Source organism: Strix aluco, chromosome 2 (assembly GCF_031877795.1).
Source record: "Strix aluco isolate bStrAlu1 chromosome 2, bStrAlu1.hap1, whole genome shotgun sequence".
Lineage (NCBI taxonomy): Eukaryota > Metazoa > Chordata > Aves > Strigiformes > Strigidae > Strix > Strix aluco.
In genome coordinates, this window is record NC_133932.1 from 18,352,214 (window position 1) to 19,456,904 (window position 1,104,691).

The following is a 1,104,691-nucleotide window of genomic DNA, read 5'->3' on the forward strand; positions in this document are numbered from 1 at the left end:
AGCATGGGCAAGCCCCCAGCACATTGCAGTGTGTTGTGTCTCCCGGGGTTTGTCAGATTGGCAAGACACCTTTTTCAGATACTCCACCAGTTTATCAGGACTCTGCACTTGTTCGGGAGTGAAATCCCAAACCGTTGGAGGTGACCACTGAGTCAGGCACTTGCCCATCTTTTCCCACACACCTTGCCATTTATAACTATCTGCCCTCGGGGCAGGTTTCCGGGTGCTGCTGTCATTGGAGAAATACCGCATGGCCCAAAACAAGATCCGGCAGACATTCAGAAAGCATTGTGCCGCAAACACACTGGCCTGGGTGCTCCAAGGATAGCTAAAACTCTGAAAAACCGAGAGGATCTCTTCCCCTGGCTCACCCATAGAGGGGGTGAGACCCCTAACAAAAGCCCAGGCAGCAAACAGGTACCGGTTCACCCCCACAAGCACTGATGCAAGCCCATTATAAGCAGTCAGCAGCCAGTATAGCAAAATAAAACCCTTGACACATTTTCCACCGACAACAAACGCCAGCACTGGGAACACACAGCGGATATAAGGATTAATCCAGCCCCACCACGCAAGCAAGTTGGCCAGCATTGCAAATGTTCCTTATCAAACAATACAAATAAAAACAGAAAAATTGCACCTAACAGATTGCTCTAACACACCTTCTCCTTTTGTCCTTATCTCAACCCTCTCGTGCCCCATGCTGGGCGCCAAAAAGGCTGTGGTGGTTTAGGCCCCGCCGGGACCCGAGACCACGCTGCCGCTGCCCCTCCCCCACCCTCCGACCGGAACGGGGCAGGGAGTGAAATACAAACCCCGGGGTTGAGGTAAGGAGAGGTTTAATACCACAGTGCCACAGCAACAAACCGAACAACAGCAAGAACAAGAACAATAACAGTAATAACAAGAAACAGAACAAGGGATATAGCGATACAGCAGTGAGGAGAGCGACCCCACACCACGCCTTTACCAATCTTCCCGCGCTTGGGCGCCCGGACGTGAAGTCAGCATGGTATTGAATAACCCGGCTAGAGCTCCCTCCCCACTGCTGGGGAAACTTAACCCTATCCTAGCTGAACCAGGACACCTTGGGACAGACATTGGTGCATCCAGCACCAAGGGCCCAGGGCCTGGGGCTGGTGCCAGAGTGTCCCTGGCCTGGTGGCAGGGCCAGGGATGGGGGAAAGGCAGTGGGGCTCTGAGGGTCTTACCGCAACTTGGCGACGACCAGTTCCTCCTGGAGGAGGAGAAGGCGTCTCTCGCTCCTCCTGTGGCCCCGGGTCAGCCACACGTCCGTGCTCAGCACCGCCTCAGCGTCGGTGAGAGCCTCCCTGCGGAGCAGAGAGCGGTGGGCATGAGAAAGGCTGTGGCTGAGGGGCCCGGCCGTGCCCGCCCGTCCCCGAGCCCCGGGGGGAGCCTACCTGGAGTGCCAGCAGCAGTTGGCCTGGCCCATCCTGCCCGGGACAGGAGGACCCCTCGCTCTGCACCAAGGATGTGGCCCAGCTGGCCACAGCGAGGATGGGAAGCAGGGTGCCGGTGCCGGGAAGCGCTGTTCGGCCAGACCCTGCCTCCTCCCAGAGCTGCTCCGTGCCAGCACAGCCCCGTGCTGCCGGCTCTGGTGGCTGCTGGCTCCAAAATGGCCGACGCTGGGAGCCCAACGGAAAGTGGGCGGGGCCTCGTGCTGGGGGTTCTCTCCAGCATGGCCCTGGCTGTCTTGCCCCGGGCAGCCCAGAGCAGGGCAGAGCAGAGGGGAAGCACCCCCTCCCTCCGCCTGCTGCCAGTGGTCTGCCTGCTGCAGCCCGGGATGCAGTTCGCCCCCAATGCCCCAGGGGTACTTTGCTGGCTCCAAGTTGCTCAACTTCGGGTCCACCATCACCCCAGGGCTCTGCACAGCTGCTTTCCAGCTGGGTCTCCCCCAGCACATACAGCTCCAGGGGCTTGTTCCTCCCCAGGTCCAGGACTTTGCTCTTCCCTCTTCCCCTTCTTCAACGACAGGAAGCTCCTGGCAGCCCCTTTCTCCAGCCTGTCAAGGTCCCTCTGGTTGGCAACACAACCCTCGGCTGCAGGAGCCTCTCCTCCCAGTCATGTGCCTTCTGCAAGCTGTCTGAGGGTGTGCTCTGCCCCATCATCCGGATCACTGAATGTGGACAGGGCGCGCATCATGCCGCGCAGGGCTTTGTCACAGAATGATCAGAAATTGAGGGGGAAGATCCACTTTTGTGTGTGTGTGTGTGTGTGTGTATTATAAATATGGTGCTTCTCCCTGTCATCCCTTCAAGCCATTAAAAGGTGCACAGGCTCTCTCGTTTTTCATTTGAATGTCACACCTCTTCTTAGTACTGACCTTACGTGCAACGTTGTATCGGGCTGTACTCTCGCATAGACTGTTGGATAGTACCTAGCCTAGATTAGTAGAGAGCAGATTAATCTGCATTACCGGTGCTAACACCAGTGACGGGAGGTTGCATCTGGCTGTTCAGCCAAAGGATAAAAATCAAAGGTGTCTCTTGAACTCAGTGGGCTATTGACTGAATTCATCACGCTCAAAAAACAAAAGCTACAGGAGAAAGGCATATTCTATCTTGACTGCTACAATGCATGTTTTAGGAGGTATGAAGATAAACCCTCCGTGCCCCTCCGCCCACCCCCTTCCAAGAAAAAGGACTAGAGAAAAAAGATGCAACTTCTAGAGCAATGAGGCTTTTAATAGCCAAGTAAATTTCCCTGTATCATGCCCATTCAATGAGCTACTTTGTCTGACACTCTGCCTTACTCGGTACCAGCATAAGACTCTTCCAGGAAATATTAAACAAACAAAAAAAAAAAAATATTGCTGTACAGCCAGTTGCCTGCGTTACGCTATGGAAGATGTAGAATTCCTCTCTGATCCACAACTTTCCACCTACAAGCAAAACCGTAGTGAAGCTTTCCTCCATTTCCAATGCGCTCTGATGGCTCTTCCCCAGGGAAAGCCTTTCCTCTGTCACTCTGGGGGCATAGCTGGTCATAGGCAAGGCAAGCCCCGAGCCCCACGCACCATCCAAGGCCACCACCGTCCTCCTGTAGCCGTGAGCAAGATCTCAAACTCCTTTTCCGCTGCAGGAGAAGAGTTGTTAATAGAAATGGATGCACATGGCACAGTCTGTTCCAGAACAGTCACAGCTGTTCAAAGCTTTCCGTGCCCTGGATTGGGGGGTTTCAGGACCAGCTCCTGGGTCAGCTTGCACCGAGGCTAGCGACAGCTGTGCTTCATGCAGGTAACTCAGGTTTAACCCTTTGTCCCCTGACCATCCCCACAGGTCCAGCAGCATAGAAAGTCACAGTGGGCTGCGTTGGAGCAACCTGCTCCGCTGGACTTGTGGCAAATGTTGCGTCTGCATCCCTGCCCTTCTGTTCTCCCTGTAGGGTCCTGGTCAATACAACAAGCTGCTCTCCCTGGAAATGACCATCGTGGCGAAAGACAGGCTCCACTGTGAGCCACGACCTTCACCCACCGAGCAGCCAGCACAGCCAGGGACACGTTTGTGCGAAAGTCCCTTCTCATGGCAAAAAGGGGATCCATAGTCAGCTTTGGATGTCGTGTGTCTGGTGTAACTGTTGATACTGCGCAATGCCTTGGTTAAAATAGAAGCGACGAAGAGAGTTAAAAACCTGCCCTTTTCAGGAAAAATGCAGGAAATCGGCATCTTTTGGCTATTTTACACTCCAACAAGAAAGATTGTGGGCCCGTGTTTTGCTGATTAGGGATACCAATCAAACTCAGACACCAGAGTGAAAAGAGCAGGCGTATTTTACTGGAAATAGCTAAATCATGTAACAGAATAATACAGAAAACATACAACAAGAAAAGACAGAATAGTGCACTTAAACAAACAGGAAAATACAGGGTAATGCATCAAATCGTTACTACACGAGAGAGAGAATAGTGATTAAGAAAGATCCATCACCACTTGCATATGTTACCATCATCCAGATCCGCAGTCGCCGGGGAGCCCCGGTTACAGCGAGGATTTGGAGAGCCTTTCCCGGCAAGTGGGAAATCCTACGCGGTGCGTCCACCCGTAGGTGAGGCTTCCAAAGTCGCTGTGAGCGGGTCCCGCCTTATATACCCCCAAATCAGCAAGCCAGAATAACTGGCACCTTTGTTTTGAGCGGAACATCTGGTTTCACTCTCACATTAGATTCCCCCGGAGCCTGGCCAGGGCTCAAGGGAGAAGCTAAGGGAGTTTCCCTGCTTATCTAATTTATTTATGTTCTTTTTAGAACAAGGCCACACGTCTGGTCCCAAGGCCGGACAGCAGGCTTCATGGCCTTGTTAACTTACCTGTACGCAAAAAAGAAGATACATACATTCAGGATAGACATGTTTTCATTACATTCATCATCAGTCAGGAGTCTATGATATCTAAGCTACATCTTTCATTAATGAGCATACATATTTCGTTAATGACTACATACTAAGTTAGCAGCTTTGGCTCGGGGCCTGTGGTTCAGGCTTCAATACTTCAACACTTTAGCACTTTTTACATCAGGATAGGCGGTTTGTTATAACCTAGTACAATACCTACTAGCACAACGGTTATCAGTTACAAAATATACAGGATTCATCTATAGGTCAACTCTGGCTTGGGCCTATTGTCCGAGCCTTAGCACTTCAGCCCGGTGGTTAATGCTTTAAGGGAAGTTCAGCACGTTGGGAAAAGGGATATAAGACCACTCTTCTGGACACTGTCTGGACTGGGCTAGGCTGGGCTTGGAGAGCCTGGGAGGGTCCCCGGGGTCCCAGCTTTCCTGCAGTGCTGACTGTGGCGGCTGCGGCCTGTTCTTTCCTGCCGTGCTGACTGCACCCACCTGGTGGGGCTGTCCTTGGGAAGGGCACCAGAGCTGAAAAAGCCCCTGGTAGAGGGGCGGGGAGAAGCTCTTCTCCAGAGATTTGCCAGAAACTCTCCAGAGCATCCCTTTTCCAGCGCATGAGATGCTCTGTGTGACAAGGGAAGGTGCCCATTAGTCCACAGTCCTGGGCAAGCGGGTCTAGGTGACCCTGCTTGAGCAGGCAGGTTGGACCAGAGGACCTTCACAGGTCCCTCCCAGCCTCAGCTGTTCTATGGGATTCTGTGCTTCGTTTGACTCCTCAAGCACCTGAACTCAGCCCCGATGCCTGCTGGAAAGGATTCTGGCGCAAGGGATGATGATCCCAAACTCCTCCACTAGGATTCATCCCAAAACAACTTCTACCTAGTCCAGAATATCGTATGGCACACACAGTCAGAAGGGAGAAAATGTCCTTTTATTGTGGACATCCAGTGCAGGAGCCCAGGAGTCACAGGGGTTCAACCAGTAACAAGAAATCAGCACCTACAACGACAGAGCCAGAAAGCACTGGTAAAGCCACAAAGGCAGGAACAGGCATGGCTTGGTTCCCCTTTCTTTGGGAAACACAGTTGACAAGGAATTGTTGATATCCCAGAAGAGAGCTACTGCTGGCCTTAGCTCCGGGGTGGCTCTGGCACCTTATCCCCTCTAAGGTAATGCCCTTAGAGAGCTGTGCATGTGCAGAGGTGCACAGTGCCCCTGTGCCACACAGCAGGGCTCCCCTGGGGAGCTGCCACGGGGTTATTTCCAAACCCTGCATAGCACCATCCCTCGCCGTCCCTTGCCAGTCAGTTGGACTGACTTAGAGCAGGGTGGAGAGTTGGCAAAGATAGGCAGCAAAGCCTGGTACACACCTGGGGCTTCCTGATCTTTCGCACCTCCCTGCTTTTCTTCTGTCCCCTTCTTTTCCTCTCTTCTCTTCTTTGCTTCGTGGCATGGCCTCTCCTCTGCCCAGGTCTCTTCTCTCTTTCGTTTCCTTTGGCCGTCGTCTTCCTGGCAGGAGCCTGCAAACCTTTCCATCCCACAGCATGGTTAGACAGGGAAAGCCAGGATCAACTGGAATCAGCTCTTGATTTAACCAAAGCTGACTCGTTTTACCTTCTGTGCTCCGAGAGGCTCTTCAGTTCTTCTGCGCATCCCAGGGATTCTACCACGGTCTCAGTGGTGGCTGGAGACAAAGCAACGGGTGCCTAAAACAGAAAGGTCGTCATTAGCAGGTGGCAAGGGATGCCCTGAAGTAGTAAGCAACTGCTTGGCACGTTGCTGCCTTAGCTCTACAGGGGAGATCTCTTTGGCTGGTTTGAGTCAGCCCTTTCTTCCAAGGTTCTCGCTCTGGAACACAGTGTTCACATGGGTGGGGGACAGTCCATTTGTGGGGGCCATTCAGCAGAGAGCCTGCGATCCCCTGCCAGGCAAGGAAAGGCTTGCCCACTTCCTTCTGCCAGCATTTCTTCTGCCCTCCCAAGACAGAGCTCTGCGGATGTCCATTTGGTGCAAGACAACCTTCTGTGGTGGGAGGCTTTGCTTTTGAAATCTATCTTTCTGTGGCGTTTTGTAGGTATTTCCTCTGATTAAGCACATGCCTAAGGCATAGGAGAAAAGACCTTTCCAGTTTTACTGACAGTGTATCATTCCATGGGGGGAAAAATAAAATGCAAAGCCACAAGAGACTGAACGCCAGGAAGAGGCACAGCAGCTGCTTGGACTCAACAGCAACTGCCCTCCTCCTGCCTAAGACACATTGTTGCAGCGCTTGTGGAGCTGCCATACCTCCGCCCTTTCTGCTCCCACCACCGCCTCTCCCCCCGCTGCTCTCTGGAGGATGAGCAGAGAGGCTGGTGCATCCAGGCAGGCTTTTGCCTGGTGCTCGGCATCTGCTTCGCCTGGAGGGCCGTGCTGCTTTTCCAAAGGCAACTCTGGAAAGCAAAAGCGTGTGCAGCAAAGTGACTGGTTGGAAGTGGACAACAGCTAAAGCAAAACCCACAGGAAGCCCTACCCCAGCTGTCTGCTCAGGCTGTGACAGCCCTCAGTCCCTCCTCATACCTGTGGGTCTGTCCACGGGCTCAGGTGACGTCTGGCCAGCCATCTCCTCCCCAAAGATGTCGCTGCCGTTTTCAATCAGAAATTCCACCAGCAGCTTCACCTGCACACATCAAAGCCTTGGTTTCAGGGCAGGTGTCTGAAAACACGTCAAGCAGCCTTTCCCGCTCCTGAGCCTTGCTTCTGCGCAGAAGGCTGTGGCTGTGGGGCTGCTCTTCCAGGCAGCCACTCCACCGGCATTTGCGCAAGAGAGGAGCAAGCTCTGAGGGTCCAGGCAGGCTGCAGCCAGCCGGTCAGTACAGCGTACCTTCTCGGTCACCTCCAGCGCGGCCTCGAGGGGGAGCAGCTCCTCGTCAGGTGGGCCCAGCAGGTTTGGCCCCAGGCAGATGGCCAGGTTGCTGGAGGTCATTCTGCTGGTGGACACGTGGTGGCCGATGTTCTGCAGCAGGGAGAGCAGCCGCTGGAGGAGGAGGAGATGGGCTGCAGGCAACTTCTCGGCCACCCTGAGGGAGCAGGAACACAACGTTAAGGAAGCAGATGCTGCCCACAGCTGTCCCTGAAGCTTGCACAAGGCAGGCGGGAGCCAGTGTCTGTGCTGCGCCACTTTCCAGGTGCTCTCAGGCAGCGATCAGGAGGAAAACACACTGTTGCTTCCCAGCTCCTGGTTTCACCCAAGCCCACGCAAGGGAAGGCTCCCTGCCCACGCCCTTTCCCCCCGAAATGCAACCCCAGCCCAGCAAATGCAAGCTGCCAGAAAATGCAACCTTCTAAGGAGCCCGTCCCTTTTCAGGCAAGTCCCAGGACTCTGCCACTCCCTACTCAACAGGCAGGCTGCTGGCCACACTTACACTTTCAGCGCTTCCACCCTGGCCTCCTTGCTTGGCCTCTCCATGGCTTGCATCCAGTCCTGGTAGACGCCGACAACGAGGAGCTTGCCGGGGATGCTGCGTAGAAAGTCCTGCAAGGCCAAGGGCTTCAGGTGAGCCTTTGAAGATTCCAGGCCAGCCAGGAGCTCTTCCAGCTGCAGGGCAGAAGCGCTCACCTTCAAGATGGCAGCTAGCAGGATGACAGGCTGGTTTGCCAGGTCCACATCTGCGCCGCGGTCGAGGTCCTCCTTCAGCTTCTGGAGCGCTGTCCCCCTGTCGGATCTCCGGAATATCCCCTCCGTCGACGGTCCTCTCTGGTACAGGATGTCCAGGAGCTCCTGCGGGAGACGCAGGAGGACAGCTGCTTGGCTGAAGAAACAAGTGACAGCAGAGGCCAGAGCTCTGCCCCAGGCTGGGCTCCCCCCCGCCCCCGCAAAGGGTCTGGCGCCAGAAGCGGTGGCCGTGGGTGAAGAGCCCAGTGCCCCAGCCACCCCCGCAGACGCTGGGGACACTGCCTCTGGAGCAGCCGGAGGGAGGGCTGGGGCTCCCCTGTCCAGGCTGGCCTACCTGGATGGGCCGGGGCAGCGTGCCGGCCTCCTCGCAGAGGGCTGCCAGGGGCTGCCCAAAGAGCGCCCTGCTGCAGCCGGAGCCCGCCTGCCCTGGCGCCGGGGCAGCGGCCGGGCTCTGCCGCAGCGCAAAGGGCCAGGGCAGCCCCCTCCTCCTCCTGCTGCTGCTGCCGCCGCCGCTCCCTCCCGCTGCAAAGGGAAAGAGAGCAAGAGCCCGTCAGTGGGAACCGCCAGGCCAGTGCTCCCGGAGCCTGCCCTGCCCTGCCCTGCCCTGCCTGCAGCGCGGTGCTGAGTGCTGCGGCGGGACGGGACGGGACGGGACGGGACGGGCAGGGAGCCGGCAGCTGGAGCCAGGGCTCTGGCTCAGCGGCTCCGGCTCGCAGTCTCCTGAGAGCCAGCGGGACAGCGGGACAGCCCCGCCCAGCCCTCGCCCTGCCCTCCTCCAGGCTGCGAGCAGCAGCAGAGGGAGGCTCCCTGTCCCGCAGAATCACGTCCAGCGGCCGCTGCCCAGCGGGTGTCCTTGCTCGTCCGGGTGACGTCCGTCCTCCCTTGGGGTGCCCGACCTGCGGGGTGACACTCAGGGAACAAGGGAGCACGGCTCCTCCCGGCTCTGGCCGAGGAGCAGGGACCCATCTGCCCGGCTCTGGGGACAGAGCTCAGGCAGGCAGCACCTCGAGTGCTCAGCACTGTCGAAGGGTCCCGAGCACTCAGCTCTCTCCTGCTGCAGTGTGATGGGCACCGATTTCCTCTGGCCAAAGGGCAGCAGCAACAGCATCCTCAGTTGTGCAGACGTGCCGGTCCAGGAGAAAAGAAGGCCCTCCCTGCCCTTCGTTCCCAAACTTACCTGGTGAGTGGCAAAGTCCGCCTCCACTGGTAGACGGGGCTGTTGGAGGCCCTTGCTTGGGGTCAGCCTGCAAGAAGCAGGCTGCACTTAGAGAGCATCCCCGCGGCAGAAAGGGCCACCAGCAAGCGGCCACCCGGCACCAGCAGCCTGAGGGCGGCAGAGCGGGGACCCTCTGCCCTCCCACGCTCTCTACCTCACGTGGCAGGTTTCCTCCCAGCACCACCAGCAAGGACATGCGGCGTTCCTGGTAGCTCCCCAACCCTCTCTGCACCCAGGCTGGCACCGCGGGACCCTCCCTCCCTCCTGCACAGGCTCACCCCACTCGCCGCACAGCCCTGGCACCCCGGCACAGCCAGAGGTGGGTGAAAGGCAGCCGTTCTCACCTCTGTCTGGCCCTCCATCAGCCTCTCCAGGCTCCTGGCGCTGAATGTCCTCCACTGGGCAGGAGAGAAAGAGTGGAAGGAGGTGAGCAGCGATGCCTCTGCTGCTCGGCTGGAGGGCCAGTGCTCGGGGACAGCGGCCAGACTAGAGAGACACTCACTCCATGGCGTCGGCTCAGCTCCTTCTGCAGGAGTTTGATGGACGGGACGTTGGTCACTCGGGCTCCCGTGGCTCCTTCGGGTGTCCTGTCACCAGGAAAGGACAGGGAGAAAGCTGGCTGAGCCCCAAGCCACCTCTTTTCCCTTGTCAGGCAGCTCTGCCCGAGAGCTGCCCACAGCCGCAGCGGCAGCTCTCCCCACCTGGGGAGCTGTGTTCCCCCATCCGGCCGCGCCTGAAGCACCCCCCTAGCTTACCCCAGCAGCTTGCCCAGCCACAGCTGCTTCAGTGCCCGGGAGCTGCAGAAAGAGAGGAGAACCAGCATCAGGCCCCGCTGCCCCCCAGCCCCTGGGCCCCTGCACAGCCTTGCCCCTTGGGAAGGGCTGAGGGGCAGCACGAGGCCCCGTGGGGCAGGACAGGGGTGCTGCCCAAGCCCTGGCTCCCTCGTTGCTGCCAGAGCAGCTGCTCCTGCCCTTCCCTTCTGGGGACCAAAAGGCGACCAGGGGATGCAGGATGTGGGAACGCATCCCCATCCCTCCCTGCCCAGGCTCTGCATGGAGGGCAGAGGCCATTCACAGGGTGGCGTGGGCATGGTTGGGACCCTCTCCTGCCCAGCCGTGGGACGTGGCACCACGACTCACCCGAAAGTGGCAACACAGGTGCCGCTGGGCCAGATGAGGAGGATGGAGGTCCCGTCCTCATCGCTGCCTTCCTCCTCCTCCTCCTCTTTGATGTCCCCCGCTGTCTCCTTCCCGCTGCTCAGCACCCACAGCTGGTCCAGGGCCAGGCGGAGCTGTGGGCGCAGGGTGGTGCCACGTCTGTGGAGAAGAGAGACAGGCAGTGAGCCGGAGGTGGCCGCCTTGGGGTGCCCCCGGGCAGAGCCCTGCCCCCCACCTGCCCTTGTGTGGTGGTTTAGGCCCTGCCGGGACCAGAGACCACATTGCCACTGCCCCTCCCCCACCCTCCGACCGGAACGGGGCAGGGAGTGAAATACAAACCCCGGGGTTGCGATAACGAGACGTTTAATACAACAATGCAACAACAACAAACCAAACAACAACAAGAACGATAACAATAGCAATAACAGTAATAACAATAAACAGAACAAGGGATATAGCGATACAGCAGTGAGGAGAGCGACCCCACACCACGCGTTTACCAACTGAGCAATCCCACACCACTGAGGGATCTTCTGAGAGGCCGGGTAAGGGAGACAATTGCTCAACCTCCTCCAGGGCAGCTATACCAAAGGCTCACCAGTACTCTCTTGGGTCTTTAAATTACCCTCTCCTGAGGTAATCTATACCTAGGATGCACGGGGCATCTGGGCCAGTCACAATGGGGTGCTTACGCCAGTCCTTCCCAGTTAAGCTTACTTCAGCTTCTAATAGGGTCAGCTGTTGGGACCCCCCTGTCACTCCGGAGAGACAGATGGGTTCAACCCCACTGTATGGCATCAGGGTGCACTGTGCACCAGTATCTACCAAGGCCTTATATTCTCGTGGGTCTGATGTGCCAGGCCATCGGATCCACACCGTCCAGTAAATCCGATTATCCCTTTCCTCCACCTGGCTGGAGGCAGGGCCCCTCTAATCCTGCTCAGCATCACTCACTTGTTGTAAGAGCGACTCCTGCAAGAATGACTCACTTGTCCCCTCAAGACGGTCAGACATAATGTTGGCCATTCTATTCTGTCTGGGGGATTTCCGACTGGACACTGGAGCTGCGTCTCTCTTGGAAGACTCCCCTTTCATGGTGGTCTTCCCTTTCAGCTGCTGTACTCGTGCAGCTAGGGCGAGAGTGGGCTGTCCATCCCACCTCCTCGTGTTTTCCCCATGGTCGCGGAGGAAGAACCACAGGGTGCCCTGTGGTGTGTACCTTCCACTGCCCTTCTCTTGGGTGGGGAAACGCCTGCTTCTAATGGCTGAGACATCGGCCCGTGCAGGTGGAATGTAGGACATGTCCTCTTCCACTTTCTGGAGCCTCTGAGACAGTTCCCTTACAGCTGAAACCCAGGCATGTTGGGAGGAAGGGAGATTTCCCTCATATTGCTGGAGCTGGCCAATCACTTCGTCCACTGTTTCAGTCTGGGTGTCTTGCCACCAGGACGCTACTGCTAGTGCTTTGGAATGTGCCTCTGGTGCACTTTGCAAGAACTTCCGCCACATCAGCTGTGTGCAAGGGGCCTGATCTGGATCCGTGGGTGACCGCTCATCATTCAGATCACCATAAACCATGTCAAACACAGCCAATTCCCTGAGGTTCTGAATGCCTTTCTCCATGTTGGTCCCCTTGCCTAACCGACATAGAACATCATCCTTGTAGGGGTACCTCTCCCTTACACTGAGCAGGAGTCGCCTCCAAAGGCTGAGGGTATGAGCCTGTATCCCTATTGCCTTGTCAATACCAGCCTCCCTGGCTAAAGATCCCAGCTGCTTGGCCTCTCTCCCCTCCAATTCCAAAACACCAGCTCCACGATGCCAGCATCGGAGCAGACGGGTTCAAATTTGCTCGCCTGGAAGGCAGCTGAAATCCTTCCGCATATCTCGCAACTCACTCAGGGATAGAGATCGGATGGTTACCTCCGGCTCTTCCTCCTGTTCTCGTGATGGGCCTGGTTCATCATCACCCTGTACACTGCGAGGGGATTTTTTGGTATATTTGGTTTTCTGTATCGGGGCGACTCATACTGGCACTGCTTGTCCCTCTGGCCCAGCTGCTGTGCTGGTGGAGGCGACTGGTACTGCCACTGCCTGTCCCCCTGGCCCAGCTGCTGTGCTAGTGGAGGTGACTGGTACTGGCACTGGCTGTCACTCTGGCCCAGCTGCTGTGCTAGTGGAGGTGACTCGTACTGGCACTGCCTGTCCCCCTTGCCCAGCTGCTGTGCTAGTGGAGGCTACTGGTATTGGCACTGCCTGTCCCCCTGGCCCAGCTGCTCTGCTGGTGGTGGTGACTGGTACTGGCACTGGCTGTCCCTCTGGCCCAGCTGCTCTGCTGGTGGAGGTGACTGGTACTGGCACTGCCTGTCACTCTGGCCCAGCTGCTGTGCTGGTGGAGGTGACTGGTACTGGTACTGCCTGTCCCCCTGGCCCAGCTGCTGTGCTAGTGGAGGCGACTGGTACTGGTACTGCCTGTCCCTCTGGCCCAGCTGCTGTGCTGGTGGAGGTGACTGGTACTGGCACTGCCTGTCCCCCTGGCCCAGATGCTGTGCTGGTGGAGGTGACTGGTACTGGCACTGCCTGTCACTCTGGCCCAGCCGCTGTGCTGCTGGAGTTGACTGGTACTGCCACTGCCTGTCCCCCTGGCCCAGCTGATGTGCTAGTGGAGGTGACTCGTACTGGCACTGCCTGTCCCTCTGGCCCAGCTGCTGTGCTAGTGGAGGCAACTAGTACTGGCACTGCCTGTCCCCCTGGCCCAGCTGCTGTGCTGGTGGAGGTGACTGGTACTGGCACTGCCTGTCACTCTGGCCCAGCTGCTGTGCTAGTGGAGGCGACTGGTATTGGCACTGCCTGTCCCCCTTGCCCAGCTGCTCTGCTGGTGGAGGTGACTGGTACTGGCACTGCCTGTCACTCTGGCCCAGATGCAGTGCTAGTGGAGGTGACTGGTATTGGCACTGCCTGTCCCTCTGGCCCAGCTGCTCTGCTGGTGGAGGTGACTGGTACTGGCACTGCCTGTCCCTCTGGCCCAGCTGCTCTGCTGGTGGAGGTGACTGGTTCTGGCACTGCCTGTCACTCTGGCCCAGCTGAAGTGCTAGTAGTGGCGACTGGTACTGGCACTGCCTGTCACTCTGGCCCAGCTGCTGTGCTGGTGGAGGCGACTGGTACTGGCACTGGCTGTCCCTCTGTCCCAGCTGCTGTGCTGGTGGAGGTGACTGGTACTGGCACTGCCTGTCACTCTGGCCCAGCTGCTGTGCTAGTGGAGGCGACTGCTACTGGCACTGCCTGTCCCTCTGGCCCAGCTGCTGTGCTGGTGGAGGTGACTGGTACTGCCACTGCCTGTCCCTCTGGCCCAGCTGCTGAGCTAGTGGAGGCGACTGCTACTGGCACTGCCTGTCACTCTGGCCCAGCTGCTGTGCTGGTGGAGGCGACTGGTACTGGCACTGGCTGTCCCTCTGTCCCAGCTGCTGTGCTAGTGGAGGCGACTGGTACTGGCACTGCCTGCCCCTCTGTCCCAGCTGCTGTGCTAGTGGAGGCGACTGCTACTGGCACTGCCTGTCCCTCTGGCCCAGCTGCTGTGCTGGTGGAGGTGACTGGTACTGGCACTGCCTGTCCCCCTGGCCCAGATGCTGTGCTAGTGGAGGTGACTGGTACTGGCACTGGCTGTCCCTCTGTCCCAGCTGCTGTGCTAGTGGAGGTGACTGGTACTGGCACTGGCTGTCCCTCTGTCCCAGTTGCTGTGCTAGTAGAGGCGACTGGTACTGGCACTGCCTGTCCCTCTGGCCCAGCTGCTGTGCTGGTGGAGGTGACTGGTATTGGCACTGCCTGTCCCTCTGGCCCAGCTGCTGTGCTGGTGGAGGTGACTGGTATTGGCACTGCCTGTCCCCCTTGCCCAGCTGCTCTGCTAGTGGAGGTGACTGGTATTGGCACTGCCTGTCCCTCTGACCCAGCTGCTGTGCTGGTGGAGGTGACTGGTACTGCCACTGCCTGTCACTCTGGCCCAGCTGCAGTGCTAGTGGAGGTGACTGGTACTGGCACTGCCTGTCCCTCTGGCCCAGCTCTTCTGCTGGTGGAGGTGACTGGTTCTGGCACTGCCTGTCCCTCTGGCCCAGCTGCTGTGCTGGTGGAGGTGACAGGTACTGGCACTGCCTGTCACTCTGGCCCAGCTGCAGTGCTAGTAGTGGCGACTGGTATGGGCACTGCCTGTCCCCCTTGCCCAGCTGCTGTGCTGCTGGAGGCGACTGGTATTGGCACTGCCTGTCCCCCTGGCCCAGCTGCTGTGCTAGTGGAGGCGACTGGTACTGGCACTGGCTGTCCCTCTGTCCCAGCTGCTGTGCTGGTGGTGGTGACTGGTACTGGCACTGCCTGTCCCCCTGGCCCAGATGCTGTGCTGGTGGAGGTGACTGGTACTGGCACTGGCTGTCCCTCTGTCCCAGCTGCTGTGCTAGTAGTGGCGACTGCTACTGGCACTGCCTGTCCCTCTGGCCCAGCTGCTGTGCTAGTAGTGGCGACTGGTACTGGCACTGCCTGTCACTCTGGCCCAGCTGCTGTGCTGGTGGAGGCGACTGGTACTGGCACTGCCTGTCACTCTGGCCCAGCTGCTGTGCTGGTGGAGGCGACTGGTACTGGCACTGGCTGTCCCTCTGTCCCAGCTGCTGTGCTAGTGGAGGCGACTGGTACTGGCACTGCCTGCCCCTCTGTCCCAGCTGCTGTGCTAGTGGAGGCGACTGCTACTGGCACTGCCTGTCCCTCTGGCCCAGCTGCTGTGCTGGTGGAGGTGACTGGTATTGGCACTGCCTGTCCCTCTGGCCCAGCTGCTGTGCTGGTGGAGGTGACTGGTACTGCCACTGCCTGTCACTCTGGCCGAGCTGCAGTGCTAGTAGTGGCGACTGGTATTGGCACTGCCTGTCCCCCTTGCCCAGCTGCTCTGCTGGTGGAGGTGACTGGTACTGGCACTGCCTGTCCCTCTGGCCCAGCTGCAGTGCTAGTGGAGGTGACTGGTATTGGCACTGCCTGTCCCCCTTGCCCAGCTGCTGTGCTGCTGGAGGCGACTGGTATTGGCACTGCCTGTCCCCCTGGCCCAGCTGCTCTGCTGGTGGAGGTGACTGGTACTGGCACTGCCTGTCCCTCTGGCCCAGCCGCTGTGCTGCTGGAGGTGACTGGTACTGGCACTGCCTGTCACTCTGGCCCAGCTGCAGTGCTAGTAGTGGCGACTGGTACTGGCACTGGCTGTCCCTCTGTCCCAGCTGCTGTGCTGGTGGTGGTGACTGGTACTGGCACTGCCTGTCCCCCTGGCCCAGATGCTGTGCTGGTGGAGGTGACTGGTACTGGCACTGGCTGTCCCTCTGTCCCAGCTGCTGTGCTGGTGGAGGTGACTGGTACTGGCACTGGCTGTCCCTCTGTCCCAGCTGCTGTGCTAGTAGAGGCGACTGCTACTGGCACTGCCTGTCCCTCTGGCCCAGCTGCTGTGCTAGTAGTGGCGACTGGTACTGGCACTGCCTGTCACTCTGGCCCAGCTGCTGTGCTGGTGGAGGCGACTGGTACTGGCACTGCCTGTCCCTCTGGCCCAGCTGCTGTGCTGGTGGAGGCGACTGGTACTGGCACTGGCTGTCCCTCTGTCCCAGCTGCTGTGCTAGTGGAGGCGACTTGTACTGGCACTGCCTGCCCCTCTGTCCCAGCTGCTGTGCTAGTGGAGGCGACTGCTACTGGCACTGCCTGTCCCTCTGGCCCAGCTGCTGTGCTGGTGGAGGTGACTGGTACTGGCACTGCCTGTCCCCCTGGCCCAGATGCTGTGCTAGTGGAGGTGACTGGTACTGGCACTGGCTGTCCCTCTGTCCCAGCTGCTGTGCTAGTGGAGGTGACTGGTACTGGCACTGCCTGTCCCTCTGTCCCAGTTGCTGTGCTAGTAGAGGCGACTGGTACTGGCACTGCCTGTCCCTCTGGCCCAGCTGCTGTGCTGGTGGAGGTGACTGGTATTGGCACTGCCTGTCCCTCTGGCCCAGCTGCTGTGCTGGTGGAGGTGACTGGTACTGCCACTGCCTGTCACTCTGGCCCAGCTGCAGTGCTAGTAGTGGCGACTGGTACTGGCACTGGCTGTCCCTCTGTCCCAGCTGCTGTGCTGGTGGTGGTGACTGGTACTGGCACTGCCTGTCCCCCTGGCCCAGATGCTGTGCTGGTGGAGGTGACTGGTACTGGCACTGGCTGTCCCTCTGTCCCAGCTGCTGTGCTGGTGGAGGTGACTGGTACTGGCACTGCCTGTCCCTCTGGCCCAGCTGCTCTGCTGGTGGAGGTGACTGGTTCTGGCACTGCCTGTCACTCTGGCCCAGCTGCTGTGCTGGTGGAGGCGACTGGTACTGGCACTGCCTGTCACTCTGGCCCAGCTGCTGTGCTAGTGGGGGCGACTGCTACTGGCACTGCCTGTCACTCTGGCCCAGCTTCTGTGCTGGTGGAGGTGACTGGTACTGCCACTGCCTGTCACTCTGGCCCAGCTGCTGTGCTAGTGGAGGCGACTGCTACTGGCACTGCCTGTCACTCTGGCCCAGCTGCTGTGCTGGTGGAGGTGACTGGTACTGGCACTGCCTGTCACTCTGTCCCAGCCGCTGTGCTGCTGGAGGTGACTGGTACTGGCACTGCCTGTCACTCTGGCCCAGCTGCAGTGCTAGTAGTGGCGACTGGTACTGGCACTGGCTGTCCCTCTGTCCCAGCTGCTGTGCTGGTGGTGGTGACTGGTACTGGCACTGCCTGTCCCCCTGGCCCAGATGCTGTGCTGGTGGAGGTGACTGGTACTGGCACTGGCTGTCCCTCTGTCCCAGCTGCTGTGCTGGTGGAGGTGACTGGTACTGGCACTGGCTGTCACTCTGGCCCAGCTGCTGTGCTAGTAGTGGCGACTGGTATTGGCACTGCCTGTCACTCTGGCCCAGCTGCTGTGCTAGTGGAGGCGACTGCTACTGGCACTGCCTGTCCCTCTGGCCCAGCTGCTGTGCTAGTAGTGGCGACTGGTATTGGCACTGCCTGTCACTCTGGCCCAGCTGCTGTGCTAGTGGAGGCGACTGCTACTGGCACTGCCTGTCCCTCTGGCCCAGCTGCTGTGCTGGTGGAGGTGACTGGTACTGGCACTGCCTGTCACTCTGGCCCAGCTGCTGTGCTAGTGGAGGCGACTGCTACTGGCACTGCCTGTCCCTCTGGCCCAGCTGCTGTGCTGGTGGAGGTGACTGGTACTGGCACTGCCTGTCCCCCTGGCCCAGATGCTGTGCTAGTGGAGGTGACTGGTACTGGCACTGGCTGTCCCTCTGTCCCAGCTGCTGTGCTGGTGGAGGTGACTGGTACTGGCACTGGCTGTCCCTCTGTCCCAGTTGCTGTGCTAGTAGAGGCGACTGGTACTGGCACTGCCTGTCCCTCTGGCCCAGCCTCTGTGCTGGTGCAGGTGACTGGTATTGGCACTGCCTGTCCCTCTGGCCCAGCTGCTGTGCTGGTGGAGGTGACTGGTACTGCCACTGCCTGTCACTCTGGCCGAGGTGCAGTGCTAGTAGTGGCGACTGGTACTGGCACTGCCTGTCCCTCTGTCCCAGCTGCTGTGCTAGTAGAGGCGACTGGTACTGGCACTGCCTGTCCCTCTGGCCCAGCTGCTGTGCTGGTGGAGGTGACTGGTACTGGCACTGCCTGTCACTCTGACCCAGCTGCTGTGCTAGTGGAGGCGACTGGTACTGGTACTGGCTGTCCCTCTGTCCCAGCTGCTGTGCTAGTAGAGGCGACTGGTACTGGCACTGGCTGTCCCTCTGTCCCAGCTGCTGTGCTAGTAGAGGCGACTGGTACTGGCACTGCCTGTCCCTCTGGCCCATCTGCTGTGCTAGTAGTGGCGACTGGTACTGGCACTGCCTGTCACTCTGGCCCAGCTGCTGTGCTGGTGGAGGCGACTGCTACTGGCACTGCCTGTCACTCTGGCCCAGCTGCTGTGCTGGTGGAGGTGACTGGTACTGCCACTGCCTGTCACTCTGGCCCAGCTGCTGTGCTAGTGGAGGCGACTGCTACTGGCACTGCCTGTCACTCTGGCCCAGCTGCTGTGCTGGTGGAGGTGACTGGTACTGGCACTGCCTGTCACTCTGTCCCAGCCGCTGTGCTGCTGGAGGTGACTGGTACTGGCACTGCCTGTCACTCTGGCCCAGCCGCTGTGCTGCTGGAGTTGACTGGTACTGCCACTGCCTGTCCCCCTGGCCCAGCTGCTGTGCTAGTGGAGGTGACTGGTACTGGCACTGGCTGTCCTTCTGTCCCAGCTGCTGTGCTAGTGGAGGTGACTCGTACTGGCACTGCCTGTCCCTCTGGCCCAGCTGCTGTGCTAGTGGAGGCAACTAGTACTGGCACTGCCTGTCCCCCTTGCCCAGCTGCTGTGCTAGTGGAGGCTACTGGTATTGGCACTGCCTGTCCCCCTGGCCCAGCTGCTCTGCTGGTGGTGGTGACTGGTACTGGCAGTGCCTGTCCCCCTTGCCCAGCTGCTGTGCTAGTGGAGGCAACTGGTACTGGCACTGCCTGTCCCCCTGGCCCAGCTGCTGTGCTGGTGGAGGTGACTGGTACTGGCACTGCCTGTCACTCTGGCCCAGCTGCTGTGCTGGTGGAGGTGACTGGTACTGGCACTGCCTGTCACTCTGGCCCAGCTGCTGTGCTAGTGGAGGCGACTGCTACTGGCACTGCCTGTCACTCTGGCCCAGCTGCTGTGCTGGTTGAGGTGACTGGTACTGGCACTGCCTGACTCCCTGGCCCAGATGCTGTGCTAGTGGAGGTGACTGGTACTGGCACTGGCTATCCCTCTGTCCCAGCTGCTGTGCTGGTGGAGGTGACTGGTACTGGCACTGGCTGTCCCTCTGTCCCATCTGCTGTGCTAGTGGCGGCGACTGGTATTGGCACTGCCTGTCCCCCTTGCCCAGCTGCTCTGCTGGTGGAGGTGACTGGTACTGGCACTGCCTGTCCCTCTGGCCCAGCTGCTCTGCTGGTGGAGGCAACTGGTACTGGCACTGCCTGTCCCTCTGGCCCAGCTGCTGTGCTAGTGGAGGCGACTGCTACTGGCACTGCCTGTCACTCTGGCCCAGCTGCTGTGCTGGTGGAGGTGACTGGTACTGCCACTGCCTGTCCCTCTGGCCCAGCTGCTGTGCTAGTGGAGGCGACTGCTACTGGCACTGCCTGACACTTTGGCCCAGCTGCTGTGCTAGTGGAGGTGACTGGTACTGGCAGTGCCTGTCCCCCTGGCCCCGCTGCTGTACCAGTATGTTCCCTTTCAGATCCTGCAGCTCTTTCTCCCCCTTCAGGGCAGTGAACAGTAGTAAAGGTGACATGGTAAGCATGGGCAAGCCCCCAGCACATTGCAGTGTGTTGTGTCTCCCGGGGTTTGTCAGATTGGCAAGACACCTTTTTCAGATACTCCACCAGTTTATCAGGACTCTGCACTTGTTCGGGAGTGAAATCCCAAACCGTTGGAGGTGACCACTGAGTCAGGCACTTGCCCATCTTTTCCCACACACCTTGCCATTTATAACTATCTGCCCTCGGGGCAGGTTTCCGGGTGCTGCTGTCATTGGAGAAATACCGCATGGCCCAAAACAAGATCCGGCAGACATTCAGAAAGCATTGTGCCGCAAACACACTGGCCTGGGTGCTCCAAGGATAGCTAAAACTCTGAAAAACCGAGAGGATCTCTTCCCCTGGCTCACCCATAGAGGGGGTGAGACCCCTAACAAAAGCCCAGGCAGCAAACAGGTACCGGTTCACCCCCACAAGCACTGATGCAAGCCCATTATAAGCAGTCAGCAGCCAGTATAGCAAAATAAAACCCTTGACACATTTTCCACCGACAACAAACGCCAGCACTGGGAACACACAGCGGATATAAGGATTAATCCAGCCCCACCACGCAAGCAAGTTGGCCAGCATTGCAAATGTTCCTTATCAAACAATACAAATAAAAACAGAAAAATTGCACCTAACAGATTGCTCTAACACACCTTCTCCTTTTGTCCTTATCTCAACCCTCTCGTGCCCCATGCTGGGCGCCAAAAAGGCTGTGGTGGTTTAGGCCCCGCCGGGACCCGAGACCACGCTGCCGCTGCCCCTCCCCCACCCTCCGACCGGAACGGGGCAGGGAGTGAAATACAAACCCCGGGGTTGAGGTAAGGAGAGGTTTAATACCACAGTGCCACAGCAACAAACCGAACAACAGCAAGAACAAGAACAATAACAGTAATAACAAGAAACAGAACAAGGGATATAGCGATACAGCAGTGAGGAGAGCGACCCCACACCACGCCTTTACCAATCTTCCCGCGCTTGGGCGCCCGGACGTGAAGTCAGCATGGTATTGAATAACCCGGCTAGAGCTCCCTCCCCACTGCTGGGGAAACTTAACCCTATCCTAGCTGAACCAGGACACCTTGGGACAGACATTGGTGCATCCAGCACCAAGGGCCCAGGGCCTGGGGCTGGTGCCAGAGTGTCCCTGGCCTGGTGGCAGGGCCAGGGATGGGGGAAAGGCAGTGGGGCTCTGAGGGTCTTACCGCAACTTGGCGACGACCAGTTCCTCCTGGAGGAGGAGAAGGCGTCTCTCGCTCCTCCTGTGGCCCCGGGTCAGCCACACGTCCGTGCTCAGCACCGCCTCAGCGTCGGTGAGAGCCTCCCTGCGGAGCAGAGAGCGGTGGGCATGAGAAAGGCTGTGGCTGAGGGGCCCGGCCGTGCCCGCCCGTCCCCGAGCCCCGGGGGGAGCCTACCTGGAGTGCCAGCAGCAGTTGGCCTGGCCCATCCTGCCCGGGACAGGAGGACCCCTCGCTCTGCACCAAGGATGTGGCCCAGCTGGCCACAGCGAGGATGGGAAGCAGGGTGCCGGTGCCGGGAAGCGCTGTTCGGCCAGACCCTGCCTCCTCCCAGAGCTGCTCCGTGCCAGCACAGCCCCGTGCTGCCGGCTCTGGTGGCTGCTGGCTCCAAAATGGCCGACGCTGGGAGCCCAACGGAAAGTGGGCGGGGCCTCGTGCTGGGGGTTCTCTCCAGCATGGCCCTGGCTGTCTTGCCCCGGGCAGCCCAGAGCAGGGCAGAGCAGAGGGGAAGCACCCCCTCCCTCCGCCTGCTGCCAGTGGTCTGCCTGCTGCAGCCCGGGATGCAGTTCGCCCCCAATGCCCCAGGGGTACTTTGCTGGCTCCAAGTTGCTCAACTTCGGGTCCACCATCACCCCAGGGCTCTGCACAGCTGCTTTCCAGCTGGGTCTCCCCCAGCACATACAGCTCCAGGGGCTTGTTCCTCCCCAGGTCCAGGACTTTGCTCTTCCCTCTTCCCCTTCTTCAACGACAGGAAGCTCCTGGCAGCCCCTTTCTCCAGCCTGTCAAGGTCCCTCTGGTTGGCAACACAACCCTCGGCTGCAGGAGCCTCTCCTCCCAGTCATGTGCCTTCTGCAAGCTGTCTGAGGGTGTGCTCTGCCCCATCATCCGGATCACTGAATGTGGACAGGGCGCGCATCATGCCGCGCAGGGCTTTGTCACAGAATGATCAGAAATTGAGGGGGAAGATCCACTTTTGTGTGTGTGTGTGTGTGTGTGTATTATAAATATGGTGCTTCTCCCTGTCATCCCTTCAAGCCATTAAAAGGTGCACAGGCTCTCTCGTTTTTCATTTGAATGTCACACCTCTTCTTAGTACTGACCTTACGTGCAACGTTGTATCGGGCTGTACTCTCGCATAGACTGTTGGATAGTACCTAGCCTAGATTAGTAGAGAGCAGATTAATCTGCATTACCGGTGCTAACACCAGTGACGGGAGGTTGCATCTGGCTGTTCAGCCAAAGGATAAAAATCAAAGGTGTCTCTTGAACTCAGTGGGCTATTGACTGAATTCATCACGCTCAAAAAACAAAAGCTACAGGAGAAAGGCATATTCTATCTTGACTGCTACAATGCATGTTTTAGGAGGTATGAAGATAAACCCTCCGTGCCCCTCCGCCCACCCCCTTCCAAGAAAAAGGACTAGAGAAAAAAGATGCAACTTCTAGAGCAATGAGGCTTTTAATAGCCAAGTAAATTTCCCTGTATCATGCCCATTCAATGAGCTACTTTGTCTGACACTCTGCCTTACTCGGTACCAGCATAAGACTCTTCCAGGAAATATTAAACAAAAAAAAAAAAAAATATATTGCTGTACAGCCAGTTGCCTGCGTTACGCTATGGAAGATGTAGAATTCCTCTCTGATCCACAACTTTCCACCTACAAGCAAAACCGTAGTGAAGCTTTCCTCCATTTCCAATGCGCTCTGATGGCTCTTCCCCAGGGAAAGCCTTTCCTCTGTCACTCTGGGGGCATAGCTGGTCATAGGCAAGGCAAGCCCCGAGCCCCACGCACCATCCAAGGCCACCACCGTCCTCCTGTAGCCGTGAGCAAGATCTCAAACTCCTTTTCCGCTGCAGGAGAAGAGTTGTTAATAGAAATGGATGCACATGGCACAGTCTGTTCCAGAACAGTCACAGCTGTTCAAAGCTTTCCGTGCCCTGGATTGGGGGGTTTCAGGACCAGCTCCTGGGTCAGCTTGCACCGAGGCTAGCGACAGCTGTGCTTCATGCAGGTAACTCAGGTTTAACCCTTTGTCCCCTGACCATCCCCACAGGTCCAGCAGCATAGAAAGTCACAGTGGGCTGCGTTGGAGCAACCTGCTCCGCTGGACTTGTGGCAAATGTTGCGTCTGCATCCCTGCCCTTCTGTTCTCCCTGTAGGGTCCTGGTCAATACAACAAGCTGCTCTCCCTGGAAATGACCATCGTGGCGAAAGACAGGCTCCACTGTGAGCCACGACCTTCACCCACCGAGCAGCCAGCACAGCCAGGGACACGTTTGTGCGAAAGTCCCTTCTCATGGCAAAAAGGGGATCCATAGTCAGCTTTGGATGTCGTGTGTCTGGTGTAACTGTTGATACTGCGCAATGCCTTGGTTAAAATAGAAGCGACGAAGAGAGTTAAAAACCTGCCCTTTTCAGGAAAAATGCAGGAAATCGGCATCTTTTGGCTATTTTACACTCCAACAAGAAAGATTGTGGGCCCGTGTTTTGCTGATTAGGGATACCAATCAAACTCAGACACCAGAGTGAAAAGAGCAGGCGTATTTTACTGGAAATAGCTAAATCATGTAACAGAATAATACAGAAAACATACAACAAGAAAAGACAGAATAGTGCACTTAAACAAACAGGAAAATACAGGGTAATGCATCAAATCGTTACTACACGAGAGAGAGAATAGTGATTAAGAAAGATCCATCACCACTTGCATATGTTACCATCATCCAGATCCGCAGTCGCCGGGGAGCCCCGGTTACAGCGAGGATTTGGAGAGCCTTTCCCGGCAAGTGGGAAATCCTACGCGGTGCGTCCACCCGTAGGTGAGGCTTCCAAAGTCGCTGTGAGCGGGTCCCGCCTTATATACCCCCAAATCAGCAAGCCAGAATAACTGGCACCTTTGTTTTGAGCGGAACATCTGGTTTCACTCTCACATTAGATTCCCCCGGAGCCTGGCCAGGGCTCAAGGGAGAAGCTAAGGGAGTTTCCCTGCTTATCTAATTTATTTATGTTCTTTTTAGAACAAGGCCACACGTCTGGTCCCAAGGCCGGACAGCAGGCTTCATGGCCTTGTTAACTTACCTGTACGCAAAAAAGAAGATACATACATTCAGGATAGACATGTTTTCATTACATTCATCATCAGTCAGGAGTCTATGATATCTAAGCTACATCTTTCATTAATGAGCATACATATTTCGTTAATGACTACATACTAAGTTAGCAGCTTTGGCTCGGGGCCTGTGGTTCAGGCTTCAATACTTCAACACTTTAGCACTTTTTACATCAGGATAGGCGGTTTGTTATAACCTAGTACAATACCTACTAGCACAACGGTTATCAGTTACAAAATATACAGGATTCATCTATAGGTCAACTCTGGCTTGGGCCTATTGTCCAAGCCTTAGCACTTCAGCCCGGTGGTTAATGCTTTAAGGGAAGTTCAGCACGTTGGGAAAAGGGATATAAGACCACTCTTCTGGACACTGTCTGGACTGGGCTAGGCTGGGCTTGGAGAGCCTGGGAGGGTCCCCGGGGTCCCAGCTTTCCTGCAGTGCTGACTGTGGCGGCTGCGGCCTGTTCTTTCCTGCCGTGCTGACTGCACCCACCTGGTGGGGCTGTCCTTGGGAAGGGCACCAGAGCTGAAAAAGCCCCTGGTAGAGGGGCGGGGAGAAGCTCTTCTCCAGAGATTTGCCAGAAACTCTCCAGAGCATCCCTTTTCCAGCGCATGAGATGCTCTGTGTGACAAGGGAAGGTGCCCATTAGTCCACAGTCCTGGGCAAGCGGGTCTAGGTGACCCTGCTTGAGCAGGCAGGTTGGACCAGAGGACCTTCACAGGTCCCTCCCAGCCTCAGCTGTTCTATGGGATTCTGTGCTTCGTTTGACTCCTCAAGCACCTGAACTCAGCCCCGATGCCTGCTGGAAAGGATTCTGGCGCAAGGGATGATGATCCCAAACTCCTCCACTAGGATTCATCCCAAAACAACTTCTACCTAGTCCAGAATATCGTATGGCACACACAGTCAGAAGGGAGAAAATGTCCTTTTATTGTGGACATCCAGTGCAGGAGCCCAGGAGTCACAGGGGTTCAACCAGTAACAAGAAATCAGCACCTACAACGACAGAGCCAGAAAGCACTGGTAAAGCCACAAAGGCAGGAACAGGCATGGCTTGGTTCCCCTTTCTTTGGGAAACACAGTTGACAAGGAATTGTTGATATCCCAGAAGAGAGCTACTGCTGGCCTTAGCTCCGGGGTGGCTCTGGCACCTTATCCCCTCTAAGGTAATGCCCTTAGAGAGCTGTGCATGTGCAGAGGTGCACAGTGCCCCTGTGCCACACAGCAGGGCTCCCCTGGGGAGCTGCCACGGGGTTATTTCCAAACCCTGCATAGCACCATCCCTCGCCGTCCCTTGCCAGTCAGTTGGACTGACTTAGAGCAGGGTGGAGAGTTGGCAAAGATAGGCAGCAAAGCCTGGTACACACCTGGGGCTTCCTGATCTTTCGCACCTCCCTGCTTTTCTTCTGTCCCCTTCTTTTCCTCTCTTCTCTTCTTTGCTTCGTGGCATGGCCTCTCCTCTGCCCAGGTCTCTTCTCTCTTTCGTTTCCTTTGGCCGTCGTCTTCCTGGCAGGAGCCTGCAAACCTTTCCATCCCACAGCATGGTTAGACAGGGAAAGCCAGGATCAACTGGAATCAGCTCTTGATTTAACCAAAGCTGACTCGTTTTACCTTCTGTGCTCCGAGAGGCTCTTCAGTTCTTCTGCGCATCCCAGGGATTCTACCACGGTCTCAGTGGTGGCTGGAGACAAAGCAACGGGTGCCTAAAACAGAAAGGTCGTCATTAGCAGGTGGCAAGGGATGCCCTGAAGTAGTAAGCAACTGCTTGGCACGTTGCTGCCTTAGCTCTACAGGGGAGATCTCTTTGGCTGGTTTGAGTCAGCCCTTTCTTCCAAGGTTCTCGCTCTGGAACACAGTGTTCACATGGGTGGGGGACAGTCCATTTGTGGGGGCCATTCAGCAGAGAGCCTGCGATCCCCTGCCAGGCAAGGAAAGGCTTGCCCACTTCCTTCTGCCAGCATTTCTTCTGCCCTCCCAAGACAGAGCTCTGCGGATGTCCATTTGGTGCAAGACAACCTTCTGTGGTGGGAGGCTTTGCTTTTGAAATCTATCTTTCTGTGGCGTTTTGTAGGTATTTCCTCTGATTAAGCACATGCCTAAGGCATAGGAGAAAAGACCTTTCCAGTTTTACTGACAGTGTATCATTCCATGGGGGGAAAAATAAAATGCAAAGCCACAAGAGACTGAACGCCAGGAAGAGGCACAGCAGCTGCTTGGACTCAACAGCAACTGCCCTCCTCCTGCCTAAGACACATTGTTGCAGCGCTTGTGGAGCTGCCATACCTCCGCCCTTTCTGCTCCCACCACCGCCTCTCCCCCCGCTGCTCTCTGGAGGATGAGCAGAGAGGCTGGTGCATCCAGGCAGGCTTTTGCCTGGTGCTCGGCATCTGCTTCGCCTGGAGGGCCGTGCTGCTTTTCCAAAGGCAACTCTGGAAAGCAAAAGCGTGTGCAGCAAAGTGACTGGTTGGAAGTGGACAACAGCTAAAGCAAAACCCACAGGAAGCCCTACCCCAGCTGTCTGCTCAGGCTGTGACAGCCCTCAGTCCCTCCTCATACCTGTGGGTCTGTCCACGGGCTCAGGTGACGTCTGGCCAGCCATCTCCTCCCCAAAGATGTCGCTGCCGTTTTCAATCAGAAATTCCACCAGCAGCTTCACCTGCACACATCAAAGCCTTGGTTTCAGGGCAGGTGTCTGAAAACACGTCAAGCAGCCTTTCCCGCTCCTGAGCCTTGCTTCTGCGCAGAAGGCTGTGGCTGTGGGGCTGCTCTTCCAGGCAGCCACTCCACCGGCATTTGCGCAAGAGAGGAGCAAGCTCTGAGGGTCCAGGCAGGCTGCAGCCAGCCGGTCAGTACAGCGTACCTTCTCGGTCACCTCCAGCGCGGCCTCGAGGGGGAGCAGCTCCTCGTCAGGTGGGCCCAGCAGGTTTGGCCCCAGGCAGATGGCCAGGTTGCTGGAGGTCATTCTGCTGGTGGACACGTGGTGGCCGATGTTCTGCAGCAGGGAGAGCAGCCGCTGGAGGAGGAGGAGATGGGCTGCAGGCAACTTCTCGGCCACCCTGAGGGAGCAGGAACACAACGTTAAGGAAGCAGATGCTGCCCACAGCTGTCCCTGAAGCTTGCACAAGGCAGGCGGGAGCCAGTGTCTGTGCTGCGCCACTTTCCAGGTGCTCTCAGGCAGCGATCAGGAGGAAAACACACTGTTGCTTCCCAGCTCCTGGTTTCACCCAAGCCCACGCAAGGGAAGGCTCCCTGCCCACGCCCTTTCCCCCCGAAATGCAACCCCAGCCCAGCAAATGCAAGCTGCCAGAAAATGCAACCTTCTAAGGAGCCCGTCCCTTTTCAGGCAAGTCCCAGGACTCTGCCACTCCCTACTCAACAGGCAGGCTGCTGGCCACACTTACACTTTCAGCGCTTCCACCCTGGCCTCCTTGCTTGGCCTCTCCATGGCTTGCATCCAGTCCTGGTAGACGCCGACAACGAGGAGCTTGCCGGGGATGCTGCGTAGAAAGTCCTGCAAGGCCAAGGGCTTCAGGTGAGCCTTTGAAGATTCCAGGCCAGCCAGGAGCTCTTCCAGCTGCAGGGCAGAAGCGCTCACCTTCAAGATGGCAGCTAGCAGGATGACAGGCTGGTTTGCCAGGTCCACATCTGCGCCGCGGTCGAGGTCCTCCTTCAGCTTCTGGAGCGCTGTCCCCCTGTCGGATCTCCGGAATATCCCCTCCGTCGACGGTCCTCTCTGGTACAGGATGTCCAGGAGCTCCTGCGGGAGACGCAGGAGGACAGCTGCTTGGCTGAAGAAACAAGTGACAGCAGAGGCCAGAGCTCTGCCCCAGGCTGGGCTCCCCCCCGCCCCCGCAAAGGGTCTGGCGCCAGAAGCGGTGGCCGTGGGTGAAGAGCCCAGTGCCCCAGCCACCCCCGCAGACGCTGGGGACACTGCCTCTGGAGCAGCCGGAGGGAGGGCTGGGGCTCCCCTGTCCAGGCTGGCCTACCTGGATGGGCCGGGGCAGCGTGCCGGCCTCCTCGCAGAGGGCTGCCAGGGGCTGCCCAAAGAGCGCCCTGCTGCAGCCGGAGCCCGCCTGCCCTGGCGCCGGGGCAGCGGCCGGGCTCTGCCGCAGCGCAAAGGGCCAGGGCAGCCCCCTCCTCCTCCTGCTGCTGCTGCCGCCGCCGCTCCCTCCCGCTGCAAAGGGAAAGAGAGCAAGAGCCCGTCAGTGGGAACCGCCAGGCCAGTGCTCCCGGAGCCTGCCCTGCCCTGCCCTGCCCTGCCTGCAGCGCGGTGCTGAGTGCTGCGGCGGGACGGGACGGGACGGGACGGGACGGGCAGGGAGCCGGCAGCTGGAGCCAGGGCTCTGGCTCAGCGGCTCCGGCTCGCAGTCTCCTGAGAGCCAGCGGGACAGCGGGACAGCCCCGCCCAGCCCTCGCCCTGCCCTCCTCCAGGCTGCGAGCAGCAGCAGAGGGAGGCTCCCTGTCCCGCAGAATCACGTCCAGCGGCCGCTGCCCAGCGGGTGTCCTTGCTCGTCCGGGTGACGTCCGTCCTCCCTTGGGGTGCCCGACCTGCGGGGTGACACTCAGGGAACAAGGGAGCACGGCTCCTCCCGGCTCTGGCCGAGGAGCAGGGACCCATCTGCCCGGCTCTGGGGACAGAGCTCAGGCAGGCAGCACCTCGAGTGCTCAGCACTGTCGAAGGGTCCCGAGCACTCAGCTCTCTCCTGCTGCAGTGTGATGGGCACCGATTTCCTCTGGCCAAAGGGCAGCAGCAACAGCATCCTCAGTTGTGCAGACGTGCCGGTCCAGGAGAAAAGAAGGCCCTCCCTGCCCTTCGTTCCCAAACTTACCTGGTGAGTGGCAAAGTCCGCCTCCACTGGTAGACGGGGCTGTTGGAGGCCCTTGCTTGGGGTCAGCCTGCAAGAAGCAGGCTGCACTTAGAGAGCATCCCCGCGGCAGAAAGGGCCACCAGCAAGCGGCCACCCGGCACCAGCAGCCTGAGGGCGGCAGAGCGGGGACCCTCTGCCCTCCCACGCTCTCTACCTCACGTGGCAGGTTTCCTCCCAGCACCACCAGCAAGGACATGCGGCGTTCCTGGTAGCTCCCCAACCCTCTCTGCACCCAGGCTGGCACCGCGGGACCCTCCCTCCCTCCTGCACAGGCTCACCCCACTCGCCGCACAGCCCTGGCACCCCGGCACAGCCAGAGGTGGGTGAAAGGCAGCCGTTCTCACCTCTGTCTGGCCCTCCATCAGCCTCTCCAGGCTCCTGGCGCTGAATGTCCTCCACTGGGCAGGAGAGAAAGAGTGGAAGGAGGTGAGCAGCGATGCCTCTGCTGCTCGGCTGGAGGGCCAGTGCTCGGGGACAGCGGCCAGACTAGAGAGACACTCACTCCATGGCGTCGGCTCAGCTCCTTCTGCAGGAGTTTGATGGACGGGACGTTGGTCACTCGGGCTCCCGTGGCTCCTTCGGGTGTCCTGTCACCAGGAAAGGACAGGGAGAAAGCTGGCTGAGCCCCAAGCCACCTCTTTTCCCTTGTCAGGCAGCTCTGCCCGAGAGCTGCCCACAGCCGCAGCGGCAGCTCTCCCCACCTGGGGAGCTGTGTTCCCCCATCCGGCCGCGCCTGAAGCACCCCCCTAGCTTACCCCAGCAGCTTGCCCAGCCACAGCTGCTTCAGTGCCCGGGAGCTGCAGAAAGAGAGGAGAACCAGCATCAGGCCCCGCTGCCCCCCAGCCCCTGGGCCCCTGCACAGCCTTGCCCCTTGGGAAGGGCTGAGGGGCAGCACGAGGCCCCGTGGGGCAGGACAGGGGTGCTGCCCAAGCCCTGGCTCCCTCGTTGCTGCCAGAGCAGCTGCTCCTGCCCTTCCCTTCTGGGGACCAAAAGGCGACCAGGGGATGCAGGATGTGGGAACGCATCCCCATCCCTCCCTGCCCAGGCTCTGCATGGAGGGCAGAGGCCATTCACAGGGTGGCGTGGGCATGGTTGGGACCCTCTCCTGCCCAGCCGTGGGACGTGGCACCACGACTCACCCGAAAGTGGCAACACAGGTGCCGCTGGGCCAGATGAGGAGGATGGAGGTCCCGTCCTCATCGCTGCCTTCCTCCTCCTCCTCCTCTTTGATGTCCCCCGCTGTCTCCTTCCCGCTGCTCAGCACCCACAGCTGGTCCAGGGCCAGGCGGAGCTGTGGGCGCAGGGTGGTGCCACGTCTGTGGAGAAGAGAGACAGGCAGTGAGCCGGAGGTGGCCGCCTTGGGGTGCCCCCGGGCAGAGCCCTGCCCCCCACCTGCCCTTGTGTGGTGGTTTAGGCCCTGCCGGGACCAGAGACCACATTGCCACTGCCCCTCCCCCACCCTCCGACCGGAACGGGGCAGGGAGTGAAATACAAACCCCGGGGTTGCGATAACGAGACGTTTAATACAACAATGCAACAACAACAAACCAAACAACAACAAGAACGATAACAATAGCAATAACAGTAATAACAATAAACAGAACAAGGGATATAGCGATACAGCAGTGAGGAGAGCGACCCCACACCACGCGTTTACCAACTGAGCAATCCCACACCACTGAGGGATCTTCTGAGAGGCCGGGTAAGGGAGACAATTGCTCAACCTCCTCCAGGGCAGCTATACCAAAGGCTCACCAGTACTCTCTTGGGTCTTTAAATTACCCTCTCCTGAGGTAATCTATACCTAGGATGCACGGGGCATCTGGGCCAGTCACAATGGGGTGCTTACGCCAGTCCTTCCCAGTTAAGCTTACTTCAGCTTCTAATAGGGTCAGCTGTTGGGACCCCCCTGTCACTCCGGAGAGACAGATGGGTTCAACCCCACTGTATGGCATCAGGGTGCACTGTGCACCAGTATCTACCAAGGCCTTATATTCTCGTGGGTCTGATGTGCCAGGCCATCGGATCCACACCGTCCAGTAAATCCGATTATCCCTTTCCTCCACCTGGCTGGAGGCAGGGCCCCTCTAATCCTGCTCAGCATCACTCACTTGTTGTAAGAGCGACTCCTGCAAGAATGACTCACTTGTCCCCTCAAGACGGTCAGACATAATGTTGGCCATTCTATTCTGTCTGGGGGATTTCCGACTGGACACTGGAGCTGCGTCTCTCTTGGAAGACTCCCCTTTCATGGTGGTCTTCCCTTTCAGCTGCTGTACTCGTGCAGCTAGGGCGAGAGTGGGCTGTCCATCCCACCTCCTCGTGTTTTCCCCATGGTCGCGGAGGAAGAACCACAGGGTGCCCTGTGGTGTGTACCTTCCACTGCCCTTCTCTTGGGTGGGGAAACGCCTGCTTCTAATGGCTGAGACATCGGCCCGTGCAGGTGGAATGTAGGACATGTCCTCTTCCACTTTCTGGAGCCTCTGAGACAGTTCCCTTACAGCTGAAACCCAGGCATGTTGGGAGGAAGGGAGATTTCCCTCATATTGCTGGAGCTGGCCAATCACTTCGTCCACTGTTTCAGTCTGGGTGTCTTGCCACCAGGACGCTACTGCTAGTGCTTTGGAATGTGCCTCTGGTGCACTTTGCAGGAACTTCCGCCACATCAGCTGTGTGCAAGGGGCCTGATCTGGATCCGTGGGTGACCGCTCATCATTCAGATCACCATAAACCATGTCAAACACAGCCAATTCCCTGAGGTTCTGAATGCCTTTCTCCATGTTGGTCCCCTTGCCTAACCGACATAGAACATCATCCTTGTAGGGGTACCTCTCCCTTACACTGAGCAGGAGTCGCCTCCAAAGGCTGAGGGTATGAGCCTGTATCCCTATTGCCTTGTCAATACCAGCCTCCCTGGCTAAAGATCCCAGCTGCTTGGCCTCTCTCCCCTCCAATTCCAAAACACCAGCTCCACGATGCCAGCATCGGAGCAGACAGGTTCAAATTTGCTCGCCTGGAAGGCAGCTGAAATCCTTCCGCATATCTCGCAACTCACTCAGGGATAGAGATCGGATGGTTACCTCCGGCTCTTCCTCCTGTTCTCGTGATGGGCCTGGTTCATCATCACCCTGTACACTGCGAGGGGATTTTTTGGTATATTTGGTTTTCTGTATCGGGGCGACTCATACTGGCACTGCTTGTCCCTCTGGCCCAGCTGCTGTGCTGGTGGAGGCGACTGGTACTGCCACTGCCTGTCCCCCTGGCCCAGCTGCTGTGCTAGTGGAGGTGACTGGTACTGGCACTGGCTGTCACTCTGGCCCAGCTGCTGTGCTAGTGGAGGCGACTGGTACTGCCACTGCCTGTCCCCCTTGCCCAGCTGCTGTGCTAGTGGAGGCTACTGGTATTGGCACTGCCTGTCCCCCTGGCCCAGCTGCTGTGCTAGTGGAGGCTACTGGTATTGGCACTGCCTGTCCCTCTGGCCCAGCTGCTCTGCTGGTGGAGGTGACTGGTACTGGCACTGCCTGTCACTCTGGCCCAGCTGCTGTGCTGGTGGAGGTGACTGGTACTGGTACTGCCTGTCCCCCTGGCCCAGCTGCTGTGCTAGTGGAGGCGACTGGTACTGGTAGTGCCTGTCACTCTGGCCCAGCTGCTGTGCTGGTGGAGGTGACTGGTACTGGCACTGCCTGTCCCCCTGGCCCAGATGCTGTGCTGGTGGAGGTGACTGGTACTGGCACTGCCTGTCCCCCTGGCCCAGCTGCTCTGCTGGTGGTGGTGACTGGTACTGGCACTGCCTGTCCCTCTGGCCCAGCTGCTCTGCTGGTGGAGGTGACTGGTACTGGCACTGCCTGTCACTCTGGCCCAGCTGCTGTGCTAGTGGAGGCGACTGCTACTGGCACTGCCTGTCACTCTGGCCCAGCTGCTGTGCTGGTGGAGGCGACTGGTACTGGCACTGCCTGTCCCTCTGGCCCAGCTGCTGTGCTAGTGGAGGCGACTGCTACTGGCACTGCCTGTCACTCTGGCCCAGCTGCTGTGCTAGTGGAGGCGACTGCTACTGGCACTGCCTGTCACTCTGGCCCAGCTGCTGTGCTGCTGGAGGTGACTGGTACTGGCACTGCCTGTCACTCTGGCCCAGCTGCAGTGCTAGTAGTGGCGACTGGTACTGGTACTCCCTGTCCCTTGGCCCAGCTGCTGTGCTGGTGGAGGTGACTGGTACTGGCACTGCCTGTCACTCTGGCCCAGCTGCTGTGCTGGTGGAGGCGACTGGTACTGGCACTGGCTGTCCCTCTGTCCCAGCTGCTGTGCTAGTGGAGGCGACTGGTACTGGCACTGCCTGCCCCTCTGTCCCAGCTGCTGTGCTAGTGGAGGCGACTGCTACTGGCACTGCCTGTCCCTCTGGCCCAGCTGCTGTGCTGGTGGAGGTGACTGGTACTGGCACTGCCTGTCCCCCTGGCCCAGATGCTGTGCTAGTGGAGGTGACTGGTACTGGCACTGGCTGTCCCTCTGTCCCAGCTGCTGTGCTAGTGGAGGTGACTGGTACTGGCACTGCCTGTCCCTCTGTCCCAGTTGCTGTGCTAGTAGAGGCGACTGGTACTGGCACTGCCTGTCCCTCTGGCCCAGCTGCTGTGCTGGTGGAGGTGACTGGTATTGGCACTGCCTGTCCCTGTGGCCCAGCTGCTGTGCTGGTGGAGGTGACTGGTACTGCCACTGCCTGTCACTCTGGCCGAGCTGCAGTGCTAGTAGTGGCGACTGGTACTGGCACTGCCTGTCCCTCTGGCCCAACTGCTGTGCTAGTGGAGGCGACTGGTATTGGCACTGCCTGTCCCTCTGACCCAGCTGCTGTTCTGGTGGAGGTGACTGGTACTGCCACTGCCTGTCACTCTGGCCCAGCTGCAGTGCTAGTAGTGGCGACTGGTACTGGCACTGGCTGTCCCTCTGTCCCAGCTGCTGTGCTGGTGGTGGTGACTGGTACTGGCACTGCCTGTCCCCCTGGCCCAGATGCTGTGCTGGTGGAGGTGACTGGTACTGGCACTGGCTGTCCCTCTGTCCCAGCTGCTGTGCTGGTGGAGGTGACTGGTACTGGCACTGCCTGTCCCTCTGGCCCAGCTGCTCTGCTGGTGGAGGTGACTGGTTCTGGCACTGCCTGTCCCTCTGGCCCAGCTGCTGTGCTGGTGGAGGTGACTGGTACTGGCACTGCCTGTCACTCTGGCCCAGCTGCAGTGCTAGTAGTGGCGACTGGTATTGGCACTGCCTGTCCCCCTTGCCCAGCTGCTGTGCTGCTGGAGGCGACTGGTATTGGCACTGCCTGTCCCCCTGGCCCAGCTGCTGTGCTAGTGGAGGCGACTGGTACTGGCACTGGCTGTCCCTCTGTCCCAGCTGCTGTGCTGGTGGTGGTGACTGGTACTGGCACTGCCTGTCCCCCTGGCCCAGATGCTGTGCTGGTGGAGGTGACTGGTACTGGCACTGGCTGTCCCTCTGGCCCAGCTGCTCTGCTGGTGGAGGTGACTGGTACTGGCACTGGCTGTCCCTCTGTCCCAGCTGCTGTGCTAGTAGAGGCGACTGCTACTGGCACTGCCTGTCCCTCTGGCCCAGCTGCTGTGCTAGTAGTGGCGACTGGTACTGGCACTGCCTGTCACTCTGGCCCAGCTGCTGTGCTGGTGGAGGCGACTGGTACTGGCACTGCCTGTCACTCTGGCCCAGCTGCTGTGCTAGTGGGGGCGACTGCTACTGGCACTGCCTGTCACTCTGGCCCAGCTGCTGTGCTGGTGGAGGTGACTGGTACTGCCACTGCCTGTCACTCTGGCCCAGCTGCTGTGCTAGTGGAGGCGACTGCTACTGGCACTGCCTGTCACTCTGGCCCAGCTGCTGTGCTGGTGGAGGTGACTGGTACTGGCACTGCCTGTCACTCTGTCCCAGCCGCTGTGCTGCTGGAGGTGACTGGTACTGGCACTGCCTGTCACTCTGGCCCAGCTGCAGTGCTAGTAGTGGCGACTGGTACTGGCACTGGCTGTCCCTCTGTCCCAGCTGCTGTGCTGGTGGTGGTGACTGGTACTGGCACTGCCTGTCCCCCTGGCCCAGATGCTGTGCTGGTGGAGGTGACTGGTACTGGCACTGGCTGTCCCTCTGTCCCAGCTGCTGTGCTGGTGGAGGTGACTGGTACTGGCACTGGCTGTCCCTCTGTCCCAGCTGCTGTGCTAGTAGAGGCGACTGCTACTGGCACTGCCTGTCCCTCTGGCCCAGCTGCTGTGCTAGTAGTGGCGACTGGTACTGGCACTGCCTGTCACTCTGGCCCAGCTGCTGTGCTGGTGGAGGCGACTGGTACTGGCACTGCCTGTCACTCTGGCCCAGCTGCTGTGCTAGTGGAGGCGACTGCTACTGGCACTGCCTGTCCCTCTGGCCCAGCTGCTGTGCTGGTGGAGGTGACTGGTACTGGCACTGCCTGTCCCCCTGGCCCAGATGCTGTGCTGGTGGAGGTGACTGGTACTGGCACTGGCTGTCCCTCTGTCCCAGCTGCTGTGCTAGTAGTGGCGACTGCTACTGGCACTGCCTGTCCCTCTGGCCCAGCTGCTGTGCTAGTAGTGGCGACTGGTACTGGCACTGCCTGTCACTCTGGCCCAGCTGAAGTGCTAGTAGTGGCGACTGGTACTGGCACTGCCTGTCACTCTGGCCCAGCTGCTGTGCTGGTGGAGGCGACTGGTACTGGCACTGGCTGTCCCTCTGTCCCAGCTGCTGTGCTGGTGGAGGTGACTGGTACTGGCACTGCCTGTCACTCTGGCCCAGCTCCTGTGCTAGTGGAGGCGACTGCTACTGGCACTGCCTGTCCCTCTGGCCCAGCTGCTGTGCTGGTGGAGGTGACTGGTACTGCCACTGCCTGTCCCTCTGGCCCAGCTGCTGTGCTAGTGGAGGCGACTGCTACTGGCACTGCCTGTCACTCTGGCCCAGCTGCTGTGCTGGTGGAGGCGACTGGTACTGGCACTGGCTGTCCCTCTGTCCCAGCTGCTGTGCTAGTGGAGGCGACTGGTACTGGCACTGCCTGCCCCTCTGTCCCAGCTGCTGTGCTAGTGGAGGCGACTGCTACTGGCACTGCCTGTCCCTCTGGCCCAGCTGCTGTGCTGGTGGAGGTGACTGGTACTGGCACTGCCTGTCCCCCTGGCCCAGATGCTGTGCTAGTGGAGGTGACTGGTACTGGCACTGGCTGTCCCTCTGTCCCAGCTGCTGTGCTAGTGGAGGTGACTGGTACTGGCACTGGCTGTCCCTCTGTCCCAGTTGCTGTGCTAGTAGAGGCGACTGGTACTGGCACTGCCTGTCCCTCTGGCCCAGCTGCTGTGCTGGTGGAGGTGACTGGTATTGGCACTGCCTGTCCCTCTGGCCCAGCTGCTGTGCTGGTGGAGGTGACTGGTATTGGCACTGCCTGTCCCCCTTGCCCAGCTGCTCTGCTAGTGGAGGTGACTGGTATTGGCACTGCCTGTCCCTCTGACCCAGCTGCTGTGCTGGTGGAGGTGACTGGTACTGCCACTGCCTGTCACTCTGGCCCAGCTGCAGTGCTAGTGGAGGTGACTGGTATTGGCACTGCCTGTCCCTCTGGCCCAGCTGCTCTGCTGGTGGAGGTGACTGGTACTGGCACTGCCTGTCCCTCTGGCCCAGCTCTTCTGCTGGTGGAGGTGACTGGTTCTGGCACTGCCTGTCCCTCTGGCCCAGCTGCTGTGCTGGTGGAGGTGACAGGTACTGGCACTGCCTGTCACTCTGGCCCAGCTGCAGTGCTAGTAGTGGCGACTGGTATGGGCACTGCCTGTCCCCCTTGCCCAGCTGCTGTGCTGCTGGAGGCGACTGGTATTGGCACTGCCTGTCCCCCTGGCCAAGCTGCTGTGCTAGTGGAGGCGACTGGTACTGGCACTGGCTGTCCCTCTGTCCCAGCTGCTGTGCTGGTGGTGGTGACTGGTACTGGCACTGCCTGTCCCCCTGGCCCAGATGCTGTGCTGGTGGAGGTGACTGGTACTGGCACTGGCTGTCCCTCTGTCCCAGCTGCTGTGCTAGTAGTGGCGACTGCTACTGGCACTGCCTGTCCCTCTGGCCCAGCTGCTGTGCTAGTAGTGGCGACTGGTACTGGCACTGCCTGTCACTCTGGCCCAGCTGCTGTGCTGGTGGAGGCGACTGGTACTGGCACTGCCTGTCACTCTGGCCCAGCTGCTGTGCTGGTGGAGGCGACTGGTACTGGCACTGGCTGTCCCTCTGTCCCAGCTGCTGTGCTAGTGGAGGCGACTGGTACTGGCACTGCCTGCCCCTCTGTCCCAGCTGCTGTGCTAGTGGAGGCGACTGCTACTGGCACTGCCTGTCCCTCTGGCCCAGCTGCTGTGCTGGTGGAGGTGACTGGTATTGGCACTGCCTGTCCCTCTGGCCCAGCTGCTGTGCTGGTGGAGGTGACTGGTACTGCCACTGCCTGTCACTCTGGCCGAGCTGCAGTGCTAGTAGTGGCGACTGGTATTGGCACTGCCTGTCCCCCTTGCCCAGCTGCTCTGCTGGTGGAGGTGACTGGTACTGGCACTGCCTGTCCCTCTGGCCCAGCTGCAGTGCTAGTGGAGGTGACTGGTATTGGCACTGCCTGTCCCCCTTGCCCAGCTGCTGTGCTGCTGGAGGCGACTGGTATTGGCACTGCCTGTCCCCCTGGCCCAGCTGCTCTGCTGGTGGAGGTGACTGGTACTGGCACTGCCTGTCCCTCTGGCCCAGCCGCTGTGCTGCTGGAGGTGACTGGTACTGGCACTGCCTGTCACTCTGGCCCAGCTGCAGTGCTAGTAGTGGCGACTGGTACTGGCACTGGCTGTCCCTCTGTCCCAGCTGCTGTGCTGGTGGTGGTGACTGGTACTGGCACTGCCTGTCCCCCTGGCCCAGATGCTGTGCTGGTGGAGGTGACTGGTACTGGCACTGGCTGTCCCTCTGTCCCAGCTGCTGTGCTGGTGGAGGTGACTGGTACTGGCACTGGCTGTCCCTCTGTCCCAGCTGCTGTGCTAGTAGAGGCGACTGCTACTGGCACTGCCTGTCCCTCTGGCCCAGCTGCTGTGCTAGTAGTGGCGACTGGTACTGGCACTGCCTGTCCCTCTGGCCCAGCTGCTGTGCTGGTGGAGGCGACTGGTACTGGCACTGCCTGTCCCTCTGGCCCAGCTGCTGTGCTGGTGGAGGCGACTGGTACTGGCACTGGCTGTCCCTCTGTCCCAGCTGCTGTGCTAGTGGAGGCGACTGGTACTGGCACTGCCTGCCCCTCTGTCCCAGCTGCTGTGCTAGTGGAGGCGACTGCTACTGGCACTGCCTGTCCCTCTGGCCCAGCTGCTGTGCTGGTGGAGGTGACTGGTACTGGCACTGCCTGTCCCCCTGGCCCAGATGCTGTGCTAGTGGAGGTGACTGGTACTGGCACTGGCTGTCCCTCTGTCCCAGCTGCTGTGCTAGTGGAGGTGACTGGTACTGGCACTGCCTGTCCCTCTGTCCCAGTTGCTGTGCTAGTAGAGGCGACTGGTACTGGCACTGCCTGTCCCTCTGGCCCAGCTGCTGTGCTGGTGGAGGTGACTGGTATTGGCACTGCCTGTCCCTCTGGCCCAGCTGCTGTGCTGGTGGAGGTGACTGGTACTGCCACTGCCTGTCACTCTGGCCGAGCTGCAGTGCTAGTAGTGGCGACTGGTACTGGCACTGCCTGTCCCTCTGGCCCAACTGCTGTGCTAGTGGAGGCGACTGGTATTGGCACTGCCTGTCCCTCTGACCCAGCTGCTGTTCTGGTGGAGGTGACTGGTACTGCCACTGCCTGTCACTCTGGCCCAGCTGCAGTGCTAGTAGTGGCGACTGGTACTGGCACTGGCTGTCCCTCTGTCCCAGCTGCTGTGCTGGTGGTGGTGACTGGTACTGGCACTGCCTGTCCCCCTGGCCCAGATGCTGTGCTGGTGGAGGTGACTGGTACTGGCACTGGCTGTCCCTCTGTCCCAGCTGCTGTGCTGGTGGAGGTGACTGGTACTGGCACTGCCTGTCCCTCTGGCCCAGCTGCTCTGCTGGTGGAGGTGACTGGTTCTGGCACTGCCTGTCCCTCTGGCCCAGCTGCTGTGCTGGTGGAGGTGACTGGTACTGGCACTGCCTGTCACTCTGGCCCAGCTGCAGTGCTAGTAGTGGCGACTGGTATTGGCACTGCCTGTCCCCCTTGCCCAGCTGCTGTGCTGCTGGAGGCGACTGGTATTGGCACTGCCTGTCCCCCTGGCCCAGCTGCTGTGCTAGTGGAGGCGACTGGTACTGGCACTGGCTGTCCCTCTGTCCCAGCTGCTGTGCTGGTGGTGGTGACTGGTACTGGCACTGCCTGTCCCCCTGGCCCAGATGCTGTGCTGGTGGAGGTGACTGGTACTGGCACTGGCTGTCCCTCTGGCCCAGCTGCTCTGCTGGTGGAGGTGACTGGTACTGGCACTGGCTGTCCCTCTGTCCCAGCTGCTGTGCTAGTAGAGGCGACTGCTACTGGCACTGCCTGTCCCTCTGGCCCAGCTGCTGTGCTAGTAGTGGCGACTGGTACTGGCACTGCCTGTCACTCTGGCCCAGCTGCTGTGCTGGTGGAGGTGACTGGTACTGGCACTGCCTGTCCCCCTGGCCCAGATGCTGTGCTAGTGGAGGTGACTGGTACTGGCACTGGCTGTCCCTCTGTCCCAGGTGCTGTGCTGGTGGAGGTGACTGGTACTGGCACTGGCTGTCCCTCTGTCCCAGTTGCTGTGCTAGTAGAGGCGACTGGTACTGGCACTGCCTGTCCCTCTGGCCCAGCCTCTGTGCTGGTGCAGGTGACTGGTATTGGCACTGCCTGTCCCTCTGGCCCAGCTGCTGTGCTGGTGGAGGTGACTGGTACTGCCACTGCCTGTCACTCTGGCCGAGGTGCAGTGCTAGTAGTGGCGACTGGTACTGGCACTGCCTGTCCCTCTGTCCCAGCTGCTGTGCTAGTAGAGGCGACTGGTACTGGCACTGCCTGTCCCTCTGGCCCAGCTGCTGTGCTGGTGGAGGTGACTGGTACTGGCACTGCCTGTCCCCCTGGCCCAGATGCTCTGCTGGTGGAGGTGACTGGTACTGGCACTGCCTGTCCCTCTGGCCCAGCTGCAGTGCTAGTAGTGGCGACTGATATTGGCACTGCCAGTCCCCCTTGCCCAGCTGCTGTGCTAGTGGAGGCGACTGGTATTGGCACTGCCTGTCCCCCTGGCCCAGCTGCTCTGCTGGTGGTGGTGACTGGTACTGGCACTGCCTGTCCCTCTGACCCAGCTGCTGTTCTGGTGGAGGTGACTGGTACTGCCACTGCCTGTCACTCTGGCCCAGCTGCAGTGCTAGTAGTGGCGACTGGTACTGGCACTGGCTGTCCCTCTGTCCCAGCTGCTGTGCTGGTGGTGGTGACTGGTACTGGCACTGCCTGTCCCCCTGGCCCAGATGCTGTGCTGGTGGAGGTGACTGGTACTGGCACTGGCTGTCCTTCTGTCCCAGCTGCTGTGCTAGTGGAGGTGACTCGTACTGGCACTGCCTGTCCCTCTGGCCCAGCTGCTGTGCTAGTGGAGGCAACTAGTACTGGCACTGCCTGTCCCCCTTGCCCAGCTGCTGTGCTAGTGGAGGCTACTGGTATTGGCACTGCCTGTCCCCCTGGCCCAGCTGCTCTGCTGGTGGAGGTGACTGGTACTGGCAGTGCCTGTCCCCCTTGCCCAGCTGCTGTGCTAGTGGAGGCAACTGGTACTGGCACTGCCTGTCCCCCTGGCCCAGCTGCTGTGCTGGTGGAGGTGACTGGTACTGGCACTGCCTGTCACTCTGGCCCAGCTGCTGTGCTGGTGGAGGTGACTGGTACTGGCACTGCCTGTCACTCTGGCCCAGCTGCTGTGCTAGTGGAGGCGACTGCTACTGGCACTGCCTGTCACTCTGGCCCAGCTGCTGTGCTGGTTGAGGTGACTGGTACTGGCACTGCCTGACTCCCTGGCCCAGATGCTGTGCTAGTGGAGGTGACTGGTACTGGCACTGGCTATCCCTCTGTCCCAGCTGCTGTGCTGGTGGAGGTGACTGGTACTGGCACTGGCTGTCCCTCTGTCCCATCTGCTGTGCTAGTGGCGGCGACTGGTATTGGCACTGCCTGTCCCCCTTGCCCAGCTGCTCTGCTGGTGGAGGTGACTGGTACTGGCACTGCCTGTCCCTCTGGCCCAGCTGCTCTGCTGGTGGAGGCAACTGGTACTGGCACTGCCTGTCCCTCTGGCCCAGCTGCTGTGCTAGTGGAGGCAACTGCTACTGGCACTGCCTGTCCCTCTGGCCCAGCTGCTGTGCTGGTGGAGGCGACTGCTACTGGCACTGCCTGTCACTCTGGCCCAGCTGCTGTGCTGGTGGAGGTGACTGGTACTGCCACTGCCTGTCCCTCTGGCCCAGCTGCTGTGCTAGTGGAGGCGACTGCTACTGGCACTGCCTGACACTTTGGCCCAGCTGCTGTGCTAGTGGAGGTGACTGGTACTGGCAGTGCCTGTCCCCCTGGCCCCGCTGCTGTACCAGTATGTTCCCTTTCAGATCCTGCAGCTCTTTCTCCCCCTTCAGGGCAGTGAACAGTAGTAAAGGTGACATGGTAAGCATGGGCAAGCCCCCAGCACATTGCAGTGTGTTGTGTCTCCCGGGGTTTGTCAGATTGGCAAGACACCTTTTTCAGATACTCCACCAGTTTATCAGGACTCTGCACTTGTTCGGGAGTGAAATCCCAAACCGTTGGAGGTGACCACTGAGTCAGGCACTTGCCCATCTTTTCCCACACACCTTGCCATTTATAACTATCTGCCCTCGGGGCAGGTTTCCGGGTGCTGCTGTCATTGGAGAAATACCGCATGGCCCAAAACAAGATCCGGCAGACATTCAGAAAGCATTGTGCCGCAAACACACTGGCCTGGGTGCTCCAAGGATAGCTAAAACTCTGAAAAACCGAGAGGATCTCTTCCCCTGGCTCACCCATAGAGGGGGTGAGACCCCTAACAAAAGCCCAGGCAGCAAACAGGTACCGGTTCACCCCCACAAGCACTGATGCAAGCCCATTATAAGCAGTCAGCAGCCAGTATAGCAAAATAAAACCCTTGACACATTTTCCACCGACAACAAACGCCAGCACTGGGAACACACAGCGGATATAAGGATTAATCCAGCCCCACCACGCAAGCAAGTTGGCCAGCATTGCAAATGTTCCTTATCAAACAATACAAATAAAAACAGAAAAATTGCACCTAACAGATTGCTCTAACACACCTTCTCCTTTTGTCCTTATCTCAACCCTCTCGTGCCCCATGCTGGGCGCCAAAAAGGCTGTGGTGGTTTAGGCCCCGCCGGGACCCGAGACCACGCTGCCGCTGCCCCTCCCCCACCCTCCGACCGGAACGGGGCAGGGAGTGAAATACAAACCCCGGGGTTGAGGTAAGGAGAGGTTTAATACCACAGTGCCACAGCAACAAACCGAACAACAGCAAGAACAAGAACAATAACAGTAATAACAAGAAACAGAACAAGGGATATAGCGATACAGCAGTGAGGAGAGCGACCCCACACCACGCCTTTACCAATCTTCCCGCGCTTGGGCGCCCGGACGTGAAGTCAGCATGGTATTGAATAACCCGGCTAGAGCTCCCTCCCCACTGCTGGGGAAACTTAACCCTATCCTAGCTGAACCAGGACACCTTGGGACAGACATTGGTGCATCCAGCACCAAGGGCCCAGGGCCTGGGGCTGGTGCCAGAGTGTCCCTGGCCTGGTGGCAGGGCCAGGGATGGGGGAAAGGCAGTGGGGCTCTGAGGGTCTTACCGCAACTTGGCGACGACCAGTTCCTCCTGGAGGAGGAGAAGGCGTCTCTCGCTCCTCCTGTGGCCCCGGGTCAGCCACACGTCCGTGCTCAGCACCGCCTCAGCGTCGGTGAGAGCCTCCCTGCGGAGCAGAGAGCGGTGGGCATGAGAAAGGCTGTGGCTGAGGGGCCCGGCCGTGCCCGCCCGTCCCCGAGCCCCGGGGGGAGCCTACCTGGAGTGCCAGCAGCAGTTGGCCTGGCCCATCCTGCCCGGGACAGGAGGACCCCTCGCTCTGCACCAAGGATGTGGCCCAGCTGGCCACAGCGAGGATGGGAAGCAGGGTGCCGGTGCCGGGAAGCGCTGTTCGGCCAGACCCTGCCTCCTCCCAGAGCTGCTCCGTGCCAGCACAGCCCCGTGCTGCCGGCTCTGGTGGCTGCTGGCTCCAAAATGGCCGACGCTGGGAGCCCAACGGAAAGTGGGCGGGGCCTCGTGCTGGGGGTTCTCTCCAGCATGGCCCTGGCTGTCTTGCCCCGGGCAGCCCAGAGCAGGGCAGAGCAGAGGGGAAGCACCCCCTCCCTCCGCCTGCTGCCAGTGGTCTGCCTGCTGCAGCCCGGGATGCAGTTCGCCCCCAATGCCCCAGGGGTACTTTGCTGGCTCCAAGTTGCTCAACTTCGGGTCCACCATCACCCCAGGGCTCTGCACAGCTGCTTTCCAGCTGGGTCTCCCCCAGCACATACAGCTCCAGGGGCTTGTTCCTCCCCAGGTCCAGGACTTTGCTCTTCCCTCTTCCCCTTCTTCAACGACAGGAAGCTCCTGGCAGCCCCTTTCTCCAGCCTGTCAAGGTCCCTCTGGTTGGCAACACAACCCTCGGCTGCAGGAGCCTCTCCTCCCAGTCATGTGCCTTCTGCAAGCTGTCTGAGGGTGTGCTCTGCCCCATCATCCGGATCACTGAATGTGGACAGGGCGCGCATCATGCCGCGCAGGGCTTTGTCACAGAATGATCAGAAATTGAGGGGGAAGATCCACTTTTGTGTGTGTGTGTGTGTGTGTGTATTATAAATATGGTGCTTCTCCCTGTCATCCCTTCAAGCCATTAAAAGGTGCACAGGCTCTCTCGTTTTTCATTTGAATGTCACACCTCTTCTTAGTACTGACCTTACGTGCAACGTTGTATCGGGCTGTACTCTCGCATAGACTGTTGGATAGTACCTAGCCTAGATTAGTAGAGAGCAGATTAATCTGCATTACCGGTGCTAACACCAGTGACGGGAGGTTGCATCTGGCTGTTCAGCCAAAGGATAAAAATCAAAGGTGTCTCTTGAACTCAGTGGGCTATTGACTGAATTCATCACGCTCAAAAAACAAAAGCTACAGGAGAAAGGCATATTCTATCTTGACTGCTACAATGCATGTTTTAGGAGGTATGAAGATAAACCCTCCGTGCCCCTCCGCCCACCCCCTTCCAAGAAAAAGGACTAGAGAAAAAAGATGCAACTTCTAGAGCAATGAGGCTTTTAATAGCCAAGTAAATTTCCCTGTATCATGCCCATTCAATGAGCTACTTTGTCTGACACTCTGCCTTACTCGGTACCAGCATAAGACTCTTCCAGGAAATATTAAACAAAACAAAAAAAAAATATATTGCTGTACAGCCAGTTGCCTGCGTTACGCTATGGAAGATGTAGAATTCCTCTCTGATCCACAACTTTCCACCTACAAGCAAAACCGTAGTGAAGCTTTCCTCCATTTCCAATGCGCTCTGATGGCTCTTCCCCAGGGAAAGCCTTTCCTCTGTCACTCTGGGGGCATAGCTGGTCATAGGCAAGGCAAGCCCCGAGCCCCACGCACCATCCGAGGCCACCACCGTCCTCCTGTAGCCGTGAGCAAGATCTCAAACTCCTTTTCCGCTGCAGGAGAAGAGTTGTTAATAGAAATGGATGCACATGGCACAGTCTGTTCCAGAACAGTCACAGCTGTTCAAAGCTTTCCGTGCCCTGGATTGGGGGGTTTCAGGACCAGCTCCTGGGTCAGCTTGCACCGAGGCTAGCGACAGCTGTGCTTCATGCAGGTAACTCAGGTTTAACCCTTTGTCCCCTGACCATCCCCACAGGTCCAGCAGCATAGAAAGTCACAGTGGGCTGCGTTGGAGCAACCTGCTCCGCTGGACTTGTGGCAAATGTTGCGTCTGCATCCCTGCCCTTCTGTTCTCCCTGTAGGGTCCTGGTCAATACAACAAGCTGCTCTCCCTGGAAATGACCATCGTGGCGAAAGACAGGCTCCACTGTGAGCCACGACCTTCACCCACCGAGCAGCCAGCACAGCCAGGGACACGTTTGTGCGAAAGTCCCTTCTCATGGCAAAAAGGGGATCCATAGTCAGCTTTGGATGTCGTGTGTCTGGTGTAACTGTTGATACTGCGCAATGCCTTGGTTAAAATAGAAGCGACGAAGAGAGTTAAAAACCTGCCCTTTTCAGGAAAAATGCAGGAAATCGGCATCTTTTGGCTATTTTACACTCCAACAAGAAAGATTGTGGGCCCGTGTTTTGCTGATTAGGGATACCAATCAAACTCAGACACCAGAGTGAAAAGAGCAGGCGTATTTTACTGGAAATAGCTAAATCATGTAACAGAATAATACAGAAAACATACAACAAGAAAAGACAGAATAGTGCACTTAAACAAACAGGAAAATACAGGGTAATGCATCAAATCGTTACTACACGAGAGAGAGAATAGTGATTAAGAAAGATCCATCACCACTTGCATATGTTACCATCATCCAGATCCGCAGTCGCCGGGGAGCCCCGGTTACAGCGAGGATTTGGAGAGCCTTTCCCGGCAAGTGGGAAATCCTACGCGGTGCGTCCACCCGTAGGTGAGGCTTCCAAAGTCGCTGTGAGCGGGTCCCGCCTTATATACCCCCAAATCAGCAAGCCAGAACAACTGGCACCTTTGTTTTGAGCGGAACATCTGGTTTCACTCTCACATTAGATTCCCCCGGAGCCTGGCCAGGGCTCAAGGGAGAAGCTAAGGGAGTTTCCCTGCTTATCTAATTTATTTATGTTCTTTTTAGAACAAGGCCACACGTCTGGTCCCAAGGCCGGACAGCAGGCTTCATGGCCTTGTTAACTTACCTGTACGCAAAAAAGAAGATACATACATTCAGGATAGACATGTTTTCATTACATTCATCATCAGTCAGGAGTCTATGATATCTAAGCTACATCTTTCATTAATGAGCATACATATTTCGTTAATGACTACATACTAAGTTAGCAGCTTTGGCTCGGGGCCTGTGGTTCAGGCTTCAATACTTCAACACTTTAGCACTTTTTACATCAGGATAGGCGGTTTGTTATAACCTAGTACAATACCTACTAGCACAACGGTTATCAGTTACAAAATATACAGGATTCATCTATAGGTCAACTCTGGCTTGGGCCTATTGTCCAAGCCTTAGCACTTCAGCCCGGTGGTTAATGCTTTAAGGGAAGTTCAGCACGTTGGGAAAAGGGATATAAGACCACTCTTCTGGACACTGTCTGGACTGGGCTAGGCTGGGCTTGGAGAGCCTGGGAGGGTCCCCGGGGTCCCAGCTTTCCTGCAGTGCTGACTGTGGCGGCTGCGGCCTGTTCTTTCCTGCCGTGCTGACTGCACCCACCTGGTGGGGCTGTCCTTGGGAAGGGCACCAGAGCTGAAAAAGCCCCTGGTAGAGGGGCGGGGAGAAGCTCTTCTCCAGAGATTTGCCAGAAACTCTCCAGAGCATCCCTTTTCCAGCGCATGAGATGCTCTGTGTGACAAGGGAAGGTGCCCATTAGTCCACAGTCCTGGGCAAGCGGGTCTAGGTGACCCTGCTTGAGCAGGCAGGTTGGACCAGAGGACCTTCACAGGTCCCTCCCAGCCTCAGCTGTTCTATGGGATTCTGTGCTTCGTTTGACTCCTCAAGCACCTGAACTCAGCCCCGATGCCTGCTGGAAAGGATTCTGGCGCAAGGGATGATGATCCCAAACTCCTCCACTAGGATTCATCCCAAAACAACTTCTACCTAGTCCAGAATATCGTATGGCACACACAGTCAGAAGGGAGAAAATGTCCTTTTATTGTGGACATCCAGTGCAGGAGCCCAGGAGTCACAGGGGTTCAACCAGTAACAAGAAATCAGCACCTACAACGACAGAGCCAGAAAGCACTGGTAAAGCCACAAAGGCAGGAACAGGCATGGCTTGGTTCCCCTTTCTTTGGGAAACACAGTTGACAAGGAATTGTTGATATCCCAGAAGAGAGCTACTGCTGGCCTTAGCTCCGGGGTGGCTCTGGCACCTTATCCCCTCTAAGGTAATGCCCTTAGAGAGCTGTGCATGTGCAGAGGTGCACAGTGCCCCTGTGCCACACAGCAGGGCTCCCCTGGGGAGCTGCCACGGGGTTATTTCCAAACCCTGCATAGCACCATCCCTCGCCGTCCCTTGCCAGTCAGTTGGACTGACTTAGAGCAGGGTGGAGAGTTGGCAAAGATAGGCAGCAAAGCCTGGTACACACCTGGGGCTTCCTGATCTTTCGCACCTCCCTGCTTTTCTTCTGTCCCCTTCTTTTCCTCTCTTCTCTTCTTTGCTTCGTGGCATGGCCTCTCCTCTGCCCAGGTCTCTTCTCTCTTTCGTTTCCTTTGGCCGTCGTCTTCCTGGCAGGAGCCTGCAAACCTTTCCATCCCACAGCATGGTTAGACAGGGAAAGCCAGGATCAACTGGAATCAGCTCTTGATTTAACCAAAGCTGACTCGTTTTACCTTCTGTGCTCCGAGAGGCTCTTCAGTTCTTCTGCGCATCCCAGGGATTCTACCACGGTCTCAGTGGTGGCTGGAGACAAAGCAACGGGTGCCTAAAACAGAAAGGTCGTCATTAGCAGGTGGCAAGGGATGCCCTGAAGTAGTAAGCAACTGCTTGGCACGTTGCTGCCTTAGCTCTACAGGGGAGATCTCTTTGGCTGGTTTGAGTCAGCCCTTTCTTCCAAGGTTCTCGCTCTGGAACACAGTGTTCACATGGGTGGGGGACAGTCCATTTGTGGGGGCCATTCAGCAGAGAGCCTGCGATCCCCTGCCAGGCAAGGAAAGGCTTGCCCACTTCCTTCTGCCAGCATTTCTTCTGCCCTCCCAAGACAGAGCTCTGCGGATGTCCATTTGGTGCAAGACAACCTTCTGTGGTGGGAGGCTTTGCTTTTGAAATCTATCTTTCTGTGGCGTTTTGTAGGTATTTCCTCTGATTAAGCACATGCCTAAGGCATAGGAGAAAAGACCTTTCCAGTTTTACTGACAGTGTATCATTCCATGGGGGGAAAAATAAAATGCAAAGCCACAAGAGACTGAACGCCAGGAAGAGGCACAGCAGCTGCTTGGACTCAACAGCAACTGCCCTCCTCCTGCCTAAGACACATTGTTGCAGCGCTTGTGGAGCTGCCATACCTCCGCCCTTTCTGCTCCCACCACCGCCTCTCCCCCCGCTGCTCTCTGGAGGATGAGCAGAGAGGCTGGTGCATCCAGGCAGGCTTTTGCCTGGTGCTCGGCATCTGCTTCGCCTGGAGGGCCGTGCTGCTTTTCCAAAGGCAACTCTGGAAAGCAAAAGCGTGTGCAGCAAAGTGACTGGTTGGAAGTGGACAACAGCTAAAGCAAAACCCACAGGAAGCCCTACCCCAGCTGTCTGCTCAGGCTGTGACAGCCCTCAGTCCCTCCTCATACCTGTGGGTCTGTCCACGGGCTCAGGTGACGTCTGGCCAGCCATCTCCTCCCCAAAGATGTCGCTGCCGTTTTCAATCAGAAATTCCACCAGCAGCTTCACCTGCACACATCAAAGCCTTGGTTTCAGGGCAGGTGTCTGAAAACACGTCAAGCAGCCTTTCCCGCTCCTGAGCCTTGCTTCTGCGCAGAAGGCTGTGGCTGTGGGGCTGCTCTTCCAGGCAGCCACTCCACCGGCATTTGCGCAAGAGAGGAGCAAGCTCTGAGGGTCCAGGCAGGCTGCAGCCAGCCGGTCAGTACAGCGTACCTTCTCGGTCACCTCCAGCGCGGCCTCGAGGGGGAGCAGCTCCTCGTCAGGTGGGCCCAGCAGGTTTGGCCCCAGGCAGATGGCCAGGTTGCTGGAGGTCATTCTGCTGGTGGACACGTGGTGGCCGATGTTCTGCAGCAGGGAGAGCAGCCGCTGGAGGAGGAGGAGATGGGCTGCAGGCAACTTCTCGGCCACCCTGAGGGAGCAGGAACACAACGTTAAGGAAGCAGATGCTGCCCACAGCTGTCCCTGAAGCTTGCACAAGGCAGGCGGGAGCCAGTGTCTGTGCTGCGCCACTTTCCAGGTGCTCTCAGGCAGCGATCAGGAGGAAAACACACTGTTGCTTCCCAGCTCCTGGTTTCACCCAAGCCCACGCAAGGGAAGGCTCCCTGCCCACGCCCTTTCCCCCCGAAATGCAACCCCAGCCCAGCAAATGCAAGCTGCCAGAAAATGCAACCTTCTAAGGAGCCCGTCCCTTTTCAGGCAAGTCCCAGGACTCTGCCACTCCCTACTCAACAGGCAGGCTGCTGGCCACACTTACACTTTCAGCGCTTCCACCCTGGCCTCCTTGCTTGGCCTCTCCATGGCTTGCATCCAGTCCTGGTAGACGCCGACAACGAGGAGCTTGCCGGGGATGCTGCGTAGAAAGTCCTGCAAGGCCAAGGGCTTCAGGTGAGCCTTTGAAGATTCCAGGCCAGCCAGGAGCTCTTCCAGCTGCAGGGCAGAAGCGCTCACCTTCAAGATGGCAGCTAGCAGGATGACAGGCTGGTTTGCCAGGTCCACATCTGCGCCGCGGTCGAGGTCCTCCTTCAGCTTCTGGAGCGCTGTCCCCCTGTCGGATCTCCGGAATATCCCCTCCGTCGACGGTCCTCTCTGGTACAGGATGTCCAGGAGCTCCTGCGGGAGACGCAGGAGGACAGCTGCTTGGCTGAAGAAACAAGTGACAGCAGAGGCCAGAGCTCTGCCCCAGGCTGGGCTCCCCCCCGCCCCCGCAAAGGGTCTGGCGCCAGAAGCGGTGGCCGTGGGTGAAGAGCCCAGTGCCCCAGCCACCCCCGCAGACGCTGGGGACACTGCTTCTGGAGCAGCCGGAGGGAGGGCTGGGGCTCCCCTGTCCAGGCTGGCCTACCTGGATGGGCCGGGGCAGCGTGCCGGCCTCCTCGCAGAGGGCTGCCAGGGGCTGCCCAAAGAGCGCCCTGCTGCAGCCGGAGCCCGCCTGCCCTGGCGCCGGGGCAGCGGCCGGGCTCTGCCGCAGCGCAAAGGGCCAGGGCAGCCCCCTCCTCCTCCTGCTGCTGCTGCCGCCGCCGCTCCCTCCCGCTGCAAAGGGAAAGAGAGCAAGAGCCCGTCAGTGGGAACCGCCAGGCCAGCGCTCCCGGAGCCTGCCCTGCCCTGCCCTGCCCTGCCTGCAGCGCGGTGCTGAGTGCTGCGGCGGGACGGGACGGGACGGGCAGGGAGCCGGCAGCTGGAGCCAGGGCTCTGGCTCAGCGGCTCCGGCTCGCAGTCTCCTGAGAGCCAGCGGCACAGCGGGACAGCCCCGCCCAGCCCTCGCCCTGCCCTCCTCCAGGCTGCGAGCAGCAGCAGAGGGAGGCTCCCTGTCCCGCAGAATCACGTCCAGCGGCCGCTGCCCAGCGGGTGTCCTTGCTCGTCCGGGTGACGTCCGTCCTCCCTTGGGGTGCCCGACCTGCGGGGTGACACTCAGGGAACAAGGGAGCACGGCTCCTCCCGGCTCTGGCCGAGGAGCAGGGACCCATCTGCCCGGCTCTGGGGACAGAGCTCAGGCAGGCAGCACCTCGAGTGCTCAGCACTGTCGAAGGGTCCCGAGCACTCAGCTCTCTCCTGCTGCAGTGTGATGGGCACCGATTTCCTCTGGCCAAAGGGCAGCAGCAACAGCATCCTCAGTTGTGCAGACGTGCCGGTCCAGGAGAAAAGAAGGCCCTCCCTGCCCTTCGTTCCCAAACTTACCTGGTGAGTGGCAAAGTCCGCCTCCACTGGTAGACGGGGCTGTTGGAGGCCCTTGCTTGGGGTCAGCCTGCAAGAAGCAGGCTGCACTTAGAGAGCATCCCCGCGGCAGAAAGGGCCACCAGCAAGCGGCCACCCGGCACCAGCAGCCTGAGGGCGGCAGAGCGGGGACCCTCTGCCCTCCCACGCTCTCTACCTCACGTGGCAGGTTTCCTCCCAGCACCACCAGCAAGGACATGCGGCGTTCCTGGTAGCTCCCCAACCCTCTCTGCACCCAGGCTGGCACCGCGGGACCCTCCCTCCCTCCTGCACAGGCTCACCCCACTCGCCGCACAGCCCTGGCACCCCGGCACAGCCAGAGGTGGGTGAAAGGCAGCCGTTCTCACCTCTGTCTGGCCCTCCATCAGCCTCTCCAGGCTCCTGGCGCTGAATGTCCTCCACTGGGCAGGAGAGAAAGAGTGGAAGGAGGTGAGCAGCGATGCCTCTGCTGCTCGGCTGGAGGGCCAGTGCTCGGGGACAGCGGCCAGACTAGAGAGACACTCACTCCATGGCGTCGGCTCAGCTCCTTCTGCAGGAGTTTGATGGACGGGACGTTGGTCACTCGGGCTCCCGTGGCTCCTTCGGGTGTCCTGTCACCAGGAAAGGACAGGGAGAAAGCTGGCTGAGCCCCAAGCCACCTCTTTTCCCTTGTCAGGCAGCTCTGCCCGAGAGCTGCCCACAGCCGCAGCGGCAGCTCTCCCCACCTGGGGAGCTGTGTTCCCCCATCCGGCCGCGCCTGAAGCACCCCCCTAGCTTACCCCAGCAGCTTGCCCAGCCACAGCTGCTTCAGTGCCCGGGAGCTGCAGAAAGAGAGGAGAACCAGCATCAGGCCCCGCTGCCCCCCAGCCCCTGGGCCCCTGCACAGCCTTGCCCCTTGGGAAGGGCTGAGGGGCAGCACGAGGCCCCGTGGGGCAGGACAGGGGTGCTGCCCAAGCCCTGGCTCCCTCGTTGCTGCCAGAGCAGCTGCTCCTGCCCTTCCCTTCTGGGGACCAAAAGGCGACCAGGGGATGCAGGATGTGGGAACGCATCCCCATCCCTCCCTGCCCAGGCTCTGCATGGAGGGCAGAGGCCATTCACAGGGTGGCGTGGGCATGGTTGGGACCCTCTCCTGCCCAGCCGTGGGACGTGGCACCACGACTCACCCGAAAGTGGCAACACAGGTGCCGCTGGGCCAGATGAGGAGGATGGAGGTCCCGTCCTCATCGCTGCCTTCCTCCTCCTCCTCCTCTTTGATGTCCCCCGCTGTCTCCTTCCCGCTGCTCAGCACCCACAGCTGGTCCAGGGCCAGGCGGAGCTGTGGGCGCAGGGTGGTGCCACGTCTGTGGAGAAGAGAGACAGGCAGTGAGCCGGAGGTGGCCGCCTTGGGGTGCCCCCGGGCAGAGCCCTGCCCCCCACCTGCCCTTGTGTGGTGGTTTAGGCCCTGCCGGGACCAGAGACCACATTGCCACTGCCCCTCCCCCACCCTCCGACCGGAACGGGGCAGGGAGTGAAATACAAACCCCGGGGTTGCGATAACGAGACGTTTAATACAACAATGCAACAACAACAAACCAAACAACAACAAGAACGATAACAATAGCAATAACAGTAATAACAATAAACAGAACAAGGGATATAGCGATACAGCAGTGAGGAGAGCGACCCCACACCACGCGTTTACCAACTGAGCAATCCCACACCACTGAGGGATCTTCTGAGAGGCCGGGTAAGGGAGACAATTGCTCAACCTCCTCCAGGGCAGCTATACCAAAGGCTCACCAGTACTCTCTTGGGTCTTTAAATTACCCTCTCCTGAGGTAATCTATACCTAGGATGCACGGGGCATCTGGGCCAGTCACAATGGGGTGCTTACGCCAGTCCTTCCCAGTTAAGCTTACTTCAGCTTCTAATAGGGTCAGCTGTTGGGACCCCCCTGTCACTCCGGAGAGACAGATGGGTTCAACCCCACTGTATGGCATCAGGGTGCACTGTGCACCAGTATCTACCAAGGCCTTATATTCTCGTGGGTCTGATGTGCCAGGCCATCGGATCCACACCGTCCAGTAAATCCGATTATCCCTTTCCTCCACCTGGCTGGAGGCAGGGCCCCTCTAATCCTGCTCAGCATCACTCACTTGTTGTAAGAGCGACTCCTGCAAGAATGACTCACTTGTCCCCTCAAGACGGTCAGACATAATGTTGGCCATTCTATTCTGTCTGGGGGATTTCCGACTGGACACTGGAGCTGCGTCTCTCTTGGAAGACTCCCCTTTCATGGTGGTCTTCCCTTTCAGCTGCTGTACTCGTGCAGCTAGGGCGAGAGTGGGCTGTCCATCCCACCTCCTCGTGTTTTCCCCATGGTCGCGGAGGAAGAACCACAGGGTGCCCTGTGGTGTGTACCTTCCACTGCCCTTCTCTTGGGTGGGGAAACGCCTGCTTCTAATGGCTGAGACATCGGCCCGTGCAGGTGGAATGTAGGACGTGTCCTCTTCCACTTTCTGGAGCCTCTGAGACAGTTCCCTTACAGCTGAAACCCAGGCATGTTGGGAGGAAGGGAGATTTCCCTCATATTGCTGGAGCTGGCCAATCACTTCGTCCACTGTTTCAGTCTGGGTGTCTTGCCACCAGGACGCTACTGCTAGTGCTTTGGAATGTGCCTCTGGTGCACTTTGCAGGAACTTCCGCCACATCAGCTGTGTGCAAGGGGCCTGATCTGGATCCGTGGGTGACCGCTCATCATTCAGATCACCATAAACCATGTCAAACACAGCCAATTCCCTGAGGTTCTGAATGCCTTTCTCCATGTTGGTCCCCTTGCCTAACCGACATAGAACATCATCCTTGTAGGGGTACCTCTCCCTTACACTGAGCAGGAGTCGCCTCCAAAGGCTGAGGGTATGAGCCTGTATCCCTATTGCCTTGTCAATACCAGCCTCCCTGGCTAAAGATCCCAGCTGCTTGGCCTCTCTCCCCTCCAATTCCAAAACACCAGCTCCACGATGCCAGCATCGGAGCAGACGGGTTCAAATTTGCTCGCCTGGAAGGCAGCTGAAATCCTTCCGCATATCTCGCAACTCACTCAGGGATAGAGATCGGATGGTTACCTCCGGCTCTTCCTCCTGTTCTCGTGATGGGCCTGGTTCATAATCACCCTGTACACTGCGAGGGGATTTTTTGGTATATTTGGTTTTCTGTATCGGGGCGACTCATACTGGCACTGCTTGTCCCTCTGGCCCAGCTGCTGTGCTGGTGGAGGCGACTGGTACTGGCACTGCCTGTCACTCTGGCCCAGCTGCTGTGCTAGTGGAGGCGACTGGTACTGGTACTGCCTGTGACTCTGTCCCAGCCGCTGTGCTGCTGGAGGTGACTGGTACTGGCAGTGCCTGTCACTCTGGCCCAGCTGCTGTGCTAGTGGAGGTGACTGGTACTGCCACTGCCTGTCCCCCTGGCCCAGCTGCTGTGCTAGTGGAGGTGACTGGTACTGGCACTGGCTGTCCTTCTGTCCCAGCTGCTGTGCTAGTGGAGGTGACTCGTACTGGCACTGCCTGTCCCTCTGGCCCAGCTGCTGTGCTAGTGGAGGCAACTAGTACTGGCACTGCCTGTCCCCCTTGCCCAGCTGCTGTGCTGGTGGAGGCGACTGCTATTGGCACTGCCTGTCCCCGTGGCCCAGCTGCTCTGCTGGTGGTGGTGACTGGTACTGGCACTGCCTGTCCCTCTGGCCCAGCTGCTGTGCTGGTGGAGGTGACTGGTACTGGCACTGCCTGTCACTCTGGCCCAGCTGGAGTGTTAGTAGTGGCGACTGGTATTGGCACTGCCTGTCCCCCTTGCCCAGCTGCTGTGCTAGTGGAGGCGACTGGTATTGGCACTGCCTGTCCCCCTGGCCCAGCTGCTCTGCTGGTGGTGGTGACTGGTACTGGCACTGCCTGTCCCCCTGGCCCAGCTGCTGTGCTGGTGGAGGCGACTGGTACTGGCACTGCCTGTCACTCTGGCCCAGCTGCTGTGCTAGTGGAGGCGACTGGTACTGGCACTGCCTGTCACTCTGGCCCAGCTGCTGTGCTGGTGGAGGCGACTGGTACTGGCACTGGCTGTCCCTCTGTCCCAGCTGCTGTGCTGGTGGAGGTGACTGGTACTGGCACTGCCTGTCACTCTGGCCCAGCTGCTGTGCTAGTGGAGGCGACTGCTACTGGCATTGCCTGTCACTCTGGCCCAGCTGCTGTGCTAGTGGAGGCGACTGCTACTGGCACTGCCTATCCCTCTGTCCCAGCTGCTGTGCTAGTGGAGGCGACTGCTACTGGCACTGCCTGTCACTCTGGCCCAGCTGCTGTGCTAGTAGAGGCGACTGCTACTGGCACTGGCTGTCCCTCTGTCCCAGCTGCTCTGCTGGTGGAGGCGACTGGTACTGGCACTGCCTGTCACTCTGGCCCAGCTGCTGTGCTAGTGGAGGCGACTGGTACTGGTACTGCCTGTCACTCTGGCCCAGCTGCTGTGCTGGTGGAGGTGACTGGTACTGGCACTGCCTGTCACTCTGGACCAGATGCAGTGCTAGTAGTGGCGACTGGTACTGGCACTCCCTGTCCCTTGGCCCAGCTGCTGTGCTGGTGGAGGTGACTGGTACTGGCACTGCCTGTCACTCTGGCCCAGCCGCTGTGCTACTGGAGGTGCCTGGTACTGCCACTGCCTGTCCCTCTGGCCCAGCTGCTGTGCTAGTGGAGGTGACTGGTACTGGCACTGGCTGTCCTTCTGTCCCAGCTGCTGTGCTAGTGGAGGTGACTCGTACTGGCACTGCCTGTCCCTCTGGCCCAGCTGCTGTGCTAGTGGAGGCAACTAGTACTGGCACTGCCTGTCCCCCTTGCCCAGCTGCTCTGCTGGTGGTGGTGACTGGTACTGGCACTGCCTGTCCCTCTGGCCCAGCTGCTGTGCTGGTGGAGGTGACTGGTACTGGCACTGCCTGTCACTCTGGCCCAGCTGGAGTGCTAGTAGTGGCGACTGGTATTGGCACTGCCTGTCCCCCTTGCCCAGCTGCTGTGCTAGTGGAGGCGACTGGTATTGGCACTGCCTGTCCCCCTGGCCCAGCTGCTCTGCTGGTGGTGGTGACTGGTACTGGCACTGCCTGTCACTCTGGCCCAGCTGCTGTGCTAGTGGAGGCGACTGGTACTGGTACTGCCTGTGACTCTGTCCCAGCCGCTGTGCTGCTGGAGGTGACTGGTACTGGCAGTGCCTGTCACTCTGGCCCAGCTGCTGTGCTAGTGGAGGTGACTGGTACTGCCACTGCCTGTCCCTCTGGCCCAGCTGCTGTGCTAGTGGAGGTGACTGGTACTGGCACTGCCTGTCCCCCTGGCCCAGCTGCTCTGCTGGTGGTGGTGACTGGTACTGGCACTGCCTGTCCCTCTGGCCCAGCTGCTGTGCTGGTGGAGGTGACTGGTACTGGCACTGCCTGTCACTCTGGCCCAGCTGGAGTGTTAGTAGTGGCGACTGGTATTGGCACTGCCTGTCCCCCTTGCCCAGCTGCTGTGCTAGTGGAGGCGACTGGTATTGGCACTGCCTGTCCCCCTGGCCCAGCTGCTCTGCTGGTGGTGGTGACTGGTACTGGCACTGCCTGTCCCCCTGGCCCAGCTGCTGTGCTAGTGGAGGCGACTGCTACTGGCACTGCCTGTCACTCTGGCCCAGCTGCTGTGCTAGTGGAGGCGACTGGTACTGGCACTGCCTGTCACTCTGGCCCAGCTGCTGTGCTGGTGGAGGCGACTGGTACTGGCACTGGCTGTCCCTCTGTCCCAGCTGCTGTGCTGGTGGAGGTGACTGGTACTGGCACTGCCTGTCACTCTGGCCCAGCTGCTGTGCTAGTGGAGGCGACTGCTACTGGCATTGCCTGTCACTCTGGCCCAGCTGCTGTGCTAGTGGAGGCGACTGCTACTGGCACTGCCTATCCCTCTGTCCCAGCTGCTGTGCTAGTGGAGGCGACTGCTACTGGCACTGCCTGTCACTCTGGCCCAGCTGCTGTGCTAGTAGAGGCGACTGCTACTGGCACTGGCTGTCCCTCTGTCCCAGCTGCTCTGCTGGTGGAGGCGACTGGTACTGGCACTGCCTGTCACTCTGGCCCAGCTGCTGTGCTAGTGGAGGCGACTGGTACTGGTACTGCCTGTCACTCTGGCCCAGCTGCTGTGCTGGTGGAGGTGACTGGTACTGGCACTGCCTGTCACTCTGGACCAGATGCAGTGCTAGTAGTGGCGACTGGTACTGGCACTGCCTGTCCCTCTGGCCCAGCTGCTGTGCTAGTGGAGGTGACTCGTACTGGCACTGCCTGTCCCTCTGGCCCAGCTGCTGTGCTAGTGGAGGCAACTAGTACTGGCACTGCCTGTCCCCCTTGCCCAGCTGCTGTGCTAGTGGAGGCTACTGCTATTGGCACTGCCTGTCCCCGTGGCCCAGCTGCTCTGCTGGTGGTGGTGACTGGTACTGGCACTGCCTGTCCCTCTGGCCCAGCTGCTGTGCTGGTGGAGGTGACTGGTACTGGCACTGCCTGTCACTCTGGCCCAGCTGGAGTGTTAGTAGTGGCGACTGGTATTGGCACTGCCTGTCCCCCTTGCCCAGCTGCTGTGCTAGTGGAGGCGACTGGTATTGGCACTGCCTGTCCCCCTGGCCCAGCTGCTCTGCTGGTGGTGGTGACTGGTACTGGCACTGCCTGTCCCCCTGGCCCAGCTGCTGTGCTAGTGGAGGCGACTGCTACTGGCACTGCCTGTCACTCTGGCCCAGCTGCTGTGCTAGTGGAGGCGACTGGTACTGGCACTGCCTGTCCCTTGGCCCAGCTGCTGTGCTGGTGGAGGTGACTGGTACTGGCACTGCCTGTCACTCTGGCCCAGCTGCTGTGCTAGTGGAGGTGACTGGTACTGGCACTGGCTGTCCTTCTGTCCCAGCTGCTGTGCTAGTGGAGGTGACTCGTACTGGCACTGCCTGTCCCTCTGGCCCAGCTGCTGTGCTAGTGGAGGCAACTAGTACTGGCACTGCCTGTCCCCCTTGCCCAGCTGCTCTGCTGGTGGTGGTGACTGGTACTGGCACTGCCTGTCCCTCTGGCCCAGCTGCTGTGCTGGTGGAGGTGACTGGTACTGGCACTGCCTGTCACTCTGGCCCAGCTGGAGTGCTAGTAGTGGCGACTGGTATTGGCACTGCCTGTCCCCCTTGCCCAGCTGCTGTGCTAGTGGAGGCGACTGGTATTGGCACTGCCTGTCCCCCTGGCCCAGCTGCTCTGCTGGTGGTGGTGACTGGTACTGGCACTGCCTGTCCCTCTGGCCCAGCTGCTGTGCTAGTGGAGGCAACTGGTACTGGCACTGCCTGTCACTCTGGCCCAGCTGCTGTGTTGGTGGAGGTGACTGGTACTGGTACTGCCTGTCCCCCTGGCCCAGCTGCTGTGCTGGTGGAGGCGACTGGTACTGGCACTGGCTGTCCCTCTGTCCCAGCTGCTGTGCTGGTGGAGGTGACTGGTACTGGCACTGCCTGTCACTCTGGCCCAGCTGCTGTGCTGGTGGAGGCGACTGGTACTGGCACTGGCTGTCCCTCTGTCCCAGCTGCTGTGCGGGTGGAGGTGACTGGTACTGGCACTGCCTGTCACTCTGTCCCAGCTGCTGTGCTAGTGGAGGCGACTGGTACTGGCACTGCCTGCCCCTCTGTCCCAGCTGCTGTGCTAGTGGAGGCGACTGCTACTGGCACTGCCTGTCACTCTGGCCCAGCTGCTGTGCTGGTTGAGGTGACTGGTACTGCCACTGCCTGTCCCCCTGGCCCAGATGCTGTGCTAGTGGAGGTGACTGGTACTGGCACTGGCTGTCCCTCTGTCCCAGCTGCTGTGCTGGTGGAGGTGACTGGTACTGGCACTGGCTGTCCCTCTGTCCCAGCTTCTGTGCTAGTAGAGGCGACTGGTACTGGCACTGCCTGTCCCCCTTGCCCAGCTGCTCTGCTGGTGGAGGTGACTGGTACTGGCACTGCCTGTCACTCTGGCCCAGCTGCTCTGCTGGTGGACGTGACTGGTACTGGCACTGCCTGTCCCTCTGGCCCAGCTGCTCTGCTGGTGGAGGTGACTGGTTCTGGCACTGCCTGTCCCTCTGGCCCAGCTGCTGTGCTAGTGGAGGTGACTGCTACTGGCACTGCCTGTCACTCTGGCCCAGCTGCTGTGCTAGTGGAGGTGACTGGTATTGGCACTGCCTGTCCCTCTGGCCCAGCTGCTCTGCTGGTGGAGGCGACTGGTACTGGCACTGCCTGTCACTCTGGCCCAGCTGCTGTGCTGGTGGAGGCGACTGGTACTGGCACTGGCTGTCCCTCTGTCCCAGCTGCTGTGCTGGTGGAGGCGACTGGTACTGGCACTGGCTGTCCCTCTGTCCCAGCTGCTGTGCTGGTGGAGGTGACTGGTACTGGCACTGCCTGTCACTCTGGCCCAGCTGCTGTGCTAGTGGAGGCGACTGGTACTGGCACTGCCTGTCACTCTGGCCCAGCTGCTGTGCTGGTGGAGGCGACTGGTACTGGTACTGGCTGTCCCTCTGTCCCAGCTGCTGTGCTAGTAGAAGCGACTGGTACTGCCACTGCCTGTCCCTCTGGCCCAACTGCTGTGCTAGTGGAGGCGACTGGTATTGGCACTGCCTGTCCCCCTTGCCCAGCTGCTCTGATGGTGGAGGTGACTGGTACTGGCAATGCCTGTCACTCTGGCCCAACTGCTGTGCTAGTGGAGGTGACTGGTACTGGCACTGCCTGTCACTCTGGCCCAGCTGCAGTGCTAGTAGTGGCGACTGATATTGGCACTGCCAGTCCCCCTTGCCCAGCTGCTGTGCTAGTGGAGGCGACTGGTATTGGCACTGCCTGTCCCCCTGGCCCAGCTGCTCTGCTGGTGGTGGTGACTGGTACTGGCACTGCCTGTCCCCCTGGCCCAGATGCTGTGCTGGTGGAGGTGACTGGTACTGGCACTGGCAGTCCCTCTGTCCCAGATGCTGTGTTGGTGGAGGTGACTGGTACTGGCACTGCCTGTCCCTCTGTCCCAGCTGCTGTGCTAGTAGAGGCGACTGCTACTGGCACTGCCTGTCCCTCTGGCCCAGCTGCTGTGCTGGTGGAGGTGACTGGTACTGGCACTGCCTGTCACTCTGACCCAGCTGCTGTGCTAGTGGAGGCGACTGCTACTGGCACTGCCTGTCACTCTGGCCCAGCTGCTGTGCTAGTGGAGGCGACTGGTACTGGCACTGGCTGTCCCTCTGTCCCAGCTGCTGTGCTGGTGGTGGTGACTGGTACTGGCACTGCCTGTCCCCCTGGCCCAGATGCTGTGCTGGTGGAGGTGACTGGTACTGGCACTGGCTGTCCTTCTGTCCCAGCTGCTGTGCTAGTAGAGGCGACTGGTACTGGCACTGCCTGTCACTCTGGCCCAGCTGCTGTGCTAGTGGAGGCGACTGCTACTGGCACTGCCCGTCACTCTGCCCCAGCTGCTGTGCTGGTGGAGGTGACTGGTACTGGCACTGCCTGTCACTCTGTCCCAGCCGCTGTGCTGCTGGAGGTGACTGGTACTGGCACTGCCTGTCACTCTGGCCCAGCCGCTGTGCTGCTGGAGTTGACTGGTACTGCCACTGCCTGTCCCCCTGGCCCAGCTGCTGTGCTAGTGGAGGTGACTGGTACTGGCACTGGCTGTCCTTCTGTCCCAGCTGCTGTGCTAGTGGAGGTGACTCGTACTGGCACTGCCTGTCCCTCTGGCCCAGCTGCTGTGCTAGTGGAGGCAACTAGTACTGGCACTGCCTGTCCCCCTTGCCCAGCTGCTGTGCTAGTGGAGGCTACTGGTATTGGCACTGCCTGTCCCCCTGGCCCAGCTGCTCTGCTGGTGGTGGTGACTGGTACTGGCAGTGCCTGTCCCCCTTGCCCAGCTGCTGTGCTAGTGGAGGCAACTGGTACTGGCACTGCCTGTCCCCCTGGCCCAGCTGCTGTGCTGGTGGAGGTGACTGGTACTGGCACTGCCTGTCACTCTGGCCCAGCTGCTGTGCTAGTGGAGGCGACTGCTACTGGTACTGCCTGTCACTCTGGCCCAGCTGCTGTGCTGGTTGAGGTGACTGGTACTGGCACTGCCTGACTCCCTGGCCCAGATGCTGTGCTGGTGGAGGTGACTGTTACTGGCAGTGGCTGTCCCTCTGTCCCATCTGCTGTGCTAGTGGCGGCGACTGGTATTGGCACTGCCTGTCCCCCTTGCCCAGCTGCTCTGCTGGTGGAGGTGACTGGTACTGGCACTGCCTGTCCCTCTGGCCCAGCTGCTCTGCTGGTGGAGGCAACTGGTACTGGCACTGCCTGTCCCTCTGGCCCAGCTGCTGTGCTAGTGGAGGCAACTGCTACTGGCACTGCCTGTCCCTCTGGCCCAGCTGCTGTGCTGGTGGAGGCGACTGCTACTGGCACTGCCTGTCACTCTGGCCCAGCTGCTGTGCTGGTGGAGGTGACTGGTACTGCCACTGCCTGTCCCTCTGGCCCAGCTGCTGTGCTAGTGGAGGTGACTGGTACTGGCAGTGCCTGTCCCCCTGGCCCCGCTGCTGTACCAGTATGTTCCCTTTCAGATCCTGCAGCTCTTTCTCCCCCTTCAGGGCAGTGAACAGTAGTAAAGGTGACATGGTAAGCATGGGCAAGCCCCCAGCACATTGCAGTGTGTTGTGTCTCCCGGGGTTTGTCAGATTGGCAAGACACCTTTTTCAGATACTCCACCAGTTTATCAGGACTCTGCACTTGTTCGGGAGTGAAATCCCAAACCGTTGGAGGTGACCACTGAGTCTGGCACTTGCCCATCTTTTCCCACACACCTTGCCATTTATAACTATCTGCCCTCGGGGCAGGTTTCCGGGTGCTGCTGTCATTGGAGAAATACCGCATGGCCCAAAACAAGATCCGGCAGACATTCAGAAAGCATTGTGCCGCAAACACACTGGCCTGGGTGCTCCAAGGATAGCTAAAACTCTGAAAAACCGAGAGGATCTCTTCCCCTGGCTCACCCATAGAGGGGGTGAGACCCCTAACAAAAGCCCAGGCAGCAAACAGGTACCGGTTCACCCCCACAAGCACTGATGCAAGCCCATTATAAGCAGTCAGCAGCCAGTATAGCAAAATAAAACCCTTGACACATTTTCCACCGACAACAAACGCCAGCACTGGGAACACACAGCGGATATAAGGATTAATCCAGCCCCACCACGCAAGCAAGTTGGCCAGCATTGCAAATGTTCCTTATCAAACAATACAAATAAAAACAGAAAAATTGCACCTAACAGATTGCTCTAACACACCTTCTCCTTTTGTCCTTATCTCAACCCTCTCGTGCCCCATGCTGGGCGCCAAAAAGGCTGTGGTGGTTTAGGCCCCGCCGGGACCCGAGACCACGCTGCCGCTGCCCCTCCCCCACCCTCCGACCGGAACGGGGCAGGGAGTGAAATACAAACCCCGGGGTTGAGGTAAGGAGAGGTTTAATACCACAGTGCCACAGCAACAAACCGAACAACAGCAAGAACAAGAACAATAACAGTAATAACAAGAAACAGAACAAGGGATATAGCGATACAGCAGTGAGGAGAGCGACCCCACACCACGCCTTTACCAATCTTCCCGCGCTTGGGCGCCCGGACGTGAAGTCAGCATGGTATTGAATAACCCGGCTAGAGCTCCCTCCCCACTGCTGGGGAAACTTAACCCTATCCTAGCTGAACCAGGACACCTTGGGACAGACATTGGTGCATCCAGCACCAAGGGCCCAGGGCCTGGGGCTGGTGCCAGAGTGTCCCTGGCCTGGTGGCAGGGCCAGGGATGGGGGAAAGGCAGTGGGGCTCTGAGGGTCTTACCGCAACTTGGCGACGACCAGTTCCTCCTGGAGGAGGAGAAGGCGTCTCTCGCTCCTCCTGTGGCCCCGGGTCAGCCACACGTCCGTGCTCAGCACCGCCTCAGCGTCGGTGAGAGCCTCCCTGCGGAGCAGAGAGCGGTGGGCATGAGAAAGGCTGTGGCTGAGGGGCCCGGCCGTGCCCGCCCGTCCCCGAGCCCCGGGGGGAGCCTACCTGGAGTGCCAGCAGCAGTTGGCCTGGCCCATCCTGCCCGGGACAGGAGGACCCCTCGCTCTGCACCAAGGATGTGGCCCAGCTGGCCACAGCGAGGATGGGAAGCAGGGTGCCGGTGCCGGGAAGCGCTGTTCGGCCAGACCCTGCCTCCTCCCAGAGCTGCTCCGTGCCAGCACAGCCCCGTGCTGCCGGCTCTGGTGGCTGCTGGCTCCAAAATGGCCGACGCTGGGAGCCCAACGGAAAGTGGGCGGGGCCTCGTGCTGGGGGTTCTCTCCAGCATGGCCCTGGCTGTCTTGCCCCGGGCAGCCCAGAGCAGGGCAGAGCAGAGGGGAAGCACCCCCTCCCTCCGCCTGCTGCCAGTGGTCTGCCTGCTGCAGCCCGGGATGCAGTTCGCCCCCAATGCCCCAGGGGTACTTTGCTGGCTCCAAGTTGCTCAACTTCGGGTCCACCATCACCCCAGGGCTCTGCACAGCTGCTTTCCAGCTGGGTCTCCCCCAGCACATACAGCTCCAGGGGCTTGTTCCTCCCCAGGTCCAGGACTTTGCTCTTCCCTCTTCCCCTTCTTCAACGACAGGAAGCTCCTGGCAGCCCCTTTCTCCAGCCTGTCAAGGTCCCTCTGGTTGGCAACACAACCCTCGGCTGCAGGAGCCTCTCCTCCCAGTCATGTGCCTTCTGCAAGCTGTCTGAGGGTGTGCTCTGCCCCATCATCCGGATCACTGAATGTGGACAGGGCGCGCATCATGCCGCGCAGGGCTTTGTCACAGAATGATCAGAAATTGAGGGGGAAGATCCACTTTTGTGTGTGTGTGTGTGTGTGTGTATTATAAATATGGTGCTTCTCCCTGTCATCCCTTCAAGCCATTAAAAGGTGCACAGGCTCTCTCGTTTTTCATTTGAATGTCACACCTCTTCTTAGTACTGACCTTACGTGCAACGTTGTATCGGGCTGTACTCTCGCATAGACTGTTGGATAGTACCTAGCCTAGATTAGTAGAGAGCAGATTAATCTGCATTACCGGTGCTAACACCAGTGACGGGAGGTTGCATCTGGCTGTTCAGCCAAAGGATAAAAATCAAAGGTGTCTCTTGAACTCAGTGGGCTATTGACTGAATTCATCACGCTCAAAAAACAAAAGCTACAGGAGAAAGGCATATTCTATCTTGACTGCTACAATGCATGTTTTAGGAGGTATGAAGATAAACCCTCCGTGCCCCTCCGCCCACCCCCTTCCAAGAAAAAGGACTAGAGAAAAAAGATGCAACTTCTAGAGCAATGAGGCTTTTAATAGCCAAGTAAATTTCCCTGTATCATGCCCATTCAATGAGCTACTTTGTCTGACACTCTGCCTTACTCGGTACCAGCATAAGACTCTTCCAGGAAATATTAAACAAAACAAAAAAAAAATATATTGCTGTACAGCCAGTTGCCTGCGTTACGCTATGGAAGATGTAGAATTCCTCTCTGATCCACAACTTTCCACCTACAAGCAAAACCGTAGTGAAGCTTTCCTCCATTTCCAATGCGCTCTGATGGCTCTTCCCCAGGGAAAGCCTTTCCTCTGTCACTCTGGGGGCATAGCTGGTCATAGGCAAGGCAAGCCCCGAGCCCCACGCACCATCCGAGGCCACCACCGTCCTCCTGTAGCCGTGAGCAAGATCTCAAACTCCTTTTCCGCTGCAGGAGAAGAGTTGTTAATAGAAATGGATGCACATGGCACAGTCTGTTCCAGAACAGTCACAGCTGTTCAAAGCTTTCCGTGCCCTGGATTGGGGGGTTTCAGGACCAGCTCCTGGGTCAGCTTGCACCGAGGCTAGCGACAGCTGTGCTTCATGCAGGTAACTCAGGTTTAACCCTTTGTCCCCTGACCATCCCCACAGGTCCAGCAGCATAGAAAGTCACAGTGGGCTGCGTTGGAGCAACCTGCTCCGCTGGACTTGTGGCAAATGTTGCGTCTGCATCCCTGCCCTTCTGTTCTCCCTGTAGGGTCCTGGTCAATACAACAAGCTGCTCTCCCTGGAAATGACCATCGTGGCGAAAGACAGGCTCCACTGTGAGCCACGACCTTCACCCACCGAGCAGCCAGCACAGCCAGGGACACGTTTGTGCGAAAGTCCCTTCTCATGGCAAAAAGGGGATCCATAGTCAGCTTTGGATGTCGTGTGTCTGGTGTAACTGTTGATACTGCGCAATGCCTTGGTTAAAATAGAAGCGACGAAGAGAGTTAAAAACCTGCCCTTTTCAGGAAAAATGCAGGAAATCGGCATCTTTTGGCTATTTTACACTCCAACAAGAAAGATTGTGGGCCCGTGTTTTGCTGATTAGGGATACCAATCAAACTCAGACACCAGAGTGAAAAGAGCAGGCGTATTTTACTGGAAATAGCTAAATCATGTAACAGAATAATACAGAAAACATACAACAAGAAAAGACAGAATAGTGCACTTAAACAAACAGGAAAATACAGGGTAATGCATCAAATCGTTACTACACGAGAGAGAGAATAGTGATTAAGAAAGATCCATCACCACTTGCATATGTTACCATCATCCAGATCCGCAGTCGCCGGGGAGCCCCGGTTACAGCGAGGATTTGGAGAGCCTTTCCCGGCAAGTGGGAAATCCTACGCGGTGCGTCCACCCGTAGGTGAGGCTTCCAAAGTCGCTGTGAGCGGGTCCCGCCTTATATACCCCCAAATCAGCAAGCCAGAATAACTGGCACCTTTGTTTTGAGCGGAACATCTGGTTTCACTCTCACATTAGATTCCCCCGGAGCCTGGCCAGGGCTCAAGGGAGAAGCTAAGGGAGTTTCCCTGCTTATCTAATTTATTTATGTTCTTTTTAGAACAAGGCCACACGTCTGGTCCCAAGGCCGGACAGCAGGCTTCATGGCCTTGTTAACTTACCTGTACGCAAAAAAGAAGATACATACATTCAGGATAGACATGTTTTCATTACATTCATCATCAGTCAGGAGTCTATGATATCTAAGCTACATCTTTCATTAATGAGCATACATATTTCGTTAATGACTACATACTAAGTTAGCAGCTTTGGCTCGGGGCCTGTGGTTCAGGCTTCAATACTTCAACACTTTAGCACTTTTTACATCAGGATAGGCGGTTTGTTATAACCTAGTACAATACCTACTAGCACAACGGTTATCAGTTACAAAATATACAGGATTCATCTATAGGTCAACTCTGGCTTGGGCCTATTGTCCAAGCCTTAGCACTTCAGCCCGGTGGTTAATGCTTTAAGGGAAGTTCAGCACGTTGGGAAAAGGGATATAAGACCACTCTTCTGGACACTGTCTGGACTGGGCTAGGCTGGGCTTGGAGAGCCTGGGAGGGTCCCCGGGGTCCCAGCTTTCCTGCAGTGCTGACTGTGGCGGCTGCGGCCTGTTCTTTCCTGCCGTGCTGACTGCACCCACCTGGTGGGGCTGTCCTTGGGAAGGGCACCAGAGCTGAAAAAGCCCCTGGTAGAGGGGCGGGGAGAAGCTCTTCTCCAGAGATTTGCCAGAAACTCTCCAGAGCATCCCTTTTCCAGCGCATGAGATGCTCTGTGTGACAAGGGAAGGTGCCCATTAGTCCACAGTCCTGGGCAAGCGGGTCTAGGTGACCCTGCTTGAGCAGGCAGGTTGGACCAGAGGACCTTCACAGGTCCCTCCAAGCCTCAGCTGTTCTATGGGATTCTGTGCTTCGTTTGACTCCTCAAGCACCTGAACTCAGCCCCGATGCCTGCTGGAAAGGATTCTGGCGCAAGGGATGATGATCCCAAACTCCTCCACTAGGATTCATCCCAAAACAACTTCTACCTAGTCCAGAATATCGTATGGCACACACAGTCAGAAGGGAGAAAATGTCCTTTTATTGTGGACATCCAGTGCAGGAGCCCAGGAGTCACAGGGGTTCAACCAGTAACAAGAAATCAGCACCTACAACGACAGAGCCAGAAAGCACTGGTAAAGCCACAAAGGCAGGAACAGGCATGGCTTGGTTCCCCTTTCTTTGGGAAACACAGTTGACAAGGAATTGTTGATATCCCAGAAGAGAGCTACTGCTGGCCTTAGCTCCGGGGTGGCTCTGGCACCTTATCCCCTCTAAGGTAATGCCCTTAGAGAGCTGTGCATGTGCAGAGGTGCACAGTGCCCCTGTGCCACACAGCAGGGCTCCCCTGGGGAGCTGCCACGGGGTTATTTCCAAACCCTGCATAGCACCATCCCTCGCCGTCCCTTGCCAGTCAGTTGGACTGACTTAGAGCAGGGTGGAGAGTTGGCAAAGATAGGCAGCAAAGCCTGGTACACACCTGGGGCTTCCTGATCTTTCGCACCTCCCTGCTTTTCTTCTGTCCCCTTCTTTTCCTCTCTTCTCTTCTTTGCTTCGTGGCATGGCCTCTCCTCTGCCCAGGTCTCTTCTCTCTTTCGTTTCCTTTGGCCGTCGTCTTCCTGGCAGGAGCCTGCAAACCTTTCCATCCCACAGCATGGTTAGACAGGGAAAGCCAGGATCAACTGGAATCAGCTCTTGATTTAACCAAAGCTGACTCGTTTTACCTTCTGTGCTCCGAGAGGCTCTTCAGTTCTTCTGCGCATCCCAGGGATTCTACCACGGTCTCAGTGGTGGCTGGAGACAAAGCAACGGGTGCCTAAAACAGAAAGGTCGTCATTAGCAGGTGGCAAGGGATGCCCTGAAGTAGTAAGCAACTGCTTGGCACGTTGCTGCCTTAGCTCTACAGGGGAGATCTCTTTGGCTGGTTTGAGTCAGCCCTTTCTTCCAAGGTTCTCGCTCTGGAACACAGTGTTCACATGGGTGGGGGACAGTCCATTTGTGGGGGCCATTCAGCAGAGAGCCTGCGATCCCCTGCCAGGCAAGGAAAGGCTTGCCCACTTCCTTCTGCCAGCATTTCTTCTGCCCTCCCAAGACAGAGCTCTGCGGATGTCCATTTGGTGCAAGACAACCTTCTGTGGTGGGAGGCTTTGCTTTTGAAATCTATCTTTCTGTGGCGTTTTGTAGGTATTTCCTCTGATTAAGCACATGCCTAAGGCATAGGAGAAAAGACCTTTCCAGTTTTACTGACAGTGTATCATTCCATGGGGGGAAAAATAAAATGCAAAGCCACAAGAGACTGAACGCCAGGAAGAGGCACAGCAGCTGCTTGGACTCAACAGCAACTGCCCTCCTCCTGCCTAAGACACATTGTTGCAGCGCTTGTGGAGCTGCCATACCTCCGCCCTTTCTGCTCCCACCACCGCCTCTCCCCCCGCTGCTCTCTGGAGGATGAGCAGAGAGGCTGGTGCATCCAGGCAGGCTTTTGCCTGGTGCTCGGCATCTGCTTCGCCTGGAGGGCCGTGCTGCTTTTCCAAAGGCAACTCTGGAAAGCAAAAGCGTGTGCAGCAAAGTGACTGGTTGGAAGTGGACAACAGCTAAAGCAAAACCCACAGGAAGCCCTACCCCAGCTGTCTGCTCAGGCTGTGACAGCCCTCAGTCCCTCCTCATACCTGTGGGTCTGTCCACGGGCTCAGGTGACGTCTGGCCAGCCATCTCCTCCCCAAAGATGTCGCTGCCGTTTTCAATCAGAAATTCCACCAGCAGCTTCACCTGCACACATCAAAGCCTTGGTTTCAGGGCAGGTGTCTGAAAACACGTCAAGCAGCCTTTCCCGCTCCTGAGCCTTGCTTCTGCGCAGAAGGCTGTGGCTGTGGGGCTGCTCTTCCAGGCAGCCACTCCACCGGCATTTGCGCAAGAGAGGAGCAAGCTCTGAGGGTCCAGGCAGGCTGCAGCCAGCCGGTCAGTACAGCGTACCTTCTCGGTCACCTCCAGCGCGGCCTCGAGGGGGAGCAGCTCCTCGTCAGGTGGGCCCAGCAGGTTTGGCCCCAGGCAGATGGCCAGGTTGCTGGAGGTCATTCTGCTGGTGGACACGTGGTGGCCGATGTTCTGCAGCAGGGAGAGCAGCCGCTGGAGGAGGAGGAGATGGGCTGCAGGCAACTTCTCGGCCACCCTGAGGGAGCAGGAACACAACGTTAAGGAAGCAGATGCTGCCCACAGCTGTCCCTGAAGCTTGCACAAGGCAGGCGGGAGCCAGTGTCTGTGCTGCGCCACTTTCCAGGTGCTCTCAGGCAGCGATCAGGAGGAAAACACACTGTTGCTTCCCAGCTCCTGGTTTCACCCAAGCCCACGCAAGGGAAGGCTCCCTGCCCACGCCCTTTCCCCCCGAAATGCAACCCCAGCCCAGCAAATGCAAGCTGCCAGAAAATGCAACCTTCTAAGGAGCCCGTCCCTTTTCAGGCAAGTCCCAGGACTCTGCCACTCCCTACTCAACAGGCAGGCTGCTGGCCACACTTACACTTTCAGCGCTTCCACCCTGGCCTCCTTGCTTGGCCTCTCCATGGCTTGCATCCAGTCCTGGTAGACGCCGACAACGAGGAGCTTGCCGGGGATGCTGCGTAGAAAGTCCTGCAAGGCCAAGGGCTTCAGGTGAGCCTTTGAAGATTCCAGGCCAGCCAGGAGCTCTTCCAGCTGCAGGGCAGAAGCGCTCACCTTCAAGATGGCAGCTAGCAGGATGACAGGCTGGTTTGCCAGGTCCACATCTGCGCCGCGGTCGAGGTCCTCCTTCAGCTTCTGGAGCGCTGTCCCCCTGTCGGATCTCCGGAATATCCCCTCCGTCGACGGTCCTCTCTGGTACAGGATGTCCAGGAGCTCCTGCGGGAGACGCAGGAGGACAGCTGCTTGGCTGAAGAAACAAGTGACAGCAGAGGCCAGAGCTCTGCCCCAGGCTGGGCTCCCCCCCGCCCCCGCAAAGGGTCTGGCGCCAGAAGCGGTGGCCGTGGGTGAAGAGCCCAGTGCCCCAGCCACCCCCGCAGACGCTGGGGACACTGCTTCTGGAGCAGCCGGAGGGAGGGCTGGGGCTCCCCTGTCCAGGCTGGCCTACCTGGATGGGCCGGGGCAGCGTGCCGGCCTCCTCGCAGAGGGCTGCCAGGGGCTGCCCAAAGAGCGCCCTGCTGCAGCCGGAGCCCGCCTGCCCTGGCGCCGGGGCAGCGGCCGGGCTCTGCCGCAGCGCAAAGGGCCAGGGCAGCCCCCTCCTCCTCCTGCTGCTGCTGCCGCCGCCGCTCCCTCCCGCTGCAAAGGGAAAGAGAGCAAGAGCCCGTCAGTGGGAACCGCCAGGCCAGCGCTCCCGGAGCCTGCCCTGCCCTGCCCTGCCCTGCCTGCAGCGCGGTGCTGAGTGCTGCGGCGGGACGGGACGGGACGGGCAGGGAGCCGGCAGCTGGAGCCAGGGCTCTGGCTCAGCGGCTCTGGCTCGCAGTCTCCTGAGAGCCAGCGGCACAGCGGGACAGCCCCGCCCAGCCCTCGCCCTGCCCTCCTCCAGGCTGCGAGCAGCAGCAGAGGGAGGCTCCCTGTCCCGCAGAATCACGTCCAGCGGCCGCTGCCCAGCGGGTGTCCTTGCTCGTCCGGGTGACGTCCGTCCTCCCTTGGGGTGCCCGACCTGCGGGGTGACACTCAGGGAACAAGGGAGCACGGCTCCTCCCGGCTCTGGCCGAGGAGCAGGGACCCATCTGCCCGGCTCTGGGGACAGAGCTCAGGCAGGCAGCACCTCGAGTGCTCAGCACTGTCGAAGGGTCCCGAGCACTCAGCTCTCTCCTGCTGCAGTGTGATGGGCACCGATTTCCTCTGGCCAAAGGGCAGCAGCAACAGCATCCTCAGTTGTGCAGACGTGCCGGTCCAGGAGAAAAGAAGGCCCTCCCTGCCCTTCGTTCCCAAACTTACCTGGTGAGTGGCAAAGTCCGCCTCCACTGGTAGACGGGGCTGTTGGAGGCCCTTGCTTGGGGTCAGCCTGCAAGAAGCAGGCTGCACTTAGAGAGCATCCCCGCGGCAGAAAGGGCCACCAGCAAGCGGCCACCCGGCACCAGCAGCCTGAGGGCGGCAGAGCGGGGACCCTCTGCCCTCCCACGCTCTCTACCTCACGTGGCAGGTTTCCTCCCAGCACCACCAGCAAGGACATGCGGCGTTCCTGGTAGCTCCCCAACCCTCTCTGCACCCAGGCTGGCACCGCGGGACCCTCCCTCCCTCCTGCACAGGCTCACCCCACTCGCCGCACAGCCCTGGCACCCCGGCACAGCCAGAGGTGGGTGAAAGGCAGCCGTTCTCACCTCTGTCTGGCCCTCCATCAGCCTCTCCAGGCTCCTGGCGCTGAATGTCCTCCACTGGGCAGGAGAGAAAGAGTGGAAGGAGGTGAGCAGCGATGCCTCTGCTGCTCGGCTGGAGGGCCAGTGCTCGGGGACAGCGGCCAGACTAGAGAGACACTCACTCCATGGCGTCGGCTCAGCTCCTTCTGCAGGAGTTTGATGGACGGGACGTTGGTCACTCGGGCTCCCGTGGCTCCTTCGGGTGTCCTGTCACCAGGAAAGGACAGGGAGAAAGCTGGCTGAGCCCCAAGCCACCTCTTTTCCCTTGTCAGGCAGCTCTGCCCGAGAGCTGCCCACAGCCGCAGCGGCAGCTCTCCCCACCTGGGGAGCTGTGTTCCCCCATCCGGCCGCGCCTGAAGCACCCCCCTAGCTTACCCCAGCAGCTTGCCCAGCCACAGCTGCTTCAGTGCCCGGGAGCTGCAGAAAGAGAGGAGAACCAGCATCAGGCCCCGCTGCCCCCCAGCCCCTGGGCCCCTGCACAGCCTTGCCCCTTGGGAAGGGCTGAGGGGCAGCACGAGGCCCCGTGGGGCAGGACAGGGGTGCTGCCCAAGCCCTGGCTCCCTCGTTGCTGCCAGAGCAGCTGCTCCTGCCCTTCCCTTCTGGGGACCAAAAGGCGACCAGGGGATGCAGGATGTGGGAACGCATCCCCATCCCTCCCTGCCCAGGCTCTGCATGGAGGGCAGAGGCCATTCACAGGGTGGCGTGGGCATGGTTGGGACCCTCTCCTGCCCAGCCGTGGGACGTGGCACCACGACTCACCCGAAAGTGGCAACACAGGTGCCGCTGGGCCAGATGAGGAGGATGGAGGTCCCGTCCTCATCGCTGCCTTCCTCCTCCTCCTCCTCTTTGATGTCCCCCGCTGTCTCCTTCCCGCTGCTCAGCACCCACAGCTGGTCCAGGGCCAGGCGGAGCTGTGGGCGCAGGGTGGTGCCACGTCTGTGGAGAAGAGAGACAGGCAGTGAGCCGGAGGTGGCCGCCTTGGGGTGCCCCCGGGCAGAGCCCTGCCCCCCACCTGCCCTTGTGTGGTGGTTTAGGCCCTGCCGGGACCAGAGACCACATTGCCACTGCCCCTCCCCCACCCTCCGACCGGAACGGGGCAGGGAGTGAAATACAAACCCCGGGGTTGCGATAACGAGACGTTTAATACAACAATGCAACAACAACAAACCAAACAACAACAAGAACGATAACAATAGCAATAACAGTAATAACAATAAACAGAACAAGGGATATAGCGATACAGCAGTGAGGAGAGCGACCCCACACCACGCGTTTACCAACTGAGCAATCCCACACCACTGAGGGATCTTCTGAGAGGCTGGGTAAGGGAGACAATTGCTCAACCTCCTCCAGGGCAGCTATACCAAAGGCTCACCAGTACTCTCTTGGGTCTTTAAATTACCCTCTCCTGAGGTAATCTATACCTAGGATGCACGGGGCATCTGGGCCAGTCACAATGGGGTGCTTACGCCAGTCCTTCCCAGTTAAGCTTACTTCAGCTTCTAATAGGGTCAGCTGTTGGGACCCCCCTGTCACTCCGGAGAGACAGATGGGTTCAACCCCACTGTATGGCATCAGGGTGCACTGTGCACCAGTATCTACCAAGGCCTTATATTCTCGTGGGTCTGATGTGCCAGGCCATCGGATCCACACCGTCCAGTAAATCCGATTATCCCTTTCCTCCACCTGGCGGGAGGCAGGGCCCCTCTAATCCTGCTCACCATCACTCACTTGTTGTAAGAGCGACTCCTGCAAGAATGACTCACTTGTCCCCTCAAGACGGTCAGACATAATGTTGGCCATTCTATTCTGTCTGGGGGATTTCCGACTGGACACTGGAGCTGCGTCTCTCTTGGAAGACTCCCCTTTCATGGTGGTCTTCCCTTTCAGCTGCTGTACTCGTGCAGCTAGGGCGAGAGTGGGCTGTCCATCCCACCTCCTCGTGTTTTCCCCATGGTCGCGGAGGAAGAACCACAGGGTGCCCTGTGGTGTGTACCTTCCACTGCCCTTCTCTTGGGTGGGGAAACGCCTGCTTCTAATGGCTGAGACATCGGCCCGTGCAGGTGGAATGTAGGACATGTCCTCTTCCACTTTCTGGAGCCTCTGAGACAGTTCCCTTACAGCTGAAACCCAGGCATGTTGGGAGGAAGGGAGATTTCCCTCATATTGCTGGAGCTGGCCAATCACTTCGTCCACTGTTTCAGTCTGGGTGTCTTGCCACCAGGACGCTACTGCTAGTGCTTTGGAATGTGCCTCTGGTGCACTTTGCAGGAACTTCCGCCACATCAGCTGTGTGCAAGGGGCCTGATCTGGATCCGTGGGTGACCGCTCATCATTCAGATCACCATAAACCATGTCAAACACAGCCAATTCCCTGAGGTTCTGAATGCCTTTCTCCATGTTGGTCCCCTTGCCTAACCGACATAGAACATCATCCTTGTAGGGGTACCTCTCCCTTACACTGAGCAGGAGTCGCCTCCAAAGGCTGAGGGTATGAGCCTGTATCCCTATTGCCTTGTCAATACCAGCCTCCCTGGCTAAAGATCCCAGCTGCTTGGCCTCTCTCCCCTCCAATTCCAAAACACCAGCTCCACGATGCCAGCATCGGAGCAGACGGGTTCAAATTTGCTCGCCTGGAAGGCAGCTGAAATCCTTCCGCATATCTCGCAACTCACTCAGGGATAGAGATCGGATGGTTACCTCCGGCTCTTCCTCCTGTTCTCGTGATGGGCCTGGTTCATAATCACCCTGTACACTGCGAGGGGATTTTTTGGTATATTTGGTTTTCTGTATCGGGGCGACTCATACTGGCACTGCTTGTCCCTCTGGCCCAGCTGCTGCGCTGGTGGAGGCGACTGGTACTGGCACTGCCTGTCACTCTGGCCCAGCTGGAGTGCTAGTAGTGGCGACTGGTATTGGCACTGCCTGTCCCCCTTGCCCAGCTGCTGTGCTAGTGGAGGCGACTGGTATTGGCACTGCCTGTCCCCCTGGCCCAGCTGCTCTGCTGGTGGTGGTGACTGGTACTGGCACTGCCTGTCACTCTGGCCCAGCTGCTGTGCTGGTGGAGGTGACTGGTACTGGTACTGCCTGTCCCCCTGGCCCAGCTGCTGTGCTAGTGGAGGCGACTGGTACTGGCACTGCCTGTCACTCTGGCCCAGCTGCTGTGCTGGTGGAGGCGACTGGTACTGGCACTGGCTGTCCCTCTGTCCCAGCTGCTGTGCTGGTGGAGGTGACTGGTACTGGCACTGCCTGTCACTCTGGCCCAGCTGCTGTGCTGGTGGAGGCGACTGGTACTGGCACTGGCTGTCCCTCTGTCCCAGCTGCTGTGCTGGTGGAGGTGACTGGTACTGGCACTGCCTGTCACTCTGGCCCAGCTGCTGTGCTAGTGGAGGCGACTGGTACTGGTACTGCCTGTCACTCTGGCCCAGCTGCTGTGCTGGTGGAGGTGACTGGTACTGGCACTGCCTGTCCCCCTGGCCCAGATGCTGTGCTAGTGGAGGTGACTGGTACTGGCACTGCCTGTCCCTCTGTCCCAGCTGCTGTGCTGGTGGAGGTGACTGGTACTGGCACTGCCTGTCACTCTGGCCCAGCTGCTGTGCTAGTGGAGGCGACTGCTACTGGCACTGCCTGTCACTCTGGCCCAGCTGCTGTGCTGGTGGAGGCGACTGGTACTGGCACTGGCTGTCCCTCTGTCCCAGCTGCTGTGCTAGTGGAGGCGACTGGTACTGGCACTGCCTGCCCCTCTGTCCCAGCTGCTGTGCTAGTGGAGGCGACTGCTACTGGCACTGCCTGTCACTCTGGCCCAGCTGCTGTGCTGGTTGAGGTGACTGGTACTGGCACTGCCTGTCCCCCTGGCCCAGATGCTGTGCTAGTGGAGGTGACTGGTACTGGCACTGGCTGTCCCTCTGTCCCAGCTGCTGTGCTGGTGGAGGTGACTGGTACTGGCACTGGCTGTCCCTCTGTCCCAGCTTCTGTGCTAGTAGAGGCGACTGGTACTGGCACTGCCTGTCCCCCTTGCCCAGCTGCTCTGCTGGTGGAGGTGACTGGTACTGGCACTGCCTGTCACTCTGGCCCAGCTGCTGTGCTAGTGGAGGTGACTGGTATTGGCACTGCCTGTCCCTCTGGCCCAGCTGCTCTGCTGGTGGAGGTGACTGGTACTGGCACTGCCTGTCCCTCTGGCCCAGCTGCTCTGCTGGTGGTGGTGACTGGTACTGGCACTGCCTGTCACTCTGTCCCAGCTGCTGTGCTAGTAGAAGCGACTGGTACTGGCACTGCCTGTCCCTCTGGCCCAACTGCTGTGCTAGTGGAGGCGACTGGTATTGGCACTGCCTGTCCCCCTTGCCCAGCTGCTCTGATGGTGGAGGTGACTGGTACTGGCAATGCCTGTCACTCTGGCCCAACTGCTGTGCTGGTGGAGGCGACTGGTACTGGCACTGCCTGTCCCCCTGGCCCAGCTGCTGTGCTAGTGGAGGCGACTGCTACTGGCACTGCCTGTCCCCCTGGCCCAGCTGCTCTGCTGGTGGTGGTGACTGGTACTGGCACTGCCTGTCCCCCTGGCCCAGATGCTGTGCTGGTGGAGGTGACTGGTACTGGCACTGGCTGTCCCTCTGTCCCAGCTGCTGTGTTGGTGGAGGTGACTGGTACTGGCACTGCCTGTCCCTCTGTCCCAGCTGCTGTGCTAGTAGAGGCGACTGCTACTGGCACTGCCTGTCACTCTGGCCCAGCTGCTGTGCTGGTGGAGGTGACTGGTACTGCCACTGCCTGTCACTCTGGCCCAGCTGCTGTGCTAGTGGAGGCGACTGCTACTGGCACTGCCTGTCACTCTGGCCCAGCCGCTGTGCTGCTGGAGGTGACTGGTACTGGCACTGCCTGTCACTCTGGCCCAGCCGCTGTGCTGCTGGAGTTGACTGGTACTGCCACTGCCTGTCCCCCTGGCCCAGCTGCTGTGCTAGTGGAGGTGACTGGTACTGGCACTGGCTGTCCTTCTGTCCCAGCTGCTGTGCTAGTGGAGGTGACTCGTACTGGCACTGCCTGTCCCTCTGGCCCAGCTGCTGTGCTAGTGGAGGCAACTAGTACTGGCACTGCCTGTCCCCCTTGCCCAGCTGCTGTGCTAGTGGAGGCTACTGGTATTGGCACTGCCTGTCCCCCTGGCCCAGCTGCTCTGCTGGTGGAGGTGACTGGTACTGGCACTGCCTGTCACTCTGGCCCAGCTGCTGTGCTGGTGGAGGCGACTGCTACTGGCACTGCCTGTCACTCTGGCCCAGCTGCTGTGCTGGTGGAGGTGACTGGTACTGCCACTGCCTGTCCCTCTGGCCCAGCTGCTGTGCTAGTGGAGGCGACTGCTACTGGCACTGCCTGACACTTTGGCCCAGCTGCTGTGCTAGTGGAGGTGACTGGTACTGGCAGTGCCTGTCCCCCTGGCCCCGCTGCTGTACCAGTATGTTCCCTTTCAGATCCTGCAGCTCTTTCTCCCCCTTCAGGGCAGTGAACAGTAGTAAAGGTGACATGGTAAGCATGGGCAAGCCCCCAGCACATTGCAGTGTGTTGTGTCTCCCGGGGTTTGTCAGATTGGCAAGACACCTTTTTCAGATACTCCACCAGTTTATCAGGACTCTGCACTTGTTCGGGAGTGAAATCCCAAACCGTTGGAGGTGACCACTGAGTCAGGCACTTGCCCATCTTTTCCCACACACCTTGCCATTTATAACTATCTGCCCTCGGGGCAGGTTTCCGGGTGCTGCTGTCATTGGAGAAATACCGCATGGCCCAAAACAAGATCCGGCAGACATTCAGAAAGCATTGTGCCGCAAACACACTGGCCTGGGTGCTCCAAGGATAGCTAAAACTCTGAAAAACCGAGAGGATCTCTTCCCCTGGCTCACCCATAGAGGGGGTGAGACCCCTAACAAAAGCCCAGGCAGCAAACAGGTACCGGTTCACCCCCACAAGCACTGATGCAAGCCCATTATAAGCAGTCAGCAGCCAGTATAGCAAAATAAAACCCTTGACACATTTTCCACCGACAACAAACGCCAGCACTGGGAACACACAGCGGATATAAGGATTAATCCAGCCCCACCACGCAAGCAAGTTGGCCAGCATTGCAAATGTTCCTTATCAAACAATACAAATAAAAACAGAAAAATTGCACCTAACAGATTGCTCTAACACACCTTCTCCTTTTGTCCTTATCTCAACCCTCTCGTGCCCCATGCTGGGCGCCAAAAAGGCTGTGGTGGTTTAGGCCCCGCCGGGACCCGAGACCACGCTGCCGCTGCCCCTCCCCCACCCTCCGACCGGAACGGGGCAGGGAGTGAAATACAAACCCCGGGGTTGAGGTAAGGAGAGGTTTAATACCACAGTGCCACAGCAACAAACCGAACAACAGCAAGAACAAGAACAATAACAGTAATAACAAGAAACAGAACAAGGGATATAGCGATACAGCAGTGAGGAGAGCGACCCCACACCACGCCTTTACCAATCTTCCCGCGCTTGGGCGCCCGGACGTGAAGTCAGCATGGTATTGAATAACCCGGCTAGAGCTCCCTCCCCACTGCTGGGGAAACTTAACCCTATCCTAGCTGAACCAGGACACCTTGGGACAGACATTGGTGCATCCAGCACCAAGGGCCCAGGGCCTGGGGCTGGTGCCAGAGTGTCCCTGGCCTGGTGGCAGGGCCAGGGATGGGGGAAAGGCAGTGGGGCTCTGAGGGTCTTACCGCAACTTGGCGACGACCAGTTCCTCCTGGAGGAGGAGAAGGCGTCTCTCGCTCCTCCTGTGGCCCCGGGTCAGCCACACGTCCGTGCTCAGCACCGCCTCAGCGTCGGTGAGAGCCTCCCTGCGGAGCAGAGAGCGGTGGGCATGAGAAAGGCTGTGGCTGAGGGGCCCGGCCGTGCCCGCCCGTCCCCGAGCCCCGGGGGGAGCCTACCTGGAGTGCCAGCAGCAGTTGGCCTGGCCCATCCTGCCCGGGACAGGAGGACCCCTCGCTCTGCACCAAGGATGTGGCCCAGCTGGCCACAGCGAGGATGGGAAGCAGGGTGCCGGTGCCGGGAAGCGCTGTTCGGCCAGACCCTGCCTCCTCCCAGAGCTGCTCCGTGCCAGCACAGCCCCGTGCTGCCGGCTCTGGTGGCTGCTGGCTCCAAAATGGCCGACGCTGGGAGCCCAACGGAAAGTGGGCGGGGCCTCGTGCTGGGGGTTCTCTCCAGCATGGCCCTGGCTGTCTTGCCCCGGGCAGCCCAGAGCAGGGCAGAGCAGAGGGGAAGCACCCCCTCCCTCCGCCTGCTGCCAGTGGTCTGCCTGCTGCAGCCCGGGATGCAGTTCGCCCCCAATGCCCCAGGGGTACTTTGCTGGCTCCAAGTTGCTCAACTTCGGGTCCACCATCACCCCAGGGCTCTGCACAGCTGCTTTCCAGCTGGGTCTCCCCCAGCACATACAGCTCCAGGGGCTTGTTCCTCCCCAGGTCCAGGACTTTGCTCTTCCCTCTTCCCCTTCTTCAACGACAGGAAGCTCCTGGCAGCCCCTTTCTCCAGCCTGTCAAGGTCCCTCTGGTTGGCAACACAACCCTCGGCTGCAGGAGCCTCTCCTCCCAGTCATGTGCCTTCTGCAAGCTGTCTGAGGGTGTGCTCTGCCCCATCATCCGGATCACTGAATGTGGACAGGGCGCGCATCATGCCGCGCAGGGCTTTGTCACAGAATGATCAGAAATTGAGGGGGAAAATACTTTTTTTTTTTTTTGTTCCAGATTATAATATTATAATATAATAATATATATAATTTTATATATAATGCTACCATATTATAATGCCAAATATATATATAATATGGTTATATATAGTATATATATGTTCTACATATCCTTACATATTCAGAAGGCAGTTCTGGACATGTGGTTGCAGATTCAAGCAGAGCATTTAAGTGTAGCACAGTTGCTAAATTACTCCCTAGCAGTGCTCTAATATTCAGTCAAAGTCCTTGTCTAAATGCATACTCTGGGTGAGTTTAGATGCAAGTAACGGTCTATATTCAAACCACAACTGAAATGCAATACAGGTGCCTTACTCAATGCAGCTTCCAAAACACAAGCACTTACAGAATATATTTCCTTCCAGATGCAAATATGTGGAAGGAGACACAAGTAGATGGAAGTGTATCATGAAGGTGAACACAATCCAAAAAGTGGTTCAATGAATGATTGTTTTCCACCACTAAAGAAATGGGAGACTTCTCCAGTGCTCTTCTTGGGGCCACACTGCATATTCCTGTCTTCCTATAAAAGGAAATTGCAGGGGTCACCGCTTCCCAATATAGTCTTAGTTTAGGTGAACCCATACTCCTTTGAAAAATTGCGTATTTTCACAGTGCACTAACAACCAAATAATTGGAGAAAGTACGAGATACAAAATAAAAACACAAAATGCACACTGGCCCAAAGACAGCATTAAAATTTACAGAGAGATTTTAAAAAGATGATCCATAACTTCTCCTGATTAAGGAATATTTTTCCAAGGGGTTGTAACATCAATAAAGCTTTCTTGTATTCAGATTTATCCTTGAGACCCTCTTCTAATCTGTTTTTACCAGACACATCCTCATATTAGCTGATGAGCAAGACCGGCCAGATAGGTTCATCTAATGGGTATTGACACGAGTACTGCTCACAATTTTCTCACTTAGGAGAAAGACTGCACACGATATTTAAAAATCCAACCACACATACAATTCCTCAAAAAAAAAAGACAGACATCTGAAGCGAGGCTTGGGTAGCTAAGTCTCCCTAAGGTCATGGCTCTGATCTATTCAGCTGTCATGTAAGCCTCTACACACCAAAATTCCAGCTATATCCACTTTCTTCTTGTTTTTTCATACCCAACTTTCTCAGACATTGGAGTTGTGCTCTTTTGTTACATGCTGTTTCTCTTTTGTTAAATGTTGTTTAGTGAAAAATACAGAAAACATTCTTGGGGCAGACACTAAAATTCTGTCTTTAAGGAAGCACAAGTGTACCCTCATTTTAAGAATCCAGAACAGAACTGTAATGCAGTGCTCGCATAATCAGGACAACTCATATCAGAGCTACAGATATGCACTGGCTATCTAAAGCTTTTTCTATATTATTAAATAAAACAGGAAAGTGAATACTCTGCAGAATTGCTAAACTTTTTTCCCCTTTGCTCCCTCCACCCCCACCCCAAAAAAATTAAAACAAAACAAGAATAGCAATGCCCAAACTGTTTACAGCATCAGTTTCAGGAATATATAATCTTTGGAGACACACCTGAGCATCGTTTCAAAGAGTACTGGCATAGGCTAAAACAATGCCAAGGATCAAACCAACAACCAACCAGTACAGACAACTATTCATTTGGGGTCTGGCAGCAGTTTACTTTGAGTACAGATACAGCTTCAGCACTTCAAAATGTTCTGGATTCTACCTAGGAACATGGAGATTCAAGATTTACTTTTGTCTAATAGATTTGACTTAATTTTTATCCTGGGAACAGTACTATAATTTACACTTAGATATTCTTTATTAATGTCTATAACTTTGACTTCAGTTTCTTATTTTTCCTCCTTTTTCCAACTTCCCTTAATTAACATGTTTCTGGTACTTTTTGCTTCAGAAAGTAGCAGACACATTACAGGTGAAGCACACTTCATGATATTCATTAGACTTGGCTGCCTTCATTATTTAACTGCAGTAAAAATGTGTACATTAAAAAGAAACATTTCAAAATAAGTTATATATATTTGCTGTCAAAGCTAGTTAGTTATTTTAATTCTGTCCTAAGTGCAGTGCTTTGGTGTTTCCTTATGCAATCTAAAGTTATATGCTCCCTAATTCATTAAATTCTGCTGGATGAAAGAAAATATCCTGCTCTGATTTTAAAAAAGCCCCAATGCAATTCAAATAGAAAACTGCTGAGTAAGGCAACACCTAGGTTTTGATGTGAACTAAAGGGTTGGACTCCAGGACTACTGGCAGACTGTGGTATAGATGTATTTCTTTATTTGCGACTTAATTTCTATGTAATTAAATTCAATAGAACTTGTATCAGAAAGTGTTGCTCTAAAATTATTTCCTTAAATACTTTAGAAAAACTGGGTTTAACAGATAAATAAAGAGCATGGAAAGTACACAAACACAGACATATAGAAAAAAGTTCATTAGATCTTTATCTAATTTAATTAGCTTTCACTGAGCAAAATCCACCTTAAAGTTATTTGTTAATCCTATTCACCTCATTACGGAAGAATATAATATGACCTAGGTATTTGACAATTATTTCTCTTGCTTCTGGTATGTGATTAAACTGTGAAGTTGGCTAAACAACAAGAAATATCTTCCCTTCAGTTGCACACTTGTTTCCACTCATGCTGTAATCATCACACCCCTACCACCTCCTGCTCCTGTAATTCCTGGCATATTGACCTGGTCATAAGAATTCATGCATTTCTTAGTGCTCATGACACCAATTACAAAAAAAAAAAAAAAAAAAAGGAAAAATTAAGTGTTTCCTAAGAAAGAAAGAAGCACAAGGAAGGACTGAATTATTGTGTATGGTCAGAAAAAAATAGATTGTCTAATTCTTGCACTTTCTGTGCTTTGAAATGAAACTGTGCCTACAAGAAAACTATCATACAGAAGATTTTACCTCCACTTCACTAGTGAAGCGTCCATATCAACCCAACACATTCGTTTTTGATTGTCATACCTATTGGCCTGCCACTCACTTTATTACCCAAGTAATAACAGCACATGTAAAACCAGACTAAACTGAAGAATCAGTTCATAGAGGAATATCCAACTGTAAGCAACCACCTTGTTGCAAAACTCAAGACGAGAGTTTGATCAGAATATTTACCCTGATCCAGTAAAGACTGTTTTCATTTGTGTGAAATTTTATGTAAGCTGATATTCACATGCATAAATTTGAAACCTGAGAGATTTAAACAAAATACTTGCTCTCCTCATGTTCACCATTTTACAAAAGACAGAAAAATAACACCTACAGCAGCTAAACTGCATTATTTCCTCTGGATCAGAGTCTGCACATGTGTTTGAACTAAAATATAATTTTCCCTCTCAGTACTTAACATCTGCAGCAAAGAGTATTTCATACACAGCACAATACTGTGGAAAGATGACGATAATTAAGGCTGTGTAGACAAAACTCTTTTACAAAAGGTGTCCACAGAAGCTGCAAGAGAAGAAATAAATCTTATTGTGTACGATGCAAAACAAATCAGGAACAGCCTACCCTGGGAAGTCTCCACTGACACACAACCAGAACCATAATGAGCAGTTATCATTACAAGAATTACCTAGATATTTGTCTTACTATGGCATTAAGGAATATCATGTTAACTCCAATAATCATATTTATTTCCTATTTTTTGAGATAGTTTTGCAACAGAAGACAAGAACATATGCATCAACTCCTCTGACTGCATTTGTCCTCTTATCACTGAGATATCAAGTCAAAATGTATTTACATGTCAATTTTTGGGTACGCTGTATTTCACCACTGTTTGGAACTGAAAATGTGAGTGTATGTGACTCTTCAGAGAGTCCATTCTATTAACCAAGGCTTTGGATTTCATCCAGAATAAACTAAACGTTATTTTATATCGGGAAGTAGAATGTATTTCTGGACTGAAGATTTATCTTGTCGTACTGTGAGAGGCAAGGCAGGGCAAGGAATGCATGGATATGGACTAAAAAGGTATGAAAGCAAAGCTATCAAGACAAACACAGCAGCAATACTGTGTTAGGTCAAAGGCCCATCTCACTAAGTATCTACAGCAGCAGTAACACCCCCACACACACCCCCACACACACCCCCACCCCCCCACCCCCCCCCCAAAAAAAGAACAGGTGGTAGCTACTTGAACTGTCTCAGTACCACTAATCAGAAAACACGTGTCACAGTCTATTCACAAACTGAATCATGGAAAGAAAAAAAAGCTTTGAGTTCCATATCAGGAAGACACCTAAATATTTAACACTTTCACCAGGCCTGCTCACTTTCTTAATACAGTTGTACATGCTTTGTTGAAAAGGATGCTTTGCATTCTAATCTAACGTCCCTTGAAGTTAATGTAGTATCTCCACCTTCAACAGACTTCGCATCAGGTCTAAGCCAGACTCACCAAAGAACTAATGATGGGAGCTATACCTACCAAAAACTTTCCACAACCTAAGATCCCTAGGTGCTTGCCTGGACTGCTGTCACCCTGATCCAATCAATCCATCGATTTTGCCCACTGGTGAAATGCTACTAAAATCAGATGAGCTACGCAAGCAAGAACCTGATAGATGGCTGAGTAAACAAGATCTTCACGGCTGATCTAGCTGGTGGGTCACAAAATGCAGCCATTAGAGCATTCAAGCAGCCTCTAATTTTTGACAAGGTTTTCTGAATCATGGAATCAATCATAGAATCACTCAGGTTGGAAAAGACCCTTTGGGTCATCAAGTCCAGCCATCAGCCCTACTCTACAAAGTTCTCCCCTACACCATATCCCCCAGCATCTCATCTAAACGACCCTTAAACGCATCCAGGGATGGTGACTCCACCCCCTCCCTGGGCAGCCTATTCCACTGTCTGACCACTCTTTCTTGAAAATTTTTTTCCTAATGTCCAGTCTAAACCTCCCCTGTTGGAGTTTAAAGCCATTCCCCCTTGTTCTGTCACTAATCACCTGTGAGAAGAGACCAGCACCAACCTCTCTACAATGTCCTTTCAGGTAGTTGTAGAGTGATGAGGTCTCCCCTCAGCCTTCTCTTCCTCAAACTGAACAGTCCCAGCTCCTTCAATCGCTCCTCATAGGATTTGTTCTCCAGGTCCTTCACCAGCCTCGTTGCCCTCCTCTGCACTCACTCCAGCACCTCAATATCCCTCTTGTATTGAGGTGCCCAAAACTGGACACAATACTCCAGGTGTGGCCTCACCAGTGCAGAGTACAGGGGAATTATCACCTCCCTACTTCTGCTGGTCACACTATTTCTAATACAAGCCAGGATGCCGTTGGCTTTCTTGGCCACCTGGGCACACTGCTGGCTCATGTTCAGTTGCTTGTCAATTAGAACCCCCAGATCTTTCTCTTCCACACAGCTCTCCAGCCACACCTCCCCAAGCCTGTAGCCATGCATGGGGTTGTTGTGGCCCAAGTGCAGGACCTGGCACTTGGTCTTTTCGAAGCTCATCCCGTTAACGTTGGCCCACTGATCCAACCTATCCAAGTCCCTCTGTAGTGCCTCCCTATCTTCATGCAGATCGACACTTCCGCTTATCTTGGTGTCATCTGCGAATTTACTGATAATGCACTCTATGTCCTTATCAAGATCATCAATAAAGATGTTGAACAGAAATGGTCCCAACACCGAGCCCTGAGGAACACCACTTGTGACCGGCCGCCAGCTGGATTTAGCTCCATTGACCACCACTCTCTGGGATCATCCAGCCAGCCAGAGCTTGACCCAGCAGACCGTTCGCTCATCCAGGCCATGGGCAGCCAGTTTTTCTATGAGAATCCTATGGGGAACTGTGTCGAATGCTCTTTGAAAATCCAGATAGATAACATTCACAGCTTCTCCCTCGTCCAATAGTTGGGTCATCTTGTCATAGAAGGAGATCAGGTTTGTCAGGCAAGACGTGCCTTTCATAAACCCATGCTGACTAGGCCTGATCCCCTGGTTGTCCATTATATGACTTTTTAATGGCACTCGAGATCTAATTACTTATAGCAAAAGTCTTGTAAGATATGAAAGTGCTACAAAGCAGGAAGATCTACAAAATGTTGTTCAAGCATTTAAATGCTCAGATGTATACTTTTTTGTACATACATTCTTGTTTGCAGTTCTATAGACAGGACTTGAAATTATATAAAGTGATCATCGGTTGCTACAAAATTCTAAATAGAATTAAGGAACTGGTAAAAGTTATTTCTAAGTATTTGTGTAGATGTGGGAGAACTTTAGCAGTCACACAGTAGACTGCAGTACTGAAATCTGTCTGAATACATGAGGTGTGACAGTGATTTCTCACAAACAAAAAATTCATGTTTTTATTATAGAACTGTTTATATTTTTTGTTGTATGTTCATCTGATTTATTCCTGTCTTTGCTAGTCATTCCACTTACATGGTTTCCAACATTGTGACATTAGTTCATGACTACCTGGAGGCAGTAACTTCTCTTTTCTCTGAAAGCTGAAGAGTTTAATATACATTTTTATTCCATCAATACTGACTTGCAATTTACCAGCCCTGTGTTGGTTTAGTGAATCATACACAATTTCTATGCCAAGGTCAAATTCAATTCTGTGACATAGGGGAGAATGGTGACATCTGAAAGTGCTTAGATAAAATTGACAGGTATGGGTAGAACTGTATTAAGGCCCAATTTTCCACAGTGGCTAAAGATCATAACTTACCCGATAGAGAACAGGATTGGTTGCTTGCCCTCTAGACCCTCTCCCAGAAACAGTATAGATTTCTTGGGTTTTCACTCACACCAGTGTTGTGAACTGATCATATGTCTCCTTCCTCTGGTAGAACTATGACCCTGTTATTGATGCTACTAGGAAAAATCTCTCACAGGAGTATTTCTTCAGCATTTTCTGCTTGGTGCCCCTGAGGATGCATGGCATGAAATTCTCATCATCCCATTTAAAATGTGGAATTACTGGAATCCTGGAATGACTTCATTCTATGTCTAAATATTTTCCCTATTTGCCACATCTCAACTTGTCTTTCAGTAGAAAATCTATATGGCTTTTCTTCAGATACCTTGGGTCATATATCTGGTCAGGGTACATAACTCCTGTTTGAGCAATTCACAGAGCTGAAGACCAGACCACATTATGTAATTTATTGCATGTTTTACACCACTAATGAAGCCAAGAACTGGTTTTGGTATAAATTGTGTGGGAAGCTTGCTAAGATTCTGGCATCAGACAAGAACAGTCCTGCTGTGTATTTCCTCCTGAACAAGCCACAAAGTGCATAAATGGCTAAGTATCAAGAAACACTATAGTTGGAACTGGGGGAAAAATATGCCTAGGTACTCCTAAAAATTAAACTGTTGCTGCTGCCAACATCATGCTTCATCCTCGTCCCTAGAAGGATTTTTTAAGTCTTTTTTCCCCCTCAGACGTGCATCAGGTGGTATATACTGCAACACAGGAAGTAAGAACTCACTGCTGAAAAACTAATGTAAAGAAATGTTAAGCTGAAGACCAATTAAAGCTTTGCTTCAAGTTAATAATTTCATTTCAGAAACCGTGTCTTAATGAGATGAAGGTGGATGACCACTGGATCCCTCAATCTGCATTTTCTACACAATTACACTACATTTTCCAAGGTACCTAAAAGTGACATCTTTGACACTCCAGGAGAGTAATTTTCTTCTTTAAAACACTAAGGTCTGCACTTATGAAAAGGTAAGTGACCCATCTGAGCGGAGACACAGCTATTACGATAGCATGGCAGGTGCTGAAATATTAAAGCCATTTTCACATTCAGGAACACTTGCAGTACCACTTCTTCCAGTTTTGCCCCTGAGTGCTACTTAATGGTACATTTAGAATGATTGAAAGAGGACCCTGCACAGACAACAGAGATTCCACAGAAGCTAAAAATGCATTTTGTTTTCCTCGCAGAGATATTTTCATTTACGCCTTTCACTGGAGAGTGTTTGCAATGGTTCATTACCAGGTACTTAATGATAAACTGTGCTGTCAAAAACAAATTGCAAACAGTAAAAACATTAATGGCATACTCCATATGTTTTCAACAGTACCAACACAATCCAGTAACATGCTGTCACCTGAAATATCACTGATGAAAGGAAATCCAACTATAAAATCTAGGGACATTATTATAAAACATTCAGTTTTAATCAGTTTTGATTTTAGATATGTATCTGATCCAGAGATCCAGTGACTCTTCTGAGTGTCCCTCATTTCTGATTTCAAAGTATCTTATTAAAACCATTGGTATTATGCCAATTAAGACAGAGGAAAAGCATATTATTTCACTTCACATATGTAAAGCCACACAGAAATAACTACCAAGTACAGCATGTATCTTATACAGGTCCTACAAAACAGCAACCAAGATCAGCTCAGATTTCAGGTTTTGGGAATCTATGGTAATACTGTGATAGCATAAGAATACTTAATTTAGGGACTCTAAATTGCTGTTCAGGTTTCTAATCTGCAAATCTACAAACCCTGGAGAGGTAATGCTAATCTCATTTTAACAGATAGTAAAGATTATGAAAGGTAAATATTGCTGGTCTGTGGTCAACCACTTAATTTAGGAGCAGTACTGATTCTCAGTAGCGTCACTCAGCCACCAGTTTCAAACCTTTTTGCAGAAGGCAAAGCCAGACCATTATCGGATATCACAAGGTAAAAGTAAATTTGCTGGTTTAAAAGGCTCTGCCACTGGGTTCAAACAGATTATAAGAATAACAGTAATAAAAACCAGGGAACTAGAGATTTATTTTTAAGTAAAGAAATTATTAATCTCAAGTGCTAACCAGCATATTCAATAACACTAAAGGCTGACATATTTAGTGGAAGTGACTTTATTTTTATCCTTTGGTGTTCAAACATGTCAGCAATCCTAAATTCAGCACCTTGGTCTTTACAAATTTGTTGTTTAACTTAATAAACTCTACCAGTTTAAACCGCAAAACTTCAAGCAAAGAAGCACAACTCAAAAATAATCTAAGAGTTTCAAAAAATAATTCATCAACTAAAGACAGCTTGCCCGATTTGCTTAAAGGTATAACTGAATCCCAAGAGCCCCCTCACTGACTTTTAAACTGAAAACACATCTGCACATATTGCAAACCTCAGGAATGTGTTCTGAAAACTCCAGTCCCATCTCCAGCATCGCTTCTGCGGAACAACCCTTCACAATCAAAGTTATCATTTGGGGAGGAACTTGCCTGCAGTTGCATTCACATATGCTCATAGCTCAGTACCAACTGCCAGCAAGGGCATCTGCTAACAGGGGCACAAGTGACATCCTGCTCCTTATTGACAGCCACTGATCTACATGCAAATATTTTCCAGCCTAAGAACATATCAATATCAGACAACTATTAGATGTTTCATAAACAGATTCATATTTACATACTTAGATTTAAAAAGTAACATGTAAGTAGAATACCATTTTCCTAGCTCTACCATTTTCTGCAGGATTGAGTGATGGTCATAACTACTGCAGACAGGCAGGCCTCATCAGGCAGGCTCTGAAAGTGATCAGCTTTAAAGTATAATTGTAATTAGCTGTGAAACATTCTAAGAGGAGGGAATTAAAAACTGCCTACCGAGGAACAGCTGGGCTATCTGTCATATATGGTTCAGCAGTAACTTGGTTCTACAGTTTTCTCTACTTGAAGCAGAAAAAGATTTCACTAGAAGAGTCTATTTGTGCAAATAGTTATTGCTTATTAGAAAGGATCAGTACTGCTATTAAAAAAAGCAAACAAAAAAAATCAGATGTTTATGACACATATACAATATATCCCTTACAGAGATGTGAAATACTGTGAAGAATATTTCACATCCTTCATTTTAGGTCTCCCCAGGTAGCTATCTTAGGTTAGCAGCCTATGTTCTTGATACAGGCAATACAGAGAAAAATAGAGAGCAGGTGGCAGTTCAGAGGATTTAGGTCAGATAACCCGTATTCATGGGAGACTCACTATAGTGGACATTTGTGGATACTTACTGTTCCTGGACCGAGCAAGGCCACAAGTACTTTATCCCGCTCTGAGCACTGCACTTCAGGAAGCATGGCTCAAGTCAGAATAGAACAATGCAAAATTCGGGAAATGTAGTAAGAATCAGTTTTTCTCTTCAAGACAACTGATACAAACAGCTTTCCTGTATTCAATGATAATTGTAAAGAAAAAGTCAATTTCTCTCTTTTTCTTCTCACAGTTTTGGGGGTGAGGGGAGAGAAACTGCTGCTGTAATCTAACACCCACCCCAAATTCATAAACTGGGGAAGAATCTAACTGTACAAATACTTCTCACATTGACACAGGAGAGCTCTGGAGGATACTAGTCACGTCCCACTGAATCTCCTTCATGAGTTTCCATGAAGTCAAATAGATTCATGAGATATTTACCAGTAATGGCTTAACTAAATTTAGGCTTGCCCCAAAGTAATGGGACTAATGCAATACAAGTTATTTAACCTGTGGTACCTGACCACTGCTGATCTTCAAAGAACTAGGAATACAAGGAAAACCATACACCACAGGCATAATCTCCCACTAATAGGGAGATCTGGTAAAATATGCCTTACAAATGGGAGAGAGACCTCAAAGACAAGAGCAGCTGAACTCCAGAAATCAGCTGAGACTGGCTCAGCAGTGTGCAACTTCCAATGATGTTATGTTCATGTCCCCCAACGGCTGTCCCACACAAGCTTCTGCTGCAGAATATAAACTGTTCCCTAAGTAATCTAAGTAGCAAATACTGTGCTGCCAAAGGACTGAAGTTCTATTGCCTTCAGAGATGAATGATGGCACTCCATTTCCAGCCAACACTGCAAAGTTCTCATAAAAGCTATATATCACCTATTGTAATTACAAAAGAGGTAACTAATACCATAGCTTATTCTTTCTGTGTTTCCTTTCTAGTATTTCTTTACTGACTACTTTGCCTTTTATGCTAGTTGGAACAGAAATAAATGGATGTTTTCTTATTTTGCAGAAGGATGAATACAGACCATTCAGACAATCTTAAATGATTCAAATTCATCTTCACTTCTAGGATATTAAGAGCATATATAATTCCAGGTCAGTAAGGTCTTGAGCCACCAAAATAGGGCCTTACATAATTTCCCCCCCTAACTTATGTAACTTTCACAGGTTCTTTTTAAATTTCTTTTTCCTATCTCCAAGTCCTGTTCAACCAGAACCTTAACATCTGAGACAAATACACTTGTATATTATTATGTATAAATATGAGTTGTACAAAAAAAAAACCCAAACAAAACAAAACACAACACAACATGAAACATTGTTAGAAAAAATACACACAAAAAAAGAATTTGAAACAACCATTAAAAATAGGCAGGATTATTGACTGGTGAGGTTTCCAGCTGTTTGGTTATTTTAGGATAACTATACCAATCAGTATTCATTACCAAACTGTTAGGAAAATAAATTCTAAAAACAATAATCCATGCTGGAAATGCAGCTATGATCATTCTTGTGTATTTGAAAGCATCTTAGCCTTGATATCATGGGGGGGAAAAAAAAAAAAAAGCAACAACATTTAAACACAATACAGTTAAAATTCAGCATGTGCCCAGCTAAAAGGTCTTCCTGAATATGGACACTTTACTGATCATGGCTTTTATCTTAAAGGCAGAGAGAGAATAAACACTTCTTTTATTAGTGAATGTACATATTGAATATAAAAGACATATTTGACTATGAGTGTAAATTTACTTACCACTATTACTAGGCAGCTAAAATCTAAAAAGTGAAACAAATACACTATGGAAACATTCTCAACTAAGATTAAAATTTCTTAGTGTCATTGACTTTAGAGAAACTAATAATCTGCCATACTAAATGTGTTTAGAATTAAGCAGTATGATAGATCAAGTCAGGCATCTCTGTTCTTTGAACAAATGAGTTAACAGCCATTAAAGGAAGTGCATTTTACTATACTTAGATAAAGTAAAGTTTGGTGGGTATTCTTGATCCCCAAAGCACTTATCTGTTAGGGGTTATGCCCTACAGATTAGGGCAAATGAAATTAAAACCAGGTATAACATACAAATTTGCCTCAAGAGTCTTGTCACACTGTATAAACCTGACACCAAAGGGAAAGGCAAAACCACAGGCAACCATTTTCAGCTTCAATGTGATTTCTTAGTTTCAAATCAAGACAAGACAGTATCCTTGTATATACTTACCAATCACTCCCAGAGATCTACAAGTGTATTTGAAAGTCTGGACTCTTTCTCTGAGATTATCTCAGGTAACTTACCCTAAATTTGATGCTATTACAGGATATCTCATAGCCCTTAAGAGAACAAAGATTACAGCATTTTTTTACAGGGAGATTATCTCGAGATGGTTCATGTAAGTTGATGGAAAAGCTATTTAGCCATCAGAGGGGCAGATGCCCTTCGATAGCTTTGACAAGCTGAACGCATCATCTCAGCAATACTCTGTAGGCCTAAAAGATGAATTGGGTTTATAAACACTTTGCTAGATGAAATCATCTTTGTTACCTGCGTGAAGCAGACCCTTAAAGTCTGCAAGCAGTCTTCAGGAAAGAATAAAGTAAGCAGTTCTGAGTTCTCTTTTTCTTCTAAAAAATAAAGAAACACAGGTATTGGAGAAATGGACTAAAAACCAGTGTTTCAGGAAAGTGAGACTTGCGACAGAGCTCTTTGTATTGCTGAATGGATTACTTTATAAACAAAAGGGGTACTTCAAATTGCTACAAAATTATTAATTACAACTTACTGAAAGATGAAACTGAGAAGTTCACCTAAGTTTTACCTACTCTGTTTTATACTCGGGGTTGATTTTATTTTTTTAAATCTGACCATTACAGACTTCCTACTGAAGTCCATACATGGAATTAGGCTCTATATTATTTCTTTTTTTAAAAAAAACACAACAAATTCTTCATTTAACATACACATACTCTTGAAATTGGGACCCCTCTTATCCAGAAGCTGACTGAACTTAAATTATGTAAACTACAGTGAGACCTTATGGTGCATTGGCTAATGTACTGTAACTCTGCATACAAGAATCTGGTGTAATAAATATATACAACACAGGACCTAGTAAAGGCCCCAGAGAAAACAAAACTTATGATTCAACCAAAGCAGCTTTTTCCAGTAGAGTTTACATTCTCAAGACACAGGCAGACAATGAGCAGATACAGAAGACAAACACGCATGTATAGAAGTGGCCTGCAACAGAGGCAAAAATGCCCTATTTCCTGTTTGTGAAACTTCTACAAGCACACAAATTTACAAATACGTTGTTGCTTTCTGACCTGTGATAAGCTAACACTTTTGGTTTGCAGATCATCTCAAAAGGAACTGGAGAGAGGAGAGATGGCCAGGCTGGTGAACAAAAAGGTTAATTTTAACAACAGCTTAGGAGAACTTCCTTACACTATGCAGAGATAAGGGAATTCTGTCATGCAGTTTATACAAATATTTGGGATGTGTGAAGAGAAAAAAAAAAAAAAAAGAAGAAGAAAAAAGGAACTCATATAGAAACTTTTGCTTATACAGAATATTTAACAATATTGTAACAGCCTGACAGTTTGTCTTCAGTCTGCTTAAAAAAAGAATTTACCCTAAAATTACAACTTAAGTGGTGGAAGAAGGCACAGTCCCCCATGAGAGTGAAGCTGAGGGGTAAGAGAAAGAGACCTGCATTTTGGCTATGTTGAGTCATAGCCATGCTGCCTAACATGTCTGAAAGGCAGGCAGAAATATTAGATGTTGGAAAGCTACAGAGCAGTCTTTTCCACCAAGCAGATTACCCTCTGAAGAATGACTGTGCCACCACATTTTTGACAACAGCAGCTGGAGAAGAGGTCAAAATACAGAGTGGATAAGGCATACCAGACAGTGCTAAAGGGAAAGATAAAGCCCCATTAACTTCCCTGGGGTAAATCCCTGACTGTACACCAAACACATCGTGTGCAGCAATTTCATTGGCTCTAGCATGAAAGCAGAAAAGGTCTGTTCAAAACGATGAACTTCCCAGGGGGGCATATTCAAGCAGCAAGCCTTTTATAAAAGTCTTAATTCGCATTCAACAGGCAATTACAGGCATTGGAAACTGTGGGTATGAGAAACTCAGGTCAGTACGAGGTAATGCTGCCAGCCCTAGCTGAGCACCACCTGCACCCTCAGCCAGGAATGGGCCTGTGGCTGAGCTGAGAGGCTAGCAGCCTTCCTCAAAGCCTCCGAAACATCTGAAATGCAGGCAGATGCTTCCTGATCTGCTCAAGACAAAATCCAGTCAGGAAATAATCTCTCCTCTACCCACTGTATGTCTGCTTTTAACCTGGCAAGTAATGAAGGTCGCTGCTTAACCTATGAATAACTGTCACCGTTGTTCAAAATTGCAAAGCAAAGACAAAAACAACCTAGCTTTACTTTTTCCCCACTGGGCTAGTAGCTGAGATGTAATGTTAAGGGAGGAAAAAAAAAAGTATGTCTGAAGGAGCAGAATAAAACTTCCAGTAAATATTTTCTCAATTAAGAGCCATAGCTCAGAACTGAAATGCATTTTCCCTAGCTAGCCCCTGCTCCCCAGCTTCTTTAGGCCCACATGTCTGAAATTAGTAGTAGCTCTACTCACTGGATTCAGCTTCAATTTCTGTAAAAACAACGAAAATACTAGTCCTAATTTATGTTCTGCAAAAACATAAAAGTTCTTCTGAAGGTTACAACTGGAACATGACCAGTATTACCTGTTTTTCCTCCTCTTTTCCCCCCGCCCCCCTCCATGTATGGTGTATCAATACCAAACTTTATTTTTAATTCATTTGATGCCTTGGTGGTCATGAAAGTGTGATGTTATACCACTATGCATTCCAAAAAGAACCTATTTATTAAAGATTAGGGATAATGAGAGAATATATTTTCAATTCTCTAGCAGTGTCAAAAGCCCTGCTATGAAAACACTTTCTCGTCTCACCTAAATTAGTTGAAATTTTATTATTCATTTTTTTTAAAGGAGTGGTGAACATTATTTATTATTAAGCCCTTGAAACAGTTACTTTTTAAATATTATTCAAAAATTATTTCTTAAAAAATAAATCATTTTGACTCAGAAAACCATTCTATATCAAAACTTTCGGGTGTTCTATACATTTCTGTAAGAAACAGTTTTGCAAAATACACAGAATATTTTCATTGTTGAATTTTTTAAGAGCAAAATCATTCAGCCAAAACTTGATTTAAGTTAAAGTATCTGAAAGATAATACAAGTCAAAGCTAAAGATTACACCTATATAAATAGACACTTGGAAAGCAAAGACATCTGTTGGCTTTGAATTAAAACCTGTACCTCAGCTCTTTGCACTTCCAACACTGTTTTTATACAACAGAGACTTGAGCTGCAGAGGTACTATCATCAGTAGATTCATCTATCACCATGGAGAAATACAGAAATGTCTTGACAATAATCCTAAACTGTAATACAATGTCATCACATGGCTCCACTATTCTCTGTTAGGGAGCCATTCTGCACAAACGCCAATTTACACATTTTCCAGTTGCTTCCAGATAAAATTTTGTTCTGCTTTAGTTATGTTTTACTTCATAATTCTGTCTATCAATAAAGGCTTATTGCACTTCTACTAGTGCTGAAATATCCATGGATAGCCACAGCATACTCAGTTTGATTAATAAACAGGATTTGATGGCCTGAAGATCCTTTTCATTTTAAGGACTTCGCGGAGCCCACCTCAGAGACATTTGAGAATCTGGTCAACAGGCTGAACTCATTCATGTACTATAAAGAACTCATGCTCAAAATCTTTCCCTGCCACCCTCAGATGTCAAGGAAAAGAGGTAAAATACAGGATTCAAAGGAAAGTACACACATATTAGCACAGAATGACTGGAAGGGTTTGTTCATCCTTGATCACTATGAGCTAGGAATACAGTATGCCATAAATTTTAACAATATAGTAAACACCGATTGATTTCATTAGGTCCTGCTCCTTTCATTTGGAGTTAAGTGCAACAGCATCAGGGTCTAAACTGGCAAAGTGGTATCTGCTCCAAAGAATCTCTCAGCTGCAAACATGACTCCATTCAAAGCATGGCAGGAGCCCCATAACTTATTCTAGACCAAAGGTATTCTTGACATAATGCCAGATGATACATAGCCTTTTCATAGCTATACAAGGGGGGAAAAAACCAAAACCAAAACAAACAAACCAAAAAAGAATTTAAAAAGGAAGATTTTAGAAAAGATTCCATAGTTTGGATAGCTACTGAGCAGCAGTCCTTAGAAACCCTGCAGTACCTGGAATGGTGAGATGGCTTACCCCAGTCCTCCCTTTCCCTTGGGACCCACAGCAACAGGCTGCTGTGAGAAGCCCTCTGTCCCTCCCATCCTCCTCTCCTGGGAAACAGGACAAGCTTGTTCCCATCAGCACATGATAGCAAACATATTCCTACAAGGCACCTTTAGCAGAGAAGCCTCTGAAACATAATTGCCTCTGGTTTCTCCTATGGACTATGCAGTTCCAAACCACATCTGACCAACCATGGTGACACTGTCTTTGGGCATGCCACAGCATATGCATACCTGAGTGGCCACATGCAGCTTTCCAGAATCAGTGGGAAGAATAGTAGGAAGAAGGTGCAACTGGCTATCATAATGAAGATGCATAAAGAACCAGATAAAGGAAAAATCACTCTCCCAGAAGCTACTATCAGGACTATACAGAATAAAGTACATTTCTTCCTTACAGTTTTGCCAGTTCAAAACTTATTTGCATTCTCATTCAGAAGAAAGAAAAAAATATTTAAAATATCTAAGAAAAACCTAAGTCCCAGTTTGTACATAATCTGCTTTAACCCAGACATGAAACCTGGAAGCCATAGGATCCAGTATCATGGATCCAGGTAGACAAACTGTCAGGAGAACACACAAGTAACATTCAAAATCCTGCCTGTAAAACAATATCTGACCAGAGTCCTGAGTGGTTTCTGGAAGAACATTTTTACTTTGATAGACTGCAGGTTCCAGTCAATCTTTTCTTCTTTTAATCTGTGCATTTCACACCACTTTTTCACCAATCACCTCTGTGCTGGCATACAGAAAACATATGCACAAACACTGGTACACAGTCATGAGAGCAAGTCGTGTATATAATCCTTGAGACCACGTGTCTGTTCTTGCAGAAAGCAGGAGGACCTTGCTCTACAAGGTGTTCTGACAGAGTCAACAGGGGTATTTATGCTGTGACATGCTCATTTCTGTCAGTAAGGGTGACAGTTAGGGATCCTCTAGAGGGGAAGTTTTTTTCTGAAGATGTTTCCGTGCTCTTTTTCCACTTACTGAATAACTAGCATATTCTTCTAGAACACAGCTTTAATGCTACACAGCAAAGAAAGGGTGGGAAAAAAACATGAGCCCTCTACTAACATAAAAAGATGAGTGACAAATAAGATTTTCAATTCTCACAGAGAAAAAAAACACAAAAAAATTAAGAAATTTGTTTTGTTTGTTTCATGGCTGGCAGCTTCCATTTATTACAGAGACTGCTGTGAAGAAATGCTACCCACTGTCTTTAACAGTAAAAGGTATTAAAATTTCTACCATTACACATTTATAATTACTTGTGGGAATACTGAATAATAATTTAATGATCATTCTAGTAAAAATTTATTCATGTTTAGTAACTCCCCAACTCTCTAGGCAACGATCTTCAGATGCCAACTCAATCACTTATTCCTCCATACAGTTCCCATTATATTTATCAATGGAATGGCCTCTTTATTGTCTCCTTGTAAGACAGTGTTTTCAGTCACTTGTATTGTTGTCACACTAATTACTTGGGCTAATGTCTTCCTAGGTGAAAATAAGATTGGATTTTTCCTTCCTGAAAAAGATGAGCAACTGGTTTTTCATTCTTGGGAATGAATATTAAAGGAGGAGACAGTAGTTTTCAAGACTAAAATAAATAAATGAATAAACCCAGGTCACGTTTTGTTTCAGATGCTCTAAGAGTCCTCATTGTTCCAGAGCAAAAATCCATCACAGAAGCAGTACTCATCATATCACAAGTCTTTCCTCTTGCTGCTCCTCTGACAACCTGCCCAATATCCACGGAGATACTAGCATCCCAAACAAGAGTGGTTTTCATGTGCACAGTTCAGAAACTTCAGATTACACCTGTCCAGCATGCAAAAGAAAGAGTTCCCTGAAAGCATTAAATCTCATCCAAGTCTGAATTCACAACCAAAAATGAACAAAGGCAAAAAGTGGGACAGGACTGTTTCAATGAAGAAAACTAAATAACTTCTTAACTGGCTTTCTGTGTAATGTAACAGGCAGCAGTGACAAGCCAACAGCATATTAAGAGCTGCCAGAAAAATATGGTACTTTGCTTGCCATATTTATAAGCCTTTTCTAATTACAAAGGTACAGGTCAAATTTAAAGCACACTGAGCATACTGTTCTTTCAAGGAAGAGTGTGACTTTTTTCTTACTATTGGCAGAGGACCAATTAATACAAATTAAATTTTAAGTATTTCTTATTTATCTCAGACAGTAAATGGCACATCATGTTTCCATTCTCGTCAAGGCCTAAGGCTAGATCCTCAAAGGAACAAAATATTTATTCATTAAAAACCAAGTAGCACAATAAGAAAAATTCCTCTGACCTTTTCCTGTATTCAGGAAAAAATAATCTAGCACTGTAATGTTAATTCACTTAGCTGTATGTACTGCAATTATTTAAAATATTGTGTTATTTTATACTAAGAACATAAGGGCACAGCACTGGCATGATTTATCTGCCATTTTCAAAACAGTCTGTGGGTTTTTTTATACAAACAATAAGAATTAACTGTCTTTTTGTTTGAAATCCTTCAGGTCTACAGAATTCAGCAAACATACCTAGAGCTGTGACAACTGTGGCCCCTAAGTGTCATAATTTTTAAAATTAATAAACCAAAGTAAGTGGAAAAAATTTAGGCTGCTGATGTATGAAGTAATAAGAAACGCCTCTTCTCATCCAAAGTATCATTTATCTTTGTTAAATATTGTGGCTGTGTCTCAGACTTAAAGCCTCACTTCTGTGCTTTGCTATGTCAAAGGCATGATGACTCCATAAAGGTTACTGGTTTTGGCAATAACTTTTTAATAGCAGAATTACTCTTTTTTGCTCCTTTCAGCTTTCCTGTAGTAAAATATTTCCATCCTGATTTAGCACACCTCAAATCACAACTTGTTTCATCCTTAGAGTATGCTTTCTGCCAAGATAATGAATTGTAACAGCTTTTCATATCAAAAGAATGAGTGAAATGCGAAAGAAAACTCAGGATGATACAGTTCTATTTATACCTGGCACCATTTTAACTTCTCAGAGCTGTATGAATATGAAACTGGTATACCACTTTTAATGTGAAACCAACAACCCCTACTTTATACAGCTAAGAAATCAGTCTAATCTCATAAAAATAAATTATTTCTCTGATTGCAAGTTATTAACCAAATGCACAGCACTGGCTAAGTGCCATGACTACCTAAAATGACATCACTTTATTCTCATATTTCAAACTTGCTGGTTTGGGGGGTTTTATTCTGGGAGTGGGGGAAGGCATTAGGAAAGGGTGAATAAGAGAAACCAAAACATCTTTGTTGCTGTTGTCATTGTTAGCTATTCCTGCCAAGGATACATATATTTATATAAGGATTTTCTTAAGTTTTCAGATGAAAGGGGATTCTCCTCACCCCTTGAAATGAAAGCAGATTTGCTCCTGCAGGGCCATGGCACCATGAAAACAACCATCAAAAAATCAAGCTGTTCCTGCCTGCAAGAAGCTTCCCAATGGTGACGTGATTAGAAATCAGAATTCAAAAATTCAAAGCCAAAATTTATTTTCAACTGAATTCAGTTGTTTTGTTTTGTTTTGTTTTTAAAAAAAGATACTGAGAAATGCAAATGCATAAAAATATAAATGAGGGCATTCTGTAATTCTGCATGGTGCCTTTTAGAACATAAGTTTAATGTAATGTTGCATTAGCAAGCTTCATAAGTACCATACAGTTAGTATATTACAAAAGTTAAAGACACTAAGGCAGAATGACCTAAAAAGCATTATATTGTTTGACTTCATCTTCCCCTCCTCTCATTGTTATTCCCATATTCTACAACTCATAACGACAAAGAGTGAGATGAAGGTATTTTGATTGACTAACACTTACTTGGATATTCATGTATATAAGGTACAGGACAGTATTTTCAGATACAAGAAGTTACTTTTTTGGTTTTTAATGAATGCCCTGGCAACAGCTACTTCACCAATTGGCAAATGGCTCTAACAGTCATTTTTCTGTTTTATAGCTTTTCCAAAACAGCAAATTTGGAAAAGATGATAAATTCCAGGAAGAGGAGGGAGGAAAAAGACACATAACAGAGAAAAGATTACCTAAACTTGTTCAATTTATTGTCTTATTAAAAATGAAGAAAATTGAGTAGAAAATAAGAAATAGTAAAAGAAGAATGTGCAGTTAATAATTCCACCAAGTTTTCAGCTTTGGAATGGGGGTGGGAGGAAAAAGTATAATTTAGTCTTATCATTTTCAATTCAAACAACCAGAAGTGCTACAGGTATCTCTCAGAACAGGATTCTTCACCTACCTACATTAAAAGAACCCTTATTAGATAAGGAACACAATCATCATTCTCTTCTAAGCTTGCTCAAAACTTGGGTTTTATTACAAATTCAAAGCCAGCCACAGTGTACACAGTTTCCATGGAATTTATTGTTTCTTTTAGCTCTAGGAAAAGACTTTACTAATTTTTCCATATTAGGCTGAAAGTTTCACTTATAGACAAAAATAAATGATGAAACATATTTTTAAAAAGTCATATACCCTACAAGAGCTGATGAATTTTAGACCATTTGTCTGCATCTTCCTTTGCTTCCAAAATCTCATGCCATCATCTGATTTTAAGGTTTTTTGTTTCCTTTTTATCCTTTCACTTGTGGTGCCAATCTGTCATCCTGCTACTGGACAACTCCAAGCCTTACACTTGTCAATAAACTTAACAGATTTTTATTCACCTCTCATTGTTTGCTCACCTATGTTCCTAGGAGAACACCTCTGTAAAACTGCCAGGATGGGGAAAGGGGAAAAAGAAGCAGGAGGCAGAATCAATCACTACCTCCTCTCTGAAGATGCTTCTGGAGCACTGCTGTGCTACCATCTTGCATTTGAACCCGTTCAACTTATCAAATCAACCTATTATCTGTTTTCGTTGAACCCTTTCTTTGCACTTATCTGTCTTTTTTTTGTTTTGCCTTTTTTTAGGGAATGTTGCAAAATGAATACTACACTTTCCCATTCTTTACCATTTTGATTTTTCCAATGCCACCACCTCTTCTCCCACTACCATTTTAGAGCATTTTCAGTTGGGCGTACATTGAAAGCAAAAGGATTACTAATCTCAATACCTCTTTGCTCACCTGTTGATTATTTTGCAGACACAACTTTGTAATACACTTCTCACTCAATCTACTGTGATTCAATCTGTAGTCAAAGAAACTACTTAATTTTTCTGCCTCCCAGCCTTAGAGAGATATTCCAAAAGAATACATTCAGCTGCACAGAGTCTTATGATAAAATGTCTCCTCAATATCAAATGTTATTTTTAGCACTGTAGATTCTAGCTTTGCCTAATATAATACCTCTTATCCCAAGAAAGAATCACATAAACATGTAACATTGGTTAAACAGAACTATTAAACATCAGTTAAACAAAACTATTTAAATGTGCACATGTATACTTTTTCTTACTGATCAAACACTAAGAACTTTAATGGCACAGGATCACAAAAATATAAAATAGAGTTGTAAGTTTTCTATATGAAAATGTATTTTCCCTTTAAATCAATTTTACAGGAATAGTGCAAGTGCCGTTAATCTTGATTTTTAGATGTGTAATTTGATAATAAAGACATCTTAGCAGGAGTTTGAAGATCGAAGCATCTTGTACTCCATGCCAGGCCAAGCATTCACCCAGCCTCCACCATCTTCTTTCATTAGCACCTGAACTGCACTTTGAATCAGCGTGTGTGAAAAAAAGAGCACTGAAAACAGAAAGGCAAGTGGGTAAGCAGCTTGGAAAACTCAAAAGGCCAAGGGCATTGAAAAGAGGGGCTGACATCTAAACAGTCTCAGATCGTTGTGTCAGATGGAAGAACAGTCCAGTGACCTAGAAATAGGTGAAAGTCTACACTAAAGCTGTGTGATGAAGCAGGAGAGCCACGAAATGCTATTTCACTTTACAGATTTTGCTTGTCTTACAGAGCTTAAATTATAAAGCATGGAGTAACAGAGGGAGGCAGAATCAAGACCCTGATAGGAGCAGAACATCTGACTACTGCAAATATCGACCTACACTCTGTATGTCTTTATATGCATAACCTCTGTAAATGATAAGCCTGCTTTGCAGTCTGGGGGAGTGGGAAAATAACCAGAAATTGCTTTAGTAACGATATCGGCCTCTGAGGTAGAGCACAGACAGGTGTTTGTACTACTACTCTGCCAACTTTCATTCTTCACACCCAAACAGAAGGCTACCTCCAAGCTCAGTGAACATACCACAGCTTGGTCATACCTTTGCAAAAGGGAGAAAACTTATACTTAGATGGCCAATCTAAAAAAGGTACCTTGACTGGGTTATCAATGGATATTCCCTCTGCCTCTCCAAAGGGCAGTTTATCCCAGCCACCCTGAGCACTCCATGGGCATGTCTCCTTTAGGTCTCTAGACAACTAGCACGGACAAGGCAGCTATGTTTTAGCATATTAATGTTCTGGAGCCTGATTCCATACTTTGCTTCCATCTATGGCAGGCAATTAAAATTTTAAAAAAAGACCCAGACCACCAAAACCCCAGACACCTGCAGAACAGAAACTATTTGAACAAAACCAACCAAACAAAAAAAGCTACTGAACTTCGTTCTGCCCTCAGCAGCTTCTTGCTCTGCTCTCTGGCTTAGCTGACCACAGCTGGTGGTATAGTTAAGTATGTTCAACACAGCCAGCACTATTCACACAGCACCTGGGAACGGGTCGTCTCTACATACATAAACAAGCAGTCTGTAGCTGCCCCATGATCATTTTATTCTCAGGTGTATGCTATGCTTTACAATGTCTTGAAAGGACATGTAAGCATGCTGATGCTTCATGGCTACAGCAAATACACTTGCAGGTCTTAGATGACCAACTAACACTCTAGTTGTACTTACACTGGGGGTGGGAGCTTTCCGACCAGCATCACTATCAATTCAGGCAGAAAGTGAGCTATAAACACAACCAAAGCTGCTTGTGAAGAAGCTAATCTTTATGACAACAGACTTCTATTTCAGTTTTAACTTAACTGAGACATTTTAATGCCCTGATAAAAGGATAGTGAATCTTTACAAATACATTCATTCAGGAGACTTAATTATACTGAGTAAATGGATAAAGCAGCAAATGAATTATACTGTTGGATAAATGAATTATATTGAGTAAATGGCTTATAATGAATAAAATTTTTGAAGTGGTTAAACAAATTACAGCAAGTAACTACACAGAGTGATTAAATTAATTGTTTCCTTTTCTACCAGTATCAGTATTTTGCTTTCCATCATGTACTGAACTCAAGGTTTGGTTTTAAAAAACGTTTCTACTATCTCTTGCATTTAATTCGTATTACATATTCCATGAACATAGTTATACAATCACATTGTTCTCTCAATCGGTTCTGTGTATCCCCAATGGAACAGAAAAACTGTGGGACTTGAATAGACGCCAGACTCAGATAATAGCAAGACAATATTTTGTAGCAGATTCTAAAATTAAAAACACAAAATGTTTTCTTAGCTGCATATCATTACAACTCCAAAATTCATTCCAAAATTTATCTGTTCCTGGGTATTTTGAGTTCTGAAAGATATTTTGGTATCTGCCACATTAGTCAGATGCCCCACAGCTAATCATTTAAATTGATTTGCAATATGAAATATTTAATATAGGTCTCAAATGTTCGCACTTCACCTAACAAACTGAAAGCCAAGTAGCTAGAAAAAAGTCACAAAAGCATACCATGACAGGCACTCCAAATGCTATATTCATTTGTTTTGATACCTAGTATAAAAAAATCGCTAGAGAAAGCAGCAGTCACCGTGTTAAACGGTTCCAGTGTACCACCCCTAACGAAAACATCCATGCATTAAAATTACTTAAGCAGTGGCTAGAGAGAAAGGACTTTGCTTCTGCATTTGTGCCCTTCGTTAGCATCTTTGTTATAACATGACATATTTTGAAATGTCTACTGTAAATGTATAAGGGAAATTCAGAGCAGAGTTTGTAAATTCAAATACTGTATTAGTACAGTTTAAAATATAAATCTCAATCCCACTCAAATATTGACCAGCTTTAACTCCTACTAGACGTCCCTTTTCTTAAGGAAATTAAATTAATGACTCCACTTCTAATGCTTACTAGTAACTCACCTACCGTAACTCTTAAACTATGGGACCAAACTAAAAGCTCATGACAACGAGAATGAACACACATAACTTACACTAGTGTTGTTTGTTCCAACTCCCATATTCTTCTAGTTTTTCTGTCTCTAACATGGTATAAAATACACCAATTTCATTTTGGCTACATATTACACAAGCTAAGAGCTAAGAATGCTAGACTGCAGGATTTTATGAAAGTAAGTGAAGGTAGACTATATTGAACTACACATGCAGAGACAGACACTGGGCAGACAAAAAGCACTGATGTGACTGTCATTTAAGTGCAGCAGACATGCTGAAAATGCAAGGTGATAGACTGTGTTTTTTTCCATATGAATGCTACTTCTAGATCATACTAGTTTCCCAGTTTGTACTCATGTTTTAAAGTCATCTTAAAAAGTCTGGTCAAGAAGCTAGTCCACAGGAAAGATTGTTTTATTTTGGGTTCTATTTTTCTGCATGTCTTATTTAGGTGGAGTACTTTATCAGATTGGAATAAACTAAAATGGAATTAAAAATTATATGTCTATAAATTATGAGATCACACGATAGCAAGCTTTCAGGCTCCAAAAACTCTTTAGTGAAATGTGTTCTAATTGACTACACCTTTGAAGCTCAGTACCAACTTCTCTGGGAAAATAAGGATTGAAAATGTTCCTAGGTATAAAAGTGCAAATCTGCCTGGTTACAAAGTCGCCAATTTTAAAGCAGCTCAGCTACAGCTGCTACCAGTGTGTATAGGCCTGCTATTACCACGGGTTTTTTCAGGAACTGGGGGAGAAGGCACATTTTATGGCACTGAGAACAGCCCCTACCTCTCCACTTTCCATCCTTCAGCCAGTGCTCCCATGGCAGTGCCACTATATCTCCTGTTATGCAGATACACTGAAAGTACAGATGGTTCAAAAACAGTCTATAAAAGAATGCTTAAAAGTAAGTCATAGCCCAACTTCACTGTAAAAGATTAGCTTTATTTACTTTCAAGAAGAGACCAATACCCATCAGCTTAGTAAAAGCACACAAAATAGCACACAAGGTGGTTAACAGATAACAGAAAATTTATATTCACTTTTTCTTATAATAAAAGGACATGATGATACTCGGTTAAACAAAAATCAAGGAAGTTTTTAATCATGCATGTGCATTACTGGTATTTGGCTACTATTGCATGTATGTTCATAAATCATGATCTCAAGGATAATACACAATAGCCCTGCCAGATTCCAGTTCTTTGGGTTCAACAGTTTACCACTTTGTGCAGTCTGCTTTTGACTGCCAGAGTAATTTCTCCCCAGAAGTAAGTTAATTGTGTCTCTGGCGTGTGAGTAGTTTCTGGATGAACTTTATTGATCTTTCTAACACCTATACACTTTTACAACCTCCATCAGAAAAGCCCAAGAAGTTGAGGCCCGGCACCGCAGCACAGACATTAGTACATTTATTGTACTAATTAAATAAATCAGAGCAGAGACAGCTAGTTTGAGCTGGCTGATTACCTAGCACATACCTCTATCAAAACCATGGAATGACACTGATTCTCAAAGAGCAAGCCGGTGGAACTCTTTCTCCAGACAGAATATATGACCTTCTTTATTCCCTTCAGAACTATCCATCCATATATAGATAGGTATTTCACAGAATCACAGAATCATCTAGGTTGGAAAGGACCTTGAAGATCATCTAGTCCAACCATTAATCTAGCACTGACAGATCCCAACTACACCATATCCCTAAGTGCTATGTCAACACCTCCAGGGATGGGGACTCCACCACCTCCCTGGGCAGCCCATTCCAACGCCTAACAACCCGTTTTGTAAAGAAATGCTTCCTAATACTTTGCGAATCTATAAAGCTTTTCAGCTTCACGGTAGAAGTTGAGAGCCTCAGTGAATAAGGCAGTATATTCAGCCTGAAAATATTATAATGGAAAAGCAGCAAGCGTACACAATTTTCTTGCAGATTCCAAAGCTTCTGTAAGGAAAACTTGAACATATTTTAAATATGATATTTCAAAGAAACTAAACTGTAGAACTAAAGGTTTGAGGAAGGAACATACTACAATAAACTCCACACAGAAGTATCCCTACAAAATGTAATTTCTGCCTAGGGAAAAGCAAAAGAAATGACTGACTGCTGTGACTCTCATACTTGTACCACATGCACTTTCAACCTGAACATGTGCCTTTCAAACACAAGGTGACAGTTTCCAATGTTACCTGGTACTATATGCATGCCTGAGTTGAGAACCTCACAATTGGAGGCAGATATAAATGGCATCTTTAATTACCAAAAGTATCGAGGAGCTTCATTTTGCATACTTTTCCTGGAGGCAGTGTCACATTAATCACACACAAAAACACTGGCAGAGCAACAGTCACTCTGAAGGAAGTAGAGAGATCTCTAGAAGAATCTGACCCTTTTCAAACTACCAACACCAAGTTTTGGATCAATCTATATATTGAGATTTCCATGAGGTTTTTTATAATAACACAAGAATATCAGATGAAGTACTGTAACTCCCACTGAGAGCAACTGGGGATTCCCTAGCAACGCTGGCACCCTTACTTTGTGAATGCAGTCAAATCTCCCCCTCTTTTGTGGTGGAGATTAAGTCAGTGACTGCACTTCACAAACTTACTTTCTTGTTTGGTTGATTAAGTTATCAAACATACACAGTAACTCTCACAAAACAGACAGTATGAAAGAATTTTCCTTCTCCCTCTTTATAACTATCCCCCCCAAACCTGTATCCCTTTAGGCATTACATACATTAAAACACTGTCTCACTTTGAAATCTGTGATCTCCGTTTGGCGTTGCTGACATTTACATGGTTACTAGCACTGAAAACAAGGTACAAACTCCTTTCATTTTGGACAATGAGGAGGTATTCATCTACCACGTGCCAATCCTCATTTACAAAGCAGCTGGCAGTGAAAGGGATGGCTAAAAGTGATTAATAGCTACCTGTCAGCAATGTGCTCTGCCTACACCGACTGTAATTCTGAGTTCCTAAATATACCATACAAAGCCACATTTGAACCACTTAGCTATTATGCCATCACTGCATCAACCACACAGATGGCAAAAAGGATTTCTAAGTTGACTGCCAACAGACTGCTGTAAGTGCACCAACAGTGGCGGAAAAACCCTAATAACTCTACACAGATTGGCGTGAGAAATGCACCAGACTGACAACTTTGCAGACTCAGTTCACAAAACAGCGAGGGCAACAGCTGTGCCATCTTCTCCATACTGCCCCATCACTGCATTTCATGCTGACCTGGAGAGACCACCACTAGAAGCAAAAAAACATTTCAGTTATTTTGGCATCTCTGATGAGGCTGCTAGCAAGGGTGCCAATTAGTGCCAGGTTTCATCATATTTGTAAAATGGAAATGTGTTTACTCAGAACTGGGCTGAGACTACCAAATTAATTTTACATAGAATGCTTAGCCACCAGGTGGTAACAACTTGCAGCTACTAATGATTTGGCTGGATTTGAATCCTAGAGGTAAAAGCAAAAGGCTGTCTGTCCCACTGCGAGTCCCTTGACATACTCTGACCTCTACTAAAATTTTGTACGAGGAAGGAAAGCTGTACAGCTTTTAGGCACACCAGGACATGAGGAAGATACCTGCTCTTATGTTATTTAGCTTTTCAAACCAACTTAGGACTGCATACAATACCACATTTAAGAGGACTGCTGTAAACATTTTACCATCTAAGAGCTGAAGTAAAATCACTTGTTTGTGTGGACCACAGTCTTCTGCCAGCCACTGATGATTTTTAATGCTGTAAGACACAGCATGCATGATACACTTTGCACTGTTTCAGTATTAGGAAAATCTGCTGGACTAATGCTTCCTACCCAAGGCCATGAGAGGTCCATTAGGTTTTATTATGCGGTACAAATATTTCCAAATGTCTCATATCACAAATGTGCACATAGCACAGAGGCATACTTAAAAGAATATTTATTCATTTTACAGTTGAGAGTTCTGCCCAAATGTTGTTTAAGGGAACAACTACCACTACAACCATTCTTATGTCTGTAGTACAAGTACCAGTAATTTGAAAAAATAAAGCATTATAAAATCCGGGGATTAAAACCAAGCCAAATTCCTTATTAACCACTGCAGTTGAGAGACTGTCCTTTACTGCAAGAAAACAATCTAATTTCTCATAAATAACTCCAACAATGCTGTATCTTGTAACTCTCTGAAATATCAGGCCACAAGATGTATCTATTAAGCACTACAAAATTTCATGATACTATATTTAACAAGGCATCCTTTTTGGTCATGTTCTTCTTCATAGTCAGCCTTCTGTGTGCTATTGAAGATTTTTTTTCTGACAAGGATGTTCAAATTGCTTTTAATACGACTGGGAACCAAGGTAAAGTACTTCAGCTCACATTAGAAGAGGGATTAGTATAGCAATTTGTTCAGCTGAAGTGTAATGAACTACATTTTGGTATTTGAAACTTGGAGACCTACTCTTCCTTAAAATATGCATTGTGAAGCTCCACAGGCAGATACCATCCTCCAATTTTCATACAGTTAAAAAAAAAAAAAAAAAAAAAAAAAAGTCTTGTGCTTCATTTCAGCTAACTACCCAGAAATATTGCAAAGCAATCTTAGTTCAGTTGCTCGGGCTACGGCCAGGCCAGACAAAGAGAGTAGTCTTCCATGTTTTCTCCTTGTGGTAGAATATTTAACGCTTAAAAAATAAAAATAAGATAGCACCATGTTTTCTATCTTCAAAAATTAATTTCAGAATTTTTTTGAGTTTGGAGAAAAGTTCAGGGTTTCTACTCTCTCCCCTCAGCCTTCTGAGCGGATCCCTACAGGAGGGTTTTCTGGAGTCTAATAATGTCCAGAGACAGAGTCCAACTCTTCTTTCTCCTAGGCAGGACATTCACAACAGCTTTAACTTCATGAAGATCCTCTGGTGTCAACAAAGTCTTGGACTCACTCTGCAGCTCTTCAATCAGCTGTCAGTGATTCTCCATCACAGCAGCTGGAGTCTAACACAGAGACCTCTACATCTCTACCAGCCTAGGTTAAAGTTGTTTGCACTACTGAGCTAGTGCAGGCAGGAGGGACATTAAACAAACTAGAAATGGGCAATTGCATCAACAACCATCTCAAGAATCAAACTGTCCTAAGAGCGGCTTTTTTGTTTTCCTTTCTTATAACACTGGCTGAATTGTGGTGCTTTTTGACAAAGCACAAACCTTATAAACATACAACACTGAAGGGGAGATGAATTTATCTGGTTCACTGAGCTTGTCTCATCTTCAGTCATTTAGTGCTGTTTCTTTAGAGCAGGGGAATGCTTGTTTTCCCTTTTGATTTCTTTCCTCACCCCACCACCACTCCAAAGTGTTTACATACATGTTTCAACCATGGAGGGAACCAAGAAGAGAAAAGGACTTATTATATGTACTTCTGTGTGCAGGAATGCCTCTCACTCTTATTGCCCTCTTATTCCTTACCACATCTGATAAAAACTTATCTAAGGGCAAATTATGCCTACTGAATTATGCTGAATTGTTGGTATTTGGTACACAAGGCAATTCAAAACAATTATAGTTCCTAAAGCTGCTGCTTCTTAGATTGTATGGAGGATAAAGTTTTCTGTCCTACCATCACAGCCTCTTTTCTTTGATCCTGAGATCAGGACTCCGACCTCTGTATTGCTATAATCCCTTTTACCTTTTCTTTTTTTTTTTTCCAGTGCTGTAACCAGATGTGAACACAGTCCTCCAAATAGGCTATGGCTGGCAGTCTGAAAACTCAACATGACTCCTTTTGATTTGTACTCATCAGCTTCTGCTTTCATTTCATAACTGGGCACTGCGCTCACTTTCTATGTATTACATTCGTTGTTTTGCAAACACTTTTGAAACGTTCTCAACAGTAACTTTATACTCATCTAAAACAAAACAAAACTTGAGATCAGTATTGGAATTATGTTCCTTCACCTTCTGCAGCATTAATTTTTAAATGGAGTTTAGAAACTGTGCCCTTAAGTGTAAAATTTCAAGCAGCATGGGGGAGTCAAGTCATCCAGATTCCAAAAACTACCTTAGTCTTTTCCAGGCGTATAAACCATGAAACATACTTCCTGACTAAATACTACTTTCTTATCTCTTCTGTTTTGTACTATTATTAAGAAAGTTGTAAGGTAAAATGATCTTTACATCCTCTCCTAAAAAGATCAGTATGACCCAGATGTGCTATAACAAGACCACAGCACAGCCAGTTTGGACCAAAGCCCCCATCCCCAGGAGAGTCCTGGCTGTTACTGTCAGGAGAGGCTGATGTGATTTGTATATCACAACAGCTCACCTGGCTCCCTGGGGGCTGCAGGGAGGCTCTGCCTCATGCCAATGGACCAGCACTCCCAAATTTGTTCCACAGTCTAAAATGACTAAATGGTAATACTGGCAAATCCAGTGAAGCAAGTAGCCTTTACGTGGCTGGTTTTTATCCTTCTACAGAAACAAAAACGGGATGTTTCAGGTATGTTCCCATGCTACAAGTATTTTTTCTAGTTTAATCACAGATGCTTTTATTATTCTGTTCATTCACAAAGCATTTCAGATCATGCAACTTACTAAAAAGTAGATTTTTACCTGTCCTCTCATCTTTGCCACAAATTCAATCTTGCCACATCTTCAATGTCTAGCACATTGCACAAAGATTCAGTCCCCTTCTAATCTGTTTTCATCACTGAAGCACTGTTCCTGTACCACTGTTAACCTTCCTTCTTACTTTATGCTTATGATACTTTCCCAGCAAGCCTCCTAAATACAGCAAAGCCTACATCTTTTCTTCTAATAAACCACCTCTGAGTATTCACTCCTGCTAGAAAGTTCACGTGCCTTTCTCTCAGTGGTTCAGTATGTTCATACCAGTAATTCCACACTGGGCAAGACAGAACATCCCTGTATATTATTCTGGTTTATTTCTTATTAATCATTCCCAAAGCAAGTATTTAAGCTATGCATTAACATCAGAAAAGTTACAGCACTGAATAACCAGAACAAAGTCATTCTCCCCCTGTGAGGAAATTGCAACAACAACCTGAACTCCGCCCCATATCCCGGTTCTTCAAAGGCTAGCACTTCCCCTGAACAGCTGCATTATGGATACCAAAATACACAAGACCTACTTTTAATTAAAAACTTGCTAACAAAACAAGCTTGCTAACCATACACTGTCATTGGAAGGTAAAATAAACCATACTTCTTTCACTTTTTAATATGCTTTACAAGGTTTTATATACAATGAAGAGAGGAAGAGGTTTTTTTTCAAATCACAGTAGCGATTCTTACACCCTTGACTACAGAAGCTGGAGCCCAAAGAAAAGCCATAATATTATGTGATTAAAGCACACACAAGAAGCCACAGCAATGTTACTACAACAATCTGAGCCTGAAAAGCCTGATTTATTCCTAACAGAAGTCCTCCTCTTCCTATTACTGGAAGCCTGTAACAAAAAGATGACTCCTAAATCAAGCCTAGCAAGAACATCTAAAGATGCACTTAGGCTTCTTTGTTTCTGCCATAGACTGGAACTAATTCTCAGGTAAAATAGTTTGTCTTCCTTAATTCTGGCTGACCTTATGTGATTAAAGTCAACATTGCATAGGTTTCACAGCAGAGGTAACGGGAAGCCAGGTTGAATAAAATTCTCATGTCCTTTTGCTGAGAAGTAGCCAAAGTATACGGGTTTGGTACTAGGAGGCTGGTGTACATAAAAGGCACCAGCTTCCTTTCAGGTTAAACTTTTAGGGGATGAGGGGGATTTACATGGCCCAGAAAGTGTAAAATGTATGTATGGCTTTTCATATTTTTACCTAGACACAGTAAATAATACAGTCCCCCAGACCTTCAGAGGTTTTGATACAACACATGCAAAGTTATTTTCTCAACCTCTCAGTGCTTTAGTAGAGCAGTGTTTCAAACATCCACTTGTGCCAATAGCCCTCTCTACTGTCTTTGAAGTCCTTTAAAGCTATGTTGAAGTCCGAGTATTAACTAGTATAATTAACACTTATATCATGCAGGCAATTCCTGAATTAGCAGCTTGCTAATGAGCTTTGCTAAAGCCCAGCGCCTGAATGACAGGATCCTGCTGTTATCTTTGCAGTACAGCAGTGTAAAATACAGAATGAGAAACATCCTCTAAATACCATTATTTTGTGATATCATTTCCAAGGAATCCTTTCAACTTTGAGACAAAAATCCACCATCTAAAGCTTACTAGATAGCATCAAGAGTGGTTTCTCCAACAACATAGTCCTCCTTCTTAATGCCTTCCAGTCATTTAATGTAACTGGAGTTGTCTGACAAAATCTAAACCTCTAAAACAATGTTAAGACTCTCCTACATCACCAGGGTATGGAGTACACACATCAGTATGCTTCTACTCTATCTACTTCAAGATACAGTATTATTCCAAAACTCTAGTGTCTTAATTGTTTATAAACCATGAAATAGAAAGAATCAGAGAGTTTCCATGGAGATCAACTGTTCCAAAATAGTATCATTTCCTCATTTCAAGAACCTCCTGATTGTTAGGTTTTGGGTTGTTTTTTTTTCTTTCTGCCTTTCCTCTCACTTTTTTTTGGAAAAGAATCCCTCACTTGTTCTTGGGAAGCATCTATACTTACTGGATAGGAAATATTAAACATTTCAACAGTATTTTTCTTTACAAATGGTACCATTCTTTTCAGTGTCAGTGTTCAGAGAAAAAAAATGCTATATAACATCAGCAAGATAGCAATTGTTTGGTGAATTGGGCAGAATGTACATTTTTGTTCATCCTGAAAATCAGAAACTGTGCATCTGGACTACTGAGAGCATATGTCACTACTTAAAATGAGTAATGGGCTCTCCCCTCAGAAGACAGGATAAAATACTGGCCAAGTGAACTGTAGAATAATGCTTAGATCTGAGAGTAGTACTGAAGATTAATACATCTTTGGTGTTACAGGGGATGAAGTACACAACCAACTGAGAGCATTGGGCTGCCTCTAACTCCTGCTTAATCATGAATCTATACCATATTCCAAAACAGAGCATGCCCTGTGCTACGGAGTTTCAAAATATATGCATATGTACTCCTGACAGCTCCACAGCACTAGCTACTCCCTGACCCGAGAAAGATGGAAAACAAACACTGCATTAGATCAGAGTCTGCAAGTATCAATTCTATAAGGGACGAGCAGGAGGTTAAGGCTAACAGGGAATGCCTTTTTTTTTTAACTGTCAGCTAACAATTTGCCACAGTGCTAATTTTGTGATTCACAAAGTACATACGAAATTCATAACAGGTAAATTGAAGGGCTCTTTTGTGCCTATGGGTTGAGACTCAGTAGGCATATAGTACAAATCCCAGGTTGCTTGTAAAAAAATTGGATAAATTTCCAGTACTAGGTTGGTGTTAGACATTTCAGAACAGGCTAGAAATACAGCAACATATTCTGATGTTTATTACTATATTTAGAAAGTCCTAAGTAATGTGGCTGAAATAAAAATTGAGCCACAATTCCAACACATTCTCTGATACCTATGTAAGAATACGCAATACAGAAAATCCTCTCATACACGATTTCCACTGCGCTAGCTCAGTGCCATGGCATGACTTCTCTTCCACATTCTGCCTGGCTGTCTCATGCTGGCTAGAACTTGCATCGTTAGAATTTAAACCTACATTTACTAAAATGGCAGGAAACAAATGATACCCCTTGACAAATGAAGAGGCTGGCAAGCTTTCCTGATAACCAACAGTCAACACTCCACAAAATAATAAAAAGCATCAACCTTCTGAAACAAAGTACAGGCTGTCATAACATTTGTAAATCAAGCCACATATAAGCTTCTTAAAAATTTATCTAGAATAAGTGTAGTAAAGCAAAGTATGTCCAAGTATATTGCTCTAGATCTTAAAGGTTAAGTTCCTTAGCAGAATTTGCTGAATAATGAAAAATGGAAATGCAAACTACTAACTTGAGTGAGATTCCAAATCTCTGTGAAGTATTTTGCCGCCTCTCAAATGATTCTCAGCCTTTTATGTATTTTTAAAGAAATAACTAAACCAAAGACCCAAATATTTAGGATAACTTCTTCCTGAAGTACAATTTTACCAGTTTCCAAGTTTTTTACTGTCCTTCAAAATTCTGCAGATCTATCTACTGACATACAGAATACTGGAGCAAGTTTATCGATGCAGAACCTCAGGTCCTTTTTCAATGAGTTGTTTTGCTGGTTGGTTGAGATTAACCCATCAATGCCTTACGTGTGATGCACAGTAAATTTCAAGGATAAAATAAATAAACAGTTGGCTATAAATTCAACATTGTGTAAATTCTAATGCTTTTTTAAAAACTGTCATTTCATCTTTTTAGAATAGCACATGCAGTCAAGACAATATGTGAACACTAATGCAATGTCTGTTTATACCAAAACTACAGTTAATCTGCTAATGTGATTATATGGCTGTGGCATGGTGATAACACATGAAAATGAAGGCTCTGACCTAGTCAGAACCCTCAGACCCAGTCAGGGACAAACTATGTCTCTGTTTTGCTTATTAGTCTAGTTTCATCCTAGTTTCAATAGTTTCATTCTGCCTGGTGATATCTCCACTCTTAGAAGACACTAATTTATTAAGCAGACTAACTAGGTTTACAGCCTTAGAGTGACTGGGCAAGTAACTTCCTGAACACAAAAAAACTTCACGAAGAAATTCACGGATATCTCATTACTAGTTAATAAGGTAGGTGAATCCTATTTCAAACTGAACACTTTCTAACATATTATTTCAAAGAATGAAGTTGTCAGGGAAATTCATATTTTGGTTTCGCAGACATTAAGCTTATAGCATCATGTACTCACATGTCAATGTTTTCTTTCAAAAACACATGTATTTAGCTTTTGTAAGTTTCTAACAAAATGGTGCGTTTTGTGGCCTGACCATTGAAAAAGGTCCTCTGTACACAAAGTAACATGGAATCTTCCCTCCATATTTCTAAGCTACAGAGAGTAGGCAGTAATGTATTGTCCTACCTAAAAGTCAAAACCAGAATTCACTGACATAACAAACCAACCTCGAGGAGAGAAGAGTTAATCATATTGCAGAGTTTTCCTACAGCAAATAGAAAGGCCAGTGTGGAGTCCCAACACTAAACTTCTGCTCTGAACTGCTGTTTGGGGAATCCTTTTTCTTCATTAATTACACAGGGATCTCTGCCTCTCTGATAAATCTTGTAACATAGATGAAATCTTTTTTGTGCTCATTCAAACTAAGAAGGAAAGTTTAACACCACTCAACTGGGGACTCCCTAAGACATCATAGGTTAGACAGAGCCCATGATAACAAAACATATAAATACAATGATACACATTTTTTTTCATTATTAGAAAGACATACAATGAAAAAAAAAACAAAACAACCACAACCTCAAAACATTTTTAGGCTTTCCCCCCTTCCCCCTTTAATATTCCCAGAAATAAGAGCAGCTTCACCGGAAGGGGACAATTAGCTATAAGACTTATGAAACAGTTTTTGGAATCTCTTTCAAGAATTGAAAAAACAGTATTCATGGATTCTGCTGTAAACATTTCCACTGCACCTTCTCATTTTCCACCACTATGAACAACTTCATTGAGATCTTTTCTCTCTTTTCCACATGAAGATAAACTATTTCAATCTATACTTCTTGTGGACTAACACTTATCTTAAACATGGCCATGACATCAAGCAAAGGCTACCTGTCAAAACTCTAAGCATCCTAAATACAGGGGGTCATTTTTTAAGCCCCATATTTGGGATTGATCTAGAGCCTTTTGCAGTCAATAGTCCAAAATGCGTATCATCTTTCTTTGGCACTAGGTGAGACCTCTCAATTAGCAAGAAATTCTTTAGAAGGTCTTACCTGTGTCATTGGTGGGAGAGGGGAAATACTTAATAATCATTCAAGTTCTAGGATTAAGGAAAGATTCAGAAATGAAAGGCACTGAAAAGTAACATCAGAGTCCTTTCTGTCCAACCCCATGTTGTCTATTCGGAATGCACTGACTTTGATGTATCCAGCTGGTGAAGAACTCACAGTATAGTTTATTTGAAGCATCTCTTAGTGTTATTAGCTAAAAACTCAGGCCCAGGTAAAATGTTTTTGGTGTAACTTCATATTGTTTCCTTCCAGTAGGAAAAATTACAAGAAAACAAGCAAGTATGACCTTAAAGCAGATTTTTTCCTCAAATCCTGGACAAACAGCAGGGAAGCTCAATGCTCTCATTTCTTGTCCAAGATGATAACACAGGAATACAGAAAGCACACACTAGAAAGTGAACAGGGTAAAAAAACCCCTCACCATTGTAAACACTATCCTTTTCAGCCAATAAGCAAAACAAACTAACAGTTCTAATACTTGTGTCCAAGGAACTGTAGCTTATATATTCATATAAAACATTTGTAGCCTAAATTCTTGGGCTAGTTTCTCTCTCTTTCATCACAGCCTTAAGATGTTTCCAACTCATGCAGAGTACCTTTGTTCTACAAATGGAGAACACGCTCTGATATTTTTGAATAGTCAAACCAGACAAGTTTTGCTTTTTCATAATTCACACTGTAATCTGGTAACAATCTAGCATGAATGTGGCTGCTCTAACATGAAAAAAAAAAATAAAAAAAGAAATCAAGGTAAAAAGAAGCAAGCCTCCACAAATCCCAACTTATCCATTACACTGTCAAATAGGGTGTACTACCTTTTGTTGTTTGTACAGCTTGCATTACTTGCCACTATTTCTTCATGTAGGAGCTTTAATTTGAGGTTAGAGAATCAAACTGTTTATTTTAATAATGTCTCCCTACTACTTCACATTTAGTGCACACTTTCATTTTATCTCTGTATGTAAGAATAACACAGTTAACCCCAAAAGCCTTTATAAAAACACCCTTACAGAGATATATACAGAGTTCTGTATTTCTTTGCCTTTTAAGTTGAGTTCCTCTTCAAATGCTGGGGAGCTGCAGAAACAGCAATTTAAGTTCCAATGACTTGTGCAGGCAATACTAATAGCAAGGCAGTAACAGCCATTTCTACATTACCTTACAAAACAAAAAGTCCCCAAATGCTGGACAAACTTTACATTTCATCAATGCCTTTTAAAAAAAAAAAAAAAAAAAAGGCAAAACACAGTGTAGTGGTTTAACCCCAGCTGGCAACTAAACACCACATAAATTCTTGCTCACTCCTCCCCCCACACCCAGTGGGATGGGGAAGAGAATCAGAAAAAAAAAAAGTAAAACTCATGGGTTCAGATAAGAACGTTTTAATAATTGAAATAAAATATAATAATAACAATAGTAATAATAATTGTGGTGAAACGAATATAACAAAAAGATAGAGAAATAAAACCCAAGAACAGACAAATGGTGCACAATGCAATTGCTCACCACCCACTGACCAATGCCCAGCCAGTCCCTGAGCAGCAATTTGCCCCTCCTGGCCAACTTGACCCAGTTTATATACTGAGCATGACATCCTATGGTATGGAATATCCCTTTGGCTAGTTCGGGTCAGCTGTCCAGCTCGTGCTCCCTCCCAGCTTCTTGTGCACCTCCTCACTGGCAGAGAACAGGAAACTGAAAAGTCCTTGACTTTAGGGTAAGCACTACTTAGCAACAACTAAAACATCAGTATGTTACCAATATTATTCTCATACTAAATCCAAAACACAGCACTGTACCAGCTACTAGGAACAAAATTAACTCTATCCCAGCTGAAACCAGGACACACAGTAAATTGGCCATGAAAAGTCAAGGGATGTTTCCCAAGTGCCTCTAAAAAAACTGAAATGATGAATAAAATTATGAAAAGGTTTGTTGAAAATATTTGAAACAAAACTGAACTCTTCTCCCCAGCTTGTAAAATCTATTGCACAAAGTTCCTCATTTATTTAGAATTCCCATTCATTGCTAAGAGTAAGATGTAACTACCAATAATTAAATTCACGTCAAATCCCAGACTCTCATTTTCACAGCCCAAAAACTGCAGCCTGAAGTAACCAAAAACTTACATCAGACATCCTTACTACCAAATTAAATGAGAAGTAATACTTTCTTTCAAAAGCAGCAGCTTATTTTCAAATAAAAAAAAAAATATTGAAAATCACATGATACCAGAGTCACAGACGCATAAAGAATGAGACTGAGACAAGCAGAACAATATAGATGCTATCAGTAATGCTGTACTGAGTACTGCTAACCTCAAAACCTGTTCATCACCTACAGAATAAATCTCCCATGAGGCTGCCCCAAAGGCAGGTTGAGATTCCTCAAAATGTCAGCATTGGGGAAGGGGCAGGATTAGCAGGTAGCCCCATCTATTTCTATAGAGCTCACCTGGGGTTCTTCAATGCTCAGTGGGAGACTGACAGACTCAAGAGTCTACCACAGTTAAGTCAGAAACCTGTTTCCGCACCTTTGTGCAGCTCTTACACACCATAAAAACCTGCGACTAGACCTCAGTCACTGAGAAAGACAAGACCAAGGCCCAGGAGGATTCCTCTCCTATCTTGTTATAGATGTAGGATATGTGCCAGAAACACAGACAGCACAAGATTCCCATACTGAAAAGTTCCAAGAGTCACCCAATACTTTTCTTTAACAGATAAACTGCCAGGAAGTGAACAAGGCTTTCTCAAGGGGAGGCAGCAGAGATTTTCTAATTCTGAATTTTCTTCTGTATGTATCACCTGAAACACTACAGTTTAGAGACAGAACTTTGAAAAAGTATTAATACTCAACTTCATGTCCTGTTTTTCTAGTACCAAAGTAATACCTAAAAATTGCTAAAAGCTGACATTTTATATAGCTTATGAAAATACAGTTAAATACTTTCACGTATAATGACCAGAATAGACATCAAAGCAATGACAAATTAAGATATGCAGAATAAATTCAGGATGTTCCTATCTATTCTTAATATCACTATAGCAAATTCCTTTGTCTCTGGTGTCAATTTCAAGACATATTGTTTGCCCATACAGAAAACATACAACTGAAAGAGACTTAGTAAACTCAAAAAAACCCCACCACCAAAACCAAAAAACAACAAACCAGCTATCATAGACACAAAGCAGTTAACTTTTTTTCCTGTAAGTAGTCCAAATTATTACTATTTTTCACATGGATTTATTTTAGATGCAAGCACCTGGTGCACTGAATCACCTATCAGCTCTTCCATTACACCAAGGCATCAGCCCGGCCCTGTGCAGCTTGGTCTTATTAATAACTGCTCCTTTCCCAAGATCTGGAATGAAAATATAGCTCCGAAGACACTTACTTTAGGAGGAACAGTATTCTGTTAATGAATACACTGAAAAGTACAGAAGAGTCACTACTCTCAGGAGTTTTTTGGGGTTTTGTCTGGTTTGGGTTTTTTGATTTGGTTTTATTTGGCTGGCATATTTGTAGTAAAACCTAGAAAGGAGTTATAGATTCATAAAGAAATTTCTCCCTCTCCTGACACAGGAAACTGTATCTTTTGGGAGTCTTAAGACGAGATGTGTAGGGTGGTTTGACACACACATCCCCCTGCAAAGAAATATCTTTTCCTTAAGAACATAATGCAAATCACTTTTGACCAGCACCAGGGTCTTAACACAAAATTATTACATACTCTGCAAAAACTCTGGCCCTGTTTTTATGCTGAACTGCTGGTGATTTCACTTGTAATGGTTATCTCCTCCAAGGGAACACAAATGTAAAGAAGCATTTCTGGCAGCATCAATGAGATGACAGACCTATAAAGGTAATAAAAGATGCAGCCCACCAGTTTAAACCTCAGTCCATTTAATATTTTAAAGAGCTGGGACATAGTAGTATTTGCTTGTGAGGAGGAGGGAAAAAATGAAACACTAGACAAAGACTGACTGAAACCTCCTCTGTCTGCAGACACTGAAAGGATCTCAGGATCAGAGCAGGATTTTACAGAGGTTCTACCCTTCACAGGCCCAGATGATGGGGGAAAGGAGTGAGAGAATTCACATCCCCTTATTAAAATAAACTTACCTGAACTTATAATCTCTTTTCAGTGTCTTCATGGAAAAAAAAAAGCAGCTAAAACTCTATGAAGTCACTACCTCATTTTTTTTCTGTTTTTGGAGGAAATGCTGGTGGTGGAGGGAACACATCAAAGAAATAAGAAGTTCAGAAGGTCAGAATGTAATCTTGTAAACTGATAAGTTTACTACGTCTACCTGAGATGGAGTTAATTTTCCTCATAGTAGCACATGCGGTGCTGTGTTTTGGATTTGTGACTAAGTGCTGAAAACACATCAGTGTTTTGGCTATTGCTGAGCAGTACTTGCACAGCATCAAGGCTTTCTCCTTCTCCTCCACTCTGCCCCTCCCAGTGAGCAGGCCAAGTGTGGGCAAGAAGTTGGGATGGGACAGATCAATCAAAGGGATATTCCATGCCCATAATGTCATACTCAACATAAAAAACTAAGGGGAAGGCAGCTCTGGGGAGGCAGCCATTGCTCAGAGTCTGGCTGGACATCGGTTTACCTGTGGGAGGCGGTGGTTGCCTTTGCATCACTCTCAGGTTTACTCTGTTTCACTTCCTCTTTCCTTCACTTATTAAACTATGTTTATCTTGACTCACACATTTTCTCAATTTTGCCCAATTCTCTCCCTCATGCTGGTGGGGGGAAGTGAGTGAGTGAGTGAGTGACTGGGCAATGGCTTACCTGCTGACTGGGGTCAGCCAAGCACAACCAACTGTTAGGGAAAATATTCTTTAAAGCAGTATTCAGAGTACTATTCCAGCTATTTTTCTCCAATGACTAAGGTGAAGGGAGAAGTAAGGAGGCTAACGTGGCACTGATAGCACTGAATTTAGAGCCTAATTTTAATAAAATACATTATTCAAATTAATGAGATTTAAGACAGTCATTTAAATTCAAGAACAGAAATTTAATAGCAGATGTTAACTGAGCTCTATTGTTGAAATTAATTTGTGTGAAAGATAAGACGTGCAATAGTAAAAGTGGGAACAGTATTTTGTGGCATAGAAGTAACCTCTGACCTATTCGATAAAGCTGCAGTAAGAAACCAGAAATTTTGCACGGGCATGAGTGCAAAATACATATATATACACCTGCAATTGTAATGAAGAGGAACATGTAAGAAAACTTCTTTCTATAAAAGGCCATAAACCTAACAAGTTTGCGAAAGGGACTGGATATTTACAGGGATGGTAATACTAGCAGGACTTACTGTACTTGGCAAATATACTTTTTGGGAGACCACATCTAAAGGTTATAGTAGTTTCACACTGTCAGTGGTTGTCACATAACCACTGCTCTTGCAGAATACAGTCTAGCAAGACCAGAGATAGGTAGCAAAAGCCATCCATGCTTCACTGCTGATACTACTATTAAAGGCTGAAAAAATTTATTCAAAGCCTGTTGGAGGTTTATTTTTTTAACTGCAGTACGCTTATACTACATCAATCTCTATTAGTCAGGCCTTGTATTTATCATCAATCTTTCTGGTCCCATATGCCTCTAACAAAACCCTAGAAATGAAGGTGGTCCTAATTGTCATTGTATTTCACCCCAATCAACACGAGGTCAAATGTTACCACAGCGAAACCAGGTCTTTCACTTGTGTGACCTCCTTGTTTTCAGTAGGATTTCATTCAAATTATCAAGACTACTTTAATAGTAAGAAAATAAATAATATGCAGGGGTGCTGGGACAGATTATCCCACATTACTGATGAGCATAACATCATTGCAAGAAAGTGCATCTGTGTTGAGGGGGGTAAACATGGAAAGCCCACTGTTTCTTAACATTGGTTTTGCCTCTTGTTGTACTCACACAATAAACAGGACATCACACCATTTGGGAAAACAAAAAAATCAAAGCTGACACTGTAAGGGGAAAGGTCAGCTTTTCTGCCTTTCCTCTTCCACTCTGATCCACCCAACAACCCAAAAGGTAAAACACAATCTTTCTTTCTACCTTGCTACAGTTTTTAGCTAGAAAAGATAAGCTTCTTGTTTTACATCTTTCTTCACATATTTTAATGAAACAAAGCAAACACAAAAAACTCACCATGCAATCAGTGGAGGGAAGCATTACTTAAAAACAGCAATGCAAAGCATGAAGATGCATTGGAGAGACAAAGTTACTGAATCTGACAATGAGAAAATGGTCCAAAAAAACAAACTGATTGGGAAACCTTCAGTTTCATTAAGAAACTAAGCTAAAAGATACAGGGTGAAAGTGAAGGGCTAAAAAAAAAATGAAAATAAGATCACTGAATGCAATATGTAGGAGGAATGTGTTTCACAGATAAGCAGGATTTCACACAGTCCCAACAAGGTCAATGTAACTATTCAGAAATCTGCAAAGTGAAGCAACTCATGACACAGACATACCAAGAAAACTTTGCAAAGAGGAGGAAAGACTACTCAACACTCATACAACTTTTTCCCTGTGGTATACAAGGGAAGCAGAGAAGAGAGCAGTGCCTTTACAAAGTCTGCCACCAGCAAAATTTATACATATAATTTTTCGGTCTCTTTCAATATTCAGTCAACTCCTACCTCTGTAATTACTCATATTTAAATGAACAACAATCTGACTTGAAAGACACAGAACGAAAAAGACTCAATTTTGTTTCACATATGTCATTTCAAATGATAACATGAAATAACCATTGCAGAAATGTCAGTTACTTACAGAAAGAAACTGAAAAAAAAGTTGTAATATAGGCACTCTCTTCTTTTTTCTTCCCTAACTCCTGTTCTTCCTTCTGCCAACTGTACGTTTTTTCAATCAATAACTTAATTGAAACTTCTATAATAATATTACCATATTTGTTGCTAATTTTGTAAGGCCACAACTATATCTAGGGCTGTGCATACAGTTATCATTGCTATCATTTGAGTTTATCCAGCCTGCAGCATTAATAATGCAGATAAACTTAACCAAGACCCGTAATTCCTTCATCCACTGCAATAAAGCAAACAGTGCATTTAGAGTTTGTCTGGAGCATTAATATAGTAAAAATATCAAGAGCCGAGTTTTCTTTCAATTAGACAGAAAAAAGTCTTTTGTTTTTAATTACTCTTTTATATCTCTGGTTGAAAAACAGAGCTGGAAATCAGTTCTGGAAACAGTATCAGCCTAATGAAAAAAAAAAAAAAAAAAAAAAAAGAAACCACCCTTAACAACCACTGTCTTCATTCAATCTCATCATATCCAAACTGGACTCTCCACTGTTTTTCACGTTTACTTTGAACAGCAAGATAGACCACTGATGAAAGAGGATTTATCCAATTATTATGAGCAAAGTAGCTTTAACTTCCTTTAGATATCCACTAACAAGATATAAAATGACACTTCCCGGACACATCACCAGCACAATAGGGCCTTTATTGATTTTCATATCATGTTCTTCAGTCTGAGATGACTCTCTTGAGGACTCTGCTTCCCAGCAGGAAAAAAATTGCCTTTTCTATGTTTGAATTCAGGTCTATTAATGCATCTCTAGCTGGAGACAGTGTCATTTTAGTTCTTTCCCTCTGTAGTTAATGTGTCTACACCTTGCTGGCTCAGTGTCCTAATGTATCCCAGGGTTAGAGGTCAAAGTACAAAAACAAAAAAATGAAATTGCTTAGCTTGGGAATCAATAAGAAAAAGACTCTTAACAATCTTTCTAAGGGTAAAATGTGCAACCAATGAGGTGTGATAAGTGTGTTCAACCTTGTGCCAAAACTACAAATAATCAAATCCAAAAGAAGGTACAGCAAAAATAAATATAAGAAAGATTTAATATTATTGTTCAGCTTGCATTACTGCCATCAGAAAATTCACAGCTGAAGGAACAGATATTAGTCTTTTCATTCATCATTATGAAGGTTTCTGAGGTGCAATGCTGACATCATCTCTTCACTATACAAATTAAAAGGCTAAAAACCAATCTCAATAGTCAAATTACTTCGGAGAGGTAAGTTTCACAGATCGGGATAAGTTAACCTCGGTCATACGTCTGCATTTACCCATGACTCAGTCTTGGAAAAAGAAAGAGCGACATGAACTCTTGTATTGGCAGGAAGAAGCCATGGGGTCCCCACAGCCTTGACTTGAATTTGAAAAGTACAACAGATTATCAATGTATGTGTAGTCCCTGGCTTGCAGAAAAGTATGAATTTGAAGAAACATTTAGATTTTTTAATATAGAAATAGCTATATAAAAATACAACACCTGATGTTTTGTACTGCCTAGCTTTATTTATTATAGCACTTAACAGTCAACATTTACAGAGCTTGTATCAGCAGAAGATGGAAAAGGGAAAGTTAAAAGGGCCAAAATGTATGGCTCAATTTTTGTAAAAGACATAAAATATAATTGCATGACAGTTCTGACAGGAGGTAATTCCAGTTACAAGATGAGGAAATGGCTTGACAGTTAAAGAAATACATTTTAATAACAGACACTACGCATACTGAAAACAAAGCTCTCAAACCTGATCCCTACTACATTCACCCTTACGTAAATTCACTCCTCTGTACAAGGGTATAGGAGAGCATCAACATCTGGCTTAACTATCCTTTGTTCTCCATGAAGAATAGCTGTCCTGTGTTTTAAAGGCATAGGGTGAACACAATCTACATCAGACAATCTTACTTGATCTTGGTCTCCAAATCTTCTTGGCACATTACAGCCCCAGGCCACATAAGTGTTCCTCCTTGTCAACCAGAAGAAAAGATCTGCTGCAGCATCCATAACCATCTAATACAGCAGAGTATCAGAGGCTTTATTTTGGGGGTTTAAAGGGAAGACCACATCCACGTGGACAGCCAATGATATTTTACATGTATTCACAGAAATGACCGACAGTTTTTTTTCACTTATCTCAACATTTAATGGAAGCAAAACTCATGCAATGGATGGTCAGCTATATGCCTTGTTATTCTCCACAGTACATTTAAAATACTATACAACTAAGAAAGTGACAAAAAGCCAGTCTTAGGATACAATAAGAAGTCGGGTGAAAAGAGTGGACTGGTAGCTGGAAGCATGTGGATGCATTTCATCACTGAGATATAAGAGAGTCCTGCACAGAACCCTGAAAACCAGCATGGCAAAAAACCAATTAAACACAGTCTCTGCCTCTCCACTGCTCAGGAGTAGTGGCCCAGAGCCCAGTCTTCTTCACCCTATCCTCAGGGTGTTGTCACCTTCTCTGCTTGCCTGCCTGTGACCACAAGCAAACAATCTGGTAGATGGAGCTCAGGAATGTTCTATGCCCATTCCTGCCTCCCTGGCAAGATTAACAGAGATAATATACAAAGTGTCTGGGGAGAAAAAACAACCTTCCCCTTATCTATCTCTCTTACCTGAAGTAACACAGCCACCAAGATGAGCACTGTAGGAAATCAGGCTCAGGACCTTATCATGAAGGCATCCAGTTTGTGTCTTGACATACATGCACCTGTACAGTTCCTCTCCCCGCCCCCCATCTACTCAAAAATCACAGAATCACAGAATCGTCTAGGTTGGAAAAGACCTTGAAGATCATCCAGTCCAACCATTAACCTAACATTGACAGTTCTCAACTACACCAGATCCCTCAGCGCTAAGTCAACCTGACTCTTAAACACCTCCAGGGATGGGGACTCCACCACCTCCCTGGGCAGCCCATTCCAACGCCTAACAACCCGTTCTGTAAAGAAATGCTTCCTAATATCTAGTCTAAACCTTCCCTGGCGCAACTTGAGGCCATTCCCTCTTGTCCTATCGCTTGTTACTTGGTTAAAGAGGCTCATCCCCAACTCTCTGCAACCTCCTTTCAGGTAGCTGTAGAGGACAATGAGGTCAATCAAGTGTACCAGGTCATTACAGAGGGAGACCATAGTAAACCAAGATCATGTGACATGTAACAGTGTGACAGTCTATAAATAGATACAGACATAATACCAGATACAAATATAAATACCATAATTTAAATGCCCATTTGACTCACACAAATGCCATGCCATACTTCCAATCACACTGTAACCCAACATGGCAACCTAAAACAGTCAATCACAGTGTAAAAAAAATAAAAGAATCAAGAGAAGAGATTTACTACCAGAAGTAAGGGAGCTGTCTGCTTTTCTCCCATAGTGCTATGAGCTTGAGTGGTTTGGGGTTTTTTGTACTTACCTGATTAGCTGCACTGCCTACACTGAATGTTTCTATATGATTTATTTTGCCTTTTCTTAGTGGACCACAGGCATCTCACTGATTTCGTTGTGAAACTCCTAGTTTCTTAAAACAAAGGATCTTCATCTCAAAACTGCGCTGCCTTCCTTATAAACATGTGGACATGGTGCACTGTTCTCTTTACATATAATTCAGAGCCAGTGATTTGTAGGGACTTTAGTCTCCTCAGCCCTCCAGCTATCATTAGTAATCCTTCATCACCTGCAACACTTTCTTCCATAGCACAACATGATACACCAGCAGGGTGTCTCTCTCTGGCCCTGGTCTGATTCTCTGTAAGCCAGGGAACATTGGCAATCTTTGTAGCACAGGCTCTGAATTTAATTTCCAAGTGACTGAATTCTTTGGACCAAAAGAAAAGCTTTGTATGAATTCACATGTTCTCTACAGGGCACAGACCTTACACTGACCCACCAGCTATGTAACTTACACAGAAGCATACAGTCAGCTTTACAAAACCACATTTTTAGTAACTCAGTTGAAGGTCTATTGTGTTATTAGCACCAAATGATTAGTTAACCATATCCATACATTATATGTCATTGACATTTACTAGGACATCTATGACTTGCTTGAGGGGACATTTGCCATTCAGTTCTGTTGGCAAAATGCCTGCTGAGTGACGAGAATCCCAGTTTTGGCCAGGATGGTGTACAGAATGTGCACACAGTAGGAACTCAGTAACAATGATTCGGCCAATTGATTAAATCTGAGCACTGACCAGCAGGTGTCTTTTTAGTGTGCTTTGAATGGCTTTCCATAAAGCTTCGTGCTTCACAGTAGCTGGATACACATCAGTATGGTCATACATCAGCACGTCAGGATTTTTTGCTTCAAGATGAAAGCATCACTCATTTGCAGATCTCAGAAATAACAGTTCTCCATGCCTCGAATTTAGGTATTTCCTCTGGAGATTTCTCAAAAATTAATGAGTTACAAAACAAAAGACAACAGGAATCTACTCATTTGAGTCCACTTTGATGAGGCGAATGAAAGCCAGTTTGATTTGGGGTTTTTCCTCCCTTTTCCTTCCTGTTTTACAAGTGAAGGACCAGAGGAGCTCTGGCATAGCAGTGAACTCTTCACTGAAAACTGTCATTGGGCATTTGAAAACGAGCTGTATGTTTCTCTGTTGTACCAATAGCTTTCAGAGAACCAAACTACTGATACATACTTCTTTCACGCTCTTCTGACATAGAGTTTGTCAAGTTTGCTAAAAAGCTCAAGGCAAAACCTTCCTGTGAAGGGGACCCATGGCATGTCAGCTCATCCCTGAAGTTTTCTGAAGTCTTTCTAGATCCCCATGATACAGACTTCCTATTCAAGTTCATGGAAGACCTTTCAGTAGTGCATAACATGCAAAACCACAGAAAATGTAACTCTTCTTCAGTGACAGTTCAGGAAATTCAACAGTCCAGGCATTTGCTGTTTGTAGTGTTGCATTAGCAAAAACTAACTTTTTATGAAACACAATTTTTAAAAATAACAACAATATACCCCGCATCCAAATTAGAGTTTGGAATATCTGACTGAAATTACTATGGATAGAGAGGCATTATTTGGCATTAAAAAAAAAAAATTACCTTTATAATGACAACACATCCAGTAAAAGGAGTCACAGTATTCTCAGTCCCATACCAATACCAAAATCCCAAAAGCAAACCAAATTTCCACTCTAACTCCAGATGATTTCAATTACAAAATTGTCTGTCCACATCTTCATCTGATAAATTTGGTGCCTCTGTAAAAGCACCACTTCAAAACATTCATTTTCTCTATACAGAAAAGACTTTGCACGTGATAAACTGACATTTTGTAAATGAGGAAAAGGAAACGTGCTTTCACTCAACATGTAGTTTGAACTCCCCGATACAGAAACAAGAACTTACCGTTATTTAAAATGACACACAGAAGAAATAACTAAACTATCCAGAGGTACAACTGATGTTAAACATATTTTGTGGATGGATCAGTAAAGGCCTTCCACATCACATGACAAATCCATGTCTACTTATTAGAGATCCAAGTGAGACGTAATCACAGAGGTAGTTTTATCTTACATCTTTGCCTTTTTTTAAAAAAAATCTTTCTTCATAAATGTAGTACTAGCCACTACCAAAGACAGAGCACTAAACTAAACTAACTTTGACTGTTGCCCTGCATGCAAATCATCATGATCTGAAGTTCAGGTACATCCTTAAAGTATTTGCAATATGCAAATCAGATCAGAAAGTAGCTCACATCAAAAGTGAGAAAAGTTGTTCAGGAAGAGGTTGGCAGCTCTGTCAGTAGCAGTGACAGGCTTTGCACAGTCACGTACTTTATCTTTTGTTTAAAGCCTCAAATGCTAGAGTACCTTCATTGGAGGAACATGGATGACACTAGGGCAAACTCCAAAAGAAGGAATCTGCAGTGAAATAAGAAGTTTTACTGATCAGATAAATTTCTCTGAAGTGTTAGCATAAAAATACTTTACAGTGGAGCAGGTATGCCAGTGTTTTATGAGCAAGGTAGTTTGTACCATTGAAGTTGCAACAGTAATTACACGACACGCTTCTCTAAGGTAAACACAGCCATCATCTGTGGGCTGAATAAACAAGCCGTTACTCAGGATCAGCTCAAGGCTTCTCAGCCCTGCGGAGACAACGGAGTCCTACCAAGGAAACTGTTCTCGTCCTTGAGGAGGCAAGATTCAGCTTTCACACAAGCAGCAGAAAAAAGGGAAGAGTCAGAGGGGGCTGACAATGTTCACTGGCCACCAGGGAAATGGAAGTAGCTGGGGCGAGGGTTGAAAGGGTATGGAAACAAAAACTCAGACAAGAACTGCAAAATACAAGACTGCTGCTCAAGATATGCAAAAAAGTAGGGGGATAATGACTACTGCTCCACACACTGAGTCCCTCAGTAGCAGCAGAGGTTATGCAAGCATGAGACTGGCATTCTGGACTGTGGCACTGGCAAAGTAACACCATCAGAGGAAGGTTTACATGCAACTCCGACCCTGCCCTTACTCTCCCTCTTTTTTAACCAGTAATGTAGTAGCCATTTCCCTCTCCTCTCTTCTCAAATGGAGATTATACTCAGATGCATTTGAGATCTAAATTTTATGCAGCTCTTCAATACTACCGGGAAAAAAAAAAAAAAAAGAAAAAAATCATCAAGCTAAAAATCTTAACCTTGACAGGAACATCAAGGGCTTGTAATCTTCCAAGTAATCACTTCTGCTTCTGTTTCAGACACCAAGCACAAGCAGCACTGAACCACAGTCCGCAATGCACAAGCCTAAGGAAGCCGAGGGCTTTTGACCCACCTCTTCCTCATGTAATTGTCACCTTCAAGTCTGGCTCTAACTCCAAGTTCCAGTTTAAGATTTGGGCAGTCTCATTACTCTTTCAAAATATATCTCTGGCTTGACTGTCCAAAAAACACTGGAAAGTATTATCTGGAATATCATTATAAATACAGCCAGAAGTATTTCCACCAACACACAAGGCTGAAAATATCCTTGAGGTTACAGTTTCCGTAACTAACAGAATCACTCAGCAATCTTATAAATAAGCTGGGAAAGGATTTAGAAATGCTTGACCTTCAGAAGTCAAAGAAAGATGTGGCTGTCCTCGTTACCATTTGAAACTTCACTGCCACTTGCTGAGGCAGATTTAATGCATCCTCTCAGCTTATCAGCAAAAATGGTAAATAGTCCACATTAATCAGAACATACCCATCTCATCTCAGTCTTTTGGGGATGAAGGTCCATTAGGGAATCAAAAACAGATAAAGCAGAACTTCAATTACTTGAATCTTCTACTCAGATTCTGCCTGAATTATCATTATGTTCCTCATAGAAAAAGGGTGGAAGAAGTGATTTATTTTCTGAAACATTCCCATCAAAAAACAAAAGCAGCACAATACATTCCTATTTCCTTATCCAATTTTTAAAGCACATAAGGGCAGGCAGATGTCAACAGGGCTAACAACTCGGTGTTTCCTGGATTTTCAGCAAGCAAACACTGCCCTTTACTCTGCACTTCTAAGATTGAAACAGGTGAAGGTGCTTTTAGGTAAGTTAAGCAAGAAGAAAAAAATACAAGGGTTTCCAGCTTTTACTCCATGTCTTTTTGATTAATTTGACAACCATTGTAATTCCCAATTCTCAAAATTAGCTGAATTTTAGAACATAAGTAGCCTAGATGTGGCATGTACACAAGCCATTATCAAAGATGTAGTAAGTTCCTAACATAACAACTGATTTGAATCTCAGTGACCTTGCACTGAAGATGAGGGCAAATACTTATAACGCAAACACATTATGGTAGAGTTTTCTCCTGATTATAAGACTTTAAGCATAAATAAGATTTCATCAACACACATTTCCCAAGAAGCTGTAACTACATTATTTCAGAAAACTCAGTGCAAGCATACAATATTGTTTTAGACAGCCAAAAAATGGCTGGAAAACCATGGACTTAAGTTCCTTGCATCTCATATGTTTTTACTTACAACAGTGCAGTATAATAAGGACTACAAAACACTCTTTTTCACGTTGAAAAAAACTTCAATAAAAATAGAGATAGTATGGTTTCTCTCCCTGTACCTGATAACATTCTCCTATCTTACTCAAGCTCAGCTGAAACCCTCCAGGATAAGATACTTTTATGGTCCGTAATGAAGAAGCAAAACATGGAAGAAAAAGCATGGAAATAAAAAGACTAGTTGTGTGTGATATTGTCTGTAGTATCATACTCTTACTTTAACCACCTCTTACTGCTTCCCAGGTACTAGGCAAACGGCAAAGAGCCAAATTCTGAAGAAAGTCATATTAAGTGACTCCATGCAGCCACTCAGCATTCAGAGTAGTGACAGATTCATTTCTCACATGTCATAAGATGCTGTGAATGCTTGCAGTAAGTACCACGATGTGTTTTTATTAAATACAAAGGAGTAATGTTAATTTCCACAGAAACTTGTTACAACATCATAACCGTTGCAATGTTTCTTGATAGGAACAAAAGGAATTTGTGTCACAATGTAAGAAATTCCCCAGAAAACCTAACAGCATGTCAGGCTGCCTACCCAGCAGTTCACATGCTTCCTCAAAAGTATAGCTTCTTCAAAAGGATACAAACTGCAACTTTCAAAACTTTTTTTTTGATTGATATTTCTGAACAGCAAGGAGAACAGGCCTACCTCTCAAAAAAAAAAATCTAAAAAAAAATCACCACTTCTCTCAGGTTCAGTCTACTTTGAAGAGGCTGACATCATGTAAATCCATCCAGAAGGGGACATAGTAAAGCCACATCAAGTAATATTGTGATCATCTGATACAATATTGTACATGAATAAACACATTACACATTGAGAAAAAAACATTACTTTACAAATGCCCTCTTGCTTACAGTGGGAAACAATCATACTCACATCTTAGAAAGTGTTCTGCTTCTCACAGAAAGCATTTATGGAAAAGACAAAGGTATGTATTGGATTGTGAGTTCTAGCATTCAAAACATCAGTTATTCCTAGGAAAAACAATGCTATCTGAATCTCCAGCTTGTAATGTGCAATTTAAATTTCCGTAACCAGACTCTTTGTGAAATTATAAACCTGAAGACTGATCACACCTAAGGAAGGACACATCCAGTATCAACATAGTTTCACTCTACCACTATGGATTGAGGCACTGAGAGGAAAAACTCAAGAACATAAGCCTGGGGCAAGTAGCATTTATGGTGCTGCATGCAAAAGCAGATTGCATACTGGAAAGCAGCACTTGGAAATGTGACAAATTTAGCCATTGGCATCCAGAAAGTCATTCTTGGAAGAAAGCTAAGTTTTTTTCAGAGCTTACTTTGTGTATTCAGGACTATTCTTCAGGTTGTGTTTGCTTATAGTTTGACAGTCTTTTTTAGACTTGAGAGACTTTTTTATTTCCCCAGACTTGCAAATGGTTAATGTGTCCCCAGCCTATACTGAAAGGGTTATGGCCACTATTACTATTTATAGATGTTTCTGCTTATTACTTATGTGGCCACTGCAGGTGAAACAGGACACAGAGAGGATAAAATTGCTTTGGTGCTAATCCTCCATATTTAAAACAGATACAGACTCAACACCCAAAAGAGTCTGTGGATACTCAAATGGACTGGGATGGAAACAACTACAGTTTTCCTTCCTTCAAGCAGGGCATAACGTACAAGTGGGATGGGGCAGAAGCTGCTCTCTGTCTGCCTTGTGCGGAATTCTCTCCCTCTACAGAGACTGCCTCTGGAAGCATCCCTACACAGAGTGCTTCTGTAACCCTTATAAAGGTCTTTGCTTTGGAGCCATCATCACCAAGCCTCCCAAGGGATGACTGGAGCCTGGAAAAAATTATTTATTGAAAGCAATTTATCTGACAAATATTGACATTTGCTTCAAATTCCTTTCAGCAGTTCATTATTCGACCAGCTCCGCAGACTGTCCAAATTCAGCAAATAACTCTTTCAACATGTTCTTTTCACAACTCCTGAACTCCAGTTTAGGAGTAATTTTTATTATTTGACAAGCACACTTGTCAAGCAAGTATTTTGTCCCCACCTTTGGTGTAGTAGTACTACAAAAGCAGAGGTAAGAGGACGCATGACTGCAGATCTATAGCATGTCTCTCTTCATTGCATATTCAGGAAGGGCTATAAACCTTGTAAGGCTGTAAGCCAGAAATACTGATGCAGAAGTGCTCTAGTTAAAATGAAGACCACAGGGTAAGTTTGACAGAGGATACACTCCCCAAAACCAAACTCTGCGATCACTCACAGAGAACAAAGGAACACAGTCACTATGCTCCACTCAAAGATGATGCGCTTGTGTTGCAAACTCACAGCCTGCTTCCAACCTGGAAGTGGATTCCATCATACACATCAACCTATGGGACTATTCAGGTTGTACAGACCTAGGGCCTGAAAAAAACATAAAAATAATCCTTACCTCTACCAGAAGATACATAATGCATCTCATTCTACAGCCTTACCCCTTGTGTCATCACTTATCACGGTACCAAGTATGAGCAACATGCAAGCAACAAAACAGGAAAACTTTTTAAAACAGTCATATAAGATCAAGCAATTGCAAAAGAAGCAGATGAGTAGAGCATTTGCACCACTATTTATAACAGGGAGTTCTTCCTGATGTCACAAGAAGATCAGGCTAAACAAGACGTAAGCATGCTTTTCACTACAGATATCCAAGATCAACTATTGCATACTGTAGAGAAAAAATTAAAAGGCTAAATATAAAAACTGAAAGCAAACTTACTGTTTTGTATTGCTCTGCTCTTTCACCACTCCACTACTACAACTCCACTGTAAAGAATACCTGCAAAGAGAGACACACATTTTTCTGGGTTGTTACTTCCTCCACCCCTCCTTGTAACAAGTCAGCAAAACCTAACTGGTGTACCAGCATACAAACTAAGGCACTCTTTTCTTGTACTTTCAAGTTCAACTCTTTTTGCCTGAGGAATTCTCCTGGCTCACGGGTTTGATGTCAGCCCTTGATTGTGTTTTGATGTTTCTGCAGATCTACGATTGAGTTCAATTCTCAGCAGCCAAAACAGACATTTGTCATCCTGTATGCATCAAATTTCCTGTGGCACACTGCCCACTTAATCATGCAGGCAAGGGGAGCTCTGACAAAGCAAGGGGCTGTCTTCAAGCCACTGTGACCTAGCATGTGTGGAGTCACATGTAATTACCATTACTTATAAGGATCACTCAAGGCTTCCTGGTGTTACTGCACAGCAGTTCAACCACGCCAGAGTGTTTGAGTAAATGTTTGCACGCAACAAGGAGCTGTTGAGAGGGTCTACAGCCACAGCCCCCAGTACATGAAATATTCAGCACATTAAATGTCTCCACTGATGCAGAGTGGTGGGTTTTCACTCTGATTTGATTAGCAGTGATGATTCTTTCATGAGGTGTGACTGTCCTTCTAGATTAGCATCAGCCCAGATGCCATGCAGCAGTCACGGAAAAAAGGAGATGGGAAAAGAACAGTCTGACACATTACAAGGGTACACTACTTTGCAGAGTCTCTATCAGTTCTGAGATTTCTTGTTTAAAATAAAATGCTGGAGCCTAAATTTTCATTTAAAAAATCATTACTATGTAGAGCTCTAAATGTAAACACAAATGCGAAACTCAAATCTCAATACCAGTAAGAGTTAACTAGGAAAAAAACAACACAGGTTTAACTCAGATTGTCTTAACACATCACAAAGGAGACATAAATTCTTTACCCATAAAAAGCTAGAAAAGTTACACAGGAAGATATGCTTCCATATTAAGTGTAATGATCATCTCCTAAGGAACAGTGTAGAACTTATTTATACTGAACCAACATTTAGTTGCATTGCTTCTAAAACTTTTTCACCTAAGTATATCTCATCATTATGCAGGCAACTAGCAATTTTCAATAATGATAATATGACTTTGGTGGCGTACTTTTAATACCAGCAATTTAAACTATTCCCCCATGGTAACATTGCTGTATTATTTCTATACTGTATCAGTGAAGTTCTGAACCCGAATCTGATGGAAGAAAGCAAATTCTGCAGGAAAAATCAGTTTATTAGACCGAGTGATGTAGCTAGAACAGAAAAAAAAGGGCTGGTATTCCTGAAAGCTATTTTTGTTTGCAATTCTGATCATTTGCCTTTCAACTGATCAGTTGCTTTTACAAACCTTGGTTTAGACACATCTCTGACTTTGACAAATCGGCTTTTGGAAAGGTTTGAAACTCTGTAGCAAGCATTCTGCCTTAATATGGAAAGTTGAATACGCACCCACTTGAAAAAAAACCCACTAACCTCGCAAGTTAAATGGTATGTATGCTATTACTGGCTGTACTAGAGCCAAATATAAAGGCTTTAACACAACTTCACAGGCACAGAAAAGAGAAGTTCTGAGGGCTATTGGACACTGAATTTTCACAGTACATCAACAGCAGTTATTTAGCAGAAGAGGCTTCTGTCACTGTCACTGAATGGGAAAATTCACAGTATTCAATAAGCTTCTGCTCTCTGCTTCCTCTGTGTGGGCTTGTATTAAAAAAATAAAGGAGGATATCAGTTTCTGAAGGCCAACTACCTTCCACCTGAAACAGGTTTAGAAACTGGATGTCTCAGAATCTACTTCATACCATTAAAAAAGTTTTAACAAAAACTGGTTTTGAATTTAGAAGACTTCCCTTTTCATGGGCAAGTTCATTAATATGGTGCTACAGAAGCAAAAATCAGGAGAGCAAGGGGTAGGGCAGAGAGGGCCCCATCATGCTACTAAATGGAACTTCTTTTCACTGCACTGCAGGCCCTAGACACAACTCCAGTTTTACACTTATCTCCCATTTAAATTGAGGTGACAGGATGCTGCAAGTTACAACCATGAGAGATACTGCACCTGCCTAGTACTCCAACTAGCAATTTTATTTTCCTAATTAGACCAGCAATGACAATGTAGAAAATTGAACAGAGCTAAAACTAAGAGATCAATGATAGTAGATATCAGGTGTTCTGCTCAAAAGCATTTTAAAACACTATTATTATCACTAGTGCCAATTGTTGCATAGTAAACTCCAAGACAAATACACTGTAAAATTTCTTGTAGTTTCCTAACTTCCAGTATTACAGTTTATACTTATTGCTATGCATACAGTAAGGTTACCTACAGAGACAACTGATGAGATTCCTATTGTGGCTTGTGGCCAAAGACCACAGAAAGAAGGACTAAAGCTACATTCATTGGCTCTCAGCCACACACAGATTTTACTACACTCCACATATAAGGTGTCATTTACTTCTCTCTGTATTTCCTGCCAACTCTTTCACCACGACATTGTTCACACTTTCCTCAACCCTCAAAACAATGGAAATTGGGATAAGCGTATGCTCTTTTGATTACACGGAATGAAGTTTGCTAGCTACAGAGGAAGAGTTCATGGAAACGTGATGAAACTTCTATGCCAGAGCAGAATTTTGACCCTTAATTACCCAAAGCATGATTTGAAGACTACTATAGTAAAAGCTCCATTTTATTCATTCAGGTAAGGAATGTTAAAACCAAAGTCCTGAATCGAATGTTTCTGACAAGCTGAAACCTACGTGTATAAAACCCACTTCTCTCTAAACAAGCACGTGAAATCTGTGGCAGTCTTCAGAGCATTTGGTTCAGCCATTCTCAGTGCTCTCCTTCCTTGGTACCGCTGGTGCAGGGGTAGCAGTATATCTGTGAACAAATAATATCCATAGCTACTCCATACAGACTAACAGAAGAGTGTGCACTTACATGTATCACCATGCACACAAGAAGCTTCTCAAACCACCAGAGAGCATACACTTTGCTTTGCAGAAATAGCCACAGGAATGCCATGAGCAACATTAGAAATCACTAATGATGACCAATGCCAGGCCTGGAAATTCTATGAGATGCCAGTTCTTCAAGAACTGCTGAATCTCCACTCTCTGATAAGCGTGGCCTCTTGAGCTGTCTCCAAAAAGCAACATGCAGAGATAAAGATACTTAAAACTGCTGAAGAAAAGTAGGGAACAGTAAATAGGAGAAGCCTGGCTTACTGGAGCAGAAACAAATAAATGCTGTCTGGCAGAATGAATCAGACAATGAAAGCAAACTGAGTAAATCAGCTAGGACAGACTTCCCAAAGAGTTCATACTCTGAAACATACTAATCTCTTAAAAAAATTCTGGTTTGATAGCATTTGTACCAATATTTTGCAAATTTTTGTAAAGAAAAATTTCTACCAAACTTGTACAGTTTTGTTGCTTGGATAGGAAGGCTGGAGTACCTGAAGAAACTTCTCATATCCTTCTCATTGCTATACCCGAGTTTACCTTCTGGGCTCTGAAAAATAATTTCTAACCGATAGGCTGAATTTTCAACTTCTATTGGGGCAAGTACCTTATTTTATACCGTTGTTTAATCAAAATGCAACACTCCAATAATAAAACACTACTAAATAATCATCTGCATTCCAAGATTACCTAAACTTTAGCACAGGTTTACATTGAATAGGTTGAGCATGTGGATTACAGAAAGGTAAGATTCAGTAAACCAGCAAGTTAATTCTAGCTTTTTCCCCACCCCCCTTCTCATAAGCAGAGGTACACATGAACTGCAACAACATTAAAAGCCACAAGAGATTGAAAAGCATTTTCTGAAAGCAATACCCAGATGCTTAAGAAGTTTAAAAAATGAAATAAAATAAAACAAAATAAACTACATCTGGAAAAGACTGAATGCTGTCCTGATTTTGACCAAGTTACTTTTGCTGTTACTATTTTATTTGAGTCAAAAATCCAAACCAAATCAAGCAAACAGGTTTATAATCAAATTAACAGACACAGTAAATACATCTCTTGTCCCTGAAGTATGAGGCAATCATCATATAATCCTCCCCCAACATAAAATGCTCTTGAATTAAAAACAAAAAAACTAAACAAAAAGAAACCTAAAACCCCACACATAACAAACAACACAGATGTAAACAGTCTTAATGCTCTGATACATTTTGATCTGAAGTTTGAGGCTTGGTCTGTTACAAATAGGAGTCACTCAGAAAATATGAATTAGAAAATTTGTTTCAAAGGGTAAAACCAAACAAGTACATCTCTACTCTTTGTCAAGTTTAAAAACCTGACAATCTCTTCGCCTCTTTGTGAGATTTCTAATATAAATATTAAAAAACAAATTAATTTTATTATGTTGGTATCATAGAAAAATTTTAGGATGGTAGCATTAACAGCAATTTTTAAAATAATTTTTAAAAATACTTTTAAATATTGTAAACTAAGTCTTTTAAAACAATATCACTAGCTCTATAATACAAGCACATAAACAATTGTTTCCACTGGCATAAACCCAAGCTCAAAGATCCAATACAGAAAACGTCAATTTGCCTGTACTCTTAAGTTTTTTTCCATCCTGCGTTTACAAATACTCTGTGTAGTTCCTCTCTAATAACAAGCAATGTAGTTCACTCTCCATCAGGAAAGTTATTCTGCAGATTAAACATACATTAAAATAACCTATAGAAAAAACTGTACGCGCCCTTTAACAAATGAGTATTTAGAAAGAGAACAATAAATTAATGATTAAAAATAAGACATGAAAAATACATCTACTCTTATCATATTAACATCTGGGAACTTCTCTGAGATTCCATCTGTGTATTACCCAACTGGAATCTTAACTCAGGCACAAACCTATAAATTAAATTATTGGCTAGCCAAGGCTGGCAACTATTGAGTCAGAAAAAGTACATGGGGACTTCAGAAAAAGAGAAAGAATGTGTACTGAACAACTGCAGGTAACAGCATGCAAGCAGATTCAGTCACTTAATTTGGCCTGTCAGGCTTCAAGACTTAGCTTGATTCTCTTGAATTCATTTCTTAACAACAGGGGGGTTTTTGACAGCAGAGGTGAATCATGATTTTCCTTTCTTATGCTGAAACACCTTGATCATTTTAAACTCAGAAGTTCATCTTCCAATTTCACTCTATTTCAATTAATAAAAATTTCAAATAATAAAAAACACAAAAAAGTGAAAGCTAAGAAGCTGAGCAGAAATGCCAGCACAAGGGCGAAAGACCTGAATGACAAAAATACAGATCAAAAAACACACAGGAACAAAACAAAACAAAAAATCAACCCACCTGAACTGTACTACTACCAAACACCAGGAACCTCTCTATTGGGCCAGCCTAAATGCTGAGGTTTTCTAAACCTCCATAATTAATACAGGCCTAAGAAAACTAATGTAATTTTACTTTATTTTGCATTGGATCTTCACTGGGAAACGTTGCAAATGGAGAAGTATGAAAAGAGTTTAAAGAAAAGAAAAAAGCATTTGGGTTTAAACCTTGTGAAAAATAAAGGTTGAAAACTCAGATAATTCTTGGAATCCTCTGAATATGAAAAGTTTGATGTTTGCAAGATACCAAACATCACAGGGCTAGCCTATTTCTCCAGCAATTTACAGCAAATTTAACCTTATCAGTATTCAGAACCAACTGTAGTATGGAGAAGAAAAACAATACTGGAGAAAAATAAGAAGAAGAGGAGATAAAAGGAGAACGGTGAGGAGGAAAAGCGTATCATGTCTTAATTGAACTAAGGATAAGAAAGGGAAGGATGATGTAGCTTGCAGCTATGGGAAAACACTTCTGATGATCCAGCATGCATGCCAAGCAAGGATGGAGACCCCCCCAGTACATGTCACTTTTAGAGAAAGTCACTGAAGAACAGGTTTAGCAGCATGCAAAGTACTGCAGCTGTTGTATGCTTGTTACAGTTGAATGAATATTTTGCCACAAATAATGTTTGACAAACCTAGCCTCTCTTTTCATCATGTTCCTAGAATACTGTGAATGGAATTGCATTATTCAAATGTATCTGAATCTGCGCAGCATTTCCTTACGTAGGGCTCAGCCGCCAATATTCAGAGGGTTGCTGAGCTGTGTTCAAAAAAAAGATAAACGTAATTTTTCCATTTCCTGACTAGATGAACAAACATAACCTACTTCTGTGAACAGACATGTACAAATGTATTTAAAAATCGATTTCCATGAGTAACTGTCTATGTAACACATACAATAAGGAAAAAAAAGAGGATATGATAAACATGAGTAGGACTGCCTTGCACACCAATAGCTTGCTGACAGAAAGTTTACTATACAAACAACTACACCAAAACCAAGACACGTTACCATATGCTGAGGTCAGATCTTTCTAGTAAAATTCCCATTTCCTGGCTCTTCATGAAATCCACAAATTAACAAAAGTTTAAGCAATTAAGTTTAAATACTTGAGTCAACAGTTAAGGTTGCTTACATTCATTTCATTGTATAATACTAATCTAGATCCCACTAGCATTCCTGGGATTAAGTATTAAATTGTATTATCTTTCTTGTATAACAATTAGTCATTTATACCTACCTAAAAAAAAAAAAGCAAAAAAAAAAAAAGCTTCCCTTTCAGTGTCCCCAGGATCTGTTTCTTGTATAGTACAGCAATCACCCAGAGCACAATTACTGAAATGAAGATGTTGGCAGCCATCCAGATGTCAGTAAGCATACAATGGGTATTACTCACAAGTTTCTCATGAGCTGTTCTGGGCTGTAATCTGCGAGTGCTAAAAACAGTGAGCTCCCAGCAGTGCTTGTTCCCTCCTTTTGATGCTAGATTCTTTTGTAAAACACTGTCAACTTAGATTACCAGCAACATTATTTATTTTTTAATTCCCTGTTGGTATTTATTTTTCCTATTCTCTAACACGCACCTTTGAGATGGCTGTCCTACCACAAGAGCCTAGGGTACAGCATATGCATGAAATGAGTAACTAGAATCGCTGCCACCTTGAATTTAGCTGAGTGAATTCAGCTGAGTGAAAACAGCTAAGAGCTAACCTTTGGCACTTCTTGACCTGCTGGTAATGTGGCAGCCTTTTAAAACCAAGTATGAGCAATCAGATTTTGAGAAAAACATTCTAGGCATTGGTGAGAACCCTATTACTTTTGATGATAATTTGATTGTAGATACCAGTTTTGCACTCCTCAAGCCAAAACAGTGAGGCAAAATGCAGAGAGTTTTTTGAGAAGCTGCCAGACACCAGCCAAAGGTAAGTCAATCAGAGAAAGGAAAAAGGAATAAGCCTTCCAGTTTTAATTTTATGTGTCTGTTTACACAAAGGAAGCTCAGTTCAGTTCCTGAACATGAAGCCACCCCTAGTAAAAACATTTCTGTTCTTTTGTCACCTCTCTTATATACGGACATGCCTGGTCACCCACCTTCACCATTCTGAATTCCAAAGTCAATTTTTAACTGGAAACTTCCAATACAGAAATGACAATAGCTGGTCCAGAGTGAGCAAAATCATCATTTGACAAATGCTTAGAGCACCATGCATCTAAATAACATCTATATGCCTTAGTATTATTGCTAATTACTAGTCACCCGCCTTTCTCTTTCTCCTGCCCCCTGACTGGTGAGAAACTGATCAAGTCACATTAGGAAATGCAGATTTTATCAGCTTTTTGTGATCTCAGGAAAAGATATGCTGGCAAAACTAGGCCATTTTTAGAATGTTGAATATTCTCTTTCCTAGGGCACGGAGATCATGTATTACTTGAAATGTTAAATCTGGAATAAAGGGGGTCATATGAAAAACAGGCTTTTCTGCATGCACACTTTTGTCTGCTAGGTCACTGCTAGATCACTGGTTTACTGAATTATTGAGTCCACAAGCCTGGCAGTACTGCATCTTTGGAGGCTACAGTAACACCTCTGTACTTTCAGTAACAGTAATTTTGCATTTATCTATACACAGGCTTATATTCAGAAATTGACTCTCCAAAAAGCCATTATTTTGCAATGATGTGATATACAGTTTAAATATTATTTGCTACCTTTCCCTTAATCATATATGGAATACAGTAAGAAAGTGACTACACAGTTTATGTTTGACCTGTTCACTTTAATAGTAAGGACTGCTTCCTGGAAGACAGAAATGTGACTTTGAAATATGTCACTGTGCGAGTACTGGCTGGAAACCTACCTTCTCACCCTGGTGCCTGCAAGAGGTTCTGAACAGTGATTTCAGTTGTGAACAACGTGTTATGTGACAAGGATCACTCCCTTGTGACACTCACGGCTGTTTCTATCATTGCTTCCCACTTAAACTTTATACAAAATCAAGTCAGAGTCACCAGATCCTCCCATAACACACCCATCATGTTACCGTTCAGCTCCATGAATGCATAAATTGGAATACGATGAACTACAATTCAGTTCTAAATTCTGCAACATACACACATGGATAATTTCTTAACTTTCCAGATTACACAATGACTTTCAAGTTATTACAAACATTAAGGAAAATAGTCTTTAATAAGGCAATGTCTAAAAAGAACTCACTAGGTACTACAAGGCTTACAATATGTCATTTTTAATAAACTAGCAGTGAAGTGTCTTAAATTGTGGCAGCTCATTTTCCTCCAGAATTTTTACATTGATGTACTCCAGTGTTTTGCATGTTTTCACTAAATATGTCAGACACAAATAAAATATAAAGGAGGTTTTGCTACAGCCAGAAGAGCATCACATTCAAGACAGCTCAGTACAAACTCCAAGAGTTCTGGCAGGACACGCTCTGTAAGTAATGTCACTTCATCTGCTCAGGACTGAAAATCTCTTTCCTCATCCTTTTTTAGTTTTGTCAATTGCACTTGTCAATGGCCTTCAAGTGTTGATCGGAAAAGTGGAAAAAGACCAGATCAAGCACTCCGGTGAAATCCCAGAGAACACTTGTCAGCTTTGCTTCAGAGCCTCGATCCACCCAGGGGCCCAGCACACCTCCTCTGCAAAACTCACCTCCTTGCTCTGCTCATTTCTGAGTTAGGAAATAGATTACTGAAAATTAACTTCAATGCATTACAAACGTAAATTATTGCCAGCACAAAGAAGGTTACTGCTACACATCCCAAGGCATTAAGAAGTGACCAGAAGCTGCGCCCACGCCCCAGCAGACGTGGCCACCTTGCCTCTCACCAGGCTTCCCCTGCCCGCTTCCCAGCTCCCACCCGCCGAGCCCACGTGGCACCCTGTCCCTGCACCCTACCTTTGGACGGACACCCGATGCAAACGCTTAAAAATCAGAATTCAGCCTCACGAAGCCTTGAAAAAAAGCAATGGACACGCATGAGGGGCTGCCTGCAGGCACGGAGTCTGCGAAGGGCACGCACAGCACCTTACAAACCCCACATGGGGCTCCCGGGGGGAAGCTCCTGCCGCCTCCTCCCCTCCTCCACGCCACCCTCCTTCTAGAAGCCTCTCCCACGCTTTCTCCTCCAGAAAACGTTCCCCTGCGCAACGTTCCCGCACCGCTGCCCCGCAGCGCTGCGCTCCCTGCTCTGCCTCCTTCCAGGCCAGCAAGACCGGGCCACGCGTGAGCGGTTGGTCACTGCACAAAGGGTGCCCCACTTGGGAGCGTCCCCCGAGCCCCTGGGACAGGCAGCCCGGGCCCTGCCCTGGGAGGGGGGCATGCCCTGCCTCGGTGTGCTGCAGGTGGGCAGGGGTCTCAGCACGAGGCCTCCTATGTGACCCCGTGAGGCACTCGTGAGGGTGCAGTGCACCGAAAAAAGGAGTCACTAATGCTGAGAAAATTGAGCTGGGTGGTGGGCTTGTTCTTTGGCATGTCTCCTTTATAAAAAAAAAATCTTCCCCTGCATCGTTAACACCCATATGCTACAATCTTCAGCTGGGGAAATACAGTGCACCTTCCTGTAATGTTTTAATGGTTTTGGATCTCAATCCAAAGAAACAAGTTGGCACTGCTGTAACACAGCACAGCCTTCCACAGGCGGAGGTGTGCTGTTGGTAGTAAAATCCCAGCAGGTATAATGACAAAACAGTTGTAACCATAACCCTGGCATGGACTGACAATGGCTCACTAGGACATAATTCCCAACCAAATTTCTTGTATGAAATCATGTCTGACAATGGCTTACTGTGATTCAAATACTGATTGCATATGAGTCTGAACTCCTTCCTTTGGAGGATATTAACAGAGAGTCACTGAGCCTTGCAGTTCCCGCAGGGCTGTGCAAACATCACCTTTTTCATCCTTAAGTTGCTAATCAGACTGTATAAGTTTAGCTAATTTTACACTCAACTGCTTCAGCAAACAGATTAAAAAAAAAAAATAAAATAAAATATTATGCCCAGAACTCAGGAAAGACTTTGAGGGCTAGTACAAATCTCTACATTTTCTGACACTTGTGTTGTCTTTTACAGTAAATACTGACTCACTAAACTGGGAAGCTTCAAATACCTAATGCTGCCCAGCTTTACAATGTGCTGTCATTATCTTGAGATATGGCAAGACAAAACAAAAAAAGAATGAAGGCTATATCACTTTAGACTGCAACTTACAACAGCAAGTTCAAAACCTATCAAAAGCACCACAAAGCTTTTTCTTTTCTACCTTTATAAAAATAAAGCAGAGGCAATCCATGGAATAAGAACTTAAATCGTTTTTCATGTGAAAATATTTCAAGAGAACAATGTGGTTTTCTCTCATCCACAGAAGAAACATTAAACCCACAGGCTCACTCTGCTGCAAAATTCAGTGAGAAATCAGAAATGACTGTGTTTTGATTTAGAAATGCTGCTGTGGTGTTGAATGGGAGCAGGGCTTCAGATGACACTAATCTCAGTACACAGGGGAAAATGGGAATCACACACCAGACTTCTCCCCAGTGATAGGAAGTAACAGTGCACAGCAGCAAGTGGCTTCTACCTGGAGAGCCTACATTGAAGAAGAGCAGAAGTGCCCCTATTACAACTCTGGAGCCTTTCTGAAATGAATGTCTTGTGTTGACTGAACGTTTCTGTGATTTCATTTTTTTCAGAGCAAAACAAGGAAATAAAACTATTTTTTGAGAAAAATTGTTGTCAGTAGAATTGAGAAGGTTTCAGTCAAAGCAGTTTTGAGTGAAAGAAATTCAGTCAGCTTGACTTCAGTATGCTTTTATCCACACATGCCTCGAGTTATTCTTTTAGAGAAGACCACAAAGATTTGTTATCCTCTTAAACATAAAATGGAAAGACTGGCCTAAGTCTCTCGCTACCAAAAATACAAAAGCAGCTGCTCTGGCTCCTGAGATCCAAACAAAAACTGACTAATAACTATTCAGTGCAAAAATTACTCATTTGGGGTGTGGCATGCTTCAGTCAAGATCATTGTCATTATGCACAATGAACTTGTTGCAGCTGTGAATTGATAATTGATTCTTTCTCCAAAGGTTTCCTTGCTACATTGGAATCAATAATGAAAGTATCTGATATTTCCAGCTAAATATCAAGACACTGTAACTGTGTAACACACCCTAAAGCTGAGGAGGAGGATGGCACTGAGCAGACAGTCAGAGAACAGAAACTGTGCATGAAATTATGTGTGGTTTCTGCTCATTCATTAAGAGAATTACATCTACAAGGGACGTGGCCATTTGTGACTTGCCTTCAGAGTGCTATTGACTTCAGCATGTGAACTGACCCATTTATGGTCTTTTGGACAAAGGGTTTGAATTTTTTGTCTTTTTTGTCAGGGACCCGTGCACTTCAGACTTCACTATTGACACAGATCTCTTCCAAGATAACATATTTTTTAGCCCACAGATCCCAGTTTTGATAAATGAAACTGTTGTGCCCCTTTTTTTTCTTTCTTTTTTCTTTTAAGACTTAGTCAATGTTCCTGGGGTTCCAGAGATGCACTGAAATTATGGGATTAAAATAATATGTAACTAAAGGCCATATTGTCTTCCAGAGATTGGATTAGCATGCAAAATAGACTTTGCAAGATTAAGACACACTGCTTGAAAGGGTATTCTCTCTGCGCCAGTCCTGTAAGGGAAGGCTGTGATCAGTTTTCTGAGTTACATACTGAGATAGCTTCTTTCCTTTGACCTCAGTAGGCTTCAAAAGACCAAGAAAGACATTGGCCATCCACAGGGATGTGGGTCTAGATGTAAGTTTTCTCAAACAATGAGCTGTCTTTTTGAAGGAGGGAGTGATGGTGCTACTGAAGATAACATGTAAGACAAATGGTTTGGTTTACAATTTTTTTAGAAGACAATCTTTGGAAGGCAATAAATCATACTTTATTGTCTATAAGATCAGATATGTTCAAATAGCATTTACTGTATTCCAGTGGCAAATTCAGTATCATAAAGAGTAGCCATAGTTTATAGAACCATTTTTCAGCTTTCCCAGTTCATCCTGGTAGTCATCTGTAGATCCAAAGATCTCAGTAGAGTAACAGTAGGTACACCAACCTGGAGTCACTTGCCAGATGCAAAATTTACTACTTGCATGTCTATAGCTCATAAAAATGACACACACTTCTGCCATCACTGTATCATTCCTTCTTTATTATGGTTTGCTGACACTGTCAAGTAAGAAGTGCATTTTTTTTTTATTTCACTCTACTGACACTTCAATAGATTAGCCTCCAGACAGTTTCTGTGGCCACACCTTCTGGCATATTGGAAATGCTTTACTATGAGAGATCAAGTGCGTGTCTAAATTCACTAACCAGTTAATTCTAGATTAAGAAATAAAATCTCACAATAGAAATTGGAAGAGTACTGAGCAAATAATGTTTCATAAATGTAGGGGATAAATTTACATACATTCTTTAACACATGGAGAAGAATCAAGAAATGATTGCAGTAAATCTGTATGAATTACAGCTAGTTTTGTTCTGTACTGAAAGCCATGACATGGAGCAATAAGGAAGAGCTCAAGTTTGTTATTTTGACAAGATTAGTCTTTTCTGGAAAAACATCTAACTGACAGTGTGTGCATATGGTCAAAAAGAGAGAAGATAAATCATTAGTACTTCCATAGGATATTCAGCCTCAGGATCTCCTAGTGTTTTGCAAACTTTAATTAATTCTTGCATTACTTCAGCAAGATAGATAATAAAATACTATCTCCAGATTGCCTCCTCATCTGTAATTAGTGTCTCCTCCAAGGCTGCATATCAGACTGTTTCTAAGTCAGGAGCTGAACCCAAAGTTTCTAACTGAGAGTTCCTGCTCTAATAGCTCAGCTCTCACAGCAATAGCAGAGTGAAGTTAAAAGTCCTGCAGATATCTGGTTGCACTTCATCGAAAAAGAGTACAGAACCTACAAAAAGTGGGACATGAATAAACTGCTGTCAAGGCCACTGGCTTCTGCCTTTGTAAATTCTACTCCAGGCTCCCTTTATCTAACACTTTAAAGAGATTTAAAACTCTGAACTTTGGTTCTGAATTCCTCTGTATAATACATAAACTTATCTATCTTGTGGGATGGTGATAAAGAACCAAAGTGATTGTCAGCTACCAGGAACTTGCTTAGCTGTGAGATCAGGCTATAAAGTTGTGGTTGTTATTTTTTTAAATGCTTTCAGAGCTCAAATAAAAAAGAGAGGAACCCTATTAGTATAATATTTATTGTTTCAGTTCCTTTCACCTACAGCTCCCTTTCAAATTGTCACGGGCTCAGACTTGAGAGAGAATTTTCCTTTTAGATTTATTTTGTTGATTAGAATTTGGACATGATATTCATTCTATTTTGAGGTTGAATTCTGACAGTAGGTGTACTTGCTAAATTTATGAGCTTTGTTCTAATGAAGAACTGACTCCAGCTGCAATGTGTATGAACTACTCCCAATTCCTTACTCAACTAATCATAAGATGCTTTGGCAGAACTGTGTTTCACAGGACCGAGATGTGGTCTTAGTACACCAGAACCTATAAAGCAAAGCAGTCATGGTAGGGGCTCGTATATTTCAGACAAAGGTGGCAAAATTTATTCCTTTTCATTCTTGGTAGAGATATTCCTGCACTAATGCCAACCAATGTATAAAACAGCGAAACTGGCAATTTGACATTTTTAGTAGAGTTGTATGATTTCATAACTTTTTCCTCACCCTTATTTACACTCGGGTTTTTTTAAATAGATTTCATTTTACACAGGTGTTTGCCCTTAACTTCTTACTGACACAATACTGTAAAATCTGTTATAAGTACTTATGAACTTGATCTAGATCTGATAGCACCTGGCAAGCAGCCCTGGAGTGCAACAGTTTTCTGGGTGATAATTAACAACATTTCATCACATAAATCTCAGTCAAATTAGCTATTTTTGTCCTCTGGAATTTTTCACAGAAGCTTCCATCTGATCTGGCTTCTGTAAATATCAGTGTGGACTACTGATGGAAGGTACACCTAAATCTGACTACGCACTGGCCCACAATGAACTAACCTCATCAGAAATTACAAGATTTTATTTCTTGGTGGGATCCTCCCCTCTCTCTCTGCCTTTTCAACTGAAGCTACTGCTAGGGCCTTTTCCACAAAGCAGTTTTCATGTGAGTGCTGAGCAGCATGATAAACATTTCAGAATTAATAAACTGACCTGCTATATTTGCTGCTGTCCTGTATACCAAAGTGTGTACTTTCTGGAACTATACTGTCCCTCCTCATTCCATTCCCTTCAAGCTCATTTTCTATAATAATGCCTACAAACATAACCAATTAATAATTATTATATTCAATTTCTTTCCTCTTGCTTCTGTTTCACCTTTCACATAGATGATGACAGTAGAACATAAAGTAGGCATGCTTCTAGTGGAGCAGAGAAAGGCTAAATATCCTCTCTGCATTAACTTTAAGCGTCTACTTTATGAGTTAAAATATTCTGTATTGTTTGAAAAAGTGTGAAAAAAGTGTTTAGCTCCTATTTCTATCACCCTGGGCTGCCATACCACAGAGAAGTTTTGTATCTTTTCACAGAACTCATGGTCTTCATTAAACTGTCACTTAAGTAATTTAGTGAAATTCATACAGTCATTCCTCTATCATCTTTAAAAAGAAAACTGGTTGTAAGAGGAGCCACTGAGGGTGAGGTGCAAAAACTTTTAGTTCTCTACTGTTTCCATGGGAGTGAGGAGACCCACTGTCTGTATGCTACTCTCCTGGGAGCTGGTGATGTTTTGCAATTACAATAGCCAGCATAATCACCAAGCAAGGTCCTTTCCTAAGAAGGGGTTAGTGTCAAAGTATAGATGTTGTTAGCCTGCAGTTAAAATCATACCTTTTCGCAAAAGTATGGATTTAAACCTGAAAGTCACTAGAATTCAGACCTTTGAAAATGCCCAGGTAAGAGAATCTGGCAGCATCCCTTATCTTTTGAATACCCCACAGCTGCTTTCTCTTTACATTGATACTGCTTGCAGAGGTTTTAGAAAGTATTTCAAACATCGTTGCCATGTATAGGCAACTGATATTGATTGCTTATACAAAATACACTAAACAGAGATGTAAATTTTTAAACCTGCTATGTGACTTTGCTTAATCCTCTATTTTAAACTTTGAATTCACTCAGGGAAGTTGTTGTAATTTTCCTGGTTCTAGCAGAGACCACAATGTACATGAGACATTGTCTCCTTTCTGAAAAGGCAATTCTACTCTTAGTTTGTCAGTGCTTGATTATTAATTTTTAAATATCATTTAAGTGGAAGGTTCCCTGGAGTGTCAATTAGGTTTTCTCAATCTTAGTGACATCTGCTGTCTCTCTTAATTCTACTTGTGTAATCTGTGGTGTATTTTCACCTATTTCTTCCCACTAATTTAATCTTTAGCTATGTCGCTTTAGGCAGAACAGTTAAAAATGTGGAGGATGTGCCAGTGGGTTGGTAGAATCGGGTATTTGCACAATGTTGTTTTTACATTAATCTGAAGTTTGACAAATATTCTATTTATATTCAGTAGTGCCTTTGTGTAATAAAATGTGTCTGTACATATGTGCATATTTTTGGCTAAATGAAGTACAGAATAAAGGTATGATTTATGAATGGTGACAGATTTTTTCAGTAAAATGTGCAATATTCTATAGCTAACAAATATAAACACTTCCATTTACAATGCATTACCCACTGAATAATACTGGGGGGAAAGGCGGGTACATATATATGTATTATATTATAGATACACCCTCCCATCTCTTCTATTTCAAGCTCAAAATAAAAATCAGTCCCCAAATTGCTAACATGCAGGCACATAGCAATTGCTGTACCAAGTCAAAGCAATCAAATGATATACTCAATGTAGGTGAGTTCAGATGCTAGAGAAGCAGGTAATAACTTTTGATAAAGGACAAATTGTCCAGTAACATAAAGTTCAGGACTGGGAAAGAGCAGACTTTAATTAGTTTATAGCATGAAATAACTCCCCTGTAAACTAAACAGCAAAAGTCCTTCTGTGCCTATGATATTTTTCCTTGTTCATACTTGTACCTGTATCTATTTCTAATACAATTCCTTTAAGAAGGGTAAATTAAATGAACAGAGTATCTGTGATGAGACTACCATTAATATGATACAACTTTACAGTAGTTTTATTATTATTCTCGAATCTGTTCTTCAGTGGTTACCAGGCAGATGAAAGTGCCTTGGGATGTTGTACTCTGCAAGCTGGACCCCTGAAAGAATCCAGATGTAAAAGTAAAAATTTCAAACTGCTGTTCAAACCTTTTTTTTTTAAAAAATCACAATCATTCCTGCCATTTGGCTCATCCTGCAGTCCCACAGGCTCATGGATGGGAGAAAACACAGAAGTGGCTGTCTGGAAGCTGTGGGAGAGGGAATAGTAAGTGAAAGGAACACAAAGGGAAGCTATGCATCCCATAGACACAAGTCTATGGGACAGGATGGGATACACCCAAGGGTGCTGAAGGATCTGGCTGGGGTGCTCGCCAAGCCGCTTTCCATCATTTACCAGCAGTCCTGGCTGACCGGGGAGGTCCCGACAGATTGGAAATTGCCCAATGTGATGCCCATCTATAAGAAGGGTTGGAAGGATGATCTGGGAAATTACAGGCCTGTCAGCTTGACTTCAGTGCCCGGGAAGCTGACGGAGCAGCTCATCCTGAGTACCATCAAACAACATGTGCCGGACAACCAGATGGTCAGGCCCAGTCAGCATGGGTTTATGAAAGGCAGGTCCTGCTTGACAAACCTGATCTCCTTCTATGACTGGGTGACCTGCTTATTGGATGAGGGAAAGGCTGTGGATGTTGTTTACCTTGACTTCAGTAAGGCCTTTGACACCGTTTCCCACAGCATTCTCCTGGAGAAACTGGCTGCTTGAAGCTTGGATGGGCACACGCTTCGCTGGGTAAAAAACTGGCTGGATGGCCGGGCCCAAAGAGTTGTGGTGAACGGAGTTAAATCCAGTTGGCGGCTGGTCATGAGTGGTGTCCCCCAGGGCTCGGTTTTGGGGCCACTCCTGTTTAACATCTTTATTGATGATCTAGACGAGGGGATCGAGTGCACCCTCAGTAAGTTTGCAGATGACACCAAGTTGGGTGGGAGTGTTGATCTGCTCGAGGGTAGGGAGGCTCTGCAGAGAGACCTGGACAGGCTGGAGCGATGGGCTGAGGCCAACTGTAGGAGTTTCAATAAGGCCAAATGTTGGGTTCTGCACTTCTGCCACAACAACCCCCAGCAGCGCTACAGGCTTGGGGAGGAGTGGCTGGAGAGCTGCCAGTCAGAGAGGGACCTGGGGGTGTTGATTGACAGCCGGCTGAACAGGAGCCAGCAGTGTGCCCAGGTGGCCAAGAAGGCCAATGGCATCCTGGCTTGTATCAGAAATAGCGTGGCCAGCAGGGACAGGGAAGGGATCTTACCCCTGTACTCGGCACTGGTGAGGCCGCACCTCGATGACTGTGTTCAGTTTTGGGCCCCTCACTACAAAAAGGACATTGAATTACTCGAGCGTGTCCAGAGAAGGGCAACGAAGCAGGTGAAGGGTCTGGAGCACATGTCGTACGAGGAGCGGCTGAGGGAACTGGGGGTGTTTAGTCTGGAGAAGAGGAGGCTGAGGGGAGACCTCATCGCCCTCTACAACTACCTGAAAGGAGGTTGCAGAGAGCTGGGGATGAGTCTCTTTAACCAAGTAACAAGCGATAGGACAAGAGGGAATGGCCTCAAGTTGCACCAGGGAAGGTTTAGACTGGATATTAGGAAGCATTTCTTTACAGAACGGGTTGTTAGGCGTTGGAATGGGCTGCCCAGGGAGGTGGTGGAGTCCCCATCCCTGGAGGTGTTTAAGAGTCGGGTCGACATAGCGCTGAGGGATATGGTGTAGTTGGGAACTGTCAATGTTAGGTTAATGGTTGGACTGGATGATCTTCAAGGTCCTTTCCAACCTAGACGATTCTGTGATTCTGTGATTCTGTAGTTCTTAAACTGAAGAAACACTGAAAACTCCTGCAAACAAGCTTAATTTCTGATAAAAGTTTTCATGAAACTAAATTATTCATCTGCCTTATCATGCTGCTGCGATGATGTCAGAATGTTTCCTGATTTTTTAATTAACATCAGTTAGAGAAAGAGGCACATTACTGCGGATGAGGCAAGGGAGACAAAGGGAAAGCATCTTCGAGGAGAAGGTGTGGCCAGAATTACTGCTCTTTGGGAAGTCTCCATTCCTTAAGGCTTTTGTGGACAAAAAGAGCAGCCTTAGGGAAATTATACTGCCTAGTTAAGTATCAGTTATTTGCTGAATGCTGACAGCTTCTGCTTGTTATTGAAGGCAGTATCAGCATAGTAACAATTGTTACTGGATGGTTTTTTCCTTCATATTAATCTTGAGTAAAGCAACGGTCACCTTTCCATCTCTTGTTTACAAATTAATAAATGGGAGGGAATGGTCTAGTACACACACGTGTGAACAATCACTAAGTGGGAATAATTGGTTGGATTTCACTGCACATCCATATTTAGGTCTATAAAACAATGAAATTAACCTCCTTGAATTAACATGTCAGCTTATTGCTGGGCATTTCTGGGTAGTGAATTCAGTCTCAATTGATTCCACCTTAAAAAGTGTGGAAAAAATTAAGTGATGCTGATTGAAGCACCCAACAAAAAATCTGAGAAATGAAATTAGACTACAGAGGGCTCAGTGAGCGATACTTCCCTACTCATCAGCAGTGCTTTTAAACAAACAGAACTTTTCAGGACAAGAAAAGAGGAAGGCTGTGGAGAAGGTGGAAAAAAAGAGTCAAATACTGATTTGGAAAACATGATAGGCAATGGGAAGTTTCTTTCCCTGGACCAGAGTGCATTAGCTATAATCCCAAATCAGTCTTCCTCCACCTGAGAGATGCTTGGGAGTTAGCTGCCACCTTCTTCTAGCACCTATCATCTAATCACAATTTGTAGTCCATGCTCAGGAAAACCAGATTTTAGGCAGCCCCAATTTATCATTCCTGAGGGATGGAGAGCTTATTATCTGTGCTGTACCTAGACCACAACTCAAATGCCTCCTCAAGGCTGGTGTAGCTGATGACCCCAGCCTGAAGATTTTTTACCCCAGACATTTGTCAGTTGCTGTCAGCACTTCCACTTTTCATTGGACCATCTCCTTCAGCAGCTACAGCAGCATTTTCGGTCTGTTTGACAAAGTCAGTGCATTATAGATTTCCTTTGCTGAATATTTTCACTGACACTTTACCCACAGAAGACAGGCTTTTTCTCCCCTCTCTGGTCTCACAAGGCTTTGTGCCCTCTCACTGATGCTCAGGGTGTTGCTTTCTGCATGCACAACGAAAATAATTCTTTGGTCAATGCATTTTTAAACATGGATGCAAGTGTTAAAGACACCTCATCTTTAAAAATACATTTGCGTAGTGGGTTCTGTTAGCTTTTTTGAAACAAAACTCCCCAATTCCTGCCAACATATAGGCAGAGGAGTCCTGGCCTCTCTGATCGTATCTTCTAGTTCTTCAAAAGGATAATTAGGAGAGGAAAGGAAGGAAAGATGGAAAAAGGTTTGAGTGTGTAGTGAGAAAGAAGTACAGCAACTAATGTACGGTTAGGTGTAGGAAAGAAGATTGTAGCAAAGAGCCAGGTCATTTTCACAGGGGAGAAAAGTTCCGGTCTAAAGAAGCCAAAAGTTCCCTTCTGCAGGAGGGGATGCACACTAAAAATAACTACTACTGTCCAACTTAAAATTCCTAGCTGATTTTTCTCTACCCTCTTTGGTAAAGACATTAGGAAGCAGCATATTGCTCCAACTATGCTGAACCAGAGCCTCTTGAACAGATCTGCCCCGATTCTAGTATTGCTCTTGTACCTCATAAACTGGCAGTCATGCATCTGGTTCCTTCCAGTTCTGATCCAGACACAGCACACTCCTTAAATTAGACTTCCATTTATCTTACTTATCTTGATTTATGCAGTGTTCTGTGGAACATTCATCATGCAGCTAATCTTGAGTAACCTTGAGTAATATTTTAATCTTGCTGCCCCTAATTTTACCCTTTCTTTTTCAGCCTTAGCCTTGAAGACTTCTATTTCTGCCCTTGAAAAAATACCTGCAAGAGCTTAGCAGATATCTCATACTTTCCTCCTAAATTTTTCTTCCAAACTCTTTTCTTCTCCTCAGCAGGTGTATTTCCCCACTATGGTTAAAACTGTTGGAAGATGTGAGGTGTTTAAAGGGGCACCTCGTGGGTGTGATAGTGACTTCCTGCAAAATCTTTGGGCTAATTTCACAGCACAAAGTGGTAAACTATTGGTTCTTGCCAGTTCTCAATATATGTTTTATTGAATTTGTGGATATAGAGGTATTTTTTTATGAGTTTTTTTTGCTTTTCTATAAACTTCAAAATGTTTAAAACTTTGTTAAATTCTTTGACAAACACTTCTTGTGTGCCTCTAGACCAAATTGCTAACCGAGGCATCAAACAACACCTCCTAGCCATTCTATTTCAGATTCTTTTCTTCAGGGACTAGGTCTTATTTATTTGAAGTTTAATACATTTTAAACCTTAGTCGTGTCCTCTGTTATCATTCTCCCACAGTCCCATAATCTGTGAGTGTCTGAGGGCACATCTTCAGCCAGGCTTTCTCCTAGCCAGATCCCCTCTAGGCTACATTCTGTAGACTGTCCTTCTCTTCAGAGCCAAATATGATAAACTAGGATCTTCCCATATCCAAGCTCTCTGGCAACAGCTCTGCACTAAGCCCTGGCAGCAGAACTAGTAGCCTTTTCTCATGGTGAGCTCAAAGCTCTCTTCTGGTCTGGGGCCACATAAGCCTGAAATCAAGCCTGTCTCTCTCAGAAACAGGTCACTCCACTCAACCTCACTGATTTACATTGATTTACTAGGAGAGTACTCTCAAACCTATCAATAGTTTTGCACTCCTTCCTGTATTTCCTTTATCCTCCCTGTACATGCTTATTTTTACTTAGAAAAAAACTGGAACACTGGAAGGAATCATTTTGTATTTAGTTAGCAATTTTATGCAACTGAAGCATGAAAAATTTAGAGGCCATGCTAAAAATTTATTCTATAGCTCAACATAACGTGTGAGGATCTGAAAGGTCTCTGAACAGCAAGTGATTTCACAAACCATACTCTATGCACAGCAGTGTGGAGTGTACTAAGGACAGAATTGCAGCCTTAATGAGTTTTGTGCCTTGATTTCTGCATAGTTTAATACTTTAATCTGAAAAATAGACAGACAAATTTTGTAGTTCTTACCATCTCTGTGAATCCATTTGATGAGAGTTTAGAATGGGACTCATTGGCTGCTTTCTCTTGAGTTCACTTCTGAGCACTTAATGAATCCAACTTGAACACAGCAAAGGTGCATCTTTGTTGCCTCCATGTTGATGAGTCCTTGCTCTGGGTTTCTGCTGAAAACAAAAGACATAGGAAAGCTTTTATTGCGAGATTTCCCACAGGAGCATTTTACGTAGGCTGGGATGTTTGCCAGCAGTACAATATACAACAAATACCACTCCTTGGTTAAGAGCCTGAATATGTTACTGATGACTAAATGTATCTAACACGTAGTGTATGCCCAGGGATGTATATGAAGCAAAAAGGATGCTCTTGTACCAGTTTCCCAGGAACTATGTGTTTACTTCCCAAGTAACCGCCACCACAGCTGGCACATTCATGGGTAACTCCGGCAAAGAAGAAACATGACAGTGACGACCTCACTTCCCAGCCATGGCACACATCTTCTTGATTATGAATGAAATATGTTGGTGGGATTACACAAAGAGGTTTGTCTGGTCAGCACTCTTTTCTGGACTGCAATCTTCAGAGCTGGAAATCTAATAGGCACTGAATTGACATACATGTCTATAAAATATTCCTGAGTATTGCAGAAGGTGTCCTAGTGGGAAGCAGGAAATAATGTTCCTAGAGACATTCTGGTAGTCATAAAAAACACCACTCCCCCAGAGTCTTCTTGCTTTAGCGACAAGTTACTGCACTCACTTGCCTTCCACTTGACAACTTGGGAATGTAACTATTCCTTGCTTCCAAGGGCATTAAGTAGACTCAGATGTCCATGTTAACTGTAAAATGTAATCGAACTGGAAAAAGTAGATTATAAGAATTTCCAAGTGCCTGTTGCAGGACACTTGACTTTGTTCACTTTTTCCCTCATATTCCAAAAGCCTTTTTTTTAAAAAAAAAAAAAGGGTACTGGAGATCCTGAGTTTGGGTTGGTTTTTTTTTTCCTACTGGGAAAGTAAACAAAGAAAATGAACATACATAAAGAAAGAAAAACTCCTACACAAATACTACTTGGGGTTGTCTTGGGTTAAAGCAAGTAAACAAAAACTTCTTCATGGACAAAAATTTTAGTGTATTTTTAATAGGATAATTTCTGTTTGAGAAAGGTTATGTATTTAAGAAACATATAAGCTTGGTCAAAAAGTGTTTTGACCAACAATGCTGTGTCATCTCTTTGGAAAAGATCCTCCTTTTATATCAGGTAGTTCAGAAATAGTGTTAAATATTAAGAGAACTTAAATGCCTGTTTAGCAAACACAAACCTTGAGTAGAAAACATTACCAATCTTATAAATTGGATCAGTTTGAATATGAAAAAGTAAGTAGATTTATATTCTTTGCAGAATAGATGAAAGACATTTAAACTGTTCATCAATAATTAAAGTAGTACTGAATATGGTAGTACTTTCCCATCTCAATGTGTGGTACATAGTTGGATAAATCCACCTTATTTTCATTCCCTTTTCATCCAGCACAGGTTCTGCTCTTTGTGTCCAATAACCCGCAGCCCGACTTGAAAGAAAATCTATTCTACAGTCACATAACTCCAATGAATAGTTTTATGACTTTTGTATCTTCTGAATGTTCCAGAGGGTTGGAATAGCAGCTAGAAGTGAGTAGTACCATGTCCCACTCCATCAAATAGGCTGTGCAAAAGTAAGAATCTGCTATGCAGCTAAGTAAGAAAATACTGCCCCTTCCAGTGGTCTCCGAATTATCGGTGAATTATTCAGTTCATTTCACAGTGCCAATAGCATGGTGTATCACTAAAAAGCTGTTGAACCTAAATAAATGTATGCATTTATTGTAAACCTAAAAAATATGTATTTAGGTTTACATTGAGACTTACGTTCACTCTAAATGACTTTTCTGTAAAAAGTGAAATCATACAAGTAAAAATATAAATATATGATATGAAAAAGCAGTAACTTCTATACTCTTAAGGAGACTTTTTATCTGAGATGCTGAGGAGTGCTCTTATACGGTGATTCAGGGAAACTGAGATTGTCTCACAACAGTTTGTGTCAGCTGCTGACGGTGTAGCGAAAGGATGTGTTGTATGGGTGTCATGTGGGAGATGGCTGTACTGAAACAGTTACTGATTCAGCTCCATTGATTCTGGCAGGAATCTTCCTGACATACAGCTTGATATTGAAGGATGCTGAACTGCTCTCTTATTACCCCAGGGGATGGGGTCTCAAGAGCTTCACTGGAGACTATTTCTTATTGATTTTAGGTCTGCTTGTTGTAACATGTATCACATTACTCTTGCAGGATGGAGCCAGCAGAGCAGCACCATAGCAGATACGATGGCCATGTGCACATCGTGGGTTGGCTGCATTTCTGGTACAATCCACTTGCATCAGCTGCGTGCAATCCAGTCTCCCAGGTTCACAGCCTGGCTGCACGCGGGAACAGGGCCAAACCAGGCATCTCTTCCAAAAGGCCCCCTCTTCTCAGAGGATGGATGAGAGCTGCAGGGCGCATGGCACACACCACCCGTGTACCTGACATATGATTCTCTATGCACCAGCAATACATAGTCCGGAAAATAATTGGGCAAGAAAAGAACTGAAGATTTCTATCTCTCTTTAAACAGACTGCTGCTCTTCTGTGAAGAAACTGAAGTGAAAAAAAAATTTCTATGACTTCCACGAGAGGTAATGCTTTGTATCTTTGTATCACATTTTATATCTTTAAGGTAGCATTTTTAAGGTACCAAAAGCCAAAAATAAACCCTGGAACTAATCGCTAAAATTAAAATAGCAACTAGGAACTATCTATGGTTATGATAAAGATATACATATACAAAATATAAAATGCATTTTTGGTTTTATATAATTGTACACCCCACTTCCATCAAGCCAATACCATTTATTTAGCACATGCGTGTGTTTCTGTGTGTGTAACCCTCCCAGAACAATATAAGTATTTGCTAATTAAAGTCTTACTACATTTATGCAGCCAAAAATTAGTTACTATTATTTTCATTCTGCAATTATTTAGCTGTACCAAGATTAGTTACTATTATTTTCATTCTGCAATTATTTAGCTATACCAAGGGTTTTTTTGAAAGATCAGAATTTTATGTTCCTGAGCACAACTGCAAGTTAACTGCTACACTCACAATGGATCGTATCTGTCTTCGTGGTCATGCATCAGCACCACTGTAACTCTTTATATTAAAATTGGTTTAGCTCTCCAGATGGTTTTTTAATGTTCCATTACTTTGGGATTCTAATGTAGTTTCCTGTAAGCATTTCAAGAAAAAAATTTTAAAAAACTTAAAAAAGGAAAGAAAAAAAGAAGTTAGCTTAAAAATTCATACCATTTCAGTCTCCTCTGTTACTGTAATGCTTGTGTGTGGCAAAAAATTTGGCAGGCAACCCTGCAAGAGGGTGTCATTCTGGCACTGGGCAGAAGGAGGCATGGGGAGAGGGGACGCCGCAGGGGCAGATGACCCCAGCGGTGCAGTGCTGACCCACCCTGCAATGCCGTGCTTACATTTGTCCTGTCAGAGATCCTCATCAGTCACTTAGACAAAATGGAGAATTGGATCTGTTTTTCTCATCTGCATCCATGAGACACCTGTAGACACAGCTGAGTTAGCTGCCATCATGAGTGGGAGGAGAAAGAAAAGAGCAGACAAAACTTTTTTTTTTTCTTCTAAGCTTGAAAAACAGTCTTCAAGTGTTAAGCTAATTTTGTTAAGAACCGTGTGTCTGTTATAGTAATAATTTTTTGTTCTGTCCTGAACCTGACTGGACCCCCAGAGATAACAGCCTCAATGCCATTCAGTAGCCCCTTGCTGGGACTAGAAATCCTTGCAAAGTTCATGAGCTTTAGGGACTTCTTTAACGGGAGTAACATGCAACATTGAGCAGGCCTCCCAGGCCTTTTAATTGACAGGTGACCTAACATTTGGAGCCATCATCTGTAGAAGATACAGAAAAATAGGGAAAAAACAGGTAGAGGGAAACAAGGAATGCTCTCTGGTAGCTCACAGCTCTGGATTGTGGCAAAGTCCTACACCCAGCTCTGCCAGGTACTACCTGAGTGTGTGTCTAATTCAAACACCTGACCTTGCTTACAGCCATGAATGACACTCCACATGCTCTTGGAGCAAAGTGTTTTAGCAGAACAGATCTGGAAGAATTTGGTCCCTTGTCACAATGAAGTCCAACAAGTCCCAAACTGCTCGTGCTGAAGTCAACTGGAACAGTTAATCCCATGCTCCAAAAGAAATACCAAAAGAAGACCTATTTCAGATGTTACCAAAGAATCAGCCAGTGTCTGATTTGCTACTTTCCTATTACAATTAAGCTTTCCAATGTAATGTATTTCATACACAGATTTTTCTGCCAGTGTGAATTTTTGCTAAAAACAAAAAAAAATCTTACATTCTCAATTAGGTATTAAATGAAGGCAATGGGAAACTAATAATTTTGATACAATAAGAGGATATTAAAATGACAACTGAGCATTTCTCACTCATAAAGTTTCAGCCATAGTGGCTTTTCTGCAAAATATTATGTTATGTATCCACTGCAATGTTTAGAAGCCCCTTCTTAACCTCACTTATTTTCAAATAACCAGAAAACAGTGGTTGCCAGACCAAAAATAAAACACTGTTGTTTCATGCCAAGCGAGAACAAATTTTCTTTATCCAAATGAAATGAAAACAAATTGAACAAAAAATGCACAGAGTAACATTTTGGGGGGGAAAAAAGAAGAAAAAAAAGGACAGACTGAAATATCTGACAGACGGTACTAACCATGAAGCAAAGGAAGAATTTGGAGGGACACCTCTACATCTCTTCTACCGACACTGTTTTTCTCTGTGAGAGTGACTATAACTGAAACAAGGAGATAACACTGAGTGAATAATACCTGGATAAAAATTTCCCCCCTATACTGAATATGGCTGGTGGTTAGGACACTCAGCTGGGTTCAGGCCATACTCCAGTGGATGCTGAAGACTGGCAGCATTGACAAAAAGACCAGAGAGCTCCTTCTCAGCATAACCTCATCATGAGAACATTTCACAGAAGGGAGGAGATGCAGATTTGAAGCTCTTCAGAGAGTGGAGAGACACAATTGAGGATTCCCTGCACCCCAGGAAACATCCCCAGTCCTTAGTTATTAAGCAAAAGGCTGAGACCAATGATACCATCTTCTAACCTTTGCATTAAATTACTCCCCAACAAATTTGAGTTGTCTTTCTGACTGGTTTACAGACAGCTGAACCCACATAGTTTGGCTAACTATCATAGGCCCAAACTATAAACATATTTCGTGGGTCTAATTGGCATAAATTACTCTTGCTGGGTGTGTGGGGCGTTGGATGTGTGCCAATTCATCTTGAAGGTTGTTTACGGATTTGATGTGTTAGAACTTTTTATCAGATCAATTATTTACGGCATCAGCTGGAGGAAAAAACAATTGTAAGTAAATGCTTACCAACCACTGAGCCAGGTTTTTTTTAAAAAAAAAAGCTTGGATCCAAACAAAAATACAATCTATCTTCAAATTCTTTTACAGATATATTAGTACACTCAGGAAATTATTTTGTACATACTGCTGTTGAGCTTCTGTAATTAGATAAAAATATATGGCACCAAGAAGGCTCCTGGGACACCTTACAGCAGCCTTCAGTACTTAAAGGGGGCTACAGGAAAGGTGGGGAGGGACTCTTGATCAGGGAGTGTAGGGATAGGATGAGGGGTAACGGTTTTAAACTGAAAGAATATAGGTTTAGATTAGATCTAAGGAAGAAATTCTTTCCTGTGAGGGTGGTGAGACACTGGCACAGGTTGCCCAGAGAAGCTGTGGCTGCCCCCTCCCTGGCAGTGTTCAAGGCCAGGTTGGACGGGGCTTTGAGCAACCTGGTCTAGTGGAAGGTGTCCCTGCCCGTGGCAGGGGGGCTGGAACTAGGTGGTCTTTAAGGTCCCTTCCAACCCAAACCATTCTATGCACTTGCACACTCCCTACTCCTTAATTCTGTTAATAGAGAACAAAAGTAATAACAAAACTGATCTGGAAACCTTTTCCTGTCACTAATAATAAAGATGATGTTCGTTAGCTAGCTTAAAGGAAAAAGTAAAAAAGCAGATCTTGCACACAAACACAGCCAGTGTAGGTTCCTGCCTGTAGGTAGTACATCCATGGGAATGTACTGGTTTGAAAAAAACCACACCTGCGATACACAATTAGTTGTTGATATGGTAAAAACCAAAGGCAAAATCTTTAACAAAAGTGGGAAACCTCTAATAAATGTTAACAAAATCATAGCTTCACAGCCTTTTATGATTTAAATTATTGACTAAAAACAGAAGCTTCAAACCTGCTGATCAATTTTGAGGAGTTTTTTCAAGTTTCTCATTCCCATCAAATGATTTTTGGGTGTTCTTAATTTTGAAAAGAAAGATGCATTAATCTGAGATGCCTAAATGCAAACTCATCTAGCCAGATATAGAAATGTAAGTTAAAGGAGCACATCATTCTTCAGTGTTTTGACAGACAAAATATAGTTTCAGAGAAATATTAATAGCACAAGTAACTTTTTTGGTGAAGTGTTGGGAAAATAGGCAGACAATGTCTTTCCAATGAAACATAACAAAACCCATCACTCAAAGAAAAATGCCACTGGAAATACAGATATTGCATATCATTATATGTAAATGCAGACTTGAACAGGAACTGTCAAAATAAGCCAAGTACTCCATTCTGTCTTCTTCCCTACAGTGCACATGCCGCTAAAATATTTTGGACTATATTTTTGTCCTCCTTCATTTTTCAGATTTTTGTAAATTAAATCAGATTTCAGAGAACATAGAATCATCGTCTATCACAGAATCATCTAGGTTGGAAGGGACCTTGAAGATCATCTAGTCCAACCGTTAAACATGCCATACGAGGTATCCTGGCCAGCTCTCTAGTGACAACTCTGTCTAGCGCTTAATGGCACAATAGTAAGAATCAAACCTGTGTATTTAGTAAACCGAATTTTAAATATCCTCTGTCCAAAACCCCTTGTAAACAATGAGTAACAATTCCTATTTTACAGACTTCAACTTCAAACCTACAAAAGCTTACAGACCGATATAGCTCCACTCACATTTTGACCCCTTTTACTTTCATATGGATGAGAGACTAATCTATACCCTAAACTAAGAGAAAGAGAAATATTCTCAAATATGTCTTTTGGGACTGAGGCATACCCTCCATTTCTGTGTAAGCTACTTTTTAATAAGGTTTTTATTTAGCTTTTGAAAAGTTACAATATTCATAAGTTATGTGAACTTTTCAGTATATGACCCTGTGTGTAACTCCTGTTAACTCCAGAGGGAGTGGGCATTTTACCAGCATTGCTGCAGAACACCAGAGAAATCAGGCCCTGCAAAAAATAAAAGTATCAATATATTAAGTACAAAATAGTGTCCCCAAGCCAGAGGCCAAGAAACTATGAAGATGAGTATGGACTAAACAACGCAGGACAATGGTTAATTTGAGAATTAAATTACTGTGTTCAAAAGACAAAACTATTTTTTTTCCTCACGGAGCACATGGATACAAATTTCAGTTTGGCACAGTAGCTGAGAATAATGTGTAAGAGAGGTGCAGTGATATTAATCTTCCAGCTGAGAGGAATGTTATAGCATGTCCAACTGTGACAGTTTCTTTTGCAGACAACAGCAAAAATCTTTTGCTAAAGGACATCAGCTGGTTTTCCCCCTTAGCTGAGAATGCTTTAGTTAATGAGACAACTCGATTTGTTTCTTCGAATAAGTTTTTGACTTCATATGATTTAAGTAGCAATTCTAATTCAGATCCTTCTCTATGTATGAAACATTTTCTCCTGTCTAAATTGTAAGTGAATAATAGCTTTACAAAAAAATAACTAACCAAGCCAAAACCAGTCCTACCTCAGCTCTCAACACCAAAATTATATTTAAAAAATGTAGAAAAGAGAGTGAGGAAGAAGATGCTAAATTGTAATCAGAAGCAAAAAAGCATTTGGATTTAGTTTGCATGGGTATGCAACCACAATAGAAACATTTGTCCAGACTAACACTTCATTTGCATGGGCACGTAGCCATGATAGAAAGATCAGTCCATACTGATACTTCGCTGCTGCACTGCGTTCACATTTGGTGTGAAGGATTAATGCTGAACCAAAGCGGTGGGCTGCGCTGGAAAGGAGCCTTCTGAGCTGCTCTGTCACCATGGCTTCTGCGCGGGTCAGCCACCAAGAGCAGAGAACTTGACTTTGCAGCCAGTCTTCAATATAAACAAACAGTGGAATTAATTTTCACTTGACAGAAAACACACACTGCAGACTACAAATTGAAAAACAATGTTTTGAGGATCTTAAAAATTGTAATCTCAAACTGTATCTTAATGTAGCAGTCATTGTATGAGAAAAGGATGACTTATTATTATTATATGGAGTGCTGTGTCCAGCTCTGGGGCCCCCAACATCAGAAGGACATGGACCTGCTCGAGCGGGTCCAGAGGAGGCCACGAAGATGATGAGGGAGCTGGAGCACCTCCCCTGTGAGGACAGGCTGAGAGAGTTGGGGGGGTTCAGCTGAAGAAGAGAAGGCTCCAGGGAGACCTTAGAGCGGCCTTCCAGTACTTAAAGGGGGCTACAGGAAAGGTGGGGAGGGACTCTTGATCAGGGAGTGTAGGGATAGGATGAGGGGTAACGGTTTTAAACTGAAAGAATATAGGTTTAGATTAGATCTAAGGAAGAAATTCTTTCCTGTGAGGGTGGTGAGACACTGGCACAGGTTGCCCAGAGAAGCTGTGGCTGCCCCCTCCCTGGCAGTGTTCAAGGCCAGGTTGGACGGGGCTTTGAGCAACCTGGTCTAGTGGAAGGTGTCCCTGCCCATGGCAGGGGGGTTGGACTAGATGGTCTTTAAGGTCCCTTTCAACCCAAACCATTCTATGATTCTATGAGTCTACGATGATTCTAAATTTCATGCTTTTAAAAAATCATTTTAATTACATTATTAAGTCTAAAACCCCCTATTTCTACTGGATTCATACTTTTCCTCTCTGAGTCTAGGACAGCACTTAAGTATGGCTCTGTACTGACATCAATTAGTTATGCTATTGCACATTAATGCTGTAGAAAAATGAAACTGTTGACAATCAAAAGCTGAAGCTGTTGACAAGTTAAAAACTGCTGTGTTAACTTCACATTAATTCAAAACAAATCCCATTTACCAAAATGGAAACTTAGGACTTTTAAACAAAATAGTATGGGCTTGAGGTTTTGGTTTGTTGTTCTCTGCAATTTTTTTGCTGAAAGAAGAAACAGTGGTAGTCTGAATAATCAGAGATGGTCTAAATACGCCTAAATAAATAGTCAGACTGAAAACTGTCCTCAGCACTGGAGTCAAAAACTACATGAAATAAAGTAACTCCTCTTTTCTATTTGTTTTTGCCCTATTTTCCCACAAATTTTCAGGGCAGCCTTAAACTTTAGTGAACAAGAAGATAATATAAACTAAGAATATCATTTTTAACACTGTTGAGATGGACTGTTAAGATGTCTGTGGAATGGTGCTAAACGCAGTACCCTAACATCTCTTTTAGATTTGTGAGCTTCAAACAAATGCACCATTACAGTTTTCATTTGTTTTCATAACGCTGTTTTCTGCAAAAAATGCACATGCTATTGGCATTGGCTATCCCCACATGGATGTTCAGGACGAACTCCTGAGGAAAGGCCTCTGTGTATGATCTCATCCTTACCCTCTGGTTCCCTTTTCTATTGTTGGGAACGCCCTTATTTCATGAGAGCACTAAGTAATTTGATTTCTTCTGCAGTTTTTGACTGCATCAGGAGACTAGCTTGGATCTCCTTCCAAGCTACCCAGTTATGGAATTGGGAATCATGCACCAGGCCATGCTAGCTGGGTTATTTAGGGTCCTCTGTACTTTTCCTGGACTGCTGATCTGACAGCAACGTTAGACTGACAGGCACTCTGCAGGGACTTTCTCTGGCTGGGGAATCTCCAGAAGGATTTAAATGTCAAGGTATAATCTGGCAGTTGCTGATGTGGTGCCCTTTGTGATAGGCTATAACAACATCAGTGGCTCTTAAGAAGTAATCAGTTGTTATTAAGCAGCTTCACCCTGCTATTCTAAAACCTGACCCTTGGTCTAGGTGAGGACTGCTTTAACCAGCTTCTTCACTCAGCTGAAGAATTTCCATAACCCTTAACGCAATGCAGCCAGGCTGCAGGAGGCAAAAGTGCTCGGTCCTAAGGGCACATTAAAAACCACTCAGAAAGAGCATATTCTGAGGTTCATAGTGCCACCCTTAGACTGTCACGGCTTGGAGTACTTGGTGCTCAGGATTTTATGAAGAGATTTTATTCAATACAAACCTATGCGAAATTTTCCTCTGTGAAGGTCCTTTGGGAACAGCTATTGCAAAAAGGTTAGTCTTCCTGCAAGATATGCCCTTTGGGAGGTTGATTTCAGTCACAAGCACACACAGAAGGCTTCTCCCTGTCTCCACAGATCTGCATTTGAACGCCAAGAAAGAGGGCTGGGCAGGGTGGTTCTCAGGTGATGTCTAGTTCACAGTGCCTGAGAACAAGGCACAGCTGAAGCCAGAAAACTGACTCTCCAGATATATAGAAAGTTATTCTTACAATTTGTTAACTACTGTGTTCTTCCTAACGTCCTCTTAGATATTGGTATTCCCTCGACTTGGGATCACTGGTGCTTTGGCTGTATGTCTATCAAGAAACCATGCTCCCAGCTCCCATTCAAAAATTGTATGTATTTTAGGCACCCTCTATTGCTGACCCTGATCTGAGGTTGGCTCTTTATTCTCAACATATGACCAGGCAGCTATAATTACTGCTTTATGTGCCTAATATATTTCATCTGAGATAAATCTGTCTGTATTTCAGCTGGAGGCTGGTTTGACAAAGGGAACCCAGAAAAACAAGATTTGTTTACACTGTTGGGCTGGCAGCCTGTGGACTGCTTGACTTTTGTTTAGAAAAAAAAAAAGTCACTCTGTGAAGTGGTTTGCAAAACTACTGATATCAAGATTCAGAAAGTTAGTCTTTTTTACCATTAAAGAACTGTGGCATTTATAGCTTGCTTGCTGCAATTTTTTTTTTTTTCCTAGTGTAAGAGTAGCTCTCAGGACATTCTGAAAAAGGAGAACTTGAAACATCCATTAAAAATAACTGAAGCTGAGAAAAAACTGAACAGATAAAATGACTGGGTTTTTTTTCCATAGAAAAAGGCCAAGAAACACACCGCATGACAATAGCCAAAGGAGAGGTTTTAAGTATAGAAGTTCTGGAGAGTTTGTGATGAGTGTCCCACAGTTCAGCCAGATAACCAGGTCACATACACAAACTTTTAGTCTGGAGCAATGATAGTTAGGTTCTGTGCTCCATGTCACAGAACCTTGGGATTTTTATTACTGATCTATATACTTAAATGGTGTATAACATTGACTATTAGTTCAATAGCCATGATGAGTCTTTGCCTTTAGATTATCTTACTTCAAATTATTTTATTGCTATGCCTGTAAATCCAATTACCAAAAATATCTTTCTATAAATAAATTCTTCTCAAATACTTCTTTGCCCTGTTGCATATAGCATTGCAGTCCAGTAGGGCATGTACAATCTTTCTTGTTTCATATACATAATCTCACTCTGCCTTTTAACGGCCGATGTTGTATGTCTGCCAATTTACTGTCTAGGACAATGGCTGCAACATGTTGTGTAGGACAAGCAGGGGGTTTAAACTGCAGCAGATTCACATGAGGAAAAGCTTTATAGAGATAAGGCCAGCACCAGCAAAGCCCTGGAAGAGACTGTCCAAGAAGGCTGTGGAGATTCAGTTGTTGGAGATGTTCAGGGACAGATCAACAAGCTTCTATGAGGATAGTGGATCCCCTCAGGGTCTTCCTGGCACTTGTTCTTCTTTTCTTGTTCAGCAGTTTCCTATGGCAAAACTACCTTGGGTTTGTGCTCATGAGGGAGAACGTGGAGATGAGAGTTATCACAGGACTGAGATTTAAGACAGACATCCTCACAGTGCTGTTGTTCCTCCTGTCTCAAGGAACAAGAACTTCCTCCTATACCCACCATGACCAGCCTCCAGATAATCCTTTGATCCCCAGATACCTACTCCTCCTCATTCCTGGATCTCCAGATGAAGAATGTTTCATCTGGACCTTCCCTCAGGCATGCCAGCCTCTGTCTCTGACAGCCCCTTACTGCTCTTTATCCATCCTAGCATCATATCCCTCTTCCTAAATGCTCCCCCCCACCTCTCCACTGGGGAGTGCCAGGCCCTGTTTTGAGCCAGAAGGGCTAACTATTCACTGCTTGGAGGGAGAGCCTGGCCCAAAGATGCCAGCAGACAGGCAGTGCACAGGCATCTCCACGTTGTTGCTTTTCAGGCTATGTCCTTTGTCCTTCCTTCTTCTGCTTCTCATGGCAGTGTGAACTTCCTGGGGACTGCACAGGAGGGGAAGAAGACAGCAGGACAGGGGAGAAAGCAACATCCCCCAGTTGGAAGTGGTTGTTTTTCTTCAGTTTCCTGTGAATAGAGTGTTCTTCCTGCAAGTCCAGGTTGTCTTTTTATTTCCACTGGACATTTCTCTGAAAGTTCTGGTTTGAAAGTGATTAATTTTTAATTGTTCATGGGATTTTGTTTCCTAATACTTTGCGTTTTTATAGCCAGGTCTGTGAAAGGATCTTAAAACACTTTCCAAATGATAAATTAAGGCTCTCGAAAACTGCATGAGGTGGAAAACAAAATAATGAGGAAAGGGAGACCAATTCACTTACCTCTAGCTGAACCGTTAGTCTTCAAAATACCCAGGAGGAGGACCCCAGCTTTCACTGCTTACTCTTGTGCTTTAATATTGCTTAAACTACAGTGGTTGTGAAACTGCAAACAAATATTCTTCTCCAATAATTGTGTTGAATCATGGGGTGGTACTCATTATCATTGAGAAAGCTCCATGCATCCACTGGAGCAGGTCTACAGACCAAATATCTTCTTCTAGCCTTTTCTCCAATATTTCTTTCAAAACAAAAACTGGCAAAATTATCTCACTCTCATTAAATGTGTGTGTATATAAATATATATATGTATACTATATATATATAATAAAAACTATCTTTTCTACTACTTCAGTGAGAATATAATGTAACAAACAGACTTTTCTAAAAAAGGTATTCTGCTGGAAAAAAATAGGCCTCTATCTTACCTTACAGCAAAACTCTGTTAAAGTAGATCAGATTAAAATTCCAAATTTGTGGTTTGGAAGCCTCTTTTTAGGATTAGAGCAAACATGCTCTAACAGATTAAAGTGCAGGACATTTGCTGTTCTTGTCTCTAGGGCACCTGAACCACTGGTCTTCCCTTTTCCCAGTCAAGGCAGAGCTACCATTACATACAAGCTAATTGCTGTCATAAAGGGGGCACTTGTAGCTAACTGTTAATTGGAGCTGAGATAAAGAATGTGCTGTATATAAAGTAAATAGAAGCTCCAATAATTAAGCAATGAACAAAATTTAGGTGGTGTCTACTGTAAACAGGAACCTGTAAACGTGAACCTGACTGAAGTCAGCAGGAGACACTGTAGCAAAAGCCAAATATGAAACATCAGTTTAGTTTTTTGCTAGATGTTTTAGGCAGCAAATGTAGTCAAAATTCAGGTCTACTTGCAAGTATATCTTCTTGTTTTCCTTTTCTCAGTTCATTAGTTTCACAAATGAAAAATTTCCTTATGATGTATTTAGGGGTCTTGGGAAAGCTTGGAAGGAGAAGTTAGTCTGAGAAACTATTAGAGCTGCATTTTGACTTCATGTGCTATTTAACAAATTAGTAAAGGAAGCAGAGAATTAAATGTACAATTGAGCTTTAGAAAGGAAGACAAAGCAGCCACACTTTTCTGCAGGATAAATATGAGACAGAGAAGCTAAAATTAGAAGAGTACCTCAGGGTGGATTCAGTCATGTTCATCTACTGCAAGTCAGAAAGGTTCTCTGGGCACCAAGTAGCTGCCACTCCACTGCTAGTGACAGCTCTTCCAACATGAGTCTTGCTAGCTCTCTCTGATGCCAAATCAAGACAGGCTTGATAGTCTTTTGAAGAATGCAAAAGCTGCCCCAGCAGCAAGGTAGCACAGAAGGAAGTTTAGTAGAGAGCAGGAAAAACCTTAGTCCTCACAGTCAGACCTTGGCTGCCCATTCCCTGATGGTACTCTTCCAGAGCAGTACCAAAGGAAGGCTCCAAGCAGTACCACAGTCTCCCTGCTATTAGACACACATCATCCAAGCAGTTACTGCCCCATACAGCTTACTAGACTGTACTGATATTTTTAATCTTCTCATAGATTGCACCAAAGTGGACAGCCTTCAAATTACAGGCCAAGCAGGAATTTGTGGTGGTCATAGCACTGTGCACAAGGTTTTTGAGCCACCACACTGATGCCTAAGGTTGGAGGAAGCTGAAGTCCAGTACCACATGGCATCAGCAGGGTATGGCACTCCCGCCTGCTAGTGGAGTCATCTAAAACGTTATTTGGCTGGTTGGTTTGCGCTGAGAAACTTCTTTTACCTAGCTACCATTTCAGAGTCCATGTGTGTAAAATGAGCTTTTTTAAGCAGAAAACTCAATTCAGTTGTCTTCCTTGGAATTTCAGTGCTGACTCTTAAAATGCATATTGTGCATGCATATGTGAAGCAGGAATGTTGCGTATTTGGAGGGACAAAATGCCATGCCACTGCTGGCATGCACATTTCCCTTGTGAGCTTTGTTCCTAGTAAAGCTCTTGATCAACAAGCAGCAGCTTGTACACAAATCACCGCAGCTCAAGCACTAAGCACACCACTGACACTGGCAGGACCTGTTGCAAGTTTAGAAGCATAATCTGAAGCTGTCACAAATGTGACCCCACTGCAATTCCCTCTGCCGTTAACAAGGTTTATTCAACACTGAAAATTCACTCCTCCATGGTAATAAAATATACTGCTTCATTATCTCACATAAACCGGCATAAAATAGATTAATTTTTAACGCGTTTATTATTAACATTGTGTTACAATGAAACCCTTGGCTAAGGGAGGGCAGTGTAAATACAGGGAAAAGCTGCAGGACACAAATAGATCTAACCGATAGAAATCTACTGGCAACGGTAAATGACAGTTACTTCTGAGAAACACAATGCGTGAGATGTCTGGCCACAAGAACCATGCACGTTAAAAGTATGGGTTTTATTTTGTAAGAATCAAAGTGTTTCTGTTGTGTCATAATTAGGTAAAGGTCTGCCTCTGAGAGATACCCATTAACCAAAAAGCAGAATAGATTCTCCTCGTGTGTGGATTGCTGCAAGCCACCAGAGCTGCTGTCTGCTGCACATCACCTGCGATTAGCACTGAACACGAGATTATTAACGGGACAGTTTTACTTTGATCGTGCAACAGTCATTGCTAAACCATGTGCCAAAAATGTAACTGTTTATCTATAATGGGCTATTTTTTATTTTATTTTTGTAACAGAACAACTGGGTGTTTTCAAAAGTAGGTCAATGGTTTGGTCCACGCATGAGTTATGATTGGACTAAAGGGGAAAGTGCTTGCTAGTTACTGGCAATATAAGTCATATTTAAAATCTGGTGCCAGTCTGGCCTTCTTGGTAGGGTGTATGCTATAAGAAATAGAAGCAGAAGCAGCACAGAGTGAAATGAAATTGAATGCAATCAATCAAGCAAAAAAGGCAGATGCTGCTTATGTTCCTGTCTTCTAGAGTAATGTATGCAAGTGTCATAGATGTACTGATGATATTACTTCTACAGGCCAGAAAGGATCAGCACAAGTTAAGAAATAATGCATATATAATATAGCCTAAAACGAACCACTGCCCTCAAATACTGAGAGATCGATTTTGAAATATTTTCCTAAAATAGTACTTTCTCCTCAAAAAGAACTGACAACAAATCTGAGCCTCACCAAACAGTTTGGGGCACTCAGATGTTGGATGAGGAGGCAGGAGCCCCAAGCTCTGTCACCACAGTGTGACCCTGAGCATGTCATTCCTCCTTCTCTGACTTTTGTTCCCTTGAGTGTTTACACAGGCAGTCCTTGGGGACAGTCCTTTTGCTATGTAATACAAAGATAGGTTTAACAAAACAATCCCCTTCCCTCTCCTCCTCCAGTAATCCCAACAGTCTTTAGCTATTAATTGTATCTATATTTCCATTTCCAAGGTGTATTTTTAGGCTTCTCTTACGTTATTCCTGTGCTTCTTCCTTAGCTCTTCTGAAGGGAATGAAAATTCAAAAGTAAATTACTGAAAAAAGCAGCAAGGCAGGGATTTTTAGATACATGTATTTGTGTAGATTTGCACTGGCAGAAGGATGCACCTGCAAGTGTAAAGAGCTAAAGGGAATTTGGCTCACAGGATAGAAACCCAGAGGTTTGCTTTAACAGTAGTTCACCCTGCTGGAAGTATGCAATCTGTATGAGGGTGTACACATATATATTTATCTCTCTTTTTTATGCATTCACATAAAGATAGATTTCTAGCAGCTGTTTCAAACATTAAAAAAAAAAGCCTCTGGAGCTGACATGTTGGTAAAGAGCATTTGTAAAGAAAAAATCTTACTACACTAGTGATCTGTGTCCTACAGAGAACGCTTGCCTCAATTACAGTAGTTCTGGATTGCAAGATAGAGGAAATAAATTATAAAAAATATATTTTTTAAAAAGATGGGGTTTTTATGGCTGAGCTGAGCCAAGCCAAATGGTTTAGAGGAAAATAAAAGAATGCTGAAACTGGAGCCTTCAATTGGAAACAATCTCAAGAGCAGAACTGTTTGGGGTTTAGTCCCCCATGCAAACTTGAATTTACATGCTTTGTTGTCAGAATAGTATTTTTAGCTCAGAGGCAGGTCAAAAACAATGAAATAACTTTATTGAAATTTCATACAATCAATTTCTAAGCCTTCTTGAACCTCAAATTTAGTCAACATTTATTTGCTTTAAGCCACAAACCATACAAATTTTAAATTTTTTTTGGTGGGTAGGCAGCAATAGTTTGTATTAGACTAAGGTTTTTATTCTGCATGCACTTTCTGAGCTTCTGGCATTCCCTGGGTGCCTTTTTCCTCTGTTCTTGATTATTTGAAAGAAATGCAGATTCCCATCCCACTGCTGAAGTTCTAGCTGCACCCAGGCTCCTCCATGCATACACAGACCAGAACTGGCGGCCGGGGACAGGAAACACCTAATCCTGGAGTGAAGCTCTTAAGAGTCTTTAGCCTTTTTGAGCTGAAAAATTTTGCAGCCTCTGGACTTTGAATTCATTAACCACATGATAACTTGTTAAAATTATGCTGGTTTGAATATTTATTATCCAAAAGCTATGGCAGTGAATATTCTACAAAACAAGCAGATTTTTTGCTCATAGTCTACTTTAAAAAGGGGCTGGGGGAAGGAAATACCTGTCCAAGCTACTGCATGTGATGTGGCTGCAATCACATTAAAAAGAGAGACATTTTCTCTAGTATCAGAAAATGTGAAACACAATTTTACAACACTGTGAATTATTTCAAAGGAGTTATCCTAGAGTTACCCTGGTTTAACTTGAAGCAGAAATGGGAACAGAAGTTGACTTTCAATTATTGTCAGGGAAAATTCATGATGACGACTGAAATATGCAGAAAATTCCCACATAAGTGTGATGAGACAAAGTCCTGCCAACTTGTACTGCATCTTAAAGTGTAAACATGTCATGGCACAGAGACAAAACTACTTTGATTAGCACAGGTCACTGCTTGTTTCTTCCAAATCATTTCATTTTTCAGAATCCTGTTGTGCACATTCAACCTGCTTTTGCTACTTCTGTGGGAAGAGAGACAGATCCTCCACCTCTGCAAGAAGTTTTCTCTTTCAAAATTCCAGGTGTGGGTTTAGGTGATGTTTTCAAGTTTGTCAGCGTGTTGTTCTGAAAAGGATGAATGATAAAGCAGACTGTGACTCCAGTGGCATGTTTCCAGATGCGATGCGTGTGAGAAATGAGGGAGTGACCAAATATAGTAGAGTGTAGGGAAAAAGAGAACATGGAGAAAACATTTAATTATTCAGGCCATTTGGAAAGATGTTTGTCAAGATTTTGAAAGGCCTATCATACACAACAGATGTGGATTTATTGCATAGGTGTGCCCTTCATTGCCTGATAGAGTGTTAGTCATATGGCTATCTTGCTCTACACACTCCTGAAATATTAGAGCTACACTGATTTCTGCACAAGAGCCTGGATGGCTTAGAAAGCAGAAAATAAGAAATAAACAAGCACCCACTGAATATAACTCATAATTTACCCAAAGATTAAAAAAAAAAAAAACACCTGTGTGAGGGAGAGACAGAAAAAGAAGCATCATGGCTTTGGGGTTACAAGCTAAGACCTGTTTTCATTTTTCTCTTGAGATACAGATGTGTTCAACTAAACCCTCATTAATTTTTGTCAAGTATTACAAATGTTGCAAGCAGCAATGTTTGAGTCCACAAGACATGAATATTTCACTAAGGACTGGTAAAAGCTGAGAAAGGTATAATCATTGTCTTGAACAAAGACAGTGTCAGAGCTTCCTTTTGACCCAGCAAGAGGTGATTCGAGCTCACTATCTTCTGAGCAGTGAAAATCTAGTAAAATCCAAAAAACCTTCTTCCAAAGTCCACTAAAGCCAGAGGAAAGAACTCCTGTTGATTTCAGCAGGTTGTGGGTCAGGCAATTATGTTCTCAGATAGGAAGAGAAGTGACCAGGAAGAAATCTCCATCCAAAGTTTGCCACTAAAAATTGAACCTTAGAATAATGTCACTGAAAATGATAAAGAAAAAGATTTTAAAAAAAATAATGTTGCTGGCTTTCCTAAAGATGATAAAAGTCACAAAAGTGTAGAAAACAAATAATGGTATAAATAGGTGTAGACTTCTTTTCTTAGAATTTATTCCATATCTTCCTTGTTACTATGAGTTTCTGCATAAAAATAAGACATATTTTTGTTTCCTTGTGAGTTAATTTATTTTTAGAGGAAAGTTTCTTTCTGTTCTCTCACTGCTGCCTAATGATAAAACAAGTTGCATAATTTGTAATGAATACTACAAGTTGAGGAGAATACAATGAAATACAAAAAAAAAAAAAGGGGGGGGGGAAGAAACTAATAGACTGCATCAGCTACTGCTGTGAAGTGAAACACTATTCCTCTTGGGGCTTTATCTCCAGAAGCTGGGTAGCTCTCATTGTGGTTTTAGCTGATACAGTGACATTACAGATGATCTCCTGAAACCCTAGCATAGGCTGAAAGAGAGCAAGCTGACAGACAGTTCACAAATGCATATTTGTACCCATTTATAAATACGTTTGATATTTGCAATGGTCACTGACTTCAAAGCAAGGTTGCTCTATTAACACATGAAGTTTATAATAAGAATCCCTTCTGAGCCACAGTAAAGGGCATATTATCATTCCTTTCAGAAATACATGCAATGGCTGATTGTACAATCATTTTCATTAACATAAGACCTTTAATAAACCTCTCTTAAAAACAAGAAAACATGCACAGCATGTGGAAGGCTTTTCTTCGTGTCTCTAACTTAAACATTTTCCCTCCTCTTGTCTCTTGTTTTCCCAGAGGTGTCAGCAGCATTGTGAGGAGGAAGGGTTATGTCTGCTTCAGAACAACGTGAAATCTTGACTAGAACAGCTGCCTGAAGGCAGATCTCAGCAATGCTGTCTTCTATCTGAAATATGTGGCAATTCTAGTTAAAAATTAGAAGACTTGATAAAGCTGCAAATTAAATCTAAAGTAACATCATCTACTAAATTTCTAACAGCACAGTAAGCAGCAATGTTGCCTGCACCCTTGTGCTGGCCTCCACGTCAGGACCAGCCCCACCTGCCAGGATTTCCCCGGCCAGGTTCACAGTTACTAGTTGTGCAAAATGGTTCCTTACTGTGAAACAAACTAATGGAAGGATATCATTTCAATTTTCCTTCTATTTAATGACATGGTAACTCAAAAAGTTCAAACTCTTCAGAAGCTCTTAGGCTGATTAGAAATCTGGACAAATTAAAAAATAGTGCTCATGTAATAAAAACAGGTAACTCAGATAACAAGGAGAAGGGAAACAAAAATCTGTCTAGTCTGGTTTTGCTCATTGGAGCACTCAGGCAGAACCTGGTACCCCTCAGCTGCTGGTGCTCTCCAGTTTAGCAGAAATCTCTGGGTTTAGTTTTACTTTGGTGTCCACTGTCTCCTTTTTCACTTCAGGAGCAAAACCGCTTCTCTCTTACTATTTTTTGTCACAGATCCTATAATATCTGACTTCAGTTATAGCATGTACAGCTTTTAGATCAAGCAGAATGTAGTGAAAGGATGTGAAATACATAACAAAATAATGTGAAAGATGAAAAGGGAAAGAGTTTAATGGAGGGCTATTTAAAATGCAGGATGAGAGCAATTCACTGCCAATAAACCTTAGAAGAATCGTGTCTGAATTCCAGTTCTGCCAATTCTGGAGGCTTCTGAGGGACACGAGCAGCTTACAGAAGATGGAAGACCAAAATAAAATCAAACTTTTAGAAGAGGAACCATGACTGTACCCTCCAAACAGATTTATTTTCCTCAGAACAGATGCTGAACACTGTTTCAGACTTTCCCAGCAGTTTCCATAAAATATCAGTATTTCCCTACAGGATTCTGAATTTATTTCCAGTTAGAGCATCTAGATCTTCAGGGATAAAAAGGGAGACTACCAAAATTGCCTCCAGGTTGTGTTCTCCACCAAAGTACTTTGCCTGGCTCTATTCATCACCTTTCAGGTGCTTAGCTACAATACCCACTCTCAGCGTTACAATTTCTACTCCCCACTGCTAAAACCCTACCCTGACCACCTTCTTTTCTACACTTTTCCCAGTCCTTTTTTTGAATCCTCATACGTCTACCTTCATGACTCCTTCCTCAACACCTCGCATGTCTGCCAGATCCAGGGAAGTTCAGCTCATGTCCCCAGACTCATCAGGAGTATTTTGTTTCAGCTCTTTCAGGTTCTGAAGGGGGGCCTGGTGGCTCCTTGACCTGTGTGTAAGGTGTACTCAGACCTTTACTGTTTAAAGGTGCAAACTACTACAAGCTCCAAGGCTGACATGAATTCCTTAGGCTTTTCAATATACTTATGCATTGGATGGGGGGGGGGTTGTTATCCAGACCTGCTGCACAAATATGTCTCTTGTATAATTGCTGTTGTGATGATGAGCAATGAATTGAGAGCAATCGTTTTGTCACTCACTTTCATCCTAAATTACTGCTTATTGTGCCTCTTTCAGTATTTGTCTCCAAACAAATCAGTCTTCAAGGCAGGAAACTCATCAACTCTGTGGCTAGAAGATGAAGAGAAAGAATCTGGACTTTTTTCTTATCCCCAACAAAGTTCATCATTTTCGACAAGGAATGAAAAGGACAATTTTGTAATCCTGGACTGGAACTCCAAAGATCTGTATTTCAACAGACTTTGTAAATTTCTGCAAGTTACTTTAATAGTTTTCTGCCTTGGTTTCATTATCCAGGAAAAAAAACCAAACCAAAACAAAAAAAACCCAACCCACACTAAATGTTAATATCTTAGTCTACATTTTCCTTCCCTGGCCATGAAGCTTCATGTGGCAAGGCTTTATTTTTTGCTTTGGGGGTAGGCGATGGGGATGTTGCTGTTCATGTCTATATTACATAAAGTTTAATGAGGCCATAATCTCAGTTGGGCTAAATTACAAAGAACTCCTATCAGTAGTATGAGTAAATCTACTAGGCAAGTCCATTTTATTATAAAAATAATGATATAGTTGTGTTGTCCAAATCAGACAGTGAAAAAGAAACAACTTTAAACATCTTCTCCAGAAAGACAAATCATAACAATTTGAGAATATATGATACTCTTTTACTGTCACTAATCTGCAGGCTGTTTCTAAAAATCAGAAAAACTACCTGTCTGAAATGCAGCAAATTATCAGTCAAATCTAAACTGAAGTTTGCGGTTTTGGGTAAAATAGAATTCCTCATTGAACTAAAAATAGTATTTGCCAAAGTTGAATAGCTTAGCAAGGCCAGTCTCTTGAAGCTGGTAAAGAATAATGAAGAAAACTGAGAGACAGAAATAAGAAAAGCTACTTTAAAAATATGCTATTAGATGCCAGACAGCACAGCCAGGCAATTACATGGAGAGTGTCTTCGGTCAGTAAATAATTGCAAATATGAAACTGCTTACCAAAGACAGCACAAAACTTTGTGCTAGAGTAGAATATTCATTAACATTAATACTGTTGCCTTCCCTAACCTTATATAATCTCTAAAATACACAGGGACTGCTGATACAAACTTCTCCCTGTTATGCTGCGTAGAAGAAATACGCTGGGGACCAAAACAGTCGGTGGCTACGGGTGCTCCATGTGCTCCCATGCAAAAGGGATCTTCAGCATGAATCCTCTACCACCTTTATGAAATCTGGTCACCCTTTAGGGGACCACAGCTCAAATTCTGGGTAAGTTCAGTCTTAAATATGCAACAGAAATGTACCCCCCTCTCAGGTCTTGGCTGCCAGTTTGCTCTATTCTGCTGGGCCTTGCCAACTAATGTCTTATTGGCAGTTCTTCCCTGTTTTTCCCCTCCTATTGCTCTGGTCCATTGGGTCACCCCTCTCAATGATAATTTTACTGTGCTAACTCCATTCCTGGGAAACACATGGTGCCAAGCAAGGATCAGTCATGCTCCTTCAGCTCTACAGTAAACGTTTTCTCCTTTTTCAGATTCTGCACTGTCCAGAACTTCTTCACAGCAACTTTATGAGTTAAAGAATTAATGAGTAACTCTTGTCAGCCAGGCACACTGGATATAATTGATATAACTGGGTACAACTGATGTAACTGGATACAACCTAAACCATGCTTTTTACAGCTTTTTAATTAAAAAAAGCACAATTCCTTCAAGTTTAGAGCATAGACATTTTTAACAGACATGCTATAAGATTTGCCAAGTAGAAAAATAATATAATAGATCTGGGCCTGCTCCATGGGTTTCTCCGTTCAGCTTCCTACAAGATCGTAAAACACTCTCATTGTTTTGGCCTTTATCTTTCTGGCACTCCATGTGGCCAAAGCCTCAGGCTACCAGGCTACAAAGCCAAATAGCATCCAGACTAAGATGAAAAATGACCGTAATATTCGTGACTTACTAATAATCAGTAAAAGGAAGGGCAGAAGATACTTTGGCTGGCTAACACAACTTATGTTCCCACTTGGACAAAAGGTATTGCAGCTAAAACAAGGTAGATGCAATGCAGAAAAGATACGATGTTCTCAGGGTATCATTAAAGAGAGAAAGTTAATTTGTCTTTTGGGAAATACTGAAGGCCTTGAATCAGTCATTCCTGGGTTTAAGCATGTAGGCTGCGACGCTAAAGACTTCAGTAAACAGCAATGGATTTAGGCTGTGATTTTCAGTGTCTGTATTCCATGGGGACTAGGTACTGCATGTCTCATAGCAGGTCTATTATCTCATCCCCAAGATAATTTTTCATTAGGGTTTTTATTAATTTAAATCAGATATATACTGTGGAGGAAGCTCTTTTAATCCCCCTGCTCTCATAAATCTGGTTATATTACAATCTAAAGAGAGTGCTCAGTTTACAGCCTTGTTAACATGCTAACAAGCAAGATTTTACATTCTACAAGCTCCTTATTAAAGTGGTAAATTAATTAGCTTGCCCAGACAATAAAGGTCCAAGACCAGCAACTAATAAGAACTTAATTTTGCTTGTGTTTCAAACACAGTCACACACATTCCAATGACAAAGTTTCAAGGTCAGATTACTGGGTGTCAGGACTAGGTTTTTGCTTGGCCTCTCTGCAGAAAAGTAAAATTTGTCCTGCCTCCCTTTGTCTGCCCAGTACAAAGAACAGTTTTGGAAGAATTGACAAAATATGGGCTAGGTCAACAGTGAAATGTTTCTGCTTCTATTGTTAACAGATCATTAGTAGTACTTATTTTTTTCTTACTACATACCCTTTTTCTTTATGATTTTTCAGTCTGTGTTCATCACTGTGACTAGCATTGCCATTTCCAGTTGTCATTTACAAGTAAATGACCATCACAATCAGAAACCCCAGCCACCACTGGAGTCATTCTTTGCTGCTATAAACCCACTAGTAAGTAATAATTTTCTTCTGCAGTAGAAAAGGTTCCTGTAAGTATTTGGCTCTCAGTACTCACTGACTTTATTAATCTTTTATTGGCTTCCACTCTTTTTATGTCATTGGAGGGAAAGTTGCTCACTTCTAATGAATGAAATACAGGATTGAGCTATATCCTATTCCTGTCTGGAATTTCAAGAGTTTATCCTTGCTTCTACTCTGCCCATATCTATTAACAGAATTTCTCCTGCATCCTCTGACGCACAAGATTGTTTGCCCCACTGTTCTGGCCTATAACCTCTCGCCCCTTTTTGCACCCTTCCTCTCCCAGTTTTTATTTCTTTGCCTCTGTATTTTTTTCAAAATCTGTTGTTAAGAACATAAAAGTCAGAGCTCAGCCTGAACCTTGCACTTGCAAGCCAAGTCTGTTCATTAGCTTCATGGAAACACATTCTTCATACAATACAGGAAAGCCAAGCAGCCATGCAGCCCAAGTTGGGAATGAGACACAGCTAGATTATTGGCAACTGGCAAACAGAGAAGCAAAGGATTATAGAAATGTAATCTATTCTATGTGAAATAGAGGCATGAAATATTATAACCTGTTAACATTAGCATCTGAAACATCCATAAGGCTGAGACAACCTATTGGAAACTTGCTCATTTAAAATTTAATGGTGTTTTCCTGTAGATATTTTATAGATAGGTCGGAGTTAAATACATTATAGGATTCTAAACTGTAGACATTAGTGGAAACAGGCACTAAAATCCAGAAGGGGGATATAATTTCCTAAATGAGGATAAGAGCTAATCAATCCATGTCTTTCTAAAATCTAATTATAAAGTCTAAATACTTTATGGATAAGAGATTCAGATAATGCCCAAGCTGTTTAGCACTTGGAAACATACCTCAGGTGATAGCTTTAATAGTGGGTTTTCAGCTGCACACAGTCCAATTGTGGCTACAAAGTTCTAGAACTTTGTTTATTCAATGCTTATTCAAGGACAGGAATACCAGAGCAAGGTAATTTTGTTTTTTCTAGAGGTCTTAAGCCATTTATGGTAATACATGAAAATTTCCTTCTTCAACTAAAAGACAGGCAAATAAACAAGAAGACTGTCCCACCCTAACCATTTATTGTTTACAAATATGCTGGGACAGGAAAACATTATCTACTTGCTGACAAATCCAGCTCTCTAAGCAGCTAAACCAGGTTTGGTACAGAAAGCTTGTTCAAGCCCTTTCTTTCCAAGTCTTGAAAAACTCTGCAGGGCCAGCCCAGGAAATCACATGCACGTACTTCAAAAATATGAGCAAGGACCCCAAGAGCACCAAGGGGCGCTGCAGCCTCTTCCCTTACTGCTGGCCCATGGCTGATCCAGGTTACTGTCACCCAGTATGTTTTGCCCTCCTACTTGGGGTGCTGCAAGCTGTCACCACTGGCTCCCACTTGCCTTCCCCTGTGGAGCAACCAGACCTCGCTGCCCCCTGACAATGTGATTCACAATCACTTTTCCCTCACATTTGCTTCATGATAGATCTGCGATATCAATCAATTCATAACTTCTCCACATGTTCCTTGAATGCTCATAGCAGACAGTTTGGGATTTGGCATTACCTATCTCTTCAAACACCTTTGAGTCTAAAGCCTGGAGAAGTTGGACAGAACAAACCAATGTAGATTTTTCAAGACTGTGATTCTCAGGGAGAACAACCAACTTGCCTCTCAGGACCCCAGCCTCTTCTTTTCAAACATCTTAACATAAGAAACAAATTTCTGTAGCTGCCCAGCATTGAGATATAATGCACACAAGGTCTGAAGAAAATAGCATGGACTGCCTCAAATATCTTTGCTAAGATTGCCATGTATGTCTTAACAAGTGTCTGCCCAGAAGGAGCTGCACTGAGCATCATCTCACAGAAACACCACAGATCTCCTTGCTGTTACAAGCGGGGCAAGAGTCCCATAAGGTAGGAAGAACAGAAGTCACTGAAGGCTGAGCTTTAAAATTCTTGCAACCTATTATTTTTAAATACTCTCCAAAAGCTAATTAAATCATCAGGGAAGACATAAGAATTAGGATGAAAACCAAAATGTTGAGATAACCACCATGTTGCATATGAATTAGAAAGAATTTATGTTGATTTTTCTATTTGTCAGACAAGGTTCAAAAACAGATTTTCACTATATTAAGAGGAGAAAACTGTAGACTGAGTGGGCAGCAGGTGGATGTGCTTGGAGGAGTTTAGCTTGTGTAAGGAAATAAATACATTTGAACCTTGAATCATGAGAATAAAGGGGGCAAGAGCATGTGATTGAAAGGTAGCACTTGTTTAACAAACAATTTAGAGGTAGGCTATGAAAGATTCGGAGCATATATCAATATAATTACAACTCTAACATCAGGAAAAGAGAGGCTTAATTTTAGAATTATTTTTTCTTCAAGAGAAGAAAAATACTGCTTCTAAAGGAAGAATTAGTCATGAAACACTGTACAAGCGAGAAACAAGAAACCAAGGTCATGTCAGATTTTTACAGTCAACGCATGTTAACAAAAAAAGCCATTCTTACACATTTTTCAAATCTGTCTTTTTTTTTCCTTCAATGTCAAATTAAGTACTTGTAGTAAGAATTCCAAGAACTAAAATCCAGTTATGTCAACAGAAAGTCTTTCAGCTTTGGTGCACTTGGCTCCATGATCAGGTTCTTTGCTTTCAGTAAGAGCTTTAGTTTCTTTATGATGCTCTGCACATACCTTGACACCACTTTGGTGATATATACCCTGTAAGGTTAAGAAGGCAGTTTCAATTCTGCATGCAGTGTATATTCAACCTGTATTTTTCAGCAGAGCTGGACTTCTGTATTTTATTAGCATGGGCATTTGTCCACCAGGAATTGGTGTAGACGCTGGTCTGACATTGTAGGTCACTTGACAGAGAGTGTTGTGGGCTGAAAGGGGAGGAAAGAACAGTTGCTATCAGTGTAGAATTTATAAGTGATCTGAAGGTATCTTTTCTCATCTGAGATGCCCCTTTTTATCAAAGGTAGATAAGGGGTTTTTTGCTTGTTGACAGTCTTGAGGGACAGCAATGTTTTCAATGCACAATCAGTCTAAATCAGACTGAATTGGTTTTCTTCAAAACTTCCAGTGAGCTATAAGTTCCCGCACTTGGGACATTTCAGTGAAACTCTGTCATGGTTGTCAGGCATGGAGCATCCACTTCCCCTGAAGAAGTGCCAGGCTCTCCATTGAGAGAACTGACTGCAACTCCCAACCCCTGCCCCCCTGCTGGGAGAGAGGAGATAGTGAATTTGGGAGTAATGTTAAGCCCATGAAGAAGGAAGGTGTGGGGAAAAGGTGTTTTTAAGATTTGGTTTTATTTCTCCTTACCTTACTTTGATTTCTTTGGTAATAAACTAATTTCTCCAAGTTGAGTCTGCTTTGCCTGTGATGGTAATTGGTGAATGATCCCTCCCTGTCCTTATCTCCACCCTCAGCCTTTTGTTATACTTTCTCTCCCCTGTCCAGTTGAGGACAGGAGTGATAGAATGGCCTTGGTGGGCATCTGGCATCCAGCCAGAGTCAATCCACCACAGTGAGTCATTCCAAATCAAGTGTTTTGGCATTAGAGAACCGATGGTTTTCCACAGACAGAACTGCACTGGAATACTAAATGTGCATATAACACGGGCCACAAGGAACTGCAAGTACTTCAGAAGACAAGGTTGAATTCTAACCCTGTCTCAACATATTAGAGGTATGGTCTGAAAAACTGTATCATGATATTCCAGAGGATCAACGTATTATATTCAAGAAGAAATAACCACCAACACAAATGCAGTTGACTAAGTAGCAGTTCTATGGGAACGGTTCATGAGCTATACCATAGCTAATAATGTCATGCTGTTGGTAAAAGAAAAAAAATCATCCTGGGAAATATAACCAGGCTAAATAAGACACAGACCAATCTCCTGTTCTGCTCAGCCTTAGTGAGACCTTGGCTAGAGCAATGCCTCTGTGAACCTGGGATATTTGAACAGACATTGACCACTTCATATTCACAGAAAAACAAAAATGATCGAAGACCTAGAAAACATGATCTATGAGGCAAGATCGAACTAACTGAGTTTGTCCAGTTAAAAGAGACAGAAGTACACAGGGTCATCTCTCAAAGTGCGTAAAAGGCTGCTGCATAGAGGTAGGAGATAGTTCTCCATAAGGATGGATGGAAAACAGTTTACATTTGAGCTAGAGTTGAGCTATGTAGTGGGAAGAGTAGCACAGTACAGGATAGACAGCAGGAGATGTTATAGACTTTTCACAGCAGCAGGTATTAAAAAAAAAAAAAGCTAGGCAAAAATCTGTTAGGAATGTCAGTGGTTTTTCTCACCATGCGTTGGGGCTAGGAGTGAGCCAGACACTTCCTGTCATGTAGTCCCTCATACCTCCCAGGCTCCGATTCCCAGCCATGTCTCTGTGTAAGATAAATAAATTAATTCAAGCGTTCTGCAGAAAATATTCTTGCTCTTAATTGAAAGAGCCAGATAAGTTATCATCAGTGCTGCAAAGAGCAGCCTGAGAGAAAGAGAAAGGAAGAAGAGGCAGGTGAGCTCCGTACAGCCTGGCTGGCTGGGGTGACAGGGAGGCACAGTGCGAGTCTGGCTCTCCTTACTCAACCTAGTTATGATGAGTAACTGGTAGATGCTTAGCTGCCTTCCTCTCTTCCCCATTCCCTTGACTAACAAGCAGTCTAGACATTAAGCTGCTGGGTAACACTAAGATTTAGATTTTCTGGAAAATATTTATTCCTTTTTATCAGCATACGGTAAGGTAAGAAGATTTGATGTACAAAAAAAGAAAAAGTAATTGATGTTTTATCTAGGGATAATTATCTGTCTTTCATGTTGCTTCTTCCTACGTAGAAGCTTAGCTGAAAAAGCTGTTCTACTTTTCAATTATATTTCTTCTGGAAGACTTTTTGCTTGTTAAAGCTTTTGAAAATGTGGAACAGTATCTACCTAGTAGGTCTAATAAAAAAAGGCTCTATTAATCATAATCAGAAATTGCAATCAACTCCACTACAGGTATAATCTCTCTCTCAAAATATGATAAAAGATAGGATCAATCATCTAATAAACTAGTCATTGCAGTATTTTTCTTCTTAGGCACATTCTCTTAACTGTATATGCTGAGTATCACAAAAATAAAATATCTGAGATAAAAAAATAAGAATATAATATTTACTTGATGGAAATGACTGAAAAGAAATGACTTCGTTTTGTTTTCATCTTTAACATTTACCAGATTTTATTCTTATAAGTAACAAGCCCCAAATCTGCCTGTTGAAGTTCCCAACTTACAGATGTTGAGATCTTAGAAATGTTGGGATCTTAGAAGGGGGTTCTTATCAAGTTTGTTCATTCTACAAATGTCATGAGGGACATAAATCAAAGTCAGGGTTTTCTGAAAGGCTTCTGCCTCTGTAATACATGGAACCAAAATCCTGGATTTACACCCACCTGGGTGTAGATCTGTTAAACTGTGGCTAAAACCCAGCTACTTTGTAGAGCCCTCATTAAAAATACATTAAAAAAAAAAAATTAAACATGTTAAGATACTATTCTACATCCATGATGGGCAAGAGTCATATAAAGGCACCTAAATTTCTGCCTGATTATGTAGTCTAGAAGATACACATGGCCATAACAGTAATCATGCATGCTATATAAATTTGCTATTAAAACTATGTATTGTAACTTTTCCTTTGAAAATAAAAAACAAGCTAATTAATCTAATCTACATCTTTGCTGAATACAGTCATTAGGGTAAGGGTATTCTATGGTCTTGTCAACTTGTGTGTCAGCAGTTTTCCTGGCACCAAAACCTTTGAATTCTTTAAATAGAAACTTAACAATTTACACTGATCACGCAGGGAATAAGTTAAAAAATGCCTCGACTTAGAATGAGAATCTAGTCTGACGTTCAGTGGGGGTTCTTAATTGAGAAATATTGATGTCAAGGAAAAAGAAGAAAGATGAAGGGATCACTCAGTTCTTCAGACCACTTAAGTCATACCAGGAATACTGCATCCACTTTTGGTCCTCCCAAGTTCAATAGAGACTGGAAAAACTGGAGACAGTCCAGTGAAGGGTCACCAAGATGATCAGAGGATTGGAGAAGTGGCATTTGAAGACAAGGTGAAGGAATTGGTTTTGTTGAGCCTGAAGAGAGAAGGCCTGGGGTGGATGTTATCACAGTCTTTCACTACCTAAAATGTGTATATAAAGGATGAAGGTGCTCTCTGTAAGGATACACTGTGACAGAACAACTGGCAATGAGTGTAAGTTGCTTCAGCGGAAATTTTGCTGGGATATAAACAAATAATTTTTAACCACAAAAATAATTAAACATTGGGAAAGGCTGCAGTGGTGGGTTGACCCTGGCTGGATGCCAGGTGCCCACCAATGCCACTGAATCAGTCCCCCTCCTCAACTGGACAAGGGAGAGAAAATACAACAAAAGTCTTGTGGTTCAAGATAAGGACAAGAAGGGATCACTCACCAATTACCATCACAGGCAAAACAGACTCAACTTAGGGAAACTAGTTTAATTTATTACCAATCAAATCAGAGTAGACAAATGAGAAATAAAACCAAACCTTAAAAACACCTTCCCCCCACCCTCCCTTCTTCCCAGGCTTAGCTTTATTCCTGCAGCGGGATGGGAATGGGGGTTGCAGTCAGTTCATCACACGTTGTCTCTGCTGCTCCTTCCTCCTCAGGGGGAGGACTCCTCACACTCTTCCCCTTCTCCAGTGTGGGTCCCTCCCACGGGGTGCAGCCCTTCAGGAACAGGCTGCTCCAGCGTGGGTCACCACGGGGTCACAAGTGCTGCCAGAAAACCTGCTCCAGCGTGGGCTCCTCTCTCCATGGGTCCACAGGTCCTGCCAGGAGCCTGCTCCAGCGTGGTCTCTCCACAGGGTCACAAATCATTCTAGTTCACAACTAATCCAACACCAGGTAAAAAAATTAAATGTGTTGCAATATTCTCATCTACATGTAGACTACTACAACCAAAAACATTTCTGAAGGCATTATTTCCAATTTGGACAATAAGATTGTTCCTTACATGTATTCTAAATGCACTATACAACCTGCTCCTCTATGTAATGTCCTAGACACTGGCTCTGTAAAGAATTGGTTTTCTGCTTGGATTAACTTTTTCTGTATCAAGTATCATTTTTTCCTCTTTTATTTACAGTTCTTCTCTGACATCCAAAGGCAAAATTAACCAATAAAATGTGTTTATGTATTACAGCAGACTGTAAGTCTATGTGTTAACAAATAAAAAGCCCATATGGCAATGTCCTCTTTCGGTGAGCAACTGATGTACATTCCTTCTGACAAAAGTCAAAAAGTCAACTTTAATATGCCAAAACTGAATTTAAAATTGTATTTTTGACAAAACTACAAAATTGTATTTTGTCACTTTTAGAACTCAAAACTATCATACTGCAGGATATTTTCACGAAAATCCCCTGTCACACAGAGGACGCACAGCCATCACAGCCAGCCAGTGCCATAGCAGTTCAATAGGCATGTTGTATTGCCTCTTGGCTCTAGCAGAGGATTCATTTATGGAGAACAAACTTAGTTTTAGCCCAGACTCATCTCACCAGACTTTGGATACACAGCTGAAGCACTTAGAGTTGAGCTCGTAGGTGTTATTTCTACAGTTATGGCCAGAAGTGTTTAAGGAGAGCTTTATTTCTGAGTCGGTGTTTTAGATAGCAGTCTTTCCTGAGAAGTTTTTTAGGCTTATCTTTTACCAGACAGCACTGGTATTCTTAGAGGGTTTCCTGGCTTGGAGTTTGCCTTGTTCTCCTTTTCACCTAATGTCCTTACAGGTTCTGGTGTTTCCCCACACCATCTGTGGTTAAAGTGTAAATGCAGCTCAGGGCAGTAGAAGTGGAGACTGGGAACAAATGTGTTCATGCAGAGTTAGAGAATCTATACCGGGTGAGCTAGAAAGAGGCAGACACAAAGATACCTTCATAGATAAAAAGATTATTTCATCACTTGATTTCTATGTAAATTGCTAATTTACAACATTACAAGAGCTTGAAATAACACTTATTAAAAATCAAAGATACCTAGAGGACTTCACTGCCGTAGGATCAGAGTCCTGAATGCATCCCTCTCCTCCTATCCTCTGTGGAACATGAAAATGCATTTATCTCCACTTAAATAGAAATTTGAGTTCTAGAGAGACCAGAGGGATCTCCCTGTTAGCATGAAGAGAAACTGGTGCCAAAACAAAACAAAATAAAGACCTTGAGATTTTATGACCAAATTGCCTTTCCTCACTTGTTGCTATGCTGCAGAGGATGGAGACAGATGTTCAAAGTTAAATTAACTCAAACTTCCCTTGAAAAATGATATGCAAGACACAATTGAGTTCGTATTCCTACAGAAAACAGGAAAAAAAATAAGACTAGATTATTTGAAATTAGAGTTGTCCTATAAATCGAAGAATTTAGATGTACAATTCGAGCTCAGAATCACCACTCACAAACAGCACATTAGGGTTATTTAGATTCATACATTGTATAACTAAGCAATGAATTTGAATACATGCACATATCTAACAATTCCTAAATCCAATAAGTCAGTCCTGATCAGATTTTTTAGCAAAATGCTTATAACAAATCATAGAAACATTGAATGGTTTGGGTTGAAAGGGATCTTAAAGACCATCTAGTCCAACCCCCCCTGCCATGGGCAGGGACACCTTCCACTAGACCAGGTTGCTCAAAGCCCCGTCCAACCTGGCCTTGAACACTGCCAGGGAGGGGGCAGCCACAGCTTCTCTGGGCAACCTGTGCCAGTGTCTCACCACCCTCACAGGAAAGAATTTCTTATATGTAATCTAAATCTACCCTCTCTCAGTTTAAAACCGTTACCCCTCATCCTATCCCTACACTCCCTGATCAAGAGTCCCTCCCCACCTTTCCTGTAGCCCCCTTTAGGTACTGGAAGGCCACTATAAGGTCTCCCTGGAGCCTTCTCTTCTCCAGCTGAACCCCCCCAACTCTCTCAGCCTGTCCTCACAGGGGAGGTGCTCCAGCCCCCTGATCATCTTCGTGGCCTCCTCTGGACCCACTCAAGCAGGTCCATGTCCTTCTGATGTTGGGGGCCCCAGAGCTGGACATGGCACTGCAGGGGGGGTCTCACAAGAGCAGAGTAGAGGGGGAGAATCATCTCCCTCAACCTGCTGATCCCACTTCTTTCATATAGTTTACTGTTTTAAAATATGGAAAAAAACTAAAATACAATTTAAAATCTCCATTGCTTTCTTTACAATTACTGAGGTACTTCACACTAAAAATTTATCATACAAATATCAGTGAATGTTTAAATCTACAATCTCTATACCCTGTAAAAACTGTGATTCCTATTTATCCCAATAGTCAGAATTCTTCAGTAAGACTGTCACTTGCAGAAGTTTTTGCCACTGGAGATGGAAATGTAATTTCTGTCTTCCTTTTAGCTAAAACCAATGTTAAACATAGATGAGTTTTCTTCAGTGTTGTTTTTACACATACCTTAGTTATCTAAGGTATCTGATAAAATCTTGGAGATGTTGAGAAAAACTTGTGAAGTGTTCTCTGCAAATTAAATGAATTTCACACAGCTAATAATTGAAAAGGTTGGACAAACTTGTGTAGTATTATTTTCTATAGTTAATCAAAGAGAAGAGCTGATGGCAGTTTCACAGGATTCAAACAATAAAAAAAAAAAAAATCTATTGTTGAATCAGATTCTTGGATAAGGTGTCTAAGGTGATAAGGTGATACTAAGGATAAGGTGAATACTAAGGAATTTTCTCTCACCTCTTGTAAAACATCCAGGGACAGTTAGAAGATGTGGGTTAAAATTAAACATACAAGTAAAGCAATTGATAGACACTTATGGCCTTTGTTCAGGATTTTTTTTCTTAAGTATTATGTACAAACCACTACATTTGTAAAACAGGGTATAACAGATGAAAGTTATGCCTTTCTTACACAGCCCTTCTGGAACTGCTCACTGACAGATGGCCTTACTGTCAGTATTAGGGCTGATTTTTATTTTTCTTTTCAGGCATGGTGATGAATATTAAGGCCTTGTAAAAAGAATGGACACATAGGTAAAATGCACTACTGATTGTATTAATTGCCTCAAAGCCTTGATTAAAAATGTAGAATTTTTAAACAATCGTCTTTGCTCTAAATTGGAAGGAGAGAGAAAAACATTCTAGGCACTGATTCATAATACTTCATATAGCTGTGTAATTAGATCTATACATGTTTTAAGCTTTACAATATGTTATTTTGCAACTGGCACATCATTATCTAAATTTAAGGATAAGTACAGCTTCTGGGTTTCAGCACAACCATTTTGAACGAAAGGGTGAGACAGTGGCTGCAATTACCTTCCCAAAATCTTTGAATTCTATGGTTTGTTTTGTGGTTGGTTGGTTGTGGTTTTTTTTCTCTCTGTTACTTAAGCAAATAGTTATGGAATATCCACATAAAGTACAAAACAGACTCCACAGGAGGAAGAAATCTAACTATATCTGTGAACGTCAGAAAGCAAGTGAAGCACAGGCAGACTTCCAAAAGACCTCAGTCCATCTCTTCCAGGGTTAGTGTCCAACATGAGTCCTCAGGCACTGACTTTATCAGGTCAGAGACAGGTAGGAATGAAAACCAGCATTTTCCCTCAGGTAATGGGATAATTTTTGTACTACAACCTCAGACAAGGTGTCAGGTAATATCTTTACACATGGAGTAATAGATTTTCTTTCTTAAAGGCACTACAATTGAAATGGACAAAATAGATTGTTATCTGTATTTTCTACCTGGGTATCAATGTGGAGAGAAGTTAAAAGATTTGACCAAGAACCCTGTGATAGAACCAAGATTTGAACGTGCAGCAGAGTCTAGTCTCTTCTAGTACAATACCCCTTTGCTCAAATAAGCCCATCAACGTGACAGCATCACTGTTTTTAAACCTACATGCTTCTTAAACTGCCACTGTTTCTGTTTACTCAAGCATATTCAAGAAACCTGTTCTTACCACTTACCTAACACTCCCACCCATATGGGGACCCATACAGTTGACATATGAAGGTTATAAAGATGAACTTCTCAAATTACATCCAAGAAGCAATATTAAGGAGGACCTTCAAAGTATCTTCTTCTCTTCCAAGGGCAGACAGATGCCCAGACCTGCCAAATTAAAGTGCCTCAGTATCAACTCTCTAGAACAAGGCAGATACCTGAGAGACGCCCTTTATCCTCATAGCAGTCAGAGATTGAGGTACTTAACATTGCATGTTAGAAAACTAGTTCCTCTGACTTCAAAATTGGTACTACCAGTCCATTGATTTCTGGGTGGAGTGCAGCTACACTATTCCTTATGAAATCAATACTACTTATAGCATCACCCACTGTGTTTTGTGCAAACCACAGCTTAAAATTCTTTAACCTGTAGCCTAACTCAGTAATTCATCTTCTGAACGACAAATGCATGGGTAACTTTGACATTTTTCTTCTACTTTGACAGTTTTTGCTTCTGTTCCAGTGGTGCTTGTAAATGTAAGTACAGGGAATGTCTCCCAAATCAATAGATCCTGCCAACATAGGGGTAAAAAACCCTTTAATTAATCTATTGTCCTGGATATACAGAAATAGTCCAGGGAGCTAATAAGATCATCAGGTCAGGAACCTTAAACTGAGAAGGTAGAAAAAAAACCTGTCAATCAGGAGCAAAGACATAATACCTTCTTTTTCTCTTATCCTGTACTTAAACCATTCTTAGTTGCATCCAGGTTGATTCTCAGTCTGTGAGCTCTCATCTTCTGCAGCAAGGTGGTGTTTCTTCATGAGCGGTTCCACTAAAATTTAACTAAATATAAAGAATTATACTGAACAGAGAGGCTAGAATATGTTGTGGTATATGTGTGGTTATAATTATACATATAGGATTTTCTCATGGTTAGTGAAAATGAACAATAAAGATGAATGCTGGCACCCCAAAGACTTTTTTTTTCATGCATATGTGAGTTCTTATAAAGTCTCATTATGTCTTTATCCAGAGAGAAGTGCAATGAATTATTCTTTCACGCTGTTGGGCTTAGACTTTTTAGTCACCTTCCTCCTGTGCCTGGCCTCCTCTCTCTGTGCATGATATGCTCACAGACAAGTCTGCAAGGTCAGATACTATAAAAATGTATCAAATATTAAATATATAACAAGTATTAAATATTTACTCAAAGCCTGTCCTCAATTCCAGAAGCAGGTTGCCTGTCTGCACACTCTCTGTAGATAAGCTGCAGTCAAACTGATTTGAGTAACTGAATCTTTCAGAAGCTTTCCAAAACCTTGCTCACCAGTTCCTCAGCTTTGTCTGCACCTTGAAAACAAAGAGAAATCCTTTAAATATGCCACAGCTGTGTGTTCAAATCAACCTGCACGGCTTTGCCTTGGGAGCTCTACCAGTCTATTAATGAGTCTTGGCTGAGGAGCATGAGCACAAGACGGCAGGTGCCTGGCGAGCTGTTCCTGGCTATTCACATGTTGACAGCACATCTCAGCAAACAGTTGAAGAGAATTTGAGTGCATCCACTGGTTGAGCACACACTATTGTGTCACCCAGGGACACCCAAACCTCATGTTTGCAGGCGACTTGTGGCAGGCCTGCACAAAGCAGTCACTGACAGCGCAGACGTAACCCACTTTCCCCCTTTACAGGTCACGATATGTTTATATGATCACAAGGACTTCATTGCTCAAGACTGATGCAGGGTGGGGGGTGGTGACAGCTAATTATTTTCTCCCCAAACAAGCTATTGCAAACAGAAGTTTTGTTGAGGAAGGAAGCTCTTTGGTTGCAAACTAGAGGAGCCAGCAGCCAGCTTACTCCCTGTGCATAGGGGAACAGACACAGCCACAACAAATTCCCAGAGCTGCTTCTGCCTGCTGGCTTCAGTCTGGATTTATCTGGATTAAGTTTCACCAGTGAGGAATGAAATAGCACCACTTAACTATCCACTCATATGAGTAACTCCAACTGTCCTGACAGAACTACAGGGTTATTCTATGAAATCAACACTTACTTCATTCTTACTTCTAGCCACACCAGTTAACAATCTCCTTCTAACATGGTTCTCTTTCAAAACCAATGGACTGAGATCCAGAAAATCTGGGGTTTTCAGAAACCACAACAGTTGTTCTGCTGCAGTCTTCCTCAAAGTGCATGCTATGTATAAACTGCAGTTAAGAGTTGTAATTCATGGGATCTGTCTGTATAGAAATCAAATTACTATAGCTAGCTGTTAATACTTTTAGAAACATATTTCCTGCCTGGTTTTCTTTAGGGCATCTTAGTTTTCAGCTTCAACTCTGTGGCATTAGAGAAGGGTCTACAGAGAGACTGTCGAGATACTTTGGAGACTGTGAAATATGAATATGACGGACAGCACGATGGAAATTACCAATGCCTTGAGAACATAAGCAACATAAGCTCTTCTCTTCAATAAAACACATCTTTGCAAAAAAAAAAAACCTTAAAATAGTTTAAAAGCATTCTTGAGCTGGAAATATTAGGCTTGAAGTTCCATAAAACTCAGAGGAAAGTTCAGTGTCTTTAGAAGTTAATGGAAACAATGTTACTCATTAAGTCTAATTGCCCACTTTTAGTTAAGATATTTCATTTGTGGGCTAACCCTTCTCTCAGGTATCTCAGCGGGACTTTCAACTTCATATTGATTCTATTCCTGGATTATCCCTACAGCTATTAGCATTCTGGTACTTCATTTCTCTCACACTCATGACACTAGAAGTGGAAGTTGCATCCACAAGAAAACTTGAGGTTTCCTGGCAGAGGCAAGATTTCAGAGATGGTGACAAGTATCTCTGTGCTGCTATCAGGATCCACTTGCTTATGAAGAGTTGGGGGAAAGAAGCAGAGCCACAGCGTGATGGCAAACATAAACCTTCTTGGGCCCAAAAAAGCAAAAAGAGGGGAGCACATGCCTACCATAGAAAATGGTATTCAGCCCAGCTCTCCTGGTAGTCCTGCAAAGTTTGAATGCTACTCGCCTTACATTTGCCCTTGACAGTGTCCTAACACTGGTCTGCAGATTCCCATGGGGATACACTCCTAAAATTAAATGTATGCTCATCAGGGCATCAGTGGTGACTCTGTGATTTATTCAGAAAGCACTAAAATATTTGGAGTAAAGGAAACCTAACAGCTCACACATTCAAAAAGTCAGTACACAAACTTAATACCTTGTTGAATATACAGGCAAACAGGCTTCATGAACCTCATGGAAGGCAGTGGTGATGAAAACATCAGTGAATTGAGTGACAAGTGGATAAGTCATTTTGTAACAGTTGGAGAGAATCAGACATCAATATCTTTATTTCTTAGTTGTGAATTACTGGCTGTCAGCTATTTGTTTTACGATTGTGATGTTTCAGTTGCTGTTAACAACTGCTTGTTGCTCAAAATTGCATAGAAGTCTTTACATAAAATATGATATGGCAATTTTTTCAAATTCCTTCTTCTCTAGGAATAAATTTATTCAAAGTTATATAGAGATCTCTGTATTTTTGTTGACAATATAAGAAGCCCATTTTAGCATTGGCCTGTTTGCCCTTTTTAGCTATGTTATTCTCTTTTAGGAAGAGTTTAAGATTAGCAAAATAATCCTAACACATAATATTCAACTATAAAAAATTTTCCCTTTTGCTTTCCCTGTCATATATTTCCTGTGAAAGCACTATCTTCTGAACAAACTGGTTGAATAATTAGATGGCAGTGTAATCCAACAGGGCAACACAATACCTGATCAGCAAGTTCTATTTTAAATCTACTTTCATCTTTACTCATTTGTCCTATTAGCTGCACAGTGTGGGGTCTGGGGAACATCTCCTCCTCTCCCTGTTTAACCAGGAGACAGCAGGTACAGAGTTCCCATGCCCTGACAGACAAGAAAATTTGGCAGCAGGTATAACAAGCAGTGCCTCAAAATCAGACACTGGTTATCAAGAAAAACACGTGCTATTTGAACAACCGCTCCATCACCACTGCTCCTCCTCCCTGCTTCTGACCCCGGCCTTTCCTGCGGTCACTCTAGGTGACCAAGCTACAGTCTAGTGAACAGTGGAGCTGCTTTTATCTTGTCTCGATATCTGTTTGACATCTACTATCATCAATAAGTTCAATAGCACAGAAATAAAATGAGAATTGAACAGCTTAGCCTGCTTACTACATGATGTGGCAACTGGTGTAAATCTGATGTAACGTGTTCATGCCTGTCTCGCTCCTAGGTAATTTATAATAGCCTCAAGTTCCAATATAAAAAGCACATAGCTTCAGGGAGACATGTCAACTTCCCTTACACGGGCTGTCATTCCCTTGGAAACATAATAATTAAGATGTCTGGTGTAACTGCTTCTGCCAGAAATATTTTTAGATTTCAGCCCATTTCAAGAAACTTAGAATTTAAGGGGAAAATTATTAAATGCTGCATGATAAACTACAGAAAGTATTCCTACTGTCAGGAGAAACACACGAACAGATACTCACCCAAAATTCATTGCCAATAATGTGAAAACTATCTTATCCAGAAAAAAAATATAAATGATAGCAAGATAAAATAAAAATAACAATAGTAAAGATGAGTATTAACTTGACAAAGAAAAAGGGCAGCTGAAACGGAACTGAAATGGTTCTTACTGACAGGAGAGATCCCCATCTGCTTAGGTATTTTCACAGGTCTGGAGGTGCTGGTGTGACCCACCAGCTGCCTCTCCAATGACCTATGTATTGGCCAATGCATGTTGATTGCTGGAGCTGATGAGTAGCTCAAAAGCATGTCCTCTCACAGCTGGGGAGTCAGAGGCTCTTACCTGACTGGAAGGGGCCACAAGAGATGAAACAAATGCTGTGAGACAGTTGCATAGTATTTAGTGTACTGCTAGGCTGTCAGAAATAGTTAATTCTCATTTAGCATTAATCAGTGAAATAAGACTCAATTAAACAAGTTGTAACCAGGATTAACAAGTGACATTAATTTGCCAGTTAGGAAATGAATATTTTTCTGCCCAGTTAGACATTCATCACGTAGGTTTCCATCTGTGGAGCTATTTAAAGGGAAATACCTTTGCTTGTGTTGTGTTCCTAGGTTTTCTCTGCTTTTCTCTGCAAATATTGCCACTGAAAGGCTCCAAAATTATAAAGACCTATATGAAAAAGCCACACAAGAAATCTGACTGCTCAGAATGAAGGAAAGACCCCTTAGCTGCAAGTGCACAAGCATCGCCTGCTTGTGAAGCTGATCAGATGAAGCACTGAGCAAGAAAGGATCTTGCAGGAATTACAATTTTTGAATCAATGCGACTGCATTATATGAATTGCTATGGGCTGTTATAGGCTTTGGTGGGCAGATAAGGCTGAGACCTGAGTAGCCAAAGAAACAAGTGTGTCCATTTTTAAGTTGCAGACTGGGGAAAAAAATTATAAAAATTAGAGAACAAAAGGTTAAGAAAGGAGATGAAAACTGTTAATGTTTTCAGATTGCACAACCCCAACTCCACACCTTTCCAGGAAGGTGGACACTGAACTCCAACTGAGGCTATATATTTAGTGCTAAGTGGAGCAAAATGATTACTTCGCAATGCCTTGCATAGCAGTCCCATTTATGTATATCATTATAATGTTTGTCCTTCTTGCAAGAGCATGATATTGTTCACTCATGTTCACCTGATAATTGTGCTTTTTTCTGCAAAATTGACTCCCACTCATTCTCCAGCCTGTAGTGTTACAGGTAATTGTTGCAAAGTTTTCTACCTCGCACTATCTTTATTGTACTGTGCATTGCTTGGTCCCTTTCTCTACTTCTGCAAAGTCACTCTGAATCTGAATAGTATTCTCCATTGTGTTTGAAGGATCCCTAGTTACATGTCATCTACAAATTTGATAAGTATATTCCATATTCTGTTACCCAAGTCACTAATGAGAATTCCAAGGCATACTGAGATCTGTTGAACCTCATTCCGTGCATCCCTCCATTTTGACAGCAAACCTCAATCATTATCTCATTCCAGAGCTCCAAATACTTTCAGACAGAGCTTACACTTTTTCCTATTTGATTTACGTTTCCTCCCTATTTTGCCTATAAGAATGTCATGTGAGACAATGCCAAAAACCTTAGCAGGTTTCTGACATATATTTTTTCTCCCCTTTCCAAAGAGTTTTGATTCTGTCTTAGAAGGAGATTAAGTAGGTTTCAAGTGACTTTTTTCTTGATATATGAATATGGGTTCTTATCTTCTTGTCTTCTGGATGCTAACAAATATTTTGTTGAAGCATGAAACTCAGTATATTTCCAGGAAAGACAGGTCAATCAGTTTAACCTTTATGCCTTAACTCATTTTTCTTCTCCCTCATGAAAAATAGCTACTTTTTTCCTTTCTTTTTGTCTTCCACTTTTTTTTAGTGGAAGAATTGCCTGTACAACTGTTCCTATTATTTAAATAATTATTTCAAGTTTTAAGTGGTTATCTTAAATTGCCAGTACTTTACTTGCATTCAGTATCCTAAATGATTGTTCTGTGAAGAAATATTCATTTATTTATTTTATGATGAACATTACAGGTCTGGGTGACGACAGAAGTAGAATGAAATTTTCTAAATTATTTTTAAAAACTTAGTCTTAAAGGGATTATTTTTATTTTTGCAAGCATGGTAAACCACTGATTTTTAAAACATCAGGTTTTTTTAAGCAGTTGTTCTCTGTTAAAGATTCACAAGAGAGGTAACAGGATACAAGTACAAGGAATTTGTTTCCCTTGATTGAAGTTTGGTGACATGTAGAAATGAGCTCATGACCCCATCACGGTTTTTATCTTTGGTATAACCACATGATAACTTCATCAACACAGCTCATGCATTTTATATCTCTCAGGAAGGCCAAAAGGATAATAGTCATAAGAAGGGTAGCAGTTGTTCACTGTTTAAGGAGCTACTTGGTTGAAACAAAATAGACACAGGTAGATGCTGCTGCTGTTCATGATGTGCTGAGTTTCTGTTGGTCTTGTAAATGTGACTTGGTGACTTTGCAAATACTGAAAATCTAGGAAAGAAAAGATCCCACCTTCGAGTGGGCCACAATCATGCCAAAATGTAGAGTAACTATGACAGGCTCTTATGAGTTAGTCCTCACTAAAACCAGACACCTGTGAGGATATGCTTAAGGCAATTAGCACCAGTTACAGGCTAGTATAAAGGAATGCTTAAGAAAGACAATACTTGGTGAGTTTGATGTTTTCCACTTTGTTGATCCTGAAAATATTCATCCTAGGACATTTAGAAGAACTGACTGAAGCAATCTCAAAACTATTAGCATTTATCATAAATATATATCTGAAAAACAGAATATTTTGTAATTCAAATGTCTATATCACAGGAGATATCTGTAGATAATGCAGAAAAGGAATTTTCTGTACAAAGGATCTCAATATTTTATCCTACCATCAGAAGGAAACCTTGCAGAAGAGGGCAATTCATATGTTCGTACCACTGAAAAAAACTGTTAACCCTAAAGTCTGAATCAGTCCCTGCAGGGTTGTGGAGACCTATGGAATTGCACCTGGACACAAAGGTCCACCTAGACAAATTCTTACTATAAGTAACCTGAAGTGCTTCTAAGGACCGGAGAACTTTGGGTGAGATGATGATAAAAACTTTCTCCTACAATCTGGGATTCAAAGAGCTCTCCATCTTGCGAGACAGAAGAAGAATTTCATGAAGTAGACACCAAATTTTATTAGATTAATATAATGTTATGTATCTTCTCCAGTCACAGATCTCCATAATTAAAACATCCCTTTTAAAGTGACTGATACATTTAGTTTATTTTTGTTCTCAATTTCTCCATCCATGGAGATGTTTTTTTTATTTAACCTTCTGTACTCCCATCTGCCTTTATATGATTATTCCAACTGAAAAATTCAATTCTCTGCACTGTCCATAAATAAATATTTTGTTGGCTGTATTTTGCAGCTGTCACAAACTACTCAGCAACAGAGGCTAATCTTGTAGCTTTAATAATTCCATCTTCAACTATCTTGCAATTAATTTGTTCAGTTTTAACTACTGGAATGAATTCCCCAAGCTTTGCAATTTAATACTAAATATACCCTAAATTATATTTATCTAACGTTTTATTTCAACCATATATTCTGCCACACTGTTTTCTTACGGTTCTTGAGCTTGCTTAGTTTGTTGATGATCTAACCTTGCCATTTCAAGTTCACGTCCAAAAGTGTGGTAATTCCCACAATATCCTGTCTTTTTTTCCCCTATGAATCCCCCTAGCTACATCAGAGATTGCCAGTCCTGTGAATAATGAATGAATAATTTAAGACTCAATTTCTTAATCTGTTGCAGTCATTCATTTTACAATGACTTTGATGAGAAATGAAGGCACTAACCATCTTGCAGGAATGAACATATCAGCTGTGATTTGTTAAAAGACTGGTTCTCAGTAAAAAAAAACTAGATAGAATTCAAAGTAATAATTGAAAGTGAAAGCCATGGGCATACAGATATTAATTAAAACCCTTTTCTTCCTAACCTGTAGTAACAGTTTAACACAAACCCCAGTGAGTTTCACATAGTGATAAATTTCATTTTCACCACCTCAACAGTAAAACACTAAGGTATGCAAGGACAGCATCTGCCATGTAAACAATTTTTCACTCCTTTCCAATCCTTGAGGAAATTAATATATTAAAAAATATTTTTTATAAATCTCCTATATATATCTTAGAATTCTCTAGCTTTATTCAAAACAATCACCTGTATAATATCTTCCAACACAGAGACACTTCTTTGTTCTGCCGTCTTGATCATTAAAGTAATTTTTAATAGAAAGCATAGGATTTTTTAATATATCATTAACAATTAATATTTCAAGGACAAAATCTCTTAGAAGTTCTTGTTTTAATTCTGTTCTTTGGAGTTTCACAGAAAATCTAAGAGAGGCCAATTTACAGCAGTTAATATGCATAAATGCTGGAGGTGAGACTCATTAGAATCCAAAATTTTTGAGTTCGTTAATTAAAACGGTGTCTGTATATTAACAACAAATTAATTTTATTTCCTACCTTTGTCTATACAGGCTTGAATTTAGTTAAGAAAAGTTAGAGAGAACAAAAGAATTGTGATGGAAAAAATAAATAAACAACACAAATTTGAAACATGAGTGAGAAATTCTATCCCGTAAGATACAGAAATAGGAAGCCCATTTTCTTGTAGCTTATAAATGTAAATTTATTTCTAAAAAAAGTAATATGGTATATGAAATCCCCTTATATATACACAAATAATGGATATCTAATATTCAATATATATTACACAAACTCTTTTTGTATTTGAAAGGTGAAAAAGAATGAGGATCAGCAGTTACTTATTTAAAAACCTTGCCAACAGCAAATATTGGAAGAAGTTATCAATAAGACAAAAATAAGCACCCATGGTTCCATGAAAGCAACCTATTTCTTTCCCATGTAACAGCATTTAATCACACTAGAACTAAGTAGGAGAGCCAAAGAGCTACTGGCACTGCAGAGAGAAGGGGAGAGGTTTCCATTTCCAGCCTTACTGGAAAAAAAAAAAAAAAAAAATTCCATTGTAAGTGCTAAGAGATGGAGGAAGGACTGGTGCATAATTCTGGCTATGACAGGACCATACCTCTGCTGGGAGACAACTCAAGGAAAATAGCCTTTAAGGTACCCAAACCATTCTTCTCCCCAACAGATTTCATGTTTGGTGTTGATTTTATTAATGTCTCTCATCTATTTGCCCTCATGAGGACCAGCAGATCTCAAATGTTCCTTGCTTTGGCATACAAACTATGTAATCAGCAATGATTGTAGAGACTGAATCAAGTGCTGAGTGTACTTACACAACAGAACTTGTGTGGTTGCATTTTATTAGTTAGAGGAGGCTTTCTTGCCTGGAGTACTAACTTTTAGAAAAATAAAGACAACAAGCAAAAAGTGAACATCGAGCTGAAGACAATAAAACTGCACACTAGCACAGAAGATTAAAGAAAGCACTGAGACACCCCTCACGCAGGGCAATGAAGACAACAACCTGGTATTTATCAGTACTGCTGGTGCGACTTCACTGGTGGACAACTGGGTGAGTGTCTTTAGCTCTCCTGAACCTGACTTGGATTTAGAAAATATATGCTGTATCTTGATCTGCTTAATAAGAGTGTGGTACCTGTCTCCAGTCATATTCTGGGTATACTGTGCTTCCAACTATCCAAAAAAACTTTATCACTTTTTTTTTTTATTTTTACCTTCCTCAAAATGTCCCTTTTGCTACAGGTAAACATTATCCAAAGGTAGCAGGTCATTCCTTGTACTAAACAGGAAATCTTTCTGATGAGCAAGAAGAGGAGAGCATTTAGCAACTGATACCAGAATGAAGTAGAATTACTTAAGCAAGAAAAATATAGTTACTATTCTCTCCCTGTCCACAGGAGTAAAGAATTGTCTGTATATAGCTGAAAAGTCTCAGAGACTTTTCCATTATCTGCTTCCCTCTAGGCCTGTTCTGATCAACAGGCAAGCAGTGTGAACAGGGACTCTCGGATAGACATGAAGCACTATGAGGTCTGCTGAAGGTAACTAAAAAGCAAGGCCTGCTGTGTAACTGTTACTCAACTCCTGTGCAGATTTTGGCTAACCCAGCTCATGCTAAGGCCTGACGTATGCTGGGAGCAGCACCATTAGGTCAAAGCCAGAGCACCAGGTCAGCAGGACAGGTGGCCAGAAAGAGCTAAAGGGCCATTATGCAGCTATGCTCACCTGCAAAGTGCTGTCTCCAGCAGCCATCCTCTTTTGTCTGGTGGTTTCCTCATAATCCACTAATTTATAGAAATGGTATAGACCAAGCCTCCAAGCTAGAGGGTACACAACATCAGTTTAAACAAAAAGCTTTTGAAGCAGATCCAACAACAGCTGGACTGCTGAGGCTTTTGTGCTTCCCGGTGTGATACAGAGGACGCCCACACTGCCACAGAGGAGGAAGGGGGAGCGCTCTCACTGTCGGCTAGGTAACCAATTCTTTTCTTTTGCTCATAGGTGCACGGTATTACGAGCCACAGGTTATAAGCTATGCAAACTTATTACTTGAATGGTGAATAAGTGAATTAACATGATAGACTAGTCTAGGCAAAAGAGGACTGAGCCCCTGTTCGTCAAGTTTGTTTACTGTATTGTTTAATGAGCTCATGAAATAAAGTTTAAATCACAGGATACGTTGTCCTGTGAATTTGAGAGATCCTAATGGACCTTGACACACTGTCAGATTTAAATTCCTTATATAGGGTTCCTTAAAGGCACTGCAAAAAAAATTTGGAACCTATAAACCAAAAAAAGATTGAATGCTGCTGCTCTAAGATGGCCTCCTTTTCCCCCAAGCAGCAGATCTTGAGCTTTGTTGAAAAAAGTTCTGAGTGGTTTTCTTGTCACAGTGATTTACCTCACTGTTTAAAGAGCGCAAACATTCATTGTTACACAGGTTTCATCTAATTAACTAACACACATGTCTTTTTCTAAACTAACCTTACAAAACATTAAAAGGCTTCCAACTTAGCCTTGGCATTTGTGTCCAAATAAGATCCATCCCCTTGATGACTTTTCCTTAAAATACAAGAAAGGCATTCTTCTTACTAGTACCACAAGTTCAGTGACTTCCCACATATAAAAAAAATGCTGCTTAGATTGCATGTGTATTTGTACACCCGATAACCCAGAGCTCTCCATAACTATTTTGAAACATCACCTTAGGAAAAAAAAATTGTTTTATGAACACACAATCCTTATTTACTCATTGGACTTAACTAGAACGTTTGTCACTACAATAATCAATCACACTAGATTTTTTTTGACTGACCATTGATAAAAATGCCTCAGATTTCAAGTGGCATATTTAATGTTTCTAGTTTAGGGAATCAGGTGTCCGAGAGTGCAAAGAGTTTGAGCACTGCAGCTCGTTTCCAGAACTAAGTGTGGCTACTCCAGCTTTTAGATATTCAGAAAAGACATTTCTTGTCAAGACAAAAAACCATATTTGATTCATTTCCAATAAATTATTTTTGAATTTTGCTGACTTTGCAAAGGAAAACATCAGCAACACCCACAAAGAACATAAATAAGAAAGACTGTGCAAAATTGAAACCAACATGACTTACAACTGCTAGTACGTTAAACATCGAAACGAGGTTCAAATCAACACAGATTTCTTCCAAGTTCACCATCATCATTTCCTTAAAATTTCCCAGATCTGCCTTTCCCATTCCATTTCTACAACCAAAACCCTCAGAATGATTCTTGGCATTTTAACAAAGATAATAATTTCCTTTCTAGCACTGTTGCAACTCTGCGTTCAAAATACCTAATGCATGAAATGATTTTACATTTAACATTCCTCATGGCCTACTAAAACTCATCACCTCTCACACACCATGAACCCATCATCTCTCTCTCTGTTGCTCTTTCACCAATTCTTCAACAAGCCTTTCACTAACTTGGAATATCATATCCTGAGAGAATCCATGTCTCTCTCTTTTTCATGCAGGTAATCTCTATGCTACATTATTTTTAAAAAGAAAATTGAAAATGTTTGACTGAAAAAAAAAATAGTATTTATGTGATACAGTATGACTTTGTACTGCTCGGAGAACTATCAACATCAGAAGATCATCCTGTGAAGGTGCAGACTTTTTTCAGTAGACCATAAATAGCCTTTTCACTTTGGTATGACTATGCCTGATTTGCTTGCCTAAAATAAAGCATTTGAAAGCAATAGCGTGCCATGTTTCAAGAAGTTTAACCCAAACTTTGAAACTGACTGGGAGAAGAAATTCTTGAAAGGTTGTTTATTTCCATCACCCACTTTTCCCGTGTCTTCTCAGTATTAACTACTCCAACCATGAAATAATTGAAGCAATACCAGTTATGGACATGCTGTTACTCAACAAAAGGAATGTAAAATTTGCACTTGCACCTAATTATAACACATATGCTCAAAGAAGTAAAGACACCAAATTTTGCAGTGACATAGCGGCACCACTGTACCTCTTTTAGTATCCATTTCTCCTGAACAACTGATAGGCAGTACAGATTTCAGACCAAAGAATTATCTCACATTAATTACTTTAAAAAAAAATAAAATATTGAACTTGCCTTAACTCTTGCCTTAAATGTTTCTTCATGTATATATTTAAAAGCAGGAAGGAAATTTCTGTATGGATAACAATATGCTCACACGTTTTTATTGACTTAGGTTCATATTTTTCAGTTACTAGAATGAAAAATGACAGCACTTTCAAAGGTTTAGCCAAAATAATACATTCAATTATATGTAAAGTATGCATTACATGCATTGCTGCCAGAATTCGCAGGGATGCATTGTTAAAAAGGGCATACCAGTATTTTGAGTAAGTTAATTCATCTCTCTTTGAGCACAAAGCACTGTAATGTTAATGCTTTTTCTAGTTCAATTTAAGATGTCCCAAGTAATAAGACTTTCCCCATTTCTCCTTGAGAATTTATTCTAACAAGTCTTGCTGCTGCAACATCATGTTTTGCAATCAGCTTATACTCTAACTTTCTAAATTATGCAAATTTATATTTGCTCAGTTAATGCATGGTTACAGAAAGTACATACACTTATTTGTATTTCAGAACTAATAAAAAAATCATGAAGTTCCAATTTTAATTAATTTAACTTAGTTCCCATGGTAATCCCAAAGGAAATAAGAAGGAAAACAGTGTTTTGTCCCTATGAAAAACAGATAATGATAGATAGATTAGATAGATAGATAGATAGATAGATAGATAGATAGATGATAGATGATGTGTCACTCACAAGAGAAAATCAGAAACCACTACTCTAGTGACTCTACCATTAAAGACAATAGTTTCAAATGTGAGATAAACTGCTGTGAGAAAAGCAGATGCATTGTCAATATATCTTCAAAAGCCTTCTTAGCAATTTTTCCATCAGTGTTTCACACTGTCCTACTTGGATCGATTTTCCCCACCTGCAGAACTCTCTTGCTGATAGATTCCATTACTTAAATTCGACAAAGAGGGAACAATTTGTCTATTTTGAGCAGATGGATTTACCAGCATGTATATTTTCATTATGACACTAAACAGAAACACTGAAAAGGCAGGTGCTAGGCACATGTTGGTTTTGCATAATGAATTTTTGCTTTATTTTTCTGGATACTTTGGAAAATGAATATAATTATTTTTAAGTCCAACAAAAGAGCTGGAATAAACCTACCCACTCAAAACTAATTGGTATTCAAGTTTATAATTACTGGCTTTGTCAAATAGATCTATTCTGATTATTTTGTTTTATTAGTACTGTCACTCCTTTTAAATTTTAACACTGTGTTTAAATCAACCTGTCTTTAGTAATTTATGTGAGTTACACAATTACACAGGTAGCAATTAGAGTAGCTCGGGCATCAAATGCAACTCTTGATAGAACTGTGGATCTGTATGTTCAGTTCATTAGGTGATGGTCATTGTTAGTGTAACAAATTATTTAAGGGATTTCTTCCCTATGTAATGATAGCTACTTTAAAAAGTGTATTTTACGTAAGATCTATACCGATTTATGTCTTCTTTAATAATAGAAAGACCTGTATGGAAAAGGTAGCTCAGTTAAGTCACTTATAAGTCTGTCAAATCTTCTGATCCTCCAATGCATTATTTAGACAATATATATTCAGTTGTGTACACAGCGCATAGATTTTCCTCTACTACATCATTACGTGGGATTGCATTTTTTCATTGTGAAATCTAGATGACTGCCTAAAAGTATACATTTAAGCAGGGATTTTCAAGTTCTTATATTTCTGGAACCTGTGGTGCAGCATACACTAGCATATAAGACATGTGTGACCAAGAAAACAAATATATTCAGCTTATTTCAAAACAGCGAAAACAAGAGCTTTCAGTTCTGCCCTCCCACTGCCTCAGCTTTCCCCTCAACACTGTCAGAGGAAACACCCCTCTCCTGTGACAACAGACACAACACGCACAGGTTGCTCCCATGGTTAAAGCATCATTAACGCAGCACACAGTTCACTGTGCCTGGTTGTCAATAAGTTGTGTGTATGTGACAGAAGAGCATAGTTATAAAATATTTTTTTTAAAAAAGCATGCTGGAAAATGATCTAATTAACAGGGGTGAAGAGTTTCCCACGCTCCTTTGTAGTAGGATCCATACATTCCTAAGGTTACATTCAATCTCAGGAACAGACTTAGCCAGAAATTGTAGATAACCAGTAACATTCCTGGAGATACGACAACTGAAATGTACCTCTTCCCCTCCTGATTGTTTTTTGTGAAGGCTGAGGAAAAAAATTACTCCTAAGGAGAAAAACAATCTCATGCAGGGTGAAGCATGTATGTCAATGAGCAGGGCTTGGGAGCAGTGCAGAGCCGGCAGCAGCTGTGTTGCAGTATTTGCACAGTTCAGTAGATAATTCCTGAGCCAGTTAACTGGGAATTCATACAGCATTGCCACAGGTGACCAGGTACAGAAGGTAAGAGTGTTATAAACCCACCAGCCCCTCTGGAAAATTTCTCCTTCAGGGATATTCAAGCATTGCCTGGTTTTCCTGGCCTGTTTCCCACTGTACCGTACCTACACACGCAAGGAAAATGACTGCACATAACTCTTTGGGCTCTCTAGAAAACTTTTCTGAAGAAACAAGCAAGTCCTAAGCCTTAACACTACTTGGCTCTTAAGTTATAGGTTTTACAGGAGAATTCATAGTCTTGACTTGAACACACAGCATGAGATTCAGCTCATCCGACTTTACATGTTTATAGTTGAACATATTCACATATGAGACGGTTACAGTTAATTCCTTTTATAATTGATAGACAGTTTCTTCCAGAGTGACATGCATATACAGGCTAATTCTGACTACCTTCCCTTTGTGGATATGGCCTTCACTCCCTCACCGAAGTACATGATCTGGCCCCACAATTAACATCGGCTTTAAAAATCATCCACTTTGTGAAGAATAGGATGAAAATAAATTAATGTATCACTGAGACTAGCTCATGTTCTTTTTTGAACTAAACATAAGTAGCCACATTCAGGCATTCTAATTTAAAAGACAGGAATATAAACTGATCCCCAAAATACATGAATACCTGCTTATTCAAGTGTCATGTACCTGTAAGGTTCCCCAGTTGTTTACTTAATTCACCATATCCAGCAGCTGTGCTCAGCACTTACAAAGAGCAGAGCTTGTCTTGCTTCAACTGATGTTGCAGTTGACACTCAGCACGGGCCCAGCAGAACAGTGGAGCTGCAAATTCGGGACAGTTTTCCTTGTAACTCATATCATAGCTGAACAGCACTTTTTCTTTTTCCCTGAAATTGGTAATTCTTGTGAAGTTACCTGTCTGATCTTGGAAACCCAAAGTTAAAGTAACACTCACTTGTGCAATTCTGATAAAACCACATATCATACACAAAACCTCACCTCCACCCACAAGACAACACATAACTAAATGTTTATCAAACCCATAGGCAAGTGAAATCCATCCACATTTTCACAACTTAGACATATTTTATATAGTGTTTTACAACACTAGATTGATTTAAAATAACCAGCTACTCCAAATAAGAAAATGGCTGGTATTTTATAGAGAATCTATATAATTTTCCTGTTGATAGATCAATAATTGCTGTCTAGAAAGTAGTATAAAAGACAAAATGATATGACACATTCATTTGTAGACAAAGCATACTGTTTTATATTAATAATAAACATTTTCATACTGAGGGTAGTATTAATGAGACTCATTGATTTATTCAAACCTCCTTAGTTTTTCTGTAATCCATATTGAACTGGATTGAAAACTCACTGGCTTGTTTATAAATATTTTGCACAGGAATAAGAATATGTTGATCTGTAAAATATGTGGGCTTTTCTGCATAAAATGTTGATTTTCATTTTGTTCGAGTGTAGGATGTATGGGTGTACACTTCTTTTAAGTTGCTATATTTGTATTAATGCTTAGATTTGTAATTGCTTAATTTTTTAGGTGCTGGACATTTCACAGAGTGTGTAATTCTCCAAACTGCCATCCATAACAATTAAACAAGTAAAAAAAAAAAATCTATCATAACAAAGATAACAGTACATTAAACATCATCTAACGGAGTAGCATCTCTTCAGCTCAGCAATAAGAAAGACTGTGCCAGATTCACCACTGGTGCCAATCCAGTGGAGGCAGAAAAATCCTATGTAAACCAACAGAATTAAATAACATACCATTTATATTAGGATAAATTGGAAAAGGATGTATCCACAACAGGCGAACAAAAAGTTTTTTAGTTTTGTTCTGTTTTTTTAAATTAAAAACAAACATCCAGAACACTGACCAGAGTACTGTGAATTTAATTCATAGGACATTACAAAAAAACCAGCATGATTTATACTATCAAAATGCACCACTTTAAATTTACAAACGTATGGAAAAACGTTCTCCTAAAAATTGAACCACTCAGTTCACACTAAAGCTGATGCCAGCGTACAGCCCATGGGTTCCACAGTACCAAACCAATCTGTTTTTCTGGCAGTGTGCAAAAACAGGGCATCAACGTGCCTTGCATGTGAATCAGTACGTTCCATAAATAGGTTTCAATTTATGATTTTCCTCTGTACTGCCCCCTCCCCCCCCCCCCCATCATCAAGAGACATTGGAATACCATGGTCACAGGGCCACAATGGCATTTCAGTTCAGGAATTTATTTCTGCAAACAAATAATACAAGTGTGCATCTCTATTTTCCTTCAATTTGTGCTGTGTAGTTGGCACTAAATCAGTCTTCAGTTACATCCTCGGTCACTAAGTCTGCATCCTTGTGCAGAAGTAAAACTGAGTATTATTTGTGGGATATATTATTTAATTGTTGTTTACCTGTAAACACACATTCTTAAGCGTTGCTTAGTCTCCCAACCACGCTTCCCTTCTTGTAGACCATTTCAAACACAGTATACTGTAAAATACACTATCAATGTTTCTAAGCACACAAACAAAAGCACTGAAATCCATCTGGGACACAGATCTTCACTGCCCTTATCCACAGTCACTACCATAAGGGTATAAAAATGGATGCTCACAAAAGGCTCAAAGATTTTCAGATTATTCCAGCATTTGTGGAATTATTCCAGCATAGCTACATCATCTTGGCATTCAGGAGAAACACTTAAAAAGAAAGAAATAAAAAAGAAAAAGAGTTCATGCTTCTCTGATTTTCAAAATCCCTGGTTATACCTAAATGCCTACAACAGGCAGTAGTGCAGCACAATGACAACCAATCTGTAGAGCTAAGCACGGTGCCCTACGATGGTGCTGAGGAGTTTATGTCCACACAATGAGCATTTTGAAATGGGGGTCACTATTTTGGATGGGGCCTAATGTGATCTTGTGGACTGAATGCCTACCAGTCCATTAGCAGTTTGTCACCAGTAGAGCCCATGATGCTTCATGGAGTACATTAGGCATGGCCCAGTTTGTTCTGGTCCAAATAAAATGCAATTTGTGCACTCCACAGTGCAAAGTTCAGTGACTGGAAGACTTCCTTCCAAAGCCCACTTCTGATCTGAACTAAAATGCTGATGTATGTTTGCAAATACATACATATGTACTCGAGTAACACTTAAACCAACTAAATCTCAATTTGTTATTTAACATCTGAATCCACAGTACCCTGTGATAGCTCTTGGGAGACAGGTTTGGAAATTTTCAGAACTTCATGTTGGAGGCATCAGTGAAAAAAACAGAGTCCTCTAAGACCTATTTGGAGAGGAAAGGCAGATTTGTCTATGAGAAGTAGGGTCTATACTTTCCGGTTCTGCAGCTCACCCAACAATTTAAATCTTACAGTGGTATCAGCAAAAGTCAGCATGAATGTTTTGTACAATCACATTAGCAGCTGCTCAGCTTGAGTCATCAAGCAGCACAGTGAATCTGTAACTTTACTAGATCATAAAGATAATAGAGAAGCACCTATATATTCATGTAAATTATTCACATAGTAAGCACTTGATCAAAATTTCTAGTCAAAAGGAGTCAGGAGAGTGAAGTAGCAAATTTCCTTAGCATCTGTTCTGATGGTGATGGAGTAATGGTTCACAGGCAGCAGCCAGAGTTCTCAATCAGCTTGGTGCAGTTATGGGAACAATCACTATGGACAGGAGTGTTTCAAGGAAAATAGAGTTCCAGATTAACAAATTGTCTGTGAATCATTACGGGATAGGGCATGAAATTATATTAAGCCATGGCAACAAAGGGCTTCCAATTATTTATGAAAAAAGTCAACCGAGACAAACTGCTGTAGCATTCATTAAACTAATGAGGGGAAGCACCTTGAATTGCAGTTTGAGGATAATACCTTGAGGTCAGAATGCAATTTGATGCAGCCCTGGTTCGATCTCTCTGCTGAGAACCATGACACTGTTTAAAAATTAAATTTTATAAAAAATCTGAAGTAGTAGATGTGACTGCCCTTCCTTCAGGGAACAAAATGGAGAAAACACCTATGAAAAGTGCCTCTAGGTGGTAAGAATGTTGCACTCTGAAGGACTGCATCTCTAAAAAGTATCAGCATCAAGTGAAATAATTTGGGTTTGACATTAATATACTTGAGGAAAAGAAGGTGGGAAAAGGTTGAAAAGAGTAAAAAAGAAAAAAAGAAAGAAAAATTGAATGCCCACAACTTTCTAAATAGCAAGAGCAAAAATGGATAACTGCAAATGGCCTATTTCTAGGCACTATGGTAACAGTCACTCCCAGAGAGAAGCTAGAGCAATTCAGCCACATTTGTGTGGCACTGCAGCAGATGAGGTAAACCCTGGCAGAACTGACCTGGGTTTGCATCTGTCCCACAGCACAAGCACAGCAATACCCCCAGACTCTTCAGCCAGACAACAGCCTACTGATCTCAAGGGCCAACCTGAATTTCCTTGCATGCTTGATATTCCTACCCTTGATGAATTCAAGACGTTCCTATCTCATTTTAGATTGCTAGAGAAATACCTCCAAGATCTACCCAGAACATAGGCCATGACCTTTTCAGTATGCAGTTTTTGCTGCATGTTCAGCACTCTCCAAGACTGGGGATCTTTCAGATTCCTGTTCCCATCCATTCTCCTTGCAGCTATTCTTCTTCACCCTCCCACTAAGGAGTGGGGATCTCTCAGACCCACCAGCTGATCTCCATGGTAGTCTCTCAATCCTGTTGTTGGGGACTAAATTAAAATTAAATTATTTTGATAATAAAGTATTTGCTAGCCTAATTAAGGAGTGATTGCTTAATGCTGGTAGCATACCCAAGGAGGCTATAACTTCTAGGAAGAGGGCAAAGATGAGCTGCGAGCCAAACTGAAGAGATGTATCCCTCCCCACATTCTACAGCTGACTTGAGCCTGGAAGAGTTCATCTGCTCAAGAGCCTTCTATGATATCCTGGTTAAAATCCAAACATGGGCAGGACTTTCAAAGCCAAAGCACTGGTCACAGTATTCACAATTCTTTGCCTTATTGCTAAGTTTAAAGAACAAATTATCAAGTCAGAACCATAAAATATGTATTGGGTTTGTGTAAATTCTAGCACTGAGTATTCAAAAGTTGGAGAGAAGGGTCTTAATACCATATGGCCTGTATAAGCAGTTACAAGTCTGGAAGCCCTGCCTCATATACTGTGTTTTATCCAAGAGATGAGTAAGCAGGAAACTTCCTTACAGCCTGCAAGTGTTTACTCAGGAAGAAGTTTTCTAATACTAGAAACTAGTCATGATGACACAACAAGATTCAATAACAAGACCAGAGTTTGATCTAGACAAAATTACACAAAGAATTATGAACAATTTTACCCAATATTAAGATTATAAGCACTGAAATTAAAATAGCAGAAGGGAAAAAGGCTTACAAAAGGAGGTGTGAATTTTCAGGGATTAATGTCTTTCTGAAAAAAAAAAAAAAAAAAATTGAAGAAAACATGCTCAAGCTCCAAGCAAAATTATGTTCTTGTTATTGAAATCAGCAGCTTCTATTTTACAGCTTATGCCATCCAGGAGATCAGACCAGGCAATCTTAGCAGCCCATTTTGGATTTTAAAATCTTTGCACCCACAGGACAAGAAAATTATCATAACACCTGGGCAACCCTAGAGCAGGAGTTTGCTCAAACATTATGCATGTCAGCTCTGAAATCAGCCTTCTGTCCAACAATCAGTTGTAGCACTTGGATCCCAGACAAGAGGGTTTTTCATTCAGCCCCATGTCACAATCACTTCTGATGTTCTAAAAGTAACAAAGCTCTTATTATTTCAGACAAGAGAGAAGGAGACAAGATAATTAATTTTTACAACTACTGCAAAAGCAAAGCAACCCTCCTGGGTTCAGCTGAGTGTCTAAAAAAAATTTCTTCTAGTGCCACAACATTGTATCTCTCAAACTTCTGTTGAGCAACTAAAGTTGAGGCACTTAAACAGAAGTTTGAAATAGATATATGTGCTCTGTTATGTATAATATACATAACTATTTGATATTTTAATGTTAAACTAGTACACCCATTGTAAATAATATTTATTATACACTCAAGCACTGCATAAGGAATATTTCTGCAAATAAAATACCATCACAAATTATTAAAGGCTTCTGAAGTTGTGAGCAACTATAAATTGCTGGAAATAGAGAATACAGAAAGAGGGGGGTTTTCATGATGGGTTATACCATTCATCAGTCAAGTCTGGTGTCCTGTCTCTGTCCTATATCATATACCTCACAAGATAAAAGTCCTTCAATACACCTGCTTTGTTATAGAATTTTTTTCTTTGTAACTTTGGAAAGAAACATTCCTCTCAGATGTTACAAATAACAAACCAGCCTTGACAAATGAGATTTGATTACTTCTGCTTCAACCTGAATAACAATAAAATGTTATCACAAGATTATCCACGCACACTGTCAATTCAGGGATGATATTTGGACCAATTTCACTACTGATGTATGTTTATTATCTCCACATGTTATGGTAGTTTTAGATCAGAATTGAGTTTGTCCCTTAAACCTTTAATTTTCTCCTTCATGAGCTCACAGTAATAATCTGTCCAGGCTTTAAATAATTCAGTTATAATTTGCAAGTAAGTAGCGTTTTCTCTGCATCCGCTAGTATCAGTGAAAGATTAAAATAAAGTGTGTTGTGCTGCAGCTGAAATATGCTTCAGTGTGCTTAGAGCTGCTTGAAAGAGCCCAAAACAGTATTAAAAATGAATATAACTACTAGCTATTGATTGACAGGATCAGTATTGCAGAAAACACATACTAAATTGGATTGTGCTCCACAAAGAAATGAAGGGAAGAAATCAAGACTTTCCAAACAAGAGGACAAACCGAGAACAAAAGAAAACATGCTAACGTTTTCCAGAAAACATGACTTTTTACAAATACTGAAAAGTAAAGCAAAACAAAACCCACAGCAGAATTATTTGACCATATCCCTTTAAGTGCCCAAGGTACTGCTACAACTTGGATTATGATCTCAAATATTCCTGCCGGAGCGGCTATCCTTCACATTCTGTGTTCGCAGTCCTCAATCATTCGTTGGAGGGGAGAGCTGCTACAAACGCAGGGATAGGATTGGAAGTCTGGGGGTTGGATACATTTTTTATTTCTTTGCATTTTCAGTAGTCAAAAAAGAAAACCCCTCATCCATCACTTTGATAGAAGTCCACAGGGCATCCATTTATTCTATTCAGAACAGGATCTGATGAGTTCAGATCCTTATTTATGTTCTTTCAATGCTCAGACGTTACATTTTCTTGGCTGTTATCTGAGCATTACTATTTATTATTACTCTGCAATGGAGATCCTATTGTAATGAACTGTGATACACTGACATATTTCACGTTTGCTGGTCATATTAAATTTATTGCAATTACTCTTGAAAGGGATGGTGTAATTTACTGAAATCTCATTGTGGGAAAGGGAACTCCTGCAGGAGGCTCTCACTGAATTTTCTATGAGACTGTGCTAAGATCTTCTGTTCCAAGAGCTTGAATGATTGCCAGTCAGCCTAAGACTCATGCTTTACATAATAGAAAATTTTAATTAAAAAATGAGCAGTAAGTTCATGATAGATGTTTCATATCAATAGAGAGAGCACGCAGTTCTACGTTTTTTTAAGATAAGCCATGTGTTGAAATGAAATTCCAAGAAAGAAAATGAGGAAAAGGCTTTAAAATAAACCTTTCTTATGAAATAAGGCTGTCTGGCAAGATGTTTTGTTTCCAAAGAGGTGCTTTGTCTTGAGAAGTTCAGCTGGTTATTGGATATCTCGGTGGGAACTTCTGAGATGAGTGTCTGTCCTAGGTCTGTATTAGGTCTGCTGAGGACAGTAGGGGACCTCAGTCTAAGATCCAGTCTGAAAGCTCAAGCAAAGGAAGTGGCAGGAGCAACACCAGGAGGTGGAAAAGTTCAGTAGTTGCAGACTGCTTGAGAACTGTGGGTACATCTTCCCCCGAAGGCTCAGTGCCGGCTTGAGCACTGCCTTGTAATCATGCACCATAATAACTGTCAGCGTGCTCCCAGCACGGTTCTGGCCTGCACCAGGTACCGCTATCCCAAGCAGCGCCCAGGAACAGTCTGGGGGCAAAGTACAGGCAAGAGGTTGTTCCCAAAAGGCAGTATGCAAGAGGCCAGCCTGTTTTGGTGGCCAGTGTTTAGTCTTACGAACACAAGCCATGTGCAGCACTTTCTCCTAGAGCCAGCATGGGCCCTTCCCTTCAGCTGACTGGTGGAGGCAGTAGTCTGCAAGAGCTACTACAGCCCCTTTCCCAGCTCAGCCGTCTCCCAGTTTCTCCAGCCTCTCCCAGAGAACCACATGAAACTACCCCACTGGAGAAGGCTGCATGTGGGAACTGCCCAGACAGGCAGAGCACAGCCACAACTGGCTCTTCAGACCTTAACAACAGACACCCTGAAATGGGCCCTGACCCTGCCAAGGCAGCGCGTTACTGAGGTCAAGCAAGGTTGTATGCTGCATCAATATGCTGACACATATTCTCCATAGGCCAGTCCTTTTTCCAGGCTGAGCTTTTGGATAAATATTGCAAGATTTAATGTCATTTTAAAAAGGTGTTTGGTAAATTAAAAAATGCTTTAAATCAAAATGATCATACAGACGCATGATAGTGATCTAGGCGGTTTTCTTCAGCTATATTCATTACTGTTATGTTATTGATTTTGTTGATGTTGCACCTGGGATGAATTTGGCTACTTCTTCCTAAAAATACCATTTGAAGTCTTATTGATAGTAATCAAGTGAGCATCTCATTATATTATCCCCTAGTTTCTTAACAATAGGAGGGAATAACCACCAGGGAAGGAGGAAAAGGCTAATCCATAAATTTCTCATTAGCTGAAAGAGAGAGAAACATTTGCTTGAATAATTGAATATGTTTAGCATCACAGCCTGCAGTTAATCATGTTTACTTACCCTTACTTTTCCAGTATTCACACAACAATACTGCATGGGTTTTAACACAATATTAACAGCCATCAATATGCAAACTGACTCCTCAAAAGTACATCCAAAGATGCACATATTTAAAGCAATGAGAGAATACCTATATTCAGAGTGGTAATAAACTTTGCAGATAGCACCATTATTCTAATTAAGGATCAATAATAAACAAAACTCAGAAATTAAGCTAAAGTGAATGACTCACAGCAAATAGTGTACCAAATTAATTTGCTCTAATTTTCTGCTTGGGAGTTTATTATTTTTTCAAATTCTCTCAATGATTTGAAAATTTTTTGTTTACATAGACTATTAGATTTACCAAAATGCAAAATCTGTCCTTCATTTCTACTGTTTTATAAACTATTCAGAATACAAAAGAAAGCCTTTGATAAGACAAATCCAGCATATCATTGCAAACCATTTGTGACATGAGAACAGCTTGGAAACAGAAGAGCCAAGGGTGATTCTAGCATCATAAAATGTTAGAAAACTTTTCTTAATATCTCACTTTAATCTTCCTTGTTGCAAGTTATGACGATCTGCTTTTGTCCTTTTCACCATGTGTAGGGACAACTGGTTCTCTTGCTCTTCACAGAGAAACTTTTTTCAATACTGAATTTCTCTTTTCAGTCCTGAAGCTGACTCAAAGCTTTCCTTGCAACCACTGTTTTCTAGGTTTTCTGGTTTTGAAAACTTTGCCATTGCTCTTCTATCGACTAACCTCCATCTGTTTGGAAATGCATTTCCCACTCTAGCTTCCAGGTTCTATCCTGGGAGAGGCATATAATGCTCCTGCTTTTTACATCCCACTCTGGCATTTGTTCACCTTGCCACATTAGTACAGTGATGGTTTGCATTCATTTCATGATATAGCATGGAAAACTGGTACTGAGTCTGTTTCTCAACCTGTATTTGTGCATTAGCACTTGCCCCTGACCAAAATCTACTTTAAGGCCATATCCCCTATATGTCAGGATCACCTGAAATTCTAATCCCATCTGCCAGATTCCTTACTCTCTCATCCATCTGATGGAATAAGCAAATTTTAGTAATCAAATTTTCACCTAAAATTAAAAAAAACATACTGAATACTCCTAGATCCAAGAGGAACACACATGCAGCTGCATTCAACACATTCTTTCAGTTTCGCATGTGCATAAATAAGACTTTCACACTCTTGATTTTATTTTATTTCCCTCAATTCCTATTTTATCTCATACTGGACTGCCAACCTGTCATAAAGTATCCTTCACAAGAACTGAAGCTATGTTAATGCAATGGAAAGGTTCATGTAAATTCTGTGATTAGATTAGGTTTTTGGCAATTTCCCAGCAGAAAGACAAAAGTCAAACTTAAATCGTGAACATACATTAATGTGACTGTTGAAATACCAGTTGCAAACTTAGAATTTCTTAGGCATTTTTATTTGGCAAACAACCTCATATTTCTTTCTAAATACTCTGATTTCCATTAGACAAGAGAACCACTTCTCTAGGGCACAACTCATATTGCAAGTGAGATAACTTGGCAAAAACATCCTTATCGGAGTTTTTAGCAAAAAAAGTATATAGCAGTCAATGCCATTTAACCCCTTCATCAAACAGTGCCTCAGATAGCAAGGTAATTCAAATTGCTTCACCTTTCCCTGTAAATGTTGTATATGACTTCACTAAAGCACTGATTTTTATTACCTTAAAATTCCAACTCCATGCCTAGCAGCAGGAGGATCATAAGTAGCAAGTACTACAGATGTACTGATAATGAGTATACTTATAATACTCTGTACCACAGACAGATGTGAGCATGCTTTGCACAATCTCTGAGCCAAAACACCAAGTACATGTGCACAACACCATAGGGTTAAGACCAAGCCAGTCCGAATAGTGCTGATGATGTGATCCATCTTCCCAGAACTGAAACAAAATAGTTGCTGGCCAGGACCAAGACACAAGATGAAAATACACCCAACAAGCATAAATACACTAAGCAACACATTGGCCTCGTGGTCTTTGAAAGCAGGTTTCACACTCCATCACTTCCATGTTCTAAAAAAGTTATTGTTTAATTTAAACGTAATAAACTGGCAATGTGTTGACAACTGGTGGCCCTTGCAATACATTTGGTGGTTGGGTTAATGCATTAATTTTTTTTAAAAGGTTTATACCAAAATAGTGTCATTGGCATCATCTAAGTAGCTGCTGATCTTGCATGAAACCTACTGTATCAGTCTTTCGTGGAAACAGCATCACAGCTGGTGACATGCTGTTTTACAGAAAACCCAAGGCATTCAGATCCTTTGAACAGTGTGTGAACACACAGAGAGTAGCTGTGGATCTAGAGCATGGATGTTTCAGTTAATTTGGTGAGTATCATGCATTATTGAGACTAGTAACCAGCATGATGAGTACATTAGAAACTGTGCATTCAGATTGACCTATTTTTTCATACATAATTGGTGAAAACAACATTCATTTTCATTGCCATGCAGACCACAGTTAGTTCTACCTGTTTTGAATTCTAACCAGAAATCCTCATCACCCATTCTGTGCCTTCAGAGCTGCGTTTTGGCACAGGAAAACCTTCTGGTGGTATAAATTAAAACTAAGCAAAGCCAAGATTCTGGTACTGGCAACTAATTGCTGTATGGTCAAGGCTGAATTGAACCATACCTTCTTTAAGATTTTTTCTTTTTAACTCTAGCCTCTGCTCTGGAAGCAACAAGTATATGCCAAATTTCCAATTCTTATTGAAACAGGCTTTTTGCAAGGCAAGGAAAAAAAACCAAACAAACAAACAACTAGAAATTCATTACCTTAAATATTATTTTAAATAGCTCTTCAATACTTTTCCTAAAGAGTTATTTGCTGAAGACAGTCTGTTCACAAGAACAGAGACCTGGAATGTGCCTCCTGCATCAGCAGGCTCCCTGTTCTGCTATTTTAGTGGTTTTACCCTTTTCGTATAATCCCACTTATCAAGTTATCAAACACTATCTTAAGAAGTGTCAGCTTTCTTACCTCCTCCAATATCCCCACATCTACGCAGTTCTACTGGAAAGATGTTGCAAAGATTATCCCTTCATTCTTGTCAGGGCTGAACAGATCAGGGTCTTCATGTCTCTTTGGGTAAAAGAAGCTCACTGCTTCACTGATCAGCACACTGCCTCTTTCCTGAATGCAGGCCAGTTTGAAAGCTGGTCTTCAGCAAAGCTGACCAAAGCTGGACACAACCGTCTACATGACATCTTATCAGTGTCTTGAAGAATGGCAGCAGTTCTTCTAGTTCCAATACATCTAACATCCCTCCTGACCACATGTGTTTCTTTCCTGGCCTCCTTAGCTGTTCTGAAAGAGAAAATGAAGGAAGAGCTTTTTCAGAGGTTGCTTCTGTATGGTAAGATAGCCTAGAAAATGCTGGTATACCTAAAAATCTTGGTTTATCCTGCTGCACAAGGAAGAATTACTGTTTTAGTTGTACATGTATGCAGATGGAAAATTTCAGAATAGCTGGGAAATTCGTGTACACGTGCTAAATCATTGGCCTACATTTCTGCTGTGCAGTAGGTCACTAGACATTGCTCACAAGTATAAGTTTCACAAATACATGAAGTTTGCATGGGATGCATTTGTCCATCACACTGAGCTGACTTCATTATTTCTATGTTCCGGACTGTTTTCCAAAGCTGGTCTAGTGGTGTTGGAGATGTAAATGAGGTAGCAGGCACCAACAGAACAGCATTTATCTAGTATTACAGAATAATTGCTTTTAAGACCATCAGTGTTTGATAGTTTACATTTCAGTGATTTTTAAGAAGTTCACTGCTTTGAATCCTAAAATTGGTAAAACTCCCTATTTATTTTCTGTAAATACAGAAACAGGTTGTCCTAGAGACTGTAATTTTCTTACAGTCTGGCTTCCACTGTAGTCTGAGCTACAGCGTAATATCCCTGAAAAGAAAGCAAGTCTTTAGAGATCACAAACAACCAATTTCACAGTACAAGCAGTCGTAAATAGAGCTAAATTCCCTTTAGTAATAAACTATTCATCTTTGTGCTTCATTGAGTTCAAAGAAAAGCATTTTTCAGAGTTTAAGCAATTAAGTTTACATTTTATTTTCTCCTCTAGAAAGGAAGTTATCACAAAAGCATGGGATTAAGAAGCCACTGTGCTATTGGAGGTATTCTCTGTGTATGAAATTTCAATTTAGCAAAGCATGTAAAACCCTAAAGGCAGTTAAGGCCCAATATGCTAAAACCATTTTATTTTCACAGTGTATTTATTTTGTATCATCACTGACCCAGTTGATTAGCTGCTGAATTAGGATGGCTGAGCATTAGATTCAGCTCACAAAGTCTACCCAGTATCTCCTACCAAACCAAACTGACAACTAACTAGGCAAATTAGACAAAGCACATTTTGAAACAATATATAAGTAGTAGTTTCCTGAAAGGTGAAGAGGCTGTGTTCACACCAGAAATGCATTGCCTTTGAAGGAGTGCTGGCGATGGGACCTGGCAGTGCTCCACAGACCCCAGGGACAGACATTCCCACACAGATGCAGCAGTGCTCCTACCTGCTGATTGCTGTCTTCCCTCCCTCCCACCCAGCTGAGAGCACATCAGGCTGCCTGCGAGATCACCCCACTGTTGTTCCAGCCAGCACACACCAGAGTACTTAAACAGCTCAAAAAGTCTGTTTTTTGCTAAATGAGGCTCATGTTGACCAAAACCAATTAAGCAGCATTCACACCAGCAGGTCTGACATAATTACAATGTCCTGTGGAGAAAGCAGTAGGCAACTTCTGCACCAATACACCTCCTTACATGCTTAGTGCAGACACATCCCTGCCAGCAAGGCTGAATTCTGCATCATTGTATGAGCACTGTGTAAGTTCACCCCTCTTTCAGATGAAACCAAGCTATAGTGACAAGGGTCCAGTTTCACTGGCAAAATCATCCCTTTACTTTGCTTTTTATCAGCACACCTACGTGAGTCGAGATGCACGCTCTGCCTGCGTGGTCTAATTCCCACGGAGCACAAATACTCCTGTGTCCTACAACTGGGAGCTAAACACAGGGACTCTAGGCAGCGCGTGTTCAACTGCTGTTGTGTCAGTGGGGATATAACCATGTCTCCCTGTGAAAGAAACACAAGATGCAGAACCAAGATCCCAGCCACTTACAGATAATGTTACAGATCCCATGGCTCTCTTTATAAGTGCAAGATTTTCAATCTTGGTGTCTTGGCCAGATTCAGCTTCAGGTAATTATAGTTTGTCAACCTAAACTTCCCATGCAGATCAGACTGAGTTGCCGTGTAGCTAAGCAGTCCCTTTGTTTCATAGCTTTTCAGTAGTGCATGAAATGATCCCTGCACGTGATTTGAATACCTTTAAAGTTTGCCTTCAGTATGAAGGGAACTGCATGGAAGTAAAACCATCATTACTACCATCATAGAGTTTCATACTAGACTTAGTGACTTTTATTTTTTACTGGATCCAGAGTGTTAGAACTGTATTGACAGACTATCCCACAGAAGATGTCTTTGACTGTGTTGAAAAGCAAGTTTTAAATCGTGTCTTGCAGTGGCCAGTTAAAATCCCTTCAGGGATCTTCAGTCATTCAGTGGTATGTGGTTTCTTTTACATTGGAATAAATGAAATGCCACTGAACTAGTTGCTTTGCATAGACTTATTCGTCTAATTTTACCCTTTTTTCAGGTACATGAAACAGTTGTGGCACAACCACAGTTGTTTATTTGCTCATGTTACTTGCATATTGCTCTGGCAATAAACTGAACTAGTAGATCTGGGCAGATTTCTCTGTTGCAGTTGGATTTCACCATTGAAGCTGTATAGGTGGTCATCACCTACCCAAACTGATGACTACCCAAGCTGGATGAAACACCAGCTTATAAGCAGGAGCAATGACTGGAGAAATTACTGGGGGAAATGAGAACTCTCCCCAGGAAAATGTGAATGAAGACAAGGTACTGGTACCATGATATAGCTTCAGCCCATTGAAAAAACCCTTAATTTTAAAACAAGACAGAATTTTGGAAACAAACAAGGAAGCAACTGGTGAAACATGGGACCTTGCTGTTACAAAATTTGTCAGGCAGATGTATGTAGAGAAGTAAAACTCCTAATGAGCTTTTTCCATGAGGAAACATGAAAACTAAAAATGCTGATGCTAGAATCCAGGCAAGAAATGTAGGAGCAGCTGAACTGGATCAAAAGTAAAGACCTAAATGTCAGCCATCAAACGGACAGAGAAAGGCAAGAGAAACATGGACGTCCAGAAAAAGGCTGGGACAAAAGCTAGTTAGCGGGCAGAAAGACAGGCTGAAGGCACCATTTATTTATTTCTTCAGACACATGAACCTACTGCTGGGACTCCAACATGTAGGGACTTCACTGGGGTTAAGAGCTCTGAAAGTCTGAAAGGGCTGCAGCAAAGCAGCTGCAGTAGTGCATTCGCTACAACATCATACGGAAAAAGGGGAACTGAGGTAGGTGTGCACCTGGGGATTTTAGAAAAATTACCTTCCTTGTGGGAGCACTTTAGGAAGACAGATATCCTGAAATGTTTTCAATCTGCTGTTGCAAGGAAAGAAATTATATTTGATTTCATACATATATGCTAGATTTAAAATTAGCTCTGTTCTCCAAATGAGGAAGCTAGATTTATTCTTTGTTTAGTGGACACCTTTCAGGGGTTCTTTGGTCACATCTGTAGCAAGTAGTTACTCCAGCAGACCCAGTGAAAAATCCTCAGCCCACAACACCTCCCTTTCTCCCTGGTACGGGGACTTGCCAGCTGCTTATTTCACCATGCAACCAAAGCTCTTACTTCCCTTCAATGGCCTGTCCTTACTGCTCCAGCAAATGCTTACACGGTGGCTGAGGATGAGATGTGGGTAGAGGCCTCACGTGTGTGCTACTCTAGAGCTGCTGTTGCCCAATGCAGGGAGGCACATTGTTGGACAGATGTCCTGCTTCAGGGTTACCAACACAGTATCAAAAATTTGTCTCTGAACAAAGGGCACATTTGCTTAGCCATGCATCCTCCCTGGTGCCTAATGATACCTCGTTACCAGTGCTGGCAGCAAGCGCTCACCCGTTTGTATTTTGTCAGCTTGTTCAGAAATCACCAGATGTCAGACTTCATGTGGAAAACAATCACAAAAAAAGGCATTTTCTACTCAACCTCTGCTCCTTCCAAATATGCTGGTTTAGGACTACCAACACAACTTTAGCTTAAATGACTAACTTAAAGCTATTTTCTAAGTGCATGTAACTACACCAGTGTAAAGTCCCATGGGGATATTCTTATAGTGGTTCAATACCTGCTTTAATCCAAATAAACAAAGTGAGCTAGGAATTAGCTACACAATGAATAGAGAGTAAACTGTGGTAATTCATGGAGCTGCATGGGTCCACACATATGGATCTTCATAAAACATGAGAAGATCAATCCTCGAGTACTTCACTGCAACCATTGCAGTTTAAATGACTGCTGAAAGCTGATTAAAGAGATCCTCAAGAATCCTTTAAAAAGAAAAAAATCCCAAACAACTTTTTAAAAAAATTTCTTCACTATACACAACAACAAGTATTTTTTCAAGTCTTTTATCATGTTTTAAAAATAAGTAGGAGCTGATGCAGTAACAGATCTTTGGTGGGTGCTAACGTATGAAATTACCAAAGCCTTTTCTGCCTGTATCATCTTTTAAACCAAATAGATCCATTAGAAGTTTGCATATCTTTAAATTTCATATTTAAGGACAGAACAGTATTACTCAAGATTTTTTCTTTTTTTGAAAAAAACTTTTCAGCCTGCTTTGGTAAAGACAGTTTGTATTGCTGCACAACCTGTAGTCGATACGCACACATCCTCACATATTCCCAATTAAATAATTTGCTTCCTATTTTAACAAAAAAAAAAATTCAAGTACTACAATAAGACACTAAGGATCAAGTTGAATCACAGGTTCATCTTGTTATACATCCTTTCAATATAAGTATGTATGGATGTATTTACAAACACACAGAACTGAGGCTCATTTCATATTGCTCTGATTCTATGTGGTGTTTCATTAAATCTAACACAACCTAGACAATGGACTTGTCCAACGTTCATTTAAATGGCACGGGGGTATTCTGACTTATTGCTTTGGCTTGTCTACTAAAATATTTTTCTTAAATCAAGGTAACCTCTCTACCTCCAAATCAATGTTAAATTTAGCACAGTAGTTCTGCAACTCTTGAAAACAGAAAAACAATTTAGCTCAGGAGTATTATCTTTTGATGCAGAACTCACCAAACAGATATCATCCAGTCTTCCCCTCTGTGCTGGGTTTGTGTGCAGCAGGGAGTTTTGGTAGCAGGGGAGGGGGCTACAGCAGCAGCCCCTGTGAGAAGCTTCTCAAACCTCCCCCAGCTTCAGGTCAGACCTGACTCTGGCCAAGGCCAAGCCAATTAGCAATGGTGGCCGTGCCTCCGTGATAACATATTTTAGAAGGGGAACCTGGGAGAAGGAGTTGGGAGTTGTGAGGAGGAGTTGCGAGGAGGACACCTATGCAAACACTGAGGTTAGTGGAAGAAAGGAGGAGAAGGGGGGTAGGTGTGCCAGAGCAGAGACTGCCCTGTACCCCGTGGTGAGATGGGAGGGCCCTGCCACCATGGAGGTCATCGGTGGAGCAGATGCTGATCTGCAGCCCCCGGAGACCCCACACCGGAGCAGGCAGCTGTGCCCAAAGAAGGCTGGGATGCTGTGGGAAGAAAAAGTCCCTGTGGTTGTAGCTCAGCACTAGGAGGACTGTAACATGTGGGGGTGACCCACGCCGGAGCAGCACAGGAGCAGCTACATCCCATGGGAAGGACTCATGCGAGAGAAAGTGTGTGAAGGACTGTGTCCTGTGAGAGGGATACCATGCTGAAGCAGGGGAGAGTGTGAGAAGGCCTCCCCTGAGGAGGAAGGAGTGGCAGACTGACCATAACAGCCCGTTCCCTGCTCCCTGAGCTGCTGGGGAGGAGGAGGCAGAGAGGTCAGAACGAAACTGAGCCTGGGAAGGGTGAGAGGAAGGTGTTTTTAAGACGTACTAATGCTTCTCACTGTTCTACTCTTGTCTGTTAAGTGCTGTCATTAGTGTTCGAATTAAAGTGATCTTTTTTCTTCTTCCCCTAACAAATCTTTTGCCCATGACCGTAATGGGAGCGTCATCCCCCTCTGTCCTTATCTCCATTCCCAAGCCTTTTACCTTATTTTCTCCTTCCCATTCCTGAGGAGGAAGGGATGAGCGAGCAGCTGTGTGGTGCTCAGTTGGCCTCTGGGCTCAAACCATGACACACTCCATTTTCTCCTTTCTACATATGATGACAGATGACATGACACAGAAGGGATGACCAAAAGAAATAAATAATTAAAAGAGTGCAGGTAAATATTTGCTGAAAAGTAAAAAAAAAAAAAAATCTTGTTGGATTTCAGCAAATATACTCTTTACTCAAGGCAAACCAGTTACTCGAAACTACAAAGCATGAAAACACTGAAGAAAATATACATTGCTTACATGGTATTTTTGGATTCAAAAGACTATAAAGTTTAACAAGTCAAAGATTTTATGCAAGTACAGTATGTATCCTAAGGGATAAAAATACTGACATCACAGTCAAGATGATTTACCATAGTTAAAGAATATCACATCAGCTGTGAATGCCATTCACTTTTCTTTATGAGGTGCCAGGAATATACAGTCCATCTTTTCATCAGTGCTGTACTAAGCAAATTTAAGACTGGTATAAATCGCAGATTAAGAAATGAGGAATAGTCATTGTCCATTTATCCAGGGGGGTGGGTGGGGTGGGGGGAAATACAGCACTAAGCCCTGTCTCCTTTTCCATCCCTCACTCTTCAGCCCTGCCTGTCTCCTCCAAAGGCAAGATTCTGATGCAGCAATGGCACTAAAACTCTGCTGCCATCATAGTGACACTAAAATTCCCCACTACAGTAATTCTAAAAGGCTTCTCTAAACCAGTGGCACCTATTCCCCCTTCTGTCCTTGGTGCCTCTAGAAGTGATTTTTTTTTCCCATTATGTAAGAGCTTCTTGGCACTACACTAACACCATCTCCTTAAAGAAAGGACCAGCTCATTTCACTAAAGAAAGGTCAGTTTGCTGATGGATTTTGACAGGGTCAGCATAAAATATATAATTAAAATTGTATAAAGATTTAAAAATCTGAACTTACTCTCTGAAGTCTAAGAACCTTGATTTTTTAAGCTAGCTCCTTGCCAGAGGCTGTAGTGAATACCAGTAATTTATACGAGTTCAAAGGACTAGTGGACAGGTTCAGAGAAGACAAATCCACCATAAAGGCTTATACACTCCTCCTGGTCCCGTGTGCCCTTGATCCACAGGGCACTGGGGGGCACCCAGGGAAATGGTACTCTGGTTTAACTTGAAACTTCTGAAGCTAAAGCCTTTTTAAAACAGAACATGTATCAGACTACTCAGCAAGGATCTAGATCAAATTGGATAGTCAGAATAAGACACCTTTAGAGCGGTTTAGCACATATTTGAATATGGGCTGTCAGGAGGTCTTATAGACCTGTCATGGAAAAGGCAGGCTAATGCACACATGCCAAGCTTCAAGACTGTGGTGTAAACTGCGTAGTCCTGCAAGGAACTGATTCAACTCGAGATCTTTTATTCACCTTAGTCTTCTGCCTGCCATCGCATTTTGATCAGGATTTCTAGCATTCTAAGCAACTTAGAGATTTTAATCTTTGCCATTTTACTTTGTGGGTTGTTTTGTTTTGCTTTAAAAATAATCAACCTTCAATAGCATCATCTCCTCCTTCAACCCTTTGGGTAGAAATCATTCTCAAAGTTACACCTGTTTTAAGCCCAGAATAGGTATAATTCAGTTTTGAGTCAGGTAACAGTTTTTTCCCCTTCATAAAAGTGTCACAGTTAAAAGCCTTTTCTCCTAGCCCAGCAGAGCTAGAAACAGCATCCATAGACCACTGGAAAGGAAGGATGCTCAACCTCCCTGGAAAGCATAATGCATGTTTCTGCTCCTACTTAGACACTGGGCTTAAAATCAGACAGTGCTTTAGATTTTGTATTTAAACTATTAGAAATCATCTACAGCAGTCTAAGGGCTCAGAAATAGTAAGTACATTTAATCCACTAAGGCTCTTCCCATCTGAAGACTTCAAAGCACTTAAGTTAATGTGGAGGTTTGAACTCAGCCGGCAGCCAGATGCCACGTGGCCGGCCGTTCACCTCCCCATCCCCTCTCTGGTGAAATAGGGGAGGGACAAAAAGAAGAGAATTCGTAGGTTGAATAAAAAAGAAAGAATTTACTAAATATAACAAGAGAACAACAGTAACAATAGTGAGTCCAAAAAGAAACAGCAGCAGTGGCTTACCGAGCATGGCGACCGCCCCCCCCCAACAACACCACGGCCCGACGAGCAGACGGCATGCGCGGGAGAGAGAGAGAGAGAGAGCCTGCCCACCTAAATCCCTGGGCATGACATCACATGGTATGAAATACTCCAATGAAAATTAACTCCATCCTGGTCGAAACCAGGACAGTCTCCACCCCTTATTCCATACCATTGACGTTATGCTCAGGTTTCCAAATATATTTTAAGGAATCACCACCCCCTTTTTTCCCAGGTCTCACAGATATCATTCCCTTAGTCTATGGGCCATCCTTTCACAATGTTTGCTGGGTTCATTTAGTCCATAACTTCAGGTTCCATCTGTTATGACAGTCTATAAAGCTGAGGAATGAGGCGGAGTTGGCTCGGTGGAGCAGGAGGCTTTGGATGTGGCATGGGGATGTTGCAAGGCACCAATTGCCATAACAGGGTTATTCTGACAGTCTGGTTCATTGGCTATTCTCACCTAAAATCAAGTCTCCCTGAGGCACACATCGGACCTCTCCATCCTTCTGCATTACCCACCAAGTGCACCCAGGTCCTTGGGCAAAAGTAACCCCATGCATGGGTTTACCTTTATCCAATGCAGAAGTAACCCAGACAGCCTTCCCCAACATATTCCTAATGTGCACTACTGGGGCTTTATCCCCATCCACGGTATGTAGGAGGTTTGACTGAGCAGGGCCAGCTTGCTTGACAGATCCGCTGGTATTGACTAACCAGGTGGCTTTTGCTAAATGCATGTCCCAGTGTTTGAAAGTTCCACCATCCATTGCTCTCAGTGTAGTTTTCAGCAATCCATTGTTTCGCTCAACTTTCCAGAGGCTGGTGCATAGTAGGGAATGTGATATATCCACTCAATGCCGTGTTCTTTGGCCCAGGCGTCTATGAGGTTGTTTCAGAAATGTGTCCCGTTATCTCATTCAATTCTTTCTGGCACGCCATGCTGCCATAAGACTTTCTCCTCAAGGCCTAAAATGGTGTTCCAGGCAGTGGCATGGGACACGGCATGAGTTTCCCACCAACCCGTGGCTGCTTCCACCATTGTAAGCACATGGTGTTTGCCATGCCGAGTTTGTGGGAGCATGACATAATCAATCTGCCAGGCCTCCCCATATTTATACTTTGACCATCCTCCTCCATACCAAATGGGCTTTAACCGTTTGGCTTGCTTGATCCTAGCACGTCTCACATTCATGGATTACCTGTGCAATAACATCCATGGTTAAGTCCACCCCTCGGTCACGAGCCCATCTATATGTTGCATCTCTTCCCTGATGGCCTGAGGAGTCATGGGCCCAGCGAACCAGAAATTGTTCACCCTTATGTTGCCAGTCCAGATCTTGAGACACCTTAATCTTGGCAGCCTGATCCGCCTGCTGGTTGTTCTGATGTTCCGCAGTGGCCCGGCTCTTCCGTACATGAGCGTCTACGTGGCGTATTTTCACGACCAGATTCTCTACTCGAGCAGCAATATCTTGCCATAATTCAGCAGTCCAGATGGGTTTGCCTCTGCGCTGCCAGTTGCTCCATTTCCACTGCTGTAACCACCCCCACAGCACACTTGCCACCATCCACAAGTCAGTATAGAGGTAGAGCACTGGCCACTTCTCTCGCTCAGCGATATCCAAGGCCAACTGGATGGCTTTCACCTCTGCGAACTGACTCGATTCACCTTCTCCTTCAGCAGCTTCAGTAACCCATCGTGTGGGGCTCCATACAGCTGCTTTCCACCTTTGATGTTTTCCCACAATGCGACAGGACCCGTCGGTAAACAGGGCATATCGTTTCTCATTATCCAGTAGCTCAGTATATGGTAGGGCCTCTTCAGCATGTGCTACCTCTTCCTCTACCGCCATTCCAAAATCTTTGCCTTCTGGCCGATTTGTGATCACTTCCAATATTCCTGGACGGCTGGGGCTCCCTATTCGAGCCCGTTGTGTGATTAATGCGACCCATTTACTCCACGTGGCATCAGTTGCATGGTGTGTAGAGGGGACACTCCCTTTGAACATCCAGCCCAGCACTGGCAGTCAGGGAGCCAGGAGGAGCTGTGCTTCAGTCCCGATCACCTCTGAAGCAGCTCGGACCCCTTCATATGCTGCCAGTATCTCCTTTTCGGTCGGAGTACAGCAGCCTTCTGATCCTCTGTATCCCCGACTCCAAAACCCCAGGGGTCGACCCCGAGTCTCCCCTGGTGCTCTCTGCCAGAGACTCCAGGTAGGGCCATTCTTCCTGGCTGCAGTGTAGAGCACATTTTTAACATCTTGCCCTGTCCGAACTGGCCCAAGGGCTACTGCATGAACTATTTCCTGCTTAATTTGTTCGAAAGCCTGCCACTGCTCCAGGCCCCATACAGAAATCATTTTTTTTCCGAGTCACTTGATAGAGAGGGCTGACAATCTGACTGTAATTTGGAATGTGCAGTCTCCAGAAACCCACAACCCCCAAGAAAGCTTGCATTTCCCTTTCTGTTAGTTGGTGGGGACATGGCTGTTATTTTATTAATCACCTCCATTGGAATCTGACAACATCCATCTTGCCATTTTACTCCTAAAAACTGGATCTCTTGTGCAGGTCCCTTGACTACATTATGCTTTATGGCAAAACCAGCTCTCAAAAGGATTTGGATTGTTTTCTCCCCTTTCTCAAAAACTTCTGCTGTACTACCCCATATAATGATGTCATCAGTGTACTGTAAATGTTCTGGGGCTTCACCTTGTTCCAGTGCAGTACGGATCAGTCCATGGCAAATGGTGGGACTGTGTTTCCACCCCTGGGGCAGTCAGTTCCAGGTGTACTGGACACCCCTCCAGGTAAAAACAAACTGTGGCCTGCATTCTGCTGCCAGAGGGATGGAGAAAAATGCATTGGCCAGTATCAATCGTGGCGTACCACTTGGCCACCTTCAACTCTAGTTCATATTGCAGTTCCAACATGTCTGGCACAGCAGCACTCAGCGGTGGCGTGACTTCATTCAGGCCACGATAGCCCACTGTCAATCTCCACTCTCCATTAGACTTTCGCACTGGCCAATGGGGCTGTTAAAAGGGGAGCGCGTCTTGCTGATGACTCCTTGGCTCTCTAGCTGACGAATCAGTTTATGGATAGAGATTACAGCATCTCGCAACTCACTCAAGGACAAGGATTGGGTGACTATCACTGGCTCTGCCTCCTCCTGTTCTCGTGATGGGCCTGATTCATCATCACCAGCACCCCTGCGAGGGGATTTTTTTTGTGTATTTCTTCTTCAGTATAGGAGCAAGTGACACTGTCATGGGTTGGTTCTCTGGTTCAGCTGCAGCGCCGTCCTCGGGCTTGTAGTGGCTGCAGTTTCTGTTACTTGGTTACTCTTAAATAGCAGCTTAACCATAAACAAAACCTGAACCACATGCAGGAAAACACTAGCTCCTAACAGCACAGCAACCATGTTTTTGTCAACATTTCCAAGATATCTGAATTCCCCAAATTTCTCAAACACAGCTGTAAATAGCCCCAGGACCGATGACTGCATGCTATCATAGATGAGCATCACATAGTACAACAGAAACAAAACCTTAACCCACCTCTCATGGAAGGTGAGCAACAGCATGGGAAATAGGTATTGCAAATGAGGTGATAAGATCTTAAGGAGCCAAGCAATCCACATTTTATCCATTTTGTTGTTATCTCAAACAAAAAGAAAAACCTCGGGGCCCAAAGTTGGACATTGGGTGCCAAAAACTGTGAAGGTTTGAACTCAGCCGGCAGCCAGATGCGTGGCTGGCCATTCACCTCCCCCTCCCCCCTCTGGTGAAATAGGAGAGGGACAAAAAGAAGAGAATTCATAGGTTGAATAAAAAAGAAAGAATTTACTAAATATAACAAGAGAACATGGTATGAAATACTCCAATGAAAATTAACTCCATCCTGGTCAAAACCAGGACAGTTAAATATCATCATTTCCATTTTTACAGAGGAGAGACACAATTCAGCTTGTCCAGAGCCATGGATTAGGTCACTGCTGTGACCCACACAGCTAGATTCATGGAAATTAAAAATTACACCATTTAGGAGCAGAAAGACACAAAACTCATTCTGAGGGGACTCTAAAATAGAGTTCCCGTAAAGTTTACCTCTCTCTGTCTCTCCACACACACTATGGGTGTGGCAAACCAGAAAGACTGAGGTAATTTTTTTCACTGTGATTAATTTTTTAAGTAATAACTAGCACAATTACGTCAAACGCATGCCAGTAAAAGCTTTATACTACAACTTCAAGTCTCACATAATTCCACAATTAAATTAAAGGTCTTATACACACACACGCACAGCAAAATCTGAATGCTGCCTGCCCAAGCATTGAAATCCATGCATCTCACTAATGGATAAACACTATCTGCCTAAATATATCCACTATATTGATACAGCCACTTGCTTAGATACACTTACGTTGCTGTCAAAGTGCTCATACTGAGACAAGACATTCCTAGAGTAGTACTGTCTCCTCCCCACATCAGATCAGTATGCTCCTAAAGTAGTTAATGCAGCAAACTTTACTAGATTTTTTTTTACTAAGATGAGCCTGAAGGACCCGTGATGTTACATTTTGTTTGTTTGATACTCCCAAATAACTGGCAGGGGTAATCTTAGGGATTCTGGTCATCCTTAATAAACTTTCAATTTCACTTTTTACTGATACAGAGAAATGATTACTTGTTTTGAGACTTATTTACTTATAGCAAACTGCTTAGCAACTTATTTACTTACTTATAGCAACTTATACTATTTTTGAATATTGCTAATAATCCTGCTTGCCCAGATTGTTCTGTGGAATTTTACCAAGGACTACTGTGTTCATCAAAACAAAGCAGTTTACTGTGAAGATCTACCAAGAACTGCAGTGTTCAGCAAAATATTATGTTTTTGTCCTTGGGAAACAGATGTGCTCTAACTAGTTGGGCCTCGGTAATGAGTAAAGATAGCCATATACGGACGGTAGAAGTTCCATTGGTTCTCTCAGATAAGATAGAATGAGTAAATCGGCTGAAAAACTCTCTTGTTATTCAAGAAATTGGCCAAGAGAATCTGCACATGCTCCAGGGAAAAATACAAGGTGAGAAAGACTGTGAGCCTTCCTCCCAAAGACCCCCGAAGACGCCCACCAGGAGGCAATGCGCAGGTGCAAAGAGAACATAAACTGCTGACATCAGCCTCTAGAACTAACCCAGCCTTACTCATGCATATGTACGTCTGTGTTATGTATTCAATGAATATGTGTATCCACACTCTATAAGTTTTTGGTAAAATGTGCGGTGGGTGTGCAAGCTTTGTGCAGAAATCCCCTTGCACCCCGCCGCTGCAGTAAACATATCTGCTTTATAACTCTCTGAGTTGTAGAGTCTGTTTTCCACAAGTCAGTTGGCACCCCAGATGGGACCCTCTCTGTCCGGCTGCAGGCGTGCCCCGAGGTTTCTTTCTCAGAGAATCTCCCTCGCTCTCCCGATCTTGGCAGGGGCAGACAAGGACCATCTATCGGCAGATCAGGTATCTTGGAGAAAGGGGAGACCTGTAAGTCGTGAGGAGACGCCCTACACAAGGCAAAGAGCCTTGGTGCTCGCCCCTGGGGTTGGGGTTCGAGTCCCCAGGTGGTGGTGGGCCCGTGGGTGGCAGGGTGGTTTTGACACTCTGACCACATTGGTATCCTAGGTCGACTTGGGTACTCCTAGCACGGGGGGTACGGGAGTGGTGTGGCATTGCCGTGTTACCATCAAATGTAAAATCTGGTACAATTTATAATAATTTAGTCGATATCAATCAGGTGTGGATCTGTGGTAAATGATAAATGGCAAACAGCTCATGGTATATGATTTATGCTTTTGGCTTTATGACTTCTATGATTTAGCAATTGTTGTAATTGGTGTTTTGATGTTTGCAGTATTTGTCATTTGATGTTGTGTGAGTAATAAGTGTAAGGGGCCCCTTTGTGTGGTTGTGTGATCGTTCTGCAGGTGCGAGACGCAGCCCAGCTGCAGAGTGTGGAGTTCTCTGACCCGCAGTTCCGTTATCCCGCAAGGGAAGCGGCCGCAGCGGAACGAAGCGCAGGGCAGACTCTGTACCAGTGGGGGGGTAGTGCAGGACCAGTGAACATTCCTTAGTACACAGTGCCCCAGTGCCCGCCCGCTGGGTCACTGGTGCTGCCTGTTTGTTCAGGCTCAGTGTTTTAAGTGTCATAGGTGAGATATCTCCTCTAGTGGGAGGCAGTAATTCTGTGTTAATTGTTGTCTTGAATTTAGGTGCATACTCTGCGGGGAGAGTGCACCTTTGTACCATCTGCCTGAGGGGGATATTGTCAGCTTACAAGTGGCCAGAGTGGGGGAATGATCAAAAAGTGTCCTCTAGGCTGTATTTTAAAATGCTGGAAGAAGATAGGGGCACCTCGAGGCACAAGTGTGAATAAAAAGACACTAATAAAATATTGCAATCAGTGGTGGCCCCTATATAAATTGGATGAGGGCAAAAATGGCCCCTTAATGGGTCCTTAAATTATAACCCCTGCTACAACTGATGCTGTTCTAAGGAGGGAAGGGAATTGGGATGAAGTCTCCTATGCAGATATGTTTTTCACCCCCCTGACGCTGTCCCTGTCCCCTGTCCCCAGCTGGCGATGACAGTGGGGCTGCTGGCCGTGGTCGTGTACCTCTACACCGTGGTGGCCTTCAACTTCTTCCGCAAGTTCTACAACAAGAGCGAGGATGAGGATGAGCCCAACATGAAGTGCAATGACATGATGACGTGCTAGCTGTTCCACATGTACATGGGGGCATTGGAGACGAGATCGAGGACCCGGCGGGGGATGACTACGAGCTCTACCACGTCATCTTCAACATCACCTTCATCATCATCATCCTTCTGACCATCATCCAGGGTCTGATCATCAACGCTTTTGGGGAGCTGCAGGATCAGCAGGTGGAGGACATGGAGATGGAATGTTTCATCTGTGGCATCGGGAGCAACTGTTTTGACACAACCCCCCATGGCTTCGAGACCCACACGCTGGAGGAGCACAACCTGGCTAATTACATGTTCTTCCTGATGCATTTATCAATAAGGACGAGACGGAGCACACGGGGCAGGAATCCTACGTCTGGAAGATGTACCAGGAGCGCTGCTGGGATTTCTTCCCTGCCGGAGACTGTTTCCGCAAGTCATTACCCCTTCCATCTGCTAGGGAGGAAAGGCTAACGTGACAACACAAATTTGTCTTTATTGTGGAAAGCCCTTACTGGAAAAAAAAAAAATGTTATTTTATGCTATATAGCATAGTAGACAGATAAAAGCCTTAGGGCTTTCTGTAGGCTGGAGTCACCAAAAATTTTACTACCTTCCAAACCAAAATAAAATCAATTTTTTTTCTGCAGGATAGATTGTGCCTTCAGATATGTTCGTTCAAATCCTATGGGACTTGCACATGCATATCTGAGTGTAGCCTTAGTGACAAATGCTTCCCCATTCCAAAAGATTGTGTTATCTGTTATCTATATCTTCCTGTTTCTTTTTCTATCACACCTGAATCTTAGAGGACACTATAAAAAGAAGTGTAGCATGTTCTATTTGTTGACAGTTTCATTTGTAAAAGAAGATTCAATAATGCTATATCTGTGCTGGTCATCAGTAAGTGTAAATGGGGTCTTGCTGACAGTGGTATACCTCAGCTGCATTTCTTTTCTCCTCTCATTGTGCCTAAAGATAAAAGTTGAAAATGCAAAAAGATAAAAATAAAAGCAGGGGAATACGAGCTACCCTTACCAAGTTCATGAAAATACAGTGATCCGCCTGAACACTAAATAAAGCAGAAAGATCCCAAAAGCCAACATATTACACAATAAGACTATTTCCTCTTACACACACACACAGGTATAATAAACCCCAGGGTCCAGCTCTTCTCCTCCCATTCCATCCTTCTGACTTAATACATCGCCTTAAGAATCATTAAAAAAATTAATAAATAAAGCCACCAACATTTTATCAGTGAGTATGTTGGGGTTTTTTTCTCCACCTAACAGCTTAAAAGCTGTCTACGTCTTAGGGAATTTCAAAGGAAAGGAAAAACTATTCAGGTAGAAACCATGTGCTACAACACCAGTGGTCTTTATTGTTTTCTCCCCCATTCATTACATTACCAGCTACATACTAACAGATTCCCACTGACCCCGAACAGAGACATATACTAAGATCAAACAAGGCAAATCTACATCCAAGCCTTAAATTTTGTTGTGACATAAGACCATTCAGATGGGAGGTGTTTCTTTCGCAACATCCAGGTTCAAATTGCTTTTAAGTGTTCTTGATGGTAATTTAAAAATGAAAGTTGAAAATTCCATAATTTAAGCCATTTGAATTTTAACAGTTCTGGAAAACTCAGTAATAAAACTGTTGTTCTTTGCAGCCAAAATGATGCTTTACAGTCCCAGAGTCCAGTTTCTGGAAAATGAACAATGATTTTGTTATTTACTTTCCATAAGAACACTATTCTGTAAGTGAGCTGCTCTGCAATAACCTGAATTTTGGATTTATTAGGCAATGATTTTAAAGCGGTATGCATAATGGGGGGGTGTGTGTGTATTATTTATACTGACTATTATTAATCCTAACTGACTTCCTGCAATGGGTTCAAGCTAGCTAGATACAGGAATAAAGCACCCTTCCTGCTTTATGAAGTCTTTCTCTGGATATTTAATAATGATTTAACAAATCCCTGCTAGCCATGACCATCCTTAAGAACCCAACAGTGTCCCTCCTCCAAAGCTGTCTTGCCCTGAAAAAAGTTCTTCCTTTAATACCTTGAATAGAGGACTCCTAAAAAGCTGACAACATTGCTAATAATTTTTAAGAAGCTCAAACCATCTAACCAAGCACTCCTGTAAGAAAGAAAATCCCTGTGTAAAGTCAGTAGGAACAATAACAAATAAACAAGAAGAACAAAAAACCGTAACACCACACAAAGGCATTTTACCTGTAGTATTTAGCTCAGATTCAATAGAATTCAACTAATCTAAACTTTTATGTCCTGGTGACCCACTTATAATCTAAAATCAGAGAGACTGGACATATCTACAATAACACAGGAGCCTGTTTCTGAAGGGAATTTGCCAGACTCCTTTATCTGAATGCTTAATATACTTGTTTTGAGTTGTCTTTTTTTTCCCTTCTCTTGCCTTTTTTTTTAAAAAAAAAAAGACAATCCTTTTAGTAAGTTATTTAGCTGCAGTGAAGCATCCGTGACCTGACTGCAACCACCACCACAGTCTAATCTTTTAATTAAAATAGATTACCATAGGTTTTTCTATATTCTTTTTTCTTCAATCACATATCAAATCCTGCAAATCCAAGTTTTCTGTTTTCAGACCATTTAAAACCATTACAGCTCCAAATCACCGTACTGTCATTAGTGGTCTAAGCTGCCAATCACATATTGTTGTACCATCCTGTTTGAATGGCATAAGATTTCTAGTTAGCTTTCTGAAAGCACAACGTTTTGTTTGAAGTAAGTTTCTCAGAAAATTATGTGTAGTTGCAGTGTAAAAATAAATGCAAAAAATGCTGGAAATAAATAGCTGTAGAAATACTGCCAGTGTACATGGACTTTTGAAAAGAATAAAATAAATCTGGATATGGTAGTTACTGTCAGCATTATCCTTCCTATAGAAGAGGAACTGAAAAGCAGACAGTTACACAATTCCACCATTTAGTAGCAAAACCTACTAGTCCATGAAATCAGAAGCTGTAAGAAAGGAATGTTTTTTTATTGTATCAAAATAGCAGAGAATAGGAGCTTGGCTCTTGCAGCTCCCAGAGGGCCTCAAAGCCTTGAAGCATTAAATCATAAATCTGTTAAATAAGCAGGTCTAAGTTTGCAGTAAGTACAAACAAGAATGCAAAACCTCTTTGAACTGGTTTGGAATAGCTGATGATGCAAGTTACTGAGAAACCTATACATGTGGTAGCTGCAAACACCTTGCTCGAAACAGACCTATGCCTGCCTCTGTTTTCTATGTTCTGCTTCGCAGGAAAACCAACCCTAGGTAGGAAGTAAATAAAGAAGAATCTCTAACATGTAGAAAAAGTCCAATCTACCTTTTAATTTTACCTATTTTTTTATTCTACGTTTACTCTCGCAGTACAAGAACCAGGAAATGATAGAACCAAGCCATAGGAAATTTAAACCTCTCCTCCCACCCAGTGCAAACAAAACAAAAACCCACTGCACTTTTTTAATCAAATGAATAATTAGCAAATCTTATTGTCACTTCTAGTCTTTGGAGATCACAATTTCGGGCAGAAATCCATAGATCCTTGAGTACTCACAGAAATAATAAGATTCTTCAGGATTACTTTGGAGTAAGGGCTAAAAACATTAGTATTCATTCTTGAGGATTAGATAAATTTTCTCTGTGAACACATTGTTTAGAACTGCCCACAGCAAGGCTTTTACCCTCTTTTCCTGGAGTGTTTAGTGATGCTCCCAAAGACGACAGCAGAAAACTAAAACAGTACAGAAGTATTTTTATACAGATGCAATCATTAGTAGATCAAACAATTCAAATGAGGAAAATGGTATTTTAACCATACAGTAAAATATATATGAGGCGCATCAGAAAGTCAGTCACAGAACTGGATGTGTAGTTTATTATGTGTTAAAAGAAAATGAAGTTACTATCTACAAGTAACAGAAAGAAAGAATGAACATAGAAGGAAAATATCAATATACAGAAGTTGCTACTACCCAAAAAAAAAAAGAAAAATAGAAAAAGCCTTATTCCTAGTCATACAAAAAAGATCAAAATATTTACAATATACAGACTGGATCTCCACAACTGGACAGGGAGAGCCACATGCTGATCAAGGTCCTATGACAGCAGCCCATTGAAAGAGAAAATTCAAACATGTCAGCAGTCTAGTACAGGATTATCCTTGAGAAAGTGAGGAACAGTGTCTCAGTAGGTCCTCTTGATTAAAAGAAAATGACCCAACTGACAGAGAAGTCACCTCCTTGGAAGAACTAGAATAAGGCAAAAAAAACCCCTGATGGCTGAAGAGAGAGGTGGGGAAAAAAAAGTCTCAACGCCCTCCTGAGTTGGCCCTGAAGAGCTCAGCTCTTTCCAAAGGTGGGCTCAGGGTGAGTCAGAGTGGAAGTTTCCCCCACTTCTACTGTGCTCTGCCTCAGGCAGTCCCACTACTGCTTCACGGAGAGCAGCCCGGCTGCCCACCCATGCCTGCTGCCCGACATTCCCCCCACAGCACTGCCGCCCTGAGATGGAATAGCCTATCTGGCAACATGCTACCCTCAGCAGCTCCATGAGCAGCCTCCCCACTCCCATGTCCAGCACTCCTGCATGCCACCACCACTGCTCTCCATACACCCTCCCCACAGGAACAGAGACTGTATGAAATATGCTGTAGAAGATGACTGAGGACACATCACTACAGCGCTAAATAGACAGCAGAAGCCGCCACTGGAATAAATAACTGTGAGAAGCTTGGGGAAGAGGAAGGACAGGCAGGTGAGCTGCCAAGTGTGACCAGTAGCTGCTCGGCCCACGAAGTGCTTTACTCTCCAGTTCTGCAAGCACGGTAAGTCATGACGTCTGGCTAAAGTGAAGACAGCTGGCAGAGGCAAAATTTTCTGACTGCAGGAAGGCTTCATAGGCAAATGTTTACCAAATCATGTCCACAAGTAAGCAGTGCTTTGTTTTAAGAGGGCCACAGGGTTTTGAGAGAACTGCAAGGTAACTGAAGAACAGCAAGAGCAGCATCACTAAAGTTAGTTGCAAAAAGACATAGTGATAACTACTTTTTAATTAGCCAAGGATAAAGTCACAAGATGTCTTGAGATACTTCACTGATATATATACACTGAGGATTTGCCTGCTGTACAGCATGAAGTAGGAAGTATGCAAGTCTCAATTAGAGTTGCCAAAATGGCGCATGGCTAAATGAAGGCCTTGTGCCTGTAAAAGTTTTGTTCAGTATTTAGTTCCATGTGATTCAGCTTCTGAAGTGGGAAGAAACAATTAAGTTATTCTGAAGTAAAAAGTACTGTCAGTATTTTCACAGGCTATAAAACAACAGATTTGCTTATTTTTGGATATGGACAATACCTTATCTCAGGAATATTTGCCCAGTTACTTGGGAAGGACTACAGCAAATGTTTAGAAAACTACATGTTTTCAAATTGAAGGCTAGATGGAATTTGAGCTTTTTTGTTCTTCCTATGGATCTGTGGAAAAGAATTTTAACTAGACTTAAGAAAGAAAAAGTCCATATTAGCAGCTTCATTTTATTCATTGTATCTAAAACTTGCATACAAATACTAATCATATGGTATTGTAAATGAACCACTGGTCTTTGCAAGTTTTATTGCTTCCAAAATTTTGTAAGACTGACCTTGGAATAGTAAAACAAGTGCTACTTGAAATGCTTTTTTTTCTGTACCCAAATTGAGTCAGTGAATGGAATTAAATGAAAATAAATAATAAGATCTGTGCCAGCTGCTATCAGCGCTATTTGCTGTACTCTGCCTTCCTTAGATACAAATTCTGGCTCTGGAGTAGAGAAGATAGTCAAAATCTAAATAAAGTTTCAATAAATACTTACTTCTAATAATCAGTGCACATCAAAAATAGACTTCAACCAGAGATTACTCTCTTTTTATCCACACCATTAGTACACCATCCAAAGCATGAAAAGTATGCCTTGTCACATGTCCTTCATTTGAGATTTGAGAGTTAGCTAAATTTTCGTGCACTACAGCTTAAAGAAATACTGGGTTAGACACATATTTCCCTGATACAAGTCACCTAGCAGACATGTTTGCAGATACTTTAAAACCTGCAACAAAGTTAATCATCCATACTTATCTTTTGCTTTTATCATCTAATACAATTTTTTAATGTAGAGTACCTGCCAATAGCATTAGAACAGACAAGACTGAGCCATTTTGGACATACTATTTTAGAAAAAGAGAATGAAATCAAAGATTTGTAAGCTGTAAAGATTAATATTCTTTTTCAAAATAGTATGTTAAAAAATTATTCTGCCTCTTGTTGCACGGTATATGTTTTATTATTACTGTTTGCAACGAGGAGGACTGAAAACACTAAAGAGGCGCAGAAATCTGTTTACTCATGAAAAGCTCGCTGTATTTTACTAATGCTGTTTTGGACTTGTTATGAAGTCCTGAGATCTGCATGAGACCTATGAGAATAAATCTCAACTCACCTAAAAATGCTTGGAAGTATGGGAGGACACTCCTAAGGACTGAGAATATTTATCAAGTTTTGATGACAGATCAGGACTCAGAAGATTTGTTTGTGATCTGTTAAACCTCACTTAGTTTTCAGAACATTTTACAGAAATGAGAGTTTCATGTATTGAAAGTTTTCTGTAAATACAAACATTTATAAGCAATCATTACAACTAATTACTATTTGTAAAGACACTGTATAATGCATGATCAAATACCTGTTCACAGACAAGAAAACCCGAGGGACCCAACTTTAAAATAGGAATAATATTTTATTTGCACAGTAGTATACAGAAACATGCATCGATTAAGTACTCAAACTCAGTAAGATGGGACAACTACTTTTTTCTTTATTTCATGTAATAAATTATTGCATATTTAGTGCATATTCAAGGTTTCTAGAGTTATCATTATTTAAAAGCTTATAATTTTGCTTAGGATACTTTGTATTACTTTCACACAGAAGAAAATATTTGTTCTCCAGTGGAAAGACTATGGTGCACTGGGTCCTTTGTGTGGTTTCTGTCCTTCTAGAACTACAATCTAAAGTATTAGCTCATACATCCATAACAGTAGCAAAAACGATATGTCACCACACACAAATAAAAACACCTTGAAGAATACATTTTAGAAGACTATCATCATCAGCTTGCCAGGGTGATTCATATTATCTTAATAGAACAGCTGTTAATCTAAGTGATATTTTCTATAGGAACATACAAGATTTTATTTATTTATTTTCACTCCTGATGGTGGGATTGAAGACCAGGATGAGAGATATCCTGTTTGTGACACAGTCAATAAGCCCACTCAGGGAAAACACTCTTTCTGTCCCTTAGTTAAAACTCTTACCCCCCTGAGCATAAACACTTGTAAGTGTTGGGGTTTGCCACATGAATAATAATTTTGTTAGATGTGTTAGAAAATACAACTCTATTTTAAGATAGCTTATAAAAATTATAATTATAAAAATTTCCTCCATGTCAAGATGGAGGAAAGCAATGGTTTTCAATCCCTAATGTTTGTTCCTGAAGGCTGCTTTTACAGAAAGTGGGGCAGGGGGTTGGGGGAGGAATAAAAAAAACATTAAAAAAAAAAAATCTTACAGCATAGAGGGCTACTGCTGGTATTCAGCTGTGTATCTCAAAAGCTCTCCTATACAATTTAAATTATTTGACTAAGCTTTTCTCATTAAAAGAAAAAAAAAATTTCCGAGCAGTTTAAAACCCAGCAACAGGCGATTACAGCCCCACACCCTATTCATTAAAGAAAAGATAAGTTAAAGGAGACAGTAAGTAGGTTTTCTGTCTTGAACAGTTCCTTCCCTAGGCAGAGTTTGAACAAACCTCTACACCAAAGATTAGATTTTGCTTCGGTTCTCCATTATATCCCAAGGCACAGTGTCTCCCCAGTCCCCCTGGAGCAACAGCTGTCTTTTAGGTTTGAAGATTCTGACTTACATGCAGAAACAAATTAAAATCTGACATTTGTGGAAGTTACTGAACACACATCTTGGTGCATTCAACCTTCTCCCCACAGACACTGCCCCCACCACGGCAGCTGCTGCCACTGTAAGGTGATGCCTAGCACTACTGGAAGAAGGGACAGGAATCTCCAGAACAAAGGAAAGGAAAAAACAAACAGGGGAATGACTTTTCATGTGCTAGCATTTGTGAGCCAGAATTCCAGTTTATCTGAAGGCAAAATATAAACAAGACCTTTAAGATGAACTTTGTATTTTTCAGCATGTGACATTTTATGTGCAGAAAACTGTAAGCTTATTATGCTGACACAAATGTAATTTAATGAGAAAAGTTAGATGGTTTTGCTATTAGGCTGAATATTAAGTTCTGTACAAACCAATGATGCTAAGGAATCAAGACACTTTATTCCTTCTCAATTTAATGGGACATTGGCATTTGGATCCCTTAGGCATCTTCACAAGTCTCTGTCTTAACGTTTATGTCTAGCATGCTTCAGTAATGCATTTCAACCTCTGAACTTGCTTGGCAATACAGGTACAATACTAAGTAAGCACAGTAAGAAAAATCTCTGAATATATTTCTAGGTATCATCTATAGAACTTACTGAGTCACGAGAAAAAAAAAAAATAATCTGAGGAACAGATATTGGCACAACCTAACCCGAAAGGTTTTTTCAGCACAGTGGCAGACTGGACAGATAAAGGAAGACCGTGTGACTGTAATTCATCTGGATTTTAACAGGGTCTTTATCACAGTACTACACAGAAATCTCAGAGAAACTGGCAAAGAAATAGCATACCACAGTATGGTGATGGAAAGCAACACCAATTACTAGCAGTGATATCACACAGGAAGATGGAAAGGTATCATATGAAACTACATTCTCCTTGCTACCAAGGCCAGTATTATTCAGTATGCCAATACAGGACCTGGGAGAAAATTTGACCTCAGTAGCATTTGCAAAGCAGCAGCAGCAATGACTATAAAGTTGCCATTGATTTATTTCCTATTCTTATGTTTTTCTCAGAATTTTGTGAAATTTTTGTCTGTTCAAGATGGATAAAAAAATGAAAGTATCAGTTCAGAGCAGTGAGAGGCATTTAAGGATCAGCACCATTTGTCACTTTCTTTAACCATATGACTGATAGTATACTTAAAGGAAATACCATCTTTAACGAACAACACCTTGCAATATTGGAGACAATTTTGTTGATTGTTCATGATAAGCAAATACAAAGTGAATACACAGTACAAATACTAACTCAACAAGCAGCTTATTGATCTACGGTGATGTATTTAATAACTTTTTGCTGACACACACAGACCATTTAGAGACTGGAGTGACATTCCTTTTGCTGCTGACATTCCTACCCCCCGAACTGCACTTCAGAAGAATGGTGTGGTACATGCATACACAACTAAATTAACTTCATAGTTAACAGCCTCACCCCCTGAACTGAAGATTTAAAAAAAAATTTAAAAGATTAAGAAGTGAGGAGCTATATTGCTAGTAGAACTAAAAAGCCATCTTCAATACATAACAAAAAGAAAACCCATCAAAATATATGCTGCAGCAAAATGGTATATATCAAATGAGGTCTGAATATACACGCAGATTCACCTTAATAATGAAAATAATGTGTATCAAGCCTGGAAGAAGAGGCAAAAAGATACCTAGATAGTACATGCTTCCCCCAAAACAGTGATGAAATTATACTACTTTCCCCCGCCCTGTGTCCATGTACTGTCATTGTACCATGATCTTCAATACCATAAGAGGTAAGCTCTCAGATACAGTACCCAGTAAGTGTCCAGCCATAAGGCTGTCAATGTACCACTATTTTAAAATTGCTTCATTTTTAAAACATTTTTAAGGTAAGGAAACATCTTTGCAAACATTTGTCATCTTGTGCTTGCCAGGAAAATAAAGTTAATGTGGATGAAGGTAGAGAGCGAGTTTAAATCTTAGGCAGCCACTCTTCATTAGCTTCCTGTATACTGTCTCCCATTCTCCAAGAAGCATTACTCATTGCAAATTAAGTTAATTCATTTTTATTAAACATGTTTAAAACAAGTCAACAACAAAAATAACAAATGAAAAACAGACCTTGCATGCTTCTCCCTCTGATTTTTTTTTTCCTTTGCATATTTCTGCCTCATATTATATATGTTTGGTCACTGTGTAATACAGTCTCTTTGAGCAGCACATGTATGTTCTTTTTACAGCATGTGGCATAACGGTGCCTCAATAAACATGATCTAAAAAACACCATTGGTTTATGCCCTAGAAACACTTTAATACTCACCTGCTTGAAAGAAGGTTCATTTTAATGCCTTATTGGTTTAACCTATTTAAATGCAATAAAAATCCAAGAAAAACAGAAGTTAATTACACATGGCAGCAACTTCTATTACCACTCTTTCAGAGTTTGAAAACTGGAAAAACTTCTTAACTATTAGGAAAATTATTTTGTCAATAAGGTTTATTAACTCACAACTCCTGCAGAATTATAGTCAAGACTTCACTTAAAGGTGAAGAGGAAAGAAAAAAATAATGGTGGATAATGAGAAGTATATGCTTATCATAATACATATAATCTTATGAATTTACATAAGGGTCTGCTGGAAATATGTTCATGAGACTCCTAAGCCTTATGGATAGGCTAAAAAAAAATAATTTAAAAAATCAGCAAAGATATTTATTTTCAAAAGATATTTAAGGTGACTTACTTTCATCTTCCATCTTGTTTTTAAATATTACATTGCATATAACAAATTTAGAATACATGATTGACTTCAGTTGCAAATGTGTGCTTCACATTTAGGGGAAGATGGAGTCTGAACTATGAGTTTACTTCGGCTTACAACAGATTTATTGCACTAAAATGAAGAGCTATAGGATCCTGAAACGTCAGATTGATGTCAGCAAGCTGTTTGATATGGCACCAACCACAGAATGTTTTTCTAAAATACCTTATCAAAAAAAATCTGAAGACATTATAAAAAACCCCAACGAATCAAAAGGGATATAAAGGAACACACCAAAAAAGCATTAAAAAGTATGACATTTCAAAGAGATATGGAAGATTTAAGGATGCCATTTAAATGTAAAAAGAAATGAGTCACTATTTATTTACCCTGAAAAGTTCTGAAAGGTCTGCTGGCCACTGAGATCCATCTCACAGGGCCATGATTTGATAGTCAAAGAAACACTATGAACACATAATCTGATGATTTGGCTTTTACCCCATCAGCTAATTTAAAATATAAGAAATAGGTTATGCTTATGAATGATTTTTGTTGTTGCTGATACTTCAAACACTCCAGTGGAGATCTTATTCTTATAGCCCATGCACACAAATTCTCTTGAGCTTAATTTACCTCAGATGCAGGATAGTCCATTTTAATTTCAAGGATTAATAATGTAAACTCAACCATTAGCCACTGAGCCCTTTTTTAATTCTATTTGAAACACCAAAATCTAACAACATTCCTGCACTTTCTATCAAGATAGGATGTTCTACAATAAGCTGAACAGAACAAATTTCTGAAGATTCATAATGGAAAGCTCATACCCTAGCTCCTTAAATATAATACTAGATTATTTTAGCAGCTTGCCTTTTTATACTGTCTGGTATTTCCCCCTTGCCCATTGTTTTTTCCTTCAAGAACTAGACTGAATAGTCTCAGCTCAGATTTTGTCAATAGTGCTCACACTTACTTCTTCAGTTCTTTTTTGGAAGTTCAGATGGTGCTTAAATCTGATTCAGCCATCCCATGTGTATAGCCCACATGCTATGTTCTGAAATGCGTAAATTAGATGGGGCAATATTAAAAATGTGCTGAATTATGGCTGATTTACCCAAGAATTCAATCATGCTGTAACAGTAATCTGACCTGCCAATTTTCTTTGATAACAGCGCTATTGGCTCAGAAATTTTTCTGGAGGGACCTCAAACTTCTGACTGTTGACACCACATAATTTACATCTATTTTTGACATTTGTCAGTGGTGCAGTTTTCAATCCAGGTAGTGGACAGTTTGCTTATTCTATATAATATTTTTTTTTTTTTTAAACCAAATTACATTATAGAAATTCTGCTTTACTGTGAGCTCTACTATATCAATACATACAGATAAAACTGCCACATTGCTGATTTTGATCAAAACCATGTGTGTGAGAAGTCTAAAATTCCTGATACTGAACCAAGTGTAGTGATGTTACCGATATCCTTCAGAGTAAGAACTTTCTTTTTTCACCAGTTGTTGCTACTACTGACCACAAATAGTGAAACACTTTTTGGTCTTCACATCACAGGAAAGAAGGTAGAAGACTAACATGTCCAAGAGAAAGCATAACAGCTTACTAGTGTTCTGACAACCCAACTGTTACCTTGCAAACTCTAAATTTTTTAGTTTTTTAACCCCTTACTTCAGTGGGATCTCTGAAAAAAGATTACTTAACAAGAAAGTCCTTCTAGTGATGACTTGTCCATGCTACAATAGGGAAAAACAGGCAGTACAAAAAAAATTCCATTTAAGGACAGGTTGGGGGTGTTCTTTCCCTCTCCCCCATTGACTTCATATGGAAAATACCCAATCATTTCAAAGAAATTGTACAAGAAATTAATTCAACATTTATTTTCATTCTGCTGCAGGCTAACCTTGTCAAAACTGCAAGTGATTATACAATATGTCTAGAACTGAAAAGTTCCACTTTCAGTCTACAAATTAGGCCTCTCTTTAGCATACACAGCAGTTTAAGAACCAGGAATAGTTTTATTACTGCTTTTGTGTTCTCCAGCATGTGATTAGTGAAATGATGAAATGGGAACTTTTGATGAATACTGGTATATTTATATGAACTCTCCTTGTTGACTTCCCCCAAAATGTCTCTCAGCACATATCATAAAAAGACAGAATGAGAGAGAGAGAGAGAGAGAGAGAGAGAGAGAGAGAGAGAGAGAGAGATAAATACCCTTAGTTTTTGTTGTATCTTCAAAAGTTCTTTCCCTGAAGGAATATATTTTTAAAGCTTCAAGAGGTAGTATGCACACAGCTTGCTTGCTCTCTTTTCACTTTTAACACGTAATTCCACATGCACAGTTTTGAAACTGACCCCCTAATACTGAGGTCATTTACTTCCCGCTAATAGTAATACAGAAAAAGCAGTTCATAATACATTACAAGTATTTAGAAGAGACATTCAGTTATATTGTTGTACGCAACTCCTGTAACAAAAGTCTTAGAGAAGCCCAAAGACATAAATATTCAACAAAAGTCATTTTCTATTCTGAATTTCGCTTTCTTTTTATTGATTGACTTAAACACAAACACAAAATCCAAAAAAATATTTTAAAATCAGATCTCATTCAATTCAAAAGCATTTTCCCCAGATCCAAGGTACTACGGACAGAACAAGTCCCTGGTTCTCCATTGTTATGCAGGAAGGCAGACTGCAATCTGACCTGAAGTTAATAGAATTCTGCAAAGGCAAAGAACTATGTACCTATGTAGGTTTGGGGTGCAGGAGTACAACTAATTAGGAGAAGTTCTGAAAACTCCTATACATCATCTGTAAGCAGTAGAGATATATCTCAGTAAAGACTTGTATTTCACTTGTGGTGATCAGATCGCACCACAAAGAACACACATAGTATCTCCATTCTACAGATAGGAAGATGGAGATAGTAAGAGACAAAATAATTTGACCAAAGTTACCAAACAGATAAATGGCAAATACCCAGCCCAGTGCTCCTTCCATTAAGAAACCCATCCTTCATAGAGAAGGGCATAAGTTCACAGTAAGAGTTGACTCCCCTCACGCTCCATAATCCTAGCTGCCAATCTATGTAAACCTGTGGATAGTAACATACCTGCGAGGCATCTCTCAGTTCTCCTTTGATGCATTACCACTGAGCTCCACGAGCCCCTCCCATATCCCACAGGGCTTCCCAGAGCACAGGGGCTTATCAGAACTCAACCCCACTATCACATCTTACCGCCTCTTCCGACAGAGATAAATAATAACCACAGCATATAATCAACATTAGTCCTTCTTTTACTCCCCACTCAAAATCTCAGCTAATTAGGGGAGTTTTTAGGAGTCCTGACTGTTAAAGGTGAACTCAAAAGGTGGAGACTATTGCAGGAAGCATTCTGGGGGCATCATCTTCTCTTTTTATACTTTTAGAACTTTGCCTTAAGCACCTGCAGTGACCTCAGTTCATGCAGTACAGCAAAGATAAGGTCATGGAGAGAGAACAGGAACCAGTCTTTCCATTGGGAGAAAAAAACATATAGAGGGAAGAATTTATATAATACATAATACAAGCCAAACTCTTGCTAGGTCTCATACTCCAAATACACACTGTACTACCACTTCATTATCAAGGGTGCCATATCTTGCAACTTCACTAAGCATCATGTGTAAGCATTTACTGTTAAAGCTTTACCACTCAGAGCCAAGTAATTTAAAAATAAAATAAAAATCAGAATAGTCTTTTCCTTCATATTTTTCTTCAAAAAATTAACGGGCTGAAATAATATAAGACAATTATGTACCAAAAAAAATCCATGCACACAGTCATAGGCACAAATCCCAATTTGACATCCCCTCATTACATTTAAGCTCAACATTTAGGACTAGCAGCACTGGAACAGATAAAAATAAATTTGAAATGGACTTATGTGCAAAGTGATTCACATTTGCTTCTCATTGAGATGGCAGGAAGTTCAAGCTGAACTGGCAGAAACGGTGTTTGAGCTACCCTCCAAACAGCCAGATGATCCAGCAATTAACTAACAAGGATGGGTGGATTACCGGGTGATCCATCTAGCAGTGTTAATGAACCTCATTGCCAGCAGACACATGAGTCTTGGGAGCTGCCAGGGATATAGAATTGCATAGAAGAGAGCATGGAATGAACAGTATCTGTGCTGAAGTGAAATTATTTGCATTCTAGAAGTCAGCAATATCTTGCCTGGCATTTAAACTGGCTGAAACAAGTCATATTTTAATCTGTATTGATGTGCCTAAAGCAAACCTTGCTTTATCCTGAATCAATCCCAGCTCAGAACATTATCATTTACATCAAGTTATAGACAGGTGAAACCTGTTGATGGGCCCAATCCTGCTCACAGGCAACAGAAGGGTTCTTCCCCACTGTTTCAGTAGTCAGTAAAATTCTTGTGATCCAAGATTTGTCTTATACACACACACACAGAGATTTGATTTATAAATGTCTTGATTTACAAATAAGTCACAGTAAAGGAAGTCTGAAATAACAGCTTCAGAAAGTTATGTATAAAAAAACCTCACAAGCTATTTTCCATTCTTTATCCTTCATACACGCATACCAATGCAAATACACGTTTTCAGAAGAAAAGTTCTTTCCTCTATTTTTTTCTGTAGAACAGGTAAAGAGAGTCTTACTACCACTTTGATAATATTTTTCGTCCAAGTTTCTCAAAGTATTCTCTAGCATGCAAGACTATTAGTGCCTCTTCACCAGTGGAGAAATTGAGCTCAGGTGCCAGAGATCTGAGGACTCCAAGTGCATAATAATGCAAGTACAATTTAGGACAGGTCAAAGAGAAGCTATGTTAGCTATGATCATTGGGAGAGAACATTTGTACATCGTTTTCCCCTCTGCTCCCCTATTTTCTGTCAAGTGATTGAAGAGACCCAACCTATATAGAGTTTCAGAAGGAGGAAAAAAAAAAAAAAAAAAAAAAGAGTGAGGAAACCAATAATTTCAATGTTAACAAAGCCAGGCATCCATCCCTAGGAGGGATGGACTCCTAAGGAGCTTGCTAACTGCCACACTTCCTAAGGAGTCAAACAGTAATTAGTGTGACAATATGGAGAGCTGGCGTTAGGTTGAGTCTATAGGAGTGGCTCACCCAGTATTATAACAACACAGAAGTGGGCTGTTAGAAACAATCACAGACCATTAGCTTTTAGGCAAAAGGAATGTTCTTTCAGTTAGGATAAACTTCATAGCAGATCTCTCAGATTTTAAATATTACTAATTTTACCACCACACAAGGCAAATTGGAATAAACCAGTGAGAGTGAGAAATGACACCTTGCCCAAGTCTCCTAAGCACCCTCTTGTCATAATAGCTCTCCCATGAAATAAATTGTGGTGAAAGGGAGACAGAGGCAGCAAGTCTTCAACAAACAAGAATGGAAAAACTTGAAGCAAGAACATGAAAGGGTGGGTGGGAAGGAAATGCTGTTCACCTATTTGAGGTACTTAAACTTGCTAAAGATTATTTGGAAAGTCTCAGAAACTAGAGAAACTTAACATAAGGTTTTGTCATCTTATGTTTTCTGACAAAAAGCTTGTTAATCTGTGTGAGAACATTCATTTTATTCACACATTGTGATTTTTCAGAAGGTCCCGAGAAAAACATTGGTACCACAACAGTTTTGTACCAGTTGATACCTGACTCCAGTCATTTTTAGTGGAAATCAGGCCCTTAACCAAGAGCATTTATGGCATTTAGGACAGACAGATGGGAAAAAAAAAAAAAAGACAGTTACAAGAATCACAGTGTTGGGATATTAAAGCTAAGTCTGAGAAACCACATTCTGCAAATATTTAGCACAGACAGTATTTGCTAAGGGTTCCCTTGCACTCAGGGCTTCACTCTGAAGTATTACAGAAGAAAATCCAACTATTAACACTTTCTCAAGAAACAAATATTGGCCAGGTTAAACTTCTCTTACCTGGCATTCATCCCTGCATGTAACCAAAATGCTTGGAAAATGTAAACCAAAGCCACATCACTACAGTTTTGTGTCCCAGTTTCACTGCTAAGTTGCAGGTGGACAGCCTGTTCAAACTTACATGAAGTGTTTGTGGAGAGAGCTGCCTACAGCAGGGACAGCCAAGGGGAAGACAGCAATGAAGAGAGTGAGGATTTTGAGCACCCCTGTGATGAGTGTCACTTATGAAAATGCAGCCACACAGATCTCTCTCATGCCTCTCTGTCTTAGGAAAATGGGTTTAAGAGAGGGCGATGTATCACCTGATCAAAGCCTACACAGAGCAAGGATCTGTTGGTACATCAGTAGTCAAACAGTTCTCCCTGATAAGTGAGGGAGAAGCTGACAAGTAGGAGGGAAACTTTAAATGCACCTTCCCACTCCAAGCAGTTACTTGGAGCAGCACACCATACAACTCTTTTATAACAAGCTCTTGTTTCAAAATTCTCAGAGATAATGGAAATAAATTCATCTTTAACATAACTCTTCCAGTTTCAGTTTAGTTTGTCACCCACATGACACTTCCAGTAAGTAAATAATTTCAAATGGGAAATCTCAGATGGATTAGTGTAAGTTTATTGATTGTCAGGGTAATAATTCTGAGGCACAGAAATCTGAGACCTCTTGACCAGAAAGGGAATAGAAAATACCTGTTACAGAAGCAGGCTTTTATGAAAAGATAATTTAGAGGCTTCAGGGCAATAAAGACAAGTTTGAGAGAGTTACAATCCATTTTTAGATTGTATTACCTCTTAGCCCTTTTCCTGAAATAACCTGCTTCTCCGCCTCCCTCTACTGTAATCTTCCTGCTTTCCTTGTCTTTGTTCAGAGCAGCAAAAGAATGAACATTATGAATTATTGATGTGAGCAATACAGAATTCTCATCAGGAGAATTTTTTTTTTTTCCCCAGCAAAAGCTCAGGAGAAAGGTTGAACAGGAGCAGAAAACACTCAGCACAGGAAGGCATGCACATAACCATTTGTAGCAGCTCTATACTTCCCAATGCCTTTCAGAAATCACCGAGACAAGTGGCATGAGCTAATTCCACCAGGAAAAAAAAACAAAAAAAACAACAAAAAAAACCGAACTACACCCCACCAAACCCCAAACTAAACCTAACCCGTATCATTCCTCATAGGCATTTGAGTGATTGTTACACTGAACTAGACCCCAGGTCCCAGTCAGACCCAGCCAATAGTGTCGATGAAGTCACATATACTATTTCAAGTCACGTATCAATATTAGAGGTAGTCTTACTAGTATTTCTTTGGAGTTTTGCATTAACAGAGGAATCTGGTCCTTGTATTCTTACAAAGAGAAAGAGCTTTTGTTCACATTTTTTCCTTCAGTGACCCAGCCTAAATCAAACATCCAAGGCTTAGTGCCTCAAGGCTTTAGCATTTAATTTCTTTCTTAAAAAGTGACAGTTACAAATGACCATGTATATGAGTTGAGGCCATGTCTGTATGCAAGAGGACATTTAAAAGGCCGGGATACTCAAGGGCTTAGGGGGGTGTTACGAAGGCTCTCAAACAAACAACCAACCACCAAAAATAAAAACATTATTATTAACACAGTTAACTAGCTCTCCGTAAACTACAGGTTTGAATGTCTGTGAGAGGAGAACAGAACAACTTTTTAGGGTTTAACGGCAACCCAAAACACGTAACAAAGAACTCTATAGGGTTTAATGGCAACCCAAAACGCAGAACAAAGCCCCACTCCCTAGGGTTTAACAACAACCCAAAACGCTTTATCACTCACCTGACAAGTGAGGGCTCTCAACCTCGAGGACCTGCTCAGGGCAGCGTCCCGACCCGAGGCACCTCGAGGAGTTTCCTTGGGCAGATCCCGACCCAAGGGGAGAGTCCTCGACCGCAGCGTGCTGCTCCAGGGGACGAGCTCAAAATGGCTCCTCCAGGGGACTCCATTTACACCCAGGCCCAATCTGACCTGTAGTCAATAGCGGCTCCTATTGGCCAAAGGCCTCAATGACCACGAAGCCCTGAGAACAAAAGCAGCCAGGAGCTGCTGCACTTCAGCAGCCAAGAAGCTCTGCTTTCATTGGGCGGGGGCACCTGCCACAATCCACCCCGTGAGGACAGTCATGATTCGGCTGGTTTCCTTGAAGTGGTGGTGCAGTCACCTCTTGCCTCCAAGGTTAAAAGGGAGTGCGGTCCGGTGAGTCTCCATACTCGTTGTGGGTTGTCATCCCTAGATGATTATACAATCAAGTCTTAAAAAAAACAACCAACCCTCCAACCATACAATGTATTACAATCAAAATTGAAGGAAGCTGATTAACCATTCCAATTAGGAAGATTCAAACATATCCAGGTAATGCTTAATATGGCAACAATTGCCTCAAGTCTCTTGCCACTTTCTTCATTTTTTGACCTAAAGTGACACTAACACAATAGCACCAAATCCAATCACATTCTTCTGAATGCTGCCAATTTCACAAGATTCATTCGCTGCCACCACGTTGTCATCCAAGTCTTGATTGTCCATATGGATCCCCATGGCCAAGCAGGATGCCGAAGTCATCTATTCCTCCAAGATCCTAACAAAAAAACAGAATAGGCCTCGGATCAGAACCCGGGCATCAAGTTAAAAATTAGTAATTATCTATTGGGCACTAATATGGTGAGTTCTTCCACCTTTCCCTGAGGCTTCCCAAGCATGTCAGCTATGCCCATTAGCCTGAGGGTAGTATGGGATGTGCAAACCCCCTGTATTCCTTGTGTGCCCACTCCTGGAACACCCCGGCAGTAAAGTGGCTCCTGTTACCTGATTAAATGGATTTGGGTGTTTCCTTCTCTATCTGCCGTCTGTGGCAATAATGATCTAATTCCACACAGGCTTCCGCAGTTTCTCACTGCCCGACTGCCGGGGGGGGGGGGGGCCTTTTCCAGAGATCTTAACCCCTTCTCCGGACGTGGTTTTAGCGAGCTTTTGAGGCAGTCCATAGCAAGCAATTGTCGGCGACAGCCATGCAAATGTAAATTGCCCGCCGTCCCACGTGGCAGCAAAGCCATCTCTGCTTCTGACACAGAAACCACAAAGAGCCCGTCCCACACCTGGCTGCGCCCAGCCCAGCCCCGCAGCTGACAAAGGCCTGGATGGGCATTCAGCCGCCCATAATCGGCTGTTAATTGCCACCTTTTGTTTAGTTTGCGACTGGCCCCACCGGAGAATTCTAAGCAGAACGCAGAACAAAGCCCCACTCCCTAGGGTTTAATGGCAACCCAAACCGCTTTATCACTCACCTGGTAAGTGAGGGCTCTCGATCTAGTCCCCTGGAGCAGCACGCTGCGGTCGAGGACTCTCCCCTTGGGTCGGGACCTGCCCAAGGAAACTCCTCGAGGTGCCTCGGGTCGGGACGCTGCCCTGAGCAGGTCCTCGAGGTTGAGAGCCCTCACTTGTCAGGTGAGAGATAGAGCGTTTTGGGTTGCCGTTAAACCCTAAAAAGTTATTCTGTTCTCCTCTCACAGACATTCGAACCTGTAATTTACGGAGAGCTAGTTAATTGTATTAATTTTTTTTTATTTTTGGTGGTTGGTTGTTTGAGAGCCTTCATAACAGGGGGTCCAGTGTAAAGGGGCTGGTAACACTAATGTATACACCTGCCAAATACCTATAAACTTCTACAGACATCGTGGTCAGCGATTGGTTACTGGAAGACCCTAGGTCCACATTTTCCTCTGGTACTTCTGGGCAAGATTTCACAGACTGAAGAATGTAGAAACATGTCTGCTGTTATCTGTATCCCAGAATTCTCCTGCTGAGAAGAATGCAGAACATGCACTCAATATTTGCAGGCATAGGATTGAATGTGTTTTCCAGTCTCCAAGGACTGTATTTACTGTTTTGGATATACATCACTGGGATCACATATTAGGGGTTCATCAGGAGTTCTTTGAACATAAATGCATCCCTTCAGTCTGTTCTGTTACCTTTCCCTTTGCTCCACTAAAGGACATCCTTTTCTAAGCTAGTAGTGCCATATGTTAACTGTCAAAGCAGGCATCAAGAATCTGAATCTAACTTCACATCTACATTTAATAGGAAAGAGGGAGATACCATTGATACAGAAGAAAAAAGCAAAGGATATCAAATATGCAAGTCAAAGCCTTCAGAAGTGACTGCTCAAACTATAACAACAAATCAGCTTGAACAGTTTCAATACCACTCAGTTTTCCTTTTCACTGTTGCAAGCATGTCTGCTTTCACCAAGTGTCTTTGCTTCCTTTCGCTAAGACTAGTGAAAATGCATTCTCATTTTTTAACCTTTCTCTCACATCTTCCACTGATGTTTTTATGTCAGAATTATCTCCTTATCTTCAAGTATAAGCAGTGTTTCATCTTAAATTTTACTTTCGTAAACTATGGGTAGAAAACCATAGATGTAATCTGGAGGATCTGTTAATTATTTCATCTTTCTTTTACATATTCTGCTCTTAGTGATTACTCCTTCTCCCTAACTGTTCTCTCACCTTAAAAAAAAAATACTTTTTTTTTCCTCACCATCTCCTGTTCTCTTTTACTATATTGTTTTCTATTCCAAGTCTATGCCTGTGTTTTGTACTTAAGCTTCAGAGTTGGTTCAGGATAACTCCTACTTTATATTTGTGAAGTGTCATGTAACTTTACAGCCATATCAGTTATTTTTAGTGCTAAAAACAATGATTAGGATGCTCCATTTTACAAGGCTATAAACTGGTTTCCACTTAAAATGGAAATGAGTAAGATCTTCAACATATATCAATAGAACTTGTTTGTAAAGTTTCATGCCCTAGTAACTTTCATCTTTATTAAGGCTGAAGAAGTCAGTCCCATGTGTCACATTTAGAGAAACACTGGCAGAAATGGCCCTGAAGACATAATAACCCACTAGTCCAAATAATTTGCACTTTAAATGTAAATGTCTGTCTTTCAAACCCCTGAAGCTTCATCTCCCAAAAGCACCTCTAGAGATTTATCATCTGAATTCAAACATAGATAAATACTTTCCATAATTTAAAAAAAGATAAGAGAAAAAAACAGGTAAGTAAAGGAGAGGAAGGATAGCAAGCCTGACAAACTAATGAATCTGCTATGGCTAATCTATTTGTGGTCTAACTGAACAACTAAAACACTTGAAATAATTGTTAGTAAGCTCTAGAAAAGCACACATGAAGAGTCCAAAGACTGCACATCTTACACACAGCTTCTGCTTTGGTTCTACTTACATATATATTCATTGCTTCAGTGAGAAAGTAACTTCAGACTTTTCAGCAGTATAGACATATAGAGGGAGCTCAGGTGAAGTTACTTTTATAAATCCTATATATTCTATATTTAAAATACAATATTATATATGGTTTGTAATATTTTACATATTAGAAATGCAAAACAGAGCCGTGCACATACAGTTTAGAGTCAAGAGGAATAGAAAGGTCATTGGGAGACACATATTTAAGCAAATCCCAGCAAATTGCTATGCTTTGTCAGTTGAGTCTTCTTAAAACAAAGCTCACAAAGCTTTCATAATTTGGGAGCTATGAAAGGACAGTTCGTTTTAAATAAACAGGAGGAGATGAAGCTTATTATAGAAAAAGATCTAATTTATTTAGAACAGTACAATGAGCAATATGGACTGTGCATAGTTTACAAATGTAGTCTCAATTGAAAATTAATCCTTCCCTCAAATTCAGACTGGATTTGCAATGACACATGAAGAGAAACACATCAAGACCCCTCAAAAGAAGTGTTGGTCTACCACCTTTCCACTTCACATTCAGTCAGAAGCATGATTTAACTATATTTCTCATCTGTTGTTCAAGAAGAGAGCAATTGATTTTTGGATCAAAATCTGCTTTTAATTAATAAAAGATCTACAGTTGTAATATACTCTATACAAAGCACAGAATGACCTCACCTAGCTGAAAATCTACCAATTACTACTGGGGTGCAATAATCAAAAAGTGTCCTCCTTATGAAAGATGGTTAAAAGTAGTTTCCTGCTGGATCAGATGAAGCCTAGAATTGTTTCTTAAACACTGTGTTGCTACTGAACAGCTACAAGTCACTTCAAGGAATAATTATTTTACCTATGCCTACAGTGCAGATATCCAAATTATTCTAGTCTTCTTCATGAGGCTGCTACCCTAAGTCCTTGACTGAAGAAGAAAATCTAAATCATACTGATATTGAAGCCTGTGGGCTGTAACTGTAACAGAGAAATTCTTCCCACTGTAAGTAGACCTATTCCAACAGGAAAAACACAAGTCAGATGCTAAGCAAGGAAGTTATAGAAGACAGGAAATCACTGTACTTTTGAATGTTCAAAATTTAGACTGCTTTGTCTTTCTCAGTCTAGAACCATATGAGTTATTTTCTGCAAGACTACTTGAAATCACAAGTTCCTCTGGACTTCAAAGCAGTACAAAGGAAAGTGAAGGGTGATGTCATCCTTTACCTCACATATTCATTAAGAGCTGCATTCAGGGGAAAAAAAAAAATAGTAATCATCTAACTATTCTTACCTCATGCATCTGCCTTCCTAGCTATGGCATCTGTCCACATTCTTTTTTTGTCTCCTTTCAGGAAAGTACGTAAAAGATTCTGAAAAACAAATTGCATGAGGAGAGGTAGAAAATATGAGGGAGTTGAAAAGCTACAGTCTTCCACAGCTTTGAATACTTAAAAAAATTAGCAACTCAAAAGAACAGTCAAATAATATATGATTACCTATGTATCTATATGTATATACATATATATGTATGAAACCATATATGTAGTTTTTAAGTGAAAAATCTTTGGTCAAGTACATTATGAAGTTCTCCTACATACCTGTTATTAAGGTTAACAGAAAATTAATGAAATTTTCAATAAAAGATGAACTGGTGCAAAGACATTAGAAGTTTCACATTCTGAATCAGACTCCTTATTCTCACATCTGCACAATTTTCCCACTTAATTTACATATCAAATTAATTCCACTCACAGATTAGAAGATTTGAGGCTCTCTGTTCTTACTGTATTTGATCATGAAGAATTACCTGGCACACTGACATTTTGGAGAAAAATCAGGTTTCTTACTTTTCATAGGCTATTTCTTTTCATAATATTTTAAAACATGAGATACTAACAAAATAACTATATATGCTCACAATGACTCATGGTATGGAATTCAGGGTCTAGGACACTAAAACAAATAAAAGAGAAAGCTAACTATACACTTCTGTTAGCATGACATCTACTGTTTTATCTAACTTAAAATATGAAGGTGGGTGCTATTCCCACAGAGTTGAGGTCTCGGTATACATAGTGTGCAAAGGTACTATAACTAAGTATACAAGTAGCTCCACTGATACCCAGAGTAGCATCTGTCTGTTACAGATTATGCTTGAGTATGTAAAGGAATTAAATTCAAAGCACAGTCCAAACATAGCTTTAGGCAGTCCACGTGTGATCTAAAGAGAGGTTAATTCAGTGCAGCTATCCTTGCAAGCAGAGTATCTCACAAATAAAGGAAACTGCCTGCAAAATACCTATGAGCAAATAAGAGTAAGCAAGGCAGGCATGACTCAACACCTCCTTTGCCTTAACACTAATTGGAACATTGGGGAAAATTGCCATTATATCTAGTCATTTCATACTTATAATAAAAAGGTGCATTGTGAGGAAAGAATGATAAAATAGTCCCCAAGCTGTCATGCAACTACAGAAAAATGAATCATGAGACCTTTCGTCATGTTTTTGTGTCTTATTCCTTTAATACACTATTTGGATTATGGCATCCAAAACAGAAGGGGAGGGGAAGCTGAAGCACACACACAAAACAAAAAAAAACTCTTTCAAGGTCCAAGTTCCAGCACAATCCTGCTTATGTTATGCAGCGATAATATTAACAAGAGAAAAGGCAGCCGATAAAGAAGTAAAACACCTATTACCACCAGGAATTTGGAAAAAGGGTAAAGATTTGGTCAGGTAGAATGATGGCTCCAGCAATATTGGGTATTCAGTGAAGGCGCTTTCTTGAAATAAAAAATAGTTTGAACAAGATGCTATAAAAGACCAAATCCTGGCATTATGCAGCATGTCTAGGATTCCAGCTTTGGAGATTTGGTTTTGCCCCCGTAGACAGGCTGGGGGTGGGGGGTTGGGGGTCGTGGTGTTGTTTTACATTTAAAGAAGAGTTCCAGAAGAACTAGTTTCTACCAGACAACAGATATGTAAAAGAGTCAAAGCGGTAGAACAACTTAAAGAACAGGCTTCAAAAAGCAAGGAAACAAGCAGGCAACAAAGTAGTCTAGCTCTATTTAAACAAAGCAAGTGGTGGAAAGGAAATAAAACGTGCCATAGGCTAAGCTGATTTTCTGGTGTATATAGTAGCAAGATGCAAATATAACAGCAGCTTTCTGGAAATAGAGCAAGTATGACAGCAACAGTTAGATTTCTAAAGCAAGATGAATTTATAACTGTAGAGCTTGCATCTGTACTAAAATTGAAAAGAATGCTCTGCTTCAGACATTAGAGTTTGCAAGACTGGTTTATTCCTCTGCTCTGCTAAAGGCTTGGTCATTTTGCTTGCTGTAGGTGAATAAAACAAGCACATAGAAAAGCAGTTGGTATGGATCTGTCCAATAGAAGTGTTTGTTCCATATATCAGGTGAATAACTCCTTTCTCATACTGAACATTAGGTGCCTTCTCAGCATGAACATATTGAAGAGAAGTGACTAGTGCTTCATGGTACATCACTGGTACAGTGAAACTAGAATTTACTGTTCTAGAAACAGTCTCAGGAAGACTTGTTATCAGAAGTAGCAAGTCAATGCAAGCCTGTGGATGAAGAAATTATCAGAATAGATAATTTCAGGAAGTGAACAAGGACAGATTATCAAGAGGGATTTTTGTTTGTTTTTAAACATATATTTTAAAAGTCAAAGCCATCCAAAATAACAAAAAGGACAAGTAGTAGTTTCAGACATAAAAACAGCCCAGTGGTTTGATTTTGAGTTGACAGTAACTTCTACAATCAGCTGGAAGAAGTGAGAGACACCTCTTCCACCAGACCACAAACTGCCTAATGTGACCAACAGCAGGTAGTTGCATATAAGAAAACATGAAACATTAGTAAAAGAAGACTTGTTATTCTTGAGCAACTCACAGTAATTCCCAGAAACTCATTATAATGCTCTCCCCTAGTGAGTCCCAATCACTCAGCTAAACCCAAAAAAAGTATCTGGGACTACAGTTCCTAGTAGGGCCTGAAACCTGATCCCAGATCTAACTGGGTACACCTGAAAGGTCATCTTTCTTGTCAGATCACCCTAAACTAAGCACAGTCCCATACAAACGTGCAAGTCTCCTCACTTAGGATTATTTCACATTAGTCTATAAGAGAAGTTTAACACGTTACTTATTCAGGCCTCCATTGTTTTATTGCCAACCACAGCCTGATCATGCGCCATCATTAGTTCTCTACCACAAGAGCACAGCCCTCCTGTTATTGCCTGGAGTTATCAGATACATTAAATATTAAGCACCTTTATCAGGCTTGCAGTTTCAACAAGAAAAAAGCGCCATCATCCTCAGAAAAATAATTTATTAAAACACTTCCTCACAGCAGGGAATCAAACAAAAGCACTAAAGCAAGCTCTTAATGAGTTATATTGGGACACACATTTCCATAGAAAACAGAAAAAGAAAAAACCTCTACAGCCTTAAAAATTAACAAGAAAAAATTAAGACTGCCAGTGTAAAAGATTCCACAGTAGGAAAACAATAAAAGAGTACTTAGGCACAAAAAGTAGGAACAAGTCATTAATGAAAAAAATATCTGCTTATAAAGCATTAAGTCATAAACACACAAATGCAAAGTTTCTGTTGTATTTGTTTGCGTCTGTCTTTTGAAGAGCTTGCTGTTACAGTGGGTACTCAAACTGAATGGGCAAATTTACAGCGACATCTGTAAATACAGAAGGCTGCAATGACAATCTCATGCTAGTATTTGTAACCAGACGCTCTTCTGAGGAGCTTAACTACTATTTAACATAATTTGTAGATCTTCATCTGAAAAGGAGATTCCTTTGACAATGCCATACAAACAGGGTGACAAAAATGTATGTATTCTCTGCTATAAACACTGACACATCAAAACCAGTTTTTAAATCAGATGAGTGCTGTGAAGAAGATAAGAAACCTGGGAAGATGTCCAAGAATGCTACTATGATCTTTCCATTAGTGGGGTCCCATAGAGTCCCTGCACTTTTACACTGCATAGTATGGCTAGGCAATGCAACATGGACCATCTCTCCCCTTATTCCCATCAGGTCTGAACCAGCCCCCCAGCATAACAGCACAGCAGTACCATCACAGAGCCTTTACCTAAACACTACGAAACACTGTCCTGCAGAGTTATCGAGACTTGAGCAGGGTCTTCGTGTTGCAAGGGACTACAAAGAAAATGCTGGCTTGAGAAACCCCTTTATTTATCCCAGTGAGTAGCTGCTGGCCAAAGTACCTGAAGGTCAGTCAGAAACCAGCTGTTAAGGTGGTTTTCATTCACAGACATCTCAAACATCAGGAAGTATATAAAAAAACATTTCCAGCTTTGTATGCATTATCAAAACCAGGCTGGAAAACACAGCACAAGTAATTTGGACATCTTCAGCCAGTTTCTTGGTATGTCATGGCACAAAAAACAGCCAGCAGTTACAGATGGGTGCAAGAAGTTTAGAATCTCGTTTGTCCTTCACCTGAAGTACAAAGGTTACCCTAGGCCAAAGTTACATTTCACAGAAGACATCCTGTCTGCTAATACTGAGAAAAAGTGAAAGCAAGTCTAAAATTTAAAGTTATCAGGAAGCTCACTGCAATACAGAATCCAGCTTGAGCCAATCTTGTTCTGTCAAAGCCAATTGTGGTCAACAAAAAAAACAAGAACAGGTTCAAGTGGCTAATCTTTTTCTTTCTCTTTAGATCAACTGTATTACATTTCCCTGTAAAGATCCAGATTTCATGGTCTGATTTCATTTTGAAAGGCAAGAGCTGACAATACTATTGAAATCTCAGAGGCAGGTTGATGGCAGAACTATGTACATTCTATTCCTGCTGCAAGAGAGTAGACAAAAAGTTGTGTCATGCATATGTATAGTATCAACAACAGAAAAAAAAAAAAAAAAAAAAAAGAGTACATCAACTTTAATGCTTAGTACTTCACATTCACACATTTCCAGTAGAAGACAGAATTTGCAAGTGTCTACCCAACAGATTGATATTCTAATACCACACCCAGATTTAAACCTGAGATTCAAGCAACCAAAAGGTAGAAAGAAAACAACAAAGTCATCAAACATTTGTAGTGTAAACTAAATGGCCACATAGAGAGTGCTCTAAAACACATACAAGTTTATCAAGCCTGTCAGGTATCAGATAAATCAGGTCTGCCTGTATTAAGACTCTCATTTTCAATGGAAAAATTTGTTATGCATAGCAAGGCATATGCACATTATATAACCAGGGACTGTAACAAGAATGTCAGGGGAAAAAAAAGCACCCAATTTCCACTAAAAATCAGTAACATCCTAACAGAGTTTAGCAACCAAATCAGTTGCGTGTCATTCATGCATTCCTTTCCAAAATAGCTATCTGAAAATGAAAGTCATGTTAAATTGAAATGCATTTTCCACACTCCCAGTTCAGGGAAACAATCATCACTGAATTACCACAGTGATATTCCAGAATGCACACAATGACTGATAATACATTTCCACAGTTTTGAAGTTCTGTTGCACAAAGATCATATTTGAGAGGAGGAGGAATTATGGCATGAAACTATTCAATTTATAATAATTTGTAGCATGAATATACTAGTAGGTGTCTTCAGTCAAGTAATTAAGCTACATTATCTGCTTATGAGTTCAGGATAATGACTGAGGAAAATGATGGAAACCTCTGAAGGCCATCCTGAAATCATCAGTAGATTTAGTGCTTCTTCCCACAATCCATCCCCTTCCATTCACTGAAACTCTCTAATAAATTTAGCCTTTTGTCATATTATTATACAAAGTCAGAATGAGGCAGCAAGTGCTCAAGATAATTTTATAGAAAAAAAACCCACTTAAATCAGAACTGAAACTTTAAAAATAAAAATCTTTGTCTAGGACTTCGGGTGGTAAGACCCAAACTTTATAAACTAAAGTTTCCACATATGATCCAGGTAGTTAGTTTTAAGTCAAGAACATGACATTTAAAATAAGAGGTATACTGATATTCTGTAATTTATGCCAAATCTTTAATGTGTTTTGCATGAAAATGCTACTACAAAATTACTTGGCTCAGTGCCCAAGGTAATTACACTCCTTACACTGCTGTCTTGATTTGCTGCCAAAACTGGTAAAGTAGGCATTTCCCTCAGACAATGCTGTTAATGAAAACTGTCAAAGTCCTTTCAACACTCCTTATTTTGTTATACTTAAGTTGTCATCTCACTTGGGTGGCTTGCTAGACTTTTGTTCTCGACAATGTATTTCTAAGCAATATGCTCATATCTTAACACACTGAGTTGTTTCCCATTCCTTGAAAACAGCACTCTGAACAAAAGAAGATTTCCCTTTGGTTTTGAGAAAAAAAAATAATACAAAACCACCACAACCAAAAACCAAACCCACCCCCCCACCCCCATCACCAAGACAACTAATGAAAAACAACTCCCAGCAGAGCTTTAACCTCAGCCTTGGAAGCTGAAGGCAGATGAATTATCATCTCTTCCCCACTGAGCAAAGTTCAGGCCAGGAAGGCTGTGACAAGCGAGTTTGAACACTTCTGATATCAGGGGCCTGGCCTTAACACAGCATAGCCAGTCTTCTGCTACTGGATCTTGTGCTGACTGGAGATTAAAACACCCCCTTTTCACTTCCTTATCAGAAATGGAAAGGCACAGATGTCTACAAAGCCAGTGAGAGGGAAAGTTAAAAAAAAGAAAAGAACAAGTAAAATTAAAATCAAGCTCCCCAGCACACAGGTGTGTTTTGCTGAGGTATTGCTATAATAATTGCACACATTGATGAAGAAGCACACCTTCCTACAGCCATGCAGAATCACAGTGACATGGGGATCTCTTATTAATCCTGCTTGTAGAAGTCAAACAAGAGATAGCACAGCTCTCACTTTCCAGGAAAGAAGGTAATTTTTTCTGACTATATGAGTGTGCTAATAATTTCTACATGTTTTCTCTCACCAGGTGTGAGCTGCAATATGAGGCCCTAGCATGGAATCCCAGGAAATGAACCTGCCAGATGAGGATGAGAGAGAGTCAGTGAACACGAGGGATGATTACTCAGAGGATCCAAGAGCTTTTGCTTGATTGCCTGTAAATTCTTCAGTTCTGCCTCATTTAAAAGCTTGAGCTCTTGCATTCCTCTGTCCTGCTGGACAGATGTGTGGCTGAAAATGCCTCCCCTCAGGTGGGAGCATTTTCTGAGAATTCCACAAAGTGAATGCTATAAAGTTATTTGAATAAGGGCAGCTATCTACAGCTTTTCCATGACAAGGAAGCATTTGGCCTTAGCCTGATTGCAAGCTTTTCTGAATCAGCTAAAAGAAATATCAGATGGCATCTGTAGCCTCTTGTTCCCTGGAGGAATGAGATATGGTATAATGTGGGTGCACTGTGAGGAAGTCATTGCTTCTCCTGACATCTGGATAAAGAGACGACTCTGTTTACTAGAGCAACCAAGTGCACCATTCACACAAAGAATGTTTGTCAGACTGTCTTGAGGAGAAAAAGCATTGCTGTGCTCATATTCAATCAAAGTGGAGGCATGAAAGCCACAGGAGGATGGTGGCTAGAGGCTGAGCATCTGTCTCGCACATAATCCAAGCACCATGGAAAAAAGAAAAAAAAAGGGGGGGGGGGGCGCGAAGAAAAACAACCGACTTGAAAAGTGTATCAGAAACAAGGAGTACTACAATCATTTCATCCCAATCCACCATCTCACTAGCACACATTATCATTCTCCCTTTTTCCATGTCTGCAGAAAGAATCAAACACAGCTCTATCATACCACTCTTTGGTACCTGTTTTCCTGCAAGCTCACAGCTGCTAATGTATGTTACAAAGAGAGGCAAGCATGAATCCAGGAAGCTTACAGTGGCCTCCCTTCAACTTGCCAATGTTCCTTGTCTACTCTCTGCCAGTCTTCCAGGCAGGAACTCTGACTGCAACAAGTACAAGGTATGTTGATTATATTGACAAATGGAAAATGTTTTTGTTTTTTTAAACCAAACTCAGAGCTACCTACTACATGAGAGAGGTCATGGCTGCTGACAATAATTAAAAAAAAATATTTGGAAAAGATAATTTGAAAATAATGGAACCCCTGGACATCTTCAGATCATTATTTGATTAGGTCCTGGTTTACATTTCATATAAGACACCATAGGAGTTCATGCTTATGTCTCTGACATATTAATATAAAAATTAAGCACACTGATGAATAAACATTTCTTCCTGTAGCCAGACAGAATCTCACTGGGGTGTGAATAAAGAACATTTTATATGCTTAAACTGTAGAAAGAGACAAAGAGAGAATTGGGATAAGTCAGGAAACATAAAGTTTGAATTTTCATATTTTTGTTATCCCATTAGAAAAATCAATACAGAGCAGCAATAGATAACATTAAAAAGTCCAGCAAATATCAGAAAGATGCTGCATGCAGAACTAAATCACATCAAGCTAATAGATACAGACTGCTAAGTGAAATGTAAATTGTCCTCCAACCTTTACAGTTTATGAAGGGTATGTTTTCAGAAAAAAAAAGTTAACTCCTTTCTCTATCAAAATAAAGTTAGCATTGGAAGAAATCTTATTTTGTCACAAGTGACTGGAAGAAAGCAAGATGATGTAACCAAGGCAATCATTTGCATATTAAAGTACTGCAGGTGGTATCATCACCTCAACCTACTCACCACATTTCATCACTTCACTTCCAAATCCAGGGCCTTGGAAGGCAAAAAGAAATAGAATCACTATTTCTGTTTTTACACTAGTGAACAAACCTCAAAATATGATCAGTTTCCCATTATCTTTCTTAGGGGCATTCATTCAATTTTCCTATCTACTTCTGGTTTTCTGCTTCTCTTTCCAGATGCACCCTAACACTTTGCTGGGTGCGATTTGCCAGTCTAAAAATGACAATTGCACAGCCTGATCCTGGTAAAAGTCTTATATCCCACAGATGGGTTAGAAGAAAATAAAATCTCTCCAAGTACCCCAGAGCTGAAAGAGAATAGGAATTTTGAAGTGAGACATTTACTGCTTCTGTGATCCTTTCAAAACCAAAAGGAGGGTATAAGAAACAGAAGCTGCAGTTTCCTATCTATGCTTTCCATGTTCTCTACTCCTTCATTTGTCACCCTCTGTCTCAAGAAACAAGACAATAGAACTGTATTTTGAAAAATTAAACAGAGGCACTAAGTATCTGCACAAAAGACATTCAAAGAGATTTAATCAAACGACTGTAATTTCCCTCCTTCCTTTAAAAAATATTCTACATGAAGAAAGATGGCAGTTTGTCAAAACTAATACTTGACTAGGTCAAAAAGGTTACTTAAGTAATCCAAGCAACTTGATAGTTTACTGATATCAACAGTTGCATAGCTGCTTGCTAAGAACAAAGTGCTAGCCCACTGTAAAACGTTTAAGGAACCTAACCTTAGACATTCAACTTTGGAAGCTGCTTTTTTATCACATTACATAAAACTTCTCAAAGGCAAAAAAAAACCCAAAGTAATTTGCTCACACATTTAAACCTATTTCTACTCCTTATCAAGATCTTACCAAAACTGCCTTCTCTGTATTATACTAGCAAAAGATCTGAATGTTAAGAGAATATAGTTTTGCTCTTGTTGCCAAGCTGGTTCTCAGCATTCAGTACCTATCTAGCCCAATCCTACATAACAAGTAGCACTTGCATTTGAGAAGACCGTTGAAAAATCCATAGCTGCTAAATGCTCACTGTACCACACAAAAATTCATCCTTCTTTTTATACCCTTGATGTCACTCCTAACTTCCTTTTTTAGGTACTTACATTTTCTAAAAATTCTTCATTTAAAACAATTGCTTATAGACACCTTCACAACCAAACTTAGAGCTCTTTCTGCAGCTTGCTTGGAGGCAAGTTTTGTTTTATCACAGAGATCAAATCCATCTGAGAAGACAAAAACTTGAGATAACAGTCACCTGAGGTGGGGTTTTTTAACAGTATGATTCTATGTGTCAGCAATCTCAGTTAATTATCTTGTTTGAGCAGTTGTCCTGATTGCCCCATCTAAGACTTAAATGTTGGAAAGGAGGATTGCAATCTGCAATTACAGAAACCTTTCTCTGGGTAGGGGAATGAATTCCTAGTGTAAGCAAGTTTCCTTCTCTAGTTCTTGCTATAACCTGATGATGTCTAGTTATGTTGCTTTTTCTGGGAAAGATTTATTTTTTTTGAGTAACAATCTTGGTGAGATCATTTATTGCTATGAAGTTTGGGGTGTTTCATGCTGTAACAGAGAGGAACTGTTTCTAGTTGAGGCCTTTCTTAGTCATGCTAGGTTTTATAAGGCAAGCTATATTTCCTAAGGAAATAATAAGATGAAAACTCCCTTAATATCCCTCTTCTATAGCACTATCCTATGTATATCACATGGTAAAATAGTTGAGGAATTTAAAAGAAGCAAAAGGAAGAAATAAACAAAAACATTTTATTAGTGTGGGACTTTACATCACAATTTAGTGAGCAGATCCCCATTTGTTTAGTATTATTGTTACTGCTTTTGGGATCAGCACTCTGTCACAAGCATCAGGTAAGAGTAAGTTTATAAGATTAGTTCCTATTTCTATGTTTTTTTCAGTAAATAATCAACAGTAACATTTCTTGGGAGTATCTAGGTTTTAGCTGTTTCAAGACTGTTGAGTTTCAAAATTTCCTCTTGTAGAAAGCTATGTAGAGCTTTTCCACAGGATATGATTCCATTAATATTTCACTTTAAATTTAACTGAAAAGTTCTTGTCCCCAGATTGAGATAGTGTAAATAGCACTTTTAATGTTTTGGAGCAGCTCTGAATGTATACCTGCCATTTTACTTCTGATGCAATTCTTTCTTATGGATGGGCAACCTAACAAGAACTTATCATAGTTTTACATTTAATTCATGAGGAAATCATACACTTTTGTTTCTTGAATGGTTTTCAGTACCCAAGCTTATCTCCAGTTTCTTCAGGAATGCAGAAATATTCCTATAATCCATAAAATTTGGGATGCTTCTTCTTGAAATCAGCTAGGTCATGGGTTATAAATTTTAATTTTATATTTGAAAACTGAGGAAATGTAAGAAGTGTTTAAACTACAGAGCCAGTTTCATGCAGCTCTCCAAGTCTCTCAGATCTCAAAGGATTTTGTGATTTAGACACCTGAGTGCTGAAGTGATTTTTGAAAAATGAGTCTGTGTTAATGAAAACAAAAATAAAAAACCTGTCACATAATTATTTTTAAAATATTATTCTATTTGAATTGAATCATCTCATGTTTCTTTCTCAAGAAACAGTACATAACTTCCAGAAGATTTTTTTTTTATGTATATTTTTTGGTTTTTGACTGTTAACTGCCACTTCAAGCTTAGGCATCAGTTTATGTTTATGTTTGAATATCCCTGTACAAGAATAGGATATAATTTCCACTTTTGAGGGCTACTGTAGAAAATGGAGGAAGCTGATCTATTACATCATGATTTGTCAAAGGGCAGTATGGTTATTAGGAAAAAAGGAAACTGTTGTTCTACTCTTAATGTAAGAGATGATTACTACCAGAATAGGCATGAGATTTGTTTCTTTTGATACTTCAATAAAAGTTAATTATCAATAATTTAGGAATGTAAGATTAGTTGTTTAGGATAATGCACGCCTGGGTATTTTTGAGTGATGACTCCAGAAAACTTGCACTGTGGCTTGGACTGCATAACTTTTTTTGTTGGTTTGTCTTCAGAAAAGAATAGGAAGTATTTCTAATAACGTGTAGTAATTTGAAGTGAAAAGAATAACACTTTTGCTTTTAAGGGTGTCACTGAAAAATCATACTGAAAACTGGATGGCATGTAAAAAGGGGCCATTAATAATTAGTATGTATTAGTATCACAGTTATCTTCTATTTCTTATAATGCTACTCAGTAGCATAACCTGGTTTTTGTTGTAAAATAGTTGATGAATACAAACTTCTTAAATAGCCATTTATAAATCTATATTCAAAACTGCTGATTGCTTAATGAGAGGGGGAAAGGAAAGACAGTTTTGGTCTCTGCAACCTTCCCCAACTTATGTTACATACAACTTAATAATGCTTTTAGAAATCAATTTAAGTTGGGCTATGGACTTAAGCTGTTTCACAGATGATTGTGTACTCGCTCTGTAGTCTAAGCCAGCTGGAAGCTGTGTGGCTTCTGCTAGTTTTGGCTGAGGCCAAGTTAATAAGCCCTGTTCAGTAGCAGAATATGTTAGATAGGTTATGGCACCATCGTAATGAGGCCATATGCTCATGGGCAGACAGTGCACCAGAGCACAGGCAGGGCAGGCCTGAGTCTGCCCACTAAATATGGTGACATGAAAGCTGAATGGTAAACCAGCAGAGTGTCTATGAAGCAGAGTACAGTTCTATGTCTTTATGTCCAGTTCTGGAGAAGAAAGGATGGCAGGAGTTTAATCTCATGACTTAGCAGCTCATGTTGAATGAAGCCAGGAATTCTCTGCTGGTTATTTGTCACTCGCTTAGATCTTGCCTGCCTGATGGCAGTGTATGTGGTGCTGAGGGACATGGTTTAGTGGTGGACTTGTCAGTGTTAGGTTAATGGTTGGACTCAATGATCTTAAAGGTCTTTTCCAACATAATTGATTCTATGACTCTATGAATGCATTCTTGCCTATGGAACAAATTGGGATGGAGTTATGGTAAAAGATGTAAACTGGTCTGCATGCTGGAAATCCAAAACGCTACCTCCGCTTTTTCCAGCAGTGAAGGGTAACTTAGTCTCCTGTACTAGAAAGGAGACTTTGTTGTTCTTAGTCAGCTGTACTCCTGACAGGATGAGGTATGCTTATTGTCTTGCATGGAATTATTTATTTATTTTATTTTCCTCCACACCATCCCCTGAAATGATGAGAGAGAGATATCCTGAGAAGAGAGTGTGTGCATGTTTATGTGAAAGACACCCTATGGGGAAGAGGAGAGCACTCCAGCTTCTTCTCAGTCAAATAACATGGCTGAGCAGTAGCTAAGTCACTTCTAAGTCAAACATGGTGCAGTTAGGGCAAGTGCCTAAGACAGTGAGATAGCACAGGTAGTGGAGAAAGGTAGCAGGACAGCCTTATGCCTGCCAGACTTTTGGAGGTGCAGAAGCAGCAGAAGTAGTAACCAGGCAGGCAGTCCGGCTAACACGGATATGGGTAGCTGACCATCAACACTGCCCAGTCTGGTGACTGCTCCCTAAATACCTCCATGTCAGGATGTTAGTAGCCTGGAAGCTTACAGCCAAGCTGACAAAGGGTGGTGAGATGCTGATAAAAGAGGTATAGGAATTGCCCCGAGCATCGAAAAGCATTGCTAAGATTCTCATTTTTCTACAGTAATTTCATTATAAGTACTGGTACACTGTTCTCAAATAGGTTTGGAAAGTACATACATAGTTGCTAGAACTGCATTCCATACTCTTAAGAAAGATGTCAAACTGGATCATTTTGAAGTGACAGAGTTGACCCAGCACCAGCAGTGCTTGCTTTTCAAGCAGCTATAATAAAAACAGAGTTAGATTTCCCTTTAATCCCTGAAAAATATAAAAAGGATCAGCAAAATTCCAGTGATGATCAAGCCCCAGACCTTGCAGACTAAGGTGGAAAAAAATCTATCCTAAGGCTTTATGATGTCAGAAACTTCATCTGGTTTCTTGTCTGTCTAATACATTATAATGATAAAATAATAAGAAAGGATATGAAATTGGGAACTAGGTTGTTTTTCTGAATGTAGTCTAGGAATATTTAAATTTAAAAGCACAGCAATGATTTCTGTGTAACATAGATGCATACCCTATTAAATTCAACCACATCGAGGAAGCTGGTTACATCTGAAGGATTTCTTCATTTTAAATTCTATATACTGTTGTACACCAGCTCCAAGCTAGCTGGTTAAGTCTATCAGTTCCTTACCCTTCAGGGTCTAATTTCTTGTATTCTCTAAATCTCTAGGATTCTAGGAGCATAAAGGCTGAAGGATTGGTTAGGACTGGGCCCTGAGGTCTCTTTGACCTTCTGTCTGGTGAAACACTGCTGAAACTTCTATGTATTTCAGGGGTTTTGAGTGATAATATTTTATATGTGCTTCTGTTATAATTTGCTAGTTGGAAATAATGCCTCTTAGGGGGTGATATGTTGTTTTTTTTCTTTTTTCCATCAGAGAAGATATTACTTAGGGAAGCAGTTAACTGTCTTGTATTATATCCGCACAGTATATTCTTGGCAGGCAAGCCTCAGATTTGATAAAGTATGACCTATAAGCCATATGGATAGGTTTTATTAGTTGTGGATTGATCCTGTGGATGGGATTAGATTCCATGAGCAAGGACCTCTATGAAGAAACAACTCTTGCTCCTAAGCAAGTTAAAGGAGGAGATACAGCTCTTGTATTAATGGTGATGGATCTAACCTAGGAAAGTTCAGAGATGGCAGGCAGCAGAAAAAGAAATCAGGAGTTGGGAATATAAAGTCATTGGGTATACTTGTGTGGCACAGTGACTACTTAGTGTTTGGAGCGGGGAACCCACTAGGTGTGGGTTTTTTATGACACTATTAAATGCAAGTTTGATGTTTAGCTTGCAGAATTGAAAATAATACCCTTCTAAATATAAACCAAGTGAACACAAGGGTCTCTACAGGGAGTTTAGAGCAGAAGTAGGAAAGAAGATATGACTTGACCTCACTGTTTGAGCTTGACAGTAGCAACGTCCTTGGCTATCATTGCACAGCAAAGCATACAAATCATACACCTAAACAGCTTCTGGTTTTAATGTTAACTTCACGTTAACTGTGGGAACAGCTATTCCTACTGACTTTGGGAGCAGCTTGTATTATATATTCTTCAGCAGACATCTCTGTAAAATGAATTACAGTATGTTCTCACAGGCAGCACCAATGTGCCATTCTTGCATAGTAAGTTGTGTCAGTCAGCACATATGACCCCTGTGTTTTGAGATTAATGCCTTCCAACTAAAGACTGCAATCTGCATTATTAAGTAATCAAAGCAATAAGTTAAACTGCAGCATTTTGATGCCTTATCTCATTCAGAGGCAATATATTCAAAAGAATGAATCACCAACACTTAACTGTTCCTTTCTATTACACTTTTTTTAAAGTAACAACCTGATTAAACACTCGTACAAAGGCCACCAAACTCAACTTCTAGCATAATGCCACAGTTCATGAGGTTCACAGTAAAGGACTTTCACTTGCAAATGACATCTTTATGGTCTAAAAATTATGCCAAAGGGTACTTAAATATATGTATTTAATTTGGCTTTAGCTGTCTGTAACATATTATTTTTAACAGAAAATGCATTGAAATTATAGTAAAATTAATAGCCAGGAAAAATTACAGCGTCTCTTAAAGACCAGCTAAATGAATAACCTACCTCCCCTATTTGATTTATTCACAAGCCCCAAAAAATGTAGAGGCCAAAAATGCTAAACAATGCAAATTCCTTAAGATACATGCTAGTATTAAGAAATATGTAATGAAAAATGAGATATAAATTCTTTCTAACTTCAAATGACGAACTGTTAGTTTTGGAATATCAACCAGTAGAAGGGAGAGTGGTTGTGGTTTTGGGGAGACTTTTAGACTAGAAAAATTAAGACCAGAGATTTTATACAAACCTATTTTTAGCTATATTCATGTCTATTCACTATAAATTTGAAGTCCAGGATATCAACACCCTAGACGTGAGAAGCTCTTAGCCAACTAGCAGTCATCTCAATATTTTAAATTACTCAATAACTTAGACATTTAGAACTCTGACATGGTTAAAAACCTTAAAAAATGGTTTTGGTAATTGAATACTGTTTCACTAGACCAGTCTTGGACTCATTTCAAGCACGAGGAGGAAAAAAGAGGTACCTGATAGTGCAAACACTTTTTATCTATCTGTATCACCATCCTTTAAATCAATGCACAAAGTCAACTATTAAAACAGCACACACAAGTTTTAGGGGTATGAAATTATATTTGCATCACTAACTATAAACTTAATAAAATATTACTTTTGCTCTATCTTTGTTTCATCCATTCAACACCAATATGCTTTCTTTCCTCATCTTAGACTGTTTCCACAGCAGATTGCATCTTTCTTTCTTTTTGCTCATTGGTTGAACCGTTTAAAGGGAAATATAACAAATAGAGAAACATCATACAACATATTCTGTAGGATACTCCACCAAAATAAACATGATGGCCCACCCTCTAGTACTCTCTGTACTAAACTGCAATTAGTTAAGTCACTGTACATAAATCACATCGTGTCCACAATTCTGTAGTCCTGGCATCCAACTTACTGACAAGCAGAATAGATTCATATTGACTAGAGAAGAAAAGTACAGGCACGAGTTTTTTGCACAGCACATAGTAGTTAGCCCTACACATGCTTAGATCCTAAGGCTTAGAAGTTCAAAGGAATTTTTCTTTGCAACAACAACTTTTCCACCTCTCCAGACACCCTCTCCAAAAAGACTAAAAACAGAGTCTAAGACCCTGAAAGACTGAGACCAAATGTATTCATTCTTTATCAAATAAAGACAAAACTCACATTTCCTGAAGGAAACAAGGAGATTTTCAAAGGCATTTAGGACTCTTTTGCAGTCAAATTTTTGTGTCCAAAATTATAGAGAAGTTTAAGATGATTGGCAGTGTTTGCAAAGAGAACAAAAGATGGTTTAGACTCTGAATGTCAACTTTCTGTAACTTGTATCTATCAAGGTCTGGCCAAACTCATTTGCTGTGGAAGACAGAAGCAAGGAATCTGTTTTGACTTTCCCAGCTCCTAACTACAGATCTGCCTCAAAGTGCTGTCTTACAATGCTGCTTTCAAAATGATTAAAATTGCACATATGACAATTGCAAATATGACAAATTAAATGAGTCATAAGACACAAGATGAAAAATTCTCCTTCCTTACTCCCCAATTAAACCAATTATTTTAACAAAGTAAGTTCAGATCTCAACATTTCAAACCCCATCCTGAACAGAAAATTACCACTGAATGATTAAAGGAAATACAAATGATAAAGTGATCCTTGGCTTTAGAGTACTTTAGTCCATTAGAACTATAAAGGCTTTCAACTTACTGAACTTCAACTTTCTGGAGTTCATATGAAGACAGTGTTTCAATGTCAGTAAGAAGGTTTAAGCTGCTCATAAAAAACAGTCAATGTGATACTGTTTGTAGATCCCTTCTTTTGGTTTTTTTTCCTTCAGGGAAGGATACTTTAGCAAAATTTCTGAACCTATATTTTAATGAGAGAGCTAAGACCTGATTTCCAAAACACATACAGTTAGAATAGGGTGAGTGCTCAGAAACAAGTAGCTGCAGCAGGTAAGGCTGCAGCTCCTAGGTGAAGGCTCTCTTAACAGTATCTCTTCAGTTGGAAAAATCAATTATAACTGTGATCAAATATTTTGGAACAGAGTTTTATTTTAGTTTTCAAATCAAGCTCATATAACTTTAAAAATAAATAATCCACAACTTGTTTTATCTACCATCTAAAAAGAGGCAGAAATTTTCCATAGTATTTTTCTGAGTGCAATGATGCACATTAATGGCTGTAGTGCCAGGCTGCTCAGATAAAAGCAGCATATGAGATCAGCCTCTGATATATGCTTAGATAGTGTTCCAGTTCAACATATAGAGTAAGTATTCTTTCTCGCTAGAAAGAACATTTTGTGTTTTGAGAACTCTAGGCTTATACTGGAAGAGTACAAGCCAGATACTCTTTTACATTTGTCTTTCAATGCATCACCCAAAAAGAAAAATGCTGAATAGATCACGTACTTGGTACATAACACTAGTAAATGTGTGGAAGACAAAAGGACTCAAATCCAGGCTGTCAGCCCTTTATCAAATTTTCCCACAAACATCTTCGAGGACTTTTCAGAATGTCATGAAAATAGAGCAGTCCCAGGAAGGTGCCATTTGGTACTCCAGAGCGTTCTCCTTCTATTTGCAAAGAAATATCACAGGAACAGCCTGTTCTCATAGAGGGATGGGAACTAAACCTCTCTCTAACATTTTCAGTGCCAAGCAGCCCGTCCCCCATCTGTCTGCCAGCAGGAGAGAGAGAAAACAAATGAAAAATGGAAAGGAGAAGCGACCAGAATTTGGGCATGGGAAAGAAACATCTGGTAAAGGGACAAAAAAGAGGTGAAGAGAATCAGACAAAGAATCATGCAGCAGGTAACGGAACAAAACCATGGAAGAAAAGTTCCAAAAAAAGAGAGAGACACACACACAAACAAAGGGGGGTGAGCATAAAAATAAAGGAAATTTTCAGGAAGAAAGGAAGGGAAACATAATGCCAGACATACTGTAGGTGTTTACCTGGATTAATAATGAGAGATTTGATGAACAGAATGACTTAATAACTGTGTTGTGATTGTTCTAATATATATTTTTTCATTTGTTTTGATCTTAGTTTTAATCTGAGCTTTTGAAATCCATGACATAAAATACAAATTAAAGATAGTTGAATGAAAGTTATTTTCTACATTTGAACAGGCATTGTGAGGGGGAAAAGAATCAGCTGCTTAAATGCAAACTTTCTGAGTTTTCCGATTATTCCTACACAAATAGATGAGCATTCCTGTGTGCCTGGATGATAAATATGGGTAAAATAAGAAAGCAAGCAAAAGAAAAAGAGAATAAAATTGAGTTAAGTAAATGATCTTTGATCTTTCTGTAGAAACATACAAGTAGTTGTCACGGATGAGATGACCCAGCAAAACGGTTTAATAATAATATTGGTATGATGGACTGTCAGTCCTGAACATTTCAGAATTAGGAATTGGGCTTTTTAGAGGCAATTGCCTTTAAAATAATCAGACATTAAAAATGTAAAGAACATTTTTTTTTTGAGATAGCTACACTTTGAGCTTTAAATATCATTCTTTGGAGTATTTTCTCTAATTTTTAGCTTTTTTTTTTAAATGTAATAATCATAAGGCTTTGCTTCTAAATACAAAGTCAGTAGATATCACTTCCTCAAAAATCCTGTCTGTAGTAAGGTGTGCAGTATAGTTCTAGGCAATGGTAAACATGGTGCTAAAGGGCTATAACACACAAAACTGGGAAGCAGAAGAGCAAGGAAGCTATTGGAGCCATTATACCTCTGAAATCTTGTGTTGTCTTCCCTTGGAACACATTAAGTGTGACTGACACAGGAAGAATGACCCTTCACAAGCAGTTTGGTGTTGCACGTTACAGAAACATGTGCTATGCTGTTCTTTGCTTAGAGATTCAGAGGAAAAACAGGGAGACATAGCTTTACCAGTTATCCTCAATGCTCATGATATTCTTTTCTGTCATCCAAAAGACAAGGTAACTCCCATGTGTGCTAGATATCTGAAGTTTTAAACCATTACTCAGCAGTTAGAAAAATTACCAGAACACCTGTCTGGACATACATAATTCAAGTATAAATTCATGTTTGGATTGACTTTCTTCCATGTCACTGACCTGCCTTCTGTTGTTCTTCAGTGATGGTGTAAATACAGTCGATCAACTATGCCATCTACCTTCAAGTTCTGACAGCTTTGCTGGCAGTTAAAGCATGTTTTTTTGACTTTCTGTCTTAGTTTTACTATAAAGAAAACAGAACAATAATTCATGGTTACTTCATTCATGCTGTCATGAAGATGATTAACCTAATGCTTTCCCAAGGCATTGCAAAGGAAAATCATCATTCAGCTGTTGTAGGCTTTCTATTACTGATACACAAATGTAACAGGTAACAGTCATGAAATGAGATTATCATGCAGTATATTCCTACTAATTCTCTTTATTTTGGGTAACTAATTTGCTGACTCTGTACGTCTTATTCCTAGGAAATATTTACCTAGTTACTACACCATTATTTTTTTTGTTTATATATTACCAAAATTCTAAACTCTTAATAAAAGTCTAAGATACAATGAAAATAAACCATTCCAACAGGCAGTACAGTCCTTGGGATTGTACTACCCCAGCAGACATTTAACCTCCCACAAACACAAAGAAACTAAACAAGACCAAATGGAAGGCTGTGTGGGTGGCAGAGCATTTCTAAAAATATCCACATTAGTTGCACTCTAAAATTACTTTTAGTATTAGAAGAAGAACTTTAGCCATAGGAAGAAGGGACCAAAAACTTCTTGCATAATACACATTAGGTACACATTTTAAAACTAACTTACATGTTTTCAGTAGCTGAATCATTAAGAATCCATTATTCACCAGTTACAGTATGTTATTTGAAGACTTACTGCTAGTTGGAACCCATTTAAAAAGGAAGCAGTACGTACCAAACATTAGCCAAAGAAGTATGGCAGTGGCAATATAATTATGTTTAAATGACTCAATATTTATGAACAAAACACTTCTGCCCATCATATTTCAATATGATTTTCTCCTACCCTTGTCTCTATCTTCCTATATAGAACATCTTCTCTGGCAACAGGGTAGACTAGGCACACCACAGAGTCTGTAAGACATTGGTTTTCTACATATTTTGTTGTTTATTTCTTTATATTGTAACACCAACTGTATTGGCTTATTTAATTAAAAAAAAAAAAAAAAAAAGGTTGACCAGGACAGCTCCTAGTAATTCTTAGCAAATTATCACAGCTGCTCATTTTAATATTAAAAGTGCTCCCAATTTGTGGTCAATCTTGAACAGGCATAAATGTATCAAGTGTTTAGAAAAGGGAAAGGAAAAAAAAATTAGATACAGATTTCCTTCTACAACTTTATCTTTTGTATTTTGTTGTGTCATAAATATTATTATAACTCTCAGTAATGTTATCCTGGTGGGGTATCAGAGACAATTCACAGAAGAAAATATACCTGCTTCAAAACATAGCAAGAGCATTTCAGAAAAGATTTCTATATATGTGCAGACTCTGATGTTTGTAGTCTCACTGCATATTTAGAATTTATATCAAGGTATTGGAAAATCCTTGAGACAAATGCATAATTCATATTTTCTATGTATTATACTCATGATATGTATTATATTCATTTTTATTGATTTCTGTTCATGAAGTATTTGCAAAACCCATAACTTTCTCAAGATGATCATATATTCTAATTTTATGACTCATTAATTTCTTTAGAGCTGACCTCTAAAATGATGACACTATTGTCATTATTTATTCACCTTAACTTCTGCTATACTGGTTATTTTATGGATTGATAGATTACATAGGGTTGTTGGACTTTTTGAAACACACTTCTGAATATTTGTCCAGTTTTTGTAAGTGAGGTCTTTATTCACAGACTTCAAGACTTTTGTAACTAGTAAATAACATGCAGTTTCCAAGAACAGTATCTGAAACATTACTTTATTCCAAACTGATTTTTTTGTTTCTCATTGCTGAAACAAGTATGCTGCATAGGTTCATGAAAAAAGAACACAACAGTCTTTTAACCATGTTTAATTGACTTGAATTTGAAACTAAATTTAATATTTGCAAAATGCTTTTAACATTGTTCATTTAGAACATTGTTCATGTTCTGTAAGGTCACTGTGTACAGCAAAGCATAAAGATATTTTAACATGCACCTATCTTCTCTATACACACTTACAATTTCCTTGAAACAGAGCCACAAACTGGTATAGATCAGACAGATAGCAAAGCACTACCAAATATTATTATTTAAGATTAGAAGTAAGAATGAGCAGTATTTATGTTCCTGTCCTTCCTACATAACTTTGGGACATACATCCTCTCCCTCATTCCCATTTTGGGGAAATTAAATTTAAAATTTTACTTTCTACTGTTTACAAATAGTTTTCCACTCGAAATTATTTTCCAGTTCCAACATCATCAATATTCTGTCCATGATTGTTGGTTGTAGGAAAATGTAAGCATTCAGCATTTATTTTTTGGACAGTATAGTACAATAACTGTACATTCATCCTAAAAGCTTTGGGAAGAAAGGCTATGGGTGGTAAATCAAGCCTTGTTCCCCTGTAATTTATCACCTTGATAGCAGGGGCTAAAGCCATACCTTGAATTTTACTTTGTAATGCCAACAGAGTCTATGGTGATGATCCAACATTATCATGCAAGGTAAGTGACAGTGCTTTTTCAATTCTGAATCCAGTTTACATCAATATCTTGGGGCATTGCTAGATTCTAGGGTTACTTGAACCTGTCATACCTTGTGGTGTCACAATACAGATTATCAGTTTAGCCAAAAAGTTAGTGGGTTGCATAATTAGCATTTAAGATGCTTTTGCCAGCTAAGAAAACCTTTCTAAAGGAGATATGTCCTCTTGCTTAGGGAGCAGAACAACACAGAATATACAGATTAGAGCTTTGATTTTGGAAACAGGTCCTTCCTACTCACTGTATCTAAAGCTGACAATTTTTTCTTACTGTACAACAGCATAATATATCAATAGGGGATGGGTATTTACTATTCAATTCTGATGTAAGAAAACTGTTTAATGTAGAGCCATATGACTGTAGGGGTTTTACTGTATTTTGGTTCTCTTCCATTTACCCCATGCTTAATGACCGAAATTTAGTTGTTTAGAACATAATGAATGGGCTGTTGTCTCAGACAACTGCTATTGCGTAGTTATGCTTTGGCACCATGACTGATTTAGCCACTGGGCATGACATTCAACCATGCATCATATCCATAGTCAGTTAAAGCATATGCAAATACTGGGCATTTTATCAGCTCTTGCCTAACCTTGCCTTAAGCATGGAAAATGTTCACTGGTTTAATACAGAAGAAAAATAAGTGTTAGCATGTTAAACAATAATCTAGCCTTTCAGCCTCCATCCCATCCCACACCTTCTCAGACTTTGTGATTCTCCTGTTCAATTTTTACTGCCCTCTCACATCTTTAAGTATTTGTTTTCTAACTAGGTGTTTGCTTTTAATGCTTGCAATATGAGAAACTATTGTTACTATAGATTTGTCTGTATGTATTTTTCACCTGTCATTGTCACTATTTGGTATGGCACTTTCCGTTAAGATGTTTCTACAGTTGATGACAAAAATATTTAACAATAAAAGCACTGTCAACATGACTGAATCAGATACTTTGAGAGGAGATCAGCTGTACCTCTAGTAGATTGCATTGTGTGTAGAGGGTGCTATAGAAAAATCAAACTGCAGATGACTTGAAAGGGAGTCAAAAAGTGGACTACAAAGTGAAGTCAGATTTCAGGCAATGTTCTGAAAGCCTTCTCTGGAAAGAAAAAAAAAATCTGTGTATAGACCTGGGAATAAGAAAACTGCCAGCCTTTACTCACAGGACATCAGCAAAATCTTTTCTGTGGTTCAAAGCCAGCATTACAGAGCCTAGGTTACTTGCATCAGATTTACTGAGCTTTGAAGTATACACTATAATAATAAAATTTGACTAATTATGAAGTAACCTTTAATTAATCAAAGGAATACAAAGGTAACATTTTATGAAAGCAGATAGAATTAGAATTGGGGTTTCAACCAAAACCTTCCTGCTTTTTCATTAAAAAAATCTGTCAATCAGTTTTCAGGCAAAATTTGGAATCTTAATTTCTGAAGTATATCTAGAATATATATGTAGGATCACAGTTTGAGCATCTCATGCCCCTATTCTGTGGTCAAAAGGAAAAATGTGCTGAAATTTGAACTACCTCTGCCCTTGATTTTTGAGGTATTACAGTGCATTTTCTGTTCTTATAAGAATTAGAGCTAGTTGTGCATCAGAATTGTAGTCTGATGGAATAACGTGGCCTGTAGGAAGTGAGATACATGAACTGAAGAAGGAAGATTTACAGCTGAGTCATGTAAATTAAAAAAAAAAAAAAAGCTTCTAAAGAAAAACAAAATTATCTAAAAATAGGCCACTTCTCAATCATCCTAAGTAAGAATACTAAATATAGTGTAAGTTATGCTTAAGCCAACCATTTTCTAACTGAGAGAATATTAGTTCAGGTAGAATCAGTTACTTCTTTTACATTGTCTGTTAGACTATAAGGTCAGTACTGCTGACCAGTTCTCTATTATTTGTTTATAGAGCAACTAAAAATGAAGAAAACAAACCCTAAAGCATAATTATTTCCTATCATAAAAATAACAAAAAATCAGTATTTTTTCATGTACATATATCTATATATACCTATATATGGGGGGTGGAGAGGGAGGGAGACAGACCATGGATTTTCAATGTTTTGAAATTCAGGGGAGACATTTTTATAATGAGTTAGCTCACAAGTAGAATATACAATATTAAACAAAATGAAGATTATAGAATATATTTAGCTGTGGTATAACTTCATAGAAGATAATAGGCCTATTGGATACAGGATTTAAACTTAGTTCAGCCATAACTCCAGAAGTTAGGAGATAAAATATAGCAAGATTTTCTTATGATTTCAGCAATCCACAAAAAAGCAGTTTTCGGTAGTGTCAGTTCTCCAAAATGGTCACTTCAAGACTTTCTGTAGATGCTCATGTCTCAGATGCAGTGCAACAGAGAAGACAACAAAAATGTACAAATTACAGTGCATGACTCATGAGGTCCTTCTGGTAGCTCTATGTGAGTCTCAGCATTCACCACACATTAAAAGAAAACTTGAGTGAGTATCTAAGGCAAAAACCTTCTTTGAACTGCACTTTTGTACATTACTGTGACCTTATAACCTGTCTTATATCTATCTGGTCTTTAAGGATGCAACCACATGTTAGAGTAATTAGCAATTTTAGCATTTCATGTTTAGAGGGAGAAAAAGCACAATGAACAGTGAAAAGTGCTGCAGCTTAGTCTTACCTTGCATACCAAAAATTCAAATGGGGTTTTCTACTTGGTGTCTGCAAAACAGCCTAACTGTACTTGGTTTTGTAACTGCATTTGACCAAATACTTCCTGATCTAGCCTGTAATGACTGGCAGGATATTAGAAGACTTTTTAACTTTATAATTTTGCTCATTTTGAAAGAATAATACTTTCAATGGATATGGCTAAAATGGCAGTATCTGTATTGACAGAAATTTAGTTTAAAAAAAAAGCTCGTTTCAAATCTTAGCCAGCTTATTTATCACACTCAAGCTGCCAAGAATTGATGTGCAAAATCTGTCAGTTCTTAAATGCCAGCTATTGCATATTCAAAGCCTCTTCAAAGAATATTTCCTTGGGTTACATCACACACAACCACCCACACCCCCCCAGATCCTGCCTACACATTCAAATAATTCAGGTAGCAGGGTGACAGAGCAACATTAACCTATAACATCTGAAGGGTTATTTAGGCTTTTATTTTGATCAAGGTTTTTAAGACAAAATGAGAAAACAAATCTCGCCTTTTCAACCGTAACTTTCCAAACATCTATATTCTCTCTTAGAGACTACTACTAATAATGAGTGCCAGATGATAGAGACCCTGTAAGTAATGATTTCTGCAGGAAGTCTTGTTAATCAAAAATTTCACCAAAATAGCTTAACAATCTCACCCACTGAAACTCCATGTTGTGAACATTTGTAAAGCATAATTTCAGGAAGGATCCCATTCTGCTACTTCACCTTCATAGACCAGTACGTGGCTCAAGATGAGCAGCTTTCTTTAGATAAAGGGATGGGTTCAGGCACAGAAGGATTATTCAGCCTGAGTGAGAATGGCAGAATTTGGCCGGAATGGCCAGGGCAGTCTTTGCAATGTCAAGCCAACACATTATTTTAAACCAGCCGGGAAATGGGTATTTCCAGAAACAAAAAGAGCTATAAAGAAGGAACAAATTCTGTCTTAATTTAAGCAGGGATGCTGGTTTTAATTCATCTAATTGTGTTAAACTGCTAATAGGCTAATTTGAAGAGCCCAGCACATTCAAGAGGGGATATTTAATTAACAAAATCACGCTTCACACAATGCCAGACAAGGGGTCAATCCTTGAATGAGGAGCTCCCTAGAGGGGGAAAAAGCATGATTAATGCTGCAGAAATTTCTCATTCATTCTTCTGCTGCTAAATAGCATTGATTGGGAAGGACACTATTGTTTCTTAGTTACTTCATTTGGCACAGCTTTCCTTCTTTTCCTACACCAGCTTGTCTCTTTATCTGGTCCCTGCATCCTCCCTCAGCTAGATTTTGACCTGTGTCTGGCTTTATGCATTTGCAATTATATTTATAAACCCAAATAGGGCTGGACTCCGAAGTGTTATTCATGTAGACTTCTGTCATGGTGACAGTAGTTTCACTGATGCCAATTTAGTATCCCTCTACAAGTTCCAACTCTATGTCAGGAAAATGGCTGCATTTGGCTTTGAAGGATTTTACATGCTGCTAATAATGCTGAGCAAACTTCAAAAGATTCATAGGAAGGGTTCAAAGTTCAGCTACTGTCCCAGTCAACCCAAATGTCTTAGCTTTAGGATGTGACCTTGTATGAGCTGATTACCTCAGTTCAATTTTATTTCAAGGGATTGCTCAGAATGAATAAAGGTAGCAGAATCTAGTCTCCATTTAGACAGCATGCACGCACAAAACTTAAGCAGTGACAAACTGTGGGGAATATTGATGAACAAGGAGAAGAGATTGTTTGAACAAAAGGCATTTTAACAAGCAAAGAAAGACTACTTGGTGAACATATTCAAGAGTCCTGGCAGGCATGATTTCATAGGTAGAATTTAGAATATTTTCAGTCAGACAAGTTTTCTTCCTTGCTCCTTAAATCAGGGCAATTTAAGTTTACTACTGCTCAACTGAGGCAACATCCAAGACAATATCTATAAATGTCGGGAAGAATCTTTAAAGGTAGTTTTTGTCAGTGGCAAGATGCTTTCACTCCTTCAATTACAAAACTACGCCTGGGGCTATATTAACCACAACCTTTCATCAACAGCCAGAGTTCTCAATTAGCAATAAGAGTTGCTTCTGGCTCAATACTTTTCATAGCTAATACTGTGCTTGTTATCCTCCAGTGTTTTAAGTTATGATTAGTGACCTTTGGTTATTTATCACATGACAGTTATCTGGTATTGACAAAGGCCTCAAAGATAAAGTTTGTTTAAATGTATGTGGACATATATACATAAACCTTAGGATGAAAATTTACATTTATATTGCATGCAAAGACTGCAGCCTTCTCTTTCTGGCATTTCTAGTTCTTACAGACTTTAATCTATGGACAGTGTTCAAACATTATAAAGTGTAACACCCTTCTATGGCACTTTTCCACAACATACGTGGAATATATGATTCCTCCCTGCAATTCCATCCATACACAATACTTGTGCAAAAGATTTTGAAAGAAAAATAGTTAAGAACCTATAAAAAAAATAGCAGGAGGACCATGGTGAATGTGTGGGCCTACTATTTTGTCCTTTGGTAACAGTCTCAGAAAAAGGCAAATTATACTTACTTATACTTAATTATAGTTATCAGCAAACAGGTTGAGAAAAAATATCTATTCAGTGGACACAACCTAATTCCTTTTAAGTTTCAGTAGTAACTAGCAATATGTTCTCCCTTCACAACCAAAATAACTGCTTTAGTTACTTCACAGTTGTGGAAACAACTCACTTGAAAAAGGTCACTTCTTTTCTTTTTAACCTGTTGTATTTGTATGATTCATCACGAATGCTCAGCAATCTTAGGCATATTTAGAGACTTGGTTGCATCAATGCAATTATAACAAAAACAGTTTTATGGCATATCTAAGGAAAAAAAACATTTTATGAAGAATATGGGCATGATTTGTCTTGGATACATCTATGATCTTACTGTAAGGACTATGAGAATTCTTTACCATCATTTGTGAATCATCATGTTAGAACTGGCCAGCAGAATTCAAATTCATTATTACGAGAATAATTTCAAGTGGAAATTTCAGTAAATCACTTTAGAACAATCACGTTTCCAAAATAAATCCTTTATAATCGTGTATACCTTTAAAATATTTGAATAGAATAAATATCTGAATCAGAGGATAAAGTCTTTTCTGTAGGTGAGCAATACCTTAAAAACAAAGATTATTTATTGGACATTTCATTGTAAACTAAGTCTTCCACTTCTGTTCCACCCTCTAATTGAAATACAAATAGAACATGATCCTGAATTACACCTTCAAAAATTAGATTAAGTGATTTGAATGCATGTGTATGACCCTTGTTCAGTGCACTGTTTTTCTTATAGCTTAATTGCAAATCAAGAAATACGTTCTTCCTGGAGAGTATGACACTCCTTCAATTGTTAAACAACAATTCATCATAATCCAAAGCTCCCTATGATGCACTCATGTAAGCAATAGTAGCACAGCTTTACTATACTTCTCTTACCTGTAACATCACTACCAAGTGGTATTTCAAACTTTATTCTAAGCAACTATTTACCAAACTAGACTGCAGTGTGCAAGTAGACACACATACATTATGCTGCAATACATTTAATTTACAGTACAGCCCTAGACTCTAACTGCCTGAGTTTTTAACTGTAATCTTCAAAATGCTACTAAGTGCCATTACAAAGAAAAAGTATTAGAAAAGCAATAGATGGCATTCTCCCTATAGCACAGATACAGTCCTTAAAAAAGTCCACATTCTCCTATAAGAAAAAAAAGAGAAATTACATAAGAAAATAGAATACATATTTGATTTTATTCACTGGAGGAATATAGTTTTTCAAACTTGGGATTGAAGCTTATAAACTTCTATTAAGGCTTTTAAATTTAAAGGTAATCTTGGTTTTTTTTTTCTGAGCTAGTGATTGGCGGGCTCCAAATTCAAAATACATGCCTCCCATTTAAGGTCCCCTGTTAGATTTTCTATCAGCCACCTGCAGGTAACCAGATGTTAAGCTATTTGATAGCATTTCCTGCTGTCTGAAGACTTAGAAAATGATAGGCACAAAGATTTAGCTAGCATTCAGTCTGAGTCTGGGCTGTGAAACTCCCACCATTTACATAGGAGTTCACCAGTGCTCAGCACCTTCAGAAGCTGTAACTCCTTGTTTCTGCAATGAAGACTCTCTGGAACTTTACAGTCAATAGGTTCTATGTGGAAATTTTGGGCTTTCAAGATCTTTCTTGCCCCAATTTGTCTTATTTATCTATCATCTTATTTCTCAATGCGTAGCTCCACATGCAAGTGCTTCCTAATAATCCTGAAGTCCTATACCTGTTGGTGTTCTTACACTTTTACAGCTAGTTAATGGTCTGTGTTAAATAATTCTTTAAAAAATTTCCTTAGAGAGTGTGTTTGTGGTGCCTAAAAGCCTCATGAGCTAGTAGTGAGTGAATCCCATGAACACAGAGGGAAAAAAGTTCTTTTTATTTGTCAGATTTTAAGATTTTCATTTAAGATAAGACCTAGTGAATAAAAGGCCAGAACTAGTAAAAACTAAGGAACAAAATAATATGTTCAATATAAACTTACATCTCCTTCACTTGGAAGCACTTCAGAAGACAGCATAGTTAGAAAAGAGAGCATAAGGGCAATCCGAGGATTAGTTACACATTAGTTACAGTAAAAGCATACAGTATTACATCTTCAGGCCTCAGAAACCACTCTGAATTCAATGATCACAATACCGACAAAAAACAATAATTCTACATGGTGTTTCAGAAAAAAAGCAGAAATATATTTCTTTTTCAAATTTGAAGGTCTAAGAAATGGCCCTTCATCAAAGAGAGATAAAGATGTGCTTATGCTTATCCCTAGGAAGAAAAGCTTTTAAACGGAGATTTGAGGATGTGTTTAAATGGAGCTTAGAGTAAGGATTTCTCTCTGATCAGGACATGCCTTTGTCTTCATAATATATGAAATACCAGAGCAAGGCTCTACAGCCACTCTATGACCAGAAAACTCACAACGATGGCGTGGTCCAAGGGGACTGGACTGGTTTAAATGCAGTCAAAATATTTTGCCTGGTTAACTTTGTAGTAGGGAGACATTTCTTAGCTTCTGTGTGGAATGGAGTAGCTATGGATTTCCCATAGCTAACCTAGCAGGTTTTTTTGCAAACCACCCCTCATCTCCTTTCCACTCCTCAGTGCTATCATGCCTTCTTGAATGAACTCTCCAGGGCAATTTCTCTGTATCCTTTTTGCAAAGCCACAACAGCTTTTTGTAGCTATCCTGTCCTATGTAGAGAATGTCCAAATTGAGAGATGGAAATCTTGATCAAAAATATTTTAACCATTTAACACTTTGAACTTGCTTCAGATACTAGAGCAATAGAACCAGAAGAGTTCTTATGATGGGACCCTGAGTCATCAAGAGATTTGAGATGGATCTGCCTTGGGTTTTTTCTCATATTTTGTGTCTTGTAAAGACTGAAAAGACTTTTAAACTCAAAAGCAAAGTTTTAATAATCTATAAGATGGAGGTTTTTTTACTGAGAAAACTAAAACTGTCAGAAGAGAAAAATAAAGGGTCTATCCTATGTCCTTACAAGTAAGTGTTTGCTTCCAGACTGTGTTTCAATTAATCTGTGAATCACAGTCACAGCTTCACAGAGCACTTCAGTGCTTCAAAAACAAAGTTTTAGTTTCTTCTGTGATCTGACTGCTTGGTCCCCACTTTTGTCACCATTGCTTTGCAAGCCACCAATTTCCCAGCTCCCAGATCCTGTTTGCTCCCTCCTCTGCCTCATGTTGAATCTAGAAGCTTTTCTCCCCAGCAGCTAATTCATTTGCTCACCTCCTGAAGGCATTTTCTCCCCTCTTGAAGGTATTCCTGCTTCCTTTAACAAAGATATCTTATTCCTTCGTGAATTTCAATGGCAAATCAAGAAAAAAGAGAACAGATACTGTCTTTCACAGGATTACCTACATTACCCTGTTCAGTTTCTCTCTTTTGGAACCTAATACAAAAAACTGAGGGTCAGTGTCTTAGTCACGGAGGAAACTACTGAGCGTGCATGAGTGCTATATAATGTAGAAGGACAGTTCTTGCAGCGAAAGCATTAGTCTAGGACCTCAGAGACCATAGGTTTACTGTGACACGGCATCCTTTTGGCCTCGCTATTGCACCCTGAGGCTAGTAACATATCCTAGCTTATATAGCTGATCTCAAGATGAGAAGTGAGCTGCTCAAATACAGTAATTGGGTACATGTTAGTAACAATAGCTGTAGAAAAATATGAAAGAGACAGTTTTTCATTGACCAGATCTGAAAAGAAAAGCACAAAGCCTGAGCTGCTTCAGGTTTAAACTAGACAGGACATTTGGCAGAGTAGCTCTGCAGCTGATTCTTTTACCTACATAGGATCTTACAAGTGCAGAGGAGCAAGAGTATCACATCACTTTAGAGCTACAAAAGAAAGATTCTTCTATTATGTATTTGTGCTTAAGATGTTAGACAAAATTAAATTTGAGGGGGCTAATATGTAGGATACAAAATGGAAACTCACAATATGGTGGATGCATAATTGACTGTCAGGATTATAGGCAGTGGCCTGATGTATTAAGATACTCTTCAGAATGAATTCAGTCACTTATTTGTAAGCAAGATTTGGCTTGCAGTGTATAGCGTTCCAGCCAAACCTGTAGTACCGACTTCTTCATGAGCCAATAATTTCAGTTCTCTACACAGTGTTATAATTTTCAGGACCTCGAGTCTTTTGCTTCTCTTGATACTGGCACCAGTTAAGAGGATTGAATGTCACTTAAGACTCTTTACTAGCTTCCAGAAAAGCACTTCTTACCTAACATGCTACCTGATAATGAGGCAGACAGAGAATTTCCAGTATACCAGGTCAGCACAGGAGAACTACACTTATTTTTTCAATTCAGTATCCTTAGTGGAGAGACTCATCCTGAGCCTACTAATGACCGACTTCATAGTTTCTGTGCCAGACTGTAAGCATAACACAGCAGCCTCTAGTATTTAAAACATAACAGGTAGCTTACTATTTTTTATTTTAAGGAAGAGAGAAGGAATATTTTGTGAGCACTGAGAGCGGTATTGGTGGCAATGTCCTGCATTTTCCTGTGCATCTCTTCTGGGAGGGAAAGAGGATGGAGCAAGCCATGGATTTTCTCACCAAAAATGGTACAGAAGGATCTCCCTGTATACAGCATTCAGAAATATGACCACAGATGACATGAGGTAGTCCTGCTTGTTCAAAGTCTGCCACAGGCTACTGTAGTAGTGACCACAAGTGCACTCTTGCTTTTTTTACCAAAATCAAACTACACCTTCAGTACATCCCCAAAGCTATTTCACAGAATAATTATTATGACTGGTTGTCATTTTCCATTTAGCATCCCTGGGTACACTTCAGGTTTATCTTTACAAAGTTATTTATAAATACTGTAAAATATATAAGTGGCTTTGGTCTTGCTGTTTTGTCAAAAGATATTTGCATTATCTCTTCACAGTGAGATACCATTATGCTCAGATACACCCCTTAACACTAGGTAGTTCAGTTATAAAAACCTAATGCCAAAATCTATTTAGCCCCCATGCAAATTGTTTGGAATGTGAATGTGAGTCAGTCCCACTGCAGCAGTGTGCCAGTAAACATGACACACTGCAGGTACAGCAGCCTGCAGAGCACAGAGCAAAACCCTAGTAGTACAGACCGTAAAGTTAACTAACATATGCCATTTCATTAAATAAGCACGAATACTTTATTTGTCTACTGAAAAAATATGGCAGACAAAAAACCCCAACATTTAAAAGTATGTGAGGTTTCGATGTCTACATTTTTACAGGTTTTAAGACTAAACACAAAAATATTAACCAACACTGATAACCAACAAAATATTTCCTACTGAGGAAAAACATAGTGAGAACCAGTTTATAGTTTGAGTGATGCAGGTAAGATGCTCACCACCGCTTCTCCCGCTTCCTACTGGTAATGTGAGAGGTAAGTTAGCTCTGTCATCCTCAGATGGACAGTGAATACTGAGGTGAATAGGTGTCAATAAGAGATTTGCTGTAAGTGACTAAACATTATAGCATGTTTGGTTTCTAGGGAATGCTCCAACTACCCATTCAAGTAGAAAAGAGATTCTTGCAGCCTGCTGCACAATAAATATATTTTCATTTTGGGATCATGATAGTATGTGAATTTTATTTACTTATTTGGCTTTTTCTTGCCATTCTGTTGCAATAATAAGCACTGTAGAATATGGCATTTGCTGCTGCCTACTTCAGCAACAGGAAAATGAAAAATAATTTTAAGCTCCTCAATATTTTTGTCACACTAAAAATGTGAGAACAATCAGCTTGTCTGTAGAATGGAGCACCTTATCAATATAAAACTGTCACCGAACAAGCAAAGAAGAGGAAGAAAAATAAAGTTGTGCTGTCATTGCATAAACTAACAACATAAAAATAAATGTACCGAAGAAACAGACTCTTAAAAATGTGAAATTTCTCTGGTAGCCTACATCTTTCAATATATGTCAGATACATTCCAACACTAATGAGGAAAACCATTTAATTAAGAGAACAGTAGAGCAGCAAGGATAGATTCCATCACAAAAGAATAAACGTGTGAACATTACAAATATGCAAAACTGTATAATGCAGGTGTTCAATATAAAAGGATTGCACACTGATTTACATTGTTGTAACTGGGAAAAAGTCAAAATTCCTGTCATAAAAAAAGGGGACAACCAAAGAATATATTATTTGTATTGTTTGGCTGCACACTGCAATCTAGCTATTTTAATTTATGTTGCAGTTTTTATATGAAAATGTTGAGCAAGCTGCAACCAACAGGAACAATAGAAAAGTCAGATAAATGCATATTCAAAGATTTAAGATATTTAAAACATAAAAGAGAGTGAATAATGGCAAAAGAAAGGGGAAAACTATCTAGAGATCTAGTATTAATGAACGAAAATCCTATTTCAAGAAAAAGAGGATAAGTGGGATATAATAGGTCTATAATGAGAAGTTTCTGCAATATTACTGCAAATGAAAGAAAACAACCCAAATCACGTCTCCTGGGGACCATTCAATGCAAAGCTTAACCCTAGATTTTAAAAGTCCATGGAAATGAAATACATTGCTCGTGCCAATAACCGGAAACACCTCTACTTCTTTGCTTCAAAATTATAATACCTCACGTGAATACTCGTGAGAATGTTCTCACTGGATTTTGTATTGTTATGATGCAGCACTTCTCTGAGTGTGAGGAGTTTGGAATAGAAATGTATTTTTTAATCATTGTAAGTCTTCTATGACATGTTAGATGTTATAGCACATTTAGTTAAATTATAGGTGTGTTTATTATATTCTGTTTTCATTAATTCATGAAAACTTACTATTAAAATGGTTACTTTATCGCAAATTGGCATTTTTGTCTCATAAGAATATTTTCCCCATAGTTAGGAATAATTCTCTTCGCGTACTCATAGCAGCCCTGGTATACCACCACTCTGAAAGCTATCAAAAGAGAGAAAAAAAAAAGATTCAATGGATTTTTGCAGGGACCAATGTTTCTATAATTCTCGATGGTATGTGAAATTTGGGATTGGAGTAACAAACAGCATACTGTAATTCACTCTAAAATGAATGCATTCAGCATCCCGGCACTACCTCACTACAGTATGTATTAAAAGCTGTCATCTCAGACATAGTTTGTTCCAATTCTGTAAATTCTGTGCAATACCAAAAAATTTAAGTTAGTTTCATGATGCATGCCACAGAGCTGGGTTTTCACATCTGAGGTTTAATATGCTTCAGGTTTTTTTTCAGCTGTGTAACAGATCCAGAGACATAAAAGAGACAAATATTTGTTTAAAATATATATAATATGTATTTAGTTTCCTAAAAGTCCTGGTGCACAACAGAAACTTGCTATTTCACATGGTACTTTAATTCTAATGACTTTCAATTTTTTCTTTCTTTAGGTGTTAGAAGACCCTAAGAAAGAAAACGGAATAAAGATAAATATACATACACAGAGATGCATATGTGTGCAAACACACATGTACACAATTTCTTATATTGTTATTTAATTCAAAGAATCGTTAGAGGCTGAGAATTTTAACTGAATGTCAGCAGAGCAGTATACTTCAGATTACTACAGAAGTAATAAAATAACTGAACTCTGGAGCTCTTCTTCGCTAATATAAACTCTCATACATCAACTGACTGAGTGACCTATGGAAATTTATGCCAACAGACCCAGATTCGTGCCTTTGGTTTTCTCACACCACTTTCTCTTCCAGTTTCTATTTTTGCTGTTAACATTTAAATATTCTTATTTACATTGCAGCCTATCAACATTCTCTCAATATATTCTATTCTTTTCCTAAACCTTAACAGATTGACTCTTGTTACATTGTTACAAACACACAAAAAACCCCAAAGCCAAACCAACCAAAAAAACCCCCCAAAACCTGGAAGAACTTAAAAAAACATAAATGTGATATATCACTTAAACAGTTTGCATATTAATATGAAATTAGATATTTTATTCATACAGTGCGAGTTTCTGGCTTCCTTGGTACATGTGCCACCTGTAGAGATCTGTAAAGATCTTCAGGATATTAAAGATTTTAGCTACTTTCTCACAAAGAAAAATCTTGTATGATAAACATGCCCTTAATATAAACAGCGGAAAGTCATGTTGACAGCTTTTTCTTCTTTGGCAAATTAGTTGGAGGTAAAGTATTTTAGCATAAAAAAGTGAAAGTTTAGTTTCTTAGACAAAAGTTCTTATATGTCCTCCTTCGAGCCCATGAAGTGTTCTCTCTCTCTCTCTTACTCTTTGCATTACCAGCCATGGGAGACAGGGAATTTAAGAGAAACTCCTTCCATGTGCAAAGATATGAGAGTTTTTGATACCCTTTTTCACAAACACATTGAGATTGGGTCTCTCATATATGCAGCTCACTTTAGTGCCTCATTAGACAAAAAGAGAGAATAAAACTACAACATCTGTAAACAAGTAATCATAATTCAGTGAAAAAGATTGGATATGGATGACAAGAGGAAACATGTAGCTTAGGAAGGCATCAACTGGGCGTAGAAAGTTTTATGCTTTAGTATTTATTAGATGCAGTCACAACAGGTATCCATATGACAGTAATTGAAACACAAGTGACCAATGGCTGATGAGAGAGTATTTGTCTGGCTCCAACAAGCTTCATTATTCAAAAAAGGTTTTTTCCTTCTCTTCATTTCCTTGTCATGGAAACCTACTGATGTTCCAATTAGGAATACTGGACATTAACAAATTATAATAAGTTTAGCATATCACAATTATTCACTTCACTATCTATACTTCCCCTCACATTACTAGGAACAAATCTTAACATCTATCAATTCCACTTTAACCAAGGCATCAGAATCTATATCCATTACTACACATTTCAGCTTTAGATATAACGTGTTCCAACAGCATCCTTGCAGGCTCAGCAGTGCTTGCTGTGTGTTTAATCCTACCAGTACCATATTTGGTTTGTTTAATGCTACCTTTCATAGCTTATTAGAATTATTTCAGATTTTCAGTTGGCATCACTCTGGGTGAATTGAGTTTTTTAACAAAATATTTTAATGATTATGTTCTTCAAGGAGCAGATTTTTCTGCCCTCATCTCAACGTAACATGCAATTAGTGAACTCAGCACACTATGCATGATAGCACCCTGGGTCCTAAAAATGCAGGCAATAAAATATATTGTCTACCTTTAAAGAAACAGGTAAATAATTTTATGGGAGAAAATACTTCTCAATGAGATGTCCCTGACACCACAGATGGATGAAGATGAAAGTTCAGAATAAACTTAATGGATATTAAACTTGGCTACCTCCTGTTCTGAGGTCCAGTCAGCACCATCTCCCAAAGCATTACATCTTCAAGACCTTTGTGGGGAATGGTTCCCATGACAGGGGTTGACAGCTATGACAAAAAGATTTCTGTTTATAGGGACAAGACATTCTTTCCTTAGGAGCCAATTCCAAGGAATAATAATTTAGGAAAGAGGGCTGTCCTGAGCAAAAAATGAATGGTATTTCTCAGAAAGCTAAATCTACCAATGCCTGGAACAAAAAAGAGTCATGAAGACAGCCTATAGTCATGTGCAAGGCTAAAGACAGTGGTCTAACACTTAAACTCTTATTGGTCTGAAGCCCTAACTCTTAAGATGAGTTCCAGTTCCCTATTTTAAGCCCATAATGATCAACATTTGGCTTAGAAGATAGAGTGCTCTAGCCAAGATTGGCACAATAAGGGAACTGGAAGAGAAGGAAAGGATCTCATTTGTAAACAATTCTGTAATTGCTTTTATTTTGGCCTTTGGAACACACACTTTTCCACCAATAAATGGCATCTTTATTTTCCCCCTGCTGAAGCACTCATGAAAATTTACCTCCTCTGTTAACCTTGGGTGTTTTGGGACTAAGTAAAGATGTTATGATAAATAGCACACAGAATCAGGTAAAGTAATAGCTAGTATCTCACAGAAGCCTCCCAACCCTAGGTTTTTTTTCTAAATAGGTTGCTGAGGACATTCAGGCCAGGAGTACAATTTGCTAAGGCTTTTTTCTGATAGAAGCAGCATGACATTATGTAACCAGGTATGAAATCCTCATACTACTGAAGCAAGACAATTGGAATGTATGGAAGTTGTTAAAAATTTCCATACATGAATTCAAATTAATTGCCTCTTTGAGGGCAAGAGGTGAAAGGAGACTTTTCATACATGTATTTATTTCCTGAGAAACACTGGGTATAGTGACACACATATGTGCATGCAGGATCAACTTACTGTCTTTAACTCTCTTTACTCAAGACAGAAAGTAGATTGAGAAAGCTGCATGCAGCCAAAAAGGGCTAGAAAATGGAACTGTGTGTTAGCAAAGCACTAGCAGATGCAAGGAAAAAACTGTGCTTTCTTGTCAAGAGCAATCAGCTGTGTGGGTACATGTTCAGGCAGTAGTATTCCACAGAAAATAGTGTCACACAGAGAAAATGAAATATCTTAATGCACCACCTAGCCAGTCACAGTCACTCTTTTTTCTTTTTACTCCTTTTTGGAGAAATCTTTCATTTGTGGTGTTCTCCAAAACAGTTATTCAAGCACCAGAGAGAGAAGTCAGTGTTCTTGAATAGCCAATTGCAAGTGACTGAATTTTGGTCTGTATTCATCAGGAACTGCATCAGGTATCATTTTCTAGTCCTGGAGGTGAGGAGAAGAGTTTGGGATTAAGAGTTCAGAGCTTTTAAGGCCTTTCATGAGAAGTGATTTACTGTACTGACCTTTTTGGAAACATTTGTAACAGAGGGATTAGAAAGAAAACAGCTTGGAAATTTCTCTGTGAACAGGGGGTTTCCACAAGGCTTGTACAATACTGACATCATTGAATGGATCTAATTACTGTCAACTAATGTATTTTCACTCTGCAAAAGGTGAATTTCACTAGCAAAATCATATACAAGCCATGCAAACCAAATATAAAGTTCATAAAATATAAAAACAGGTGTTGACTCAGAGTTTTCCAGCTCTAGTTAAAATAAATATTGGCCAGTGCTAGTAGAACAATGAATTAGAACTCTTTTTTGACATGAAAAACAGCTTCACCACCGGTGTTCTGGAAAGAAAAAAAATACAACAGCAAAAGACTTTTTCCTCATGATCTGATTTGCAAATTAGCAGTACCTTGCAAGTCCCGCACTAGGCGGTGGCAGTGGGAAAAAGGCCAGCATTATTGCTGGCAGCAAATGTATTTGTAAGGGGTGTGCAGGTTTAGTGCCCAAAAGATGACTATCTGTGATTGCTTCTGATCAGCCCTGGAAGACTCAAAAGCAGAGTGAAAATCTGTTCTTTAACAGTGCTTTACTGCTGTGTTCCTTCCTGGGAAGCTCTTCAGAGAATCCTCAAAGCATCTCCTTTCTTTATAGATTTCTTTCATGGAATCTTTCTTTACATTTGACTGGTCCCAAGAAAAAACATCCTAAATTCCTCCACAAAGTTTTGTTTCTTCTTTTCCATATCCTGGAGTGTTTTAGCCCTTCTGTAAGTTTCTTGACCTAAACTATCTCACTTTTAGAGACACAAAATATCTTCGATTATTAAAAATTGCATAGGTATTGCGTAAAAAGTATTATACACTTACATCTATGCATACTGTGTACATTGCAGGACTGAAGCCAAAAAGCACAAGCAGGCAGTTGACAATAGAGAGGCATAAACATTTCTCTAAATAGTAATTTTATTCTCAAGCCATGTTCCCTCTGTTTTAAAGTAATACATACGGGAGGAGCCAATATTGTACTAAAATCTTTGTGCTTGTTATTGCAGTGGGTTCTTGGAACTGTTATTTGAAAGTCAACTGCTGAAATCCGGTACTGAGAGCTGTCATCTGCTGCCTGCCTACAAGCTGCCAATAGATTTTCATTTCTATTGCCATGGAAACATAGGTTGGCATAACTCAGAGAAAAAGAAAGAAAAGTGTTTTGAACAGCCAGAGTTTTCAAACTTTGACCCAAGATGGAATTTGCCTTTATTAGCCATAAAGGTCACACTGTGAGAGTCAGGCAGGAATAACATTTGGCATTGCCCCTTGTTCCGATCTCCCAGCTGTCAAAACTGTGACCTTGGCCAGATTATGTCATGGATACCTTCTAGCTGAGGCAGCTGCCTTCCCAAGGAAATCAGACATCTGGGAGAAGTATGAATACCTGAGCTTTGTCTCACCTGGAAACAGGACAGAGCTGGAGAACACACCATGTGTGAGAACCTGAAAAGGGCTTGACAGGTACCATAATCACTTCAGGCCCTGCCTAAAGACTCACATATTGTATCCAGAAAATATATTAAACTGTCCCATTGCAAGCATAAGGCATTTCTGAACTCCTGAAAAAAGAAACTCTTTCGATATCTGTTATATATCTTTACATAATACTTCCATTACAGTATTGTAATAGAATAATATAAGAATAGGAGTCAAAACTTACCAAGCTTTAAGGTGGAACTCCCCTGCCCCAGATTTAGTAGCCATTTCCCAAGTCTGTCAGGTATTGAAACATTCATGTATCTGCTTTTATTACACCTCATAGTGATGGACTAGAAATGTAGGTTTCTATAAACATTAGCTAGTTTTCCCCCATCCAGTTTTTTCTCTGATATTTTGAAAATTGATTCATCCATTTAACTTCGTACATGGCAACATGTTGTTAACTGGGAAAGTTATCCCAACTTTTCCAGTTTTTTCCCAGATATCGTTCATGGGTTTGAGCAATCATTTGACTTTCAAAATTAACACAAGGAAAACTACAGTTTAATAACTTAAACACATTGAAGGTTCTGCAACACTACTTTTCTTCTTTTAGTACATCATCCCCAGAGATCATACGGAAGCAAATAGGTTCTGTGTGCAGGTATTGTGCCTGCATTCTCAAAACATCCATCCCAAACTACTGCCCTAAACATAGACTGTCAGATAATACGGAAAATGAATAAGCAAGTACAGCAAAAGCATATTCTGCTTCTGTATCTCTCTTTAGCTGTTACCAGAAGATTTGCAGAATCTCAGTTCTAACCTGCAGCATCTTGCATGTTGCTACTGTAGTCTTAATTTGAGTTAGGTAAAAGAAATACAGTCTGCTTTGATTCTTGTTACATTTTATTTTATTGTTAAACTGTTTAAAAGCTGAAAAGGCAAGGTAAAATATACTATTGTAAGGACAAAAAAGTGTCACAGTCTTGCACCTCTGTGATGCAGGTAACGCCACACACCTGTCTGATTCCTGTTTTAAAGAATTCAAGGACTAAAGTCACAGATGCTGTAGTTTGACATGCTGCTTCCAGCCCAATAAGGTGGAGCAGCAGTGAGGGTTAGCAAAGGGTTATCACATCTATTATTTCAGGGCTGTAATAGCAGCTTTTCATTAAAGTGACATCTCTTTTCCCTCCATACTACCTACCATTTTATATTTTTAAAAGAAGTTTACTCTAACCTATATCACAACTGATGAAAGGTCATGGTAGTTAAAAATAACAGTTTGGTCTTTATTTGGTTTATGGTATTAGAAGCTTTAGGATTGTATTTCCATTCTTCTAATTATATATGTTAAAGGTAGAAATGGCTCTCTTGAAATGAATGACACCAAAGGATTACGTAATCATGTAGTTGCTGGCACACAGGAAATTAAAAGCAAAACAAGAAACAAAACATGACTCATAAGGAAGTGCAAAAGCTGACAACTGGCAGTGTCACCCCTTTGCCAGCTCACAGAACTTGGGGAAGCAATTACTATCTGATGACCTGCAGACATTTACCCTATCTTTATAGTTCATTTCGAAGTAAACCTAAGAGTCCTTGGATGAAACAGCTTTATTCTACTTTGACAGTCCTCCTGAGTACCTCCTGTGACCAGAAGAAAGGTCTCAAGGGGATCGCAGGCACTCTGAGACGAAAATTAAGTAAGGGAGGTCAGGAATGATGAAGGTGGAGAGAGCAAACAGAGGCAAACACAGAAGTGACATTCAGAGAATTAGGAGATGGAAGAAAGTGTTCAGGGTAAGCAGAGGTGAAGAAAGACATGGTATCTTTAATCCAGTAGAAGCAATTGTGTCTCAAAAAATGTCAAGATGCTGCCAGAAAGAGGGAACAAGGACACAAAGAGGAAGTTTAAAAAAAAGAGTGGATTCATGAAAGTGCCACACAAACACCCCTCATAAACTATAGGCTAAAATGTTGTCTTCGATCAACTACTGCAGTGATTGACATGCATAACTGTTGGCAGTTGCACTTTCACTAGATTATTTCCTTGCAAGGCATCCTAAAACATACCTCCTTTCCCACATCTAGCATGTCATGTTTAACATCTATTTATTTTAAACACTATAATCTCAGACTTCTTTGCCATTACTACTGTCTATTGAATACTAAGCATTAGCCACATTTCTGTTTCTCAAGTCACTACTTTTTACACTTGAACATTTACAGCATCTCAGAAAGTTTAGGTCTTCTTTTAAGACAAAAGGAAGATTTTCATTCTTGCTATTTTTTTTAATAGTTAGGTCAAATACCAAGACACAATTTTCTGTTACAGTTATATGGCAAAAAAAGGCTTGCTTTTAGGTGAATGGGTTTTGAGATGGACTGAATAAAGCAGCAGAGAGGGACATCCTAACAGGCATCATGACTGACACCCTATCAGACAAGACACGTGCAGAGCAGGCATAGAGTGAAGCATCATTTGATGGTCCTGACTGACTCATTTGTCAGGACCAAGGTTTCCAAACTCAGAAACCTACCGAACAAAAAATATAGGGATATATTGAAGCCTCTGCCAGACATACTGTGGTGGTTTAGCCCCTGCCGGGGTCTGAGACCACGCGGCCGCTGCCCCTCCCCCACAAAGGGAGCGAAATACAAAGCCCCGAGACTGAGGTAAGGAAAGGTTTAATTCAGCAGTGCAACAGCAACACAACAAACAACAACAATAACAGTAATAACAATGAACAGAGCAAAATCTCTACCAATACAGCAGCGAGAACAGGGCCAATGGTACACGCGGTAACCGACTGTCCGCTTCGGCGCGCGGATGTGACGTCAGCAGGGTATCTGAATAACCCGGCTAGCGCTGCCCCCCCCACTGCTGGGGAAACTTAACCCTATCCTGGCTAAACCAGGACACATACCTAGGAAAGGTATTATTTTTCTGAGAATTTCTGAAGGGATTTTCTGAAGATCTGGGCTCCAGTACTGTGGAGTTCTGGCTGGACTTAATCCGTGGCTGAAGAGAACACAGAAGCTGCTGTGCAAAAACATTGTGGACCCAGTGCAAAGAGAGGGGAAATTTTCTGGCCTGTCTCCAAATACAGTAACTGATGACTAAGCTTTGCAATTCAGTGGGTTTTTTCTTTTTAGTTGTTTGAAAACTTGTCTGTTATTTCAGGACTACTGGAAAACTTGTGGCTTCCCAAAAGCCTAGTAAACCCAGCAGCATAGATTAACCTCCCCTCTCTGAGTCAAGCACTCCAAAATAATGCTTCTGTAATTCTGTCAGCCTCTTTTTGTCTAAGCTTCAAGACCCAGTTATATGAAGTGCCAATTACAGAGAGGAGTCATCTTTGACAAGGGTTTCTAGAGCCACTTTGGCATGTCACATACCAGTAGGGAGATTGCTCCGTGCAGTGGTCCTCCCAGAACTTGACAGTTATCTATATTCTGTGCTTCTGCACAAAATGTGTCTGAACTCATTAGTACAGGCACTAGTTATCCTATAGAATTTTATTCCTCAGTAGCACCAGATGAACAAAGCTTTGCCTAAACAAAGATTTGCAGAAATTACTCTGGTGCAAACATAGTCACACCATACTTTGTATTTAGAAGTTGCTGAAGTATGAAAGATTTTTGCTCCTCAGAGAATTCTGCGCATGGAGTTACCGCTTGACAGAGCCTGGTGCAACGCGTCTGTTCTTTAGAGAGCATCTCTTAGAGTGTCAATGACAGTTCTCTCATCAGTGCTTTGTCTCAAAAGAAACTTGTAACTAAATTCTTGACACATTTTAATATTTTTTGCCATCATGAAAAGTGGGACAGAGGTCTCCATTTATAAGAAAATGATACTATTTTTTCAAGAGGAGTTATTTAAAAGAAAGAGGCATATTTTGCTATATCAAAGGGTGCAAACTAAATGGACTTCAGGAGAGTAGTCACTGTGAAGTATTAAAGAACAAAGATCCTTCCCTGTTGATGAGGGTTGGAGTCATGGTAATGAAAGTGAAGGACAGGTTGATCCAAAACTTATTGTAGAAAGGTAGCATTAAGGTTTCCTTTTTGTAAATTTGTTTATTTATTATTGGTGGTCTGCAAACCCATGTTAATTCTAGTCATGCATTTTTTATAAGCTGGACTGCCAATCAACTTAAAATCTGTGGAAAGTTTGTGATGAAGAATTCATCACTTTTAAAGTATTATGTAATCATGTCTGTGGAACATTTATCACACTAGGGAGTATTTTATCTATCTGTTAGAGAGTATATAAATCAGTGGTTTCAACATACTGCAGAAACTTGGTAAGAGAATGTAAGACATTTCCATTCTCCAAAATAATCTATTGGCAACCAGGCAAATAAATGTTAGAAAGATAAGTGCATTAGCACTTAAAGTGCCCAAACAAGAGAAGTTAAGGTGAAATCTATGATATTAGACAGAAAATATTATCTTGCCAATGCTTTTACACAGAATTTTAATTGGCTGCATAGTGAGTGCAAATTACCATTTGTGATTTGTTGCCACTACTACAATGTTTCATTACAGTGAAGTAGTTTTTGGAAAAACACATAACAGATCTGCTTCATTTTCTATATCCTAGTGCAGAAACCCTATGACAAATGGTAATTGCTGTATCAAAAAGGACTAGATAATTCTCAGTGTTCCACATTCATGCTGCTATGCCACAACAAAGACATTGATAAGGCAGTTGTTTTACAATATTGCATTGAAAAATAACAAATAAAGATCTTATTCTGATTTTTCACTGGCAGAGGTGGGAGAAGTGAGGGGAAAAGATTGTTTTAATCTTTCACTGCTGGTTGATGCTGGAAGTGACACTTCTCTTTTTCTTTTTTACTGTGCAGCTTCAGGGAAAAAATGCTGGGAAGAACCAGCCAGAAATTCCAGCCCAGAGACATTGCTGTAAAAATAGCTGAACTATAGATCTCTGTATGTTGAGAGAATGTCTTCATTATATTTTCGCAGACTTACGCTGGCTGCCCTTTCAATCCAACTTCCTCCCTTCCTGTTCAGTGGTTTTACTCCCCACTTGAATCTCTTCTTATCTTCTTCCTCAGCTTTGTCACATTCTCCCCTTTTACCTACAGTGTCTCACTCTATTTTTACAATACCATTCCCTAACTAGAGCTGACTTGGGAAAACATATATAATATATTGATACTTTGTAGAAAGTTTGTTCTGCTTTGCCCTGCTACTTTAACCCCAACAGTTCAGTTTGGTCTTACAGATTGGAGATGTCTTTTATTCAAAAAAACTTCTTTCTCCAAACTTGCATAAAGCCCAACAATCAGGACGCTGTGTTCTTGGTTACCCTCTAGCAAGTACCAGTATGCTGACTACCCTAATTCTTCCTTGATATCAACAGTAGCAGCTTAGCAAGGGATTTGAAACACATCAGCTAGGGACTGTAGTAGGTAATACACAACTTTAAAAGTTTAGAGAGCTAAAAACTTTTTCCCAAAGAAAGCCTGGTCTGTCTGTGCAGGTTATGTTGCCACAGAACTCCAACAATGGTTATAAATACGTCCCCAAAGATTGGTTCACAGGATAAGAGAAAGACACTCAATATATCTAGCACACATACATGACATCAGATGCTTTGACATGATACATCATTGTATTAATCTAAATAATCTATAGAAAAGAGCAATAATGATGTTATCAAACATAAAGGTATTCTTTCCTTGTAGCATGATCAGCTTCCAAACTGAGTGGTATCAAAGAAAACAATCTATCTGAAAACAAAACGTCTCTTTTTCTAGCAGATAAAAAAAGCATTTAAGTTTGCCTGCTTTGCCAAAAGCATTTTAAAGCATCCCTTTGTACAGACTTCATTTACTTGGACCTTGCTATCACCTTATCTCCCTCTGTTCGTCATCAGCTATCATTAAGCTCTCTTGAACTCTAAAGGTTAATTAGAACATAATTGTTCTCCTTTACAGTGACTGATACATACACTCCAGAGATCCAGAGGCATCTTCCAGTAAAAAATGTAGACTTCTGCTATTGAAGTTATGAAATAAGGAACACATTAAAAACACAACTTTTTTATTCAGATGGAGAATCAGGAAACAAGTGGAACCAGCAAAAAGTGCCTGATGATATCATGACCTTAAAAGACTTGCTTACCATGAGGAAACATCCTTTCCAATGCCTCATCCATTTTCTCCTTTCCTTCTTTCCCCCCAAACAAGAAAACTTTATGAAGGATGTTCAGACATCTCTAAGAATACCAGTTTTTTCCTTTTAAATAATAAATAAATAAATAAATTTAACTCAACCATCACCATTTAGGATCTGTTGTGAAAGAACTTTTTTGAATATTGATAAGCAGTTACTATGACAGGATTAAATAAAATCTAACCAGTAACAATGTAACTTACATTAAGCAGTGGGGTGTCTTGAGAAAGGGGTTTAAAGGAATCATGGGGAGGGAGATAAAACTACCCTCGTGATTCATATTTTTCATATCATATGCAAAATACAGCAGTAACTCAAACTGCAGCTGCAGCAGCTGAGCAGTTTGTGAAATTTGTAACTGGGATTAGCTGTGGGTTTCAGCTATGTTACTAATATATCTAATATTTAAGAAGAAACTATTTTGAATGAGAAAAGTTTAGTTTCATAGCTTTATATTTTGATTTAATAACAAAGTCAACTTGATAAAGGCCAACAGATACTATAGGAATAAAACCAAATGTTTCTAACCTCAGGCTTGAGAGCACAAACCTTGTTTAAGGTTGGGTTGGCTAGTCAAACAAAAAGCATGTCTTGGTAGCTTTAAAAGGAAGGCATCAGAAAGAAAGCACAGGCTCACCATAGCAATAATGGATTTCAGCATTCCAGGGAAGTCCAGTTTCTCAGTATGTAAAATCTGGTCAGAGTACTAGCAAAATACTAAATTCTCAAGTATGCAATTATATCCATGAAATCCTAACTGCAAACAGCTTTTAGATTTTTATGTGTTCTAGTCTTAGACAGGGCCAAAAAAAAAAAAAAAAAAGTTGACCAGAAAGAGAGAGATCTAGAGTAGAGTGCAAGTCACAAACACAGCAATATTAGTTGAATTTGTGTTCATGGATAAAATTCCATATTGGGGGGCAGGAGCGAATGCTTTCTTAGAAAAGACTAAAATATATCTATAGAAGATACTTGTATTCTTCACTTGGCAACTGTACTCTAAGGGAAGGATTGAATTGACATGAGGGAGATGGAGAAAGGGGAAGGAATCATTGGACAGGAAAAGAAGCTGGGGGAAACAAAGGTCATATGGTATTTTTGTCAAATTTCCTCCCAGATATGAAATCCTCTGCAGGAAACAAAGAGGAAGCAGAGAATGAGGAAGGAATTACAGACAAGAAGGAAGCAGCTGAAAATTATTCGAATAAGTTTTTTGGTAGGAAGATGGCCAAGAAAGAAAGCAAGAGAGGTCCCTATCTATGCATGGAATTACCATGACAGGTACTTTACAATATGACAGTAGGAGAAGAGGACCAGATATGCAGATGAAGCTGGAGGTTGCTTTAGCAATCTTAAAATTCAGCAAGAGGGCAGAAGAGCCAGAAGCAAGAAGTTTCTAAGGAGTCAGAAAACCACTGAACCAAAGCAAGGCCAAAAAGAGAGCTAGGGGAGATGATGAATGTGTAATGTTCATGCACCACAACACTAGACAGGCATTGTGATAGGAGACTTGAAGACACTGATGGACAATACCAGATAAGGCCATCTGATTAATAAGATATGTAGCAGGAGCTATGCTTAGTAAAGCCTGATATCTCCTTGTAAAATCAAATAATCATATTAAAACAGAGCTTGAGATTCAGTTACTGTGTGGACATGTAGTCAAAAGTCCATCTGTGGGGAACAAAATGTCAGAGGATGAGTATGTGAGATAGTGAGGACAAAAAAAATTATCACTGGTAAGTTAGTGGGAGACAGCATAGAAACCTTCAGTGTATTAAGTGCTTTAATCTGAGTATTCAGTAGAGAGTCCGTTGTTGGTGCCAGACATGAAGAGAGTGTGAATAACAGCGACCATTTCAGAGAAGCAATGTGTATTCCACACACAACAAGGGAAGGGGAAAATCTGACAATGAGAGAGGCATGAAAGGTAGAGAAAGTGGTGAGAAAGAGACAGGTGAAAAGGAAAATGGAAAGTAAAAACATGAGATATAAATTTGTGTAGTAGGTTGGAAAGGGAAAGAAATAAAGGTCACAGTATAAAGAAGCTGAACAACTGACAAAATAGGCATCAAAATGCAGAGCAAGAGTGTTGTGAAAGGCATGGGTGAGTACAATAGAGATAATGGTTGTAAAATGTGTTGCCCCAAAGAAAAGGAATAAAAAAATCATCTCTTAGACAAGTGGATAGGGAAAAAGAGAGAGGATTTTCAGGAAAAAGGTTTTGTTATTGTCAGCAGGCATTTTTGACGTTTGGTAAATCTGAATTAGCTTAGGTTCATTGGTATCAATTTTGGGGAGTGAAATTTCCATTGGAGGTTCAAAATCTATGAAAATCAGATTTTAGATAAATGGTATTTACAAACATGTATATGCTGAATCACAGATTGTAACATATATCCAGTTGGACATTAGACCTGAATATTGTCAGTGTAATTAAACATTTCAGAAAAGAATATCTCAAGCTCCAAAAGCCTGTACAATCCAAGAGAAAAGATAATCCAATAAAAATATCTAGAAACTTGTTACCTCTGGTAGTCTTCTTCTTTTCTAATTAAAAGAAAATCTTGTTTTCCAAAGACAGTTTTATTTCCTTTTTTAATTATTAAAGGATGTTGCCTGTCCTTGTAATTCCTGAGATCAGTTAAGGGACGGAGTTCAAATAGTCAAGATATGCATGCAAGTTATGATTGCTTAGATTCAAGTTTCTGGCAGAAATCAGGTCAATTCTGTGTGCCCACAGTACTTTTTGAAAGGTGTTCAAAAGTCTCAGTTATGTTACAAAATACAAAATACAGATGAAAGCATTGCACTTAGAAAAAAACCCACTCAGTTACTCAGTTATAGGAAAGGAAAAAAATCAGAAGATATTGTTCTTGCTCTCTTTTGAAGAGCCTTGATCAGTGGTACAATCATTTTCTCATTCACATTTCAAATAGGAACACCTTTTGAGCAGCCATTTCATACCGTATATTTAAAAATCTGATGAAAGTAATGTTACATTTATTGAGAAAGCTTATCTTCATCTCTAAAACTGTTTTCAAAATAAGCATAAAGTTTGCTTCTACAAAAGTTAGACAAGTGTTCTGTGTCTAGCGTATTGTTTGATTAAATTATTAAACAAATAATCTTGTTGGTATACCACTCCCAAGAATCTTGATAAACACTTCAGTTGGGTATCTATTAAAACTTCTGACTGCTTACAATTATTTTCTATTATGGTAACATGTGTCAAGCATCAAAAAATTATTGCTTGTTTATTTCCCATGTCAGTCTGTCTAGATATGCAATTTTCTTTTTCTGTTTACCACTCCTAAAAATGAAAATATAAAGTAAGAGTGGTAGAGAAATTTGGCAGTAATTGGTAGCGAAAACAGCATCATCATTTAAAATCATACCATGCCATTAGACTTTGTTGTGATAAACTACTGGGTTCATTTAGCTTGTAAATCACTTAGACCTTTCATATTAGATGAAGAAATAACAAAGGTAGAGTTCATGCAATCAACTAGTAATACATAAAAATTAACTAGTCACCAGCTGCTCCACCATAATTAATGGAAAGGTGGAATACAGATCTCGTCTTGAGCAAAATGAGATTACACACTTGGGAATATGCTTAATCTCACTAGGACAAGGTGGTGAAGTTACAGCGATAAAGTGTAAAGTGCTTGGAAAACCCAAAAGGTACTTACAGACGAGCATGGACATATACAATTTTAAAAAGACAGCATTTCTTCCATCACCATTAGCATGCTTTATAAACTATTTCGATATTAATTAAGAAATTCTCCAGATTTCTTGCATGAGCTGAATAGGGACTTCACAAAGGAGACAAATGGAAACCAAGTCCAAAATCCTGTTCAGTTACTAGCTATATTCAAACTCCCTTCAAGTCATCACACTTTACCTAGTTCTCTAGAAAGAGAACTTTTGATGGCTGGTGACGCACCATATAATAAGAGTTCTGAAAGCAGTGGGTTTAGAAAGCTTGTTAAAACTGGGCATATATAATGACCTTAGAAAAGACAATTATTCAAAATTGACAATTAAATAAACTAGTAACTCCTACCAACCTTTTGCTCTACCATTTAATTTGGAGCATTTGAATATGTGCAAAAGCTATGGTTTGTAGTATTCTGTACTGTTTCATTAAGGTATCTATGCAAATGAACAGACTTCTCAAAAACATTAACAAGCATGTACAGATGCTTCACCATAGCTTTCTCATTATAACAAATGATTTTGCAACACTTTCTTTAGTACTACACAGATGTCCCATTCACCCTGAAAGGGAATATGCACTCTGTTGATTAATCCACCTGAAAGAAAGCCAGCCTAAGAAGACCAGAAGAATAATGTTAGTGGCCTACCTACAATTCATACTCTCTAAAGACCCATGGGTCAAAAAAAAAGACATTCAGTAATAATGCTGACACAGCGAGTTCAGTTCAGTGACCATTTCACTGCTTTTAGCATAAGCATATGGAAGACTGCTATGGGATCTCAGAGCTGGTTATACAATGTTGGTAAAATGCTCATCGGGTGCTGAGAACTACTAATGATTTTACAAAAGCAAGCTTCCGATCTTGAAAAACGATATGCCAGAAGATTACTATGTTCCCATGAGAGTTAACAATTAAGGTCAACTTTGCATAACAATCTTCCAGGTGAAATCAGAGCTCTCTGTCACAAGAGTCAGGGCCCTGAGGGCACCAACTGGACTTACTGGTCCTGCCCAACTTTCCTCACCAGGCCTGATACCGACCCCAATAAGGCCTCAGATGTGCCCAGTGCCCAGGGCTGGGGCTGTCCTCGGCTGCCCCCCAACTTGCCCTGCTCCCTGGCTGCCAGGCTCTGCCCTGGTTCTCACCATGGGCACCCCCACTGCCACTCCTGGCACCCCAGCCCACAGGGAGTTGTCGGCTCTCACTGCACACCAATGGGCAGATAATATCAAGGCCTTTTTCTCCAAACTTTCCCTCTTCTCTTACCCACATACACTGAACATTTAAGATACAGTGCATGCTTAGCCTAGCTTGATTTCTTGTTGCTAAAAAGGCTGCTCCATCAGGTCTTCTAATCAGTATAATCAAGAATACACTTATTATTTTCTAAGCACGTATTGCAGTTCCAATTGTTAGTATAACAAATGAAAAAAGGGAACAGTAAACCCCTCTGCTAGTTGTTTTCAGTATTCATTCATTTCACTGTAGTATTTTTAGCTTGCTGCTTACTATTATTCACTTCTTCCAGAGCCAAGACTTGTCAAAGCCTTCAAGAACTGTGGGTGAAAAATTACTTTCAAGACCTTCAGCTGGGAACAATGACAACTCTGGCTTTGCCTTTCTTTTGCAAAACACCTCTCAGGACAAGCACAATGCATTTGTAACAATTCAAGCAAAACTGTTCTGCACCATGCAGTAACTTGTTTTATTATTGTATGAAACATCATTGTCCGTCGCCTTCAGAAAAACCTCAAAAATGCAGTTCACTACAATAATCTTATTCACAATGTATCCATTCTTCTTTTTCATTTACATTTGAAAGTACTGCTCCTAGTCTTCACTACAGAACAGTATTCACAAGATTAAGTACTTCTGCCCATTGAAAGGATACCTTTGAAAAAGTGAAAACTTTGGTTCTAATTGAAGAGAACTTAATTTCTTCAACATGCCCTGTTATCTACCTTTACAAACTCTGTTCCAACATCCCTGATTAGTTACCTTTTTTATCTAGTTTTTCTCTACTGAATGATTATAAGACAAGTCACTCAGTACTAGAGGATACATCATGTAGGAAAAAAAAAAAACATTTCAGCTTGGGAATAAGTCTAGCTGTAACTGGGGAGTTAAAAAAGAATGACAAAAACATTATGTTTAGAGACAAAAGAATGATGTATGGAAGTTGGCCAAATCAATAACTAATTGTAAAGTATTCATCCACTCCAATAATTGAAATCTGCTGCTGGCCACCTGAGTCCTATTTAGCAGGGTCAGATCATAATTCAGGTGACTTTTGTACTTTATATTGATTTTGGTTAGCAGCAGATTTGTGGTTCAGATAAACTATTCATTTCTCAGCACTGATTCAGACTCAATGAGAGAAATTACATTTGATTAAATACTTTTGTATTTAATCCTTAAAAACCTGTGAATAAAAATTTTTTTGACCATATACTAATAACAAGTCTTTGTGCAGATAAAAACCGCTAGTTTTATTTTCCTCTTTAAGCTTACAAAATCAATTTAAACTGTATTACAGTAGCATTTGTTTATTCACTCATATTAGAATACATACAACTATTTACATGTAATCCCTTTTTTTCAGGGAATATCATAGTTATCAGACCCATGGACAGTTGGAGCAGTAAGAGATGCAAGTAAAAACATAACAAATCTTTAGAAATTAGAGAAGTTTTTTTGATTATGGAAGAAAAAATATTACTAACTTGCTCTTTTTTCATCATGAAAACAATACAGTATTCCTACACACTAGAGCAGGAAACTTTTCCACACCAGTTATGAATCTTCCAAAGACAGTCCAGTTATGGTGATTAAGATGAATGTCAAAAAACAGTAGATGTAGTCATTCTTGATTCTGGATTTCATTAACAAAAACATACTGCATTTTCAAAAAACCTGAAATCAACCCCACAAATCAGGACCTTCTTTATATGTCCATCCCTACCCTAACCTATATGACCTAATTTAAACCCGTTTGCTACTTACTTCCTTAGAGATTTGCCTCATTTATTCTCTAAACCTGTTGCTAGCATAGAGAGAGTAACCAGAGTTATTCTTCAGTCTTGTTAAATGGACTTTCCGTGCACATAACAAGCCTCATTTCTCAGCCTATCATGCTGAATCCAGGAGCACAGATGTACATGGTGAGCAACTCAACAGAGAAGCTGCTCCAGGTAGGTCAGAATGGCTTCAGAAATTCTCCAGTTTATTCTTGTTTCCCATGCAGCACAGGAACCGTGAGATAGTTGGAATAACCCTGTCACATCTGTGGCTCAACCACATTTGATCAACAGGCCTAAGTCAAACTACGTATCAGCTATAAAACTTGATGAGATGCTACTTCCTAGGGTCAGACTGTATAGGCAAGTGCAGTCCCAGAATCAAGCCCAGTAGAGAACCAAAACTAATAGAAATAAATTACTGAACTTTGTCGTGTTGTTTCCTCACTGCAAAGCATTATGTTTACTCTTTCTTTAGTGAACTTTGACAATTCTATTTCATATTTCACGAGCTGAAGGAACACAACATAATGGGGGAGATACTGTCTTGGGAGTCACCCTCACTGAACTGTGATGGGACACTAGATCTCTTTGATGCTTCACTGTGTGTCTGGAGTATAAACTAGAGGGATCAGGGCCTGGCTGTAGGGAAAATTATTAGTAATATTTATACACACATTCTGCAGAAAGAACGTATTTCACTTTTCACTCATATGATGAGCAGTTCGTGATAGTTCAGTGGTGCAAACTGATGCTCCCTTTCTCCATCCCTACAACTCCTGTTTCCACACCTTCAACTACGGAAATTTTGATTTCTTTCTATGTGTCTGTGTCTGCCCGCACACACACGGCTGTAGTTGTGCCTTATACAGGGCTTGATTTGACTACTGTTTATAGTTGTGTATCAGCAAGAGAGGGCCGTGTCATGTCTGGGAATTCAGATACCAATGTTCAACTTTTGCACAGGGCTTCATAACCCAATCTCAATTAATTTTGCCATTTGAGCTAACATGGCAAAATAAACCCAGCTCTCGGAGGGATTTTTTTACCGGTGTGGGTCTGTCAGGTATCAGGTCTGATCCTTTCTCTATTTCCTCAGGAAAGTTGCTATGTTTCACAGCTCATTCAATGCAACATTTAGTACCTGTGATGTATATTCTCAGAGATCTACCAGGTACTCATTCATTAAGTGGGGATACAGGAAAAAGCAGAAGTAGACTCTCAGATGCTTGAAGACATTGTGACACTTCCAGCACAGGCAGGTTCTTTCTGCCTTTTTCTTCCACCTTCCTGGATGACTCCAGAAAGGAGCCAAGCTCAAAGGAGCTAACAATGGAAACACCTGCAACAGCCCCTGGGAGGTGAAGAAACAGGATGCTGAGGCACAGACAGCAAAGATCAGAGAGGGAAACAGAAAACTGTATTCCAACTCTTAGGCTGCCAGCACTTCTTGGGAGTCCTAGCAGTTCAACACAAGAAAAAGGAAAGTAGCAACAAAGTTGTAGTCTGAGAGAACCAAGGCAATCATCAGATGAGAATTAATAGCAACAAAATAGCAACTTTTTACTTCTTTCAGCCCTGTGGCATGTGCAATTCAGGCAAATTAAAATATCTGAACCAAGATTTTTTTCCCCCTGCTCTAAAAACCTGAATAATATTCTGCTAGTACTTACTATAGGTATTTGGTGTTTTACTCTCACCTTTATCATTTTTGTGATGCTCTGATATAATTTGCTATTCACCAGACAGAATGTGCAAGAGAGACATAGGAATATCTAGTAGTTCTACATTTTCAGACCTACGGAAGCTTGTGGCACCCGTGTAAGCTTTGCGGGTGTCAGATAATTAAACAAATGACACAGAAGTTGAAAGATTTTGATTTAGAAGCCAAAATAAGCTGTCTGTCACCCTGGCTGGTTGTTTAGCAAATGCTGTTTAACTGCTCAACTATTTAATTTTTTCCAAGAATTCATAGCCAACTTTATGAGCTGGTAAAATCAGTCATCTTTTAAAATAAAAACCCTCAAGTATCAGACTCTCCATGTGTATTAAAAATATCAGAAGGGAACTGAGAAGGGAACAGAATTCAATCTTGTTTTACAAGACCATGTTCACAAAGTTGTCTTTGCAAATTCAGCAATTCTTACTCTTTTATTTATGCTGTGTTGCTTAAAGTAACGTTTACTGGTCCTAGTTCTCCCCTGAAAGTCAAGAACACCTCCGTTAAAGATTTTTTCAATATTCCTTCATTTCTGGGGCAAGAAACTTTACCTTTATCAGTTTATTTGATATTAACCAGCAGTAAGCTGTAAACTACAGACCGTCTTCTCTGTCTTTTTTTTTTTTTTTTAAACTTTGCTGCCAGTTCCCATCCATCCTAAATATCTTGAACCCTCCTGCTATTTTCTTGTCTAATTCTAACACAGATGAGAGGGGATATTTTCCAATTTTTTACTGGTAGGAATTTAGACAATTTATGCAAAAGCCTTTCTCTAAATCCATTTTTAACCCAGTTGACCCCTTTTGTGAATGAATCTAGAATAAACAATGTCATCTGATGCACTACAATAACCAGAAATTAACTGCTTATTCACCTCAGTGGGTTCTCATAGACAATCCATTGTAGAGAACTCCCAAGAACTGTATCTCCCGGAGCTGTGTCTTGTCTGAACCAACTACTCTAGCAACAAAGAGAAAATCTATTCCTAGTCCTAAAGAAAAGCAGCTTCCTAATTAATATAGATAGCAGATTATGAAGCCTAGTCCTATGTCCTGACTAGAAGCTGTTGAACAGGAAAAAACCTAGGTATTTAATTCTCATGTGAACAGAACTTAAAAAACATTTCTAGTTCTGGTGCATGTAAGTAAGCAGTTCTAAGACAATTTCTGTTGACACCAGCTGGGAGGTACCCTTTGACATAACACAGAGTACAGGACTTCTACTGGCCAAATTGCACTCTGATAGGTAAATTGCAGAGAGTAGTTCGGAATTATGCTGATATTAAAAAAAAAAAAAAAAAACAAAAACCAAACAAACAAAAGATCAGCAAGACTTAGCGTATTGCAGGCCTGCTGCCAAATCTCTGAGCTCTGCAAATATGAGGGGTTTGAGGCATTAGTATAGAAAGCACAAATGTTCCCTACTCTCCAAATAATTTTCAGGAAGTGTAGCATTGCTGAAATCAAAATCTGTGATTAAATATATAATTTTCTATGAACACCAGATCTTTATTAAACTACACTGCAAGCTAAATAAACTGAGTTATTACCCTAGAATTGCTTGCCTCAGGACCTTTAGGTCAAATTCTGTCACACTAATTGATGCTAATAATAAGTGACATTACAGCTGTGTCTGTACGAACAACTTTACTTACTCTAAGCCCCCAAAAGATACTTTACAATAGCTTGTGCCCATTAATGAAGTCTCTTAGTTCACTTAAAACTTAATTCCAGTGCTTAGAAGTTAAGACCCTCTGGGCTATCATACTATGCAGCTGCGTAAATATCCAAGTCTCAAATCCTGAGTTAGAGAGTCTTTAGACCGTGCTTTTCAACATGAAAAATCAATCATATAACTTATGCAGTGACCTTCTGTTTCTTCAAAACAGTTATTTTAAGTGCTCGCAGTTGTGACCTTCCCCAGTGTTACCTGAGGCATAGTGGTGGCACTTTCACAGAGTATCATTTCACATTAAGTGAACAGCTGTTTTGAATAGTGCTTTAGAATTTTTTTTTCCTAAGGAGTGTTATTTTAAGATAATTTGTACTTATATGGTCTTTTCTACTTTTAAAAGCTTTTGAAAAGACCAGTAGAAAGACTTGTTAGCATTTTACTCTGGAGACAGAAGGGACAGAGGAAGGTGATTGTTAATCTAGAAAATCCCCTGCCACCTGTTCTTGTTTGATGAAACAGAAGATGTAAGGCTTGGATGCAAATCTGCAGTACTTGATTTCATGCTAAGGCAAGAGCTTGAGCTCAACTGCTTAAAGGTACATCTGTGCAAGTGTAATGCTGGATCTTTAAAATAATGGGATACTTCAGCATGAGCCTGTACTCAAGGAATGGAAGTAAAATGAAAACTTTTCTTTCAGTATTGTGTCTTTTAAGAAAACTCGTGCACTAGACCAATTTCTATACCAGTGTATTGGGTTTGGGTGTGGTGGGGTTTTGGTAGTGGGGAAGGGGCTACAGGCGTGGCTCCTGTGAGAAGCTGCTAGAAGCTTCCCCAGCTCCAAGTCGGACCTGCCTCTGGCCAAGGCTGAGCTGATTAGCGATGATGGTTGTGCCTCTGTGATAACACATTTAAGAGGAACCTGAAAGGGGGAGCAGTGAGGGAAATACCTATGCAAACACCAAGGTCAGTTGAAGAAAGGAGGGGGCGGTAGGCCGGAGCTGAGATTTCCCTGCAGCCCGAGGAGGTCCGTGGTGGAGCAGATGCCCACCTGCAGCCTATGGAAGACTCCACACTGGAGCAGGTGGCTGCGCCTGAAGAAGGCCAGGACTCTGAGGGAAGCCTGTGTTGGAGCAGTCTGTTGCTGGGAGGACTGCCACCCAAGGAAGGAACCCATGTTGGAGAAGGTCATGAAGAGCTGCAGCCCTGTGGGAAGGACTCACGTTGGAGAAGTTTATGGAGGACTGTCTCTCATGGGAGGGACCCCACGCTGGAGCAGGGGAAGAGGGTCAGGAGTCCTCCCCCTGAGGAGGAAGGAGCAGCAGAAACCACAGGTGATGAACTGACCGCAACCCCCATCCCCTGCCCCCCTGCGCCGCTGGAGGAGAGGAGGTAGAGAAATCAGAAGCAAAACTGAGCCTGGGAAGAAGGGAGGGGTGGGGAAAGATGTTTTTAAGATGTGGTTGTATTTCTCACTGTCCTACTCTGTTTGATTGATAAATTAGTGGTGGTGGTGTTCAAATTAAATCGATATTCTTTTTTTTCCAAATTGAGTCTGTCTTTTGCCCATGACCATAATTGGTGAGTCATCCCTTCCTGTCCTTGTCTCAACCCTGAGTCTTTTGTTATATTTTCTCCTCCCCATCCCGCAGGGGAGAGGAATAAGGAAGTGGCCACGTGGTGCTCAGTTTCCCTCTGGGCTCAAACCACAACAACCAGACAAGGTTCATTTCTTCACTGTCCACACGGACTGAGTAACATTATCAAACAAGACCACACCAGCTACATCTGCACACATCACAAACATGTCCTAAACTTCATGATGAGTTCCAAGATTAGTCTTTGAACGCCAGCTTTTACCCTGGTAATATTTGCCGTTTGTCAAAATACTGTATAAAAATAACCTTTATGTATTTTTAAGGCCAATATTCTTTAAATATTTTTTAACTGTCAGGCCTTTAAACTCAGCCTGCACTGTGATTATAACTTGTGGTGGTTTAGCCCCTGCCAGGGTCTGAGACCACTCGGCCGCTACCCCTCCCCCACAAAGGGAGTGAAATACAAAGCCCCGAGACTGAGGTAAGGAAAGGTTTAATTCAGCAGTGCAACAGCAACACAACAAACAATAACAGTAATAGTGATAGCAATGAACAGAGCAAAATAGCTACCAAATACAGCAGCTTGAAGCACGATGTACAAGACCACGAGTGCACCGCGCTCCCGCGCCAGGAAAATGTGACCTGCCAGGATGTGACATCCGCATGGTATCTGAATAACCCGGCTAGAGCTCCCCCCCTCTGCTGGGGAAACTTAACCCTATCCTGGGTAAACCAGGACATAACTAAATCTAATGTATCTCTATCACCAAATCATACCATCAGTTGCATCTGGGAGACTTCATGTTTGAAAATACTGTATAGCAAAACATGTTGCTACATCCATACCATACTCTTAATAGTCACATGTGGAAAAAGAATCAGCCATACTTTTTTGTTTTAGCTTATATTTTTAAGGATAAAAGCCCTAAAAACAGGCCATGGAAGAAAACCATATATGCTTCTAACAACATATGTTTCTAACAACAAATCTCATATCATCAGCATGACAAACAAGAGATAAAATGCCATCTATGGAATTACTTTTAAGAATACAAGATGTTGTTCACATTGCTTTGTACTACTATGATTCAGGCTCTTGAAAGTACTATGCAGAATTTTGACACTTTTCATTGTAAATCCTAAAGATCTTATATGAAATATTTAATGTTTTCAAGTAGTAAACCTGCGTATAGACAGCTTCCATTCTGATTTACTGCAAGTTTATGTCACAGCTCATAGAATATATCAAATGACAATTTCTACATTAACTATTTTCTATAGCTCCATAGAATTACTTTCAAAAAGTTAACTTTCAGGCTGCATTCTAACTTTCCTTAATATATGATGGCCATCCAGGCTGTTTTCTCTTACCTTTCATTTCTAAAAGTATAAATGCTAAAACTCAAAACAGAGAAGAATTATGCACAACTCCCACAACATTTGAGGCAATTTAGATGGTCAAATAAGGAAAAGTGTTGTCATTAGTAATCCTGTGAATCACTGAATAACGAAAGAATGGAAATGACACCAGTTCACTGCTTGGACCCATTCTTCTACCAACTTTGATATGTTTCCTTTACAGTGTTGTTGCTGTTGCTGATGGATTTGGCAACATGCGATGTAATTAAAAACAAAGTGTTAGTTAAATTGTATTGCAAACATCTGCAAATTTCACCACATATTCTTCATTAGCACAGCAACAGTCTTGGAAATACAGCTTAATCTAAAAGCTATTCTAAATTTCCTGTGACCTTTGAATCTCCTCTTGCCTTGCAGTCTAATAGATCAGCCTCAAAACTGTTCCCATAACATAGACCTACAGCTGCCAGTGACTAGTGAGAAACACTGTTCATACTGCAGTGATTAAAAGAAATAATCAAATATTAAAGGAAAAAAAGGAGACTTTATAGAACTTAAAAGCCATTTGATTCAGGTGCTAGCTAAGAATAAAAGATAATGGTGTGTTTAGATACTGCTGTGTTAATATTCATAGGTAAATGAAAATTTTACATACGCTGGGAAGGGATGAAATTGAGATGGCATGTGACTTTAAATTCACATTAAATGTTTCATTTTACAGTTTTAATCAACTGCAATGCAAGACACACAGAATAAAACATGGAGATTTTAAACTATTAAAATTAAGATGGTAAAGCATTAAAAATCTTTCAAATATAAAAATAGTGTAGGTATGAAGCCTAACTTCATACATATAGTGAGATAATTAAAAATTACATATATAATGCAATATAAATAAAACAAAATTACATATAGTCAGATAATCATCTGATAGCAACATTTTATCTCATTGTGAAACAATGAACAATTATTATTACTTATACAGCATAACACAGTGTTACTTTAACTGATACCTTAAGGTTAGGGGAAAGAATCAGCTTGGCTCATCTTTTGAAAAATCACTGTGGAATTTGCAACAACAATCAGAAGTCATGCTGCCAAGCTACTGGGACATGTTAGATGTAAATCTGTGACCCTTTTTTAAAGATGGAGCACAAGGCCAAAGATGGTGATGTTTAGAGCAATTTTTGTAATTTAGTACCTGTGAAGTAGCAGCTTTTGAAAAGAATTAAATACATCATACATCACTGCAGAGTTGTTTGCTTGTTCTAAACAAAATAAATTCCTCTAATTATTTATGTATGTCAGTGTATTGCTGATTCACAGCTCCTTTAATTTTCGGCTGTTTGGCATTTTGCCTTGGACTTGCCTCAGATCTCTATCATTTGTCTTTGCAATGGAGTAATCTCTTCCTTGGCAAAAGATGTGACACTTACTTGAGATACTAAGTAGCCAAGCAGTTGTTTCCTTAAAGACAGTGAGAAAATATGTTTTGAATAAAGAAGCTTTTAAAGAAAATAGAGTAAGTGTCAGGGGCTTAAGATGTATATTCCAGTTCACGGAGGGGTATTACTGATACTGCACTATTTGTTTTCTACGAATATGAAGTGGTCCAAGAAGTTGTTTATTTTCCCACAGTAAAATAATGAATGCTTGTAGGGATTTAATCTAGTAGATGACAGCAAATCCAGAGACTGACAAGGACACTAAACAAAAAGAAGGAGGAAAGAGTCTTGAAATAAAATGAAGGTTTAAAATAAAGGCCAGTGGGATAGCTTAAATAGGACCATCACAGATGACTATCAGTTACTGATACTCTGAATTCAAGGTTGACTGCCATTTCCGAGAACATTCTCTTCCTGAACCAGAAGTCTTGCTGCATGGAAAACCCAACAGTCTTTCTCATAGGTACCCGAGTGAAATTCTACGTCTCTGGTGGTAAACAGTGTTTTCATCAAAGAAAAACTGATCAGAATTTGTGTATACTTTAATAATTATATTGCAAGGGAATTTTATACAGGTGTCTAGATCATGTAGAGTGATACATTAACACATACTCTCCAATGTTGCCTAAAGGACACTATGCTAACAATTTTTTTAGATACTTCCTTTGCTCTGAACTACTAGAAGTTTGAGGTTGTTACAGCTGAGGAATGATTTCAAGTCTGCTTGATTCTGCACTCATGAACTAATATGCTATTTTAATTCACCCAAAGTAACCTTTTTCCCCATATCTACCAGCAGGCATTTAAAAAGCAAGGTATTCCATGAACTGTGTTTATGCATGTTACAGACAAACCTTAGAACTGATGTAAACAATGAAAGCAACAAACAAACCAGTAATAGAATAGGATAGAATTATTAGGAGTAATAATTTAAAATGTTATCTCAGATCTGTCTTTTGCTTGAACTGATTTTATTCTTTGTTGTTAAACCCATTTTTGATAGGGTTCTGGCCTAGATCTGTGCATAAGTCAGATGGCTGCCAGTAAATAAATCATAGTTGTCAGCCCAAGATCCAGCAAATAAGGCTACCACTCCCAGAAGCCACACAAAATGGAAGAATTGCAGAGAAATTTCTTGGAGGTGTGGTAGGGGGAATATGATCTTGAAGTATTATTTTGTGTAGACTTTGTGGACGGAGTTCAGTAAATTGCTTTATCACCGTATATCCCAATGTCTAGTGAGGCAGACAGACAGTATATTCAGTCATAACCACAATGGGGATAATTAACTTGCAGTATGGATCCTCTTAAATAAGCACATTTTGAGACACTGGTGACACTGTAGAAACAAAATATTTTTCCTAATGCTTCGTATGAGACTGGGGTTTGAAGTCAGGAATAAACAGATGAACACCAAAAAGGCAGGCTAAACCTCAGATTTTGAAAGCTGCAGAGACTGTATAACTCTGGAGAAACCATTACAAGTAGAAGAACTGCTAGGCAGTCAGGTTTTTTTTTAAAAAGACAGCATAATGTGTTGTCTGTACTCAAAAAAGGCTGCTTACTTCCAAGACCTACCAAAGGAGACTCCACTGAGATGCAGGGAGGAGGCTGTTTGCCGAAGGAAGAATTTTGGACATGTCTGTGGCCTTCACCTAAGAGTGATGAGAGAAATAAGGGTAATTATTTCTGCAGTATGCATCTATAATTTATAATTTATTGTGATTAAAAAACTAGCAATAATTGAATAAATAATTTTTAAATTATTATGCTGCTATTAGCAACAAAATACCATTATATATGTAAATATTTACCCTTCTTCCTCTTTCTTGCTCCTTCCCTGTGGTAGCCAGAGGTACCCTGAGCACCATGAGCTCTACTGAGGAGCAGTGGGGTGGGCGGCAGGTGCCTGGGGACGGCCTTCCCCAGGGCTCCCCCACCCTGTGCCCAGGACCCCATGTCAGACCCCCGGGGCTCTCAGACCCTGCCCTGGTGATGCCACAGCAGGGCCAGTCTCCAGCTCCCCACAGCCCTGCCCGGCCATGGGCCCCATGAGCCGGACCCACCCGCAGGCCCACGGCCCAGCCGGGCCTCAGCCTGTCCCCAGGGAGGTGCCCGATGCCCGGGGTTGGGGCTGCCCCAGTGCCCCTGGCTGCCCTGCTCCCTGGCAGGTGTTGTGGCTGCCAGGCCCTGCCCAGCCACCCCCTGGGAGCCCCTGGGCCCTGTGGCTCCCCAACACAGGTAGTGACCCCCCTCTTGGCTTGTTGACCATGCCCTGTCTTGCTGCTGGCACCGGAGATGCAGCAGCCACTCACCACCAGCTCCCCATAGGGACACCGAGGCGGGGATCCCTCCTCCGCACAGGCCATGGCCAGTTGTGGTGGTTGGTCTACAGATCGTCTGTCAAGATAAGCTTGAAATGCGCAGAGACAGAGCGGGAGGAGATTCAAGCCAGGGCTGTGGGACTGAGGCCATTTAGTCCCTGGGCTTTATTCTAAAACAAGCCTCCCCCCGCCAGTGTTTGAAATTTTAGCCAAAATTTAGGAGTTGCCTCTGGTGCATGGTGCTCCTCAAAACACACTCCCAACCACTCAATGCTTCGTGTCTTGAAAACCAGTGTTTTCCCCTCCTCAGAGCTGATGCTAAACAGACCTAATGCCTTGGTGATTTCAGAGTAATTGTTGCTGGTATCCTTTTTAAGTGCAGGAGAGGTGGTTCACTTTGCTTTCAAGTTCCGTCCACAATCAGCGCATACAGGGGCAAAGGCAAGCATTTTCCACAGCCTTGCCGGAGAGCTAGTGACCTGTCAGGCTCCTGTCTCTCAGCACACAGGCACCAAACGAGCCCCCAACGCATGGGACAATCTAGCATCATGTGTAGCTCCTGGATGAAGAAACGTAACTCTAATTGCCCCCCTGAGTAATTTGCACTCATAGACTAAGTGTCAAGATTGAAAAATTAGCACTCTAAATCATGTCATGGCCATAGTAAGGAGGATGAAAGTACAACTTAGTGTTTTCTTCAACACTGATTAGTCACTGAATATATTCAAGTAATTGTGCTTCAGTGTAGAGGGTAAATGACTTTTTTTCTCATGGGAGCCATATAGCTATAGAACAACTTTATAATATGAGATAAACTTCTAAAACACCAGTTGTAGAAGGGGTTTTGACATTTAAGCACTTCCCTGGCTTCTGGGTATCATGTTAAATACAATACATTTTCCCTGGTGAAATAGGTCTGTAAGACAGAAATATGCTGTACATTGCATAAACAGGGAGGATAAAGTTTTTCATGGTTTACTGCCTTGTAAAAAGGGAGAGATGTGGCTGCCGAGACTCCTGTGCCACAAGCTGGGAGAAAACATCAAGGCACTTCATCCTTTCTTCTGTAACTAGTTCACACCTACCAGTACATGACATCTAACAAATCTAATACTTTAAAATCTTTTGCTTAAAGTGGTTACAGTGGCTCCTTTTCCACACAGTCCATGTGGATGAGCAGCATCCAGAACTATGCAAAATTGATGCTAGTTAATATTTACCAATATTTACCTTTTGTTTGGGTACAGATCTCTCTGTCATTAGTAAACACCTATGACGCTGTTTAACAAGCATTACAAGAGTTCTGGGGAACTAGTTGCTTCCTGTCTGGCAAAAGCACACACCTGGAAGAATGTGCAAATTCCTGCTTTGTGTACTGGGAGACATTTCACCCATCATTATGTTGAGCTGTCACTAGGGTCTGATCACTGAAATGAGCAAATTTTCAAGGTAGTTAAAGAATACTGTACACCAAAACCTATTTTTTCTTGTGCTCTTTCAGGGGAACAAGTAGTCAACGTAAATAAATCCTCCTTATTGACCTTTTGCAACAACAGTTGCCTGAGTTCATTTCAGTGCTTGGATTCTCCTTTAAGAAACAGAGTTACGGAAAACATATTCTCTATACAATAGTCTTCAGGAAGGTGGACACAAAGGATAATAGGATAATAAAGGCCATAATTAAATCTGTAAGGGTGATGATACTACAGAGAAGAACAGGACAAGCTTCACACAAGTTTCTGGGGCATTCACACTCTCTTAGAGAGAGCCATACTAAGATGCCTGTTTAGTTCTTTTGAACTTCAGAATAGTGGAAGTCTAGATAAAAGTCTTCAAACTGCCGTTTGCTTATAATCTGATTATTTAAGACTCAGCCCTCCACATTGGTTAATCATAAGCATATACTGAATGCAAATATATCAGTGTCACAAATAACAAGCCCAATGAATTCAATATAATGTACTAGTTGGGATCAACAGTGTTGAAACCATCATAAGAATTAACAGGAGTGGATAAATAAAGTCTTCTTGTACCTAGTTCCTAATTAAGCTTTCTTAGCTGTATTTAACAAAAGATATGGTACACTCTTGAGATATAGCAAGTTTTTTACTTCTTAAGGACCAAGAATCTTCTGTGGCTCTGTAATAAAGTTCAACATTTCTGTTTCTATATCGTTGGCAAATAGTGCATTAAGTCGTAGAGTATCTAAAAAAGTTTCTGCAAATGTAACAATGCATTTGATATTGCAGCTTACGTAGGCTGCTAGTGATTTTTTCCCCAATACTCTGTGTCTAGCAACTTTCAGAAACAGTGCATTAGCACCTGTACAAATTACAGCCATTACACATTTATCTTCATGCTCTAGTATCACCCCAGTCATAAGATCTGGTTTTGGTTCAATAAGAAGTTGTTGGAAACCATACCTTTTCTGCTCCCTTGAGAAAGACATCAATTTCCATTTGTAATGGAATCAAACAAAAAAAATCTATATACTTAAAAAAACTTAATTTGACTAGAGAAAGACAAAAGCAAACCTATACTAAAGTTTTGTTGCAGTAAAAACATCCGTGAAATAGAAGAATTTGGCCTTTTGGTATAACTGGGATAGCTATAGAGGCCTTAAAACATGAAGTTCTGGCTTAAATGACATAAGTTATACAGAAAAGATTCTCTTCCTGGAGCATCTTGGACTCCATATGTCCATCACTGTCATTATTTGCTCCTGCCAGTAGATATTAACTGTATTAATCCCACAGGACCTTCTTCCAGGCCTCTATTTCCCCCCAGACATACGGGAGTTGTCAGCATCACCTTTGGAAATAAGTTGTCTTTTTACTTCCTCCACTCTGCTGAGTAGTTCCTCAACCTGTGCCCTCTAGATGAGTCCTCGCCTGTGGTCCTACTGGGTCTTTCCTCTTCTGTTTCTCAGTCCTTTTCCAGTAGTCCTAACATGTTGACTAGTTTAACCCTTGCCTTGGTATAAGGAGCTTTAAATCTAGCGATGGGAAATATTAATATTGTTTGAAATGGTAGACTGCAGCTTGGGAAACATTGCGTATCAGTTCCAACAGCAGTTAATTGGTGAAAACAAGCCCTTAATAACAATCCTAATCATGAACTCTTTCAGCACTGCTGCAGTAGAAGTGAAGGGGAATCAAAAGCTTGGAAATGGTGTGAGGGTTTAACACCTGCAGGCACGTGTCAAGTCTTCTCTGGTTTCACAGCTCTCAGACAGAGTGTCAGTTTGAGAGCATTTTGCATGACTTACTGTAGGTAGGTAGATGTTGCCTTTTCCTTTCACCTTTTTGCATTTTCACCAGAATAGGCTATCTTGGCTGTCATGAAAAGCTAGAATACTTTACCTGGCAAAAAAAAAATATACTGGCAGCACGCAGCTGCGAAAATATGTAAATGTCAGTTTGTGAAAGTAACTAAACAGCAAAGGTTTTACATTCCAGGTCCCACTCAATATAAGCAGAACAATGTTTATTCAAATGAAGTTATTAAAACAGAGTATTGGTGTAAACAATGAAATGAGCTAGTTTTGTAACCTTAATAAATAAAATTACGAATTCTCCCAGCTGAAACACCAGTGAATCAATTTAAGTCAATACTTATTCTAGTAAAAACATTAAACTTCATACTACAGTCATTAACAACAGCCACTGTGGAAATGATTTGATCTTTCTACTGCTGTCTTTTGGATACACCTCTCGTAGAGAGCATATCATGTTCCTGCAGAGTGTCTGGGGTTTGGATTTGCCATTCAGGGAAGTGTATGCCCAAACCCTTACGGCAGCCCTAAAAGCTTGGCATCTTACATCAGGGATGAATTTGGAACCATTGTGGACTTTGTCAAAGCTTTACTTTTTTTCCAGCTTCACCTCTTGAGTCACTATTTTTGGCATGTATTACTGTGCAACTGTGCAAGATGCAGCCGTGCTTAACATTATGACAAAGGCCTTTGAGGATGCCCAGCATTTTCAGAAGCATATGCAGTATCAGTGGTGGTGTAGTTCACTACATTTTGTCTGGGTCCAAATGCTGCTGCTGGGTGGATGATGAAGTTCCATTTCAGTCCTTCACAAGCTTTCAGGGAGAAAAAGTGTTAGTTTATTGAGATGCTGACTTAATGTCTGCGGCTCCTGAAGTCCTTGAAGCAATTCCAGCAAACAGTTTTTCCAAATTTGCCCAAATTTCACTTCAGTCAAGTGTTTATGCTTTATGATGGAGACAAAAATGAACATATACCAAAACAACTTCAATACAGCCACATTCAACATAATTTGTTTCTTTTAAAAAATCTAGAAGATAAGGTATGGAACAAAGAAAGGCGTGTATTAAATGTGTTTTAATTTAGGAATAAAAAATAATTACTTAGCACCAGTTAAAACTCTTAAACAATTATATCTCTGTTACTCAAGATTCTGCTGGATTGCAAGAGAAATGAAAATTGTTATTTTTGTAACCAAAAAAAATCTTTGCTCACAGAAGTCAAACAGAAAACAACCTTCATTATGCAACACATTTTATACTACATTTTAGAGATTTTTTTCCCACTGCTTTTGCCAGTAATTGCCCTCCTGTACAGCTCAGATGAAGAGTCATAGCTCTTTAGAAGCCATTTCATATAATAAATGTTACTTGGTTTGTTTTTCTTTATTCTGCTTAATTAATGCTAATTCTGTTTTTCTCTTCTTTTCTGTCAGTCTAATGCCTGTTAATGCCTTTCTGGAAAAAAATTATTTAAACACTGAAAGTCCAAATATAATTTAAGTTCCATGACAATATATCTACATCTGTAGGAAGCAGACAGAAGGAAGCTGCTTCTTTAAAATCGATTTGGCAGTGTAGAAGCTGAAAACATCCATCCGGATGGAACTGAGATTCTCTAAAGGTTTTGTGTTTTCAAATAGAATAAAATCTTATGGCTTTTCTAGTCCATGCTTTCAGAGGGATATATTATTCTGTGGAGTGGCACAACTCAAAGTTGTAGAAGAAAATATAAAAGCAATAAACTACTGCTATAAACTCAAAAGGTGATAAAAGTTTTTAAAAGTTCTGTATAAATAAAACTTATTCTATCAATTTGGTGGTAAAGGTTGCAGGCATGTATGTTTTGCTTCGTGTACTGTCTGAATGAAAATGAAACAATTTCTTAAGTCACCTTTCAATGACTAGATGTATTTCTCCTGAGGCTTTTAATCTGAGGACATGTTTGTCCATATCCATCTTACTGAGGCTGAAGATTATTTATTCATTGAGGTTCATCTACATGAAATTTAAGAAGATGAACAAGTTCTACAGCTGACTAAAACATACAAAATACCTATTGTAAAGTAAAATATGTATAATTCAGAACAAGAGTATGGCTTGAGTCTGAACCCGTAATGAATTTTGTTCCACCACACACTGAAATGGAGAGACTTTCTCGTTTCCTGACACGGGGTCAGATAGAGATTTGTTATATTTTGTTTAGGGCATGAGACCTCATTAGGTCTCTTCTGTAAGAAAATTTGATGTTTCTTTAAGAAAAAAACTTTTTACTTTTCTTATGGCAGAAGTAGGAAGCAAAAGGAACTATATATGGCAGCGTAAGTCTGCCACAACTACAAGCTTGCCTTGAAAGGCACCTACAGAAATTAAATTAACTGCTTTCTAGGAAAGCTTCTTTGTTATGCAAACAGATAATGGTGTTGCAAAACTTAATGCTCTGTTCTGGTTTTTTATCTACTTCTTTCTAAATTTCTTTCCTATATTTGGCTGACATTTTCCTTGAATTACAGAAAATTTATTTGCTTTAACTTTCTTATGCTCATTTCCATCTTCGATTTTTTTAAGCTGAAAGCCTAAAATTTAGAACAGAATGAAAGCTTCAGTGCCCTTGGAACATGAGTGCATGTCTTTGTGACCAGGGACATCGATTCAGTCTGATCAGTGTTGTAACATAAAAAAAGAAATAAGATGTAGTCAGTCCCACAGGCTACGGAGTGATTCTACTACACCATCTCTATAGTCAGGCAGTCTGAAGAGGAACAGATGGAGCAGCATGCCCTATGCCAGTCTTGGTGGAAGGTTAGTTCATCTAAGTTTTTAAAGTGAAGTTACATGGTCCTGTAGAAACTTTCCACATTTCAAAGGACTGTGGACAGGATGGATGATGTCATTGATGGGGTGGATAGCCTAGATATAAAACAGAAGGCTGAGGAGCTAGGGTTAGTTCCTCTAAGGCATTGAACATTCTCAGTTGCATAAAGAAACTTAGTAATCAATAACTTTCTTTGTGCAATTTATAATGTCCAAAATTAGCGGAGATTGGAGACTGTTGAAAATGTCACCAGTTATCTATATAAAGGCTAAATCCTCCAGGGATGAAATCAGAAAACAAATAAGTTTACAACAGTCTTTATGAATTCTGATCATATTTTCCTACAACATCAGTGATACATGAGTGGACTTAAAAATTATGTAGCTCAAGGAATAAAAACAGACTATAGAAAAATAATTAAAATATATCCCTTCAGCTGAAGCTTGTAAGATGGATAATAGCAGAATGGTCCAGATAAAGCATAAATGCTTATGCTTTTACTGTGCCTGCCCTTTCAGTCTGATCTAAAGGATCACAATAGGGGAGTGAAATTTTTTGTGTGTATGTCATATTCTGAACTCACAAATTACTTACTCCCTAAACTACCCTGTATCTACTGAGTATTAGATAAGGCAGGTGTCAGTCTTGAACAAAGCCTGAAATGTGCAGAGCTCGTTGTAAGACAAGGCCTCGATTCTTACAATGCAAAGATGCAACAAATTGTAATCCATATCTAATACAGAGGGGAAAATGTGTCATAGTTGAGAGAACTGTTGAAGGTCACATAAAAAAATTTGTATTGAAACCAGGTGTGAAAGTCAAATCTGCTTCCAACCCAGTTTTTTAGTCATTTACTCTTTTTTCGTCTTAATCTTAAGAACAGCTTGTCTAGCTAACAAGGCTGAAGAAATTGCTTTATACATTTTAATAGCATCATTTAGAAAAATGCTGCTTTAATAAAATGCCTTTCTAGCAGACCTGCACTGTAGCATAAGAGAAATGTGTAGATCAGGTAACATGAGAAATGTGTTCCACTGTAAGGGGTAAATTCAATGTTGTTGTATTTGATAGAATAGCAATCAAATCCATACCCTAAGATACTGCAAGAGGTGCATACCCTCTTGAATATAACAGTCTTCTCTAGGTTTAGGCTTAGATGGCATGCTAAAAATAGGCAGTTCTTTCAGACTTTGATCATTTTTCTATTAGGCCTCTTGCCACAAGTAACAATTTTATTTATTACAACACGGTCCCATGTTTGACGTATTAAATTATCTTATTTTCTAAAAGCAAGGGAAAAAAATGAGAGAATCTCTTCCTTTTGATTTGATATGGCAGTACTAAGACGAAGACTTCATAGAGCAACCCCTGTGAATAAGCAGCATCAGGGCCTGGCCAAAGATTTTCCCTTTTGTGGTGCAGTGCTTTGTAGTATAACACAATGTGAGAGAAGGGATTTATCCTTTCTCATAAAAACTGTAACTGGAAATCTCTTATTGTGAAAAGAGTTCAGGGTAACTTGAACTGGTTTGGCTGTGAAGTTAAGGAAATACTAGAATGTGTGTGTGGATATCTACAATCAGAAATGGTGTCAGCTAATGGTATGCACATTTCTCTACCAATGTACTTTTTCATACTCCTGTTTTAAGAGGTTTCACTCAAATTACATAGTTTCCTGTGGTTTGCCTTTGAAGACTCCAAATGGAGACATTGTAAACCCAAAAACCTTAATTTTTGCTAGCATTTGGAGTACTACTGGTTGTCTCTTTCTCCCTCTGGACCTAAATTATAGCAGAAAAAGTGGTAGATAAAGACTATCAGAGGAAGTACAACACTCGAATCTTCCCTGTTAAGTGAAAGTTCTTCCTTGGTGTGTCAGAAAAGGGAGTTCATCTGATCGAATGCTGAAATGAAATTCTGGTCTTTTGCACTTAAATAAAAGCATTTCACAGAATATACTCCCCATAGGGAAATTAGGATAAGTTTATTTTGTGCCTGCAATTGTGGGGATGCGTCAATATCTGGAGAATAAATTGCAGTAAGTTGACTCAACTTGCATGAAAACATCTTTACTCAGATCTCTGCAAGTCCATCTGCTATTTGCTCTTGCTATTGTTCTCATCAGGAGATAATAAAACCTGTTACAGAGAATTGGAAAATCAGTGTTTTTACAGATAAGTGATACTTCAAAGATTTTTTAAGTTTGCCCTTTTCCAACTCACCAATTTATTTCACTGGATGTCCGTTCATGACAGGGTTATGATCTTAAGCAGACTAAGTCGAGATATAGTGGTGTGGAGGAGATGCAGTGCAGTGAATGCTCAAAGTCTGAAATTTTGGTAGTAGCATGGTGAAAGTGGAAAGTATGCCACGTTGTGTGGCATACTGCTCTTATGAAGTGATGCATGCCTGTGAGCTGAAAAGCAGTCCAGGTACTTCTAAATGGTGTTATTATCTTCTTGTAGATTTTGTGGGTTTCCTTACCGTGTTTTGGGAGATATCTTACTGGTTTAGATCTGTTATTTTTCTAACTTTCATAGAATGCTACTACAAAATGATTGTTGGATGGACTGTGTTTAATTATGAATGCAGTATACTAAGAATGTTTGAATTCCTGTAAGGAGTTATCTTTCACTTCCTCTTTCTTTTTGTGACATGAACTGGTTTTTATATATCCATGATATAACTGCATTCCATCTTTAAATGATGGAAAATCCTCTACTGCGATTATTTTCTGAATGATTTTACAAAGTAGAATTGGATTTTCTTCCAGTTTTGTTGTGTAGCTCAAGTCCTGGTTTTGTATGTTTTCACTTATATTAAATGGTAGTAGTAAATATGGCCTGTCATTTGAAAGCAAATGTACACCTGGACCAGTGTACTGTGACTGAAAATTACCAGAGGGAATGGTAACACAGACGGTAACACGGAACTTTTGGGGAGATTGAGAGCTGGTTTTGGTTCCCATCTTTTCATTTGCTATATTGAATACAGCCATGTAGAACATACAGATGCCTCCAGACCAACCTCTTGTGCATTCCTTCTGCCTATCACCAAAACTCCCAGATTAAAAATCTATGGCTCATTAAACAGGAAGGGCGGAGTATATTGCCTTAGAAATATTACTGTCTGTCAGGATTGCCTTGTCCCAGAGCGGAGACTTATCTGTAAAACCTGCACACAATTACTTTTTAATGATTTTATCCTGGCTCATTAGGAGAGCAGCTACCACTGAGACTTTAAGAGTAATCATGCAGCTGTACCAGTGATACAGCTACCGTGCATCTTGGAGAGGCACATCAGCATTTACTGAACCGGCATTAAAACCTAGAAACGGTAATTGAGATAGAAAAGAGATAATACAAAGCTTGCAAAGTATGTCCATGATACTGTATGCTATAGCAAGAACAAGGATTTCCCTGCTGGAATTTCATTGCCATTCTCTTTGTATAATTTATAGAATAAATTTGTAGGTCACTGTTTAGAACAATACACTTTTAAAATTTTGGATTTGAAGTGTATTGTTAGCCTCTGCTTGCTTTAAAAAGGATCATAATGAGTTATACCTTTGCTGAATGTATCTGAAGTTCCTTCTTCCTTCTATTTTAGCCTGTTTGGAACATAAATTAAGTTATACTTTTCCAATCACCCATGAGAATTTGGTTTCACACAGTTGATCTGACTAAAAAGCAGAATTTTGGAATTTCTGGTGAGATACGGCAACTGCATACACATAACTTATAGCTAGTGATTTAAATTAATTCTCCTTCTGGTGCGTAAGGACAGGAAGATTTTTTCCATTAACTGCTGTCTAGCTATCAGGTAGCTTAATCTTGCTCAATTCATGCAGGGTCTTACAGGACCCATAATCTTGCTCACTATTGGAATAGGTATTGCATTTTGAGGTACCTTGTATCATCTCTCACTTCAACTGAAGAAAAGTTGTTAGAAATTTACCCTTCTTAGAGAAAGTTAATTCATTATGTGAACTGTGTTTAACAGTTCACATCAGGACATGCTCACGTATGAATGCGTGCACAAACTCACGTACACACAAAACCCTGATGGCAGTTTCACAAATAGGGAGCAACGGAATACAGGGCATTACCCTTTATCTTCAAAAATCAAAGACCAAATCCTTGGAAAGAAATTAAAAGGTCAAGGAGATGGCTTCTTTTTCATGATGCCACATTTTGAGCCTTTAGCTTTTAGATTTTGTTTGGCACTGGTAGAAGCAGTATCATCTTTAGAAAGACTTTCCAGAAGAGAACAACACTAAGTTCTGATAAACATAAGAGGAAAACCACAAGAATTAAAGGATATGAATGAGTTTAAACAAGCTATGTTGTTAGTTTATTTTTATTTAAAAAGAGAATGTCATAATTTTTTTTCCTTAAGTGACTCAAACTGTAAATCAAAATGCTATGAGCAAACCAATGCAATTATACTTGTAACTTTTACTAGACACACAATTAATCTGGTTGCTCATGTAGAATACAGTAACTACACACTGAAACATGGTGAAGTTTGAGACTGCTTTATACCCTAGTGAGTAAGCAGTTGTAATGAATATTACTCTTTACACATTATTTAATATACAAAACTATCTGCAATTTCACCAAAGGTGCTGTAGATTTAAAAGGACTGATAGCTAAAACACACATGAGCAAAAATGATAATTTGTTTCTTGCCATAATGAGCTGACCAGACTAATGGATGGTGGAAAAAAAAGTGCTTTTCCCTATAAACAGCTCGTGTCTTTTACTAACATAGGAAGGAATAGACCTAGCAATGCTCTGAAGGCAGTTGAGAGTGGTGAACAGAATTTCTATTTAACAATGTCAGAGTAGACCTGTGCCCATTTTCCCTCTTCCATTTCCCACTGCCTTCTAACAAGTGCAACAATGAAATTCTTATATTTGTAGAAAGCTTATGTTGTGTGTATAAGTTTTACTTGCCAAGGATTTTATGTTTTTTGTAGTGCATAGAACTTGAGTGACTATAGTGAAAACTTCTCACCTCATTTATCCATCTGTAAACTACATCCCAAATAACTTTGCATCATTTAATACTGTGATGATCATTCTTGAGATACATGGTGAACTGATGGGGCAAAGACAGCAAAGAGCAGCAGCCAAGGAAAGAAGCAGCAGTGGGAGACCTGAACACTCAGGTTATACTTTTTTTAGCACACTTTGTTGATACCTAGCACTGCTGATTGTTGCTCAGTCTGCTAGTTCAAGTCCTTGATTTACTTCCTAAGAAGCATATAGCTGTTTATCGCTGAATGGTGATGACTGTTCCGCTTGCCAACCAGCGCAGGGCAGGTGCTGCCACTGGATTGGGTTTAGATGAAGTCTGTCTGCTACCTTCACTGCAAGGGACCAGTGACCTCAGTTGCCTCAGGGAGCCAGCCTCAACATTGTTGTTCAGCATTTAAACTGGCTGTTCTCTATCGCTCTCAATATTTAATACAACATGAATATTTTGTATATGCTATAGAAGCATGTTTAGATCCCTGTTGAAAATCACTTACAAAGACAGCTGGTTTTCCTTCTGCAAGTAAAACTTTATCAGCAGCAACCTCTTTCCTATGACTTGAATACCTATGGGTAAGTTTGATCAACTAAAGAAAGTCAGGAGACAATCTTAGATTCCCTAAATATGACTTACATTTAAAGATGTAGGCCATTGTGAACAAATACATTCACCTTTCTCGCTTGTCTTTTCAACCAACTAACAATCAATTCTTATGTTTGTTTTATTGGTAGTTTATATGTTTACATATGGTTATATGTTTACATGTTTATAGATGGTATTTTAAAGACCACACTACACTATATTTTATTATATTGAATGTTATAGAATACTTCGTTCTTAGATAGTTATTAGTAATGCATCCAATTGAGGTAGTTTACTATTCTCTCCCAAGTCTATATACAACTCATAATGTTAGAGTGGAACACAAATTAGGAGAATGCTAGGGCTTTTCTGTAATTTGGTAACCCACTGTTCACGTTTTTATATATAGCAAAAATGTTTACTCAGGAAGTGTTACATTTTGATTTTTAAATCATATTTAAAATATTTCTTTGAAAATTTAAAAAAAAATTAAAATTTCTCTTCAGTTGGAGAACTGCACTTTAGGCAGTACCAACTATTCAGAATAGTTGTAGGCAATATATTTTAAACTAAGTGGTAGCTGTAAAAGTTATAACTATCTTTCCACTTAGAGCAGTTTCATCACTGGCACCGTACAACTCTGTTGACGTGACAGGGCTACCAATAGCCAGAATATCTGACTGCAGTAGCACTCATGGCTTGAATACCTCTTCAGCGTAGAATATCAGTCACATAGAAGGGTTTCAGGTCTTTTTCCTATCTTATCTGTTAAAGAAGATATCATAGAATAATTTGGGTTGGAAGGGACCTTTAAAGGTCATCTACTCCAACCCCCCCCTGCCATGAGCAGGGACATCTTCAACTAGATCAGGTTGCTCAGAGCCCTGTCCAGCCTGACCTTGAAAGTTTCCAGGGATGGGGCATCTACCACCTCTCTGGGCAACCTGTCCCAGTGTTTCACCAAACACAGTATGTCAGGGAAGATAATATATTAAGATAAAAAGATAGTATCTGGCGGATAAGACATTCTTGTGGTCTTTATCTTCCAGTCCTTACAGACACATCTTTTCCTACAGCGCCACCCAACCTGCTTCTTCTGAATTCTTTCTTACCTAATTCATGCTGTGTTTCTGTTTCATATATCTGTTTGGTGGACTTCCCTGAAGACCGTATCACAGCTTTGAGGATCTGTGCAAATTAAAATGTTCCCTTCAAATAATTTGTCCACGGTGACCAGATCAAAGAGTAGGGACGAGACAGAAAGTGGTCCACTGATCTCCCAGGACAGGGACTGAGCTGAGGCAGTGATGAGCTGAAGAGCTGAGGCAAGAGCCACCACGGCCATGGGACTCAGGTCCGTGAAAGAAGCTTGCCCAGGACCAACACCAGTTCTTATAGAAGGATGCACAAAAACCACTCTAAGTATCTTTTTCAAACTGTACTTGAGAAAATATTTTAAGTGCTACAAAATTTAGATTATCCATACAAATTTCTCAGTCTAATGCTGTGTTGCTTTATTCAGTGTGCCATTCATAACACTGACATGAAGATAGTTTTTTAGACTAGCAAATCTAGTGTACAGATGAGCAAATCTTAGGAAAAGACATGAAGGAAATATTTCCTTCTCAAAAACACCACCAAAAAAATCCACCAGCAGAAAAAACAGAGGAGAATTGTATAAAATAAAAGACTAAATAACATAAAGAAATACTTAAAGACATAGTATTATCAAAGAAGGTGGAGCAGCTCTGAGAGAGGTGATAATAACTCAAGAGATGTACTCAGCTCAACAATGCTTTAGTTGGTTATGCTAGCAATGGGACCTGATAAAAGATAATCAAGAAAAGAGCAATGACAACTGGGTTCCAAATAGGCTATATAGACAAGATCTCAGAATATTACTGATTAAAAAAATAGTAATTCAGAACTGAGCCTTGTAACATCCAGCCTGTCTAGAAGTAACAAACATGAAGATCAAATAAAATCTCTGGAGGCAATAAGCAGAGACAGTTTTTTTCCCAAAAGTAACACAAAAATTCAGAATTAGAATACCAAAGAAAAATGGGATTAAATTTCTGGTGGAAAAAGTGGGAGGTTATGTATCTTTGGAAGAAAGCGAAATGTGTGCTCCAGAGAAAAATAAAGAAAAACCCACAAGCAAAAGAAAAACAAAGAGAAGGTTAGGCATTCCCTTTGACAAAAATGGTAGCTGACCTTTTTTGATCTGAGAATAAACATTGCCTTTCAAATTTCAGAGGTTTGAAGTACTTGACCTACTTCTTCCAAATTACCTTGGTGCATTTAAGAGTTTAATAAAATAATTGACACAAAGGTGCAGGTTGCACACTTAAAGTAAGTGGGCAATTGAGTTAACATAGGTGGATGTCAAATGACAGTTTATCTTCTCTCCTGTCTACTAGGACCACCGACTTAAGAAAATCCTCCTATTATGTAGACATCTTGTGACTTTATTTGTTCCTGCATGTTGTTCAACAGTGGTGAAAGGATTCAAGCTCAGATGTACCTAGTAGAATGGCATGTTCAAGGCCATATTATGCTTTAAAGGAAATAACAGCTCTGTGTTTGGAGTCAAATACTTTCTCACATGGAAGAAGACACAGAAAAACCTTGCCCTCTAGTGTCTGGAAAACTAGGAAACAGGCATAAAGCCTGTTTTCACTAATTGGTATCCAGTTCAGATTTGCTTGTAGCTTGAACAGTTTAGCTGGTTTGAATAACTGAAGTTTTCCTTAGTTTCAGATCTGAAAAAAGAAAGACAAACACGAAGTCACTTAATATTTGAATTAATTTTTCATTGGAAGAAAAAAGTGTTGATAGAGTACTTGAAAGTAAATGGAAATCAGTTATTAGAACAAGCTGAAGCTGGTTGCACTAGCAGCCATTTGAATAATAGGAATAGCTGTATCTGGATATCTTGCTGTTATGTGCACGAGTTTTATTTTTCAAATTTTTTATTCTGGAAAGGCAGGATGCATACATAATTTTATAGACAATATAATCCACTTTGCAATTAGTAAAGAAAATCTGACCCTGTCTGATGTAAATCTATCATCTTCCATTTAAAACTAAATTGTTTAATAAATAAAATAATGTAGCTTAGTGGAAAGACATTTAAAGAACACTAGTCTTGCATTTATAGAAATAATTCATCTTCTTGGTATCCAATCTGTGTATATCAGGGCAGGAATTGTGAACATTTCTGCTCATTTCTGCTCATTTCCCTACTGCAATTCATTGACTTTCAAGATGGTTACTCTGCACTGGTCCTGTTTAAATGGAGAATTAGGGCGTGCCAGACATATTTCAAACAGAAGAATTAGGTATGGAAATAAACATAAGATTGTGAGGAACATAGCTAATTGCATTCTAAAAAGCATAGAATGAATAATCTTGCATGTAAATTGTCTACTTATTCGAATAAATAGTCCATTACTATACTGACTTCAGAGCTGTTAAATTGTGTGTTAAATAGGGTATTTATCTCCTGTGAGAACAAGGTATTCACTTTTTTTCACTATGGAACGGATGCCAGAACATTATCGTTGGCTGATACTGAACAGCCCATATGGGTCAGCAGGAATCCAAGTTTATTTTATACATTCTGTTATGGCAGACAGTCTGTTAGTTTATTTTTCCAAAGGATGCATAATTGTTGTTTCCTTGGCCAAATCTTATTTGCCTTACTCAAAATATTTTGTTCCATAAAGTTTATTGGAACTACCCTTAATAAAGTAATATTTTCCTTGTTTAATTGGAAATCATCCAAGTTTTCTATTTGTCATGGTTTCACAAAGACTGAAACAGGAAAGAAAGATTACAGTTATTTTTTCAACATATCTTTTCCTTTACTTGAAAAAAGAAATCAAACTGTCTCATTTTGGAATATAATTTTATTAGCTCATGCAAATTGTAGACTAATTTTCATGAGAGAGCTAACCACTACAGCCAGTTAATGCTATGTAAATAAATCAGTCAATTAAAAGACAATTGTTTTCAAGTATAAGCAAAATCTCTGACACATTCTAACAAATTAAATGGTAGCCATGCAAAGTTTCATCTTCTTGGAATGCCAATGATTTCGTTGTGTCCATAAAAAAATACCTTGGACCTGTTTACTTCCTGACTTTTTATCACCATTGTGTTTTCCTTTCTTACATGATAATAATTAAGTTTCTTTGGGATTGTCTACCAGTTACTGGCAAAGATCATGTAACCGATAATATCAGCCCTCAATAAATTGGATTTTTTTTACTGGATTGCATGAAATTTGACAGAATATTGCAATTTACAATTTCATAGTAAATAAATTATTCAAGGCAAAATGTTCAACTGACAAATAATTTACAGTCTGAAAATGGTGTAATAGGCAAACTCTAATGGAGAAAATAAATTATTGCAGTATATCTTGAATACTTAATCATGGTGTGCTCAAGAAATCAAAGTCCATTATCAAACTATGCTCATGCATGTTATCCTTTCAGCAATTGATTTTGATTTTTAAAAGATAATAAAGTGTAATAAACCAAATGACTGCTGTATATCTTGTGAGAGTACTGCTTTTTAGAAATTTTGGAAGTATATTACCTATTACAGAATGAAATTGCAACTCTCTAAGTTATAATTAATTCTTATTTAAGTCATAAAAAGCCTATGTGAGAAATAAAACACTGAGAATATATGGCTGTGTATTATCATTACCTTTGAACCTCACAGTAGTTTTTGTGAAACTCTGGAGATATTATAGAAAGTAATATAAGATAGTACTAGTAATAAGATAATGCATAAATGTAATGGTCCAACAACAGAATACACACTATGTAAGTTTAAAACAAACGTGTTAGAAAATCTCTTTTTTTTTTTTCTCCTGTATACCTGGCAGATGATAGATATTACCATAAAATGAATTGAATGGAATTTTAAGAAGGAGCAATTTTGCCCAATATCATATATAGCATGTGTGTCTGTGGAAAAGTACATCGCGTTCCATTGCGAGAAGACATAATTAAAGTTGTACATTCTCATTGCAGGAGTTAAGCAACCTGTGAGCAAGGAAATGAAGCTTAACATGGTCCATTTTCAGGATATGAAAATGTGGATTTTTTTCCCTAAAGACTCTTTAAAGGCTCCTTAGCTACAAGCAGGAGTTCAAGGAGTTTCATATTGCTAATAATTCTGTTCCCTTCAGTTATATAGCCTTTTACTATTGCTACACATGAGATACTGTGGCTTACATTTGCAAACTTAGGAAATTTTAGAACATCTCAGCATTTGACATAGTTTTTGCAGATGCTATCTGCAGCTCAAAAGATGTTCTCCAGTGTGCTGTGTATTAGCTGCGATAAACACTTCTTTCACTTCTTTCAATTTTGTGTGCAACCTCCACAGTTTCTGGAAGTTTTAAAGGGATAAAACCTAATGTGGATGATGGGAACTGCCGAAAGAGGAGACAAAATATTCTCCCAAATACTCCATCCCCAATTAGACCCCATCATAGGAATCACTCTGTAACATAAATATCCAGGAACTGAAATTCCTTGCTGTTCATATTTAGATCATCTACAAAAAAAGAAATCTTCTGTTTTAAAAAAAACCCAACCAAACAACTAAAAAACCCACAAAAACAAAACCAAGAAAAATCTGTATCTTACTAAAAGTGTGCTCATTATAAATAAAGCAGCAATGTGAATTATTCAAGGAACAAGCAACCCTAATTATGATGTAGGATGCAGTTCTCCTATCAGTAATGCAAACCACAAGTCAATATGCCCTGCATTCCACCCCGCCCCGCAGACCTGTAGCCTCAAGAATCTTAAACTCTGAGCTCAAAAAGTTGCATTTTAGAAGTCCAGAATTTCTGATCATTTCCTATTGGTAGTTCAGACATCTCCTGGTGTGTTACTTGTTGTGAATTCCATTCTAAAGAGTCTCAATATTTCCATATGCATTTGGAAAACATCTGTGTCTGAATCAAGACCAAACTCCACTACAGGATCTGGTCCCTGAAAGTTTTATGCTAAAATACCATACTCATGCATCAGTGTTCAAGCTTCTAGATATATTTATGCTTTGCATCCAGAAAAAAACCTGAGTACAGGATCTGGTATTAACAACAAATCTTCTCTCTGATCTCAAAGAACAAAGAAAATAAGGATATGCACAAGAGACACTCTGGAGGTCAAAGTTGAAACCCCGTTATGCCCAGGAGTTGTGTTTACTGTATGTTTCCTCAAAAAGCAGCATTTCAGCAGCATGCCAGGCAAGTGGTCCCCTGTGGCTTGTAAAGCAGGGGTTTATGTTGCTGTGTATCCCATGGAGGATTAATGATTGTACCGTGTCTCTGTCAGTCTCTGACTTGACGGAGAATGTCTTGGTAAGTGTTGCTATATATTCCTCAAGTCAGAAGGCGTTTGTGATTGTATGAGTTTCCAAAAAGGAAAAAGTATAACAGAAAGAGTTTTCTGTCAAAAATTACAGTATTGAATAAGTAGGATAGCTTGAAGACTGTGTTCCTTGCTGAGCCCAAAAATGACATTTGTAATGTAGATGAACAAATCTCCTGTTGCCTATAAAACAGATACTTGTGGCTTGGGTCAAAAGATTAGAAGACACTGGAAAACACTGTCAACAGAATATTGGAATAAGTCTTGGCATCACCTGAAAGCCTTAAAAGAAACTGAAGATATACAATTCCATATAACCTTTTGATATGCACTGTACTGTGAAAGTAGAGATCCTTTCAAACAAATATCTATTCCAGAGTTCATGTTTTTTATAAGAAGGATACATCTCTAAGAATGCTTAGAAATACCTATTTTAATTGAAAAAAATTACTCCCCCAAAAGATGCTTAGTTGTTTTCATATGATAATAAAGCTTTTGTTAACAACTTAGGGTCAGAAAAGTGCTCAAAGATCTCAAGCAAAACTCCAGCTAATAAAGAATATATTAAGAAAGAGAAGGACATTTTGCATGTGAAAAATTGGCAAAGTAAATAAAAAGTTTATTTTATATTTATATTATTAGATCAAGAAATTTTTAGTTTTCCTCAGCCGGAATCTTTCAACGTCACCTTCAGAAGCCTAGCCCATCTACACGCTGTCCTTGGCAAGATTAGAGTTATAATTTAAGGTCAAATCCTTATGACAGCAATAGTCATTGGGAACACAAGTTCTCATTTCAGAAATATCAATAGCAAAATGCTGAATAACATGATGAAGACAGTGCAAAACTAATTTATTTGCATTAGACCTGCTACGTTTATTAGAAAGTTTTTTTCCTTAAGAAGACTATGTGTCTGGTACTGGTACTGGAATTTCAACTTCAACTCCAACAGATTTCTCCATGAAGGGAGAAGGAAATGAGGAGAGGGCCAGGGAGAGAGACAATGTGAGAGCATTTAAATTCTCAGGTGGAGGAAGTGGCTTGTCTTAATATGTGCTCTTAAATTCTTAAAGATTTTCTGATATTCCAATTCCCATTAAATGTTAATGACTGTAAAAGTTAGTGCTGGTATCATGTAATTAATTGACTCTTTTATTTACATAGCAGTAACTGACTGTAGTGGTTAGCTCTCTTATGAAAATTAGTGTACAATTTGCATGAGCTAATAAAAAAAAATTATATTCCAAGATGAGACTGTTTTCTTTCCTTTTTCAAGTTGGGGCTGCCCTCAGCTGCACCCTGACCTGCCCTACTCCCTGGCAGGTGTGGTCCTGTCCTGCCGCCCCAGGGGAGCCTCTTCTCCCAGCACCCCAACTCCAAGGAGCCACCAGAGAGAGGATGGCAGTCACGTTCAAGCGAGAGTCAGACATGTCCATTGCGATGAGGCAGGTCTGAGGTCAAGCCAGGAACACCAGCCAGCAAGTCAGGGTCGGGATCAGGCCCAGTGTCAGTGAACCGGTCAGGCACAGTCCAGTGGGAGGGGCAGGTCCATAGTGACAGGGCAGGTTTGGGTGAAGCTGGGAAGGCAACCTGCCAGTCAGAGTCCCCTGGCCTTGCACAGCCTGAGAGTTAGAAGCTCAGCTGAAAACAGCTCCTATGGGCAAGGGGCTGGCCCTGGCTGAGGCCTCTCTGCAGTGCTGTCATGGGGACTTTCCCCAGGGCTACTAGCAGAAAGGGGGGCAGCCGTCAACTGCCCTCTAAGTTGGTCCTGAGCCCCAGCAGCCAAATCTCTGGGAGAAGAGATGCTCTTGGGGCCTTACACCTGCCAGCACTCACTCAGCCCTCAGTCTATTTTGGTAGTTACTTATCTACCAAAGCCTTGCTGAAATGGAAAGATGGTTGTTTGCAGTTTTGTTTCCAGCTTAGAGAGTGACTTCCTTGATAGTGTGTATATTGGATGTTTCAGACAGCCTATTGCAGAAATAGAAATAACTGCCATTGATATTGTGATGACTGAACTGGTACTGTATGTCTGGCTGGACAAGAGCCCAGTGGAGCATCCTACCCTCCTTCATACAACCAGGAGCTTTTCCAAACCCGTTGTTTTCTCACAGATTTTATGGCTTGCAGTGGACCCTGGAGAAACCAATATAATTATTCTTAGCAGCATCAAGCTTGTAGGTAGTGTCAGCTGGCCTTATATCATATAAAGGCTCATTTAACCAATTCCTGTAGGACACTGAGGATATAATGGCGTTTCCTTGGGGCACTGTTATCTTCAGAGCACGTATAAGGGTAGCAGGCAATAATCACAAATACTGATAGGAGAGTTAGACACCTTTCATGCTGTGGGGAGAGGTTGGGACATGCTGAAGTTCTTAAAATGGGGATGATGTTTGATACTCAGATTACCACTTGTGATTGCTTAGTACCAGAAATTCAGTGAGTGATCACCTTGATAATTATAATGAACCATTGTGTCTTTCTATGGGACCCTGGATAGGCAGGTGTGCCACACTTGATGCCATTACTGAAATCACGCCTTGGTCTCTGAGGCCATGTATACTCACTGGTGCATGAGCTTAGAAATGTGTGGCACAAGCCTATGATGCCTTCCTGCAGCTACACGGCAATTCCATAGCAAGTGCTTATATTACTTGCTGAGAAGCATCAAAACCTGACATTTCTGGCCTGACTTCTAGAAACTCAAATACTGGTAAACTGCTAAAAATGGTGGTGTGTGGATGAGTAGGTGATCAAAGGCAAGAGGGGTAAATGGTAATGGAGGTTAGCCAGTCCTAAGAAGAACAAGGTGTTGTAGTGACACTGGCTCTGCTTTCTGCTTCCTCCCTTGTGCTTTTCCAGACTCATCAGTATTGTTCTCATAGCCTACACTGATAAATTAATATCAGTACAGATGTCAAAGAAATATGGACGTTGAAAGATGTTGGGATCTGATGTCCATGACTTGGGAAATGGTGCTACTTTTGGCAGGGCAAACCAAGCTGAAGAGGTAATGTGGTTTGTGGCACACAATATTCTGTGTGCATGAGACAGAGGTATGCCTTGTTGCACACAACCCAAAACTCCAGGCTGAGCAGCCTTCATTGGTGCAACCCTTAAAAGTAACCTGAAAAAGTGGTACAGAAGCTGTCTGAGAGTTTTGGGTTTTTGATTGTGCACCATGACTGCATTCCTCTGTCCTTTAACCAATTTGAATTTTGAGATTCCCATTTGCACATGCTCAAGAGTTTCTTGTACTTTCATTGGTAAGATAAATTATAAATTAGACACAGCTGCTTCCCTAAAAGTAAATACCCTGTTAGGGAAATGGTAGTAACTTCTACTCCTGGTTTTAAATGTCTGTCTTCTTTAAAGTTTGTTTTTATCATCTCTGGATTCACATAATCAGACTTATCGCTATAGTGTGGAACTGCCATATTGTATGCTTCTTCAATATTAGCATATGCAACTGGAAACTTCTTGTGGAAAGCTTTATTTATGCTGTTGATTTAATCAAAATGTTCTAGATTAAGTTTGACAGGATTTTTCTTTTCATTGTTTTTCCTTCCATGGAGTATGGTAAGGTCACAAATCTACTTAGTTTAATGCTCTACTGTCAAATTTGCAATTCTCCTTATAAAAATTAACAGAAAAACCATATATACACACACACAAAATATTGGCTCTGTCATTAGGTATTTCATGAGCAAAAATAATTTAAATAAAACTGTTGTAAAAAATATGAAGAGGAGATAATTATATAAATGCATACTTTTAATCAAGCCAGCAATAATTTTTTCTGAGTTCTTTTGTTCCATTTTAAGAACCACATAAAGTTTTCTGCATTCTTAATTATGTTTTGTAGACTAATATTTTCTCTACTGTAAGATTTTACTCTCCCACTAATACAAAAAAAATCTCAAGTTTTTACCTTTTGATTCAATCTGAAAAGAACATGTTCTTCAAAGGCATTAGATAACATGCATTTTTCTACAGTATAACATTACTTTCAAATTTGAGTTGGAAAGTTTTAAAGGCATTTCATTTTCTGCCCAAAATATTTTTCTAGATACAATAAACACAGTTTGCATCAGCTAGAAAGGTAATAGAAAGAGATGATGATACTTTCTACTTTGAATTAGAATCAGCCATTTCAGTAATGCAAAACTATCATTGTCTTAAATACCACAGCTTGTTTGTGTCTGGAATTTCAGAACACTGATTTTAAAGTTTTTAAAAGTGCATTTTAGAAGATCTAAAATTATAGACAAACTTTGATTGGCTATATCCCTTCAATGATCAAAGTAAACAGTCACATGAAATGTGTTTCTCATTAATTTAGACTGTCACCCACTTCATTTTCTATCTGCTAACATAAATTGCGACATTGTTTGGAATAAACATGAAGCCAACTATCAACATATTTTAACCACACTTTGAATTTTACAGCAGGCAATTACACAAATATCTTCTTTGTGATAGTTTGGCTACCCACTTTACTGTCAATTTATTTCTTACTAATAGCAGTACAATGTTTCTCTTCTTGGACTAATGTTGCATATTTTACTACCTGAAATAGATGCATAGACAAAACTTGAAAGGTCAGAAATATCTTTTTACTGCAGATTGAGTGTTCATTTTATAAATACAGGGCAGAAAATTCCTTCTTCCATTTTAGCAGCTTAGCCATGTGGTGCAGCTAGATCACTGTAAAGACCTCTTCTCAAAATTAATTTGAAAATTCTTCAGTCCTTTCACCTCATGGAATATTCATCGTCTATATGTATGAGGTTTCTCTGTGAACTGTGCATACTGTTTTACATTGCCTCACTTGCACAGAAACAAATGAACTGTTTGAATTGCACAAATTGAATTTTAATCAAAGGGAGTGAGAATAACTTTAAAGGTACTTAAACCATACTCAGAAGTCAAAACAAAGTCTATTTTTCACTATGTGATATAGATAATCTTAAAGGTATGCTCCTGATGTTGTATTTTAGGATGTCAATGCTACAAAAAAAATAAGGATACTGTCAAGAAAAGACAGAGATTGAAAGGCAGAGTTCTTTTTAGGTGTGATTAAAAAATATAACTACTTCTTATTCATATTTCCATTTTTGTTAATAATTTATCCACAATTCTTTCTGAAGCTCATGTAAGTTTCTCTTGGCTGTACTAGTCCCTCTAGTGGCATTTTGTATGTAATAGATAACCATAAAAGCTTAGTTCTGTTTCTCATTCTCTATCCATGTACTACTTAAAATCTGTCAGTTGAACAAGCAGAACAACATTCAGTTTTAAATCTATTTGATAGTCCCTGTAACTGTTCAACCTGTGTTCATGTTATTCATACTGTGCATCCTTAAGATTAATTTCTTTTCCTGAAAAATTAGCATTGTTGATATCACTGGCCTTTCAGTCTTAGGAAACAGCATTTGGAGTAAGATGTGTGAGGTTGGTTGTTAGTTCTGAAATATTAAGAAGTTAAGGACTCAATGTTATCACCCTTTTCTGGCTTCTGACTATAAAATAATTTAAATTGGGTTTGTATTCTGCATTTTGAAAATACTCTTCCTTGTTCAAATTAGTTAGAAGTGATAAGAGTTTAAAAAGCAGTGCCAGTGACACTATTTTATTTCATTTTTCCCATCTCCATGAGAACACCATTTAGCTTAATACTTCTTAGGGCAAAAAGGATTAACTTCTGTCCACTGTTTACTTTCAATATAGCATCAAGTAAACATTTCAGAATTACTAGAATACACCTTGAAAAGGTCTTTTGGAAAATTAGGTGCAGATTATTAAAAGCATCTGTACCAAATATTCCAAATGCTTGCTAGAGTTGTTGTAATGGACTGATTATCCCATGAACAGCAGTTCAAACAGATTTGCTCTCTTCCAAAACCTCTTTTTTCTTAGAAGCAGCTATATTTCTAAATTGAAATGTCTAGTTGTATATTTATTTAATCACTGATTACTGCATTTTATGTCCAGTGACTACATATCTCTTTCAGTTCTGGAACGAAATAAAGATCACCGATCAAAAGACGATATGATTCATACTGTATAATGCTACACAGTATTGTAAGATTTAAGCTACTAATTCAGTTGCTAGGTTCCCAGATATACCACCTACCCTTTATCATTGTAGCTTTCCCCTATTACATCAGCAGCTGATGACTACAACAAATATATTTAGTTACGTGTATTTACAGAAATACCTTATTCTTCCCAAAAATGATGGTGGTATCCATGTAAACTCTTCCAAAGTTTTCTTGGAGGGCATTATAATTTACATTCTTTCTTACTTTATCTAATAACTATTAACAAAGCTGACAAAGTATTTAAGGTGATCCAAATAAATAGATTTCAGGAACCAAAGTGGAACCTTTTCTGTTTTATATGAGGTAATTATTTTATTTGAAATCATTTTTTAAAGATCAAAAGCATAGTCTTACTGAAAAACTGTCAGTTTCCACTAATTTCAGTGGACAGGATGGTCCCAACAGGAGTCTTGTTGTGTGTTGTGAATTGGAGATAGAATGTGTGGAATAAAATGTTGACAACACTTATTCCTCAAAGTCATCAAAAAATTTTTTTTGTTTACCCTCAGTCCCTCTAAGCCTGCATGGATCTTGTTAAACAGCCAATGCACATAGGTGGTTTTTTATATAACTTACACAGCACCATAGTAAATTATACTGATAATTAAACCCTGATGAATAGAAGCAACCATGCATCTAAAAAGTAGGTGTTAAAATCCTGTTCCATATTATTCAAAAATGCTGCAAGGATTAGTAAGAGGCAGACAGCTGAAACTGTGGTAGCTAAGGATCTTAGCTAGCAAAGTTAGGCAGAAGTTCTTAAGAAATCATGAATCATAGCAAAGATAAAGCAACAGATACCTGTGTAGAGACAATCACTGTAAGCAGAGAAGTTTCAAAGTTCAAAGTAAGCCCTCCAAGGGGTTACTGGCAGAAAGGTAAATCATACATACACCTTGGATTTTCATTTTTTATTATTATTATTACTTGACCTTTTGCTAAAAGACATTTAAACCCTTTCCCATAGAGTTTTGACAAGATATACATTTTCTTGACGGATTTCTTCTTAGACCCATGACTTTAAAAAAATGGCCATTTCAGTAATTCTGGGGTTTTTCCCCTCTGTAGGGGAATCTCACTTAATTTGTGTCAGATTTAACAGCAGTGTAATAGCTTCTTTTTGTTATTTCTGCTCTAGTTTAGCCCAACCTCTCACACCTGCCCAAAGAGACCTAAACAATAATATATTACAAAGGAAAGTGGCATCTCCTTTTTATTCAGGGTTTAAGCAAGCCTCTTGTTACAAAGACTCCTCTTATACCTATTCTTTTAATTTGGTAGAAATGGAATGAAGCAAAACTGCAGTCTGACATACCACAGGGTACTACAGACTAGTTGCTAGGTGTGGGTCAAATCAGAAAATGTGTAGCAATTTCTTCCTCATTTACCAAAGTTTTAGTTAAAATCATAATGGCTTTGGCATTGCAAAACTTAGGATGGTCTTCTGTTTCTTACTTCCCATCTGTAACACGTCCCATTTTCTTTCATGGTGTGTCTGATCAAGTAACCAAGAAATACCTTCAAAGCCTTTATGCTTGTAGAAGAAAAGTGGGTTGCAGTTAGAACGGAAGGTTATAGGAAGACAGACAGGGAGAAGGTCATTCACATTCCAGACAAAGGAATGATACTGCTTTTAAAATTTGCTACCTTTGGTCACTACCTATTTTATCCATTCCTGACAACTCCCACCTACATGATCAGTTCAGCTACCTGGGATTAACATTATTTTCAGTGACTTGGGTGTCACAGCAAAAGGCTGTAGCAAAGGTCAGGACAGAATTGCGTTTGTCTTCCTGAAGGCTACATGCTAACTCGCACAAGTGATGTTTGTAATACTTTGCTGCCTCACTCGGTCTTACAGTCCTGAACACTACTAATCCCAGGCATTGAATGAAGCAGGGATCGGGCAATAAAACACATTTTATACTAACAAAATAAAAAATCTGCAATACTTATTCACATGACAAAAGTCTCAAATCTTTCTTTTTAACAGCTGAGTCCTTGTTGTTTCAACTGAAATTATTTTTTTAAAATACAAATGGAATTTCTGAGGCTTTATAAATAAGGCTTGTTGGCACATAACATTCTTTAACAATTCTCTTAATACCTTATCGTGAACAGCATTTGGACCCTTACCCTGCTACCCTAACTTCATTTCCTAAGAAGTTTAGGCTGTTGTAGTCTGAGGAAGAAAGAATAGCATAGAAGATAAATTTCATAGATCTTGCAGCATTTTCAGGGTGCCATGGCTGTCCACTCGAAGCATTAAGCCTAAGAACTTTCCTTGTAGTCCAGTCTAGCCCAGTCCTGCTTTATGTGCTCTATTTCTAGACAGATACAGGGAACCTTCAATCAGACTAAGTCTGAAGGGAAGATGTCTCAAGGAATTCATCTGTACCCAAAGATACTGAAAAGTGTCTGCTGATCACAATGTCACAACCCAGCACCCAATAATGTAAATACATAATTTATAAGAATGATAAGAATGTAAAAAGCTGGGAAATTCACATATGAAAATTATGGAAGTAGCTAGACTTTGAGCATATTCCTATAGTAGTTAATACCAGTCTGCATTTTGTTATCAATTTTATCATCTTTAAAATTTAAAAATCTTTAAAAATTAAACAATCTGTAAATGTTAATTAGTACATAGTTAGAATAGGCTACTTGATGTCCTCACAAAACAGATAATTTTGTATGATCACCAAAATAAAGAGCAATCATTTGAACTGCAGTGTTAGGTCACATATTTGAAAAACTTAGCATATGTGCTAAAATATGCATGTGCATACATATATCTATACACACATACACATATATAAATATTTAACAGTAGGTCTGAAGGCATAATCCCATGTCTCATTACAGTTATGTGCCAAATTCCCTTGGACATCCAAATGCATTCCTCAAATGTCTGATAAATGAGTTGTCATTGCTGGTGGAAATCAACATGATGTCCAAGCAAAACTGCAGTTTTAGGGCTTCTGACACTGATAAATGTTAATTGTGTCTAAAAGTGTTAGGCATTTTGTGGATATTTTAAGTAAATAAACTTGATGACATATTACTATTTTGCAAAGTTCAATTAATAGCTTGTGACTGTGTTCCAAGATGTCTTTTTCATGTTTTAATGGCAAAGTTGCCTGTGAGGTCCAAATTTACTGAAGTCATTGTGAATGACTTACTTTCTATATGGCAGCTGGATGTGTGCCAAGGACAGGTGTTTTTAGACTTGGAATAGTTTGTTTGGTGCTAACACTTTTTCAAAATTAGTTACAGTTAAAACATTTTGCATAGAATTTAAGACTAAGTGAACGCACCAGATTAGTTTGGTGGTGGTATGAAGGACCATTGCATATAACTGAAAATATTTTGACACATAAATTCTGGGAGTAGCTCAGATTATATCAGCTATGTTGAAATAATTACCACCCATGTCTCACATATGATATAGTAACTACATCCTATTGCTAGTTTTCCACAGGAACAATTGCTTCTCTTAGAGGAGATTAGCTCAGCTTGATGTGCAGAAATGTATACATCACATCACAACAGTTACTAAGATGATAGAAGCATGTATAGGAGTTACTATTCAAACAGAACATTAATCTGTGGTAATGATAAACACGTCTGCTCTAGTGTCTGAAGCAATTTCTGCATTAAGCTGTGGTTGGATAAGGGCAAAAAGATACGTCTTTGTAAGTCTGGGGTTTTTGCCTTTATTGTTATTTGTACTGAGCCAACTTCAGTGTTTTCTCATGTTCATCTACAATACAGCAGCATCAAAAGGGAAAAACAATCAGGAAGATTCAAATCTTTAAGCAGATACAGTATTAGTTCAAGTAAAATTGTATATAACCACAGGGTTCGGTTTCAGAAGCAATATATATTAGAGCATGTGAAATTTTTTCCATTTTTCTGAAGTATTGTAAAACTCAAGTAGACTATTTAGATATAGACAGCTCCAATTTGTCCATAGCCAACACCATTCAAGAGCAAAATTCCAGTTTTATCACAACCTACAATATGAATTAATCTTTTTGACCTCACTTTTGGTTTCACAATTTTTATAAGTACAGTGTGAAATTTCAGTTCTTGCCTCTTCATGAAAGGGTCCAAAATCAAATTTAAGCTGTTAATATGTTTTTTTAAGTTTTAGCAGTAATATTTCAATGGCAGTTTGAAACAGGTCATTAAATCTGGGCATATAATCTTGCTAATGTGACCCAGAGTGCTTATAGAATTACTGTTATACATTTCCTTACGGTTGTGTTTACTATTACTTCTAATTACTAAAGAAATATCTCACTACGATCATTAATGGGTTCTAAATATTCTTAGAAAACAACCTAAGAAGTTTTATGGGCTATAAGGAGTGCAATGGAAGTCTTCTAACTTCCAGGAGATAAACAGTTTAGGCACAGCCTTGAAGTACGCCCTCACTTCATCGCTCTCAGTTATGTCAAGAGGACTATTTGGGTAGTGTGAACAGAATCTGGTTCACACTTTCTAGCAACTACAGGGTTTTTTTTCTCTTTCTTCCAAAGCATTTTGTTCATGAATAAAATTCTTTTATCATTTTGAGACCCAACTCAATTTGCAATTAATTCAGCTGGAATTATTTAATTGACTGAGATGGATAAAGCCCTTATATAAAAGCTTACCTGTCTTGAACTCCCAAGCTTGATTAGTATGTAATTCCACTCTCTCTTGCATTTTAATTCAGATGCTCTACTAAACCACAGTCATACCTACATCTCTGACAATACCTCTGCCAAGACTATGAGGAAAATTTTGGCTCCTCCATTGTCAGTGAGGCCACAATATTTATTTTTGTGGTCTAGATGGTCCATTCCTCTCTTTCGGGATCTGTGATTTAATTCATTCTGCTGCCTTTATCTGGAATCCCTTTGCCCCGCTGCAGTAAGATTCCACTGACTAAATTTAAATATTGAAAATGTTCAGTGCCAACCAATTTGTTATTCTTGAAAGATTTCCAGGACAATTCTATTACTATTAGAACTTTCTGCAGAACATAAACTTCTTACACTGTATCTCTTGCTTTGCCCATTAATCCAAATAATTAATTTATTTGAAGAAAATGCAAGTGAAAAACAAGGTACCCGATTTGCCTGTGTCACCCCTTTACAATTTCAATATTTTGTTGCTTTTATAAATTAATATAGAAATGCAAAAGGAAATACTGAAGAGAAAGAAAGGGTCGTCGTATAGGCTCTTCTGTTGCTATAATGTGTAAGCTTTGAAAAATGTGTAACATTTTACAATCTTGTACATCGTATAATCTTATAATCGTGATTCAGTAGTTTTAGTGTAAAAATAATTTGAGGCAATTCAAAGCTTGTGCATGTAACAAGATGGGGATGAAACTACTATATTGCACATTTTGTCAGTAATTTCCCTAAAACATTGTTCGGTATAATTGGTTCATTGTCACTTGATTAAATTGCACCTTCTTACACAGTGCAGAGCATTAGTATTTGTGTGCTCAGAATAGGTCCATACTATATACAACCCAACTGAAAAGAAAAATGTAATCTAGTAACATAATTTACATAATTAACAGGCAAGACTTGGCAAATGACTTTCCTGGATCGTATATGTGTAGGAATCATTGTTTATAACAAAATGTTTAGCAGCATAGTAAATTAATGACTAAAGTGTAGATGTTAGTTCTGTAATTCAAATAATATTTTAAATGTCAGAATTCAAATACCTATTCAGCCTAGCTTTAGTACTCTTTCTAGCAGATTTATTTGAATATACAGTTTTCTTTTTGACTATCATCCCTTTGTCTTTCATTACCTTTTTCTGTATCAATAATGAGACCTTATTAACCTTCTAATTTTTTCCCTTGATGTCTGTGGGGGCATGGGTTTTTGAACACAAAAAACCATCAAAAACTGCAAGTCTTAAAACACTTCATGTGAATTGCCACACATACCATACGCATAGTTGGGGGCTACGGTAGGAAGAAGGAAAAGTAGCAGTAGTGATCTAGTGTCAGCCTGTCATTAAATATGCTAAAAATTAAAGATGTCAGTAAACTAAAAGGCCCACTCATTCAAATTAAAAAAAAAGGTGTATAAGTCTACAGAAACAAGAATATAATGTATAACAAAATGGAATTAACTTTCAATTTTATGGAAAAGTGTAATTTATAACCCTGAACAAGAGAAATACTATTAAAAGGTTCATTTCTGGTTAGACTGCCAAACCGGCGGTGTATTCTATTCACTAAAAAAGCTATTGGCTCAGACTTCAAGGGATCAGTACTACACTGTATTTTTTCTTAGTGCACGTTACAGTTAAGGTCAGTATGTGCAAGTGTTACTCTTTAAAAAATCCTAACGCAGGTGACTTGGTCCAAATATTACAGTAATTTTAACATCAGTAAATCCTATTGAGTGCTGCATGGAAAATGTGGTTTAAGTTTATTGTGAGTCTGTTGTCGGTGTCTTAATTAAAATGTTTACTTTGAACACACTAAACCACATAACAGTTGTGAATGATGGTTCAAAGGCCTAACACACAACACAACATGATGTTGTGTGGAATTTTAATGAAAAAGGAATGGCTTTTCTTTTTTTACAGGAAGTCACATTTTTATTACAATTAACAGAGTCTTTAAAGGTAAATTATGTATAGGTAACTACCCAAAGAAGAAAGGACAGCCTATGACATGTAATTCTATGTCTATGCTAGATTTCCTTTCCTGTTTGTTTGTTTAACAGAAAGATGATCCCTTTATTTAAGAAAATAACTATAAAACTAGAATAGGTATTTTTCAGTTCCCAGGACAGACCAAATTCTGGTTTGTTTTAGGAATGGGAATATATGGATTTCCTTGCTTCTACAAAACCATGCTCTCTAGAAATCTGAGGATGAAGTCCTCAAACTGTGGCTCCTCTTTTTTGTCCTACCTGGTGCAATCATCCCTTACAAAATTTATTACTGCGCTGTTTACAATACTAAGTGGCTTTAAATGTCAGGAAAAAAAATGGGTATACAAATAGGACTCTACCTTTTTATATTTAATATTTTTGCTGTCCTCTGTTACGTTTAGCATGTTTGCATACATCTGAAAGATTAAAGCATGGTGGTTAAGGTTGAATTTGGAGTTCAGGATAATACACAAGGTTATAAAAACGTAATCTGTGTGTAGATGAATGAGCGGTGTTTTTGCAAAGTTGTTGCCCCAGAAATTCTGTAGCCAGTTAAAAGTTAGTGAAGGGACACCTTAGAGAAAACTCCATCCCTTTTAGCTGTTTTGTTACCTAACAGTTTCCTGTGGCCTGTGGAGTTCAAGGCTACCAGGAGGCAAAGCTGTGCTTCGCATGTGAGAGGAAACATGAAAAGATTTTGTCTGTGCTCCTGTCACATCTTTCACTGCCTCCTTTTTGTATTCAGCTGTAGCCTGACATGACACGTAAAAGCAAAAGAAGTGGTAAACCAGACCTTCTAAGCTCCTTGAAGAAGTCTAATCTGCCTTCATTAACGGCAAGTCCGGCGGCACAATGAGCAGCGTGTGCCCACCTGATGGTGCGCAGCCGCACGTGGAGACGCCAAGCGCACCTAAGTGTACGGAGAGTGCACGCACACATCTGAACGTACGCACACATGCGTTACTAGGGCTGCCTGAGGAAAGCCTATTCTGAAAAGCCCAAGTCTGTACCATGCAAGAGCAGATGGGGGAAGGAATCTCAGTTTACTTTTGCTGTGGGAACTGCCCTTTTGCATTAACACATGAAAAGTCTTTTTCAGAGGTTGCAGACAAGCAGTGGTACTGATTGTGCGTGGGGCCCAAATGATTCATCTAGATTTGGGGGATGTCCCGCACTATTTTTTTTTCCAGCAGTGTGGCTGGGAAGCGTCTTACTACTGAACCAAAATTGGAGCAGAAGAAAAATCTTCTCACCCATTACCCCAAAAAGCTAACCTTGCAATGTCAGTGTGACTTTCCTTTTGACCGTGTTATGGTAAAACAGAGCTGTGACACATAGAATCGTGGAATCATACAATAGCTCGGGTTGGAAGGGACATTTAAAAGTCATCTAGTCCAACCTCCAAATTCTAAAAATTGAACTTTCTCCTTTTACCTCCCCCATGAAGCTAAAGCAAAATACTAGCGACTGTTTCACTATTAATAAATATTTCCTGGAGCTTTTCCTGTTAACCTTCTTTTTGAATAAAGGTTTATTTCCTTATAGAACATTGTTAATGCAGCTAAATATGGTAGATATTGTGTTACACTAGGCCCACTGTAATCTGAAAAAATCCCTTAAAAAAACCCCAAATATATTTTTGTGTTGGCTTTGCTCGTTGAGCAACTCCTTTGAAAATAATCCTTAAATTAATATTTGTTGAAATATTCTTTATTCTTGCATTACAAAGTAATTATTTCCATATATAGCTTCTCTGAACATCTATTTAGGCGCCTCAGCAGGAGCCCTGACATTCTCTGGTGCAGGATCTTGTAGCCGCATTACCCACCGACTTCAAGGGGATTTATGGACGCTCAGAAGCCCTGGGCATCAGACAGCTCTTTTTCTCCTCCGCGTGGATTTAGACACCTGATTTTAGGAACTCGTATTCAGAAATACGGCTATGAGTACCTTCCTATGGCTTTGGGGATTTTTTTTTTTTTTTTTCTCTTTGTACAAATCCAGAAATTGAAACGCCGGCAGCGCCGACCGGCACACGCACCCTCACCGCCCTGCCCGCTCCTGCCCCCCCACCCCCAGCCCCGCGCGCGCCCCTACTACCTCAGAAATTTTTTTAAAAAAACAAAAAACGCAAAAAAAACCCACAACAGAAGAAGAGTAAACGCTCCGGGGGAGCCCGAACGCGGGCGGCTCACACCGGCCCGTCTCCTGTAGCCCCTCGGCGGAACTTTAGGACGCGGCGCGCAGCCGGTCCCGCGGGAGGCCCGCGCCGCTCCCCGCGGGTGCCGGGCCCTCAGCCTGTCCCGCGCGCCTCCGAACGGCAGCCGCGGCGGAGCCCCGCCGCCACCGCGGCCCTGCCCGGGCGGAGCGCAGCGGCCGGGCTGGGGCGCTTTTTTTTTTTTTTTTTTTTTTTTTCCCTCCCTTCTCCCCCCTTTGCCTTGTCAACTAACCCCCTCTAGCGCCGAGCCGGCCGCATTTGACCTGCGGGCTGCCGGCAGCGCCGAGGCGAGGGGGCGCCCCTCCCCGCCCGCCTCCCGCGCCCCCTCAGGAGGGGCCGCCGCTCCCCCGCCCGTCCCCCGCCCCGCGCGCGCCGGGCCGCCCGTTGGCTGGCGGGGCGCCGCGCGTGCCGGAGCGGCCCCGGCGCGGGGCCGCGCTGGCCTCCCCGCGGACCCGGCACCCGCCGGGCTGGGCGCAGCGGGGGGCGGCCCCGCGGCGGAGGGGGCGATCGCTCCGCGGGGGAGCGGCGGGCACCAAAAAAAAAAAAAACCAAACCACCCAACCCCGACAAACCCGCAGCCGGCTGCGCGGCACGCCAAGCGGGAGGGAGCGGCGGGCATCACACCGGAGCCGCCTGGTTTCTGATTGCTCCGCGGCGGAGGGGGAGAGACGGAGGCTGACTGAGAGGGGCGAGCGGCAGGAGCCGGGGACAGCGGCGGAGGGGCTGGGAACGCCGCCCCGCAAGTTTCCTTGATGCCTTCGGGAGCGTGAGGAGGCGCCCGGCCCTCCTCCCCCTCCCGCCTCAGGAGCCCGGCGGCGGGGGCGAGACACTCGGCCGTGGGAAACCGAAGCCCCTCGGCGCTGCCTGCGGACGGGGATGCGGGGGGCCGTGCGGCGCGGACGGGGGAGGAGGCTGCTCCAGCGGAGGAGGCTGCTGAAGCTGCCGCGGGCGCTTCTGCGGGGCTGAAGGTGCCCCCGGCCGGAGCCGGCGGAGGGAGCGGGGCGCGACCTCCCCCCCCCCCCCGTCACCGCCGCCGCCGCCTCGAAGTTGCCGGAGCTCTCCCGGCGCCCCCCCGCCCGCCCTCGCCCTCCCTCCGGGCCGCCGCCGTGCCCCGGGACGCCGCTGGTGGATGCTCCCGCCCCGGCCCGGGCAGCCCCCGGCGGCGGTGCAGGCAGCGCAGCCGGCCGGGCCGCACCGGACCCCGGTGGGGCGGCGGGCGGGGGCGCCGCGGCGGCGTCCCCCGCTGGCCTGAAGGAGGACGGGGAGCCTCGGCGGGCCGAGGACGCGGGGCGCTCGGCGGGCACCAGCCATGGGGTGTTGCGAGGTGAGGGGATTGCTCTGGAGAGTCGGCCTCTTCCTCCCCCTGCTGACAGCGCGCCCCGCCGCCGGCGGTCACGTCGCCAGCAACCACGGTAAGGGCGGCCGGGCGGGCTCCCGCCAACTTTCCGGCGGTCGCGGGGTGCGGGGGGCCTGCGGGGAGCGGGGGGGGGTGTGTGTCCGCACCCGCGAAGCGGGGTGGCGGCCGCGGCGGGTCGCGGCGGCTCTCGCCTCTCCCGGCCGCTGAGGGGGCAGAGGGAGTGCGGGGCCGGGGGCCGCCCCCTCCTGCCGCCCGCCACCCCGCCAAAGTTGGGTGTTCGGCGAGGGGGGGGGCTCTGCTGCTGACCCCCTGCCCGGACCGCGTCCCGTGGGGGGCGAGGTGCCGTCCCCCGCCGGGCGGCTGCCGGGAGCGGCGGGGCGCCTGCGGGCTCTCCACGGTCACCCCTGGCCGCCGGGGTGTGTGACTGAGCAGCCGAACGGCAGGCAACGGAAAGTTACCTCCCGGGGAGGTGGAGCGGCAGCATCTTTTCAGTGGAATGTGGTTTTAAGGTTCGCTGTTCTCCTGCCGAACGCAAAGCGGCTTCGGGATGGGTTTGAGAGAGCTCACCGCGCCTTAAGAGAAATTGCTGCTAGTCAGCGAACTGTTCAAAGCTGCCTGACTGTCCTTAGCACCTAATTTTTACCTGCTACGGTCTGAGTGTCCGAGAAAAATCCCATTTAAAGTCTTTGTCCCAGGTGCGTGCTCATCAGGTCTTACTGAAGACGGTAGTTTAATTCTGTAGGTTGTAGTGTGTGCGTTTAAGAAAAATGCCTCTAGATGAAGAAGGGAACCGTCCTATTTAGGAAAATAAAAATGCATAGCGCATCCAGAGGGTATCAAATTTTTGCGAGGAAGAACTGAAAGAACCCCCATAACTGGTTGTGAAACATCATGTTCTATGTTATCGAACATCTGGATAGAGCAGAGCATTTTCTTAAATGTTTATTTAATGTACAGCTCTACTTCAGTAGTGGAGGATGTAGGATGCATCTATTCCTAAATTAGGAGACTCTTCCCTACTTTTAATATTATTTTTATACAATTTACCTTTCATGTTATAGGATTTTAGTGTGACATGAATGAAAATATGGGACCTGAAGGGCAGCTCTAAATGTTGCATCTGAGAGAAATTATTTTACCAGCTGTTATTGAAAGGAGCGCTGAAAATGGCTATGGTGGAAAGTAATGATCAGACAAAACAAACTGGTTTTAGTCACTATGTACTATGTAATATATAGCTCATATGTTTTCACACTTCTGTTTTACAATCCATTTTCAGTGTTCGTTGCATCTATATGGGTAGCAGTGAGAAGAGAGACTAAAATATCTAGAAAATAGGAAAACACCGTAGTGCGGCCACAAATACCCTGAGCAATCAGGGTCAGTTATGGCAGGGACTTTCCAAGTTTAGCATTATTCCTTTACCTCTTCTACACTAAATGCGATGAATAATTTCAGTTTGTAATTGTGTAACATACAGTCATATCAGGGCTGTATTAGATTTTGCCCTTACTCGTGTTTTAGAAGACATCAGACATTCACAGTAGCACAACACAGTTTTCCTTTTATGTCACTCTCATTAGTGCATGCTAATGTCTGCTACATTACTGCAAGGCCTAACAAGACACATGAACGGGGTTTAAAAAAAATCTCTTCGCATGTGTTACAGAATAGCCAAGACATCCTATATGCATCAAAGGTACAGAATTTTTATTAAGTAATGGAAGTTAGATTATGTTTCTAAACTAGTGTTTTGATATTCCTGGGGTTACATTGGTAATATTTAAATAGTGTTTTAAAAAGCAGGTGAAAAATGGTTAGCAAAAATAGTTGCCAAAGCAGTTTAGCCCAAAGAAAAGTCTGTCAAGGGGAAGTGGTTTTTTTGATGTTGACATAACTTTTCCCAGCAAGTTCAGGTATTGAGGTACTGGCTGCATAGAGTTCTGATGAATTACCTAACTTCTGAAGAACTTCTCATTCTGCACCTTGTTTCAAAACTTCCAATAAGGCAAATGACCTCTTATCTTTGGTACCATCATTGTACCATAGAAGTCAAATAAGTAGTGTAACTCAGCAAAACACGTGGACTGAAAATATATCGAATTAATACAGGTGCTTCAAAACGCACACCCCACCCGATTAATAAAAAAATGAATACAGGTGCTTCAAAGCACACACCCCACCCGGTTAATGAAATGCTAGCAAAACAGTCTACTTCTAATGATGGCTTTCTCTAAATCCAGGAATTGAATGAAAGAAAATGAGTACAATAAAGAAGTTGCCCATTTTGTAAACGCTTAAATGAGCAAGTTTAAAATGCCAGTTACTAACATTTGGAATCCCAGCTGTGAAGAATTTTTTGAAATCTTGTGCAGTTAACTGAGAAAAAAAAATTCTTAAATTTTCATAAGATGTTATTTTCAGAATGTACATCTTGGAAACATGCTTGCAATAATTGCTGTTGGGTTTTCACTAATAATTATAATAATTATAACTTAGCTTGGCTTTACTGTGTGATATATTTGGTCTTCTATTTTGATTTACAAATGTACCAGCATTAATACTAAATTGCGAAGGAATGTTTTGTTTGGGTTTCTTGATTGGGGGAAAAAGAGGGAAGGGGAGTAAGTTTATTAATCCAACTCAGTAAATAAGCAGCCCTTCCACTTCATTCTTAATGCTTTATTTCCTGTTATTAAAGAGGGATTTTCATAGAATTAATGTAGCCCACTCTTATAAATTATTGTTATGACTATGTTGGAATTAATATTTTTGTTTGTTTTCTTCAAACGGAAAGAAAGATAAATTTTTTTTGTATAGTTGAAGACTCAGGTTGTCATTCTTCACCTAGTAAATCAATGTGTGGTGCCTTACAGAATCTGTAGGAAGGCAGACACAAACAATACTATTGACAGGGAAATGAACTTACTCATTCATCTTAATGGAGTGGTAAGTTCAAAAACAAATTATGACCATGCCCAGGGCTTGTTACTGCTAAGAAAAACCCTGTAGGTAGGCAAGGCCATGGAGCTGCCAAGGAACAATGTACCACTGCAGTCTGAAACAGAACTGCTTGAAACATAAGCCTCAATTAATGGTGTAGGGTGAGCGCTTGCATGTTCATCTAAATTTTCATTAGTTGTCCGTGACATCCCGTTATGAACAAGTCCTGTTATTATGCAAGATTTCAGCCTGTGTTGTAGGCTTGTTGTTTGGGCACGATGAATTGGGCAATTACTCTCAAACCTAAAAATACAGATAATAGCATCTGAGCTGTGAACTTCATTGTGCAAAACATGTATGGGCTTTTAAAGTGAAAGTTGCATCAGGTAACAGTTTGACGGTATCCTGTGGTAAGCGTGCATGCGTGTGTGTTTCCACATCTATGTAAACTAGAAAGAATTTTTGTATCCTGGCTTCTTTCAAACTGTATCTGCCATTATGTGTCCCCAGACAATTTCTGAAGTAAACTATAGAACTTGTGGAGTTTGTTTCATGTCTATCAGTGAACTGTAAAAGGAAGTTGTTGCTTTTTCAGTTACCAGGTACTGATACATCTTGTCAGGTTATGCAAGGTTGGTCTTTTTATGCTTCCTTCTAAAAGGCACCTGCGTTAATTTTCTTGCTCTTACAAAAAAAAAAACCAAAAACCAGAGGTAAGAAATAATGTCAAATGTCAGTTCCAAAATTTGTATAGCCTTTATTTTCACAGTGATTACACTTGATGTTAAATTGGGTAGCTCAAAGTAGGTAATAATGCTTTTTGATTCTGGTATTAAAATCTCAGACAGATTACTAATGACCTTGAGTTATTCATCCGTTCAAAGAAGTTGGCTTGTTTTAATTCACATATTTATTTTTACATAAGTGCAATCCATCACAGATAAGCACTCTTTCTGAATAAAGCACTCAGAATTTTCCTGTAGCAGTAAGGACACCAAGGACTAAGTGTCTCGTAGAGACTGAACTTCTCTGAATGTGACTGATGTAAATGCTAGAGGATATCTCTCTTATTTGAGGACTTAAGGTACTGTGAAGAAGGCTGTGCTGATGTCTATATTATACTCATCCTGGTGGCTTCTGCTGGTCAGTTGTCCAGCTAGTAGTTTTTGTAAGCATGTACATCATACAGAAAAATGAGAAAATGAAGTAAACAAAACCATTGCAGTAAGTGTGTCATTCCCTTTTAAGTGAGTAGATAAAGTCATGAGCAAAATAATATTTTAGTTGCAAGCTATTAAGAACTTTAAAAAAAAAATTGTTTACCCACAAGTCCCACATCCATATAGACTTGAGTCCTAACAAAGCCTTTGGAACACCTGCAATTGTAGATATGCGTGAAATGATTTCTTATCCAAAAGCCTCAACTTGTATGCCATAAGTATCAGAGAATTGTAGAATGGTTTGGGTTGGAAGGGACCTTAAAGATCATCTAGTTCCAACCCCCCTGCCATGGGCAGGGACACCTTCCACTAGACCAGGTTGCTCAAAGCCCCGTCCAACCTGGCCTTGAACACTGCCAGGGAGGGGGCAGCCACAGCTTCTCTGGGCAACCTGTGCCAGTGTCTCACCAGCCTCACGGGAAAGAATTTATTCCTTAGATCTAATCTAAATCTGCCCTCTTTCAGTTTAAAACTGTTGACTCTTGTCCTATGTCCACACTCCCTGATAAAGAGTCCCTCCCCACCTTTCCTGTAGCCCCCTTGAAGTACTGGAAGGCCGCTCTAAGGTCTCCCCGGAGCCTTCGCTTCCCCAGGCTGAACCCCAACTCAGCCTGTCTTCACAGAGGAGGTGCTCCAGCCCCTTGATCATCATCGCTTGAGCAGGTCCATGTCCTCCTTCTGCTGGGGGCCCCAGAGCTGGACACAGCACTGCAGGGGGGGTGTCACAAGAGAGGAGCAGAGGGGGAGAATCCCCTCCCTCGCCCTGCTGGTCACACTTCTCTTGATGCAGCCCAGGATGTGGTTGCCTTTCTGGGCTGTGAGCACACATTGCTGGCTCATAGTCAGTTTTCCATCCACCAATACCCCCAAGTCCTTCTCCTTGGGGCTGCTCTCAATCCACTCATTGCCCAGCCTGTATTTGTGCTTGGGATTGCCCCGACCCATGTGCAGGACCTTGCACTTGGCTTTGTTGAACTTCATGAGGTTTGCACGGTCCCACCTCTCCAGCCTGTCCAGGTCCCTCTGGATGACATCCCTTCCCTCCAGTGTGTCGACCGCACCACACAGCTTGGGGTCACTGACAAGCTTGCTGAGGGTGCACTCAGTCCCACTGTCCATGTTGCTGCCAAAGATGTTAAACAGCGCCAGTCCCAATACTGGCACCTGAGGAACACCACTCGTCAGTGGTCTCCACTTGGACATGGAGCCGTTGAGCGCAACTCTTTGAGTGCGACCATCCAGCCAATCCCTTATCCACCGAGTGGTCCATCCATCAAACCCCTGTCTCTCCAATTCAGAGACAAGGATGTCGTGCGGGACAGTGTCAAATGCTTTGCACAAGTCCAGGTAGATGACGTCTGTTGCTCTTCCCTTATCCACCAACATTGTAACCCTGTCATAGAAAGTATGAGATGAACAGATTTGCAATGAATACTTCATCATATAGTCCTGGCGTTGTATTTGGCAGTACTGAGTGCTGTTTGGACATTTTGTTAATTTGTTTTAGACAAATGAGAATGATTGGTATGGAAATATTAAAAATTAAAAAATATATAGCTTGGGCAGATACAGTTTAAAACCAAGTCAGTACAGTAGTTCTCATGTAATTTGAGGGTGTGAAAACACCAAAGAGGAACTAAAGTGTTTCCACAAGTATACAACTTGGTCTTGTTGAAAAAGAAGGCAAGTAAAAATTTAAGCTAAATGTTATAAGGCAGTATGGAAAACAAACTAAAGAGAATAGTTGACAGTTAGTGAGCAGTGGTTTTTCCATCTCATGATTTATTCAGAGACCAGTATTTTTGGTTTCAGCCAGCATCTTGCCTGCGTCAGGAAACAAGCCTGCATAGTTCCTAGAAACCAAACTGACACTAGTGCAGAGAGGACGACTGCCCCACGTCTGCCTACTCTTCTGAGGTCCTTTTCAAATCATCTGCTGCTGGCTGCTCTCAAACTGGCCTTCAGTATTGGATCAGATACACCTTGAGTTTGATCCAGAATGACCGTTCTTATCCTCCTATGAATTTAACAGTTAATTTTTGGCCAGACAACACTTCTTTTGGCAAGTTAAATAGTTTACAAATGAGAGAAGGAAAAAGCACACAGGAAATTCAGTCTTTTCTCATGGTAATTTCCTCCGTGTTTCCAGATATATATTTTTAGATCTAATTATTTAATCTGAACTCTACTTGAGGGTTTGTTTAGGGCATCTGATGTTAGACTTTTCACTTGAGAATTTTAGAAAAGTCTAGACGTTCAGTAAATTGTTTTTCAGTAAGATACAGAGTAAGTTAATATCCAATTTGTTGGGTAAATTTTTTTGAAATGAAAAGCCTAACATGTTTAAAATATCCTTTAACTGAGTAGAGGTATTTAGAAACTGATACGCACGTGCAATATGAGAAGCATTTTATAGTTATTTCCCAGTATAGCATAGCTGTGTTATATAGCATAGCTTATTCCAGCTGTGTGTGTAAGATGGAGTGTTTCTATTAGGATCACTGGATTTCTCTAATTTGACATTGACACAGAGAAGAGGCTGGCCTTTTGTTTGTTATGGCCATTAATTAATATGCTGAACTCTTTGACAGAGAGAATGGTAAATAGTATGGAAGTAGACAAGTGGGGAAAGAAATTATTTGTCCAAAATCTATCCTGACCTTCAGGAACCATGTTATCATGTAGGAGAGGTCGACAAAAATGTATCTATTATGAACAATACATCTTCAGAAGCTGTTTTTGAACTTGTAAATGATATGCCAATTTTTATGATAAGGTGTTGGAATGGAGAATTACTACTGAAAAGATGATTTCTCTTACATGATAAAACCATGAAATTATTTGCAGGGTTTCTTTCTGGTCTATACAAATAAACCTAACTTTATGAGAAAATGATTCCCCAAACCTTTCTCTTGGGTTATTTTCTAATTGTAGAGTGCCAGTTCCTTATCATTTTTGGTTTTGTGAGCTTCTATCTTGGCAACTTGGGTAAAATTCAGGATTTTTCTAGTAATGTTTTGTTTTTTCTTACTTGGAATAGGTTTGTATGACCTGTTAAAAACCTAAAGATCTATATTTTTTATTACTTTTAGGGCTTTTAAAATGCATGTGTGAACACTTCTTCATTCTGTTTCTGTACTTACTCCTCAAAGTAATTATCACTTTGTCTTCTGTTGTAATGATGCCAGAATATTTCCAGACCATACAAAAGCCTGTAAAATTTAACAGTGAAATTATCTTCAGATGGTTAATTTCTTTTGTAATCCCCTTAGTTAGTCTTCTAGTCTACCACTTATTCCAGCAATCCTTATACTAGTTCCAAGGTTGCTTTCATTACCAATCTTGCAACGCCTTTTTTTTTTTTTTTTGTATGTGTAGGTAGGCTATTGATCATTCCCACATCTAAGAACAAGTCTGTTCAAAATAGGTAGGCATTAAAGAGAAGTCACTTCAATTAATGCAACATCCATTTGTAATGTAAGTACTAATTTTAATGCGTTACAGAACACAGTTTAGAGACTAATCTTAGCTTTAAATCAACTGCATGTTTTATATGGATATCTGAAGTTTGCTAATCCATTGTATTAAAAAACAACCCAAAACCATCCCAACAAAACCCAAAACAAAACCCCCTGAATTTTTTCCTAGTCAGAAGGAAAATTTTGCTGATTTCATTGTCTCACCCACAACATAATACTTTTATATGTTAGCATTTCTATCACTTATTATCTTGGATCTCTGCATTTGGACTAAATTCTATCATCCTGTAAAAAAACATAAAGATGCTGAATACTTTGATAATGGTATATTATAGAATATTTCATCGAATTATCAAATATTAATTTTATCTCTAATATTAATTTTAATCAATGAATGTATTTTTATGATGCTTTAGATACTTTTATAATAATAAAACCCCACCACCCAAACACTGCATGAGTGGTTTTTTTCCTTTTTATGATGAAGTTTATGATACTGTACAAATATTTTTCTGCACTTTTAAACAATTGTTTTACAGTATGTCATAGTGTGCCTCAACCTTTAAGCCAGCAGATACTATTACTTTTATTTATGCATCTATTCACATTCTAAACACATAAAGCCTCAATAATGATTATGTGTATTTAAAGAAAGTAGGGGTATTTTGAGCTTTAAGGCTAGATTAAAAAATACTGTAATATTCTTGACTGACATTTCTTTTGACAGTCCAGTAGGATCAGTTTTTTAAAATTTAAACTAATTTATTTTATGAAGAAATTATATATAAAATTTCCTTTTTGTAGAATAATCTGGGGATTTAAAATGTATTTTCTCTCTAAATATAAAAGATGAAAGTCACATTTAACAATTCTGAAATCTTGATTCAAAACCCAGGAAACATTTCATTAGCAAAAAAATCATAATGATATAACACAACATAGAATAAACTGTATGAGCATCAAACACAGACTTGAAACAAGGTGAATCAAAATAAAGAACTTTGGATTTGAATCTTTCCTGTTCTCTGAAAATCTGTGAGGGAGAGAATATTATAATATCTGATTTTAAATGATCCCAATGATTTCAAGCTTTTATCCCTGACTCCCCCCACATACACTTCTCTGCCAAATCCCACACTGTGTTTCAAAGTTCTGTGTTACTGTGATTTACCTCTATGTCAAGAAGGAGACAAACTGAAAATTTGAGGAAAGATTAAATCCTGATTTTGTTTGTATTACCCACCAGAGAAGGCCATGCTTCATTCACTTGGTCACCAGCTTCGTGACCCTTAACATTTCCTTAACTCCGGTGTTAATGTTGCTTGAAACACTCTTCTGGAAAACATGGGGGTTGCGGGGGGGGCGTGCAACAGAGAAGAACACACACAATCTCCAGGATGCTACTGTAGGGGAAGATAAATGACCAAGGCAGGCCTCTATCCATGGATCTCTCTTCCTTGCGCCAGCTGGTACAAAACAGTCCCAGCATAAGAAACATGGAAAAGGTCTTTCGTCTCTCTTTTCAGCCGCTTTCCCCTATTCCCTCTTCCACTGTCCCCCCCGTGTTGTATGTGTTCGTACTTTAAGATTCTACTTAAAATCTCTAGGAAGAAACAAGTATTTAAAGGTGTAGTACTCTTTATTTTAATAGAAATTCTTGGTTTGTGTTCAGGTAGATTTGTAAGAAGCTCATAGAGTTTTTTCCTCTTAAGAGAGGTGGGTTTATTTGCTCTAAATTCCAGACAGTCTTTGAAGGTGTCCACTGTTTGCTGACAGGTTATCCAAAAAGAGCAATACCAGATTAATGAGGGCTAGATGCACAGCAGCTCCTCATAGGTCTGCGCAGCTCTGTTGGGTAACATAGGTGATACTTATGTTTGAAGCACTGACATAAGCATAGCAATCTAGAGTGAACATTTTAATATACAGATACGTTAACTGCATTTGTAATACAGCATTCCCTTTGTGCCAACAGGTTTTTGAAATTATACAGGTTTTAGCTTAGAATAAAATCAATGCTGTGTCACTTCTATGCAAAAAGAAAGGTAGGTAGTAGGCACCATCTGTAACAAAATACTGTGAAGGTGCACACACAGAATGAGGACATAGTAAAAGGTGTATTTACTGGGAGCTCTACCGTCTCAATCCATTTAATGGCTTCTGCACCTAGAACAAAAGGGGAAAAGTCACATATAGCAAACAGTATCATTGATGCATGTAATGAGTGATTTGTCTTGGCTGGGGACCCTTGGTTAGAGTGCACTTGCTGCTGTAATTTGTATTCTCTGGTTGCTGGTTGCTTCATAGCTTAAAATAAAGGAATAAAAGAATGAATTAGAAAGCATTCCTTAAAATAATGAACTAGCATTTTAATCTTGGTAAAACTGATTATCTCTCTGAAATTTCCCAGGCCAGTTTTTCCAGTGGGTTCCAGCTGCTGGTTTAAAATCAAATTCTATAGGAAAAATTCTGCTAAAATTTAGAATTAAATTGTTCAAATATATTTTGGACATATTAAAAAAATATGAAAGGAGACTTAGCCATTTTTTCTGTAGTGCTTCTGTTCTTTGTGGCTGGAAATGGATTGCAGGAAAACAGTCAAGGGATTCATATTTCAAAATGTGGTTTGAATACAGCACTTTCTGCTAAACTAAGTGGGATCGTATAAAATTGCATAGTCCTTCATACTCTGTTGTGTCTGGCTGCTGAAGATCTTTGAAGTGGAACGTAAGGGAAATGTAAACCCATTGTTTCTATTAGAATGCTTTTATTTGTATTGCTGAAGTTGCTAAACACTTGCATGCCAGAATGATACAGTAGGAACACCCACTCAGAGGGTTATGTTAGCTTTAATAATTTAGTTTAGTGGCCTTTATTTTTCAGAGGAACATTTAATTTAGGTAAATATGCATACTGCTAGTATTTAGGAATGAAGAAACATGATGAGAGGTGTGGCACACATGAGCTTCTCAGTCAAACTTGCGCTCAGACTGCCGTCAGATGCGATGGAAACCCTGCTGAGACAACAGTAGGAATGTCTACCCTGTGATTTTGGTATATGACAAAAAATGTCATTAAATTACACTGCATATTCCAAGGAGTTAGTTTTTCATGTGCTCAGAGGTAGGTGGCAGAGGTAGATACACCATGTTGGTTTTCAGTGGTCTTCAGCAAAACTCATTGTTATTTTTTTCTTCCTGTACATAACTAAGTTGTTCTCTGCTAGGAACATTTTTTCCTATTTTAAAAATCTATGATATATCAAAACTCAGTTTGTCAAAATGTTGAATGCAGATAAAGTGGATTTGTACCACACAAATTAAAGAGCTGAAACTTTCTTGCCATTTTGTGTACCCGGTCTCTTAACCACCTTCCTGAGGTCAGTGCCTCAACCTCACAGCAGAAGCCTTGGCCAGCTGGCCCGTGGAGCTGTTTGACTCCCACAGTCTTGGGAACCAGCTACCTTTGATGTAGACTGTGAGCCATAGGGACTACTTCAGTTCTGGCTTTTCCTAACTTTCAAGTGTGGGACTTGATCATCCCATTAGTGTAAAAATGTAGTTAATATGAATTTACCTTTCCTACTGCAATTTTTATTTTTTAAGAAGTTCATTGTTTCTCTCCCTCTTCACATACCATTCACATAGGATGATGGTTTATTTAGATTGACAGTGTAATCCTCTACTAAATGATCTGAACTACTTAAAGACAAGAGAGATGCTATCTTCCATGGCATAAGCATTAGATGGTCATGAGGTCATGTACCTGGCCAATAGATTATGTTAAGCAGCAAAGGAATTTTGAAACTTGCAAGTAAAATAGGCTCATTTTCAGGTACCACACAAGGATTGTCCTCTCTAGGTTGCCTAAGAGCTCTAATGGTCATGATCTCCCATTCTGTGGCTCTCTTTTATCACTTCAGTTGTCCTTTCCTTTCTTTCCTCTTTTTGACTTTCTTAACTTTATTCTTCTGCTAGATGGCTGATGTCCATCAGTGCCTACAATTTCCTTTTTACTTCTGTTTTTCATGGTTCCATTCCTCATTTTGTTGCATTTGATTTGGGATGTTTGTCTTCCTTGTCCTACCACTCTCTCTGAGCTCTGAATGAGGTGAGAGACTACAGATGAAAGCTTTCTGTACTTGACTTGGAAGCCAGAAGACACAACGAAAGGGCCATTTTGTGCAGCCTCGCAATCTTAGTATGGAGTATGCTTAGTTGCTCTGTGGTAACAGTATCAGCACAGTCAAATTGATTACACAGAGTCCGTTAAGGATGGGATGCACTAAGCATAGATAAGCTTTGGCAGTACCAAAATTTCAAATTGCTATAGAGAATGTGTTCAGCTTGGGTAAATGTAAGCTTATAGCAAAGGACAGCAGTGAATGTCTATAAAAATGGTTCAAATCATAGAAATGCTGGTGTTCTTTAAGTAAAGCAAAACATATTTTCTCTTCTCTCACTCTTGGGAATGTTTGAAAGGTTTTGTTTGAATTTCTTTGTAGAAGTCCGCTTCCAAAATCCGGTTTGACATAGAATATTTTAGACTGGAAAGTGTTGAAAAGGCAAAAAACTATGTTGTAAGATGAGAGAGTTAAGCAACATGAGCCATAACCGTAGATAGAATGGAGGTCACACTTGTAGCTAGTTTCCTGTTTCGTTCTGTTCTTGCAGCACATCTGTTGTTGCCACAGCACATCAAAAGTTCCAGTAATGCTTAGCCTATTCACTTTACTAATAATAATTTTCCTTACTAATTTTGTAACAAGTAGTTTTGATTTTAAGTAATGTCCTGAAGCCTTAGCATTAGTGGGTTTCTATTATATTAGAGCAAATTAGGAAATTATTTTTAATAGCTATAGTCTGATAGATGTATTTTATACTTGAGAGGTGTGCCTCAAGAAATAAAAGTTGATTGAAATTGGTGCCACAGATGGATATTTTGAAAACAAAAAAGAAAATCAATAATAGATTAGGCTTGATTAGATGTTGACATTTAGAACTGCACATAGATAATGTTAAAATTTACTGACAACAGGCAGCCTTGTTCCTGATTTGCATTTGTACCTCCATTCTTGGTTCAGGTGGATCATGGCACATACATTGTAAAGGTTAATGAACAAATTACCATGTAGCTCATCTGATTGTTCAGGCTCTAGCCTGGAGGGCTGAATGTGTTATAATGTAGTTTGTCTTATGTAGAAATTAATTTGTTTAATTTTTTTTGTTATGTGAAATTCTGAATTGCTTGAATGTTTAGATGAGTCCAAAATAATTTATGATCTGATTTTCTGTCATAACTTTCTCCATACATTTATTTTATTCCTCTGCAATTTAAGCATAGTTGTATCTGATTTGCATTCTTTTTAAGGGAGAAGAGAGTGAGGATCATGGTCTTTAGTTACTTACTTTCCATTTAATAAATATATCAAAGAGTGATCCTAATAGCATCATTTTGTCTTGCTATGTAGTTTTTGTCAACAATATCTAGCTGTTTATTCCTATTTCATTTTGTCTCTTAGTCAGTTTTTAATGCAGAACAGTACTTCTACCTCCCTCAACAGGATTACCAAATTGATCTTTTCACCCAGTTGGCTTTTGCAAAAATTTAAGCCTTTTCTAGTTCATAACTAAAAGTGATTGAAAAGTCTGAAGAGATTTGTTAACCCTGCCTCTCTGCCTTTAAATTCCAATAAATATATTTTTCTTTTACAAATAATAGTTTGAAAAATAACTGTTATTATTACTGCTCAAGAACTGAAGATTCTTTGGTATTTACACTTTTTTTGTATTTTTGATTTAAACCCCACTTTTGCAGTTTGAGGGGATCACTTCCTTGTCAGCAGCATGCACCCTCAGCAAGTTTGCTGATGACATAAAACTGACAGGAGTGGCTGATACACCAGGTCTTGTTGCCATCCAGAGGAACCTTGACAAGCTGGAGAAATGGGCTGGCAGGAACCTCATGAAGTTCAACAAAGGGAAGTGCCAAGTCCTCCACCTGGGGAGGAACAACCCCGTGCACCAGTATCTGCTAGGGAGCACCCAGCTGGAAGGCAGCTTGGTAGAAAAGGACCTGGGTGAGGACACCAAGGCAAATGGTATCGTGGGCTGCAGTAGGCAAAGTATTGCCAGCAGATTGAGGGAGGTGATCCTCCCCTCTACTCAGTGCTGGTGAGGCTACACCTGGAGTACTGGGTCCAGTTTTGGGCTCCCTCAGTACAGGAGAGACAGGAACATACTCGAAGAGGGTCCAGTGAAGGGCCACAAAGGTGATGAAGCGACTGGAATATCTCTCTTATGAGGAAAGGCTGAGAGAGCTGGGACTGTTTAGCCTAGTGAAGAGAAGGCTTGACAGGGATCTTAGTGTATAGAAATACTTGAAGGGAAGGGTGCAAAGAAGACAGAGACAGGCTCTTTACAGTGAGGCCCGGCGACACGAGCAGAGGCAATGGGCACAAACTGAAACATGGGAGGTGCTCTCTGAACATCAGGAAACACTTTTTTGTGTTTTGAGAAACACTACACTGTGGTGGTTCTCAACTGCACCGTGGTGATTTTGGGTTTTGAGAACACCACACTGTGAGGGTGACTGAGCATTGGTACAGGTTGTCCAGGGAGGTTTTGGAGTCTCCCACGTTGGAGATATTCAGAAACTGTCTAGATGTGGTCCTGGGCAACTTGCTCTAGGCGGCCCTGGTTGAGCAGGGAGCATTGGAAGGTCCCTTCCAACCTCAACCATGCTGTGAATCGGGAAAACACAGCACTGTGCAATTCAAATTTTAGCTGTGAATGTTTCTGTTTCACTCAGACTTGTCTCTCCCTGGCCCCAACAATATCTGTAGTAGTTTTCTATTGCATTTAATTAAACAGGGACAGGGAAAGAACATCTATGGAGGAAGAAAGTAAGTTGATTAGAAATTGAGAGTGGATTAAAACTTTTTCTTTGAATTGTAACTCTGTAATGATATTTTTAAAAATGAATAATAGTATATTTGCTTTTTTCATCCATTTTGTTCTTTTCAACCTTGTGTTTGTACTGGCAGAGGTGGATGTGTACCATTTTGAATTGATAAATAATTTCAGCATCAAAATTTTCATTGGTAAAATTGAATCTGTGAATAATCAGTGTTCTCACAGATATCTGTGCACTATGACACATTATGTAGGATTATTTCAAGAGGAATTAGTTAGGACAAATTGTACTAGGCACTCTTAAAGTGTGCAGATTCAAGAGAAACAAGCTGTGTGTCAGTGAAAGGCACTGTGACTTTCTTAAAGGGAGGTGTAGGAAAGGACAGCTGGACCATTTGGGTATCAGAGCAGAAAACCAAGACCAAAGCTAGAGAGATAATAATCACATAATGAATATACATGCTCTATATTCATTTTACTGCTGTAAGGCAATGCCCCAGAGAAATACAATGGCTTCCAGATCAACTGTGACTGAAGAAGGTATCACAAGGGACACCACAGAGAATGGGAATTTCATAATGTCCAGTATAGTATAATGATGCCAAGCCAAGATTGGTGATAGAAATCAAATGCACATGCCAGTAAGTTTTAATAAACCCAAACTTCTAAATATCGTGAGGTAGAGTCAGAAGTAGAGTCTGCAGTAGAGTTCTTTTTATTTCTTTTGTCTTGCAACATGTGGTAGATGGTTTCAAACTTTCCCATCTAGCCAGAGATAAAAAACCAAGACTCTTAGGTAATAGCTGCTGGGTTTTGGGAAAATCACTAAATCATGACTTGGGACTTAGTTGTATTAATATAGATCCCGGTCATTTGTCTTTGTTTTCTCTCCTTAGCAGTCAATATTATTTCTGTGTTATTTGAATAAAAATTAAATAGGGCCTTTTGAGAACAAAGTAATTTTGAGAACCCTGTTGAGATGTTTGGCCTAAGTATCTTCTTCACTTGTACACATACCTCAGAACAGGAGTTAACAATGTGCTCTGTTAGCAGATATTTTACGTTAGTGTCTCCTTATCAGCTCCCAGTGAGTTTAATAACTACATATGCCAGTGTTTGCGGGATCAGATTATTTCATTTATGTAAGGGACTCACCCTATGAAGTTGGAAGGTCCCATTAATTTACCCGAGATTGCAGAAGTAGGAGTGCATGAAAAAATGCCCAAGCAGCAACATTTTTTCACAGCAGAATAACATACTGTATGTCCATTTGCCTATAAGGATGGCTGAAGTGCATCATCTGGAACTCTGCTCAGTTATGTAAATAAAATTAAGGATACACTGTAATTCAAAGGTGCAATGTTTGGTTTATATAAAAGGCATAAAGGGAATGAGTAGAACTGGAGTTGCTGCATCACAGAACTCAGGTCTAAGTGCCAGACACTGACAAGACCGTGCTGATATTATGGAGTGTGAATGATACCAATATCAAAGTGTATCAAAGCAGTATCAGAAGCTTGGAATGGAAGCAAAGGACAGCAGAACAGAATTGTCTGTTTGGGGTTATTGCTATTAAACAGAAGTTTGTTAGGTTTTTTTTCCTTTTCTATTGTACAAATTTTATTTTGCCTGTGAAACACTAAAAATTGGTTAAAATTAATACAGTAGTTGCGTGAAGCGTTCTTGTGATGTATAAGGAGAAACCTCTTTGCAGGTGACAGGTTTGTGTGTCTTGCTCATATTCTCAGAGTTAAGACCAATTGTCACCATCTGAGCAGATGAGAATTTTCTACCTCTCCAGGTCAGATGAGACTGCCAAAGCAATTTGTGGTTGGAGATTTTTTCCTTCACTGTAGCATGTAATATACTGTACTTCTTAGGTTCATAAGGACTGCTATCTTAAAAGAAAAAAAAAAAAATCCTGCTATGGACAGGTTCTTCATAATACCCTTCAGTTAAGCATCTGCTTAGTTAAAGGTTTTCTGTTTTATAGTGTGTTTAGGAAAGACAAGTGAGTCAATATTCAAACTGTGCAAAGAGTGACTGAAGAACTGTTAATTCTTTTGCACTAATGTATGTAAACTTTTAACTGTGATTATGAATGCTTGAGTCTCTGACCTAAGGGATTCTTTCTTTTCTGATACCTGGTGTACTTATGTCCAAATCAGATGCGATTACACCAAATTCAGTGAGTACGTTGTCCAAATGACCTGATCATGTGAGCTGCCAGATAGTAGCTCAGGTTGACTTCACAGTTTTTCAGCATGCACAAAAAAATCACTTTGACTGTTTGGTTTTGGGCCCTTTACTGCATGGAACATATGTTAAAAGGTTTTTGATCTGGTTTAAACTAAGAGAAAACTATGAAGAGAATTTAAGAAATAGTCTTGATATAAAATGCTTTATGAATAAAGTAAAATTCTTGTTGGTGAGCTTCATGGAGGTAGTATTCTTTGAGCAAAGATAAACATATTTATGCAGCTGTAAGGGACATAAGTATGATTTTCATTGCAGTAAAGTGATACAATTTATGACTAAAGTTCCTAAAATAGCAGTGGGCTATCCCTTTTTTCAGATAATGAAATGGAACAGTATGTTTTTGATAAGGGAGAGGAGAAGAAAATAGAAAGAAGAAAGAGAAGATTAAAAAAATCAAATTCTTCTGACTTTTTACATGAATATTCTAGTTTACAAAACTTTGGGTTTAGTTTGGCAGGAAAAAAGTAATGTGTTCAATAATATGTCATCTCTAGGTGTAAGCATACAGATTTGTAGACTCCAGGCAGGTTCTAGCACCTTTTTAAAAGTACATAATTTAAAAAATATAAAAAATAAATTAATTCCAGTGGAGGGTAGGATAGAAATGTCATCAACTTGAGTCCATTGATTCCATTTTTAGTGCCCAAAACTGCTACAGTTCATAAAATGCAGTTTTACAGGCTATTAGTCCATAATGTGGGTTATGTCCTTTGGAGACTTATGTTAAAGATAAATGGAGTAGTTAAGAAAGATCTATATTGCAGTTCTGTGAAGAGGGTTCAAGAATTATTTAAGAAGTGCTTCTTACTGTGTTCCAAGAGGAAATGGGTTGGAGGGGAGAAGTTACCATCAGCTTCAAAGGAAATTAGAAATGGAAGAGTCAGTTTGTCATTCAGCAAGTGGCTTAAATTCCTTGGAGGTGAGGAAAATATTTTTCTGTAACATTAGTGGCTTTGAAAGGGTTTTTTAATTGTTCTTGATAGAAAAAATAGTATTTGCATTAGTGGTACATGCTAAGACTGTTTACACTTCATCAAGTGGCTCTGTTGACTGTAACTGGAACATGGGATTAGAAAGACCTCTTACCACAAGCAAATGCCTCCTATGATGCTGTATAAAAAACCGATTAGTTTTCATCTTAAGTCTAGTTAAGTGATGTTCCCTCATTGCTACTGTTGGAAGGTTGTTCTGAACTTCAGTGCTATGAAATTAAAATGCATTTATAAAGTACATTTATTAGTGGTTGGTGCTTATTCATTTATGCTTGTGCTGGCATTGTCCCAAAGCTTAAGAACATCTTTCCATTCTCAATTTTTGTCTAGCTACAGTATTGGAGGAGGAGTCATATCTCTTATTTTGGGTTTTGGTATGCTGTTTTCATGTCTCATTCAAGAGATTTCTGATCACTATGACAGTCACAGTTACCTTCGCTTGTTCTTCATCCTGTTTTAATTCATTCTTTCTCGAACAAAGGTGGCCAGACCATGTGCAGCTTTGCTGGTGAGACTTTACTGTTACTTTGTGCAATAGTAGTATTTTTATTAGAAATACCTGACACTTTCTGTGATGGCATTTGTCTCCTCCATTCCCATGTGATTTGATTGGTCCTTGGTTGGCTTGTCATCAGCTAGTATGTGCACGTCTTATCTTCTCTGTCTGCCATTAGGCTCCCACTTCATAAAAGAAATTCTCCTTGGCTCCCTTTGGATTGTCTAATGATTTCACATCTTTCCTTCTTTATTATCCCAGATATGAAGAATCATTCCTTCTCCCCCCATAGCCCCCCACATAGTGTTACAGCCTTCAGTTGTGTTAACAATGCTTCCCAAATTTCCCATGAAAAAAATATCATTAGAACAAGCCTACTTTGGCCAAGGACATTACTTAAAGAATAAATAAGATAAGTCTCATGACTAATCTTTGAGGAATTGCACAACGAACCGCGCAGTTAAATACTGTCTGTCTCAAAAGCATACCTTTTATGCACTTCCTCACCTCTTTTGCTCTCTATTTAAAGCAGCTAAAAACTCTTTTACAACTTGTTTCAGTTTCCTAACCCAGATTTCTTTCTGACATTTATGCAACAAAATGTACATGATAAGCCAGAATGTTCGCTACCAGTATGGCGTTGCCATACAAATAGTAATTTAATATCTTAACTATAAAACCACAAATAATATTTCATAATTTTTGTAGATTCAAAACACTTTTCAGTTTGTATAATTCTGAAATAAGGCTGGAAGAAGTACTGCATTCTCAAAGTCAAATTGAATGAAATTACCCTCAAATTCAGCTGTAATTTTACCTTAATGCATTATAATTCAGATGTCAGCTTTTTCTTCCATAATTTGATTCTGCTTGGCTATTAGTATCGCTCAGTACTTACTCTGTTTTATTGCTCTTAGATGAAATAAATTAAGCTGTATAGCAATATAAAAGATAATATTCATTGTTATAAATTCGGCATTTACAAGAATGAAACATCTTAAATTCCCCCTTCATCTGTTTTAAATTAAGTATGAGATTTAAATCACTTGTTCTGTTTGAGAGCAAGCACTGGAAATGAAGGGACTGTGGACAATCAAAAAAGCACACTGAGATTCTGATCAAGGCATTCATTATTGTTGGTGGGAAACAACGTTAAACAATAATTGATTGCATTCATGTAGAGAAACCTGCCATGAGGTAGTATTATATTCGTAGTCTTAGAATGATTTTGAACAGGTGGGAAAGTGAGAGTAGCAAGCACAATATTTCAAATTGCTCAGGTATGGTGGTAGCTAGCTCTTGTAAGAAAAGAGGCCTTAGATCAATGTGGGTTTATGAAATGTGTAAAAAATTTGTATTCAATTTTAGATATTACCTCCCTTTACAGTTGCTTTTTTAACTAGGGATGTAATTGTATACTTAATTTTCACCCTAAAATATTTCCTTTTAACACTGATTCTCTTCATCTCATTCCTTATTTAATTCTCATTATAATCTCACTAATCCTTACTATAGGTAGGAAAAAATACATGCTAGTAAAAAATAATGTTTGGCCTGAAAATGTTCTTAGATTCCTAACAGTCTTAATTTAATGTGTGCTGACTCTATCAAAGAGATTGTTTACTCCAGAATAACTCTATCATTATTGGAAATGAAACCTTGTTGCAGACGAGCTTCTATCATGCAGTCTGAAATGAGAAGACAGCTTCCGTTGTCTTAGTTTTAGTATGTCCTGTAAATTGCCACATTTTGAAAGACTGTGATTTAGAATTTTAGACAAATCAGTTACGGATGATATATTTTTGATTCTAGATACAATTCTGGTGGCAAGTTGTCTTAAAGAAAATATGTGCAAAACCTGTTAGCTGCCTCCCCTTTCCAACTTATACATCATTCGTGATTTGCACAGAATAATAAACATGTTTCTTTTTAACAGAGTCAATGTTCATCATCTTCCTGTACAGCCCATCTATCCATTACCACTTTTCAGTGCCTTTCCTGACGTTTCCTACAATCCCAGCTCTCTCTTCTGTCATTAATTTTTTTGCTGTTCTACATAACACACACATTTTCTATTCCTTCCTTCCTTCCTTCCTTCCTTCCTTCCTTCCTTCCTTCCTTCCTTCCTTCCTTCCTTCCTTCCTTCCTTCCTTCCTTCCTTCCTTCCTTCCTTCCTTCCTTCCTTCCTTCCTTCCTTCCTTCCTTCCTTCCTTCCTTCCTCCCTCCCTCCCTCCCTCCCTCCCTCCCTCCCTCCCCCCTCCCCTCCCCTCCCCCCCTCCCCTCCCCTCCCCTCCCCCCCTCCCCTCCCCTCCCCTCCCCCTCCCCTCCCCTCCCCTCCCCTCCCCTCCCCTCCCCTCCCCTCCCCTCCCCTCCCCTCCCCTCCCCTCCCCTCCCCTCCCCTCCCCTCCCCTCCCCTCCCCTCCCCTCCCCTCCCCTTCCCTTCCCTTCCCTTCCCTTCCCTTCCCTTCCCTTCCCTTCCCTTCCCTTCCCTTCCCTTCCCTTCCCTTCCCTTCCCTTCCCTTCCCTTCCCTTCCCTTCCCTTCCCTTCCCTTCCCTTCCCTTCCCTTCCCTTCCCTTCCCCTCCCCTCCCCTCCCCCCCCCTCCCCCCCCTCCCCTCCCCCCCCCTCCCCCCCCTCCCCTCCCCTCCTGTATTTCCTTTTAGCCTCAGCAGTTCACATTATGCTCTTGCAAAATTCATTGACTGCTCTGATCCACCCACCAAGCCATTCTCTGCTCTGTAGGCACCATCAGCCTGTTGGTCATTAACTACCTTCATCAAACTGCTGTTCCCACAGCATTCCACTTTCACTGGGTTTTTCCTTAACTGTCAAATCCACTCGATGTTTGGGTAAAAATATTTGTCCTTAACCAACTAACCTTTGGTCTTAGAGTTTGTTGATCTGTTGGCCCCTGGCCTTGCCACAAACAACTGTTTTGCTGCCTCTCCGCAGTACTTCTTCCTTCTTGCTACTTTGCCATTTGCATCTTCTGCAGGTAACACTGTACTCTCTTCTCCAGCTTTAGTTCCAAATCCTTTGTAGTTCCAACTAGACTCTGATTGATTATGCGTATAGCGATGCCACCCTTTAAAACCAGGGAGGGACCATTTTTAGGCAAGACAAAGCCATTGAATTATCTCCTCTGTAAGACTTGCATGACACCTGCAGCGCAGTAAATCTGGGGGTGGGTGCACTAGCTGATTCTTCTTCTGTCTCTCTTCTTTGTGACTTCTAGGGCAGCTAGTGCTATAGGGACACTGCAGCAAAACAGCCCACTGACTCAAAGGACTCCCACTCCACAAGAGGAGCTGGAGGAGGAGGAAGCTGGCTTAGGGCTCCACCCTTCCCCATACCAGTAAGCAGGCATGTAACCATGCTGTAGTGTATTTTTTTTAACGGTAACCAGAATAGAAGAACATGCAGTTTTGGAAGGCCTCATGACAAGAATTAAAAAACTTACACTGATGATAGTTCTTGTAGGTCACTCCGCAACCCAGTTTTCTCTGTGCTTTAATTACATCTGGTAACATCTTCAATGAAAGGTGAAAACAATGTATTTCTATGGAACTGTGTATGTTGGAGCTTTAAAAGATGGGGTCTGTATCAGCTATAGAATTTCCTAAAGGGGGAACATAAAGTGCATTCTTCATATGCTTTTCAAAGTACTTATGCTTAACAAACTTTCTTGGGAAGAAGTACAGGGGCAGTAGTAATTTTACAGGATTGGTCTTTGTTGTGTTGGTAAAAACTATTTCACACTAGATAATAGATCTATATACTGGATAGATAAATAGATACGTAGATAGATGTGAACTTCAACAAGGCCAAGTGCAAGGTCTTCCACCTGGGTCAGGAAAGTCCCCAATATCAATACAGACTGGGGGATGAATGCATTGAGAGCCGCCCTGTGGAAAAGGACTTGGGGATACTGGGGAATAAAAAAATGGACTTGAGCTGGCAATGTGTGCTTGCTGCCCAGAAAGCCAGCTGTATGTATCCTGGGCTGCATAAAAAGCAGCATGGCCAGGAGGTTGAGGGAGGTGATTCTCTCCCTGTGCTCTGGTGAGCCCCAGCAGAAGAAAGGCATGGACCTGTTAGAGTGGGTCCAGAGGAGGCCATGAAAATGATCAGAGGGCTGAAACACCTCTCATGTGAAGAAAGGCTGAGAGAGTTGGGCTGTTTGTCCTGGAGAAGAGAGGGCTCTGTGGAGACCGTATTGTGGCTTTTCAGTATATAAAGGGAGCTTGTAAGAAAGATGAAGAAGGACTTTTTACCAGAGCATGTAGTGACAAGACAAGGGGGTAATGGTTTTTAAACTGAAAGAGGATAAATTTAGGTTGGATTTAAGGAGTAAATTCTTTCCTGTGAGAGTGGTGAGACACTGGAACAGGTTGCTCAGAGAAGCTGTGGCTGCCCCCTCCCTGGCAGTGTTCAAGGCCAGGTTGGACGGGGCTTTGAGCAACCTGGGCTAGTGGAAGGTGTCCCTGCCCATGGCAGGGGGGCTGGAACTAGATCATCTGTAGAAGTTCCTTCTAACCCAAACCATTCTATAGTTCTATAATTCTATGATATACTGGACAGCCTTCCCAGACAAATTGAGCATTTTCATGACATTGTAGTCTTGAGGAGCAAATAATAATTTTAAAATTATTCCCTATTTTTCCTTTAATAGAGTAATTCATCTCCATAGTCGTGGTGTTATTTGTCCGCTTCTTACATTTTCTGGGCTCAAACATTTCAAACAGAATGGCAAAAGAGGAAAAAAAAAAATTGAAGAAAAATGGTATAAAGCAAATTTTAATTCAAACATTCCCTTTGCAATAATCATTCAAATATAAAGATTCCCGTATTCTGCAGTAAGAGTGTGGATGTAGTATTACACAGTCTATATTTGGCATTGCCTTCAAAGTCCCTTGGCAGTGATCCAGCCATCCTCAGTGACATTCCTTTTGCATCACTGGGTTGTATAACAGGCACTTAAGTCTCAAGTAGCCCTTCCAAGTGGTGCTTTGAACTAAGTAAGTCACTGAGTGCTACTGCATTTCCAGCAGTAGTGATGCAATGCTGTACCTGCCAAATCATGCTGCCCAAGATGTGTTCATTTCAGGTCAGTGGAAGCCTCACAAATGCTTTCCGCCTTCACGTGTGTTACACATGACAACCCCTTGTTACCAAAAAGACTATTTTCAGTCATATCAGAAGTGACTGCTTTAATTTTACACTGTTCTAGCAGGAAGTTTTTTTTGTTTAATTATTTTTAAAAAAGTATTAGTACTATGCTGTTAGGTTCCAACATTTTTTTTCTTCTGCTGGCATTTAAAGAGCTGTGGACTGGGAAGAGATATATTGAAAAATACTCCCTGCATCATATCCCAATCGCCTCTTGTATTCTAGAAAATTTGAAAAAAAACATAAGATAATATGGAAAAGCAGTCTTTTTACTTTCTATTCTTGACGTGAAATCAGAAAAAAAGTTTGGTTTCTGCAATTAGATTATCATATATTCACAAAAGGAAAAAAAAGGGTAACTATATACAGTTGAATATGAGACCAGTTATTCAACAGACCAGGCATAACAGTTTATTATATGAATAATGGCATTCTCAGATCTATTTTATGCTCTTCAGTTATCTTTGAAATTTTAATCTCTATGTATGTGCTTTAAAAGTATATCATTCAAAGCTCAAAGACTGTATATAGTAGAGGTGAGTACTCCTCTGTGCTATCGCAGTCTTTTAAAGCAATTTGGGTTTTGGTTAGACAGTCAAAACTTACTTCCTGTCAAGTAAATGACAGGATGTTGTATATTTATTTGTTGATAAGGTTAAGAGTATTGCAAACCTGATTATTTTGTAAAAACAATTGAGCCCTCATGCTGATGTTCCACTGTAGGTAGAGACCAGGACTTTCAAAGTTACCAATTATTAGCATGTACTTTAGCTTGACAGCCTGACCTAGCACCTGTAAAATGTTCATGCTGTGAAAGCTTGGTGCTTGACACCATAAATTATAAATGAAGAGCTAGTAGGAAAAGTGACAGACTCAGTGAAAGAGAGACTTACAAAGCTGAAAAACATTAAACTGACTGGCTGTGTGGATATTTAATCAAAGGAGATAAGAAACATTTTATCATCATGAATATAAACCTAGGATATCTCTGGGAATATTTGTCATGAGTGGAACAACTCTTCTAATAAGTTGCATTTACTTTGGTACATTTTTGAGGTTCTGCATTATAAAAATGAAAACACTTAATATAACCAAATGTTAACATGTTTTCTGAGTTGCCTTTGTGTTCCTTCCTGGGAGGTTTTTTTCACATGAGTTCTGTGAAACTCCTTCTGCACATCATGGTCACTTTCAAGACTACAGCAGTAAGGCCAACTGTATTACATATTTCACTTCTAAAGGAGATAAATTATCAAGCAGATGAGATGCCACTTCTGGAAGCAAAGGAGAAAAACTGATCATTTTGCTTGAGATCATTGACACCTTCAAAAGTCATGACTGCATCTGCTTTGATATGCCCACAGCTTGTGGATCTACTGATGACTTGTCTTAACTGCTGACAGCTAAAATAATTACTAACCATATCACCTCTAACAAGCAGGAAAAATACAAATGTAGGCTTGATAGCCCTCCCCTATCCTTTGTTTGTGACTTGCTTTCTTAGGTCATTAGGGAGATCAGGGAGCATCTCCTTTTATTTGAATATGAAATACTGACTTCATCCTGGTTATGTGGCATTGGCATAGATCTCTAATGGATAATAATAATAATGTCCTGTCACTTCTGGAGGCTCATTTATATGACCTGTGGATAAATTCTGGGCAGTAGTTCAGACTGCAACAATGCAACAGATGGGTATTGAACAGCTGTGCTTTTCCACCCTCTGTACCACTTCATACAGATGTTGTTAGTGTTATTGTTAGCTTGGGAAAGCAGGGTAGTGAAGATCTGCCATTTATGGGCTAATATGAACCTTCAGCTTTCTGTATTGCAGCTTTTCTGCCTTCAAAATAGGAATGACCCTGCTTCATTTTATGATGTAAAAATATGGACTGAATGTAGGTAAACTCTTACTTAGCTGCCTAGAGTTAAGTTATGCTGAACTACAGAAGTAGTAGAAGACAGAGAGGGTGTAGTGAAGAGTCTTTGGCTTTAGCAGAGGGGTCTGTGCCACTGCAGAAGTGCTTGCCTTCGTGTTTCATGACTGTGATTCCAGGTCTGATTTGCCTGTATGTCAGTTTGAGACTCCTGATTCTTGCTCTCAGCCTGCCTGAAGCAGCATGCTTTGCAGCTCTGACCGCACCTGGGAGAACACGCACCCTCAGGGGCCCTGCCAAAAAGCCAGAACTGGTCCCTTGCCTCAGTTCTTGAGCTAGACATCCTCAAACAGCTCTTCATGGGGCTGTGCTGCCAGTCAAGCACAAACTCTTTTTAGTTGCTTCAGCCTTTGTACCTCTCCTAACATCTGTCTGTTCTGTTCCTCGGAGTCACCAAACAGCTAATTTTTCATTATGGTTATTAAGTAACTACTTGAGTAAGCAGTGGCCATCTGTCTTCCCAGTCCCCATTTGTCACTCTATCAGCTGTTCTCTTCAAAACTTATTTCTTTAAAGGGATGTTGTGGAACAGGTCTGTACTGATTCTGGTTCTCCCTCCACTTGAAAAGAGATACGTGACCAGGTTGTAAGGTACCTCTGTCAACCTCCCCAGTTATGCATGGGGCAAAGCCAACAAACCTTTGCAATACCATTTCATACTTTAGTAATAGAGAGGCTAGGTCTTTGGATCAGTGCAGTGCAAGAAAGAATGGGTGCCTAGAGTGGGTTTCATTATGCCCATGAACTCCTGTGGGAAGTTTCTACCCCTCTTGAAGAGAAGTCCCAAGAAATGCAGAGTATAGGAGTAATAGCTATGGAATTATTAACTTCGTAATTAGTCTGACAGTTATGTATAGCTGTTATTATACTTTCCAAAAGCTTTTGTATGTTTTTTTTCACTTATGGATGTTGTCACGTAAACTTTTTGTTCATTTTATCACCACTCAAAAAAAAATAGTAAAAGACATAAAAACAAGTCCTTGTAAGAATGCAAATAGAAGAGGTTAACAGCAAAGTGGAGAATATTAAATCTAGCATTATGACTCCACAAACCAAGTCCCAGGCTAATAGGATTGATTTACACACACAAGTCATTTGTACTTCACTGGTGCAAGGAAAGATAAATCCATTTGTCTGAATTTCACTTGTTTCTAATTTTCATAATGAAGATATATTCAGGTTAATAAACAGACCTGACAAAACTGTCAGGTATTCATGTTCATTTAGAAAAATCTGCCCAATAATCTTCTGTTGACATGAACATGATGGTGAATTGAATATCAATTAGTTTTTTCAAGACAGAATGAAAATTATTACATAGGGCAGCTGGGCTCCTATCATCATTTTGTGACTCCTACTTTTATCAGGCTTAGCTCTTGACCTCCTTGTATCTCATGCATGAAACCAAAAGCTTAGGAAAATAATACAGCTATGTGACATAAACCAGCTCTGGTATTATTTTCTGGACCTGTGAACATCATTAATTTATCTCGCTTTATTTTCACAGCAATCCCTGCTGAAACAGAATATGTTAGAAATGAAAGCTGAGTCAGTGGTTAAGTACACAGTTTCCCTGGCACCTAAAATCTCTTTTTTCTCATCTCATTCTTTGTGAGGAGTCCATTAAAGTAGAGCAGTCTGCTTCTACCTACCAGGACTTACTCTTCAGTTCTGTGTTCCCTGCCTGTCCTGCAGGGCTGACATTGCAGTGCTCAGCCCCTTCTGATGCATTACAGATGTAGGAATGTGTAGGATCTGGCTGATCTGTGTATTTGAGAACCTCCTTCTGTCTTACTCCCCTGTTTGGAAGTGCAGTGTTCAACTAAATCACTTTGAAATCACTTTGACACTGCTCTTGGGGAAAAATCTGTGTTATAGCCTAGAAGAGGTAGAATAATACCTATTTGTTCTTGATTCCATAGTTACCTGAGGAAAAATTAGGGGTTCATCTGTTTCTGAGGTTTTCTTTTAGGTGTGAATATGCTTTCTTTTTACCTCAGTAATTTTATTTTTTCTCGTGCTTGTGAATAAGAGTCATATTGCAGAAGGAAGCACTTATGTTAGACCTTAAAATACATAATGTTTACAGTTGTCTTAGGGCAAAACAACCTGCTAAGTGGCAGAATATGTAGTTAAGATCTAACTGTGTACAATTTGGGATTGTAACTATTACCCCAGAAATATTTCAGTGCAGAAATTGTCATGTATTTCTGCACTGACAGATAAATTTTCGATGTTCTTGGTTTGTTTGGTGCCACTTGAATGTATCGGGTTGATTCTGACAGCTCTGCTTGGTATTCATGAAATGAAACATGGAACCTGCATTACTGGGAAAGGCCATATCTTTTACTGACTGGTGTTACATGCCTGTGACTGATAAATCATTTTAATTTCTCCTCTTTCTTTGAAATATTTATCTGTATTATGAACAGGGATTAAAGTTGTGTAATAAGGCAGCACTTTAATATTGAAAAAAGAAAGTCAATGTGTTATCCTATTAGAATAACCATTTAACAACTTCTGTCATTCATAAGTTGCTTTAGAGAGAAGTTCACCATCACAGTGGTCATATATGCATGTGCAGAAAAACCATCAAAATGTGGACAGTTGTATCGGTGTGAATGTAGGAGAATCTCTAGTTACACTCCACACCAAGGAGCTCCTGTTGTAGGTCATCATGCAGGGAGTCTTTTCTCAGTTCTGTTGTAAAACAGCAGTAAAGGTCGTTTCTCTTTCCTTCATTCACCTGATTATTCCTTTTTGTACACCGGAGAAATAAGTTTCACAAGATGCTTTGTACAGAAAGCTGCTACGGAGATTTCATACCTTGGTTTAAGTAGTTGTAAAGGCTAACAGTCAGCAAATAGTCTCTATTTTAATTGTCTAAACAAGAAAAACTCATTTAAATGAAAGCATCTAGACATAATTGACTAATTTTCAGAATTAATCTGTTGTTTCTATCTGTTTGTTTTTTGTTTTGTTTCTTTTTAGAGTATTTTAGCACAATTCTAAGTAATTTTAATGCGATTAAAAACAGGCTACAAAAACAATGGAAAAAACCAGAACATAAAATTTTACTATTATGTCTTTTGGGTGCAAGGATTCATGTTTCCTGAAAATAAGTCTGTCCATCTCAGCTTTTTTATCTGACTATGTCTTAAGCTTCAACTTTGTAAAACAGGTATTTAAATATGTCCAGTATTTCAAATATTTTCTGATTTTAAAATTTAAAAATTGTAAGTATCAATCATGTCATTTAAAGTAGAGGTATGATGAGATACAGGTATGTTCATGGGCTGTTTACAGGTTATAAATTGTGAATTATAATAATTGCTTATCAGAGAATTTTGATAGGTATTTAAAGTATTGCAATTGCTTGTTTTACATTAAAGTGGTATTAGGAAGAAAATAAAAATGCTGTTGTTAAAATAAGAAATGTTTGTGGTTGGATGCTTCAAACCCTCAAGTTAACTTAAAGCTTGTCAGCCTGTAGCCACAGACTTGTCACATTTTTTAAATCCACTGTCCTGCTTTCAGAAAGGTAGGTGTTAACAATACTAAAAATAAGCCACAGTAAATGCAATAGGCAACTAGCTGATTATATGTTCTAATTATGTTCTTTTTATTATTGAAATAACACATAAGGACTGGTGTCTAGTCCCTGAATATGAAAGTCAAAGGCTTTCTCCAGAAGGGCAGACTTTTACGACCATCCTTCAAAATTTATGGTCATAATTTCAACAGTCATTTCTAGATAAAGACAATCTAGACATGAAGTAGAACAATTGCAGAGTCTTAGAAGATTTTGGTAAAAGACAAATACCTTAATCCCTTGGTGCTGTAGAAGTCATGAAATTAATTAGGCCTATTCGTAGAATTTTGAGTGTCAAGTATTGCTGGGTTTGATTCAGATTTAACATTTTTTTTCTAGCGATTTTGGAGGTGCTGAGGCACACATTAGATTATTTGTTTAGAGTGTGAGCTTTTCTTCATCAGACTGTGGTGACATGCCTTGTTATTTGAAAATAATTATAAAATTGCATTTTTGTTCATGCAAATGTAAGTTAGGTGGATGTTCATATAGCTCCCTGTTCTACAGATATAATCATATATGATGTTCATGGCTTGTTCTTCTAAAGTGTTGTGATGATACAGTTGGGGATCAGTTACATAGCATAAATAATGGAAGACAAAAATCCAAATGGTTTGCGAAGCAATGGCTTATTTCTTCCTTCTACCTTCGTAAACTCTGATTGATGAGAAGTATATGGAGTTGAAAAAATAAATATTTGGCAAATGAAATTCAAACAGAAAGGAACATGTAAGCTTGCAAAAGTGGTATGTAATGACTTGCAGAAGTAATATGTAAAGTCTTACCCACTTAATTGTTCAAATGAAATACCATATCATTCCAAGGTTCCATTAGTTGCTGCTTCCATTTCACTAACTTCAGGGGTTTGACAGTATATGGAATAATGGTACTGAAAATACAGCTGAAATCAATTGCCTCTGCTTCCATCAGTTCTCTCAGTAGGTACAAGAATTACTCTTTCATTTTAAATAATTAGATAAATTAGATCTCTCAGTGTGGTGTCTTATGATTTTAGGTAGCAAGAACAAAGTACAGCACTTGGTTTACTTATCTTGCTTATTACATGGTACAGTCGCATAAAAATATGCATTTCATACTCTACATTCAACAAAGTCTTCCACCAAAAAAGCACAAGAAGAGAATAAATCAGAGCTTCATCTCACTTTTTCTATTTAAGACTTAATCCAGTGAGGTTGGTCTGATGTAACTGAGGAGTCTGCAATGGTTGGCAATGCCTAATAATAATACAACATGAGAATAAAGGGATTCATGTTGATTTTTCAAGTGAGAATGGAAGAAGAGCAATGTGAAAAAGGATAATGTAAAACTGAAGCTTTTGGTATGAAAATGTTGGCTTACATTCCAGTGAGAGATGGAGCAGTAGGATTACAGCAGCCTTCCACTCTCAGGAGAATGTGCATGTTTGCACGTAAGGTACGGGAAGGATAATTATATTGGCTCTGAAATAGCAGGAGCACTATGGAAGTGTAGGAAAGCATAAAATGATATAGCAAAGAGCATAAATTTTAATTTCATTTAAAAAATGCTTTTGCTAAGACATAGGTGATAAGGTTCTCTAGGAAAAAAGGTTGAATCAAAAAGGTGGGTAGTAGCATTTTATGCAAAAGAACCACTGTTTGTTTTAATCTTGTTAGTTCAGAGCCACAGGATTTGAAATTATATCTATCGAGGTAGTAGTAGGGAACAGTAAGACTGAAACAGATAACTGAATTAAATTGGAAAATAGGGTAAGTTATTTCTTAAGCATCTGTATGTAATGTATGGAAGGAAAAATGGTCCTGTGGGGGAATCAGTTTTTGAAGATGTTCACTGGAGACCTCATGTAACTGGGAGTAAAACACCTTACCAATTTAAAGACAGGCAGTTATCCAACATAAGATATATTGCAGCCAGTCTAATAATGTTGCAAAATTCTTAGGACTGAGAGGGTGAATTTATCATAAATAAGATGTTGGGTTTTGTACATGAAAAATTATTCTGACCAGTTCTTATTCATTGGAGGAGAATTCTAATCGTGTGTTTGTGTGAGAGTGCAAGTGTGAAAATAAAAAAGATGAATTGATCAATTATTTTTTAAATTTCTTGACTGGAAAATAATTGATCAATTAAAAAAAAGCCAGTTTTGGGTAACGGCTCAACCTACGTTAGAGGTAATGTGACAGCAGAAACTAGAAATATAAACACTTGTAATAATTAATGGAAAAGAGAGAGTACATGTGGAAATCAATACATGTTATAAGTATAAAGTGTGGAACATTGAAAATAGAAGCTAAGTGTGTTAGGTAAAAGCCAAAGTATCACAACAGTCAGGGCGATGGGACTTTATTGTATTATGAATAAAAATGTTTGTGTGAATGATATTGAACTATTTTTAGAAAGATGCAGAAAATAAGGTGTTCAGAATTGAGAAAATTAGAAATTAGTAATTTATTCACACAACATGAAGAATATGAAATACTTCCCATCTGGCGTAAATAGTTCTCTTCCAAGAGTCCTGAAAGAATTGGCTGAGGAGATCTCTGGGCTACTGATGGTAAATTTAATGAGTTCGGGGACTCAGGGAATTCAAGAATATTGGAAGAGTTTAGGTGTTAGAGTACTGGTTTGAATAGAAAAGGGAAGCACCATTAACCAGGTAACTAGATTTTTATAAAAATCACAGCCTTGGAGAGGATTGGAGGAGTCATTTAGCCCCCCCCATCTGCCCCAAGGCAACATGAGATTATGTAGAAACCGGGTCTGACAGTGTTTAAGGTGTTTTAAACACCTCCTACAGTGGAGATTCCCCAGCTTCCCAATTAGTCATAAGTATCCCTCTTCTTTACAACTGTAGGGGTACTAAGGATTTTCCTGAAGTCTAAAATAAAACTCTTTTTACTGTAATTTAAATACCTTCTTCCTTTTTGGCCGTTAAGGTAGAGAACAGATTATCCCCTTCTGCCTTAAACAGCCTTTTACACACTGGAAGATTGTTAGTGGATAGTCCTTCTAATTTAACCTCCAAGGTAAATGACCCTGGTGCACTCAGACCTTCCAGAGCACAGCCTTTCTAGAGATCTTATCGTTCCCGTTGCTCTCCTGTGGTGTCTTTGTAACTGATCCAGGTATTTTTTGAAGTCAGGCACTAAAAACCAGGCACAGCACTTGCCACTAAAGGCTTAGAAATGCTGAAGAGAGGGTAAGAATTACTCTATATATTTTTCTGGCTATAATCCTGTTTATCTCAGTCAAACAGCATCATCAATACTTTGTTTACTATATGATTTGCTATGACTCCTATATACTTTCCTGGCAGAATCGCTATCTAGACAGGTGCTCCTCATCCTTTATTACTGCAGCTCATTAATCTTGCCTAAACCAGATAGTTGCTGCATGCAAAATAATGGAAATGCTGGAAAATGATTCAATTGATACATATACAATGAATGCCAGTTAATTTGTTTTATGGAAAACAGGCCTGGTCAAAAACTCCAAGCATTTAAATAATTTTTCCCAGCTGATTACATGTTAATTGCCTAAGGTAACTTGCATATTGCATATCTCCCTCTTCTTTCTGTATTCCTCAAGCAGACATGCTGCAGAGATATATTTAGATTTTGTAAAGTATCACAAAATACCACAAAGTGTTCCAACAGTGAAAAAGCTTACTAGTTTTTTAGTAAATGGATTTTAAATAGCTGAGGTCTAAGAAACCTTAAAGTAGTTTTCAGTGACTGTTAAATCACAAAATTTGAGGTATTACTTTTACACCATGCAAAATTCTAACTGGTCAAGATTTTCATTAGTAACACGGAAATAAATATAAAATCAATAGCTGACAAAAGAGTGGTAAGTATATAAATAAAGAGGATATGCAGACATGGAACAGCCTTTATCACTTAACAAAGGTCAGCCCTTAAAAGTAAAACTTGTTTTAATATAAACAAACGGTTCTTTGTCCATTCAAGAACAAAAATGCAACCCAAACTGAAAAATAATGATGAAAAGGAGTGATTCTGTAAAGGACAGTGATCTTGATAGACTAATAACTGCCTATGAGTGCAATGCTGCAGTGAAATATAGGCTAATGTGACCTTAGATATGGAAACAGGATATAAAAATAGGCAGGGTTCTTTATCTCAATATATATTGTTAGAAGGAATGATTTCAGAATACTGCAGGTGATCCTGTTTTTAAAAACGAAAAAGGCCATAAAACCTGAAAAAGAAGTGCAGACACTTTAGAAGAGAGCAACAACTCTCTTGAGGCCTGGAAGTGAGAGACTTTAGAAGCTCAGTGTGTTTGTCTTATAAATATAAACTGATTGCAGTCAATAAGTAAGTTCTCAGAGAAGAAAAAAACTGTGCCACTTTTACCTATTTCTGGGTATTTCTGGGTGTCTGATACCAAAACCTTTCATCTTCTATTTGGCCATCTTTTTACCCAGTGCATATGAGAGATTCTGCATGCAGGACATCCGTAGCTCAGAGTGCATGGCATGAGTTTGCTGGCTAAAGCCGCAGAGCAGCCAATATAGGGCAAACGGTCTGCCAGGCTGGGCAGCACACGCGCCCCGCTCCCAGCGCAGGCACCCGGCGAGTCTGCCCGCCCAGCAGTTGTCACCTGGGTGGGATGTGTTGGAGTGAGCTGGCCTGCAGTCTTGCCAACTTGTTTTCTTCTAAGTTTCGGCACTTTTTCCTGTTTTTTTTTCCACTCTGGTATTTTTCTGCAACTCCCTCAGTTACTGGTGTTGTCTTAAGAAATTAATGTCTGTTTGTCATTCTCGTCTCCTTGAAAATCTGTGGCTTACCCACTATAGAGGTAACAGTGAAATAGTCCACAGTGAGTGAGAGATGAAGCTGAGTGATCTGATGGCCTGTTCTGATGTCAGACTATGATTCCATGAAGTAGGCCAAAATCCTTTATTCATTTAAAACTGTTAGGTCAGACTGTCTGGAGATGTGTAAAGCAAGAAGAGGAGAAAAGAAACGTGAAATTAATGTTTGGAAGGCTTTTTCCTTGGTTGTACAGACAAGATTGTAGAGTTCATCTTCAGAACAGTATTTTGGAATTAGAATTAAAATTCCACACTGTCAGTCCTTGGAGCTCTGCTCATCATAATTTTAAATAAAACATTTCCCTCAGGACCAGGCAAAACCTCTGAAAAGATTAATTTCAATTGTAAAGTCTAATAATAGCAGTGCAAGGTATGTCCAAGAAAAAGGAAACTGGAGCTCAATATGGCATAATGAGTTATAATAATGTAATATCTATTAATGTACTCAAAAACAAATCTGAGCACATTTAAATTCTAAGTATGAATTGTGCAGTTAGCTGAAACAATAGATTTACAGCTCTGTGGTTAAGTCTGTATATTATTGTTGGGCTAGTGACAGCATCCCTAGATCAGTTATGTAAGGAAGGACATGCAAATGCTGAATCTAAGTTCTTTCTATCCAAAGAGATTTTTTAAAAGATCTTTGAGTTCATTTTGAATCGTGACATGACTTTGTAATGGTAGGCCTACACTCTTTCACTCTTGTTCCCTTTGCAAGTTTTATACTCTACGTCACCTCAGAAAAACTGGCTGCTACAAGTAAAAGTTGGATGTCAGAAGTGTCAATAACATTGCTTAGTTGCAACCAAGTTATTATTATCTGCAGTAGTTCCAGACACACACTTTTGCTTGTGCCGGCAGCTAATGGCTTGTCCATAATGGCCACTTTGCATGAAGTCTCATTTAAGGGGAATGGGGCTTTTAATGGCATACAAAGGAGTATACATAAGTAAAAGTAGGGAGAAGGGTCAGTAAACACAGCTTCCTGGTCCCATTAACTTTTTAGGGAATTTTCTCATTTTAAGCATCATATGTAGTGCCCACTATCTCCTTTTAGTCTCTTTGTATGCAAATTTCCAGCTCTTTTGAAACTTCCACTATTCTGCAGTCAGAGGAGAAGCATTCATTCCTGTATGTAATTCAGATGTCTACATGCAGGCATTCTTCTTAGTCTGGGTTTATTTGGCAGAGTGAATTTTCTGCCAAGCAGCTGCGAGTTGGAAGCTTCTTGGCAGTGCATATTAGTCTGCCATCAGGTCTGTGCTGCTGGGGATAGACTGCTTCTTAATTACCTCATTTAAAGATAGCTTGGGTATCTCTGTCCCACACTGAAGTCTATGATGTAGGTATCTCCAAATCACTGAAGTGTGTGAGGATTTTATTACTTTATCAGTGTCCTCATTTGTATAACTGGCCTTGTTGGTTTCACCGCTTTACTGGGGTTTGTATTTCTTTGCCATAAACCTAATGTTTACTTGATCTGCCAGTATTTGCACATTTTTGATAGATAATTATTTTATGTCTTGTAATACAAGTACTGTTGGAAGGACAGTCTTTTAATTTTTATGATTTTAATTTCTGACTGCAAAGGTGATAGCATTCTAATTCTGGTTAGTAGCTCTTTAGTTGTTTGAATAATCCCATTTGAGGTTCTAACAGATTTGGTGGAGCATATATGAGCATACAAGAGGCTTGGAATGTAAAATGTATCAAAAATTGTATTTTAACAAAACTCAGTTATTTGATGGGGATCATTTGGTAAATGTATACAAGAAATGTTATTAGATCATAGTTCAACTAAATTTAAACTTATTTTACTTTCAGTGATTAATTTATTCTAGTTTTTAATTTTTTTGATGTATAGCTTTGAGCTTTCAAGTAGTACTTGATTGGTTTGGGCAAGGAATTAATTAATTCAAGCTCCACTGAAGAAATGAATTAGTTTTCCTTCCTGTATTTTGGGGCTTGTCTGTGGAAGTATTAGTTTTGAATACCTGGATGATGTTTATTAAATCATGGTCCTGCTACCACAAAAATTGTAAAACTGAAAAGACACTTCAAGCCCCGATGCTGTTTGTAGAAAGAATTCATTTCTGCCTGGAGATCCATAAGTAGCAAGATATAACCTCAGGTGAAAACCAAGTATATTTACAAATAGTCCATGTTTGCTGGGTGGAGAGAGGTGGGGAGGAGCGATGGAGAGAAGAAAACAAACTCCTAAGATGAACTGAAATGTTCTCAGAAACCATCTAAGCATTTGTTCTTCTCTACAAAAAGGAAATATCTAAACTCAGTGGCTTGATTTTTTTGGAGGTGACAGATCCGCAGTACTTTATAACTTGAAGGTTTACACAGGAGACTGCTGCATCACAGGCCGAGTGGGAAGACGCTTTTCTGACTCTTCAACAGAGTATGGTAGCCTGATGCAAATAGAAAATACTATGACAGCTGTAAATCACAGCTTTTTCAGTAAGCAGAAGGCAGCAATAGTCTCAGTGGGGATAGTGATTCCATTTTCTGGAAGTAAAATAGGGCTTGTAAAAAAATGTTTAATTTATGCTCAAGTTATTCACAAAGTTTCTTAAACTGGTGAAGTTGTGGAAAGCAGAATACTCCCCTTTGTTGAATAACCTTTTTAAAATGTCATTAGTTTCTTCAAATAAATCATTAAACTTTTATTTGGTTAATGTTGAGCTTGTTGCCTGACTGCAAATTTGCTGATAAGACTATTTCAGTTTCAGGTTAAAAGTCAACATACATTCAGATATAGGGGAACTCTAATTGTCACTAATACAAAAGACAAAGGAAGATGCTAGGTCAAGTTTCCTCTAATAAGCTGACGAGTTCATACCCTTTCCATGCCAATGTGCCTTTTCCATAAGGCAAAAAGCCATGATCTGGCTTCTGCTGCTGCTGCAGCTGCTGCTGTACTGCTTTATAGAAACACATTATAGATAGCTGTACATTGATTATTTGGACAGATAAGAGGTGGAAGATGTGCAACAGCATAAACCCCCCAAATGTATGGCTAATGGTGTCACGTTCCAAACCAATAGCTTCATTTTTCTTCATCATTTAACCATCCAAAGAACTGGAATTTGTGGGCTGTAAGGAGAAAATGAGCATTCAAAACACGCCAACTTGATGATTAAAACAAACTGGCCCATACAATACTTGATTCTATGTTTAAATCCTAATTTACATTTCTTAAATTAGAGGGTCAGATGAAACAATTCCATTAGAGGGCAGCAGTACATGTAGGTACAATGTCTCATGTACTAAATATTTAGTTTACAGTCAGCTTCCTTATCACTATGAACTGTGTTCTGTGTAATTTTTGCATATTAGTGAAGAGAAAAATGAAGCTAATGTAATTTAACATATTACAGTAAGGGAAAAACTTTTTTATATGCAGGTACAATAATGCACATCCTGTCATGTATTTAAAAACCAAAACAAATGTGACAAGTGTCACAAAATATATGTAGCACCTTCCAGCTAAAATATCAACTCTAAAGTTGTTAGTCTTTCTGTGTTCTTTCTGAATTTTACAATTTGTATGATGTATAACTTTATTTCTGGGAAATTTTGGGTTTAAAAAAAAAATCTTGTTTTTCCTTATTAGCTTTAATGCTTAAGTCCATGTGCAGACTTTCTAGATTTCCAGGCAAGGGATTGCAGAAATGTGCATGCTTATTCAGGCCCCTTTTAATGATTAAGCATTGGTAGTGTATTGTGATTTGGCAGTGACTTCTTCAGGTTTTCTATGAGTTACATCTTCTGAGACATTTGGTAGTGAAATGTAAGCCATGAAAGCCTAAATGTTTAGGTTCTGTTTTTATTAATACTCCATTTTAATTGCTTTAATAGCTTTAAGCAGATATACCTGGCTAGTATAGCTGGTTCAATTCATACCAGTTTAATATTTTACTATGTTGTATGTGTCTAATTCAAGCAATACCACAAACATACCATTTCTTTTTCCATTTTCAGTTGTGTTACTTGATACTACAGCTGCCCTCGGAGAACTAGGATGGAAAACGTTTCCTTTAAATGGGGTAAGTCACTTACTATTTTGTTTTATTGTCTTGATTTTGGCATTCTGACACTCTGGAAGTGAATGGCAAGAATATCTACCTGGGTAGATATTCTTGCGATATAAACTTGTCAGAAAGATTTTAGTTGTTCTCAGGACTGGAGCAGCCTGTGTTGTAAGTAGGAATAACAGAATGATGTGAGGACACGTTATTATGCCCTTTTCTTGCTTTTCTGAGTGTTAAGAATCTATCTTACTTTGAATCTGATTCTAATTGTTACACATCATAAAGTGCCATGTTAAAAAGTCCTATGCTAGAGTTAGTACTATGTTATGAATACGTTTTTTGTGAAATAAAAGGAAAAATAGTTTTCAATTTTTTAACTTGAGAAAAAATTTTAATAATTTAAGAGAGGATTAATATGGACTTCAGCATCTGGTAAAATGGTATCAGGTTAGCTAAATCAGAAAAACATTGTAAATACGTTAATGTTATTTAACCAGTTTAAACATTTAGAGAAGATATTTAACTAGTGCTTTTTTCCCTGCACCGATCATTCTAGATTAAAGTTCACTATTGCAGTTTAATGTCTTAAATGGGTTCACTCTACTGTTAGTACAGATTGCCCGGAGGCACTTGACATTGCGTACAGGGCCCCAGAGCTTTAGAGGTGTCTGGTATACTTGGAGATGGTGTGGCCAGGTGAGCGTAGGGAACAGGAGCATTTTACTCTTTGAAGTTCAACCATCAGTGCTTTGCCAGTGGCTATAGTTCCAAAACTTGTCTTCTCTTTCCACCCAGCTAATGCACGTAACAGAGTATCAGAGGCATTTGTAGTTTCACTTTTTGATTAAGATACAGTATACTGGAGCATTTAACACCTTTTTATCAGCTTCTAGTTCTGATGTCACTGTAGATATTGTATATCACTTATTTTTATATTAGCTGGCATTATCTCTTAATTCTTGTGTATGAGGCATATAATTACTTGCTTCTTTGAAATGAGCTCAGAAAATACTGTTTTTCTGAGTGAAAAATCTTGTTTTGTTTTTAGTTATTTTATTTCTTGTGATCCATTCCAGAAGAAAGTAGAAACTGTCTATCCTCAGTACCATTTCTATAAAATGCCTTCTGTGTCTCTGCCCTCAGGGCTTTCAAGCAACGTGACATTTCTTAATCTCAAACTATTTTCAACTTTATGGATTACTCTTTTTCAGGGTTTTCCAATTCTTTGTATTCCTAGACATAATTTCAGTCTGTTACAGATGCTTCTGAGGTTTACATTTTGTATGCAGTCTCATGCAATCTTGAGTTATAATTCGGAAAGTTTTATTTCCTTCAAAAATCCTGAACAAAGCAAATACTGTCATACAATATGATGAGAAAATATAGCAAGGAATTTCTGCTTTAGCAAAAAGCAAATACTGTCATATACTGTGATGAGAAAATATGGTGAGGAATTTTTTGCTCTAACTTTGTGATGAGCTCCATTGAATTGCACAGGGAGGCTGGCTTTTGGAAAGCACGTTAAGATATAACTTCAGTTATTCTCTAAGTTCTTAGAAGCTTTATTACCCCAACAACAATAATCACAATATACAAGCACAAAAAAACCTGCACTCGAAGTTGATTTAACACACAGCTATTACAACATAACTATTTTGGTTGGTCCTACATACCCTTAGCAGCATATTGAGGTTTTCAAGTGTTTAGGACCTTTGCTGTGTTTTAAAAATTGGCAGCACTTACTACGATGCGGGGAGTTTACATTTGAGTCAGTACTTGGGATTCAATTATTAGAGAATTTCCCAAATAAGTACAATTTGTTTTTTTAAAAAAGTAGCTAGAATAAATGTGTGGGAGAAAAGTGGTTTGTAGCATGAGGAAAACATACAGAATAAGGCTTCCTGAGACATAAAATAGGCAGAAGAGGCTAGAGTGGAAACTGAGAGGAAGTGGGTAGATTGAGTATGGAGAGGTAGTTAAGAGAAGTGTGCATGCACTGTTACCTCAGGAAGAAGGTATGTCTGATGATGAGTTAATCTAAGGTGCAAATGGGTTAAAGATTCATGTGCACTACAACAAATAAGTTTTCGAACAAACTTTTTGGGAAATTGTGCAGGTGAGAATCCATGATTTGGAGAAGCACAATCCATATAAGATACTGGTCACATACCGCAGAAGATGACTGGATACTCAGACAAACAAGGTCCTCCATTTCTCACAATGGAATGAAGGAAAATGCGTTAGGTCAACATGCCAGGAGAGGCTGCTGTGAGCAGTAGGACCTGGTGGCAATGCTGCACCTCTGAAATGATGCACAAAGAAGGAACAAACAGAAAACCCCAAATAAATAGTGGAGACAAATGACTTATATGAAATGAGAGTTATTTCTCTCACTCACTGACAGTTATGCAGAACTGCCGATTAAAATAAAAGTTTGCTGATTTTTCAGTCAGTGTCATTCTGACAAACTTCATTAAAATATACCAAATGTACAGTTTGGTTTAGGTATTTGAACATACTGAAAAATTGCATAGAGCTATTAAAATATGAAAAGTTGCATTACTTCAGCTTATAAAATACTAAAGATACTGAAGTTAAAAACTAAACTGTAATGTATTTCTAAACTGTTTTTATTTAAGTTATTCTGGGATCCTGTACCTTTTACAAAGGTAAAAAGAAACTTGAACTTACAAGTGCTCATGTACTTTAGAGAATATGACATTTGTATGCTTCTTCATGTCATTTTTGTATGCAGTCTCTGCAACAAAAGGCCAATGTTCGTGTTAATTATGACTTGATTCTTACTAAAATGTAAGGCAAAATAGTGCTTTTGGGATCGACTAATAACTCCTATTATACTTACTGATTTAGTAAAGAACAGTAAAACTGGTGTATTTCTAAATCTTGCACAAACATCAGAGATGTTGTATTATGTCCACAGTGCTATCTAATCTGAGTTACTTATCTATCCTAATATAATGCACAATATGGCATAATTATTGGTGTAATTAAGAATATCACTGCAGAAATAAGAACACATTTGTCCCATGATGGGCACATCAGCATTTTCCCTTTTCCTGGAGCAGAGTGACAGGTTTTGGTTTGTTTGTGCTTTTGATAGGGATTTTTGTTCAGGTACTACATAAATCGTACATGTTACTTTAATCAAGCTTTTTTCCCCCCCCCAAAATAAATGCATGTGTCTGGTGTTTACATGTGTAAGAAAAATGTCATTGACATATAGTTACTGCTGTGAACATTTTTGGGGTTAGGAGGGTGGGATGATAGGTTTTCCTGAGACTGTGACATGAACAGAAGTCATTAATTTACTGACATACTCAGTCACAAAGAATGTTTCTATTGAGTATGCCTCAGAGATTTTCAACTAACAGGCTAGGGTGAAATAGGAGAAAAAATCAGGAGGTATTCTTTTGGAATTTGCAGAACCTTAACCTTTACCTCCCAGACTTGTTGTTTATAATAGATTCATAATGTAATGTTTGCAAGCTTTCAGCAGTTTTGGTAACCTCTAGCGGTACCTACCCAAGCAAGTAAATATACAACACAGTAGTTTTGTATGTGGCATTTGTATGCAATCCCATCATTTAGCTGCAGATGAGCCATGCACAACTGTGTCATCCATTCCTTTGTAATATAATACATGATTTTATTTTTTCATTTTCTTCCCAGTTATTTGTGCAACCTTCCTGAAGCATGAGAATACAATAGTTTTTCCTACAAATTTGTTTTCTTTATTTGCTTGTCAGATTTCTTCCTTGTATTTTGAACAGGTAATAAATTAAGTGCTTAGAGCTACAAAAATGCAGCGTAAAACATTAATATCTTTGAGGTCAATAGAATCAGCTTTTGTTGGTTGAGTTCCAATTTAGCTTCTCAGTGATAGGCTGTCTAAAATTTCTACTTTAATAATGAACACATCTGATACTTCCTCTGTTCTTTGGGCTATAGTTCAAAATGACCGATTGATTTATGAAAAAGCCTGTGCTATGGAATGAAAGTAGATCTTTACTCAACAAACTGTCCCTCCATAACCTTGAAAAGGCAGAATAAGGTTTTTTGGATTGGTACAAAAAATGGGAAGGAACTCCTTCATAGGTTTCAAAAGAGGATGTGAATGTGTGCTATGGGCAGGCCAGTCGAGTTTGTGTGAACTGTTATCCAGGGTTCCAGCTGAAGTCTGTTCACTGACCTTGGGGTCAGGATTATTTCTCTTAGGTTTTCTCACTACAGCCTGTGGTGCTGTGACTGTTAGAAGGGCAGGTTTTTTTCTAGGGGATTAAGCACTGTTTAAGTGGTTAATAAAGCTTTGAAAATTAGGGAGGAAAGGAAAAAACCTGAAAGCCTAACTGAAATGTGGTGGTCCACAACCTTCACTTATCTATTAGCAGTAATACTAATGAAATAATGTACCTTTGGCAACTCCAGTTGTTGGGTTTTTTTCCTTCTGGCTTCACTGTAACTTCAAAAAAATTATTATTTATTACCCATTGCATTAAGCAATGTAACACAATTTTGTGAGCAAAATTTGCTTATGAGCTATGGTTTGGAGACTGTTGTCATAAGGACCTGTCTATTCCTGATAAACTTCTTCTATAAGTACCCCTGCTTAACTCTAAGAATGCCGTATTTTGCATGAGCTGAACGTACTCTGCAACTGTTGATTTGGGATAAAGTGTTCTTATTTGAAGAAGAAAATTAATCGTGAAAAAAACATTCTGCTTCTGACATTAATCTAAATTTTAACCTGTGTGTAGCCACTTCATAAACTCCCAAAAAAGTTTAAAATTAGCATAAAAGGAGAGGAAGGTGACTCATAACACAAAGCTAAAAGAAATTATTCACATGTGGAAGGGGCTTGTTCCAGCTTTCTTGACTTGTCAGGCAAAATGTATAGCCTCAGCTGTAAAGAGCCTACTAGAAGTCCTCTAAACTATTTGACAGCTGTGTGAGTGATGAAACTATATTAATCCCAGTTCCCGGAGTTATTTGAACAGCTTCCTTGTCAATTGTTAATTTTCCTATTGATTTATCCGCAGAAGTAATTCTGTTTTGAATATCTTCTTTCTTCAGGGGATCTTTAAAGTTTTTTAAGAACTCTCACTAATATACAGTTTTAGGGGTTTTTTTTCTGTTAAGAATTTGTTGAGACTGGACTTGTCAAAGTACTGATTTTTTTCTCCCTACTACACTGATTATTTTACCCTCTCTGTTAAAATAATTGTTTTATAGTAAATGCATCAGTTAACAATTCACTTTTTAGCTCCTTCTTAATTAATTAGAAGACATTTCTATAGTGTATGGTAACACATTTTTGAATGGCTTAGTACTATTTGTCACCAGTACTCACTCACTAATCTTTTTTCAGGCTGCAATCAGAGATGATACTGAGGTTTTCCAGTGCCAACTTGCAAACATTTTTTTCAATGTAGCTGCATCCATCTTCACCTTCATTTTTTCACTGATATCTCTGAAGGTGATTGGGCCAATATGTCTTGGAACATTCTTTTACAATATTTAAGATTTTTAACTGTTAATTTTCTTAAGTAGATTGATTATTTTTTAGAATTCTCCTAATTTCCTTTGAAGTCACATAAAAACAGAACACTTCTAAAGAAAGAGAGAGAAGCTTAGGCCTCTTCTTTTATTAAAACTATCAATTAACAAAGCAATTAGCAAAAAAAGTAGCATTCTCCAATACAAATTCATTGGATGCATAAAGAGTAGAAAACAGTGTAAGAAGTTAGCTAAGAAAGTGGACTTAAAGAAAAGAACAAAGAAAGGCAGTACAACTTTACTGTGTGAAATGATAACACAAGAATCAGATGCAGCTTTAGGCACAACACACAATATAGAAAGAAGGAATTTAAGGTGGGGAAATGATAAGAGAGAAGAGAGCAAGTAATGTGAAAGTGGTAAAAGATAGCAAGATAAGCAAGTAAAACATAAGTATCTGAGATACAAGACTAAGATGTGCATAGTGAAATCACTAATACACACAAAAAGTGAAGTTAGTGCATTAAACATGCTCAGGTAGTAGTATGGCATCATAAGAAAAAGGGAGGGAGTGTATGGTAAATACTGTGATACTCAGTGTCCACAATTTAGTTCTATATTTCATATTATCTTGTTATCTACAAGCAGAGAACTACATTTTACAGAAGATAACAACAAACAAATAGTACAGATAATAGCATGAAAGAAATGCAGATTCTGCTCACTGTAGTTCCCAGTCATTTGGATTTGCCTATGAAATAGAAACCTGATAAGTTATGTGTATTTGTAAACATACACATTTTCAAATCCATATGGCCAATTCAATATTGATTTTAAGGATTAAGGTGATTTAAACATTTCATGTAGCAGGGTGAATTACAATATCATCAGTGCTTCTAATCTTCACTTTTAATACTGTGACTATCAGAACCCAATAGATATTTAAATTCTTTATGACCAGAAAGAACAATTCATCAGATCACCCTTATATCAGAGGCTGTAAGATTTCAAGCCTTGTCATTGCATTTACTCAGTAACAAGTAATTCACTGAAGTAATTCTTTTTAAAAGACACCATAATTTCCCTTGGTAGTTTGTTCCATTAATTAATTAGATCACTGCGTAAAAAGGGGTTCCTACTGTCTGATTCTTCTTTCTCAGCCTTATACTGTATCTAAATCGATCAAGTCCTTCATTGTTCCTTCTCCTACTTCTCCGAAGTTCAAATCATTGTGTGGTTCTTCTTTTTTGAAAATACGGACACAAGTATGTACTATTTGCAGTCAATTTCATTATTTTCTACTGTTACAAATCGTCATGCCTCTTTTCTTTCCGATTCTCCCATTAACCATCAAAGAGAGTTCCCGGTAGGATTTCTCACTACAGTAATAATATTGGGAGCTCATGTTCAGCTGGTTCTCACTGTGACTCGTAATTGTCTTCCAGAACTGCAGTTTTATACCACATAGTAATCTATCTGTTAGGTAAAACTGATATTCCCACCCCTAGATATGTAAATATACATAATCTTTCAATGAGTGTTCCTGACCAAAATATTTACATCATTCTGTGTGACTTTTGTATTCTAAATATTTACCAAACAACTTACCTTTGAAAAGTCTCATTAGAAAAAATCAGTGTTTCATTTTTATAGCTAAATATGATATTTATGATGCTATATGACTATACAATGGATGATAATGCTTCTTAATCTCTGTAATCTCTGCTTGAATATTGTAAACTACTTTTTATGCATAATGTGACACCCAATATAATGGCTGAAAAAGGTCACAGCATGTTATGTTCACTAAACCATCTTCATAAACATAGCTTAAGGGCAGGACTTGTGGGGTGAATAAAATACTTTAGGGTATTTAAAACCAGAATTAAGAAATCTAATTGTATTTATTAGTTCCTGGTCTGCTCTGTGGTTGGAGAATCATGATTAGTGAACAAGGAACTGTAATTCAAAGACATCCTCTGCTTCTTAATATGACATATTGTGGTGGATTGACCCCAGGCAGCAGTTTAGCCCCTTCCCAGTTGGTTGCTCACTCCCACCCAACAGGATGGGGGAGAAAATCGGAAGGGCAAAACCTTGTGCGTCAAGATAAAGACAGTTTAGTAAATGGGGGGGAAAAAAAGTGATGCAGTGGCACTTATTCACCATCTCCCACCAGTGGACCGATGCCCATCCAGTCTCCAAGTAATGGCTACATTGAAAAAACTACCACCCCCACCCCCCAGTTTGATTTCTGAGCATGATATTCTATGGGATTGAATATTCTTTTCATCAGTCTGTGTCCCCTTGTCCTGGTTTCAGCTGGGATAGAGTTAATTTTTCTTCTTAGTACCTAGAATAGGCTGTGTTTTGGATTCAGTATGGGATTTGGCATGAAAAGCATGCTGATAATATGCCAGTGTTTTCAGTTGTCGCTGAGAGACCAAGGACTCTCCAACTCCCCATGTCCTGCCTGCGTGCAGGTGCACAAGAAGCTAGGAGAGAGCAGAGCCAGAGCACTGGACCCAAACTGGCCAGTGAAATATTCCATATCATGTAACGTCATGCTCAGTATATAGAGGAGGGTCAGCTGAAAAGGAGGGGGTTCTGTCTCGCTTCCGGGATTGCAGTTTTGGGATCTTGGTGTTTTGGGATCGCTAGCTGGGAACGGACTGGGTATCAGTTGGTGGGTGGTGAGCAATCGCATTGTACATTAACCATTTGTATTTTCTATTATTGTTTTATTTTATTACAATTATTAAACTTTTTATGTCAACCTATGAGTCTTCCTTTTCCCCTCCAATTCTGTTCCCATCCCCTGAGTGGGGGAGGGTGAGCAAGCACCTCTGTGGTGTTTGGCTGCTGGTCAGGTATAAACCACGACACCCCTCCCCACCTCTTGCCTACCCCTAGTCTGTTCCTTGAGAGGGCAGAGTGAGAAACAGAGAAGGCCTTGATGCTGTGCAAGCGTTGTTCAGCAACAGCTAAAACACTGGGGTGTGATCAGCACTGTTTTGGTCACCAGTCTAAAACACAACACCATATGGACAACTATAAAGAAAATTAACTCTATCCCAGACAGACCCAGTAAACATAATTAAAATTAAAGTTGTGTGAAAGTCAACAGGAAAAAATGTCAATACCAAAATAAGACTATCTGAAGCTGTTTCACTTTTATTCCAAGAAAATCATGGCATCATTTAGGTTGGAAAAACCCTTTAAGATCATCGAGTCCAACCATAAACCTAACATTGCCAAGTGCATCACAAAGCCATGTCTTTAAATGCCACACCTGGTGACTCAACCACTTCCCTGGTAAGTGTGTTCCAATGGTTGATAACCCTTTCAGTGAAGAATTTTTTCCTAATATCCAATCTAAACCTCCCCTGGTGCAACTTGAGGCTGTTTCCTTTGTCCTATCGCTTGTTACTTGGGAGAAGAGACCAACACCCACCTCACTACAATCTCCTTTCACGTAGTTGTAGACAACAGTAAGGTCTCCCCTCAGCCTCCTTTTCTTTTAGGCTAAACCCCCCCAGTTCCCTCGGTTGCTCCTCGTACGACATGTGCTCCAGACCCTTCACCAGCTTCGTTGCCCTTCTCTGGACACGCTCGAGTAATTCAATGTCCTTTTTGTAGTGAGGGGCCCAAAACTGGACCCAGTGTTCGAAGTGCGGCCTCACCAGTGCCGAGTACAGGGGGATGATCACTCCTCTAGTCCGGCTGGCCACGCTATTTCTGACACAAGCCAGGGTGTTATTTGCCGCCTTGGCCACCTGGGCACAGTCTGTGGAACAGAGAACTGCAGCCATGTGGATAGATGTTGCAGAAGCAGCAAGAAACAAAGTTTTAACTGAGGACAGTTTTGAGAAAAAATGCATCCAAAAGTCAAAATTCTTCCCTCTATTACAGCAGTTCAACTGCAATAAAGATATGTAGTTACATCTATGAAAGCTCACCAGCAGGACTTCAGAGGTGTCACAGAGGCTGTAGTTTTAATAACACGTTTAATAAAAGGTAAGGATTTAGCTGTCAGAACATTTAACAGGGATGAAGGAAAAAGAAGGAAGCTAATCAGATTTCCACACAATATGGAGAATTTACAGACATGACATTAAGAAAAATATTTGAAGTCACGTATTTGAGCTGTAATTTGGACATAATCAGACACCATGGTCTGCAGTGCCATATTTAGAATCCTTTTTGATGGTCAAGACATTGTATGAGAGAAAAGGTAAGTTGAGAGGGTATTTTTTTAGATTAATTTCTATCTGCAGGGATTAAACTATTAGGTATATCCAAGATCTAGTTCAATGTGCAGCAAATCTTTTCTAAAGGAATTGCTGTTGCTAATAAGAGATGACTTGCCTGTGGGAGTCAAGTTTCCCATTTCTTTTAGGAGCATCTTTTAAAACATAAAAGGTTTTCTTGAAAACTGTATGTTTCTGGGACTGTCAATGTCTAAGTGATTTGGTGCATGCCTGAATTTTTGTTTTTGTCTCCATTTCCTTAATTTGCTTGCATATGTAACCTGAAAACCCTGGCCACAGAATTAGCTGTGACTGTGCTGGGAATCTGAGTATCTACTGGATTAGATGCAGGGTTACCAGAGCATGTTCCATCTGAAATGGTTAAATTCACAAAATGTTCTAGGCGCTGTGAAGAAGAAATATTATTTGTCATCCTCATTTTTTTTTAGTGTATATATATTTGGGCAGTATCCTGATTATTTTTCATTTGGTTTTGTGTGAAACATCTACTTACAGATGCCATGGAGGATAGTTACTGGCAAAATAAATTGTTGTGTTCTTATTTGGATATCACAAACACATTTTGGCCCATTTGTGCTTGCCACTGTGCAGTCACAGATCTAAAGCGTTCATAGCCTGAACAATGAGATATAATTTGCTGTAAATTAAAAAAAACCCCAGCAAGCCACTTGTAGGAAAGCAGATATAATGAAGGAGAATTATAAACATATTTGAATGGTTCAGTACAGAACAGCTATATACTTAAATAGTAATCTGTAATAGTAAAGCAATAGAAGTAATCTCTAAACTGCTCAACCAAAAGCAATTTATTGTATTTTTAGTGTATTATGTGGTAAGTTTGAACTTTATGATAGTAATGTTGCATATACTTTTTGCATTATTTTTCCATTCCTGTTTAATTGAAATGGTACTCTATACAAATATATTCCTAGTAGAGGCAAAGTTTCCTGTCTGTAACTGGAACTATGGGCCACCTGTGAAGCAGAAGCATTTTTTGTACTGGTTTTTGTAGTAAGATGATAATTTACTAAGATATCAAGCTAGGAGCTTGTCCTCTCCTTTTCATCCTTCATGACTATTCAAATATTTAAACGTAAAACATACCAAGGGGGGGTAAAATCCATATTGAAGCCACATAGCTGAAATTCAAGTGTATCAACTTAATAGTGAAATGATATGACCCTTAGTGAGTTGGGCTCTTTCTTGTCCAAGATGTAACTTCCCTGACTCCCTCCTCACACCAAATACACTTTGCTTTCTTACTTGTCTGTATGTTTCCATGACCATTAAGGACTCTGTTTTGTTGGGTGTTTTAAATCACTTTTGAGTAACATCAGGAACACAATAAAGAAGGAAATAAAGCAGGCAGTCTTGTAGTCCTTGATGCAGAGGAGTGCTATTTAAAATACCAACCTTTTTTCCTTAAAACATTTGCTTGTACTGTGGTTAGAAGCAGTTCATGCACTTAGTGCCCAGAAACTGCCAAATACCAAACGTAAACCTATTTACTTCGTTTTCTTAGGATACTGATTTTAATGTATCTTGTGTACCACATATACTTTAATTATAATGCACAAAGAAAACTGATTATTATTCAGTGTATGTTGTATATTATGTAGCAAAAGAGAGCACAAAGTGGCAGTAGCAGTATTTATATTTTCTGTTACGTTTCTCATTGTAGGTATGAGAAGCATTATAAGTAGTGGAGCACAGAAAACATCTAACCTTTTCATTTGTGCAAGCCCCACAAAATGTGTGCTAAATCCTGTATTTTTTCAAAAACATGTTGGTTGGAAGTTAAAATAAATAAGAGAACCATACATGGGTTGCACATCTATGTACTCATAGGATGAAAAGTAGCTTTTAAATCTTTGTAGTTTGCACGTTCATCTCTTGCATTCAGATGTTTACAATATCTTGGCTACCAAAAAGGTCAGTAAGAAGAAAAAAGCAAGCATAATTTAGTGAAAATTAACACATACTTGCCTTTTTTTGTATAGAGAAAGAATCACATTTTGAGAATGAAAACGTACTGGGTTGAGGGAGGAAGAATGATTCACTTAAGCTGTGTGGGGTATATTTTCAGCAGTGTTGAATTACAGAATTTTTATGGTTTCTGCCAGCATGTAAAAAAACCTTCAGTCATACCCATTCCCAATTAAATATATTGTTCTGATATAGTTTAGCGTTCACTGTGCACACACATGGAGCTAGAAAGAATGCCAGATTGAGTGTTGCCTTCATTATAAAACCATGGAAAGGAAAAGACAAAAGGAAAGCGGAAGAAAAGCAATATTTATGGAAATACCAGGTGCATACTGAACATCTCTTTATCTGAACCACTGTATTTTCAGAGACTTAAGAACTGCTATGCTGAACTCATGGGAAATACCCCTTGAAATTCCTGTGTGCTTAGGAAATGGTCTCATAAATGCTTAAGTAGTTGATAAATAGGTATTCTGAAAAGCAATCTCTCTGGATTGTTCAAAAGCCACAAAAAAACCTTTTTTCCAAGAGAATACTGTAAAAGTGGCAGCAGCAAAAGATGCTCACGGCCAGTTGCTGCTTTTTACTCATATGCTGTGTTCAGTAATTGAGGGAAACTCTAGGCAAACTGCTGCTTTCATTTTAACATTTTTAGTGACAGGAATAATTTATTTTCTAAAAGTGGATCTTCTATGTATAATGAAAATGAAAGAATTAATATATTCTTAAGGATTTGCAGTAGGCTGACCTTATATTGGAAGCCCTTACAGAATTAACAGAAAAGGAAGTTAAAAAACCCCTTTACTTTTGATGCTTTTACAGATGTTTAAACACATTGAATGAATTTTTGAAGTTACAGAAAAGCAACCAATTTATCAAGAAATCTGCAAGCTTGAGACATTCTCTAAGCCTCTTTTAAATACTTAAGTACACGCATAGTCAGTCCCCTTTGCAAATTGCAGTAAATCGTTTATGTTCTAATGGTGCTTTAAATTATGAGATGCAACATGGATACCAACGGTTTTAACAGCTGTAAGGATGGGAAGACTGTATACAAATAGTTTTTCTGCTGTGCTGGAATTCTTACCAAGTGGATCTTAGTACAGCAATTAGGAACAGTTTGGGACGCAATTAAATACTGCTCTATTTCCCAGACTTTCTTACCTTGTGGTGCTGAGACAGACCCTTCCACTACTTTTCGATAAAGTGTGTGATAAGAAGGACTCTATCACTACCATGTTGACATTGTCTGCAATCTTCACGTTAGTTGCAGTCTTCAAGGGCTTAATAAATTTGGTCTTCCTTGTAGGTGGAGACAGTTTTCTCTCTGCTTTTCCTTGCTCCACTTGTTTTTCCTTTGTGTGTATTTTATCTTCTGTCAGAAGGTCCCTGTTTTACCAGCTTCCTCACTGACATGTCCTTCTTTGTCCGTGTATTCATGCGAAAGACTCAAGTAGACATACAGGCTATGACACTTGCCAGCTAAAAGACAGACAAGAAGCAGTAGTAGAGTAGTGTTGGATTGTGAACACTCCTTGCCTATTAACCTCCTCCTTGTTGCTTTGCAGTGATCCCACTTGCTGTCTCTAAGAAAAGTCTTCCATGAACTCAGGGCTGAGATGAGATCCTGGCCCTCTTATAAACGTTGAAGTAGTAAAACTAGGCCTGAGACTACTGAAAAAATTACTCCAGCTGGACTGATAGTGTGGTGTTGAAGAAACTCTTCTCTGCTTTTCTCTCTCTGTCAGTAGATATCTGTCTCTAAACCTCTAGTACAGTGCTTGAGCTTGAAAACTCTTCTCTGAGGAAGAGTTAATATTTAAAGTGTGCAGCAATTGCGAGTCCAAAATATAAAGAATTGAAAACTTCAGATTTAAGAAGAGACACTTTACACAGTAATTTGCACACATGATTTCATGTGCATACCCTGCAAAGGGATCCGAGCGAGTACAGAGGCCTTTACCACATGGATTATGTATTTATGTAAGCAGTCATAGCAGAATTGGATACTCCATATAATCCTGGTAAACTACTTCAAATAGTGGAAAACAGATAGTTTGTAATATGTTTATTGACTGCTAATAAGGAAATTGAATTATTTTTAATAATCACAATTCTGTGGAGAACAAAATAAAAAGAAACCCAATAGAAAATCCAGGCGTTTATGAATAATAATTTATAACTATATTTCAGATTTAAGAGGATAATCCTCCTCTATTGTATTTGATCAAAAGAATACTTTCCTAAGAGTTTAAAACATAATACGTGACTTGCCGAAATAAATTGAAATATCACAAGTGCTGTTGAGATGTAGAACACATTTGAAGAATGCAGATGTTCTAGCTTTTTGTTTTATTTTGTTAAGACAAGCATATAACCTTGAACAGAAATAGATGGTCTCACTTGGCAAAATGGCACAGATTTAATTTAATATTTCTGGAGGCTTGATGATCCTGTGGTTTTTTTGGAAACAACCAAAAATTGTCCAGTGGACACACTGAGACAAGGTGGAGGTGAACCTGCCTCTGGTATTTTAATGGTCAGGAAGGATCTTATCAACCTGATCTGTTTAAAAAACCAAACCAATAAAGTCTCCCAAACAAGGCTATCACTAAATGGAAGAAATATGTATGAATTCAACTAGCAACAGTTATTTTAAGGAATCTATTAAGGTTTCTCTAGAATTGACTAGTAGTGTTAAAAAACTGCATATTGCAGAGTAAGTAAAAGGAACAAAGATTAAGTTAGCAGACACAACAGCTAAATAATGTGATGATATGCTTAATATGGCCTTGTTCAGTGATTTCTCTGCATGTCTTTTAGTACTTTTTGTCAGCTTTCCATGCTATAAGGAATACTCCCAATTTCTTAATTTTTCTTAAGGAAGACCTCATTTTGTTTTGCCTCCCAGCTAACAGATACATAGATACTCTTGCATTATGCTTATGACTAGTAAGTCATGAAGTAGTGAGCATTAGACATGTAATTTATGACATAAAATTTGGCTAGTAATGTTCAGCTTACTGTACCATAGATGCTACTGCATACTCACATTGGGTCTTGGTATGTCAGAAGAACGCTACTAATTTTATATCAAAATAGTTTAAAAGGTTGATAGAGTTCATTATTAACACTAGCATGACTAAGGAGATTGCTTTGGTTCCCTGTTTCATGTAGGATAGCTAAGGGGATTGACTTTAGCTCCCTGATTCTTTCCATGATGATTAAGGGGATTTGTTTAAACACCCCATTTCATGTGGTATAGCTACTATAAAAGGATTAGTTTGGGATTCCACTTTCACGTGGGAAAGCTAAAGGGATTAGCTTTAGCTTTTCATTCCATGACAAAATAACTAAGGGCAATTGCTTTTACTGCCCATGTGGTTGCATCAAGATTTTTCTTGCCTTTTGTTGTTTTAGTTTCTTTTCCTCTATTCTTACTGCCCAAAGTTATTTTACTTCAAGCTTTCTGCCATGCAATTAGAAGGCCCATGGCCCATACTGTACTTCTTATCCATTAAGGGAAATTAGGGAGAAGTAATGAAATTCCATGTGTTTTTGTTCTCTTCCTCATTGACACTCAAATGTTAGTATTTCATTGATTAAAATCAAGTGTAGGAATTGCCAAAACCGATCACACTGCTAGTCCATCTAATGCAGTATTTTATTTCTGGCAATGAACATGACCGTGAGCTTCAGCTGTAGATGAGGGACTCAGGGGACTATTTATGCTGCCCATTGGAGCAAAACTGCAGAGATCTTTGATCAAGTCCAGTGAAGGTATCCCCTGAGCCACAAGTAGTGTAGCCAATTCAGTGTGCCGCCAAATCCAAGCCAACAGTCACTCTGGAAGGACAGGATTTTTTAGCTAGGGAGAAAAACCCTAGACTTGTCTGCTCAGAAACTCTCCTGGTGTTTCTGCACCGCGTTGCTTCTGTGAATATACCAGTTCCAGTAGAAAAAGCTCCGAGGCCTTTGTAGCAAACTGCGTTGTGCAGCTAGCACAAATTAATATTTTCAAACCACTTAGAAGCAAATGAGAGGTCTATATGTAAATTCAAAACAGGTACTTCAAGCACATCTAATGAATTTATGTCTGTGCTATTAAATAAACCAGGACCTGTGCCCTGGCTTTGAAGGCAGGCGTCTCCACAAAGCCATTTTAAATACTTGCTCTGTCTAGGGAATGAGTAGTTTTTACTATAAATCCAGACACTAATGAGCTTCTTTGACAATCTATTTTTATATCCTTTTAATTGTTATTTATTTGTGTACTGGAAGTGTTTAAAAATTTACGTTTTTGCTTACCAACATGTGCCTATCTTCAACAGGTATAGGTATTTCTTTTGAAGTGGTGTGCTTAAAGTTAAAAATGTGTTTAAATTATGTGAAGAGAACTGGCCTTCTGTATCCATATTGTGTCAGAATACATATGTATGTAAGCCATCAGAAAAAAACAGACATTTGCTTTTAGCTTAATAACCACTAGCTTGCTACAGGCCTCATCCATACCACTTGATGGAAGCAGTCCCTGCCTGACGTGCACTATCCAGATACACCATGCCCAGAAGGTGTCTAGGGGAGTGCTAGTTGGCAAAGACCAAAGCCACACCGAAGGCTCTGATAACAAGTACGCACTATGGGTGGTAGTGCATCAGTGTTTGAGCCTACTGCCCGAGCCCTGTCTGCTGTACTAGAACAGACATACCTTTAGGGACAGTATTCTTAAGAGAATACTTGCAAAAACATATGCTGTTCTCCAGTTTTGGTCCTCCACAATGGAATATAGCAAAACTTTTCCAGCAGCTGGCGTTATTAGCTGACAGCTCAAAAGCTGGTTATTTCTATTATGTGTGCAGCTACTTCAGTCTTACATATTCAGTCATGACTGTATATGAACATGAGAGATGTGCAAATAGTGGTACACTCCTCTAGGATTGTGTGTGCTTAGATCTGGTCCACTGAGTTGTACAATTGCCTGTTTTGAGATTATAGCGCATGCTGGAATTTCTTTCATGCTTTGTGCAGCTCAGTAGAACTCAGTGTCTGATTTTGTCCCTTCAGTGCCCTAACTCAGCTTTAAATTTCAAAGGCTCTTTTGTTGTGACACTTTGAAAGATGATTTTATATGAAGTTTTGCACATTTCTGAAGAGAAAAAAGAAAAATGCAATGGAGAAGTTCTTCCGGAATCACTAACCTCCTAAATACTGTATATCTTGAGCCTCTTATGGAATAAATAGTAGTATGTTAAGAGAGACATGCAGCAAACAACCTCAGTAAAAAAATCAAATTCTCTGTAATGTATTTGATGTAGTGGTACTATAAGAAATTTGGCTTTAATTCAAGACCAGCTGATTTACCCACAGTATAGAATCAGCATCTGATGAAGACGAAAAAAACTCAGACTCTCCTCCCCACCCCCGCCATTTGGGTCAGTGCAGGAAATTTCCTGAGGGAAAATGTTTTGTTCTTCATAGTTATTTTGATTTATATACTGAAGACTGTTTTGAAGGGTGAAGGATTTCCTTCTTTGACTGCTACAGAAGAGCCAGGATAACAGCGTAAGAGTTACTGCAATGGCTTTAATCTGAATATTCCTTCCTCACGGGAATCGTGACGAATCTACAACCTGGTTGTCTGAGCTAGAGATCATTTATAATCTATGATTATTAAATTTTATATTTCTTGATTCCCTTGGAGTAATGTAACTTCCTGCATGTATTTTAAAGTTATGAATATACAATAAAATATGGTAGTAGGGATAGCAAATTAATCACAGGCAATGGGATAAATTTTGCATAAGAGTAAAGCTCGAATCTTTATGGAGTATTGAGACAGGTTTTTCACTTCTATCGTATTTATACCTTTTTGTGTAGTACTGTTGTATAGAGTAGGGCTTTTTAAAATTTTCATCACATACGTTTTGTGCCTGCAGAATTAGGGTTAGTCAGAAAAAAGAGAGAACTTCAGTGAAGACAAACTTAGACATAGGAACATTTACTAAGAGTAATGAATTGTAGGGTTTTTAACAAAATGTCAAAAATAGGATAATGGTAGTAGTTGTAATACATGGTTATAGTCAACTGCATTACATTATAGGAAAGAGGAAAGAAGCCTAGAAAGCTTTTTTGGCTTTCAGCCCCAGAAAAATGTTCTCTTAAACTGTTCCACTGAAAAGAAGTTTTTTCTTTTCAGTATCTCTGTTTTTCTTCTCTTATCAAAGTAAATCAATTAAATATTAGTGATATGTTGCCAGTAAGCAAAAAACCCAACCTTACTGTAGGTGTCATAGTTCACTTACCACCAACTCTTGGAAAGTTTCACAAAAGAAATTTAAACTGAGACTTGACAGTTTCTGAGAGCAGTACGGGAATGATTAAATATTTATGTGAACTGTAGTCCAAAATTTCCTAGCATTTTCATGCTTTGTGAAGTCTTCAATGAAACTTTATAATTGTGTGCGACTTTAACCTACATCTTGCTGATTCACAGGATGCGTAGAGGTTCAAAACATTTAATTGTATATGCTGCCTAAACACGATTTTTTTATTTATCTTCTTGTGATATTATGAAAAAGTATATTGTTAAGATTCTGTTTACAAGTGTTAAAAGTCAGATGGGGGATGTTTTTGGAAAGCTTCTAAATTTTAGCAAAAAGAAATGGTTGCATTTGAAATGGCATTTCTAATTCCTTTTTTAGAGTTGTAATTTTGCATACAACTATTATAAGTGCTATGTAAAAGAACTGAAATATTGTCAAAACCGCAGTGAGTGTTAAACTACTTGTTAAGAAGCAATATACTTTGCTGAAGCCACTATTTTCAGTGATTGTACTGAAAATGAAATGGATTAGCTACTAAATTGTAATTTAAAAATAAAGTCAAGGATATCGAAGATACCAAAAATATTTCTGGAGATTAGTGAAAAATTGTTTCTGTTCAATTCTGTGGGTGATTTTATACAATTTTCAGTTACTTTGAATAGAACCCTTTTTGATTTTTTTTTCTATGTTTTGACTTCTTCAAATTTCACTTCATTACAAGAGTTGAATGTTTATTACTCATTGTTGATGTGCTTACATTTGCACGGATATGTCAGAGCTGGTTTGTTTAAATTTTAGGAATAATGATATGTAATTCTTGTAGTTCCTTGGCATAGGGCATGTATATAGTGCTGAGCAGTGTCGTGAAAGAAGTTCTGCATCAACTACATCACACCTGGATTCCTTGGAAGTGGAATTCAATCATTTTTAGATACTGTATGGTTCGTATGGCAAAGGAAACACAGCCCTGTAAGTTCATAGCCTCGTCTGATACGATTTGTAATTACTTTCATTACCCTCAGGAATATGACATCAGAAGAATAATATTTTTATTCAGAATCCTAGTTTGTCTAAAATAATGCCACAGCTAATGCTGACTGACATGGTATTTGAGACAGCAACTTTCTTAATCCCAGGATTTTAAAAAATCCTTTTAAAGAGTAAAGTACATTTTGAGACCTTGAATTAAAGGCAGATGTAAAGTTCTTATCATTCATGGATTTCTCTGCTCTTTTTCATTTATTAAAGAGGGGACTAAATTTTACCACTTGTAGGTGAGTGTGGAAGGAACAGGGAGAGTGTTTTGGCCACCAACTGAAAGTGGAGTACTTTCATATCTACACCTAGACACAGATGGCATCTGGCATACCTGATGGTCCTCCTTGATCTAAAAATAAATGCAATATAGGTTAATAGGTATGTTTTTGTACCTGTTAAAGTCACAGAGGTGGGTGATATGGACAGTAAATGCCTCAAAAGTGTGTGAAACCCTACAGAAACTGTAGTAACAAAAATCTCTGAACCACTGGGGTATAGAAGTTGCATAAATTAAATGCATCTTACCAAAAGTAAATTCATCTACCTAAAACGAGAATGGAGGCAGGACAATGACCACAAAAAAAAGCAAAGAAAGTATTACAGTTAACTGCCTCTGGAAGTGAAGTGCAAATATTTGAGCCTGTGTTTATGGACTAAATATATGCTCACCTGGGACCACACTGGGCATTTGGCTTGATCTGTAGATTTGCACAAGGGATTTACTGCATTTTCTGTCAGAGAGGGAAACATGCCATAACGGGGTTTTTAGGTATGTAAAAACCCCAGAATCTTTAACTTCTGATATGGCACTTGTAGTGCACTTAAGGTTTACAGTATGCATCCAGTATCTAACTTTCCCTTTGCCTTGGATGGGGCCACACAGCCAAGGACATTTTGTTGTAAATCTCTAGCAGTGTACATCAGTTATGCAAATGTTGCTCAGAATACAACTGGAAGGACCAGCATTTTAAGGACAAGGGAATTCAATAACAAGTTTTAGCTGAAAATTAATTTCCATGTCCCTAAAATTTTTAAATAAAATTAAATACTAAGGATTTTCTTCTTAAGTGAGTTGATAGATTGACATATCTTATAAAAAGGAAACTCAATCTAATTTTAAAGACCTTATAGACAAATGACAGAAATATTATTTTCTTATTTTCTGATTCTAATTTGAGAATTCTGAAGGGTGTCTTCTTGTTCCTTGTAGAAATATTGTGCATCCTTCGCTATCCCAAACACAATGAAAATAGTCTTCAAGCTATGTGACAATATATTTTGTATTTCTGGTATCATACCTTTTGGAAGAGTTGTTGAAAAGTTTAGACTTAGGCTACCTAAGAGAAAAAATAGCACTACACAGAAGTACTAAAGGAATTTTGCCGTGTGGATCCTGGAATTAGTCAATAATAAAGGAGTGATCAATACATGCCCCATTTTTACTCTGATATTCTTTGTAGGCAGATAATTCTTCTGTAGACAGATAATTCTTCTGTAGACAGAAATACATTTTCCAGCAGAACATTCATAGAGTTTTAGGTAACCATGGCTATTTTCAGTTTTTTCACTTTCAGTTTGAATTAATTAAAATACTGTGTTAAGTGCAGAGAGCATTTGTTTAATTAATTAGCTGCTGATTTGTGAATAGCAGTAATGGTATTATAATATAGAAATATCTGTAGATCATTCTCTATGATCATGCATTTCTTGTGATGTGCTGCATTTTAGAAATTGCTATTACATCCCAATTGATGTAAGTCTAGCTTTTCTGTACCCTGCTGTCTCACAAGTTTTCTGGCTGCATTTGTCAGTTCATTTGGTTTCCTTCTACTTCTTTCCAATCTGTCAGCAGGCTTGCAACATTTTCATTCGTGCTAGCTGCATTGGTTAGATTCCCCTCAGTGTTCAATCTGTTCTGCATTCATTTTGCCACGTTCTGTGCTGAATTTATAATTGTGTCTAGAAATAGTAACTGACAGTTGGTCAGTTGGAAAATGGGACAGTGAAGAAATTATGATGACTCTAGTTTAATGTTCTTAAACCAAAAATGACAGATCATATATAGGATAATTTAATAATAAAGCACTTCATTTATGACAAGTGCATTATGATTGAATTTTCTGAGTCAAGTGTGAAATTTTGCTTTTTTAGAAAATCTTAATGCTTTTTAATTCAAATTTGTAGTCTTCCTCTTTAAGCTTTCACCACCATCTGGAAAATATTCCCAACTATAGCTAGCCTTCAAGATGGAGATGTCATGATCCCAGTTATCAAACACTGAGTGAGGATTTACTCCAGTCTCCCACGTCCACATCATCTAAATTAGGTTAACTGGGAGGTTTTTTTATTGCCCATGTATGTTTATATTGCTGTATCAGTTGATTATGGTTTGGGACTTGCAAGTCAGCTGAGCATATTCTGTCATTAGTATGTCATCTCAGTGCAGTATTAGAGTATCGTGCTACTGGAGTTCTTTTTCTTTATTATATTCATATTCATAGGCATAACTTCTAAATCTCCAATTTGTAAAATAGCTATCAGTTAGTACCTGCAAAGCACTGTAGATATTTTTTTAAAAAAGCAATCATGCTTTCAAGACAATACCAAACTGACCAACCCCCCTGAAGCATAACCCTTCGGCCTTCCTCTGTGTAAGTACATGTCAAACATAAATATGATAATTTCCAACTAGCAACAATTTGGAAACAGAGATGTTGGTCTGTTTAGCATAGTGACACTATGTGATAGCATCTACTGTTGCTATCTTAAATTCTTCTTTATTACAAGTATGCATTTGCATTAAGGGTGTGTCAGCAAATGAATACTAAAATGCTCCCTGGGAAATTTTTGAATAAAAGATGTGCTCTGATTGTTAGGAAGGCCTTTTGCAGGAAGGCTATGCTGGAAATGTTCATTACAGTAACTGATTTAAGAAACAGGAATTAGAGAGTGCATCCCTTTTTAGGTCATCTTAACCAGGTAACATTGCATGTGTCACATTCAGGAGTCATTAAGAACAGCTGGTTTTGGACACATATTCAAGGACTGAGGATAAAGAACTAGAGATGTTGACAACTAGGCTAGCCCTACTCTAGTTTGAATTATGAAATCCACACAGAGAAAGAGACAATACAGAGATTTTGAAGGTGCCATCATTTGAAGAGAAAAAAAAGGGAGGCATAATGTAAGAGATTTTTCTCAACAGGTAATAATAACATGATCATTTCTTTAAAGTTTGTGAATGATGAGGTCATTTCTTCTTGGTATATATTGCTGTTACTTTTTTGTGTTATGTGTGTTTCATTACCAAATATAGACATGCATTAGAATTCTAGTTTTTACTCAGGCTGATGGGTAGAATGAGATAAAACACATCATGTCAAATGTTTACCAGATGTCTGAAGTGGTTCAGAAGAATTGCATCTATAATATAACTAAATTGCCAGAAAAGCGAGTAAAGATAATCAGTGTAAGTAATCTGAAAGTGCATGAAAGTGACATAGGACAATTGGTAAAATTGATGCAATATAGATTAGGCATGAGTTTTATCACTATTTCAAAATGTCACAGTATATTAGCTTGCAATGGAATATACTGGTCTGAAAAGTACACAATGATATTTCACTACAATATGAATTTCAATAAAGCTTAGTAGCTGAGTATATTTGCAGTATAAATTTGACAGACCAGTTGCTATTTGGGAGACAATTTGCATCAAAAAATCAATAAAGAATCATGGTAAGGTTTAGTGTAGTATTGCTTCAGATAGACTAGGTGTTAAAACACACAGTAGAAATCTTTCAGATCAGTAAAATGGATCATTTGACAGGTAACTCCAATTGATTTTGGCACAACACAGTTAGGTGGGAGTTTGGTCCATTCATAAATTTAAAATAAGAATAAATTTAAATTTATTAAATTTAAATCTGAAATTATTAGAACAAATGTTAGAAATGCAAATTCATGTGTCCCTTCTCCTACCAAGTAAAACTAGCCAATATTCCCATGTTCAGTGATATGATAAAAAAGACTACAAATTTTGCAAGAGAGAAGCTGTGAGGGTTGCAGGTATCCTGGAAGGCAGGATCTTGACAGACTGAAGAAGTAGCCGCAAAGATATCTGAGATATTTTAAAAACAAACAAAGAAATGAGATAAAGTACCACGTTGTGATAACACATCACAGAAATTTTGGCAAGACTAGGCATTGCTTACACTGCCTGAATGTGAGGATTGCTTGGAGTCTAGCACAATTTAACAGATATGATATGATCCTGACCTAACATACAATGCATTATTCATTCAAAACATCTATATCACTCAAATACATAATTTTAATTTAGTCACACATATGTTTCTTACTGCAGATTACGTATATTTTAAACTACTTTGCAGTTTCAGAGAACTATTCATGCATTTGAATCCATAGTAGGGATAGGGAATTTTTCCAAACATGCATTTTGTAGAACTCAAAACATGCTGTCAGTTTGCTGGTCAATGGGTCTTTGGTCAAGTAAATGTTATGGTTGTACCTGTGTATCTTTTGAGCAGCCATATGAGGAAGGCCTTTCAGCTAGGATTTAGTGATGTGCTAACTGAGTCACCATGGCTTCTGGCTTCAGAAGAACGCTGCTGGAATAGCTTGTGTTTTGCTAAAAAACACCCACAGAAATAAACTCTTTGTTGTAGATGTTTTGCATGTGGTTCATTTAGATCTGCTTTTGTAACAGATCACTAGAAAACTTTGAATTTATTCTTTTGGTTTTTTCTGTTGTAGTTTACAGAGTCCTGTTTTTCTTTACATGTGTAATGCTCTTCCAGTTAAAAACCAAAAGTGTCTTGCAATGAAGCACTGTTCGTGTTCTTTGCAATTTATACTGAACTATTCTGCCCCAGGCAAGTCAACATTGTTCTGTTGTTTCTCAGTTGTTTGTTGTACTGACTGAATACTTGCCAGCGTATAATTGCGTGTTTTACTGAGAGGTCATTCAGTAAGTAGATCCTTCACAATGGTTCTAAAGCGTTAAGAAAATAATAAATGCAAGTTTAGGTTAAAAAGGAAAATACCTGCTGCTTATCAGTATCTTTTCTGTTACTGTAAGCTGATTAATCACATCCATGAAGTTTTGAAATCTTTTTTAAAAATACAATTGGGGGCTTGTTTTATTTACTCAAAAGTCCTACATGTAAATACGAACCATCTTTCTCTACTGAGCTTGCTTTATTTCTGTTGGAAGCTCCAACTCGAAGTCCCAGTACTTGTACTTTCTTCAGTACAATTTGGAAATCTTTTATCACTACGTACAGTAGTTAAGATTCTTTCTTAGATTGTTTTTGTTAGTTGTAGATGGCTCCCAGGGGACATTTTGTTCATGTTGCCAGTTCAAGAAGGAAAAATACATGGAAAATAGAGAGGGGGAAGAGGACTTGGTCAGGAAACTGAATTTAGTAGTTTTCCTTTTAATTAAGACAGGGTCAGTGCACCCCAGCAATGTGACAGTCCTCTGTTATGCAGTGAACAATATATGCAGTTAGGGAAGATTTCGTTTCTCCTCTGTGGTGCCCTGCATGTTACTATTCTTTTTAACTAAAGATTAAACTGAATTAATGCTGTTGCTGACACGATATCAGCCTATTAAGAAAAAATCTATTTTGGAATCAGATAGGAAGTTCAAAAAAAGAAACATTTTTGTTTACATTTTCTGTCAAAAATCTATGGCGTCTATAATTTTTTATACAATTGGAGGAGAAGAATAGAAAAACACAGTGATTAGGAAGACCATGTAATTAGGTGGTTGTATCAGGTTATCCTTACAGGATTTCTTTTTACTTAATCTAAGTAAATGAGATTACTCTCAGCTGCCTTTTACTGTCACAAAACATTCCTTATTTTAGGCTGTGGAGCATAAAAAATTGAGTTAGAATTGAGAATAATCAAACTTTACATTTAATCTGTTCATTGATAGCACAGGGAGGAAGGGGAAGAGAATGATGATTTTTAGAAGCAATCTACATCTGTTAGATAGAAAACTATCTTTGTATAATTTTTTAAAATTTCCCACTTAATGGAGATGCGGGATTATGATTAGTTAAACTATTGGCTGACTGACTATTGGCCATGCAAGTGTAGCAGTACCAGTAGAGTTGTACCAATAAACACTTAAAATGATAGCTCTTCAAACTACAGTTGTGATGCTTAGTATGCATTAAGTCTCCACTGTGTGTATATATATATATACTTGAAATATAAATATTCTATTACAGAATTTATACCTTTTGCAAAGAGTTCATTTAAGTTGCAATCTCTCCCTGTCCCATAGAAAATGAGTTGTTTACATTCAGCCTGCAAATAATTCCAATGCTGTTATGAACAGACACAAGACAAAAGAGAAATCATATACAATCATTATATGTGTACTCTACTTAATTTAAAAGCTAGTAGAAGTTCCCAATGTTCACATTAGCTCTGCTTTCACCTTTAAGAGAATTTACTCTCACTGCTTCACCACTGCCTTATACAGTGCCTACAACAGATGAAATACACCAGAGTTTTAATAAGGTTTTATTGTAAGTGTTTTATGGAGATCAGAAAGAGCTATCATATAATATGATGAGTGGACACTTACCATAAACAAACGAAAACATCACAATGGTTTTTTATACAGCATGTAATTATACCAGCTGTATGTTTTTTGCTACAGGAGGACAATAAATCTATCTTGGAAAAAGTGCATAAAGGCCACAACTTATTTAATAAAGGTAAAGGGAAAGTACCTTTATAGTTAGCTCTTGTAGTGACAGGCAGCTCCAGTGGCCAAAACCAGAAATTTAACATTGTCAGATTGACATTGACAGAAATACGACCAGAAAGGTCATATACATGCATGATCTCTGCTTTTATTGGTATGGATCTTTTGGGGCTAGACACCTAAGGAAAACTTTGAAGCATATGTCAGTCTCTTAAGTCTCTTGTAACTGTAAAAGGTTATGATATAGAGATGATTAGTCTTTGTTGGAGTACTACAGTTTGTTTCTCTTCAAGTTTCCTACTTGATATTAAGTGCCTGCCATCATACAGTAAAATTAATTCACTATGCTGAAGAGATGTAAGTGAACAGTAAGCTAAGCTGCAACAAAGGTTTTGCCTGGTTTCATAGATTACAGTTAACCCATTTTTCCTATTATCCCTCTCGCTATTATTAGTCACCTAATCTCTTACAAGTGGAATGGCAATAACAAGCCATGAGAAATGGTTTAAAGGCCAGACAGCCTAGTTATTTGTGTAGGCCCACAACAGTGTACACACTAGTAGAGAAGGAGGTGTAGAGTTCCGGTATGATTTAAACAAAGAAAATAAAAAATCAGTAAAGATGTTTAGAAAGGGGTGACATGGTCAGAGCAACAGTCAATTAAAAAAAAGCTATAGCAGTCATGTTTTGCATTGACTGAATTGGGCTTGTAGAAGTGAGAATATTCCTTTCTAAGAGATGAGTTCCAAAGACCAGAAGATAAAGGATCATCATGCCCATGATCTGTAGGGAAGAGAACAATATTTGAATGTGGTCAGATGACTCCTGAGTGACAGATCCTGTCACTGTTAAGTGGCATATTCTGACAATGCTAAGACTGGTGAAGGCAATGCCAGTAAGTCAAGCAAGAAAACTCACAAAATCGTAAAACCATAGAATAATGTAGGTTGGAAGGGATCTTTTGGGGGTGCACAACCCTTTGCTCAAGCAAAGCTAATTTCAAAGTTAGACCAGGTAGCTTAGGGTTTTTCCAGGTAAATTTTGAATATTTCCAAGTATGGAGATTCCTCATTTTCTGGGCAGCCTAGTTCAGCACTTGACTATCTTCATTGTGAACGGGTTTTTTTTCTTTATGTCTGACCAGAGTTCTCATTGCTGCAATGTGAGGTGGTTTCCTTGTATCCTTCCACTGTGTGCACAGCAGTCTGGCTGTGACTTTTCTGTGACCAGGCATTAATTAGCTGTAGGCAGCATAGTAGATACCGCCTCGGTGTTCTTTTCTCAGGCTGAACACAGCTTCTCCTTAGACTTCATGTGCTCCACCCACATGACCATCATGTTAATTCTCTATTAGACTCACACCAGTATGTCAGTGTTGTTCTTGTACTGGGAAGTCATGTTCAACTTGTTGTCTGCCAAGACTCCCAGTACTTTTCTGCAGAGTGGTTTTCTGGCCAATCAGTCCCCAACCTTTACCACTACATAGGCTTATTCCCTTCCAGATGAAACATTTAGCACTTGCCTTTGCTGAACTTTCAGAGGTTTCTGTTGGTCCATTTCTCAAAACCTCTTTGAATGACAGCCCTGCTCTCCATGGTATCATCCTCTCCCTCTGCCCAAGTGTCATATGCAAACTAGCTGTGGGTTTATTCAAATGTATCCACAGATACAATGGCAGACCATGCCAAAAGCCTAGATAAAGTCAAGGTAAACAATAACCACTGCTCTGCTCTCCCCTTGGCCACACAGCCACTCATCTTATCATAGAAGTCAGTCAGGTTGATCAGATGAAATTTGTCCTTGGTAAATCTGTGCTAGGTGATCTCAGTCACATTCTTCTCATTCATGTGCCTTCTTTTGAGAAAGATTTGCTCCATAATCCCCCCAGGGACAGACATTAGGCTGAACCAGTCTGTAGGACCCAAAATCTTCCTTCATGTCCTTTTTGAAGGTGGATATAAGATTTGCTTTTTTCCTAGTCTGAGATCAGACCTTGCCAGTAAAGGCTGAGGCAAAAAATCTAGTGAGTACCTTAACTTTTTTCATGTCATTTGTCCTCAAGTTCTCTGCTTCACTGAGCAGTAAGCCCACACTTTCCCATTTTGTTGCCAGTGTACCTACAAGAGCCTTTACGGTCACCCTTTACATCCCACTTCAGGTTCAGCTGGGCTTTAGATTTCTTAATTCTGTTCCTACATACCCAGGGTATGTACTGCTATCTACCCCTTCTGTATTCCTCCCAGGATGGCTTGACCCTGTTTTCATTTTCCGTACGCTTCCTTTTTGTGTATGAGCGCAGTCAGGAGTTTCCCATTTCCATGTTGACCTTCTGCCATGCCATTGCTTCTTGTGCATTGCGGCAGGCCATTCCTGTGCTAGAAGATCAATCAACCAAATATTGAAGACCAGTCTAGAATATCAGGACAGATTTGAGTTACGTAAAGATGAATGCAAAATATTTTTGCCTAGAGGAGTAAGCTGAGAAAAGTGAAGCAATTTTTCTGTATCTTATCTGCAAACATTTAATGAGTTAAACTTTTGTACAAATCCTTGGATGAAAAAAAGTTATAACAAATTAATTTGACCTGTACCAGAAACCCGAACAGACAAGTTTTCATGCTTATTATCTATGATACAGTGAAAGGAAACACAGTATAAAATTAATACACTTTTAAAAGTAAAGTAGAACTGCATCGCAACATGGTAAGAACACAAAATTATTAACATTACTGCTCACACAAATCACAAAAATCACTGAACACAATGCACTGCATTATTCTGATCACAGAAAAAGCAGATCCCACTTCCTGTTTGCAGGTGTAGCTGAACTTGCTCAGAGGTTGCAAGAGAGAAGTATTTTCAGGCTGGAATCTTCAATGTTGCTTGTTTTCAATATTAAAGACTGATTATAATTTTCTTTTAAAGTAATCTTTTGTTTTTAAAATTCTGTGACAATATAAGCACATGTACACATGCACAAATACATGTAGATACGTGATGGAATTACCTGTATGAAATTTTATGTCAGGGTTTATAACGGTCACTGGAAAATATATTGAAGTATTCAAGATTTGTAATTAGCCTTTCTTACTTTCTTCCCTGGGCATGCAAGAGTTCAAAAGTTATCCCCTTGGCCTTTTTTTTTTTTTTTAATTTACACTTTAGACAAGTATGAATTTACAGAAAACAAGTTAGTAGTACATAAACCCCCATCCAGCACTCCAGTCTCAGAGACTGTCTGAATTATGTATTAGAAATTGGACACCTTGACAGGCAAGTGTGAGCTTCCTAATATAAATAATTCCTTTCTTTGCTTCAGATAATTTCATTAGCTATCTATTCTTTCTCTCATAATATATCAATAGATTTAATAAGGCACAAACAAGGATCTTCAAGTTTTCCAGATAAGTGTTGCAAGTACAACAGGAATTTAGAATCTTCAAATAAGTCTTGATCCTTTTTGGATCAGTAGTTACCAAGAGGTCAATTTAGTTTTATGCTTTTAGGTTTTGTCCTGTAATGTATATTTTGATACTAAAACTGTAACTCACACTGTGTTAACAGCAACAGGTGAAACTATAGGCACAGAAATTTGGAACTCAAAAACTGCCCCAGAATTTCACTCAGGTCAGTGAACAAAAGATGCATTTCCTTCATGTCAAAACCTACCAAAATCATATTTCCAAGTGCTAGAAAGCTTATGAGGTCTTTAAAATAGAGTTTCATCCTAATACCCTTAACAAGTGAAGGATATTATCAGTGTTATGATTATTGTTAGTACTGTTATTCAAGCCAGTAGGAAAGCAAATATCTATGGAAAATAAACAATATATTGTGGTTACTGTAAATATATACATGTGAATTATTGCAGTAATGCTAACATTTATTTCTGTTTCTAGAAAAAAAACCTTTCCAATCTTAATGAGCTTAGTCCAACCCACTTTAAACTAGAGACCCTTTGAAGATGTGGGATCTTGTCCAGGTTATGATAAAATTTATTAAGATTTTTATATTGGGGTTTAATTTTTTGGTAGATTTTACATATTTTTATCAGATTTTTGACATTTGTGATTTTAATTATGTTTAGCTCATAGAATGCGAAATTACTGTCTTTGTCATTATTATTGTACACTGGTTGAATAAATTGTTTAAGCATAATGGATTTTGTGGTCATTTTGTAGGGCAAGTACAAAAAAATAATGCGACAAATGTCCTTTTTTCTTTTTACCAGTGATTATGCCACAAGTCAAAAGCTATTTTGACATACCTTTCATTTCACATCTTTCTGTCCTTTATATTTAATGAGAGTCTTACATATCGTTGTCTGTATGTGAATTCCAAGAGATTAAAAGATCAATACCTTCAACATCAGTTAGTAATTGAACTAACTAAAGAAACCAAAATAGAAGAATTATTTTAATCTATAAAATACTGTGTTCTGTATTATGACTCAAATTTACTCATGTGATTTGCTCGTTAACTACCGCTGTTCTCCTAAGACAGTCATTAGAAGCCATGAAACTGAAATGATAGTACAATTTATCAAACCAGTCACACTCCATTGGAAACACCAGTGTGCTTGTAAGGAACTAGACGGTAAGGAACCTCTTGGCAAATTATTCTGTGAGGGACTGCAAAAAAGGGAAGCAACAAATGAAACACTCTCAACCCTCAATATGAAAAAAAAAATCACAAACCTACAAAATATTGCTTAAGAAAGGTGACAGAAAGCATGCGAAGATATTCCCAAGTGCACTAGAAACATGGTCTTGAGAAAAAGCAGAAAGTTCTTTTTGGATGACTGCTCATGAGCTGGGTGCTTCACAAGAAAGACTGTATCTTCTGTTTCTTGATTGTATCCTCATCCAAAGAAACAATGTTCTTTTTTGTCTTTTGAAAAGAAATGTGACTTCATCAAAGAATTAACTGTCTGTATTAACTACTATGCTTTCTACCAGGAAACTGAATCTTGACCTGTTTGCTCTGTTAAAAAATAATAAATGCTGACATTAAGAACTGTTCATTCAGATAAATATTAGCCATTTGAAGTTTTATGGTCAAGGAATATAAATAATCTAACTAAAATAATTGGTTTTGTGACCTGGATACTGAAACCTTATATTACCAAAAGACAGGCCCATTGGTACACTTGGAGATCTTTTTTTTTTTCCCAGAAAAGAAACAAGTTACTTGTGAAATATGACATATGTGTTGCCATCATTAACATACAAATAAGATATGAGAATTAGAATGCCCAATTTCAGTTAATCTGAAGACTTGCCATGGCCAATGTCAGGAGGTTGACAAGTGTCCTGTTCATTCCCCTTTTCCTGGTATTTTCAGTTCTCTGTAATCTAGTGAGACACACTGACATGTGGATTTCTGAAATAAGTGAAAAAAATCAGTACATTTTAGTTCAGCTAGTAATATGCACTCTCACACGCATGACTAATTTCACTCTTGAAGATTTGGTGTGTCAAATAGAAATAAAGACCTTTTAATTTTTTACTGGAGATAGGATCTAAGGCTGTTGTAGAAAATGCAGAAGCTCTAGGTTATGTAAACCAAAACTAAAATGTGGGGTCATTGTGGTCATTATTTCCTTTCTCCTACCTGAAGTATTTTTTGTACTTGCTAACAGGTTCCTAAATAAAAAGTTCATTGAACCATAATGTTAAATAAAGCTGTGTAATCTCTTAGAAAACTCATGGTTTTTGTAGTAAACCCTGAGTTAGTACATGATTTGAATTACAGTACCTGGAGGGAGTTTAAGTTTGGGTAGAACTTTGTGACTTACTATATAGGGATTGAAGTGAGATTTAAACTGTGATGTGAGCTACTTCACAGTCTATCCAGTCTGTCAAAGAGAGAGAAAAAAATAGGTATTAATGACTTTTAATTTCTGATAGCATGTCAGAAGAGTTTGATTTTTTAGTTTCTTTATGTTGGCATGGCATGCTCACAGTGGTTTTGTATCCAACTTGGGACATTATAGTCTAGGGGACTGTACTGCCATATGAGTGAAAAAATTAGCTGAATCATTGGCCTCAAAGGATACTAGATTACAGTTCAAAATCTGCCTTGAAGGTGCAACTGGAGTTTCTTGGGCGTCTATCCTGGGATCTATCCTGTTAAATATCTTTTATCGATGACCTGGAAGAGAAGCTGGAAAGTACCCTTGTAAAGGCTGTGAATAACACCAAGTTGGAGGGTGCAGTCAATATTCTTGAGGGGAAGATTGTCATTCAGAGGGACCTAGACAAGTTAGAGAAATGGACTGATAGGAACTTTGTGACATTTAACAAGGACAAAAGCAAAGTTCTGTGGCTGGAATGGAGTAATCACTGAGTGGCTAGCAGCTTTGCTGAAAAGGTCTGACTTACCAGTCGTGGTGGGCAGCCGTGTGCCCTCGCAGTGCTGAACACTAACAGGATGTGCTCTATTAACAGGAGCATAACAGCGGTGGCGATTATTCCTCTTTATTCAGCACTTGTTAGACCATGGCTGGAATACTTCATCCAGTTTGGGGCCCCCAGTACAGGAAAGGTGTTGATTAACTTGAGCATCTAGCAGAAGGTCACCAGTATAGTTGTGTCCTTTGAGAGGACACTGAGGGAAGTGGGTTTGTTCGGCCTGCAGAAGAGAAGTCTTTGGGAGGACCTAAGAGCAGCCTGCTAGTACCTACAAGGGGAAAAAGACAGAGCCAGACTTCTTGCTGATGGGTGTAGCAGGTTGGTGAGAGACAGAATAGAACAAAATGGGGAAATTCTGACTGGGTATAAGGAAAAACTTTTTCTCCATGAGGACAATTAAGCAGTGGGACTGGGTGGCCAGAGAGGCTGCAGATTCTTCATCTTTGGAGGTTTGCAGGACCTGACTGGACAAAACCCAGAGCGATGTGGTCTGAATTCATTGTTGATTCTAGTTTGAGGTGGAGGTGGGCCTAGATGACTTCCCAAAGGCTCTTCCAAAATGGTTGATTCTATAATTAATACATTAAAAAGAAAAATATTTCTACTTGCATTAACTCGTTTTGTTTAAGAACATCTGTTGGCAGTCCTCTATTCTTTTGCCTCCAGACTAAAAAAGCCGGGTGAAAGCTAAGCATTTTTGGTCAGACTTGGTGTTACCAGCGTAAACTTGATTAAATTTATGTGATGCAATGTTGCGTAGTGTTCAAAGTTTCGCAGATACCTGAATGAACACATACAATGTTTGAAACACATTTTGACCCAGTGGCCTAACAGTATTTGGGAACAAACAGATCATTTTAACAAATATATAGTAACAAAGTAAATTGTCACATATCCTTGTGGCAAGTTGCTTATTTTTCACATCTTTGTAAAGCAATTTCTAGCTAACATCATTGACCTGTTTAGGCTTTTTTCATATCAAAATGACTTGATGTAAAACTTGTGTTCATTATCTTTCATAAAAAGGAATTTGAGAAAGATACAAAGTTTAAGTACAAAAATAAAAATTGACACTGAAGGTTATTTCTGCAGCCTATCAAATCCACTGTACTGACTCTGAGAAGTAAAGCCTTAGAGTAAGTTGCTGTCTTGATCAAATTAAGGTGCTTTTGCCATTTGATTCTAAATAGTATCATAGGAAGGAATTCCTGAGAAGAATGTATTTCAGTTGAAATTAATTTCTCTCTACGTTCTATACCTCCACAAGATTTTTTTTTTTTCTTCAACATAATCTCAAGTTTGAGGCTCTGATACATATCCTGTGGACTTTGACTGTATATTAGAGTATCAGTTAGACTGTATATTAGAGTATCAGTTAGGAAGATGTGCAGTGGTATTATTATCACCTTTATTAACTTACTACATTTCTCACAGTCAGTGCTCTGGATCAGCCTTCCAACAGGAAGAAGGGGATCTCAGTGTACCTGTACCAGCGGGGCTTGGTGTCCCAGGAGATGCGTTCCCCTTCTGTCTTCCATGGATTTTCCCTCTGTCACTCCAAAGGGTTCAGCATACCTGATATTTCTGTAAAGCAAACAGGTTTTAACCTTTTAGGCTTACTGAGATCAAGATAATGCTGATGAAATAACACCAGATTCTTCCCATGAAAAGGATCAAATCATAGTTTGGAAATGCAGTAGAAAAGAAGTGGCTTATCTCACTCAAGCTACCTTGGGGTCAGCCAGTAGTGGACCCACATGTGGAATTAAGAAGCTTTTAAAGCCTGAGAAAGCTTTTTCTTTCTCTTCCATTCTCACACCATTACACTCTGTATAATGATCTGCCTATCTACAATAAGTCATTTTTTTGCAGTTACTGGTAGCATACTCAGGGTCCTAATTTGACATTTTTAAAACAATATTTATTGTAGTGAGAACTGACACGGGGAGCATTTCTTTAAAGAACAGCACTAGATAGTTTTATGTGAAAACTGGGTTCACTGCAAGAGGTTAGAAAATTTAATCAAAACATCTGATCTATCATAATAGAGCCTTTTCTCAGTGTAACTTAATCCTTTTGATCAATGGCACATGAAAAGTTCTCTGTTTCACAGGGTCACAAAAGTTATTTTTTTCCCCCTACTTCCACTGAAGCCTACTTTCAAGTACAAAGCCAGACATGCTGTTTCAGACAGCTATCAGCAACCATTTTGTTTCATCAGAGGCCTGGTGATGCCGAGGGAAACCAAAGGAAGATCTGCAAATAGGTGTCAAGAGTGACCACGGGCATTCCAGCGTAGGTTGCAAGGAGCATGTCACTCGTAGCTGAGGACTGTGGCATTTGGATGAAGACTTTTAGAAATACGGTGTCAGGAGTGAAATGTGCATATCACAAGAGGTTTAAATCACAACAGCTGCTTTCAGATTTTCTTCAGCCACAGTAAACAGCAGTCATATCTATACTTACAAAGAAACAGACACTGGCAGTGAAAGGTGCTGAATTCATTTGAATTCATTTAGATAAAGATTTCCCCTCTTCAGCTGATTTGATATGTACTTGCACGTCCACACATATTTTATACAAGAACATGAGTAAAATGTGATTCTTTTCCAGTGGATCTTTTCAAAACAATTGTTTCACATGAATATTTCTAACAGAAAGAAAATTTGAAAGTATTTGGCCCATATAGAGAAATACAGATTTTAGCTTGGTTCACAAAGTTCTAATAAAAATGTTAAAATTTGTGAGGAATAGCTCTTCAGCGTAGCTATGTAACAGATTTTTTTTAGCTGATTTAATGCTTTTGGGTGGAATAGTTGGATTAGAAATATAATATGTCTTGTAATATTTTAATCTTTTCATTTTATTTCTATTTTTATTCCCAGATATTGTAAAAGAATGGGAAATAAGATATACATGTAAATGGAAAAAAGGCTTTATTAAAAGTTTACTATCCTCCAAAGAACAGCATGTTTAAAACTTTTCTTTTTTTATAGGTGATGGGCCAAATCTTGTCAACTTAGGCTTTCTAGTGAGTGGTGGGAAATAAAGTTCAGTAAAGGACAAAGATTCCTAAGAGGCTGAACATTACTAAAGATCTATCACGAATTAAAGTGTGTACCAGGGCTTCTCTGCTGCATTTGGTGTTGGTATTTCCCGTCCCATTGCAGTGAGGGATAACACTGGATTTGTTTACTTACAGAATGAATATTTTCCATAGTGAGAAAAACATTAGCATTAATGTGCGGTAAGAGTTGTATTAAAATCTGAATACCCCATACTCAATTGCAGGTAAAATAATGAACATTTTTTTCACTGTGATTTGAGGTATCATGTTTTTGATTGTGTAATATATTTAGTTGAGCAGAGAACAAATCTTGAGAATTTGATTCTGGAAGGTGTAATTTGCACAAATGTTAACAAGTGGCGCATGAAAACCCTCACTCTCCAAATACAGAGTTCACTAAAAACCTCCCATCTGCAAGGCAACAGGCCATGGGCCGTAGTGGGGCAGTTTCTGCTTTCAGATGTCATCTCTAATTACAGAATTTTGCTGTCAGATTTTGAGGCTGAGGGTATAGTATGGCCATTGGGAGAGTGATGCAGGTGAAGCAACTGGTAAGAGATGCATTATCACTCCGTATAAAGTATAAGTGGTAATTTTACTAAGGTGATGGTGGTATGTGGACATAAATTAGGCAAAGTTTGTAGGTGGAGGTGATTTAATTCATTGGACTACTTCACACAATCTTTCATGCACAGAATCCTTTCTTCTGGTCTGCTTTAGACAGAGTAGAAAATTGATCTGTTTTTTCCATGATATTAATTAGTCTAGTAAAAGGTATGACCTTCACCTCCAAATCTTTTGTTATCCATGGAATAAAAGAGTTTATTTCAACATGTAAAAGTGCAAGCAGGTAAACCAGGGGTTCTCAACCTTTCCTTCACCACAGACCCCCTTTAAATACCTTTTGTGGCCACAGACCACCAAGACTTAATTCATGATTTAAAGCACCAGCCTGCATCAAATATGTATTTCAGTTTTCTTATGAAGGGTCTTCAAATTTGGAGAGAAGGGGAAATAAGTTAATCTGTTAATGCACACACTCCTATTATCTTTATTGCAATGACTCCATATGAATTTAAAATAATAGCATCAACACTCTTCTTACTCAAATGGCCCATTTTATGGTATTTTAATGTGCTAATTCCGAATTTGATGCCAATTTTTACATTACAATTTGATGAAAAGTTTTTACAATTCTTCTCACCTCCCCACTTGTTGGTCTGTGTTCAGTCACCATGTATTTTTGTTTACGGGTCCAGGGCCACCACTTGGAGGAACAGACTTCACCCCCGTTGTGGCCCTAAAGAGGGCTGTTGGCTTAAGAAAATGTCTTTAAGAGAAAAAACGCTTAGTTAAAGCAGGTCCCACCAACCATACCAGCACCAAAACTACGACCACATGGAAACATTAATACAACATACACATACAAAAGTCACATGAAAACAAAAGCTAGAAAGCCTTCGTGGACCCCCTGTGACAACATCCGCGGACCACAGGTTGAGAACCACTGAGGTAAACAATGATCTAAACTTTAAAATCTCAAAGAACAACTGCAAATCCTTAATATGCAACAGCTACTAAAATATTGTTTGTCTAGAGGAATTACTTAAGCACTGTATAATTAAGAGTACATTAGGAATATTGTTTCCAATAGTATTTTTATTCAGAATTTCATAGAATCTTTCAAATTTGCATACCTAGGTGGGACTAAATAAAAATGCAAGTTTCAACATGTGAAATGTGATCTAATTTGCATAAAATACACATTTATAATAAAAATCTAGAGCTCTGTGGGAGTAACTAGGGCTACATTGTAGGTAATTAAATCTTTAGCTTAAGTTCATTTAAATATATGGAGGATTTATAGAAATAAGTACACTTAAGAGACTTGTGTAAGCAAATTTTAGTAAATGCGTAACTGTTTGCAGTACAAAGGCTTAAAAAAGATTATACATTTCTAGAAAATCTGAGTTTGACACAGAAGAAGAGAGACAAGCTCACTAGTGGGACTGAATGTGTAGGCAATGAGTAATTGCTCATTCATATTAAACAACTCAAGCTACTCCACTGATCTGCGAGGTGTAGCCAGGCATCAGAAGCCCAGATTCTGTACAACTTAGGGCAGTGTGAGAGCTACGACTCCTTCACATTTCCATTCAGTTCAGTGAAAGTTGAGACCATGAAATGTGCTGATTGTAGGAACACAGGGACCACATATAAAAGGTTTTTGAACAACTGTCCTGGTAATTTCCTGTTTTATTAAGATAGCTTGGAAGAAAATAAAAAAGTTGATAAGATATAATTTAACAGATGTGTATGTGAGCCCAATTAAATGATTTATGTAGTCCCTAAGTAGACCTAGATTAAGAAGAATTGAGGAAGGAGCTGAAGCTCTTTTTGAAAAGTATGTGGACAGCCCTTAATAATGAGCAGTTTCATTCCAATTTGTATGCTTCTTATACCAGTATTTCTGTTATGTTTTACTAATGCTGCTCATATCTGAATGCAGGGGATGGTCCTTAGCCATCTCAATGATCAGAAAAGAATGTTGTTATATATGACATGTAGACTTAGTGCTTCAATCTGTGTAATTAAGTTAAAATATCTTAAGCCATTCTGTGGATTTGTAACACAGTAATGTTACGAAAATTCAGGAACCTTTTGCACCTCCAGTAATATTGTTCCTCTTCAGCTGTTTTTTTACATACTAGTTTAGGAACTGTTTACTTATAAATGGAGACTTCTGTGGCTCAGTTTTATAAATGTAAATGTGTCTCACCATTCTAGCAAAGACTGCAGCAGTCCAATTCTGATTTCTGAGGAAAGTCAGTAGGAAGAGATAAAGAAAAAAATCATGCTCTCTCCTTCAAATCTGTACCTGCAAATCTGAGAGTGCTCTCTAGAATGACCCCAGTGCCCAGGTTGATAGTTATGAAAGAAATGTATGTTCAGAATAACACAAATGAAAAGATGTTCATGCAGAGAACAGAATTAGTGTTTAGTCTCTGTCTTCCTAAAACTAATGACAGTTTATGAAAAAAAAATTTATTTGCTACAATATATAGTCAGTGTAGTGCAGAGTGTGCCTGCCCATTAGTTTGAGAAAAGTTAATCCATATGCAGCCACAGCATTTTCTCGAAAGCTGCTCCCAGAAGGAAATGTGAAATCCCTGACAGCAACCTTCCATCTAATGCCTAAATCTAACTGGAACAGCACTCCGGGTAAGTGCTGAACACTGGAACCCTGAAGCTGAGTTTGAGTTTTCTTCATGCCAGTGTTACGTTTGTGTCATGGCATACACTAAATCAGGAGTATGTGCCTTTAACAATATTGTCTTCTTTTCCAAATAAGGAAAATATCTTTCTTACTTGTCCTTGGAATACTCCATGGCACAAACAAATTACTTAATGCCATTCCAGTTTACTGATAAAATGAAGCTATGTAATCAACTATACTTTGGAAAAAAATGACACAGGCTGTTGTAAACACATAAGGCATCTCAACAGACTGTCTTGTAATCTATATTACTTAGCTGTGATGAAGAATGTCTTTTGCCACAACAGCGTATTGCTAATCTCTCAATTCAATGCATCCTGTTCAGTAAAGCTTCCATCAGAGATCTAATCCTGCTTCTATTTAAGTCAGCAAGAAAAATAGAATAGGTTTGAGGCCAGTATATGCAGAGAACTATGTAATCTCTGTAAATAAACAGACATTTTACTTGTAATCAATCACAGGGCAAGGAGCAGCAAATATTAGGAAAATACATACAATTTGCTTCTGTTACTGTACATTAACCCTATGATTTTACTGGCTTAAAACTTTTAGTGCATCATAGTAGATAACACTGAAGTAAATGTTGCAAGGACAGAAAAGTGATTTCTGTATATTGCAATGCTGCGTGTCCCTGAAGAATAGAACGTGGTAGGAAAACTCTCTAGGGTTTGTGTTCAATGCAATACCTGGCCAGTAGCGACACAGAATATTTATTTCTTTGTCTGATAACTTTGCAACATGTATTCTGTTTTGACTCCTAAAAGGTATAAAGTATTTTGAAGAATTTTCTTTCCAGTCACTAGCATAGCAAAGACAAGAACGTAACAGTGAATTCATATGCTTTGGCTCAAATCTTTTTTTTTTCCATTTGTGATCTTGTCCTGGTATTAAGAATACCAAGCCTGATTTTTCAAAACATTAATGCATTGAAAATGGTTAAATATGCTGATAGAGTGTTAAAAGATTTACGATAAACGGTATCTTAACTGACATATGTTAGTGTTGTGTGCGATGGAAATGTGCCATTTCCCATAGAAGATGGACACTTTGTCACTACAGAGGCATCCTGTTTCTAAGACAGGTGGCTTGTAACCGCTGTTGATACTGTCTTTGTTCAGATTGAGTAAATGTCACAAGAAGTACAATGTAGTGCTGTTTATCTTTGTCATGAGTGGAAATGACAGATTGCACGTTGACTCTGAGATACCACCACCTCATCAGCTGTTCTCAGGGAAGCAGGCTAGGATCGCGTGCTGTTCACACAAGTTACTTAATTTTCCCGTTTCAGCACCTTTATTATAGAAGGTGATCCTCTCCTGCCTCAGAAGGGAATTCTGAAGATGAGTACACTAGTGATGGTAAAGCACAAGGTGGTGAGAAAAGACCAACTAGCTATGATCGATTGTAGCAGCTCAGCCCCATACGTGCATACTGAAGATGTTCTTACAGTGATAAAAACATTTCTAACTCACTCAGAAATTAAGGGTTGGAAAAGAAGTGGTGGTTTGCAATGTTGGTAGCCAGTGCCTGTCTGGTATTGAGTGGGAGAGTATAGTTGAAAGTTTTTGGAAAAAGGATAATATATACAGGTCTGTATACATAAGATCATCTCAGATAAGAGATCTTAACTAGCAAAGAGAAATAGTTCTTCAGAAAAGCTAATGAATTAGAAAGTTGAATGGAATTTTTCTTAGGAATTTACTGATTTTCCTTATGTTTATGGCTTTTTTAATATTAAGCATGAAAAATAAAGTGTGTTGGTACCCAGTTCCTTGACAGCAGGCTGTGCAGTTTCATTATTCACAGGCTCAGCTGGCCCATTTATAAAGCTGGCCCATTTATAAATCTCAACAAAAGTACCTAATGCAGGTATTTTTTTACAGAACTAGATTCTGGAGAAATATCGAAGTGGGTGATGATGAATATGCATTTATTTCCTAAATGAGGAAAAATGTGTTAATTCTGTGTACAGCAATAAGCTTTTTGAATTTTTCTCTTAGATGCTAAGATTTTGGGCTAAACGTTTAGAGGAGTAATCCCAGCATAAGCTTGCCAGAGTGTGCATTCTTTCAAATACGGAAATGTGTACATCTTTCTTTCCAGCAAGTAGGGGAAAAAAAAAGTGAGGAAGATATGAAGCACAGTTTACAGAATGAGTAACTCAAGCTTTGGGTATCTCTCAAAGTGTCTTCAGCTTCCTGAGGAATGTGGTACATTAATGGACACTTCAAGCATACATTCTAATGTAGTGCTTTCTATGTCGTGGAGTAAACGCAGTCACTTAGGCCTGTTAGCTTTTTTTTTAAGTATACTGTCAAATATATTACATACCAAAAGGAAGACAGGAACACAGTAATAGCAAAAGAGTACCTTGTTTAATGTAAGTTGATCTATGAGACACATGAACAGCAACACCAAGTTGTCTGTAGATCTGTGTCCTACAACTGCATTTCATCCTGCTGACCATGCTCTGCAGCACAAGAGGTTTGTGCTGGAGTTACCACCACGGCAAGGGCAAGACACAAGATGTGCTGTATGTGGTTCCAGTTACATGCGTGCTCTCCACCAGGCAGCACGCAGAAGAGACCAAACAGCAGAGGTGCACTACTGAGCTTTCCTTCCCCTTCATTTGGGTCACTATTTTCATGCTCTGATTCTCACAAAATATTTGGAGTTGGTGTAGCATGGAGATTTTCTGTAAGCTAAGCTAAGAGGTTCAACAGCTATTAATGGAAGGAATTACAGACAGGCAGGCAGCACAGAAACCTCATTTCTTTAGGGGATCAGCTATCTCTTTTCATATGTTAGCGGGTTTGAAATCTTTTTCCTTCTTACTTTAAAGTCTCCTGGTCTTATTTTTTAGTAAAAGGCGGATGAGACACTACCATTAAAATACTATTGCAGAAGCTGAATAAAAGTAATTTCAATGTCTGTGAAATGCTGATGTGAGGTGGCAGAGCTATCAGTAAAGTCAGTTGCACGTAGTTTAAAGGAACAAAGGTACTGAGTCCTGAAGGCGGACTTGGACAGTAAGGAATTAAAGATTTATGAAAGTACCAGAAAATAAAGGTCGAAGTGACAGTGTGGGGGTAATGTTGAGCCCTCCAGATGTTTAGGTGAAATCATATGGAATTTATTTTCATATATTTTCTGTGATTTGTAAAGAAGGCCTAAAAGTAAATAAAGTAAAACAGTAAATGCATATTTCAACAATTTAATACATAATAGGCCTGCATGTCCCTCTTCCTAGCTAGATTAATTTCTTGCTTCAGATGCAGTAAGCCATATCCTGTCCAGAAAGTCTGTTCACCTCTCTCAGGATACGATCATTTAATCTGTTCTTTGGTACGCTTTCATGTTAATGATCCTTTGTATCCTAGACAGACTATTTTAGACTGTTCAATGTCTTGAAACAGTTTATCCTCAGACTGTTTTATTTCCTTTACCAGTAATTTCACAGAACGTACCAAATCAGAGAAGCCAGTATTAGTTTCTTTTATTATCGTGTTTCCAATAGCTAGCATTTCCACTACCTTTAAAAGACTCCATCTTCTTTCACAAGTTAAATAGATTTGTTGTGTATTGGCAATTTATTTTCAAATATATACTTTAAAGAAGGTTAGACAAATGGTAATCTGTTTGCAAATGCTGTAATTAGAAATAGCAATCACAACATCTTTTTTAAACAGCAATTGCTTTAGTAGTTTGCCATATGTAAATTACCAAGAATTTCTCCTTTGATATCTTGGAAATTCCTTTTTTGTATAACCTTAACATCTGTGACAAGTTCAATGAAATTCAAAATACAGCTTGATGGAAGAGAATGCTTAAGAGAATGTTTTCACTCTGTGGTGCCTCAGAAAGGGATCATCATAGATTCTTTCATAAACTACTTGTTATAAGTAATAAAAAAATCAATTAGATCGATTAGATAGATTAATTAATTAGGTCTAGGGAATAGATTATTTATAAGTTGTATTTAATATGTAAAAAGGCATATTTTCTGTCAAATGAATCTTAGGAACACTACATTTAACAGCCCTACAGAAAGGTTTTCTTTCACATGTTATCCTTATAATCATCATAAACCTCCTACATGATAAGCAGTGTAAGTGATACACTGCACAGCATTCTAAATAAAACACTGGGCCTCCACCAAGCATTCCATGGTCTGCAACATGATTGTGTTGGAGGGTAATCCAATAAATCTTACTGAAAAACTAGAGTGGAGAAGAATTTGTTTCAGCCATTTTCTCCTCACAGTAAATAAATACAGGTATTACAGTGTGTATGGTGGTAGGAAATGACATGGTGGATCATATTAAGTCTTGGAGATGAAGATTCATGTGCCATACTTAAATAAATAATCACAAAATAGCAGTTTCTGCTATTTTAAATTTGCACAGCTATATATGCTGTTGTTATTGTTTTAATTTTTCTTCTTACAGTATTGGCCACATGCTATTACCTAAGAGAAAGACAAGAGAATTAAAATAAATACAATAAAGAAGATACATTTGGTACTAATGGATAATTTTGTGGTAATTCTGTTCTTGTCTGTGTGGGAGCACAAAGGATGCTAGTGCTCCCTCTTCTGCTTCAGCAGCCCCAAAGCAAGTGGCAAATATTAGCATTTATTGTGGCAAAAGGTTGTGTTTCATTTGAATGTCAAGAAAACCTTGAAGACTCTTCCAAAGCCGCAAATGACCTCATTGGAAATGCCTCGCATGAAAAAAATAAGTGGGTAGAAGTGAAAATTCAGACTTTGAAGCAGATGTTCAGTCTTAATCCCAGAATTCTTTTTAGGGACAAAAGATGTACAATTAAATACAACTTTAAAAATTGTGCAGAGAGAACTAATTTATTTAACAAGCTGACTGACACCAGACCTCCTGGTAGTAAATTTTACTTTCTTTAAAATCTCAAAATAGATACATGAAAATTGCAAAAGAAAAGTGCCGTGCCATTGGTTCAGGTGAATGGTGCAAAGACAGAACCCGACACAGGTATGGAATATTTTAGAAACATGCTTCAAAAGAGAGCATGAAGTTGAATACTGCTTACTGGAAAACTGGACATTTGTACTTCACATTTTTGAAGTCCCTTTTAAGTTCTGTAAAATTTCCCCCTTTTCCCTGATTATATCTACTGTTAGAGAAACAAATACTTTCATAATCTTATGTGGAAAGACAAAACTCAGCATATTTTCAGTCTAAGTGGGAGTTTGGGATCATTTGGTCTCAAGAAACCACCAGAAAGATATACGATATAATAATCCTCCATGTTTTCTTAATCCTACCCATAAGGTATACCAACTTGCTTGTGGAAATACTACAGGATTTTTTTCACATGTTGCAGTCTGAGAACATGCTCTTGGCAGTTTTTTAAACCTTTCTAGTTTAGCTGTGAGAACTGTAGCATATTATCAGTGGTAACCATGAGAGCACACCAGATATTTACAGTTAATTCCATGCACTTATTTAGATGTGTTCGTTGAGGGAACAGTATCAGAAAGGTTTGTTCATTACGATTTGCTGAACTCTCATCATAATCCTTCTTGCTCTCCCTTTTTTCCGTTAGATTCCTGGGAAGAAATATGTAAGTATGATAAAAAAATGCAGAAGGGACTGTGATATTAGAAAAATCATTAAAGTACTTCCAATCACAAAATAATCACTTTTGTGATATTTAGAGATATGCCACAAAATTCACAACTCATGGGGGATGGAGGGGTGTCTAGGATTTTTTTACTGCCTGTGTCTCAGTAGAGTTCATGGGATTCCAAAGGAAAGCCAGTTTTAAAACAAAGGAGTTTATAACAGTATCCTTAGACTCCTTGGGAGTCAGACAAGCTCCCGCTACATTGCGACTTCACAGATCTGTCTCTTTGTCATCGCACAGGGGCACCCATCCTCCTCCTCCTCACTGCTGACGTACCAGCTCCCAGTTCAGCCTCCCCTGCATTGTGGACTTCAGGCAAGGAATGCCTTGCTTTTAGCCAGTTAGCCACTTTTTCACCATGGATTCAAGTTCAGGTTTAGATAAAATACCTTGAAAAGTATTTATGTTCGATATCCAAGCTGAACAGCACAGCTACAACCTGGGGTTTTTTTGGTTTTGTTTTTGTTTTTGTTTTTGTTTTTAATAATAGGCATAAGCAAAAAACTGGAAGAATACTTGCTGTATTTACACTGGATTAAGCCTGAGTAGTGTCCCAGATAAACACCCTGATAACTTGCTGTTGATGCTATCCTGAAATACATCTTTATAGGGATTTTATCTTTCTGCATCAACTGTATTTCCCAAGAAGTGCTATGTCTCAGTGTAATACGCAAGCCTTTATAGCTTACATTCTTTCCAGTATCCTTTAGGAGTTGTAGTGAGAAGCAGCCCTTCCTCTTGAAACACATTTAATATGAATTTATTCAGGAGAGAGCCCTCCTCAGTCTTAGCACTCCTCTACCTACATTAAGTAGCATTTCATTCCTTTGAAGCTGCAACCATCTCTTTGTAAGACATCAGTGGTACTTGATGGTTTATCGAGGAATTGTTAACACAGTGATGGCTGATCCCTTCCCACCTACTTTCTGACTCTGTACTTTTCCATCTTTTATGATGAAGTGCCCTCATGACTGACCTTTCTGTTTTGTATCAGTCTATGTGTGTGTTATCAAATATACTTGATGAAAACATCTAATTAGGATAAGTATAGGTCTTTTCACTGAGATCAGATATAGTGCCAATCAACTACTTAAAGCAACATGTAGCTGGAGTTAAGAGTCCCTAAAATCTATCTTTTCCAAGGGTTACAATAAAGCAGTTTAAAAAGACTGCTGTTTGAGGTAATCTGTTGCTTTGGGGAAACATGCTGTTTCAGGTAACAAAGCAAAACCTTTCTTCATATCTTTTCATGCTGAATATGGGCAGAGTCCTAGTTACAGAAATTCTAATGTTCCTTTAGACAAACAGAAACACAGTGATAAAATACATGTTCTCCACTCCCTAACCTCTGTTCTTATTCTGCCAACATTCACATGAGATGCACGTAAAGGGAAAATGTGCATTAAAGTGCATTACACTTTGATTTATAGTGGCTAGTATTTCTCCTTCTGTAAACTGTCATACTGCTTGACACAAAATGGTTGCAGGGGTTTTTCTTCTCTTGTTTTTCAAATTTTCTATCTTATATGGAAGCTACTGCATGCATTTTTAATTCAGAAAGTGTCTTTTTGAAGTCCTGTCTGTATTTCTCTTTAATCTCTTTTTATATTATTTTGTCTAATATTTCTATTTAAAATGTAAGTCAAAGGGATGCAGTCTACATATTCTGTACTTTTACATGCTTGCAGCTCATTCCCTTACAGCTGTTTTTTCTGCTACATTGATGAAGATTTTTTTTCTTTACCTGTCCACATTTCTGCTCTTTTAATCCTTGGATGTGTCTGGTTCACTCTTTTTTATCTTCAGAAATGCCCTTCTTGCTGTAATGCTAGCATGTACAGTAGGACTCCTCTTAAGTGTTTTCCCTTTGCTGGATATAGATCTCCTTTTGCTTGTACTCTATTTTCTGTTCTTGAACTAGTTCTATTCAATATTTCTGTTCCAACTTGATTGCTTGCTGCTTTTAGCCTAAGTAATCCATCACACAGAACTTCTAATAAAACTTTTCTACAAACAATGTAAACTCTGTTCTGTATACAGCTATCACGTATTTTGATGGTGATCCCTTCAGTGGTAGAGGATAAAAACTTTAGATGACTATATCTGTCTGCATGATCTGGGTTTCAAACTGGGGCAGCTGTAGTTTCCATGATATTTTTCCTTTTTCCACAAAGACAATTTACCTTTTTTTTTTTTCCATACCATATGTACAAATCTTTCCTTTTGCTTTAGTAGCCAGGCTAAAATGTACAGTATGGCTTAATTTTTTTATGCTTATTAAATATCAAAAATGTAACTGCCTTAAATAAAAATAATTTTCATTGTACAGTCTTCCTACTTAAATCAGTAGCTTTGCTTCAGTAACCTTGAACTTCGCTTGAGTAGTTATCACTGCCAATGGGCAATGTTGTACTGCCATTATTAAATGAAAAAGTCATTTATTTAATAGGAAATTGTTCAGCACAAATACCCAATGGGTTGAGCTCTATAGCTCTGCAGTTAAAAGTTACTCTATTGAAAATGTGATGGGCTTCTGAACACCAAAGTGTTTGCTGCTTCCTGCAATGAGGAATTTTGCCACTTGAGTTTGTGCAGCCCTTCCACTGAAACTAAACATTAAAGGTAAATGTAGATAAATGTACAGCTCCTTTTTTTTTTTTTTTTTTTTTGAGCAGGCAGTTACAAACATATTTTAATTTTTCGTATCTTGCATATAAGATTCTACACCAATTTGATTCACTAAAATCTTGAGTCACCACAATTATTAACATCTCAGTTGATATTTGACTTGGTTATTGCAGACCTGTGAAATATGGACTGAAGATGCAAATTTGTTACAGAGAAGATAATGTGGGGATAGTTTATTAAACAGTCAGAGTAGATTTGCTATGAATAGGTAGGCTTAACTCAAAAGTGGACATTGTCTGAAAGCTGTGTTCTAGCAGGAGATACTGTTCCACTAGCAAACTACATGATCCAGACTTATTATCACAAAGCTGGAGGGAAATTAATGGAATAACAGCCCTGTCAATAGAGTGAATTGCAGTAGACTGACGTGGCCACAGTTTCATTCACGTTCAGGAACTATCAGGAATGACTATATGGTCAAAAGAACAGCTGGCCAGAACAGAAACCACACATTTGGTGTCTGCCTGGGAGAGTTCTCAGTGGGAAAATCTGAGAGGGAAAACCAATTTAATAACTACCTTCCTCCCTTATCAAAAAATACTGTGTTTAAGTTTGGGTGACTCTGTGCACCTATGATGTGCTTTACCTTTCATGACATTTTCAACAGATGAACTATACCAGGACATGAGTACTAGGAGGATTTAAAGAGTAAAGAATCATGACTCATAGAATCATAGAATGGTTTGGGTTGGAAGGGACCTTTAAAGGTCATCTAGTCCAACAACAATCCCTGCAATGAGCAGGGACATTTTTAACTATATCAGGTTGCTCAGAGCCCCATCCAACCTGGCCTTGAAAGTTTCCAGGGATGGGGCATCTACCACTTCTCTGGGAAACCTGTCCCAGTGTTTCACCACTGTGAATGTAAAAAATTTCTTCCTTATATCTAGTCTAAATCTACCTTCTTTTAGTTTAAAACCACTATCCCTTGTCCTATTGCAACAGGCCCTATTAAAAAAGTCTGTCACTGTCTTTCTTAGAAGCCCTGTATAAATATTGAAAGGCTTCAATAAGGAGAATGTGTGCAAGCACGTGGGTTGCCTATATGTGGATGTGAGAGCAGCTTGGGCATGTTCACCTAATAGGAGCTTTTATCAAGTTCGAAGCAACCCGCACTGCCACGTTTGCTGACATACAAAGCAATTAAAATGGACTGTGTTGTCTCTGAAAAAAGACCAGAAAAAGATCACCACCACCCCCCACCCCCAAGCACAGAATTAAGTAGATGTAATGTCCAAGGAAATAACTGTTTCTCTTCTGGAAAAAGTTTGATTTTTCTGGCAAAAATAAATAAAAATTTAAAAAATTGTCTGCACTTGACACTAAGAAGCTACAGTTGCTTTTAAACATATTCTTCATTAACTGTGACTTGTTTGATTATGCTTCCCTTGTGACTGACTAAGAAAATAAGTAAGTTTCTCAATGAAAAGCCAAAGTGAAGAGATAAATTGGCTTAACATAAATGATATCCATAGTTTTAATCAAAATAAGAATACACAGTCTGGCTAGTGCCTTTTCTCAGAGCAAACCAGCTAGTTATTTAAACCCAGCTAAGAGCTGTCGAAATGAATGAATGAATGAAATGAGTATTTAAACTCAAAATCTGTTTTATTGTCCAGGTTTAAATGATGCAGATATCTGGGAGTAGGCTTGTCTTCAGTACCTTGCGTTGGAAATTTTTTCTTGGTTCCTTGGAGAAGAGAGCTCTGTCAGTATGATGGATTTTGTAATGCTCTATGAAGTAGTTTGTTCTCCTGCTTCCTTCTCTTCAGATTGCCCTTGAATTTAAGGTTGTTAAAATAAATGTCGGTGTTTTGCCAACGTCTTTGGCTGAACAAGTAGGGAATGTTTTGTCCATCTTAATAAACAAAGGACACATTGAGTTTGTAAAGAACAGGCAAGCTGCCAGTGTCTGGAAGATACTGATGTTAGTTTGTGTGTTCCCTCTCAATTGTCCCCTATTATAAAGTCAGCCGATTAGGCTCTGTGAAAAATTTCCATAGCTGAAATTACTTATTTGTGAAAATGATGTCAAATAGATTGTTTGGGTAGATATATTAGTGATTTAAAAACATAATGTGGCCATCAGCATAATCAGTTTGGAATAGAAGGTGCAGCAAAGATGTCTCCGTTTCTTCCTCCCACATTTACCTTGTTTGACTTGCTAATTTAATCACTAGCACTGAAGCTAAGGCTCAAATTGTCAGTGGGAGAGGTGAGTCTCTCCCACTAATGTTGTTAGTTAAAATTTCTGTCTGATTTGAAAGTAAATTATGGAGGGAAAAAAGAAGAACAAAAAAACCAACAGAAATGGTTGGGGGCACGTGGTAAAGCCATTTTTTCCAGTGGGGCAGGGAGGGTGTTAAAAGGTGTTTGAATTTAATGAAGAGCTGCTGCAGTAAGAGCCCCTCTAACAAAGTTCTGGTTTTCACTGACTAAAGAGGGGTGTTTTACCGCTAGTTCATGCATGGCTTTATAACATGCACAGTTATCTCAAGATAAAAACACATGCCAATTTTATTACTGTGGCATCCTTTGCACTTGGCTTATGGTTGAGTGTCTTTGATTTGAGTTGCAGTAAAATTGATATGTCTTGTATTCCCCACATGTTTCCTCTAGAAAAAAAAGATTTTGAAGAGTGAAAACCTGGCTTTGGATGACTGTAGGCAACAGACACTTTGAATAGCACTGCCTGAACCGAGATATCCACGTTAAATATTTTCTTACTTATTCTGTTGCCAATTCAGAGATGAAAAATATATATCACTTGGCTGGAGTTATTTGGTAATAAACATAATAAAGCTGTGAAGTAGTTCTGAATTCATAACATGGTCCTGCATTAATTTTGTTATTCATCAGTGTAGGAAGGAGTATTGAAATCACCAGCATTGACTGTACTTATAAATATGACTTTTGTTAGTAAAGGGAGGTACATGTATGTTGGGAAGTGAATTACTTTCATGCAGAGAAATCATATTTTGCCTTAAAATAAGAGAATTGATAGCCCACAATCCTTCTTCACTGTTCATAAGTGCAAAGCTTATTGTTAGTCGCTGAATTATTATATGTTTACAAGCTCTATATGATTCCAGAATTTTCTCAGGACTCAGATGTAATGTGTTAAACTTATTGTTCAGTATTTCTGATACAGGCAGATATGCAAAGTATATTAAAGTCTTAAGGAGCTGGTATAGAAAGAGAACCCTGTGATCTTTCAACACTGTTCATTTCAAGTCTTCTCAAAATACTCTCTTTTGGGAATCACTCTGGATTTTTCTTTTTGAGAACTGAAATATGAAAACTATATACATTTGAAACGTTCGATAGCCCATGCTGACCCTGAATCTGGAGCCTCCATACAGTGAACCTCTGTATACTTGATACAAACTTAATTTCTTAGTGCCTTTTTTCAAGGATTAACAGATACACAATCAAACTTACTGATATATAATTTAGACCAGTTAGCATACTGTATGTATGAAATAAGTAATGGACTTTTCTTATTCATAGTGTGAATGATGTACATTTCCCTGGTGCTCATCCTGTCACTAATTCCAAAATTTCATGCTAGGAAATGAATTTTAATTATACATTAACTCTTAAGATGGCAGTCATGTTACTAGTATCCTAGGTTTTCCTTTCTCTCTTCTCCTTCCTCTCTACTAAAACAAACAAACAAAAAATAGAAAATTATATAAGAAAATATAGTTTATATAAAAATTCATATGGTGTTTATGTCCAACCTGTTAGTTCATTTCTCTGCTTATTTATTCCATCTATTAATCTTATTAGTAAAAATTTAAATAATACATCTTGCTGATCAACTTTGCTGACATGCTTGGCTTCGGTGTTTCACTATTATTCCTACTGATTTTTATTTCAAATCAGAATCTAAACTGTTTAACAAGGGTGAATCTTGCCCTATTCTAGTAGCTAAATGGTACTTTTCAGGTAAAATATCGATCCTGTAGGCTTTAAAGGTAAAAACAAAAACCAAATAATGTTCTTCAATTTCCAGAGGAAACATCTCAAATTAACCACAAAACAGCAGGGTCTTTATTTCCCTCCAGCACCCATTCACCAATCACATGGTACCATGCAGTTGTGCATCGGTTGCATTGCAGACTGGGTTATCTTTGAGATTTCACCAGATCAATAAGCTTCAGTTTTCCATGTGAATGTATAATTTGGTGGCTGCCAGACTGATTTGCATTCTGGGTCAGTATGCAGCTTGGTAAAGGAACCAAGGAAGAGAGGCCTCAGCCATGTACTGCAGAGACCTGGGGAGTGGCATAGTCATTGTGGAAGAGAGAGTCTGAGTGCTTTCATTTAACAAATGCTATGGCCTTGTGGTTCATGGGTGGCCCTACAGACATCCATTCTGGGAATCACTGCTTTAAAGGCAAATTGCTGCCACATTATTTGTTCTCAGTGTTTGTAGAACAAACTGTACTAGCAATGCCTTGAGTTGTCAGGCCCACTGAGGCCTCCATGATTGCTCTTTGTTGCATCCAAAGCTTTGCCTTTCTCCTGCCTTTGCTAATGAAGCATGTATTTTTTGTTCTACCGCTCTCTCCGCCTGTGTTTCTTCTTGCTTTCTCAGTAAGGAAGAAGGAGTTGCCTACCAGCTTTAAGAACATCCTTCATGTGAAGCTTCAATGTGATTGCTTTAACCTGTCCTATGGATTCTTACTGGTTTATACTCATAATATAGAATCAGACTCATTCAGGTTGGAAAAGACCCTTGGGATCATGAAAGACTTTTCAGTCCTGCCTGAAAATCTTAACACAAAGTTGGCCAAAGGGTCCCCAAAAATGTAGTAACCAAACAAACCAGAATGAAGTTCCATGTAAGCCTGATTTTTTCAGTAACCCAGAATCAGTACAATTTATTCATATTACCGTATCCTGATAGAGTAATACCATCCTTTAAGGCTTTCCAGAGCAGGGAGAAAGGAGCAGTCTTCTAATTCTCAATGTATACCTCTTGCAGCACAACAGTGAGATAAGGGGCTGAGAGACTTGTTTGCAGAACTTCTCGATTCTTTATTTTACCTGCTCTCTTAATTTTGCTTTCAGTTTTCTTCACTTTGCTGCTTCATGCAGCAATATTTATTTGACTTAATTTGGACAGATAATCTGGATACTAATGCCACTGAGCCCTGAAAATTGCTTATTTTCTGATACAGTGTTGTAAATACAGCAAAAGTAAGTAAATACTGACCTCCTTACTCTCTAACCACCTAGATGAGCTTTGCTTTCTGTCACATATCAAGTGTGCATTTTTCCTGTCTGACCAGCTAGCTCTTCTTACACTTGCTCATGTATTTTCCAGACCTTCCTTCTCTCCTTGTCTTCTGTTTGAGTCTCATTGTTTGCAGAGTGGCTTGTTACCACGAGACTTTATTTTGTATTTTTTGATTGCATTTGTTGTAGTGATTTGTAAATGTTGATCATACTTCAGGGGAAGTATTTGCCCATTCTGTAAGTCTATTAAAAACTTATTACTTGAAGCAAGCTTTTCCAGAGCTGTGGGTTTATGAACTTGTAGAATAATAGTTGTTTTCCATTCTTATATTGCATTGTTTGGCCAATCCTGTAGCTCATGAGAGGCCTATTATCCAGTGTGGTCTTGCTTCATATTAGTCTTCAAAGATTGGTTGATGAAAAAAACTGTACCGATTTTGTCAGGATTTCAAAAAACTCATATGTATCATAATCTGTCATAAATATTAGTGACTGCCTAAGCAGGTTTTTGTTGTATTTCCCTGAAGAAAAACATTTTACCCAACAGCCTTCTTTTTGGAGAAAATTGGTCAGATAACTCAAGGCGCTTTCAAAGGGAACTTTGTCTCTGTCACCAATTTTGTTGGAAAAGGAATCAGAGATGTCATTTACTCCCTCAAGCTGATGGGCTTGTAAGAACGTAACTTTCCATTTCTGACTTTCAGTATTCATTGCACACAACAGATTTCTAAAAGAACTTATTAATTTTTGCTTTTGGAGAGTGAATCAGAGAGGTAATGCAAATTCTATTTATTTTTTCCCTTCTAAACATTTTAGTTTGACTCTTTTATATTTTCAGAGATTGCTGCTTAGTGTTCTCTTAGTATTTTGATCATTTGTTACTCCTTTTCTTGTGAGCACCCTGACCCCTGTTTTGTCTGAGTACAAGAGGACTCATCAGAGATGGCCACCATGTATTTCTTGGCCCTTTTGTCTTTCAGAAGGCAAAGGCAGTGCCAGCTCTGCTGTTGCAGAAAACTAGCAAATAGCTTTACTACAAGAAGCACAAGGAATTGGCCAGTATTTTCACCTTTCAACCTTTGGAGCCCATGAGCATGTATTTTCTTCAGTACAGCATCATCCAGCTGGTGATCCACAGCTTCTTAATACTGAATTGGGGGGAGGGGGTTTCTCTTTTTCGTTACTTTCTGATGGCTTAGCTTTACCACCATGCCAGTTGTACTACTGTGTGGAGACAACCAAAAGCACATAAAAAGATAAGGAGCTAATTTCCCATTGTCAAAAGGATGAAAGTCTCAAGAATCTGTAATTCCTACATGTCTTCTGAAAACTGAAGCTTGCAAAGGGGTGAGAAAGGCAAGTTTTTAGTGGCAGGGGTACACCTGCAGTGTAACTCCCTGATTAGCAGGTCTGATCTGCGGCCCAAGTAGGAGCATTGCTTGCAGCTGGCCATGCTGGAAGGACAGAAATGAAGGAACAAAGGTGACTAAAGATGCATGGTGAATTCAGGGAGAAGGTTTTTGATGTTGTGAAAGGTGGATTTAGAACACAATTTTTACAAGAAGTCTGAACTTCTGTTTTTGGAGAAGAATTTCTTCAATCTAGGTAAGTTCAATGAGTGTTGTAAAGAGCGTGTTGTGTTTGTAGGTATTTTTCTCATAGGTAAGGCTCTGTGCTTTGACTTTTCTGAGTAAGTAGCTTTTTTTTTTCCTTTCCTCTTTTTTCTAAGATGCTTATATGAATTTTAATCACAGTTTAGCTACATGACCCATTTCTGAGTCACTTGGATGTTTTGCTGTTAAAGTTTAGCTGAAGGTCAGCTTCCTTCAGAATTTATGTGTCAGTGTTTTTATGCCCTGTAAAGATATATTAACACCTATTATAAATCCTTCCTGTCCTACTGTTGTTTTTATTAAGATTGTACTGGTGCCTATACACAGCAGTTCAGTAGGTAACAAAGTCTGGATCCATTCTGAATAAACACCTAGTAAGTTTTAGTTCTTGCTTCAGACAGTTTCTAATCTAGTTCTGGCATAATACTAGTGTCCTGCCTTCACAGAGGAAATTTTTTCTCAGTCAGTTAATAGCTGTGAGCTAACCTTTTTTTGATGAGAAAGGTTGAATTCCTGAAGCGATTGCTTTGGCTAGTAGACTGTGTAAAGTTCAGGGAGGAGTAGTTGATCTACTATGTGTGAATACAAGCAGGCAACACCTTTGCTTCTGGAGTTCCTGAAATGATGTTAATATCCCTCTTTAATTGGTGCTCTCTTGACAATTTTGCCTGTGTAACTTGCTTTTCCTAGTTAGGCTCTTTCCCTTAACTCTTGTCAAAAGGCTTTTAGCTGGAGCAAAAACTACAGCAAAATCATTCTAGCTCTCTTTGTGCTATTAATATTGGCTCTGCTTTCTTTGGCAGAGATAGCTACGTTCAGTTCGTGCAGCTCTCTACTCCACCTTACACTACCTTTTGATTTTTGTGACTGAAGTAAATTTTATTGTTGCTACTTAAGCCATACTGCGCTACATAGTTCTTCCTGAGTTTTGAAGTGTATGGATGCAACTTATCAACTCATTTCTGCCCAACAATACTAGGTTCTAATATACAAAAAAAAAAGTTCTGTGAAAGCACCTATGTATACCTCTCTGACCCTGCCAAAAATTTCCTCCAGATGCCCACTTTTGTATTGTGAATGACTCCATTATAACAATCCATTACTGAAATATCCTCTTTAAAGGGTTAGCTGAGGTAAGGTGTTTGCCTTTTTGGAGGAAGGGGTAGAAATAACAAATTTTTGTGTGTGGAACAGTTGAGATGGAGGCATGTTGTCAGAGCACTCACAGGTGTTGGATGCCTGTGAAGGCTCATCTGAAGTGTCTGTTCAGAGCAGGAGGTTCATAGCACTGAGAATTTTTCTTGAGATGTTATGCTATGATGAGTAGGCAAGAGGGCAGCTGTAAGGTGGTCTTTCTTTTAACGTGCTTAAAGTCATTGCGCTGCAAGTTTTCGTGGATGCATGACCGTGTGTGTGAAAACACATCCTGTGCATGTTCATTTATGTAAATGGACCCCACAGGAGGCAGTGTAGCCTGGCAGAGATGGAAGACCAGGTCTATGCCTTCTCCAATCTCTGCCATTATTTTAGGTGTCTCTGTGTCTCTATTCTTTCATCTGTAACACAAGGCTGAGGTGCCTTGTAGAATTTATGTGTCAGTGTTTTTATGTAGATGGCGTACTGTTTTATGTAGATGGCATACTGAATTCATGTACCAGGAGGAATACTAAGATAAATATTTCAAACCAGAATGAAGAACAAAATTTCATATTTTTAATTATTTATTTATGAGGCAAAGTGTTAATGAAATTAGCTTAATCAGAATATTTCATTTAGGTTCTTTTGTTTTCTGAAAACTTTCTGAACTTCAGAATATTTGCAACATTTTAACATGCCAGAATAGTAAATGTTTTGTTGTGTTTTTGTTAATCCTATAACAAGCTGATTCTCTGTGATAAAGTAATGAATTGCTAAAGCAGTGGTAACTGCTAAGTGTTTTCACTCTTTGCCAAGACCTTTGAGATCTACTGATTAAAAAGTTCTGACAGAGGTGATGATACAGTTATCTGTCATGGTGGCAACTGAAAAATAATGCATAGGAATTCATGTAGAAATTATTAATGTATTGCTGTAACACCTGGATAGCTCAAGTGAATAAGTATTAGGTGGATAATTGACAGAAAGTGATGCAAGTAATCTAAATCTCATTCTAGTCTTGAAGTCTGTCAGTAGAGATGTTTAAAAAGTAGAATTTATGACCTGTGGAAAATTCGAATAGTTGTGCTACAAAGCATATTAAAATCCTATAAAGGATGAAAAGGCAAAGCAATGAATATTTTCACATAATGAAAAGTTTCCAGAAATATGTATCTAAAAACTAGGAGCAAAAACTCTTTGCATTTTAAGTGTGTTTAAATATTTAAGTGATTCTGCATATTAACATAATTTTCCATATTGGAAAAAGCATTTTCAAATTAAGATTATTCTTCATGTTCTTCTGACTTAATTTTGTCAGAATCAACCTGAATAAGCAGGTTTGAATTGAATAACATTTTCTGAAAGTAACTTTTTTAGTTAAGAGGTTTTTTTGTCCTGTTTGTATCCTTAACACATACAGTATCAGTAGGTACTCCCGATAACGTCCTGATCATTATATAATATGTTTCTATGTAAAACTTGCTGATGTTTAAAAAATAAAAACAAAAAAACCCCCCAAAACCAAAACCCCTCTCCTTACAAAATTGTAGAGCAGCAAGATGACATCAGAGTTATCTCTTTTTGCCTGTATCTGCACTTTTCTTGCTGTTCAAGTAGGGATCTTGGGTTCTTTGAGGTCTTGTTTGTTTTTATGTCTCTGTGGATGACTGGTAAGATGGGTATAGCTTTAGTTTATAATTTAATATATAGTGGTATATATAGGATGTGTAGGGCCATCTGTTTTTTCCCTCAGGCTTGCTTTGTGAACTTGTCAAGCTATATTAGGATTGTTCTTGTAAGAGTGTGACCATGAAAATAATCCATAGTACTTTTAGTGCTCATGTCCCTGTATGGCAAAAAAAGTGTTAGTTACAGATCAGGTCTCAATGTGGTTTGTGTGTTACAAAGATGAGAATGATGATGATTGCTCTCCTTCTTTACAAACTAAGGAGAAGACAAAAAGATGGTAAGAAGAGCACACAAAAAGAAGCTCGAAGTTAGAAATAAGTCAGCAAGATGAGATGTGGTTATAATCAGGCACATGAAGTTGTGCATCTGGAAATGAGGATTTAGCAGTTAAAGCTAAAAAATGTCTAGATTCATGTTCCTGAGTGATAAAAGGCTGGTGATGGGGACTCTGCAAAAACTTTAAAATCAGTAGGAGTCAATATCTAGAAGATAGAAAGATATCTGAACACCAGTATTCATATGGGTGCTCCTAAGCAATGAGTTTGTATGCAAACCACAGGAAGAGGAGTCTCTCTTGAATGTGATTTTGATTAGTTATGTTCTTAATTCAATCATAAAATACAAATATTCCCACAGCATCAAGCATTTCATTCATGTTCAGAGAGCTTGAAGTGGAATAGAATATAATTTCTGTTTTAGCAATATTAAATTATATACGGTGCTAACAATATATTCTATACCAGTATTTATTTCTAGGTTCACTTTCACTGATCTGTTGCACGTTTTTTAGGTTACCAGTTCCTCTGATATTTTAGGAGAGGGCTATATTTTGATAATGGGCCATTCCATATCTAGTCATGTTGAAATACATTTCAGTTTGTCCATCTCTTATTTCTTTCATAAGAAAGAAGAAGATTTAAAAATAAAGTATACTAAAGTGGGGAAACATTGTTCACCTGAAATGTAATTCTATTCCTTCTGTACATAATATTTATTTCAAAGGCTGGTTTTTGTTAGTTTTAGACTTAAATAGATAACAAATCTCAGGCTGAAGCCCTCTTTTACCGTATGTTACAGTGACATTTGGCATTTCAGTGAATTAAAGCTAAAGTACTTTTTTTCTAATATCTACATATTTCTTTTGTTAGAAATGTGAGTAACCATTTATTATTTTTATGCATGCAGTCTAAACAGGATTTGACAGACTTTATTAAGGTTAAAAGCATAAAGAAGTTGGGGGGGAACCTTCAAAATCCTTTAAGTTTTGAAGATTTTGAAGTAATGTTCAAGGAGACTCTATGTCGAATACTGTGAAGTATTTACTCTTTAACACAATTGGATTCTCAATATTACTATTAATAAATATCCCTTCCACAAAACTACTCTTCCTTTCTCTTTATCAAATGTCAGGTGAGACCTATGGAACAATCCAAGTGTGAGTATTTTAGTTTCCAGCTGCTTCAAACCAAGAAGAAAATTTTGGATTAGAAACCCAGTTCAATACAAATGTTAGCGTGCAAAGCAGAAGTCAAAATGGTTTATTTGTGTTTGCTGTAAGACTAACAGAATATAGCTTCCTGTTTGAACATAAATATGGCAAGTGGGATCCAGCTTAAAAAAACCCCAACCTTAAATAGAAACATCTCTAAATAAAGAAAATGCAGCTTAATGCTGTAGATTTATTTCTTGTTTAAAGTTTTCGCTAAGCATAGAGTTCTAAAGGGAATGATTCAGACTTCAAACTATCTCGTCCAATTCAGCAAATTCTCATGGCCAGAAAAAGCATGGCATAAGGACTTAATTTTGAAAATACAGACATGTTTTGCTTTCATATGTTCTAACAGTGCTTTATTTTTTTACAATATATATAACTTAAGAGATCTAGATTCCAAAAAAAGTGAAAGGAAAAATAGGGTTGGCTGTTTTAATCCACCATTCATTTCAGAGTGAATGGAGTGTTCTTGTGGCACTTGACAAAAGTGTGTGTGTGTGTTTTTTATTATTTTATTTTGCCAACAAGCAGAAAAATTATTTTACTTCAGTCCACTTTTCTTCCTGATGTGGTCACTAAATAACAGATACTTGGCTCTGGGGTGTACTGCCATTATAATCAGAGAAGATGGTTTTGTTGGTAAAATAGGTGATAGCTTATGTATTTCCTGAAGGAATTCTTGAAGAAATTTCCTAAAAGCTTCACGGACTTGCTGGTCTAGAATTTAACATATGGTTCATTTTAAGCACATTTTGATGAAAGCGTAACAAGTCCAATCCACATAGCAGATTTCGGGCGATTTTTTTATGATATTGATGTTATGACAAAATTTGAATTTACTTCATTGGGATGAGAATCTGTTATTTCATCTAGAATCTGGGAGACCTGCATCCTCTTAGCATATCATGGTAACTTGTATTTCAACTAAACATCAACAGATGGATTTAATATCAGGCTAATAACAAAACAAATCAGTTCCTAGATGTGTCTGACTGAAAATTGGCTCAGCATTCAGTTGAAAACTGAGTCTTTCCAGTCATTGGTTTAACTTTTTTTTTGCTGACAAACATACACTCAGTATTGATACTACATATCCCCATGCAGTAGAAAGTCTTCAGTAGTTTATTTGGTGTTTAGCAGATACTAGGAGTTAAACTCCTGTACTGTGTATCAGTTACCCCATCTTCATATATCAATGGCTGCATAGTAAGCTGTTTAAGTCATGTGAAAAAGCAGATGATGTGGCACAGAAGGACCAGTTGGTGACCATGCCAATGTGACGCCATGCAGTATTCTTACTGTGCAGTACAAAGTTGCTGGGCACCACCAAAGAAGCCCCATAAAAAATATTTGATAAAGCTTTCCTGTGGTTTTCCAGACCCCCTCTCAACACTTCTCTAAAAGGGGGGGGGGGGGGGGGGGATGAAGATCACCTAGAGGAGAATGTCCACATCAGACCCTGCTTCTACGATGGGTGTTCATGCTGCTGCTCCAATGGAGTCAGCTTGGATATGTTTCCAAGAAGTAAATGATGTGGGTGTTTGGGGGGATTTTTTTTGTGGGGTTTTTTTCTCAAAAATATTCTGTATAGAATACTTCTCCACACAGTGTTTTGTACTATTTTACTGCAGAATTACACCAAGCAGTGTTTCCAAGTATTATAACTTATTCCATGTTGGACTTCAATATTGTTTATTAGGCATTCTGAATATGAAAACTAATTTAGAACTGGATCCCAAAAGGCAGTTAGCTTTAAAATTGGCTTGTTTGCATTTGAGTGAATTGCAAGAGCTAAATCTCTGTCCAGGACCTAAGTAAAAACAGTACTTGTTTGTCAGCTGCAGCAGTCCAGTGTGGAATGTAAATGTTCCAGGTGTGCATTTTGGTGGTCTCTTGCTACCTCTTGAAGAGCTTCCATGTTGCCTGTTTCTCATATCACTTATATCTGCAGAACATCACCAGTTACAGCTACCTTGTCTAATCATAAGGATGTCACCTCTTCAGTAGTTAACGGTTGTGATGGGGATTTCTGTAGCAGCTGGTAGGCATTAGGCATTGACCCTTGTTACATTTCAGTGAGGCTTCCATGCTCTGGTGGTTGTGATTTCCTTGAAGTCCAGCCTCTGTTGCTAAGATTACCAGAGGAGGAAACAAAACTGGTGGCAGCAGCAGCATCTGCTGCTCTTCATTAGGACAACACTACCTGTGAGAATAGATTTGGATGAAGGAAAGCATCCTTTATTACACATTTTATTATGCTCTGCGCTGTTACTCAAGTTAGTCTTGCTTGATAGGCACCAGTTGTATAAGCAGTTATTTGGAGGTGGTGGGAGGTACTCTGGATTGCAGCACAGTTTATTCAATGCTCTGATTAGGTAATTTTCTAATGTTGAAATCTGTAGTCTATCATTTGGGTCCATCTAGGTAACAAATCAGTAATCAGTGATCAGTTGCTTCCTCAACAGGAAATAATATATAATTTAATGTTTACCCCATATCTTAGAGATTTTAATTCTGCTGGGAGGACTTTGTTCTCTCTGTGTCTGTCAGCTTCATCTTTGGCTTCAAGAGTTCAGTGATAGCATTCAGTCTCTGCTGGATTGTGCCCGTGCTCCCTGTGGCCTTACACTCTCCCCTGGGCTAGAAGCAATGGCTTAAGTTTCAGTTACTGCAGTACATCGTGCTGCCACTAGACCACCCTATCAATTCTTCTAAAGCTTTTTATTGTATCAAAAAATTTAAACATGGAGAACTTGAGCTGCCATTTATGGATGAGCCATTTAGAGCTTATTGAATTTAAGTAATAAAGGATTCATAGCTTAATAAATTTCCATTTGCCTTACACTTTATGATATGACATAAAGACAAGCTTGGAAGATGTACTGAACTACTCAAATCAATTGGGATTACATGTAACAGAGTGATTCATTGATTCAGAATGTCAGTTTTTCGCCACCCAATAAACCTTAATTTGCTTTTCTGTTGTTTTGTCTGCAAATGATCAATATTTAGAATATCAGTGCAACTGTGTTGCTTAAGAGATATATATTTTCTTAAGGGATTCAAACCTTTTTGTGTAGTTTTTGTCAAACTGGTCATTAACTGTTTGATTTGGTATATCTATTTAATGCCTAAAATCAGTAGTTAAATATGCACAGTGATTTCTAAAGATACCTGAAGAACTGTTAAGCTCCTTTGGGAGCCTGGTGTAGAAAAGAAGTAATAACCTAGGGAAGAGGGACTCAAAACATCAATCCCTTGTTCCAAGCAAGCCAATACCAAAGCATCCTTCCTGTTCTAGGATATTTATAAAATACTGTGTGGGTTTGAGATGCTGAGCAAAGGGTTCGTTTAGAATGGTTCATTTAGAACTTTCTGTCCATTAGAGTTAAGTCATCTTCCACTACAACTGAAAGCACAAATGTAGGCTCAGATGTCACAACTGATAGCTATTTATTTCAGCAGTGGCTGTACCCTCATCACAGCACAGAATGGAAATCTTGTGTATGTAAAGACAACATCAGAATCTTGTTTCAGAGGTTAGCAATGGTGCTATTTATAGAGAGATCATCAACTTCTTAAAAGATAAATGTTAAAATAGAAATTTGAGTAGAAAAAGTTGGAAAAATGGATATTTACTCAAGACAGTTGCATTCATATATTGCTTTAAACCTCCCTAAATTGCATTCTCAAGAATTTCCTGGAGAGGAAAGGAAACGCGGAGGCCAAACGCTAGTGTTGTTCTGTTACCACAAATATGCCTCTTTCTTGTAAGAAATGTTTTTCAACTCCTTTGTATATCTATTAAACATATCTCTTTATTTTGTCTTTTTTGATAATATGTGGGTGTTAAATAGCTTTCCAGTTTTCTTTTTAAAATATGAAATTGGCTTTCTGGCTTGCCACGTTCTATTATAATTTTGTTTCTCCCAAATGAGCTAACACATACTTCTATATTTCTTGGCTTTTTTTTTTTATTAAGGCAAAGTATCTTAGCAATTATGCCAAATAATGTTCAAAAGAGTTTAAAAAAATCTAGTAGTAGGAAAATAGAGGACTGTCTTAAAAGGAGAATGTTAATGTTAGAATGAGATTGACTTTGAAGAACTTTATTTTAAACACCAACAATAACATTCCTTATATGTTTTATTTTACTTTAAACTTTGATGTTAAACATTTACTGTAAAATAATTAAAATGGAAATAGACTTACAGGACAGCACTTACTGTTAATTACTTATTAGATATTTTGATTCTAAATGCACGAATATCTTAGTAAAATGAAAACGGGTAGGCAAAGTTGGAATTTAATACAAAGAAACAAAACGGTGTATGACCTTGTTGCTTCAGCACTAATTACACTTTAATTACTAGGTAAAAAAAGTTTTAAAATAAAAGTACAGCTTAATATTCAGCAGTATCATAACTGTAAAGGAATGAGAAATCCTATTTGAATATTTTACCTGTGATTATTTTCTTTCTCTTAAACTTGTGGGCTGTAAGGAGAGCTTTTCAATGTTAGATGCCTTAATGTGAGCATTTTAACTGTAGTTCTCTGGTAAAATAATGTTAAAAGTTATTTTATGTTTAACATTTCTGTGAAAAATTATAGTGCTGGATAGTCTCAGCTAGAGAGTTTATTTCTCCCAAGGAACTAGAAAATTGCTTTATTGCTAATAGAAGTCATAGGTAGGCATTAAGGAGGAAAAAGTGCCATCTAAAAGTTCTCTTGGATATACTTTTAATTACACTTCATTTGTTTCATGGTATTTACATTTTTAAGTTTCTCATGATGAAACATCAAAAAGAGAAGTGATCTTCCAATACACATAACTTGAGAGTAGAGTCTTTAGCCGATGTCTTCTGTTGTCTAACTGCATTTTCCTTGTGTATTTACTGTACATGCTATGTGTTTACTACAGCTCTTACTAGAGTCTTATTTCACCTGTACAATTTGCAAAACAGGTACAGAAAGGTAGATCACAGTAAAAGATAGGATTTTTATTATTGCTGCATGATGTATTGAGGATCAGCAGTTGTCTATGCAGTGGAAGTACATTCCCCCGTGTATATGGCAAAGGGCAAAAGTGACACTGAGTGACTTGTAGTATGATTCTCCATTCTGGTGTAACTTAACTGGGTGTAGATACGACTTGATATGGATGTTACACAATTGATGACAGAAAAGGAGTGATTTTATTCTTGGTTATCACAAAACATCAGCTATGAATGTGTATTTTTTTAATATTAGCCAAAGAAACCTAAGCACAGTCTTTGGTTAAGTCCCTAAGATAATGGCAGCATAGGAGACACCAGTATCAGTAAATTAAACATGCTTGGGGATGTTCATTGAAATAACTTGCAGCTATTTTGGAGTCTGTTAGCCTCAGAAGAGGGTCACTGTGTGCAAACTGCATATTAAAAACAGCCTGTGAAAGGGTTTGATTTTTTTTAACTCTTGAAGTTGTGCCTGGTAGTTACCCGGGGGAGTGTTCAGATGTGCAAAACATGCAAGGGACCATTCCAACAATTAGTACTATCTAATAGTACAGTACAATATTGTCTAATAGAAACTATTAATAGAAAATAATAGTTCAATGATGTGCTAGTGCCTGGCCATTTTCCTGGACACTTAATTTACCAGTTTAGTGGCTTCCTTGGATATTGAAATGATGATCTACCTTTTAAGCTTTTTTGGAAGAAGCTGACTTTATAGATTGCTTGATAAGGGAAATGTTTGGTGTACTGAAAAGTCCATGAAACAAGTTATAGACAAACTAGTAGTCCAGCTGAAAGGCACCAAGAAAAGGGGCTGAAGCATATGACATATGAGGAGCAGCTGAGGAGTGGGGCTTGTTCAGCCTGGAGAGGAGAAGGCTTAGGGGACCCAATTCCAGCCTTTTCCCAGGTAAGAGGAGGTTGTAGAGCAGGAAAGTGGCAATAGTCACAGCCCGTGACAGTGAAATTTTAATTGGACAGCAATTTTTCACCATCAAACTCTAGAGCAGGTGCTGAGGGGAAGTGGTTGGATGCCTCTCCCAGGGATGAGCTGATCAAGGCCCCAGGCAGCCTCATCTAAATCTGCTGCTTGCTCTGATGGGTAGACAAGGTAGGAGTAGGTGACCTCTAGATGTCCCTTCCAATTTTTTTTTTTCCCCCCTGTGGTCATGCAGACCATCACTGCTTTTCTGCAACATGGTGAACTTCATAACAGTGGGAAAACTGTTACTCTGTGTAGTACTGGTGGGTTGTAGAGAGGGGGGATAACTGTAATATATTAAAAAATGCCATTCAATGTGGTAAGTAACCTGCTTGAGACTCATGCAACTCCTGTTTAGTAAGGCTTTTTAAGCAAGCAAAGTGGGCACATAGTTTGAATAATCTGTAAAACTAGATGGTGTTATATGTGCTCCATGCTGGACTGAAGACCCATATATGCATGTGCAGAGCTGGATCCTAGTGCTTTAAACTGAAATTTAAGTAAGGGGCAACACATTGTGCAAACTTGTTGTTTTGCGGTCCTAATTCTGGATTTTCAGTAACAAAATGATACAACTAGAATCTTAGAATGAGTGAAAGGTACTCTGTAATTTAGCCGGCTGAACATGAGCCAGCAGTGTGCCCAGGTGGCCAAGAAGGCCAATGGCATCCTGGCTTGCATCAGAAATAGTGTGGCCAGCAGGGACAGGGAAGGGATCTTACCCCTGTACTCGGCACTGGTGAGGCCGCACCTCGATGACTGTGTTCAGTTTTGGGCCCCTCACTACAAAAAGGACATTGAATTACTCGAGCGTGTCCAGAGAAGGGCAACGAAGCTGGTGCAGGGTCTGGAGCACATGTCGTACGAGGAGCGGCTGAGGGAACTGGGGGGGTTTAGTCTGGAGAAGAGGAGGCTGAGGGGAGACCTCATTGCCCTCTACAACTACCTGAAAGGGGGTTGCAGAGAGCTGGGGATGAGTCTCTTTAACCAAGTAACAAGCGATAGGACAAGAGGGAATGGCCTCAAGTTGCACCAGGGAAGGTTTAGACTAGATATTAGGAAGCATTTCTTTACAGAATTTGGTATTTCATCTGTATTCATAAACTGACACTAATGACTTTCTTAATTCAGCAAGGCGTTGGAATGGGCTGCCCAGGGAGCATATACTTCTAAAAAGCACTATTTTTTTGTGGGGAATATCTAGACACATTCAGCAGGCATACAACATAGCAGATCTTTGGATTAAAAGTATATCTCACGTGTTCATTCCTATCCCAGATTACTTCCAATACTAACTTCTATTATGGTTTTCATAAAATGTTCCTAACACTTGCTGTATTTTTGTTTGATGTTATTCTTTCTACACAGATAGGCAACTACTGACTTGTAACTGTAATGAAAAGTCTTGAAGCAAGATTTAAATAACTGAAAGGAAATTATTCTAGATTTATTTCCAAGGGGACTCCTTTGTACTGTGGATTTGCCTATACTGGGGAATAAGAAATACAAACGATAGATTTCTTTTACCGTTTTACAATTTGACTGTCATTGCTAAAGACATATTTTGTTTTTCATTACTTGTACAATTTCTATAATTGGAGGAAGTTTTCCAGAATCAGTAACTCTATCAGGAGCATCTGAAGATGTTCACTGGGAAGTACATACATGTGAGGTGGTGCAGGGGATTTCAGACAGCCGTTGAGGAATCCCAGCTGTGGTTCATCTTGTCTTCTGGATTCTGTTCAGGAACATTCCTTTTCAATAAAGGAGTGGTACAGACATTTTGTCATTCTGTAGGACTGTGGTTTATGCCTTGCATTGTAATATAAAACCTAATAAAACCGTTAAATGTACCTTGGAAGTGCTATTTGTGTTTTGCCACTGGAAAGTACCATTTGAACTAGAAATAAGTAACTGGCATCTTAAAGTATATTTCTGTTAAAAATGAACAATATGCACTTTTACTGGAACAGGTGTACTTACTCCTAATATCAGAGACATATCACTTGTAGCAGTGATATGGAGGGAAGAGACAGACCGATCACCAAGTGAAGTAAAATGTTTATTTTGGAATAAATACACTTTTGAAGAGTAAGGCATGGTTGTGAACTGTATCTCTACAAAACGTGAAAAGTAAACATGTTCTAAAAAACCGAAAAGGACAGTTCTTGTTAAAGGTTGTAATCTTTGTAATGATGGGGTATGAGTACTGAATCTGGAAACTGGGCATGAGCTGACCACATTGTTTTGTTAAGACAATAACAAAACTAAAAGAAGAGTAGTTTTTATTGAAGGCAGTGGTACATGTGCTGTATGTGATTGAAGACAGAATTGTGGGACAAGCATCACTTGATGAGCACTCGGTAACTATTGCTCCATGAAGAAAATTCTGGTTTGTTTTTTGTTTTTCTTCCAGTTGAGTGGTAGAAAAATCAATGGACCTGTCTTTATCTACTTGGTATGTTACAGCAATCTCAAACTAATTTGAATATGGATTTTCTTTTCTTTTAATTCAGAGCGAAACCTGCAAAATACTGAAGAAAAGAATTTTGTCTCCTATTACCAAAGCAGCAAGGGTTTAGTCCAGTGGGACTTAAAACCCCTTCAGCTGAGCAAATTCTTCTCAAGTTTTGAGTTGAGCTTCACAGCCCTTTTGAGAACTTTGCTTAGACTCTTCTGGGCACTTCTCTACAAGTATGAATATTAGCCCATGCTAATGGGAGAATCTAATACACTGACGTATGTATTTTTGTAATTTTATGCGCAAATACATATTTTGAAAAATGGTATGCTCTCAAAAGTAATGGTTTATTTAAATCACATGCTGTACATCTTCATGTTAACTGCTGTCACAGCAGTTCCATCAGCATCCTATCAAGTCTGTTCTGATTTCCTAAGAAAATACCTCGATTGCTCTGCAGGGGCCAGAATGTACTAAACTTCATCTGCTTCTCTTGCCCAGTTCGTTTAGCCTGTAGATGTGTAGAATTTAATTATAAAAACTAGACTAGAATGATACAAAACTTTGATAATATTATCAAATTTTAATAATAAAATTAAATTGACAATATCTTAACATAAATAATTGATTGTCTGTGTTGCATAGCTTGCTGAATTAAGAAAGTCATTAGTGTCAGTTTATGAATACAGATGAAACACCAAATTCTGTAGAAGGTTTTATTAATCAGTAAGACACATTCCAAATTAATTGAATTGTTAGATCATAGGATATTAGCCAGCTCTACAAAGCAGCCTTATCCCCGTGGTTGTGAGAAATGCAGAATATTCTTCACCAAGGCTAATAAAATAGGATCAACAGTTTGAATTGGAAATAAATTAACATAAGGAAAAGACTAAGGAATCTTTCTTCAAAAAATAAAGGGAGAACAGACTTTCATAAATGAAAAGCAAACTGAGATGGTGTTGCCTTTGAGATTGTAGGGTCTCTTGTGGGGGACATGCATTCCATAACAGGAAATCTGTGTGAACAGAGACTGAAGATCTATAGGTGCAGAAGCACGTGGATATTTATAGTGGTTAAATGTACTGAATTTGGAACAATTCTTATCCTCACATTGTCAGATTTGTTGTTTATTTCTGTAATAGCTGTGTTTAAGAAAAACTCTGTTAGATACTGGGTAGTCTGAAATTCCTAAATATTTTAAGATTTCTTTGAAAAGCTCCCCTGAATATATCACTGCTTGGACTTTTCTCACTTTCCTATTACTATTGTACTCATCATTTTCTATCTGACTGTGTAGATTTATGGCCCAAATCATACATCTCTATGCTTGCAGACTGATGGCCTGAAGCATTCTGGTTTTAGTGAAGGGGGAACTAGAGCACAAAGAGGTTAAATATATTGCCCAGTTGTTCCAGAGAAATTTGGCAGCACAAGCGCTACGATCAGTATTTCCTAAACAGTAGTTGAGCTCTTCAATCCCAAACGATTCTTCCAGCTTTCAACAGATTGCTGTTTTCCTGTTGCCACATCACCAAAATAAAGAATGAGAGGATATGACACTGAATCTGTCTTTTAGTACAGTGTTCTTGAATTTGTTACTTGAAACCCTCATGTCAGAAGACATCATGGGTTCGCTCCATCTTGAGCCATCTCCAACCCAACTTGAACAAAGAGATTTTTTTTTTTCAGAGTAATGAAGAGGCTTACACTACAAGAGTGGTATGAGAAATAACATTTGTATGCCTCTTGGATTTCAAACATTTTTTGCAACTTCTAATTATAATCTTTATATGGTTGAAGTGAGGTGTATAACATAATTTTGAATGGAAAAAAAGGGTTGGTGACAATCCAAGTAAATTCTGTGGGTGTTGAACATTAAAGAAAGTTTCTGTGCATTCAGTTTTGAGACACACACTCCTTGCTGTCATAAGAGAAGTTGCAGGTATGCACTGACACCCCCCTGCCCCAGAAAAATCCCTGACAAGAGTGGTAAATAGTGATTCTTAATAATGAGATTTTTACTTTTCCTCAGCATGTTTAACAAATGAATAAACAAGAATTGTCACAAAATGAAAAAAAATTAAAATGAAAAACATATCTTTTAAATAAAAGTATCTTTAACTTTTTCCCCAGTCTTCATCAGAATACTGATGCCTCAGTTTATTTCCATTACGCAGAATATCAATTGCACTTTTCTTACATTGTCAAAATTACCAGAGGCCTGCAAGATTAGTGCTGCCAGGTATGCCGAAGTTAAGCGTGCTCTATTTAGATGGCCTGCTTAAATTTACATTTTTATAGGCATGCTTCTATTATGGAGAGTAAGTAATGTTAATTTCTAAGAAAAAAAAATATAGGTGTAATCTTGTAATAAAATCTGTAATTCAGCTTGTGGAGGTAAGGGTTGAACGATATGCAACCATAGGGCCTACAAAGTAGAGCTGCAGTCCTCTCTGAGCTAACCTTCATCTTAACCTTCACAGATGGAGCTCAGTGAGTTAAAAACCCAAAACTTTATTATCCATGCCCAGTAGAGTAAAGGTTGTTTTTCTTTCTCTGGCAATATTAATGATTTTCAGCTGACTGCATTTTAATTAAAACCACCAGGTAGTCTCTTGGCTCAACACACAGGAATGCTGGTGTTTGGCATCTGCGGGTGCTACCTGTGCGCGCGCACACACACACACACACACACAGAGCCTGTGCAGCTGAAGTGAGAGTCATTTCTTTGTGTAAGGAAGCACTTCACTCTTGTATTTTTGGTGGGGTAGTATCAGTTACCGCAGGAAGGTTGTCCAGGAGATAAATTCCTGAGCTTTTCAGAACTAAAGGCAGAAAATGAGCAAGTATTTATTGCTTAAACAAGGGCTGTGTTATAATCCATGCAAGTTGAAAATTCTCATTCAAATGTTCATTCACACAAACTGTGCTTGTGTGTACAAATGCATGCAAACTGTCTTCACCCTCATCAAAAATGAAATGCTACAGAAAATACCATTGATCTTTTAGTGTGATTATTCTTTTGATGATGTGTGTACACAGAAGTCGAGAAACTTAAAACAATGTTCTTACTATGAAAAGTTCTCTGCAACGCATACACAGAATGTTAAGGCTAAGGCTGCACTGTACAAAATACAGAAAGGGAAGGCAAAAGCAAGTTATACTAGTCTGAAAATATTTTAGTTCTACATGCCTTATGTGCTTTTTACACCACCTCTACCTAGCAAGTTGCCTATGAGAATATTATAAGACAAAACTCTGATGGCTTCTTTTACTCGGAAGAATAAAGCGGAATAGACTTTCTTTTATTTCAAAGTATGCCTGCGAAACAAATCTGTGAATGAGAACATCAATTTTTTGTTGCATTTGCTATTTTATAATGATGCTTTCACTGAAACTATAGCACATGGATACACTGACCTTAATGTGAACTGAAGGAAATGTGGAAAAGGTGTTCTTGGGACAGTCCTATTCATCTTTGACAGTACTATTCATCTTTGCTTAGCCAGGTAGATAAGGGCAGACTTGGAAAACCATAAGATTCAACTATGCATTTAACTATTTTCTCCCATCCAGCCAAATCAAGGCTCTTGTATTCTGTTGTCTCTAATTTTTGTTGTGTTTGTTTTTTTTTTTTTTTCTTCTCTAACTTTACTGTAGTTTCAGATTGTAATTTTGCTTTGACAGGGGAGCCCTGGAAAAAACTTACGAAGATACACAGGTTGTCTGAGACAGCTGGAGACTTGGAGAGTCTCTTTATCCCTGTCTGTTTACCCTGTTCTTAAATTTTGCTGTGAATCTACTATTTGCCGCTGCTAGGGATAGGGTGCTGAAGCAGTTGGGGCTTGCACTGAAACTACTATCTAGCCATTCTTGCCTCCTCTCCTGCCTAATTAAAAAAAAAAAAAAAGTCTGATTTGGTACTATGCAATCTGGAAAATAAGTGGTTGAAATAGATGTAGTTGGAAAGTGAGTGTTTGTAAGTAGCTGCTGTCATGCTGAAGTCATCTGGCAGAACATCAGTTTCTCTGTCTTCTTAAGAACTCAGTGACACTTTGGAGGGTGTACTTAGAAAATCAGCCCTGGTAATTTTTCAAGTTTTGAATAATTATACTCTATCATGCATATAATACCTTGTTTCCTATGTTCACTGGTTATTTTCTTCTCTAAAATATTTTAGTTAACATAGGGTGCTTTAAAATCTAGTGCAATACTTCCCAAACTCCTTCTGCTCGCAAAAAAATTTGTATCTGTGACACAATTTGTATGGTGTGTGATCTATACTAGCATAAACTATTGTGTCCCTGCTGGGATGAGGAATGTACTCATAATGAGACCTTGTGTTATAACCCATATTTTGAGAATAGGTAGTATTCATTCAATTGTAGTTTTTCATCTTTGTCCTTGTGGACATCAATCTTCCCTCCATTAACGGTTCCCTTATAAAGTGCTATTAAGATTAAAATATTTAGATTAAAATACCTCAAACTAAGATTAAAATACAGGTGTGTAATACACTTTATTTCTACTTAGAGTGCAAAAAAATTATATGGCAAAGCACACTGTTGTGAAAGGTTAAAAATGGAAAGGCTTCCTAGAATTGTCTTCAGTGCTCCTGTGATTTTCTTAAGACTTTATTGGGGTTGAAGCCTGTGTTATCAATGTTATCAAAGATTACTTTGTTTCTTTTAAGCATAATAGCCATTTCAAAATATAATGTGGAAAGTAAGCAAAAGCTGACTTTAAAAACTAAAAGAGCGGGCTCATGGGGCTTAGTTTGTATTAAATATTGCATGCAGTGCTATCAGTTCATGACACTTAATAGCATAATTGCAGGTATTCTGTTAGAGTATTCCAGCAGAACACCAATTTTAAAGGCCAAATATTCTGTGGGAAAATATAAGTTAACAAATAGCTGGAAAAAACAAGAAACTATGCAGTGTACTCATGTTTTTTCCAACAAAACTTTTTTTGACAGCTCTGTTTGAAGTAGAGTAACTTTACATAAATACATAATTCGGTTCTAAGTACCTACTAATTTCAGCAAGGCAGGTCCTGTCAACAGAATGAGCCCACAAAGAGAGTTTCTGCACACCAGAGATTTTAAGATTACTTTATATGTGAGTTGCTAAAATCTAAACAATATTTTGTGAACGCGGTAGGAGAAAAAAGCATAGGCAAAATGCAACAGCTAAGACAAAATAAAAACTTAAGTCCTTGATTTCAAAGATGCCAAATGTGGAGTTCCTTATTAAGTATCTTTTTGCTCAGTTTTCTAGCCCTGCATTTACTTAAGCTTCCCAGCAGAGCCTCTGAATCACCTGAGCTGACTCAAGAGCTGTTGTTTTATGTACAAGAGACTACTGTCTTATTTTATTGTTACATTCACTACATTGACTGTTATCTTGTCATCCTGCCTGTCATTCTCCCACCTGCCAAAATCTCACAAACAGGCCAACTGTTTAGTTAAAAGTGCTCAGTATCAATGTGCTCAGGCAGTAGTGGTTGTAAGAAAGCATCCATTGTATAATAAACCTCCTTTTAAGATGGACAATAAGGGGCATTAGACTGGTGGGGTCATCCTTGTCCCGTGGGATCCTCAAGGCAGAGGCTGACCATGGGCAGGAAGCAGCAGGAAAGGTGGGAGCTCGTGCCCAGAGCCCTTGTTAGGTTGAATTTTTTTCAGATCTGCAGGTTGTAGTCAAGGCACAGCTTATGGTGCTGGTGGTATTTGCACCTGCACCCAGAATCCATTGTGGGAGGTTTTTGTTGTGCTCAACAACAGTGGATGGAGCAGGGGACTTGCTCACAGATGCATCACCAGGCAAAGCAGCTTGTTATTGGGCCCACTGTGAGCATTATCAACGTACTTGATGAAGTTTCTGTGGAAAACTGGCAGGGAAGTAAGTGGATTTTCTGGTAGGGGCGGGGAGCTAGAACGCTGAGCAGAAATATTTCCAAGTCCTGCTGTCTGATTTATGAGAAAAGTATGTCATTTTGACTATGATTTGTTCACTATCATAAGATCTGCATGTATATTTATACTGTATATATCTTTTTTCTGTATGTATAAATAGTCATCTTGTATAACATTGAATTAATAAAGCATTCTTTATAAAGAAATCAGTGTGTGGTTAGTGCTCCAGAGGTCCAGTGCTAAAAAGAAATGTTAGGTGGCTAGTTCATACACCGTGATAACATCTGAAAAAGAAAGGGGAATGAGCTCTTAGTAGCAGCTCACTCTGGGATTTCTTGATAACTTGACAGCAACGATAGCACGCAAAGTTTATGCCCCAAGCTGCTTCTGCTACACCTCTCCGTGTTCTCACTCTGTCATGCTATTACAGTTTACTGTAAATCATATTGCTGAGATGATGAAAAATACTTTTTCTGCAACAGGAATGCACTCAGAAAGGAGCAGTCAATATTTTAAAAGTTGTTTGGCTTGTGGAGTGCTCCCTGACGCAGCAATTGTTTCAGCCCCAAACAACTGAACTGCAGTGAACTGCAGTGCAGCTGGAGGAACCAACCGGTAGTGTTCACATGGCTTGTGTGTATGGCAGGGGTAGAAACAGAATTTGAAAACGTTGGGCACAAGCAACTCCACTGCACTATATATAATTAAATAGCACTCTGAAGCTGTCTCCAAGGAGAACCTTCAAAACCTAACCCTGAAGAAGCCGAAGTAGGGGAGATGGTGGTTGCTCAGAATAAGAGAAAGCACCTGGGAAGCATGGAGTAGCTGTAAAATCTGAGTCCCTGACCCGAATGCTTCTGACCAGTCTTGGGACCTCTTAGTAAGATGTCTCTTATCTTACTGTATTTGGACCAGGACCGTTTTATACTTTCTTCTCATTATTACTTGCTTTTTTTATCTCAAAACAAAAAGCCTGGCCATAAATCTAAATAAAACTCTTTTGTATGACTCTGTGGATACTAGAAAGCAAGGAAAGGGCGAGTGGAAGCCAATACAGACACGCATTTAGGGTCCTCTGTCTCTTTAGGGCTGACAAATATGATGGACCCGTGTTTACAGACAGTACTGACAATATGTAATATATTTGGGGAAAGTGGAGTCAAAAGAGAGATTGGTATCAAGCATCAGAGTCGGTGTTATTGACACACTGCATGAAGGAATTAGGATATGGAGAGGACCTAACTCTGAAGAGCTCTTGAGTTGGTACAGAAATCTTACAGCACTTTCTAGACCCAATGTGAACTTTCTGTAGAGTAGCATGGTTTTCTTCTTGGTAGAAAGATGTTTTGGGTAAGTGTTATAATTCAGTCTTTATAGTAAATAGTTTTTCCCTATCAGGTAGAGACTGCTGAAAGTGACTTTCATATGAAATTTTTTAGTATTTTTTCGTTCCTAATCCTGGGTCCAAGTGCCTTTTTTGCATATACAAAGTTTATGTAGGAATACACATGCAGGGTAAAGAATTAGGAAATCTGTGAAGTTATCGTGGGTATTTGTGTTGGATTTTAAATAAATGTCTTCTATATAAAGTTGGATATAGGAATCACAGTTCATGGGGAAAAACATTAATTTTATTTTTCTTTCTGAAGAGAACAAGAGTATTAGACCCTACTCTTGAGGAGGTTTTAATTCATTTGTGTGTATTTATTGTGGTTTTGCCAGCTTGTGGTATGGAAAAATTAAAAAGAAAAAAATTATACTAAAGCCTCAAGTGTTATATCCAACCTTCCAGTTCATTCTGTGCCTGTCTTCTGTTTTGGTTAAATATCTACTGATTTTGTATTTACAATGCTAAGATCGAGTTTTCTAGCTGTGGCCAGAACAGTGAGCAATGTAGTGGCTCATCGGAGCATAAAAAAAGTGAATACTAACAACTGTGTTACTCTTTCCTCTCACATCAAATTCACATGTTGTCCCCAGAATTTTATCTGATACCTCTCATCTGCAGCAACTATAAAAGGTGAACTTTAGAGTAGCTAGCCTACCTGAACTGTCTGACTAAACAGCTAATTAGCCTTTCTGAAAAGTAGCCTGTTTATTTTCAGAAACCAATATTTACTACTGGAACTAAAATGAAAGTGTTGTATTATTATTAAGTGCTGTTACTTTGTTACACATATTTTAATGCTTTCCTGTTGTTGGTGGCAAAGATGAATGAAACTTTTATAAAGTTGGATAGAAATGAAGAGGAAAGTATATTAAACTACCCCAGCTTGCTGCACACTAATTGTTATGTCAGATCTCATTAGAAAACAGATGCACACACAAAAGCATGCTTATTTATTTTAACATACCTGCTTCAAGAAAGGACTCTGCAAATTTGAGAAGGGGTTGCAGGTAAATATTCAGTATAAATCAATTTACAAAAACATTTTTCCTTTTGACTGTCCTCCATCTCGTGTTTCAGCAGAAGAGCAGAATAGGAAGAATTAGGGAAGATATGTACTATGTTTTGGGGGGCAGTGGGGGGTGGCAAAGGGCTTGAATTCAGCACACTGCTCTAAGGAAGTACTACTTTTCACAGGTATGTAGTCTCAACAAAAGTGATTATCATAGAATTATGAGACTATGATTAGCAGATTATATATCTCAATGTTTGGTTTTTGGACCTATTGTTTATATGCAAGCCTCTTATATCTGATAGATAAGAGCAGAAATCTTAAGATAGGTGTCTTCATGAGAATTAAAGAGCTTTGATAGGGTATGGAAGAAAAATGTGCGATTTGAGTGGCTATATATATCAAATAATATGCAGCAAAAATAATACATCTTTTTTTAATGTGAAGTTAATAGAAACGGTCTCTTTCAATCATACATGATCATTGTCTGTCTGTGTCCATCCACATAGTTGTGATTGATGAAGGGGAGAAAAATGTGTTGAAGGAATGACAGATTGATCTCTGGTGTCTATGGTTATATGCTGGGGTTTTTTTCTACCTCCTCTGGGTTGTGTCTTCCTTCTCAGGTAGTCTCAGTCCCTTGTTCCTTTACATGAGGACACTTTGATCCTGTGGCTTTTTCCTTTCTTAGAGGCCCCCATTTTTCTCTTCAGGATAAGCAGGGTTTGTAGGGAGATGCTGTGTTCCCAGGTCTCATCCCAAATACAGAAAGGTCAAACTCAGGAAGTTTTGAAGTTTGCAAGGTCATGTCTATAAAAAAGAAGAAACGTTGCTTGTGATTTCTTTTGTATTCTGTTGCTATGAGGGAATTGCAGAACTCAGCTTTCCAATTTGATCATAAGCTAATAAGTAAATTTTTAGGAAACTGGGAGTGTTCTATTTCTCCACGATTATTATTCTGCAATAGCAAAAAGTAGACAATAATGTATGAATGTCAGAAAGCTACTAAACTATTATATGTTCAGTCATTTGATGACAATGGTTTATGTACTCAACAGTGTGATAGATATTTTGCCTCTGCAAAAATGGTAGTTAGTCCTACAGTTTTAGGTGGTTAGATGCTTTTTTTCAATGAGACAGGCTTATATTATGAAATCCTCTATTTAAATATGCTATCAAGAGCCAGACTCTTGGAAACTCCCCGAAGACCCTCTCTTAGGCTAAATACTATGCTAGGAAAGTAGTCACGTCATATACCCCAGTGCAGATAAAGTCATTGCTGTGGTCCTGAGGACAGTCCTGGAGTAACAGAGAAATAAGAAGATAAAAACTGAACATGAAGTTGTCTTTTCCTCTCTTTCCCTGGACTTTCAGTTCGTGTGGAACCTCTTAATTCTACTGGATGGAATTTCTTTTCGTAACTTTTAAAACTGAATTGTACTGCTTACTTGCCCATGGCCCCATGAATACTCCAACATTTACGTTCTAGAAAACTGGAAGATCAGTTAAAAGCATCGTTTAAGTAACAAAAAACCCTACAAAATAGTGTGTTTCATAGCAAAAATTTATCTCAGTCTACAGAAAAGAAGTTAAAGATTTTTAGTAATATTCTATAAAGATTGCCTGCTTCTGGTTTGCATTCTTTCAATGATATTAATCTAACTTTTATGAAAGCTTTTTTCAGTGTTTCTTAATTAGACCAAATACTCATGGAACTAATAAATAAGTGTGTGAAGACAATCACTGATGTAGAAGTTCTAAATAAAAATCTAAATCTTGCTAGTGTCCTTCATCAAAAAAACCCTGTGAAGACATGTGCCAAGAAATCTCTTCCTTCTTTTTGCTGCTCAGAAATTACATACATGAATCGGTTGTTTTATTTTCATGTTAAAAGGACATCCTGCTGACAGGCAATATATTAAGTAGGGACATTGGGCTAACATCTCAACATTTGTGTCCTACTATAATGTAATAAAATATTGTTCTCTTAGTTGTCACAACAAACTTCCCCCTGAAAGAGAAAGTTCTTGAAAAATATGCAAAGTGTAATCTTTCTTTTGGTAAATGATAAAAGAATCTGATGTCTAATTTGACCTATAGTTAACATTCCATGACCACCCACAGCTGCAGTGATTTGTCATTAGCTTGCAGCTGCTTAATATGTCTGCAAACCACATTATCTACAGTGGGGTCCAAATATGGCTCTAGCTTTCAGCTGGGTGAAAGAATCTCACTGTACTTAATGAAGTCAGTTGCTACCCTTGCAATTGCAGAATCTGGAAAATATATAAGGATAAATATTATAAATTGCAAAAGGGGGGGAAAAATTAAGCTAAAAATGATCAACATATGTTTAAGTATCTCCTAGAGTTAAGAGCAGATGGAAGTATGTCAAGTTTAAATATCTTTGCCCTAAATAGTGTGCTTTTAAAATGAAAATTGTGGTTCAAGCTTGTTATCCTCTATCAAATATGGAGTTGCTCTTGAACTCAAGCACTCAAAATTTCACTGAATTGCATAAGTATTACAGTAGTTTGCTATTGCTACGTGTTTTCCTTATTATCTTCTCTTTGACTTGTGATTTTCAGCCTTATAAATTCCCTTCTGAATTTTGTGCCAGACAGACACATGGCACAGCCATGTGGTCTGTGCTCACAAAAAGATCTTGAAACACCTGGTGGGGTGAATTGTGAGGTGATCACGTTGTTGACTTTGCTTGTCAACACTAACACTGGATGGCTAGAAATAGTTAAACTCAAGTTCTAGTTTTATTTTCGTATATAACATAACTGAAACAAATACTTACTAGTTAAAGGCTGTGACATTTAACGTTATTTCAGCTAGAAGGGAGTCATTTCTATAGAACCTGAAGTCTCTGAAGAAGATTCAGAATCTCTGACACAGAAGAGTAAGAGAGTACAGCGAAGATGCCTTTATTAGGCCTCCCATTCAGTGGAGGTAAATAATTTCATATGGTGGGACATTTCTACCTTTTATTTTTAGCTCTATGTTCAGCCCATCCCTTCAAAGGGATAAAAGATGGAGACCTAAATATCCTTTATCCATCACTGAGAAATGGTTTCCTGAAAACTGCAGCCAACTTGGTCAGGATACACTCCTAACAGAGTGGCCCACGTTGGTGAGTGATGTCTCATGTTACAGACAAGGTTCTTTTGGAAAGCCAAAGTTTGTTCTCTGTATCTTAGGGGGAATTATGTGTTCTTCGAAGAAAACAGTGCTTAGTGAACTAAAAATAGTAAATAAATGGATAAATCTCTCCAACTCACTCTAGGGGTTTTTCCTTCAGAAATCTGAACAGACCTACAGAAAAATACACTTGTTGAAGATCTGTACGTGTCTTATCACGGGAAGTAATACTTTCTAGCTGTTCCCTAATTTGAGGGAACCTAAAGAAATTGCAAACCTACCTAAGAGCCTGGCCTACTCTGCCCAATATGTGGCCATAGACAAAACAGTGCTCAATATGTACCCATGTAATTCGAAGTTGTGCATGCAGCACAAAGAATACAGAGGAACTGTTTTACGCAGAGTTTATGAATAAAGCTATATGAAGCATTATTCTGTCTTCCACAATAAACCAAGATAAAGTGAAATTTTCTCCTTTGCTGTCATTAGCTTTGCCATAAATTGATTTAGAAAGTATCTTTGTTTTTTATCTAATTGGTAATATGACTAATGGGAAGGGGGAGGCTGAAAGAGCACATAACTTATTCATTATCATAGTTCATATCTCTTTTTATTCAGACATATCTGAAGAATGCAGCACAATGTAGGAGAGAGATGTCTAAGAGGTTGCTCTGATGGTACTGTACTCTAGTGAATGGAGTATTTTCGATACCAGCTTGTATGTAGTATAGGATAATTAAGAGCTTTATGCTTCCTCCATTTGTGCACTCCGAAATGGGATGAAAGGAAGAAGCACTGGGTAGCAGATTGTTTTCTTCCAGTACATTTTAAGGAGTATGATTGAGCCTGGGCTCCCCCAGGAGACAGTACTACTTTACAAGCTCCCAGTAAATAAGCAATTACATGGGAAGCATGAACAAATTGATTTGCTGGAAAATATTGGTTATTGTTTTGTTTTCCTTTCTCCTCCCCTTTTGTTTTCACCTGTTCCTGCTCTAGAGTTCAGAGACTAAATGCATAAGGTTGATATGGATAGTGTTTTATTTAAAAACAAAACAAAAGCTGACTTCAGGTTTTTAGGTATTTAATTGTAGACATATTTTGGACACTTTGTTAAAGATGGTTCTAACCTGTAATGGAAGTTTTTCTGCAGAATCTTTATGCACCGCTCTGATTCAACCTAGAAAATGAGTAAAGTTGTAATGCATGAAGAGAGAATATGCAAATAAATTTAAGAATTTGCATGCACATAAGCTGAGCTGCTACAGATATTATTCAGCTTGCTCCACTTCCAGTAATTGGTTCTTCTCTTCACCTCTCAGGTTTTATTTCCAGAACTTCTGAGGTCAGTTAAATGGCAGGATATGATGCCATTGCTTTTGGCTTTCACTTGAGTGTATCAACATGATCCCTTGCAAGCCAATAAATAGAAGTTTTTACCTTTAATAATCCCATAGCTCTAATCTTGGTTTTCCCCCTTTCAATACCCTGCTCGGAAGGGATAAGTAGCTTGGAAATGAAATGAAGTCGTGAAAGGTTATCAGCACATAGCACTAACACTTGTTAGAACGATGGTGAAAGGCATGAGGTGATCAGTGAAAGATGTGTCTTCAGTTGTTCATCAGTGGTTTGGTAGCAGGTATTTCAGCCAGGTGTGTGCCTCAGGAGCAGGCTCCATTTCGCCTGGTAGCACAACCGTTGCAGAGGAATGAAGGCCAGTTTTGAAGGAGCCCGTTAGTAATGTGCTTAAAGGAATATTGTTGTGCTGCAGTAAAGTTTTGAAGTGGCATCGCTTCAGTTCGTGTGGCTATGTGTAGTGCCAGATAAAGGCATCCACAGCGATACAGCAAGCTCCTCATTACTATAACTTGCAGCGCATGCTGGTAAAAATCAGTGATCTGTCACTTAACACTCCTCTCATTACCTTTAGTTTTGCTTCTTTAGTTTTATGTCTTAGTTTGAATTAATGTGTTAGTGTTTGTAAAGCACTCCAAAGATTAAAAGCCTTATATAGCTGCTTTGTATAATTATTATTTTTAATTGTTTCCATTTGGTATAGTTTCAATTAAAAACACTAATTGACGAGTACACTAATTCAATAAGAAGCAGAAATGACAAGATTTTTTTTTTTTTTCTTAAACACTAAAGACTTTAGGAAAGAATCAGGGAGAGGTGGGAAGAAGAATAGAAAGATATGTGCGTACTTCATCCATATTAACCCCCTTGACTGCTTGCGAATTACAGTAACTTAAATATGCCAATGCCCACATAAAAACAGACTCTGAGATGCATTACTTTTCAGTGGGAAAACCTGGAGCTTGTGGGGTATTTATGCAGTTTCTGCCATCACTGGTACTGAAGTGCTTTTTATCTGAGTGATTAGCCAGGAAATGAAGATGGGAAACTCTTGAGTTTCTGGGTGTGCATAGCCAGGACTGTTGTTCAGCGGTGATTCTGTGGTATTCAGTTAAAGCTCTGCTTCTTGGAGTGGTAAAGGCAAGTGAAGATCTTCCACTGCTGAAGGGGAATTTCAAATACCAGAATTGAAGATTCAAAGCCTGGAAAGCAAGTAAAAGGAAACTAATATTTGGAACTTTGTGCATTTAAGTCAGATTTATGACTGGATGCAATGCACAATTTTTGAACAGGTTAACTGGTAAAAGCAGGCAGTCATTTGACTCATAGTACTGTGTGCATTAAATCATAAAGTAGACAAGGTCAGCTCTCAGGCCGAGGGCTGAGAATATCTTCTACCAAGTGTCTCTCCCTGCCCTGATGTTATTCTGGCTCTCAACAGGCCGAAGCAGTTTGCAGGGTTGAGGTGTGTGGGAGGTGAACATGCAAACGTTTACTGTAACATTATCTCTGCTATTTTGGAGATCCAGCAAGTTCCCCCAGGCCACATGTAGCCAGCTATTGTGCAGCATTACCAAAATACCCAGCACAGTGTCTTTACTGAGCAGTATTATAACATTCCTGCTCCAGCTACTCTGATCGTACTAGGTGCTAGAAGAGGCAGAGCCAGGATTGCTCTAGCTCCCCATAGTCAGGAAATAAAGCAACACAGCAGCAAATAAACATTGCTATTAAACATCTAATATCTATTGGAGCCTGACTGAATTATACCTACAGTCAGATTTATTTATGTTTTAGTTGTAGTTTTTTCTCAGTCATTTGTCTTATTCCAATTGTAAGTGTAAATTCTTACACTTCCTTAAGTATTTTTTAGTCATGATATCTCTTATTTACTAATGGGTGACAAAGCCTGTTTCTTACATACACACACCAGTTAGTCCACAACAGACCCGTGTGTTTCACCATGTAAGTATTGCTGTTCAGAGCTATCACATTCTCCATGTGTGCTTAGTTAATCCCGTAAGTCTCATTCAGCTAAGTGAGGATTGCTAGCCTCTTGTTCGAGTTAACCTGCCAACATCAGCATTATTCAGTGTTTTGCCTTAGCACAGGGACTCCGCAGCTGCTGGCAGCCTCTGCTAATTGTAGCACACAACTCTTATGATACATTCAGCTCTGTTCTAGTAGCAGATACCTGTAAACCACTGGTTTATATATTCATTTTATTATTATGATTTCATCTGTAAACCAGAGGCCAGCAAGCTATGGCACAGGCCCCAGAGATGGTGTACAGACAGATCTTGAAGGGTACACAGCAGGATTGAGTAGAGCTATAGTATCTGGAAGAGGTGTAGACTTTCTGCTCTCTTTCCATTCAATTCTGAATATGTCGGGAAGTGTTGCATTACATAAGGATAAGATGACCCTAGAAAGGTGATCAGCAGCACTTTTCATCACTGAATTGTGGCATCTCTCACCACCTGCTGAGGTTCTACTAGTGTGTCTCATTTAGAAAGAAAATTACAGTCTGGCATGCTAGCCTTGCAGATCCTTCATGCAAGTCAATGAATCTTTTATAGTCCATAACGCATTCAGGGAAACAATGGTCTTGTTCCAGAGTACTAAGAATGGCATTTTGTATGTTAATGGTTGGCTTCAATTATATATCAGTTTGTTATAAACAGCCTTCATGTATATGCATGTATGTGTGAATTCTTTTTTTGTTTTTCTTTCCATTTTTATTATGTACCCCTTTTCTGAATGCGCTTTGCCTTACGATCTAGAATGGAAGAAAAAGTGTATTACTATTCTGGCTCCTGTTTTATACTTTCTCTGCCATATCCAGACAGCAGAAACATTATTCCATGAGTAACTTTTTCATGGCTGTGTTATGATACTGCTGTCTAGATTCTGGTAAATCAAATGGATTGACTGCCTCAGTAGTTTGAGCCCTCCGTCAGATTATATGTTTTGAAACATCAACATGGTTTCTTGGCATCTCGATCTTTCCTGCATAAACATCCACTTTCAGGACCTGTGACTCCCTTTTCTTTTGGAACAGCCGCAATGTGTTCTACAGAACTACAGCAGGGTTGTCCTATTTTGCCTTCTGATCCCAAACTCCTATACTGGCTAATCCCCAAGTGAGAGTCTGAAGAAAACATTCATATGAACCAGAACAGTTTCCAGAGCAAAGTTGGATCATCTGGAGCAGCTCATCGTCATGGCCGTTCAGTATTCAGCACTTCATGTAAACAACAGAAAAGCATCTCACCGTTTTGAATTTTCAATTTTGAGTTCATTAACAGTTTTCTGAATCGTCCTGGCCACTTCAGCCATAGACCAGTTGTTCCACAGCCCAAGACTTATCAATGCTTGCATTTGGAGAACACAGAATAATCTGCCACTTTCTTTCCTGTAGTGTCTTGTTTATATTTCCCTAGTTATTCTTTATGTGACTTTTTAAAAATTCTGATCTTGTTCTTCCCTTTTACTCCTACAGATTTTGAGGGGTTTGCCACTGACTGTCAATAGGCCATGCCTATATGCTGCTGCCTATGTAGAAAACAGATGTCATGTTTCCCTCTAAACCTGTGCTGCAATTGTAGTTATAGTTCTACAGAGCTAATTTAATGCAAGCTATATATTTATATGCGTTCCCTAAGCAACTTTAAATCAGCTTGATTTAAAAATGTAAAATCATAAGTAGTTTAATTGCTGTTTTATTTTGTTTGCTATGCCAACTTGTACTTGCAGTGGAGTATTGTCTGCCTTTTTTCTTTTTTTTTTTTTTGTTGTTGTTCTTTTAAATAGGCGTATTTCTTAAGTTCAGTATTATCACTTGTCTTATTGGGCTTTGGAAGTCTGAGCATCTGTTTTCACATACAGAATTGTAGATCTTGAAAAAAGGTGGAGGCAAAGAAAAATAAGTTAGAGGGAATGGGGAAAAATATTAACTCAATACCTTTAATTTACAGTAATTCTGTAGTTCTTTTTAATCTTGCTGTTTTCAGTGTCATGTTTTAAATGCCAACTGTATGTTAAAATGTTCATTTTATAAGCATGTTAATTTGAGAAAAGTTTTTTTTCTGCAATTGTGATGTAGTATAGCTTGTTCCGCTTGAATGCCACTACACCAGCTACGTGTTTAAATCTGCGTTTGCAGATGGAGCCAGCAGCTTTGCATGCCAAGTGCAGGTCCTTCTCTATTGTTTCTTAGCTTAGACCTTTCTGATCTCATTTCTATGGAGATCATCTCACTGGAGATAGTATAAGGGAATTTTAAAAACTTTTAAAACTCTCTGTATTTCTATCATTCAGCTTGTTTCCATGGAAATGGGATCTAAAAGATTGTCAGTAGTGAACAGTTGAAAGTGAGAATTCACTTGTAGATTTCATTAGATGACTCTCAGCTGAGAACTGCAAATATTGATGAACAAAATAAGTAATAAACCATTGATAAAAATGACAAAATAAGAGAACCAGTTAAAATATTAGAAAAATACTATTTGCTTTCTTTTTACCCTCATTGGATGTCATAAATATAGAAATGCTTGCTTAACTCTCCTTGGGTACGTGAGTTGAATGGACACACTTGTAACTTTCTCTGGACTGTTTTTTAGGATAGCAGCAGTTCTTTACAACAAACATAGCCCATCCCTTTTACTATTAGGGACGTGACCAGTTCCAAGTGGACATCTGTGGACAATGGGGGATATAAGTCAGAAAATGACATTGCTACAGCTCAGGTTCACTGAATTTTCAAATGCCAGCCTATGTTTTTGTGTAAGAAGTAGTTGACAGCTATATTTCCAAAATTACCTAGCTCTCTGAAACCAACAGAGTAAACCAGATCTGTATAGCATGAACCTTACATTTTGTTGCTTGCTAGAGAAAGGAAATCTTTCTTCTGTTGTCAGATAGATAAGAAGACTTTCTACTGTTGAGGAGTTCCTTCTACAGATCTGTTTTCCTAGGAGGCAGTCAAATGCAGAATGGCTGAAGCCTACAGGTTTCGTTCCCCAGTCTCCTATCCCATGTTCTTTTCAGGCACAACTTTTTCCTTCAGTTCTCTGCATGGAAAGTCAGTACTTATCCCTATGTGTTTTGCTCAACAAAAAAAGATGTGTAGACTATTTTACTCAGGGGTCCCATTGTGTACTTAATATCCTAATGTGTTGCATGCTAAGTTTGCAACAACATTTTCTTATTCAGCAGTGAGCTAAGATACACTGGTTAGGAACTGTGTAAGTGCAGAACCCTTCATTTTTAGAGCATTATCTTTTGAGTGAAAGGATAAGGAGAAAGGGGGCACAACCTTCTAGCTTAAGATAGAAATGCAACAAAATTTGTAAGGGCAGATGGTCTCTTCCATTACTTTAACTGCTGAGTAAGTGCGTGGCCCTAAGATATCCAGTGTCCCTACCTTTTCCTTTAAATGAAATAAAATGTCGATAAAAAGCATCTTGAGCTATGCAAGATGCTGAAACTGCCGTCCTAGATTACCAAACTGCTGCTGAGATCAGTGCCTGAATAACTGTTGTCTGAGATTAAGAACCCACCATTAATTCATCAATCAGTGTGACAACTTGTGGGAAAAGTGTCTTTCACTGCATGTGAAATTATCTAGATACCAGCTCATTGTGAAATAGACATTTTCAACTGCTTGATATAACTACCCTCATTAATTGGAAAAGCTTTTTACAGTAAAGTTTGACATACAAATAAAATATTCTAACGAATTCTTCAAGCACAAACAGGACTGCTGCTAAATAGTGAGAATCTGCTCGGCCTTGCTTCTACACAAATGACACAATGGAAGTTGCCAGTGTGGGAAATGAGAGACTCAGGTGACATGGTGGAGAAGATCCCGCAGTGCAGGTCTTCACGTGAGAAAAGATGCACTATTCCTGGCCCTGGTGCAGTGCCGTGACTGCTCGCTACTAAAGAGGAGCTGTAGGGTTGATGTGGGAACATGCAACTTCACAGTGCTGCCACAGAGGGCTAGGAGGTGACGACGGGGCGAGCTAATATCCTCTCAGTCCTTTCTGTGTTGCCCTTTTAATGCAATGTTTTGTATGGCTAGTAGTGGGCAAATCATGCCAATCGTCAATTTAACATCTTTTCTTTAAGCAACACTATTTGACCTCAATAAGGGTTTGCTTAAGAGGCTGACTGTGGTTTAAAGATAAGTCAGGATTCAGAATAATTTGAAAAAATTGGTGTCTTCAGGGAAATTATGACTGCTTCCATCAGGCTGAAAATGGTCCACTTGTTTACTTTTCTGTAGCATGGTATGACAAAGACATTTCCTTATCGGACAGTAATGTGTTTAAAAATAACATAAAATATGTGAAATGTAATCTCTTTTTGTATTGTTCATACAGCCTTTGCTGATACAATCTACTGAATTGTAATAAATGGCTCTTAGAGATTTTGTAAATCTGTAGTGTTTGGTTTAAAATAAGAATAACAAAAACAGGGGAACACTGAAAACAGATTTCAGTATTACATATAGCTAGTACAAGATTTAAATTAGGTAACTGCTTCTTTATAGTGTTCTCTGTACAGCTGTTAAATATTAGTGAAGTTCTAAAATGAAACAGAAGGGTTGTTAAGGAGCTTGTAGAGATATGAAAACAGTTGAGATTTTATTGAACTGGTTTGTAGCCTGATCTCCTGGTTTGTACTTGAATGTGACAAGTAATCTTAAAATCTTCTATCACTCTTCAAATTCTATGTTCTTCTATTTTAGTGACATTTACTCCTCCTTTATGCCACATATGAAAGTAAAATGTAACCTCTTATCCTGGCTGCTGTTCATTACAATGTTAAAACAGAATTTTGAAGTCTTTCCTCCAAACAATGTTTTGAACACTTCATAAGTCATAGAACTTCAGTTGTAAGAATTAGCTTTATGCTGCTGCTTCTTCCATCAACATTATCACAGGTTTTCCTTAACTGAAAGGAATGTAATAAAAAGAATTTTGAAAGTAACGTAGTGCATTGGGATGCCAAGAGGCTTGGTTTGAAGGAAGTCTGAACTGTCAGCTTCTCTAAACCAGACAGCTTCTGCCAACTTTTGTCCATGTCAGGTTAGGTATGCTGGGGGGAGCTACCATGTTCTCATGCAGACATCACCAATAAGATGCTTTTGTTCATTTGTTCTTAAGGTTTAAGAAAAGAAAAATTTTGCACAACTAAAATATTTATAAATACTTCTTAGAGAATAGAATCATAGAATGGTTTGGGTTGGAAGGGACCTTAAAGATCATCTAGTTCCAGCCCCCCTGCCACGGGCAGGGACACCTTCCACTAGACCAGGTTGCTCAAAGCCCCGTCCAACCTGGCCTTGAACACTGCCAGGGAGGGGGCAGCCACAGCTTCTCTGGGCAACCTGTGCCAGTGTCTCACCACCCTCACAGGAAAGAATTTCTTACTTTAGTCTAATCTAAATCTACCTTCTTTCAGTTTAAAACTGTTACCCCTCCTTCTATCCCTACACTGCCTGATCAAGAGTCCCTCCCCATCTTTCCTGTAGCCCCCTTTAGGTACTGGAAGGCCGCTCTAAGGTCTCCCTGGAGCCTTCTCTTCTCCAGGCTGAACAACCCCAACTCTCTCAGCCTCTCCTCACAGGGGAGGTGCTCATCTTCGTGGCCTCCTCTGGACCCACTTGAGCAGGTCCATGTCCTTCTTATATTGGGGACCCCAGAGCTGGACACAACACTGCAGGGGGGTTCTCACAAGAGCAGAGCAGAGTAGAGGGGGAGAATCCTCTCCCTTGACCTGCTGGTCACACTTCTCTTGATGCAGCCCAGGATGTGGTTGGCTTTCTGGGCTGTGAGTGCACATTGCTGGCTCATAGTCAGCTTTCCATCCACCAATACCCCCAAGTCCTTCTCCTCAGGGCTGCTCTCAATCCACTCCTCACCCAGCCTGTATTTGTGCTTGGCATTGCCCTGACCCATGTGCAGGACCTTGCACTTGGCCTTGTTGAACTTCATGAGGTTTGCAGGAGCCCACCTCTCCAGCCTGTCCAGGTCCCTCTGGATGACATCCCTTCCCTCCAGCGCATCAACCGCGCCACACAGCTTGGCATTGTCAGCAAGCTTACTGAGGGTGCACTCAGTCCCACTGTCCATGTTGCCAGCAAAGATGTTAAACAATGCTGGTCCCAACACCAACCCCTGTCCCGATCCAATGTCGGGGGAGGTTTCGATACGATCCCAAGCGTGAGATTAAGACACAAACGAGGTCAAATGCCGTATACCCAAAACAGGTTTTTTATTATTAAAAAAGTGAAGAGGGGTAGTGATAGGACAGAATGGAAGGAAAAGACAGAAATAAAGCAAGGATGGGGGATAGGGCTGCAAGAATAGTCACCACCATGGATCCAGCGGCGTCCTGTTGGTCCTCAGTCTTCAGTTCTTCGGTGCTGGGTGCACACAGATCTGGCTTTGATGGTAGATGCACAACGAGCAAAATTTTCTGCTGCCTTTTTAAGTTCATCATATCCGCTGATTAGCATATCTGCTCGCCTCTAGGTTTTTTTTCTCTGGTCCCACGGGTTTTGTTGCATGTGGCTTCAGGGCAGGAAGGTTTGCCTCTTGTCGGTTCATTAGCAATGCAGGCGTGGTGTCTGGCCTACACAATAGGGCCACAAATGGCTACAGGATGGGCCAACTCAGCACACCTCTGCCCCTTTGAGGCTTATCTACGGAGTCTGACAATGCAACCGCAAAGGAGTGGGGGGGTGCATCCTTCAATACACTCCCGCTTCTCTGGGCGACATCCCCCAGACCAATTCACAGGCCGCAGCAGCTTCTCTTGGAGGTTTGCACAGACACAAGCTTTGAGACAGTCATAGGACATTTCAGTCTCTCACAACCCCTGAGGGACGCCACTCATTGCTGGTCTCCACTCAGACATCGAGCTGTTGACCACAACTCTTCAAGTGTGACCATCCAGCCAATTCCTTATCCACCAAGTGGTCCATCCATCAAACTCCTGTCTCTCCAACAGAGACAAGGATGTCACGTGGGACAGTGTCAAGTGCTTTGCACAAGTCCAGGTAGATGATGTCAGTTGCTCTTCACTTATCCATCAACGCTGTAACCCTGTTGTAGGCCACCAAGTTCATCAGGCACAATTTGCCCTTAGTGAAGCCATGTTAGTTGTCACCAATCACCTCCTTATTTTCCATGTGCCCTAGCGTGGTTTCCAAGAGGATACGCTCCATGATCTTGCTGGGCACAGAAGTGAGACTGACTGGCCTGTAGTTCCCTAGGTCTCTTTCATTTTTTAAAAATAAGGTCATGTTTCCTCTTTTACAGTCAGCGGAACTCCACTGGACTGCCACGACTTCTCAAATGTGATGGATAGTGGCTTCGTCACTTTATCCGCCAGTTCCCTCGGGAGCTGCAGATGTATCTCATCAAGTCCCATGGACTTGTACCCCTTCAAGTTCCTTAGATGGTCTTGAACCTGATCTTCTCCTACAGTGGGTGGTTCTTCATTCTCCCAGTCCCTGCTTTTATATCCTGTGTCTTGGATGGTGTGGCTGGAGCCCTTGCTGGTGAAGACTGAGGCAGAAAATTTGTTGACTACCTCATCCTTCTCCATATCCTGGGTAACCAGGTCTCCCATTTCCTTCCAGAGAAGGCCCATGTTTTCCCTAGTCTTCCTTTTATCACTGATGTACCTATAGAAGGTTTTCTTCTTGCCTTTGACAGTACTGGCCAGTTTTAATTCTAATTAATTAATTAGGAGCTACAATATGAAATACACAAGAAAACTAGCGTGCAGTTATATTGTTTGGCTTTTTGTTGTCTGCGCTGAATTTAACTATTGCTTAATATTTCCTGGCAGTTTTTATCAGAAGAAAAATGCAACACTTCCGTAAGATTAAAAGCAGATTGTATTTCACACAGGAAGAATGTGTCCTTGTCAGAGACTATCACAGATTGAGTTCTGTCAGACTTTTCAGTAAATTACATTGACATTTTGGGGTGGTGGAGTTCACCTCATTTGTACTCAATATCTGGGACTAGTAGTTAAGAGCACATGCCAACAAACTTACAGCTGTATTTATAACCATACCTTATACGGTATGTCTTAGTGTGAGGGCTAGGTTGAAACGTTAGATACTAATCTCTTCTGAAGATATTTTGTATGTATGATGATTAGACTACTACTTCTGTTATACATTTTTGTAAATGCCTTTTAAACGTTTTTCTTGCCCAATGCATGAATTTTTATAAATTGGGAGTTGTTATCAGGCTATCTGAGAGCACAATGGAAAGGCACAGGCATGAAGCACGCAAGGTATGCTTTGAATGAACTAAAGTACTCTCCATGTTTGATCATCTTGTTTTATTCTTTTAAACCAGTTATTGAAGTGCTGAGCTTTTACTACACATGTAATAGATTTATATTATTAACTACACAGTTAGCAGCTAACTTCAGGGCTTTAATTTCTAAGTTCAAATAGAGATATTGATTCAAAGTGAATATATAAATATTTCTAAAGAGAATCTCATGGTAAGGGGAAGATATGTTGGATTATTGTTTTCTTAATTTTTTTAGGAGGCAGTAGTGTGTTGAGGTTTCTTTGCTTTAGGCTAGTTTACTCTCATTCTGAAGGCTGCTCTATATTTTAAAAACTACGTTGTTATCCCACCTACTACTCCTTTATTCTGGGTTTGGTGTGGTGGCATTTTTTTATTTTTTGGGGATTTCTTTGTTTGGTTTTTGTGGGTTTGTTTTGAAGGGGTTTTGGGGATTTTTTTGTTTGTTTTTGAGACCTCTCAGGAGTGTATAGCACATCTTCCTTTTAATGTGGTTTGATACACAAATAAATGCAGAAAACCTTTTGTGCTTCTGTTTGTTTTTTTCTAAATCTACATTGTGGTTATATTTGTATATAACACAAATTTGTGTAATAATGCTTAAACTTATAGTACATGTTTTATGTGTGAAGCAAAAGGTGGTATGTCCTTGGCTCATGTAACAGATATGGTAGGCAAAATGGGGATCAGCAGCTGAAGGACATATTTATTGTGTTTTTAAAGAACCTCTTCTGATGAGGTTTTAAGGCTTGGAGCTGTGGATTTTATTTTTTTTTTTATTTTAAAATTATTTTAATTATTTTCTTTAATCCTTCACAGCTGTGGAATTTTGAATGAATTCAAGCTGTGTGGGTTCATGCTTAGCAAAAGGAAAGAGTCCTGGCCTCTTCCAGAGCATTAAAGTCCCCTTTTTCTTTCCCAAAGCCAAGGTCTACTTGGGGTGTTATATTGCTTGCTACAGGGTAGACTTTAACCATAGTTCAAACAATGTAGGGACAACGGCACAAGAAGCGCTGTGCTAACTAGTCCTTCATCATGCAGTTTTTACCAAATCTGAGTTTGTTCTGGTCTTGCCATGAATGCTGAAGTAGCAGCTTTGCTCTTTCCTGAATGCGTACAAGACCTAGAGGCCAGAAGTTCTTAGTCATATAAGAATCTCTGAAGAGTCAGCAGATTGTTTGCCAAGTCTTTGCCATTGTCTGGCTATCATATGAGAAGTATGTTTTGTGATTCTTGGGACAGGATCTTCAGACAAGGTTATCTTCTTGCTGTAATAGGAAGAATCCCCAAAAGTGATGGCCTGCGAAGGCCTTCACTTACCTGGCTTTTCTGCATAGCTCCCAGGTGCACACTACTACTACACTACACTACCATGACTAGGAATCCCAGTCCTCTGGTCACATCTGGCAGCACTTGTAATTCCTTTTTCCCCATTAATTTCAGCCACTGCTTAAAACAAAGTTTTCAGTCTAATGGAGTCACAGGTTATTTTTTTTTTTCTGCTGCTTCCAACATGATGGATCAGTTCATTCCTAAAGAAGGTGGTACATTCTTCCCAGCCCCCATGTTGTTGTGTGCTTTTGTGTTGATTTGTTTTATTTTTACATAAAGATTATGTGAAAGGTCTTGGAGGATGTGCATGTTCCCCCAAATCCATGTTGTGACATTATTTGTTCTTAAAATTCAAAGTAAAGCCAGTTAGTTTCTACATGTTCACATGGGCCTTAAGAGTTGTCTGATGTCTGGGAATTTTTCTGAAAATGAGGACTGAAGTCTTAAATAATACCTTCCTCTTTCAGAGGAAAAAAAGTGAACGATAAAGTTTGTCTTTCCACAGTGTTACTAAATGGTGATATATATAATTTTTTATTGCTCAGAAAGGGTAAACTGGACTTGTACTTCCTACATTTTCTCAGTCTGGTAGGCCACAGGCCAACCATATTTTCTTTGTAATACTGAAATAAGTAGGCATTGTGAATACTCAGCTGCTCAAGTAGTCAAAATGCATCTTTAGGACTGTAGCTTTAATTTTAAAAATATTGATACTGTGTGTATTAGAGTAGAAAAATATGCAGCAATGATGTATCATGGGCTAACCGAATTTGAATGTATGTTTGAACAATGATGTGTAAGGTCAGTATCTTGGTTTTGTACTCAGAATTGAATATTGCGCATAATTTGAACATGTGCTTCGGCGTGTTATGTGTATACACTGTGTGTAATTAATAAAAATTGTAGAATGCCTTACAGTGAATTTAACCAAATTAACTGCAAAATTTGAGAAAGTTGGTAAGAGTTAAAATAGTCCATAAACTTTTCAACATCTGCTTTCTCTATTTTAAGATTATGCATCTTTTTTGCCACCAAATAATTTTAACTAAATATGTATTCATAATAAATCTATTCCAGATATGCTAGACCATGAACATGAATAATGTATATTTTGATGTTTCATAGCATTAAAACAACGTAGTCTGGTGATTTGAGTGATATTTATGAACAGGTTTTTGGCTTATTTGATATGTCAATGCCATAAGACAACAGTGGATCTAAACCCATGCAAAAACTTCTGGTGGAACACACTATTCTTGGATGAAGAACTGTAACTAGGTGTGTGTAGAAAACATCTGTATCTAATGCTATATTGATATGAGGAGTGCTTAGTGGAAAGTTGGCTCAATTATGTTGAAGCTACTTTGGGCATGTTGGTAATCCTTTAGAGTGGCGGATTATGTAGTAAATTAGGCATTTGATAAGCCTTTCATACGTAGCACATGGCTAATTTTTCAAAGATTCATGTTTTTTGAGAGCCTCTATGCAGCCCCCTGGCATACCAAACAGGAACTGTTCTAGCAACTTTTTTTCAGCATAGATGATTGAATGACATGCCCAGGAATGTTCTCAGACTTATTAAAATTTGCTAATATAAACATGGCCATTATTTCCCTCTTCTACTGAGCCACATTATTTTTTAAATGTTTTTATTAATAGAAATTTATCATAGAGTTTCTGAAATAAAACTTGTTGTATCGTTCTGTAGTTGGTATCTGCTTTTAACTACTGTCTTTCCACTAAACTTTAAGTAAATGATTATTCTTAGTTAAGCCATAGGTGCATATACATGGGGCACATGTCTGTGTGCATATGTGGGGTCTGTGTATATGCATACTCATAATACGTATTTTTCTTAGTTTTCAAATGATTTTATTTTCTTTCCAGTGGGATGCCATAACTGAAATGGATGAACACAACCGTCCCATTCATACTTACCAGGTATGTAATGTGATGGAACCAAACCAAAACAACTGGCTTCAAACAAACTGGGTCTCCCGTGACGCTGCACAGAAAATTTATGTGGAAATGAAGTTTACCCTGAGGGACTGCAACAGTATTCCATGGGTACTGGGAACCTGCAAGGAAACTTTCAATCTCTACTACATGGAGTCAGATGAGTCTCATGGAGTAAAATTCAAGCCAAACCAGTACACCAAAATTGATACTATTGCAGCTGATGAGAGCTTTACCCAGATGGACTTGGGTGACCGCATCCTTAAACTCAACACAGAAGTTCGTGAGGTTGGGCCAATAAACAAGAAAGGATTCTATCTTGCTTTTCAGGACATTGGAGCTTGCATTGCTTTGGTCTCAGTCCGTGTTTATTACAAAAAGTGCCCTTTCACGGTCCGTAATTTGGCTATGTTTCCTGATACTATACCAAGGGTTGATTCTTCCTCTTTGGTGGAAGTACGGGGCTCCTGTGTGAAGAGTGCTGAGGAACGTGATACTCCAAAATTGTATTGTGGAGCAGATGGAGATTGGCTTGTGCCTCTAGGACGATGCATCTGCACTGTAGGATATGAAGAAGTGGATGGCTCCTGCCATGGTAAGAAAACATGGTTTGATTTTTAAAAAAAAATTATTTTCTTTTAATTTAAAAAAAAAAAAAGTCTTATGATGTTATATGCACAGCAAATAGCTTATTGTATATTGGAAATATTACATCACATGTTCAAGGAATGCCTCTTGTCCAGAAATAAGCAAAGTTATTTGAAGTCGTGATATTATGGATTTCTAAGAAAACATTTAGTTACTAAAGATGCCCTTCATTTTGTCTAACTCTAGGTGCTCACAATGTGTATGTGTATAGATCAGCTAGTCACTGTGACTCCTTCTGTAGTTACTGGAGGTAAGTGCATACTTTGGAGCAGGATTACTCTGCCATGTTTTAGATATCTATTGCAGGATGAGAGGAGCAGTGACTGGAAAAAAAAAAATCTTTTTCCTCCATATGCCTAAAAAGGGAATCGAGTCGTTAACTTGGACTTAGATCTTTTCTGTGAGCACATAAAGACAGAGGAGATGAATTCACCTGAAGCGATAACATCTTTGTCCATGCTTCTGCAAAATAAAGGGGTTTGTTAACGTAGTAGAAAATCAGTAGGTATCAAGTTTGATTAGAGACTTTGAGGCCCCGTTCAGAGTTAATGCAAAAGGTTAAAATCAAAAGTGCTCAAAATGGTTTCATCACAATATAGAAGTAATGCTATATATCTAGTAGTGTTTTTTCACAGACACTAATGTAAAAATGTAGTAAGACATTGTGAAGCAGGTGTCAGTACATCACTACACAGATAGCTGTGCTTGGTGATTTCTCTTCAAGAATTTTGCAGAGACCACACTCTGCTGGTATGTATAGAACAACATAGCACTGCACCTTGTCACTATGACAGAGAATTAAGGATGTTTCCAACCAAGGTTTCAAGCTGGAGGTGACTACAAAGGGAAATGTATTTTCTTCCTTTACCAGCCCCTCACTTTCATAGGTAGGACAGTGAACACATGCAGGAGCAAAAAGCATGTCTCTGCACAATCTAAGCGGTGGTGTGGTTAATTAACCCTCTCTATGCCACTCTTGAGAGAGTGGATGCGTTTTGTCAGACTTTGTGATAACTGAATTTCATGCACAAATGGAAAAATTCAGATTACTTTAAACATGAATACATTGCTAAAACATTGTAAATGCTGTGGTATACTTGAGTAAAGCCCAGGACTCTGAGCTTTTGTGGATTCAATTTTAGACTAGTATCCATGGAGAACGCACATTGAGACTTACTTTCCACCAGCCAGGACTGCTGGATAGGTGACACTTAATCATAGAAGGCATCCATCTTTTTTTCCTGCACAGTTTCGTAGTAATTAGTTGTTTTGTTAGCTTCAGAAACAACTACTAAAGAATACATGTTCTTTGTATGTTCTCTTCTACTATACATGATAGCTTCAAAATGACTTGAGAATAAGGTACTTTTTCAGTAGTAATGATTGTAAAGAAAGCCTCAGTAGCCACTCAGATACCAGTCTATTTTGGTTCAACATTTGCTTTGTAGCAAAAAGGAAGAGAAAGAGTCCATATCCATAAATTATACAAGTGACATTGCTATTGTCCAAATATTTTGCTCAAGAGCTTCTCAGATTTGATGGTATTAGGCAAGCTGCAGAGCAACCTTGGATAATATACAGCATTAAAAGCACACTATGCACTGTAATCAGAAAATGAAAATCACTTTGTTGTCTGATCTTGCTGGCATTAATTATCAAAATATACTCATTGCAAAGATACAATTTTGACATTGCCATTACTGGAAGCAAGTATAATTTTCTACATAAGGTCAAAAGGTTTCTCTCTTAATGGGATAAGGATTTTCTTCCAAGACATTAACCCTCAAATGAATTTCTGCCCATTACGTGAGTCATACTCTAGAACTGTACATGAGCAATATAACCAGCAACCAAAGCCCACAAAAAATATCAGGAAATTTTTCTGCTATGCATGGACTCCACACATTTATTCAGTTGGCAGTCCAGCTGCTGCTGAAAAGGCGCCTCCTAAATGAAATGGAATATCCAAAGCCTTGAGCGTTCGCATATTCTTGTCTAATTTGCCCCAAGAGTAACAAATTACTATCTTATAAAATTATAATCTAATAGAGCTTCCATACCTGTTTTGAAATAATTTTCATAGGTGTCTGGTGTTGTCCATTTAGTCATCTTCAGTGTATTTTAATATTAGTACTAGTTCTGACAGTTACGTTTGTCTTGCCTTCCTTCATGAATGTCATGCCTAAGGCAAGCCCAAATGTGTAAGATACTTTCAGAACTAAAGAGCAACAATTTAATTTCACTAGTGCCCACTTTCCAGCTCTTGTGCTTAAACCATGAGTTGAATGGGCTCTTGTCAGAGTGGCCACATTTCCCTTTGTGCCAAAGCTGCTGGTGGAGATGCATGCTGGGGCAGCTGGGAATGCATTTTTACAGTGTGACTGTTTAGAGCGTTGTGAACTGAACTGAGATCACTACCAATGTTGATAGCAATCTTTCAGAAAGCCATAATGTCCTCTTTTGAGGTATTGCTTCTTAGCAGAGACACAAATCAGAAATGCAGAGTTTAGATTTGTCACTTGTCAATACATCCTGAATTAACTCTTTCATACCCATTAAATTGTAAAATACCTGAATGTTACTAACTTTCTAAGGGAAAATTTGTAAAATTTGCATTAAATTTGCATTTAGCTTCTTTTAAGGGGGGGAGGTAGGTGGGGTGAGAGAAGAAACCACTACGTCTTAATCTGCTAAGAAGATCTGAGACCTATTTATACAATTTTCACATCTTCTAGGTCCCTCCCCCAAATCCCAACCCCAACTCCTTTTGTCCCTCCCATTCCACTGCTAGAGTTACAAATCAGAGTCTTGGAAGTATTTGACACCATTCTGTCAGTGCTTCTTGTAGACATACTCTGTGACATACTTAAAACTGACAACTATTTCTTCTGCATGAAAATAAGTTTCAAAATAATAATTTTTTATTTTGAAATCTGTTCTGGCAATTAATTGAGTAGTGGGCAACACTTGCTAATACTTGAATATTTTTTCCTGCTTGCAAATGGTGTCAGACTTTAAATTATACACCAGCACATGGCTCAGTGGGGAATAATAAGCTCTTCATGGCAAATATAGCTTATCTGTCACAGGACTGAAAAACTAAATTTCTGTTTTGATATTTGTGGAGGTATGCACTCTCTGTTCAGGAAGTACTAAATGACATAAGGGATGGCATTCTGCCTTTGTCATTGCTCATAGTTTCACAAAGCATCAAGAATGAGAATAAAGAAGTCTTTTGATCAGTTTTACCATGGCTGTTAAAATCATAGGGAAGCAAGTAAATTAGATTTTGGCAGTTGAAAATAACCTAACTGGCAACATTTCAGTTATTTCAATATATGTCAGGTTTATGCATATCTCTCTTTGTGAATCTATCAGTATTCTCTATCCATTGTATTTGCATTTAAAAGCATCATTTCAGAGTGAAAGTGTCCGAGAAGAATTCACAACTGGATTAAAATATCCATACTTATTAAATGTATACCCCAATGTGTGTAGAACAGTTCAGAGGCAGATTGATAGAGAAGTTTTCATTAATTTGGGGACTGTCTTCCTTTTTCTGAAGTCAGTGGGGAAAAGTCACATTGATTACAAGAGGTTCACAGCTATTTGTCACGTAGATTTCTTAATGGCATAACCTGAAAAAATACCATCCTCTCTGAACTGATTGTGTAAACAGTCTATTGCTCTTTGATTTGAATCTGCTTTCAAGTTTTTTTCCCTCAAAACCCTGAAATAGCAGCAGCATTCACATATTCTTCTCTTTCTTTAGGCGTTAATAAATGAGTTAGTGCCACTAATATGGCAATACTAATCATAAATGGCTCTAATGTGAAGTGCTTGCTTTGCAAAGTCATTGGTACCAGCCCCGTTCACAAGTCAAAGCATAGAAGGGGGAGATGCTGCACAGGATTCTAATAAATATCAATTAAAAGTAGCAAGTTCAATGTCATATCTTCTCTAAATGTCAGTCCAAGACAAGAGTTGTGCTAAATTTAACAAATGTATAATGTATTATACAGGCTATATCAGGGCTTTGGGTGTGTTGTTTTGGGGCTTTTTTTTACACAGAAACAAGTAACACTATATAAACTTAGTTACAACAGTTCAGTTCTTCTTAGGCATGATATAGGAATAACTGGGTGACTGTTAACTGAAGTCTGATTCTTTAATGATTTACTGAAAATTATCTGAATTACTCAAGTTTAGCAATTAATTGCAGAGAAAAATTCAATTACATATAGCAAATACCCAATTATTATAGTAATTTCAAAATTTATTTTAGTTGTAACCAACGAAACACAATGCAGAACTCTATTTTAACTGTAAAAAGTTGATTGTTCATAAGGAATATCCTCAGGAACTGCCCAGCCCCCAAAGGGTGTTGTGTGGTATGGTTGAAGAAATTTTTTAAATGTAAAACAACAGGCATTTACAGACTCACATGGTATATTTTAATTAAAACAAATAAAATAAGAAGTGGGAATGTAAAGTTCAAATTCTTTGACCTCGAATTGCCTGAACATAACTTTCTAGGTATACTACAGCCTGAACGCATTGAACATTTGTTTAATTGAACCAACACTTCTTTCTGTTATTCATTACTTGAATTTGTGGTAGTGTTTCAGTGTTAGGATTTCTACTTTGGCAGCGTATCTTCAGCCATTTCATCTGATTCAGTTGGAAAATGTTTTCATTTTGCAAATATGAACTAACCCCCTACTCATATAAGTACGTATAGCATGTCTTTGTTACTGGGAAACCAAGAAGTTAATGTTACAGTCATGCTTTAGTTACCTGCCTGCTGGCATGAAAACAGGGAGAGGGAAAAGGTAAGTTTCTGAATAGCTACAGAGATACAATATTGTGTAAGATTCCTTTTGGTTTTTCTCCCATGTATATATTTACTCATGAAATCTACTCTTCTTTGCCAGCCCATAGGCACTGAAGGAAGATCTGTAACAGAAAGGCATAGAAAGATATGGACTACCAAAAAAAAAAAAAAAAAGGGACAAAATAAGACTAAATTTTAATTTGGAAGACTGCAAATTATCTTTTTAAGAGAAAATCTTTCCACCACAGGGTCCTTCCTGCAGCAGAGCTGGCACAGTTCTCTTGCTCTGGAGTAGATCCCGTTGACAAAGGGTGCAATTTCCTGCCAACTCTTTTGGATAGACGGAGATGGGAACTTGTCAAGAGAGGCTGAATGAGTGGAGAACCAAGAAGATCCACAGAGTGTTTTTTCTGTGATGTGAAACGGCACAGGTGCAGAAGGTCCTGGGACTTCCTGCAGCTCCATGGCTATATTAGCCAATATGGTCTGTCTCCTAGACCACTGCAGGTGATTTTCTTGCAGATAGAACTTGCTTCAATGCCCTTAAGTATATTTTTCCTTTCAAAATACAGGACAGACAAGTAAGAAGAATGATAATACAAACTTACAAATTTAAATTAAAAAAAATTCTAATGGAAGCCTCAGTTCCTCCTGAAATTGAAGCCTTTTAGTTTCCTCCTTTTGATTTCAATTTCCTTCTTTCAGCTGAAACCTCAGTGAAACCTCACAGTGAGCCTGCCTCAAAGATAGTCCTTGCAGTGTACACATGCAGCAACGTTGTGCAGAAAGCCAGTGTCAGTTTGTGAAGGAGCAGGAGGGGGGGAGGTAGGTGGGAGCATGTGTAGAGGTGACGCCAGAGGTGGCACAAAGAAGATTAGAAGCAGTGGTTAGATATGGTGATACACCCATCAGTATCAACTCCTTTGTTTCCTCAGCACCATTACACAGTGTGTTTTGTTTAGCAGGCATCCCTTGATAACATCTCAGAGAGCAGGGAGAATGGAAAGCCTATAAAAATCACTGAATTCTTCCCCCTTCTTGGATTTCAGAGAGGGAAGTTGTGTATCACAATCTTTTCTGCACTTGTCTCTTATGGAGATAACTTAAATGTTTTTGGTTTTTTTAAATAGTATCTGTGACTTATTGTCCAATTCAAAAAATTATTAAATAGTTGCATTATTTTTTAAAGTATAAACAACCATATGATTTATTGGCATTTATAGCAAATTCCTAAATATGCCAATGCTCTGGAAGAGGTTCACACTTTTCTACTGTGCTTGAGAAATGATGGTTTATTTTACATAATTTGTGTGAGTCTGAGGAGGTTTAGACTTCACCGTTTTCAATGGTGGTACTTAAGACCTTTGTGATTATTAGTGATATGTATTTTCCACTGAAAAACCTACTCTTCAGCCCCTGTAAGGCTACACAATATCTGTATATTTTAGCTTGAATTCTCAATATGGATAAAATGGTATCGTGGTTTGACATTTTCAAATTCAGTTTTTAGGTTGAACCATTAAATAGATGTTTTTAGTACAACCTAAGAAAAAATTTGGAATTGTGGATAAGAGTAGATCTTAGGTAACAGTATAGAAAAGTAATTGATAATGACTTGTTCAAATCTTCTGAATATACTTAACCACATATAACTGCTAGAATAGTGCAAAAAATTGGATTTGATCTGAACTCAAGAACTATATACATTAGAAAAAAAGGGTATATATTTACAGTAGATTAAAATTTAAATTACTATCTGTTGCAGGGGGACATTGCAGATGCTACTGATAGCACTTTTATGTTCATACATACTGGTTTTAATTCCTAAATGCCAGGTCACGTGCCAAGCTATTTCATGCTGTATCTCTCTTTATTTGCACTTTGCTTTTCCACTTGCACAGAGGATCCTTTTGTCCTTAAGGCTTGCGATTAGTGTGAATTAAAAATAACGTTGTTGCCTAGCTGAAGTAGGAGGAATATTGTGTGTGATGGACTGTGTGAAATGAATGTGATATTTACTGTCAGAAAGATGAATTTTTGTGAGTTGGACCGTTCTGAAGAGATCGGACTTTCTTTAAAATTACATGTTTGAGTTCGTTCTTATACACTGAGTACCAGGCTAGCTCCTGCAAAGCTTCTAAAGATATGCATGTTTTGGGGTTTGGGTTTATTTGTTGTGTTTTGGGTTTGTTTGGTTGGTTTTTTTAATTGTAGCATTTTGATTTTATGTAGCAAGGAAACTGCACTGATACTAAATGAACACAAGTTGTTTGCACACTCTTGTTACATCATACTGACTTATCTTGCATTATTTTGAGCAAATAAGGAACCTTACAATAGCCACCATAACCTGGTTTCCACTGCAAAAATTCAAATTTAAAGCCTTGATTTTCTAACTGCATCTGAATAATTATGCATGTGTAGGAAACTTATTGTTTGCAAACTGAATCAATCCTGGGAAATTATTATTTTTCACTTTGATACTGAAATGTGCATTGAAGTACAGTATTTGGTGTGAAACCTACTTTGATAGTGGAACAAGGAAAACAGGTTTGTTTAGGAAAAACTGTCACTACTTTCTGTTTGTACACATAGGCATGAAGTTTCAGAAGCAAAAGCATGCTGATTACTCAGATATGTCTTCCCTCAGGTTTTCTGTTAGTGTATACTGTTGGATATTGATCCTGCCAGCTATCCTTGATAAACAGTAGACAAAAATTGTCAAAGGGATTGCAGTGATGGATTTTGTTGTTGGTGTGTGTATGACTCAGTAATATAGCTGCATGATTTGACATTAGCAGCAGGCCATAGTAAATAACAATTATTTGTTCTTGCTCTGCTGAAAGAAGTACACTCCGGTGACCATCACGTGTAAAACATTGTAATGCCACTGGAAACAAATTGTTTACGTTTTATAAAATGCACATATAAATACAAATGTATTTGTATATCTATTCAAGTGTGTATAGAATAAGTGCTTTGTAAAACTCTTGTTTGCTTTATTATTATCTTTTAACTTGCTGTGCAGATTTCTCAGCTACTTTGCTATCTTCCCCTCCCCCCACCCTGTGCATTAGGCTGGTGTGTGGCATGTCTCACCCTATAGGGTCGGTACTGGGGCTGTGTCCTAGGGTTTTGACACAGAGGATAACAACATTTAGGTCCACAGACTCTCATACTGTAGGTGTGAAGAGGCTGGAGCATATAGCCCGAGAGCTTGCAAGGGATTCTTGTGCATGTGAGATGCCAGAGTAGGAAGCAAGGACAAAGTCTGTAGGTCTCATTCACAAATCTTTTGTAAATCTGTGTGCAGATGGATTTCCCTATAAATGATAAGACGCTGTCTTCCAACGATAACCATCTAGTCATAATGGAATTCTTGGTGAAGCCTTATACTTGACTTGCCTGTCCCAAAATAGACTTTTAGAGAAATCTGGTATTAACAAATTCAAAAATGTTTATTTGTCAGAAATAACCAGATGCATGACAACATACAAGTTCCTCTCATATCGGTAGAAATAGGAATAACAGAAAGACTGACGGATTGGATGCTATAGCATAGCAAGAGATGAAGAAGGAAGGCACTAACCCTACGTTACTGTCCTGTGTTCCTTCACTGTGATGGAATTTGGCCTCAAAACATGTGTCACATCCTGGAGGGACTTAACAGAAACGGTGCCTCTCCCTTCTTGGGTAATACAACTTTTCTTGCTTGCCATAATTTTTTCTCTTGTTCTGGGAGTCAGCTTGAGCTCAAACATTTCAGATTAATTTGACTTGGAAAATGTTCGTTATGCTTTACACTTGATCAACCTTAACTGTTTCAACAGTCAAATATGTTGAACATAGGCGAGTTTTGCCTGAGTGAAAACCTTGACCTGCTGTATTTAATGGATGTAAAAGTTCACCATTGGTTGCTTGTTTTGCATTACTGCCATTAGAGGCTTTCCTCCATCTGGAAGAGAAGTGCGATGGGGTTTTCTTATGGTTGAGTATGTTCTTCTCAGTATGTAGGTGTCTTCAATATGCTGAAAAATGTACATCTCTCTTGAGTTCTGAAGAGGTCTTTTGTGACAAGCACATGGAGGAGAGTAAAACCATGATGGTTCACTTATAAAGACCTAAAAATGCTTGTTGAATACAAAATGCCTTGTGTTAGGCATTGAATTCGTTGAAAGTTGTGAAAGATAAATACTTTGTGAGGAAGCTGTGATTTGCAAACTTGGCCGCTAATTGGACAGAGGAACACTTTGATTGTGTGTACAGCACAATTATGTAAAAGTCATGTCTTAAGAACTTCCATAGGCATGGATTGCATCAAAGTAACAGTTCTGGCTTAATGAGGGTTTGATATATTTGTCTGTGTCGAAATTCAGTTTCTAGAATGTTTGTTCATCATTGACTTTTTGTGGTGGAGCCCTGAATAATAAAAATAAGTATAAGCTGAGAAAAAATGGTAGTCAGGGTACTCAGTGAAAGTTTCCAAGTTTTTATACTACAGTATATTGTGGATTTTTTAAAATAATGATAAGGAATTTCACTTACATACTTACATAAAGTGTTAAGATGTATACGTATATAATGTTCAGAGAATTCTGGCTCAGAAATTCACTGAATCGAGGAATTTTATTTTTTTAAAAGATGATTTTTCTCATTCTGCTGCTGAACACAAGCACTTAAATTTATAGTTTAAAATAATTGAAACATTTTAAAATATCATTATTATTTCAATATAGAAGATGTCCCTTTGAGAACTCATAAAGGTGAGCTCAAAAATCTGAAGATAATCACCAGTACTTCCTCCGAGGCAGGTTATTAATCAGTAACACATTCACAAATAAACCATAAAGCACATTCTGTAATGGAACTGTTCCCTTAGAGGTTTCCCATCATTTTATTCAGTCAATTATTAAAGCATTTATGCTGAGAAATGTAATTTCAAAAGCAATCAGTAAAGAGTTTCCTCTTGCATAGTGTACCCTAGAAATCACAAGCAGGAGTGAAGTAACTGCGCAAAGACATTTCTGACAGAAAGTTTGTCTTGAATACAGAAGAACATGCATAAGTGTTTAAAAACTTGAACTATATTTGCTTCTTGCATTTAGCCAACTGACATCCTTTTCTGCATAAAATTTAAGGTTGAAAATATCAAAAGCAGTTGTTTTACATAGCAAGATTGATGTAAACTGTAAAGTCATTCTTTGTCATGGACTACCTTAGGTTTCAAGAGCAATGTGGTATTTAAAGAATCTCAGAAATCACCCTCACCAAACTTTGTGTTGTGTTGGAGGCATTATTTGAACAAAGCAGTTTGGAGGCTACTCACAAACTTAAGGTCTTGCCAAATGGGGGGAAAAAATACAAATTGGATGGCAAATGCAATGTTATTAACTGCAAGATTTATGACTGACACGTTTGTGTAAGAGAAATGGGAGAGGAAGGAAGACTCCCATGAAAGTTGAGGTGCCAGTTACATAGATTTTTTTCTGTCCTCGGTAGTTTAGGTTGGGGTGTGCACCACGCTACTTCTTGAGGGGGCAGAAGTTTGACCGCGATCACAGCTCCTCCCTAAGCAAAACTACATTCCCTGCAGCATATCACCTTGAACTGCTGCTCGAGTGCAACCTGTCCTGGAGCTGCTGCAGGGTCAGAGAGCAAGGGTGCGCATTGCTCCCTGACCTCTGTTGTGCAGGGAAAGCTCAGTGCCTCAGCTGGATGGAGACGCAAGGGATGGTCAGTTCTCCACTGCGACTTACAGCACTGAGCCTGCAGTTTCCAAGAGAAGTGATGAAGATGGATGCCTTTTCAGCTGCAATGCTGTTTGAAGACTTGCAGGTCTCTTGGCAAGAAGAGAGGATCAGTAACTGAAATTTCAAAAGGTCAGCAGCTATATTACTTTTGGATGCTGAATTCTGAAAAGGAAACTGGTTCTTTTGGGTCTGTAGTGACATAATGCTTTAAGTGTCTTTAGTGATTTACAGTCTTTGTGGGGAGCTGGAAGACCTGTGCTGGGAACTGTGCTGGGCAGGCAGCATCAAATGCTCGCTTGCAGAACAATTTCACATGGCATCTGGTGGTAATATAAGAAGAAAATGCAGCTGAACATCTGAGACAGTTTGGAGATGCTGTTCTGTTTAATTTTTTTTAAACGTCTGTCCCTGCTCTGACATATCTGTGATAATCTTGCAAAGGTGTGGTTGCTGGTACTTGTTTTACTGCTTTATTGCATTATTATTATTAAACGTTGTTGTTATTGTTCTTTACTGATCTACTTTGTAGAATATTCCTGCTTGCCAGGCATCTCAGTTCCCATATCGGTGTACTCTGAGCAAAATGGTCATGCTTCAACCAGTGCTTCCAATTTGCTCTTCTGGTCTTACTGCTCATTCAGCATCAGTCTTGCGGGTGTTTATGTAAATATTTTAAAGTTTGTCTCTCTCAGATGGTCTTGTCTATCTTGGATCTGATCTCACATAACTTCTTCAAATAATCTCATTTAGATATTCAGAAGACACACACAAGGCATTTTGTACAGTTCTATGCAATTTCACAAACATTTAAAAACAAAAAGACCCCCAAAATATTACCTGAAGATAGCAAATTCCTAAAACTTCAGGTTCATAATTTTATTATGATACATAACAATTGAATTGTATCCAAAGAGCTCATTTGCTGGGAAATCTTTGGAAGAATCTGGTGACAAGTTTACATGTATATCCCAAAGATACTGCTTTCATTCTCCTTTTAGGTAAGTCACTGGCAGAAAGTTTTCTGTTAAGATGGTTTTGGCATTTTGTTGATGGAAAGATAAATACTTCCAAAGATAAATAGAACAAAAGAAAGTCTGCATGCTGATCAGTGATTAAACTTGACTGTAGGATTCAAAGAATTGAACTGAATCCAGTGAATATGCTTTATATGTGCAAACTATGTTTTCAGTATGCCTGTTGAACAGGTATCTAGTTGTTTAGACTAAAATTTTTGGAAAGCTGGAATGTGTTTATGTTCTGTTTCTTCTGTATCAGACTGCTCTAAGCGGTGGATGCGTCCATCTAAGGTGCTTTCAGGCAAAAAGATTGTATTTGATTGAGTGCATATCTCTGCAATTTTCCCCACTGTTGTTTTGGTTCCCTCTTTATATGACTTTTTTTCTTACAAGCTTTTTCTGCTACTTATACCTTATTTTTCACTTGCTTTTATATTTTTTTTTTAAAAAAAATTTAGTCCTTTAATGTTCTGTACTATTAATAGTGTGGCAAGAAGTTGAGTTTGTAATAGGGGAATAATTCATTACTTGTTGCTTGAGGAGTACACGTTTCTTTATTCTTTTACATACTTCTAAGACAAAAATATTTTCTAAATGTAAAAATTGTTTGACTTCTCAGAATGAGAAGATTAGGCTATTGGTAGAATTTTAAAAAAATTATTATTGCCAAAGATAATCCACAAATTCTCATGTTTCAGCATCCAGACAGTATGTTCCTGTGCTGAACATTGGTGTCCAACTGCACAGGGTAGTTCTGTGAGGTTTTAGAGGAACTTAGGTGTTTGTCTGGTGCCGACAGCAAGGGTATGGAAGAAAACATAGCCTATAGAAATTAAAGGTAATTCTTACTCGTTTCTGTATATTACCTTTGCCCTCAGGTTTATGCAGTTGATACTTTGTTATAATAAGGATTTTAAATAGTGCCATTATGCTGATGGTTCACAGCAGCTTCTTAACCATCATTTGAATTAATGTGTCCTGACATCATTTCAGCCACAGTGAAAAGTGGCTCTGAGTTACCTGTGGAGTCAACCTCCATTTCCCCACAGCCCCTCTCGCGGGAGCCCTTCTCTGCTGCTGGTGGTCTCCCATGTCTCCCTCCTTCCTTGGCTTCTTCTCTGAGGCACCAAGCTGCCAGTCACTGCTCTCTGTGTTTCCTCACCAGCAGCTCACAGAGTCTGCCTCAGACCTGATCTCCAGACTGTTACCTGTCACCCGGACCTCACCTGCCATGTGTCCATTATGTTTAAGAGTTGTCCTAATCCAAGTGGCAATACATAGGATTTGGTGACTGAAGTAGAGACCTAAAGGGCTAAATTAACAAAGACTTACTGTCTGACACATCTTAGAAATGGAGTCCCATGGTGTTTTAGTTGATGTGCTGAAACTCCTTTTCTTGAAGGGTTCTGTGGGGCTTGGTTTGGGTTCCATTCCATGTGTCCTGTCCCTGTCCCTGTCATGTGTGTGTCGTGTTCCCCCCCCCCCCATTTTACCTTTAGGAGTCCCATCAAATCACAGGAGAATATTTTGCAGAGAAGAATCTTCAGTTCACAAGAGGTGGCTGACCTGGTGATGGTGGTCTTTTGAACAGAAATTTCTATGAATCTTTCTATCCTGCAAAGTAAATATCTTGGATCTTGGCAAAGGAGGGTGATCCTTGGGAACCAACCCACTGCAGTAGGCTTGTGCTGTTCTAGGGATATGTCTGCTAACGGTAGAATAAATTATGTAAAATAGGTCTCATACCTACCATTGAAACATCTAACAAAGTCAAGGGCTGCACTTGAAATGTCTCTCTTTAAAGAAGCGTTGCTTCAAAGGGATAATGATCAAAGCATGAATAAATTCCCAAAGGACATGGAAATGTATGCATAGAGAGATTATACTCCAAATGCTAACAATGAATGTTTAGTTATTTGGTATCTGGCTATTATATAATAATAGTTATGTATGTGAAATGTCTTAATTTTGCTGTGACAACTTGACAGTATTCCCAGATGTTAAATATTTCAAAGCTTATCTTACATATATTCATAAACAAGATGAAAGTGTTAATTCTAATTAAAATGATGCACAGTTCAGTAGCAGCCCTAATAAAGTCCCGGTGGAACAGTGAATTTAATAGCAATACATCTTCTATGCAGAGTCAAAATTTAGATTTCAGTTTTACTGCAAACCAATCTTCAAGGAAAAACTGAGTAGTCAAGACAGAAAAGCTGTAAAAAATGGTATTCAAAAGTCATTTGAATACGTGCAGTATTTTACTTACCAGTATCTATGTGTACTGGCAGTTTAGGCAAGAAATTGGGGGGGGGCAGGGACACACACACACGACCCTTCCAAAATTAATGAGTAGTCCAGAGTCCTGAAGTATTTATTTTGCTTAGTGAATATGATCTTAATGGTCATATTTGCTGTCATATTTGCCATCATAGTCACCTATTACAATTTTGTTTGCAATTATTTTAAAGCAATATTTGAGAAACCACAATTTTGTAATGTAATATACTTTAATGCTGAACTATTGCTTTGTGGAGAAGCCTTGTACATGTGTATGTTCAAAATGCTTTCACAAGGATAGCGAGAATTTTAGTCTTGAATTGTTGGGATATCAGAGACTGGAATAATAGTTAAAGATGTAAAAGCATTTTTTATTTGTAACTCAGAATAAATTTTCCACCACATTTAACAGAAAACATAAAAGAAACTAAAAAGTCGCACCAAGTTAAGAGGCAGTAAAGACTCTGGGGAGAGACCTAGGGGAATGCCTGAAGACATGGTTGGTTTGTAGCATTTAGGATGCAAGTAAAGGCAAATCCCAGAGTAGGAGGATATGTACATTTTCTTTTCAAAATCAGAATAGGGATTCTTTGACTCACAGTAAATGAATAATACATTTGATTACCTCTGCATGTACTTCTCTTTGTAAACTATGTGTTAGAATTTTGCATATTTATCTCAGTTTTTTAAAATTTTACATGCAATTACAATAATAACCAGCTCATGACAAATCATGTTAGTAAAAGAAATTCTGTGTTTTGAAGGAATTTGAGTCTGCAAAATGTCTTTTTCAAGTCTCAGTAAAAATCTGGATTCTCTTCAAAGGAAAGTTCTGGGGGAAATTTAGATTGATCAAAAGATTATTTTTTTTTCCCTTCTGTATTATGCATTTTAAAATGTTTTCCTTAAGAAACATGAAGTATACTGATGATGCAAAATTTTAAAAATAAAAATAAATTATAGATTGTTACTGCAGTATAGAGAATTCAAAACTTTGGAGTGGCTTTTGGATACCTTGATATTGTTGGATCCTCTTTTTTTTTTAAATTATTTTAGCACAACCATGTAAAATGTTTCACCTTTTGTCAGAAAATCATATTCTGTTCACAAGTGATTAATATCTGGGTTTTGAGTGGTTCATGTTTCAGGGGTTTTTTAAAGTATTTTAATTTTCATATACTGACTCTGATTTTGCAGGCTGTACAGTTTTTGTAACTTGATCAGGTGACTAAAATTTTGAAATAAAATTTCATGTGTTAAAGTTCATTACATTAGCTGAAACTCCCGATATTTAGTGAAAAGTCCCAAAATAAACTACTGTGTTTAACTGAAAACCAGATAAGCAGAGATAGCAAAAGAGAAAGAAATCTGTTTACATCCTTAATATCCCTAAGGAAATGGCCTCCGTGTCGACGAAGCTTTTTCAGTGCTCTGAACTTCTTGAGGTCTCTGAATATCTCCTGATCAGTCTGTGAGAGACTGGCTAGGTTCCTCTTGGTAAACTTCATTAGACTTTCCCTATGGTGAATGGCTCAGATTAGCTGGAAAAAAGGTTGTCATGAGTTAATATATACATATATTTATAAAATGAATCTCAGTTTTGCTAGTGCAAAATGCAGATCAGTGTGTTGTGTATGTTACAGACTCCGGCCAGACGGTTAGAGTGGAAGCAGAGCGACAGTTCCAGATTACTGCCATTCTCATCCTTCTCTTTTCTTCTGTGCAACTAATGTATCAGTGATTTATTAGCTATTGTTTCCCAATCTGTTAACCTCCACCAAATTCTGCAATCATGTCTGTCAGTTGGTATTACCAATTTTAGAATAAAAAATGCAAGAAGAGGCCAGAAAATATTCACAGGTGTTATAGCCAAATGATTGTTTTGGACGAGCATGAGCTTTAGAGAACTCTGCAAAACCTTCCTATTTGGTAAAGAGTTTTCACCCTAGCCTGAGTGAGATATAGCTGCTCTACTGAAGGAGGCAGTCCCACCCATAACCTAAGAAATTCTTTCTCAGAACTTTGGAAAAGGAAGAAAGATAAGTTTGCTATCCTTATTGATTCTGGATAGCTGCAACTGTTACGGGCAGCAGCAGAGAACACTAGAACAGTTTAAAGACTGCAAACCTCTCTCCTACAGCTACATCACTATTAATTATACCGTAACAGAACAGAATAAGGTAAATAATAGCGGTAAGTGGTGGGATGGAAAAATGGGATAAGGTATAATTTGTGTTATTTGATCACAACCAAGGATGATCCAAGAAATACTTTGTTGAAAGGGAATCTTGGACAGGGAAAATTCTTTCTCTTGTTCCTAATTTGTGTGGTTGATAATAGATAAACTGTGAACTTTTAAAGCTTTCTACAGTAAATAACTACAATGCAAAAATTGGTTCTTGATGTATGAGTGGTTCTGAAACCTAGGCTTTAATCTGATAGCAGGAGTGAGGTGGTGTAGGGCCGTATGAAGTAAATTGAGTATTTCTTTCAAGTCAGACATGACATAGACTTGCAAAGAAATTACTGAAGTATACTTTGATCAGTGGATTTTTAAGGGGTTGTTTAGAAATTTCAGTGATAAACTGGAAACAATGCTAATTAAATCTTCCAGAGTTTTTCTGAAACGCTTCTTTTGAACAATTGGTATAAGCTGGAGGCTGCTCAGTACATGTTTCAAACTGGGAAACCTGCAACATCCAATGTGACTTTAGCTGAAACTAGTAGGATCTATACATTTTCAAACTGTAGGATTAGTCCTGTTTGCTATGGTAGCAAGAACGTACCAACATACATATACCCAAGAACACACCCAGATACTGACGTACATGCCATCTTTAATAAATAAGTATTTTAGAGAGTTTTTTCCATTTGCAGAAAATGGTGTTTGTGTGAATTCTTCTCGCTAGCCAGGCTAGCAGGCTTTGTTTTGCTGTTGCCCGTTGCTGGAGCTGATTTTCTAATACAGTAATTAGGATGAACCTAATGATAAGCCAGCATCACTTAGCCAGGTCCTTTGCTATTCAGACTTTTAAAACACCCTCACTTCACTATTTATGTTAGAGTGTAGGACTTATGTTTGGATCCTACAATGCTGATGTGTGCACATGAAAAAACTGCACACTAAACTCAGCATTTTCAGTGTCAGGCCATTTAATTGTTAGCAGCTCTGCATTATGAACCCGACAGGATTTTTTTATTATTTTGGGGGTGGGGCGATGATGCAATTTAGGGCTAGTGAGTGAAAGTTTTGTCGTTTCAAAAGGAAAATAATGGCTAATTTCCATTAAAGTCATGCAAATCAGAATCAAGTCAGTCGTTGACTAAGTAATTGTTAATACATGTGTGCAAATATAATCAGAAAAAATCTAGTCATCAACTTTATAGCTGTTAAATGCTAGTATAGGCTCAGATTAGAGGGAGGACAACGCTTACAGAGATCAGCAGGCACAACCACCTTCATAATTTTCCATTAGTGTGATTTAATACATATGCAGCAGTTCTTCATACAGTTTGTTGGCTGGGGTTTTTTTCAAAGTATAAATGAGCAATATATGAATCAAAGTTGTAGGAAAAATGTATTTTAACAGTTCAGGCTGTTTTATGCTAGTGATCTGACACTTACATGCAAAGTATTATCATGACATTTTTAAACTTAGAACTAGCTTTGGGGTGTGTTTAAAGCTAAAAATATGATAACACAAACTACCATGAATAGAGAAACCTTGCAAAAACTGAATTGTTCCTCTAAAGGAAGAGGTGGCCTGACTAAGTGAGAATAAATCTTAAAAGGAACCCACTCATTTTGCAGATAGCTGTAGCAAAAGAAGTAATCGCAATATAAATCAAAAAATCTGCAAATTATTGTGGGAATGCTCTCTGTGGGCATATATTGTTGTTTTAAAAATATAGGTCATGCTAATCACTATAGCCTACAGAGAGAAATAATCTTTTTTTTTTTTTTTTAATGCTAAAAGTAAAAATGTTGCTTGCAAGCTGTCTGTGGATAAAATGATATGCCTTCATAAAATATATTGCCTAGTCTAATGATCCAAAACTAACCACATCATTTTAAAAGGCAGCGTTGAGATTGCTCTTAGCCCTTAAGTGTTGAATTGGAATAAATTTCTATGTGACAATACTGTAAGGGAAAGAGATCCAGAGAGGAAATATTCTTTAATATCATACCACTCTTGTACCAGTGCCTGGATCATACTAATTTTGTACAAAATCTCCTGTTAGTACATTTGAGGAACCTGTATCCACGATGCAGCGGACACATCTCCCTCCCGTTTGTGTCCCGAGGCAGGCAGGGGGACCAGGGCTGGATGCTGGGCGATGCAGCCCAGCGGACAGTGTCTCACTGTGGTTGTGTCTGGGTGTCTGTGCTAGCTGGGGTGTTTGATGGGAATAGGTGTATTTTTCTGAATTATTCCTTCTACTCCTTGCCATAATGGAGACATAAGAAGCTGAATCACAGTTCCCACAGAAGGGGGCTGGCGTGAGTGCAGCCACCCCTGCTGCCTGGGAGCAGCCTTGGCATGAAACCCTCCCTCCATGGGAGCAGACCAGAGTTTCATCCTAGAAAGACCAGGAGGGAAGTAGGACATGTGGCAGGGCTGGCCAAGGCCCAGAAGTGAGATGGAGAACCAAGTTATTTTACAATGTCAGCAAACCTTTTATTCAAATACCAGTCTTTATACCCATCACCTTTTTACCAGTGCTGCAGTGTCGCACAAGGTCTGCAAGCACTTCAGTACCTCAAGTCACCACTGATGGATTTGGTTAGACGTGACCGGTTAGCATCCCTGGTCCCGAAATCCCTGTAGCAGAGATTGTTAATTATGGTACTGACTCTTTTACATGATGTTACTTCTCCGTAGCTAGAAACTATTGGAAATGTATTGTGAAATATATAATTTCCTGATCAGAAAGAAGTATTTTATCCACAGCATGAAAGATCTAATTAAAAATGTTTAAAGATGGGGTTTTTGTTTGGTTGGTTGTGAGGTTTTTTCTGAAGTGGTATCCAGTCTTATAGCAATAAAAATAATATAATTTGTAAGGAATACACAGCAATGGTGGAATCTACTGGACAGTAATGCTTACCATTAGCAGAAAAGGTACAGTATATAATAGTAATTTAAAAAGGGATTTTTCTTTCAAGAGAAGCCTGTAAAACTGTTATCTTTATTTCTGATTTGTGGACTTCTGTGCTCTTTAGGAATAAATTAGGTAAACCTGAAAGAAATGAAGGTGCAGTAGCTATAAAACAACCTATTGATTTTTGACTAAATCTCTGTCTTTGGTAATTTTTACAGTTGCCTGCATCCAAAAAAACCACAGTGTAGTTACTAGAGAAGCAATGTAAGTAATTGGTATTTGATTGGCTCTTTATACCTGTACCTTATCCCTCTTTACCTAAACGTTAATAGCATCAGCAGAGCAATTTAACCTGAAACTCAAGAACAGGAGCACAATGAAACTTTTGTTACTTCAGAAACAAGTAGTAATAATATTAAAGATAATCATGTAGTGTTTATTTTTGGCTTTAACTTCCAGAATATCAGTACTTTTGCACATATATTCTCAATCACAGAATCACAGAATTGTCTAGGTTGGAAAAGACCTTGAAGATCATCCAGTCCAACCATTAACCTAACATGGACAGTTCCCAACTACACCAGATCCCTCAGCGCTATGTCGACCCGACTCTTGCACACCTCCAGGGATGGGGACTCCACCACCTCCCTGGGCAGCCCATTCCAACGCCTAACAACCCGTTCTGTAAAGAAATGCTTCCTAATATTCAGTCTTTCTGCAACTATTACATTTTCCATTTCTGAAGGGTGTCGGGTTGTGCTTTCTGGGGTTTTTTGTTGGTTTGGGGTTTTTTTTTGTTTGGTTGGGGTTTTTTTGTTAGGTTTGAGGTGTTGGTTTTTGTTTTTTTTTTTCCAGAGGACTACAGCAAGGATATAAAACATGGGCACAACAGCTGTCATTACTGAGAAAATTCCATGATAAAGCTATTAAAATAATAATAGGTAACTCCTGTTCTCAAAAAATACTTGTAACTGGGAGAAATGCATGACCTCAGTTCCACTGTGAACAATTAGATGTGGCAGGTATCTTGAAAAAGGGATAACTTGAGGAAAATCTTTAAGTATTTTTCTTCTGCATTAGACTTCTGTGGTAGTGATGGTTGGAGAAGGTAATAAATCCTTTTAAAAAACCCTCTAAAATCAGTACACTGCAGTTTATTGAGTATATTAAATACAAGGGAAGTTAGTGGTATTGTTTTGGCCTTTACCATTTCAGCGATATTACTTAATACCCTGTTAAAACCATTAGCTAAAAAATAGTATTGTTTAATCCTTGCTACATTTCTTAAAGTAATTTTTTGTTGGTTCTGAATTGTTACTGTACTGCTGTATTCTGAGCTTCATGGAGCATTCATTCTGCATCCAAACTCTGTATTGTATCAGGGTGAAAAAGAGAGGCAATACTGGTTTTTCACATGTGGAAAATAGATTGAGTGAATGTGAAAACTGTTCTGGCTTCACTGCAGAGTTACAGCAAGTACTTTCATATTAGCAGCTATTTCTGAGATTTTATTGTTAGCTTTATTTTTGTTTTAAGGTCACAAACTTTGAAATAGTTTGGATCAGCTTTTAAGCTAATGTTAATGTTCATAGCATCATTGTCAGAAATGCACAATATTGGAAGGTGTGAGGCCAGTCTCCTCTGATTCTTTGTACAGTTAACAGAGATGGTTTGGCTCTACCAGCCAGTGATTCAGAGCAGGAGTTGAACATAATCCACTGAGATCTCCTTTGAATCAACTGATGTCTTTTCATTGCCTAAAAAAAGCTTCTCACGGCAAACCTTATGAGGCTGAAGTTAGCTCTTTTCTGTGTTGTCTTAGGAGTTATATAACAGAATTGCCAGTGTGGGGGGAAAAAAAAAAAAAGGCACAAGTGACTGAATGTATTCCATTTATTAGCAGCGTCCCTGAGATATTTCACTCTTCTTTACTCTTTGCATTTAAACGTTGTCAAGATGTTACATTTCAAAACATAATACTTCCCTCAGGAAAGTGTTGTGGCAGAACTTGCCATAGTCAGTATTCTTAATGCATCTGCCAAGGAGTGTTTATCTCTCTTCTCCCTCAGGTTGTGATGCTCCTCTTCTGAGGGGATGTCTGCTGGTCAGTGTATTTCTCATTCTTTCAAGAACAAGTATTTGCATATCAAAGGCTTGATATGAGTAAACATACTTTATACTTCCATCTGTCATTCTCTTCCCATTGAGACACAAAATAAGAACAGCGTAGCAAGAGGTTTATTTTTTTGTCCTTTAATACTATACCATTTTGCTTTGAATTATGAAGGATGCCTAGATACAGTTTTCTATAGCTGTGTTTCTATTAGGATCTTTTGAAGCTATCCTAAAAATAAAATCAGTATTCATTGAAGAAGTGGTACTTCTAAGAAAAAAAAGAACACCTTCCTTCCTCATTTCTTAACTCTGTATTTTCTAATATTTAAAAAACAAGAAATCATTTCAGAATGTACTCAATCTTCCTCTATTAATAAAACTTCATGTCTAAGCATCTTTACCTTCCTGCAAATTTAATATTCCTTAATAGGAATTTCTCTTCCTTAATAGGGATTTCTCTTTTCTAAAGCGGGCATAATTCCTTAGTATCTACTGAAAATGAGACCAGGTTTTGTTTTCATTTCTCACTTCTGCGCTGTTTTTCAGTAGAAATTTTTCTGTGTAATTTCAAGGAATGAGTTTGTTCAGAAACTGGTATTAATGATGTGTTAGAGATTGCCAGCAGAAATCAAATTGTCATTATTTTCAGTGCATGTGTTCATGTTTATTTTGAAAGCTGAACTCATTCATTTAGGGGCCAATTAGGTGAGCATCCAGCTTATATCTGTGTGCCCAGTGCAAAAAATGCCTGGTGCTGTCAGGGTCTCAGTGGGCTGAGCAGCAGTTAAACGAGGATCCCAAGGGAACAGCTGTTCCTCTAGTTATTAACTGCTTCTGGGATGGTCTCCACAGGGTCAGCAGGGAAAATGCTATTGGTCCTGTGCTCTCTCCCATCTCAGCATTTGTTTCCATGGAAGCAACTTTTCTCCCCCTTCAGCTTACATCATACAATTTTCGGAATGAAAATCCAGATTCGGTGCTGAGTTTCTGGTCTCTTCCCTTTTTATTATTTCTGAAGCTCTGCTGTTTGTAAATTGGCAGGAGTTCATTGTGTGAGACAAAACAGAAGATCAGCTGAGGTTTCTTTTAGTTTGAAACCAAATCTAGATTTACCGCCAAAGAGTTAAATTATCTTTGATGGAGAGGATGAGCTCGCAAACTCTTTAGAGCACAGCTCTCATATTTTCATTTATACTTTTCCACTACTGAGCCCAGTAGGGTCACAACCTCAACTGGGGTCTTTGAGCAGTATTTTAAAGCTATAAACTTCTAAGACATTTTCTCAGCAGTTCAGAATGCTGGATGCCATCAAACGCCTCACTCTCTGTTGTCCTTAGAAGCCATCTCTTTGACAAAGGTTAGTGTGGAAGAAAAATACTCAACTAAATGTCATCAATCAACTTCTTGTGTCCAGAGGAAAAAAAAAAAAACCCAACCCAAAAAACTGCCTATGAAAGGTCTACGAATGAAGCTGAATGAAGCTGGACATTTTCCTTTTTCCCATTGGTAATGATTTTGTAAGATAAATTAAGCTGAAAAGAACCACTGTGCAACTACATGGCCTTAGTCACTGGACAGCTGTAGTTGCTGAATTAAAGTCTCTTTTGTCATATGGGAAGGGATGCAATCCAGCAAACTCTTTTTTAGATGTGTCTTTTTTTTTTCTTTTAATTGCTAGGACAGGTATGCCAAAAATAATCACTAATATGGCAGAATGCACACAAGGAGCATCTGCATATCTTAGGACGTATTGCTGCTTTCGTTCATCATTTTGCTTGATGTTTCTCATATAGCATCAACCACAGTACTGAAATAATCAGTGGAATGTATGCGATTTCTGGCATTTCTTTTCTCAGTCAGGCCTTGATTTGTAGAGCTTTCTTTTGATGGTCCAGTTCATGGTAGGAGTTCAAAATAGAGCAGTTTCTGAGGAGATGGTTGTTAAAAGAGTAGATTCCCATATTTCCTAAGGAAAGAAACTTGTTCAATGACAGGACTTTTTGCTCTTGGATACCATAACTCGATCTTTGTCCTCTGCATTCCCTGAAGGGGACACGGGTGACCCAATGTGAAGATTGCTTCATATAGATTGCTTTATAAATTAGAACAGTGATGTAAAGTGGCATCCGGTTCTTACTAGAACTTGATAGATGATATGAATCTTAGGACTGATGTTATTAGCATGACCTCAAGCATGAAAAGAAGGTAAGTAGATACACTCTCTGCTAACCATAGTTGATACATTATAAAGTTGTATTAATATTCAGATGTAGTGAATTCTAGTGACCTAAGCTGAAGGTTGACTACGTATTGGGTGATTTATGACCAACTTTTCATCTGTCAGGAATGTTTCCGAAGAAGCAGGAGATAAAAGAAGGCCACTTGGAAAACTCAATGATTATTCAAGTTGAGTAAAAAAAGTCCGACAAGACCCTGTATTTCTATCATGACAGATGGGTCTAGTAGAATTTTCACAAAACATAGAGACAGAAATCTTTGGCTAGCTCTTCAAGCTGGTTGTCCCTTTCAGTGATAACTTGCCTATATGTTGCTTTTGTTTTACTTGAGGGGGTTGCTTTTCACTTTGGAAGCTGCAAATGATAGTCTTTGAGGAACAGGAAATATGTCAAATCTTGGTTTCCAATTGATGCTGAGAAGAATGAGTGAAGCCACCCTAATGCTGGACCATCTGCTTTTCCATTGTACTGTTAATAATTTTTGTTCCAATGGGACTTACAATATAAAAGCCCCTAGCATTATAAACATTTTACCTGTGACTTCACAGTTAAGAAGACATACGTGTATCATTGGTATTTTTCAAAAGTATATATTGGGCAGTTTGGTTGTTGTAGGTCCCATCCAACAGAACTATTCTATTTAGTAACAATTGAATAAGTCATTCAACTAAGCATTTATTTTGAATTCTGAATTGTATATTCAAAGATAATGATGACATGTTTATATTATTGTAAAAAAACCAAAAAAACCCAACTCAAAACTCAAGATACACTACACACAAAAAACAAAAAAACCCTGAAACAAAACAAAAAACCCCAGACTACCTTAAAAAAAGCTTAAGCACTTAAATAGAATGGAGAGGAGTTCTATTATTTAGATTTAGAAATTTTAAAGGGGAAATGATATTTTGAAAAGTCTGAATAAATATGTGGATATACATGTTTCAATTCCACATGATTTCAAGTAATTTTTTGATCTAGTGAAATGAATGTGCATATCAGTCTTCTGATACTTTTTTTTTCCCTCACAAAACATTTGGAAAGGTCTGGATTAGTTTAGAAACCACCTTTTGCTTTAGTTTATCATAAACTTTGAAAATCAGTACATTCGGGTAATGAAGAGGGACTGGAAAGCAAGGATGCAAAGTAGGACAGAAATATGGAAACTGGGCATTTATCCTGTGTTTTGCTGCAGGTGGCAGCAAAGCCAAGAAACGTTATGCAGAGAGACATTGTCTGAGTATCACTATCCTTCAATTATTCCTACTGCTGCTGAACTGGTATCAAATGGTAGGTCACTAATATTTCTTTCAGTCTCTGCCATAAAATGACTTAATGACTTTGAAAAATCTAACAGGTTTCCATAAAATATAATGGCATATAAGTGGCTTCCAACATGATTGGCAGATTTTTAAAAGCTGCTCTGAGACAGAAGAATGGGTCATCTTCTGTATATTTGCTAAACTTTAAGTGAATTTTATCAAATGCCTGTTGTTAATGGAAACATCAAAATATTTTTTTCTTTTCAATTTCATGTGGATTAGATTAAAATGCAGTGGTGCTAGTTTTAAGTTGCAAAGTAAGATTTTGCAGAAATATTTCTGTACACATCTATGTCAGCAGGGTACCCCACAGAGTCTCTGGCAAGACTGGAATCTTAATTAAAGGAGTTGCATATGTTTTACATTAAAAAGTCTTTAGCAGTATTACCCCCTCCAAAGACGTTGAAATGGTATTGTAGCAATGAGTACAAAGGATCTGCCTGAATTATTCAAACAATGAAACAGTTCAAACTGATCTTATCCATCGTGGCTGAATTTATCTTAACATAAATTGTTAGCCCAGAGGTTAATGGAGGAAGATCATAGAATAGCTCCAGGAATCTAGGGCTTTACAAGGTCAACAGTGTTTTGGAATTGGGCTTGACAAGAAGGAACCTAAGCTGCCTGCATTTGTTTGGCCAATTGCAGTGTCAAAAGCGAGAAGGCTTTCTACTGAGAGTACTTCTATTACAGTATTGATTTAGCCAGCAGCTGAAGGAAAAGAGGATTGAGAATTTCAAATGTAACAGGAGGTTTGTTTGAAAAGAGAGACAAATAATACAAACTGATCACTGTTGGAGGAATTATGGTTTGTGTTGGCATGGTGGAGTAATCACAACAAAAGTGAGATTTGTGTTTGTCAGGAAAAAAATAGTGATATTCTTTAGAGATACACCAATACTAAGAAAATAGATGATAAAGTAATAAATAATACCCTTACCATATTTTTCCATTGTGTTGCTTATAATAACCAAGTGCTCTAATCATAAAACAGAAACCTATTTTTATAGGTGCTGTGTAAAAGTTGCCACAAGAACTTTCCTAAAAATACAGTTATAGCCTGTTTGGGTACAGACACATAAGTGCAAGGAGTCAATGAGACGTCGTTGGGCAGCGCAGTCTCTACAGTCTATCTGAGAATTAGGTTTTAAGAAGTTTTTTGTGTAGGCTTGATGGAAAGTGAGGGAGCTTCTCAGTAGGAATAATGAAATTATTCTTCAGATATTTATGAAGGAGGGAAGCACAAAAGTGCCCAACTGGAAAGGTGACAGGGTGGTAATGAGGATTGGTATCTGAAGCCAACCAGAGATAGCAGCGTGGGTAGTAGGCTGAGATAAATGAGCTTGGGTAGACCACAAGCAGGTTTCATGAAGATAAGGTACTTATATTTGATGTTATAAAGGGGGAAAGAAGGCTGAAAAGATGGGATGTAAAAACATGGAGGGGTGGTCTTTGCAATAGTATTCTGAACAGGCATGAGCAGAGTAAAATGTCTTGTCAAGGCAGGAGAGAGAGGGAGTAACAGTAATTCAATCTTAAGAAATGAACTTGAATGTGCAGATATCTTGGGGACGTAACAGGATAACACAGGCAACGACTGTCTTGATCGAGGAGAAAGCAAGAATCAGATAAAAGCCTGGTCACTTAATCTACCACAGAAGTGGGTAGGAACAATATTTAGAAAGCTGTGCTTGAATTAAGTTGATCAAAGTCCACTTGGAAAGAAATAGTGGCCTTAGGCCTACTTATTAATAAATGCTTTCTCAGATCGTCCTAAAAATGGGTGATTGTTTACTCTTAATTAATAGGATTAAGTAGCAAACAGAAAACTTGGGATATATCGAACATTTTATATAAGAGCGGGAGTTCCCATAAAGAAGAGGGACTTACAGCCTCAGAAAAACTGTGTATAATTAAGGTAGTATATTTAGATTTTTCGGAATATGACTCCAAAGAAGGACGAATTTTTATGCTTTTCTTTGCTGGCTAGTACTCCTTCATCTCACTATTTATTTTACTGTATACTATAGAAACCCTTGGCAATACATCATTGTTTAATATTTTCTCCTATTTAGAAGCATATGTACAGGTATTTTGATCCTCTGAAAGTATATTAAAAAAACATTTGCCATATACAGATATGTACCCACATGTGTACTCTCTCCCACATACGGAGCCTATTAGTTTTTTTCCAAAATTACTTTTATGTGATACAGCACTGAATTCCTTCACAGATGGACCGTTCTTGTTCTTCCAGTATCTGAGAATAATTATCATAGCAATTAGATAAAGAGATTGGGTTCCATTTCACATGGGACATTGTGTGATTTAGATTGATGAAGTAAGAGCTGACATGATTTTGAGTCTGAGGCTTGGGTTTTGGGAGCTTTTTTTGCATAATTGTATTTTCAAATATTTGTGAAACTTCTGCCAAAGCATTTTTATTTTTTAATGCTCTTGGAACATATGCTTGTAGTCCCCAATGCTTCCAAATAACTCCAACATTGTCATTTTGTCTTAAGCCCAGGCTGTTCATTTTGACAAATGTCTAGTAAATTTTAGAGGTATTTTAAACATTGTTGTAGTGCCAGTTATTTTAACTTATTCCAATTTAACTTGTCACTTTTGTCCAGATAAAATTCCAATTGCTTTCATACAGCTTTGAGTTAAGGTGGAAGGGGAAATCTTTTCAATTAGTCTACTAGAAATTATTGTATTTTAAAGTCCTGCATTTATTGTATATCTTTCTATTATTTTGATCAGAATTCTACATATGTTTACTTAGGAGGATTAATTTACTTCCAAAAGATTATTTTTCAACTGTTCCGCAGTGCCAGATAGAGCTGTTGTTCTACACAAATGTGATTTGGATTGAAAGCACAATGCTCACAAATGTTACTTAAAAACAAAGACCTCACAGCAAGAAAATACTATTTCCCATTTCAGTTTTACTGTAAAATACTTGACCTTTTATTTGAGATGATACATTTTTCCAGGAATAAGCTGCACGCTTTCAGGGATCTGAATTTGATTTGTCATCTGCTTCTATCTGCATCTTCCAAAAATGTCTTGTTATTGGTTGAATTTAAATCTCAGTATGAGAGTTGTTCCTGGAATGCTCTATTCTGTGGTAGAGTTTCCTTTTTTGACCTAAGGTATTAATTTTTCATCTTGCCTCTACAGCAGTGAACTGTGCTGCAGTGAAATTCATTCCATACCTTCTGAGGCTGGATAACCCTGCTGTGATTTTTTTGGGTGTGTAGTCTACCTCCCACTGAAATTAAATGAAGCCTTTGCTCTCACATCACTAGTGATGATACTGGGACCTAAAATGGTGCACACAGAGTCCTTTTTAACAGAGGACTTCTATATGCTGTCCTTCATTTTTCTCAGGAGAATCTGTAATGACAGAAACTTAATCCCTTGAGGGAACATTGATGAACCACATACAGTGTGTGTACAGCATTACTTACCCTGAGTCTAGCTGTAAGTGGTGCCATTGAATGTAGACTATCCTAGTCACCAGCACTTATTTTCTAAAACATAATCATAAGCCTTGGCAAAAATGCAAAGAAAACACTGTGGTTTTTAAAAGATAGGTATGTGAAGACAGTGGTGACTGATACCATACATAACTCTAAGCTATAGAGAAAAGACTTATCTGTCTTAGCATTTTGTACTGTTACTGGTCATCTGGTGTCTCGACACCTTCTGTTTTTAAATCATTGCATAGAGACATTCCTGTTGATCTTCATGGAAAGAGAATAAGCTTGCTTAATTCAGAAAGCTTTGATTTGATGTGTGTTTTGTGAATTACTTGGTGCCAGCTGAGTATGAAGGGGAGAGACAGAGTCTTCCCTTGGTTTTATGACAGTGCTTATTAGATTGCAACCTTTGGTCCTCCTGAGCTTACCTAAGCTAGTGCTATTGTTAATTATCAACTCAAAGGACTCAGAGCATAAATACTGGCACCAAGCTACTGGCACTTCCTCCATTTTTTCCACTGGCTATCAAAGTTAATCCAGTGCATCATCCAAGACAAGTATTTTTCAGTATCACCAAAGGAAGGCACAGCTGCTGCTCTACTTTGTCTCTTCAGTACAGCCTGAGAAAGGCTAACTGAGTCTGCCAGAATTTTGCTTTGGTTTGTGCAACAGCAGATGCATCTTCGATCACTTGCCACCCTCTCAGGTCCATCCATGCAGTCCATAACATGGCTATATGCCAGCTTCTGAGGCAGTATCCAGGGCATTTTTGTTCTCTGTTCTTACCTCTCCTTTTTTTTCCTTGTGGTTCTGTTTCTGTTCACTCATCTCCTCTGTTTAGCCTGGTCAAGGCTCTGAAGCTAATCACAGCATTTCCCACATCTCACTCTCAATCTAAAGGGGAATAGGGCTGGCCATGGCTCAGCGTCCCAACAGCCGCCGGCCAGGCCCCACATGGAGCTGTCTCAGCTGGCACTGAACTCCTGCTCTTTGGCAGCACAGGCAATGGGAATGTTTCTGCTGGGAGTTTGCAGCGCAGCCACAGAGCTTTTGATTTACTCACTGAATAATCACAAGCTCGTGGCAGCATCCTGATCAGAGAGATGGTAAAAGTAACTCTAACAGCTCTGTGCTCTGTAGTCAGATCATGCTAGCTGCACATCGTGGGTGAATCCAAATTTGGTTTTGGTCGTACTTCATCAGAGGACGCTCACATGCCTCAAAGAAGAGACTCAGGTTCTTTCAAATAATCTGTCCATTCTCCAGCTCTTCTGTAACTTGGAGATTTGTCTTTTACCTCTGAGCACTGAAGGAAGTGAGGCTGATTCCTCTTGCCTGACCTCCTGAGTGAAATCACAAGGCCTCTAGCTATTCATTTAGGCACCTTGCTTCTATTTTGGTTCTTATCTTTTTCATCGAAGTATGTGGTTATCAACTAGTGAGCTCTGGTGATGAAGAATCCTCACTTCTATGCATGTAAAACAAGAGTAGGGTTCATCTTGGATTTATCATTGCACTACCTCAAATGGTTTGATTGTAAAGTTTTCCTAACCATGAATCTGCATGATATAGAAAACTATTTAGATTTTTTATAACCTATAAACTTATTTGCCTTACCTTCTTAAGGTTTTTTGTATTGTCCTCTTGTAAACAAGCATCTGAGATCCAAACCAAAGCAGAAAATCAAAGCAGTAAAGTGCTTCAGTGAGTGTTGTGAACTCAATTATTTAAAGGACCCTCAGTGTCCCTAAGAAAACTGTACATTCAGATCTTGACTGAAGATGTTTGCCTTCAAAATGCCTCACATCAGCAAGTCCCTTTAACACTTGGAAGCTTTAAGTGATGTGTTCTGGAAAACTCCATCCCACCTATTTTGTACTTAAAATGCTGCAGAAACACTGAGATTACTTTAACCAAAGGTTATTATGCACCTAGTTGGAAGTGAAGAAGGGAAGTTATATACTAGCTATAGCCAACCCCAAGCCTGAGAATATTTGCATATTGCCTTTTTGAAGTATTTGACAAGAGAAATCACTTGAAAGTGTTTAGGGGATCACCAGGAACAGTGAAGAGAGAGGAAAGGAAGGGGACTCTGGGGTAATAGACTTCATCATCGGAAAGGTGATGTGACTCATATTCTCACAGGACCTCTTGGAAAGGAGTGCATGTTTGGAGCCACAGTATTTCCATGTTTCCCACGTGATAATCTGACTCAGAACTGACCCCAGTATAGAATAAGATGTTAGGGGTTCCCTTAGGGTTTTCTTCCAAAACAATCAAATGTCTGATGAATGGAGCTTACTGCAAAGTGCCAGCTGGAGTGGTTGCTAATATTTCAAGGTGAGCACAAAATCTATAATTAATTTGAACCTTAATTTGAGTAACAGTTCTGAAAAATATTCATCTACATATGCATTAATTGAAGCATTGTGAGGAACATGCTGACCGGTACATACTTGGACATATAAAAAGCAATGCAGTGAAATCAAAGAGTAAACTAATGAGATTATAATGATTTGAATTCCTAGGATCAGATGGGCTAGGGAGAGTATTTTTGGTGTTGGAACCTTGTACATACTGTAGTTTTCTTCTTTGATAATTTTGAAAATTATGTTATCACTGATCAATTCTAATTGTTTTTAACCTGCTTGTAGTGATCCAGAGACACACAGTATCGTCTGTTGAGCCGTCACTGGAGTGAGAATAATTTAATTGTAATTGTATTTGCTGGATCCTGCAGTGACAATATCATACTTTTTCACCTAATACTAGAAGAATGATGTAATTGTTTACCATGAAGAACAAGAAAGTGTAATTGAATTAACTGCCGTTGAACATCTTGCAAATGTTTTGTTTTTCACTAGTGTTACACTTTCCAGCATTGCTATCTGTATATTCTATTAGACTAAATGAGAGATGATTAGCGTTAAAATAGGGGAAACAACAAATAAAACTTCTGCTAATCAGACAGATACACTCAGATTTATGACGTGCCAGGCTCTTTGGATTCTGCTTTACCTCTACTTTATACAGAGTTGAGAAGATGTGTTTTTCTGTGATGGCCTCACCTTATTCGTCTGCCTCCTAACTCTTTAACTGTTGAGTTAGTCACGTACACTGTACCATTCATGAAACAATTTTACTGTTAAAATTTTATCAGCTGCCATGGCTTTGGTTCCTAAACTGCCAATATGATATGAAGAAACATAAAATGCAAGATTTAGCTGCGTATGTACTTGGCAGTTCTGACGGATGTTGACTTGCTTTGACTTGCCTTTTTATCAGCAAAAAGGTTCAAGAATGAAGCTCTGTTGGCCTAGTTTCCACCCCTACTTCTACTCCAAAATAGCTAAATGATACAGACCAGTTAGATGATTATAAATGAAGTGCTATATTTATCAATGTACTTAAGTTGCTTAGCATTCCTTTGATGACGGAGAGCAGCTGTGAATCCAGCTTACTGAGTTACTGTACTGTGGTTACTGTTTGTAGGTACTGATGATGCCTCTAAATTATTTCCTAGGTTTTTTTATTACTGTTTTTGCAGGGGTTTGTAGTATTCCTATGTAAATTAATTAATTCTTAGAAAGCAATTAGAAAATGTACACAAAAAAGTACCATTAAAATGAAGGTTAAAAGTATATATGAGTAATTTAATGGAGAAATACAAAAATACTATTAAAACCATCAAAACCGCTTAGAGAATATTTAGAGTTATGGTAATGTCTAAAAAAATGTAAAGGACATTAAAACAAGTTCATATTTACAGTGTCTTGTACTGATCACAAAGAGGGAGAATCTACCCTAATAATACCAGAAAATTTTCAATTTTAACTTGCCATTTCTTCTTCCACGTGAATCCTACGGGAGAGAATCTGTAACAACCAGGACATTACGTTACAGAATCATCTTGACTGTCATGGTTTAACCGCAGCCAGCAGTTAAACACCATACAGCTGCTTCCCCCCTCCATGGAGGGGGAGTCAATCAAGGGAAGAAAGAAAAACTCATGGGTTGAGATAAAGACAGCTTAATAGGACAGAGAAAAAAGGCAAAATAATAGTAAGACAATATACAAAACAAGTGATGCACAATGCAGTTGCTCACCACCCGCTGACTGATGCCCAGACAATCCCTGAGCTGCCATGTGCCCCGGCCAACTCCCCTATACTGGCCGTGATGCCATATGGTATGGAATATCCCTTTGCTTGTTTGGGTCAGCTGTCCTGCCTGTGTCCCCTCTCAGCTTCTTGTACACTCCCAGCCTCCGCTGGCTGGGCAGTATGAGAAACTGAAAAGTCCTTGGCTTAGGATAAGCACTACTTAACACATGGACGTTTTAGGTGTTGCTATTAACATTATTCTCATCCTGCATCCAAAGCACAGCACTGCACCAGCTTCTAGGAAGAAAATTAACTTTAGTCCAGCTGAAACCAGGACATTGACTCATCAACTTTAAGGAATTGCTGAGACAACAGCATGATCATCATTGTGCTAAGAATATGCATAGTGTAATATATAATGATATGCCAAAGTTTTCATTAGCCCTCATTTACTTATAATAATCTCATTACTCATTTTCAATATGGACATTCTAAGTATGCATGAAAAGAATTTTCATGTATGTATTTAAACATGTGTCTATATGTCTATGTGTCTATATTTATATATATGAACATGCATTTTTGTGTGTATATTCACACATGCATTGTTCCTGTCTTCTTGGGAAGAAATACTTAATTCAACCAGAAAGCAATTTAAAAGATTTATACTTTATGGGATAGTCATTATCTCTGTCCTAGGCTTGAAGTATTTTTATTACACTGGAACCAAAAATTTTACATCAGTGGGGTTTTATCAGATGTATTTCAGACGTTTTATTAATCTCAAATTTTATGACACATGCAGTAATTATTTTTTTATCATTTTTACTGATTTGGTTTTCTTATGACTGTTAACGTTGCTTTCTTTAAAACAAGGGAAGCAAGCTTTTGACAATGCTGCTTATTGTTTACTTCAGTTTTGTAAACTTTGTCCACCAAAAGACTTGATTTCGTTGTAATACATACTCTTCATAAGGTAAGTCTTGTTACCTTTCTGTAGCATTAGTATCATATTATTGTACTTTATAGGATAGATTGGCATGGGTTTTCCAGAATTATGACACAATGTCAAAAAAAATATTTCTCATCTTTCTTCACTTTCTGATATCTCCTGAACACAACCTACTGCTGCATGTTTCAAATCCATAATTCATTGCAATCCACCCATGTAAAAATATTATGCAGTTAAAATATTGCATTTCTTGCTAACTAGAAAAGGGTCTCATATCTAAAGGAAAGGAATTTTTAGCTTAAGAAAAAAGAGAAAGAAATCCTGATTTCATTTTGTTGTTTCAGAGCGCTTCCTGCTCAAACTGCAAAATGTGTATCAGCCGATCTTGCTGTCACTTGGTTTCCCAGTGTATTAAGGAAAAGAGCTGTAGAACAGTGTTTTCATAGGTAAAGCTCAAAATTGTGAAAGAATGCCCCAGGAAATACTTCATATTAGTATTTCATATATTTAAGAAATCCAAATGCCAGCAACTTTTCTTTAGCCAGCATGGGTTTCTTTCAGGCACATTGTCTGCATTAGTCATATCATTGTGAGATCCATCCATCCATCCATCCATCCATGCATCCATCCATCCATCCATCCATCCATCCATCCATCCATCCACACATCCATCCATCCATCCATCCATGCATCCATCCATCCGGCCAACCTCAACTAAGGAATGTGGCCAGCAGGTGCAGAACCAGGATGAGCAGCAGTGTTTCCCAGAACCTGACCCTCCTGCACAGTCTAGCTGGAGCACTTACTGTTTACCACCTCAGCAAAATCCCACTTCTGAGGCGATACGGAGGAACTGCAGACATCGTTGTGTCCACAGCATAGAAATGCATATAAGCAAACAGTTCGAGAGTGAGGGTGGGGGCTGGAAGGGCTCCAGCAAAGCTTCCTTGCCTGATAAAGCAGAACCCTCCAGCCTGCTCTCTCCCCAGGGTGGAGGGGTCTGTTCAGTTTGGCTGATGAGAGAAGCATCCAGAGAAGCAGCCTTCTCTATGCCTTGCTACAAAACCGTCTGTAAAGTTTGACCAGCCTGCAGCATCCCCAGCCACCTTGTCAGCTGAATGTAGCTTTCAAACTTCATCTCCCCTTAGCTGTGCAACATCCAAAACACAATGTGGTCACCATATTCCTCTTCTCCACTCTGTGTAGGTATTTTCAACAATGTCTTATGGCTATTGAAAACAAAATATTTTGCAATAGCTCGTATGCCTTTGTCACAGTTTTACATAGCTGAAGCTTTATCAGGTTGTGCATAAAATCTTGATCTCCCACAAAATTGATGGATATTTTGTTCAGCATCAAAATGACTTAATTCCCAATGGCTCTGTGTTGTGCAAAAAAATAGGAGCAGGAAGTTAGCTTACACACTGAATTCCTGACTGCCCATAGGACTTGACCATCAGCTCGTTCCCTGACTTAGCTCTGCACCTCAGCAAGTTCTCTCCGAAAATAAATCCTGTGTAGTATAAGCAGCATGATAAAGCCAGTAAGAGCCATTAGGCATCAGGGACTGCTTTTATTTAGCAGTACATAGCCAAGGAGACTAGGGAAATAGGCTGCTCTCAGTTTAGATGCTGTTTTTGAAGTGTCCAGTTCCCCATTTTATTCCCTGTAGGAATGAAGGAATTCAGGAAGAATGTGAATTCAGGAAAAACAACATATCTCATTTAAAACAGAAAAGGACCTACCATGAGTGGGCATACAGGAGCAAAAATTATAGCATCTTCATTAAAAACACACATTAATTTCACAAAATATAGAAGAGATATCAGTAACTTTGTTACGGTGTCTTCTTAATGAAGAAACTAACAAAGGATATCTGAAAGAGATTCTGGATTTTCTGTACTTTCCTAGCTCCTGAATTTCCAGATTATAAGAAATAATGGAGAAAATACTTAAGAGCATCAAACCCTCTGCCTCAAAATAAAGTGAGAGTTTCCTTTCCAAAAATCTGAAATGTCTGTCTGAAATGCCAGTGCTCTGAAAACTGTAATTAATACTTAATATTCTTTGAAATAGGGTACAAAAATGAGAGTACTTTTTTTATCAAAATCTTGTTAGAAGGATGCTTCACTGAACATTTGAGTAGAAATCTGCTGCCTTGGATATTGAAAAATTACCATTAAGATTGCATTAGTTATTCACCACTTCAATTCCAAAGTTCTATTTCAGAGGTAGACTACAGCAGGAGAGCATAGCTTTTATTATCTCTTTTGTTTAATTTTTATATTGCCTAAAACTAATGGTATTATAATCCTTCTGAGGAACAAATTTTTAAGTCTTACTACTTTACAACTTTGGAAAAGGTATACTAGTCTCTTGTGACATTGAGAGTTGTGTATATTTATCAGTTAGATGCTTTTATACCTAATTATTTCATAGGAACTATTTATGTTAAATTCCCTTCCTGTAGCTATATGATAATTAAAAATGAAAAAAAGTAAAATGCAAATAATGCTGGCTGCCAGTTCCTATCATAAAGATGGTCTTTTCATAACTTCACCAAAATTAAACGGTTTTGTGTAAAGTACACCTGTACAAATTCAGTGCTGCTTTACAACAGCGAAGGACAGGAAAGCACACATGGGTGTGTACTAAATTTCCTATCTTTCTGCATCAAATTAAAATATCTACTTTCTGACATTCTTCAATAAATTAAACTCAGCATTACTCATTCTCCTGCACCAGTGCCTAGCCAATATTTTCTTTTTTCATCCTTGCATATTTTAATCATTATTCTTCTCTTCATTCTGGTTAACGTCTTTATCTTGGACTTTTCTCATCCTCATGCTGTAGCTAAGTCTTGGATATTGCCTTGGCGTGAAATGTCTGTGATGCAGTCACTTCTGTCCTTAGAAGTTAACCCTTCTTCCGACTGTCTTCCAAAGTCTCTCCAACTCATTTACTGCACAACTCTTTGGACAACAACAGCTGTTTTCCCTGTTCAGAGACACCAAGATGCTGCAAAGCCCACTCCTGTAGCACAGTATTTGGCTATATTGTCTTTTCAGACTTGTTGCATCTTGTGTAAAAAAACCCACACAAACCCCCCCCCCAAACAAACAAACAAAACACAAACCCCCTACTTTCACCTATTAAGGTCTTTAGAGCCTGTCTGGACTACACCTGTGCTCACTTGTGCCATGTAGGAAGGGTAGCTTTGCGTGTCCCATAATGCCAGCTCTCCTTGTTCACTTATATTTTCAACCCAACACCTATAGAGTTTTCCTTTTGTTGCCTCCCTCAGCTGGACGCAGGTCTCCAGGACTATCTAAAGGCTTCCTCGTTGTCCTCTTCCACATCCCTCTTTCAAACTCTGCATGCAGCCCAGACAGCCCAGTTTGGCAGTGCACATACTTTGTCTATTAGGTTTTGCAGGGAAGAGCTCTGGGGCCGGTGTGCCTTTTTGCAGCGTGTCCTGGACTGAGGTTGGGACACCTAGGCACTGTTGCAGTATAGCTAGTAATACTAATGATGGAAGTGATATGCTCCAAATAAACAGGCTGCCTCACCAAGTAAGCATCTGTAGGAAAAGAACTGAAAAGAAAGAAAAAAAATTTCTTTGAGATTAAATCTTATGTGAGGTCAATGAATTTAGGGTCAGAGGAGTATTATCTCTCTGATTAGGTTATGCAGTCTTATCTAAGTCAAATATTATCTTTTGGTTTGTTTTCTTTATATTACCAATGTTCTGTGAGCACTTTTTAAATTGTAAAGACCAAAATCAGCAAGTAGAATTTATAGTTCATGAAACCATTTGTTCTGTACAACTGCTCAAAGAAGCTGCTGAAACTCTCCCATGATCTGAAGCTGACTGACTGTTGTCTTATGTTCTTGTAAAATTAATATCTCACAACTTACTGTCATTTACTTCTGTGACTTTCACAGAAGTAACAGTGAAAGAAGAATGGTTACTATTATTTGTACAATTGAACCTACTGACTTAAGTTGAATACAAACCTTTTGTTTTTAATTCTCTCCAAGTGCCAAATAATAAACATCAGCTTTTGTAACTATTTCAGCAAAATATAGTTATGCTGAGAAGCTTTTTCTTTGTACTTTTGCTAGAAATTCTCTGCTATAGCTGATGCAGAAGACCTTATAGGTACATCAGCAATTACTGATTTTGCAGTAGATTCACAGATGATGCTTTTAGAAACAGCTAATGCATTTGAATTTGATAGTCTACACCAATTAATATCCACAAGCTCAAGTATCTTGTTTATGGAAAGACTTTTTGACTGGGTCATTAGGTTTTAGAAAGATTTGTAATTTTCCAGGAATTTGATTCCACTGTTAAATCACCAGGGGACTCCTCACTTCTACTTGAATATACTTGAATTATGATGGCAGGAAGTGAAGATGAGATGATTGTATTGTTGGCTGAAGTACTGTACGAATGCAGATATTACCTTGGGGTTTCTGCTCTCAACAACTGAAACATCCATATGGAAACAGCGCTGGTCGCTGATTCTGATCTCGTGCCTGTTCTCATCTGTTTATTTTCTATTAGTTCTGTGCCAGAATGGCAGATAGTAACCTCCCTCCTTCACCCCCACCAAGGTGTTCACAAAAAATCAATGATTTTGATGCTGTTTTCTCCTTTGGGAATGTGAAGGTAATCTTTTTGTAGTCACATAAGTAACTCCCAGTTATGCTTCACTTAATCCTACATTTGATGCTCTTAATCAAGAATTAGAAGCACAATATATAATGTAATAAGGTAATGTTCATGTAAGAGCTTTCCTAACTTCTGAATACACACAGTATTAGAAAATCATAGAAAATCATTAGAAAAACATATTGGAAAATCACAGTCATAGAAAATCATTCCAGTTATCATAGTTTTAGGTACAATAAACAATTCTTATAGGGAAAAAATAATAAAATTAAACTGCATGAAGGGACTGGTTAAAAATTTCTTTGATAAGCCTCTGCCAGTTTGTGCACGGGAAGATACACTAAGCTCTAACAGAGAGCTCCTCCCAGGTAAAACAATCCTTCAGAAGCTGTTTGGTTTTTTTTTTTTTTTTTTTTTTAAAAAGACCATTTAATCTTGACAATTCAACATTTTAGTTAACTCAGTTAAAAACTTCAGAGAATAAAGCCCCTTGAATTAAGTTAAATAAACCTACACCTATTTCCTTTGCCTTCTGTGCTTTTAAGAATTAAATAACACTGTTCTAAGGTGATGAGAGATTTTTTTATTGAAGTAGCTTAGACCTAAAATGTGATATCCATTTAATCTTGTGTAATTTGGATTGTCTTTACTATACATTGTGATATTGGCATCCTGCTAGTATGGAACCAATTTCAGATTAAAAATTTTAATATCAATTCAACACTTTAAAACAGTTTATTTTTGCAATAAAATATTTGATTAATTCATTTTGAAAAAGGAGGGAGATACTTTATTTTGAAATTTCATAGTATTTTTTTTCCGAGCATTTGTTTACACAAAAATATTTATCATTTTTAAATTAACCTAAGCAAGAAATTCTGATTCAGATGATCTGTGGATTTTGGATCTTACTAACTCAGATTGATAAGACTGCAGTGGGCTCTAGAGCACTTGAAAAAAGTAGCATGGTTTGGTGCTTTCTAAAATAGCTAAAAGAGACCAGCCTTCCTCTGTCAAAAGGATTTCAAAGGTAAACTGATCAGGTGAGCAAGAGCAGCTCCTCTGGAGACTGGTTTGTCAGGTACGGAAAAGCAGTAAGAGGCATCATTTACAAATAGGTGAAGGCTGTAAAATGCAAAGCTAAATGTGCACAAAGTGTGGCTGGATTGCCTGCATATGAATTAACTAAGTGATTTTTTTTTTTTTTTTTTTTTTAAATCATGTTGCAGAAATGTTACGGAAGGTGTCCTGATGTGTTAGTGAAATTCACCACATAATTCTCCCAAATGCAGTGACAGGGCATGTTTACTGAGTGCATTTGATACTGCACTGGACAAAATGACAAAAAATGACCAGTAGAGACAACTGTAAAGGAGTTGGATAATTTCTTTTGCCCTTTCAGTGGTCCTTGCAGTAAGCCCACTGCTCTCTAGTCTAAGAGCCATTTCAAGATCCTTCCAGGGTCAAATGGAAAATCATCTATGTCTAACAAATGACAGAACTTAGGTCAGTAAATATTACTGATCTTGAGTTTGTCACATATTGACTATAATGAGAGTATAAATTTTCTAAAATTGGTACACCAAACATCACCATGCTGTCTGAAGCACAGGGGATGACAAAATGCAACGTTATTTTCTTCATTATTTTTTAGGCAGGAAACAAATTTTTTTTGCTTGTGAGTAGAATGTGTTCTTCAGTAGGGAGAGAATTCTCTTTTTTTGATAATAGGATACACAGAACAAGATGGAAAATATATTAAAAAGTTTTATTTTGCTACATTTTTAGTGTGAATGGGTTTGTAGGTGTAGTTGTTTTTGTTACTTATGTTCCTCTGATGCTAACACCAGTGCTATGGATGACAAAAAGCCATATAAGAAAATTTTATTACAGTGCAGTAAATGTGTATAATGTCTCAGGGATTGAACCTGTGAGAAGAATTTGTACAGAGAATTGTGAACAAACCTTCTGATCAACAAACAAAAAAAAACAAACAAAAAAAGAAAATCTGCTTTTTAAAGATAACTTCTGGATCGGTTAAACAGGAGAGCTTTTACAGAGTTCAGAATCAGTTCCCTGTGGTTTGGTTTTTGGTTGGGTTTTTTTGACTAATAAAAAGAGAAGAGAGATTACCACCAGTTCTGCACTCTGGCTAGTAAGTATGTTTCAATAATTACAGTAGCTTTCATAATTGCTGTATAAATAAACCTAATCAAAATGTCTTTTTAATAAAGAAATGATTGGAGATCACTTGAAGATGTCACTCTGATAACGGTCAACTCTTCTCCAATAATGTGCCTCAACACAATGGTGCCTCAGGCACAGACAAAGTTGAAAATATTGGTGTAATCTTGTGAATTCAAATGGTTTGTTTTAGAAGAAAAGCATGATGGCTTCATGGACACTTTTTGTAGTATTTAATTCTGCAGAAAGGTTTGCATTATTACAGAGTAGTAGTACGTCATGCGTCTGATTTTTTTTTTTTTTTTAAGTTTTACATGCATCTAGTCAAATCCTAAACAAGAAGGCCACTGCTGCTATTTCTTAGTTCTGTTGAAAAGAATGATCCTAGAGGAAATAATGGTATTTGTGAAAAAACAGAAAGTGTAAGAAGGCAAATGCCTGTTTTCCCTTTTTCATACTCTTTGACACACTGTCTTCAGAAACAAGATCAGTGGGAAATTGCTACAAAAAACAATTAAGGGAAATAGAGCAGGAAAAGAGGAGGATGGCATTTCTTTAGGGTCAATTAATATTTTCTAGACTTCTAGGAAAAAAAACCCCACTGGCTAGCCTTTATATAACTTATGAAAAAGAACTGCAAGTACAAAAAATTAAAGAATGTCATGAAATACTAAAAGGAAAACTAAAAGTAGGCATACTAAAAAATCAGGCATAACATCCTGCTATTGGAAAGGAAATAAGGAACAAGCATACCCAGAAGGTACATCTGTATGTTCACGGTAGTGGCAAACCTGCTGCTGACATTGCAGTGAGAGCAGGCTCAGGTCCCTGATGAATGGAAACAAAGCGATTGTGTAAAAGAGTTTTGAAATGATGGTAAGACTAGTGCAAAACAAGTTGGTTTTGGTTGTGAGGGCAGTGGAGTGTGACAGGAATCTCAAGATACTGAAAATAGTTGAGGCATATATTTGTATACATGTGTATGAATTATATCTGTGTAACAGAGAATGAGTGCTGTGACAGAGTTGAGCAAAAAGATAACGTTCAAGCAGCTGATCAGAGTTAGAGTTCTTAAATCTTACACTGTAGGAGGAGTCAGATCCATTTCCAGGTTCATAAGCCAGAGGCCTTAATCTGAGCCTATGGTACAATCTGCCTGGGGAGTTTGGTTTAGTGGCTTCAATTTAAATTATCTTTAGCAATTCATCTCACAGTTTTAAGTGAAGTCCTTCCACCTTATTAAAATGTTCTGTAGCTTTTCCTTACTATGACACTGTTGGTTTGCTCAATCAGAGAGAACAAAAGAATAAATAAATGCTGGTGTCACTTGGAGCCCTAAATGAGACCATAAAGGAGCCTAAAATTAGACCAGCTTCAGAAGAACACATTTAAGCTATTGAAACTTCAGTCAAAAAGTTGTATCCCTTAGAGAATTGCTTGTGCAGTCATCAAGGTCCAAGTGCAAGTCAACATAGCAATAGAAATGCTGAATTTTTTGCAGTTTTGCAGTGCCTTATCTCCATTATACTATTTGCTTGTGAGGTTTCCACTTAGCTAAAAGCTAGAACGGAAAAAGTGGTTTGTTAACATCAATTCTAGCTGCTGCTAGAATCAGTGAATTAATCCCATCAGAAATACCTTTTTGTTGCTGTACAAGTACTCTATGCTAAACCTAAAATTTTCTTTCATTCCCAACTATTAAAAACCAACAGGAGAGCTTAAAAACTGCAACATATTCAATGCCAAAACTATCACATTACCCTAAAGTTAGAACAGTCCAATAGGGCGCTGCCAGAAACTGTTCGGTAAATGGCAGCTTGTTCCAGAGTGGTGTTTTGTGAAAAATGAGGGCGCACACCTAAAGCACCCTACTTCCAGTCTCTAAAACTGGTGGCTGAACTTCTTTCATCGGTTTATGCAAAGCTTCATTTTATAGTGGAGCAATCTGTTGAAGCAGATTGGCAGAGCTGTGACTGAGCTCTGAAATGATCATGGGAGTGGAGGAGTCATAAAGTTTAGCAGGCATTTAGAAGATGTTCGGAATATGCTAGCAGATGTTTAGCAGTTTAGCAAATTCTTGCAGAAAGGCTGTTCGATTGTAAGGAAATAGTAGCTAAATCTTGTTCAGGAGTTAATCAGAAGCAATCCTATCAGCCAGAAAGGAAGTATTAATTTTATACAGACGATAATGATATTTTCATTTCTTCATTTTCAGAAGTGTTTTACTAAACAATCCTGTAAGGATCTGAACTACTTTTGCAGAATCTTATCTCGGTATTAATAATAACTTTAGTTACCAAATTTCAAAACTCTTTCAATAGAAAAAGAAATGGGTTTGGTTGGGTCCATGTGTCATTTTTTTTTTTCCTCCCAAGTGCTAGTGATTTATTTACATGGTGGTAGCTGTAAGTAGAATGTAAGTGTCTGAGTGAGTCATGCTGTGCCTGCATAATTCCTACCTCATCCTTTTTCCTTAAATATAACAGCAAGGGAATAGTACCTTTGACGTTTCTGAAGAGTATAGCTACTAACTGAGCTTGTAAAAGAAATGTGAAGTGATATTTGATAAGCATAGTCTTTGTCCTGAATTCTTGACAGGTTTCTGAAGGAAAGTTTGAGTGCCTGGAAGGAACGTTTGAGTGCTTACAGAAGAGCAGTATTTTTCTCCTCTCCCATTTCTCCATTCCTGCAACATACAATGCCTCAACCTCCCAGTGCTTGACACTATTTTCAGGGAAGTATCTTCATCTTATGCCATTAAGTCATTAGCATTTTAGAAGGTGTTCCTGGCTGTGTTGATGTTACATGTGGTAAAAGACATCGTCCTCTTCCAAAGGGACTTCATTGGACATGTCTGCTAGAGGCCTGAGCTATCTTGAGTGTGACATTTTGCCAGTGTTTCCTCTTCTTGGGCACATATCTTCCACACCTGCTTCATAGCAAAACTCTTCTATTTCCTTTCGTCAGTCACCTCCTGGTAAGGACCTTTCCATGTCCTAGTCTGCGTGTTAATGGCAAGAAAGACATAGTGGATTCTAGCACATGCGTTAAGCTTACACTCATCTCTGGAAATGAATGTTTTTCCTTACTCTTTGCTTGTTAGTGAATTCACAAGGAATAATTGGAGCCAAGCACATTTCTAATGTCCCTTCAAATGCTAAAATGATCCCATGTTTATATCAACAGTCCTGCTCTGAAGCCACTGAACATGCACCAAACTTCACAATAGTTCAGTAAAGCTGAGCAAAACTGACTTTTAAAAAGAAATGGGCTTTTCAGCCTCAAGTATTGTAGAGGTACTACTTTACTATCTTCTTACCTCACAGACTTGCAAGGTATTACATGTATAATTCTTTAAGAACACAAAATAGTTCCAAATATTGTGAGACACTCTGTCACAACAAAAATTTTACAAAAGCGTAAAGCGTAAAATGCTCTGAGCTGTGATATTTCTCACACATTTCCTGTCTTTGATGGAGAAGTGAGAAGGTGAGGCTGAGCTTGTGTGGATTTGTCAGGATTTTGGTTTTGTTTTGGTTTTTTTTTTTTGTTTTTTTTTTTGTTTGTTTTTTTTTTTTTCCTTAAGTGCTGGTAAACTAGCAGTGGCTAGAAACTAGCAGTGATTATACAAACTGTGCACTGTCCAGGGGATGTTAGTCCTTCCAGATATATCAGATTATATGGTTAAAATTCTGATTTCCAAAAAGAAGCCCTTAGCACTGGCTATAGGGTGCTTTGTGTCTTCCCTGATACGGTGGTCTTTGGGTTCCATTTTACATCCTAGCTCTTACTTCACCATGTTTATTCATCAATGCCATATGTTCCAATAATCGATGACATTGAAAGAGTAGCAGTGTTAGAGTACTAATAACTTTTTTCTGTGAAGCACCACACCAGTCTTGCATAATGCTGAATGTACAAAACAGATCACTGGAAAAATAGCTTGTATTACAAGTCTGTAATGAACTGTAAGTCTTGTTAATCATTCATAATTGTGCTCAGAAAGGAAAAGGGCAGTGGTTAATACTGAATTCTGCAAATGGCAGAATGCTGATTAAATATGAATATGCACGGAAGTGAATCCACTGAGCAGTATCAGGCAAAAGATATTTTGAGTCTGCTCCTACTTTTCCTGTTCATGAAGTGGAAAGAAAATAGCTCAAGGAGGACAGGCATATTTAAAGAAGAGGGAGGAAAAATGAACAGGATAGATGAACTGCGTTTTGCAAAATTACCTAAATATAAATGCATTTTCATATGAAAGCTCGTATGAGACATGCTCATAATATAGAGCAAAGTGTCTATGTCGTATAAATAAACACAGTTTAGTAAATGTGGTTCTGTGATACTAATGTTTCTCTAACAAGAGAAATTAACTTGAACTACCTGAAATTCGTGGTCACTTAGTCAAGGATGAAAGAGGTGTAATTTTTTTCTGGGATTTTTTTGTCGTTTAAAAATGACTATTTAAATATCTGTGGATTTGTGTTTCCAGAATTTTAATTGATACATGGGAATCAAATACCTTTTTATTATTTAGTAAGATGGAGCTTATAGCATCTTTAGCACTCTTGGTCACTGCTTCTGTAACGAAGCATACATTTTTATATTGTTGGAAAGGCACACGTTTGTGTGCATTCAGGTTTTCTTTCCAGTAGGTTACCTGTGTGAAACAACTTAGGTCATCTTTTTCTCAGTTTTGTTTTATTTGGTCTCAAAAATATTTAAAATGGCTGATCACTTGCACAGAACGAGTAAAACGTGCTTCACAAGAGGAATCTCTTATTTTATGGAATTTATTGTTGCATCAGTACTGCATTTATAGCTTTTTACTTTGCTTCTGTCTTTCTAGCTATTAATTTTATTTAAAATCAGTTAGATCTAAGGACAAGTGGTCATGCATTCAGTATCTGTACAATGAAATCCTTTACTCAGAAATACAGTCTTTTATCTCTGTTCTCTGATGTTTAGTACATCATCAGTACCATTTGGGTTTTTTCATGCCACGTCAAAAGCTCTACTACATACTATTAATTTTATTTAGCATCCACTAGCAAGCTCTTCAGGGTAGTTGGTCACACAGTCCTGAAGATATATCAAAAGTTGACCCAGAAAGAAAGGCTTTGTGCCTGTTCTGTGCTTGTACACTTGAAGTGCTTCCAACCCTTCTTCATTTTACAGGCATCTGGAGTGTTCCACGGTACAGCAGGTAGTTTCTACCAAAATGATAAAGTCTTTATTTTTCACAGCTATGTGCTGTTTATGCTAGAGTGCACAGGACTGGGTCTAACAGAAACATGATTCCCTGAGTTAGATGTAGATATCCTCTGGCTGCCACTGACTTAGAAACCTATGATTTTAGGTGTGGTGAGGAATTACTGTCCAATAATAAATAGATATAAATGTAAAATGTGACAGAAGATACATGGAAACACTTTCATAACAGTCTAATATTCTTTTTGATCAGTTGCTTGTTTTGAACCGTAGGGTAAACTTTCTTTCCAATTCTGTACTGAATTTTTCTTGACATCTGTCCATTCACCAGTTTTGGCACCAGTACACTGGGAAAAACTGCCTGAGTATGAAGGTATGTATGTATTTATTTTCTCCCCTCCTTTGGCGGAGAGAACTGGAAAGGCAGTGCTGCTGGTGTTGTCCCAGTGCAACAGAAATGTTTCATGTTTCTCCAACAGCTGACTTGTGAAATAATATGGCAGAAAGGATGCACGCTTGTCATTTAACATTAATTTAGACTGTAGATACTATGATGTGCTGCTTTTCGGCTGTGGTTTAACCTTGAGAAATGACTTCCAAAAGAAGGTGACAGAGTGCTCCGTGCATGCTGCTCCAGCAACTCCTTAACTAAACCAGCTCAAGTTCTCCATCCTTTGGGGGCAAACTACACCAAAACAACAGCAGAGACCCTTCAGTCTTCCTATTGTGTGCAGGCTTTTCTTTCTTCTGTCAAAAAGTAGCTTGACTGATAAGGCTGAAGATCTTTGACAGAGTCCCTAAGTGATAGAACCTTCTAGGTCATAAAATTTACTTCAGACTTGGAGTAATGCTGCTATAAACATAAAGTGACACACCACATAGGTAACATGTTCATGCAGAAGGATTCTCTAATATAATGACTGAATATGACCTTCCTTTAGGCAGGCTGCTTCATGAGTGAGGGCTGAAAAATACCATGTGGTTCTTATGATATATGGCTTGCATTAGAGGAGCATGACATTAGCTTGTCAGCAGCTTATCTTGCAAAAATCCAGAGGTTCAGGTTTTGCTTTGTAAGATGACAAAAATGGAGAAAGGAATTCTAGATGCTTCCAAAAAGAAAATTGCAAGAGTAACATGTTATAAATCTAATATTAAAATATATAATGTATAATAATATATCAATACAGACATGTTTATATAATATTTTATAATACAAATATATAATAATAATGACACTAACTCAGTAGGGCAATATGAACTCAGTGGTCCATGTGTGTGATGTGTGTTATGCTTATTTTGTCTGGCATACACTTGCTTTTCTATTAGTTCACATACGTTTTTGTGAAACTTTAAAGTGTGAATAGACCCCCAAAGATCATTTGGATATCTGCCTATGGCCATATGTGCATGTTGCTATAGACACACAATGTTTATACGCAGAAAGATGTCAGTTGTACTTACCTTCTCCTCCACTCGCAAAGGCACAATTTGAAGAGGGCAGAGTGTTTAGATATCTGAGAAGATACTGCTGTACTTGTGATGTTAATTTCTTTTTACATAAAATAGGTGGTGATACACTTGTCTGTGCTTTGGTTAGTTTAAAGATCGTCTGCTAACCTGTCTATATAAATAATTCTTACCTATTTAAAAGGAAACAAGTATGTGGATTCATTTTCCAGACAAAACATTTAGTTCACTTCCTACTTGTCTTATGGTAGGCACTGTTCTGCAGTGAATGGAAACTTCACATGCCAAGAAGTTCCATGGTTTGTACTTCATAATGCACAGTTAATTTTAATGACTGAGCGAACCATTACCAGAACAACTTCAAGTTTTGAAATCACACTCATAGCCAAGTTTAAAAAAGAAATTTTTTTATTTTTTTGTCAAATGAAGATTAACTGCTACCCCATGTACTTCTTGTCTAGCTTGCTTAGGAATTTTGTTTTAGATTTTGCTCCTTTGTGATGAGTTAATACCATAATACAAATGTGGCATTGGGCCTAATAGATGTTGTTAATATGTAGGACAGTTGTATATTACTCTAGAATCAATAGTCACATATTTGCTCAAGTGTAGTAGATTCATAAACTTTTAACTAGACAAAGGTCAAGAAATGTTAGTCCCAAATACTTAATAATTTCCTTTTTTCCTTGTTACATTCAATTACTTCCAAAATGTTTGGCGAGTATATACAGATAACTGAATGGTATAATGTGACTCTTAATTTGCTGGGCTAAATATTGCTTTGACTATGAAGAACAAAGTGTGTAAAATGAACACAAAACATTTGAAACTTTTTTTTTTTTTTAGTTCAGTTACAAAATAATAAATCTTTACCATGAAAGAAAAGTGTTAGTTCCTGTTTTATCAAATCTATTCAACCAAGTTTAACTGATTCAGGTTTTAAAGAGAACTTCAAATCCTTCAGCGAATTTTAGTTTCCCGTAACAACTTTTCCCCATGTTTAATGTTTTTCTAGAATAATGCTTTCCCAATAACTGACATACATTTCCAGTGATGCAGGTTCAGCCCACTTCTTTTTCTGTCCTAAAAAACCTAGTGCAAATAAAACCTACTCTTCTCTACAAAAAGCCTGTTAAATATTTGTGGGTATTTAACTTATTCTTTTTTCTTTTTCTAGGCTGATCATATCTCATTCACTTAATTTTTCTGATCTGCTCATTAGTTTATTTAAAAAAACCCAAAACAAACCAAACACAACCCAAAACCACCCATATAATTCATTCTGAAAATCTTTTTTATGGTTATGTCTGTTCAGTTTGCTTTGGTTTACATTAATGAAGTATATAATTTTCCTTATTACAACCTTTTTCAGTAGAGACTTCTAAAGCTGTATACACTGAGTTAAGCAAAGCTGCTCTTTGTTTTGGTAATTTATCTGGGTAAGGATTTGAATATTATAACGTAAACCATGAAAGTCTTAGTTTACGGTTTGTAAAACTTTTGTACATAGGAAAAATAAAAACTTTGAGCTTTTCCAAATTCACATTTGTTTTTGTTTGGTGGTTGGTTCTTTTTAAAAAAACCCCTTACTGTATGGGGGTTTTCATGTCTTCACACAACTCTGTTAAGATGGTTGCTCTGTCCAAGAGACATAAAGTGAAGCATGTTTAAAGGACAAAACTAGTTCTGTGCACGTATCTCTGTAAAGACATGGATATGTGTGCTTGGCAATATATAGAAAACCACCATAGATTTATAGGACTGCAAATGAACTCTGGAAGTCATTCAGACCATGTCCCTGACACAACTAGATTACTAATATCTGTAGCATTCCTAATAACTATTTATACAGATGATTTACAGATTTTATAGATTTTTTATAGATGAGTATTTACAGAAAATAAGTCCTCAGGCTTCAGTCTCCTTACTATTAAGCATCCTTCCAACCTAAATGTCTTCCTTGTTCTACTTGCTATTAGATATGAAGTACAGGTCATCTCACAGTCCTTAAAGTGGCCTTCTGGCACAGCTGAAAACTGTTATGACCTCAGTCTTCATTTCATGCAGTTAAATAAGTCCAGTATAGTTAAGCTTTCTTTAAAGTCGTGTTTTCTAGATGCTGAAAGCTTGTTGCGCTCTCCTTGATAAGCATCAAGTCCAACTCCCTGTTCCTTGCTGTACTACCTAAAACTAAACCATGTGACTAAGAGCATCACCCAGAATGTTGGACCTTGCTCTTTTTCATACTTAAAGATATATTTTTTTACTTGCAATTCTGAATTTTTAAATGTGGAGTTTAATCTTGTCCTTGCATATTATCTGAAAATCTAATAAGCATAGTTTATCCTCATCACAGATTTTTTTGCTTGCAAAAGATTCTTAAACTACTTAGCACTGACCTTACCTGCTGGCAGGTAATCAGTATTAGAAAAACTGATGGGTTTTTCCCATAGATATATAGTCACCTTAATGCAAATGTCATATCTGAGCATGCTCATTTGCACTTCCAGTTTGGAGAAATGACAGTAATATGGAGTTCTTTAGCATGAAATAGCTATCTGAATAATGTCTTCTATGAATAAGACAATATTTGGAAAGCATGCCTTGGTTAACATTCTTTCTAGTTTATTTCTTAGATTATTAATAAATACAGTGCTAGAGAGGCTTACTACTATGCAAGTTTTAATAAAAAGAGAAGCGCAGAGTCCTAGGCTGTGAAACTTGAGCTTTTCTTTTTCTTTCTTTGTAAGTGGCATGATTTAATTTTATTTTAGTGAGCACATGTTAAGCTGAGTGAATAATGTGATGGGCTGCCTACAGTAGGTTGAGGGTTTTGTAAATGCTCTTATTTATTCCATATCTTTTAAAAAAATATATTTCAGAAGCAAGTAAGTTTTTATGTAGTTATATTCATCTGCACAAACACTCCAGCTATACGAGATGAAACTTTCCATGCCTTCCCTTCTCTTTGCAGAGCTGTTTTTTAAAGGCTCTTTCTGGCCCCAGCTATTGCCATAAACTTTCCAATCTCCTTTATCTGCAGTAAACAGGCCTTTTGCATCAATTATTTTTTCCTGATTGAAAAATGGGCATTCCAATTACTCCTCGTAACAAATGTATGACAGAACTATTGATTTCTGAACCACAAGCTATTACTGGTTGTACATAAAGAAGGCTTGGTAAATATATACAACTATGTGTGAAAACCCCATGCCCACTCAGCAGCGCAATCTGATAAATTCCTGATTGACGGTGCATGTCCTGTTGCCATCTTGGGCTGGAGGGCTCTGAGTGAAACTTATTTGTATTTCTGCACATTTGAAGGACAGCCCCACAAAATACATTATTCTGCAAATACAGTGTCAGATAGTACTACTGATGATATCATATTTGTTTGTGTTAGTTTGATGTAAGTGTAGGTCACAGAGTTAACACTTCTTGTGGCTATTTTTTTTCACCTTTCAACTCTCTACAAGAATATTAGAGGTGTTGGCTGTGACTTAAATCCAGGATTTACCTTTTTCCTGCCCTGCAGGGAGTGTTGTAACTGGAACATGAAGTGGGATTAATAGCGTATTCTAATGTGTTACCTGCAGAGATCATAGCGCTCATGGAAATGTGAGGCTAGGAGGCACCCCCAGAGATCTTTTAATTCAGCTGTTGGCATTGATGAAGGATGTGCTGTACTTTGTACCAACTCTGAAAGAGGTTTTGTCTAAGATGTTTAAAACTTTAACTGAAGGAGACTACAAGCTTGCTGTTGCTGCCTTTCATCACTGTAAGGTTGGAAGAACTGTCCCTGTTATTTACATTGATTCTCTTTGTTGCAGTTTAAGCATATTTTCTTTTTGTACATCATCATCTACTGGATAGAACCCTCATTATCATGACAGAGGAGGATGGGGGTTTTTTATCCCCCTTCTGTCCCTCTTTTTTTGTATCAACAAAATCCATTCCTTTAGTTCCACCTTATATTTTTTGAATCTCTTCTCATTCTTCTTACTTCCTTTCATGGTTGTTTTGCATACTTTTAGAAGTGTAGACTTATATATTCTGAATTCTTTGTAATTTAGTTCAATCACCTTATGTCTTATTCCAGTTATTGCACAGGCAAATGAAGAAGTTAAATTAAAAATGTGCAATGAACGTCAACAAAAAGCATTACCCAACAATAACATTCCAGAGATATGTTCCCTCTCTTTTTTTTTAATGAACTTGAATTTGAAAGATACCCATGTACATGAGATATTAAAGTTAGATTTATTAATGGTTTGATTTATTTTGGAGAGAGATGTGAAGGTTTTGTTTAACAGCACAGCCTAGAAGTATATGATTCATGAATAACTTTAGACATGGACCATGTAAAAATTTGTTTTTGCAAGCTAATGATACCTGGACGATTTTGTTGTTTATTTTAGGCATTTCTGTGTTTAGATACCATATGTGTGTGTGTACATGTCTGTATAAAGTTATTTAAATTCCATCCACCCGTTGCACTCTAGAATGTGTTGTGGTTCCTTCTGAAGGAAGATGCTATACAGATTGACTTAGGTTAGGGGACTAAATTTGGTAAGAAAAAGGATTTGGTGTAGATTTTTTTTTTTTCATTTTGTCATTGGAAAGTCTGGTCTAATGAAAAAGTTTTAAACAAAAAATTTCAAAAGTAGTAGTAGTGGTGTAACCTGAATTAAGGTTTTTGTCACTATACTGAAAAATCAGGTCAAAATCAAGTAACTGCTTGGCTGGTTAGCCAAAGCAGCATTCTCCCAGCTCATTACAGGCTACCAAGTGCAAGATTACATTTTGCAAACCTGAGGCTTGTACAAACTCCAGTGATACTCTCTCTCCCTTGCTCTTATCTCGCTCTCTTTCTACCCTGTTATCCTCACAGGGTCCCAGTTACTCATCTTTAATGGGGAGAGATCTGTTAAGCCATAAAGTTGGATGGCAGGCGTCTTTTGTTCATGGTCTCATAAGTATACATATTAAAATAAGTTACTTGAGTCTTTTGGGAAAAAGTCCAAATTGTAATGTTTTGACAATTATGTCACCTCTGGTAGTACTTATTCTACTCAGATGATGATAGTGCCCATTAAAATGAGAGCACAGCACACATGAAAATAAAATATTCTCTACCATCTACTGTTTTGAATGAAGAACAGAGTAATAAAAATTATACTGAAATTTGGTCTGTTTTTAATTGCTCTGCAATGCACAGCAATTGATAGCTAAAGTGCTAATTATTTTTAATGTAATTACATTTAATTATCATAATTATTACTCATATCTCCTGTCCTAGTAGAGAGATGTTAAGGGCCTTATTCACAGAACTGTTATGTTCCCATCATGCAGGGAAAAAATGAATAGGGAAATTACCGCATTTTTTTGAGACAAACTGTTCTAGTGACTGCATTTTTGGGGGACTACAATTTGCAGTAAGTGTCCATCACAGTGTGAAACTGAGTCAGCTTTTCAGAACTCTGCCCACAGCTTTTCCTCTTGGCTTGTGTGAATGGAAATCCAGAAACTGGGAGCAGACACCAGATACTCCCATTTCTAGTCTTATGTTTTATCCAAAAAAGAATCCCCTGGGACTTCAAAAAAGACTCAGCAATTACACTTATGATTGCAATTACAGTAGTGATTAAATATGAACTGTTCCAATTGATTTGTTACATTAACAAATATGTTTATTAAATCAGTATTACACAGCATGCAGTTAAGATACACTGTTCAGTATTTCTGGTGTTAGAGCAGGTATTTCATATTTTATCATAAAACCTATCAGAGTGGCATGTCTATGCAGCGATGCTCATATTCCACGTTGCAAATAATGTATAAAGAAATTTGGTTTCTTTTTTAAAAGCACTAACAACTAAATATTCAGAAGTAGTCACTGGATTTTTGCTTGCCTTACTTGAGATATAACTGAATTATTTCGTCTCATACACTTGAAACTCATAGAAGGTCATGGTGCTTGATATGCCTGAAATTCAGCCCTGGATCATCATTTACAGTCTTTTGGAATTTGATCTTCATGATAGCTAAATAGTAGATACAGTATTCCTTAGGGAGGATCAAGATCTTTTATGGAAAGTCTGAAAATTATAAAATCAAGTGTATATTGACATGGGTAGCCTAAAATATAGCATTAAAACTTTGAAAAACTTCAAAATCAATGGGAAAAAAGTGTGCATAGCTGAATGACAGAAGGAAATATGCTATGCTAAAGCAAGACAGCACATGCACGTCTGGACAGAAATGGTGCTTGTGCTTCACTGTGTTTCTGATATATCTGAAACGTAAGAAAGTATCGTGTGGCTAGATGGTTTCTCTTCAGTCAAGAACACCGTGACTGATAATGTCTATGAAATGGTTTCTATATATTTGATAATCTATTATTTTTTTTTGTAGGTTGTAGTAAATACTGTAACTTCTTGCTTGCAGAAATGTGTCTGCTAGCCTGTTCCTGACACCTCTTTTAGATCTCCTCCCTAGCCTACTTTTCATCAATAATAGCAGGAATGTCTGATTGGCAGGATTTGGATACTACATTCAGAATAACTGAATTCTGGTTGGGAACCTAAAGCTTTTTTTTTTTTTCCCCCTCTTCAACAGCTAGTTCTGAAGTAGGAAAGATGGGTTCATATGTGGGTTTTTTTCCAGCATTGTAAGGTATGTTGACCGTTAGGAGAAGAGCACAAGACAAAAAAGGGTGGCAACCCACTGAATTCCACATGTCTGTTCAGTGCATCTGTTAGTCTACATTTGTCAGGATGCTTCCAAAGTTACTTGATGTTATGAAACAATGTTTAAAAAAACCCTACGTAGTACAGGCAAAAAATTGCTGATATTTGCATTTCTGTTGATCTGTACTTATAGATTTTTCAAATATACAATAGAGATGCCCGTTATATTAAAAGCTAAAATTAAAACTTTTATTAAGCATGGCTATTCTAGTTGGTTTTGAATCAGAGGAAAAGCTAGTTCTCCACATAGTCACAGGCCAAGCTCTTTGAAGAAGTATGACTAGGTGATGTTTTCATATAGAATGTTTGTTCATCCCACTTCCTTGAGCCAGTGTTATTCTTTCACCCCTTGTCATTCTTCAGAAAACACTGACAATTATACTGAATTCTGATGTGAAGAACTGTTCTGTAGTCAACTCGCTTGTTGGTTAAAAAACATTGCTTTTTCCTCCTACACTCTTTTTTTGCTAATTCACTCACAAATACTTTTGCTCCCTTAAAAAGGGATGAAGATGTTTATGTGATACTTGCAAGTTTGTCTTTAGTTTTGAACTTCCATTTAGTGGGAGAAATGACTGAAACAAAAAAACTGAGTCTAGAAACAGTCTTGTTTTAGCACAAAGTCAATTTGTGTGTTTCAAATAAATGCTTGAAATTAGGAGTTTATAGAAGGAACAAGACTTTCCACTGAGTGTCATAAAGCAAAAGCCAATAACTTTTACCCTGAAACTCCTGGTTTTGCAGGGGTTCCTCAAAACCATTTCCAGAATCCCAGCACTTCCAGGTTGCTATTCCTAGAAACAGTGTTGTTGCAAAAGAAAAGATGAATAGCAGCAAATTCGGCCTGGCTGCAAGTGACATTGTTTTTACCCCATCAGCATTTGATTATTCACATTTACAATTCAGCTGAAATATTTATAGGTATTACTGAAAAGGTTTACATTACTCGGTCAACTTATATTTACAATAGTTAATGTATTATCTATATACATTTTTTTTGTAATTTTGATACATATTTGGTGAAGGAATTTCAACAACCTTCAAGAAAACTGCAGTAAGATTTCTGACTTGCTATTGTACTTCTCTGTATCTAATCATTAATTCACCAAATGAAATCCTGCTATTATATTTAAAGTGTTATCATATTTGCTTACCTTACCTTGTTCATGACCATATAATTTTATCCTTTTTTGCTTTAGCCTTTGCTTTCATGCAAACATGCTACAGTACTTGTCAGTCATTACTGTCCGGGTAGCCAGGGATCAGGTTAGGAAGGCCAAAGTCCTGATAGAATTCAAACAGGCCAGGGATGTGAAGGGCAATAAAAAAAGCTTTTACAGGTGTGTTTGTGATAAAATGAAGATTGGGAAAGTGTGGGCCCTCTCCAGAAGGAGAAGGGAGACTTGGTCACCTGGGATGTGGAGAAGGCTGAGGTACTCAATGACTTTTTCGCCTTAGCCTTCACCAGCAAGGGCTCCAGCCACCCTTGTCAGAGAAGACAGGTTCAAGACCATCTAAGGAACCTGAAGGTGCACAAGTCCATGGGACCTGATGAGATGCATCTGCAGGTGCTGAGGGAACTGGAGGATGAAGTGGTGAAGCCACTATCCATCATATTTGAGAAGCTATGGCAGTCTGGTGAAGTTCCCACTGGCTGGAAAAGGGGAAATGTAACCCCCATTTTTAAAAAGGGATATAAAGGGGACCCAGGAAAGTACAGACCAGTCAGTCTCACCTCTGTGCCCAGCAAGATCATGGAGCGGGTCGTCCTGGAAGATATGCTAGGGCACGTGGAACATAAGGAGGTGATTGTTGACAGCCAACATGGCTTTACTAAGGGCAAATCCCTTGGTAACTTTCTGTGATGGGGTCACAGTGTTATTGGATAAGGGAAGAGCAACTGACATTATCTACCTGGACTTGTGCAAAGCCTTTGACACTGCCTCACACGACATCCTTGTCTCTAAATTGGAGAGACAGGGGCTTGATGGATGGACCACTCGGTGGATGAGGGATTGGCTGGATGGTCGCACTCAAAGAGTTGCGCTCAACGGCTCCATGTCCGAGTGGAGACCACTGACGAGTGGTGTTCCTCAGGTGCCGGTATTGGGACTGGCGCTGTTTAACATCTTTGGCAGCAACATGGACAGTGGGACTGAGTGCACCCTCAGCAAGCTTGTCAGTGACACCAAGCTGTGTGGTGCAGTTGACACACTGGAGGGAAGGGATGTCATCCAGAGGGACCTGGACAGGCTGGAGAGGTGGGCCCATGCAAACCTCATGAAGTTCAACAAGGCCAAGTGCAAGGTCCTGCACATGGGTCGGGGCAATCCCAAGCACAAATACAGGCTGGGCGATGAGTGGATTGAAAGCAGCCCTGAGGAGAAGGACTTGGGGGTATTGGTGGATGGAAAACTGACTATGAGCCAGCAATGTGTGCTCACAGCCCAGAAAGGCAACTGTATCCTGGGCTGCATCAGAAGAAGTGTCACCAACAGGTCGACAAAGTGATTCTCCCCCTCTGCTCCTCTCTTGTGACACCCCACTTACAGTGCTGTGTCCAGCTCTGGGGCCCCCAGCAGAAGGAGGACATGGACCTGCTCGAGCAGGTCCAGAGGAGGCCGTGAAGATGATCGGAGGGCTGGAGCACCTCCCCTGTGAGGACAGGCTGAGAGAGTTGGGGGGGTTCAGCTGGAGAAGTTTCCTGGGAGACCATACTGCAGCCTTTCAATACTTGAAGGGAGCTTGTAAGAAAGACAGAGACTTTTTACCAAGGCCGGTAGTGACAGGACAAGGGAACAACAGTTTTAAACTGAAAGAGGGTAGGTTTAGATTAGAGATAAGGAATAAATTCTTTCCTGTGAGGGTGGTGAGACACTGGCACAGGTTGCCCAGAGAAACTGTGGCTGCCCCCTCCCTGGCAGTGTTCAAGGCCAGGTTGGACGGGGCTTTGAGCAACCTGGTCTAGTGGAAGGTGTCCCTGCCCGTGGCAGGGGGGTTGGAACTAGATGATCTTTAAGGTCCCTTCCAACCCAAACCATTTTATGATTCTACGATTATTGCTCTATAAAGGTTTTTTTATATTGTATCACAATACCATGTCTTTTGTCTCATATTCACTATTTCTTCTTTCATATTGCCTCTCTCAAAAGGAAATTAGTCTTTTCAAAAGCACTGTTAGCCATACCAGCTGCACCATGAAAAGTATAATGCACTTCAGCATTTTATTCCCCAAAATAATAGTAATTACTTCTATACGGTTGAAAACTCAGCTCCTCGGTTTGTCCTAAGTTTTGGTCCCCTGAGCATCCACTATAAAAAACCATTTTCTTCAACTCTTTCATTAAGTGAACCAACTAATTCCCTATGAAATAAAACTTTATTGCAATTCTGGTGATGGTTTGCTGTTAGGACTTCATCAGTAACTGGAATGGATGAGATTTATTTCATTTGCTCAGCCCTCACATTAACTAAGCTATTATGAACTGAAGAAACATCAAAAAAGAACAATTGTGTTTTAAAACCAGAGCACCAAATGCTGTGTAATGGAAACATGGCCAGTTTGTGGTGAGGGAACTAGCCACAGCCAATATGGAAAGTGTCATTTTGTATTTGTTGGTTTAGAGATTATATGCTTAGCAGCGTGAGGCTGGATGTTGTTTCTGGATTTATAATTGTATTTACAATATTTTAGTGAACTTCAAAACTGTTCAAACGGAATTTGTGTGCAATAACAAAATCTAATTTATGTTTGCATGCATAAAATTGCATATAACACTCAATAGTAACTTACGTTCTTCAATATAGGCAGTGTGAGATTATGCTTCGCTGTAAAGGAATAATTGCTACATATTGGATACCTGTAGCTATAATTGCTCTCTGTTGCTTTGTATTTATCTGTCATTGTTATATAAGTGTAATTCCTGAAGTCTTCAAACCAGGATATTTTTACGAAGCTGATTTTATTTTAGTAGGATGCATTGTTCGTGATAAAATGCTTATAGGTTGACAATATATTTCTTGTATAGTCTTGAGATCATTAAAGGGAAGGAACTGAGCAAAAGAAAAAAAACCATAATGACTGAGTATGGGAGCAAGGATATAATGGAAAAATGGGTGTGAATAAAAGAAAAAGGATCATAGCAAATACTGTCTTTTCAAGGAAAGGAATTTGGAGATGCAAGACACAAAAAGTAGTGCACTAGATGCAGATATGCTGATGAGGGCTTTAATGTCTATTTCTTTAGGTGTTATACCAATATTATAAATGTTGATATTTAATTTCTTCTCAGTGTCCTTCCTAAAAAAAAATGGAAGATACACAAGCTATCAGTTTCTGATTATAACGTTACAGTGAATTCTCTTCTCAGTAAGTTGTATAAACACAGATATCAAATTATATTTTGCCAAATGTTTTCATTGGCAAAATATAAAATTGTTTTCAACAATCCTGTACTATTTTGCCTTCATTTTCCAGTATGCAGCCTTTGGCTAGGCAAAGAAACAATTCAGTCTTGGACTGTGTTCGAGTTTTCTGTCACCAAAAGAGACTCTTGGGAGTCACACTCCTGCTAACTTCCAACTGACTGCAGTAGTCCTTGTAAGATTTTTGAAGTACCTTTCTTGTTCAGCAGTGTCTCTTCCAGCTCAAATTACTTGCAAATCAGTTAACAATTTTTTTGCTTGATTCTACAAGAAACATGGGAGTTGTTTTTCCTCCTCTTGAAACAGCTGTGGATTTTTGCCATTCTTCTACGTATTTCTTGCCTATTTTCTAACCTTTGAACAAAAGCACCTGCACATTCACATCCAAGAATCGCCTGTGCTAGTTCTATAATTGTCCTCTGCACAGTGTATTCTCTTGTCTTGCTGATCATCCAATATGTATCCAATGCATCTTCCAACCCTTCCTACTTCCATCACTGGGCTCTTAGGTAGGGCAAAATCTGCACTGATGTCTAGGAGTCGCAGTCCTCATCAGAACATAAGTTTCTGGGACTTGGATTTCAGCAGTTACAGATGTTTCATCTCACGAAACTGGAGTATAGAGTTCTTCGTAGATGATACTTCAGCTGTGATACAGCAAAGCTGTTTTCTGCCAAAGGAAAATCTGTAACAGAAAAGAGTAGAAAAAAATCAAAACCTGAGGAGGTTGGTAACGGGTTTCTGAGCACTACACGTTTTGTTTTCTGGGCATTCAGTAGTTACTGGAGACAAAGATGAGTCTATATGAGAGATCTTAACTGTTCTGAAGATGTGCTTGGGCTGAAATTGGAAAGATTTTTCTTTTTTCAATCAGAGTTTATCTCCATGCATGTTTTCCTGCACAAGTACGGATCGAGAGTGAGAGAGCCAGCAGACTAGCTGAGAGAGGGCAGGATTTAGTAGGCAAGGTTGAAATACACAGAACAGTGCTGGATCCCTGGGCCGACTTGCTATAAATGCTGCAGCTGTCTTAGTGCAGGACTCTGCTGGGCATCTGCATCCTCTCTGCCCGCAGGGTTGCACTGCAAAATACAGGTGTGGTAAAATGTCTTGATACAGGACGAGATGCTGTACCAGTACCTCCAACACAGTCTGGTTTGTGCATTTCTGGTATATTGTAATGGGTCAGGCAGGTCCCATCATGGCTTGGGATTGTTTGTGGAGCAGAGGAAGGGCATGGGTGAACCACTATGGAGGAGGAAAATGAGATGGCCAGTAATTGATTCATCTGTGTGCAGTGTAGGGACAGACTCGTATTGATATGTACGCAGACTCATGAGATATATTCATGTGTCTGTACAGTAAAATAGTAAGTCCTCTTTTAGTTTTTTCCTTAAGCTTTACTGTAGTGTGAAGAATACCAACATGAAATGGTATTATACCGGAAATAAGACAACATCGTACATGTTTTTAGTGTTCATTGTTCAGCTTGTTGCACCATGCTGTTTATGTTTCATTTTGTTTTAATTAAATTCACTTCTCACTGAAATTAGTTTTCTATATTCTAATGAGCACTCACTAATTCACAGGTTTTTTTAAGTGACAGATTTAACATTTGGTCAAAAAACCTCTAGTAGATAAAAAGATAAAAGGCTAAGGTTTTAGTAGAAGATTAGTCTTCTCTAAGTCTGTGGGAATAATTAGAGATCTAGTTGACCTATGAATATTTATAAATGTGTTAATTAAGGGATGTGTGAGTGAATCCACCGTGCTGTGTCACATATTCATTAACCCTAGCAACTCCCAGATGTTCATCGTATCTGTGTTATGGACAACCCACAATTCAGCTGTATTTACCAGTTCGAGGAGGTCTTCCCAAGGTGGCGTTTAAATCTGTGTATTGCCAAAGTAAGTAGCAGAAGCTCAAGAAACGCTCCATGAAACACTGTGGTTTCAGTTTCACAAATGTAGCTGTAGGGGTGATGCTATAAAGCTGTCCATTCCTTGAAGAGACAAAGGACTTTTCAAAAATGTATTTCTCATTTATTGGATTTGATTCAGTAACTTTGTATCTATTTCTAAAAAATGCATAACCAGTTATAAATGAGTGTTAATAAGGGAGAGGTTTATTGTGTGTGCTTCTTAATAAAAAACCCCCTGAGATTTTGCACAGTATTTTTCTGAAATTGCCCTGTTAATAACTATTTAAGCATCGTAGTGAATTAAGACACTTTTCAGCAATGTAGCTCTTAATTTGGGTAGGCTGAGGAATTGTCTTCAGACTTGCAAGAGCAGTGCCTGGCCAAAGATCCATGAGCAAGAGCCATTTCGGACTGCATTGTCAGTGCTTGTAAGCCCACCTTCAACTGGACTGGGAATGTCAGAGCCTCTTAGGCTGAACCACTCCTTTAAGGCCAGACTGGACTGCAGTATTGTTACCTAACGGTATGTTTACAAAGGGTCACATTAGCCAAGAAAAGTGAGTGAAATCAGTTCAGAAAATGTCAATATTGTTTCATACTCTGAATCAATTTTTGAAAGTTTTTTCCTCTTTCTGGAAGAAGATTATTAGCTGCTGTTTCTTCTCAAAAACCAGAACTAAAGGCACTCTTTATGAACATTGACGAGTTGCACTCTGCTGCTTTCCAGAACATTGTATGGTACATAGTTAGCCCTATATAGAGCCAAGTCATGGATGTCTAATTAAAGTATACATTGTGTTTTGCTAACACAAGTCTCCTTGAATTGCATCCAGACTGTACTTGGAGATCCTGGAGGATAAGAAACCCTCTCTGGTTTGTCTTAGTGGTTAATTTGCTGTTAAAATGCACTGCCTTAATCTGGGCTGAATCTATCCAGCTTCTGTTTCTGGCTGATGGAAAGGTTTTTTTGGTGTAGGCTGGTTTTTTTTTTTTTGGTCCTGTCCTTACTTCTTTCAGTACATCAGAAAGCTCCTTAATATCTGTTGTTTCTTCCCTTTGAAGGTCCCTTATACTGTAATTAAGTCACCGCTAAATCTTCTTTGTGATAAATAAATAAATAGATTGAGCTCATTAATACTCTGACCATAGGACATTATCTCCAGACTTCAAATAGGTTTTCTGGCTTTTTTCTGCACTCTTCCTAGCTTTTCTGTCACCCTTCAAAATGCGGTCCTCAGATCAGGATAGGGAGTAGTAAGACTCAGCAAGGATCTTGCAAGGGCTGCATTAGACTTTTCTTACACCAGCTTCTCAGTAGGAGCGCCTGTTAACTGTGACCCTTATACCTATTTTAGGGCCAGTGATTTCCATGATGCATTCTGCTTCTCTAGATGTGTATCCCATTCTTCTGCCAAAGGACACGTTGTGAAATAGTTGCAGAGGAAGAGGAGGCAGAAGAAAAGGAGAAGCAAGGAAGGAAGAGTTTTCAAAAACTGGCACTGAAATTACTTTTCTCTATCAAGGCATAACATTGACTGTTATTTTTCAGCTTTAATGGTAGTTTTAGTCTGATCTGGGAAGACACCAGTGACATGTTATCTCAATAGTGACAACTGTTCTGTATTATTGAATAAAAGTAAAGTATGTGTGTGTCTCCCTATTGCACAACTATTTTGAATTGAAAGAAAATAATATTAGGAGTTAGCGTTTTTTTAAATGTTCACATTACATTAATTTTTAGAAAAGTTTTTAACTGTAAGAGTATGCAGGGCTTGTTAGAACAGCAGTAATCTAGCCTCAGGCTATATGGAAATAATGGAAGTCAGAGATGAAGAAAGCCCTATTAATTACACCATCTTGCATGTAAGCAGTGGAAACCCTTGTTGCTTTCTGTGTATGCAAAATCTGGACTTAGAATAGTTTAAACAGCACATGGCTGACTTTTGAGTTGCCAACGTAAAACTAATAACATTGAATGTTGCCTCTCAAGAACTAGGAATTTGGCTCCAATGTAACAACAGCTGTGCTGAGTCCAAACAAGTCGGCTGCCCAGCTGCTGCAGGTCAGGTTAAAGCACCTGCTTCCCTGCCAGATGCTCGACAGGTCCTAGAGGGTTGCTGTGGGCTGCTTTCAGAAGCACCTGCAAGTACCTGTGGCCTTCATAGACCAGCTGGAAAGGGCTGATGAAGAAATTGTATTTATTAAGCAACCTCCTTTCTGTTTTGCCAGCTTTATGAGGTGCCTGTGTGGCTAACAGGTGATGGAGAGTGGTGGGAATCAAAAACAGTTGAGGCCTGTGGAGGGTCTTTGCTGTTAGTTGTTAGTCCTTACAAGTATATTCTGTTTTCTTCCTGGGCTGCAGTGTTTCTGCTCCCTTTCTTTTCCCAGTCTCTCCAAGAAGAAGGGCCGTGGCCTGTTATCCACAGTCTTCCCACAGGAGGAGGAGGTGGAGCAAAGAAGCTGGTGGTGGTGTGGCTCCTCCAGCCACTGTGCCCTTGGTGGAGCAGGGCGTGGGGGGGATGCTACTTGCTGCAGTAAAGACAAGACAGGAGCCCTCTGAATGAGGTTCGGTGGCTCTTTGCCTGGGAAAGAGCTTAAACAAGCGGTCAGTGTTTTGTGTGTCTTTATGTGAAAGAACAGGCAGCACGGCCCTTCTAGTAAAGTATCAAAAATAACTTTTTTTTCTCCCTGATATTTTCCTTAAACAACATATTTCTCAATTTGGACATTTTTTACTTTACACTTGGCTTCCATAACTTGTGCCAAAAACCTGCATATCACACAACTGAAATGGAGGAGACTTATTTAGGTTAAAGTTTCTTTGTTAAACTACCCTTCATTCAGTGTTCAACCAACATTGTGTTCCCTACCAGCCATTACAAGACTTAGTTGAAGATAGACTTGAAGCAATAAAGACTTGCTTTGTCAATGGAAAAAGATCTACTGGTACTTAAATTTTATTAGGTTTTATTAAAACTAAGCATAGTTGGGTCTGTTTTGGTGTATTATTTACATATTGGCAACCTAGGACTCACCTTAGGCTGATGAAAAATACTGACGTTCATAACCAGCTGTTTTGCTTGAAGGGCATAAACAATTTAAAAGGTAGAAACGTTTAAATGTCAGACTAATTATCCCACTGTGGTCATGCTCTCAAAGGAGAGTGACTCTCTGCAATATGAAAGACCATGCTTTTATTTCCATACTAACACTTCTTTCTGTAAACTTACCTTGCAATAAGCATTATTGTTGGAGTTAACAGAGATGCTAATATCAGTATTCCAAAAATAGACGTTTCAAGCCCATATTTGGTTGTATCCACCTGGCTATTTCCTTCTCTCTTTTAAATTTTAAGCTTTTAAGTGTAATAGGGTTTGGTCTTTTTTAAGTTATACTTTTTTAACAGGATGGATATGATGTGAAAATTAATTTCAAAATAGTTGGGGTTTTTTTTTGGATAAAACCCCTTTTGTTTAAAAAAAGATAATTAATGGAAACATTCCTAACTGGGGTAAATGGCATACATAATAATGGTAGAGCTCTGAAAATTGCTAATTTTATTTTATTTGCATATATATTTATTTTCTAGATCATAATGTACACTGTACTTTTTACATTTCAGAAAATACACTTCCTAGTATAAATACCATGATGCTAAATTTACTTCCAATGAAAGCAATTGAAACTAGTTTCAGGAAAAGCAGATAACACACACTTTATCTTTTCTCTGATGATCTGGTAGAGAATAAACATCTCAAACTGAGAGAAAGAGATAAACAAAAGGCAAATTAGCAGCTAATAACACTTAGTGCTGGCCAAATACCTTCCTTGGTTTTTAAGTGTGGCATTTTTTTGTTCTGTCATTATCACCTGCACTAAACACGTTTTAACAAAATAGCCTTCTTGGGGAAAAAGATGTATTTATGGTTGTTTATTTTTAGAGGTATTGGTGGAAGAACAGATGACTGCATGGCAAACTAGACCAGGATTTTTATGTAACAATAACATTAGAAAAGTGTATAAAAAGGTAAAAACATAATAAGCTGTGCTACTTGTTAAGATGTGACTCATTTTTTAGTTGCTTCAGTAGGTGGGTTTTCAGAGAGATTCAGCAGCACATCCGAGTTGGAGACACCAGGCTGTCTTCTTGGTCCCAGTCCTGCAGGAGTGTTGTTTCATCAGTCCTTGAATTAAGATAACAAAAGCTCAGCTCTGCCTGCTGAAGACCATTCAAGTAGAAGTGAGAGATTTTTCTGGCAGTTTGTAAAGAAAATAGTCTAGAAGGAAATCATAAGAGTAAAATTTTATTTCAGTATCTGTATATCAGCACTTCATTGTCTGTACCCGGTTTGAGATAGACAAGCTCCCACATTTATCCGGGGGGGGGGGGGGGTTTACAGGAAATAGAAGTCTACATGTGAAAAGAGGTCTTAGGTTCAGCAACCTATTTTATATGGGAAATTAAAATTGAGCAAACTCTTGCTTCTAGTAGCCTGGAATAGATGAGAACTGACTGTCTGTCATTGAATGGCTCCTTAGTGCCGTTTCCTGAACCATCATCCTGTCTTCAGCCTTTCCTGATCTTTACCAGAAAGTTCATTCAAAGTGGAAGAATACAACCAAATTTAAACAATAACAAAAATCAACAGAAGTAAAATAGGGGGGCTATGCAAAGCAAAATAATTTTCAAAATTCTGCAGCACCATGCCTCGTCATCTGCTCACTCCGGTTATGCTGATTAATGACTGCCATTGCTCACCAAGTTCATGGTGATGCTGTTTTTAACTTTGTTCTTAGCTTGTCTTTTTACTTGTGCTATCCATACACTTATAACTTGATATATGAAAAGTTTTGTTTCTTGATTACTGGGATATTTGATAGTTAACAACATGATAAGATCAAGAGTTTTGCATGAAGATCATATAGGGTAGCAAGTGGTGGAGGGGGCAACACTTTTCAGGAGGTAGTCGGTGACATGAGACTCAGATTGCGATTGCTGATTTGTTGATATGTTAATGTAGAGTAATTATTCCAGTGATATGTTAATGTAGAGTAATTATTCCAGTGAATTGAAGCTGAAAGTCAACATGTATATTCATTATTCAGAATATGATTCCTCATTGTTAATCTTGGTTGGGATACCTATTTCCAGAACACCACCCTACAGCCTTCCCATACCGCTTTGCCAAAGTAAGATACATTGCTGGGAATGTTTCTTAGAATAAACTTTATTCTACTAACACTAACTTTAGGACTGAAAGGCACTTTTCTAAAGTAATTTTTTTAAAGCGTTTTGCACTGGCAGTGAGGATAGTTGCATTAAATTTGTTTCTGTAAAAAATTGCACTTATATTGCAGTCAATGTAATGGACAACCAGAATAGGTTACAATATTTGAAAATTACTGTGAACATACAATATGTTTATTCTTTTATAAACTACTTTCCTCTGTAATTCTTGTGTAGCAAGAGTTGCGCAACTCTTGAAATAACATCTTTTCTGACTCAGTGTCCTCTACATTTATGACAAGTTTTTGTTCAGCTTCATTGTTAATGAGATGTCGTTAAGGAATCCAAAACCAAGGCTGTGCCTTTAGCTCAGATGTAATTCAAATGTGCCTGTGAGAAACTGGAACAAATGTGTTTTCTCATTAGAATTAAGCTATTACTATTAAAGGTCTACAGACTGTATTGTCATTTACCCTTACTAATAGAATTACATATTACCAATACATTTAATGATCTCAGGCAGTTTAGAAACTGAAATATTGAAATGATCTGTGAAATTCAGTGTATATCTAAAAGGTTGTTATGATTCTCTTTAAATTTAGCAAGAGACCTAGATGTTATTTCTCTAAACCAAGTCTGATGGCCAGGGTTGTTCTATAATTTTTTTAAAATGTGCAGTATTTTTTAGGCATGGGATAGTGAATTTCTTCTAAATTTTCTCTAATGTTACCCAAAAAGCAGATTTGTGCCCAGCGTGCAATAAACCAATCTTAACACAATCAGGAGAGATACTGTATTTATTCAGGCCTGCGTGCTCGATGGACTTTTCCACAAATCAAGCACACCAACAGCAGATTTTCATGCTGCTTTTATACACAAAAATCAGAGATTAATACTTTTCCATAACACACCTATTGGATACTAATTGGTTAGTGATTAACATACAATTATACAGCTTATCTAATGCTTCTACTACAACACATGCTCAGGGGAAGGGTCTTAACCTGGGCAGGGGTCTTTTTGACCTGTGGGTCTGTTTTTTAGTAGTATAATGAAGGTAGTTCACTTTCAGGACACTCAAAAGTTAGTTTCATTGCCAAGTTAAGTAAGCAAATAGTCACTTTGCCAAGTTGTCAAATGACTCATCCTCAACACAATCCCATACATTGTTTTTATGATCCGGGGCATTCTAGTTATTTTCTAAGGTATGGAGAAAAAAGCTTATTCTATATAAATTCCAATGTCTCACCTGACCAATCTTACAATTATCCCCAGGTGTGCCATAACTAGTGCTACTAGCATAATCATTAACCATGGCTATTAGTAAATATGAAATATACTATATCAATAACTACTAGATTTTTTGTTTTTAATCTGCTGTCAGGATCAGCAGTGTCAGGTGAGTAGAATGAGGGAGAGCATCCACTTTCAACATTTCCCATCACCTTGGTAATAACGTGGATTTCTCCTGTGGCTGCAAGCTGAGCTGCACCTTGATTTAATAAATAGAGAAATTATACCACCACAATTACTCACATGAACAAAGTCACTTTGGTGGCTCAGTTAATGTCTTCCCTAATGACTCTGGCAGTTCATTTCCAGGCTTGTTTTGCACCACCTGCTCCCAGCCCTGCCCTCCGACTGTCCCACATGGAGTAGGCATGAAGAGGGGACAGAGCCCCAAGGAGTTGCAGGTCCCTCAGCTTCCTGCTGGAGGGTGTGTGGGACTTTGGAGGTAACAGCTTTGCCTGTATTTGCACTATTTTTCTGTTAAGAAAAAAAAAAAAAAAGTTTCCTAGTGAAACCACTTGAAATGTAGAGCTCAAGGTTGTATTGGACTACACAAGCTGCTCATTTTGTGTCACTTAGATGCTTCTAAACACTGTCTCAGCAGCTGTAATTTGTGAACTTTAAGCTCCTGCAGCCTTAATTCAAACACCTGAGCTATTTCTTATCTTCTGTCAAGAGTAACAAAGTAGCTTTCAGATTGTGTGTTGCCTTTTTTTTTCCCCCGAAGATTGCATCATCTTTAGTGAAAAAGTAATATTCTATCTGGGTAACTAATGTTATCTTAATTATAGATATATAAAACAGATGGAACTTGTATAAGTTGTACAAAACTTGTTTTCTTTTAAAGGATAGGATTTTTTTTTTTTCATTTAACAAAAAAGGCATTTTTAGGAAATATACCCTTTTCTGTTAGCAATATTTGCAACAGATTCATCTCTCAGTGGCAACTATATTAGACAAACATTTTCTTAGTTATTTGTTAGATGAAACTCCTAGAATATTAAAACTTCCCCCCCTGAGTATACCTGCTTCCTGTTCTAGCTATGTGGGTTACAAAGTTAGTAGTTTAGGAGTCATTAAAAATTTCAAGTGACTTTGTTTTATTCACATAAGTAAACATTTTTCACTTAAAGAACTAAGATCCTCCGGGGCAGAAATAGCAGCCCTCCCTTCACATGTAGATGCAAAATGGATATTTCCTGCCTCTTTGCTGCTCTGAGGCAGACAAATCTTCCAACAATTTCTCAACCAGTAGACCATAAGACATTACTTGGTGGTCCACAAAACTATTGGAAAGAAAGAAAAACATTAATAACATATCAATTAAGATAAAAAATGAGCTATTGCTTCTTCAGCAAGTAAGGAAACAATAACAGTGATAAACAGTCAAAGTTTAGCTCAATATCTGCTTTAGGTTGTTTCTGAGAATGTTAATTGTCTATGTTTTTTCTTAGCTATTATTTTTAATGTTCAGGTGATCTGCTTAGATACAAATAGGTTGCAAAACAATATTCTGCCTCACCAGTTGCATAAAGTTACTAACTTGTAGATCCTTACCGTTCAGGCCCTACATAGCTTGGAAGCGTTTGGTGTAGGCTATGTCCATTTTTTTTAATGCGACCTTTTATTCCTGGGAACAAGGAGAGTATTGGGGAGTGGAGGGAAGATTTCTGCATCCTGGACTTCCTGGAGAAGAGTTTCATTTGTTTCATGTATCTGAGAGTCTGCTGGGCTAAGAAGGCAGACGGGGAGGAGAGTATCCTGAACAATATTTGTGCATGTAACTCAAAACGCTGTTGTCTCTTCTTCCTGTTTCTGTTGCCTTTTAAATGAGAACTAAATGTCTCGGGAAAACACCTATTGGGAACGCAGAGATTGGAAAATCCGAAGGTTTCTTTATTCAAGGAGTTGCAACTCTTGAGTCCCAGCTTTCCCTCTGTCCCCTGGTGACACCAGGACTGAAGTCACCTGTACCAGGTGCACACAGCCCCCTTCACGACTCTGCAAGCCTATATGTTAACTTGTGCTTACTGCAACAGCTGTATCACTATAAGATACCTCAGTTTTTAGAAGAACTCTATAGAATAATATACTATATAATTAAATCCCTCTGCGGATTCTCTTAGAAAGAGTTTGTATGATGTTCAGTAGGAAAGCATGTGTTGGGATGGCAGTAACTTTATAACTTTTCTCATGCTGCTTCTATTCTATAAATGCTGAGGTGAGGGTTTGTTTCTTAAAAGAAAATAGCGAATTGATTGCTGAGATGAGCTTAAATTCGAAATCTGGAAGGCAAGGAACAGATTGCACATCAAACAATATTTTCTCTCTCAGCGGAAAATAGTAACAGAAGGATTTTCAGTTGGAGGAAATCATATGAGTAATGTAAGTAAATTGCCTGCTATTTAAAACGGAAAGAAAATTGCAAATGCAGTTGGCAGAACCCGCACTGGCAGTATTATTTCAGTAAGAAGGCCCAAACAGGTAGATGGATAATACTATGTATCAGCTACCAAACAGACCGTTGCTTTTTTTTTTCTCTGCATCTCTACTTCTAAATTTCAGAAAACCTTTATCTTTTTAAAACTAGTTCACTAATATTCAGCAAATGGGTCAGCATCCCCCATCTAAATAGTTTGTGCATTAAGAAGGGTTTAGCTTTGAAGTTCTTGAAATGGCAAACACTGACATAATATGATTAATAACTTGACTCATTCTAACGACTCCTTTTTGAAGGACAGCTTCCCCCCCGCCCCTTTTTTTTTTTTGAGTGACTAATTTAGGGACTATTTTGTGTCTACTTCTACAATTATAGAGAGTAGCAACTTCACTATATACAATATATTTCACTAGGAAAATGCCTTGAGATGAACTATGATTCTGCTGTGCTCGGGAAACTTCTCAATACACACCCAGTGATCTAAAAAGTCTGTTTTCCATGTCTACCTTTCTGAGTTAGAGCTGAAAATTTGACAACACTAACATTTCACACATACAAACTAATACAAATGAAACAGGACAGGACTTATACTGGAATAAGGATGTTTCTGTGATGGTTTTCAGAAGTTTGATCTGTTCTTACAAACATCTGAAGTACCAGTTTCTTGCTTCAAATGTACAATCCAGGGGCACCTGCGGTTGCTGTCAATGGCTACTATAGTATCTTTAATGTTAAATGATCTTTAGAGTAAGAGACCATACTGACAGCATATAATTTCAGTTCCTGGAGACAGTCTCCCTCAAGAGAAGCTACTGCTGCCAGCCACCTCTCACGTAGGTACTCCTGCTGTTACAGTTTGCAGGCTGCTTTACTGCTCAGTGCAGTATTTTACATGTGGAATAAACATGGTGTAGGTTGTTACAGATCTACCTTGCAGACATTAAACCAGCTCGAAGCTGGAAGAGATGCAGAATCGACAATGAACCGTATTAGCGTGCCCAGCAAAATGGAAATATAAGAGCGCAATGTGCCAGCTCAAGGCAGTAATTAAAGCAGGAGGAGGCTGTTGCTGACCAATTCCATCAGTTTGGGAATGGCCCGGGCAGTAACCTGGCCAGTGCTGCCACAGCTGCAGTCTGCCACTGACACTGCAACAGCAAAACTACCAATATCCCCATCACTGTGGGTATCCACATTGCCTGGCACTGCTGCTTGTGACGTGGCGCTGCAACGTTATTGTGTCCTTGGCTGGTGCCATATGCTGCATGAGGGAAGGATTTCATGCATGATCATACTGGGAGGGGGCATCAGGGGAATGTAATTTGATTTAGAGACTGTAAGGACCCTCAGTTTTCAGGATGCTGTTTGTGATTCACAGCAGCTTGCAAAATAAGGACTTGAATACTCTCAGATCCCATTGATTTAATAAGACTGAGGTTCTGACTAAGAATGCCATCCCTCCAATTTCTGAAGCTACAAAGATTTTCAGTCTCTGTGTGGTATGCCATGTATGTGCAACTGAACCAGAAATTATAAGGATAGCTATCAAAAATCAAGGGGATTTACTATGACTTTAGCTTTTAGCCTAATAAAGAGTGTGCGCTATCAAAGCATCAGTTTTTATGCCAAGTAGATTGTGACAGCAAGGAAGCAACACACCCAGCATGTTGTTATCTACTGATAAATTGCAAGGTGGAAAGATGGGCAGGCAGCTTCTGCGCATCTGGGTCACTGTAATTTAAATTAGGCATTTAAAATATTTTCCCCAGGAAGAAAAAGAAAATTGTTTTCCCTCACATGACTTTAAATATAAAACTTATTTCTGTATAACACTAACATTTGCATCATAGGGCTTTATTTAATAAAGCAGTCATTTTGTTGAAATACATAAATGAAGCATCATATTAACAGAAAGTTGGTATGCATGCTAAAAAGATTAAAGAAAGAGTAACCTCTTACAAATCTGCAGGCTCTTCTGTCCAAATCCACTATGCCTTAAAATATCTCCCACACATTTTGGTTTATTAGCTTAGGAGGTGTTAACAGAGGATGTTTTCATGCAAGGACAGAAATTCAGCTAATGTTCCCTTCCTCTCACTCTTTCTCTGCACATTTTATTTGTTCATATTGCTCATTATAAGAGGTCTCTTACTATAGTAACCCTTCAGTGCATGAGCTTATGTAGAGGAAATAAAATTAAATACAGCAAATTTAATTGGAATATATGTATATTCAGTGAAATGTGATAAAACACTCCTGAAATTCCATTCTCATCTGGGAAGGGATATTGCTTTAATTCCGACCTATTTGTTAAATATTACAAAAAATGACTGACAGTGTTACCAACAATATTTTGCATACTTTACTAAAGAACCCCGACATACGGAGGTCTGTAACGCAAGCGCCTCCCAGAGCTGCAGGCTGAGCTGACATCTCTCATGCATTCAGATCTTGTCACAGATACCCCTGGTGACAATTGTAACCAGCTTTTCAGCTCACCAAGAAAAGGTCTGTCATTTTTACAACCTTGCCAGCTGAAAAAAATTCTTCTACTCTTTCCATGACAGGTGTCTTGTCCCACACTGCAATTTCAGATCGTTGAGATCCTCCTCCACTCACTTGGTTCAGCTGGGCTTTGGCAGCAGTCACACATTTATCCTTTGCTAAACACACAGGTCTAAGCAGCAGCCAAGTGACACTCATCAGGTGGTTGGAAGCAGTCGGCATAGCATGCCTTAGCTTGGGGCTGCAGTGATTTTTCACACCTACTAGAAAAAATCCACCCATTAGAAATCAAACTTAAATTTATGGAGAAAGCAAGTATACAAAAATAAAACAGACAATTTGGTTATATGTCTGTTTATAAAGCACTTTTCTTATGACTGGCTGAGATTTTTTTTAATTTATTTTTATTTCCTTTTTAGGCAATGCTCACGTTTCCCATTGTCATTAAGGGCAGCTTAAGACTCGCTGTCATAAGCTAAACCACTTTTTTCATTGCAGGTAAAAGGAAAGTTGTTATTTAGACTAAGACTACCTCAAAATACCTAGCAGGTAGAAATTATTAAGTAAGCTTCAATCCCTAGTATATCACCAGGAATGGGGAGTGGTGGAGAGCTGCTTTTCCAGGGTTTTGTGAATCCGGGTGGGGCATTCAGGAAGGGCATGGCCTAAAAGCTCGCTACCAGCTGTGTCTTTTTGGCTGATTTTCAGCATGGTCACATGTAGAAATACTTCCCTAGTCTTTCACTGTTTCTTCTCTTGGTTCAATGTAGTACATAGAGGTTCCCCCCCACTGAGGAAGATCTGGGTCTGCTGCTCCTTGACAACTCAAGGTAAAACAAAGCCAGGTCAAGGGCAGGCAGGTGTCTGTGAGGGCAGCCCCCAGGGAGCTGCAGGTCACTTGCTCTGCCTGTGGCTGAGGAGTCTTTTCTCTTCCCTACCCCAAAAAGGGCTTCCCCACTCTCTGCAGAGAAAAGTCCAGGTAACAGAGGAGGCAACCCCTGGTCCAGATCACAGTACCTCCATGTGTCGCTGTTCAAAGCAGAAAGCCCTGTTCTCAGATGCTTCTCCACCTTGTCCTCCTGTGATCCTTCCTCCCACCACCACCAGTCCTTCCCACTGGTGCAGAAGGTCTGACCCTCACTCATCCCACTTCATTTGTTGCATCTCCAAAGCCCCCAGAGGCTCAAGCTGAGGAGCAGGACAGGATGTGGGAGGGAGTCCTAGGAGGAGGACAACAGGGGACCCCTGCCAGGTAGATGGGAGGAAAGAAAGTAGTTACCCCTCTCCCTGCCAGCTCCTAGAGGACTTACTTCCCTGTGAAACCTCTCACCTAAGGGGCTAACTCATTTACAGCAGCTGTATAGGGAGTACCGTGGGGGAGACTGATTCTTCCACAGTTGTGTGACTGGATGGAAAAGTGGAAAATGGGAGAAAGGAGCCATAGAGAGGAATCATAACTGAACATTGAGGCAGAAATAAATAACACTATCAGTTAATTGTCTGTAAAATTTCATCTTTTAAATGTTATGTCAGTGTTTTCTTTAAACATGTATATGAAATTTTAAATATGCACACATAGCCAAAAGCAATAACCTTCAAAACAATAAAGGAAAAAATAAATTATGTCTTTTTTCTCATATGCTGAATTTCAGCCCTGAGAGGATTTTACTATCGAAATTATAAATCACTGGTGCATTACTGTTATAAAAGAAATGTGAGTCATAATTTGAAATGTAACTCCTGAAGGAATTGGATGATCTTGGATTATTAAAATATTTTTATGTTCACAAACAGAACAAGCAGAACAATCTGTCATGGTATTGGCCAACTAATTTTTCAGGACTTACCTTTTCCTGTTTGTTTTAGCAGTAGCTGTGATGCACACAATTTGGCTTCCATCTCCTAAAGAGAGTGTTGTTTGATGAGTATGTGTTATTCTCAAATGGGTTTTGAATACCTCTATTTTTAGGAATAATTTTCAAAATGTTGGTTGTTTGCTGTCATATACCTTGAATGGAGAAACTGTCTGTGTGTGCAGCTTTCATTTAGATTCAGGATCCTATGCTTTCTTCCAAGTACAAAAAAATAACTCTGCCCTTTACTGTCAGTGGCCAAGATACAATCAGCGAGTTGATGAATTTGCAAACTCGGTGATTAAAACCATCATTAAGTATATGTGGACAGGGGGGTCAAAGTGTGTTGCACTCAGTGCCGCAACAGCTTTCTAGCAACGAGTGCGTAAGGCTGTTAGCAGAGATCTAAGCCTGATGCCTAATTTTTTATTTTACCTAACTCCCAGCAGTTGCCTTTGAAAAACAGCACCTTTGAAAGCCAGGCTCTCAATTTTGACAATCCTAGAAGCTAAATTGCGTTTGAAGGAGAGATCCATAACAGCGAAACATTTTATCAGCGTTGATAGGTGTGACTCCAAATGAAGAGATCCTCAAGCACTAAAAATGGCTAGCAGCCTGTTTTCCTGAAGACAGAGATTAAGAAGCTTTGCAGCCAGGTAGGAAACTGAGAGGGACTGGCTGTGCCTTCTGTCCCCAGCCAGTGTCCCTCTCCTGGAGTCCAGCGCCAGCCTCCCTCAGGGAGGTTTACATGGCCGCAGCAAACTGCTTTTCGAAGGGAAGGAGGTGATCAGCAGCTCATGCGCTGCTTAACTGATGTAGCCAACGCATGGCTCGGAGAAGGTACATTTTCTTCATCATTCAAAAATGTAATAGTCTGACTGGCAGCACAGATTCTCAATTTAAGATATATTGGTTGTCACTATTATCTAGTGTCAAATCCTGCACTCCTCAGCAGGATCCTAACAAAACTGGCCGAAGGAGAACTAGTATATCATTGTATTGAAGTCAGTTGAAGTTTTAAACGTTAGCTGATGCAATGTGAATTCAGGGCGCTGCACCTCAGTGACACTGGACAGATTGCAAAATTTGATACAAATGGCCCTTAAAGTCCGGTGTTCTCCCAGAGAGCGAGAGATCTCTTCACTTGGAGACAGTTTACAGAATTTTTTTTCTACAATGCTGAGGACCAGCCTCCTCTCATCACTGTTATTGGGAACTGTTGGATGTTAAGTGTTCTTGAAAATCAGCCTAACAATGCAGAAGCCCGACTTCAAAGAGGTATTTTTTAAGGGTGTGCTGAATTTTATTTTAAATTTGAATTTGCTGTTTAACTTATGTAAACATAGATAAATAAAATAAATATACATTTATAAGTACATATATTTGTAGCAAATCTGAATAATTTCTCTTTTCCTGCGGTGCACCAAGCACCCACCTTAACTGAGTGCAGGTTAACTTCTTTTTATGCTAAATACATATACTTTCTTACGCTATATGCATACTGCCCCAAACTGCTGTAACACATTTTAAATTTACAGATGGATTGCAACAAACAAATTCTTACAAAGACTAAACATTAAAAGAATATATAATTATTAAAATATTTTTTCTAGAGGATGAGAAGATCCATGTCATATTAAAAAATAGCTATTTTTTGTTACTAGAGGCAATTTCCATTTTCATTTAGGATATTATTTGCAAAAGGAACAAGCTAGGATATTCAGGTTCTTATCTTGTGAGTAAGATGACTTTGTGAAAAGATTTGTAATACATTGTGCCTTGATGTATGAATATATATATTTAGTGTTATTCCAGAATACTCGATCATGGTTCAGGACAAATTCCTCTTACATAGTTTTGATCCTACGGTATGATTGTGCCTGTGTATACAGGTAATGCAGAATTGAAATGAGGATCTTTGGAAAGCAGGGCACCTCCATCTTGCTGATTGTTCTGATTCAGTCAGGCCAGAGAGTGAGTGTGCTGATACAGCAAAGTTAGTGGACTGTTCCGATATACAAGAATACTTCTCAAAAGCGTAAATCTCAACATAACACATTAGCAATACAATCACAAAAATCTGCCCAGGGAGTAAGATAAGGTAATGAATATATCTACATAAAAAAACTGACAACAAAACCCACCTTTGGTCAATAACTACTGCACTTTAGCTTTCTCTTCTTCCCACTCCCTCTCCCTTTGGACTGTTTTCTTAATACAAAGTAGATGCAATTAATGGGCTTTAGAATCACTCCTCAATAATAGATCATGTGAGATTATTGTATCAAATGCTGAAAATGCTTACAGAAAATTTCTTTAACACTAGCAATATATCCTAACTGAAGCATGCAACTGAGCATAGTGTCAGGTTGTTTTTCTTCCGTAGTTGCAAGAGGATGCTAAACAACACTATCAGATAAAAAAATGTAAATGTCTCTCCCCAGTAGCAGCCTACGGTATTTGCAGGTTGCCCTTTGCTGTCTGATGAAGACAAAAGCGTATCCTCTGTCCATGCTCAACATTTAAAAGGTGAATGCTGAAGGGCAGTGAAATAATTACCAAGAATACAAACCATTTTGAGATAATAAGCTTTTTTTAATTAATTAATTTCATTGCCACTTTTATATACTTATGATTAGTGAACTGTCAAACATACCTTTACACTTCTAGTAAACTCTGTAGCAGTTATCAGTGGTGTTAGGAATTAGCCAAGGTGTGGGCCTTTACTGTGCAAAAGGCTTCCAGCATTCTTTCAGTTTTGGGCTAACTACCGTTGAAAAATCTACTTAACCACCTTGTTTATATCTAGAAAAGATACAGTGTATTTATCTATTTATAGAAAGTAAGAAATAATAAATGTATGAGCTTATGTATGGGGCATTATGAATACACAATAGCAGTTTGTGTCTTATGCCAGTAGGACGGCCAGAAGGGTTTTCCAGATAGTTGTTTTCTGCTGCCTTCCCCTCCTGTGTCCTGTCAGGATGGTTTTTTTAAAACCTTTTAAACCCATGTCAGAAACAAATAAAGGAGTGTTTCTCTGTCAAAGAGGACCAACTGCATTATAGGTTTGGCCAGACACAGCAGCCAAGGGAAGGGCAGTGATCAGTACTGGTGGCCAGTAAGAGTAAGCTGGGCTGGGGTACAGCAGGATAAATTTTAAAAATGGACAGAAAGGGTATTGGAGTAGCCGCAGTTAATAGGAAATGATCTGAGGGAAGAAAATCTGGGAGTTTAAAAAAGAAGTTTTGGTTTGGATGCGTGAAGCCTCTAAGCAGCCAGGTCTGCAAGAAGACAGTTCAAGGATAAGGAAGGATGAAGACCCTTGGGGTGGAAAACCTTTAGGAAATGCAGACTTGGGGGTAGTAGAGAAATACCAGGGAACTCAATGGCAGAAATTGCTGTAGGATTTCAGCTGTGGGGTAAGGGGCTGGGGGAGGGACTGGGGAGTTAGTGGGGACAGCCCAACCCTCACATGTCTGACTTGGTTTTGAGGCAAGAGCTCAAGACAAGAATACCATGAATACCAGAATCTGCCATCCTTTAAGGGGAAAAAAAAAAAAAAAGAAGTAACAGAAATGTTGTAGCCTTACCTAATGTCCTTATTTTTATACAAGGTTACCATGTTTTTTCTGCTTTATGTATCAGTCATGCTTTTGAGATATTTTCAGCTATGTGGAGGTCAGAAGGGAAGACTCCCTGTCTCAGCAGAGACATGTTCCAGTGTACAGAGACAGGAAGGGTCCGAAACCCACACGTGACACAGAGAGGGGACTGCAGTAATGGAGATGTGGTGGGGACGCTGTGCTACCTTTCCTCAGCTTGCGGTATGCTATTTTGCAATAGCACAGTGTATAAGAACAGGAGATGGTGCTACTGTGGCATGAATGTGCAGATAAAGTAAAATTTCCTGCTAAATGTTTTTTTCATTTTGCAAGGTTGTCTCTGTAGCAGCATATGTGGAGGAGAGGAGGGCGGGTAATTTGAATTCCTTTGTTGATGCTTGTCAAGTATTAACCACAAAATCAGTGCTTGCTTCAGTTCTGTTTCTTTTTTAGGTTCTTACTTAAATCTTTAGTCTGTTTAGTTCCTTTTAAACCACGCAATTCCTCACAAAGATGAGTCTCCTCTTCCCTGCATGCTGCTACTTTCCTCTCTTCTGTATTCTGTTCCAGGCCTCACTAACTGAGAGTCTTCACCCACACAGTTAGCAAATTTGGCTATACCACTTAGTCTACATCATCTTTATTATATTTATATTTGTCTTTATTTTTGGCAGCTTTATTATTCTTTCCTTCATAACAGGTTCATCTCTTCCTTTCTGTAGATAGGCACCTTTTTTCTCTTCTTTTTCAGATGTAGTTAGCTCTTTCTGCCTCATACCACTACAGACTTCACAGTGTCTTTCAACTTGACTTGCTGTCTTATTCAGTTATTTTTCTGTCACCATATAGCACTAGGCAATGTTTTCCTATGCTTCTACATCTGTCAAATTAAATTCCTTCTGTATCCACTCATATTTTATTACATATTTTGTAATATCCATTATAAAACTAGTAAGCAACTAAATTTCTGTCCATAAAAGGATAAAACTCAAACTTTCGCCATTTAAATAATAATGGAATTTGTTTCCCGTTATGCTTTACAAGTTGGCAGAATATGAAGGTACTTATTGGTTGTAACTGGGTAGCATCCTTCCATTCCCTAAAACAGAAGCATTGAGGTTGTTTAATATGCCTGTATTGGTCAAAAAGCTCTGTAAGAATGGGGATTCTATATCTTTATATCATGAGCCACTACAACGTGTCTTTTTAAAATAATAATGAATAATAACAAAATGCTACATTATTATTTGAAATAAATATTCCAAGGATCCATTGATGTTTTTCATCCTTGCTTCGTTAAATTGTCAAAATAGCAACATACTGTTTTTACAGCCCACAAAGCAATACCTCAATGCTTCAAGATGTTACTTTTCAAGATGCAGCAAATAAACCCCCCAAGTTGTCATTAACCAACTTGAATCACAGTAATAGTGACAGCCTGGTTTCCACACTGCTATGCCAGTGTAACTTGCCATTTGTTTTTATACATTTGTAAACAGAAAGCAAAACTCAATTTAGATACTTCGTCAGAACCCTTAGCAGTCTTGTTTAAAAAAAAAAAGTTCAGTATATACTTCAGTGATAAACAACATTTTCAGTGTCATCAGCTGTAATAAGAATATAACATATCTGAAGCCAACTGACTGAAGTATGTCAGTCATTTTAGGATGCTGAGCTATGTAAACTATTGAATAAAGTGCAAAACTAGAAGTGAAAATGAATTAATCTGAAATGTCTGTATTTGAATGGACATTTTATAGTACTCTGTTCATCAGGACACAGAAATAAAATTCCGCTGACCTTAAGAATAAAATAAATATCCTTCAGGAGATCTATTTATACTTCTTAGATTAGGACATGATAGGTACATTGGATTATGAAGCTGGTTCCACTGGGGTAGTGCAGCCTTAACCTACTTTGTGTACTTCATTTCACTGTCTTTTTCTCACTTTTGTTTCATTTTCTTCTATGTTAATACATAGCTGAAAAATAATGTTCATAGCCCTCAGCATGACTTTCATAAAATGGTGTTTACTAATAAGTGCCATTTCCAGATAATGATTTAATCCTGATACTGGACAGTGTCATTTATTGAATAATGATCACCTTCTGCAGTATCAGTTCATCCCGGAATTGCTCTTGCATTGATTATTAATTCTATTTAAAAGTAATAATAAAAAGGAACTAATTTGGGTTTGAGTCTATCTATTAGAACATATTTTACTTTCTCTGAAATTTTTGACTGAATAATCGATGAAGTGACAGTTCTCCCTCTTATTTTTGCTCATTTTGATATAAGTTTAATTGCAGTATTTATATGAAGCATAAAAACTAAATATGAACGTAAAGAGCTTTTAAAGGTACGAGGTACAACATCCAAGAATTTTCCTTTAGGATGACAGATAAAAGTGGTGCACTTGCAACTAGATCATGAAGTTGGTTCTGATAATCATTTAGATCCAGGTCTTCAGTTAGCATTAATCAGCCTCCTTCATAAGTATGAGACTATTCCAATTCTTTACTTCTGCATATTTGTCCCTGATAATTTAATTTTGTTATGTACATATTCACTCTTCTGGTAAGAAATGCACAATATATTGCAATGTTACAACCGACAGTTTATTAGAATAACGTTTGAACATTTCTTCCCATTAATTATACTGGGGTTTGAATCCAAAATTGAATTAATGAATAAAAATGTGTGAATATGAAACCATCCGTGTCTGTTAACTGCTGAATGCTTTGATTCACTTGGAGATTGATTGCTACCTCAGTAAAACAGGCATGGGATTTTTTTCAAATTATTATGTGACATGAGACAAAGTTTAGCAAATGACATTGTCTGCATTTTCTTTTTTCCCTTTTTATTATTTCGCACAACCGAAACCCAGAGTGTCTAGGTGCCTGCCACAAGAACACGAGCTTTTCTATCATCGTGGTCCTTTCCCCAGTTACTGTGCCCCACCAAGTGCAGCGGTTCCCAAATAGCACCCACCACTTTGGGGTTCTCATCTGCACTTTTGGTCATTTCTGCCTTTCTCTGCCCTGAGGTCCAAATCTCTGAACTCTGCTACACTCAGCTGTGCATCCAACTTCCACTGTCTTTGTAAGACTATTCCAGTTTAGTCATGTAAGGGTTATATAGACTCCTGTTAAGTAGTATAAAAACACAGCTGTTTCATCCTGCCCGAGCATGTCTCTTGAAAATTTCTGGTTTATTTTTGAATCCTGCCATCTAGTAGGAGACAAAGGCTTAAATAACTCTAGATGATGGAATATGTCTTACTTAGATGGGTGAAGCTTCTGTAATGTCAATGGATTCATGCGCTTCCTGTATCATTGCTGTTTTCCCTTTCTTGCTTTTTTTGTTTCACACTTATTTGAAGATTTGATGCATCTTCTTTGAATTCCTCTCTACTTACCAGCCTTCCATCTTCCTGACTGAAGAAAAGAAAGGGTAGAAGAACAGTTTATATAGTTTGGAATGATACTGGTCCTCAAGGCAGCTTTTTATTTTGAATTAACACTGGTTTATCTGAAGATGTTGACCATTCCTCAGAAACTTCATTTTACCAAAATAGAAAGGGAACCCTAAGGATCATTGGAAATGAGAACAACTCAGCTGCTTGTGAAAGGGAAAACTGAGCTTCATCACTAATCAAATTCTGTTCTGGTTGCACAACCCTCGGCCAAAATAAACTAAGAACAAACAAGAAAATTCCCATCTACTTCTTTCACTCTTCTAAAAAAATGACTCCTCATCAGTTGAAAGAAGCTCTAAGATAATGTTGCTATAATGAAAGGCAACAAGAAATAATGTGGAATGACATTTTATTGCTAAACAGGTACCTCCTGGGCTATTACATCTGAATACTGAACACTGCATTCTAACACTGTTGTAAATCTCACAGTTTTAGGTAACAGCTTTTAAACTCTTGCAGAGGTACCCATTACTCTGGGGGACTGTGGAAGTTTTCTAAAGGACGGGATATTAATTATGATATTAATTATGAAATGAACTATCTGTATTAGCTGAGATACTCTATAATACCACTGTAAAATATAACATTAACTTTAAAAAATAAAAGAGGAAAAAAGTTCTAAACTATAGTCAACTGGGCAGGAAATGATATGCACTTTTTTTTTTTTTAAGATGATACAGCAAACTTTTTTTTTAATGTGCTGGTGGCTTTGAAGGAAAAGACAGAAATCCATTCACCTATTGCATAGAAAAACATTTCCATGAAAGTATTTCATATTTTATGAAAGAAATACTTTGTTTCTAATCAGGTTTTATAAAGCTGATAAATTCAGACTTTTCAGTAAAGTTTTCGTATCGCTAAATAAATTTTTCTGGACTCTTTATGGCTTTAACCAGTGTTCTGGGACTGACATTCAGAGATGTGAATAGATTTGGGAATCAAAATTTCCTCATTCAAATATTGCCTGAGTATGTGGTGTATGTAGATGCACACTGATTGATTGTCCTCAAAAATACAGGCATGAAAATTCACACATTATTTTGCACTGAGTCTTGAAGTTTCTTTCTTCATAAATCTTTAGTATAAATACCTGCACTGTATTATTATAGTTCTTTGAGATTTTACAAGTTACTGATAAATATTAAGCATCAAAATGCTTTAAGTTCAAATTCTGAAGCGTGAGACCTGATTGAAGTACAGTTTCTGTAACATGTGATGGAAATATTGTAGTTGCTGAGGTTAGTGGTATACCAAGCTCTCCTTTCTTACAGGCCTTATTGACTCTCTTCCGACTATTGACTTTCTTCAGGCTTTATCTGCCATTCTGTCCTTTCAGATGTAGGTGGAAACTGGGAGTCAGAGTCAAGGTCCAGTGCTGAATAAAAGTGGTGCCACTCAGCTGGATGTACAAGTACCATACTAAGTGGTCTCTCTGTAAAGAAATAAAATACACTCATAAAACAAACAAAAATATAGTAAACAGTATCTGAAACATTGCCCTCTTCCTAGGAACAGATCTACCAGTGCTTCTGCCTACATCAGTGTTCGACATTGGTTTGTTTTACTTTCCATAATCAAGAAATTAAAGTTTAGTTTCCAACATTTGCATTACAATATTGTTAAAATAACGTTGACAATTCTATAATCTTCTGCATGCATTTTTTCCCCCACAGATTTTCTTTCAGTTGTATCAATTTGCATCAGCTTAAAATGTGCAGTGTCATTTGAATTTCATCATATCTTAAAATAAAAAGCCTCTCGGTCAAAAATTAAATAAGTGAAAATCCCAAACCTCATTTATAACCTACAGCCTAAGATAACTTTTTGATTAAAGGCAGATGATCTTGTAGTCAGATTGTAAAACATTTTACTGCTTTTTTGTAATTTATGTGATTGAAGCATTCCATATTAGTAGCAGCATATTTGGTTTGTGCTGAATATTTCTGAGTGGTTTTTTAGTGCTCTATTGCTGTTCATGTTAAGCAGATTATATCCATTATATTCCTCACCCATTTTCTAGATACATAGCAAGGATTAAACTTCACTTTTAACATGCAGATAGTAAATTATCTGACTTCTGAGTGTTCAGAGTTCCTCCTTGCTCCTACTGAAGTAAATGTGTGATGCCTACTTACCATTTGTTTTCTCTTCTGGTGGGCTAGCAAACTGGAATCCAGCTAAAATGCTTCAGCAGTCAGAGGCAGTGCAGTAAAAATATCCATCTGCGTTTTGAAGGATGTTACTAAATGAAATTGTTATTAAAGAAAAATCAGGTGCAATACTGATTCCTCACATACTCTTTGAAGCTGTTTTCCATAGCATATGGAATATAAAGAAAACAGTATATGTTACCAATGGTGACTGAAATCAAGAGACTTGCCCTTGAGAAGCAAAAATATATTTTGATTATTTATGGTCTTGCTTAACTTAACAGACTCCTTTTCATGTGGTATCAAGCAGTAATTACAGTTGATAATGGTCACTGTGTTTGGCAGAGATTAATGCTTATGAGCACAGTGGTCAGTGGCACATTTCACCACATGTGAAGGAACCATTTGGACCCCACAGATTTGCAAATTTCTGGTCTTTCTTAAGGCCTCTAACAAGTGGTTCCCTTTCTGATATTCAACTGACAGCTTTAGGGAGGCTTCCCTTATACCTAAACCACAACATTTTCTGATCGGTCTCCTAAAAATCACATTTTCGTAGTTTTCTGAAAATTTAGAAAATTGTGGGTCTACTTGCAATAAGTTCAGTGCCTGCCTATCAGGTAGGTAAAAAGATTTTTAGAAAACTGCCCACCTTTAAAAAATAGTCACATGGAACAAAGAATAACTTTTAATTGTTGAGGGCCTCATCAAACGAAATGCTGAAGCTGTGAAATGTGAGGAGCACATTACGTCTTCAGCACTGCACTCTCCTTAATAGACTTCAGTAAATTACCCCCATTCAGCCTCTGCAAGCGCCAGTGCGGTTCACGTTCACTGCTCCAGGCAGCTCATGCCAGTGTGCAAAAATCAAAATGCTGACAGGACCCCAGCCTGGCTTTCTGCCTGCCTTTTGCCCAAATTTCTGGACGTTATATAGCATCATCTGGTTTTGTATGGGGGACATAGTTCTTACTAGCAATCTGTTAGTGAACAACGTATTTTCTGTTAGTTTAGATTGGAGGAGACTAGATAAAATCTATGCATCAGTCAAACGTGGAGGATTTTTTTTTTTTTTATAAAGGAAAATAATAAGTAAGAGGAGTTACTTTTCACCTCAAGCCATTCTGCAAGGAACTGGGATGTGAAAACTTGAAAATCTGAAAGACTGAAAACCATCTTGAGTCATTTGCATCGTGAAAATCAATACTGTGAAGTTTAAGAGAGAGGGGGGAAGAATTATTTATACAGTAAATGCTACAATTAGTGTTTCTTCAGGCTACAAGTGACTAATGAAAAGATGTCATGAACTGGAAAATAACAAATACTTGGGAGGGTCTCTTAAAGAAAAAACAATGAATTTGTGTGCAGGAGGAAATCTCAGCCTTAAATTGCTTTAATTTCTTCCAGTGGATGACTGTTTAAGCTATCATGCGATGTACCAGCGGCATTTCTCAGCTTTTTTTTATGAGAAACTGAAATCTTTATTACACATTCATTTGTAAGTTAAAATACCTGTGTATTTTAGTGAAAAACTGTCTTTAGCTATAATAAGATTTTACTTACATGATTTTCATATTACAATACAAGTCTTTTCTTAGCAGCTGGGTCACAACGTTTCATTCAATAGGAAAATAGAAGTTGCCATGCTGACTCAGACAACATCCAGCTACTCCAGCTACCTTTCTTTGACAAAGCCAGGATCAAACACTTCAGAGGGAAGTTTAAGATCTCCACAGATGTGATATCATCAGCCACACATTAGCTGCTCTCTGGATATCTAATAATTAGATTCCTGTAAACTTTAATAGCATGAAATTGTATATCCCAACATTTTTTTTATCAATTGTTCTGGAAATTCTTGATATAAAAATATTTTTTATTTCAAAATATGACTACATTCTTTATTTCAGATCTTACAACAGCAAGCATCATACTACATGCTGTTTGGAATCAATACATCTCAACTTTTATATTCACTTCATGTCCAATATCCATTGACTCTGATCGAGTTACAAAATAAGACGAAATTAAATTTCCAAGGTCTCTTGCCCCTTAGTGTTCATTACCTCATTCATTTTTATCATGTCTTTACTATGGGCTTTTGTATTTAACTTGACTGCACAACGTTTTGATTAAGGAACTAGAGCAATGCAAATCACTGTGGTATATATTAATTAGATGAAAGATTGTCTAACCTGTAGATTTAAAGAAGCAGGTGTATTTGGGGAATCAAAGTCAATATGGCAAGTTTCTGTTGAAGTTTTATGAAGAACAGTTGTTGTTAGGAAGAGGATACTAAGTAGAGTTTCCAAGCTGCTCAGTGACTTGTCATACTCTGTAAATGTTGGGCTACAACAAACAGTGTGTATTTGAGCAACAGCCAAATATGGGGTTATGCATCCCCTGGAAAGGACTGCAGTCTCTAAATAAATGTTTACAGAGTCTCTCAGGGAACAAAGACTGACTTCAGTAAGCTTATACTGTGATATTAATGAGGAATTCCTTTGAATCCAGTTTGGATCCAAATATAGCATATAATTTCACATATCTTTGTAATTCTTCTGAGACATAAAGTATTCCACCTTTACACTTTTGACATACCTTATTGTATGTTTTGATAAAGAACAGAGGTAAATCCTATTGTTATTTTATACATACATATATATATTCTTTCATTTAGTGCATTGTGGATGTAAAACCTTCCATGGCAACGGTTAACTGTGATAAGTCACATACAGGTTAGCAGGTAGTTACATTTTAGAAGGTAATCAGTTACTTTGAATTAAAGAGCCCTCAGCATTTGGAATTTAAATTGTCAAATTAAAATAATTTATGAAAATGTTATTGCTATTTTTGCAATTGCACAGCACTTCTCATAGTGAAAAGTTACTGTGTATAGCATGCAGAAAGAAAAATAGCAAATCTGTATTAACCAGGCAGTTGGCATAGGGAGTGGATTATGGAATCTCTGGGGTGTAAAAATTGGGATCAGAGTAAAATTGTCAAAAGTACATCTGTCTAATTTTTCAAAGTCCATCTGATGTGCATATATATCTTTCTGAAAGTCTTCAGGAAGTAGTTATTCAGTAGCCAGATTTTTAGAGGTGCAAATTGATACTTAACACTGTGTTAATTTTCAGAAGCACCAGGAGGAGCCAAACTTTCTCTGAAACCCCTTAGTTTATATTTCAGTACATGCTGCTGGTGTATTTTCCATGATCAGAATTTTCAAGACTAATTATTACAGCAGCCTGTTCTTTCTTCCCATCTGTGTGTTTACCTCTGAGCAGCTGAAAAGATCAGGACTGTGGAGGCAGGCTCCTGGGTGGATTATTTACAAAAAGCATGTATCTCTTACAGCTAGCAAATCCCGTTATTGAGATAATTACAAGATGTTTATGAAACACTTTGGAGATGTTGTAGTTGAGACGACAAGATCATTTGGCTAAAGCTACCTGCAGAAAGGAGACTCTGAAGCCAGTGGCCCCCAAGCTCAGATGTGAGCGTAACGGCCAAAGCAGGTTTTCCAGGCTTTCGTAGCAAGAGGCATGTTACAGGCAAGTATTTTTCCTCATAAAATTCTTTAAGAATATATACACACAAATTAAGATTTGACTGTTTAATAAATGAGTATGAATAAACATAGCATGAATCTGATTATTTTTAATCAAGACTTTAATTCAGAGGGTAAGAAGCATTCAGAAAATCTTCTCTTAACACATTTGTAATATAACCAGGCTTCTCTGGATTTTTATAAACCATGGATTGTGATGGTAAAATTTCCAGCTGTACAAAAGAATCAACACAGACCCTACACTAACACGAACTTTAAAAATCAGTCTCTTAGTTTTAGACCCCTCTCAGCCTCATGGACTTTGAAGTGTTTCTAAAAAAAAAAAAAAAAAAGCAGCCAATTGTAAATATCTTTTCCTACTGCTTTGTTTTCTACAGCATTTACTACATTAACGCCTGCAAACAACTAAACAGGTACACGGCTTATTATAGCTTCAGTATCATCACAACTAAGCTTTTAAATGAGTACAAGTGAGAAAATTGTTTTTGAAAAATTAAGATCTCTGTCTTAAACATTCTGTTGCATCCAAAACCTATGCTAAAACCAAAATGTTCTATTTAAAGTCTACACCTAATGCCTTTTCGTGTTCCCAGCCTCTTTTGCCTGGCTAACCTAGCCCATCAGTTAACTTAGGGGACTGAGCCAAAACTAACGTAGTATCAATTGAAGGGCTCCCTTTGACTTCAACAGGCTTTAGATCAGTCTGAGACGCACTGTTTTATAAACCTGCTGCTTATAGCCCCAGTGGACTAATTTTGCAAAAGTTTTATAGCTGGAGAGAGGTTGTACATCCACTGCACATGTCTGACTGTGGGTATTCCTGCTGCTCAGTGGGCTGTGCCAGAGATAGCTCTAGGGAATGTGCAGAACTTCCCCACAGAGCAAATATCCATGTGGCTTACTGGATTCTTTGAGTGTCTGGAGATGTTGCTGCATTTAAATGGTGCAAACAGCTGGCAAAGGCCTGGTGATCTTTTCCCATTACTTTCTGAATGTGTTCGGGTATGTGTTTGTATGAATGTGTGTATATGCATATATGAACGAGTCTGGTTTTACACATTACGTTACTTCATAATCACAACCCTCATTTACAGCTTCATGGAGAACGATTCTAAGGGGTACAGCATATTTCCCCCCTTAATACATACAGAGGAGACTAATAAACTCAGTGTGCTGTTAGGTTTCTGTAACTAGAAATATTATGTGTACAAAGTGTTCTGGATACTGATGTTTATTACTTTGGCAGTCACAGTTTGCTTGATGATATTTCAGAGAGTATGTAAAATAAATGAAAACTCTTCCATTTATGTTGGCTTTCTTATTGATGAGCATGACTTGGTAAAAGTATGTTTTCTGGCTGTGGAATATGATTCCATTTGAAAATGAGAGAAAATTTGGCTATATTTTATACAAGAAGTTTTGATTTTTTTTTCTGCTTACTGATTTTGTAATCTTGAATTATATGCATTTTTATCATAATGCAGGTTCCTAATAATAAATAATATATTAACTATATTTATTATTCAATTTAAATTCATATCAATATATGAGAAAAAACTTTTATATTTAAAATTAAAGGTGTCTAGTTAATTGAAGTTTAATTTGTATCAATCAAAAAATCACTGTGAAGCTCATTATCTACCCTTAACAAGTGTATGGAAGGCACACTTGGAAATGAATTCTTAGTAGTCTCTGACTGATTGTCTCACTATTAATAGTCTGGTGTTCTTGATGTAATTAGGAATATAAGCAGAATAAATAATTTTCTTTCTTTCTTTTTCCTATTAACTCCCAGTGAGGTTCACCGGATTATAGTGCTGTTGCTATTTTAAGTATCTTCCTTATTGATTTCCATATATGCCCTGGAGGAGGCTAGTTCTAGGTGAAAGCAAAATTCAGGAGAGCAGAATGCCTATTTGGCTATTCGAGTTGCTGATGTCTCCAAGACCTGGTGTTACGTCCAGTCTCAGCTCTTCTCCATTCTCTCTCTCTCCCCCTCCTCTTTGACTAACAGAGAGCAGTAGGGAGAGGTTGCCCTTCTCTGGTGGGTATTCTGCTGAAATGAAAATGAGCAACAATTGGTTTCCACCAGTTTGCTGAAACTAAAATAGGAGGCTTTGGATTTTTGTGTCGCGTTGTAATGTTTGTGGACAAGTAGGCATACAACAATCCTTATTCCCTATCCTCCTCCTCTGCTGACTTCATCTCTTCAGCATTCTCCAATCTGCCACCATCCTGATCTTTGAACTGAGACCTTGCTGCAGTCCTTGTCTTCTTTCAGTCCCAAACCCAGTTTCCGTTTATCAGGTCCCAATGTTTATCTCCCATCTCAGGTTGCATTGTTTGGATCCGGGTTGATCTTCACATACTGTAGCAGTTCTCTTCTGTCCCCCTTCAGAGTCCCTTTTCTTACCCATAAACCTTACAAGCTTTGTTTCTGCATTCCTTTTTCATTGGCTCCAAGCCATAGGCACTTATTCCCAAAATTGTCAGTCACATTCCCTTCCATTTCCCCAATTTTTTCTTAGCCCTTTGAGTCCTAACTGTTCCCTCTCTACGTCAGCTGCTCATTGGATCTGAGTCCTCCCACCTCCAGAAATATCCATAGTAGGATTTTCTTACCCCTTGCTCTTATTTCAAGTGTCTATCACAAATCTAGCCAGGTGCAGCCAGTACAAGATGGATCTAGCTTCATCATTGTACCCCTGGCCTTAATCATGTTGATATGTTCTCTGGGGATGATACCTGTGATGATCCATGCACAGGAACTGTGTAGTTCAAAACTTGCAAATTGCAGTTCACAGTGCCCTTACTCTGGTCCAGCTGTGTGTCTGTCGAAAGCCATGGCCTAGCTCACCAAGCCACATGCTCCTGTCCCAGCTTCCCAGTCACCGGTGTTAGTAATTTGGCAACCACACAGTAAGCAAGATCAAATCTGTCGTTTGCTGACACAAAATGAACCTGTCAAAAAAACCCCAGTTTACTCTTCACACTGATCCAACTCACTGCAGACTCATAAGATCAATTAAATCTTATGCAAGGGAGGAGTCTGCTTAAAGTGGCCCAGTTGACAGAGGAAAGAAAAGAAAAAAAACCATAGGGCTTTCCTTTTTGGCAGCAGTCTGACTTGCGTATCTGATCTGCAAGTGTTTGGAGCAGATGCCATCAGCCCTGTGTATGATTGAGCTAACTCCATATGCAACATCTTTTTCTTCCAGAAAATCTGGAATTTTCTAACACTTTGCTTGTGCCATTAGGATCACTCAGCAAAAAAACCAGCTTGCCTTCTCAAGCCATATTTTTTCCTTTTCTGCTTTCCAGTGTTTTTGAAAGGAATTGTTTGTTTTTTCCTCAAACTGAGCAATCCTTTCTCTGTCCATTTCCTGTCCTCTGGTAAGAACCAAGCTACTTTGTTCAAGATGTCTTACAACACGTACTTAACTCTTTCTGTCTCTTCTACACTTTTTTTTTTCTTTTCTTTCTTCTTCTTTTTTTTTTCTTTTTTCTTTTTTCTTCATAAGCAAGTAAGCCAGCAACAGGGGTTCTTGCAGTTTTTCATTTTATGAACTTTTGCCCTCATTTATTAGTTCAGTACCTTGGGCATGGAAATTGTACTCAAAAGAAAACAAAAGATCTTTTCCATAATTGCTTTGCACACTCACAAAATGCTGAACTATCTTAAGGGAAAGATTTTTATCTAGGTAATCATAACCTGAAATTGAAGCCATGACATGGAAAAGAGACAGATAAGTAGGAATGAAATTAGTACTTATTCAGGGTAGCTCATCCTTATCTTCATTCTGCACACTTCATTATGAACTATAGATCTGAAAAATGTTTTTCAAACTACAATTTCTAATGTTCTAAAACACACTCTTTCATCAGCTCCTCTTCTGACTTGTATACAAGGATAAATGAAGCAAGTAGTTCTGCCACCTTTTCCCCGTGGAAATGAGAGTTGTAAACTTCACAATCCAAATTTACTGATTAATGTAGTAGAGTACTCTCAGCTATGCAGTTTCCCATCTATGTAATGGATAGCACTGAGCATCAAAGAACATGTATTTACTTACGTAGGTTTGCAAGGATGAGCAAAGAAACAAGTTTGGCTGGTGAGTTTCTGCTAGTACTTGTAATGCAGGAACAGACAAAAGAATAAGTGAAATTTTAAAAATTAATTATTTTGGCAGGTGCAAAGAGTGTGTCTTCTACAGTGGTGTGAATACTGCGTAGCAGAGGGGTGATTCAGGTGAGCACTCGCTCAGTGGTCTCTCGATGCTGCGCCGCTGGCAGCAGCTGGATGGGCAGAGGGGTGGCAGCCCAGGGCAGAGCCAGCTCTGCAGAGTGCGGGAGGCAGAGAGCACCGTGGGGCTCTCCCTGTGTTATAACGGAGTTGGAACACACAGTGCTACTACGGGAGAAATCAGATACGTGGTTTTTTCAGTGTAAGGATCAGAAGCACACGCAGAGACACCACAGTAAGTTATTCTGTCCCTTAAACCATAGACCTGAGCTTATAGTCACTTGGATCTATTTCTCTATCCAAGTCATTACTTGGATCATGAGCGCTTTGTATCTGAGTCTGTAATAGTCATTTATCAGTGGGGAGAACTGAATGACTAGTTGGTCTTTATAATCTAACAGGGTGAGGTTCATCATTCCAGACTTCAGATGTCTACATCTGAGCTAGCAGCTGAGGCTTTACTTCTGGTCAGTAGAAAAAAATCGGTGGTTTTGGTGCAAGATCAGTATGTTGTATTTCAGATACTTACTTTAAGATTATATATATATTAAGATGAATCACATCTTGAAGGAGCTTTCCCTCATTGCCTAGAAAAGGTCTCTAAAAGTGACTCGTTAAGTCAGATACAAATATGTAAACATTTGCTTTTGTTCAGACAAATGCTACCTATAGAGTCCGCTCGTTCCTATAAAGCATCTGCTTTGTGTTTTGGGGGCAGCAGTAAGAAAAATGGATGCATCTTGGGAGTGTTGTTTAGTTCTCTAAAGTAGCTTTACTTAAAAGAAATATCTGAATGTCTTGAAAAGCCAGCATTTCTTGAAGGAATGGACTACCTAGCTCTATATTAACTTGAAAAAAAAAACCAGATTGAAACAACTACTGAACATCAGAAGCTTATAAAAGCAGGAAGCAAAAGGCTCACAGGGAACAAACAGTGCTACCAAAGAAAACATCTTCAGTATGTTTTCCCAAGATAGCAACATGAATATGGGGAAAGCTCTTATTACCTGTGATGCACATGCTGATATACAACTCTTTATTAACAATAATGATCGTGTGAAAAGGTGCAGTTCTGTTGGCCTGAATAGGAAAGACATCATGATACGATCTGTACTCCCTCCCCTGGAGTTCGGCTGTAATTGTAAGTTTAACACGAAGGATAACACAACATAAAAGTCTGCATTTCCCTGTTCAGTGTTGCTGTCTTTGCCTTTTCCCTGCAGGATTGTAAGACCCTGTCCTTGCCGTTCGGTGAAGCTGACAAGGTATGCGTCCCGCTGTCAGCAGGCACCAAATGCTGTTCTTGGTCACTTTGTGGGATGCCAGCCTGTGCCCGCCCAGGGCTGCTGCATCCTCTTACCAAAAATCTATTAAAATTAGCCTCTGCTGATGGGCACAAATGTGCTTTTTTTCCAGTACTGTCAAGGTGCCTATGGCTAGATGATTCCTCCTCCCCAGCTGCATTGCCTAACTTCACATGCAGCCATGTGAGTTCACACGTAGCAAGGCCTGAGATCCGCTACTCTGTACTTTGACAGTATTCAGTGACACAACTGGAAAACACAGGTCTGAGAGGAACATGCTTTCAGACAGACTGAAGCCATCCAAGTATTTTGTATAATGCGTTGCTGCTGTTTTTAAACTATACAGACTACAAATGGAAATGGCCTTTCTTACAAAGCAGCAAAAGCAGGTTTGTCCCGTGAGTCACACCTTAGAATTTCCTGCTGAAACTGTATGTAGAGAGAGGAAGACAAGTGATCTCCTGGCTTTCTATACAGAAGTAATATTCAAAATGTGGAATCAGGCTGGGAAAGATTGTGAAATTTTGAAATCCGTTCTAAAATTTAACCTAGAAGAAGAGGTGTGCTGTTTGTTGTGTGTCTGATAGGTTCTGTTAGCTGTAAAGGCTCTAAAGAGAGGAAATCATCATGCTAGTATCAGGTAAATGATTTCATTATTCATTAAATTGCTAATCTTAAAAAAAAAACCACATAAAAATTATTGAGCTCTGGGTATTAGGTGCAGAAGTGTTGGATGTCACTGATTTTCAAAAATCTCTCTTAGCATTCCTAGTTATTTCGCTAGCTTAGCTTAGTTGCTGCAGACTGAGCAGAGCAGACATTTTTTTGTAGCTTTCTTTGTTTTTCTACTTCTTTCATAAGGACTAAACTCACTAGTGTTATTGGACAACATAGGAAAAATCACAAACATCAAAAAGCAAATATTTTATAAAAGTTGAGATAAATGTATTCCTTCACATAGGCGTTTTCAATTTGAAGTAAGTCCTGTCGTGAACCGAAATAGCTACTCCACTTTGCAGGTGATGCTTCTACATTCTTCTCTCCAAATAAAACACAACAAAGCTAAATAAAAACTCTGCAAATGTAAAGATCTTAGTGAATTTGGCTGTCTTGCTATATGGTTATTTTGCACTAGATTTCTGGTCTTTGTGTAATCTCCCTCTAGTGACCCTTAGAGTTGTCTCCGAATAGGGCTTCTGTATGTGGGCCACTGCCAGCTTCAGCCAGGCCAGCTCTCCAGCCTAACAGTGTTCCCTCACTTGCTGAGAACAGAATTGAACCTTTTGTGGGTATCTCAGGTGTCAAGACATAGTCTTGGTAAGCCTAGATTCAATTTAATGAAAGTTCTCAGTTTCTTTGAAAAACAGATTTAAAAACAAAGTTATTCTGGGTTGGGGTTTTTTTCTTTCTTTTCCCCCAATAAGTTTCATCCTTGCTAAGGGATTTAAATAGGGGATTTTGCTTTAGTTTTGGAGGTGGGGTTGTTTTAGCGGGTCTTTTGTTTGTGTGCTATCTTCCTAATACTGTGACATTTTTCATTAAGAAATTTGGGCCAGGGGGCTGTTTTGAGAGGAGGAGGAGGTTTTGCAGAGCTAGAATTTGCTACCTTTTCTTTCCCAAGGCAGATATTGCTAACTGGTTTTTCAGTTGTACTTGCTTCTTAAAACAGTCTTAGGACTATGTTGAGAATACTTTCTCCTTTGTGCTCTAGATTGAGTTGTTCCATTAAGATACAATTTAAGAATGCTTTTTTATGCGTTCCACAGTGATATTTAACAAGGTTATATGTAGCTAAAAGAAATTTTGTTTTCCTTTTTTTTGTTAGACCTGTTTGCTGCTTCACCCCCACTCAGTGTTGTGCACAATACTGATGAAGATCTTCGAACTTAAGCAGGGATTTGATAGGACAACTCTTACTAATTGCAAGGGAAAGTACGTGATTTCCTGGTAGGGAAATGAGCCTGCATAGGCTACTGTTATGCATGATTGCTTCTAGTACCCAAGGTGACTTAGTAAAGGTTACCTCTGGGTTTCTCTGCAGTACTGCACCTCATGATACACCTCTCTGTAAACTCTTCAGTTTGTAGATGGCTGCCAATATGTTTGTACTCCAATGACTTGAGACTTGTTCTTGCTGCAATTCTGCACTGTTCTTTCCATTGAGACATTCCTGCTCTTTGGGCTCTGTTGCCATACAAACCACATATGACTGGTTGCCCCTCCTCTACAATCTGCCTATGGCTGACATATGGCAAGAAGTTCAGACTCACAGGATTGCCTCTGTCTTCAGTGCACAGGCTATAGCTTGTCCACTGTGTATACATTGTTTCTTAGAAAATCTGACAGCTAATGTACCTTTAAGCTTCTTCTGTAAGATCCTCACAGAACTGAGGATGCACCATACCCAACAAAGCTGATAATATGTAGAATTTCAGTTGTAAAGATTAGTTTAACCTTGCTTTTCTTTCTGAAACAGAACAAAAGCAACTATTGCCCAGCTATCCTGTGACATAACTTTCTTCTGCAATACTTAATTTATTAGAATGATAAAAATATGACTTCTTAAAAATTTCTTTTATGTTTGTATACACCAGACCAGCAGGTAATGCTTCTACATTCTTCTCCCCAAATAAAACATAACAAAGCTAAATAAAACTTCTTCTGTGGTAAGACCCAAGCAAAATAAAAAGTAGAAAGGCAAAAGAATGGCAGTCTGTAATAAACTATTGTACTTTATCAGCTTTAACATGTTATGCTGGACATGTGTCAGTGGTTTTTCTCACTGGGATTAATATAGCAAAGGAAATTTTCTCTCAGCAATAAATATTCATAATTCCATTTAATACTGATAGGGAATTATGTACACATACTCTTAGACTAGAAGTATATAGTAAGTATGAGGATGAGGAGAGAAGTTGCTACAAGCCAAAGCTATGCAGAGGAAATGAAAAATCCTATCAACTGCATTGATCCTGGGGCAAAATTGCTAAAGGTTCCTCTTCTAGCTTTCATTTCAGAAGTGGCAGCAACGGTGCTGAAAATATTTCCTATCAACAGATTTACTGGAGACAGCAATGATTATGCTTTGTAACAACAAAGCATGATGTGTACTGCCAGTCATTCTAAATCTCTCATGGAGAGGAAATCCTTTCTGTCATATGCGATTCATTTTCTTATGTTTTAGGATTTCAAGATTGATATTTGTCATGAAGTAGGGGAGATGATTTTTGCTTGATATGGGATGAGATCAGGAACATGTCTTTGCTGCTGCATGTGTTCTGTTTTTCACAACAAAAAAGAACACGGTAATCGTGAATAATGCCAATTATTCAAAATTGATAATTGCAAGCTCAGTACCATTTACGGAAAGTTGAATGACAACTGGAAAGAATGTTATCGTGAGAGAAAGTGATCAAGACTGCCTGAAATCTGTTTGCTTTCTCAGTATCTACACTTAAACTTGTAAACTTCAGTGAAATACAAATGAGTTTTATTCCTCCTTTCCACTGAAATATGTATATGGATTAATATTGCAGACAACAGACCATAATATTTGTTTTCTAAGCACTTATCTAATGTGAAAATCCTGAAATATCATGGCAACAAAAGACCTTGCTATAGTAATAAAGCGGTGCTGGAATAGAACCCCCTCATTTGGATTTTTTTTGGATTATCTGAAAAGCCCATTTGATGCCACCTTAGAAGGCATGAGCACCTACTTTCTTGGACCAAATCTAACCCTTACATTATCATGTTGCTATTTTGACAACCTCATGCAGTAATATATGTTTATAAGCTAGTGAGCAACATTTAGGGGCATGAAAAACTCAATTTCCCAAAATCAAAGATCCTTTTTTTTCCCCCTTGGGAAAGGAAAGCATAAGACTTTTGCCTCAGGGCACGTGGCAACATAATCCCTGTCATTTTTACCTCCTGCAGCTCCACTGGGAAAACAGAACCCAGCCGCATGTGTTTGTGGCTCTTCCTTTCATTCCTGTTTCCTGCTGTGCCTGTGCTATGACAGGGCAGCAGCAGGTGGCATAAATAAAGGAGAAACCTGGCAGAAAACTATAGGCAGCTTCTGAGATTTTGAATTTGACAATGTTTTGGAACACCATCATCTCTAGGAGAAAAGAACAGATTTTTTGTCTAAACTCTGCTTTCAGTGCAGCAAGGATAAACTCCCCACCCTTTAGCAGGAAGTAAAAATGAAAACAATGTTTTTACTGCTCCTGAGAACACAGTTTCATGATTAAATGATATTTGTGAGTGTGTTTTCCACTGCTATTGGTCTTTGAAACTGGTTTAAATGAAATTCTCACTCGCTATGAGTGAATGGGAAAGGAGGGACTTCTCCGTTATCCCTGTGTATGAAATACTATTCCGCTTGTTACCCGTGGAAAGGCTTTAGTGGTACCTGGAAAAGAAAAGAACGACCTTAGCTTCAGATTAGCTTTGGTAGTTGATTAAAATAGCTTCCTATTAAGGAAGATTCTCATTTCTTTTCCACAGCAAAATGACTTAGGCTGCCGCTTTTTTCAAGACCCCCTTGAGGCACTTAGCAATTTTGGAAGTACCAGGGACCAAAAGGGAGGACTCTGCCCTGATCAGGATAGCAACCATTTTGTGGCATTCCAAGCTCCCAGTGTGAACTTCCTTTTATCATCAGACCAGAAAGCTGAGGATGCATTGTGCCCAGCAACATGATAAAATGTAGATTTTTCTGTTGCAGAGAATAGTTTGTCATTGCTTTTCTTTCTGAATCCGAACAAAAGCATTTATTGTCCAGCTACACTAGACAGCTGGAAAACCTTAATTTAATAGAACTATAAAAATACAAGTTGTTGTTTTTTTTCTTTTATGGATACTTATTAAATCTGTGAAATTTCATGACAGGACACTAACAGAAGAGATGTATTATAATCATATGACTTGTAATTTTATGGAATAGTTAAATAATATTAAATTAGTAGATCTTCATACTTATCTTTTATACTTAGTTGATTTTCTGAATCAAAGTTTTTCTTGTGTCATAAGAGTTAAAGACTTTGATACTTTATTTTGAACATCTCACATATCATAACAGAATATAAAACAAAATATTTCAATACATAGATTAACATTGTATTTAGACACAAGATTTCAATATTTTATGAAAAATGTGGGTTAAAGTATTTATAGTTTTCCTAGAATTTTCATTGCCAACAGTATTACTCCACATGTTTCTTTTTGTAACAATGGTAAAAGGTACTGATACAAATTTTAAGTGTCTCCCTGAATTTGCTTTGCAGTGTAAATGAGAGTGGGTGAGTAATCTCTATGTAATTTCTTGATGGAATACAGAATTCATATTCATGACAGTGAATCTGTCGTTGGGTGGCAACTAGTTATCTGTGCTTTACCAGTGGTAATAATTTGACTGGAAATTTATAGGAATAAATGCAAAATTTGCTAGAAAAAGTGGAGTCACTAAAATTAAATCTAAATATGTGACACAAAAGAAAAAAAATATGTTGAAACCATAAATACACCTACGCGAATCTGAAGTGTATTGAGTTCTTCAGTTACTTCAGTAAGTTGATAACAGAAGGCTGTACATATAATTTAGAGGAGTAGAATTGAAGTGACAACTATTGCTCTCACAAAATATGGCCACAAATAATGAAAGTGAAGAATGAAGATGTTGCAGTCTCTTGAATCAGCATGAAACTGCATGGGCATTAAGAAAATTGGGTAATTAAAAAAATTCTGCTTTGCATCCTGCAAAAGATTGCTCACGTTCAATGAACAGAGAAGTAGTCACTTGGATGTGGAGCATAAACACACTGAGGTTGATGATTTTTAGTATGATTAGACAAAGAAATTCGAGCACAGAAAATCATACATTCCCTAACTGAACATACAGAGTAGAAAATTAACAGATTGAGTAAGGGGATTTCTCTGGCCTCTCTTTTGCATAGAGTGAAACAGATTATGAAGAAACCTAGATCTGAGATTCTTAAACTTGTCATGTGTGACATACTTCAAAATGCTTATGAAAGCCGTGTATTAAGAAGTTTCTTTCTAAGCATACAAATAGATGAGGAGAGAGGCTGTGAACTGCTTCTGTTGCCACTGCAGATGGTAGGATGTGACTAAAATATTTATAGTCAAAACTGTCTTGAAAAACACGTTTTCAAGAAAACAAACAAGCTGATTCCTAACGTTAGTCTGTGCTTGGTTAGATAATAAATCTATGCATATGATGTCATTAAAAAGTGTAAGACACTTGTCTCAAGTGTGGCCTATAGTATTTGTGTGGGCATAAACACTTTATTAGAAGACTCATTTGAATGTGAATAACTTTATACGATAGAAAGGGCTGACTTATTTTTCCCATTCAGAGTGGATGGGAAATGAGTGAAAAACATGCATCAGTGATAAACCAGTTAAGGTAACTGGGGAGAGTGTTAATAGAAGTCAGAGGGACATCTGGAAGTCAAATGTGACTGGAAGTTTAAAATATCTTTATTACATAAAAAAGAATAATGTCAGGTTTTTATTTTACTGGTCTGAACTGGCAAGACCTGCTCTTGAGCCTCCCAAGTCCCTGAGCATCAGTGGGGATGAAGCATCATCCATAGTATTGGAAAATGCAGCTAGGGAGCACTTAAACTGACTCGATATAGACTAGCCCGTGGGACCAGACGGGATGCACGCAAGGGCGCTGAGTGGGATGGGTGATACTGGGAAGGCTGACAGACACATAATGAGCCAACTAATGGTGGTCATTGTAGAGCCAGACTCTAAAGATCACATGGGCAAAAGAAAAGGTGCAATAGGCTCAAGTTGCAATACAGGAAATTTGTTCAGAAATAAGAGAAATTGTTTCCCTGATTGTTTTGAGGGTGGTCAAGGACTGCAGCAGGTGCCTAGAAGGGTTGAGGAGCAGATATTTAAAACTTGACTGGATGAGTCCCTGGGCAACTGATCTACCTGAGACTTGCTTAGTTCAGGGTGGGACAGATGTCTCCACAGATTCATTTCAACTTCAATTATTTTGTGGTTCTATGAATTAAGAATATTTCTGATGAGGTTTTTTCAATTATTGCCAGGTAAAACTGAATTAAACCATCTTCTTCAAACAAACAAATTTTAAATTTATTATTACAGCTGAATACACTTAGACTCTTTATGAAAATGTAGAAGGACAGAGAGTAAGAGAGGCTTTTATGCTCTCTTTGACTCTTTTGAAATATCAAATGTTATTTCAGATAACAAGTTTCTGGAGAATGCAGAAGTAATGAAGTTTTAACAGTATTCAACCCAGGGTTGTGGTGTCTTAGCTTGAGTTCTTCCTCTCCCCCATATAACTAATCAACTTTGAGAGCTGGAGTGCACATGCTCCCTTTCAAAGAACAGTGTAGCAGCCACTCTTTACTCTGGCCTTATGTTCATACTTTTATTACAGTCGATGTTTATATTGGAAAACTGTAACCTCCAGCATCTGACTGTGAAAAACAAGGTGGATATAATGAACAGTGCTTCCTGCTATTCAGAAACAGAATTAAGAATGATCCCTGCTTTGGTTTTTGGCATATAATAAGAAGTCATATTGACTTAGTATTTGGGGTTTTTAATTCTCATTGGGAAGTTTGCAGGGCATGGTAAAAAAAGATATAATTCACAGATGTTTCTCAGTACCTAATAAAGATGTATTTTATTATGGGAAACACATGCATTGTCTGTTTCAGATTTTTTATTAAGAATAATTATGATAAGCACTTATGCAAAGCATTTAAAACAGATTCAAGCATGGTTATGTTGATGTTCCTTCAAGGTCTGATTCTCTAACAGCATTTGATCCTGTCGGATGTTAGTGGTGAGATTCAGTTGCCTAAACGTAATGTCTAGTGCCATTTTAAACATCCTAAAGTAATTCTGTCTGGTCTCCACCTACTTCTCAGAAAAGGCATAGGTATGTCACAAGTCCTGTGTTGTATTTGTCAGCCCTATGCACACCTCTGCATAAGAAAACAAGTCCGCACAGACACAGTGCTAAGTAGATTTATATCATCAGATGTATCAGTTGATGTGACTGTACTTCTTGACTTTATTTAAGGCCATATGGGCAATTATCCTGTACAGATGCTATAAGACACTGGGGTTTTGTTTCTTCATTGTGGCCTTTTCCAGTTTTTGATGCTGTCCCTCCTTCATGTGGAGAAAGCCATAAGGAAAAACCACTGTGTATAGATCCAAAGGCCTTGGTTGTCTTTCTCAAAAGTTAATTCCTTTCTCTTGCTGCTGCTTGCCAGTTGTCATTGCTAAAGGTCCACCAGACCTTTATTTCATTTCTGAGCCCCAGTCATCCAGCTGTGCTTGAACCCAACAAGAGCACTGCTTTGCCTCCGTGTGCCACATAGGAAGTGGCACCTTCCTTACTGCCACCTTCTTTAGTGCTGTTCTGTAGGAGTGGCATCTCTTTTTTCTATATATGATGCAGTATGTATACATGAGTCTCATTCCTCAGCCCTGGAGAAAATGAATGAGTACCATGTGAGTCAGAGCAAGTAAAGCTTTATCTGATTTGTCTCTCAAAACTCTGATTTTTGTATTTATCAGACTTGTGCTTTAGCCTTTCTTCCATATCTGTGTATTTCCTTATTATGACTTCTTTTTGTGATAGAAATTCATTTATTATTTGATGTATAATGGTGCCTAATAAGAAGTTTATTCTTTTCTTCTGTATCTCTTAATGACAATAAATATTTTTGCCTCCTATTAGACACAAAAATATGTTAGGAATTAAAACTGTCAGCCTTAAAATGCTCTTTGCTATCCTGTCATAAAAGGTGTCATTAATAGGATAACGATTTTCAGATGTTGCCTTATTTTTATTCTAAAACCCTACTCTTCCGTATGTATTAATTTTATAACTTTACATTACAAAGTAATCAAATTTTATTATGTAGAATTTTTTTTATCCTCAACATTGTGCTAGTTTCTCTGGGAAGTGATATTTTCACTTCACCAGCTGGGGCAGAATTCCACAAATCAGTCAGGGTTTCTGTGGGAAGCTGGCAAGTTCTAGGAGGAGTTTCTGTGTATCACAGAGGGATAGATTGTACAAGGTAGTTTTTTTCTTTGGAGTACTCCATTACATATCCCTGTGTAGAAGAGGTTATGAGGGTTTTTCTAGGTTCTCCAGGATGGAACCGATTGTTGCATATAGTTTGAGGTGAAAAACACATTATCCAGGCCATCTTATTTTGCTTTATACCCTCTCTTAGTCTTCCTTTCCACAGCACCTTGAATTTCAACAACATTTATTCAGCAATTAAATAACTCTAAATGGAAAGTCTTAAAAAATGCATTATGTTGTTCTGTGTAAGTCAAATTCTGGGCTAGAAAACAGATGATGATGTGTAGACTTCCTTAGGTGCGTGTCCATTTGCATATTTGTATAGAGAGGTTGGACTTAGTTCAGTTATTTTTACATTCTAGATCCGATTTGCTACTTGTGACAGCACTTGAGAGTGTGAAGTATCTGCCTACTTTATTTTAAAAATTTAGTCTTGCTGAAGTGGATGAAAATCAATTTAGAACTGTGGGTTGAAAATGAGGAATGTTCATCCAATATTTTCATAGTAGGGAATAATTCAATTCAGCACAATCATACTTGAAATATAAACACATTTAAAACCTATTATTGTAATTGCATCAGCTGATACAACAGAACTAACCGGATTGATTCCCTAAAATATATATTGCAGTTACTAATACCTATTGGAAGAAAATTTGTTGGCTACTTCTACTGCATACTGTGCATTAAATTTAAACATCTGAAGCTTAAATTCTTTGTTACGCTTCAGGATTCATTTCTAGACTTTTTTTTCCTGATGCTGAAGAATATAACAAGTAAAGGAATCATCCTATCCCAATCATCTAGGATGATACCAGGACTCAATTTTCACATTGGGATGAAATGTTGAAAAATACAACATTATTTGAGTCACCATTCTTGAGAAGGTAAGATAATGTTATATCTCTTTCAAACATGAAAGTTAGTAGAGCGATCAGTGTTTTTTTTGAAAGAATGGTGGAAGTATTGGTATAGTCTTATGTTAATAACCTATCCTAAGTAAGGTTTAGTGTTCAAAGTGGCATAGAAGTTTATATTAAGTGTATAGTATCTACTATTTCATTTTACAATCACAGTGTTTACTTTCTTGTCGATGGCTCTGGGATGCATCAAGTTTGAAGACAACTAAGTAAAAAACGACTTCTGTCTGATATAATCACATCGGAATTTACTGAATGTTTCATGGTTGTTCATTTGTTTGAGTGCTAATATAATTCTGAGTTGCTATGGCAGATGTGCCAAAGGCCCAGTCTTGCCTCAAGTTTATGTCATTCAAGATCCCTTAAAAATACCCAGAAAGAACAGCCCCTGCACTGCAGAGCTTGAAATGTAAACCCTCATGTCATGGAAATACTTAGGATTTGGCATGACTATCACTTTTAACAGTCTTCACGTTAAGATAGATTTCCACTCAAAAGGACAATGTGTTTTAAATTGAATCAGGACTAGGAAGGGAAATTGACTTTAAGCCCAGTTGAAAGCTGGTTTGATTATGTCACATTTCCAACCTATAGATGTTCCAATACAAAATAACGAATAAATGAAGATAGAAAAATAGCAGATTTTAAAAATAATTTTTAATTAGTTCAAAAGCATTTCAGGTATTTTGTTAACTCTCTCATCACTACTGATGCCTACAAATAAGCTATCTATTTTTAGTTTTATTTCTCCTTATTTTACTTGATCCATACAGATTTATTTGTATGTGTATGTGGTCTGTGCACATATAGAAGAAATACCGTAACAACAAGAGTTGCACTGTCTATAGTTCTGTTTATCAAGATCTGAACTGTCTGTCTATGAAGAATAAACTTCTCACTCTCTCTTCCTTGCTGTGCTGACGACCAGCTGCATAGTGTAACTAAACACATTTATAGTTTCATAGAATGAAGGATATTTACATTTTTATTGCACAGGCTGCATACCATTCATAGCTTTGACCTTGGGTTACTTCTGTTCAGACTGGAACTTCATGGCCAGTGAAAATTTGTAAGTATATGGATTTCCTCAGGACTCACATTAATACTTATCTAGATTTCCTGGGCTTTGTCATTTTCCATTATTTCATGTCATGTACCTCTACAGACATATTAAGTTTTCCTTGAATTTGACTTGTCTAGTGTGCTCTTTAGCCATGTTCATGTTCTCAGTAATAGAGTAAACCTCTATGGAATGGAAAATATGAAAAGTTCAAAGTCTACACTTCAAACTTATCAAGGCACTTATCTCAGTAGTGATGTATTCTTTGTTGCTCTGTCTTTTCATTAAATAGTGTTCTTGGCTGCTGGCATGGCATGCGAATGTTTTATTTCAAACTGTTCGCTTGGCCACCTGAGAGACTGTTCTTTGATTTCTGGTGCTATTAGCATGTTTTAGAATGAGAAGATATATATCTTATATATCAATACTGCATAGATATTATATAGAGAGTATAAACATCAGATATAATAAGAGTGAGCCAAATCCCAAAGTAATAGTTAGACAATGAGTAAAGCAAACAACTTTTTATGGGTGGAAGTTGTCTAGGGTTTTTTCCTCCTATATCAGTTTTCACACTTTCAAGTTTAATTTTTGGAGGAGAAAATGTATATCCTTGCCAATATCCCCCTACAACTCTTTGTGCATCTCCATGTGTCTTCTTTGTTCCAGTGGAAAAAAATTCAGTAAAGACTGTAGTGAATTCATGAAACCCATTCGAACAGAAACTTGGTTTCCGATCTAGTGTATTGGGACTCTTCATCAGTAATTAAAAGACATAGAAACTGGGTGTTTATATATACATTTCTATGTATAAAGTTATCTGCTTATACAGCCAGAATGGTGTGTGTGGGGAATGTGCTTTTCAGCTATGGCAGCTACAGGTTTTTGGTGAATAGTTTGAGCAGCCAAAGCCTGGCAATGACAAGGCACTTGTTCTCCTTTTCCTCAGGAAGCCCATGATAAAGCTGGAGTTAGTCATGTGTTGCCAGATTTTCCTCCATTTCTCATTCTGGTTTATGAAGTTTTACTAATGCCACTGTACTCTTGTTCTTAAGTGTTGATGTAACTTACAGTGCTCATCTGTGAGTGGTATGGCAGGCTAACTGAGCGATCACTCATCGTGTAGCTAATTCTGGTTCAGGAAAATTTTCCAAATGGGAGACCACTTTCCTCAACAGTAATATTTACTTTTTCCCCTGTACTTTGCCTAATTCAGTTTTGTGCTGGGGATACAGACCCTCAATCCATTTGATAGAGACAGAAACACTGAAAATCTTCTAATTCCTTCCTCTGATGCAGTCCACACAGCAAATTCACCTCTGAGCTGCTGCAAGTTGTTAGGAGGTACCTCTGTCCTCAGCCCGTTGAAGCTCAAGTTGTCCACAGCCTGGGCTCACCAGCAGTTCTTCCGGACAGCTGGTAGGAAAACAGGCAGGTTGTTACAGATTGGTTACAACTTCTTTTTTTCCAAAACATCCATTTTCTGCAACTAGCATTTTCCAAGGAAAAGCTATTTCAGTGGGAAATTGCTGATCTGCTCTAAACACCACCAGCAGGAGAGGTCACTCTGTAAGTTTGGCAGTCTTATTACACAGCTGTAGCTATGGACCTCTGAGTCACAAGCATTAATTTATGGGAATTGAATTCGTGAGAAAACAGGTACATCCTAGTGGGTGTAATGCCTCAAGTAGGGAACAAGACAGCAGAATCTGAATGCCAGTGATACAGATTGGGTATCTCCTACGAGCATGGCATGTTTAGACTGCGAAGTCTCTACCTGTTTGGAAATACACTCTTTTAATTGAGAACAAAAGCTGGGAGCTGCACAGTGAGGGCTGTTGTGACATGGAGCTATCTCAGGGAGAAACTGATCCTTAGTTAGAACTTGTGTTAATTTTCTTTGTAATAAGAATAGAATCTATTATTTTCTCCTAAAGATAATTTTGGCTCTTCAAAGCAAATAGGAGCATGAAATATGGCAAAATTGCTTTAATCACTAATATTAGTAGATAGAAGGCAAGAAGAGCAGATCTGTTAAGATTATCCTTTTAATTATGAGAGCTTCTTTCTAACAGGTCACATTTCTATTTGGAATCATATTTAAGCCACTTGCCACATTGAAAATCTTTAATATTTTAAATCATGTCTGATTTTCTTATTTGACGGTATTACCATCCCAGTCTGGCAGCAGAGCTTATCAAAGTCCTGTCCCCTCAGCACTGTGAATTTGTTCACATTCTAAAACTTCATTTTTTATTAAATTAACAAATCAATAGCTAAAAGGATCAATGGATACAGTAGCAGCTGGTTTAATCTCAGCAGAAATGGATTGCTGCCAAATTCCATGTTGCTGTTTAAATTGAATCAGCCAGACGTATTTTGCTCAAAAAGCCAATTGTGGTGAAAGAAGAGCATTTTGTTTAAAAATTGTATATAAAATTGGTGGTCCTTTGTGTGTGTGCGTGTGTAAACACACGCGCACACACACACACACAGTACCACCTTTTTCTTAAGAGACCTTAGGAAACAGAAATTGCTTTACTCAAGACACCATCTCAGTACTTTCTTATGGCTCTGTTTGTCCAAAGCTGGCACTGCTGTTTATAAAAATGTAAAAATATTTCTTTTTTTTTGTTTGTATTGTAGGTTTTCTGCTCTACATCTCTAAACATTTGATACTGCTTTCTATTTTCTCAGTCGTTCAGTGTATACATACAATACAGATAATTTTCTTTTTTGTCCCTGAATGCCAAATAGCTAAGTACAAAAGTAGGCATTTTACAATCCTTATCACACACCATTAGACACTAATGTACTATAATAATGATCTTGATAATTGCTCTCTCACCTCACAGCACACCTGTGACTCGGATAATACATTTTCAGATCTTTTATATAAATTAAATCTCCTATCAGTATTACATAATGAAAATTCTGCTGTTAATGTTAAATGGTGAACATGTAAAGTACCATATGTAGAACTGTGATTTAGATGGGCATGAAGCATTAGAAATTCCACTGTTTGATGAGATTAGTCTTTGGAGAAATGGATAATATAAATGTTTATTGAATTTTGAGCATGTAAGACAGAGGAGTGGACTAGGTCACTTTGTCCAGAGCCAGAAGTTTCCTATATATTTTTTTATGTTAGCAAATTGTTTACAGTGGATTTAAAATGTCATAGGTTATAGAACTTCTTTATCCCCTGGGAGAATATTTCACAGCTGAACAGATATTCCTGTCTAAAATTTTCTTCTTATCATCTGGAGTACACTTTTTCCTTTGTTTTCCTTTTTCTTTTTTTAACTTTGTACAGTTACTCCACTAACCTATCACCCACCTTATCCTCACTGATTACCTCTTCTGTGTGTTTATATGCTCTATGTATTTGTACACTATCTTCCTCCTCTTCTGGAGTTTGCTGCTTAGCCAAGCTCCTCATATTTAGCTGTTTTAGTCTTTGTTAGTTTCTGCAGCACAATACGTTCTCCATGTTGCTTTTCTTTTAAATCATTCCAACTGCTCAAGCTCGTTCTGGCAAAGGGTTTCTCAGAAATGCAGATATTATTGCAGATAAAGTATCATCAGAACTGTCCATCAAAGTTCCCGGCTCAAGGTTGCAGTTTTGCACTTATCCGATGATCTTGTCAAAACCTTTAGTTATAAACTCAAGCTTATTTTTCTGTGATGTCTTACATTTTGGGTCTGTGTCCTTGGATTTTGCTACTTAAAGCAATTGTTTTCAGAATGTTTGTTTCCTATTTTTTATTAGATGCATTAGGTTGGACTGACCTACTTGTATTGGGCATCATGAGATGCTCACCTGAACTGCTTGACTTTTACTAAAACATGAGAAGAAATAATTTGTAGTATCATTCAGCCAGGGAAATCTGTAGAAACATCAGTATGTGTAAGTGAGAGAAGGAAAGCAGAGAACTTAAAAATGCTTGGAAAGTTGGGTTTTTTCGTGTACGTGTATTTTAAATGTAACGGGTTTACAGGCAGTCCATTTTGTGCGTTATTCTGAAATGTGATAGAATTTTTTAGAAGAGCCATTTTTGTCCAGTTGAAAAGATGTCTGACATTAAACTTAAGTTCCACAACATGCATCATGTTAGGATCATGCGGAGGGTACTTAGAAACCTAAGAAAATTTTCATCCAGGTTATATGTACAGTCCACTCATTTTCAAGAATGGATTTGAATATTAAATAACATTTATTTTAATGGCAAAACCAATGTGATATAGTAACTGGTCAGTCAAGGAGGTGATTAAAAATGAGAAGTGAATGTTTAATAAACAATCTTAATTAAAGAATAGGGTGTCCCATAAGAGGCAGATTTAAAAAAAAAACAAACAACAAAAACCACAACAAACACTAGTCTTAGAGTAAATCGTGGTTGACTCTACCAAATATGAAAGGGCAAATAAAGTCCTTTTGTTTTCTGTCATTGCATGGCACACAGAGAAGTCCTTCTAGCAGTCTGATGCTGGTCCTTAAGTGTCATCCTTCACCTTCTGCAGCCTTCCAGCATGCTGTGCCCAATAGTATGAGAGAGACAAGAGCATCTCCCATCCTTTCATCTCCTCTTAGTGGCCTGATTGAATTGCAGTCCTGTTTACTCATTGAGCACATCTGGCATTTATTCAATGAGATTAAAGTTGGTTAACCTTTATTCCTTTTTTACCTAATTTTGCTTAATTGTTTCTACTTTTGGCACATCAGTTGGACACGTTTCCTGTTTTTTTCCCTCCCAAAAGAGGAACGTGACACAGAAGACATCTCACACCCTCTCTACTCTAAGATTTAGGAAGAATCTTTTTCTCCAGGATGTCTTCCCCAACAAACCTGTCACATGGCGGACAGTTTCCTTTCCAGCGTCTCCTCATTTCTCCCAAAAATGAATCTGTTGGATCTGAAATGCCAGAGATAAGACAAAAAAAAAATGTAGTGACCTTGCTATTGGTGCGTCATATCTGCACAGTCTGAGTCCTTACAAGACTGAAAGTATTTCTGCCTTTTCCGTTGAGCCTACTTAGATTTGAGATTTTACTGTCAGGAGTTTTTCTTTCTTATTTCTGAGTGCTTTCTAAAATCAACTTTTCCTTTGATCTCTTATCCCTACTTTTACTAAGTCCTGAGGCTCAGTCTGTCTCTGAGATCATAGAAATCTGCATGGGGAAGGCATCACTTCTGCCATGGTATGACCCAGACATTTCTCTTTAAGAGGGAGTGCTGCGCTATCTAGTTCAGGTCATCAAAAGCCCTAGGACAGAGAATAAAGTTATTCTCCATCCATATGGCTGTTCCCAAGGTCTCATCCCTCATCTAGTCTCCTCTAATTCTTCTGAGAATTTATTTCTCATTGCTCAAAAATCCTTCAGCAAAGAAAAAGATCCCAGAAAGATTAGGAACGAGGTAGTTATATCAGTGCTGGCCATCTGGTCCCTGTAAGAGGGGACGCAGGGAATGGCCCTTCTGTTATGTACCTTCCTGTCCATGTAACCATAAGCCTCTTTCTACAGTTATAGCTGGCCTCAGAGGGAAGAGATCTCAGAATTTTCATCTCTATGCTTATATAGTTTTCCCCAAATATTTCCGATCATGTGGCAAAGAAGGAGGCCTTTTGGGCTCCTTTTCAATTGCCTGTCTCCTTCTTGGGAAATTATCTGGTCTCTGCTTGTCTCTTTTCTTCATAGCCAAAAGAGTCCAGCCATCTGTTTCTCCACTGTCCAGGTATTTTGAGCATTTCCTTGATTTCAAATCAAATATCAGAATCCCCTCAAAAAGGCTTCTGTATTTTGATGAGCATTATAAGGCAAACTGGTAGGTTGATGCAACTCAGATAACTGTAGAGAATAAAACACAATTCTTGGGCTTACCCTGGAAACATAACAGGCAATTGCCTGACACAAAGCTAGCTCCTGAAGGGTTGCCCAAAGGCTGTTGGATTTCTCCCTGTCCAGACCCGAATTTCTTTTCCTGTTGTTCCTCATCCTCTCTAATTTTGGCAGTAGCAAGTTAAACAAACTCAGTGCTTGGACTGTGCCACAGTTGGGCCCTGTGAGATGGGAAAGTAAGACAATATCTCCTTTATTTTTACTGCTGCTGTATATCAGCAGTTACCACAGTTTTACCTGACAGGCACATCTACCTTCTCAAATCCTTCTCTTTTGATGAGTCAAGAGGCATTAAGAGGACTTAATTTTGATTTTGAGGCTGACATTTTGAACCTCACTTCAGATCACCTTTGCTTGAAGATACATCTCATAGCTCACACTGAGCAGCATGGGCACAGAAAACCTCGTTCCACCTAGTGACAGGCCAGCAGATGTCAGAGATGCACGGTTGAGCAAGTCAGGTTGATAGAGTGTATGCACACTTTTAAAGAGTATGAAAGCATCCTGAAATCCCTGGAAATGTCCCAGGCTTCAAAGGGAGAAAAAAGACTACCTTTCCACGACAGTCCTAGGACCTTTTGTGATAGATCTCAGAGGTCTCAGAAACATCGCTGAGCTCCATTGCTTTGGGAATTTTGACCCACTTCTGACCATCTCCCATCACAACAGTGTGCTGAGAGACAAAGATTCTCTTCTGTTTTCTGTTTCCCTCCTTCATTTTTTTTGACAAGTTGTCATAGCAACATACTACCTGAGGCCAGGCTGGATCCTGGCCACTGATACTATAGAAAAGCCATGACTCAGTTTACACCTGTGTTACCTACCTAGCCTGGTCTTCCCCTCCCTTTTCAGCTACCACTTCCCTTTGGCAGAAAAACTGTGCTCTTCTGGCTCTAGATGTTTTCAAGAAGTTTCATTTTTGTATCAAATGAAAGAGATCTTACTATGATTATTTCCTAATGCTGTTGGGGGTGCAGGATTGACACTTGTCTTCAGAAAACTGAATGGCTGTATGTGCAGGTTCATGATGATGACAGTAATTGCAACACCATCATTTCAGAAGTGGCCTAGCTTACACATAGTCACATTTTGATTACAGCTTCTTCATAGAAGGAGCTCAAATATGTTTTAGTCTATTAACATTTTCAGAACATAGTCCCACCCCTTTCACCAAGACTTTTGGAGATGACATCTCCAAAAGCTAGATCTCTTCCCATGCTTTGACAAGTAACTACTGGCTGGCTTGCAGGTCTGTGGAAAGCATGTAGGGCTCCATTTAATCTGCTTTCAGTGTTTAATTTTCTCTTAGTAGTTTGACCTTAGAATACAGACCTTAAAATTCACCAGAATTTGGGGTTAGGGATGACCACAGTGTGAATGTGCATATGAACACATCTTGAGGTGGCTCCAGTGACTAATGGGTCATATTCCCTTCTTTGATTCCCTCCACAGTAAGCTAATTGTGGTTTGGGGAGAGACAGAACATGGTGTGTTTCCTTCACCTTGTTGTTCAAATTGTCATTACTAGCACCTAGCAATTCTCTTCACTCACCCCCATCCATCACAATATTTCAGTGGGATGGAGAGTGGCAGGCAATAAAATGTCTCCTGGAATATAAATCGACTCCTAATTTGTTTTTCTCTAAGCCATTATTTCTTGTGCGATGGTCTTCTCCCAGGTGTTTTAGGCCTGTCAGTCAGTTGTTGCAGGCACTTGTTTTCATTTTCCAGGTTGGGGTATCTCTGGACCTGGCAGTAACAAAGTGAAACACCTAGCAGCTGTAATGCCATGTTAAACCCGAGCAAAATCCAAAGCTTGTCACACACAAAATCTAAAACACAAACTACATTACCAGAAGGGCAAACTGTTCCGCACCAGGATCTAGTTCAGTTCCCAGGATGTTGATGAAAGAGTGCTCTGAGCTTCCTGATCCCTGGTGGAAGATTATTTGCTGTGAGACATTGACTGATAGAATAGGGATGTCTGTGCTTTCCATGTCACAGCAGAGTATTTTGGGACAGTAACAAGAACTTCAGTGCTTCAGTGCTGCCTCTATCTGCATTACAGATATTTACCTCATAGATGTGCTTTCTGTGTTACTTCTGCTGGAAGTTACATTTACTATTTGCTTATATCCTGGAAGCCAACAGAACAACTCACTGGCTGATTGCTTTCCAGGTAATCAGCTTGCCCAAGAAGGGTCGGTTAGTTCTGCTTCGTTTGTGAGCACGTCTCAGAAGAAACTTCCTTACAACACAAGAGCACTCAGCAAGCCACCAGTGCTCCTTCACTGAATTCAGTCATAGAGAATTTTGTGATACCACAAGCTATCTAATTATCAAATTGAGATGGACAAAACTGGACTGTAGTGCTTAAAAAATAAATAAAAATAAAACCACTGGGTTATATAATAATAACTAAAAATAAAACCACTGGTATCTGGCATACAGTGAAGAAAAATAAAATAAATTAGGCTAGTTGCTAATTTACCATAGTAAATTTAGGTTGGCTGTTTTCTTAGGAGAGCCCAGTGAAGATCTTACATGAAATGTCCAGGTCTCTGACTGTACAGACAACACCAAATCACTTCTATCTCTCTTTCTACTGTTTCCGCTCTCCTTTGGTACAGAAGACTCCATTAACTGGACCCTCCTCCCTGACCGTGAATGCCTTAACCACAGGATGCATCTTCTGCAAGTTCCCAGTAAATGCACAATAATTTACCAGATTGGTGAAAACAGCTTCTAGACTATGTTAGTAGGTTTCAAAATGGTTGCAAAACTAAGGGTTAGGGGTTATATATTATTATTATATATTTACTATTATTTATATTTATTATTTCATATATATATACTGCGTCACCATCTGAACAGGCCTCCTCTGCAATTTGTCAGCTGGGCGTGTTAATGTACATATAAGTGTTCCCATGAATTGTCTCATACAAAGGAAATGCTGGCAGTTGCCAGGTGTTTTTCTCCAGTTAGGTGTTTTTCTCCAGTACTAACAAATTCTGATTCTTTCTGTTCTGTCCACTCTATTCTGGGTAAAGTCTGCGGGCAGTAAAAGGCTGCATTTTCCCTGTAACACCCTTCTGCCTTTGAAGCCCAAGAGAAAACATCAGTCATTTGTTCGGGTCAGTTCTATTTCTGTGTGCTTTGCTTGAACTTAATGTGTCAAAGAAGTAGAGACCAAAGTAATTCCATGTCCCTTGAATTATTTTAGTGGACTGAGATGAGTGAAAGTAAGATAGAAGCCATGGCACATTGCATCTGAAATGATGTTCAATTTGTTATAGCATATTAAATACTGGCCACTGCACTACTAACATTGAACCTGTTGGAACACTTGCCAGATTTGCCCAGCCACTAGGAGGATGCTATTATCTGCTAATAATACCACTAGAATTCCATGTTTCTGGTTAGTACGTAAAAGGCCTGCCCAGTACATAAAAGGCCTGCCCAGTAATTCGTCAGTTTAGCTAAAATGTCTCACTTCAGCAGTGAGTTGTTTGGTATTAACTAATAAAGGGTGTATTTAATAAAATATAATATTTAATTAAAAAAAAACTCAGTGCTAACTTATCAAAAAGTGAGTCCAAGTAACAATTAGGAAGCAACAGCCCACCCCTATGAAACTGATCGTTAGCTCTCCATCATTGCTTTGAATGTCTGGGCATCATATTTTTTATTTAAACAATGTGCCAACTGCAGGCTGTGCTGAAATGCATAACCATCCGTTGCAACAGCTTGTCTGGCTAGCTATGTATAAATTGCAGTAATTCCAGCTGCTTTCTCACTCCACGGTGTACCAGACACCTCACCTTTGCTTCTGTATGTTTTATACAGAAAACAAGAGACAGATGATACTCTTAGTGGTCATTGAAATATTTTTGTAGGCAAAGAGACTTCCCTGCCTTGGGGATTGTCTTGGGGACTTCAGTCTTCCCTTATGCATGCAGAGGATAACACAAAAAAAGTATCTCTTCAACTTTTTATGGTTTGGGGGTGGCTTTAGAAATCTGGGCAAACTTGCATGTGTAGACTCAAGGAGCCATAAAGGGATTATTGTTATTTATGGTGTGAAGAGAGTTCTTCCTTTTTAGGTGCTTTTGAAAAGTCAAGTTACTTTTTGAATTCTAGCACTTTGCTACTGGCTATGAGAATGGATAATCCAAGAATCTTGATGGTTCCTCAGATTTGCCTCTGCAGTGGTGTGGTGTTTCCCTAGCCTGCCTCCCAGGCTCCTTGGCAGTTATTGAGGAGAGGGGGAAAGGCACCGTTTCTGTCTTTCACATCTCTCAGGCATAGTAGCTGGCTAAGTCATGTTGTCCTGAACAGCGTTCCCATCTTCATGGCTAAAGTACTATACCGTGTCAAAGCAAGGTCTTAGAAATTCAGATGAGTTCTCCTCCTGCTTGCTGGAGATGAGTTATGACTGCTACTCATCAGGCCTCAGGGACAGTATGTCTAGTCTGTCCCCAGTGTCATGAAGTGCCGGTGCACCTGATGAGCATTAGCATCAAGGATAGGAAGGTGGTTGCAGCCGTTATGCAATATTGTCACAGTTTGAAACTCTAGTTTTTCACAAACACCACAGGAGTCCTTTCCTCTGCCTTGCTGCAACAGTGATAGCTGATAGGGACTCTTTTCAAAATGATCTTGCAGAAATCTTTTCTTTCTGAATTCAGAATTGGAGTTTAAAGTTCTTCCTGGCTTTGACTGACCAGATGAGTTGGAAGTGGTTCTGATTTCTGAGTTCTTGCGGGCTCCTCATGAAAACATGCAATTTGAGTTTTCAACCAACCCGTTGGGGAGACTTTCAAAATACAGCTCCTGCTTCAGCCTGCTGGGGCAGGATGCTGAAAGCAGTGCCAGCCACACAAGTGAAGAGAGTGTACAAGAGGGAACACAAATGTTGCTGAGGTAGCTTACCTAGTATGACCAGTATGACCTTTTGGTATTTGCATTAATGTTTACAATTAATTTTTTCCTAACCTCCTGCTCAGCCCTTCAGTGGAAAGGCTGACATTGCAGTCTGGAAACTGTTATTGCTGGGTTTGATTTGATTATAGGGAATGAAGATTTTTCATCTTCCCATACCTCTTGCCAATTAAGATTGAGAGTCTCATAGTTGATTCAAATATCATTATTCCACAAACATTGTTAAGATTGCATGTACTTCAGTTTTGCATTAGAAAGGAGTCTATAAAGAAGCATCTGTAATACTATGGATGAAATTTTAATTAAACTTAATTGGGATCATGAAGGAGATACCAGAAGCATCATTAAGCCTAACACTTTATGTACCATGGAACAGAGGTTGCTTCCAGTTTTATACTTCAGCAATATTAAGACAAGTAACTCAAAGACATCCCCTTTCTGTTGGCTTTTTTCTGTTCTTACGCTTCTTTATTGCTGTGTTAAGTCCTTTTTCTGTCTGTGTTCAAAGAAGGTCTGAGTTCATTGTTTTCTTCCAAATATTATCAAAAGTGACTGGGAATCTTAACTGAGAGGCCTCTTTGTGTGATGTTTGTACGCCTTGAAAGCTTAGCTGTGCTAGATAAAAGAGACTGGCTAGGATACATTCTGAAAGTGCAGTATTTATAATGCATGATGGAAGAAAGGGGAGGAGGATGGAAAGAGCTTGTAATTAATTCCTATTTTTTATAAGTATTATGGATTATAGATCTGTAGCATGAGCTGATATCAAGCATAGTATCAGAGATGTTGCATGTGTCTTCCCAGAGCAATACAACCTGTAAATGAAATTACCTGTAACTCCAGTCTTGTGCCTTTCTTAATCAGACTGCCAGTCAAGTTCCTCTCTGTCAGCTGTGGTAGATTTGAAATGTGTACAAGCAAATTTATAACTGAGATGAGACTGCTCATATTATTTTCCATTTTTGACCTAAGCTGCTGTTTGCTTTGACCCCTAAAACATGTCTCATTTTAAGAATTACAAATCTAATATGAGGAGGTGGATTGTTATTTACCATCCTTAGGTAATATAAGAGGATCTCATTTTAATAGATGTTTACATTTTGTAACAAAAAAAGTTCTTTTATCATAGAAAAGGCGTTATGCATCATCAAATGGAAAGATCTCCATTTTGGTTTTTGGTTTCTCTGAGTTTTAAAATAAACTTTATTTCAGAAAACTTATGCAAATTGTGAGAAGCAGAAACAATCACTATCTGTAGTATGTGTAGCATGATGAAGACTCCAGTTCCCTCAGAGCTCCAGATACTCTAAGATGCAGACTCAGCCTGTGATGCAGTGGGATCAAAGTCTGGTCTATTTTATACTTCCCAGGGTACCAAGCACTTAGCCTCTTTTGATTCCCTTAGCACCTGACTAAGATGCACACATCCTTTCACTGAGGGATCATATATTTTTATCATCATATTTAATCTTTTTTTTTTTTTTTTTTTTTTTTTATAAAAATACAGAGAACAGCTGCTGTCTTATGGGACCTTTTCAAATTGAGAACTTGGAGTCCTAGACTTAAACAGCACAGATAATAATTCATGCTAACATAGAATACAGCTAGTATTGAAAAGAAAGGCAGAAGAGGCGCAAGATAATGTTTTGAAACAAAGCAACAGGAAGGTATTTTTTTAATTTCCGAATACAGTGAATGTATTTTTTTGTGCATTCATTAAAAAATTTCAGTAGGGAATATATATGGGTATTATGCCCCAGTACTCATAAAAACAGAATGAGTAGAGGAGGAAAGCAGATTCTGGAATAATTGCAGAAGGAAAGCCCAGGAAAACTAGCTTGGTAGGCAAGTAAGATCATCATGGTAGAAAAGAAAAATTTCAAATTCTTAGAATGAAACCAGTAAGGAAGTGAATAAAACAAGTGATCCATGGTGTCACTCTGCTAAGCAAAGCTAAAATTTATCTGTTATACAGGAATACAGAGTAGATTATCATAGTGATAGTTACCAATGGCCATACAGTGCAATTAAAATAATTATTATAACTAAAAAACTCTAAATGCTGTGCCAAAAGGGTGACAAATACTTATATATTTTTCTAAAACTAAACACTGTATGATATGCACATATTAGTGATTTTATATATTAATTGAAAATGTAGATGCGAAGTGTAAGTTACAGTATTGTGGCTGAGTTTGTTAACAGAGCCAGCTGTTCATCCCTCTCCAGTGTTCTATTCAAAAATAAGTCTATTAAATAAAACCAGTATAATATCAAAGAAATATGCCAAATGGTACAGTCCCTTGTTATTCTTTTGATAAATACAGATCACTGAGTTTTACAGTTCAAAATACCAAACGATAGCAGGAGTAGTAAGTATGTCATTTACTATCAGAATTGTAGACCCTGACCTTTGTCTCCCAGTCATTTTGTTCACAGTATGATAAACCTGAATATAAGTGGAAAAAAAAGGTGAAAACTGACCACATACAAGCAATCTGCCATCCCTCAATTGTGAAATAAATGTGATGTTAACTGCTATAAGGCTAAGACACAACCTTGAATAAGTCACATTGACCTCTAAGCTTAAAGGTTTTGGTTGGGATTTTTTTAGGATGGGGATAATGATTTTTTATTCCTTCGGAAAGCACTTAACACTGTGGTGTGAATCCAGTATAGTTGAAAGCTAGAAATAAGCTACTGCAGTACTTCTTAAGCAAATCTGGGAAACATTCAGATTTTATGCAGAATTAATAAGTTTTTATAGTGATAATTACCTTTGTTCTTATGCTCAAATTTCTCTATCCATACCAGAAGTCTTATTGGAGAGAGCTTTTTTTACATCAACCTGGTTATTTGAGAATTCTTATTAAATTCATGGTTCATCTCTGTAAGATTCCTGAAAAATATCTTAGTATGTTCAGTAGAAATACTTAACTCTGATATTTGTCATCAGTCACGTGAGCTATTCTAGACACAAGGATTGAAGATATATCCCACATAACTACTTTGGTGAACAACAAATTGGAAACTCTGTTCTGCTAAAGGGCACCTTCATGACTTCTGTTTTATTAAAATGGGGTTAGATTTGCATCGCCAATGGATTTATTTATTCCTGTCTTATAAGTCCAATAGAAGAATATTTGGGGAGTATTCAGATCTTTCCCTTGGGTTACCATGGCATTGTCTATATATTGAAATTCATATAAATCCAAATGCAGCAGTGGTGATGGGTTTGGAGAAGATGGCAATGTTTGGTTATGAAATTAAAAAATTACAGAATGTTGATTTCAAGACTACTGGGCAACCTGTCTGCTGACTTCTCTCCATTTCATTTGAGATGTATATATAAACAGGAATAACAAAGCAGAAATGCATGCTCCCCCTGTATAGATCATTCAGATATGTGCCTGAGCTGACAAAGACATTGAACAAAAGTTTGTGGTTTGTTATTTCTTCTACTGTTACTGTTGCTATTCATCTGTCTACACTATCTACACTACTCTCTGCCATTGCATATAATGTAACTAATAATTTTTAAGTTTTAGTCTATACTTTATACAAACATAAAACTTCAAAGCATGTATTTTTTTTTTAAATTGACTGTCTCTAACAAAACAGTTTAGTACTGTTTGCTTACCTGTCATTCATCAGCAGGACAAGGTTTCAGTTCTTACATAAATCCGAGGCTTTGTTTAAATACTGCTTTTCACTATTCAGTGGGGATAGTCATAAATGTGTCTGCGTATGTAAATACAATGCAGTAATTTGAGACAGAGTACTGCCAGTGGTTCTACATGTATGTTGGGGAAACCAAAAAGAAAGCTTGAATGGACTAATTACAGAATTGTGTGTGTTTCTTCCATCGCAAAATTGTCTGGAACTAAGACATAGGAAAACTAATTGTTATTGAGGTGAGCTATAAATTAATGTAGTTGCTCTTACCTTGATCATTGGGTGTAATTAAGGAACACTTTTCTGAAAGATTGACAGCAATATTTGATAACCCAAAAATAAAGATCTTTTGGGTTAAAATCAATGGCAGTTTGGCCAGTGAAGTTTCTGAGATAATCTATCATTAAATATGCCTGTATTTTATAGGCAGACACCACTTGTGTAATAAGTAAAAAAAATGGAAACAAAACACAACCTACAGTTCTTTTAGTCTAAAGTATCATCTGCTTGTACTAGATATGGACATAAACAGGACATTTAAATGGATGGAGAAATTCCATAGTATAATGTATGGACTGCAAGTTTGTGAGCTTTATTAAAATAATTTTATGTGATACATTAACAGCCACAATAGTGATCAGTATTTGAATATTCTGTATGATGCAGACATGAAATGTGACTTTATTTAGAAGTACCACACTGTGTTGCTCCATGTCTTACAAGAATGATAGAACAGAGTAGATTACATATTTAGTACAGCAATGTAGAACATACAAAGATGTCATCTACCTGGACCATGACCATGACGTCATCTACCTGGACTTGTGCAAAGCATTTGACGCTGTCCCGCGCAACAGCCTTGTCTCTAAATTGGAGAGACAGGGGTTTGATGGATGGACCACTCGGTGGATAAGGGATTGGCTGGATGGTCGCACTCAAAGACTTGCGCTCAACGGCTCCATGTCCGAGTGGAGACCACTGACGAGTGGTGTTCCTCAGGTGCCGGTATTGGGACTGGCGCTGTTTAACATCTTTGACAGCAACACGGACAGTGGGACTGAGTGCACCCTCAGCAAGCTTGTCAGTGACACCAAGCTGTGTGGTGCAGTCGACACACTGGAGGGAAGGGATGTCATCCAGAGGGACCTGGACAGGCTGGAGAGGTGGGCCCATGCAAACCTCATGAAGTTCAACAAGGCTATGTGCCAGGTCTTGCACATGGGTTGGGGAAATCCCAAGCACAAATACAGGCTGGGGGATGAGTGGATTGAGAGCAGCCCCGAGGAGAAGGACTTGGGGGTATTAGCAGATGGAACACTATGAGCCAGCAATGCGCGACTGCAGCCCAGAAAGCCAACCGCATCCTGGGCTGCATCAAGAGAAGTGTGACCAGCAGGGTGAGGGAGGGGATTCTCCCCCTATACTCTGCTCTTGTGAGACCCCACCTGGAGTGGTGTGTCCAGCTCTGGGGCCCCCAACATCAGAAGGACATGGACCTGCTCGAGCAAGTCCAGAGGAGGCCGTGAAGATGCTCACAGAGCTGGAGCACCTCTCCTGTGAGGACAGGCTGAGAGAGTTGGGGTTGTTCAGCCTGGAGAAGAGAAGACTTGGGGAGACCTTATAGCGGCCTTCCAGTACTTAAAGGGGAGCTACAGGACAGGTGGGGAGGGACTCTTTGTCAGAGAGTGTAGGGATAGGATGAGGGGTAACGGGTTTAACCTGAAAGAATATAGGTTTAGATTAGAGATAAGGAAGAAATTCTTTCCTGTGAGGGTGGTGAGACACTGGCACAGGTTGCCCAGAGAAGCTGTGGCTGCCCCCTCCCTGGCAGTGTTCAAGGCCAGGTTGGACGGGGCTTTGAGCAACCTGGTCTAGTGGAAGGTGTCCCTGCCCATGGCAGGGGGGTTGGAACTAGATGGGCTTTAAGGTCCCTTCCAACCCAGCCATTTTATGATACGATTCTATGTGTTTGAAATAATTTTTAATAACCAAGAAGATTATTTTCCTGTGAGCTTGAAAGCACTCAGAGATAATACAAAAGAAAATATTATTCGGTTCCCACAGATGAATGAGAGCTTCATTTTCAGTGTTACTGAATATGGTAAATCAGAGCTGAAATAATTTGGGAGTCACTAATCATGTTTGATGTGTTTGAAAACCAAGCTTGTGAGTTTTTCTACAAACATGTCAAAAAGAATTCTGTTTTAAAGACCAAATGCCCAATATTATATGAACATTTCAGCATTATTTGCATCAGAAATTGCATACCTATACAATTCCCTATCTATTTCTGGCATTTATGTATTCGTCATGATTACAGTAATTAAGATTGTGTGCACAAACTCCTGATTTGTATATGCAGAGAAAGCACATGATTAAATAAATTGTACGTACAAATCCATACGTGAATGTGCAATCTTGGTAACCATAACTAAAAATGTAAGCATGTTTTTAAGTTTCTCCTTTTAAAAGTTGGATGATATAAAGTATTTCTTAATATGGGTTAGATTGTGTTCTCATTGCTATGATTTCTTGCTAATTATAATAGTGTAAAAGAGACAGTTACACAGAGAAGAAAAAAAAAAAGAATTGAGTAGCTTTAGCTGATCTATTGTAAAAGCAATTGGTCTTGTGAAAGTTATGAACCCAAAAAATGAGCACCGAGATCTCAAATCATTAAAAACTTCAGTCTTATAATAAGGCCATAACAAGAAATGGTATCCTTGTAAATAGTGACTGCACTATTCTTCAGATTTTTATTGTTAATAACTGCCTGTAAGATTATTACATTCCTTCAAGGTATGCCTTCTCTAGAAAACTGTTCTGCAGTGTTGTAATAAAGTAATAAGTCATGTCAGGGAGAGCTTTAGTAGGCTTTCAGTGTACACCTTGAGCGTGTTCGGAAGCATGAAGCCGAGTGCCATTAATTATTTGGGAAGTGTGCTAGTAACTACTATTCTTAACACAGAAAATCAGTTTGACATAATGCCAGCCACCAGATGTCATTGCAACAACTAGCAGGCTGGAAGTTTTGGTACTTGTCAAAAGTTGAAACCTTGTACCTTCAGAAAAATTGCTTCCAAAAAAAGCACCTGTAAAATAAAATAATTGCTATCGTATGAATTAATTAACCCAGGTTAGGAGATTAATTTGTTATGGACAGAGAAAAGTGCATCTGCAGATGCAAAATCTCTGTTCTTGCACACAGAATAGAGAAATCCATGATGAACTACCATGTACAGAGTTGAAAACAGAAAGGTTTCTCACACTAGGGGGAGGAAGACAGAAGAAAACATGAGAAGAAGGATAAGACAGAAATATCAGTTTATAGTATCAGTTGAAGGGAGAGAGAGAAAATATTGCATGTATATGGTAGCATTTGATAAAGGGTATCATAAGATTGACAAATTGCTCTCAATATATCAAGAATTTTTGTATTTATATCTAGTAAGAAAGCACTTTATATTTTGTACCTATACCTGGTAGGAAGCACTTTCTAATCTTTCTAATAGCAGGAGGTACTTTTCTAGCAATTAGTAGCTATGCTCAGATCAAGAGATGATGATTTTATAACTGTTATCACCTGTCTCAGAGAGGTCTTTTTTAATATTCCAATAGAGAAAAATCTTTTTGGAAACTAACACCACACTGGCCACTACCTGAACGTATTTATGATACTGGGGAAAACATAGATACTTACTTGAACTAGACAACAAAGCTCGCCATGCACCTCTGAATTGGGAGATCCATCTTTTTATAATTATTGTAACGATAGAAGGAAAAAAAAGAAGAAAAAGCGGAGGCCATAGCTTAAATGGGCTTGACCATTTATTCAGCCCTATGCTAGCACCAGCACTGCAGATCAACCATCTGCTGTGGGTTTGCATTCATTGTGATCATGAAAGATACACGAATGATGACCTACTTATAGAAATGCTGCTTTCACTTTTATGATACGGAGATAGATAATGTGTCCTCTTGCAGAAAGAAATATTTGATACAGTCTAATGTTTGCACAGTCTTCTGAGAAGGTAGGAGTCCTCAACTGTACATAAGAGTGTAAATGATTATGTGAAAGCAGAAGCTTTCATGGCCTTCCAAGGTGGATACTAATTCCTCTTGAAATGATATGGAGGAATTCCAGCAAACGCATGTTTCTTCTGCAGTTATAGTAAATAATATTTCTTACTGATGTTTTTCAGACTTCTCTTTTGTAGCATTCACTGCAGTGTTGAGAAACTTATCACACTCCTGCCTTATCCCTCCCCCCAAAAAGCCCACCCAGCTACAACTGTAGCTTAACCACTATTCAACTTTCCTTTATGAAAAGCAGTTTGATATGCTGAACAGCTCCCAGCAGTGTTAAATAAACTACTCCCTGTGTGTGTTATGATATGGTGTCCTTGGTCTAACAGATTTTTTTGATTTCCATATTGCTTTAGTTTGAGGACTACAGCAGCAACAGTTTCCTTCTTTTATTTCTGGAAGTGGTAAAGAAAGCTACAGAAGAATCTGTCCTCTTCAAAAATGCAAGGCGGGATGCGCCACTGCAACATGCATCGCATAGGAGTAGACATGCTCCACTCACTTTGCAGTGCACAAATTCTTCCATTTGGCCTTGGCTTGTGCGTCTACAGTGAACTACACATGTTGAATAGAAGTTATTAAAAGTTTACCTGGAGATTCAAGCATTCTCCACACTATTCTGACATGTGGCAGTGAGCTTCCCTGACTTGCGCTGGCTACTGAAGTATGCTCCTCCTTTTTGGTCTTCTGTGTTACAAATTCCCACATAAGCCAGGGCAGCTGAGTAGAGGAATATTTCTTCTGCCCTAGAGATACCCTGCCCTAGAGATACCCTGCAGCGAAGATGCTGGGCTGTTGACTTTTACAGCTGATTATCTAGTATTGGAGTTTTCAGGATTTGCAGAGGTGCAGAATGCTCCTTGACATTGGCATTGATCCAGGTCACTCAGATACCAGCTTTTTACTGCACAGGACTGAAGGAATGAAGAAAGCATTTTCTTAAAAATAAAGCTTTGCAATAATGGAACAATGATTAAAAAGCAGTAAAATGAATTTTTAAGATTGTACTTTTTAAAAGAGTTTTTACAGCTGCTGTGGGCAGATTTTGGGATTCAATGAGTAACTTCTGCCACTTACTCCAGAGCCGCATTGCCCTGAAGTGTTCTCAGGGTTACATTTCTCCTGCTTTTCTAAGTTAAAGGTGGTTACTGGAGATGCTGGAGATGGCTGCTTGGAGGTGCAGTGATCTTTTCCTTCCATTCTTTCCTGCAGACCTTCCTGATCCCAGGAGTGTGCATTAGTATATTGCAGGAAATTGCTTCCCTTCTTTTTCACTTCTGTCACTTCTTGATTACCATTCTTGATTACCATTTCTATTGTGTGTCTTAATTAGCCAGACTGATTTCTTTTGTTCACTATCTTTCTAAAGCACAGTGATATTCCTTTAAAAATTATGCAGGGTAGAAAATAGTATTTGTACCATCTCCTTTAAAGATTTATGAAGTCTGTCTAATTGTGGATTTTATATGGGGTCTATCCGTAAGATATCAACAGGAATAAAGACTAATTTGGGTAAGGAGCAGTGCATTTGAGTATGTGTAGTTCCCACCTCAAAAAATTTATTAGATTTCAGGGGTCCCTACAACAGACCCAGTAGCACAAAGCAGCGAAAAATAGTTGCTTGCCTGTTCAGGGAGCTGGTTTTGTCTCTTTTCTTCCTCTCTGTTGTCTCTGTTGTTTTCATCTCTCTTCTTCCATCACTAATAAAGTACCCCAGTCCTCCAGCCATTTTTGTCACTTGCCATTTCTGTGCAACATGTTGACTTTTTGTTCTTCTCAATTCCACAAATATAACCGTAGTGTGTTTTTATTCTGTGGCTAATAACAGCCTGCCTATGTATTATTGGTGCTTTGCAGATCAGTGAGACAACTTCATGACAGTGTACCAGATGAGGACCTTCCAGCATCAGTGTCCCTGCCAGAAACTGCTGACAGAGATCAGCAACAGCCGTGGAAATTAGGGACTAGATTTTACCTTTACCACCTTTACCAATTAACAAGTCTTTATGGCCACATACAGACATCTAGGCACATAGGTTTTCACTGCATGGAGGAATCAGAGATAATTGTCCCTATAAATAGTGAACCGGCTTTGGTGGTCCTGCTTGAAAACTTTGAGCCAAAGTTTGCAAAGGTCATGTGTGGTTTTTTAATGCTGGCTCCTTGTGATAATGCCAGTAAAGCAGTAATGTGGTAGTGCAGTCTCTGTGCAGTTAAAAACTGGAGTCTTCCCATTCTAATAGCTTCTGTTTTTTACCTAGGCAGCCTTTTTATTGACTTAGATGCCAGAAACAAATAAGTTTCTCTCAAATCATTGACACATCTTCGCTAGTCAGAGGATAATCACTAATTTCTTCCAGACGTATCTAAGCATCATGAAAGCTGCTTTTTGTTTTGTTTTTAGCCCGAGTATTTTTCACAGTTGGAGCTTATACAGCATACATAAAAGGACCTAACAAAATTAAACTGTGCAGTCGTCTCTGGGATCCCCATATCTGAGCTAAACACACACACAAAATAAGTTGCAGAAAATTGCAATGTAGCAACTTTCTCTAAGAAATTAACTGTCTTGACTCATCAGTACATTTTGTAAAATGTGTTTAAGGAGTAATTTGAAAAGGTTGCAGACCCTCTGTAAAGCAGTATAGCCTGTACTATGAATAGCTTTTATTTTTATGAATATGGTCTTGACCTGTAGTTTCAGTGCTTGATACTTCCAATCAAATGAGTCTCTTTTCAGCTGCTTATAATTTTGCCAATTTTGTATTCATTCATGCTGAAACATTCTTACCTTCCATCTACCTGTTGTAGTGGTAAATTTCATTTGCTATATTAGTTTTAGAAAAAGCTAGTTCTAAGAATTAAGTGAAAAACAAAGTTTTATCAGTATTGAAACCATTTTCCATCTCTTTCTTTGAGTAGTACCTCTGCATTTAGAATCATATTCTTAAATTCTAGTATGAAATTCTATATGAGTGTTTAGGATGCTGGTTTTTATTATTTTGGAAATACAAAAATGAGTCCTTAGTCAAGATTTTTTAAAGAAGGAGTTAACGTAGAATATGCACCTACAGGAAAAATCTATAAATAAGGTGGCAAATACAGTGGGTAGGCAACCTGTGAAAGTATCATCCTGCTTGTGATTAACAAAGAGCAGAGCATCAGTTACATGTATTATTCCTACACTGTCACTTGCCCCGTCTTGCCTGCAAATTAAGGGGAAGCCGAATATGGACAGACAGTCTTCCTTTCAGATCTTTGTAAATCCTTCTATTACTAGGCAATAATAGTAGCAGCAGCAGTATGAAAAGCAGCTTCAGTCACTGAATAATTATTGCTCTGTATGCGAAAAGCAAAGTCTAATAAGATAGTTCATTTTCACACTGCAAAAGCTGTTTGAGTCACCTCAGTGGCAAACAAGGTGTTTCTCTTTGTTGTTATCATTAGTCGTTAGTTGCCAACTTAAAAGTCTTTGAGAAATAGTTGACAAAGCACCTTAAGAAATGCAGAATAGTATTCACTTGTGCTTTGTAGTACAGATCCCAGCTCTTTGATGAGCTATTGAATTGTATCTAGTATGACAGGCAGTGATAAAATTAATATCATTGACTGTTCTTGTTTGTGTGAATTTTTTTGATAAACCACAGATTTAAAAACATGTTGTGTGACCTGAATTGTAGCTCAAGTTATTGTATTGCAACTAATGCTTTATACAGAGAAAAAGTGCATTGGTGTGAACTGAAAATACTGTTTGATATATATCAATTATCTCTTCTGTCATTTCTTCTAATCATTTTAATAAACAACCTCAATAGAATATTAAAATATGGGAATGGCAAAATAAGTCACTGGGGAAAAAAAAAGAATTATCACAAAAAGAAAGAACAATTAATTTCATTTAGCTATCTTCATCATGTAGTTATATTTGAGGAAGCAGCCTTATATCTGCCTCTTTTTCTTTCCTCTACCTCATTCCTCTCCAAAGTAATGCTCTTATCGGTTCTCCACCTCAAATAGAAATATTAGAGGGCAGAAGATACTGGCAAGAGAAGAGATTGACTGGAGCACACAAACACATGCATTTAAGCGCATGCCAAAGCACACAGATATAATCCAGTAGATTTACCGCGAACAAAAAAGGAAAATCAGTCTATTGCCCCCCAAAAGTTGGGTCATTCTGCCACTAAGTTTCCTAGGGGTGTCTGTTGTCCCCTCCTTACCATCTGTAGGAACTGAACCAAACCAGAGCTTTGCTTTCTTGATACATGATGTCTTTTATTCTTGTGGTTTCAACTAACCAGTATGTTCTGTAATTTGTAACCTGTCGTGGCTGGTCTTCCTCCAATGGACTCTTCATGATGCCTCCTGTTTCTAGCAATTCCTCCTTCATAGTCTCACTAGCAGTTTGAACATGACCCAAAGTGAATCCCCTTTCTTTTCTCACAGTCCGTTCATGACCTGAATAAAACAAGGATCATGTGAAGAAAGAAGAGACTTGAGATTGCTTAATCACATAGTACTCCCAATCAAAGGCTGTCCTCATAGCTTCATTGTTCTAATTCTGCAATATCCTAATCTCAACTTTGTCATTGTATTCTGCCTTTTGTAATATACAATATGCATCTTTTGTTACATTATTTTCTCTTGTTCTTTTCTATACACTTCTTTGTTCTTTCTGGACACTTTTGCTAAAATATAAATTGGTTAAAATAATATTACAGTTTCTTGTTTCTGCACAGTGGTAGAATAGAACAGGCGTTACTGGATTGACCTTTTTATAAAGTGATCAGATGTTAGAGGGGTAAGAGGACTTTAAAATTGGAATAATTATATCTTGACAGAATATAACAAATATGAAAGATGTCAGTCTCATTGTGCATTAGTGGGTTTCAGTAAGCAATTTAAAAAAAATGTATGAGGTGGAAAAGCATAGCAAATTATGTGTTTCAGAAAGATTAAAACACCTCTTCCACAGCTACTGATGGTTGCCATTCATTGTAAATGACAACAGCCTTCTCTATTTTAATTTGATTGATGAGTTCTCAGCGAGCTATAAAAATCCCATTTTCATGAGAAATGTCTTCCCACACACAGACCAACAGTGTCAGACATACCAAAAAGTTGCTCCTATGTTTCCTTTGGACTCTGCTTACTTCAACTAACTTGATAACTTGAAAACTTCTTCATTTCACAATGACATACTCCCACAGAGCAGTGAAAATACTCCTTTTTTTTAAAACAACAAGGTTTATGACCACTAAGATGACCACCATGTTTGCATTTTCTGGATTTTTTGTCTATCCATCATACACCCCCCCAGGCTGGGGAAGAACTTAATGGCCATAACAAGATGGCCAAAATAAGATGGCCATTGACCAGTAAAGACTTTTCTGCAAGAGAGCCCACAACTGCATTTTGTAGTAATCAACCTATGATCTTATTTACTAGACTAGGCAATACAAAAGATCCTTAAAAATACTGTCCCATCCAGCATAAGATGAAACCTTTACTCCTCACTGCCTGAATAATGCCATGAGACCAGGCCCTGCGGCCCACCAGCCTACACCTGGGTCAGCCTTCCGCTGCCTTCCCCTGGGTTTGGAAATGTGTCCGGTTTCCCAGATGGATCTCGGTGAAGTATGGCTTTCTCTGCACTTGCTGTAATATATATCCAACTATTGTTTTAGGTTGTTGGGACACCGCGGGGGCCTGCACCTCTCTGGGGACCGGTAGTGGTGGGAGCTCCCTGGGGACAGGCAGGCAGGACCTTTCCCGCTGCCTTGGACCTTTGGGGGTAGACTGGGCAGGGTGTTGGTCTGCAGGTGGGCCTGGCTTGGCAGGGCCTATGGGCAGGCAGGGCAGGGCTGTGCCATGGCGGAGCTGTAGCCGCAGCAGGGACCAAGCCCTTGGCCAAACGCAGCTCCCACAAGCAGGGGTCGGCCTCGTGACCACTCTGTCAGGGAGCCTTTCACCATGGCCTCAGCGGGACGGCGGTGCCCTCGGCTGCACTGCCTCTGGGCCAGCCCTGAGCCCCCACAGCCAAAGCCCTGGCAGGGGGATGCGCTCGGGCCCTTAGGGATGGTAACGGCCATAAACCGACCATGCAGCCGTGCATGGGGAAGGGCGGCCTCCCACGGCACCTTGCACCACACGCGTACCATCCTGTTTGTAACAGCTGAGACTGTATCTCATTTTAGGCAGTAAATGTACATTGCACCTCTAAAGTTTTTTCAGTCTGCTTCAGTACCTCAGCAAAGAACATCAACATCAACTGTTTTGCAGCTGCTTGATAAATGCCTTCTCCCACTCTCTGCCCAGGCTGGGAGGCTGGCAAGCCATGAATCACTTCCTTTAAGTTCACCAGAGCTTTGCATAGCATTAATTGCTCTACATATGCATCTCTACATATGCATATAATACAAACAAAGCTAAATGTCATATGTTACATAAACATTAAATAAGGAAAATTATATTAATTACAAGGTTTCTATAGTTTAAAAACCTCATAGTCAAATTCTGATAAAGCTGTAGTAAAGCACATTTATAGAAGTGTTATCTTTTATGAAGCAAATTAAATTATCAGTGCTTCTCTGCATGATCTCTAGTATTTCATTGTAGAAAACTTTAGTGTCTTTGAATTGTTCATTCAGATACCCTGTTAATTACTTAACCATTAAGACAATATATTATCTTCCTCCAGGCTTTACAAAAGTCAAATCTCATACAGTTCGTATAATTAGTAACTCAAAAAGTCAGTTCTGTTAGATAACGTTAGGGAAAATAAGATGCTTCCCAGTGATTCGGAAGTTAGAAAAAATATATTCTGTGGTAACAAAGATAAAAACAAACTTTAGGGTTTTTTTAAATAGTCATCATTAGAACCTTTTTGAGATGGCAGCTTTTCATAGAATCACAGAATGGTTTGGTTTGGAAGGGACCTTAAAGACCACCTAGTTCCAGCCCCCCTGCCATGGGCAGGGACACCTTCCACTAGACCAGGTTGCTCAAAGCCCCGTCCAACCTGGCCTTGAACACTGCCAGGGAGGGGGCAGCCACAGCTTCTCTGGGCAACCTGTGCCAGTGTCTCACCACCCTCACAGGAAAGAATTTCTTCCTTAGATCTAATCTAAATCTGCCCTCTTCCATTTTGAAACCCATTGTCCTATCCGTACACTCCCTGATCAAGAGTCCCTCCCCACCTGTCCTGTAGCCCCCTTTAGGTACTGGAAGGCCGCTCTAAGGTCTCCCTGGAGCCTTCTCTTCTCCAGGCTGAACAACCCCAACTCTCTCAGCCTGTCCTCACAGGGGAGGTGCTCCAGCCCCCTGATCATCTTCGTGGCCTCCTCTGGACCTGCTCGAGCAGGTCCATGTCTTTCTTATGTTGTGGTCCCCAGAGCTGGACACAGCACTGCAGGGGGGGTCTCACGAGAGCAAGAGTAGAAGGGGAGAATCCCCTCCCTCGCCCTGCTGGTCACACTTCTCTTGATGCAGCCCAGGATTCGGTTGGCTTTCTGGGCTGTGAGCGCACATTGCATAGCGCAAATTTTCCATGCGCTAATACCCCCAAATCCTTCTCCTCAGGGCTGCTCTCAATCCACTCATCACCCAGCCTGTATCTGTGCTTAGAATAGTTTAAATTTTAGTTTACACTAACATATGCACAAAGAATTTGTGAAAATGATAGATGCAATAACTATGGGCTGAGTAAAGAAAATGTTATGAGAAATACTTTGAAAATACTGATTTATCAACCCATAGAAAATGAAACTTTCTGCATACTTAAACATCTGGAACAAACATTTAACTTGCAATATATTTACTTAGGGTATGATTTTGCATGGGAAAGATGGGTTTTTTCATTCTCCAAATACAAAACCACAACCCATTTATAGTTAAAAGTTCCTGAGTTTCTGATTTGCCCATCAGACAGTTTCTGCACTAAGTAATTTTGTGTGGCTGAAACCACCACGGGAGAATAAACAATAGAAATAATAGGAAGCTAGGCAAAATCTGAGGAACTTGGTTAACATTAAGCATGTAAGTAAGCCTACTGATTAACCTCTTTACAGAGTCATATCCTAATCCTTATTTTAGATAGCATGTGGTTTAGGACTCTAAAGTTAAATACAGCAACTAGTGCTTGTGTATGGTTTGATATCACAACCTGCAGTCACACACAGTGATTTACATGTAGTAATTCAATCTGCAGTCTCATAGCACAACATTTACAAACCCCAGTTTTACAAAATGTTATGCATAAATCAGAAATTACAATGGAATGCATATACCATTGACTCCTTTGTGCAACTTTCCTGTAAATTTTAATTGGAATTGCTGTGAGCTACAGTTGGCTTACCATTGTCTTATACAGCCTTAAGCTCCCCAAAGTCACCTAAGGCCGAAGGAGCAGAGAGATTCTTTTTCTTTTCTTCAGAGGGAGACGTATCTCTGAAATCATACCAGTTGGGGCATTTTCTAAATGAGCTTTTAAAAACCTAGTTAATAACTCTAGTGCTCGCAAATTTTCTGTGAAAATGGTAAATTTACAATTATTTCTGTTAATTGTGCTGCTGAAACACAGTATTTGTTAGCAGAGTCTAAGCTTACACAGCAGCTGAAGTGCTGTATTTCAGACTTGTGCTTCATATTCATTGATCTTGATAGAGTAAGTTTATTTTCTTTCACCTTGAATGTTGGCAATCAGCACTGAGTTATCCTGAGAGGTGAGTTATCCCATTTTTTGTGATCATTTGGGGGTTTTCAGCTTGTGTTATTTTATCTTGTTTATGAAGGGCTGGTTTTTATTTGAAAGTATCCAATAATCATGGTTGTGTGATTCTACATTAGACAGGGAGAGGATTATCAATAGCTTTGTAAACCTATCCATAGAAAAGCTTCCCTGATAGTTTTCCTCTGCCTCAGAATTTGTGGTATATACCTGGCTTAATGGATAAATGTATTTGGGTTGACTTCCAAAAGAACTAAGATGATCCACTTATCCATTATTTTTCCCCCATCTTTTCCATGAGTATATATGTGCTTTCTTTTCAGAGACATACCATATCAAAACCGTAATTGCTTTAAATGCATTACAGAATACCATTTCAGAATAAAACATTTACTTTTTTTAATTCAAAATGAATCTTCTCCCTGAGTTTTATTTTGGAGTAGTCAACTGCTTGAAGTTTAAACAAAATATTTCTCTTGAAAGAGAATGCTGTTTCTTTTGATCCAAAGTGGTTTGTCATTTGGGGGACAGAAGGGAAGAAGGAATGATTTCAGAACTGACAGACGTGAATTTCAGAAGTAGCAGGGATTTTAACGAGCATTCATTTTGCTTTGACTGAAACTGTAACCTGGAATTGCCAACTCTTTAATCACAAACTTCTTTGTATCGCACCACATGTATGAAAGGTAGCTATTAAAAGCAAAAATTCATCCTTAGATAAGCCAGAGCAGGGTTTGGTCATGAGAAAAGAAGAAAGGAGCAGACAAGCGTAACACCCTTCCCCAATTTTGCCTTACCTCCTCTCTTCCATCCTTCCAGCAAAGCTTAGAGGAGTCAGTACCTACGGCCTATATTTACAGTGCTGCCGCCTTCTGTGCACCGAACCTGCTGTCTTTCCAATCAGTAGAAAATTACCACTCACTATAATCACAGTTGCATCAGACTGGTAGCCTTCTTTCAAGGGGAAAATCCCTGCTGTTCCCACCTTTCTTATCTCTTAACACCAGAAATACTTTTTTTTTTTTCTGTCAGTGACAGCAGGGCAGGTTTCCTCCCTAATGTCTATTCAGCAAAGTCAGAAGAACACACTGGGAGGAGAACTGCTGAAATTATTGTGTCAAAATTAAGCTCGTAAAATTACATTTGAAAAATTGGCTCTTGGATTCTGAGAGGCAATCAACTGTTATCTCTTTCAGTCCTATTTTTTCACTCCTTTCCCCTCAGCTACTTGTGAAACTGCTTTTATATCAAGCCAGTCCATTGGAATCAGAAGCAAAACTGATCTGTGTGTATGTTATCTGTGAGTTAATACTTTTTAATAACTCACTTAATATGAATTGACAGTGAAACCATAAAACGCATATTTTTGGGTACTTTTAAAAGAACACCTCATTTTAATATCATTATTTTGTCTTACTGCAAGAGAAGGAAGTATTGCCTAGTTCCTCTAGCAATGTAAAGAACATATTCTTGAATATGTCAAAATGAGAAAAAGCCACATGGATCTTTGAAATTATATTTTTAGCAATGGTTTCCATTGTACTGCTGGAGGAGTCAGAAGGAATATGAGTCTGTACAGTCTATACATGTTTGAGTTGCTCTTTCATTTGTTTCAGTTGTGATTTTGGATTGGGAAGTCAGAAGACAGTAACTGTAATACATGCTGGCATGTGTAAATGTGGTAGCTGGCAGGAGAAAGAAAGAAATCTCTGTTTAAACATGTGATGAAGTCTGAGAATGGTTTTAAAGTAATATTTCAGAATGCAAACTTGGCAGATTCATGATAAGATTTATTTTAACTAATTGTTTCTGCTTTAAAGGTCAGGTTAAAGGCATGTAAGGTTATGCTCTGGTTAAGAATGGCAGGGACCCCTGCTCCAAGTAACTGGGGACGCAGTGAGCTCTGACCATCGCAACATCCCCTGTCTCCAGGGCAGCTGCTGTCCAGAGCAGCCTCAGGCTTGCGGTAGTTTGTGCTAGAGGGTATTGGCATCTCCGTCCTATATCTCTGAAGGTGGTTATAGCAGCATCTCCCAGCCTCTCATGCCAACAGGGTGCAGAGGACCCAGATGATGTGGTTCTTCTGTCAGAGGCTTCTTAGGGGACTGTAGGCAAGTCAGACCCAGCTATAAATACATAGGGGTGTCATCCTTGTCTCATCAAGGCATTGTGAGGGTAAAATGCAGGTCTCCATCACTTAAGTAAGAAAGCCATATAGTAGCTTTGGTGGATAAGAAGTTATCTCACTCTTTCTTATTAACAGATGGAACCTACATAAAACAGATGATGTGCTTTTGTTTAGTGATATTAGTGAATCTGTCTAGATAAAAATTTCAGGCAGCAGTGAGGACTGTCTGTACATTTGGAATCTGTCTCTTTTCATGATTTCCCATTATATAACAAGAACTGCCTTTTTTTTTTTTTTTTTAAGTCCATATACCAAAATCAAAACTGTGAAGAATTATATGATTAAAATAGCACATCTATCTAGGTTGGAAAAGAAAGGTGCATCATAGCTTCATGGAACAGATTTTACTTATGACCAAAACTTGCTTCTATTAATGAAACTTATTTTCTTGTTTTGCAGCTTGCAGGCCTGGATTCTACAAAGCATTTGCTGGAAATGTAAAGTGCTCCAAGTGCCCTCCACACAGTTTGACTTACTTAGAAGCAACTTCTGTCTGTCAGTGTGAGAAAGGTTACTTCAGAGCTGAGAAGGACCCACCAACTATGGCATGTACCCGTAAGTCTGATCAGTACCAGTGTCTGCAATTCTCTTCTCCTGTGCTTTATTTATTTCTTTTTGTATTTTAAAAACAAATTACATGAGTTTGTATATTTTGCATAGAATTCCATTCAAGATAACCAAAAGATATTTTTAAAATCAAAATTCAAACAGCATATTTCTATTTAGTCTAGATATCCCTAAAAATACTCATAAGTTTCTTAGTTTGGTGGCTTTTTAATTTGTAGTTCTGAGAAATAAAACAATGTGTGTAATCGTTGTCATATAGATAACAATGTGAAGTTTTAACTACGGGTATGTATTTTAAATTCATGAAAATATGTACAAAAACTTTCAAAAAACTGAGGAGTCATATAAAGAAAAAAAATGATATGACATACTCTGCTGTCTCCCCAAATTTAATTGAAAATTTTAAGACAAATATCATCCCAACACAATCAAATAAAAACTAAGCTCTCTAAAAAAGACAAGAAAATCATAAAAAGCAAAAAAAATCACAGAATCACAGAATTGTCTAGGTTGGAAAAGACCTTGAAGATCATCCAGTCCAACCATCAACCTAACATTGACAGTTCCCAACTACACCATATCCCTCAGCGCTATGTCGACCCAACTCTTAAACACCTCCAGGGATGGGGACTCCACCACCTCCCTGGGCAGCCCATTCCAACGCCTAACAACCTGTTCTGTAAAGAAATGCTTCCTAATATCCAGTCTAAACCTTTCCTGGCGCAACTTGAGGCCATTCCCTCTTGTCCTATCGCTTATTACTTGGTTAAAGAGACTCATCCCCAGCTCTCTGCAACCTCCTTTCAGGTAGTTGTAGAGGGCGATGAGGTCTCCCCTCAGCCTCCTCTTCTCCAGACTAAACCCCCCCAGTTCCCTCAGCCGCTCCTCGTACGACATGTGCTCCAGACCCTGCACCAGCTTCGTTGCCCTTCTCTGGACACGCTCGAGTAATTCAATGTCCTTTTTGTAGTGAGGGGCCCGAAACTGAACACAGTAATTGAGGTGCAGCCTAATAAAGAGGAGATATAATTAAACCCTCTTGCATATCATCTTTCAGCACAGAGTTATTCCCTCTTACACAACTGAGATAATGAAAATTCTTTAATTTTTTGATAATTTTTAAAATACGTGATTTTGTGATTTTTGACTAACCTAAATTTGTCACTAAGACAAAACTGATGCCCAGCAATCTAGGGGCAAAAATTCTGTCTGAGAAGAAATTTTTATTACTTTGATCAATTTACTCATCTGTAGAAACATAAAGCATAAATTTCCTTTTCACTTAATACAATATTTCTCATAGATTTTCATACGTGATTCATTACTGGGTTTCATTTATTGCTCATAAAGCAACTATATCTGTTTAATCTCAAAACTGGGAACAAACGGCATCATTTAAAAATCTGTAGCTAATGTATTTACAGATGAAATCCTATTATTTAATAAAGATGATTAAAATCTGTTTGAAAAATTTTCTAAGATACCTAGTTTTCTGTGTAGCATTTTGTTAGCTCTTTTGCTGGAGGATTTGATTCTAGTACATTTTGTGCCACAGTCCTCTTATTAAGAGAATTCTAAAAAAATTATCATGTTAAATGCATAAAGTATTTTAACAGACTAGGTATACAAAAAGCTTAAGAGATAAAACCATAAAAACAAAATATTGTTGCAGTAACCATCAGTGTATAGTCATAATTTTGGTATGTTTACACTGCATAAGGCAGCACCGTGTGAAAATAACTGAGCTGACAGAATTGAACTACTACTACTACTAGCAGAATTGAACTACTTCCTGCTAGTCTCTCCAAATGGCACTGTACTGGGCAAACTGGGAGTATAACAAGGTAATTTGAAGCCAATTTACAAAGTCATAGACACTCCGTAATCCTGAGGTCGTTACATAGACCAAGACATTGTCCATCCACCAAATGGGAGGTGCGATGGTCACTAAAAATTGTATTCCTGAGATCCAAGGCACTTAACAGAAAATTGTCTAATCTTACCATAGGGTTTTCAGAGGGGAAAGGCAAGTCCCAACCTCCGGCTACTTTCGGGACATAGGGTTCAGAGAGGCACCCCGATCCAATGCACACGATCTGCTGTCAGCTCACTCTGGAGCAAGGCCCTATCATTTTGCACAAAATATGTGAGGGAATAAATAATGTTGTTCCAGACTTCCCACAGGAAAATGGTAATTACAAATAATTCCACACAAATGAGTGCCCCAAGCACAGGCCATTAAAAACTTACCCACAGAACAAACACACATCCCAGGCACTCTTGACAGTTTCATGCTTAGAAAGATGGTTTTGCTCATGCATTATGCAGATGTGGTTCCGTATTATTTATAAGTCATTGATTTTTCATCTCCAAAAGACAGTTCTTCTCTGAAAAAATTACTCATACATGGCATTGTGTTTCCATAATTATCTTTCAGGGCACAATTTTAAGCCCATTAGTATTGATAAGGTAGGGAGGAGCATTAGAGCCCTGTGGCATCAACACCCCAGTGCTTTCCCAACAAAAGCAGGGTGCTGAGAGCTGCTTTGGCCAAAAACTGTCAGGAAAGACTTGCTGCCAGAGCTCTCCTGCTGAGGATGTCAGCCAGAGAAACTGAGAGTGGAGGCAGGGAAGAAATCAACCACAACAGAAGTACCAGTGGCCCATCTCACTATGACTTGGGAGAAATAAGAAATAAAGGACGGTGAACCACATTCCAGTTTCTGCCTTGCTCTCGCTTCAGCGCCACCATGCATTGCCTCTCACTCAGCCTAGACTGCAAGGTATCAGTACTTCATTGACTGTAACAGCAGATGTATTCATCTTATACCTATGATGATGATTATTTCACTAATTGTCAGCTCTGCAAATGACACCAAGACTCTTGACAGGCAGACTGTGTTCTTATCTTCTTGCACATCATCAGTAATGAAGAATCTGCAGGCCAAATTATTCCCTAAGTGGTATCTTTAGCCCCACTGCTTTCAAATTATGCTCTCAGTTATTAAAATTATGTTTCTGTCATAAATACAACCTCACTGCCTTCGGTGGGTCTGTGCAGATGTAGCTAATTTAAATTTAATAAACAAAGATACAGATATGAGTAGAATTCCAAATCCTTCCAAACTGTCATGCTTTACTCTAATAAAAGGAGTTGAAAAGTTAGGAAAAAAAATGAGCCAATTTGACTAAATACAGAGAAAAGGTTGTGCAGTAAGAAAATGCCTTTTCTACATAACCACTTTTGGGGCAGATCTGCATTTTTGATGTTCTTTTGCACATTTGTATCCTGACATGTGAGATGTGACATAAGAGATTAAAAATTTTTCTTCTGACTTTTTAAATGAGATTTGTGCTTGAATTAAACACAGAATGGTGTATTCCCCTTACAAATTTCTTCATATTCAAACATTTTGAACCAACTGTATTCATACCTATTTTGTTTGCTTCCCCAAGTCCTACAAAGCAATATGCCTAGAATAGGTAGATAGTTTATTCTCTCTCTTTTCATTCTTGTATAGGGTCAGACAGTATTTCTCACTCCAGAATTTTTCCTCAGTACTGGAAAACTTGCATATGCAGCATTATGGAAAATAAGGACCTTGATTTAAGAGACTATGAAATTAAGAGTTTAGCTTCAAGCATCCATTTTTTTTCATGATGAGCTTCAAATCTAATTTCATTAATTCTGTGAAAGTGCATACTGTATGCTTTTCCAAAATTGTACAGTTCCCATTTTTGCTTCGTGTGACTGTATTTTGTAAAAGAAGAGTGTGCACTTTGCAGAAAAGCATAATAGAAATCTAATTTTAATAAGAGGAATGAAAATTACATTAGGATATATTGTTAATCTCTTTCTCCTAGCTTTTTTCACTTGATTGGCACTTGTTATCAATCTCTTGCTGCTACTCTTTCTCCTTATTGTATTTCTTTGCCATATGTGAGTACTCTATCAGTGATCTCTCTGCATACACAGTGAGCAACAAATAGCATCATATCTAATCCCCTGTCTGATTACTCTGTACATAAACTCTAACATTTCCCAGTATAATGTAATTGGATAAATTGATCCACCTTTTCAAGGTCAAAGGCAGGCAGGCTTATACTGGGTGTCTGAGTCTGAATGCATCTCTTTTCATGTTATACTTAAACAATTTTGAACCCAACAAACTTACGTTTGTCACAAACTGTATCCTCTGGTTTTAAGAGTCAACACTGTATTCCAGCAGCAAAATCAAGAAACATGCTTGAAGCCTTCAACTCTACTGCCTCTATTGTTATTTTTATATATATACTTGTTTGCAATTTATCATTACACTCAGACTTGGAGTATTGGTTTGCAGTCAACGGCTTCCATTCCTCCTGCCTGCCTCACAGAAGAAGAAGAGATTCTGAAAAGGAAAAAATGTAATACAGCATTCTACATCAAGTGACACTACTTATATATGCTACATCTATGTATGTATGTATATAAAAAAGCAATTATGAACTCAAGGGGCACAGCCAGATGCTGATTCTGAGTGTTCTAAGACAGTGGTTAATTTTCACCCTTCCACTGTAAATTCAGGAGTCAAATAACACACTTCTAAGAGTCCAATAGTTGGTAATGGACAGTTCTCACTTAAAAAACAACCAGTTTTTTTCCAGGCAGTCATCACTCTGTAGTGTTTAAAATACTGCATTGCCCTCACTAGACTTCTGCAGCATTGTGTTTGCTCCTCTCTCCTTCCCTAAAGGACAAAATGCACTTCACCTTGACAGAGGGCAAAGCAAGATGAGGTGCAAAGTACTGCATGAGGCATAAACTCAGCTCTGTTGCTTTTAGGAGTGGGCCTGCTTCTCTGTAAGACATCAATGCCAGTCTGCTCCACGGAGAGTGTAGAAATACTTCTTACATTATAATTTGTAAATGAAGCAAAAGACATTGCTCACACTTGGGCTGTGTTTCATCTAAGGAGCAGAAGAGCTTCATTTTTTTTTAAATGCCTATCCGTCTGAACTGTGTTTCACTCTTGTACAAAATCCAAAGTCATGAATTTTGCTGTGAGGAACAGATCCATCATTTTCACCAATATACCTGTTTTACTTAAAAATCAATATAAGGAAATCCCTGAGAGCCTTGCACACATATGTCTGCAGAAGGGTTATTGCTGCCAAGTTTTTCCAATGTGTCAAGTAATCTTTGTATAATTTATAAATGATAACAAAGCAATCAGGCCACATTCATAAAAGCCCAGTGACACATAATTTAGCTGAATCTGAGGATTAGAATTAATTGTCTCTCTTTGTTCCAAGTTCTAAATCTTAGTAAATGATTCACTGCATGTCATTACAGCTTAATATTTGCATGAAATCACAGTTTAACTGGCATAATTTAACAGCAATTAAAAAGCTATTTAATCGTCATGCAAATTGGCATGAGGGGCCTTGGGTATGAAGCGTGTCTGCGTTTTTTTTCAGTATTTGCAGGCGGTCAGTCACATACTTTCAGACACCTCTAACATAGTTGATAATGTTCTCCTTATTCATTGAAATGTGAATGTACAATAATTCATGTTTTCTCTTACAGTTGAGGATTAAGTCCCAAATCATGAATATAACAATCTTCATTCTCTAGTACAAACAAAAAATAAATTTTAAAGAGAAGTGCATTTTATCTACTGTATTGGTTCTTCTACTGATGCCATCTCCATTTAGTACAACAAGAATCTGATAGAAAATTTAAATTGACAAAGCCAGACAAAACTCTCCTATTGCCCAGATTCACTGTAATTGCTGTTTTGGCCTGCCAAAGTTGATGAAGTAACAAAAAAAAATGAGCTGTGATGACCCATTGTCATAATATCTTTAGTTTATGTAAGATTAAATTTAAGCCAGTTTTAAAACATTGGCTCCAATCCTTTGAGCAATTACACACATGCTTAGTTTTAAGTGCATGAGTATTACCAATTATTTCAAGGGGATTACTGATCCACTTAAAGTTATGCACATATGTAAGTGCGATTAAGGCTCATCCTCCATATTCCTAAAGCTCCTCATTGGTTTTAACAGTGGGAATTTGTTAAGACCAGTCATTATTTAATTCTCACAGCATGTTTTTAGAGGAAACATAATTATTCCTGTCTTCTGCACATAAATAATAAGAACTAAAGTTGAAGTAATCTGTGCTAGTTTTAGCTTATTCTGATCTCAGGACTGTTTTACAGAGTAGTTAGAACCATCAACCTCACAGTAATTTTATGGGAAGTTTGGAGATTTGTACACCTAAGGCACTCTAAGGTTGTAGGGGCTTTTGGACGACATAAGCATCTTCAAGGCTGTACCTTCTTTCTGTTTTCCACACCACTGGAAAATGATGTATCAATGTAATTAGCCTTTGTTAGCAAGTTGCGTTTATAAATACTTACATATTACAGTATCTCAAATGCTTCAGTGTTAGACTTATCATAAGGTCACAGTCAAAGACCAGGAAGGAAATACTCAAAATATTCTCTGTGACCATAAAAATTGCAAATTACAAATATAATTTTCATCTGACAGGTTCCCGAAATATCGATCTTCAGTACAAATGAGCCATATACCGTTCAGCTAAAGGATTCTTTGATACGCTGAAAAATAACTGGTCTTTCCTCTCCAGGGCTTTTTGGCTCCTAACTGTGAGCTCTCTACAAATAGATATACAAATAAATACTCACACATTCAAAATATTTTAAACTTTCTTGTCCACTAAAAAAATGCAAAGCAATGTAACACCTCCAAATATTTTTGTTATCAAGTGCTTGAAATCCAGCAGCTAATTCATCATTTACTTTAGGGGAAAAATAATTTTAATGAAAACATGGTCTTAGTTATTTAAAATTAGAAATACCAGAAAGAAAAAAGCAACTCAAATGTTCAACTACAGTTCACAGAAAACCTTAACATTTATTAGTTCACATTATCCCTCCCACATCAAACAAACTTTTTTTCCCCTTTATGAGCCTTCCAGCTTTTATACCCTCATTTATGCCACATAAGTAAACAAATAGCATCACTTTGAAATTATGAATGTTGGTAAATAGTGGCTTTTTTCTGCTACTGTTATTGCCTCCTTCCTTCATGAAAGTTAGTACTCATTCTTGCTGCTATGTGTAGGTACAACTGTATAGTAAAATTATTAGTAAAATATAAGATATAGTAATGTTTTTTGTTAAAGTATAGTCCATTTTAGTATTCAGGATCATCTTTCGGAATTAAGAACTCAAATTATTTCAGTTATAGGTGCATATTTCTGAAGCACAAATAGGCTTGATTTTCTAAATTGCTCCATTTTGATCAGTCAAATAAATAGCTACAAGTTTGAAAATCAAATCAGTGTGTCACTGCTGTAGTAATTGCAGATCTTAAGGAAAAAAAGAAATAACGGAATTGAATGATTAGAAAAAAGTATTGTATTTTTAATTGTTTTTTTTCCTGAGCTTTGAGATCCTGATTTGTATAGGAAATGTCAGGAGGAGCTTTGATATTTTGTTCTCCTTCCTAAGTAAAGTTCTGACCATTTTTCTGATCATCCTTTGGGCACAAGGTCTTGCCCTCATGCTACAGAGGGAACAGTAGAACTGGAATTTACAAGAGTGTTGATCAATATTTTTGTTTGTTTTCTTGTTTAGTTCTTCTCTCATTGTCTTAAAGTTTTTATAAAAGACATTATGATATTTTAATTATAGGAGTCTCTCAGATTTCTCTGTTGGGAGAAATACATTCTGTGTAAGAATTAGCTGATGTCATTTGCAAATGTTTCACACAGTCTTTCAGGCTGCTTAATAGGCCCTGAAGTAATGAAAAGCTCACTCAAAGTTTGAACAGTATCTCAATCAAAACTTTATACTTAAGTCTTGCTGGCAGGTTGTATAAATCATGAAAACCTGTAAAGCAAGCTGAAAGTTTTCAAAGTTCTGCTAACCACTGGGTAAGCAATCCATGTGCACTGTGATTTTATGTTGAGAGCTGGAAATGCTTATTCAACTCATTCAGCTCAAAAAACCCGAGAGATTGCCAGTTGAGTTTACCACACTCATCTTACATATATCAAAACCTGGAGTATAATGCCTTGCATTTTGCCAAATCTGTGTTTCTTATGTAATTTTTATGAGCGTATTTTGGGACTCTATATAAATTGTTTTGGAAAACCATGTGTCTGTAAGTGCTTGGTTGAAATATGTTAAGTGGAAGAAGAATTTAATAAGAAATGGAGATAAGATTATTCAGACTTCCTTTAACAATTTCTGCCTTTCCTTCACCCCTTCATTAATTCCTATCTGAAAAATTATTATGTCGTAAAGTTCTTCTGTCAGACTGTGGAAGCTGATATATAAAGTCTCAGATGATTTACATGTGATCCTACACAGTAAATCAGCATAACAGCTTAAAACTTGTTGGACATACCTTGACTATTGTGGAATCATGGGAAATGAGTCACTCAAGGTTCATCTGAGAGGACACAGAGACCTTTACCACCTGCTTGCAAGATGAGAGCTTTCTTATACTCTGCCTGCTGCTACTACTATATTTGCATCCCTCCCCACAGTCTTCAAGTATTATTTTTTCTTCTGCTTTGCCTCCATCCTTTTAGACCTTTAATTTCCAAGGTTGATGTCTTCACTGTTATACTGATGCTGATGAAGTGCCAGGTGGGAAAGAAAAAAAACTTGTAAACTGTCTCTTGTGCCTAATAGTCTTGGCCTGTTGCCACCTAACTCTGTTAATGAACAGCAGCAAGGAAATCCCTGGGGATAAGGAGTGAAGGATAGAAAAAATATCTGGCACTGCAGAACTAATACAAACAATTTTGCCTCTTGTCATTATTCCAAAGCTGCTGTTTATTTATTGTTCAATTTGACTCTTACAAAACATCAAAATTATAAGTACCAGAAAAGCCTAAATTACTAGACATAAGGAAATACATTTTGTGGTTAAAGCTCTACCCCAGTATCCCACAAGATCAAGAGATATTTAGTGCAAATTTGTGTTATCAAGTCTAGGTTTGACATTACCAAGTCATTTTTATGTTGCCTTAAATTATTTCTGAATTAATTCTTATTTATTTATTCAGCTTTTTAAGATCTTGCCCATTTATTATTCCTGCTTCATTTTCAAGGACTGTATTTAGATAATTTTTAATTTTTACATTGAATTTGTTATTGAAACATAACTCTTTTGCCTTCAGACTAATACATTTTTTCATGTTTTGTTCTTCCTCCAAAATAGACAACTGTTGCTTAATAGGCTTTCCCCTCCTTCTTTGCAGGGCCACCTTCTGCTCCAAGGAATGTGATTTTTAACATTAATGAAACAGCTCTCATGTTGGAATGGAGCCCCCCGAGTGATACCGGAGGAAGAAAAGATCTCACTTACAGTGTCATCTGTAAGAAATGTGGGTCGGACGCCAGCCAGTGTGAGATCTGTGGGGGAGGTATCCGTTTCATCCCCAGGCACACAGGTCTCATCAACTCCTCAGTGACAGTGCTTGACTTTGTGTCACACGTGAACTACACCTTTGAAATAGAAGCCACGAATGGGGTCTCAGAGCTGAGTTTCTCTCCCAAGCAGTTCACAGCAATCACAGTTACCACAGACCAAGATGGTAAGTCCCAGCACTGCATGTCTGTTACTGTGTCCCTGTCACTTACGCACTTACTAGGGGGATAGTTTTGTTTCTTGGAAGTCTGGGTCAGCAAGTTAGGATGTTTTGCAGATTGGTAAATGTTTTAAGTGCTTTTGTTGAGGACTTCCAGCTTCTGCTGGTGAGGGCATTAAATGCTTTTGGCAGCTGGCCCTTGACCCCATTACACAGGGCACAAAAACATACCTTCCTGTTTAAAGTTAAGTGCAAGCTTTAACTACCTGAGACTAACTGTATTGGTAGTTCGTTAGAACTAGAGTCTGCGTCTGGTGCTTTTCCAAGTCCTTCCTTAAGATTTCAGTTTTGAAAGAGTAACACACCACACGTTATGTATTACAATTTCACAATACAAAGGTTAAATGAAAGTGAACTCACTTCTTTTAGTATCCATGTTTCACAGTACTTCTGCAGCATGCTTCACTGCAAGATATTTCAGCACCTGTATGAGCCAGTTCCTTAGGTGAGGTATCCCAATAGATATTTTTTTGTTCCTTTAATTGTCCACTTTGCATTATTGTTTTTGAGCTTTTTCTTCCCCCCATTTCAGTTCAAGTTCATGTCCAAGGTCAACCGTTACGGGAAATATGGGAAAACATGGCAAACTAAAAGAGCTCTATATTTTTATTTCTGCAACTTTTTCCTCTTCCATCTTTAGAGGTACTTACTATGCCAGCAAACAGCAACATAGGTTACCAACATCTATATAGCAGTGTTATCTTCTGGACTGTGTTACTGTAGATGAGAAGGTTACTTCAAAATTATCCCTTGCTGACATTTGTTCCAGAAATGTTTTTCACCTACTGTGCAGTGACATTGCAACTGTAGCTGGAGTGTTTAATGTAAAACAGGAACCAAACGGGCAAAACTACCATTTTGAGTAGAAGACCTTTGATAATATGAAAGTATTTAGTAAAAATGCTAACGTTTGGGAGGATCCTGTTATGTTCCACTTGTAGGAAGGCCCTGGGTTCTTTCACTGATCAGCCTAGCAAAAATCTGCTTACCTGTGTATCTGGGACAAGTAGTTTTGTTGATGAGTAAGTAATGACTTGTTTGCCTTTGGGCATACAGAAATTAACAGCTTGCTGTGATGATGATAATGACAATGATGGTAAGACTAATAATATTCATGAAAATGGATTAGAAAAAGCATGAAAACTACTCACTCACCATTCGTGTGATGATGGTAACAGAAGAGCTAATTATGTAAGATGCCTAATGATATGTGCTTTGCACTGAGAATCGCCGTAAGCTCCTAGGCTACGTATGATGTTGCGAACCGGAATCTCTCTTTTCCTTTCTCATTAAAGGAACAAAACATGGTGCCAGAAACTACCCTTATGTATACTTATTTTTCATGGTACTAAATGCAAGTCACCAGACATGCACAGGTGGAGGTCACCAGAGATACGGTTTGTTTTTAAACTGGCTAACAGCTGTGTGAACATGGCTTATGAGGTGTATTTAAGTGGTGGGCTTTTAAAAAATAATGTCTTTTGCTGTTGTCTGTTCCTGGTTTAACAATATAGATTTTCACTGCTGTTTACTCAAAACAGGGAAAAGACCAATGTTTTGATAATTTGTGACACACTGACAGTAAACTCTAGAGTGTAGACTGCTTACATTCCCTATAATAATTCTTACATTACTAAAAATGGTGTTGGAAGGGCTTCAGAGAATTTAAGACGAGATTTCCAGAATATCTGTCAGTTTATTTGGATATAAAAAGACAGCTTTGCAGGAGAAAGCATTGTAATAAATGAAATTGAGGCATCTATAAAATGTAGTTATAAAGATAAAACCGGTTTTGTAGGCTTATAAACTGTGTAGTTGTATAAAATCATAAGCACGTCAACTATATATTTAGAAGTAAAAGAGAGAAAGATAACGTCGTATGAAATATGTAAGAAAATTAATGGAATTTTCATTGATGGAAATTATTGAGAGGACAATAAACAATTTTTGTGAGTTACTTTTAGTCATGAATAGGAACTGATGTGGAGAAAGCTAGGGTATCTAACCTCAGAAAAGGAAGCTGTAGAACTAAAGCTTCAGAACATTGCAGAGATTTTATTAATGTTTATAAATCACATTGACATTCTCAGGTAAAAAGATTAGTGACCTTTTTTATTTTTATGTTAGCCAGCTATTATTAAACAATTTATAGTTTTGCTTTTGCCATATTTACCAAAAATACTGAATAATTGCCTTTATATTGCATTTCTTTTTCTATCTATACCACCAAACACTAAACTCACTGTTACAATCTTTCCTTATAATCTTAATTATACTGAAATGGACAGTACTTATTTCATGGTGTTGCAGGTTTGTGCACATGATAATATAAAACAAAGATCCAAGATTATATGCATGATGTGACAACAAATCAAAAATATCTTAATGTGTGCAAGGACTGCATTACCAGAAGACCAAACACATTGCTTTAAAACAACTTTTCTCTCTTGATGTGTGTCTAATATGGAAGATCTAGATCTAGAATAAATTATAACTACACAACATATTTATCCTGTGTTCATACTACCTTTTGACATGTAATCTTCTCATAGAAACTGTTTTAATGTATACACATTCCATGAAGTACTAGACCTTTTTATAAATACATAAATTGTTTTCTTCAATTGTCATATCCTTGTTAAGAACGTAGAACAATATCTTCAGCTGTTCTAACTCCAGACCATTCTGTTAGCTACAATAATTTACGGTAGCTGAGGAGCTAGCATGTTATTTTCTTTAAGCATATTGGATTTACTTCCCTCTAGTGGCCCTTTCTTTTTTGATGGTTTATGTGAAATTAACAGATTCTTCTTTAAACAATTATTAGCTCGTTCTTCAGGGTTTTTTCTCTCTTTTTGGAGAAGATACTGCTGTTGGCATTTTGCTGAATAAAGTAATGCAATGAAGAGTACTGGGGGCATCCATAGAAACTGAAGAATTGTATTCTACCACAGTTAGTGAGTAGAGCAGCCTGAGAGCATCAAAGAGGGAGAGTATTTGCTGACAGAAGGGAACTAATTCAGAAGTGATTAAGGCTCATCTTTAAGCACAGAGATCTACCACAACTAATATTAAAATCTTAACTGCCTCCTGATGCAATCACCAGCATCAACAAGATTAAGTACACTGCTCAGCTGTAAGGATGACAAGAAGCAGACTAAAGGAAAGTAACAGTCTGAAAAGGCTTTGTGAACTGCATCCTGCAAACCTCCCTTCGATTTGATGACTAAAGTATTACCAGACCTGATCAAATACTGAAAAAAATTACTAACATTAATGTAAGTCATATAAAAGGAACTTGGTAACATCCATGACTTTTTTTAGTTATTAATTTTGTACAAGTATTCATAAATTCAATATCCATGTTTTTGGTTTTTTCCCTGGGCTTCATAAGGAAACAAAGAACTGTGAACCAACCCATTAGCCAACATGAGTTCAATAACAGAGAAAGATTTCACAGATACTATGTTCTCTCAACAGAAGTGTGAAAAATGACCACTTAAGAGTCACACCAAGCTCTTGGTTAGGTCTGCAAGTTAAAAAGCAAGGTTCAGCTACTTAAGGCTTTCTACTGGACTAGAGATGCCAGCTGACCAACCACTTTGTCTGTCTGTTGGCTAGTCAGTAAAGAAAGAGTATATATAGTTCCTATATGATCACAGCACTGGCTGTGTCGTGTCCTGCAAGTGTGGCAAACAAGGATGGGGTAGGGATATGTTAGGAAGTGTAGATGTTGCAGATGGAGAGATGAGGGAAGTGAGCTATATGCTACTCTTGCATAGCTCTGTTTCAAAATGTTTTGAGATATCAAAATAATCCCTACTTTAAATTCAGATAAATGGACGGATAAGCACAATGAGCTTCTGCTCAGAAAAGCACTTAAGTAAACTCCCTGTTCAAAGAACATTAGCACATATTAAGTGCCTTCCCAAATCACTGCTAAAGTAATTTGTAAACAACTGAAAGGTAAAACATGTTTTCAAAAGAAGCCTCAATCAAAAAATGTTTAACAGTACTGTTGTTCAGAAAAGTGCCTGGATGCCTTTTCTTTATGGGAGGGAGAAAGTTTTATACAGCAGTAAATATGCTGAGTAGGAAGTAATTGTACTCAATAGACTTTAAATCATTGTGTGAAGAAGCAGAGAATTATATGCTGAATTGTAATTTATGTTTCTCTTATGACTAATGGAAGGAAGAGACACCTCACTCACTATATGACTTTCTTAGCATGCCTTAGAGTCTGCATTGCCTAAAGAAAATTCAGACGTACTTGAGGTTTTTCATGCATAATTAAAGTAGTAAATAATGAATAATTAAGCAAAACAGAGTTTAAAACAATAGCTCCTATTTCCAAATAATAGTCCACATACACATTCCCTCAGTGAGCATTCATATGTTCTATTTCTTGAGAACAGAGGGTTTTTTAACATTACGCTACACAGATTGGGAGTCATGAGTCATATCCTGAGTACGTACGTGATTATACAGACATAGTGGCCTGCTCTGTTTCAGTCCACCATTTCAGGTGCTTCACTGAGGAGCAGCACTCTGTAGTTACAGTGTTCTCTGACTGAAGAGTTTCCTTGTTGTCTGGTCTGCATCTTCACCACATCACGTCCCTCCTGCGGGACTCCATGCTGGCAGACCCCAGCTCACCTTTCACCTGCAAGTCCCACAGCAGTGACCTCCCCTAAAATCACAGCCCAGCCATGGGACGCTTCGCGGGCATCATTCCATTCGTGGGCTCCTTCCACATGTCTTTCCTGCCTTGGTGGAAAGTTTACACCAGAGAAATACTCCTTCTGCCATTGCATCCTGGAAATCTGATTTTCTCCCCCCTCAGTTCTGCAGTTTGTGAGTGACTCTGGTCTCCGTGACATCAAAGACCTGCTACCAGTGGACAAAATTTGAGGCATGAGAGACTTCACTCTGTCTGGGCACACACCCTATCACTATATTAAAGACCTGTGTAGTTTTGCTGTGTCTGTCTAGTGTTGGCAGCCTGTGACTAGCTGAAGTTTACAGACAGACTCTGAAACTGCAAATCTGGCAGGATTCCTTTGTCTGATACATTTTATTTTATGTGAGCCATTGGCAGTTATATCCTAGGCGATGTTTCCTAATCTGATGGTAAAATCTTGCCAGTGTCTGAAAGGGACTGCCTTTCATCTGATTCCTTTTTCCAAATAAGTTATGGCCAATTCATTGTTCCTAGTACAAGTGGCTCCTCAGACATATTTGCAGCCCAGTGTGGATGGTCTGTAGCAACAGCAACCTCTTATCCACTCTTAGAGCTGTGGGAACTGAGGAATACATGGATGGATTACAGTGTCTCTTCCAGGAATAAGCATGACCTTATCACCACGAATTATTGGCATATAGCATTATATAACAATACAGATGGTGTAAGTTGTTAAGAGCCTCATTCGACTGTCAGGGAAGCATCTCAGAAGCACTACCAGGACAGTTTATCAGGATTAATCTTTCTAGCTGATGACAGTATAGTTTCAGGATGCTCATTGGGGTGGCAGGGGAGTTCCCTTTTCACTCATCCTAAGTTGCTGCCCATAGTAGCATCTGACTTTCACCCTAATCAAAAGTCAGCTTTCCTTTTTTTTCCCCGACTCTCAAATCTCTACAGATCTGATTGTCCTTTGTAACTTTAAAGTCAAGAAAGCTTCTCTTTTCATAATGACATGATGAACCCCTTTGAACCATCTTCCAAACTCTGTATGCTAATGGTTTATAAATCTAAAGGAACAGCTATTTCTAATCACTGACTGTCGAAATGGAATAGCAGGCTGCATAAAAGCCTGTTATGGAACAGTCACAAAACAGCCTCCATCAGACATTGCCAGAGCTCAAGCCACATGAAAGGTCATTAAATTTTCATAGATGACAATAAATGAGAAATTTATGTTATTTGTTTATCTGACACCTACAGCTGTACTGATAGTTCTACCAAACCCTGTACTGTCATGGGAGCAGTGCAGAACAGTGCTGCTGGTACTATTTATGTGAAAAATTTGAAGAGAAGTATCAACGCCTTGGTTACTGGCTAGGGACAGTCTGTAAATGTCTATACTGAATGTGACACAAAGACAATAAGAGGGATCACTAACAAAAAAAAAAAGGTTTGAGATGTGTACTCCCTATTTTAAGTCACTTCTGAACAACAAACACATTTAAATGATACATTTTAAAAAGGTATTCAGCATTATGTAATGAATATTCAATTTCAGTTTAACAGGCCAGCCTGTTAAACTATACGAATGTATATGTGTATTTATGTCAGTGTGTATATAAATTAAGCATTTACAGTTGGAAAGAAAATCACAAGGCAAAAATGCTAAATTTCAATTCTCAGACTTGTTCAGCTAACATTCTTCTGAACACTCCTCAGGTCTGCCAAAATTCAAAATTTTGAGGCAAGGTCTTTGTGCGGCATAATTATCACCCACAGATTTTTATTTGCTGGTCACCTCTGTACATTTAGACTACTTGCTGATGTTTCTTTACACATATGCCTGATTACTATACAGTAATCACAGGTAAAAAATGGCTTTTAAAACAATCTTGGTTTATATCCTGAAGAATTTTTAAATACTTATAAATTTTCTTTAACAAATATTTTCTTTTTCTGCTGGCAGATATTGATGTTGAGCCATTTCTTTAATGCAGCAAAAGTCAACCTGTTTCCATTTACCTTCATTTCTCATTCACCAGCATTATCCATTAATCTAGTCAGACTATGTGTAGCTTCATAATATGTTTCTCTAACTTATGCAATAAGAGGAGAACAAAATGAAATTGTAGTTTGAAGGCGGAGGGGAAAGAGGTTAATCAATACTGTAAAGTATTTTTCCCATAATATACTTATTACTGTGGTCTTTCAGCTTTTGTAATAGTTTCTTTCATTGCATAGCACACTATTATTTATAATCATTGGCAATTTGTCTGTGACGTGTTTTCAGCAAGTTTCTGATTTAAGTTGTAGTTGCTAGAATACCATGTCCAAATGCTGCAACAATTGTATGTTTCATAATAGTTTATTTCCATTTATAAAAGGGACATTTGTGGAGAAAAACGTAAAACAATAATTACAAATAAATTGGTAAGCATACAGCATGGGGATAAGAAAGATGCCTTTATTTTATTTGTTCCTATTGTAGTCAGTAGCTTTGAAGGTCATTCAGCACATAATTAAGCCCCTAAGAATGAGATGTTTGTTCATTGACTCTGGTGATTTTAAACAAGAATGTCAAATAAGCTTATTGGTGCTATCTGCACACCACTCAGCTAAGAACCATGTCAGGATAATCAAGCACATTTCAATTAGCTGGAATATCTCCCAATGAATTATATATAGTTAGAAGAAGTTATTGAGTATTCTAGTCAGGGTAAGGTACAAGATATTTCAGATATAAACTGGTGAATTAAGTGATTAGAAACCTCTGCCACAAATATTAATTGTCCGACTTAGGAAACTCTTCAGAGTTACATTAGGAACCTTCTTTTTTCAGAGTTTACATAAACATTTCTGAAAGCTATTTTATTTTGGAAAAAACAAAAAAAACAACAAAAAACCCCAACCCAAACCAAACCAAAAACCAAAAAAACCCCCAACCACAACTCTGGTGTTCCCAGTACAAGACAAGTGAAATGAAGACTTCTGTTGCATTCTTGGCAAAAGGAGTGATTTTGGTCAAGGGTAGTAAAGGAAGACATTCATCACGGCTAGTCAATCTGAAACAAATTGTTTGTAGATGTCATGACTTTCACACAAATCTTTAGGGAGGATGTTCAAAATGAAGGACATGGTAAATTACAAACCAATTCTGCTGATGTTTGCTATGGGGTCTGTAAAGCAATTATGTTGGTAGCGGGTTGCTCCGATTCATTTACTTCTTAAAATGTAGTTTCTTCATTACACTCAACAACCCTTCTCCTTCCACTTCTGTGACTTTTCCATGTGCGTTTGCCTTAGGCTCACAGTTTGGAAGTAGTTTTTTTTATATATACAATAATGGCATTAAGTTGTGCACATTGGAATAAGGTTGAGAGCAGATTCGGAATTATAGTTTCCTAAACTTCAGAAATCTATTTATTTTACAGTTCTGTTAGCTTCAAGATAATATTTCTGATAATATGCTTTTACCTTTGTGGTAGTTTGACCTTGGCTAAATGCCAGGTACCCACCAAGTCGCTCTACCACTTCCCCCCCTTCCCCTTTTTTCTCAACAGGGCAAAGAGGGGAAAGAATATAAGATAGGAAAAAAGCCCAACCAACCCTTGTGGGTAAAACAAAAGCAGTTTTAATATAAGCAAAGCAAAGCAAAGGTCCGCATGCGGAAGCAAAAAAAAGAAAACAGATTTATTCTCTACTTCCCATGAACAGACGATGTCAGCCCTTCTCAGAAGCAGGGCTCCAATACGCGTAGTGGTTGCCTCGGAGGACCAAGGGTGACCCCACCCCCTTCCTCCTTTCTCCCAGCTTTATACTGAGCAGACGTCATATGGTCTGGAATATCCCTTTGGTCAGTTCGGGTCAGCTGTCCTGGTTGTGTCCCCTCCCAAGACCTTGCCCACCCCGTCCCACTGCAGGGGGGAAATGTTGGGAAGAGCCTTGGTGCTGTGTAAGCACTACTCAGCAGTAGCCACACCACCAGTGTGCTATCAACACCCTGCCAGCTCCCAACATAAAACACAGCACCATGAGGGCTGCTATAGGGGAAAACCAATTCCGGCTCAGCCAGACCCCGTACAACCTTTTTCTTCCCAGACTAACCGTGAGAGACATCTGTTTACTATCTTCATATCTGTGTTACACTGTGGTTTCCCACTGTGGTAAATTTTATACTGGGTCTCCAATGAACAAATAATAAAGATTGCTCCTCTGAAAAGATTATGCTAGCCAGGATATTCACGCTTAATATTTAGTCCAAAAATGCATGTCAACTTTAACAACCCCTGTCAGAAGTGAGCCTTCATACTCTAGTCTGGATCCTAGTCTGACAGAGATAAGGCAGGGGATGACAACCAATGTCAAGATTGGCCAGTGTATTAGTTGACCAGGAGCAAAGGAAGGTAAACAAAGTCACTCTTAGTCTGCCAAAACTTTTTTCTGTCTAGCATGCAATCTCTGTTTTCCATTGAAAAGTGATTTTTTGCATTTATCTTCTTTTAAGACTTCCCTTAAAACCTTCAGTTAAGCAGGAATATTATCAGATATTCAAGACATGGCTACAGGGTCTAAAGTGGACTTTTTCAATAAAACCATTTTAAATCAGTTTCATACTTTTTGGACCCTCTGGAGTGAGTGCAACTAATTCTGCGAAGGACTGACTATTCAGAGGATTTTGTCTCATTTGTTTTCACTTACTAAGGTGACGTGGAAGTTAGCAAACAGTGCATCAGATAAAAGTGCTTGGTTTTGGTGTCTGCGTGTAGGTCATGATAGCCAAAAGGAGAAGAAAGGTGATACACAGAACCCTTCTCAAGGAAAACACGAGCGAAAGGGAGAGGCATGTGAATAAAAGAATTTATAATCTAAAAAATAAACTTTAAAATTTTTTAAATTTAATAAATTTAAAAAAAACATGTATTCAGCTAACTAGACTGATCACCATTCTTTCTTGGAATAACAACGTCATCTCGTGCACTAAACTACTCAGTATTTAAAAACTGAAATTATACAGTAAATATTTGCAAGAAATCTCTAATTGCAAAATGAGATCTAATGTCCCAAAGCTGTTTCACTGGAAGTCAGTTATAGCTGTCCCACTGGATAAAAAGCAAATGAGGCCTGGCTCAGCTAATGTATCCTGAACACTCCCGTTGTCTCCTCTACTCAGTTCTTTTGCCTTCATTCACAATATTCAGATAACGAGTCACAACTTTTCTGCTGAAGTTAATGGCAAACCCTATAGATTGTTCCACTGTTAATTAAGTCCCATTCTTCATTGAATTAATCCACATTCGCAAGAATTTTCTTTGTGCTTATTCTGTCTGAACATGAAGTAATATTTTTAAACTTGTCTTTTCCATATAATTTTAAATAATACATGCAGCAGCTTCTAAATCATGTGCTTGATCTATAATTGTATTGAAGTGTTTAGAGATTAATGTGCATTATCTAAGTGACTCATAAATTCTTACTTGTTATGCATTGCAAACAGCTGATGTATGGTCCTGTAAGTTACTGACAAGTTGTTCAGCCACTTTCCAATACTGTATTTTACAGTGTAGAAATAAATGATCACTTTATTATATTAAGTCTGTCTGGAAAACAAATTGTCTGATTCCAATGACTGGTTCATATATACATAATATCAAACTCTAAGCTTCATTTTTCAAAATCAGATTGTTGTCCTAAAATTATCTAACAATTCCTTTTATCCTATAATTGAAGATTAATGAGGACTAAAAAAATTTTTTTTTTACAGTGTAGGGTAATGGAGTAATGGGATTCAGGAAATTCAGTCTATAGTTCAAGGATGATGGGCTACAGTTTAGCAACAATAGGGAAGATATGAGTCTGCCTTCTTCCCTCAACTCGTACATTATTCTGTCAAGCTAGAAATGTCATTTACTAATTAGACATGAGGTGAATTTTTGCTCTTTGCCATATATTCATAGATACAATTTATTCTAACAAAGGGAAAATATTATTATTAATAAAAGGAAAATGCCAATTTACAGAAAGTATTTATTTCAGTTTATAAGTTATGCGACTCTGACTAGAATATGAAATCTTTGAAGAGAGGAAATAGAGAAAATCACATTTTGCTAATGTGGTGTTAAATACTATTTATCTTTTAAAATGCTTTCTTGTATTTGGAAGTGAATTTTATATGGACAAAAAGCAAGTTGACAGCATGGAAGATTAAAGTCTGTACCTTTTCAGAGAACATATGTGACCATGGAGCTGTATTAACTCAGTTCTCTGGTGTATATTACTTTGGTGCTTTAGGAGAAGAGCATAGTTTTATCTGCATTTATCTCCCTCACCTTTTCCTGAAACAATCAGGTTCAGCAGTGCCAGTTTCAGTGGTAGTTTTTCTTACATGTAACATACTGTAATACTGAAAAAGTGATTAATCTCAGATGAACAACAGGATGTGTGTGAGATCTTTGAAGCTAAATTTCACTGTGAATAGTTTCTCATGTTGCAACCCATAGGAGTGAATGTAAAAGGAAGTAAGTTGTGTCCCAACACCTCCACCCTTGGCCCATACAGCTTCTGTATCCCGTAGAGCCACCTGCACCAAACACACTGCTAAGGCATTAGCACGATATTAGAATGTTTTTACATCACACTCCAAAGTATGTGTCAGTGCAGTTCTGTTCAGGGTATCTTTACAGGGTATCTTTATCTGTTTACCAAGTTATCTAACATCACATTTGCTTCATTATCTTCCCCTTTAAAATTTTTGTTTTTCTGTTATAACCATCAATCTGTGACATAACTGGTTTGTAAAGATGGCCTGAGATTTGTAGGTAAGCACACAAGATGTTAGCTGCAAAACTGGGTGGTGAACAATTCATGCAGGTTACTGCATGGAAAATCAGTTCAGATCTTGTTTTTCCATCACAGAAACACAGAATCGTCTAGGTTGGAAAAGACCTTGAAGATCATCCAGTCCAACCATTAACCTAACATGGACAGTTCCCAACTACACCAGATCCCTCAGCGCTATGTCAACCTTACTCTTAAAGACCTCCAGGGATGGGGACTCCACCACCTCCCTGGGCAGCCCATTCCAATGCCCAACAACTCGTTCTGTAAAGAAATGCTTCCTAATATCCAGTCTAAACCTTCCCTGGCACAACTTGAGGCCATTCCCTCTTGTCCTATTGCTTATTACTTAGTTAAAGAGACTCATCCTCAGCTCTCTGCAGCTTCCATATTCTTATATAGTAGCATTCTGGATAAACTTTCTAGAAATACAGCTACATTCTCATAAACATAATAAATCTAGGCTCTTTTAAGCAGCAGTGTGAACAAAGTAGTGTGAATTTTTCCATTTTTCAGTTTTAAGATGATGGTTCTATTGTCAGACATTAAAAATGTGTCTTTCTCATGCAGTTTTAGGGAGAATAAGACTAACATCTTCAAAAATAATTTGAGTGGGTGGAATATGTGTCAGATTTTATGAGCAAGTCACTGTTACTCAGTCTCTCAGTTGAGGGAGGATTAAAATTAATTAAAATCTCAATCTGGAATTTTTTCTATAATTAAGTATAATTTAGAGGATAAAAAATGCGTAGTATTTACTACAGTTTTATTTCTGTAGGCATCCATATATTATAAAAAACTGTCTTTCAGTATATGTAAAATAGTTTAAAAATAATGAATTGCCTTGATTCATTAGTCTAATACTAAATACATATTAATGTGTTAATATCTTTTTGTTAGCTATAAGAAAATAATCACTTTACTTTTTTGAAATATTTTAATAATTTGGTAAGATTTTCATATTTACCGAACTGATACATGAGCTACATTTCTATGTAACACTAAAACTGCATTTTCATTGAAACTATCCAACCCTTTCAAAAAAGTTCCTATGTTCCTTACTCTCTATATTTATATTTAAACTGTCTTCCCACCTTTCTGTTTAAGTTTTTGCAGCGACACGTAAACATTTTAAGTACCTGATACATGTACAATCTATTTCCTCAGTGGAGTATTGTGAATTAAGCAGCGATGCGATGAATATTTAAAAGCTGAAGAAAATAAAGGCGTTAACCACACAAAGTTGGGTACCTCTTAACGCAGTTACCAATACACACTGTGGGTGCTCCACCAAGTGAGAGAGTACGCACAGAGAGTAAGGAAAGTGTGTGCATGTTTTCTGCAGGACTGACAAGTTTTTCAGGGAACTTGGGTCTCAGTAGTATCTCGGTGAAAGGAAGGCATTGAGAGCTGCAGTTCACTGAGCACCTTTGAAAATACTGCCCTGTCACTGAGATGCTTAATGGAAACTGGCTTGTTTTACAAACTGAGCCATTAGTCCTTTCTTAATCAATAAAATTCACTGGTAGTGTAACATTTATTTCAGAAGTATATGGGGTCACATATTATCTTGTACACTGATAGAAGCGTGGAGTAACTGTGAAAGTAAATGATTTAAGCACAGTGCGCTAGAGTGCTTCTAATCTCTTGATATAAGGTGAAACATCTTATCAATAAACTTTACACTCTTAAGCTTATTACTAGGTGGCCAGTGTTTTGACCAGATTTTTCTGTTTCCTACAGCATTAAAAAAACAGCTTATAGATTTTGGGTTTTCTTCTTTTTTGTTCTTTTTCTACTTAGAAATTCCTGCTTATCTATTGAGTTTTTTTAGATACCTTTACAATAATTAAAGATAAAAAGATTTAATAAGGGTAAATGTTATTACAGTATACTGTTTGGACTTCAAAGCATGAAAAGATTCCATTATTCTGAGTTAAAGCATTATGAGATAGTCCTTGTAAGAATTGCAATATTTGCAACAGGAAACAAGAATAGCATACAGATTTGTTGGCAGTAATACAAACACTCCAGATTTTAATAAAATAGATTGTTATACTTTTGGTGACTTTCACAGCCATTTTAATGCAAAATAATGTATTCACTTCTTTGAGAGATTATTTTTATGTAGCTATAAAACGTCACATATTAAATTCATACACCCAAGTTGCTACCAAAATCTTCATTTAAAAAAGTAAGGTTCCAAATCAAATCACTGGTAAATTTTTCAAGAAGCTTTAATTCAGAATCATGTTTTATGTTTTACTATGCAGTCTAATGGCCTACATGTTTTTGGTCAAGTCTCCATGATAACAGGCCAATGTTATTCTGCATCACCCTCATCTGTCTGTGTGTGCATTATCCCTTTATCCCTTGTGTAGCCCAGTTTCTCAAAGCTTAGCCTTCATGTGCCATATATTCTCTTGTAGGTTTTCTGCTGCATTCATATGCTGTAGTATTTGGTTGCTTTTATGCAAACATTTAGTCAGTGATCCTTGAAGGCAAGTAGGTAGAATTACTCTGATTTTAGAAGGTGGGGAATAAGTCTGTGCATGTAAAACCATGTAGAGCATAACCATCCATAAGGTGAGCATGGCTCCCTTGGGATGCAGATATACTGTTTTTCGGACTTGGAAGAATTCAGAGCTTTCTGTAGATTTCACTGGCAGTTGAACATACTTATCATTTGTACACAAAGAAGAAGGAGAAAAATGTTCACGACTAGCCCAGTAATTTAGTTGATATATTTTGAAAATTCGTAATTTCTTTTTACCAGGAAAAGTGTTTATGATCAATCCTGTAATTAGTACTGCTTTGGTTCATTTTTTCTTGAAGCATATTTCCTGTATGGCAAATTTGGTTACAAAATGCAGCATGCTACTTTTGGCTACTTTACTGAATGATAAATTGGGAAGGTAAGCAACTCCGACTAGCAGAGTAGGCGTTGATAATCCTGTAAATTCAAGGAGCTACAGTGAGTCTAATGAGAGAGGGAAATGCCCTCAAATAATCTTTGGCTGTTTCACAGCTAAAATGTGGAAAAACCTTCAGTATTTGAATGCCACTAATGATCTCAAAACAAAAAATATTGATTCCCCAAAAGATTACTAAAGATTTTAAAAATTGTAACAGTCTCTGGATGGAAAACTGTGGTTGAGGAAAGGCTGTTAGGAAAAAAAAACCACAAACCAAACAAAAAGATTTCCCCAAAATATCCAAATGAAGTCTTTTTTTACATTTTAAATGACTTCCTAGTTTCTATAGAACAAGAACGGTAGCTTTTTTCTTATTCCATGATATAGAGTAGTATGGATTAATATGTGGCCTTCTGTTTCCCTCCTTCACTGTCTATTTTCTAACATGAGTGGGTGGGTTTATGCCAGCGCTATAAACAGACATGTGGATGACTCTATGCAGTCTTTATTCAAAAATTTACTTATTTTAGTAAATTTAGCAAATAATAATAGTATAAAAATACGTGCCTATCTATTTAAATTTTTAAAGGGATAGAAAAGAATTCCAGTTCAAATTAACTGCTAATTGTGAGATATTGGACCAAATAATCCAGATTATTCACCTTCAAAGAAGTTTAGAAACAAAACTGATATTTATAAAATATGCACTAGCAACTATCAAACAGTCCAGGAACTGCCATTTGGATAGTAGTACATGCTTCTTCAGGTTGATGGACTCACCTTTGGAGTATTTCCTCACAAAATAACATCGATAGTCCACTTCTGTCCACCAACTAGTGGCTTTCTGCTGCAATAAAAAGTTACTCTGAGTATTTAAGTGGGAAAAGAACTGTTTGAAACATTAAATTCTTTCTGTCAGGCAGCTGGGATTTAACTGGAGCACACTCAGTTATAAAACAGGTTTTCATTGATCTGAGTGGTTGAATTCTTAACTGTAGTTTATTTTCCCTTTGATTTTGAAATCCATAAGTGCCAGTCATAGCTTTAAGAAGGAAAATCATTGGCATGGGAGTTTAAATTAAAAGTGATAAATTGAGACTGCTAGTGACCACTACCTCAGCCAAACACAAATGCCATGACTGTAGCCCTAAACATTGCTGCATGCTTTATTTTAAATTAAGTGTGACAAATTAGGCAGGAAGTTAATTGCTAGCTTGGAATAAAAACAATGATGATGATTGAAAAAGGCATCATAAAACATTTTTTTTACTTTGCAACAATCCCACCTGACATATCAAAAAATAAAGAAACACTCATAAAAATTAGTCTGATTGAAAAAGTGGGCATTTGCTATGGGTGCGTATATCTGTGGTACTAGCTGTGTGTATGTGAAGGTGACTTTCCTTTGAGAACACATTTGCCAGCTTAAAAATGTAGGAGCAAATTGAAAGATGCATGAGACATTCTTGTACCTAGGTTGTTGGGGGTTAGGTACATATATCTCTATCACTACTGACTAGATATTAGAGTTGCTGTCAACTGTTTTAGTGGCAGCAAGCGCTAGGATGAACAATTACTCTTTAAGAGAGTGTGACCTTAAAGACCAAGCGGAGCTGTAAATCCTTATAACTCCTTAACTAGTCTCTCATTTATTTTATGGTGTCCACTATGCACAGATATAAAAGCAGACACAATCATAGTCAGGAATTCACGGGACAACAGTTTTCCCTTTTCTAGTTTCAGATTTAATGCTAGTTTCAGTATCAGTGGAACTATTTTTCAGTTAATCAGTTATTTGTTCTTTCTAGCAACACATTAGTTACTCATTAGTAGTATGAAAAGGCCCTTGGTAGAAAATAACTTGGTGAAATATTCATCCGTTTGCCTCAGGTGAGAAAAAGTATTTTTAAAAAAGCTACAAAAGCTGAAGTCAGTTCAAATGAGTCTTTACCTCCTAAACCAAAGGCATAGTATTTTAAGTTGAACATTTAATATGAGTTACTATAGACCTCTCAGTGCAAAGGTGAGAGTGTAAATGAGAGTACTAAATTGAGCTCTTTGTTTTCCTTGTTGTTACCAAGAGGCTTGCTTGGCACCCCTTTTCTACTCATGCACTTCCCTTCTGCTCTCATGCTTGATTTCTTTTCCCATTGCGAAGCTGATGGCATCATTTGTGGGTGGTGTTCTGCCTTGGAGTGACTGGTAATACATACGTTCATACATACATACATCACCAGTTGTCATGGGAAGATTGCCACATGTTACTTGTTCCTAGAGGGCATAGCCTTAAAGTTAAAAATTACTTTAGCCGATCCGTGAGTGACATGAACGCACGGTGTACTTTAAGTATCCTCTGCAGTTTTAAGTCTTGTACCAGTTTGCGAATCATGAAGTGAGATGGTTGCTCTTCACTCTTATTCTGTCACTGTGGAAGCCCTGTTTATTCTGGAGAGAGCTGTACAGTTTTAATCAAAATTTGTTACTGTGCTACATCATTCTGCTGATATAAAGTTCTTGCAGTATTGCTACCATACACATTTTCAAAACTTTAAGATTCAACCATAAACATTTGTTCAAGTTACAGTTTTTGTTGTTGAACCTCAGACCAAGCGTTAAATTTTAGTGAACTGTGAAAATAATTGTATTAGTCTGGTATCATGACCCTCAGAGAGAAGGTCTTATTAATTTGGAAACCTTTTCTTGCACAACTAAAACTTGCCTTGCAGCTGAACAAATGTTGTAAGATACTAGATAGTAAAGACAGAACAACTGATGCACAAGAACTGAATACTTAAATTGAGTGCTGAAAGAAAAAACACCAAAGCCCTGTGTTTGGGTTGCACAGAAAGCTGCAACTTCTGAGTGGGTTTTGGAAGGACAGATTTCTGCTCTCTTTAAACTCTGCTGTCTTGTAATACCTGCCTACATATTGTAGCTACTATCTGAACCCTAATGTTAGGGCTAGAACAAGGGACCTTCAGAGCTTGAAAGGCAGAGTTTGCAATCCTTACGCAGTTCACTGAAGCTCACACAGCTGTGTATGAGCTCACTAGAGAAACATGCAAATATTAGTGCATTTTTGCAGTCTCGTTCATCTGACAGCTATTTGAGATTTTCAGTGTTGAGACTGAAGGTAGACCAGTTGCTTTATCACTAATATCATAAAAGATTTGATGCTTTTTACAACCTTTCTATTTAGAAGAAGCCTGGAATGATTGTTAGCATGATCTGAAATTCAATGGTCCATCATTTGCAGCATTTAAAATCACCATTTTGAAATATAATTTTTAATAGAATTATTAAAATTGTGTAACTACACTTACTCAGATAAAATCTGCTAAATCTTGTTTTTATTTTTCAGACAGTTCTGCTATGATTATGGTCAAAATATGCTTAATAACTCATTATGTCTTTTGGGAACAGTGGAGACTCTTATGTACCACTTTGTTGGTAGTATCTATTGGCTATGGGCATATTCCTGCCTGGAGATGTACAATTATCTGAAAAAGAGTCTAGGCCAGTTAGTGCTTGTTGAATGAGTAGAAAATATTGTATTCATCATTAGAAAATATTCTGCAAGTTCACTTAGGTGAGCCGGCTAAGTACAGCCTTTCAGTCCCTTGACAGTAGAGTGGGTTGGAGGTCCCTGGTTTGATCTGCAGAGGAGTCACTGATGCAGTACATTAACATATGCAGGAGTCTGGCAATGTAAAACCTCCTATCATGCACTTATCTCAGTTGGCAATTAATTTATTTTAATCCTGCAAGTGAAAAGGGCAGTCTGTAGTCAGTATATCTTGCAGTTCAAAAGTGTTTAATTGTCGTCTAAATGAATTGGTTTCAGGCATTTGATTGCTGCTTATATTGCTCCTCTTGCTATGCCTGAGTAGCTCTATATATGCCAGCATTTTTTGGAAGAAACGTGTCTAAGAATAGATTCTCCTTACATACTCTGAAGCCATCATAGATTCTGCTGTGGCTTTTTCAGAGAAGGTCTGTGTGTAACCATTTACCAGCATGCTTTTTAGCAAAGAGATTTAACAGCTCTGCATTCATTTAGAAGGAAGGCATCAGCTAGGTGTCGTGTCCTTTTAAAGTCTTCACATTGATGTCAAAATCACAATATTTTCTTCTTTTGCTGGTAGCTGAACTCTCAGTTATAAAAAACATGATGATGCTTAATAAAATTGGTTCCACTTAATTTATCTCTGGAAATTTTAATTATCCTTGTACTATCTCTTCAAAAGTACAGATCTTTAATTTGAACTTCCTTAATTTAATAAGTTCTGGTTTTCTTTTGTAACAAGTTTTAAAAATAATTTTTTCTCATATCCAGTGATATCACTGACTGGATATAGGAAAGCAATAAATTAAGACATTTATAAAGCCTTTATGCAAAGTCAGGCCTACCTAATTTCAGCCTTTCACTTCTTAAGAGATGCTATCCCCATGTTTTCATAAAAATGCCTTTAATTTTTTTTCTTTAAGGCAAAATGTATGAGTAGGAGGACTGGTACAACTTAATTTCCTTCACATTTGTGTTTGGGGTTGTTTCCTGTATTTCCTATTAATTTGGCTGGAATATTGGCAATAATTGCTGCAACTGGTTCACAGTTACACATTTATTGTTGGGTCTGTCTTTAAGAAGATACTGATTCTCGTGAAAGTTATAGAAATATATCCTTTGGATTTCTCTAATTTGTCTGAAATTTGCCAGTTGACTTCAAAGTTGTTTGTGAAGAACTTGCAAAAAGAGGGCAGATGATGGGCAAACAGCATGCTCCCATAAACTGTTTTGCAGAGGAGAAATTTTGTTTTATTTTAAAAGGCAGCATTTCATCTTACCTAGAATTATTTTTTTACTTTGTTGAAGACACAATGACAAAACCAGAATAAATTCATTACAGTTTTCACTCTTGTCGAGCCTGCATCTTCTATGCACAAACACGCATATGGACATGTATATAAATATATATGCATGCATATATGCATATTTATGCAGAGAGAGAGAGAAAGGAAAAAGTTAAGTTTGACACATTTCAACTCATTCTGCCTGCCATTACAGGCAACACTTGGCCAGTACCAGCTTTGTTCTCTGAGCTGTGGCGTGGTGCCATTCCACATCTCCTCTCTGCACCTTGGCTATTTTAAAGGACCAACTTAGGAAATAGAGACATTACTGCCATTTGGAGAATGAGCTCTTTGCTTTATTACATTGCATCTCATCATGGCAAGCTCAGAACAGCAGTGTCAGAAAATAAGCAATAAACCCTGTTCTCCCTAAGCCATCCCACGGAGCTATAGCAAGACGGTAAGAACAGGAGTCGGAGCCTAAAACTGAAAGAAGGGGCCAAGCTCCAGCTTCTGCTGCAGATCTGAGTTGGGGTGCTCGGGCAGCTTGCCTGGGGGTGGCTGCCAGTACTCACTGCCAGCCGATGGCAGTGCCTTCTCTCTGCATCCTCAGAAGCAAGGCTGATGCCAGCTCTCACTCCTTCCGAGGACAGAACAGCTTTCGGCATAGATTTTTGTCTAATGTTTGATGGGTATGAAGGAATCATGAAAGCTTTTACAAATCGAGTTTTGCTTTTCAATCACTGTTAAATCAGCATCACAGTAAACCTACTAGATGTCATGCCTCACACTCATGTAGGTGACAGATCTGTCATGTCATGTCAGACCTCAGGGAAAATGGGACAGGAGAGACCCTCCCTCACACAGCCGCTGTACTGGAGAAGGTTCTGCATTGATCTGGAAGTCAAGATTTCTGCATACCCTCAGACTTTTATCAGTCAAAGCCTCACAATTCTGTACCCTGAGCAGCAACTATTATTTTACTCTGAAAAATTGGACAAGGTCATTTCTGGAAGATCTGGCATCTTCAATATAACCTTTGTTCTGCCAAAATTAAGTTTGATACTCATCCGTGACTTAATGTGTAAATTAACTTAGTTTGGACTAACTTAATTAGGAATTGGTTTAAACTCAGTTGAAATAAGAAATTTGCAATCTGACAAAAAGAGCTTCTGCATTATATTTGCTGTCCTTTCAGAAGACTCTTAATTTATGTTAAACATTTTTCTCTCAGCAAGGGTCTCAGTTTCTGCTCTCATACACAAATACTTTCTTATGCTTGTCACCAGTTGAAAAACAAGGTGAAATTCCACAACTATATAGGTCCTGAAAACAATAAGTCCCCAGGGCAGAGCTAATGCTTGAGAAGATACTAATGCAAATAGGGAAATCTTATCTTTTTGCTATACTGCAGATAAACAGAGAACTTAATGAAGCAGAGCTGGTAAGGCAGTCCCTTTCCCCATCACCAAATCCATGCCTTTGTTAAGTTCTGAAGCTTTCTGCATATGCAAGTTATGTGTGAATATGCAAATTAAATTATTAGAGCCAAAAGCTGTAGACTTGGAAATTATCAGAGCCCATTTTCTGTACTCTAGAATTACACAGGAGTCACTTGTTGGGCACTTTGGAGCTCTGGAAACAACACTGTGAGAATGGATGCATCCAGGGAAAATAGTGAATGGCATCTTTATGTCTCTGAACACAGGGCAGAAATAGAAATATCCCAAACTGCAGAGATCTAAAGACATTTTGGTTTTCACGTATACTAGAGCGAGGATTGTGACAGTTCTGATAGTCTTGGCATTTTCATGTTGATTTGTAGACCTGTAGGGTTCACTAAGTTGTAAGCTCTCCAATTTGTGGCTCAATAGCAAAACCCTCAGTAATGGGAATGCAGAACATCAGTTGTTATTTTATTGTTTTTATTATTACCAGTGCCACTAGTAGTACTACTGCTACTGCTGCCACTACTACTACTATTTTAAGTATCACCGTCCCTCCTATGGTTCTTATGAACAGTCAAGTGCTTGAGTGTTAAAGGAAAAGAGGAATTTTTTAGTTGGATTATATCTTTTCCCACCAGGCTGTGAGATGCTAACCTTATTGTTGATGGAATTCTTAAATTCCAGTCAGGAATCTAGTTTTCATTTCAAATCAATGTTTTAAAAGAACATTTTTATTGCAGTTGCTAAATCCTAGTTAGGGAATGTGTTGTACAGGCATTTATTTAGTTCTTGGGCTGAGCTAATTACTTGTATCAGCCTATGTTCTTTAGAAGGATTACAGGCTAGGTCACCTCAGAGGGAGATCTTTGCTTGCCTCTAAGACACAGTTTTGGTTGCTAAAACAGATTGCTACAGGTTTCCATCTTAATATGTTCTGCATCAATGCTCACTAGCATTCATTCAATTTTTATTTAAAATTTTAAATCCCTCACCAATGAAAGGACAAAAAAGTAATTGGGGATAAGAAGAATAATCCTGTAGAAATGAATACCTTTCTAATTCTTCAAAAATACTTTATGATGTTTGCACAACATGTCCAATATCTCCTAAATGTAAAAGAAATCTTTCTTGGTGCAAGAATCTTCTAAGAACCAGCATTTCCTGTTGGTTTTACAGTCCCAGTAGCTGTATATAAACTTACACAGCAGTTTACTAGTTTCTGCTGTGCAAACTGAAAATGTATTATTTTCTGAAAATCTACTCTATTTCTTTACAAGTCAATTTACTTGCAGTAGTTCTCTTCTGAAGTCCTGGTTATGACTTTAACATATGACACTAACTTTACTCATTAACTAGCAGTTATTTGTTGGGAAGTGGTTGTGTATACCTTCTAAGTATACCTTCAGCTAAAAGCTCCGAAATGAAACCAGGTACTGAAAGACTGCTGTGATCTGCTGGTGCTGCTGGTGACAGTGCCCATGAGAGGACATGAAGGTTTGGTCTCTCTTCTCCTACCCCAAAACTAGTGAGATCCTACACAGCAGTCACCCTCTCACCAGTGTCTCGGTGCTTTCTGGTTTGCAAGGGTGACAAGAAGTGCTTCCTTCTGGACACGGAGCAGCAGCTTGCAAGGTCTCCTGTAGACAGTGTCCCTGTGCCTTTGCCAGTGTATTTAGAAGTGAGGCAACCAGAATTTGGGTGTCTTCTTTTAAGTGAACACTTTCTAGACCATCAAAAGAGCTGTTCAGGCTACCCCAAATGCAATAGTATTGTCTTAAGTGCTTCTGTCTGTGACCTGAGCGTGCGCACAAATATTGCATGCTAGTGCAGCATAAAATTCCCAGTGATGGGCTGCGGTATGACTGCTGTCTGCTGGGACCTCAGGAGAGTGTTTGAGTGATGCTGGGGTGTTAGGAATGGTCATGCTGTAATTTAGCTACAGTCCTTTAGACTTTGTGTTCACATCTGCAATGAGACATGTCAAGGATTTTTTTACTTCCGAACTTAAATAATTCTAGAGATATTTGAAACGATTTCAGGCATTTGAAACAGTTCTTATCAAAAGAAATGGCTTTTCTGTTTCCTGTAAAATGTGATATAAAAGCCTGGAGTCCAATTATCCAGTTTTGTGATGAGTGTTTCTTGTAATTGGAGCACATATAAAATAATGTGAAGATAACACACCTTTATGGTAAATGTAAAGTGGACAGCTGCCTGGCTAATAAAGCACTATGCCTGTGCAGGCTTCATCACTTTCACCGGAGTGTATTTAATTAAGGTCCTGTGTGCCTAGAGGCAAAAGCATTGGAGTTTGAGGGGTGGAATGGAGTGACTGGAGACATGTACCTCTATTGACATTTGCAACGTAACTAGTCAGAAATGCGCTCTGAGATGTGATTGATTCACACAAATGTGCTGGCGAGGAAATTTTAGGTACAAGCGTTCTCACTCCTGTGTACTAGTTCTGTTTTTCACAAAGAAATGAAAGGTACAATTGATTTTCTTTAAGCTTTGTATGCTTACATATTCTTTCTAAAGTTTAAAAACAGGGCTATAACAAATGCATGTGCCAAAATGCACTTTGGAAAAAACAGGGAGTTGCAGGCTGAGAAAGGCAGCAAACTGTTAAACAGTTGAAACTGCATAAGATTTTAGAAGTGAGTATTATATGAAATAGGATATAGAAATAGGAAACTATTCAAGCTTTAACTAAAAAAAAAATAAAATTCATTTTGAGAGGATATAGAAGTTCAGATTATATCTCACAGCCCAAGTAAATATGGAAAGCTTTCAAAGTTTCTGCCTGTGTAAACTACAGCATTTTCATGGTTTTTCGTGATTTCCCAGCTCATCACCACTTAAGTCTCCTGAGCAAAGCTGTGTGACTAATTGATTTTTCATCTCACTGGCCATAATGAATATTGAAAAAATTATACTAATTGAGTATTAAAAAAAAAAAAATCTCAACCATAGGTTTAACTTAAGCATGCAGGTAGGAATCAAAGCTTTATTCTTTCTTCAAAAGCAATCTGGTTTTGAACTTTCTAAATTCAACACCCTTCATACTAATTGTTTATCTTCTTTGCATGGCAAAACCACTTAGACAAGATAATTAGATGTTAGACATGATGGAGGGTCCATTTAAAATTGCAGTTTTTGTAAATGACAGGTCTGAGAAGCTCTCTATACTATAGCCAGTGATTTCTGTCAAATGCCAATAACGGGGACTCAGATTTCTGTCTGATAAATAAATTGCTAAACGTATTTGCTATTAAAAAAAACTAATGTGACATTAGCCATAGCTATACCCTGTCATGGTTCTGTTCTTTGTTTACAGAGATTTTACATCATTCCCTAATAAAGGGTTCTCGTTTTTAGCAATTATGAAACCTTTTTGTGCCAGTCTTTAACTAAGCAAAAGATACAAGATGATTGATTTATACTCGTCTTTTTTTTTTTTTTTTCTTTTTAATATTATGGATTGATTCTCAAAGAGTAACTTTGGAAATGTTTTTAGAAATACAGGGGAAGAAAGATTACTGGCAGTAATGAGACTGTATGGTTCCAGTCCCTGTTGAAGTCAGGGAGGTTTTTACCTTTTGCTTCCCTTGAAGATGGGTCCCAGAATTTCTTTTTGGAATTTCCTGTGGCATTAGGTCGTGCCTATGCTGAGAAATGAAGAAGCATGTCTTTCCTTCTGGAAATTCCTCCTGGTAAATGTACTGTGTATACATGATTAACAGAAGTAAATTTCTCATGACATGAAATAAGCTGGACAGAGATAATTTTATTTATAAAGTAATCATTTGTCTTCTGAAAGTTCTGAATTTCATGGTTTCAAGGACCTTTCTGACTGACAGTGAAGAGAATTGTATTAATAAATTTTTACTAATGATTATATTTTTTACCTTTTTTTCAACTTAACATGGAAAATGTGCTATACCTGATCAAATCAATTATCCCCTTAATACAGCAGTATTTTTTTTTCCTGGCAGTTATCTATACCAGATAATTCAGAGGAAAATTCAAGAACTGTGCCAGTTAAAAGATCATCAACTGAAGTGAAATGTATTTCACAGGATTTGTTAGACTTTATCCCTTTCAAAATTATTATTTGCTTTAGAAATTCTTGTTGTTTATGTATCAACATCCAGTCTGCTTTAGAGGTATTTGGTAAGCATTTACCCTTAGCTAGTGACAATTTATGACAGATTGAATCTAATTGCTATTATTTCACATGGCCACATAAAGCTGTTAAAAGTATTTTTTTTTAAATCTGACTCATTTCTTTAACTTGATGATTGCACGGAGGATTTCCATGCGGATTAAGTTCTGTAACTTGCTGCAGGAATATTTAGGAAGAAAACTTAGCAATCAGTTTCCAGTGGCATTTGACAGATCTGTACACGGGGCTGTGTCACACTGCTGCCCACAGCACCCTTGTTGTCCAGGATGGATGGGATCCTCCCATTCCTGCATCTGATTGTCTGCAGTGATTTCAGAGGGGTTTAGATTCCTTTGGAAGCTAATTGAGATAATGTGGGCATGTAACTATCATTAGGAAACCCCATGAAATCCTCACCGCCACAGAAATAAAACTTTAGACTTTCTTTCTAGGAAGATAAATATTCCTTTATTCTATAAAAATCTTCACATTGCCCTCTATTATTTGCAGTAGACTTTAAAAAAATAAAGCCATAACATTTATGATTCTCAGAGGCTTAGTCAGGAATTTGCTCACTGTCATAAAAATTCGTAGTAAAGCTTAGGCCTTTGGAGGCTGAAGGTGTGTGTGACTTCCAAAGCTGAAGGCAGTCCACTGAGAAGGTCTTGCTCACTGTCTTGGACAGTTCAAACCCAGAAGGTTACAGGAGTGCCTGCACACGTAATCGAAGCTACTGCGGGATGATACAGTAAAACACAAAATTCACCATAAGGTTGGAAGACAGAATGTCCAGCTTTTTGCCTAGGCAACTGAGCTACACTTTTTAATCGGTTTCTTGCTTATTTAAGCATTTTTTTCTTTTATTTTTCTAACTCCTTCAGCACCGCTTTACTTATCATATCCTATTCCTCTTCCTTTTATTTTTTTTATAATTTTGCACTCTTTAATTGTATGCTATTGAAGCGTATCTACATGATCTGCTGAAAAGGCTCTTTTTTATTTAATGGCTCTCCTATTTGTTTGACTGCTGATATTACACAATAAAAGGAACACAGCTGCCTGAGGTGCCAATTCATCACAGTGGGGTAGAAATAGCCCATAGTGGTAGGGTACTTTGCAGGGACAAGAAAAATAATGGAAAAATCTCAAAATTACTTTATTTTCGAAGTGCTTTATCAAGTTATGAGACAAGTAGTCTATCACTATTTGATTTTCGTGTAAATGGTTTTCAGAACAAGGAATTCTTCACTCGCGTAAAAATAATGCAAACATTTTTACTTCATCCTATTATTTTAACTCTTTCTGTACCGTTTTCTGCATTTTCACCTGAACTGTGTGCAGTTAGAAATTTTCTGATGACACTATACTGAAAATGACTATGATAATTTAAATGTCAACCTGATAAATGTAGCAATAATGCTATCTGATAGATTTACCAAGTGTTTTATACCACATTTGTGAATATCTGTTCTTACCATGTTAGCACCTAGTGACCCAGAATAAAAGTTCATATACAGAAGGCACAGTATCATGAAATGAAGAGAGGCCTTGGTAAATAGAGAGTTCTTGAAGCCACAATTTAGGTTCTGAAAAACGAGGAGCAAGTAAATAATCAATTAGAAAAAGGGGAAGGGAAAAGGGAAAGGTAAAGCAGACAGGTGTGATTGCATGAGCCAGTAAGATTGTTACCAACCTACCATTTGCCAGACTTCATTTTTGGGGCATTTCATTGTGGCAAGATGGTAGGTAGGATCTGTATTTCTAAGCTCAAAGAGATAAACAATGGGTCAGAACAGCAGAATAATCGAATCAATAACAACTGTCCATCTATTTTATCTTTTCATTGTTTCTTCTGAATATAAGAACAAGAATGAAACCGAGACATCTTCCTTGGGATAAAGAATTTTCAAGTTAATTACACATTGGTTAGTAAATCATACTGTTTGTATAGCTACAATTATTAGATCATTACATCAACATATTTGTTGGACAATATTTAATATTGTACTTTCCTGCCAAAAAGACTTGTTATAGTAGACTTTATAAATACGGAAAGATCTAGAAGTCGCAAAGCAAGATGCAGTTTCTAAGCTGAATTAAAACCACAAAAGTTCAAATGAAACGCCTTTATGAAATTTAACATTTAAGATTAATTTAATTATGTAAAACAAAAAATGCTGATATGTAAGGTAACATTTTCAGGAGTTCTGCTGAATAAGCCTCAACTCACACACCAAAAGCATTCCTACATGACGTAAGTGAAACTGGCAGCATTAATATCTCTTTAGTAGGTTGATCATTAGTAATACCTGGCTTGATATTGCCACCCAGTAAACAAATAACAGGAAGGATGACAGGGAATGCGCTGCGTCTCAACTTAATGCAAAAATAAACTGTGATTAGAATATAAAGGAATTCAAAAGAATACAAAGGACATAAGGGAAGCTGGGAAGTGAAAAAGATTGGCTGAAGTTTTCTCTACATTATTTGTGAGGGTTACGTGGAGCCCTGTCTGCCTGTGCTAAACTCCTTTGCATGACAGGGCCCTGATCCTGCTCATGCAGTATCCTATGATTAATATCAGTCTGAGAAAGGATAAACTTTATGTTAGAAATCAGACAGAAAGGAAATCCAGTTTTCAGAGATACATGATGTCTTGGACCAAGCAGAATTTCCCAGTGCTTCTTGTGCTTCTGTGAGATAGACTGTGCTTGTGGAGAGAAGGTGCGTGGTGTGAGGACCACTATAGTAGATCCTAAATGCAATTAATCTGATGAGCAAGACAGATGAGTTACTGACAGTTTTGTTGCTCCTATTTAAAATGCTCTATCCTGTAGTGTATTCTAAGTGACTATTACCACCTCTGCAGGCATATTATCCCAAATGTGGACAAAAAAGGGTATACTGACACGACGCAAAACTTTTGAATACTAAATAGAAAGTAGGTGTTTCAATCCATGTATTATTGTTCTAAGATAGCAGTTATCTATCTCCAGTATTTGTAGCTGGCTTCCCTGAGGCCACTGGAAACTCAGTTAAGCTTTATCGGTATTTCCTTACAGGTTCCATATGTACAAAACCATTAGCTGGCGTTAATAACATGGCATCTAACAAAATTTTTGTGTTTTGTTAGAATGTCAAGATAGTCCATTTTGCTGGCCTTTATTTTTGTTTATAAAACAAAGAATAATAAAGAATCATCGTGATTATCCAATTTGTATGCACATTGAACAGAACTACAAAAGCAATGACAGCAGGGAGGCAGACAAAAAGAGTGCAAAACAGAAAAACTGGTCTTTGGAAAATAATGTTTCCTGTTCCCACAGAACTCAAAGACTCATCAACTATAAAATATTTGTAAGAATAAATGTGCTGTCTTATGAAACAAAATGCTACATCATTCCTTTTTTTTTATTTAATGGCATTATACTGGCAAATTTCATTTCTGTATTTGGATTTTTTTTTCTTCTTTTTTATATATGCTGTGAACATATTTGCTTAGTGAAACTCCAAAACATGTATTTGACAGGTTTAGGTTTCCCTGTGATGTTGCCTTCAGCATTACACTTCAGTGAAAATGTACCCGGGTGGTTTCCTTTGTGCATGTGACCAAACTGTTCTTGCAGTCATCACCTCGCCTTAGTTCCTCAGTGAGCCTCCCAGAGGGGTTGTGTGGAAAAAGGACGAATGACAACAGGCCAGCTTTTGTCATCATCTCTGTGTACATATGCAGTAAGTACCAGAGCAAACTGAAAATACAGAAAACTTCATTAGCTGACAGCAGGCCAGAATAGTTGTTGGGCAGCAATTTCAAGTTCTTGATGTTAATCTTTATATTAGCATGGCTGGCATGTGGCTTATCTCATGGATATCAGTATTAACTCTCCTGTGCCTGGCAGTATTTGAGAGAAAAAGTTTCTGCTGAACATCAAACTGACAAACCCTTATGTATAGCAACTCTTAAGACAAATATCTGTAACACTTACATAGGCTACAGAAGACTCTCTGAGGTCTGTCACAGCAATGTCTGATACTTGCAGAACGCACATTAAAAAAACCAAATGCACTACTTGATTTTTATTTCAAATATTGATTTAAAGCTCATTAACAAGTTTTAAATATCGTAAATATAAATATTTTTCTTCTCCATGTATGCTTCTCAATGGTTACAAGGAAGAAAGAATCAAACTGTTGTGTCTTCTCTATAAACAACTGTCTTTTCTATAAATGACTAAATATTATGCTCCAGCTGCTATATTTATGGTGAAAAATAGCATAGCTCTTAAAAGACTTAGGGGATCAGGATAAAAAAATCAGCGAGTAAAGACAGAAAGATATAGAATCAATAACTGCAATTCATAGCAGAAGTGATTTTTTTTTTCCAATCCAGAATTAGATAATAGAATAGTAAATAATGAAATAATGGGTAAAGGACAAAACAGGTCTATCTACGGAAATATCTGAATTGTTTTTAGTACACTGTCCATCAGATTTAATGGAGCAGGATTGTTAGGTAGAAAGGATTAGCAAAGGAATTCATCAATTCAGAAGAATGTATTTATTCAGCTGTATCAATCCCCTGTCTCCTTTGACATTAAAGTTAGAATATTGTCATATGTATATGTCAATCATAACATGTAAAAAAAAAATATCAGCAATATATAAGTAATACAATACACGCTTGAAATACTAACTTCTAATTCATTTTCTCTCCAGACAAAATTAAATCACTTTTACTATAATTTTAAAGGGATGACTCAATTTCTTGTTACTCAAGAAAATATGCAGCTTTTCTGAGGGCCTGTTTTACAAAGTCCTATATGCCTTCTGATTTTTATGGATCAGACTCAAACTCTGTGGCTTCAGACCTTGTGCATGATTTGGACATGCACAGCTGATGTGGCCTATTTCATGCCCTTCCTACAATCCTGCAGGAATTTCTGCAAGACAATATCCTGCAAGCTGCTGTAGGAACTGGAGGGAGAGAGTTTGGCTGTCCTTCATGACTAAGAATATCTTTTCCAGAATAACTTTCCTAGTAGTATCCTGCTTATGGCTTCATATCCACAAGGAAATAAGGAGACAGCTAGTAAGAAGAACAGCATGGACTTAAAAGAGATGCCTTTGCCTTACTTGTTTAGGGATGGGTATCCCTGGGTGATAAGAGATCAGAGATCTGTAAGAAAGAGGCCATTTGGCTCAGTGTAAGAGGGGATTTAAAATGTACTCAGTAATCTATACATGGAAAATGTAGATAATTTTGTGATATTGAGAGCTCTGCTAGAGCAGAGCTTCATAATCTGCTTCGGACAGAGCTGTTTTATTTAGTAGTGTGAAAAAGCACCGAACCAGGTAACTATTAGCTTTTTTTATTAAATTTTTATCTGCTCAGTTACCAAACTACTCTACTTCTCAACATACTTACTTTGCTTGTTAACTTCATGCAGTTTAAAAGGAAAATATGGTTTGCTTGCCTTTATTTTAAGCATTATTTTATGTAAAGTAGAAAATATTATTTGCATTTTCTTTCCATTTGTAAGAAAGTCTCTTAGTAACAAATGGAACCTTCAATACAGTAAAATTTACATGAAACAAGCTGTCATTTGAGAGCTATGTGGTTGGAATGACACCAGTCAATAACTGTCGTGGTTTAACCCCACACCCCACCAGTGGGATGAGGGAGTGAATGTGAAGATTGAAAGTGAAAAAATTCGTGGGTTGAGATAAAGACAGTTTAATAGGTAAAGCAAAAGCTGTGCACACAGGAAAGCAAAACAAGGAATTCACTCACCACTTCCCACTGGCAGGCAGGTGCTCAGCCATCCCCGGGAGAGCAGGGCTCCAGCACATGTAACAGTGACTTGGGAAGACAAACGCCATCACTCAGACTGTCCCCACATTCCTCCTTCTTCCCCCAGCTTTATATGCTGCGCGTGACGTGGTATGGTATGGAGTATCCCTTTGGTCAGGTGGGGTCAGCTGTCCCAGCTGTGTCCCCTCCCAGCTTCTTGTGCACCCCCAGCCCACTCGCTGGTGGGGCAGGGTGAGAGGCAGAAAAGGCCTTGACTCTGTGCAAGCACTGCTCAGCAATAACTAAAACATCTCTGTATTACCAACACTGTTTCCAGCACAAATCCAAAACACAGCCCCATGCCAGCTACTATGAAGAAAATTAACTCTTTCCCAGACAAAACCAGCTCAATAATAGATTGCATACCTTTGGTTAAGTTATTAGCCACCTGTTCGGGAACCCATTACAAGACCATGTTAAGATACTATCAGGTTGAGGTAGTATTTTGAGCTTCAGGCCTTTGAGGATGTTTTTCATGTAAAATCACACTAATAGAAAACTGAAATGAACAGTAGTACATACTCCTCTCCATAGAGGAAAAGGGGGAATATTCCATATGTTGCAATTTCTGCTTCCATCCTCTTGGAGAAATAGTAGGTTTTTTTATGAGAACATTTTCTCACTTAATTAAAATAGAAGCTAATAAAGAAAACTTAATAATGCACACAAAGATTGCAAATGTTAGTGCAACTGATGGCCTTTACAGACATGTGGGAATGTTACAAAATTATGAGGTATTGTAGGCTAATTTGTTTACTGCCTTTCATGAGAGAGAAGGCGTCATTATCCATATGCATATTTCTGCAATTCAGAGCTTAATTTTTCATAACCTAGCTCCTCAGAGTGTATCAATGTCACATGCAGAGTTACAAAGTAGAATTACAAAATCAGAAGCTAAGAAAGTAGTAAGATGGAGAAGTACGTTGGGCAGACTGCCAGAGGAAAAGAGATTTTAAGAATATGCTGGGATAGAAAAGGCGATGATCCCTTCTATGTGCTCATTCAGTCTGCACCACTGTGTATTGTCCATACACAAACGAGACAATCAGAAAACCCAGGTTTGCTCTTAATACTGAGAATACTGTTACACTTAACATGAAGATCTCATGAAAAAGATCCCAAAAGAAAGTCAATGTTAATGCAGCAGGGTCCAGGAAGGAACTATCACGCCATTGTTTTAGGAAAAGGAAGGAGAAAGAAAACAACAGAAGTTGGAATAACATGCATTCTCAAATTAAATGCATTTTGAATAGTACTACTGGAAAATATTTATGTGAACTGAAGGGCCCTAGGTGTTCAGAAGCTTCAATCTGTAGCTGAGTTGAAAGAAATGGCATATGGTGACTTTAGCATTGACTCAGTACTGATTAGAGAGCAGTAACTACTGAGCAATCAGAAACACATTTCTTCAGTATCTGAATTTGTTAGAGGTATCTTATTCAGATTCTTACCAGCCTGATATGACAAGATGATAGCTGGAGGGGTATTGCTATAGGCATGAAGGTAAAGAGAGGAGAGAAAAGCTGAAGGTGAGAATCCTAATTCAGTATCTCATCAAAAAGATTGTCAGAAAAAAACCACATCTGTGATTAATGCAGTATACCACAATTACCAGAATTGATTGTTTAATCTTAGATGAGACAGCAAAAGAATTTTCATGACGTATCAGCCCTCTAAGTGGTAGACATAATTAAGAAGTTTTTAACTGCAGGTTACTTAATGCTAAAGGAAGAACACAGTTTTAAGACAGGGATGTGTATTCTTGAAACTGCTTTACTGCTACCACTTATTTCTAGGTATAAGATGGAGTCATACTGCTGAAAAAGTAATTCTAGGTAGTTTAATCTATCTCTAATGTTACTGCAGGATATTCTCAATTGATAGAGAATGATTCAGGTTCTGTACTTATGGCTACACTTGGTCTCAGCCAGAAGGAAAAGTAGCAATAAAGTGAATGGAAATTAGGGCCAGATCCTTTACTGTTTTTCATCTTGTGTAGACGTGAACAGTTTTGCAAAGATAAAGGAAAATACCATTATTCTGAGCTGATGTCTTTTAGCTCTCATACTGCATGAATGTAACTACTTACAGAAGATACATTGCAATAATGAATAAGACTCAATATCTCCTCAAGGAACAGCCTCACTAATATGCCATTCTTTAAAAAAAATGTTACAGATACCTGATACAGACTCTGCAAAGTCTTACACATTTCTCCAAGCCATCCATGCGTACGACTTTCCTTCAAACAAACTAATGCTGAGAAGTGCAAAGTAAATAGATTTTTTTTAAGAGTGATGGTGTGGGGCAGGATTGATACTCTAGTGGATCATAGTGTTGTAGTTCAGAGCATTCTCTGCTTGTATAACCAAAGCAGAATGTATGTTAGTAACAATCTCTTATTAGTGCCCTCAAAAGCAATATCTTTGATTACTTACTTGTAAGGTTTAAATCTTAAATGACCAACACAGATGGCACCTATCTGTAAATATAGCAGGGCTGGTTTCTCTCATTCTTTTTCTCTCTTTTGTTGCAGCATGGTGTAAACAGAACAACTCCTTTGGGAATCTCCTTTTTATTAAGGTGTTTCCTCCTGGAAACCCTGTGACCACACTGTTCCTTGGCCAGTCAGAAATACTGAGCAGGCACAGGGTGTTTGAGGCTGTGCCAAGCCTGAGCAGCTCCTGTGATTGCTCTTAGCTGCACTGGGGGCCAAACATCCTGACCCAGACTGCCCCAGTGACACGAGGCCCGTCTTTTCTTTCCACTGCGTGTGCTGTCCAATTTTTGACTTAGGGAGAAGAATGAATTCATTAAAACCAAGCTATTTTAAAAATTGCTGAAGAGTCAATGCATACATTTTCATGTTCTTTGCAATTTTTTGTTATCTTATTCCAAAATTTTAATCCATTATTAAAGTGGCACCTGTCTTGCAAATGATTGTTCATTTTAACATACTGATAAGTACTGAAAGGAGAACAAAAGATTAAAAGTTGCTAACTACTGAGTTAGTTTTGTGAAAACATCTTATAATTCCTACTGGATTCAAAATTAAACTAAATTAATTTTAAAACAGTAATGCTGTACTGTTCCCTCTGTTGAACTGTCACCAAGATCAGTGGTCAAAAGTCTAGTTCAGAAAAATTATGTTCCTGTCAGATCAGAAACATTTTAGTTCAGATTCTGAAAAGAACTAAGTTCTATCTCCCTGTTCATTATAAAATGTGCTACAGTAGTCATCCATTAAACAATACATAGGTCATATAAAGTCTGGATAAATTCAGGGCTTTTTGAAGAAATTACGTTTGAGCCTTTGCATCTGTGAACATTGTCTGAATGATTTGATGTTGGCTTATGAGAAAGGTGTATTTCTTGGCTTTAAAAATGCAGTCATAAGTAGAAGGCTTTCTAAGCAAGTCCTATCCTCTAAGCTGGATGGACTCTCAGCTGTTAAATTTCTACCATAGCTGTTAGGAAGAGTAACCTTCTCAATGTGAACAGAGCAAAATGTAGTGTGTGTGTCTGCAACAGAGAGGTCTGCTATGAACAATTATTCAAAACCTAGAGTGAGACTAGAAAGTGGCTTTTGAAAATATAGTTAATGAGAAACTACCTTTGTAGTAGTAAGAACCTAGGGGAAGTCTGGCATAGAAAAGGCATCTAGAAGAGATATAAAAATGAAGAAGGGGTTGAACAGCAAAGAAAACTTCATATTGCCAGGAGGCTGTTTAGAGGGAGGATGAAGAACTACATCAACAGGACATTTAGCTGAAGGCTTCCAATGCACTGGACCAGTTAGACTTTGATAAGAAAGATAAAGGCCTTTGCAGAACTGTAGAGCTGCCTGGTGTCTTATTCAGATTTAATATGAATAATTTTGCATATTCCACTTCAATTTGCATGGAAATTACCTGTGAAAAAAATACTCTGAAGGCTTTCATGAGGTGAGGACAGGCTTCCCTCACCCACTGTCTTGCCATTCTTGGTCAGGAGGACATTTCATCTGAGGATAGCAGGTGTTAGTCCAGCCTCATGAATATGTTTGCATTTCAGCTCTATGTCCAAAGAGGTGAGAAGCGTTATGAAGCAAAGTGAAATACTCTGAATTCACTCAGTGGATAAAAACCCTGCTGACAGAATAGGAAGTACTAATGTTCACCACCAAGAGAGAAGCCTGAGTTCTAGAGACACTGGTTTGTTAAATGTCTTTATGGATATCACATAAACTGGGTCTTGCATTAAAGCACTGAAAATACAACAGCAGTATGATAGCATTAAAAAAGTATAGTCTAATGGCTAGAAATGAAGGATATTACAGTAGGCCTGTCTTGACTCTGGAACCACATGGTTCTTCAGATGTCCTCTGCCTCAGCAGCCGAAGGACAACATGGAATCAGTACCAGACTGACTTTTCATTGTAGAGCAAAATCAGGAAGACTGCAGTCTGAGAGTGCTGGGATAGATCTTATCTTGTTCCCCTTTACCCCTCTCTCTCTCTGTAACTGATGATCATTGCATCCCTTCAAAAAGGTGGGAAACATGGATTTTAAAAGAATTTGAGATCCACAAAAATATTAACAATCAGCTCAGGATGTAGAATTAGACCTCCGAAGCCCTTGTCTTGCTGTTCAGTACATCACAAGACACACTCCATTGCCCAGGGGAGAATGTGAGCATGCAGAGCGCTGCTACGCTTCCCAGCCTATGTGCTGGCAGATCTGCTGGCAGCAGCCTAGAAGAAATCCAATATATATTGTAGGCTGACATTGTCCCTCTCAGAGCAATCTTTAGCTAGTAGGCTTTCTTCTTTGCCTCTTAAATGATGTAATGTGTCATGAATGGAGCCTGACAGATTGAGGGTTGTTGGGAAAAAAATTATGCTGGAGAACAGAAAAGAAGATAAGGGAAGATGGTGGGGACTTACTGTACAATGAGAGTGATGAGAAAGAACAGGGAGACTTTTTGTTGGTGAGAGATTTCACGTGCACTTTGCACAAGCCCATAGGCTTAGCTGTGTTATTGTAGCCACTGCTGGGAAAACTTCTCAAGTTTTATTTTCATATATAATGAAGATGTATCTGAAACCTGTAAATTTTACAAAACTGCTGAGAAAAGATGTATAAGCTTATCCATATTTCTAATTTTAATTTAGTTGCTTTTATATGAATGCATTTCTACTCTAAGTTCTTTCTAAAGTAATCTTCTCTTTACATGAATTAAGTGCCTCACACACCAGGATGCTAATAATAGGATCTAATCATTAGTCCCAAAATCATAACTCTTTAAATATTAAAAATTATATTTCCATTAAATTTCATACACATATTAATTTAGACTCAGCTCAAGGAACTCTGTGATTCAAACCAAATGTTACTTGTTTCAATGCTTACTATTCAATGCTTACTATAGCCCTGTGTCTACACGTTACAAATTTCCACCGTTCACTTTACCAAGTGAAGAGGCTCTGATTATATAATAGGAAAATAACAGTAATAACCTATACCTTTATAAGTATTGAAAGCAGCATGCCATTTAGGCTCAAATTATCCTACATTTCAGGTCTGAGTGCTTACAATCTTTGCAGAGGAGCTAAGGCTGGAAAAATCTACCTTTGTTTGCCAAGACCCCAGCTGGTGTCTCTCCTGTGCTGATATCCTTTTGATGTATAACCAAGCCAACTAAATAATGAGTGCTGGGCAACAACTCATTGTTGTTCCCAACTCGAGTGAAATGTCAGGGCATGATCAGAGTTAAGGGGATGCATGCTGTCTTCTGAGCTGGCAAAGCAATGAGTAGTGCAGAATATGTGAAAAAATCTGCCAGTTTAAGTGCAGTAAGCAAGCTCTTTCCCTGTGAAGCACTGCCACAGATAATGACATACTTCAGAGAGTTGAGACACTTGGCATTACAAGAAACTCTTTGGGTTGACAACTCCTTCTCAGGTAAAGCAACAAATGATAAGGTCACAGGAAGGAAAGAAAGTGGCAGGACAAAAGGAACTCCTTGCAAGGTTTATGAGGCAACTCCCTTCCTCTCCTTCACAAGATGCAATTTACATAAATATTCAAAATAAACATCTGCCTTGGAGGTTGGACCCAACCTTGATTATAAATTAAAAATATTATATAAAAAAAGGAACAGAACTGGTAGGGAGTAAAGGGCCAATACAACACAGCTGGCACCTTTTCCTTAAAATTGAGTAAATTTCTCAAAATATCCTTTTCCTTTAGCTTTGCTTTCAATCACTGTGAAAGTAGCAGATTACAAAGCCCCTTGAAACCAAAGGGTCCAGGGAGATCCATGGCAATTATTCCATCTCTTGCTATGAGGATTCCCCAGTTAGGAGCTTTTTCAGATTTCCTCTTGTGAGTGACTCAGGAAGGTTTGGGGGAGAAGTGAGATGTGTCCTTGTCCCCCTAGAGGGGAGAACGTGTAAATAGCTTGTCTATGTTTGGAAATTAATTGAACAGCTATTGCACAATAAATTATTCCACATTAGCTGTCTTTATACACACATTATTGTGAAATATTTATTGCATTTTCTGACTAATTATTCAAAGAAAAACTATTTTTTCTAAGGTGGAATCATCACAGGAGTTAAATAGCTAGTTCTTTAATAATCATTCTTGTGAGGTAACCTAGATAGACAGCTTCCCTTCACTGTTCCAAGTGAAGAAAAATGTTTCACCTTTACCAACTGTGCAAAGGCCATACTAAGGTATACTCACCCAGTAAAGTGCAGTATCAATATGCGTATTTGTTTAGTGATCGAACACTGCTTGGGATTTAATTTCCATAACAATTCAAGGAAATAAACGTTTTGTGATCAGCATCACCGAGTTACTCAGAATAAAATATAAATGAAACCCACTTGTGAGTGGTTTGTAGATGTTCAATGAACAGGTCATAGGCATCCTATTCAATTATGCAATTAATTCTGTCTTTTCCCTTCTAGCACAAGTTTCTGGGTGGGAGGATAGAAAGAAAGTGGTATCTTGCTGAAAAAATGCACACCAGTCAGTTTTGTTCTGTTATACATGGGCGATACTGATGGAGTTAATTGGGCTGCAATGTGTAATGGAGATAGAATTTTGCTCAGCCTGTGTTTACTTTCCAGTTAGCCTGTACTTCTCATTTATTAGTAATTTAGTTCAAAATCCATGTCCCTGCTTCTTTTCTATTCATATTAATTAAACAGCTTTGTTGCAAGCAAAATTCTTTCAAGTTTAATAGCACTGGTGTTTGGACTTATTTCTCTTCTGTGAGTTAAAATGTGAGGCCTTAAAAACACACATTTGGGAAATGAGTGAGGGCCAAATGAGCCATCAGAACTCATTCTGGCTCTCATTTAGTAGTCTGTTCTCCTCAGGATGCAGTATAATGATGTTTAAATTATTATCTGCATTTGCTAAGTTAAGATAGGCTGTTCTGTAGGATGAAAAATAAATGCGGATTTAAAATACCCAAAGGGAGGGTGCAAAGAAGACTGAACCAGGCTCTTTTCAGTGGTGCCCAGTGACAGGACAAGAGGTGATGGGCACAAACTGAAGCACAGGAGGTGCTGTCTGAACATCAGGAGACACATTTTTACTGTGAGGGTGACCGAGCAGTGGCACAGGTTGCCCAGAGAGGTGGAGCCTCCATCCTTGGAGATAGAGGCAGGCAGTCAAGTCATCTAAGGATGCAGAGGGTTTCTCTGGGCACCTAAATTCCCTGCTGACAAAATCTTTAGCTTGCAGGAATAGTTCCTAATATGTGGCAGGTGTGAGGTTTATTTACTACTTTTCATAAGACATCAGATTGCTGTATAGTCAAAATTTGTTTTTCTCACTGTTGCTGGTTAATTTTCACCCTCTATAGCAGGAGCTGGTTTGCACTTTCCCTTTGAGCATTCAAAGTCAGTCCTGTCATCAGACCCAGGCAAAGTCAGGAAATTGTTCAACAGAGGCTCTTTCCCAGGAGCCAAGGGAAAAAATTTCAGGTCCACAGTTTGTAAGTGCTTGGAAGCTCCTCCAGAATGCATCTTCTGTTTTCATAAATTCAGGTTTTTTGAACAGGCAAAACTGTACCATGTAGATACAAAAAAATATTTACAATAGTAATTTTTTAAAATTCGCCTCCTTTTATGATATCTGTCTGCTTCAAGAGTGTAAAGGAGTATAAATTTTAATAGGATTTAGTCTGCTTTGAGATTCTACCTCTATCTCATTATTACTTCATATGTAATCAGGTTTGTTTCTTGTAATCCTTTACAAGGAAGTATCTAAGTTGAATTAAGATTAAATTCCAACTAGAAAAGCCTTGTCCTTTCACAGTAAGAGACGGTAACTTTGATGGAGAACTTTCTTTTAGGCAATGAAACAGTGATACATCTCTCATTCAAAAAAAAAAAAAGAATTAGCGTTTCATGTTTCTTCAGCATAGTAACTGAATAACTGCTGATACCTCTATTCAGATTAAAACTGGGTTAGCTACTTATGTCAGCAAAAAAAAGAAGTAATTTAATTCACACTTGACTGTTTGACCCAACTCAGTGTGCATATGTCTGCCATAAAAGATATCTGCCATAAAAGAAAGCTAGTGATTGTAGGAAATTAGGACACTTTTACAGTGCTTCACCAAATAAACTGAGAAGTGTATGTACTGTTAACTTCAGTAGAAATACAGTGGCACAACAAGCAAAGGCCAGGCCAGTCCACAAAGAAAGATTTGTGTATGGTACCAATACCAGAACATGTCTGATACCACTTAAAGTTATTACTTTGTGTGAAGTTATTCATGGGTTATGGATCAGTCTATGCGAAGATAGAAATTGTCTACTTTGAAAAAGATGAAGACTGTGGGGCTGCAGCTTGAGTCTGTCACAAAGAGCTGAGCAACTTTATGTTACTTGACCTCGAATAGTATTTTTTTATAGGCAGGAGACAACTGGGGCTGGTGTGAGCTCCTGTTTTTGCAGACTGCATGAAAATCTGCCCATATTTAACCTGCGTAAATATCGAGGTACCTGTGAGTGCCCAGCACTTAGGAAAATCTATTTATTTAGAGGACAACATGAGCTCTTAAGGAAAAAAAGTCTGTACACCACACTTCAAGACATAGACTTCAATTACTTAGTTTGAAAACAGGCAGGGACAATTTCCAAAACTGTGAATCCAATTTCCAAAAAAGGGGACTTTGTACTCTTTTTTTTTTCTTTTTTTTTTTTTTTTCTGACCACCCCCTGAGAGAATGTGCATACAGCAAATGCCATATGGTTGATGTGTCCCCATGTTGTCCACTGCTCAGTCATCATTCACTTCTGAATTTTTGTATTGCAAACCGGCCTTGTCTCAGGTTTACAGATAGAAAAGCTAAGGCACAGAGGTATGAGGCAAGTGAGATTTCACTTACAGAGACACCACAAACCTCAAGAAATCTGTTTAAAATCCGACCTTGCATTATGCTCCCTTTCCTCTATCAACTAAGGCTGTACTTAAGAGCTTAACTAAAACCTCTAGTAAATTACATGTTAAGAAGTATACTGAAGTATTTAACCAGTTAACGACTGATGAGTCTAACTAGTTTCTATTATATAAAAGCATTTAGGACTTCAGTAATGAAAAAAAAAGCCACTATGCATTAACCTAGAAACAGAGAATAGAAGATAACTGTGTATATAGCTGTGCAACATAGACTGAACTGAATCTTTGGTATTGCCTTAAAGAAATAAAATCTGGTAAATAATACTACAATACCATCCATATTTCCTCTTACTTCAATAATAAAATGGATAAAGGGACCAGATTAACTGCAGGAAGGAATTTGAGACATCCATCATCTGCTAAAGATGAGTCCAAATATTACCGTGGGAGACTCTAGCCAAACCCACTGTTCCTGCTCAGGATTTTTATTCTGCTGGACAAATTAATTCCTGAGAAACTCCAATACTAATGTCAGTGGAAAGCCTGACAAGGCTACAGCATTTGTGTACTTTCAAACCCTCATGTGAGAAGACATATGACAGTCATTATAATGTGGCTTGTTGATTTTTTTCCTGTGTCACATACAATACAAATAAGGTGAATTGGTTGGATTTTGCTGATGATGAATGGCCTTTATTTTTATAAACATTTCAGTGCTGTTTTAGTAATCAGTAGCAGAGGCAATTTATTGTTTTGTATATTGCTTCACTGTTAATGCCATTCCCAAGACAATTTCTCAAGTAATTCTGATTAAGTAAAAGTCAAAATACTCTTTGCTACCATGCCCATAGAATAATACTTACTGAAGATACGGAGCAAAAACAATGAGAAAAATGGCAAGAGCTAAATTGCCTGAGACAGAAGTCTAAACAGATAGAATTTTTATGTTATCCCTCAACCACTTAAACAGAACTGCTAGTTTATATCTTAAAGTGCTTCAGGAGGTAGATATGGGGTTTTTTTTGTTTTTTTATTTTTTTAAGTGCAGAGCTGGTCGTTCAGGAAGATTGTCTTCAGCAACTCCAAGCATTACCTCGACTTTCAGATGTTTATTTTGATATGCTGTTAGTCAATACTGCAATCATGACATTTTATGCTGGAAGCTGGCATGTCAATAAGCCCCTTATTCTCTACAGGCAGTGCAGTGGCATTTGCTAACATTTTGTGGTAAGTTTTTCATTGAACTGTTAGTGTGTGAATGTCACTAACTGAAGCAAATTTTAAATGAAAAAAAGAAAGGCAAATTCCCAGTTTTTACTTCCATAATGTATGACTTGGGATATCTCTGATTTCTGTAGACTATTTTCTTGAAGCAGTCTTCTCTTTCAAAATGTGCTCTTAATTAAATGCACACCAAATGCCATGCAAAGGTGAGATTTGTATAGGGCCATATCTTCCTTAGCTTACAAACCATGTTCTTTTATCTTTGGGACTTGTACTATCTGAAGAATATGGTTTGCTATCTTGAATTATACAGTCTTAATCTTTGTTTAATACTTGAAGCAAAAGAAATGTTTAAGTGCTTTCTTAATCTAGGTCTTACTCTGACATATCATCAAAATAGTGTTTTTTATCGTTTTCATCCTGTAGTTTTCAACTGATAAAAACCTACCGTCTTCAGATGCCTTTGAGCCTCTTTCTTTCAAATCAGCCAGTGCACCTACTCTGCATTCCTCCCCCTCAGCTAGACCTACTGCTGTGTGCTCTCTCTGCTTGTTGTCTTCTGCTAATTTTTTCTTTGTCTAGAGTTTCTCTCCCTGCTCTTCCTCTTTCATCTCAGCATGCAGTGTGTCAGCATTTCATGCTTTTTTAGCCCAAAAGCTCCATTCCTTCACACATAGTAGCTAAATCACTGAAGAATATATGTGCTCTGGCTGAATTTCTGTTTGGACTTCTCTTATTAGATCTGTGCTTCTGAATACTGTATGTGCTTCTGGCTTAACAAAGGAAGTGGGTTACTAAGGCATACAAGCCTGTATGTGAAAGCAGAATATTCTGCTGTAATTTCCGATATCAGATGTTCCTAGGTCATTCCACCATTTGATTACAATATATCAGGCATGAATTAAGGTTCTGGTGTTGAACTGGTATTGTCAAAACCTAGAAAGAATTTGTGATATAAACTACTGGTTTAGTTCCCAGCCTGCCATAATGGTCGTGAGTTACAATTTTTTGTCTGCTATATTGTGTGATGGAAACTTACAGTATACCCTGTCACAATGTAGATTTTGCTGTGTCAAAGGCAGCATGCACACCTTTCAAGAAACATCAGATTTAAATCCTTGCCTTTTTTTTTTTTTATTTCTGTAAAATGTAGAAAGTAGTACCAATTTACCTCACAAAGATAATTTTGACACTATAATTTGTTACTACTTTTACAGAATCCTAGAATGGGAACATGGCTTTTTAGAGCCACAGCAAATATCATCTGGGACCATGCTGATTAAGATAAGAAATATTGAATGACTTCCCATTCAGTGAATATGATTCATCCGATTCAGTAACTAAAGTGGTGGAATAATGGATTCATGCATGTAATTAAGAATTGTATCATGGTGTCCTGGTTTCGGCTGGGATAGAGCTAATGTTTTCTTCTAGAATAGTGCTAGAATAGTGCTGTGTTTTGGATTCAGTATGGGATTTGGTGTGGGAACAATGTTGATAATATACTGATGTTTTCAGTAGTTGCTAAAAAGTCAAGGACTTTTCAACTTCCCCTGTCCTGCTAGCGTGCAGGTACACGAGAAGCTGGGAGGGAGCACAGCCAGAGCCACAGATCCAGATGGGCCAATGGAATATTCCGTATCATACACCACCATGCTCAGTATATAGATGAGGGTTGGCCAGGAAGCTCTATCTCTTTTCCATGATTTTGGTTTTGGGATTTTCTCTTCTCTGGGATTGCTAGCTGGGAACAAGCTGGGCATCAGTTGGTGGGTGGTGAGCAACCACATTAAGCATTACTTGTTTGTATTTTATATTATTACTATTATTATTATCATTATTATTTAATTTTTTTCTATTTCAGTTATTAAATTGCTTTTATCTCAACCTACGAGTCTCCTTACTTTTACCCCTCCAATTTTTTCCCCCATTCCCTGGGGTAGGGTAGGTGAGCAAGTGGCTGCATGGTATTTGGCTGCCAGATGAGTTTAAACCATGACACATGGTTTAACTGCAGAGCGTTTATTTTGGTTGATGGCCAGCCATAATTCTGAACTACTCTAAATTTTGAATGCTCTACTCTGCAATCGTACATACTAAAAATAATTTAATATATGGCTACCAGTGATTCTTAAAGTAACAGTCATAGAATGATTTAGGTTGAAAGAGACATCTGTGCATCATCTGATCCGAGCCCCAGTTAAAATGAGTTAGGTCTAATGAGATCAGTTAGGTCTAATGAGATCAGGTTGCTCAGGGTCTTGTCCACCTGAGGTTTGAATATCTCCAAGCATAAAAAGACCAGTCTCTCTGGTCAACCTATTCCAGTATTTGACCACCCAAAGAATGAAAAAATATTTCTTTAACCAAAATGTAATATGCTGCAGCCATCACTTCTCATCCTTTCGCTGTGCACCTCTGAGAAGAGTCTGGCTTCATCTTCTCTGAACCATCCTATCTGATACTTGTAGACAGCAATAAGATCTCCCCTGAGCCATCCCAGGGTTTAGCAGCCCTTTCTCTCCTGTCTATCAATCACTCCTGCAGATTTGGTATTGACCACAAATTTTCTGAGAGTTTACTCCATCCCATTGTCTAAATTGTTAATGAAGACATTAAGTGAAATTGGCCCCAGTGAGGTGGGTATTTTAGCTGTGTTAGATGCTTTTTCTTTTTTTCCCTAGAGCCTCTAAAACTGGTTCTACCCAGCTCCAAAAATTGCCTTGCTTTGAGGACGGTAATTGATGATTGCTGAGTTGCTTAAAGCCCTAGGGCTTCTGGTATCATACTGTGACTATACTTCGAAGGTGTCTGCTATCATCCTGTGCCTGTATTCCTTTATGCTGCAGTTAATTCTGTGGTTGTTGGTAGTTCATTCAACATACAATAACTCCTTGTCATTACTGCATATTAGTAACAGAATGTATATATATGACAAAACATGCTACACCATATTATCATACAGCGTTAAGCAAAAGCTAAAACAAATTAGATGAGGACCAGTCACCTGGCCCGGAGATAGTTGCTGTGATTAGCTACATTAGTTACAGCTAACCAAGCTGAAGCAGAGCTTCACCTTTTATGGTTGGACTCAGTGATCCCAAGGGTCTTTTCCAATCTGAATGATTCTGTGATTCTGTGATTCAGGCACACCAAGTCCAGAGACCTACGTTGTTAGCTTAACCCAAAGTCTAGCCTGTCACAAGCAATGGCAACATCGTATTTACTGAACTGTAAGTCTACACACAGTAGTAGACTTGCAGGATATGCTTGAACCAAAATTTGGACACTGTATTTATCTTTCCTCGAAAGTATTCCTGATAGGTATTCTAATCAGTAGAGATTTTTAATCACACCTAGTTAATCAGACAGAGGTCTCCTACCATATAAGGATGATATCTTTCTTCTGGGTGACCTGTATCTGATGAGAAATGCATTGTATACACCATAGAGAAAAGGTTTGAGGCAACTCCATGACACCCAGGATGACACATAACTAGAAACTCAAGCTCTCCAGGATGTGCCTACATGTTTTCATCACCTTATTCTCGGATTGAAGAAGGGCAATGTTGCTGGCACGAGGAACACTATGCAGAGAGGCTAAAATAGCCAACAGATCTGGAGATAAAAGGCAGTGCAAAAAAGGTACCTCCATCAGCGACCACAGATTTTAGCAGTGCTGTCTAAAAGGTTCGGGTTTCTTTTGTAAAAAACTGCATGATTCTTAGTCTTTTTTTCCAGAAAGGTGATTTGTGACTTGTTGAACGATAGGTTTAGCAATGCTTAATTCACTTAGTTGAGCTGTCAAGCACTTGGCAAACTTTAAGACTGAACTAAAAATGATTGGATGGCAGATCTGAAGAGAAATGGACCTTGTAGATCTGTTACTTTTCTTACTGAGACTAAGATCTCTGATAATCCAAATTGTTTAAATACTTTTCTTTCCATTGAGAAACAGAATAACAGAATCATGGGCAGAGAGCCTAGCTCCAGATCATATGAAAGAACTAAACCTCACAGTTTGAACTACTTAGCTATTCTGAAACCTGTTTTCCCTGTATACAGTGAGGGAAAACCTGGATTTATTACATGTATTTTCCAGGTTAAATCTGTAGCTTAATTCAATTCACAATCAATTACTTATTTACTTATGTATTTATTAGATTAACATAATTTAGCATACACAAAGTAGTGCTTTAGTGCTAATATATTATTAACATTGGCTATGGTGTAGATTTTAGAAAGTTTTGTCAGTTTTTTGTGAGGTTTTGTCCTGCAGGCAGAACACCTAGTTCTGAAAACAATAAGCCCAATGAAGCCTCATGTGCTGTGGTTTCGAGTCTCGGGCACTCCCATGTGGATTGTCTGGCATTTCATAAGGGTTGAGAGCAGCCTTTTATTCAGTGAAGGATATTAATAAAAGCTTTCTACTCTGCTGAACTACTTACTTAATACTTGTGGAAACTTGATACCTTGAAGACTTCTACCCTATCTTTGGAAATATGCAAAACTTGATTGGACAAAGCCCTGAAAACTTGATCTAATTAGGCCCCGTTTTGAACAAAGGTCAGTCAAGGTGCTCTCCAAAGTGCCTTTCATCCCATATTGTTCCCTGTTTTCATGCCCAGCTTGACCAGGATTGGCCAGCAGCTCAGAAGCCTCCGAGGAGATGCTGACGAGCATATATATGGCAGGACATAGTGCTTGTTTTTTCTACAATCCTAAGCTAACAGTAAACAGGGTCATACAAGTACTCTAAATTTAGGTAGAAATATCAAGCCTCTTCAAGATACATTTTTATAATAAAACAACAAAAAAAAAGAGTTGTATGAGCTTTTTTGCTTGCATTTGAGTTTTGGGTCATGTAATTAGCATTTGCAATTTGATTTTACAGAACACTGATTAAATGCAAAAATATGCAATAAGATGTATTGGTTTAATTAGACTGATTAACAGCATTTTTTTCACAACATCTGGTACATGCTTATACTGCAGGAATAGGAGAATCCCAAAAGATAATAGGCTACAAGCAAAAAAGGAATGAATAGTCCTCTGCAACAGAACTACTGAATTTTTTAGCTTTCATTCTTTTGTGTAAACGAGTTTAAAGAGGGAAGGTAAGATTTCTGAATATGTCAAATGTAAACCTGAGAACAGTCTTACAGTGAGCTCCATACTTGAAAAATGCTTACTGCAGTAATTACAAGACCTCTATCTGTTTCTGTGTCTTTTATGTGTAAAGGAAGAGGCAGTATAGGAGAGTAATTTATAGCTTACCCATAGGACCATGCAGTTGTTTTGACATTTTGATTTTTCACACATCTCTCTCTCATGGTTTGTCCCCAGGTAAAATTACCTAACTAGTTCTTATTTGGTAAGAAAGTAAATAGTTATTACCTGAAGGATGCTGTCTCATTTTTAATGGTTTGGGTTTTTTTTCTCTATAAACATCAGAAAAATAAACACTGGTAGAAATTTACCCAAATGGTTTTATACATTTCTGTTGTGCAATACATTGGTTATTTTTTCAGAGGGAGTTCTGTTACATGGACCAGGAATGTTATGGACAAGGCTGAGAGCCCTTTCCTTGGTTTCCTTTAGCACTAGCTTGGAGAACATATATTGTGTTCTCCATAGCTTTCTTGCCAGAATTGGGTAGATGAAGAGGATTTCCTGTCTTTGAGAAGAAAAAAAAAATCTTGCAAACATAGAATGATTTTTAAGGGATTCTTCTGAGCTGTCAGAAAGCAACATTCCCTCTCCTCAGTCACTTCGTGATTTCTAAGTATCAATGTTTGGGTGAGTGCAGAGCTAAATTACATATTATCTTCTGCATTGCACTGTCCTCATGGATTTTTATCGTATGGCTGTCATACACCACAGTCACATTCCTAAATTTAAGCTGTTTTGAATAAAGCAGTTCATATTTGCTTTTCTGTATACTTACTAATGACAGAAAGAGAAACTGGGGCTTTTCCCCTCTTCTTCAAAGGCGTGTTTCTGAATGTATTGCTTTGGCAAAAGCCGAAATTTTTGAAGAAGATGTTTAACCATCAGCTCATGAAAGACAATTAATATTATCCTATTTTACCTTTATTGACCACATTCAGTTGAATAAGATTCCTACCAGATTTGGGGAAACAACAAACCATCAGTCATGCCCTGAAATGCCCTTGTCTGCTCAGTAATTACGGAGAGAACTGACACAGACTGGTGTAGTTCAACACCACAATTATGTTAGCTTTACAGTGAGTGGTTGAGTGAAAAATCTCATTTCAAAGGCTAGATGATTTCTTTCCTAGCTATAAAAAAGTCTTAAAATGAAAAACCATTTTTGATATAATGTACTTATATCTTTCGAAGTGAGGTTTTTCTCCCACTTTCTCTTTAAACAGGAATAGAAGATATCTATAATAACTATCGTAGGAAAACTTAAAGAAAAGCTTCACAGACAGCTTTCTTTTACTAGCACTAACTGTATTTTATAAAATGTTTTAGTCTCCAATTTTGTCTCCATCTTAAAGTTGTAAAGCAGCTCAGGCTGTAAAAATACAACATTTTATATGATCCTAGAAGGACTAGAGAGGTTTAGGGATGGTATTGTGAATTAATGCCATCTATCTTTAGAGTGAGAAGTTAGCTTTAGGAGTTTAGATGTAGTTTACAACATTATAAGTCTAGTCTCTAATATCACTTCAAACATCCTCTTTGCTCTGAAACGTCTTTTTTTTCTTTCTTTTCAAATAAACATTCTGTCCCACTGATCAGATAAAAAAAAAGCTTTTCTCTTCTCAGTCCTGTCTTAAAGAATTATCCAGGAGAAATCCAATTCCACTGTACTTCTGGTTTTTCCTGAAATGTAAATAGTGCCGCATTAAAAACAGTTCTGCTAATATTCCATGTCTAGACTATACTTTAATTGAGAAGCCTTTTAAACCTAAATAAAAAGTGTATACAGGTAACAGGAAAATCATTATGGTATATGTCTATAGAACGATAAGGGAGTGTCCTATTTGCTGATTGTCCTTCATTACTTATGGGTACCTGTTGGTATTCAGCTAGTCCGAGGGCTATACCAGCTTCTCAGCCATCTTTCCCAGTGTGTTAGCAATCACATCATCAGATGGCTTGTATGTGGGCCTATAAGACCACACTACAATGGAGTGAAAGCTGCCTATGGCCCAAATGCTAAAGACATGAACGTGGGCTCGTGTCCTCACACTGTAAATTGGCTGAGACTAGTCAAAAATAATCAATATGTTCAACTTTAAAAATAAATTTAGAAAAGTTTTAGTTTTTAGTACATGAAAGAAAATTAAATGCCCTGGGTCTACTTATTAACCAGTCACACTGAAATACAATATGGGGAATACTCATATTGTCTACATTTGGACATCTCCTTTATGGGCTCAAGACAGCCAGCTTGAATGTCCACCTTCAGCCACCCACATAGCCTGGGAGTGAGAGGCATGCGCTCCTTCGGAATGTGCCCAAGTTAGGTGGTGGGAGAGCCCCTGTAGTACTGTCCAGTATACTTACACCACACCTATGGCTTTCACAGGAAAATACTGGGTTTTGTCATAAAAGAGTTAGCACAGGCTCAGGACACATTTCAAAAGCAGTGATGATTTCTAAGCCTTTTTTTTCTTCCTCTGATTAAAGCTTTCAGTTACCTGGCAGGAAAAATATATCAAATTCAAAGGAAAATTCATGTAACGTGAAATGCTGAGAATAATGTTGGTGAACTAATCTCAAAGATGCAGTAAAAACTTTTTTGGAAATGTGCCTCTGCTGCAGTCTCTACAAACAAAATGTTTAATAATTTTATTGTTAAGGGGGGATTCAGTCTTGAAAATTAATCTCTAGTGTCTTTCAGGTATTGTACACTTTAAAAATACTGCTATTAAAAAGACATGGGTGGCCTGGCACTGGCAGTGCAGTACTATTGACCTCACATTGCTTCATCTGCACAGCTATTGATTTTTCTTTTTCTCTTCATTTTGACATTTCACATGATTTAATCCAAGATTCATCATTTTGGAAATGTCAGGTTTAAGGTAGTTTTTTTATTGTTTGGGAAGAGTAATCTTTGAAATGGTTTGCTACTTATCTTTTTTCAGACAGTCGGCTAAACACATCGGCACTGAATCAACTTGGAATTGACTGAGTGTATTTTTTATTTCTTTCATAGTGTATTCCAATGTGCCTGCTTACTGAGTAGCTAATTGTATCAAAGTCAAAGATAGCAGTAGTGTTTTGGATAGATTTCCAGCATCTCAGCACATTCCATGAAAAAAAGCTCTCTGGGGATAAAAGCCTTTATGCAACATCACACTATGTGATGGGAAAGCAATAGAAAGCAAGCATGGAACATCCTAATGCAGTATATATTACAGAAATAACAGATAGTGTTTCTTGACATTTATTTGGCACCTAATAATTAGAATTATAGTCAACAGATGCATGGGGCACAAGAGGAGTAGGAACCCGAATGGAAACTGGCCGTCTGAACTCAGCAGAAAAATGTAAGCAGCACCGTGAACTTGAACTTGATGCTATGGAGCTGGTGCAACTGCCAGGTTCAACTTCATTCCTCTTTGCTCTTCAGATACAACATCTGACAGAAAGCCGAAGAGTTTCCAAAACACAGTGCAGCCTTGAATGCCCTTCTAAAGGGTGCTCTAACGCACATTTAAAGCTTAATGACTGCTGGAAATAAAACTTACGATGTTTGTTCACTGCATCTGTGTCCTACCAAACCCTCAGAGCCACACACCAAACTGTGTGACCTATCAAGAGACGTAAGGTGTGTGCCACACCTCAGAAAGCAAGGAGGAGCTGGCCACCAGGAAATTACAGAGGCTCTCTCCATGTTTAGGATTTCATTTCGACACAGGACTGGAATCAGAGGACATCTGCCTCCCAGGACAACCCTGGGAGATTGCCTCTTGCTGTTTTGCTTTCTCCCACTGCTGTGGGTCCATATGATGTAGCTGCCCTTGAACCATGTGGGTGCTGCTTACTTGGTTCCTGAAACAGCCTAAGAGCCCAGGGCTGGTCACTTCTGTGGAAACCCAGTTGTGCCTTGGTGCTGCTCTGGTTGCAGCAGGCTGTGGTTGGTCTCTGGCCCATGGAAGTTTTCTCACTGTTCAGATCTGAGCGGAAAAGTGCTTTTAGTTTCCAGGCCACACCACTCACTTTCTCATCTCTTTACTGACTTTTCTGTATCTGACAGAATTAATTTGTTTAGTCTGCTCTCTCTTTACATCACAGTTCCCTGTAGTATACACCATGTCTTTGCCCTACCCCACAACACAGCATCTTGCCTCAAGCTGAGGCTAGCTACTGCTGGTTACCTTCAGCATTTGCTGAACTGCTCGTCTCTCACAGTCCTTCCCAGGTTGTTACTCCCTAATGGGCAGCGTTATCTTGGCGTTACTTGGAAACTTCCCCTTCAGGGTTAGTGAGGGAGGAGAGATACATCTCACACAGAGATATCCTGTGTTGTAAATGTCTCGGTGGAAGGTATATAGGTAATATGATAAACAGGGGATGGAAAATGTCTTTTGAAACAGTAAAGTGTGTATGGTTTACTTATGCTATGGGGGAGCTGAAATTAAGCTGGCAATTTATGGAAGCTGAAGCTGTCAAACAAACCATGATAAAACATTTCAAAGAAGGTATTATCTGGGTGGGATGAAGGTTGATTAATTAATTTTTGAAAGGCTTCTCTGTTCTTTGTCTGCTACGTATCTAGCATTACCTGGGGATGGCGGTAGCTGCATAAAGCTTTGTCCAGTTCCTATGTCCTCATCATCTTATTATTCAATACACTTGCTAGGATCCAATTTTCTTCAGTGTTGGTGATTCAAAATTTCTTCCATTAACTCCTACTAACATTCTCATGACATTAAAGAGATTCCCCTAAGCAAATAAGAATTTAATATTCTGTAAAAGAAGTTAATCTAAATTTGAATTACAAGATTTTATGAACTGCTAGCTCCAGTACACGTAACATTCAGCCCTTTGATGAGATTATTCAATTTCTTACCTAGAGGTTTCATAGGTATAAAGAGTGATGTGTTTCTCTACTCTTTGTAAAAAAAACTTTCCAGAGTTGCATCAGTTTTTGTCAATCTGAATAGTTGTTTAGTTAATGATTAGCCATCTACAAATTGAGCTACTTAGTTGTCTGTGGCATTGTTCCATTAATATTGGCAGCATCCTTATTTCTAAGTGCTTTGTGGATTAATGTGGAAACAAAGTTATAGCTAGCTGAATAACCTGCATACACTTTCAAACCGAAAAATGTATTTATTGAAGAACAATTTAATAGTAGTAGTACCATTGCGGTAGTAAAGGTTTCTTTGTAAAAACCCAGAAAAACCTTCCCCACTTCTGTATACTTGATAACAGGCTAGATAGCAAGTCCATTCAAAATGAGACTTTGATTTATTTTTTCATAAACTATTGATGGAATTGGCACAGCAAAGAGGAAATTCAAGAACATTATGAAAGCTAATCAATATCCAGTAGGAATAGTATCTCATTTACTCACTTGCTAATGTAGGAAAGTTTTCCCTTTGTAAAAATTGTTTTAGTGACTCTATTACTTTTGTAAGATTACAGGTAGCAGAATTTGAGGCTGAACTCATATTAATGTGGAAAATAAGGCCAGTGCAAGGGCCAGTACTTTGAGCTCTGGCTCTGACCAATCAGCATAGTTTGACTCCAGTGCAGATAGGCCATTTCAGAAAGTGTTTTGTCTTCATCCATAGCATTCCACCTAATGTAGTGGAGGGTGTCCCTATCCACAGCAGGGGGGTTGGAGCTAGATGATCTTCAAAGCTCCCTTCCAACCCAAACCATTCTGTGGTTCTGTGATGTATGTCAGAACTGCTACTTTAGTGGTAGCACCTAGTCAGGGTGTCTATCTGTTTATCAGGAAATTAAATTACACTACCAACCTCTATAATTTTTATTGTTAGTTTTATATTTGTGGTAATTTCATTACTTTCTTTTAATCTGAGAAATGTTTAATGCCTTTTTGTGAAGTGCATGGGGAGCATCCTCTGAAAAACAAAGCAAAACAAAGCAGAAATTTTTGTGTCTTATTAAATGATTTTAAAACTTGTTTTTAAAGGAACCCTATCAATGCTCATAGATTCCAAATATTTCTCATTCAAATGGTTTCTTCTTGCCATATTTTACTACTGCCAGTACTGTTTCTAGTCATTTCTTGAGCAGAGTGCATCTTACAAACCAGAAGACATAGTACTGCTGTGAGGAAATGGATGCCTTTGAAATGGTATGTGAGTTGGATGTACAGGCAGAGGGGAGGAGGTAAATACTTTGGCATTCTGAAATTATAATTTTGCAGAAAAACACATTAATATTAGAACTTGAATTTGTCCACCACAAAAACTAAGTGTTGCAAGACAGAGATAAACAATGACAAAGAATGAGGGAAGAAAAGCAAAATAAGGTTGGATATGTGCAGCACTGCCTCGAGCTCTTATCAGTTGTGACAGCCATGCAGTCCATGCATTGTGTTCCATTTTAAAAAACAGTAAAGCCTCCAGTGAGTGTATCTGCTGACTGATTGATACTCCTTAAGGCCCCATAGTACTTGAATCTAGTAAAAGTGGGTCAGCACAGTGATGTACACAGCACACCGATAAAAATAGTTTGTTAAATGAACATGTTATCTCAGCACTTTAGATTGTAAGAAACAGTTCTTATCATGAGATTTATAGGTGACCACTCATATATAAATATATTTGATGCCAGATCTTGAAGAAAGAGGATGACAAGAAAATGAGCAAGAGAAATTTCCTCTGCTCTTCGTAATTACTGGGTGTTCTGCAACCATGCAGCATAAGCGTTATCAGTTACATTATTAAATGTACCCAGTAGATCATTTTCTTACACTTTCTCTTTTGCATTTTGAAGACAAAAACCTGTATTTTTTCATATTTTTCAGAACAATTAATGACCACGTTTTGGAAGCTATTGGACAATATTTCAAAGTAGAGCTACTTGAATTGGTTATCTTGTATTATTCCTGACAAAAAGGTTAACATTTTTCTGCAGATAAAGTGTTTGCAAATAACAACATTGCTACTGATCTCCAATTCAACTCTATCTTTTTCATTCTGTGGCATTTAGTAGATGAGCAGTTTTGAGACTGTAGATTGAAGGTGATATGAACAGGAGCCATCATTTTCCTATATGTAAATATTGTATTTATTCTCTTCCTTTATCAACATCTCTACACCAAATTGTAGCACAAAAATACAAGGTGAAGGGCCCTAACTTACCTACTTTCTGAGAGTTTTCTTGACCAATGCAAGTAGTTAAATATAAATCTTAAGTCCTGGGATTCCACATTTGTCTTTGTTTTTTTTTTTTTCTTCCACCTTTGCTGTTCAACATGATGTTCATTCTTCTTCAGAGAAAGGTGAAAGACTTTTTTACATTCTTGCTTGAAGACATCTATGCTATGGCTTCAGAAACGGAACAGTGAAAAGTTTCTTGATGTCGTGACGTACACCATCACAGCATACATTTATTAAGCTAAAAGTCTTGCTGTGAAGAAGAGAATTGTTTGAAATACCAACAAGGGCAGGTTGAATAGAGGCTTTTCTTTGAGAGTCCTCCCCAGAAAGAGGCCTAGGATTTGGAAGGGGGGCATAAACATGTTCAGAAAAGCATCCTCTGAAAGGATGGACATGACATGTAACCCCTTCCTCCCTGTAAGAAGTCAGTGAGGCAGTGCGCCACAGCGCTGCAGAGGGCTGAGCTAATTGCTGGCACTTTCTTTTGCTAAGGGCAGATATTCTTTGAATAGGATGTCTGACTTTCTGCTAAATGAAATTGGAAGAAGTCCTGGAATGATTATTCCTTAATGAATGCCTTGTTGACTCCATCTCACCTAAACATACATCTCTCCTATATGAGGAGTGCAGTGCTTCCCTTCTAGCTGGGAAATCACTGGGAAATCACTTGAAATGTGTGAAGGCTGTGATGGTGGCTCTTTGGCAGGCAGCAGTTAATTTTAAAAGGTCATGAACTAACTTGAATAATATTACTGATTCGCAGAAGAATTAACAAAGTTGTGGTCTAGTTAACTGTGTCCATCTAGTACTTGTCTTTGTTCATGAATGCCAGGACAGCCAAATAAGAAGCAGCAAACATTCCAATGCTGCCAAACCCTATAAACCATTGAGCAAGTTATGCTCTTTTTTGACAGATTTTGTCAGATTGTAATTCAATGAGGAGTTATGAAAGTAGAAGATAAATTAAAATAGAATGCTAATGTGATTTAAAACTCAACAAGGCATCTGTCTTTCATCACTGTCAAATGGGGCAGAAACACAGGTCTGTGAATGTACAAACACATTGTATGCATTTTCTGGCAATAGTCTTTCTTAAAATGAATGGAAGCAGCAGTAGCATTCTTCACATATATGAATTACATTAGACATGGTAATTGAGTCATTGTAACTTAAGGTAGCAAGTTCTAATTGGGAAATGTTATCTGTAAGAAAACAAAGATGGCCTTTGGGATGAAACTGAAAGATGAAGTGTCAGAAAAAGAGCTCCATCCTGGCATGTACTATGCTCCTCAAGGGTGGTAATTTGAAGTAATGAGTAGTCCTCGTTGAATGACCTTGTACATCTGCTACACTGCCTATTCAATCTGTAACTCACTTTCCATCAATTGCACTTTTAGTACAATTAAATGTGCCATCATAAAGCCCTAAAAATGAACAACACAATCTCTGCATATGTTCATAGCTATTTAGCCTGGGACTGGGAGGGTGGCAGAAGTCCATCTTAAACCTTCTGTTCATGCCAAAGTGCAATTTGTTGATTGAAAGATGCTAGCTGATGGAGCTGGAAGAGGATGGCAGGATTTACTTAGCATGCACAGAAGCACGCACAAAACAATTTGAGATTGGAATGCATGCTTGAGCCAACTTTCTGCTAAGAGGCCACCTGGATGGTGGCATGAAGAACAAACTGCCCTTTCCCTCCCCACCCCCACCCCCACCCCCCCATCCTAGGCAATTTAAAATCCTTTACAGCATAGCATGAATAAGAATATGCTGCCATGTTGACAACAAAGAGACATGCCTGTTTTGTCAGAATAGTGATATCAAAGTAAGAATATTTTGGACACTTTTTGTTTTCATGTGGGTTCTGGTAGAGCCAGAGTCTTTTTTTTTTTTTTATCATTTGGTACATATACTAAAGAACTTAAATCCTCTCTAAGCACAAGTGAACAACACCATCTTGCAAGATGATCTATGAGGATGGAGCATCATTTCACAGAACTGTTTGGAGGGATTTCCTTGGGGCTGCTGGGCTGAAATACAGAGAGACACTTCACTAGCTGAGGTGCTATTCCTCCTGGAGGCACTTCCCAGCTGACTTACCTGTGACCACCTTATCACCAGTGGTGTGCCCACAGCAGAGGAGCAAGTACACATCTGCTCCTGGCCCTCTCCCACATTCCCTGTGCTTGCTACAGCCATGCCTTAGAAACAGGAAGATTCACCTACCTAGAGTCTTGCAAGACCCAGGGAAGAAGTTGTGATAGCAATCCGTAATATATTTGAACAATAAATCAATGCACCGTATTTAGAAAGTTGTATTCCTATTCAAAAATGAGGGAAAAGTAAGGAGGAATATAGATCAACACTGGTGCTGATCCAGCAATTACTAGGAGATTTAGGAGTCTGAAACCTTTAGCTATAGGGGAGAAAAACTCATTCCAATTTTGCACACAGCCCTACAGTATTTAGACAATAGATTGCATTTTTTTGAAACTACCACTAAACAGAGATAAAAGGCATGGATGTTGGTGATTCCCTAGTTATTCTTAATATTTTTAAAGTATTAAATTTAGGAATAGTTTTAGCATTTTGTAGAAACAGATAAAGGAGCAGCATGGATTTTCTCCACTGAATATATAAAAATTCCTCTGTCTCTGCATTTTAGCTGCAGTTCATTCCTCAGAATCTGTTTTCAAAATTATTTAAATGTGAATTAGCTGACTGTGATTGCATTCAGACCAAATTCAGCTGTGTAACAATGAAGTCATTTTATTTAATTTGCCTTTACACATTGAGGCAACCTATTCTGGATCAGTGGGTAAACAAATGTAACTGAGTAAAATATTTCTGCTGATTGCAATGTACAGTAGGGAACTGTATTAAAATTTCCTTTAAATTATCTTGCCTTTTTCTGTGTTTTAATGTAGTTTGATATACTTGAAACTGTTAATTTACAGGATGGAATTTTTTTGTTGTTGATATTGGCCAAAGCATGAAATCAAAATTTTTGTATTTATGTAGTTTTCTTCATTATGGTAGACAAACATGAAGATTTCATGTACTGAAGAAGGATCTATTTCCAACTGTCTTTCGGAAGAATGGCTGTTAGGATAAGTTGTCCACTTTTGTAACAAAAGAGAATCTCAGTATAATTGGGTGAGATGCTCTGGAAAGATTAATTTAAAGATCATATGCATTTCCTTCTGTAGGTAGCTTTAAGGAAAGCTGACTCTATGCAGTCACTCTAAACATGCAGAGTCTGCTGTCTCTGTTCCAAATTCTAGTTAGTTAACTGTGAGCAGATCTGCGAAGGAGCTGGGCAGCTGTAACTCCCTCTGGATGCTGTGAGAGCTTAGTACATTTGGAAATCCAGGATATATGACCAAATACATATCGTTCAAAATTGGTATTAATTTACATTTAATCTTTAACTGTAAGAGGTTATACCTTCAGTTGTAAGGCTCTACAGCAGCTATATAAACAGGGATCCTGGACCCAAACCATTCTATTTGAAAGGCAGTTTCACTGTAATGTGCAGAGAGGCCAATATCCAGCTGATTCTGGTTAGAGCAATGCTTCTAACACTGAGTCAGTCCAAAGTGATCCCAACAGTAACCAGCACTACTTATGCCTTATTTAGGATACAAATGGTCTCAGATAATTTCATGTAATTTTATTAATGTTGTTACATATTCCAAACATTGGGATAGCCTGCTAAGAGTGAGAAGAAAACACAATTTACGTGGCAATCATCATCTCCTCACTTAGGAAATTATTTCTTTCCTTTCCCTTCTGTTCTTTCTTTAATTCCTCATATCTTGGATTCAAGCCTTTGAGAAAGGGATCTTTTCGTCCTACCCACACTTTTCTTGCTAGATCATAAATAATGGATGATAATTGAGCACTTTGAAGTACTTTTATTGGCTGCCAGTGTCATCTCCAGTATTTATCTTGTCTACACTTTACTTCAGTGTTTTCAAATGCAGTAAATCTGAGACTCAGGCCTGGTAACAGTCTAATCTTTATGATCTCATTGACTAAGAATTCAGATGTACAATCACAGTTTTTCCTTCTATGATATCTTAAGAGCTTCCTTTTACCATGTTGTAAATTGTGCAAGACTAGATTTGTCCTGTCTCAGGAGTAAGATTCTTAGTTTAGTCTGATTGTGAAAATTCCCGTCACTCATCAAATGTCTCATTTGCAATACTTGTGGTAAATCCAACATGTGGAGTTTTGGGATTCATTTGAATTCAGCAGGCTAGCTGTAATCAGCCGTCCCTGATAATTGTGGTGTATAAATTCTGTAGGACTTTAGTACCTCATTTTGATTGGAGGGTTTTTTAATTCTTTAGAAAATGTACTCTGCCTGTGTCTCAGATATATATTCAAAAAAAGCTTATGTGCTCCAGGATGAAACTGTGTGTTCACTACCATCCAAATCTTTTGTCATTCTGACATTTAAATATGTAAGTATATCATACAGGGAGAAAGCAGAAAATTTATAGGTGTAAACATAATCAGACTGGTTAAAGATTTTCTATTAAAATTATCATTAATGTTCAATTTTATCTATACAAAGTTTGTTTTTATTGAAAAGTTTTTGCTTTCCATTTAAGAAACAAAAGTTTGAAAAAAAGTTTGGCTGTGATTAGAGTTGTAATTTTCTCATGTCACCATCTTCTGTCTCCACCAGACAGGATCTCACATCAATTGCAATTGCCTGATGTCTCAAGGATTAGTTGCCTCTTTTACAACTAGAGAAGGAAGTATGGTGTGTGTAGGAAATCTGATAAAGGAACAAAGCACCTGAAGAGCAACTCATATGAAACACCACAGGCATTCCCAAATTAAAATGTTTAGGGTTATGGGCTGATTTATATGACCTTTTTGTACTTTTTACCCAAAGACTTAAATGGAAAATTACAATGAAAACAAACTTTATTTTCTGCTGAGATTTTCTCTGTTTGGGAAAACACCCTTGTCTTCAAGGATGTTATGAGTCAGAAAGGGACTAGGATGGCTTCTATGTAGGAAACTTAAGGACAGAAGTATTTTCTGTCAGCTGTTACTGGCCAGTTTGACAACTTGCCATCTTTGCCCAGAGTACCCTAAGAAGGGTCAAAATAAGCCCCATGGAGAGGAAAATAACTAGTTTTGTGACTAAATCATTTATATTTCCTTTGGTTGCTCACCTGGTTGATCCTACCAGTAGCGTAAGTTTGTTCACAAGGTTAAGCCACACAGTTTTGTATTGTAGATGGACATGCTGAGATAAATAAGCACTGATTCTTACATGCACTTATTTTTAAGTAAGCAATGTCTAGTACAGTTTTTAAATAATAATAATAGACTCTGTTCTAGACCTGGTTTGATTTTTTTTTTCATTATTCATTCACAGCAAAAAATGTTTCAAGGAGCAACTAATACAAGTTTCCACAAGTGTTAGGGATAGATATGTTTGTAATAAAAAAATCTCTTATGAAAATGAAAGCAAAAGTTGAAAAAAACAGTACTAGGGTGCTGCAAACAGAAGTGAAAATACGTTCTTAAAATTAACTACAAAAATGATCTCTCTGAAAACCTATATAGTTTTAATATTTTTTTGTCAGTTTTGTCTGTTTTTCATATTTTATTTTTTTTCTTGTGTCACCATGGTTGCTTCACACCTCTTAAATAATGCATACAGACTTTCACAAGTATGCAGTGGACTTCAAGTTCAGACCTTGAATGTTCTCTGTCTAAAAACTTTTCAATAAATTGGTAAAACTTAACTGAAGCCATCTGGCATATCTCTGTTATTTATACTGTTGTTTGTTATCACTGGATAAGAAGACTCAGTTTAAACTTCCAAAGAAGTTTCATGTCTTTATTTTCCATTGCATGATGATAGTGTAATCATGAATAGAAAATACAGGGACAGGAGGGATGTTTTATTTTGGTTTGGTTTTTTTACATGCTGAGTCATCTCTCCATTCTAAAAATAGTTTGCAATAAATGTACATGTCAACATGATGACAAAAAAATGTAATACATTGTAAAGTCACCCAGGAGCTGCCTATTTTTATGCATTTTTAAGTTCACATGCCAGGCAGACTTAAAAACAATCCCTGTAGAGCACTGCTTTCTGGACAGTTTAGACAAAAAGTCAGTTCCTATAGGTGATCCATTGGACTAGTGTTGGTACAGCCTATAGATGGCTGTAGGCATTGTCACATCAGTCAGTGATGCAGCTGACAGCCTGATGTGGCACCCTTGTCTCTCAGCCTGCAGATGCTTACCCACCTGCAGCTAAAGTGATTGTCGGTGGCTTTCGGTGCACAGGCAGTGCACTCAAGCTCATGTCTCTGATTCAGTTTCAACATGCCTCAGCCACTTTGCTGCCAGAACACATATGAGGCAGCTTCCATCTCTGTATGTTTTCAGCTTGATCAGTTGCCAAAATGTGCTTATTATTTTTTGACCTGTGAAAGGAGACTAGATATTCCTTGTTTTATGTACTGCAGGGTGTAGACAGTGAACATTCAAGGTTTTATGATTTACATCCAGACTAAATGTGCTATGCAAACTTTATTAAGTAATAGATCTTTTCACATGAGTTTTTCAACCCAGTCCCATCTTTACTGAATTAAATGGTTGCTGTTTTGATAGTGATGATACTTAGGACAGTGCTGAGTTCTTTAATCGAGAGAGTTATGATAAGGAGTATAGCTTGTACTTTATAGGAAGCAATGTCTCAGCCACTCTGAGACTTATGAAAAAAGATCAATCCAGTGGTGTATTAATTCCAGCACCTACTTTCTGTGATTATAAAAATCCACAGGCAATGCAGATGTCTCTTGGATAACCGACCCACACAGATGGGCTAATATTCCAGTTTACCCCTTTTTCAGTACAGCTGCTCCTGCAGACATTCTGTGTTTCATTGCAGTGCTTCCCTCCATAGGATCTTTTCCTCTTTGCTGCTGCAATAGTCCTGATGTCTTGAAGTCTCTGTTCCTGCATTTCCACTCATTCAATGCACGTCCATCAGCCCTCACTCATCCTCAGTTCCAGAGCATGGATAACAAATGGTGAAGAGAGGACTCCTGTTCCTGACCAGCCCAGAGCAGTCTGTCCACCCATGAGTCTGCCCCAGGCTGGAGAAGCAAAACAAACCTCCCCCAGGGAGTCAGCCAAATGCATGTACCCATTGTCAAGAAATTCCCACATTTTGCTGGCCTGTGTGCCTAGCAGATTACCTTCTGGTCAACTAGCTGACTGTCCAAAGAGCGGGTGTGCAGTGGTTTTGCTCGCTGCCTGACCAGGGGGATAGCATACGCTGACTGCCTCAGCCTTCAGATCAGCTGAAGAATTACTTTGTGTGTTGTACATAGGATCCAGTGAAAGTGTGCTGCATTTTACCTTTACTTGTGTATCTCGCTCCTGTGACTTCATGCATATTTAGCACTTTGTAAATTTGTGATAAACTGGCTCCCTCCTTACAAAACAGTTGCTGAATACCTGCAGATGGACTCCATGCTGAATGAATCTAGTGCATTTGAAATACACCAGTGGTGCCACAGATTGTGCAGATCCACTACAATATGCAAGATGCAAGCAGTTTCTCCATGCAGGTGCAGCACATTCAGTGAGAAGACACCAGACTTATCGCTACCACACACACACGCTGAAAGATCCAAACCCCAAAAAACAGAATAAGACTCTTCATCAAGCTACTAAGTACAAAAGCAGGGCAGGCAGTAACCCTGCTCTCCTCGCACATTCATTTTCTGTTCCTGTTCATTATACGGAAGAGCAGCTGTATTGGATCACACTGTTGGTCCATCTGGCCTCATATCCTCTCTGGCAGTAGCCAAAAACTGAAGATTAGAGATAGGAGAACAGAAAAAGTTTACAAGATGCATTTTCTGAGTACTCACCTAGCTTCTGATAAGTTGTATTTTGGGGACTTCCTTGCCCAGTAGCAGTTTAATAATTTATTATTAAATGCATGTTAAAAAAGAATCTGTTACATCCCTTGGCAAGGAATTCTGCAGCTTAATTTCGCACTTTATTAAGAATCTTTCTTTCAACTTCACTTGACACTATCTAGTTTTTGTGGTGCAAGGAGCAATGATCACTCCTTATGTCCTCCATAGCATTCATGATTTGACCTTCCATTGCATCCTCCTTTTCAGATTGGAAAGCCCAGATCTTTTCTGGAGTCACTTGTGTGTAAGTCATTCCACAAGTTCGATGTACTACCTATTGTAGCTATTTTCTCAACCCTATCCTGTTTTAATATATCATTTTTGAGATAAGAGGACCAAAATTACACACAATATTCAAAATGAGTCTGAAATGTGGACCTATGCTGTGGCAGTATGAATTTTTGTTTTGTTCTCTTTTCCTTTCTTCGTAATCCCTAACATTTCATTTAATCTTTTTAATACAGTTGAGCACAGAGCTGGCATTTGCTTAGATCTGTTTATTACAGCTCCAAGATCTTGGTCCTGAGTGGGAATGGTCAGCTCAGAGCTCATTTTACTTATGAAATTAGGGTTTCTTTTCCCATGTGTATCACTTTCTTCTGAATTTCATCTTCCATTTTATTATCCAGTCAGTCAATCTCATGAAGTCCTTCCACGGTTCTTCACAGTTAGTCCTCCCTTTTTACTACCCTGGTAAGTTTAGCAGACTTTCTCAACTCACCAGATTGTTCCTGAACATCTTAAAACAGCACAGGATAAACAAAATGTACAGCAGGAGTCTCCTGGTAACCTTGTTCCACTGTAAACAAAAAGACCATTTATTCCTGCCCACTGTTTTCTAACTTTACCCATTTATCTATCCATGCAAAGACCTTCCTTCTTTTAAGAGACTTTGTTGAGGGACTTCATCAAAGGCCTTTAAGAAATCCATGTAATCTATATTAAATGCATCCCCCCTTAACCATATGTTTGTTGACACCTTGAAAGAACTCCAGTAGGTCATGAGGCATGCCTTCCCCCTTAAAAAAAAAGAAAACATATTTACTCATACCTGGTAAATCCCAGGTATCTGGGAAGCTGCTAACCCGAACACCAAGCAGCTCCCTGCTAGGGCTCACACAACTGCGAGGAGCAAGGAGTAGAGCCTTAGAGCCAAGGTGGTGAGCAAGGGTTAGAGTTGAGGTCAAGGCGCTCCACTCACAGGATGACCCAACCTCGGGCCACACTCAGGGCAGGGAGATGATGGCATCAGTGAGGGTTAACCGTGACTAAAGCCCTGCAGGCTTGCCAGGCTGCCCATCAGCAGAGGTGGGGGCACGGGAGCCTGCAGGACTCGTGCCCCTGGGGCTTGCACCCAGCTCTCCGGCAGGGCTGGAAGTCAACCGGGGGATCGGGGAGCCAGGGTGCAGCCCCACTGTGCTCAGCTTGGGGTGTCCTGCTCACGCAAGAGGTGCTGCTTCTCTCAGCAGTCTGCAGTGCAGATCTCAGAAGGGCTGCCCAGTTTACCAGACTGCTGTATGCATGCACAAGCAGTGCATTTGAGATCACGTCTCCAAAGATTATTAGATTTCTGTCAGCTTCTTACGTTGAAGTACATATGTATTCAAACTCAAGGAATGACTTCCTACTTTTATCGTCTTATGTAATTAAAAACTTCAAGTACACTTTCTTTTGAGATTTTTTTCTCTTACTTTATTAAAAAAGTTCTCCATAAAGCAAATTCCAAACAAGAACAGTGTTTATGCAGGATTGTATTTTCAGAGTCCAGTCATAAAAAATAATATTCAAATTTCAGGGAAACCTAATTTAATTTTTTATTGTAAGAATACCTCATATTTCATGTTCTCATCGTCTGAAATTAGAAAGGTACATTTCCTTTTTTTTTTTTTTTCAGCAGAAAATGGAAAACATAGCAATCTGACTTCTACTGAGATTTTTTTTCACAGTGCTGCTTTGTATGTAAATATCTGTTATTCAGAGAGAAAAAATATTGCCTTCACTTAGCACCTTAATGAGAGAAGAAGTTTAGATAGCTTGGTAAGAACATACATATGAGAACTCTTCAAACTTGTAAATTGATTATGTAGAATATGAACATGTTTCAGACACTGAGAACAGTGTATATATGACACTTGAAATAGAATGATGATATCTGAATATTTCAATTATGTATTTATCACAACAATTGTATTTACATATGATTGTTGTGAATCATAAACTGTCTACAAATCATTCTTAAAAATATAACATTTTCTAAGTTATTTCATCAAGCTGTTTAGGCACTGAGGTATATCAACTATTGTCTTGCTAGTTCCAGTTACTTGAGAATGCTAATAAATGTCTCCTATCAGCTATTTTGTATTACTTTTGTATTCAGGATTGTGTGCTTACAATAATGTCATCTAATAGTGATTATTATCTTGGAATCTGCAGCATGTGTTTCTACCTATTTTAAAAGGAAGCAAGCAACATTTTTGAAATTGGTATATAGATGTTATAACAGGATTATACCTGAATACCTGATGGGAGGTTCTGATGCAAAAGATTGCATTATGAAATGTTTAATGCATTGTTTTAAAGAAATTACATGGTGATGTCAAAGTTTATAGAATACAGTAGGGTTAGTGTGATTGTTATCTTAAAAAAAAAACAGGCAGTTTTGTGACTGTGGATTAAAGGTGAGAAGTTTCTACTGGTTGAGGAAAGATAACTCAGTGTTTTATAGGCTTTTCCATATATGTATAGTTTTATGATCAAAAGTCATTAGCTTTTATGTCAGTGCAGTTATTTGTGTGTAGATATGCTTGTGTGGAAGACATAGCTTAAAGATAAAATGCATGCATGAGTATAGAGATAGATGGGATGTTTTAAATATACAATTGCACACCTCATAGCTATATTCCTTCCAGTGCTCTGTTGTGCAGCTCCACTGACCTCAGTGCTTGAGGGACAAATTAGGAACATACAGTACAGGAGATGCTTCCAGCTGAAGAGGTGCATTAGCAGAGATGCAGGGCATGTTTGTGAAAACACTCAGAAATTAGCAGGTCCTAGGTGGGGGAAGAGCAACATTTGTCTTGCTCATTCTGATCTCTGCAAAAAGAACCAGAAGGCACATTACGCCTCAGCTCTGCCTTTCCAGTCTAGCCGCTGAGAGGAGACGCAGATCATGGACTAGACAGGCTGAGGCCATAACACTTTCAAGATGCGCCATTTTATAATCTTCAGAAGAAATTTAATTGCTAAATTTCTCCTGTAGAATGGGCTTTTGTGGTGTTCTCTAAGGTCTTGTTTCACAGTTTGAAAAGTTAATGGTGCAGGATTTTATTTTGGAGGAAGGGAAAGTCATCTGCCTCTGGACAAGCACCACTAAAAGACAAAATTGCATGCAGCTCCTGAGGGTATGTTTCTGAGCCTGAGTTACTTGGTGGAGCACCAAAGAAGGTGTGGGGTGTTTAGTGACTTTAAACATCTAAGCTGGGTGCTCTGCATCTCCTTCTGGAGGGACTGTCTGTCTGCACTATTCATACAGGGTCCTGATGCTCCTAACTTTAGATGTTCCCGTTGAATTAGTTGCCAAAAGTAACTGAGAGGAGATGATCTGAATACCTTGATGTAAATGTAATGGGAACTGACCAGGAAGAGAGGACTGATAATAAACACTGACAAACTCAAAGCTGTTACAGTTTAGAGGAGTTTGTTCTCAGAGCAGCCGAATCCTCTCTTGTCAGCCAGAGCCAATGAATTAATTATCAAAACAGCCTTTCTTCCTCAAGATTTTATGCATTCAGTCAAAGTGGAAATTTTTGGAAGGGCACATCAGGGGAAGATCTACTTGCATAACATGAGCAGTTACAAACCCAGTGACAATATACCTGACCACCCATGGCATGAGTAGTTAAGTCAACACTACAAATACTTTGTGATCTTGATCATTAATGAAGCATAGAAAATTCAGATTTATGGCAGAGTTAGCATGATGGCTCAGCAAATTAATGCCATTGATGTGGGTTCCTCAAATGATAACAAGTACATTTTAGGATGAAAAACTGCAATACATAAATAGCCCATTTGTTTTCATTAACCATAAGGTTATTGGCAGGGAATTATTCAATGCAAGCAGAATAATATTTTTAGAAAACTATTATAATGTTACTCTGTATGATTTTTTTTGTTGATATTTTTAAACTTCCTTTCTGATCACATTTTACTAGCCCTTATTTTCTGAGCAGTATTTGTAAAGAACTAGTAGCTCTGGAGTGCACACATCTGAATTTGTCAAGACCCTATCATGGCCATGCTGGATAGTATCCTTTATATGGCATTCAAGGAATTGCTAAATGTGTGGAGGATATTGTTTTTCCTGTATCAAAGATTCCCTTATTAGTTGCTGTGTTTCAGTGGCTGTTTTGCACAGGTTTCACCATATGTTTGAGTACAGAGGGACTTGAGATGATTGCCTCTTGTAGAATATTGTAAGCTGAACATGACAGAAACAGACATTGCCAGTTACTGAGACATGGGAATTAGGGGATCTTACTGTTTGGTTTTGTTTGTTTGCTTGCCAAAGAACTTTAGATATCCTGTGTGAACGCACTAACTTCTCAAACTTTCCAAACTCCTGACTCATGATTGAATCACGAAACAAAGTGTGATATTAGGCAGAAAGAATTATTTAAAATATTTAAGGAGGATTTGAAATAGGAAGATTTACTTAATGATAAAAGAGGCTGAACAATATTTTGCTGATGAGAGCATTATTTTATTTGTTTTTCCAATATAACAATATTGCTTGTAAACAATAGTGCAATAACCCTCGTGGTGCTTAACACCCATGGATATCTAAATCAGCTGTCAAACTGCAGGTTGTCTAAATTCTCAGGTTCTGCTTTTGTGCATGCTCTGAATTGCCTCGGTTTTGACAGCTTTAAGGAGCTTGGACACGTAGCATAATTCAACTCTAAATCTCATTCTGAGGATCAGGCACTTAAAAGTTAGACCCTGAAGCACTCAGCTCCACATCACTAATGTACTGTGTGGATACGAGCCATTAGTTCTTACAAGCAACTACCTAAGCTGCATAGCTGGGTGTTTTCTCTCCATAAAATTTTTGCAGTGCAGGAGACTATTCAGGGATAGATAAAAGCTTATTCCAGAGGAGAGCTGTATGTAACAAACCTGCCTTTCTGCTTGGAACCTAATTAAACAGAAGACTCTAATCAGATAGTACTTCTGAATTTCAAAAGGTTAATCGAGTCCATTATTTTTTCTTTGACATTAATCAACAAGGCACACTGATGGAAGAAAATCAGGAAAGTAAATGATACTTCTTAGGTACCCTTCCAGCTCCCAGCAGTGTTCAGTAGTGTGTTAGTTAATAAGGCATGTTTTCTCTGTTTCTTGCCTGAATATCTGTCAACCTCCTGATTTTTTGGACACCACAGAATTTTCATGGTCCCCTTTAGAAAAGGACCATTGTGAACTCTGCATGTGTCAGGAGGTCACCTAGACTTTGTCCCTTGGACAAGGAGAGATTGTGAAGGGAAGGACAGCAGTGGTTAGCTTCCCTCCTCAAACATTCCTGCTTTTGCTTTCTGTGGGAAACACCTTCGTTGTGCTGGTTTGGCATAGAGGTAGTGGATGAAGAATAGACTTGGAAAAAAACCACAAGGGCAGAGTTCAGCAGGCAGGACATTGAAGAACACAAAAACTGGTTAAGATAGTGCCAAGAAAAACAATAGAAATACCAAAGGGGCATAATGGAAGAGCTCTGAGAATTCAGAGGCTCTTGCTAAGACGGCAGTCATCAGATCATTAATTTATTGGAAATAAGTGACAGGCTCCTTAAGCTAAGTGATGCACTGATCTGGAAGTGTGAATACTCAGGTTTCTTTCTCACCTGAATCTCTGTCAGGAGATTGCCTACCGATGCATGAGCATGGATCTGTTGTAATAAACATAAAACCACAAGCTTCAGGACCTGAGCTAACTGGTAGCTAATAGCTGAAGAAGCTTTCCTTTTGAGAAGTTATTCCATAACGGCCCAGGATTCCACAAACCTTCCTTTGCAACATCTTTTACTGCCCATCGATCTAACTTCTAGGCTGCTGTATTTTCTTGGTGTTTTAATCTTTATACAAGTTAGATGAAAACTCTTTAGGTTTCTTTAACTCTGGGGAGTTTTGTCATTGTGAGTAAAAGAGACTCAATCTTCCTGAAAGAAAAAACCACAAAAACCACATTTATTTTTCTAATGTATTTAATATTAGTGTGACATGTTTTCAGAATATATGAGTACAGTAGTCCAGAAAGAGCCACTGCCTTCTTCTGAACCTCAGATTGTAGACATAACAGAAGTTAGAAGTGAGAAAAACTATCCATCCATTCTAACTGGCTGCTGTTTGCTTTTAGGGTTGATTGCCCTGATGCCTTCAAGTGGTTGCTTCTATCCCTTACCTTGAGAGCCTCAGACTCAGAGGCATGCAAACAGCCCTGTGTTCTAACTAATGGAAAACGTAAATGCTCTCTCACAGGGAGTGTGTTCCCTGATATTTTGTCTATGGTTTCTTGATCACTTGACTGTGCTACTTCTATTCATTAATTCTCTTCTCAGTTCACAGAAAGCAGGAGAGAATTGCTGCAACCTACCTTCGTAGACTATTATTTGCACATAAGCAGTGTGCATCATCTTCCTTTAACTTCACCTCATAAGTCTCCTATTATTTGTTCTTTTCCAGTTCTTTATATCTTTCCATTGTATTTCTAGCACAGCTCAATACTGTCTTAGTATCTTCTCCAAAGAGTTAATCAGGCTGAGTGAATGCAGATGTATTCGTTTCAGTATACAAGCTAACTGGCTAACTCAGATACGTCTATGTGACACTGTGTTGGGTCATGTAGATATACCCAACTGAAAAAACACTTTATTTAGGATGTTGGCATATCTAAAGTTACTCTTGCATTGCTCAAGAGGTCACCTTTAAAGACGATCCATGGCTGATTTTGTACTAAGCTTCTGTGCTAATAGTAATGATGCATGTATTGAACGCTGTGGCTGAAACTAGGGGATACATTTGATCCACCATCTCAAAGTTCAGCATCTAAACAGGCAGCTCAAGTGTTCAATCTCTGCCACCCTAAGATGTCGTCTGTGACAAGTATGATAAATTGCCCTTTGGAGTTGCCTGTCTCCCTGTAACTACAGAGGGAATCAAGACAACTTGCCAAAACTAAAACCCAGTTTTTAAATTATTTGAGTAAAATAAAATGAATTCCACCTTACTTGACTAGAAATTGAACACCTAACATACATTTGACAGCAACAGTGCTTTTCAGTGATTCATGTACATCAAGTACAAACCATTGAATTACTGGCCTTCTAGAAGTGTTTCTCATTGTATGCCAGAGTTTAAAAGGGTGTGCTCTTCTGTGCATAGGTCTACATATTAAAGATTTAAAAGATACTTCACCCTATGTAAGACAGAGATAGACTAAACCATAGCATTTATTGTTATGTGATGATTCTTTGTAATGAACAGATGAGAGCATACCTTCGGAATCTTTTTAGCAATTATATAACATATATAACATATAATATATAACTTTGTAACATCACTGGAAGAATTAATTTATGAAGGTGTATTTATTTCGTGTCACTATGATTTATAAAATGCTTTGTCAAAATCAACATTTGTGGGGAAATTGTTTGAAGATGTACATTTTGAGTCAGTATCAGATGTGTCTCCATACACTTACACATATGAACTCAAAATGTTGAAGTACAGTAATTCTGACATTCTCTGCACATGCCAACACACACAGCTTTTACAGAAGGTTCACAGAAGATGTTCAGATAAAATATTCATTATTTTCTTGCCAAAAGAAAAGCATCTTTCAGACCCTTAAAGTACTGTTTGTCAGAAAATTACCTACAATCTGATGTAGTCTCGTATTTTGATATAAACAAGAAAAAAAAGATTTGCTGAAATTAGTGTACATTTTAGGTTTGTCTTTGTTACATCTCAGGATGAGTAGCAATTAATGGAGTGAAAAGATTGCAGATTTCCTAGTGCTTTTTAACCTGCTTATTTTATTTTCAAACTTCTGAGATCAATTTAGCAGCAGGAAGTTCTGCAGAGCAATTTGGTTCCAGTTGACCCTGGAGGGGTTGTTGCTGAATGAGACTTACTTACAGCTGTGTTTCCATAATGACACCTTGCTACAATAAGTGACGCCTTCTTAACCTCAAGTTGTATTTCCAATAAATTTATAGCAATTCCCAGGTTACATTAGGAGGTTGAAAACAAAGTTCTCTGGAGAAATGTGTCACCACAGGTTGTCCCCACATCATAGGGCATCCGGCAGTGCTAGCACAACATTTATAACTTACATAACACGTTGGCTGGAACACATCTTTTTTCATGCTGATTAACATCATTATAGTAGCAATCTGAATCCACGGATAAACCAATTTCTCCCACCTCCTTCTCTTTTAGCACAGGTTTCCTAAAAAGGAAACCCTATAAGCCACTCTGCCTTCATTGTTAAGAGGAATCCTGCATGTCAAGAGTAGTTCCCCAGGAGAGCATGCACACCAATTTCAAATGGTACATGCCACCAGCTGACAATCAGTGGCTTGCACAATGTCTGAGTCAGGAGGAACAGTGAACAGTACAACACTTAACATTTGAGCTTGTGAAAGCAGCAAATCTGCTGGTTAAGAACACAGTATTCTGTTACTTCTGCTGTAGGTACTGCAACAAGGTTTATAATTGCCATAAGAGGTGATAGGAAGGGAAGTGATTTGCCTGGAGGGTCTCTTGCACCCTTCACTGTGTCATCAAACAGTTTGTTACTTGATCCAGAACAAAATGGCTGGAAGAAGCAAATAAAGTGAAGGGCTCCTTCTTCCCCAGTTACCATTTTCTTGCTGTGCCATTCAGCCACATATGTTATTGCTACCTGATGTGAGCTGATATGACAGTGCCACAAGATCCCAGTGTTGCCTTCTGCCAAACCGGGACAGAGACACTCTGATTTTGGGAGAGCTGTTTCCTCAGGAATCCCAGTGACCCCTTAGGTCTTTAAGCTGCTTATTGTCTCCTGCTGCTCCAGCAATAAAAGGCAATGGAAGGGAGCCAAGAATCTGCTTATTCTGCTGCAAATCCCTTTGGTTGTCAGAGGGCATTGATTTGACATGATTTCCATTTACATGACAGGCAACCCTTTTCAGTTGTGCAGATTTTTTTTATTCGCATGTGATTTCCTGGAATCACACCCTTCCACTAAACTTGTTTGAATGGAATTTATTCCGCTTGCTTCAGAAATACAGACTATATAAAGTAACTCCTTAAAACATATGTAGAAGCATAAGTGTGATTTTTTTAAGCTACTGTTATTTAAAGAAACACGTTATTAAAATATTGTAAGTTGTTCATTGTACTATAAATTATGCCAAATATCTCACAATACTTTTTAACTTTGAGGGTTTTGCACATACACCTCATCAGAGAGAACAGAACATCTACACAGGCTGGCTGACAGCTGATAAGGCTTTATTTTATACGATTGCTTTTAAGTATCTTCTACTATAATCCATTTTGAAGCATCAGGGACTGAGCAGGTCCCGTTAGAAGTAAAGATCTAGGCGTGCTTCTGTCTCAAGCTTGCAAAATAATGAATGGCAGCACATTCTGTAAGTGAAAGAAAATCTGTAGTGTTGCAAAATCATATGCATGAATAATTACTGTCTTCATGCATAAGATCAACAATAGATGATAGAGAAATTAAGCAGGAAGGAAGAAAGCATTATGGGACGTAGTAGGAAAAAATTATGTTGAATCTACGTTTAGTCTGGAGGAAATTTGGGGGTTGCATCTATCATGACCTTAGCCCACAACACTGTAGCAGAATCTGTTTTTCAGTGATGGTATTAGGTTCACTTGGCTTCCATCCGCCATTTCTGAGGAAGCAAAGAAAATCTGCAAGGGGAAAGAATTTAAAATGGAGGGAGAGACGATAATTATAGCTTGCTGGAGGCCTATTTTTCAGTAAATGAAGTGCTTCAAAAGAACCATACTGTTATGCTATCTTTTGAATACAAACCTTTAGGGAACTAGTGTAAGAAAATAAAGTAAAACCATTATTTTTCTCCCCAAACTTGTTAATTTGCTAGCTCTAATGCCTTGTCAGGAAAACTCTGTGCTCAACTTTGAACTTCAAGGTTAGTGCCAGTAATAGTATCCCCTCCAAGCATTAGAACTGTGAATTACCACTGAAGTGATTAGGAAGATAAGAGACTCTATTATGTGAAGAATCAAATATCTGATCTAGTCCCTGTACTAATTGGAAGCAGCCTTGTATGGTGAGAAAAATAATTTGTACTGAATTCAGCATAAACCCAAAGATGTTTCAGCCATGTGGACATCTTTAATATACAGAGATGGGTTAGGAACTATTTTTTTAATAAAAGTTTAATTTATGTTCATATTTCTGTGTTTTTTTCTGTTTAAACTTGTACTTAGTTTTTAGTCTGTTATATAGACACACACACTTCTAACATGAAAGTGTTCACATATTGGGAATAATGGAAGGTATTGACATTCACATTGTACATTAGGATAGCTCAGGCAAAAGATTAAAGTAAATCTCTAAAGCACAACCAGAAAAGAATATAAACATAGATCTCCTGAATCCATATCACATTACTTGCTCATAAAATAGTGTCTCTTCCCTTATCCTACAAAGATAGCAACACAAAGATTAACAAGCAAACACAAAAGAAAAAAAGGATGAAATGCATCTCTGCTGGAGGAATAATAATCATAATGCAGGAATGAAGACCACTTTAGATGATAGGCAGCACAAATACAACCTTGACCAATAACACATGTCACACATGGCATTAGTAATGGTGACTGAAGGCTTTTGGCCTCTTAGCTTCTCTGGTAAATCCTTCCCTGGTAAATAGCTCAAATGATAATAATACTGGAGGCATTATCATTGATCAGGAAATGTAGTTTCATTACTTCCAGTTCTGTTACTGGAGTAAAGCATCTCCCCTAAGAAAGCATATTTTTATTGCCTATTACCTTTCTTACAGACTTTCTAGAATCAGAATTAAAATCAATATTTTTCTTACTGTGCCCTGAAATTTTTCCAAGTGTGGAATCATGAATAAAATCTCAGACTTCATTTATTGCTGTGTATAATATAAAATCATACTCAGTGTCCAATAGTATAGAAATTCTAACATAGTTACAGAACCTAGGCCGGCAAAACACTGTATAAATATAACAGCATTTTCTGGTATAGAAAAAGGTGCAAAAGTTGTTTTGAACATCCAGAAAAACACTTGAAAATTGGATCTCGGTGCATCTCTATAATTAACAATTATAAATCCCATATATGTATGGTTTGACAAAAATTTGACAGTGTTTTTTTTTAAAGTATAACTGTATTTATAAAGAGAAACACAATCACAAATCTAGACCACTTTTTCCTTTTCAATCTAACACTATCAGTAGTTTACAAAAGAACTTTCTAGTATCACAATTAAGCAAAAGGAGAAAACATTTGAAAATAAATGTACCTATACCATATTCTGTGTCATTAATTTCCTAAAACTTTTGTGGAATGGGTTTTGGATGACTAGATAACCATAGCTTTTATAGTGTTAAGCATAGTTTACTGTGTGATTTAATTCATGCCAGTAACCTGTGATAAAAGCTTGAAAAAGTCCTTTTCTCTTAATCAACAGGGAAACAGTCTTCTTTTGTTTTCTGACCAACACAGACATGAGACCCAAGTCAACATAAATTAGTCCTAACAGCATTGATATTTCTTCCACACTCAACTGTCCTTCCCTTAACAAAAGAAATTGTTCCCCAACAAGAGGAATGCAGGCTCCCTGCAGGATGTTAAGGCAGGTTTCCTCCTCTAACTATATCGTATGAAACTAGGAGGGATCAATTATTGAGTTTTCAAAGAGAAGCAAGGTTGCTGAGTGGACCTCAGTCAGTATTTTCCCCCAGCTGCAGTTGGGAAGTGGCTGAGGTAGGAGAGGAAGAAGAGGTGGGAAGGGAGCTGGATTGCCTCCTCTGTTGGGAAACCACTACTCAGAAAACCCTGAGATAAACCCCTGTATTTTGGTATGTATGGTCTTTCCTGTACCTTGAAACAGGCAGCGGTCTTGAGGAAAGAATAATGTAATTACGCAGTTCAGATTATTATTGGTAATGGTAGAGGTATCAAAATGTCTAGCTAAATTAAACCACATTATCTCAAATGGCAGTATTTTACACATTGATATAATTTTAAAGCATAATTTTACACATTACCCACAGCCTTCTCGTGAGGACGATGTCCCAAGGAGCAAAGTTGCGGTCCTCACCGCAACGTGTGTACAGTTCAGATCCTCCTTCACTCCCTCCCCTCCAAATCTGTATCTGCTGGCCCTTCATTGGCTTTGGCCAAAACAGGCACAACGCAGGGGGGAGGGAGGGAAGAGGACAAGGGTGATGCAGCTGTTCTTGTTTGTTGGATGACAGATTTTTTTAAGAAGGTGATTGTGCATATCTGGTAGGGCCAGTTCTGCCAGCCAGTAAAAGGCCATTGAGCTGTCATGGTTTCTCTTCAGAAAGAAGATTGAAATGAGATACCAGAGGGGTGGAGTACTCCATGTACAGACAGACATCAGGCGAGCTTTTGTTGTCAGCTGCCATTGGGCCTGAAGCTACTTCATAGTGAATGGGCACCATATCAAAGTTGTTCAGCTCTGGAAACCAGGAGAGATATGCTGTCAATTCTTTGCCTACTTTAAACAGTGTGAAACAAGAAATTGGAAAATTAGAAAATGGACTAAAGGAAAAAAGCTTCAGAAACCCTACAGATCACCTATTTTGAAATCAGACTGTTGCTGATAGTGGAAGCCAACTTCAGAAGAAGAGAAAGTCTCTAGAGAAATGACACTGAAATCCAATCATCATTTAAAATATACATATTCTGTCCTTTGTGTAGCGTATAAGAAAAGCGATTCTGAAAAAGAGAAGCCAAAGAGATTTAGAGTAAAATAAGCTCACTCTGAATTAAGGAATGAACTTTCATTATTCAATACAAATTTGAAAAGACAAAGAAACTTATCAGACTAAATTAAATGAGAATCTCACAGCATTGTAGATGACTCATTGTAATTCAAGAAATTTATAACAGTGTAGAGGAAAACATACAGAGCAGATGGTGCAAAGAATCCTCAGTACAAAACAGAGATCAGCGCTGAGCTCAAGAGCCAGAAACCATCCTTCAGCCTAGTACCAATGGCAAGAAAATGCTGCCATTAAAGTGATTAAAAGCCATGCTGTGCTTCTAAGCTTTTTTTTTTTTTCCAAATGGTTTCATTGGGTAACCAAATTAGAGCTCTCCTGCAGCTACTGGATTTGAAACAACTAATTAAAAGAACTTCCCATTGATTCATCATAGGAACATTAGAGCAGTCTTTATAAGTGCGCAAATAGGATTTACCTATCTTACAATTTTCTGGTTAAAAAGAGCTTTAATAATAAATGGATAGGATCTTTCGGGTCTAAATAACTTCTGCTCTAGTAAGCAACTGTTATAAGAAGCTGAAATTTCTCCTTAGAAAGTACTGCTTTTAGTAGCACTTCACAAGTAAAGAAATAGAACTGAGCTAGCTGCAGGTTTTAATTCCTTGGTTTTATTTCCCTGTTTCTTTGTACAATAAATTTCTGACTGGAATCCTTCTCCTAAAAGTCAGTATTTCCTCTGAGATGTGAATAGATAACCTCTGTATGACAAATACAGGATCATCCTTTTGAACATATGTTTTGCTGATTAAGGATACCAATTAAACTCGGACACCAGAGTGAAAAGAGCAGGTGTATTTTATTGGTGATAACCAAATAATATAACAGAGTAATACAGAAAACATACAGTAAGAAAAGGCAGAATAATGCACCTAAATCAACAAACAGGAAAATACAGGGTAATGCATCAAATCGTTACTACACGAGAGAGAGAATAGTGATTAAGAAAGATCCATCACCACTTGCATATGTTACCATCATCCAGATCCGCAGTCGCCGGGGAGCCCCGGTTACAGCGAGGATTTGGAGAGCCTTTCCCGGCAAGTGGGAAATCCTACGCGGTGCGTCCACCCGTAGGTGAGGCTTCCAAAGTCGCTGTGAGCGGGTCCCGCCTTATATACCCCCAAATCAGCAAGCCAGAATAACTGGCACCTTTGTTTTGAGCGGAACATCTGGTTTCACTCTCACATTAGATTCCCCCGGAGCCTGGCCAGGGCTCAAGGGAGAAGCTAAGGGAGTTTCCCTGCTTATCTAATTTATTTATGTTCTTTTTAGAACAAGGCCACACGTCTGGTCCCAAGGCCGGACAGCAGGCTTCATGGCCTTGTTAACTTACCTGTACGCAAAAAAGAAGATACATACATTCAGGATAGACATGTTTTCATTACATTCATCATCAGTCAGGAGTCTATGATATCTAAGCTACATCTTTCATTAATGAGCATACATATTTCGTTAATGACTACATACTAAGTTAGCAGCTTTGGCTCGGGGCCTGTGGTTCAGGCTTCAATACTTCAACACTTTAGCACTTTTTACATCAGGATAGGCGGTTTGTTATAACCTAGTACAATACCTACTAGCACAACGGTTATCAGTTACAAAATATACAGGATTCATCTATAGGTCAACTCTGGCTTGGGCCTATTGTCCAAGCCTTAGCACTTCAGCCCGGTGGTTAATGCTTTAAGGGAAGTTCAGCACGTTGGGAAAAGGGATATAAGACCACTCTTCTGGACACTGTCTGGACTGGGCTAGGCTGGGCTTGGAGAGCCTGGGAGGGTCCCCGGGGTCCCAGCTTTCCTGCAGTGCTGACTGTGGCGGCTGCGGCCTGTTCTTTCCTGCCGTGCTGACTGCACCCACCTGGTGGGGCTGTCCTTGGGAAGGGCACCAGAGCTGAAAAAGCCCCTGGTAGAGGGGCGGGGAGAAGCTCTTCTCCAGAGATTTGCCAGAAACTCTCCAGAGCATCCCTTTTCCAGCGCATGAGATGCTCTGTGTGACAAGGGAAGGTGCCCATTAGTCCACAGTCCTGGGCAAGCGGGTCTAGGTGACCCTGCTTGAGCAGGCAGGTTGGACCAGAGGACCTTCACAGGTCCCTCCCAGCCTCAGCTGTTCTATGGGATTCTGTGCTTCGTTTGACTCCTCAAGCACCTGAACTCAGCCCCGATGCCTGCTGGAAAGGATTCTGGCGCAAGGGATGATGATCCCAAACTCCTCCACTAGGATTCATCCCAAAACAACTTCTACCTAGTCCAGAATATCGTATGGCACACACAGTCAGAAGGGAGAAAATGTCCTTTTATTGTGGACATCCAGTGCAGGAGCCCAGGAGTCACAGGGGTTCAACCAGTAACAAGAAATCAGCACCTACAACGACAGAGCCAGAAAGCACTGGTAAAGCCACAAAGGCAGGAACAGGCATGGCTTGGTTCCCCTTTCTTTGGGAAACACAGTTGACAAGGAATTGTTGATATCCCAGAAGAGAGCTACTGCTGGCCTTAGCTCCGGGGTGGCTCTGGCACCTTATCCCCTCTAAGGTAATGCCCTTAGAGAGCTGTGCATGTGCAGAGGTGCACAGTGCCCCTGTGCCACACAGCAGGGCTCCCCTGGGGAGCTGCCACGGGGTTATTTCCAAACCCTGCATAGCACCATCCCTCGCCGTCCCTTGCCAGTCAGTTGGACTGACTTAGAGCAGGGTGGAGAGTTGGCAAAGATAGGCAGCAAAGCCTGGTACACACCTGGGGCTTCCTGATCTTTCGCACCTCCCCGCTTTTCTTCTGTCCCCTTCTTTTCCTCTCTTCTCTTCTTTGCTTCGTGGCATGGCCTCTCCTCTGCCCAGGTCTCTTCTCTCTTTCGTTTCCTTTGGCCGTCGTCTTCCTGGCAGGAGCCTGCAAACCTTTCCATCCCACAGCATGGTTAGACAGGGAAAGCCAGGATCAACTGGAATCAGTTCTTGATTTAACCAAAGCTGACTCGTTTTACCTTCTGTGCTCCGAGAGGCTCTTCAGTTCTTCTGCGCATCCCAGGGATTCTACCACGGTCTCAGTGGTGGCTGGAGACAAAGCAACGGGTGCCTAAAACAGAAAGGTCGTCATTAGCAGGTGGCAAGGGATGCCCTGAAGTAGTAAGCAACTGCTTGGCACGTTGCTGCCTTAGCTCTACAGAGGAGATCTCTTTGGCTGGTTTGAGTCAGCCCTTTCTTCCAAGGTTCTCGCTCTGGAACACAGTGTTCACATGGGTGGGGGACAGTCCATTTGTGGGGGCCATTCAGCAGAGAGCCTGCGATCCCCTGCCAGGCAAGGAAAGGCTTGCCCACTTCCTTCTGCCAGCATTTCTTCTGCCCTCCCAAGACAGAGCTCTGCGGATGTCCATTTGGTGCAAGACAACCTTCTGTGGTGGGAGGCTTTGCTTTTGAAATCTATCTTTCTGTGGCGTTTTGTAGGTATTTCCTCTGATTAAGCACATGCCTAAGGCATAGGAGAAAAGACCTTTCCAGTTTTACTGACAGTGTATCATTCCATGGGGGGAAAAATAAAATGCAAAGCCACAAGAGACTGAACGCCAGGAAGAGGCACAGCAGCTGCTTGGACTCAACAGCAACTGCCCTCCTCCTGCCTAAGACACATTGTTGCAGCGCTTGTGGAGCTGCCATACCTCCGCCCTTTCTGCTCCCACCACCGCCTCTCCCCCCGCTGCTCTCTGGAGGATGAGCAGAGAGGCTGGTGCATCCAGGCAGGCTTTTGCCTGGTGCTCGGCATCTGCTTCGCCTGGAGGGCCGTGCTGCTTTTCCAAAGGCAACTCTGGAAAGCAAAAGCGTGTGCAGCAAAGTGACTGGTTGGAAGTGGACAACAGCTAAAGCAAAACCCACAGGAAGCCCTACCCCAGCTGTCTGCTCAGGCTGTGACAGCCCTCAGTCCCTCCTCATACCTGTGGGTCTGTCCACGGGCTCAGGTGACGTCTGGCCAGCCATCTCCTCCCCAAAGATGTCGCTGCCGTTTTCAATCAGAAATTCCACCAGCAGCTTCACCTGCACACATCAAAGCCTTGGTTTCAGGGCAGGTGTCTGAAAACACGTCAAGCAGCCTTTCCCGCTCCTGAGCCTTGCTTCTGCGCAGAAGGCTGTGGCTGTGGGGCTGCTCTTCCAGGCAGCCACTCCACCGGCATTTGCGCAAGAGAGGAGCAAGCTCTGAGGGTCCAGGCAGGCTGCAGCCAGCCGGTCAGTACAGCGTACCTTCTCGGTCACCTCCAGCGCGGCCTCGAGGGGGAGCAGCTCCTCGTCAGGTGGGCCCAGCAGGTTTGGCCCCAGGCAGATGGCCAGGTTGCTGGAGGTCATTCTGCTGGTGGACACGTGGTGGCCGATGTTCTGCAGCAGGGAGAGCAGCCGCTGGAGGAGGAGGAGATGGGCTGCAGGCAACTTCTCGGCCACCCTGAGGGAGCAGGAACACAACGTTAAGGAAGCAGATGCTGCCCACAGCTGTCCCTGAAGCTTGCACAAGGCAGGCGGGAGCCAGTGTCTGTGCTGCGCCACTTTCCAGGTGCTCTCAGGCAGCGATCAGGAGGAAAACACACTGTTGCTTCCCAGCTCCTGGTTTCACCCAAGCCCACGCAAGGGAAGGCTCCCTGCCCACGCCCTTTCCCCCCGAAATGCAACCCCAGCCCAGCAAATGCAAGCTGCCAGAAAATGCAACCTTCTAAGGAGCCCGTCCCTTTTCAGGCAAGTCCCAGGACTCTGCCACTCCCTACTCAACAGGCAGGCTGCTGGCCACACTTACACTTTCAGCGCTTCCACCCTGGCCTCCTTGCTTGGCCTCTCCATGGCTTGCATCCAGTCCTGGTAGACGCCGACAACGAGGAGCTTGCCGGGGATGCTGCGTAGAAAGTCCTGCAAGGCCAAGGGCTTCAGGTGAGCCTTTGAAGATTCCAGGCCAGCCAGGAGCTCTTCCAGCTGCAGGGCAGAAGCGCTCACCTTCAAGATGGCAGCTAGCAGGATGACAGGCTGGTTTGCCAGGTCCACATCTGCGCCGCGGTCGAGGTCCTCCTTCAGCTTCTGGAGCGCTGTCCCCCTGTCGGATCTCCGGAATATCCCCTCCGTCGACGGTCCTCTCTGGTACAGGATGTCCAGGAGCTCCTGCGGGAGACGCAGGAGGACAGCTGCTTGGCTGAAGAAACAAGTGACAGCAGAGGCCAGAGCTCTGCCCCAGGCTGGGCTCCCCCCCGCCCCCGCAAAGGGTCTGGCGCCAGAAGCGGTGGCCGTGGGTGAAGAGCCCAGTGCCCCAGCCACCCCCGCAGACGCTGGGGACACTGCCTCTGGAGCAGCCGGAGGGAGGGCTGGGGCTCCCCTGTCCAGGCTGGCCTACCTGGATGGGCCGGGGCAGCGTGCCGGCCTCCTCGCAGAGGGCTGCCAGGGGCTGCCCAAAGAGCGCCCTGCTGCAGCCGGAGCCCGCCTGCCCTGGCGCCGGGGCAGCGGCCGGGCTCTGCCGCAGCGCAAAGGGCCAGGGCAGCCCCCTCCTCCTCCTGCTGCTGCTGCCGCCGCCGCTCCCTCCCGCTGCAAAGGGAAAGAGAGCAAGAGCCCGTCAGTGGGAACCGCCAGGCCAGTGCTCCCGGAGCCTGCCCTGCCCTGCCCTGCCCTGCCTGCAGCGCGGTGCTGAGTGCTGCGGCGGGACGGGACGGGACGGGCAGGGAGCCGGCAGCTGGAGCCAGGGCTCTGGCTCAGCGGCTCCGGCTCGCAGTCTCCTGAGAGCCAGCGGGACAGCGGGACAGCCCCGCCCAGCCCTCGCCCTGCCCTCCTCCAGGCTGCGAGCAGCAGCAGAGGGAGGCTCCCTGTCCCGCAGAATCACGTCCAGCGGCCGCTGCCCAGCGGGTGTCCTTGCTCGTCCGGGTGACGTCCGTCCTCCCTTGGGGTGCCCGACCTGCGGGGTGACACTCAGGGAACAAGGGAGCACGGCTCCTCCCGGCTCTGGCCGAGGAGCAGGGACCCATCTGCCCGGCTCTGGGGACAGAGCTCAGGCAGGCAGCACCTCGAGTGCTCAGCACTGTCGAAGGGTCCCGAGCACTCAGCTCTCTCCTGCTGCAGTGTGATGGGCACCGATTTCCTCTGGCCAAAGGGCAGCAGCAACAGCATCCTCAGTTGTGCAGACGTGCCGGTCCAGGAGAAAAGAAGGCCCTCCCTGCCCTTCGTTCCCAAACTTACCTGGTGAGTGGCAAAGTCCGCCTCCACTGGTAGACGGGGCTGTTGGAGGCCCTTGCTTGGGGTCAGCCTGCAAGAAGCAGGCTGCACTTAGAGAGCATCCCCGCGGCAGAAAGGGCCACCAGCAAGCGGCCACCCGGCACCAGCAGCCTGAGGGCGGCAGAGCGGGGACCCTCTGCCCTCCCACGCTCTCTACCTCACGTGGCAGGTTTCCTCCCAGCACCACCAGCAAGGACATGCGGCGTTCCTGGTAGCTCCCCAACCCTCTCTGCACCCAGGCTGGCACCGCGGGACCCTCCCTCCCTCCTGCACAGGCTCACCCCACTCGCCGCACAGCCCTGGCACCCCGGCACAGCCAGAGGTGGGTGAAAGGCAGCCGTTCTCACCTCTGTCTGGCCCTCCATCAGCCTCTCCAGGCTCCTGGTGCTGAATGTCCTCCACTGGGCAGGAGAGAAAGAGTGGAAGGAGGTGAGCAGCGATGTCTCTGCTGCTCGGCTGGAGGTCCAGTGCTCGGGGACAGCGGCCAGACTAGGGAGACACTCACTCCATGGCGTCGGCTCAGCTGCTTCTGCAGGAGTTTGATGGACGGGACGTTGGTCACTCGGGCTCCCGTGGCTCCTTCGGGTGTCCTGTCACCAGGAAAGGACAGGGAGAAAGCTGGCTGAGCCCCAAGCCACCTCTTTTCCCTTGTCAGGCAGCTCTGCCCGAGAGCTGCCCACAGCCGCAGCGGCAGCTCTCCCCACCTGGGGAGCTGTGTTCCCCCATCCGGCCGCGCCTGAAGCACCCCCTAGCTTACCCCAGCAGCTTGCCCAGCCACAGCTGCTTCAGTGCCCGGGAGCTGCAGAAAGAGAGGAGAACCAGCATCAGGCCCCGCTGCCCCCCAGCCCCTGGGCCCCTGCACAGCCTTGCCCCTTGGGAAGGGCTGAGGGGCAGCACGAGGCCCCGTGGGGCAGGACAGGGGTGCTGCCCAAGCCCTGGCTCCCTCGTTGCTGCCAGAGCAGCTGCTCCTGCCCTTCCCTTCTGGGGACCAGAAGGCGACCAGGGGATGCAGGATGTGGGAACGCATCCCCATCCCTCCCTGCCCAGGCTCTGCATGGAGGGCAGAGGCCATTCACAGGGTGGCGTGGGCATGGTTGGGACCCTCTCCTGCCCAGCCGTGGGACGTGGCACCACGACTCACCCGAAAGTGGCAACACAGGTGCCGCTGGGCCAGATGAGGAGGATGGAGGTCCCGTCCTCATCGCTGCCTTCCTCCTCCTCCTCCTCTTTGATGTCCCCCGCTGTCTCCTTCCCGCTGCTCAGCACCCACAGCTGGTCCAGGGCCAGGCGGAGCTGTGGGCGCAGGGTGGTGCCACGTCTGTGGAGAAGAGAGACAGGCAGTGAGCCGGAGGTGGCCGCCTTGGGGTGCCCCCGGGCAGAGCCCTGCCCCCCACCTGCCCTTGTGTGGTGGTTTAGGCCCTGCCGGGACCAGAGACCACATTGCCACTGCCCCTCCCCCACCCTCCGACCGGAACGGGGCAGGGAGTGAAATACAAACCCCGGGGTTGCGATAACGAGACGTTTAATACAACAATGCAACAACAACAAACCAAACAACAACAAGAACGATAACAATAGCAATAACAGTAATAACAATAAACAGAACAAGGGATATAGCGATACAGCAGTGAGGAGAGCGACCCCACACCACGCGTTTACCAACTGAGCAATCCCACACCACTGAGGGATCTTCTGAGAGGCCGGGTAAGGGAGACAATTGCTCAACCTCCTCCAGGGCAGCTATACCAAAGGCTCACCAGTACTCTCTTGGGTCTTTAAATTACCCTCTCCTGAGGTAATCTATACCTAGGATGCACGGGGCATCTGGGCCAGTCACAATGGGGTGCTTACGCCAGTCCTTCCCAGTTAAGCTTACTTCAGCTTCTAATAGGGTCAGCTGTTGGGACCCCCCTGTCACTCCGGAGAGACAGATGGGTTCAACCCCACTGTATGGCATCAGGGTGCACTGTGCACCAGTATCTACCAAGGCCTTATATTCTCGTGGGTCTGATGTGCCAGGCCATCGGATCCACACCGTCCAGTAAATCCGATTATCCCTTTCCTCCACCTGGCTGGAGGCAGGGCCCCTCTAATCCTGCTCAGCATCACTCACTTGTTGTAAGAGCGACTCCTGCAAGAATGACTCACTTGTCCCCTCAAGACGGTCAGACATAATGTTGGCCATTCTATTCTGTCTGGGGGATTTCCGACTGGACACTGGAGCTGCGTCTCTCTTGGAAGACTCCCCTTTCATGGTGGTCTTCCCTTTCAGCTGCTGTACTCGTGCAGCTAGGGCGAGAGTGGGCTGTCCATCCCACCTCCTCGTGTTTTCCCCATGGTCGCGGAGGAAGAACCACAGGGTGCCCTGTGGTGTGTACCTTCCACTGCCCTTCTCTTGGGTGGGGAAACGCCTGCTTCTAATGGCTGAGACATCGGCCCGTGCAGGTGGAATGTAGGACATGTCCTCTTCCACTTTCTGGAGCCTCTGAGACAGTTCCCTTACAGCTGAAACCCAGGCATGTTGGGAGGAAGGGAGATTTCCCTCATATTGCTGGAGCTGGCCAATCACTTCGTCCACTGTTTCAGTCTGGGTGTCTTGCCACCAGGACGCTACTGCTAGTGCTTTGGAATGTGCCTCTGGTGCACTTTGCAGGAACTTCCGCCACATCAGCTGTGTGCAAGGGGCCTGATCTGGATCCGTGGGTGACCGCTCATCATTCAGATCACCATAAACCATGTCAAACACAGCCAATTCCCTGAGGTTCTGAATGCCTTTCTCCATGTTGGTCCCCTTGCCTAACCAACATAGAACATCATCCTTGTAGGGGTACCTCTCCCTTACACTGAGCAGGAGTCGCCTCCAAAGGCTGAGGGTATGAGCCTGTATCCCTATTGCCTTGTCAATACCAGCCTCCCTGGCTAAAGATCCCAGCTGCTTGGCCTCTCTCCCCTCCAATTCCAAAACACCAGCTCCACGATGCCAGCATCGGAGCAGACAGGTTCAAATTTGCTCGCCTGGAAGGCAGCTGAAATCCTTCCGCATATCTCGCAACTCACTCAGGGATAGAGATCGGATGGTTACCTCCGGCTCTTCCTCCTGTTCTCGTGATGGGCCTGGTTCATCATCACCCTGTACACCGCGAGGGGATATTTTGGTATATTTGGTTTTCTGTATCGGGGCGACTCATATTGGCACTGCTTGTCCCCCTGTCCCAGCTGCTGTGCTAGTGGAGGCAACTGGTACTGGCACTGCCTGTCACCCTGGCCCAGTCGCTGTGCTGGTGGAGGTGACTGGTACTGCCACTGCCTGTCACTCTGGCCCAGCTGCTGTGCTGGTGGAGGCGACTGGTATTGGCACTGCCTGTCCCCCTGGCCCAGCTGCTGTGCTAGTGGAGGTGACTGGTACTGGCACTGCCTGTCACTCTGGCCCAGCTGCTGTGCTGGTGGAGGCAACTAGTACTGGCACTGCCGGTCCCCCTGGCCCAGCTGCTGTGCTGGTGGAGGTGACTGGTACTGCCACTGCCTGTCACTCTGGCCCAGCTGCTGTGCTAGTAGAGGTGACTGCTACTGGCACTGCCTGTCCCCCTGGCCCAGCTGCTGTGCTGGTGGAGGTGACTGGTACTGGCACTGCCTGTCCCCCTGGCCCAGCTGCTGTGCTAGTGGAGGTGACTGGTACTGGTACTGCCTGTCACTCTGGCCCAGCTGCTGTGCTGGTGGAGGTGACTGGTACTGGCACTGCCTGTCCCTCTGTCCCAGCTGCTGTGCTAGTAGAGGCGACTGCTACTGGCACTGCCTGTCCCTCTGGCCCAGCTGCTGTGCTAGGAGTGGCGACTGGTACTGGCACTGCCTGTCACTCTGGCCCAGCTGCTGTGCTAGTGGAGGCGACTGGTACTGGTACTGCCTGTCACTCTGGCCCAGCTGCTGTGCTGGTGGAGGTGACTGGTACTGGCACTGCCTGTCACTCTGTCCCAGCCGCTGTGCTGCTGGAGGTGACTGGTACTGGCACTGCCTGTCACTCTGGCCCAGATGCAGTGCTAGTAGTGGCGACTGGTACTGGTACTCCCTGTCCCTTGGCCCAGCTGCTGTGCTGGTGGAGGTGACTGGTACTGGCACTGCCTGTCCCTCTGGCCCAGCTGCTGTGCTAGTGGAGGTGACTCGTACTGGCACTGCCTGTCCCTCTGGCCCAGCTGCTGTGCTAGTGGAGGCAACTAGTACTGGCACTGCCTGTCCCCCTTGCCCAGCTGCTGTGCTAGTGGAGGCGACTGGTACTGGCACTGCCTGTCCCCCTGGCCCAGCTGCTGTGCTAGTGGAGGTGACTGGTACTGGCACTGCCTGTCACTCTGGCCCAGCTGCTGTGCTGGTGGAGGTGACTGGTACTGGCACTGCCTGTCACTCTGGCCCAGCTGCTGTACTAGTGGAGGCGACTGCTACTGGCACTGCCTGTCACTCTGGCCCAGCTGCTGTGCTGGTTGAGGTGACTGGTACTGGCACTGCCTGACTCCCTGGCCCAGATGCTGTGCTAGTGGAGGTGACTGGTACTGGCACTGGCTGTCCCTCTGTCCCAGCTGCTGTGCTGGTGGAGGTGACTGGTACTGGCACTGGCTGTCCCTCTGTCCTATCTGCTGTGCTAGTGGAGGCGACTGGTACTGGCACTGCCTGTCCCTCTGGCCCAGCTGCTCTGCTGGTGGAGGTGACTGGTTCTGGCACTGCCTGTCACTCTGGCCCAGCTGCTGTGCTGGTGGAGGTGACTGGTACTGCCACTGCCTGTCCCTCTGTCCCAGCTGCTGTGCTAGTGGAGGCGACTGCTACTGGCACTGCCTGTCCCTCTGGCCCAGCTGCTGTGCTGGTGGAGGTGACTGGTACTGGCACTGCCTGTCCCCCTGGCCCAGATGCTGTGCTAGTGGAGGTGACTGGTACTGGCACTGGCTGTCCCTCTGTCCCAGCTGCTGTGCTAGTGGAGGTGACTGGTACTGGCACTGGCTGTCACTCTGTCCCAGTTGCTGTGCTAGTAGAGGCGACTGGTACTGGCACTGCCTGTCCCTCTGGCCCAGCTGCTGTGCTGGTGGAGGTGACTGGTATTGGCACTGCCTGTCCCTCTGGCCCAGCTGCTGTGCTGGTGGAGGTGACTGGTACTGCCACTGCCTGTCACTCTGGCCGAGCTGCAGTGCTAGTAGTGGCGACTGGTACTGGCACTGCCTGTCCCTCTGGCCCAACTGCTGTGCTAGTGGAGGCGACTGGTATTGGCACTGCCTGTCCCCCTTGCCCAGCTGCTCTGCTAGTGGAGGTGACTGGTATTGGCACTGCCTGTCCCTCTGACCCAGCTGCTGTGCTGGTGGAGGTGACTGGTACTGCCACTGCCTGTCACTCTGGCCCAGCTGCAGTGCTAGTGGAGGTGACTGGTATTGGCACTGCCTGTCCCTCTGGCCCAGCTGCTCTGCTGGTGGAGGTGACTGGTTCTGGCACTGCCTGTCCCTCTGGCCCAGCTGCTGTGCTGGTGGAGGTGACTGGTACTGGCACTGCCTGTCACTCTGGCCCAGCTGCTGTGTTGGTGGAGGTGACTGGTACTGGCACTGGCTGTCCCTCTGTCCCAGCTGCTGTGCTAGTAGAGGCGACTGCTACTGGCACTGCCTGTCCCTCTGGCCCAGCTGCTCTGCTGGTGGAGGTGACTGGTTCTGGCACTGCCTGTCCCTTTGGCCCAGCTGCTGTGCTAGTGGAGGCAACTGCTACTGGCACTGCCTGACAGTTTGGCCCAGCTGCTTTGCTAGTGGAGGTGACTGGTACTGGCAGTGCCTCTCCCCCTGGCCCCGCTGCTGTACCAGTACGTTCCCTTTCAGTTCCTGCAGCTCTTTCTCCCCCTTCAGGGCAGTGAACAGTAGTAAAGGTGACATGGTAAGCATGGGCAAGCCCCCAGCACATTGCAATGAATTGTGTCTCCCGGGGTTTGTCAGATTGGCAAGACACCTTTTTCAGATACTCCACCAGTTTATCAGGACTCTGCACTTGTTCGGGAGTGAAATCCCAAACCGTTGGAGGTGACCACTGAGTCAGGCACTTGCCCATCTTTTCCCACACACCTTGCCATTTATAACTATCTGCCCTCGGGGCAGGTTTCCGGGTGCTGCTGTCATTGGAGAAATACCGCATGGCCCAAAACAAGATCCGGCAGACATTCAGAAAGCATTGTGCCGCAAACACACTGGCCTGGGTGCTCCAAGGATAGCTAAAACTCTGAAAAACCGAGAGGATCTCTTCCCCTGGCTCACCCATAGAGGGGGTGAGACCCCTAACAAAAGCCCAGGCAGCAAACAGGTACCGGTTCACCCCCACAAGCACTGATGCAAGCCCATTATAAGCAGTCAGCAGCCAGTATAGCAAAATAAAACCCTTGACACATTTTCCACCGACAACAAACGCCAGCACTGGGAACACACAGCGGATATAAGGATTAATCCAGCCCCACCACGCAAGCAAGTTGGCCAGCATTGCAAATGTTCCTTATCAAACAATACAAATAAAAACAGAAAAATTGCACCTAACAGATTGCTCTAACACACCTTCTCCTTTTGTCCTTATCTCAACCCTCTCGTGCCCCATGCTGGGCGCCAAAAAGGCTGTGGTGGTTTAGGCCCCGCCGGGACCCGAGACCACGCTGCCGCTGCCCCTCCCCCACCCTCCGACCGGAACGGGGCAGGGAGTGAAATACAAACCCCGGGGTTGAGGTAAGGAGAGGTTTAATACCACAGTGCCACAGCAACAAACCGAACAACAGCAAGAACAAGAACAATAACAGTAATAACAAGAAACAGAACAAGGGATATAGCGATACAGCAGTGAGGAGAGCGACCCCACACCACGCCTTTACCAATCTTCCCGCGCTTGGGCGCCCGGACGTGAAGTCAGCATGGTATTGAATAACCCGGCTAGAGCTCCCTCCCCACTGCTGGGGAAACTTAACCCTATCCTAGCTGAACCAGGACACCTTGGGACAGACATTGGTGCATCCAGCACCAAGGGCCCAGGGCCTGGGGCTGGTGCCAGAGTGTCCCTGGCCTGGTGGCAGGGCCAGGGATGGGGGAAAGGCAGTGGGGCTCTGAGGGTCTTACCGCAACTTGGCGACGACCAGTTCCTCCTGGAGGAGGAGAAGGCGTCTCTCGCTCCTCCTGTGGCCCCGGGTCAGCCACACGTCCGTGCTCAGCACCGCCTCAGCGTCGGTGAGAGCCTCCCTGCGGAGCAGAGAGCGGTGGGCATGAGAAAGGCTGTGGCTGAGGGGCCCGGCCGTGCCCGCCCGTCCCCGAGCCCCGGGGGGAGCCTACCTGGAGTGCCAGCAGCAGTTGGCCTGGCCCATCCTGCCCGGGACAGGAGGACCCCTCGCTCTGCACCAAGGATGTGGCCCAGCTGGCCACAGCGAGGATGGGAAGCAGGGTGCCGGTGCCGGGAAGCGCTGTTCGGCCAGACCCTGCCTCCTCCCAGAGCTGCTCCGTGCCAGCACAGCCCCGTGCTGCCGGCTCTGGTGGCTGCTGGCTCCAAAATGGCCGACGCTGGGAGCCCAACGGAAAGTGGGCGGGGCCTCGTGCTGGGGGTTCTCTCCAGCATGGCCCTGGCTGTCTTGCCCCGGGCAGCCCAGAGCAGGGCAGAGCAGAGGGGAAGCACCCCCTCCCTCCGCCTGCTGCCAGTGGTCTGCCTGCTGCAGCCCGGGATGCAGTTCGCCCCCAATGCCCCAGGGGTACTTTGCTGGCTCCAAGTTGCTCAACTTCGGGTCCACCATCACCCCAGGGCTCTGCACAGCTGCTTTCCAGCTGGGTCTCCCCCAGCACATACAGCTCCAGGGGCTTGTTCCTCCCCAGGTCCAGGACTTTGCTCTTCCCTCTTCCCCTTCTTCAACGACAGGAAGCTCCTGGCAGCCCCTTTCTCCAGCCTGTCAAGGTCCCTCTGGTTGGCAACACAACCCTCGGCTGCAGGAGCCTCTCCTCCCAGTCATGTGCCTTCTGCAAGCTGTCTGAGGGTGTGCTCTGCCCCATCATCCGGATCACTGAATGTGGACAGGGCGCGCATCATGCCGCGCAGGGCTTTGTCACAGAATGATCAGAAATTGAGGGGGAAGATCCACTTTTGTGTGTGTGTGTGTGTGTGTGTGTGTGTGTGTGTATTATAAATATGGTGCTTCTCCCTGTCATCCCTTCAAGCCATTAAAAGGTGCACAGGCTCTCTCGTTTTTCATTTGAATGTCACACCTCTTCTTAGTACTGACCTTACGTGCAACGTTGTATCGGGCTGTACTCTCGCATAGACTGTTGGATAGTACCTAGCCTAGATTAGTAGAGAGCAGATTAATCTGCATTACCGGTGCTAACACCAGTGACGGGAGGTTGCATCTGGCTGTTCAGCCAAAGGATAAAAATCAAAGGTGTCTCTTGAACTCAGTGGGCTATTGACTGAATTCATCACGCTCAAAAAACAAAAGCTACAGGAGAAAGGCATATTCTATCTTGACTGCTACAATGCATGTTTTAGGAGGTATGAAGATAAACCCTCCGTGCCCCTCCGCCCACCCCCTTCCAAGAAAAAGGACTAGAGAAAAAAGATGCAACTTCTAGAGCAATGAGGCTTTTAATAGCCAAGTAAATTTCCCTGTATCATGCCCATTCAATGAGCTACTTTGTCTGACACTCTGCCTTACTCGGTACCAGCATAAGACTCTTCCAGGAAATATTAAACAACAAAAAAAAATATATATTGCTGTACAGCCAGTTGCCTGCGTTACGCTATGGAAGATGTAGAATTCCTCTCTGATCCACAACTTTCCACCTACAAGCAAAACCGTAGTGAAGCTTTCCTCCATTTCCAATGCGCTCTGATGGCTCTTCCCCAGGGAAAGCCTTTCCTCTGTCACTCTGGGGGCATAGCTGGTCATAGGCAAGGCAAGCCCCGAGCCCCACGCACCATCCGAGGCCACCACCGTCCTCCTGTAGCCGTGAGCAAGATCTCAAACTCCTTTTCCGCTGCAGGAGAAGAGTTGTTAATAGAAATGGATGCACATGGCACAGTCTGTTCCAGAACAGTCACAGCTGTTCAAAGCTTTCCGTGCCCTGGATTGGGGGGTTTCAGGACCAGCTCCTGGGTCAGCTTGCACCGAGGCTAGCGACAGCTGTGCTTCATGCAGGTAACTCAGGTTTAACCCTTTGTCCCCTGACCATCCCCACAGGTCCAGCAGCATAGAAAGTCACAGTGGGCTGCGTTGGAGCAACCTGCTCCGCTGGACTTGTGGCAAATGTTGCGTCTGCATCCCTGCCCTTCTGTTCTCCCTGTAGGGTCCTGGTCAATACAACAAGCTGCTCTCCCTGGAAATGACCATCGTGGCGAAAGACAGGCTCCACTGTGAGCCACGACCTTCACCCACCGAGCAGCCAGCACAGCCAGGGACACGTTTGTGCGAAAGTCCCTTCTCATGGCAAAAAGGGGATCCATAGTCAGCTTTGGATGTCGTGTGTCTGGTGTAACTGTTGATACTGCGCAATGCCTTGGTTAAAATAGAAGCGACGAAGAGAGTTAAAAACCTGCCCTTTTCAGGAAAAATGCAGGAAATCGGCATCTTTTGGCTATTTTACACTCCAACAAGAAAGATTGTGGGCCCGTGTTTTGCTGATTAGGGATACCAATCAAACTCAGACACCAGAGTGAAAAGAGCAGGCGTATTTTACTGGAAATAGCTAAATCATGTAACAGAATAATACAGAAAACATACAACAAGAAAAGACAGAATAGTGCACTTAAACAAACAGGAAAATACAGGGTAATGCATCAAATCGTTACTACACGAGAGAGAGAATAGTGATTAAGAAAGATCCATCACCACTTGCATATGTTACCATCATCCAGATCCGCAGTCGCCGGGGAGCCCCGGTTACAGCGAGGATTTGGAGAGCCTTTCCCGGCAAGTGGGAAATCCTACGCGGTGCGTCCACCCGTAGGTGAGGCTTCCAAAGTCGCTGTGAGCGGGTCCCGCCTTATATACCCCCAAATCAGCAAGCCAGAATAACTGGCACCTTTGTTTTGAGCGGAAAATTTCTGGTTTTATTCTCCTGTTGGATTCCACCCAAAGCCTGCCCAGGGCTCAGGGGGGGAAACCAAGGGAGTTTCTAACAGGGCCAAATACGTGGGTTCTCAACCTTGAACAAGGCTAAACAAGGGAAGTTGGATACATTCTCTCAGCATTTCGTCCTCACTACTGGTTATATTCTGTCTAAGCTGCATCTTTCACTAGTGATCTTACATACTTTGTTAATGACTACATACTAAGTTAGCAGCTTCGGCTTGGGGCCTGTTGTTCAGGCTTCAGTATTTCAATGCTTTAGCACTTTTTACACCAGCATAAGTGGGTTGTTATAACTTAGTACAATACCTACTAGCACAATGGTTATCAGTTATAAAATATACAGGATTCATCTATAGGTCAACTCAGGCTTGGGCCTGTTGTCCAAGCCTTAGCACTTCATTCGGTCCTTTGACCTATAGGTGAATCATGGCTCTGAAACCATTTCTATGGTTAGTGACATTAGTTTTTGTTCATCAGTTGATGATGTCTCGTCAGGCGTGTCCTGATCCAATATCAGGGAGGGTTCTTAAATGATCCTAGGAGTGAACTTAAGACACAAATGAGGTTAGATGCCCTACAACCTTGTAGGCTCTATTTCCCGTAACAAGCAATAATAGCGATAGGACAGAGAGAAGAAGAAAAAGTCAGAAAAAGCGAGCAAACGGAAGAGATGCAGCAACATCAGTTACCACCACCATGAATCCAGCGACATCCCGTTGTCTCAGTCTCGGTGCAGGTGATAAGGTTGCTCCAAGCTCCGCCAAGAGAGAGATGTCAAAATTTCGAAATTTCAGCTCTGAGCCCTGAGAGAGGAGTACGCAGTCCTTTTATTGTCCCAGTCCCCACAATTCCTCCAAAGAGTGTGCCCATTTCCGCGGAGGTCATTGTACGTGCCACCCTGTGTTCTTCCATGTTCACAGGCCCACGTGTTCACAGTGGTCTTCACTTGGCTCACGTGCAAGCGCAGTTTGACAGGCACTGCCAAGGATGTCATTGTTCTGGCTTCAGGCAGATATGGTGGTTTCTTCAGGGACAGTTCATCTCCTTCAGAGCGTACTCCTCCATGGTGACAGGATGTTGAGGCCAGGTAGTGGTAGTGGAGCTGCAGCAATGTCGAGACAAGCACAGTCTTGTAAGAACATATAAGAAATGGTCAATGGTGGCTCTTTTGTGGCTTTTTGTTAAAAAGTACACTTTTATTTTTCCTGGTACCCTAATACAAACACAAATATGCTTCTCATATTCACAGCCTTATGTACACACCTCCACATTTTGATTTAGAAGATGCAATGCTGGCACAGTGGTACAGGTGTGATGTCAGCCTTGCTGTGTGGGGTTTTCAGTTTCAAGTGCAGGTCAAGTACAGCTGATTTAGGAGAAGGCTGAAGTAATTTTCTTCCATTAATTTGCTACTGAGTTGTTTGCCAGGAAGAAGACTTGGACTTTTTTCTTATATTGAACTTTTGAGAGGGTCCTCTGATGTGCCAGGACTGTGTTTTGACATGCACTTCCTCAAATGGAGGAGTTCCTGTGGTGAGCTCAGGCTGAAAACATGCATAAATTGCTACATGAATTTGGAAATAAGAACCCAAAGAAAAATGCAGGACATGCCATACATATGAAAAGCTTACAAAGGTTAGGTCATAATTTGAAGAAATGTAAAAGCAGTACCTATATTTAAAAAGCCTAGAAGGGCCAAGAATATAAATCTACAGTTTAACCTGGTGTTTTCTGTAATCAACCTCAGTCATTTCGCAAGGATTTGGTTGTCTGACCAGTGGACCCCCAGATGCAGTGAGGTGAAGCCATGAGATGCTGGGGAAGGTGGCCCAGCTGATGTCTGTCACCTGTGAGCAGGCGCACAGGCTGTACCAGACGTATCTGAAAGGTTGCTATAGCTCCCTCAGATCTGCCTGTAAATCACAGCTCGATAGTAGTGAATGATTCAAAACAACAAATAGTAAACAAATTTATGAGCAATGCCCTCATCAGCCCTTGATCAGTGTTCAGCAAATACAAATCTATGTTTGCTAGCTCCTGTTTTCCTTTAAACAGACCTATCTGTGTTCCCTGCTTGGAGGAGCTGATTTTACCCCAGACAAACATTAGGAAAGCTCAGTTTCATCCTCAATTTCCAGAGTAAAAATTTAATTTTAACTGAGGGAATAGTTATACATACCCAGGGATATCATTTTGGCCCAGAACCTATGAATGCTTTTTATTTATTTATTTGTATTTTGTTCTATTCCATTATTGAAATTATGCTGTTTAAGGACTTCCTGAAAAATAGGTTAATCCTTTAGTCAGCTTGGCAGGAATTCTTTTTTTCTCTCATTCCCTTGCATCAGACCAGTGGTTAAAAAGTCATAAGTACAGGTGTAGGACAGTTGCCTGTGTGTCCTGATTTGAGCCCAGAGGGCAACTGAGCACCACACAGCTTCTTGTTCACTCCTTCACCCGCGGGGATGGGAAGGAGGAAATATAACAAAAGGCTCGAGAATTGAGAGAAGAACCGGAAGGGGTGACGCACCCATTATGGTCACAGACAAAAGGCAGACTCTTAGAGGAAGAAGAAGAACATCAATTTAAGTTAAACACCACCACTTAATTTTCCAATCAAACAGAGTAGGACAGTGAGAAAATACAACCACGTCTTAGAAACACCTTCCCCCCTGTCATGAATGAAAGTAATTTAGCGGCAAATCAAGATTTATTAATGACTAGCAACACTTAATCATTAACCAGTTTAAAGATTTACAAAATAATTTGGTAAAACATGTTGCGATTGAAATAGCAACTTAACTACAGATTCAAAGATGACAAGATTCACACTAACTTACTATATTGTACCTTAAATCTATACGTATATACATGCACATTCACAAATATAAAACGTACAAACATGCAGACACAAGTATTTGGATCCAGTAAAATGCGTATGTCACCACACTCGTCAAAATAACTGTGAGTACCTAAACACATCGGTAAGCAGAGAGTGAGTGGGTGAAAAATTTCCCTCTTCTTGAGTTTAGAGTTAATACGCACAACGCATCAGCATTCCTCAATGGGCGATAATTGAGACTCCAACGGGTTGACTTCTCCCTGGCCTTCGGTTGGAGGAGTTAATGCCTGAGAGGCTCCTAGCTCAGGGGAGATGCTGGTCACAGACCCGCTGGGGTCCAGGAGAGCTCAAAGGGTCTCACTTGAGACTGCTGTTTATAGGGTTTGAGATAATTGACTTTTATCATATACTTATCACTCTGGCCTACCTCGGACAATGATATGTTCTGGCCAGTTGCCAAGAACTTGATGGGTGTGCAGTTCTGTTACTGTTCTGCGTGATGGTGGGCTGTTATAACCCAGCCAGGCTGTCAAAGGAGCATCTTAATGCTCTAAGTACTGCCATCAGCAGTAATTATCTCCTCAGGTTGGTATGTGGCCCAGGAGGGGAGGGGGGGGAATTGCACTCCCACACCCCCACTCCTCCCCTCTTCCCAGGCTCAGCTTTGCTCTCAGTTTCTTTACCTCCTGCCCCAGAGCTGTGCAGGGGAGCAGGGGATGGGGGTTGCGGTCAGATCAGGTCAGTTCATCACCTGTTGTTTCTGCTGCTCCTTCCTCCTCAGGAGGAGGACTCCCTCACACTCTTTCCCCTGCTCCAGTGTGAGGTCCTTCCCATGGAAGACAGTCCTCCATGAACTTTCTCTAACACGAGTCCTTCCCGTGAGCTGCATCTTTTCCGAAACTGCTTCTGCATGGGTCCCTCCAGCGGGTTGCAGTCCTCCCAGCGATGAACTGCTCCAGCACAGGCTTCCCTCAGAGTCCCGGCCTTCTTCAGGTGCAGCCAGCTGCTCCAGCGTGGGGTCCTCCACAGGCTGCAAGTGGCATCTGCTCCACCAGTGACCTCCATGGGCTGCAGGGGCACAACCTGCCCTCTCACCACAGGCTGAGGGGGGGTCTCTGCTCTGGCACACCTCCCCCCTCCCTCCTCCTTTCTTCCACTGACCTCAGTGTTTGCATAGGTGTCCTTCTCACTACTCCTCCTCACAACTCCCCCTCCTCCTCCCAGTTTCCCCTTCTTAAATACGTTATTGCAGAGGTGCAGCCACTGTTGCTAATTGTCTCGGCCTTGACCAGAGACTTGGAGCCAGGGGAGCTTCAAGAAACCTCTCACAGGGGGCCACCACTGTAGCCTCCTCTCGAGCTACCGAAACTCCCCACCACACACAAACCCAACACACTGTGTAAGATCTGTTTTGTCCACTTAATATTTTGGTAGGTTTTTTCACTTAGTGTAACATGTTGGGTTGGGTATTTTTTCCACATCAGAGAGTACTGTACTATTATACCACTGAACAGTTATCCACAGGGAAGATTGACAGTGGATGGAAGTTTATTTTCTCTCTCATATAAATGCAGTGTCACAGAGAAAGAGGTTGTTATGTGCATATCTGTGTGTAGAGTTTCCCTTTTTTCAAAGGAAAACAACTGGTTTGGTTTTGGTTTTCTTCAGTGTTTGTTTGCATTCTAGAGTTTATTTATTGTTTTCATTTCTTAAACTTCCTGAAGTATTTACAGGAAGGAAACCTGAGGTGTGAAATTTTGTGACTAGAAGCAGATTCTTATTTAATTTTCCTGGGGAGACTCTTGCATTCAAAAGATAAAAACAGAAGTCATAAAAATGTGTTATTTTTTAGGAAACAGCTCCTTGGAAGGTTAGAAGAGGTTAAGATTCCTAATAGAGAGGAATGGGGGAGGGTGTGTAATAAACTGGTATTTGTTAGTGGAAAGACAGATAGCAAAAGCTGTGAACCACTGGTCTAACTTTTTTTTTTTTTTTAATGGTAGTTTATTTGTTTAGCTTACTCAATTGTCTTCAAGACTGTTGAACAATATGACTGGTTTTGTTGTAACATTTGGGGAAAATGCACATCAATACTATTAAAACAACATTAGTGCCTGGAGAGTATTAGACCTGCTTTGACATGCTTGACCAGATCAATAAAATAAGCAAAGATCATTTTCTAGTATGCAATTTTTGCACCATTTGAAATTGTTGTGTAGATAACAGTGCACCTTCTTTTCCAAAAGGGTAGAAAATCCATTTCTTAAAATTTGTTAACCCAGTAGTGAGATTGTTTGGCTGTTGGGTGCATCCACCCGTGTTGGTCCCCTACCAAAAGCTGCTAGAAGCAGTTCCTACTTGCTGCACTGCTGCAGACCTGCAGTATCAATTACAGCTGGCAGGTTTCAGAGCACCTTTGCCCCTACGGTTTGCCAGTAACCCAGTCCCTGCCACTGGCCTCCTCTAACAAGCTGGCTCTTCAGTGCACACAGCTAACTCACTGATGGGCTAAAACGCCCTGGCTGCTGCCAAGGCAGCTAGCAGAAATAGGATTCATTGCATCTGTCTTAGGCTGTGTCACTTTATTTTACCCCAAAGAGTGAACTGAATGCACATTTTACACAGTTGAATTATAGCATTTAATGAAGATTATGCTGAATGTAGAATTTACTGTCTCTGAAATGTGGTTCTGCTCTGGACATGATGTCCTCGGAGCCAGCGGTGCAACCTAGTTGTGCACAGAGCCGGCAGTGGGGACTGGCACAGGCACTTCTTTCTATACGTTTGTATATAGCCATTTTTCAGAAGCTGGTCTGCGCTTTAAACAAAGGAGTTACTGGGATGTACTTGAGACATTAATTCCAGGTTGTATGGTTTCCCTGAGAATTGCCATCTGTCATGCTTTTCTGTCTGGAGGTCACTCAAAGTTACCTCGGGTTGGTATCCTAAGACAGTAGGTTGAAAGGATAAACCGTGTGCTTCGTCTTTAACCCTTAGTTATCCTTTTCCCTTTCAGCACCCTCCTTGATAGGTATGGTAAGGAAGGACTGGGCTTCCCAAAACAGCATTGCCCTCTCCTGGCAAGAGCCGGACTTTCCCCATGGAGCAATTCTGGACTACGAGATCAAGTACTATGAGAAAGTAGGTCTCACTTACAGCATCACCCAAACTCAGATCCTAAAGAACAATATGTTTCATATTTTTAATATTAAAAAAAAATACTTTAAACTTGTCACTTGATCCCTCATACAATGCTATATAAAGTAGGTGTTTTATTCTGTACTGATCTTTTGTTGTTAATGACTGTCTTGTTTCATGTCAAAATCAAGTAGAGCAGCAAGCAGGCAGCAGATATACTGTGTCATAGTAACTACATTTATGAACATGGATAAATGGATCATATGCTTGAACATATTTTGATTTATGGGTTATAAAAACTTTACATTAGAGTGACACCAAAACAATACAATTAAGGTGAATATCAATGTGATTTCATTTTGCAGCATTATTTAGCAATAATCTGAGTTTAAATGAGAGAGTGCACCAGCCTTGTTTAGAGGGTTACAAAAGGTTACAAGAGAGAGAAACTGCATGCATTCATGTCAAATTTCTGGCATTCTGTCAAAATTACGTGATTTCACACAAAAGAGGGCAACTGTATGCATTACAAGTAAAGGTACAAGGTGCACACACAGCATGTCTTGTGTGGTAATTTGAAGTCTGCTTCTCCCAAAGCACAAAACACATTTTGTCATTTTCAGTTGGCTACAGGGCCTTGTGTAAAATGAGTGTAAAATTTAGTGCTTATCAGTGCCTTCATTCCTGAAGATGCAGACAGGAAATTTTTGGTGTCCATACCTTAAACAGTTGCCTGCCAAGTGAGCTCTTGCTGTTTCTGTGTCCCCCTCTGAAAGTCACAATGGAATTAATGGGTATTTGAGAAAACCACAAAGAACAGAAATATAAGCCAAGTCATGAAAGAAATATTTAGGGATGTTAGGTTCTGTAAATATCTGAGAATTTTCTTCCTTGGCTGCACTTCCCTATTGAGATTATGCTGTTTTAATGATGCAGAAAAAAATGGTAAACTGGGAAAAAAATACAATCAATTTGAATAGCACAGCTAGAGGGAGAAGACAGATTTCTTAGAATACTTGGTAGCCAGAGCAAGGAGACCTTACTTTCCTACACCAATGGGAGTCCTTCAGGTTTTGATCCATTAACATAGTAAGCCACATTATGACTTGCACTGCTCTCATTTTGTTGGTTGATATTAAAATAATAACCAGGTGAATTAAACAAGAGAAATAGTGAGATTTTATTCAATTGATTAGGAACAGTTTCAAAGATCCAAAACCATTCATATGGATGTTAAAGTATAAAGTTTATATTTATAAAAATCCTTTATCAATAGATTATCTTCTAACATCTGTCAATACTAAGTGACATGGCAAATAGCTCTCCTTAGAGGTCTACATATTACTTAGTCTTGTCTGTTGTGCAGCAACACTGCATACACAGCCCTTCGTTATATACAGTTTAAACCACTGCTATCTGTTCTGCAGCTTTTCAGCCCAAAATGCAGTGGATAAGCTGACCTAGGACATAATTAGAGAGCTTGACTTGGCTGGTGAGGAGAACAAGAATTCCTAGACATGCAGTCCAAGATGCTGTAAGTTTCTGTCACAGTAAAGAGAAAAAGTTTTCCTTTGCTTGAATAGTTTTGAGATGTAACCAGAGAGAGAATATCATGATCCTGAAATAACACTGTATGTTGAGGCCTGGTAGTTGAACTATCTTCTTTCCGGTAGGTTATGAATCATTCTGAAAACTGTACAGTTAGCAACATTTGTCACCTTAGACGGTAAGTGAGTCTTCAGAGCAACACACAAAGGATAGTTTAAATGCTTGACCTTAGAAATCTAAGATGCACTCTGAAAAGCATTTCTATATAGACCTTCTTTGGAGTCTTCATAGATGCTAAACATTTGCAAATTATCTCTGTTGGTACAGGATGGCTGTCCTATTCGGCAGTCTGTTATCTATCCATTCTAGTTTATAATCTTTTAATACCTTCCACAAACAGCCCAGTACTTTTAAAAGAAAAAAATATCTCATAGGCAGTATTGTCTTTCCCTTTAAAAATCAAACTCCAGATATCAATATAATCTCAGTTTCCTTGCTAATAGTAATCAACTTTTCTTTTATACTTTAAAACTATTACTCAGACACTGACCAAAGCTTGTACTTTTTGAAAGATTCCAGGTCATCGTAATCTACTTACCTCTTGCCAAAAAGGTCACGTGTTTGAGTCAGATGGAGGAGTGGGACAAGATATGGCCTTGTTACAGCCTTGTAATGACACTGAGTCCTTCTGTAGGAATTCCCTCACGGGAAAGGAAACACACTACGCAGGGGGTATAAACCCTACCAGCTGCACTTCAGGTTGTGCAGCTGAACTGGAAAATGCTTATTCCTCCTCTTTTCCACCCAAACCCTTAAAGTTAATCATCAAAAATTAATGCTCCCTGAGAACTGTATTAAGCATACCAAGCTGTATGTGTATCAGCAACTGTATTAAGTTTGCACTCCCATATGGCCCAAATACACCAGCTGGATTATATTTTCTGTTACACACAGATGATATATAATTAGCTGAGGAAGCCTATCTATAGAGAAGAGATTTTAATGGGATGTACCCAGCAATATCCCAAGGCATTACAATGACATTTCCAAATAGAAGATATCTTTTGGAGCAGGATGTAGGATGGAGGGACTGGCTGATGTTTCTTCGCTTTCTTGTCTTTTGATGAAATTTACACTAAAGCCAAATCCCTTTGACAAAATACTTCATTTTGTTGGCAGACTCAATTTGCAACTCACGGGCAGTTTTCGCATTAAAATTTTAACCCACATCCAAACAAGTGAGTGGACAGGATACGTAGCATGTCAGATATGACTTTTTCTCCTTTCCAGTATTATTTAGAGTTGAATTAATAACTGAAAGAGAGAAAATAAGTGAGTAGTAGAGGCAAGGAGGAAATTAGTTTTCCAATGAGATTTTAAAAAGAGATGAAGAGCTGACGGGGCAGAGAGATAGAGAAAATACCAGATTTAAAGAATTAGAAAACAGTATGACCTTGTTAATTTTTCTATCAGTCTACAGCTGTATTTACTTAACTTCTATGAGAAATTATGCTCCTTCTTAAAATCTAATATTAAAACAAACACCATTATTTCTTTGAATATTCATTAATATGAATTAAAATGAGCCATCCTGAATTTGATTAGTAAAATATGTAAGAGACCTTGAGGTAAATGACTTGATAGGAATAATGTGAAGATTTAAGACCATCAGTGTGTAATGTTTTGAATGACAGAATTATTTTAACAAAAATTAATATGAAAAATTATAAACAAGAAAGTAATCTTGTCTTTCAGAATTGTTTACCTGCAGTAGTATTCTGTAGTTTAAAGCAAATCTCTCTGTCTAGAAATATGTGCACCATATTATTTCAAAGCCATAGAAGTGTGGATGTACAGTAGATTACATACTCTGCACTCTGATGGCAAAAAGAGGTGACACTCGGTGCATGTATAGAGGTATGCACCTGCCATTTTTTTCCACACTTTTTGAGGAACAGATAATCTTGAGTTATGCTCAGTACCACACTGAAGCCTAGCACAGCAATAGCACAGTCTTGGGAGCCCTAGGAATGCACCAAGCTCACTTTCAAGCACGTGCCCAAGTTGTTTCATTCCATCTTTTTTTCCCATGTGATCTGCCAGTGTAAGGCATGTGACTTATCCCGGTTTAGGACAATAGACGTTCCTCTGTGTCTTCTCCAGCTAAGGAGATATTTCATTATGTTCTTCTCAGATTAATTCAGTCCTGCTCAGGCAGAACCTGACCTTACTTGAATATTGACTGGAATCTAACCTCAATTGAACAGAAGCCATATGTGTTCTCATTAGACAAGATATGGACATTTCTTATGAGAAGCCACGTCACGTAGATCAGACAATCCTCTGAATTTCTGGGTGACATTTTGGAAAGGTGAAGTAAAATTAGTCATTTCTCTTCTATAGCCCTGTGCCTTTCTGTGAGGTCTGTATGACATGTGTGAGGTTCATAGACCCTCAACCTCCCTACTAATTAAATAGCTAAACCGTGCCAGTCTTTCCACCTCTTTAATTACAATCTTGCATAATGTTTAACTGAGTTAGAAAAATCACATTTTTTCAGACACAACTATGTTACAACTTCCCTATTTCCCTTAAGTACCAGCTAATACTTTCTTGGTTCGGTTTTTGCTTTTATGTTAGATTTTTAAATCGTGAAGAATAATATATGCACCAGCTCCAATCCACATGAGGCTGAAGGAAGCCTGCAGACTGTATGACATTATTCATGAGCGGGCATAGTTCATTTGGTATTGTTGTGGCTGGACGGTTAGCATGTACTGGTTCTTTCTCTGGGCATATTCTTTTATTGTTGCTATACTTACCATAGCATGCTTGATAACCTTGCAGACTTCCTGACTAAATTTTAAAGTCAACATCAATGACAAGATTGGGGAACAGGAAAAAGCTTATAACAATAGGGATGAGCATATGAGCACTTCAGGTGTCTTGCCAGTCAGTGAGTATACTCAGTATAAAATAGCGAGCACTATGCTGTTAGCGTTGAATGATCAGCTGGGCAATTTTTAGCCTCATGCTTAATCATTCTCTTTTAAAATGAATGCTTAGCTCCCGTAATATTTTTCAATTATTTGAGATGCAATCTGCTGCCTACAAGTAAAATGTTTCTGATGTGACTAGAAGCAAGAAATGTAAGGCTCATGCAATAATACATTTACATCACATTTTCTCATGTTCTCATAAAAACAAGAACATTGAGTAATTTGGATGTATAAGAGCTTTTGGATACTTGTACTAAACAGACCTTGGTATTTGACCATAGCTGCAGGAAGAGATCAGCATGTCGTGGTGAGGTACCAGGGCTCCAAGGAGCACCTCTGGCATTCCTAGGCATTCAGTGCTCCTGGGAAATGAACCATGTCTGGTGAATGTTTTTAAGAAATAATCACTACAAATGCGCTTTGGGAGATAATCATTAAAATGAAATCTCCTAGCTTATTTTAGCATAGTAAGTGATGTTAAACAAGCTTCTCAGATTTCCTATTCTGCTGTTATTAACCTAGTTTCCCAAGGGAAGAACTGTAAAAGCCTTAGATTCTAAAAAGAGGAAAAAATAGGTCTCAGAACTGTTGAAAATGAGAGTGAATAATTACAAGACTCTCTGACCAGATATAATTTTTGCCTGCAGGAAAGAACCTAAGGACCTTGCAGCAGCCATTATTAATGACACTGATATAATTACTATTAGGAGAAAAAGAAACCTGGCCTCTAAATATCAATTACATGCAGCAAAGGGTTTATCAAAGAAGTTCTGAGTAGGCCTTCTCCATTAGGTGCCTGCTTTGGCTAGTCTCCTAATCGTTGTCGTCAATTATTTAGAGATAGCTTCTAAACCTTTGTATTTAATAATAAAGTAGCCTACAGAGCTATTACTATTGTCATTCATGCTGAACCAAAAAGTCTCAACGAGAAATATAATGCTGTTTAAGCAAGCCTAGTAGATTTGATTTAAAAAAAAACATAGTTCAGTCTCTGCTGGTCTTGTGTTCTTGTCTGTAGCCAACACCGTTTTCCCCAAGGAAAACTGCATATACAATGCTTATTCCAGTAACTTCCAAAAGACCTGCACAAATGTAGTAAAAGTGCATTAATGGTTTTGAATAAATGGTTTTCAAAACCTTTCAGACATAGGCATAGGAGGTATGTAAACTGTTATAAGACAACAAACACCGCTAGTTCCATACCTCAAAGGAAGCCAAGAAAGCTAACTCCACTGATAGCAGAGGTTGATTCCTGATAAAAGGAATTATTAAACATTTTTTCTAGCCATTTGGCATTTCAGCTTCAGAAAAAATAGTTTTAAAAATAGTTTACTGACCCAGCAAGAATAATAATGTTAACCGCAGGAATCAGCTGTTAATCTTAAGTATGTGATTACATATGGTCAAAAATCAGAAACAGCTATTTAATAGTGCAGTAAGTTTCAGTTCCTTCCCTAGGACAAACTTTAGATGATTTTGATGAACATATTGTAAAAAAGAAATGTTGTCTCTTCAAAGGGGATTTAATAATTGCAAAAAATGAAGTGGTAAGAAGTTTAACGTGTTTAATCCTGAATTAACAAAATAGCAAATGTACTCTCAAAACATTTTGTTATTGTTGTTGCTGTTGTTATTATTAACTAGTTTCATTGTGTTCACCTTATGGCAAAGTAAGTTTTAGCAGTATCTGAAGTTAGAGTTGTAGTTCCCTCAGTTACCTTAAAACACATTCAGGAGTCAACCTTTGGGTTTGAAAGTTTGACATATTTTTACAAAAAGAATGGTGAGTTTCATGAGCAATGACCTAAATATAACTCGAGTAGCTGTCAAAAGATGGCCATCTAAGCAAAAATAATTTCCTTCTTTATAAGTTAAATACAATGGCCAGGTCTCCATTTCTCTAAAATCTGGCAGAATGTTTCCTTTAGACCTTCTTAATATAAGAACTAGCTTAAAAGTTCCCAAAAGTCTTCATCTATGACCCCATCTATGACCCCATTTTTATTTTAAAAAACTGAAGCTACGACAGTGTTTTCATAATACACAAACGACTTACTGTTCATAAAATGTTCTTTCACAACCATAAAGGTGGATTCACAGATTAAATCAAAGAGATATGTACTTTGAGACGTAAGTGAGGTTATATCTTTGTGTAAATGAAAGAATGTTCCAATATGAGGTATCATTTCGCTTACAGCTTTTTTCTGCAATCCTTTTCTGCAATTCAGGGGATATTTGGGGAGATACAGGTAAAAAGACATGTATTCATTTTTGGGGGAAAACCAGAGAAAGTTCCCTTTTTTCCCCTCTCTTCTGAGACTGCTTTGCAACTGCACACTAACCATGCAGAGGACATATTGTTATTAGTTTTCCACTTTTAATATTTTTTTCAGCTGAAATGGTTACAAAGCCACTGATTGCATAATATAAGCAACCTCTTTTTTATTAAGCGGTGATGTCCCCAAAGCGGTCATTCTGGGAGAAGGGAGAAAAATCCAAAGGGAAAGAGGAAGCTTTTTTAAGAGAGCCATTCCATTTTCATGCAATAAAACATACTATTTCTATGTTTAATATTAGTAAAAGCATTTTACCATGTATTAAATAAAAGCTGTGGATTTGAGGGGGGGGGGTGAGGTGGTTGTTGGAATGAAAAATGAACATTAGAGGAGCTTTCAATTTAAATGCATGATTTCATTAGCCAACTTGAATTCATAGAAAGGGTATGTTATTCAGTAACTCCCACATAGTTTTGTTAGTTTTGTAGCCTAATAAAATCATGAATGTTTATTTTGTTGAATTAAAGAAACATAATGTAAAAATTCTCTCTTTTTTTTTTTTTTTTTTTTAATGTATTAGTATTAATAGTTTCAAAGTGCCCTTTCTTGATGTTCTTGTCAGGCAGGGTGAGTTAACAACCTATTATTATGTACTCCTTACCGAGCAGTTAATAGCTTTAGAGTCTTTTGCAGGAATTCACCTGCTGCTCATAAACACATTTATGTTGCTGTAGGAACTTCACCAGGTTGATGCATCTTGTGTTTGCAATGACCTTGCACAGACTATCTGGTTTTCTTGCATATACTGCCAGAAGTACTACCATATTATATTAAAAAAATGGCAGTTCTTTAGTGACTGAGACAGCTCTTCATTTTTAAAAAGGTATTGTCAACTGTCTGCAAATTTCTTTACAATTTTTCAGACTTTTTTTTTGTTTGTTTTTGTTTGGTTTTTTTTGTTTTTACCAACTCCAAAAATATTATTTCTGCTGAAGTTAGTTGAATTAGAAATGGGCACATCCCTGATACGAAAGTGGGAACAAAACTTGCTTTGTCAGTTTTGAAAGTGTAAAATCAGCATTTTAGAATCATAGAATGCTTTGGGTTATAAGGCACCTTAAAAATCCTCTAGTTCCAACCCCCCTGCCATGGGCAGGGACACATTCCACTAGACCAGGTTGCTCAAAGCCCAACCTGGCCTTGAACACTGCCAGGGAGGGGGCAGCCACAGCTTCTCTGGGCAACCTGTGCCAGTGTCTCACCACCCTCACAGGAAAGAATTTCTTCCTTAGATCTAATCTAAATCTGCCCTCTTTCAGTTTAAAACTGTTGACTCTTGTCCTATGTCCACACTCCCTGATCAAGAGTCCCTCCCCACCTTTCCTGTAGCCCCCTTTAAGTACTGGAAGGCCACTATAAGGTCTCCCTGGGGCCTTCTCTTCTCCAGGCTGAACAAACCCAACTCTCTCAGCCTCTCCTCATAAGGGAGGTGCTCCAGCCCCCCCCCACCAGGTCATCTCCATGGCCTCCTCTGGACCTGCTCGAGCAGGTCCATGTCTTTCTTATGTTGTGGTCCCCAGAGCTGGACACAGCACTGCAGGGGGAGTCTCATGAGAGCAGAGTAGAGGGACATAATCGCCTCCTTCGACCTGCTGGCCACACTTCTCCTGATGCAGCCCAGGATACAGTTGGCTTTCTGGGCTGCAGTCGCACATTGCTGGCTCATAGTCAGTTTTCCATCCGCTAATATCCCCAAGTCCTTCTCCTCAGGGCTGCTCTCAATCCACTCATCGCCCAGCCCGTATTTGTGCTTGGGATTGTCTCAACCCATGTACAGGACCTTGCACTTGGCCTTGTTAGACTTCATGAAGCTTACACAGAAGCCTGTCCAGGTCCCTTTGGATGACATCCTTTCCCTCCAGTGTGTTAACCACACCACACAGCTTGGTGTCATGACAAACTTGCTGAGGGTACACGCAGTCCCACTGTCCATGTCACCAACAAAGATGTTAAACAGCACCGGTCCCAACACCAACCCCTGAGGAACACCACTTGTCACTGCTCTCTACTTGGAGAGCCATTGACTGCAACTCTTTGAGTGTGACCATGCAGCCAATTCCTTATCCGCCGAGTGGTCCATCCATCAATTTTTAGTTTACTTGTTAAAGTTGCTTACTTGTTAAACAAGTTGAGTTTACTTGTTAGATTGTTTACTTTGTCCTTTAAAATTCATGTTAAACTAATTGGGAAAACATTTCTCTTTTTGCTTTATCCTCCTCTATTAACTCACTGAGGTGTTTGAAGAAAACATAAATTCAAATAATATGCTGTATTTATTGTTGGTGTAATGCAAGGGTCTGCAATATAGCCGTGACACCAGAGGTGAATTCAGCCCTTTTGAGTTAATGTTACAAGATAGATATTTGCTGTCTGCCTGCACTGACACAAAAAGATGCACACACATACTCACAAATACACAAAAAATATGATATTTCCGTGACTTTTCAATAGGTATTGATATAGTTATATCTGAAGAGGTTTGCATAATGAAAAATGCTACACAATCTCAAAGGATTGTCCCTATATATAGATCAGCATATTCCCTCTTGACTCTCATTTATTATTTGTATTGAAGTGATTAAAGTCAAACTTCAGTTAGTGTCAGACTTTGTATTTTAGAGCCAAAATTCTTCCTCCAAAATTGTTTTTTGTTAGGTTGCTTTAAAATCTATATTAATATTGTCAACATTATTCTATAAGTCCTGATTTTTTTTTGAAAAGAAAAGTAATTGTCCCAAAAAACAGTACACGCAGTTAGCATGTGGAAGACTCATTATCATATAACATTCATGTAGATTTAAATTAGTCCTATTGACTTCAGTAATTTATTCCAGATTCACAATAGCAATCTGAATCAATTCTATCTATAAAAGGATTTTGCTTACTTAAATAAAAGCGTCAGCTTTATTCATACCACTGAACCACAGTTAATAGCTCTCTTATGTGTATCTGTGAACCAAGTAGACAACTATGAATAGTTTTGCTTTAAGTAGATCTTGATTCCAAGCTGTTGTATATCAGTAAGGATCTTTTCTGTATTTTCCAGGTAGGAAATATTCAGTAGCAAATGAAAACAGAAAAGCGAGCATTAGTCTGCTCTTCTAAGAATAAAAGGTACTTATGTAGAAGATTTAACCTGGGCTCAAACCGCTCTTATAGTCAGCCCAGTTTCTCTACCTGTCCTAACACCCTGAAAGGCTGAAACATATTTTAAAAAGGAGTTGGAAAGGCTTGTTGCCTCAAGAAATTTTAATAAAGTATGTAGTTTTCAGAAGGGTGTTTGTAATAATGTGTACATTACACACAACAGCTAAAATTTTCCAGCAAGGTGTTCCAAACCTGGCAAAATGTCCAGCACAGAGCAGTAGCCCTAATCAAAATCCTGAACCTATCTACCTATGGATATTGTAGGGATTCTGAAATTAGGTAAATTAAGCAGGTTTTGTCATCGGCACCAATAATGCTGAGTTTTGTGTAGCTGATTCAGTGTTGTACTACATTTTTAGGGTTGGTACATTTACATGAATTTCACAACTTTGAAAATATGTTGTGCTTTTTTTTTTTGTTAGAACAGAGCATTGGCTGCATTGTATTGTAGCAAGGCACCATCACTGTAGAAGTCTTCTGAAAAATTGGATCATTGATGTTGTATTGAAATGCAACTTCAGTTGTAAGATGCTTCCTTATGTTAAAAATGTCTTCACACTTCAATGTGAAATAGGGGAACCACAGTTTTGGGTTCTGCCATGAAGGAATGCAGCAGTTTTGTGTGTGCAGCTGTGATTTTACCAATGCTAATAATATTAGGCTTGAGAAGATTGCCTGCCATATGTCTCAGCAACTTAGAGACCTTCAGGTGTTTGGACTGTGGCTTTTTACATTGCAGGTTTTTTACATCACATGAGTTGTCCCTTTTTGTTATCTTTCCTCCAGGGTCTTGCATTTTCAATTTAAAAATTTCATTATCCATTATCAATATTCATTATATTGATATTCATTATATATCAATATATATATATTGATATATAATATCAATATATATATATCAATATATATAATATCAAAAATCAATATATAATATCAATAATCAATATATATCAATATCAATATTCATTATATAATCAATATTCATTATGCAGATACTTCCCATCTGTAACTAGAAGTACCGTTTCTATGATATAGAGAGATATGTTGAGTTTGACTAACAAATCACTGATATTCATGATTGTTCACTATTTCTTATAGGCAAGGAACTAGTGTATATTCAATAAAATGACCAGGAAGCAGATTTAAAACAAAAAACCCCAGTATTTTTTAAAAACAGTTTGTAATTAAACTTGTTGCCTAGGGATGTTTTGGATGCCACAAGCAAAATTGGTTCAAAAAATAATTAAGTAAATTAATGGAAGAAAAGTCCATGAGCTGTAAAACATAGTGAAGCAAATTTAGTTAATTCAGAAACCCACTAATCTGCAGATTGCTGGACTCTGGGGAAGTGTTAAAGGTGAGCATAGGGAGAAGGAACCTGTACTGCTTATGTGGAGTCTCAGGTCTGCAGTGGCATATACAGGACCTGATTCAGAAATTTGAACTATGAATCTCAAATACCAAATGAATGGCTTGGAAATTAGCCCACTGCCTGTATGTACGTAGTTCTCTGGGCTTGTTTTACAACAAAGAAAGTCACAGAAGGCTTCCAGTCTTCAAATTTGCAGGACTGCCTTTGTTTCCTGTTGAGCTGTATTTGTCAGCAGGTTTATTATCTCATTATGAAGTGCACCTTAGTGTTAGGTATCTCAGACAAAACTCTGCTTTACTGTCCAAAGATGACAGCAAAACTTTTGAATACTACTTGAGTTGATTTTTACCATTAGTAAGCTCGTTCATGCTTGCAGTAGCTCCTTGCTTCTTCCCAAATGGAAAAGACAGTGCAGGGAAAAAGAAAATTAAAATGAGTGAGAAGAAAAATCTTCAGGGACAACTTGGAGAGGCTGACTTTTTTATATGCTGAAGTTAGAAAGACTTCTGGAGAAACTGGTGCAGGATACTGTTAAATATTTTTAATTAGCAAACAAATATTATCAGAGTAGCTCATAACTTCTAGAAAGATGGAATTTAATATCTGTGCTTATCTGAGAATTCAAGTCATGTTCCCCAGCTCCCTTTATTATATTTTGAATTGCACCTTGTTCCATCACCAACTTAAGGCACAGACCTGTTTTTATTCCTTTCAATTTAATCTCCTTGTCAGTACAATCAGCAGTGTCCTGTCTGCTGCCTTCACATGTGGTGTTCCCATTTGGCCAGCCATGTTAACCACACAGCTTTTCCTCTGCCCACCTCTCACCTCGTTGTGCTGGCGAGAATGTTAACACTGTTTTAGAGTCACCCTGTCCTCATCTCTCCTCGCTGAATTTTCTCTTTTTTCATGGTTCACCTCACATCAACTCATTTCTGCCTTCCCAAGTATATAATCCAATTAAAATGAGGTTTGGCTGGGTCTTGACCTTTCCATATTTTCTTTATGATTGCTTATCTGTTCTTCTGCTTTTCTTGTTGAGAGCTTCGCTTGATGTATGGAGAAAGTGATGACCTGACTGACAGGCAATCAAAATATAAAATATTGAAAGGCCAAACAGGTAAAGCACACTTTAGTGTTTCAGCTCCCCAAACTGTTACATCTCCGATTAATCACAAGGGAGGTCGAGAAGGGAGGGAAGAAGATTACAACCTGAAGTGGCCGATGCCTTAAAATGCTGCAGGTTTCTTCTCTGAAGCAAATACTAGAGCCACAGACAATTTTCTCTATGGCCCTACTTTTTCCTGTTAGAGTTTTTGTCTTGGTTCAGATTGGTCCTCAGATCTTCGTAATCACTTTTCTAAATTTACTTTAAGTTTGTTGGTCAGCTGGAAACCAAATGTACAAGATTTTTAGAAGTGTTGTTTTATGAATATCAACGGTATCTTTGACTATTATTTCTATTATTGTAATTTTTTCTTATCATTCTATATTGCAATGATAATTTATATAAGCCTGTTGATCATATTGTAATCAGATAGTAATTAGTGTTAGAAGCACATTTTTGAACCTATGAGTCTTTTCTCTAATATGTTCCAAATATTACTGCTGTCATTCATGTTAACAGATACACTGTAGGTCAAAATAGTCTTCTAAGAGAAAGTCATGCACAAAATTAGTAAATATAAAGGAGCTTTGAAAGACAGACTTTGAGTTTCCCAGATGTAGGTAATTTTACTGATTTCAGTGTAATTACTCTTCATCTACAACAATTTATGTAAGATGAGAAGCAAGATATGACATGGGGCAATAGGCATTCAGGAATCACATTATGGAAATATTTTATTGCAAAGAAAGAAAATACTTTTTGAGAAACATTGGGGACAAATTATCTGTAAGAGGAATACAGGCAGTATAAATCAGGGCATTATTAGATAAATTAGAGCTGTTGTGGGCTATGTTTTTCTTGGAAAACACAGACAGTAGGTACAAACTCCATAGTTAGCTGTTATTTGTCTTTAATAGGTTCTGTTTGAACTAATTAATCACATACTGACTACACCTAGTAATTACCTAATGGTTTATTCTAATGTGTACTGCAACATTAAAGTTCAGGTGACTCTGGAGGTAATTAAGTGACATCACAGCTGATTCCATGAGAAGTAAAGAAGAGGTTGGAGATTTCATTTCATGATGGACCAGAGCTATGATTAATAAAAATTCCTATCTTCCAGAATTGTGGTCATTCCTTTAAAATAATGATGCTTCCTCTGTAGGTCACACTGTGTATATCCTTCAAACTAATGTATCTAGGAAAGAGGAAAAATGTGACCAAATGGTCTCATAAAAGAATCTTTTTTATTACTGGTGCTTTTATTTAAACATCGATGATGTCTAAATCATAGAACTCCAAATCTTCTTTACTTTAATGTGCTACTTATTCAGCTTTGACATTGTGCTTTAGTGCACAGGAGAGATCTAGTCCCTGTGGTATATAGATTGAATCTCTATTAGTATTTCTCTCTGTTAAGCGATAGCACTCTGAAAAGGCTAAGCGGGATTGTATGGCTTAAGTACAGAATTTTCATGTTGGAGGACAATAGATATAAACTAGAAAATGTATTTGCAAGCAGTTGATAGTAAATTCAATTACTGTCTCCCTGCATTCTTTCTGCACACACACGTTTTGAAGTTGTAGGTACCCAATAAGTATGTTTTGGTCTGGCAGAAGCCTCTGAAAACCATTTCCCATGTCAGTTTAGGAAGTCTCTTCAGTTACTCGTGGGACTCAATGAACTGAACACCTTGATTGTCATTCGTAACATAAGCTAGACACAGAGTAAATTGCAAGACAGTGGTAATTCCTGGATCTTATATATTCTAAATGATAGAAAATTATATTTGATTATATTTTTCAGTTGCTAAAATAAGGACTGATAGTATTTTGATTAGAGCCATGTTTCTCTTTCCCACTCAAATATTAACAGTGACAAATCTTGTACGCCTGAAAGTGCCTGGATTTTTGTCAGTGCTTCACTGGTAAAGTTAATCTTTTAAAGGTTATTTGAGCACTGTAAGAAAAATTCTGCATTTCAGCTTTTATTTGCATTATTTTTTTTTACACTAAACATTTTTAGTTATATGTACGTTTTCTCACCCATATCATCAGAATGTTGTAAACTCATTAATTGCATTTGAGTCTAAACTGATAAAAGTTCATCACATTTTGGTCAAACTTTATCAATATATTTTTTCATATATGTGCACAGTCTTCATTTCTGTGCTGTTTCCCTCTGAAGGAAGGTGGGGATTAAATTGGAGAGTGGCATGTTCACATAGGGGTGGCATGTGGAGGTTTATCTGTTTGCAAGTGATAATGTCATCAGAGAGTCCCCTTTCTTTTGAGCATATGAGAAAAATGGTAATAGTCATCACGATAATATAACATCTGGGTATTGAATGAATATTACATTCACTAATAAAGTAGCTACTTTCAGGGAGTGAAGAACTGTCATTTAAACTGATGATGTCATACAGTGGAAGTGTTTCATTACAGCATATGTTGATGGGACAGATCCAGCTGTTCTGGTGCATTGCAAAAGCAGAAGGCTTTTCATTATTTTTTATACTCTGATCCTGATACTCCATTAAATCAGTTTGTATAGTCTTAGACCATTAGCACCATTGTAACTTCCATTCATTCAGTCTGTTTCTTTAGATATGAAAAAATGTCTTGACTATAAAGCCAAGTATAAAATTAGGATAGATACAGATAGATACTCACGCGGAGGTGGCTGCAGGAAAGAGTTTGATTCTAAAAGGTATTCATTTTCATGCACAGACTGTGTCCCAAATTTGTGAACAGTCTCTCATAATCAGAACTGAATCAGCCGATAAAAGAATTCACTCAATAAGAAAAATACAATTTCCTTAGAAATAGAGATAGCATTTTCAAAGTTCATGATAGAAGTCTGTTTAACTTGGATAGCTGGTCATAAGCTTGGTATTTAATTGTGTAATAACATTGGCATTACTTGTCATTTGGATTATTTTTATGTTTTAATTACAGGTTTTCACCAAGAGAAATCTGTAGTAGGCTATGGAAGAGGTCTTCTGAATTTCCTCGTATCAGATTCTGACTGGTAGTTACATATTATATTAGATAGACTTCTTTAACATATGTTTAAACCCTCAGCCCCTGTATTCTCAGAATGGCTTCTTGGGAGTCCTATGCCATCTTAAGATCACAAATGCTGCTTTGATATTAATGTGAAGGATCAGAGAATTTCTTGTACTTCTTTTATGTGAACTCTGAGCCATATATGATGGCCAACAGTTCACTTACTGCTTACATGCAACGGGAAATACAGCAATATCAGTGAAACTTTTCTTTTGCAGATTTTGCAGTAGTCCTCTGTAGTTATCAAGAAATACAGGACAGATGTAGTCCTTGACATTTCCCGTTGATCCTGGTCCTGTCACTGTCCAGGTCAGAGCTATGTCACAGGGCATACTGTGGCTCCCTCCAGCCCACAAAACCATGCTTCCGTTCTATGGAAAATAGAGTGCATGGCAGGAGGGCTGATATGTGTCTAAATTTTGCCACAACATAAAATCAGGGGCTGGTAAAAGCAGACACTAACATCCAAGAAGTACATCTAAGTCCCGCGGTTTAAAATTCACTTTTTGAACCCAGAATCCATGCCAAAGTAAGTGCATATTATCTGCGGCAAGAATAGGACAAAGCATCCCATACCCCTCTGCAGACTAGAATTGTATTGTTTTCTTCTGAAACCATCTTTAGCCTTCCTGAGAAAGATCATGGCAGAAGGAGTGGCCAATCTTGAGAGTCACCCCCATCAACTTCAAATTGCATCTCTCTGTGGAAAGTTCTGGCTTTTCAGGTCAGCTGCAGGTCTTGTCATGAGGAGGGAGTAATGGCAAAGCATCCGCTCTTTGGAGAATTGTCTTATGTATGAATCCAGTCCTAAAAGGCTGATTTCTTTGTGTGAAACATTCACATAAAACAATGTGAAGTTTCCAGCTATTAATCATTTTGTCTCGAGTTTGAGCAACTTTCTCCTCAGGTACAGGCTTCTGAAGCTTTTTCTTCTCAAACACACCAAGGTGACAGGTTCCCTTTCCCCTGTTTCACTTGCAATAACAAATCCTACCTCCTTTCCTGTATAACAACAGTATTACTTTTATGATCATGTACTCCTAGACATCATTTTTCGACTGTGTGATGGATGGCATAAGAGCCTGCAGAAAGGAAAGAAGAAAAAAGATGGGAGGGCATGGAGATGGGACCCCTCAGGACCCACCTGCAGGCAGCCCCAGGCTCGTGGTGAGGGGACAGCAAGTCAGACAACCCTTAGAGGTGACCAAAATACCTTCCACTGCCCAGAAGGGACAAGCAGAGATGGCTGCCCCTCGGGAAGCTGCTGTTAGCCACAGCCTGCCCACATGGACGGACACATAGTGTTGATTAAACGTTACCATCACAGTCCTTGTCACACCCATTATCTTTGATGAACTACAGATAATAAATTATGCTTGATAACGGCCTGTCCACATCCCTGGTTAGGGAACCGCTATATCCTAAATGCTGTTTTATACAAGCAGTAGTTAGCCTGTAGTAACAGATATAACATAACAGATACAGCTCAGATTGTTTTTTTCAGAAGTGATTCCCAGTTCTTTGCAGCCACTAGCCTTGTTCAGCAGGCTTCAGGGAGTAAATCCTTATCATTGGATCTTGTGGAGTCTCCACCAATTTTTGACCAAATTTCCATTTCCATCCTCCTGTGAAGGAACCTATTTCTTTTTACAATTCCATCAAATTATTTCTGCAATCTCTCCAGCAGGTCAGAAAAAACAGTAAATCGTTAAATGCTTAGAAGTTGATTTCAAGCAGCAAGGTAGTCTGGGAAAAGGCAATGGCTTGCAACTATTACATCATACAGTGAAATCCCTTGGATGCTGGTCTCCTCCTTATCCTGCAGGTTGTGGAGCCTAAATAAAAATTTCCAGAGCATTCCAGAGTGTAAAGTCTCTGCCCACCTACGTCTGGGTCATGACAGATGGAGCACATAGTACTCGCTAAAACTTTAAACTGAAGCATACCAGTATCTGTATAAAACAAGCATTTGCTGTTTACAGAAACTTTAATGAACATATCCAGAATCTTTCCTTCACTGGATGTCATGTCTTTACCTGGACTGAAGTGCAGAAGCAGTCTTGTATTGATATTGTGTTTAACAGGCAAGATCACAAACATTGGGCCATACCTATGATTCAGTGTGGTCTTAGGACAGTGCAAAATCAGGTGTTTCTTTTTTTTTTTCCTAATTCTTAGTTTGATTTTAAGCTGGTCACTAGCTTGTGTTGAAAGACTTGGTCTGTTTGGGCAGAAATGTACACACTTTAGTCATCAGCTTCATTACTAAATAACCTCAGGTCTTGTGTTCTCCAAGTTTGCATACCCTGGCCAAGTTACATGTTAAGATATATGAGCACTCTACACATCAAAGTCCCTGGAAGTTGCACATATAACAAGGCTATAGAATAGAAATTAGCTATTCATGACACACTGAATGTTTGTGAAATGTCCCTAAAGCAGTATGTAAACTCCTCTGTATGTGTGGGAGTTCTCTAGCTCTTTACAAATCTGAGTATTAACCCATTATACCTTTTTTGTTCACATACATGCTATTTTTCAAGTTGAAACAAGCTTAATCTCAAAAAAAAAAAAAAAAAATCACTTTAACCAGTTGGCATTTTGTCAGAAGAAAATGTATTTTCTGAAATTTCTTTAAAAAATGTATGTCTAAAATCCACTAACTTGTTCAAAGTAAAGTTATAGCATTTCAAGTAATTGGGGGAGATCTGATAGTTGTAGAAGTTGTTAGATAGTATATTAATCATAGTCACTATCCACAAGATTACATGTACACTGTGTCTTACTATTCAATTTAAATAGACACTTCTTGCTGTTTCAAAATCTGGTAATAGACTGTAGAACAAATCAGCACTTCCTCTTACTGTAGTTTCTCAAATTATTTCCACTGTTTGAAGTGAACATTAAATGCAGTTATTTTAGATATTGGTCATTGTTGCCTTCCTTCTTCTTCACTTAACAGAATCATTAGGTTATTTTTGTGTGTTTGGTTTTTAATTTGGTTTTCTTAGCCATCTCCTTGATGCCTACTGGGATAATACTGATATACCTGATGCCCTATGCTAATGTGACTTTGTTACACCATGACTGAATTTGACTCAGCATGTTTTATATAAAGCTGTTTGTTTTATATAAAAAATATATGTATGTTGATCAGAAGAGATTAAGAACCCAGTGGACTCTTAACTGAAATCTGTTCTTCTCCTGGTTATATCTCTTCTGTGAACCATATTGTTTCCTTCTTAACAGGCTGGAAGCACCCTTTGAATACTTTATACATGCTCTAATATTACTACATGGTATAATAAATGTATATGGTGCCCTGTGGGTATTACAGTTGGATTGTTAAGCATATGCCAAGGACATTTCTGCTCATATGTCAGTTTGGAGACAAATCTTGCTGCAACAAAGTAAAGGTAGCCTTAAGGCACCATATAAAATATTACAGATTACTGATTTATCAAGTGACAGTAACTAACGACAGGGAATAAACTCTCTCTTCTTCTAAGTCATCACCTCATGTACAAGTATCACCAGTGACCTGTCTAGCAAAGCAGCACTTAGATTTGCACAGCAATCAATGTGGCTGGTCTCCATACTACAGCAGCTGGTCTGCAGTGGTAATTCCCAGTGATCTCTGCACACTGTAATTCTCAGTGATCTCTGCAAGAGTCAGGAATCCTCAGCAGATGCCCAGGGTCAACTGCTAGGAGATTAACAGGGAACTTTTGCAGAGAGTTTTGCTCCTTATACAGTGTGAAAGGGAATTTCATCTATGACTACATGGAAAGAGAAGTTAAGTTCAACAGCAGTGAAGCAGTAGAACCATGCTAGAAGTTTGCAGACTTTAAAGAAAAAGTTAATTTTTATTTTCTTTTACCCACAGGTCTACCCACGGATAGCGCCGGCATTTTGGCACTACCTGCGGGTAGAAGTGAGTAGCGGGTATTTGAATACTCCCACATCTTTACTTTACAGCTTACTAGTATTTACTGACCTCCTAGTTTGTCCATTGTGCAAAAACAATTAGCAACCATTCTAGGTGCCATTTTCTGTGAATGTAGTCTTGTACTAATTCCATGTTGTTTTGACTGCAGTGTAATTACTAACCCAAGTCACAAAAATGTGATGTATTTATATACAAGATTAAAGACAAAAAATTGAAATCTAAGTGAAGGCCATATCATACATTATGACTATAGCACAAAATCAAAGTACAGAAACCCATACCTGCACCTCCTTTTATAAACACATATTACATTCATGAGAAGAATATGGAGCTTCGTTCTGCTATATCATTTTTGCAAAGTTCGTACAACTCAATTTGATACCATTTCTCCCCTCTTTTGTCCCTCAGGAGCATGAGCAGCTCAGCTATTCCTCCACAAGGTCCAAGGCTCCAAGTGTTATCATCACAGGTCTCAAGCCAGCCACCAAGTATATATTTCATATCAGAGTCAGGACGGCAGCAGGATACAGCGGCTATAGCCAGAAGTTTGAATTTGAAACTGGAGATGAAAGTAAGTTTCACTGAAGGGAAAAAAACCCCAATACAACAGAAGTAGCATCTAATTCTAAAACAGTGAGACACTGAGAGTTTGAATGGCTGAATACATACCATTTGCTTATCACAAAATGACCACTGCTATATGATAAAAAAAAAAAATGTAAGCCTCAGCTTCACACTTCTGGATTCATAACAACAAATAAAAATTTTAGCCCAATGCTGCAGCTGAAGGAATGAATGTTTTCTTCTGCAAAATTTCCTTATGGATCTCTTCCAGCTTGAGATATTCTATGATTCTATGATCCTTTCTTTGCTTAAAGAAGGCCTTCCTTTTAATCTAGAAATACCATTAGGCAGGCTTTACTGAAGTACAACAGCTTCATGCAAGCTCCCAGAACATAGTGATGGAGTCTTTCTCTGTAGTTGTTAGACTCTACAAACAAAAAAACCCCAAAACTTCTATATGCATTTCCGTCAACCAATAAGCCTACTAAATTTGCCAGTAAGAAGCAGAAAGCCTGCGTATTTCTACAGAATATGCAGAAAGGCTTGATGCTATGTATGATGTTCATGCTCTGAACAGTTTTTTCTTTAAGTCAGGTATTGCCCTCCATGTTCAAAGAAACTGCAAACAAGGTATTTACAAGCATTTGAGATAAAATTAGTGTAGTAGATACAACACTAAAACACTCATTAATGAAATTACTTTAATTAACCAATTACGTATACCATGTTTTCCATCAGTGTTTTAGAATTCAAGTTGCTTAAGCTAAAGTACAGACTCAAAACTATGTAAGTGTTTTCAAGAATACCCATGGGTTTGTGTTCCATTTTAATTTCTTCTTAACTTCTATTTCAAAAAGGTTTTAGGGATAGATTTCCAAGTGCTTAATGCCTAATTGGACTTTTTAAAATTTTCTGGGTACCTAAGCCAATTGGTTTGAATATGAGTCGAGCACCTGGGTGCTTTCAAGAATTCCAGTAGATCCTGTCTGCATATTCTGATGCAAGGCTTTGGGCTCCCAGGGCCATAACTCTTATAAAAAGTAAATGGTATTTAAACCTCTGTGAGCCTATGTCATGTTTGTGAAAACATGACTTACCCATCTGCATCAGGAAGGCTGTGGTTCCAATGACATTTGTCGCATTGGCACTGCTGATAGAAACATCTGCTGGGAGTGTGTTTCCACCCACTCCCTCCCAGCCCCACGTCTCCTTCAGTTGTACTAATGAAACTGGCTCTTGGGCTGCATGGTGAGTTAGAGCTCACAACACTCTTAAACATTTATTACCTCCATTACATCTAAGCTCTCAGTGTGAATCTTGGTAGTGAAACATAAATACTCATTATATATTTGATGTTTACCAACATTTATTGCTTAAGCTTGTGCCTGACTAAAAGTATTTGATTTGTTATAAATATAAATCATGTGATTGAAAGGAAATGCAGACAGAAGAGGTTTTGTTTATGATCCATTGAGATAGAGGTCAAGAGAAATTCTGCCACTGTTTGAAATGGTACCTGGAGCTAGATAAAGACTTCAGTTTAATTAAAAGGGTAGTTCAAAGGACTATGGTCTTACTCAAATATTTATACAGTACTGCTTTAGATTTCAAAGGGGGAAAAAAAGCAAAGCAAGTGCCTGCTGGTAAATATTACTTATTTCTAATTGAAGCAGTACTCAGTGACCAGTCAAATGATGCCCTGCTTCTCTCCAGATATCTTACTTCCTCACAGTAGTATTTTGAAAATTGCCCTGTTCTAATCTTTAAGGCAGTATCAGATGATTCTGATCATTCAATTTGTACCTCTTTCATAACACAGGCCAAATGTCTGTAACTCTGTAACTTTTCCGGACAGCTAATGACATCAGATTGAAATGTAACATCTGCCATATACAAAGACTCTTGATTTAAAGTGTAATGGGGAGCTCACCATATTTATAGGTAGATGGTGCCAGTGCTTAAGCCTCATAATTAAAACCCTTTCTTGCCAAATTAGAAGCCAAATACAATCAGAAATCTCTTCCTCATCTAAATGTGTTTGCCGTTTTTAAGAATTTTCTTGTCTTTCCCGTAAGTGATATAAATGCTCTCTCTCACTAAAAACACACCAGTTTTTCCAAACATTGAATCATTTTGTAGCTCTCCAAAATTTTAACATCCTTTTTGAAGTATAACATCAGAGCTGAACCTGTTACTAAATTAAGCTGGAAAACGAAATCTGTTTATGATGCCATAAACAGACCTAACACTTCTTACCTCCTTATAATTCAGTTTTCTTTTACTTATAGGTCTAAGCACTTGCTGCCTGAACTACAGCATTCTTACAGCTGTCTTACACAGCTGAATAACGGGAACATAACAACATTTTTTGTCAGTACCATTGTATTCCAAGATACTGATCTACATTTAGATGGAGGGGTTGGGAAGAGTTGTGTTATATCAGTACACATAAATGTTAATTCGCCCTTGCTGGCATGCATTTATCTTAAAAAACAGTCTAAGTCAAGCTGTGTAGGACCTATCTTCATCATTTACTACTCTGGCAGTATGCAGCTCAGCTGAAAATTTTCTGATTTTTTAATATATATTCATCTCAATTATTCTGAAAGATACCAAATAATATTAGACCAAGACAGACTATTGCAAGTCCCTTCATCGCTACCCATTAGAAACAAGTTACTTGGTGAAAATTCTACATTTGCAATTACTTTTTGTGGTCTTTCAGTTAGCCAGATTTTAGTTAATTTAATGTGAGCTATACTGATTTTATATAAAGTTAACATTTTCATGAGAAGGCTGGGAAGAATAGTCTTTTAAAAGTCTATGTTGTCACAGAAAATTTATCAATCTACAATCTCATAAAAATGACAAAAAATAGTTCAAGTCATGTGTTTGATAGAAATCCTTCTCAAATGGCACTAGCTTGTAACATGCTTCAGCTCTCTACCAATTGTACATGTCTTAGCATCTAGAGAAGAATTCCAGATGAACATCCAAGGTTATTCCGTTTACCCTGCTTGAATATTGACATAATTTGTTACTAAATAGTGGTAAAGTGAGCAATCCAAAATTGGGGCTTTTCTTTAAAGCGATAGACAAGTTGTAAAAAAGTAATGGTTCATCAATTGTGAGACATGTATAGCAATGTCCTAAAACATACTGTCCTTGGCAGGGCAGTGCTGTGATGCCTTCTCCAGTTTAGTGGTTGAAACACTGTCTGTGCCACTTCAGTTATATAGGATAAAACCAGATACATCATTACTAGGAACACTAAAACATTTTGATATAATTATTAATGGTGGTGCATGAGACAGAAAGAAGACCAACTCTCTAGCAGTAATGAAAGAAGTTAGTTAATCATGCCACGTTGATCTGGTTTTTGGGAAGCACCCTCACTTACTGACCAGCAGACTGAGGCAGCCATTGCTTGGGGAGCATGTTGTTGTTGAACTCTTCTCCCTGCTGCAGAGACCAATAAATGGAACATCTAAAAGAGCAAAATTTGTACTTTCTTTGTGAAAGAAAATGGAGTTACCTAGAAAAGTCAGAAAAATTCGCTTCAAAGAAGGAGGGGTGGATGAATGGATGTTATCAGGCTTTCTTCCACTGTTAAAATTAAGAGGTTGCTGCTGGGAAACCTTTGCAAAGCATAGTAACTACTGCTTTTGACCATGTTCCTTATTGCCATTTTATTCAGTCTCCCTGTTTCAGCACCTTACAGGCAAAAAAAGCTGACAGGGTTTCATACAGTCCAGCACACACAGGTGTACCACTGCTGTGGCTATAAATTGAAGCATAACCTCACTCGTAGTTCCTGCTTTTATGTATCATGAGTACCAACTGAGTCACCACAAAAAACTCTGGTCCTTCCTAGGATAGAATAAAATGTATTCTAAGAATAAAGAAATCATTTGTCCCAGGGCAAACATGCTTTAATCTCTGTTTTCTCTCTCCCTCTTTATTTTTCTCTCTCCCTCTTCTAACCAGCTGTTTATGGAAGACATTTTTTGTTTGATTGGGTTGGGTTTTTTAAGTTAATGATTCAAAGCATTCTTTTTTTCTGGAGGAATGTTTTTTACTATATCACCTCAGAGGCTCTTGTGCCTAGAGGAACTTGTAAAATATTGAACAATTTACAGTTGTTGGGCAGTGCAGTGTTTTCATGCTGTAACTCTCTTGTGCACGGCTTGTTCTAAAACTGAGAGTATTCTCCATGTCAACCTTCTTGACATTAGGAAAAAAAATCTGAAAGGGAACCAGGTGGCTTGTTCCAGAAGGGCCCTAAGGGGCAAACTAGCATGTGTGCAAGTGTGGACTAGTGCTTGGGCTGAACAGAGTGATAAATGTAAGCACATGATGATTTTTAATCCAGAAGCAACATCGACTTTGTATGCTTCAAATAAATAATGTTAACAGTAAAAATATAAAAAAAATCAGAAATGCTAATAGAATACCTGATTAGGTATTTCATAAATTTGAAGACTGTGAAAAATTAATTGGCTTAAAACCCTGATCTTGATGAAACAATAATTTTAATTTTTTTACTATAGGCACAGATGGTGACTTTCTTGTATTGCCAGATCTGCTGAATTCTCACATGCTTCTGTCTCTTCCTACAGCCACAAAATCTATCTTTAACTTTTCAGCCTCAAATCCTGCTATTCTGGATTTGCCACCAGATGTCATTTAGACCCTGAGCTCCATTCTTTCCAGAACTCCAAAGTTCAAGGGAGGGATCTTGAATCATTGATTCTGATAGAGATCCAACATTGTTTCAGGCATATGCTCTGATTCATGCCACGACAGAGAAGCCATCCCTAGGATTTTTAGAAAGATATTGAAGTACCAATGCAAAATGTATTTTTTTTTTTTTTTTTAGAATGTTTGATGCTTTGGCATTAGTAAATTAAATTTCTGATTGAAACAAACAAATGAGAAGGCACGTATCTCGTATTAGAAACTGTCTTGCTGGATCTCTCCCCATGTCTGCTCAGTCCTACTGTTCATTCAATAGTAGTGAGCACCGAATACCTCAGAATGTCTCATTTTAATCTTGAAGTATTTACTTACTCATATTTTTTTAGCCATTTGTTCTTCAAATTTGACTTTGGCCTACCTGATTTCTGTAAGCACCCAGAAGCCCCGGAGACTTTGCTTTTCCTCTGCATTTCCTAAACAAGAGCAACATTCTTGCTCAGATTGCAAACTGCTTGCCCAGGCTTTCCATTCATCCACTGCTCAGGAAGCTAATGTTAGGGGGAGCACTTGAAAGAAGGCTTTTCAAGCGAATACACACCAAAAAGTTTTACATTCTTATGCTAGTGATGGCATTATTTTTTCCTTTTAAAAGTTCTTTTTAAGATTGCCTTTCCATTGCCTCCTCCCTTTCCCACATTCCCCTTTAGATTGGAGCCCATCAGCTCACTGGAGCACAGGAACTACAGCACTTCTGAAAATGGAAAGGTTACTCTAATTGGACTTTATATTTTTCTTTTATTTTTCTTAAGCACTGTTGTGTACAATGCCTTGTAAATCCATCTGACAGCCAGTTCCTGACTATTAGAGCTTCAGCTCTCACCATCCACAGTCCTCTATCTTACAGTTACTCACTATTATCTGTCTAGCTGTCTCTCTGTCACTTTTTTATCTTTCAGTCTGCTGGAAGGTCTGCTGCCTTATAGATGTCAAACTGAAAAAACTGAAGGGTGTAGCTAAGAGACAGAAGTGAGCTGTCATTTAGGACTTCCAGCCCTTTTATACCAAATATACAACCTTTTAAAAGATTTTTGGAGAAATTTGCTCAAAGAAAAGAAAGGAGAACAGAGATGGAAGGTTCTCTCTGTGTTTCATCCTTTTCCACCATGACTAAAATGTCTGCACCATTCCTTCCAGTCTGCCCAGTGAGGAAGTGAAGAAGCCTTGGGATATTTTCCTTCAGCCTGGAGAGGAGGGAAAGTGCAGCTCCTCCTCCACGCATTTGGCTGAAGAACCCAGAGAAGAGCTGAGACAGGACATGGATGTAAAGAGTAGTTGGTGGGGACAGTACTGACATCAGGCTGGATGCAGAAGGGATTTCTGTGCGTGGTGTTAAGCAAGGAAACTGGAGTGATGCAATTAGACACTTCAAATATCATTTCAGGTATAACCTGAGCTAAGCATTAAAAGTAACAGGAGTGAAGAGTTTATATGGATAGTATTCTTCTGGGTACATGTATCATATATGTTGAAGTTTTAAAGTCAAATCACTGCTGTGACTAATCACGTTAATTGCAGCCACAATGTGTTTGAAGTGTTTTGACACCCAAACGTTATAGTATACTATCTAATCGTCTGCTGGAATAAGTAGTAAATCCTCCCTTTTCCATGTCTTATACTACTCATTTTTTAAACTATGTTTTTGTCAAAATGAACTTATTGAGCAGACAGGCATAGAGAATGAAACGTACTACCAGACAAAACAGCTAGCCCAGCTAGATAGGTACTCAGCTCCCTTATGTGGTTTACATATTCCTGTTGCATCAGCATTTCCTCACCCCCTTGCCTATCAGCTTTAACTGTCAAATGGAGTGTGGCCCCATAGATGGTACAGCCACATTCATCCCTCTGAACACAGAGCTGCTAACCATCACTGGACGGATTTGTGTGGTGCATAGTTGGCAGACATGAGACCGTGCACTGGACAGTGTAGAGACAACAAAATAATGATTTTAGCTATATGAGTGCTGGCCATGCTGTCTAACAAATGAGATTCTGGAAAAAATGCTACGTACTTCAATCATGAAATGCAGCACTCTAATATGTACACACAAAGAGATGAAATAAGGTTGCAGGAACTTGCTTGGCTTTGCAACCTATCATAATTGTTTTTTAAACTGAGTTTTTCTGTCTTGCATAATCAAGAATAGTCCTGAGGAGAAACACAGGGTCATATACCAATATGCACAGCTGATGAAGGGAAGAAAGAAGGAAGAAAAATCAGGAAATGATGAGAAGGTTTCAAGAACATGCACAACAGAAACAATACATGTTAAAGCTCTTATTTACAACTTGAACTTTACCTTAAGAGAAAGCTGGAGAAATGAGAAAAAAACAGAGAGATTGAGAGACATGCTGAATTTCATTTAGAATGGCAAAATGATATAAAAATTTTAATTATTGAGTGTCCCTGACTGCTATCTTTTCACTGCCCAGATAGCGTTTTATGTAACCTTTTACCTGTGTGAGGAGTCTCTGTATGCGCATACACATGTGCTTATATATGTGTTGTTCACTGCACTGTGCCTTTATTGATTTCTAGAAGGATCACTTCAAACAAAAATAAGTATCTCCATCATTTTGCCTTACCTGTCTCTCTGTCAGTTTTTAACAAGTCCACATCTTCCAATTATACTTGTCTGTCATTTGACATTTTTACCTGACAAGTAAATTAAGGTCATCAGGAAGTTTCAGGCTTGAAAGCCCCTTATAGTGATTTGGCTACTTGAAAAAAAAATCCTAATGTATTGGACACTGGCACCTCTGCCAACACAGTAAAATACAAACAAGAGAAAGAGAATGATCACTTTTTAAGTACATACAGTCTCAGCTAAAAATTGTACTGCTTAGAGGTAAAACTAAATCAGTCTGGAATTTCTCCCCTTTGTGAATTTGGCTCTGGTTCCTGATAGAAAATATATGTTATTAAACTGATAGGTTGCATTCTGTTTTAGCTAAAACACCAAGAAATAGCAGCTCCATTCAGCAGAAATGATCCAAGACGTGACTTTCTTCATCTCAATAGCTGCGGAGTGCTTTTTTGGACTATGGAATCAGTCCCTATATTTGCACCTTTAATTCTCATGAAGAAAGGCCCCGCGTTGTCTCCTTGGCAATGAATGTCTGTAGAAGAAAACCACAGCTAATTTATCTTAGCCGATGGTTTGCTTTTCTTCTGCTGAATTCACTATTTTTGCACACATCCTTCTTCTATTAAAAAAAAAAAAAAAAAAGAGGGCTGCGGCTTGTCCTCTCACTTTCATTGCTGAGATGGGCAAGATAGACTCATCTAAAACCTCCTCCTCCATTTACAGCTTCAAACTGTGCTTGGCTTTAACAGTCCTTGCAACATTTAGCACAACCCCCGCCAGTCTGAAAATAGTATTCAGCGTTTGATTTGGAGAGCCTGTTATTATTTGCATTGTTACTTGTGTGGCATGGTAGTTCTTATGTTGTATTTTTCCAACTAAATGTGGCTCTGTGGAACATAACACAATGCAGAGCTAGAATCCATTCCCATAATATCACTAGATACTATTTTGGAGATTAGCTATTCAGTGAGTATTTGCTACATCATTTATTGGAAGATGTATATATTTAACTTGTCTGTGGAGAGCTTATGACCACAGATACTGAATGCCTTGTAATTTACTGCCTGTGCATATCTCCATTAAATTATATGGACAGAAACCTAATGGCAGAAATTTAACAAGTTGGTTTTGCTGAAAATTTGACATAAACTACTATTGTTTTTATTTGCTTTACCACTATTACAAAGCCAGTATACACTACTAATTTCTAAACCACTCACAACTATTACTGAGATGCCAAACATTTTTCTTGGAAACAGCATTTTAGGAGGCTTTGGACAGCAAAGTGCGCATTGTATTTGGCTTCATCAACTGCAAAGTGAGAGAAAGTAACCTACTGAGCTTTCTAGGCAGCAGCCTAGGTGATTTCCCTAAGCTTTAATCATCTGGTGCCTAAAGCAAGCTGAAGATTTTGCTTATAGAACAGTTTGCAAGTTTACAAAATCAAAGTTGCTTTCCTGATAAATCTAAAATTTATTTTCTTTTCTACATTTACTGCTGCTGTCAGAGGTCACTGAATAGAATTATTTATTCTTCTTTCAGAACAATGTTATATTTCTCATGGAAACAGACAGTAAGAATTAGTTAAATGTCATGTAGCAAAAATGTTCAAGCATAACTGAATTTAAGAAATAAAACTTTGGAGTCACAAGACAGGAGGTAGACAGAAAACTGAGCCAAATACTTTTTCTGCTCATGTAGTACTTGGACAGTGAGGACCAACCGGGCTGTAAGTAGGTACTTTGTCAATGTAAAGATTTAATAGTATACAGAATAAATTAACAAAAAGAGCAAGTGTCTAGAGACCGGATAATTTAGGTGATCTTTTTTAATTCCTAAATGTCCTACAAAAAACAGAGAGAAAAACAGGAGGCATAAGAAAATCAGGGGTTTTTTCAGCTACAGTGTTGCCAATCACCAGAGCATGTTATAGGTAAAACTGTATACATTTTGTGACAACAAAACTAAACATCAGACATACAGAAGAGGGTGTGAGGCTACACATTGTGGTTTTTCTGCTTTGCTTCCTCCTGAACCCAGTTTAATATCTCTTACATACGCAGCACTGCTGCTGACTGCACTGGGACAGTTGGATGGAGAGGAGTTCTGAATTAGATGCAGGATTAAGCTAAATAAAGCTAAAGAAAAAATATGTTCTATTTTTGTGTCCAAAATCTTGTCATATTCAAACTTCAGTAAGTTGTAAGTGTCTGATGATGCCAGCTCCTCATTTTAAAAACCTGAAAACATCTTCTCCCCTTCATCATAGTTGGGACATGGATTATGGTTTTTCACTTCGCACATCTGATGTCCTTGCTAAGCACCGAGGAAAAGGTTATCACCCATTCTGCAGGAACCCTGAGTTATGGAGCTTTAACCTCTTTTCTTTGTGCTTCTCTTTCAGCTTCTGATATGGCTGCAGAGCAGGGACAGATTCTTGTCATTGCCACTGCTGCTGTTGGTGGATTCACTCTCCTGGTCATCCTCACTTTGTTTTTCCTGATCACTGGGAGGTAATTAACACCACTGTTCTCATTACTCAGTCAGAGTAATCAAAACTAAGAATTTAAGAATAATACTTAAGTCATTAAACCACATTTTCAGTGCCAAAATAAGGGTTAGACATACCAGGGTGCACGGCCTCTCTGTTCAGCACTGCTCATACACTTCTGTTGTGAATGTTGTCTTTCATAGAAACCCAATTTGGCAGCTAAGCAATTATGTCAAATCAGGAAATAGCTTGGCTATTTTTAAAAGAAGTTTATGGACCTCTTGTCTGCAGAGCAAGAATTTAAAAATGCAATGTACCTGCACCCTCAAGGCTCTGGCATTAGAAGACAAAAAACAAAAAAAACACACTATTTTTTACAAAATCTCATAACTGGCAATTGCAAAGCTTTGGAGGATGTAACCTTAGGATTTTTTATGTCTTGGGGTTGGCAATGTAGCTTGCTAAAGGCACTTGAGTGGACAATTTTTTATTACTTTTGTACTTTAGTGGACATTTTTTTATTACTTTTGCTATATTAAATTTGCAGGGAAAATCATACACAATTATGTATATATCTTATATGCAGATTTCTACATCTATTAAAATAAATACAGGAATTATGTAATGAAATGAAATTAAGAAAAACTTTACTCCAAAATACTAGAATGATTCTACTGCCTGTGATATCACTGGTGAACAGAAAATAGCTTCCTGAAGGTCCTGTTTTATTACTTTTTGGCTTTTTTTTTTTTTAAATTGGATTCAAGATATCCCAATTAAATCTACAATACAGCAGTACCATTGCACTGGTAGGGTAATTCACCAGTCTGGACAATAATTATTTTTTATAACTACCCTGATTCTTATACTTAAAATTCTTTAGTACAGTGCTGATTGTCCACCTTCCTTCAGTTGTTGTGTTGATCAGGATCAAATAATGACATTATGCAAATTGGATGAGAAAACATTTTGATTTGAGTGGCCAGATGCTATGCTCAATTACACACTGAAGGTTTTAAGGGAACTAGCAAATTCTAATTGGACATGCTAAAAAACACATGTAGAGGTTGGAACATCAGTCCTTGCTGGAGCTTAGATTCCCACAGGCGTAGCTGCTTCGATGGTGCCTTGTTTCCTTTTTCACTGAGCCTCCAGGTGTTTCCTGTGTGATTTCAGGACTTCACCTAGGACTTCACCTGCTTCCACCAGGAAGCAAAGCAGAATTTCAGAGGACAAAGACATTATGTCCTCATTCCCTCTGTGAGACATCACTGGCACCACAGTGCTGCCATGGATCAAGAAAGCCTAAAACCAGACTGATGCTCTGTTAGAGGTATGGACCTTCGAGCAGATGAGTTGGGCTCATAGCTCCTGCAGTAGGCTGTGTAGGGGAGTTGTGTGGGCTCTAGCCCCTCCCTACCTTTTTCCCCCTCTCTCTCCTTCAGACACATAAAACAGCTGGTGGAAGAGCCTCCATGTGAAGAGGATTCTTTGTGGAGTCTCCTTCTTACCTGGCTTGGGGACAGAAGAAGTTCGGTGTTGGGATAGGATTCTGCACTATTCCTATCCTGGTTTAGAGCCTGTGTTTACACTTAGAGAAAAGGTGTTACACTGACTCCTGAATGTGATAATGGTCATCACAGATAGGCTAATATCAATAGACAGTGCTGCACTTTCAGATTTGTAATTAAGTTTCTGTTTTATTCATTGTCTGGGTTTGAGCCCAGAGGATAAATGAGCACTACGCAGCTGCTCACTCACCTCTTCCCCCTCAGGAATGGGAAGGAGAAAATAAAGCAAAAGGCTTGGGAATTGAGATAAGGACAGAGAAGGATGACTCACCCATTATGGTCACAGGCAAAAGACAGACTCATTAGGGAAGAAAAAGAACATCAATTTAATTCAGACACTAACAGCAACAAAACTTAACAGCCAGAGTAGGACAGTGAGAAGCATTACCATGTCTTAAAATCACCTTCTCCCCCACCCCTCTCTTCTTCCCAGGCTCAGCTCTGCTCCTGATTTCTCTACCTCCACCCCCCAGCGACAGAGAGGGGCAGGGGATGTGGGGCTGCAGTCAGTCCCCCCCCCCACCTCGCATTCTTCCCCTGCTCCAGCATGGTGTCCCTCTCACGGGAGACAGTCCTCCACGAACTTTCTCAGACATGAGTCGCCACGGGCCACAGCCCTTCCCGAGCTGCTCCAGCATGGATCCCTCTCATGTGTTACAATCTTCCCAGCACCAAACTACAACAGCGGGGGCTTCTTCCCACAGAGTCCCAGCCTTCTTTGCGTGCAGCCACCTGCTCCAGCATGGGGTCCTTCACGAGCTGCAGGTCAACATCTGCTCCACCAGTGACCTCCATGGTCTTCAGGGGGGGTCTCAGCACACCTCCCCTTGTGCCTCCTCCTTTCTTCTACTGACTGTGGTGTTTGCATAGGTGTCCTCCTTGCAACTCCTCCTCACAACCCTAACTCCTCATCCCAGGTTCCCCTTCTTAAATACATTATTGCAGAGACACAGCCACAGTTGCTAATTGGCTCAGCCTTGGCGCAGAGGTGGGGTCTGACTTGGAGCCGGGGAAGCTTCAAGAAGCTTCTCACAGGCTTCGCTGTAGCCCCCTCCCCTGCTACCAAAATCCCCTGCCACGAACACAAACCCAGCACACAGGTATGACATTACATCTAATCTGAAAAGAAAGTGAAGTCTTATCAATGTAGGACAGAGGTTTTATTTGCAGTACCCCAGCAACCAAATATGGCACTACAATAGCTACCATTATGTGAATTAATGCTCCCTCTGCTGAATAATAAAACCAGTTAAGTCTAACATTCTGTTAAAGTTAATGGGAGCACTTAACATTGGAACATATTGTGACCTTAGATAATCTTAGAAGCTAAGTAAATATTCCTACGGTTACTACAAATGCTGACAAACAGTAGGGTCTTTCAGAAGAGTGAGAAGTTACTCAGACAAGGACAAACTTTTGGAGAAAAAGATTGTGTGGAACCCTTACGTGGAATCCTGAAACATAACTCAAATGCTTCCTTTAGAAATGTCCTGGGTTTGAGTGAGCGCTGGGGGTTTTTGGTAGCAGGAGAGGGGGCTACAGCAGTGGCCTCCTGTGAGAAGCTTCTCGAAGCTCCCCCAGGTCCAGTCAGACCCGCCTTTTCACCAAGGTCGAGCCAATTAGTGACTGTGGCTGCACCTCTGTGATAAGTCATTTAAGAAGGGGAACCTGGGAGGGGTTGTGGGAGTTGTGAGGAGGAGTTGTGAGGAGGACAGCTGTATGAACACTGAGGTCAGTGGAAGGAAGGAGGAGAAGGGGGGAGGTGTGCCAGAGCAGAGACTGCCCTGTACCCCATGATGAGACAGCAGGGCCGGCGCCCTTTGCAATCCATGAAGGTCTACAGTGGAGCAGATACCGACCTGCAGCCTGTGGGGGGCCCCACGCCAGGACAGGTGACTGCTCCCAAAGAAGGCCCGGACCCCATAGGAAAAAGGCCCTGCTGATGTAGTTTGGCCCTGGGAGGATTGCAACACGTGGGGTGACCGTGACACGTGCCCGTGCGAGTGACTGATGTCGGAGTTGGAGGACTGTCTCCTGTGAGAGGGGGGCCGCGCTGGAAGAGGGGAGGAATGCCAGAAGTTCCTCCTCCCCCCCCAAACCTGAAGTGGAGGAAGCAGCAGGACTGACTGCAACCCCCATTCCCTGCCCCTGTGCTGCTGGGAGGAGGAGGTAGAGATATTGGGAGCAAAGCTGAGCCTGGGAAGAAGGGAGGGATGGGAGAAAGAGTTTTCAGGAGGTGGTAATGCTTCTCACCGCCCTACTCTGTCTGTAAAGTGTTGTTGTTGTTAGTGTCTGAATTAAATTTTATGTTCTTTTTTTCTTCCCCTAATAAGTCTGTCTTTTGCCTGTGCCTTAAAGGATGAGATCATCCCTCCCTGTCCTTATCTCAATTTCCTGTGTCTTTTTCTTCTCTCTTTCACAGCATTGCGGGGGAAGGGGAGAGTGAGCAGTGTCTTTGCTTTATTTTCCCCTTCTCAGCACTGGGGGGAAAAAGGGGGAAGTGATCAGCTGCATGGTAGTCAGTTCCCTCTGAGCTCAAACTATGAAAAGAAAAAACTCATTAAACTCAGATGTGAAAAAAATATGGAAATTTTTTTTCTTCTGTGTTTATTCCTCCTGTTTGCTAATGTTAAGGAGATCAGAGATACCCTTCTCTTAGCTTTCTAACATCTTATTCAACGGGACCATTTCAATTATGTAAGGTATGAATTCATTTTGAAGTGCTGCTTAAATGCAGTGATAAGAGTGTATTCCACAGAAGACAGAGCAAGAAAATTTTGAATAAATACTCAATTTACTCTAGGACTGGAGGCAAATTTCTGCGTGAAAAATGGGATTGGTACCCTGCAGATGTGCTCTGCTTCACTGTTTAGAATTAACAATTTGATGAGCTGTCGAGTCGCAGGGCTGCTGATGAGTCTATTCATAGTGGAGAGGCTGGGTTAAATGAGCACCTGCCTCTGCACTTTGCTGAGTGATTACCCACCAAGAGCAAGCACGAAGCACGGCTGTCGATTGCAGATAGAAAAATGAAAGAGACAGAGACTTCGAGGCACAGGATATGCAGTGAGATGGGGGTCTTGGCTAAATTCCAGGATATGCGATGTTAAAGCTCTGTGTGATTTATTCTTATCATTACAGAAATTATTCCTCTCCGATTGTTCTGTAGCCAACACTAACAGGGAACGGGGAGCTGGAGCTGGAAGACTCCTCTGCTGGTGGTTACTCACCAGCTTCTGTAGTCAAACTTTGGGGCCACACGCATACTTGGCAGGATCGGACAGGGTTAAAGCCCCATTTCTCTGACTGTTCCCTTGGGCAGACACTTTAAGTGTACCAGTTTGTGTTCAGTGTTCTTGGCAGCTGGCACCCTACAGGCCAGTTGTTCAGATCCTAAAAATGGCACTGGCATGCTTAGTGGTCCCAGAAACGTGTACAATCTGAAGATTTCCACAGAAGCTGAGAATTTACTGGTTGCTGCTTACCTCCGTAAGGGTACATAGCCATGACAGTTTAGAAGTTTCTGCCCTTCTCCCCATCATCACCTCTGTAGCAGTGAATGATTTGTGAGTGTTCCTACTCTGTTTAAGTAGTTTATGAGGAGGGTGTGTTCACATATTTCTCATATATCCATAGTTAGTATTTTACTGGATATACTATCTATAATTATAGTTTAGTTTATTTTATAAGGCTAGTAATGAACACATTACAGAGGCCAGTCATTTTTTCCAAGGTGGTCTTGGAACTGAATGTCTGTTACACGAAAGCACATGTCCACGTGCACTGCTGTTCTCCACCCCACAGCCTTAGCCTCACCCTTAGACCAAAAGATTTCCCTCTAAATCATACTTCTTAGGCTGTTCAGTGCGTGAGAAGGAGCTTTAAGATCAAGAGCAAATATTTTTTCTTGACTGAAACAGTTGCTCCTATCATGTGACCCTCTAAATCAGCATTAACAGTCCTGCAGGTAGGCAGCATTCAGGCTGGGCAAGATTTCATTACAGGGAGCCTGAAAGCTTGCCATGTGGCAGTTTTCTTCAACATATCCTTGCATTGTCAGGTAAGGTTGCTAGCAATTCATGAACATCCACATAGTTCTGGGTTGTTTGCCAAGGATTTGCAATTTTATAGCAATCATACAGGCATCTGCTGAATCATCATATTCACAGAGCAGGCTACATATTGTTTATCCTATATGATAGGTGCTGTTTTAGAAGAAATAATAAGTCAGTGCCTGGCTTGTCTGAGTAGCACAGAGCTACTCAGGAAAAAAAAGGTGGTCCTAATGTGAAAAAATATTTTCTTTTTTCACGAAACTTTGTGAAGTCATATAAACTCTTATCTTATGAAGAAAATGTGGGCTTTTTTGACCCACTGGATATGACAGTTAATAGGATATGGTTTTATTAGCACAAACCAATGTATGCAAACAAGAATGCAGGGAAGTAATAATTTATTAAAGTATCAGGATTCTTTGGAGGAAATAAAGTATTGCATCAAATGAATTTAAGTATTCATTTTCATACTAATCATTCAACCATGATTTATTTGTATCTAATCTGTTTGTAGTTCTTCATGCATATTTCTCTCTTTCGATTCATCACTAAATATATATTCCAAATGCAAAGGTTTTGGCTTTCATAAAAGTTCAGATAAAACTTAATGTACATTTATTTTATGCATGACAACTATTTTAATTAAAACCTCACATGTTTTTCCTGAAAGGTGCCAGTGGTACATAAAGGCCAAAATGAAATCTGAAGAGAAAAGAAGGGCTCATTTGCAAAATGGACATTGTAAGTAGTTCAACGCTGTGTTATATAATATCTATATCATGTTTTAAATTAAGAATGTTCATTGTTTTCTGTACAGCTTTTGCCCTTGATGTTTTAATCTGGCCATTTGAATAGTTCCTCCATTGTCTGCACCATCAAGGGTATTTATTTTTATTTGTATGTCCTCTTGAACAATTTCACTGAATTCACTCTAGTTAATAAGGTTTCTTGGTATTCTATTAATAATATTTATCAGTTTTTCAGGTATATTTCTTTGAATTCTCAACTGGTCTGGACCATATTGAACTTCTGCCTCAAAATTCCTCTCTTGGTGACTATGTGACTTATTTGTATCCAGTTCTCTTTGGCTATAGGGATCTACACTTCCAGCCACCCAAGAAATAAAATGTGGAATGGGTTGCCTTCCATCATGTTCCTACTCACTGATCAGTACAGTGAGAAAAAGTCCTGACAACCTCTCATGGGCAGTATATTAGTTTATGTAGTTTAGTTTAGCTACTTATTTAAATTACTAGTCTCACTGTTTTATGTTAGAGTAGCTATTTAAAGTTTTTATTTATTCAAAGGTTATTATACAAAAGGTATTAAATGTTTGGGGGTTTTTGTCATTTTTTATAACATCTCTGGAAATATTATGATCAAGATAGAAGGTAAATCACCAGAAGTCTTTTTTCAGGTGACATCACTATATCCAGCCAAGTGGCTCTTTCTGTCAAGCAAAAGGGCACATTTCCCCATAAAGCATACTTCCTAGGAAGATTTGTTTGTCATTTGTTTCCAAACATGGTCAGAAAGGAAAGAAGACAAAAACGTTCGTGCTGAAGAGTTTGATATATGCCTCTGAGACCATGACTGAATTTGAGAAAAGCCTCACTCAATGTCTTTAAGGCCAGGGTAAATGATAACTGTATTTCATGTTGACACAAAGCTTCATCTCAGAGGCTTCTCATTCATTTGCAGTTATCTCAGCATCAGACTTGAGGGGGCAAGTTTCTACTCATGTATGTGCTCCATAGGACCAAGGATAAAGAGGAATTACTGTGATTTACCCCAGCAGCTAAGACTCTATTGCCAATAATACTCCCTCCTTTACACTGAGCACTCGGTGCCTCCATAAGAAGTACGTCCTTCATGCTAGCAGCAATCTTTATCTGACTGCTGACTGCCTATAGATTTGATATCCAGGATCTCAACTTGAAATGTGGGGTTGTGCAGTCTCTGCTGGGATTGGTATAAGGGTGACCTCTCCTAGACTGTCTGAAGCTATTTAAAAAGAAACTCTTCTGCAAGACCTGGACTGTTTAGCGTTGCCTGTTCCTGTTTGCAGATTTGTCATGTCCATGCTTTACATCCTATGCTTCTGCTGTGCGCAGAAGAAAACGATCTCCTCTTCATCCTTCCTCTCTCCCTTGGGAGCTCAGTGTGAGTGAGAGGAAGATCTCAGGAAATAAAATCTTTGAAGTGAGTTAGAAGAGGTCTGTGATCTTGCTGATGACATCCCACGATGTCTGGTGCCTTCCCCGTTTCTGTATCGTGTGCGTACTCTATCAGCAGTGGTCCAAATGGCTGTTGCACACTACTTAATGAAGCCCAGCCACATTCATGTGTCCTGAACATGTGTTCTTCACCTAAATGAGCATTCTTCACGCTAAATGAGCATTTAGGCTCATCAGATAATGAGCTGCTTTAGATTCAGCTCCTAAGTGATAAGGGGAAGAAAGCTGAGAGGTACTTGATTCTTTTAAAAGAGGTTCTCTTGACCCAGCTGCAGTACCCTCCTCTTATCCTGATAAGTTGATGCATTATCTACATCAACTTCTCTTAATGGGTTGAAAGTTTTCCAGAACTTAATCACCACATGGCAGCAGCCTAAAAAAATTCCCATCCAGATAGTCCAAGAGAAACAGCATAAGTTCTTGGACATGCTCTACTCAAGAACACAAGGGATATTAGTCATGCCAGAAAACGGATGGGTTGCTGGAGCCTGCCAAAGCAATCTGGCACCAACCCACTATTGCCACAGCCATCTCCAAGGAAGCAAACAAAAATTATTGAAGCCTTGTAAATAGATTTGGATATTTTTGTTCTCGTCTTGCACCTGGCTCTCTGGTTGTTCCAGATGATCAGAGAAGAACAAAGCAGCACAGTCCTCCAGGACCCATCCTCAGAGAAAAAGATCTCAAAGATTGGACCTGTTTGGCAAAAGGAATGTTCAGCCATCCACCCATAAATGAAAGGATTGAACTAGAAAGCACTGTTTTCAAAGTAAAGGACAGATTGCCTAAATTGCCCAAGGAACAGCAAAGGGGAATATAAACTGCTTTGGCAGTAATCACTGTTAGTCTTGAGGATCGGCTTTTCCCCATATCTTTGAGTCCTCACTTGGTGTCTCTGTAGACACCCTTTCAAGTGACCAGCTCAGAGCTCACATTTTCTCTCATGACTTGCTGCATTTTCCAGATTTACCAGCTGTACTTGAAGCATTCCTTAAGGATGTGAGCTAAGTGCAGAGACTCCAGGGATTCTCTTCAGATTAAAATACTAAATAGCATTTGGAAAGGAAATGCTCACAATAATTAAATAAATAAATAAATAAATAAATAAATAAAGCAATTTATCTTACCCAAAATAGCATTTTCCTTAAAACTTAGCTAAGGCTGTTATTTTTTCCTAAGGAGAAATTTCAAAAAGCCTTATTGCCCTCTTAATTTTCCTGCCTGAAATGCTATACCTCAGGAGACGCTTGTGTTCAGCTGGGACAGAGACAAAACAGCATAAGAGTTTGACACTATCTTATCAGTTGAATACCAAAGACTGAGTTTTCTAAAGGCCTTTGACTTTTTGTTTCCGTGGGACAAGATAAACTCTGGGACCTGTGTAGCTAGCAAACATGACAATAACTAGGGGTATAAATAACATTCAGAGAACCTAATACCCATATTTTCTCTGTTATTTACGCTAACACTGGGTGTTGGTTATCATTGCAAGTTGAAAGGATGTTTGATGTAACAATGCACTGCAGAAATCCTGAAGAAGTATCCATGCTTTCAGTCACCCAGAACATCTCAGGAGATTTGAGCAGGGTCCAGCAGGACCTTGCTTACAGTTTCAGCCAGTACTTCTGAATGTTTTTGCTAGTGTTGGGTTGGCAGAGGCTTCTCTGTCTATGGAGTTGTAACACCCAGCTCTTTAACGTCTCAGAAGCCTCACCTAAAAAGGCCACTTGAAGGATAAGAGGAAATATTTAAGTTTGTGCTCAGTCAATCTTTGAAGGCCCTGGTGCTGACAGCGACTGGGAACAACTCATGTGCATTCTACAGTTGGCTTCTGTGAAATCAGTAGCAAGCATTAGTAATTTTGGGTCGTTATCCTTTTCTGTGGGTTCTGTAAATTTAAATGTGGAAGATTTAATATATTATTTCCAATCCTTTCAATTTTCTAGTAAAAAAACCCCTCAAAACCCAAAAAAAACCCGTTTCATTACAGTGCATGAATGTCAAAGAATTCTTGATTCCTAGTGTTCTCTCTTTTTTGCAGTACGTTTCCCAGGAATCAAAACATATATTGATCCAGACACGTATGAAGACCCATCTCTTGCTGTCCATGAGTTTGCAAAGGAGATAGATCCTTCAAGAATTCGTATTGAGAGAGTTATTGGGGCAGGTAAAAATATACTCTCTTTAAAAAATGTCTAAGCTTGGAAAGGCTGCTTTTCTGAAGTCACCAGCATAATGCAAGTGGTCAAGTGTAGTACAAAATGTGGACATATTTCTGTGACAGCACAAGTTCACTCTCAGGTGTGGTGTACACGAGGTATTGTATTTAGCTAATGTTCCAAATGTGGGTATATTGAAATAAGGAGTTCTTGAGAAGCAGATTCTCCAAAGCAATAGGTTTATCCCAAACCGTTTTTTAAGGCTTTATCAATGTTTTGGGTAGGGTTGTTTTTTTGGTTTGTTTTTTTTCTTTGTTCCAAATGTACTCAAAAGACGGTGTCACCATTTCTCATAGTTAATGTCACATGTTCTCTGTCACTGAGGGGGAGATTAGATCTGAATGTCTGTCTGGGGGGAGGTAAGATCAGAATATAGAAGACTGAGAAAAAATTATTCTCAAATAGAAGATAGGTGGAGTAAAAGGGGGAAAAGGAGAGGCTGGCTTGGGGTAGGCTTTCCTGTAGCTGCGCAGAGAAGGATCATTGGCACAGTGGGAAAAGAGGAAGATTTGATGAGAAGGTGTGGAAAGTATGAAAGGTGACGTGGAGCTGGGAAGCAGGATGACTGAGAAAAATAGCTGCAGGATCTGCTCTTACATCCCTTTTTGTCTTTGTCCAAGTGTGTAGTGGGAACAGAGAGGAATTACATCTGAATGACCTTTTTAGACCCTGTTCTCATCTATGGGGTGTTTATCTTCAGTTGAGAACATCTCATTGGGGATGTAGGCCATTTCACAGCTGTTTGAAAATAGGTTTCAGAAACTCATTATTCCTGTGTGTATATTGGCCTTTTTTTCTAAGGGAGATAACGTGACTGTCGCGGATGAAATATTTGACATGGTTATGATTTAGCAGCAATTCAAGACTTATTAATGGTCTCAGGTGGATCAAACGGTTGAATTTTAGCAGCACTTAATGACTGACCACTTTAAAGATTATCAAGGTAATTTGGTGGAATATGTTATAACTAAAACAGTGACTTAACTACATATTTGAGAATTACAAGATTCACACTAACTTACTACAAGGTACCCTAAATCAAAGTATATGTATGTACATATGTATAAACACAAAGCATATACACACATAGACAGACGTAAATATTTGGATTCAGTGAAATGTGTAGACACCCACACTCCTGAATGCAAATGTGCATATTCAAGCACATAGATAGGTATAGAGGTGGATGGAAGAGGCTAGCCTGTAGTTAAAATTTCCCTCTTCTGAAGTTTAGAGTAAATACTCACGATGCATCAGCATTCCTCAACAGGTAATTGAGCCTCGAGAAGTCTGTCTTTGCCCTGGCCCTTCGTTGGCCCTTCGTTGGCTTTCAACCTCGAGGATTCTGTGCCTGAGAGGCGTCCCAGCTCAGGGAGATGCTGGTCACAGCCCGCTGCGATCCAGGAGAGCTCGAAGGGTCTTGCTTAGGGTCGGTATCTATAGGGTCCGAGATAATTGACTTTCATCAGGTACTTTTCCATTTCAGCCCAACTTGGATGTTGAAATACTCTGGTATCTTCCACCAGTTGTGCAGGCCCAGAACTTCCTCGATTTTGAAGTTCTGGTATCACCTGCTTTGGGCGATGACTCAGGTACAGATGTACTAGGCTGTCAGGAGGTGATTGATTGTCATTACCATTTCCAAGCAATAGGAGAGGCAGGACCCAGGTTCATTAAGGGGGTGCTCTGGTCCACTGCCTTTCACAACCCATGTTAGGTTGGCATGTGGCCCAGGGAGGGGGAATCGCACCAAGCACCGAGCGGCCCAGGAGGGTGGGGGAGTTGCACCACCACAATGGCCCTCGTGTTTTCACGGATCTTACTCTTTGCTAACGTGCTATGTTTGTAGGCATGTCTATTCTGTGCGTTGTTATCCTCTTGTCTTCACTTTCATTTAATTGTCAGGTTTCGCTACTCAGGAATGCGCCGTGCATGTGTTCCCATGCATTCACTTTTGGAAAGCCTTTGTAGGGATAAAGGCTCATGGCAGCTGTGTAGAGTTCACTAGAGAGGTCCTGGTGGCAACTCCGTGGTGACAGAAAATACACCTTTGTGGTTAGCACAAGAAAAGTGAAATACTTGTCAAGATCAGAGTCTTGTAAAACCATTTCTTGAAACTTGTGTTCTGACACTCTAGAGCAGATAGCATTTCATTATTGACCAGGTCCTGAGATTGTTTGCTCACTGTTTTACCCAGGTGTAGTTTACTGAGGACTTCAAGAGACAAGGCTAGAAAAAGGCCTTACAAACTTACCTAACTAGTGGATCTCAATGCATGGTCTGTGACCAACATGTCATTCAGAAGGCCCACCAACATTTCTCACAACTATAACAAATTAAACCAAAAAACAGACTGACAAGGAGAGTCTGAAGTTCCTCTGGTGCATTACATCCTCTGTGTTGTTACCCACAGCCTGTCAATGGCTGTTGAGCATTAATAATTTCTCAGCCCCAATAGAAAGGGAAGGTGGAGAGCTAAGGGTCTGTGTCAGAAATTTTGATGAGCATAGGAACAGAATCCTGAGCTCTAATTCCAACTCTGAAATTTAATTTCTTCCTGTGAAAGACATTAACGGTATACCTGTCTTCAGTTTAAACAATATGGATATTTCTGTGTCCTTAAGATATTAAGAGTGACTGAATTTTGTAAATTACTGTCTTAAAGGTACTTATAATACTGACTACACAGATGTTTTGTCTTCACCTCACTGTAATTTTGTTTCAGTAGCAGTAGTTAGTATGTTCCATACTCCAATACCCATCTTTGAGCTATCCATTCTGGGCTTTCTTTAACAATGTTGTTTTATTACTTACTAAGTAAATGTCAACATACAAATGCTTTTTTTTTTACCTTATTTACTTTCTCTAACTTTTGCTGTCAAGAAAAAAATAAAATATTCACAGTACAACAAACTGCAAAAATCAGTTACATCTTGTAGAAGGGGGTCAGTGGAAAAAAATTTATTTTAATTTGCTCATAATGAGCCCACCAAAGAACTCATGCAAGTATTGTCAAGCAAATTACTATCAGAAAACATGATGCCCTTTGATCCTTCTTTTTTATCTTTGTTTCATATATCTTAGTCACTCAGGAAAGGAGAGGTATTTGTCAGTTGAGATCCCTCATTTAATGATATGCTACTATGCTGATAGCAATGCAAATGTCTCCAGTGTCACTAAAAAGTGTTTTATGCACTAGAAAATGTCATGCAAATAATACAACAGAAATAAAACCAGGTCTGTTAGCAAACAGGGGAGAGAAAATATTGACCTGAAAGTAAGAGAGAAAAATTCTGTTTCATGCTGCAGTCCGTATCACTGGAGTCCTTTAGAGTCTACCTGATTGCTTAAGCTAGATAATATGTAGCTGGCACTGTGCACCATTGGAATTATGAGCTTGAGAGAGCCCCCAGAGGGCTGACTTCTGCAGAAAACATTCTATCTGATTTCTTTTATTTCTTCCTTTTCTTCAGACATACTATAGATATCGATGTTTTAGATTATAAAGCATATTGAACTACATTCAGCACTGGTATAACTGCTGATTTCAAAGCGGTTGAATACAACAGACAAGGATTGAGCTTATTGATTTTAGTTCAGATGAAAATTGTGTCCTTATTCTCAACTTAATTCATTTATGAAAATTCTTTGTTCAGCTTCTCTCTCCCTTTTCTTGTATGCGTGGGAGTGAATTTTTGCATGGTTAGACGTATTTTATTTTTGTATTTTTTATCTTCTAAAATTAGTTGGGTAATCTGCCATCTTCAAAGACATTTGCCTAGCAGGACTTGCAAACTGATTGCAATGAAATTAACCCATTTCCATGGAGGCAAGATACAGGTTAAATACCATGCCTGAGGCGTGGAGAGTACAAATTCTAACAGAGTTCTTCAATAGCTGCTAGGGGGCAGAACATATCATTATCAGTCACAGCAGTCCTAAAACTTTCTTTATGCATTTTCTCTAATTTTGTATTAAACACTGCAACCAGATATAAAATGGATTTCTTATAGAATTACTTTTAAAAGATCTTTACAATTTTCACCTAAGTGAAACAAAAATTAAATTCTTTTACAAAATGAAACATTGAAATCTTTTAAGAAGTGAATTAATAGATGCATTTCTTAAATTTGTTTTGTTTGAACATTTTATTTTGATCAATGATTTTCATTACAAATTGCTGTAACTCTAATTTTTCAAAACAAAAATTAGTTCAAGAACTAGAAGTTTTCATTTTGAAAATGTCAAAGTGGAACATTGCAAATATTTGAAATTTTTTTTCTAGCATTTCTGAGCAAGAAATTTTTGAAACTGATCTCATCCTGAAGGCAGTTTCCAATTTGGTTTTTCAGTTGAAAAAGTTGTGTCCAAAAGCTCTTTACAATTCACTAGTTGCAGTGCAGATGGCGTTGACACTCAAGGCAAGTATTTTTTCTAGTTTCTTTTTTCAGCTTACCTAACTCTGTACCCAAGTTATCTTTTAAAGTATTTGGTAATTATAATCTTGGATGGTGTGAATTGGAAATGTACATTTTATTATTTGCTGCTGAGTAATCTATCTGAGGATGATCCCATCAAATAAGAAGTAGTATTTTCTAGTAGTAAAGCTACTGATTATCTCGTTTCTGATTTCACTGTTAAAAGTTAAAATCTCTTCACTGCTCCACTTATCTCAAATGCACGTACACTACAGACTTGAAAAACAAAGACTGTTATTTATTATTTTTGTCCTATTTTTCAGTCTCTGCTTAGAAGTGCAAAATTTAAGAGCCCCTGAGTGTATTTACCTACTTACGCTCTGTTGTGCACGTATATCTGAATGCTGTACAAGACATTGGGATTTCTCTGCAATCATTTATTAGCCATGTTATACAGACAATTTGTTCTGCTCCTTTGGTGCCAAGTACTAGTAACATAAGGGTAGTACTACATGATGTAAAAAAAGAGAGCGCATATCTAAAATTGTTCCTTACACACTGACTGCTCCACATAATGATGTTTTTTCCATCAGATACTAAAAACAGGTTCAGAGAAGGTGGCAACAAATAGCCTTTAGTAGTTACAAAGATCAAGATGACACTTGGCCTGCAACAGTCAGACATCATAGCCAAAATAAAAGAGAATGTCTATATATTTAGTTGTAGATTTAATAAACATTCCTATTGCAAGTTCGTATCATCAGGCAGGTAATAATAGGAAATGCAAAGCAGCAACAATTTAAGAAAGGATGCTATGCTCACAAGATTACTTTGAGAAAAAAATGAATTAATGCAATCTTGTTAAAATCCTTTTTCAGGTCCTGCTAGTGGACATTTACTGAGCTGATGTTTTTGAATGCAGCCACTATATACAATGGAGCTAGTTAACTGAAACTTTGATCTCGGCTCTCCCAGTCTTCCCCTCTGGCGTGCTTTTGGTGTTCCAGTACATCTGCAAACTCTCTGAATTACTATTCTTCCTTCTGGTGCTTTGGTGAAAATAAAGCAAGTAAAATACAGACTTTGCAAAGTCCTTTCTAAATTATTTGTGCTTTACTTCCTCCATGTGTAGATGTGAGATATTTGCATTAAAGTAACAATATCTGCGCATAAATCCAAATTCAAGATGGGTATGTAGTCAGGTTACTTCCCTTGAGTGGCTTCCCGTGATCTCCTACCTTACCTCTGAGAAAAAAAATACTGTTTTGTAGACTTTTTGATTGAATGAAATATTATCCAGGTTAATAGCTGTTAATGGTCTAATAGCTTCTGCTGATATCTTGGTTCAAACTGGAGGGTAAAGGCAGTAGGGGAAACAGTTTGCAACCAAAATGGAAATTGCAGTTTGATCAAATATTCGTAATAGCAAGCTGATTACAATACCAAAGGCAAAACAGAACCTATTCATAAGTGCTTCGCCTATGTTTCTCATGGTAACATCAACCAAATAAACAGGTATTAGTGAAGTTCACATTCTAGCAATAGTTACTGTTTAATTGGTGAAATTGGTGAAATGGTGAAAAGGTCCATTCCCTTTTATTTTATCCACTACTTACGACCAAGTTTTACTAGTGTTTAATTTGATATTGTATATTCTTGGATTCAAAACTCTTGGCCCATTTTTTTTAGCACTAATATAAAATATTCCATGAGATCTCCCATTGGTTCATTGCAAAGATCACTGGGTGCCTTTTTGCCATCTCTTCATTGCTGTGGATTTTCTTCAGATGGTCCCTTTCAGACACTCTTCATACTGAGCTGGCTGCACCTACTGACATGTTACCATATCGTTTGATTTTGTCCTGTCCATGACACTTCTTTCTGCCTCATTGCTTCTTGCTCTTTGGTTTAAGGCTTTAGCACCTCTTCATGGAAGGAATTCCCAGGGGTCCTTTGTAGGTCTGTCTTAAAAGTTACAATTAATCTCTTTATTTTTTTTGTTAAAATGTTGAAACTCAAGGAAGAGGCCAACTTTCAATTTTTCACAGAGAGTACACTATATTCTTTTTATAATCTAAAAATTTTGCCAGTTCTCCCATAGGTCTAACGACTAAAACTGGGGAAAATGAGCTTAGCTGTATTTGGTGCTGTGACCTTTCCGTTCTATCAACAGCAACTGTCTGTGTTGTAAGACATTTGTTTTGGTCCCATGTAGTAATACCAGACTGCATATCAGACTTTTAAATGACTGACTACTCCTGCTTCATTTTAAATAACATAGATGTTGTGACTGAATGAGAAAAGAGGTGCGTGGTTTGCACAGGGTAAGTTTCTAGACTGCTCAATTAGCTTATTTTTGTGTAACATACAGTAAGACATGTGGGGTTCATATCATTAAATCAGGAATTACACTTTATTAAAACTGAACAGACAATGAACTCTTTATCTTCTCTAGTTATCACCAGCTTTTTCCCTGGAGCAAGGAAAGATGTCAACTTCATTGACATCTGGCTCTTAGCTTCTACTTATTACACATGCAGTCATGAACCTTTACTGCTACAGGGTCAACATTTGTGTTATTTATCATTAAACTTGAGCAATGAACTTATATTCTTAGATTTTAAAAATCCCTTTTGTTGAACACATTCCCCTTTGACTTTAAAAACATTCAGAATTCTTTATCTGAACAAAAGTGGAGAAAAAATACACTGGGATGAAATCTCATCAAATTCTTTCTCAATGTAAATAGTTCAGTGTTTTAAATTATATCATTGTTCTCCATCTTGTCTAAACCAGAACTAGAAGTTGTTATACAAACCTTAGGTTTCTAAATGTAGTAGCTGTCTGTTCTGTGAGCTGATGACTGTTTGAGATCACGTCACCAAAAAAAATTGTTGTTAGTCTTTATGTTCACCAGTTTATCAATCCCAATATCCAAGGGGAGTGAAATTTCTTTCTAACTGTACAAATCATGCATCCAAAAAAGGGAAAGGAAACAGGTCAGGGAGAAGACACGATGTTCCTTCCCCTGCTTTGGATGTTATACAGATAATAAATCTTGGCACTGTAAGTCCTTCACCTGCCTCCTTCAGTTTAATCCATTTCAAAACACTTGGTGAACAGCCCTTTACAGTCCCTGAGGTATGAATGCCATTATTTATGAAATTCTGAAGTTGCAGTACTCTTGTATAATCTTATACTAGCAAAACGATTTATTCTATAACCTATGCTTTCCAAATTATTCTCAAAAATGAGATTTTGCTGTTCTGCAGATTTATTGATCATGACATCTCTTTAAAAATCTGGATATTAAGGCTCTAGTATTTTTGCTTTCCATTGTTTCATCAAGAGAAAGAAATTGGAAATTTTTCTCATTTTAGGCATTTAAGTTTGAAAAGCCAGTAAGATGCAATAAGGTCATGGCTTTAAAGATGCATTCTAGCACTGCTGGATGTATCACAGAATAGAAGATTGATTTACCATGTCTCCTTCAGAACATTCAGGTTTCATGACTTTGTTTTATGATAGGACTTAGAAGTCCAAATTAGCTACTACTTTTTCAGTGGCAGTAGTCAGACAAACAAACTTTTAAGGAAAGCTTTCTAAGAGCTAAAGGGGCAAAATCATATAGGAAAATCCCTACCCAACTTCCTACCTTTTGTCAGAAGATTCCCAGAGCATTAGTCTGATGACATACATTTTCAGACATATGCACACACCTTCAGGGAAGCACATGATTTAATTTATTTTTTTAAATGATGTAGAAATAAAACAAATGGGGTTTTTTGGTAGAAGGAAGACCTAGAACACTTTGCTTTTGATAGCTATTTAAGAAGCTGCTAATTTATTCAGAGGTTATGTTCAGCATCTGCTAATTGTACTCTTGCACTTGATGATGTCTCTGTTTTGAAGCAAAAGACAAGCTATGAAATTGGTTTTTAATCCCTCCACTCTTCCTGGATCTTATTGGCTAATAAAACCTTGTTTTGTTTTAGTAGAAGCGACAGAACCTAATAAAATAGAAGCTGTATGACAATACCCATTCTAATCCTATAACATCAGGGAGTTACAACTTTCTGAAGTGAGGCTTCTGCCTTTAGTGCTTCTCTCTTCTAGATTCGGTTCATATCTGAAGACACAGTGTTACAGGGTAGAGCTCTCTTTTTTTTGTTTTCTTTTGTTCTGTCCTTAAAGTTTAAGTAAAACAAATTCAGACAGCACTCAATAGAGGGGGTAACAAATTATTTCCTCCAGTTATATATATATCTGTTTATAACTTGTTTTTTGTTTTTCAACAGTTCTGATTCCAAAATGACTCAGGTAGAGAATTTAGTTTTGCTGTGGAAGTACTCTGCACTAAGGAGTGCTTTGAAATATTTTTGTGAACGTTGTTTTTCATTTACTGAATTACGACCCATAGAAAACTGACCTGCAGGCATCCACAGTGTATTTGGTAGGGGCTTTAAATAACTTTTGAGTGGCTTCGAGATCAAAGGAAAGCTGTGTTTTCCATACAAACTTAATTAGTAAATGTGTAAAGGGAGTACGAGGAGGCATGCATTCTTCAAAGGCCCTTAGATACAGAGGAAAACATCAGGTGAAGCAAGCTTTGAGATTCCTCTCATTATGCAACTCAATCCTGATTTTCTGAAACTCTTGGCCTTTGGCAGTCTGAACAGTGAAATATGTAATTAATTTCAAGTAGGTGTGTAAGCCCATTTAAATAAATCATGTGCAAGTGCTTTTCTGGGGCATAATAGCATTAGGTACGTTTTAAACGCTTTATACAATTGGAGGTTAGTCAGGTATTCTGATATTCTTATGGCATTTCTTTTCATATATGTCTTAGTGCATGACACCCCTATAGATAGATATTGCTATAAATAGATATTTTAGGTAGATATTTTGCCATCATTAGAATTAAAATCTAAGTGTCATTACATTCCTTCCTCATAGCATGCTCAGTTATATCACAAACACACTGATATCAAAGTTCAGTCTCAAAATGTCTGTAAAACAAGAAGAACCACACTGTGGAGGGCAGATGGTTTGGCTGTTACACTGAAAGTACAATTCCCCATGATCTCGTGGTGTGGCACAAAGGAAAGGTGATTATTTGTTATGAAGTAAGGCTGAGTATTTTGCTTTTCTGGGATGTGATGAAACTCAGGAACTTGAATATCCCATCCATTATTTCTCTGTCCACTTCTACAGGATGTGTGAGTTTCTTGAATATTTTTGCATTCTTGTTTCACTGACAACTACAAATAACCAAACTATTAAAAAAAGACAGCTTTTAAGACAGCTATTGAAGGTTATTTTGAAAAATAAGGTGTTTAAGTTCAGCAGTACAAACTGTACTGTAGTTCTTCAGTCACTGTGAATGATCTAACAAATATTTTATCTATTTAAGGTGAGTTTGGAGAAGTGTGCAGTGGACGTCTGAAGACACCGGGAAAAAGAGAAATACCTGTTGCAATTAAAACTCTAAAAGGTGGCTATATGGACAGGCAGAGAAGAGATTTCCTGAGAGAGGCTAGTATCATGGGACAATTTGACCACCCAAATATAATTCGCCTTGAAGGAGTCGTTACAAAAAGTAAGTTACTATTAATACTAATATTAATAGGTTTTTGTTGTTTTTCCCATTCTGTGTTATTTAGTAACAAAATTAAGCATTACTTCTACATTCAATATGGATTGCAATTCTCAGAAATTATCTGAATCACAGAGTGACAGTGGATACTACAGAGTTTGGGACCATAATAGGAAATGCATAGCCTATCTGTTTTCAGTTATAAATGTTTTGTTTTCATTTTTTAATAAAAATCCTCCTCATTCAAATAAAGTCTTTACAGATTCTTATGAAATAGTGGAATACAGTAGAGAAAGCCATAAATGTAACTGAGTTGACAATGAAGACAAATAATCTTGTAAGGTAGCAGCTATATTCTTCTCCCACAAGCACTCATTATTTATTTTGTTTTACTGATTTTGGTACCAGAAGAGATCAATTTCCTACTTTAAAGAAGTAAAATGTAAACTCTTTTAAATTTATTGTACACTCGCAAATGATTCACTAAAATTCCAGAATAATCTATGAAATGTCTTACTCTTTATACCTGTTGCAGCTGCCAAGAGATACCGCTTGTCTCTGAAATCTAGCATTTTTAGCCGTGGACTTTTCTGAAATGCTGAAATATCTAGCTATCATTTAAGTATTAAGTAAAAAATTTTATTAACATGCACATAATTTCTTTAATGCCAACTTTTTGAAGTACTGAATTGAAAAACTCATAAATTACACTCTTCTCAAAATTAATCGTTGCCTCAACTAAGCCATGTTGGACATACAAAACAATGATGTCCTCTTACCATCACGGTAAATGCAATAAATACGGTATGAATATTTCCTGTTTTCACCTTGTTACAATATCAAAAGCTATGTTTGGAAAACACAATGTACTAGACAAAGAGGAAAGTATAGCTCCTGAACTCATGTCACTGGAATGGAATTTCAATAGGTTTATGGCACGACCTTGTTCAAAGCTGTCTCTCTGTGGTTCTAAATTAAGACGAAGAGGATTTTTTTTTTTCTTCACACAGTATTGCAAGGATAAATTTATTATTATTTAGGAATGACTGGTTATTAGACTAACAAAATCCATTGTGTTGCAGACTTCTGGGAGGATATGGCTTAGTCTCCTCCATTGCTCTCCTGTCAGTAACTGCTCTGCTGGCAACAAACAAGAACACGAGTTAATACTGGCTGAGCAACATTGGAGATCTTTGTCAAGAGATATAAATATGTAGGAACTTAATTGAATTTAGCTCCTAGCTTCATAATGAGCAGTATAGCAGCAATTAAATTCCACCAGTGTCACCAACATGGGCAGTTTATGAATCAGTATCACAGGTATGACTAGGATCCATGCGGTGGATCTAGTAGTGTATGTCTCATTTCTGAAAAAGACTAATGTCTGTGATTTATGAATATTGTTTAAATCTAATTAGATGGTGCACACAGAGTACAGTATAATATACTTGGCAATGGCATGATTGTTTAATCTTTGCCACGTTTATAAATTTTCTTTCTGTAATGTCTCGTCATCAGTCTAGAGAGAAATGAAGATTGCATTCAGAAAACAGAAAAAAACCATAAATCAGTGCTCAAACGTTACAGTATTTGTTCCTGTTCTACAGGAAAAGTAATTATAAATAACTGTAAGTCAAGAAGTCATCATTAGCTGTTCTACTTTTCTCTAAGGAGCCAACAAACTTTATTATTGTTTTTGGAATGTTTGCTTAGATGTAATGTAAAAATAGTAGATGTTACTGTTACAGTCACACTGTCCTATAAAAAAATATTCATCTCAGATATAAAATAAGTAGAGAAAGTTAGAAAGTAAATATTTTGGGGTCAGGCAGGTTTAAAAAAATAAAACAATTATACAGCAATAATTATAGAATGAAAAAAATACATGAGTTATCAACAAATAAGGCACAGAAAATGCAAGTTTCGTAAAGGACAAAGTTGTGCAGTACTGCTCTGCTGCAGGGAAGAAGCTAGGAGGCGTGCTGAGCAATGGACACACGCACTCTGCTATGCTTTTCTTTTGCCAGTTTACCTTTAGGATGTTGTCTTGCATTTGTACTGCCCCATCTGTGGTATTTAGAGAATAACATGACTTCAGCTGGGAGCAGAACAGCTACCTTGCATTTTACTAAATCCTAAATCTAGAATTGCACAAGCCAACACAGGAGAGGAATTTCCTATAACTAAAAGGTGTGCTGTAAAAGTCAGACAGAACCTTGTCCTAGCCAAATTATTTATGCAATGATAGCATGATTAAAAGGTGTTTTGTGTTAAAACTTAGATTAATAACAGCAGAAACTATTTATCTGATGTGCATTGCAGTTCCACTAAACTATAATGGCACATTGGATGCAGTAAATTTGATTAATAGACGTGTAATGCTCTTCTTAGCACATGCTTTCCTCTTTGTAACCATTAGTCATTAACTTCCAGCAGTTGCTGATATATATTGCATCAGTTTGTAAGCAGTACCTTCCATTACAGTGTCATTGACTATTGAACAAAAAAGAAAAAGGATCTGATTGTAATAAGCAGAAGTGCTCTACCAAGTCAATAGCTATTGACTGGGGCAATAACAAATTCGCCTGTTCGTTACAAATGAGAGCTTTTATCTGCTGCTACCAGCTAAGCAGATGTTAACTTTTAAATGATACTGTTTTCAAAATTGCTATGGAATATGTACTGTACAGGATGAAAAAAATGCTAAACTAAGCTTGCTCAAAAGTGTGTCTGAAACAAAGTCTTAATCCCCTTTCCTGATTGCTTCATTTCTCATTTGTCCTAACTGCGATCCCTAATCACAGAGAGCAGTAGGGAGAACAGTTGCTGTAGCACAGGCTTTCTGTTATCAGAGAGTTCATTTCAAGGGCAATTTGCCAGACCAAGGCAAATACAGTGTAGCACAGAATCTGGATCCAATCATTCGCTTATATTGCTCGTCAGAAGTCACAAGAGAAACTTTATTCCTGTTCGGTTTGTTTTAGCAACACCATTCTTTGCTTGGTTTGCCAGAAAAGGCTGCTTATTGCCTCGCAAATTTATGAGGGATGCTTAGGCATTTTATAAAACCCTCCGTGTTTCTCTTTCAGGTCTTTTTAGCACAGTGATAATTTTGGGACCTCTTCTTGGGTGTGTCAGAGCATGCTCAGCTGAGTTATATGTTATTGTCTAAGCTGCTGCTATTTCATAAACATGTATAAGAAAATTAAAACTTCTTACTCCAGCACAAGCATATGTAACCAGCACTGAGATCTGGGCTATAAAGAAGTAAGATGGGTCTTCCACTTCTACGTTATGTTGAAGTCTGTGTTACAGACTTTCCACGAAAAATCTGTGAAGTAAATTAAAGCTATGCTTACAGCAAACGCCTGCCAACATAACTATGTCTACAAGAGACATGAAAAAATGGTCTCTGACAGTTGTAACTGTACTGGAAGAAATCATTAGTGTTACACTAGCCAAACTGGAATCTATAGTTAGTTTAGCTTGATGGTATCTTCCACAATAAAGTGCAGCCTTGTCAGTACTGTGTAATACTGTGTCAATACAAATTATCAATGCATGCAAGGGCTTTGTTGTAGTCATAATCTTAGTTTGTTCCTCTCCCCTTCAGACTTTACCCCAAGTAACTTTCAATTGTTAAAATTAATTTCTAAAGAATTGCTTCCATTTCTGAACTTTGACTGCTGGAGGATTTGCACCTGTCACATGTACAGGAGAAATCTTTTTAAGGCATTCATTTTCTTTAACATGGAGATTGTTACTCTCCAGAAGAATTTCCAAATTAATCCCTTCACGAAAAGAGGGTGAATAAAGACAGCACCTAGATTTTTGGTTCTGTGTAAGCTCACATCCTCATAATGTTGAGTCTGGGTTTGGAATGACACCTTCAACTTCCTTCTTGTCTCCTCACGGTTTTGCTTTAGTGGCTTTCAAATTGTGAATGCTATTGCAGTTCTGAAATCTTTAGTCAGTCATCTGGCAGATGAAATTCAAAGCTTTAATCATTGAGTTTCTTTTAAATTATTGTATATAACCTGTTCAGTGCCAGAAGAGTCCTGAGGTCAGTGTACCTTGCCTTGTCCATGAGAAAGGCAAAGCAGCACCATGATCTGCTTTCACTCTAATTTGCAGTATGTAGCTCTTCATATCTGACCCATTTTTCATTTTTCAAAAATGCTGGAGATAACAATGAATTTTTTTTTTTCAGCCAAGACATTGTGTTCTAGGCCTTTGAGCCCTTAGCATAATGAATCTAATGTTGCCCTTTTCTGAAACCTGTTAACGGGTTGAGACTGTTAAATGGAGTTCAGAATTCATTTTGGAAGGTGACATATTTTGCAGTACATGTGTCTATTATACACAGCATTGTATATTTGGCTGTTACGCAGAAGTATTGAGGAAGTTTTGTGGCAGTGTTTGTAACATGCTTACCTTGGTCATGGATGGTGAAATTTTACTCCCAAGAAATGTGATTGTACAAAGTTTAAATGTTGATCTTTTAAGAGTTGTGACTATTTGAAGTAGGCTACACCATGATAGCTTACCCAATATGATTGATTATTATTATACACCAAAAAAATGTGACCTACATTACAGTATTTATCATTGATTTCTGAAAAGTAAAACCTTTAGGGCCAATACAAAACATACAATGTTAATAAATTCCATATTAGCATTATAGTATTGTTTCTAACCTACCGTGTAACCAATTTCAAATCTTGATATTTACTTCTGTCAGTAATCTCAGCCCATCACTGAGATATCAATGGCATCTCCAGGCACAGATGTACTTCTGGGAGGCCAAAATGGCTTCAGATCCATCCCTTCAACCCACCCGTTGCACTAGTAGCAGTTGCCTCTGACTTATGCAACAAAGATGCACAATGAAGACATTATTCATCCCTGAATATCTTCCGTTCTGCTTATGGACAATCCATGGTGACAGAGTGATGGTGAGACTACATGTGTCACATTAGCCAGTGGGCTTTACATGGCACTAGGTATAAAGCTGAATTTGTCTGATGAAACGTATTGTAGCTGTGCATATAAAGACACACAAAAGAGCAGGATCTCAGTTATGTTATAAATTGTTCAGTAAGTGAAGCTGTAAATTTAAATTTGGCTCACCTTATTTTCCTTTGTATCCTGTTTCATAGATAAATATCACAACATATTACTGAATTTAGCGTTGCTGTGGCCAGCAAAATATCACAAAACCCACAACTACAACCTGCACTGTTTACTAGATTATTTACTAGATCAATTTATTAAAATATCATCCCAAATAAAGAGTTGAAATGTAGACCTGTGGACATGACTGCTGTAACATGGACAAAACTAAGTGTCTATAGCCTTCTTGCAAAGTAGGTTGCCCTTCATGGACTGATATTCGAAGAATGTAATTAATGTTGACAGTACTGATTTATTTTTAAACATGCATATATGCGTGTGGATATTTCAGTTAACATGCAAACTACCACGCATTCCATTTTTTGAAGGTCGCTGGCAAAAATTAAGAATGCACAGTACTTGATTCTCCTGAATGACACATACTTAAACTAGCTTTTAAAAATTAATTTTTTCTTTCATTCATTAAATTCTGATAATTATTTTTTTTTCAAAAATCAAGGGGCTATTATGGTTTCCTGCAGTTCAAATCAGTCACATTCCTGTGTTCTGCTTCTCTGTTTTGCAGCTATCAAGCTATACATTATACCTGTCAATTCTGCTGTAACATCTTTCACAGCATGATAAGCAATGAAGAAAAAGCATATTGTCAAACAGCTAACGTCTTGTTAACAGCAGCTTAATCTGACCATGATACAGTATCTAACATAACTAAACTTCTATAATTCTACTTTTATAGGTTACATCTGAGAAACAGGATTTCACTTTCTTCAGGACCCTTTGCCTTCAGATGTCTGTATTCAGACATGTAGGACCTGACTTTCAAAGATATCTAGATGCTTTGATGTGAGATGTGGTTCTAGCAGAAAAATAGGTGACAAAAATCATTCATGCCAACAGCCATAAAAAGATAAAGCCCTGTAGATAAGAAAGAGATTTTTTTTCTTTTTAAGGAAAAGCATGGTCATCAATTTGCATAATTAGCATTATTATTAACTGCAAGTGATTGCATTTCTATATATCTTCTGAAAAAAGTATGAAATTTCTTCCTCCACCGTGAAAGTAAAGAAGCATATGGTACAATAAGTTAAGAAGCAAGATAGTTATAATGTGTAGGTGATATATGAAGGATTGGGGCCTTTTTTAACAACTGTAACCAGAAGATTTAATGAATAACAGGGGGAGACAAGATCGCATTCTGCTGGCAGGTTTGCTGCAACAGCATGGCTGATCTATTGCCTTCTGTAGGAAAATTATATAAGCAAATTATGAGAACAATTATAAATGACAACTGCAATTGCAATTGACAGTTAAAGGAGTGAGAGGGTTAAAGCATGTATATAAAGCAGTCAATAATCCTGGTTCACAAGCTGTGTTTGATTGATTTGTTTTGATAACTGTACATTCATTTCTTATTCTGTATAGAGGCAATAACAGAGTAGTAAACATACATGTGACTGAGTTTCGGTAAAGTCCTGTTGCAACTTTGTTGTTGCTAAATCTTTGCTGAGAAGTGAGGTGCTTTCACTGAAATTAATGCCAAGACATGCTGAGTTTGAGAATAATTTATAATGATAGCTAAGAGAGGTTCTCCTGCATTTTAGAGCCTAGCAAAGTCAGATTATATCAGAAGCATTATTTGGTAAGCCTCAACTTAATTGTTAAATATTACATCACACTCAAAATTGAAGCAGGGTTGTGTCCTCTTAAAAGGCAAGTTAAGTAAACTTTGTACTATTTTTCAACAATAAATCATTCTCTTGTAATTCACAGAATATACGGCATTGGGCTGTGAAGGACACTGAGAGGTCATCTTGTCCATCTTCCTGCCCCAGGGCAGATTCAATTATATTTAAACTAGTCTGGATAGATGGTTGTCTATCTTATTCTCAGAAACCTCTCCTGGTGAAGATTCTACCGCCTCCCTGGGCAATCTGTTGAGTGTTTAACTATCCTCGTACTTAACCTTCCTAGTGTAATTGAATTTTTTTTTTACTGCACCTTAAGGCCATTAGCTCTTTTCCTGTCTGTGGTGGAACAGTTTGTGCCTTTCCTCTTTGCAGCAATATTTTACATTTGTAGATCGTTATAATGTCTTTACTGTCTTCAGTAAATCACACAGGTTCTGTCAAGTCTTTCTTCGTGGTATATGTTTGCTAGACCTTTGGTCATTCTTAATGCTTTCCTTTGGACTCTGTCCAGTCAACTCATATCTTTTTTAAAGTATGGTTTTCAAGAGTGGATACAGTGGATGCTGAGCCTTACCTCCCACTAGCAAGCAGGAAATAATTATTTTAAATGTAAACTGTGTTACTTTAAAGTAACTGTGTTACTTTAAATATGTGTGGTTTTCAGTAGCAACCATTGTTGGATTTTATTTTGATTTATTATTACCCATAGATCCTCCTTTGTGAAACAGCTGGCTGTCTAGTCTTCCTCCAGGATGTATTTGTGTGGTTGATTGCTGCCATCTCCATTGACCTTCTTTGTCTTCCAGAATTTTATATTATGTTTTCTCACACCTTTCCTTAGCATGCCAAGTCCTTTCATTTTGCTGTCTTTCTCAGATTTAGAAACACACTCTCAGTTCCAACACTGAAGTCATTAACGAGAAAACAAAACAGTAGCAAAAGCCCTGGACCATACTCTTTGTATCTTTCCAGGTTGACAGTGAACCACTGAGGACAGTTTTCCAGCTGTTATTACCCTGACTGTGCAATAGTTTCATCAGAAATTTCCTAGGGAAATTTGAGGAAAGTACTAAGGAAAAAGAGTTAAATCAGAGAGTACAATTTAGAATACAAGTTTGTATGGACCATGATGTAATGTAGTCAGGACTGATGTCTCATTGCTTCAAACTAGTTGGCTTAATACCTTTCTTTTGTGCTGGCATTAGTCTCTTAGTTTCCAGTTGTAGTTCTTGTACTACTAGTCACCTAAAGAATGAAAGAGTGGCAATAAAGCTACTGTAGGCTGCACTGACATAAGATAAGACTTTATACCAGGAAGGCTGTCACAGTTAGGGGAATATATCTCTATAGTTTCATGGATCACAGTTTGTTCTTGATAATAAGCTAACAGATGTGTCTTGCTTAGAGTAGTAGCCTTATTATACCAAGGTTTACCTGTTTCATCATCTTTTGAGTTAAGATAGAGTTAAGACACTTAGACTTCACTTTTGTGGGAGCTATCTAGATTAGATATCAAAATAATAGAGATAATTTGATGCTTCTGTCCCATGGCAGATGTTGGATCTAGATCCATGTCTCCTTGAGGTGACACAATGAAAGATGGGAGACATAATCATGGTGACTGTTAAGTCCCCATGGTTACTTTTTTTAAGAGAAACAGCTGCTATTCTCACTGGTTTAACTAAATTCAGAGTGAGCATATCAAACTAGTAATACATCCCTGGTGCTTTCAATTTGATGCAAAGTTATTCTCAGTGTATTATTTTAATGTTGCCTAAAGTTTGCTTGTGGGTGAAGAGTTCTTGTTCACCCTCACAGTTTTGTTTGCATTTCCGATTCTTTGAATAAGCCTACTGCCTTATATGTATGGAAGGGTCATTGTGAGGACTTACAAGTTAATTTATCATGGAATCATAGAATCGTTTAGGTTGGAAAAGACCTTTAAGATCATCAAGCACAACTATTTATGAAGTGTTTAGAAACCCAGGGGGCAGAGTGCTATTGAAGCCATAATCATTACAACTAAATAATTTAATAATGCTGGAGCCTTATTACAGAAGAGCTGTCAAATGTACTGAGTTGTAAATAATATTAATCTTCTCTAGTCCAATGGATTTTAGGTATCTGAGAATGGAGGGATGTATGTTAGTACTTCTGCAAACCTCAGAAAATGTATGTGTCATTAAAATAAACAGGTACAAGCCAGCAACTAGATTTTTATTGGTATGTTGAGATCCTTAAATAACCATTTAAAACTGATGTAAATTTCTATGTTGCTACCAAAAATAGAGCACAGTTATCTGTGCTTTCTCATATGGGATATACTGATAGTCTTTATGGACCAATAGTATTGGTGTTAGCTCTTTTAACCATGTTATGCTGCCAGGTTCTAGTTACCAGCTGTCAAAGTTAAAGCCTTCACAGAAGAAATAAGAGAATGCATTGTGTAAACATACCCTAATTCACCTAATATACAAGGTTAAATAGATCAGCTTGTATGCTTGAACTTTGATTAACTGGATGAATGTTTGAGTCATTAAACTTGTTCCAGAAAACCTGTACCTCTTCTCTGGTTTACATCTCTTTAAATTTTACATTTGTTTGCAAGTATGTGAATAAGGAATGAAAGCATAAATTTTTTTTATTCTATATTGTTTAGGCCTGTCAGTTCACTTTGCCAAATTTGTGATGAAACAGAACATGCAAGACCAACATCAGTAATTAGTTGAAGGGAGAATGCCAGCAATGTGGTACAGGTTAATACATAAGGACCAGTTACAATCCATAGATTTACCTCAACTAGAATAAGAGCCTTGTGATCAGTTTTGTCTCTCCGAAACAGAGAGACCATCAGCCCTAGGGAACTGCTAGTTCATCAGGTAATTATGGCAGTGGTTGTCCACATGTCACACATGGTCTGTCATATAAACCTCTGCCTCAAGAGGTTGTATTGTGGTCTTCACTACAGCTTAAAGGCTCATACCTAAATGTCTAATGTAAGGCAACAAGCTTGAGATATCTTTAACAGCAGATTCATATGAAGAAGAATAATTAAAATATGGATTAGTAATTTTCACATTAATTATCTGATACTATATTTTATGGAAACATGAGAGTTGGATGGGAGGAAAAGAAACCTTTGGTTATTTACAGCATCATCTTTTTAATGCAAGGATTGCTACAAACTATAGTTGTAATGCTTTGTATGGGACAGAAAGAGAGCAGAAATGAAAGGAATTTCTTGAGAAGGAGGTAATGCCAGTTTGTTTTAGAAAACTGCAGATAGGTTTCTCTTGAGTAATGACCAGATACATCCTCCTCACAAAGGGATCAAAGCACTTGTATGGAGTATTGCCAGTCGGGACATGCTTCCCACATACAGATTAATTTTCCAGTGTACAGAAGTAAAAGCTGCTGACAGTAACCAATTTCAGTGATTAGCAAGAAATCTTTTAAATTTGGAAGTGGAATAGTCATATTTTGAAATGAAAATCTGTTCAGACTTGTTTGAGTTATGGTCTGTTGAAAAGTGCCATATGTTTTCTGTGTTTTGCTCTGGAGAGCAAGTGAGAACTTTAATGACAAAGGTTTGCAGTGAACACACACCCACTCATTTTGCTTCCTGATCTCATTCAGCATTGCAACTCCAGCCAAGGCAGATAAACTATTTCTGCTTCCACAGTTCTAGAGCTATCATCAACATCCACACAAAATAATGCCATCATTTTAATACAGTTTTCATCTGTAAACTGTTTACTCAGAATCTATTAACTCAGCCCATCACTACGTTCTTTGTATATTTCTGACCTCCAAATTCCTTTCTTTACTTCCTCTCTACTGTGAGTCATGCTATATCCATTTCACAGACTATAATTATCTTTCCAATTCTTAATACATACATAGTTCAAGTTCCAGATGATTAAATAATTTAGATGCAAACTGTCCGGGATCCATTCCAGACTCTTGAAGCTTTGGTTGGAAATACAGTTTGCAAAAAAATACTGCTTCTTAAATCTTACAGTTCTTCACAGATAAACACAGCCTTGGCACTGCTTATAAATCAGGAGTAGATGATAAAACTGTTAAGGGGGACACAATTGAAAGAGAGAAGCAATGTGAAAAAAAGACACATTTTTTAAAACACCATAATTAGATGGTGTGAGTTTACAGAGTACTCAGTTTAAGCATGTTCTTAATATAAGCACAAGACACTGATGACAATCCTGTAAACATATTTTAAGAGGCAAATGTATTCAGTCTGACATTCCAGAATAAATTCATGACTACATCAATCGGTAAATATTGTCATTTTTCTACTAAACTTTAACAAGGTAATTTCTACTGAATAAAATTTGAAAGTAAATAAGTTTAGCTGATAATGACTTCATTTCAATATTTTATCTAGAGAAGCATAGTACAGAATTTTCATAATAGTAGAAATCTGAAACAAACTACTGTACTGTTGCTAGAATTGACATAATTGATTTCCTTTCTTCCTGAAACAACAGAAACTTGTTAATTTCTCCCTAGACTGATAATAAGTTACCCACTTTGGAAAAGAATTTTCACTTTTTCCTTCTTCTGCTTTTTTCCTCTGTGCTGTAGTTGAGTACATTCTTCAGCATACAAACACTGTTTTGCTGTTTTAGATAAGATTGGCAATTTACTTCCAATTTTCAATGAATGCCTTTATAAGCATTGAAAAATGTGACTTCACAGCCTGTGTAAATACTGATTGCCCAATATTCATCTTTCCAGAGGAAGATCAGTTGAGAGAGGTTTTACCACATGGCATTCACCCTTAACACCAAGTAGTCTTTGAGCTTGAGAGAAAATCTTCCGAATACACTGATATCCACAAAGAGATAATTAACAAGCACAGCTAATTTCTTCGGTCAGTAGCATTTTCAAAAAAAAAAAAGGAAGCAGAATGCCTGTGCATATGCCACAGCCCATCAGTTAGCTGCAGGAGCTGCCTGCAACCTGGCTTCTAACACAGGTTATCAGGTGTGGGCTGGGACACCTTCATTGAGCCTAGGCGTAGAGGGTTTTTTATCAAGCATATAGATTTGTAAATGTAAACCAGTATATAATACATTTCTAATCAAAGAGTTCATCTGAGGTCACAGTAATGATAGCTGTCTTCCTACTTCTAATCTTGACATCATTTACTTGAGGGAGTCACTTGGTGTTTGTAACCAAGAAGAAAATCAAACCTTTGTATTTCATTTCATTGATATTAGTGAAATGTCAATTGTATGGTATGAATGTGAATAGTGAAAGGAATCCTCACCCTCAATTTATACTCTACATTTGTTTAACAAAAAGTCACATTTTGTCAATTGACTCTGGAACTTCAGCCCCAAGTGTTTTTCTTAACTGAAAACAGTGAGCCTTTTTCAAAGATACTAATTAGTGTCTAAAAGTGGAGAACGTTTATCTCCTACTCCTTGTTCATACTGTTACAGGCTAGCAAGGCTAAAAGAGTAGATAATCAGAGCTTTAATTGCAGAACTGCAGAATGTTCAGCAGACTGCATGAATACATTCATCTTCAGATGTCACCCATGAAAAGCTATTTCACTCAATTAAAACTCACTGCAATTTTTAAACATGAAGTACAAAATTAAACCTATTATCTCTGCTTTTATAGAAATACCATGAAAAAGGACATCTGAAAATTTAAAAGCCCCTGGAACTTCTTAACCATCCCGTTTATAAGACCACATCAACATTTCACATGGGAGGTTCCTGTCTTAAAGGATGAAGAATTCCATATCATAGAAATACTCAGATTTTATGCAGAATCTTTCATTACAAAATCACAAAAACTGGGTGATCAACAGACAACTGAAATGAAATTCATATTGCTAATTATTAATGGGCTAATCGTTCCCCAAAATCATGATGTGCATGAAAGTATTCACAAAGGTTTTGGCTGATATTGCAGGCTTTGTTTTTTCTATCATGAAAACTGTAATTTTAAAGTATTTTGTTTCCAACTAATTTGATAATACACGCAGGATCATGAAATCCAAATGTACAACATACAGTGCTTGGAACAGTGTTCTGGGTATCATACAGAACTATAAATACATAAAGACTTCAGAGTTCTTGATTAGCATTGTGCTACAGCTATTTTCAGTTAAAGCACTGACTGAAAAATACTTATTTAACAGACAGCTTAAACATACATAGATTGTTTTATCCCATAGCAGCAGCACAGTATTTCAAATTACTATTCCATTAAGACTACAAAGATGATTCAACACAACACTTGTTATTGCTGTTAAAAGCCTTAATCATATTAATGTTGTCATACCAGTCTTCTCAGCAACCAGAACTTCAGTGTGCATTGACATTTAACACATCACAAAATAAATGGCTATAGTGTTTGTAGAACTCTTTTCAAGCAATTCCCTCATTTCCCCTCCCCCACAAAATTGCCTGTTTCTCTAGAAGCAGCAAGGGAAATTAAAGTAGAAGTTAATATTCTACCCAAATATTTTGCAACTTCCATCAGTTCCTCCTTAGGAATTGTAAGCTTCTTTCAGCATTTGCTTTTTCTCCCAGAGAAGTCGTAAGTAAAGCCAAAACTTGCTATAGTTGGGATTTTCTAAAATAGTGTCATTCTATGTAAATATTACCAAGTCTGAATTTATTCCCTTCCACCAATCAAGAAATAAGAGAACTCCAGCACTTCAGGTTCATAGGAAAGCATTGTCTTTCACAAGGATCTCAAGGTTAAACTCATCAGGGTTGGAGACCTGACCAGCAGCTTTACCCTATCAGGTGTTTGTCATCTTCATGTTTCCAGATAGACCCCATAAATTTAAGTCTGGAGCAGAGATTAGGGGACTTGGCCTTTTAAAAATATTTTCACCAAGAATTAGGTTATGGTGGCTGTATCGGGTCTGGCTGAGCCAGAATTGGTTTTCCCCTGTAGCAGCCCTCATGGTGCTGTGTTTTATGTTGGGAGCTGGCAGGGTGTTGATAGCACACTGGTGGTGTGGCTACTGCTGAGTACTTACACAGCACCAAGGCTCTTCCCGACATTTCCCCCCTGCAGTGGGACGGGGTGGGCAAGGTCTTGGGAGGGGACACAACCAGGACAGCTGACCCGAACTGACCAAAGGGATATTCCAGACCATATGACGTCTGCTCAGTATAAAGCTGGGAGAAATGAGGAAGGGGGTGGGGTCACCCTTGGTCCTCCGAGGCAACCACTACGCGTATCGGAGCCCTGCTTCCTGAGAAGGCCCGACATCGCCTGTTCGTGGGAAGTAGAGAATAAATCTGTTTTCTTTTTTTTTTGCTTCCGCGCACGGACCTTTGCTTCGCTTTGCTTATATTAAAACTGCTGTTGTTTTACCCACAAGGGTTGTTTTGTTTTCCTATCTTATTTTCTTTCCCTTCTTTGCCCTATTGAGAAAAAAAGGGGAAAGGGGGGGAAGTGATAGAGCGACTTGGTGGGTACCTGGCATTTAGCCAAGGTCAAACCACCACAGTGGCCTACTTCTCAGAAATGAGGCCAAAACGTGTGGATGCTTTATTATTCCCAAACCAATAAAACTAAGTAAATTCAGAGTTAAAGCCAAACTGAAACGTAAACCCAAAAAAGCATGGAAATAAATAATCCTGAACTACTCATTGTGCTATCATGTAAAAACCTCATAGTGAAAATAAGCAAAGCAGCATTTGTAGAAAACAGGTCCTTTTCTATTATTATTACTTATTGTCACTGGAGAAGAAAACAGAAATGTTTTCAGATGCACAAACCCTTCTTCAGATTATTTTGTTGAGCCTGAGTGCCAGAAAATATTGCTTGGCTACTAAAAGAGACAAACCATGAGGCCATCACAACTCCAGCAGTGGTTGTGTCATGGCAGCACCTCTGTCCCCACGCTGCCTCAAACAAAGGCAACACTAAGTCTCCCTTAGCCTACTGGCAAAGGCAGAAAAGGAAGAAGGGTTAATATTAAAGTTGCCTTATGTGTTTCATCATACATATTCCAGGTAGAGGCTGAAGTTCACTGAAGTACATTAGTGTACCTCACTGTAGGTGGCTGGTTAAACCTTAAGTCTGTTTTTTGATGGAAATTCCCACTCTTATATAAATACTATATGTGACTAGTGAAGAAGGGTTAAAAAAGTCTGTACAGTAATTCTTTATACTTTAAATTCAAGTAGTTGCTGAATATTAAAAATTTCAGATCAGGACCTTCAAAATCACATCACAGTGCTAGAATAACAAAATACTAAAAACTATTCTAGTTTTTCTAATCTTTATTTTTTCTAAACATCATAGAGCACATTCATTTTGTATTTCCTTGCTTTTCTACGGGAATTATTAAAACTTTTTTAAGAAAAAAGCAAGTTACAAGCCAGCCAGAATGTATGGATCGATTGAGTATACAGTTTTTAGTCAAAGCTAGGCGAATCCAAGGTAGGTAAGTATATACCCAAATCTCTTCCAAACCTCTGTGTTTTTTCATCAGACCTTCTGTCCACACTTCTGCTTGCACTTTTATTTTCTGCAAAGCACACATATCTCCATACACATTTTTCCTTCTTCCAGATAGGTGTATTTCTAGTGTTCACTTCTGTACATTTTTTAAGTATACCTGATCCAAAGTTTTTAAAAAGAGCTCTTTGGGAATTTGTGGTAAGTTTTGCCATTGTTTGTAACTGAAAACTGATTCATCAACAGAGGTGCGATCTTCTGCTCCCTGGATTTCTTAGAGTTGTCCTCTACATGTGTGTTATCTTCTTTTGCTCTTAGGGCACATCTGCACCACACCTATTTTGGCTACAGCATTTTGTCATAAGAGGCTACTACATCCTATTGTTTCCAGTGATCTAATGGCTTTCTTTAAGAACCATTTGTGAATCTGGCTCATTGACTACTTCGGAAGACCAATGCACTTCTCAGAATAATCACCTAACTGTAGGCAAGATACAGTTTCAGTCCTATTGAGAATAATGGCAGCTGACTTGTGAAAAGGGGCAGTCCTGCTAGGGGTGTTGTGCAGTAGGATGCTACTCTTCAGCCCTTTCTGAGAGAGAAACTTTCTTATGCAGAATAACAGGGGAGAAAAAGACATTTTGTTCTAAAATAAAATTTTCAAGTGCATACAATCTCTCTAAGATACAACAAAAAGAGAAATTTTAAGCATCTGTTAATCCATTTTTAAGACTACTGAGGAGAAATACATGATGCAGTTTGTTCAGTTTCTTAGAGAGCTTTTCCTAAAGTGTGTTTTGATTGAAGGTAACCAGCTTGCTCACAAATATTCAGAAAATCCATTTGGTTTTCATGAGTAAAACTGTAAAAATTGTTTCAGATGCACAGCAGAGTTTATTCTTAGATGAAATCGCCAACAGTGGCTATGTAACAACACGTAGTAACTGAAGTAAAATGAAGTAACGGGTCACTTTGATGCATGGTGTTGCAGATGAGTTCCTGTGATCCTTCTTCTTCGAGCCACCATCCTGACAGAACTAAAGTTAAATCTGGGTCATCTTTTGAAGTGAGATGCTGAAACCCAGTGAAGTGAGATGGTTACTCAGAGGCAGACAAAAGGAGCTCTGGATTATTCCAGGTGTGTGGGCAGCTGCATCACAGACTGGGAATGTGGCTGAAGCTCAGGGCAGCTCCCTCCTAAACAGCATATACAATTTTCCTTCTCATGGGCACATGTCAGGGAGACAGTATATACCCATGCCACCTCCTAGGATGAAAGTGATGCCTCACTATAGTTAATCTCTAATCTTAAAAACTAGCAAGAGCACCCAGGTTTTGTAATAGAGACCTTGCTTGGATGACTATTCCCCAACATAGATTCCTCTCAACTTCAATGTTTAGACACTGCTTTGTATTTGAAATTGTGAAAATTCATTATCTGAAGAGGTTCTGCCAAATATTTTTCTATATTGCCTAAAGTCCAGACCTTAAGTGGAGCAGAACAGGTGCAAAGATCTTCTGCTGGTTTAGATGTTGACATGAGTTCCCTCAGAAGGAATTCCAGTCTCACTGCTCACTGAGGACAGCGAGAAGTCCTCAGCTGCTTCCCTCTAACAGTAGTTTATATTTTGTTTTCCTGTTTCTTCTATTCATATACCTTGACATCTTGCTAAATCTACTAACATAAATAATACAATTTCCATTGTAGTTGTTCCCTTGGAGATGCATCAGGAAATGACTATTTCTAACAATTAGTCAGAGTGTACCTGATAAATTAAGATGATGTTCTAAGTTTTACATTGGCTGCATATTTAGGATATTTAAATATTCTAGTAGTACTTTCTACTTTGAGTTAAGATTCTAAGCTCTATATTTTACAACAATGAGATTAAAAATTCAGGCTGCTTTAAAAGTTGATCAAAGACAGTTAAAGACATACAAGTTCTTGAAAGCATATTCAGGAATGACAAAATTATTTGTGAGTGCTCTGGGATGACATCGTTTATTTGAGTGGAATCGGGTGAAACAAAATTGGACCACCCCTTGAAAATTTGCTGCTGAACATTAGAGTACGAATTTCCCTCTGCACAGCAAAATGCATTTCATACAGGTTTTGATTTTATTAGCTTAGGTACCAAAGAGCAGAATTTAGGCTTCAGAAGTTTTCACTGCTATTTGCAAGGTAATGGAAATCTTCCAGTGATTTGGTTGGACTGGATGACCTCCAGAGGTCCCTTCCTCCCTCAACCATTCTGCGATTCTGTGATTTCAGTAGGGGTAAGCACACTCATTTTTGTTAATTGTTGTGCTCTAATATTTTATGATATGTATTGCAAAATATTGTTCAGTGATCTTAAAAATTATATTTTCCTAAGACATGTGAGTTATGTGGGTAAAAATTTAGGCATACCACTCCATAGTGTGTCACCTTTTCCTACATGTGTCAAAAAGCTCTAAAATAAATTATTAATATCATATTCTAGATCTACAGATTAGTACATTCAAAACAGTTAAAATTATTTGTATAGATCCATGCTTTCTGAATGTACTGAAAATGTTATCCAACAAATTCATCAGCGATAAATTTTAGCCCTGCTTCTGATCTTTTTTTTCCATTCCAAGTCAAGCCTTTTAAATGCTCTACAAATTGTAATCTGACATCATAATTTAAAAGTTTTATAAAGCCATTCCTCATGAAAACCTTCCATATGTTCTCCAATAAAAGATTATGAAGTAATGTGCAATTCCTGGTGGTCTAGGAAGGATAAATCAATAAAATCATAGGAGAGAAAAATCAACCAGTTTTCAGTACTTTCCATAATGGATATATTACAAATAATTTTGGAAAAAATGCAGTAACCCTTCTTCTAACTTCCCTGAGGAAACACTAGTAACAATAAAAACAGGTTTTATTTTACAATGGAACGTGCTCATAACAGAAGCCAGCCTTCTCCCAGACATTAAGTGATAATTCCCCTATTCAGGAGGAGGAAAACTCTTTCTACATTGTCCTCTATTACTTCATTACTAAATGTTTCAGTCCCACCTTCATGAGAGTGCAGATAGGAGTGAAAACATCCTGAAGTCATTCAGTTGCTTCCTGCCAAACTGAATGTGAAAGCTCATTATAGCCCTTTGTCTCACTTCCCCAAAGCCTTCATCTGTAGAAATTTCTTAGCTGAATTTTATAATCCCTGTATGAAAAGCATCAAAACAACTCACTATATGGAAACTAATATCAGTTGTTTTTTTATATTAAATACACTAACTGTGCATTTTTTTCTTTTTTTTTACAAAATCTGTGAGAAAAGAATAACAAACTAAAGTCTTCTTTTGATGGTACTAATAAAGAGATGGTACTAGTTAAAAGAAATAACTGACAGTAATTGTCACCTCTCTAGCACTTCTCCTTCCAGTTTATTAAATTAAGCAGCCAAAGAGTTCCTTTTGAATTTGAAGCTGTTAGATACCCAAAAATACACAGCACCCAAAATGGTCAATTCCACCTGCAGAAAGTGTTAGATCAGTTTAAGGTGTAAGACGTAAGAAAACCCAACAACAACAAATAACAGGGCTGAAGAGCAGTCTGCATCTTCAGTAGGCTTTCTAATAACCTACTTCAGCCAATGTAGAGACTCTAGATATGTTCTCCTTTTTAAAAGCAAATCTCCACAAGCTTCACTAAGGTCCCACAAGTACAATTGCTATAGTGGGGAAAAAAAAAAAAAAATTCTTAGTTTGCTCCCAGCAAGGCTCAGGGACCCTGGCACAAACAGAACAAGCTGATGGCCCTGCCTGCCTGTACCTGCACAATTTAGCAGCTTCTGATGCCATCTCTGCGAGTCCTGTGGGCCCAGAGGCTGCCATGGCATCGGCTCAAGTGCTGATGACGGTAGTGGGGCAAAGAAGCCAGCAGCTGGCAAGGAGAAAAGGGTGGGATGTGGGCCCCTGAGGACGGCCACCACTGTGCTGGCACTTTACTGCATATGGGAGAAAAACTGATGGGAATGTTTACACTCAGGTCAGCAGATGTGAGTGGGTATGTACTGTCATTAACAGAATAAAACTGTGTTCAGTTTCTGTGGAAAATTCTGAGGGTCTTCTGCTGAAAGTTTCTGCACAGTGTCAGCAGCAAAAATAATGGGTCAGGTTAATGTTTCTCAGCTTGCTCAATCCCTGAGAGTTTTAAAGTGCAAGATAGTTCCTTCTAAATGCTTTTTACTATAGCACACAAGGGGCCCTCCACTCCCCATTCCAACAGAAGCTGTGTGTTTCACTTTAGCCTATTGTGTTCCACCAGTATTGCACCGGGTGTGTTTGATGCCATTCTCTTCATCCATCCATCCATCCATCCATCCATCCATCCATCTGTTCAGTACTATCGCTGAGCTGCATGGCAGAACCTTCTCTCCTTTGTAGGTCTAGGACTCTTCAGCACAGTAATGCTGAAGAATCGTGCCACTAGCCCTAGGCTGTGGGATGTGCCTTTGGTGTGAGGAGTAATGGCTGTTCCTTCTGGCTGGCCGTGCTGTCGTGATGCAAGTGCCAGGAAATGTGTGTGAATTAATATATGTGCTCTGGAGCTGAACTAAGCATATGTATTTCCTTTACCCAGCTATCTACTCTTGCCCTTCTGTTCTGTGTGATAATATGCTACTAAAACCATGCCAGTTTAGAATGCTGTACCAGTGATTTCCCTATCAAATTCTACAATTTGTGGGATGATATTCCCCTTGGAACAGCAGATGAAGGTGGAAGGCAGACTAATTGATTCAGCAGTCCCCCACTGCTTCTGAGCACAGGCACTTAGCTGTAATAATTATGAAACAGAAGAATTTACGCCGAGTTATAAACTGGCATCACAGGACTCAGTAAACGGTGTATACTTCATGAACTGTCAGCTCTTTAGAGTATTTTCATATGTTTTTACTGTTTCAATGCACTTTTCCAACTAAGATCTGTAACGGATGTAGTTTCCCATGTTAAGATGACATAATGTTCATAGTGTATAACTCTGGAGGGGGGAGAGGTTGGGTTTTTCCCTCAATAAATCCATGCCTGTAAGCTGCTAAATAACAGCTGTATTTCAGGGCACTGAGGAATCATAGCTTAATATTCATGTTTCCTTTTCCCAGTTTAGAGCCAGTAAGACCTTATACTAAAAGGTCTTCTCCTTAGTGTAACTGCACCCACTGCAAAAATGAGTGTTAATTTTTACACAAAATGGGTGTATAGCACTAGTCTCTGTATGATGTACACTAACAGAATGGCATTTCTCAAGCAAGTTGGTTAACTAAAGAAATAATATCCTAGCATCTTGAAAGTGTCCAGTGCGGTTGCTTTAAAGAGACTGATTAAATTAAGCATTAAGATTTCTATTGCTATCATACACCTCTAAAAAATGAATATTGCTTTTGCAGCTTGGAGCACGAAGCAGCAGGATATAAAGCAGCAGGCACATTTTTGGTGGACTTTTTCTTTAGCTAAGCATGATTCTAGTTTGGAAAAAGAGGAAAGATTACATCTTCATTGACAAATAAAAAAAAAAAAAGTTCAGATAGAAGGAAATGCAATTCTTCATTGATTTCCACACGGAGGTTTGTAATATTTCAGAGAAGCTAGTGTTTTCTGTTTATCATGATCCCACCTCCCTTCTTCTTTGTTGTGTTAGCAAAGAGCTTTTTCCCTTTCTGTCTTGAACATGGTTTTTTGTTGCAGATTTTCTGTCAAAGATTTCATGAATGTTTATGCAAACAAGTAAAAATTTGAGTAAGCTTCTAAATTGCTGTAAATGCTCAAAACTCTTATTAAACCTCTGTCCTTCTGGTGGTGATTGATGGGACTTACAAGAATTAATTTTCTTTCCCAACTACCTGCAGTGATAATCAACTTCCGTATATATAGTCATGTAATGTCTCAAACCCTGTTCACATTGTACAGACAATAATACCAAAAGAACCCATTTGTTCATTCTGGGGCATATGCTGTATTTTACTTTATGACCATGCATGTTTTAAGACAAATGAACTTTCAACCTCTCCTTTGTCTGCATTTTTGTGTTGGTGGATGCTGATCAGGGCTGAGTGTTACCAACCTTGTCCTTCTCAGAAGCTGTTTGTGGACTTCTAGAAGACACTAAATGAGGTCTTGTTCTTGTAACTCTATTCTACTTAATCAGAGATATTTTTGAGGTAATAGTAGAATATTTGGATGGGATTCAGTTGCCTAAAACAACTGTAGATGCCTACTCTTAGATACCCAACTCCTACTTTGCCTCTTGCTGCCACTTTCAAAGAATGCAAATCTTCTGCAGATCTTGCCACATCTGCCACTCAAATGTGAATGTCTCAGATTTTCTAGAGCATCTCAAATGACAAAAAGCATTTATGCTTAAGCAACTGAATCCTACCTTTTAAGTGAGAGAAAAACATTGTTTATATGTATTCTTTTACTTATTTGCTGCTTATAAAGCCTCAATAATTTTAGCTCTCTTCTTAGTATTCACAGATTGAATTGCTTGAAAATTTGCTGCTCCTTGTTTTTGTTTCTGAATATGTACAATAAGTGAAATAAATTTGGTTTTGTCTTCATTACTTTCTATAACAAAGTAACTTATTGTAAGAGTGCTAGGAAACTCGAGTTATTTGCCATTTAACACCATCAAAATGTAGGAAAATGTCAATGGTGAAGCTCAAGCTGTTTGGCTTTTCTGAATGTCTGTACATATGGCATGTGACTCACAGTGGGTGTACTTTATGGTTGGTATAATTCATATTTTGAAATAGAGAAGCAAAGTTTTATTTGGGAAGTCTTCATATGCTCATTATTTAGCCTTCATGTTTTAAGATGCTGTTTAGGACCAAACATCTTGGACTTAATGGAACAATTTTCCATTCTAAAATTGAATTTCTATGTATTGCATTCTGGACTCTCTATCCATGATAACTTCTGAAAATATTTTAAAATGAAAGCCATGGAATTTGGAATCACTTTTACAAGAATGCCAAAGGCTTTTCTGGAGTGGCCAGAGGGAACTTTAATGCCTTATCTTTAGCTGTTGGATATAAAAATACTGCATCCAGAACACTAATTAAATGGATTATTTTTCCACAGACTGCAGCAGGTCTAATAACAAATTTAAAGGACAAGCATATTGAGGAGAAACAGTAGAACTCTTGCCTGAAAATAGGAGAAAATTTCAAAGCTCTCTTAGGCTACTTTAAGTTCAGAAAATACATATGTGTGTTTTGAGGCTAAATTTTCCTTGTTATATTTTTATTAGTTAAAAAAAATCCCAGCTGTTGCATAAATTTTAAGAGGGCCGTTTATTTTTCTCATTGTATATAAAGATGATTTCTGTCTCTCAAAAGAACAAATATGAGATACCTGCAAGATGATAAAAACAAACTTGCCATTGCCTAAATTTTTGGATGGATGCTTGCTTGATGTACTTGCAAAAATACACAATTTATTCTGATTGTCAATTTAAATTTATTGCAAGGTGGGAGAATCTTGACTCTTGTGCTTTTAAGCAAGATGTGTAGAGCTCTCATTTCAGATCCATTTTTGATGCTGGCATTCACTAACACGAGCTAGCTGAAATGATGTCTCTAGACCTCTGTACATACGCTGAAAGCTGAAACAGTGGATCAAATGATAAGAGTCCTTATTTATCATCACTATAATAGATATGGTACAAGTACTTATTTTAAAAGAGGTGTATGAGATAATCATCGTTTCCAGAAATAAAACTGTACATTTAGGCAGTGAGAAGAATATAAAGTTTATTATGTTGAAAGCATAAAATGTGTTAAGCTTCTGGTGAGAGCAAAGCAGAAAGGGGCCATGTCTCTACTTCTGGTTTTTGCCTGCGTCAATATATTGATAGGTGTTGGGAGATGTGATAGAAGCTCTGACTGATGTAGCTGCCCTGACACAGAAGTCAGGGTTCCACTTCTCCCCTTGCCTGACGTGACTTTTGTCAGGTGGCTTTAAAATACTAGTATAAAACACAGCTTCACTGGTATAGCTTCAGCTCTATTGGTCTGTCTTTGAGTGGTATACAATACTGTAAAATGCCTCTGTGGTATCATTTGGAATGCATTATGAATATCTAGCAGGTGTAATTTGCCTTTAAAATATCAAATTTTTCCATTCCTCCTAGAAGTGCTGGAATTCTCCACCTGCAAAGTATACAGAAAACAACCTCTTTCTGGTTAAAGCTGTGTATTGTATAATTTGGTTAAAAAGCAAACAAAGACTTTTAACTGCTTTTTATAAGATCTGTTCCAGTGAAACCACTGTTAACTCTGCAGAGATTTGGTTATTCTTTCTTTAAACAGTCAACTTCTTTTATCAGCCAAAGAACAAGTCATTTGATTAATGATCATTTTTATCTCTTTGAAAGGATCCTTTCCGACCATTGGGGTGAAGTCTCTTTCGAGATTCCTGAGGGCGGGATTTTTAAATAGCATCCTGGCCTCACATCCAGTGTCAGGGGGTGGATCTTTACCCCCCAGCATTTCCTCTGGTAGGTATTCCAGCCTATTCCCCCACATCAATTTTCCCTTCACCCTTTGCCCCATCTCTCCACACATCTTAGGGAAACAAAATTTGGTATTGGTCAGACTGGGAGATTGGATGTCCCTTCCAATAAAAAGCCAAACTGAAAGGAAAGGAAATGGAAAAGATAAATTACTTTTCAGGAACTAGCCATTTTCCTGAATCAATGTACAGGAGAAATTGTGAGGGAAACTGATCTGTAGTTAAGTGGTCAACCTAAATATTGGAAGCATGCCCATGTGCACCAGGGAAACATAACTTTAAAAATGCCTCTATAAAATCCCAGATTTTATGTGACTCTTGACTCTTCCCTAAAAATTTACATTCCCTTGCTAAAACATGGAAGCAAAACAAACTTGGAAAGGGAAAATATAATTATGTATTGATATAGTCTTTAAATCCTTTGTGTGCTTCTGTGTTTGCAACTTGTATCTCACGAAAACCACCTTAACTTTTTTTAATAACTTTTATCACAATTTGAATACTATAATTCTCTTAAAATGAGTGAGAAAGCCCCATTGCTTGTGTTGCCAGCACAGTATTCTACACTGCCTCTGGCGAGGTCCCCAGCAGGGGCACAGCTGTATGATGGCATGAGGGACCCCACAGGTAGTAGTAGGCCCAGAATGAGAAGGCCATGCCAGGTAAATGGGCTGCTATCAGATACTGGGCTGAAACAGGAAAGAAGGACAGGTTAGAGGCATCCTTTCCCAGAAAGGCTTTATGTGTTATCCATTCTCTTCTGGAGCCATTAAACACCATCTTCCACCAAAGCTAATAAATGAAGAATAAATACATGTATCCTAATTATAGTTGAAACTGGATCAAAGTTCAGTTCTGTTCCTTTCTAAACTACATACTTCTATGTAAAATTAATCTGTACATGGGCTAATGCCACGCTTGTATCCTTTCAGGACATCTTACCTGTAATGTTACTGACAGTTTTTCTCAAAGAGGAAAAATCTATCATGATAAAAGTAGGGAGAAAATTGAAAAATTATATAATGTTATTGATTTGCTATACAAAAGAAACTGTTCTACTTCTCTATGCCCCATTTTATCTATTGCAATAGTTATAGGCCTCATTAATACATGATGATTCTTACTTTTCTTAAGTGCTTTTATTTCTTTGTTTCTTTCTTTGAATAGAAGCTTCTCAGCAACTTTGATGTCTTTTCTTATGACTGTTTGGGTGTCTTTTGTCATCAGTTTGTAAAATGCGTATTTTTCTTCTCCTTGGGATATCTCAGAGCGTTTAGTAGCTCTTAGGCTATTTTGGCAGTCAGCATAACGATAAGATTGTTATCTGTAACCAAACAGCTCTGTGGAAGAGGAAATACTCCAGGCCCCGTAAAATTCTCTGTTTTGAACATAGTGTTATGTATAGCATATCACTGATTCCATTAGATTATAAATGGCTTAACTGCACTCATGAATTGGCTGCTCAACTATGTCCCTACCTACAAGCTTATTTTATAAGGTCCCCAGCACTGTTGTTTTCTGAGTGCTTGTAAAGCTTTTTATCACATTTTTTGGACTTAAATCAGAACTCTTAAATGTGGTTTGTTTAATAAACCTCGTTCAGAATTTCTTGCTATTATATGTCTTTTACTAAGAAACCTGATTCAATCTGAAGAAATACTCAAAACAGGGGAAAAGTGGAAATGCAGCTACATGATGTACAACATACACCCTAGCAAGGCAATGGAAATAAATGTTATTGTTTGATCATGTCCACAATGGAAAAAAATGAGCCAAGCAGCTACCCCACAGAAAGGGAGAGACTGCTCACCTTCTGGAAAGTGAGGATTGTCAGGTAGTTGAAAGCCAGTGAAGAACTGTGATAAATCCAATGGACGAGGTGTGTTTCTTTGAGGAAGAGTGCATGTGGGGGCGCAGGTGGTGTGAAACTCCACAGTACAAGTCAGAAATTGCTGTTAGCCCTAAGACTGCTGCTATTTAACTCTTCCTTTTTCACTTGATCATATTTGTATTTACATTAAGCACAATCTTAATTCTGAATTGCCTCTCTGTTACAGAGATGACCAGAGGATGTAATTTCCATTTCATGTTAATTTTCTAAACTGCTAAAACCAGCTTTGCTGTACATGTGAGCAAAAAACCCACACATTTACTACATTTTTGACAAAAGAAAAAAAGAAATCTGTTGAAGGGATTGCTCATCTGGGATGTGAGAGACTCAGAACTGGATCTTACTGTGCATGATTCAGTGGAAAATATAAGATCATCCTTGAATCCTTAATCACTTTAGTACAAACAGAGAAGGGATGTACCCTTTGTTCCTTTGTATTGAAAAATACTGCACTAAACACCTGACTTTTTTGAGCATTGCTTTACTGAGGTACAAAGGCACCCAAGGCAACCTTGCTCCAAGAAGGTATTTAAGCAGTGATATCTCTGTTATCGTGGCAGCCTCTGGCTGTTAGAACAGCAATAGGCAGGCAAAATCAACTGCCCATTGCAGTCTTGATGCTGTCTCCAAGGCTTACCCTCTCTCATTAAAAGTGAGAGGATTGCTGTTTGTGTGCTGGTACGGGAGAGAAGCATGCTCAATTGCTGCCTTTGATAGCACAGTGACCCCACCTTCATTATAGGAGATGCTGGGCTCATATTGGACAGTAGCTTTCATAAGCCTAACAGAAGTACTTAACATTTAATAACTTTGCTGAATTATAACCTAATTGCTTCACATATAGTTTATGTGTAAGATTTCAGTGAAATTAACTACATGGAAGGCTTAAAATGCCTGCATTATTCTGCTCTTAGGGTCGCCGGGAACAAAGATAATGAGATGGTTTTTATTTACCAAACCCTTTAACTCAAGCTAAGTGGCAGATTGACTTCAAAATAGTCAGAAAATTTATTCCATACTGAAGACAAAATGCTTTTACATCTTTTTTCTACAAAATTCCCCACAGATGTTTTAAGTGAAACATAGAACTAAACTGGAAAGCCTGCTATAAATAAGTATCTGGAAAACAGCTTGGCAAGGCAATGTAGCTGTTGATTTCCTTTTTTCCCTTTCTACTTTTCACTCAATAGTTGGGGGGAGTGTATTTCTTTTACCATGGCACTGACAGCTGATGTTCAGTTTTGTGTAATTTGGTGTCTGCTTTTGCACTGCGCAGAGGTTCACTTACGTAAGAGGTATCCTCATTTAGCCAACTTAAAGATTAACTTATGCTGCTGGCATGGGGCGTTACATCTTTCTGCATAAATAAATTGCCTCGAATGTCGGTGTTTTTTAAGCCTAGACATAACTATGCTAATGCAATAGTGCTTATATTTGAGAGTAACATCAAGTCTGTTGCTGCTATGCAGACATTTCTCTAGAAGCAAAGCTTTCAGCAGGCCTCCAAATATCTATCCTAGATTTTAACAAAAACAAGCCCATTTTCAAACTAGCTTCCTTTGATTTAGCTATCATTTATGTCACAAATTACTTAGTTTGCAGTTATCCCACCTGTTAGCAGTACAAATTAACAGGACTTAGTTGATGGGGGTCTATAATGGCAGATGGATTCACGTAAGCAATAAGTACTTTTTGTCAAGTGATATCCTTGCATTTATTAAATAGAGTTCTTAAACCACTTAGCAGTTCACACTCCTACTGATATTTACACTGGCCTGAACTGTGGAAGCTTACCCTTTCCTTCATAATTACACATGCACACACACACAAACATACACATATATACACATGTTGTGAAAACCCCAATAACTACATTGCCAGGGCTGCATCTATTTCTTCAAATTCCAGCTCTTCCAAACTAAGTACAGTGTTGTTTGCTCCATTTTGGGGAAATTCTTAGTTTACTACTCTTGCTGTGCATTGGCAGCTCTTGATTTCAGTCACATGTAAAGGGTTTGTTATGAAAATGCATACCCATATTGCCTGGTAGAAGTCATGGATAGAAAAATTTATGGTATGCTGCTGTCTTTGAAGAATGTCAGACAGATTGTTAAGCTTGCTGAGTTGGAAAGGAAGGGAGGGAGCTTCTCAACAAACTCAGACATAACTCTAGAATACTAAACCAGATGATTATCAGTTTTCTTTTCCCCCAATTTAATATTTTATTACAATTTCCAAGTACACCTGAGTGAGCCCATTATTCTTGATATTGTATAAACTGACAATTGAAAGCAAATTGTATTGACAGACCCTTATTGAACAAAATTACTCAACAAGAACCATCAAGGAGCAATTCTTCATAGTGAAACTGAACTATAATTGTGATACTCCAATAATGAGAAAAGTAACTTCTATTTTTTTTTCAGTTAATGCATTTTTCCCTACTCTGGATTCCAGCACCTAAACTGCTATTTGTTGTTAAATGAAAATCGCTAATCCTTTCTCGGCGACTAACAAATTGATTCTTTTATTGCATATGCATTTTCTAGGATATCTGAGCCAAATGGCTCTTCCAGTTTCTTCTTTTCAGCCTCAGTGCTATTTCACTGGCATATCTAGCCTATAAACCCTACAACTAATACATAATTGCATGTATTTTCTGAGGATATAACTTCAAATGTATATGGACTTTTCCTTAGGCAGGCAGAAGGTACTTCAGAACCAGAATATGGATGAGCAGAAAGTAACATGAATAGGAAGAAAAACTTTTTTTTGTGCTTGTCCACTAGGGTTTAGCTTGAACTATAGAACTGGGATTAAGCTCGGTAGGATGTGATAAGACAAGGTCTTCATTCTCCACCCTTGCTAAATAGCTCATTTCATGCTCAGATGGTCATTGTAAACAATTTCAAACATTTTAGCCCTAGATGTTCAGAAAAGCTTGTTTGCATATGTGGTCATTTTTACATAATATGCACCTCTATTGCATATTTTTAAAAGTCTGACTACAGAAAATGTGGTAATTTATTCTAACAAGCGTGTGAATTGAAGCAAGTTACTGTTCATTACTAACAGGAGCAGAAAGATAGGAAGAGGAGAGCTGGAGAAGTCTGGTGGATACACACATAAATGTATTTGTAAATAAGCTACACACAGTTATTCTTTGTTTCAAGATGAAAGGAAAAAAAAAAATCTGAACTCCCTTTTTAGCCTAGTACTAAAGCATTGGATGTGAAAGCAGATTCAGAATTGTTTGATTTTTTTTTTGTGAAGTAGGAGAGGGAGGGAATAGTTAACTTGAATAATGTTTAGGTTTTTTTGGTCTGTTTTAGGTAGGAAGCCAGTGTACCTTTACCAAATCAACTTGCTGAAGTACCATTCCCAGGCCCAAATACTGTGCATGGGAAATAATGTACATAACTTTGGATTTTACACACTGGTATTTTAACAGCTTGTTTAGGTGCCTTATACAGTTGGTGAAGACTAGACAATTTTGGACTGACTCATATGACCTGTTTGTGACTCATAGTTATGAAAATTTTACTCCTTCCCTTGAAATCCTTTTTCTTAGAAAAAAATCTAGATATTGCTAGCTGTGGAGATGTCTGCACAGTTATGGCAGTTAAGTTATGGAAGATGAACGCTTTTGGTTTTCTTCTTCATGTGTCAATGAGTTTACATATTTTTCATAATTCTTCAAGGCATATATGCTTGTCCAGAAACCTCTGCATCTGAAGTTTGCTGCTTGACCCATCTTCACTGTAACTCTTGGCTTTTGTTCATGATCAAAATCAGAGTTGAAGGGAGAAGCTTGAGAATGTGTGCCTTCATGTCTTTAAGTTATAAAACCTCAAAGAGGAATAAGAAAAAAAACCCATGAGATAACAAAAAGGTCACAATGTTAGGTCCAGTGCCTCATTTATTTGTTGGAGCCCTGACTCATGGTGTTTTGTTTACTTAATTTTGGATTTAGGACCTCACACATGTTACAACCAAAGCTGATCTGTAGCCTTCACAGCTTCTTGAAATGAGAAGTTATACCTTTCTCATGTGTAGAAACCAGCAAGATACTCATAAACCATGAAGGAGGAGGTGGTGGCTCATCAGTTTTGTATAGCTCAGAAGTTTAAAGTTTATGTAGACCAAAGGGAAATAGGAGCAAAACATGTTTGTTCAAATAGTAAATGGAAAACATACATAAAGGGTATTCTAAAGTGCAAGACATGTCAGAATCTTATAAAGATCACAATCAGGCGTAGTAATGAATAATCAAAAAACTCCCTGACATTTCAGAATAGGATTAAAATAATACCTTAACCATGTCAATATACTTATGAAAGCACAAAAATGTGTTTTACTGTAACCTTATGTATGCAATTTTTTTTATTCTGCTCATTTTCAAATTTCTGTTGTAGTTTACAGCTTCTAAATATAATACACCTATGATAATGGATAAATTCACAATAGAGATTAAATAAGCTTTGTTTCTTCTGTCCCATAAGTACCTGTTATGTATCATGGCATACTGAATATTGATGAAGTGCAGAAGCCCCTGATACACGGACTTAATTTTGTTTAAATTCCTTTACATGTTCTGGGGTCAAAAGGGCAAGTGATCTTTGATGCAGTCAGACTCTGTGGACTAATTTTGAACCAAAGAACATCCCTTGTTCTTTCCACAAGAGTATCTAGAGTGGTATGAGCATTTAAAATGTTGAGAGAAACTTAAGGGTGAAATGTCATTAGATTAAGTAAAATATGAAAATTCAGTTGAATTCAGCTGAAATTCAGTTCTAAAAATGTGAGGTGAATTGTTTTGGTTAATCTAACAGAGCAAAAGAATCTCTCTTAAACTGAATCTGAACAGAATCCATTATTTATTATGGATTATTTTTTTAATTGGTTTTTGCTTCAGTGCTAAAGTGAAAGCGCTGGAATCTTTAGGATTCTAAATCAAATTTCAAGCAATATAAATATTATGTCAGAATCAGTTCTATTAAAACCTTCTTTTTTTTCTTTCACCAGAACATAATTAAATTAAAACTGAGCAGCCAAATTTTTTGTGGCTGGTCATTAACAAATTACTTATTCTTGGAAAGAAACTAGTCTACATTCTTCCTCCTACTTATACACTGCTAAAGGCTGCCTTTAATGCTGGGATTTCTTGGTTTAAAATGGGATGATATAACCTAGTATTTGAGATAGGATGGTCAATAGGATGCAATCCTTGAGCTCTGTTCATTGTTCTGACTTGTGATTTTGTTATCTCTTAAAACCTCTTTCAAGTCAGTATAAGGTGGTCCTTATAAGGGATGGAGATGACAGAATGGTTCCAGGGTCCATGACCCATGATTCTGATGCAAACATCAGCTGTTGTAATGATCTGCAGAGGTTGTTGGGTAACTGCCATGATTCAGATTATTTTTTAAGGTACATCAATTTATCCTAAAGGCTCAGGCTGACACACTGCCCTCTAAGGCTCAGGGGAACATGAAGACAATGCGAATTCCTCTTTGTGCACACGTTTTGCAGATGCAGTGGTTCACACAGGCAGAGGACTTGTTTTTTGTGATACCTTGGCCAAGTCACTTCACCTCCTCTTTTCACCATACATGGCATGGATTTATCTGTTTATAGGTTAGTATTTGAGAAATAATATAAGGCTGTCAAATGAGATGCATTAGATGTACTTAGAATAGTTCATGCGGCAGCTTTGGTCTACAAACACACCAGCTTTTGTTCCCCTCCATACTTCTGAATTCTAATAAACATCTCACCCCAATGATGAAGGTATTTCTTTTTTATTTCTGCTTATCATATTCATGTAAACATAAGCATCAGGAATAAAACAGAACTTTCTTCATCCATATTGTATTTGTAATGCTAATAAGTATGTAGAAAGAGATAATATAGATAACCAGCCCAACGAATGGAAACTTGAAGAAATTCACACTTTTTTTTCCAAAGATATATGGCTGATAATAAATGCAGACCAAAAAAAAATCAAAATTTATGCCAGTTATTGTATTTCTATGGTTTAATTTTACCCACTATTTGTCCCTCACCTACCCAACCTCCAAGTAGTGACAAACAACTATTTCTTCTGATTTTACCCTCTACTGCACTCCATTTGCTTTGCTCACAGAAAGACAAGAATAAGAAAACCAATCATGGAAACAGCACAACTCTCTTTACAGTTTCACTTTTCTTTCCTCAAAACTTGGAGGATTGATGCGAATTAGGGGTTGCAGAAGCATCATGCTGAAGACTGCTAAAACTTCTGTTGTCCAAAGCACCTTCTCCCTTTGTCATGTGAGAAACCAGGAGAACTGTTTGCAGTACTTGTTGCTGCAGGAGGGGAGGGCCAGAGGATTTGAGAAAGTAGAAGTGTGCATACAGGCTTTTCCTGGCTTCCAAAACGTACCAACAGGCATAAATTCTTGACAGTGGGTTACAGGGTAGTGAGTGGAAAAGTATTTAATATAAAATTACAGAAAAACAGCTCAGAGAACAGTATTTTCAGATTGGGTTGATATAATAAATCTTCTTCAGCTAGCAGTGACAGTTATATGGCCGTAGTTTACTGAAAAATAGATGGTAACTTTATGCTCATTCATATATTTTGTATTTTTATGAACTGATTTTGAAAGGTATCTTCCCATGACTAAACTAACTTAACTAATGAGAAGTGGTATATAGATACAGGAAAATAGAAAGAGCACTAACAGCAAGATAAGTAGGCTATATCTCTGTAATTTCCTGTAACAGCAGGATGTATATATGTTAATGCTATCCTGTTTGCAAACTCTATCTTCTGAAGTCTCAAGAAGGGGGTTGGAACTGCAACTTCTATTTTTTGAGGCAGCTTGGAACACAGGTCTTAGTCAGGGACCTCTGTAATGTAAGTCAGTAATGCAAGTGGGATGGCCTGCAGCAATTTCCCATTGGCTTCACGTGTATTGGTGCGGACTAACAATGTAATACCCAGCACAATTTTTTTCAGTTGCTTTCTGCATAATCATTAGCTTGCTTGCTTCCTTCCTTCTTTTCTTTCTTTCTTTCTTTCTTTCTTTCTTTCTTTCTTTCTTTCTTTCTTTCTTTCTTTCTTTCTTTCTTTCTTTCTTTCTTTCTTTCTCTTTCTTTCTTTTTCTTTCTTTCTCTTTCTTTCTTTTTTCTTTCTTTCTTTCTTTCTTTCTTTCTTTCTTTCTTTCTTTCTTTCTTTCTCTTTCTTTCTTTCTTTCTCTTTCTTTCTCTTTCTTTCTTTCTTTCTTTCTTTCTTTTTCTTTCTTTCTTTTTCTTTCTTTCTTTCTTTCTTTCTTTCTTTCTTTCTTTCTTTCTTTCTTTCTTTCTTTCTTTTTCTTTCTTTCTTCTTTCTTTCTTTCTTTCTTTCTTTCTTTCTTTCTTTCTTTCTTTCTTTCTTTCTTTCTTTCTCTTTCTTTCTTTCTTTCTTTCTTTCTTTCTTTCTTTCTTTCTTTTTCTTTCTTTCTTCTTTCTTTCTTTCTTTCTTTCTTTCTTTCTTTCTTTCTTTCTTTCTTTCTTTCTTTCTTTTTCTTTCTTTCTTCTTTCTTTCTTTCTTTCTTTCTTTCTTTCTTTCTTTCTTTCTTTCTTTCTTTCTCTTTCTTTCTTTCTTTCGTTCTTTCTTTCTTTCTCTTTCTCTTTCTTTCTTTCTTTCTTTCTTTCTTTCTTTCTTTCTTTCTTTCTTTCTTTCTTTCTTTCTTTCTTTCTTTCTTTCTTTCTTTCTTTCTCCATTTGTTTTGTGTTATAGAAAAATATAATTTTTTTTATTCGCTGAAATTAGTTCTCCCTGATGCATACAAATGCGTCATTATTAGTAGCAGGAGTGAAGAAGCTGCAGTGCCATGGTAAGTGGTTCTCCTGTTTGAAGTGATATGTAATGAACGGAACTAGTGTGAGATCTCAGAATGCCTTCCGAGCCCTGGGTGTTTCAGTGAGGGACACAGAGTTTTACTGTGCGTGCTTTGCACGCTATTGGGGTGCTGAAATGCCCAGTGCTACCTCAGGGAGTGCCTGTGCATTTTGCTCTGTTAGTCTTACCTCTTTAACTTTAGCAGGAGGTAAGTTAGTGGGGAACCAAAAGCAGAACATGGCTTTGGAGTGACAAAATGCCTGATAAGGAGATGATTTTCTGAACGTGAATTGTGACGTGCAGAAGTGATGGAGCAATATTTTCTTATACGAACTAGAGAACAGAGTCAAATCTTTGCTGTTTAAAGTGGAAGAATAAGTATCCTGTGTTTATGTAAACAGATCTATTCCAATAATGGGTATTCAAGATTTCATTGTGAGTAAAGACTGTAGAAATGAACATGTACTAACTGTATTCTTTTTGGAGGATTAATCTTACATAAAAAATTCATTAAAGTGGGCTTTGCTGTGTTATTTAAAATGACAACAGGAGACAACAAGCTGAATATTTTGTCATTGATATGACACTTCAAATTCTCCTCCTTATTCATCACTCTACCACTCAATTAAATTACACACTATCAAAATCTTGTGTTGTGGGAAAAAAGTAGAAAGAGAACTAAAAATATATACGATGTGAGTTTTAAATATAATTGGTATTTAACATTATTCTGCAATGTACGGCTTTTTTCTTTTGTGCATTTCTGCTTAGTAAAAAAAAGTCAAGCAGATTGATCAATGGAAAATACAAAATTGTAACATATTCTGAGATGGCATGACATCAGTACAGATTGTTTGTCATGTATGCTGGTTTTACCTGAATGGCATAGCAGTTCAGCTGCGTAGAAGAATTCCAAGAACTTTCTTAGGGAAGAAGAGTCACCTTGTCAAAACCAGTCAGCCTCTTGTCACAAGGTAGTAGTTACGTCAAAACAATGAATAACCCCCGCACCTTCTACAGATTCCTCTAAGTTCTGAGAAATTAAACTCATGTTCTTTTTCTGCATCATGCCAAGCTCTGATACTGCTCTTGCATGTTCAGTCGGACTTTCTGAGATGGTGGGAGTCTGAAATGGATCTGCCAGAGTTACTCCATGTGCAAGGAGGGGAAGCTGCTTTAGCCAATATCCCACACACGTGTCAGGGCTGGGAATATTTATAATTTCACTGGAGGTGTGAAAACAGTGAATGTGACTATGGTATCAGTATATGTCATGTATAAATACGATTATAATTTCATATTGTGACCTTAAGTATATAGTAAAATGATAACTTTGTTACACTAAGGTGCTGCAAATGCTAAGTGTGATATATGTAGTGTGCAAAATCCATATTTGGGGTTGAAACTTATGGCCTCAGAACACTATATATTCCTCTACTTTAAAAGTCTATTTTCTCGCAGTACTCCCTACGCCAGCACTGCTAGGTATCTAAAACTGCTGCAAGAATTATTTGTTTGACTGATTTTATCACTGAATCCATCTTCAAACCTTTTTATATTTTGTCCTCCCTCAGTTCAAACACGAAGTTGTGTGCTCTCCTCCATCAGCATCTGCAGTTCTTAGCTCCTAGCTGCTCTTGACTTCTGTCTTTTGTTCCAAGTCCTCAGCCCAAGCTGACACCTTTTTCAGTGTCCTTTTTCCATGCCTTCTCCTATGTGGATCTTGACTGTAAAATTAACCCGGTTCTTCTTCAGATACTTCTCCAGTGCCTATGCTTGTATCTGTGTGAAAACACTTACCTGAATTGATCAAGTCTTCAAACTAGAGTTTGGGTGTCTTGTGATGTGCACCCATGCCGCAGAGGGGACTCATCATCAGTCACAGGAGTGCCTCTTGGCACACACTGTCTTGCCTGTGCGGAGTTCCCTGGGGCTGCGTATGAGCTCCCACAGGTGCTCATGCAGCAGGCTCACACAGCGCTGGCATGGCTGGCTCTGTGCTGCAGCCTCTGCCGTCCTGCTGAGCCCCGAGTGCTTTCCCGACTCCCATCTCTATCGCCTCCCACTGCTGTCTGTCCCTAAACCTGTTTCTTCAAGTAAAGTTGTCCATGTTTTGTATGTGTAAGCAATCATAAATACAGGAAAATAATTCAATGCCTACCCCATGATAAAATAATCAAAGATTGCTCCTCTGTCTCAGAGACTTCTCTGCCCCCCTGCCATTTATTCGTTCCTGGCCTTGTTTTGAGGATGAAGAATGCATCTTTCTCAGTACTATGACAGCAACACGGATTTTCATAATATAAGTAATAGTCTTTTTTCTCTGTCTAGAGGCAAACATTATGCTAGTTTAGAAATCTCCCAGAATTATTTTTCAAAGTCAATCTTGTAGTCCTCTTTAAAGCAAAAGCAGTATTCTGTGTTTGTAAAGGGTTCAGCACAGACCTTAATCTTTTCTGGACTCAAATTGTACCACAGTACAGAGAATAACGTCTGCTCTTTGCAGCTAAAATGAAATTAACATCAACTAATGTCATCCATAGCGTTTTGTCTTACCAAGAACTTTATTCTACACAAGCCCTGGGTTGGCTGTCACTCTTTGGAGATTAGGCATCCCAGCTTGCAGTCCAGTCTGTCCCACTGCCTGTCCTTGCAACTGGACTGAGATGCCCTGTGTTGGATTCTACCCCTGGATGTGCCAAAGTCAGCTGCTCATCCTCGTGTCTCAACCAGCCTCTCCAGAGACAACTGCTAGTCCCATTCCTGCAACCATTTGTGATCTGGAGAGTCTGTTCACACAGTGCGAACTCGTGATGGAATCACTCAAGTGCCTCTACAGGGTACTGATCTAGGGAAGAAAATACAACATTGTGTATTGGTAACCAAACACAGCCTGGTTGGGTATACTAAACTGACTAGATGGAGAGGACCACTTGATTTTCTGAACCTGTTTTTCCTGCCACACCTTTGAAATCAAGATGTGTCCTACCTTATGTTTCCTGACACTTGATGTTCTTACATTTATAAAATGTTTAGAGAACCTTGCATGAAACTTGCAAACCTATAAAATTATTGGAAAATAATTGTTTACTGGGAATAGAACCTGTGTGTTACCACTTTGATGGTAAATGTACCCACTGGAATCTGCTGTGTAGCAGAGTTTTTTTACTTTATCTTCAAGCAACCGAAACAATAGCTGAAACAATTTTGATCTACAGATACTACAAAGACAAATACTATGCTAACTAAAAGTCTCACTGTATTGCCTGTCACAATATGTAAATATCTTTAGTGATACATTAAACTTACAGCCAAAATAGGAAGGCTTTTATCAAGTGCTGGCATACTAAAAGAAGATTATTGAGAAGTTAGAGTTAGGATCCAAAATGAAGGTTTTTGCTTAAGATAATCAAGCGATGGAGCTGGGTTCATTTTTGTGGTGTCTTGACACAATCCTGAATCAAGTTCATTTGAGATGTAGGTAGGATGTTGAGTGGTACAGACAGATGTACAGTGGTAAAGCCTAAGTGACTAAATTTATTGTTCACCAAAATTCCTGAATACTTAATGATATACTGATCTTCCAGTATACAACAACCTGTTTGAAGACAAATGCTACTTATTTTGCTGTATTTACCAGATCATGGCATTCCTGTGCTGTCATGTGGAAAAGCTGGTTTTGCGTTAAGGCATATCATTTCAGGTGATTAAAGGAACACATCAAGCAGTTTAAAAACTCATTGTCCAGTGAAAAATGCTGAAATCTTTTTTTAAAATCCACAGATAAGTGCATATAGATACATTTCATAGTTACTTTAGCCTAGTTCATACTGTTGGTCTAAGTACAAGGAAGTACAGTTTGCTGGGGGTTTTTTGGAGGGGAAATGTTTTGTGAGACAACATGGAAAAATTAAAAATTGTTTTACAAAATAAGTGTGAAAATAATTTGCATTGAAGGATATGAATTTAAGGAGCATAAAAGATGTAATGAGAGCCTAGGAACCTCTAGAGAACCTTACAAAATAGCTTCCAGAAAGTGTAGGGGGGCCAAAGGATTACTGACAGGAAACTAGGGGCGTTGTTATGAAGCTCAATAGCTCCATCTTTCATTCCCTTCAAATGCAGATCTTTCAAAAAGGTGTTTTAGTTGTTTACCCAGAAAGAGAAATTTCTCAGTAACTTATGCCTGACCAAATACACTATCTGAAAGCCAGCTTTAGATCCCTATTTATTGCAAGATGCTGTTGTCTGCAACAATTTAGAAATTACTACTCTCTTGAGAGAGTTCTGCGTAAAGTAAGATACTCTAGCATCAGGCTGCCATTTGTTTACTTCTCTAGATTATAGAATACCCCTATCACATGGACATGTCAGCCCCTTGACAGTAAGCAAATGGTAAAGGTAAGGGAATCTAGGTCATTCATGTGCTTGAAACTAAAGAGACTAGGCTATACAAGTAGTCATCATTAGCAAGCTGAAGTAAAGAATACAATTTTTAAAATTCTGTGGTCTCTAAGAGCTTAAAAGTGATGTATTATTTAAGCTTATAATGCAAAACCAGGGTATAACCAATGGATGCAGATGGATATAAGTTGATTTGGTGGCAGATGCACATCTGCAGCTGAAACCAAAAATTTGATTTAAAAAAAAGAAACTGGTAATTCTTCACACTTCAGAAAGGCTATCCAAAAAGACTACTAAGGCATGTGAGAATTTTCACACAGAAGAAAATGTACTACTGTGCCAACATTATGAGGGACTGTTTTATTCATTGGGGACCATTTAACGGTCAGTGTTAGGTTAATGGTTGGACTAGATGATCTTCAAGGTCTTTTCCAACCTAGATGATTGTGTGATTCTGTGAGCTAAACATGAGGGTCAATACAGACAGAACCCCAAATTTTATTAGAAGAAATCAGAGAATATTGTGAGGAACTCCAGAAAGAGTAAACTGATCTACATGAATGAGCATCACCAGGGTACCTAGAACTCCAGGTCAACATTCTAGGACGAACAGAGAAGCGGCTCATTTGCTTTTTTAAATCCAACATTAGCTGCAGCAGCTCAGGAGAAATACCTGGTTGTGGCTTATTGTGTATTGTAGACAGTTTAATAAACACTTCCACCATTAGCCAAACTGAACAGAAAGTTAGCATGTACAGAAATGGACAATTGTGCTGGAACAATCATAATGCCCTTCTGTGCTTTCTCATGCTGAACACTCTGTTTGTTTCTCATCCCAAACACAAACATAATTTGAGAGGCAAAGGAAAAAAAAGCCATGAAAAAGGCTTCCTTTGGATTTGAAAAATTTTGGAACAGCTAGTGTTGTATGGAGAAAGTGAAATGGGCGGACTCGTGGTGTCACTACTTGGCACACCCCAGGTTTCTCACAAACCCCAGAAGAGACAGGCATTCTCAGGGAAAGAAAAGTTTGCCATTTTAAGACTTTTTACCGCCTTCACAATCTTAGTAACATACTTATTCATTACCCTAGTTTTGCATATATTAGAAATGCTCCTTTGTAATATGAACAGTTCTAAAAAACTTCTTGCTGTGTAGCCTGATTAGCATGCTAATTGGGCCTCTCCTGTCAAGCAGTTCTAGAGGGGTAGTTTATTCCTGGGTATCAACAGTGAAATGGTATTTAGTTAAATACCCAGTTTAAAAGTTTATCTTCAGATTTGAATATTCTTTTAAGAAATAAATGTAACATGTTATTTTACCTGAGTTTGGATATAAGCCCACCCTGGAACCAACCATACAGGAAAGCTGTGCTAGTTGATCAAAGCTTTGAGTAACATTGTGTATATATTATGTATGTACAAACAGATGAATTCAGAGTTTTGCTGGATTATACACACCTAATATGCACATCCAATCTAGGAGAGCTTTTTTTGTGATATCCCCTTCTATCTGTCTATCTGTATGCCCTTAAATTGTTAAGATATTTTTCTTTGAGTGGAAGATTATGGCACAGAGTTTGTAATCTCTTGGACATGGTTTATGAATTTTTTTTTTTTTTGCCTCAAATATATTTCAGAATGTTACACAGCAAGCATTGCTGTTTGGAAATAACAGGCTCTTCTTTCATCCTTTTTAAGGGGAGAATACACCAGAGTGAACGATGCACATTCAGCTAACGCAGTACCCAAAAAAAAGATAGAAAATAATTTTTAGAGAATAACACAGGGAATTGTGTTTGTGATATAAATGAGGATTTTAAAAATATGTAACATATTTAACTACTGTGAACAATCTGTGCATAACAGCTGGAATTCTAAAAGCCCCATAATATGTCTATAATCCTAATGTGTTTCTTTGCTGTTTTGCAGGCAGACCGGTAATGATTGTAGTTGAATACATGGAGAATGGATCCCTTGACTCCTTTCTGCGGGTGAGGTGCCATTTTCTGATGACATTTGAATAAGACACCATTCTAGGTTAAGATTTTAAATCATTTATCATAAATTAATTCCTACATAATGTTATTCATGGATTTTTAGTGAAGAATAGAAGCATTTTCCCCAGGGTACATTTCTGAGGTACAATGATACATTAGAGCATGGCTGAAAAAAAAGATTTAAACTTAAGAATATAATTGATTTCTTCTGCAAAAGTAGTTCCCATATTTAGCAAAATGTATTTCAAATAGTGTTTTTGTGAAGGAAAAGATAAATTGAAGCACAAATGCCTAGCCTTACGGAAGCAGTTCATTTTTCTCCATCACCTTCAAAAATACTTTGTTATGATTTTTTTGGTTGGTGAAGTGTAGAATAGACTCAGTAATTGATTTATAATTATTTATGGTTACTTACATTCAACAGACTGAATTAGAAAACAGTTCATGGGTGAAATGTCCTGGCATTAATTAACCCCCAAAGGTCACTAATAAACATTAAAAGGCTACAGAAAGCATGAATAATATGTTGGCACAATTGTATTTGATTTTTCCTAGAAAAGTAGAAGGAAAGGATGACCCCCATAAGCTAAACTTATCCTAAACTAGTCTCTTTGTTAACAGAACCCCTGGAAATGCTCCAGAGGCCCAATGACATAAGACCCTGTGTGAATAATTTCGTTGTCAAGTATTTCAAATTTGTCTTGAAAAGTAAATGTCAGCCCTTACTAGCCCACTGCCTTGCCATTGCTATCTTGCAGAATAGTAAAGGTGGACCTGTAGGCAAGGTGGGGGCAGGAGGCAGGGAGACTGTGAGTTTGTGAACTTGTTTGAAAGGGTATCCAAAGTGCAAAGGAAAGGTGTTCAACAAGGAGCTGTGAAAATATTTGCACCAAAATCTAAATGATGATGATGATTCAAGGATATTTGATAGCAGAAGGAAGAAACTGCTAAGAGAAAAGAACGAATAAGCAGGAGGGAAAAAAACAGCCAACACTTTAGAAAGAAGACTTGTATCGGAGAGGGGGAGAGAAAGTCATACAGAGAGTACTTGTTTGACAGCAGGTTGAGAAAAGAGATAGCCACAAGAGAAGAGCATCTGGAACAGAGGACACTACCCTGAAAGTACATCAGAGCCATTATCTTAGATATTTCTAGACATTGATTCTCCCTTCCTTTTGCTTTTGATTATTCCATAGTATTTTTTCTCTAATATTTCTTCTTGTCCTCTTCACCGACTCTCCCAAAAATGTTCTTATTTCCCTTTGTCAAGACACCTGACAGATATCTGCTGTGTTGTCAGAAACACACCAGCACCACAGTTTCTGGTGAGAATTTGCTGATCTCTCAAAATCAAGTTATTTTTCTGGAGAGTTTGATATCATCAAGTTCTTAGAAAACGAGTAGGTTTTAAAAATCACCCCCGTTGTCTTTCTGGCTCATCTCTCTTTCCATCTGCAGCAGGTAGACTGATGCTGATTTGAGTACCTGGGCCTTCCCTGGTCTGTAATATTTCAGCAGTGCCTCAGGAAGACTTGGGTGGGCCTGAAATTCTGCTGTGCACATGTGTGTGCGTGTGCAGAATTTCATAGAAGAGAATAAAACCAAATACTGAAATAATTCATGAGAGAGAATTACCTTTCTCGGAATTCCTCTAGTATGATATCTATATTCCAATTATTCTTCACATGCATTTATTTATCAGAATAGTTACTACTTATTAGGATACTTTAATAGAAACTGACATCAGCAAAATTATGATGTTACTGCAAAGCAATACTTCTTACTTGCATCAGATATATTTGTAGGCAAAACTGCTGGGGGGAAATGTGAGCTAATAATTTCTGCAGCTGGTTTCCATGTATATTATTTTACAGTTTCAATTCACTCTTCAGATATGATTTATTCTTCTAAAATGCTTTTTAAAAGGCCTTTAGATAATATTCAGTATCCCAAAGCACTGTAGATATATCATCAGCATTTCTGTTAATAATTAGCAAAGCAAATGGCTGCATAGTAACCTATTTTAAAAGAAATCCAGCTGCTTCATTAATAATAGTTGCTTCCTGCAGATATAAGCCTACACTTTTAAAAGCTTTTGTGAGGATGCAAAGAAGCAGAGAGGGTTTATCTTTAGCAATCCTAATGAAAGTTGTTCAGTGAATATAACAGTTCTTATGTGGTGAGATTTGGAAGGGCTTATAAGATAGCCTATCTTTCTTATTATTTAAAGGAATCGCTTGTTACAGTGCAAAGTGTTTCTACAGAGAGGGGAAAAAAATCCATTTCTCACCATAAGAAATATTTCCACACACACCACAACCTACAAAAATTAACCAGCACGTGCCTCCAATCTGTCCTTATCCAAAAGCCTGCAAAAATGGGTCAGTTCCAATTCCAAAGCGAGACTCTATGATGAACCATGTGAGGGCATCCCAGAAGAAGGACTCCTCGTGGAAGACATTTTTCATCACCTTCCTCACAGTCTTGGTGGGATATTAGCTTTCACGCCAGTATGAGTTGTGCCATGAAACATAAGGTCCAAGTAGAACTACCCTTGACCCTTAAACCCTAAAATCTTAATAGCCCTTACTTCGTTGCTTTACAGACAGGGAAACAGAGCACCAAGATGTTAAGTTACCTGCACAGTATGGTGCACAAAGTGCATGACAGAGAGTAGAAATGAAATCAGTTCCCCTGAATCCCAGGGCAGTAGCCTACACTCATCCTTCATCTTATTTAGTGCTGTATTTTGGTTGCAGTTATGTCACCAAGTCCCCAAACCAGTGCCTTACTTTCTGCTATTTCTATGAATTAAACAGCAAGCTCAGCTAGATTATGTCTTCCCCACCCCACAAAATATCCTGTATACTGGTTGCTAACTTTGAGCTTTTGGGTAAAAAATTTGGCATGCATTTGCAATATGAAGATGCTTCAGATATATTCGTAGTGGAAAGGCATCAGCTAATTAGAACCAATTCTCTAAGATGATGGTAATTAATGACAGTGATTGTGCACCATCAGACATCCTAAATTGCTGGAAACACTTGACACTAAATTTTCCTCAGAAATCCTGCGTTATTTTTGCAATTACTCATTTCCATAAAATGAAACTCAGTTATCTTTTCTTCTCATATAAGAATGAAGCATGAAAGTTAATCATCCCCCAAAAGTATACCTGAAATTTGCTGTCAATGAAATGGTCATTTGACCACAGCTAAGGTACACATGACTTCATTCTGGTAACACTTGGAGAGATTTCTCTGAAAAAGGATGTGAGCTTCCAGCTTGGTGTTTTCTCAGGAACTAGCTGCTTCTCTTTCAGTATTACTCGCAACAGCTGCCAGACAGAAATAATCTGTGCTTGGAAAGAAAGTGTCTAATACTTCAGCTAGGGAATTGAGGAGATCCAGGTATGATTTCCTGTTACCAACTTCACACACAGACTTTGGATGGGACACATTGTCTTTATGTTTCAGTCACCTGCCTGTGTCATGGAGATCTTAGCAATCACTTACTCTGCAAGCATGTGAGGAAAATAATAAACACACAAAGAGTTGTAAGGGCAGCTGTCTGTATTGATAGAAAGATGTATTTAATAGTTAGATAGGATGGTTGCAGTCAGATATGTTTGCTCAGGCATGTTGATAGAGACTGTAGAAGATATGACAAGACAATCAAGAGAGATCCATAATAATAATAATTTTTTAAAAAGCCTAAAAACCACGAAACCTTTTTAGCAAGCAGTTTGCCATTGCTGTGGGTTTGAGATGCCTGTTCTCTGAGCATGGCCATGACTAAGTAAACCACATGGGTACTGAACCACCGCTTGGTGATCTTGCAGTCTTCATACATGACATAAATGCAATCCCATTTTGCTGAGGAAAAATGGGAGATGAGTGCCACATTGCACCCAAGTCCATGCAGCAGTTCAGAGGGTGATACCGTAATATAACACAGGTCTGAATCCCAGTTTCACTCCCTCACTGTTTGTGCTGGACACCGCAACATTTCCCTCAGTCTTGCCTGTCAGATGATTGCAACAATTCCTATAAAAGTCCTTTGCCCTGAGGTTGGTGCTTTCACCCTGACACACCCTCCTCCACTTAGCCCACTCTCTAAGTAGATGCTTCACAGATTTATGGAGCTATTAGGAGTTAAATCTCATCTGCTGTTCTCACAGCTACTTCTAAAGGGTCATTCTTGGCTAAAATAATTGGATTTAGCATCACATAGACAGGAACGGGGTGATTAGGAGGTTAGGTGGCTTGTGTGCTTGTGGGGCTACTACTTCTTGGGTTCAGTTGCACAGAATGACACCTGGACAGCATCTGCTGGCTGTTGTCTGCGCTCACCCTCCTCATCCACGTTCAGTAGGGGCGTGGATTTAAACCACAGAAAAGGAACGCATCTAGAAGCTGACTTTTGGGGATGTTTGTTTGTAGTTAGTTATATAGAATCATGTAAAATGAACCAAAAAACTATCACCAGAGTACTTTAACTTCTTTCAGTATTCTTCTGCAGCGGCAGACTAGCAGACTACTGTCAGTGTTTTATTCCTGCTAAGTGTCCAAGGTGTGCTAACCAAGAGTCAGTGCAGTGAGGCAAGAACCAGGGACACAGCAATATTAAACACATGAGAACTCATGGTACTGCAGCAGGTTCTGTAGCAGGCCTGATACTAAAATAATCTATCAGCTGTATCCACTGCACTGTATTTTCTCACCCTTCTTTATTAGGAAGGGAACGCGCACTCTCCAGGGATCAAGGTGGGAAAGCAAGCTCCTCAGGGCTTGCAGCATTTTCCCTTAACTGTACCCTGAAGAGATGGATATTTAGGTTTGAAAGATGCTCCAGCCTTGCCCAGTTTTGTGAATCTCTCAGCTGTAGGAGGAAGGGATTCATTTACCTAGGGTAATCACAGGGTCGTCTTGCTTTGTTCATTGTTGCTGTTTGCAATAGTAATGCTCCTCTTAATACCTAAGAACTTGTGACTTTCACTTCAGAAAATTAAAATACTTGTAAAAAAAAGATTCATTTACAGGCACGCATAGTAGGTTAAAATGCTGTTAAATGTATTTCGTTCTTCCAAATAAAGTATTTTCTAAAGATTCTTTAAAAAATATGCTTAACTGCCTTAGAGCACTAACTGAAGCAGACTGTACAGCAAATGAAACCCTGGAATTCATCTCCAAATTTTAATCCCTTGAGGCCTGTCTAGCAGAGGCTAAGATAAGTGTAAAAATGTGTGGAAAAATAATGTTACTAGAAGGAGAAAATATTATGATATATTGCTCTTTGATGCAGTAATCTTTAGGAAGTTATTCTCAGAGCAGCTTTGCTATCAGGCTTACCCTTTTTTCAGCTAGAGTTTAGATGCTGTGGCAGACACCTACATTTAGTGAGTTTGGGGGAAAGGAAGAACAGAGAAAAATGAAATCTTGTAGAAAGTTGTACAAAACAATGTTGTAAAGTATATGTTGTATATGCATCTAACATGGCCTCACTGCAGTCACCTTTGGAGAAAAGAGACCAGATGGCCTTTCCTAAGTTAAATGCTTCTCATTGTTATTTAGCTGCATCCAGAGAGGCAACAACATTTCAGCTGATAACTAAACTCCTTCTTTTGCTTTCACACACAGCATTCATGTGCTCTTTTATTTATTGGAGGTACATTCCTTTCCTCATAGAATAAAGGTGGCATTTTGCTTTCAAAAATGACATTGTAAAGAAGAAAACCCACACTGGAGACTGCTGATACCAGTATTTTTTTTCTGAACCAAAAAGCAAATTGAGCAATTAGAAACTGAGTTTGAATGAATGTTACCTTCATAGTGAAATGGTAAACAGCATGTATTTACATGATCTAAGATTACACTGAGAAGCTATTGATGATGCTACAAAGTCAACATTTGTTCTCAAGCAATGTTTTACCCTGCTAAAAGGAGGTAGAAAACAGTATTTCTGATACTGCTGTGAGAAGTTCATTTAGAAATACTGGGTATTTTTAATCACTGTAGATATTCTTCCTACCGAGCAACAAGAAATTTATTACAAACTATCTTGTATTTGAAGCCAAAAAGAACTTGATGGGTAATATGGACACTTTCAGTGTGCTCTTTATCTTTGTGAATTTGTGCAGAATACATAAGAAACCAGGAGATCAGAACAGAGCCAATGTCATCCATGTCTTTCAAAAGAAGGGAAAAGAGAAGCCAAGAAATTACAAGCCAGTCAGCTTAATGTCAACTGCTGTAACATTTCTGGAACAAATTATCAAAAAAGTATTTATAAGCACCTTAAAGATAACAGTGAGATAAGTATGAGCCAACATGGATTTGTCAAGAACAAATTATGTCAAACAGTCTGGTTTCCTTTTGTAACAGGGCACAGGCTTTGTGGGTATGGGAGAAGCAGTTGATATCATAAATCCTGATTTTAGTAAGGCTTTAAAATTCTCACATGAGATCCTTATGAGCAACTAGAGAAATCTGGTCTTCATGAAATTTCTGTTGGTGGACACTATACTGGTTACCTACTGTATGGAGAGAACGGGCTTTGGATGGAAAGATACATGAAGTAGGGTTGTTCTGCAGTCTTGTGTTTCCCCAGATTTTCATTAACCTTCTGGATCCTGACACTGCAACTAAACTTGCAAAATTTTCAGGCAAAGCAAAGCTGAGTAGGAACATGGGCAGACAGCAGGACAGAGCTAGAATTTAAAATCATCACAACAAATTTAAGAAATAGTTTAGTAACTAAGTAGTTTTAAAAACTAATTAGAAATAAGTAAGGACAAGGGCATGATACTCCACTAAGGATGGAATAATCAGCTATGGAGTAGAGGACAGAGAATAACTGTTCAGAAAGAAGTCTGCTGGAAGAAATTACTCTAGAGGTTGCCACAGGTCAGGGGCATCACATTGATGCAAAAATGGCAAATACCACAATGGAATCTAGAAACCGGAGTATCTCCTGCAAGGTCTGTGAACTTTTGCTCTCTGCTTCACATTGGCGAGGCCTCAGAGTACTGTGTCTTGTTTGGACCTTAATGCTTCAGGAACTGCATGAAGTGGGTGGGCAGAGTCCACAACAAAATCAAAGATAGTAGTTGCCGAGCAAATGAGATCTGTGGACTGAACCTGTGTTAAGCCTCAAAGAAAGGGGCAAGAGAGATATTTAGTCTTCAAGGGCATAAAAAGCAGTTGCAAAGAGGAATTTAAATCTGTGCTAGTCAAAGTGCCATGCTCCAGGGAGGCATCTTATTTAAGTGGGCATCTTATTTCAGATGTGGTGCAGAGTGGGTAGGGTAAGAAATATTTGCCTCAATGGTCTTTAAGTGCAGGTTAGAAAAGCATGTCAGGAGTGACACAGGGTGAGGAAATGATCTGATCCCACTTCAAAGTACCTTCCAGCTCTGTGATTCTGTGATAGCTACGTTCCAGAGCACCAAAGTGGGCAGGGACACCTGGTTATTCCAGGGCATCCCTTTTTTGTTGCTGTAGCTGAGAAAGGAAAACAGTTGACCTCATTCAGTACCAGTAATATAAGCATATAAACATGGTAATATGAAGCATGAGTTGTACTTCCAGGAAATATCAAGTTGCAACTTGAATTTTGGAAGATTTATCCTGATAAAATTCTACCATTTACTTTGCATCGTAGAATACTAACAATAAATGTATAGCAAAAACTACATCTTTCATGTAGTGACCAGTATGAACTGTCACTGGTAAATATGATCTATGTTAGACATAGACACACCGTTTTCAATGCTATTCTCCTTCTAAAATAAGATCTGAATCATCTGCAGTAAAATATTTGGACCTGTGGCAAATCCTGTATGCTTCTCAGAATATAAGGGCATAAAAGTGTGCTGACTTATAGGGCAAAGAAAGAAGTGGATTTGAGAATAGACAAAAGTCCAGAAACAATATAGAAAAATTCAATGACCTGCTTCCAAAAGGTTACTCAGTAGTAAAATGGAAGAAATCTGAAGAAGAAAAATGTCATGAGCTTGTAGAAAAGCACTGAACTAGTGCACACTGGAGCTGGAAACTAGAGGGTGAAAAGCAATGAGAGAAACTCAGGATAGCATCCTTCCTCCCCTTATATGTCAGTGCTATTGAAAGGTCTGTAACAGGAGGAGAATATTTTGTGTACTTAAGGTTTTCAAAAGCAAACTGTAGCTGAATGAAAAAACATTTTTTTCAGGGAATTTGCAAGGCTGCATGAATGCACTGGCAACTACTCAGATATTGCATCTATACTCAGCTGTTGAGAAAAGTTTATTTAGCAACGCCATTAAAGCCTGATTAAAATTTGATGGGATGATAGGATAAATGTGGTAAGTCCACTGAGATCTGAACTGCTGCCAGTATTGATTAACACCCTTAACACCCCAGTGGGAATCCTATCAAAAGCGTATTTCAAATCTAAGCCATGGGAATCAAAATAAAGCCCTGGATAACAACTGCCATATCATTCAGACGAGTGTTTTATGTCCCTATATGACAAGCGAATGAAATGAGACAATGGAAGGTTGCCAAAGGATTGGTTTAACTCACAGATGTACATGGGGATTTACAAATGCTGAAAATATGAGGCCAGATTCATACCTAATTTCATCAGCTTAGTTGACTTTTCCAAGGGTTAAATATGGCCTATATTCTCTGTCTTGATCAGCTTAAGTCAGACAAATATTTTGATATATGGGAAGATAACAGTTGATAGATTTAAGGGAATACAACTGGCATGGAAACTGATGCAGAATGATTACAGAGACACTTGAGAGAGAGAGAAGACTGCTTTGCTGACAGGAAAAATGTAGTTGCTCCAACTGCAAGGCTGGCAATGAAATAATATAAAAACCAAGCATGAGACGGGATGGAGGAGAACAGATGCAGAGGAGGATTCAGAGAAATATACAGAGGGAGAAGGAGAACAGAATAATATTGCAACTGCTATGTTAGCAAGTCTGTCATTTCTTTAAAGGTGGAGATAAGAAGCTTGAACTTTTTGTGTCAAGGCAGAAGCCCAAAGAAATTTGAAAGAGGGAGAGAATGGCAAAAGCATGAGATTGTTTTTAACTCAGGCATTTCTGCTATACTGAAAAGACAAATCTGAGATTTGGAAAGAGCAGAAAAAGGTTATTTTTTATGAAAAATCAGTCAAGCATGATCTAGATTTGAAAGAGCACAAATTAAAAAAGGAAGGAATGAATGCTTGTGATCCAAGGGGACAAAAGGTTAAGGGAGGTTTTGCAGATGACTCTGAGGCTTGTTGAAAGAACGGAGCTCTTAACGATGATCAGGAGAAGGTAAAATCTAGATGTTTGGGGGGTTGGTTCTGTTTGATACTTCATTGCGGGGGTGGCTTGATTGGTTGTTTTGCAAAACTAAGTCATAGGTGCTTTGTTCCAAATCCTAATTCTACAGTTAGCTAAAAATAGTTATCCATACAGGGTAAGTGTGAAGAGTATTGACTGTTTGCAACCAGCTTAATAAATTGTGAGTCAATTGAACACTTAGAATTATTAAATAAAAAGCAAACCCTGAATCCCATGTGGCTTAGTTACATAAAACATTGGATAGGGTTCATGTCCTTCCTTTATTAGAATAGGCTTAAAGTATTTAAGAATATTCTTTTTTTTGTCTCTCTTTGCTTAATTGCTAGATGGAAAGGGTGTTTTTTTAAATATCTGTCACTGGCATGTTTTAGACTCTGAGAGGCTCCCCTTATTCTTGTGGTAGGGGCCTGTGATAGGGAATGTCATAGGCATATAACAGGGTATGTATGGCCTTTTGTAAAATGTTTGGTTGTCACACTTGTGTCTTGACCCTCAGCTGAGTGTCATCTGCAGAACTAACTTCACCATGCCTAGGGTTTTGTGGCTTGTTTGTTTATTTATGGGGTTTTTGGTAACCTTAATTACATCTGTACTAATTCCGTATTTCTTTAAATGTTTATATCCCGACTAGCTAGATATAGGCCCCAAATAATTGAATCATGACGGAAATGCTGAAATACTTTGCTGATCAGAGGCAAAGTTAAGCATATCTGTATGGTTCAGCCTGTTGCTTTGCTGAATCTAATGAATTTACTGAATTTATCATAAACTTCTCACCTACAAAAATCATCTTGTTTAAACATATGAGCTAAGCAATAGAAGAGTCCTGAGTGCTGATCAGAACACTGCTACTTGTCTGTAGCCCAGTGCTGAAGGTTTTGAAACAGAAAATGGGAAGTTAACTTGCTTGCAGGGAAGCGTTGTTTGGTTTTGTTTGGCTGTGTCTGCTAACATAAAAGCCTGACTCACTGAATAATCCATGAGAAGCTAAATGTCTGCTAGCTGAGGTCACAAAAATACTGCTGTAAGCAGCCTGCTGTAAATGGTAGATAGGGCAGGCAGAGCCCATAATCAATTTTCTGTACAGGTACTCCCTAGGTCCCCACTGCCACATAATTCAGGAGCCTCCTGATGTAGGAGGTACAGAAGCGTTAACTTTAATGTTGCGGATAGGAAACTGAGGCCCACCAAGACTGTCCAGATGAACAAGTGTGGTTAACAACATAACTCTTATTTACATGTTCAACTTCAATAGATTTCAGCAGGAGTTAAGCAGCTTAATACATTCATGGGTCTGAGTTTAACAGGCTTAGTCAGCCAGAAAGACTTTGCAAAAGCTACATGACCCCTGAATTTCAACCCAAATCTCCTTTTTAATCTAGTGTTGAGAGATTATGTGATGTTAGGTGCAGAACAGACATGAAGTAAAGCACCAAACTTTTTCCAGGTTTGGGGTTTTTTTAAACAAACGCCCCCCCCACCACCAAAAAAAAAAAAAAAAAAGCAGTAAGTGGGGTAATGGCAGTACCTCATGCAATCAAGGTTGAGGTAATAAAAAGAGGGGGCTTTGTTTCCTGAGGCCACGGTGCAAGAGAGGATTTTTCTGTGCATTTTCATTCTTGTATTAAAAAATAGTGTTTGGGGAGAGCATTCTTAGTAACTGAGGAAAAAAGATATTAAATGCTGTCGGTAGAAATATTGTGGAGCGTGGGAAAATGTGGAAGGAAAGGGGGATAAACTGCACAATAAGAGATGGGATAGCTTGCACTGCTGACCAGGTTAAATACTTGGAAAAAGAAGCTCGCAGCAGGCAGGTTGGCTGGATGGGTATTTTAAATATGAGCTGTAGTTAATATCGCTAGTACAAAATTAATAAAAAGTAGCTGTGTTCTTTGAACTTGCATCTTTACTTGCAGAAGCATGATGGCCACTTCACAGTCATCCAGCTGGTTGGCATGCTACGGGGGATCGCATCTGGCATGAAGTACCTCTCAGACATGGGCTATGTACACCGTGATCTGGCAGCCCGCAATATCTTGGTCAACAGTAATCTCATGTGTAAAGTCTCTGATTTTGGTTTGTCACGAGTGTTAGAGGACGATCCTGAAGCTGCTTACACAACAAGCGTAAGTCTGTCTTATCTAATTTGAACAGTTGATTGCCTTGTGCCTCTTTTATTCCAGTTTTGGATTTGTCTATGCCATCAGAATAGTAGTTTGATTTGGCTTTGTTCCATTCTCAGTCTCTGTGGTTTAATAGCACTGCCAATGTGCTTAAGGGAAGTTGTTTTGATTTTTGGCTGTGTAAGGGCTGTGTAATAAACTTTGGCAAAAGATTTTTTTAAGCAAATGTGCAAGTATAAGTGAGAGAGCATTTGCGTTCTTGTTTGGGTTTTGCTGGTTTGGGTTTTTGTTAGTTGGGGCTTTTGTTCTATGTAGTTTCCCCTTCTGCTAACTTGTGTTTATTTACAAAGATATGTTTTTAAAAGGGGGATGGGGGAGGAGAGAATCTCAGTAATTCCACTCTTGGAAGCATGGTGTCAAGCCTTGTATTCATAAATCAAAATTTTCATTTTGTTTCACTTAAGATTACCTTCTAACACAGTATGTAGGACCTTTCTCTCAACGTTTAATACTTAAATTACTTGCATCACATAAGGAATTTTTTATAGTGGAAAATGGTGTTGGGGGAGTGTTTTTTGTTTGTGGTGTTGGGGAGAGGCCCCACTGAAGTGAAAAAGTCTTGAATATGGAGAAAGTTGTTCAAATTTGGCTTGGAAGAAGAAGGTAGGTCACACCTACAGTATGAAGAAAGCAGGGGAAGGAGCGTGTTGGTGCTAATAAAATTACAAGTTTGGATACAGCATTTCTTCGCTATATCAAAATGTTCAGTTACATTCCTGTTATGAGTGTTACCACAACAGTAAGAATCTTAGCTAATTATAAGCTGATTTCAAGTAACTTTCATATCTATCACTGAAACTAAAGTTATTTCAGAGCCAGAGTGCATTCTCATTAGTACTCTCACAAAATGCACAGAATTTGTATGTTCCCATGATAGGGCACAGTGTCAGAATTCTAATAGAGATAATAAATTAGCATTAAATAATTTATTTCAACCTATTTCAACCTTTTTTTCTATTTCACTTTAAAAAGTGATGTATGGCCAAAATGAGGAACTCATCTAATTTAACTGTATTGTAGTAAGTACTCTGGTGTATTCGATATAGCTATTGTAATGGGATTACAGATCTTTATATATATATATATATTAATTTTTTTAGTTTAAGCCTAAAATAGGGATGTTCTGAAAAATTCACTGTAAATTCCACTTCTTAGAACAAGGTCTACACAGAACTACAAACTGACTAGAGCAGAACAAGTCACTTTGCAAGGTGTTCTATCAGTATTAATATGCAATATTAATTGGGGAGGGCATAAATCCCATTTTTTTTTCCTTTATAGGGGAGATTTCCCTCATGTAGTTTTCAAGACCTCTTTTGCTTCACACTGCTTCTTAGTATGAGGCTCGAAAGGAAAAATAAACATTACTGCAGCTTCACAGGTTATCCCATGTTAGCTGAGCATGGCTAATTGTCCGTGTGAGCGTGCTCAGTTGGCAGCAAATGCCCCCAGTGACAGGCAAGTTAAGTTGCGTTGCTCAGCACTGATCGTGGGCTAGTTGGCTCAGCTGGTGGAAAGCACTGGAAATTGCCAAGCAGCCTCTCCCGGTTGGGTTCAGGAAGAGCACCAAATGATAATTTGAGGCTTTCAGCTATTATTTGTGCTGTAAGTTTCTACCGGATACCAATACTGAATGTAGAGTTTTTCAGAGCAGTTAGCGCCTGCCTTTCTCATCATAGCTAGAGCTGCTTTTAATCATGAAATGCAATGTTGTTAAGAAGGAGTATTTCATGGCAATGTATCTGTGTTGAAGGACTTTCTTGAAACATAGGACAGGCTTTGATGAAATGCTCACTATTTTCCTGGCAGGTCACCTAGCTGGTTAGCATGAGAGTCTGAGGCAGTTGTTGTAGGTGGGATACCTCAGAGCCATTGCTCCAGTCCTCCAAGGTTGCAGCCACATGTTGTACCAGAAAATCATGCTGAGCAGGTATCTATAACATGTCCATCAGGATACTGCAAATAACGAGGAGACATTACAGAGGCTGATGGCCAGTGGCAGGACCCTGTGTCAGCCAGACATTTAAGGTGAATCTGCTTTGACCGTGAACTCCACAAAGAAGATCAACAAGCTTTGAAACTCAGGTGGGAAGATACTATGTGTCATTATAATATGAACTAGCAACTTTGTAAATAGGAAGAATTCAAAGCAACAGAGTGAGGCATAATAGAAATAAAAAGTATTTTAAATCATTCATTCTTTCAATTCCAGCTCCCTCTGTCCTTGCAAATCAGTCTTCACATCCAGACTGTTTCAATCACTGTGGCTGAGTCTGCCCAATTCTCTTCTGTCACCTCTGGTCCTTGGGAAATGTCCTTCCCTCATCCCTGAGGGTAGACTGACTGCTGCAGTCCCTGTTCTGCGTTGCAGTCATTCTGTACGATCTGGTGATAGCCAGGTTTTCTGTGGGATGCTCTTGTCTGCCATGTGCTCCATCCTCTGGGCCTTGCTCCCCTTGAGCAGGTCCAGTAGGTGTTCTCTGTAGGAATGCTCTGTAGGGAGTCGAATAGCCCTGTCACTTTTTGAAGGAACAATTATGACCAAAAGAGGGCAGGGAGAGGAAGAAGGAAGTGTTTGTCACAGTGGCTGTGGAGGACTTGGTGAAGACTTCCACTCCTTAAGCTATCTTTCATGGTAACAGAAGAGAATAGAAGCCCACACTGGATGTCATGTCTTCTTGCAGCTTTCACTGACCATCACTGTGTCATTGACCTTTCTCCTCATCGTGAACATCTTCCCAACAGCAGGTCATGTGTATTACTAGAGTTTTTTATATCATCTATTTAGTTCCATATTGTGCTTTTGCCATATGAAGGTTAAACCCTCAGTGCTCTTACAAAGGTTCTGGTGCTTTTAGAATTCATGTTTCTTCTCCACAGAGATTTTTCTTGATAACAGCCCAGTATCTGTAGCTACAAGAAATCTGTAGAGTGGGTCTGCATATTGAATAGTAGTATTTTTAGGCTCGCATTTCCCAGTACACCACTGTCAGTGCTCAGAGGAAACTGATTATTTTTTATTCCCCTTTTTGTCTTAGTCCTGGTGTGAGAAATAGAATGGTACAATTGTACGTTTTCTTTGGAAATGAGCTACAAGATGATCTAAGCCAAAAAATAGAATTTTATATCTGTGATGCTGTGTCAATATTGTGTGAATATGTTCCCAGACATAAAAATTGATGCAAAAGACAAACTATGACAAAACAGGTTGCATTCTCCCAAAAATAAGCCGAAAGACCCTTGTACCTTGTGAATTTATATCTGAGCAGGCACAGCATTGAGTCAGATGATCGACATCTTTTGCTTTGTCTTCCTGTTGTCATTCAACATATGTATCTTCCTCTTTACTTGCTGGTTTAGAATAGATCTTGTATTCTTTCTCGTGGCACATCCTCCCACACGCAGGGCAAAAATTAGCAATCAAAGTCTAGGAACAGCAGTAAAACTGATAGGGAAAATCTGGAATGGAAACCACCTAGAAAATTACTACATTCTGTGCTCACAGTGAAACGCTAGTTAAGTACTGATGGAAAACCTGACAAATGCGCCAAAATAACACAATTTAAGATCATTGTTTCCCAAGAATTTCAGACTGTGACACTACTGGTCAGAGAGCTGTTGAATGCTTTAAAACAGTACATGTGAAAAGACTGACATCTCAGAAGACAGCTTTCTGACGTCCATGAAGGCCTTTTTTTATTGTCCTCCAGCCTATTAAGACAAAGGATGCGAATATATTTTTGATAAGAGGGTTGGCAAGAAGTAAGAGATTGGCTTCTGTTTGCTATCGGGAATCTCAAAACTTACAGCAAGATAAAATTTTAGAATAGGAAGGATGAATTAAGAGCTAGGAACATCTGACAGTCAATCATTGTCTTTCAGATTGATCAGGAAAAGATAAGGTAAATTTTGGGGTAACTGAATAGTATGGGTTTTTTCCATGCAGACAAAATTTTCATTTTTAGTAGTGGTTTCCAAGGCAACAGTCACTCATAAAAAACATTTCTAGTATATAAACAAGCATTTCTGTGAATACAGAGAGAACATCTAGGCTCGCATCCCTGCTTTTAGATAGACTATGTTATATGATGTAGATTCATTTAGTTTAAAACAGAGTTGGGATTCACATGTATTTCAAAAAGAACCATATGCCTCCAGAAAAACAAAATGTGTACATACATATAATCAGAACAGGATCTGTGGCACTGCTGCAAAAAATGACTAAACTGGTATTTCTGTTAAAGGTGACACGTTAATATTCTGCATTAAATCTGATTTTTAGTGAGACAAAAATCTGCTACAAAATGAATTATATGATACATAAAGAAATGTATTCTAGGTTTTTCTCTTATCAACTATTTCTGAATTCAGCTTTAATATATAGAATATTATTTCCATAATAATAGCTAGATAATTGATATATTGCATTACATTTCCTGAATGATTTGATGAACTTTATAGGTCTGAGTCTTCTCAGGCCAGTTGGATAAAATACCCCATCCAGGGAGATTTCTGGCTTATTAGATGATGCCATTAATCTATATAAATACTGGTAAGTAGCAAAACTTGGGGGGGGATCAGGATGAGGACTTAATATTTTTTACTTTGTTACCTAATTTCCATATGTCAAGACATTTTCCATTTTCTCTTACTTGTACACAAATAATGGGTTTGGGGGGAGAAGGTAAATAATGGGTTTGGGGGGAGAAGGTTTAATTTGCTAAAAAGTAAAACAAGATGCAAATGATCTAGTTAATTTGGGATGTCAACCAATAGTTTCTGAACAACCTGAGAGCTATGACAAGCATATTGCCTAGACATTTACTTTAAGAATCGAATTAATCATAGATGATGGACTAAATTGATTATTGACAACCATTCAGAAAACGAAAGAGAGAAAGAGGCTGTGTACTGTAAAGGTCTGCATTAACCTGTTTTCAGGAAAACTAATTGGTGACATAAGGTTGAGCACAATCATTGTCAACTAGTTAATTCTGTATGTAATGAGACAACAGCACATTTTGTCGTCACCAAACTGAGAGAAATGGAATGATAGGCAGGATGCGTTATGACCGTGTTTGGTTCTCAGTCTGAAACCAGGCATGTGGTGTGGAATCCCACGAAGCCATCCCCTTATCTGGAGGGGTTTTTTACATCTGATCTCACTATAGACTGGCTGAAAAATGACTGGGATAATGTGGTTTGTAACAGTTAATGCCCTGTGAGAAGAATAATATTTGTTCTCCTCAAGCTTTGCAACTTCATCTTGCTAGGCTGAAGCCTGACATGGGTACCTTGCCTGAATACTCTGTTGAAAGCCTAGCTGAAACCACATGGCCCAGGCCTGTTTGTGAACCCCACCTTTCTCCATCTTTCCATAGCCAGGTAAGCTCTTCGCAGCAGCCGTGCTCTCCTCATGGCATCTATCCTCCTTAGCATCTAAAAGGAGGGCATGCACATTCACAAGTCCTCTAAGTCTTCCTCTCAGCTTGTAATGCAGTCCTACAGTCTGACAGCTCCAAACAGAAAATCAGCTTCTCTAATGATTCTTAGTGGGATGTACCCTTCTTCTCTTTGTGGTACTTGCCTCATGCCACCCCATGGTCTTCCTATTCAGTCTGAAAAACCCTTTCTCGTCTCTTTCTCACCATATCTACTCTATAGCCAAGTATCAGATGCAGGATATTTGCTCAGACAGTATTTTGTAAGATGACAGATTAGCTGGAAGTGAGGGTAAAGGAAGAGAACAATTATTTCCATCACTCTTGCCATTTAGTTAAGAGGTAAGTATTTAGCCCTTGTGGCCACAGGTAGAATGTGTGCCATTCATGACCTGACTCCTACTTTTCAGGACAAGTGCTGATGTTTGCAGAAACCTTTTAACTAAAGGTTGCATCCTTCCAGGGCTGCTATGTGAGATTATAATATTGTATGCCAAATTAGGGATACGGAACTCAATAGGATCCTGAAGGGGTTGTCTTTTGATAAGGCAATCAGTATCATCCTGCCTCATCAGGATTATTGTGCTCCTGTGCAAGAATCCAGCTGCTGGCAGCTGCTGCCTATCTCCAGACACTGTATGTCCCTGTTCTTAGCTGGACGTCAGCCTGCTCAGTGCAGTGGGTTCCTTTTAACTACAGTATAACAGTAGGGGTGACTCTAGTGGGACTCTGATACTAACATACAAAGTAAATATTTTCAAGTAGTTAATTTCTCAGAGCATGGGCAAGAAGTAAAGCAACAAGTTAATAAGAGCTATGCTAATATGCTTGGCCTGCACCAGTGTATGGGAGATGCAGTAACTAGTTTTAAAGTGTGTGATGGGATTCACGTCAAGTGGTGGTGAGGTGAAACACCTTCAGATGAGTTGTCAGCTTCAGCTAGATCCACCCCCTGTTCTTGGAGGATGCATGGAGTTGGAGGCCCTGCATGTGCCCCAATCAAGCCTCTGTCTTCTGTTGTGCTTACCCAGACAAAGATAAAATGAGTTCAGGTTATGCTCAAAGACAAATAGCCAACAGGTAAAGGAGTTGCTGAAAAAGGTGTGTCTTGGGAAAAAAGACTAGTTGCCTTTTGGGCTCTAACAGTGTGAGGTGTGATGACTTTTAATAAGTAGTTGTATGTTTAAAAGGAACAGAAGTCCCAAACTTACTCCTTCAGTGTAGGGCATGGTGCTTGCTATTTACTTGGCTTATTTAGAGTAGCCCCTGAAGATGAAAGTATGTGTCTTTGACAAACTTTAAGTATTTTAATACATCCACTCTCTTAGATTCTCTCTTCAGCTTTTATCCAGCTGTGATCCCAAGTACATTTAAGAGGTTTTCTCATTTATTTAACCCTCCTGGAAGTTAGTAATAGCTATGTTAACAGGATATAACACAGACCACAAAAGCAGACCCTTAGTAGGAAGGCCCAAGGACAACGAGACATAAATAGAATTACATTCTCTCTCCACGTTTTGTCGAACTTTCTACTTCTGCGAGTACTATCTTACTCCCGGTAACAGTTGTCATTTTAGTTCTGAGAACGTATGGGGAAAAAAAGTATGAAAGCATTTAGATGTACAGAGAATCAAAATGATCTTAATTCAGTGAGATTTCTAAATTAAATGGCTGAATTTAATTGTAAAACTTAATATATTAGCACTCCCATCCCTGCTTTTCCTCCCCACCACACCACCCCAAGTAGGAACTCCCAATACGCATTTCACAGAGAACCACAGTTGGAAATTTTGCATTTCACTTTTTCATGCTCAAAATCATTATGTTGAACTCAACACAAGTATGCCCTAACAACTTGGCTGTAAAAAGGGTGATATTTTACACTTCATTCCTAATGTGACTTTCAGAGCATCATCCCATCATTCATCATAACCTAATTTAATTTCCAATTAAAAGGAGAAATTGTACTGTAATCAATCTAAAAATTGCTGCCTTTAGAGATTTGCAATCTCTGCCTTTCTATTAGCTTGGATTTCAACTCTCTCTGACTCCTCCCAATTTCATATTCACAAATTTGAGTATTAAACTCAAATTTATTATTATTAAACTCTATATATATGTGCTTTGCTATTTCTCAGATTGGTTCTCTGGTCATCTGTAAGTGTGTTTATGAAAAATGGAGGTGTGCATTTACAAATTATTTATAGGGTAGGATTCAGGATAAACTACTTATAAAGTGTCAGTGCTGTTGAAGATCATAGCATCTAGGAGATAAATGATGAATCTGTTTGTCATATTTAATACGGCTAGTGATTGCATTGATTATTTTTTTTGTATGACATTGTCTGGGAATAGTAAAGCATACTTTGGTGTGGTGGTTTTCAACCTTCCTTAATGCATAGATTCCTGAAATTTATCCAGTGGAGATACAAACTTTGTTAGAAATTTCCCTTTTGTGGGTTTTCGCATGGCACATTGCACTTTGGTATCTGTCACGGATCTCTTTAAAGTATTCCACAGACTCTAAGGGATTGATATACCCCAGGCTGAAAACCCATTCTGCTGTTGGGAGTATTTTCTGTTGCTTCACTGCATACATATTTTTATTGAACTCATGGTAGCTGCTGTAACAAGGAGAGACAGAGGGATTAGGGTTATGAGAGGTATCGCAGGTTATGAGAGGTAACCCAACACTCAGAAAAGATCTGTTTAGCTCTGACTGTGAATACCATTAAAAACAGCCACTATTCTAGAGGATTAACAGGAAAATGTACCTGCCTACTGCAGAGATGTCAAGTAACGCAGGAAATTCACATCAGTGAGTCTTTTATCTAGACTAAAAATTTTGCTCAGATGATCATTGGAAACACACTGTGTTGAATAATGAATGGTCTAGGTCAGAAATGTACATTCTTGTTTCATAAAGTACAAAAATAAAGGTATGTTCAATTAAGTTAAATGATGGGAAATTCAAAACTGATTTAAAGATGGCAAATAGTTTTATCACAGAGTGTGTAATTAAACATGCAGCTGGCTGCTACAGAAAACCATTTGGGCCAAGATTTCAACAAGTTGGTGGGGTGGGGTTTTTTTTTAAAAAAAAGGGGGGAATATTCTTAGGAAGAAATAATATCCAGTTATTACAGTCAATAACGATTTTAAAGAGAGATGATATCTCATATTTCAGACTAGGAAAGTAAGGAGAACAGGAAGAAAACAAATGTGAAAGAGAAGTAGCAGAGTGTGGATTATTTTCAGTTTTTCACACCTTCCTCTGAAACATCTGATATGGCTACTGCCACGGGTTATGGGATTAGAGCACCTTGGGTTTGATTCACTATGACAATTCTTGCTTCAAACCGTAAGAGTAACTAACCACTAAAACAAACTGTGTGTGGATGTGCAGGATGTCTGTAAAAGTCCTTGAATAAGGATGGCACCTTTCTAATAGACATGCCCCATCTCATACAGAAAGGGCTGTACAGGATTCACACAGTGAAATTCTATGCTGCATGCTACATAGATGCAAAATAAATCATCCCAGCCTCAAGATTTTTCAGTAAGTCACTGCTTTTAAGTAGTTTATTTCTGCAAAATGCGTGAGTGAAAGTGGTAACAAAATGTGACTGTGGGACTTGCAATCCAACTTGAAACAGTTGTGGAGTACAGTCCGACGGAAAGACTCTAAAATGGTGAACAGCAGTAAAAACAGGCAGAGCAGGGCAAGCATATAAATCTGCAGAAGTTAAAATGTTTTACATGACACTACTGAAACTTAATACAGAATTTAAAATGTAACCAAAATCACTGTTATGGGGAAAAAAATGTAGAGATCAAAAAGGGTAAGAGAATGTAAGGAGGTAGAGAGTATCATTTAGTACTTTTGCAGTGCAAGTAGTGACAAAAATTAGCCAAGTTAACTTTTGTAGATAAAATGACCAGTGCAAAAACTTCTTTGTTCAAAAAAAATCTTAAGAAAAAGACACTGGAGTAGGTCTTAATGATCAGCTTAAATAACAGCTAGATCATGGAATGGAACTGAGGAGAAAACTAGCCTACACAAATGCAGCTGCAATTTCACTATAGCTTGGCTATGATCAAAAGCAAGCAGTAACAGAGCAAACGAAAAACAACAGGCCAAGAGCTTTTTGAAGCCAACATACAAAAGATTAAATTAGATAGGTTCTTCAGCTAGATCTTGAATGTTAGGATGCTGATATGGAAATGTATTTTAATTGAATTAATTCATGTTTTGCTACCTGAATTTAGAGTGCAGTAATACAATTTGCCTTTTCAAATAAAACTTAAGCTTACTTTCAAAAGCAAAAAAACAGTATTGTTCATTGTTACATTCTTCTGTGGTGTTGAGTTTCTGATTTTGCTTTGTAGTTGTCACACACCGTTAGGGGAACACTACGTGCCTTTATTTTTTAATTCGGATATGAAGAAACACTAAATAAAATGTGCATCATCAAAGGCTAGATGAGGTTTTATGGGACCATTGTTCTTTATTTCATTCTTTGTTGTTAGGTTCAAGACAGAATTCTGGAAAACAATTGATACAACTTTGTGTGTCCCGTAAAAAAATCTACTTTCTAATTTGTAGTTTAATCACATAACAAACAATCGTCTCTTCTGTGGGAAATGCAGGTTTCATTGCCAGGAGATACTGATTTGTTTAATGGGTTTGAAGTGTACCTGTTTGTTGGAGTGATTGTGGCCAGCCAAAAACATGAAGCAGCTGTACCACGCCCTACCTGTGCAAAGGGAAGAGACTCTCTTAGCAGACCCATTTTGCTGTTAATCTTGCTTCTGCATAGCTCATCACAGTATCGTGGAGTCCCTGCTGGTAGGGAACGCAAAGTAAGTATGACTATAAAGACAGATTGCCATTTAGAAAGGAAACAAGGATGAGCTGGGAAGCCTCTGGAGCTGCCATCCTTCAAAAGGTGTCTGTTTGTGACCATACCGATGTCTTCAGGGTATTTAATAGCCTGCTGATTGTCTCTCTTTATCTCTACAAAATGTTGTCATTAAATGTCTGCATAAAGCTGCAAAGTGGGTTGTTGGTTTTTTTGTCCAGACAACTTAAATTTTGAAATGTTTAAATGTAACAAATACCCTCTTTATTTTAAGAACTATAATTGCCATTGCTTCTGGTGACCTAATGATCTGATTAGTCCTCTGGGGAAGGCAGAGACGGGATCAGTTTCCCTGCAGGGCTTAAATAATACCTTCCATTGCCTAAGAAGAAAATTATAAATAGGTTTTACTTCTGCTATAGCCTAGAATGATTATTCATCAAGTGTATCAAAGCAGTGACTGGTTTTAACATCACCAAGGCTGGTGTTACATCATTGACTGGTAGAACATCCAGAAAGTTATTCGGGGGGAAAATGATCATTCCTTACTTGTGGTTATATAGCTAGTGGGAAAAAAAGGGCTCTTTCTTCCCCCTCACAGTCAGTGTTATCTCAGTCATGAGTGTTAAATCTGGCTTTGGTATAACATTCAAAACTTACTGGTATTGAACCCATACAAACAGGCAGTGCTACTTCTCTGAGCAAATCTTAAATAGCTATGCAGGAACAGAGGAGGGGGAAAAAAGCCAATGCACTTGCAAGTCATTTCTGAATAGTTAAATGAAGACTATGAATCTCAGAAAGCTACAGGTGATGTTTTCAGAAATACTACAAATTCACCATGGCACCAAAGTTATTGATCTCTCAGCTGGACTTGAGAACCTTGGAAAATTCTGTCCATGCACACTACTCTCCTTGGAAACCAAGTCCAATAAAGTTAAGCAGTATACCAATATATATGTGTATACATACACTATATGCTATAAGCAATCATAGCATTTTATTGGTAATTCCTCATATTACTGATAGATTTTTTTTTTAAACCTAACAATTATTAGAATATTAATCTAGTTTCAGGCACAGCTGGTTTTTTAGCTGCATATGGACTTGATTGCATGCATTTATAATTTTTAATCAGAATTGCCATTTTCAAATTATAATTGAAAAAGCTATTGTAAACATGCAGAACATGCTTATACATTTCTAGCAATACCTTCATTCACTTAGAACGATACTATCCACACTTAAGATTAGCAACAAAGCAATAACTTTGTTTTTGTCAGTACACCTACATTTTTAATTATGTGAATATAATCCTGAAGACCTGTTTTGTTAGTCGATTGCTAATACTGGACCACAGTTTACTTAGTATTTTAACATATTGACCAAGGTGCAGTGTATCATAGAATACCTTTATTATGTTAAATACATTGGAACATACCTGCACTATGCACAGCTCCTGATATACTGTTTAATGAGTTTAAAGTCAGTCCATTAAGGTCAGAGCTGTTGCTTTCAGTAGCATGTGAGCTGACAGTAATTACTGTAGGTTAAAGTATTCTGATATGGAACAAGTAGAACAACCTCCTGGAAGCTTTGAAAAATAATGTAGCTTAATTGTATGTGTGTTGGGTTTTTTTCTCATTCAGAATTATTGGTACCTTTCAAAGGCACGTTAAGAAACTAGATTTGTTTACTGTGTGCTATTGAAGTCAGAAGAGGTAGGAAATTCATTGGGAAAAGAAAACCATTCAGATCCAGTGATCCAAACAGCTCAGCTCCAGCTCTATTCTTTAGCTGTTGTTAGGTATAAGGAAATAAGGTCTGGGTGATTTTTTGTTTTCATTTGTTGCACCACTCTCCATTGGAATTTGTGATCCACATTAAATATTGTAAAAAGTAACTTCTCTGCATATAGCCATATAAAACTTCTGGATTGAAAATTCAAAGCAGTTGGCTTCACCAGGCTTTTGTAAAGCTTCATAATTAAACCTTGACATATTCCACAGTAGGATGTAATTCCTTCGCGTTATGTCCATGAGTATAGTCAAATTAATTCCTGACTCTAGTCCCATATAAGAGTAATTTAAAACAAAAACCCCACCTGTTAGACTTGGTTATTTAAAAGCAGTCCGTTTTTCAGGCAGTCAGATGCGTATTTCAAAGCTCACAGTGAAGGAGCCTTGAGAGAGGGAGGCTCATGCTGTGTCTTCAGATGCTATAGGAGATCATTTATGTTTCTGTCTCAATTTTCCCCTGCTGTATTGTGTCGAGTGGAGAGCAAACAGTTATGACACTGGAAGAGACCAAAAATTCTCAGCAACATTGCTAGGCCGTGATGCAGTCTTACTTATTTTTTTAGAATTGGGAATTCCTGTGTGCTAAAGACCCAAAACTTGGATGCACCTGTTTTTCTGGGGATTTTTTTTTTTTCTCTGTTTCCTGAGTAGTTACCCTATGCTGTGTTTGCATGTGATTACCTAGATGTGTGTTTCCTAATGACTTTTATCAAATTAGAAAGAGGCATTAAAATTTCAGAGACACTATTTATGTCTTATTTCATGAAAATAAATGGTAAGGTAGAAAATAGAAATTCTGTTACTTTAGCAAGGACTTGACTTTAATTGATTTTTACTCTGGAATTCTGACATCCTTTTCTTCCTTTACTTATGGGAGGACTTTCTGGGTGTTTTGGTTGGTTGGTTTTGGGGTTTTTTTGAATGAGGATCAGTGTTAATGTCACCAAAAGGAGGCAATCAAGAAATGAGGGAGAGAGCAGAGGGCTTGCAAGAATACAAAGGAGGAAAGAAAGCCTGTCACTTCTGAAAGTAAGGAGAGTTAGCACTGTTTTGATTTTGTTATAACCTAATGTTTGCTTAACTCCGCAAAGTAGGGGCTTTTGTGGGAAACACATCAGTGTCATGGAGATGCTGAAGTCCAGTCTATACAGCTTTATGAAAGTGGATGAGGAGAACAGGTTTGGATGCAAAACACTCCAAGGAAAATCTTGGGTAGTTTTCTGAGCCATGGTCTTGTGGAGTATGAGTCACCTTCTCCATAGCTGTATTCATCAAAGAGAATCAGTTGTATGTTCTTGTTCCTGTGGCACCTCACTGCCCCACCTGAAAATTTAACAGAGGCAAAGCAAGTGATACCACTCTTTCATACCTGGTGGCAAAACCTGGAGCTGGCTGAACTTTGTGCATTTCAGCATTTACTTGGCAAGGTTACAAGGTCCTAGACTGACACTTCATAGAAGTTGCAGGCTTTACATTTTCAAGGATCTGCCCTTTAAAAATCTTAAATTTAATTTCACAGTCTGGCTGAATAGTACAGCTATTTGCTTCTCTGGGTAATATTGCACAGTTCAGGAGGTTTAGGATACATTAATCATAGAATACCACATTGCAAGGGACCTCAAGGATCATCTGGTCTAACCTTTCTGTCATGGTCTAGAGGAGATGGCTCAACACCCTGTCCAGCTGAATCTTAGGTGTCCAATGTTGGGGAATCCACCACTTCCCTGTGGAGAGTATTCCAGTGGCTGATTGTTTTCATTGTGAAAATTTTTCCTCTTGTGTCCAATCGGAATCTCTCCAGGAGTAACTTGTACCCATTACCCCTTGTCTTCTCCATGTGGCTCCGTGCAAAAAAGGAGTCTCCATCTTCTTTGTAGCCACCCTTTAAATACTGGAACATGGTGATAAGGTCTCCTCTAAGCCTGCTCTTCTCAAGGCTGAACAAACCCAATTCTCGCAGCCTTTCCACATATGGCAGGCTTCCCAGTCCCCTGATCATCTTTGTGGCCCTCCTGTGGACCTTCACCCACCTGTCCTCATCTATTTTGTATAGCAGGACCAAAACTGAACACAGTATTCCAGGTGAGGCCTGACAAGCACTGAGTAGAGTGGAATAATGACTTCTTTATCTCTGCTGGTGATGCCCTTGTTGATGCAATAATGGAAGAGCTCTCAGATAAAAAAGAAATATCTTTTCACATTGTTTAACTACTGCTCTTTATATAAAGGAATCTTGCAAAGGGTAGACCCAGCTAAATATGAAAGGGTGGAGTTTTAGCTTGGTATGATTTTGGCTTTTGTGTTATGATGTGCAATACTCGTGTTCCACCGTCTTCCCCTTGCCCTTCAGGGAGATCCTGTGGTCTGACTACTACTGATGTCAGCAGGGTTTTGATACTCACTTCAGCTAGAAGAAAGCCAAAACATGCATGTCTCACATGCTTATGAATTTTTCTGCTCACTTTGATATTAATTCTAATATTTTTCCTGTACATGGTATCAAAGTTGTTGTAAATGGGATTCTGTAATTACAGAAGGAAGTTTCTAAAGCAAGATACACACATATGTTAATCTACTTTCATACTTCTGTAATAGAAATGTTAACTTAGGAACAAGACTGACCTAGTTACTCACCTAAATTAATCTCCGGTGAAATCAACTAGAGGAATTTCTGCTGACCATGTGGGAATTGCAGTTTGCCCTAAATCAGAAGGGTAACTATAGAAAGGAATTATTCATTGTTGTCTATTTGCTTACAAGAATGAAAGCCAGATTATTTTCAGTCACACACAAGCCCTTGGGAATCTCACTTGCACGCTTTTCTGTATTTATCAGATTTCCAAAACTTTGCAATGGTAAACTTACTCTTTTTATTCTTGCTCTTTGGCAGATTTTCCAGATAGCAGCTCCTTGCCCAGCTGTGAGTTCTTCCCTTCATTATATACATGGGGGGTGCAGGGGATGATTCATAGCTTACTGTTACTGTGGTTTCCTTTAAACAGAATGCCGCAGGAATATTGCAGCACAGTGGTTGTCTGTCTTAAAAACATGTTAGACCTAGATTTGTATGACTCTGATAAATCTGGGTCAAACATCATAGTCTTTGCTCAGTACTTATTCAGGCAAAACTCCCATTGGCTGCAACAGGAGTTTTGCCTGACTAAGCACTGTGGGATTTTGCCCTTAGTATCTAAAATATTTGATCTGTTTCTTGCACTTTGGAAGTGTTCTAGAAGCAAATCACATGTCTTATCCTTGACTGCCCCACTGTGGTTGTATCATCTTCAACTTAAAAGGTGGCAGAATGTTCCGTCTCTTGACATTAAGCATATTTTTGTTGTCAGAATATTTTTAAAAATAACCAACCACTCTGCATATTTATTATATTTAAAGTCATTCCAAAATCTATAGGCTTTTATTTTGCTTTCAGTTATATTTTGAGGGGGAAAAAAATGAACCTTTTCTCTTAAGAAATACTGTGGCTTCTTGTTCTCTCCTAAAATACGTTTCACAGGTTCATATCACTGCCTATACGAGGTTTTGGTTCACAGTTCAAATGTCAGAATTTCATTCAATGTCAGTTAGGCCAGCACAGAAAGTTTTATGAAGTAATAGATGAGGCAAACTGAGTCATTAATAAGCTCAGAAATTTCACTGCTTTCTTAAAATATTTTCTCTTTGCAAGGAAGCCATTAGTTGAACATGCTTAATTGACCTCACCAAGAAATGTGCTGTATTTGGAAATAAAGAAGAGCATATAAAGACTCGAAAAGACGTGGAAGAACTAGTTTTCTTCTTAGTAATGTGGTCATGCTTACTGCCTTGATTTTGTGTTGTTTTTCTAAAATTAGCTGAAGTACATCTTGAGATGATGCGGTGTTATGGGAGAGGATGACAAGTCTCACTAAATGTGCTTTCATTTCTACTCTCATTTCTAACTGCCTCTATCGTCACTTGCAGTGCATTACCTATTACTGCTCTCTCTATTTTCTCTTTTCATTGTATCTTGTCTTATATCAGATCCTCTGACTGGAACTAGCATATTTTTTCCATCAGGCACTCTGCTTTTCATTTAAATTCCCTCTTGAAGATCCTCATCTCAGGTTTTAATGCAAACCCTTTTGAATAAAAATGCAGTTACCCTACTCTTTACTTTAAAAAAAAAGCTCTAGGGCAAATCTCATAATAAATGTGTTGTGCATCTCCTTAGGAGCTTTCTTATCCTTACCCAGGCTGAATAGTTCCCAAATTTTCAGTGCTTCCACTGAGATAAATGCTTCTAGTCATGGATAAGCTGTTATTCAACACGGACAATTAGCTTGAGTATGTAGGCTCTTTCTCCCACTGTAGCACTCATTGCCAAGTGCAGAAGTATATTTGGTAAACAGGCCGTTGTAGCCTGAGAAAAACATACTAGATCCATGTCTCCAGAATGAGGAAGCTAGTAACAATATTGTGACAATTAAGAAATATTTACCTCTCTTTACTCAGACTCCCTTTAAATTCATCGTAATAACACGTACAGCAAACTAAGAAAATTTTAAATTTATGCTTAAATCCTGCAACCCAGCCACTACAGTTACCATTCCTCTTATTTCACCCTCTTTAACAATGTCATCATTATGCTTGGTTTATTTTATTTTAAATACAGAGAGACTTTTCAGTGCAGATATACTCCCAAAATTACAGGAGCAGTACTATTGATTAAACACTCAGGCAGACATTCTCTGTTCATAGTCATTTTCTCCTGGAGAAGCATGGAGTATCCAGTAGACTGGTCCTGGTTTGGTTGTGTATCAATGAATAAACATTGCACAATCATTGCAATTGCATTTTCGTGTTGTGTTTAATGTACTTATTTAAAACACGTTTCTCTGATAATTTAAATTTTCTGCAAATTATTAATAACATCATTAGCTTCATAAAAGTACGTAACCTGAAGAGACTCTTCAGCCTTTTTTCTAACAAACTAAAATAATTAATTGAGGTTGCCAAATAATATATTCAAGTACAGCTTTAAGTAAATGTTCTCAATATAAAGTTTGATTTGTTCTTTGTTCCCTTGGTCTGATTTAGGTATAATTTTCTCAGGCACAGCTCTCTGATTAATCTTTTCCTCATAAGTTTGGTAGTTCGTTACAGGAATTGAAGTAATTCAAATGTGTTTTAAAAGGAAAATAGCTCCTGTGCTAGGGCACGGTTTACTCAGGATACTTACTTTTCAAATATGCAGATGTTGATTATGAATGGAAAGGTATTTCCAGAGCTGAGAGCCTGCGTGTATCTGTCTTGAGTAATAACTGCTTCAGTCTTATTATTGTAAATTAAAAGAATATATCATATACTGGACTACATTTCACTGAGTTATTTAGTTGTTTCTAAATGTTTGCAGCTGTAAAACAGGAAGGAAGTCAACAGGCCATCCTTCAAAGCATCTAGGCATGTCAAGGAAGTCTATTACAGCATTTCTTATTAGCAATGTGTAACTACCCATTTAATTCTATCTCTTATTAATTTTTGAGTGCTTGACTGTGTCGCCTTAAAATTTTGTTTTACAGAATCTTCAGTTTATTATGTGATGTAAAAAAAATTCCTTTAGCAAGCTATTCTGGATAAGAACGGAAGCAGGAGTACCGCAGTTTCCCTTGGCTTTAGGATCAGATAGGTGCTGAATTGCTTTGTTAAACTGGGACTGTATTCCATGAGGTAATCTGAAAAGCTCTTGGCCCTCTCTTGTAGCTCGCACTAGAGTAAGTTGACAGCATTTCTGCTCACGTTCTTATAGTACTGTCCCATCAGCGAGCCATTCCACATGGGCTAGTCTGCCTGCTTCTCAAGAGCTCATCTCTGCACCCTATTGTTTCGTGTTGTAGATGTGCTGATGCTGGGTGTTTCTAGCTAAAACCAGAAGGCACACTTTATATCATATAAATGGATTATTTGTTATAAGCAATAAATTTCCTGGACTGGGTTTTTTTTATCAGAAAGATGGAAAAACTTTCTGGGATTGCTTTAGTCTCTTGATCAAATTGCCTTTGTTCATGGTACAGCAATGTTACAATAAGAGGAGGTACAGGAAAAAGAGCTAATAGAAAGATACACCTAACAGCTGTGACTAACAAGGAATATATTTCATTGCATAGTATTACCTCTGAAATTTGCTCAGTTCATAGAATAAAGCCGGGGGGCGAGGGGGGGAACCCACACCACAACACACCATAAATTATTCAATGAAATTAATGCACACTGTGTGTGCAGACTTTCTTTTCAGTCTTTTCTAAATGGGAGCTGCCAAAGGTTCATGAAACTGTCATGCTCATAAATTATTTAGATCTGCTACACTCTTCTTGAAAGAAATATACTGGGACCCATAGCTTTAGTAATTTGTTGAGTTTTTAATATCTGTTTGCTTCTTTCCAATTGCATATAGCACATTTGGTCTCCATCGGAAATAAGTAACATCTGCTTCTTAATTAGGAAACAATAATGGGGAGGAGTTGTCTATATTGTTGGCATTAAATGCCCACCACATAATATCACATTGCTATGTGTAGGTGACAGAATCATCTACAGTGTAATTTGACATGCAGAGGATACCGTGTTTTCGTAGTTAAATATTTTAATGTCATCAGGAGTTCTTTTGAATTTCCTTCCTCTCAGGGCTTTACCTTTAAGTCCCTATTGGTAATCAGGGAGAAAAAGTTTGTGGCAGGACCCTGAGTCAGCCAGGACTTTAGGCAAATGTGTAGATCTTGTTTGCAGGTTAGGTTTGGTCAATGAATTGTACCAAGCCCTTCTCATCTCTAGGAAGTTCTTCCTTTCCTCTCTGAGGTTTGGCTGCCTACTTCTCAGTACATGTCTCTCCAGCTCAGCATGAACTTCTCAAGGCTGTCTCTTGCCTGCCACATCTTACCTTCTCCCAAAACATCTCTCCCTGAGCTGAGTCAGTAGCATCCCAAGCAAAGGGGCCTCCATGAGAAGTAAAACTGTAGGTAACATGGCACCTCTCCCTGGGCTTTCACCTCACTGTGACACAAGAAACAAATGTAAACAAAAGGGAAAAAAACCAAAATTATCTGTCAAATGGGTTTGCTGCCTTTTTTCTGTATCATGTTCTAAAATACCTATTATTACTTCTCCTGTCTGAATGGCTAAGAAAAACGCTTGGAGAACACAACAGTGAAGCTCTAGATCTTTCTCCAAGCATGCTTTTTCTCAGGTTATAACTGAAGGCAGAGCCAAGTCCTTATTAAAAGTATACTATAAGTTCATTTATAGGAACCTACCCATTTTACTATACCTTTTATTATATTTGAGATAGCAAAATTATAAGAAATTGCTTACTGGCTTCCCTGACAAGACATTTTTTCTGTGTGGGAAGGTTTGTCACAGTAGAAGTCTCAGAAGACAAGCAGAAGCCTGTTTGACTCTGTGGTGTCACCTTTTTAGAGTCTGCTACTCTATCCATCTGCCATTAACTGACCTATATTTTTTTCCATGCCCTACATATCCAGTCACATCAGAAATCCTGTTTCACTGCTGCAGATATTACACTTTGCCGAAATGTACTTTCCCCCACAGATAAGGTACACAAATGAGAATATTTGGCACATGGACAGCTTCTTTTCAAGTGCATGTTATGTCCCAAGGAAAGTTCTCAATTCCTGCCAGTTTCCCAACTGTAAGAGGGCAGGGACTGTTGCTTAGGATAGCTTTTGTCCTTTTGCATTTGATTTTTTTTTTTTCCTTTTTATTTAGTATTCCTACCAGTGCCAGTGTGGTATCCCAGGGCAAAGGTAGCAAGCTCTACATGCTTTTTGACAGCATATTTAGACAAGGTTCCTTTGACTGGCTCCTCTGGAAGCCTCTCTCCATCACAAAACGCTTGGCAAAGTACTGTGTTCACTGCTTATTTTTTTAACGACCATGCAACTGTCAGTGCGGCCTTGCCTTTTGACCAGGTGTTGTGAAATCAAGCTATTATATAATTGATTCCCATGATCTCAGGGATGAAGATTGCGATGCAACATGCTGTATCTTCTCTGTGCTGAGGTACCTGTTTCTTGTCCTGTGTATACCAGCAGCTGAAATTCTTGTGTACTATGAGGTGTATAGATAAAAGCAAGAAAAAGCCTCTTTCATTTAGCTTTCTACATGAATAATGCTATAGTGCTCTCAAGTTTTAAACGTGGAAACATAAGGACTTGAAATTAAAGTTTGAACTTGTTACAGGGGTAAAATAACACCATCCTGTATATCAAAAATGCAACATAATACTGGGGTTTTTTAACAGTGTCTTGAGTTTTTGCTTTTAGGTTTCTGCCTGTTGTGCACTGTATTGTCCTGGGCTTTTTGCACAGACTTGTTTGTAATCAGTAGTTTAAAGGTATTTGTATTAGCCAGCTATATAGCAACGGATGTTCTTTCATAATTATGCAGTTAAAAAAAAAAAGTATAAAACACATGTAAAAACCATATAATAAAGATTGATGCGACATACTGAAGACTTGTTAAAATAAAAGAAGACTTTAACTTAGGCTTTAAAAGTTCTGCTCAGAAGGTCTCTCCCGTGAAGAGGAATAGCAACACTGCACGTTCTAATTTGTGTGCACAAATTTAATCAGAGCAGACACACGGACTGAGCTCCACAAACTGCTAGCATCTCACTTGTCAGCACGTGTGATTTTACTCTGAGTTATATTTCTTTGGGAATAATCATGGGACTGAAATACTGATGGTTCTTCTGCCCTCACCCCCCCCCCCCCCCCGTTCTCATAGCAGTAAGAAAACTTGTCCCTTAAAAGATCCCCCCCTCAAAAGTACTTGTTAAAAAAAATAGCCAACTTTTGCAATTTGAGTCATCATTTTTTCACGGAGGACAAGGGTGGGACAAGCATTTTACGAGGAAGCTACCTCTCTCTACCCAAGATCTTATTCTATTATTAGAGAGATGAGTATTTTGGTAGATTTTCTGTGGGAAAGTGCTATTTTCCATAGATAGTATGCACGCAACTCTTCCTGGTAGCTGTGCAACACCAGTTTTATAGTCCACGGGAACAGCACCTCAAAGGTGTTAAGCATTCCTGTAGGTTTCATAAGCATCACACATTTTTATTTGCAGTTGCCGTGTTGCTAATATGTCCATGGAGCTAGCTGTTTATTGCTCATGAACAGTTTCTTCATGTACACACATGTATTCTTTTCTTTGTCAGAGGGCTTCAAAATACTAATTCCCAATTTTCTGTCCTATTAAGTTTTTATAGGCCAATATCTTTCAGTAACATAACAGAAGTTGCTTAAGACCTCATGAGGATTCTGGGAGGGTTAGTCACACACTTATGAGCCATCACGATCATCTCATTTCTACCCAGCTACTAAATATAATTTCACAGTTTTTCTCACTTCTAAGTATAAATACTTCCACTTACCTCATTGTTTATAAGAAAATATAAATCTTGTCACAATAGGCAAAACTACAAAGAAATCTTCAAACAAGAAAATCTTTCGTAATGAGGCATGAAGACCACAAGGATTTTTCCCCTTTCCCTAATTTTGCCTTTTTCAGTTTTGCTTCTTGCTGTGCATCAGCTTATCAAAAGTATAGAGCTATAGACAGAGTAGGTGAGGGGTCTTAACTGATCTTACTGCTTACTTATACAGGAATGTGACACTGTAGATAAAATAAACCATGATGTTTATCCTAGAAATGGACCAAATGCCACGTGTTCATTGGAACATCTGTGAATTTGGCTTGATGACAACTCCCAGAGCAACATATTAAAGCCAACATTTTGTTCCTGCAGCTTAGTAGTGGTGATGTGTGTTTAATCAAATTAATAAGAGGAACAAAATTTAATAAAAAATAAGAAGCCATGAATGCAAGCCTAAAATATGAAACTGAATTTTCATTATGAAAGTTAGCGTGCAAGTTGAATAACAAAAGAGAGAAGTTATTATTAGCTTGCTTTCTGATCCTTTGAGCTAAACTGAAAAAAGAAAATGGAACAGATTGTGTGTTCTTAGAGGTTAAATATCTTTCTGCTGGTTTTGTAGTGTTTACAAAGATAAGAGATAGAATATCACCACCATTGTACTTTGGGAGACACACCACCGTGTTGTGCTGAGGAAAAGGTTTGATTTATAATAGTGAATACGATTCATTATTTAACAGTCTAGAGATTTATATATGTTACTGTTGCTTAATAACTTTAGCAACATTTCTCAATTGTATGTGGAATATAGTGCTAGCACCAGTATTATAAAGGTGGAATTGTAAAGATAATACCTTTCCTTGCATCGCATATTTCATCCATCCCTGGTGGGGTGCATACTGTGAGAATAACTTTGATATTTCTGTACCAAAATAGAACTGGTTCTGCTTTGTCTATAGTTATTTCATTCTTTAAAATCTGTATGTTGATTTTTTTACTTAAGTGAACATACTGCAGAAGAGAAAGGTGTCCATATAAACATTCATAGCAGTTGACCATTAATTTGTTCTTCTATTTTTATAAGTACAAAATCCATCGTAAAGCTCTCTCCACTGCTAGATGAAGGCACAGCCCAGGAAACCAACAACTACCTAAGCTATAGAACTTTATCTCAGTGGTTCTTGGTCTTTTACCTTGCATTTTTACCCATCATCATTAATTTACAGCCTGTTTTCAGTAACAGTGAGCATCGAGGAATCCAGTTATTGCCAGTGGGAGTTGCAGGTATTCAGCATATTTGACAGTCCTCAACCTCTGTCTCTGTTTTTCCTACTGTTAAATGGAGATGGTAACTTCTTCAGAGGGTTGCCATGAGAATAGTTAGTTATGAGCTGTAAAGCACTCTGAAGAGCAAAATGGCTAAGCGGTATTATTGCACCATTGTAACGTTTAACGAATTTCAGCAAAATCACCTCTCGTTTTTGAAAATACTTATAAAATATGAAGTGTGAAAAACAACTTTCCGAATTTGGTTACAGTGCTTAGAAAAATCATTATTGGTCAGTGTACCTCAAACAAAGGCTTTATAGACTTTTATGTAATTGTGAAGACAATTGGGAAAGAATACAAAAACAAGCTTGTTTTTCTGACTCAAGATTTTTGTATGGTACATTTGCTGTGATTACCATGAACCTAAGGGCAGTTTCAACCCTGAGCTTTTTAACCCTCAAATGCCAAAATAAACAAAATTGTTTAAATACTCATGCTTATTTTTGGTAGACATTTTTAATGCAGCAGCAATTGCCCGTATCTCATTTCTGGAAATCTTAAGCAACTGGTAGATTTTGAAGAACTTTAAAAAGACCAAATGTTCAATAAAATGTCGTGGCTTTAGTCCATGACACGCTGTTTGTGTATATCGCAAAAAGTAATACATTTTAAAAAACTGATCAGTTTGCTGCTTCCATTAACTCTATATAATTATGAGAAGCTGAAGACTCATTTTTCCCCTATTCTTGGTTTTTTGTTTGTTTATTTGAGTTCCAAACTGTGCATGAAATGGGGAGGAAGGGCTGGAAAGACCAAGAGCACACCATCAACAACTTTATTTAGCCAAATGAGATCATGATCACTCCAGCATCCCAAAGGGAATGTGGAGTGGAAAACACAAGCTTCAGAAAAAGAGAGTTTGGGGAAAGCAAGGGAACATCTATTCTTGTGGGGACGGCTAGAAAGCTAGCTGCAATTCATCTCCTCTGTAAACAGAGAAAGTGAAAAGAAAAATGAGTGAGATACTGCCACTGAGAATAATGCCTAAAACCATGGAACAAGAGTAAAGATGTTGGATTGAATCCTATGACCCCAGACAGATTAAGACTGGAGATGTACCTTTTTTTTCAGCCAAGATAAATCAGAAGGAGTAGTAAATACATTTAAAAGCCCAAGATCTCTAGCACCCACTTGTATTTTAGAAACAGCAAAAGTTCCCTAATTAAAGATAATTTGTAGTATATCACAGCAAAACAGAGGCATGGATGTGAAGAGAAAAACATTTAATCAAGGCACTAAAATGTGAGAGCCCAGTGAACAACTCAAGTACAAGGACCCAGCATAAGTGATGACCAAAAGAATGACCACATTGGTGGGTGAGTATCCTGTGCACATGCTGAGGAGTGCAGCACAGAAAGACAAGACAAAAAGAGCAGTAAAGAGCTTCCTTTCTGAATGTTACATCTTATCCTAGGAAGAAAATAGCGCATTTTTATGTCTGATTTTTCCTTTTAATTGATTTTTATGTTGCGATTGTGTGATGGGGGATGGAGGGCGCTGCTTTGTTTTTTTAAGTTAGACTGAGTTATACCAGAAGTGCAGCCTAATTTACCTTTCATTAGTCATAAGAATACATGCTGTGGAGATATTGATGCCCTAGTCATGGGGAAAGTTTCAGAGAGTATGCCAGAAGGTATAGAAATTTGTTAAGGAGGATAGATGGCTCATCTAGATCAATTTCCCAGAGCACATTCTTGAGGTTGTAATTAGTGAGTTCTCGTACCTGGAATAAATCAAGTAGTGTTCTGAGAATTGCTGATAACGGATGGTGGCTCCGTTTCAGTGTTGGTTTTGGTGGTGTTAAATCACTGGACACTGAGTTGACCTGACAAGTTTTTCATCTTGATACCACTGTTTTTACCAGGTGTAAGTATGATAACCATCCTTTGCAAGATTCAGGTTCTTCCTTCTGTTGTTTCACTGGAACTAAAGACACCCTGTGTGTTATTGGGAATTACTGAGAATAATCACCAGTCTGCTCCAGAAATTTCCTGGTCTACACCAAAACAAGCAACGGAAGGATGCATGTGCTGTAAAACATAACCCACTTCGGTGTGAGTCTGAAAACAGGTGGTGTTACAATTAGCATTCTGGCTCTTGAAGTGGTATGAATTTCTGGTTTTGAAGATATGCTTAAACTTTAGCACTTTACACAGAGGATCTTAAGAATAAGGAATCAAAACCATGCATTGGTATTCCATAATCTCATACTTCATTGATATAAAAACCAGTTGGCTTTAATTTCCTTAAGTATACAAGGTCATAATCCAGAAATCAAGGGGAGCAAAAGAGTAAATTGTTAACCATCTATAGACAAAGGAGCAAAATGCTTTTTCCTAAAATGTCATTAAGTTCTGCTGAATGGTTTTGATTTACTCTCTCTTCCTCAATGCTATTATCTGAAAGAGTTTACCTTCAGATGCTGCAGGCACAGCTGTGCTAGAGCTGCCTGTTGGAATGTGTATTGCTTTGCTGTGCACCAGGAGAGCTTTGGAAATCCATTTCCTATATATATATAAATAATGCATATATTCATTTTTCAGTACATAACTGTAACTCAGGTGATTGAAAAAAAGAAAAAGTCAGTGCATATGCTTTGTTATAGCACAAAAAGGGACTTCCTGCAGAAGTTGCACCTCTGTCCGAAGGCAGGAGTTTAGCCAGCTTTGCCATAACTTAGCCAGATGCGTAAGCTTAATTTGCATGAAGCCTGGATGCTAAAAATTATTTAAATGGCTGTCTCCCAGTGAATTTGTGGTTAAAAAAAATTGTCAATTGCCATCTACCTCTGCTAAATTAACATTTCTAAATTTAAAACAAAAAAAACCCCTCATTTTTCGTTATTCTGAACTAGTTAGACCTTTTAAAGTAAAATACACTGGCTTTTTTTATCTGTGGAGACACTCTAAAAGGTCATCCAGTTTCAACTACTTTGATGAAGCTTTTTGGTGAATTCATGAAGGTGTAATGCAGAAGTCACCACTGTTTAGAGGGTGTATAGCAATTTATATGAATTACTATTCCAAGATAAACCACAGCTGGTCTAGCACCAGTGGCAAGTCTGATGTCAGAGAATAATCACATGTCTCATTATGCCGTGTATCTTCTTACCTTTGTATTACACTATTCTGTTAAACAAAGTGCCCCTGAGGGCTGTTTATCCCTATATAATAGTCTCTGCTGTTAAGTACTACTTCATCAAAATGTTTCCTTCTGATGATGTCTTACTGTAATATATCATGGAAGTGACAACTAATATATTATATGATAAAGTAAAATATCCCCTGAGCAAGGTACGGGGATGATAAATTATGTTAATATGTTATTCCCATTATATTATCATCAGTCAGATGATGATTTAGTATGATGCATCATCAGAAAAAGATAATCTAATAGGGTTTTCCTCAAAACATTATGCAATCTGGGGAATACAAGGAGTAAATTCAACTGATTTATAAGACAAAATGTATCCCAGTGGCACAATTCATGAACAGTCTAAATTAAAATATATCAAGATATAGAAAATAAGGACAAAAGTCTAGGAAGTGCAATACTAAGAAATGTCACTATTGTAAAGGTCAGAAGAAGATTCTCAGTGTCTGTAAACCGACATTACACTAGTATAAACACTATATATTAAACTGGCATTGCCATTAGTATGACTGGAGCTGCCATCATAAGCATCAGTCAATGCTTTGTCCTGGTAAGCTGCTGGTGACACTGAAATAGAAACTAACTTGATGTTCAGTGCCCTTTATTCAGACAGTTGACAGAGATTTAGTTGAACATGGATATCCGCAGGAAGGCTCGACCACGTTTCTGCGCCAAACTATCCATCATCAAACAGATGGTTATCCTATTATTCAACAATTTGCATGCTGCCACGCTGCAGTGATCTATGGACAATACCAGTATGTCACTAAACCAAATAGAAATATCAGAGAAACTTTGTTGTGAAGTTTAACTTGGACTGAAAACTTCTCTCGTGTGTTCATTTCTTTGTAATTTTTTGGTGATAAGTTTCATACATGTTTGTGCAGTTACGGCACGATAATGGTGTGTCATAACTTCTGCTGTAACAGGATACCTTCCCTGGTCAGAGGGTAGGGAAAAATTTATTTCATGAGAAGCAAATTAATGAAGCCCTATGTCCTAGGGCTCCATTATAGACATCAACTGCATTTTCATGCTACAGTTATCCTAGTTCTCAGGCTGTCTTCTGCAGCCTCAATAGTGTAACTTCTAATCTTCTCAGAGTCTCCCCATGGCACCTTCTCAGTGCCTCCAGCTTCCTGCTGGGCTCTACCAGATTCACTTCCCAGGTAAAGTTTAGATCCCTCCCATGTCCCTGTGGCCTCATACAATATCCAATTACTCATTAGCCCCTTTCATATCTCTACACCTATCTCCCCAGTAGACCAAATGTTTGCCTAGTTTGCCAGGGCAAGTGGCAGCATGCTGTGTCCAGCGTTGTGCAACCTGATCAGCCACTGAGCCACTGCCTTCTATGGTGGCTGGTCCAGAAGAATGGCTACATACTGAGCTCTTCTGCCTTTCCATCAGGAGAAATATTTGATCCTTTCTCATTTGCTTAGATACTGTTTTTCATTAAATATGTGGGAAATTGGGAAGGGATCAGCTGCCTATACGTAGAGGTCCAGTACCCTCTGAGATATCATGGGGAACCTGAGATCTCTGCAGAGGATTGGCAGACACAAGACAGTGGGAGACCTGCATTTTCCCAAAATGACAGCTAGCAAGCAGGTGACAGTGCCTGTAGGGACAGTAGACACCACGTTTAGGTGATTTGATCTAGACTTTGATGTCTTTCCTGTCTCTACCTTTCTGTCATCCATGCTTCTTGAAATTGCCAGCGGTTGAAAGCTCCTAGCCTGGGGGCTGGCTGATATACAGACATGCCAGCAGTGCAGCTGTGGCTCCTACACTTCATTTCTTTGAAAAACCAGCGGGACGGCACTGGGAGCATTTTGGCCTAGTGCAGGAGAAACGGCTGTTACTGTCCTCTTCTCTGCTGAGCCCCACTGCCCACCCTGGCCTTGGCAAGCTGTTCCTCGCCTTCGTCCCTCCCTGTACCCAGATGGGAAGGCAGGGGATGGTGCCCAGTATTTCACAGGTCCCTGGCCCCTGTCATGCTTCTTGACCCATGGCCCTGGACTCAGCTGCTTCGCCTTCATCAGCATCTGTTCTCCCATCTCCCCTACAATATATAAACAATATTTTTATGCAGTATGTGCGCTCACTTAGAGATGTGAAATTTGCACGCTTCCCAACAGTCTGGGAATACTTTTACTCCCTTTTCTCTCCTAAGTGAAATTATTTATTCCTGATGAAAGATGTGAGACCAAAATCTTTACAAGATAGTGTCATCCCTCCACGGAGCAAGCATAAGACCTCCATGCACTCACCCAATAAGCCAGCCCTCACTGTCTCAGGGCAGTACTTTTACAGATAACAGTCTGCCAGTTTATCTCCTCAGTATTCAGTTCTTTTTCTATTGCTAAAACTTACTAACAGTAGAACTCTTTACTTCCTTTTGTCAAAGGGTTTAGTCGTAAAGGATATCTATAAACGTTGGGGTCCTGTACAAGGACATAGAAATGTATGTAGTCATAGAACCAACAACAAACAACAAATGTCTTGTGATCTTCAGATAGCCATCTACAATTACACTGTCTGACATCAAATTGCACCTCACTTTGGGTGCCTTTCTTTAAATTTAACTTTTTTATTTTCTTTAACTGTCTTTCCCCCAAAAAGTCCATGCTCATCATCCACTTTTTTCCAGTTACACTATTATACCATGTGTTTATATTTTACCTGCAAGTGAACTGAGATCATAGGAAGGGAATAATGGTCAAACTCAGACAACCCCCATGCTTGTGAGCTCAGAAGCGTGTCTCCAAAATGCAAGCAAGTAGCCAATTCCGAGGACGACTATAGTAAGAGAGTGATGCATCCTCAGTTTTGGTTATCGAGCTTTTAGTGGTCTGTGGCTCAAAGACTTCTTTAAATCAGAGGCAGGTCTTTATACAGAATATCCTTCATTAATATTTCTTCTGTAAGTTTATCTAGTTACTTTTTGGAGATGTTTGTATTTTTAGAGTCCATGACATCCTGTAGCAGTGTTTCCTTGTAAAGAAAAAACAAAAACAAAAAACAAATGTTTTTTGTTGGAAGTTTTTAATCTGCTACTGGCCACTTAGCATTTGGTGCACCCTGATTCTATACTCTCCACCTTTTATCAGCTCTATTATATTAGGGTTGCACAGACCTTTTCTAGTTTCATTTATTCTGTACCTTTGAACACCCATCCTGTCTTTTCCTACAGGTCTGTTAGTTTCAGTGTATCCTTCTTGGTTGGGGGATGAAGAGTGCAATCAGTAAGCAATATGCAGGAATATTCTAGGTTTCAACGGTGCCATGCTTTTTTCTTTTCCTAATCATTTCTATGATTTCATTTCATCTTTTCCCTTTGATCTGCTTTTGAGCATGGAGTTGATACTGTTACAGAGCTGTTTATCTGTTATAACCACAAGATCTGTCTTGAGCAGTGATAGCTTAGTAGATTCCTGTTATTTTTATGTAAAGTTAGGAGCATTTTATTCTGTGTGCATCACAATGGCACTGAATTTTTGACATTTTATAACTTGGCAACTCTGTATCATAAGATTATTTGGCAAATTTTTGTCAATCATCATCTTTATTACCATGAATGCCTTTCAACGGCTAGCACAATTTTACCTGTTCACTGTCCAGCCTGTATTGTAGATTCTACATATGCTGCCAGCAGGACATGAGCATTGGTCCCTGGGGGATGCCACTCTAAAATCTGACCTTTTCTTTCTGATTGTTTGTTTCCTATCTTTTGACCAGCTATTTATCCATTAATTGACTGAAACTTAAATAACAGCAAACTCCTTCAGGATATAATGAGAAGTTTGTGAGGATATAGTGACCTCACAAAAATGTGAGCAGAATATTTAATTCATCAGTTACTAAGATATTAATTCTCCTCTGCACTTCCTGATGCAGCTGGGATGAAAACTAAAGCAAAGATACTTGCAGAATAGCTCAGTCTCATAATAATTTTGATCATCATCTGTATATGTGTGTATGACACTAACTCTCTGTCCTGGTTTAACCAGGATAGGGTTAAGTTTCCCCAGCAGTGGGGGGGGGAGCTCTAGCCGGGTTATTCAGATACCATGCGGACGTCACATCCTGGCGCGGGAGCGCAGGGCGCGTGGTTTTATACATCTGCTCCTCTCACTCCTATATTGGTAGATATACTTTGCTCTGTTCATTGTTATCACTGTTATTCTTATTATTGCTGTTTGTTGTGTTGCTATTGCACTGCTGTATTAAACCTGTCCTTATCTCAGACCGGGGCTTTGTATTTCACTCCCTTTATGGTGGAGGGGCAGCGGCCGCGTGGTCTCAGACCCCGGCAGGGGCTAAACCATTACACTCTCAAAAGAAAAGTATAATTTTTGTGATGTTTTCCAATTCATTTCTAGAATAAAGTTTTGAAGAAGCCTTAGAAGAATAAAATCTAGTGTACCCCGGAACAAGTTGTATCTGGATTCAGTATCTAGGTTCCTACATTCTGTCTAGTAGAGCATCCCAAAGAATGGAGTATGAAAATGTATACTGGAGACAGAACCGTAGCCTATATGATGTTAATTTTGCATTTATATCCCTTTCATTTTGTCCTTAATTTTCGAGTTTCCATATGTTTCTGAGTTTTTATTGGCCACTTCAAATTGTATGGTGTGGTAGGAATTATGGCAGGAGTTCAAGGACAAGGCAGTATGAATGATCTGGGAATTATGGCCAGAGAGAGGCCACTTGGTTACTGAAACATAGGAACTGTTTGTTGTGCATGTCAACTAGATATGCATGTGGAAATCAGTAGCTGTGAAATCATTAGTGATAGTTAATGACATGAAGTGTTCAAGCAGCACAAGCTAACAGTTTACTTTTGATCCAATAAACACTTCACGAAACCCTGGGCAAGTCAGGGGCACCCTTTCAGAGACAAGTCTTCATTGATGCTTTTAAGAAAGAATATTGCCTAGTAACATCTATTTTTTTTTTCCATTTAAATTACTTGGGTTTAGAGAAAGACTTGTATTCTGTAACTCAGTTCTGCTGTAAGAATGGACTTCGTAGCAAATTCCTTTGTTACAGAGTTCTGCAAAGTAAGGCATCCTTCAAATAAACATCTCAGAACAAATCCTTTTCACGTTTTCCATTGACTTCAGCAGGACTACTTGTGTAAGCAAAGTGGATAGGCTCTGGATGTGCAGATTGAAGAGATCTGTAGGAGTAACTTTCAAGAAATTGGTTACGGCTGTAATGTGAGCTGTGCTGACACAGCTGGCAGATAGCTTGAAATTGATGCTCTTGAAAAGAGATAGATCTTTGCCAGAAATATGAGTTTCTAGAAAAATGACATTTTTTCCTATCATTACTGTCAAGTAGTGCTATAGTTTCTAAACTGGATTTGGTAGAGATGCATGGTTCTGATATTTAATTTCAGAAAAGGAAAGGGTTTCTCTGTTATTGAGGGCCAGGCACCCAATACTGTAAAATTCACTGGTGCATTCTTAATCCTAGGGAAATGCAAAATCCCACTCTCTAAAACATTATAAGATTCCTTGGCCCCATCAGTCTCACCATTACCTTTCAGAAGACTAGTCACAAAGAGGTTTTTCAAAATACTTGTGTACAATTGTCTAGTTCTTACCAGGGCTCTGAGGACACCACCAGTCCTTACCAGCCTGCTGGGACTTCCCTCCACCCCTGCCCATGGGCCTGGGACCCTATTTCAGTTCAGCTTGGGTCCATCAATCCCTGCTCCAGCGACATTGTGGCTGGCCAGCCCCAGCCCTGTTGGATTGAAGTTGTTTGGATATGTTGGATTCACCTTGGCTTGCTACCTTTCCTTCGCCTGATGCTCACAGGATGGTCGATCACCACCCTGCCCTGCTCATCCCCCCAGGTGCCATGGGGTGCACCCTGCCCACGAGGGCATCTCCCAGCCTGCGTGCCGGCCGCTCCTGCCTCCCCCACCCTTGGGGAGTAGCCCTGCTCTGGCTGCTCTCTGACAGCTCTAGCTGTCTGTACTGATGTGTAAAGCAGTTAACTTCTGAATCTTTTTTTTCTCTTTTCTGTCTTTCCTTTCTTCCTCTTTACTTTCTCTCCCCTTCCTCTTCTAAAGAAAAGCACACTGAGCTTTCAGCTCTGGAAGAGCGAGACCTCTGCTCATCTTCAAACACGGACCCCTTTTGCTCAATCTAGGGAATGAACTACTTTGGTCATTTAAAAACTAAACAAATATATGTTCTTAAAATAAATGGGTAAAAACCTTGGGTGTTTCAATGATACCTTGTAGATAAATGCATCACAGCTAACAAGAAAAGATGTCTGTAGTCCAGTTAGTTACACAAACAAGAGACAAAGGTATCAACCAATGGTATTTGGTACTTTGCTGTATATTTGTCATTGTATAAAGTTCTTTAAATTGCACTGTCAAGAAAACATGAATGCAGGACAGATGTAAGTGGTCAGAAATATTCACTACTGTTTATGTGGATTTTGAGGGTCAAAGCTATGCATTTTTATCAGACTACTTATCTTTCAACCCAAGTGAAGATCAATTCCTCAGAACAGGCAAAGAACTGCATGTTGAAGGGTTTTGTTTCAAAGGAAATGCTACTACTACTACTGAGAATCCCAGCTGTGTAGAGATCATTCTGGATTTCATAATTCTCCTTTTTAGCAAAGTAATTTAATATTTTAATATTTTAATTTTTGAACTAAAAGACGGTAGGGTAGGATATGTCTGTATTTCTGGAGGTTTTGTGTGTATGTATACCACTACTCAATTCATCTTACTGATGACCTTTAGGAAGACAAAATGAGAGGTTGGGTAGAGTATTTTGGAGAAGCATCCTGCTATACCTCTGATGTTAATGCTAATTAACATGAAGTGTTTCTGATGATCAGTAGACAGACGTTTCAAGTTGACCGTTTTAGTTCTGCCAATATCTTAAGTGCTGATTCTTTCTATCCATCCACAGCTTTCCCCCTTTTTGAAGACACAAATAGATGTGTACTGTAGGGGTTAATATTCACTAAAATTGACATCTTCTCAAAATCAAAAATAACTTGTTCTGAAAAATTGGATAGCTAACTTAGGGGGAAAAAATCAAGTTCCACATATTTAACTTTAGCATTGTTAATCAGGATATTTGAAAGAAAATGAATATTTTCCCAGAGATTAAAAGCAAATCCAGTCTTTTTGAAAATCAGTGAGTTTTGTTCATTTCAGTTCTGAGGGAAATGAAAGACTGGTAGAACTGACTGGAATTGGGCATAATGAGAACAAATTCTGAAATGCTTTTTCAGAGAATTTTTGTTATCTTGCCATGTAGTTTCTCTGATATTTCAATAGACGCTATGGAAGACTGTTGATAATACTGAATAGTTTTAAATTATGATTTGAGGATGCTAAATTCTGACTATTTGTAACTTTGCACATGAAAAATTTGATTCATATGCTGAAATAAAAGCATTGCTCCAGTGAAGTGGCATAAGGCTTTTATACAGAATGATGAATTATGTCCAATATTTAAAACTAATCTCTCATTACTTTTGTCTCTCTTCACTCTGAAGTTCTTTTTTTCCCCATTTCTGTCATTTGGGGTGGAGAAAAAGACAGATACTACACTTGTGTCATGGAAAAATTATTGCACGATTCAGTAACATTGTATAAGGAATAAGTAACTGACAGGTTAACGTAACATAAAGGAATAGTAACTGACAGATGCATAGGAATTATTGTCCCAGATTAGACTAATGCTGCACATAGTTCAGTACCTTTTGTCCTAGAAATAGGCAGTTCTAGATGTCTGTGCACCTGGAACTGAAGGGTTTGCACCTCAGTATTCAGTAAAACTGCAGCCAGCTCTGTGACAGTCCGTCTGCAGTGTCTGTCATTCAAAGAAAATACAGAACAGGCTTTTCAAGGGAAAGAGGCATTGTTTCACATCATGCTAGTTCTGGGACATCGTGAGTCTGATGCACTGTGTCTGCTTCTGGTTGCTCACGTGTATCACTGTCTTTGCACATCCAGTAGGAGCTCATACATCTTACCTTCAGTTTTATATCTAAGGTTCTCAGTGGTATTACTCCTCACTTTAATTAGCTAGCAGGGCATGCCAAAAGTTCTGGGCATCTAACAGGCTTCCTTCTTTGCTTCTGTGCCCTCTCTGTCATTTTGCACATCAAGCAATCTGAGGTTGCTGATACATCCCGACCTTCATCATGGTAGAGTAATGGGCCGTAGCTGCCAGGTACATTGTTCTGCTGGAGTTCTAAAATATGTTTAATTATTTAATTAAAGAAAGTGGGAGATGCCAAAAACGCAGAGTAAGGGATAGACTTTGTGGCCCGTTGTACAACATATAATGTCAGTGTCAGTTGCCTCGCCAGGGTCTCTTCACGTAACAGAGCATAGGCACATTTTTTTGTTCTAAGTTCAGAGAAGAGATGGCATTTTGGGAAGACTCTTTCCCTCATGCATAGCTTGGGTGAAAGAATGAGGCATTCTGCAACATGTAGTTTCAATTCTGTCTTTAAATGTGTGGCAAGCTGTGCTGTTGCCAACTCTGTGGGGAAAGCAAGCGTGGGTGTGGGTGGGCAAGGGGGTAAATTTAATTTCAAGGACTGATCTCTAAACAGTTCTACAAGGTAAGCAATGTGAGCCTAATGTTCAATTGCAAGGGGACTCTTGACACTGCATAGTAAAATTGCTTATTAAATTACAATCAAGAAAAAAATCAAGATAGACACTATTCAGCTGGCAGCATACAGAAAAGAAGGCTGAATTCTAATTATTTGAATAGCAGTGTTAGTGTTCTTTTACTATGTGAAAATAAAATTAGCTTATCACTGATGTCATTATTAAGGTATGAAATGAAATGAAATGAAATACAATTTGGTTCCTAACGCTCCTTCTGCCCCTTCCCCCCAGCCTTCAAAAGAGAGCGAATAACGTAAAAGCAAAATGGGCTTGTGTAAGGGCTTTCTGATACAGGGAGCTGTGACAGATTTCATTGCTACAGTAGTAAAATATCTGATTTATAAATTATCTTAATTTGAAGGTGAGGCATTGTGTAAACAGTAACTATTTCCCAGTTAGATCAAAATTTAAAAAGATGTGCAATATTAGTAACACTGTTTATTACTCTAATCAGAAACAGGAAATATATTTTCAGCTATTCTAAACCTCATGTGTTCTTTTATTATGCATGAGCAGCTATTACTACTGTTCAGTCATATACATCTCTTAAGGTAGTCATATTGCAACCTCTGCCTTTTGAATGGCTTTCAAATAAATAAACCAACTTTTTTGCATAGAAAGATATTCTGCAAACATAATTAAGTATTGAAATTTACATTTTTATGAACAGAACATCTTCATACATAGGATGAATCCATTGTAAAAATTTTAGAGGTTTTGCTTCACCCTGTTATTAGAGCTAGCAGAAAAGAATTTTATTTTACATTACAACACTGAACATATCTTATGCCCTTGAACATGAACTGCCTTGAATTTTGTTAAGACTCTGTTCTCCATCCTCATTTTCACACTCAGTGAGCCACTACTGTTTCAGTCCAAAAGGGTTCAGTCAGTAAAGCTGTATCATGAAACTAGTTGTAGGGTCTAATCAGATTCTTTGAAACTCATAGCTAGCCAGTAGTCACAAATCTAGCTGCAAATGCTGCTCAAGATGTGACCTCTTTTTTGAGTATAATTTGGAAATACATAATCAGATTTATGAAAAGAACACGCTTTAAAAAACAATTTTCCTATTATGTTATAAACATTAAAATTAAAATCTATAATTATCCAAATGCCTTTTATTTGCGTGTATAGATTTGTTTTCCCTAAGAGTAGATATTTAATTATTAACATGACTTTTCATTAAAATTAGAAAAATAATGAATGATTAATAAAGCCCTCCAAATTGGAAATATAGTCTCATAGTAAATTTGTTGATTCATCATTTTGTGTTGATAAATAAAGTCTTATAGTAACACAACCATCTACACTGGTAGACTTTTTTCCCTGTCATCTCCTGAGATCGGTGATAAGGAAAGAAAATACAGAATTTTGATTTTGCATCCTCCCTCGAATGCTGGTATGGCACTCCAGAAAGTACCTTGAGTGGACATAAAGCAAAAGGCATCAAGGGGGAGTGCTTCGCAAGACAAGGTTCAGAGAGTGAACTCTTGTGTTGGAACAGATGTCTTACCTTCTACATCACTTGTCAGCCAGGACTGATACGCTGCTGCTGAGGAAGGATGTTCAGCGTTGTTAGGGCAGTGTCTCTTGTGATACGGATCAGCATGACTCTTACTGACCTTTTTAAAGGTGCATGTGTCCAGGTCCAAAGAAGGAGTTAAATACCTACCATGACCCTGTGACTTAAGCCAGGAAAATACTGATTGTCCCTAAAAATCTGCAGAAGCCAGGGATCTAGGGATGAAATCACCTAAGTTTGGCAATAAAATATTTAAAAATAAAGGACTAAACCTGATCCAGTAAAAAAGATAAGGCTTATAACTCTGGTGTGAGGAGATGTTTTGAACTATACTCTGCAGTTAGACCCTCAAACTCTCTGTGGCTCAGAGGACACATCCTTTTCGTTGGACAGCCCAGTGTGTAGTGTACATTTGGGGTACTGAGTATCTAAATCTTCCACTGCCTCACATATCCCACCAAAACACCATTGCAAACCAGACCATGAGCTCAAACACCAAATGCTCTTATCCAATTCATTTAGAAGGTTTAACTTTCTCCTGGGAAAGAGACAAGAAATTAGGCTGGTCTTTCCTTGGAGAATGTCTTATCACAAATCTCCTTTGTCACCCTATTTCTTCATTCTCATACCCAAAACCATTTGTAATTGCTTCCCAAGTGGAACAGCTGTACCAGGAAGGGACCAAGAGCATCACACCCTGCCATGCTGGCTAGGGCGGGCTTAGAGATGGCAGCACATGGGGTGTAAAGTCCTTTGCCTCTCTGACATGCCAGAGGAGTGATATGACCACCAGATTATTGAATTAAAAAAAAAGAGGGTAGGGGAAGTGCTTGGGCAAAAATACAAAATAAAGTGTTACCTTTATCTTACTACTGCCAAAATCAGTAAGTGGATTGCCACTGACTTCAACCACAACTGAGCAAGCAAAGGCTTTAAAAAAGCAGCTGCAAAAAATGTAACATCATACAAAGGACATCTTGGCTACTATCATAACTGTCATACAACATATTAACCATATGTTAACCATACATTTTTCATCAGTGGGTGAGACTCAGTGATGAGAAGTTAGCTTACAGGCACATCACCAGACACAGAGCTTTGCTTTTGAACACTTTTTTGGTAGAATAAGCATCTTCTCAGTCAGTTGAAGTCAGGCCTCAAAACTTGCAGACAATTTCTTATATATTCAAAGCAAATTAACAGAGATTTACATACTTGTTTTTAACCATGGCTTCTCTTCAATTGCCAAACGGATGTTCTAGTTCATTTCTTCTTTTGTTTCTGTCAGAAATACAATTATAATAGTGAGCAGAATCTATTACTGCTTGTTGAAAGCAACTACTGCTAAGTGAGCTCAGCTCCACTGACTGCATCCTTCTACCACCTAGTGGCACCTTAAGCATACTGCTCTCTCTCTACTTTATATATAGAGTTAAATGGAGAATGATAATAAATGTATACTTTAGAAAAGAGAAATGTATCTGGAGAAGAAATACTCTGATCTGAAATGGAAAAGTAGATTTCGTACATAAACTATGGAAGAATAGAAGAGATTCAGTGGTTTAAATTACTAATGTCAGAGAAGGTTCTGCATCCTGTGGTCTTGTAAAGAGTAAGTCAGGTTTATTGAGTCCTTACAAATATTTTCTGATAGCGCTTGGACTTTAAGTTGAAAGCTGCAGAATGAAACTATTCAACATCCTAAGGAAATGCCTATTAGAAACACACTTGGTTTGCTATTTACCTGGATATTTAAAGGGCACAACAAAAATTAGAAGAGATTATCAGAAGTAAAGAATAACAGAAAGCCTGTAGTTCCCTTTCTGATTATATAATTTTATTAAGTGCTTTCAGTGTTCCATTTTGCAATAGATGTTTCTGTTTTGTTTAAGGAAAAAGAGTTAAATGTCAAAGTACTAGGAATTTCAGGCTTGGGATGTTTTCGGTCAAAAGGCATGTTCTGACTAATTATATGACTGAACAAACATGAATCATCTAAAATGCTTTCTGTTATTTGAACGGAGTTTTGTTTTCACAAAGTGCTGGCTTTGGTCAATTAGACTACAAATGAAAACAAATTTTTAAAAATTTCAAGAAAGGTATATTTCTTCCCTTCCACTTGCAGCAAATTGACAAGGCAAACTGGCAGAAGACAGAATGTAGAATCTCAGCATTCAGGATATTTATTTTTTTCTTTTCTTTTAAACATGTGCTATTCTGTATTCTAGTCATATTGACAAGTTTTCAACATATTTTCCAGGGTGGAAAAATCCCCATAAGGTGGACCGCTCCTGAAGCGATAGCTTACCGGAAGTTCTCTTCAGCAAGTGACGCATGGAGCTATGGGATTGTAATGTGGGAGGTGATGTCCTACGGTGAGAGACCGTACTGGGAGATGTCCAACCAGGATGTAAGTACTGCCTAGGACTAATTGACAAGTTGTTGAAATGTTCCTTGAAAATGATTGTCACTCCCTGCTCTACTTTGCTTTCTCATTCACTTTCTAGGCTGGAACCTCAATTTATTTAAATCAGCGTAACTCTGTCAACTTCAATGGGACAGTTAATTTATGCAACCTGAAGATTTGGCCCTCTATAACCAAAACCTTGACTAGCTTCCTCCCATGGACTAAAGACATACTACACAGTCATAGTCAGCTTGCCAGGTCCTAATGCTGGCTGTATGTGGCTTTCATCCAAATCCCTGGGAATCTGCATCAGATATGCAAGTTGATGTAGATCTCAGTTAAGATATAAATCAAAACTTGAGGTAATACTGGAGCTATTCTGATGCTGAAGTTGGCCCATTATCTCCAGTACAGTCTGACAGTACCCTTCAATGGGCATACATAGTTAAATTCTAAAAGAGTTAAGCTGCCATCAGAAATGTATTTGCCAATTCTCCTTTCTAAGAGTTAAATGTATTCTGTTTACCTTAAAAACTATGTATAGGCTTAACCGCACTGCAGGACAATAGTCCTCCTTCATAACAAAGTTATGTTTTCCTCTGACTTTTTTGCAAAAGTGGCCAAATAAGCCTTCCCAATTAAAAAACCACATTTGCTTCTAGTAAAATTAAAGACTTGTCCTAGAAGACGAAGCATGGGAAAGGGGAAATGTTTTTTTCTCTTCACCACAATTTAAATTTTCACTAATTCTCTTGTTTGATGGATCCTTATGACAGCTCAAACTGGTATGCTCAGTCTTCACACCACCCATCAATCTCTCTGTCAAAATGCAGAATATCAGCCAACCCATCTTAACCTCTCTCATATATGTGCCTGGAATACCTCTGCATCAGTTCTGAAGAGTTGACAAGACTTTTCCCAGATGGCTGTTTTTATATTGTTGCTAAGTTATTCAGCTGTTCAAGTCTGGTTGCTTGTTAAGGCTGATCAGTCATTTGGGGATAAAGATCTGAGAGAGATTTTCATTAAAAAAACATCATTTCAGAGTGTTTCAGGAAGAAAAGAAAAAAAACAACTAAAACCACCCAAAACAGAAAAGACTAGCAGAACTAATAAAGCCTTATTTCCTTTGGATTTGTACTCTACAGCCTCACCAGTACTATAATCCTACTTCTCTCCAGCATTTCTCTTGTGAGTTTACCCTTTGGAATTAGACCAACTCTCCTGTAGATCATTCTCCCCTGACAATGCCTACAGCCTTCATCCCCTCTCCACGCATCTACCTGCCAGCAGCCCAGCTCCCTGCTGTGCTCCTTAATTAACACCAGGTATGGAATGATACATGCTGTGCCTGGTTTTGAGCTATGTTTCTGTTGTTTGTGCAGACAGTGGTAGCTGGTTGCCCATCTGAAGAGAACAAGCAACCACTGAGCTGAGATAGACCTTTTCTCTTCAATGGAGACGTTATTTTGGTACTATCTGAACTATAAACACATCATGGATCTACTGTGAAAAAATCAGATAAGCCCAGTAGGGTCAATTCTGTTTCCCACAGCTAGCAATCTGTTGGCCTTCGAGATGCCCTACAGTAATGAAGATCTCCACATGCGGCTGGCACAGGACATGCAGGAGACCTGAGTCCTTCTGCAGCAACAACCAAAGGCCAAGCAGGGTACCCTAGGGTGCCTAAAATTAGACACCTAAGCTTAGACAACTGAATTAAGGCTATTTTTTTCCCTGGGGCACAGTGTGAAATCATCTGTGTACAGATTTCTCATATAGTTAAGTCTCTGTGTCCTACCCCCGTTATGTCTCTACCCAGCTGCTGAGTCTTACACAACTTATTTGATTGAAGTTGGACAATGGGTTCAAAGTTAATGAAACAGAATGAACAAGCAGAGTCCAGCTAATAATATGAGTACCCTGGCATCAGTACCTTGCCTGAACTGAGAGCCACTTATCAGCTCCTGAGCTGCCACAGCTTACAAAAACAAATGTAAGGCAAACTGCCATTGTTTTCCTTAAAAAAGCCACATTGTAAATTGTGGTGTTTTAGGAGCCAATTGCTAAGGAGTTGGGACATTGTTTCAGCCTTGTAATAGCAGAGGGTGCTATTCTTGAGGTAATCTTCCATTCAGAAGCAAAGCTGAACACAGTCATGGCAATATCAGTCTGTTATCTTTATGCTGTTGCAAAACCAGATTACTCTGCATTGCATGGAATGCACTTTGTATCAAAATGCAGGTATAGCCTCAAATATTCTGCCTTCCCAAACTAATAGATGCAATGGTTAGCTTCACTGTGAGCCTTCTTTTAACAGGAGATCGAACAGAATAAGAAACCGGGAAGAAGGTACTAGCAAATCACAGAATCATACAACAGCAGAAGTTGAGGGACCTTTCAAGATTGTCTAGTCCAGCCTCCCTGCTCAAGCAGCGTCAGCTAAAACACTTTGCTCGGGGCTGTCTCTGATGACGTTTTGAGTATCTCCAAGGATGGAGACTCTACAACCTCCCTGGGCAACCTGTGCCAGTGCTCGGTCACATGCACAGTAGAAAAGTGTTTTCTTATGTTTTGATGGAATTTCATGGTTTTCAGTCCACTCAGTGCTCTGAGTAGGAAGTACAATGTCCACATGTGCCTTTACAAGCGAGGCTCACTGGGCAGTTACTTTTTCCCTTCCACCCCCATTAGCACTGCCTGGTTTAGGGACTGCACTGTCATAAATGCAGCACTGGCTCATAGTCCTTCCTGCTGTTGCCCCTGTCAGTTGCCTCTGGCACATCCTCTGAGCATATCGTGGACAGTAGTCTTTTGCCTGGTTTTCCTCACTGTGTAATTGGTATTTCATTTCTCCCTTCCCTCTGCAGCACCTCGTTCATGGTTGGTTTTTTTAGAGATTAAAGAAGTTCACGAAGCTGAAGATACTTCTGAACAAAGTCAGCCCTACCATGCTGCCTGGCTTCTGTGCAATGCCAGTGCTTCCAACTGCAATGTCACCTCTCTGTAACTTTGCCTCTGCCCTTCATCCTGGCAGTCTGCTTATCTAGCTGCAGGTGATGGGCAGCTGCTGGTGACTGCAGCTCGAGGAGGTGGTAGGAAGAAGATGCTTTTTTTGCTGTATCATCGTGTCCCACTGTCATACGATCTTGTGTTACAACATGGGGAATTTCAGTCTCTATTCCAGTTGTGAGTGATTTCATGTGGTGTTGGGTCAAGTCTCTATGAGGAACCCAACTGCCATAATCTCTTTTACTTCTCCTGTAGTCATAATCCTTCTCCTCACATTGGCTCTATTACCAGCCCACCTCTTGACTGTCCCATGGCTGTTACCGCTAACTGGGAAGGGGACAAGAGAGAGACTTTCCATCGAGTCCATTCAGCCCCACTATTCACATTGGGAAGAGGTTTGAATGACTGGTAGGACCCTCACATAGAGTCCAAGTCGCAAGGTAAGAGTAGTGCAGAACAGAGACCTTCATTCCAGCTGCCTCTCCCTTTCTTTGAGGCTAGCTTCAGCCCGTCCTCTTTCCCTTTATCAGACCCTACGACATAGCTATTCAAGGCCATGCCAGCAGTGAAATTCATAAAGTGACCCCTCCATTTAGAGTATATTAAATATTCTGCCACAGCATGAAGATAGCAACCTTTAATTACTCCTACATCCAAAACAGAAGTATCTGTTAATTCAGAATAATGTTGTGGGCCCTATGGATGCTGCTTATGCTAATGATGCTGACTGCTGGGGGCTTTCCCTGCAGTTCAGCAATGCAAAGCACAAAGGACTCCTTTTCTCCAGAGCCCTACCCACAGACTTTCAGTGCTGAAATGTTAACAGTGAGCACCTGTGACCTTCTAAATACGTTTAGTGACTCTAAATGTCATTGGGAAATTTCCAGTTATTAGACATACTGTAACGATTACTTTGCTGGATATTGGGACATTTCTTTTAGTACAATAAATTACTCTGAATTCACATGAGCTTATTTTGCAGAAATAATAGGACTTTCCCAAAGCCCAGTGATACTGTACATATGGCAGGGAAAGTAACAGAGAGGGGCATGCACTAAACAGATTGATAAAACACACATTATGCAAACAACAGTTAATAAGGTCTTACATAAGTATAGTCAGAGGTTCTGCTACAACAAAATGTCTGGCAACATTAACATTACAACACTTACTGTGTTTTGATCATAACAAAACTCTTCTCTATTTAGCAATAAAATATTTATTGAATTGGGTGGAGTTTTGTCAAGTACCAAAAGTATTCCAAGTATAAACTCCACAGAGGCAGTTTGACATTCCATCTTACAAATTGCTTTTCTAATTAAACAACTTTGGGAAATTAATTCACTTTTTTAGACCATGCCTAAGTGAGTGATGTTTTGAGTGGCTGCCAGTTAAATGTTCATTTCTTACATGCATAACATAGAAGCCAACGACATGCCCACCCCTACCTAAAGGGAGACAATGCTAGGAGGGACGAGTCCAGTGCTGTCTGACACGGTGCTTATTTGCCATGTGAACACACCTCTTCAGCCAGATGAACAGTGGGGCTGAGCTAAGTCTACCAAGGGTCTTTTGTCCAACCCCTCAGTCAGAGCAAGCAAATCACAAGGAGCCAGCACAGGTAGCCCAGAGCCAAGCTGATGCAAAGAGAAGTGTTAAACTGATACCTGCCACTTAAATAAACCCAGTCTGATTTTCAGAGGCTACAACTTTTCACAAGTACCCATTGGGTGACTGCAAGCCAGAGACACTCAACACCTCTGCAAATCTAGTGTCCTCTATTTATACTCCTAAGCAGGGATTTGGAAGCTGAACTTTAGGCAACTCTGTTTGAAAATGCCTCTCATAAATTTTTCAATCCTGTACATGGTATAATGTAGAGGCTTAAAAACATTATTAACTTTGAGAAATGTTCTTGTTTAAGTAAATAACCATTTTATTATTGTGGTAAGTCACTTCCAACCTGTGTTGGTACTGATTAATGCACTTCTTAGATGTGTGGCAGGCACCAGAGGTGTCCATTAATTAGGGCTGCTGCACAGTCTGTCATGTCTTATTGCTTAATTAATAAACATTAGCTAAGATATTGAACTTTCCAAGGAAACTAGTGTACTGATGAACAGATTGTGCTAGGAGCCTGGCTTGCTAATGCTCATGTGAGGAAAGGAAGATTTATATTCCATGCATTTGGTTTGTAGAACAGCTGTGAGTGAAGTCTACTGGGACACCTGTTAGAGGCCACTGTATAAATTAGTGCATGTTGCAGAACTACAGTATTAAAAAAAAAAAAAAAAAAAAAAAAAATTTAATGGATTGTAATCAATATGCAAGAAAACTACTGTAGCAAACAGAAGTCCTTACACTTATGAAAGTTTCTTGTAATAGTAAAAATAACTTACCCTAATATAGTTCTTTCAACCCACAGATATCAAAACACTTGGCAGACACCTGGGATTGGCTCCATACCATGAGGCATGAGCAGCTGCCTCTCCCTCCTGGTAGATTTTTCAGATGTCAGCAGGACACAGGGACAGCATCCCCCTGGACTTTCTTCTGTCTCAGTCTCATTAAAAAATCTGTCAGTTAACTTTGGAAAGCAAAGATCTATGTTACTGTTAATAATGAAACTATCAGAAAGATTACAGCTTAATTTTCAGATGCCGTTTTTGCCAGTTTCAAATTATTTTGAAACTAAACATGCATAAATCTTGCATAGAAGTCCACAGAATATTTTTCAGATAATTTTGGTATCATAGTTAATATTTAATATTAACTCTGTCTTCAACATTTACATCTATGTCTAACATCAAACAAAAATGATAAAATGTATTTAACAGGTTCCAGTGTTTAATACCATCTGTGTCCAAAAATATATAAAAAGAATGGTCCCCTTTATAAAAATAGAAGCGTGAGCATTAAAAAGCATGGAAATAATTAGCTGTGGTAACTGTAAAAAATATTCCCTTTGTTTGTATTCTTACCTGTCAAAAAGTGTTACTTGTAAAAATACACCCTGCCCATTTTACTCACCTTAATGCTGACCCACAAGACCTTCTAATGAGTTCTAAACACACTCATTGCTGAAGAGAAACCTACAGCCTCTTTCTCAGTGTTTGATGGCAGCACAGAATATTTGCATGTTTTCCACCTTTTGATACCCATCAAGTGTTTGTCACAAAACCAGAACTAGACAGTAGTAATAGGCCTTTTTGTTAGCAGACTCAGGGCTTCATCTGCACAGGAACTAAGCTAATGTTCCTATTCTTGCGGGTTGAAATAGGTGGGACATTGATTTGCCAATGTGAAAAGAGTTATGCCGATTGCTAGAGCTGTTGCTATGTCCTTCGTCTAGATACAGACATTTAAAACATTTCATGATTAATGTGGTTCTTCTTCAACCTTAAACTGGCAAAGCAAAAGGCATTTAAAAGATGCTAACATGTACAGTCTTCACATATTAGATAACTTTGTATTACCAGGAAAAATGTAACACTTCCTCCCTTTTAGGTATATGGATATCTAATTCCTCTGTTCAGAGATAGGTGCTATGCAAGTAGCAAAGCGGGAACTAAAATAAATTAAAAAAATGAGAAACGAAAAAGCTCTAATTCTTCCTTTGAGACTTGATTCCCATTGCAGTATTAGACACTTATCACATCTTTACTCTTGCTTCTTAGACTCTAAAAATAATACTTGCCTCGCAAGGGATACTAATGAGGCAATATTTGCAGTTTACTTTTAAAATGTGCTGGTATTAATGAGAAATTATAATTATCCCAGTACCAGATGGCATTTCTCTTCATACTGAAATGTTCCTTTTGAACAAGAGAGGAAACAAAATGCACTGTAACTCCTTTTTCATAGACATGGTAAAATAGAGTCTGTCAGAGAAAATACAATCTCTGGAAAATTGTTACTTTTCATTTTTTTCCTGAATAAATTATTTCTGAAAAACCTCATCAGCTCTCTATTGTGTCGAGCAAATGCTATATTTGTAGACAAGCTTTCCCTTTGCCTTAAGAACAAAATACTTTTCATAAAGTCAGCATTTGCAACAGGTACAGTTAAATGTAAAGACTGATATGTGCATTTCTGGGCCGCTAAAGATTGCCTCTTCAGTGACAAGTACCAGCTAAGCTGTACCCCAACTAACAAGTACCTATGTTTCATAAAGCTACTTTTGTCAAACTGCTTGAGATTTGATAGTTTTGCAAATAACATTTCATGCGCGTGGGGTTGAATTTCACCCATCCTGAGTCTGTAACAGGAGCAATCTCAGGGGCATATTCATGGTTAGGAGGTAGGGCTTTGGAGGGAATATTTCTCTGACAATCTGATGGTATTTTTTTCCTATAGCAGCCATTTTAGCAGCCTGGATTTTTGGACCATTGAAGTAAAATCCCAGGGAGATAAACAAGTAGCCAGAAAGACAGGTGGAAGCATTATCATATTGACTTATCATTTACTGCTAGATATCACCTCTGTGTGTGCATGACCAGTCCTGTCTGCACATATGTGATCTGTCAGTACTCACAGGTGCATAATATTCAGCTCCCTATGGCAAGTAACGCTGCCTTTGGAGCAGCCTGTACTTCCCAGTGCTGTTGCCGATGGGTCTGATGGGTCTGAAGCTTACCCCGTGCAAATCCAGTTCCCTGCCACATTGCAAACACTCATTTTTCATGCCAGAATACAAGAGGGCTATACACTGTAAGACCAGGTCACCTCATTTTATAAAACTCAGACACCCAGCTGTGTACAGCTATAAGAGTCTTGTTCCATCTTCTCCCATGCCATGAAGGGGAGCTAAGGTAGCTTCATTACTCTTATTTATTTGCATAATGCTTGCAGCATAAGCATTAGGCATTGCCGAACAGAGACAACAACATTAATTCAGAATTCAAAAAGAGAATGAGGATATATTCCAGGATAATAAGATTGAATATATTGAAGCTACAGCTAGTGCTATAAAACACTGATTTGCTGTAAACAGTTTAATGTACCCCTTCCAGCTGCATTAATATGTCTGCAGCACGTACATACATCTGTGTGAAAATGATAAATGTCTCCTTAAAGCAGAGTGGGTATAAATGCAGTAGGTATGTTTCTCATAAGTGCACTGTGTTATTATAAATATTGTGTACAATCATTTGTACTTTAGAGAACATTTTAGCATTGGCTGGATTTTTATGTGGAAGGGTTATGTGTGTGTGGTAGGGTTGGTCTTTTTCCTAGCTTTGTTTTTGATCAACCACTTATTATCTTTCCATTCTTTTATATACAAGAAACCCTGACTATGTCATTTCTATCATCATCCCCACTGCTACCACCTCATTGCAGAACCGAGTCACCTTTCCCCTTGTTTTTTAAATCCTACATAGAATGAATCCAGATAGCTTTTCATGGACCTTACCTACTTTTGCTACCTCCTGTCACACAGAGCTGCTAATGCCCTTTTCAGACAATGTTTTTTGTTACCAGTGTTACTAAAAACAAGCCTACCTTCAACTGATCAAATGTAATTTTTCATACATGTGATTTATCGGTGACATCAGATCTATTTCTTTCCAAATCCTGACTAAACACATTTTCCATATCTGCTGAAAGTTTTGCTCACTTTAAGGTATACAGTAACACCATAATTTTATTAACTTTTGTGTAGCCATAAACAGCTTGGACATCCAGGTTTCTGAGAGAGGCTGTGAAAAATAATGTTGTGCCTTGCTGTAACTCAGCATATGGGACATTGTCTGAATTAATCATACTCTAATGATCAACAGAAACATATTATCACCACGTAAATTTGCCAGGCACTGCAGTGTGCATTTGTAGTGCTTGACTGTATCATGACATTGCCACACACTAACACTTTGTCAGGATGCAACATATTGGAGCATCCCAGTATGCAGCGGCCATACAAGGTTTGTTCATGGCCCTGTGACCTCATTCAGTACAAAATCAACCTGAAGTGGATGAAAAAGGCAGTGATACTGGTTCTTTCTTCTCCTCCTCCTTTCTTGGCTGTTTGAAGAGGATGGCCAGAGAGCTTTAAAAAGTGCCTACTGTGTTTCATATGCCTGCAAAACACTTCACATCTCCTCTGGTCACACTCCTGTCAAGCCCAATTCTCTGCATGAAGCCCCAGCAACACATAAAGTGAGGGTGGCTGTGCCATTAATTGTTATTACTGGTTTCTAATTGTCAACTTCACACTGTCCTTTCAACATTTAACTCTAATGTCCAGTAACCATATGCATTGTATTTCTTTAGGTTATACTGTCTATTGAAGAAGGTTACAGGCTTCCAGCTCCCATGGGCTGCCCAGCTTCTCTTCACCAGCTAATGCTTCACTGCTGGCAAAAGGAGAGGAACCACCGTCCAAAATTTAGTGACATTGTCAGCTTCCTAGACAAACTGATCCGCAATCCGAGCACCCTTCATACCCTAGTGGAGGACATACTTGTGTAAGACTCTTTACAATACCTTTTTTTTTTTTTTTTGTATAACACATGGTGGCTGTCATTAGACGTTTTAGGGCATTAAGTAGGGGTGGGAGAGAGCTGCAGAGTTCTGAACTCACAAAGTTATGGGGGTTCAGATAACTTTAAGCCCCTTTAAAAGTTTGATTTATTGTTAATACACTGTTGCATAAAGACTTTTTCTCAAGTCGTGCAGATTATGTTAGGCATTTTTCTTTTTTTTGTCTGAACCCTGTTTGTGCACTGTCTATCCTTAATCTTTGTGAATCTCCTGGGGTTTTGGGTGTTTTGGTTTTTTTTTTGTGCTTCTCCTATGTGCTTGTTTTCTCTTTGTAATTTTTTCCTCTATTCAACAGCCTGTCTCTCCATCTGACAGTGCTCAAGCAATTTCTGAACTGCCTTGGGGCAATTTCCTGCAGAAAGTAGTTGTGTCTTAGCTTGCTAAATTTTTATTTATCTGCAGAAGAATGGCAACAGTGACCAAATAAGAGATTATGCTATTACCATTCCACAACAAATTCTTGATGGTGTTGCCTAAGTTTTTTCTATTAATCATATTACAGAAATGAATGCAGCTACAGAAGAAGCAAGGCTATGGTGGAAGAATTTGTCAATTTTTGTAGGCTTATTAATCCAAGCTGTCCCTGGATATCAGCTAAAATCAGTGAAGGTCCAGGTGGCCTCACTCTCTTCATTAGCTGAAATTCACCTTAAGAGAAAGGTGCTTTCATGGAGACCCCCTGGGTTTATAAGGGGTTCTCAAGGCCTAGGTGGGTCTTGTGAAGAATCTCAGTAGGTTAAGAGTTTTTTTTATATGGTCTGGAGAAGGGCTAAGCATACAAGGCAAAGACTGAGACTGGTATCTTGCTATGGGAAAGGCTGAATGGAGAGGTTACTTGGAAAGCCTAAGACTTAGGGCTACAGTCATTTCATCTACCACAAACTAGTGGGACTTGTGGGATTTAAAGTCTGTGCACTAGTTAGTGACATCTGTGTGTATGTGCGTATAAATGTATATGTGACTTGTACCTGGGTCACTTTATTTAGCATCAGAGCAATGCATTTTTATCTATTCTTATTTTAAAACATTAGGTAAGATCTAAAAACTTATGCCTGTTTTCTTGCAGTGAAGCTCTTATGAAGTTCATCTGCTTGGGAAAGCTTTTCCGTTCATTTGGGAATGCTTAATGCAGTCAGTCTGAATGATTATTGTGTTACTGTTAACTTATGAGGTCAGCAGTTATTCTACAGAACTGTACAATCATAGAGTAATTCAGGTTGGAAGGGACCTTGGTAGGTCTTTAATTGAAGCTTGTATTTACCGGTGTTCTCCTGTCCTTCAGTTTCTCTATCACTTTGATAATATAAATGAAAAACAGTGTGTTTAACATATTTGAATCTGTGTGGTTGAAACTCAGTATGTTATGATATTAGGGCGTGTTGCTTCCTACATTATATAGTCATGTTCCATCAGTTAATGTTGGCTGGCTTTTGCTGTAGAAATTTTCATTTTAAATAAATTATATCTTTTCCATAAAGGCTATCATAAAGCTTTCATAAATAGCAGTGTGGGTTTTTTGCATTCTGTTCCTACAGTTTCTCTACACAAAATGTACAAAGTCAATGAAACAGTGAGCCTTCACTAGTGTGGCACATAACAGAAGACTGGAAATATATGCCCCAAAATTGGAATCTTTTTTTTCTATCTTTCTGTTTCAGTTGCGATAATATTAGGGAAGAGAACTCAAACAGAAATGTGACTAAACTAGCTCCTTCATTTTTATTTGAAATGCTATGTAAAAGCAAAGATATAAAATTTCATTTTTTGCTTCTTCTAGGGCTAGCTTTAAGTCTTTTAACACTGTAATGAATTTTCAAATTGTATCTCACATTAAATTTTGTTTGTCGTCTGACTACTGTATATAGAAATTATTATCAACCTGAACATGTAAGATCTTGTAAAGAAACACTTTGTGGGAACTAAAATAAGAGCAGTGGGAGAGGTCAGTTTCTTGGTTTGTTAACTGAGCTGTAGTGCTTCAAAAAATATGTGTTGTTTCAGTAGTGCAACTCGGCAGACTGACATGATTTGTAAGTTTTAGACAATGGGTTAAAGAGGTCCTCCATTAAGATCTGACTTTTACAGCTTAGGCTCCTCTCTCATTCCATCTACCTTTTAATAAAAACAGTGCATACCAGAGTGAGTAAATTAAGTGTCATATTTTGTACTGTTTTGGTAATCTCCGCGTTTTGTTTTCACAGAATGCCAGATTCACCTGGTGAAGTTCCAGAATATCCTTTGTTTGTTTCAGTCAGTGACTGGCTGGACTCCATAAAAATGGGTCAGTATAAAAATAACTTCATGGCAGCAGGTTTCACAACTTTGGATATGGTTTCAAGAATGAGTATTGAGTAAGTATGTTAATCTATTATCCCTACAGTGACTAATCTATCTGAATTTGTTTGGATGCTGCAGTGATGTAATTATCATGATGTATGGCACAGTACTTTCATTTCCTTTCCTACCTAAGCTAATAAAAGACAAATACTTCTTTTTACCAAAACAACACAGGAGAAAGATATGATTAAGAGACCCAGAACTGATGGTTTCATTCTGTGACCACACCAAATGCCACCAAAGGTCAGGCAGTGAGCATCCTTAAATGTTTCTTGTGGAATCAGTTTTGATCTAGACACTGAAATCAGTGGCAAAAATCTTTTCTTACTTTGCTATGAACATCATCAAGCCCATGTCAGTCCTCATGAGGAAGTTGTTCCACTTGCTGCCCTTCTTCAGCCATCTCTGACACCACTCTCTATCTTTTTTTGAAATGAAAACCCTAATGAAATCCACAGTTGGGCATGCTATGGATTAATACAGTAGTATAATGATACAATCTATTTTGTTCTGTATTCTCTTCCCATTAATTCCTAATTTTTTATTTGATGCTGTGACCATCTGCATTAATAATGGTAATGGTCAGTTAAGATTCAATAATTTTACAGGTGAGGTTAGGACTGGTTTTCTCCCATGTGTATCACTTTATATTCACCTACATTGAATTTCATCTGCTGCTTTATGGCATAGTCACTTTGTTTTATAAGATCCTTCTAAAACTCTTCACAGCTGGCCCTTTCCCTTACTACCCTGAACAATTCAGTCTCACCAACTGACATTTTCACCTGTGTGCTCACCTGTTTTTCCAGACGATTTACTGATTTGTTGAGCAGTAATGTTCAGCATTATCCCAGCATTGGTTCCTACAGATTTCTATGGATGACTACATTGTAAAATCTGACAATTTACTCCTAACCTCCTGTCTTTAAACCAGTTACTTAGTCACACAAAGACCTTCTTATGCCATAGCTCCTTATTTTCCTTATGAAGCTCTGATGAAGAATCTTCTCTAAAGCTTTTGGAAATACAAGTGGGGTGTATCAAATGAATCACTTTCACCTGTATATTTTCCTCCATTGGAAACCCAATAACTTCATAAAACAGGACTTCTCTTTGCAAAAGCCATGGTGACTCAAGTAGATCATTTATCCAAGAATCCAATAATTCTGTACTTTACTGTAGTTTCTATTATGCCCTGTAATGGTTTCAGACTCACAAGTCTGTGGTTACCCAGATTTTCCCTGGAAACTTTTTATTTTGTTTCACACCACTCTCCATGCCTCAGGCACCAAGATGTTTTTAGGCACATGGAACACAGCCGATAACTCCCTCTCTCACATTCCTGTTAGTAATTCCACTATTTCATCCTTAAGCTCTTTTAAAACTCTTGGCTAACTATAGTCTTGTTCTGGAGATGGGTGGTTGTTTTTTCAGTTTGTCCTATAACCTCTCCTGCAATCACTTCAACTTCAGACAGATCTGTCAAGTCCCACATAAAGGTTCTGGCATGGGAGTCACTTTAGTTTTTTCCACAGTGAATGTTAACTCAAACAGTTTAGTCTTCCAACAGTGGCAAGTCCTTCAATGCTCTTTTATACCCAAATCATCGTTAGATTCTACAGAGCCTCTTGCAGGTTTCTTGTACCCAGCGAGTTTGCGGAAAGGTTTGTTATGAGTTTCATTATTAGGTGTCTTTTTTTCTGGTTGTTCCTCAAGTTCTTTTTTAGTCTGCTTTACTGTGCTTTTACAGATCATCTGTCTAAGGTTATCATCCTTTCTGCTTTCTTCCTTTTGATACTACTTCAGCTTTTTTTCCTTCTTTCTTCAAATAACTTCCATTACCCTAGGCCTGCTGGCTTCTTTCTCAGTTTTATCAAGCCTTTCTTGAGAAGTACTAAGCATTGTTCTTGCATTTCTAATACCACTCCCCCCTCCCCCCAAAGGTTTATTCTTTTAGCTGACTCTTTTTATCTTCTAAGATGCTCCATATTTTCACATAGTCCCTGCTGACCTTAAATGTTGTGTATCATGCCCCATGTGGACGTTAAGCCTAAGTACTGGATAGTTGCTGCTATCCGGTGGCTCTTTAGCTGGAGGACACAGAGGCAGGTATCTTGAACTGCAAATCTGAAACCCATAAAGGTCATGACTCATCCCATGAGCTCCTTTACTAACTATATCGTCAAACAGTTATTGAGGATAGCATAGACATTGCCTGTTTAGCTATGTCCCAGTGTGGGATTTGGACAATTGACAAGGCATGTCTGAAGTTTCCTGCCCTCACCACCTCTGTGATCCTTCTCAGCATCTTGCATTTGGTGATGTTTAGAGAACAACTAAACTACTGGGTTGTGCTGGATGCTGAGGGCTGCTGACTTCATTCCTGTCAAAAAGTCAAGCTCTGTGGGTGAGCTACCCACTCTGGGGTGCGGGTCTAGATGAGATGAAGGGAAACCAGGAAGGAAATCTGGGTCAGGCTGGAAGATGCACCGGTATTCTGATCTTTAGACCATCTCTCACCACCATTCCCCAAATCATCAGAAGCACAGCCTCTCTTATTTCTACCTCGGGACTACAAGAATGAGTGTATCAGCCCTGTTCCTTTGCAAGTATGAGTGGGAAACATTTGCTATTAACACATTACTAAAAATGGGCTATTAGAACCACCTCTCAGGTTCCTCCTCGAGATTTGGGAAAATTACTTGACTGTTAGTATCACAAAAGATACCAGTGCTCTAACTACATTTTTTTTTTTTCCTTAAATTACTATCTTTAAAAATTTGGAATTGACAGGTGCAGAAAACTTGAATGTTTGCAGCTTTCTTATATGTCCCACTCAGGAAGGTAAACTGTCCTGAAGAAGAGCAATTCGTTATATATTTATTCTCTTTTGTGTACAAGAGGCTTTACTATACTTGCATCCAAGATGAAACTTTTTATCTTGCAGTGACATTAGAAGAATTGGAGTTGTACTCATTGGACACCAGAGACGAATAGTCAGCAGTTTACAGACTTTGCGGTTACACATGATGCACATACAGGAGAAAGGATTTCATGTATGAAAGTACTAGAATCAACTGTGTTTTGTGCCTCAGCATTTCTAAAACAGAAAAATATTCTCATTCTTCCCTTCTGCTCTTCCCAACTTCAAGAACTGCAGTCTCCTGTTCAGACTATAAAAGTACTTCTATGTTAATGCTTCCAAACTGGAATTTTTAATCACACTGCATAGCTCCTCCGCCAGTTATCTGCCGATAAAATCCTGGCCTACTGCAAGACACTTGCTACACACTGATGAATAGCTCAGCATGGATGTGTAACTTTGTATAACAGTATTTGGGAAACTTTCATGAACTTACTTGAAAGTAGTAATCTCTTTGGCCTGGTGTGGCTTCTTTATCGATGTATTTAGAGTTTGCTGGTAGATCAAAAAGTATTTGACTTCTTTCATGTTTTGTGACCATGTAACTTCCAATACCAAATGTGCAATCAAAAAGAAGTTTGACATAAATATTTATTTTATCTCTTAATTAAATCCAAATATATAGGTCCTATTGTTATATTACTTTATAATAGTCTGAATGCTGGTAAAATGGTGCCTCAAACTGTTAGTATTGTTTGCAGAAATGACTGATGATTTTATGTAGCGAATTTTCATTGTGTGAATAATTGGGAGGATAGTGAGAGAAATCTGTTTGAAAACTTAAGGTCCTTGATTTTTAATTACTTTAGCACTCGACACTTTTTATGCTTTAAATTTTAGATTAGGTTGGAAAACTTGTTCATCCTTGGGATTCTTCACCACCCTAGGCCTTCCCTTTTTTTTTTTTTTTAATACTCAGCATTTGCTTCTACTACGTGGCAAATATTCACTGGAAAACTGATTGTAACGCTTCCATAACCACGTGTAAAACATGGTTGTCAGCTCTACTGTGGCCACATAGACTTCAAAAAGCTTTCTGTTCCAAAAATGCAGGCCTCCGCTGCTTGACCTAAGCATAATTTTCACTGGTGGTAGTAGACCTGAGGGGGCCAGCCATCAGTGGGGCGATGTGCTTATGCCCATGGGAGCAGGCCAGCCATATCATCCTCCAGTTGAGGGCAGTGCTACAACCGCCAACTAATGCTGGAAGTTACACGCTGCGGTATTCAGTTATCTTGTACATAGGCAGAAAAGGAGATGTAGGACAGCAGTGTAATAATATGTTGCCTTGAGTCTACTTCTAACTGCTTTTAGAAGTAAAAAGCAGACTCTGCTGAAATGGAGCTCTGGTTACTATGGGCTAGACCTTCATTTAGTACAGATATCTAAATGACATCGAAGACAATTACCTTTAGAACTCTTCAATAGCCATATTTACATGCAAGAAAATGTCTGCAAAGGCCTAACATAATATTTGTACCTCTCTAAGACTTACAGCTTTCATGTTTTATTCAGACAACTTACACAGACGTGCTGGCTACATTTCCAAACTTTTGCATGGGATATGCGTTACTGGGAACAGGGGAACCAGCGCATGTCTGTGTGCTGTAGAAGTCACACACAGATCTACATGCATGTCACATGTAAACTGCGTGCAGATGCTTTTGTTGATTTATACATAGTTTGGAGGACATTTTTGAGTTACGTGGCATTCCAATATACTCAAGCATTACAACTCTTCCGTTAAGACGTGCATTTGGGTAATTAGTATAATATATGTGTATATCAAAATGAACTAACTACTTTATGTAATCATAATGATATTTACTGCTTAATTTACAGCCTGTAAATCAAAATGTATTTCCTAACTCTTGGAAAAGGCTGCCATTGTATACTGGTGGCAAAGAAGGAAAATCAGAAAACAACTCAGAAAAGATTATGCTTCCAGCCAGTTCACAGAGTAAGACACGCAAGGCCTGATTCACTGTTGTCACTTTATGTTGGAATAACTGCATTAATTTAAGTGAGATAACGGTAGTGCGTTAAGTAAATTTCTTTTCTTTCATTAAAAACAAAAAGAAAAGCCCAAACAGATTTAACTGAGGAACAAGTTTTCTAAAGATCAGGATTCACCGGTGTTCTACAATGCCAATTTGACAAGGTTGTTTAAAGAAAGGCAGCTCCAGTCCTGTGCTAGCTACAAAGGTAATTTTGCCAGCATGAGTAGTCCTGCTGAACTCAGTAGGACTGTACAAGCATGTGTGTTTTGCAGGATCACAGGCCTTTAGTGGAAAAAAAAGCATTTGTTCTTTTCTGTGACTGTCACTTGAAAAATTATGCCCCAGTTCCACATCTGAATAATTTTCTGGTAAATGTTCTCTTATGGAAAGAAAATCATACTTACCTGAAGCCTTTTAAAACATACTATCATCACAGAGTAATTTAAAAGTTGATTTTCCTTTATCAGTTTTGCCTGTCAAAATTATCTATTTTGCCTGTCATTGCTTCCGTGGCCAACAACGTGACATCTGTGGAAGGAGCCTCTTTCACAATTAAATACATTACCGAGGAGGTATGAGTCTGTTATTTGTTAATGGGGTTTCAAAATTACTCATCACTAATCCAAACCATGTATGTGCACTTTTAAATTCTCTTTTGCACGTTTTTTCATTCCTGGTAGTGTGGATGCAGAGCGGCATGTTATGTGCATGCAACCTGGATATATTTCATGGAAATTAATTTCCAAATTTATCACACTACTGAAAATATATTTTCAATAGAAAAAATATAACAATATTAAAACATTTATTAATCAGATCTATTTTTTATATAAACAAGAGTTTGGGTAACCAGAAGGAAAAGAACAAGGGATTGTTTGGGTGAGGACATGTATTAAAAACACTGTAAATCCAGGATTTTATGGGTTTATATGGCTTGGGTTTTTGTTGTTGTGGTGGTGCAGTATGACACTTCTATATCTTATCTTGATCAAATTTACATTTTCCCCATTTTGGAAACATTTTATTTGCTCTTGCTTCAATTCCAAGCCTAGTCTTGTTTGGTTTGGGGTTTTTTTGGTGGGGCGCAGGGATATGCCTGATTTTTTTCATTTAAAAACAAACAAAAAACCAACAGGTGTTATTTTTCAAATGTGAGCTTAATTCTGTGCAGGCCACAAGTGTATATGTGAAATTAAGAGTAACTTTCTTTATTACAGGGGATACTTTCTTCAGGTGAAAATTAGCTCTATTTAGTTATCCTGCATATTGCAGTGCGCAGTTAGAGTTTAAACTCAACAAATTTAAGCAAATCTAGTAGGCTGTTTTTGAGAATCTGGCCCACATTGCAGAGTGCTTCATGACAAAAAGTACTCATTGAAAGTTCACAAAATAAAGTGTGCATGATATGCAAGCCAAAAAAAAAGCAAAAAAGCATTAAAATGTGGACATAAGTCTAAGTCATTTAAAAGTAATATCCATGTTTAGATTTTTCTCACAGATCTGACTGTCATTAATCTAGAATAAAATCCATCCATCTGTACTGTTACCACTACTCGTGTATCACTTAAGCCTCCAAAACACAGCTTAAGTGAGGGCCTTGACTGCTGAGCCAGGACCAGGTTAACGTCTCTTGGCTGACAAGTGCACTGCCCCAGCTGTCCATCACGTGCCAACCACAGTGCTTCCAAACAAGCAACTTGCATGTCTGTGCAGCCAGGTAGGGTGGTCACTTAACATGGAAACCATATCAGTCATCCTTACTCAAGATATCCCCACTTATCAGTCAGAGCTCTGAGATTATTGGGAGGAATTCTTCTCACCTAGTTATGGAGGTCTGCATTTGAGCGAGTCATCTGAGGGTCCCTTTACATCCCTTGTAGGATGCGAGTCATCTGACAAATGTAATTATTTACTTCTGGGTTAGATGAATTGTGCTAAAGAAGCACCTGTTTCTCTGCATTCAAAGAGATCAAAATGGCTAGCTCATATCCAGGCATCTGTGTTTGGTCAGAAGAATCTCATGCCTTGATTGTATCCAGTCCTTATGCTGAACCGGTGAAAAAGAGAGGATCTTCTCCATAATGCTGGTGTTAAAATGGAACAAGTAACAGCAGAAGGTTTAGTAGGTTTTGCTCATGAGGTGTTTGCACATTGGAATTACTGAGAAGCAATGGGACTCCATGAGGTGAAAGGAAGTGAACTGAGCTATGTAATTTAAATTTTTCTTGAACAAAAGTTATCTTTTTTGTTTCCCATGGATGTAAATTCAGTGTCTGTCCAAAAAAAGCTTAGATGCATGCTATGCTTCAAGATATCAGCCAAGACTTTTCAGTATAAGGCAGTCCTTTAATTGCAAATAGTACACTCAACAATAAATTCAGATAAATTAGTTGCTCTGGACAAAGCATTCTGTGTCTAAAATTGCATTAGTTATTAGCTGGATTATTCTGACATGGAACTCATAGTCTGTAGTATTTTGATTTTTCTGTAATTTAAGACTGACTGTCCATTTTCCATTTTTTATATGATGAATCTAACACTGGGCTCCATTAATTTATTTTTCAATGCAGATTCATACAGGATCCAAAGGTGGGTCAAAAGTAACATACAGATGCCCTTTATTCAGATGCAGTAAAGATTTACTATGTGGAATATCTGGGACTGGAGGTGCCTAGTAGGACTGTACTAACCACGGCAACTTCCATGTTAGAATGACCCCATGGGACTGTATCAACCACCAAGGTAAAGCAGCATACAACTTACTTGAACTTGTACTGAAGACCAGTCACTAAATTTCAGCTGGCCCCATTGCAAACTGAAGCATGTATTTAGCTGTTTTGACTCAGCTGAAGGAATGGTTCTATGGACACATTCTGGCAGCTGAGAATTTCTCCTATGAACACAAGGTACCTGGAACTACCCCAGCATGGGCTCAGTCTATCTTAGAATATGTCCCACAAAATGTGGAAAGGAGGACTCGCTTATAATCCAGTCCAACACATCTTTTAGAGTAACAACAGTTACGAGTCATAATAAAAAGTCTGTCTTCCATTGCATCTTCTAGGAAAAGTATTAAAAGTAGAGATACTTGTGGCATTTGCAAATGGTTGAAGAGCACTGTATTCTGTGAAATTTTTCTTCCAGAATACCCTTGCTCACCAACTGTAATTGATCTTTCCTGAATAAATGGCAAAGATCATCTTTTTTTTTTCTTTTTATACTGGTACTACTATTATTTTTTTTACAGTGAGGGAAAGATGTGTTGGGCTGGGCTTACCCTTAGTAGGACAGTGATCATGAAAATCTCGTGGAGAAACAAATGAATCAGCACTGAAAAAGAAAAAAAAAATCCCTAAAGCTTGTAATAAGGTGAAAAAGGAAGAACTGTCCATGTTGTGCTAAGGAGCTCTAACAAAAGAGTTGCATAAGACTCTTGCACTTACAGCTCACAGATATCTTCTACCATCACATACTGTATTTAGTAGTGCACACCGCTCATCCATGAGTGCTATCGTTGTATATAGTTCTTCAGATTATGGACCAGGATATGTTGATCACATTATGGATAGAAAATATTTGTCTATATGTACATAAAGAATTGTAAATATAATGTATATCAAAATGCCTGAGATTTTTCAAACCTACAGAATTAATTACCTAACTCCCAGTAACACTAACAGGGTTGATCTGCTCCATTGGCTTTTAAAATTTTTAGTGGCATGCACTGTATGTGTATAGTAGTACTTCCCAAACTTCCTTGGCTTGTTATCTGGAAATGGACAGGCTCTCTTTTCCTCCATGGGCAGAAAAAACATTTTCAAACTGCCTTACAGAAAGCTGCCTGGGCACCTGATGCTGACCCTTCCACTGCCACCACACCAAACCCCTTTCTACTGATTCTTTTCTGTACAACTGATTACTGTAGAAACCATCAGTGATCATAGAGGGGAGGCAAGATGACCATGAGCCAGCATCTCTAGTAAGATATAGTCCATGCTATAAAAAGTTTTAGTCCCTCTGCTGAAGTCACCAAAGATGTTTAAACAGTATATAAATTATTTTCTTTTAAATAGCATTTATAGACACACGGTCAAAACAAGGGAAATTTTCAAGGGAATATGGTGAGGATATGCTAGCATACAGTATAAAAAGATGTGCTGAATTTTAGAAAACCAACAAAAATGGTTGATGAAAAGACATGAGGTTAAAAAATGGATTAGAGTTAAAATATATTTCCATATTTTATACATGAAATAATAGAACACCAGCTCAGTGAAATCTATTTGTGTGTATGTTTCTTTAAATATCCTACATGAGTAACTCTTACCTTTCTTTCCTGCAAGGGATTTCCCAAGTACATCTCTCTTCCAGAAAGGTTTAGCATATTATCTGATTTTTCATAGCTGTGTAATTAAACTGGAATAAAAAATGCCAAGTCATGACACTGAAGATATGGAAAAAAATATATTAAAAAGATCAGTCTCAAAATCATTTGAAGTTTTCACACCTGTTCTACTTTGTTCCTGTCCAAAATTTTGACCTATGTCTAAGCATCTGAGTGCTTTGACTAGTAGGTAACTACATATGTGTCTCAGTAATAATGTATGTACTGCACCATGCTCAGAAACTCCTGAATCTGTAAACTTACATGCTTGTGCAGCTGAATTCATTTATTCAATTCAATTAGAAATGGGACTATTTATATGAGTAGAGTTATGCCTAAAGGACTTGCAAATCCAAGTCCCTATAAAATATTTGTAAGGCAGCATGAGATAACATATTTTGTCATTTTTTTTAACTTCAGTACCACATATGGTTTCCTTGAGGAGTCCAGTATATTCATTGATATTATCACAAAACCTCCAGCACATATTGTTCTTGATATGTGAGGAGATATTGTTGACTTTTTTCTTCATTTGGGAAATAGTACACATTTTGGGGCACATGCATCTCTGACATGCACATCAGCAAGCTGATTACAAATTTGTGGATAAACCATAATATTATACTAATACTTCTTGTTATTGACAATTAAGTGAATAACTGCTAAGCAGCAGCATGTATATTGAGCAGCAGATAAACCAAAACCCTGGCACTGGAAATTCACAAACCAAAGAGAAATCTAGCTCTGTACTCTGAACTGCGGGAAGCCTGGGGCCTTGGTTGTATGGAAAGTAATCTTGAATATAGAATATGGAAAATGAAATTGGGGTGAAATCTTGCTTGGAAACCAGGTATTCCTTTCTGGTTTGAATGATGAAAAAGTGCCCATTGAAACAGTGTAGGGAGAATTTTCATCGTATCATCGCTGCAAAATGCTCTGAGGCTTCTCTACAGCAATGATAGGAAAAAAATCTATTTGCTGATTTTCCAGGGTCCAGCCTATGACAAAAATTCAGGTACAGCTGTCATCATTTAGATTAGAACTCCAATAGACACAATTCTGTAACTGAAAGACTACTTGTTCTTGTTGCATACTGGCTTTTCTGAAAGGAACCTAAATAATCAGTAGAGTAGAGCTATCCAATTAAGAGTGGCTTACAAACTGAATTTTCAGTTTTCTCTCATTCAGACTGAGCTCTACCTGAGAATGATTATGAGCAAAACAGGAATTACTTTTTTTTTAAGCAGCTGAATGCTCTGAGCTGTATAACTTACCATCACAGTCCCTTTATGTACAATAGGGTTAGCTGAAAAAGACAAAGTGCAGCCAATGTTTCAAATCTGTAGATTATTTTAGTTACTAAATGTCAAATTCATGAGTTCCATTTTTGTCTTGGGAAGGTTCTGCTGTAAAACACCCAGTATTTCCAATTCCTGCTGAAAGAATTTAATAAACTTCTGAATGGAGGAATTCTTGGGCCAATGAGGTAACTGTGAGGAATTAAATGTTTCAGTGTCAATAGGCACGGTCTTGCTGTGACCAAAATTCTGAGAGTTTGTTACTGACTTCAGCGGCAGACAGATGTAGCCCTACGTTACACATACTGTATGTAGGATTCAGGTCTCCAAACAGATTCTCCTTTCCTGCATCCCACTACTGTCATAGTTGATTTGTTGATAGAGAACCAGCACTTACTGGGACACATGCTGTCTTGTCATTCAAATATATCGCTAAAACTATGCTAGTTTTAATTTCTCTGTTGAGAGTTTCAGGTTGAGGTGTAGGTTGGTCCTTCAGGGCATGATCCAAAGTCAGTTAAATCCATATGGAAATGTTAATAGACCTAAACAGGTTTTGGATCAAAGGTTTCTATAGATTTGCATGGAATGGATGGCCTCATTTAATAGGGGAGGAGTGCACTGAGCATAAAAGACAAGGCTACTACCTCAGGGATGTGATGAAATAGATTATGGTTACCTTCAACATGGCAAAGCTGAACTGCAAGGTACAAAAGGTGTTAGCTGCACTGTTCTTTTATCTGGTATAGGCTACCATCTGTGAATTTGCAATAAGTATTTAAAATGACCTACACATCTAATAGAGTATCTAACAGAAATGTTTTCGGTGGGTTTTTTTTCGCTACGAAGTTCCCCAAACTCCTGGATTTAAATTCAGGATAAAACCACCATCCCCATCAAACAAACAGAATCTACAAAAAAATAGAATTTGTCTACATTTCTTCTTTCCTAAACATATACCATTATGCAATATGATCTCCCCTTCATAACAGACGTGCTAGCTGAAATTTGCCTCTTTGAACAAGCTGTTTCATACTCGTAGTCCATTGGAGTGTAAGTTTTGAGATTTGCCAGTTAATGAAAGGCACAGTAGCAAATAAAATAACTAATGGCCTCCTGGTGGTTCTGTTTATTGGACTCTCATTAATTCCCTATCTCAAGAAAACCATCCTACTCTAAGATGCCTAACACAAAACCACATAAGCATTTTAAAGCTTATGGCCACGATTCCCTATCTGCTTCTCTCCAAGAAACAGTTAGCTTTGAATTGGCAGTGTAGCATTTTTAATACTATTTCTTTTGCAGCAATTTCTTCTCCCAACTCTTCTACATAAGGTAGAGAGGGCTATTTCAGATTAAAAGTAGGAAAAGTTGTTTCTTGGTTAACTTTGGTGAAGGAACTGGATTCAGTTGGTACTTCAGTATATGTTGCTCTTACCTAGAGCCTTGCATCTGCTTCTGTTGAGGACAGTGTCAAAATTGTCTGATGTTATCAGTTGCATCACACAGAGCGATGCCGTGACTGAAAATCTGGAGACTAACAAAAAGGGCTTGTTCTTGTTTGGTGCAGTATAACTCCTACTGACTTTGGAAACAACAGGTACTCTGCACTTCTCAGGATTGCATCTGCCATTTAACAAGGAAAATCATCTGAAAGCCTATTTACTGAAAGGCAATAGTTTTATTTTCTAGCAAAGCAACCTTCATTGATCCAGTTGGAATTTATTATTTTGATTTTGTCATCAGTTTTTTTAAAAAAACAAACCACTTTGACTTACAGAAAAAATACAAGAAAAATATTTGATTACCTTCCAAAAATTAGCTTTGATTTACTCTTGGAAGATAATGTGGTTGGTATGTTTTCTCAGGATAGCCTCTATCTATTTCTGTGTGTTTTAAACGGTTTTAAACGTTTATGACTTAAAAGGGGGTTTAATCTCTGTCTCTTCTGTGAAATTAGATTGTACACAACTAAATATGACTGCTCTTCATAGTTTGCTGTTCTAGCATAGCCATAAAATGTATCAATGTATGTGTATTTATGAATAACTATTTGATGACAGACACTTTAGATTATATATTTAAGCAACCATGTCAAAACTTTAAAAGTAGATGGCTTCAAAAGTAATGTCATAATCATAACACTTGCAAACTATTTTACAAACAAACCGTGGCCTCAGCACAGATGTCATATCCAAAGCCCATCTTTTCTTTAAAGACCCCAGATGACATTTGTTTTGCCATTGCTTCTTTTCCTCTTATCAAGATGTATTTGAATAATGACAACTACCTGTGACTCAGTCGTCACCATTCATCTCACAGAAAAGCAGCCTTGGTACTGTACCTCTAAATTATATCTTCATCGGTCTGAACTTGGGTAGCATTGCACACAGCAAGCACGACCTACTCCTTCTGGGAGACTGCACATTTCACAGCTGGGATCGTTGGTTTCCCCCTGGGACTGCCTCACTGTTCAGAATGCCTTTTCTTCACGTAATGTATCTCCCATACATGTTCCCACTGCATTTTTCTTTCTGCCTTTTTGCCAGTTTATCACAGTATTGTAGGAATAGCCATGAAATTAAAAGCTTAATATACTGATTCGCAGTCCCAAGGGGAATTTACATTAGAAGTGAAGTTGTTATTATTTACTGAAAAGTGGTGTTACCTTCTTTTTTTATTATTATTCTATTCCTATGATAATATGATGTTCCATGTAAATTTTCATGTGCTGGCATGCCTACAAGTTAATAGTGTAATAGAATGCTCAGCTCTCAACATTAGGGTGTTTTTAAGGTGAATTGCATCACATATGCCATCTCTTTGCAGAAAGAATATGGGGTTTGGCAAAGCTACCTGCTGAGCAACATAATAAGATTTTTGTACAAAGTACAAGTTATTGATTATTATTGTATTTTATTTTTCTATGATTTCCTAAGAGGCATTATCAGGTCTTACAGATGGGGTAAGCCTGTTTATTAAGATATTTATTAGCAAATAAAAGTTACAGTACTGGTGGTTATTTTTGAGTTAATGGTGTTTGTTTTGCCTTAGGTTACTAATATAATGATACACAGTGAAGCCTGTCATACATGATCATGCAAAAAAACCCCAGCTGCTTAACACAGGGTGGTGTACTAATAAAGATGGACCGGCAATATGTTCTAACACTTCAGATGCTTCAGGGTGGTGTTGTTTTTTTTCCAGCTAAAGAATGCTTAATCATAGTGGCCTCTTCTGTGCTTACCACTGAGCATTTATGCTCTGATAAACGCCTTGACAAAAATGTACACACAGTTAACATCAGGAAAAACTGTACACATTAAAAGTTCCAAACAACAGCACTCTCTCCTTCAGAAACACTGGGAATCTGAATTTTAAATAGAATTCAATGTGCTATTAAGATTCTGCAGTACTGTTCACCCTCCTTATGGTGGTTCACTGAGCCACTCAACTCCTTCTCTACTGTTTTTCAAAACTCTCACTGACAAATGCAGTTTTAATGCCATGGCAATACACAGGGATTCACAAAGAAGTGAATGCCATATACAATAAGACGACCCTACCTCAAAAAGTTTAAAATTATAAATAGCTTTTCATTTCATAACATCATATGTATGCAATACAAAACTGAACAGAAGCATGTGTAGATTAATGGGAAGTGAATGTCAGATGTCTACAGCCCATTACATCCTGCATATTTTACATGGAAAGAGTTTTCTCACTAAGGACTCTCACTAAGGACAGGTTTAACATAGTGTATATCATGAAAAATGAATATTTAATTTTAGATCTGGCTACATAAATGCCTTTGCCATTCTTTGTTCTTCATTGAGTTTTGAACTAGTTCTTAGATACGGACTGATTTCAATATAGAAGGTAGGAGATGACACCTTCCTCTAACACATACTTACCCCTCAACCTGATTAGCTTTTAGAAAGTGCTTCAACCCAGAATTTCACTGTGGGATTTATGCTACTTGCTTTTCCTTTGATGGCTTATAATGTCACTATGAGGGAATCTCATCTTTTAGGCAGAACTTTTCTGGGTATCAAGGGACATCAAGAAATCATGACTGCAATTTACCTCAAACCTTTAATAATAATGAAAGCCACAAGAAGAATTAGAAAGCCAAACCACAGACAAAATGTTTGTAGTATTTTTAATCTTTGAAGTTTAATATGAAGCACATTATAACCAGGAGCTTCTGACTTGAGATTTTTAGCGAAAAAAACTGTCCACATCGCTATCAAACAGCTATTTCTACTGCCCTCACTCCTCTCCCCAGGGCAGAAGTTGAGACAGTAGACTGAAAGCTGTGTTAAGCATACGTGCAACTAGATCAGAGTTTTTCAAAATGAGGGGTGGAGCTCCGTGAAGGAAAATTGCTTCTCAAGCCAAGAAGCAGTACAGACCATCTTGTGGGAAGCAGAGGCAGAACTGTGCACTCCACCCCTCACTCATTGCTTATCTTTGTTCAAAAGTGAAGGACAAACCTAAAAATACCTTAAAAATCTGGAATTACAAAAATATCAGATTGTAGTGAGGGGAGCGTAAGGGACTGACTTGTTCCAGCTAGTCGGCTTGCACCGCCACTCTGTGAGGGCCGAGTGTGGGACAGCACGCTGAGCTCCTCCCTGCCTCCACTTCTGCTTGACCATGTAGGGTCTCATCAGGGCCTGCAGTGTAGGGTACCAGTCTGAGCACGGGGAGTGGTATGTGAGCAGTCTTTTACATCCTATGAATACCTCAGCAGAGGTGAGAGAGGGAGGAAAAGTGCTACTGGTCCAGTTAAAAACAGGAGTCTTTTTAGCTGCATTTCACAGAATCACAGAATCGTTGAGGCTGGAAAAGACCTTGAAGATCATCCAGTGCAACCATCAACCCAACATTAACAGTTCCCAACTACACCATATCCCTCAGCGCTATGTCAACCCAACTCTTAAATACCTCCAGGGATGGGGACTCCACCACCTCCCTGGGCAGCCCATTCCAACGCCTAACAACCCGTTCTGTAAAGAAATACTTCCTAATATCCAGTCTAAACCTTCCCTGGCGCAACTTGAGGCCATTACCTCTTGTTCTATTGCTTGTTACTTGGTTAAAGAGACTCATCCCCAGCTCTCTGCAACCTCCTTTCAGGTAGTTGTAGAGGGCGATGAGGTCTCCCCTCAGCCTCCTCTTCTCCAGACTAAACTCCCCCAGTTCCCTCAGCCGCTCCTCGTACGACATGTGCTCCAGACCCTTCACCAGCTTCGTTGCCCTTCTCTGGACACGCTCGAGTAATTCAATGTCCTTTTTGTAGTGAGGGGCCCAAAACTGAACACAGTAATTGAGGTGCAGCCTCACCAGTGCCGAGTACAGGGGTAAGATCCCTTCCCTGTCCCTGCTGGCCACACTATTTCTGATACAAGCCAGGATGCCATTGGCCTTCTTGGCCACCTGGGCACACTGCTGGCTCCTGTTCAGCCGGCTGTCAATCAACACCCCCAGGTCCCTCTAGGGGTCCTAAAATTTGGTGAGCACAGCAGCATAGCAGGTCACAGCACTCACTTTTACAGAATTGAGAACAATTTTGGCAGCTAAATGTAAGTATGTGGTAGAAAAGAGACCAGGTTTTAGTTTTTATGTGTTCCTGTTTTGGGCTCATTTTAAGTGATTTTTTTAAAGTCTGTGCAGCAGACCTAGAACCAGTCTGACTGTACTTTGCTACATGAAAAAAAATTACTTGAAGCATATTTCTAGACACTAGCTTCTAAACAAGCTGCCTTCTTCCCAAACCCCAGTTGCTGTGATTACCGAAGTGACAGGTGGATTTAAGCTTTTCTCTGAACATTGTGCTGCACCGAACTGCCCGCGTAGAGAACAGGAGTTGCTGTGATCACCTTTGATGGTGTTGTCAGGCTTTCCTTCCTACGTTAGTTGTGAGCCTCAAGAGGATTTATCTGAGCACTCTTGTGGCAGCTGCGCAAGAAAGAGGAGCAGGGGGCAGGAAAAAATGACACAGGCGTTGGGCCCAGGGGATGAAATGGCTGCGGTGCGTACGTGTGACCGGTGTGCGACCCCTGCGCGGTGTAGGTGACAGGCGCCCGGGCACAGCTGACACGGCAATGCGCAAAGCTGCCGGCGTTGATGAGGTTCCCGAGCTGGGGCCCGCCGGTCCCGGGCCGGTCCTCCGCTCCCCTCCCAGTGGCCGGAAGGGGCGGGGCTGCCGTGGCGGGCAGGCGGCGGAGGGATGGGCGGGGGCGGGGCGGCGGTTTCCTCGGCAACGGCGGAGGCGGCTGGTGGTGGCCGGGCCCGGCCGACATCTCGCGGGCTGAGGTCTGTGCCGCGGGCGGCGGGGAGGGGAGGCGGCCGCCGGACCGTCCTGGCCTCCTGTGGGCGACCCCCGTCCCACCGGCACGGGCCCCGCCGTCCCGGCCTGGGCGGGGGGACTCGTAGCCGCAGCCGGGGGCGGCTCGGGGCAGGAGCGTCCGCTGCGAGGGGTGCTGCTGCGGGGGGGTTCGGCGGCGGGGGAGGGAAGCCCCGTCCTGGCAGCTGCGAGCAGCCCGGCCGCCGCTGGCGAGGTGCCGAGCCCTGGCTCCTCGCCCGCTCCCCCCGAGCGCGGTGGGAGGCGGGGGTCCTGCAAAAAAAAAAATAAAAATCAACTAGTTAGAGTTTGAAATAATACTAATCTGAAAGGGCCTCCTGTGGGTGGCTTGGGCCGCCTTGGTGCCTCAGCGCTTGCGTTTGAGTGATCCACGTGAATTAAATGGACTTGTAGTGCCGTGGGGCTTGGCCGGGACTCGGCGGGCCGCCCGCTGCCATCGCCGCCTCAGAGGCGCGGCGGGGCTGGCGCTCCGGGGGCCGGTGCTTCGGGCTCAGCGTGCTGGGAACTGGCGTCGCGGGCAGCGAGGCCTTCCCCGGCCGCCGGCGGGGCAGCGGGGCCGGGCCGGGGTGTGCCGGGGGCTCCACGCTGGCCCCGCTCCCCTCCGAGGGCCTTACGTGAGGGCTTCGTCCTCCGGAGCTCCGCTGGCGGTTAGTCACAAGCAGCGTTAAGCACTGGTGCCTCAGGCCTACAGTTCTTGACAAAGGCCTGTGGAGTTTGACAAGTTCCTGGACCAAACTCTTATCTTAAATAATTTCAGGACGTGTCTAACATATGCTGTATAGCATTGTAGGCTCAATATCAGATGGCAAAAAAAGGGAACCTGTGCCAGCTGTAACTGCTGTAACTCTTCACAGCTGAGAAAAAGAATGGGAGAAAAGGGGCAGGGCAAGAAGTCAAGGGTATGTTTTTTCTGTTGTATTCTTAATGACTTTGCCAATTGTTATGACAAACTGCTAGAAAAAATGCCTATAATTAGAATGTGGCTAGGAACTGTTGTCAAAGAATGTCTGCTTAGGCTTTTGGGTTTAAAAGTGAAGCCCTACAAGTATCTTCTAAGTGCTTTCATTTTCTCCTTTTTCATTTTAAGAGTACCTGCAAGGTTTGGTGGTTTTTGGGGTTTTTTTGGACCTTACTGTCTAGAATATATCGATAAGGCTCTTGATTGGACTAGAACGTAATGTGTTTTGGAAGAGGGTTTTGTCAGGTTAACTTGATAATAAGCAGTAAGCCTTAATCTGCTTTCAGAATTGTATGTATATTAAAAAAGGAGTGGGACATAAAGGGAGTTAGAAGAAAAATCATGATTTTTTTTTTTCTTTGGGGGAATTGCTGTAACTAACGGTGGGCTTGTTTACTCTGGTGACAACTATGTGTAGCTGTTACACAAATAGCCACTCAGATCACTACCAGTCTTGAATGAAGGTGCACTAGATAAAGCTTTAAAAAGGTTCGGTATTAAAAAAGAAAAAATCATACTGTAAACAAAGGTGGTGGCTTACATGACTTTATTAAATTCAAAGATTTTAAAATTATTTCTATTAAAATGCTGTTAATCATCATTTTGTATTCAGTTAGCGAAGAAGTGAGACCAAGCACTTGTAATAGACATTTTTTTCCTCTTCTTCCTCCTGCCATAATTTTCTGGGGTAATTAAGATTGCAATCCAAGTTGCCCAGTGCTGTGTGGGGGTTTTTTTTATTAAGAGAAAAACCAGCCTTCACCACTCCACAAAATTCCTCTGGCATTAATTTAAATGCTTTACTAGTGAATGGATCACAAATTTTTCAGCTGTGTGATTGCTGAAATTATTCTTGGTGGAATTCACTCAGGATAGACGAGGGTTATCCTCTTTGCAAGGTATGTTCAGCCAGGTACCGCAAGGGAACGCGTGATGTAAGCTCCTTGAATATGCTGCTGCCAGGTAACTTCAGTCAGTGTCTGGGCAGGAGTAGGAGTTTGGCATCTACCTGACATGTGGGTGAATGTTATGGTGTCTGGCTTCATGTCTCTTAGATCTATTAAAATCAGTTTCTATTTGTAGTGAATGAGTTCCTAATTTATACATGTTAATAACGGCAACGCCTGTTGCAATTAGAGTTTGAATTGAATTGACAGAGGGTGCTTTATTTACTTCAGGGTTCAGTAAATTCCATAGCAGGTGCTGAAGAAGGGAAATACTGTTTTGCTTTGTCATCTGAATTATGAAAACTGACTGGACTACTGATGATTTGAAGTAAAATGTAATGGTCTTCCTCTTTTTCGGTTTGGAAGGTAAGGAGGCTTCGCAGTTGTGCTCCTATTTGGGCTGCTCAGAACAATGGCAGTATTGCTGCGCAGTGACTGAAGGACACTGCATTATATGGACAGGGCTATAAACAGCCAATCTACTTTTGTATCGAGGCCTCTTCGCTATAATCAGCTTATACTCCGTTTGCTTAGTATACCAAGCAAACCTGCTGTGACAGGGTTTGTACAGTGTCATATTCACACTGTCTTCTAAAAGTTTAACGACTGCTTCGCCACATGCCCGCCTACGGTGCTAGCGCTGCCGTACACGTAATGGTTTTCCAAAAGCTATTTCCTTCTCTGATTTTCTGAACAACAGGTGATCCCTGTGTTTTTGAGCTGGAATTATGGGATTGTTTGACAAGCTAGCAGGATGGCTTGGGCTGAAGAAAAAGGAGGTTCACGTTTTGTGCCTTGGCTTGGACAATAGTGGCAAAACAACGATCATAAATAAACTTAAACCTTCAAATGTAAGTAAGCTTCTTAGTTCTCTGTTGATGTTTTTACTGCAGAATTGATCTTTAAACTGGTTTTGTATGCTGTTCTACTAAATGTGATCATGGAAAAGATGTGAAGAGCTTTTTGATTTAGTACAGTGGAATGAATGTATTTTCCAACTAACTAAAACTAAATGTAAGCATCCACATGCATATTAAGAAAACATTTCCCAAAAAAACACTGTTAATATGGCATGTTCTTCTACGATCACCCAATAAAGAAGAGTTTATGATGGCTGAAACCTGGATCTGAATCAGTTTTATTAAGTCATTTAAATAATTGCTAGAGGATTGCAGTTACGAGTGATGTGTCGAGCATTTGCGATAAATACAGTTGGTATAACAACTTGTACTTGTTTATGTTTATCATATTTATTTTTATCTCTTCCTGAAAAACAATAGGTATATAGTAAATAATAGGAAATAATGTGAAGATGCACACTTAATGGTGACTTCATCTTTTAAGGCAGAATAGCTTTCAAAATAAGTATCATTTATACTTGCAGTTCATTCATCCAGTGAAAAGTGTTTCAGGCCGCTAAGAGTGCATTGTATTCTGAGCAAAATCTAAAGTAGGATTAATTTGTTTCTAGGTGTGTTTATGGAATAGAAATAGATGAATTTTGGTAGGCATGTTCAGAGCCAGAGGCTTGTGCATGCTGGTCGTACGCATCTAGGAAACCATGATTTCTGCTGTTTACATCAGGATGCAACTTTTGTTTTTTAATTTCCATTGAACTTTTCCTGAAGAGTACCACTGGACACTGTTCAAAAAATGTAATGTGGTAAAGGGTCTGCTACTCCTTCCGTTCCTGGCCATTATTCTTCCACTGAAAATTAAACAGATTTATAAAGAAAGGTTATAAACTGCTTACTATCTGCTGCCAGTCATTTGGGAGAAATGCTACAATTTGTACCAGGCAAAGTATATATTTATGTAATTTTTGAGATCTTTATTGTAGCAGGTTTTTTATGTCATGCCTTAAGCAGTGAAGGATTCCTAACCAGAGTTGAACTCAAACGTCAAGATTTATCACAATAAAAAATAGGTATGAGGGAAGGTTCCAAGGGGATTACACAAATAGAATAAATAGAACTTGTTTGCTTTACTGTAAATCGTGTAATGAGAATTTACTTCTGAATGTTTTCATTTAATGTGATGTTTTAGGAGGGTAGCTTTGCATACAACTCCTGTAAGTCTTATCGTTGTAAGACATGACAAATTCTCCAATGTGCAACAAATGTCATTAGATCAGACTTGATGAAATTGTTTATTTTTAGTAAGTTCAATGGACAGATGATTTTGAGCTCTGGATCAACTCGGTCTTCTTAAGTACTGCTGCTTTGCCCTAGGAGCAATATATTAGGTGTCTGGCAAATACAAGCGTTTCTGCATCTGTTTGCAGTTGTTTCTTCTGGGCCTGATAAATACATTTGAAATAAACGTTAAAGAAATAACACCTCTTGTGCTCTGCACAAATCTTCCCTCGGTGACCGGAACCATTGACTAAATTGTTTATGATGGTGGAATGCCATTTTCGTAATGAAGCTGCAGGTGAACAAGCTAAGATTGCTTCAGCTGTATGCGAGAAGTCAACTGCTTATAGATAGTGTTTTTACTAAGGGACTCTAGAAAGTCTATGAAACCATTGCACGTGACTTTCTTGGACAGCTCTGTAATCTAAGGAGTGTGACCTACCTCTCTGCTCAGTATCGATGCTCCTTAAAGGAGCTATTCTGTTGTACCAACTTAACTGTTAGGTTCCTTGGCTAGCTCAGCAGTAAACCTGGTTATCAGACACATCTGTCAATAATGCTTTATGTTTTGGCCATTCCTCTGTGGTAAATGGTGATTTCTTCCAGTGGTGTAGTAGTCTGAATAGAACTATGGTTAGGCTGTTGTGTAATGTCCACTGTGTAATTCCCACCATCAAGTAGACTCCTCCAGCCAGTGGATGGAAGCTGGGAGTATGGCCAATCTAGTATCTTAATGGAAGTATACCCTCTTTTATTTAAGAGCCTTAGGGTATCGTGCAGATTTGTTTGGGCTGACATTGCAATTTCCAAAGTGCACAAATATTGTGAACTTTGATCTCAGTCATAATCCTCAAGCTGTTATCTTCCATGTTAACCTGTTCCCTGTTTATTTCATAGGTAATATCCACACATACGTGAGTACACAGACTAATGTAAAGGGTGGAATCCAGCTCTTGAGGCTAAAGTGTCTTCAGTGCACTTCTCCAATAGCATTCACTGTATTTCCTAGAAAATACAAAACCTTGATTTTTGAATTACTGTAATTTCTGGGAACTTTTTTAATATAATGTATCTGGATTTGTAGAAAGTTTTTGTATTGCACAGCTTGGGGAAAAATAGATCTGTAATGTATTCATGTTTCAAATATATTTCAATATTTACATTTTCTAACTTGATTGTAAAATTTGTACTTCCTTTTCTTTAAAGGCTCAAACTCAGGACATCGTTCCAACAATAGGATTCAGTATAGAGAAGTTCAAGACCTCCAGGTAGTAGTTTCTTTTATTTTCTCCATTTAGCAGAAGTAATTAATATACAATAGTTGTACTTAATTACCTCTTTCAGTGGGATGTAACTGAGTATAATGTGTGGTGATACAATGGCATGACATGCAGTTTGCTGAAATATTGTAGTACCCAGGAGTCCTAATCATGATCTAGGACTGACAGTGTTAGAATATATTGTATGTTTTGTGCTGCTATAAATCTATATATGTGTAAAAAAAAAAAAAAAAAATTCTTTTTGCAATAGTGTGTAAGCATCTGATTTCTGTCTGTTAAGAATTTCAGGATCAGGCACTGTTACATACTTGAGGAGAGACAGTTGCTTCTTATATTCCATTAAGCACTCTCACTGGACGGACTCTGAAGAGATTGCAGTCTAATCTCATTAAATGAAAAATGGTGGCTACAGTATTAGGAACGTAAAGATGTCAGGGACAAAGGTCAGGAAAAGGAGGAAGAAATCGTTAGTTGAATGAAGGCTAAGATTTAGAAAAGGAATGTTGTGAGACAAAGATACTTCAAGGAAGTAACATTAGCGATTATTTTATTATTCCGTAGCCTTCATGGTGTATTTTTAATGGGTGCAGTTAGTCTTCAAGCAGCATGCCCCACTGGATGAGAGATCTGCAAGAAAATTGGTTATTCCTTGACCTGATGTGTGGGACTGATAGGTTTCATGTTTTTAGAGGAGGCCTCACAACTGTATTCTGTCTCAGTAAAGCACGTGGGACAGATTTGTGGTTTGGCTGTGTGAGAATGTAAATTGATTTATATTGCTTTCCTTTATTCTGATTCTGTAGTGGGCGAGATGATCTGCAAATTTACCATGTAGAATGATTAAAAAACCAACCCACAATGCACCCTAAAACCTCATTAATTTAATATTACAATCAAAATACTGCTTGGGGGTTGCTAATAACTTTACACATGGCAGAGCAGCTAGTCCAGACTCAGATGATGTCTGTATATAGAGTAGAAAGGATGTCTGGAGAGCTTCCTTTTCTAAACCTCCTTGTTTTGGTGAGGCCTCCACTCGGGGAGCTATCTGGGGCTACCCAAACCAGGAAAGGCTAACACCAAAGTCTATGTTGCCTCTGTAGGCATGTCAGGAGTGGATCAGAATTTTTTGTCATGTTCCTTAAGTTGACTTGCTGTATTTAGCATTTGGGTGAAATCTCAAAGTTGTGAAGACTACTCTTTGTAGCTTGGTCAGGTCACCTGAGGTAACCTGTTACTACCAGAATGTGATTTTTTTTAATCAAGGCGGAATTTTTTTTTTTTTAAAAAAAAAAAAAAAGCTTTTATTTTGCATACAGAAGCGTTTGGATGTTACTGGTGCCTGTCTAGGGACAGAATTTAGACAGGCTGTGGATTTTAAGTCATGGCTCATCTGAATTTCATTTACTCAACATTATCAACAATATTCAATACTAATGTGATAAAGAGAGGCTGAATGGGAGCTTATATTGTATTTGATGTAACTTTTTACAATTGGTTTAGTTCTTTTATTCAGAGAATAAACAAACACATTTTCCATTGTGAAATACTTCTGTAAGACCACAATACTGAGTAGGATAGCTTCAAGGCAGATGGAGTAACCAGAGTTCCTTTGGGAATCCATCTCAGTTGATTAGGATTGAAGTTGATCTGGCTCTTTTCTGTCAGGGTAGCAAAGAAAATAGTTTGGGTTTTGTTCTTTGTTTCAGTGCCTCATACACTTCTTTTCTTTGCAGCTTGTCTTTCACAGTGTTTGATATGTCAGGTCAAGGGAGATACAGAAACCTCTGGGAACATTACTACAAGTAAGCCTGTCAGTTATTTTAAAGCATTGCTGTTCATATTAGCTGTTGTGTACGTTATGTGAACAGAAGTATGATAATAGCTAGTGGTTAGGAATGATTCAGAGAAGACTTACACCTGGTGTTTGACAGAAGGTCATTCTGGATAAATGCAACTTTTCTTTCTGTTCTAAAAAAATGGAATTTTTTATATGCTGTTAATCAGCATGCTTTTGGGGACATCTTGTTGACTCAAAGGCTGGGGGAGCGTACTAGGGATGGGATTTAAATGTTGAAACCTGAAAACCAATCCTGTAAGAAAGCACCAAGATGAGTTAGGTTCCCTATTTTATTGTACTTCTGTAGGTAAGTGACTTAAGACCCAAAAGGTACTGTCTGATGGCTGAGATGTTTACAGGTGAGGGAAATTAACCTCAGAGAATGAGGCATGTGTAACTAAGAACTTGACCAAGTATTCTTAGATGTTATTTATCAAGCAGGATATTCAGTTATAACACTGTGGTATTGCCTTATGGGTAATAGACACCATTTTCTGGTTTTCTAGCTGCTAACAGAACTTGAATCTTCATTTATGTTGTCTCGTTGTTATTCTGTAGTATCTGATGCTGATGTAAATAAGGTGAACAGTAGTAAACCACACAGAAATAGCTTGCAGAAATAGAATGGAGAAATTCTGCAGATTATAATACTGATTAAATACTAATATTTAATGTGATAGAGCTTAAAGTATCCTTTAATTGAGGATTCATCTCCTTTCTGTGCAAAATATGTGTTAGCAATCTGAAAACTTGTTGTGTGGGTCAAAGATCTTAATTGTTCAAGAGTGTTAGATCTATGTCTCCTAGATCTTTTGGATTTCAATAACTGATGCCATTAGTCTGCTCTCAGAATGCTAGCCGAGTGCTTCATAAGCAAATAATTTTTCTGACTGCTGTATTTAATTCAGTAACTGATCCCTTGTGTGGCATAAACTGCTCTTTTCATTGTAACAGTAAGGGAGTTTCTTAGGTAATGCTGACAGTGAAATGTGCGCTTGTATCCACCTCTGTACTTGACCCAGTGCAGCAGTCACATATTTAAGATCAACTTCTAATAATATAAAAATAATAATGTGCTGTTCAGTTTATAAAGTTAAGCAAGGTTTAATTTTGCAAGAACTGCAAAATGGCAATCAAATCTGATCAAGTATCTGAGTTGCTTTGGAGTACTTGAAGCTTGCCCTTTTCTTCTATCTGGCTTGAAACTGTCTTCTAGGATGTCCTCAAAGTACACTTGTCATAAATATATGAAAGCTTATGTTGTGTCCCTATTACTGTTACTTGTTTGAGAAGTTATTTTTTGGTAGTAAATACATGCTAGGACTCTGATTCCTCTAGAAAAATACTCATAAAAATGCTCGTAAAAACGACTTAAGCTTTTTCAGCTAATATGCAAAAGCTTTATTTGCTGTTAAAGTTCTTCTGTACTCCAGAAAAGAATGGACCTTCTCCTACAATCTTAGACTGGTCAAGTTATTCCTGTTTTTCAGTAGGTCTAGGACTGTTTCCTACCAAAATAGGCAGGTAGATGGTGCTGAGGAGTGAAGAATGTATCCATAATGGTGTCTCAGAGAAATGTAAAATGAACAAGAAGCGAATATTACATGAAAATGTAAATTAAAAGTACTTTTTGTGGGTATTTATAATTGTCCATCTGAATTGGTCAGACTCTATTTTGCTTTCAGATAAGTTTCGATAAATGGAACGTTAAGTCATAAAATCAGTAATAGCCTGAAATAATGAGTTGAATAGTTGTATATATGTTATGACTGTAGACATACTGCCAGCAAAATAGCTTAATAATTTGAAACCGGTGAAAGTTTTTAACCTGCTATTCAAAACAAAAGAAATATCCTGTTTATGCAGACTTTTGTAAAAGTTAATCTGCATATGCCTACTTGTTAAACAGCTGTGGACACACAGTTTTTTTTCTCAAAAGATAATTGACCTTTCTCTAAATAAACTTGTTTTAGTATAAGAAATAAAGAATTTCTACAAAAACCTGTCTTGAGATTTCCTTTTCTGACCACACTGTCAGAATAGCAGTTGGTTATGTTTTCAGAGTTCATTTTTCAGCCTCAGAAGTGAAATCGAACTTTTCTGAAGCGTCTCTGTAGACTGAACTTTGTCTAAGTCACACAGCCAACAACATCATGTCTCAAAAAAATTATGCAAGTTACTAAAAGACTGAATTTCAGAAGTAAGACTGGATTCAAATGTTAATGGTAAATAACACCAACAAAAATTAGAAGGGAAAAAATCAGGTTGGTTTGCTGCTTTTTTTTTTTGGTGTTTCTTCTGAAGCCTTAATCACAGTTTAAGAGAACCTATAATTTGCCTCTTTGCTCTTTTTATGTTATGCAGAGAAGGCCAAGCCATTATTTTTGTCATTGATAGCAGTGACAAATTAAGAATGGTTGTGGCCAAAGAAGAACTTGACACCCTTCTGAATCATCCAGGTGAGGAGGCTTTTTTCCCCTTCTGTCTCCGTATTTGTTATGTTGTCTTAAGAAAAGCCCTATCTGACAAATTCTGCATTCTGAGTACTTTGCAAATATTTTAGCCGTTCATGAATACTAGAACAATAACATTCTTCAATAAGTTTGGGGGGTTTTTGTACCTGTTCACACTCTACAAACTGATCATGCTTCAGTTGGCTACACTGAATTGGATTGGTCTCTTATTAATCAATATAGATCAAAAGTTGCATTGTTTTGAGAAAGAATAGACTTTGACCCTTTGCTTTGGAAGCTGGAGAGCCTCTATGTGCTGACAAATACATACAAAATGTCTTCCTGTCTGGATTTTTCCATGAGGACAGCTAATTCCTTTAATGTAACTTTAAATTTCTTTTTTTTGCCTTCATTATCTCTTTTTTTTTATTATTATTATTATGCTTTAGCCAGAAATAAGAAGGGATAATTATACCAGGATATATAAAAGGATACATGGGTTGGAAGAGGATATGAGAGGGTTCAAGATTGGGTGGTTGGTTTTAGTGTGTTTGGTTTGGTTTTTTACATGAGGCTACACTTCTTTAAGTAAGTTCTGAGATGGGTCGATTCTTCGCTTCTTTGCCCATCTCTATAGCCAACATTACTGGAATGCTTTTGTAAGCAATATGCAATTTTGACTTTCAGCACTTCAGGTAGTTACTCTGACGAACCAGATTATAAAACTATGTGCAGGAAACTTAAAAGTGAAATAATCCTGTAACTTGTTATTTATTAAATTGGTGGAGCCTTAACTTGTGGGGTTACCATGCTGAAAATAAGAAAGGAGAGGCTGACTTGCACTTCTAACCAAAAAAAGTAGTATGTGATAGGGACAATTATGTTACTATGATTTTATTTTCTACAAAGACTGCATATGATACATTAGTTCATCCACAAAGATGCTGTAGCTGAGTGGGTGTGAGCTCACTGGGCCCTCTTAATTTCATATTCAAGGATACAGGCCGCTTCAAATGCAGACACTGAAAAGACAGTTTTGCAAAGGTCAAAGGGGAGGATGAGGTGAACAGAAGGGTGCAGGTGGGTTACATAGAGGCCAGGTAACTTTGTACCAAAGCAGGTATTAACCACAGTGGTAAAAGGTGATTCTGTTGGTAAAATGGAAACCACATAGGACCAAGGGTGGGAGGTAAAGACTGCTGTACTAAGTTACTGGTTTATTAGAAGGCAAAAGAGTGAAATGTTAAGACTGGGGAGATGCAAACTAAGGTAGGGCTTTTCATTTAGGCATTAACAGGTTATTAATGCTGATCTAGCAGGTCAGCACTGTTCAGGTGTTTGTGTGTTTGTGTTTTCTAGTTCTGAAAAATCATGGCTATGGCCACTTAGTACATTCCCTAGAACCAGGAGGGGGCAGTTGTGTATTTCTGCCTTGGAGCAGCTCAGCTCAAATGCAGCAGCCCTGTTCCTGTTTTATCATTTTGGATTTTGATAGGTCACATCTAAGAGAACCAAAGGGAATAAAAACTTCTTCTAATAGTAATGTTTGATAAAAGTAGCTCTTTACTGAATCAATATGAAACTGTTTTACTATATCAATATCTTTATTTGTATTGCTGTTCTGCTTTTCTTCCTGCATATCCTGCTTTCTCCCCATCTATGCTTCTGTCTCTGTGAACCTCCTGGAGTGGTTTAGATCTACATGTTTACTTAAGCTTTAAATGGATGCAGGGTAACAACCCTGAATCAATCTGAAAGTTTTAGCAATCCTTCAGGAAAACAGGTCTCTGTCTTTGCTAGACTTGCCTGAGGTTGAAAGGGAATGTGTACTGGGCTTAGAAGCTGTACTAGCTGGGACTGTTTTGTGAATCAGAACTAAAAATTATTTTTACTTACATAAGTGGACAATGCATTCTACAAATGACTGCTTGTTTAATGATCACTGTTAGCATACTAATTTTTTAATCAAACTTCATTCTTCAACATTTTGCAAGATTGTAGTCTGTAGATTACTTATTTTAGATACTGACTCTTGGGTCACTTGACCTCCAGCACATGCTTCTAAACTAAACTGAAATTCCTGTGAATTTGAAATTCTTTGTATAAAATTGCACATCACACGTATCTAGTGTCTGGGATTTTTTTTAATGTGTTAACTCATAGCTACTTGCAACTAGAAAGTGTTAGCTTTCCATTAATAACTGTAAAAAGGGGGGGGGGGGGGGGGGGGAATACTGTGTAATAGGAAACAACATCGTAAGGTAGGAAATAATGTAAATTTCTGTGACCACCACTTTATTTAGCAAAAATCTTTAAGCATGCATTTATGAGTTTACATTGGGTAGGTTGTGCCCGTTCTTAATTGCTTTAAAAAAAACCCACTAAAAACTCTCCGATTAACTTGGCAATTTGCATGTGTTGTCAACTAATTTCTGTGTTTTTAATTTATCTGTAACCTGCTACCTGTGGGTACCAGGTTTCACTTAATTATACTATAGATTAATGTAGAGGTTTCGATCAGGAGACAGAAAAGCTGTTTAACTGTGGAATCCAAACAGATTTATTGATGCTCTCTGCTTGTATTTTGAGGCTTTTGATTTGTGTTAGAGGATATCAGAGGAAAAATAGCTTCAGATAGGGTAAATACTTGTGAAAATTGTCAGCGTTTTGGTCAGCACTCATGATCTCTAAGTATGGGTAGATAGTGTTGTCTCCACTGATTTTGTGGAACGGTTCAGTAGGGATTTTGAAAAGAACATAATTAGGAAGGTTCAAACCGCTTCAGCATTGACAGTTTGTTGGGTTTTTAGGGTTTATATTTGAAGTTTTTTAAATAAATTCTTAGTTTTTCCTCTGAAATAACTTTTTACTATTTTAAAAAGAGCCTGTGTAGCAATTTTCAATATAGGGGGGTTTTAAGTTCTTTTCACATTGTGAACTGATTGACACACTCAAATCTAGACTTTCTCTAATCCTGTAATTCATCTTTGTATAAATAATATGAAAAATTCTTACAGTTAGTCTTGGTGCTGCTATTTTTGGGGGAGTTTTACACCTGTCAGGTTGAAGAGAGTATGCTTTGTTTCCTTCCAGTGACTCTCTAGTCTTTTGTGGTAATCAGTAAGGCTTATGCTTTTAAATGTGTTAAGTATGCCAAAAATTACCAGTGTACTTGGTTTGGTCTGTAGTTTACACTGCTAGCTGAGAAGAGCTTCTGGAAAAGAAGCCCTTCTTCAAGTGAAGGTAGGATAAGGGATGTCCAGACACATGCATCTTTTTCCTGTTTTATGAAGTGATGGATGCCCTTATCCAAGTACTGTTGCAAGGTTATGAATGAACACAAATCATTTTTCTGTCCATTTTACATATCCAGTCCTCGCTGAGCAGAGATGTGTAGTATTTGTAGGCAGTTGTTTGATCTCCTGTTCCTCAGCTTCACCCGCAACTTATACGTACAGCTTTAAATGTATGTGTAAGCTAGGGGGAGAGGGGGTGAAAGATCCCAAAGCCTGACAGAAAGTTTGTAAGCATTCTTGAAGCATGCATTGGAGGCCATGTGACCCAACAGTATGCATTTTGGTAGGATACAGCCTTCAGAGAATTGCAGTTACAGGTGAGCAAAATATCTTCCTGTATTGTTTGTAGCTTATTACATGTAGAAATTAGTAAGTGTTGCATAATGCCATGATAGTTCTGTTTCTGCTCACGCCTAGATATTAAGCACCGTCGACTGCCTATTCTCTTCTTTGCTAACAAGATGGACCTCAGGGATGCAATATCATCTGTGAAAGTATCTCAGTTACTGTCCTTAGAAAACATTAAAGACAAGCCCTGGCATATCTGGTAAATGTCCTTTTTTTCTACCCTTTTTATTGGTATTACTTTGCACATTCATACTTTAACTCTTATCATGCCACTCAGTATTATATAACATAAATCAACCAGATAAAATGCTGTGCTGCCACATGTGGAAACAATAGTAATATTACGATACTTGCTATCAAACTTGTTTTAAATGCACAGCGCATTCATGTAGACTGTGTCTTGAAAATTTTCACAATGGAACTGTTACCCAACTAACAAAATGGAGGACTTCTAGTGAAATCAGAAAGTAGTGTTCTTATCAGAAGAATAGCTGCTATTACTTTTTGCTGGGAAATTGAGTAGAATTGTTATCGGAATGCTGCTCTTAGTTTGTCTTGCAGATTTCAGAATATCAACAATAATACCTTTAGAGTTTTTTCCCACTCTGCAGATGCTTTAGTAAACTACTGTTCAAAGGCCATTCAGTAAACTGTTCTTGAGTGAATTCAGAGGGGCACTACTCTTTGTACCATGTAATGCTTGAGGGAATTGTAGGAGCTAGTGTCTCTTCTTTCTGAAGGATGTAAGCTTTCATGTAAATAGAAGGATTTTGTGCCAGTGTTCACAAGGAAAAAACCTCTCCTTTTATCAGAAGTGTTTTATAGAAGTTAGATTTTTGTCTTCTTGAAGTCCTCAGATGCTGTAAATAAGCTATATCAGCAGCTAAATGCTGCTGGAAAATACAACTTTCATTTTAGGCTCTTTAATATTAAACTTGACTCCCTGGGTGTGGTTTTGGAATCACTGCTTTTTGTTTCAAATTACACTGATGAATTTCCAAGCTCCTTTTATAGCTAAGCACAGTAACAGTTCAGATTTGCGGCTGTGCTAGATTTCATGAGTTGAAGAATGAGGGGCCTTTAGACAGTTATATCCCCGTGATTCAGAAGGTAGATTTACGCTGTTGTCCGTGTAGCTTAAATATATCAATCTTAAGGTAGCTTAATATATAACATACACTCCTAGAGTTGCTGCTACAGTGAAGTGTGTACTTCCTCCAGTACTCCAGCATTCTTGCTGTGTATAGGAACTGTGTGGGAGGACGGTTGGACTCGATGATCTTAAAGGTCTTTTCCAACCTCAATGATTCTATGATTCCTCACTGTTGTTACAGGTAGTAAACATCTTTTACGGCACAATCTGAGGAGGGAGTTATCTAAGTGGAGTTGCCACAGAACAATGTGGCTGGCTTGTGTGGGAGCTCTTCCAGAACCCCTTATGTTCTAGGAACAATTCCTCTGCCTTGAAACTGGAATTAAAATAGATCACATCTTGAACTGGTGTTTCCAGATTGGGAAGGTACTCTAAAATATATTATTTGAGAAGCAGCATTCTCCATGTGAAGAAAATTTAAGTTAACTGTACTTGATGGTACTTTGCAGTTCCGTAAATTACAAGTATGGTGATTCCACTAAAACCTGTATTTTTACAATGTTTTTGTAAATTGATTTGTTTCTTTCAGTGCCAGTGATGCTCTTAAAGGAGAAGGATTACAAGAAGGTGTGGATTGGCTCCAAGGTATATCATACGTAATTCTCTTGCTCTATTTTCATTCTGTTAAACTTTTTCATTTTGTAAGGTTTTTTCTTTATTATTTCCTTTGTTTTCTTTCTGTCCACTTCTGCTGTCAGATCAAATTACACAGTGAGTACTGATGTTCTATCTCATTTGCCTTTCGTTTAGGTCCTTAATGTACGCAAAACATCATGTCAGTTTCTCTGACAGAAGTGTACGAAATATTAATGCATAATCTTGCAGGGTAACACTTTCTTGTCAGTCATACCAGCTCCTGCACTTCAACTGATTATTGTCGTAGTTCAGTTTGTTCTTTTTTCTTCCAGTCCTGTCCCTGTTTTACATAACTTAATGTTATGTATCAGGAAATGGTGAAAAAGCAGACTAGAAAAATAAGCAAAGTACACAGACAAATACGAGTTTTGATTATTCAACTTAAGTTCTTTACAGCCAAAATAAGAACAGCTTACATCATAACCATCGTAGAATATGCAGATACCTATAGTCACATAGAAAATATCAGATCCAGCTTAGATGATGTAGTACATACACATTTTTAGTTACAAACTTAGTATGGATGCTGTATATCCTTCTGTTGTATGTTGGTAAGAGTCTGGTCTCTTTTGTCCTCCCACGTACCGCTAAATGTAGTGAATAGTGAAGTGTGGTATTGCTTTGGTAGACTCATTCCAATTTTAGCTCCCGAATTGACGTTGCTTCCATTGTGAGTGTGTGAGGTAGCGCCGTATAACCTGCATCCGCGCGAGGGTTTCTGTGTCGCGGCGTGTTCTGCGCTGAGGCAGCCGCTAGATGTCAGCGACCGACCAGAGCCGGCGCCACTGAACTCTGTTCCTGCAAAACGCACCTAAATAACACCCAGCATCGTCCCTGATTTAACATATCTCCATTTATCTGTGGATACCAGACTGTCCTTTCTAAATAGAATCCTTACTGCTAATTAGGAAGAGATGTTTGTTTTACTGTGTTATTACAGAATACAAAAACATTTGGTCATGTTTTTGGAGAAAGGGATACTAGCCAAAAATAGTCTTTACAAAGAGATTTACTGCCCTACAGAAGAACAGTGATGCATCCTCCACCGTCTAAGAGTTCTGTGGTGGAGAACCAGCATCTTACTACTGAGTTTCCTTCACTGCTGTATCCTGTTATCATAGAGGCAGATTCCAAATCACGTACTCTTTCCTAATTTCAGGCATAGTTCTGATTTTACAATATTTTCCTGTGATTTTTCAATGTCTCTGCTTATCTTTGAGGAGCCTTCTAAGTTTCAATCAAATTTTGAGTTGATGGTTTTGTACGTAGCTTCAAGCTACTTAAAAGGATCTCTAATGCTTGTCTAAATATTTTTCTGACAGAATATTTAAGTTGTGTATGTAGATTTTTAAGCACAGCAAGGAGGAGCTTCTGCATAGCTCTTCATAGTTCTTCACTTCTCATGGATTGTTAAACTACTTCATTTTCTGAGCTGAAATTCTTCACGGATGAGCTTTATCTAAAAATTTCCTTTAACTCCCTGCCTCGGTGTCCCTAAAAGCTTAAGAGGAGTTGGGTTTAAACTTGTATTATTGCCTAAGCACTTGCAGTTTGGCAGTTGCGCTTTTAACGAATGAAGACTTTGATATTTCAAGAACAAATTTTTACTACGATTCTCCTCCTTGTTCGTAGAGCACTAGAGGGAACTATTTGGAATAACTCTTTAAGTTATAGTGGTCCCCAAATGACAGCCTGTGGATGCCATAAAATTCAGAGGAGGAAATGACACCTGGTTAATGAACGCACAGCTCTCCTCATCAGCAGTGTTGCTTTCCTTAGTTACCTTTTGCATACCCAAACTAGATAAGGGGCAACAGGGGCAGAAAGTTTTGCCTTTTTTCCCCTAGTGAAGGCTGAGTTTGCACATTTCCCTATTTTGTAATGGGGTTACTAGTGCAACAACACATCAGTAGGGTAAAACTAACCTGTCTCTCAGCAGTCTAGACCCAGCTCACGTTCCCTATTAGTGGGGCAAATTATGCTGACTTCCACATGCTGTAATGGGGATGCGGTACATTTATGTTAATGAAGGAAAAGTTAGAAGTGAATTGAGAAGTGGCAATCAGGCACCAGTATGGAGAAGTGTGGCTACTGAGAGCAAAGAAGCTTTCATGCGAGTTATTCAAAAACAAACTTGCGATTCCTTTGCTATTGGGGAATTAGTTCATGTTCAGTTATGTGGAAGCTGAAATGTGTACAAGGAATTGAAATGCATACTTCATGAAGTAACTTCCAGGCCTTATTCTCATCAGCGGTACCTTGTAAGCACAAAAAAGATAAATGAATTATGTAGAAGAGTCTTCCTGTTCAGTTAGCAACATTTGGGGGAAACAACTTGGCTGGGGAGGAGTTTCAGAAGTGGATGAGAGAGCAAGTTGAAAACAATTCTAACTGCATTGTCCCTCATTCTTGTAACTACACAGAAATATCTGTTAGTGTAGTTCTGTAACCTGGACAATACTGGGTTACGTTTTCAAAAAGCAAAAGATAATAAGAATTCATCTCATGTTAACACTAGCTGTTTCTTTTTATTGACAGATCAGATCCAAGCAATGAAGACGTGAGAAATAAATAAAAGATGTATGGCGTTCTTTTACAAACTTTGTCAGTAGGTGTACAAGTTCCTTGGAAAGGAAGAATGATTTAAAGAAAATGAACCGTTCAGCTAAAATGTACTGTGTTGACTTGTTTTCTTTTAGTATCTCTTCCAGGAAAACTGAATGTAGGCAACATAGCACCTCAGGTATACACATTGATGAATTAAATTGAATCTTGTGACTGGAGAGCACATTTTTTTAAAAGTTTTGTGCTAACAATAGACATCTGCATTCATTTCAGTTTTAGGTGATAATTAGCCATCAGTAAATGCCCCTCTTTTTTTGGGGGGGACACCTTTTGACCAAATGGAAATATTTATTTTCCTGAGAAAGAATAATCACTTCCTGAAATACAGCTGCATGAGATACCTAAAATGTGTAGGTATTTCTGCAATTTTTTTATTGTAAAGTTTGATGTTGGGTTTTTAGTAACCATCTACAATAGGCTTCTAGGGGAATATTTTGATTTAAGATACAAGTATTCAAATGTTCAGTGTATTTGTTATAGATGGTTGCAGATGTTTTTAAGGAACTGCTTTTAATGAAATGTTATGAATTGTTTTTGTGATATGCCATGGTTATATTTGCATTCCCATCAATAAAACTTTAAATATACAACATGCCATGGTTTGGTTTTTCTAACTTAAATATGTTCATTGATGGTCTTCACATCTTAGAGATTTTTGGTGTTCTGTTAGTTTTATTTGGAATTTGTCCGTTTTCCAATGGAAATAGCACTGTATGCTGTAATAAAATGGTGTCTCCTTTGCAAAGCTTTTTTTTTAACTGCATATATTTGTTACACTTTCTAATAAACTGGGCTGCTCTTCCAGATATTTAAGGAGCATATGGTTGAAAGTTATATTTTGGAACATAGTTAAGGGACAGTTCACTAGTTCACTGGATCAGTAATATGAAACATGTCTTTTACTTCTGTTGTGTATAAAAACTGTTTTACTTTCAAGAATAATTTTTAATAAACTTTCTGATTTCAGAGGTGTACCATAGGTAACAAATTAAGCCAACGCTAAGAACTTTATTTTTGTCATGCCACCTCTTCCCTTGTCCGAGAAACAAGCAGCCTGGCACTGGAAATGATGAAGACTATATTTAACTGAGTGATTAGCTGCTTCCTCTGGGAGATGTAATATGTGGGTATTGCAAAAGCAACACCCCCCACACACACACACATTAGCGTATAATATACACAAATGTTCTGTAAGCACGCCTTCTAGGGCTCACTTAATAGCAGAATATTTGGAGCAAAGGGACCTTCCTGAAAGGGTAGAAGACTTTCATGTACTTTCAGTTATTATTAAACAGTTAATTAACTCCCCTGCTTTGCTAGAGGGAAGTAATCACTACTGTAAAAAAATCTTTCTTACAGGATGCTGTAATTCTGACAGTTCAGTTTGTCATGAAAGTGTTTATCTTTCATGTCTCTTTCTGTGACACCATTGGCCTTCTGTCAACTGTGAATCTAAATATCTATACAAAATCAAATACAAAGGAAGAAAGATCATGTAATTCTGAGATGTTTTTCTAACTCTGAATTGTGGGGCAGATAATTTTCCGGTTTACTTTGCACTGGATAATACGGTAACAAAAATAATACTTGTTGGAAACATCTTTTGCTGAGTATTGTAATTATTTTGGTTCACATATATGGCTTATTCAAATGAAAAAAATTAATTTTAAGTTGGTGATTTTTTTCTCCTGCCAAAGACAATTTAAGTTCTTACATAAAAATCTATCTGTGATTCTGACTTTCTTGAATAATCTGGCTTTCTGATTATTTCTCTTTGGACTTACACCCCACACAGTTATGTGCACTAAGCACACTGCCCTCCTATATATTTATGAATTTCCTTAAAATATGCCTGGTAATGCTTACGACTATAGCATTTTCAGCTGATGTGGGGCAGTTGTTCTCACCTACAAAGTGTTGCTTTCTACATCTCTTCTTCACCATTCCCCATATTACCACATCAGTGGCTAACGTCAGTGTCTGCAGTGCCTTCCTGGAGACAACTAAGCAGTGCAGCTGAGCTGTTATGTCTAGCCTTTCACAGCAGCTTATCTTTCTTATTAGTAAATAAAAAAACTCAAGCATATTACAGTTAGAGGGCTGAGATTAAAAGATGGATCCATTACATTTACAGCCTAACACTTAGAACTGCACTGGCTGAACAGAAGATGGCCCAGGAGTTTTCAGGCTGCCCAGACTCTCAATTTACCAGCAAGTAGCTACAGGTTAAACACATGAAGTTCCCATGGACTCATGTCCTGAGTACCAGAGGCAAGGCTAGAAAAAAATAGGATTCACACATTTACCCAATAGCCCTGATTTGGTTTCAGTGCTTCTGTAGAACAGCCATGCAACCCTCTGTCTCAGAAAGCAGCTAATCTCTTGGAAGCTCTTAGCTCGAAAATAACATCTTGTTAGTAATTAAGAAATAAAATTCACATTGATTCAAAGCATTTGTCCTTAAAAGCAAACATTTCTTATGCCAAGAAATACAGTTTAATCTTAAAAGTTTGTTGGTTTGGGGTTTTTTTCAAGTTTTACTTGTTTGGGAAATCACTCTCTTTATGATTAATTTCTGTCATCCCTTTCTTTAATTCTTTCTGGCCTACCTTATTTCTGTTTCACAGAAATCTTTATAAGTCTTGCTCCTAAACCTTCTGGTCTGCTCCTTTTGCTGAGCACTCTGCTAGTGAAACTTTGCAGCTCCCTTCCCTGTTGGGTTTTTTTTTTGAGAAACAAAATAGATAATGAGAGAAGGTCACAGAAGACTGGAATAAAAAAGCATAAAAGGGGACTACTGAGAAAAGGCTTCAACTCTCCTCTTTCAGAAAGGTCAGGAGAGTTTGCTTTGAAAGGTTAACTTGACACACCCTGATCTTTTTTTATTATTATTGCACAGCCCATATTTGACCGCTTAAATTGTAAAATGCACTGTTACTATGCAAAAGTAATACTATGTGTACTAGCTAATTAGAATTCAGGACTTACAATGCTGTCTCAAAACAAATGCCAAGTGTTTTTAGTAATATTCTGTAACCTTACTTTCGTTCTGAGGCTCTGTAGCTCCTGTCACAGTAAGTTACATCATGAAAGCATCTGTGTTGGTGTGAACCAGCACTTTATAATTAATTTACCAGTGTTCAGTCAGTTGGATTGCTACTTAATTGGCTGAATATTTCTAGCCATATGAAGTTCTTGTTCTCAGAAGTACAGCGCGTATGTGATAACATACTGTTCTCTTTCAGTGGATATCAGGATCTCACCATGCGAATCAGCCATGTTAATGATAGAATGAAACCCACTCCCACTACCCTTTTTCAAAATCAATCCTTAAAATGAAAGCTAGGCTGTTAATGTCTCTTGTCTACCCTTAAATGATCTTATGTTTTAAAAATTGTTTATCAGGAGATGAAATTAATTGTATTCCAATCATATCACCCGGGCACCAACTGACAAGGGAGTGTAAGTCATTTCTCTGTGATTCAAGGGTCACCTTTGAAGATCAGATTAACTTGTTTAGTAAAAGAAGTGTAAATTTAAAAACTTCATGTTAGGCAGTCATTTTAAAAACAACTTTGCCTTTGGAGATCAGTAAGTAGATTGTAGGCCTAGCAAGATAGTTATTGGACCAAATTTAGTTTGCTGAAGAGTTGCTTAACAGTTCTTAGTAAAGGGAAGAAAAGACAGTAAGGAAAGGATGTAAGAAATCACGGAAATTGGGATGTGTGTAAGAAGTTTGGGCTGAAATAGAGTCATGCTTATGCTAACGAATATTGAAGAAACTCAAGCCTTGAGGCTCAATGATGTAATCATAATAAATGATTGAAGTGGATGATTGGCAATACAGGCTCCCTAGTAAGGAGAGCAGCCCCATCAAACTGCTTTTGTAGAGCAAGACATCTGGGGCTGAGGACCTGATGCCCCCAGTCTGTGTATTTCTGAATTTCCTCCAGCCTGGATCCTTTCTGGCCCTCCAGACTGAGTGCCTCTTAGTTGTTGGAGCATGTTGGGTGCACTCTGAACTTCCCAGTGGCGTTTCATCGAAAAGGAATTCAGTTTGTGTACTCCCAGCCTACTTGGTGATGTAAACAGAAGTTAGTGAGGATGATCTTTAAAGTACCCTCATGAGCTGAGCTAATGCACTGGTAGGCATACCTGTACAAGCTTAAGAGGGAAACATTCCCAAAGTTTTAAAACCGTGGAGTTGAAACCCTGTAAAAGAATACCAAAACTGGGCAAAAGGTCTCCAGATGCCAAGGTTCCCCAGGAATAATTTCAGTGAAATATCTAGAAAAATACAGGTTTGTACTATGGTCCTGTCAGAACTGGGAACATTTATTCCACTAATAAAGGATATAACCATTAGACAGGGATTAAGTTGATAACACCCAATTTAGAGGAAATGGCATAATGGGAGTTGTGAAAAATAAGCAGTCATGAATAAAAAGAGGAGTTACTGGCTCTCAGGCATCATTGCTGCTCCTGGCATTGTCTGTATTTATGATCACACAGGTTTAAAGGTGTTACTAGGGAAAAACTTTGCAAGGCTTTTTGACTTAAAATCTCCCTCTGAAAGTAAGTCTCTGAATGTTTTAATCTTATTTATTAGCATAGGAAAGAAGCATCTAAAAATTGATATAACAAGTAACAAATGGATTCAATGAACCAGAAAGTGTATGTTGTTTTCAGTGATAACAATACTCTTAAGACTTTTTTCATCTTTTATTATAATAACAATGGATTACATGGAAGCAACTTGGTCCCAATTTAACGTCTTTGTCTGTGACGTGATTTTGTTGGCCAGTAGTTACATCCTTGCTTTAGAGGAGTAAGAATGAATGAAAGGTTTCTTCTCAAGGGTAGAATGTTTCTGCTGGGAAGGGTGATGCTTTTCTCTTGTAATATTTTTTTCCCCTCTTTTGTTAAAGGATCTTTTCCATTCTTAAGGTCGGTTTCAAAGGGAAAGTGTTTCTCTGTTTTGAGGTGCCTAGAACCCCTGGATAATTGTCTGGTTTTGAAGTCCTCTGTTGAGGTTTAAATTAAGAGCAAGTTAATGCTCTAAAAAAATTTTGGCAGCGGTTTCAAAGCAGGCTGAATTGATCTATTAGAAAGTATTGCTGCATATTGCAATTAAGGCTTGAGCCTTACTATTTCTTTAATTGGTACCATTAAAATAAGAACAATAAATTTTATCTTGCAAAACAATTGTAGAATAGCCACTTCAGTGCTGACTTATCAATATTAGCGTATGTACAGACCTTTTGTGTTGTAGCATTACAGTTTCTGACAATTGAGACACATATCCAAAATGAACTAGTTTAGGTTGTAGGAATATTTCTGAGTACCAAATTTCCTTTTCACCCATTTCATAACTGTTAAATTACTACTTAGTTTACCGTCTACTCTGATATGTCGTGCAGTGATTCAAAAAAGGATAAAAAAACCCTTTTGTGGGTAATAAGTATCATGCTTTCCTTGAGGTGTGTGTTCTGTCATCGTGTCAGGTAATGCATTTTAATAACTAAGTCCTTGATTTATGCAGGATACAAAATACCGAAGGGCTTTCTTCAAGGCTGTGGCAATGCCTAAGTTGTTAAGTGAAAGACAGTTGATCTGATGATGGCATCATACTAAATAGGAGCACTTCATTCAGTTCCTAATATAAAGAAGAGTTTACAGCTTTATTCAGGGAATTGACTTAATGAAGAGATAACATGAACCTTTCTTTTCAGCAGCAGTTCAGCACACCCTGAACAAAATTTGGAAGAACTGCTGTACGACTGATATTTATGAGCTACAGTAAATGGATCCTATAAAATGCTATCTTCCATTGTAGGGAAACCCCTTTAGTCTTATTACTCATATTTTATTGGACTAAAGCTGTACATTACATACAGAAAATATTTCTGAAGAACAACATCAGATAAAAAGACCAAGTTTCAGGGTTATATCCCCATTAGCCATGCATTTTCCTTCGCTGAAAAAGCTTTTCTTCTCTGACTTCAATAGCTGAATGCTAGAGTGAGGAAAGATATGAATTATTCAGAATTTTTTTTCTTGGGTATTAAGAGAAATCTTGTTTCCCCTACTAAAAGTTCTGTTGTGTTGGGCTTAAAAAAAAAAAAGGGGGGGGTGTCAATTCTGTTGTTACTTATCCGGCTAACTAGTTACAGTCTGATTAACAGTCACTTGCATTCTTACAAACTTGGGCTTTAGTATTTCTTCCTTACCCTTTTTCTGTGTGCTATACATACAGTTTACTGTTATGTGAAACTTGTATGCCAAGAATTAGACTCTGTTTTTCTGTTTGTTCTGTAATAAGATTGAAGTATTTTCTGCCTGTTTGGAATAACTTATGGATATAATTTGTATACATAAGAAAATGTCTCTTTTTTGTGTTCTTTTTTCTGTTTTTAATTTCTTTCTGGAAGCTTAAATGGAGAAGAAAATAAGTTGTTCCATGAAACCAGATGGGATTCTGCAACATTTGCAGCCAAAAGCTTTTATGATCCTGTTTGGCTCAAATCTGTAAGAATTCTGCTTGTTAGAGACTGGTGTACTTACAGTCATTTTTACATACAGAATATTTTGCAGCGTATTTCTCCGGACACTGAAAATTATTCTTCCTTTTGGAATATACTAATACATGTGCTTGCTATGAATGTGGTAAGGTCTTACTTTTTTTGTTTTTTATATATATTCTAATTTTCAAGCATTTTGAATAATGTTTTATAAAGGGTTCAGATCACTGGGTTAAAAAGTATTCTGTGTTGTGAAATCCAGCAGGATAGACAAAGGGGTGGAACTGGTGCGTCTCTGACAGTGTTTTGCAGCCTTGGGATCCAGGGACTAGCTTTAAGAAACCTTTGGAAGGTAACTAAAAAAGTCAAGTCTGCTGTCTAGAGGCTTAAGTTTACTGTACATAGGCTTGCACCACAATTCAGAGCTGCTTAGTAATCTGCAAATTGAAAAATGTACTTTTATATACATGCATGGAAATGGGGTAAACCTTTAGAATATTAGTAATTTCATTTAATAATTGGAAGTGTGTGTAGATTTGTACAGAAAGGAGTAAATTCATTTTTTAACTACAAATCTGATATTCAAAAGATATTCTTCTTGTACAAGTTGCTGGTTATGTATTTCATGGATTTCCTTTATCTGCATGTAAGACACCTCTTTTTGAAAGCTCTTGCATTCTTCTGGACACTAGATTACTTGTACTGCTTTTTACCATACATACAATATATGTTAGAAGTTGGATGAAATTAGCTTACTGAAGCACTTTGTTTAACCATAATTTTTTTTCCGTAGGGGTGGTGGTGAATATACAGATTGGTTTAGCAAGGAAGCAGAACCCAGAATAGGATGGTTTTACAGAGACCTCGTTATATGAAATGCAGATTTTCTTGAGCTCCAGTTAGGGTAGTGTGGTTTGCAGTGATTAGCATTGGTAAGAGCACAAGGGAGTTTCATCTTTGTATTCACACGAGTGTAATTGATATGAGGTGCTATCAAAAATGTCTTGAAACTCTTCCAGACAAGCTGTGCTAATCAGCTGAAAGTTATCAATTCTGTTGGAATTTTTAACAGAAAAGGACCTCATCTAGAGTAGTTAGGTGCATGCCTGCCACTGTAGTATGAGGCTTCTGAATGCTTTTTGCTCCATGCCCAGGTGCAGCACAAGTCTATTTTAAAAGAGGTTCTGTAGGTGTGTTGGTCATTTTTTATTTGTTCTTTTAGTTTTTCTTTTTAGCACTTCTGCTACTGGGTAAATGTGTCACAAATTATAGTGTGGAAAACAAATAGAAGAGGCCTTCCAGAAAGTTGATTTAAAGATTTTTAATTACTATACTGAACTTTGGCCATAGGTGGCACAGTGTGTAAGTTTTCTCCAAAATAATAAAGAACACAGTTAGGGCTCTCAGTAATTACAGTTATTTCCAGCTGTCTTCTCCAGACACAAAGGCATTTGAACAATAGCAGCTGACCATGTTGCGCTCTTTAAAGCGATTTTCAGTAAATCGAATGGAGGAACTGTGTGTTCACGGTTAAAGGATGAGGATTGCTGGGATCTGCGCGGGGCATGCTTTACAGCAGAAGGTCATAGCTGGATAGAAAATACGTCCTAGAAATCCTTGCTAACATGTTTCATCTGTGTAATAACATATCCAAGACCCAGATCTTCAATTCTGTTGTTCTCCTTCATTGTAGAATAAGCCTAGATTAGAGATTTTCAAGTCAATCAGTATTTGTTTCAACATCTGGACAACTAACATTGTGAAAAATGGCTAGGAAATATTACATGTGATGACTCCATTATGTGCATCTATTTATTCTGTTAGGTCTCCTGACACCTGTTAGAAACCTTGCCATAATATATTATATATTGGAAAGGAAAAAGATAGGTAAGGAAATATTAAGGAAATTAAAATACTATTGCTATTTGTGCCACATCTACCTGTAGACACGTTCTGAAAGAGCCTGGAAATAGGATTACCTATTAACAAGAAAAAGTAGCCAAGATATACAAAATATTTTTATAAATAAATACTTTAGACACGTATGAAACAGAAAACTGAACTGTCCTTTTGTTTAGCAGGGTTGTACATCAAAAGGTAGACTGTTTCTTATTGTAGCAGCCCAACAATGCAAACAGTCTGAGGGTTTTTTTCATTTAATAGTTGTGCTAAAAAGTGCTTGCAGGGAAAATGTTTAGTTTGGTTGTTTTAAGACTGTATTTTTTCCCTAGTTATGACTTTAATGTATTGGAAAAGTTCTAAAACTGGGTGCGAGAGGAGGGCTCTTCATAATCTTGCTTTCCTTTTTGGATCCAAACAAAACAAAAGATTTGACTCAAGATTTTAAAGACCCGTAAAAAGGAGGAAATTCAGCAAGCACAATTAAAATTTTACCATCTGCTCATTTTAAGGCAGCAAGGAGAAGGGGGAGATTTACCTTGTGCACAACTATTATAATCTGAATTGCAGCAGAAAATCAGTGAATATGGAATAGACGCAGCACCCTCCTCTCTCTCATTCGAGATACTGATTCAAGTGAAACTCTGGGCAGGATGAGATTAAAAAAAAAAATGTATTCAGAGCCTCAGCTTGATGTTTCCCTCTTCTGTGCCATTGTATCCGTCTGCAACTGTTTTAATGGTTTCTCGCTGCCTTTGGTGATGCCATATTACCTCGTATGGGCCACATGTGAGTACTCTAATCTGAGGGGGAAAGGAACCTGTTTCCCCCATCTGTTTTGGCTTGCATGTGTTGGTGCTGCTGTTAATAATGACAGCTGTGTTAATATGCGAGGCCACCTGCCACATACTGCATCTTTGGGTAAAAGCCTAACTTTTCTCCCTTCATGGAAGGTGTAGATCTAAAGCAGGGTTCCTGTTGGCAACTCTGCTGGCGGTTCACGTTTTATTATTTTAAATGTGTCAAAATTATTTACTCTTAAATCATGTGGTACTCAATTACTGAAGGGTCTGGAAAAAGAGAGGGATTATCTAACCTGGGCTATGTTCATCTTTGATATAGTTTCACTACTTTGATTAGATACTACTTATGTGCCTCCAGTACAACTGTCATTTGGTATGTTTCTGTATTAGATGCTGTGAAGAAAGAAGAAACAGATTTGGGCACAAAATGTTACTGTTTGGGATTAGCATTTCTGATTAGGTTGGCTCTTTGTTCTTGGACGAGCACAGCCCTGGTAATGCCTCATGCTGCACTGGGATGCCCCTCCAGGCGCCTCGCTGGTAGAGTGTGGACAGATTTTGGATGCAGCTAGGTGTTTTGACTGCCTCTGTCTCTGCGTGCAAACCACTCACCATATTATACTTAAGTACATCCTGAGGTGGTTATGAGGATTAATTAATGCTTAAATCCTTTGAAGATACCGGATGCTTTATAAATGCTAATTATTTTATTCATGCTTGCTACAGTTTAGGGATTAGACCTTAAGCAATAGGTAGGGAAACTGTGAGATGTACACAGCAAAGAAGAATTAAAAGTAATAAACAGTCACTGAGAGCCTGAGCCTCCCTGCAGCCTGTTTGTGCAGTCCCAATAAATTGCCACTCTTCTAATTTGGTTTTGGAGCCTTAATTACTGTTATTTTGAATGTCAGAGGGAGTGTCTCCTCTATAATGTTCCATAGGCGCTGCTGTTACATTTTGTAGTTTTAACCCTGATTTGCCATCTCCCTGGGAATCGGCAGCTATGTGTAGCTACTCTCAAAATGTGCTTTCTTTTTTCTCTATACTGTTCTGGAATGAAACATTTTATGGTTTTGTGCTACGTTTGGGGCATCTGTATCGCTGAGAGAGAATGGTCTGCTCCTTGCCTGGACACTGAGAATTAGACAGGACCTTGTGGTGTAGTAAGTATTGGTCCCCTGAATAAGTTTTGTGACTGGTAATTATACCATGATAAAGCTACATTTTGTAACCTGTGAAACAACCAGCTAGTCCCAACTCAGACTGACCGGTAAAGATTTTAAGTATATGTCCAATATTCACCTGTGTCTGTGTTTTTAAAATCCACATCAAAGCTCGATGAGACCTGGGCAATACGAAGGGGAGCTGCCTGTGCATTTCTTAAAGATTTTGCTCATAGCTGAGGCAGTGGAGATTTGACAGAAAAGTAGCCAGTAATTTCCAGGCTGTTTTATTGCAACTGCTCTGCAGATGGGCCTAGAGTACCAGCTTCATATCCACCCCAAGTTGCAGCCACGGCAGGCTGATACCATGGCTCAGCGGTAAAGAATACAGGCAAAGAGGCATTTGGTATAGAGGGGATGGATTGAGGTGAACGAATGGAAAAAAAGTCTTAGAGAAAAGAGGTGAGCACGGGCACTGAGAGACTGTGGAGTCTCCATCCTTGGAGATAATCCAAAAGCCGTCTGGACATGGTCCTGGGCAGCCTGCTCTAGGTGGCCCGGCTCCAACAGGGGGCTTGGACCAGGTGACCTGCCAAGATCCCCGACAACCTCAGCCACTCTGTGATTCTGTGAGATGGCACAGTGCAAAAAGGAGCAGTTAAAAAGGTGTGAGGTGCAGGCAGTCACAAAGAATGGCAGAGATGCTCATCCAGATGAGAAAGTGTGGTTTTTAATTTAAAATCCTAAATCAAGGTTAGTCTATTTTACCAGTAATCCACACTCAGTGAATCATTAAGGTTTTGTGCATCACCTCCATCTATAAAACGAGGATAATATTTGTCACCGGGTTGTTGCAATGGCAAGGTCATCTCTGTTGGTAGGGATAGTTTGATGTTAACTCAAGGAAGGCTGCAGTTCTCAGAAGGAGAAAAATTAAGGTTTTGGTATTTAAAAAACCCAAACTCTTTTCTAGCAAGAAATCTTTTCGAAAGGCCAGAGACTCCTGTTCCTCCAAGTCACTCATCTTCATCAGCAGGAACAGCCTGAACTTATCCCAAAGCGATGGAGGGAGGACTACTGCTGCTGTGTGCCTTTATTTGATGGAAATATTTTACCGTGCTGGCTTAACAGGCATCTATGTTTCGTGGCAGCCAGACGGTGCCCAGCCCAGGACAGGCCAGTTAGTGACTTTGCATTAACAAACGTGTCGCATCTCAAAGTTGGCACAAGTTAAAAACAGGAGGCTAGCGTTGGTGTTTGCAGTCAGGCAGGAGTAGAAACTCTCAAGGCTGTCTGTAAGAAAAAGGACAGAGTTAATTTTCACTTCTGATCTTTTCTCTTTGTTCACCCTAATTACGCCCCATTAACTTAACCAAACACCCCAGAACCCCCCCCAACGCCCCTCCTCGGGAGGCGGCGGCAGGCTGCCTGGGCCGGGACTTCCCTCGCTTCCCTCCCGCCGCCCTGCGCGCCCCGCCGGGCAGACACTGCCCCCCCGGCCCGGCCGCAGGCGGCGGAGCCGCTCCTCGACCCGCCCGCCGCACGGGAGGCCGCGGCACGGAGAGCGGTGAAACGCCTTTCCCTTCCCCAGCCTGCCCCCTCCCCTGCCCCGGCCTTCCCCCAGCCCCAGCCGGGCCCGGCCTCCCGCCTCCCCGGGCGCAGCTTTCGCCCTTCCCGCCCTCCGCCAGCCCCGGGCCGGGCCGGGCCGCCCCGCCGGCGAGCAGGGGGCAGGCGGAGCGGCGGCCCCGCCCCCGCCGGGGGAGGAGGGAACAGGGAGGTGTTCGCCGCCACCTCCCGCCGTCGTGGGGACTCGGTGCCGGGCGGCAGTTGGCGGCACCTCCCGTCCCGTCCCGTCCCGTCCCGTCCCGTCCCGTCCGCGGCGATGTCTGGCGGGGGCAGCCGGCGGCGGGCCGGCTCCTCCTGGCACAGCACCTTCTCCCGCTTCTTCGTCAGGAGCCCGCCCGGCGAGGGGGCGGCGGCGCCGGGGCGGCCGGCGGTCGCGAACAGGTACGAGGGGTCGGGTCGGGTCGGGACCGGCGCGGCCGGGCGCCCGCTGCCGCCCTCTGCCCCGTCCCACCTGCCCCGGCCGCGGGGCCGTGCCGGCCGCCCCGGCAGATGTTGCGACACCAGCGGCGGAGGGAGGGAGGGAGGGAGGGAGCGAGGACAAACGGGTGTGCTGGCGGCGGGGCGGGGCGGGGGGGGCTGCCCGGACGCCCCGGGGCTGAGGTGCCGCACGGCGCCTCGGCCGGTCACGGGGCAGGCGGGGGGGGGGGCCCGGTTGGGCGCCTGGGAGAGCAGCCCCCGCGGCGGGAGAGCGGCGGCGTGTCCCGCGGAGCCCGAACCCACCGGCGGCGGGGGGCTTCGGCCTGGTGCCGCCGGCGGCTCCAACTCAACGTGCCCGTGCGGCGGCGGGAGGCGGGACGGGGCGGGGGGCAGCTGCGACGGGCAGCTGAGGGGGGCACCGGCGTCCCGCCCCCCCCCCCCCCGCTCTCCCCGGCCCCCCCGCCCGGCCCCGGGCTCCGCTGGGAGCGCGGGTTTGCGGTGAACAGCCGGCCCGGGGCTGCCGCCGGGCCCGGGGCGGGTCGGGGGTCCCGGCCGCTCGCCCCGCGGGGGGAGCTCCTTCCGCGGGAGCTGGGAGCAGGGCAGAGCGCGGGGGGCTGCGCCGGGGGGGGTGGGGGGTGGGTGGTGTGTTTGAATGGTTTTTTTTTTGCTTTTCAGTCTTCGCGCTTCTCTTTCTGACGGGTGTAAAACAGATGTTAATGCAGCATAAATATTACTGATGTGTTTAAGTCTCCATGCAAAGGTTGTGGTTTATGGAAACCTGGTTATTAATAATTATTTTCTAGTGCAGGGCGACTTTAGAAGATGAAAAGATTCGGAAACTTCTCGTGTGTTTGTTCCTCTTCCTTTTTTCTTTTTTCTTTTTTTTCCTGGTGGCTGATTTCTACGTGTACATAGGAAAGAAGCACAGAAAATTTCTTTCTATTTCTCATGCAGCCTTATTATTGGCCCTAGTTAATTAGGATATTTTGTGGTGAAAAGGTGCCAGCTGGCTAGGCCTTATTTCCTCAGGTGTAGTATTTATTTTTTGCTATTAACATGTTGGTTTTAATCTTTGAGTCATTTTTGATACTGTGCAGGTTTGTGTTTAAACCTGCTGGCAAGTACAGTTTAACCAGATAGATAGTGGCTATCACAGTAGTTCTTTCAGTGAAAAACTTTAGGATCTTGCTCTGTATTCTCAGCAATCATGAAAAATAGCAGAGTGTATTGCTGCCTTAACACTGACCATCTTAAACAGTCTTATAAATGCACCATGAAGATTTTTAACTTGGGGAGTTTTGTTTCACTGTAAGCATTTGAGTCACCAGTACATCAACAAGGATCCACCAGCCTTCCATGAGCATGCAACATTGCTTTTAATTTCCTGAAAAAAAAAAAAAAAACCCAACTCAAAAAAAGTCAGGAGCAAGGCTGCTGAATCAAGGGCATCTTTACAGTTGCAGGAGTAGCACGGCTTAACCACATCTGGCAGAGGTGGTTAAGACATGGGAGAAGGAAAAGGCTTGGATCTGGCAGAGGACCTGAAGAGGCAATAGGAGAGATTTGATCTGACTCCTCCTTGACAGGTCCCTCAGCTGTGGTCTGGAATAAACAAAAAAGCATAGCGGTTGCCCTAGTGAGGAGGAGGGTGATGCTAGTTCAGTGGTTTCCGCACTAAATAACCTATCTGTAGGTAGCGCTCATGGTAGACCTGCTCCACTTAACTTGGGGCTGGAGTCTGTTATCTTTATCTAAATCACAGTTTCATTTCCTGCAGCCAAGAGCCTAGCCTTTATTAGGACACCGGATAGTCCGCGTAGATATGAAAAGGTTCGGGCCTTTTGGCCTTATTCTTGAGCTCCTTGTGCGGTTACCTGAAGGGAGGTAGCTGTGATTCCTCTAGAGTGGAAGCAAGCGAAAACCCTCCCGCTCTGAGGAGTCCAGTATGGTCTGTGAAGGAGCTTTTTCTGTTGCGCTGGGTTGCAGCGTGGCGCGTTCGTCAGGAATGCTGACGTTCTCGTATTTGGTTTCCACTGGCAGCCTTCTGGGCAGATTAGTGTAATTGCATACATTAAACAGCGCTGGGTCGGGATGAGTGCCGCAGGTTTGCTCGTCATGTTTATTTAGTGAGCTTGGTGGTGTAGAAAAATGGATCGCTGAACAAAGCGTGTGTGTGGAGAGGGGGAACGAAGGCTGCTTTGTATATTTATTGTTAAGGTGTGGAGTGCATGAGGCAAGTTGGGGAATATGTCTTTTGTAAAGTGTTATGAGAAATGTATACACCAGGATGGTTAACTTCCCATTCCAATGGTATATATTGGAACCAGATCAAATTTGAAATGTATAGAAAGAAACTTTTGTATGGAGATATTTTACCTACCGTTGGGTTTCAAAAAAGCGGAACACGTAAGTGAAGGGGGCAGGAGAGGGGGCAGTATATTACACAGGGCCGAACACACTCCCAGTGTACTGGCGTTGACCTCTGGAGACACGCATCGTGCTTAATGCCTGTGCAGAACACAACAGTTTCCTAAATTTTAAAAACGTGCAGAAATGAGCGTGTGTGTGTCCAAAGTCATTCTCCATCTGCTCCTGAAAGTTGGGCAACAGCGGCTGGATGGAAGCTCCCAACTGTCCTTCCCCCAACCCTAAAGCTGCCCCTCAGATCTGCAGGGTATGGAGCTCTCGCCCACTCTTGCTCCAGGCACCATGTTCAGACTTAGCTTTAAAAACAAAACAACAACAAAAACCAAAACCCCGATCTACTGTGGCCCTGGTTTAAAATAGGAGGCAGGGGAGGGAGGAATTACACTGTTTGTTAATCAGTGTCTTAGACTCTTCCGAGAACCTCATTTGACGAAGAGCTTATGTTAATAACTTGCCCTTACAGCAATTTGTAGCTCTGATGAACATGAGAATTGCTGGAGGCTTGCTTGCTTGTGGAAAAAATAACCCGTGCGGATTAGCTGCAAGTTTCGTGGTGGCAAAAAGCACAGCACATGCGTTAAGGGCTTACTTGGCTTTTACGTAAAATGTAGAAAAACTCCTACCTATGCTTGCCTGCATAAGTGTGTTCTTCAGAGCTGAGGCTGCCTTGAACAAGGGCTTCCGTGCTTTTCATCCCAGTTCTTTATCGTTAACTTCCATCAAAGGCAGTCATTATGCTCTACTTGGCTATTTGCTATTTTCAATAATATAAAATTGATTATTTATTACTGCAGTGTTTGTCCTGGAGCAGTCTAAATCCCCAGGGTGAAAAAATCCCATTGAATTTTCACTATTCTAAATACATACTTCTTTAGTCCATCTGGACGAAGATAACAGCTTTTACAGTGTAAGTCAATCCACTGCAGATTCTTTCAGAAACATGCAGCTTCTGTGGCTGAGCAATTGTTGTGTTGCAAATAAATATGACCTTTCAGGTTATGTTAGAAACTGCCAAGGAGGTGTGACGCTTTGCACTGATCACTTTAACCCAGAGCTACCACCAAAATCTCCTTTAAATTATGGGTGTATTTTATTAGTTATTCTGTATATTGTTTAGCAGGTTCATTTCAGGTTTATCTTTTTCCCTCCGAGTGCTGTTGGTTGGTTGGTCAAATAACTACCAGTGCAAGTGGGCTTTTGTTGGGTTTGTCCAGATATTTCTTCTGCACCGCTGAAGTGTACCAGAGACATCAAACAGGGAAGAGCAATCTTTTATTTGGTTTTATAGGGCTTTTTTTTTTTTTTTCAGGCTGAGATTATTGTTCCGTTCATCCATTAGTTTCTAACTAAGAGCTTTCAGAGATGGCAGAACTTTGTTTATTCTGCCTGAGGAGAGATTAGAGAGTCTTTTTCTTCCTCTGGGGCTGCCAGTCATTGTTCCTGTTTACAAAGAACATGTATTTTTGTAGTTGTAAAAACTCTGCGTTTGAGGACTGCTGGGAATTGATTGAAAAGGGAGTCATACATTTCAAACTTATTTTTTTCTGAAGTTACTACCTCCTGGCTGGTTTTGAATCGGATACCATTAGCATCTTTGAAGAAATCCGTTGTTTGCTGGAAAAATCAGTCTCTGCTTTCTAATAAAGAAACTTTTTCTTTCAAAAGGCAGAGGGGGATTTCTTTGTTGTTGTTGTTAAAATTAATTCATTTGTGAGTGTACATCAGGAATGATGGTTTGTGGAACCAGCAAGAGGAATACTGCAACCATATAGAAGAATTCAAATTAGACTTACCTAAGCAAGGTGCATTATGAAAATTTTCTGTTAATTTCTTAATTTGTTTTTTTTTGTTTCTTTTTGCTTCCTAGATTTTTCTATTATGACTTTTATTGCAGGATAATTCAAAGTAGTCACAAAGGCCCTGATTCAACAGGGTTCCAAAGTGGTTGCCTATAATTAAATAGGTAAATAGTTTTGTGCATTATAGTGGGACTACTTGTTTGATTGGAAATAGGTGCATACCTAGATGTCTCATGGGGCTGAGACCAGAAGGAGCAAGCCCAGCAGCTGGCTCTGTGTGTGTGAGATTTCCTAAAGGAAATGTTACTAGAGTATTAATTATAATAGTAGTGCTCCTTGGAAGAAACAAAGCAACGTGGTTTTTTTTCCCACTATTTTAAACGTTAACAGCATTGTCTCCTTTCCAATTATTGGCGTAAATGCTAGAGTTAATACAAAAATATTTCCAAAACAGCTGCAAGTGTATGGTTTTAAGGAACAGTTTTGCAAAGATGAAAACTCCTCAACCTTTTCCTCTGGTGAACAAAAGGCTCACAGGTGGGAAAAAAGCAAAATTCAGAAACATGTTGCTGTGGGGATTGTGTTTCTGATTATTGAAACTTCTTAAAAAGATGGAAACCCAAGTGCTGCTTTTATTTTCTGAGGGGTTTTTAGATTTCATACAATTCAGTATATACTATTATACTTCCAGACAGTAGCATAGCACTGTGTTGCTTAGGCTTTCCAGAGGATATTAATGCCTCTATTTTTCTGGTACTTTAATTTTCATTTCTAAAATAATTTTTTAGATTCTAATACACTTTACAGTATCACTTTTGAAGACTTTTAAGATCAGAAATGTGCATTTCCTTAGCCATTTCACTTTCATGTCAATTTTGTGGCATGAAATGTAGTCTCTAATTGTGTTGTGTTAATGTGATTTCATGACTTGCCTTATTTTGAAATGGAGTTTTGGTTTTCTGAATGTTCCAGTGTTTCTTAAATGGCTAAAATATTTTGCTGAAGGCAGTATATCTGCATAAGAGTTTGGAGGTCTTGGGGCCTAAGTGTATGAACACTGTGTGGATCTGCCCTTTGCCTATGGACAGTGTTGTGTACAGAAAAATGTAGGTGGAAGTATTTCTTGTGAGCACATGAAGAGCAAAGGCAGAAGGAATTGCAGTGACAACAGGCTTCTTTTAATCATCAATTAACTGATTTAGCCATCAAACTTCTTTTGGTTGAATGGAAAATGCATGCTTTCAACACAAAAGAGGGAACTGGAAAGTGTCTGTAGGACATCCGATCTATGTTTTGTGAGTAAAAAATGGGAGGACTGGAGAAGTATTTTCTTGTGTTGAACTTGTAGCCTTGTCTGCCTCTACTAAGAGTTTTCTGCTCCAGCCTGACTAGAAGAGCTCGCTGTGTTTTACTGGTGATACCAGTCTCTCTTGCTTGTTTTTTCCTGGGTGCTTTTTCTTAATGACATCCTCTAAAAATTCTGTTACGCTCTGTTTATCAGGATGACAGCAGTTGTTGCTGCCTTAAAGCTTTCCTGGATTAATTTTTTTTAATATCTCCTATTTTCATGCCGTTTATAAGTACCATCATTGATCCCCAACTCTGCAAACATGCCATTTGAAAACAATTGTATAATGGGCTGTCTATTCTATTCTCTATTAACTCAGTAATTTTAACCTTAATAAACCTAAATACTTTATAAATCTATTTCTGATATTATACCAAGTTTATGTGCTAGTGGCCAGTAATATATTTATTTCATAAGAATGTTGGAAACTTCAACGATCAGACTGGTAAATATGGAGCAGATTCTACATTAACATTGGTTACTATGCTTGACAGATGCCAGAAGAAAAACCTTGATGTAATCTGGTATAATCCTACTGCCCAATAGTGAAGTAGGCTCTGCTCAGAAACATTTATATTTCTTTTCTCTAGCCTTTATACGGCTGTTCGATTCCCTCACATGTAAAACAGATTAAGTTATTCAGCAAGGGTGATTGTGATCCATCATACTTATTTCACTTAGTTCTGGACTTTAAACTTAATGGCAAATGTTCAGTGTAAAGACACGGTTTGGTTCTTGCATTTTTCATGTAAATTTTCATTGTAAAATGGGACATATCTGTGATTGTTATAACATCTTTATTTTCCATGATATTTTTAGTTGCATTTTGAAAGCGGATTAAAAAAATCTCTTTGTTCTATACTGACACACTCCATGTAGCTCGCATAGTCTATGTGACACAGCTCTGGTAATGCAGAACATGAAGCTGACCTAGCTTTGCTACACAAGCAAAGAACAGTATGTAAATAAAGCACCATAAACAGGTCTGAGAGGAAAAATTGTTTCAGTTAAAACAATCTAAATTGCTTAATGCTGTCTGTAATCAAACCAGTTTTGAAGTGGGATAGTCTAATTGAATATAATACATTTTGTGCTATTCCAACACTTAAATTAATCAGCTGATTGTAACACTTCCCTTGCCTAAGTTCCTGCCTCCTCCTTCTGGCTCCATTTTCTCCTTCCTTACCTTTCTCTGCTTTCTGTTCCTTTTCTTCTACTTCCCTTCTTACTTTTTTTAAATGAAATAGCAGGTTTGCTTTCCTTTGACCCTCTAGTTTCAAACTCTCTAACTTGTTTTTATAATTTCCATTTATCTTAATGTCTTTACTGCTCCTCCCCTATGTGTGTGGCCTAAGCACAGAAGTAGGAGCCAGAAACTTCACATACAAATCTCTGTGCAAACACTGCCTCTCTCTTTAGGACAAGCCCCAACAGCCTTGCCAGAGATTAGGGGAAGACTTTGTCACTGCTACTACCATTTGGTTTCCCAGAACAGTGTTAGCCTGGGGAATCTTGCTGAGAAGTTGGATAAAATTTTTAATTCTGAAGCTTTTTAAAAAGGCCAGTATTCTGTTTTGGGAGGGGAACAGAGGAAAGAGTTCTTTATTAGTTTCTATTTCCTGTCAAAATGCTAGCATATTTATTTTCTCTTAAAAAACTTCTGTGTTTTAACTGTCATTTGATGCAGAAGGCACTTTTTAGGAGTCTTCATTGATTTCCTCACAAAATTAAGACTCATCTTGTTGCCACTGGGCTCTATAGTAACGTTTTCCTTTTGATTCATTTAACAAATGTTTACTGTACCCTTGCTCATGTCATTCGGTATACATGCCAAAAGTTTGACTCTTAAAAAATCATCTGACTTCTCTTTGTAGATCAGGTTCTGATAGTTCTCCTGGCTGCACAGCACACAAATGGCTTCACAAGTGTGGCATTAGTATCTACAGTAAGGTGTTGGTATTTCACTTTTAAGTCTATTGTATTTGGTTGGATTAAAGAGGAAGGATTGAAAAGTTGATTTACTAAGTCTTCCAGGTGCATGAGAAGTTAATAAACATGATGTTGATCCTAACATCACTAGAGGATGGGAATTGTCAAACTGTTTTGTTTAGGAGATTACAGCTTCAGTTGACAAACTTCTAAAACAATATACTTAAACTCTTTAAGGCATCTGACTTAGTGCTCCAATTAAAATATTTGCCAGTGTAATGACAGTGGGCTAAAATTTGACATACAGAGGGATATAAAAATGCCGGGTATGAAAAATAATTTTCTAAGTGATGTATTTGAAGAAATTTAAAAGGACATATTTTTGAATCAGTTTATTTAGTATCTTCACAAACAATTTGAAAGAGAACAAAACTGTAGCAGATGACTAGAGTGAAAAGTATGGGAATCACCATGTAGATGACAACTTTAGAAGTAGACTAAGTTGCCATGGTTGACAGTCAGCTGAGCATGAGGTGCTAAAGCAAACTGGCAGCTCAGAGAGAAAATGTGATTCTCGGATATATAAATAACAAAGTACATGTATTCTGTGGATGAACTTTGGTTACTAGAGTGTTGAGTCTAGTTGTGGTGCCCAAGATTTGTTATGAGAAAGGTGCTGACAAACTAAAAAGGGCTCTGAGAAGAGCTCCCAAACAATTTGGTGTCTGGAATACCTCCCTCACAGAATAAAATTAAGCAGTTCAGTAGCGTTTAGTTCATCTAAGAGAAGGTTTTGAAATGACAGGGTTACAGTTTGAGGAATGACTCTGCCTCAAGGTATATAACTGCAAGGGAAATGGGAGTGAAGTTCTTCATGTCATAGTAGACCTGTGACTTGAAGAGAATATTTGAACCTGAGGACTTCATAATCTGTCCCAGGTTGATCCTGTAGTTGAGAGATGAGGCTTATCAAATCAAATCAAACTAGTAAGCCTAATTTTAAGTAATGAATTTAGTAGTAGTTTACATGGAAAAGTCTTATTTACAAATGTGGTAGATTTTCCATTGCTTGATGGTTTTTAATCAAAACTCATATCTTTTAGTCAGGTGTTAAAGACTTGACATGGGTCTCCCTTGGTGAAATTTCATAATATGGATTATGCAGGAGGCTAGCTTCGGTAATCATAAGGGTCTGTATGGCAAGTAGGGAAACTGGTATATATAGAAAACTATTACTCAGAAGGTCAGGGTTTTTAGCAGTTGTCTTTTTAATTACCGGTTGGAAGCTGGAACAGAGAAGAAACCTATATAGCTAACCTGTGGCTCTTTGCAGATGTACAGTAGAAGTTTCATAGCTACTACTGGTCTGTGGATGTAGTTTAAAGATCCCTGTAAAGTGCTGAAACTTCATGAAGATTTTGGTCTTGCACATCTAAATTTGATAGTATTATTAGACTCACGGTTCTCTGCTCATTCACATTCTTCAGGGAGTGTCTCAACACAGATGGTTTTTAAAGTGCCAGGTGATGAGATCCTTGTTAGCAATCTCTCTGTTCCTCTGTTGAAATATCTTTCTGGAAGGTCACTGTTGAATGTGTCACTGTGTTGGTAATATGTAAAATTGGAAAAAAAGTCATGATATCAAAACCAAATGAGGTGTTACTGCCCAGAGAGGAGCATAAATTTTGTTCAGAGAGAGATAAAAGGCAGGGAGGGGTCAGGAACTGGCATTATGCCCCAGAATGCTGAAATAAAGAAACTAGCAAAAAAGGAAACCTAAAAATGACATTAGCCTCGGTGAGGACTCTAGCAGAGAGTGAATTGTATCAGCAATCCCAAAAACACATCGTCTTGAGGAAAACTGTTTAGAAAATGCTGGGAAGGTGATGTCACAAGTGATATCATGAAACCTGGATAGGCAGATGTATGTATGGGTCAAGCCTAGTTTATTAGCATTATGTCACTAAAGCAGATCTAGAAGCTTTTTGCCTCTTGGCACCCTGGAGCATCTTTCTGGTTAGACATTGCTTATTCTCTTACCATTAAAAGTCATCACATGAAACGGCTAAATGGTTTATCTGAAGAGAAGACCGGTTAAAACCAAATAATGGTAACCTTGTGCAGTAGGAAAGAGTGTTTGACTGTTCAGGGAGTCATCTGTCCCTGAAGAGAGAGAAAGATGGCAAAATGATAGAGCACTCGCCTAGTTGGTAACAGCTGGACTGCACAAGAAGTAAATGCTGGAGCTGCTGCATTGGAAGAGACTTTGCCTCTAAGCAGTGGAAGAAGGACAAAGGTTCGACATCCAGAAGTGCTGTCACAGTGCTGTCCAAGTTGAGCTTTAGCCAGCTGTCCCTGTTTCCTTAAGAGATTGCCCATTAATTTCCCCTTTCACAAACAGCAATCAGTAGCCAGTACCTTTTCCTTGTAAAAGGAACCTAAAATGTCTCAGCAGTTACTTTCAGTTTGAGCTCGGTGCCTGGTCAGTGTCATCAAAACTTGCATGTTTGTGCTTCATTGCACTTACATGCTGCCTGTAGCTTATTTTTTTTATCTGACACAACACATTCACGATCTGCTGCATGCATAACATGGGTGGGGTAGATTAATAAAGGAAGAAGGGGATGGGCTTTTAATTTGCAAGTTCCGAGGGATTGTTATGAAGGACAAGGATGGAGGAAGCAGACTTCTCGTACCATACGGAGATGCCATAAGGGCCTTTTGAAGATGTGATTCTAATTGTCTTGGTGTGTTTTTAGAGGCAATTGCAAAAGATCTTGCAAACCACATACTTAAATTTGCTCCATTAAATTGATTTTTTTTTTTCTTGACTGTAATCTCTCATGTATATTAACTAACCTGAGTTTGAGCACTTCTGCTTATATGTGTCTACTTTTTGTGTGAGCAACATTACAGAATATGAACATTTGTCTCCCTGGTAAGAATCTCTAACCTCTCCTGCATAAGTGTAATGATTAAAAACTTGGACCGCAAATCTGTTTCTGATTCAGACACCACCTGTCCAGGTATTACAGAAAGGTCAAAACGGATTTTCAGCAGCAGAGGAACAGAAAGTGTTAGAAAAATCACACAAATAAAGGTTTGTGCAGAAGATACAGAATAGGATCTTTTGTAACTTGAGTTTAATCTTGATTGTTTAAAGAATAGGAGTGGTGCTAATCAGGTTAGGCAGGATGGCAAGACAGTCAAGAAGAGATCCCTCTACCTTCGTGAAGATTAAGCCATCCATGTTGGATGCACTAACATGTAAGAGAGAAGGGAATGTCTGGCAGAAATAGCAGCAGGAAGACAGTAGGTTACATATTTGAGAAGTAGTTGCGAGGCGTGGTATCTAGTCTTAATTTTGACAGTGTCTTAAATAACGCCCAGAGTAATAAATATTTCCTTTTTTTAATCTATAAAATGAAAGTAATATCTGCCTAAATGTATAAATGGGTGGTTGTGACAGTTTGTAAATGAATGCCTATATAGTTAAGAATTCCATGGAAGCAAGTTGACGGGGCAGAGGTATTTTCTGTCTTCATAGGATCATGCTTTGCCCTTTCACTTCTTAAGAGCAAGTACAAAGTAGATTCAAAACTTGAGTTAGCAGAGTCCTATTGCTGGATATATAACGTGGCAAGAGTAGTTTGTGAAGCATAGAGTTGAAGACTTATGATACTCATCTTCCTAATTTAGCAAGTGCTGAAGTGCTCTCTGAGAGCTGGCTGGCTGATCTAGCAAAGCCATGTGGGTGGTTAAGCACAAGCCTAACTTTAGATAGGCTGAACTGGAGGTAGCATGCTCAGTACCTGCCATGCAGAGCACTCCAAAAATGCACCACTCTGGAAAAGGTTAAAGCAAGGATGAAAGCCTGTGGAGCCAAACTTTAATAATACAGATGTAGCCCAGATGGGGTTGGGGTCGAATCCCTAATTCACAGTGAGCTTGTATATACTACCAGTCTGTTGTTTTCAGTTCTTAGCAAAGGCATAAGAATTTGGTGATGTGATATTATGTAGCTGCCAAGTAATGATATCTAGTTGCAGATATTGTCCTGTGGAAAAAAAATATATAAACCCCCTTAGAATACAGTTCTTGGAAGTATAACATCTAGCCACTAATGATAGGATAGCATGGGCATATAAAAAAAATTTGAAGAATGGATAATTTTTAGCACAAATACTAAATGTCTTGTGTATCTCCCAAGAATTAATTTTAACTGTGAATGACATAGCTCAGTAATTGTGTTCACTGCATCTCTGAATACAGACTCATATGGACAGCATGGGCTTACGTTGCAATATTATAATATGTGTGGCATAATTACATTAGCTTCACCATGTTTTGGTTTTTTTGACAAGGGGCGTAGGGTTTTGTGTGGGACTATGAACTTTACTATTTTATTTTCCTCTTCAGAGAATTTGTGGGGAAAATACTGTGCAATGTTCCAAAATCTGTGATTACTGACTGTTATGTGAATGATGCCATGACAAGAAGGGGGAAAGCCCTAAAAATTGTAGGGGATTGGTAGTGGAAAGTGATGAATTTTGTCATTCAAGCCCAATGAGCAGCAGCCAGCCTGTTCTCCAGTCCCAAGTACAGAGTGCGGCACGAGCGGTTGTGTCTGTGGTGTTCAGGCTGTAGAAGGTAATCTTGACTCTTTGGGAAAAACAAAACAATTTTATCCTAAACAATCCAAGAGGCCTGTTTCCAGCACAGCGAGCTTTTGTGCTGTAAACTTCATTCATTCAGTGTGAGTCATTTGGTTTCAGCCAAAGATCCGTTTAAAACTGGGCCCTGTCTAAGGGTAGAAGAGGTTCACAAAAAGTAGCTTCAGCGGTGAAGTGAGCTGCAGGGGTGCGTGCTTGCTTGTTCCTGCCTCTTGAGTGGCATTCACCACCCCTTCATTTGTGCTGGTACAGGTCACTGCACTGGAAACCAGATCACAGGCTGAATTTTTCCTTACGGAAGCTTCTGCTCTCACTTGATTTTTCTCCAAGACCATGGCCCTACTGAGAGCCATGCTCAGCTGAGTTAAGGGTGGGAAGAGACAGCTGGGGTTGAGGAGGAAGATGTGGAAACTTCTAAAGCTGGTTCTGCTGACAAGCTCAGCATGGTGAGGAACTACACCCTAAAGCAAAGAGTTCAGGAATGTAGAAACGCTAGAATATAAACCATGAAAGGGTGTGGGGAATTGCTTCCAGGTTTAGGTTTAGTTTATGCTGGAAAGTAAAGTTTTGATACTTTTTTTGTTTGTTTGTTTTGTTGTTTTTTTTTTTTTTTACTTGTTGATTTTAAGATGCTTATCTGCTGAATTGCATTCTTTCAGTTTTGGTATGTGCACTATGGAATTTCACAGTGATCTGTCCAAGCCTGGCTAGCTGAAAGAAAGTAATACAGGCATATATTTCAAATACAAACAAGAAGTAGGAAAGTGAAAAAAGTTTCGGGGAAAAACCCATGATGTTAAGGGAAGAATGTGAGCAAAACAAAGTGATAAAAGAATAGGATGCTGGTGATCTGTGCTGGCAACACCTAACAAAAGCAAGGATCTCATTTGTGGTCTGCAGACCAATTCCATAAAGAGTGATACCCTGAAGTCAGGAAGAACTGCTGGTGGAGATGAACCTCATTATTCCACTTCTAAGTACAGGGAATTCCTGTTCATGTCAAGTGTATCAGCATCAGGAAAAGCTATGCAGATCTAAGAAGTTTGTTGTTTTGTTTTTTTTTTTTTTAAAAAAAAACCAACCCAAACAAAACAAAACCAAACTAGGAGGGAGAAAATAGGTTACATACTGAGAAGCACTTTTATTCCTGTGCCAGATTGCCCAGAAGTGGTTGTGACATCTCCTTCATGAGACACATCAGTAGCAGAATAAATTAATAGGATAGAATATTAATTCATCTGCTTTGTCTTACAGGGAGGCAAAGAACAGCCAAGACTTTGTCTCATGCTCTTCTTGAAAAAGCATCTTTGTGTTTATGAATGCATTATGAAAGATTACCTGAGGTGATCTGAAAGTACATGGTTTTCAGCTTGAAGAGGATCTATAAAAGAGAGGAAAGAGCTCTTCTTTTGGTGTATCTGAAAAGATCTGAAATAGGTTGAAAAAGTTAATTGCAGGAGAGTTCTGTTTTCATTTTTGTTCAGGGAATGTTGTCTCTGAGCAGCTGAGAGGGAAACTAACATTTAGTCATACTGGCTTTTTTATTTTGTGTGTATATCACTGTATATTTAACTCAGACGCCTAATCCACAATAGAAAGAAAACTTTTCTTTTCAAAAGTCTTACTGAGACATGCTTGCCTGTGACTAACAGTCAGTAGCAGTACCGGTACATCTAAATCCTTTCTCCAAATCCTGGCAGAATTTCACCAAAATTATTTTTATTTAAGCAACTTTCATCTTCATATAAATTCAGAAATAAGGGCTTGTGCATTTGTCAATAGCAAAGCTAAATTTCTAAAACTGATGAAGGGTTTTTGAAGTGATTATGACTTCGTTGCACTACTGAGCATTTCTCACATGGTAGATTGCTACGAAGTTATTTTTCTTCAGCTCATGATGTGCAATGCAGGAAGTGATGTCTGTCATTAACATCCTCTAATGTTTTCCTTGATACATTTTTGCTTTTAAGTTGCAGGTAGCATAAAGGTTTTGATTAAAATGTTCTCTGCTGGATTGTGCTTGAGGATCGTTTTAAGAATTGGGGGGGTGGGGGGGTGGGGTGGATTGTTCCCTTCATTCCAAAGGTGAGCTCTGAAGAAAATTTTGGCCAAGGTAAATTGACAGTAAGGACATACGTGACTTTGGACTTACGAGTTTTAAAATGGAACAGCTGTTGTTGCCTTGGTAATAACATATGCCTGTTGTCCTCTTTTTAAAATTTCTTCTAAATTTGCCTGCAAACCCCCATTAGGTATCTTCAGTGAAGACCTGTTAAATGTGGCAGCTGCACCTTGTGATGATTCCATCTGCCCTGAGTACGTTCCACTCAATCTCAGTGTAAGGATTGGGGGTACCTTCTAGCTGCCAGGTGTGCCAGATAGTGCTATGGCAACGAATGCTGGTGTAGTAGATGATTGATCAACTACAATATCATTTTCCCAGCAGAAAATAATACACATGCACAGAAAGCTTGGGTTTTTTCAGCTGGAAGAGCCGAAAAGTTGTGTGTTGTTTCTGAATGCTTGAGTTTGAAAACCTCTGTATGAGGTGAAACATGCATTTTGCTTCCATCTTCAGCTTTTTGGGACATGGTTTTTTGAGTTGCAATATGTGCAGAATATGTGCTATGGTCTGGAAACTATGTTCTTCTATCCTTTTGAGTTAATGGTCTGTGGTGTTTAAATTGACTGATACTGTGTTGACTCTCTGGTAGACTTGAATAATGCAAGTCCTCAGTGTTACAAAATATCTTTTTTTTTTTTTTTTCCCCAGTTATGAAAACAAAGGGAGCGAAGCCATAAATTTAAAGAGCAACCAAAAGGAAAGCACAACTCTGCCTGCACTTTTGAAGGTATGATTTTTATTTACTAATGTTTAATTGAGCTAACACTTGCCACCTCTGCTTGTGACTAGCATTGTGATGTTGAATGTATTCCTGAACTGCGACGTAGCACCTGGTTGCCGTGTTCTGGGTTAGGTTCTCTTATGCCAGGGTACTAATACACATGCAGAAGACAGAAAAACTAACTGTGCTTCACATTCTTTAAACAAAATTCACGTCTTTGACGACATTAAGAAGTGGGAGTCTACTGCTAATTCTATGTGCAGTTAACCTCTCTATGTGGAGAAGGAAGCTAGAGTTTTCATCAAACAATGGTTTCAGGCATTCCTCTAAAGCACAATTTCTATATAATTTATGGATATCTAACTAGCAAGTGTTTGCTTGCCTGAAGGTCTACTGGTTGCCAACCAAAGCACTGTAAGATCTTTCTGCTGAAATTCATATGCATGTTGGCTGTTCTTCACCAGCATTATCCATGTTAATCATGCTTGTCTTGTTCTGTAAGCATTTTACTGCAAAAAAAGGATATGCTTCTCTGTGATCGGGGCTTTCTCCTATGTCACTTGACACAAAGTGGTAGTTGCCTATGAAGTTGTGTTTAGATTTAGTCAAATATCATAAATAATTATGTACAGGACAGGGCCTGGTGATAGCAGCTGTCTTTGCTGCTGTCACATCATGCCCTGCACAGAGCCTTTTTAGGGATTCATTCACTAAGTACTTTTGCTTGGTGTTTTGTTCCTTTTCAGATAATATCGTGGTTACTTCCCCAAAAGGACCTTCACTAGTCTGCCAGATGTATTTGGGGATGCAGTAGGCTTCTTAACACACTGAATCTGAGATTTCTATCCTGTGTTGCATTTATTGAGCACTAATGGTGTATGGAGAAGGAAGTGGTCTTCTTGCTGTATGGCCTATGTGTAGTGGCATCTTCGTTATCTAGGGACTGTTTGGTTGGGCTTTGCCAAAGGTAAAGAGACATTGCAGTTGCCTCTGCAAAGACCTGGTTCAGTCTCACAGTGTTATTAGCTCAAGAACAATTCTGTGTTGAATGCAGTTTATCTACATCAAGGTGGGAAACAATGCAGTGACGTTTGTTCAGAAGCCCTGTGGATTCAAGCCAACTCTGTCAGTTCTAAGCTCCTGGAAAATGCCACTGAATGTCTTCCTGTTACCATAAATCATGGACTATTGATTTTATGCCTTGAAATGGGGGCAGAAAGGATTCTGATTAAACCAAAGGAGATTCTACTATAATGGAACAAAATTTTCTGCATTTAAAAAAAAAAAAATCTTATTTTTCTATGTTAGATCAGTGAAAAATTCTAAAACATTTTCCTTTTGAAGAAGGTTTTGACTGAGGAAGGGGAATCATTTAGCATACATGCACAGGACTTTAACACCAGGAATTACTTAAAAGGAAGTATGAAGAGGGCTAGGTCTTAAGGAACAAGCAGGATGCGTAGGTGGAGCAAAGAGAGCATAGCAGGTTTAAGTTACCTAAGAGTGTTTCTTGCCAAAAATTAAATCTCGTTTATTTTTTAATTTAAAAAAGCCTGAATTCAGAATCTTTCCTGCTGAATCTAGATTTGTTGCAGTAAAGTCTTCTACTCAGAACTTCTGTTTTTGTAATACTGAACTAAAAGTTGGTGCCAATGTAAATGCTGTGAAGTTTTGTTCCAAATATCTGATCTGTTTCCTCTGTCTTGCCATAACTTTTTATTTAATTATATTGTCTTTGACCTATGCTTAGAAGTCTAAAATGTTACAGTGTACATTACATGATCTTTGAAATAATACCTGGTGTTTGTGTAGGCTTTATAAGAAAGGTGCGGTTTTCATGTTACTAGAATGTGCTGGCTGTTCATCTGTACTGAGAGCTTCCTGTCTAACTTACTTCCCTCTTTCTTAAGCCAATCAAAAATCTTCTGATACACTTGAACAGGTTCATATGCATAGTAGCGAGTGCCTTTAGTACTATAATTTTCTATCTTGTGTGCACTGAAATTGCAACTAGATAGTAAAAACTGATTTGGAGAAGGTGGAGAAAGCATTTATTTTTTACCACTGTACTCCCCTTTTTTTTTTTTTTTGTGAAGAAAATTTTTTTTTTTCTTTTCTTTCCCTGCTCCTGCTCCCTCCAACACACACTTGCATTTTGATAACACCAGACTGTCTGGTGCCTGACCTTGCACGGGACAGCTTATTTTGGCCAAAGATCACTAGAATGCGGTTGAACAGTTGGGGAGAACTGAGACTGTCTCATTTGAAAGGGATAATGTATGGTATTGAAAGACGTTCCAGTTCTATTCATTGAGTCATCAAGGTTAGTAAGGGCTGGAAAGAAATAAATTTTGTTGTTATGGAAAGTGCACTTTGTGAGGAAGGTCTAAATCTATATACCTATGTGGATCGGGTTTGGGCAGGTTTCCATACGTGTCTGTGTCTCTGAACCTAGTAATTTCAGGTGGATGGTTAATAAAAGTTGAAACCATATTGTGTGTGTCTATCACCAAGTTAATGAGCTATCATGTTTCTTATAGACTTACATGTAGACTTACATGCTGTGATTTGCTGTCTTAGCAGGAGGCCAGGGGCAAAATAGTGGGGGAACTGTAAGTCTCTGATTTAGCCACAAAGGTCGAACATCTAAATTACAGCTGACTGGGTGAATGGAGCTGGGAAACGTGCTGAGCTATGGTAGCTCCTTGGCTCTTCTGAGCACTTTAGTTACCAGTTCTGTACTTTACCCCTGCTAATCTTTTTCCTGTGATGAAAGATTTAGCTCACAGAGGGAGGAAAAGGTATTTTAATACCCACTTTATGAAAATATGAAGCCTAATCTTTCTGTGCCAAGGTGACTTTGTCAATCATCATTTGATCATTTTTGAGAAAATACTGCTGAAATATATTGGCTATGTCTATTAATTCATTACTAGAAAGTACATCACCACCCACCACTATTTATTTACAGATTTTGTTTTGCTTCTGTTTCTTTGAATTAGAGCTGTAAACAGTGCTCTTCCTGAGTAAACACTCCATTTGAGCGATGTGATTGTTGAGCAGATGGTTGTGTGGATGTAAACAGTTCTTGAACTTCATGTTTAGTGTTCTAAGTATCTGCATTACATAGTGTCCAGTACATGTTGGTATATCATTAACCTCACTTCTAGTACTACAGGGACTTTGTTTTTAAAAGGAATATTGCAACAGTGCTTCCTCCAAAATGTTTCACATACTTTTGCTTTTGGTAATGCACTTCAAATAGAGGTTTACAACTGGGACAGAGGTATTAGTTGGATTGTGTAGAACAGCTACCAAATAAGCTAACACCGCTACTGTAGCGAGCCATGCGCTGGAGAATGTCGTGTTAGTACAGTTTGAAAGAAATCACACAACACGCTTGTTGGATGTGCTTGTGCCACATGTCTAAGCTGGCTCCTACCCGTATTACCACACTGTAGTAGCAGCAGCGGTGGTAGGTGTTTGGGTCAGTTTCGGTAGTAGTGAATGGCTTAGGGCCCAGGCTTGCCCTGTCTGAGGTTCTCAACCGACTGAAGGCTTTGCCCCGACAGTGTAGGCAAATTCGCTTGCCTGCTGATGGTCCCCAGATATTGTTCCTGTAGCGGTGCTTGGAGGAAATAGCACATTCTCCCATAACTGGTTAGGAAGGAATTCTTAAGCATCTCATCACAGGAACTACTATGTAAGCTCTGTCAGGCAAATGCAAAAGTTCGGAAAAGTAGGTACAAATACGATACACCAAATGTATAATTTAGACTTCTGTGTTTCAGTAGCATTAAATGTTTTATAATTTGGCCCATAGGCTCAGGCCTGGGTGCTAGTCGCCTAGATTAACCAGAGGCAGTCTCAACCTGCATAGAAAACACAGGGACAGAAAGTACTGCAAAGATTATCTAGTCCACTCCTCTGCCCCAAGGTGAGATCTCTGTATCTATGTCATACCTGATAGAAGTTTGTCTAACTTGTTCTCAAAGACCTCCAGGGATGGAGATCTCTAAGATCTCTGCAACTTCACCAGACAACTGTTCTACTGATTTTGTAAACCTTGTAATTAGAAAGTCTTTTTCTTAACATTCCATCTAAAGCTTCCTTGCTACAAATTAAACCTATTGCTAATTGTCCTCTGACAAGTACTCCTGTATAGTGAACATGGAGAAGAGATTATTCTGTAGCCCTGCTTTCTCACATGAATTTAATTTCAAGGTACTATAAAGACAGCTGTGTTTAAACGGTAGACATGGCATTAAAATTGGATGGCAAGGACTGCAGTTATGTGATAAGATGGAGCCAGATTCTTTTTGGAGTTGCAACAAGAGGCAACGGGTGCAAGTTGGAACATGGGAAATTCTGGTCACCTATAAGAATTCTTCTTTTTTTTTCCTTTTTCCCCCTTTACTGTAGGAGTGCTCAGATATTGAAACAGATTGCCTAGGGAAGCCACAGAATCTTTATCCTTGGAAATACTCAAAACACAGCTGGGTGAAGCCCTGTTCTAACTGGAGCTGCTATGAGCAGGAGCTTAGACTGCATGACCTCCCCAGCCACATTCCTTTCAGCCTAATTTGTTCTGTAATTCTCTGTCATGTCTTTTTGATCTGGTGTGTGAATTCACATAAGGTGTTTTTTTTTTAAAAAAAAGAGTCCCATGAATTTGCTGAATATATGTAATGTTCTTACTGAATATCCCTAATTCTGACCTCATAATTAGTTTTAAGTTCTACAAAAAGTTAGAAATCAAAATTAAGACCAGTGTCTTAGTTAACTGCATACTTTTCCATATAGCATGGTTTGGGGTTTTTTTATATTGTCATGGTTTTATTTTAGATTGTGGTTATTTCATATGTATGTTATCTAAGTGGTGTCTGCTCAGCCTGTGTGTGAATGCCTGCTGAATGCCTGTGTCTTAGACCTAGAAAATAGAAATCAGAGAGAGGGATTCTTTGTCTTTTGGGAGTCAAGGGAGGTGGACTATTACTGCCAACCATGAATTTTTGAAAAAACTGAGAGTTACTGTTAAAAACTTACTGTTGCTGCCCACAACAATAAATGAAAGACAAAGCCAAAATAGTTTTGGAGTTTGCATAATCAAGATTTCTCTTGTGGAACCTGAAAGCTGATCTTTTTCTCTTTGGCAGTGATGTAGAGTTTTGTTGAAATGGAATTTTATAGGTGAGTACATAGCACCTTCTGTTTGTCCAGGACACTTGGTTAAATTAATGATGTTCACAGCTGTATGTGTTCAGGAAGGCATTTCAAGATCATCCTGTCTGAAGTCCTGATAAATTCCTTTGTCCTACTGAAGATTTTTAGAAAGGATGATCCTGAAATGTGCTTCCCTCTCTACTACTACAGTTCTTCAAAGAAGGAATCTTGAGCAGGGAATGGCTTTTAGGATGGGTGGAAAAAAAAAAAAAAAAGAGCTTAAACCTCACTCAGTTTGGCACAAAAAACCACGGAGGAGACAGATGAGAAGCAGAAGTGTGGTGCCAGGTGCTGTAGCCCACCTACAGAATATAAGTACGTGTGGAAATTGCACTATCTCACCGTGTTCCCAGTGTACTGCCTGCTTGTGCACACCTTCTGCATTGAAAAGGTGAATTTCACCTTTGTTTTTTAATTTATTTTCAAATGTCAGGGAATTGTCAAGTAAAAGAGAATAAATTATTTCATGGTTGTGAAAACGTTTTCCCTAAAAGGCAATGGAAGTGTAATACTGGGAAAATTTAGAGGAAAGAACACAGGTAAGACAATTTAATTCTGTTCTCTCTGGCTCCATACTACATCTTGTAGTAATAAGGTGATGGTTACATACTGAGAAGTGAGTACCAATTCTTAATCTTTAATCAGAGCTTTCCTTTAATTTCAGGAGAAAATTCAGAAGGCAGAAATTTTGAAGTAACTCTGCAAATATAAACAGAATTTTTTAAATTATAAAGTTCACTCTGTCATTCTAGAGAGTTTCACTGAGTTTACAATTCCCTCTAAAGGTGACCTAGCAGAAACTTTATTTCAAATTGTACCTCCTTTTTTTATCCCTTTTCATTTGAAGTGTTCACCCTTACCACCTTAGTTTTTGTTCTCTTGACAGAGAAGGTGTGTCTGGATGCTTCCTCGGGTTTTGGAAGAACACCAGAGTTTCAGAGAATGCTTGTTTCATCTTTTCTTTCCTCATCTGACAAATTAAATCTACATTAAGAACTCCTTGGCGTTTCAAGAATTCAAATGGATAAACAAATTTTTAAAGTCCCAGTGCTGAACTTTCAACAGAGGCAGTTGTCTTTCCATACATTAAATAGTCATTGAATTTAAATAGGTTTATTTTTAAAAATGCAAAACTGATACAGTTTAACCAAAAGTCCTTTCCTGTTGTTTACCTTTCACTCCTGATTATGAAGATGCCACGATTTCATTAATTTTTCTAGTTACTCTTGTCTCCCAGGGTTGTCATGACCTGATTTTTCTCGTGTCCAAACAAGCAGAGAAAGGAGCATGTGAAAGGGAAACTTAACAATATAAAAAAGCCAAAATATTCAGAGGTTCAAAGCATTATTGGTTATTTGTAGAGATATAGAACTCACCTTTAACTTAAATCCCCCCAAAACCCCAAAGCTGTCTTTGTTAATCTTCGTTTTATTTCTTCTTCTGATTATTTAAATGGTGTTTATTTAGTTAAGACTAAACAGTTTTTGGCAATAGTGGAACTCCCTTGCATCAGCTCCATCACCACTCTAATTACTGGCATAAATAGGAAAAACCCACTATGACCACGTGTTTTTTAAATCCATTTTTCTCATGAACACTAGCAACAGTGGACTTTTAGGAGTTCTCTGCTTATCATGTATTTCACAGTCTGAGAGTACTTTTTCCTGAATTTTTCTTAATATTATGCCAATTTTCTTAAACAAGTCTTGTTTCTAATCCGTGTATCACTATGACTGGTTCTTTTTCATTAGGTTTCTGTATGCATTGCCTCCCATTGGTTGAGAACACCTGACTTACTTTCCTCACAGTAGTTGAAAAAACAAAAGGTTATTTCATGTGTGGATTTAATGTATCTCAGTGTGTACCACTCATTGCAAACAAGTGGGAGATTACACCAAAGATGCTTTAGCCTCCCAGAGAAGGGAAATTGAAAAACATGCAGTAGTGACTCATTGTGGGGATGTACTAGTCTGCCAGCAACTCAAGCTATTTCGCTGTGGATTTTGTTTAGCATGCAAAATTTACAGACTGTATCACTGTTCAAATTGAATGAAATGCTCAGAATTGTTAAATGAAATGCAGCCGTCTTAGCTATGTTGAAAGGCCAAAGCTAAGCCTAGGAACATGGTTCACTTTCCAATATTAGAGGTAGCAATGCCTAAATGTGCTACTTTGTGCACCCAGCACTTTATTCTGAAATTCTTAAATTATTTCTACACACTAGCAAACAGAAAGTCTGTGACTGTTCCTTGGATGAGTAAATTGGGATGTTGGGGTTAAATAGCTTGTTGAAGGTTGCTGGGGTGAATCGATGATCCTAAAATCCTGATGGTTGGCTGTCTTCTGTCACAACTGCAGGTGAGATGGGGTTGTTAAAGTGCATGAGCAATATGCAGAATGTCCTTCAGCAGCAGCTCCCAGCACTGCAGGGCAGGTGGTCTGTCAGAAGTCTCCACACGGCTGTCTGGAGTTTCTGCTTTGTAATGAGCGTTTGTTCGTGGAAAGTGAAATCTGAAATGTCTGGCTGTTGTAGCTGGAAGCTAATTCTTTGTTCACGGAGATCTGTGTTTTAATGCTGTTAATGTTTTCGTTTCATTCACTTGTTAGGGCAATAAAAGAGATTGTATTCTTGGCAGACAGACTTAACCCCCGCTGAATGAGAACCTCTGGCAATTTGAACTTTTGCCACCTGACTGCTGAGAGATGGTGGCTACCAGGGTGGCTGTTCCCAGCTGGTACGGGAGGTGGGGCAAACATGGCAAAGCAATCCCCCTTCAGGGTGCCGTTGTGCCACTGGAGCTGCTCCCTGCACTTGGTGGGGGAGGGCTGTTCACACTGGTGGAAAGACCTGTGCCTGACTGGTAGGTGCAGTTAAGCTTTGGGCGTATGTCTGTGCCACAGTCAGGAGTGGATTGCAGCCTGGAAAACATACCTAGTCTACCGTTGAATAAATTAGCTCAGATAAGAATCGTGCTTGAGACATGACATCGTGGGCTTGTCTTCTGAGTCCCAGCTGCCAAACTTCTCTGCAGCCGTTGCTCCAAGGCGGGACCGCACTACCTGGCTGCACAGTAGATGCAGCTTCAATTATCACTGCAGTCTCTTCAGTCACCTGATTTAAGTCATAATCTTGTTTCATGCTCTGCCGAGCTTCCCCTCTACACCAGCCTCATTACATGTGAGGTCACAGGACCGTAGGATAATTCAGGTTGAAGGGACCCCAGGATGTCATCTAGCCCAACCTCCTGCTTAAATCAGGCTCAGCTATAAGGTCAGGCCAGGTTACCCAGGGCTTGCCCAGTGAAACTTTGAGTAATGAGTTGCTAAAAGAATAAAAGCTAATTAAAGCTTTATGAAGCATGTCACAAGCAGGAAAGCTCATGGAGAATGGGAAGGGGGAGGCAAGGGTGTCCTGGTTTTGGCTGGGATAGCAAAGGCAAAGTGGAGCAGGAGGGAGAATATGTGGAGAGTAGGATTGATTATATTGAAGAGAAGAAAGAAGGGTTTGCATAGTTTCTGTATTGGGACTTAATAGCCATGTATATCTTTAAGCACAGTGTAAATGTTCTCCAGGGCTTTTTTTATGCAAGACACTATTTATGGTTAAAAGTATGGAAGGACCCTTTCATATTAAAACTTCCTGTTCTTTTGATTTACCAAAAGTTAAGTAAGGAAAGGAAGATTAAAGAGGAAGGAAAGTCTAAATAGATTTCTGTTTCTGGAAACAGAGACTACAAAACAGCTTTTCATGCAGGGCATGAATTATGCTTACAAATAAGCAGCACAGTCTTTACAAGCATTATGTCTCAGAGCTGCTGGGGAAAGAATTTCACATGTGGAGATTTAGCCATATTTGAAGTCTCAGTTCCTAATAGGAAAAAACCCACTAGTTTCTGAATACAAATGGCTTAAAAAAAACCAAACAAACAAACAAACAAAAAAAAAACCTGAACAACAACAAAAACCCATAATACTAAACTGTTGACAAGTTTTGAATGTAGTATTTTCTTTTATAGTTAATACATTTAGCTGTTAACTTCATAGATATTGTAGTAATTAATATAAATGTGTATCACCTATAATGGTTATATCTGCAGAGAAAATAATAAGATTTATGTGCAGTTCCTGCACTGAGATACACTTTTAAATCTGAGAAATTTGTGTGAATGATATTAATCACAGAACAAGGGAGAAATGCCCTCCTTCACTTAAAGTTGAATCAAAAAACGGTATTGAAGAATGCTGAGGTATTAATCAAAGTGAAGGAAGAAACTGTGACAATAGAACTTTGAAGCTGACTATGGTGAATCATTAACATGTTATCAAATTTTGGAAATTAATTTTTTTCTTGTTTCTGTTTTGTATTTCCTTATGCAAAGTACTTGGTTCCTATGAGATGAATTGTTCAAGGGATTGATCCCAGGTTTGCATGTTACTTGCATAGTTTGCCTAGTATGGAGGGTACCAGCGAGCACTGTGGTACATCTGTAAGCTGCACTGTTGTTGTCTTCATTTCCAGGAGTGGGTTTGGGTAGAGTTGACTTGTAAAGTTGTACATCCCTGAATACTACAGGGGTGACTGCATCCCTTTGTGATGCATCAGATATTGATTAGTGCAGTATGTGGGGAAGCAGGTGGGATTTGTCACAGGTGGGATGAAAGAGTTTGACTTAGCCCACTTTTGAAAGTTTACTTAAAAGTTTAATGTGGTTTTTTAAGTGTCTTGCCTGTATGAAGAAAATAGAGATTGTATGGATTTCTCAAGGACAAATTAGTGCTATTCAATTTCTATTCTCACATAAACAATACAATGACTTTTCAGTTTCCCGTGCTTTGCCAGTGAAGAGATGCAGAAGAGGCTGGGAGGGACCATGGCCAGCACAGCTGCCCCGAACTAGCCAAAGGGATATTCCTATATATAAACTGGGGGGAGTTGGCTAGGGGGACCAGTTGCAGCTCAGGGACTGGCTGGGCATCAGTCAGCAGGTGGAGAGCAATTGCATTGTGCACCACTTGTCTTTTCTTGGGTTTTCTATCTCTTTTTATCTTTATTTTTATTATTATATTTTATTTCAATTATTAACTGTTCTTATCTCAATCCACGAGGGTTTTTTTCCACTTCTTCTCCCCACCCCACTGGGGGAAGGCGGGGAGAGGAGTGAGCGAGCGGCTGCGTGGTGCTTAATTGCTGACTGTTAAACCACAAGTGTGAAAAATTGTTCCTTGCTTCTTCCTTGGGTTTTTTCTGCCAGTTGAAGCAATTGTTCTCCATCTGTCCTTCAGTACTTTACTTTCACAGCAGCTGCTTTGTGAATCTTCTAGCCTATGTAGTCCTTTTGGGTTTTGTAGAATAGGACCTTTTTAGTACAGAAAGAGAAGAAGAGAGCACAGGGCTTTGATCTTAAAATGAACCTTTACAGAACAGATCATCTGAAAGGAATACAGTGCATAGCAGCAAATTAAAATTAAGGAATTGGGAAAATGGTGGGAAACGTGTTCTTTATGTGCTTCTTGTATTTATCTTAGGTTTGTCAAAATGAAGAGAAGAACCATTCCACAGAAGAACTTAGCAAGTCTGAAATCCAGGAGGAGTTGAAAAAGGCTAATAGCCTTCCTAGTCTGACTCCTGGAATCAAAGCAGCAGATAAAGACAAGCAACCCCGAGAAGGTTTTTTTCATTTTCTTGGAAGCTTATTTAATATTGCAACAAAATCTTCTTTGGTAGAATCTAAACCCTCTACTTTCCAAGGCAAACCCGACAGATATGAAAAGGATTTACAGAACACAGATACCCTTCCGGAGGACATGCAGCCAAAGCGTTCGAAAATTGAAGAGCCTATTTGTTCTACAGCTAGAATAAAAGAGGATTCTGTAAATAAAGATGATGCTATCTTAAATAATATTGGGAAAGATATCTCACAGGATCCACAAGGAGGCTGGAAACAATCTGCAGATGCACAAAGGTAAGTTTTATAATTTATTATTAAATACAACAGTCTTTGTGCGTGTGTATGTGCACAGAACTGCCGTGACAAAGTTCTGCTGACTGTATGACAAATGACTGTCATTTCTAAGGATGGTTGGGGTGTCCCTGACTCGGCTGTGTGCAAAACTCTAGTAGCAACTACCTTAAATAGATGAGAAGTCGACTCCAACAAAATGTCATTTTAAAGAAGATTTTCTAGAAGTTTTCTCACTATGGCTAGATCCAGTTTAGATCCATCTAAGTGTGAAGAGAGGTTAAAGATGTGGCAGTTAGAAATACATTCAGTATTGTAGGTCTACTTAAAAAAAAAAAAAGTGTAAAGAGCTTATTTCCATCCATATTGTGGGCTAAATAAAGGTTTGAATGTTTGTCCTTTTTATATCTCACTAGTTCAGTGGTTTTACTTCTGCAAGTAAGGTTTCCTCATTTTTAAATTATCTTTCCTGCTTTATTTGACTTGGTGATTTTTGCTTATGTGTTTTGTTTCCCCTTGTTCTCTGGGGTTTTCCTGTAATATAAATAAGGTTATATAAAATACTCAAGTAGCCTAAATAGGGAACATCCTTAAAAGTCCTGTAGTATTTCCAAAAAAGATTTCCAAAAAAATGGCGCCAAGGGCACCAACGTGTGTTTGAGACTAGAGAAGCAAAAACATTGGCTGTGGTCCACACCATATATTACAAAATCTTTCTGATCGTGGCATAAACATAGGTAATAAACAAAAACATTTGTAGCTGTTATGTTGACTATTTAACTATAGGTGGGCCAGTACAGCATAGGTTTGGAGTTAGGTGTGCATGTATGCGTGTGGTAATTGTCCAGTTTTCGATAGGCATGTAGAATACGGACTTGTCCACAGGCAGTGAATCTGTACATAATATTTACTCAGATTTTTAATACTGCCCAGGATGTTTATTTAAAATTTAAGCCGAAAGTAATGATTTGGGGTAACCAGTAAGTCTATCACAGTGCTTTTGCTTGTATTGCACAATGGGGGGATGTACTGAGTTAGAAACACCTTTTTTTTTTTTCTTTTTAAGTTTTAAAACTACTTTGAGTTGCTCTCAGTATATTTATCTGTGACCTGTGAAGTGTTTCACCTCCATATAGGAGGTCAGAGAATTCCCGAAGTAGCTGCTTAATGAATTTCACTTCCATATTGGGGATGTCCCCAGCACTCTGTCCTTATTTATTATTCAGTAGACTAATAATTTGAGCTGTCATTCACTTTTATATTATAAATGTAATGGCTGATCAGGATCTGAATAGGGGATGTGATACCTATTCAGGTATCAAAATACAGTACTGTGGGTAATTAATAAGAATAATGGCTGTGTTCTCATGAGTACTCTGGTTTGGTCTGTGACGTGGTCGACTGGTTTTTATTACAGATTCTTATCATGGTAGCACGCATCTGACTGATGCTTTTTCCAAACTGCGTGTTGTAGCCCGGCACAGCCAATTTATGGATCAATACAGAAGAAAATTTCTCCTCCCCTTAATTGTTATCTGGAGAGGCCTAGGAGCATTATGTTATACAGTCTAGTTCCTGAACAAACTCTGTATTTCTTTAAAAAACCCTGTTGGACAGGCTGGCTTCCTGCCTCATTCTCTTGCTGTTTGCCGTTTCTGTAGTATGCTCTGGAAACTGGCAGGTAAGTCACGTGTCATTGTGCCGGGGCTATGCAGAGATACAAGAAAAATCACTCCTTGCCTCAGAAAGATCTCAGTCAAAAAAGACCATAATAGATCTTTTACACTTTTTACTTCATTCCATGTAGTTTCTGCCATATCTCAGCCTGCTTTCTGCTGTACTTCTTAATGTTTGCTCTTCTTCTCACTCTCTCCACCCACAGCTACTCATTGTATTACTCCGTTTGCAGTGGTAGTCTGGCCTCTATGCAGCTGTTCTTTTCTTACTGTCTTCCACAACAAAATCAGTCCTCTTATATGCTGTGGTCCTCTAACTTACTTTGAGTCTCTCCTGTCTCTTCAGACAAATACAAATCTTGGAGATTCAACTGAAGGCCCAATATGTGGTGAACTAAACATGGCAATTGGAGCCTGCAATAAGTGGATGAGAGACAGCCATGGTCAGCCCTTACAAAGTCAGTCTTTCTCTCTTTTTTTTTTTTTTTCTCCAGTAAGGAGCTGGTGCACATCTTTGCTTCCAGGAAGAAACCTCTGACTTCTGCTGGCTTTTCAAAGTGTACGCATGAGTTTTGTTTGACTTTCCCTTTTTATTGATGCCCTACAGGTCTATAAATAGGAGTGGTGAAAGTGACAGAACATCTTGGGATTTTGTTGCTGCTATGTTCATTTTATACTGCTGCATTTGAGAAGATCTTAAGCAGTAAACTGATAAGGTGCTGGGCAGTCTGTATGCAAAGTTTAGAGGGTCAGATGGTCTTAGTCTTCATTTGCTTCTCGTGAATTCTTCAGAACAGTATGGACTGTTTGTCCATTTGTCATTAATAAAAGCTTACAGAGTTCGGAAGGTGTGGGTATTAACTCACTGAAGTGACCTCTTTTTGTTCTGTGCAAGTATTTTTCTGGTTTGGGTTTCTTGAAATCAAAGTTGCAGTTGGCATTTTCAATTGACCATGTTTTGACATTGTCCTATATTGTTAGAAAACCTATGCAAATTGTTGTGGATTTTTCTCGGTATAGTTTACCAGTGTCATGGTCAGGCAAGCATACAAAAATGTGTGTTACTAGTTTGGAGGGTAGGGGTAAGTTCATGGGTATACAGAATGAAGTTTTTCCATGGAAAAATATATTTTTTTAAATGGAAGAAAATGTGTGGGTTTTTCATTGTAGCTGCTGTAAAATCAGGCAAACATTAAGCCACTCATTTTCCATCTAAGCTCATTCTCAAAAGTACAGTGTACATTCTGCCCTTTTTGGCTCAGGATATGAACATGTTAGACAATCTCTGTGTAACTTTTGTGTGTTTTCCTCTGCCTGACTACACAGGGTGAACTGTGTTTCTGAAGCGATTAGTAAAGAGAAATTGAAATGACAATGCGGAAGCAGAGGTTTGCGATTTACCTTTTAAAAAGTTTGAATCAAGGATACCTCTTCTTTCTGTTATGGAACTGATTATGCCAGGTTTGTTCTCTTTTAGTTTATAAAAGTTTAAAGGATATAGAGCAGTTTTTTCTCTTCAGTACTAGCTAGCTTCTTTACTAATATTAACTGACTGGTATTAAACTGTAAAAGTGCTCCTGATTGCTGAGGATTTCGTTCTGTAGGAACTACTAAGAAGTAGTTGGAAGTGGGTGCTAAAAGCACATGAATAATGATTGGGGTCTTGGGGGGAAGATGTAGCCCAAGGGAACAGGAAGGCCCCTGGGTACCATGAAGGGAAGGGATGGTATGAACGCGGTCTTTTGCTGATCTCTTGAAGATTGGGTCCCGAAAGGCAGATGAGACACACTAATGATCCATACAAATTCAAAGGTACTATTGATTCCATTGATTGTTACGTTAAACTGCAATTTTTGTATTTAATGAAGAGGCGAATTGAAGCTGAGCACTTCACAAATCCTTAAGACCACTGCATTATTAATCTTACAACTGTTTTCTTTGTCATGAGGAACATTTGAATTAATTTGTTAATTCTAAACTACTGTTAAATATTAAATTGGGGGTTATCTGTGGTTAGGGAGGAGGTTGCAATGATAAATGAAAGAGGGGCAGTTTTAGATTGCATAATTCCCATTGAGTTGTTTAAAAAAAAACAACAAACCAAACAACCTTTCAGAACTAAAATACCTACCACATGGTCTCAGACGCCTCTACCAGGACAACTTCATTAACCTCGTATCCTTAAAGCAGTATTTTGCAAAATACAAGGAAATCGGGCTGCTCTGACCTGTAGACTGAGGTTAATTTTACCCTCAGTGGGAGACCTGGTACTTGGTGAAGACTCAAGTTTCCAGGCCTTGAGCCAAGGAAAGTGGAACTCATGAGTTCAGTCTGTGGAGTATGTGTTTGTGAGGGACAAAGAGCGTAGGTCATGTTATTCCTCCATCACCGCAGCTGGTTGGCTCAAAGGTAATTGTACCTTAAGGGCTTCTGCTCCTTTAATCCAGACAGTGGCAAGTGGTAAAGGAGGAGCACAGAGGACAAAACCGTAAACCATGATGAATTTGGCAAAGTATTTAGACAGCAATTGCAGCAGACAGTAACACAATAATTGCAGCACTGAAGATGGATGAGGAGAGATGGGTTGGCCAGGTCTCCAGTTGTTGCATCCCTTAGTCTTCCATTTGTCTGGGATGGTTGATGATTTCCTTGCCATTGAGAAGTGAAGCAAGCAATTGGGCTTGCAGTGTTCTATGGAAGATTAATGATGAAGGTGTTTGGTTGGTAAAATATAAAATACGGTTTTAAAGTAATACTTATTTGGCTGTAAGCAGAAAAAAAAATGCAAAGTAAGGTATTTGCTACTAAGCATAGAAAAATATCTTATCTAAGATGGCAACTTTTGTGTAGAATAGTTCCCAGTGACAGAGGGGTAAGTATAAAAGTGAAAAGTTCGTGTTTAGTTTTAGCCTTTGCACTCCTTAATGATGTTAAAAGCCAACCTTTCACTGATGAAATAAGCCCTAAAAATAAAACCATGGAATAGTGGGGATGCACTTCACCTAATTTCTCACTGCTGAAAGTCTACATGAGAGAGATCAAGATTTCATAAAGTAGGTGACAAATACAAAACATGGGTTTGCCCCCATTATCTTTCTTTCCTGTCATGTAAAATTTTTTCACTTACACATATATTGCCTTTCACTAACAAGATACGATTTGTCTTCAAATTTGAGGCTGTTGTTCTACGACTCCTGAGAATTGGCTTCCTGCAGTACATACCTGCTGTCTTCTCAAAAATACCAGTCATGGGTAATAGGCAGTACTCTGGTTACTGAGAACACCACTCCAAAGATTTATTTTCCTTCTTTCTCCACCCATGCCCCATCACACTCCCCCGGGAATAAAAAAAAAAAAAAAAGTAATGACCCAGATCTGTTCTATTGACTGCTTGCCATTTGCCTGTTTTATAGTGATGTGCAAAGCAATAGTACTTGTGAAACTACACAACTTGTTTTGGAGTTTAGCAAGAAGCCTTACTGCATTGCTGAACATGGTTGATGAGATGAAAATCAAAGTAGTACACACTAAATGTTTTGATTATAAAATCCTGACTGCTGGTTAAGATGCTAACATCCCAATTCAACAAACTCTTTAAGATCCTGACTTCTGCCTTCTGTTATGAACCTTGTGGACTTGGAAGCGAGAAAGAACTCCCAACCCCACAAGTGCAGGGATTTTCTAAGTGTAGGTAGAAGAGGAGAGGGGGTAATTTCAAAACCAAATGCTCAAAACAGTATGCTGTCACACTTTGCCAGGAGCTGTCCTCATAATAGTTTAGCGAGAGCATTGCAAGCTATTTCATTCAAAAATGGATGTAACCTTGAGGAGAGACAAATTTCAGACTGTTTACAGTTCTACTATGTTAGACATTGTTGGGTTTTGTGAGGGGTTGTGGGTTTTTTTATTTTAAAGTCTAGTAGATATGTTGCTATACATCTAATTGCATAGCATTTCCATCTTAGTATTGTCAAAAATCCTGTCATTTTATTTTGCTTTTTTAGAAATATATCTGATAAAATCCTTCAGGTCTACATAATTCTGGTTAACATGTCTGTTTCGGAGCTTGTCATTCACTGTTGTGTTACTGGTCAGATGCAGGCTTGTGGTGATACAGAAACATAGCCCTTAATTTGTCTGGTGGATTGTGTATTGTGGTTTTGATTCAGTCAGTAGCGACAGCATTCATCTTTCCCTATGGATGTCTTTGACAGACAATTGGGAGTAAATGAACCGAAATTAAATCACTTAATTCCAAGTGGTGGCCTCTCAGGTAATTCCTGAGGAATAATGTAGAAGAGCGAGGAAGCTGCTGCATTTGTTGAAATCAAATCTGTCTTGTGGTCAGAGCTGTGACCTTCTCTGTAATTGCCTGCCCAGGACCTGTTTTACATACAGGACCCGAACACTTAAAACCATAGATGTACACATCACGTGGCAGTGTCTATCCGTCTTTGAAAGTATTTGTTTGGTGATGACGGTAAGAGGAAAACAAGAGCACTCTGATGGTTACTTCTATTATAATAATACCTGTATAAAGATTCCCATTGTACAGACAAATATATAAGTATTTATATAGTAATATACAGCCTGTCAGACTGAAGAGACAGCTGCTTCCCTTTTTCGTTAGAGGTTTGCTTTGGTGGTGGCTCTGGGGAACACCAGGACAGCTGTGGCCCCTGGGTGGTCCTGCCAGCACATGCCCTGCATGCTTACAAGCACTGCTGTTTGAACCTGCACTCGTTACCTTTGGTCTTAATTCCCTGATGCAATTTGCTACACAGACACTTGAAGCAGCACAAGGAGGAACAGGGGGCGGGGCAGATGTGGGCATTGTGGGGTGAGGAAATGGGGAGGGAGGAGGGGGACATAGTACTTCATCTTCCAGTGGCTTTCTGGCATCTGCCTTCAGAAACTGACCATAGAAGTGCAGTGTTGTTCACTTGCTGGTGCTCAAATGGGTAGGGAGGCATTGCTGAGGGTGACCTGCTGGTGCTTGATGGGTATAAACTATGTGGGTAGCTCCACCCTTCTGGGACAGCCAAATATGGCCCCAGATTGATTTGGAAGGCTGTTCTGGGGAAGGATTGGGATCATCCTGCCCCTAAGTCTTTAGGTGAACTGAGGAAGGAGGCCTCCAGGCTGTTGCAGGGGTATACCCAAACTGCCATGGAAGGATTTAGTGTTTGGTCACTAAAGAAGAGGGCTTCATTATTCTTAAATCTTTTCTTCCAGACACATGTCTCTTCACACCTCAATTTGAACAAGCTACCCTTTTACACTACTCACAGACTTTCAGATTTTGATGAGAGCCCATGCCTGTGTGGGTCAGCTGAGACCTTGTCAGGACAGGTGCTGTGCTGAGACTTAGCGACCAATTCCAGCAGTGGGGTGGGTGAATTTCAGGGCTCTGCTGTAGGAGAAATGCAGGCCCAGGCCTGCCTGCCAGGGAAGGGTACCTGCCCAGAGTTGGGACGTGGGCCAAAGGAAAGGTTCCTGTTGGCACCAAAGCAAAGATTTCTCTGTTTCTGAAGGATGAAAGCTTCTTAGTTTAAGAGTAATTCATAACAGATGCATGCGACGCAAAATTGAGCTAAAGTAATTAAGCTGAGAATTAATTCACTGGGTTATTTTTTCTACTTTTTTTAATAGAGTTGTTCAACTTTGCAATGTATTTGATTAATAGAGACTGTTTCTTAGAACATTTTACAGTGTGATTTTTTTGAAGTTAAGAAGCTACCTGCAATGTAATTGTTCAGGCCTCCTAGGCCTTTACTCGTCAATAACGGCTTAAACCTCATACCTTCATCTTTACTGTTGTTGGGGTGACAAGTAGTGTCCGAGAGTGTGTATCACTGAGTTCCTGCTTTAAGTAGTCAGATGGGTTGCTAGAACATGCAGTCACCTTTGGTTGCCTCTTCAGAGCACACGCAGCACCTATGTAATGCTCAGAGACAGGTCCTGGTATAATCTTCCGCTGACAGATCTGCCTTACTCCCCCTAGCATCGGTGTATGTGAAAGGGAAGAATAATATTTTTGTTTCTGGCATCCCAAAGTCAGGCCCTTTGGTTTCCTTAACACATCTGAAGCTACACCCTTTTCTGAGAGTAGAGGGATGTCCTAGCTTTAATTCTTCATTACGTAGGAGGAGCAGCTGAATGGCTTTCTTGAGCCTTAAGAAGAAGCAGCTAAGGGGTGACCTTACTGCTGTCCTCAGCTCTCTCATGGAGGCCTTAGAGGAGATAAAGGCAGACTCCTCTGAGACATGTGCTGCTGGGATGAGAGGCAACAGGAACATGGGATATTGGCAAACGTGTTTTTGCTGTGAGAGTGGTCAAACCCTGGGGCATGTGCACAGGGTTTCTGTCCCGAAGGCCCATCCTCAGAGGTGCTCGGAAGTGGTAGGACGAGGTCCTGAGCACCCTGAGCTAGTTGGTCCAGCTTGGAGCAGGGGTTGAATTGAACGATCTCCCACGGTCCTTTCCAGCCTGTGTTACAGCTCTGTGCCCGAAGGCAAGGCTGTCTCTCACAAGGCAACTTTGTGCCATCCAGCTTCTGAATGGGATTTGCTTTCCGTAGGGATTCGCAGCATGTTATAACCCCTCCTTGCACGTCAGCGTGAGGCAGCACGTGGCAAACTGCTTCAGAGGCAGCACAGACCACGCTTTGCCTGTTCTCTGGCAGAGGCAGGTCACGGGCATTTGGGCACCTGAATACCTGAGTGCGACAGCGGGGAAGGGAGGGGTAGCTGGCCGAAGTGTGTGGCGTGCAGAGGGCCGAGAGTGGCAGGTAGGTGTGCATGGATCCCTCCCACGGGTACAGGCAGAAAGGTTGGCGTGATCCCAGGCCTTTTGTGCTGGTCTGGGTCTTGCAGCTGCTGGTGTTTTGGGTCAGCTTGATCTGTGCTTTCTTCCTTCAGACTCAGAGTAGGGTTGCTTTCCCAGATGTGGGAGATAATCAAGAAGTACTACTGTGAAGGGCAAGGGGAAGGAAAAGCATTCATTCCAAGGTCACAAAGACTGTATTTGCTTTTATTAAAATTGTCATTGACTCTTAATTGTCCTTATGGAACATTAGCTTTGAAACTTCCTGCAGAATCAACTATGTGCAAATCACTTTGTTCAACCAAACTTTTGACCTTTTAAAATATACATTGTGAAGTCCCAGGACACCACGTATTTCAAACTTCAGATTTGAATCATGAAGCTATCTCCTCTGGCTAAAAAATAATTTTCTTTCATCTAAATTGTATATGGCAACTTTTCAGTTAGCCCACAGTGTCTTTTTTTCAATAAGGCTTTTATTTTTTCCATTTATGAAGATCTGACATGAGTGTAGAAACCAGCTGGCTGGCTAAGTTGGATTCCACCAGGAGGTTTTCCAAAGTGACTTTGAGACAGTTGTTTCCAGACAAAGGACCTTAACATAATTTTTAAAAAGTTGTCAGTTAAGTATGCAGTAGGAAGAAAGCTAAGTGGAAAAAATTAAAATAAACAAGAGCATAATTTTAAAATAGTCAGGGAGGGGTAGACAGGAACCACAAGCGACATACCAATTTAGATCAGTGGTTTCCAGCCAGTAGCCTGGAGATCTTTCTGGGAGCTACTTCTGAGGGGTCTGTGAGAGGAGATTAGGGGAAACATGCACATGTACGCTTGAAAAAGTGGAAGGCTGCTGGGCCGGGGAGAAAATATCTGGAAGAGTGAAGTATGAGAGAGAAATGGCCATTGCAGGTCTTGGGAGAGCCAAGTGTAACATGCTGCAGAAACAGGCCAGCCAGCAGTATGCTTACACTTTGTCATGAGCCCAGAGCTAAGCAGTAATGCTGGGTGTAAGGGGTTTCTAGCATGGATGCTGTAGCTGTGCTGCCTGGGGATCTGAGGTGCTGTATCGTGCTCTATGATCTTCTTCTATCTTTTTGAAAATAGCCTAGGGTTGTCTGCTTTCTGCATTATTGTATGGTATGAATATGAAGATAGGAAGGATCACCATCTTGATGACATACTCTTGCAAAAGATGCGAACAGTGTAGTCTTTATGGACGGACTGAGATGAGGCATTCAAGGTAGTGGGTTTCCTCCTGCTTCAAAACCAACAAGATTGTTTTATAACTAATGCCACTTTCTGGGCAAGTTACACAGGATGTCTGTCATATGAGATGTTAGAAGATGTTCCCCTCTCCTCCTTGAACTAGCCCCCCCGCCCCCCTTGAACTTTTTATTTCTTTCAGAAGAAATCTCTACAAGTACCTACTTTTGACAAATTTAACATAACTTATGTTGACATCCTCTCTTGTTGCTGTCAAACAGTCTTGTGAAACTGAATTAAGGCTTTATAGGGAATTGAATAGCTTCCTGTGAGGAAGGGAAAGAAGGAATCTACCAGTGTTTGAAATATATGACAGAATACACACAGGGTTCTGTGTATAATCAGGTTTTCGTCTGTATCATATAAGTTGAAAAAAAATTTTGCAAAGAGTTTTTCAGGTAAATTCTGAACTGACATACTCTTTTGGTGATCAGAAATGAATTGTTACTTTAAATGTCTGTGAAACAAGTCTCTAGTCACACTTTCAAAGGATTTTCTGTGACACAGCCTGCTTCTAAATATGTTTCATAAGATTTAACAGCTGAATTGCTGCTGCCGCATAGGAACATGGGTTGTCATTTTTACACATCTTGTTGCATGTTAGCATTTGGATTGAACACACATCCATGTGCTCTAAAAATAAATGCATTAGGACTAAAAGGTTTGTTGGGAAAATTTTTGTAATATGCTGAGCAGCAAATTCTTTATCAAAGGTCAGAGATCCTGAAATTGCCACATCTGTGGAGGAGAGGTTCGTTCCATTTTAAAAGAGCATCCACTGCAGAAACTCTTGGTAGAGGCCGGTCTCCAGGAGAGCAAAGCTGTGTGTTAGGAGATACTGGCAGAGGACAACTACAGGATGAGGCTTTGCAGCTGAAACAGTGCTGTAGCCACTGCTAGTCAGGATTGGGTTTGTGCACAGTGCTCCATAGGGCACGTTGCTTTGAGTCTTGCTCAGACTTTCAGATTGATCAATCGGAGCATAAAATTCGCTCAGAAGACAAACAGAGCAAAAAGAATTTGGAGAAATGACAAAGGGCACCACATAGGCAAAAGTAAACTTCTGAGTACATTTGTTTTGCCTGACCACGTGTAATAAATGGTATAACTATTTGTTGGGATCTGTGGCTCAAATCAATGTAGATGTAGTACCCCATCATGCTGTGTTCTCCTTGTCATCTCTCTATAGGCAATCTTCTGTAAAATTAACCTATTCATCCTATTTCTGGATGCTTTGGGTTTAAGAATTGCTGAGTTTATGGGAGAAATTTGAAGGCAAAGTTGGGTATGGGAGAGAAACAGACAGATGTTTTCCAGGTTTGTGTGAGAGCACTAGTTCTTGCCACGTGGTTATAGATAAATTCTGAATTCTTCCCACTGCATATCAGACAAAAGATCAACCATTAAATGAAAGACACTCAGTAAAAGTTAATTGTCATTGAGCTGTTTATTCAAAATAATGCCTTGGTTTTGGTGGAAACGAGTGTTTGGTACCTTGCAATACCATTAATGTGCTCACTTTAAACATGTATTGTTATAGTTTTCCTTTTCAAGAATCCATAAAACTTGTTTGGAGAATTGGTGCCAACCTGTGTTCTGTCTGTTTTCTTGAAAGATACTTTATCTGGATTCAGGACAGTTGTAGACCAACTTTTATTTTGAGGTTGGACAAAGAACAGGAGAGCTGATGAATTTTGTAAAAGCTTAATAGTAATTATTTAAGACATTTTGACCCCATTCTGACTTAACGGGGGAGGTTACTCAGTAAGGTTAATTCTGAATGAGAGCATGATCAGGTCTTACATTCTGAAGATTTATTTCTGTTATGACCATGACTGATGCTGAGTGAATGTAGTGTACTGTAGAACTCAACAGATCCTTCCCCTGAGATTTTTAGGATCTCTGGAGCTTTGGAAAATATTTAGAAATATTTTCTAATGTAGAAGAAAGTATTCCGCAAGAAAGTGGAAAAAATGTAGGGGTTTTTTTAAGGAAAGAAAAAAAAAAACCACCCAACTTCCAACTGTGTTTTGTTTTCTTTCACTCAGAAATGTGTATTTTTCTTTGAAGATGTGTGAATGCTGAAGACAGCAACTTTAACAAATGGTGTGTGTGATGTTTAACAGCTACCACTGCTGGTATCTCTGGAAACCAAACTAGTGGTATAGAAGACTAAATGTAGGCATCTAACTTTGCAAATGCTTGGGAGACATGCTATTTATACACAACTTTCCTGTTTCCTCTGTAACTTAATATACCTGGCTAATAAACCCTATATTGAGATTCTGCTGTAGCCTTCATCAGAGATTACAATGAATTTAATCCCAACAGAAACTTCATTTTCAAGTTCTCGCAGTGTCTAAGTTTCCATATTCATGTATTTTGACATTAGCTTAAATATACCTGGCATGCATATAAATGAATGTTTATATCTCTGTTTTAATGTTTATAGATATCAATAATTTTAATTTTAGTTCACTTGTACTCTTTGCATGTCCAAATACTGCACAAGGAGGGAGTTTACTTGTGGTTTTAAATAGTGTTAAGTTCCCTCTTCAAAATAAAATTAATATTGAAGTAAGAATCTGGGCCTCTAAGACCTTGACAGAAAGAAGATTCTATTTTAGACTGGTAAATCCACTGCATTTTTATATTCTTCTATACCTGTTGAGAAAATACATACTCAGAATCCATACAGACAATATTTGAAGTTGCAGTTACTCAATGATACTCAAATAAACAGAATTATTTACTTTGCTGTTCAGTTTTCCTTGGTAAATTTATATTCTGTTTCTCACTTGCATTATTTGTCCTCAACCCTAGAGCTGTAATAACTTCTCAATAAATGTGAACTAAGGCCAAGCTGCAAAGGGCTTTTTGCCTATTGCAATGCTTTTATATTAGAAATCAAAATCTTAGTTACGACCCCCCTACCATTTTTTTTTTTTTTCCCCTTAAGAGACTCTTCTGAAAGGAGTATGACAATTTCCCAGACAGGTGAACGGCCACTTCCAGCCACTGCGTTAGCAGACGTAGGGCAGACTGGATAAGAGTTTGAAAGGGTTTGTTCTTGGTTTAGGTGGAGGCTGAGGCAGAATGCAGTTTAAGCACAGGCTGAGCCTCTGCTTTGTCCTAAAGTGAATGGAAAAGCTGACGGTCACATTGTTATTGTCGTTGCCTGATATTTGTGAGACTTCTTTAACTGATAGAAAAACAGGAGGGGAAGGAGAGAAACATTAGAAAGAAAGGGGAGTATTTGTGATGTCTGTTAGTGTTAAGAAAGAAGAAAAACTGCTTATTCAGAAAATTGAAAGTGACAGGCTCTGAATTTATCCTCAGTATTATCAGAAAGAGCAGTGAAGGATCAGGATCACAGTTTTTCCATGGTGATTCGTTTGTTATTTTATGCATTCACTTCTTTTGCTACTAAATTTAAGACTAATGAATGGCTAGATCTACCAATTCCTTGCCACGTTTCTGGGCCTTCTCCTTTCAGTACTTCTTCCAGCATTCAGGCAGTCTTCATTTTTACCTGATCTCCATTCACTCTATTTCCTTACACCCCTGTGGTTCAGAAAGCATCCCCTGTATACTTTCTTTTCTTCACATGTTTTGCTTCTCCTTGTCCTGTTTCTTAACAGTATGTTGAGAACTTGGATAAAAATTTACATTTCAATTCAATATTTTAATGAACTCTAGTTCAGTTTGGTTTTTTTCAGTTTCAAAGTATAACCTGCTTTAGTAGGATATAACAGCTTCACAAAAGTACGCTTATTTCTGTCACTGCAAATGTTGACTTGCAGTGGCATTTATAAATAGAAATTCCATTGTCTAGTAGAAAGCAAATGAAGGAAGTTGTTTATAGCAACATCTACTCTTTGCTACTATTTGCTTTAAGTTGGCTTTTTCAGTAAAAGGTAGTGTGTGTATCATTTATCACACAAACCCATATTTAGGAAGAGCAGAAAAAGGAGGAAAATAGTGTTGTGTTCAATCTACAGTTTGTGCTAACCTGTGGAGGAAAACAGTATTGTACATCATCTACAGTTTGTGTTAACCTGTATTACCACACTACCTATTTAGATCGTCTGTCTTGTGCTGATAATGATGATCCTTGTTACAGGCAGATGCAACGGAAGCCAGAAGCACCTGCAGTCACTTATGCAACATATCGAGGTTCTGCAAGGATTAGGCAGCTACTGAAGAATCAGTCAGAAATGGCTGAAAAAGGACGACAAAGTACTGAGAAGATAAATGCTTCAATGATTAAAGAAAACGGAGAAATCCAAACAACTGTCTCTCCAAAATCAGGACATTTAATAAAAGAAAATGGAGAAGATGAGGGTAAAGGTCACAAAGATGATGACATAGTAAATTCTTCTGCAATTAAAACGGGAAGAATAAAGTCTGGTAAAGTTCAGCATTGCTTGGGTAGCAGTAAACATGAAGTAGCTGCAAAGGCCACAGCATCTACTGGGTTGTCTCATGAGATAGACGTAAAGCATACACCTGCTTTAGCTGCAACAAAAGTTAAAAGGACATATTCACTAGATTCATTATTATCATCTAGTAGTAGAAACAGTGAGGTCCTAACCAATTCCACTTCCCAGATTACCAATTCCCTTAAAATGAGTTCTGCAAATGATTTGGTTGGAAAAGAAAGTGGACTGCTGGGAGAAACAGAAGCTCTGTTTCAGACAGACGAAAATGTCACTTCTAACTCTGATAAAGAAAACAATTATAGTAAAACAGCCAATAAGAAGTCCACAAAAGAAATGCAGGATGATTGCTTACATTCACCCAAATCAAAAAGTAAGACAGTTAATGAAGAACTGCAGGTGAGTAAGGGAGAATTTTGCTGTAATCATCAAATGGATAGTCACTTGGAGCTAATGTTGGATGTCCAGATGCTTCATTCCAGTACCACTACATTTCAGCAGCAAGGAGATCAGCATATAGGCAGTGCAAATAAAGATAGTGATCCAAGGAAAAGTGATACACAGAAAATTGTGTCAGCTCTAGAAAGAGAGCAAAATCCTCAGAACTTTCTAGCTACTGTTCTTTCACCTTTTAATGAACAAATACCCATGTTGCTTAGCATGGAGTCCAAAGGAGAAAAATGCATAGCCACAGGTAATCTAACTACTTCAGTGTCATCTATTAAAAATGATGAAGATATAGTCATGGGCAGGGGAACTTACAGTGAAGAACTGAGTGAGTTGGGGAAACCAATGCACATACAAAATGATTACCAGTTAATCCATGTGGAGAATTCTAAATATACTACCACACAGCAGACTGGTTTACCTTGTCTAGAGACTGAGGGTGTGGAAACAATGAAGGTTTTATCTGAGGTTCCAGCAGAGAATCGTGCCAGTGTATCACCATGCATACATGGGTGTGAAAGTGTGAAATCTACCTTCGATGAGCTGACAACACCTCTCTCTGTAAGTTGTGAGTCTTTTTTTGAAACTGGAGGCTGTTGCTCAGCTTCTCTTCATCCTAGTTGCAAGTTCAAAAATAAAACTGTAGGGAAGAAAGAAGTCAGTTTAAAAGATGTTGGAGGGACACTTTCTCTTCCTGATCTTGAATATCAGAAGAGCAAATCTTTTGATCCTGTAGAGATGAGTCTCTCAGAAAACTCTGTTCCTGTCCACAACCATGGTCCTGTTTCCCTTGAAACTGTTCAAGACATTCGTGCCAAGGCATTAGTTAGGCTTGCAGAAGATAACACAGCAAAACCTGCACCTTGCCCTTCAATCACTGTTGACAGGACAGGTGATCATACTCCTGCTGCTTCTAAAGTTGAGGAGACTGATATGACTGAGGTTGCTCTTGTTTCTTCTGAGTGTAAAGACTGCATCGTTGGACTTTCGTCTCCTGTTTCTAAGCCACAAGAAAAAAAATTGGAGGTTTCTCATTCTGCCTTGAGATATGGAGGAAGGTCTTTGACCAACCATTCTGCTTTCATCTGTGAAAAAGACAGTGTAAACATCATTTCTGAATCTCCACCCATTTCTGAAGACAGGTGTATTAATTTTTCTTCCAAGAAGGAAAACAGTAATAAGCCTAGGATATCGCCCACAGTACTTGATTATTCATCTGACAACCAAGGAAAAATGTCTTCTCCTGCCCCTAACTCTGAAAATGGCCACACTGCTAGATGGTCTGCTGCTGCTGAACAGGACAGCTTTATTTTTCCAGGTGCTGAGTCTAGGAGAGTAGTTCCTGAGGACAGAATGACTGAGATGCCACTTTGCTCAGGAGACCTGAGAGCTGGTTCTCTGGAGCCTGAGCTTACTTCAGCTACACTTGATAGCTCTGCTGCTGGAGAAGATGTGGGGAGTGTTTGCATCCCCAGGCCCGCTTCACCTACTCTGGCATCCAGAGAAGCCTCCAACCTTTCTGTTTCTGCCTTGGAAATAGTGGACGTTGCTCAGGGGAACAATAATTCTTCCAGTCACAGAGCTAGTAATGGGGCAGAGGCGGCCTCCTCCACACAACAGACTGACAGCAGTGTCTTGGCAGAGGTAATGCCATCACTCATCTGTCCTCTGAAGTCTTTGGAAACGGTGTCCGAGTCAGCCTGTACTGAGAGCGTGTGCAGAAATGTGGTGGGACACGTGAATCTTGGTAATTGTGTTTCTGCTCTCTCAGAAGTCCCTTCGGTGGCAGATGACCAGACAGCTGCTGCACTTACAGTGTTAAATGAGCTCTGCTCTGAGGAATTATGGGAAGATACCAATGTGAAGGGACAAGAACGTGCTAAATTCCAAGATACTGCTGGTTTGTTTAAAAAAGCTGAGGAAATAGTGGACTCAGTTTTACACTTGGCTATAGAAGAAATAGTAGCAAAACAAGCCATTGGTGTCTGCCAGCTTTGTGGGAGCAAGGATAGTTTAATAAATATGGATATTCTAAATGATCAGAAAGCTGAAACTGTACAGCTGGAAGCAGAAGAAATCCAGTCAGCTGTGCAGTCATTAAACCATTCTAATGAGAGCAGTGGAGGAGGCTCATCTTCATTTACAGGAAATGAAACAGTGGATACAGATAATCAAGATGAAAAGATACTGTCTTACATCCCTGATAAAATTGACCTACATACTGCACTAGCTCTAAAAGCAAAGGAAACGACTGATGAAGTCATTAACTCAGCCAAACAAAAACTGGCATCCAATCCGTGGCAAGGCAGTGAGAGTGAAAGGCCTTCTGAAAAGGTTGAGCCTAAACCTAAGGCTGAAACTCCAAAGATTTTGAACCTGGATATGAAGTTACCTGCCAAAACAAAGGAACCAATAGAGAAGAAGGAAACTCGGGGTGTAACTGTAAACTCTGAAAAGGCAGATTACTCAGGTCCTCCTTTGCTTCCAAATAGTATGGAAAATGGCATAGATTGGCCCCAGAGAGGTGAAGAGATACCAAATAATACATTTACATGTCAAACAAACGGATTTCTACCCACTGGTAGTTCAGCAAGGCCAGAATCTGATCTTATGGCACCAGCAAAAGAGAGACACGATAGAAAGGTGTGTGAACATCTGGCTGCAGCAGAGATGCATGGCAAAGCTGGAGCATCAGCAACTAGTAGAAAATCCGATGGATCTTTACGTTTAGTACATAGAGATGCTACTGTGACTGAAGAGCTGCTTTTGTCATTGCAGTTAAAAGATTCATGCAATAATACAAATATGCCAGAGTGCACGTTGCTGCCAACTGTAAATGTTAATTTCTCATCTTTTATGCCTGATGAAGAGTGTATTGGCATGCAGAGTGAATCCAAAGACCAAAACAGTCCTCAGGGGGCTCTGGAATGCAGTGCAGAGGACACTCTGTATGAACACTGCAGAAAAGAGGCTGCAGAAGAAGTACCTGCACAAGTAAAAGCAACCTTAGAAGATTCAAAGGCAGTGAAGAGTAAAGAGGAACTAGCAGAAGGGGCAAGTGAGATGGCAGAGGTTAATATTGGATTAAATAAGCAGTTCACTGTACCTGAATTGTCTGTTACTGGAGAGGACAGTGAAGGGAAAAACTGCTTCAACACAGTCTTTGCCCAAAATAACGAGAAGCTGAAGCAGGTACAAATGAAGGATCAAGATGCGAAGATAAATGATCAGCTTGAAGAAAATGGTCTGGACAGTGGTGATGACATGAAGGAATCAACAGATCTCTTGGCCTTTTCTCCACTAATTGAACAGTGGGAAAACAGTTCTTTTACTATCATTTATGAAGGTGCCCTTCAAACTGAGAACAAATCTGTCTCAACTGATGATATGCAAACTGGTTCGCTTTCTTCTTCTGATTTGCCTTCTGATAATACAGATCATCTACTGTGTGAAAGAGCAAAGACTAAACATGAGCCAGCCTGTCTTTATGGGCAGGATAACAAGTTGAATGAAGCAACAGATAGCCGTAGCTCGGAGTCATTTCTGAGCATGGAGGCCAAGCGCTATAGAGTATATCCTTTATCTTTGTCTCCAATATATGAAGACGACAGCTCCCAAGAAGACTTACTTTCCACAGATGTGTCGCCAGAAGGCCATCCTAGTGGAATATCTAAAGATAACACTGACCACTCTTCTGTGCTTTCCCTTCTTCAGTCAGTTTCTGAGCGCTTGCAGTTTACTACTCAGTTCAGTAAAGAGGAGGAGGAGGGAGTGGAGGACGAGGAGGAGGAAGAATCATCATATGAAGAAAACGTGCTTGATGTTGACAGAGAAGATGACGGTCTTTCCAGTCGGTGGAGAGGAAATTTAAGATCAACCCTTCAATCGATTGACCAAAATAGATCTTTGTTTCCTGAACAACCACTTTTTCTTTCAAGAGAACAACTGAACTCCAAGGAGCAACCAGAATTGTTTCCAGATGCGGCTTCTCCCAGTCAAACACCCTGTAAGCCAGTTTCACAGAAAGCTGATTGTGCTCTAAAGCGTCCTCCTACAAGTGTGTACTACCAGTATTTGAAATCTGCCAGCAATTGCTCCTCTGAGAAGGGGTCCAGGTTTGGAAGCATTCTCCAGGATATGTTGCAGCCAAAGATTCACTGGTCTCAAGACAACACCATGCCAAAACTGGGAGAATTGTCAGCGGTAAGATGACGTGTCACATAATATTAATAATCAAAGTGATTAGCACAGATCTGTCTCCCTTTTCTCTTTCCTCCCTTTTTAAGGTTAATTTTTTTATTATAAACAAAAGTAATTAGGCTGTTCAAGATCATAGTTTTTTTTAAAAAGTCTGATAAAATAGTTTTTTAAAAGGAGTTTTCTTGGTTCAGCACACAGGTGAAAGTGACTTAATTGTAAAACAGAAGATGTGAACAGAAAACATAATATGAAAATATTCCAGTCTGTATAACAGCAAAACACAGACTTGTCCGTGTTAAGGACATTTCAACCTGAAGATGATGGAATTGCCTTTTGTATGAAAATTCTTTCATTTCTTCCATGTCTGAGATTAGTAGAGCTGTATTGTCCAAAAAATGTGAATATCTGCTCACTGGGTTATTTGATTGTTTCATCACAGAGGCTTCTACAAATTGTAGCTCAGTTAGCAAGTAATATAGCTGCTTTTGTAGATTAACGTTTCTTTTTTAGTTTATTTAAAGGAATGCCAGATGAGGGTATGGAAACAGTTCTTCCAATATTTAGAAATTGAAAATGCTGCATAGACCAAAATGCATAACTGAAGAAGAAAGTCTTTCCGTGATGTTGGGAATATTTCAGTCCATGTTAAAGGCCTCTTTTGGTTTTGCCCCTGTTAAGACATGCAGTTTATTCTTTGCTGAGAAAGGATAATACATTTCCAGAAGTTATAACTATCATAATAGTTCTTCGTTTCTAGCACTTGCTGCTTTCTGCTGATTATTTGATTCTGTTAAACTATTTACACTAACTGAATGACAGTGAAACAAATCTTGGTTGTTTCTGCTAGTGACAGTTCATACATTTATAGGAATAGTGGACCCAGAATTATCTGTCTATGCTTTGTGCTGCTGTTGTGGATGTTAATAGTTGTTCTCCATGTCCTTTTAATTTCAGAACCTCATTGACAGGGCAAGTCTCAAATACAATCCAAGACCGGGAAAGGTAAGCAGAATTTGTGTCACATAGATCAATATGGTACATGGAATAATTCGTTATACCAAAATTTTTGAATGGAAAGCAGCTGAAGTTGTCAGTCTGGTTTTCCGTATTTTAATGGTGCATATGTTTGCACTTGCTAATAATGAGATTATATTATCAAAAATCCTGGCACTAGTAATTTTACTGTATTTCCATCAGCATCTGCTGTTTTAGTTCAATAATGTTTCATAAAAGAAGAAAATGTGTAGCATATCACTTGAGTGGGCACAAAGTGAAACAGGTTTTATTCCAAACAAAAAATAACTGTCTATGCTGTTAGATGAAATAGGCCCTCATTTGTATGCATTGTATGTTGTTTCAGATTATTATTTATGATATTTATGGTGACAAAAGTAAACAAGAAGTTCATTCTGATGTGCTAGATACCACGTCCTGGATCTTTGCCGTTGGAGCATTACTTAGGATAATTAGAGGATGGTAAGAAATCCAGGTCATATTTAAATAGATTCTTTCCAAAAGACTGTATATGTGTTTTGTATTTTCATTTCTTTTATTTACGACACACGTCTGATCTGCAAGAGTATCTTTTTCTTTCTTTATAATTAGACTGATACCAATGAAAAAAGCATGAAACAAGGCTTCAAATGCTGCAGTACAAAAAAAAAATATTGTTTCTCCTGGGAACTAGCTTCAAACAGAAAGTTTCTAATAGAACCACAAGTAAGTTTAGACTTCTTGCCTGAAGTGCTGAGACAGTACAGCCATAATCATCACTGGAAGCATGTGTATGCCAAAGGAAATGTTGGTTTGTTTTTTTTTTTTACGGTTCAGTTTCATTGTACAGTAGCTTTTGCAAAAGGACCATAAAATGAAACAGTCTCGGCTGCTGTTTGTAATGTAGCATTTAGAGGAATGTGGATGCAGAAGGATTTATAAGTACCTTTAAGGTAGATTTTTGCAAGTGTTTCTTAGTTTGTTTGGGGAAGCTAGGACTGGGACCATGGCATTTGTTGCATTGGAATTTAATTGGTGGTGCTTACAGTGAATGTTTCTGACTGTCAGCCGTAGTAACAATGCATGTCACATTTATGCAGTTTTGAGGCAGCTCTGTTTGGTTTTGCATACATTTCTTCCACATCCTAAGAAATACTGAATGCCATTATTAGTATGTATATGTTTTATGCCTTGCATAGTATCTGCCTGAACAGGATGCGTTTTGATGTGTCAATATATGTGTTCTGGCAAAATAAGGCTTTTTGTTTATATTGTGTTTTAGCTGTATCTTTATACGATTAATATTTTAAGTTATGTTAGGCTACGTCCTGGACAAGAACAGTGTATTTTACTTTTAAAGCACAGAAGTACAAGCCCTGTACTTATCTAAAGTGAGTGTGACTGCTGAGGGACAGCATAAGAAAGGTCTGATAGTTGGCTTGATAAGAAGATCTCATAACCAAGCTTTCCAGCAGATGTGCTGTATAAGGACAGTCTTACCTAAAGAGCAACAGCTGAGTTCATGATATCATTATTACAGTTGGATTTTTTATGAGAAACCGAAGTTCCAGGGTCGGAAATATGTACTAGAAGAAGGAGAGGCTGTGCTGGATCACCTTTGGGATCTCCCGGGCGTGAAACATCATCGAAGAAACATCCCAGTTGGTTCAATCAAACATGTAACAAAGGTATAGACTTTGTTAATAATATGCTCACATACATAATTAATTTCTGTTGGCAGTAGCAGTGTATTACTAGCAATGGACAATGTGTGTATGCTGTGTTTCTGATTTTATTCAGATTTACTATGAATCACGTTTTTCACCTTCAAGGTAAATTCCAGGGCTTTTTCTGTGCTAAATTTCCCTTTCTTCCTGAAAGTAATGAGCAGATGGATTATCTTTCTTTGCTACCACCTTTATGTGACACAGTGACTCCACTCTTTTTAGATGTTTACATGTCCAGTTAATTGAAATTAAATGGAATTAATTAATATTTTTCAAAGAATTGTTTATCTTAAGCTTGAAACTATCTACTGTGTCTGTATGGCTTCTGTTTCAGAAGTTAGTAGGTGGGTTTCCAATCCTGTTTGTACATCATATCCTCCAAAAATTGCTGTCACTCCCTCTACAGCTTTGTGCCATCTGTAGGGTTTCCACGTGGACAAGTGGTACACCTACAGCATCTGGCTCTGTATACAGAGGCGTTTTGTTGAAAAGATAGGAATCAAATGCCTAAAACTAAATATAAAGCATCAATTGTTATTCAGTGAATGAGGAATATATTTACCAGATCTTGTGATTTAAGAAGACTTAGGGCTCTTGTTGTTTAGCATAACATTCTAGTTATTCACAGGGCAATGGCCCTTTACTGTGAGTGAATTAACGTTTGTATCACAATGTGAAAGTTTTTCAGAAAAACTGGTGTTTCTCTGTTCCTTGCTGGTATAGAGGTCACTTTAAAATTGATAACCTTTTTGTCATCAGGGGCATAGTGTCATAACAACTAGGAATACGTTTTCATTCTCTTAAAGACTTAACAATAAATTCAAAAGAGGCTGGCTGAGGGCATGAGTAACGCAGTCAACATTGATGTGAGCTAAACAAATTAAAAGCATTTGACCAATACGGCATATGAATATTGATTAATAACGTGGAATGCAGCTAAATAATTAAAGAAATACCACAATAACATGTGGAACTATGGTCTGAAGCCAAGGGAAGCTGAGTGTGTCTTGGGTATTAAAGAAAACCATTGGATAGGAAAGAGACTGTGGTTAGCTTCATCATGCTTGATAAAAATCTTTCTAATACAGCTAAGTAGGTTGAAGCGTTCTTCTTCCAGTATGTGGTTCATTTGTGTGGAACACAGATGGAAAGCTTTGTTACAGTACACTAGTTCAATAATCAACACTGTTTCTCATGTTCCTAACCTCTGGCAGGTATGGTTGGTTGGGAGGACTTCTGCTGTTAGTCCATAGGGCTGTATGGAGCCAGTGTGGGTGTGGAACTCACTAAGCCAGGTTTTGTCCTCTAAACCTTGATTTGTGAAAGCATCCCTCTTTTTTTAGGTTGTTCTTCAGCTGCTGTGGAACTACTTTTAGAAGATAGTTTGCTAAAGCACTATCTTATTTACTTACTTTTTATGAAAAGTATAGGCATTGTTCTTAATTGACAAATACCTGTTTCCTTTTCAGGCAGCTCGTGTGTATGTGACCTGCAGGATCCCATGTTTTACTGTCATTCTCTTTTTCATAGGCTGGGTAGCTCAGTGACTTTTCTCCTGCCTAGTGTGGTCATACTGGCTGTGTGTCCAGGCTGGCTTGTTTTCTAATTCTTCAAATGGCTTTTTATGGTGCTTGTTTAATGGCTGCTCAGCTGCCTTGAGTTTGCAGATTTGAAAATTGGCTAAATATTTGAGAAGAAAATGGCTTGCCAGGAAGAGAAAAACAGATGTTTACTAGAAAAACTGTAGGAGGTACGTTTAATATTATTTTTTACTGGCAGATGTTAGTTTGCTGAGAGACAGTCTGCCAGTAGCTTCGTGCTCTGATTCGGCTTCAAGTCTCCACAAAAAGCAAAGATCCTGTTAGCTTTGTGGTTAGCTTGTGGCTTGACTTACTGTGGATACATGTGTGTTTAATTTGAAGAAACTTAGGAGGGGGGGAAAGATCCCAAAGGAACAGGTCATGCAACTAGTAAATTGAAGACCTACTTGAAGTAATGGGGAGTCTGAATTCCACTAAGGCAAATCAGCATAAGCCTAGGCTAGCAAAATCTGCCTGCACACGCAGGTTCAGTACAGCTCCCGCAGCACAGTCTGTTCAGTCAAGTCAGTTCTCTGCTCCACTGCAAATGCATATATTGATCTTATGGAATTGGAGGGCTTTTTCTATCCATTTCTGGAAGTCCAAAGAGGGTACTAAATGTTACTTTCCCAAAAACAAGAGCTGAGAAGAGTTGCTGATGTTCCCATTCTGGAGTAATCTTGTAAACCACTATTTTGCAAGGTGACAAGAGATCTGAAACAGCAGTTTGTAACCACTGTCTGCAAGACGGTTAGGCAGGGAATAACTGGATTCCTTGTGGACTCTCCTTAAGCAAAGCTCTTTGTAATGGGAATGTTCACAGTATTACATGAAGGGTGTGTTTCTTTTGTTTGTGTGGTTTGCTAGGTGAAAAGAAGTTACTAATTCAAGCAGGGACTACTTTGTCAGATGCCGTAGGAAGACACCCAGCAGCTTTGGATTGTCTCATTTGCTAGTTGGTATTTACAGGATTGTAATCATTAATTTCCTTAATATTATTTTATTTTACTACCAGCCCTATTGAGTTATGTAGTTTGGTTTGGTGGTGACGATTGGTAGCAAGAGTGGTACAGAGCAGGAGAACTGGGAGAAAGAATTATGAATGGGTAAAAAAGGCTGAAGGACCAACAGAGAGTAAGGTTTGAAATAAAAAGCGCCACAGAAGCTGACATGTCCTAAGGACAAGCTGTGTATCAAAAGTAAGATGTGTGTCTGGACTGTATTAAAAAGCAATTGTGTGAATACCAGAACTAATTAGGCCTGGTTTTCAATAGACTCTTCTCTCATCATTGTTTTGGTATTTAGCTTAAGAAGCCAGACTTTAGTCATACTTTGTCCTGTTGTTGACATAAAGGGCTACATCATTTAAATAGACTATTTTTATCACTTCAGTCACCACAGCTTACAGGTTCCAGAAGAAGACCTAACAGTGCTGAGATTATTTAGCCCTGCTAGTGCTGTTAGGGCTGTAACCCTAGATCCAGAAGAAGAGTTAACAGCCAAGACCACCTTGAGGGGGTTGAGGGCTCTAGGTCTCTCACTTCTGGTGGAGCTCTGGGACTAGAAAAATACCAGAGATGCTACTGAAGAGTAATATTTCATTTTAAAGTCTTGAGGGTCATCTTAATCTTCTTCAGAAGAAGCCTTAACCTTTCTGCTGAGGGCCACGTTATTGTTTTGGAAGTGTCTGTTCTCTGCGAGCTAGCATGAGTATTCCCTGTGCTTTTGTAAACATCTCTGCTCCCAAAAGATCATGAGGGAAGCACAGGCACTCCAGGATGACTCTGTGGAGGTAGGACAAAAGTACCACAGAGTAAAGGAAGACAGAGTGGGATGCCTGGAGGCTGTGTCCTACCTAAATATTTGCTGGTTGTGTATTATCATTGGAAATGAACACAGCTACCTAATCTGTTTGCTGTGCTTTTCATTCTGTTTTTACCTGATGTGTCAGTAGGATAATGAATATGACATGAGTTTTGACTGCTTATGATGGGGGGTGGCAGGGCCGGGGGGCTATAGGGAGGAAACTTTCCAGTTTTGGATCTGGCCTGAAACACTGTGGTAATAGTTTCGCATGGTAATAGTTTTGCATGTGGGTATCTTATTTCAAAATCTTGACGCCTTGCAAATGAAAGGGCTTCAAACTGAAGGATCTAGTTCTCCACCTGAATGCTATCATATTTGTGTGGTTCTCATTTTGTTTGTAAAGATGTTGGTTTTATTAGGAATGTTAAAGAAGTCTCTGAAAGTAATGATGCCTATTAAATATGCTCAGGCAAATATGAACATGCTAGGACAAATATTTACCAAGCTAAAGTTCACATCCTTAAATTATATAAATTAATGGCGTAGTACTTGAGCATACATCTGCAAATACATAGTGTTCACTTCATACAGTAACACTAAATTTTACCATTTTCTGCAGTCTGTGAATAAAAATATGTAAATTGAATTCAATATTTAAGTCAAAATGTATATTTGTAACTTTAAAAAAATGTGCTTAGAAAACATAATGTACTTCTTGCTCAAATATGTTATTACCTTTAACAATAGATATTTGAATTGCTTTTGATGAAGACACTAGTTTACTATGTGACACTTTACGAAAGGACTTTGTGGTCTTAATCTAGTGTGCACAAAAATACCATCACAATGAGTAGAGGGTTTTTTATGACTGTCAAAATCTGGCTGGAGAGAAATGGTGATAAATAGGAGAGATTTTATTCTGAGTGCTTGTGCTTTACCTACCCTTTGGAGAACTGCTACATTCTTCATCTCTTGAGGTGGAGCCTGCCTCGTGAACTTCAGAGTCAGGAAAGGAGACTTGAAAAGAGAATACAGACTGGCTTTTTCCAATCTTCAAATAAAAAACAAAACAAAACACAAAAACCTCCTACTGAATTAAAGTTAAACATACTCTGTCTCGTACTCTGTCTGAGCCCGCAGGCAAAGATACTTTATTTTGCCACTTGTCTGGTCTCGTAGGTACTTTGTTTCAGAATTTATCTGAAAGCATTAAGAGTCAAGCATCATTACTTGTGGAATTCTTATAGGTGCAGCTTCTGATTTTTCCGTTGGATTCACAGATTTCAGCCTTATCACGTATCGGGTATTTCTAGGAAAAAACCACAAACTTCAAATATTTCTTAACTGTGATTTAATAATATATATATATATACACACATGTGAAAACTATGAGGAGATTCTTTTTTTTCCTAAACTAGTCTAGTAATGCACTTAGAATTGAGGTATGGTGTTCCTTAGCACTTTGCCATAAAGTAGCATTGTACTAGAAAGTCTTTTTTTGTAGTTTTTCTGCTTTGCTCATCTGAAAATAGAAATTCTGGTATTGCAGGTTTTGTTCTAGAAACACGTATTATACATAATTTACAAGGTACAATACAGAGGAAACACAATTATGCATGAGGGAGAGTTGCCAAAACAGTATACTCTGTTACTTCAGGTCTCGTGAGGAAAGTGAAATTATATGCTGAAGTCCATCTATTTATAATTGCCACATTTATTGCTGACAGTTAAATAACTACTGAAAGAACTTTGCTAACCAAGAAGAGAGGTATTTCACGGTGGGATGTTACTCCCATCATTTGAAAGCTTCGCTCAAAACCTGTGTGAAAAAAGAGAGCATGCAGGTGTTGTCATGAGATGAGGTGCTGTAGCTTTAAGAGTTTTAGTGCCCTGTCGCTGGGTTTCTCATCAAGTTCTTGTTTTGCCTTTCAAGTTTGGCAGAGGCCATGTGGGATCTGTGTCACGCTGTGACCCTGCCTGGGTCCTCAACAAATTCAGTAACCAGGTGCTTCTCTGAAGGCATCCTCAGGGACAGCTTCTTATCCCTCTTCTCTAGTGCACATGCAAGGGGCATCTTCTTCCAGCCACCTTTAGGACTTTTGGGGTCTCTGTGCTGTCCAAGCCCTTTGGCCTGATGTAAATAGATTTGTGGGACAGGAGGATAAGGTGTGAATTATCACTGAGAACTAAAGGTTCCCAGCTGAGCAAACTGTAAGCACATGAGCCGCCTTTCACTGTAGCAGGAAGACTATTCTGTAACGCACTGCTGAAGCAGGGCCTTACAGAGGATCCTCATTGACTCGTGATGTGTTTGAATGCTGGTAAAGAAAGTATTGGCGATGCATTTTACATAAGTATTATGAAATGAGTTCGAGACAAGATCATGTGTTCAACAAGTTAACAGAGTTTTTTGCTCTGTAATAACAGGAAAATCGCTAAAGTGTCTACTTATCAAAACAAACATTTTTCTAGTACTGTTCTTTTTCTTTGTCTAAAATCTGTAGATTTATTTAGCGTGACAGAAAATTGAACTCATATGGCTTCAAACCATAGTTGGATGCATTACAGAACCTAGTTATCACTGAGGGGGGGAAGTGGGATTGTAGTAGACATTTCTAGAAAGTTTTAGTTATGCATGCATCATATGTATCCATATGTGTCTTATGGAAGCACTGTCTTTGGAAAAAAAGCAGTATTATATGCATGGTTTGTCTTTCAGTAAATAATGTCAGATCCTTTACTTGGAGAGTATTTAAACTGAGCTTTTTTATAGTAGCCCAACAGGCATAAATGCATAGTTCTTTGAAAGTTAGTGGGAGCTGGAAATTTACTTCCTTTAGCTTTTCTAAAAATTCCAGTCTTCATTTAAAAAAACTAAAACCCTTCCATCGTATGAAGCCTGGAGTTGGGTTAGAAGGGTGAGAAGACAGAGATAAAAAGAAGGAAACGCTACCGGTCCTTCCCCCGCTGCGATGGGGCGGACTCTGCAAGCATGGATAAACCTTACCCTTTGCTTTGTTTCCACAGGACTGTGGCGTTCCAGAGGTAGAGTTCTGCCTGGCACCTGGTGGTACAGAGGGACTGCCTATCTGCATACAGAGTGCAGTTGCCAATTTAGAAGAACTGGATGTTGAGAAAAACCCTTATATAAGAGTCAAATCAGGAGTGTGAGTACTGAACCTTTTTAATAGCATCGTGCCAGCAGGTAGAGGAGTAACACCATGGGGTGAAAGTCAGTCAGTGATAGGAACAATATTTGGGGGGGGTTGCTACAAATCAGTTAACATACACTACATATTCCCAACTCTACACTTCAGCATTATGCTGTGTGGGCTCCTAGTAGTGGAACCAAATTTTTGAAGGCATTTTTCCTCTAGTTGCTGGCAGAAGTCTTCTGTAATTCCATCTTTGAGTAGCTTTATAAATAGAAGCAGCAGCTCGGCTATAATTAGCTTTGAGTTCATTGGAGAATAGATATTGTCTCCCTAGTCACCCACCCTGTTACAACTGAATGGCTGAATACCAGAAAATGAATATTACATCATCCAAGCATTTCTCAAGCTACAGCCGTATCCTGACTTTCTGGAGAGAGGTGATGCAATATGATACAGGCCCCTCGGTAGCCCAGCATTTCCTGTATTGAGCAGAATAGTCTGTTCCCTGAGTAAATGGCCAACACTTCACAGTTCCTGAAGTTTGGGAGTTCTGTGCCTCTTCCCATAAATCCATGCAGAATGACGTTAGCTATTCTGCTACGCGAGTCTTGAGTTTGCCTTTCCACATGAGCCAAGCCTTCCTTCCCATAATCTCGGAATATGTCTGTGAAGCTTGAGGTGATGAAGGAATTAAAACCAGAGTCTTGTCTTAGTTTTGATAGAACTTAGTATAACTTTTAAGTGCTTGTGGTCTGTGTCTGTAGTGTTAAGAAAACAGTTTTCCATATGGCTCAATGCCACTTCCTCCATTTCTTATTGGGTCTACTCACCGTTCCTTATATGTCTACTAACCTTGTGTCCAGCTTCTGCATTCAGCTTTCTTTTTGATTTAAAATAGTCTGAATGAGTCTCAGCATTTTTAACTTTCATGTCAAAATTACGATAGCCTGCTTTCCAAAGGAGTGTTGTAAATCATCATATTTTAATAACTTGCACTGAAAACCAAAGTGGGATTGATGTTAGAAGCCTTTTAACTCCTAAGATGACAATCCTAGGTAAAATTTGATGCAGGTGTCTAATCCTCAGTACTGACATTGGTTTTGTATACTCACAGTGTAACAAACTGAATTCTTGCTGTAAGTGAACAAATTGGTAATTTTCTTCCCTTTCATTTATGTTCAGCTTGGACTGAGAAAAAGTATCTGCCATGTTCTTAGCATTTAAATATAGCTTTGTTTTGATGTGCTGGCAGTATCTAGAACACATTATCTGGCTCTTATGAGTACAAAAAGGAAAATAATTTTAATAAGACCTTTTGTATTTGTAATCTATCTAATGAGATTAATAAGTCTTTTATCCTCGTTGTTATAGATGGCTTGCTTATTCAGACTTTAATTACAAGGGAGAGATGAAGGTTTTGGACGAATGCGATTCCCCGTCTGAATTTCCTTCAGCAGATATAAAATCTCTGCGTCCTTTAAAAATGGTGAGGACTTCACAATTCCCTAATAAGCCATGCACCTTCCTTTTCCTATTGTTGATCCCCCCCAAAGGTTTTGATCTAAATATAACTTGGGTTCTAACATCCTTCCAGGGTTAATCCTTACACATGTAACACTCATCTCACGCCACGGTGCATCTGCGGTGTCGTAATGGCGTGGTAGTCACGGTGGCTTGCTGGGCTTCTGCGTCTGCCCGAGTAAGACCATGTAGTCAGAGGGAGCACCTGATTCACTAGGACATCTTTCTGGGAAATTGCTGTTGTTGAGTGGAGATCAAATAAGACAAAATTGAAAGGCTCTTAATTGTATTGTGGCCAACACCAATTCAGTAACTCAAAAAGCTCTTCAGAAGTTGTTGATTTTCTTTTGTTAATGGTACAACTAGAATCTACTGGGGGTGGCAGACCAGGTGAGGAATTTATTACCCGGTAGTATTTCTGTGACCACACATTGCACAAAAATCTTGGGAGGCACAGCTCATTTTTGTTTGGTAGACAGCATATAGATCTACATATGAAAGAGATGTGGAAGGGTGTAACACACAATTCTACTGTATACATAGCAAGCCTACAGAAACAGTTTAAAAGCCACAAAGAAATAAGACCTAACAGCTGTCTTTTTAGTCACTTGTGGGAGGTGGGTGTCTTATTCCCTCACAGAATATCATTCATTAACATTTCAAGAGAAAATGCATTTGTTGTATTTATTCTTTGACAGACATGAACATGTCAGCCTATATTTTTCTCTCTCTTCTCGTGTTTATAGTTTTAGTGTCCCACCATTTGTGCTTAAGAAACTTGAAATATATACAACAAAGCTTTAAAAGTTAATTTTAAAAATTGATCAATATAAAGTAGTTTAAAAACACATAGTAGGTATTTGCTTTAGATTGGTAAGAGACAATGAAGGAATATTTCTAGATTGCTTGCAGCCCTACAGGCTGATCAACACACTGATTTGTTTGTAGGTCAGGTTTGTAGTGTCCCTGGCCTTTATGAATGATCACAGTATTTAAACTAGTGTCTGATTTGGCCAACACTGAAAATGGTGAATATAATTGCAAAGACTTGATGCTCTGATAGTGCTATAAAATACATGTCAAAGCATAACTTTAAGCTATATAAATACCTTTTTTCTTTCTCCTGTCTTTTTTTAGGGTGGACTAAAGGTACAGATGCCAATGAATGTTAAGGTAAGCACTGAGGACATTGAGAATAAAATATAAGCACATTGGAAATATAAAACCTTTATTTAAGCTTTCTTTTTGTTGGATATGTGATGTTTGATTAAGTATTCAGTGTTTGCTGCTGAAGAAAAATTCACTGACGCTGTCAAGTCCATTTCTTACTAGTGTTTCACACGATGTAAAAGTAGTAGTAGTAGTTTGGTTTTTACATATTAGGAAAATGTGAGTTTGCTATAGAATTGTAAAGCTTTTAGAAAATAAAATTAGTTTTCCTGACTGACGCATTAGTCACTGTAATGGAAAGGGATCAGGAGAGATTCTCCCATTTAATGTACCAAGTTTAACAAAAAGTAGGGGGAGAGGGGAGGAAGGGGGCAAGAACAGGACCCTTCCTTCCTATACATGATCCCATAACAAGAGTTGTAAGCGAGACCATGACCCTTCTGTGATTTGAGGAGCAGAAAGCTAATCCAGAGTTACTGCTTCTCTTCCCTCCTTTTTCTAGTTCTCCACAAAAATGCTAATGCTTTAGGTAACTTTTAATTATACAAATATATGCAAGACTTGGGCATTTTTCTAATAAATATTGAAAAAAATGTTAATACTATTAATATTTAATAGTATTTATATTTATTTAATGTAATTTATATAAAAAATAACTGATCTGTGTGATTCAGCAGATGAGTAACCTCAAGGGGGTGTTAACTGCAGTCACTGAAATAACTGCAGCAAAGTAGAGAAGGACCTATTGTGTACTTCTGAAGGATTAAGCTCAGTGTGTCTAGGTGTGACCAGGTAGGATTCACTGCAGGCTAATATACACTGCCCAGGCACAGGATTACAGGATAAATCACAGTCCTGTAGCTGCAGAGTGCGTTTATGCATATAGAACTGTGTGAATAAGTATCCTTCTGTGGAAATGCCTGCAAAGAGGCTGACAAGCCTATCTAAATCCAGATAGGGTCTCTTCATCTTCTAGGACACTCAAGAATCAGAAGGGCTGAGGAACGCAAACCTGAATTTCCTTTGTATCGATGGCTTGCTGGATGGGGGAAAAAGGTGTCTTCCACATACTGTAGCACTACACACACCCAAAGTTCAAATCACTGTTCAGGGCATACTCAAGGCATCCTCTTTTCTAGATAATAATATATGAGAAAACCCACTTTGGAGGATGGTCCAAAGAGTTTTCAGAAAACATCAGTTCTGTCCCAGCTCTGTTTGGTAGTGAAGAGGAGTTTCAGGAAATTGGATCAATACGTGTAATTGGTGGAGTGTAAGTATATTTCACTTTATTTACTTTAAAATAGGAAATCACAACTAAATGCTAAGAAGCACTAACTAAGGTGTGATTAGAATCTTTCACTGGTAAAACATTTTGAAAAGAAAGGAATATGTATTTCTTTTGTCAGTTATCAGCCTTAGATAAAACCACCTCGCCATGTGGCTTATCTGTCTAAGGGAATGTAGGAAAATAAAACTAAATGTGTGAGAGGTGTGAAATCAGTGTTTACCATTTCGGTGCCAATAAATTAGGCCACTTTGTTCTTTAATGATAGCATTTACACAGAGCTTTAATTTATATTGTTTTATACTTCTGATAGTCTCTACTTAATTTACTGAAATGACCTTGGGTAGGTGTGGTCAGTCTTCAATTCGACATTTTAATGCCTCTGAAATCTATAAACTGTTTTATTGTCTTAATGGTTTTTCTTTGCCACCTGTTGCGTGTTATCTGGAATTAAGAATCTACCCTTACGTTCCTTCGTTGAGGCCTGATTTATTCTGTGTTGCCCTGCCCTTCTCTCTGTCATACACATACACGTGCACAAAAAGGGTTGTGTAGCACAGCCCTTAGGTGGACTGCTCACGAGGTAGGCTCAACACCAGCTCTTCTAGAGAGCTGCCAACCCCACGTGTTGTTCTTTCAACCTCTCCCAAGACCCAACAGGATAGGACTGTTTGAAAGCACACAGGACGGTTGCTTCTGCCAAAGAGCCTAGCAGTAGTTTCCAGAAGATTAGTTTTTTCTTGGGGGATTTCAATGTTAATACTTAAATACAAAGATTCAGTAATCTACGTCCTTTCAGAATGTTGTCAGAATCTTACAAGCACTACATTCAAAGTAAACTTAGTTGTGAATACTGAAATAATCTATTCATAAATACATTATGTATTCGCTATCTGGGAAGCCTCAAATCATTAAAAATCATTCTTCTGTCTGTTGTGGTGGCTTTTATTTTTAATACTGTGGTAACTTAGATAGCTGAATTAATGTAAACCAAATAGGACGAAAAGTAAAGCTATCCCTGCCTGCCAAATTTCAATGACAACAGAATTTGTACAGGAGTTCTAATATTTACAAGGGAGCTTTAATGAAAGAATTGCTTACAAGAAAAAAGGTGGGTGAAGCACTTTTTCAAATTAAGATCTATTAGAGCTTTCAAAGTTAATGTGGAAATGCCTTCTTTTAGTCAAGCCTTATCTATTTGTTCAAAACACTTTAAAAAGCTTTATTCCCTTAGTGCTACAACATATTCCAATGCAGTGTATTGTATATATTCAATTCACTTGGCTATTCATGTATATAGGTTTTTAGATTAGAGCAGAAAACAATGTAAGTGGGTGAAATATTGTTCTGCTGAAATCCAGTAATTTTGTCACCAGCTCCAGCAAGGGTAGAATCTCATTGTTTATTAATACTCTGAAGAGATCTACTGCTTGTTTTTTATCATTGACAGTTGATGACTTACTGTGTTTCGGCTGCTAGGTGTGTGCTAGCCTCTGTAGTACCGAATGCTGGTGTTGGGAATATGGCTGGCTGAGCGGAGGTACGTGGAGGAGCGTTACACAAATAAACTGTTGTTGGAGAAGGAATCACATGGTGGGATTTTGATCCACAAAGAACACTTCATGGGTGCCTGTTGTGATCTCAGACAAGCGTTGCTTTGTTTGTTAGCTGAGTCTGTGATACTCATTTTAGCGTTCTTAGGATGTTCTCTTCCCCTCTTATTTGTTATGGAAGATCATGTGTGCAGTTGTTTTGCTTTTAGTTATTTCTCTTTCTTGTGTTGTTGGTTGCTGTAGATGGGTTGCCTATGATAAGGAACGCTACAAAGGCCGTCAGTACTTGCTGGAGGAGGGAGATTATGAAGACAGACATTCATGGGGGGAAGCTGACAGCATCCTCCTGTCTTTCCGGTTTCTTCAGGCTGTAAGTGCATTTATGAATTTCACACAAATTATGCACAGTTCTGTACAGAAAGAGAAAGGTTGTTCTTCGTATATGGTACAGCTGTCTTGAGTTTAGTCATTCCATCTTTTGCACAAGTTCATTCTCATTCTTTTCCTACTTGCTGAAATATAGACTGCTCTGTATACATGGTAAAGCAGAAGCAGGTTCTAAATAGTCTTTGTAAAGTTCATACAAAGAATGTATCATGCAGAATTCCTTGTCTACCTGTCAGATTTGCCAAGTATCTCACTTCTGCACTTCATGTTATTTGAATCTCTAGAACAGAATTTTCTGAAGTTTAACATGTGTAAGTGTACAGTGTAGTTCTTCATTAAAATGAAAATAGCTTTTCAACACAACAGCTGTTGCAAGCCTTAAAAAAGCATTACCCTCCATCTCTGTGATTTTATGCCAGAAAGTTTGGCAGCAAAAATAATCATGGTGAAAAAATCCCTGCTACTGAAATGTGTTTAGGTGAGGGCAAAGATGAAATAATAATAAAAACTATATCAACTCCAGTATTGGAAGCAGAGTTAGACTTTTCAGTGATGGGGAAACATGGGATTAGAACTTCTTTATTACTTCCTTTCGTTTAGGGTTTTATTGTTTGGGGGGGTTGAGGATTTTTTTTTTAATTATAATAGGAACTCTGTGATCTTTAAATACAGCTGCGAAGAGTGGCTTCTGCTGAGAATTAGATTGTTCACTCTGAGATTGTGCAGTTTTGTATACTCAGATTACTCATCTCCTCATCTGAGGAGACATGATATTCCTGAACCAGGAATTTTATGAAGTTTAAGATACGCATTTAGAGCAAACTCATTTTCTCAACAGTCTTTATTTTTTTTTTTTTAAAAAAAAAAAGGTTTATGTGAACCTAAGAAGGCCACGCTTAAATTCACAATTTGGAGTTCTGAAGGAACCTAGGAAAAGCTATGTTTATAATCAGAATCTATCATATAACTTAAAGATAGGAGAATAAACAGAATTGAAGAAAAAAGTGTCCTTCTCTAAATAATTTATTTTCAGGTGTCTGAGAAAAACAGGCAGGAATTTTCTTTTAACTCGTCATTTTGAATGTGCAGAATCCTATTCAATTACTGACTAATCTTAGTTTTTCCTTCTTTTCAAGCTATACTTAGGATACTTGGGTAACTTAAATGGATCTTTTTTTAATCTTCCTCTTGGCAAAGGACAACATTACAAGCTTAAAATTGTGCACGTGCCTAGTAGGGATGACCTTCCACATTATATGTGTGTATTTAATTTGATGCGTGCTTAGAACACTCAGAATGCTCGAGTCATTAACATTTTAAAAATATGTCATTCACACTAAGATACCAACATATATCATTCAAATTGGCATATAAATCAATATGTACATATTGATAATAAAAGTATAAATAATACTTTTCCATAAATTGTAGAGTAACTAAAAGTAATGAGCTAGTTGCCAATAAAATGACTAATGGCACTGGCATTTTGTTGTTCAGTTTAACCAACAGATTGACCTCCTCCCTCTGATGTGCAATACGTAGGTCAGCGTTCAAGGCTTGCCATATGCTCCCTTCGTGACTTTGTACATAATACTTGAAAACATTTTAGTACCAAACTCTTGTTTTCAAGGGGACCTGGGCAAAAATGCAAAACTAGTTCTGTGTGCTTAAGGCCCTTCGCTGCACAGTGAATGTTCTAGCTCTGCTCCATAATCTCAGAATTTTTGTCAGGAGAAGTGCGGTAAAGGTTGCGATGATCTCTGACTCTGCAGGGATGTTCCTGCATATCAGATCTTTATTGCTCTTCCCTAGAAATTTTGTTCTAGTCAGATGAATTCAAGAGTCTCTGTAGAAGATTAAGGATTTTGTGAAATGTAATCAAGTTGCATTAGTCATGCTCAGCTTAGGTAGGGAGTGGGGCTGGGCACTGACCCTGCTCTTTATCTATACGCACCAGCGTGGTCTCCTGTAGGGGCCAATCCAGCTAGACTTCAGGTTTTTGGGTTTTCTTGGGGTTTTTTTTCCTCAGTTGTGACACCAGGTGACCTTGACTCTATTGGCTTTAAGGCCAGCCCAGACCTGAAAACAATTTAGCCTGGCTCACATGGCATGAAGCTGAAGCTAATGAGCCCTGTGTACCTGAGTCAGCTCCAGGCAGAGTCGGATCAAATGTCTTTGTGCCGTGCTCCCAAAGCAGGGAGCATGGTACAGAGGCACGTAAATGGCTCTGCAGAGGGCCAGGCTGGGTACGGCATGCCTCATTTGCCTGTGTCAGTACCGGCTCTGTCAACGTGGCTTCGTACTATGCAAAGCTATTCAGATGTTCCTGCGCCACGACGCTCAACATGACAGGTTCCACCAGAGCTTATTAGCACTAGGAAAATCCAGCCCGTGTTCCTGTACACATACCAGTGACTGCAGTTGAGCTGAGGCATGAATTTAATTTCCTGACAAATCAGAAAGGTTAGACATCACACACAAAAGAGGAATTGCTGCAAGTCACCCCTCCCCACCCGCTGGTGAAGATGTATGCACATGTAGGCGTACTGCAAGAGCTTTCAGTTTTTGTCTGTCTTACATATTTCTGCTGTGAACAGTCACGAGCCCTAATGTGGGGATTCAGGGAGTGTTTTGAAAGCAGAGATAGAAAGGACTTGTAGAATTTTTTTTCCAGCATACCGCCAACTCTGTTATCAGCATCTATATTGGACACATTGGAGTCAAATACAGGGTTTGTTACTGAGGGCAGACAGCAGTTTGTACCATGTGCTGGTTCGGGGAACAGTTGCATTGCTTCTCTGCTGCAGTGTCAAACGAGAGAATCTGTGAAGTTGGGGTTTGCCTGTGGCTGTTGTGATCAGGGAAAGAGTGAAGTTTCTGAGTCTCTTTCAGCACAGCAGAGTATGTTGCCTTTGGAGCTTTCCCACTGCTGTTTTCAAGTCAAAAATGCCTTGGTCTGTAAGTCTGTTTTTAAGTATTTCGCCTGTTGCCTATTGTAACAGAAGTTGTAGTGAAAATTTAGGGAGGAAAAAATGATAGCTGAATTTGAAACATGTTTTAAATGTAATTACAATCGTGGATATATTTCAGTATTTTAAATTTAGTCAAAGAAATTATGTGCAGATTTGACCTAAATAGCTTTTCAGGAACTCTTTAAAAAGTCCTTGCTTTAGAACTGTTAAGAGTAGCTGTTTTTCATTTGCACTAAAACTGCACTAGTATTTTTTTTTTTTCCTAAAAAGTAGCCTGAAGCTGCAGTTCATGATGATTTTGCCAGACCTGGCACTTTAATGTGTATACCTCTAGCGTATACCTGAAGCAGTTGCAGCTTTTTAAATAAATGAGAGGAGGAGATGGTCAACATAGTAAGAAAACCAATTTTACTACAGAATTTTTTTCTGTCACTTTTTAGGGTCCTGTAAACAATGCAGAGAGGCTGAGCCACATTGAGTGTTCGTTCTAAAACTGGTTTTAATTATTCATTGTGATTGAATCCTGTACAAACGCATGGTGTCCTCTAAAGAGCCTGTTTGATCAGGTTCACCTGACCAAACGAATCTTGCTGCATGCTTGGCCTGGCCTTAATTTCTAAGTTTTTTGATTGTTGTTTTCTCAGTGTAGCCTTCCACATACTGCTTTCTGGTTGGTAGCTTCTAAGTGCTACAGAAACAAGTATTTAGTGTAATAATTCCTGTGATGCTGTCCTCATATATTTGTGAATCTATGTTAGTTCCTGTATTTGTTTCATAGCATTTTCTCTTATTTTCAATTTGTTGCAACGTTGCGGAATGTTTCAGAAACACTGAAATTGAATTAACTTCATGCTTTTTGTTAAAGGAATAAAGTGAATGGATCATTGTTTTCCATTTTCCCAATCAGTGACTGATCTGTGTGCTTAAAATTGCTAAGTGGTTAAAAAGTTGGAGATTTGAAACCTAAACTCAAATAATCTGAAACTGTGCAAGTAATCTGATCGAGCACCTATGCTAGCTGAAAGCATAAAGCAATGTCACACGGCTGTATAAGGGGGAGAACATGACAGTGTCCCGCGGGATTTATTTTATAGCTATAGGAATTAGTATACAATGGATGTATCCAAAAACTGCAGACCCTTTGTGCTGGAAATATTTCCTCTCCTTGATTATGGCCTTGTCGTTGGGAAGGGATGAGGAAGGTAAACTTGAAGTAAAAGCCTATAGTTGTTGTAATGCTTGGAGTAGTCATTTGTGAAGCTGTTGGAAGATCAGTGCTAAATCCCAACCCTTCTCTTTCCCACACAGGCATCTTTGCACTCTCAGTTACCCTCATAGAGGAAAAGTGTGGTGCTCAGAGGCAGCAGGTTCTTCCTTTCTTCAGTGGAAAACACTGAAGGCCATATCAGATTGCCAGGCTTCCAGCTAGGCACTTCAATGCTAAAATACCATGTAAAGATTGACACAAGGGACCTAAGTCACTTCACTACTTTATAAAACGCTATCTTTCAGGCCACAACTCTTTTTCAAAATGTTTTAAGAGTCCCTGAGCTGTGACAGCCTGTCTTCTAACTCCTGTGCTGCCTCTTAGGATTTCATAGAGTCATCAGTAGCCCTTTTTCAGTCTGATGATGAAGATGGGAAAGCATTAGACATCGTCAATGAAGAAATCCCTGATTTGGAGCAGGCTGGATTTGGCACAGAGACAAGATCGATTCTTGTGAAAAGTGGAGTGTAAGTCTACTGGAATATATGGATGGAAGTATTAAGTATTTTTGTGCACAGTTGGGTACATCTTTTGATAGAATGTATTTCACATGGTAGAGTTGGTAAACATTTCAGGGAGAACAATGTTTCTTTCAGTTTCCTTGGTAAATGTAAGAAAAAAAGTCTCTTAGTTTTCTCTAAATCTCATGCCTACACCTTGATTTGAATCTGGGCACTTTTGTTGCTAGAAAAAGCTTGTGATGTCCCTCCAGAGGTGTCACAGTCTGTAGTTTCATGATACAGGAGCTTTGACAATAATACAGAAGAGGGATTTTAGGCATGTTAAGAACTGGGATACCTTTTGGGACAGGTGGAGCCTGTACAGAAAGGATGAGCTGTGCCTTATTTGTTATAAAGTCAGGCTGCTGGCACTGAAAATTAAAATACTTTTTAGAAAACTATTTAAACTAAAAGTGGGGATTAAACCAACAGGTGTGGAAGAGTACCTGGTTCAAGCTGATACAGCCTACAGGGTGGACTTGGCTAACTTTTGGTGTCCATATGTGAAGTCCAAGAGGAAAATAAACAGCACAATTGCAATAAATAAAGAAGGTAAATTAGACCACCGGCAATGTCTGTTAACAGAGATATGGAGTATTAATTGATGGATCAGGGACAAAACTTAAAAGTGCTAGAAGCCTGAAAAATAGTACAGAGGAACTAGAACGCGTGGCACGAAATAGCAGCTCTGTTACAGCAGATACCTCGGAGATTCACAGGAAGGATAAGAAGAGGAGCTACCAACTCTATAGGAATGATAGAGTGGGCTATTATAGGCAAGGGAGTGGTACTATACAGGAAGAATGGTATCAAGTGCTAAAACATAGCATGCGTTACGGGAAAAGAGTACTATGGAATTGTGTGGGTAGAAATTCCAGACTTTAATAGAAATTTTAAAAGTGCAGTATTAACATTGTCATACTACCCTAATGGTGATGGTGATAGGGATCAGCAACTACTAAGTGAGACTAAAAAAGCTTCAGACTTAGGACAGGTAACAACAGGGTCGGATTTGAACTGCTCATCTTGAAACTGGATATTAGTGTCTCATGAGGATGAGACACAAGGATGAAAGGCTGGCACTCAATTTGGAGAAGAGCTGGCTGCAGAGGGATACGAATGAGATTGCAAAATCTTGAAGGTGGTAGACAAGCTTAATACAGCAGCATTCACAGAATCCTGCATGACAACAATGAGGGGATGCTTTACAGAACTAGCTGAGGGTTGCTTTAAAACAGATTTAGAAGTGAGTAGCAAAAAGCCTTTCTTACACCAGAGGCAGTAAATTTCTGGAACTTGCTGCTGAAGGAGGCTGTGGTAGCAGGTAGCACCAGGAGGTTTAAAAAATCATTAGACAAATTAATGACAAACAGATTCATAAACGATTGCTAAAAGGACTAGGAAAGGAGAATGCCCTCTAGTACCCCTGATATACCAGTCCCAGGTGCTGGGTGACTAAGAGAGGAATGCACTACCAAAAGTGGCTAAGTTAGTGACATCTCCCTAGCTAGCCTCCATCTACTTCTGCCACTGCCAAAGAATGTGTGCAGGGGTAGGGGGACCCTCAGTCTCATGTAGTTGGGTGTTTTTCTTCTTAAATTGCAACAGGAAAAGGAGGGTGGGAGAAGCTTGAACCATTACAAGCTTTTGCTTTATCTCATCTCATCATGGCTTGTCATTTACGTCTCTTTCTTGCACCATTTTTCTTAAATCCAACTGGAAAAGTTGGAAGAAAGCCCTGTCGGGGGGGATGCTGAACAGGTAAAGAAAGATTTAGCTGAGAGATTCAAAAGCTTGTCAGTTAAGTGTCTTTCCTCTGGTCTTCTAAACAAGGCATCCTCTCATGCTGAACATATATTTGATAGAAAGGCAGAGACCCAAAGTTGTGTGTTTGTCAAAGTAGCCTTTGCGAAGTAAAAACAGAAAATCAAGTGTGTGACAATTAGGCACCTTTTATTGAGTTTAATGTTACACTGTCAGATGGACTTACCAAGAAAACTCCAAAGAAAATTGTTCTATTTAACTCGTTAGTATTTTCATCAAACTACACAGAAACGTGACGTTTTCAGTTTAATTTTTGTGTCATTCTCCAGGTGGGTCGCATATCAGCAGAAATACTTCTGTGGAGAACAATATGTATTGGAGAAAGGAAAATATAAATGTTTCTTTGACTGGGGAGGATCTAGTAAAATCATCATGTCAATTCGACCTATTAAGTTGGTGAGTTACCAGAACTTGTTAAAGGGAAAACTTAAAAGAAATGAGACTTTTGAAGTTCAAAGCATACAATAATGTTATAATACGGGCTGTGCTGTTTAATTAATTTGTCTGTTTACTTGGAAGCAATTTAAAGACCCTTGTGAATGACATAATGAGTCTGTTCAGGATGGAGACTGAAATGAATGTTGTGGATCTTTCTATCTGTTGAGAAAATTGTCAGGGAAACTTCATAAGAAGAACTTCCCTTTTGCAGATTGTGTTCATGGAAAGAATAACCCAGCCTGGAAAGATTAATTTGCCTTAAAACATAGTCATTTATAATCCCTACTTGATAATGGATATAAAAATACTTGAGAATTTATCTGGCCCATATTGTTCTTGTATAATAGAGGTCTGATTTTTTTTTTTCCTTATATTTATGCTAAAGTATTTGCAATGCGTATAGTGAATAAAGACAGGAAATATTTTTATTTCATTATTAAATCCAAGGTAGTGCAGCTTGCCCAAATAGATTAGTGCCAAAACTGTCAAAACCCTAATGGAAAACAAAGAAAATCCTCATTAAGTAGTATATAATAAATGATACTACTGCACTGAAAATAGGAAAGGAACATGTAACTTTATTTTGAAGAGCATGTGGTGAAAGAGGTGTCACAGTCTTCTGTTGCTTTTAATTCTGTCTTTTTTCAAGAAATAGACTCAAAAATAAATACAGAGACATTTACATGGGCTTTCATCCACATTATATGAACTAATCAATGCTGATACAAGTTCTCTGTGTGGAAAGGGACTGAACAGGCAAGTAGGTAGTCGTGAGCTTATAGGCAGCTCATGGTAGAGGCTGAGGAAAAGTGTGCCAAGAGTGTGTTTTTTCTCTGCTCTTGAGTTCATAATTAACAAATTTCAGGAACATGACATGTCTTCTAGGAAATGGATTGTAATTAAATTTATTTATATGCATGTATATATATTTATTATTGCAGGAACCACTTGGAACGAATGAACCTCCACATTTGGTATGTTGACATTATATAACAGTCTCTAGTTCTAAACTACACTTAATAATTAAATACAGGTAATGTTGAATGCCTTGCTTTGTTACTTCAGGTGATATCTCAGTGTTATCATCTCCATACAGCAGAGCATTGATGGAGGAAACTAGTAGATGTATAAAGGTTAAGTTTGCTAATGTTCGACTCTTTGCTTTATTCCAGCTCATATCTTTTAGTATTCTGTCCTCAAAAATGCAAGCAGTTCAGTAGGTTTTGAGTGACTTTGGGTCTGAAGCTATTTATTTTCCTCTTCTTTCCTTCCTGTTTCTGGAAACTCGCTATCACATGCGTTTATCCATCTCTTTGTGTCATATATTCTTTCCATTGTTTTGCATTATATCTGGTTTGTCACTATCTCATTCATGTGTGAGGCGAAGAAGAAAGTATCAACTGCAGAAAATTGAACTGCACTCTTCAAATCTGCAGATGCCTCAACAGGGAAAGTTGGGTTTTTCATTCTTGGATGATCATAGCTCTGCTTTACATAGTCTCTCAGTGATGTATAGCTGCTCCTCTAGCAGCAGGCACCACTTGCTCCGTGCTTCCCTTTTCCGCACAGTAACGTATAATGTTAACTGAACACATCCTGATTACAACAAATCTGTGATAAATCTCTTCTATGATACATTCTAACTGTTGCCCTGAAAGTCATGTCTGACTTGGTGACAACTATCGAAGAGAAAGTGGTCCCTCTAATGCACTTCTAGGCTCAAGAACAAGTTAATTTAGCACTTTTGGGTCGTTACCTTACAAGGTTATGTTCCATTAATGTGCCTCTGTCATATCATTCAAAACTAAAAACCTTCTCTTATGTGTTTGTGCTCATCACCAAGGATGATCTGTATCTCCTGTAATGTTCTGTCCCAGCAGGGCTCTCCTCCCTTTCTGCATTAGTTGTTTGATTTCTTTTTTTCTGTCCTGGAATGTGCTGCTTGCATGGGTGATGATCTAAGTAGTTATATTGCTCTCTCTCTCAACATGCTCTTAATTAAGCAAATTTTGAAAACTTTATTTCAAGAAGCATAACATTTTTTCAGACAAAAGAGACTTTAGAGCTCAATGGTTCTGTCTGAGAAAACAAGTATTTTGTCATCTGGACACAATTTTGCTTTTGCTTGCTTGGATGGGTATAATAGCCGTAAGCGCATGGGAAATACATACATTGTGTTACTTAGCAGGTTGACCGCACCCTTCTTTTTATCCAAGTAGTTGTAGTTCTACAATTTTATGATTAACCCAGGACTACAGGAAATGTTTCCTGTCTGAAGACATAATTGGTGTATTATTTTAGTCTTAAACACTGATTTCCTGCTGGACCTATTCATGTGGCAGTTTCTGACCAAATCAAAGACTTGCAAGTACATTCACAGCAAGGCATTGGTGAATGATACCAAATAAAATAACCAACTCGGATGAAACCGATGGGATCCAAACAGTTGAAAGTCATTTTCTCTTCATCTTCTACTCTTGTACTTTTTGGAATCTCCCAAAAACTATTCTTTGTGTGCTTTAATCCAGTTTTGCAGACCTTCAAGGTCAATTGAAACCTTTGAAGTTTCAGAAATCTCTGTGTGTGTCTGTGCACAGTCACCTTTAAATACTGGCATGTACTAGTTTGTGTTTTGCCTGTTGGGTTCTCTAATAGCAGTCTTAACGCTGTTTTTAAAAAATACTATCCTGAGTTACAACAATCCTGACTTTCATAAGATTCTGCCCTAAAGCTAGGGAAGGAAGAACATCGCTCATTGCTACAGTTCTTTTAGGAGGGGAAATGTTTTGAGTTAGTTTTTAATGGGAGAACATTTAATCAGTTAGGATAAGTAAAGGACAGTCTTTTGGATAAATATGACAAATTTCCCATTTGGAGTAAAATAAATTTTCCATGTATGCAACAGTGTCCTTAGTTTGGAACTTCAAAGCATGGGTGTGTATGAGCTGGCCAATTCTTAAGCAGCCTAATGTTTGACCCTTGTATAAGTCATATACTAGTTATTTTGAATGATTATACATTCTCCCACCTTTAATAAATGTGTCTGGGCTAAGAGAACTGTTTTTACTGTCTACAAGAGTGTGTCTCTTTTTTCACTTCTGTTTTGAGTTGCTCATCAGAAATTGAAAAGCAACTAAATTTTCTTAAATCTCTCAGGAGCTCCCCTGACCTTTTCCTTTTGTCAGGCTCCCTAATAAAGTACACATAATGTAAGAATGCCTGAAATCACTAAGTCTAAAAAGCCATTCATTTTATTTATTAAAAATAAAACTTGGTTTTGCTCAGCAAGAACAAAGCCTCTTTTAATAGCAGCTGACTTGTACAGATGATTTAGGAAGCAGAGATAATTGCTGTGATAACTTGTATTTGCATTTTCAACATAGTGTCCATTGACTTTTTAGGAAGCAAAAGCTTGTATAGTAATGTCAAACCCTGACAAAGTAGAGGTAACTGCAGTTTGAGACTGACTGCAGGTGTGCAGTGTTTTCACTGAGGAATCCATATTTCACCCCAGCATTTGTCAAATTAAGACCATCATTAATTATGAGGTATAATCTATATAAAAATGAGCTATAGACTTCTCTAAAAGCCTTGCATAGCATCTGGCCTATGAAAGAAAGACTGTGTGTACATATATTCCCTTATAAAAGAGCTTTGAGATAAGTGGGTAGAAAATACTATGTAATTACAGCTTAAATAGATGCTTTGTGACATAGCAGTGCAATTATATTTACAGAAAAATCAGTTACACTTTATACGTTATATTGTAGCTGATTTGTGTTCTCCAATTTGCAGTTACGGTATGCAAGGCCACGTTAAGCCTTTCTTGTTCTTTCTAATAGGAAACATATTCATTTCTGTTAAAAACATAGCTTTTCCATAAAACCCTTTGCTCATACTTGTGTTGGCCTTCTTGCTCTGTCCTGGCAAAAGCATTTGATTTCTTTTCTTTGGCAGGAAGCTAGGCCAATTTGGGGCATCAAGGGGGAAGTAGCTCTTGCAACAGCCATCGTGTTTTTCTTCCATTACAGAGTACAAGCTGTTCTCTTGATACAGTTAAATTTTTCATTCTTTTCCAGCCTCTCTTTCAGGCTTTAAAGTGAAATTCACCTCAGTTACACAGTGGCAGCCCAAGGGTACAGAATTATAGGTGATTTTGCTACACATCATAGGCTATATCATACTACATTTTTTCCTTTTTTAAAATTTTTTTCTTTTATTACAACACTTCCAACCTTATTGCTTTTCCAGGGTGAATTGATCACAACTTACTGGTGGCATATGGTTCAATGTGGCTTGAAGTTCTTCACTGTGACATATAAAACCAGCTTAGCTGAACTTCAGAATTTCATGGTGCATCTACCAGGCTGTACCTAGTTCCCCCAGAAATTCACCTGCTAGTTCTTAAATGAGAAACTACCTGCGATCACTGTGGTCACAGAAGATTTCAAGGCATTTTGTCAACAGTAGCCTTGTATCTTTTGACCAATGCCTCCCCGCCCTGTTTTGAGCACTGGACTGCTGAACTGTAGCAAGAGTTAGCTGCAGTTCAGGGTACTTTGGATGGAAGATAATATCCTTGAGTCCTAGCCTTCTCTTTTTCTCTGGGCTCTCTCCTGCTGCAGTTGAACTTATGCTTGATACCACTGCTTTAGCATCACTGGGAAGCATCCTGTACTGGGGCCAGAGAAGATAAAACACTCAATCTTTCTAAAAATAAAGCAGGTGTAGAAATGTAAAAAATTTCTTAAATGAGACTTCATTTTATTTATTGTATCTTTGTGAATTGAATGGATGCTTCTGTAAGACCACAGCTATCTCTGTTTACATTAATGATAATGAGTTCGTTTTCCTTCTAGTCATTGGTTTTGTTTTGTTTTGTTCTTGTAGCTCAGAGCTTTCAGTAATACACATTTCCAAGGAGCATGTATAGATTTCACAGCAGAAGTTTCTGATTTTACATCATTCATACCATGTTCTTTTAAGGTTCTTCGGGGATGGTAAGTGTTGTTTTACATGCCATCATTTTAAGTAATGTGAAACTTTTTTTTTTAAACATGACTAAATTTCAGACAGCTGAAAGTGCATAACACATGCCCATCTTATTCCATTATGTCTTAGACGCTTTGTCTTGCAATGCATCTCAGTAACTGTCATCCTGTTCACTGGTTTGGGTAGTATGCATTTTGCTTTCCCTGTGGGAAGTTTGCACAGTTACTGTGATTTCTTTATTTTTTTTTTTTAATGCTCTTAGAATTTATTCCAGATTTAGAGAACTTGGTACAGTAGAAGCGTCTGCATTCCACTCGCGTCGTTTGACTCTGGAACTGAGATTTTTGTACCACGTGATTTGACTTTGCTGCTTTGGTTGCTTTGTCACATAACCTTTCAAGTCACCTTACTCATAAACTTAACAAGAACAAACCAATTTTTAATTCCTTACTTCCTTAGCAAATATTAAATCTTGAAAAAAACCTTACTGTTAATAAGCAGCTAGAACAGCTAATCTTTTTTCTTACATTATTCTTGTAGTTGGCTCCTGTATTACCAAGGGGAAATCACTGACAATCACTGTGTGCTGGAAGAAGGCCTCTATGTTGACCTCAGTTCCTGTGGCTGCCCGACTGCTACAATCAAATCCCTCAAGCCTATTCAATACGTAAGGACTTTATTGAAAAAAAAAAAAAAAAAAAAAAGTCATGTTTTGGAACTCTTTTCCTAGTCAGATGTCTGAAGCAAATGCTTGCATTAAACTCCCACTCAGGGAGAAGAGTGAAGTTTGTTTTCTTGGCTTATGGGATTTTTGGGGTTAGGAGCAAGCCAGGCTGCGTGCATGCATGAATGCGGTCGCTTGCAGGCACACGCTCTTGGATGTTCTGGGCTCAAAGTTTCTCTCTTTTGTACGAGTTGCATTGATTGGTGTTTTTCTGACTGGTCTTTATACTACAACTCAGTAAGCTTAGTACACAGTGAGACATTGGTTTTGTCACACTGTCTAAGCATACAGGGCTTTTATTAGGCCTACGGCCAAGGCTCAGGCTTAACGCAAAGTACACACAGAAGACATGAAAATTGAAATTACAAGGTAATGCTGTTTAATTTACTGACTGTTTTACAGAAATATAAAAAAGGTTTTCACCTCCTAATGTCTTCTCAAATCATGGGTCAATAAAGTGGTATAATATACTATGCATGTGGCCTGTGAGCTGTGTGTGACACATCAGATAGTCCAGTCCAAAGCTCACGTGGCCATCCTGTCTCTTACTGACTTCTGAGATAGAGGACAAGTACTTATTGCACATGCATAGAGTCTTCATGTGACTTTAGGGTCACGTTGGCTGTGCTACCCAAGCACACATCTTGCAGTCAAGTGACCTACTGTAGCAGTGAGGTGAGATACGAGGTCCTCTATGGCCAGGGGTTGGACAGGAATGCATTGTACTATCCAGTACAAGATACATACAGCTTTTTGGACCCTGTTGTAATCCTACACACAGGGCATATGCCTCTGGAGTCTTGCTGTTATGTCTGTGCCTTTGTCCCATATCTCAGGACGCTCCTATGCAAGAGCATAAAGATAAGCTGGCCATAACACTGTCATTAAAAGAGAAGCAAGTGGCTGCTCTGCCTACTCCTTCCTATTACTGACCAACTTCTCTAAAACTCTTCCTCCTTCCCTGATCGCACACACAGTCTATGTGATGTGTGCCCTTCAATGTAACTCTTACGAAACTAGACTTTAAAGATTACTCAGTTTATTTTTCTTTGAGTATTAAAGTCCTTTTTTCTATTTGTGAACAGATTTTTAAAAATCAAAACAAAAAACCCCAAACACCAAAAGCCATTGGCATGGTGGAAAGGATGTGCCACTCAAGTTTGAGAGCTGGTCTTTTCACTAGGTTATGTAGATACAGTGACTTCAGTGGAGCTATAGCCTCCCACCTGCTGAGAGCCTGGTTTTCAGATTAAAGATCTCCTTTTCACGTTAGGCTCTTGGACTCTGCTCTGCTAAATCAGAGTGAAGTTTTGACATGAAATGGTAGGTCTCATCCAAATTCCCTGGCCTGTAATCTCAGAGGGGAGTAACTGTGCAGCTTGGCCTAGTAGGAAGGTACTGGCAGCCCTTGATTACTGAGGGCCAAGCCCTGGGAGAAGTGTGTTTGGCAGGCTGCGTGTGGGAAGCTTACACACATCTTCCTGTACTTTGTAAGTGGCTTGCATCTCTTAGTTCAGTTCCTTTCTTGCAAATAGGAGCCCTTGTATTCCACAAAATCAAGGCACTAAACAGCATAAAATCCTGTTGAACCACACCTGTTTTACAAATAGAAATGGCCTCATCGGCTCCTAACACATTGTGTATGCTAATCACACGGGACAGTGCTCAGGGGCATTGTGTGGTACAGACGTGATGTTAAGCACACAGCAGTGAGCTTGGTCAGTGGTCAGAAACGGCCGTAGTTAATTCTGTGCATTGTCCGCAGTGCACTGTTCTTGGAACGGAGCCCTTTTTATTACAAAAGATTTCTGTTAGCTCATTCAAGAGAGCAGCAAGCATATTCCCAAGTGGAATTGTTGTACAGCTTTATTGAATTCAGTTGTGACACTGGGAACCTCTTCCATTGTTCAGCTTTAAATACCAGCCCCAATTTCAGACCTAAGGTGTGTATCTTGATAGCTCACGTGTAAGAGGGAGAGTGTTTAACCCTGCCACCAAGCCCTGAATGTGCACTGTCTCCAGCTCTCCTCTAAGTGAGAGGTATTTGCTGCAAGCGTAACTGTTGGAAGGACTTTTACACGGGGGGGAGCCATGTATTGCTTCAGTGTAGGAGGTTTCTGCATCCCAGATGTTGAGTAGAAGTAGAGGCCCATGTGTGGCATTGACAGAGGGGACAATACACTTTTAGCAGTACAAAGGACCCGGAAGACTAGCTTATTACCAGCCTTTGAAAACAGTCCAAGTCCACTGGCTGGTGTTGGTGTGGTCCAGCTATATATTTGAGAAGTAGATTGTTTCAGCCAGTCCTTTGGGATAGGAGAACACATCTGCTGGAGGAAATAGGGACACGGGATCTGGGTATTCCCTTTCTAATTTGCAAGATTGTAATGGTAATTAACTATATGTTACCTTAATGTTGTACAGCTGAGTGAAGTCCCAACTCTGAGGCTTTATCTGCAGGATGTATGTAAGAATATAGATTCTTTGTGGGGGTCTAACTACAAAGTAGCTGTGAAACATAGCAGTTGGCACAGGCCACTGACACCTGTGGGGTGTGCAGCTTGGCTGGGCATCCACAGCGATTTCTGCATCTGACCCTGAATCAAGATGCCCTTTCTGTGCCTATCTGTTCTGGTAACTAAAAGGAACATCTAGCAGTGGTTTTGCTATTGCACGTAGCAGTACCTTCAGCGTAACTTTGAGTTTTCACTTAAAATCTGTAACAGTTTTGAGGGGCTTTTTGGATGTTGTCAGCTGCTGCAAGATTTCTGGGCTCTCCATTTTGGAAGGAGAATTTGAGGACTGAAGTTATGTACTTGTAGTACTCCTTCATGGCATGGGTGTGCTCTTGTGACCTGACAGAACAACACTGTAAGGTGACAGTGGGATTTTTGTGACTAAGGCAACATTAACACCCTAATCTATATAACACGGCTTCTGCAAAGCCTTGAGTGATTTTTTTGAAAATAGATCAACCAATTGAAGATATGAAAGGATTTGAGGGAATAGTTTGTTCTCTGGAAAATGCAGCTTTGATGCAAGCAAACATAGCAAATGTTCTAAATGAAAAAAATAAGGAATTTTTTTTTTCAGGAAAGTTAAACTCTTGAGTTTTTAGTTTGAAAATTGCCAGAAATCTAGTTTGCTTGTAGCACCTTTTGGTTAGCTTCCTTGTCTCTGCACACTATTGGTTTTCAGCGGGTCAAGCACCTAAGCCTTGCACTGCAAACAAAAGGCGTTTGAAAGGAAGTTCATCTTGTGCTGATCTTTCTTTAATATCAAACACTTCAGGAGCGTGTTGCATTTTTTTCTGAACTGGTAAATCTAGAGTGCATATTGAATAGCAATGTGTTACGTGGCCCCTTCCCTTCCAAAAAGGGGAGTGCTTCTGAAAGACCAATGAGTCTTTTTCATGTACTATTTCATAAGCAGGGAAAAACATGCTAAAAAGTATATTTCACAGGAAAGTATTTCTTTAAGTGAACAGGCAGTTGCACACTTTGGAAGCCCACTTAACATTAGAAGGGTACACGTGTATTTAGTAGTGGTAGGAACACTGGAACTAATGTAACTTGCCTCTCGTCTTCTCTCATATAAAAATCCCAAAGCATTCTTTAAGAAAAGCTTGTTGATGAAATTTGCTGGTATTGTTAACAGCCATTCTGCAGGCAGGTAAAAGCATAGCATAGGTTAAGGGTGGCTGCATTTGCTGCAGAGGTGCAGGTTTCCATGCCCGCATTGCCAAGGCTTTGCCTTTTGTATTGCCATGAATTCATGAAAAGGAAAGCGTGGGCCACCTGCCTGGCGGCGAGAGAGCAGGTGAAGTCAGCTGGGCCATTTATAGGACCATGGTTGCTTACTGGGGCAGTTGTCCAGCGTTTGTTGCTTGACAAGTGTAATCTTTTGGGATAGAGACCCTTACAAGATGTTCTTACAATGGGGAGTTCAGCTCTAGTGTAGCCTTTTCTCAGGCATGTTGTTTTGTCACACTCCCTGTAATATGTGGTGTGACTTACATGGACAAGAGTATCCAGGATTGTTGCAGTAAGCAATTAGTTCTCCTTCTAAAATATTAACTTCATTTCTAAAGCTAAACCAGACTCATAGTTTCTAAAAACAAAAATGAGATCTGGGTTGTAAGTTGTGCAATACTTTTCTTTTTTTTTTTTTTCCTCTTTCTTTTTCCTTTGAGGCGTTCCTTATTCTTGGTCTGATGGGTAGTGATGATTCCTGTATTTCTATATAGATTGTCTTTTCTTAAGTTAAATACAGGTGTTAACTAATCTGCCCAGCATTCTTGTGAGGCAAATAATAAAATCTGATACAGAAATTAATTGGTGTTTCCCAGGGCCAGGCAATGAGTCGTTTTGTGTAGCTGGGACTGGACCGTGGGCGTTACTGTTGTCCAGCACCATGTTCCTCTCCCTCAGCCAGGCAGCCTGCCCACACCAAAGGGAGTGGCCAGGCAAGCACAGCTTCAGTAAAGGCAGTTGTAAAGGATGAGTTAGCCAAGACTGAAGAGTAAAGATTTTTCCAAGGATGTTGTAATACAGCTGTGGAGCCTCCTGTAGTTAAGGCTCTGGCAAATACTGTTTGGATAACAACAGGTCAGCGGGGACACAAAGTGGGGAAATGTACCAACCCTTGCCATGCCTAGGTACAGTCGTGCTTTAGTCCAGCCCTGTGGATTTCTTTCTTTGGCTTTACTAGGTTTTCCCATCAAAGTTTGCAAAATCTAAGTTTGCAAAAAAAGGTGCAAGGAAAAAGATGTTCTGGGGTGAGCCCTTCCCAAAAGGGCTTTATTAGTAATAATTTTCACACAATTCGTAATGAAAACTTATCTGTATGTTATCCATAGCTAAAACTATACTTGATTTTATTATAAGCATGTGTGCAAATTCACTTGTGCACTTGGTTTTCAGTGGTAGCACCTTTTGGTTAGCTGCCTTGTGTCTGTACACTAGGGCTTTTCAGTGGGTCAAGCGGGTTTGCACTGCAATCAAAAGGCATTTGAAAGGAAGTTTATCTTGCACTGATCTTTGGTATCAAACACGTCAGGCATGCGTTGCATTTTTTTCTGAACTGGTAAAGTATAAAATTCTGTTCTGAATTGTGAATAGTTTGTGGTGTCCAGCTTCTCGCTGTTAGAGGCAGAAGTCATTGAGGAGAAAGTCTGAGCTGAGTTGAACTGTGCAAGAGATTTTTAGTGTATTGATTTCCATTTCAGCCTCTGAAATCACACCATGGGGAGGAAAAAAAGCTGTGTCATTTTCATGGCATTGCCTGCTGTGTTAGCCACAGGCTACCACACCTGTTAAGCAAAGAATATCACTGCATTTAACGGGTCACAAGGCTGCTTATATCTTGAAATACTGTGTAAATAAAGCCTTCCTTAATCACCGGCCTCTTGAAGTAGTAAATCTCTTCAAGTTTCTCCCTGGACACTGGCATTATAAAACAGGATGAGCAAAACCTCTTGAAACTTTATTGGTGCTGGTTTAAGCGAGGCAGTTAGTTCCTTAGCACACAAAGATCAGGTTAAGTAATTCTTTAGCGCTTTCTCAATCTTGCAGTTGGCAGGCTTTCCCCAAAGGATGGCATTTCAGGTATTTTCCTTGAAATAACTATGCAAGGAAGCTAAGGTAATCCTGACCTAGACAGGGCAATGACTTGACCGCTGTGGGTAAATGTAGATGTCACCTTTCAAAATCAGGGACTGGGGTCTATCTAAAGCAGTGCCACAATCTGAGGTTGTCCCCTCTTGTATTCTCTGCCTGGTTGCCCTTCCTCTGGCTCTCGGAGAGCCCAGTTCCTCCCTGGCCTGTCAGAATTGAGCCTTGGTAAAGAAAGCTGATCCTGTCAGTCTCACACTTACCTATCGGTGATGACTGTTCAGCCTGAAAATGGGTGAAGGTGCACCTCAGCATTCTGCAAGGAAGGGTGGGAGCAAGATGCCTCTATAGTAAGCGTAACAGCATAGCCTCAAAACCTTGTTTTTTACTGTTGGTAGTTTCCATGGAGCTATGAAAACAAAATCAGAGAAAAAAGCCAGGCCAAGTCACTGCTGCCAGCTGTTGGTGTAAAACGGTGTATAGAAAGTGAGTAATCAGCTCATTGCTCTATATATGGTTATGGAAATATGAGCTTCAGTGCTTGAGACAGCAGCATGTTTTCTTTTTCTGTGCTTCACGTCTGTTCCAGCGGAGTCCTTCTGAGGTCTCGCTGCGAAGGTGGTATCAGTCCTTGTGATCGGTTGTGTGTGTCTGTCATAGATGCAATGTCTGCTGCGTGCTGGGACTCTGCACAACCGGACAGGGCTTTCTCAGGCCCACTGAGTTCAAACAGTCTCAACCACGTGAGAGCTAGAGTCATTTTATTTGACTTCACCAATTTGCTGTTCTGATTCTTGGTATATAAATGGATATGCTGGATCAGATGATGGGTCCATCTAGTAGAGTATCCCTGTCTCTTAACATATTGCATATTGCAACAGCAGGATGGATTTTAGGCTTTGGTAACAATGTCTAACAACAAGGATGCCAAATGGCCTTTCCCATGCTTACTAATGCACTTGTGAAAATTTTCCCTGTTGGACCGGTTCTGGACATGGCTTCTGCTTTCCACTCAGGTGAAAGCCAGTGCCAAGGGAGTAGGCTCTTGCAAACTGGAGTGTGATGATGTTGCCTTGCTGAACAAAGCAATCTGAGAAGTAGCTGCCTGCACTAGGTATTCTGGCCTAGATTTCAAAGCAAGCCTTTAGACACGCACCATAAATTTGACCCACCTCATCCAGCAGAAAGCAGGTGGGAAGAACTGACATTCCAAATTAAAAACGTTATGGGTTTTAATCTCTTTCTGGTTTGTAACGTTAATTTTTTTAGGAGTGCAGTGGACTTTAAAAATCTGTCCGGGTGGATGATCCCAGGCTCTTCTTTAAATGTCTCAGCAAACTCCCTGTCCACGCAGTGTTGCATGACTTACATTGTCCCTGCACTGGTTGGCAGAGGAAAGCAATTTCTCTGAGGCAGGATTTGAACAACCGGCTACATACCAAGTGCACTGAGTCAGTGCCAGTAAATTCGTAAGTCCTGAATCACCACTGAGCTCTTCAGAGACACTTCACTACACTCCATGTGCCTCTGCAAACATGAAAGTTAAATGCTCTTAATTACTCAGTGCCTGTGTCAACTTTAATGCAAGATTCTGTTTCATTCATTTCACCTGAGGCCATGTCTTCGCTGCAAAAGAAATCCTACCTTTTGCCTGGGCCAGCTATCTCAGGGTAACATCTCCTAAGAACAAGATGACTTCCCTGGAGAGGCTGCCAATTGAAGCAGTTATTCAGACTTATTCCCTCTTCCTTCACCAGCTGTATCAAGATATAAATTACAAGTGGTTATGATTTTGGTTACAATACTTCCTTTATGGTTTTGGGTTAAAAATGCTGAAAAATTGTACAGGTGTTCCATGTACTAAGGCACAGACTTTGTGTATTTGAAATCTGTTCCCTCTGTGCTTTTCTGCTGATCTTACAGCTGTACCATATATTTGTGCAAACTGATCTTTTCGTTTGCTTTTATAGGCCATCTCTCAACTGTAGAAAAGGACATTAAATGAAAACTGTTTCAATTCTACATGAAATTGAAGGGGTTACTAATTATGCTATTTCTTTAAGATTGTCAGAAGAAAAACAGGAATGTTCTGACGTTTTTAACCTTTTACAGTTTTTGGTAGATCCCTGAGATTTTTCCAATGAACCAGTGCTAATCAAAGTCTATGGACAATAGACTTGTGATTTGCCTCACTACTTTCGATGCAACCTGCAGATCACCCTGAAAACTGCTGCTGTAACCTGTTCCATCAATAAATAAATAAACTGGATTTATGAAAAGGAGTCAAGGCCCTGATGGTATGAACTGGATCAAAAAGAGATTTTGCAAACAGAGGCCTCTGCATCTCAAAGCAGCTCACTGTATCTGGCCTGTGTCAATGGGACACCATACTCTGATGACAAGGCCCCTGATAAATGCAGTATGTTTCAGCTCTGTGTGCTTTGTTGGTGGATGTACGTTTTTTTTCCTTGCTGTTACATTTGCTGAGGGAGCATGATCTAACCCAAAAGCATGTGGAAATTAAACTGAGGTGGGCAGATGTGTGCATCATGCCTAACAACTGAAGTTAAGACTATTCCTAGTAAAACTTTGCTTTTTTTTTTTTTATCTCCTTCCCTTCCAGGTTTTTGCTGAGCCCTCCATCAGTCTGTTTGCTCTAGAATGCTGCAAGGGCAGAGAGCTGCACTTCAGTGAACCCATCAATTCTGTTTTGAACGAGGACCTTCATTTTTACACTCAGTCTGTATGGGTGAGAAGTGGATTGTAAGTATGGAAGAAATATTCTTGTCAGTTTTGCATTATAGGAGCTAGTACTGAGCATGTCTTTTCTCCTGATTACTGCCTTTTTTCATAAGATGTGTTTTACATTCTAACTTTCATTTTGAGACAATATAAAATCCTAAAATGCGGCTGAATGCTAGACCCTCATTTTGTATCAGGACCCAAAATGAACAAAAACTCTGGGCAGAGGGTGTATTTCCCGCTGTAAGAATCGTCCTTTTATCCCTATACAGTAACAAACAATAGAGCCTGTTGTTCAAGCCCAGAACCAAAAGTAAATAAATTTTGATTGCTGACTTACAAAGACAGGTAGAGTAAACTTGGACTGCCTTTATTAACTGGCTGTAAAATACCAACTATAAACTGCAGTGATTTAACTTAACCCACTGTGGTGGTTCAGTGAAGTTCGACGTGCTGATCGGCTGCCAAAGAGGCAGCAACTTCTGAGAGAAGCTCAGGACAGATCTGACAGCTGGAACAGTAATTTGCTTCTGTTATTAGTTTAACCCCCCCTCCATGAGTGTGAATACACACCCAGGGTCTTCTGTGAAAACCATTTTACATCTGCAGAAGTGACCTTCTAACCTCTTCTGTATTTCCCCCTTTCACCTTTTGGAGAAACTCCCAAGTATTCTGGCTTGGTCAGGTTTTCAGCCTCCACATCCACAGCAGCAACAAATAACTTGCAGAGTCTTGTCTGGCAACTGAGACTGACTGGAAACTGCTGTTCTTCTAATGTGACACACATTTCCTGTGCTTATTTTTAACCTTTTCCCCACCTTTTTCACATAGACAAGGCTCTAATTTTCTTGAGAGATCTTGCGGGATGACACAAAACCACACAAAATTTGAACTAATTGGGCAAGGAATTAGTGTACGCTGTTCATGGCTTAGGTCTAGCTGTTGTGATTCTTATGATGAATCAAGTCTGTTACCACCTAGAAGTCAAAACCCCTCTGTGGATATTTGTGATGACACTGCTGAACGCTCCTGAATTTTCGAGGTTGGTACAAAGGCTAAGCCTAACGTAGCTGATGCTCCAGAGCACCTTGGACTGTTTTCTTTCAGGAATTTCACACAAGTGTTTTCTTGAAAGGTTGGTTAAGGATTGAACCTCCGTTTCTTTAAGAGCAGCCAGTAGCTGTTGACTTTAGCTGCAGGCCCATAGTGAATATAAGCTTCCCCACAGAGCTTTGCTAATTCACTATAAACTCTAGTCTCTAACATCTGTGCCACTTTCATCCTGAACCCTTGCTGAAAATATAGAGTGGTCATCTGCAGCTGTTGTCTTGTGATGCCCCGGGTGAGAGGGGCAGGCAGCTGCGATTGGAGGCTGAGAACAGTATATGTGCATTCCCTGTGCTCTGTGCTAGTTTCAAGGAGGAAGGGCCTTCTTTGAGAGGAACACCTGACTTATTTCTGGTGGGAGTGCAAACCTTCATGCCTCTGTGGAGGTGTTAGAGTCTAAAGTGTGTCCTGGTAGGGAAAGTCTCTTTATGAACTTTCCCTGCCCTCTCATCAGGGGCGTGGAACTGGAATGAAATCACTTTGCCGGTGCAGTTGGCTGTAAAGGAAGGGGGATGGCTTTGGGACCACACAGCAGAAAAGCATGGGAGAGTGAGTGCAACAGCCCAGCCCCTTCTCTGTCTTCCCGTTCATTTCTCAGTATCCAAGCCAGGTTAGCTGCTTCCCTGTCTCTGGGAAGGGCCAGGGCAGAATGGTTGGGCTTTCCCTGAGCTCCTGGTGATGCTCCCTAGAAACCAGATCTCCACAGCCCATCCCCATCCCACACTGCAGATAGGCAGCCTAAAGGTTGAGGGTAGCAGGTGATTGTGAGATGTCCTAGAGGGTTCGTTTTCCTTATCTGTGATCAAGAGTTCAGGAACCTCCAAATCAGAGGTTTTTCAGCTCCTTGCCCCAAAGCCTACTGTCAGCTTCAGACAAATAACAAAGATTTAGGTAAATATTTCGATGGCATCTTGCTGCCAGGCTTGGTTACACGGATCCTTCCAGAGCCAGCTGACCACCTCAGTGAGAAATGGCACGAGCCTGGACTGTAGCTCGGCCAAGGGGGCTGAGGGCTGAGGTACTCCAAGCGTGGGAAGGATGGCACAGCAGAGGCTGCTGGTCTGCGTGAGAGCCGAGATGAGTTTTGTCTGTGTCGCTGAATGCTGGAAGCCTAACTTGGCTTCACATGGTCATTACTGTAACAGTCTTTCCCCTCTCGGTTTCCTATAAATGTCTGCTTTGAAACTGCATTTAAATGAGACTGTTCAGTGCCCCGAGAACAATGTTAACTGTGAATTCTCAGGGACTTGACGGAAAGCATCGCAAGAAAAAAGTCAGGAATGTCTTAGGAGTGTAAGGAACAGACAGGGGTGGTCAGGCTTCTCCAAATACCTGTTAGTCAGGAGGTATGGGACTTAATTTGAAGAAATGGTGATAAGCCTCATTACGAGGCAGTTCACAATTGGCACACTTTAGCCTCCGTGGAGGCCTGAGCAAGGCTGGCTGTCGGTTTCTCCAAATTACATGCAGTGGGGAAAAGTAAATTACAGGTGCTGTGAGCACCGTTTGTGGATGTTTTCTCACTGGCTTAGAGAGCAGCCATCCCTCGTGTTCTTGATAGCTGACCTGTAAAACAGGTAAGTGTATTTGCTTTGTGTTCAGATGAGTTAATGAGTCAAGCATTTAGGATTCACTGTCTGCACAACAGTGTCCTATTGATATAAACAAAACCAATCTGTGATCCTGAGGCTGCCTTTGTCAGCAACAACACAGTATTTACTGAGCAGATGCCTACATAACAAGAGACTTGTATGTGCCACTGGTGCTTTAACTCTGTGTTAATAAAGGATTCAGCTGTATCCATGGCTCAGATATATTCACTATAGGGAAGTCTGTTACAGCAACGTATAGGTTTTGGAGTAAATATTTTGTATGTGTTTTCAGACAATTAGAATAGCTATAAAAAATAGCTATAAAAAACTTTAAGTGTAACAAAAGAAAACATTGGACAAGATCCTCTCATAATTAATCTGTGCAACCAGACACCTAGTGTGGCTTCCTTGTTTCCTACTGAAACCTGCATTATTCCCCTCTGGGTTCATGCAGAGGTTCTCATATTTGGGGGAAAAAATTGGGGGTAGAGGGTGGTGAGTGGAGTTTGCAAGTTTCAGGCAGGCAAGTGGAAAACAGGTCATAATTTAGACAGAAAACAGTTAAACCACTGAAGTGGATGGCGTTTTGTGGCACGGTAATAGAGGTTTGATACTAGCAGTGCTGTGGAGAGGTTTGGGGGCTTTGAAGAGCATAGTCCTGAGCACAAGCCTGTAGTTTCATTTAGCTGTGGTTAACGTGTGGTCTTTCATGTTCTGTTTTCTATATCCAGGTGGATTGCATACGAGGGATGTAATTTTTTAGGAAAGCAGATTCTGCTGGAGCCAGGTGAGATTTCAAACTGGAATGAACACAGTGGCTGGAAAGTAATTGGCTCCCTTCGTCCTATGAAGCAGGTACTGTACGACTGTATGAGGACAATATTTTTCTTTTTGGACAGGGATTAGTACTCCAGTATCAGCTCTACCACTAGGTATAACAGTGTGCATTGTACTTCTTAAATCATGCCAAATGATGACAGCCAGAAGGACCTACTGAAAGATTACTGAAGCAGAAAATTCCTCTAGTGGCAGTTACTGAGATCTATATTAGGCTTCTAAAGGGAAATAATTCCTAGTTTCTTGGAGCCAAGTTTTGGTTTTCCGAATGGCTCATTAGCATGTTCTGTATATGCTCTATTTTTACACTTTTGCCATGTAACAATAATAATGAGAAAACCAATTCTACATTGGCTTGTTTCATAATTAACACAAATGGAAGCAAAAGCAAATTTTATTGTGCAGTAGCCTGGATTTCCAAAAGAAGCAAAGCTTATGCAGTCCAGGTTTCCCCTCTCTGCCTCACCCCAAGTAATGCCAATTGCAATCTCATTCAAAGATTCAGGTCTCAAAACCACAAAGTTCTTAGGAGCTCCGTGAAAGGTAAATAGAGAAGCAAGACTGAGATAAATGCCCCTCACTCAAGGAAAAGCAGGTACAATTCTGCTTCTGTGCCTTTCCACATCAGGTCATCAGTGACACACATAAGCTCCAAACCAGTGAAAGCAGATGTTGCTGCATGCCCAGCCACCCAGCGGTGGGAGGGCAACGCCCGGGCAGAGGAAAGAACAGGGGAGGCTGGCCCGGAACGTGAGCAGTAACTCCACTGGAAAAGAGGTTTTGTTAGCTCTGCTGCTCACAGGACAACTTGTTTCCACTTCATGACAAATGCTGCTTTATTTTTAAACATCAGATTCAACTGGGGAAGTGTCACAGTGAACAGAAATAATCTTTAGCATTAGTTATGCATTATCTGCCCCGCCTCCCTGAAAAGTAAAGGAGTTAGGGGTTTGGTTTTTTTCCTCCCAATGATTTGTTATTCCAAGAAGTTACAGTTTCTTGAAATTCTTTGGAAGTGGTAACTACCAAAGGATCCCATTTTGGCTCTGTTTTTGCAAATAATAATAATGAAAATTATTTGTGCTGATCTTAAAAACAGAATTCTCTCTTCAGCCAGCAGTCTGAAGAGCTTTTGTATTTCATGGCATCCTTTTTCACACTGCCACAGTAAGTAGTGTTATAAGTCCTACACCAGCTTCTGAGGTTTGTGTGATTATTTTTTTTATGTGGCATCTGGTGTTTGTGTGACCTTTTTTTTTCCTTGGTTTTGGTTTAAACCTTGCAAACTGAGGGCTTCCTTGAGTTTATGCAGTTAGCTACCTGTGCTTGACACTTCTGTGGGCATATGGTCATTTTTCTGAGACTGGAGTAATACTACAAACCTGCACCAGTTCATTTGTCTTCTCTCTGGTTCCATTACAGATTACAAAAACAGTCAAGTCTGCCAGTGCAAGAGATAGTGCAAGAAAAAGCAAACCATTTGAAACTCATGCAAAATGAGACACAAAAATTTCGCTGTGACCATAAAACAATCCCTTCCTTGTAAAGAATAACTATACACTATACTAGTACACATTAGTTTATGGATGCTTGGTGGGGGAGAGGCTTTTTTGTCTGTACCTTAGGGTGTGTTGTAATATGGAAAAAAAGGAGATTCAAAGCTCCCGGAAAAAAAACTATGCTTGAGTTGGCGTTCCAGCAGAGCTACCCATTATAACTCACTGATCTCTATTTGTGCCAAAATCAGTAAGTAACAGAGCAAAAGCTCAACCTCTACAAAATCTCCTTATTTCTTGAGTAAACTGAGTAAACAGTGATGCCAAGCCAGTACCCTGATTTCCATGTCTGTTCAAAAGCAGTGGTGTAACTTTTTTGCCATGCATTCCAGTTAATGGGAGCTGAAGTTGCTGGGTATGTAACTCAGTAAGTTTTGTGTCCTGAGAATAAAAAGTTTGTGGATTACAGCCCCTTTACTGACCTTGGAATGAGGGAAACGTGCTGAACTAGAGATATTTGTATATCCCAGGAATTAGTTCTATAGACATAAATACATTTTTTTAAAAAGACCTATCTGCCATTGTTGCTTACAGCTGTCTATCTGCCTGTGAAAAACACTGCTGCTTTACATGCACATTTGTTTCCAACAAAAAAATTATTGAACACCCTCATCTGAAACTGGAAATGGCACATATACTTTAGAAAACTGATATAAGATGGAGGGGAGGCATTCTCACATCAACTTTCTTAATTTCTGTGTTCTAACTGTCTTCCTTCCCACTATTTCAGCCAGCAGTGTGCCTCAGAGTGAAGAACAGAGCCCAAGGTAAATATTTGACAGTTGCTGGAAGCCTAGCAGATATAAGAGCAACATCAGTGTGCACGTCTCCATACAATGGCAAGAATACCCAGATCTGGCACTACTGTCGTGGACTCTTCAAATCCAAGGTGAGTTTCAGGAAGCTGGAGGTGGGCGGACTCTGTCACCCGCTCTCCTCTCACCTTCGCTTCCTGCTTTTACCGTAGGCTAGTGTTAACACCCAGATAGCTTTTGGCCTCTCCCATGCGTCTTAAACCAAAACTCTTACAACCTACATCCTCCTCCTTTGTATAGACCGATGAAGTCTGTCTGCTTTGGCAAGTTGAACTACTTTTCGCATCTGTCTAATGGGACTGATTGTTCCTGGAAGTAGAAACCTGGTTTTGTCTAAAGTCACAAGTTTAAGTTCATTACCTCTAAAGAGTTAAGAGTTTCTCTGAAAAGTAGTATGTGAAGAAAGTAAGTGATTTTGAATTAATTCTGCCCTTGGTAGTCTGTTATTAATATAAAAAGATAATTATTTAACATAAGAAACACCTGAAGGAAAAGACCACCCCCTTTGATAAGCAGCTGGTCAGCTGCTGAATAATCTGTTCCTAGCTTGCCTGCCAGGCTTGTTCCCAGCTCTGGCACAATGCCTGCAATATGCTCGGTGCCTGACACAAAAGTAAGTCAGACACAAAACCGAGGCTTTGTGGCCTGGATCTCATTTCTCTTCTTGTTTCCTAGGCTAACAATGCCTGTCTGGATGTCATTGGAGGCAGAGATGTGCCTGGGGCCAAAGTCGCTCTCTGGGCAGAACATGGGAAGGACCGGCAAAAGTGGAGGCTCAATGAGGATGGAACCATCAGTTCATACCTCAGCGAACAACTGGTGCTTGATATTAAAGGTATTTTGATAAACAAACTACTAAAACCTCACATGTTCTAAGTGCATTTTTGATTGAAGTTAATTGCCATATTCCAGCTCTTTTTGTACTTATGGTTAAATACTGAATCCTGTCTTTCCTGTTAAGTGTATGTCCACTTGCTTGACAGCGGGACAAGAAAGAAAAGGGCAGGCAGGAACCTTACACTTCTGATCTCAGATCAAGTCAACTATTCAACCTGAGGGAGTTCAGTAGGGCTGATGGCAAGAAATGCAAGTTACAGAAGACAAAATGGTGAAGAAAAAGTAACCATGGAATAGATATGACTCAAAGAGAAAAGTGCTCACTCCTAATTTTTTCAGGCTGGTTAAAATTGGCATTGCTCAAGTCCTGTCCCTTCTAATTATCCATCATGGCAGAACCACCTCACGGGAGAATGCCTGTTCCTCGCACGCACGTAATTTGTTCAAGCCCTGCTGCTGGCCTCTAGGGTTTTATCCCAAGGGGAAGGACGTGGGGCCGGGACTGCAGCGGCTGGTTGCAAGGCTGGGGGTCTGTCACCTTCTGAGGGTGACAGCCTAACGCCCCTGCAGGGCTTCCAGACCAGGGTGAGGGCACGTGCCCCAGGTGAAGTCACCAGCCTTTTCAGTGAATGTCCTGCTGGCTGACCTCTGCAGCTCATCTGACCTCTGCAGCTCAAACTTGCTGATAATTAATTCTCAGCCCCGTGATGTTGAAATAATAGAGCATTCCTGGCTTCCAGAACTAAGGAGTTTAATCACCATGACTAATTCATAGTTACTACAAAGCCATTAAATGCAACTTGTGATACTGATGGCAACTCTTAAGAGTACCAGAGAGCTGTGCTGCCTCAGTTACTGCAAAATATAATGTTGAAGGCTGGGGGGGGCAAGATACCTCTTGATAGCTCTTTAGAGCACTTATTTCTTTCTTTTAGTGGATTTTTATTTATGATATAATGATAAAAAATGTACTGTCATTTCTCTGCTACATGTATTCAAGGGAGAGAAACATTATTTTAAGGACTTCTTAAGGTTGTGGCTGAAATGGATATGCCACACCAAGTAATCTCACATGTATCTGTGAGTCTGTGTATTTCTACTATAGCTATGTGTGCCTTAAAAATCCAGACACACAGCGGGACCTCAGTATCTGCCAAAAGCAAAATCTCTTTAGAGGTGTCATTTCTGAGCACAAAGGTACCTTTGAGGAGTGAGGTTTGTGGTTTACTCTGCTTCCTAACTCACAGAGCTCCTCAGGGCCTAAGCTGACGGGTGACAGTTTGGAGGAGAGAAACATACAGAGGCAGAGAGCGGGAGACACCAGCCCCCTACCTCATGGAATTTCTGTTTTTCGGCTACTTTTCCTACTTAGTCACACTTCTTAAAAGATTATGCATAGACTTTTCTGAGCATTTCTTTCTAAAGTTTCTCCTTCATTATTTTGTTTTTAAGGAGGAAATTATTATGACAAGAATCACATCATTATGAATCAGCCAATAGATGACAAACATTCACAAAAATGGGATATTGAAATATTGTGAGTAAAACCCACCGCACAGATGGACCTTGTGTGGGTTATTAACACCCAAAGGGGAAAAAACCCCAAACTACTGAAGTCACACACCACTGGAACCTGGAGCAGCAACTTCTACTTTCCTTCATACCAAGCACCAGTTGGTGCTAAAACAACTGAATTTTGCACAAACGTGGAAGATGGGAGGTTGATCTGATGTCTTTCTGCAGGGACACTGATTCTTTAAAGGCCGCTCCTATGAAAGTCACTATTACTCTTCATCTGAAGTATTAAAAGTAAATGCAAAAGACTAGACTTAAGTTTTGCAGGGTATGAACTGCAAGAGATAATATGGGAAAGGCTCTTTAGAAATGCTGTCTTTACCTTCCTCTCAAACTGAGGGAAGCTCACTGAAGAATGAATGCACTGATGAGCTTGAAAGAGGTTGAGTTGGACTTTATGTCCCAAGTGAAGCTGTTCAGGCTCCAAGCAATCCCAAAGCTCAAACCATGTATCTTGCTACAATGCAATTTATTCATGAAGACAACTTTGAACAGAAATTGCCAGCTCAGCCTGTGAAGAGGCAACAGAGAAAGCCCCACTTCGCCCTCCTCCTCTTACTGGTAGGCCTCTGTCTGCCATTGTTTTAACAGTGCCGAATTTCCAGAATCAGGAACTGGTTTTGCTGACCCCTGGCCTCTTTCCAACCCATGACATCATGAGTTACCACTGAAGCTCACCTTTAACATGGAGCCATACGTGCATGTATCAAAAGAGGAGAAGTGGTCCTGGGTCAGGCTAGACTTCCACAAGGGCTAGCTGCATTTAGAGCAGTCGTGATTTTAACTCTAGCTGTACTTCGTTTTGCTGTATATAGATTAATTTAATACAATGTAATTTGGTCATGCCACCATGTCTTCCTTCAGAAAATACTTCACCCTAGTCTGTATTTTCAAAGGTGCTAGCAGCCTGCATTTCAATGCTTGCTTAATGTTAAAAGCACAGCATAACTGCATGTTAACCCTGCTGTGGCTCATCAACAACGTGCACATCTTAGCCCAAAGGACGAGGACTGAGACTAGTGGTCCAGACCTTGGCATGCCTGTGCTTTCCTCGGTTGCAGCACTGTGCAACCAGCCTACTAGCTCTCACTTGAGCCAGACAGAGCCCAACACCTTATTGGAGTGCAGTTCTTGCAGGCTTGAAAAGCGTGTTCCTCGCTCAACACTGACAAATACGAAGGAACCGCAGAGAGTTGTAGGGCTGTGAACACCTGGCATGGAAGAGAAGTCCCTTAGATCCCTGGTAACTTCATTTCAGCAGCACTAAATTAGTCATCTACTTCACTGAAAAGGTAATATTTTTTTTCCTTATTTGTATATTCAGGGTATGTATTTCTATAACTATTTAAAGAGTTTAGGTTAGCTAAAGACAGATATTTTAGTTTCCAAAAGCTGTAACTATTCCAGTTGTGCATTCAAACAGGATTCATCCCCAAACAAATAAAACCCTAAGTTTGCCACAGAAATAAAATAATGGATGTCTATTTTTGTATGAAATAGAGTTCTATATAGTACTATTTAAAAATGAACAAACTATCTACTTGCACTTACTATTTTACATTTTAAAATTATCGTAAATCTGCTGTTTAAGTAACAGATCTTCAAATGTATGTATATATTTTTCCAACTAAAGTACCTGTTCAGGTTTTTTTATGTAAGTCAGTATATCAAGTGTTCTGCATGTGACTTGCTTTCCGTATGAAATTTTTAAAGCCTGTGTACCAAGAATGACTAAACCATATTTGGTGTGTCAGTGTTACATAACAAAGCAAAGCAGGCTTTTGTACTCAAGAGATCTTGAATGTAAAATGCAAAGCATGTATATTTTAATTGTATAAAACTTTTTTTAGGAGGAACATTTTGGTAGCTCGTTTCTTTTTAAACAAACTAAATACAACAATAGTTTTTAGCAGCTGTCAAGCACACTCCTGTAAAATACTTCCTTTCAAATGAACAAAAAAGGGGTAAGTACATTGAATCTGTGACTGCTGTTACAGTAGTTTGCATATTAAACATTGATGTTCAAGTATTAAAATAACTGCAGGACTCCCATCAAAACCCACTCAAGTGAGCATTGAAGATACAGATTCCAGTTACAGCTTTGGGTTACTTTCATAGGAAATTGGTGCTGGGGGAGGTAGAGGTTAAGGAGTATTGTTTGTTTATGCCAGCAGTGGCAGCATCTGAGAGGAAAGGGGTTTGGGAAACAATATACACAGCTTTTACTGAGAAGCTTTTGTTCTCTTGGGGCAAACAAACAGAACAAACAGGTTTTCTGGCTGGCAAACTTTACAAATGAGAAAACAAGTTATTGCTTTTTGCCCAAGGTCCTGGAGCGTGTTCTATGTGTACCTTTAGATGTCCTCCCCATCCAGGGATACATCCAGAGGAAAGGGGAGAGCACAGCGCTGGTGGTGTTACTGGGAGAGACTTCATCCATCCACAGACATGGAGCTGTGGCTCACTGGACAATGAGCCACTTACCTGTTTTTCCTGATGCCCCTTTTCCCAAAGCTAAGGGAAGAAAAGTGCTAGTAGTGAAGTATATGTATTGCAATGCTTTGTTAGACAGAAACATAAACCAAGGGCTGGATCGATAAAAAAGTAATTTAATAAGCCTTTCTCTCAAGAGAAAGATATACTACTTAGAGGAGCAGCTAATTCACAAAAGCATCAAATAACTTCAATTAGACATTCAGTCCATAGCGACAAGGCAAGGTTTTCTTTCTCTTCATCTGAGATAAGGTTAAGCTCTTTAACACTAACACTGCTGCTACTCCAAATCTGCTTCAGTGCATCCAAGTATGACAAAGGAAACCGCAGTCCATGAGTCTGGTGGGGAGAAAAAAAAAATTTAAAAATCCCTTATTATACAATAGTGTAGTAGGCTGCAGATACTCATCAGGAGGTATATGCTCCTTTCACCCATCACACTGGTATTTCTGAGTGCACCCTCCAAAAGATGCAGTATTATCCTGCCACCTTTATTAATAGAAAAATAGCTGAAATCTCTTACATGCACACCTTATGAGGCAAGGAAGCTGAAGGTGTGTGGTTTCCACTCTAAAGAATGAAATAAGCTTAAATTTACACTCTATTATTTCTTGGAAGGCCATATAAGTTTGTTTCTAGCTGCCACACACAGTGACAGGACCACAGAGGCTCTCCCTTACCATGGCTGGAGTCCTTAAGGGCAGGAAGGGATTTGCACATACATATTGTACAGGTGCCAGTGTACAATCTCAGCTATCTGTAGTCTCAACTCTAGAGGACCAATGAGATTTACCTTAAAAGGGAAGTAACTGCCAGGCAAAAAGCCTTGCTGTAATTCCTGAGACAAGAACAGGCTCTGTTCTGTTTTGCCTCTATGGTGTATCTGTGCAGACCTGTAGTCAAGTGTTTCAGGTCCCAGACTTAAGACAGAGCATCTTACTATATCATAAAGTGGAACAAAAAGTTCTGAAGTTCACAGCCACTCTTCAGGAATATTTATGATTTGAGCAAAAGCACAGTGTACATGCTGAGTAAGAATGGAGACAAACCACCTGCAGCCTTATTATTAACAATATTAAAAAGTTCCCTCCTTACCTTTCGGTAAAAGAGTTAACTCTTTACTGCCAATGCTGACCCACCCCACCCTAAACAGAACACCCTTACATTCCAGTGGATACAGAATCTAACACGGGTTAGATTAACATGAGGTGCAGCGATCCCTGCTGCTACCAAACATGTGTGAGCATCCAGTAGCCTGAACAAAGGATGTGCTAAAGGACACAGAAGCAAGAGCCACTTCCTGCTACTCCAGTAACTTTGCTAACTGGGACAGGAGGCATGTGCAAGAAATCCTGTTAACATCTCCCAACATTTAATGAAGTATGAGATTACATTACTTAGTTCTACTACTAACTGCCTCTGTGTTCCAGCCTCAGCTCAGCAGGGTACTGCGGGGATGGGCAGATGTGCTTTGGGTGCTGAGGAATAGAGCAGAACCCAGGCCCCTGCTACCATTTCAGTCAAGCTCGTCTAATGCAGCAAAACCCAATGTGGCAACATAGATTTTGTGTTTGTGAGAACAAACCTGTGACATGCCTTCCTCACTAGTATCATCTTCTGTCCCCATCATGTGAGTTTCTCTCCTGTTCTTTAAAGAATGATACACATAAACCATCTCTCTGCGAATTTCATCCTAAAAGACAGCAGGAGGAAAACAGCTGTACATAGGATCCACACCCTTGCTCAAGTGACAGTGTTAGCACCTAACAACCGTTAGACCACTGTTACATCAATGAAAGAAATTCACTTTCCTAACTGAATGATCCAACAGCCATCTACTACAGCAATAAGAGAGTCTTCAAAACATCTTTGAAAACCTATTTACTGTCTTAACACTGCCTCTACTAGACTCACAGGACTGATGCTGTATAGAAAACATGGCACTTAGGGTGCACCTCCTAGAAGGTCTTCATGGAATGTGCACCAATAAATTTCCATTCTGCTACTGATCTGTCTCTCAAAAATCGTGTGCCAGTTACCATTCCTTGGTCAAAGCTGTGCAAGCCAATTCAGAGCTCTGTGGGCAGGTCTGACACTGAATTTGTGCACACAAGTCTTTGCATGTGTGCTGTCACTCAGGGTTTACCTGTATGACATCAGAAGGCAGCGAAATATTGCAAAAGTTTCTGAAACCTACACAGTCTCACAACAATATGGACACAAACAAAATGGAGGAGAACCATCAGAAATGGTATGTTTTCTTGGAGGGAAACATTTTACTGTGCAAAAAAAGTTGTACAAGATATTCTGTCCCATCCCAGTCCCACCCCCCCCTTTATTTTAAATGAAGACAACACAAAGCACTTCTGCAATTTCATACTAATAAACCCTCCTAGGTAAGCAGTGTGAGCACAACATAATCCAAGATGCCAGCATTCACTTTGTGGAACAACTTAGTGCCGCTGGCACCTGCTGAGCTGTACAAGGATAACTCAGAAGTGAACACTAAATACAACCAGTCAGCAGCAGCTGCAATGCAGAGAATTCCCTCTCAAGGGAACCTATTTTTATAACTTATTCATGCTCTTAAATACAAAGAAAAAAAAGTCAAATCCATTATCAAGAGCTACAGAGGCCATTTAGCATCTGTAATGATCTAGCCTACCTAACCCTGGATAAAAGCCATGCACCTAACTATGCAGGCTCACAGACTAAACTTAGTTCTGTAGCTCTCCTCCAGGAGGCAAGAATGTCCCGTATTACTGCTCGCCAACAACCCCCCAGTCTCCTAACAAACCCTAATGGGATGCAGAATCCAACCAAGTACAACTGCATGACCCTTTTAGACCAGTACAACACAGCAACAACTCCCGTACCTCTCACTCCCTGCCCCAAGTGTACGAGGGTGGCTTCATTATACTTACAGAATTCTCTTGATCCGGTTCCACTGTAATGATAGCATGATCTCTAAACTGCAGTCTGATTTTGCTATCTATTTTTGGCAGTTTCCCACCTAAGAAAAACAAATTCTCCCTTAGAAAGGAAGGAAACCAGACAAAGGGTGCAAATTCAGCCCCTGTGCTCTACCCGCTCTCTCGTGGCTAGATTTTTTTGTCAACCTACATTTCAACACCCACATGTTCTCAAACTCGGGGTGGGGGAAGACAGACATTCTTTTTAATTCTCTCACCTTTACAGTCTATGAATAGTTGTAATAGCAAGCTAGAGCGTAAAGATAAATTCTGCCAGTTAAACATTCTCAGTACACAGTAGTTTATTAAAGCTGCCAGCTTCAGCCTAGGATAACCTTTGTGTCACTCTAAGAGAGACGGGTCATGTCTTCCACCAGACACGGAAAATTAACCAACCAAGGTGTGTAAATGCACACGTAGAGCCTCGTACAACACGAAGCTGATGCTAGACTATACTCTTTGCCTCCCATAAAATACCAAAGTTGTAAGAGGCAGAGTTAGCAACAGCTCTACCATCACATCAGCCAGTTTCAGTAACTTCAAAATCTACCTGGAGTCAAAGGATCAGAGTCACATCCCAAGCAAGGTGGCAACCGGTTCATAATAAAATCCTTCTTCATGTCAGATGATCTGAGTTCGCTCGTGTTTTCCAGACGGTCTGCAAGCCTTCTCAAAAGGCTACTTAGTTTTTTTGTCGAGTCAACTATATCCACCTGCTAAATATTCACACAGAGTTACTCTCACATGAATTCAAACTAAATGGACCAGCCTAAAGAGAAAGAGGTGCAGTAATGCAGTGAAATCTAGACACTCCTTTTATCTTTGCAAAGGGTAATGTCTACTCCCAAAACAACAAACTTTGGGTTTTTATATATTTCCCATGAGCTGTTCACATTCACACACCAAAGCGGACATTCATTCTCCCTCACTCTGGGGCTACCTGCAATGCTGAAGAACTTGCAAGTGTAGTAGACAGAGAGACTTGTTCCTTCTGCATGCTGACGAGCAGCACAACTGACTGCCATAAAGAGGTCCCAGAACAATTTACAGCTTTGCTAACTTTTAAAGGTTCAAAAGCTTGGCCTGACAGGAACTATGCCCATGTGACAGCTCCAACGCAAACACCATTACTTTTAGAAGAAAACAAGCCACACAAGGACACTGTGATATGAAAGAGAGGCAGTGCAATGAACTAGGCAATGCTTCAGCTGGAGCAAACCTCAGAGCAGCCATCCTGAAGGCTTCAAAAGAAGTGGCTGCGCCTCTAGACAAGATAGTGTCATTGCACTGAGCTTTCAGAGTGGATCAACAAGATACATGCTTGCGTCAGTGCTGAAATTTCACCCAGATGCACTATTATTCCCTCAGTCCCACCTGCTTACCATAAGCAGTTGCCTTGGTATGCTTGTCCGCAGTGCCACATCTTCTTTTGCTGTATCAAACACAAGGCCAGGAATTGCATCCAGTAAGAAATCTCCCCAAGAGCTAAAGGACAGAAAGAAAAAAAAAAAAAAATTACTAAAATATTTGTACTGAAACAAACCAGATATCTTAACTGAGGTCAAGGGCTGGAAACATAGTGCTCCAATTCCAAATCTGCTTTGTGCCTTTGGCCCTTCCTTTACCACTCTGTAGTCTCATGGAGAAGCTCACTCATCTCAACCATATGTGCATCCTCTCCAGCACAGCGGCACTCCAGCTGAGGGTCCAGTTTGTTCCAATTCAGGTGCTTGCCATTTACCAGTGGATTCAGCTTAAAGGTGACCTCAGTGAATGAAGAAATTCCTACCGGGGCCGTTACCCAACCGCACGCGCATACAGCCTCCCTGCACCCAATGAAGTGTGTGGGGTTGTGTCATTGAACCTGCTTTTGAGGCACTTACACTGAAGGAGGAATGTACCCAGGGTTATCAAATCCAACATAGCATCAGTTTTTAGGTTTGCTACAAACTTAATTATGACCCCAGGGACAAGACCCCTACATATCTCTACAGGGATTTTAATGATACTTAACAGCCACCTTGCAGGTGTCTTGACTGTGTTAAATCCCCATTCTTAGCCTACATACTTAAAAAAAAAAAAAAAGCCTTTGATCTCTGTGCTTCTGTTCCCCAACTGAAAGAATTAACTAGAGGAGGGGAGGGAGGACTACTGCCTGCACCTTCTTTGCCTAGCTTGAGTCAACCTCATCAGGAACAGGTGTGCCTCTCATGCAAAAGTGCTGTCCTGTCCACGTGTGACCTCTCTGCCTACCACATCCTCAGAGGGTGGTTTAGTGGGCAAACAACCAGGGCAAGTGCCCAGCATCCAAGGCTGCCAGCAAACTCTCACCCAACTAGGGCAAGTAGCAGAGCAGGGCCCATCACTTCACCCTCTGCTCTTGCTCTCCCTCAACACTCCCTGTTTTCAGCACTGATCTCTAGCTACTAGTGGGGGTTTTTTAAAAAAAAAAAAAAAAAAAAAAGTATGACTTATTATAATCTCATTTACATGTTTTTTTATCATCTCCACTCAAGTGTTCCACTGTTGTTACACACTGGAAGGGAAGGACTCTGGCCAATAAATAGAATTAGACATCTTACACTTCTTACTGCTTCCTTTCTCTTGCCCCAATCCCCATCTGCCAGCAGCTATCTTCAGCTACTCACTGCTTTTCCAAACTGCCCTGTTTATAATGAACTCTCACACTTCTCTGCCTGCTGGGACCTGGCCCAGAGGAACCATCCTCCAGTGCACAGTGGAGTCCCTTTTGTCTTGGTGCCTAAAAATCCCTGAAGGTGCCAGCTCCACCAGCACTTCCTCCCCTCCCAGCTCCTTCTGTACATGCTGCTTCCAGAGCGGTCACAAGGAGTCCAAACATCCTCCATAATATGGAGAGCTATCTTCAAGGAGTTCTTTTCAATTTTCTGAGGAAATATTACCAGACCATACTTCCACCTACAAGCCAAATCAAAACACCAGTCTGTTTCAGGACTGCTGCTTATTTTACCTATGCTTGCTGAGGCAGGCTCGTGCACTTCCTTACCAGTAACTTTAATGGATGATGATTCCACTTTTTATCCTTAGAAGAAAAGCATGCCAAGCTTCTCCTTTTTCCTCTCCTCATTCTGACAGAAGTGCCAAGCTCCCCAACAGCACCACTTCTCAGGTAACACAGTGGACTGGCATTAGGCTTACGCTGTCATGGAGAAACTGCATTGACTCCGCACAAGCCTGCCAGCTCTCCAGCAACCCTGTTATAAGGAACCAATTTCTTGTCTCCCCAGCACTACTTGACCAGTTAACTCTGTACAGATCAAGCTGGACAAACCCTGTTCTGTGCATTCAGGAGGACTCCTGCACGCTGGTCTGTAAAACATCACTCCAGCACAGCCTCCATCAACAAGCCAAACACCCACTTCTAGTGTCACTCTTCCGTCTGTTCAGTTCACTAAAGCAAGAGAAGTGCCAGGTCAGCACAAGGCAGCAGTGGGACAAAAAAGGCAGGGGAAGGGAAGAGGAGCAGGACATCTCTTTGGAGGCAACTTGCTGCTGATCACCCTGAATGTGCCATCAAACCTGCCAAAGTGGCTGAGCACTAATACTGCCTCCTGCATAACAAATGAAGTCAAACTTTCTTTGCAACAGCAGCCAATGCCTACAGAAAATAGCTTTTTTTTCCCTTCTGAATAAAAGAACAGAACATGAGTGTAAATTAAAATCAGCTGAACCCAACTTCTATGAAGACTCACACCTCTGAGCAGCTTCATCTTAACCCTCTCCAACTTGGAGGACTGGCCGCAATAAGAGTTACCAGCAGTACTGACATCCTGGGCTTCCAGCATGGTACAACTGGTGGTTAGACTTGCATCTTACAATCATCTAGAATATGCCCAAACCTGTTCTGCCCTGTTTTGTGGCTAACAGAAATCCTTCCCAATTCCTAACTCAGGCTAATGACTCCAAATCCAGCAACTGAGAGGCTGATCAGGTGGCAGCAGCATTTCCCTGGGTGATGACAGTGTTTCAGTGAGCACAAGGATCAGATGTGTATCAAAGGAAATCTGACTTGCGTGCACAGGGTAGGAGGTGGGAAACACAGGTAAGTAGAAAATATTTGCAAAGGAAGAATTTGCAGCAAGTCTGTCAGAATATGTGTGGGTGACTAGCAAAAATGCAGGAGAAAATGTGATGAAAGGAGGAACTCGTGACTATCTGGGTTATGAAATGAACAGTACTTTCAGCCACTGGCGAGAGATTTTTTTAAACACAACAGTGAATTTGTAGTTGTAACATTACCTTCCACATTAAAGTCTACAGCTGGTAAATAATAACCAATTAAAAAGCAATCAAGCTTGCTGCATGAAAACCTTTTAAACAGGCTGCTTCAGACAACAAGGGTCTTGCTCCCCTCCTTCCCCCAACCTTCACTTACTGCTACCTGAACACTCGCTCAGATTACTAACAGCAGGGCACATACGTAATAGTGGGGTACCTACATGTATCCCATGTCACCACATCTCTGGGGGAAGGTGACACACCCTATCCCTGTATTACTCACAGAAAAACAAACCACACAAGAGCTAAACAGAATGAACACAGAAAAGAGCTAAGCAGAGCTCATTACAAGGTGGGGGTTTTTTAAGAAATGGGACATCACTCCTTCGAAACATCAGTTTCAGGTCTGTACTATTCACAATATCCTCCTGGCAGAGGAAAGCCATTTTCAGAAAAGCCATACTAAAAAAAAAAAAAATAAATTAAAGAATTACTTGTTTTGGTAGGTACTGATGGTCACGTGTGTAGAATAGGCGATCCCAAGAGGAGTGTCAGCTTGGTGAATAGTCCCTCTTGGGAAGTACAGTAAGTCACCTGGCTGCAAGAAAATGAAAGAGAATTCATATATTTAGGGAACCTGGTCAAACCTTACTGTAGGCAAAACAGAGAAAATACTCTCTGAGCAGACTGACAACATAAGCTTTTTTAAATCACAAAATAGAGATATCCTCCATTGTACACTTTAATAACATAAAATAAAGCTCTCTAAGCCAGAAGTCCAATATCGTTCCAACTTATGTCAATAAGCTTTTCAACTTAAGTCAATATTTACTGTACACCTGTCTGAAAACATGAAGCAAGTTGTTAACATCATAGCACATGCACACTCTGACTCAGCTGCATAAAGGGGACAAAGAAGCAGCTGAGATGAACCCGCTGACAATAAGATGAACCTGCTGATAATACAGCAGGCTAGCAGAAGAGCAGTGCAATGTGAATTTGGTCAGATCATGTCAAAAGAGAAGCCCAATATCCCACAAGAAAAGCCAAATACTCTATAAAGATGGTAATCTGCTACAATACTGTTGTCCGAAATTTTCAGTTAAAACACTTAAAAAACAAGTACAGCCTTCCTCATCCCTATCTTTCTTCTCACCTATCTAAATTAAATCTCCACACTGATAAAAATTTAGATTAGGGAAGTCAAGATAAGAGAGAAGTGCGAGGCACACAAAATTGCCTCCAAGAAGGAAAGATCAGTTTACTTACGGCTTCTTCTATAAACATCTATATAGTTAGGCAGCACAGTCAAAGAGAAAATTCATAAAGCAACAATGATGAAATTTGATTCCAGTTTAATTTTACTGTTCCTTAAATTTGGTCACATCACCTACTTCTAAGAGCCTGCCGAACTGTCTAACACAGATGTATTTCAAGTGAATACTACTTGATTTTTCACTGGATTGAAAGGTGTCTTTAGATTATGAGGCTTCACAGGATTTGGCAAGATCAAGTCTCTTCATATAACAAGCTGTAAAGCAGCACAGATCAGCTATGTACAATTTACTTGTTCTGAAGCAAGCCTCTCTCTGCGGTTAATAAACTGCCTTCCTTACCAGCATAGGGACTACACTAACTAAGAATATTTTGAATTCTCCTCATTTGCTGTGTTTCACATCCCCAGGAAGAAAACAAACTGGAGGGAGGGTCACAGAGGAAGGGTAAGAGCCCTGAACACCTACCAGAGTGATGAAAAACTAGTCTGCAAAAGAAACTATTTCATGCTGTAGTGCCCCACGCCTACCACTCAGAAGCCAGGATTGTGATTTTTCAAAGCAGTCTGCTGCAAAGTCCAACTCTAATTCATCTTATTTGCTGGGTAGTCTCATAAACACCATTCACATGAGCCAGCAAGCACAACACTCTTCAATTAAAATAATCAGACTCTTCACAGACTCCAGGTAGCAACACCCAGATTGGGGCAGGACAGAGCATTTGAGAAGAGACAACGTGGATCTGATCACTTCCCTGCCTTCTTACTTCTGAACTGGAGGAAGGAGGGGCAAACGAGGGAGAAGTACCAGCGAATGAAATGGAAAATCAGATGTGAAGAAAGCTAGATAGCCAGCTACCAAATAAGCTCTGTGCTCGGCATCAGTAACAAACCAGCCATGGCCACAGCCTGTTGCAGTGTCACCACGACACGCTGCAGCTTGGGACCTTATACACAAACCAGCGTGCCCTTGCTCTCAGTCAGCTAGCTACCAGTTATTGGTGCAAAGGGAGAACACCACCAATATAGTCTCTAACTGGTCCATTTGTCCTAAACTGTCCGAGGATGGCAGACTGCAGACAGAAATGCAAAAAAGAGGAAAGGAAATATTCTAGAAAGATGTTTAGGGGATGAAATAAGAGTCATCTAGCAGCATCCCTGACAGAGGCAGCTCCAGACAGACAACCAAAATCTGACAGCAGCCACCCAGAAGAAATGTGTCACAGGAAGTGAAGAATATCAAACAGAAGAAAAATAAATTAAAAACTTAGACCACTTTTAAGCCCTTTTCAGAGGCCAGTATTTTCACTCTGCTAATGTCAGTAAAATGGCTTGTGAAATAGATTATTATTCCATAAAAATCAAAGGCACTGAAGTCCAGTCCAAAATGTTCCAGAAATTAAAAAGGGAACTGTAATTTCCTAGACTATGTACCATCCAATACATCATGACAATTGAATATTACCATCTGTCAAACTACACAGCTAGTGATGTCAGCGTCACATCCAATATGTCACACTATTCCTAAACTACCTACACCCAAAGGCAGGTCTGAACACTGGGAAGAGCAGAGACCTCGCAGAGAGAGGCCCTATGACAGGCCACAGGCAGAGAACTAATGAGGCTTCCAACACAGAGCAGCACTGTCTGCTGGAGAGGTAACACGCTTCGAAAGCACAAGCATGTAAAACAGAACAGGACAAGTACCAGATGCCCTGCTGTCAAAGGGGCTGCATTCATTAATCTCCATGAAATGCTCTTTTTATTCCAACTAACAGCCAAACACTTGATTTTCAGGTTTGGAAAAAGAAAAAACAATTGACAGAGCAAGTTAATAGGGGGTTTAGTTCATGCTTTTGTTCATCAGCCAAGGATAAATATTTAAATCTAATTCACCAGAACAGCGACAACCTTAGGTAAAGCAGTAAGTCTTAGTGCATGGAAGGATTAGCCTGATTGACTACAGTCAACACGTAAAAGCAGGAAAATGTTTCATAACCATATATGAACCCAAGGATTTTTCTGCACACAACTGCACAAACATGACCCAGGAGTCACAGTGCCCAACTTGGAGAATACTGGAGAAATCCCTGAAATAATTGGTTTCTTGGTCCATTATTTAAATACTAAAGCAAAGGATACCTTTGAAAAAGAATATGCTAGACAACTATCACCCAAATTTCCTGTGCTTACAGTGTTTTGGGGACCAACCCTCCCCTCAATTTCACAACCACGATCATTCAGAATACTGTCTTCAAAAAATGTGCCATCTTAAAACATGACTACTCTTCTGGCAACCACAGTCCAGACCACGTAAAGCAATTCAATTATAATACCTTTAATATGAATTCATGTGTGGGATTCCCAATCCTATCTTCTGGTTCAACATTATATTCCCGAGCTAAATGCACCGTTGGTTTATAGAGTCGCCAATGTTTCTCGCCTTCTAGTTGAAGGATAAACACCTGCAAAAGATCATAAATCCAAATGCATAAGGAAGCTCTGCTGCCCCTCACACATCCAACTAATCAGAAAGTTTAAGCTGTCTTTTTACTTGGAAAGTCCGTGGACCCATGCCAGAAATCAGGGAGAGAAAGCACACAGAAGTGACACAGATTGCTTTTCTGACAACAGAAAAAACAGATTCCACCTTCCCTGCTCTAAGATGCTCCACAGCATGGCAAACAGGATTCCTCTCACATTACTTTTTAGATGTCTACAATGCAGAAACCTACATTTGAGCTATTTCTTTAGGCTGTACTTAGAGACAACAGAGAGAAGAGTGGTGAAGTGTGATCTGTTTTATCCAAAGATAGGCATTTGGAAATCCCCATTTCTCTCACTTAAATAAGTGCTAGACAACTAACTCAAAAGTAATGCCTGCCACACAGATATTCAAAATATCAGGTGAGATCACCAACAGAGCATCAAAAACACCCAGGGGATGCTGTGAGCTGGGGGCTGACAACATATACCAGAACATGCAGGTTGTGGGGCTGCTGAACAACAAGCGTAAGGAAAATGAAACCCCAGATGTATTAAATGGAAATGAAAATGATAAAAAGCAAAAAATACACGTAAGGGGTTTTTTGTTTCAGTGGGATAGCCCAGCTGTTTTTTTAATGCAGTGTCTATCTGAATGTTTCTTTTAGAAGCTAATTTAAAATGTATTTGGCCCACAGGACTTCATCATACCAGTAACTTCTTAAAAACAAACAGGAGGCCCAACAAATGGGAGCCAGCACAGCCTGTCTGCTGTCACTGTCCAGCTGAAGAAAGAGCAAGCACTTAGTAAAGGAAAAAGGACTTCCAGATTCTTGGGGGTCTGAATGAAGTGAAAATGAAAAAAAGGTGCCAGAAAGCTTCTGCAGCTGGGAAAACAAATTCTCTTTTCATCAAATGGAAATACCAGGTCTGGAAAATGAGTTTATGTGATATTACCATTAGATATTACTATTGGTACCTCTTCAGTAAAATTATAGAAGAAAAACAACTATAAAAACCCACTTGCAACCAATTACTGAAAGTTTTCAGTGGAAAAAACATTTTTCTATAATGAGTTATTTTATGAGAGAAAGTGGGGAAAAAAGCACACATACAGGTACCCACTGCCGCTAGCAAAAGCCCACGCAGTTTCACAGACCAGGTTGTGCTGTCCTACCTCAACATCATCGTAGTGGGGGGGAAGGCCCTGCGACCCCTGGGGAGTAATGTAAACATTCGACCCAACCAGAGACCCGAAGTAGCACTCCAGCTTCTCCTGAATCTTCCACAGCTCCTCCTTTAAAAAGAAATGATGCTGTTACTACCAGAGAGCTCAGCCAAGGCAGGCTGCCGCCCAGCCCACAGCCTCCCCAGCGCTTCGGAGGATTTTCCTAGAGAACGATCACATGCCCCAGGGAGACAGAGGCTGGGAAGGCAGATGCTCTGTATGTGTTTCTCCTGAAAGCCAGCACTGCAGACACAAAGGAGATCTGCCGTGAAGGTAGTTGGTAAGCCAAAAAGTCTGGTGACCCAACACAGCGTTTATGTTTGTTCTCTTCCCTGAACCATTTTTAGGTTGCAAAAACAGACAAACAAGGCTAGAGGAAAATAAAATTTAGAGGAAAATAAACCACCCACCATCCCACGAAGAGCAAAACATCCTAAGACAATAAACACATGCAGGAATGCAGGACTTGCATTACATGGGCTAACATCAAAGCGAGCAAAGGTTAGAGACCTTTTTCCAGTGACTCCAATTGTTCGGGCATATTCGAGAACAAACTTTACTCATCCACATCTAACATGTGGCAAACAACGCCCTGAAAGGAATGACTCTCATATCAGAAGATGCCAACTACCAGACCCATGCAAGTACAACTTCAACCAGAATTTACATCGGTTCAGCTCAAGCTCTAGATTTCAGCATAAACCAGGCAACATTTCAACTTCACCTGCAGATGCCCCTGCCACTGGCCATTACACCTACACTCGAACAGAGATCAGCCGCAGCACTACACTTGGGACTCAGCTTGTATGTGGGTATCTACAGACCACTTCACAATTACATTGTGTTCACACCATGGGACAAAAAAAGGACTACCTAAATCCAGGTACCTACAAGTATCCGAGTCCTTTACACGACTGTGCAGATACCACTGCCTCATTCTCATACATGAAGATTGCAAAGGCATCAAAGAGAACAGGAGAGAGAGGACGCTCAGCTAAAATGGGGTGGTACACTTCCATGGTGCAATTCAAAGCCAATCCATCGGCAAGAACAGTGTCCTGGAAACATTTTACGTGGTTTCACACCTTGTCCTCCATTAAGGAAAGTGGTGCAAAAGTCCCTAGTTGTGCAAGGAAACAGCGGGGCAGAAGGGATAATTTAAGCAGACACAGATGCACAATCATCCATTTTGTGCATTTATTTATTCTAAACTTTTATGTGACAAAGCAAATTTTTAAAAAGAATACTGTTTTTTAAAAAGAATATAAAATAAACAAATTTTTAAAAAATAATATTATAGCATGAATCAGATTTTGTTCTTACTGCAGAGCACTGAAACATGATGGGCAGTGCAAAAGTATAAACCATGTTTTAATTAACACAGTTCACGGATAGATTTCAGCAGGTCGCTGATGTCAGCTACTTCGCCTGGATTTACTGGGGACGGAGATGAAGCTACGTCTAGTATGACTCAAAGCAAAGTATACCACATTATAAAGCATGCATTAACTATATTCAATTAAACGATCCAACCTTAAATCTCTGAGGCTGATGAAACTGTATAGTCGCCTTTTTCTGGTCAAAATCCTTCTTCAGCTGCATGTAATTCACTTTGCCTTCTTTATTTAAAACTTTCTTTTTTCCATTCACACATCTGCAGATATTTATATCTCGCCCATAGTATAGGCCCTGGCTGCACAGATCCTTTAAATCTGACAACTGGAACAGGGACTGGTAGTAAGCAGCCAGCAGTGGATCACTCCTCTGAACAAGCAGTGGCTTTTGCTCCCAATACTCCCTGAAAAATGTCTCCTGTTTGATGGGAGAGATCAAGCTTCCAAAGAGGCTGTCTGGGTTCTCAAAAGTCATGACCGACAGAGAACAAGCTGCTTCCACCTTTGCCCGTTTACACTGTGCCTGCATTTCTTTTCCTGTTTCAGCATGCTTCCCTCCTTTCTTGGGCATGTTCCTGTTCAAGAGGAGAGAGAAAAACAGTCAACCTGTAACAAGTCAACCTCAAGAGCTCACAGGCCCAGAGTGGCTCCTCTTGCCTTATCCAGTGGGATATCAGAGTATGCTGGGAACAGCTCTGCTTTCAGATGCTCACTGTCTGCTCCAAGCAGCAGAAAAAAGAAAACCCACAGCTGGTCTCCAATCCTCTCTCAAACCTCAGCAAACTCCAAAGGGCTCAGCTGGGAGCCATTTCTCACAGAAGCTGAGTCCCACAGTGAGTTTATACTAAAAAACATGCAATAAAACCCAATGGCCACACAACAGAGCTTTACAAATGCAGGAATCCACCCACACAAAGAACCTGTGATAGACTGGTCTTCTGGAGCAAGAGCTGCAACTTAATAAAAAATTAACTCAGCTTTATGAGTGTTAATGGCAACATGCAGAGGGGGCTAGAGAGAGGGGACAAGATCAGAAATTTGTACCCTATTACACTTCCTTGAAATGCATTAACATTGGGGAAAAAAAGCACAACGAAGACTTCCCAATGACTTTCCAGCCAGAGCATGATGGAGGATGTATGGCATTTCAAGTGCAGAACCCAAGCAGTTAAACACTGTGGTTGGCATCTGTTAAGGTGAGTGCTCATTTCAAGCTGGCTTACACATCATAAACCCCGTGCCTACACAGCTGTATGGTTATCAGACTAAAGCTTTAGCAGGATCTACACAGAAGGCAGCGACTGCAGCGAGGGGACACTGACAGCGGTACAACAGCACACACTAAGGGCTACACAATAATACAGGGAACAGAAAACACAGGGAAAACAGGCACAGAAAGTGGGGGGCCAAGTGAAAGAGTAGATTGCTGTGAGGGAAGAAGGAATATGTAACCAGGTTCAGTGGGCAAGAATGGTGTTTAATTGGCAACAGCTTCCAAAGCAGCAGAAAAACCCAAAGCAGACTGCCCTGCAGGTGGAGCAGGCTTTAGGAACATGAAGGGCACCTGTTTGAGGTCTCAGGCTCTGGAACAGTTCTGTGCTAAATCACACGGCAGTGCCAGGCATCTAGTGGTGCTCACACAGTGGCCCACATCTCAGCCACTGCCAGGGTCTCATACTGTATCCTGAATGGCCACATTTAGCAAAATTAAGTTTACATAAGAGAGAGAACGTTCTTAGGCCTTTCTGTTGATGCCACGCAAGTACACTAAAACCTAAAATTTTAAGATTCTGCATTCATTTCTGCAAAGCTGGCAAACTTTGTAGTTTATGTGGGAAAAAAAAAAAAGAACTCTTTCATCCAAGTACAGACATTTAAAGTTGGAAGTAATTTTTTTTTTTCAGGTAGGTAATATACTTGTGTACCATTATATAAAAAGAAAAGTTAATTCACAAAGGATTCAGCTGCGAAGTTCCCTGGAAAGTTAAGGCAAAAATCAAGTAACGGTAGGTCTAACACCATAGTATGTGCAGATATACTTGTCTTAAGCCTGCACTAGCACTTCATCCCCCAGCGTAGTCCAGAGCACCGGGCAGCAGTAAAAGCCTGCCTGGGAAGCAGAGTTAAGTATCCTGACAACGAGCCAACACCATGAGAGGTCTGGGCTGGCCAACTCAAACTGACTCTGGGCACGCCTGAGCAGGTCTGTTAAGCCAAAACATGAGGAGTTAGAGCATGCTGATCCTTTCATTTCTAAGTAAAAATTACAGCTTTACTCCCAAAAGTAAATGCTCTCATTTATTAAGATGCTTTTACTTACACAGATCCCTTATCATGAAACTCAAACTCCAGTTCTGGTATTTACACACAATACTATGCTCTCCTGTGCAGCAGTGTGCAGGACACCCTCGCTGATCCACCAACTCCTGGGCAGTGTTTCATCAGCAGGTAATGTAACAGCCCATACCTCAACAGTAACCTGCAGTCACCTTAGTCCTGCAGGAGGGAATCCGTATCACCACCTTCCTGAGAGGTTGGACATTCCTGGCTGCAGCAAGCTACAGTTCTAAGGGAATGTTTAAAAAAAGACTGGAAATTAGTCCCCAGTTGCTAGCAACATCTGAAGATGCTGCCGACACTGAGATCTACAACTGACATCCCCAAATGCCAGCAGCACAAATGCAACCAAGCCTGAATTGCCAGCTTTGAATTCCAGACCCAAATCCATCATACCAACCTCTCGGCTCACTCACACTGTATTTAAAAATTCAGATATTCACAGAATGGGGCTTCATTTACACGATGTGCTGTTCTGTAGTGTTTTGTTAGTTATTACAACTGTAGAAACACAGAGTGGTATGGGTTAGAAGAGACCATCTAGTTCTACCCCCCCTGCCATGGGCAGGGACACCTTCCACTAGACCAGGTTGCTCAAAGCCCCGTCCAACCTGGCCTTGAACACTGCCAGGGAGGGGGCAGCCACAGCTTCTCTGGGCAACCTGTGCCAGTGTCTCACCACCCTCTTCAGAAAAAAGTTCTTCTTTGTATCTAATATAAACCTACTCTCCTTCAGTTTAAAACCATTGCCCCTGCCCCTACAGGCTCTGGTAAAAAGTCTCTCTCCCTCTTTTTTTACAGTATTTAAGTATTGAAGGGCTGCAACAAGGTCTCCCCAGAGCCTTCTCCTCTCCAGGCTGAAGAACCCCAACTCTGTTAGCCTCTCTCCATAGGAGAGGGTTCCAGCCCTCTGACCACTGCTGTGGCCCTCCTCTGGACCCACTTGAACAGATCTGTGTCTACCTTGTGCTGGGGACTCCAGAGCTGAGCACAGTGGTCCAGGACAGGTCCAGGTCGGGTCTCACCAGAGCAGAGGGGTAGAACACCCTCCCTCGACCTGCTGGCCACCCTGCTTTGGATGTGGCCCAGGATACCAAAAGGGCTCAAACAAACGAACCTCTGAAGACTAAACTGTGATGCATGAAAGCTTTGCTTGTGTTTTACTTCGTTTGTTTCAAAGCTTTGCTTGTGTTTTTTGTTTCCCAAGTTCTCCTTAACTGTTTCCCTAGACCTCTTTGTCTGTTTAGACATGTAATATGTAAGTCACTTACAGCAGACTCAAAGCCTTCAATGGACACTTGGGCAATTCCTAGAAGGCGCAAACTAAGATAAGGAGGATTCAAAAAAAAGGACACAGAGATCCTATTATAGGGAGGATGATCTTGCTGATTTAGGAAGAAGACACCTGGACTTTACTTCACAGCGCACGCTCTGGAAAGGTCAACTACTGTGAAGAAGACTACTTACTTCCCTCGACCACAGAAGACCCTCACTCTATTTTTACTATGCATGCTCGGACTATGTAAATGAATTCTGGGAACTCATTATCATAAGACACCCCTTTCTAGGAAACCTAATGAATATGTATGATTTGTGTGCATGTAAACTCAAGTCCCTTGCTAGTTCTTGAGAGCCCTTATGGTGAAGAATCCCCAGGGTGACCCCAGCGCTGCTAATAAAGAATACCTGCTGAATAGTGATATTGGATTCTGACTGTTGAGTCAATGTCTTCGTTTCAATACAGTTGGCTTTCTGAGCTGCAAGCACACATTGCCGGCTCACGTCCGCTTTTTCATCTACCAACAGCCTCAGGTCCTTCTCTGCAGGGCTAGAGGAAAAACACAGTAACTGAATGGACCTGCTCCTGCTTCACGCAGAATTTCCCACCAGTGTATTTCAACTCGCACACCAGGTACGCTCGTTTGTGAGCTCAGGCCTCTAAACTGACCCAGCAACTGCAGGGGCACTCGGCTCCCGCCGCAGCAAGGCGGGAGAAAGATGGCCCCAGCGGTTCTGAGCCGACAGCCCCCGCTGCTGCCCCCGCTGCTCCCCTCGCCAGCCTGCTATTAAACTTTTCCCTGCAGGGAAAATGGCAGGGAAGCTGCTGCAGCACCCGCGGCAGGCTGCGGCCTGCGCCCCTCGCTCGCGGGGCCCCGACCTGCCAAGAGGGCCGGCGCCTCCGCCGCTCCCGCGCCTCCCCAGCCAGGCTCCTCAGACACGAGGCCGCCGGGCCGGGCGCTGCCCCACACCCACGGACCCTTTCCCTTCGTCCCAGAGGGGCGCCGAGCCCGGCGGGGCGGCGGCGGCGGCTGGCCCGGTCCTCCCGCCGCCATCATGAGCCCCCCCCGTCCCCCGCAGACCCCGGGCTCAGCCCCCCGCTCCCCGCGGCGCGCACTCACCCGGGCGCGCGGGCCGCAGCGGGCGGGGCGGGGCCAGGGGAGGCGACCGGCGGGCGGCAGGAAATGGCGGCGGTAGGCGGGGGGGGGGCGGCGGCGAGGGTGTCCCCGGGGGGCCGGGCCGGGCCGCGGAGGCCTCCGGTGTGGGAGCGGGTCGGCCCCAGGCCCTGTTCGCTGGTATCGGCCAGTAACGGCGGCCCGCGTTCCACGGCGTTTAACCTCGCTGGGTGGAGAGGTGGAGAGAACGTAATGTCAACCTTTTTTTTGTTTACCTCCCAAACTAGAAAATTTTAAAGTGATCACCACTTGAAAACATAATCTGTGCGAGAAATATTCCTTCTTCGTCGACCCGAGTTATTTAGCGCGTGTGTGTGAGAGAAAAATGCTCTTTTTGAAACCGATAGGAACTTACACAGCAGTATCTCCACTAAAGTTATTACACGGATTAAATTAGGAGATATAACATAAAACCTTGTGGTTACTTGTATAAAATTTTACTTCGTACAGAAAAAAGTGCCTGGGCTTTAGCTGCATTATTTTAATTTGTTCCAGATCCCCTCTGAGGCTTCCTTGGAAGAAATTTTTAGAATCCTCAACAAGCACATGAAAACTTCTAGAAATATTTTTAGTTACCTGTATTAAATATGCCTGTTAATGGTTTAATTTACATTGGCTGAAAGACGTCAGAAAAATTGTTAGGTAGGTTTTGCTAAAGTTCTGTTCCTGTGTAATCATAGCTTGAAGGGTACAAAGCAGAACTACCAGCAAAAGGTGAATTTTGGAAACCTCAGCAGCCTCACAGTGGATGGCTCACGTAAGTACTTAGATTGGGCATAAGTAAGTTACTAGAAGATAAGAGAGGGGACTGTGTTCTATCAACAACTCCTGGAGGAAAATAATAGAGCCTTTCACACTTAAAATACCAGTTCAAATCCCTCTCTTTATAGAAAATGATTTGGCAGTCCTGTTCCTCCTTGTGGTGTAGTTGTTACTCACACAGTATTAACTCCTGCTTCCCTGGCACTAACTAGATCTTTTGGAACACATATTATGTGATTCCAGTGGGTCCTGTGTTCAGGAATGCATCCGGCAAACTCCTACGTGCTGAATAAAGAAACTGGCAAAATATAATACACGGGAAAAGGGGGTGGAGGAGGGAAAAAGGCAAACACTGCTCATCCTGTTCAGTCCTTGTTCCTTTATCAACCTGGACCACTTCGGTCACCAGCTGCCCAAAACACCATGGCCACTTGATCATGAAATAGAGATTAATCGGTGTGTGGATGGGTTACCAGAGAGATGTTTTGCCAGGAGCGAACCTAAGGTTGTCCTAATTGTACAAATGTTTACAAATTAGTAGAATTTAAGTTTCTCTATAAAGCATTTTTCTTTCATTGGGCTGTGACTTTAGAAGAAAAAGGAGCTATTCTCTGCTTTCTAATTCTGACGCATTCTTAGTTCATCGCAATGTCACTCAACATTCAGGACACTGCAAAATTTATTAAATGAACTATTTTAGTGTAAACACCAATAGTTGGGATATTCAAAGGCACACATTTTTGTAGCTGTCTGAAAAATAGGTCACTGGCATGAAATTCTGCTTACTTCTTTCATGAGTATTATAAAGCTTTGAAGAATGAAGTAGTTCTCCAGACTTAAAAGTCTGCATCACCTAAATGAACGCTTACAGGATGTTTTCTTCTTACAGATGGGTGTAGCAGCAGATGCTAAAAATAGGGAGGCCACATCCTGCACCTCAGCTGGTCACAGAGACCATTACAAGCTGTTATTTCTGTTCCCAAATCCACAAAGTACTCTTGGCATAACTGCTTGAATACCACTAGGATGAACACTCAAACAAATACGTATTTACATAATGGCTGTGATGTTTTAACTTTTAGTAAACGCTGTGGGAAGTAAAACCCGTAGATTTGACTGGCTGTAAAATCAGCCACAAGTAACAGGAATGGGAAATCCTTGTGAATGCTTTTTTAAGGACTTCCATGCTGGTCTGTCCAGACAAATTGACTGTTTGTTACCATCCCTTTCTGGAAGATAACACAAGCTTCACATGAGGGTTATGTGAGTTTTCGTCAGCCCTCTAGCGCCCTCAAAACAAGAAATAATGTATGTAAATACTGTTTGTTATTTTTTACTGTTTATACAAGCAATAGATTTTTGAAGTATAATTGATCCTGATATCCCTGTTACTGCATTAAGAAGATAGAAATTATAAGCTTGGCTGTAAAATTATGCAGTTAAGTTTCATCATCATAATGTGCAATCTTCTTCATTATATAATAAAACTTGCTGTGTAGTACTCTCCGTGGGGAGAATGCTTTGCCAATGGTTACAGTCACAGTTGCAAAGTTGCAAACTAATGGTTTCCTCCGTCAAAGCAAGCCGTGCAGCTTTGGGGCACCAGTATGGGATGTGCCCAGAAGGTCAGTACAGGCAGGAATCTCTTTTCCTGCACACTTCCATGTGTGGGCCTGTTTGCTGCAGAGCCTACACAGGGCTCGGGCATGCTGTGCTGCGGGGCTTTTGCTGCTGCAGATCCTATAAGAAATTTAGAAGAGGGAACTGTTTGATGTCAAGAAGCACATGGGTATTTTTTCTGTTGGAGGGTGAGGATTCAGTTGACTGTGCAACGAATACCTCTTCCTGTAAGGCAGGTAAAAAAGATTATGTGAAAACAATGATGTTATGTTAGTTCACATGAGAAGTTTCGGACACACATTACATATCTGGAGCAATTAGATGGGATCTTGTCAGGCAATCCGGAACATCTGTGCAGGATGCCTCCATAATGGCAGTGCAGTAACGAGGATGTCATGGTATTTTTTTATATATTCATATTACACATTTGCTCAGCTTGAGGTCTAGTGCACTGTTGCTGTTGCCAAAGCCTGTGTGTCTGTTGGCTTTACATTCCCAGCATTGTGATTCCTGGTACGGTTCTGCTTTCCATGACAGGATTTCCTGGAAGAGTATCAAAGCCGTTTTAGCTCTGATCATTTGTTTGGTAGCAAACTGGCTGCCAAAGTACCCCACTCACTCCATCAGATTTCAATCACCCGGCATGCAGTGTGTCACCAGCTTCTCCAGCTCTGAAATTGGGAGCTTGACAAATGCAGCTTTGGGAAAGAGTAGGAGACATCGCCATGCTATAAGCAAACAATATTGGAGCAGGAAAATCAAATAAACCAGAGAGTGGTTCAGGCTTCCAAATTTATTCCCATTTCCTAATCGTGACCAAGCAATGACCAAGCATTTACCTTGTGACATTTTTTGCCACCAAAAGTTATCATTTTGAACTGACTTTGTAAATACAAACTCACTCCATTAAATGACAGACAAACCTAAGGAATTTAAGTGGAAAATGCTCCTTATTTGAGAAGGTCACAAAAATAATCTTGATTCTTTTCTGGAATCTGTGAACACTTTGTGTGTGTGTCCCTGAGCATCCTTAATTCAACCTTCTTAGCCTGAACCTAAGGATATGTCCATGCAGGATTCATCTGGGACTGACAGGGTTCCTGTATATGGCTCTGTTTTGCCACAGCTGCTTCCTTTTATTGCCTGTGTGTCTCAGCGTGGTACCTTGAGCTGTGCTGGGGATCACTGCTGCAAGCAGGCATACGTGACTTCTCACTGTAACATTCAATCTCAAAAGCCAAAGGGAGAGGGAGGGGGCAAAGCCCCAAGCTCATGTATGCAACATAAAGCAGAAGAACCAGATTCTGCTGAAGATGTGGTTTGTTTGTTTTCTTGACAATGTTTTCTAAAATCTCTGCCTCAAAGCCCATGTTTCTGAAATTAACAGTTACGCAGAAAGCAGGTCTACGTGAGGCACGGGTGTGTGGGTGTCACCGGAGGGGCATAGCTTGTGCAGGTGATGTTAGTTGTCACCTGGGAGGTGACTGCAAGATACCAAGTGCATCGGGTCTGGGACATTGTTCCTGTGCTGCCTCAGGGACTAATGAGCAAGATTTCTCCAAATTAGAGGCCCTTCCCAATGGTCCTGTGGAAAGTCAGGGACAGCTGACAGGGTGAGGGTTTTTCTTGAGGTGCTGATGATGCCCAATGTACAAAGCCCCATCAGCTCTGCTTCCTGCTTTTCTGCTGGTCCCTACTCCACTGCTAGGCTATAATCACTTTCCCTCAAGTTACCATCCGAGGACAAAGGCTGCTGAGGTGCATACAGGTTGCCTAGCAAAATCGAAATGCAGCAAGTGAAGTAAGGATGGGAGCTAACTGAAGGCGATTGGTGCCAGTTGCCTACTAAAATGGACCACAAGTGGAGAACAAACAGAAAGGCTGATCAAAGATGAATGGTTAGAGTGTAGATAGAGACTGGATAATACCTCAGGTGGGAGCTGCTGTCTGTTTAGGTGTGTGACAAAGGGGTCTCTCAGTGAGCAAACTGCTTCTAAGCTATTGCAGTAGTAGCATGTGCATTAGGTTGCCCCATTGCAATTGTAGCTTTGCAATTGCACAATATAATTGAAAAAGAAACCAGTGAGAGTTTTTCATTAACAGTTTTGCTGCTAACCAAACCAGCCTTGGTATGATGCACGAGTCGGTTTCGGAAACTTTTAACCCTTTCCTCTACTGCTGTTGCATTATTTTTAAAGCACGATGCTACCCTGCAATGTATAGCATTATAAGCTTATAGTGCTATATATCTAGCTTATAACAGTTTCTGTTCATATGTACAAACCCCAGTAAAAAAAGTTGAACACAATATACACACTGGGAAATATAATCCTGGAGTATGAATCAATAACATGATTGTTCTGTAAAATAATCCTGCCCACATTTCCCTTCAGAGATCTCTTCCTCTTTATTTGAGTTGTGTCCACATCGGAGACGCTGGCTGCACATGCCTGAGTCTCATGCTCTTCACACTGGTCTGAGAAATCAGTCAGGTCCATGTCCACATCCGTGTCATGAAAGCAGCCGTCAAAAGCCATTGCTTGCACTGTATCAATGCTGTACGTTCCTGAAACCTGGCAACAAAGAACGGTTATTCTGCATCTGGTAGAAGCCATTTCAGCAAATTATAAATATATAAAACAGAAAATAAAGACAGCTTTCCCTTCAGTGTTGTTCCCTCTATGGAGAGCATATGGAGAACGGGGCTACCTCACAGTATTGCTATCTGTGGGGCCTGCCCCGTTGGGCAGGACGTGAGCAAGGAAGGGGGTACGTGCAATAAAACACACTTGTCTGATTATTGCCAGCTTCTGACTGGCAATATGTGCTCCAGCTTCTGAAAAAGAAAAATCAAACACTGCCTCTCCTGTAGGTCTGCGTTGCTGGAGTTGTGGGAAATGCCTTCAAACATTTCCATGAGTGGTTTTTTGATGGGATTATCAAATCATGTGAGCAACATATGCACCCTTTTTGTGTTTTTCCCCTTGTGATATTCCAACAAATTAGTTTACATGGAGGGATATTCTTGAAGCAAAGGTTTTAAGCGAGTGCTTCATAGAAAGCAAATGTTTAACTTGTAAACATTTCTGCTTCAGGCACACTTTTCTAAAAATGACCTTGTCATTCATCTGGGTTTGGGACAAAAAGGCAGCATTAAACCCATTTTCCTAATTGAAAATGGCAAAGCAGGAGAAGGAGAAATAGACTCTGCTTCACAGGAAACAGGAAGGAATATTACATGAGTGCATTCTGGGGTATATTTCAAAAAGAGGAAGAACACCTTGATCAATAGGTATTTGTGAACAGAATGAGGGTTACCTTCCTCAGCAGGGGGGGGGAAGGCAAAAAAAAAATCAGGAGGTGTACTCCTTAACCTCTGCTACAAGAAAAGGAGGGGAGAGAAAGCACAGACCATCTCAAGATGTGAAAGAGGATGATACATTTCCTCCCTTCAGCCAAGTAAAGAAAAGTGAGATACAGAGTGGAGTCACAGAGATGGCTACTGTACTGTTATCACAGTGGTATATCAGGATTACTCTGTGGCTTCTGTGATGCTTTCTGAAGGCAAAAAACCACAGAGGACTGTACCTTGCCCCTTTTTTTGAGTTGCTTTCTCTCTTCAATCGTGGTGAGATAGTTCACTGCTGCATATTCGATGACAGACAGGAAGACAAAAAGGAAGCTGATCCACAAGTACACATCCACAGCCTTTATGTAAGACACTTGAGGCATTGAGGCACTTACTCCTGTCATGATGGTTGACATTGTCAGCACTGTAGTTATACCTGCCAAAGAGAAAGGGGAGGTTATCATAACACTGGCCAGCTGGCTCCCTTTAGCTCATCACCGTTGCTCGGACAGCACAGCTTTGTGAGAGCATATGATTGACACTGCCTTTAACTTCATTGCACAGGCTCTGAAAAGTGGAGTGAACCATGAAGGACCTATCACATACGGTACTGAAGCCAGTAAATCATCTCTGTGCTCAGTGCGTGCAGTTAGAGCTGCGGCACTCCGGGTTCGAACAGCGGGGACCCAACACTGGTGTTTCAGCAGCATGAGGAACGCATTTCTGTGACAGCTTTAGGCACTGCTATAGAGACGTGAAAGCAGATGTGTGGTCTTCCCTCACTTCCCAGAGCCAGGGCCTCCACTACACAGTTTCTTGTCCTGGAGAATCACTAAAGAATCACCAATTTCCCCCTTAGCCCCTTCTCAAACTGTACTTCTTGAGAACATATATGAGCTTGTATATCGCTGTCATAACCTCATGGCTCTCTAAAAACACTCTAGCATAAAAATGCTATTATCCATTGAAACTAAGAAATATTTTCTGTTTACTCCAGTGTGTCCAGAATTTCACCCTCATCTTTTCAATCTCTCCTCTTACATGCTGCTATTCATCTCATTTTGTTTTGCTCTATCTCAGAAAAAAACCAAACACCGACACCCAACACCCAACCCAGGCCCTGCTTTTAAAGAAATTAATATAACACTGGAGGTGAAAACATCTCAGTAACATCTGTGAGACAGCACTGGCTGATAGCATGGCCTTTCAGCTGGGGCTCAGTGTAGCCTTTCTCCAGTTTTATGATAGTTCAAGTCCACTGGAACATATAACAGTTTTCCCTCCCTCTCTTCAAGTTTCTTAGGTTGAAGGATGGAGTTTGAAATATACCATATAAGAGGAAATCAATTTATTTAAAATATGTATACTCTAGGTTAGGGAGCTAAGCTTTTTAAACTTTGTTGTTAACATTGGCTATAAATTATGTATGCTTATGCTAATGAAATGTGTGTTATTCATAGAACTCCTTCTGCAGAAATCCATATATAAATTAAAGAACAGGATCAGCAAAACCATCTTGACAACATTACAAATGACCTACTGAGAATTAAAACTTTATTTTTAAACATGAAGTTAAATTTCTTATAAATAAAAGAAATTGGTCGATGCATTAATAAAAGTAGGTCAAAGGTACCATAATTTGTTTTTAGAATAACAAATAGATTTATATCTCATGTATTACTAGCTTTAGACTGTGCCGATAGAAAGGGATCTGAGGTAGCTACGGCCCTATTTTTTCTAGATTGATACAGTTTAAAATAATTAAAATTAGATAAGAATTGAAGGCTCCCTCAGTACATGCAAGTTTATTTCTTTAACAAAGATCCTCACATTTTCACTTGTCTAAGAAATATGGCAACATACAGTTGGCTTCTGGGACTAACATCAGTGAGAAGAAAGAACAGGTGCTTCTTTACTAATTCTTAAACTGACAGGTGCAGGACTCAGATGCATTATAGTTACATTAGATATCTTAGATTTCCATCAGATTTTCAGAGATGCTAATCTTTGAAAAAATGTACTTGAAAAAATGTAAAAGGCCATCAGCATTAAATTCCCAACACAGGCAGTCTTGAAGTAGTATCAGCTGATTCATCACTGAGAAAAACAATAATGTTATAAAAAACCCACTGTAATTAGTCTTTTTCTCCTGAGCTGTGGTGTTCAGAACTAAGACTGTGAGAGCAGAAAGATGCCCAACTTACTCTTCAGCTTCCACAGAAGCCTGTGTGCTTTGCACAGTTAAGGCGCCAAAGCAAACGTTTTCAAGGTGCCTAACAAAGAAAGGCTGTGCTACATAGACAAGTCAGGAAGCTGGTTCCAAGTTGGTAGGAAGACAGCAAATTTTTCTAAAGAGAAAGGAGAGTTGCAAAGATTTTACATTGATTGTGGTATACCTATTAAGTATCTCTCATGAACCATGGATTTGGGGAGGGATCTGACTACCTGTTACTACCTGTTACTTTGCTGGGAAAAGGGAGAGAAAAACCCAGTCTTTGCAGGAAAAAAAAAAAAAAAAAAAAAAAGGAATGAAGTAAAATTCTGCATAGGGAAATCTGTACAATCATCCTTTTTTCCTTCTGTGATGTGTGAGCTGTTTTCTAATATAGCAAAACCAGTCTGAACAAACATCCTATTTCCAAATGTAGAGGTTGACTAAAGGAGTTTGTGGTAGTGACAACAGTGGCAATAATAGTGTTCTTCAGGCAATTACCTGATATATTTGCTCATGTCCTGTGTAAGTAACAAGCTAAGGTAACTCTAGAACCTCTCCCCTATCCATTCTATACTTCCCAAAAGAATATACATTAAAGGTTTACCTAGCGATACCCTGGCAGGAACGGCTCTTCTGTCAATCCAAAATGAAACCCAAGACAGCATCACCATCAGCATGGCTGGGAAATAGGATTGTAGCACAAAAAAGAAAATATGTCTTCGGAGTGCAAAGTTTATAAAAAGTCGATTGTACCAACCTATTGAAAAAAGAGAGAGAAACAGGTTGGGGGAGGAGAGCACGGTGTTATTTGTGAGCTCTGTTCACTGGCCCCCTCCTTCCACTAGGAATGGTGTGTCCACACCAGTAATAGTAAAACGCCTAAGAAATATTGCCACCACCTTGGCTTTATGTAGTGCTTTACAGACTGTCCGTCATACCTCATGAAAACACTGCTGCCTTGGGAGTGCAGCATCATGACTGCCTAAATAAAATGCTGTACTATAATTGAGGTTAAGAAATCGAAAAACAGTAAATAGACTTCAAGTGAAACTGCCTGGAGAATACAGACAGAATCTAAATGTCAGTTCAGCTAGGACAGTGAAGCCATCACCCTGTCTCCCCCCAAAAGTACCCCGCCTTCTCTCACGCTGCAAATACTCAGCAACAAGCAGCACTTCTTTTCCTACAGTTAGACCGCTTTGCCTGCCCAGCGTTGACTTCAGAGGAAAGGGTGCCATCTAGTGAGTTTTGGGGCATGCTCTGTCTGTGCAGCAAAGCATGTGTGCTATACCTCATGCCATGGGAGGGAAATCAGGTTTATTGTGAGGTGAAAAGAAGACGAAAGTGGCTGGCTGCGCAGCATCTGCCTGCCCAGTACAAATAGAGACATCCATGAGCTTGTGTTGTGCCATCACAGAGAGCGACTTTGGAAAAAAGAATATCTCAATAACCCTATCTAGTATTAAACACACTCTATGTGTTTTCAGTTGTGGAGAAGGTTTTTGATTTTAAAAATGACTGTCTCAAAAATGAATTAATTGTTGCTCCTTCGGAGGCCAGGGAACTCCAAAAGCCTAAATGCTATGCATGTGTAGTTCACTGAGATTCACAAGAAAGGCTGCGCAGAACCTAAAACGCAGAAGGCTGCTTTGTGAGCAGCATTTTTGTCTGTTTTTTGCCAGAGACTCTTCAGGGGGAGATGGCTCCTATTAGAGCTGTGCCGATTGTTCCCCACTATTACTTACTTTGGGGGGTGAGGTCTGTGTGTAATCATTTTCTTCCAACATGAAGCAAAATAAAAGAACTAGAGCAAGTGCAACCTCGTGACTGAAACAAAACCTCAAAGCCAAAGAAAAGTATTTGTCTACAAAGGGCAGTGTTCTAATTAACAGATACAGTACACACATTATTCAGATACTTCCCAGTGTCAGGTGCTTCCCATTAGGTCCCTGCGACTTAAAAAAAGGCTTTCCTTTCACCTTTACCCTGCTGGGTAAGCTCATCATCAAAGCGTCTGCATGTAGGTGTTAAGCAGTTACACTTTGCAAAGTCAAAGGTGCTGTGAAGGTGCGGCAAGCTCTGGGTACAGGGGTGGTATGAGGTTGTACTGTTGTGCACAAGACAATATCTGCTTGCATAAGTGGTTTTTTGATGAGAATAGCAAGGCAGAAAGAAGCCAGCTGAGTTCCCGGAACCCAGATTCGACACACAGTGATAGCAGTTTGGTGGAAAACATCCCAGTCTCCTTCTTGCAACAAGGACAAATTTGACATAGCTCTCAGCGAGGCACAGTGATGGTAGTGAGGTATCACTTGCCCTCTTCTCACATGACAGTGACTCTTGAAAGCTGGAGCTCTGTTCTTAGCTCATACACGAGCAAGAGATAAGGATGAAGAACCTGATCAAGCTGTGAATTCCTCACTGCTTAGGCTGGATCATAATTTAAACTGGAATTTCTTCATTCAATATCAGCCACTGCAAACTTGAATGTCTCTTTTTTAAATGTAAAAAGAAGCTATCCTGTAAATAAATCTATTTGCAGCTTCCCCGAATGTCTTAAAGGCTTTTTTCCAAAGTGTTATGCATTTCATCATATTGTATGCAATAATTTCTATTGTATTAATCTGCCTTGATATAAAGGGCAATATCCACACTGAAATGAATTGACTCAGACTGGAAAGTACAGTAGCAAGCATGCTATTTTATCCGGTTAAAAATGTATGGTTAGACTACTTACATAGAGAATTATTTCAAAATTTATAAATGCATGTACAAATACAAAGAAAATAAAACCCACCTTGCATGAAATCAAGACTATAATAACTCCTAAAGCCTTGTGCAGTTTGACAGAAAGTATAGTTCGAGATCTATAGGGAGAAATAAAAACCTGTCTGGGGCCGATACCTGTATTTAAACAATGTAGCACTGACATAAAGGGATTTTTTTCTGCAGCTTTATGTATAAACATGGAACATTAAGCAAACCATGAATTAGACCTCAATAGGTTATAAATGCTCTCATGTGGAAATCTTATAGCTAGTAGACTTTTAATGACATTTTACGGCTCCAAAAACGAGGAGATTTTAGACAATAAAACACACTGGGGTTCCTCTTGTTTGCTTTCTAGTATTTGACCCTTTAGGGTTTGCATTTTCAATCTTTTCTATATAACCAGAACACAAAGATTCCTGTAAACCAAATACTCCAGTGGCTTTCAGAGAAGTACCACAATTTTGCAAGAGCTCACAACAGCATATATTTGGTTGTTGTGCATTTTTTTCAGGTTCTTATTGTCAGATGTTGTTACAAATATTATGACCCCTTCTTTTAATATCAAGAAAGTATTACATTGGTAATGTAAAAAGAAACGAGGACTTAGGCTGACAGACCAGTGTGATTGACAGACCCCATTTTGACTGAGATCTCTCAGCAGTAACAGTCATTTATTAGCAACTAATTTGAATGTGAGAGACATTCTGCATTGTTGTGTCCTGTGCTTCTCTCTTCTAATGTCAGGGGCTTACTGTACCAGTACTGCTGTAAAAAGCTAGTCCACTGGAAGCACTGAATTCTTCGATGAAAAACTGGGAGAGGGAGATGTGCTCATCTGTGCTCAGGGACTTGTTTCCATGTTTCCAGTATAACATCAGATCATCTTCATTGTATGCATCTATGAGAAAGTAAAAACTAAGTCACATCTTCTGCTGGAATAATGCTTCTGTTTTCTTTTCTTAGGGATAGGAGACCATTCAAACAATTTGGGAAAACCCCAAAGAAACATTTTTTTCACATCAATTTGCCAGTTAGTTTACATGGAAAAATTTGCAAAGACCATATTTTGCTCTGGCACCCCCAACATAAAATGGACATGGACCTGCTCAAGCAGGTCCAAAGGAGGGTCACAAAGATGATGAGGGGGCTGGAGCACCTCTCCTGTGAGGACAGGCTGAGAGAGTTGGGGTTGTTCAGCCTGGAGAAGAGAAGGTTCCAGGGAGACCTTATAGTGGCCTTCCAGTACTTAAAGGGGGCTACAGGAAAGGTGGGGAGGGACTCTTGATCAGGGAGTGTAGGAATAGGACAAGGGGTAACGGTTTTAAACTGAAAGAGGGCAGATTTAGATTAGATCTAAGGAAGAAATTCTTTCCTGTGAGGGTGGTGAGACACTGGCACAGGTTGCCCAGAGAAGCTGTGGCTGCCCCCTCCCTGGCAGTGTTCAAGGCCAGGTTGGACGGGGCTTTGAGCAACCTGGTCTAGTGGAAGGTGTCCCTGCCCATGGCAGGGGGGCTGGAACTAGATGGGCTTTAAGGTCCCTTCCAACCCAAACCATTCTATGATTGTATGATTCTATGATATTCCATCTTGTTCCAAGTGGAGCCCAGTCCTGTGCCCTGCCAGCAGCTTACCTGAGAGATGGGGGACATGCTCAGGGTCACAGGGTACATAGGATCCGGGCTCTGCAGCTGCCACACTGAGCAGACTGCCTGAACAGTGGGCATCTGTTCTGTTTTCCAAGACTAAACAACAAACCAGCATCCCAGTTTTACTCATAATCCGAACAAGAATAAATTCTGAGATACCAAAAGGCTCTGCAAAACAGAATTACCTTTTGTTGTCCAGCTCTACAGCTTACTACAGACAACTGAGTCAGGGGTGAGAAAGCTGTCATTTCACAGTAACACAAGCACTCGTTTTCATTTTTCCATAAGGTCCTATATTGACATCTTATTTTACTTTTAGCTTGCACTTTTTTCTTCAGAAAAAAACCCCATGATTTTTGACAGGGGAAACATTTTTAGATTTAGGCCTTGGAATATCCACCCAGTTGAAACAAGGCAGGATACATCATGGTTTTTCTATCTTCCCAAAGATCACTGAATTCTGGAAAGATCCCAAACTGGCCACAGTTTAATATGTACAGGTTGAAGGGTTCAGGTCACACATCAAAATAAGTGAAAAAGGTATTATGAATGGGATGGAGTGCTGGTAAGAATGCACATGGGAAGAACAGGTCTGAAGTAAACTTACAACTTTCTAGTTGTAGAGAACAGTTCTGAGTGTCCAGAGGAAACCTACTGAAATCCATGAAACACATAGCAGAAACTGTTATTCTGCAGAAAGGGACAGAGAAACAGAAATTAAATGAAAAATTTCACACTTCCTTAGGGCTGTGCAGACATCTTTGTGAGATCCCCAACCAATCTGCTGTTTAGAATCCTAATGATTGAGTTTTTCTACTTTTTTTAGACACTTCTAAAATTGTTTCAAGATAGTGCGATAAATCACTGAGATAACATATTTTTTAAACATAAATAGTCTTTTTATTAAGCACATTACATTTGAGTTTTAAACCCTTTACTGGCCTGATCCCTCATTACCCTTTCACACATTTTGCTTTGAAGGGTTACACTTACGAAGATTAACAAGGGGAGTTCACATTTCTTGACTGGATTTCTCATAGATTGAAGTAGATAATATTACAGATTAGAACAAGTATTATTCCAAGTGCTATTTTCCCAGATAGAATGGTTATAATATTTAATTACATAAAAAGATAAGCTGCAATTTCTGGAAGCCTACTCTTCAACTCCATGGAAATGCCTCATACTCTAAAAAGCTTAAGGAAATCTTGGTAAAGACATTATTTTGCATTCCACCTGCTTTTTCACAAATGTTTAGAAGATAAATGTCCCTTGACATTTTAACCAATAAACAAACAAACAAAAAGGCTAGAGGCAGCAATTTAAATATGTAAATATTGCCAGATTTCCCTTTCTTGTCACAGCTTGCATGTCATTTGGTGTTTGATTTTTCAGTTTTCCCCAAACTGAATCCTACAGGGATTTAAGTGATAAGGGATATACTGGTTATATAAGTCATCTTTGAAAACTTGTGATCGGTAATCACACTGTAGCTGAATTTTTACAAGTGTAAGATTTTACAGGCTTGAAATGAGATTGTAAGAGTGTTACATCTTTAAAATCATGCACAAGACTTCCAACTGTGAATGTTGTTTCTGTTTTCTAGCTATTGACTAAAGGATCAGGGGAACAACCAGAAAATGTTGATTGGAAAAAAAAAAAAAAAAAAAAAGACTAATTTGGCAACAAATCTAGATTTTTATTCCACTTTGCTTCAACAAAATCCTAGATGCTAGGCACTGAAGAAAAACTGTGGAATATGCAGATTTCTTGCACATAAATATTTGGAATATAATCTACCCACTGCATGTAAAACTAGCAATACAAAAAGGGTGATTTAACAAACGTCTGATTCTTTAGGAACATACACATTAATACCACTCAGGCTAGAAACACATTGTTTCACCTTAATAATGTTTAAACCTTGCTTCACCAGCCTTTAGGTCACCCCTTCCCTGCCTCTCAGTTTGATAAAAACTGAAAGAGAAGGAAAAGAAGAGGACAGGACTCCTGCCCTTTGTGCTTATGCCCAGGAAGAAATCCACAGGTTTGGCAGGAACTTTGGGGCTTTGCTACTCACTGTCAGAGGAGGGTGAGGCTGGCTGCGAGTTCACCTGCCAGAGCAAGGAGGAGTCACCCAGTACACACCATCTGGTGATGCAGGGTTAAGGAAAGACAACTGTGGGAGCAGAGAGGACGAGGGCGAGGAAGAGAAGTAGAGCACCAGGTTGCAAATGTGATGCAGGACACAGGGCAAGGGCTCCTGTCACAGAGGGGAGTCCGAGCAATGAGCAAATGTAGCAAATTGATTCACAATGTGCCTGTCCCTCAGCTCTACTTCCTCCTTTTCCTTCCCTCCCATCTTGCTTTTTCCTTTCTCTTCATTTCTGTCCTTCCCATCACATGCTCCCTTTGGTTTGTAATGATTTCTGCATAATTTCTTGCTGTTAATCTTGATGACACTTTACCTCTCCAGCAAGCTGACAGAATGTGTTTGCCCATCTTATGTCTCGTCGCCACTCTTCCTTCCCCTGGCTGAATGTATATCATACCCCTCACATGGAGACCCACTGCTGTAAGCCTTAGTGTAGTCTGATCCCTCTATCTTTCTCATGAAGCATGGAAATGAATATAGCAATAAAATACATACTTCACCTCATTGTTTCCTACTGGTCAGTGTGATTCTTGAACATACACTATGTTAAAGTGGTGTACAGCTGTTGTTGAGAGGGTTTCTGCATGTCTTCATGAGAGGTTAGATAAATTCATTACTTGCTGGAACAGTTATTACATAGCCAAAATCTCAAGTGCTTGCATAAATCTTCAGACTATCCAGATTAGATGAAATACCATCTCTGTGTACAGTCCTAATTAGCAACAAACTGGAGAACTGTGATTTCTGCAATGCACAGGCCTCAGGGCCTTTACCCTAGGGAGAAAATTCCTCCATTAAAACTATTTCTGCCACATCATCCAAATCTGCTTCATAAAGAAAAGCACTAACATGTAGGTAGAAGGGAGACACATTTAATGACCTTGCTGTTCCAGTCCTGGAATTGCTGTTTCACTTTCCAGTTCCTTGTAGTCACACAAAACGCCTGTCTAACATAGCTGGTATCAGCACCAATAATCTGCTCTCCATGCCTATCTGGAGCCCCAATTAATATCAATGGCATGTTTACAGATATCCCAGGGTGAAAATAGATGAGACAGACACTTTTTAAAAGACTCAGGGGAAAAAAACCCACACTTGTTCTTTGTTAATAATTTTGGGTTTTACTGTACTCAACAGTAAAACTACTGCAATATTGCTAAAACCACTGGCAATGAATTAACACTTGATAAACTTCAGCACTATTTACAACAGATGGAAAAACTGCCATTATCCTGTGACAGGAAACAATATGTGAATGAGAGAAAAATGTTATCTATATGTTATCAATCCTAAATGTATTTTCACACTGGCACACTGGTCACCAGTTCCTATTATCTGATGCCAGGGAATTAATGCCAGTCCAGTATCAGAATCTTAACTGCAAGTATTTCCAGTAATTTCTCACTGTAGAAACTATTGGTCCATGACAATTGCAGTCATGTATTTTCTTATAAAAGGGTATTGCTCTTACCGTAGACTGAAGAGTACATTGCCATCAGGGTATACTCGGAGCATGATGTTTTCCACAGTTGTATCATGGATGAAGGATCTTTTGGAGTGTACAAAAAACACATCAGGTACCCAGATCTTTTTTATCAGTCTTCCATCAAAAGTCATACTTTTGTTTTTGTTACTACGAAATGAAAGTCTCTCATCCTTCCAGTAATGTCTGAGATATAAAGTCATTGTGAAGTCCTTTGTTTAATTAAAAATAGAAGAAGACAATGCTTGTTTTATTCACATACAATAGAAAACAGTACAAAGTAATCAACTCATGCAAAGGATCAATTTCTTCTCTGGGCATCATCTGGAGGATCCTCAATGCGAGGAATCAAACACCACTCAATGAGTTTAAATACAGATTAGAACTACCTCTGAGATACTGGCTGTTTGCCTTGTCACTGGAGTCTGAGGTTCATACTTCAATTATATTTAGATAAAAGTTACAGAGTTCAGTGATCTGCTGGACTGGGCCATCAGTGAAGTGATAAAGAAACTTTAAATCCAACCAAAGGCAAATGGAAAAAGGTTTCCTCTGGAAGTCTTCACAAGCTTTCCCCAAAATGGACTGTGGTTCCTTTACAAAGGGATTGAGTTCTTCATGATCATTAGGTCAATTTGTAAAATCTATTAATCTGTGCATTTTGTACAAATATTGCACAGGGGTTTTAGATTAGTACGTTTATGAATGAAATGCATTATAAAGAAACAATATGATGGATTTCATAGGAGTAAACAAATTTTACAAGAATTACAGATTTTTTAAAAATATGGAAGATTGTTACAAATATTTTATCATCCCATTTAGAGAAATAACATGACTGCAAATATACACGCGGAAAGAGATGGAGAGCATGCTGCAAACCCAGCCTGAGCTTCTGCACAGCCTGACTGCTCTGTGCTCACCTGTATAACTTATGCATTATTAGGCAGACATCATTTATCTCTGTAGAATAATTACTTCTGATAAGAATACTAGGAAGATACTTAGGTCTCCGCCTGTAATATGATTTTACGCCCCTGTAATAAGATTTTATGATTCGGGTAGGTTTGCAAAGGAATGCAGGGGTTCATACCGACAGATCTCATTGCAAAGTCAACACCTACAACTAGAGCTACGCTCACTATGAAAAGATATTGTAAACGAGATCTCTGTGCAAAATTAACATGCCCTTCTATTCTAGGACAGAGCAAGCTGGCACTAATGTCTGGGTGGCATTATTAGTGACAATTTCAGCTGAGGAATGAATAGTCTGCATCCCAGTGCAGGTCCTTGATTGCAGTGAGGGTGTCTCCTTCCTAGGACCATTCCCGGAACTGACCTTTCTGTTTCCATTTGTTATGACCACAGTTCCACCCATGCCAGAAATTATGGGAATATTCAGATCTGCATAAGTAAAGGAAGCAAAGGGCATGAGGCCTCATCATCTAATGTGCAGAGCACTAAGAGCTCATGTGGAAGCCCATGGCGTTTACTGAACGGTTGGCATTCCCAACTCAGAGCACTTATCCACTCTGATCTGTTCCTCCTGCCCAGGGAGAAATTCAACATGTGCTTTTATAAAACACTTATTAGGTTAAATGAGAATGACTTGCATGCTTCAAGGCAAGGTTGTACTCTTTAAAGGTTTGCTTTCTTTAACTGTATTATTCTATATCATCCAGCTGGATGTTTCTGAGACCCTGAATTTTGGCTGAAATGCTTTATTCCAGTTCTACTAATCAACTTACCATGTCAACTTCAGATATGCTGTCAATGCTTTCTACCTGCACATCAATGCCCACAGGTATTGGCGACCCTTCAATGTAACAGAATGAAAGAGTGATGAGGAGTGTCAGTCCATATTTTTAAAGGGAAGACTGTGTATTAGCAACATACAGAGTACCCCATCCCAGCATTTACCATGGTCTGTCCACCTTAGAACACTGAATGAGAAAGACCATGACAACAAAGTAAAACCTGATGCTAAACAATTGTAAAAATACGTACAAAATCTTCAGTGATCTTTTTGCAGCCAGACTAGTTGTTATTGGCATTGCAATTTGGACAGCAGTGACAGCTTCCTTGTAGTGCCAAAGCTAATGAACTGTTTGGAGTGCTACTTAGAACTGTCATAGGGAAAAGCTGAGTAGATAGATCAAACAAATCAAAGATTGCAAAGTTTTCTTAACAGTTCCAATGCTTATTCCCACACTTACAAACAAAAAATCTATTACACCTCCTAATTATCATTAGTTCCTTAACTATTTAGAGTTTGGCGTAGATATTTGTGAAAAAGGATTGCTTGCTCGCTACCTCATAAGGGAAAAGCTATACACATACTAAGCATGTTTTGTGATGGAGTGTTGTGTATTACTGAGTACACAATATATTACCAAGTACAATACATACCAAACTCCACTAGGTGACTTGATTTTATATACTGCCCCACTATTTCATGCCACTGAAAAAGGCTGTGAGTTTATAATACGATGGGATCTGAATGAACAAATTATAAAACCATATTTGTATTTTTACAGTAGTGACTAAAAATGAATTAAAAATTACAGCAAAATATAAAATTATTTCCAGTCTCTTCAGTGTACAATATCTAGAATGAAGGATCTAGTTGCATACGGGTTATATACCTGTGTAATTTTCAGCAGCAAGTCATTCCACTAAAGCAATTGGCTAATCACTTCCTTACGGAGGAGGGAGAGGAGAGAGATCTGCGCATATATGAGTACACACACACACACACCCCCGGAACAATATTCTGCATTTGGCATGAAAATCGATAGTAATTATTGTACATGGATTCCAATTACCTTTGTTAAAAATAGTCAGTTAAAATAATTTTAAAGTACACATTTAAAATAACCCAGTACCAAACACGAGTACAAGGAAGTCTGAACAGCAGGAGATAGCAACAGGTTTTTTAACTTGCTTTCTCATTTTCTTGTTTTTTACTTTTATCAGTGTCAAGCCAAAATAGTCCAGAAATACTCTGCTGATAACCAGCCACAATACTGTGTCTCTTTTTGGAATGATCCTTAAAATAGCAGCCCTCAAGTATTACACAGCTCCCTCCAGTTCTTACCAGTAGAGATCTTCAACGATTTTTGAGGGATTTTAAAATCTCACTTTGTAAATCTCTTGATTTGACTTGTATTTTTTAATGGAGGGTTTGACCCTGCACGGAACAGATGAAGGTGTGTTATGCATGGGAAAGCAAGGTAAAATGTGTTCAGAGTTAGCAGGGCACACCAGAGCATGTTTCAGCACTGACAAGAGCTGTGCTGTCTGGCGCAGAAATCACGTCTCCCTCTGAGAGGAATGCATCGCTCACTCTGTTGGTAAAAGCTAAAAACAAAATTTAGGACTCCAGACAGCAAAGTTTGGTCAAGTAGTTTATTAGTAGAACACTAGACAGCACTTGGGAAAATGCAGCTTCTTTTGGAGAATAGAGACAGCAGGAGACATCTGCCCTAGAGGTTGACTACAAGAGTATCAATGTATATATCCAGCCAGGCTTCTTCACACAAACCAATAAAAATTTTTATGCCTCTCCTAAACCAGTTTTGACCACTTCTTGTCTTTGTTTTGACCACACCACACAGTTTACTTATGCTAAATACCAACTTGTACCAAGTACTGGTACAAAAATGCCTGGTTGTAATCTGAGTGGAGACATCTGCTCAGTATTCCACTGAAGTCTAAACTATCTTGTAAACTAAACACAGGTTTAGCCTAAGTAGAAGTCATTGTGAGATTTATACATGATGTGAACATCATTCTCAAATGACATTCACACACCATTTAAATGCAAACCCTGCAGAAAGATGAGGTGTTGTCTATCAAGTTCCTCATTTGCATGAAGAACCAGGACAAGCCTGCATTGCAGAGCTGACACCTGAGCGAGCTGCACACAAGGCAGGGTGGCTCAGGGAGCAGGTGAGCTGGAGAAGCACAGCACTCCGGCCTCGGAGCACGATCAGTACGAAAGCTGACTAACAGCACTGAAGACAGAAATCTGTCCTCAGCCTTTGGCTCCCTTTAAAGTCCATGCAGTGTAACGGGCATATTCTAGAGTGGGGTGAGGTGGCTTGTGACTTAGAAATGCCTGTTGGTTACCAGCATTGCTTAAGAGTGACTGCAAACAGGCAGATGAACTGTGTATTATCGAACCTTACCCACCATGAAGCTTCACCTTCCTGATACTGTAGGTGTGTCCAAACCCCTACCCTGGGGCTATGGCAGAGGCGCATGGTAGGATATACTGGAAGTGCTCATATGCAGACATACATTTGATCTTAACTGCTGTTACTAAAACTTTGGGGGATTATTTGCTTTGACTAGCATGTTAGAAACAGTGGGTTTAGTTCTTCTTATGTGGAACTATGTGGGTGGAAGGGGAGGAGAGGGGAGCAGCTCTCTACATAAAACAATGGCTTTACCAGTTTCTGAGTCAAGGACAAATCTAAAGCAAATAAAGTTAAATGTCTACCATCAACAGTCTTGAAACAGGCCAGGAGCTACCCACAAACCATATCACAGAATAAGATGGCTGGCTTTCTAAGCCATATATCATGTGTAGTGAGGAAAATGTTTTTCTTAGTGACAGCTGCTCAAAAGTGTGATGAGGGCAGTCCTAATACTTTCTTGGGATTTGCAAAAATTACAGGCAACTTCCTACCCCAACAAGCACTATGCCAGTGTGGACACAACTGCATTCAATCATTCACCTCATCTGGGCAGATATAAAGGAACTGATCACAAAAATAGAATTTAGTGGCAGCTTATGATTACGTCGATTACATGCACACAAACTGAAGCACCAGTTATACATAAATACATGCAGAGGCGCTTGATTCTTTGAAAGGACAGCTTGCACTAAGTTGGGAACTGTTATAAAACCAAGTCAGTGGAGACACTGAATAGCATAAAAGACATCAAAAGCTACGGCCAGGAGAATTACAGTGGATGGTTCTAAAAATAAAATAAAAAGGAAACTGTTACAATTAAATTTCTTCCTGACTAGGTAGAAATGTTGCAACCGTGAAACAGACTCCTTACAAAGAGATTTCTGTTCTCTATCTGGGGAAGGGCCAAAGACCGTATTTATGCTGCTTAATGAGAAAATACTGTTCAGTCTAGCGTTCACTACAGACAATTATTAAACCACATCCCCTAACCCCAGCCGTGACCTATTATTCACAGATCATAGCAGCTGCAAATATTTTCTTCCTATTCTGACTCCACTTTGGCAATAAATGTAAGCAGATGATAAATATACTAAACACTACACATATACGCAACCCCGGTCACTTCAGTGTGCTGTTCACTTTCCTAATCTGAAACACTTTTATATTGTTGCCACTAAGACCACCACCCCCATAAGATACATATTGGCCTTGCTCTGGTCTAGGCCTTCTGAGCTTTGCAGTTTTCTGGGAACGTTTCTTTCTGTGATTGAAAACCAACTCTACTAGAAACAGTAATAATTAACTATTGGGAACAGGTTGCTGAGAACTGTAATTTCTTAATCACTTGGATTTTTTTTTTTACCATGATTGGATGTTTTTTAAAAAGACCATTTCAATAAGCATTGGAAAGGATCCTAAACCACCCAGAATAGTCTACCTCTATGTCTGCACCACAGCTTTCTCCCTATTATATTGAGAATTTCAATCTCTGACTGACCATCAGGCACCATCAAATTCACTTTGAAAAAAAGTAACCAGAGCAAAGCTGTGTTTTTTATTTCCCAGTTTGACAAAACTGGGGATGGCAGAGAGGATTTTGTTATTAAATTGAGCAGCTTCAGTTGCTTCTGGAGCGTTGCTACAAATCATTATTTTACAGGGATTAGTGATTTTCACAATGGAGGCTCCACAGATTTTCAGGATAATTACTCCTCAGCAGAAAAAATAGGATTGTTTTCAGATGGGTTTATCTTCGCACAAGCCATTTCCAATCTTTTATGTTAAAGGTTTAAACATAGCAAAAGAATTCCTTGATGAGCATGGAATTTTTTTAATAGATAGTACGAAAGGCAAATTCTATAATACCCTTTTTAGAAGGGATATTACGTAAAAAGGATATCCTTTTAGCATTTTAGGATCAATTTCTACAGTAATAATAAGTGGTTTAGTGAATTCTATAGTATTTTTGTAAGTCAGACCTTTGAACATGCAGCAGATTGCACCTGAAACTCCATAAGATAAATGTTGAATTTAGAAAAACCAGCCAATTGGCTTTGTAACAGTGTATGCTGGAAAAAAAAGTAGGTCTACAGAAAGCTCCCAGTAGGAGACAGAGACCAGGAAAGGATTAAGGTCTATAGGAGTACTTTCTTCTAAAAAAGGCTTGTGGGCCTGTAGAGGAAGAAAAACAGATAGAAATGCAAACAAGCCCCAGGGAAGCAAAGCTATGTGGATGTATTTGCTTTCCTCTGACAATGGCTGAAACAGGAGCATTACTGGCAATGTTATTTTCTTCTTGTTACTGTTTTGTTTCTACCATCTTATTTATGTAAGAAATGAAGGTGGATTGGTATTAGCAGTAGCCAACTCTTGGAATGGAAGAACTGGCAATGTAAGAGAAAAAAATCATGAGAAGGAGCCTATTAGAGGCCTTGCAAATTACCAAAATATTCCTCTTCTGTTCTGGACCCCAGCTATTCCATCCAGTGTTACATGAGAACAAACAATTCCACTTTCATCACAGTAAGTTTTCTCCACCACAGTGAGAAGATATTTCTGATTCTTTCAGGGAGGTGTGTGGTGCAGAAAACTTGGTCCAAAGAGCTCTTAGAATTGCAGCATTTTTGAACATTCATTGGGCCCTATTTTCTTTCCTTTCCACCCCTTTTACCTTCAGATGAATTTAAATGTTTCTAATTTAGCTTGAGGAGGGAGGAAGCGCAAGGGGAAGTGAATTTATGGGATTTCTGACCCTCTGAAAATTTGGAATTAAGATTATGCTTAATTGCAGACTGGGATGCAAGTTGTCTGGAAAGACTGTTACCTCTTGACCAGCTAAACACTACTAAATTCTTTTCTATCATTTATAATACTTGATAATGTTGTTATCCTATATATTGGTTGACAAAGCAGATAGAACCAATTTTAAAACTTCTTTAACTAGCACACTGTTAGCATAGAAAATGATGGGCCCTTAAGACACAATGTAAAAGAAAAATAAAGTTGTCATGCTTCAATATATATATATACACAGTGAGAACTTGCATGTATGCAGTGACAACGATCGTGTGGTTCCATAATATTTAGATTGCAAAATAGTTCAAAGAGTGCATGGAAGGGTTTTACTGTCAGGAAAACCAAGGCACAGAGGAATAAAAGAATGACCTCCTCTATATGCTAGTCTATGATATTTTTCATGGCAATGTTAATTTTTAGTAAGTGGAGACAGAACTCAGGAAGTCAAGAGCTCACACCAATGACTTCTGTCAGTATTTTGAAATAAGATAGTTCAGAAAATAATAGGATAAATAGACATATAGTAGAAAAGAAAGTAACTTTAAAGCATTTCTAAGGACTCGCTTTAACACCTCTCTCAAAGTACACAGTTTTGGCTACTAAGGCAGCCTGCACTGTGGCCCTCAGATCTGAGCTGCTAGAAGTGTCTCTTCATTGTCTGATACTGGCCTGTGCTCAGCCCTTCTCACCAAGTTTAAAATATGGGGATGACCATTCCAAGAAGTGCTGGCAACATAGTTTAATTTATTACTTTTTCTCCAGTCCAAATTTAGGCTATCTTCTCACAGATTATCAGTTTATCAGGCTACTGAAAAATCAGTTGAAGTCCTTTAGACCATAGTAGTATGAAGATATATGTCATGAAGACTCTGAGTCTACTGACAGTCTTTTGTTTTCTTTGGTAAGACCTATGCAGACAGACAGCCTTACCAGAACCAGCAGGCATTATTATACCACTGCAGGACCCCTCACATACCCGTCTCCTGGCCTTTATTAGTGCTTCTGGAAGCAACAAGGACTAAACATAATTCCTACAACGTTCACCAATGCAGCTGGTAAAGCTGTTTGAGCAAAGGAAACATCCGTGCTCCTAGTCAAATATCTAGTAGAATTACTCAAATCACTATGCCGATCCACATCTGTTTGCATCAATGGGGGTCCATCTATTGAAGATTTTCAAACAAAAGAAGACCATGACATTACACAGAAGGCAGCAACAAAACAAAAAAAATATCCAGGAAAGGAAAATAAAACCAACCCCCCCCCCCCCCCCCCAAACAACAATCCAAGAGCCTGGTTTAGGGAATAAGTGCAATGTCACAATGTAAGTTTAGTTTTTTAAAGAACGTTTGTGTACACTGAATTATTGGTTTGCTTCAATCAACCTCACTGTATAATGAACTGCAGACAAAGTAACATTTCTACAGCAAAAATGCAGAAACAGCTTGCTAGCAGCTTGCTGCTTTTGCTTCATCTTGACACAGTATGGTTCTCAGACTTTGATCTCTAATCTGTTAATAAATGGACAATGTCAGGACTAAATTTTAAAATCAACAGTCAGAGAGTCAAATTCTGATTGTGCAGCTGAAATGGCATTGCAATCCACAGAATGCCAAAATACATTCCTATAAATGACAGTTGTGTCCATTTGGTAAAAAAAAATGTTCTCTTACGTCCACAGAGCAATGATATACTTTCATGAGAAAACAACCAGTCATGTGAACAAAGTCAAAATTATTTCCAGTAACACTGCAGCCACCAGCATCAGTATCCAACAGTTCTACATTCATTTACCCCAGGTTTTTTCCTGTGCATGTTTGCTCACTTTACAAATCAAATTCAGCACGTGATTTTTCTGTCTCTCCTTTGTTACTTAATTATAAATACTAAAAAACTCTGGGTCCTGTAGTCTGCCTCATTTACTTCGCATGTGTGGGGCTAAATCAAACAAGCCAGATTTAGATTTAAGAGTTCCCTGAACTGAGGGATCTCCAGCAGGTTCAAGACAGCATGAATTTTCCCACTGCTTGTTCTCCCAAACTGGTGCAAAGGACGATTGACCTTCTCAGGGAAAGGGGCACAGTGGAGCCATGTTAACAAAATCTGTCAATCCAACTCCCAGACATACCCAGAAAATTGCAATGGGGTAGAGAAGAGGGCAAAAAATTCTCCCTCTTCTAAAGGTAAAGAATAATTTTTAAATACTTGTTTTTCACCCAGCTCTTTTGACCTGGTTCTTTTTTCTCCCATCAGTATTGTGAATTGATGCATTGTGCTGAGCTGAATAAATCATGCACTGTGGCATGTGACAGATACAAGCCCTTCATGAATCACAGTACTGAAATGCTTCATTAGATTTGATAAAAACAAACCCAAAATTTCACCTGCTTTAAATACATGAGGCCACAGTGTTGTAGGTCTTTATGCAGTTTAGGGCTATGCTATGATCGCGGTGGCAATGACTGTAGCAACAGTATCTCTAATTTCACCTTCTCTAGTTTAAAGTTTCCTTCTGTTGCACACTTAATCATCAGCATTCTTCAGAGAAACCTGTACTCTGTCTCTGCTGTCATACAATAATTCTGGGTATGTTATTCAGATTCATGTTTCAGTTGGTGAGTTTTGTCCTCTGATGAGGTCACACTTGTGTACTAACTCCCTGCTGCTGCCTTATTAATCTGCCTTTTGCGAAAAACAAACCATTCTTTACTACTGTGACATCACTGAAATCAATGGTAAGCTTGGAACAATGGAGTATAAATTTGGGATCAACATTCATTTCACTGAGCCTTTTTTCACTATGTGCTGTAAAAATGTTAATGGATCTATGTTTTAGTCTTAGAGAGATTCCCACGTACGTATTCGACATATTAAGAGAATTCTGAAAGTTTGGAAGTGTGTGAACTATTGGATGTGACTGAAAAACGTGCCTCCCGTGCCACTATGGCATGTGGATGATAGAAGAGGAGCAAAGCTGATGCACTCTTCTGCTGAAAGTTATTTCTGAAAGACAGGAGTATAGCTGAAATCATATCCATGGCAATGTGATTATTGAGAGGCCTGTGCAATGAAGTCAGTGGAAAAACTACAGCTGGCTTCAATAGGAATTGAATGGGCTCTGTGACTAGTCATCTGAAAATAAAAGGACAAGGGGAAAAAGCCTGGTACAGATTTGCTGGGTGTAAAAAAATCCTCACTGCCTGTGGAAAATTACAACTGCCAGATCACAGCGTATATTCTGAAAGCTGCTTTTATGTACATCATAAGTATTGCTCTCTGGGATGATCCAGTGATAAAGTACCTCCCAAACTGTTGTTGGCTTGTGTGGAAATGCTACTTCCTTTCTGAGATGACACTCTCAAAAATTTAAATTCCTTGTGTGGCAAAGCAGGTAGTAACAAGAAGATGTCCAGAATAACTGATATTAGACAGGTATTATGCAAGAGGTAATCCTCTTGCATAATAGAAACAGATGTATCTCAACTATTGCTCAAAATCAGGCAAGATTTTTGCTCTTTGACAAGACAGAATTTTTAGGGTAACAAGAAACCCTTTCACATTCTCCCAGTGCATCCAGAGAGGCTCTTCTTACGCCAGGTCTCCCTCCTGGCATGCTTGCCAGGCCCCAGGTCCCAACAGATGATGGCAACAAGAATAGCTCCACAAGCTCAGCTAGCCTCCCAGATTTATGTTTGTTTACACACCTGATTATTGGTCCTCATATATTTGTTTTGGCTTCATACTCCAGAGCAGTTCAGTCTATTTTCATGAATCACGAACACAGAACTGGTGACACAAAGGCTCAGGCAAAGCTCATTAGTGGGGCAGCTTTCTCATTTTAACTTGCATGAAGAAGAGTCAAAATTGAATCCAAACTGTGAACATCCCATTGAATACTCCCTTTATCCACATGCAATTTAGTTAAATGAAGAAATAATCATCATAGTGCTCAGCAACACAGGAACAACATGGTAATAAACTGAAGGCCTGTGGGTAGTTTTTAAATTTTGTACAGAGCAAACAGATTTAGGAATTGATGGTTTGTTTCAATCTCAAAACAAATTTCATGACTAAGTAATTTGCTAATTGCTACTAGACTATGCAGTTTATGGGGATACCTTAATGACTGTTCTCAAACAATCTTATTCTAATAATAATTTTTTTAATTAGTTCTGAAATTGAGATAATTTGAACAGTTTCTCCTATTGATATGCGAAACACGAAGTCCATTGCCTTCTTTATTTTCTGGAGTACAACAAAAGAGGTGAACTGCAATTAAGTCTGTCATTCAATTTTAAGTGACGCTGCTGGACATAGCTTAAATAAACTTCCAAAAAGAGGATAAACTATCAACCAGCCCAGTGCAGGCATGTGCTGCTTACCTCCAAATCCAGGTCTCAGTGCAAAATCATGGTCCTCTATGTGAAGAAGCTGCTCAGATTTAAGTGGCTGTACTTTTGTGCTGTCAAGTTTCCTCATTTTAATTTGTTTGCTATGTTTAAAAAAAAAAAAAAAAGGTAAGAAACTTAATTTTTTTTTTCTGTCTGACATTCAGAGTGCTAGTTAAATGAAGCAAGGACTCAAGAATACTGAATGGTTGAATCTGGTATGATAAGAGAAATAACTGTGCTAATAAAGTTGAGGAAAGATGTATTGGAAAAGGTAGGGAAATCAGGTATGAGGGTGCCCAGGTCCATGAGGAACACCAATTATATATACAAAGTCCCAGCAAGAACATCTAACTCTTCTTTTGTTCCTTTCAGAGATTGTATCTGTCATTATATAAGAGATTATAGCTGTTTGAAAAAATGTTATTATTCACATAACCTTTTGTAACTCAGACTTGGAAATAACACCATGTATCCATGGTTTAATACATTTCATACATTTCATTTCATGGTTTCATACATTTCCTTTCACTTCATACATTATCCATATTACAGAGAAAATTATACTTTTTATTATAATTTTTTTTTTTTCCCTAGGAGCTCAAATGAGTCAATAATTTCTCAGAAGGATGAGAAACTGATGGTCCTGGTCCAGGGACTTGTTTTCTGAGATCTCTCAAACATCACTCAGATTTGGCCAAGTTACTTGTTAGCTCATCCCCTTATTTACTGCTCAGACATGCAGCATTTCTTTGCATCAAGAGTCCTGTCTCTGCATTTTTCCCCATGCTGCACATAACTGAGCCTCTGCGTAGCATCAAGGCAACACACATGAACCTGTGCTCTAAGTAGGATGAATTCTGTACTTCTTTCTGGTGACTGTTGCTAATTTTCTTCCCTTCACAGAACATAGTGCACAACATCCCAAACTCCCCTGGGAAATTCACATGCCTAAGAAGGGACTCAAGCTCTCCAGACAATGGCAGCCCATTCCAATGCCTAACAACCCGTTCTGTAAAGAAATGCTTCCTAACATCTAGTCTAAACCTTCCCTGGCACAACTTGAGGCCATTACCTCTTGTCTTATCACTCATTACTTGGTTAAAGAGACTCATCCCCAGCTCTCTGCAACCTCCTTTCAGGTAGCTGTAGAGGGCGATGAGGTCTCCCCTCAGCCTCCTCTTCTCCAGACTAAACCCCCCCAGTTCCCTCAGCCGCTCCTCCTATGACATGTGCTCCAGACCCTTCACCAGCTTCGTTGCCCATGATGTCTCCTCAGCTTTCCACTCCTTGTTGCATATCCTGCTTTAGTTATAACAGAACTAGCCATACCTTACCTGCAGAATTATGCCTAGCTCTGGGGCCCCGTTTCAGGAAAGGTATGGGAAGATTGTAAGAACCTGTGTAGTTTAATTTAGAGGAAGAAGACTGACGGGACACATCACAGTCTTCAGAACACATGATGAGCTTTTACAGGACCCTTTGCTCCATGCCCACTCCCCAGTAGCATAAGCAGTGGCAGCAAGGGAGATCTGTGGTGCACATTAGGAACACCTTTCTGATGGTGAGAATAGTGAAACATGGGAACATATTGCTTGGGCAGGTTTTGAGACAGACTCCTTTCACTCGGGCTATTTAAGAACAGGTTAGACATATATCTGTAAGAATGACTTAAATACAGCTGCTTTGCCACAGGCAAGGGACTCTCCCTAGACATAATGTCTTTCGTGCCTTCTGTGATTCTCTGGGACTTTGCTGCCAGCAACTCGAATTATTACTTTAGACTGAATGATAGAAATCTGTTCTGAAGATTTGCCCTGTAGTCAAACACTGCTTAAGATGAGGTATGAAATACCTTAGGATGAGGTATGTGCCTGTATTTGCTTCTTTTTTCCCTTCTCCCCCCCCTCCCCTTTTTCTTAATAATAAAGCCCAAGAAATTACTTTTAAAAATGCGATGTTACAGAAATGCTGAGGTGGCTGCTGGGCTATTCAGAACCGCTGGGTTTGAACAAATTAATTTACCTTAGCATTCTTGAACGCCTCTGGCAGTGTTGTCTGAACCAAATTATCAGGGCAGTCAGAACACCCATCAGGCATTTCAAATACCGACTTTAGTTTTCTAAGTATGAAAATTATGTGCATGCTAAAATGAAACCCTATGCTTCAGAGAACTAAAATCACCTCAGAGCAAGCCTGTACCAGAGCAGAATGGGCAGTAGAACTGAACGCCTGCAATGCTCTGCTACAGGTATACGAGGAAATCCTGCTGTTTGGAACCAGTGTAAGAGAAAATGATGAATTATGTTCAGAATGCCATGGCACAGCTAATGCAGTTTGGAAGCATGAGGTTATTTGTCATCGGATGTGCCAAAGAAAATACCTGTTTGATGCTCCGATGATTTCACTGGAAGAAGCAGGCTAAAACTATGATACATCTAATACAGCTTCTTACTAGAAGCAAGTTTGTGACTGAGGAAGACTTTCCCTAGTCACAAGAGGCAAAACATAAACTACCAGGGCAGGACTTTTTTTAATGAGCCACTCAGAAGAGATGTTATGGGATTTTGATACTACTTCTGTTTTTCTGGATGAGGACAAAATAAACAGAAATGCTGCCTATATGAAAAGTATCTTTTGTGCCCACTTACTTAACAGCCTCTTCAAGCTGATGTTTTATATACAAATGGTGGAGTATCTATAATTATTTCTAGCTGCTATCAAAAGTGGTTGTTCAAGCTAGGCAAGACCTTGCAGGGCTCAGAATAGCACTTTCATTACAAACATGCTACATCTTCAATACCTTCCTTTGGCAGAGCATATTTTTTTATTGTAAAGGAAAACAGGCTTACATGCAGACATATGTGCTCATGGTACTTGGAATTAATTTCATAGACACTGAAGGCACTGCGTGTGTAAAGGTAACAAAACTTAGAAAAATTCCATTAAAATTTATAAAATAATTAAAAAATAATACACTTCTGCTTCACATTTTGTCTCCTTCTTGCCTGCTTTCCCCACCCAAGGCTAAGAAGTGTTCTCCAGCAGATATTCCTTTAACACAGCATCTGGATTCCAGATGTTGCTCCTTGGCTAAGAGTTACAGTACTAAATTGTCCTTACTGGAGATTTACAGTTATTTAACTGATGATTCAAAGGGAATCACATGTATGTATTTGTTTACTCCCAAGAAATCCTAGACCCGTGTCTAACTATTGATCAGCACTACAGAATTGTGAAATCATCAGCAGATGTTTTCTTGAGTGTTCCTTCCCATGGCACCAATTCCATTAAAAAGCAGAGGAGATAGAGCTAACTAGCCTAAGTCTCAGAAGAGCTTCCTGAGGTCAGTCAAGATACACTTTTCATTCTCACAGAAGCACAGTAAAGACACAGATTATATTTCGGTGGCCTGGCAACCTGGTCTCTTTATCACACAGCTTTGGCCAGCGCACCATAATCTAGGAGTATCTATATGCAGCCATGGATTCTGCACATTCATTGTATGGCAGATGTCAGGCCTTGGTGTTTGAGAGGAGAAGCCTACATAGAATCACAGAATAATAGAATTGTTTAGGTTGGAAAAGGCCTTTAAGATCATCGAGTCCAACCATTAGCCTATCACTGTCAAGTCCACTCCTAAACCATGTCCCTAAGCACCTCATCTACACGTCTTGTAAAGACCTCCACGGCTGGTGACTCAACCGCTTCCCTGGGCAGCCTGTTCCAATGCTTGATAACCCTTTCAGTGAAGAAATTTTTGTGAAATCATCAGCAGATGCATGTATCAGCAGGTACATGCACCTAAGGAAAGGAAATCTCTCTTCACCTACCTGGGGCAGTAGTAATAAAGGGAACTCTAACAGATGGCTTGGTATTGGCATAGATCTGGGCAATGATAAATACGAGTTTGTTGGTCTCAGTGAGGCACATGCTCAAGAAACTACTGCTTCCAGTTGTAATAGCTCTGCTTTCCACAGCTGTATTCCAGGCAACATTTTACATTATGCAAATGAAATGGTAACCTATAATTAAATTCTAACAGAGGTCATAAAAAGCACTTGAAGTGTTTCAGATCACATAGGGAAGACACCCCTGCCGGTGCTTATATAGGAAGTTAATGGAAGCACTAGCTCTTTGAAGGAAAAACATGAGATATACTCTTTGGACACTTCACTACCCAATACTGTTATATGGACTCATGGCTCGATACTTTGGTATCTGACAGAGCTCTCAAAGAGCAGTTAGTCACTGCCTACAAAACCAAAGCAACTAATTCAGAATTCTTTAGCAATGGACAAATATGTGGCAGGCTTTTAAAGACAAATTTAGCTGCTCCTACCTAACCTTGAATACCTAATAGCAAACGAAAGGTCAAAGGTCTGCTCAATGGCACTTGGATTGTTTTTTGTTAAAGCATTTAACCACATAATGCCATCAGTGTAGTTCCATAACTTCCCATTAATGGGATTGATGTGGTTAGTATCCCCTCTGGCTGTCTTTAACTTATCAAAACTTTATGCTCGTTCAAGGAGAAATTGGACAAGTTCATGGAAAAGAAATCCACTGAAGGTCACTAAATCTGCAAAAGTCACATCCAACACAGGAAGTCTCTAAGGGAAATCTGGTGACTGGATATGGGTGGGAGTATTAGGGGGAAATATCTTATTTGTTTGCCCTGTCCTCATTCTTCCAAACTTGTGCTTACAGCCTTTGTTGGAAACATATCACTATAGTATATGGACCTTTGGTAAGCTCCTGCATGGCTGTTCTTCTGTTTTAATGCCCTGCATAACTAATGGTATGGTAAAAGTTCTTGATAGGAGACTGGAGGAAGGCTGAAGCACCTCTGCGTATTCAGGAAGATATAAACACATTTCCAGCACTATCCTCATCACAACAAATTTTGAAAAATCTGAAACTCATGTGTTAGGAAGGATAGTTAGGAGAGGTTTTGGTTTCAGTTAAACTGTTTTGATATCCAAGGTACCACACTTCCTTTATTGCTACAGTATGGGGGTAATGGGGAAAAAAAATTCTCATCATATTCAGAATGAAACTAGGTAAGTTTACGGAAAGAATACTATGAAGGAAACTTTTATGAAAAGAATACCCTAGATTTAACGGCCATAAGCTTCTTTCCAGTGCTGTGTCCGCAAGATCCTCTAGCTACCATGAAATCAAAGATATCCAAAAGGCAGAAGTTACAAAAATCTTATTCCTGGGAGAATCTGTGGAATTATATAGCAGCGTGATCTCTTAAACATTTTAACACATTTATCAAATCTTGAAGCCCAAATAAATGTAATAATCAAAATTGTACAGTTCTCTCTCACATAAAAATGCATTTCTAAGTGTTCAGTAACATCAGCAACATGTACTGTCAAAAAGCCTAATATTTTGACAGTCAAATGTTTTGTTCTTTGCTGTAGGAAATGGACCATGAGAATAATCTCTTTCTCATGTACTTTTGGTTAATGCTTTAAAATCTTCTTTACAAGAGAATGCAAATAGCTTTGGAGGGAGAATTGGGTTACTCTATTAAAACAGTGGAACTTGTAGGTTAAGTAACATTTTCACATGGGATTCTTTTTAAAAGGCCACCCATTTAACCAAGGCCATCTGTCAGCTGTGTCCCTAATAACCCTAGTGCTGGCTGAAAGGTTTTTCCCCAGAAAGAAAAAGAGGCTGGTGGAAAGTCAGACCCTGTTGCAATGTACTGGAGGATAATTCTGCTTTTAGAACCAAACCAGAGAACCAAAGAGAAATTAAATATATTTGGATCCTTTCCACATAAAAGCTGTTTTGCAGCTGTTAAGCTTTGGGATCTTCTGTGGCTTCAATTCTGCAGTCTTCTTCCCAGTTCCAAATCACTAGGACCTAAGAAATGAAGACATGGAAGGCCAAAGCATTGCCTTGTATAAAGAAAACTGCTACACTGGTCACCATCAGCTAAGAATGTAGTCCTGGCATTCCTCCTTGTTCCTATCCTTCCTTCCTGTTAACACACTTCTGCCTGTCTCACAGGATTGTTGTATGGATCTATTTGTATGTATTAGTAAAGATCTGTGAAGGTGGAGAGGACACTGTGCTAGTATTGTTACTGCTGTCATGTGACAGGAGGTCAGCAAAGGATGTCCAGCAGGATGCCACAAAATATGCTGTCTCCTACCACCAGTCTTCTCTCCTGCTTTGTGATTTTTTTTATGTCAGTGATGGAGCAACTCCTCTCAGCTACTGCAGAACAGGATAAATGCAAGCAACAGTAGCATATGCTTCCCTTTTACCACTGACAAAAGTGTATCAGCTGAGCTTAAAAATAGACCTTCCTTACCACTACAACAATAAGAAGATATTTTATTCTGTTTCCATTTGATTCTTAACTGCTTCCTGAGACTAGCAAAGCACCAGATTAGACCTTATGTTGATATTAGGGCTAGTTCTGATATATTGTTTTGTTATTACAAATAATCATGCACCAGGACTCACTCCAAAACTGTCAGTGAGTTTGAAACAGTCTGCTGAATAGCCATTCTTTTCATGAGCTTTTGGCTTAGACCAAACTTGAACCTGTGACCTTGAACTGAAATTGAGAAGTACTGAGCGATATTGCATCTCCAGGCAGCTCCACTGTGTCACTGGGATATTGCATTGCTTAAATGTGATTTTATCAAGACATGTAAGGATTCAGAGATATGTCACTGCTGGATTATCACATAAGAAGTGAAGGTAAACAGCTGTACACCTGTTACAAAGCATGTCACTTGAAAAAAGCAGCTTAAACACATCAGAGGAGTCCACTTATGCTACTCTTCCTCAATATGTGATATTGTATGAATAAACTATGAGCTCCCCTGCTCATTTAAATAGGAGGATCAAGCACACAGAAAAATGTAACAGTTGTATCCCTTCTCCTTCCTTAAATGGAGCTACTTATTACACTTTCTCCTGCCTCCCAACAGATGTGGATTATCACTGACAGTCATTGGTCTGTTCACACACTGTTAGATTAATCTGGAAACGTGTTCAAGGACCTCTCATGGCAGAAGTGAAGCTGCACTTGTGGGAAAAAGTACTAACACTTTGCACAGAAACTTACATGTAAAAATCTTTGTATCATTATTCACTTCAAACCAGCTACTTGATTGGAAAGTCTAAGAACAGAGACAATCTTCAATGTCTAAAAGAATAAGTATATTCCAGAAAGGGAACACACTGTGTCATCGCTACAAATAAGGTACAATTCACCTCAATTAGTGACATAAAATTGTCTTTTGTATATTGATAGTGTAGCTACTCTGCTGTTTAGGTAATGGAAGTCACTTTATAACATTGGCATAGAACTCTGGAAGGCATTTCTGCTTCTTGTAATGGGAGTGAGAGGGCAAGAATACTCGGTACATCACAATAGTTGTCTGGTATCACACAAGCTAAAAGAGCTGTGTGGGTGTGTGAGTGTGTACATACCTGCATATATATGAAACATTCATGAAATCACAATACGAAAAGTCTGGTTATGAAAAAATAATTCATAGTTCATCATTTTTCTTTTGGGAACACCCTATCAATACTATGCATAATATAAATCCAGAAACTGGCAGAACAGGACAGTGAACAAAAAGGGTGCATTGAAAGGTTGCTGATAGCATGAAGTTTATCAGATGAACATAGACAGAAAGAGTGCTTACCTGTTATGCTTTGTTAAGAATAAGAATTGTTGCTGATGATGAAGATGGTGATGCTGACTTTGAGAACTGTGTAGCACTGCTGTTGGCCACAGGCAGGTGAGGAACAGAAGTTTCATGACCAGGACCATCTCTTCCAAAAGAGAAATGCACCTGATCAGCCAATCCACCTTGCTGACCTCTTATTGTTAGTGTTTCTGCTCTTTAGAAACAGCATAGCATACAAAGGATGCACGTGAAGCGAGGCATCACTGAAGACAGAAGACAGGGGCATCCCTGTTCTGATGTCCTCGCTGAGTTCCCCTCATATTTTGGCAAATCATAAAAATTCCCTCAGCTCTACATCCCTGCGGCATCTGCTGTCAAACCAGAAGCACCTTGCTCTTAGAAATGTAGTAGATACAGCAGTTTGTTTGGCCAGGCTGCAGTCTGATCCATTGCTTGCACTCTTTCAGCATAGGCGCATATTTGAATTCTCCACCACCCGCTCAGTAACCTCTTCAACATATTCTGTGCAGGCAAAGTGATGTCAAACATTTAATCCCCCTTAAATCCCACACAAAACCATACAAAAATCTGCTTTAATGACAAAGGTCTCTAAATTAATCTTGCTTTCTATATATGTGCATATCTGCTCAAAATAATTTTCTGTACAGATCAAGCTCTTTCATTAACTGGCTGCATTGTATTGTCTTCCCAACCATTAACATCATTTCTGTTTCTGTGATCTGCAGTAGCAAGTATTTTGTCTGTAGATATAGAACTACTTCTGGACAGCACAGTATCATGGAACAAGTCCAAACTAAAAATTAAGTCTTGTTTCAATACTCCCTAATAACTTTTGGAAACATCAACAATCTTTTTTCTTTTCTTTTTTTCTTCTACTAAGCTCTACAGTTATCCATTTAATTTACCCTAAATTTACAAGGTATGTGCATGTCTAAGATCCAGCATCCTTCGACCACCCCTAATTTTATTGTTATTTCATTTAACCTGCCCTGCCTGTTCAATAGCAGATTGAATTGCAAAACATTTTATTAACAAAATGTTGCTTAAGCAATAACTTGAGCATGCCTGCTTCTCCTACAAAAGGTGATAAGATTTTTTGTGGGCCTAAAACTGGGCAATACTAGACACACCTCCTTAGCTGATGCAGTCAAATTTCTCCTTTTCAAGCCATCAGCAAGTTCAGTAATTATCAAAATCAACAGCGTATGTTTATTTTTCTTTATCTAGAAAATCAGAGATATGAGATTGGAAGTTAGGGAAATGGAAATACCCAACTACTATCTAACAGATGTAGAAGAAATTCAGGTCTCCCAGCAGTAGACTTCTTCCTAAGTAAGACAAACAAACAGAGGAATGAAAACAAACCCAGCACTGTGTTTGCTGAGACTGTTAACACTCAAGCACATTGGGGTAATAATTCTGTGACGTGGGCATCTGCCTCCTCAGAAGTTCCCTGAGACTCCCAACTAACTTCAGTTGGGCTAAGAAATAATTCTCAGATAAAAATGATTTCCAGGAGGAGGTTACCAAAGGACAGCTAATTCCCACTGTTGGAGTTGAACAGCTGTCTGCCTGTGACTTAAAAAAAAATAAATTAAAAAATCCCTTCCCAACCACGCATAAAACTTTAACAGTGTTAGACTGAATTTGGTGGACTAGATCAAAGGCTTTCAACCCTATTACCCATCTCATTCTATATTGTTCATAGTTTAATCCTTTCCTGTTCAGCAAACATGGAAGATCATTTGTAGCCTGACTCAGGGATAGTCAGATAGTGCTTCCAGCAGGTCTGGTGTATACCCAGGGTGTAGTTTCTGGAGAAGGTAAACACAAGCTGTAGTTAATAAGACCTTTAACAGGTTCCCTTAATTTGCACTACCATTTGGGTGGAAAAGGGAAAATAAACAATAACTCTAATGAGAATTTATTCCAGGTAGAGATAATACTTGTTCCTCAGCCAGTCTGGTTGTCTAGTTTCATCCAGCCTACATATATCAAAGTATCAACACACCTAATTAAATTACATATAAGAAAAGATCCAAGAGCCTTTGGATCCTCCTCTTACCCCACCCAAGCACAGGGCCAACAGTAGCACCAACAGTAGCAAATCAGATAAGAAGCTAACTACACTGCAGGCGGCATGGTAAATGTGTTACCACGTTTCTGCATGTTCAGCTATCTGCACATTCAGCAGTGTTAACCCATTTTCAACCATTTTCCTCAACCACAGAGGAATAACAACATGCATATACTGCCTTCTCTGCTAATAGTAATCATCCACATTGTTTCCAGAGACTTTTGGGAAAGCCATATTTTAGACATTAGCATCATCCTCAGCCGAAACTGCTAGCTGTTATCCTCACCAAGCAGGAGACGCAGAATGGGGAAGGAGAGGATGTTCCAGGTGCTGAGGTTATCCCCCAAGAGGTCTGAAGGGGGCCTGAGGTTAGATCATGTCATGCTAATGCATAAATGCATTGACTTTGTGTGGTGACCTCAAGGAAGTCAAAGAGTCCATTAAAAATAAATAAGTAAAAATTGCTTTGTGTATTTGTTTCCCAGCTGGAAAAGGGAGTGCTTAGAAACCCTGCTCCAGGGATATGGCAAAGACAAACAAGTTGGCTTTGCAGAATGACTGCCTGGCCCAGCTGCCTATGGATGTCCCTCCCTCCAGAAGGCACATCAGCCAAGAGGGGAGTCTGTAACATAGAAAGAGGCAATTAGATGTTGTTTTCATTCAGCTATCAGCACCCTGCTGTTTTATTATTCCTGGCTGTAGCAAGAACTTTACCACTAAGCTGTGGTGCTGAAAAGACTGCTCCATGGAGGATTTCCAAAACATGCTCAGTGTTGCTTTGACTGCCCCTCACTAAAATCAGCTTTAGTCAAAAAAAAAGGGCTGGATGCACTGACATATTTCACCACCTTTACGCCGTTGATGTCATAACATTAAATATCACCTTGAGGGGCCTTGCCTAAGCACACTGAAAATCTAAGCACTACCCCTCTGTCCTTGGCTGTGGCATATTTCCAGAAATTAATTGTCTAGCCCACACATGCAAAGTCGTCAGGAGGGACTCCTGCAGAGTGAAATGGTGAACACTTCCATTAATGACTGTGTAATATCAGTGAGGGCAACTAGATGTCACCCACAGCAATAGGGTTTCTTCATACTAGGATTGTTTTCATTTCCTCTGGGTAAGAGAGCATTACACAGAGCAGATTATAATATCATTATAAATTACCATTAAGAAAACAGGTTAATGTCCTATGCATTTGTCAGTAATAAATTCTAAAGAGATCCATCTTTGCAGAAGAATAAAGACAGTATAATACACTTTGCTTGTAATGGGTGAGTCGATGATAGGTCCTTGTGTTTGAACACAGAATATTGTCTCTGCTATCATTAAAATATTTATTTAAAATTATCCCTTCTCTGTAGCCCATGAAAAGTTTGTAATGCTTATCTTTCAAGGACAAAACCCAGTGCATAGTAACACTGAGTAAGCTCAATGGAACAGTTTACAAACAACAAAGCAAACGAAAGAGCAAAGGTAAATACATCACTTAGTATCAAAAAACCGAGATGTCTTCTTTTAGTGAGCAAAATAAAACATAGTTTCAGGTAATTACAATCTGGAACTACAGACCCCTCTCCACCACAGATCAGAAAGCAAAGCAAATTGACAACAGCTATTACAAAAACACGAACAGAAAAATGCCAGGGATGAAGAGATGCTTCAGAGGTTGGAATTTTGCAGGAAATCTTAGTGCATCTAAAGGCCATTTTAAACACATGGAGCTGAAACACCATAGCACACTAGCACTTAACAACCTGTAAATTAGCTGCAGTGAGATGAGATGCAATGTGGAACGGGAGCAGGAGCGTAGGTTTACCTGGCATGTATTTTTTTATTCTTCTAATCAGAGAATGAAACACAAGGAAAAAAACATTCCTAAGAATCTCCTAAGAGGCACTAGTTTCTGGTAAACAACCAGGAAATCACAGAAAGCAGATTAACCAGAGCAGTGACTGTGAGAGTGTGAATGCAATACTGCAGCACAAGAATAGGCAGCATTTTGCTTTTCTATGGTAACAGACTCAGTGCATGGCACTTACCATTTATATCGTGGGGACTTGCAAAAATACTAGTCAGAATTAAGGTCACTTTGTCCTGCTTATATTAACACAAACGATGAACCAAGTTTCCAGAATAAGGTATCCGTTCACATTTCCTAACAAGATGAAGTGAGAGGAAAGCAGAGATTGAGCATTATGATTCCAGTTTGCAGGTCTCAGAACAGGTAAGTGCTTTACTTAACACTCGCAGTGGGACCCAGCTCTTACAGTCCTGCTCTTTATCACTGTCCCAAATAGTTTGGGGTAACAAACTGGGCACATAAGGACTGCAAAGTACTAAAAGAGAAAAGAATTCAAAAGCCAGCAAAAAACACAGCTCAGCTCAAAATCTATGCAAGATTTTTGCATGGTGTTTACTGAGATGGACTCTCACCCCGGGGTTTTACAACCAGCTTAAAGAGAACTATCAGGCTACTGCTGAAACACTGTCCTCCCCTCCATCCCTGCAGTGCACTAGTACTGGCTACCCTTGCTTCGCCATCAGCAACTTGTTCAGCCAGTTGTTAAAGGAATGGGCAGCAGTGTGGGAGGGAAGACCTGCCCCCTCCCTGTGGTGGCACACGGCTAGACTGGCTTATGCCAACTTTGGAACTGTACCCTGAATTTCTGCTAGGCAATATGAAAAACTGGCAATAATATTGAAGTAAGCACATAATATTTTCCAATGAGTGTTTACTACTTCTGTAAAAAGAAAATCCTGATTGTTTTCCTTTTCCCTTATATGGGATGTAAAATTTTTGCAGTCTGAGTACAAATTTCCTGTGAAATTATGGTTCTGCACTCATTGTTTCTTATATTTTCTTAACATCTCATTGTCTGTGGGATTCTCATATCATCAAAGGACACATTCCTGACACCAGACAAAGCCTACTGCGAAGGAAAACAAACATCTATAGATGCACAGTCACCAGCTACAGTCTGCACATACATATCGCCTGGATCCAGGCTGAGCCCAGGAGCTTGGTCTTGGTTCTGATGCCCGGTGAAGTCTGGCTCACCTCACCTGTAGGTTTGCAGCTTTCAAGAGCAGCAGCGGGCAGCCTGGAGAGTTGGCACTAAAATGGCATAAGACTGGAGACTAAATTCCGCTCCTGAAGTTTGTCCAGTTTCTTATTGTCTTCATCCATTGCCTATTCATCCAAAGGAATATTTTAAAACTGTAGTGAGGGATCCTGACAAGACCATAATCCACCTGAGGAAGGCGTATTTCCCCATATAAAACAGCCTCTGAATAACAGACTTGAACAGATGACCCTGTTGGGCACAGGGATCTTTTTTGCTTTTCCTCCAGTTTAAAAAACTCAGGCTTCTGTTTGCTCTAGAGCTGGGGTGGCTGCACACTTTTGTACAATCAGATATTTTGTTTGAAAAAGTGACACAAACAATAAAGAAAAAACACACACTTCCCTGATTCTTTGCATTCATTATTTCCAGAGCCCCTAAATCGGGGATTCTTTCCTTTTCATCTTTCTGCCCTGGACTGAACAATCACTGAATTAATTTCATCCCTAAATCCCTTTACTTAGTTTCTACACCAGCAATTCTGAAAGTAAAATAATCAGTTTTACTGCCTCTAGTTAAAGAACGATCTGCTTCTTGAGGGTGATCTCTGGAAAAACAAGCAGCCATATTCTTCCTAGATTTAGACTTCTCATAAAGTCAATGGCAGAAAATGGCCTTTCTGCCATCTCATGTTGATCACAGGCATGGGATACAGCTACCCTGCTCCTGCATTTATGTCCATCTCCTCCCAGAAGGAGTTTCTAGAATTTGCTTCTCTGTGTCTGCAGGATATATTTCTTTAAAAATCTTTTAGCGTCTTTCACAATCGAGGGAAGATCAAGGGGATGACCCATAAGCCTGAGCAATTCACAGAAAACTATCCTCAGAAGTAAGCTAGTTTGCCATATGTATGCCTGAACACTGGGCTTCAGTAGAAAAGCAATATACACTGCATCAGATTTTTTTTCCCTTTCTTCCTTGGCAGTGAGGCAAATACCACTGTCTCACAGCAGTGCTTACCAGTCAGATCCTAACTGCTATCTGAAGTTCTTTTGGCTTGTTTCCTTCCACAGACTGAAGCAAAACAATTCAGCAACTGTGTTTACTCTTTTCTTGCTGCCACACTGATGTTTATTAAACATTTTCTACAAAGGGGATATCAGAACATGCCCAGGAGTCAACAATATCTCCAATGGGAACTAATTTATGAAATGTATTGCATCTCTACAAAATTCCTCTTCTGTCACCAGTGAACATGAGGAGAAAAAAATTGTTGAATAGTGGAAAAAAATATGCCTTTCAGCTTTGGCACTGCAAACTTTTTTCATCTTACAGTCAAAACAGAGACAGATTTATTGATTAAAGTCTGATCTCTATTGGTCATAAAACAGCTTCAGAAGCCATCAGGCACAATTCAGTGTGGCTGTTTTTCAGGATTTTCTTTCCCGTTGATAACTTCAGAGAAACATATGTTAACATCACAAAGCAGGTTCTCATTTCAAACTGGGAAGCCAATTTTAACTACCTGAACTGTACTCTTAAGTAAATATATATTTAAGTCTTATATACAAAAGACCTAGTAGGGGGTACCCATATTTGGGTCTTCTAAGATTTTACAACCTCTGTTTTCCTAGTGGCTGCCAGAAGAATGTATTTCTAAATCAATAAACTTTTGAACAATTCACATTTCCTGTCAATGAATGAGAAAATGGTATTTTTTTCTATGTATTTGGATACCTTGCGAGGTAGAAAGGGCAAAGGACTGAGACAGACACATAAAGAAACAGAGGGAATAAGCAACATTTGAAGTGAAGCAACTGTCAAAAATAAATAAATTCATGTTGATGTGTTGCAGAAACAAGTTCCAAGGGGAAGCATCTAAGTGTACAACAAGAATATTTCCCTGGAGAATTTACAGGTAATGCTACTGTTGAGTTTCTTCCATTTCTCTTCACACACTCTTTTGACACTTGGGTATTAACAAAATCTTGAAGGAGAGAAAAGCTAAGTGATGGACAGCAGCAGCGAAGGTTGGTTTGAAATTTGCTCGATGTGTGAAAATGTTCCCAGTAGGAACTGTTCCCTCCCATAATTTCAACAAAAATTCCTTGAATCAAGGCAGACATAACCAGGGTGGAAGTGGGAAGAGAAAAAGGCTTTTTCCGTCTGCTGAAAACCTCCATGTGCTGGCAAGTCACTCCCCCAGCCACCAGAGCCTCAAGCGAGGCTGTCCCACAAGATGACAAATACGGTGATACTGCTGATCCCACTCTTCATGGGTAGAGTCCACCCTGCCTGGCCAAGTGTCTCACGGTGTCTATTGAAAGATACGGTGATGCAGGCATTCAGCAGGTCTGTTACCTTTCTGTGACTGACAGGTGAGGCCAACAGCAGTGCACATTAAATCAAATCAGTTTTCTGTGATGTTGCCCAAGCTCTAGCTTTCCTGTTCATTATTTCCCTGTTAACATGATGCCATACAAATGTTTGGGCTGTGAGCTACAATACAGGTATCCTGGCTATGCCATGTCCCATTTGTAAAAGTTACGTAAAGTACAGCTGAGATCACAAACAAAATGGAGCACCTTCACTGCAAGGGCACCCCTGCTGTGATGCTTCAAAGCAGAAATGTTCATCTGGTAATTGCCTTTAAGTGCAGAAGAAGCTATGGTGAATACCAGAATGTGTGTACATGGTTTCCCTGTGAGCATCGAGTGTCTGCCTTGTCACAAAAGGAGAGACAGACCACGGAAAGAACGGGGCATCAGCTTTTCAAAGCCACGACAGACACAAAGGTGTATCTCTTCAGAGCTGTATAAGGATGTCCCAAGATCGGTGGAAGTTTCTACAGGCTGTCAGTGCACGGATGATTATTTACATGTAATATTATGACAGATACACACAAGGATGGACATCAGGATAAACAGTACAGTCACTCACAAACACGTACCTATAAAATGCGGAAAAGGTATCAGCACAGGCACAGAGACAGAGGCAATGACAGAGGCAGACACAAAAGCATGCAGAGAAATCTGCAGCGACAGGTAGCTCCCTCTTCCAGCTCTGCCTCCTCGCCACTGGATGCTGATGTGGGACCCCAGATAGATGAACTCTCCCTTTCTCCCCCTTTTATTTCTGAGAGGGGAAAACCTGGGTTGGTCACTATTTTGCAAATACTTTCCTCATTCTGGAAACATCTTGGCAAAACCCCGAGTATCTTCCACCCCCCCCCCCCCCCCCCCCCCACCCCGAAGTGTCCTCAGGCAGCGCTTTCTCTTTCGAGGCCACAAGGTAACGGGTCGCAGAACACCGCATCCCGCCGCGGCCGTGCCACGAGAGGCGCACGGTGCCCGCCAGAAGCGGGGCGGGTGTAAGGCCGGCACACAGCCGACGGTTGGGAAGTCACGGTCGCTCCCGCCGAACGGCCGCAAGATGGCAGCGCCAGCCGCGCCCGCCGCGCCCGCTCCTCCTCCTCCGCGCCCAGCGACCGCCGCGGGCCCGCCCCGCCACAGGTGCGGGACCCCGGCGCCCCGGGAGGTCCCGACCCCAAGGGCAACGGCTGCGGGCGGCTCCGGGGCTCCGCTGGGGAAAGTTGTGGGGGGCGAGAAGGGCTGGGGAGGGGGGAAGGAGAGAAAATGGCCTCCGCTGGTGTCAGGCGGGGCAGAGGGAGAGCCTGCGGGCGGGGGAGGGGGCTCGTCAGCAGGCCCGAGGGAGAGGGTCCTCAGCCGTGTGAACGCCTTTCAGAAAGTGTAAACTGATGAGAAGAGAAGGGAACAGCAGCAGGGGAAGAAGAAAAGTGATAGTGAGGCTCGTCAGCTGTCCTAGTTTGGCCAAGAGGAGCCCAGTTTACAAGTCCCTGTTCAGCAGTGTGGTTTTCTTAAGCAGGCTTTTGCTGCAGGTTGTCCAGAGCAACTTCCCTGACAATCCTTACAGAGACTGATTTCTGACTACTGAGCACAAGAATAAAATAGGCTCTGGTGACTATAATCTTAATTCCTTCACGGAATCACAGAATCATCGAGGTTGGAAAAGACCTTGAAGATCATCCAGGCCAACCATTAACCTAACACTGACAGTTCCCAACTACACCAGATCCCTCAGCGCTATGTCGACCCAACTCTTAAACACCTCCAGGGATGGGGACTCCACCACCTCCCTGGGCAGCCCATTCCAACGCCTAACAACCCGTTCTGTAAAGAAATGCTTCCTATTATCCAGTCTAAACCCTCCCCGGCGCAACTTGAGGCCATTACCTCCTGTCCTATCGCTTATTACTTGGTTAAAGAGGCTCATCCCCAGCTCTCTGCACCCTCCTTTCAGGTAGCTGTAGAGGGTGATGAAGTCTCCCCTCAGCCTCCTCTTCTCCAGACTAAACCCCCCCAGTTCCCTCAGCCACTCCTCGTATGACATGTGCTCCAGACCCTGCACCAGCTTCGTTGCCCTTCTTTGGACACGCTCGAGTAATTCAGTAGTCATTGGTATATTATAAGGTACAAGAGACCATTAGAAATAATTTAAAGTTGAAATAAAGGTAGCAGCTTCATAAAGTATGAGAAAAAGCGGTAGGTGGACAGAGGCTTTAGCCAGACTGATCAGAAATAACACTAAAAAAGGTGAAGACATTCATTAGTAAGAAATGAGCACACCTCTCCACAAACAATTTAGTATTGGTAATTACCTAATCACGTTATGCAGATTAAGAATATTTTAGTTAGTGATACTACACATGAGGAGTCTGCTCAGAAATGGTGTTCCTGTCTACAGACACCCAGTCGAAAGCATCCGCATCCCTAACAGCCTGCAGCAGGGAGCTTCACAGCCTCATTACCCAGCCCAGGGCTAAATACCTCCTTGTACTTGTCTTGAACGTGCAACTGCCACCACCTTTTACTGTCATTCTTTATAAATTGTTTTGTTCTTTATTTACTTGTGATTACTTGTGTTGGAGATCTTAAGTAAAATATTTTAATCTATTTACCGCAAGAGGTCCCAATTTCTCTGAATCCTTGTAATTCACGTTGCGTGTAGGGGCACACAGGCCCTAGCCCAGATGCTGGTTTGTGCCATCAGGCTCAAACACATCCTCTGTTGTATAACCTGACCCAGATGGAGTGTCCTCCTATCATATGGACCCTGCCAGATTACTTAAGGTGACGCACCATCTGCACTGACATCTGTGACCTGATGCAGGTGGCATCACTCTAGCACATGTTAAGAAGGAAAGAGGCTACTTACAGCCCACATCCTTTTTTCACTTTTAATCTCATCACCCTAGCACAAGGTGTTCCTAGAGCAATGGTCTTCATCTGTCACCAATATTAGCAGGAGTGTCAATATATATATGGTGGAAACGAACACCACAGATTGGCTGATGTGGAAATAATCTGGGGGCCAATGTAGTAGGCATTTTGCCACCAAACTTCAAAAGTTGTCGAGTGCAAAAATTCAGGATGGCTTGAAGACTTGAAGATAAATGATTTTAAATAGCAGATATGAGATACTGTTTTGCTTGCCTTCTACTTTGTTAGTCTTGAGTGGTCACATTTAAAAGCTTTTCCAATAACAAGAGTAAACAAAGTTTTGTTTTACAGGGAGTGTGGGTCTGCCAAGTATTACGTTACAGCCTGTTCTAGATCCACAGTGTTCAGGAAAATGCCATAGAAAGGAAGGTGATAAACTTGCTAGGTACAGCTGTGGGGTCAGTCCATAGCATGTGGACTTGGAGAATATGAAGAGGAAGAAAAAAATTTTGTGCTTGGGAACTGCAGAGATACTCCAGCACCCTGAGATGGCAGGAATATGATTAATACTGTGTGGATGGGGAAATGTACGTGCAAACTCTGACCGAGACATTTCCAGAAGTATGAGCTAACTGAGACTTGACCTTGACTCCTAGTCAAAAATTAGTTTAATTTTTAAGAGCACTAGATTTATGCTTCTTTCAGAATAAACACTGAGTTGATTAAAACCTGTAGCAAAGCGTTGGGTTTCACAGGCTCAGGGACTTGACATCTAAGACTCGCTACAGAATCCTCTCCAATATTTCTGAAGTGGATTTTCTTTCTGTAACAAAGGAGCTTCACTCAGCACATGGAGGGCAACGTGCAGCTGTTATCAATGCACACCATTGTGTAACTCACTTGGGTTTGGTCACTCCCAATAAGTGTGACCCTCCTGCAGCAGCACGTATCGCTCAGTCCCGGTGCAGGCAGACTCTCGAACACGCCCATGTTTCCAGAGTTACAATCGGCAGCCTCAACCAACACCCCACAGCTCCCAGCCCCATCAGCTTCTCACAAACTCACCACATCTATGTGCACTGATGGATTATTGGGTATGTGGGTGCCTCCTGCCAATGGCAGTAGTGAGGGATTTTATTCATAACTGTTTTTTAAAAATCACACTGAAAATACATGTGATAGCATCCCTATTTGCATCATGTGAGTCTCATCCCACTGCATCATGTGAGAACTGGGCTCTAAAATCACAATTTGTGAAATGTCAGGGAAAAATAAACTGATTCTGATTGTTTCACTGAAAAACTATTTCTCTCTTTTCTGCTTTTCACAAGGCTTCTTTTACCTCTTCACTTTTCAGGCTGCAGAACAAAGTGTTCAATAATAGGGAAAAGGATGGTGTAAAGGATACAGAGTCCAGCATATCAGGATTCAATGCAACACAGAGTCAGGGTCAATTATTAAACCATCTGCTTTCTGCAGCCTGCAGGGCTTTCAGCATTTTGTAAGGAGAGCTGTTTTGAAAAGCTACTTTCCGTCCTGCAGCATTAAATGAACATACCTACTTTTGGGTTTTTTTTCATATTTGTAGTTAAAAGCATTGGATAAACATCCACTGCTTGGTGTCTGTAGAGTCTCTTCCCCTTCTGTGTCAGTTCTCTTATCCTGCAGGATCTTAATTTCAACCTATATAAAACTGGTGCAAAAATATGTATTAATACAAGTATTACTACTACAGCAAGAAGTAGGAAGCTATATCACTGCTGCTAAATATTGTTCCTTATTAAACACTAGATCAGCAATGCTCTGATATCTACAAGAGGAAAATGTGGCTTTTGAAAGATTGTACCTAGTCACCTGGAGTCAGCCCAGCTATGCAAGTTGGAGTGAAAAGTACTCATGAAACTTAACATGCAATGGCAATGGTTCACATTTTTGTTTACACTTTGAAAATCCTCTTTGCCTTAAATTTTGTCTTGGGGACGTGTGTTTCCATGTGTTTTTACAAGACAATTTCTCACTTTCATCTTCTCATGCCCAGTCAAGTAAAGACCGTAACTCTCAGCAAATCCTCCCAAGTATCTAAAAGGATTAGGTAAGGGTGTTATTGTTGGCTTTGTCATCACTGAAAATAACGCATTTTCATTACACTGGAATATCCTTCTTTTTCTAAGATCTTCCACAAGACAAAGGGATGATTTCTACCATGATGCAGCTAGGAGAGTTCAAATTCAAATACAAAGTATAGGTCAGGATGCAACAATAGTCACACTGAAGTAAAAGCGCATGAATCATCTCCAGCATGGCTTAGTGTCAAAACATCTTTTATTTTTTTTAATGTGAAGACAGAGTCGTTGTTATTCATGTAAAAATTCCTGAGAAAAACGGGGGATTGTCAAAAATCCATTTTACCCTTTCTGGTGGTGGGGGAGACTTTAAAACACTCCAGTGTTTTGACCACTGACTTTCATTTCACAACACATGTAAGATTCCGCTTTCTCCATTTTACATAACCCTATGGATTGATTAGCAGACAGTAAGAAGAAAGAGAACAAACGCAAACACACCTCATCTAAATAGCTACATGCATATGCCCAGTACAATCAAATATGACAGGCCCAACCCAATTCCCGTTTCTTTTCTTTAGTAGTGAATTTTAGAGATAAAACACAATGGCTCCCAACACTTATTGGATTAGAAGGTGGCAAGTGATTTTCTTTAGGTCCTTAAAGCTTCTTGAACATTAAAAAAAAAACTCAACTCAATAAAAATTAGTATTTTTAATCTAGAAAAGTTTCTAAAGACTTCAGTCAAGGAGCAGCAGCAGATCAAAATCCTAAGGATGGATATAAAAAAATTACAATCTCTGTTCCGAAAAATCATGTAGTATAAGGCAGAGTCTTTAAATGATAGCAGAGCCTTTCACCATCATTTGCAGCCACAGGAAATTAAAGAGCTAAAATTGAAGCTGACAGGTAGAGCTAAGAGTCGTGTTGCCTGCAGCATGTTGTTTCTTCAGTGTCATTGCCTACAGACCCGTGAAGCCTGCAGTCCATTCATCTATAGATCTGTTGCTGCCTTACAGACTGACAACTTGAAACTACTTTGATACTGCAGATCCCAAAACGCAGAGGTTCACGAGAAGACTGTCACCGAGGCTGGTTACCAGGAGCAGCCTGGCAGCTATAGAGCAGTGGAAATCAGCTGCCATCAAGCTCCTTGCTGCTGCAGCTGGGCTGTCACTGCGTCCTGCCTGCTGCGGCTTCTGGGCCAGCTTTAGTGTCTCACGGCAGTGAGACCATGCGGAAATTGTTGGCCATTCCTTAGAATAATCTGAAAAGGAGAAACTGATTTCCCCCTTCCTGCGACATCCCCTCTCTGTCATTGTCAAAGAAAATACTTTGCCAGAGCCCGACTCACACAGTTGCTTCCTAACCCATGTCCAGGAGCAGCCTGGCTGCAGGGAGGGCATTATGGCTGCCTTGCCTTAACTCCCTGCGTGGAGGTGAGCCACGCTGCTGTCACTGCCAGCAGGGCTTACGTGCATCTCTCCAGCACAGCCAGTGGTGAACCCAATGACAGCGAGGGGAAGGGAAAAAACGCCATCATCAAATGGATACGCTTCATGTGTTAAACTTAGCTCGTAGCTGAAGTCAACACACTCAAAACATGGCTGCCTAAATCTAGCACCTAGAGTAAAATTAATTACATTTCTGCTTATATCTCATTTTATACCTCCAGCAAGATTTAAAAGAGTTACAGAAAGGCATTTTTACATTTATTCAAACACAGAAAATACAGTTTTCATCAAAAAGGAGAAGCCTTTTCTGGAGACTGAACTGGGCTGACAGAAGAGACTATTCTTAGAAGTATCTGATATGAAGGGGTTTCCACCATGAAATGAGTTGTTAAATAAATACCCATCAAAATAACAACAGCTTTTATTAAGTTACTTAGCTCTAGGGTTAAAAAAAAAAAAAAAATAAAGTGGTGGTGTTCTACCAAGGATATCTGTTCAGCTGTGAAGGATGATCAGGAACAATGTCTCCCAAAAGCTAAACTTCTCCTGATGGTTATCCTGAAAAATGGAGGAGTCTGTTTCATTCAGAATTTTTCCTAAATTTCGTCTGGCCTGAAACCAAGACACAATTTCTCCACCGATTCCATGAGATTTCCTGCCAGCTAATAGCACAGCAACATCTAATAGGCATTGAGAAGTCTGGGACACAGTTCCCTGGAATCCTTCAGACCCTAGGGTCATGCAGATACCCCAAAACAGCCCTTAAAGTCCCACTGCAAGTCCTCGGGTCCGGTGGATTTTAAGCAGGTGGGAGTATGAGTGAAAACTTAGGGATATTTATACCTGATCTGTGGGAATCACACTGATTACAAGTTAATTAAAAGACCCAGTCTATTTTTGAACTTGATGCCATAATTATTTAAGTTTGGTTAAATGGAAACTTTGTATTATTGTAGCTTTTAATTAGTCACACAGATGCATGTTACATTTCTTTGTAAGCCTAGACCATCTCACCTGATCTTGCAGGTATGAGTCCCTCTTCTTTTGTCAGCGTTGAAACTCATTTCTTCTCATACTATTTGGAGCTAAGAAAGTACAGTTTTTCTGCATTTCCAGGGAGGACCACTGCATAGCACAGGAGCTCCACCCTTCTGTGCTCACTTTCCAGAAATCAAAATGAAGAAGTTGCATTATGCAACTGTTGTGAAATGAGAAAGGCATCAAAAACCTATGTTTGGGAGGGACAATTTTTGCCATCTCAGCAGATTAAAGGTAAAGAGAGTGTGGTCTTGGCTTCTACTGGGGAACCACAAAGAAATTTGTCATCCCAAGGTTGAAAACATGATATGCAATTGGCAGGCAGGTATCTTCTTTATGAAGAGTCAATACAGACCATACACCCAGAACCGGCTATAGAAAACATATACAGAACGTTGACCTGGAGTTTGAAATCTTAAGTAAGTGCACCCAGGAATTCAGGAAGATTAAATAAAACAGCCTAAAAAGCTATACTGTGCTCTTGCCTTATTTTTGACTGCATTATTGTTTATTTGTTGTTTTCTTTCTCTTTGTTGACATGGTGGCTCGGACCTGGTATGCACAGTGCTGGAGAGTCGGCATCCTCAACTGCTCAGGGAAAGAGTCTTCTGAAGGCAATCACTTCAGGCATGGCTGACTCGGGATTTGAGGTTGTCCAAAACCCCTGAAATACTGGATTATTTTAAAACCAACAACCTTTGAGTAACTCTCTGATCAACATCACTCACAGCAGGAGGGAGAAGATGCTGCATCCTGAATAACCAGTTGTAAAGGGGTTATGTGATTCTCCCCGATACCCTCACATTTCACATGACTGTAGCGTCAGATCTTAATTTACCATCAACACTGTGCAGACAGAGCATTGGCAGAGAGGTACTACTCTGGAGAACAGATTGGAGCACCTAGTTTCAGAGCCTCCCCCTCTCCACCAGTTTATAAATAGAGATTTTAAAAGGCAATGATGTAAACAAGCATTCCCTCCACTGCTCCAGTGGACTACTTAGAGTCACTGCCACAAATGATGCTCCTTCTAGTCTCCAGCTCCAGGACTTTTCCCATGAATCCCAGCTGACATTTTCTCGTTGTCCTGTAGATCTCAGTTTAGATGGCCCTGAACATTTTCTGCATTTTCAGGAAAAATAGCCTAAAAATAAACTAGCCTGTTAGCACCTGAGATAAAACAGTGAGAAAGGGAGGAGCCACGTGGAGTGGAATTTTGGTGCTCGATATTGTCTAGATCCTTATGTCTTTCCCTGTGAGCTGGGGCTGCCCAAGGCCACGTGTTCCAGCGGCATCTTCTCCTCCTCAGAACCTTGGAGGAGTCTCTGGGACAATCCTGTGATAAGACTTGCTGAGATAAAGATGCCATTCACCTCTTGCTTGAATCTCAGCAGTTCTCTCTCCTAGTCCCACTGAAGACTATTACTATTTATCAAAAAAAAAAAAAAAACAAACCATAATTGACCCAGCAATTCTCAGAAAATTATGGATGTTTGCAGGGGGAGGATGACAGGCATACACTGCATCTGGACAACAGGCAGTCAGAAGTGATGAGCCAACACAACAGAATGGTGGGACAAGCATCACCAGCTCAAATGCAAGGTAGAAGAACACAATGGAGAAATTGAGTACATGACTGCTTGGATCCTGCACTAGTTAGACTGTGGGGGGCTAGGAGAGACAGAATTTGAGAGAGAGAGAAACACTGCATGCAAACAGTTGGAATTGGCAGCTATTTTGTACCAATCACTTTTGAGAACATTTTAATTCCCTAGTTTTAAAGAAATGTATTTCCCCTTCTTCTTTCTTCTGTACATTACATCAAGCAGCCCTGCCAGCTTGCCAGCTCCCATGTGAGCGAGCGTAGGGGGCTATTGCTCATTCCTAGCCATATGTTTCTGTCAGATGTTTATTTGCACGAGTGACAAATCGTTCTGAGCTTTTGAAAAGCTACAGGAGGCATTGTCGTTCTCCACTCCTACCTCATTTCTGCAGTCACAGCCTGTGCTGCCGTCAAGGAGCAGGCAGCTCCCAGGCAAGCAGAGAGAAGGAACAAGACCCATGGGTCAGGCAGATGTGGGCTGTGGAGCAGACCCTTAAACTGTAAAGGAAAATGCTCTGGAAGCAAAGTGACCCCTCAGTAGTTACAGAAGCACCGGTCACTCTAGAGAGGAAGATGTTCCTTTCTGAGAAGGAAAAGCTAGTGAGGGAAAGGAGAATGGTGAAACTGAAAGTCTGGCATCTCTGCTACTGCCCCTCTCTGTTGGACTATCAAAGGATTTTTAAACCTCTGCAATTAAGACCTTGTATCCTCTTAGTACCATTATCCTTAGCCACAGTGAGGCAAATGAAGCTTAAAGATAATGCTTCAGTTTTCTCTGTGTCTTTCTTTTTTTAAAGAGTAAAGGCCCTATATAAATGTACTTTTAATGTCCATGTTACTGGTGAGTTTGGATGCCCGCAAGACCTTAAACCAAAGAAATCATGTGCCACAAGCAGAAGAGGAAAAGAAACACTCCTCAAAGAGAAACTGATGAAAGGGACAGCTGTAACATAAAGATTTGGAGGATATCACAGAATGAGATCTTCACTTTGGGGTGTATCATTGGTGCAAGCTCTGATGGTGATAGTGGTTATTTTTTAAGGCATGTTTAGCTCCTGAAACCAATCTTGGTAGCTCTTAGTTAGAGACAGGTCTTACTCACCAGCATCACCGTGAAAAGGAGGCAGAGAAAATTTTCTTTTCAGTGCAGAATTTCTACTCCTCCCAAGGAAAGCCACAGGTTTTTGCTTTTCATTGTTGTGAAGAGCAGATGGAGGCTCCAGTATCTTAAGGGAGTTGGGGAGTAGTGGGAAGTAGAATAGATCCCTCTGACAGTCTGCCCATCCTGGCATCCATACATTAGAATATTGCTAGTTATTCTTGAAACCCAGTGAAGCAGTTATTTTCTAGCAATTTCTGATTTGCTAGATGTTTAATCCCAGCTTTCAGGAGATTCAATTTTCTACAGAGATGTCAGTTGTGCTAAGAGCTTGGTCTTTGGAACACTTCAGGGGAAGGTAATCCGTTTTGCACGCTTCTTAAACTGTCCCTTCATTTCCTTTGCTTTTCATGTCCTAGTGTTCTCTCCACAGTTTTCAACTGCTTTATCTTCTTTGCTTACAAGTGCTGTACTTCTCTAATCTTGGAAAAATTGCCCTTCCTCCTACTCTACCTTTCTGACTTTCAGTAAATTAGCTGGTGCCTCCATGACAACAAAATTGATCATATCTCCTCAAGCTGTCTCCATAGGTCTCAGGTAAGCTGTCTGTTCATGGGACCTTGTCTTCTCTGACAGCTCCCTTCCTGGTTTTCTTCCAGTACACTTCAACAGTGACTGCTAAGTTAAAGAAGACATTTCTGGTGCTTTCATGAACATTTCCTTCCCTGGCTGTCAATGATTGCTCTCTTTTTATCCTGTCTGCTTCACAGGCTGCTCTGTCTTGACGGATCTCGAGTTTTGCAACTTTCTGTTTGTTTTTCAGGCAGCATCAGTGTTTTCCCTATCTTGTTACATTTTCTCACTGGTGCCCTCTCACTATCTAACTTCACCTAGCAGCTTGGGGCTGATAACTGCCAAATTCATCCCTCTTTAGTCCATCTCCAAAGCCCTAGGTAGCTTTGTACCCTCCAGCCATTTGCTTAATATCTTCTCATCTGTTTCTCCCATAAAACTGGATTAAAAGATCCTTACATTTTACATCCAGGTGTGATAGATAAAATGCAAGTGGTAATCCAGCTTTTACACTCCATCCCCTCCATTTAAGCAGCTCAACCAAGTCAGGCAACAGATTTCATAATCAAATGCTGTAGACTTAATGCTTATTTTTCTAATTAAGCCAGTTGAGAAAGATTGCTTCTCATGTTTGCCAACATCATTTAAAGCCATTTACTCTTCCACAAAGAAGGTGGGTGTGTCTGGCTGCAAACCTGTGGTAAGGGTAGAAGAGCAGCCATTCATAACATTCAGCTCTTCAGCCAAATCAGCACTTTGAGAAGGCTTTAAAAAGAAGTATTACTATTACTATTATTATTATCATCATCATTGTTATCATTATTATCATCATCATTAGTATCATTATAATCATCTGTATACTCTTATCTAGTAGGATGTAGAAAAAATGAAGGTGAGCCAACTACCAAAATACCTGGTAATTAGCTTTAGCTTCCTCCAGTATCAACCTATGAGTGGTATATAGTCTGAAATCATTGGCTTGGGAAGCCTGTAAACCATCATTGACTGTTTCATTAACTGCCTTGTCCTAGTGGAGCACTTTTTGAACCCTAGGGGTATGTTTCTCCTTTCAGCAAGAGATGCTCTGTAGCTGCATTTCTGTAAACACCAGGAATCCAATACTAATGTCAAGTCAGTAGCTCTGACTAAAATGAGGGACACCTGGGTAGAACACAAGAACAAAGTCCGCACTGTCCAAATGTAGCCAGAGATTGTTCAGGTTTTCTCAGTCAGAGGAAGTAGGCGCAAGTCCTGCAAATTAAGGTTGAAAAAGTCTTTTGATTTAGAGTTAGACAAGGAGCCGTTGGCCAGCAAGGCTCTGTCTCCCCAACCCCTGTGGAGCGATACATCCTCTAATCCCATGGAAGTAAAAAAAAAAAAGGCAATCAAAAACCAAAACATACCACCAAAAAACCCCACGCTTTACTAGTGATTTTTATAGGCAGCAGGTTGGGTTTTTATCTTTGCTCTGGAAACTCTGTGGCTCATGGCAGCTGCATTAGGACTATACAGCTGTCAATCCCCTTTCCAGAGAGAGAGCTGTGATCTCATTTATTCTCAACTTCCAGAGAGCATATTTCTGTTCTAAACATCTTTTAATAACACTGAGAAGCACCTGTTGAATAAAAGGAAAAAACCTGTGCAGACAGGCTAATTCAAGGAAAGCAGAGACACCCTTGCCGAGTGGAGAGGCAACCATTAGCAGGTCGGTGCTGAGCCCCAGCCTGGTTCAGTACCTCTTGCCTCAGGCACCAGTGTGTCTGTCCTTCTGAAGGGGTTGCAACTCGCTCAAAATTTCGGTTTGTAATCAGCTTAGCTATATTCTGCCTGCTCCACAGTCACTGTAATTTTCATCCACAGCCACACCACAAATTCCTTGCCACTAGCTGTGCAGCTATCAGCTTCTTAGTGCTCTAAATAGCTCCTGTGCGTCACATTTGAGCGGCTCCCCTGCTCCCAGCTGACATTCCCAGCCCACAGAAATCTGAATATTCCTGCACAGCTCCTCAGTTCAGGAAATCTAGAAATAACATGTTGTTTTACTATTTATTTCTCTACAAGTTTTGACTTGTGGATCTTCTGGAGATAGTAAAAAAGGAGAAAACCCCTGCATGTACAATGCTTGAATTCAACAGTACGTGACTGTGCTTTTTAACTGGTTCACAGGCACATTTGTCACCACGAGGCTAAGTCCCCTGGATAGTTGTTGCCTTGTGTAAGAGGAGCCTAGATAATTTGGACGTAGACTTAGAAAGGTGGCTCTAATTTCCACTAAAAATACATTTGCATTCCTTCTGCCTTATTCTTAACTGCACAGCTTCCCTTTCACAGAGGCACAACCCTTGTGTGATCCTTTTCGTCTTGTCCAGACTTTCTTTACTCACCACTTCTAAACAGGACACAACCCTGTGCGCCTCTTTCCCTGCTCCCACTTTTGAGCCCCATTTTTCTCCCAGGTGAAAGTGATACAGATTTAACCCCCCAAAAAACCCCTCCAAAGCTTATTTGATTTTCCTTGTTTAGGCAAAGACAGGAAAGATTTCTGAAATTGAAGGTTGTAGTATATAAACTGCATCAGTAGGTAAGATCTTATATTAAAATAAGGTCACAGAAGGACAGTTTTATTCCATTTGCATTAAAGTTGACAAATATTTTGCAATTCTTGTTTAACTAAGACAAGCTCCAGATTCTTTCTCACCAATATTTAATTACATTAAATACTGAAATACAGTATATTGAATCACATTAAATACAATGAAGTAAACCTTGTTTGTTCACAAGTTAATTACAAAATGTTACTTTTACCCAAATTTAGTCTGGACAGAATATTTTAAGTTTCACTGTCTTAAAAGCTCAGTATTAGAATTTGCTATCTGCCTAATAGATGTTATAGCTTAAGGCCAGATTTTTCTCTAATCATCACACTTTCTCTAGAATTTATTGAGGCTCAAGATTGTAGCAGTCCACACAAAGGTACGGCCCCACTAGGCAGGAGAGAAGGGAGAGCTAGGTAGGTTTGGAGCTTCTGGGTCTCTTTGAAAAACCCACCACACATTTGCTTCCAGCAGCCCTCACATTGCATTGTACAGACAACCTCAACAGTACCTTCGTGCTGCAAGCAGAAGTGTCTGGTTTTATCAAATCACATGTAATGAGGGTTCTTCTGTCCCTACTGCACCTCAGAGATAAGCCATCACAACATAAATAAATTCTTCTACCAAAATACTCCACAGTCAACAAACGCCAACATGAAAACGCCTTATCCTGGAGTATCCGCTTGCTACTATCCCCACAACCCCAGTGGTTGGTAAAAAGTTAAAAAACAAATGTGCAGTGCAATTTTGTTGATGTGAGTTAAAACTGAATTGTGTTTGAAAGTGGCTAACATTTTATTGAGTAATCACCCTTCTCACAGGGGAAAGATTAGGTGCCAAAGCTGAGGGTACTCAGCTCTGGTGCTGCTGGTTTCACTTGCTTCCTTACCCATTTGGATGCTGAAAGAGACACAGATTTAGGACTGGGTTTGCCACCCTAAAATCCCAGCCCCTGGGCATGCCTACCTGAAGCCTACAAATGACCTGAAAGCATAGTTGAGATGTATGCTGAGCTCTCCCCCAAATAGATGTCCCATCCTCCTAAGGCTGTGCAGCAACAGAACTGCACAGTAAATGCTTTGCAGGGGAAATTGAGAGGTGGGGTGTCCTCCAGTTACTGCACACTGCAAATGAGAATGTGAACAGGTTACCTGGTAATTAACAGCAGAGTGAAAGTTAACATCAATCCATTTTTTCCCGTCCTATCATAATCTCACATTTTTTTCAATCTGTGTCCCAGAAACCATCAACATAATAGTTTTGTGAACTGTCATTGCTGTTAATCAAAAAAAGTGAGTCAAAGGCAAGATAGTTATGACCACCTTGAAATTTCTTCATGTTCCACATCTCCTAAGCGAGATGCTGAGGATCAATTCTTTCCTTTAAACTAAAAAACAAAACTAACCAACCAACCACCTCACTTTTCCCAGTGTTTGGTTTGGAAGATCTAACGTAATTTGGAAAGCTGGCTTAATGAATTTGTAAAAAAACCCCTGAAATTTTCTTACAGTGCTTTTGCCCTCTCAGTAATTAATAGATCCAAGTAATTTTAACTGGATATGTTTTTTTGTCTTGAGTTTATTTTCTTCTATTGCACAGCCAAATCATAACTGGCTGTTGATTTATTCAAAGCCCTTCAGTATATTTGCAAGCTTCTAACAAGAAAATGTGTTTTCTCCACTAGTAATTCTTGCAGAAGGTAATTTGGATTATTAAATGTTCTCCAAGCCCACTTTCCTATGGTTTATGAGCTCTTGCTAGCTTCAGTCATCTGGAGAAAAATGACTGAGATGCCTAAGACTCCAGTAAACAGTACTTATTAGTAGCTACAACAAGCCACACAAGTCATATCATTGAGAGTTCAGTATTTTGAGACCAGCAGTTATACAAATTTTACACTAAAATGTTTCTGTAAATTATAAATAAAGTCCATTGGGATTTTTTTTAAGAGTGAGAATGTTTTTCCTGGAGAAAACATTAGTGGCAGGGGAAGAGCTATGTGTTGACTCTGGGGACCAATTTTGCTGAAAGCAAAGATGGGGAGGTGACCAGCTGGCTCAGACGTTGAAAAGGCTTAGAAAATCCTATTCTTATGTTGCTGATTTTGGCACTAGCTTGCTGACTTGAAAAGTCATGGTGTGATCTGGAACCTTTTCTCACTGGCCAGCCACAACCAGAGGCATTTTCCATTTTGCAACTTTTTGGCAGCATTTGTAAAACTGTTAATGTCTGAGAGTACAGTTGAGTCAAGTGTTGCAGACACTGAAGAGTCTCATGAGAGCATCATATATAATATGCAAAGGCATTATGTATACATATCTATAAACCCAACACATGTACTTCATCTTATTTTTCTTCTGCTGTAAAGTTGGTGTCCATCTGCATCATCCAGTACATAATTATTTTTAATGTGTGCATTTCTTTAGCTATCATTGTGTACCAGCTTTTTGCTTGCACATTACATTTCATATTAGTTGTCCTCTGTGTTTGATACATCATTTTAGGAATAAAATTAATTTTGGCTGGTGTCTCCACCACTTTGAGTCATATAATGAAATTTAGCCTTAAAACCATTACAACAAGAGATAATTTATGAAACACTAAACAAGAAGCCCTCCCTTCCCCCAAGAATTGACTAAGACAAGAACAAAAGGAGTAATCATGGATGATAATTGCATTGTCTTATTCCATTTTCTTCTGAAATCTTATTACAGGTGTCCCAAGAAAACATGCATTATACAATCCAAGTAATGAAAGAGTAATTCTAAAAGCTAATTGTCTATAAAAATCTTCAGTTGATCCTTTACTCTTTGGAAATAGGGAGGTAATTGCATTGGTGTGCCAGCTCATGGAGATTGTCACTGGAATATTAAATCCGGGTTCAGAGTACCAACTTCTCTATTTTATAAGGTGTCGGAAGAATAAAACCATGTCAAAATATTGCAGTGAGAACATTCCAACACAGAGGTGACTTATTCTATATGGGTCTATATCTGAGAGAAAAATGCATGCAAGATCCAATGGCTAAAAACTGATGAAAAATTCCATGGTCTGGGGCAGGAGGATCAGACAAGATGATCATCCTGACACCTTCAAGTCTTAAAATCTATTAAACTGAAACACCAGTTAGGAAAATAATAAGATATATTAAAGAATTCCTTCCAAGACTCAGGAAACTAGAATGAGAAAAGGAAACGTAGCACAAGCGGTTACGCACAAGTAATTTTTTGTTGTTCCATTGATCATCTTTCATGCTACAGTAGTTACCTCAAATTGCAATAGTGAGGTAACCTCATTCCAAAAGGTCTGATCGAAGACCAGACCTGGAAATAGGCTCTCTGCCCAGCAAACCTGGTCTTCCAGCTACTGCAAAGACAGCAAAAGAAAGTGAGAAGAAACACTGCTGTTCACCAAGGGAAATGAGGATACCAAAGATATGATCTGAAATGCTTTCTGACTGAAATTTAACCCTCTGAAAGAAAATGCATCAACTCTGCTTGAGAGTGGCTGAAGAAAGTGTTAAGAAAAGAATATGAAACAATATTTTAAATTATCCGTTGTTTTTCCACAGCTTTTTTTTCAGGAGGAAATAATTAGGAGACTAAATTTGGACTCCAGCCCACCACTCCTCACTGCCTCTGCTACCCCCATGGCCCCAAGTTGATTACAACAGAAAGAGTCTGACAGCTGAAATGTGTAGGGAATTCAGCTGACATCAACATGTCTCTGCTGAGAGGTATCAAATGAACGTCTTGATGCAGATCAGCAGTATAGACATTTAACAGTGACATTCCTATGTAGACAATGTTTAATAGACCAGAAAAAATACACAGACTTGAAGTACCAGATGCATGCATTTTATAGCAGAAAGAACCAACCATGCTCATCTCATGAAAAAGAGAAAAAAACCCTGAATTCAGTTATTACATACCTCCTGGTAGACAAGTGCCATAATTGTTCACCTTTACAAATAAAACTATGGACTAATAAGTATAATCCCTTTAGACTAAAATTCAGCCTGCTTGGTGCTAAGGTAGAAGAAGAGGTTGCATAAATGCAGATGCATGTGAGAAAATGGTATCTAGGAATTTACCTTACTTGAAGATAAATCACTATGTATATGCAAATCATTGTAATAATAGAAGTTATAGATTTTTTTTTTCCCCCAGGGGAAAAAAAAATTTAAAACAGATGCAGTAATTAATTTCTCAGTGATTTAGTGAAATGCTACTGCCCCAGTCAGATCACACAACGGTCTCTGAAGTGCAGTCACAGTGTGAACAGTACAAAACTTAGAGAGATAACTGAAGATGACTGAAGAGTTGTTGAACCGATGAAGTGTTGTGTATGGTTTAAAAAAACCTAACAACCACCTGCTTGTCTTTTACTTTCACTGGAGTACACTGAAGATAAGGGCAAATGATCTTTTTATGCAAGAGAATAGCATTGTCACCTAGTAGCCCAAAGAGTTGAACAACAGTCGTACTCATAAAAATTACAAAAATGGTGATCCCAAGTTTTGATCCAAATTTGGTTTGAGTAGGCGTAGGATTTTTGATTCTATGCCTTTAAAAACTGGCAGTTTAGCAAAAATGTCAAGCTGCATAATTTCCCACTGGCTAGGAAAATACTGCTGATGATCTCTCAAGTGAAACTGAGGAAAAATCCTTATCTCACGCAAACAGTAAGTATTTTTTTCTCTGTGTTATATGATAAGAAATCAGGTGCATTCTTTGCATTTCATTGTATGCCAGACTGCAATATGACATTGGGAAATACCATTCTGACTGCTGATTTCTAAGAGTTCCCCCCAATATATATCTTGGTTATGGGATTGAACATTAATCCATAAAAAAGCCCTAGAATTTAATTACTACATGCTCAATATGGATTAATTAATCTGCAGATTCAGCTACACAAAATCCCTGAACTCATCCCTCAGGCAAGGCGGTTGATAAATGAGTAAAGCTGGCATATTTGTCCTGGACTTTTCAGGTTGTATCACACAAGCAGATGAAACGGAGCCCAGAACAAATGGACATATCCTACAGCCACCATCCCTTACAGCTCAAAGCCACGGTCCTTAAAAGCAGTCCATCCATCAGCTGGTAACTGCTTCAAACAAGAAGCAGAGAGGGACATGTGTCAGCTTTGAACAGTGCAGGATTTCTAATTCAATATGTTTATGGTGGGGCAGAATGCCCGAGTGGAGTCTTTAGAGAGTATTTGTAACAGTCATCTTTTTGTGTCACCCCTCTCCTACCCCTCCAGGAGTAAAAATTAAGGAAATAGGAAACCATACTCAGCCTTGCATGGTTTAAGGTATGGACTTCTGATGGGATTCTGCATTGAGGACCTTCAAGCAAAATGATACTAAAATTGTAAATGGATGATATTGAGAATAGAGACAGCAGAAATAAAGGGGTGGTCAAAAATAGCTCAAAACAGGCCTCATCAGAGACTATAGGCTTGGTCTCCATAAGCACACTCTGACCTTTTGACAGCTGGCACGCACACCAAGCACTGTCTTGCTGCCTAAATGACAGGCCTCCCAGCAGCCACCCATGCCCTCCAGCCCCGCTCCCCCATAGCCCAGGCAAAGCTTCAGCCAGGGGGGGTGAGGGAGCTGGGGCGAGGGTCTCTCTCAGGCTGCTAGGACCCCATTTGCACAGTATTTGAAGGCTGAAGCTTCACAGTATCATTCTGAGAGCTGTGAGAGCTGAAGTCCTTCCTTCCATCAGAAACTGGGAGACACTACACTCCCCTTTCCCAACACCTCCACTGTGCCCTAAAAAAAAAAAATCTGCAGGTTTTTTTCATAACAAGACCACGTGTTTGCGATCACAGACCACAAAGTCATGCACGCTGAATTAATGCAGAGAATGGAGGAAGCCTCTCTATGCTGCTGCTATTATGGGGTCATTTTTATTCACTCACTTGGAAGAAGGGCTGGCTTTAACTCTTCCCTTTCCTGCCCCCTCCTGTGTTGTTTCTCCTTTGTCCATTAGCAAAGGGACATTGCTGGTTCCACCATTTTGCAGCTGGCTTTCTTACAAGCCCGATTCACAGACAAGAAATTTCAGGCACAACTTGGCAAATCCAGAGGACGCTGGTGAAAGCTGCTGATATGATTCAAATGTTCATTCATTTACTGCATATGGAATATAAGGAAGAGGAGTCAACTGAAAGGCGGTTTCTAAAGAGCATACCAAAAATCACATCCCATCCTTGTTTCCAGTTGGGGAGGTAGGGCTTGCTTTTTCCACTCGAAAAACTCGGCTAGATCCTCCAGGTGATGTTTAATGATGACAGCTACAGATTATTACATAAAATAAGTTTGGGATCTCTGCATTATCCACTACAATTTTAACATCTAATGTACTTATCCTGATGTTTTGCAGTCCTAGTGATACCTTGGGCTAGTTTCTTGAGCTACACTTATATTTACCAGATCTGGGAGATCTACCTTACCTGAAATCAGGAAGGGAAAGAACCACACAGATTTTATTGGTACATTCCATCTCTGGGAAACCATTAAAATCTTTAGACAAGAAATTCATTTTCAGTTGCCTCGGGGTTTGTGTTGGACCCCAGAGCCTAGGATGACTCTTACGATTAGGTCTAAAAGTCGAGAAACACAGTAGATACAAGTGAATTCAGCCAAAAGAATAAAATGTGTGCAGGGTTTCAGGTGGGTTCAGCGAGCTCTTAGTACAATTAGAAAATTGGGAAAGAGAAGTTCACTATGCTGTTTTTCTGAGTAAACAAAAAATATATTTTGTTTTTTCTGAAGAGCCAATTCACCACTTCATAATCTGCATCTTTCAGCAAATGAAGCTGATTTTTTTTTAAAATGTTCTTGTAAAGCAAGGCAAGTGCATTAGAAATTGCTAACATTTATCATGTTCCTTGGCAGAATAGTTAGATACTTTGGTTAAAAAAAAATACACACTAATGGTCTCTCTTAAATAAATACTTTGAAATAAATAACTGGGGCTGTTGAACAAATGAAAAATGAAAACAGAACAAAAGATAAACCAAATATTATTAGTTCTGCAAGAAAATGGTGTCCAAATTTAGCCCATGCAATTTTTGTTGGAAGAGAGGCTAAAATTATCTCCAGAGGCTCCTGTATCCTTGTCATTTAGGAAGTCTTTCAGTGACATGCAGGCAAAGACTAGAACTGGCAATTATTTGCAACAGAAAAAAAGAACAACAAAATGGAGGTTATAGGACGAGTTATTGTGCTCATCTGACAGCCCAAATGCAATGAGAGGAGGCAGAAGTGCCCAGGCACTATTTACAGGAAGAATCATCTCTTGAAATAGACTTTCATTTCCCTTTGCTCTGTCATAATAAGGAATGGCAAATCTCTTTGAAAAAACAAAGGCATGGGAAAAGCGGAGGTTTCACTTCCTCTTCTTCCTCAGAAAATGAAAATACGACTAAGAACTGAAATACCTGGCTGCAGTAAATATTTGCTTGCTCAACCTAAAATTTATTTACATTTTTGGAAGTATATAATGCATTGTTCATAATCCAATTAGTTTATAGAAAGTATATGCAGGTCTGTTTAATAAATATGAATTCTTTACCTTTAAATGGTGATAAATCTGTTATCAGAAGTGGTGCTCTGATGCACCCCAAAGGACCTAACGTGAGATACCAGTAAAACAGGAAAAATTTAAGAAAAATCTGCAAGTGGAAAGAAGCAGTATAGCTGAGCAGTGAAAAGAAAAGGTGGCACACAGAAATTGTCCGTAGATTGTGGATACTGAGGCATATCGTGTTTCTGAAAACAATCTTGGAAAACAAATTTAATACAACAACACAATTGTTATGAACTTAACACTGCACATGGTATAAAGGAACCACAAGAAATGTGGTTCACAGAAAAAATCCCCCAGAGCAGTAATTGTCTAAAACTAATTTGACTTTTTATACACATATGGTGCTGGTTATTTTTTTGGTGTTTTTTTGTTGTGTGGTTTTGTGGGTTTTTTTCTGGATTTCTGCCCTTATATACAGGAGCTTCTTATGCGTTCAAGTTTTGTGTACTCCTTACAGCTGGCTGACAAAGTAACACACACTCTCCCTTATGAGAAATGTTCTTGTTAAAACATGGTCTTGGGCCATGTTGGAACAAGATGTTTCTTTCCTTTTTTAATTTCAAACTGTTTTGCGAACAGAAAATTCCAAGGACATTTTGTTTTGGAAACATTTCTGTAACGAAATACGTTGCCTGTGTTCTGAGAGGGGTTCGGTGATTCCGACAACATCAGCTCCAGCTTGCAGCTGCCTGGGATCCCAGGTCCTTGGCTCTGGGTGTATCTAAGGCTGCCAAAGAGCTTAACTTCCCAGCAAAATGGGACGCCCTCCCTGTCTCAACTGGCTGCTCCCAAGAAAGGGCTGGGGGAGCACCAAGTCCCTGGCTCAGGGCAATCCACAAGGCTTTCAGGCAGGTTTAGATTACATGGCAGCTCATCGAACCCTGCATGTTCTATGGCTCAGTGAGCAAATCTTGGAACAAATTAATGTTTTAAATTAAATTTTGCTTCTGACTGGATCTCCTCCCTGCTTTCCCATTGCAGAGCCTCCCACGTGCCAACTCGGCCACCCCGGGGAGATTTCTGAATCTGCATGTCTGGCTGTGGGGTACCACCCTCTGAGGCAGCTGAATCCCATCCATCTGCCACCCTCCAGCACAGAATTTAGCCCAGAAGTTGCATTTTTCTTAAGCACTCCCCATCCTAGGCAGTTACCATGGCAACCCAGGGACAGACTGTCAGATGCCGATCCTGCTACAGCTCCACTTCTGTCAGGATACACCTAAATTACTAACAGACTTATTAGTGTAAGTGGAAGATACATGTTATGGTTCTAAGCTGACTAAACACCTCAAGCCATACCTACACAAACAAACCATGTTCAGAGCTGTTATTCCCATACCAATCACAAGTAATTACATTTTGTACCAGCCTTTCTACATTTGCTGCTTTGAGATAAAGCCCTAGGAGCACGCAGTTTTGTTATCACACAGATCACCAAGCGGCGTATCTGTGCAGCAACAACGCTACTAATGGTTTACCAAGAAATACACTCGCTCCCTTGCTTCAAGAGAGAGCTCGAAGTTGCCAGGGTGGAGGAGGGGCATTAAAGATTCTGAGCTGCCTCCTATTTTTAAAAGGCATAATGTACAGGCTGGTGGAAGGGGGCTTACCTCAGGAGTCTTAAACAATCTGAATCCTGGTTTTATTACTAGGCTGTTAGGGTTTGATAAGCAATTTCTTTCCTTCTTCATGCTCTATTCATCTGTTGAAGGGGAATTCTGACATTCTTTGTAAACTGGATCTAACAGCATTTTAAAGCAAAGCTGTATAAAAACTAAACATTAACATCATCACTGCTCATGTCATCACTTCAGGTGATCCCAGAGCACTGTCAGAAGAAGATGGCAATGTTCGACTCGATGCCTGAGCATCCCCTGTTTGCTCTCTGGTTGCCAGCAAACTTAGCGATACGCTTCAAAACCCTGGCGGGCCCGAATCCAGGGCTCTGGTGACAGACAGAAGAGATTCCCAGCCACACTTTCCCATCTACTCTTTCTTCAGTAATATAACCTAGTGGATGTCCCATGTTTCTCAACCTGCAGTTTCACTGAGATGCCAGTTACCTTCTCACAGAAATGAGAAAAGCCTTCTCCTCTCCTAGACACGTAGCACAGTACAGTTTATTTTCCTGCATAGCTCTGCAACTCAAAATTGCTTTCTTACAGCCGTGCCATACAGCCATTACACAGCAACACAGGAGGCTGTATTAATCTGATAATTAGCTTTTAATGCGGGATAACCCCTGCCAGACTGCATGTAGGTGACATTGGAGCATTTTCCTGCAGCTCAGCTACACTTAACTGTCTTTTCTACAGCACCCCTCTGTTTTTAGACTATCCTTCAGTGAACCAAAAATGACTGCTGCACTGAATATATTCTGCTTCCTTGGGTCTAATTCAGCTTTTCATTTATCTTCACCTTGCTCTCTTACAGCTGCTCTCTGTCTGCTTTCCCGGGAACAAACTGGGGGGGCGGTGGGGAAGTGGAGACCTTTCTTCTCCTGCACTTCATGCCTGCTCTCTGCCAAAGGGCCACGGGTCCAGCTACCCCCTGCATCTTGGGCTCACTGTCTTACACCTTCTTAGTCCCTACACCAAACTGCTTGATAGATAGCCAGCGAACCAAGGTGAAAGAGATTATGAGAAGAGGGACAAGAGAAATAATTTCTCAGATTAAATGATGAAGCTTATTCAGTTTCTCCTTTCTGTCTCTTTTGCCTAGCTCTCCTCTATAACAGCATGTAACAGATCAAAATTAGATCCTCCAGACTGCAATCAAATCTATTCACCGCAGTGATGTGAAATTCATGTGGCGTGAATGAAGCTGAATTTCTGAGCAATCGCATGGATTTTCAGTTGGTGGGGGAAATTGCGCAACTGCCCCCACCGGTGACACCCACATACCCAGCAAGCTGCCAGAGAGGGGACACGCGGTGTGGTTGTGAGGGGTGAAGGGCTGGGAGTTACTCCTGCCATGGTGAGGGGGTGTTGATAGAGGCAAGGACTGTAGCTCTGGATGTGTTTGAGAGTCTCCCTGCGTTGGGACCAAGCTATGGGGAGGGCTGCACTTTTCAATGCACTCATTGCACGACCCTTATGTGCAATGATAGTGGATGCACACTATAATTACATTTTTAAAGAAAAAAACTCACTTGAGAAAAATTGGAGAGCATTTTGAAGGGAGTCTTGTATTTTACATCCTTGAGGCTGTAAAGCTTCTGTAGTACAACCAACATCCAAGCCAAATGGTTTTGTCACAGCACCTAACTTTGTCTTAAAAGCCATATTGACTTAACAGAAACCTTCCTTGCTCTTTATAATCCTGGGCAAAATAAGCACAAATTATTTTAGAGTACGGTATATTCTCTTTGAAATGCTCATGAAATAAGATAGGTAGCAGTCCCAGACAGCTTTTTCCATGGACAAAAGTGCTGAATCAGCATGTCATGCCCTCAGAGCTAGTTACTGACAACCATGACAGCACTAAGTCAGCAAGAACCGAAGTGAGCACCAACTCATCTTGTACCTGCTACCGAATGGTCATCACACTCTGATGAACAGAAATCCAGTCTAGCAATTTGGAAGGTGTGATGTTCTACTCACCATAAAAAGTACCTTGTATTAACTGTTATTCCTTTAGATGATTTAAAAATTACAGGTTCATTTTTAGCATATGTTGTTTTTAATCAAATTTCTTTAGGTATGCACGGGGACCCAGTACAAAAAATGAAGAGTAGATATGCAGGAGATGTTATATATAAGGTAGATAAGGAATATCAGAGTCTTGGTACTGGTCAATCTTGCTCAGTGATGTATCTATCCCTGGAAACAAATGAGAACTGGAGAACAAAAAGGCCAATTAACAATATACTAATTATAGAACATAAACCAGATGTATTCAGTTAGAAACAAATAGCCAAGTAATTACTAGAAGACTTGGGTCTATGATAGCTGGTTTTGAAGGTGCAGAGTGAGGCCAGAACTCCTCATCACAGGGCCATGGCATGTAGCTGCGCCAGAGCAGTAGAGTGAGATGGTCAGTGCACACTGATGTGAAGACACATTTACACTGGACTCAGAGGGGACATCAGGGTATCCCATGAGAGAGTAAAACAATAGAGCATGGAGATGGGTGCACCTGAGGTGTACACATGCATTCCCCCAACAGTTACAGAATAGGAGGTTCGCTTGTATTTGTTGTCAGAGCAGCAGGGCCCTGGGAAGGTCTGGGGCACAGCACTGTCTGCTGCTGTTAAAAATTCACAATGACAACTCTTAATCTTTTTGGCACAAGCTTCACCACCCATGTTTGAGAAGTTAAGGCAGGGAAAGAGCCTTTGGGTTCACAAGGAGACAGGAATTAGGGAACTGAGGTGAGGACTGTGAAGCTACTGGCGATAAAGGAGCTGGAGGGATTTTGGGGACTTGCCTTTGGCTTGCCTTGCTGGCTGGGCAAAGGCAGTGCCCAGCTAATGAAGAGCCTTGCTCCTGATCCCCACAACCCTGTCTTCCTCCCTCCCTCTCTCCTCCTGTCACTGCTCACCAGGACTGAAAATAGGCGGCCAGATTGCATGGGGCTACCGGCAGGTCCGCAAGGAGAAAATACTAGAAATGGGGTCTGAGCATTGAATCATCCCAGAGGGGATGATCTGCAGTGCTGCTTGAGAACAGCTGCAAATCCCCTGGGATTTGTTTTCCAATTAGTAACAAAGCCCATTAACAAACTCTATTTAGAGGGTTTTTCACTTAAGTGAGACTTTCCTTAAGTAGTAGCCATCAGTTCTGACTTGGATAGTGAAACTGTCAAATTCCATGGATTACACTAGTGTACAGCCCTCCTCCTGCAAAAAAACCCCTGTAAACATGGTAATATGGTGAGTCATGATCAGAAAAAAAGGACCTTGCTTTAAGAGTAGCATATGCCTATTTTTTTCCAGTCAAAACACCTTGTTGTGTTTTTTAGTAGTTTTAGTGGTAGTAGTAATAGTTGTTTTTTGGACTTCAGTTTGCTCTACCAGGAAAAGGAAATTAATCTACAGGGAAGCATTGATAGAAAGTTCTTAAAAGGCACTGAGAAGGTAGATGGTACCTTTTCATCAAAAGAACAAAGCAATTGCAAATGAAAGGAACATTTGAAACTAAGGAAAATAAATCTCTATTACCCTAAAAAATAACTCAAACTCAACAGTAGAGAATGTCACTGAGAAGACAAACTGGATGTGTACACAGATAAAGGCACTTGGGCATGTTATAATTCATGAAAATAGCTTAAAATGGATTTAACCCCACATTTCAAAGACTAAATCAATCTCTGTTTAGGCAGGGCAGATGACCTCACACCTGCCTACTGTGGCATTTCCTGTAATTCAGCTGAGGCTTTTAGAGTTGGCTTCTTGTAAGGGCATGACTGTGGACCAAGAGGAACATGGGCTTTGACCTGACGAGTGCTAATTGCACTTTGTTTTTCAAAAGTGCTGTCAGGTCGGGCCCATGAAACTGCAGTGTGGAGTATGCCCAAGGATTGATAATGGTCTTTGCAGTAGGCCTGAGCCTCAGAGACTGAACCTGGCTCAGTGGTATCTTTCCATAAAAAAAGTTACTTTGTGGACATGACCACTCAGCTTTCCGAGGCAGCATCTCTGAGCATTCTCCTATCCCTTACACACAAGCACACACACACTTCAATGATAGCTATTTGGCTTGTGCAAGGACAGTGAAACCTGTATTAAACATTTACTTCTGCAATTTCTTCCTCAGAAACATTCTCTGGGATGCTCTGAAAGAGCTTAGGACATGCACAATTGTCTACTGTAACATTTTATTCAAGCTACATTTATCTACTGCTTAGGTAAGAAAATTTCACGACAAAGGTGATGCAGGATGTTGTTAATGAACCTTGTCCTACCTCCATCAGGGAAAGGCATGAAGAACTAGAACTTCAGCAGATAGTGGTTTGAACAGGCTCAGCATCTTTAACATTTAAACAAGAGATTGCTTCCTATAGCGACCATCTGCCCAAGCTTTGACACACCAAATTATTTACCAGGAATTGTATCAACACATCAAAGAAGTTGCTTTAGGTCTTTGCAATGCTCTTAAGAAATATCCTTCATAGAATTCAATGCATCTGAAGAGATATGTGCTCTTCCTAGGATGTAAACATTGACAGCAAACTGTTGCAGGACAGAAGGATCAGCTTGAGCATATGTACAATCTTCAGTTCTCAAAGCAGGAAAATAAGGTCCTCCCCATGTTCTCACTCCCCATCCTGTGCATCAAATTTGGGCTGTTTTTACTGTAATTGGAGACTGAAGGTTTTGGCTATGTTTTTAGTGGCCAGCTAAATCAACTGGTCATTTGATGCTTATCAGGTGTATTATGGTCTTTTGCTTGTTGGTCTTTTCTTTTCATTGGCTTACTTGAAAAGAAGGATGATGGTCAGTTTTGGGGCCTCTCCTGTTTAACACCTTTATTGATGATCTAGACGAGGGGATCGAGTGCACCCTCAGTAAGTTTGCAGATGACACCAAGTTGGGTGGGAGTGTTGATCTGCTCGAGGGTAGGGAGGCTCTGCAGAGAGACCTGGACAGGCTGGAGCGATGGGCTGAGGCCAACTGTAGGAGTTTCAATAAGGCCAAATGTTGGGTGCTGCACTTGGGCCACAACAACCCCCAGCAGCGCTACAGGCTTGGGGAGGAGTGGCTGGAGAGCTGCCAGTCAGAGAGGGACCTGGGGGTGTTGATTGACAGCCGGCTGAACATGAGCCAGCAGTGTGCCCAGGTGGCCAAGAAGGCCAATGGCATCCTGGCTTGTATCAGAAATAGCGTGGCCAGCAGGGACAGGGAAGGGATCTTACCCCTGTACTCGGCACTGGTGAGGCCGCACCTCGATGACTGTGTTCAGTTTTGGGCCCCTCACTACAAAAAGGACATTGAATTACTCGAGCGTGTCCAGAGAAGGGCAACGAAGCTGGTGCAGGGTCTGGAGCACATGTCGTACGAGGAGCGGCTGAGGGAACTGGGGGTGTTTAGTCTGGAGAAGAGGAGGCTGAGGGGAGACCTCATCGCCCTCTACAGCTCCCTGAAAGGAGGTTGCAGAGAGCTGGGGATGAGTCTCTTTAACCAAGTAACAAGTGATAGGACAAGAGGTAATGGCCTCAAGTTGTGCCAGGGAAGGTTTAGACTGGATACTAGGAAGCATTTCTTTACAGAACGGGTTGTTAGGCATTGGAATGGGCTGCCCAGGGAGGTGGTGGAGTCCCCATCCCTGGAGGTGTTTAAGAGTCGGGTCGACATAGCGCTGAGGGATATGGTGTAGTTGGGAACTGTCCAT

General features: G+C 40.2%; 5 protein-coding genes and 5 long non-coding RNA genes across 27 annotated transcripts; 3 read left to right on the plus strand and 7 right to left on the minus strand.

Annotated features, from left to right (window-relative positions):
- Nucleotides 1-5,265: 5,265 nt before the first annotated feature.
- LOC141920132 (uncharacterized) lies at nucleotides 5,266-6,024 on the minus strand. The gene is made up of 3 exons (XR_012622218.1): nucleotides 5,971-6,024; nucleotides 5,727-5,884; nucleotides 5,266-5,355 (listed from the first exon to the last, which is right to left on the minus strand). It is a non-coding gene; the product is annotated as an uncharacterized LOC141920132 (long non-coding RNA).
- An 18,949-nt stretch (nucleotides 6,025-24,973) lies between these two features.
- LOC141920134 (uncharacterized) lies at nucleotides 24,974-25,732 on the minus strand. Its single transcript, XR_012622219.1, has 3 exons — nucleotides 25,679-25,732; nucleotides 25,435-25,592; nucleotides 24,974-25,063 (listed from the first exon to the last, which is right to left on the minus strand). It is a non-coding gene; the product is annotated as an uncharacterized LOC141920134 (long non-coding RNA).
- Nucleotides 25,733-46,786: 21,054 nt separating this feature from the next.
- Nucleotides 46,787-47,545, minus strand: LOC141920135 (uncharacterized). The gene is made up of 3 exons (XR_012622220.1): nucleotides 47,492-47,545; nucleotides 47,248-47,405; nucleotides 46,787-46,876 (listed from the first exon to the last, which is right to left on the minus strand). It is a non-coding gene; the product is annotated as an uncharacterized LOC141920135 (long non-coding RNA).
- Nucleotides 47,546-66,590: 19,045 nt separating this feature from the next.
- Nucleotides 66,591-67,349, minus strand: LOC141920136 (uncharacterized). The gene is made up of 3 exons (XR_012622221.1): nucleotides 67,296-67,349; nucleotides 67,052-67,209; nucleotides 66,591-66,680 (listed from the first exon to the last, which is right to left on the minus strand). It is a non-coding gene; the product is annotated as an uncharacterized LOC141920136 (long non-coding RNA).
- A 285,728-nt stretch (nucleotides 67,350-353,077) lies between these two features.
- Nucleotides 353,078-881,761, plus strand: EPHA6 (EPH receptor A6). Of its 3 annotated transcripts, XM_074812331.1 has the most exons (19): nucleotides 353,078-353,211; nucleotides 390,987-391,051; nucleotides 484,028-484,691; nucleotides 617,279-617,434; nucleotides 626,733-627,068; nucleotides 724,090-724,214; nucleotides 743,680-743,727; nucleotides 744,151-744,313; nucleotides 754,057-754,165; nucleotides 760,440-760,510; nucleotides 764,048-764,173; nucleotides 774,057-774,242; nucleotides 797,931-798,053; nucleotides 814,161-814,222; nucleotides 825,491-825,700; nucleotides 864,235-864,384; nucleotides 873,664-873,857; nucleotides 876,135-876,284; nucleotides 879,218-881,761. In XM_074812331.1, the coding sequence occupies exons 1-19, from the start codon at nucleotides 353,109-353,111 to the stop codon at nucleotides 879,330-879,332; spliced, it is 3,156 nt and encodes a 1,051-aa protein (XP_074668432.1). In that variant the 5' UTR covers nucleotides 353,078-353,108; the 3' UTR covers nucleotides 879,333-881,761. The 3 variants fall into 3 exon arrangements, with proteins under 3 accessions (XP_074668432.1, XP_074668414.1, XP_074668423.1); XM_074812313.1 differs by lacking the exon at nucleotides 743,680-743,727; XM_074812322.1 differs by lacking the exons at nucleotides 743,680-743,727; nucleotides 797,931-798,053.
- Nucleotides 881,762-893,140: 11,379 nt separating this feature from the next.
- Nucleotides 893,141-911,508, plus strand: ARL6 (ARF like GTPase 6). 6 transcript variants are annotated; one of them, XM_074812340.1, is made up of 8 exons: nucleotides 893,141-893,196; nucleotides 895,851-896,001; nucleotides 898,492-898,556; nucleotides 900,302-900,370; nucleotides 902,770-902,864; nucleotides 906,572-906,701; nucleotides 908,185-908,240; nucleotides 910,830-911,508. In XM_074812340.1, exons 2-8 carry the CDS (start codon nucleotides 895,879-895,881, stop codon nucleotides 910,853-910,855), a joined length of 564 nt encoding a protein of 187 aa, XP_074668441.1. In that variant the 5' UTR covers nucleotides 893,141-893,196; nucleotides 895,851-895,878; the 3' UTR covers nucleotides 910,856-911,508. The 6 variants fall into 6 exon arrangements, with proteins under 6 accessions (XP_074668441.1, XP_074668475.1, XP_074668468.1 ...); XM_074812374.1 differs by having other exon boundaries at nucleotides 898,492-898,553; XM_074812367.1 differs by lacking the exon at nucleotides 893,141-893,196 and adding an exon at nucleotides 893,599-893,892.
- A 10,506-nt stretch (nucleotides 911,509-922,014) lies between these two features.
- Nucleotides 922,015-923,364, minus strand: LOC141918242 (uncharacterized). The gene is made up of 2 exons (XR_012621628.1): nucleotides 923,235-923,364; nucleotides 922,015-922,595 (listed from the first exon to the last, which is right to left on the minus strand). It is a non-coding gene; the product is annotated as an uncharacterized LOC141918242 (long non-coding RNA).
- Nucleotides 923,088-1,014,826, plus strand: CRYBG3 (crystallin beta-gamma domain containing 3). Of its 9 annotated transcripts, XM_074812402.1 has the most exons (23): nucleotides 923,089-923,309; nucleotides 938,295-938,373; nucleotides 949,117-949,258; nucleotides 949,340-949,553; nucleotides 963,438-968,403; nucleotides 969,355-969,402; nucleotides 969,761-969,876; nucleotides 970,934-971,081; nucleotides 977,534-977,673; nucleotides 979,033-979,147; nucleotides 980,320-980,355; nucleotides 981,492-981,625; nucleotides 983,437-983,563; nucleotides 988,144-988,286; nucleotides 990,413-990,539; nucleotides 991,523-991,555; nucleotides 995,472-995,581; nucleotides 996,114-996,240; nucleotides 1,004,533-1,004,672; nucleotides 1,008,082-1,008,205; nucleotides 1,010,474-1,010,632; nucleotides 1,011,234-1,011,393; nucleotides 1,012,848-1,014,826. In XM_074812402.1, exons 1-23 carry the CDS (start codon nucleotides 923,185-923,187, stop codon nucleotides 1,012,934-1,012,936), a joined length of 7,602 nt encoding a protein of 2,533 aa, XP_074668503.1. In that variant the 5' UTR covers nucleotides 923,089-923,184; the 3' UTR covers nucleotides 1,012,937-1,014,826. The 9 variants fall into 9 exon arrangements, 5 of the variants coding, with proteins under 5 accessions (XP_074668503.1, XP_074668493.1, XP_074668513.1 ...); XM_074812392.1 differs by having other exon boundaries at nucleotides 949,117-949,553; XM_074812412.1 differs by lacking the exons at nucleotides 923,089-923,309; nucleotides 949,117-949,258; nucleotides 949,340-949,553 and having other exon boundaries at nucleotides 938,305-938,373.
- A 733-nt stretch (nucleotides 1,014,827-1,015,559) lies between these two features.
- On the minus strand, nucleotides 1,015,560-1,033,588 carry RIOX2 (ribosomal oxygenase 2). 3 transcript variants are annotated; one of them, XM_074812459.1, is made up of 10 exons: nucleotides 1,033,095-1,033,582; nucleotides 1,029,211-1,029,646; nucleotides 1,027,627-1,027,746; nucleotides 1,026,302-1,026,430; nucleotides 1,023,187-1,023,290; nucleotides 1,019,818-1,019,920; nucleotides 1,018,986-1,019,151; nucleotides 1,018,388-1,018,476; nucleotides 1,017,049-1,017,156; nucleotides 1,015,560-1,015,802 (listed from the first exon to the last, which is right to left on the minus strand). In XM_074812459.1, the coding sequence occupies exons 2-10, from the start codon at nucleotides 1,029,640-1,029,642 to the stop codon at nucleotides 1,015,644-1,015,646; spliced, it is 1,410 nt and encodes a 469-aa protein (XP_074668560.1). In that variant the 5' UTR covers nucleotides 1,029,643-1,029,646; nucleotides 1,033,095-1,033,582; the 3' UTR covers nucleotides 1,015,560-1,015,643. The 3 variants fall into 3 exon arrangements, with proteins under 3 accessions (XP_074668560.1, XP_074668570.1, XP_074668581.1); XM_074812469.1 differs by lacking the exon at nucleotides 1,017,049-1,017,156 and having other exon boundaries at nucleotides 1,033,095-1,033,588; XM_074812480.1 differs by lacking the exon at nucleotides 1,027,627-1,027,746 and having other exon boundaries at nucleotides 1,033,095-1,033,583.
- Nucleotides 1,033,589-1,037,062: 3,474 nt separating this feature from the next.
- Nucleotides 1,037,063-1,069,335, minus strand: GABRR3 (gamma-aminobutyric acid type A receptor subunit rho3). Its single transcript, XM_074816829.1, has 9 exons — nucleotides 1,068,938-1,069,335; nucleotides 1,061,244-1,061,353; nucleotides 1,051,612-1,051,679; nucleotides 1,049,852-1,050,075; nucleotides 1,046,833-1,046,915; nucleotides 1,045,337-1,045,477; nucleotides 1,042,412-1,042,564; nucleotides 1,039,832-1,040,028; nucleotides 1,037,063-1,038,816 (listed from the first exon to the last, which is right to left on the minus strand). Exons 1-9 carry the CDS (start codon nucleotides 1,069,063-1,069,065, stop codon nucleotides 1,038,514-1,038,516), a joined length of 1,407 nt encoding a protein of 468 aa, XP_074672930.1. The 5' UTR covers nucleotides 1,069,066-1,069,335; the 3' UTR covers nucleotides 1,037,063-1,038,513.
- Between the last annotated feature and the right edge of the window lie 35,356 nt (nucleotides 1,069,336-1,104,691).

What these genes read in the sequence shown, in the direction of transcription:
- RIOX2 (XM_074812459.1), bottom strand. Translation starts at nt 1,029,642, where the DNA reads ATGCCCAAGAAAGGAGGGAAGCATGCTGAAACAGGAAAAGAAATGCAG. An exon ending in CCCACTACGATGATGTTGAG is followed by an intron (nt 1,026,431 to 1,027,626) that starts GTAGGACAGCAC and finishes GATCTTTTGCAG; the next exon opens with GTGTTTATCCTTCAACTAGA. An exon ending in AACCGGATCAAGAGAATTCT is followed by an intron (nt 1,017,157 to 1,018,387) that starts GTAAGTATAATG and finishes GCTGTCTTTTAG; the next exon opens with GATGAAATTCGCAGAGAGAT.
- ARL6 (XM_074812340.1), top strand. Translation starts at nt 895,879, where the DNA reads ATGGGATTGTTTGACAAGCTAGCAGGATGGCTTGGGCTGAAGAAAAAG. An exon ending in CTCTGGGAACATTACTACAA is followed by an intron (nt 900,371 to 902,769) that starts GTAAGCCTGTCA and finishes TATGTTATGCAG; the next exon opens with AGAAGGCCAAGCCATTATTT. An exon ending in CACCCTTCTGAATCATCCAG is followed by an intron (nt 902,865 to 906,571) that starts GTGAGGAGGCTT and finishes GCTCACGCCTAG; the next exon opens with ATATTAAGCACCGTCGACTG.
- EPHA6 (XM_074812331.1), top strand. Translation starts at nt 353,109, where the DNA reads ATGGGGTGTTGCGAGGTGAGGGGATTGCTCTGGAGAGTCGGCCTCTTC. An exon ending in TTTTTCCTGATCACTGGGAG is followed by an intron (nt 754,166 to 760,439) that starts GTAATTAACACC and finishes TTTTCCTGAAAG; the next exon opens with GTGCCAGTGGTACATAAAGG. An exon ending in TGAGAGAGTTATTGGGGCAG is followed by an intron (nt 764,174 to 774,056) that starts GTAAAAATATAC and finishes TATCTATTTAAG; the next exon opens with GTGAGTTTGGAGAAGTGTGC.
- CRYBG3 (XM_074812392.1), top strand. Translation starts at nt 923,185, where the DNA reads ATGTCTGGCGGGGGCAGCCGGCGGCGGGCCGGCTCCTCCTGGCACAGC. An exon ending in ACAATCCAAGACCGGGAAAG is followed by an intron (nt 969,403 to 969,760) that starts GTAAGCAGAATT and finishes ATGTTGTTTCAG; the next exon opens with ATTATTATTTATGATATTTA. An exon ending in CTCTGCGTCCTTTAAAAATG is followed by an intron (nt 979,148 to 980,319) that starts GTGAGGACTTCA and finishes GTCTTTTTTTAG; the next exon opens with GGTGGACTAAAGGTACAGAT.
- GABRR3 (XM_074816829.1), bottom strand. Translation starts at nt 1,069,065, where the DNA reads ATGGTCCTGGTCATGAAACTTCTGTTCCTCACCTGCCTGTGGCCAACA. An exon ending in TCCTGCCAGGGTATCGCTAG is followed by an intron (nt 1,040,029 to 1,042,411) that starts GTAAACCTTTAA and finishes TCTCTTTGGCAG; the next exon opens with GTATAACTACAGTGCTGACA. An exon ending in AACTCAAAAAAAGGGGCAAG is followed by an intron (nt 1,038,817 to 1,039,831) that starts GTACAGTCCTCT and finishes CTTTGTTGCCAG; the next exon opens with GTTTCAGGAACGTACAGCAT.